This window comes from Pezoporus flaviventris, unplaced genomic scaffold (genome assembly GCF_033815535.1).
Source record: "Pezoporus flaviventris isolate CSIRO_AGI_PZ_B2104156 unplaced genomic scaffold, CSIRO_AGI_Pfla_v1 ptg000031l, whole genome shotgun sequence".
NCBI lineage: Eukaryota > Metazoa > Chordata > Aves > Psittaciformes > Psittacidae > Pezoporus > Pezoporus flaviventris.
The window spans coordinates 25175685-26329117 of NW_026892579.1; the positions used below are offsets into that span (position 1 = coordinate 25175685).

The 1153433-nt window shown below is 38.0% G+C and overlaps 3 protein-coding genes and 3 long non-coding RNA genes across 19 annotated transcripts; 3 read left to right on the top strand and 3 right to left on the bottom strand.

Moving 5' to 3' along the window:
• Nucleotides 1-291: 291 nt before the first annotated feature.
• On the bottom strand, nt 292-180777 carry COL19A1 (collagen type XIX alpha 1 chain). Of its 4 annotated transcripts, XM_061460528.1 has the most exons (51): nt 179430-179797; nt 178327-178456; nt 169313-169387; nt 168723-168822; nt 147851-147974; nt 147185-147460; nt 145380-145460; nt 143135-143260; nt 142613-142675; nt 138070-138123; nt 121751-121804; nt 119029-119073; nt 98243-98296; nt 88673-88726; nt 87930-87965; nt 76797-76850; nt 63774-63827; nt 56683-56736; nt 52157-52219; nt 51329-51373; nt 50332-50367; nt 49344-49379; nt 49181-49234; nt 47924-47977; nt 43990-44043; nt 42699-42788; nt 42154-42198; nt 41963-42040; nt 40628-40663; nt 40468-40521; nt 40326-40379; nt 37055-37096; nt 35906-35959; nt 35028-35081; nt 32177-32230; nt 31168-31221; nt 29083-29127; nt 28420-28470; nt 28297-28341; nt 28160-28186; nt 26806-26859; nt 23447-23491; nt 21284-21328; nt 21114-21176; nt 19466-19501; nt 19267-19311; nt 13624-13794; nt 12711-12777; nt 10704-10859; nt 3571-3648; nt 292-3375 (listed from the first exon to the last, which is right to left on the bottom strand). In XM_061460528.1, the coding sequence occupies exons 2-51, from the start codon at nt 178418-178420 to the stop codon at nt 3239-3241; spliced, it is 3420 nt and encodes a 1139-aa protein (XP_061316512.1). In that variant the 5' UTR covers nt 178421-178456; nt 179430-179797; the 3' UTR covers nt 292-3238. The 4 variants fall into 4 exon arrangements, with proteins under 4 accessions (XP_061316512.1, XP_061316513.1, XP_061316514.1 ...); XM_061460529.1 differs by lacking the exons at nt 119029-119073; nt 121751-121804; nt 179430-179797 and adding an exon at nt 180621-180777; XM_061460530.1 differs by lacking the exons at nt 119029-119073; nt 121751-121804; nt 138070-138123; nt 179430-179797 and adding an exon at nt 180621-180777.
• Nucleotides 180778-190117: 9340 nt separating this feature from the next.
• On the bottom strand, nt 190118-194263 carry LOC133273438 (uncharacterized). The gene is made up of 2 exons (XR_009744799.1): nt 192824-194263; nt 190118-190303 (listed from the first exon to the last, which is right to left on the bottom strand). It is a non-coding gene; the product is annotated as an uncharacterized LOC133273438 (long non-coding RNA).
• A 10741-nt stretch (nt 194264-205004) lies between these two features.
• LMBRD1 (LMBR1 domain containing 1) lies at nt 205005-287143 on the top strand. 2 transcript variants are annotated; one of them, XM_061460532.1, is made up of 16 exons: nt 205005-205143; nt 206092-206268; nt 216033-216093; nt 223604-223701; nt 224661-224728; nt 228867-228955; nt 232974-233047; nt 251348-251473; nt 253711-253863; nt 262491-262555; nt 263325-263427; nt 264572-264676; nt 265971-266120; nt 273183-273258; nt 285880-285971; nt 286146-287143. In XM_061460532.1, the coding sequence occupies exons 1-16, from the start codon at nt 205084-205086 to the stop codon at nt 286263-286265; spliced, it is 1617 nt and encodes a 538-aa protein (XP_061316516.1). In that variant the 5' UTR covers nt 205005-205083; the 3' UTR covers nt 286266-287143. The 2 variants fall into 2 exon arrangements, with proteins under 2 accessions (XP_061316516.1, XP_061316518.1); XM_061460534.1 differs by lacking the exons at nt 285880-285971; nt 286146-287143 and adding an exon at nt 284358-284589.
• Nucleotides 287144-288507: 1364 nt separating this feature from the next.
• LOC133272880 (uncharacterized) lies at nt 288508-289644 on the top strand. Its single transcript, XR_009744591.1, has 2 exons — nt 288508-288834; nt 289400-289644. It is a non-coding gene; the product is annotated as an uncharacterized LOC133272880 (long non-coding RNA).
• Nucleotides 289645-397687: 108043 nt separating this feature from the next.
• ADGRB3 (adhesion G protein-coupled receptor B3) lies at nt 397688-866714 on the bottom strand. 8 transcript variants are annotated; one of them, XM_061460535.1, is made up of 33 exons: nt 866501-866714; nt 862988-863756; nt 678454-678564; nt 676167-676196; nt 673239-673400; nt 666621-666785; nt 662867-663031; nt 661872-662036; nt 655440-655541; nt 654792-654898; nt 636978-637172; nt 631035-631103; nt 626195-626303; nt 596848-596994; nt 596147-596222; nt 587648-587750; nt 582492-582535; nt 499804-499930; nt 498040-498143; nt 494656-494758; nt 439247-439397; nt 438612-438681; nt 433686-433752; nt 431418-431503; nt 427878-427976; nt 427376-427547; nt 422993-423088; nt 421561-421600; nt 418754-419397; nt 418482-418595; nt 407627-407662; nt 400402-400506; nt 397688-398487 (listed from the first exon to the last, which is right to left on the bottom strand). In XM_061460535.1, the coding sequence occupies exons 2-33, from the start codon at nt 863739-863741 to the stop codon at nt 398299-398301; spliced, it is 4707 nt and encodes a 1568-aa protein (XP_061316519.1). In that variant the 5' UTR covers nt 863742-863756; nt 866501-866714; the 3' UTR covers nt 397688-398298. The 8 variants fall into 8 exon arrangements, with proteins under 8 accessions (XP_061316519.1, XP_061316521.1, XP_061316520.1 ...); XM_061460537.1 differs by lacking the exon at nt 427878-427976; XM_061460536.1 differs by lacking the exon at nt 676167-676196 and having other exon boundaries at nt 866501-866677.
• A 134-nt stretch (nt 866715-866848) lies between these two features.
• LOC133272882 (uncharacterized) lies at nt 866849-924697 on the top strand. Of its 3 annotated transcripts, XR_009744594.1 has the most exons (4): nt 866856-866985; nt 888238-888358; nt 922305-922782; nt 924550-924697. It is a non-coding gene; the product is annotated as an uncharacterized LOC133272882 (long non-coding RNA). The 3 variants fall into 3 exon arrangements; XR_009744593.1 differs by lacking the exon at nt 924550-924697 and having other exon boundaries at nt 866849-866985; nt 922305-923351; XR_009744592.1 differs by lacking the exons at nt 922305-922782; nt 924550-924697 and adding an exon at nt 893754-895661 and having other exon boundaries at nt 866851-866985.
• Nucleotides 924698-1153433: the final 228736 nt, after the last annotated feature.

The window sequence follows — 1153433 nt, forward strand, 5'->3', positions numbered from 1 at the left end:
GACCTTATCTACTGAAAAAAACAATCCCCTGCGTTTAGCTCCTTGTGGTACTTACTGCAGCACAGAGTGATCAAAACAGATACAAAACTGATAATGCAAATTGCAAGATAGGTGAGCACCCCTCTGCCCTCCCTGGCTCTTTCTCCAAAGCTAAGACATCATCAACCTGAAACTGCAAAGAAACTTCTGGGGCAAAACCTGAAACCTAGGCAGAAGCATGTTTCAAGCTACATTCCACTTTCAGTTCTAAAGATACAGAGTAGGAACAAGCCAATGTGAAGTTAAACTGGGATTAACTCTGCTCTACCCCAGTGAAGAATATGGCATCTTAAAAAATGTATGGAGATAGCCCCTAGGAAAAAATACCCGTTTTCTCACATGAGAAAATTAAAGTGGGCTTTTAGCAAAATAAAAACACAACAAGATAATTACCAATGTTACCTGCAAACCAACTGAAAGTGTTCAAATACATTTTAAAAAGACCTTTAGATTTGAGCCTATAAAAGGAAAAAGGCATCTGTAAGAAACATAGATGAAAAAATAAAACTTCTTCAAATATAAAAAGTGTTCTACTTTCTGATAAATTCAAGTAAATTAACATACAGCAACTGCATCTGGCAAATACCAGATGCTGGGTTTCTGCTAGCTAAAAGCCCCAAAATATACAGATACACTTAACACGGCTCAGTACTTTATGTACAGCCTTCCAGGACAGGGCTGCTTGGAACCTCTCAGTCACTTGGACACTCTTCACAAGACAGCACCCTTTTGATATTATCACAGAAAACAAGTTTAAAATTAACTTATGAAGTAAAAAAAAAAAAAAAGTTTAGATTTTTACATTATTGGAATTACTAGAGAAGGAAAATGAAATGGATGAAAAAATGTTCACGCAAGATACCTGACCAGCAGTTCATTTAACTGAATGCAAAACAGTATTTGGGGCCTGCCCATCTGCTGGTGTATATACATGGGTATACACTTTGGTGCAAGGCCCCTGGCTTTACTGGCTGGGCTGCCAGACCCGTGGCCTGGACAGCAGTAGGTGCCTCAGGACAGGTAAGAACTCAATTTCAAGCCACCTCACCAGCTCCCAGTGTTAGCACAGATATGGCACTTTGAGGACCAGATTGGCAAATGTGAGCAACACCACAGAGCAAACCATGGGCACAGGAGGTCTGGAACAGGAGTAGCGTGGTCTGAGCTAGGTACAGGCAGGACCGCTTGTTACAAATGCACCTTTGTCCTGGTGGGATGGGTGCCCACCACCTGCAGAGCGGAGGACACACTGGCCTAGAGAAGGGACAGTTACTGCCTCCCAAGGGATGAGCAGGAAAGGTGTGAGGACTGTGGTTCACCCATGGGCTTTGACCTGTCCATCCCCATCCTCCTGAGGAAAAGACAATGCACCCTGACCCCTCCAAGGGGGTCCCCAGCTGCAGGGCATTTTTACAGCTGGCAGATTTCCTCCAGGAGATGGGTTTATGGTAGCTGCAGACTTTCCTTTCTGCTGCCCTTTCCTGTCCCGGAGATTTACTCTTAGCCTTCCTTCTCTGTTTAGTTAAACATCTTTGCTTCTGGCAAGCACCTTCTTCCCTCCAACATGTCAAGTAGGTATGCTTTTCCTCTTTGAAACCCTACCTGAAGGCTTGGCCTGTGCTCCCCAGCTACCTCAGTTAACTCTATCACCTCTTGCACTCATCTTACTCCTTTGGCCTGGGTGCAAATGCTGGGAACTCTGTTCAGAATAAATGACAATGTGTTTCTTTTTTTTTTTTCCTTTCTTTTTTTCAAGACAGCCACCAGTCATTTCTAACTGTTTTTAAGCAAAACCCAGAAGTCAGCCGGATTCATGTCTCACTACAGCTTCTCTGGAACTCAGCACTTCCACTTCGGAAACACTTCCCTGGCAGCACAAGCATGAAGTCACCGAAACCACCTCCCTGCCTGACATGGGAGAGAATGACTGGCTACCCGATGATGGGGCAAGAGCCCTCAGTAGTGCTTGTGTATGAACTTTTGAGGTTTTGGATTATAGGCGTCCATGTTCTCGCAACAGCACCTTCACTTCTTATTGCACTGTATCAACTTCCATAGGACTAATCCTAATAATCAGGAGTGAAACTTTAGACAACCCTCCTCCCTCCTTTTCAGAATCAGCCTCTGCATGATCAATTCTCTCCATCATTTCTTTTGCTTAACCATTTGAGCCCTAAAGGACTTGACTTATGCTTTGTTTTTTTCTTCTTCATGGACATCTGGTCCTGTAGGATTTACTGATGTCTGCAAACTGCACACAATCGTGCTCTCTGTAGCACTTTTCCAAGAGTGTTTTGCATTTTCTCCAACTTTCTCTTGAACTCCAGTAATTTTTTGCAACCAGCTATTAGGACCTGTGAGTTTTGCATCCTACTGTTTCCAGGTTCCTCTCAAGTTTATTTTGGCACATTATTATTGCAGGAGGAAGAGGAAAACCGTGCCACCAGTAAGATTAGAGGCTTGTGAAGTTCCTTCTTTTGACTGTCTCAGTGTGTACCCATAGCCATCTGTTGGGACCGCATCCAGTCAGGAGCGATGCTTCTCAGGGCTACATCTGACAATTTTCCAGTCAATCTGAAGGGATGAGATTAGAGAGATCATAAACATGTCTTTGTTTCCTTCTTTGACATCTAGGAAGTGACTGAAATGATAGGTAGGTGTTGGTGGTGCATGACACAGACCTGGTTCAGAAGGTGCGCTGGAGCCTCTTCAAGGAACATGGACGTTTAGCCTGTACTGAGTTCCCAGTGCTTCAGCTTAGGTCCTGCATTTGCCATGAACATGTATGCTTTGAAACTTCAGAAATGCATTTTTGCACTTAAACTTCACCACCAGCAAGAAAAACAAAGCCATCTTACATACTGAGGCATACATACTCTCTTAAGTTACAATAAAATATCCTTTCTTTGAAGAAAGAAGCTTACAAAAATTATTTAGGCCTATTTTCTCCTCTAAGCAAAATAAATATGAGAAACAAAACACATGGAATGCATGCTGGAAAATATCTGTCATAATTTCATAATTACGACACTACAAATAACATAGAAAAAGGCTCAATTCTGTGCCTTATAAATTATCCATATACCACGCAGTGTCGAGGAGAAAAAAGGTAAAATGCACCAAATATCTCAAAGATTAAATTAACTCATTAAGAGGAGTGAAAAGTGACTGTGAATCCAAGTGTCTAGGGAAGAAGTGTTTATTTCCCACCGGTGCGTGACCGAGTCTGTGATATGTGGTAATAGCAATCTGCTGGATTGCATCTCCCGTTGGGTCCGGCTGGCCCCTGTGGTCCGGGTAAGCCTGGCGTTCCTGGTGGGCCAGGCAGGCCAGTAGCTGGTAAAACAAAGTCAGAATTAGCAGAGTCCTTGCCAGAGCACGTGCAGTGCCCTGCGTTTCATCGCTGCACACCAGCTCATTCGCGACAAGGCAGGTGGGTCTGACTTCACGCCACAACCAAGCATGAAAACCAAGAAAAAAGCCCAGTAGTTCATAAACAACAGCAGCAGAAATAAATCTGGAGACTTGTACCTGCAGGGCCAGGTGGTCCAGGGTTACCGAGCAGTCCAATTCCAGGCTCGCCTCTTTCCCCTTTCTGTCCTCTATAACCTACACAGAATAAAGATATGAAAATAAGAAAATTCTCTTATTATAAACCATGATCTGCCATATATCATGTTGCTAGGAAATTATTAAGACAAATGTCACTGGGAAAAAACATGCTCACTTTTTTTCTGATATTGGTATTTTTTTTTTCCGAGACAACCCTTGTAAGTTCCTTCTGGAAAATATGATCTTTTCTAGCAGTGACCATTACACCCTCTGCCAGAGGACCCTCACTGTGTTCACTAGCCAGAACTTTCCCACAGCTTTTAAGTTACATTCTTGAAGTTCCTTTAATAAAGAACAAAATGTGCATTCTGCTCCAGTGTTACCTGTTTGACAAAATGATGAAAGCACAAACCCAAAGGCCACCTGGGGTCTGACCAGCCCTTCTCTGCTAGCCCACAAACTGAGCAAGACTTTGCCCTTTCCACTCTACATAAATCTTTATGTCTGTGCTTTTTAGAAAGTACACTGATAGTTGTACGCTGAGATATTCCCCTTTACGCAAAAAAAGACCTGCTCCCCCTCCAGTGTTACACAGCTGCCATCACATGGACTGAGCTTTTGCAGACTTGGGGTTCTAGTATTCAAGGCCTACTTTGATCCAAGTAGCTGTGTATTGCTAACAAGGGGTGGTTACTAATTATACTATGAATATTTCAGTCCATTTTCTTCACAGGCCATAGCTTTGTATTTATCTAAACAGCTTTCCTCTTTTTAGATGCTGCAACTCATATCCAATAGCTGCTTCTTTTTCCTTAAACCGTTTGTAAAACATTTTATTAGTTGAAAACACTCTGGCTGCTTTAGAGCAAAACACTGGTGGCTATCACTATAACCTTTTCCTTAAGATTTCAAATTAAGAATACATCTAGAAATGTACCTTTTCTGTTTAGACCATGCCATTTACATAGGACAGGGGATGAAGGTATTTTTAAAGGAACAAGGGTGACACCTGCCACAATCCCTTACTTTAAAAGGGGTTATAAGGAAACCCTCTTTCCTCCCAACACCTCAGATGTTGGCCTGTAAGGTGATATATGTTGAAGGTTAATTTGCCAACTCCTGGTGACATTTGGAATTAAACTTGTTCTGCATCAGGTACCAATATATTTCCAGTGTCATGTATGCCATAAAATAAACTTCCTTTCAGGAAGAGCTGTAACTTAGCTTGAATTAAAAGAGCCACGGCTGAGCAGCCAGCATAGTGGTATCAATCTATCTGATGTCTTCTGAAGAGTAACGGGCACTGGCAGATGGATGGCAAAGGTTATCTTGTACTGCAGTTTGTTGCAACACTGGTACTTCATAGGACAATCCAGAAGGAAACTATTATAAGAGCATGGGTACCAATTCAGGGTTGTTACAACAGCCACAATGCAGTTGGAATGGTACATTGAATATGCAAGTTTTCTGTTAAACACAGTCTCATTATACACTTCGGTAGAAAGTCTTATTTTCTATTGCAATCATTCTAGGTTTAAAACCAGAGCATCAGCTATCTTACCCTTTTCTCAGGACCCCAAGAAGGAAATTAAAGTGAAGCAAAACCACTAGAAAACACATGCAGAATGGCATGCATCACATAATAAAAAGCTCACAGAGAAATGAAATTCAATTAATCATGCATTCTGGTCAGAGTTGTGTTAAGCAGAATTGTACAAGGCATATGTGCACACAAGCTATAAAGACTCAGAAAAGGGAATATGCAGATGTACATGTTCTGTTCAATTGTGAATCTTGATTTTGCTCTTTGATGACCACAGTAGTATTTATAACTACATTAAGTTGGTTTGCTCTAAAAGTCTTGTGTAGCACACAAGCAGTAGTTGCTAATGTCTGAGAAGCCCAATCATACAACCACAGGATCTATTGCATTTACTTTTTATTATATATGTTTCTTAATTTACATTAGATAGTTACAGTACATTTCTCACTACAAACCCAGTTAATTGCAATTTTTAAAAGTAGTGCAGCCACTAATCATTTGTTTTGCTTTTCTTTAGTTATGGGGAAAAGAGAGAAATCACATTCAAGATATATCACATTTACAATCTCCATGATAATCATTACTGTAGGTATCTGAGACATCATAATTGAAGAGAGGCTGAGAGAAGACTGAAAGATTTTGTAAACATCACTGAAATTCAAGACAAAATGGAAAAAACCCACTACAATTGGAAAAGGGCAGCCTGACAATAAAAATACATGATCCAGGGCAGTCTAAACAATTACTGGTTGTATCTGAATATGCATGCAAAGGTGTAGTTTGTAGTTCTGATGACAAGTTTGATACAAATATTCCCAGATATCTTAAACTAAATATAATGTTTTATTTAACAGGGTGTAAGCTAGTAAACAGGCTTATATGTAAACAATCTGAACAATGTAATGTGTAAATCTGGCAGGAAAATATTTGATTTTTAATGAGGTATCTTTTGCTCAGAAATAGGGCCATGGTTATACTTCTGGAGGCTAATATCACCTTCTCTCTGAGCTCTAAGTAACAAACTCATACACAGTCAATGGAAAACATTAATGTACATGTAAAACAGATTTAGATTTTAATTGTTTTTAATGTAAAGGCACATATAAGATATTGTCTATTTTTACTGGTAGAATTACAATTCCAGTAAGAGGTACCTGTTTAATCCAAAAGGTAGCTGTTTTAGCAAGGTCTTTCACTTGGGTTCCAGAAGCTTTGTTGTGATTTTTGCAACCCAAAATTTTTGATATGTAAACATGTACCCAGTGTGGGTAGTACAGTAAATAGAAAAAATATGTAGGAAGTATGTGTTTAAATGGAAAAGCTTTATTTTGCTCACAGGTGAATGGTAACAGCTAAAATACAGATCTCAGTTTGGTGCTTTCTATAAACATCACAGTCAGAAACATCACGACCACAACATCCTCAGCTCTACATGGAAACCATAGAAAGGTTTGGGTTGGAAGGGACCTTAAAGATCATTTAGTTCCAAAACCTCTGCCACGGGACCTCTGCCATGGGAAGGGACACCTTCCACTAGACCAGGTTGCTCAAAGTTCCATCCAGCCCAGCACTTCCAGGGATGGGGCAGCCACAGCTTCTCTGGGCAACCTGTGCCAGTGTCTCACCACCCTCACAGTAAAGAACTTCTAATATCTAATCTAAATCTCCTCCCTTCCAGTTTAAAGCCATTTCTTGTCCTGTCACAACATGCCCTTGTAAAAAGTCCCTCTCCAGATTATTTGTAAGGCCCCCTTTAAGCACTGGAAGCTGCTCAAAGGTCTCCCTGAAGCTTTCTCTTCTCCAGGCTGAACAATCATAACTTCTCTCAGCCTGTCTCCATAGGAGAGGTGCTCCAGCCCTCTGATCATCTTTGTGGGACTCACTTCAACAGGTCCACATCCTTCTTCTTATGGTTGGGGCCCCAGAGCTGAACACAGTACAGAACTTAATGTCTATGAACTTGGAGGTTAAAAAGTTCTCTCGATTAAACTGCTCCAAAAAGTATTCCACTGATATCGTGGAGACCCTCTTCCATTCACTGTATCAATAATGCAGCACCTGAAACTAGCATACCAAGTATATAGAGAAATCTGAGGTTCTTCAATACAAATGAGGCAAATACCTTATCATGACAAGGTATGATGAGACAGAAGTTTATCTGCTGTGTTTTACTGTGCAAATACTCTGCATTCATAAAAACAAACAAATAAAAAGGAACAGGAAGTGTGCTAAAAGCAAGCCCTCTCATCCAGCCTCCATATTCTGCATTCCTTCTGTGTATTATAGCTCTCCCAGCTAAGAGGTGGTAGTTGGGTTTCAAATCAAAGTGAAACAGGTTAACTTCACCCTCCTCAGCAAAGAGTATTTTATAGGAGGTGATGCTCGAAACCAGTGCAGCTATTTTAGAAGACTGATTGTGTCTGAGCAACATCTACTACAGCGGGTTCCTGACATCAGCCAAGCTGACATCATACTCCACTCCACATGCTCCCACCATACAAAATTAATGAGACTAAAATAAGGGACTAAAGATTTACAACAGATTAGCAATGAAAATAAAGTTCTTTCAGTATTCATAGCCTGACATTTATTTTTTCCTGAGCTGATTTCTTCAGGCTACCATGAGTTATGAAGACCTACAAAACACTAGTTTCCTTTATTTGCTAGAAACAGTGAAGTTTAACTAGATGAAATCTTACTTTCTCCATTGAGAGAAAAACAACAGTCATATTAACATAAAAGATCTCTGGATTACAAAATTCACTTACTATTATGGTTTTAAAAATTCAAGTCAATGAAGTTAATAGATCTAGATCCTCTAACACATGACAAGCTAATTGAATACTTGCAAATGGATGACATTGCTATAGCTTGTCTACAAAGTGTTGAAATAAACTTCCAGTTTCTCTATGAAACAGTAGCATCCTTTAAAACTGATACAGAGTAAACAAGTTCCTCTGCTCCCGATTAAACAGATGGTGTACATTTCACTGGCGACACTGCTTCACAGTATCAGCCTGCTGATGTATGTGTCACAGGCTATTATATTAAAAATGAAGAAATATATATATAGAAATCTTCTAATCACTATTATATAAAGTATGTTTAAATACCAACTGTATGTTTCATAATTCAAGTTGTAATTCTTTGTTGGTTTTTGATTGCATGCTATATGTTTATTGAGACCATCCTATGAAATAAAAATTATTTGCACCTGAACCACTGGGAAGTACCTGAGAACACACCTTGCTGAAGGCCAGCAGGTAACAGTCCTGAGCTTTATTAGAAATTAACGACTTTATGCCCAAGAGCCTAGCAATTCCTGAAATAGAATTTCTGAAGGCAACAGCTACACTTCCAAAAGTTAGTACTTATGTTTTCTGCCTCTGGGCTTGACCCCTACCTATTGTTTTGCCGTGCAGAAGGAGGCTCTTGTGGAATCCAGCCAGGTGATATCAGATCAGTTCCTGGGGGAACTGGCACCCAACTGAAGGTGTATGGAGGAACTCCGGCGAAGCTGAAAGTGAAGTTAAGCACCTCTTCAAGTGCACAGTGACACCTGCCTTTCCCACTGGCTGGCTCTAGCAGTCTCACTGCTCAGTGTGCAGCATCACAAACAGGCACTGGAGGAGTTCACAGAGGTCCTGTTAATTGCTCTCCAAAACTACCTACTTCTTTTCACTGGCTATATGGGACAACCGATTGTTTCACTCTGCCAGTCCAGAAGTGTATTACTGCAATCAATCACAAAACTCTGGAGCTGGCAATCTGGGTTACACCAAAGTGAGAAATACTAAGGAATATCTGTCAGCCAGTGCTAAATCTGTATTATGACTTGGACATATGTGCACACAGCATGCTACCTTGATGATCTCAGCCACACATGCATGTAACATGCTTCTCCAAGCTGTCTTGTCTGCTACGTCTTTGTGTATGGCTGAATATAAGCTGGAATATAGAAGGATACTTTCTGAGCTGCTCAGAGACTTGAATTTCTTTTACTGTTGGCACAAAGCAGTAACACTCACAGCCACAACTGCGAAAGGCATGAAGGACATTTGTAAGTGTGCTTCTCTCACAGGACTATCTCTTACTTGGAGTGTAAAAAGGAGGCAAGACAAAGTTTTGGTTTTCTTTCCTTGGAAGTATAATTTCAGATATCTTTTGATGTATCAGAGAAGTAAATGCTTCTCACTTAGGTTACCTTTTACTAATCAAAAAAGAGTATCGAGCATACCAGTAAAATAAATGGAAATCCTGCATACATGGGCACTACTTTTACTTAAGCATAAGGCATGAAAAAGCAGCTTTATTTTTTTTTTTCAAGCATAGCTATCACCTTTACTCTTGATGCTCACTAGCTGGAAATGAAGCCTAGTACAAAGTTCCACTTTCCAGAAGCATCTTGGACTATCCACCACATACATCATCATTGAACAATCTGGCACTGACATTGAAGTTGACCATTTACAGTAATCTGAATATTTAGGTAATGAAGAAGTCAGTGTTGCAAAATTCTAAGCCTTTTATTGTTTTCCTTGATCCTTTATTCTTGTTCTTCTCATTCTGAGCTCATCACATTTTTCAAGCTTCTCTCAGTGGTTTGCGCTTATCAGTGTTAGTAATTCTTTATTCTTCTTATAGCTTTAGGATCCACACATCTTCAGCTTTACTCTCATGTTCTTCATTCCAGTCTGCCTTGCTCTGACTCCAGAGCAGACCAAACTAACAAAAGATAATAAAGAACTACCTACAGATAAACTGCAAATTAAATATTACCCAACCACAAAATATTATTTATCGATAAATCCTTTTATCCTCTTATTCTGTTCTCCTCTTCCTTTTAATCTCTGAGAGGCTGACTCTACAGTAGGTCACAGGTACAATAAGCCTGGATTCCTTGAAGTGAATTTTGCACTAAAAGACAGTTCAGTGAAACAAGAGTCCTACACTGTCCAAATGCAATGTACAAGTTACCATTTGGGGTATAGAGAAAAGCTCATTACTCTGAAACTGATTTATGAGAATAGGTTACTTCACTGTAAGAAGAATTAATGTGGTAATATTTATTTTTTCATTGTTTCTTAAAGAATATTTGCCTTCAGTTCTTCCTCCCCTGTGTTGTCTCAGCATCATTGCTGAGAGCACTCTGACTTGGAGATCAAATTTTGTTTCTTAAATAAGATGGTCTCTCAATATGGAACAAGATCTAAATAGTTATGTTAGAGTGCTGGCAGTTTTTATTCCTTGTTAAAGTTTTTTGGAGAAAAAAAATAACCCTCAAAACTGATACAGTAGCCTAGATACCTGTCAGCTTTAGATATCTGTCAGTAATTAAGTGCATCACTTATTAGAATAAAATGCACTGATTAGGAGTTTTTAATCAGTAAAATCCACACATTTACTATGGGTTAATATTTAGATCTAGTCTGGAAAAACATAAGTACAGTTTTAAAAGTTAATCATTAGGAAGCTAGATGGGTAATCCTGCCTTATTTAATAATCATCAGCAAGTGTATAAAGATTTCAATATACACTTCATAGGAACATTTTTTTTTTTAATTCCTACCTTGAATTCCACGTTCTCCTGGTGGCCCTGGCAAACCATCCTTTCCTGGTGGTCCCGGTAACCCATCTTTTCCTGGAGGCCCTGGTTTTCCATGCGCTTGGGAGGCAAGCATTGCAGCAGGCAGCTTCAGCTGGGATACAAACTGAGCCATCCTTTCTTTATTAACAAAGGACACAAAAAAAAAGTGGTTAAGAAATCTGCTTGCAAAGTATGGGAAAATAAATGAATCCCAAAGCGCCAGGTAAAGTGTTTAATCCTTCTAAACGTCAAGGCATTAAGTGTTCCTATAAGTAGAGGCCTTCAGTTCCACCTCTAGACTCATGTTTGAGTCTTTACCCTTTGAAATAATCTGAATGAATTTGTACTAAAGTATCTATTATCACTCTCTTTTACCAATGTATTCCAATATTTCAAATAACTTCTGATTCATGGAAGTACTTAAAATACATAACACAGAATAATTAGTATTTAACACCCCTATGAAGGGCTACCTTGTATGTTTGTAACTCACAGTAAATTGCAAATTAGAGTTTAAATACTGCAAATTCCAAGTTCTTGGAATATGCAGAATCCTTGAAAAAAGTTGCAAAAATATCCATATAAGTTCTCAGCAAACATTATTAATTGCTGAGCATTTAGCTAAGATTTCATCATGAACTGTTTAAACTGGTGGAATAAAGTGCACTTTTTAACATTTCAGTGTTCCTTAGAGGTAGACAAAATAGGCACTAACCTTGAATCTGTCTCATTTACACTGGATTAAAAACCTTAATTAAGTATTTCACAATTTATCAGGTATTTAATGTGGTGGAGTTTCAGGAGTGGGCATCATACAAAAAATAAAAGTTGATAGAAAATAGGCAAAGTGAAACAAAGCCAGAAGATCTGTGGCATCACTAATGAGGCGTAGAAAATGGAATAGCTTAAAAGGCAAAAGCCAACATTCCCTGTAGGCAGGACACTGTTTAATATTTTATTTTTATGAATAGACTAACTAACTTGTTACCGTTCCATTTGAATGGGAAGAAGAGGTAACTTCAGCCAACAAAATGCTTTGGAATACATAGTAGGTTGAACTCCTAAGGGGTAGCAGTCTGGGGAAGGGTGAAAATACAAAGAACAATAGCCTTGTTCTAAAGTGAAAAACTGCCTGAACAGTTTAAAAAGTCTTGAGCTTTATGTGATTTCTTTTATCCCTGAAAGATAAAAAGTTTTGTAACCATAAATAATAATGACTAACTATCTAAGCATATTGCAGACATAAGAAATGCATTTTGCAATGGAAGAGAAACTACTGTTAAGAGATGTTGGAGCAGAAGCTCATTTCAGACACCTACCTGAGTCATAGCTTTTCAACCCTGACTGAGAAAACACCAGGAAAGAAACGTACCTCCTTTTCAGAGTAAGGACACACCTCAGAAAGATTACATAGTACAAAGGCCATGACTGAATCTGGTACTTGCCTAAATTGTGCCAGAAGATGGTGGTCCGCAAGGGAGCTTTGGAGCACATTTGCTGAAAATGCACAGCAGTTTAGACCTGCATGACTGAAAGCTGTCAAGCCTTTCTCTCATTTGGAGAGTCATCCACTAAGCGGCCAAAATAATTAGATCTTTCTATTGTCTCCTCTTTAATAAATCTTCAGTGTCTTTAACGATACATTGTAGATACCTATGTATCTGCAATAGTGTATGATGCATACATGTATCTAAAATGATACATACATACGTTTGCTATTATGATTTGGAACAAACTGCATGTTAATGCTAATCTTCTACAGAATTAAATACTTTGTTAACAGATACTGTAATTTATAACTGTTTGAACAGAGTTATATTGAGTAGACTTAAACAACAATTAAACATAGCTACAGCAACAAAGCAGCTGCCAAATGCAGCGTAAGTTACATGACATGTAAAGAAATGCATATAAAGGCTGTAGGGATGTAAAACATTTAGAAGGTAATTTAAGATTTATGTTTAATTGTATAATACTTCATTTTCTTACCTTCAAAAACCTTAAGAACTTCTTGTTTGATGATTTTTTTTATTTCGTCGAGTGAAACTGTATCAACCTGATGAGGAAAATAAAAGGTGATATGTATCAGAAGAAATACACAGAGGGCACTTTATAATGATACAAGAATAATAATAAAAAAAGAAAAGGCAGAAAATATCATTTAAAATGTAAAGCTTTTACCAAAAGTTAAATATTTGAATGTGTGTGTGTTTTACTTAACTGCTAAGGTCACTGTATTGCAAATACATTATAATTCTATAAAGACTACTAATACCACGTAGTGGAAGAGGCACTTCCAAACTGTCAAGATTATCAGCATGTTATGTGTAGCAAAATTAATTTTCATTAGACAGCAAGGACGTTCAGTGACACCACTATGCTATACTTGCCTTTGCCATAGCATTTGCCGGCTTCTCACCCCCTCTAACTACTAGCTGCTTTGAGGCACAGCTGACTAACTAGAACTGCATCACAGGACCAATAACTTCCCTGGAAAAGCTTTTTAGAGCTTTATCCTATCTGATTTAGGGTAAAAAGAACTCGTAACATGGATATGTCTCTGTGCACACATGGGGACAAACCAAGATATCTACAACTGACATGCGGCATTTTGCTGACTTTTTAAATGTTGATTCTTCTTTTATTAAGAATCATTTTCGTTTGCCTCATTTTCCCTCTCAGTGGCAAAGACTTAAACTTGAGCTCTTAAGCTTATGAAAAGCTTGAAAATTAACGGTATTGAGTAACTATATTTTCAGGATCTAAATAAATAAAGTTTAAATATATACCTTAGTTTTTCTAATACTGTTGTATTTCTTGTTTGAATTGCCACTGCTCAGCACATGCTACTTTCACATCATCTGAATTCACTGACAACCAAAGAAAACTTGTATTTACTTACTGGAAACCCTGGGGGTCCTGGAGAACCTGGGGGACCTTGATGGCCTGGTGACCCTGGATAGCCTCTGTCTCCTGGGGGTCCAACAGGACCCACATCCCCCTTTTCTCCTGATGGGCCAGGTTTCCCTCGTTCACCTTGTGGACCTCTGTCTCCTGGAATACCCTGATCTCCCTGTGTAAAATAAAAGCAGAAAGAAAATCATTGCACACAGTGGAAAAAACTGAGAAAAGCCACCCAAGAGAAAATTCTCCCTGTTTAGAGATAGTTTTTATGAGTAATGCAAGGAAGCTTATTTTACAGGATAACCCTTGTTTCTGAAAACACACCAAGTAATATTTTGTTTTGTTACACTTTCAGTGTTGAAGTCAATGACAAAAAAATTAGCTTGACTCTGTAACCTACTTTTCAAGGACAGAACTTTGGTGCAGACAGTTTATAGCCCTTCCACAAGGATTTAGAAACATCAAATATGGTACAGGTAGAATTTAGGTGCTCAAATTTCCCCACGCACAAGGCATCAAGATTCTTCTGTAACTTTCCCTAAAAGCCTGATATTTTATTTCTGCACATAGACAAAATTTCAGTTAATCAAAGAAACAACAAATCCACAAATCTATCTATAATGAGTAAATTCCTTGCAAACAAAATGAATTAGATGTCAGTGTTCTGTCCACCAACAACTTCCGTCATGGGTGAGATGGCATTTGTTTTATTTGCGAGAAAGTAAATCTTTTATAGTCACTTAATGTATTAGCTATTAGGTCACTGAAGTACAGCTGTGGTGCCTAGTGCCACAAGTCACACACTCTGATCATTAATGAACAACTGGCAATTCTTAAGGGTCACTGTCTGCCCTTGAAGCTTCACTTAAACTAAAGTTAAGCTCCACCACGAGCACCAAACAGCATCAAGAACTAACTACATCATTAATAGCTAAATCCAGAATCTACATTTATGAAGGGTGAATGAATGGAATTAATTGCATTCTTAACCTACAGCTTCTTAAGTCATATTTACATGACAGGTAAAGATTGAAAAAGAAATAAAGAAAGGTAAGGATGCAAGTAGGAGGTTGTATAACACTTTTATCACCTATCTGTCCTCCAAACTGTGATTTACAGTGAGTTGGAGCTTATTATTGACTATAACTAAGCTTCACTACAAAATCAATTATAACTTGTGAGGTTTTACTGCATTAACTGAAACCATAGCACATTCCCAACTGGAGTTTGAATTGCCCTCAGTAAGAGTGCAGAGGCTCTGAACTCTAAAAGTTTTCTGCAAGAAAAAAAAATCCACAAGTGTCAAAATCTGAGACCTCATCATCTCACACTTACACTTTTAACCTCCATGGTGGGCTGATGTTGGCTGCCTGCCACATACCCACCCAACTGCTCTCTCACTACCCCTCCACAACAAGACAGGGAGAAAATGAGATTAAAAGCTTGTAAATCAAGATCAGGACAGGGAGATCACTCACCAATTACTGACAGGGTTAACAAAAAACTGAACTTGGGGAAGATTAATTTAATTTATTGAGACTTAATAACAGAACAGGATAGTGAGACCTTCTCCTCAACCCACCCCCTTTCTTCCCAAGCTCAACTTCACTCCTCACTCTTCTACCTCCTCTCCCTCAGAGATGCAGTGGGATAAGGAATGTGGGTTGTAGTCAGTCCTTAACACTTCATCTTGGCTGCTCCTTCTTTCTTAAATTTTTCTCCTACTCCAGTGTGCGGTCTTTCCCATGGGAGATAGTCCTTCATGAACCACTCCAGCATGAATCCTTCCAATCGGGGGCAGTTCTTCAGGAACGGACTGCCCCAGTGCGGATCCCCCATGGGACACAGTTTCTGCCTGAAAACCTGCTCCTGTGTGGGCTCCACTCCATGGGCTGCAGGTCCTGCCAGGAACCTGCTCCAGTGTGGGTTCTTCCTTGGCTGCAACCTCCTTCAGGGCACATCCACCTGCTCTAGCATAGGTTTTTCCATGAGCTGCAGGATGGATAGCTACTTCACCATGGACCTACATGGACTGCAGAGGGACAACCTGTCTTCATCAGGATCTTCTTCAGTCTGCAGGGAATCTACTCCAGCACCTGGAGTACCCATCTCCTCCTTCTTCACTGACCTTGGTGTCTGCAGATTTGTTTCTCTCATGTTTTCTCAGTGTTCTCTCCCAGTTGTTGTGCAGCACTTTTTACCCTTTCTATCACACAGGCAGTACCAGCATCACTTCTGGCCTCAGCTTTGGCCAGCAATGGATCTGTCTTGGAGGCATCTGGAATTGGCTCTGTCTGGCATACTGGGGGCAGCTCATTTCTCGCAGAAACCACCCCTGTAGCCTCCTTATTTCCAAAACCTTGCCATGTAAACCCAATACAACCTGTCAAACTGCTAACATGATCCTATTCAAGGATGTCAGTGTGACACAGAAACAATCTCAATGTGATTACATTTATTGTGTGTTTCTTAAAAGACCTATCCTGCCATTACTGCTGACACCTGATTTCCAGTTTTATTTTCTGGGCATTAATACCTCAGGCAAAACTCTAAATATGCAGCATATTAATTATTTCCAACAAACACACGGCTACTTTAGCTATTTGGTAGAAGACAGATAAGATATGATGTGATACCTAAGACAACTGAAACCCCTGTCAAAGAACTTCCAAATTTTCACCAGTTGGTGGGAGCAGGAAAGGTAATGTATGTGCATTTGGGTTACTGGAAGAGTAATGTTCTGATGGAAGAGGCATATCTTTTCAGGTTTCTATAAACTTTAAGATTTATAGGAAAAAGTGTTCTGTCCTGCATACAGCTATGGTATCAGCACATGTATTGCTACACCTTGACAAATTCAGGGCACAGGAAAGATTCCGACTAAGCAGAACTTTTGTAGTCTGCAAAGAAGAGGCTCTTTCCTGGCCTTAAACAAAGTTTTTGCAACCAGTCTGTATATCCTACTTCACTCACAGCAACCTGAAACATTATAAAATTGAAGAAAAACTTCTGTTTCACCCTATGTTTCTGTAAAATTGGAAAGAGGTACAGTATTTAATATAATGTTTAGTTTAGACCCCACACACACACGCAAGCATCCACATGTATAAATAAATCTGCCTGAAGATTACTGTACTTACAAGAAGCCTTCATTAAAAGCATATTAAGGCATAACTATACACATAAAATTTCCCACATTTACAACCCTGCAGAGTAGGCATGGATAGCAGTTCTACTAGAAATAAAGATGTAGGTTTCTGTAAGCCCACAGTGCTATGGCAATGTGAAGCTGATCCTAGAATTAGTTTTCTTCTAAACGATTCCCATTTTACAGTCTCCCAATGGTAGGAGGCAGATCAAATACTACAGCCACTTTTCAAACAAGTGCTTTTTTAACTGCCTCCAGTGTTTTCTTTGTATTTGGAAGAAGCTCCTAGTAAAAATTCATTAAACTAGGTCATGTCTTCCTCTGGTTCCTCTTTAAACTCTCCTTCAGTATGAATTGTACAAAAAACAGGGTAGCACATTGTGTTTTGCAAGCTCTGCCTACGGTGCTAATTTATTCAATCCTCATCCTTCTTAGTGCTCTTCCATCTCTTGCATTTAACCGTGTGCTAAATTCTGTGCAGAATAAACCATTGCTTTCCCTAGGTTTCTACATGCTCTAGCTGATCAAGGTATGCAGATAACAGCAGTAAAGGAGCCAGCCACAAGTACTTTAATCTGTTGCTGAAGTGACTTGAAAGACATATGTCTGATTCATATAAACTACGTGTTTTCAACTGGTTTGTCATTCATTTTATAAAGTAGTAATAACAGCAGTGTTTAGTCACTCAAAGGATGTGTAAGATTACTTCAGCTGAGGCAATGTCTTCTTTCTTCAAATGATTCTAGAAGGATATACTTATATTAGGCATGAAAATCTCATGAGTTTTATTCTGTTGCTCCAATTTTGATGCTTCTCTTTTCTGTAATTGCAACAGCTGATCTCAAACTGAAGGAGTACGCTATACAGCAGAAGTAATAATGGCTGCAAGAGAATACTGACTTTCTGTTATTTTCTGTAATCACTGCAATCTCTCTCACAGATGCAGGTCTGTAATACCTGATCCAGAGGGGGGAAAATGAAAAATCAACTCCAACTGCCCCACTGATCTCTTACCTGAGATGCAAACTTCTGCTGTGTATTTCACTGTTAATTCTTTGGCAGATCTCCCCTTGTTTTCCACAAACCTATTTTTTTCCTGAAGAATTGTAAGGAACAACTGGCAGCTGTCTGAAAACTGTACTGAGGCATTGCATTAGACATTTATTTGGCTTTTGTGTTATAAAAGATTGTGAGAGATTTTGATTATCATGTGAGACAAAAATACTTATGGAAATTGATTAATTTTTTAATCTTGTATCTATATATTTATTTTATGTATACGTATGTGCATATATATATATATTTTTTTTCTCTGTACAGAGAGAGCTAGCTCATGACATGTTTTGCCAGTGATCCCAGAAGTGAGAGCAGATTCAGGAATCTGTGACCTCTCTGAGAAGAAGCGCATATCTGCATTTACATCTATGGCTGCAGGTACATGTGTGTATGTATGTACTCTATCACCAATGACACTGGAATAAATACGTCCTCTTCTCTTACCCATAAATTTCTCAAGTTTCACTCTGATGAAGCAAGCTAAGGCTGCGTCTCTGTCTCTCAAAAGACTTCTCGAACATTCTCCTCTCTGTCAGTATGTTTTAAGGTCATGCACTCAGAAGTTCAGCCTCCTCTTTTGGTTGTATGTGTGCAGTTCTATTTGCAGGGCACTCAGATAGGTTGACACTGAGACGGTCAAGGTTGAGCAGTGTAATTCAGTACACAGTAGGTGGTACAAAAGAAGGATCTTACGTTTAATTAGTGTCCTTCAAGGCAGAAACAGAACATTGGAAAGGGTCAGTTGTCATATGGGACAGTTGTTGTAATAATGGTTAAAACCTCATATGTCCTCAGTGTCATAAAGTAGCATTTCCTTTTCCAGATTACACAGGGAGGTGCTTTTCTGATTCATCAAATAAATGCAGTATCAACTGGATTAGGATATGAGGACTTTAGTAACGTTGTAACAGCAGCAGAGTAGGTTCTGGGATTTTCTTTGCTGTAGCAAAATAAAGATCATCTCTCATCTCCTATAATGATTCCTGTCCACCATGACCTTCTTACCATGAACAGAAAAGTCTAAGCATTTTGGGAACCAGTAAGGTATTGCACTGGCATTCCTGCTGCCCAAGTGCAACCAGGTTGTTTTATATAAAATGTGATTTGTGTTTGTGACATACAAAGATCCCAGGGATGATGACAGGGCAACCTTTACAGCTCTTGCAAAGTCTGATGGCATCACAACAGGATTAGCTACTTTCCACTTTTCAGCCTATTGATCTTATTTACACTGTCCAGGCCAACTGTTTTAGAAAGTCTTCCTCTAAATGCAAAAGCCAACTCAACTCTAATTCCTTAAAGTCATGTCCAGACTAAACTTCTTAGTGGCCTAGAAGACTGCTTGAAGTTCACAAAGAATTAATTTCTTGGTTTTGCCTGATAAGGCGCTCAGATGCTCAATAAAAAGACAAAAAAATATTGAAACAAGGGACTTACACGTTCTCCTTTGGGTCCTCTGTCTCCTGGTCTCCCTACAGCACCCTGGAAAATTGTTTTTGAAAAAAGATAAAAGTATCAGTTAAAGATTTTTTTAGTATGTTCATCTGTTAGCAGAACTGAAAGCAACTTCTGTGATTAACAGCTATGGTATCCATCAAGAATAAATACCCTACTATGCAAAAGAATGTTTTCCTACCGGAGGACCTGGCAATCCATCTTTTCCATTGATTCCCTATTAAAAACAAACAAACAATTTTTAATCAATATACTTACGTATATGAAATTTAAAAATACAAAGGGTAAAGCTGTGTTTAGTGATGGTACCCGTACATATTTTGAGGCTACAGAGGCAGCAGTTTGTGTAGTTGCAACATAGAAATAGTCTTGAAATGTGAAATAAGAGAGCTCAGCACAATACTGAAGTGCAAGCACATTGAATTGGAGCTGAGAGCAGATAAAAAAAGTCTTCAGCATCAAGATGTGTGCTTATTAAAGCTGGTGCACATCTTTAAATGACAAGATATATGGAAATTATGCAAATGTGGAATATGGACCTGTACAAACACTCTTCCAGTCCTAGCTAGTCATTATGCAACCATAAAAGAGATTTTTCTTATTGTAGATGTTAGCCTTTATGTCCTATTACTCTTCTCTTCCAGATTACACCTTAACAGAAAATGGCCAGATCCATTCTTTGGTCCTTATGGGCTGTGGCACACTACAGTTTCAGCCTCCTGATCTAAATATAGAATCATAGTATCGTAGAATAGTTAGGGCTGGAAAGGACCTTCCTTCTCAAAAAAGAGGGTATTCTCATTTCCTTCCGGAAACAGTCCCAGGCCCACCTTGTCCCCTAAACTGGCATTATCTGAGAGTCCTAGTTGGCATGGACCAAAATAATGCCAGAGGGTATGTTAACAATAGCAAAATGCCAGAAAATTGCAAGATATGTGCTCTGGCACTGTTTAATTTACTAGGATATAAACAGATTTGTATACACAGGAAATTCATTGTTGTTCAACCGAGTGAGAAAGAAGGACTGGCATGAGCAAAGACATCAGGAATACTTCCTTCCCTCTCATACTGCAAACTTGGGTTTTGCACAGATTAGGCACCTAGGGGCAATTTGCTGCTGAAATTACAGAAGTTGTCTCTTCTTTCAAGACAGAAGCATAATATGGAGATATGCTAACAGACTGAAATGGTCTGCTATTGCTTGTCCCCCAAACACCAAGCTTTGGGGGGAAGATTATGAGTTCTGGACTATCCTAGCCAAACCACTTCTAGAATATAAACTAGGTTGTTTTAAACCAGCTCAGGCAGTAATGGCTAAACAGCTGCCACTCTTTTATTAAATAAAGAGGTCAGATAGACATATCCTAAGTGAACAGTAAATGCTTCAGCTGCAGTGCTGCATCACCTGTATACAGAAGAGTTACCAAGTTTATTAAGAGTAATGAAGCACACACTTTTCTATCTGAACTGAAACTAAGAACTTAATTGTCACCCTATCCTTCATCTGCCCTTCATAGACTCTGTTGAGTGTCTGGGTTAATTTCTCCTTCTGAAAAAAATACAAGAGGATCCTTTAAGTCAACGGATCCAAAGGACCCTCACATAAGACCTTTAAAGGCAACTTCTCAGTAACATTAAACATTGAAACATCACACCACCAGAAATTCTTGACTGAATGGTTAATATTGAACACTGTAGCTCTAAGTGTTCTTCAGATTTTATCTAGCCTAACATAAAGTAGGGTGTAATCTCATTTCTTTTGTAACTTCTAATAAACTAAGATGCATTCTTTTGTAATGAGCACATATATTCAGTATAAAATTGCTTACTGGTTTTCCTTGTGGCCCTTCTGGCCCAGGGAAGCCGATATCTCCTATAGGGCCCCTTTCACCCTAAGAAAGAAGAAAACATGCCTATAAATTTGCATGTAAATCTTGCATTCAGTGTTTGAAATATTTGTGCATTATCATAAGAATTCAGTACTCAAATCTATACTTACAGGTTCCCCTGGCATCCCTGGGGACCCAGGAGATCCCGGCTTTCCCTGCAAAAAGAGAACATTAAAAATTCAAATTACTAGGAAGCAAAACATAATTTTTCTTAGGTCAAAAATAAGAGGATATATATTTGAGTGAAATATTCATGTTACTGCTTGTTACATGCTTTAAGGGAACAGAAATATTTTTTACCAGATATTTTACCAGATATTTTACCAGATATTTTAATATTTGTGCCATGTTAATCTGGCTCTTGTGTACAAAATAACTTGGTCTTCTTTACCCTTCCTGAATACCGAGATAATGTTTTCATGAAATTTTCTTTGGCAACACCTTGATTTCTTTCTTGAGAAGTCATATCAGATCAAAGTTTATCACTGTATATATGATATCAAGATTTTTTTCCTTCAGGTACTTCCTAGTCCTGATTTTTTTAAAGTGCATTACTGACTTTTGCAAATTTTCTTCAAGCTCTTTCTTGGCCACTTTTATTGTCAGTTTATGTTCAGCCTGCCAGAATTCACAATCCTATCTCATCACATCATTTAGATGGTGATTTTAAATGATGTTTTGTTTTTAATAACCTACCTGTTTCAGCAAGACAAGAATCTATTACCCTGAATCTACATTTTCCAGAAACATCCTTAGACCTGATCCTCAGCTGACTTGTACAAGTGAGGGATCTAATACATCAGTTCCAGTGACAACTTCAGGAACAACAGAACTGAGGACAGTTGAGGAAATAGGCACTGGTGGCACTTCTTGCTGAATTTCAATCCAAGCTTCTGTGATAATCCCACTCAGTAAAAAGCCCAAAGCTAAAACGAGAATATTTCCAAATGGGAGAAAGGGTCCATTACTTAATCTAGGAAATAATGCAAGGCAAGGAGGACAAATTCTCTTCCAGTAAGATACATAGATATATTGCAAAAACTCTTCCTAGAGTACTAAAAAATATTGTGGTACCTATGTCTATTTGTTAATTAAAACTGCTTAGCATAAAATGTTAAAGCAAATAATTTATTCCAGTGGATTTTATTAGAATTAAATGTAATTTACAGAACACAACTCCATCAGCAATAAAGGGAACTTATTCGATTTTTTTATATCCAGCTAGGATAGAGGGCAACAAGACTAAGTCTTGTAACATATCCAGTGGAAAATACACAGAATGAACAATTGTGATCATGCTAATTCACTATTGATTCACAGCATGAAATATATATTTCAGAGCAACAAGCTTTGAAACTTACATGGACTATAAAACTCAGAGAAACACTCTTCCCCTTAAATGTTCCATTTTATATTGTTTTAGAAGAACTTAACTAAATCAAGCTGTTTAGGCTGACGTTCCTTCTTGGAACTCACAGGAAATAGGCTAAATCAATGGCTAATGGAAATAGAAGTACATAGACTGGCTCGCAAAGCACATTTATAATTTAAAACCAGCTCCTGAATGGATTGGTAGCTGCCCAAATTTAATAATAGATGTATTTGCATATAAGTAACTCCATACTGCCTCCTGAAATATGGATACACTTTCTTATTAAACTGTGAATGCAATATAAAGAAAAGTTGTCTTCATTTCCTTTAAGAACACAAATAAGTAATTATAATTTCAACTTATCATTAGTTACATTTACTTTCACCCACAACAGTTTCTGGATGACTTTCATAAACTTCTCTGAATACCACATGTAAATAGCTGACAAAGCATTCCCCTAAAGCAAATATTAGATCTACTTGATATGCAGATCCTTGTGGATTTCAATAACTAACGCTCTTAATATTTCTTTGTGACAGAAAGATACTCAGAAATTTGTGCATGCTCAGGAGCACAGAAAATGTTTTTAACTATATTAAACTGAGGCAATAAGAATCTCATATGCTTTCTTAAGTAAGCATATGCAGCTTCAAATTCCAGCTTTATCATGTATTCACACCATTCCCACCTGTCATTTTAATAATAATATGAACCCTCAGTGGTATTAAAACTCTCATCTCTTTAGGAAAAACACAAAATTTTCATACCTGTCTATAAAAAATTAGGCAAGCACTGGTGTTCCACAAACAGCGATTGAGATTACAGCTCAGCACCTTGCTTGACCTGTTTTTTAGCAGGTCAACTAAAAAAAACCTGAGTTTTCATTAATGAATACACATACCGGTGTCCCGGCTACTCCTGGCGTGCCAGCTGGTCCCCGGTCACCCTGAAGAAAAGATAAATCTATACATAAATGGTAATGCTTAAACCAGACATTTGTTTGTGGATTCCCATTAAAACCTGAGGAAGGATTATTCAGTAAATTGCAAATAAGGACAGGAGGCAGGCTCTGCTAAATGCTAACATTTAGCTCTGCCACCATCTCATTTTACAGATTGGAGCAAGTAACATAAATCTTTTGTTTAGATTCTCTTGTGTAATGTCATAATTTCCATGCTATCCCTCCTATACTCTGCTTGAGGCCTTCCTTGAAAAGGGACAGAAAGTCCCTGACTTATCTGTAGTTTTCCAAATAATTATAATTTGTGATCATGACAATGTCCAGAATTCACATAGGGTAATTCACTATCCTATCAACAGCCCCATATTTAAGATGTACCTTTCAATGAAGCTTTTGCCTCCAGGCTACTTGGTCATCCATTTCCTGCAAGTTGACATCTTCAAGTTGCTTGTGTTATGGTCCTTTCAGGGCAAAGTTTCTCCTTTTAGCATACACTACCTTCATCTATGCTTTAAGCTAAGACAATGGCTTTTGTGCTAGAGCTGATGAATTATGTGCACAAATTCATATTTATCTCTTGAGAGAACAATAGCCCAAAGCAGACAGTGGTAAAACCCTACCCAGTGAGATATTTTTTTAAAGGTTGGACCAGATGATCCTTGAGGTCCCTTCCAACCTGGTATTTTATGATTCTATGATATGACTTGCCAGAACCTACTGCTGACATGTTTTGGACTGTAACACTACACTCTGCTAGTGAAACATTGCTTAAAATTAAAGAAAAAAATCATGCTCCTAGTTTCTATAATCACAGAATCATAGGATAGTTAGGGTTGGAAAGGACCTTAAGATCATCTAGTTCCAACCCCCCTGCCATGGGCAGGGCAGGGACACCTCACACTAAACCATGTCACCCAAGGCTCTGTCCAACCCGGCCTTGAACACTGCCAGGGATGGAGCATTTATAACTTCCTTGGGAAACCCATTCCAGTGCCTCACCACCCTTACAGTAAAGAATTTCTTCCTTATATCCAATCTAAACTTCCCCTGTTTAAGTTTTAACCTGTTACCCCTTGTCTTATCGCTACAGTCAGAAAAGCCATACTAACTGGAGAATATTTTATGAGATGAGTTTATGTTACCTATAGCTGTTTTGCAAAAGCTCCCCCAACACAGCTGCGTTCACAGCAGCCATCTTCTCCTGTGCAGAAGAGCCCAAGGAGATGCTGGGATTTCTGGTTTCTGTTTTTATAACTAACACTGATGTGTCATTCTCATAATTTTGTTCAGGTAGTGCAATGATAATGCTGGTAATTGGAAACACTTAACTCCATTACACAAAGAGTAGACAGATGGTAAGTTAAATGTCTGATCTTGTGCCTGGGGGGAGAAGCTTGGCCAGCAGCTTACAGGCCACAGTTCAACCTCTCCTGCTCTGTAGGCTAGCAGAAAACACTTAATGCAAGTTCACCACTCAGTGAGGAACACAACATGCACCTCAGGAACACCTGAGCATGGAGTATATTTAGCAGGGTATATTGCCTGGAGCTCTGCATTCTATCCCTGTGGTTATTCAGGACCCAGAATTTGTATTGTGGTGTTTTCCCTATATATTGGCTATGACAGTGGAGCTAGAAATTCCTAACACTTCCTTTGCAACATTTGTCTTTTAAGAGTTATTTTGGTCCTTCCAGTAATGTGAGTTGCAGCATGGTTGCACAAACCACTGTGTCAGCATAGCTAAGGGAAAGGAAATTTCACCGCAAGGACACAAAGTCCTTAGGGCAGTTCACAAAATTATCGTGAAATTACAGCCAGCATTGCCTGGGGAAGATGGTACACAGAGGTATGCAATAGCTCTAAATTAAAAACCAGCATGTACTAGGCCACTGGCAGGCAGACCCTCAGACCCTGTGCTTCTGTTCATTTATTTACACCAGAAATGTGACCAATTTAGCTAAGGAAAGGATATTTTTACTTTGGAAAAGGGCCAAACACTCACTAAGCTTGTTTATATAATCTGCTCCATTGGTTATTCTCTGTTTAATTCTTGTCCCCACTTTGTCTCAGTTAAACCAGTAATATTTCCCTGTGATTGTTCATTTGAAATCGGATTAGTCTTTAATTGCTTGTAAATCGTAGTATTCCAGAGCAAGAATCATCTCATGTAACATCCAGTATAGACACCTACCTTAGATATTTTCAATCCCCAGTCTGCACAAGTAGGAGTACTGTGCAATGATTTTGAGAGAGAAAATTTTAATTTACATTGGTTTTTGGTGAAAAATATGTTTCAGAAAGCTATTTTTATATGAATCATTGAAATACATGTAATTAAAAAAGCTGAATAAATATTCAATTAAAAAAAATTTTTTCTTAAATTTATAATACATGGGCAAAGTCTGTTTTCACTGACAGAAAACATATATACAGATTTTTTCATTTCTCCAGTGATTTTTTTGTACTTTGCCATATTTAGAAATGAACAGCAAAATCTTAAATTTTTTAGCATTTCATGACAAGCTTTTCTCTAAATTCATATCAGCCTCCACAACTAGTAAGTGAAATGCTGAAACATGCCCCCAGCTGAAGGAAGGGATCATTTCCTAGTCCTGGAATACAGACTTGAACCACAGAAAGGAGGTGCATGACGATGCATGATACATTTCAGGATGTGCTACAGTGGCATCATACACACAGTAAAGTGTGCAACAACAGCAAAAAACAATACAAGGGGACTTTTTTAGAATAATGAGCAACAGTCCAAGAAAAGAGTGTTCTGCTCACTTTGAAGCAGGATGCATACAACAAGAACTGTATGGAACTGGTCTCTCCCTCCATTTTAACTCTTTTCTGCATTTTTATACTCATCTGAACTTATACTGACATTTACACTCTTAGAACAAGACAGATGGACTCTAAGCCTAAGGCAATGTCTAGAGAACATGAACTAGTGACCATACTTAGGAACATGTTAACTATATTACTATGAAGTAATATAGTCATATATAGTATATACTACATATAGTATACAGTAGCATTCTATCAAGTTAGGAAAATAAAATATTACAAGACCTCCTGCACACAATTTTTCATTTGTAGAAAGTGAAATTTTATGTTTGGTGATTTAGATCCACAGTAAAGCAAAAAAAGGAAATACAGATAAATATACAAGTGTTTTTCAAGCTGAAACAGTAACTTACACTGCAAAAAAAAGATTCAAAAAACAAGGTTTCAGAAAACATTTAGATGCAGATAGTTGCCACTAGAAAGCCATGACTTGTTTTTAAGAGTCCTACCTTTTCCCCTGGGAGTCCTTCCAGTCCTGGCAATCCCATTGGTCCTGGGTCTCCCTGATTATTTTTTTTTTTTAATTAAAAAGATTGAATACATTAGAATTTCTGTACTCTACATGAGAAATGTTGAACAACAAGCAACAGCAGACTTTGAGAAAAAATTATTTAACTTGACATTAGTAAAACAGCTAACCAGTTACCAGGTGAACAGATTTTGTTATGCCCTGTTTTAGCGATCTGTAAATTAAGCTTTTCCCAGAGACACTGTGTGAATACTGGATTCAACAGCTTTAATTTTGATGAAGAATGTAATCCAGAAGACTCCCCCACAGTGTTCTTGCAAGCCACAGTCAGCTCTAAAGCACCTCGAGGCAGTAGAGTCCGAACATGTAATCATATACTGTCAACCAGAGAACCAACCTCCAAGGAATTCTGTGCTCTGTTCCCTAAACAAAGCTTATTCTGCAGCAAGGGACACACAGACTAGGACACTGTATAGGCCTTGAAGCTTTTCTGTGGCAAAAACATACTCCAGGGGAGAAATCAGTTTAAAATGTAGATTAGAAGGCTATGAACTATAGTGACAGGGCACAAGCTAATGACAAATACAGTTCCTTTATTTTAAAGCCAAGTTACACACATGTCAAAGACCTTGGGAAAAATGGACACCAGGTCAGGATTTGGATCTACCTTCTGCTGGCAGTTAGCCCTATGCAACTTCTCAAGATTCTTCCACTAGTTGTCATTCCACCCCATAGTTTTTACAGACAGATCACGTGAAAAAGACATAACACAACTCTTACAGGAAAAAAATATCAGAAAGTTAAACTAATCTGCTTTTGAATGCCAAAATGCATATTTGAAGGGTATAGGAGCTCCCATGATCACTATCTTGCTCACCAGAAGCAATGTGAGCATACTGTAGTTAACCATCACGCCATTTACAAATTAAATATTAACTTTTAGTTGTTACTGGCTAGCATGATGTAGCACACTGCTCTTTCTCCCTTATCACTTTCAAATTTATTGTTGAGAACAATCTAATAGCTCTTAAGATATTTTCTACTTTTATTTCACATTCTTTATTCTTAGATATATCCAGGGACAGCTCAGCAGAGATGAATCCACAAGTAGTTAATACTATGTTCAGTCATTCATTATATTATCACTTAGAACTTTTAACCAGAAATTACAAAATTCACAAGCCTGGGAATTAATAGGCTTTTTCAGATGAACTGATTTTGCAGGAGGTAAGCTACCTGCTAAACACTATCAAGGGACTCTTCTACCCTTGTGACTACAATTGTGTTGAATTACTTGGTGAAATCTCTAACATGATCAAAAAATACATACATACCACTGTGCCAGGATCTCCTTTGGGACCCTGCAAATAAATGAAGTGGAAACACAATTAAAAAAACTCAAAAAATTCACACAATATGATGATATTTTTTGGTATTACCTATTAGAAATTATGTTTCTGTTAATACTTACAGGAGGTCCTGGTGGGCCTGGATAACTAGCGACACTCACACCTCCCTGTAACAGCAAGTTTAAAAGTTGAGTTGGGCTAGAATGAGGTATTGATTGAAAAACAAAAATATTAAAGAGAAATACCTGGAGTTTATATAAGCTGCTCATTCCATTTCTTTCATTGTAAGGCATACCCTTTAAAACATAAATACCAGGAAAGCGTCACAACTACGACTTATAAAGAGAGAACTCTTGCCCTGTTCAAGCCCTCTAGCCCAGCAAAGCTGTGGCATCATTTTCATTCTCAAACAACTTTTCAAGGCTTCTAGACACTTCAGCAAGAACATAAGATACATACCAATGCAGCTTGGGCCTTTTTTTTTAATTAAAAAACAAGAAACCTGTAAACTCAGTGTATGTTACACTTTGATATTCTTATTATCCTAATTCTCCAGAACTGATTTTGTGTTAGGTACTATTCCAGTTAATTTGGAGTCCAGGTTGCTCCATGGTTCCCTGAGTTCCCTGATTTCAGGTACCCAAGCTGCATAAATTACTCTAGTAACACTGAGCACCAAGGTTAACTCAACTGACCAAGTTTCTAGGATGGTTTTATTGAACTGAAATTATTCCCTGATGAATCAAAGAAAAAAGAAGATTACAGAAACCTTTTGCAAAAAGACTTGTCTTCCTGCATTATTAATACATATTAGATCGACAGTCAATTCTTTGTATTATGTTACACTTTAACCACAGGTGCATTGTTCCTAATATAACATTCAAAATATAAACAAGAAAATATCTCACCGGAGGCCCAGGTGGTCCAGGTTGCCCAGGAGAACCTTCACTACCCTAGTACAGCAAGAGATTCACGTAACTCATTTACTGTAACTTATGTCCTGATCTATTCCATACCCAAGCTATAACGACCATAATGACAATAAACAAGAGGTACAGTCAATATGAGCAGCTAGTATCACGACTAAATTTTCCTGCCCAGCTCCTGCTTAAGCTTTAGGAAAGTTAGGAATTGTTACTTTAGTTTTTTATTTTGTTAGTTACTTGAAGCTTTATTGTATTAACTTCCTTGTGGCAAAACGGTAGTGGTAACCTGGGTTGTGAAAAATTTCGTAAACACCAGGAGAGAGAGGAAGGGAAAAAGTATCAATTTCTAAGCAACTGGTAGACAAAAGTTAACAGAAATTTTATGTTTTGTCCATTATTTTGCAAAAGCTAGTCTTCAGTTAATCATTCACAGGTAAATACAAAAGAGCTATAGTTTCAGAAGTTCAGTTTATTTAGAACACACTGAATGAAAATAAAGATCTTTATTTAGGTATACAATTAATATATTTCTTGGGGGTTTTATTTTTGAATATTCAACTGTGCATCCACAGTCTGTTCTGCTGATGTGCACTGAACTACTTATATTAAAAAAAAAAAATAAAGCTTTTGAGTTTTTGCCCCAGCAGAATGGTGGAGTTTCTGAACAGTGAAGAGTTGAAAAGGTTTCAACATCAAATTTCCCAATTTTTTTTAAAAGTCTCATCTCTACAATCCAGTTAAAAGCACTGTATAATGTGGAACAAATTTGCCAGAATTTTTCACTGACTTCACTGCATCTTATTAAACATAAGTCAGTGAGATACTCAGGCTGCATATTCAAAATTCTTAGGGTAGCAAAAGGCAAGCTAAATGTTCAATGGCAACAATTAGCTCACTGGAAAAATACACAGAAAAATATAACTGTTTACACAAAGATAATTTCCAAATGGCCCTGCTAACTGATAGAAACTATCAGCCTCCATGGGTGACCTGGAGTACTTCATGGGAAATAAAAATACTCTAATTTAGAGAGCATATTATATGATTTCTCAAACATATTCATCAGATGAAAGAGAAGCAGCAAGCGATTCTGGCTATATTTCAGTTTACTCTTCAGCCATCTAACTTCTGCCCTTTTTGATTTATGAGACACTAGTTATAGAGCAGTGGCTTCTCATTCTCACCTACATGTGAACTGTAAACAAGGAACCACATGGTTACAGAAAAAGGAAATGTGTGGTAAATTTTTCTATTATGGCCGGCAAGGAGACAGCTTTCAATCAGTTTCTATACCAAAATAATTTCAGAGCTTTACAAAATAATTTCCTTTGTTACTCATACCAGAGTCAAGGTTTTGTAGAATATTAGTAGGATCATATATCTTGATGTGACAGTGCTATGCCTGGAAAATTCCAGGCTGAAGTTAAAAAAAAGATCAGAAAAGTGTATTCATATGCAAATCGAGAACTTGTGCCAGAAAATATTTTGCAACAAACTAAGTTTGTGTCTTCTGTATTTCATTTATCTGAGGTGCCCAAGAAACGAATTTGATCTTAGTTATAATCAATAATATCCAGTGCCTGATAAAAGAGCACATAAAACATTGACAAAAAACAGTGCTGTAGGAGTTTAAATTAAGTATAAAGGAAGCTTCTGTATTTTAGCAGAGTAACTTATACTTAATAACTTTCAGTACTTGTGAAGTGCTTTTATGTAATTACTTTTGACTAAAATAGTGGTAAAAGAATTAGAAGAAAAGCGAGTAGTAACTAGTCAATATACTGTTTCACAAATGTATTTTCACTTTCCTAAATTCTATATAGTATGTCATACTTAGAGCACATGCTCTGCAATTTACACACACCACAAGGACTGTGATTCAATATATAAGCCCATAGTACATTTGGGGGGGAAAAGCACTTGCATTAGGACACAAATAAAAATTAATTTGAAAATATACGTCAAGCTCTTGTTTGCACTCTATATTAAAAAAAACCCAAAACATTGGAATATAATGGGATTGCAGAACCTGCATGGATTTTTGCCAAGACTAGAAAGCAGGAATACCTTTTCGCCTTTTGACCCTGCTGGACCGGGATGTCCAGGTCTTCCTGTGACTCCCTGCACAATACAGTATTGGTTTATATTAGTTAAGAAACAATGAAACACAGTATTTTTGCACCAGAGCTTAGTTTTTAAATCTTGTACTCCTTGAAGGTCATTTAAATCGAACTATGCTTCTCCTCCAGGCTTATGTGTTTCTCTTCTGTTTGATACCACAGCTGTATCCTTCCGATTAGCCCTTTGAAGGATAAAACTTGTGTTTACAGTTGCATTTTCACCTTTGCAGACTAAATGCACTACCTTAATGGCACCTTTTAATACTGCTAAGAATCATCTTTTACTGCTAAAATGTCAATTTACATATTGTACACTAAAATTCCTAAATGGGTTACAATTTTTAAAAGAAGGGAAGCATCAGTACCATCAGCAACCTAGAAATTCATAGAATCATAATGATCCTACTAACTAATGTAATCCCATCCAATATGTCAAAAATAAAGTTAAAAAAACCCTCCAAAAGTAGTTTTCCCAGAAATATCAACATTTTTAATTATAGCTTTCAGTGACTTGAAATATTTCCAGTTTATTCTTATACTTCTGCAGTTATGAAACCAAGTGATTACTTGGTTTCAACATTAAATGTTTTCAGAATGCCTAGCTGGAATTATTTTTAGATTTTTATTATTAACAATATTACTGTAACTTGGTAGAAATACATCATTAACTTCAAGTATGCACATCATAAGTCATTTAACCTCAGAGTCTCTAGCAATGCCAACACTCCAAACCCATTTAACTTACATAAACTTTGAGCCCAGACGATGACAGTATTTTCAGTAACATCAACTCACAACATAGTTTCTTTTATTAGAACCACTATGGGCAAGATTGTATTATTACTATCCAAAAAGCCAAAAGACAGGACAAGGAACTAAGAATGTGAAGTTTTACTAGATAGTTACAGAAACCTCTGCAGAGATAGATTAGATCACAGGTGATACCACATACTTACAGAAGGTCCACTGGGTCCTGGAATGCCTGGCAATCCAGGAGCACCTTGAAGGCCCTGGGAATTAAAAGAGCATATGAGTACTTCCTCTCCCACTTACTACCTGGAAACTACTTATATCCAGCATGTTTAGCAGTACCATAAACTACATTAAAGCTCATTTTTATCTAAAAGTTTGGCAGTATTTTTAGGAATGAAAAAAGTCAAACCCACCATGGAAAGAAGAGATTATCATTGAACAAGGCAAGAGGCAACTGCTTGTTTGACTGACAACACTTGTCCTTCAATCTTTCACATTGTTAGCTTATGTCCTCTATATCATTTTGTCTTTAATTGTGCAGAAAATAGCAGGACTAGAGAATAATTTTCTATTTTCTACCACTAAAGTTTTTGTTTTTTTTCTGTTTGTTTTTTTTTTTTCTGGAGAGAAGACAAATGCACAGATTTCTCATTTTTACCTGATGGTATCTAAATGCAAAGGTGCTTTCTGCTCAATTTATAGCTTTTGCTTTTTAGATAGCAGAACATGACATTTTTCATAGTACTTAATGAACTACTTTCCTGATCTTTTTGTATGCAGCTGTCTGAAAATTGATGGATTCTGGTGTCCACTTACTAAATATACAGGTGTGCAGCTTACTACAGTGGATACAGCTAGGATTCGAGACAAGCCTGCATGTCATTTAAGTCTTTCTTCTAAAACACCAGGCTTAGACGCAATTTTAGACAGGTACAGGTCATGTACTAATGAGAGCCAATCACTCTTGGTGACCCCTATAAGTCACAAAGGGAAATTAGTCCCTTCCAAACAGTGGTTCAGTTTATCTGCACAGGGTGCCTACCCTCTGACAAGAGGAGTGACCTCAGAAAAGATCTTTTTCTTATATTAAATGCAGTGTTTAAGAAGGCATGGCTAAAGGGGTAGTCTGGAAAACCAGAGAGGACACAAGTCCTGAAATACTGAGATACTGAAGGAAAAACTTCAGGCAGAAATAAATCAGGAAAGATGCAGAGATGGAGAGAGACATTAATTTCCTTTTCTTGCTGCTACACACAGAGGACACTGGTCCACCTCTGCACCTTTTCAGAGTGGCAATCCAAGTGCTAATGTGTTCTCTGCTCATTTTGATTTACTTAACTGTGATGATACAGTCACCTGAAAAATGAATATGAAGCCAAAGGAACATTTTCTGTAATTCTCACTACTGATGTTAGAAAAATCCTCCCCTGGAGAAAAGAATCTTTTAAAAAGGAAGAGAACTAAGTTTCAACAAAGATTAAAGGGCTATTCAAAAGCACATGGAAGCTAATGAGCGTATTTCAAAGAGTTTCAGGTGGGCTTCACAATCTCTCTTCCCATTTCCATGTTAACTAAATCATAAAAATGAGAATAAAATCCAGAAATTTGTAGAAAAAGGTTGCACTTAAACTTCAGAAACTCTTTCATTTTTTCTGGAAATAAATTCACTTGCACCCTCATAATGTCATAATCAAAAGCTGCTGCTAAACACTGAAAACATCAGACCTAAGGCAGCTAGCCAGCTATCAAACTGAAGAAGCATGTAAATGGGTAACTTACTAACACAGCATGACACACTGCTAAATCAATAATAATAAAAAAAATAATTGGAATTTATTTACTCTGGAGTCCTTTTAAAAAAACTAACTGCCAGTTATAATCATGCCTTTTCCTTATTACATTTTTAATTGCCTTAAGGTTTCACTTGGTTCTCAGCAGTCAAATAGTATCTAAATTGTTGAAACTGCTTTGCTAATGCCTCAGACTTGCTAGGGTTGAACTCTCCAAGTACCATATAGGGCAAATGAAGGATGTGTTACTTTCCTATTTGTTTTTTAAGCAAAATTCTGCTTGTGCTTTACTTGTAGCCTGCACCATCATTTTAAGGTATGTGTTCTAAATCCAACTTCAGGAGTCACTTGCTTTTAAGAAGCAAAGACAGAATGAGCTGTATAGATTGTGTAAAAATAAAAGGAAAAATAAGCCTGACACTTTAGTCTGATAGTCTTCTAAATTCTGGGGCAGAGCAGTAGCAGGAATACCTATTTAAAAGCTTCTGTAGCATCTTTGTTTTTTTCCTCATTTAACTATTTACTTTTGAAAACCAAGGATCCTGAAATTTATTCAAAATTAATATATTTACTTAGATTCATTTCTTTAATAGCTTCTGCTTAGGTGATTTATTTTTATTTATTTATTTATTGACAGAGATTGCTCTTGTTAATTGCAAATATTTCAATTTAAAATTAAAACTACAGCAGCTATTTTGGATTTAGCACCACAAGTGACATAACTTTTTCCCTTCTTCACAACAACATAAAAATAACTCTAAGAATACACCATATGATGGAAAATACTGTAAATATTTTAAATTCAGTCTCTTCAAACATTTTCCAGTTTCCATTTAGTAGTAATTGCTGCTATAACCATTCCCATCAGAGTATTTGCCTAATGGAATGTTTTTGAAAATGAATTCTAAAGGGGAACTAGCACAATATAAGCAAATATGTTACAAAACATGAAGTATTTTCTGAAAACATTTGGCATTTGTCTATTTATTGCTCTATCCTACACTCTTAAAAATTAGCATTTAAATGTATGTGAGGCTTTATAATACACAAATGAGCAAAAACCCTCAGACAAAAATTAAACTGATGTTATTTAATTGAATAATAGCATTTAATCTTGTTGAAAATTCAGAATGTATTTAGAGCAATACATTAGTATCTCGGCAGTTTTAAATAACTGAATAACACTGTGCATTTCACTGTCAGTCTCGATCTTCATTCAGGTTCAGATAAGAATGCAACCATTATAAAAATGAAATAACTTTACCTCATCACCTTTCTCTCCAGCAAGCCCAGGAAACCCACGTTCACCTTTGCTTCCCTATGAAAATGTAACATTCAAACAAATACTTTCTGTTAGCAAACAATGAATTTCATGCTCCCTAGGGCATTTTATGCCCTGCATTTAATACATGAAGCCCTCATAACAATAGTGCTTAAAACAGAAAAAAATGCTCAATACTACCTGAAAGCTTTAAAATATGCCTTCCATCAAGGTGAAAGGCAACATGTGGTTCATTTCCTAATAGGCAAACTAGCCAAGAGCAGACATATAAGTAATAGCAAAGAATTTAAACGCTTCCCAAAACAGAGAACGACACTTCCATGAAATTAGGCTCAACTATAGGAGATACCTATATGCCAAACCATGTGGCACTTGATCCAGTTACAGTGAAGCAGAATTTTGATTGGCATCAGTGAAACTTCAAGTCTCAGAAAAACAGTTGTGCTAATCTCTTTGGAATATGGGGCAAAGGCAAAGGGTGGTCCAGATGTTGCACGCTTGAAGGAGACACAGGTGGTTTTCTTCTTCACTGCAGGATTCTTGCCCGCCTGAGTCACCTAAAATAAGCCTGTAGATGGCAATGCACTAATAAACAGTCAAATCTGAGCTAGCTTTAATGGATGCAAAACAGAGAAAAGCTATCCTGGTGTGGGACTCCATTCAGGCTATTTTGCTCACTTTCCTGAAAGGAAAGCTGAAGTGACATAGGAAGAGGGCTGAACTGTTAAAACAGTCTTTAAGCTGCTCAGGTGCCACAGGGATAGGATTCAGACAAAAAAGTCAAGGCTGTCAGGGGTAAGAGTCTGGCCTTTTACTTTTAATAACTAACAAAGCAATATAAAACACTCTTCAAAACTTACCTTTGGCCCTTCTCTACCAGGGATGCCTGGTGGACCTCTTGTGCCAGGATCACCCTGAGGAACACACAGAAAGCAAAGTGAAAAATAACTATTTTTATGACATAGGCAGAAGGTCTGCAGACCTCCAATCATTCTACCTCAAAGCTTTATCTTCAGTCCTTTATCTCTTCTACACTATACTTGTTCAGATAATCCTTGTTTCCCTCCCCATCTCTCACACACTCAAACTATGCTAACAAATACATTTTGAGAGGACTCACAAATGACTGATTTGAGTAGTCCCAGACATGCCTGTGTTTGGGAAGAGCAAATCCTCTCCCTTTTAAGGATCAGGTAGGATAAGTATACTTGTTGCTCTCACCAGCTTTAAATGTATAGTTACTTTAAAGTAAGTGATATCGGGTTTGTTGAAAGAAGCATTTTGCAGCAAATCTTACAGAGATGCTAACCACAAAACACAGAGTGATGAAGAATGAAGCATAAGGAAAGGAATTGTTAAGAGAGAGTATTGACAAAGATGTAGAAAAGCACATACAGGAGAAAGACAATACATTTACAAAAGAATCAGGGGGAAAAATGAAAGACAAACCTAAACATAAATCAAATTTATGAATGGAAGGTCAATAAAACCTAAGTACATGTATTAACAAAGGATGGTAGAATCGCTTTTCTAGGAAATGATACATGCTATTCATACTGAAATCCTCCTGATATACTTTTCCTTTGGGAATACTGCAGATCACTTCAAATTTTATTATTTTCAAAGTAATACCTTAGAAATTCTAGACTATTTTCCCCACTTGGTGTATTACCAATATTAATGCTTCAAAGTAAAACAAAGAATGAGGTATACCTGTAGTAATTCATATTGTGGATCGGATGTGCTGAACAGGCACCTGTTGGCTACATACCTCATACCTACTACATGGCCTCATGTACCATTCAAATGCTATTTTGTGAAATTCCTATAAAATAAATTTCTTGAGTATTTTTAAAAAAATAAATCAAAAATCAATAAAACCTCACAATTAATTTAGGCTAGCTCAGTAGGTCAAAACTGAACATATCCAAACTTTCAAGTGCATACTCTGGTTTAAAAAGCATGCTTATAGTAAAAAAAAAAATTTATTTATATCTGAAAATGTTTACCTTCAGTATAGCACCCATGTCTCCCACAAGTGGCAGTGCAATCTGAAATTAAAAAAGGAAGCTGCAGTTCATGTTTTATAGAATGCTACCAACTCTGATGGGTTCTCTTTGCTTCTAAAGTTTATACTGTTATACACATAACTGGTTGCATATATACTGGCTGAAGCTTTTTTTTATGCAAATGCAAAAGAAAAATAAGGGTTCCAAATATAGTTAAATATTGCTCTCCATCCAACCTAACAATGTGCACACTTGAAGGAGACACATTCTCATTACAACTTCAATCAACTTCAATCAAGTTCCTTAAAGCATGACAATAGTGCAACTCCAGAACACAGTAAATTTAATTTAGAAGTAGTATTAATATATTACTATGTAGCATACCATCAACAATTTACCACTACTGGGAAGTCTCACAGACTATTCTCACCTGACTATCTTCAAAAGTTCTAATTCTCTTTTCTCCTAGGCTTTGACTCTACTGTGAACTGTAGCACAAAATGGGGAGATGCCAGAGCTAACTTCAATAAACGAACTCAGATATCAGAAAAAATCCAGCTACAGCAACATGTGTAGTGTTTTGTCCCACATTTAAACATTAAGTATGAGTACAAAACTCTGTGGTGCCATAGCTAAATTACTACCAATACTAAAGATAACCTATTTGAAGCTCAATCAACAGATTTACGTTTCACTGCAATATATGTCGGATTTCCAAGAGCTGCCATTAAACTTATATTTAAAGACTTCCTTTAAAAACTGATTGCACTGGGTATCAGCTTCACTCACAAATGGACTCTTCAATTACCAATGTTCATTTCTTCTTGCAAATGGTGAAGCAAAAATAGCCCTGGGCATACTATAAAACTAGACATATCCAAAATCTGTTAATTGTTCAGTCTGTTTCAGTCATTTCCACCTTGAAGAACAAAGTAAAAAGTGAGCACTTTTGTAGCAAATTAAAAAAACCCACTGGACTGCCAGTTGGTGGCAACAGGTATCAAACACAAGGTCAGGAGAAACACTGCTGAACATGCTTAACCATAATTGTAATCAGTTTACCATTTACAGGTAGCATCGGCACCTTTGAAACTATACCAAGTTTTCTAGGGTGAGACAGCCACCTAATACAACTTCAGGACATAACTATGTAAAGGTATGAAGTCCATCCTCTGCATAAAGGTAATCTGTACACAGACAGCATCACCTGCTCTTAAAAACCTGTAACAAGGCTTAAAAATAACAACTACATCTCTATATGGCGTGACTTTTCATCCTTCTCCTTGTGACATTTTACAGATAGGCAGGCTATTACTCTATTCCCTGTTTGGCTTTCTGCTGGACTACATAAATGTTTCCCCAGTCTCTGTTTCTAACATTCTTATTTTAGCTGCAGTACCATTTTATGTTACAGGCTCCCAAGCCCTCAGTGTGAAAAGTCCCTAACATTTAGCTGCAAGGGCACACCATGTATGAGAGCAAGCCTACCACGTTTTTGCCGTACAGTTCATCTGCTCTGTATATACAGCAAGTACAGCATAACTGCACACATACTGCAGATTCGTGGTTGCATATGCTGAACTCTGAGTAAAGGCATATATCAGGGAACACATGAAATAAAATAATATAATAATAATAATTAAGAAAGAAGAATTAGTTGAAGACATTTGATATACAGAATGAAAATCTGATGTAATTATGTATTCTCTGATATATGCTGACCTTCTGAAAGTGTTAAAATGGCCTTAACTCTCTGGCTTACTCTTGCAGGCTACATCTTTCTTTAAAAATGTTCTCTCCAAAGAGAAGAGTATTTGAAGAGAGCAAAAGGCAATAATTCTCCTGTTAGTAGTCCTGCCTGTTTAGCAACGGCATCAGATTATTCACTTACATTTAATTTGCAGTGCACTGTGTCTTCCAAACCTATCCTACTTAAAGGATTTTTTTTCTTATCAAGCACTTTATGCTCATTTTCTCACGTTTAATCTTGTTGACTTCAGACTGTCCCTGAATATTAAGTTTTGATTGTATCTTCAAAAAGCTAGCAATCTTTCCCAGTTCAATTGCAGATTTTACATCTACTTTTCCTAATCAAATCACTGACAAGAACACTGACAAGACCCCTCTTTCCAAAATTGACAGTAATCTGGTGATAGACACTCCTATCATATATTTTGATGAGCATCAACTATATGGCAGTTACTTCAAAAACAGCTTTTGCTTGCTTATCAAAACATCATGAGGACAATCTCAATTTTTTCTTGAGGCCAAGGTATATAACATGACTGCTTCCCTATATTTCTCAAAAAGTTTACCTTCCAAAACCAGAAATCTGCTTTATTCCATGCATGGTTCTTAACAAAACTATGCCATCTTGTGTTTCCACTTTATCATTCATACCCCTGGTACTTAAAATTAAAATATTTCATATCTTTCTTGCAATTAGCCTTTTCTTTTTTTTTTCCCTTTCAAGTGACCCATTATACTCTGGCTCCTCTTCTATTCACCTCTTATGAAGATAAGTTTTCTGTTAGCATCTCTCTCTTTCTCAAAATCTTTCTCAAAGTACTCAAAAGTAACTGCTAATCATTAATAGACCGCTCTGGTTCATTCTTTGGGTGAATAACACCAGATCTTCATGCTGTATCTAAAATATCTTTAACTAATTTTTTTTTATTATTATTACAATTGTTAAAAAAAATCATTTTATGTATTCTCTGAAGAGCAATTAATTTTTTCAGTGTGCTGTAAAAACTACTGAATTGCTCAGCTTCTTCACACAGTTTATAATTTGATATACATGATTATTAAGTAACAGACTTTACCGGTCTTTCAAATTGTATTCATGGTGCCTTTTTCCTGTTATTTTTATACACATTCCTAACTGAAGCTCATTGTATATTTCAATCTTTGCAACACTGACTTGAGTTCTACCTTTATACTCAATGCCAGTGATAGACCAGCTTTCAGGTACTGAATTTAGGCCTTTGAGGAGTTAGTGATACTCAAGTGCTTTCTAAAACATGGGGCCAGAATTTACTTAGTGTTTTTGTTTTCAAACCCAGCCACTTAACTTTCCTAAGTGCTAAGGGGAATTTACTGCATTAGAAACTAAATATTCTCAGAATTTAATTAAAAATTAATGTCTTCTTTCTGCGGCGTAGCAAAATTAGCTTTGGAATCCCAAACTTTCCTTTTCAACATTTTAACAGCAATTATCAAAGTATAATTCTGAAAATTTGCATTATGCAGAAATGTGTCTGAGACGTACAGGATCACCTGGAGGGCCTGGTAGTCCTGGCTTTCCATCTCTTCCTGGAGCACCCTAGAAACAAATATAAAATTTGATGGCCTTAAAGCATTGGCAAGAGACACATTACTTTTCGCAGTATATGTAAAGAACTGTCACTTACATTAATACCAGGGGTACCCGGAGTTCCTGGTAATCCTGGGGGTCCCCTAGGGCCCTAAAAGCAGGAAAGATCATTTAGGATTTAAGAATATTTCTCTTTTATTCTAAACTTCTTGAACTTAATTTATTTTTTGATAATAAAGAAAAAACATATATCCTACCTGCATACCTGCTGATCCAGCTGGACCTACAGGACCCTGCAAGAAAACTCCAAATAATCAATAGTTACACTTTTTCGGATAAGGGAGATTAACACCGTAAAAAAAAAGTACTGAATGTGGGAAACTGGTTCACATTGCAGGGAAGATTTTCTCTAAGTTTGGTTTTGAATCCAAATCTTATTTTGCCAAAATGAGAGAATTTGAGATTTTGCTGAGGTCCATTTCTAAGGGCAAGTAATATCAAAGAATATTGATCTGTGGTGAAACTTGCTATTTAGCTAGGAGTTTTTTAAGATAAGCTGATATTCAGCTGAATAATAATAATTAAAAATATTGTTTGAATACAAATGGATAATTTCAAAAATTCAGGTTTGAAAATATTTTAACTGAATAATTTTTAAGGTTACTATGTTAGATTAAGATCTTATTGTGAACCTCTAGTCAGCTTTATCAAACATCTTCACTCTGTACCTGAGTCCTGCCAATAAACTGAAATGTATCAGCTGACTATATTGGTCTGGACTGCAAAAAGATTGCTGTCCTCACCACAGTAGAACTCACATAATAATATGTAGCACCGGTCATCTAAACCATCAGTATTATAATTTTTTTTACTGAATACTCTGAAGACACTGCAGATGGCTTTATTTAAAGGCAACAGAAACAAACAAACTCGAGAAACTGTGTAACTGAAACAGTTATTGCTATACAAGTTATTCAGTATGAAAGCTCTAGATAGACTGCATCGACTTCATGTTTACATTTAAATTGCACAGAAATGAGAGAAGCAAGCTGTGCGAAATCAGGACTTTACTATTCCCTGGTGCAGTACCTGGCACTGTAAGGTTCTCATTTATAAGTGGTAGAATCTAATCTTGTAATTAGCAGTCATCACAAATGCAAAAGCTAGAAGCTGATGCAAAGCCAAAACCTTCCACCTTTTCGATGTCTTTATGTCTTCCAGTACCAGCATGGATTTCAAAATGCCATTGTCTGCAATGTCAAGTATACCCCTTCTCTTGTACCAGTAATCAGGCTAGATTTTGCTGATAACAGCAAACAACTGTTGCTTAGAAACTGACACAGTCTGAAGATGTGTGAACACCATCCCTAGAAAGCCCATCTGTAGTCAATGACTCTTTCAGTTCTCTAAGGCTTTGATTTCTCACTTAGCTCTAAATGTTTCTGGGTCTAGATAAAGGGAAAAGATGCCGAGTTGAGAGCTGAGTCAGTAGGGAGTTCATGGCATGAATTTTTACTATGCTTTGTTTAATCATTGCAGTTTCTCAGTAATGCACAGTGAGAAGTCAAAATCCTGGGTGTGGATATACTTACTGGTGATCCCTGAATGCCTATTCCAGGGGGCCCCATCTCCCCAGGTGCTCCTTGGACACCAGGTAGTCCTCTTTCTCCCTGAGAAGGGTACAAGGCTTTCAGTTACAAAAGTTCTGAAAATGTAAACTAGCATATTACCTTTTTTGGTTTTCCTTTTTTAGAAACAGAAATAACATATTTATTTGTTATACCTTTGGTCCCCGTGGACCTGGGTTTCCAGGAATACCAGTGGGGCCCTAAAAAAAAAAAAAAATAAAAAAATAATAAAATAAAAACTGCAGGAAAAATAAACAAATTATGTTTTGAAATCAAAGAGACCATCTGAATTTTACTGCCAAAATTAGTCAGCCTTTATAAATAAACTATGAAATATTTAGATTTATTTTCCTCATTAATACCACTGTCACTAGGAGCATGCGTGAGCCTTGCACTATTTCTAGACTACATTTCAGTGCATTTACAACTATCTCTATAATGTGTGTTTCAACTTTGAAAATACATTAAAGAGAAATAATTGTTCTGATTTCTTTCATTGCACAATGAGAATACGCGTGAGCCTTGCACTATTTCTAGACTATATTTCAGCGCATTTACAACTACCACTATAATGTGTGCTTCAACTTTGAAATTATATTAAAGCAAGCTGATCTGATTTCTTTCATTGCACAATGAGAATTCTTAAACAGTTGTCCCTACAAGAAAATGTCATAATAGCCCTTTCAGGTTACGGACTTACTGGTGCTCCAGGCAGACTTGGCCCAGGAGGTCCCACATCACCTTTAGGACCTGGGTGTCCAGGTGGTCCCATAATCCCACCAGGCTCCCCCTACAAGACAAATTTGAATCTCTAATTGAAATGAGAGAATTTCCTCTTATGTAAAACCTCTAAATATTGTCAAGGTTATCCTAGAAAGTACCACTACTGTGGGAAGAAACAGAGAAAAAAAACCCACATATTTCCCTGCCAAAACTTAGAGGAGGCATGGACCACACAACCACTAATAGTAACTAGTATTCTCTCAGTTTTTCTTGCTTGCAGTGCATCTAATCTACATTTCTTTGCCCCCAGGCCCCCACAGATTATCATTAAAGCCTGTCAATTAATTAATAGCAACAGCTTCAGACTCTTTCTTCAGCTATATCTCTCTAGTGCTAAAATCCTGGTCTTCATTGGTATTCCTGTTTGCATCTCTCTTTCTTACTTCAATGCATGCAGCATCTCCTGCTGCTCATCTCTACAACTCCTCCTTCACACAGGTGATTTTGTGCCTTTTATTATGCTGTCCTCTTGTTTTTTGCATGCTCTTGCATCATCCTCTGTGATTCTTTTTGAATACACTATTTCACACTTGCAAGACATTTTGCTCATTGTTCCAGTTATTTTCTTCTCCTGCCTCTTCATCATCTCATTTCTTCAAACTATTAAGGGATTTTATTAGTTTCTCTTGTACCCACAATGTGTAAATACCATAACACATCACACAATATGCCTGTGTACCTGCTTTTCTTCCCTTTTTCTTACATTCAACATATCATATATACAATTTTTAACTCTTGCTGGTGTGGCTGAATTAAAACGAAGGGATTTCTACCCATCAAAAGATAAATTCCATAAAGAGATCTCAGCCTTGGCTCACATCTGAGACAGTATAGCTGCCTCAGTGCTCTGCCAAGATGAATGTGTCTGATTCTGAAGTGGGATTTTACAGAATAGTCTGGTTACAACACTGCACTGAAAAGGCTGTTCTGTGGTTAGGACCTGAACTGACATTTCTACACTTAGAGATTTAAGTAAGAGCCCAGCACAACCTCCTTGAATCTGAATTATGAATCTGAACAGCAACTGGGTTGCCTAACTGGCCTGTAGCATCTCCAAGGAGCAGAGATGGGGTTGCTACTTGAACATTTTAAAATCAGTTCATAAAGCAGCCACACAGATGCGCTACGGAAGATGGAAGGTTACTTCAGAGATGAGAGTCTAATATGCTCTAGCACATCAAGCTTAATAAAAGGCACTTAAAACATACCTTGTCTCCTTTAACACCTGGGCTTCCTGGTACCCCATGTTCTCCTGGTAAGCCCTGGAATTAATAAAAATACAACTATATATTAAATTATTTACTGTGCATTAGTATTGCCCCAAAATGTTAAAAAGTAGAAGTTAATGAATGCTTCTTTAGTCAAATATACGTATCATTTTTCTTTAAGTTGAATAACCAAGATTATTTTCTGGACCCTATCAGGGCAGAATGGCAGAGACTGACACCTTTATTTTTTCAATTTAAAAATAATTACAAGCCTTGAAAATCAACCATTTTTTTTTTCAAGGAAGGTGGTAGCAGGGACAAACTTGAGTTTTAAATAAGTGTGCCATCCTTTTTGCCTGTGAAGGACTATGTGATTTTCTTCACTAGTTATTCAATTTTGTATCTTAAAATCCTCAATGAATTCCTATTCCCGCACATCACTAAATCCACCAAATTCCCTTTCAGCAAAATAAAAATATTCAATCCTTTCTTTTGTCAAGATCTTTATTCTTTCATTTTGATTTTAACTTTAGCATTTTCATGATGGATTTCTTATAAATGCAGATAAGTGAAATAGATTAAAATATAAATAGAAGCTATTTAAATAATAGAGAAGGCTAAATTGTGTTCCCTTACTACAGCATAACAAATGCAGAAAACGTTTTCCATAACCCATCAATGCTATTCAACCAAGTGTTATATCAAGCATTTTATTAAGAATACTAGTCATTTCCACAGTTAATGAGAAAATTGCCAAAACTGAACACTAAAATCTGAGTATGATACTTAATCCAGAAGGGAAAAAGAGCTAATATAAAAAACACATATCACAGTATCACAGTATCACAGTATGTTAGAGATTGGAAGGGACCTCAAAAGATCATCTAGTCCAATCCCCCTGCCGGAGCAGGAACACCTAAATAATGTTACACAGGAATGCGTCCAGGCGGGTTTTGAATGTCTCCAGGGAAGGAGACTCCACAACCTCCCTGGGCAGCCTGTTCCAGTGTTCCGTCACCCTCACTGAGAAGAAGTTTCTTCTCAAGTTTAAGTGGAACCTCTTGTGTTCCAGTTTGTACCCATTACCCCTTGTCCTATGGCTTCTATTTTTCTATGCAGTGTGAAATATAGTTTTGTGAACACTGACATATGAAGGGTGACAACATTTTCATGCCAGTAGTGAAGGCTCAGCAGCTGTGTGTTCACTCGCTCCACTGTATTCTGTCCTTAATACAGACAGCTATTTCTTTTACCCAGCCATCCAAATTAAGAGTATAAGAAAAAAAGAAAACACAAGTACCTTAATGAAGACTATTCTGCTTATATCAAAACACAATCATTATGAGAATATATGGAAGTTTAAATTTACTGATTATGGATCTGACATTGTGTCCTACCTTACCTTATTTTGACAGTGACATAAAATACCTACAGCCTATCTTCTTTCCTAAGGATTTTTCTGATTTTTTTTTTTTTCTTAGACCAAGATTAAAGGATCTCTTTGGAAAGAAGTCCTGTCTGCTGGATGGCTAACCTTTCACAGTTTTCCTCATGCTGCATAAAATGAATTGTATTTGTTAATCCATAATGTTTCATATTTAGAAGGTGAAACAAAACAACAGGCCTGGATCTAAATATATGTTCCTGCAATATATTTAAATACATGTTTTTATATACTAGAATTGTGTGTACAAATATGGATCTTCAAGATCTACATATACATATATACAGTATTTATCTAGTCATAATGTCACTTGGTCAAAGATGCAGCAGAACAGCAGTTTCAAAAGCAGCAATTATGAACTCAAGCAGGATAATGAAAAAACAAGCAAAACATAAATGCAGTATTTTGTTATCTCTCAGAGTAAGATTTGGGATCTATCTATAAACAGAAACAGCAGAAAAGGCTTACAAAATATTGTCATAGAAGACAATATTACAGATATATTAGACACAATTTTAAAAACATGTGCCTCAACTGAGTACGAAAACAAGGTGTGAAGCAATGCTCAGCTTGAATACTAGTTTTTTTCTCTGCCAAGAGTTGAAGATGCTATACTCCAGTTGTCACTGCTTATATCCCTAAGACTTTTAACAGGTCAACAATAAAAATCTGCCAGTTGTACCACTCAGAATTGTATTAATATTAATAATGTATATGATTTAAAAGTCTGTTCAAATTAAAGGTTCTCTTCCACAAAGTAGCCTCAGAGCATGTATGGAAAGGCCTAAGACAATATGCAGCAACACCACCTCCTAGATGCTTCCCTTTCTAGAAAAAAGAGAAACCAAAACCAACCCACAGAGCAAAGATCAAAATCTGATTTCAGTTCAATGGTTTAACTGCTAGACTAAAGCCAAGCTTGCCATTGTCTGCTTCTCTGGTTCACTTCTTAGATCTAACCACTCAAACTTCCAAAATGGTACTTAAAAACTATTTTATGGTTTATGGATGGAGGGAGGTGAACCAGGGAGAGGGAGTAGATGCCACTTGTGAGGTTATGTGACAACACCGGTGTTGTGGACTGAAAGCTTTCAGTTTGCAAGGGGGATTAGGCAGAACATAGTTGCCTGCATACCTAAAAAGGGACTGACCCATAATTTGGAAGGAAGACAGGCAGCTATCTTCCGAAGACCTTCTGCTATATTACAGTATCAAGTCAAATGCCCAGGGAACTTTCAAGCTTAGTATAAGAGTGCCTAATAGTTTAAGATGTTTCCTGGAGTATTCAGACTAGATTGAAGTTTCAACTGTGTTCTTCCTGCTCAGAGGCACAAGGGGTACAGGCACGCTGGATCCTGGGGGAGGCCCCTACTATTTTGAGGGATCCAGACCTGTCAGTCTGCAGCATAATGGTCTTAGGCTCACTAAAACCCTTACGAAGGAGGCCCCTGTCACCTTGACAAACCCAGCCACTTGGTGAATGTGGAGCACCCAAAAGCACAATAACTGCAGGATCATTAAAACTCTGCTGAGCACCCTCCACTTCCTTGAAAATCCCAATTGATGGGTCAAGAAACCATCTGTATCCTGCTTCTGACACCGTCTGACAACGTTTAGTGGATCTCAATATTGGGGTGTATTTAAGAAGCACTAAAGTGAGAGCTTTTACTCTTCTTGATTATCTCTCTCTCATTCCCCTGTTAGCATTGTGTTCATTGGATCATGACTTCCCTTTCCATCAGGGAGACTGTTGCTTACTTGGGATGAGTGGGCATCAAGTTGTCTTGGTTTGTGTTGTATTTTAGTAATTTACTTTACTGAACAGTAATTAAAAAACAAATTTTCTATTAAATTCTTTTCACACAATGCTACTCCTGCCAAAGACTTTAATATTGTCCCTAGTTTTAGCAGAATTATATCTTGTTCTGAATATGAGTTTTGCTTGTAAACCTGACCTAAATTATAAGATAATAAACATAATTGTTTATCCTTTTCACCTTATTAATCTTTACCTCTTTTATAGGAAGTAAACCAATTCAGAATAATACAAAACCATAGGCAGAAATAAGGAAGGTCATGGGTTTAAATCCTTGGGGTACACTTACTTTCCCCGTTTCTTCACATTTCACTCCACACAAACTATCCTTTCCAGCTCATGATGTAACATTATTAAATCTTTGCTAGAGATGTTTTTAAACTTTCACCTACTGCTCTGAGATCAGAGTAATTTTTGCAGAGCTAATTATCTTTGAATCAGATAAATTAGTATTATCATTCTTACCTGCTCAGATAGTAACACAAGGAGAAAGAGAACAAAAGAAAAGGGCAGAACTGTATCCTGCGGTATCCCATACTACTGTGCTTCCATATATAATTGCCTCAGTAGCACTCACAAAAGGAGCACCTATGATAACTTCCAAGGTACTGCTTCACTGGCTAACAGCTCACACACTACATTTCTACAGCTTGGTGAAACTGCTCAATACATACAACTTCTCCTGGCAGTCCCCTAGGTCCGACAGGTCCTGGAGGTCCTTGTAGCCCCTGTGAAATAACACATGCTTGAGGTAAAAGTCAACACAACCACTGTAGTTCAGTGTAAAGTGTTCTCATATATAAATAGATGACAACATCTGGCATTAATAACTGTCTTCTGCATAGAGTAAGAAGTACAGAGTTTGCTCATTCTCCCTTAATCTAATGTTTAGTCCAATAAATCTTTGGGACTGATAAATACAAAATCCAAAATATGCATACAAATCAAATACAAGTAATACAAAGGAACTGTCTAAAGGGAAAGACAAAAGAAAAGGAGTAAATCAAGATTTCCTCCCATAAGGGACAGATGTAGACATGATTTTTTTTTAACTACTTTGTTGGTGTTACTTCTCTTTTTGGAATACTTCTCATTAGAAGGACTCCAGAGCACTGGAAAGAAAAGGGGATTGAGATGTAGAGATAGAAGGATGACTTGGTGCAAACCCTAATGATCCTTGGGTCTCTATGAGCCTCTTCTTGAAGTTGTACATTGTGAAGATGACCTTGGTTTTCACTGCAGTTACAACCAGTATTTCAGTAGCTCCTACCAAGGACATTAGCCTCCAAAGAGCAGTCTAAGGAATTAGGAGTGGAAAATCATTTTTAAGACCACAGTTTTGTGGACCCTGTAGCTGCATCTGTTAATTCCTGGACTTCATTTGATGATCTCAGGAACTCAAGTACTATGATTTCAACAGGAATACTGTTGGGTGGAGGTTATATTTTCCCTGTTTCCAGTTCTAGCATTATTTGAGAAAATTCAAGGCATCATGTGAAACTCTCAAAGAACATTTCTTCTTCAGTTGTTTTCTTCAAAGCAAGGCAATGACTACTTTGGCATTACCTGCAATACTATAGGATTAAACACAAGAACCACTAATGAATTGGCAGTGGTTACTCACTGGTGGATAACGAATACACCCAGCTACTGGTGGATTTGTAATTGCAAAATGGATGCTCATATTATTGAATGATCAAATAACATTTAGGCTTTGCATAAATATTTCTTGCTGAGTTATCCTGAGATCAACAAGAATTTTATGAACTAAAAGCAAAAAAGCCATAATCCATGCACTAAATTTTGATGTAACTATAAGCACTCTCTGCCCTTTAATACTAGCTAAAGAATTGACAGCATTCATCTACGTAGCTTATATTACAGCACAGAATGCAATGTCTGTTAATTCCACAAATATACCTTTTGCCTACCTTAGATCCTGGATTTCCAATCAGACCAGGTGGTCCTGGGTCTCCTGTTTCACCCTAATGATATTGTTTGAGAAAATAAAAATATCCAAATTTACTGTTACGTCTCCCAGTACACCTCTGCACACCAGTGATGTATATATAGTGTGTATAGGTCAAAACATACCTTACTTCCTTTTGATCCTTTCATTCCAGTTTCTCCCTGAAAACAGTAGGTATAACCGTAAGAAGTTAAAACTTTAACTAAGACCAACTATGAGTTTAATTTGCTACCTTAAAATATTGTAACGTAGTTGGTAAACTTAACAAATATTGAGAAAATATTAAAGAATTTCTGATGTCTTGAATAAACTCTGAATGGCATTCCTGTTTCAAACTAATTCTGTTTGCAGGTTTTCCTAGTGTTTTAAAGAAGAAATGTTCAAAAACATCGCATTTGCTTAAAAGCTTCTCCAGTCTAAAGCCTATTCTTCACCACTAAATCTCCACTGGTGAGACAGTATTAATCTCCAAAACCACACATTATTACAGTATGCCTCATTTTGGTTATTATAATATGTTAATCTGAAGTATCTGAGCAGCCTTCAGTTGTGTATTAAACAGCATAAGTAGCTGTTGTCAAATGTTCTAATTAATGTCAATTAATTGTCAAATGTTCTAATTAATTTTAATTAAAAATAAGCAACACATTTAAACAGACTCTTACAGAATGAGTGTTCTGAAAATATCCCCCAAAATAACAAAAAAAATTAAAAATGCACACATAAGATGGCCATAAGAAAACTACCTGATATTAAATGCCACGCTGGAAACTGGTAAAACGATTAACATAGAAGAATTCAGCCCACCTATAATTTTGTGAAATAACTGAAAGAATGAACCTTCAGGGAACTAAAAAAAGCATGTCATTTAAACTCAGTTCATGGACTGTTCCAACTACAGAAATGCTGAAGAACAGGGCATCTCTGTTTTTTATTTATAACCTGCATGAACCTGATGCAGGTTTAAGAAGGAAACAATACATATGGTACCCTCCATAATCACTGAATTTAATAAAAGTGTACAAAGAAAAGAATTACAGCGTGAATAGAGTATGGAAAAAATATCAAATGTAAATTATTCATATCATGATTTCAGAACATAGCTATACTCACTGGATCTCCCTTTTCCCCTTTTTCAGAAGGCTCTCCCTATGGAAACATAAAGAAGAGGTTAAAACAAATTTATTTCAAATGGCAAATAGCACATATGTCTGGTTTTTGTAAAGTCCTTGAAAAATGTTGTTTTTTTTTTTAAACCTATATAAAACATAAGTATATGGATTACAAAAGTTTACTTGAGAGATGATGTTGACTTAATGACAAGACCATGACACGTGTGATCCTTTTAAGCAAGGAGCAGAAGGGAGGGTCAAGAACATGAACTAAAGACTGGCAATAAATACAAATCTGACAAATTCTCAAACACAAGTACTTTATAACACACAAAATTATGAATCTGTCATATTGATAGAGTACAAAAAAGTTTCTGCCTGCATGAAAACTATTTAGACACAAGGAAATGACCAAAGAAAACAAATGGAAGCTTAACAGCTGAACAGCAAAATGCTCATTATTCAGTGGATAAAAAACTTGTGTATATCACATGTTCCTAGAAAAATACAATACATTCCTATTCCTCAGTAACATTCCCCACCCCAAGTCTTTCTGAGAAATTTAAGCTTAAATAAAAAAAAAAATCAAATGAGGGAATTTATTTATAAATTTTAATAGTTTAGACTCTGTTTCTTCGTAAAGATATTGGAGATTTCATTGTAACTTGAAAAAATACGAATGGTGTCTAATTCATGAAACAATCACTGATCACAAACTTATATAAACATAATCTTAAACTGGTATTCAGTCAAAGTTTGAGTATGGTTGATGTTAAGGACTTTATGAACTGTTGGGACAGGTAAATTTACTTGTAGACATAAAGAGTCTCTCAAGAATGGGCTTAAGTAAATTACTAAGGACATTCAGAGACTGACAGCTATGCCTAAATGTATTTTTTTTTTATTCTGAGTATATTTTCCAAGATTTGATTAATCAAATTAATTGATTCAGCCACCTTCTAGCACCACACAAGCACAGAAGCAAGGAATTAATTTACCTTTTCTCCTTTAGCACCGGTCATTCCCAATTCTCCTTTTTGACCCTTTTAACAAAATAAATTATATTTTAAACATTTTATATTCTAAAAAATGCAAATAAACTTCTCTCAAATGTACTTTGTTCTGTGTAGAGCACAAAATGATAACTTTTATTGCAATGGAAATCTGTGCTTTAAACATCATATTAATTGAAATGACTGCCATCTACAGCAGAGCTTCAGGCTTCTCGATAGAAAATGTTGTCAATCCTGTCACATAGACAGAGCACTAGACAGAGCACTTTCCTCTCTTCTTCCAAGTTTGAAAAATGTCCAATTGTTAAGAATTCATTCCACTGTTTAAACAGGACAGATGCCTACAAACAATATATTGCCTTATGGTGTAGATTCAGAATTTGACCACAAAATTTTTAGAGGCTGATTTTAAGTATTTTTGGTATAGCAAGTCCCATTGTTATAGAGAAACTGCTTTAAATATTCACCACTTAGTAGTAAAGGATTTTCTGAATTTCAACTTTTGCAGTCCTTTTCCCCATAACCAGCTGGCCACCTCATTTGACTTGTCCTCAGAGAGCGATGCAGAAACCACACTTACTCCTGAATTTTCCCTTTCTGGTTATCGTATATTACAGAAGAAAGGCTTATGTGCTGCACATGCAGGACAACAAGGTGAGTCCAGTATTGGAATATAGAGTTTAAAGAGCTAGTCATATCTAAACATTATTCTTTCAAAGACCATTGTGATAAAGCAAATCAAACATACTGTGTTAAGGGTGTCAGGTTAGATAGACACTTAGAAATTTCTCCAATTTAATCTGAAATCCTTACAATGTCTCCCTTCAGGCCTTTAAGTCCAGGAGTCCCAAGTAATCCTAGTAGTCTTGTATCGCTCTGGGAAGAAATATCACCAAAACCATCATGTAACAGGACATGTCACCACTTATTCACAGTAACAATGTATTTACAATAACAATTTAATGTAATTTACTAGTATGTAAATTCACAAGTCCTAATTTACTATTAGAAATGGGTACTAAATGCCTATATAGTACATCTAATTAATGTACCGCAGCAACACATCCTTTGTCATGCATTCATATTCCAGTCAGACTAGCAGAATATGAACAAAAGCATAAAAGGGAAATGTCTATGTTGAATGCTGTTATACAAATCTGGGTGTTGGTTTTTTTAACTCAGTGCAAAGAACTTATGCTCCTTATTACAGTACATTTCTCAAGTATGTTAGAAAAGAACAATAAAAATTATTTCTATGACAAAACCACAAGCTTGAGCAGCATGAAATGTCAAATTGAATTAATTTAGCCTAGTACTGTAGTGAGACAGAAGGAGAGGGAATAATATAATCAAAAGGCTCCTCACTGCTCCTCAAAGAAAACTGACAGATTTAAGGACCAGGGGTTCAGCCTGTATACTTGCTCAGGTATTATTGCACCACATTTATTTACTCTTCTGTACAAGGTAAAGACACAATAAAATACAAACCAAATGGTTTCCTCTGCACAAAGCCAGGTTCAGACTGCCTAAAGGGAACATGTTCTCTTTTATTGACAATGGAAAAAGCATCAAAACCAATGACCCTGAAAAATGAGCTCAAGTCTGGATACAAGGAGGTCAAGTCCTATAACATCTACCACTGGGCTGAATGGGAACCCTGAGCAAGCCAACTTCCCCTGCCATGTTCCAGACATATGTATGTATGGATATGTATGTCCGTATGTATGTATCCAAACATATCTCTAAAACGGGAAAACATCATGATGAGTAAAAGTGGCATTTACACTCTGTTAATGTTTACAGAAGTTGATAGCTGAATATAACCTAAATAAAATTTGCAGTTCTTTTCCACATGTTAATGTCCTGAAGGATCTTCATTGGTGTTTAAGGTTCTCAAAAGAGTTACTACCCTAATTATCAAAATAGGCCCAAGAGGAAGATGCCCAAAGAAGGGAACCTGAGGAATGGAGGAAAAGATAAAAAAGGGTATTAGATCAAATAACTACTTTTATGCTCTTCGCATATTTATAGGTCATTTGCTCTTTATAACAAAATGTAAGTAAAATATGCCTATGGAAAAAAATCTTAGAAAAGTAATAATGAATTATTCAATAATAAGCTATAATTATAATGAGTTATAATGATTTGGAAACATCTCCTGAGCAGATCCTGATGTAGTTTCAACTGCTTTTTTCTGTGGTTTCATTTCTATTTTTATGTGTTGGGATAACATTTTAGATTCAACTGACCTGTATGCCCTTTCCAAAGATGCGTAAAAGCAGGTTTGACTGAAATAATCTTCTACGTACAGAAAACTGGTAAGTGAAAAAGATGACAAGCAGATGCCTTGAAAACCCAGGCAAAGGATGGTAACAGAGGTCTGAGAGTGTATCAACACTAGTCATGAGACCTCATTTACCAGTCACTGAAGGAAGCTAACCTACAGCGAAGGGCAGAATCAGCTTCTTGGCATAATGAAGAGAACAAAATGCATGTTTAGAACACAACAAAGCATCTCATTTACACTGAAACCACAAAAGACATAAATGAAGGAATGTAAAAATAGCCATGCCTTGCAAGAACAGGCACAAAGCATGAACGATGAAGGAAGGAATGCTCCAGCACTGTCTCCCACCCCATTAAGGATCAATGCTACTATTTATCTTCAGCAGGTTCCCCTCACCTTCATTAAAGGAAGACTGCTGATCTTAGTTTGCCATTCAGCACAATTTGCTACCACAATCAGCAATTGTATTTATAGTGCTCTCTTTTCACTGTACACATGGATCAAGTAAATTATGCTTTTAAAGACTTGCACTCCAGCCTCCTTACATGATAAGGGGATTGATACTGAGCCAGAAAAAGCTTGGTTGCAAGAAATTATTTAAACACATTGTGCAATTACAACTACTCATAGATGCCATACAGAAGTCAGAAGAATCTAATCTGCTAAGAAACTGAGAAATTATAGAAAAAAAGACATTACTAATCATGAGTCTTAAGAGCTCTCTCACTGATCCCCCACATTTTTTTGGTAGCAGTTTCCCATGATTTCTAGAAAACCAACCCAAAGAAGCCATCCTAATATCCGGGGGTGTGTGTGTGTGTGTGTGTGTGTGTGTGTGTATAAATAAATTACACCACAAATGTGGTCACAATTTAAACACTTTAACACTTTAAAAATCCAAACTCAAAGAAGACTTTGTGAGATCCTTAAGAACATGCATAAAATGTAAAATGTCAAGACCATTTCCTGTGGTGTAAGGTGTCTCAAAAACCTCAGAATATCACTGAGCTGTCATCTTACAAATGCAAGTAATTGAGGCATACTGCAAATTATACACTGGAATGTGAAAGACTGCTTGGTACCTCCAAGATACAGTGAACAATATCAGCCCTCATCATATCACACAATAGTGGGGGCACAGGGGGGGGGAGGAAGGAAAGTTCTTGGTACACAGATCTGCTTAATTGAATTATCAATAGCAAAGCAGACAAGCTGTCCTTCCCTTTGATGACCTCTTTGATGTCTTTGTCTTGTCCTTGATGGGAATATCCCATCATAAACTATATATTGCTGTAGCAGTTGGAGACTTAAAAGTTGACTCTGGGAAGATCTGAACATGTAGCTACAGGAAGTTTGTGTGTTTAAAACCTGCTACTCAGATCAGAAAGCCATCTCCTCTCTCGTTTGAAACCAAAGAGTATTTCCTTGTTGAACAGTTAATTGCTCATGACAGAGTCATTAAAATCTTCAATCTAGACAGCTGAAGGAAGAAGAAAGTTGGTAAGCTGCACAGAGTTTAAAAGATTAATTTATAGACACAGAGCAGCTGGCCCACATTTTTTCCAGAATATTGCTAATTAGTAAATATAACCTTAGGAATCTTAGAACCTTACAGTGATAAGAAACATGATTTTTGGTGACAGATGCCTGCCAGTTCCCGAAGATCACAACTTGTTTGTATTTCTTTCTACAGAATTAACCTTAAAGGGATAAAGAGATTAATGATCAGGAGGCAGGGAATGAGTTACAATAAATATGATATTGATAGAGGAAATGGGACTGGTATCATTGAAAGCTATCTTTGGCAGAAAAAAGAAACTGGTAAGAAAATGAAACGTATAAACAATCTAAAATACAAAAAAACTTCAACACACATATATGAAATGGCAGATCAAACTCAGAAACTAAGTCTCCAGCTATGAAAAAGTCTCTGTCCAGGACAGCATATAAACTATGCTTAATTCCTAATGCATATTTTAAGGTGATTCACAGATTTGGAATGGATTAAATATTAGAGAAATCACTGCACTTCTAAAAGTAACTGGAAAGATATGTTTGACATGAAATTCGCTCCAGATTCCCTATTCAAAAAAAGATTTTAGTACTCATTTGTGTATGTTGTATAAGAAAAATATCAGAAATTCACCTGCTCCTTGTAGTTATGCATTTTAATACTAAAAGGATGTCTTCCAGGTTTGACTTGCATGATGATGAACACGACTTGCATGATGATGACATGTGATGAACACAGTAATTTTTATATTTAGCAACTATTACTGTAATAGTGCTTCATCAGTCTTTGAATGAAATTTAATTTTCTAATCAGGTAAGTTACATTCTAAGAAAACTTGTGTTTTCTCTGAATTAAGATCCCTTACAATGGCAGACACTACCACTGCTTAAATGATTTGAAAAAACTGTGATGTTAATGTAAAAGCTCTGCCACGTGGAAAGATGTCCTACTCAATTTTAACTTTTTTCTATTAAGTGCTTGTAGCTGCAGGATGTTCTATAATGAAGACAATATTTTGTTAAGTCTATAATACAAACATCAGGACAATTCTCATGGATTGCTAGCAGATCTTTTAAAATTATGCCTCCTTGTCTTTCTATTCTACTTTTATGATCATAACAGAGTAGGTCAAGAAAGAAGAAATGTCGGTTTAGACATTTAAATATCTAAATGTTATTCAGACATAGAGGAAAAATATGGTTAGAGCAATTAGGTTTAGAAATGGGAAGCTGGTACTGTTATGCTAACAGCTAGGTGGTCCACCAATCTCCTTTTTGAGTCATATACAAGCAAAAATACATGAGAAGAAGATGGATGGGATGCAAGCCACATGTCAGCAGGATATATGACACAGTAGGTATGTGACTGGAGGGTAAACTGAGCCTTTGAAGGATGCAGAAAGAGGACAGGGAAGGATCTACCATTTGAATTAATTTGGAATGTGGTTCACAGGGATCAAAACTGTCATCATTTCTATGTTAGACACTTCCTAGCCATAAACACACACACACACACACACACACTATAAAATCTCCATACCTCATTATAATGCTTGTTCAGTGAATCCAGAATTCCTTTTAGTCCAGAAGGACCCTATATGGAAAACAAAACAAAATTAAAAAAAAAAAAAGAAAAAAAAAGAAAAAAGCAGAAAGAAAGAAAGCAACTGAAGGTCATTTTAATTTAACATTTTATTTAACTAATGCTATATTGTAAGAGCAGTGGTCATGTAAAAGGGTTTTGATTTTTATTTTACTATACAATAAATCATTTTCTGTAAGTTCATTATATCTTCTTTTTTTTTCAGGTACAGAGGAGAAGGAGAGCCAGTTTCTAAATCCCTGAGTTTTGAACACTGGCAGCTTCTTTTGGATTGAATCAGTCTGTTAGAGAAAATGAGGGACTCTTCATTAGGGACTGTAGTGACAGGACAAGGGGTAACAGATTAAAACTTAAACAGGGGAAGTTTAGATTGGATATAAGGAAGAAATTCTTTACTGTGAGGGTGGTGAGGCACTGGAATGGGTTGCCCAAGGAAGTTGTGAATGCTCTATCCCTGGCGATGTTCAAGGCCGGGTTGGACAGAACCTTGGGTGACATGGTTTAGTGTGAGGTGTCCCTGCCTGTGGCAGGGGGTTTGGAACCAGATGATCTTAAGGTCCTTTCCAATCCTAACTATTCTATGATCCTATGATTCTATAACATTACTGCAGCACACCAGAACAACAGGTGTGTTGAGATATCATCATTAAATTATGAAACATCATCCTATGCATTTTACTGTGATTAAAATTTTACAGAAAGATAGTGGTACTTAAAATATTAGGATACATTAGGAAAATTTAGAACCATCATAGGTGCCTTACTCCCTCTCTGTTCCCCAGTATCAGCAGAGATACAATGCCATAATTTTTTTCATTTTATTTCAGAAGTGAATTGTCACTTCAAATTTATGTTGCAAAATAAGATATAGTCATAACATTTTGCCTAAGATGCTTACTCAGCTCTGATTTCTGAAGTTAATGGCAGAACTTTCACTTTTGACAGTGCCTACTTATTAGATACCTCAACGCCAACTCTCTAATCCCATATCTTCAAATCCTTGAATCCAGAATCATTGCAGGACTTTCTAAGCCTGCAGGCAGTCAAAAAAGACAATTCTTTCCTCCTTCTTGTTTCCCACCATGTTGTTTCCTTTACTGTTTTTCTATAAATGAAACTGCTGCAACCATATAACCCAGAAAGGACTGAATGCTGTTTCTGCCACCAATCCCAGCCTCTCAGATATTTTTGACAAACTGGAAAGCCTTTGTACATGTAACGGTTTTGAAACATAATCTCAAAACCCCACAGAACTGCCTCATGACTTAGGCAGTCAAGGGAACTTAAGGCATTTGTGTTGCATTCTTGACGGCCACAGCCTTTTGTTACCAGAGGTAAAACACTTCCTCTGGTTTTAGTCTTTCCATTTTCAATATCTGACATACATTTAATAATTTTATCTTTATATAGTCTTCCTAAAATAAAATTAATAAAACCAGTGTACAACAACAGAAAATACTTTTATTCAAGGGTGTTTTCCTAAACTCTAGTCTTTCTTCCCATCCATGCTGTTTCTCTCCGCTAAGATAGATGCATACATGATCCACTCAAATGTCTCTACAGACAATAAGGAATCAGTAGTATTGGCTTGCAAGTGAATAAGCAATAAAATTAACAGGAGTTTAAGAATTATTTTACAGGCAATTTCTAGCTTTGGAATGAGAATTTTGCACATCTGCCACTTCGAAGCTCACTTGCGTGGGGTTTCCTTTTTATATTTTAGTATCAAGTTGTGTAATTGAGGGAAATGAAAAACACAAAGTGTACAATTGTACAAATAAGAATTGAAATGTATCCTGATTGTTTTCCAAAATTAAAAACAGATTTTGGATATTATTTCTATAGACAAGGCAGGAATAAAAGCACAGGTGCTTAAAAGGAAATAGCTTCAAACTGTGAAATTTCTGAGGTTTGTATTTTTCTCTGTTAACTTTTACAGTTAATCTGCATTGCTGTAAAGATGAGACTGCTGAAAAAGTCTACTCAATCTCACAGTCCATGCAGTAAACTGTATAACAACTAAATTGCACTGGTTGCATATCAAGAACAAACTATTTTGGAGAACACAGCCCTGCAAGTGACTAACTGTAATCATTTTATCCATCTATTTCAAATGTGTGCCTGTCCATTAAAATAAAATACTGTTTGTCTGATCACTATAACATAAATAATCATGAAACTCATCAGTGCAGATGTGCAGTATTGTATAACTATTCCAAAGAGAAAACAGAAAGAATGATGAAGGCATGATGTCTACCAGGATAGAATACGTGTAATAAATTACATTTTGATATGGATTTTAAAAACTTAAATGCATAGAAATAAGCAATATGACCAACCCTTGCCAGCCATTCCCATCTTACTGTGTAAGCATTTCCAATATTGTTCTAAAAAGCAGCTAAAAGTCCAGAAATACCATAAATGCTACTGACAATTTTCACTTATCATTGCTTTAATTTTCTGTTTATTGTAATTAACTGATAACAATCATTCCCTTTCAAAATATTGGTAGAGAAATGAGTATTTTCCGAGGCAATGGAAATGAAATTTCTAAGGCAAACTGCTGGCTACTTAAGATAACTAGTTTGGTGGCATTGACAAACATACTGAATAACAAGAAACCAAAAGTGTATGGAATTAAATGAAGAAATTTATTCACAGAAGTAGTCTGTGAACTTCTCCACTGCCTCACATGCAAACAAAATTGAAACCCTATTTTAATTTAAGACTTTGAGGAGTAACAAAGCTAATCTTCCTAGCAAAATAGTTGTGAAGATAAAAGATACCAAGTTCAGCCCCTTGTGAAGGTAAATAATAAACTGAATGATAGCTCCAAAGACTACAGAAATCATGAAATAAATGTACCCTGGTTGCAAAGAACAACTTTGGATATACCGGTAGAGAACAGCACACTTAAGAGGACAAATAATCCTGATTGCAGTGTACTAGGCTGTGATTTAGCATTCCCAAAATTTCTTTCCCGCCTCTGCCACAGACAGCTTCTTAGCCAAATGGCACTTGGCACTTGACCAAACCAGGTAGTCCTGATGTTTCCTACTGTCCTGTAGATATAATTGCTATGTCCTGTAGATATTTCTGTTAGCAGTATCGGCAGAATAAAGCTGTCAGTTCTGTTCTGAAGCCAGATCAAAATGGTATACTTACAACCTCACAGCATTCTACTATCACAGTATTTCCTTTTGTTTCACAAAGCCAGCATTTCAATTTCAGTGAAGAGCCACGCCAAGCAGGAAAACAGCATGTGAAAGAGACAGTATCTTTTTCAGAAGACTTTAGAAGAAAATGCTAGTGAGAAAATATATGAAATAAATTTGAAGGGTACAGAGATTTTGATTTCACAATCGTAATTTTCAGAATGCTTCTGAGAGTGAAATTAATATTGTATTTAACAGTTTTAAATTGCTCTCCAGGCTCTTTAAAAGGGGAGAAGGGATCAAAAAGCACTAGAGGGAGCTGCTGTTCTACCTAACCCATTTGGATTCCTCGTTTTCAGCATAAATTGTTACCTGCTGGAGTTAGACAAGTGCAAGCACACATTTTGTATAGAAATAACAGAACTGTACTCAAAACTAACATCAGACAGCAAGGATGCAAACCATGAATTCTGAACCAGAAGGGAATAACAGAACACTTTGAAAGACTGCAACATTTAATAAACTTTAAAAAATACTCAAAGGAGGAACATCATCTGCATAGATGAAAATTTTTTTATAACCCATCAATAAAAATCCTCATTGACCCCTTGCTTTTTATAGGCACAGGATTTGCTCCAAAGGGAAAAAATGACATAAAAGAATGGATAAGAGAAAAATGACACAAAAGAGTGGATACCTGGTACAAAAGATGGAGTCCCATTTCAACCAAGTAGTTTCATCACCAGTTGCCCAATCTATCTGTATTTCTAATACTGACATAGGTAGTTAACCAAAGATGTGAGATTGTTAGCAAATGATGTTTAGGGACTAAAAAGTCACTACAAACATCAATTTTACTGGAAGTAAAAAAAAAATATCCCCCAGAAATTAGCTTAGGAAAAAAAAAAAAAAGAAAAAAAGGTATGAGGTATTGAAAAAGGGTTAGAAAATAGGTAAAAAATGATTACTTTAAGCAAAACTCATACCATTTAGTAGTGTCCAGTTGTTCTTTTTGACTGTTAGAATGTGGTATCTCTCCCTGCACCCACTTTTTCTTGGAATATGATTTATACCAAACCTCTGGGCATTGTACCCTCTTTACGAACTTGCTCCTCATGGAGGCAGATCTTTCCTTCTCTTAGGTTTTTTTTTGTCCTTACTGAACAGCTGGCTGCTCTAATTTTTAAATTAAGTATTTAATGCCATGGCAGAGTTTGATTAATAAATTAGGTAAATTTATTAATTTCAAACATGCAGTGTGTACTGTAGCTACCCTAAAAACTGACTGAATATCTTTTTCTCAAATTCAAATTCGAGGGCCATGAGGATGATCAGGGGGCTGGAGCACCTCCCATACGAAGATAGGCTTGAGAAAGTTGGGGCTGTTCAGCCTGGAGAAGAGAAGGCTGCGTGGGGACCTCATTGCAGCCTTCCAGTATCTGAAGGGGGCCTATAGGGATGCTGGGGAAGGACTCATCATTAGGGACTGTAGTAACAGGACAAGGCATAATGGATTCAAACTTAAAACAGGGGAAGTTTAGATTGGATATAAGGAAGAAGTTCTTTCCTGTTAGGGTGGTGAGGCACTAGAATGGGTTGCCCAGGGAGGTTGTGAATGCTCGATCCATGGCGGTGTTCAAGGCCAGGTTGGGCGAAGCCTTGGGTGACATGGTTTAGTGTGAGGTGTCCCTGCCCATGGCAGGGGGGCTGGAACTAGATGATCTTAAGGTCCTTTAAAATCCTAACTATTCTATGATTCTACTCTTTCAAAACATCAACCAAATACCAAACTTACTTTGTTGAAAAGTCTAATTTTTCCATGTTCAGTCAATCTCTTAAGCATTTTGTACCCTGCATATGCCAAACTTCTTAAAGCAACCTCCCTGCAGGTATGATACTCTGTTGCACTTTGGAAAGGCCAAAGTAAAGGCCAACAATATATCCATGTGCATGAGAAAGCTGCCACTACTTAATATTGGAAGAGGTAACTAGAAGCACAATATAGCCTTGAAAAAGAGATGAGGAATGATAGACCATGTCAATGTCTTTTTTTTGTATGTACAGGCTGTAGCAATTTAAACATGCTACATGTTTACGTGCACATTAGCAGGCATTACTGCTTCTAGAGCATGCTTTTTCTATGCCTTATATGTTCAGTCTTGGAAGATGAACACAAGATGCTGGTATAGCTGTATCCAAAGGACTGCATTAAGATAGTCAGAAACAAATACTTTTAACCAATATTTAGGCTGTGGCTGCAGTGCTAGGCTATGGCACTCATACAGAGCTCCCTTGTATGAATGCTGCTATGCTGACAAAGTTGAGCTTTCTATTTGCTGTAAAAACAATATGAACTAGGTCTCAGTAATTAAAGTGCAATTTAGTTTTTACTAAAGATTTCTGTTATATCTGCCAAGGATCATATATCTTCACAAGCCTGGCCTGCCAGCAAAACTGTGATGGCAGAAATCTGTAATGGAGAAACAGCTTTTCACTGGCTCACAAAAAGCTATGTAGATTAGGTGCAACACTGGCCTCTGCCACGGTTTGCCTTTTTAATTTTTCTTTTTTTTTTTTTTCATTTGTTTTATAAAAGATTCTGCATCACTCCTTTCCTCTGCTCAGACTTGTGCAGACTACAGTACTATTTCAATATTAGGAAGCCCAAACTGTACAAAAGATTCAAATGAGCAAGACTTCAATATGACATGTAGGGGAGACATGTAGGGGAGAAGAGGAATGAATTTTAAACTCTTTAGTTTTATACAGGATAACTGAACTCCATCATTAACTCCTCTTTCTGAATATATTTTGCAAAGAAAAAGGGAAAAATATTTATAAAATTTTAGATGGATTTAAATGTCATCTATTTCATTTTAGCCACTGTATTTTATGCAGCAATTCATTATTCTCCTCTCTACAAATAAGACAAGTTTTTCCTTGCAGTGAGGCTGAAGCACATGAATCCAATGTTCTAATGCATAAACTGCTATCCTTTCTTTACCTATTTCAGGCAAGCAGAAAAAGGAATTATTAAATCCTTGTTTAATACTAAGAATGTAAAGCAGCAACAGTTTACTTAATCCACAAATAAACAGCTGTTCTGTATTTGTGCACAACAGCATTTTTACAATATTATATATAGGGAATTTTACAAACATGACTGAGTCTTCCTCTACCAGAGGAAGGCTGTGCTCATTTTAGACTAACATACGTCCATGCCTGACTTCAAATTTGAAATCATGTATCTTTTACAGGAAAAAAAAAAAAAAATTAAATCCCAAACTTCTTAGATCTGAGCTAAACCCTTTAGTTCTTCATATTACAAATCCTTTCACCGAGTCACGTACTTCTTAATCTTTTTAATTCTTCAGTAAACTCATTTGAACTACAGCTACAGTGCTAAGTATACTCATTTGAACTACAGCTGAGTGCTCATTCCAGTGCTGGATATAATCCTCCCCACCATTCAGGCAGTTGGCACATGCTGCACACAGTCCTTCACCTTTCAAATTACCCCTCTGAGACGGAAATTATCCCATCTTTTACAGAACATCACACATTTTGCAAAGTGAATGACTGCAGAGTATTCACATTTAGCATACATGTCCAGTCTTTTTTTGAACGCCAATTTCAGCTTCCTCCACTGAAGTCCACATCTTGCTCTTTCTCTCCTGTGTAGTCCCTTGTATTTGTGGACCCAATCCTTTTATCTTTGTTGTATCAAAAGACTAGCAACAGTAGCTGCTTGGTACAGCAAAGTACAAATGGATTAATTGTTTTCAACCACAATTAACAATTAACCTGCTATAAAAATGCTGAAAAATTCCAGGATAAACTGAAAATTTCCCATTCCCCTCCCTAGTTACTCACAGGAGGTCCTGGTGGTCCTGGTTTTCCTGGGGGGCCTGGTTTTCCACGTCTTCCCTGGAAACAAAAAAGAACAACAGACACTTATAAATGCCATAACTAATGATCGATTTGGAATAAGAATTCTGTCTAAGAAAAGATATATTGCCTTGCTTATTTGTAAAAAATTCAAAACCTATCCAAAATGAACACTCTGTATCAGTCACTTCAAATACTTTTAGGATTGTTTATAATAATAATTATGACAAACTATATTTGCATCATTGAAACATTTACTGTGACATTTTAAAACTATGTCTCAAATGTGAGTGCACAGTGATAGGGCTATAAACAGAGCATCTTGATGATGTGCAAAGAAATTACATTTTATCTGAATACACCACAGTTTGGGATGTTAAACTGTGCTGCAGTAGTCACCCTGACTTGCACAGTAAATGCATATGCGCAATATAACCCACTTAAGGAACACCTTCACCAGGATATAACAAGGAGAAAAGTCAGAGATTTATTTGCAAAACCAATTCACCTTCTTCATGCAATTACTACCATCTGTGTATATAATGCACATGTAAAATCGTTTGCATTAAAAATTAAGGTCCATAAAAGTCTACTTAAGTTAATGGAAAATTTTCCACTTAGATTCTAAAAATCATGCACATGTAACTATTAAAAATTTTTAGTACAGAGCTTGACTGAACAACTGCTGTTTTCACATAACGCTTTTTTTTTAGCAAGATCAACATAAAAAATGGAAGTAATTTACTGTAATTTACATCTTTATTGCCAAACTGAAATCTGATGCACATTTTTTAGAAACAACAGCTGAGAACAACTAATATCTAGGTGAGATGGTGAAAAAAATAATTTACATATGGCAAATGTAAATTAACAAAAAGCATTACAGGGATGTCCTGGTGAAAACTTGGCTTAAGAAGTTAAAAAATGAAAATGCTTGCTGACAGCTCACAATTAGCACATAGGGGTATTTCTGTAAGCTATGGTCCCTCCTGCTAAGCCTCCTTCTGTGTTTTATTAAATGGCAATCTCAGACAAACTAAGGAAGTAATCTAAGGAACAGAAAGTGAAATCTCAGATTCCCTCTTTACAGGTGAGAGCCTTGATCTATAGGAAATCAACACTCAATCACTCTAATGCTCTGCCTTTCATTAATCTTCACCTATGCTGAGGGGAAACAAGACGATGACAGTAAGGGTAGAAAATCCCTCTTCCTCCCTCCTGTAGCTCACCAGGGCAGTGAGCTTGCAGAGACATTTACATGTCTTGCATAGACACTAGGAACTCTCCTGAGAAGCAGGACTTTGAGCCCTTCAAGTTGAAGAACCGAACAGGGGTCGTGGGGATGTGTTTCATTCACTAGGCTGTGCCACATAAAATCTACACTGCCACTGTGGTTGTACGAAAGTCCTCAGTCAGTCAGTGTGTTTTAAGGGCAGTGTGAAAAAAAATGCACTACCTCAGCATATTTGGAGTGACAAATTCCTGGGTCTTAACTAGCTGAGACATACGTTATGTGCTGAGCTGGTTAATCCCACCAGTACTCGCACATGCAGGGCTGTAACTAGGGCAGCTTAGGGCAAATTTTCAGAACCAACATGTGGTCCTAGGTGCCCCACTGGGCTCAAGGCTGTACTGCTACTTACTACCCAGCCCCAGCATGTCCTCTGCTGTGTTGGTAACACTGTCCACACAGCCCTGTGATGAGCCTGAGATGGGAACCCATCCGGGGTAAGGACAGCCCACAAAAACAGCTGTTTCTGACTTTGATCAGCTCATTGATGCAGTTCACTGGGCAAGCAAGTAGACTGACAGAGGGCACAGTACTGGAAAAGGCACACATGCATGATAAAAAGGGGCTATTAGCTAGATCCAGACTTTGGACTGATCTTTACTTCAGAAATACAGATGGAAACTAGTATTTCCTGGCTTTTTTGAAAACCAGTGCCCTTTACTTAGTATGAAAAATGGATCAAGAAGTAATGATGTAAGTAGTAAACAAATGTAAATTGTTTCATACTTTTAAAATAGCCCCTCTGAGTTATAATGATCTACACTGTTGACTTCTTGAAGCACCTTCCTTTTCCTGTTTGGACTTATTTAAAGTATACTGAGGATGACCCTTAAAATCTCAGCAGTCTAAACAAAGTATCAAGGAAGTGTCAGAAGGAAGAAGGCAGAGCTTTGACTGGCAGACACAACTGTGAACGAGGTGTTAATTACACAGGAAAACATGAAATACGCTGGGAAGGCAATTTTATCTCTATTTACAAGATGAGCTAAAATGTGATTTATAACATGTTACAAAGCCAAAACTTCACAAACTTTCTGAGAAGTCAGTTAAAAAAATAAAATAATCAGGGTAGTTATTTTTCACTGTCATTCATGAACTACCAGAACACCTACCAGGTGAAACACAGAAGAAACACTTGCCTACCTTTTACGCAATGATTGTATTATTAGTCATTACACTATGTGTCATGTGTAAAGAAAACCTGTAGAACAATCACACAGATTGGCGTGAAGCACCAGCTTCAGTTCAGGAATGACAGTCCTCTTTTTTTCCTACAAAGACCTTTCTGAACTGATATTTTAATTTTAAGACAGAAATACGTAAAAGGCCACTACCTTTCAGCAATGCCTTTCAGATAGAGATTTAAATGTTTGGGATACACACAGCTCAACCTACTTGCCAGCACTCATGCTTCCTATGACTTCCTAGCATCAGTATGGAAAAAATTAAAATATATACTATAGTAAGAGCATAAGTAAAGTAGTTTATGTTTTTGTTTAGGATAATTAAAACAATTATAAGGATATTTTTGATAAGCCCATTTTGGCATTACCTTGAGCAGACCATTGTCCGGACTGTGATTAATATTTAGTTTGATTCTGAGCCTTCCTTCTGGCAAGAAAGAAGTGAAAATATCTTGGTGTCTTCTCTGATTCATAAAGTAGGCTTAGCAGAGAGCCACAGTTCCCATCTCCTTCTCAGAAGCAGGTCTTAGCAGCCCCACAAGAGCTGTGCTCACTGTCCTACAGCTGTCTCTGGGGAGGCAGCTGGCACAGGAGGCCCATTACCTTTATTTAGTTGAGTTCACTGAGCAAATATTGAGGCTATTAAACCACTTCTAGGCATTACATACCTCTTTTAAATAAATAAAAAATTGCAATACCATTTTCACTAACTTAGACAGTTGGTGTCAATAAGTTGTCTAATGACAGAATAATAAACAAAGGAAACCAAAACAGTTGCTGGTTATTTCCTTTATGGTGAATACATTTTTTTTTGTTTTCATAATGTGATAAGAAGTTGTCTAAATGTTACTAATATTGACCCTCAACTTATGGAATGTATGCCCTTAAAAATTTGGGCAGTCAGCTATTTTCTTCTTCTCCATAGGTCAAACTTCACACAATACAAACACAAATGACTCCACAAATGCTAGGTTAGGGGCAGAAAGGACAAAATATTAAAAATAAATAAGATTATATGCTTCAGCAAACCCCAGCTGAGTGACTAGCTGAAGTGCATGGTCAACTGCACTCTTTGTTACTCCCTTTCTTTACTCTTTCTGTTAATTAAAATCGCTTGATGAGCTTTGCTTTACATCAGATTGAAAACTGTTCAGAAGAAAGGCTCTGTGCATCCTTCCATAAGCTTGTGCTCTGAATCTGGCTGCTGCTCCTGGGCACTGCTGCAGGTCCAAAACACAATGCAAGAATTCAGTCTACATTGTAACCCCCTGCTGTATCACATTGCATCCCTATATTCACATATCTCTAAATATAGAAGAGTAAAATGGCTAATCCCAATGTCTAAAAATAAGATCTGGATTATTTTAGGATAAAAGTCAAGCAGAGCTGTGTAGGGATGCTGACCTGATTTATGGAATTAATAATTTAAAGAACACACACTTGAATATGAAGGGAAAAATTCTTAGAATAAGCCTGTGTGAATTTTCAAGGGAAACTGCTAATTAACTGCTCCTCAATCACATCATCGCATTTCAAAACAGGAACTAGTTCTAGAGGAAGTAGGAAGTTCGGCATTAAAATCTTAACTACTGTAGTTATTATGCAAGATTAATGAGGCTTATGTAACTCCTTTGCCAAGCTAAACTAAGATTCTCTTGAATAACTCTCAAAAGCAAACTGACAAAGGGACAGATACACCTGAAGAAGGCAGGTGGAAAGTAAAGATCACCATTTTACAGGGCCCAACTCACAAACACCAGCCTCTTGGGCACCTAAACACTACGCAAGTGGAGCTTTGGGCAGTTAAAAGACTTTCTCCAGATGACTAAAGGTGACACCAAGCAGTCAGACAAGTCCCAGTATCTATGCTAATTCAGAGTACAGAAAAAAGGTTTTCCTTTGTCTCAGTCCTCCAAGCTGATATGCCTAGTTAAAATAAACTTCCAGTTTTCCTTCTCTGTCTGCAGTCACAACCCAGTGGTTGTGACTGGCAGGTCACCTGGGGCTTGCAGAGCTCCAACCATCTCTAACGCAGAGGAAACCGAGCCCAAAGCTGGTGACAGTCCTCTGCTTCGTGTTTTACCAGAAAAACCTTGCCAGACTGCCACTTTAGGGGAGTGAAGGCAGACACCACATGATGCTATCATTCTGTTCAGTTTTGAATAGTCAGTTTAGTTTTGAATAGTCAGTTCAAAAGCTATCCAGAAGCTGAAGATTATAATTAATCACAAAAATCAGAGGAATCACCCATCTAACCCAGTTACTCAACAGGGTACATGTACTGATTTGTTGCAGGATAGGAGAAAGTTATCCAGGATCCCAATCAACTCTTTCATAGGTCACAAAGCAAAAATTTCAAATCTACAACAAATGTGCAGCATGAATACAAAATCATTATTTTCTGTCATGTATTTAGTAAAAAACTTGGCAATTTTTAAAGAGAACTTTGAAATTTAAGCACCTGACTGTACAACTGCTGTTAACAATAATGTTGTCATTAACTTTGGTAGTGTCACAATTGCAAAAGTTTGGGTTTTTTAATCCTTAGAAATTCTATAGTTTTAACATTCTCCTTGTTAAATTCAAAATCTATATTGCAGTCAATGACACAATTTTAACTTCAGTAAAATAGCATTAGGACTTGAATGCAGAATTCCTTCTTCAATCCTATTAATCTTGGCCTTGAGGATGTATTATGGTAACCAGTGTACTACAAATTAACCTCTGTACTACATGTTAAACCTGAATAAAGTCATAGGAAATAAGGCCAGAAGGCAGGAAATAAAGCTTTTTGCAGATAACAAGCGAAAAATCTGTTCCTCATATCCCACTAAGGCCTTTCACAGAAACATGGCTCACAAGAATACAGCACTGAGACCCTAATGCCCTGTTTTGGAGAAAAGTCACTAGGGAGTTCCTAGCTAATGCAGAAGCATTCCTGCACTCAAATCTGTCTTTCCAGTTTTAGGAATGATTTTCAATAAGCTCTAGTTTCTTCATTTTGGTATTAATAAAATGATAAGAGGTAGTATCTAGCCAGACTATATAATATTATACAAATGCATTTAACAAACACACAAAAAAGTCCTTAAAACAGGCATAGCAGTGCCAATTAGTCAAATGCCACAGCCAAATTTGCCAACAAATCCCTATACAAAACCCATCACAATTTTTCAAGTATCTTCACAGAAGTGCATTTTGAATTAAAAATAGCTTGCAGACTTTTTTCAACTACATTTACATATTTTTATAATGAACACCTTAATTTTTAAGTATGGGAAATTTTATATTCTCTCATTTGATATGCCTCTTACTAAGGGACATTAAAAAAACCCCACAGATAATAGAGTATTTGGAAGGCAACCTGAAAATTCCAAATGAGATCTTAAGAGTGAAATAATTTCTGCTGTTCCTGTAAAAGCTGATTTTAATTTTTTCAGTGGGAAATAACAAATAAATTAAAAAATGGTACAACTCTTTTCCAGTTGAAATATCTGTCTACAACATTCTAAATTACAACCTTTTTCATCCCAAAGAGGGGGAAAAAATAATATTTTTCTTTTTTTTTTTTAAGCTGCAACCTACCTTACTGGTTTGCTTTATAAGGTAGAAACATTCTGGAGAAAACCTGAAAATTATCTCCCTCTTCTACATTAAGCGTTTTTAGACTATTAAATACCTGAGTGAAGGAACATACAGCATTCCATCTTGAAGATAAAATCTGAAGCTTTACATACTTAAAACCAACTTACATCAAAGTCAGGAAGGACTGAGAAGATTAAAAGAGATTCCAAAATTCCAGAGTTGTAGCTGTGAAAAATACTGTTTGCACTGTGTCAGGAACCTGACCTATTGCGCAGTAATTATCATTGCTCTGCAAAGCTTATTTTACAATTGGTTGAGTACCACGTTTACTCACTGAACTAGAACACAAATTATGTCAAAGAAATATTTAAGTTCTATAAACCAGATAAATGCAATCTGAATTTAAATTAATTTTGATGTCACTCTAAATAATTATGTTAAGAAAAATCTAATAGTTCCCTGCCCATTTATTTACTTAGGAAGAATTTCCACTGTGTAAATTGTATTTAGTCATGCTTGATTAAAAATCTTGCTATCTTAGAGAGTAAACTGATCATTAACATAAGGCAAATACTGCAGTTTCACAAGAGGCCTCCAAACAGGCAATTTTAGTGAAATCAATGCTGAAACACTAGATATAATAACCCAAAGGACTCTCGGTCTTATGAGGTGTTTAATGTATTGCTAAGATAATGCTAAAATAACTTCCTCTTAAGTGAAGCATTTGGTATTATAAACACGACAATTGGAAATAAGGAAGTTATTTCAAAAATATTTACTTCAAGACACCTGCAATCTCCCAAGGAATACAGAGCTAAGAATATGGCTGTGGTATTGTAGAAGGATTTGTAAATGTTTGAACTGAATTCATCACTGGAACCAGGGAAATCACCACAGTGGAGAATCAGTTTGTTTAAATATATATGGAACACAAAAAAACCCCATCCTACTAATCCATAAAATGAAGTTGTTGGCAGCTACGCTGAGAATAAGCTAGAGCTAGTTAAATAAAAATCACAGAATCACCTTGGCTGGAAGTGACCACTTGAGATCATGTAGCACAATCGCCCTCCTCAAGCAGGATCAATTGTCCAGGATTGTGTCAACTTGACTTCTGAATATCTCCACAGATTGTGACTCTACAACCTCTCTGGGCAACCTGTATCAGTATTTGACCACTTCCACAATAGAGACGCGTTTTCTTTTGTTCAGATAGAATTTCTGGGTTGTCCACTTGTTTCCATTGCCTCCTGTCCTGTCACTGGCTACTACAGAGGAGAATTTGGCTCCCTCTTCATTCCCTCACATCAGGCATATATACACGCTAAGATCTGCCCTGAGTCTTCTCTTCTCCAGACTGAAGAGTCCCAGCTCTCTCAGCCTCTCCTTTTCTGAAAGATGCTGTAGTCCCTTTAATCCACTTTGTGATCCTGTGCTAGACCCATGTCAGTAAGTCCATGTCTTTCTTGACATGGTCTTACCAGTGCTGCTCAAAGGGGAAAGATATCTCCCCTGATCTGCTAGCAATGCTCTTCCAAATTCATCCCAGGATACTGTTGGCCTTATTTTGCCATGAGGGTGCATTGCTGGCTCATGGTTTCCTTGCTGTCCAGCATGTTCTTGTCCACAAAGCTTCTTCTCAGACAGCTTGCTTCCAGCGTATACTGATACCTGGGGTTATTCCTCCCTAGATGCAGAAGTTTGCATTTTTCCTTGTTGAACTTGATGTGATTCCTCTTGCCCCATTTCTCTGCTACTTTCTGTCCCATTTGTTACATGATTAATAAAGATGCTGGACAGCACGGGCTTTGGTATTGAGTCATGGATTTGTCTCCAGCTGGAATTTGTGCCACTAATCATAACCCTCTGGGTCCAGTTGTTCAGCTGGTTTTCAATCCACCTTACTGTCCACTTATCTAAAATGTACTTTGTCAGCTTGTCTATGAAGCTGACAAGATGAAGTTATGGGAGAATGTCAAAGGCTTTGCTGAAGTTGAGGTCAACAACATTCACTGTTCACCTCTCATCCACCAAGCTAGTGACCTCATTATAGAAGGCATTGTAATTGGTCAAGCATAATTTCCCCTTCACAAATCTATGCAGAATATCCAAATCACCTTCTTGTCCTTCATGTGTTTGGAGATGGTTTCCAGGAGGATTTCCTCTATCACATTCCCAGGGATTGAGGTGAGGCGGATCGGACTGTGGCTCCCTAGATCTTCCTTCTTGAAAACACAAATGATCTTTGCTCTCTTCCAGTCTTCAGGAACTTCTCCCTATCACCATGACCATTCAAAGATAATCAAGAGTGGCCTTGCAGTGACATCAACCACCTCCCTCTGCACTTCTGGATACAACCCATCAGGCCCCATAGACTTACAGAGCTGCGTCCTCCATCTGAGGATGCCTGGGTGCAAGAGTTCAACAGCAAACAGCTGCTTCAGTAGTGCTTGGGTCCTCTGCTTTGTGACCATGAACTTTAAGGACACGTATACCAGACAGAGAACATTTGCTGGCTTCTTCTTTGTGCCCTTCTGCATAAACTCCTGTGCAACCTCCTGCACATGTACTGGCTGCTTCTGTTATCATTGTGCAAACTGCTGCATCATCTGGCTGTTATATAGTCCTCTTCCTGGCATGGGCTCAACCCTCCCTAAACAGGCGTCAGCTAGAAAAAAGGCTGCAGATATCTGTTGATCAAGGACAGCTGATGGAGTTGATCAGAAGTTGCCACAGCTACCTTTACTTTAGCCTTACCTGGGAGCTGCAGGCATTCTCAGTTTCCTCAGGTTTCCCAGAAGTGCCCAAATTGCAGAAAAAAGTTCCCAGCAGCTCAAGAAGATATCAAGATAACCTCAGAGAAGCAGAAACTGCTACACAAACTGCTCTCTATGCTAGCTGCATGCTGGGCCTGGCTCTTCTATAGGCCAACTGAAAACAAAAAATGATTGTTTCTAGATTTCACAGTATTGCTGTCCAACAAAGTTGCTTTGATGCTTCACATGAAGAGAATTTTTTGAATTCACTAAACTATTATATTAAAAATAATTTTCAGAAAAAATAGTATTAATAAAAAAATGCATCAAGTTCAGGTAAAATCCCTGCTACGAAAATATCTAAGTGAAATTAAGCATTAATTTTTAAAATCTTTGAAATTATATTTTGGAAATATAAATTTCACTTTGCTGCACAGTAAAGGCAGAGTCTGGAAAAATCTGTGCAGTCTATAATACTAAGTAGTAGGAATTTTTTTTAAGATAGTATAACAACATGGCAAAATTATTTGAAGACTTTAGAAAATTCTTGACATGGAGAGCTGAAGAAACTCAGTTGAATCATCTCAAAAACAGATGGAATTGTGATTTTATTATAGAGAGAAAAAACTTTAAATATCTCTTTAATGTAAAGCAGACATTAAAAAAAAGAAATCCAACAAACAAACAGTTGTTGGAGGCTTAAGATACATGTGCAATTGTAAAGTAAAAAGCACATTTTGAAATGTGGGATTGACAACACTGGAAGGAAGAAATCAAGGAGACTTGTGAAGTCTCAGTTGTTGATGTCTTTCAGGTGGAAACTGTACTTCTGTGAAAGATATATTTAAATGCAGGACTACTGAGAAAAATAACGAAGTCCTACATAATGCAGGAAGCCAGGAAAATGGTGTAGCTGTCTACTGTGGTTTAAATCCCATGCAATGCTAGGTGAGCACCCAATCTTCCTATTTTCTGTTGGTCTGTAATATTTGGCCAGGGACTTTTCTAACTAATTATGTTCTGAAGCTCCTGATGTCATTCTGAACATCGGTGTAATGGTATCAAGTTGCTGTAACATGCTGTTTTGAATGCCTGAAGCCAGAAAGAGGGACACTGAAAAATTCCATATGAACATAGCGCCCACAGAATGGGCTAACATTTCTCATTCAGGAATGCAGAAAACAGAATGAGTAGCTGTTCCTACTGGCCTACTTCTCCCAGTGATCGGAACTAAAACCAAAGGCTCTTACATACCATTTAACTAAATCTAAAAAATTATACAAAATCACTAGTGGTAGACCAAGGAGAAACACTGTCCTTTTAGAAGAGCAGCAAAGATTTGAGGACTTCTTGCACCCAAAGGAAAACGCAACATTGGCAAACACGAGTGGAAGTGGTTACCATGTCAAAAGGAGAACTATAAGGGCAGTACCTGCTCAAACTAATTTCACTCAAGATAATGACATAACTTAGACAACCTTTAAGTGAGTGCTATATACGTCTTCAGGTTGGTTGAAGGATCAGTTTGCTGTGTGGTGTCTTGATATGGCCAGATTATCATGTAGCTACCATTTCTTTTGCCACGTAACTGTCCACAGTGCATTTATTGGACAACAAAAAATTATTCCCCCTTTACTCTTGAAACAAATAACCCAGAGTCATCATCTAATTCCATGACATTGTAAATTTGTGCTTGCAAGACAATTTCACATACATGCCAGTAAGTACTTTAAGGTTAGCATAACTTTGAAGTAAAAATCTACAGTCCCATTTAACTTTATTATAATTATGCAATGATATATAATTCTACTTGCCCTATTCCATAACATTATATGTATTTTTGCTATGTAATTTCTGAATCACATTATTCCTGTGAACTCTAACATTAGCCTTCTTTGAGTTTCTGACAATATCAACATTAACACTGTTAATTTTCCTCAGTTCCTTATATCTTGCTTTGATGTGTGCTGAGAGGTCTCTACCTCACACAGTTACTGATTCTCCTCTCAACTCCTTATTAACTTAAGCCTAATTTTCAAAGGAATTGAACACTTAAAAATGTTCCCCAAGTGAGTGGTAATTAAAATTTTATATAACAAATACAATGCAAATGGAAAGTTTTAAAACCATGCATGTTCTTGAAATGTGGCATCCAACTTGAATAGATACTTTCAAATGGTTTGGAGTAGCTTTGTTTGGGTTTGTTTGTTTCCTAATATGTTATAGTTGCAGCTTGCAAAATGGACAGAAGATCACTTTTAGGTCTGAACAATAGATTGAAGAAAAGTCATCAGTTAGTTACACACTCAATATTATGCTTTAATCTTCAAAAGACAGTCCATGACAAAACCAATAACTTCATAATATTGTGAAAGATTTGGAGGATCTGCTGGAAGTAGAACAGAGGAACATGACATCTATAATTAAATAAAATAGAATATTTAATAGCCATTACATGTGCACCGTCCTGTTTGTCATTAAATAGAGCAGAGATCTTCTTACAAACAGTATACTATTGTGTAATTAAATGTATTGGAAATGAAATACACATGGGAGCTGAATTAAGATAACTATGTTATTAATGCTTTGGTGGGAGTGGCCAGTATAAAGAATATTGTTTTGAGCATCTCACGGGTAGAAAGATAAAGACAGATGCAGTAGCTTTACAGTCTGCTGTTCCCATTGTTTGGCTCAAGGCAACTGTGTGCATGGCCAAGATTATAAAACAATCATTGCTGCTGTTTTTATAGATATGGAGTGAGACAGTAGTTCACTTTTATGTGTGAATAGGAAATGTCCATGATGAATGTATCAATCCCTAATTGCCACTAAAAAAATGGAAGAAAAAAAATTTCCAGATTTATCAGCTACAATAGTGTGTTAACTCTGTATCTTTGCCTCAAAAATTCAGATGTTCAAAGAATGATGCCTCTTAAAACACAGCCATATTTACAACTGTTCCTAAAGGAGAACTAATAAACTCTGTGCTTCTGCGGATTACTCCACAGAAAAACACTCTTAATATATGCTTAAACTGGATATTCATAGCTTTTCAGTACCCTGAACATTTATTGTGTAACAGTAAGAGTCACAGTAATTATAAAATCCTTAATGACATGTACTATGCTATTAAATATGCTTTAATATTGACCACATAATATTTTATTCTTTGTTACTACATTGATTTTTTTCTGAATGGGTTTTTAATCCTTACTGTGAAACCTAAATAACATCAGCTTTCAAATTTTCATGTTCAACTTAACTGACATTTAGTATCATTTTTAGAACTTAAAAGCCAGTATAAAACATAGCTTTGGGTTCTACACCGTTACTTATTTAACTGGCCTTTAATAATTCACTGTAGTTGACTAAGATCAACAATAATAAATCCTTCCACTTGAGATCATTGATCCAAGACACTAAATAACAAGATGCCTAAAAACCCCAAGTATTATTGAGAGACTCAATTTCAAAACCACAAACTGGGCACAATATAATTCATAAAAATATTGAAATGTTTGAGTCTGAAAATCTTCCCAATATTTTAGGAGCAGACTAGTTTATAAACTCCCAAAACTGAACTATTTCTTGTGATACCACAAATCTCATTATCGCTTCTACTGATCAAATTCAATAAGTCAGGGAAAACAAAACATAACATAACACAGAGAAACCAGTCAGTCAGTTACTTGATTATATTAAAACTCTGAATAATCAAGGTTTATTTCATGTCTTGGGCACAATCTCTCTCCACGATACCTCTCTTCTCTGACACTTGCAAAATGGCATGTACAAAACCACTTGGGTCAATAGTACTGGTTACTGTCAGGATTTTAGATAACTACCTGAAATCAATATTTTTATATATTTTAGCTATAGTAAGGTATGGCATACCCCCGCAATAAAACAAAAGTTTCTGAGCAATTTTAATGCTTTTTCACTTAAAACTGCAGCAGAAACATATTGCGCAAATGACAATATCTACACCTGTGCTGCCAGTCATTAAAACACTTTGGATGGCTGAAAGTGTTAAATCTCCTTCAACTGAAGAGAAACATCAAATGTCAAAGCTCAGTTTGTTGTCAGCATGCTTCATACTCAGCTGCTACCTTCCCATTTTTTATTAGTGCTTAGAAAGAAGTCACACATCGAGGTCAGTTATCACACTCACCAGTTGTTCAAGTTTACTCACCCTTTGGCCTTCTTTGCCAGGTGGACCTTGGGGACCCTCCAGTCCTGGCAAACCCTGAAAATACAAACATAAAATAAATATAACATTCAGTGTTATTTTCATCCTCCATTATCCTATAGAAGTAAGACTAAGTGAAAGAGCCAGATATCAAGACAAAGAATTTATTTCTAATAATAATAAAAATAGGCTATTCATACTAACTTATTTCAGGATAATGTTATATTCAGGTGCAAGAAAAAGTGCAAACAATAATTATTACTCCCATTCCTCCATATAAAGGTTGAATCATTTGGAAAAGAAGAGTTAAGTCAGCACTACTTAAGCATAGTTATATTTAGTTGCAGTGTTATATGAAAAGTGATTTATTTTGTTAAGTTAGGATATGATAAGGAAAAAAAAAGTTATATAAATGAATGACATCTTACTCTACAATTCAAAATCAAATATAGGCACTGAAGGGGGAGGGGAAGGGAAGGGAGGGAAAGGAGACTAAATATAGCAGAAGGCCTTATGCTCGCTGCCCTGTAAGAACCAGCCCTGTGCTGCTTCCTCTGTGTGCCTGGCTCCGCTTTTCCAAACCCTTCAGAGTCACTTCTCTCTCACCCTCTCTCCTGACCAGGCACAGGAGCTTTGAGTTTTTTGAATATAACCTTGACTTATCAGCCTTTCTTCTGAACTCAGTGCAAGGATCTGCCTTTTGTGACTGAATCACAGTTAGTTTCTGATGCTTTGGGGCTTTAATTTTGTATCTGATTAATGCAGATATAATCATAAAGCCTTCAGATAAACTCACAGCTCTGTACTTAGAACAGTGCCCCCCTTTTACTTTATGAGTCACCCTGGAACACAATTTTTTTTTTTTTTAAATTACTTTGAGGAAGCTATCAAATTTCATTATAGCAACAAGAAATATGAAATGAGTTTCAATGTAGTCAGGAAAAAGCACTGCAGAGTTCTACTTTGTACAATTTTAAAAAAAGGTTTGAATGTAATATAGCATTTTCTTACAGCGTATCAAAAGTTAAAGAACTTATATTTAGTTTATTTAAGAGTTTGAAATATTAAAATATTAAATACTTAACCATTTAAATTACTCAGACTCAGGTATTGGTTTAGCTTGAGTTATGTCTTTAGTCAAAATCTCAACTTCTTATTTAGAATCAATTACATTGACCCAATAAGGGTAAACTGAGGCCCCTTGAGAATCATGTTTGTAAGAAGTGTTGGATTTCCAGAAATCAGTCTAAAAAGTTTATTTATGATCTCTAATTCCCAAGATAAACTTAAGAAAGTAAGCAGTCATGCCAAAGCTGCTACCTCCTGTATCTTGAATGGTGTTTGAAGTCAGATGTCATTCTAATCAACTTAAATAAAAGTAGTCAGTCCAAGAGTTTTTCTATTCTTATAATTTCTCTACTTTTGAAAGTGAAGATAGAGGAGTATCTCAGACAGTATTTGGAATTATAGAATTGTAGAATGGTTTGGATTGGAAGAAACCTTAAAGCTCATCTAGTTTCAAAACCCCTGCCACAGGCCAGGACAACTTCCACTAGACCAGGCTGCTCAAAGCCCTGTCCAACCTGGCCTTGAACACTGCCAGCAATGGGACAGCCACAGCTTCCCTGGGCAGCCTTTGCCAGTGTCTCACCACCCTCACAGTGCAGAAGTTCTTCCTAACATCCCATCTAAATCTACCCTCTTTCAGTTTAAAGCCATTACCCTTTGTCTTGACACTACATGACCTTGTAAAAGCCCCTCTCCAGCTGTCTTATAGGACCCCTATATAGGAATATCAGCTATTTCTCCCTTCACTTAAGTTTACAGCGTAAGCAAGATAAGGTTTAGGATCTTGTACAAAACTGATGTGCACCATTTCCACATTTCCCCAAAGGTTTATGGAACTGGAATACGCATGACAAGGTTTTGTTCAACAAATAAATCGTGGTAAGGTAATTACATTGCAGTTGTGCAGCTTATACATGCACAAACCCACAATGCAGTATGTGAATGTAACCTCTGCAAACCTCTACATTTTCCTTGAGGTAGTTTAGAATTTGCAGAGAATTCTGTCTGTCCAACTGTTAGCAATATTCCACCTTTGTAGAGAAATTCTGGAAATTCAGGAAGAGGTGGAGTTTTGTTTTGTTAATATTTCATTTCCGGTGACAAATTTATGCAGGGGAATGAGATGAAAACCTATAACATCTGTTTTATGGAGGAGGAAATACTTAGCCTCACATATCTGCACAATACAGCTCCAAAGGGACAAGAATTACACAAGAATGTAACTGTACAGTAATGATAATTAATAGCCAACATTTTTGTCCAAGACCTACTTTTTATTCTTTTTCTTCTCTCTACAATATTATTGTCAAGAGAAAGGAACCAGATAAGCAGGTTTATCTTCTAGGAAAGGGAGGAGAGCAACTTACAATTGGTAACTAGGCAGGGAGGACTACTAGGTACAAGGAGCCACATCCTGACATTGAAACTGAGGTAAAAGTTCACACTAACTTCAGTGGGATCTTCAGTTTAAAAAGTGATAGGACAACATGGCCACATTAAGTAACATGGCTGTAAAACCACAAGAGCTTGGCAGCAGTTATGACTTAGCAATGCTATCCCTCTTCAGCATTCATTAAATGAGATCCTGAAAAAAAAACCTGAAGACAACCTGCAGGAGGAATGAAAAATAAAACTTCTGTACAGTGAAATCTATCTAAAGGGATGAAAGAAACATCCTCTGCTGAATTCCTATAAAACTTCGCAATGAATGTAACAGTTTGGGACTGAAAAGTACATATTGTGACCTCTTGGTGAACTAAAACTAAACAAAACAAAATCCCAGCTGAAGTGGAAGAGTTGTTATTTGCATTACTTCCATCGGAAGTTTATAGCCTATGCCAAATAAGTATATTTTTGGTATTCTGAAAGTTGCTTCAAAACATAGATCTTAGTTTTTGAAGCAGAAGGCTAGACAGCTCCCTTATGTACTCATAGGTAGTGATGATGAAATGGGTTCTGTGTTGTATACACAAAGTACTCTCATCCATTTTTTTCCTCATTCTGAATTCCAGGAAACACATGACCTCAGATTTTATGGAATAAATACTACTAGACAAAAAGAAATTTTTATGTAGTTTAGTGAGATGAGTCAAGCAGAGACAAAGACTAGATTAAGTATGCAGAAACAAAAAGCAAAAAAAAAGACCCAGCTATAACAGACACGATTTGGCTAAGCAATTTGAAAACAGTATCTTTAAACAGAAAGGTACAGCTCTACTGAAACAAAATCAGCACTTAAACCTTAAAACTTAAACTGAATGGGCTTGACCTAGCTCTTCAATGCACAGTTCTCAGAAGAATAAAGAAAAGCTGTCAAACTGATGAATTACACATACAACGATCCTTCTGTAGAATGCACAAGTACAGCAGCTTAGAATCACACAAATCAATAACGAGACAAAAAGTAACCATGGATTTCCAAATTCCTGACATAACACATAATACTGTGTGATCATGGTAAAGAGCTGCAGCCTGACTGACATGAAGAGCATTCCCCAGCAACCCAAATACTGCTGTAGCTGCTCCAATGCAAGGATGACCCATCAACTCCAACAGAATGCCTCAAGATGTGGGTCAATTAGGTCTTAAGTTCATCTACTTATCTGGAGATGTTACTGGAAGACAAGTTCTACTGTGCAGGTCATGATTGACACTGTGATCCTTCTATCCTTTTTTGAGCATATTTTCCTCTTTGGCCTGTTTGGACCATTTTGAGGGGAAATAAGTGGATTCCTCTTGTGTAAGAATGGGCTATTATCCTTGGCAAGCAAAGGAACTAAAATATAAATACCTTCCTGCAATCAAGATGGCTATAGTGTTGGTTTCCCAGATATCTTCAAGCCAGTTCTCTTGCTACGACTGTCCTGCTGCTCTACATTGAAGCTCAAACAGGAGGGTGAGGAAGAAAGAGATCTTAAAATATGACTACGATGGTTTCCTGTTGTTGGCTGCCCATCACCAGGCACACAAAAACCCACAGAGCCTGCAGACATGCCTCACTGTTACAAAATTTTGCTAGCATGGGAAAAATGGCACAGGAAAGTCACAGTTGGATGAATGATTTCTTGTATTACCAGTTAGTGAGGGAAATTAGACTACCACTTATGTCAAATACCAGTACTTTTAGCATTTTCTAACATGACCTGGTCTCATTCACATCCTTACTGAAGTAAATTGAGATGGCAAGCTGAAAGATTTGTACCCCATGTTTGGCCTCTTACAGCTACTATAATAACCATACTGTTTTGCTTGGGGGTGCAAAGTGGAATAGGCCACAATTTTGCTTTCAAAACTGCTGCCAAGCCATTTACTTCAGTGGGAAAGGAGACAGCATTTACCAGAAGTATCTCATGCCAGACAACATGATCAGCTACATTTTCATGATAATTTATTACTGAAGCAAACAGAAAATATGTTCCTCACTGATCTCATTATGCTTTGGAATTGGTGATTTCTGTAGCTCTCTTGGAAACTTAACTTGAAATCTATTTTGCTTCAGAAACAATCATTTCAAAGGGAAACTGGAAAAGTAATTTCACAGAAGTTTACACTTTATGAATGTAGTACTTTTAAGAGACATGGGATTATTTTTCTAAGCAGAAGAAGTATCATTTAAAAATCTAAGAAGTAATTTGAAGTGATTCTTTACATTGATGTCTATTATATATAGGACTATTCTCAAATAATTTTTCTAATGAAAGACCTATAAATCACATTCACTCCAATTTAGCAGACTGAATATTTGAAAAATAAATTTACTGTGAGGCTAAGACATCAATCTTCATATGTGCCTTCTGCATCAGTATTACTGCATCAAGAAGATGAAAAACAGACTAAATTGCTAAAACATCTATTTTACTAAAAGAGCAATCTTAATAGGATCTGCTTAAGGATACTTAAAAAGCATTTTTTAAAGAAGAGAATATTTGCAAGTTATATTGTGAAAGATCACTGTATCTCATGCAAAACAACTGAACAGTCCAGTATTTTCATGAAATTAATACACCTCCATTAAAACAACTCAAGCAGATAAAATTATAGTTTTTCTTAGAGGGATGTGTAAGAAAAGAATATATTTAGAAGGAAAATATAATGGCCTATCTCTACTTTCTTTAATGAACTAGAATTGCTCTCCTTTACATCATTACATTAAAAGAAAGAGAGGATAATATTGAGATGCTTACTAGTGTTGGAGGGTGTGATACCTTCTTAAGTAATAAAAGTTATTCTGATGACATAATTTTTCCACTGTGGGACAAGAAAGGAATAGTGTGCAGAAGTCAAGATAAGCAAAAACTGGCACATGATCTTTCAGGAAGAATCATCCAAAATACTTCTGCCCATTACAACAGCAAGAATGCCAGGATACCAAACCCCTCCACTTCAGAGTTCTGTATAAATGCCAGATAATTACACTATGACAAAGTACTGCATCAAATAAATTTTCGCTTTACATGAATAACTGCTGAAGCTCTGAGGGGAAATCTGTGTAATCTGTTGTTGATGTTTGTTTAGGGAGGGCAGAGCCAAAAGTGATGGTGAAGCTTGCCCAGGCCTGAATCTGCCCCTTCCTCCCACAGCCACCTCCAAGCCGCACTTGTGCGCCGGCTTCCTTCGGCTCAATTTAACCAGACCTGGGAGCCAACATTCCAACTATCTGTTTAGTAAGCAAGTCTTGGGGACTTCTGTCTGTGACCAGCTTAAGCCTCAGATTCTGCATAAACACTTGGTGCCATCTGGATGACTATTTTATAACTCCTGAAAGGGATAGGTTCACAGGAACGGACGGACGGACGCTCGTTTTCCTCAGGAACTAAAAGCAGCATATCGAGTGTCAAGAGGAATAGTTATCATATATTTTACGAGAGATGGCTGTGCTACCTTCCCTCACCTGTCACTCTTCTGACATGGCACGCACAGGCTTAAGCTGGGGATACCAGAGCGGGCAAGCTGCAGAGCCAGCTGTGCTGCTGCAGAAACCAGTCCCCAGCTTCTGCCACTAAATTCCACATTTTGACAAAACCACACCACAAAGCAGTATAATCCCTCCTGTTTATTCTTTGAAGGGTCCCTGGCTACCATGTTTATCAGGGAACTTAAACTTCTAAAGACTAAACATATCCCTGAATAAAGTGGGCATAATTAGGGAGAAAAGTTCAAACTACATTCCCAGCATGCATTATAAGACTTGAAAACTACTAAAATGCTTTCTAATACTTACAGAGCAATTCAGAAAGAACATACCAGAGAAATTAAAGACAGCATATAGAAAGGATGAGAATCAGTCATGACTTTGGTCTACTTCCATAAAACTACCACCATAACTGAAGAGACAAAATAAATACATATATCTTGAATTATATAGCGTTAATGGAGTCCATGAAAACATAGAAAAACTTTGCATCTTTACTAAAAGTGCTTAAATTTGAACATATATGTAAAAGTTAATGATCCAAGCCACTAAAATGTATTTATATGAATACTGCATGAATCACAAAAGTATACTTGGTACTACTGAAATTACTAATTTCATTACAATCTTACATAAAGCCTATACACATTTTTTCATAAATTTCTTTTGACAGATTAGCTTATTTTCTGCTTCAGTGCTGTTCCTTTTTTCTCTCTAATTCATCATTCAAAATGATGAAACTGTACTTCCATACCTGCCTTGTTTCTTGGTGAAACAAGACTTCCATACCTGCCTTAAAGAAATGTACAGAAAAACATGGGCTGCAATTCTAATCCCATCTCTATTCACTGCAGAAAAGTATAGTCAGGCAAACACAAACTCTGAATTCTCTGGCATCGCTGCAAATGAGTTTTGGTAAGTGTGCAGTCTTTAGGATTTCAACAGAGATTTTCTGTTAACTGATATCAAACGTGAGTATTCACAGCTCTACTTTTTTTGTTTCTCAGAGCAATGCACTGAGCTATGAAATTTCTATTTCAAACTCATAAAATTATTTTTGCATCTTAAGAACCAGTGGTATTATTTCCCCTGTTTCACAGTTTGGCATATGCTCATCCACCTGGTAAGTTTTTTCAGCTGTTGGGTACATATGAATTCTGCCACACATACTGCCTCCAAGTAGCCCTCATTCCTTACAGAAAGTATAATGGCTATATCTGTCAGTTGAATACTTTTAAAAATACGTCTTTTTTCTCTAAGTACCATTAACTTCATTCTTTCTGCATTTTTTCACACTGGAGGGCAGAGCGTGCTCCCTGTTCTTCTGAGCAGCACAGGATTTCCTACATGTCAGAGATGCCTGAACACTTTTATACGCAGGGTCACAGACACCTTTTAGATGGGTACAAATAACAGACAAAAGAAAACCTGAAAGTTTCTACTACTTACTTTTACACACTTCCATAGATTAACTACAGACAACTCTCCACAGACCAAAGGATCGTCAGCTGTTTGGGAATAAGTGCAATGAAGCAGTCTCAGCCTTTTGCCACCTTCATGTTCTCCATGCTGAGGACAGGACCACGGTGCAGGTCTGCGTGTGGAAAGAACACTCTGGCCCTGCACAACAGTGCTGATGTTCTAGTTCACACATACTCGAGACCTTCTCGAGTTTATGCCACTGGTGTATGGTTTCTATGAAAATACATAGCAATGGAAGACCTGCACAGGGCAGCAGAGCTCTGTAATGCCATCATTTCACACCTGCATTAGTACACAATTGAACTGGGGCAGAAGGTCAACGACCCAGGCCCAATCATCCAGTTTGAGCAAAACCAAGTCCTTTTCAATATTTTGTCCCTTCCTGCCCAAATCCATTTTTGACTGAGCTCTAACAGTGAGTCATCATTTTCACTCCTCTTCCCTCCTTGTCCCCCAGCATAATAATTCATTTTGCCTTTTGATAAATAGAAAAAAATCATTTCCACATTAGAAAAACTAAAAATGACTGTAAGTGGAGAACAGATTTATGGCATTATTCATGAGTCCCAAATGAATGGAACATTTCAAAACTTTGCTTTAACAGGGTTCATAATGAAACACTGGTGTCAGATTTTGGCTATAACAGCATGAACAGTCCTGACACAATAAGTTCTCATCCAGTGACGCATGAACCTTGATATTATCTGACCTACTACTTATTCACAGTGAGATACAACATCTTTCTTTCATGATTATATATCGTAAGAGTCACGGCCATACAGAAGTCACACAAATAAAACAACTCTGAGGACTGGATTTTCCCCAGGCCACCACCATTCACATCATTCATCTTTTAGCTCTTGCCAACAGAAACACATGACTATTTACAGTGGGGGAGAAAGAAAGCCTTCCTGCTGGGCCATATATTCAGCAGTGTTGTAATCTGTCTTCAAACTGCTAAACCAATTCACACTCACTCTTGTCTCTCAGTCAGCAGCTACACAAAAAATTGTTTCAGTACATCAGTTAATAACATCCCTCTGAAGACCTGTGTCTGCTTCCCTAAAATGTAAATGTTTCCTTTTAAAAAGCATGAAGACAACCATCAGTCAGTGTACCAACACAAAGACATGTTGCTGTGCCTGAATCAACTGAGCTAAAACATTTGCATGGCATTTCATAATCAAAGAAATGTAACTCTTTGACAGTCCATTTTATCAAAGTGAATCACTTAAGGTACAGAAGGAGTAAGTTCAGTCAATTTGAAAGCAGCTTCAGATTTTTGATGTTATACTACTCACCTCTGAGCATGACTCTTAGGAAAGCTAAGTGTCCACAACTGCAACTGAAGACAATGAATGCATTGAAAACAGGTCTAATATATCCAGATGCTGCTGTCAGAATGGATGTAGTAATTTTTCTATCATTTACATAAGAAACGCTCAAAAGAACCATTCTGTGGTCCTACAGCACATAGAAAATAAGCCTCCTTAATTCTTTTTCCTGTGTCTTCAGAAGTATCCTATTTTTATTTCAATGATCCCTTCTAGGCCTGTAAGAATCTATCCGAAGAAAGACCTACTCCAAACCATCTATTGCTGTAACAATCCTACAGTCAAGGTTGTAACCAGATGATCTTTAAGGTGCCGTCCAACCCAAACCATTTTATGATTCTGTGATTTGTCTCTGGGATATTAAGATACCAGATATTTAGATTTCATAATCCAAAACCAAGTACCATAAAACATTGCAACTTAATTCTGAAACCTTAGAGTAGAATTTATTTTTATAGTATGTGTTTCTGGTTACACCCCTCAGCAATTGTAAAGATCCTTGCTGTTACAGTCTTGGAAAGGAAGAGACTGAAAAGACAATGTATGATAATTTACACTATGAATGATAGTTCTTATGAAGTTTATTTAGGATTATATGAGTAACATGAATAGTGTAGAAGTAGTTCATTACACTGAGTCTGGGAGGGAAGATCTATTCATGCTGTGGAACTACAGACTGGGGATTCAGGAGCTTTTGTCTTTGTGCTCATTTTTGCCACGCTCTTTTGCACCATTCTCAATTTTTTTACCCAAATAGACTGTCCTTAATGGAAGGCCTTCTCACTTCAGTTTATGAACAAAATTACTTGGATTCAGACAGAAGTATTACTTTTATGAAGCAAAACTTGCCATGGAGAGCTTTGGGACATTTGTGTTAAGGCTTTGTACATGCTTGGAGCACAGATTATTGCAACAAAATTAAAAAACATCTCTATGCACTATCTAGACACAATACAACTAATCTGGAGGCCAGTTTTCTTTGCTGGTTCACTAGCATGTACCAGATCCTCACAAAGAAATTGACAGATCCATCCTCAAGAAGTCTTTCCTTGAAAGACAAAAGACAACTAATCACCATGGCTGGCCTCACATATTCTTTTCTGCAGGTAAATTACAGAAAAGGGAATAAATGAATTAGTAACCAAACTTGCAACTTTCTGAGTCTGATAAACAGACTTTTTCTATAAAGAAAGAAAGGAATATACCTGTCTGCTTATTTTCCTCTGAGAATTGTAGAAACCAAAAACCACCTTAAGTTTCTGTTATATTGTTCTTCATAAGAATCTAGTAAGTGATTTTCCATCATTATAACATCACATTTCTTTTTCCTTTTTAGTGTGTGTTTGCTATACATATCTGGTCTTTATGTAAGATATAAAGATTGTATAGATATCAAGACCATGACACAACTTGGCAAGTGTTTGAAAGGAAAAATTGAACAATTTTCTATTTTGTGTGAAAATAATTTTGCAACCTCTTTTTCTGGATAAACAATGCTTCATACTGAAGCATATGTTATTCTCAAATATTATTAGAGATACCTGTGTCAGTGTGTGGAAAGACCAGGAGCAGGGGCATCTACTGTGTGTAGATTAGGCTGTGTGTGAGCTCACCTACCAGGGGGATGCACATTATGTACATATATATATTTCTGAGTACCAGACCATGACCATGATCAGCCAGAGGGGATAACAAGGTGGCATTGTTTGTGCCTGTGGGAGTACTGAGTGTGTCCATCTGTATTGACCTATGTGCCAGATCTGGCTGTATGCGTTGTATGTGTGTTTGTGTGCCTATTGGGAAGGCATGCTCGGCCTCGCTACCAGCTGGACATGAGCAGAAGGAGCTGTGGCAGCCCCACATCTATCTGCTGGATATATTACCTTAACTTTCTGAGAATAGGTCCTGTGTGTCAAGTTGAACATATGCATTCTATGTATATAATACTGTGTCACATTGTACTTATAACTAAGCACTTAAAATAACCTGACAACAGAACATGAAAAAAAGCTTTTACTGAAAAATGTTTTTCCCTAAAAATACCAAGGGAAATCTTTCACTTTAACCAGCCCATGCTATCTATACACAGAATAAAAAAAATCCCAAACCAATATTTGTGTTAGCATTTGCGGGAAACAAGATGTTTTAAACATACTGCTTTTCTTCACAAAATTCCCTTTTCCCCACTTCACAATTTATAAAGAAAATGCAGAGGCATTCTAAAGAGAGGGACTTGTCTCTTATATTTAATAATGAAAGTATTTACATTACAAATAAGCTAAAACCAGCAACACTTCTTAATGATTTTCTTTTTCCTGTTTTTGTTTCATGTGTACTTACATTCAAGGCAGTTGGTCCTGGAGGTCCTGCATCTCCCTAGTTAAAACAGTAACTAGTAAATAAATCAGCAATCTTTATAGCTACACATATTTAACCTCTGGGCATTTTAGAGGTTATGCACCACTGCGGAAGAAAATTCATTATAATCATCAAACATGCTCTCATTATGAAAATATATACATAAAGCAATATTCTTTTTTAGTAATGTCATAGAAGTACATAGTTCACCACAGGTTAAGTGAGAAAAATAGTGGCAGGCCTCTGCATAAATGAATCACAGCTTACTGCCCTGGACACTTACAGAAAGCAATCCTTCAAAACATGTTTGCATATGTTAAGTTGCAAGTTACAGCTTACATGCACAAGGTGGCCATGAAGCCAGTGTGACAGCTCACATATGTAAAGACATCTGACTGCATTAAAATGTTCACGGAATTAAACTGCCACGGTATGATTTGCGCTGTGAGACATTCAGGTTCAATCCATGGGAGCAAATCAGAGCACTCGGAGAGCAATTCAGAACACTGAATTTAGGCTCCTGCTCTGAATTCCTTTCAAAATTTGCTGTGGAAAAAAAATACTTGTCTTCCATATTTACAGTTAGTCTTATTCATATTCTTCAACCCTTAACCCTTGCTACACAAATGGCAGCAGTGGGTATTTAACACATGTAGTTAAGGGAATGCATTCAATAATACAATGCACACTGAAATATACATGCAACTTTACAGACGAAAAAGTACCTTTTCTCCTTTAGGACCAGCCACACCAGGACTACCAGGATCACCTTTTAGTCCCTGGGCAAAGAAGAAAAATGTCTATTTGTTGTCATCTGTGCAAAACATTGGACAAAATCCTGTATTGCTGTGAATTAGTGTATGTTAATCAACTAAGTCTTTAAATATTACCACATTGTTAGCATTACTATTTTATAATTCTTTATTTTCAGTATTTTGTGAACAGAGAAGCATCTACCAAAGACTGCATGTGTCTTTAACACATAATTAAACATACAAAGCCAAACTATCTACTTGATTGTGCCCCATTATAGAAAGTAGCATGTAGAAATACAAAGTTCCTTTGCAGTGCTAGTAGGTCTGCATCTTGCATGGCCAACAAAGACAAAATGCTAGAGAAAGTACTAGTACATTCACTCAACCTCTGATAAAATTGGAATTCTGTTTCAAGTAGCAATGCTGAGCTGGTCTAACCTGGTTCAAACTCTGACCTTCTCCAGGATTTGAAAACACAATTAGAGAAATAATGGAGTCCTTTATACCTCCCTCCTTAGTTCTCCTTCAGCTGGAGAAGCAGATAATAAATACTGCCTAATCTTACACGTTACATACGCAGCAATTTCACTATCACAGAATAACACAACAGTTTGGGTTGGGAGACCTTTAAGTCATCTAGTCAAACCCCTCTGCAATAAGCAGGGACATCTTCAACTAGATCAGATTGCTCAAAGCCCCATCTAACCTGGCCTTGAATGCTTCCAGGGATGGGGCATCTACCACCTCTCTGGGAAAACTGTTCCAGTGTTCCATCGTCCTTATTGTAAAAAAAATCCTCCTTATATCTAGCCTGAATTTACCCTCTAAAACACCTACAAGACAACTCGTCAGCTCCCAACACATAATCTTTGTTATCTTCTCCTTGCTGCAAAACACATGGAAAAGCAAGAGGTTTTGAAATATGCCCAGCAAATTCAAACAATTCTGCAGTAAGGAATTAACTTCTTTCTGATGCTGGACCAACATACCAGGAACTCATTTTTGTTTAAGCCAAGTCTTGTGCCTTCTCTCTGATCAATGGTTTAAAGGCATGCATCAGCAGAGCAGATACATTTTAAATCAAAGACAGCTCTACAGATTCAAAGATAGGTTTTACTAACTTAAGTTCTTCCCAGCCCCCTTTTTGCCCTTGCAAACTCTCATCCTCAGCACGCAGTAATTGGAAAGACAGAGATAACTGGCACGAAAATGATAAGTAACATCTGTGCCTTGGTGGGTACAGAAACATTAAATCAGTGAGTGTTCTAAATACTGCGTATTTGTGCAACTTCACTTCCTGCTAAAATTACATTAATTCACCATCTGGAAGGAACATCATTTAGAACTATATGAGCATTTAAGTACCCACTTCGGATTAAATTTGTGGTTGTTGTAAATACCCCTGATTTAGCTTTGATTTGTCCTTTATTAAGCTTGCCAAATATGTAATAGTTAAATCAGAAGTAGTTTTGCTGTTTGAACTTAAGAAAATGTAATAGGCAGATGGATTCAAAATCCAAGCCAAAAAATCGCTTTCTTTTTACAATCTGCATATTTATAACATAGTTTTAATATTGTCTCCATTTACTACATTCTACTTTTCACCTCCTTCTGAAAGGCTGCATAAAACACAATCAGTTCATGTTCTAAAAAGCCATTTTAGGGATTTTTGAGGTATGCAAATCGTATGGATCTGGTTCAAAATCAATATTAACAAATCACCAGTGGCGCAATAGGTTTAAGAGTTAGCTCTTAAGCTGTATATGTATGGAAGATAAAGGGGAAAAAGATCTGCAACTAACAAATGGAAAGATATATATATATTTATATCTCTGTGTTTCTCTGCTGAATAGAAATGACAACTGCAGACAAAAGACATTGAACCAAAGCCACACACTGTCAAACTATGGACCTCATTTTTCCTAATTGGTGTGTTTAAAGCTTTTAGTAGTGCTCCTGCAGTGCACCTTGGTAAACTATGCAGTTTGACAGCTACTGCAGAGTTGATGACCACAGAAGTCAACATCACATAAAAAGAACAAGGGGAAACTACATGTTTGACAACATGCCACACAGTCTTCAGCTGGTACTTTCTCTCCTCTGTAAGAACTACAGCTTGGTCTTTTTACAGGTCAGATAAACTTATATTATGGTTCCTCTATGGATATCGAAATGTAAAGTAAGTGTTAGGAAACACATGTATAGGGACAGCTCAAGGCTAATAAAACAACAACATGTGAAATATCAGAAATTATGGACTTTTTTTTTTTAGAAAGACAGGTAACTGTAACATGATTGCTGATCAACAGATAAATTGCTGGAATAACTATATCACAAATATCAAGAAGGGTGTAAACTCAGCAAAATTGAGGCTAACAGTTACTAAACTAGAGGCAAGGGGGTGTTTGCAAGGGAATGGCAATGGTACTTCCTCTGGTGGAAGGACTTTAAAGGAGAAGTTACCATACTGGTTGACACTATTTTTGACAAACATTTAATCAGACTTTTTTGTGATAGTAGTTTACTGGAGTCTTCGCCAGCCTACAAACTGAAGTAGATGAGGAGAGAAAACAATTAAAAAGCAGTAACTGTGTTTTAAAGCTTTAAAAAGGACCATGGCTTTACAAATTCATCAAGGGATGTGATTTTATATGTGTCGTGTATCTCAGCATTACTAGCACAAAAGGTGACAGGTTTTCTATTTGACGTTTCCCTTTAAACCAGGCCCAGTCTAATACAATGCTTGCTCTGCTCTGGAGCTCCATTGTGAAATAAAAATAACTTTACTTAGTGATGTGGTAAGTATGTTCCTTACCAGGCTGGAGAACATTTTATTCATTCAAAAGAAGTGCCAGGTATAACCAGAACCGGAAAACAAAACAGTTTTTCACTTCCTGTGATTTCAGTCATTTGGAAAAGATCAGAGGTCAAACATTTTTAGTGAGAAAAGGGAACAATGCAACACAAAGTCATAGAACAGTTTGGGTTAGAAGAGACCTTCAATGGTCACCTAGTCCAGCCTCCCCTGCAATAAGCAGGGACATCTTGAGCTAAATCGGGCTGCCCAGAGCCACATCCAGCCTGGCCTTAAATATCGCCAGAGATGGTGTACCCACCACCACTCTGGGCAACCTGTGCCAATGTTTCACCACCCTCACTGTAAAGAATTTTTAACTCGCATCCAGTCCTAATCTCTCTTTAAGTTTAAAACCATCACCCATTGTCCCCTAAGTCAATTTGTTTGGGTCAACATAATAATCTACAAACTGATACTACCATCATCTCAGTACCAAAATAACTGAATTGTCAACCTCGCATGAAAGTATCAGTAAGAAAACTCCTTCTGGAATTCAGGAACATTAGGAAAATTGTTGAATGCTACCTCCAAGTAAAACATGCTCTTTGTGCCCTAGTGCTTTACTTGATAAATTCTGACTTAACCTGCTCTAGCAGACTCACTGAGGCCTGAGAAAAGCATAGCATACACTGAAAATGTTTTCAGAGAGAAAAAGCAGTAGACAGTGCTTATACATCATCACAGGAAAGAGGTGAATCAGGTAAAATGTACTGGCAGCTGATAACAAATGTTCTTCCCAGTGAAAAAAATTCAAAGATCAGCTGAACCCCAACCAGAAGACTCCAGCAGCTTCTGCAGCAGCCAAGTGTTGACCACTATTTATGTGTCACACACTATGCTACATTCATGCAGCAATAGAAAATGCTGTAAGATTAGCATAATCTTCTGAGGAGAACAGGTTTTTCACTTTAAAAGATAACTGTTTGGAAAAGACTTCATTCAGCATTTACAATCCCCTGGCCTGCATTAGAAAATCTGGTTCAATCTCACATCAGGTTAAAATCTCCTAGAACAATACAAATTATCTAAAGTACTGGAAATACAGTAAACAATCCAACACACTAACCAACAATGTACAACCAAATTACAATAGATTGAATCAACAATCTCTACTGAGTAACCAAACTTGGAAATACTCTGATGAGTAAGACAACAGAACTATACTTGATCCACAGAGCAGCCTTAAAATCTAAATTTAAACAACAGCTTCAGAGTCACTGAGCTGTATACATTGGGATACTTCTTTTAACTTAGCAATGTATTTTCAAGGCTGCAAACTATATACTATTATTCAGCTTGTCTCATGTGCTTTCACATATTGCCATTGCTCTATTCTTGTTAATGTCATTCAAAACTTCAAATTACTATACTACCAGAATTTTCTGGATCCTGAGCAATGCCTACTATCCCCTTATACTTTTGCTCCTAACAGAATCCTCAAGCTCCAGATATAATTACAGTTCCCAACTTCATACTTTGAAGCAACAGGACTCTTCCTTTCCTATCCAAATATTTCCTTACAATGCCAAGAGATACTAAGAGAGTCCTAAGGGAGTTTGGGATTAGAGAAACAGACCATGAGGGTGTGAAGGTAAATAACTGTTACTATCTTATCAAGACATTTGATCCCTTTAAAAATGTTCGTGCTTCTGCTTCTTTTCCCACAAGCTGAAAAATTTAAAGGTCTGGTATGTATTCTGTCTTTCCATTTGAAACCTATCTGTTTTTCCATTGCTCACTTAACTTCAGAGGTCCATCCTTTGGCATCAGGTATGTAAAGTGTAACAACACCTTATGTAGGAAAGTTTTCTAAAAGTCACTTAGGGTACTGACTTTCAAAGCAGGAGGAAAAAAAATAAATAAAAAATTAGTGAATCATATAGTTTAAGAGATTATAAACTAGATTTTAATTTCAGGCCACTTTTTAAACTTTCTTTTTCTCCAATTTTTATGAAAGACATTATTCTTCCCCTAAATATGCATGACACGTGTTGATATATATGACATTTTTTTTTATTTTCACCTCCTTTTGCTAAGGGATTTAATTTATGTCAGCAAAACAGTAGTTGGACTGATAAGTCAACGACATAACTCCAAAAGGAGTCTAAAACTTTCAATGACAAAGATTTTTCTTTTCAATTCAGTTCGACTGACAAGCATATGAATATAACATCGATCTTACTCCACAATTTCATGGATATTTGTATTGCAAATTTGTCCTTATTCCATATGGGATATGATCAGAGACAGATAGAATCAACTAGGTTGGAAAAGACCTCTAAAATCATCAAGACCAACCATAACCCAAAGACTGCCAAGCACACCACTAAACCATGTCACTAAGGGCAAAATGATCTCCCCTCATGGCTGCCCCTCATGATCTCCACTCAAAGTCACACCCATCTACCCTCCATAGTGGCCTACTTTGTATAGCTGCCACCCCCCATCTACCCACACAGCCCACAGCTGCCCCTGCTCTCCCCTCCCAACTACCCCTCATGAGCACCCTTCACAAAGTCCACTCACAAGCTCCCCTCACGAACATCCCCCATGACTGCCCCTCCCAAACTCCCCTCCCAAACCCCCTTCACGAGCTCCCCTCATGCCTGCCTCTCACGAGCTCCCCTCATGCCTGCCCCTCACGAGCTCCCCTCATGCCTGCCCCTCACGAGCTCCCCTCATGCCTGCCCCTCACGAGCTCTCCTCATGCCTGCCCCTCACGAGCTCCCCTCATGCCTGCCCCTCACGAGCTCCCCTCATGCCTGCCCCTCACGAGCTCTCCTCATGCCTGCCTCTCACGAGCTCCCCTTACACCTGCCCCTCACGAGCTCTGCTCACGACTGCCCCTCATTAGCTCCCCTCATGACTGCCCCTCACAAACTCCTCTCATGAACTCTCCTTATGCCTGCCCCTCATGAGCTCTCCTCACAAGTTCCCCTCACACCTGCCCCTCACAAGCTCACCCCACAAGCTCCCCTCACAACTGTCCCTCTCAACTGCCCCTCACAAGCTCCCCTCACGCCTGCCTCTCACAAGCTCCCCTAATGACTGCCCCTCGTTAGCTCTCCTCACAAGCTCCTCTCATGACTGTCCCTCACACCTGCCCCCCATGAGCACCCCTCATGACTGCCCCTCACAACCTCCCCTAACAACTGCCCCTGTAGGCTGCTCCCCACCCTTCACGGACATCCCTCCACTCCCCTTATGACCTTCCCTATCCAATAGTCAAAATGTTACTTATCTCACTACATGTAATGAGGGACTGAGTGGCCCACAATTAAGCCATTCCACTTGATGCCTACTCATTCAAATTGAGCAAATGACTAGTTTGCCCTCTCCAAAGTGTGTATGTCAGTGGACTTGATGGAGAATAAACTGTATTTATGGGGATTTCTTTCAGGCAGTGTATCTGTGAATCGCCACTTGTTACAGCGATACAAATGACAGCATTATAAACGTCAAGTGGCTAAAAAAGTCTTAAGGGATAAACCAGAGATACTACTCAAACAAACTCACTGCTCATATTATACAGGCAAATACCTGCTTACAGATGTAATGTGAACACATACCACAGGAGGACTACATTAGCAGTATATTATGTTATTTATAACTACTCCTTAAGAGCTAAAAACAATGGCAATCCCATTACTAGTATTTATAGTAAGCATTCATGCTGTCAGATGGATTTTGAATAATGTCCCAGACTGGGACACGGTATTGTAGATCTTGGCACAGATTCCTGGAGTGATAAACTGGGAGATGTGCAGAGCAGTTAAATATATTCACAGTTCCTGCATCCAAACCTGGTTCTCAATGAGATTAACTGGCTCAGTTAGCACAACCAGTGAGGGATAAGGAAATTAAGCTTTTTAGATATCTCTTCAACATTACAGAAAATCTAGTTGCCAAATCAGATCTGGTTTCCCCTCTGCCATGCTACTTCATTTCAGCAAGAACTTTTTGTACAGCTAGGAAAATGCAAGTGGTAACAGCAAGCAAAATTGTTCTGTGACACCTACTTTGCTGATTTTGATTAAAATAAATTCCAATCTGTTTCTACCATTTGTGCAAGATAAAATGTTCAGTCATCATTTTCGAGTTCTTCAGTTGTGAGTATGGAAGCTCTGACTCCTCCAGGCAGAGACAACAGCTGCCAGCAGCCGGTACCACTAGCTTTAAGTGTTTTCAGGCGTTCTTTGTGCAGCACTGCAGATTACACCCATGTAAGCAGATTAACTTGATTATTTCAGAAATATCGGATGTTACATTTCTTTATGTGGAATGAGTTTGAGAGACACTGATAGCAACCAAGAGCCAATGACACACAGTCCTTTAAATTTAAACTTAATGACTGGCATCTCCATGCACAGTGATAACTGAATCCAAAGCATTTTATGTAAGTGTGGTTGTTAAAATGGAAGTATGTGTGGATTCAAACAATATTACATTGCCTTGCACAATTTTACTTCCAAAATATTTTAATGAGAGTTCCCATGATGATAATCTACCATTTCTTGACACATTACAATAGTTCAGTAAGTATTTAAAAATATAGAGGTCCAGTATTTCACTCTTTCACAGTGCCACTATGTAAAATATGTTCTAGAGTTCACCAGATACTTGGTATACCTTACTCTTCCTAAAAGGTTTATGGAACAAGATCCCGTGTAGTAAAAGAGATCGTGTAAGACCAACACAGAAATGTCCCAAGAGCTATGGAAAGAAACACAGATGTATTTTTTCCATGCTGTCAGCATATATGTATGCGTGACTGAAGTATATGGTTCACCTTTACAGACAGGCAGGCTACAAGAGAATACCTCTCTGAATACCTAAACGTAGTTTCAGCTCAGTACACAGTATATGTTTTCTTATGGAGGACATCAGCTATTAGTCAAGAATAGCCCAATAGCATTAAATTATAACAAATTACAATAGGAAAAATATTTTTATGTTTACAGTGCGCATAGAAAGCTAGATCACATAAAAAGTGTCATAATTATGTAGTCTGTTTTACTGTATTTTCAGTAGACCCAGCTATGCTGTCATAGCATTTTTTGGGTCAAATGCTGACCCTTTACTCTTTTGGCACAGTTGCTTAAAAAATCTTTGCTGCATGTTTTTTTCCAAATCCTGTATCTGGATTCCAGTCCTAATGCCAGTCATTCCCCACACAATTTGGACAGTCAGGTTCAGATCCCTCTGAGATGCTTTCTGCCTTCAACTGTGATGATTTGCAATAGGAGACCCAACAGTATCCTGAATTAAAACCTTAACCCAGGTTGACCCCCAACTAGGTCAAGGAGAAGGCAGGAAGGGAAGGAGGGGATAAAGAAAACTGCTGGCTTGCTTTACAAATCTAGTTTTTTTAATCTTGCTGTTGATTCAGGCTAATTGGCCATTTTGTATTGTGTTGAAAATAAAAACCTGAATTTCTGCTTTCTCACCTTGTTTTAATATACAAAAAAAAAATTTAAATTTTAAAATAAATTAGGCAAAAGTAAGGTGTATTGCTGGGCATGTCTATAGTGTTAGCTTAGGTTCAAGCTAGAATGTGAATTCAATGAGCAGGACTATCCAGTACTTTTAGACACAGATTCTTGCTCTACCTCAGGCCAGACTAATTAACTAAGTAGGCAGTGAAATTTTAACTCAAAGTCTCTATTATGAGCCACATGGCACAGTGAGTGACTGTCCCAGTTTTGATTGGGATAGAGTTAATTTTCTTCCCAGAAGCTGGTATAGTGCTGTGGTTTTGATTTGGTATGAGAACAATGCTGATAACACACCGATGTTTTGTTGTTGCTAAGTAGCACTTTAAATCAAGCACTTTACAGGTTCCCATGTTCTGTAGGAGCAAGAGGAGGGGCACAAGAAGTCGGGAGGGAGCACAGCCAGGATAGTTGATCCAAACTAGGAAAAAGGATATTCCATACCATAACACATCATGCCCAGTATGATGCCCAGCTGGAGGGAATTGCCTGAACACTGCTCCAGGTTGAGCTGAGTATCGGTCAGCGGTTGCGAGCAATTGTATTGTTATTCACTTGTGTTTCTTGGGGTTTATTTCCCTTTCTCTTTTCACTTTCATTGCAATTACTCTTATTACTATTATTATATTTTAGTTTACTTTAATTATTAAACTGTTCTTATCTCAGCCCACAAGTTTAACCTTTTTCTGATTGTCCCCATCCTACAGGGGTGCAGGGTTGGAGTGAGAGAGTGAGCTGGGGTTAAGCCACAACAGTGACCCATGGAGCTCACCCAGGAATGGCTAGCAGCCTGTATGTTTTGCTTTTCAGAAACCAAGGCTCCAGGCCTAGCTATACCCTTCCTCCAGAAATACTCTCTTTTCCAGCAGATTATCCAACCAGGAATGATTCTCATCTATACTGTGTTGCTTTAATCCCCACACTTGTTTCAGTTTTGCTCATGAGCCCTCAGCCTTCAGAAATATCATGGAACCTACCACATCCTAACTCACAGCTCCTCTGTCCAACTTGAAGCCCTAATACTCCTATCTCACCTGAATGAATCTTTTTCTTGCCCCATCATCTTGTGGATGTTACCTCTCCTGGTGTATATGTTTTCAAAATCCATCCTGACACAAATTCTAAATTTCATTGCTTAACCATCCCTCCCAAAAGTTTGTAACTTGACTGTTTCATTATCATTCAGTTTACCTCTCTTCCATGAACGCCTTCTGGTCCTGGTTCTCCTTTATCTCCTTTTTCACCCTAAAAGAATGAATATATATTTTATTTCATATAGAAGACAAATAATAACCCATGATGCTTTTTAACAGGAAAAATATTTTAAGATTCTTGTCTGTTCTACATGAAGTGCTACATATACATTGCTGACTGCACAAGTAAAAGTATTTCTTACATTCCAACAGAAATTCTTTCCAAATAAATGCCTCTGAAAAATGTCTAGCGCTCTGAGAGCTACAGTTATCTGTACTTCACAGCCCCACTGAAAGCCCACAAAGACACACCACAGAAAAACATTCTTGGGCCTCACAGTGCTCCAAGAACATGGTGGGGAAAAAGAAATTTACACTGGGCAAGTTTTGCTTTTGAAAATCTTAACATTGACATAAGATTAATTGTTTTCATTCTGAGGCTGTTTTTTTAATCATGAATTCTTGTTATATCTTACAACAAAACTGTTCTCAATATGATAATTTGTCTTTGACCCATACTGGTGTATGGTTCACAGATCACATCTGTAAAATGGAAAAAACTTATATGCTGAAAATTTTCTCACAAGTATGAATATGAACAAGATGAGGAATCAAAAGAAAAAAATGGTGGGAAGTATCCTTCAGAAGCAACTATACAGGCTGGTTCCTGTGTTTGCGCATGAAACACTGACTACAAAACACTATTCTTTCTAGGATACATAGAGGGATTCAGTTCTGTGTTAACTCTAACTACCATGCTATTCTAGTCAACATATTTCATCAAAGCAAACAAAATACACTTGCTTAAGAAGCATAATTTAAGGAGAATGCCTTCCAGAACCAACAAGTCCAAAATGCTTTATAATTGTATCTCTGTTACTAGACTGAACTTTGTTAAATCATAAAAGTAACTTAATTCTGATAAAAGCACAGGAACTTACTTTAGTAGTAGAATCAAAGCTCTTCATATCAACAAAAGAAAGCAAACAGCCCTGCACTGAATTTCCATTGTCTCCAGAGGACTACATTTGTCTGAGCAGAATCTATTCATTATGTCAGCATCATTTTCATAATTCTGTTAGGTAAATGGTATTGAACTGAGATCATTCAGCTAACTCCATTTGTGACACAGCCCTGATTCAGAGCTATTCCTCCAGTGGCAAGGACAGAGGGCATTTCATCTAATAATCAGTTTTGCAAAATGAGTTTGTATGAGCTTTCCCAAACAACTGAAGCCTACTAACAAATTAGCAACAGCAAACTTTTAATTTAATAATTCCATGCACAAGATGGCTTTGCTAGTTCATTGTTTCCATGTTAATACATCTTGTTGATAAGAAAATGAATGCTACACATTAGCGTGAATCATACTGTTTTTTCCTTATGTATTGCCTGTCTTGCTTCAAAGATGCAAAAGAACCTCAAAATCAAACCAGAAATGTATGCATTTACTGCAAAGTTTAAATGACACCAAATAAGTATAAGAATTTAACACTGGTTATTTTGGTGTGATTAAACTATAAAATCCTCTTTTTTTAACGGATTAAGGCATTGGTTGAGACAGTAATTTTCTTTCACCTTTTTTTTCTTTCCAGTTTAAAAAAAGAACAAATGAACTCCCAAACTTACATTCTTTTTTTAAATAGCTCACTTAAACTTTTAGATGAAATTGCAAAAATGGCATTTTACTTTTCATCACTGTGACCCACCGGACATTTACTGCTGCTTTCAGGATCTTTCAACCAGTTTTAGATACAGTTCTAGAATCTTGCAACAGCTACAAGGTACAGTTGAATATTTGACATACTACCTCCTTATCCAAATCCATTTCTAGAACATTTAAAAATCATTTGAATTTACGGAACTGTTTTTTCTTCTATGATTTCTTTATCTGCTTTCATACTTTAACAGAAAATGATATAAACATGTACAGCTCTACTTCAGAATTAGTAGCATCCTGAACGTAGAAGTATTATGTCATAATTTGCTATGCAACATCTACATTTACATAAAAACCTAAGTAGAGAGCCTAAGCCAAAAGATGATCCTTTCCTCACCCTTGCTTTACATTTGCCTTAATGTTAGATGGGCAGCATGTATAGAAGACTTAAATTTGAGATGTTTGTCAGTTTCTTAGACAAAATGATAAAAAGCACCCTCTGGTAATGAGCCTCAGACCTCTGCGGAGTCCCAAGAACCATGGGCATTCTGCCAGGTATGGGATTTTACTATGAATATATTCTGATTTTTTAATGGAGTAAATGATTTGTCCTTGCCAAGCCTGTTGTAGGGAATGTCCATGTTCTCTATGAAGCCAGAGTTCAAACAAAACAGAGGTCCAATTTTTACAATTTATTCTCATGAAAACTGAGCCAAGTCACACTCATTTCTGCCTTTGTGGAGTACACTATACAGCATAATTAACAGCTTCAAATCTAGCCAATTTGCAGAATTGCTGAAGCCACTTTCCAGTGTAGAGGCTTTTAATAATCAACATTGTGGCGTACTGCATAGATTAACAAAAAAGAGAGAAAAATGTGTTAATGATTTTTATATCTAATGTTCCTGCCTGCTTGTACTATATTCAGATGAGACAGTTAAAGACTATTTCTTACAAAAACAGGATGACAAAAGTCTGGAAGTGCCTTGCTGTGATTATTTGTTAACTAAAACTAATCCAACATAAATGGAATGATTTTTATTTCTTTGGGTGCATTCTGCTTTCAATTGCCCAAGAGGAACAAGCTGATGGGATTGCCCAGTATAATCACTGGGAGGAATTCAGTCTGCTCTGTGTAATAGCAGATACACTGAATTCAGTGGTAATTGAATTCCTTAATTAAACTGAATCCTTAATTAGAGCCAGGGCTTCATGCATGGCCTCTGCAAGATGAGAGAACCAGCCTCCAACTCACCTGTCCACTTTAAGGCTGCCTCATTATCCTTGCATGCTATTTCCTGCTTATTTTAAAAGCTCAGAGTGGATACCTTATAAATGTTAACTCCTGAAATTCCACAATTTTACCCTATGTATCTTTAAGATAGCTATGTGACTGTTCTTTTAAAAATACTCTTCTGTGTTTTGCTACAGCTCTGTCTCAGCAGAATGCTGTAAGTGAATTTGCTTTTCTTGCAACCATTTCTCTATAGCTTCTTTTAAATTGAACCCAGCTTATAGTAAATCTTACTGAGTTTTTCTAAATAAGTTATGAATTTAAAAATCAGCATCTCCAGTGTAAAAAACTCCTATAGTTCTTTTTGGTTTTGCTTACAGATGTCTGGAGAGCTGGGGTTATGAAGGGCTCCATTCTAAAAATATTCTTATTGACTGACCTGTAACCCTTTGCCAAATGTGGGATAGTATACTTCAGGAAGGCAGCAATACTCAGAGCAAAGTACCTCAGGGCTGCTGAGAAACTATACCATTTAAAATGAGTGGAAATCAAGGCAGACTAATGATTTTGTCTTAGTTCAGACTGGGAGGAAATATGCAAGGAAACAAAAGAGTGACACAAAAAGCTTATTTTCCAACAGGCTGTAACCCTGCACCACATAAGACTATCCTAACTAACCTAGCCTAACTACACAGGGTCAGAAAGAGACAGTATGAAACATTGCAGAAATATACTTCTATTTCTGGTAAACTAAAATCAATAGTGATGACCTGGAAGAACATCACCATGAAGCCTGTGTCTTCCCAAACCTGCCTATTTAGGATACTCAGACACAGCAAGAAAGCGAAGATCACAAAGCCTTGTAGTCACCAGGAATGCAGAAAGCTCGGTAGATACGCTTAGCAAGAATCTGTGACCAAAAACTTCTGATTCTAAACTGCGCCATCGCCATCTTGTGAAAGAGCCCCACGTGACAGGTGTCATGCCTGACCAAGCCAGATAGCATGTCAGGAGAAAGATCTTTCCTTCCTGCTTCACTTACATAGACTGAGCAATTCTGAAGATGTTCATATCAGCTAACTACTGATTAGTGTCAGTGCATCATGTTTCTAAGTTAGCTCCAAGCATTTCTTAGCCAGAGAGACTAGGCAAAAGCAAACTACTACCTCAAATGAGTCCAAAATTGTAGGCACAGAATGAGAATGGTATGAAGCCAGACCAGCCCATGGCTCCAAAACTGCACTGATTAATCGCCTTTTTCTGTCAGCAGGAACAAGGCAGCCATCCATTTTTATTCTTCAGAGAAAAACCTTAAAAAGCAAAATGACTTTGACCAGTCAGAACAGTAATTAAAAAGAAAATAAATAAATCAAGTCCAATAAATGTTACAGTGTAGTGCTCTCCAAATGGAGAAATCAAATGCACAAACCCCAAATAATCCCTGTAGCACTCTGCAGAAAAGGATCTAAGGATTATCATGGATCACATAGTGAGTAGGAATCTGTAATGCAAAGCTATTTTAAAAGGCTTACCCCCAGTTTCCATTTGCCAAATGCAAACTGAAGTTCTGTTTCACTTGCCAATGTTAAGAACAGTGAAAAACTGCGTCTAGTTGAGAGGACCGTAGTTTTCATGGAACTTCGTCAACTTTTAGGTATCTGCTTTTCTCCACAGCGGAATGATAGGGAGCTTGAAAAAAGCAGATAGAAGGGAAGAAGGAACATATCCCACTGATATGGGAAAGAATGCTATGAATGGGACAGTAAGTTTTCCATGACAATAATACAAATAACGGGTTTAATTTGTAGCCAAAAAGATTTGGGGGATGGGAGTAGGAGGAGATGGAAAACTGGGGTTAAAAAGGCAGAAAATTAGTGCAACAATCTATTTAAGAATAGAGTGAAATTGCCTTAGCTGTAGAATTTGCTGGAGAGTTCTCTAGATAGACTTGATAATACACATGTCTTTATGGGGTGAAGGAGATATAACCCCGTACACTCGTCTAGGATAACATCTCCTGTAGACTGGTCCTTGGTTCTGCTATGACTGCTCTCTCTTGGAAAATGTGACACAGTCAGATGTTAAAATAGTTTTACCTTTTCTTGGAATGATGTCCTTGTTAAGTAATAATTACAGTATTTTAGTAGGCACATAGAATCACAGAATAGTTAGGGTTGGAAAGGGCCTTAAGATTATCAAGTTCGAACTCCCCTGCTGTCTGATGCCCCTGACATCTCACACTAGACCATGTCACCCAAGGCTTTATCAAACCTGGCCTTAAATACTGCCAGGGACGGAGCATTTACCACATGTCTTAAGGAGTCAAAATTCTCTCATTTAATAAATTCTCTTTTTTTCATGAAGGCATTGAAAGACAAATAAACATTAATTCAAATGCCAGCAATGTAAAGGATAACAAAATGACTGAGCTGTTTATACTGTCACTGTGCCATTACCACCAAGCACAGTGATTGAATGGTATATGTTCAGAGATAAAGAATTGCAAAATAAAAATTAAACCAAACAACACAGAAAAAAACGGAGTGGACAGTTAAATGCATTCTGAAGAGCTAGCAACTCCTTTAGATTGAAGGCCTTTATCCATATTTGATCAAGTCACATAACTTAGGTGTACTTTTGCATTCTTCACAAAAGCTAGATTCCTACATTGCAACATCTACAAACATGTATTTCTAGAATAGTCATTCAGCCCAGAGAAGTCTCTAGGGAGGCCTTCTAACAGTACCTAAGGGAGCATACAAGAAAGCAGGAGAAGGACTCTTTACAAGGGTAGGTAGTGACAGGACAAGGAGGAATGGCTTTAAGCTGAAACAGAGTATATTTAAATCGGATATTAGGAATAAATTCATCACTATAAGGATGGTGAGGCACTGGAGCAGGTTGCCCAGAGAAGCTGTGGCTGCCCCATCCCTGGCAGTGTTCAAGGCCAGGTTGGACGGAGCTTTGAGCAACCTGGTCTAGGGGAAGGTGTCCCTCCCTTGTCAGGGGAATTAGAACTAGATGACCTCTTAAGTCCCTTCCAACCCAAACCATTCTGTGATTCTATGAATTCCATGGCATCCTGGCAAGCAACAAAGTGCCCTAAGTTACAGCCTTATTGAAGTATTTTCTTGTGTAGCCTACACAACTATGATCTACTTGAGAACTAAGCCTTCAAAAAACTCAAATTCTATTTTTTCACATCTAGAAAAAGCCACAGTAAGGCTACCAGCAATGCCTTATTGAAAACACAAATGAACAATCCTTTGATCTCTTAACATGCTCCTTATATATCTCTGAATCTCACCTTGGGCCTTACTCTCAACATAACCCTATCTTGTGGAAATCTGCTTAACATTCTCTGATTCTGACCCAGAGAGAGTAGTTAAGATCATTTATGGAATAATAAAAACCATTAAATTATACTGTGATAAGCAAAAAAAAGGGTATATATATGTAGAATAGTACATATCATACATTTTCATCTAATACACGTGTTAGGGTAAAGAAATATAAAGACACAACCTTGTCCATTTGAATGGTAGTAGACAGCCAGCGCAAGAAGAAAAATTACTCAGATTTTGGATAACTTCTGCTTGCTACAATTTATCAAGACTAACCATGATCTAACATTTAGCTTTGTTAGTCAATAAAAAAATACCTCAAAGGAATGCACTCAGGTTTAAGATGCTCACAGTGCCTTGGCTTTTTGCCACATGAAATTTTGCTGGTGTGGTTTGCTGACTTCGCCCTGTATTCTATCCTGCCATCGTTCATCCGCAATCACCATTTCATCGAATTCTTTTTTTTCCTTCAAAACTTTCAATAGCACAGAGGGAAAAACCCAAACAAAATCAATGCTCTTTTTGATAAGTCATTTGATCATATATTCCCAGACTTAAATTGAAAGAAAATTCTTAACCCAAGATTAAACTTTTAATCGTACAAATAAGAACAATAATATACTCTGAAGCACGAACTATCTGAAAGCAGAGTTTCAGTCTTCTAGATAATATGTATTCTTAACATCCACTTGAATATATTAATACTCTTTTCAGTGAAAGTACAATCAGTAAGGCAAAACATAAGGAGAAGTCGCTAAGGTTTTCCATGGTGATCTTCATTTGCAAATGCTACTTGGTATTTACATGAAGATGCTTTATTGGATGCAAATAGATTTCTAAAATAACTCAAAGCTCCCCCCCAAAATATTATGTTTATTTTGAGAAATTGCATAGAATCATAGAATAGTTAGGGTTAGAAAGGACCTTAAGATCATCTAGTTCCAACCCCCCTGCCATGGGCAGGGACATCTCACCCAAGGCTTCATCCAACCTGGCCTTGAACACTGCCATGGATCGAGCATTCACAGCCTCCCTGGGCAACCTATTCCAGTGCCTCACCACCCTAACAGGAAAGAATTTCCTCCTTATATCCAATCTGAACTTCCCCTGTTTAAGTTTGAACCCATTACCCCTTGTCCTGTCCCTACAGCTCCTAATGAAGAGTCCCTCCCCAGCATCCCTAGAGGCTCCCTTCAGACATTGGAAGGCTGCTATGAGGTCTCCACGCAGCCTCCTCTTCTCCAGGCTGAAGAGCCCAGACTTTCTCAGCCTATCTTCATCTGGGAGGTGCTCCAGTCCCCAGTCATCCTCGTGGTCCTCCTCTGGACTTGTTCCAACAGTTTCATGTCCTTTTTATGTTGAGGACACCAGAACTGCACACAATACTCCAAGTGAGGTCTCACGAGAGCAGAGTAGAGGGGCAGGATCACCTCCTTTGACCTGCAGGTAATGCTCCTTTTGATGCAGCCCAGGATACAGTTGGCTTTCTGGGCTGCAAGCGCACATTGATGTCGCCTCATGTTCATTTTCTCATCAACCAACACCCCGAACTCCTTCTCCGCAGGGCTGCTCTGAATTTCTTCTTTTCCCAACCTGTAGCTGTGCCTGGGATTGCTCTGACCCAGGTGTAGGACCTTGCACTTGACATGGTTAAACTTCATGAGGTTGGCATCAGCCCACCTCACAAGCATGTCGAGGTCCCTCTGGATGGCATTCCTTCCCTCCAGTGTATCAAGTGAACCACAGAGCTTGGTGTCATTGGCAAACTTGCTGAGGGAGCACTCAATCCCACTGTCCATGTCACTGACAAAGATGTTGAACAAGACTAGTCCCCTTCTTGAAAATGGGGGTTATATTTCCCTTTTTCCAGTCGTCGGGAACTTCACCTGACTGCCATGATTTTATAAATATGATGGCCAGCGGCTTAGCAACTTCATTCGCAGATGGATTTCATCAGGTCCCATGGACTTGTGCACGTTCAGGTTTTTAAGATGGTCTTGAACCAGATCCTCTCCTACAGTGGGCGCAAGGTCTTCATTCTCACAGTCCCTGCGTGTACCTTCCAAGAGTTGGGTGGTGCAGTCAGAGCCTTTGCCAGTGAAGACGGAGGTAAAGAAGTCATTCAGAACCTCAGCCTTCTCCAAATCCTGTGTAGCCAGTTCTCCCTATAGCTTCCAGAGGGGGCCTACGTTGTCCCTAGTCTGTTTTTTATTCGCTACATACCTATAGAATCCCTTCCTTTCCGAACTATGACCCATCTTAAATCTTTTATTTTAATCGTAATATCTTTGGGATGAGAGAAATGGTCTGCTTGTCTTTGTACTGTGCCTAAGACAAGAATATCATAACACGTTTTGACTTGCACAAATACTTGAGCTTTCACAGAACTTTGCTCTTACATCGCTCACAAACAACACTAATAGTTGAACTTGGTGCCAAGTCTCCAGCACCAAATTCCATGATAAAATCTTCCGTATCTATCAATAGGTTAAAATCTAAAAAAGAAAAAAGCTGTCTCATTTAATGAGCACATTATTTCTCCCTTTCTTAAGTAAATACTACAAATGGATTTGACTTTCAGCTACAATTGTTTAAAATTCTATCTGTCTTTCAATGGGGAGGTTTCTGTTTATACTGGCTTTAGTGTTAGTGTTGAATGAAGATTTTTCCGTAGGAGGAATAAACGACTTTCTTTTCAAGGCTGGTCTCCTAAGGCAACCTAAAGCAAATCTGTTCATGTCAGCAGCTGACAAATAGTATTGCTTTCACAGAACGTACTATTTTTTAGACACCCATGCTTTCATGGTTTTGGTAAGCTAGTGCTATTGTTATTTAGACTCTAAAAGATGTTCTGCAGATGGCTAAAGCAACATCAAGTGTTTGCGCAAGCTGATGGACTGCTGTGTCTTTTCTGCAAGGGCCACACCTCTACCTTTATTTCTGTCACATAACAACCAAAATAATGGCATTTATTATTATGACAACTATTAACTGTGCTCATCAGGCCCACACAGACAGCAGAATCAGTAACCTCTAGCTTCTTAGACTACATTAAGTAGTTTATTAAGGTCATGAAAATACATACTTTAGACAGGAAATTGGGGTTTTAATAAAGCCCTCATGAAGCCTGGTACAACATAAAGGTGTGATATGTTCAGTCTTCTGATGGATATTTATCAAAGGAGGAGCCTTGATCTGCGTTCAGACTAAGCACACCTTGCTCAGTCAGACTTCACTAAGGCCAGTCCAAAACACAGCTAGAAAAGTAGGAAATGGTTGACTTTTGCATAAAACTTAGTAATGATAGATTTCAAGCCAGAAATTTTCTCTTTTTTCAAGATGACGAAAACCCCCTTCCCTGGCAACTGTCCATACAACCAGCCCATAGTGTACCATGCATGAAAACAGTTGTCATATTTTGATTCTAGCTGGTCATCTGTGCAGTGAAGTGTGAAAAAAATCAATAGTTCTAATAAATAAATAATAAAATACAATAATATAAAATAAATACCTAAATAAATAGGTGAAAGAACATTCTGCAGCCTGCTGAATGGAAGGAAGCATCTTTAGAAAGGGCATCCTGGGAAATATGAGTATGTACTGGTTGGCTATTGATAACATAAGCAACTTTAAGTTAACAGTGGTCTTCAGTAAGTACATAAAACTCATAAAAGTGTACAGGACAAAACTTTATCTGTGCACAACATATATTGGCCTCACTCTTCAGGGAAGATAACAATATGCTCTCTGCAGACACCTAAGACAGCTCCACTTACTGTCACACATACTGCGCAGCACAACAGAAGAGGATCTATAGAGCAAATGATGCAGAGTACTAGATGTTCACAGTATAATTATTGGAGTTATTCCAAACCTACCTTGCAGTAATTTTAGTCTGCTTTCATGACCTCAAGAGCCATTAGCAATTGCAGCACCTTAGGCTTGTTCCTGGAGTACAAGGTTTAGTTTAAAGGAATCAAACTGTTCTTCTCCAGCCACAAAAGACATCTATATAGGACTGCAGCACCTTCTGGTTATTAAAATATGCCTGTTCTGGAGTATCTTGGTTGCTGAAGAAAAGCCAGACAGCATTCTGGAGAAACAGAATCTGCTGGGATACAACCCAGTAAACAGAGGCTTTTTTTTTTTTTTGCTCAGAACAGTTCCCTGATTTATTTACTTTACTAGGTACAAAACAAACAGTTGCACAGGGACACTGGGGACAGGAAGAAGCATCTGGAAAGAGATATTGAGGGAAGACTCTTTTTATCATTGACAGTATTACATTAACAAGTATCAACTATTGCTAAGTGGAGGATAAAAAAAGTGCTTTGGAGAATTAAATACAGTTAAACATATATGTTACTGACTTTTCAGTACTAACATCTACATCTGTCTCTGCTTCCCCCATTCACCATATAGCAAGTTCTAATTTTGGTATATTAATGAAGAAAGGTGCTGTGTTCACCTGTTTTACAGTGACCAATATAAGTAGCTGCTTCATTGCTTCTTTCAACACACCATTCATGAATTGTAATTCTTTTCCTAATTGCAAATAACTCACTCAACATTGCAAGAGCCCATTTAGGAAGCCTATTGACTCAAACATGTTTTTTTGTTTTTTTTTTTGATTTTGTTGGGTTTTGTGGGGGTTTGGATTGTCTGTTTGTTGCGGGTTTTTTTTTGGAAAAAAAAAAAGAGGCTAGATTTAGGTTAAATATAAGGAAGAAGTTCTTTACTGTGAGGGTGGTGAGGCACTGGAATAGGTTGCCCAAGGATGTTGTGGATGCCCCATCCCTGGAAGTGTTCCAGCCAGGTTGAACAGGGCTTTGAGCAACCTGGCCTAGTGGAAGTTGTTCCAGCCTCTGGCTGTGGGGAAAGAATTAGGTGATCTAAAATTAAGGTCCCTTCCAATCCAAACTATTCTATAATTCTACGATTTCATCTGCAAATTTACTTGCTCGTATTCATGGCTGCTTTAGAAATATCACATAAAACAATTTTTTAAGAAGCCTCACAATATAAGGCTAAAATATAAAACCTACAAGGCTGCATGAGTATATATGCAATTTATGCTAAATGATGTTTTCTATTATTATTTTATTGGATTTTCCTATTGCCTATTCTCATTAGGAACCTGTCAGTACTCTCTTTTTCATAAAGAGTAATCCTCTGCAACAGTGCATACAACATAACCTGACAGCAGCAGCTGCAGTGTGCTGATGGCCTCCTTGCTGTTGAGCCCTTCAGCTCAGCCTTACACCATATCATTGCCAGCAACTCCTAAGAGCTACCTCCCATTTGAAAGAAAGGAGACTCACATGCCAAGACCTCTATTCAGTTCATTATCTTAAAGTTCATACACCGCACCCGCCAGCGAGGATTCAGTCTATTCCTGTAACTCCTCCTTTCTCCAGAGCCTTCTTTCTGGCTTAAAGTTCTTTGTAAAGAAGTTTTTCTTCAATAACTGCATTTCAGTAAATCAAAAGAATTAAGTCAGGACTGACATAATTTAGAAATCTACTACTTGGTATGTTACTAAACATTTTTGTGATTGTATTATATTTCCCTGAAGGAGATAATGTATTCTAGTGCACCCATGAATATGTATGTAAACATACAAGCATATTAGTATAAATAGAATCACAGTAAATGTGCACTTTCAACTGGAAATTGAGGAAATACACTCAGAGGTAAACCTATCACCAGATTGTCAAGACTACACGACTCACAAAGACTCACAAAACACCGAGAAATTACAGCCAAATGAAACTACTTTAATTTTTAATCCCAACTAACTATAAAACCATATCAGTGATACTACCTTAAGTTATCCAGAACCCATGAGATCCATAAGGAGCTGAAGTATTCATACTACACTGGACCTACAATGTTTCTCACAGCACTTTCAATTAAAGACAACTCTTTCCTCAAAGATTATGCAAAGATATTAGTGAAATGTAAGCAGCCTTTGGAAAAGTAAAATAGGCAAAGAGAACATAGATGCCTACACAGCAGGAAAGGTAATCTATGAGCCAGAAAAAAGGGAAGAGAGAAGGCACAGATAAACAAGAACAAGTTACAGAAATAGCAAACAGATTAAAATAACAACAACAAAAAAAAAAAACACAAAAAAACAAACAAAAAACTCTAACACCAAAAAAAACAAAAAAGAAAAAAGGAAACAGGAATAAAAAAATGAGTTTGTACAAAAATGACTGGATGTTGAATTTCAATCAGATCTGTTTCTCTGAGACTATTGTGTGGAAACATTCATAAAATGGGCTATTTCCAGGTCTCTCTCTGAACCAACTGAGGTCGCATTTAGTTTGCAAATTAATTCTGCTCTGGCATTTCTTATCTTTTGACGTAGCAGCCATAGTTTTAAATTCAGTCTGTTCAGATTAATAAATGGGAAACAACAAAAATCATCTGTCATAATTAATTATAAGACCTTTCAACAAATATGTGGAGTTAGAAGGGAGAATATTTTAATTCACAGGAATGAGCTTTATCACTTGAGCTGTAAGACTAGGTAGCTACAGCAGAGAATGAACTAAAAGCAGAGGCTGAGCGTGGAACACCTGCCACCTCATCACAGATTACAAACAATTACCTAGCAAAGCTGACAAAAGCAAGGAAACAAGCAATTTTGTATTCTACTTTTGACTCCAAAAAGGAGTAAGATAGATTACTTACAGACAATATTCAGACCATATACTTTCTGGAAGGCAGTGCAGTCAAATAGAAGAATTAGGAAACACTAGAAATATTGGGTTTATTCCCACATTAGTACTGATGTACCCCGCACTGGCTTCTGAATTACTATCATTCTCTTCCATCCCTCTCAGAAATACATACACATTCACCACCCATTCTTCTTGTTTTCCCCAAGTAGCCCACTCAAGGTCCATGCCCATCTCTACCCTCTCTCCTGTACACAGGTACCCCAACCCAAGCCCCAGCAGCCACCCCACTGGTGCTACACAACCCTCAGACTGGTTAAATGGAAACTGGGACCTCAATATGTCTATGTATCGAGGGTATGATGCTGTGTTCTCTACACCTGCCAGTGGATATTTCTCCGCTCCTCCAGAATATTTTCTAAGGTGCTAAATTTGCAAGCATTCTTTATAGATAAAAAATTAATTATCATTTATCAAAATTACCACTCAAAATGTTTACAACCTTAGCTGTTTCCAAACTAGTATATCTTTTCTACGCATCTGTAGCAGTAGCAGTACCCAGGCATCCATCTCTGGATATATCTTCACAGAAATCTCCAAAGTGGCACAGAAGTAACCGCTACTGGAACTGATACATCCAACCAACCTGGCACTCTGCTCATGCTGTTAAACCGTACATCTCAGAGTGCCCACTAATGAAGCTGCAATGCTGCTGATACCCCAGATAACTCATTTAGAATGAGCTTGGCTGTTTCTGCAGAGCACCCTGTGTGCTTTCTTGCGCAAAGCTCCACATCTGGGCCTACCATGCAACAGGCTTCCTATGTTGTGGGAAGCAATTGGAATTTGGAAAGCTTTGTGGACTGAAGGAAATTGTACTCAATATCTGCAAGTGGCCATTTTCAGATAACACCAAATGCTGGGGGAGAGGTCAGACTGTAAAAGATACTGTTCTAATGCCAAAAAATAAACACCTGTCAAATACTATATTCCTAATCCAAGACAGAAAGAGTTTGAGAGTTCACACCAGCACTTAGGTAGTGGCAAAGTCACTTCTCCACTAATCTTGTTCTCAGCAAGACATGAATTGTTTACCCTCAAACCTCAAAAAGAAAACGATTTTCAGGTACGTAACTAAATCAGGTGATGATACCAAATTATACAGGATAAAACAGATGAGGATGAACTGTGACAAACTCAATATAGGCATGGTAACATGAAATGACATGGAAAAAGAAGGACAAATGAAGTTCAGTGTAGTTATATTTAAAATGATGAGGGCAGTAAAATCCTTATGCTTGAGATGCAGCCATAACATCTGTGAGTACAATCACAGTTTCCTAAATGCAATGACTCGTAATGTTTTGAAAGGACCAACAGTGAGATCTCGAGGCTACACTCAAAGCTAATGAGAGGGTGAAAAGGAATTTCCATGTGAGGAAGTATTAGAAAGGCACAAAGTGAAGAATCTCACTGTGATATGATATTCACTGAATATTCTCTATTGTGCTTAAATACTAAACAGAATTCAAAAACATCCAGAGGCAGCTAGTAAAGATGATCAAATATACAACAGTTTACATAGTAGGAGATACTAAGTAAGATGGCATTCTTCAATATGGAAGAGAAAGGAAAGCATGCAAGATGCTTATTGATTCTTGACTGATACTGAAAAGGAGAACAGAAATCTTCCAACAGAAGAAGCAGGGAACACCAAACTAAATTAAGAGGAAGCAGGTTCCAAGTAAACAAAAGGAAGTGGTTCTTCAAACACAAAAAAAAAACGGCATAATTCCTTGCCACAGGATATCGCAGATGCCTAAAGTTTACATGAATTCAAGGGAAAACTTCACTCACTAATGGTGGAGAAGTCCATTGAGGGCTCCTAAATTCACTGAAAACATCTGGCTAAGATTGCAGTCTCATAATTGGAGCCTGGAAGAGCACATGGGGAGAAGCACTGTACTTGCTCACTTATGCTTTCCCATGGGCACCACTTCTGGCTGTCAGAAGCAGGATGCTGAGTGTGATGAACCTTTAATCTGACCAAATGAGTATGTGCAAGTGAATTAAACAGTGATAGATGTTGGGACCTGCAAGTTGGTCATCTACATCATTAAATTAATAGCCCCAGCTGTGAAGGTCTCTTGCAGACATTTCAGTGAATCTAATTAGCATTACCCCATATAATAGCCTAGAATAGGCTAGGGACTATTCCAAACATAGCTTACTGAATTTACTCTTCTAATTTTTTGTTCAGACTGAAGCATTTGTAGCAGAATTTACAGCTGACAAATAGAAGTACTGTACTAATAGGCAGGAGGGTTACCAACTGCTTATCTTGTAATTTTATAGTAGTTTTAATTATAGACCTTTGAGCTTCATTACTGTCATCTATCCATGAGTAATAGCTTCTATTTTTCTAGTAGATTGGAAGCTTCCCCAGTAACTTGAGCTCTTATGTGGGATGGTTTTGTTACTGAGATTTATGGTACAGACATCAAAATATTAGAATGAGTAAATAATGACTAACTTCAACCAGCAACTTAGAAAAAAAAGGTGATTCCTTTTCCTTTATTTATGTTCATTTAAGAAAAAAAACATATTAAAGACTGTGAAATAAAAGCCTACACCTGGAGACACACTGGATGTTTATAGTCTTGTGTGTTCTGAATGGATGGAAGATAGACAGCAGAGTATTTTATCAGGTGTGATAGGATGAAGTACAAAATGCTGAACCTCCAGGAAATCTTCTTGACACTAAGATCTATTTAGAAATTTCTTCTCAAGGAAATAGAGGAAGCCCTGTTTCCTGGAATAATTCAAATTGTACTTCACAAAACAGTAAATATATACAAAGAACATCCTGCGTTTAGAAGAAAATGAAGCAGATGACAATTTTTTCTACATTTATGCTGGACAAGCCCCAGACTCCTCCTCTCTTCTCACATGCATACACAGGCAAAAGCATGATCAAAACATACAAAAAGTAAAGATAAAAGGATGAAACTGGAAATAATGAATAACTATCACTACGGTTTTACTCCCAAAGTTTCCCTTAGTCTAATACATCCAACTTTTTTACTTATATCATTTTACTGAGAAATATAAATCAAAGAATTACAGTGAAATAATAACTTTAGCAAAGATCAAGCATTTACAAGTGCATATCACAGTACATGTACTGCTACATAGCTCAGCTTCAATGACATCCTGTTCGAAAATCCTCTATTTCGAGTGTGAGATGGGAAGGAAATATGCTTTACAAAGGAAAGCACCTAGTCAAGGAAAACTGCAATTGAAGAGTCCCTCTCCAGTGAACAGCCATCCTTGTACTCTACCACTTGTACTCTACCACTCGCAACTTTGTCTTCAAAGACATCAACTAGTAACGAGATTTAGTCTACATAACATCATACCTTACTTGCCTCTGAGTTAAAACAGAAACAGGGATTCAGCTAGGGGAACTGCCACAGTTCACATGAATGGAGCTGTGATCAGACAACCCAACAGCTGCACGGCAATTTTAATAGTAATAAAATTTTTAGATTCTCCTTTTTTGGAACTTAAATTCTGAAGACACCCTTAGATTTCATTTATGTTGAACAATTTATTTTGTAACTATCTGTATGGTAGGGTTTCAGTAATCCCAAGGTAAAACCAGTGAATGCATACACACCCATCATCCAAGCAACCATGTACAATGTAAGCCAAACAAGCCTTCTACAAGAGTTTCTATAAGGAAGACTGCATCAGCTGACAGATGATTGGATATTTAAGGAAGGGCACTGGCCATCCCTAGACATTATGCTCCAAAACTAGAGTGTGTGAACTTATATACACATCTTAAAAAAAGAAATCTGTCTATAACAGATTCTGGTGAATAATATTGGTCCATACTGTAAATAAATGTACATTCAAATCTCACCCCTAACAACATTTAAACAAAACCTCAAACAAACAAACAAAAAGACTAGACTATTATAGTTTTTTATTATTCTCCGAATTATAAATCCACATAAACCGACAGAAATCAGAAAAATATCGCGTGCATGTTCACTGTTCCTAAAATTAAAGGATAACTAAGACCGGACATGACCTCAAAAGGGGTCTCTAGTCCAACCTCATGCTCCAAGCAGTGTTCAGGTATGGGGTCAGGGCCAGGTTGCTTAGGGCTGGTCTTGAAAACCGCAAGGAAAAGAGGCTGCACAACCACATTGGGCAACCTATTCCAGAGCTTCACTGTCCTGCATCAGAAAAGTATTAACTAGGCATGAAAAAGAAACAAGGATATATGTTGAAAAAGAAACTGTCTTGCTGTTCTCTGTGCTTATCCAATTAGACATCAGTGTGATACCTTGCATAATTTTGATGCTGTTAACTGAAAATGGTAAAATCATCTAAGACAAATCTGATCATCTGCATTTGCATGAAGCAAGCCTTTCTTTAGGTTTTTTTTCCCTTTTCTGTAACTTGGATAAAAACTGCAGACCACTGGAAAAGAAAATTACTTGTACAACAATCAACACTGTTAGAATTAAAAACCTTTTCCCAATGGCTACACAGCATTTTCCTTACTTCACTTTCAGCTCATTGCTTTATACTCACTACAGACACAGCAAATATACCACTTTCTTCCTCTTTACAGCAGTGTTATGTATTTGACGACTGTTTACATACTTCTTTTCAGCTGACTCTAAGTAATCTTTGTTCATACCATCATTCCTCAAAGGTTGTATGCTCCTGAGCACCAGCCATTCTCAGTGCTCTCAAAATGCTTTAAGTTGAAGCCCTACCAGTACCAAATAGGACTATTTGATCAGTGTTGCAGACAATATTTCACTTTAAAACATCCTAAAGTCTTTCATAAAGACTGCATTTATGTGTGCTCAGCTTCTCCTCCAAACAACCCTCAGGTTTTAATTTCTGAGTAGATACTTTTTGATTTGGTTTTTTTTGCAGCTCATTTTTTCTCCCCCACAGGTAGCTCCTTGCACTTGTTACTTCTGCATTGGATTCTTTTTTTTTTTTTTTTTTCAGGCTACATTTCTGATTAAGATCATTCTGAATTTTAAAGCTTTCTTCTACTTACCATCAGTCCTTCCCTCCTGCCTATAATTATAAAGTCTGATACTCATCCTTTCTATCCTGTACCATAAAATTACAATTCTGAACAGATTACAATTAACTACAATTAGATTGAGGATAGATCCATATGATAAAGTCTGACTTCCTAGCAGCAAACCAATGAAAACTGCTCTCGGCATATACTTTTTCAGTCATGCTATAGAAGGGTAGACCAATGTTTTTGTTAGAGCTATTAGACTAACACATAAGACAATGTCATTATCTAAGTAACAAAAAGAAAACAGAATACAAAGGAGAATTTAAATAATATTTACAGCAAGAGTATATTTCCCATGGAGGAAAAACTTCCAGCATAACACCTCCACACACAGTCTGTAGCTTCCTTTACCACTACTGGCTTCTGTAAGAGCAAACCAAGTTCAACCAAGACCAAAAAAAAGGAGGAAGGCAAAACAAGACTTCTGGATTCCTCAAAGAGAACCAAGCATGACAAAGAAAGCTTTAAACTGCCTAAAGAATCTCCCTTAATAGTTTAAATTATGGATGGTTCCTCTAATTTACATACAGTCATTCACTTTCACCTCAGTTGCCTACATCTCTCTGGTGGGCCCAGAATTTGCTCTGGCAAAGTAGCATGTGGTACAGTAAAAGCCATGGTCAACTTGTTTGGTTTGATGAACCAAGAAGTATAAGACTGAATTGGTTTCAAGCATTCAATCCAATGGAATTATATGGTCACCAAAACAAAAATATAGGATTGTTCATTTTAATGTGCTTCTACAGAGTTTGGAATGCAAATATCCCATGTTTAGGCAGCTGTGTCTCATGCTAGGTGATACGCAAGACATGGCATGCAAATACTATCTTGTTCCTTAATATGCAATATGAAGCAGTTTTTTGTATTAGGAAAAAAATCAAATTTAGGTTCCAAGATTTTTAATCATGTTTTTTTTTATGCAAAAATTATTACAAGTATTTTATTTTGTGATGCTATGTTAAAATGCAAAGCTGTTGATACATTTTTAATGCTGGAGTTCAGTAACTGGAAACTCGCAATTGTTGTTCTTTAGTAATTATTTGAATTAAGGCTAAATTGACTAACTGCTAAAGCCCAGGCTGAGACTTACTTCCTATAGCCTAAACCACACTACTTCCTCACAAGTCATGATGTGTAGCTTCTCATGAGACTGCCCTAAATTATTCTTGAGTAATCACTGGCAAATAAAGATCCTTCCACTTGTTTATTTTCCTTTTATTTTAAGGATAGCTGAATACATTATTAATAGTTACACTGGAAAGACTTTTAAATTGATCCAAATGTGCTGACTCAGCTTCCACATAACAAAAATGTGACTACCACTGGTTGGGTCATTTTATCTGTCTTAAAATAAAGGAAATCAAGCAAAGAGAGTGGCAGCAACAGCTGGAACTGTGTGTCTGTGTCCAAACACAATTTACTCATAAAACTCGGGCAAAGCACAGCACAGCTGCACAGCAATTATGACAAAAAAAAAAAAAAAAAGAAAAAAATCCGCAAGCCCTTCAGAACTGCTGAATAATGATACCACCAAGGAAGTAAGATCTGTTGGTGGAGTTACAAACACTCAAGCTTAACAAGTGGGTTTTTTCAGAGGCTGAATCTTCACATTATAAATGCTTGTTGCTATGGATTCTGGTTTTTACTTCTGATACATTTTCCTTCCTGGTTACCAGAACACTTTCTTCTAAAAAAACCCTCATAGATCTTAAAACTGCTTAAATTTTGTTAATCCGTAGCATGCTTTCTTTAAAAATATGAACACTGTAAAGCTGGCTGTCACTTTTGAAGAGTGGGTGAGTGAATATATCCATTTCCAAAACAGCCCTACTCACAGATATAGTGCACATTTTAAATTCAGCCACCTATTCTCCATTTTCTTCATTCAAAATATCACCAGAATAGCAGTACGTGTTGTTCTTCATCTTTATAAGCACACAAAAGCAGAAACGCTTGTCTGCCCCTTTTTCAGACAGTCAGCTGAAGCACAGAGAAACTTTCTATAAACCGAGAGTCTTAATTCAGGTTGCCTAATCCAAATCAACCAAAAATAGCGAAAAAGCAGTAATCAGTCAGCAACATGGTTAGGAGCTGAAGTTTCAACATAAACTATCACCATCATTACCTTAATTCCTACTAGGTAATCAAAGATCAGGTGTTTTCCTTCCACTTGTCCCTCAACACATACTTGCCTTTGAAGTATACAAATGGAAATTAACCTTTCTAAATTAGCAGTCAGTTATGCTGTAGCAAATGTAAAATTTTGGTATTGCAGTAAAATTCTGCTCTTAGGAAAAAATGTGTAAAACATTTACTGCTTACAATCAACACAGGAAATTGTAAAAAAGTACATTTTTAATGTACAAAAGCAGTAATTAAGTACTATAAATACCTACACATCATCTTATGATACATTTCATGCTGTATAAACAAACATTTACTAGTTACCATAGAAACAAGAGAGCAGTAAACATTCCTGGAGTCTAGTGGCTATGGTTCTGTTAGGCTTCGTTATTCAATCTTTTCTTAAAAAAATCAAGTATTTCTAAAAGAAGCACTGATCTCACTGATTAGCATGCATAAAAAGTCTTTGTTCTTAAGCATTTGCATAGCAAAATAATAAGAATTTTATTCATGAAAGAGTCAAGGAACACATTCAGAAAAAAGCTCTGCTTGTTTGGCCTTATATGAAATTGTTAAGTTGAAAAAATTGTGACATGGACAAAATAATTTACCTTTTCTCCTTCTTCACCTTTACCACCAGGAAAGCCACGCTCACCCTGGAACAAAAAAAAAAAAAAAGTTAAAAATCTCAAACCTAAACATTCTCCAAATAATTTAATTCTTTAAAATAGTTTTATTGCACTGGGTTTTATTATGGGATTAAAACAGAAGAAATTATTTAGATACTGATTGTCGCTCATTCAAAAAGGTGTGAAACCTCTGTGAAAAACCTCTATGAAAAATAGCCATGTTTTTCCACTGTTTTGTGGATTAACAGTCAAACATTTTTTCCATTCAGCCTAAGTAATCTTCTTGGATTCTTGTCCTGACACTGACACTAAACTTGCTTGTTACAGTCCTTCTGTTCTTCTGCAGAACCAGTTTTAATACATTTTTTGCTATTAATAACTTCATTTTAATTTTGAAAAATGACTAGTCAGCTGTGAAGGTCCATGAAACCCAGAACAATTCAAAAAAAGCTACAGATATAATTTACAGAAAGTGCATTCCTTTCACTTTAAAACCCATATCTAACTACTAAAAAACCACCCCAACAGATAAACAGACAAACAAAAAGACAAAAACAAACAACACACAACAAAAAAAAAAACACAGGAGTGAATTTTGAAATATTAACTCAAGCTCATCAGATTAAACTATTTATTTGATAATTTTTCAATAAAAAGACCTGTAATAATGTTCCAGCTCCAATTTGATAATCTACTTGGTAGATACTGCTTGGTATCTTGCAAACGTCCAAGTAGCTTAAGCGCTCCTTAACACTGTCTTCCCCTTCAGTGCGCAATGGTACATTCTCATACACTCTGCTAGGAGATTTAAGTAATCTGGGAGGCCTGAAGGCAAACTTTGTTAGTGAAAACCAAAGCAAAAAACCCATCAGGTACACTCAGTCTTTTCCACATCCCCCACCCCATTAAGGAGTGGGTCAACATTTTCTTCAGCCTCATTTTTTAACTACAGATGCAGTTAACAGAAGCCCTTTATGCTGAACTTCAAATCCCTTATTAGTTGCAATTCCAGATGAATTTTTGGCTGGAAGCCAGCTGGGCTTCTTATGTCTGCAGGACAGTCGCGATCACTCCTTGGACACCTCTTTGCCAGATTCAACAAAGTACTTTGAAACTCTCCTCAAAGGTCTTGTTTTCTAAGCCCCTGAACATACCCTAGCTCCCTGTGGACCCCCTCTGGTTTCTCTACACCTCTTAAAGTATTAAGGGTGAAAGCCCCTCACCCCTTGCCAAACATGACACAGCATTCCAGATGCAGCACCACCAAGCAAAGGGGGAAAATATCTTCCCCTGATCTGCCAGCTTCAGTTTTTACTATCATTGTCCAATATGTGGTTCACTTTCTCCCCAGTAGGAGAGAAAGTGAACCACTGTTAGCACATAATTCAGCCTCATGTCAACCTCCAGGTCATTTTCAGAAATGGTACTGCTCAACCAGTATGTTCTCTGCCTGTACCTAAGTATGGGGCGATAAAGTAACTTCTCTTTTTTTTCAGAAAGTGTCCAGATTTTCTGCACAGATTTAAATTTAAAATAAATATTACAAATTAGAGGGAATAAGAAATACAGTCAACAGAAAGCATAGAGAAAGTAGTTTAGGTAATTTCCACTTGACAGTATTAACAATATTAGCCACTGGTAAGTTACTTCAAGGCATCTGAATGTTGCAGAAATAAAAACGTGGATGTTGCAAAATAACACAATTATGACTGACCTTAATTCTCTTCTCTGTGGCAGAATTCTCATAGTAAGTTAGGAAAAACATTTCACACAAGCTTTTTCATGGGAAATCACTGATTACTTGTCCTGATACTGCAGGATTGTTGATCTGACTTTCAATGTTTTAAATATGCCTGCAGTAAAAGTCAATGAAATCCTGGCTTCGAATTTATAAATTGATAGATTGTGGTAAGCATGTTGCAGAACTTAGTGCTGGCTACCTCATATGCAGAAAAGTTCCTTCCTTCCCTCCGTGCTGTATTACAGGAAATATCTGCCTAAATATACAGAAATCAGGCCTTTGCATCAAGGTCACGCTGCAGAGCACTTTCTTGAAATTTTAGTATGAAGAAAATAATGTGGAGTTTTATGTGTAGTCCCTTAATTTGTGGAAGCAGCAGAACTATTTCCCCTCCAATTTTCTAAAAGGAATTAGCTGGGCAGACATATGTGACATTGAGGCTTCATTCCAAATACTTAGGGTTAAACACAGCTGCAACCAACAGAAAACAAAATCTGGCCATGAAAAGACTAAGGCAGCTTGAACAAATATTACCAGCAAGGTTTATAATACAGATGTCACTTTTTGCAAGTTCTGTCCTTCCCACAATATTCCACCTCTAAAGAGGAGCAAAAGATTCAAATGCAAGACAGGAAGCAGCAGCGCCATCCCTCATCTCATTTTGCTGAGATCATGAGACTCTCAAATTTGGAATTTTTGAATCTGCTACCTTGTGGCTGGAAAGACCTGCACAGTTCTGAGGCTTAGGCAACTGCTCTTAATGCAAAATGATGCTGATAGGCAGGTTTTTAGAAACTGATAGTAAAGTTCCTCTGTCACATTATACAACTCACAAATTGGATATGTAAGTTAAGTGCAATTTATGTAGATACTGGACAGCTGGCAAAAAGGATGTTGAGAGTGAAAATGCAGAAAATTAGACTGTTTTTTTGTTGTAGGTGGTGGTTTATTTATTTCTTTTACCTTGGAACCAGTAAGACCAGGTATGCCAGGAGCACCTACTAAGCCAGCTTCCCCCTGAAACAAAATGTACATAGCCATCATATTACAGACCTAACTCACGAGTGAGCTAAATTAAGAGAAAAAGACATCTAGACATGCACTGCTTCTCGTTCCTTTTCTACAGAAGAGTTGAATTATCTCTAGGTTTGTTTATGTCTGGTGACTTGTATTTGGTTAAAATACATTTCACTTTCAAAATATTATGTAATTAACAATTACAGGCTATTTAATTATGCAGCAGCTGTAGGTTGCTTCAGTTTGGATCCCATGAGAATCTTTCTTAAGTTTTATTTCAGGCCCTGATTCAGAAAAAAATATTTCAGGGGACTCTTGCATACTACTCAAGTACCTAAAATCCCAAGGGTGCCACATCTTCCAGTCTCTCCCTAAGTCTTATTAGGTACTTGAGACCACAAGGATCCATGCTTAAATTGCTAGGTCCCACAGGGAGTTGTACATACTAAGCTGACTGCTGGTTTCTAGGTTCTGCTCAAAGCGGGGTTTCGTATCTTTCCCCAGCCTATTTGGCAGGAGGAAATGCAAATCTTGATCCTATGCAATGAGGCAGACAAAAATTTGTTTCTCCTGCTTCCTAAGTGCATGTTCTGTGCATGTTCTTAAATTACCGCCTCCTCTACCCCAAGAACAAAATAAGTCAGCTATATGGTCGACTGTTAGTCATTCCCTGACCCACAAATGACTTTCTCCTTGCATTGCCCATGAAAATTAATCTGATTTGGGTTTGTAAATTCCATTCAGGAAACCAGATACTTAAAAGTTTTGCTCAACAAATAAGCATAAGTAAAAACAAAAACCTTGTTAATAAAAAAAGTTTTTAAAGGTAACTATCCAAGCTGAGTAACATGGTAAACTTCATCTTCAATATCTGAATAAGGACAAGTTGAGTAAAAGAGAAAAATACAAATCAACAAGTCTGAATTGAAAGCTATAGACAATGCAATTCTGCATTTACTACAGGGACTTCTAAGAAAAGATATAGTTAAAAACCTACTATTATCTTGTTTAAATTAAAACATAAAATATTGCAGCAGTTTCCTTTTCCATTCCTTCTTGGCAAAGCATATTAAACAGTTACAGACCTAGTGAGAACTAGGCTGTGACACTGAAAGCTAAGAGCCACCCTCTATCTACATGAAATATGCCACAGTGAAGTACATTAATTTTGGTCTCAATAAATCTAAAGTTACTGACCTAAATTCTAATAGAATTCACCCTTGTTCATATTACTTCAAGTGGGAGCTTAGAAGACTTATTAAAGGAATCTAAAATCAAATGCTTTCTCCATTCAATTCATGGGTGTTAATCCCTGGACAGAAGTTTGCCCTTGTAACTCACACACTATCCAATTCAGTTATCTAGCCAAGCCAGGATTCAGCCACAAAAGAAAGTTTTGAAAGTTCACTTGTTTGATTCCAAGCCAAGCAGAAGACGAATGCCTCCCAGACACACAAAAAAGAACAGAGACAAAGGAAAAACTCCAATCTCTCTTAACAAGAGAAAGAGACAATAAAAGAACAATTACTCATCAAAATGATACAAGTAATTAAGCAAATAAATACAAAGCACTGATGATTTACAGCAATTAAAATACAGCTTAAAATAGCTTCTTAAAATGGAATTTTTCTAACTCCAGTCATGATAGAGTTTCCAACATCTTCATTCCAGCTCCCCTCTGTAAAAATAGATGATAGCATGCTGGGGTAAAAATCTAATTAATCGTTACAAGTAATCCTTAGCCCTTCATTTTCTCGAGATTTACAGCATGAATTCAGAAAATTTTTTCATCATTAATATTTACCCGATAATATTTCACCTTTGCTGCTATATCAGAGCACTGTAAACTAGAAAAAAAAAACCCCACATTCACTGTTGTGGTTTGTTGTTGGATTTTTTTTGTGGAGACAAGCTATAGATGTTTTGCCTTGCACTGTTTAATCAGCGAATATAAATGCTTATCCCTTCAACACAATGCAAAAATAACCTCCTAGATCAATACTGATTCTTATAAAATCTAAAATGATTGATATTGCGGTTTCTTTAACTATTCGGGAAATTAGCAGTGTATTTATAATCAAGTTTTTAATATATTTATCATTTATTGATTATGCAGTTTGTAATTATAATGCAACACCCTATAAAATTAGAGATTCAGTTTATACCTAAGGGTTTTTAAGTTAGAGTAAGACACTGTGTATCTGTGTACATAGAAACTTTCTTCGAATGCATTTACATTCATTTTTAACACCCTGATTTCCACATTTAGGTATTTTTAGCCCCTAAATAAGAGACTTCCAGATTAAAAAAAAAGAGGCTATCTTAACATACAAATATGTGACCTTTATTAGGTGCCCTGGACACATGCACTGCCAAACAGTAGGGTGCCAAAAATTAATTAGGCAGCACATTATCTAATCACAAAAAAAAAATAATAATAAATTGAGAGAACCTGTTATCAATAACTGGGAACATGTTTTGGTATTTGGAACATTTTAGGCATTAATATGATTTATATTGGCCAACATGCCGGCGCGTCATGATATTCTCTTCAAGGCTGGGAAAGAGAAATCATTTCTGTAAAATACTTTATGCATCTTGCAGATACGGTTTTGCAAAATTAAAGCAAAACAAATAAAACAAAAAAAAAACCCACCCGAAACCCACCAAGAAACAGTCAGATGCTTCTGCAACCTCGAGATGAAAACCAAACATTTTCCTCTTTATTTTTAAATTTACTAGAGCACTGCCAGGAGCTTGATTTACAGAATAGTCTTGATACTCCAAGGTTACTAGGAAGGAAACTCATCTCAATAGAAGTAAAATCAGCATGGTCAAACACTACTTATTGTTTTGATAATTTATGGATATGTGCCTTCCATTACCCTGAGTCTGCCAGACCCCTGGAATAATCTAATAGGCCCGTATTTTAAAATGAGGGCAACTATTTTTTGCAGAAATGGAGTGTAATGTTCAAGAATGTACTATCAGAGGGCTTGAGCAGCATCCCCCTGTGAAGCACATACCAAGCCAGTCCAGAGCCACCAGCAAGGGCAGAGCTTTGTCTTTAACAAATAAAAATCCCACACCAATTACACTCCATTATGTGACACCTTCCTTAGCCTACTAGAATATTTCCTTATTTCTTTAATCAGGCTCCTGTAAAAGGTTAGGATCACCTGATAGAATATTAATGACATAAAAATATATTCAGCTGATATTTGCCAAGACTTGCCCCATGAATCTCCTAGATTAGTCATGAGTTTCTGCTAACATGACATTTTGGGTCCTAATTATCCTTTCGATCCCACTTGGTTACTGCTGAATTACCAATATACTTGCTGAGTACTTGCTTAGTTCTATCCTTGAGCCATGTGAGCAAGCATAAAATCCTCTCTTGAAATAACCTGATGAAGGGCTTGTGACAGGTATATTGTTTCCTTTGCTCTGTCCTGCTTCAAGAGGACAAGCAGCTCCAGCAGAGCAGGAACATCACGGTTTGGCCAAAGGGGTGAGGGCTGGTCAGAGGACTCTTGTGTCTTTGTGATCAGGGCTCCTGTGGCTTTTTTGCACAGCTGCTCAAGAGAAAGGCCAATAAGAAAGCCCTACAGTACTCAATTGCATCTCATAATATAATCTGAGATCAGGAGGTATCCATTTTTCCTCCTTCCCAAACCTTCCTGATACCCACCTTCAGGACAAGGCTGACCAGCCTATCTGTTCAGGCAACTAGACATTAATGCATTCTGAATTAAACACTTGAAAATGTAGGTTTTGGTGCTTTGCAAACTAATGAATCAGCAGCCAGACACAGCTCAGAGGTTCAAAGAACATGGCCGCAGTGCTCCTTACTCCAGACTGCGCTCTCTTTAGTTGGCATTGTTTCCTTTTGTACTAATTAGCATGTCTTACAAAGCAGGCAATTCACACAATTTCTATACTCAAATACATAGAGCACTCATTTCACAAATGAAACACATAAGACAAAACTTTGTGTCTATATTTTGCTCTCACAAATTATTTAGACATGACATGAGAACTCAGAGAAGTTGTTCTGAAAAAACTAGGATGAAAAGATCACTCCATTTGTTTTCATGCATAACTACAGGCTGTAGGCTGGCATACTGCCTTTTTTTATTTTAGTTTTGAAATCTGACAACGAACTGACCGAAGCCTTTATGATAGATGCCGAGGAGCTGTTTTTATACCCTCAAGAAAAGTATGAGCAGAAAAAGAGCCTCTATTGTCAGTAGGCGTACTTTCTGCATTTAGCAAAACACAAGTGGAATTCACTGCTAACACATGTCCTTGAAGAAGTGACAACTGCTTCCTTCTTGACCACCTTCATCAAGAATCATTAAATTGTTTAGGTTGAAAAAGACCTTTAAGGTCATCAAGTCCAACCATTAACATAGCACTCCCAAGTCAGCCACTAAACCATGTCCCTAAGTGCCATGTCTACATGTCTTAAATACCTCTAAGGATGGTGACTCAGTAACTTCCCTGGGCAGTCTGTTCCAATGTTTGACAACCCTTTCTGTGAAGAATTTTTTCCTTCCCTGGAAAAATTTAAACCTCCTTTGGCACAATTTGAAGCTGTTTCCTCTTGACCTATTACTTCTTACTTGGGAGAAGAGACCGACACCCACTTCTCTACAACCTTTCAGGTAGCTGTAGTGAGTGAAAGGTCTCCCCCAAGACTCCTTTCTTCAGCCTGAACAAACCCAGTTCCCCCAGCTCTAAACTTGTGCTCTCAAACCTTCACCAGCTTTGTTGTTTTTCTTTGGACACACTCCAGTACTTCAATGTCTCTCTTGTACTGACAGGCGAAACTGAACACAGTATTCAAGGTACAGCCTCACCAGTGCTGAGTACAAGGGAATGATCACTTCCCCAGCTGTGTCACCTGAAGCAACACAGTAGAAAAAATTTGGAAGTGATGTTGTACTCGTGGACAACTAATTGATTTTTGTAACTGTCTTTTCTCCCTTACAGTAGGTCAGTCAAAAGAAATTGCCTGACACACCATCTATTGATTTATTGTTAACCCAGCCATAACATGGCATTAAAGCAAATCTAAATTTATTAAAGTTTCGGCAGAAGTGGCAATTAATCTAATTGGCCTTGCTAAAATATTTGAAATGCAATAATGTTAAATAAAAGCTAAAACACATTATCCAGTATTAATGAAATTCCAAGGTCTTTTCAAAATAACAAAATATGTTATCACTACTATATTCACCACAATAATTGGAGCCCCAAGCCTATATTAGGAAGGTAAACAGCATTGGCCAACCTCTTAGATGTCAGCAGATATTCATTAATGCAGGAATTATCATCATCATCCATTTCCAGAAACTGAAAATTCAGGAGGGAGATTCTCAGGTAATACAAATGCTGGTTTACACTAACAAATATCTGTCCCACAGACCATTAAATATGAAAAAAACCAAACAAAACCAAACAAACAAAGAAAAAACACTAGCAAAACCAAGGACTTAAGGTGAATCGAAAATAAACAGACCTCATATTGACTGGAATTTCTAATCTAGGAACTCACGAGTACTGTTTCTGGAATACCATGTTGTTGGTGTGCTTCTCTAACTGCAAACCTTCTATCGACTACTGATAAATAAACCAGTTCACAACACAATTTCCACTTGGAAGTTTAAGACTTTCCCAAGAAATGTATCTCCTCACTTCTAAAACAATGCCTTTTGACATTTGATGCATTTTGAAGGAAGGCTAGTATTTGGATGAAGTGGATATACCAGCTATGTTATTAGGACTCAAACAGACAATGTCTGACCTGTGAGTCTGGATCTACTGTGAGTGGATCTACTGACCTAGGATCTGATCCCTAAAGGTAAATCTCCAGGTGTACCCCATTACTGTAAATTCTGAGCAGCTTTTTGAAGAACAGTGACATCTCGGCTTAGTAGAGTTGTAACTTTTCCTTTCAGGCCCTTTTCTTAACCTCTTTGAGGGCCATTAGCCTATTCCATATACCAAGTCTAGGATGTCTGACCCAGAAAGCAAGCTAGTCCACTATTCAAGGGATGCAGAATCTCTGCACGAGTTTATAATCATCGTTTCACTAAAACTGATTTTACTTAGAGAATCAACGTTACTCTGACAGCCATTTCTCTGGCTCATTCCTTCCTCATTCTTCTGAGGTTCAGCAGCAGAAGTACTGCCAGTACACCATATTCTAGATGGTGGTATTTCTTCTGGCTATTTCATAGCACTGGCATTATCACCTTGTCACTGCAAAGAGCCACACATTTTTGTTAACAGTTCCTGTAGTCTCATCTTCTTCCACCTCAGGGATTTTTTTACCAGGAAAAAAAAATGCTCAGATAAAAACATAAAGAAATGGCAAACTGGACATAGTCAATGTCACATTACACATCCCACTAGCTAAAGCTCTCAGAGTTCACATTAATCAAGGATGATTAATAACAGCATCCTGATACTCTACTATTTCCACAGCTGGTTTTGCCAGCAGTTGCTATCATGGCACTAACAAATGCCACAAAGATCATTAATTTCTTCCACTCCCAGTTATTAAAAGAAAACAAACCCCCCAAACTGTAATTAAATAAATGGGCCACGGTTGAGACAACCTTTCTCCAATTATGCAGTGTGCTGTTATGTAGCTCACAGCAAAACCAATAAGGAATAGGATTGTACACTACTTATTCTCATCTATTTAGTAGTTTCCCTCCTTCACTCTTCCCTCACGGCCTTGGGTGCATTTCAGCCAATACTGTATCACCTCTGGGCAGTGAATTTCTTTTACTCCAGGCTTATGTGTGCTATACTGTACAAGAAAGTCCTTCTCACACTATGGGAAGACACAGGAACACAGCGTGTAACAGCTATATGCCAGAAATCTGTCATTATCCTTCCATGCATACTCGTTAAGGGAATTTTCATTCTAAGGAGTGGACAGCTAAATAAATATTTCTTGAGATCTTACTGTCAACAGCTATAAATAAAAATGTTTTGCCTCTTCCATTTGTAAAGGTAGCAGATTACAACTATTAAATAATTCAACTATGGATTAATTTCTCCTATTTTGTATCCTTCTTATTACAAACTAAAATAATGTTATCTTCACTTATACGGAAAAATCAGAACTGCCATTCACAACGTAAGGGAAGCACAGTGAAAGGGGTGTTAATTCTGCAGAAAAAGCATCAGCTGACTGGCTTCCTAGTATCTGTAACAGAAAAATCTGGCTGGCGTGAGGTACTTGTTAAATACAAATCAAACACCTGTCAACCAGCTGGGCCCCGTGTGTCACTGCTGAGCCATCTGCAGAAACACACCCCGTGCCAGTTGCTTTACTTAGCATGGCCTGGGAACAAGAATCCATTAGACAGAAAGTCAACAGTGGAATTAACAGCACTTTTTCTTTTAGTGCCCTTCCACTTACTTGTTTGACTTCTTGTGTTTCTATTTTTGGGAGACTCATGCCAGAGTAACAGTGCTGACTGCTGGTTAGACAAGACTTGGCCCAGCCTCAGCGTGTCACATTGATTTAATCAATTCAGACTTGAAACATACAGTATGGATCTTCGGTGTTGATAAATACTGGATAGCAGTAGGAATTGAAAAAAAACCCAAACAAACACAATAGTCTATTTTGCAATACCTACGAAAAATCTCATGATGTGAACAAAAAGCAGTTTTTATGTCCAACAACTTGGTATCTACGAGTTAAAAAAAAACAGTTTGCATGGAATTCAGAATATAAACCCCACATTATAATTTTAAAAGTCTTTTTGGGAAGTATATTCATTGACATTAAAAATGCCCATATGAGTTGGGAGTTATTTAAATAATTGTATGCATAATACATCTCATGTACCAATAAAAAGGCAAAGGACAGTTAAAAGTTAATAGGTCACGAGCCACAGCAGCTAACAGTATAATCTATAACCTCTGTATAATTTGTACTACATATAATTTTCTACCACATGAAACTAATTTTTTTTAACTCTCATGCACTACTTGTAATAAAAGCTGTTAGTCAAGGAGAAAACAATGTTATATATAAATTAAATGAAGTACAGTAACAAAGGTATCCAAAATTATCCTAATATAGATTAATGATTAATCAGATCCAAAATCTAGTGTTTGAAGTCTAATATCTTAATTCCTCAAAAGTCGACAAGCAAAACTAAGCAAAATGTGTCAGACTAGCTGTACAGTGCTGCAGTACAGCGAGAAAGTTCCTTCCTCCCCAGTTAGCCATCTCCTGCAACACACCCCTACCAACTTTTCCAACACTAAGTCTTGTTATAATGGACATTTTTCTTAAAGCCATACTTTCTGATGAGATGTGAAAAGCTCAGAATATTATTTTAAACCGGACAGTCTCTAGCCCTCACTTTCTAGCTCTGAAGGAGGGAAAAATAAAATCTATATGCCACAGAAATCTCACAGAAAGAACCCAGTAAATACAATTTACTAACAATTGAAGAAGAATCCACCAGCCTGCCCCCGCCCTTTCAAAGTTATAAGGTCCTGACTGAGGCTTCTGAAACGCAATTAAGAATCCCAGAGCCAGGCAGGCTCACAGCTAGAGTATTCATGAATCTCTGATTAAGGAACAAAGAGCTGCATTTAACGACCACATTATTTAACAACTGCATTATTTCTCACTTCCACGTTACATAACACGCTAACAAAAGCCTGTCCTGCATGGCACCGTGCCACCCTCAGTTTTGCTCCCAGCAGCCCAGACCCCTAATAAAATGGATGGTGACCTCTGGTTTCTTTGGCCACACCTCACATTACAATAGTGGCTGCTGCATGCCGGGGCCCCGTGACCGGGCAAGTTCTGGTGGTTATTACAACTTCATTGCAAATACCAAAGGGTATAACCTTCCACCCCCACCCTTACCTCACCAGTGTCACTTGCCTGAAGTAGCCCATGGCTTTGATGCCGAGCAATGCAAGCATTTGCATCTGGTTTCCAAAACACATTTGCACTTCTGTTCTACTGAGATGTACTAATCTGATTTTGAGCAAACCACAAAGGACAGAAGACAGTGCCACGGCTTTCCTCAAATGGGCTAGCTGACAGACTGAAGCATAGTTTCGCTCTCCCCTCAAAAAGCAATGAATCTTTAATTAAAAATGAAGTCTCTGCTCACCAACAGCACACAGTCTACAGTAGTCACTAATACACCATTCCTTCCAGAATGGAAATAACACCCAAGCAGTGTCACTGCACACAAGGTAATTTAATGCCATGGAGTTTTCTATCGAGAACCAAACTGTACTGCTGTCGTTCAGCTTTAGGAATTGAAAAACCAGGGAGCTCAACAGTTCCTGGAGTTATGAACTGCAAAAATCACCTAATAAGGCAAAAATAAGTCAGCACAGCAGACAGCTCTCTGGAATCAAATTTATGATCAAAGGCTATTCAAAACACTTCCTTCTTATGCTAAGGAGAGAGCGAGAGCAAGCAAGAACTATACATGCTAAAGCTATGAAACAAGTTTTGGAAAACATAATGCTCTAAAGTGTATTTGCCAAGTAAGATTTTTAGAAATTACATATATGTATCAGACAGCTACTGAGAGATACCGCTTTCATATTCATCCATCTCTTAAAATCAGGTATGTCTTAATTATACACAAAGATATCACTGAAAACACAGAATACAAAGCTCATACCAAATCTGTTGCAGTAATAGATGGTGTCTAACTGCCTGATTTCCAACAGCCAGCAATTCTTAAACTCAAGGCTTTAAACTTAGTGGTAATAAAATTTCCAATTGGAAAAGCAGTCTTTATTTTTTGAGGCTAATCTATGTACTTGTTTACCCACAAAACTCTAGTTTTTAGATATATGCACCATATTTCATATTAAAATGCCCTTTTGGCTTTACATTCTTACAGCTCACAATTTTACTTTGAAAAGCTGTTAAATACCTTTTCCTATGTTAGCAATTATACTCTTTTTATCTCTTTTGGAGACTTCAGAGTAAAGCAGTACAAGGATTTTTCAAAAGCAGCATATCTGGTAAAATTTATGTCCATACCTGACCTAAAAATACTGAAATACAACAGATTAGCAATGACAGGAGCTCAGAAATTGGGCAGCACTGAACAAAAGACAGACAAACTGAGTAAGATGGCTTTAAGCAGTATCTATCCAGTGCTCCACATGCATTTTTGGAAGCTTTCTCAGAGATACTGATGAGCTACTTCAGAAATATCCTAACCCCTGTCAAAGGTCTGTACAGCACATGAAATATGAAGGCACTGTGTCCAGAGATTTTTCAAGACAGCTGCAAGGAAAAGACTGCATTACTATAACCTCAACACTAATGGCTCCTCAGATTTGTTCTTCTGAAAAGTCAGATACGCTTTCAAAAACTCTAGACAGAGTTTCCATGGTCTAGCTGGCGCTATGGGGAAAGCAGTCAATGGTCACAAGATTCTTCATGACGACACAGTTTGATTTGGATGTACATTTTACAAGTTTCCAGTTGTGAATTTTATGACATAGCTGGCCCTGAAGACCTGACCCTGGAGTATGGAGGTGGGTTTTGAAAGCATCTCTGAAAGTAATTTGATGTCACATGCTATATTAGCATGCTATATATATTTTTTTCCCCCAACTTTTAACTTAATGTATATATATTTAAATCATATTGGAAATCAAATGGACATTTCTAAGCCAAGCTTCTGAATTCAACTTCTCTAAAAAAAAAAAAAAAAACCAAAAAAAACCCAAAACCAAACCCAAAACCTTACAACGTAGCAGTTTTTAAACTCATGTTCTCAGGTACCACTAAGGGAAAGGGGAGCTCTTCCCACCAGGCAGTGCAAAGTAGACTGCATAGGAAGTGTTAACATGCCACTTTGGTGTGGCACACATACCGCAAATGGTATTTATATCTTGTTTTGGAAACCCTTTCACTAATGTTTTTTTTACCTGTACCAGGTACAAAGAGAACCCTCTTAATTACAAAAGGGTAACAGAATTTAACAAGAATAAAAGTATCAGTGCTGGGTTTCAGAGCCAGTTAAAATTGAACACAGAATACTGATAGTGGGTTTGAGAAAACTGAACTTACAGATAACCATCTCATAAAGTTAAATGAGAAAAACACCATCATAACGCAATATATTCTAGTCCTGCTACCTTCTGGCTTACAAAATGTGAGTTCATGCGCACTTTGTTGGGTCCTTGCCACAAACCCTAGAACAGTTTGGTTTGGAAGGGACCTTAAAGTTCCTAGTTCCAAGTTCCTAGTTCCAAACCACCTGCTCCAGACAGAGACACCTTCCACCAGACCAGGTTGCTCAAAGCCCCGTCCAGCCTGGCCTTGAACACTGACAGGGATGGGGCAGCCACGACTTCTCTGGGCAACCTGTGCCAGTGCCTCACCACCCTCACAGGGAAGAATTTCTTCTCAATATCTAATCTAAATCTAGCCTCTTCTAGTTTAAAGCCTTCAAATTTTGTCCTGTCACTACATGGTCTTGCAAAAATCCCTCTCCAGATTTCTTGTAGGGTCCCTTTAGGTACTGGAAGGCTGCTACAAGGTCTCCCCAGAGCCTTCTCCAGGCTGAATAACCCCAAAGTACATGCAAGTGAGCAAAAGGAACAATCCTTCTACAAATATAATCCTTTACAGATACCTACTGTATCTTCATGTAAACCCAATTCATGACTCCTGAAGTACAAATCACACTCATACGGTTGATAGAGCTCCTGAAATGTACACTCGGGGCTTTTTTTTCCCCTCTAGTCTGACTTTGAATATAAACCTAAGTTGTGTAATGATAAACATTGTTTTTATTCATATAAGTATTTCTTTCTCCTTTCAGTCTGTCTAAACTGTTTATTTTATTAATACAGTGCAGGAGCACCCATACAGTGCAGTAGCAAATGCACAGCATACTCAATATTTCCCTGCCTCTTCAGGCCTGCTGTGCAAAACCAGCTATTTTAAAAAGCTTACTCAATATATTTACTACTTTAGGCTGTCTGTTCATAACCTAGATTGTGAAAAATTAGGCAAGAAACTACAACAGTAAAGCTAAGCTATTTGAAAGTCACATATTAAAAGTCAATGGTGTCACAAGTATTTCACAAAATGTCATTTAAGAAACATAGATGCATTATTTCTATCACTATGAACTGTATACAATGAACCACCAAAAAGCAATCACTGTGGAGGCTTGGATAAAGGGGAACACACAAAACCAGTTTACTTTGGTAAGTCTTCTGAATTTTATGAATTGCATTTCTGGCTACATTGGTTTTATTTTTCAGAATGTAGTGACCGAGGAAGAAGAAAAAGTTTTTTCATAATAGGAAAATATGGCCAAATATGGGCTGGCCAAGAACAGAGCCAATTACTCACCTTAAGCAGCTTGAGTCCTTTGAGCCTTGCTGCCATCCACGCATTCTCAGAAGCTTAAGAGCTTTTCAGCTAGCAGGACCCATATAACACCCATGAGCCACAACTCGGCAAGAGGCTTAGTACTTTGTATTAAAGTACATGCCATGGTGGCACCCTCTCTCTCAGGAGGGGGAACTATCCCACTAAACTTTTAAGTACACAGAGTTCACCCAACCCTAAAATGTGATATGTCAAAACAATTGAGTGATGCATCTTGACTGCCAAGGCATCACAGACCAGCAAAAAAAAACAAAAACAACCCACCCAACCCCAAGGAAGACTACAACACCTAGCATCCAGGACATAAACTTTTAATCATAAACAATTCATTGTCATGGCATTATAGACCCAGAAGCAAAGGGAAGGAAAGGATTTGAGATATTCAAGTGTCAGCTGAGTGACACAAGAAGTGCAGGTAACAGAACTAATCAAGTCTACAGAAACAGGCCTTCTAATAATCAAGCTGATCTCATTCTAAGGTAAACTTCTAAAATAGGTCAAATGAACTGATATTGTTGCTTACTCATAGCAACCTGAGTGAGATCTGCAATGTATTTATTCTCTCAACCTTTCCCCAAGGAATGGTGGACCATTTCCCCAAAGGAATATTGCAGTGGACAGGTTTTGGGTGGATCAGAAAGAATGCCGCTGCTCTCTGAAGCCTCAAACTGCATCTACATAACAAATAATTGTATTGTTTCTTTTTTTCTTTTTCCTGTTTCTAACTAGTGACTCAGGGGGCAGATCTGCACAAAGCTCAGACAAACACAGTGCAGAAAAACATAAAAATAGCCATATCAGTCAAACAAATATAACATCTCCAACAAACGATAATGGATACTGAAGGGTTTAAGAGGATAAACAAACATAAGTAACTCCAGAAAATGCTCTCCCAGCATAGCACAGTCTGTACCTCAACTTCCTGAAAAGTAGGCTACACCTTTGTACATAACAGTGCTTGAAGCATTTTTTATTCTTTTGCTTTATTCAGTTGTTATAGAATCTATGTACATTGTTATCATCCAGAACCTCCCAGAAAAAGGAGCACAAAAATAACAGACACACAAAAATTTACACAACTCTTGATGCATCAACTGAGAGACAGAACATGTTAACACCATTCACAACACAAGGAAAACAAAGCAATTCTACCTCCAGAAAGGAGCTAGTAATTCCACACGGCACTGTACTACTCTGCACAGACACGACAACTCTGGCTAGCAGAAGCTGGGTGGCTGGATCTCAGTTTCCTCATCTAGATATGCTTACCCAAAATATTTTGCCTTTTCTTTTTTTCTTTTTTTTTTTTCTTCTAAGCAGCTTTTGGGTTTGCCAGTTTCAGATTCCACAGTAGTTTATTTAAATTTGCAACAATTGCATGGCTTTTATGTAGTCTGAATTAAAAGCGTTACGATCTTCAGGAAAAGTACAGTGCCTTGATATTAAATATGATCTGACTGTTGAGCCTTACATAAACTAACAGAAGCTTTGGGATTTGGTCTGACAGTGAATCTGCAAGGCGCTAAGCAAAAAAAAAACCAAACAGTATTAACCATGGAAACTGTAATAACTTGCATGGGAAAAGCAGTTTAGCTTAGTAACTTTAAAGAATGGTAACATCAGAGAAGGAGCTACAGAAAGAGAAAAGGGAAAACAAAGCTTCATTCTAGATCAATCTCATTCAATTTACAACGTTTTAGAATAACTCCTTCCACTAATTCACATCTGGGAGCACAAGAAAGTAAAAGCTGTCTGTCTGGATCAAATTGATGGTTTCTCTAGTTAAGTATATGACTACAGTTGTAGCAACAACAGATGCCTACAAAAAAGTATAACCACAGGGCAACCATAAAGACTTCTCCAGTGGGTTTCCCAGACTTCAGTGTCTTGGAGCTCAAGAACTTTCAGACAAGCAGCAGTGTCTGTCTGACACACACCATGGGTTTTTCTTCTATCAACTTTCTAATAAATTTTCAGACTCATCAAACCCTCTGGCAGAGTGTTCAAACTGTAGTCATATAATAGGAAGAACAAACCCTTTCTAACCTTTATGAACTTGCTATCAGACAGGCTTGATGCCCCAGTTCACACACGGAAAAGGAGAGTAAAATAAATAAATAGATTCCTATTAGTCTTTTCTGTTCCATTCATGATTGTACAGAGCACAGAACAGGACATATTTCACATCAGTTGTGCCTGAGAATCAAGTCGAAGTCCACCTTAACTGGAAGATGCCCAATGCTCTTTGTTACTCTTGTTACCTCCTCTGGATCTTTTCCAGTAGTATTTGATCTCCTAGAGATGTGGGAACCAGAACCCCTTACATCATTCAAGATTCAGCCCAATACAGTTTCATTATATGACATTAAGATGCTTTTGCTTTGCTCCCTATCCTCTTTCTAATCATTCCTAAATTCCTTTTATTTGACTAGTACTTAACAGTGAACATAGATTTTCATTGATCTGTAATTCCGAGTAATAGCTAGTCCCATCTGACATGAAATATGTAAAGTTTGCTTTATTTTTCTTCTTCATTTGCTCTTTAGTATTACTTTCTCCGAGTTTTACATTCCACTCTATGATTCAGTACCTCAACATTGCAGAGTCCTTTGAACATCTTTGCAGCCTGCTCTCAAGTTTTATTTTAACTCAACTCTCTGGTAATATTATATGTCTAACTCCTATTTTAACAAAACACAATTTGAGAAAGAAATGCTGAGTAAAAGACAGTTTCATATCCTGTTAATTATAGATTTTAAACGTGACAGTTGAAGTGAAACTCTGCTTCTTTCAGTATTTAGAAATCTGGGTAATTACAAAATAAACCAAACCATCACACCATTACTAAAATGTTGCATATACATGAAAGCAGCATATCAACCAATAAAGTGCAATACTGAAATGCAGAGCCTCTCACAGCAACAGCTCCTTTTAAAAGGCTTACTTGTTTTTGGCACTGAAAGGGCAGAAACTTGAAGTACACAATGAAAAAGAACCAGAATTGAGGGTTGAGGACTAAAATCCTGACAGTAAAAAAACTGAATAAATAAATAAATGATTAAATAAATAAATTAGTGATGCACTAACACAGGCATCTGGAGAGTTTCCATTTATGTATCAACTGACTTCCATGTCTAAACAGAAAATCTAATATTATTTCAACTGTTACTATGGAACAGAAGAAAAGTCACAAGAGATCAAATAATTAGAAACTCTAGCAACACACTGTTTCCTCAATGTTATGAGGGCTATTATATGGAAGATGGCTGGTATTAGGCTAGTAGACCTTCTCCAGTACAGGCAACTAACTCTGAACTCAATAAACAGGCACAACTGCCTTAATTTAAACACTGTATTCCAGAAGGAAGTGAAACTTAGCATCTTGAATACACAGGTATTGAATAACTATGCTTTCATAGCCATGGCTATTCTCTTGTCTTTGCTTAGCGCCCAATGGTGTTTACCTCCAAGCTCTACCAAGTGGACTGTTAAGAGCATAAGAGCTTTTCCTAAACTTACAGATCACAAACTGCACAATGGAACAAGTAGCTTCTTTTGGTTCTGTATATCCACCCCATCCCATTCCTTCCTGAAAACGAACAAACAAACAAAAAAAAGCCCAACATAAAGCAAGGACATCTGTAGACCATATTACTCGCCTGAGCAGCTTTTTCAGTGTGTTACAAAACCATGGCAGTGCAGGTAAGAGAACTTCATGTTCTAACAGAAGTGCTCTATCTTCCCATTTCTGTTCACAATTACAGACAAGCCACTGACATAATGAACACTTCCCATGACTCAATTTACATACCAATACATGCAAACATACCTTTTCACCAGGAAGACCAGCAATACCATCCTGTCCTTTTACTCCCATTTCACCCTACAAAACAAATCATTCAGTTAGAAGTTCTAAAGACTTCTGAGATTAACAACTACTCAGGTTGTATCTGATTCAGCAGAAAAGCATCTTCTATTCTGCTACCCTGCTTTTGTCATGTTTAGTAATAAAACCACTGTCGAGGAGGATGCTTTACATGTAACAATAAAATCAGACAAAATAAATACATTTTAAAACACCTGTAATGTCAATTAACATCCTCATGTGACAAATATTTACCCATGCACATTTCCACAGAAAGCAGGTCTGCTGATTTTAAGGGAATTTACTGTGACAGCATAGTTAAGCCAAGTGGCTCCATTTTCACCTTACTGAGTGTGTTTTATACTGAGAAAGCTCAACATATAATACAGGTTTGTTTTGTCTAAATGTAATTTTTAAAAGACGCTCTCTAAACTCAGCTCCTCTCTCCCTCCTTTTTATCCCTTCAGAGAAACCAAACGTAAGCAATCTATGAGAAAATTTCAGTTTTAAGAGACATGACCAACTGATCTGGAGAGGTATGGAAGACACCAGCAGCTGCAAACTAGACATGAGTCCTAAAAATTGATGAAAAGAAGGTCAAACATAGAATTTTTGCTTAATAATGTCAAGTATAAATTTTAAATTTATACTTTTTATATTTAAAATTGATTTTATAGATTTAAAATTAATAAATTGTATATGTTAAAATCAAAATCATGTGGACATTAGAGGTGAAAGCACTGAAACCATATTATAGTCTTCCTTTAAAAACAAAACATTAGGTTTGTCTACTTGCACCAAGACGACAACACTCTCTAGCAAACAGAGCCATAACACATGAGCTAAGTAAATCAATCAAAATGAACTCCTGGGTGCAGAGTACTATTCCAGCCGTAAGTCTAAACCACTCAGACACAATGATGTTCTAGAGGAGTGTACCACCCATCTCCTATGTCCTTTTTATTCAAACACTGGAATGGTCCTTAACTCTATCACAAAAGCAGAATGAAATCCTGTGTGTGCACAAACAGCCTGAACACACTGGCATTATGAGAGATAAAGCAGCAGGACTGGCCCCTGGTTACCTTATCTAATCACCCACAGAGTGACTCTCTTATCTCTGCACACTCTGTTCCCTTATGCCACTTGCCAGTATTTTAATAGACCAGAATCACTTTGTTCCATTCAGCAGTGTTTTTTTGTATACTGTGTAGTCTAAAATTACACAGCCTGCTACATGCCAGGAAGCCTTTACCATATATGACTTACTACCCAATTAACCAAGGTATGTTTACACTTCTTTTCCACTAACTGCAGATAGACTCCCCACCTTGAAGACAATTACTTTCCACTGCAAATTAGATCATAAAATTATGTTTCTATCTTGTAATTGTGACTTTAATAGCCACAGTCTGAAAGGTTTTAGTTTTTCGTTCTTTTATTTCATCTCAGCCTGGAGAAGAGAAGGCTGCTTGGAGACCTCATAGCAACCTTCCAGTATCTGAAGGGGGGCTATAGGGATGATGGGGACAGACTATTCATTAGGGACTGTAGTGATAGGACAAGCGGCAATGGGTTAAAACTTAAACAGTGGAAGTTTAGATTGGATATAAGGAAGAAATTCTTTAGTGTGAGGGTGGTGAGGCACTGGAATAGGTTGCCCAGGGAAGCTGTGAATGCTCCAACCCTGGCGGAGTTCAAGGCCAGGTTGGACAGAGCCTGGGTCACATGGTTTAGTGTGAGCTCTGTCCCTGCCCATGGCAGAGGGGTTGGAACTAGATGATCTTAAGGTCCTTTCCAACCTTAACTATTCTGCGATTCTATTCAGTGAGTTTAGAGATCATATGCTGTATGTTGTACAACCTATAACAGTATTCACATTTGCATTTTTAAGGATTTTTTTATGCCTCCCCCCCTTTTGTTTTGTTTCATAGCATTTCCTCTGCTTCTGCAGATCTCAAAGTCCTTCACAAAAGTGAAAAAGTATCCCTTTTTCTATCTTACATAATAGATGTCAAAAGTATAGAAATGAGACGGAAAAAACAAGATTCCTGACCATTCAGCCTCTATCTTCCCCTTAATAAATCTCTTTTACACCTGAACAAGAGTATTCTAACTCCCAACACACACTGCAGTTGAGCTTAATAAATTCATGTAAACAAATTAGCAAGAATGGGAATGCAGGATCACATTAACTTGGAACTACCAAAGCAAACAGAAATATATGCTGTCAGACAAAAAAAACTTACGAGCTGCTGAACATTAGCAATTCAAGTGCTGGCATTTATAGGTTATGAAGCACACTCAGTGTAACCACATACAAAGGTAATACCATGAGCTGTAAGCCTACCGTTAGGATTTACTACCAAGAGTACCAATGAAAATCCTTTTCAACCGAGTACAAGGTACTCATAGAATAAAATATTTAAGACATAGCACATTTTCCAGGAAGTGATTTCTTGCAAGCAATAGGATGACTCCTATATTTTTAACAATGTTTATTTTGGTAAGTTCATAAGCAGACTGGGTGGAAATTCTGCAGGCTGAAAAAAAAACCAACCAAAAACATTGCTCCTATCAATTTTCCATAAAGCCAAACTAAATTCTTAAAAAAGAGATTGCAGACAGCAAACATGTTTCCTTCCAGTGATTCCAATCATCCTTTTCTCTGAAGTGGAAACAATTTTGCACATCTGAGACCACCTGCAGTAGTACACTTGCGATCATTTTTTTACATTAATGATTCAGGGAGTTTCAAAAGCACTTGATCTTTACCTCTTTGCACCCTATAGCCTTTACTCAACACACCCGTCCCAGAACTAGAAATTATATGCTAGCAGCAGACAAAATACACAGTACCTTGATTCCTATACCACACCTTGCTATTAGTCATGCTAAGCAGAGATAGCCTAAAGCCAAATGCGGTGATAGAATGACAAAGTGATAATTATTTAAGAAATTACAGTCCTTTCTCATATAACACCCCCCACCCCCCAAAATTAAGAAAGTATTTTATTTATTCTTTTGTCTCTTGAATTGCAAATCAGTTTAAAATACATGTACTTTGTGATATGGAATGGGATTAACTTGATCCAATATTTAATCTAGAAAACAGTCCACAAGGAATTTTGGGAGTAGGAAAATATTCTCAGCAGGGTTCTGTACTAACCAGGTACAGGTAATGATTTTCATACTAAGATAAAAGCAAATGCCCTTAATAAACAGAAAGAATCACATTAACATGGCCTAGAGCACACACTGCTAGAGTACTGCGTTACAACATTGCTCTTGCCTACAATGGGGATGTATTAGATCAGATGAGTGACCTACATCAGTTGTCAAAACACGTTTTAACCAAAATCAGTTTGGGTTTCGTAAGTTTTGATTAAGTAAGTTTTCATTAGTTTTCATCTCTGCATAGTTATATGTGCCATAACTAGCATCCACGATGACAGGTAAAAGAAATGTGTCGTATTATCAAGAAAGAAGCAACAGTGCACTCTGAAGAGAGTTGTTCCCAGCAGACAGTGTACTGGCAAGGTTTCTGTAAGTGGTAAAGTGGAAGATGAAAGAGGTGATGTAGAGATTTCATCCTTTATATGAGATCTGTCATCTGAATGATTAATGTCAGAGGCAGTCCCTGTGAGAAATTTTGTCAGTTAAAAATTTAAAAAATTAGATACGCAGACAGGCAAGCGGTTCTCATGGTTATAAAATGGTGATAGAAGTATTCAGACATGGGGCAAAAAAAATCATTAGGAACTTTTAGTTGATGAATACAATAAATCCAATTCAGAGAGTTTGCCAAGAGTGAGAAAAAAAACTCATCCCGAAGGTGGCACTACTCCACAGTTTCCCAGGCACTGGGGGAGAAGCAGGGAGTATATAGGCCAGGAAGTATCCAGTAGAAGCTGCTGGTTGGGTGCTGACCTGGCAGTGCTGGGGCACAGCCTTGATGTGGCCTGAGCTGGGTATCACTGGTTTAACTTCTCCTCTCTAAGTTTAAAAGTCAGGTCACTCTCTCTTCATAATTAAGAAAGTTTCAGTTAAGAGTCGTATCAAAGAATATACAGTGATGAGGTCAGATGAGTGAATTCAAATCCTCCTATTAACGACTGCAAGGATAAATCCACCACACAGGATTCTCTCCAGCAGCAGGGACATCCACACATAACATGGGAAAATCCTTATCACAGATGACATACACAGCTTCTCTGGTTTTGCTAATGGGAAAAGACAACAGGTCGTGCTAACAGGGTTGGGTAGATGTGTGCTTCACAGGCAGGTATACTGTGTTCCATGGAGTCGATGAGGGGACCCCAAAGTGAGACCAGATGTAGGCTGCCCAGCAGAAAGCCCATATGCAAAACCAGAGATTGATGGATACAGAATTTAGCCTGTGTACAGGGATATTCTTTTAGGGAATAACAAAATCCATACTTTCTATTTCAGAAGGATAAGCCAAAGATAAAGACTTGAAAGAGAGAGTCAACTGATATTTTTTTACCTTTTCACCTTTATGTCCTTTGTTGCCTGGCAAACCAGCTACTCCCGGCAATCCTGCTTCTCCCTGATTTGAGAAGAAATAAATTAAAAAAAAAAATCAACAAAGCAGCAGATCCAAAATTTGGTTTGGTTTCCTTCTCTTTATCACAAAAGCCTAACAAAGCAAATGACTCAGAATAAATATAGCTCAGGAGAAGGATCTTAAAAAAAAAAACAGCATTACGTAGGAAATAATTTATTCTCAAGTAAAAACATTTGCACTAAATATAGTGCCTGAATATAATTCTAATTTTTACCATGGATCTTTTTTGGGTGTGTATTTGTACACGTAAATCTACAATGTACTGTTTCTTATCTGGGAAATACAGCATAAGTACGTTACAACCCTACAAACCTGTAAAGTATTTTTCATAGCTACAAAATCAAAACAAACATTTTTTTTTAATACCTATCAGGATTAAACAGCATGATGCACTAAAAAGCAATAGAAAAACTTTATTTGGAAATAAACATTTCCTTTTACTTTATTTGGAAAGCAGTGGCATCTCTCTCTCGATTCCTGCTGTATCCCTGGAAGCATGTATATTTTGCTGGCATGAACAGTCACTGGTGATGAAGTCGTAGCAAGAAGTCTCTCCTCATGTGAGCACTAAAATAAAAAGAAGATTTTTCTGATTTTTTTATGCACTTTGGTTAATACAGAAATACCACCTGAGCTCTATTTTTAAGTTACTTTCTGGTTTAATACTCCTGTACACACCATATTACAGAAAAGCCACAACCATTGCCAAACAGAGGAAAAAGCTGTAGTAAAATAAATTCCAGACATGGTGATTCTTCTGTAGTAAAATCAACGCCAGGTAAAACTAACCTGACTATCATACTTCCTTCTTCCAAAAGAGCTTGGACAGTCTCTGGGAAAATGAATTCTCCCAAAATTAGAAGTAGTGAAGCAGAATATCCCCATGGAGAAAAAAAAAACAGACCGTACATATCAGTCTCATCCCATCCTCCACCTCTTACCCCAAAATGTAAAATGGCAGAGTGTGTGTGAGGGAAAATTCTGTAATATTTTCATAATGAGATACTTCAGGCATGAAAAATTTGGAAACAAACAAAAAGCCCTGAAGCCAATATGCACCTGTCTTTAACTCGTAAGAGATGAGCCAACCTGATGTTATACTACAGGACAAGTCAACAGAACCTGATAAACTTCAGCAGCTCAAGATGTAATGAGGTCTGCTGTGAGCCTTCTGTCAAAGAAATTCCAACAGGATTTACATCTTAATGTAGAAATTTGTATTCAAGGATAAATTATTTCCTTTAAATTACTGAAAATGTAGCCCTTACAACTGGTAAGGAAATAAGGAAAAAATAAATTAGAAAATGTAATGGTGGTTTCAGTATGAAAGTCATTAACAATTAGCCTGCCATTTTTTACATCTTCAACAGAAGACATACAAATGAAGCCAATGGTGCTCTTGGCGACATAGTTGAATGAACATTTTAAATGCTATTAACAAAACTTATGAACCTTTTTGTGTTCATATATAATAAGGGCTTGCTTTGGTTTTAGTTTTTGATATTTTGGCATAACTGCTAAATAAACTGTATTTTGACGCATAAAGCAGGACCTACAGAACAAAATCCATCATTTCACCTATCCATAAGGTTATACATTCAAGAGAAACCTTGCACTTAGAATAAGGAATCTATTTTGAAATATATTTGAACAATAAAGTATTCTTTCAAGCCAAATTTCTCTTGATAAATTAGATCCAGCCTCCTCCATGCTTCTGAGCACCTATCAGCTGTCAGTTCCCACAAAGCCTTCTGCTTTTCTGTTCTTGGGCAGCTTTCTACCTCCATTGCTGGTGCCCTTTTTCTCCCATCTCTTTGTAGATGGAATCAATTAGTCCTTCTGTATGCTCTGTTTGTGTTTTTTTTGCTGACTGCAGGCTGGGTGGTGATGGTATTGCTTGCTATCTCAGAGGAGCCTGCTCTTACAGGCTATTCATAATGAGCAGACCAATTATTTCACCGTATTTTCTTTTGGAAGTTGTCTTTGTTAGTTTGTTTGGGTTTTCTTCCTCTAAATAGACTTGGTTCAGCAGAACAATTACATCTGCAACTTCAAGCATTTCTGTAGATCTAGTGCCACCCAATTTACACTGATTCTGCCTATCAAAACAAAAAGGAAAAGTGAATCCTTCAAAATAAATCAATGTTTTTCTTTTTTTAAACAATATATACATCTCAGCATGTGTGTTATAGAGAAGAAAGTATTTGCCAATTACAAACCACCCATTTATCCACATTAGAGTACTGAAATAAGGGACACACCCTCAACACCTTCATATTTTTCTTCCTTTCCACAGTCATGGAGACTCTTTCATGGGCTTTGTTTATCATCTGTAATGCTTCACTAGATGCAACTGTTACTGAAATGGCCTCTGTTATTTGAAGCCATCCTCAGGTCATCACAGTGATTTGTTTCCTATTCTCTGAGACTTCCTCAGTTACTAGCTACGTATCAATCAATGTTAAGAAATTAAATTAAAAAGCACTAGCAGCACCTAGTGCCTTTTACTGAAGTTCCACTGTGCCATTTAGTCAGGCAGCAAGAAACAATATACCGTTACTCCAGATACAGGATTAATTTTTCTAAAAGGTAATTAATCTAATACTTCTATTGAAATGTCTATACAACACTTTAATAAGGAACAACAAAGCAATTCCTTTGTATAAATATTTGCATTTTAACTTACCAGATCAGCAGATATTTCACAACACGTATCTTCTGTTGCAAATTTTGGATTACAATAGATTGTTAAGTGGTGAAGTTCAATCTATTAAGAGATATAAAACAGATTAATATGAGATGTAAAAATCATGAGTTACAGTACGCATTTTCTTATCTTGGTATAGTAAACCTTCTCTCTGAAACACTGCAAACTTCTGAAATGAAGTAAAAGAGACAAATCCATTAAAAGTACACACCTGCTCACTTAAGGACAAATTATGCAGTCCGTTACTTTGATGTAAATCACATTTTATATTTAATTTATCTTCATTAAGTTGCATCCCTCTGTACTGCTCTTGCTATGCTACACGGGCCTTTGAGCCCTCTAGACATCCTACACAAGACTTCTCAGGAAGGTAGTTTTCTCCTTTAGTGAAGTAGAGTAAAGGTTTGATAAGCTCTATCTCGCGTCCATCTTCTATCACTTTGGACAAGACGTTTGCCTGGACCTTATCACTATATCACCTGACAAGCAAAAATCACAAATTCTATACATAAAGCTTCTGTTTCAGAGATTTGGGGTGGACTGTGGAGATGAATGGCATCTAATTTTAACTAGATAATCTTGGCCTCCTATGCCTCTTTCTGTAGTTGGTTTTCATCCTTTGTTTCTCTCCATTGCACTTGGTTTTGAGAAGAATGACCTAGTACAGGAGCCTTCATCAGCTTTGTACCCATAATGTGTTCCTGCAAACTTGGAAATCCCAGTGGACAACTTCCACTCAGAATCATCCAGCCTTTGCCATGCAACCACCACAAGATAAAAAAAATCTGCTCCTCCTCCCACCTGCTACTTGGAAAGGAGGAGATGGTACATGCATTTCAAATAAAGTTGAATTCGATCTTAGAAAACAAAATAAAGCATAAGCTTGGACCCATGAAATAAGAGCTCCGTGTCCAGGGCAAAATGTTCCATGCCTCACAGAACTTATTTCTCCCACAATGCTACCTTGCATTTACAATGTGCCATTTTCATCTGGAACTCTACAGTGTCCGTAATACAGCTGAAACTTTCAGATGGTCACTATAAACTCTGAGCCAGATGCTTTCAACATGGTAGCTGGATGTTAGCAGACTTAAACTGACATTCCTGGAGCTTTCAAATTAATTGCTGTGAGCTCTCTGCAGAAGGAAACAGAGGAGAACATCTCTGGGACACACCACCACCCACAATATTATGGGGTTGCCTTAGATAATTTTTGTACCAATGGCTGCAAGAAACATGCCTCCAGCCACTTCCTGAATCCCTCCCATTAGGAGGACAGACTGACAGCTATGAACAATGTGCCCCTATTCCTGCATAGCTGAATTACCCTGGAATGTGATACAATCTTGATAGAGAGGTAATCCTTAATATTTTTGTGTCTCCCCTTTACTAAAGAGAAAGCAAGTCTAACAGATGACTGACACAGAATTCTAAATAATCTCATAATAATTGAAAAAAAAAAATTACCACTGAAAATTATCTCTAAATGTAGTAATAATATGCCTACAGCAACTATGTGGCTCTTACTCCAAAGCAAATACAGAAGCACAGACCCCTGAAACCAGAACTGAGTTTTTTTAGTTACTTCGGTAACAGGTTTGCCTTAGCAAATACTATAACACTGACTATTGTTTAAAGAAAAAGACTTCAGGACTTCAAGAATACACACTCAAAATTAATAGCGAATTTTGAATCTTTTATCTACATAATTCTTTACAACTGTGTTAACAGAAGCATGGCTAAAACATGGTATCAAGTTATCTCGTTTTCCTTTCACTACTCACATCTACAGGCTTATCATCTGCAGCACGAGAAGCAATCAGAGTCCTTCCCTGCAGGTCAATGTTGAATTTTTCATCAGTCTGTTTTCTCTCAATTAAATTACAATCCAAATAGAGGGAAATGATCCCTGACTGGACGTTAATACCAAGCTTATGCCACTGCCGATCAAACAATGGATAAATTTCTCGACTCTTAAAAGTGTAGTGCAGTATATTTCCCTGAGCAGATTTGGTCATATACTCCACAACCTTTTTTATACCATCCAGAAGGACAGAGATCTGAAAAGAAAAGAAAAGAAGTGGTCATTTAAAAGTTACAAATATAAGAGTCAAACACATATATAAACTTTGTATAATAAAAATGCTTTCAACTATATAGACTGGGCAAGAACTATGTTTTGAAGCTTTCTAATATTTAGCTTTGTAAATACACATCAGCTACAAATCATAGGATGCCTATTATCCTTAGTTTGCAGTCTTGATTCATTTTGTTGCGTATTTGCCATTCCTATGATAAATGATCAATTATTTCAGAGCAGTCTGACTATTCTATATAAACTGTAGCTAAACCCAGTGGTGAAACATCCAAGTTTCTAAGTTATAACTGCCATTTTACATGGGAACAAAAAAGAAACTTAATGAAAAAAATAAATCAAAGATGACTCTAACCTCAGGTGTGTCATACTGATTTAAAACTTGCCATATATACCAACGCTCCTTCTTGGTATTTCGCCGTACACGGAACGTAGCAACTAGAGAGTATTCTTCAGGAAGCCCATTTGGAAATACTTGCCTACAAGAGGAGGGAGGGAAAAAAAGTTTTCTTGTTATTCTTCTACACCCAAATGCTGCTTAAAATGAATATGCAGAAATAATACCTGGTGAAAACAAGGAGCCAAATGTTCATTCACATTCATAAAAATTGAGGGGCTTCAGCATTCAGAAGCATCTCTTCTCAGAAGTACAATTCAGTCTGTCTATAAGAATAAATGGCTGAAGATTTCGCTGATGAATTTTTTGTTTAACTTTTCTAACATCTGTGATTACTATAAATAGGCATTTTAAAAGAACTGCTGAAAAGTGAATGCCACACACAAACATATTTTAAAATACTGCTTTTCCCAATTTATTTCTTGGGATACTGGAAGAAGTTTCCCAGAGGATTTGTAGAATAATCCCTATCCTTGGAGACTTTCAAAATACAGCTGGAGCACGCTACTAATAACCTGATCTAACTTTCAAGTTGGTGCTGCTTTGAGCAGCAGGTTTGATTCAGCGACCTCCATTCCGACATCTTGAGTATCAGGACAGCTGGACTTGAGCAGACTTGGCCAGATATAAGGAATGCATTTCTGAATGAATTACTTGTTCTTGTTGGATTCCATTATTCCTTTCTTACCTAAAATATGTCAGTGCCTCTAAAACAAGTCTGACTTGCTACCTGTCCGTGTCACAGAATGAAGTACAACACCACTTCTACAAGATATTTGAAGAGTTTGTATTTCAGAAGTGAAATTAGTCTGTAACTCAACTCTACAGACTTTGGAAATCATTAAATATACATTAATTCTGTACTAAAAAAATTAGGATGGTTCAAGCAACTTTTTTCTTTTGAAGCTCCTGCATTACACATTATTTCTTTTCTAAGACAGAGGGGAGATAAATGAAAACCACAGATGCAAATACTACACAACACATGAGTAGCTAAAGCATTAACGTTGCTGTTTACTGAAAACTGTCAGGAGTGCCCAACTAGCCACATTGCAAAAGGTATTCATTCCCTGGATCAGAGCAGAGGAAATCTGAGGGCCTCATGCAGACGAAAAGCACCTTCCATTTTCCTTCCCATGATCATGTGAAGTAAACGGCTTGGTTCTAAAAAGCTAGAGTGGGACACAGTAATGTGCTATAAAGCCTTTACTAAAAAAAAAAAAAAAAAAAAAAAAAGAGAAAAAAAAAGTGAAAGAAAAGAAGAAAAAGAGGGAAGCACCAGTTGACAAGACAATAATTCCATAACCCTCCTGAAAATTGGTGCACTTTTATTTATGGAGGATCTCAGGAAAAATGCCTTCTCTGTAGAGAAGACTATTCTAAATCCTGCCAAAGAGCTTCTTTGTAGACTAACACCTACTTAAGTCCCTTATGTGGGAATCACACTTCTTTGGCTTATTTCCCACAGCCGATTCCCGTTATATCCCAGGAACAAATTGGCTGCTCTCCCACATTGTTAGTGGACCAATATGCTCTGTGTACAGCTATATATGTTTCAATGTCAAAAGACAAGGCAAAAGTGAGTAGGCTTTGCAAAACTTTGATCTAGATTTCATATTACTCTGTATTTTAATTACAGCATGAAGAATATGTTTTATGATCTATAAAGAAAATACTTTCATTAGGCATCAGTAATATATGAGTGCATTTCTGCAGAAAAGTAAATTATCTGGACATGGGATCAGCCCTGTGGTTTACAGCATCTCAGACAAGTTAAAGAAAGGGTATCTCATGTTTACAGCTGTAACCTAGACAGTGTATCCCTCCCTTGGCTTTGGGAGCACTTGATTAGCTCTCCAAAATCAATTAACTTTCCCAGCTATGTCCCATATTTGGAGAAATGGAGTTTACACTAATGGGCAAAGGGCAAAAAAATGTGGAAGGAAAATGACCAGAAGACTTCATCAAATGAAATGACAGGAAGCCATGATTGGTGTGATAAGTCAGCAAAACAAACAGAAGTATTTTTTGTACACGGTAGGTATTCTAGTAAATATGGTTTTATTTCTGTAAGCTTCCCTGACACTTTAAGAGCTATCTAAATGAACGACAGGATTTATCTAAAATGCTCAGTATTTCTTTCAGAATTTTCTCAAAAAAATAAAAATGCCTGTGAACGCATGTGATAATAAATTATCTTCCTTAACTGTTTATCAAAGAATTTGGGAAACAGGACAAGAGGTATATGGGTACGGGACAGCATTGTGGAAATTGGCAGGAGTTTACTCTAGGCTACACTAGTTCTTCCCCTACATTCAAGCTGATAGAGAAAACTGTATTAAGAGAAATAAGAAAAGCAGACAAGGTCAAATAAATTCCTAAGGCCATTACATTGATTTCAGCAAAGTTAGCTAAAGAGGTAAGATTTAAGTAAAATAGGACCAAGGATGAATTCAGTTAGATTCACAAAATAACTCAGGTAGGAAGGTACCTCTGGAGGTCAATGGATCTCACACCCTGCTCAAAGCAGGAGCAACCTGAAAATCGTATCAGGTTACTATAAATCTTGTCCAGCTGAGTTTTAAAAGTCTCCAAGAATGGAGATTATTCCACAATCCTCTGGAAAACTTGTTCCAGTGTCTGGCCAACAAACAGCACAAATTTGGTATACAATTACCGTATACTAAAGACATAACAGAAACATCTTTATTCTAAGAGGAGTTCTCATTAAGTATACAAACATTCCTTGGTGACCGAAAAGTCATTAAAAGATTCTTTAAAGTATACACTTAACATACAACCCTTCCAGTCATACGGTGAGTGCTAAAAGGAAAAAAGTGAAAGGATGAGATGGTCTGAAAACTATCATACCATCTATTATTATACACAATTTCCTCTATGCTCTTGCTCCTGAATGGCTTCAAGTGAATGTTATAGAATAAAAAGCATCCATCTAGCACTGAATTGTACAGATGATCAGTAAGATACCACACTAAAATTTCAGTATTACCTACCATGGTATCTTCTAGTCCACAAACATCAATCAAAAACTCCTCTGAAGCAGGCAAAGTATGTATGTATGTTAATAAATATATAAGAACATTTGGGGCCAGGGGAAAGGGGAAGCCAGAACAGAATGTGAACATTAAAGCTCATGTTGGAACACGAGAAAAGCCAAAACAAAATTTTGCAGAATACTGAATCTGAAGTTCAGTTCTTCAAATACTTAATATATACTGTTTCTACTGATCACATCTACCAACATTTGAAAATAAATGAGAAAACTAAAAAGACAACATATGCAGGGTAAAAAGAGTAAAGAATTTGCATTAAATGGTAATGAGAAGTACAAAAGTAAGTTGTTCCACATGTCCACAGCTCAACAGATACTTCCTCACAAGCTCAACAAGTACTTTCATTACACAGAATATTTACCCTGTCCACGGCACAGGGAAAATAAAAAACAATACAAAAAGGAGAGAGAATAAGGATGAAGGAAACTTGTACCTAGTTAACCTCAAAGTCTACAGACGTAAAGCACAAATATAGAGAACATTAACTCAGGGTAGTACATCATGGTATCAGCCAGAAAGCTGTAAGAGAGATGAGAGGTCTCAAGAAAGCCCTAACATTACAGAAATATGAATAGCAATTAGTAAGGGTGAAAATTAATCTATAAAGATGACAAGCAAGAACTTACAAGTTAGAACAGACAAGCAAATCAAGGGTATCCGTGGCATCTGATCTCTGAACCAGTGCATGCTTGTGATTTTGGACAGAAGTGCTTGAACCAAAAGACATAATTAGACCTGTGAGTAAAAACATCAGTCTGAGATTTTTCTCTTCCTGGAAATACCCTCAGCAGTGGGACATCAGTCTTCTCCCATTCGTGTTGAGCTTCCTTAGCTTAGGACAATCCAAACCAGACATCTGTCCTGGATGACTGGTCTAACCTTTTTAAGGCTATTGAAAAGGTCCTTTCTCCCTCCTCCACACTGGAAATGCTCATGACTGCTGTGTTTGCATTGAATTCAATGCTGTCCAAGCTTATTAAATGCGATTTAAGCACAGTCAATGGCTTAGGCACCTCTGGGAACATAGGCAGCTTCAGGCACACCTCTACATCTTTGAGTTACAATGAAACTTAGGTGGGAGTTACATGCCTGGCTCCTTATGCCATGGTGCTTCCAAGCTTCCCTGGAACTAATGCCCAGACGCCAGAGGAAATCTGTTGTCCAAAATTATTCATTTTAGGTGCCATGAGGAATTAGGTGGTGCTTGAGAGTGGGCCATTTGACTCATACCCTGAGAATCAGGTGCACAAAGTCTGGCTAAATTATACTTTAGGTGGAATTTAGTTTGATTTTCTCCCTCTGTTTCCAGTAGTATAGAATAAAAAATTAAAGTGGATGAACAGAGAGCAGTGTTCACACTGAAGTGCACAGAAGTGAATCACACCCTTGGTGGAAACTGCTGAAAACAATAGCAGGAATTGAAGCACATGACTGAACACACAGGCTTGAATTTACACCACCCTAGCCTGCTGGATTGACGTGTACTGTAAATTACAGAGGGACTGTAAAATAAATGAATTACAATATGCTTACAAGCTAGCAGATTGAGGAGACCAATGACAACAAGCAGGAAAATCCTTAACAATACAAGGTTTTAGATCATACATATGTGTTACAAATCTAGACATTCAGGTATCTCTTAATGTTACACACCATCAGGCAGATGCATCCAGAATGTTGATATGCACTTATATTCCTGCTACAACTATGTGCGACTCTATCAAAGCATAAGTATGCTCAGAGTTGCAAAGGCTTTGTTATATTTTCCTCTTTCTCTTTTACTTCATTAAACATAGACATCATTTTTTCCTAAGAACAGGTTCTGTGGCCCAGACACACCATAGGCTGTGTATTACGAGGTTACTAGAAGAGCAGTTACAGGAATTTTGCATGAACTTCACAAATGGTTCCGTTCATATCTCCCACTGTTTGTAATCATCAAGTATAGACTGATTTTTGGCAAAATACTTGCTTATTCATTTGTTTCCTCAAAAGTTATGAAAATTTCTGAAATGCAGATACTAGCTGGTTCTCCTAGTGCTAAAACAAGTGATTATGAATGAATTGACTGTATTCAGTGTGCTATAAACAGGTTTAGTTCTATCTTTGTAAAGCAGCATCAAGTTACCCATATCAAATTTAGTAAGGCAATCCTTTATTTACCTTTTGGTTTTATTTTTAAAAAAAGCACTAATGGAAAAGCAGCAGCTATTTTTAAATCTTATGAACTCTAATTGTTCCATATCAAATGAGAATACACTACAGTATATGATAAACTTCCGTATTTACAAGTATCAATGGAGCCTTCAGCTTGCTGAATACCTTCCAAGAAGAGAAAGATGAGCCAACTTACATTTCCTGAGAGCGAAGTGAGAGATGTTTAGAGTTTATGGCAAGACATATCTTTTCCAGCTGACATATACCATTACCTGGTATATGTCACTTGTAACATGACAATGTTACAATAATTTGGTGACCAGAGCTCAAGAAGTTAGTTTAAACAACTTTCCTACAGTGGGTACTTAAGGACTACATTGACACAAAAAGGTTAAGATTTCAGTGTCTGTGTTTGCTAAGGGATTTAAATGGAGATCCATTATGAAAAAAAAAGTAAAGCTCAGGTCAGCAAATACAAAAAAACTCTCCACATTATTCTCAGTATTTCTACATTAAATTACGATACTTTAATGTTTGGGGTTTTTTGTTGTTTTTTTTTTTGCCTAACTTGACTAGTACAGGGGGAGAAGAGGAAATAACTATCTATAACAATTTACCAATCTTTGCCTAGAATGGGTATTTTAAATTCTTTTCAAATAAAATAACAGCTGTTACTCAAAATAAGAAATAATTTCCTTCCCATCCATCTTCCTCAAATCACATTAAGATGCACCATACAGTTTCATGTTACATTAGGCCTCAAGTTGTTTTCATATGACACATTATATGATGCAACTTGAGGGAAACTATTCAGACAGCTTAAGAGTTATTAATTACTTAGGGGGAGCTTAACCCACTCAGAAAATGTACCACTGACAGCAAAGCTGCACATTATTTCAACACTGAGAAAAGGGATTTACCCAATATTTCATATACTTCAGCACATCTCTGCTTTCATTTGTTGAACAGGTACAAATTAGCTGTCGCTTTTAATATACAGGTGGTTTAGAATTATTTTGTTTTGTGTGAAAGGTAATGTTATTGCTATCAAAATTATAAAGGGCATTTTTAAATAGATTGGTTTGAAAGAGAAATAGAAATACCAAAACTGTTATGCTTGTACATAGTATTTTTCCCCTAGGGGTTCTAGGAATATTGTCTATCCCCATCTACAAAAATTATTGGTGAACTCCTGTCCCTAATGAACTCTTCCATTAATTTTAAAGCTTTTTAAGCTAGCAAAACTATGTCCTTTCCATGTCTGGCTGATTTCTGTGCATTTTAATCTTCCTGGGAAAAAAAATCAGCCAGCAGCAATAAGGACAACAGACTTAAAAGTAATAATGTAATAGTAATGGACATTGGAAAAGCAACAACTTTTATCCTCATTTTCCTAAGAAGAATTCTTCAGTTTGACAAAGTTTTGAGACAATTCAGGTCAACATTCAGGCTTTTGGAGTCTTATCATGTGGAAGGCAGCCTTGAGCACTTCTGAGACAGTTATACACTTGCCTTACTAGCCTGGGTTTTTTTTTTTTTCAATGAATCAAATAGGTCTCAGAGTGATCAGTGAACTTTCCTTGTATGTGGAAAAGAAAAATAAACCTAGTCTAGACCAAAGACCAAAGGCTACCAAAAGCAAGAACACGTGATTTGCACACAGCCATTCACGCTCTCTCCCCTTTATATAACAAACATATTTTAAAATAAAAAAAAAACTTAAAAAAATTTACAAAAGGGGTTCAGAAACTAGCAAGAGTATCACATTATAAAATACTACATTCAAACATCATGTTTCCCTTTCCAAAATATCACACCTTACCCTGAATGCTGCACAGTAAATTAAGCTGCTCTAATCAGTAGTAAGCATCTTTCCATGTAGAGGCACACAGGGTGGAAAAGAATGATAGTCATACCATCAAAGAACAATGTGAAGTCAGATGGGTCAGGAAAGAGGAGAAAGCCAGAGTGTGACTACTTCAGCAAGCTAAAATTTTACTCAAAGTAATCTCATACTCCAGAGGACCCCCCAGGAGCTGCACTGGCACATACTCAAGAAAATACAATGCAACAGAGTGTATCCAGACAACGGGTATACTACATTAAGCTGCTTTTTCTATGTGTTAAGCAAGTAAAGGAAACGCATAGTGTACTAGAAAAATTTGGGTGGCTTTTGCAATATACAGGCACTTTTGAGCTCAACATCTAATGCATGGTCACCTGTGATTCAGAAAGACTGAAGTCAACCTGTTTGATTCACTCAGGTCTCACACTAAATACAGGTCTTGCATTCAGACTGTTTCTTTTCCTTATGAGATGACCAGAGCAAAAGCAAACATACTGAGCTCTGTGTCTGAGAGATAGGGAACACAGGGGAACACAGGTAAGAAAAAATTGGAACTCTAGTTCTTTCACAAAAGGGGAAAACATTTTCTCTGCATCTGCTTCCTCCTAATCATGCAATTGCATGACACTTTCTGGTGTCTCTCTGCCTCATGCTGCACACACCAGATTGGTTTTCCATGTGTTGGCATCACTAATTGAGAAACATGCCGAGATTTTCTAACACTACTGGCAGAAAGTGACCAAACCCAGCCTTTGTTGCTCAAGTGTTGTGTTGTGTTTTTTTTTAAATCTGATTCCTCTCATATATATTTTCCGTAGCTTCCCATGTATATTTTCAGGTAACCCCTCTATGGCAGATACTGACACATCAGTAATTGACACCTTCAGTTCCATCTCCCTGTCCTCACATGGATGTTACAACAGGAAGTCCCATTCAGACTACTGGTTTAAGAGTCTTGTGAGTACAGTGATGTTTCTCATACCAAGTGCCCTTTCATTGAGCATTTCTCCACATAACCTGGATGCTAGATCTGCTTATGTATCAAAACTTAAAAAATGCCAGGAAGAGCACTTCCCAGTACAAGCATCGTAACAACACTGAAAATATAAAAATAACTCAAAAGAAAAACATCTCTTCTGAACAGTCATCATCTCCTGCCATGAAGCTTGCTCTTCCCAGATGTCTACCTCCCTCCTTTTCTTTCAGAAGCTAAATGTAGAATATCACAGACGTGCACATTCCTCATCCCCATTTTTCTAACAGGTTTCTACTCTGTGATTCACTGTAGGGAATGCGACACCCCTGCACACATGCAAACATGGTCTTGTTCTCCAGTATGAACATCCCAGAAATCTTCAGTGCTTTTCCTTACTCAGAGCCACATCAGTAAATTGATTGCCTCTACAAAAAAACTTCTTCAGGGTCTGAATACCTTTCTCGCAAGGTATTTACAAAAATTCAACAAACTTTATTTTTGGAGATTAACTGCAGAACAGGAAGAAGTGTGATGATCTGCCCATTTTTTCAGTGGGTTTGTGATTGTCTCCTAAGATACGGTTTTTGTTCAAAATGTCAAGCTAAGCTGTGCTTAAAAGAATGGCAGAGATTTAAGTTTTCTTCAAGTCATTCAAGAATTTTGGTATTTTTACATAATCTCTCAAGGCCATTTTGCTGTGCTAAATGTCCTAAAATCCAACTCTTTTTGTGGCACTTTTTTTCAAGTATGGCAATCATCAAAGAAAGAGGATGTGAACTTAAATACTTTTAAAGGAATTTTACATACTTCTTTTAACATCTAACTGTGTCTTTATTTAGACATTTTATGAGCAGCTCTATAACTCATGCAGTCCTTCTAGTTTGCTGCCAGAAATGGAACAAAGACAACAGGTCTAGTTAGTAGTCTGGCAGTCTCTGAAGTCATTGAGATATTAAATTCTTACTTGATTATCTGCAGTGGAATGGAGTCATTCGGCTGATCAAGGAACCCTCTGAAGATGTTAGAGAAAAAAATAATTACCATAGCCCCTGAAAGTCAACTGGCAGCAAAAACTGCTCTGCATGCTTTTTTACAAGCTTCCTACCCTGAAGCGAGATCTATGCTACAGAATTAATTATTTGTAGAGCTCAGTGGCTGCTGTTGTCTGGAAAAGAAAAAAAAGAAAAGCAGACTACAACAGAGGAGCTGTCTACTGGAGACCATTCGGTCTGAAGACAGGCAATGCACTCCATACTTTGGAACGGAGGGAGACAATCAGGAATGACATTTCTTTTCTCTTGGCCTATACTTAGAAGAAACCTAAGTATCCATCTGTTCTTGAAGGTTTTCACAGCCAGCTTACAACACTGTTATAGATGGATACATCTACCCATCTTGGTTCCAGCTGATCTCCCCCCAAAAAAGAAGGTGTAAGTGGTGAAGATTAAATTACCAACTGAAGAGACTGGAGTAGGAAAGAAGGTTAAGGATACCAGATACCAGGGTCTGACCTGAAATAAGTAGCTCTGTCAGCTGCAAGACTGAAACTACAGAGAGAGAACATGCTTTTGCTTTAACACGCACTACATGCGGAATGACTAGTCTATGAATATTTAAGCCTGATGTTCTGCTTCTAATTTGAAGGATAATTAGGTAAATAATGCACTCTTTACATTTTGTAAAAAATGTTAACATTTGTGGATTCTAAGTGAATGAATATGGAAAATAAATTATATAAAAAAAATCATTTGCATTACATTGGAAGACTTAATAGCACTTTCAGAAACAGGAAATTATCACTTCTGAAATCTCAGGACTCATTTCTGAGTTATCTAATTAAAGTCAAGTTAAAAAAAAAAAAGTACATACAGTTTAGCCTGCACCTCTCACACTTTCTGTAATTCTGAGATTTTTTTTATGTTAGAGATTAAATAGGGTTAAAATGTATCAAGCTTAAAAATATCAACACTGCATTAGTATCTGCTGAGTCATAACTATGTTTAAAAAGATGGGCCAAGAACCTGTGACTTCCTAACCCTGTCACTATCAGACACTGCTGGGTAATGGCCAGGTATTCCCTTTAAAGGGCTAGGACACAGACCAAAAGAAACTGTAAAGAGAGATATCATCCTGCATTAGGCCCAAAACAGAGGTGCTGAAAAGAGGTTTCAAGCAATGGTACCTTTGGATAAGTCAATGAACATTTATTCAGATTTTCCCTAAGCTTCACATCAAAAGAACCCATCAAACACCACTTGAAAGAACACTGGATATTACCGGGAGATGGTCTCAGTCTAGGGAAGCAGGCCAGATGCCTTATATCCAAAAAAGGGAACTTGATATACTGGGAATTTACAAACTTTTCTCAAAACAGCAAAGGCTCCATGGTATGAAAACTTTGCATTAAAACAATGCTTCGATTATAACTTGAGGTTGAATCATCTGTGCAATTTTATGTGTACGTGACAGAACTAGAATGAACAACGACCTTATTTTTCAACAATAAGGCCAAGACTGAAACCTCTACTGCTGATGAAAATTCTAAGAACAGCATATTACCTACTACGAACCTCAGGCTAGTAGACAAATGTGGAAGAGTTACGACAGTAAAGAAAATACCACTAATATCACAAAAATTTTGTAAAATTGTGATCTTTCAGGATGCAATGAGATGCAAGGAATATTTTGGAAGTTTCAAAAAGGAAACGCTTTGTTCTCTCACTGTTCTATGACAAAATCAACATTTTGAGAAATTTGCTTTTACCCTATAAATTACTTGGTTGACAACGTAACTAAGTACCTAGACTATGGGAATCTGTATTTTAAAGGAAGAAAATATGTTAACAGGATATTCTACAATAGAATCCCAGAATGGTTGAGGTTGGAAAGGACCTCTGGGGGTCATCTGGTCTAACTCCCCCTTCTCAGGCAGGGCCGCCTAGAGTCAGCTGGATAGAAGTACACATTCACTTGTTTATGAGAGCAAAATCAATTCAACGTAAGCTCCTTAAAGAGATGACATTTAACAGTGATAAAAAAAAACATACTGTTAAAAGTTTAATCTTAGCCATAGCATGGGTTCCTATTAGATGTGCTAACTGATCCTTCAGGAGAGCAAGGAAGCAAGGCTGTATTATAACTCTTCAGCCTTTCAAGAACTCTAATCAGTTAATGAATCATGACTTTCCTTTCCATGAAATCATATCAGCTACCTTGAATCACAAAGCGCTTTTTTAGTGCTCCTAACACTTTCACAACAAACAAATCTTAAGCTTATGTAATTTCCTGGTAGCATAGCATATCTGTCTCCACATAGTAACAGTAACACAATCATTTAACACTTTCTAAATTTAAAGAAAGTCCTGTAGAAAGAAAAGTAACTTTCCTATAAAAAATAGGAAATAAATTCAAAGTCTGTGCTCCTTTTTGAGTAAACACAGATATCCAGTGACATTTTTTACATCTAACAGTTTCAAACGTTCAAGCCATCATATACAGTGTCTTTCCTCAACCACAGCTAGCACTTACTTTCTATGTTTGGCTGTGTTTCTTCCACTGTCTCTGTCTCTATAATTTTTCTTCTGAGTTACAGTCTTTATCAGTTCACATAGGAATGAAACATCCTATGTTAAGCTTTCTCAACTCTTGGTGACTTAAAAAAAACCAACCAACAAAAACAAAAAGCCCCACAAAAAAAAACAAAAAAAAACCAAAAAACAACCAAACAAACCAACCTTCTACCCCCCCCCCCCAAAAAAAAAAAAAAAAACAACAAACCCAACAAACAAAACAAACAACAAAAAACAAATCAAAACCAAAAAACCCAAACAACCTCCTGGCCTGGAAGAATCCTCTCCCAAAACTTGTTTCCAAATGATACTTTTATGTATAAAATGAGTGAGCATTATCTAATAACTCTGTACAAGTCAGCTGCTAAATATCAATCCTGAGCAACAGCAATAATTTAATGCGCAATTGTATGTACTGTACTCCAAAGTAAGCATAACAAGCATGGAAGGTCCTGAGTGCAAGAATTGGACCTGGAAGTCCACTTCTTCCCCCCAAGTCTTGGCAGACCGTTCCTGTTATTGTACGCACTCCTGGTGAATATTATTGTCTTTGTTGTTTAGCTTCATAGATGAATTTAAACTGGCAGTCATCTAACATTCTGAACTGCTCACTTAAGAGCAGCTAGAAAAATAAGGTCAGAGCACCTTGATGATGCTATCTGCGATTACTCCTCAAGAGTGGTCCAAAGCAAAACTCACTTTCCTTAGCCATAAGACAGCCATTGCTATTTTACGGGATATGCATTCGACAGTATTTGAGTAACCAACACTGCTCAGCATACATTATGAACATAGCATTTCTTACTAAACTCTCAGCAGAGTTTAAAGAGAAAACTGAGTAAAAGACATAAATCAAAGTTTATCAAGGTCTTCAACATTATCATTGCCAATATGGGTGTATCAATAATCAACAGTCAAATCCCCAAAAAAAGAAATACATGCATTTTCATATGACACTTAAAACCCTAATGCCATATTAGGAACTATCAACAAGTTAACCAATGCCTGTATTGTCATGCTCAATGCCAGGGTATTTTTAGGATTAATTTCTTTTTTAACAGAATTCTGAGATTCTGCAACTAATCACATAGACTAAATAAAAAAATAACATGATCGCTTGCACATGGTTCTGTTAAAACATCAATATATATACATCAGGACACAGTTTCTATAGATTACAGATTGTTCTTCTTCATGTTGAAGCTTACTAAATAATTCCAAGTTTTGTAAAAAGTTTGTGACATGACAAATATTCACTTGAGACAAGGCTGCAATCAGCAAACCCTGTACACTTACGACTGAAATCAAGTTGATACCCAGACCTTCAAGTGAAAAACCCAGGGCATGGACCGTGCTATCTATGCAAAATTAAAAAGGTATTTTTTCAGACTTGGCAATTTATCTCCATAAATATAAAACATTTCATGGCACGATGATAAAAACTGCAAAGAGCTAACCACGGAGAAATGCTAGAGGCCAAAAATTTTTTACCACCAACTGAAAGTAAATGAAAATCAGTGTATTGAAAAAAGCACCAGGCTGTTTCACTGTGAGAGAGCCCATGAACTATTTTTAGATAGAAAAACTAAAAACTCAGAGGCAAGGTGGGGGAAGGGAGTATCTTTGAACAGCAAAGCCTCTGCGTAGATGCAGATGCATCAGTACAAAACATCTGTTTGTAGGTACAACTTGAGTTAAGAGGAGGAACGCCTGACAGCACTGGTAGTGCAAACTGCATTTCACAAAGTGTTAAATCACAAAAGTCAGGAAAAAAAAATGAAAATCTGATTTATTACAGGTTGTTGGGGTTTTTTTGCACTCTGCTGATAAATGACTTCTGAAGCACACGGCACCATGGCTTCAGCTGGAGAAATTATATGCATTTTACAAGGACACTTGAATCCTCTCAGCCCAATCAGCAAAACTGATAAATGATCTTTCAATATCTAATTTTATACTACAACATATGGGGGCTACAGTCGATCCTCAGCTGCATGCATTATATACATTTCAATGAATTCGATATGGTCACATATAGCACTGCTGTATATACACATCTATTCTGGATTTGTAAGAAAATTCCACTGCAATAATTTTGCAACTGTATTTTTCTTCTAAGACTATCAAACAAACACAAGTCTTGTTAGAGACTTAGATCTGCATCCTCACTGACTTCAAGCACTATCTTGCACTTGCTTTTTGGTGACTTTTATCTTCAAAAAAAAAAAAAGGACGGCCAAGAAAAAGACAAGACAAGATTACAAAGACTTAAAGAGTCAGCATGTTTGCCAGGGAGTAGATGATGTGTAAACTCTTATGAAAGTTCCCCACAGTCCGGCATCCCTGAAGGCTCTCTTCAGCTAACATACCGGTAAATTGAACAGCCCATGGCAGAATTTGTGTTCAATTTTTTGAACAAGGACCATGGGGAAGCATCCAGGTAAATTGCTTGTGCTGAATCTAGGAATCTAATAGCACAATAGCTTCATATATCAATTGTGGTACCTACGACAGTAAGTTTATGAAGTTTTGCTATCTTATCCACAAAGAAAAATAGAAAATAGTTTTGGCTTCAACACTGTATTAAAAAAAATTAATGAGTTTCATATAGGAATATACAGCAAAATTGAAATTGCTTAGGTATTGCAGATGCCATTGTTTTGATCAGAACAACAGAACTGTTTTCCACAGGGCAGGTTAAAACATTACATGGAAGGTGCAGTTTCAGGGTTGGCTTAAGCTAACAGCAGGCTATGACCCCCACCCCCCTCCCAGGAGCACATTCTTGCTCCTTCCTTGCTCTGTTTGCTGGAGATCCCACAGCCACAGGGGCCAACCACCAGCCTTGCTGATCAGACAGGCTGATCCTAATGTGGTGGAAGTGAGATGAGGCTGAGAGCTGGAGAAGAGTGCTGTGAAGATGAACTGCCAATTTTTGAGGTTTAGTTGGATTTTTATTTTTTTTTTAAATAATCATCTTGGCTGGACAGATTTCTCCTTTAAAACAAAGGCAGCAGGAAAAAATAAGGCTAATCTGAACTGAAATACATGTCTTTCAAATTAAGGAAAGCTTTTTACGTAAGGAGAGTAAGAGTAAACTGCCTTTACTATTTGTTCTTCCAGTGCTTCTGTGATTTACTTATTGCCTACCTCAAGTTTCATCCTGAACTGTGAGGTACACAGGGGATCCACACAAACACTGCTGGTCTGCTGCATACTCTTCTTGTGGACCAGTGCCCTTAAAGTACATACCCCCCAAGAGCTCATTCCCTTTATCTGCAAGTGCCTTATGGCAAGATCAACACTGCTGAGGAAAAAAGGAAAAGAAACAATGTGCTTTATCCAGCACTGTCTTACAAATTCAACTGGTACGAAGCTGCCACACTTAGTGCTCTACTGTGAGGGGAACACTCTACAGATCAAAGAATTCAGATTTGCCACAGTCAGTAGCGTAACTAAAACAGTTTTACAGCTCTCTGTTCCCTCACACCCTGCTTTCAATTGTAAGTATTATATATTTCTGTAGATACTCTTCACCTCTGCCACCTCTCTCTCATTACTTTTTCTTCCCCAGTTCTTTCCATATGTAAATTGCATGTTAAATTATAGTGTGATTCAAGCCTAATACAGCAATTAAAATCCATTAATGCCTGAATTTAAAATTTTATAAAAAGGTCATGGCATATTTCTCATAAATTGTCATGTAGAAATAAGCCCATAAGTGCAGAAAAAGACATTCATGCATGTTAATTCTTTTAAAGAAGCATTGGCCTATCATTTTTTATGGTAGGAGGGCACAGTTTTCTCCTTAGTTATGAAATGATTGGTATTTACACGGTATGCACAGCTCCAATTTGTTGCTTCAACAGTAATCCCTGTATTACCCTTCTTTTTAATTTACAAAATGCAGCATGTTTTCAAGTTCCTGGAAATAAACAAAGTGCAAAATTTCAGTCTTTCAATCGGAATCATTAAAAGAAAGAACCTATCACCGCAGTTTCTGATCCACTACTTTGGAAGACCTGAAGAAAGCATCAGGATTTGTACTAAATTTAGGCTCCCACACTTGGAAGCAAATTCCAGAGACAAGGCCCTTTTCTTGAAAATACCCTGCAACCAAAATACCAGACATTTCAGTCTTGGCATTTTTGGCCCTAACAGTTCAAATGACCTCAAATAAATATGAGATATAGGAAGGGAGAGGTGGCTTCTTACATAATGATCTAATATTTTAATAGACTAAAGACTAGCAGGACTTTGTGTAAGCACAGATAAAACCTAGTTAGGGTAACTAACTACTGCCTCTGGACAGGGGTGCCACCTCATTGCCATTTTCAGAAGGTGCTTTAAAAGTTTCTGATTAAATCTTTTGGAAACGGGTATTTTCACATCTATCCATTCTATACTGTATTTAAGAAATAGGTATGTTACTTCTTAACATATATATATCTTTCATATCTATCTAATATTTTTCAAGAAGACAGTGAACCCGAGTCTGCTGCCCAAAACGCATGCCATGTGCAAAAATAATCAAAACCCATGCCCATGTGGACATTCACTGACAGCTGAAGTCATATGCAAGATACAACCACAGACCAACCAGAGGAAAGTAAATGGCTGCAAAGCCTACCACAGGTAAGTACTGTTGGAAGCAATGTGATAACTATGAAAAGGGCTCTAACGGTTAGCACAGAAACACTTGATGCCAACTGTGCTTTAGGAAATGCAATTCCCTAAGCACTTTTTGTGATTAAAAAGATTAGTATTAAAAGCAAACAGTAAACCCCACATGAATATTCTTTCACCATCAATTTCTGTTCTTAGCAGAAAGAATCTTCCAGCCTGCAATGTACTGACAGAAGTGGGAATAGGATTTCTCCATCCAGTAACTAGACATCACAAGGAGGTGAAACAATTTCTCTGAAATATGGTCCAAGCCACATCCACAGCTCTTCTGGCACCAGAGGGTGACAACATGGCTGATGGAGCTCAGTAGTCCAAATACAGTCAAAATCGAAGCTCTTTTGCAGTATCTTACACCAAAAGGGGAAGAATTCCTAAAAAAATGTTGTGGGAGTAATCCCAACTATGAGATCATTTAACAGACAGCTACAATAATCTCCACAGTAAATTAATATGGGTTGTCAAGCCAAACAGACTACAAAATAAGAAAGCCACGACTGTGCCATCAAGATTTGCTAATCATAAATACCCATTTAAAAAACATTCTGAAACTCAGCTGAAATCAACTTACTATCTCCTTTATTGACACTTTCAGAGAAGGAAAAAAAAAGTGGCCCACCAGCAACCCAGAAAAGAGAGAATGAGGAACAACTGACATCTGATGCGTCTTTAGAGAAAGACTGAAATTATTTCATCATAGTGCTATTTACTTTAACGTAACTAAAAAACAAACATTAGCTTAGAAGGCTTCATGTCCAGGGTACTGAATACTGCTGGCAGATGTAAAGGAGTTGCTATCAGCACTGAGCCCTGTGCTGCTTTTTTCAGCAAGCTCTGTGCCAAAATGGAGCATACTGCATAGGCTGTATGTGTTAAACTCTAGAGAACAAAATATGACTCCAGAATGTTTTTATTGAAATAAAATTAAAACATTATACAATTACTATTATTATGACTACATAATTAGATTGTCTGCATAACAGTATTTTACCGTAGATTTCTTTAGGATTCAAAGACTGTTACACCACTTTACTCAGGAATAACTTCTATTAATACCCATGTAATAACTGCAGTAAGTAACATTATTTTAATTTAAAAATCACTCTCTCTTCCTGAAAAAATAGAAAATTTTTAGAAATTTTCTAATTTTTAGAAAAATTAGAAAATCCTGAAAAATATTATTAGAACTAAATATTTAATAGTCATTTACATGGAGCATAAGAAAAGCTATTCATCTCCTATCACAAGACAAAATACTTATGGAATTCCTTCACAAAAAGAGATAAAGACAAACCAAAATCCAATATAGACATAACAAATTTCCCAAGCTGACATTGCATTATAAATTATTTATAACATATAAATAGGTGCAACACTATTCCAGGTCCATTGAAAAAAAAACAAAATGGCATCACACAAGAAAAATGGCACAGCATAGCTCTCTATTACCCACACTACAACTGAATGAATGAAATGCAAGAGGAGATGTGCTAAGTTACTTGATACTTGCTAGTCAGCTTAATCAGATACTCTCAGTTTCCTGCAGGATGGATAACAAACACTGTTCTGCTGCTTACTGCACGCCACGTCTGCTAAAATATTTTCTGAGGCAGACTGCTCCTAAAATCCTCCGAGCATTTAACAACATGGGGATCTGGAACCACACAGTCTGACATAAGAGAAGAAAATTTAAATAAAATAGTAAGTTACAAGACATTGTACATGGATAACTAAGATGAAGTAAATTATAAGGTTATGAAGACAGATATCAGAGTTCCTGAGTATCCTTCACTGTAACCCTACCATGTCTAAACCTAACTTTATGCTCCTGACTGCTCTCTGCACTTATGTTTAAAAACCAACTCAGTTCAGAAAAATTCTTGAATTAAGTAATTTTTAAAAATCTTGTCTGAAGCGTTATCTCAACAACAGAAAGCTCAATATATTCAACATATTGGATACAAAATAAAAAAAAAGTAAATTCTATTCTTAATCATGACATGCATTTCTCTGTGAAGAAAGATTAAAAAAGCATGAGCAAAACTATTGCCATGAAGAACTAGGATTTAATGGAAATTCTTCAATGCTTGAAGGCTATTGAAAATACTTGTAACCCTTTTTTGTTCAGAAAGATACATGTAAGAGGTACCATTTATTTCCACAGCAAGCTGACTGAAAAGCTTATTTTATACCTTAGCATCAGTAACGGTATTAATTTTCAGCCCAACTATATTCATACATTAGTACTGTTATGCATTTTATTAATAACTATCTCACTTCATCCAACTAAAGTTTTCATCCATTAGATATGCACATTTTTAGGGGAAACTGGAAAGATTTATCTTCAGTTTTTCTTTACTGAGGATACACAGATGAAAACAACAGGGTGGGAGAGGAACATGAGAAGCAGGAGACCGTTAAAGCCAAACAACTTGCCCTCCAGGTTTATCCTTTACTGAAATTCCTTATCCCTTGCCCAGTTTACACTGAAAATGAAAAAAAAAAAAAAAACCAAAAAAACAACTGACCACTTTTGTCTCTAACAGTCATCCTCACTCCAAAAAGCTGAACAGATAAAACATAGAAAAAAAAGTTAGATTTCTCTCTCACTTCATGAAGAAAGTTAAAAGCATTGCGTCTTTCTCAAGTGTTTTCCTTGCAACCACTAGGACATAAGGCTTTGCTAAGCCACTAGCAGCCATGATGCATATTCCCCACTTTCACTGCCTCCTTTAATAAATTGTTCTTATAAGAATAAAATAAACTACAGACAGTAGTATTCAGACCTACTAATAAAAGATAGGAAAAAAAGCTTTACATTTTCAACCTCAATGTCACCTGTCAGAACCCTTCCAAAAAACATGAATTTTTAGAAATCAATCTTTTTGAATGATGAATTTTCCCTGAAAACAACATGAATTCTAAATCATTCACCCTTTTGTGATTTCTAGCTACTCACACTCCATTTTTGCCACTTTCAGAATAAACTCAGCTTACACTGCACACAAAGAACTACGTAGCTTTTATTCCTAAAAAAGTTGCCCCACATTTTTTGTTATTGCCCTGATTTTCTACTCTTCTAGTCTCATGTTTCCCTCAAATTCCCATCCACTGAAAAAAACCAAAACCCCAACTATAAAAATCTGAAAAATTAATAATAGATTTAACAGAAAAGTTTTCTTACTGACAAACTTTCAAAATATTTTTAGTGACAATATGTATAAGTGGTACTTAATTTTACCTGTTCCTTTTCCAAAGAGAATCCTTATAATACTAGGAAGGCCCTAATAAAAATAGAGCACTCTCTGTGTCAAGCAATTTTATTTAGTCATTTTTCCTTCAACAGATAACGTCCAAGGTATTTAAAAAAAGACAGTCAGTATTTTTTTAACCTTGCAGGATTAGACAAGCATAAAGATTTACATTATCTAATAACCTCAGAAGAACTTAGAAACTATCCAGCAATCTCAAATATTTAGGCTCTATTTTTTTTCAGAATTTTTTTCTCCTAAAGATCACATTGCCTTCTGTCTGGGTGCCTCCAATTCGTCTTCTCCCTCTCCCCTGGCCTCAAGTTATCCACTGCCCCTCTTTTCCCTGTCCAGGATCCAAACAAAGGGGAAGTCTGAGGTCCAGGTGTATTTTTCCCTAGGGAAGCTAGAGCCAGATCTCTTGCAACAGAGAACACCCAATACAGTTGCTTCCTCGTCATCACAGGAACATGCTGTACAGAAACCACAGTCCCATGACTCAGAGCACATCTGAACCAAGAAGGTCTGAGATGATCCTCTGTCTCCACTGAGCACTGGGAACTTGAAACTACATTCCTAACTGCTTCTTGGAATTTCCTTGCCCCCATGCAAACTTAAATCCATCCAATTTCATTGTGCCTTTCTCTCTTTCACCATCCTTTAGATTTTTTATGCAGTTTCTGCCTTTCATCCCACCCTGTGTCAGAGTAGGATGCTGTGTAGTTTCACCTTTACACTGAGCACCTACCATTCTATTACAGCTCAAAGACAAGATGCCAATTCCATTGAAAAAAAACAAAACAAAAAAACAAAACCCAACAATCAAACCCCAAAACATTAAATTATAGTGTTTAAGGTAATGTTGATTTTCCCTCTCTTTTTAATCGTGTCAACACTAATCAGAGAGAGGACAACCAATTCCACTGTGGGAAGATTAGTATAATACATCTTGTCATACCATGAAAGTTGTTTCCTTTGTTTCATTAATATTTATTTATAAACAGCAGATTTTTCAGTATCAGAATCAAAATTTGAGAAAGTTATATTCACAATTTACTTTCTACCTAGATATTTCCAGATTCCAGAAGAAAAAAAACCACACCTCCACCAAAATACTTCCCAAAAAACCTGTTACAGATAAAAATGCCTAAAACCAGACGTATTTGTTCTTCTGTGGTATCCTCTGGATACACTGCCCACTGTTTCAATGCACTAACAGCATTTGGTCTGAGCTCTGCCTTTTAAAGACTTCAGGTGAAACTATATCTACTTACTTTGTGTCTCTGATGAGAGGCGCGCTTCCCAGTTTAAAACAGTTTTTTTCACCTCCACAAGACGTTTGCCTCAAAGAAAAGCTTTCTGCCAGATCAAACCCTGTGAAATATGACACAATGCTTTAGTTTAACAGAATTTTAAAAAACAACGTAAACACTGACTTTTAGCATGCTTGCTAAATTTCCAAAACACGGACTGACACACTATTTTGAAAACCAGTACTTTTAAGTCAGAGAAATTTCCAATATTCATTTTATCGACACAGAAACTATCAGTACAAAATTCTCTCACTAGATGACTTTGCAACCTGAGAAATGCATTCTTTATTTCCTTCTATTGTCTGAACTGATAAGAACAAAGGACATTTGATAAAAACAACGGAAGTGAGTACAGCTGAAGAACTTGAACCAATACTTTGTAAGAACACCATGCTCTGATTTTAACCCCTTTCCTAAAAACAACAGCTTTTGGAGCATGGAGGTGGCATTCCATACGGTCCTTTCAGTTTTAAAGCCAGCTTCAGTCAAACTATGATTACATCCACTAATATAAAATTAATTTAGATACTGATATGAGTACAGTCAGTTACCTGAAACACCAAGACTGCCTCTGTTGATTTGTTTGAGATGATGGACAACAGTTTTCAGTAAAGGACATGTAGCACCTTCAAGAGAATACAGTTTAGCATATTTTATACATTTCTTTCAAACAAAAAAAATCAGAACAAACTGCCACGACAGTGACAGTAATACCAACAAGAATATTTTTGTTCATTTTCTTTCTTTACAATATGCTAGCCAGCAATAAACAAATTACAAAATCTAAATAAGAGAAATGATATTTCAGACTGCATACTACACTTCTAATAATATAAGCAGATCAAATTTTATCATGCTTTAATTCAGCTGTTTGCGATTAAAGCTCACAGGAACAATATAACCAGAAGAAAACCACTAAATTCTTACCAGCCTCTCTCCATGTACAATACTCTATAAAGCAATAACCTCTGTCCTAAGGGGTTTAGCGGTTTTGTTTGGTTGTTGTTGCTGTTGTGTTTTGTTTTAGTTTTTATTTCTGGCTACATTCTTAGAAAACCTTTTTCCCTTACTAAGGAACAGGAAGCAATAAAGCATAAACACTTGATTACCATGACAATAATCTATTGTTACTTCAGTGAAAAAGAATTCCAAAATGTGGATTAAAAAGAATATAATTATAATAAACAATTTAAGCAATAGTTTTTTTATTGTAATGGCTTACAATTAAGCAGCTTTTGGGGGGATTAAGTCTGTATTTAGATAAACAACCAGCATGTTCTAGGATGTGGAACATGGCAAATTCTAAGGTTAAATCTAATTGAACACTTAGATTAAACACTGCATTATTAATATTAAATATCTTACTTGCATAAAGTCGTTTCTTCTCTTATTTCTATGCACACAGAGGAATAGATACTTTTAAGAAGCAAGTGCAAAGAAATGTGACTTTTGTGCATGGGTCAGAAATGGGGCTCTTTGTTAAACAAACTTTGCAAATAGCCCTGCTAAACTCTAATAAAAATATCAAAGGTGACAAGCAGGATTTGACCCATGCACTTATCAAGCACAGAGTTCCATATTGAGCTGATGCAACTAAAAAGATAGCCAAGGTATAGCTGAAGATGCTGAATGGGGTGGGGAGGGGTGGGGGAGACTTTCTGAAGTGTCAGTTCACTTAAAAATAAAAGGAGGAATGCCCTACCACTAACCTGGAAATCACCTATATCTAAAGATTTCCAAGGAGCATTCAGACTGAAGGGTGGCATTCAAAATAGCTGTATTTGTAATCTTAAAGCATGTGAAATTTGTCATTTGTTCTGTAGCAATGTAGAAAGCATATTATCCCTCAAAAGTTTTAAGTTCTATTAAATGTGTTCGTGTACCTGATCTGGATTAAAAATGGATAATTGGAAACAACCAGTAAAAGTGATACTAAATCATTTAATTCAAAGATACTTCCTGACAATATGGTTAATGAGAGGTATGTCAATTGTTTAAAGGACAGACCAGGTTAAAGGCATTTTTTCATAAGATTCATCAAGTTCTATGTCCTTTACATCTAAATTGTGATCTACACTTACAAGTAACATCACTCATAATTTATTTCTAAGGCTCTAAGAAAATGTATTCCTTCCTTCATTTATGCACAAATAAATGTCTGTATATATGTGCATTTACATAGTTTTATGACAAATGAGATGAAACATGCATTAATAACTCTGTAAATTCCCCTTCAGCAGAAAAGATGCAGAACCATAAAGAATATTCTTGTTGAAATCTCTGAAACTGAAATGAAATCTTTCATCATTCTTGGTTTGCGGGGAGTTTTATGTAGTGTGAAAGGCATTCGCTGGAATTACATACTACCATGGCAATTTCAATACACCGTTTGATATACGCACATATACACTGTGCGTATATGGAGCAGAAAGAAGCTCACCTCAGATACCCTTTAATCTACAAACCTTAGTCTTCATCACTTATACAGACTTTCATCTGTAGCCACCCCAAAACAATGCAATTATAGAAGATTTACACATGTATACCTATAAGAAATATATTCTTGTAAAGGAAATATGTTATGGCTGAAAGCCACAATAGCATGTCACACATACACTGACAAAAGCTTTTCTTAAATTTAAGTGTTTTCTAACCAAGGTTTTTTTTTAAATATATATAAGATGATGGGGCTGATTCCTTTTTAGGTTAAATTAATTTACACTACTTACAGCAAAAGCAGACAGATAATACTTATTACTGAATTTACCCTGAACTGCTGTAGTAAGCTATAGAGAACCTGGGACGCAACTGCATGGGTTTTTTTTCAACATTGTCTTGCATGAGAGCTGATGGGAAAATAATGGGGAGTTTTAACTTATTCCCCCCACACACTTTTTCTTCCAAGTCCAAATAAAGACTCAAGCCTCAATTTCTGTGTTATCCAGACGATAGCAATTATTCCACACATGCCACAGACTGGACTGTGGACCTATTTTTATCAGTGGTCTAACAGTCACAGCATAGGATATTTAAGTGTTACTTATTTGGTTGTATTCCATATCCCCAGAAGAACTGAAGGGGTTACTATTAAACTTCTTCTATCTCATGCTGCTGCTGAATCACTCTTTTAGACCAGTGTTATTATTTTTACCAGAGAGCTAAATCAAAACTAAAATATTAAACCCAAAACTTCTCCATACCAAGACTGACAACTTTCATTACTGTAGACTGATGAAAATTCTTTCTACAGTTACAGTTTGTACAAAATAAGCTAGCCTCTTCCAAGATTTTTAGTACTGCTGGCAGATGTTTAAATTTTCTTTGGCCTGAGACAAAACAGTTTACCCATTCATCCTGTGCGTAGCTGAATTAGAAGATCTACATGAAGACTTTCAGGAAGAAAAAGAACAAAGACAAACCCTTACCACTAATCCTGGCAAAGAAACCATTCACCTATCTGCTCTGTTAGAATATACACTGTAAAACTAATGACGCAGTGAAAAGAACAAGATTATGCTTGAGACTATCTTGCTCTGCATGTGATAAAACTGGTTCTGTGCGAACTGAAGTCAACAATTCATGTTAAAATGGTGATGTCAAAGCTCAGGTTAAAGTACCTATAAATTAATGAGATCACTTAGCCATAGGACAAAACTACAGACCTCAGCTTTTAGAAATCAATGAGCTCTACATAGGAGCTTACTATTACGAAATCAACCTAAAAATTTTGAAAAACATGTACTCATGCAGATCAAGGAGATGTCACAGACCACTGATGATCTGCCTCTCCAATAAGATGCTAGTAATTTTTTTGCTGTTGCTTTCTAATAGCATTAAGGAAAAAAAATAAAGGCATTGCATGTAGATGATTCTGCTGCAACATGCAATGGCATGTTCTCAATTCCTGCAGTAATCAGGGCACCGGCTGGAGCATGCTGCAGCTTCTATCTACGCCCCATGCTCAGTTTTCCTTCCCGTGCAAATGAGGACAGAGGAGCCTCTTGGGCATGCTTCGGTCTCACTCTTACAGACATCTCTTGTCTGCACTTCCTGACTGAGAACTGTAGCTTCCAATAGGCACTCTTGGCTTCTCCAGAGTATAACCTGTAATCAATAGATTCACTTTACAACTACCTATCTGCTACTTTATAATTAAACTTTATGTTCAGGTGAAATTTCCAGCTGCTATCTAACACTACTGACATGCACATTGCAAAGTTACCAAAGTTTCCATCAGTAAGCATGACTGGCCAAACAACAAAGCCCTGCTTAACATATGCCCACATTATATGTCAGACTCATGCTTCAGGCAGAAATCCATATTAGCTACGATTTGTCTCACACTCTTTAGGATCAGGCTTCCTAAATATATACACATAAGGAATCACTTCAGAGTGTGTGACATATCTGCAAGTGTCAGCAACAACATCCAAAGAGTCCACCTCAAGGATAGCTAAGCAAACCCAGCTGGCCTGCTTACAAATAAGGTCAAGAATTCAGATCTTATACATGCCTGTAACCTCATGTATAGAGGTACCAGAAAATAAGATGTGATTTTTTTGTTTTCCTTTTTTTACTCCATAAGCTACATCATATTACATTACAATATACATGTTAACTAGACAAGAGTGGGAAGGGGAATGAAGGAGACTGAATCTACAACTTTGTTGCTATAAGAAAGAAGTCAGCTCCAAGCCTTCTGATTATTTAGATGGTTATGCAAATAACATAACAGCTTTGGCAGGCAGGATTAAGAAATCCACACCAATAGAGTTGAGATACTAGGATGCTCACGCTAAACCCTGGAGAACTGGATTCTCATATGACGAAGAACAGGTAGTTAAAAAAAGGACTTCATGTTACTCAAGACAGCCAGCACAGCTTCACCAAGGGCCAGTCTTGCCTGACTAACCTAGTGGGTTTCTATGATGGAGTAACTACATCAATGTAAAAGGGAAGAGCTACAGATGTCATCTATCTGGTCTTCTGTAAGGCCTTTGACACAGCTCTTACAACATCTTTCTCTCTAACTTGGAGAGATACAGGTTTGATGGATGGACTGTTTGGTGGATGAGGAATTGTTTGGATGGTCACATCCAGAGGGTAGTAGTCAACAGCTGAAATGTCCAGATGGAGGGCAGTGATGAGTGGCACTCCTTAGGGGTCTGCACTGGGAATAATACTGTTTAACATCTTCATCAGTGACAAAGGCAATGAGCTCAAGTGCACTCCCCAGCAAGATTGCAGACAACACCAAGCTGTGTGGTGTGGCTGGCGTGCCTGAGGGACAGTACGTCATGCAGATGCACCTGGACGAAGCTCAAGAAGTGGGCCTATGTGAACCTCATAAGATTCAACAAGGCCAAGTGCAAGGTGCTGCATCTGGAACAGGGCAACCCCCAGTATCAATACAGACTGGGGATTGAAGGGATTGAGAGCAACCCTGCTGAGGGCTTGGACGTACTAGTGGATGAAAAACTGAATATGACCCTGCAATGTGCTCTCACAGACTAGAAAGCCTCTGAGCTTTCTGTGCTGGGCTGCATCAAAAGAAGTGTGGACAGTAGCTTGAGGGAGGTGATGCTGCCCCTCTACTGTGCTCTTGTGAGCCTGGAACCTCAGCACAAGAAAGACACGGACCTGTTGGAGCAGGTCCAGAGGAGGGCCACAAAAATGATCAAAGGGATGGAGCACCTGTCCTATGAGGAAAGGTTAGTGAGTGTTATCTGGAAAAGAAAAGGCTCCAGGAAAACCTTATTGCAGCTTTTCAATACTTAAAACGGGGCTTATAAGAAAGATGCGGAAAAACTTTTTGGCAGGGCCTGCACAGGACAAGGGGTAATGGTTTTAAAATAAAAGAGGGCAGATTTAGGCTGGATATAAGGATATTTTACCATGAGGGTAGTGAGACACTGGAACAGGTAGATGCCCTATCCCTGAAAACAATCGAGGTCAGGTTAGACAAGGCTTTGAGCAACCTGATCCAGTGGAAGATGTCCCTACTTATTGCAGTGGGGTTGGACTAGATTATCTTTGGAGGTCCCTTCCAACCCAAACTATTCCATTATATCATGGGTGAATATCATGGCTGTAAGTGATATTACTGATGTAATATCATGTATAACTGTACTGATGTGCAGTTCTTTCTCTGCCTTTCCATGAAAAAAAACAGGCCGATCTGGTTTACAGGCTTCAAACTGGGAGGATGTGTGTAGCTGAGAAAGACCCCAGGCCACAAAGGGGAACACTTCCATGCTACTTAGTCACTAGCTGATGTGGCTTTCCTCAGCATGCAGGCTTTCATGATCCACATTCTTATAAATACCTAAAGATCCTTATTCACTGCCACAAAGGATTTATCATTTAACTACAAGGAATTCCAGGGAGGCAGGGTCACTTAACTACTCCAATGCTAGCAATATTTTGTGGATCCAACCTTAAAAATTCAGATTAACAATACAACTAAATTGTATATGAGAGTTACTGTAGAGCCATTAACTGAATTTTGAGAAGTATCTAGCCACACCAAAACATGAAAACCAAAAAGCTGAACTTATCTGCATACTTGAAACAACTCACTGTATTTGGGTTAAAGTGCCTATCTAAATTATGATCTAGAGCCAATACTTTTCACAACACATTCCATGTCAAAAGGCAATGGAAATTCACTATGCCTGTCAGTCCCAGGACTTTGTTTATGCTACATTTTTCATGGGTTAGCAAGTGATTTTGAAAAACAGTAACTGTAAAACAAAGCTGAAAAATCAGCAATGATCTGGGAGCGAGACAAAGTATTAATATTCTGAATATTAAACATTCAGGAATGATCAAATTAGAACTTCATGTGTCACTAAAGAAAGAGGTCATATCCACACTCCAAATCCAAACGTTCCCAAAAATTAAAAGATGTAAGTTGACGTAATGAAGAAAATATTCTTGAAGTCAAATCAAAAACCACAATTGTGGAGAACTCCTGAACCCTATCCCTCAGATTTGCTATATTGTGTCATTAGAATCAAGTGCTTCAAAGCAAGTGAACAATTGGCGTATCAAAATTTCTGGGCAGGTGAGAACTGAAAGAAATCCTTGATGTGAATCTAATGGTCACTGACACACATTTAAAGCCTAAGGAAGACCACTCAGAGAAGATCCAGCATACTCAGTCACTCTCTGTTCTTTTTGGTTTCCAGTACTGGTATTTATTTATTACAATACTGACCCAATGAGTAAGTCCCAAAGTATATTCAGAATGCCAGCTCAGAAAGTTCTCACCTACATATGCATATAAATCAATCCTTTCTCTTGCCTAAGAGGTTTCCTTCACCTAAAACACTTCTCCCCGTTATCCCCCTTTAAATTAACTTTACACTTTTCGCTGCATTTGAAGGCCATTCATTTAGACTTCAGTAGATCAGGTGAGAAATTTCAGGATGTAAGTGCAATAATCCAAGATCTGATCTGAATGGGCTTTGCTGGAAAAACAAATGCTAACATATGCTGTTGAAAGAAGAAAACCAAAAGGATTGGCTATGCAGATTCTGCAGGATAGATGCTGATCCAAACAGAACTGGGGAACTGATACATGGGAGAGAACGGAAGCTCAAGACAGAGCCAGTTAATGAAAGAAAGAACTAAAAAAACCCAAACCACCTTATTAGATATACCTGTCTTCTCAAAGTGAGCACATTATTTCCAGTTTTTAACAGATCCATCTGCATAATCTGCATACAAATTATCAAACTAGGATGAGACACCTCTGCAACAGAGAGTACTCTGTTCAGCTGAACGGCGCAGATTAACAGAAGATTGCAGACACAGCTGTACTGCTGCACCATTGCAGGGTCCATTCTTTGTCAGCTCTTGTTTTCTGGTCTGTAACTCATATTTTTAATTCTGACAGTAACCATCCCTTCAGCCTTTAGAAGAGTCTCTTTCCTGTTGTCAGTTTAAGGCATCACTGAGCCTATCCTCTGCTGTCAGCAGAGCTGCTCAAACTGGCAGCTATCTCCTTGCTGCTTCTCACCATCGGCTTATATCACCTCTAACTACAGAAGCCTCTCTCAACTGCATACCATCAGTTATACTCAGGAGAGGTTCAGTCTCTCCTCTTCTGCCCAGCAGTTCAATTTGACCCATATTTGATCCATCTGTGGCAATCAGATTAAGGAAAACTGCAACTTCCCCACTTGTGGCTGCCTAGCCACAAACTGCTAACAGAACGTAATGCACAGTTCAGATACCTCATTTCTTAGCAGTTCAGTGGAGCTGTCAAATCTCCTGTGACAGGTCCACCTTTCACTTAGACAGCTTTTCATTAAGAAAAAAAAAAAAGTAAAAAAAAAAAAAAAAAGACAATGCTTCCTGGCATTTTATTTCAAAAATGTTTCAAGTTTCCATTTATTCATTTATAGTACTAGGGAACCTTCAGCACTCGCACCCTTTCAGCACTTTCAAAACTCCCCTTCTACAAACCACCAGCCAGCAATGACACAGAAGACAACCTCTTGCACTATTTTCAGACAGCTGAAGAGAATGATTGCACACAGTTAAGAATAATTCATCGGTACAGCACTTAGCCCTCCTGCCCTAAAAATGCAAGGTAAAAAAGTCTTCTCACAGCACATTATTTTTGCCTTAGAGCCCACACATTTTAGCTTATTAAATATTACTATTTATTGTTTCCAGGAGTAGTAAAAGGATTATTACCCTAGTTATTAACTTTTTAAATTTCTTGGACCCAAGTTTCAAATTTGTTACAAAGATACAAAGTTGTTGTGTATGTATAGCTTCTATTATCCTTCACCACGCCTCTGGAAAAACAGCATTACTAAAAATAAATAGCAACAAGCATGTTCTCCTTGCTAATAATTGTAGGAAAATTCTACAAAGCTGAAGTACATGGATACTTTCTGAGGCTGAGCAACTACAGAAAACTGACAATTCCTTACTCCTCTTACACAGGTGACATGCCTTTAAGACAGACTTTACCGTCCTCTGGAGAGTCAATGTAGAGTTTAAGTGTGAAAACTAGATAACATGTGGACAGAAAGAAAACAGAGAAGTATGAAAAATTTGAAGATGGGTAACAGCTTTTAAGTTAAACAATAGCACTATATTCCTTTCCCCTTTCTTAGGCACAAGAGTTTGTCTTACTACATCTGTGAAACATATGGTTAAATTTAGATGAGGTTAACATAAGCATTTAGTTGTTTAGGTCAGAGTGTACACTGACCTGCTCTAACAGAGCCGCATGATTTTGTTCACAAAAATTTTACAAGCTCTGATTTAGAATCTTGTTTTGTATAGCAAGTTGAAAAAATACAAAATGAAACTCCAAGGAACTACAACTGCTTCCAAACCTGAAACTTCCAAGCACAGGAAACAGAAAGACTGCTTTGGAACTGCTTCAAACTTACACTTTTTTAAAAGAGAGATTAAAACAAGTCTTGTACTAACATTATCTGCTCATACTGTTTATTTTCCATGTACTGCCATTATTTGTTATATTTGTTCAGTACTGAGATTTAAGCCTTAGGTCTGTGATGGGCAAGAAAAATGGAAGTACCTGTGTGGTCACTGACAGCCACAGAAGTAGAAACAGGAAGGAAGAGGAAGACTGCCATACAAAGCCAAACTATGCAGGATCCAATGTACTTCATTTCCCCCTGGACACATGTGAACAATCAGCAACAAATCTGAAACAGAAAATAAGAATATTCAGAACCATCTCTTTTTCCCTCACCCCATCAGAAAACTACAAACAAGAATTTCTGAGCTGTAAAGAAGAAGCTGCTAATCATACACACAGTGTTTGAATTATCTGTTGTAAGGAGCTACCAAAAAAAAAAAAACCCTAAAACCCCAAAATCAAAAACCTCCCAATTTATGTAAATTCAGAAACAAATGACAAATAAACTCCTTTATCTCTTCACTAAACTCAGAAGTAATACCTTAGAAATATCATCTCAAAGACATTAGTTATAAGGGCACTAAATTTTTGTTTCATTAGTAATAACTAGTTTTCTTTTACTTTTCTCACAGGTTTTCAATTTTGAATACATTAGGTAAACTGTTTGGCGTCACAACAGTGCCAGTGACTGCTGAAGCAGTCTTCAAACCAAACAAGGACAAAAGAAATCAAGATAATGCTATTTCTCTACCTTGGCAAAATATGCATGTGCGTAGAACAGCCTGCGCTGAGCTTCATTTAAATCTCACAAAATACAGTCTTGGTTTCAACAACATATCTTTGCCCTCTAAATGCAGTTATCAGATTGTTTTTTAAGCTGGCTGCAATGTACAGATAGATGTGAATTTAATGAAACACAGTAAACAAAAAGTACTTTCCTAATAATATTTTCTGAAAGAAAACCAAATCACATAGCTGAATACGATTTTTATAATTATTTTCACAACGCACCTTATTCAGCATCAGAGTTTTACTGTCAGTCACTTACACTGATAACTACATCATCATTAACTTTTCCAGCCTCCCCAACAGCAGCGAAGTGAATGCACATTCAAGTAACATTATCATTTAATTTCCTGCACCTGCTTTACAAGCAGGCACTAGTGACTCACTAGAGCTGCTACTCCAGAGGTCTCATTTTCTGAAGGGCTCTTGCCCGCTAGCTCACTAGTACCACCACCCCCTCGCTGCCACCCCACCTCCAGGCTGGGCTCCTCTCCCACCGCCGCTCCAGGAGGCTCTGCTCCCTCCCACAACCGGAGCACCGCAGCCTGCGGGGGGTGAGCGACCGGAGCCGTCTGTAGCTCCGTCCGTAACACGGCAGCACCGGCACTCTAACTGATCTTGGACTGAGTTGGGTTTGCTAACGGGAGGGTTTAGAACACCAGGCGGGTGAGCAGCCTGGCAGGCGGGCGGGGCTAGGCGGGGAGCAGAGAGGCGCCGGCCCGGGCGGCTCCCACAGCCCGCCCTCCCGAGTCCCCACTCCCGGGCGTCTTCTAACCCACCGCCCCTCGCTCCGTGCTCGCCAGCCCCGCCTGTCCGGAGCCTGCCTGAGCGTCGGACTCGGCCGCCCCGACGAGCCGAGAGAGGCTCAGGCACCCTCCGGCGCTTCCTCCGCCGCCCGGGTCGGAGCGGGGCTGGAAGGGGCACGGGCAAGGGAGCCCCCTGCCGCCCGGCCGCGCCGCCACCTGCGCGGCGGCCAGGTGAAGGGCGCAGGCAGAGACGCGGCGGCGCCGTGGCCGGGTGAGCAGCAGGAGAGGCGCGGGGCTGGTGGCGGCGGCAGCCGCCGCCTCCGGCACTGCGGCCTCGCGCGCTGCCCCAGAGCTGCCGCACCGGGCGGGCTCCCCGCCCTGGAGGGCATGGACGGTGCTTCCCTGCCGCGCCGCTGCGCGCGAGCATGCTTCCACTCGCTGGATGTAGGCCACTCGATATGCGTGCTAATTTTAATGATATACGCCAATAGGTAGATTTTTTAAATTTAAATATATGCATACAATTAACGAGCATGCTCGGCACTATGGAGATTTTCAACAGTTTAATCGGGTTTGTAAATTACTGATAATTTAGTTTTATGTTTTTATTAGCATATTTTAGCACATACCTATACCTATCCAAACATATACAATGCATTTGCCCTAAAACACAATCACGAGCAGAATCCTGTAGTATATATTGATTATGGTACATTAAAAGCTTACTGTATACGTTATGTTTATATAGGACACCGACTGGCAAAATTGGTGCTAAACTTAAATGGCAATTTTGAAAAACAAAAAACCACAAACATAAAAGCCCTGAATCAGACCACCACAAAACAAACTAGGAATAGTTTAGTGTGTGTGTGCATGTGAGATCTTTAGACAATTAACTACAAATAATGAGCTGCTTACCTTTAATTTCTATGTCAGTGTGTCCCCTAGAAGCACTGGAAATGCCTGTACAGAGCTGCCGTAGTGCCGAGGAGTTGCTGGAGTGAGTCTCCAAGGAGTGGTAGAGGGGGATGCAGCTCTGTCCTTATTAGTCTCACACAGTGTGACCCTCCCACTCTGTAAGAAAGGACAAACAGCCACCCTGATGGAGATTTTGCATAATCATACTTACATATACCAAGTCCAGTAACAATGTAAGAAATGTTGGTTTACTTTTTCTCCTTCCCCCTACAGCCTCCCCCTCCACCCCCCCCCACACCCCTCCCCTGAAATATAAAGCAGTCCCATTAATTAAACTGCTAGAGTATGAATGCATGAAACTCTTTCAGAGTATCTTGTTTCTAGTTGTAAAGAACCAACTGTGTACATTAGCACAAGCAGAAACTAGCTTTTATCACTTCTGTGTAAGCACACATTGTTAATTTTATATACTTTCTCATAAATCTAAAGTGAGCCATCCAAGTAATCAAAAGAGTGCATCTATTTATGGCACTGATTCTGCAAAGCACAGCAGATTACTGACATTTGTTTTACCTTTTAAAACCCATCATTTACAAACCTGAATGTTCTTGCACTGTAATATCATCTGCCTGTGATGAAATGGTGAGATTGAGCACTGTCACTGGCTCTCATCTAAATGTGCGAAACTGTGCTTTTCTCGAGTTCTCCAAGTGTGCTTGTGGCAGTTCTCCATATTGCATTTTAAAGACGTACACCAGACAGAAGGACAGAGAAAAGTAAAATGACTAGAAATAGATACACAGAACACAGAGAAAGTGGGACTTTAATTGAGCACATCTCATTTACATATATCCAAGACACGTTTTATCTTTTTCTAGTAGAATCATTCTCATGGGGGAGGGGAAGGAAGGAAGGTGGTGAGTATCGTATCAATGTTTATTAGTTTAAAATCAGTTTAGTCCAACTGATCTTCAGGTCAGAAAATTTACAGAGTTAGCTTTCTGCTTCTCCCCTCACACTTCCAACAGGATTTGAAAGTGCTTCCTCATTTCAACCAAGATAACTAGCCAGGATACCCAACAAATCACATGGAAAGGTATGAGCATCTTTCTGGTTTAAATTTCAAAACAGTTGTTGCTCTTCCCAACTTAGAATCATGAGAGAAAGATGAAATTGCAGCTTATGTATGTCTGCTAAGGTGTTTTATTGCACAGCCTTGTGGTGTAACTTTAGGCAAGTCACACTCCTCACTTGCTCATTCTGTAAATCATAGAAAGTAAAGCCGCCTTACCTCGTGGGGTGAGGCGCAAGAGCCCAGTCCTACAGCTGACAAGTCATTGGAGCACTCCCTTCCCTTTCATTCGATAAAGGCTTCAGTGTTGAGTCCAAAGTCACTGTTTCAAGCAGAGCTGCAAGATCCTCAGTTGAAAGACCCTTTGTAAAAGCTCTGCTCTCAGTGAAAAACTATCATTTTTTGATTTGAAAAGAACTGCATTTGTTATTGCTCTTTCAAGCTACAAAATTCTTTAAATCTTTTAATTCTTTTTATATGCCCTAAATATCTGGATTCAGCGCTGTTACATGGATATATAGTCTTACTAACTTCAGTGAATTTAAGTTCTGAATTTGCTGAACATTTCAATTGCATAACACTTTGCACATACAAACAGTTTGTTTAAAGAAATATTTCTGTCCCTCAAAGTTTCAGTGCTGCTCAAAAGTCCAGACCTAAACTGAGTCTTCGTTTCCTGTGAAGCAATAATGAAACATAACCCCTAAACCAAGGATGTTGTTCTACTGAGGTATCAACACTCCAAATAGAAAATTAAAAATACCTTATTTAGACCATGTCAACTTCAATACACTCCACATCCGTATGAAAGCAGGAAGTAGAAGAATTAGAAACCACTACAACCTTCCCTGGCTAACACACACGCTTCCTGTGCTCTGCCCAGGTCTTCAACTGAACGGGATTATGCCAGTTAACATAAAGGTAAGGAATTACAGTGATTTATACTAGTTGAGAACCCTGACACTAGGGACTGACACCATACGTATTTATCGATAACACTGTTCACATTAATGAATACAGTCTTGCATGTCTAATGACATGAAAATTTGGAACAAAGAAAACCTTACTGTTTACAAACTTCTGTCATTAGCCAAAAAAGGGTCTTCTCTCCCTGCCGCCTGCAAGATAAGCAGCAAAACCACAAGCGACAAAAAATTTCTCTCATCATAAACAGCTTAGAAACCCCCACCACCGGCAGCCTTGTTCACTTGCAGTTACTTGCAGATACATCGTTAATACATTTTCGATACATTTTCTCATGTCCTTTGTACCCAGGAAGTACTAGAAAAACTGAAGATAGGAGCTGAAGCACCTGTAGGAAATGCACAGTATCCCATGTTATCTTGCAGTAAGAGTTTTCTAGCTAGCTCTAAGTTTAGCTAAACTACTTGCTTGCACACAGAAGATGGGATTAGACCCAGATGCAAGCAAAGGCCAAGGCATATACAACAAGAAGCAGAAGTTTAAAACCATACTTAGCACAGACATACAAAGCACATTCCATCTCCTGTGTGAAGGATGAACTGCTCACTGAACAGCTTTTACTACGGCTGCAGTTGCAGGCAAGATGTGGGGGAAGAAAGGTGAAAGAATCAAGGTGGAAAAGGGACAGACTTATTTTTTGTATAAAATCTTTCCTTATTGACAACATTCACTGCCAAACTTTGTTTCTTTTCCAGCACAATTAGATACCCAAACCAGCCAAGTAGCATAATTCACTCTTGGCTGTGCGGTGCTAACAGATTTGTCTCCATCTCATTAGACCCACATTTTAAATTTGCGTTGCTTATGACAATGCATATGCAGGAATGAAGCTGCAAACTCTATAAAAGCAGCAGTATTCTACTTGAAAACAATTCTTTAAAAAGGAGATTAATTTTAAATGCCATTTATCATACTATTTCTCACTGAATGTAGAGCTTAGTATTGCTATTCCATTGTTTAAGCCCTTATGTGAGATTGCTCATTGCCAGATGATCCTTTCTGTCCTCTGCAAAATTTGCTGGTCATGACAACTGCATTCCACTGAAGCAATTAAAATATAAATGCTTTTAAATACATTAGACTGAACTACAATGAACTTAGACAAAACAGATGGAATCCCAGCTTTGGGGAAGTTAATGGAAATTTCAACATTGATGTAAATGGGTCAAAAATGTCACTCAAATGAGGGAACTTTGGCAAAAATTACATCAGAAAGGAATTATTTATATGCATGTGCACACACACTAAGCACTCCTAAACCGCAAAGCCAACAGAAAAGCTGGATGTCATTTCATTTCTTCTATAGGAGAGAAAAAGAGCGGAAAAATCTCCAACTGCTACTTCTTTTTCTGAATACTTAGGAAGCACTCAGATTTTCGGTAAAGCCAAAATAACTGTCAAAAAGAAGCAGAGAGAATACTTACCACTATACTTCTGTGGTATTACTTGTCTTGGCTCAGACATTTTCTCTATTATTTGATGCTTTATGACAACTCTTAAAGAATTAAATATTCATAAATATAATGGTACAGCAACAACAACAACAACAACAACAAAAGGTCTCACTTCATCTCCAATTCTGATGCCACTGCTAAACCCAATCTCAAAAAAAAAAAAAAAGAAAAAAAGGAAAAAAGTGGAGTTGTATCATTTGTAATGTTTAATGCTATCTGGTCCTAATATGTTCCATATTTTTCATAATGACACTTTAATCCAAACTGTATACACTGCAAAGTAAAGAAATCAGTGTTATATTGCTGTTATTTACCAGTTGCAAACGTGTCAAGAGTTGTTATCATATAATTTGTATTCTTCACCATTCCAGAAAAATATATTTCTGTGCATATACTACTCTCTAAAGTGTTAGTATGAAAATTAATTTAAGTTTCTCAAACCTGAAACAGTGCTGGATTTGTAGAATTCAGTAAAATGTCAGTCCAGCCCAGGCTTGGAGAAACAATGGTAAGATTAGTAGTATGAGAACAGGTATGTCCTTCACCTGTTAAAAGGCATACTTTACTTTGTCTTCCTGTGGATGATTCTATGATATAACTGCACTGCCATATTACAAACAGCTTGCTACATGTTGTATTATTTCATGAGTCACACAAAGAAATACACAATGAAGAAAAAATTATGAGCATTTACCACTGTCTCTCTCTTCTTTCTTTCATATGGAATCCATCCTACCTGCAATTCAAGAAATATGTTCCTTCTGGTGGCTTTTGCATTGTACAAGAAAATGCACACAGTCAAACAGCTGATCAGGGGTCAGAAAAGCTGAAAGGTGATTTTTCCAGACTACATTAAAGCACGTCATCTCACTTGTTTTAGACTGAAGTACCCATTTGTCTTTAAAAGTCACTACACATAAAAAAATGAAACCCAGGTTTTAGGTAGCTGTGCTGGGAATTACAGGTGTTTACCCAATACTTTTGTATGAATATGCTAAAGTCCTGAAAGCATCCATACACAGTCTGAAAGCATGCATAAAGCAGTGAAATATGTTAATTTAAAATTTATATAATGCAAATAGAGAAAAAAAAAGAATATGAAGAGCAAATGCCAGGCATCAGCAAAGTTTAAGATTCTACAAATAGATTAGGCTGTATAAGCCCTTCAGGATGAAAGGGCAACTGTATTTTAGATCGAAAGGCTGAATATTCTACACTTGTTTGTTTTTTTTTTTAAACTTCAGGAAGACAAAGCATAAATGGTCAAAGAAATGTCAGTTAAAATTCCATTTTAAATTGTAACAAATATGGCTAAGAATTTACAAGTCTCAGTATTAGCCAGTAACTCCTACTATTCTGTCCTTTCTATGCAGCTAATTTGCCCAAACGGTATTTAAAAACAAAATACTACAATGATAAATAAACCACTTTTAGGTTCAGTTGCAAACAGTTTCAAATTTTCCAAAAGTAACTTGTGTAAATTTGCCTGTGCAAGACAAATATGTGACCCTCGGTTTTATCAACATAGTAGCTACAATTATATTAACACATTCAGCATTCTGAGCTCATGCAGAGCTGTCTACTGTTATGTTATTTTAATGCTCAATTTCAATACTGTCAAGCAACATAAAAATGAAATAGTAAGTATTTTATTTGTATTTATTGTTGAATAAGTAGGCACAATAATCTGGGAAGTCAAATTAAGTGCGTATTTAACTTGTACCTCTGCATCCACAGACTTTATTTGCCTTTCATCTAGGACTAAATATTCTCAGGATTTAAACCAACATTATACTTGAAGTCAGTAATTTTTCAGATTTATGGAAGCTTGATGTTTGCCTAGAGCTATTTAGTCATAATCTCAGATGTAAAAACTCTGAATTCCTTAGCATCTTATGGATGCAGCTAGAAGTGAGACAGAATTACATGAAAAAGAAAAACAAAACACCACCACCACCAAACAAACAAAAAACCCCCCGACCCAACAACAAAAAAAACCTAAAATCTGTTACATGGCCTCTAAAACAGCCTACTGACCTATATGCATATTGCAAGTCAAGATCCTTCATCACCCTGTACATATACATTTTTGGGGAGCTAAGGAATTTGTGCACTAATAGAAAATGACAGTTGAAAAGAAGAATCTATCAGACTGTGTTTGCATGATTATTTGTATCTTCATGAACTGCAAACCAAATCAGTTCTACTGTTTACTAGGAATGGAAATCAAACACTAGCTCCTAGAAAGGCCAGCATTTAAATAAATGGAAGAAATGGAATTTCTTAAAACAAATGTAGTTGTTCAGTGTATCAAGCGTAACATTTGCATCAATCTCCAAACTGTTTATTTTTGGCACGTCAAATGTGTTTTGGACATGACTGTTGAATTTTATTTTGGAGCAAGACCAAACAATTTAGCATGAATCTTGATTAAGCTTGGAGTAACTAGGAACTACTCTGGTTTCTTCCTTTCCTGATAAGCAGAATCCAGATATATCCTGTTGGTTATTTTAACTGAATACTTAACTTAAACTTGCCAATTAGTCATTGCCTAATTGTGCTGGAACCAACTACATTTTAACAACTTAAAGTGGTGTTCTGCAACTACTAAGTGATGCTATATTTTCACATGAAATGTTATTCAAATGCATTTAGGGTTCATGTCTAAATCAGCAGATATAATCTATAATTATTAGAACAGTAGTATCTGACATAGATACACAGTAAAGAATGTACTTAACCATAAAACTATGTTAGAAAGATGACCTTAGGCCAAAAATACAAATTTTACTGAGGCAAATGCATTGCCAAGATGGTATCACACTGTATTCAGAGAAGAATACAAATTTAGGTTCTGTTTGTGCATGACAAGGAAGATATTTTTTATGAAGATTCAAAATTGTGTTTAATAAAATAATAATCCAAATCTTTCCAGGATGAATGATTATAGCGTGATGTGTTTTCAAACCTATTTGGGAAGAAGTAACTTTGCTTCCTGTATTAAAACTACAGCTTCTTAAAATAAATTATAAAAAAAAGGTCTAAGAACTCAGAACTATATTTTTTGCGATCAGGGCCTAGATCTGAATGCCAAATTAGACTAGCCTAGTTGCAAACAACAAAGCTGGCAAACCTTCTCCAGTCCTTCTTGATACTAAGCTTTACTACATAAAGCCATATGAATGTATCCCATGGCCGACTGTGGTACAGCATGGCAAACTGTTGGAGGAACGTTCCCACAGCACTGAGAAAGAAGCTGTCTACATCCAAGCGCATTTCTGCGGTTACAGAAAAACACAGAACTACACATCCTTATCTGATTTTGTGTGTTTCTGCAGCATTAAAACCACAGAGTTATTAAACCCAAAGCAATTTAAACATGAGTCTAAATCCAGATTTAAGCAGTGTTAGTTAGTTTGGACAGAGGGAATCACAGAACTGAGTTATATTCCTGACTCCAGATGTAATCAAACAGCAAATGTAGTGAAACCTGAATGCAGGTCAAGTTCTGTGAGGCACCTGAGATGTCAAAATTAAGGGTGTAATTCCCCTTGGGAAATCCATATTTGGGATTAACTTTTCTCTGAAAGTGTCTCTCTTCCTTGATTTTTAGGGTGACAGTATTCCTAACTTCAACCTGACGGCTATGTTTTTGAGCTGAATGTGTGCTTGGTTCAAGGTTTTATAGAACCTATGGACATCCAGAAAGCTTAAACAAACTTGTTTAGAAGGACCAAGTATAGCTTTTAGATACCTTTAGGTAAGGTAGTCTTACATACTTTGAAATATTTATATTTCTGTTATGGCCAAAACTTGGCTACAAAAATTACCTGCACTACTACAATACTTTTTACAATTGTCTAAGTTGTTCACAAAGTAAACTGGAGTGACTTAAACCAACGTAAGTTTGCATTTTCAATTCAGTCAAAATCTCTATACAGAGGGCTTAAAAGAATATTCCACAAGCATTGCCTGTAGCAGACATGATTAAATAAGAATTTTCAGTTACATTCACGTAAACCCTTCCATTTACATTCAGAGCAGGTGTACTCAACAGTTTTGTTAACACAAACTTATCTTAGCCTACAGTAAATGTGTGCATATCCTTTTAATATATAATATAATTTTATCATCTCTTAGATGATAAAATTGTAGGCAGTATTTTCCGTGGATGACTTCTGTGATTTTATCAGAATATTAAAGATAAATCTGCTCAGATCCCCACCTTCCTATATTTTCCTTTATGTCATAAGTTGGTTTAGAAGTTTAAAATTCTTCTAAGTCTATGCCACTGCCATTACATTGAGTTCAAACACTCTATCCCACTAAACTCCCCAGTGTTTGCCTTGCCTACATGATGACAGTTTGTCTTGAGACTGGAGAGAAAAGGCAAGAAAACCCAAACAAGGAAAAGGATCAGGAGACAGGAGAGGTTCATTAATATTTAGCCCATGGGAGGCCATCACTGCTCACCAATGTGAGCTAAAATAATTAAAAAAAAAAAAAACAAACAAAAAACCCCCATCAAATTAATTTAGTGATTTACTTATACTCTGTCTTTGAAGTATTTATTGGTATGACAGTGGAGAGCTGAGTCAGTAAGAAAAAATGAAAGAAATAGAAGGTAAAATTAACATACTACAGCACCCTTTGATGTAGAGTAGTCAAATGAGTTGGTCTGGATTCCTTTTCATCTATTTTTTAAAAAATCACAAGCTAATCTCGATGAAATCAGATTCACTTAATCTCTTTCGGCATAATTTATCATGCAAGGCATTTCTTTTTCAGATGTTAACAATTTTAGAGTCCTGTAAGCTGTTCTATTTAACAAAAAATTGAGTTAACAGTGAAATATTATAAGGTTCATCCCACATGTTTAAGTGGGCATGCACATTAAACTATATATCAGAGCGAATTAAGGATTTGATCTTACTTTTCTGATGTAGCCAAGAGATATGCTTTTGATGCCTGGAAATGCATAATCAAGCCTTAATTTCTCATTCTCCCTCATATTTCAGTTGTCTTCATAGCTTTGAGACAGTTGAGAAGTGCTTTAATATTGATTTACTGAAAACCAATATTAAGAACAATAAAACCAAGACACGGGAAAAAATGAAAAGAAATACACTTCACTATTAAAATAATACAATGAATACTCCTCCTGAAAATAGACTCATTAACTTAATTTCTAATTAACTATCACTGAAAACAAAAAGACGTTGAACTGCAACATTTTTTAAATATCTTCAACAACACTTATCTAGAAATGAACTTTTGTCATTCCTTTTCTTACTGTGTCTCCTGAAATAAACTTTCTCCAATAGGACTGATACCAGTTCTGTTAATGACCTTGCCTTCTGCTTTCAGATTTGCTTTCTTAGCACAGAGTCATTGTCTCCCACGTTGCCTGGTTGGGAGACCACACTTAATATAATTCCACTCTAGGCTCCCACTGGAAAGAATGAACAAAAGAGAACTGGAAAGTGAGTGCAAGTAAAATGCTTCTGTCTTTCTGCAGAGCACAGGAAGTGTTGGTAAGTTATCTTATTGAGTGAAATTCTGGCTGCACTGAAGTTAGCGTATACTTTGCTATAAACTTCATCTGGACAAGAAATTCACACCTGGTTCCTATGACCTCTCTTTAGCTGCTGTGAGCTAGCAATATCAGAGACTTCAGTCAAGCCAAGAATTCACTCTAAGCAGAAAGTATTACCAACACTTCCTGTCATCTTCAGGGAGAAGACAGTTAAGAAATAAATACACCAGAATGATAATGCTTGCCAGAAAGGCTTTTGTGGAGCCTAGGTTGTGTTGTGTTTAGCAGTAATAGTGCAATTTGAACAATAACAAAAGACAACAAAACTTTGTGACCCAGAGACTGGAAAAAAATATTACTTAGAAGCTTAGATTTCACGAGCTTCTCATCTGGATTACAACAGAGTTTGTAATGGCATGCTGTGGTTAATATTTTTTTTTTTTTTGTAGCAGTAGTAGTAGGGTTAAGGGTCTTCCTTCTGTTTTGCTTTACCATCCCTTTCCACCCTTCCAGCTCTCATTGTGTGATTCCCTATTTTCCTCTCCTGCACTGGCTGGCAGAGTTCCTGATCTGGAATGTCCAGACAGACCACTAGTGACCTAGTCAGCCACCTAAGGGTTAATTAACATTTTTCCAGCTGTAATGGAAAGATAGCTAAATGAGACAAAAAAACCCAAAGAAATAAACAAACACACAAACAAAACAACCCAAAACCAAATTAACAAGAAGAAAACCTTGCCCTTTTTTCAGTACATTTTGAATGAGGCTTTGTTATTGACACTGTTTTTTCAAAGCTGTGTTTTCAATCTCTGCACCTGACTGCATGCTGGCCAAGTTCTTGAAATGAAGGTACCTGCATACTACTCTGGAATTTATGGAATTAAAATATTCCTCATATCTAAAATTAGACTTCATAGAAGTTTTAACAAAGTAACTCTCTAAATAGAGGCAGCTCAGCTGTATTAGGCAAAACTGTTTAAACAAAAAGGTTTGAAAACATATCTACTCACTGTCCACTGTACTGTTGCAGGGTCTTTCCAACCCATTGTCATAAAAATCTTGCAGCTTTCTATTGCTACTTATGTTTCAGAGCCCAGCATGTCTCTCAAAAAGTCTTTTTCTAACTATTATCACTGAGGCTTGGGCTAGGATCTGATATCTGCTGCAAGAAGCTTTCCTTGACTATAGCTTTATGCTTCTTGGTTTCCTGTCCCTGTTCCAACCTTACACTGTTGAAGCTTCTCATAGAATGGTTGAGGTTGCAAGGGACATCTGGATATCATCTGGTCCAACTCCTCTGCTCAAACAGTGCCACCTACAGCCAGTTGCCCAGGACCATGTCCAGAGGAGATGTTTTCTACCTACACACACTAAACTACTTCCAGAGAAGATTCTGTTATCCCTCAGAACACAGCAGAGGGTCCTGTCTCTTCTTTCCCTCCTGATCTCATAATACTCATAAATATTTTGCTTGATTTTTCAGAATCTAGACCATAAAATGATATTCAGTCATTTCTGACAAATTCCTAATTTACAGGCAAGATATACCTCTTCTTTCTGAAAAAAATACACGATCTACTGGTATATATATGAAATTACAAGATTCTATCACACACCTAGACTAATAGTTCCATGTGTAACCATGTTTATGTTATTTCCCCCCTTCCCATGTGCCTTGTTTTTCTCAATTTATCTAACTTCAGGCTTCAGCCCTTTGATTATGATATGCCTTTACCTGTTAAATATCCTTATGGTTTCAGAAGTCATATCAATGTACAAATTTAGGCTATCCTTAACTCTTCTCCTGAAAAACAAGATGGACTGAGGAGCTTTTGGTTTGTGTTATTTGTTTTTCACTACAAAGCAGTGTTGTTTCATGGCGGTTTTTTTGTTTGTTTGTTTTGAGTTTTTTTCTCTGGAACCATTCCTGCTTGCTAAAATCAATTAGAAACCAGAATGCTTGGATGGTAGAAGCTAACATAATGGCATGGTTATACCACCAATACCATATAAAGTAGTAACACAGCTACATTACTCCTACTTAATATTTATTACTGTTAAGCCCCATCCTTTTTAAGGCACCACAGTGTGCCTGAAGCTATCATTACCTCTCTTAAAGACTTACAGCTTTCCAAAACAGTGTATATCACTCAGTAAACTTAGCCTTGCAGTGTTTGCTCCTGCAAGTGTAACCTTACATTTGATTTCACTGTATCACCTTTTTCCTGGGCAATCTAAATGACAGTATAAAAATTGACATGTAATTATTTCCTACTCAATTATTTCCATGTCAACAGCAAGCTATTCACAGTGTTTTCTAGCTGAGGGAAGCCAAGCCGTATGCTCAGTTTAATGATGTTTATCTAGAGGTAATGTGATAGCTTTGCAGCAAGCCAGCTGAGTCATCTCCAGATTTTAAGGGAATGTTCTATGTAGGAACATTATTGTTTTGAAAATTTGAAAACTGTAATGGGAAAAGTAAGAGAGAAACAAGTTTTGAAGTTGTTTAGCAATGACTTGCCTAAATTTTGACTATTTATATTTCAGAAACTACTTGAGCAGTCATTAGTATCATTCAGACCTGCTCTCTCTCATACAAGGTGCATTAAGACCATGCTTGCATATCTGATTTATGTGAAAACACAGTCAAATTCTAATGGCAGTTGGATGGAGGCCGTCAAAAACTACTATAGATACATTTGTACAGTCCTTGTTTGTGAAGGACAAAATAGGTAGTCACAATAAATATTAATGCTTTAGATTTATTTAAAAATCTATCTTATGGGTGGCACACATATGTGAAGAAAGTACACATATTTTCAAAACATCAATGTAGTGTGTTACTTGTTTGAATGCTGCCAAAAGTCAGCAAAACTAAAACCCAAATGGAATAAACCCTGCCAATATCACCTGCAATGGCTAGTGCTTCAAAGGTGATGGGCGTAAAACTGCACCTGAGCAAAGATGGTGGTGGATGCAGCGACAGTCACAATATAAATGTTCATATATTGGAAGATGTTTAAAAAAACCCATATAGAATGTTAGAAAATATCACACACTAAGAATGTTATTTAAAAAAAGCATAATAACAAAACTGAACTGATTTCTGAAAGACTAACAAGTGTAAGTTGATGCTGTAGAAAACAAGGTAAAACACACCTGCTTGATGACCAATAAGATTAGAGTCTCAATGCAAGCGGAGACGATGCTCAAACATGATAAAGTTGAACTGATACCTAGTATAACAAATAAACTGAAAATAAACAATTGATGAAACCAGGTAACAGAGGGAGCAAATTAAGCAACTACAACAGAAATACTTTACCAGTGTAGGAATACTGGTATGGTATACTACCAAAACAGTAACATAGCTACAGCAAATCAGGTCTTGAAAGCCTCCAAGAAGGGAGGCTACAAACTTTCCAGACAACCTGCTCTGCTGCTGGACTGTCCTCACAGTGAAGAGGTTTCTCCTCATATCCAGCAGGAACTTCTTTCATTTCTGCTTTTGCATACTCGCATCATGTACTTCCAATAGCTCAGATTCATTTTTCTGGATGACCTCCTCCTATGCATTAGAAAGCTGCTATTAGGTGTCCTGAAGACTTCTCTTCTTCAGGCTGATCAAACTCCTGTTTCATGCCATAAAATACCCTCCTGTAATAACAATTATACTGACACAGAAAGCAAGATCCTTGAGGCTTTATTTGCTCTACATCTTTTATGTAGCCAACATAGAACAAACAATAATTTTGCTATAAGTTCACCTGGGTACATATTTTCAACTCTCCTTCATGCCAGATTGCATTCAGAGTTTTATTTTGAATGACTGAAAATGTGCTTTGTGAGATATCTTGGTGTTCTCTGCCTCTACAAAAAAGGTATGACCTGTGCAACTGATTCTTTCGTGTGTTGCCCCTTTCCACTCTTAAACTTTGGGGACATTGAGTGCATTATAGCAGTCACCTTTTTCTTTGGTGAATTAAGAAAGCAAATGATAACAGCAAAGAAACAGGAGCCATAGATTCCTGTTGGAATCAATGGATAACAATGGATAGTTTATTTTTAATATAAAAGCATACATACACAAAAAATAAATACAAGTATTAATTATTTAAGTGAACACTTGCCTTGCATCATTTTACACAAAATCTCCACACTTCTAGCTATTTCACATCAAAAAATACTGTTATCACTTTTTAGTAAATGCTAGAAAGGATCTCAAGATTTAATCATCCAGAACAGTAGAACTTGTTTTGCATTTGCTTATTAGATAAAATATTAAATTACTACCATATATTATTGTGTTGAAGATCTTATATGATAAGAAGCAAACTCCCTCCAATTTCATAGAATTGTTCAGGTTGGAAAAAGACCTTTAGATCATCAAGTCCAATCATTAGCCTAACCTGGCCAGGCCATCACTAAACCATGTCCCTAAGCACCACACCTACACATCTTTTACACACCTCCAAGCATGGTGACTCTGCTACTTCCCTGGGTAGCTTGTTCCACTTCAATAAGGTTAAAATACAATGTAAATATATGAAATAATAAAAGAAGATAAATGAGAACTACATTTATACAAATATGCACTGTTTCTATAAAAGGGAGAGCTAAATAAGACATAGGAAAAAAACACAGAAATCATCACTTCCATGGCTATTAAGTGGTTGCATGGCATTTCAGGTATTAAATCAAAAATTAATGGCAAGAGGTATTTTAAGCCATGGGTGATGGCTCTGTGGACTGGCTTATGAAAGATATTCCATATTTTAATAGGCTGTGTCAAACAGGGGGACAGATTCTAACAAATGAACCAAGCATTTCAAAAGAAAACAAAATGGTTGCTGGAGTATGAGAATGAGAACAGACACTGAGGCCTGTCAGTACATAAAAGAGACAGGACTGTACAAACTCTTACTGGCTTGTTTGTCATGCAGCAAATAAGGGACCAGTAGAGACTGGAAGATTAAAAGATCAGTATGACTAGATTTAACATGATTTTTCATCTCTTATTTCAGAATGCATATGCTACAGCTGAAAATATAGGAAATAATGTTTTAGATAAGTTATAGTTTTAGGTAAGTTAGTCATACAATAACAGAAAAGGATTCATTCATGAATATATAATAGTGAAGAAACAGCAAAATTTAGGTATGCTGTAGTGTGCATACCTACAGAAATGGAAATTTTTATGATGGCACTGAATTATAGGTTTGAACGCTTTGGAAAGCAATGGTGCTATCAATAGTGACAGAGCTTGCCAGACAAAGGGGAAGATTTGGAACAACCCTTCTTAGTTTCAAAAAACTGGATTTACTTTGAAGTTGATATATACTTAACTACAATAACAACAAAAAAAAAATCACTCCCATATTACAAACCAACTCCTTCAGTTGCTATGCTAAAAATTCTGTGGAAATGAGAAATTTCTCGAAGTAAGGACGTGAAGATTTGGCTTCTACTGGGATCTCTGGCAAATCTCTCGTTGACTGCATCAGGCACAGAAACGATTTTGGAGAACTGCACCAGGAGAGCCCTCTGCTGGGTGAAAGAGGAAAATACCCCCAAAATACCACCTGCCAAGAAAGACTCCTGCCGTTTGAACTGGATTTTTACATCTAATATTGTAGTGGTTTCGAATTACTAATTACAATTTATTTCTCTGAATCACCTATTACAAAATGGTGAGCTTTGACATCACTCCTCCTTTATAATTACCTTCCGTGTTTCACTGATGATTATTTAGCTGCAACCCCCCGAAAAAGCAGTTCACTTGCAGAAAACAAATGAAATAAGAAGAATATGTTAAACTAAATCTTTGTCAACAACACAAGAAAAATTGTTACAATAACATGCATCCATCTCTGCAATTTCTATTAATGGAAACAGGAAACATTAAGTCTTAAAAGTAGCTTGAAGCTTTAGCATTCCTTTGGGTCTTGTAAAATAAACATTATAGACACCAAAACTTTTAATATTGAATAGATTCTGAGATTGCTCCTCACTATGTACATTCATGGGTCAGACTCTGCACAGTTTGTGTATACTCCGTGTCTTTTAACTCCAGATGTTTAAAAATCTTTTGTCCCAGGACACAGGCAGAGATCAATTTTTGGTTGTATCCATATTCACTAAGAACCAAGTAATACATGATCCACATGGTTAAAAATCAGACATTTGAGAAAGGACAGAAATAGCAGAGAGTAAAATAATTTGTTCTTCTGTCAAGGCAAAACTAGAGATGTAACTGCTGCCTATGCCACTACTGATCAAAAAGACCTAAAAAAAAACCCTTCAAAGTCAGTAACCATAATCTCGCTCCATTCCTCCTCTCTATGAAACTGCTTTGTGTTACTGCCCTACTATTCAATAGTATAGAGGAGAACGATTTCCTTTGCATTCTCCAAGATGTTATCTTCGGTTTAAATACAGTTGCCACCTGAATGGCATTAATCACCTGTTTGTTCAGGTAAGAAGTGGCTCTCGGTACCTTTCTCGTCCAACCTTCTGCTCAAAGCAGGGTAACAATGACTCCAGACCTAACTGCTCAACATTTTTCCAGTCAAATCTTGTAAATCTCTAAGAATGGAGGTTACACAACCTATATGAGCTATCTGCTCTACTGCTTAATTCTCTTTAATTTTTTTTTCTTCCATACCTACTCAGATCCTCCTATTTCAATTGATGTCTGCTGTCTCTCCTCCTACCATACACCACTGACTCCATCATCTAGAAAACCTCCCCGCCAGCCTGCTGTTAGGGGCCCCAATCCATCTATTCCCCTAGCTGGACACCTCATCTCACCTCACAAAGCAAGTGCTCCAGACCCAGACATCCTGGTGACCCTCCCCTGAACTCATTCCAGTTTATCAATGTCCTTCTTGAACTGAGGAAATCAGATTCATCAATTGTTTCCTTTCACATGGAAGCATTAAGCTTACATTTTTGTCTCATTCTGAAATACAAAGGGAACTTCTGTGCTCCTAGGTACAGGCTTAAGGCCTATTTTGTTGGTTATAGATGAGACTGTATCACTCACTACAATATAAAATCACCACTCCTGGGCTGCTAGGCAGCCCTTAAGTTCAGGATTCTTTATTCAGTCCATATGCTAGGTTTAAATAATTAAGTGGCTTTGAATCAGTCTTCTGGGCCAGAAGAAATTCACCTTTATCGTGATTACTCTTTTAACTCGTCAGATGATCAAAACCCTTGTTGGCAGCCTAAGAACAGGTATACTGAGCTGGGCTATCTGAAGATAACTGGAATGACTGAAAGACTGTGCAGCTTCCTATACTGACCTTTCAGCACCAACAGCAAAAGCTTCAGAAAACAGGGAAAGCTGAAGAAGCTCCCCTTGCAAATCCTGACCATTTCTGGCACTCCCCTGCTTAGGGAACTTCTCAGCTGGAGGATGCTTCTTTGACAGAGTGCTTAATACTGCCTGACAGATCTCTCATCCATGAATTTCTCTATTAATTTTTAAACATGCACACTCTTGGTATTCAAATCATCCTAATGTAAGGACATCCATCTTTTAAATTGTATGAATAAGTCTCTTTCTAAGCAAGCTGCTTGTTAATCTATATATGCCCAGTTTTCTTGGTACAAGCATGACTAATTGTTCTCTATTCACTGTTCTTCATGCCAGTCAGAACTTTCAAAATCCAATCATTTCTCCTTGAGTAGCATCTTTTCCAAGAGAGTGATTCCAGATTATTTAATTTCTTTCTTTGCATAGAAGCCAATCCTTACTTTGTTTGTGCTCGTCCTCCTCTAAACTATTACAAATTCTGTATCTCTTTTTGACATGGATGTCAAAACAGCTCACTGTTCACAAAGTGCAATGATGATTTGGTTGTCTATTCCCTTCCTATTACTATCTTTATTTGCCCTTTTGACTGCCTATGAAGTATCATTTTGTCAAAAGTTAAACTTATTGGCAGCTTTGCCATTAAATTCAGGGTGCCAGAATTTAAGCTATTGCTTTGCTTATTCTTCATTTAGTTTCCTCAGTCCATCCTGGGAAAATCTTTAAACCTCTTCCTTCCAAGTTTATGCCTTGGTTGCAGTTTTCCCATGTACAGAAGATCATAAGTATGTATAAATAATTCAGGACAAATATGTAGACAACAGTCCTATAGATGTTCTAATATGATCAAGCATTTGGTTCATTATTTGACTAGTATCATGAGAAAAACCTGAGTAAATCTGTTTATATTCTGACTGAAAACATCAGGTGGAAAGTTTCAGGGGAATACAGCAGTTCACATATTTTTGTATAAGGATGTTCACACATTTCTATTGTGGGAGTTAAATTGGTTTTGTTCTTTTCAGCTCATACAGAACTGTAATTTACATACATAACAGCTTTTAATTATTGAGAGTTTTTTAAAATAAAAAAAGAAAAGAAAAGAAATACATTGACCTTGAAGGCTTCTAACAACTTTTACAGGCCATTAAAAATAATGTTACTGACTTACACTCCCTATTCTCCTGGAGAAATGAATCACCTCTTCTGCTCTCTGACTCCTTTTTTAAAAATCTGGTTTTGTTGAATTAAACAAACTGAGGAACAAAACAGAAAAGAACATCCATAAACATTATTTTGCAGTTTTTAGTAATGTATTAAAAGAACCAGCACTCTAAATTCCTCCATAGATTAATTCTAAATTTCAAATTAAATTATTGATTTTTAATTTTTAATTGTTTACTTTTATTTTACTAATGCCTTTTTCCCTGTCTGCTGCTGTGGTCTGAGGTTGATGTTTGAGGCATCCCTCCCCATGGCAGGGTGTTGGAACTAGATGGTCTTAAGGTCCTTTCTAACAAAAACCATTCTAAGATTTGAGTAAGCATGTCACAATCTTTTAAAAGATGATCTCTCTTCCAAATTAAAAAAAATGCCAAAAAGCCAACAATAAAAAGAAAAAACCAAACAACTACCACAGGAATAAAAGACACACACACCTTAATGCACAAATTAGTTAGTCCTCTCCATCTTGTGACAGTTCTATGCTTTTGTAAAGAATTTACTAGTGCCAGACTATAACAGGTTTTTCTTTGCATGTTAGAAACTCCTGTGTTCTAGGGACTAGGCTTTGCATAAGACCATGATCCACTTTAAATACATGAATTATTAAGTATATCAATTATACAAATCAATACATAATTATTTCGTAGAATTTATTGTAAAACAAACCGGTGGCACAGAAAGCCTATCTATAACTTCAAAAAATGATGACTCAGCCTTTGACTTGTGTTCTCTGAAGAATAGCCTGCCAGTGCTGATGGGTGTGCTAGGAGGAACACCAGCGTATGCTGACCTGTTTATAGATGCTTTCCCTAAATTCCACTAAATATTGAGAAAACATTTTGAGAAGTTATAGGTGATTTTCATCACACAAGTTTAAGGGCTTGAAAAAAACCACACAAATAGTCATAATTGCCTATGGTTAATTGCACGTAATTGTACAGTACCAGGTCCAGTGAGTTCTGTGCCACAGGTAGTACCAGATTCTAAGCCACATCAGACAAGGAGCAATTAGACCATTATATGTTCTGTCAAACAGTGCTAAACCCAGTTGCAATACCTTCTCTTCTAACATGAGGAAAAAAAAAAGTAATCAGAAAATTTTAAATTACAGCATTGCTATTAGCCCACGTGTGGGCTCACATGCTTTCAGCCCCCTTGAAACTTGTGGGATTATCAAGTGGTGACAAGAGCAGCTCAGTTAAGCAAGAAGGTGCACCTGCTCCCTCTTGGTATGTACACTATCTCATTCAAGTATGATACTAATCCCTTGTTCTGGTCATAATGAAGACGGTATCTTGTTTCATATACTTGAATTTCTACAATATCATTCCTCTTCTTCCTCTGCGTTTTTACCACATGAACACTTTATTAATAACAAACTTGTAGAATTTACTTTTACACAGCATCTAACATTTTTCATAGTTTGGATTTACTTCTCCTGATACATAGAAAGAACCATGATAGTAATTCCTAAATAAATATTTGATTTTATAAACAATATAAATTTTAAGATTTCTTTATAACACAACATTTTTGCAGTCCTTTTTGGGGCTCTGTGCAACTATCTTTCCTGCAAAAACGAGGATGGTATTTAGGGAACATCACAGATTCTTTATTTTTCAACACTATGACTGCTACCACCACAGCACATGTCAGTTGTTTTGAGGGGTATGGTAATAGCACTGTCTTTAAACTCACTCATTCTGTTTTCAGTCACACATACTCTTGCTGACCTGTAAAAATTCTTTTTTTTTTTTTTTTTTTTTTTTTAAAGTTAGGAGCAACAAGAATTTTCAAAGAGTTAGTTAATTATTAACTTGCACTTATCAACCCTAACTACAAACACTTCCAACAAACTTTTAATAAACCATTTCACTTTTTGTACTGTTTCACCATGTGGTCCCATACACAAAGTCCTACACAAGTACTTCTATCCCCTGCTACTCTTTAGCGCATTTACTCATCTTATTGCACACCGTGACATCTTAATGACAAGCTTTTACTTGCAAGAGCAAAGAAGTGTGAAACATGACAAGACAAATATCTGAGTCAAGGCAGGAAGAGACACATACACTACTAGAGCGTGGGGGAGAACAGCACCACAGGGACAGCTACTAGGTTCATCATATAAGCCATGCTATCATAACCTGGCTGTTGGAAACACCCATGCAGCCAAGATCAGATCTACTGATAATGGGGACCCCAAGCACTCAGCATGGAACCACACTATCTTCCTGGTGGAAGATGATCAGTAACTTTGGTATGAATGATGCTACTTCACTGGCCAGCCCATACCACAGTCTTCTCTCAAGCAATAACTTAACTGTTTGCAAAAAAATACACTTGTTCTTCTGGCCTCCTCTTCTATTTATGCAGAGTGGAAATGTTTCTTCTGCACTAGTGACCAGTTGCCTCATCTCTTATTTCTTGACCCATGGTCTCTCATTAATTAGCCTCAATAAATAATTTGCCTTGCTGAGTTTTGTTGTGTGGTTGCTTATTTTCACCCCATGACATAACAACACAATTGAGTAAAGTGCACGTAGATGTGCAGCACTATTGACAGTAGGTGTTCTAGAAATTGTCTACAGTGACTGTGAAAGACAAATATAGCCCTGTTATGCCAAGAAATGTCTAACCAATGTGTCCTCAAGGGTGGTCCTGTCAATAGACACTGTGAATACTTAGAAATCTGACCCCAAGTTTATCTGTGACCACCCTCTTACAGAGAGAGCTGTGTGAATACAGCCCTGAAAAATGTTAGTCTTATGTTGCCTATGAATACTAAACAAGGGATGAAATTTCTGTCTCGTATATGATGAAATAAGGGATGAAATTTCCATCTCTCATATCACAAGAGTCAACAAGTCAACTGAACACCATTTTCAAGACTGAAGTTTATAGGGCTTATGTTGGCACAAGGCACAGGAGAAAGGTCACTATTTGAATAATTAATAAAAAAATACTAATATTGCTATTAAACTGTGGGGGGTTGTACACTTTTACATGTACATGACACCTGCAGTGTACCACCCAACAACAAACATTTGAAGTGGATCCTCTGAATTCTCTTTGTAGATCATTCTTTATCTAAGGATCTGCTAATTTTATTAGAATAAAGGATAGAATGTTTTGAATTTATAAAATCTGAATTTCAGAGAACAAAAACAATGTTCTGATAGCTGATAGTAACATGGCATTGAATTTCCATTTTGCCTACACTACACATAAAACTATTGCTTCCATTCCAACAAAAACTTAAGTTCTTCCTTCAAACTACAAATTATAGTAATCATTTTACACAAAGGGACATGAAATTCTTTTCACTGAAACTTTGCAGACCTTCCCTGTTACACAATTAAGACTAGGTTAGCAATCATACTTCCCAGACAGGAATGGATCTGACAGAACAATGATAATTTCTTCAACATAACCATTTACTGCAAACATTTAGGAAGATTTGAACATAAGACTCAGAGATATTATTTTTCTGTTAGTGGGAAATATACAATTTTGGGGTTTGGTTTTTTTTTTTTTTATTGCTTGTTAAACTACATAAATTCTTAACTGTTTAGAATAGAAAAGATATTTTTTTTATCATGCTGAAGTTACTTTTAAATAAGTTAAATATTAATGTAAAAACTTGTGGTAGCATATAGCTACAGCATTTATTTATTTATTATCAGCAACCTTAATTCTTAACTAGGTACGGGTCTCTGGCATTTCAATATTTTATTGATAAAGGTATGGAGTGCTGTACAAAACATAAAATCTTTATATACCCGAACAGCAAATTGCCCCCCTTCCCAGTTGGGAATAGTTTATTTTTTAATGACTTGAGGTTTTTTTTAATGCTTTAATTCTTAAAATTTTTAATTCTTCATGGGTTCTAGGGCAATTGTGAATTAGCACATACATCTTTAATACTAATGACATCCAGGGAAACATTTTCTGTGGTGGAGATAATACATGCATATAAATAGTAATATATTAAAAACAAACAAACAAAAAAATCTAAGAGAACATACACTGTATAGTTATTTGTCTATTGACTTAGAACTAATTATATATTAGAACTAATTATAGTTATAAAGCATCTGCTACTCTTCTTATCAGGCTATGAGCCCACCTGGATTGCCACCTGTCTTTCACTTGGCTCATAAGCACTACAGCCACTGCATAATCGGTTGCTCGCTGCCTGTACCTTCACACCAAACGGAAACGTGGCACAAGTATCTGCCCCAGATACAGCTCACAGGTACCACCACAGGCTATTGTCTCATTTATGGCACTCACAGAAATTAAGCTTCAGCAAAGGCAAAAAATTTCTCTGGGGTCAGGCTCTCACAGCACCTTCACCAACAGATCCCTTCTTGCAGGCCTGTGAGTCCATGACTACTTCCACCTCTCACCTGCTCTCACACTTGGTTCATGAGCACTGATGCCACCACAAGCTCCTGGCACTCACACTGGTCTCACAGGAACTGGAAGCTTGCCGCTCCAGAATCAAGCTCCCCCAGCCCTAATCCATCTCTTCTCACAAGCCTCCACAACAGCCTGAATCTCAACAACCTCTTACCCAGCTCACAAGTACCTTTGTTCTCTCAGCAAATGGAAACACAGCAAAGACATCTACTGCTTCAGGATAAGAATGTGGCCACCCCTGTACCCTAGCAGGTCCCTTCCTGCACCTCCGTAAGCCCTGTAAACTGAGCCTGATGAACTAACAAAGCCCATGCATGTTTTCACCCCCAGCCACCTGCACACCAAACAGAAACCTAGCTCTCCATGCTCCAGAACAAGGCTCTCACTTGTGCCTTCAGGCATAATCTGCAGTACCCTTAGCACCTACCTGACCTGCTTGAAGCACCCACAGCAAATTAAAGACTAAGACACTCTCCCACTCCCTGCGCTGCCAAGTGCAGATATAGACTAGATATCATGAAAAATTTCTTCACCAAAAGGCTGATCAGGCACTGGAACAGGGTGTCCAGGGCAGTGGTTGAATCACCATCCCTGAAAAGTGTCCAGAAAGCATGTAGATGAAGACCCCAACCATATGGCTTAGTGGTGGTCTTGACAGTCCTTGGGTAAGGGTTGGACTTGATGATCTTAAAGGTCTTTTCCAACCTAGTTGATTCTATGATTTTAAGTCCATGCTCTCAAGGACATGACCTCCCCTAAGCACCACCTCACCTCACCAACTCCCTCTCCAGGGCTGCCCTCATGCTGTCCCCTGCTCTGATGTAAGGCACCACACCACGATCCCACCCTCGGGTCATGTAACACCACCACACACCTTTCTCAGCCCCACCGCCACCTCACGTCGTCCCTCGGTCGGCTCAGAGCCTCCCCAGCACCCACCACTTAACTCATGACACCTCAGGCCAACTGAAAGCCTCCCTCCTCGACAGTAAGAGCCCACCCGTGGCACCACCCGGCCCTGTGCCCCTGAGTGAAGTCAAGCCTGGCGAAAAGCCATCAGTATGGGAATCCCCCCACTGCGTTCACCTGAGGAACCCCACCTGTGCCACGCACCCACCGGATGGGACTCCCACTGCCTGACTGCACCACTCCATCGTGGCTCTGCCCCACAGAGCTCCTGCACAAGGTGCCATGACACGCTACCCCCCACCCCGAAAACCTGCCCATGTGTGTGCGTCCGGATGGGTGCGAAACGTGAACAAATCCTTCACACCTGCCACACGCCCTTAGGAAGCTGCACATGACACAGGGAAGTATTTTAGGTACTTTTGATACCGAACTGAACTATTTCATTGGCATAGTCATGGACAAAGCTACAGGGATTCTCATCTGGTTCTTTTGTTGCATGCCTTCCTTATTTGAGAATCCTTGTAGCCACAGCACCTCTGGGCAACCTGTGCCAGTGCCTCACCACTCTCACAGGAAGGAAGCTCTTACAGGTCCCTTCCAGCCCTATTAATTCTGTGTTGTGGGCCATCCTCCTTTCGAGAAGGCCTGAGAAATAGGTAAACAGCTCCAAAGGGAAACAAAGGAACCTCTCAGATCACAAGCTAGCTCAAACAAGAACATGCAGTTAACCGGCAAGACTAAACACGCATTCCAATGTCCCTAACTAACGGATTGCCATAACGGGTAAAATGAGTGGGGGTATTTCCTCCCAAACGACCACCCACAGAGACCATTCCTCAAATTCACAGCGCCTGAAGCACAGCCTTATCTACCAAAGCTGCCATACACATGAGTAACAAGGACTGGGTGGGGATTTTGCGGAACTATGATGAATGCGCATATAGTAAATTTATATGAGGTGCAAACTGTCTCTTCTCCGTGTGCATGACAGGCAGAGTGATCCCTATGCACCCAGTACCGTAATAAAGTAATGTCGGCTTTCTAACTTGTCATTCTGGTTAGAGAGTTTATTTCCCAGGTTTCAGTAACGCTTTTACAGAGAAAAGCGACAATCAGAAAGTTTAAAATGCACCTAAAAGGGATGTGGGGGGATCACCCTGATGCCCCTAACCCTCTCCCGATCCCTCCCTCCTCTTCCTGCATACACCGCTGCGCTCGTCGTCGGACAGCTGCTATCTCCAGCCGAGGGAGCGGCTCCCGTCACCGCTCCCCTGCGGCCGCCCTTTTCTCGCATCCTAAACTATCGCGACAGCCAGTCCGTGCGTGGCGAACCCACAGCTACCAGCCCTTCGCTGCACCCACAGCAGGACGTGCCCGCACGAACGGGAACCGCCGCCCACCAGCTGAAGCGAAACCACTGGCACATGACGTCATGCGCTGCGCGCCTGGCAGCTTTTAACCCTGTTCCCACGGTGGCGCGACCCGCCCCGTTAAAAGTCCCGCCTCACGGGGTGGGCGCGTTGTTGCTGACGAAAGCGAAGATGGCGGCTGCCGTCTCTGAGCTGCTGACCGGATGGTGCCTTTTCGGCCTGGCGTTGCTGGTGAGAGGCGCATCCCGTGGCCCAGCTGTCCCAACTGTGGCACCCCTTGCACTCCGCTATCCCTACCAGGGTTTTGTTCTTCCGTTTTCGGTCTCTCGTTGTTACAGTTCCGGGTTCCCGCTTGATCTCCTCGCTCGGGCTGTCCCACCAGCTGCCCCAGCAGCGAGTCCTTTCCCGCAGCTCTTAGCGGCGGTGGCTCGTAGAGGTCGGTGGAACCCGCAGCTGATGAGACAAGGCTGCCTCGCCTTCCTGTAGTTAGCCCTTCTTGTGTATGTTCCAGCCCTTCTTGTGTGTAAGTACTGCTCTTGCTGTTGCTCGAGCTGTGCTTAGCCAAGTACGGAAAATGAACTATGTGCGGTGAATATAGCACTGAAGGATGTGGACCTGTTGGAACGAGTCCAGAGCAGGGTCACAGAGGTGATGAGAGGGCTAGAGCACCTCTTCTATCAGGACAGGCTGAGAGAGCTGGGCTTGTTCAGCCTGGAGAAGGCTCGGGGAGACCTTAGCCTATGGGGGTCCTACGAGAAGGTTGGAAAGTGAGTTTATACAAGGGCATATAGTAATAGGACAAGGGGGAATGACTTTAAATTAAAAAAGGTAGATTTAAATTAGTAAGAATTTCCTTACTGTGAGGGTGGTGAGGTGCTGGCACAGGTTGCCTAGAGAGGCTGTGGCTGCCCCACCCCTGGCAGTGTTCAAGGCCAGGTTGAATGAGGCTTTGAGCAACCTGGTCTAGTGGAAAATGTCCTTGTCTGTGGCAGGGGATGGAACTAGGTGTTCTTTAAGATCTCTTCCAACCCAGACCGTTCTGTAGTGTTTAGGACTGAGGTTAAAAGTCTGCTGATGCTCTGTCAGTCATGAATACCAAGACACAGGGTTTAACTTCAGTGCCCGCTTTCTAACATCCTCATTGTTCAACTCATAACTTTCTTTTCTTGTGGGTTTCAGGCTATTCTGATTTTCTGCTGGGTTTATGTGCGCAAGTATCAGAGTCGTCGGGAAAGTGAAGTGATTTCTACTATAACAGCTATCTTTGCACTGGCGGTCGCTCTTATCTCGTCAGCGCTACTACCAGTGGATATCTTTTTGGTTTCATATATGAAAAATCAAAATGGTACATTTAAGGTATGGACTTTTAAAAATGTTAATTGCCTCTTCAGAAGAAGTACTTATGTTAAAAAGGGATGTTCTTGGGTTGACAAAGTGTTTTAACTGAATACTAATATATGATCTAGTGCCTGAGTATTTGGGAAAGCTGGAAACTAGTACTCTGAATACAGCACTGAACTTTTGTTTGAACTGGATTTCAGTTTTCATTTCTATTACCTATTTTTGATACTCTACTAATTTGCAAATGCTTCTACTTTCTGTTGTGCGAAGAGGAGTGTGTATGCTGTCCTGAAAATATAAATAAATCTCTTAAATGTTGCTTTTTAGTACATCATTGTGGGGCATGGTAGAATGCAATTTGTTGCTCCTTTGCTCAAAACCAGTTTGCATTGCCCATTTGAAGTTTATAAATTTTTTTTTGCCAAAATTCTTTTAATTCTGGTAATGAAACATTTGGACTTGTAAAGACTCCCTGTGTTAATCTACCCATGTTGTAGAGTCTGGGTTAACAAGCACTTTTTTAAAGAGGGGAAGGTGGAGCGACCCTTGGGCAAGGTAGATATAGTAATATCTCTTCTTGGCTGATAGGGCCTGAACTGAGCTACTGTTTTTGTGAACTTAAGCTGTAGGGTGTTGCTGTGCAGAATGAGTTCTTAGTGGGATGAGTACTCACTGTGGTCTGCTGTAAGCCTTTCTGAAAGTAGTTCTTCCCAATGCTTAAAGCTTCAGCCTCTTTAATTTTAGAGGAAGGTTCTTGAAGGTATTAACTTTGTGAGGACACCCCCATTAGAAATAGGTCAAACTGGAGAATATTAGTAACTTGAATAACTTCTTAGTTTGGTTTGGAGCCCACCTGGATCTGTAGTAAAAGATATGATCCTGGAACAAATGAGGGAGTGGTGCCTGTGCATTAAACTGAAAGACTGTGTTTCCTTCCAGCCCTGCTTCCAAAGGAAAACCTAGCTCCTGCTAGATCCTTTATAAAGCTTCAGAACTAGCTTGCAGCCAATACTTTTAGCTGGTGCTCATGTAAATGTAAGTCATAAGAAGCTTTTGAAAATGAGTTGTGATGTGATTCTTGGGCTGTTTATTAGTAGTAGCAATACAGGACAAATTAAGCTTTTGCTTAATGCTGTTGTTAAAAGCTTGTGTATTCAGGCCTTCTTTCTTGAGAATTAAAATGACTGTAGAAGTTGGAAGAAGGCTTTCGTATGTCATGATACTAGCAGTTTAATGAGAATAATACTATGTATTAAGAAATATATTGAGCATGACTAGCTAGAGAATAAACAATGATGTAACTAGGCCTAGCTGAAAAAAGTGTATCTGCTGGGGGCCAAGCAGAATTTCTAGTTGCAAAGGAGACCTATTTTGTTAATTTATGCATTCCCTGATTTGAGAAACAAACCTGTGAGGAGAATAGGAGTCCCAATGGGGTCGTGTAGTCCCTACAGCCTTATTTAAGGAAGTATGTGTAATAGAAGAAAAACTACTATACTTGAAGTACTGTTTTTCTTGTGCTGTGGTGCATAGATTCTGTTTAAAAATTGTACCTGAAAACATGCTATTACACTGGTGGTAAAGCTTTTCTCTCTTTAAAGTACCCTTTTGCCTGTGCTTCTGAGGCTTCTTGGTCCTGCTTAGTTCCTAGTGTTTGTAGATGCTGCTCTTAGCCTGTTGAAATAAAATTGCTGCGTGCTACCTTTCAGAAGAATTATTTTTTTCTCTCTTAAGGCTCAGATGAATGAGTTTCTACTTTGCAGGAATAGCATGAGAACTAATACGCTTGTCCAACACAAGTGTTGAAATTGGTGTGGAAATATTAATGTAACCTTTCTGATAAAGTTGAGTGAAGTCAGACCACACAAACCTATATGTAAACAGCTTGCTGATTTGGTAGTCTCAGTTTAGGAGTAATGTCAAGTTAGGAGGTTCACAGCATCTAAATGTGAAATATTCCTGAATTGTTAAAGCTTTTAACTCTGTCCTGTGTAACAGGCTTTTTTTCCTGCTACTGCTTCACGAGTAGAATGGACTGGATTGGGTTCAGAACATTTCTGAGAGACTACTACCCTTTTCCTGGAGCTTTCTTCAAGCTCAGCACCTCCAAGGCCCTATATCTGACCTGGGGTCTGAAGGACTGGGACTGGCAAGAATCCTTTATTGCTTTTGTATGGCCAGAATGAGTGGGTCTTCTCTAGATGATTCCCCTCAATGAATTTTTGAGGTGAATCCAGATAGTGGATGTGGATAATGTTCTCTGTAGATAAGTAATTAATTCATCAAAAAAACCCCACCAACTGGGTTATTCCAGAGCTTATGCCAGAAGAGTAGTAGCAGTTATGCAGATCATAGGTAAACACTTTTTTGCTGCACATATTCCTTTCCTCTACCTCTTCCAACTGTAATTCCCTGCATCAGTGTTAGAGATGAGGAAGTCAAGGATGCTCAACTTACAAGGAAGTGGTACTGTATTTGGACTTTTAGTTAATTTTTAATGCATCTGACCCTACTATCAACTTGCAGGTATTGAGTTTTTTTTTCTGTGAACAACCTGCAAAAAGCATGTTATATTAATAGCAGAGGGTAAATTGAAGGCATAGTCTTGTGGTTCAGAATTCTCATTATGATTTGTGTGTTCAGTGGCAAGTAAAGGTGTGTGTCATGGCAACAAGGATTAGTTTAACTGTCTAAAGTGAGATACCCAGGCAGATTACCTTTCTGTGAAGGCTGTCAAAATGATGCTGCTTTTTGAGTTCACTTAAAGCAGTGTTGTGTAGCCCTTTTCCATCATGTGTTCTGAGGTGTCTTCCTTGACAAGGGCCATATAGTATACCTTGGTCAGCCTTTGATAACCTTGAGGTCCTGTCCATTCTGACAGGACTGTTGAATTTAACATACCGTTTCTACATATTTCAATTAAGACCAATTTTTCTTCACTATAAAGAAGTGGCTTATGGCATTCGGTACCTGTTGGTCTTGCTGTATTTTGTGAGACTTAACAAATGTTATCTTAAAGGTTTAATAATGATCAGTTTTGATATTAGGTTTTGCATAGTAGTTCTGTAGTCTTTTAGGGAAGGAGCAGTGGTGCATGGACTTGGATGGTCATTATTCCTATGTACCATAAAAGAGCTTTTCTGGAGGGTGGGATTACTTTGATTCATTGTGGCGTTAAGTAGGAAAGCAGGCTTTTGGTTCTAGCACTAATCAGAAGAACTTGAGTATTTTGTAAGTGAAGTCCTGATAATATTTGCCAGAACCACTTTTATCTTGACTGTTTTGGCTGTTTCCATTGACAGTGCTTTAATTTGTGCAGTGGAGTTCAAATATATCCAGTTGGATATGATCTGTTTGATCTGAAAGCTTGTTTGATTTATAACAAGCACTTGGGAACAGAAAACCTCACCCTGCCTTAAAGACTTAAGATTGCTGATGTCTGGGTCGGACCTACAAGTCTCATAAATATTTAAAACAAAGCTGATAGTGTTTTGCAGCAGAAAGACTTCTTGAAACAAGGATGTTATCACCATGGTGTCTTTTTTTTTTTTAATCTGTTGTTGATGCAGCAGAAGGCAGGTGATGACACACATTTCTTTTTGAAATGTGTGTATTCTTGCTAATTACATGAAGTTAAGTCAGTGATACTTCTTTCAGTCTGGTTAGACTGAACACCTGATAAAACTTGTGTGTCTGCATGAATAATTAAAAGCCAGTTGTCTCCTTAATGATTCAAGTAGTAATGTCTGTTTAATAAGAGATCATTTTTGCAGACCATTCTATGAAGATTTTGTATCTTTATGTAGCTGCTTTAGGATACAGAATCACTAGATCTGTCAGATGTTTTTATTCTAGAAAGATGTTCACTGAGAAATCATTATCAAATGAGACCATGCTTCCTGTCCTTAGGAATTATTGTGTAGGAATTGTGAGATAGCAATATTTGGCCAGGTGTGGCTGAGATATGAATGGAGAATGTTATTCTCCATGTGGTGGTCAGAATCGTGGCTTTGTCCCATTTTGGGGGTAACAGGTTGGAAGATCTGAGACCTGGGTGTGAAATTTCTTCTTGTGTAACCTGCTATGACCCACTCACCAGTTCTTGGTATTGCATCTTCGTTTTGTTGGCTAAGCTTTGGGACAGGCTGATCAGCAGAATGACTGGTCCATCTACATTTAATGAAACATCACAAATACTGAAACTCGGAATGTTGCATCGTTTTAAGCTGTATTAAGGTACATTTGCAGAGTGGAAGCTGTCTTCATTGGGTACTTGTGAAATTGTTACAAAGTCCTTTAGCGACAGTAGAAATACCTGTTTTAAGAGGGACAAAAGAATGAAATTCATGGCTATTCCCTCACCAAAAAGTGGGGAAGGTAAAAAATGTCAGATTACTTGTACTGCTTTCATCTGGGGAAGTTATCTGTGCAGTTTGAATAATACTGTTCTGTTGAAATATGTTAATCTAAGTCATGAACTGGACATAGTTGCTGGCAGAAGGAAGACTGGGGGAAGCAAGTGCTCTTTGTAACTGATTTTCTATGAATGTAATTATAAAATTAATCTTCTGAGGGAGCTTTGCTTTGGTTTAAAGTTAGGTTAAACAGAAGTGTCTTAAACTGCCTTTTTTAATCTTTATTTACATAACATTTTATCAAAGGATTTAGTTTTTACACCTGTAACTGTACTTAAATTTCCTGAATCCCTCAACATGGCTTGTGTTAAGAAATCCGTGAGAGTAATACATTAATCTAGGCCATCATACTCATTGTACATATCCCTGCAAATTGTTGATTCCCTTATCTATCAATGCAATGCACTGGTACAGGTGTTTTAAAGATGGTAGGATGTAGGCTTGCTAACCTGCATGGAACAGGATGAAGTACAGCAGAACAGTGCAGAATGCCTGAATTCTGCAGATCTTAAGAGAATTTGTAGTCACATTTATGCATCTTAAACTCCTGTTGAAGGCAGTAATGAATGCTCACCTTTGTAGTCTGTTGTGCTTCTGTGGTGTTTGCTGTATATATTGTAGGCTTGGGCTGTAACTGGGGAAGAAGAAAATGCACTAGATGTAGAGGCTGTCCAGATAAGTTTTTACATTGAGTCCTGGATATGTGTGTCCAGTAAACTCATACACCTATCAACTTGAGACACCAGCACTGCTGCTGAGAATGTCAGAGCTCTGACGCTTACTACGTAGCAGTGCTTCTTGCTTTTGACAAAGACACTGCTGCTGTCACAAGCTTTTTGAAACAGCTCAGATGAACTAGTTAGCTGCTTTTGAGATGCTGATGATGTGTGCATATGGATAATTCGTCAGCAAGAGAAGGATTTTTCAATTTGTGTAAATGTGGGGCTTCAGCAGCTGACTGAAAGCTGACATAATAGGTATAATATACCATTAAATTCCCTTGAATTACAGATTTCATGGCAAAGTAAAAGTTTGTAAGTTCAGTCATGTGTACACAATGGTGAAATGTACACATCTTTATCTTTTAATGTAAGATAACATCTCAATATTTTAATATGCTGTAATGTATGCTTCCTAGTATATTACTCAGTCCTGTTGATAACTTAATTTGAGCAACAGAATGAAAAACAATTGCTGTGTCTTAAAGATTTACATCTGTATCCTGTTATAAATGTTACTAATGCTTTTTCTGGAGTTGGAGGAGAAGGATCCTTTTGGCAGTTAAGCCCTGTTGTATTTCAGTTACTAGCTATCTCATCCTGTAAAGTGGCCATGACACTTAAACTTCAGGTCTTACTATAGCTTTTCATGCTTATTCTTGGTGTGGGTTTTGAATGTCTCTCCTTTGCTCACTGGAGAGATCTTTGTTGAATGCTTACTTGGAAGTAAATAGTGCCACCTGTTCAGTCTTGCTTTTCTCTTAGGTGTAATTAAAGCAATGCATTTCCATAATTTTTAACACTAGTTAATTTAAGCAGTCTAATATCCTGTGTACATATTCTAAAGATCAAATTCTTTTGTGGTGTCTTTTTATACAAATGGCTAGAATTTTTTCAGTTGAAATGCTGTTGTGCTTGAGCCTGACAGTCTTGAAAGGTTGGGCTTATTGTATGCTTGACAAATACTTAAGGTGTTCCTTTTGTCACTTTTGCTAAAATATTTTTCATGAATTTTTGCTGATTAGAGAACAAAATGCACATGTAACTTTCTACTCAAATTCCAGTTAAATGCTAACATAATGTATTTCAGGCATTGAATTTTAAAAGCTCAATATAAAGTGACCTATTCGAAGTCACTTAATATAGTAACACAAAGGAAGGGTGATACTGATTTTACCAAGGTTACAGAAAATAAGGTGTTTGTCATCAAGCCTGTGTTCTGTTGGAGTTTAGGCAGTTCTGAGAGAACTGATAAAGCAAGTAATAAGTGTCTTTGAGTTTTACCATGCGCACTCTTCAAAGAGTATGTTCACTTGCATCTTTCATGTGGTCTGTATTAGTGCATGTATCTTTACAACAACTGAAAGGGCTTGAGTTTATAAGTTTGAAGAAAGCCTATGCATAGAAATGTAAAGGCATTTTGACAATGCTGGACCTTTTCTTACCAATTCAGTTATGTTGGCATATATCCAAAATTGTTAGCTTTTGAAGAGTTTTCCTTCTGGATAACCACTTTTTTGATCTTGACTTCTTGTAGATAGGGCCACACAAGAACAGTTCTGGACTATGTTTAAGCTGTACAGACAGGCTTGGAGTTCAGGATTCAGTCCCCGAGTTTGGCTGCCAATAATCATGTTAAAAAACATTTAGCTTCCTTAAACTAATAGTTCCTCTTGAGAAGAAGAAAAAAGGGATGGGGAAGAGCTTGACTTCAGCCTTCTGGCTGGGTGCAATTACCAATGTAGTTGAAGTTGTTTTTTCACTTCCATTCTCTGAGCAGTTTGTTAGGGCTGAGTAATACAATTCTGAAAAAGATCAGATTTTGTTCTTGTTCACATAATGAATATCAATGCGGTTACATTTTGGGATTTACGGGATCTAAATCCTAACATGAGTTGATGGGTCTCTCTTTGGTAGGATTTGGGAAATACTACTCCACTAATTTCTGTGAAGAATTATGGCTTCTTGGTCAGCATGTGACTTTGTACAATAACTTCAGGAAAACAGTCTGCCCTTTGTATTATGTGAAGAGCTTCAGTGCTTACACCAGAAACTCAAAGCACACTGTTAATGTCTAAGCTCTGCTAATGTTTGAGTATCAAGTAATCCAGCAAGTTTAAATTGTAATACCTAGTTTAAGGTACCATTTGCTGAAGGTAACTTGAATAATCATGCAATTCAAATCTTGGTCAAACTAAAAAGTAAAGGGTCATTGTCCTGAAAAAGGAGATTATGGCTTAAACTGGGTGCATAACTAATAAAAATATAAGCTTGTAAGATGCAACTGAACACAATAAGTTATTTGCATGCTTATATTTAAGTACTATTGCATCTGTATGTATAAATTTCAGTCATAGTTATTCTGTGATAGAACTGCTGTGTGCATGGTGTACTGTGTCCCGGTCTGAGGCCCACAGTGCAAGAAAGACATGGAACTGTGAGAGCAAGGCCACAGTAATGGTCAGAGGGTTGGAGCATGTCTCCTATGAAGAAAGGCTGATAGAATTGCGGTTGTTCGGCCTGGAGGGTGGTGAGGCACTGGAGCATGTTACCCAGAGGAGTTGTGGATGCCCCATCCCTGGTAGTGTTCAAGATCAGGTGGGACAGGGCTTGTTAGTAGAGGATGTCTCACCCCATGGTGGAGGGGGGTTGGGCTACATGATTCCTGAGGGTTTCTTCCAACCCAGACCATTCCGTTATCAAGCCAAACCTACTCTGTTCTTTCTGGTCTGTAAAATTTTACCGTTATGAAACTCTTCTGTGCTTATTCCTGTGTGCTCAGTCATTTTCACCTTTGCTAGCACTATGTACCCAGTAATTTTTTAGAAGCAGCATTTTTGTCTATATCGCTGTGTTTGTGTTCTTTAATGAGTGATTCTTTTGTAATGTTGCCAAGTACAGTAGTAACAGGAAGTGAATCACTGTAGAGATTCTCAGAGGAATATGGGTCTTATTCCGCATCTGGAATATTGTGTCCAGTTCTGGGCCCCTCAGTTCAAGAAGGACGGGGACCTGCTGGAGAGAGTCCAGCGCAGGGCAACGAAGATGATTAAGGGAGTGGAGCATCTCCCTTATGCGGAAAGACTGAGGGAGCTGGGTCTCTAGAGAAGAGGAGACTGAGGGGTGACCTTATTAGTGTATATAAATATATACAGGGGGAGTGTCACGAGGATGGAGCCAGGCTCTACTCAGTGGCAAACAATGATAGGACAAGGGGTAATGGGTACAAACCGGAACACAAGAGGTTCCACTTAAACTTGAGAAGCAACTTCTTCTCAGTGAGGATGACGGAACACTGGAACAGGCTGCCCAGGGAGGTTGTGGAGTCTCCTTCCCTGGAGACATTCAAAACTTGCCTGGACACATTCCTGTGTAACATTATCTAGGTGTTCCTGCTCCGGCAGGGGGATTGGACTAGATGATCTTTCGAGGTCCCTTCCAATCTCTAGCATACTGTGATACTGTAATACACTACTCACATCTAGATTTACATGCTTGAAAAATAAATGTTTGATACCTTAGAGCCTTATGTACAGAATTATTCTTTGTAATTCAAAATCCTACCAAAGCAAATTCTGCTTATCAAATTCTTTTTATCAAATTGACTTTGCCCTTTGTATAGAGTTGGGTCTAGAAAACACATTTTTCTTACCTGGCATTTTATAGAAAATGTTCCTAAACTCTAGTTTGACTGAAAGTCAGTAATATAGATATTGGCTTCAAGTGGGATTTTGGGGCTGTGCTTTTACCAGTTCCCAGTGTCAGCTTTACTGGTGCAGAACTAGTGCTTTTTTGATTGAGAGGTATTGACTTCAAAACAAGTGCATCCTTGGCTTAACTGGGTTCTTCTAATGCTTTCCACATGCGTATTTTCTGAGGAGTTGTAAAGTAGATGTAAATGTGTCAATTATGAAATCAAATGCATCCAACTGCTGGGCTGGACAACTCAAACAGCTTAGTTGTTGATGTGGTGCATTAGAAAAGAATGCACAGCTTCCAAGCCTATTATATGCCAGGTTTTGTAAAGACACATCCTAAGGAGAGCTTTGTCCTGCAAGGACTTGACTTTGAAGCTCAGTGTCCACTGCAGTGTTCAGAATTACAAAAAAAAAAGCTAGAACTGCAAATAACTGTACCTTCAGTTGCCTTTTACAAAACATCTTCAAAAAACTGTTCAGATTGAGTTTCAGGCTCATTAGCTGCATTGTCTGATCTGTAGTAAACAGTTTTGTAAAAATAGGTATTAAGAGGCTGCTTAAATACTAAGAGAACAAGAGTGAGTTATTAGCTGCTAAAAATTAACTAATAATTTTTTCAGTTTTGTATTGGTAATATAATGTATGATAACTAAAGATTTTTTTTTAATCTGGGAAGAAAAAAAAGAGCTTTGAAGGTATGAGGCTAACAGCCAGAGGGTATAAGCAGTGGGGATACTGTTGCAGTGTCTGTCCTTTGAAATGCATCACATTCATGAATTGTTATTGGAAGGTAATTACCTCTAACTTAAATTCTAATGCAAACTGGGTGCTTAATGTTTTTCCTTAGGCATTTGATATGAGCAGTGGTTTTGATTCTGTAAGAATGCTATTGAATGAAGCATTCTTCTGTTTCATTTGATAAAAATGCTTCTGTCCTTTATTGTTAGGACTGGGCTGATGCTAATGTTTCAAGACAAATTGAAGACACTGTACTTTATGGATATTACAGTAAGTATTTTTAACCTCTATTTTTTTTATTTCCTACTCAGTTAATAGGACCTTCCAGTGAAGGCATGAAGTTTTTAGGGGCCATATTAAATTATCCCTTTTTGGTTAAAAATTAGTCTTGCATGACTTTGGTTAAACATGAAGACTTAGTGCTCTTCAGTTAATTTTTTTACATTGAAGAGCCCCCTAAAAATGCAAATATGCTGAAGGCCAATCCAAAAAAAGTATAATGGCTTCTGTCATAATCTACTGTTAACATTTTTCCTGTGTGCGTATTTAGAGGCCCATTAAGGGAAACTCGGTGTTTTGCTGTAACTTTTATGGCACTTTACGTATGCAGCAATGTGAAACTTGCTTTCCATGAATAAAGCTTGTGGAACACTTAACGGTGTTCAGATTCAGCAGCTACAGTATTCAAAGTTAACAGCTGCTCTAAAGGAGCTTAAAGGAGTTGAGTCAGGAGTGGTAATCCTAAAAAAAAACTGAAGCAAAAGTTTTACAGAAATCAAGCCAAATAAACTGATTGTTTTCTGTAGTTTTAGAATAGTTTTTTAGTTGTCCTCCTGAAACTTATGAAAAGCTGTACTACTAATGAATGTATGTAAGAGGTATCTGTGGAAGAGTGATGCTTATCAGAGAGTGAAATGCTTGCTTCGGTCAATCATATAAACTCAGACATAATTGCCTGCTTTTGGTTACATTTCATAAGACTTTGCATGGAAGACTGTGGGTTGGCTCTTGTGAATGTATTTTCTTAGATCAGGAAATAATTTGTTTTTAATAGTGAACTTGTTTTTTCTTAACTTACAGAATGCATGTTGCCTGCCAGTGATAGTGACAGAAACCAGAATGTGCAGTTTCATGCTGAGTGAAATGTGAAGCCAAAAGTAGTAGGAAACTTGTTTTCAAAAAGGAACTTCTAAAATTCTAGTTTATCTCCCTCTAAGAGTCTTCAGTACAGAATAGGGGAATTCCTTTGTGTTAGCTTTTTGCTTTTATTAGGTTGCTACAGTCTTGTTTAACAGCTCAAGCATTTCACGAATCCTAACATGGAACAGTCTTCAAACTCTTCTGTGAACCATTTTCTATAGATTTGTGAAACTGATGGATGAACTTCCATAAGATGTTTTGGGCTGAGTCTCTTTGTAAAGCAAGATGTCCCTTGGTAAATCCTGAACTAATTTTTGGAACAGATTTAAGTAAAAAAAAAAACAAAACAAACAAAAAACCCCAACAAAACCCTGATGTTGTTTTTGGCCTGTCTGCACAGGTCTACTTGAAATATTGTAGGACTAATGTTTTATTCCATAGCATATCCTCCAGATGGTGGTAGAGATTTAAAGATGTTTTTAACAGTATTTTTCTTTTGTGATCTTAATTTAAGGAATTGATGCATGTTTTTATAACTAGAGCTACATTGAAATGAACAGTAATAGGTAACTCATCTTTCAGAACTCTCCATCATTATTATATAAAAAGACAGCTTAATGCCTATCCTGCATCATTAGGCCTAGTCCCCTGCTGCTGTTACGCAGCATAGTGACATGAAAGCTGAGAAGGAACAAGTTAAACAACTTTTTCTAGTCTTGTAACACTATTCAATTTTTTTCTACTTGTATCCTCTTAAGGAAGTGTTTGATGTTTCTTAATAAATAGGCTGAGGAGAACTGAAATCTCCTATTGTACTTAAGAATATGAATACCAGGACTTCCTCTCTCCTGAAAATGTGGTGATAATTATATAGATCTCATTTACCCTCTGTAGCTGTAATGGCAACTTACAGTATAAATAATTGGTACACTTAAGTCACAGTCCTTCACAATCCATGTCACTTCTAATTGTAGCAAGAATTTGGAGGCTATGGTTTAACTGGTTGTCGTGGTTTAAACCCTAGCCAGACAGCTTGTTCACTCACTCCCAGTGAGTGGTGCCGGGCTGAGAGCAATTGAGGCCTCCCCCCCTGGGGCTCTCCCCTTCCCTGCTCCCGGAGGAATGGGGAGGAGGATCGAAAGAGTGCAACTCCCACGGGTTGAGACAAGAACAGTTCAGCAACCAATGTACAACACAAATCACCACCGCTACTACCAACGACAACAATGATAAGAGAAAATAACAAGGGAAGAGAATACAATACCACCAGCCAAGAAATGAGTCCGACCCAGAAGCCTGTGTCCCTGTGGGTAACTCCCAGTTACCTCCCCCCCCCCCCCCTCCCGGCATGATGTGCTGTGGTATGGAATACCTCTTTGGCTAGCCTGGGTCAGGTACCCCGTCTCTGCTTCCTCCCGGCTTCCCCTCCTCCCTGGCAGAGCATGAGCCTCACAAAGTCCTTGGTCAGGGTAAACATCACTTAGCAACAACCGAAAACATCGGCTTCACCAACACTGTTCCCAGGCTGGAAGTCAAAACACAGCACTGCACCAGCTACCACGAAGGAGAAAAATGACTGCTACTGCTGAACCCAGGACACGGGTATTTTAGAATATTAAGGATTACTTTACTACCTCTGCAGCTTGCTGAGAAAGCTGTCACTAAATGTAGAAGAACTACCCCCTCCTCCAAGTTGTTATTCCACATGAACAATATTGTCTTTCATGCCCAGCTGGCTTCTGGGCTAGTCTCATACAGAAGTAGAATGGCTTTATACTAGTAGAATAATTAATGAGAACTTTTTCAGAACAAATCTTGAAATAACTCTATCTTGAAGGAGGACTTCAGTAGCCTAAAAGCTTTACTTAGGAAACCAGTCTGCTCATTGCTTTAAAGCCATAGTGGCTTAGTGTGTTAATTCTCATAAAGCCAACTGTAGTAGAACATGTCTGCCAGTACTTCAGTGGTAGAAGAATGATCAGTGGTTGGCAGATGCTCTAAAAACAGCATATCAGCTTGTGTTTGGAAGGAAAACCCTTTTCAGAAGGCGTTATAATTGGAAACTCTCCAATGGTGGTTTCCTGTGCACCACAATTGGGCAGAAACAATTGACAGTGACCTAGTGCTGTGTTCTGTAGCTCTTCCTCTAACAAGCAAATCCTACTTGCTGAAATCACCTTGATGTTAATTGTCCTTTGGTGAAGTTTTGTGAATGGTGAAAGAATGCTATTGATAGATTCTGGTCTTCCTGTGAAGCAGACAGATTTCTTGACCTCATAGAATCATAGAATAGTTAGGGTTGGAAAGGTCCTTAAGATGATCTAGTTCCAACCCCCCTGCCATAGGCAGGGACAGCTCACACTAAACCATGACACCAAAGGCTCTGTCCAGCCTGGCCTTGAACACCCCCAGGGATGGAGCATTCACAGCCTCCCTGGGCAACCTATTCCAGTGTCTCACCACCTAACAGTAAAGAATTTCTTCCTTATATCCAATATAAACTTCCCTTGTTTAAGTTTGAACCTGTTACCCCTTGTGCTGTCACTATAGTCCCTAATGAATAATCCATCCCCAGCATCCCTATAGCCCCCCTTCACATATGCATGTGTTAAGTGTCTCCAAACTGCATTGTGGCAAGCACTGTCTGTTAAATTCTATGGGGGTCTCTACATGTGTGCTTTAAATTCTGTTCTAAACTTCCAGTTTTTCATTTCTCTGTTTCTTAAATAGAACTATTTTCTGAAGTCAGCAGTTACTGAGATAACTTGGATGATTTTTGTGTGGAGTTTTATCTACTTACAGCAGATGTTTGATACTGAGTCATTAAAACAAGGACATTAAAACAAGGCATTAGTAGGTGCAAGTCAAATGTGGCTATGTGTTTTCATGGTTTGGTCCTATGAGAAGACATGCTAAATACTGTGGAAAAACTTGCACAGCTGTACTTGACAAATATTGTGGAGTTACATCTATAGAAACTCTTCTAATAAGCATGATAATGGGAAGATGACAATTGGAAGATGACAATTGCCAGGTCTAACTTTCTATATTTAGGGTATATTTTATATTGATATGGTGCAAAACAGCAGAAAATAAGTAATTTTGACTTCAGAATTACTTTCTGAGGTGAAGAATTTATTTGGTTTTTAAAACAAACCAACTTACCAAGAAATTTTTGCTGAAGATTGCTTAGACTTTATGGCAGGAACTGTTGTTGTACTGGCTATACACTGAAGCACTTCAGTGGTAGTGCTTCAAGCTTCTGATACAACCCAGAAAAATGTTTCGAAACAAAAGCTGGACCTCTGAACCAGAGCAAAGAGCAGTCCTTGATTTAGAACTAAAGTCCATAGAAGAGTAATAATGAAAGCCGAGACAGTCTATCATGCTGCAAGGTAACAGTGACATTAGAGGGAGGGGACTATCTTTGTCACTTGGTTGACTGGCTGTTTGCTGCTGCATGATCTTTGAGTTTGAAGGTTAGCTTTCCAGGGAATAAACAGCCTTTTTAGTGGGCAGAACAACAGGCAATTAGATGCTTGCCTTTGGGTAAGTAACTTGTATGAACTTATGGAAAGTGCTGCTCTTCGTTTTTCATAAGTTCTGAAAAATAAAGTAAAAAAAAAAAAAACCCAGGAGACTGATCATCTTTCTGGTAGGAACTTTGCCAAATCTTTTAAAATTTCCTTTGTAGTATGAGGAAGAACAATGTTTTATTACCTTGTGTGATGAAAAATTAATTTTCAGTTCTAACTAAAAATTCTCACAGGCAGTTTTAGACTTCACCTGATAGATGAACAAAAATGTCTGTCTTAAAAAGATTTTGCTTAGGAAAAACAAATGCAAAGCTCTTAAGGGTTTGTTTTTTTCTTTGTGCTTTTTTTTTTTTATGTGGTTGGTCCTCTGAAGTTACCATGATAACAAGGTTATTCAACAGGGCAAATAGTAGAGCTTTTGCAACACTAAGTATAAGTTGGAGTTTATGCAGTTACATGTAAGTAAAATTATCCTCAAGCCTTAGTATTATGTGTTGTCTTGAAATGCATTGAAAGCCTGTAACTTCTGGAGAATACATTTAAGGTGAATTTAAGGGCGAAGTACCAGCAGAGCATTTGTGACAGATGGAAAATTCTGGAACGACTCTTATGCTGAATCTTGTATATGCAGATCCTGTCTCAAAGTTGATAGAGAGTATGCTATTAGAGCTTAAGGCTTTTAATATGAAACTTCTTTTAGAAGTTAGCATTGGCTGAGAACTACAGTCCTTCTAGTAAAGCATAAATTTGAAGGAATTGTGGCAATTTAATGGCTTCAAATAATGTCTGTGGGACGGAAAACTGTAACCATGGTTGATTTTTACCTCTTTTTAGATAGAGGTGACTACCTGACAGGTTTATGAACTGCCTGAATAGTCTCTACTTGGGGATTTCCCAAGGTCAGCACTAAAGAAGTCCCAGGGAGAGCCACTATAGCTCTACAGGTCTGCTGACTTCCATAACTGATTTGGCAGAAACAAAGGTTTAGCTGCAGAGTTACCTTGGCTCAATTTTTGTAGTCAATAGCTTGAATAGTGTGAGAAGTATTAAGGCTGGATGCACTCTTGAAATGGAAGTACAGTATTTTTGCCAGAAGGGGTCCTGTTTCCAGCAGCATGCTAGAGTGCTTTTTGCCACCCTGCTTTAGTCATTTTTCTGGCATCTGGTAGATGCTTCTGGTGTCCTAACCCAAATTTCAAAACTGCTGGTGACATTCTTCCTAATGCAGATCCAAGGTGGTGTTGGCCACCTGTGCTGTGAAACTGCTGTCTTTGTTACAGTTTTGTGTCAGTGTGGCAAGTTAAGGTGACCCAGCACAAAGTCTAGCAAACACTGAAGATGGTGCAAAGAAGAGTTTAAGTATGACAGGTAGGTGGTGGAGAGGGGGAAGTAGAACTCCTTGGATCAGATATGACTTGCCTCTTAATGCTCGCTGAGGAATGCATTTCAGCATCTGACTGCTATGGTCAAGTAGGTAAGATTCTGGCTTTTCTGTTATTGGTGTGGAATGGTGGTGTGCTTTTTGATCTGCTTCTCAGATGCTTAGAGTTAGACGTGAGTAGTTATGTCTGAATATTTTAGCTACACTTACGCAGTATTGACCTTGCAGGCAAACCCCACATATTTAATCTTTAGCTTGGAAGCATGATCTAGCTCTGTAGTGTGGCTTTTGCCTGTCCTGTAAGAGTCAAGAATGGATTGTGGGTAGAGGAGACTTGAGTGTAGAAGCAACTCCTGTGGTATACTTCAAATGCTGAGCTTCAGGGTTTTAGTTTAGATAAAGACCAGGTGAAATATAGTAAAGAAAAATCTGACCTAATCATATTTCTTGAATGAGGTTGAAAATGGGAAGCTTTTCCGCAGAAATAACTGAGCAAGATCAGCTGAGTCTTTAATATCCAGTTACACTTAATATTGCTCAAAGTATGCTGTACTTGCTTTTCAGTATCAGAACAGCATCAGCCTTGTTACTAGATTGTTTGATATCACTTACCTGCTTGAAATGGATTATTTTGAATAGGGAGTAGGTGAGAATGGTTTAGTGATGGCTGTGTGGGGAGCCCAAAGGCTGAATATTTCCTCTTTTTGCCACCATTGAAAGTACAGTAGTGGGCCTAATGAGCCACTGGAACTGATGTCACTTGCTATGATTTTTAGAGGATTGTTGTGTTTTCCCCAAAATTGTATTGAGAATTGCAGAAGTGTAAGGATGTTTATTAGGAAAGGCTTGCAGAAATATACCGTATTATATTCTTCCACTAGTTTAATAACCAGCCTTTCTTTTAAAAAGGTGTAGGGCTTGAGCTGATCGAGTTCTGTGTGAAGAGCATTAACTTGATATGATCCAGAATGAGACTAAACCATGGGACCCAATCTTTAGCACACTTCTGTAGATAGTGTAGGACTAGCTAGATAGTTATATCTTGTAGCTTGCTAATCAGCTCTTAGATAAGTTTTAATTGGTTTAGCAATATTACCTGAAATTAACTTTTACCTTATCTTGCTAATTTGAAAATATCTTTGGCCAGATGTGGCCTGGCTTTTCAAAGTAAAGACTGGAAGCTTTTCTTCAAGAAATTGAATGGCATTTTCTAATTGACTTTCCTTTGAAGTTGATTTTGACTAGTCAGACAACTTCTAAAAAAAGTAATTGTTGCTACCAAGTAAGCTTTCAGTGAGTTGAAGCATTTTGGCTTGGAAATTAAGAGAAGATTATACAAAAGGAGGTGGGTAATATTTAGCTTCAAATTACTAAGCAGTTGACATAAGAGGCTTTAGTGGAATTTTTAAAAGGTTTGATCCTTCATTGTGCCCTGCTTTACTTTTTTACTTTTTTCTTTTTTTTCTTTTCCCTGGTTCACTGCTCAATTGAAGCATGAACTGAAACCTTTAGTCTGAACGGGTAATTCTATGAGTCCTTCGGAGTTCATAAAAAAAGTAATAGTTCATCTGCTGGCTAGTAAATTTTATTTCCTTTTCAATGCTTGAAATTAGAGCTACAGTGAGAGTAAACTAATGTTTGTGTCTTTCCTTTTAATTACTATGCACTAAATGAAGTATCAATATATCTTTGTCTCTTCACTTAATTAAATTATTTCTCCTAGCTTTGTACTCCATCATACTGTTCTGCGTCTTTCTGTGGATTCCATTTGTCTATTTCTATTATGAGGAGAAGGAAGAAGATGATGGCAACACATGCTCGGTAAGTTCACTCTGGCAAATGCATCAAGAATGAAAAGGCAAATGAAAACGGATGAAAACAAAAGCAAGAATGATTGATTGTGGAACTTGGCTACTACAGTGTTTATTTCCAAGTCTGTTGCTACAGTTCCTTTAAAATACCGAGGCAGCTCTTAACACTTAGTCTGATGTAGTATACTCTAAGCACTGTAGTCTCACAGGAAATAAAACTTTAGTGAGATAAGTAATTAACATTTGTATTGCCATGAGTTCTTCCTACAAGTTCCTTTGAGCCTTATTTAATATACAGGAAAAACTGTTGCATGAGATTTTTCTTCAAATAGAAAATGTATTTCAACAGGTTTTATAATAGAAGACAGAAAGATTATGCTGATTCTGAGAGAGACACTAAATTTGATTACCTTCCTTACAATGTTTGCTTTTTTTCTTGAAGTAGGCAGTAGTAATTTATCTGTAGCTAGTACTTGTGTTTTTGTAATACACAGGAGATTTTTGACTTGCATGACATTCCAGGGAATGTAATAAATGCATTCCAGTAAGGCTCTAACTTCTCAAATGAAAATACTTTCCTTTAAAGAATCTTTTAATCCTTGATCATGATCATTTCCCCCCTTTATTCATTTGTACCCTTTACATGAGAAAGTCTTCTAATCCCAGCCATACTATAAACCACTGGTAGTAAGAATTTTCTTTGAGCGTATTGGCACTGAACAAATGTACCCTAGCTACTGGCCAGAGCTGCTCAAGTGTGTAGTTTATGATGGAAGCATAAGTTGAAAACTGTGAACAGTGATATCGAACTATGAGATTCTTCACGAATGTCTAATTCTGACTTGTGTTTACTCATTTTCTGTGGAAGTAATTTTGTAGAACACTTGTTGCACTAACTATGCTTTGCTGTGACTTGCTGGACAAATTCCTTTGTATTTCTTTATGTTAATATGTTTTTTTTATATACAGCAGGTTAAAACTGCACTCAAATATACTTTGGGATTCATCACAATTTGTGCAGTTCTTCTCTTAATTGGGTAAGTATTTGTATTGAATGTTAACAGGGGATATGCTAAATAGGCCCCCAAACAAAACTGTTTTGTGCAAATTTAGAAAAGGGAGACTATAGTGTACTCAATCTGTGTAATGAATATCTATCTTAATCTCTAATAGTTCTTAAATAGCCTGAGAATTAAGTACCTGAAAAAGAAGAGTTTAACTGGAAGATAAAATGGTTTTCTTAATTTTGGAGGTACTTGTGCTTCCAAGCTCTGTCTGTCTGTTCAGTATGAAAATCTATAAAGAATGTGATGAATATGACATTTACGCTGTTATACACTGAGATATCAATACAGTTGTAAAATATTTGTGCTCTTCCTTTTTTTTTTTTGCCTCTTATCAAATGCCTTCATGGACATCTTAACCAGCTTTTAGGAAAAGAGTAGGTTTTATGTGCTTAGTACTTTCCTAAATGGAAGTGTTCTGTGAAAGACATAAGTATAGTGTAGGGTTACACTTGAAATAGTTCCACCTTGTATGATAAAAGTTTTGCTGGTATTTGGTGAAAGGCAGACATTTCTGAAGTGCTAACTTGTTTGCAGCAAGTGCTGCTATTGTGAAACTCCAAGCAGTGTTACAAATTCAATTTAAGTTCACCATTAAGCATGACATGCACACCAGTATTGAATGTTTCTAATGCATGCTGTGTCATAAGCTTTTTAGCATTTTGACTGCAGCAGTAAAGTTGGTAAAATTTACAAAATGTGTGCTAAAATTATCCAAACTGAAGTACTGGAATGTAGGCACAAGAGTGAAATTAATGCTTCTAATTGTATTCCACCTTATGGGAATATTGTTTTAGTTATGATAAACATAGCAAGTCTCCTTTCGATTGAAAGTAACATTTGCTATTATAAGAGACTAAAGGAGTTTGAGCTAGTTTAATCATGGTCTAGAAATATTAAAGATTCTGGCAAAAGCCGTTTCACTGACTGTTGGCTAATGTTATAGGCAGACATATATGTCCTGTGTAATATATCCAGTTCAGAAAATTGTTGTATCTTTACGTGTTAGCTGAGCCCCCAAGCAGCTGTAAGCGTGTTTGTTCTTCTCTTCTGTTAATACGGAACTTTGGTTCTTGACTTCCTCATTATCCTCTGTGCTCTTAGGTTTGTTCTTTAAAGGCTTCACAACTTGTAAATTACAGCATCTTTGTGGTCCCCTCTAATATGACAGTGAGATTGACTTGCAAACCAGACAGTACATGGACTGGGACTAAGTTACTGAACAGTGCTTCTCTATAGGTACAGATTTAAAACCCACTGATCTAAACAGCAAGAGTATCTGCTGCAGGAGGCAGGTCTCCTTTAGATACTGATGGGATTATAGAATATCTGGGTTCTAACTGGGGCTATCTTTCTGCAATTATACCTATAAGGCTGCTTGCTTTCTTTTAAGATGATAATGATTAACTAGTAGCATCATCCTAATGCCCTTGAAATGTACTTAAGATGCTGCTGCAGAAGATTAAAATTCTTGTCTGTCCTCTTGAAGGGAAACAAGTTTAAACAGCTCAGTTTAGAGAGCAAATGAGGTGACTGTGCTAAGGAAAAATGTGAACTTTAGTCCTAGTGTAGTTATATATGTGTGTGTACATATATACATATATATATATAAATACAGCAGATGTTTCAGTGTTAGGTACATGCTTGCTGTGGACAAGTTACCTGTCTTAGAGTCAGTAAACTGCACAGCAAGGACAAAGAGCAACCTCAGAAGTACCAGTGTGACAGGGAAGAGGTAAAAGTATTGGAGCTGAAGCTTGTATATGAGGGGCTCAACTGAACTCGGTAATGAAGACAAATCTTTCACTATTGCCTATACCTGGCAATAGCAGGAGATTTTTTTTTCACTGGTGATTCAGATCAGAGCAGCATTAAGGCAGAGCAGAATGTTATGTACTGAATTTAATTTTACAAGACAGGGTTTAATGGACTAGAATACTCATGCGCACAGATTGAGAGCAAGAGGGGTTGGGATGTTTCCTGTTAACTGCCTAAAAGATAGCCTGTCTTCTTGTGCTTACATGACTAATGTCTTTTATCAAGACATTCTGTTCTGATTGATTTAGCAAGTAACCTGTATAATTAAAACTGTTTAATAAATAGCTCGGTTCTGCTAAAGATGGGTAGGTCTGTCTTTAGATGAAGTCCCTATCTCTCTTCTGGTCAGCAGTGCTCAAAAAACCCATAAAAGTTATATTAAGCTTGAAGTTTCAGATGTTTAATGTACTCTATTAGAGATCTATGACTATTTTAGGAAATGTACCTGGTTTGTGCCTTGTGATCTTGGAGTTTGTGCTGAGTTGGTAACACAGCTCAAAGAACAAGATTCTTTTGTCTAAATTGTTAAGCAAGAGTAGTATTTATGCCTCTTACTCTAATTGTCTATTAGAAAGCCTCTTCCTGTGCCAAAATTGTGCATACCTTTAACAGCACTTAAATGCCCTTCACACAATTAACTTGATGCAGAGCATCATTAAGAGGAGAGTATGGGATAAATATACTGGAATACTCAGAACTAATACTTGTAATGCTCTTCCCTTTTTAGAAATGATGTGCTTTCCTTGAATGTAGCTTATTTACTCTAAATGTCATGTGGTGGATTCAAGGGGCTTGAGATACTACAATTTACTTTAAGGTGCATTTATACAGCAATCTGGTTTGAAGTAAAATGTTTGCTTTTGAGGCTAATGAATGTTTGGTTTTAAAAGGAATGTTTTCCCGACACTCAGTGTTTGGAATTAAACTGGTTACCTTGAATTTTGTGGAACCATTAGCTTTTAAAAAGCTATGAATATATCTCATTAGCCTATAAATAGTTATGCAAATTATAGCAGAACTCACTTTAAGGAAATCAGTTTAATTTATTAGAAATTATTTTCTGAAGGATGACAATTAATGGCACTCTTTGATTTAAGGATCAAACTTGACCTGTCTACACCTGTGTGTATTTTTAGGCCTGCCAAAAAGTTAGTAGCTTTAAACTGCATGTCTTACATTTACTTTACTTGTTCTTCAGCCCAGATATTGATCTAGATCTTAGTCGTAATATTTGCAGGATGTGTTTTAAACAGCATAGCAGTTTGCTTCTATGCTTAAAATTACTGCAGTGAATAATTTCAATTGTGTACAGAACTCCAAATATAGACATCACAGCTGAGCTGTTCTGTTTGTTTGCTTTAACTGAATTCAGCTACACCTCCAAAACCCTTCACTGGCACTTGTGCTCTATTAACTGTCTGTCAGTGGGCTACTTGTATTACATCACAGTGACAGATGAATTATTTATCATTCTAATGATGGCTACTATGGCCCTCAGTCTTCATTGACTATTTAATCAACACAATAGCCAAGACTTGTCTCAAATTTTTCTTGCTTAGTATGCCTGAAGAATTAGACTAAACTGCTGTGTGCTGTCTGGTGCAGTGGATGGGCTGTGTTTTAGAGGTCCTTCGGGAGTGTGGACTGGATGCTGGTGAGCAGATGGCTAGGCATACTACCTCTGTTTTGTTCTTGTGGCCTGTCAAGCTAGAGGCCAAAAGTCTGTTCAGGTGACTTAGTTAGCCTTCTGGCTAATTTGCTGCTAGTTGAAGGACCCTGTTCAGGACAGGAAGTAAGATTCCTGCTTGCCTGGGACTAAACTATATGACTCTAGCTCCTGCATGCCTTTCCGAGGCCCTTGGAACTTGAGCGTGAGCAGAATCAGATGTCCATCTCCTTTAGCCGTGATTTAGCTGAGTACTAATTGCAGAGTGTTTCTAGTGAGTACAGTGTTCTCTGCATGTGAGTCAAACCAGGATAGTAAATCAGAATAACGCATCTCTTGATACTTGAGTGTAGTGTTCTTAGCTCTGGTAGAACTGGTAGATAGACCATGGACCTGTTCATGGACCTTGGCCCTGACTCCACACACTCGCACACATACTCTGGTCTTAATACAGCATTTAAGGAGAAAGTGAATAAGATTAGATATTGTATTCAGATTTTTTTTTAACCTAATGTTATACAATTTAACTTTAGGAATAAATGGATTTCCGTTTTCTTGACATGGAAATACATTTTTCTTTTTGTATTTGATGAATTAGGCTAAGATGACATTTTGCTTTGTTTACAGTGCTTTTGTTCCTTTGAATATTCCCAACAAGAACAACTCCACAGAGTGGGAGAAATTGAAGCTCCTGTTTGAAGAATTTGGAAGTAGTCGTAAGTTTGAGATTTGTTGTGAGCTTTGTATAACTTGCTACTAACTGAGTTTGGTATACTCATCATTGACTGAACAAGATTAACTTTCTTGGTGACAGTTAGAAAACTTGACTCTTAATTGCTCATCTACACTAAATCTTTGCAGCAAGATTGTTCTCTTTTTGTTCAAACAAAAGAAAAATCAGAACAGCCTTTGAACTACAGAGAAGAGACTCTGGCAGTGTCTGCCTTCAGTACACTCCCCATTTGACAGCAAGGATTCCAGTGTTGTGTCCTATGGTATTAGTGGTTGAGGGGGACAGTACTTTCTTCCATGGAGTCTTCACTTGACACAGCTTTTAAATGTTACTTGGATGCTGAAGTTTGCTGATTTTAGGATATGGTGACAGTTTTCAACTGCTTACCTAATTAAATGTGATATTGCTGTTCACTGCAAGAATGACACTATTAAAGTGGCTTTGTCTGTTTATGCACCTAAATCCTATGGGTGTTATGATTTTTTTTTTACCCTTCGTTCTCCTAGAATTGACCTTTAATTGTTTTGTTCGCATTTGTTATATTTGTTTATGCTAGGACTATAAAGACTACTGTAAAGATTAAATAGTACTTCATGGAATTTGGCCTTCAGCTTATGTAGTTCATGTATTTAGACAGAATATGTTTTCAAAGCAAAGGCGTGAAGAAACTGTTTATAGGTGAGTCAAGACAGGTTTGATGTCACTTTTCCAAATGTATCCAGAAAAATGGTAACTAAAAGTTACCTTACAAGCCTTAATCCAAATGCATAAGTACTGTAATATTTGTGCCTCATTCTTGCTATATGTCAGAATATTGGCTTCTGTCTGAATATTTTAGAATGTAATGCTACAAGCCGTGGTCAAGTAGTATTCTGCATTATTCTAAGAGTTTTGTACTGAAATTGGTGGGCCCTGAAGGGGTATGCCAACTTTGTCCAGTTTTATTAAGTGTTTTCTAACTTGATCGTCTTCCACCAGCCATTCATCTTCCTTCCAGCCTTTCTCCCTGGTTTCTAAGGCCTGGGTTTCCTAAAATCTGGTCTTGCTAGTGAGGACTGAGGCAAAGAAGGCATTCAGTATCGTGGACTTTTCCATGTCCTGTTTACCCTGTCCCACTCAGCAGCAGACCCACATTTTTGCCTTCCTTTTGCCACTTCAGTACTTCAAGAAGCTCTTCTTTGTTGCTTTTGACATCCTTGTAGAGTCTTTCATCATAATACATGCTGTGCTGTAAGCTGTGTTTACAAGCACAGGAGATGGGGCAGACAAGTCAATAGGGTTTCCATAATTTTGGCTTTCTGCTGGTTTGTTTCTCTTGCTTCACAAAGATTCTAATTGACAGTATATAATAAAATGCTTCTCAAACTGTTTATACAGGTAGTGGCAGTGGCTGAGCTGAGAGCTAATTTTTCTAGGCTACCTTTATATGACTGTTAAATATTCAGCTCTGTACATGTCCTTGCTATGAAAGTGTAGTATAGCTGATGTTTATATCTAGGAATCATAGAATCACAGAACAGTTTGGGTTGGAAAGAATGTTAAAATCCTCTAGTTCCAACCCCTCTGCCATGCACAGGGACACTTTCCACTAGACCAGGTTGCTCAAGGCCCTGCTCAGCCTGGCCTTGAGCACTGCCAGGGAGGGGACAGCCACAGCTTCCTTGGGCAGCCTGTGCCTGTGCCAGTGCCTCACCACTCTTGCAGTAAAGAAGTTGTTCCTTATATCTATCTTGGGAAGGCTTAATCATGAAGATTCTGGATTGAGATGTGGTTTTGACTTCTGACTCTACCAGCATTCTCTTGTGACTTAGTTTGATACGGTAATTCACGCTGAAGAGACCTCAAGTCATGTAAGTACAATCTCCTGCACAAAGAAGGAAGCTGTAACGTCAGACCGGATTGCTCATGGCTTTACCAGCTAGCTCTTGAAAAACCTCTAAGGATGGAGACTCTTTCATTTTGTGGTGGAGAAAAAAAAATTCTCACCCACTGTGAGTATGCACAGTGTCACCCAGTGTCTCGTACTCAACTGCTGTGCACCACTGGAGAGCCTGGGTTTTACCTCTTTGATAGGCAGGCAATAATGTGTCTCTCCAAAGCTATCTCTGTTTCAGGCTGAATAAGCCTGGCTCCCTCAACTTCTCTGCACAGTATGTGCTCTGACCTCTGAAAAGCTTACCTGGCTACCAAGACACCCCACCAGCCTTTTGTAGAGCTGCTCCACAGCCAGTAAGTTCTCTGTCAGTAGTGTTACAGAAGGTTCTTATATGATATGATGCAGATGCCTGAGAAATGAGGAAAAAAAAAATCTTTCCTGTTGTATTTTTCTGTGTGTTGTCCTGTTTTTATATTAACCTGCCCTTTTAATTTTTCTGCAGTTAAACAAGAAATAAAGATCTTAATTTTGAGGGGTTTTTCTATGTCCATTAAGTTTATAGCGGGATTACAAAAGAAATGCAAACTCATCCACTGAGGCAGAGCCTGATAATAAACTTCTGGTATATAATTATAAATTTTTCAACCACTTAGCTTCTTAATGTTCCATTGAACGTAGTTCAGACTTTTAAAATGGGTATTAAATGTTGGTTTGAAATGCATATACAGGAGGATCATCAAATATGGTGTTTATATGTGTTTTTTTTTCCCCCTAAACTTCAGAACATAAGAAAAATTTTCTCAAATATTAAGGGGAGAATAGTGCTGGGATTTTTATTTTGTGAGGTTTCTTTTTTGTTTTGGGTTGGCATTTGTTTTCTGTTTATTTTGGTTTTGTCCCCCCCCCCCCCCCCCTCTTTTTTTAAACATGGTTGTAGTATTTGATATTTATGAATATATTGCTGTTAGCTTTGAGAAAGTTGTTTGGTATTATCTAGCAAAACTGACAAAGGAAAGATTTGAGCTGGGAAGTTGGATTTGGTTGTGCTATTCTATTAGGCTTTGGTATTTTTTGAAAGGGGGACTGTAGGGTTGATCAGAAGAAAGATAGATACATCTCATGGAGAATAACTATAATAGGATTTCTGAATTTGTGAATGTTTGATTCTGTGTTCAGGGAAAAAAATGGTAACCAGCTATTGAAAACTACCAGTAATTATGTATGAGTAGGAATAAAAGTTATTGTACTCTAAATTCTTGAATAAACTATAAGGGAGGGGAAGATATGGGGCAGAATACTCGAGTAGTTCAGTTGATATGACTGGGTACAAAAATGGAATTGATTGCTTCAAGTTAATGTCTACAATAGCTACTATAAGTTTCCGTGCTACTATAAATAAAACAAAAAGCTTGCCATGTTGTCCTGCATGGTGAGGTTAAAGAGCAGATGTTGTAAAAAATTATGCAGTAGGATTCAGGGAGTTTGGTTATGAGTTTAGTAACACTTCCCTTTTACTATTCTTTCTTATTTGTAGAGTGATAGTAAGGCTATTGTAACTCTTTAGTCCCATGGCCTTCTTCTAGTTCGTACATCTGAATGTGCATGGTCTGAGTGTAGCTGAGGCCTACAGTCTGGCTTGTTTTGGTTTTATGAAGGATCCATGTTTGCGTGATTCTCTGGATAGTGCTTTATTTTGAGAAATCAGGTGATGACAAACAAACCAAAGATTAACTGTCCCGAATGTATCTGTAAATAGTGAAGATCACCCTGTGAAAATAGCAAAAAGCACCCTGTGGAGGCCAGAAATAAATCTCAAAGAGGCATTAGACAGCTATGGAGCAATTTCATAAATGGCTGTTCAACTATGTGACTGAATGTGTCACGTGTGATCTTGTAGCAAAGATGAGATTGCTGTCCTTCTTGCAGTATTGGAGGAGGATCTACTGCTGACAAAAAGCTATTCTAGGTGCGTTTTTAATCTGAGTTGATATGGCTGGTAACTATGTATCAATTATTTTTCTTGAATCTAATAAACTTAAGTATCTTCACGAAACAAATTCAGGAAGAAATGTTACCTCTGCTGCAGGAATTTTCAACAGGCTTTTCTTTTCATCTTTTTTTGCAGATGGTTTGACAGCTCTTTCATTTTCCATTAGTTCCTTGACTGTGATTGGAATGTTGGCAGCTATCACTTATACAGTAAGTTATTACAGAAATGTTTCAGCTCTTCATATTCATTACATTTGCACATGGGCTATACCTAGTGAGAAAATGGTCCTCATGCTGAAGAGCTTCGGCAGCGTGTTCTAGCTCTGGGTTTTCACGGTTTGAAACGCTACTTCTAGGCTCTTGCAATGAGAATAAAAAAATCACATTTGGATGGTTGTTTTTTTTCTGTTTTTTTTTTTTAACTGCAAGTTTAAAATCCACTGTTTCAGTACTTGAGCACAGATCAGACTTAATTTCAAAGTGTCCCTGAAAGAGGAGGGCATATTATGCATTATGGCTTGTAACACTCATTCGCTGGTTCTTCTGTTGTTTTGTTTTTTTTTAATGTATGTCTATTTCTCCATTCAGCAGTGGAGAATTAAATGTTGGGGGTTTTTATATTCACTGAACTATGCCATAAGCTAGACTTGGTCTGATCAGTCTATACTACTGAATACTTACCTACATTGATGTTTCCATTTCTACAAAGGTTTACAATGGCAAGTCTGGCAGAAAACTTGATCTGTAAAGGAGTATGCAGAATGTTGTCAATAATAACTCTTTTTGTAAAAGTCTGTTCTTCATTCAGTAAGTGCAAAATGTCTTTAATAGAGCATTGCTTTACAGTTCTGTATTTGTAGAATTTGAGTAAGGGTAAATATGCATGTCAGGGTTCAGTTTTAGGTATGAAAAACCTGCAGTATCTCCTGTGATGTATGTCTTAAGAATAGTTTACAAAGTTAAAACCAGGTAGTTTAGAGGCTTGCTTTCTGAAGCCTCAGGAATATTCTTGTTAGTCCTAGGCATACAACTAAACCACTGCAGTTCTTCCTGTAGCTTTGAAGGATTCAGAAGTGTTCATTCTGTGACCAACTATACATCATGTGATTAAGGCTATGTTAATTCAACTTGACTTTTGCTTTTATGTGCAAAGGAAAGGAACCATTTAACTTGCTAGCTTTGGTCAACATGTGATGTTCGTATGGTCGCTTGCTTTTCCAGTCTGTTTTATTTCTTCAGTTGCTGAATGTTTGCAATGCTGCATGTTTTAATTTGTCATAAAGGTAAAATTCTGCAATGAAAATGAAGCTTTAAAGCTTAAAATAACTGCAGGTAAAGCTTTAAAACTTCCCAGAAGTCAATGTTTTCCTAATAATAGGTTTGAGTTCTAGTTAACTTTAGCTTTCTTTGCAGCTCAAACATAGTAACATTGTTCCCACATAGCTTTGCTAGTCAATTCTAAGTGGCTTTGTAAAAATAGCTCATGCAAGAAGTTATTTTGAAGCGCTGCTAGCCAAGGAGATACTTTGTGGTAACTTGTTGTCAGTCAAAGGATGGATGAATAAAATTGTAGAATAAGGATACAAGAAAGGGGAAAAAGTGTTTTAGTAATAATTGAGTGAAGGGATAAAGTACCTGCTAAATACTACCTTTGGACTCATAAGCCACTCTAAATTGAGTAGCAAGTGTAAGCTAATGATTTTCTGTCTCCTCTGTACTAGTGAATTTAGCTGGTGTAAATTAGAGCAGGATTATGGGAGGCAATTCAGTGCAGGTTTTTAGTTGTGTCAGGACACTGACAGCTTGGTGGTCATTAGGCTCTGTGCAGTAGGTAGGAGAGCAATTTGGTGCGTCAGCTGGTAGGTATCTCAGATGAGCCAAATGTCTCTCAGCCCTAATGATTAAGTATTTTAACTTGACCTGAGTAATAAATTCTATTGCTTCAAGCCTTTTCTGACTGATATGGGTCACTAAATCATTCAGGCTCTATTGCTGACATATAGAGCAAGTGCTGGTCCAAAAAAATCCAGACCTTTGTTTAGCCTATAATAGCATGTCAGCTTTTAAATTCCTTTCCCTTAATTAAGGAAGGAAAGGTTAATGTCTTGTGCTCTGCAGTCATGTAATTGAACATGTAGTATTTTTTAACCTCCACGAGACTTACATTAAGAGCAAACACATTAGCTGTGAGAATGTCCTCAGTGTTGTTTGTTTTTTTTTTGTGAACAGCTGGGGTTATTTTTCTATAACTGTTAGTAAACATCCAGAAGCATCTAAAATGCAAGATTGTTTTATTTTGCACAAATATACTGCTGACTGAAATGCAAACTATTTTGATGGTAAATGAGGTGAAACAAAGTATGAGGACTAAAAGAGCCTTCTCTGTATGCCTCAGTTACTAAGATTTTAGGGTAACTTGTTGCTTTGAAAACCTTGGCTGAGCTGTCCATGCAAATGCCTGGAGCATAGAATTACTATTTGCTTTGTTTTAACTGCAGCATTTTATCCTTCTGAAACTCTCCTGGTTAAAACAACGTGGGAAAAATGGAGGAGCTGTTTCAGAGAAGTTTTAGGGATGAGCTCACACGGGAGGTGGTTGTTTGCCTCTGATATGAGAGTTTTTTATCATTGTTTGCAAGCAGTCAAAGAGTCTTATGCTGAAACAGTGAGCTGGGTTTGCCTGGGTGGACGAAGTACAAATGTGTCAGAGTGAAAACTGCTTATTAGAAGGTCCATGTTCTCAAAGTTCTAGAAGGAATATGCATATAGCATATGTATTCATGCTCTGTGCTTTCATAACACTTGGCCCACTGGTTGCGCTTCCATACATAAGCAGTCTCCACCCATAAGAGCATTGCTCATACTGATCACATGGTCTGAAGACTGAAGACAAACATGACCTTAACAGTATGTGGATGCCATGCACCTGCATTCCAGTTTATATTGTGGACTGGGCTTTTCGTAGTAGTACGACTTCATGCAAAAGTTACTTTAGTAGTGAAAAGTTCTGGGTCTGTCATGCTTCCTTAAGCCTCAGGGAGAGGTTGGCCCTGAGTATAGTCTCTGTCTTTATCAGCTGAGATTACCCTACTCCCTCCACTGGGAAGCGAAGTGATTCTGGAAGGAGTAACTATTTTAATCTTAGTAACTTTCCACTTAATTGCATTGTGGATTTTTTTTCTGTTAGTCTTATATTAAAAACACACACACAAAAAAAAACAAGAAAACAAACCACAAACAAACAAAAAAACCCCTCACCTATATAAGACAAAGGCATTAGTGCACAGGCAAGTTTGTGAGGGCAATACCTCTGCCTTTGGAAATCTGACAAGTATGTAGTTAGGCCTCTGTTTCTCAGCCTCCTTCTGCATGCCTATCAAATTGTTTGTCCTAGTTTATAAAGGTGGGAGGCCTTTTGTGCTTAGTCATCAAACCACTGTTTGATAATTGGTGATAGATCTTTTAAGGACAAAAATAGAATACCTTTATATAAGGGTGAATACAAGAACAAAGATACATACTTCAAAATTTTGCACAAATGCCTATCAAATGGTGGAAAAAAGGACAGAGGGAATAGATGAGGACACAATGTGTGGTATCTGAGTTCCTTAGTCTCTGAACAGAGATTATTTCAGATCTTTGATTTACGTTAGTTAAGAGTTGAGGATTTGTGGTACAGACGTAACTGATGTTTTTTGGTTTTGTTTTTGTTAGTTTGTTTCCTGGACTTCTGAATAGCTGCAATCTGTTTGATTGCCAGTGTTGCAGTTGTGTTCTTAAGGGGAATCAGAATGGTTAGAGTTGGAAGGGACCTTCAAGATCATCTAGTTGCAGCCCCCCTGCCAGAGGCAGGGACACCTTCTACTAGACTAGGTTGCTCAAGGCCCTGTCCAGCTTTCCCTTGAACACTGCCAGGGATGAGACAGCCACAACTTCCTTGGGCAACCTGTTGCAGTGTCTCACCACCCTCATAGTAAAGAATTTCTTCCTAGTATCTAATCTAAATCCACCCTCTTTTAGTTTAAAGCCATTCTTTCTTGTCCTCTACATGCCCTTTTAATATGTCCCTTTTTATAGAAGGTGGAAGCAAGGACAGGCGGCCTGGGAAGAATACCGGAACATTGTCCAGCAAGCTAGGGATCACGTCAGGAAAGCTAAGGCCCAGTTAGAACTGAGTCTGGCCATGTATGTCAAAAATAACAGGAAAGGCTTCTATAGATATGTTGCAAACTAGGGATAATGTGAGCCCTCTTTCGGAAGCTAACAGGAAAACTGGCTATCCTGGATTTGGAGAAGGCTGATGTTCTCAATAACTTCTTTGCCTCAGTCTTCACAGGCGAGTGCTCTAACCACACCACTCAAGCCTGGGACAACAAATATAGAGACCTTAGGCCCACTGTAGGAGAGGATCAGGTTTGATAGCATCTTAGGAACCTGAATGTGCACAAGTCCATGGGACCTGATGAAATCCATCTGCAGGTCCTGAAGGAGCTGGCGAATGAAGTTGCTAACCCACTGTCTACCATATTTAAGAAGTCATGGCACTCAGATGAAGTTCCTGATGACTGGAAAAAGGGAAATATAACCCCCATTTTCAAGAAGGGAACTACAGACCAGTGAGTCTCACCTCTGTGCCTGGTAGGATCATGGAGCAGGTTCTCCTGGAAGGCATGCTAATGCACATGAAAAGCAACAAGGTGGTTGGTGACAGCCAGCATGGCTTCACTAAGGGCAAATCTTGCCTGACCTATTTGGTGGCCTTCTATGATGGGGCTGTGGAACTGATGGACAACGGCAGAGCAGTTGCTGTCACCTGCCTGGACTTGTGCAAAGCGTTTGTCACTACCCCACATGACATCCTTGTTTCTAAACTGGAGAGACATCAATTTGATGGATGTACCACCTGGTGGATAAAATATTGGCTGGCTGGCCGGCCACACACAAAGAATTGCAGTCAATGGCTCAGTGTCCAGTCAGAGACTGGTAATGAGTGGTGTCCCTCAGAGGTCAGTGTTGTGACTAGTCCTTTTCAACTGGCTTTGTTTAGCCTGAAGAAGAAGGTGGATCTGACAAAGTCTTATCAGTGTGTACAAATATCTGAAGGGAGGGTTCAAAAAGTCTGGAGCCAGGCTCTTCACAGTGGTGCCGGGTGATGGGACCAGAGGCAAAGGGCACAAAGGTCATGAACCTTTATAATAAGATATATATTTTAATATATATTTATTTAATAATATAATTATTTTATTTTTATATTTATACTTGCACAGCAAAGTAGACAACTAATGCAAGTTCCACAAGCAAATCTTTTTTTTTTCTCCTATTTAAAAAGGAGGAAATTCAGAGCAGCCTTACAGTATCTGAAGGGGGCCTACAAGGGTGCTGGGGAGGGACTCTTTATTGGGGGCTGTAATGATAGGACAAGGGGCAATGGGCTCAAACTTTAACAGGGGAAATTTAGGTTAGATATAAGGAAGAAATTCTTTACTGTAAGGGTGGTGAGGCACTGGAATATATATTATATATAATAATTTAATATATATTTATTTAAGATTATCATATATATAATATGAGACCAAAGAGTCTTCTATTGTAGATACCAGCTGCAGAGTGATGTCAATAAGTACAGGAAATTTCTAGAGCAGAAGAACACAGATGCAGAAATTAAATCCATGCTATTAAATCCATACTATTGAATGCATGCAGTCTTGAACAATGGATAAGACACAAGAAAGCTGAAATATGAACTGCAGATCTTTGGGGTGAAAGTTTGAGGTCTTTCTTAACATTATCATTACCTGATACCACCCTGCCCGCAGCCCAGAAGAACCTAAGGAAACAAGCTGGCAACTTTTGGGATGTTTGGAGAATGTAATGCATGATGAAGAAAGTAGTCCACAGAAACAGATAATAAAGAAACGCTTAGAAACAGTCAGCCAAAAGACAAATGATTTGGAAATATCAAAAGGACATCCAGTTTAAGGAAAGACTGAGCAAGAATTTGGAAAACCAGCAGGAAGGACAAAAAGAATCATAGAATAGTTAGGGTTGGAAAGGATCTTAAGATCATCTAGTTCCAACCCCCCTGCCATGGGCAGGGAAAAAAAGAAGGGTTGTTAGATGCTGTTAGAGGCATTTCAGACAGCAGCTTCAATGCATGAAAATCACAGGAACTGATTTGGAAGTAGTCCAGATCAACTTGGCAAAAAGATTTTTGAGACAGCAACTACAGTCGGCATGTTAAGTGATCTTAGAACTGAAAGGCAGGTCATTCCTAAGGTGTAGTGATAAACCTAAAAGGGGAAAGCCTCGGGGAAAACATTTTGAATGTTAAAGGCCAAGAAACAGCAAGAAGGTCCAAATGAGCAAGTAGTGCTGCAAGACTGAACGCTGCAAGAGCAGAACTGAAGAGGTCTTGGGAAAAATTAAATATATCTTTCTGAATTAGCGTAAGCACAGAATATTATGAGCTGACTTACATGAATTATGGCTCTGTAATGTGAATAATTCATTATGTAAAGAAGTCCTACTTTAGCATACAGGGAGAAAAGAAGAGCTGGCATAATAAAGCAACATGAAGGACTAAGGTGTTTTCAGGACAAAGCAGACACTAATGTAACTAAGGAGCTTCCCTCTGGACACCAGCAAACTCTTCACTGTGATGGTGATGGATCACTGCATAGGTTGTTCAGATTGTGGAGATTCCCTCCTTAGATACATTCCAGACTCATATGGACACAGTCTTGGGCAAGAAGGTCTTGGTGACCCTGATTGAGCAGAGGTGTTGGACCAGATAACTTCCAAAGGTCTTTTCTAGCCTCAGGCATTCTGCGGTCTGTCTACTATGTGGACTTGGAGGATTTAGTATGGCACTTAATGTTATACGTCATGGGGCAAGGTGTCCTCTCTGTTTAAGGTTGGCTTTAGCCTGTAAAAAGCTTGAGGGGACTGATTGCCAATAAGAATCATTCTTTACTGAATTAATTTAATTCCACAATATTGGTTTTACTGTTATAACCTCATCCAGCACATGTTGGACAACTTTTTGTTCCATCACAGCTGTTATTTTGTGAGAAAATGACTTGCTAGATATTTTTACTGTTTCTCCATGTGAGTACAACTAATAATCAGAAGTGCAGTGGGTGCTTTGTTGAAAAACAGTATGCCGTATCTTAAAAAATGTAGGTAGTTCTGTGTTTTATTAACTATGAGCTCTTGCAAGACTATGTTACAGGATGGTAATAACTTTCAATAAATGGTAATGCCATTGATAAGTGCCAATTTTCAGAAGCTCCTTGTGTAAGCAGAGGGGAGAACATGCCAGTTCTGGGGCAGGGGGCAAAGAAACAAATATTTAAGAAATACTTTTAATCTAAATCTAAAACAAGTTAGGTTTTTTATTATTCTGTAACTGTGTAAAGTTGGTTGTACTAGAAGCAATTCACATGCTTCTGTGTATGGATGTAAAAATATAAAAGTAACTTTTAGCCACAGAAGCTGTAATTGTTTCTTGTGACTAAATTTGAGCTGATCCTTATTAGTTAGCATGGTCTTCTAGAATATAATAGCAAAACTCACACTTCATGTTGCATTTCCTTGCTGAATACACTGATGAATAGCCTTTTTATGTTAACTGACATAATGCATATTTCTCCCTGCTTCTCAGTGTTCCAACTAAGGAAGATAGTATTCCAAATATTTAACTTCTTAAGGGGAAATAATAAAATACTGGCTTTATCAAAATTGTAGATGAAGTCTACAAATGTTCACGATAGATATGTTAATATTACTGACGATTGTAAGCATAGATGTAATTTTTATGAAGTACATGCAATGTTTAAATGAGTAACATTATTTTAAACTTATTTCTTATTGTGGCTCAGCTTTCGACATAATCTTGAATTGGTAGTTGCTTTTCTGTTCTAAAACTTTAGTAATACAAAGTCTACTTTTTGGTGCTATGTAATGCATAGTACTGAAGTACAGCATTTGATATTTAAAATTGCTTTTTAAGAGATGCGAACAAGTGATCCTCAGAGGGACTCAATAAATTCATGACCTTGATTAGTATGGACAGTTTTCTGTGTCTATAAGTGTGGAATATAACAAGAAAACTATCAATTAGTGTTGCAGTGCTGTTGATTTTGGCTGGGGTAGAGTTTGAAACGGTTTCCCAGATGATGCAGTTTTCATCTCTTCTTTCATTAATGTGTTCTGCATTCAAAAATGGTTTCACATTGCCTTAGGTATTAATACAGTAGTTGTTGTCAGCTCCAGATTGCTGTTTGAATTCAAAGCAGAATAATGCATTACACAATGATAGGCAGATGAATTTTTGAGTGATCTTGTGCATCTCATTTAGCATGTCCTTGAATTGTAACTGGCTGTGTAATTTTTCTGGACACTTAACAAGCATTATATGATTTCTTATGAAACTTAAAGTGATCCTTTTTTCCTTGATCCAGAAAGGAGATGTTACAAAGCTCAGTTTGTCTACTAACAAATGTAATAACCTTTTCACACCTAATTTTTGTCCAGAGTATGATTTAGTTTTCTATCAGCTGATTTATTAACAGCCAAAAAGCTTAAGGCCTTTTATAATCTGACATTAAAAGCACTCATTTACTGCTGATTTTCTCTTAGGTAGACATCAAACAGTTATTGAGAAATACAGAATTTAGTAGCATTCATCATCATTACCACTTAATCACTTCAATGTCAATTGTGAAATATAAAAGAAATGTAGTTGATTATGTTCACTTCTCCATGAAGCAGTAAATAACCAAAATAGCAAACCAATTTAAGTGTTATGTTTTAACAGCCTGATTCCTACTATTTTCTTGGAGAACTGTAGATAGTAAATTGCTGGATCAATAATAGTTTTGTACTTTTGAGATTTTAGAGTTGCAGCTTGAAAGTAGGTTAATCTTTTGTTGGGTTCTTAATGCTCTTTTAAGCCTGATAGAGCAATGAAAAAGATGGCAGCTGGGCAAAGTAGTTATGTTCCATATTACAGTTGAGTCAGTTAAATTTTTTACAGTCATTATGTCCAGCGAGCACAAGTTCACTATGTGTAGTGGAGCAACTGTAGTGTAGAGGCTTATCATACTTGCGTTCTGCATCTTACAAACCTTGCCTGCAAAACAAAAACTTTTTGTCCACTTAGACTGATAAATGAGACAACCATTGAATCTGTACTGTGGAGAGGACATTAATATGCAAAATAAAGGTTAATATGTCACAAGATACTGTAATGATGAATTTAGAGAAATGGATAAAGAAGCACAACATGCACTGTTCATCTTTTGTGCAACAGATCTCACAAGAAATGTCATACTGAGCATACCAGTTCAGTTTAGTCAATCTGTTCCATTGTTCTATGCTTTGAGTTTTTGTTACACCAATGTTAATCAAAAATGTGTGTGCTCTTACAGCAGTTGAAGATTTGATACTAAAACTTCCCGTGAAAGAAATTGGATTTTGCAAGTTACCATTTTGAATAGCTTTTCCAAGCTGTGTGGCATGAGCTTTCCCCCACCAACAAGAGGGGGGCAGAAAAACCGAGAAAACTTCCCCAGAGCCCCAGTCCAACCATCCATGATATCTGACATAGAATCATAGAACAGTTAGGGTTGGAAAGGACCTTAAGGTCATCTAGTTCCAACCCCCCTGCCATGGGCAGGGACTCTTCACGCTAAATCATATCACCCAAGGCCTCGTCCAGCCTGCTCTTGAACACTGCCAGGGATGGAGCATTCACAACCTCCCTGGGCAACCTATTCCAGTGCCTCACCCCCCCAACAGGAAAGAATTTCCTCCTTATATCCAATCTAAACTTCCCCTGTTTAAGTTTTAACCCGTTACTCCTTGTCCTATCACTACAGTCTCTAATGAAGAGTCCCTCCCTAGCATCCCTATAGCCCCCCTTCAGATACTGGAAGGCTGCTATGAGGGCTCCACACAGCTTTCTCTTCTCTAGGCTGAACAGCCCCAACTTCTTCAGCCTGTCTTTGTATGGGAGGTGCTCCAGTCCCCTGATCATCCTCATGGCCCTCCTCTGGACTTGTTCCAACAGTTCCATATCCTTTTTATGTTGAGGACACCAGAACTGCACACAATATTCCAGGTGAGGTCTCACGAGAGCAGAGTAAAGGGGCAGGATCACCTCCTTCGACCTGCTGGTCATGCTCCTTTTGATGCAGCCCAGGGTAGGGTTGGCTTTCTGGGCTGCAAGTGCACACTGAAGCCCGCTCATGTTCATTTTCTCATTGACCAACACCCCCAAGTCGTTCTCCACAGGGCTGCTCTGAATCTCTTCTCTGCCCAACCTGTAGCTGTGCCTGGGATTGCTCTGGCCCAGGTGTCAAATGCATTTAGGAGGCTTCTTCCTTTTCACAGTTTAGGGAGGATGCATGAACAACTGTCACTGTTTGCCATGTTTGATCTGGAAATAAGGTTCTTGAAATATGGTTTTTATCTTTAGAATGGTAGTATGTATAGATAGCTAGAGATGGAGATCAGTTAATGTCCGGAAGTACATGACTACTACTGAATTTGGATTACTTTTCAAGAAAACTGTTCAATCTAGCTGCATGGAGGAGGGTATAGTTTCAAAAAACATGGAGGCCTAATTTGAAGTGGAGTGGGTTTTTTTTGGTTTTTTTTTTTTGTTGGACCGTTCATGTTGAAGTGAATTTCGTCATATAGACTTTTATTTTGTTAAAGCGCTGCATAATATTAATTAGATATTACCTGTTTTTAACTTGATGCATTTTTAATCACAGTGTAGTGGGTAGAATTGTACATTTTGTGTTTCATGTTAAAACTCTCAGGTGAAGTCTTGAAGCAAGCTGTTGTAAGAAAATAAGAGTTTGAATACTTGTAAATTTTAACTTGTGATCATTTCTTATGTCTTTTAAACACTGGTGTTCTGTTATTTTTATATGGCTGGTTTGTGTGACTTCGCTAGAGGGCAGTGCTATGCAAGAAATGTTTGTCAGCGTTAATTTCGACACTTTTTGCGTAAGATTACACATACACCTTTTAAAACACCTCAGTGATGGCGCCTAAAAGCCACATGCTTGATATATGGACCTCTAAAAATAAATGGAATGAGGAGTCTTTCTGCTATGCTATACAAATATTTGCTGATCATTTCTTGAAGTCACTAGTCTAATTCTCAAAAATATATTTAATCAGAGAAAGTTGGTGAAGTACCTTTAGTTGCAGTGCTGGTTGTCTACCATACTGATCAGAAATAACTGTTCTGTTAGTTATCTAGCAAGGAAAAATTATTCACTTTGTGCCATGAGTTAATCATTTAGACCCTATCTTATTAGCTGTACACAGCAGATGTAGAAAGTGATCTATAATCAACTTCTAGTTAATCTATAGTACCTGATGGCTTCAGGCTTTTTGCAGTAGGTGTTCAAAGTTAGCTTGAACTTTTCTTAACTCTCTTCTGAAGACATTTGCTGTATTAACTTCAGTGTGTATTTTTCTGTACTCCTCATGGCTTATCTGAGTGCTAATGGCCTGGCTGATTACTAGGTGTTCCCACCTTAATATACACTTTTCAGTGGAACTCTTTGGTAGCTTGTGCAATTTATGTATGTTAAACTCTAGCAGTTACAGTTTCTCCTGGAAAACCTTCCCAAGTCTCCCTGACATAGTTGCTTGCTGCAGTTTTTGTAAAATGTAATTTTACAACTTGGCTCAACTTTACTTGTTTTCTGTCTTCTGTTCCTGAATGACTATTAAGATACCAGGCTGCTAATAAGAAAGACTACTCCATTATCTAGGCATGGGCTATGTGAGTTTGGCAAGTCTAAAATGTTCGAAGATATTAAGTCTGCAAGAGACCAAAGGTTGAGAAAAGCAACTCTTTCTTCTGAATCTTATTAGGAGAATAGGTGGATCTGCTGCAGACAGGATGGGAAGCAGTGAGACATGGGAGAAATGAAGATTCAGCAAACTGGAATCAATACTAATGTAATCTCCTCTTGAGGTATTTCCATGCTCTATCTGGAGCACAGAGCATATTTGGCTTCAGTGGTGTGCTGAGACAACAGCCAGAGTATGCCTCTTGCTCTTCATTGGTGCTACTAATACTGCATAAACAGTATTGAAGTAATAGTTGCTTTCATGTGAGCTTGTCCTGGTTTACTGGTGGCAGATTTCTTTGCAAATAGCTGTTTTAGACCTAGCTACCATTTCAATGAATAGCAGATAAGGAGTCTTAAGAGTGTTGTTTTGTTGCCTAACCTTTGTATAGGATAGGTAATCTAGGTTTTCTCTTGCTTAAAGTTACTCTGTTTTGGGGTTGTGTGGGTTTGGTTTTTTAGGGGGGAGGGTGTTTTTGGTTTTGTTTGGGTTTTTTTTCCTTCAGTGTAGAAGGCCATCTAATTCAAGGAATCTACAAAATAGAAACATAAACTTCATCCATCCAGAGATATTACCTGTATTGCTTGTGGGCAGACTCTCCAATCAGAGTAAGACAGCTGCCCATGAATGATGCCTCTAACTTTTACTTACTAGGTAGTGAGCTCTTAGTGTTTATTTTTCCAGCTCTTAAGCTAACTGATATGGGGTGATGTCTTATATGGATCTCTTGTGGGGATTCAAGAGATGGGAGTCTTCTCTGAAATAAATTGCTTTAAATACCAATTTAGATTATTATTTTTTTAATATTGTAAAGTGAGGTTTCAGTGAAGCTGATCAGGCATTCAGTAACAGCAGAGATAGCCTGAGATTTTGGAGACCTAACTTTGCAGCATGTATTAGCAGGTACCTCAGCAGATAGCCTGAGTAGTTAGTGTTTAGCACTAGATTTAGTTCATTTGAAGAACCTATGTGCAAAAAGCAACCATTTATGCTGTAATCACCTGTTACATTTGAATGATTGTTTTTCCTTTTCAGTGCAGTGCTTTTTATCTGACTTAACCCTTCTGGGCAAAAGTTGTCTAAAAATAGGTTCTGTAAACTTGTTTCAGTGGTGTAAATATGTCAAGCTTTAATTACTCATGGTAATTAAATGGTTCTGGTATAGAGTTAATTTTCTTCCTAGTAGCTGATGCAGTACTGTGTTTCAGCTTTAGTGTGAGAATAATGCTAATAGCACTGTTACAGTTGTTTGTAAGTAGTGCTTACACTGATCAAGGACTTTTCAGTCTCATGCTCTGCCAGTGAGAAGAGGCGCAAGAAGCCAGAAGAGAGCAGAGACAGGATACCTGACCCAAAATATCCAAAGTGGTATGCCATACCACAGCACATCATGGCCAGTATATAAACTAGGGGGAGTCAACAAGGAGAGACCAATTGGTGCTCAGGTTGGGCTGGGTATTGGCCAGTGCGTGGTGAGCAATTGTGTTATGCTTCACTTGGGTTTGCGTGGATTTTATTCCTCCTCTTTTTCCCTTTACTTACTATTATTATGAATTTTACCTTTTACTTATTCTCCCCATCCCACTGAGGGGTGACAGGGACAGTAAATGAGTAGCTCCTTGGTACTTGGTTGCTAGCTGTGGTTAAACCACGACAACTTGTTTTGTCAAAATTCATGTGTTTAAATTGTCTTAACTATTTTAAAGGCTCTTCTGATCTGTTTCAGGACTGAGTTCTCCCTTGGCGTTAGGGTACAGCTTTGGTTTTCCTGTGCTATCTTTGATACATTGCTTGCTTGTTGAATTGCAGATGCCCAAAATAGTAGCCCATGAATAAGTTAACACTTGCACCAACCCAGGGGATTAAAACTGTATCAAGCCTTGAACTTCTACAGGAGCCTGAAGAGAAATGCAACCCTGAAACTGAACTAATGAAGCTTCTGTTCAGACCTGTGACACATCACATGAGAAGGTGAATGAAGCTGCTAAGCCATTGTCCATCATATTTGAAAAATCATGGCAGTCAGGTGAAGTTCCCGATGACTGTAAAAAGGGTAATAAACCCCCCATTTTCAAGAAGGGGAAAATGGATGACCAGACCAGTCAGTCTCATCTCTGTGCCTTGCAAAATCTTGGAGCAGATTCTCCTGGAAGGCATGCTAAGGCACATGAAAAACAACAAGGTGGCTTGTGACAGCCAGCATTGCTTCACTAAGGGCAAATCCTGCCTGACCGATTTTGTGGTCTTCTATGATGGGGCTGTGGAACAGATGGACAATGGCAGAGCAGTTGACATCACTTACCTGGACTTGTGCAAGGTGTTTGACACTGTCCTGCATGACATCCTTGTTTCTAAACTAGAGAGACATCAATTTGATGGATGGCCCACTCAGTGGATAAAGAACTGGCTGAGTGGCTGCATGCAAAGAGTTATGGTTAATGGCTCAATGTCCAGTTGGAGACTTGGGGGTGCTGGTTGATGAGGAACTGGACATGAGCCAGCAGTGTGCGCTCGCAGCCCAGAACGCCAACCGTATCCTGGGCCGCATCAAAAGGAGCGTGACCAGCAGGTGGAAGGAGGTGATTCTGCCCCTCTACTCTGCTCTTGTGAGGCCTCACTTGGAATATTGTGTGCAGTTCTGGTGTCCTCACCATAAAAAAAGGACATGGAACTATTGGAACAAGTCCAGAGGAGGGCCACGAGGATGAACAGGGGACTGGAGCACCTCCTGTATGAAGATAAGCTGGGAAAGTTGGGGCTGTTCAGCCTGGAGAAGAGAAGGCTGCGTAGAGCCCTCATAGCAGCCTTCCAGTATCTGAAGGGGGCCTATAGGGATGCTGGGGAGGGACTCTTCATTAGGGACTGTAGTGATAGGACAAGGAGTAACGGGTTAAAACTTAAACAGGGGAAGTTTAGATTGGATATGAGGAGGAAGTTCTTTAATGGTGGTGAGGCACTGGAATAGGTTGCCCAGGGAAGCTGTAAATGCTCCCTCCCTGGCGGTGTTCAAGTCCAGGTTGGACAGAGGCTTGGGTAGCATGGTTTAGTGTGAGGTGTCCTTGCCTATGTCAGGGGCGTTGGAACTAAATGAACTTCACGTCCTTTCCAGTCCTACCTGTTCTGTGGTTCTTTGATTCTGTGACTCGTCTTTCTGTCCTTTATTCTGTGTACTAATGTCTTGAAGGACCAATGTTGCTTTTTCCCGCCACAGATGATGGAGGTTTACTTGCGTTAACATGTTACTATTAGCATCTTTTGTATTCAAGGGAGGAATTTAGACTTCCTTTATTACTAGAGTAAGCTTGACGTCTGCAAAAACCAGAAAATGCATCACTTTGAGTTGCAGTTTGCTTTGTAGAAACCTTGATTTAGAAGATTTAGAGCTCTGAATTTTATTCCTTAACTACTTCTGTTGAGTAAATAACTTGATATTTGTTAGTTGATGGTGGCTGTTTGAAGAACAGTTGTAAACCTGTGTTTAATGGTGAAATCTTATTGTCCCTAAGCTTAGTTTTGTAAAATTGTATGGACCTGTTATCATAGCATTTCTCATTGCTACATGTGTTTCTATATACTAAGTGCCACTGGCTCTGGCTGGAAATGTTTTCGGTTCCACAGCCTACATTCTAGTTAGGAAATTGGATGGTATTTATGCTTTCAACTGAATTTTGGAGTTATGCTACTAGCAGCCAGACCTGAGTGAGCTTTTCGTAGTCAGTATGGGCCCAATACTATTCAGTCTTCAGAAGTGATCTGGTTGATGGAGTTAGATACATAATCAGAGTTTGAGAATTATTTCCAACTGGGAAAAGTAGTTACAACTGAAGAACTGTGGGGGGTGTCCCTGTCCATGGCAGGGGGTTGGAACTATATGATCTTAAGATCCTTTCCAACCCTGACTTTTCTATGGTTCTGTGAACTGCAGAGACATTGACAGGTTGGAAGTTTGGGCCAACGAGAATGGCATCAGGTTTAGTGAATGTTAAGGCCTTCTCTTGAAACGCATTAATTGCGCTCAACAGTTTATGCTGGGGATGGCTCTGAAAAGGAACTGAAAGTCCTAGTGGATAGCAAGCTGAGCATGAGCCAGCAATGTGCCCTGCAGCAGAAAGGCAAGCAGTGTCCTGGGTCTGCATCATCAAGACCATAACCATTAGATCAAGGGACACGGTTGTTCCACTGTACTTTGAGCTTTCAAAGCCACAGCTGGGAATGGTATCAGGATGTGTTCCCTTAGTTTAAAAGACTGAAAAACTGTAGAGGCCCCAGTGGAGGCTTGTGAAAGTGATTAGAGGGTGATAGAAACCCTTTCAACCAAATAGGAATGTTGGAAAGATTCTTTCTTCAGCTTAGAGAAGAGGAGGATTAGAGACGACCGCTTTTTTAGCTCCTGTAGATAGCAGAGCGGCTTAGTGGTCTCAAAGAATGGACTAAAGGGAAAACTGAGCCACAATTAAAGACAAAACTTAAATTCTTTTCTTTACCCAAAATACTTAATCTTGTAGGTAGGCCTTTCTGTAGGTTGTATAGCTTGTGTGCAAACACGAGCTTCTAGAATGTTTTGGAAAGCATGATATTTCATTGCCATCACTAGCCTGTGATAAAGAGTGTCTTTCCCTTATTTATAGAGCTTTTACAGCACAAATCTCTAACATAGGGATTGAAATTGCCAGTTACCTTTTGTACTGGGGGGGGGGGGGGGGGGGGAGTTTAACTGTATTTGGAACAGTATGTAAACAGTGCTGGAAGTATTTTTTTTCATTATTTTTTTTTTTTAAGCTGTAGCTTTGAGTGACAAATCAGGCTCTCAGCTATGAAGTCCTGTAATGCTGAGCAGGTAACTGATAGCCTAACTTACTCTCTAGGAGTCTATGGTAAAACCAATTCTAATACTTCATAACTATAAAAAAAGTCATGTAGTGCAAGTTGTCAAAGATCTAGCTGAATCTATTCTTTGCTAGTATATACTTCAAGAAGGAAAATACTTTTTCTCCTACTTTCATTTCTTTTCAGTGATTTAACTTGTACCACTATCTCCTTGAGTTTGAAGCCTCTTGAGAGAGGCTGTCTGCTTGTTGAACTTAAATGACACTATTCCAATAATTTACTGGTAATTGTCACTCTGAACACTGGATAACTAATTCCATAGTAAACGAACAAGGCTGCCAGACTGTTAAAATTTGTTTCATGCTTATGTAACCTAATACTAGGAGGAATGTTTCTTGAAATCATGAAATATTGTCACTTGCAGAGTGAAACTTAAATCTGTGGGCTCGGTGTCAGATATTTATATTGAAATGGTTATGAATTTAAATAGTTAATATGGTTTAGAGCTACAGTACTAGTAAATAAGACCCCTTTCTTAAAGGGGCTTAGAAATGGGTGTTGGTAGCAGGGTATACAGCATGTTGAAAAATACCCCAAAAAAATGGACTGTGTCTTGCTCTGAGTACAATGCAGGAGACATTAGTATGTCTAAGTAGGTTCTTAAGCAGGTCAAATCAAGTCTTGTGTGCTTCAAGCTCATGTGAACTGATAGCACGTATGGTGACATTTATGACACTAGCATTTGTATTATATCTATTCTCAGTGTGAAATGTAAAGCAGTGTTTGAAATTGGGAGTAGTTTTACTGTGAAAATCCAGAAAACTGCTTGTTTATGAAGTTGGCAAATATTCAGATATCAAGCACTCTAGAAGAACTGCATGTTATTTGTGATTAAGGGAAAGAACAGCCTTCCTGCTGACCTCTGCACCTAGAACAATCTGTCACCCGACAGCCTGCCACCCATAATAACACAAATAAAAAAAAGCTGTGGCTGATGTTTTTAGACTGCTTGAGGGAAACTTTGCCCTGTATCTATGAGACTTAGAGGGCAGCAGGGAGGAAATAGTGCCATTTTCTTGATTACCTCATTTCAAATGTTTCGTTTGTAGTGGAGAACTTACCAACTTTGTCTTGGAAAAATCTGAGCATAGTGCTGATGCAGAAGCTGGTGAACACATTTAATGGTATTAGGGTTTGCTAGGAGTAAATGCCAAAAAACTTATGAATATGAATAGCTATCTAGGTAGTCTTGGAGTGTAAATGAGTTTAGATGTTCACCATGCTTCTGCCATGTCTCTTTACTGCACAGTTTTTTCTAGTAAATCACATACTTCCTAAATTATTTCATTTTAAAATAAATTGAAGACTACTGTCTAAAAGGAAATTGTGTATACTTTGCTTCTAAAACTATTTAAGTTCAATATCTAGACATTCTTATATTGCACAATGTTTTGATTATGGTCTAAAGTTGGAAAGTAAGGTTTTGGGAAGATAATGATTTGATGAAAACCCCTAAAGGGCAGCTTGATAAATCTTCCCTGTGCTATGCTTATGTGAAGTTTCTATATATGCTCTTGTCTCAGTGATCCTGAAATGCTTAAATACCACTGGAACAATTGAGGACACTGGAATCTGCATAGCATATTTTTTACACTTTACTAAAAAAAAAAAAAAGAATTGTTTGTCTTAGGAGTAGGGTGGGGACAAAAAAGCTAACAATGATACTTTATAGTTGCAACATACAGCAGTCTTAGCAGATGAAAATGTATGGAAGAAAATTTGAATGTCCCCATTTTATTTTAGGCTTATGGTATGTCAGCTTTGCCTCTAAACTTGATTAAGGGAACTACCAGTGCGGCTTATGAACGTCTAGAGAACACTGAAGATATTGAAGAAGTGGAGCAACATCTATTAAGGCTTAAATCAAAGGTATGATCTTCACTGTTATCACTTCATTAATGACTCTATTTTTATTTTTCTTTCTTGACTACTAGCTTATGGTCATGCTGTAGAGATTTTTTGCTCCAGAAAGAATAGCAAGTCAGAAGTGACTAGCTTGCAGGTATTTGAGTTACTTGAAAACCAATGTGGTCACTACTGTAGTAGCAATTAGGTTTTCTTTCAGTCCTGCAGCAGTAGTTGTTTTTGTTTAGTTTAATAATGGTGCTGATGACCTGAACTCAACCTTCTGCAGTCCTGCTTGGGTATATGGAAGAGATACTTCACAGAGTAATACTACCCTCACTTACTCTGCTACCAGTAAGACGTCCTGTTTGTTGATACTCAGTGAAGCTGTTAACACTGGATACTTGCTGCCATGAGTTAGATTCATCAAACTATTAATCATCTTTGTGAATAAATAACAGGCCTATATATTCTTGCTCCCGAGTTAATGTATCTTGCTGTTATAAATGATTTCTTTATGAAAAGCATATATACGCAAGTCTCTGTTCTGAATCCTAAACACCCCTAGGATGTTAACACCACTTGTAAACCCGTGATGGCTTTGCAGCTCACTGAAAAGCTATGGCTAATGTAAGCATGACACTTTGAACAACTTAAGAGTGCAAGCCCAAGGAGGATAAGATTTATCCTTTCCATACAGGATGCTAGGGATAATCTCCCACCTTTTCTTAACCCTTTTTCAGAAAGTGGGTTTCAAGCCAGTGTTTTCAAGCCCAGAGTGGGGGGAAGGGACATTAAGATGCATCGCTTTCATCCTGTGAGTCCTTCTGTGCGGTTGTGTGATCTGTGACAGTAGACTTCAGTAGCATTAAAACAGTTTCAACAGTTTTCCCTTGATACTTAGCTACCTCTACAGAGTGTGGGCACCTTCAGTATTCTAGAAATCCTGTTGCATAATGAAACCTAAAAAGCAATCTCCCCTCGTTAAAATTATGAAGTTTGGAGTTTATACAGAGTATTGCAACAACAAAGGTATCAGTACTGTTGAAATCAATATGAGAAAAGTGGGGAAACTCCTGAAAAATGGAGCATTACTTGTTACAGACGGCTGCTGGCTTATGAGAGTTTTCCAGCAACTGGTCTTGTTTATCTAACTAACAAACAGGATCAAAAGCTGAGAGTCTTTAAGTTATGTCTATATTTTAATGCGACCATTAGTATAAACTAATTTTATTTGGCATATGGATTATCATCAGGATTCTGATGCAGTCTGTGATTGGAATCCTAGTTGTTCAGTTGCATTTGCATGAAGTTGTGAAGCAAATGATGTTACTGAGAGAAATGTACAGTGAAAACTGGAGGTATGAAAGTATGCTACTTAAGCTAATGAAAAAATCAGCATATAATATGGTCTTCTGCTACTAAGAGACCTGGTAGCTTTATTTTATTAGTATTAAATAAGCGCAGCTTGACTTGCAGCTGTGGAGGTTGGACTATTTACATAAACTGACTTTTTTTCAATGCATTGTAATGCTATACAGGGTATGGAGAATGTGTTCCTGTTAAAAGTACATTGTCATCTCCAATTTAAATGTTACGTGTGCCTTGAATGTGGTTTTAGTGTTGCAGACTTTGAGAAATTTATCTAAAATAGATGTGCTTTAACTTTACCAGTTGTGCAGTTTCACTATTTTCAGGAAGGCTTTTTTAAAATAAGAGAAAAAAAATGCTCAGTACTTAGAGGCTCATAATTGGAGTGCATTCTTAAACATAATCATCAAACAATTAGCTAGTACACTCAACTAATCCTTGGGGTAATGATGGCTCTTGTTTAGATTTCTGTAAGGTTAATTTTTGGAACAGCAAGTTGTCTTGTTTTTGTGAGTGCAAGAAACATAGCTGACTGTCTAGTGGAATGTTGGGAAGAAATACAAATGTAAAGCTTAATATATTAGCTTAATCATTGAACTAGATTGGAAGGGGCCTCTGAAAGTAGAGGTTTGAACCTGATAACACAAAGTAAGGACCTCTTTCAGGTTTTAGATCAGGTTATTCAGGTCACATCTGGGCGTTTTGAGTGTTTCTAGCCATGGAGACTCCCCAGTCTTTAAATTTTTAACATCCTCATTGTGGAAAGTTTTCTACCATCTAATGGGACTTCCCTTGTTGCGTCTTGTGACTTGCATTTCATCCTCTTGGTATGCACAGAAACAGTGTGAAATATATACTACAAAGTCTTGCACTATTTTTTTGGTAACCAGTGCAGAGATGGTCGCCCTCTGTCATCAAGGCATAGACGGGCTTTACAACAACTAGAAGGGAGACTAAGGACACTTAGAAGAAGAGAGAGGCACCTGGAGTCTGTTGAGAAAAGCTGGTGGACAAAGTTCTGTGAAGCTATCCGACCTCTAAAGGTAAAACTTTTTCTCTCTTTTTGAGGCTTAAATTGGAATAACTTCCATCTTTCTTCCTGCCATATAAATCATAGGTCAAGTTTAATAATTACCATGCTGGATATCAGCTATTTATTTAATTATCACCTATTATTTAAATTACTGTTATACTACAGAATGGCAGTCCTATAGCAAGCTCCAGGTTCTTGGAAAACCTTTTACTTTGTGTAAACTCTGGTTAAGATTGAAAATTATAAAGTCCTAGGTGATCTACTGTAGTGCCACTGCCATGGAAAATCTGGCTGTCTTTTTCCTCAGGCATGTGAAAATGAGAAGAAAAGAAGGAAGAATTCTAGCTGTTGGGTAGCTTGGGTTAATCTAATTTACATGTAGCCAACAGAAGTGAGAGGTATTTTGAGAATATATGCATTTGGAATGAGCATCTTACTAAGTACTTACTTGATCAGTAGTAAACTAGCTGCATAGAACTGGATACTTAACAGTGCAAAGGAGACTGTTACTGGTGCAAAGCTTTGATATTGGTGGTAGGACTCTGATTTCAGTAGATAGGTGGTTTTAAAACCCAGTACTTCTCCGGAACAGTATCACAGTATGTTAGAGATTGGAAGGGACCTCGAAAGATCATCTAGTCCAATCCCCCTGCCGGAGCAGGAACACCTAGATAATGTTACACAGGAATGCATCCAGGCGGGTTTTGAATGTCTCCAGGGAAGGAGACTCCACAACCTCCCTGGGCAGCCTGTTCCAGTGTTCCGTCACCCTCACTGAGAAGAAGTTTCTTCTCAAGTTTAAGTGGAACCTCTTGTGTTCCAGTTTGTACCCATTACCCCTTGTCCTATCATTGTTTGCCACTGAGTAGAGCCTGGCTCCGTCCTCGTGACACTCCCCCTTTATATATTTATAGACACTGATAAGGTCACCCCTCAGTCTCCTCTTCTCCAAACTATAGAGACCCAGCTCCCTCAGTCTTTCCTCATAAGGGAGATGTTCCACTCCCTTAATCATCTTTGTTGCCCTGCGCTGGACTCTCTCCAGCAGCTCCCTGTCCTTCTTGAACTGAGGGGCCCAGAACTGGACACAATACTCCAGATGCGGTCTCACCAGGGCAGAGTAGAGGGGAAGGAGGACCTCTCTCGACCTACTAACCACCCCCCTTCTAATACACCCCAGGATGCCACTGGCCTTCTTAGCCACAAGGGCACAGTGTTGGCTCATGGTCATCCTGTCGTCCACTAGTACCCCCAGGTCCCTCTCCCCTACACTGCTCTCTAACAGGTCGTTCCCCAACCTATACTGGAACCTGGGGTTATTGCCATATACTGTATTTTTTGCCAGCTAGATGCAGGAAGAAATTTTAGCATTACTTTAAACTGTAGGCTGCCCTTTGAAAAGCCAGTGGGCTATAAGCAATTTCCTGTAATGTCATTGCTATTGTTAATGTTGAGTACCAATGGAAAGGGCCTGAAATTGCAATTAAACAGAAACTTTCAGTGTGAAATTCTCAGTGGAATTATCTTTCTACGATACATTAGAAATCTAGATTTAGCTATTTCGTTTAAAGGACAAATACCCCTGGCTATTCACTTCAGCAGTTTGATATTTGAATAGCTTGTGTAGTTTCTTTAACTTTTCAGTTTGACCTTAGATTTGAGAAATTCACTGGTTATATCTACTGTCTGTAGGGCTTTAATAATTCATTGTATTCTCATAGGTAGTGTACAATGTCATTAGTTACTGTTACTTACGGATTTATGGTCAGGATGACATTTTAGTGCATCTCTGTTCTTGTGGTTTGAATACTTGCTTTTCCTCTCAATAACTAGCAGTCACTGTGGATTGTTGACTTGAACTCCCCTTTAGTCTGATTCTTAAGTTAATAATTTTTTTTTCCATGGAGTCAGCTAGGTTGGGAAAGACCTTTAAGATCATCAAGTCCAACCATTACTCCAGGACTCCCAAGGCCACCAGTAAACCATGTCACCGAGTGCCTCATCTAAACAGTTTTTGAACACTTTCAGGGACAGATTTTCACATAGAGTAGGGTTATACTATGAAGCATTCTACAAAGCTTGTTTACTTTTACTTTCTTGGAGCTGTCCTGTGAAGGTGGTAATGTCCATCACTTAATAACATCTCAACTCTTGCAGGACTGTTTTACTTTAATAACATTTCAGTTGGCTTTGCAAATATGTAACTTGTCAGTTGTTCAGTTTGTGCCTTTCATGAAAAGAAGGCAGTCTTTTAAATATCCCTATGTAATACTTCTGTCCAATATAGAAGTGCAGAAGATTTCTTGGAAGTGTTGTAAAGCAATAAACAAAACTCCATCTTCAGTGCAACTTGTATATTGTTCAAGAATATGGCTATTTGTCAGACTTAGAAATTGCATTTGTTGTGAGGCAAGGACTAGATAAGGAGACTGCTATTTCTGCTTTGTGTTTGGGAAGGTCAGATTTATGGGAGCTGCAGACTCTTACTGGGACTGACAGCAGAATAACATGTTTAAGAATAGCACTTAATCTTTGAGTGTTTAATTTAGTGTCTACATTCAGACTTCTACAATCATATTGTGTTTGCATAATGTCCTCCTATATTCTTACTTTATTCTTTTACTGCTGAGTATCTATTAGCATGTGATTTGGTGTTAAACAGGGCCAGTTGTTTTTTCTCTGAAGACTAACTTTTTTTTGTCATATAGTTAAGTAAATTTTGAGAACAATTGTTTTACTCAAAGCTAAATAAAACTCAGATGAAGCTGGTTATTTTTCAATTTAGTCAAAAAAACACATGCAGAAGATCCCAAGTAAATGAGTAATGGTCAGCATGGGTTTGTCAGGTGATATCAAACTGGTCTTAACTTCTTTCTACAAAATGTAACCTTTCCTGTAGATATCATATCTGCTGCTTCTTTCTTCTGTATTATGGTTTCCCACACTTTCATCTGACAGCAGCAGAAGAAATGTAGTACACTCTAAGGATAGATATAAAAGCTGTTTAGGGAAGAAAACTAAACAACTCCAGAGCACATAATTATATTCATTCAATATGTAAACAAGCGTACAGGTTGTGAAATGTGGAAGCCTAATCAACAATGGTAAGTTGGGACTACTGAATCAGTTTCTCAAGGGATACTTCAAAACAGTTGTGAACTAACTGAAGAGATGCTCAAGGTGAGTAATATAAGAAAATAAAGACTCAGTCTTCAAGATTGAGACCTCTATATACAGAGCATGCTCATGGGGCTTAGCTAAAGTAGAGACTCAAAGGCGTGGGTGTCAGTCCAAGCATGTATGCAGGCTGCTACAGAGAACAGTATTCTCTTGATAAATAAGAGTGGTACACTTGAACCCTAGCAAGGGAGAGGGGAAACTGTTCTCCTATCTAATCTTAAGAATAATAAGGACTTTGTATAGATCGGTCAGTCTCTGTGCCTGCTGTTGAAGGCCCTTGGAGAAGCATAGGTAAAATTCATGTTATCTTGAGGATGGAGGGCTAGGACATTCCTGGTTTTGTTTTTGTTTTTTTGTTTGTTTGCTTGTTTTAATGGGCTTTTGATTTACACACCCCTGAGCCCTGAGAGCTGAATTTGGGGAATTGTAGGCAATTGCTTGAATAACAGCTATGCTGGCACAGCGTTAGTGCAGACTGTAGGCACTGTCAGGAGTCAGTTTAGTTGCCTGAGAGAGGTGGTGTGGCTAAACTGCCAGGCTTTATTGCTGCATTCAGATCTGTATCTTCAACATCAGGGAGGTTGGCAGCATGAAAAACAAGAGGTGTGGATATTTCATGTCTTAAGTTTGCATAATAACTTAATACCAAGTGTTTTGCTTCATCTAATAATAGCTTTAAACCCATGTTTGCCAGATTACCTGAAACTTCCTGTAAAGGTCATGCAACAGTGTGGTGGATTCATTTGGCTTACTATCAGATGCCAACCCAGGTGCTCTCTCACTCCCCATCAGCAGGGTGGAGGAAGAAGTAAGATGGAAAAATATGTGACTGAGAAAGACATGGCAATCACCAGTTACTGTCATGGGCAAAACAGAATTGAGGAAAACTGCCAGTTAATATTGATTGAGTGGTCAAAACTAAAGACCATTTAAAACATGTTCCTTCCCCCACCCACTGTTTCTCAGGTTTGACCTTACTCAGTTAGTCCTGACTCTGGAGTGGCACAGTGGGGATGTGGAATAAGGAGTTATTTCAGCAGCACACGTTGTCCATCAGTGAAACAACTTAGGTTGGCAGAGATCGGGAACACTTAGGAAGTTGAAGGGAGGTACCAGTGAAAATCATGTAAGCAGAACATGAATAATGTAAGAAAAGACTTAGCAGCTTCTGATTTGATTATGTGTAGTAGTAATAGAAAAATATACAAATCAGTTGATTACATCTGAATTATTTGGCTTGACTTAAAATGCAATTCTGTGACCTAGAAGTAGTAAGCTTTCGTTTTTACTCCTCAGAAATTCTTGTATTGACATTTTTGTCTTGGTTTTTGCTTAGCCATGTCTCTTAACACTACATGTTCAAGCCTGAAACAAAACTTTAAGTAAACAGTTACTCTGTAAACTGTTAAGTAAACTTTAAGTTACTGTTCTCTACTTTAGCTGCTTCCTTACCTGCTTGTGTAGATGCTTTCTATTAAGATGCTTAAGGAACTCATTTCAGGCAGCAGTTATGAGTTGTATTAGTAAGTATTACTTCAACTCATTGTTTTTGTAATATCTGCAGTCTTGCATAAAAGCATGGTTCAGTGGATTTTGGCAGTTACTCGCATACATACTAGCTTGTAAAACAGATTGTAGGTTAGAAGAGCCAAGCAGACACTTAAGAGGTGATCAAAGTGATATAAGTGCAAGGCAGCACCTCTGAAAGCTGTTCTGTGGCAAGTGATTGAATACAGGTGTGTGTTGTATCTGAGGCATAAGAGGAAGTGGCCTGGCAATGGATCAGTTCAAACTGATTGTAGTGGAGGAGTTTACATAGCATGAGGCATGGTTGCATTGAGATCCTGGTTTCAGAAGGAAATAAGGTTGTCTTTAATTGAAAGTTAGACTTAATATAAATCAAAGGTTGTTTGCTTTGTTTGGTTGGTTGATTGGTTGTTTTTTTTTCCCCATAATGGCTTTACTAATTCCCCTGTGTTGTTTGACTGAGACACAGTCTTTTTCTTTTCACCTGTTCTAGTATAAAAGCTTTTCAGCATCAGTTGATAAATAGTCCTGCTGTGAGAACACGAGGTTTTGATTAAGTGCTGTCCTTTGCTCTGAAGTTGAACATGGACTCCTGTTCTCAGGGGCTTGGATTCCTTCTCATTTATGCTGACACAAATGATTTTGTAAATTCTCATGGCTAAGTGTATTTAGAGTCTTTGAAGATATTCTAGTTGGTTCAAAGCTAGTAAAGAGCATACAGTAGTAGTAATAAGATTGTCAATGACAGATTTGTCCTTTGCTATAGGTGGCAAGTAAAAGGCAACAGTGAGTGTTGCAGCTCCTGCTGAATTGTTTTTCTAACCTATCTTAAACTTTATGGGGCAGGGGAAGGAAATAAATTACTTATTCTTTTGTTTACCCAGATACAAAACGATACCCAACTGGAGGTATGCTTTTAATTTTAGTTGGGTTGATACCACTTGATGAGGCCCAATTGGGCTGTCTAAGCTGCAAGCTCAACTTCTAGTCTGAGTGTTGGTATTCTCTTAATTGTAGGCCAAGTGCTAGTTAATAGACTAGGAATGAGGAGTTGATTGGTTTGCAGTCAGTTGAGGTATGAGGAAAATCTAGGCAGGAACATAAGGAACCCTTCTGTGAAAGAACTAAGTCAGCTGATGCTTTGAAATTGTGTAAATGTAGGTCGATGTTAATTACAAATCACTTATGGTTCGGTAGTCTTAATAGCTTTTTGTAAATACAGGATGAACTAAGGTAGAATGAAGGCCTTTAATATTAGACTTTTCAATCTCATGGTTAATGGGACTGGAGTTTATGTTAAAGTGGGAAAAGGGGTCTTTTTCAACTACTTAACTACATCTGAGAGTGTTATGCATCACTTTGGAAGACAGGCATATTCCAGAGGAGGTAAGGACCTCTCTCTACTGCTGTAGTTGGCAAAAGGTAATGAAGTAATGTGAGCTTCAGACTCTGTCTTAATTCTTTTCAAACATCTATTTCCTCTACAGATAATACCTTAGTGGAATTTTGCTGTGGAGAGGTAAAATCATAGTACACTTAAATATGTAGGATTGTGTGAGTTAATACTTACCTTGATATTAATATCTATATCAGTACCTAATAAGGCTTACAGTATTTGAGCTGTTTTATAAATGATGCTCTAATATTCTGAGTTTGCAGATAGCTTATCTTCAGAATTTGATGAACAATAATAGCATTGTAACATTGAATATCTTTAATGAGCAGTTGTAACAAAATTTTTAACCTTTTCAAGATGACTGTGTGCCAAGTTTTAAGGTTAATAAAATAATTTAAACCACAGAACTCCCCCATTGATGTGGAAGACTATGCATTGTGTTCCTGCATATAGAATTTGGAAATAAGCCTATCTAGATTGTCTCAGGTCTGGAAATCAGAAAGTGTTACCGTCTTGGGAAATTCAGCATGCTTATCTGAGCGTATTCTATGACACGGGTTTCTAGGAAATACGGTGAACCTGTCGGAGGTGTAACTGAACGAGTTTGCTACCTGGGCTCACCTTGGTGTACCATTGCCCAACACTCCCCACCATAGAAATGAGAGGGAGCACCTGATTAAGAGTTGAAGAATGAGTTCCTGAACTAGCTTGTAGCCCTGGAAAAAACACAGGAGCGGCTCTTGTAGAGGGCTGCGTGGAGAATGAAGTCGCTGGTTTGAGTGCTCTATTTGGGCATAATAAAAACACTTTCCTGTTTTTAATGAAGATCTTAAAGAGCAACCTTATTTCTCCAAATCTACTTGATTCAGACCATTTGTAAAAACTGAAAGAAATGAAGCCACCTTTGAAAGAAGCTACCTTCTTTCTCTGAAGATTGAAAATGAGAAGGAAATGGTGAAAACAGTGTAGACATATCTGAATATTACTTTCAGTTCCCTAAACTTACTGCTAATTTGCTTGAATTATTCCTGTTTAAAATAAACTTCTTATATTATGATTATATTCAGGGACTAAATTATCTAGCTTTTTCAGCTGTTTGCTTATTTTAATCCATCCTTTTGTTGTGGCTTAACACCAGCTAAAACAAGGACACCCTTAAGACCTGAAAAATCAATCTTAACTGATGTGGAACCCATCTTACCTGATGTGGTTGGTTTACAAAATCTTAATTTACTCCTGGTAAACTTAGTTTAGGGTTTTGTATGCCACTTGGCTGAGCTGAGAAATTCTGTTCTTGCTTCTTACATCAGGCAGTTCTGTAATAGTCTGGAGAAGCTTGCAAAAACAGCCTGCTGCTGCTGATTTTAAAAATGATAGCAGTATCTGATTTAATTACAGTGATCCTTAAAAATTTTTATCTGTACTTATCTGTGCTTATGACTTTCTGGCTAAATAACCACAGCTGTTCTACTTGTTTCTATTTCAAATTACTGAATAGGATATACACTCTAAAGGAAGATTGTGGGGCAAATGACTCTTCTAGTGCAACTAAAAGGATAGGAAGCTCTTCTAGAACTTTTACCAGAAGAGAGAGGCCTCTGGCAGTTCTGATGTAGGAATCTCATTTTAATCACTTGTGGATACATAGTGGTTTAGAATAACAGTAGCACTTAACCTGGATTTCCTTGTAACTCGGATATTTTTCCTACTGCCTGAGTATTTATAAGCATTTTTTCTGCTAGTCCATTCCCAAGTCTTTACTTCACAATTAAGTTTTTAGGTAATTTAAACCTTTTAGTCAAAATACTTTGTGAAGTGGATGATTTCTGTAACTTGAACCTTGAAAATTTATTTGAAATACTCAATACTACTGATTAACTGAGAAGACTTGCAGGCAGAAGAAAGAAAGGTAGACCTAGTATGTGGGCTTGGTTAATTGAATTTTACTCATTTCTAGTGATTTGGTCACGGAGTGTGTCTGAGTAGGGTTACAGAAGGGGGCTCTCACTTGGAAAAGGTTAAGCTGTGCATAGGTTGCCTCGTGTTAGAAGGTGAGCACACAGGTGTGGTGGCCAATCACACTCTGATTTCCCTTAATTAAACCCAAATGCATGTATATAGTTAAGATTTCCTGTATGATATGGCAAGTACAGGTTGTGCATTCTGCTGAATGCTGCATTCATTTAATGTCTCATCTGCATTCTTAATACCACTTTTCATTTACCGCTAGATTCTGTATTGCACATGATGTACTTTAATGCTTGTTTCTGAGCTTAGTGTGTCCACCTGGTAAAGAGGTGCTTTTCTCATCTCAGATGATCAAATCTTCAAATGTTTGACATAAGCTCTGGTTAACAAAGTAAACATTTTGTTAGCACTTCTCTTAAGTATTTACCAAAAAAATTACTGTTTCAAATATGCATAATCTCTGAGGCAGTCTGAGGTCATTGGTCCTTTATTGAAGCTTAGGTACATCTTGACTTTTATCAACTGCAAGCACTTTCAGTTAAACTGTAATAAATCTTTACTTTTAGATTGTGTGGGGAGTTTTCTTCATCATTGTGGCGCTACTCTTCACTGTCTCTCTGTTCTTGTCAAAGTAAGTAATTTCAGGTTTTTTTCTTAACCACTTAAACTACATGGTTTCTGTTCTGACATCAAAATCAGGGGTGGTTTGCTTCAAAAGTCAGCCCACTTTGCAACTTTTTTTTTTAGCTAGAGCTGCATTTCTCATTCTAATAGTGTATATTACACTGAGCAAAATGTACTAAAACAGTTTCAAAAAAGGACCTGGTTCAGCTTGATTGACGATCTGCTGGTAAAAGCAGTTCTGATCCAGCCAAAAAATTAAGCATAGATTTTAAGGAAGTTTAATTCAGACTACAGAAGTACTCTGCTTGCTTGAATGAATCTTAATGTATGTGGGTACTTCTTGGGCTGGGTAATAGGTGCTTAAATTCTTGCATTAAGTTACATATATAATCCATTATGATGTACATTACATTGTAATTGTTTCATGGTGTTGAAGTCAATATAGCTAGCTGCAAATCTGATGAATTTCAATGAAGATTGATGGTAACCATAGGTCTCAAATGTTGGCATTTTTAATTTTGCTGACTGGGCAGATAAGCCCTATGACCCAAACTAGGGAAAAGCTAAAATGCCAAGGAGGTGCAGAAATTTATATACCTTTTCACAGGATGAGTGCAATGAGTGTGGTAAAACAAAGCATATGTCTGTGTAGATATGAAAAAGCTGTCAGTCTCTGAGCTTAGTTCAGTTTCATTTTGAGTTGCCCTTAAAATCAAACTGAAGACAAGCCTCTGGGAGAACCATATTACTTACGGAGTTTTTCTGAATTACCACAGTTTGGACAAAGCTCTGCATTCAGCTGGCTTCGACTCAGGATTTATAATTTTAGGAACTAATCTGACCAATCCGTTGAATATGTTGTTACCTGTTCTTCAGACAGTAAGTAAAGAAACTGGTGATATACACATGTGTGGATACTTCTCTCTGTTTTTTGGTAAGCTGTCAAAGGCAAACTACACTGTTCCCCAGGTAATTCATTTAAATAAAAAATTGCCTAGTATGTGTTCTTTAAAATCAAGGCAACTTCATTGTTAACAATATTTCAGTTACTAGATACTGATACGAACATTTTGATTTGCTGGAGAAGGTGCTGCTTGAAAGTAATTTGTCTGATGAGAACATAGAGGAAATGAAGAATGACATCACTTGTAGTTATGTACAGAATAAAAGCAACTTTCTCCCATACCCTACATCACATTCTAGTTGTTGGTGTACTTGGTAGTTTATCCCCTTTAAGTTGAAGTAAATGCACTTTTTCACTTTTTAGTATATTTGTTGCACTTTGAAATATATATTACAATATATATATTGTGTTTGTGTATGTTACAGTGATGCTTTATTTTTGAAAAAAAAAAAAACTAGACCCCACAACAAAACCCTACGTAAGAACAACCATCTGTTAACTTCAGTAGGGTTGGAAGGCAACAGGGCCACATAGGAATTTGGCAATCGGTTGTGGGTAAGCTAAGAAAAGCAAAAGCCATAATGTAAACTAGTGCTTTACTCTCCCCTAGTTGAATTCTTTCCATAATCTTGTTATAATGGGTTGGCACAATGCATTCCTTCCCTGTGGTTTCCAAACCATTTGAACCCCTAAGCTTATTCAGAAAAGTAATGTTCAGCAGTAGTATTCTTTAGAGCTGTTGTTAATGTAAATCTGAAATTAAGTTTTGTATGCAAATATGTTCAGAAACATTTAAAAAGAGAATGCCTATACAGTCCTAAAATGACTTGCCACTGTGGACTTATTTAAATGTACTCTCAAGAATAGAGTTAAGTATTTATTGTCCTAAAAATACATAACACTATGAAAATAAGGCAAGTTTTAAATTAAGAAAAAAGCTCAGTTGCTTTCCCAAACTTATTGTATAAGCTATATTAGCTCCATTTGGAGCCAGCTCTGTAAAACTGGTGAAAGGTCTTCTACTAGTTCAGATGCTATAAGTAGAAACTACTTATGTAGCTTTAAGGGGGGGAGAACTTGTTTTTTTTTGTTTTTAATTGCTTGTTATTCTTGTTTTAGGTTTTCCCATTGGATTATATTCTTATTACAACTATTGTTATGTACTTTATCTTCACTTCAATGGCAGGGATTCGAAATATGGGTATATGGTTTTTCTGGATAAGGGTAAATATGATTTAAGAGTTTAGTGTATAATATTCAGTAAGATGTTTAACAAATATGTGTTATCAAATACATTTAATAAATAGTCATTATTTATGTACTGCTTTATAATGCTATTTGCAACATCCAATATTTGTCTGTATACCTAATAAGTGTTAGAAGCCTGTTGTACAATTTTCACGGCTTTTGGAAGGTGCTCTGTTACAGATTAAAAACTGCTGTCTTAGTTTGACAAGCTGTATGGTCAGGTCACTCAAGCATTTAATCAGTGGCATTTTGGCTTCTGACTTTCCTAAGTTGCAGTATTTCAGAATCTTATAGCTTAAAGTATTAGCGAATTTTATGGTCAAAATCTGAGATATGCATACAGTCAGTGTTTTCCTTGCTTTTCAGGTGACAGGCAAGTTTAGCTTGATTAGATATATAACGGTATAGTGGCATGGCAGGGGGATTGGGCCTGGATGATATTAAGGTCCTTTCCAACACTAACCATCCTATGATTCTGTGATACTAGAATTACTTGATACTGCAAGTAATATGTAAATATTTGAAAAAGCAGCTTAATATCCAACAGTAGTATGCCATTCATATCTGTAATGCTTGGTTAAGTATTTACTTGCTTCTGTGCCTACTTTCAATTTAATACTGTCACCCTTTCATGTGCTGACACCATAAAGTGACCCTGAGTCCTTGCATGGAGTTGACATGTGCTGTTGGTTTTGGTCTCCCATCATTTACCCTTCAGCTGCCAGCCCCTTTACCCTAATATGATACTCAGGTTGAGGCTTAGGGATTACAGAATAGTGGTATCTACAGGGTAACAACAAGGTGTTATATTGCTCCCTGCAGTGTTAAGTGGAAAAGGTGGTGCAAATGGTGTGCAAATTTTCTCAGGGCCTGGGAATCTCTCAGAACTCCTCCTTGTCTAGATGTCATTAGAGGTGTATTGGTAGCACCTCACCATGACCAAAGGACACAATATTCTTTGACAAAGCAAGGCACAGTTTATCAGTGATAGGCAACACTATTTAAATCTTGCTGCTAACTGCTGGTGTGTCAATGTTCTGGATCATTATTACAAGCAATGTGGTTAAAAAGCTGTGCTTTGAGATGTAGGTAAATGTACCTGGAAACCTGCTTTGACTTACTGGAATTAAGTTGCCAGAGGGTAATTTTAGCAGCCTCCCACTTCTCAGTAGAATTAGAGCTGTAACTTGAATTAAACAGGTTTTTAAATGTCTTTGGGGGGAGGGGAGAAAATTTTTTCGTTATGTTAATATTTGTTTTCTGGTTTCAGCTTTATAAAATCAGAAGAGGAAAAACTCGACCTCAAGCACTCTTGTTTCTCTGTATGATACTTCTGTTGATAGTCCTTCATACAAGTTATATGATCTACAGCCTTGCCCCTCAATATGTAATGTATGGAAGCCAAAAATACCTGGTACAGGTGAGACGTAATACTTGTTTTCAAAAAAAAAAAAGCCAAAAAAAACCCTAAACATTACATTGTGTCAAATGTTCTGTTTACAGCAGCTTTTAAAGTCAGACCCATTCTCAGTTTTGAAGACTCCTTTGTAGGCAGGTTTTTTTAACTGAACAAGACAAGAAACTGGTTGTACTATATGTTACACAACTTAATTTCTAGTTCATTTTCAGACAGTGTAAAACTGAGTATTGCTTCTTTTGGTAAGACAGTTGCTAGCTTCCAGTAGGTTTTGTACTGGTATGGTTAGGTTGCTGTCCATGACAGTTGCAATGGCTGTCTGCAGTTGATAGTTTTTATGTATATTTTTCTGAGAAGTGGCAAAGATAACTTACTACGTCAGGGGATAATAATCAGAATGAAGCTAAGCAGATGCAGATTATCATATTTCAGATGCTTTGGACTGCCCAACTTATTGAAACACATTGCAGTTCTCGTTCTATAAAATATTCTATGGAACTAAATAGTAAAAACACTTTTGTTATTTGACTTTTGTGTACTTGTGTTTTGTTTTTTTCAGGTCCTTTTTCTTCTGTACCTGAAGGCTTTATTTCTTTATATGTCATCTTAGTTTGAGTGGAGGACTGCATATTTATGGGGAAGTTCAAAGTTTCAAATCATAAGTATCTTGGGAGGTTCTGTGGACAGTTGTTTACCAAGATCTGATATTTTACAGGGGTAGGCTTTGTTATATCTGATCTTGCAAATATAGGCTGCTAACTGGGTCATGAACTGATTGTTCATATTCAGACACAGTGGAGTTCAGATTTGTTGGTGTGCTGTTTGGGATTAAAGTTTCACAAAGAAAAACAATTGAGCTGGGGTGGCTGGGAGAAGAGATTTGCATGAGACCAAAGAAACTGGGTGCTGCTTTGAACATTTGGAATACTTCTCTTAGTTTTCCAGAAGGCTGTGCCTTTGGAAGGAGAGCACACTGCTTTAAAAAAGAATAAAAAAATTACCCACCTTCTTCAGCTGAAAATTTTTAGTAAAGTGTGTAACTTATGCCTATCAAGTCTTTCAGTTTAAACAGAGTAGATGCAGAATGCTTAGAGCAAAAGGATTGCAAGGAGAAATTGAAGGAACCTGATCAACTTAGATTTGTTGAGTGGATGTGAAGAATTGCCACTGCAGGAAGTGAAGCATTCAATAAATGTTGCTTTCCTGCTGTCTTTACATCTAAATTGAGTCTGGTAATGGAAGGTTGGTCATCCTGATACCAATCCAAGCACAATAATAGAATCACTGCAGGGGACTTGAATATTTGGTGTTTAGGAAGTTTAATGCATTTTTATTTGATTTTATGCTACATACAACTAATACAAAATAAACATGCTCAATTTGTCAGAATCTGTGCAGTAACAGCAAGAAGCTGAGCTGAAAATCAGTTTAGGAAAGTGGCTTGCTCCTGTGGTGAGTTTACATAGAGCTTCTGTCATAATTACTTACTGTATATGTAGTTTAGAACATCATTACTGATTTAGATATAGCTATGAACTCAAGTCCCTGTAAAACGCAATTTGTCTTTTTTTTTTATATTGTAGGGTGGTTGCATATCTCTCATTACTGTGCAGAACCATCATAGGTGAAAGGGTGGGAAGGACAGTTTCATTAAAGATCTTGCCAAGCTAGTCTGTAAGCCTTTCAGACCTGAGAAAAGAATCCTTCGTGATAAAAGTTGCATATGAAATGGAATAATGAAGGGAAATACAAATAATAAAGACTGTAGGTAGCAGTTTGATTTGTTATGAATAAAATGACAATGTTTCAGTAAGTGCAGAAGGATTGGGACTTAAACAGCTAACATGCAGGTGTTTGTTACAACAAATAATACCTGAAGATAGTTTGTAATCAAACAGGTCAAGAGAATGAAATGAAAAGGGTCAAAGGAACAAAGAGTAAAGAGGCTCTTATGGCATTCAAACAGCTATTGAAATGCAGTCCTAATCAGTGCTGCAAGAAGAATTAACTGGAATAATTGAGTAGAGCTACAACTTTTCATTTAAAGGATTAAAAAAATGTGAAGGTCAAGATAGCCAGCCTGGGTCTTTAGCTTCTTTTGTCCAATTTCAAAGGGCCATGTTTAAAGTGCATCAAATAACATGGGTAGAAACTGGTTTTATTGTTAATGTAACATGAGGCTTATAGAGTATGGTGGTAAATCACATCTGCACTTCTCTGGCATACCAAGTAAATGCAAAGGTTTCAGACAGCATCCTCTCTAAGAATCTTTCAGAATGTACCAGACACGTTTTCTGTGCTGAAAACCAATATACATACCCTGATAACTGGATGTTAAATTTATATATTTTGAAATGAGGAGAGATGGTGGCTATGAATGAAGAGGAGGGATGGATTTCTTGTGGATGTTAGGGATGAAGAGGTTCTTAAGAGTTATGAATCAGTTATTGTGGAACTGAGGAGGGGTCAAGAACATACACAGGAACTGGGCAAATGAAATAAACTTGTGCATATGGCAAGCTTTCTGGTAATGCACCAGTTTTCTTGGACAGTCTAGATGTTCATTGCTCACACACACCACAGTCAGTTTCATCAGTTAAAATAACACCATTGGAAACCAACATTGTGTAAAACCAAACAATAAATAAATGATATTCCAAGTTGACACAGTGGATGTGTGGGCTGATAAATGTGTGTCATAATCTGGTGGCTCACAGATAGTATGTGAAAGCAGCGCTTCTTCCTTTTCTTTACAGTAATTACCAATCTAGTAACCTATCAAACTAATGTAACCAAAATCTGTAATGATGCCTTAGACATTTTAGACAAATTTTAGACAATAGACAAATTGCAGGACACTGAGTGTCTTCCTTGTTATAATCAGGAATCCAGAAATACTGCTTAGATGGCCAAGTATGCATACAGGTCTAACAGATCCTGAACATAAACAGGAACAAATTAGATATGCTGTAACCTGACCCTTTATACTTGTTACATAATGGATTGCTATTTCCTGAAGTGTCCAAAATGTGTTGGATCTTGAAGCGCACAGACTGAGTTACTGTACTTGGTTTTGTCTTCTGCTTGCCCTTGAGGCATCCTGCTTTAGACAAGATGGAATTCTGTTTGAATCTTGAGCTGTTTCCTTTAGAAGCTATTACTCTTGACAAGACCTTTGAAGTGCTGTAGACTTCTGGCAACTGAGTATGCGTAGAAAAATGGAGTTCTTGGGAGGCCATTAATGTTAGACCTAGGCTTCTTGCTTTATTTAAGTCTTGGACCATTAGGGTGTTCAAAGCATGTGTCCGCAGTTAATCAAAAGTGTCTTCAGCTGTGATGTCTTTAGAAATATTTTGAAAGTTTGTTTTGGATACAGTACCCTTACTGAGGCCCTGTACAGGGCTTTGGTTAACTTGCATAGCTCTTCAGGCACTGAGCAACACTTGGCTTCATCTCTTAAGACAAACTTTGTAACATCTGCTTAACAGCTATGAGTCTGTTTATAGACTTTCACAAAAGTAAAGATTTCTGTCCACATCCAGGCCTTCTCACTTTTGTAGCAAAATCATAACTTTGCCTGTACTTGAGGTGTAATTGCTCTTTCTGTTATTCAAGGCCAAGTTTTGTTTTCGATTTGTCTGAAAGAAAGAGAACAGCTTGCTGATGTTTCTACCTAGTGGACCTGTAAGACTTGGCTGGCCCAGACAGGAAATAGGCCAGAATTGGCTGTAGGTGACACTGACCCTCATCTCCAGCTGAGGGCCAGAATAGCAGCAGTCACTTTTGTTCCTCAGCCTTCACAAATCTGTAGGAGTGGAGCTAAATTGCAGGACACAGAGTGTCTTCTTTGTTATAATCAGGAAACCAGAAGCACTGCTTAAATGGCCAAGTATGCATACAGATCTGACAGATCCTGAACATAAACAGGAACAAATTAGATATGCTGTAACCTGACCTTTTATACTTGTTACATGATAGATTGCTGTTTTCTGAAGTGTCCAAAATGTGTTGACTCTTGAAGCACACAGACTGAGTTACTGTACTTGGTTTTGTCTTCTGCTTGCCCTTGAGGCACCCTGCTTTCAGCTTTGGACTGGATGTAATATCTGGAACACTGGAGTGTCTTATTCTGACAATACTCTCATGAAAAAATATCTGAGACTGAGTGGTCTACTGTATAATGTTAGGTAAATTATTTTGAAGAATTGTTCTGTAGACATATCTCTGCTGTCACTTATCCATCTTTTCCATGTCCAGTAATGTTCTCTGCACCCTGTGGGGCAAAAGGGACTCCAAGTGTATGTATGCTAATATTAAAGTGCTGAAACAACAGCATTAAAGGCAAAGTTCTCATACCTTTTCTGGGAAATTGGCACAACTTGGGTGCCCCTAAAGTATCTGGATACTAAGGTGCACAGCAGGGAAAAAGCAGGAGTTAGAAGTTTGCATGCAGTTGCAGGTCTGTGGATCAGAAATGCAGTGAAATAGTTTGAACTGCCAGAGTGCTGCTGTGGCTAGATGTGGGCTCTAAGAACAGCAGGCTGGGATGGCTGAGAGGGAGGGTTGACCTTCAGGTGAGAGAGCAGTCGGAATGCATGGAGTTTTGCCTTGGGGCGGATAAACCAGCTAAATGCTTACAGGTTAGTATTAGAGGGCAGATTATTGTGAGTAATATTGTCTGCTGGGGAAGTAGCAAGTAACTTCATGTTCGCAGGTCCTGGTACTCGCAGGAGGCTTGAGCCATCCAGGTATCTGCTGCAAAAAACAATGCAGTTGAGTACAGGCAATCCAGGAGACACCTGGAGTGCACTGATGACAACTTCATGATGTAGGCAACTGAGCTGAAATAAGGAGGTGTTGTCTTGGATCTGGTGCTGAAAGCAAGGAAGAAGTGATTGAGGGCAGTCTTGGCTGCACTGAGCATGAAGTGGTGAAAGTTCAGAATCCTGAAAGAACAGGGCAAACAGTAGGTTCACAACCCTGGACTCAGAGTAGGTTTTGGCCTGTTCAGGCCTGTTTGGAGGAGTTCTAGCATGTAAAAAACAATTCTGTGCTGGCAAAAGTGTAATTTTTTTTTAATTTCTTTCACTGGATGAAGTGATACTGAGCTCTTGTTGAGTCTTACCATAAATATGGTTAGGTTTTAGCTAATCCTTGAATATAAGCAGTAGCTTCTTTTCTGTGTGTTAGCCATAATACTTCTGTAGTTTGCTTTGTGTATTACTATCTCTATATTAAAGAATATTAAATTTGAATGTTAGAAATTCTGGCCACATAAAAATGAAAATGATGTTCAACTGAGTTATTACAGATTACCATTCCTCTTAGCATGGCAAATGTGGATCTTAATTTCTTATTAGGAAGGGTTAATACTATGAAATGCTTTACTTTATATCTCTGGTTTGGAATACATAGTTGGTTTTGGGGGTTTTCACATCTGCTTTGTGAAAAGATGGAAATACTTCAGTGGATGCCTACACGGTTTTTTCTTGTATAGGAGAAATAAAAGGATTGCTAGGGAAAAAGAGGCTGGTTTTATGACTTTAAGGTACACCCCAGTGCCTTCAGCTTGTGAAAAGCATTTAGAGTTGAAACCAAGTATGTCAGTTTTAAATTACAAGAGTGTTCATGGAGAGCAAGATTGACACTTAGACCTGCAAAAAAAAGGGTAGATGTTCCCAAAGGAAACCCACAGGTCTAGCTATTGTTGCATGTTGTATTTTCAATTCTTACTATGTAAAAAGCAAATTGAATAAAGATAAGATGAAATTTTGAAATAGGAAGATTGATCTGTGCTTTTTGTGTGCCCCCCTGTACAGTGTGTAATTCTGTTCTTCTGAAAGCAGCACTCTTTATGACTGAGCAGTATAAGCTGCAGTGGTGACAGCCAGCTGGAATGCATCCTGGAGATGGGCCACTGCTGAATTTGCACTGAATAATTGAAATTTTATGTATTCTGTTCTTATCCTATTTTTCTGTCTACTCATTATTCTTGTACTATTGGTTCCACTTTAGTTCCTGATTTCTGTACCTAAAATTGTACTCCTTTTGGACCAGTTTTTTCTAAGGCCTTTTTCTACGTAGTGGTCTCCATGCTTCCACGTATTTGCATGAATTGAAACTAGCTGCTCATACAGACTGCTGCTTTTTAGGTTAGACATATGGTTGTTTCTCTTGAATGCTTCGATTTAAAGCTGAATTTGCTTAATACTGAAACTTTCTCAAGTTGTCAGATAAATGGTTTTATGTATCAGCTTTTGCTGATTTCTGGTAGGTTTTAAAGGACGTTGTTACTTCAGCCTGAAGAAGAAAGTGTTGACCCTTACCGGTTTCTTTAGAGGGCTTCCTGTTTAGGAAATCATGAGGTTGAAAGTAAATACAGTAGATATGAACTGAACCGAATATCTGTAGATATTTGAATTGAATTACTGTATGAAGAAATTGGTGTAGTACAAAGGATTTGCATTTAACTCTACTAAAATCATTCACTGATTATTCAGAAGTGAATGTGCATAGAAAGTTTGAGTAGTCTCTGAAAGGGTCATCTTTTCAAAGGTATGAGACGTTTAAACAGGAGTATTTGGGTTTTCAGTACTTCACTTGAGCATAATTCGTCTTCCTCCACTCTGGCTATCTAAGAATATCAGATACAATTGTTGGCTTTTAGACCAGAAGATTGCTGTATTGGGTGTCTTTATGTAAGTTTAACACTTCCATGGTGTCTTCAGCACCAAAGTTGAATTCCAGATTCATTTTATGCACTGTAAAAAAAGTTTAATTTGAGATAAAACTTTTATTTTTCATGAGTCTGCAAAAAGTACGCAAGCTATTATTTTTTCTAAATGAAAACATACTTAAAAATGTTTGTGTTGTACCACTTACAGCTTACTTTGCATATGCAGTTCCAAAATAGTCTTAATGCTTGTGAATATTGTAAGAGATTTGTGAAAGCTTTTTTCATAAAATTAATGATTTATCGAGAGATGTTTGTTTCAGGGACTGTCACTGTGTACGAAGAACATTGCTGGTAGGTTAGTGTACTAATTTTCCTTATTTGTAACACAGAGTAATAAGACAATTGGTGGCCAGCCAAGGAATGTGACATACGTATCTAAAGACTGTGATGCAGATGCACCTGAAGGTAAGATAAATTCATTTCTTTTTTTAACTATGCGATAATGTGCATGATCAGCTGTAATAAGTGGCTCAGTTTTTTTGTGTTTGCTTCAGTCTCATATGAAGTTTTGATCATAGCTATACCCAGAAAACAGCTTGCTTACAACTTAATTCATTTGAAGAAACACCTTTTTTTTTTTTAGTAGAAACCATGTGTAACAACACATTTTGCTTAATTTTAAAATCTTCTATTTGCTTTTGCATGTATGTAGAAGACCTTAAAAATTAACCCTAGCCAATGAAACATAAAGGTGGATTTTTGTTTTTTCATGTTACCTTTGTCCTTCCTTTCCTTCTGCATAGAAACACTTTTTTCACAGTTGCCATTAGTACTAGGCATTGCAATACTGATACTGCTGTTTAAGGTCACCATCAATTGTATTGATTGCTTTGGTGTCTTGTTTAAAAAATTGATTTTAGCAAAAGATTTATGGCCTTCAGAATGGACCATGTTTTTTCAGGCTAAAGCTCTCAATTGTTCTCATTCTGGCAAACTTTCAGCTCCTCTGAAGGAGCTGGAAAGGGGAGTTAAATTATGTATGCCTTTATATAGTTACAAAAAGTCTTGAAAGTGCTTGTTAATCGGTGGGAAAGATAAGATGAGAATACAGGACAGCTGTTTATTATCAGTATTCTGTAACTACTGAATTCTGACTTTGCTTCTAAAAGGTCATATTAGCTCCTTAGGTTTTTTTCCTACTTGTGTTTACTGGGAAAGATAATATTTTTAGTAATTTTTGTGCTAGTGGAGACAACCTGACCATTAGGTTTGTTGTGTTGGCTGTTTGTTTTTTTTTTTTTTCCCCAGTCTATCAGGCTGTAGTCTCTTTAGCAAGGTGGCTCCTTGTACTTAAACTCATCTTCAAATATATTTTGTAGGTGTTCATACAACATCCCAAGGGGGATGGATTTTTCTCCTGTCTCTGCCATACTTGAAATAAGTCATTCACTCACATTTATTTTTTATGGCTATTTTTAGACTTAATGAAGTTTTGGGTGTTTTGATATTTTGACAAATACAGTTGATTGTCATACGTGTTTTTCTGATTTAAAAAAATAGAAACTCCTTTGCATCAGAATTTAAAAGAGAAAAATCTGTCATCTTTCAAAATGAGATCACTAAGCAGGTTGAACAGGTCTTTGTTTCTTGTAAATAGCTTCTTGGCTTGCCTAGTATCTGCTGGGAGAATATACTCGCTGGCATTGGTAAACTCATTAGTTTTGACTTTTCAGGGAGAAATTCAAATAGTTTGATTTCCTCAGACTTTGTTGTTTCATAGTAGGAGCTGGGGTTCGGCTGAAATAAATTTTGCGAACTCCACCTGTGCTTGATGTCGGGTTTTTTTGAGTATTTTGAATACTGATGCTTTAGGCTAGTGTTCTTATCTGTTGAGCACAAGAGTTGGCCTGTGTAAATGATGGATTTGGTTTGTCATCATTAACATGTGTTGATGCATGGGGTTTCTTTGGGAGAGGTTCTCGATTCTTAATAGGAAAGAGGTAGAGAAGGTATTGATATGCTGTCCCTATGCTAGCCTAGTGTAAATAGAATATAGATGGATATTTCTCAAGTGGGAACATTAATGTGATCAGCAGGCTATACTGGAGTTATGTTAATACAGATACAGTCAGGCCATTAAAGTATTCTTGTAAATAAAAGTTTCTTTTATAATTATTAACTTAAAGCATTAGTGAAAACACAGTTTTTGTAGAAAGTAGAAATGTAATGCTTGCCTTGGAATACCTGCCACTTCTAATATCTGATAGTGAAGATTGATTAGAGTAACTGTTTCTATGCTCTGTGGTCATATAGAATATGTTGACAAGTGAAGCTGATTTTGAAGGTAGGAACTAGATTTCTAAATACAATTGCACTTTTTTTTTTTAAGGAGACACAGAGTGGAAATAGATGCAAATAACTCCAAGTTAATATAAAAGTTGACCAAGCACTTGCAGTTTTTATTGACTTCTCTGGTCCTAGGGTTTTATCTTATGTAAATCAATGAACTGGAACTAAATGCAAATACTGATTTGTGTTCTCAGTGCTTTATTTTGTTTTATTTAAACTGAGTGAACTCTAACAGATGTTTTTCCTTAAACATAAAACAAACTGACCTTTTAACGGCTCTGCTGCTAGATGAGCCTATAGATATCTGCTCTGATGTATTGAATACTCAGATACTGTAGGTGTGATCTCTGCTCACCATAACTAAATTTTTTGTCTGAGATAGTAGAAGAGACCTGATCTTGTAGCAACTAATAATTTCAAACTTCAATATTAGAACTTCAGGCTTTAATGGGCAGTGTTTTCTATATGTTTCAAGCCGGTGTTTGGCTTGAGGAAAAGGACAGTCTTACCTTCTGGAGAAAAATAAGGCAGTTAAACTACAATCTTAAAAAAAAAAACAAACAAAAAACCCACACTCATTATACATCTAACTGCAGATTTGTAGGGTTTTAGCATTATATTATATGCTTTCATGCAGCAAAGCTTGTGTCATGAAATGGGTAGTTTAAGGTTGCTGGAAGAGTGGCTGTCAAAGATAGCAGGAGCAGTTTTAATATGAATTTATAAAAGTGAAACTTAACAGAATTTGATGGCAAGGTTCACTCTTACTTATTACATGGATGAAGCATACAAAAGAAAGTTGAAGTAAAATTCAGCTAAAAATTGATAGACTGTCCTGTTGAGTCATGAGGTTTAGAATAGAGCCCTTTGCTCTCTGAAATTCCAAAGGAACCTAGTTGTGTTGTAGCTGGGTTTAATCTTAGTCTTGGACTTGGTCAACATTTTATGTCTAATAGAATGTATAAAAGGAAAATCCAGGTACAATCAAGCTGAAATAAGTGGGGGATTCTTTGGCTCAGGCACCACTGTCAGCAGTGATTCTCCAGTCATCACAAAGTCAAGTGTGTGATCTCTGAGGGGTGTGCCACTCAGAGGGAGGTGCTGGTCACAGCCCATTGCAGTACAGGAGAGCTCAAAGGGCCTCACTTAAAACTACTGTTTATAGGTTTGCAAGATGATTGGCTTTAGTCATTAGTGAATTTTCATCCTGGCCACAAGCCAAGTTGGCAGTTACTAGGAACTTTTCAGAACTCCAGTAACAATGGTATAGTTCCACTTTTTCTACAATCAAGGGAAGGAATGTTCTGAGACTGTCAGGGGATGACCAATTTATCTCTGTTCTTGCTTCCCACCTTAGCCTAGCCAGGGAACAGGAATCCCTGGTATGATCCTGGTATGATCCCTCCTTAGACATCTAAGTTTCTGGTACTGTTAAGGGACACTTCACCCAACTCGTTACACAAAGGCCAAGGCCTCATGGGAATTCCTGAGAGGAATTCCTAGAGTAGCCCAGAGGACTGGAGCACAGAGTAAGGTCTGTGCACCACCATAAGCTTGTCCCTATTTACTTCTGTCATGCAGGAGGCAAATCATCTTTATACTGAATGCCAGAGGCCATAATAGCATAAGTACATGAAACAGACACAACAGAAGCCACGAAGTAATAAAGCAGATGTCCTGGGTTCAGCAGTAGCAGTCATTTTTCTCCTTCTTAGTAGCTGGTGCAGTGCTGCATTTCCAACTTTAGTTTTGGAACAGGGCTGATAACACTGACGATTTTAGTTCTTGCTAAGTAATGTTTACTCTGATCAAGACTTTTCTCAGTCTCATGCTCTGCCAGTGAGGAGGGGCACAGGAAGCCGGGAGGAAGCAGAGACAGAATGCCTGACCCAAACTAGCCAAAGGGATATTCCATACCACAGCGCATCATGCCCAGTATATAAACTGGGGGCAGTTACCTGGAAGGCCCAGATCGCTGCTCAGGTTGGGCTGGGTATCTGTCAGTGGGTGGTGAGCGGCTGTATCCTCTTCCCTTGTTATTTCCCTTATCATTATCATTATTGGTGGTAGCAGTAGTGGTTTTGTGTTATACCTTAGGTACTGGACTGTTTTTACCTCAAACTGTCGGAGTTACGTTCTTCCGATTCTCCTCCCCATCCCTCCCAGAGCAGAGGGAGGAAGAAGAGAGGGGAGTGAGAAAGTGGCTGCATGGTTCTGAGTTGACAGCTGGGCTTAAACTACCTCAGTTTGTTGCATTTTATAATGCAAAATATCTTTTCTTATTTACATGTAAAATTTTGCACAACAGGTTTGTGTTCTGGTTAACACAGACTTTGCAAAAGCTTTTTGAATAGTCTTTTGGAGAGGCAAACTTAATATATTTGTAATAGCAAAACAAGTGTTATTTTTCAGTGTTCAGTACAGTACAATTTGATCATTGTATTCAAGGACTAATCCCAGCTGAACTGGTCAAGGACTAATGGCAGGTCCAAAGTTCAACTGAGCATAAGGTCAAGCAAAGGAGTTCAGTTATGTGATTAAGACTCTTGCAGCTGGAGTAATGCATTGAGAACTTCCTGAACTAAGTAATATTTCATGTAAATGAGCAATGACTCAGCTGCAAACCTGTATATAAGACTTTTGCAACCTTAATTATGAGATCTGATGTACACTATCTGCTGCCTTCTAGACCAAAAACCCCATGAAATGATGCTTTTTAAGCATCATTCACTTTACATGCGTAATGTGCTATGAATCTCACTTGGATTCTTTCATTTCCTTAATTGGGGAAATGAGCCCTTCCCAAGGCCTGCTAAATGCTTATTACAGTCTGTCTGCTGGGCCTTTTGCGTAGATCTACACTGACTCCAATTGCATGTAAAGTGAGAACGAAGAAAAGTTACCTCCATTTTTATGGCTTTGAACTGGGCAGGACTTACTGTGCTAATCAGATCTGTGCCTTCTTACAGAACTTTCTTGTCAGCTGGAAGTCAACAAGTGCAAGACCTCAGGCTTTATTTTAGCCTGAATAAAGTAGACATTACTCAAGCTGGAAAGGAACACCAAATATGAATACCAAACCAGGAGCGCATATTCTTTGTTCTTCAGAGAAATCCAGGAGGTGTACAAAGTGAAAGCACAAGTTGCTCAGAACCTTCAATATTAGAAATTTCATATTAAGTATCTTACGACCGTAGATTACCCCTTCCAGCTGGTTGTTCTAAATGAACTAATTTTCAAAGTTAACTGCTATGCAAAAGGCCTAAATGAGATTTTTAGTTAGAGACTTTATCATTTTTTTTGTTAGTTTACTGAATGCAACTTACTAGTGTACTTACTAGTATTTTACCCTGAATGTCTACTTAGACCTAACACTGAAGTCCTCTATAATCATGAGAACTCGATATAAATAAGCACAATGGTTCATTTTTGACTGAAGAAAGTCCTGTTTGGCAGCTGTAAATAGCATGAGTAACTAAGTGCTGTGAATCTTTTTCTGCAGTACATTGTTCATGGATGTGCAGTTGTAAACACATCAATTCCTACACTTGTTTCTGCACCTCAATGTGGTGGGGTGCTCTGAATTACCTCTCTTTTCCTTCCGAGGGATTGTAACGTGGGAGAGAGGAGGGTGCATTTACTAAATTCTGTGAAATATTAAATGGAGTTTAGTAGTAAAACAATTACATATTTTCTTCTTGGATTGACATCCTAGTTCTGTTGCTTGTTGGACATAAGCCCAACAGTAAAGTGAGATGTTCTGATACTATCAATACTTTGGAATAAGAGTTGAGGCTCCTTACAAAGGGTTGAGAGGTATGAACCCCTTATTAAAAGGAAGTAATAAACCTGGTTTAATGTCCCCTGTGAGTGAGAAACCTACCAATCCTTTGTCTAAAAAAAATCAGTTTATTAAAGGCTGTTCTCTTACCAAAAGAAGGCATCATATTTGGCCTGTCTTTAAGTAGCAAAGCCACCAAATCCTTTAATCACTGTGAAACATAAATTACAACTCAGATTGGGAATATTTCCAGTGAGATGTTGAGAGCTGCTTCTGTGTGTAATCAAATAATCTTTTTTATCTTGATATAGACAGCTGGTAAATTCAGTACATAACACATTCAAGAAGAGCCAAACAGAAAAACAGTAGCCTGGTGAAGCTACATACAGATGCTTCCTGTCCATCTTCAAACATGGCTTGCCTAATAGAATTAGAATGTATTAATTCATGAAGATGGTCTTTTTCACTGCTTAAGATGTATCCTGCAGGTAGATTGGATAAAAGGATTTGCGCAGCCTGATGTCAGTCTGAACTGTGATGGAGAAACTTGACTGGTTTACAGTCAAATGTATCATAAATTGTGTTTGAAGGCAGCAGAGGATGGGAAGGGAGCCATTGTTCTCAAAGTATCATTAATGAGAAAATCACAAATTCACATGCAATTTCTTATTTAAAGTAATTTGCATTAGGTCTTTTAAGTTTGACTCTTTGATAATAGTCATAAGTGTTTTTACTCTCTAGAGAATAAACAAAGCATTCCAGTGTTAGAAGTTGCCCTATTTTATCAAAGGCTTCATTGAGTGTAAGCTGCAAGTAAGTAAGCTAGCTGTAAGTACTTCTCTCTACAGACAGAATGTGAGGTACTCTGTGTATGGATACTAAGGTCAAGATAAGAAGGACATGGAGCTGTTGGAGAAAGTCCAGAGGAGGGCTACAAGGATGATAAAGGAGCACCTCCTATATGAAGACAGGCTGAGAAACTTGGGGCTATTCAGCCTGGAGAAGAGAAGGCTGCATGGAGACCTCATAGCAGCCTTCCAGTATCTGAAGGGAGCCTACAGGGATTCTGGAGAGGGGACTCTTCATTAGGGACTGTAGCGATAGGGCAAGTGGTAATGGGTTTACACTAAAACAGGGGAAGGTGAGGTTAGATATGAGGGAGGTCTTTACTGTGCAGGTGGTGAGGCACTGGAGCAGGCTGCCCAAAGAAGTGATAAATGCTTCGTCCCTGGCAATGTTCAAGGCCAGGTTGGACGGAGCCTTGGGCGACATGGTCTAGTGTGAGCCATCCCTGCCCATGGTAGGGTGGTTGGAACCAGATGATCTTTTTAGGTCCTTTCCAATCCTAACTATTCTATGATTCTAAGAATCTCTTAAAATATCCTCTTTGTTCCTCTGAATTCTTTTCCATATAGCCTGATCTCAGGCTGGGGAATACAATGAAGCCTTATCACACAGGACAGACATCCGTCTTAAGTGGGCAGTTAAAGAGAGTATGAAGCAAGTAGAAAGGACATGCAAAAATGAGGCTAAAACTGAAGGTCATGTGGTGCAATGTAGTTTCAAGGAGAAGTCTGAACTAGTGTTAAGTTTAAGCTTGTACCAAGGTGGTACTGGAAAATGTGGTAGGTAGCTAATGGGAAGTGTTTTAATTAGAATTAAAATAAGTTGTGCTGTCCATTGTCTGCTTGCTTTCTGGAATCTTGCCTCCATTTTCATCCCTAGGTTAGTGCCTTCAAAGTTTATCAATATCTGTGTCTTTAAAATAAAAATTGCTTGCCTTTATTTAAAAATAAGGTGCTCGGGGAGTCTCGAAAAGCACCTCTTGCAGAAGTTCAAAATTGAAGCCAGCATTTTAAAGGCAAGAAATAGCAATTATATGGCTTTTGTCCAAACACATCTGGCCAGTGTTCATATAAGTTGTACATAGTGTTTCAAAAGGTATCTAGTTTCAACAGAAGGAGTATGCTTTTTCTCTCTGCAGGTTAATCCAACGGCTTATTGCTTCCCTGTAGGGAAAAAAAGGGCATTATCTCTGTTTAGAATTAATATGGCTTCAGATTTTAGTCACTGGTTAATGCTGTGCCTTTTCACTCTACATGTGGCCCTGTAGTGCTAATATTTCTTCACTTAATGGTATTTAATAAACATTAAAATTGTCATCATTTACACTTAAAGATGAGATTAACAGGTTTAGCTCTTTGAATCTCATTACATGTTTTTTCTCTAGTCTGTTAATATATGCAGATCTTGGCACCATCACAGATTCTCTGTCACCAAGCTAAAATAGAAACCTTATAGCTGGGTGCAATTTTCCATTGTAATGCCATAGCTGTGGTAGGATGAAATCCAAATCTCAGTCCTCTTTTAACCATTTTAGGCTCTTGAATGTATAGGAGGAAGTGGTGAGAACTCTTGCCTATATTTAGCTAAGGCTTATTTGTGCTTGCTTGTTTGTAAGATCTAGTAGTCTCTTTCTGTGACAAAATCATGGAATAGTTAAGGTTGGAAAGGACCTTAAGGTCATGTAGTTCCAAGCCCCATGCCATGGGCAAGAAGGCCTCACACTGGACCATGTTGCCCAAGGATTTGTCCAACTTGGCCTTGAACATCCTACATTTCTTGTTCATACATGCCACTTTGTTTAAACTTGACTGTTGGAAAGAATGGTTATGTGATCCAGATCACTCAGTAGGATATTCTGACTACTAAACAATGAGAACAGACTTTGCTGACCAGTGACGACTCCTTTCCTTTCAGCATAAAATCTTAGAGGATATTACTGGAAGCCTCCTTTATGCTATGACATCTTGGTAGCACTGATGGGCCATGCAGACTCTTGGGCAATTTAATGTAAACATTCATAGGCTTCATAGGCTGTAGTTATCAAGAAGTTGTATTACTACTGCAACAATGTATTGCAAAGTAGCTACAAATAGCTATTGATTGTCCAGACTTAGAACTTTTCTTACAAGATCAGATCTGACTATTTGTTATAAAAACAGGCTGATTCACACTGATTACATCATTTTCTGGCTGTCTAGGTTTATATCAGGTTGGATTTTATTTTCAGATATGCAGTATTAGATATCTGGTGCAACTTAAGGTGTCCCTTAAGTCACTGGAAAAAGCAGAGTTTGCCTTCTAAATGATGGTTTGTCCAAAAGATTTTTTCTGGGTTCCTTGTTAGTGCCTGGTTTCCAAGTTCTTAGCTCTTTCTTGTCTGCTAAATCTTCTGTTCCTTTGGCTGGAATTGTTTGCAAACCTACTGAACAGCTCTTATTAAATAAGGTAGGATTTTGGACTAGACTTTATTCAGCTAGACTTTGGTCTGTAAAGCTCTCTTCTAGGTGCCAACCCACTACCAATTCCAGCTAAGAAAATAAAAACAAAACCAAATAAAACTCAAAACCAACCCACACACACCCTTGGGAAATAAAATAAAAACCTTTCACCACAAAGAAACCTAAAACTGGGGTGAAATCATAGGCAGCTTATTGTGTTTGCGTGTTAGGATCCATGTTTTAAAAAGTTGTAGGGAGCTGCAGACTATTGTTTAACATCTGAGTGATTTGATAGTCATGCATCTGTAGTGCACTGTAGTACTTCAGTATGCTGCCAGCTTGAAATGCTGAAAGCTTAGTGGTTCACATCTCTTTAAATGGGGAGCTATTATACCTACATACATTCAGTTGGCGAAATGTTTTTTGAGATCCTTGCTGTGTGGGAATAAGCCAATTACATTAGTGTTTTTCAACCTGTTTTTCAGCCTGATAAAGAATGGAAGGTGTAAATCTGTTGTAAAGTTAACCTTGAGCTAGCAGTGCTCAAGCTCTAAGACCTGCATTGTCATGAAAGCTGAAGGAGGGACAACTTGAAGGTTTAAACAATTTCTAGAACAAGTTAGCTGAGGGAAGGAGATATGGGATGCCACAAATAAAAATCGTAGGAGCTTTGTATAGCATATTGATTTTAGCTATTGAAACCGGAGAAGCAGGAGCAGAGGGGCTAGATTGTGAAGTGCAACAACAGACTTAACAGTTGAATAAGGCTAGTATTAATTTTGTGTGTGTATATGTGTACATATACACAGAGAATATGGAATAAGTGGGGGATGTGCTCAAATAGAAGATGCAAAAAAAAAAAAAAACACTTTTGTAGAAACTGCTGAGTAACAGGCACCTAAGAACACAGGCTTTTTGACCCTGTTTAGCCAACCAGTGAAGACAGAAATATTGCATTTGTGGCTGAGGGCAGCTGTTACTGCCACTCCATTAATCTGTTTCCAGAAAAACCTGTGAAAGTGGTACATAAAATAGAATCTTAAACTTCTGTGGAAACTTGAAGTCCTGGAATGACCTTAACACTTAGAGAAATATGGATGAAGATTTTAAGTTGTGAGGTGATAGGTACAAGAGCAAAGGGGAAACTTGTAGTTTCAAAACTTTTGATATACTTGTTAACATCTGAAGACTCCCAAAGCTTGTTTTCTCTTGGCCATCTGATCATTTTGGCCTGTGGCCAAAGCCAGACCCAGAAACCCATGTTCTGTCTCTTGAGTTTTCAGTCTTTTGCAGATTTTTTTTTTCATTTTATTAGCTGCTTATTTACACTGTATTGTTTGAAATTTATTTTCTTACTAAATGAGAAACCCAGTACATGTCTCAAGATTGCTTACAGCACTGTAGCACAGTCTCCTTCCAATGGTCAGAAGGGATTCTGGTCACTAAGGGGATATTTATGCTGGAAGTAGAGGTATCACAGCTGCTTGAGAAAAATTTTAATTGGGCATAATGCAGTGATGAGTATGGAATATGGCCATATGGGTCTTACACCATAGATGTTACTTGATTTCTTACCTAGTTGAAGCATCGTGTGTGTTTGTGGGCCATTAGCTTCTTTGTCCTGTTTCTTTGTATGGGCAAAGTTGCTCAACTTTTTGGGTCAGTTTGATTGCTATAGGTTAAAGAGAACTCTGCATGATTTCCCCAGTAAAATACGAATTGCAAGACAAATTAAATAAGTCTCCTATTTTATGTACTCTATAGTTATATATAGCTAGTCCATGGATCTTACACATTTCTGTAGTCTTTCATATATGGTCTGAGTTACAACACACTTTTCTTATTCAAGGTGAGATATCCAAGTAAAGAAACTCCTTTTATTTTGAAGTTTGAGAAATTGCTACATATATTGCTGCAAAGAAAATGTTGTCATTATAAAAATAACAAGGCTTGATCAGAGCCTTTACCTTAATGAGCTGGAGAGCTGCAGATGGTGTTGACAATACTATCTGCAATTATGAAGCGTCTTCACTTTACCGGCACTTCTTACTTTGCTGAAAATGTCCTCTTACATGGACATGCCATGCTAGAAAACAGTGCAATGTTGTGAGTGGTGTGCTGCTTTACTTTTTTTACTTTTATTTTTTTAGGGTGAGTACCATTGACTCTTATTAATCAGGAGGGGAAGAGATCAGTTTTCTCTGTATAACTGAGATCTAGTCTAGAAAACCGGGAAGGATTAGTTCACGGAAGATTCCTTCTTCGTGCTTTCACTCTCTGTGTTAGTGGAGAAGTATGCTTTCTATAATTAAGCTGTTTTGCACTTTAATTATCTGCAGAATGTGCCTATTTGTGTGTGTTATATCCCTTGTGTCTAGTAGTTGTGAAATGCCAGTTTAACTTGTCTGCTGATACTTTGTAATAGATTCAAAAAATTATTGTGCTGCTTAATGTTGTATATAAGTTTGTATTTTAAATTGTTCTGTTTTACAAAGTATAAGTCATTGGAGAACTGCTGAAGAAATAGAGTTGTTTGTCTATTTAGAGAAAAAATTCTAGATTGAGATTTTGGTTTGAGTGAGATCATCTTGGCAAGGTCAAGTGCCAAGACTTTAACAGAATTAAGCTGAAGAACTGCGTTCAACTCTGGTGCCCCCAGTGAAAGAAGAATGTGGGCCAGCCTGAGTGAGTCCACATGAGTGCCACAAAGATGATCAGAGGGCTGGAGCACCTGTCCTGTAAAGACAGGCTGAGAATATTGGGGTAGGAAGAGCAGGCAAATCTGGGTTGCTTACTTCCCCTAGTGTTCAAATTGTTTAGGTATGAAGCATAGTAAATAAAAAAACCTGGAGTTCGTGTTATATCTTAGTATGGACATGGTGCATTGCTCCTTGCCCTGAAGAGATTTGTCAGCTGGGTTGCATGTCCTGCTGGCTGCTCTCTGCCACGATCGCTCTAGTGGTTGCAGGCTGTCTCCCATACCAGCCTTTAGGCTACCTGTCTGCAGTCTTAAAAATGCCTTGACAACTTGATTCTTAATTCTGTTAAAACTTGCCACTTTGTAATGAAGAATAATTAAGTAGTATTTTTAGATGTGGCTATATTTATGGTGTTAGAGGAGTAAGACTTAACCAGTAGTGTCAGGTCTTGGGTACAAATAAGCCCTCTGTTATCTGGGTCACTAAAGGCCCAGGATTTATTAGGGATTTCTTTGCCTACACAACTCAACATTGTAACTGACTTTATTGTTACAAAACTTACTCAATCCTGGTAGAGGTGTGTTTTTTAAAGTACTGAAATGTGGTTTTGAATACAGAATCTGCTTTGTATCTCCTCCTTATGGCTACAGTTTCTCTAAAACGGCAAGCGAGTGAGCAGGATCTATCAGAAGAGGCAATAATCGGTACATCTGTAGGAAAAATTGTATCCAACCATAATTGAGCTACCTGCGTAACTCTTAGCTTAGTGTACCTGTTCTCACATTCTTTCCCATAATAAAAAATATCCCTCTTGCATATCTTCCAGGTATAGGAGAATAAATTTGATTTAATGGAGTGTAAATATTCTTGAGAGCTGAATGCTATCCAAAACTGTTGAATTATTATCCTATAAATTGAAATTAGCTTTTTTCATTTGTACTGTGTAAATCAATACTGTTTGCTTTCCTTTTAGATCAGTGTATTGTTACTCGGACATACCTCTTTCTTCATAAATTTTGGTTCTTCAGTGCTGCCTATTACTTTGGGAACTGGGCGTTCATTGCAGTAAGTACTTTGATTATAGAGATCACTGAATCAAGTTGGATAATTTACAGTTATTGAAATAGTAGTTGTTGAATCATTTGCATCACCACACTGTCATTTAGTTTTGCATACATTACCCTTTTATGCCCTTTAATTGAATCACCATAACTTTTACTACTTATTTTAAATTTGCAGGTCTTTTTAATTGGATTAATTGTTTCATGCTGCAAAGGCAAGAAATCAGTCATTGAAGGTGAAGTGGATGATGATGATTCAGACATGAGTGATGACGAACTCTCTGCTTATTACCATTGACAGTCTTTTGCCTTCAAGATGAAAAAATGTAACAAAGTTATGTTGAAAGTCATACCCATGTGGAATTGGTATCTAAGTAAGCATCCTTGCACTTGTAAAAATAGAGGAAATAAGTGTAATCACTTAAAGGGGTCAAAAAACGAATATTACTTTTTGAGTATCACTTGCATAAGAACATACTGAAGCTGAATAATATATAGAAAGTACTGTTTTATGATTAAACATAGGTGTAACTTTCTGATGTATAATTTGAACTACTGCAACTATTTCATAATTCAAGATGCTCTTTAAGTTTTCTTAAATACTTTCATGCCTAACTTGTAAGATGGTGTGGGTTTTTTTTTTCAAGTTCACAAATAAAACTAGCTAAAATCTGAAAAAAAGCTGGTGCAAACATTGCTAGAAAGATTTGGATAAGGTTTATGCTTTCAGAAGGACATGACATAACTTTTATACTAGTTCACTGGCTAAAAAGAGACTGTCCTAAAAGTATGCCAGCCAACATCCACATAATTGAGGAGTTCCCAGTCTGTGAAGAATAAGCCCTTTACATACTGTTATTCCCACTGAGTTACCATGAGAATCCTCAGGAAACCATGAGGTGGCTTTTGCTCTATCAAAGGAAATAATTAGTATGAATGAAAATATTTGGCATTGTTGCAGTGTTTTAGTATAGTTCAGTTCTGAAACTGCCAGGTGCCTGACTCAGTAATAACCAATGGAATAATTAAGCTGTGATTAATTTTTAACTTATTTTTCTCTTTAATGCAAATTGTCTACTTTGATGTTTTCTTTCAGTATTTAATGTAAATGTTGTCAACTTGTTTACAAGCCAATATGTTTATATAAACACAGTTCATAAATATTTTCATCATTTATGTTGTCTCTGTAGTGTTATTTTAGCTATATAGTTACTGAGCTATATTTCTAAGGCTGAAAACTATCTTCAGATATCCTTTGAGAGACTCTGAAAGTGAAAATATTTAGAAGTACAGGCTTTTAAACTTTTAATGCTACCTGAGTGAAAGTATAGTCCGTGCAAGCAAGCACATGGAAATGTACCTTGGGTAAACTTTTTATAAGACTGATTGTGAAATAGTTATTGATATGTAGGGGAATAATTAATGTCCTGCTTATGTGTTTGTAAACTCTTAAAACTGACAGATTTCTGTTCAGTTATTTCAAAAGCAGTCTGCCTCTTCCTGCAGTATTTCAGAACAGCAGGCTTTCAGGAACTTTGGAATTTTAATTTAGCTTCAGTATTTCAAGAAGTCTTAGGTGAGTTGCTTAGTTAATGTGTGAACACAGGGAACAGTTGTTTGGATTCTTACAGGAACAAACAAAACTGAAGTCTTAACAAGCCTGTGCCAGCTGCTCCAATAATATACATGTTTATGTGGCAACCTGGAAGAATGTCTGATGGAGCTTGATAATAAACTGCAAATATGCAGTCAGGTCTGCTTAACTAATAGCAGTCAATCTGTTTGCTACCCATGAGACATTTAAAAGGACAGAAATGTATTCAAACACTGATAGTAGATACTGAAACTTGACTAGGCAGTCTGACTTTGACTAGAATTAGCTGAATACTATTTAAACATGACCATTGGGGAAACTTACAAGGCATTATTTATGAGAAGTTCAGGTAACTGAAATGGAAGTTGAATGTCATGTCCACTGCCTGGAAGCTGCATCCAGAGGATATCAAGAAGCTAAGTATACTTTTTTTTTGCATGCCCTGGTGAAAAACTTACAGGAGCTAATTTAAATAAAGTCAGCTGCACAGATCTTGTACTTTTTTGTGGGTTTTGCTCCTATTTCATCTTCAGCTTTAACCACTGATAATTACCACTTCTTTCTGTACAGTTATGTTAACCTTTCTGGGTGTAAGATTGAGCTGTGATACCAAATTTTTAAGAGTTGTATCCATCTTAACAATTTCCCCAGTGAAAAGTTGCTTGTCTTCTGAAGATTGGCAGGAAAGTGTTGATTTCATGACATGTAGTTGCTTGCATGTGACATGTAGGCTTAGGGATCATTGGCCAAGATGTCTGGCCAGTCCCTAGGTGTATGTTGCTATAACAGGTCTTCCCTGTTTCTAGGCTAGTTTCATTGCTAGTTTTCTTCCCAGTCCAGTCCTGTTTCCAGTCTATATGCAGAAATACAGTGATCTGCCTTCAAACCTGGTGGCTTGTCTCTTGTTTCTAATTGAAGCATTCAGTAAATACCACTTCTTTTTTAATCCAGGCGTTAACCAGGTTTACAACCAACTAATTGCTAGTTGCAGCTAGCAAGAAGCCTGCTTCTGCACGAGAGTTCAAAAGGTCTTTCAGATATTTGCTGTCACCATCTGTCATACAAGCAGTAAATAACTGTCAGCGTTTATAATCAGTTATTCTTCACATGCCACATCCTCACTGAAGTATCTCGGGAGCTCAATGGACCATTTGACTGACAAGGTTTGAAAGATTTTTGTATGTGTTAGTGTAATTGTAAGAAATATACACTCAAGAATTGATCTGTAGTCAACACTTCATGTTATAGAAAATTAACATTTTTAACTGTTGTCGTGGTTTAAACCCAGTCAGGAAACTCGTTCACTCACCCCCCCCCCCCTTCTTTCCCTCCCCCTACTCCCGGAGGGATGGAGAGGAGAATCGAAAAGAATGCAACTCCCACGGGTTGAGATAAGAACAGTTTAGTAACTAAGGTATAACACAAATCACTACTGCTACCACCAATAATAATGATAAAGGAAATAACAAGGGAAGAGAATACAACATCTCACCACCAGCCAACTGATAACTCGCCCCTCCAGCCCGACCGAGCTCTGACCAATACCTCCTCCAACCCCGCAGTCTCCCAGCCCTTCCGGGTAACTCCCAGTTACATCCTGGGCATGACGTGCTGTGGTATGGAATACCTCTTTGGTCAGTTTGGGTCAGGTGTCCTGTCTCTGCTTCCTCCTGGCTTCCCCTCCTCCCTGGCAGAGCATGAGGCTCACAAAGTCCTTGGCCAAACCAAAACATCGCTATCAGTCCTGTTCCCAGGCCGAAAGTCAAAACACTGCACTGCACCAGCTACCAAGGAGGAGAAAAATGAGTGCTACTGCTGAACCCAGGACAACTGTACAGTGCCTTTAAAGTGAACTAAAGGGTGGTTTTGAAGGTTAATGTGTGATAAAGTTGCCAGCTGGATTTGTACATCCAGCATCAGCCAGTGAAGAAAATTAGCAGTGAAATTTAAGATAACCCTGACTTAAAATACTTGGCTTTGGTCAATACTTGCGGGAACTTTAAGAAACAGAATCACCAGGATATTATTTTCTATTTGTTTCTTGTGCTATCATCAATAAAGTACTTGCATGTAGAAAAATTAATTACTTCCAAGTTATCGTTGCTGTGGCAGCACCTGTTGCATGGGTGAAATGGATCACTGAGGTGTTGTGCTATGAAGTTGTATTTAGAATTTTCTGCAGATTTTGGAGCAAACTTGAACTTTTCCAGTCATGTCTTAATAGAGTATTCTGTCTTGTAAGCAAACCTGTAGCATCTTCAGCTGACTTCAGAGGTCTTGGTTTTCTGGACAAAAGTCACTTAAAAAGCTATCAGAGTTGTTCCAAATACCTCTCTGCAGTATGATCTTTCAAGACTTCTGAATAGGTGTAATGTAATGTCAGTCCTGACTTAATTGTTGTTTTACTTTCTAGTTAGGTTCTACCATTTTGGAGGCTCATGAACACCTAGAAACCAGTGAGCCCTAAATGTTGCTGACACATCAAGGATGAGTTAGGGTCACTAGGAATATGCTGAATAGAATTCAGCAGGAACATGTGCCAAATGGGTTCCCATCTTGCTGCTTATTCTGTAGTGGTTGGTAGTTTACCTGGAGTTACAAATCATTAAGTACAATAAAACCTGTAATAGTCTGTTTTGTTTCTTAGCTGAAAGCTGACGGTATGCTGTGAATTTCCTGCTGATTGTCATAAATGAGTAAAAAGCCTTCTCTGAATAAAGACTGGAAAGAAACATCTGCTACCTTTTTGTACTGTTAGCTTTGACTTCAGAAAAAGATTTCAGTGTGGACAGATTTTGCATCGAGAACAGTAATTTACTTCTAGGTAGTGTGCCATGCTACATGGAATGGTAATTTCATGCTTGGATAATGTGACAATTTAAGCTAAAAAAAATAATTAATCCTTTCAGTGCTTATGTTTTGCTTCTGAGTAATCGGTATAGACATAACTCTTCAGGTTCTTTGAGATATCTTCTACTGCTCAGAAATGTATGTGTTTGGCTCGCAGCTCTTTCGTTATTTGACTTTCTCAACACGTTTCTGAATTGGACAGTAACCTACAACAGCATTTTGGAAAATATTGCTCCCTTATAGAAACTCATGTGGTTTATCCTGAAATACTGGTAACTACTGGCTTGCGTAGCAGAGTTATAGTTGAAGTGTTTTAAGATGGCTGAGTAAGTGTAGAAGGTAACTTGCCTCCATGTAAGTAAGTAGATGTTCAACCCATTATGACAGCACTGGAACAGTTCTGGATATGGATGGGAATATAATGCACTGCTTTTGAGATTAAGCAAATGAAAAATATTCATCCCTTTCTAAAATCATCTAATACTTGAAGTAACCAAGCTGTAACATTTTTCGGATTCATAGAGTGAAGATTACAGTTTGCATTGTTAATACATCTTCTTATGTTAGTGTAAGTCTGTTCTCTTGCAACCTTCTGCAAAGTCAGTTTTCTTGCAGATGAAGCAATGAAACAGAATCACTATTCTTTTTTTCCTATAAATGTGTGTTTTGACTTCTCAAAATAAATAAAAGCCTTGTTTTGATTGTGGTAAGATAATAGTCTAAATTTTAAAACAAATTGTGTTTCTATATTAAGACACTTGGCAATTCTGTGTAATTAAATTAATCAAATTCTCATGTTCTTGACCAGCTTTAGTGAGATGTAGTTGTTACAGAAATTATCTGGAAGTTGGACTAATTTTAACATCCCATTTGGTGAGATTGCATGAGTGATAGCACTTCAATCAAATTTAAAGCTACAAAGAGGATTATTTCTTTGAAATAGAAAATATAAGCACACTTAACAAACTATAGCTTTTTATTTCCAGGTTCATGTCTAGAAAAAGAGTTATATATTTAGGGCATCAGAAAGAAGAGGCTTGTTTTCTGGAGGGCAGGTCTTAGAGGTTGTTCTGGTTTCATGCTGGGTGTGGTGATGTGTGCCAGTAGCCCCAGCTAATTGTGAGGCTGAGCCTGCTGCATTGCTTAAGCCCAGAAGTTCTGGGCTGCAGTGTGCGGTATGCTGCGCAGGCATCCACGTTAAGACTGGCATTAATATGGTAAGCCCTGAGGAGCTGCGGCATGCCACGCTGACTAAGGGGGACAGTGAGCAAGCAGCTGCATGGCTCTTGAGTTACCAGTGGGCTTAAACCAAGATGGAGTTATGCCAAACATCTGTTTTTTCCTGATCCTCCTGTGTTCACCACCTGGGAGGACATGTGGGACCATCCTTTATAACAGCTGCCTAATGCTGAATCTTAATTTTGCTTGCTTATAAACATATCTGGGGGTTTTGCCCAGAGGTAGTATGCAGGTTGCCTCTAAAACATACAACTTAAAGTTTTGAGCGATTTTTTGAAGAACAGTATCAAAATCCTTACCATGAGAATCCAAGTATCTTGCATAAGGGTGGGGACTGAGAAAATTCAATGCAAATGTGGAGCTGAACATATGTGTAGTTCATACGGAAATTCACTTCTGAATATGGGCCTTTTCATCAGAAAGTATCAAACTGCCTGTGGGGAAGTAAAATACAGATTGATTTAATAGCGCTTCTGCTAAACTGTTTAAACATAAATCACGATGTTACTGTGAGCTATATAGAGTTAGAAAATTCTCCAACATCTAATAAGTGTATTACTTCAACTGAGAGTACTTCAGACTCAGGGCAGCAACAAGGACTTCTAAGAATGTGAATGTCTGTGATATTCCCCCCTCCCCCCAAAAAAACCTATAGATAAAGCAATCTATAGACATACTATGATAATAAACACTTGAAGGAATGTTCTGGTACTAAAGTTTTTGATTCTGATAGTTAATGTGTAATTTAAAGGTACCTCTTACTTCCTAATCTGAGAATCATAGAGCCTTTAAGGTCGAGTCCAACTGTAGCCCTAACACTGCCAAGTCCACCAGTACCATGTCCCTGAGTGCCACCCCTACACAACTTTAACTCATTTGAGTTGTTCTTCTCCAAACTTTAAACAATGCAAGTCTGCATCCTTACTGCCTGCTGACTTTACATCCTTTCTAAGTAGAAATGATCAAGATGCCGATGGCAGGTGGATCCAATTTGTGTGGAATATTCTCTTGAAATGTGCCAGTGAAAATTTATTGTAAAGAAAAATGTTTCCTTCTGCTTTCAGGTGCATATTCCTCAGTGTAGAATAGCTGATTATTCTGAACCTGAGACTTAAGTTCTTAACAATGGACAAGTGCATGGGGAGGGAGGGGAGGTAGCAAACCAACCCGCAGTTATAAAACATGAACTCCAGAGGAATCTTTATTTCCCCAGCTGTGAAGCAGTTAATTTATTTTTTTTTTCCCAGAAATTGATCTTGAAGAAATAATGACAGTTTTATTAATATCCTTGTCTATAAAAATAAAAAGTTGTGCAGGCACTGATAGCAGAGTTGTTTCAGGGTGGGATTTTCAAAACTGAGGAGTGCAGCTCCTGCTGAAAACCTCTGGGAGTTCAGATCCCAGGTGATTTGAAAAATGTTGCTTTGTGCTGCAAGTGCTTTAGGAAAATATAAACCAGTTTTCCTTCCCAGTTCATGAGTAAAAAAAAAAATGTAAAAAAACATATGTCTATATACATGTATGTAAAAATGTGTAAATATGTAAAAAAAAAAACAACCCACGTTGTTATATACATTTATGTATATAAAAGTATATCCTGTTAATGAATGGTATCAGATATGCCAGCAGGCTTTGTGTATTTGAAAATACTTGAAAAAATTAGTACTTGACTAATACAATCACTGTAGAACAGCTTTCAGGTTTAACTTCTGAAATGTTATCAGATGTTCCCACTTCTCATAGGGAGCAGAAGTGTACTGCCAGAAGCTGGATTCTTTCCTAAACCTAGCTTGGAGCACAGTGTTAGGAGATGTAATGATAGAGAAGTTTGGTTGGTTGTGTTTGAGTTTTTTGTTGTTTTGGTTTTTGGTTTTTGTTTTGTTGTTGTTGTGGGGTATTTTTTGTTTTTGTTTTTTTTTGTAGATGCTATATTTAATATGTGACTCCTAGCCCTGTGCTATTTGAAGCCTCTCCAAATGCTACCTGACAGTGTGCTGGAGAATGCTGACATCTCTAGGAAAAGAGTATGTTCAAAGAAGCAGTTTTTCATAGGCAAGACAAAAGTTGAGAGGAAAGACACTTCTTCCATGTGCTAGATCCACAGAAGAATTTACAGCTTGTGCTGCGGAGCTCAGCACTAACTACATTTTAGACAATCTGGTAGCTGAAATCTAGACATACTTTTGCTTTAGGCCAATTCTCATTGTGGGGAGATGTCATGGTTTAAACCCACTAGGAAGAAGAGAAGTAACTGCTACAGCTGAAACCAGGACAGGAGAAGTAATGCTGCAGGATGGTGTATGCAAAACTAGAGGGCTAAGAAGCAGCTTACCAGTTGCGGATGCACAGGACCTAAACTTGGTGTGTAGGGTCCTATGTTTTGGTCTATAAAGAGGCTTGAAGTGGTGATAAATCTAATTTATCTATTAGGTCAGTGGACAGCTGATCTAGTTGAAAAATGCCCGTGCTTGTTATGGGGTAAGTTGGACTAGATGACCTTTAAAGGTCCCTTCCAATCCAACCTATCTATGATTCTCTTCATGCAATCATTCTCTTGATGGTTTAGATCTCAAAAGTTATATAGCCTATTTGGGAATTTGGCAAAGAGATGAACGTTTGGTGGAAGCAGCATGAGGCCTGAACCTAGGATATTAGACCTGGCACTTGAACTTTCTTGCATTTGTAGAAAGGGTTGATTAAAAGATGTGGGCAGAACTTAGCCTGAACAAGTCCTATCTAAATCCTGAGCTACCCAGTTTTAAACAGACTAATCCCAGGTATTTTTGAAAACTATTAATACATGATTTGGGCTACCAGGCTTCCAAGTTTTCTGTATTTAAGGTCCCTTGTGTGTTCAGAGATGATGTTCTCTGCACATGTGCCCAGCATCTGAGTTGTACTGTTTGAAATACACCTGGGGCTACCCACTTCATGCAGACAACCAGCTGCCTGCGATATCTGCCCAATCCTGACACTATCCTCAGAATTCTGTTTTCACACCTGGACAAGAATTCTCATCATTGCACTCGGAGGAAGAACTCTTTATCTATATTGCAGACTTCTAAACATCTATTAATGTCAAAGAGAAAAAACTTCTGTAGAGAATTGCTCTGTGTTGTGTCCACAAGCCAAGAGTTGTGGTGGTGTTCTGACTGGAGGATGATGTGCCTGGTTGCCAGCAAATTATTATTTTTGTGGTCTTGGAGGTATTCCAAATGCAGCTAGATTGGTTCTACAAGCCTGAAAAAAGCTGCATTGTAACATAATCAAGCAAAAGAGCACTCATTTGTCTCATCCCAGTGTGTTGCCCCACTGAACAAAGGATTTATCATGCTGTGGAAGCAGTGCTACTCATGTGAAGTGCATGGAACCAGCACTGATGTGCAAGACTTGCTGAGCAGACAAGTGGTGCCAGCTTGAAGTAACAATAGAAATCCACATTTCACCAACAGGAATGCTGCTTTCTTTCAGAGCTGTTTCTTTACAAAAAGCTTAAGATTAGCGTCCTGACAAGCTGGCATCCTCCTACAGTGGAGCAAGGAGCTGTTTTAATGCCTTTCAACTCTTTCCACAGATTTACGGTGCAACTGTAGAAGTCATGCGAGGTTGGTTCTGTCTCATCCTCTTAGCTATGTGTGAACAGTCTCTGTTTTGACAGGCTTGTTGGATGTGTCATCACAGTTCCCAGTAAGGCTCCCAGTTCTCCTGCCAAAGACACAGTGACAAGTACGTCATTTGGGCTTGGCAAATCTACAATTGGACTGGATGAGTAATGTGGAGAAGGGCTGCTCTTCACATACGTCAATTTCTGTCTTACGGAATGTACTCTAAATAGAAATGTTTCCATATTAGTGTCCTGTTTTAGGCTAGTGCCTGAACAAATCTTTGTAGCAGCAACTCTGAGTTGTCTGATACGATGGGGATGCCTTGAACTGAAGAGTTCATCTCATTAGAAAAAAAAAACAAATGACATATCACTGCTGATAGTGTTATTTTTAATCATACTCTGTTTCTGAAGGTTCTTATGTAGATTTACCTATTCAGTTTAAATTTAATGTAGGACTTAACTCATTGTTCTTCAGTGACAGTTTTTTAGGCTTTGATTTTTACCTTTGTCTTTCAATTTATTTTTTTTTTTAAATGCTTTCTCAGGATTGTCATCTAATCCTGTGGGCAGATGATCTCTAAGTCCTTTGAGGAATCCACTCATTTCGTACAATAATGTTGCAGAATTTATTCAAGCAGTGTGGGAGTTGCATTTAAGAAATCTGATTGCATAGTTGGGTTCTTCTGAGTTATGATCCTCTCTTGGATAAAAGAATCTGTATACTTTCTGTGTACCTAGTGCCCTGCTGTTGCTCTCTGGCATGGGTGTACTTTTTGGACTATTTCCAGAACTGTTCTCAGTGATTCTTTTGCAGATCTTCAGCTCTTTAACTGCAAAGATTATGTTACTAGTTGGCAGATGTACTTTTTTTAATTTCCCTTAGATTTTATCACAGCTCATATAGCATCATTGTTTTTCTGAAATATGCCAGTACTCACAGATCTGCAATGCTCACGTGTGAGCATTTGCTGTTATAAAACTTTATGTATTGGACATGACTATTAAATTGCATGCTGCGTGAGAGCTGTTCTCCATACCATAATGGATTCAGCTAGCTGCTCTTGTTCCTGCTATTATGAAGAGAACCCTGCTTTGTAGCTACCTACAGTGGCTGTCATCTGTATGAAGAAGAAAACCCCCAAACCTCTCTAATGTGCTCCAGTGGGAAGTTTGGCAGAGTATCTCTGAAGTCATTGAGCCCCAGCAAGCCATATCCAATATCCAGGTTTTAACTATCCTTAAAGCATTCCTAGTTGTTTGTTTGCTATTGTTAGTCTCTCGAGCTAGTAACAAGTCATATTGTTTGCATCTTATATTTCAGATGACTAGTTCTTAGTTATGAAAAATGGTCTTATACAGCAATGATGTTTAATTTTTAAAAATTGCTAATGTGGAAACTGTTGCCCCAAAGTATTAAAATTACTTTTTTTTACAGCTTGTCTTGCCCCAGAGATGGGAACCTTAAGTGTAATTGTCATAATATGGACACTTAGGTTACATTCTATTAATAAGTATTTTGATGTAGCATATAAAGTCCAGTGTAAATTATTTTGCATTTAAGCATACTTTGAGTTATCAGAAGTGAAAATTATCAAAACCTGGGATGGGGTCATGATCTCAGTCTTGAATACAGATTTATTTTTGGTTTTATTAGTGAAATAACTAAAAAATATCTACAGAAGTGAAATGGTGCCCATTTGAATTAAGAACAATCATACATTATCCCTTAGGTAATGAGGAAAAAGATGAGGATGAAACTGAGTCATGCTGAACTGCTTTAATAGCTTGCTGCCAAAAGGGGCCCTGCTGCATCCAGTGCTTGCCTGATCTGTTTGTGAGCTGATTGTTTGCACTACAGTCTTACTGTAATAGCAAAAATAACCAGAGACTAGGAGGTGTAGAGGAGGGAGATGGAATGCAAGAGAAATTGGGAATGTCCATGTGTTGTGATTTAAACCCAGTCAGGTAACTTGTTCACTCACTCCCAGTGAGTGGTGCTGAGCTGACAACAATCGAGGTCCGTCCCCCTCCCCGCACCGGGGCTCTCCCCTTCCCTGCTTCCGGAGGAACGGGGAGGAGGATCGAAAGAGTGCAACTCCCACAGGTTGAGACAAGAACAGTCCAGCAACCAATGTACAACACAAATGACCACCGCTACCACCAACGACAACAATGATAAGGGAAAATAACAAGGGAAGAGAATACGATACCACCGGCCAAGAAAATGAGTCCCACCCGGAAGCCCGTGTCCTTCCGGGTAACTCCCAGTCACGCCCCACCCCGGGCATGACGTGCTGTGGTATGGAATACCTCCCTGGCTAACCCGGGTCAGGCGCCCCGTCTCTGCTTCCTCACAGCTTCCCCTCCTCCCTGGCAGAGCATGAGCCTCACAGAGTCCTTGGTCAGGGTAAACATCACTTAACAACAACCGAAAACATCGGCTTCACCAACACTGTTCCCAGGCTGGAAGTCAAAACACAGCACTGCACCAGCTAACACAAAGGAAAAACATGACTGCTACTGCTGAACCCAGGACATTATCCACCCCTTATTCCATACCATTCACGTCGTGCTCAGATCCCACATTTTCTAATACACAATCGCTCTCCCACATATATACATCCATATACATACAGACCAAGAGGAAAAGATCATTTTCTTAGTGCATGGACCAATCCCTATAATGCTGCTGAGTCCATTCGGCCCATGATGTTCGAAGTTCATTCTCTGCTGGGATGATGGCTGGAGGGAAGTCAGGTCCAGTCGCTGGTGACCTGGAGACATCTAGTTGATGGGCTATAGAAGTATTACACAGCAGGCAACAGCATACAATTGAGTTCACTGGCTGTTTTCCCCTAAAATCAAATCCCCTTGAGGTATACATCGGACTTCCCCATCTTCCCACCAAGTATATCCAGGTCCCTGAGCAAAAGCAATCCCACGAGTGGGTTTGCCTTTACCTGAAGCAGGAATAACCCAGACTGTCTTCCCCAGCAAATTCTTCATATGCACCACGGGAACTTTGTCCCCCTCTACAATATGTAAAAGTTCTGACTGGGCTGGGCCAGCCCTGTTGGCAGATCCTCTGGTGTTGACCAACCAGGTGGCCTTTGGTAAGTGTATCCCAATGTTGAAAGTTCCCCCACCCATTGCTCTCAGTGTAGTTTTTAACAGCCCATTGTACCGTTCGATTTTCCCAGAGGCTGGTGCATGGTAGGGGATGTGATATACCCACTCAATGCCATGCTCTTTGGCCCAAATATCTATAAGGTTATTCCGGAAATGAGTCCCATTGTCTGACTCAATTCTCTCTGGGGTGCCGTGTCGCCACAAAATCTGTTTCTCAAGGCCCAGGACAGTGTTCCGGGCAGTGGCATGGGGCACAGCATATGTTTCCAGCCACCCGGTGGTTGCTTCCACCATGGTAAGCACATGGCGCTTGCCTTGGCGGGTTGGTGGCAGTGTGATATAGTCAATCTGCCAGGCCTCCCCATATTTATACTTCAACCATCATCCTCCATACCAAAGAGGCTTTAACCGCTTGGCTTGTTTAATTGCAGCACATGTTTCACACTCATGAATAACCTGGGCAATAGTGTCCATTGTTAAGTCCACCCCTCGGTCACGGGCCCATCTATATGTTGCATCTCTGCCCTGATGGCCTGAAGCGTCATGGGCCCACCGGGCCAAAAATAGTTCACCTTTGTGTTGCCAATCTAAGTCCATCTGAGCCACTTCAATCTTAGCCGCTTTATCCACTTGTTGGTTGTTCTGGTGTTCCTCAGTGGCCCGACTCTTGGGTACATGGGCATCTACATGACGTACCTTCACCACCAGGTTCTGCACCCTGGCAGCAATATCTTTCCACAGTGCAGCAGCCCAGATGGGTTTACCTCTGCGTTGCCAGTTGCTCTGCTTCCATTGCTTCAACCACCCCCACAGGGCATTTGCCACCATCCATGAGTCAGTAGAGAGATAAAGTACTGGCCACTTTTCTCGTTCAGCAATGTCCAGGGCCAGCTGGATGGCTTTCACCTCGGCAAATTGACTCGATTCACCCTCTCCTTCAGCAGTTTCTGCAACTTGTCGTCCAGGACTCCATACAGCTGCCTTCCATCTCCGATGCTTTCCCACAATACGGCAAGAGCCATCAGTAAACAAGGCATACTGCTTTTCACTTTCTGACAGTTTATTATATGGTGGGGCCTCTTCAGCACGCACCACCTCCTCCTCTGGTGACATTCCGAAATCTTTGCCCTCTGGCCAGTCCATGATGACTTCTAGAATGACTGGACAACTGAGATTTCCTATTCGAGTTCGTTGTGTAATTAGTGCAGCCCGTTTACTCCATGTAGCATCAGTTGCATGATGTGTAGAGGAGACCCTGCCTTTGAACATCCAGCCCAGCACGGGCAACCGGGGTGCCAGGAGGAGCTGTGCTTCAGTGCCAATCACTTCCGAAGCAGCTCGAGCCCCTTCATAGGCTGCCAGTATCTCTTTCTCAGTTGGGGTATAGCTGGCCTCAGATCCTTTGTATCCCCGACTCCAAAAGCCGAGGGGTCGACCTCGAGTCTCCCCTGGAGCTTTCTGCCAGAGCCTCCAGGTAGGACCGTTCTCCCCAGCTGCAGTGTACAGTACATTTTTTACATCTGGTCCGGTCTGGACTGCTCCAAGGGCTACTGCATGAACTATCTCGCGTTTAATTTGCTCAAAGGCTTGTTGCTGCTCAGGGCCCCATTTAAAATCATTCTTCTTCCGGGTCACATGATAGAGAGGGCTTACAATCGAACTGTAATTTGGGATGTGCATTCTCCAGAACCCCACAGCACCCAAGAAAGCTTGCGTTTCTTTCTTATTAGTTGGTGGAGACATTGCTGTTATCTTGTTGATCACATCTGTGGGGATCTGTCTACGTCCATCTTGCCATTTTATTCCCAAAAATTGAATCTCCTGTGCAGGTTCCTTGACCTTACTCCGTTTTATGGCAAAACCGGCTTTCAGCAGGATTTGGATTATTTTCCTCCCTTTCTCAAAGACTTCTTCCGCTGTATCGCCCCACACAATAATGTCATCAATGTATTGCAGGTGTTCTGGAGCTTGCCCCTGTTCCAGTGCAGTCTGGATCAGTCCGTGGCAAATGGTAGGGCTGTGTTTCCACCCCTGGGGCAGTTGGTTCCAAGTGAACTGGACACCCCTCCAAGTAAAAGCAAACTGTGGCCTGCACTCTGCTGCCAAAGGAATTGAGAAAAATGCATTGGCAATATCAATCGTGGCATACCACTTGGCTGCCTTTGACTCTAGTTCATACTGAAGTTCTAGCATGTCCGGTACGGCAGCACTCAATGGTGGTGGGACTTCATTCAGGCCACAATAGTCTACTGTTAGCCTCCATTCTCCATTAGACTTTCACACTGGCCATATGGGGCTATTGAAGGGTGAGCGGGTCCTGCTGATCACCCCCTGACTCTCCAGTCTACGGATCAGCTGATGGATGGGAATTGGGGAATCTCAGTCGGTGCGATATTGCCACTGATGCACTGTTGTGGTCGCAATTGGCACCTGTTGTTCTTCAACTTTCAGCAACCCCACAGCAGAGGGATCCTCTGAGAGACCAGGCAAGGTGGACAGCTGCTCAATTTCCTCGGTCTCCAAAGCAGCAATACCAAAAGTCCATCGGTACCCTTTTGGGTCTTTGAAGTACCCTCTCTTGAGGTAGTCTATGCCGAGGATGCATGGAGCCTCTGGACCAGTCACGATAGGGTGCTTTTGCCATTCCCTCCCAGTCAGGCTGATTTCAGCCTCCAGCACAGTCAACTCTTGGGATCCTCCTGTTACTCCAGAAATATGGATGGGTTCCACCCCTTGACAGCTTGATGGCATCAGGGTACACTGTGCACTGCTATCTACTAGAGCCTTATACTTCTGTGGGACTGATGTGCCAGGCTGGAGGCCTGGCTGGAGGCAGGGCCCCTCTAATGGTCATCGCAGCGTTGGACACTTAAGTTGTGGTGAAAGGGATTATTCTTCATTATCACAGGAGCTGGAGTAAAATCAGCTCTTCCATTCCATCTGGGAAACTGCTCACCAGAGACTGAAGCCGTAGCTCTCATGGGACGATCAGTCTTGGCCCTTGCTCCCCTCTTCAGTTCACTCACCCGTTCCTCCAAAGCTGAAGTAGGTTTTCCATCCCACTTTGTCATGTCTTCTCCGTGATCCAGCAGGTAAAACCACAGGGTACCCCGTGGCTTATACCTCCTGTATCTCCTCTCTCGAACAATAGGACGCCTTTTGTTAATAGCTGAGACATGTGTTGGTACACGTGAGGAGCTGGATAAATCAGATACATCGTCCCTCAATTGTTCGAGGTCCTGGGACAGTTTTTTCACAGCTGAGATGATGGAAGGGGTGAGATTGTCTTCGAACTCTCGGAGTTTATGAACCATTTCATCCACTGTTAGTGGTACTATGTCATTCCAGGTCACTGTTGCCAATGAATGGGCATATGATGACGGTGCATTCCGTGTAAGTTTTCGCCACATGGGTCGTGTACATTCAACTTCATCTGGATCTATAGGTGTATCCCCGTTATTCGGCTTGATGTGATAGAGCATCTCTACGATGGCCGATTCCCTCAGAGACTGGATGCCTTTGTCTATAGTAGTCCACTTGGCCGAACGACTCGTAACATCGTCCTTGTACGGAAACCTTTCTTTCACAGCTGCCAAGAGCCTCCTCCAAAGGCTGAGGGACTTTTTCTCTCTTGCAATTGCTTTGTCAATTCCCCCTTCTCTAGCAAGTGATCCCAGCTGCTTGGCTTCTGTACCTTCTAGTTCGTGACCATCGGCCCCATTGTCCCAGCATCGGAGTAACCAGGTGATGATGTGCTCCCCTGGTTGACGGGTAAAATCTTTTCGCATATTCCGCAGCTCGGTTGAGGTCCGAGGTCGAGAAGTTACCTCTTCTTCTTCTTCTTCGTCATGTGATGATGACTCCTGATCGGATTCTGGACCGGGTGGTGAATTCATTGGTTCTTCATCTCGCTTCACCCTTTTTGCTTCCTTTTTGCTTGTTCTCTTGCGTACAGGGGCAACCGATATTGGTACGAATTGGTCCTCTGGTTTGGCTGCAGTGATTATCACTGTGGTTTGAGTAGCAACTGTACTTGTTGCTGGGGGTGGTGCAGCTGCTGTGCTTGGAGCTGGGGTAACCACGCTGTCTATTGCAGTTGAAGTTTGAGCAGCTGCTGTACTTGCCACTGGGGTAGCTGCGCAGTTCATTGCAGCCAAAGTTTGAGTAGCGACTGTCACTTTGCCCTCAAATCCGCCGACATTCTTTTCCTTTTGAAGGTGCTGGATAGTGTTGAACAAGGCCCTGTAAGCATAGGCCAAGCCCCAGCACGTTGCCGTGATTTGTCCATCTCTGGTATGGCCAGAATGACCACACACCTCATTTAAGTGTTTTACTAATTCTTCTGGATTTTGCAGTTGTTCGGTAGTGAAATTCCAAAATACTGGAGGGGCCCACTGACCTAGATACTTGCCCATACTATCCCACACACCCTGCCACTCATGGCTGTCCAGCCTCAGGGAAAATCTCTCGGTCCTCCTACATCGTCATTTGACCCCAGACAAGACCCAAACCTGACTCTGCTTAACTCTTGAAATCAGTAGTGGGCAAAACACACTCTGTATGCGTGCTAGCATGGTGATTCCAATCACCATCAGCAAACAAGTCTCAACAGCATTAAAATGCCATTCAAAAAATTCAAAACTCTCAAATGTAAATGGTCTGGGGGGAGGACTGGGAGTGTAAAAGGATATCTCCTTCACAGGTTGAGCACCTGAGAAGGAGAAAAAAGATGTGTAATTGCTAAGCACCTCCATCATATACCTCCCAAAGTATAAAGGTGGTGACCACACTGGGAACATAAACCAGATCAGTTTCATGATCAATGATTCTATTGTATTACAAGTCATTACCATAAAGTACAATGGGACAAAAACCTTAGCCCAAGCCCCACACTTGACAAACACTAATATAGCAAATACCGGATGGGAGTAAGATACAATATATTGAAACTGTGAGATCAAGAGGAACAACCTTGAGAGCCAATAAATCAGCATTGTGACGAGTGACTATCAATCCAGTTAGATCTGTTCTTATCTCAACCCCTCGTGCCCCACGTTGGGCGCCAAAAAGAACTGTCGAGGTTTAAACCCAGTCAGGTAACTTGTTCACTCACTCCCAGTGAGTGGTGCTGAGCTGACAACAATCGACGTCCGTCCCCCCCCCCCCCACCGGGGCTCTCCCCTTCCCCGCTCCCGGAGGAAAGGGGAGGAGGATCGAAAGAGTGCAACTCCCACGGGTTGAGACAAGAACAGTCCAGCAACCAATGTACAACACAAATCACCACCGCTACTACCAATGACAATAATGATAAGGGAAAATAACAAGGGAAGAGAATACAATACCACCGGCCAAGAAAACGAGTCCCACCCAGAAGCCCGTGTCCTTCCGGGTAACTCCCAGTTACCCCCCACCCCGGGCATGACGTGCTGTGGTATGGAATACCTCCCTGGCTAGCCTGGGTCAGGCGCCCCATCTCTGCTTCCTCCCAGCTTCCCCTCCTCCCTGGCAGAGCATGAGCCTCACAAAGTCCTTGGTCAGGGTAAACATCACTTAGCAACAACCGAAAACATCGGTATCACCAGCACTGTTCCCAGGCTGGAAGTCAAAACACAGCACTGCACCAGCTAACACAAAGAAAAAACATGACTGCTACTGCTGAGCCCAGGACACCATGTCAGGGCTGCAGACTTGGATATTAAGGTGGATGTGATGCTCTCTTAGCCACTCTGGAGGTCACTTACCTAGTTAAAGAAGCCCTATGTTGTAGGGAAGTCTGGTGACTAAGGGTTCCTCTTTTGTCTTTTCCCTTTTCCATCTCTGGCTGTTACCACACTCTGATCTTACTTAGTCTTTACTTCTGAACTGGTAGTATATACCACCTGGGGGGGGGATTAGTTTTGTTTTTTAACTATTAATACATCTTTTTAGAGTGCTTTGCTCTATCATGACTTGAATTAAATATGGTCTAAACAGCAAGATGGTAACATGACATTTTTCACACAAAGATGCAGCAAGTCTTGGGTATGCCTTAGCAGTGCCCAACTCCCCTGTGTGCGATACTCCCAGATAACCAGAGCAGCAGACTTTCATGGACTAGGGAGCAGCTGTCACCTGCAGGGGGAGAAGCTGAACTTTTTCAACAGGTCACTGAGAGTTCCTGGGTTGTACTGAGGCACTGCAGTGCATACGCTTGCTCCTTTGGAGTCCATGAGGACTTCATCTCATCACACGATGAGCTGACTTATCATCACCTGCCTGTTCCTTCACAAGTGTTTCCACTGCTTAAGCAGGTGGTCTTACAGCTAGCTATGGAGTAAGCCAGGCTGACTTTCATGCCCCAAAGAGGAGACCAGAATCACCTTTGAGACAAAGGCAAAATGGAAGGGCTTTAATTACAGTAAAAGGTAATCTTGTAAATCCTATAAAGTAAGAACACAGGGAAGGACTCCTCTGTGGCTTGGAGTGGGTCTCAACATGCATTGCTAAGACCATCAAACGATTTACTATGCTTTTACTGTGCTAGTCTTCACTTGAAAGGGTCCCATGACTGACTCGATTTAATCCAGTGACAAAATGGTAAAACCTAGCTTTCGTTAAAATGAACCAGATTAAGAGATCACTTTGTTAAAATACTCTAAAATGGGTTAAGCCTGTTCAAGTTAATCCTAAAATAAAACACTCCCCTGTGCTTCTGAAAGGCTGATGTCAGACCCTTCCAGTTATTCTGGGGAATTCAGTGATGATGTGTCAGAACACTGAAAAAAAAGGCAAGTCTAGTGTTTCTTTCACTTGGAGAGCTGAAAGTCATAGTCAGGAGAGAAGCCTAGTCCAGTCAGCTTCTAAGAAAATATTTAATAATTAGTAAATACCTGGAAGCTTTCCAAAAGATAAGTAATAATTGATAGAGTTTTACTGAAATCAATTTTCTAGCCTAAGAAAGGTATGGGTATTGTGGGCAGAAAAAAGGGCTTCTGGCTTTAGAAAGCATTTTGGCAGTCCTGATGGCATTCTGAAAAGCAATCTCAGGAAACCTACTAGTGGGTAAACATAAGAGCGACTGGGGATCTGCACTCAGAAGATGCTGACTGATCATTAATAGACTAGGAAAAATGTGACAGGTTAGACATTGCTGTCTGTCTTGGATCCAGTGTTATACAATGGTAACATTATGGATGAATCTGGATGATGGAATGGATGGTAGCTTTAATAAACTTGCAAATAGTTTAAGTCTGGGGAAGAGTGCAAGCACTGCAGAATAAAAGAATAAAATTTAAAACTATTTGACAAATGACAGGAATGGGTGATGTGATCAGGCAGAAAGCAAAAATGAAGAGCAAGTGACTACCAGTCCTAGCTTAGAAAAGGCCCTGGAAATTACTCTGCATTATGAGCTAAAAAAAGTAGACCTTGTGGCAACTATCTTTTTCATCCCTTAACAAATTCATGGGAAGACGTAGAAGAGTAGCTGACTTGCAAGAACTGTGAGATCTTTGTTCCACTTAACAATCTGAAGGCTTGACCTGGAATATTTGCTCCTCAGAAGGGTATAAGCAGGAGGGTACCAGGAATGATTAGGTGTTAAAATATGACTTACAGAGACAGGCTGCATGAACTTCTCAAAAAATTGTTCTAATAACAAAAAAAATGAAGTACTGGAGCTCATTGTTTAGGAAAGTCATGAAGTCTGTTCTGGAAGATCTCTGTTTAGCCTGTTCTTTAGCATGTTTGAAGGGACCTGCCTGTCTTCACTGTGTCAAGGAGCTGCAAGTTCCTTAGCAACAACCTTAAGCACTTCTGAGTGCTTAAACTGTTAAAATCCTCCTGTCCTTAACTAGCACACATTAGAGCCCCTATCTCTAACACCTCATTTCCAAAAGCCCCTTGGTAGCGGGCAATGCTTCTAAACTGCTGTTTAAGATTTTTTGGTAGTTGTATCTGTTACTTTCCACTGGTGAGGATTTATGTGAAGAAAATTGGAGGCCAGTTATATTTTATAGCATGGTAATATTTCCATCTTGATTTAAAGCAGTTGTAGGTGCTTCCGAGGCTGAATTCACTCCAAAGGAAGAAGTGGCCTATCTGAAACTAATTTCCAATTTTAGTGGCTTGCACAGCAAGTAATTCATGGTTGGTGTTTTTTTTTTGTTGATTTTTTTGTTGTTGTTGGTGGTGGTGGTTTTGGGGGGGGGTTGGGTGGGTTTGGGGTTTTGTCTTTGTTTTGGTTTAGGGGTTCTTGTGGGTTTGGGGGTTTTGTGGTGGTTTTCTTTTTTGTGTTTTGCATTTTGTTGTTGTTATGTTTGGTTGGTTTTGGGGGTTTTATTTGGAGGGGGGGTTCCAAATATTGTCCAGATGCAGATGAAAAAAAATTGCAACTGTGACTTCAGAAGATCCCTCTCTAAGAGGGAGGAAAACCAAGGCTGAATATGTCCCCTGGTGGTGACTGCTCAGCAATAAGTTGGGATAAAAAAAAAAAATAGATCTCTCAAAAGCTGTCAATCAATTTTAGGGACATAAAATTGCTAATGGAAACAGGCTGATTGGGGACAGACTTTCTGAAAGTTAAGCAAATAGTTCAGAGAAAATCAAAATGTGATAATATGCTGCACTTCAGTGTTATACCTTCCTTTTCCCTACCCATCCCCTCTTAAAGAATCCTGGTGTTCCTGTTTTCATACTGGGACACTGATAAGAGCTATTCAGTTAAGGATAGCAAGAAAATGTTTTTTAAAATAAACTATAGCTAGAAGTTGTAGAAGTCATTGCAACTGATTTAATGACTTACTCTTCACAGGTTAAAGATTCATCTTAGCTGTCTGTGCATTACTTACAAATAAGCTTGCATATATGTTCCATTCTTTTCTTGAGAATTGAATTTAAGCTACTTTATGATTTATTTGTTTCACTCCTATTGTATACTTGTACAGGCAGATAAGAACCTTTTCCATATTTTTTTTTAATTTCTTCTTTTCAGGGCTCTCATCTTCATTAGTTCTAAGAGTAGATAATAAATGCAAAGATATGTCAGTATGGGTCAGACCAAATACCTGTTCACCTTTCAGGATTCTGAAAGCTCAGGGAAGGAGATAAAAATATGGTGAATGTGTCGTGATGCTTTGTAAAGCATCATCTCGGCATCCATTGGTTCATTCGGGTCTTGCCTTTTCCCTCTGTTACCAGCTAGGATTTTCCCCTCATTTTGTTTTTCACTTCCTTTGCTTTTTCTTTTGTGACTGTCATATGTATGGAAAGTTCTTTGTGATTATTGACAAGGAACAACATCTATGTCGTTTTGCTTTGGACTTTCTGATTTGACTCTTTTTCCCTAGTAATTTGAACCCATTTTTGTTTCATGTGCTGCTTTTTCACATTTTAGCTGCTGAACAGCATGTGAGTTCTTGTCCTTTATCTGCTCAGGGGTTCTTTTTCTCTGTGTTTTTACTGTCATTCTTTAAGAACTGGAAAAATCCCTCCCCACCATAATCTTTTTCTTGTCTCCTAGTTATCCTAGCTAGCAAATTTGTTTTGAAAACTACGTTCTTAAAATCTGTGCTCCTCCTTCTGCAGGTGGATTAGTAGTATCGTTCCATAATAATTTCTGTGCAAGTTTCCCTCTTACTGTCATCTTTTCAACTAACTTCTCCAATTCATGTGAATTAGCTGTAAGAAAAATCTGTCCTTTTGTTTTCTCCAGCGTGGAGGAAGGAAGAGGTGGTCTACTATTTTTTACTTGAAGACACTGATAAAAAGTATTTATTCTATTGTACTTGCTTCCACAAGGGAGATGTAGTTACTAAACTATCACCATGTTGAGCATTTCAGAATATTTCAATAGGTTGAAATTATTTAAAAAAATAATTCTTATTCCTCTCATCTGCTTGGTTTGCTCTAACATCGTCCCTATACCTTGATGAGAGGAGTTAGGGTGTTTTTCTTTTCCTTCCTTTCGTCTCCTGATTTCATTAGCTTGGACATAATGCCAGTCCAGTGTAGCTGTATGGCATTTAGTTGATTTACAGCCTAGACAGAGGAGTGTTATTTTAACCTCATCTACTGTTCAGTCATGAGTAACAGTAAAGAGACACATGGGGATGTGGATTGGGTGTGACTGTATGTGAACTTCTAACCTGGAAGATTTGGTTTTGGATTTCCTCTTGGTCTTACTTACTGTAGCCCTGTCCTCAGATAATCCCAGTTGTGTGTTCTTTCAAGCTCTATTACAACTCTATTACAATAAACAGTTACTAAAGGACAGGTTTACACTTGCCTCTTTTAGTAGTGCCCTTGGCCACTTATAGAGAATATCATTCTTTCTGGCCTAGCTGTAGTGGGTTGACCATGGCTAGCAGCTAAGCACCCACACAGCTGCTCACTCCCCTCACCCTCCTGTGGCTTGGTGGGGAGAAAAATCAGAAAAGCAAAACAAAAAAAACTTTGTGACTTGAGATAAAGACAGTTTATTAGATGAAGAAAATCTGTGCACCCAAACAAAGCAAAAGAAGGAATTTATTACTTCCCATCCGCAGATAGATGTTCAGCTGCTTCCTGGACAGCAGGCTTCCTCATGCGTAGCAGTTACTTGACAAATGCCATAACTGTGAATGTCCTCTTACCTCCTCTGTTCCCCAAGTTTTTAATGTCATATGGTATGGGATATCCCTTTGGTCAGTGACAGTTGGCTGTCCTCTCCCAAATTCTTGCCCACCCCCAGCTTACTCACTGGAGAGCACCATGAGAAATGCAGATGGCCTTGATGCTGTGTGTGCACTGCACAGCAACAGCTGAAACACTGTGGTGTTATTAATGCTAATCTTGTCACAAATCCAAAACACAGCATCACACTGCCCTCTATGAAGAAAATTAACTCCATCCCAGCCTCAGTACACTAATGAAAACCTAAATGGATCTTTTTTTTCCCCTTAGTTGCCATCCTCATCAGCTCTGTGCAGCTCATTGTTCCCTGTGAATATCACACAGATGTTCCTGTTTCTATGGGTTTCTTGTGGGGAGATACAAGTGTTTTGTAAGGAGTTGAAGATTCCCTCAAGTGCTTAATTACCTGAAAGTAAAATACCTCTTTGGCTAGTTTGGGTCAGGTGTCCTGTCTCTGCTTCCTCCTGGCTTCCCCTGTTCCCTGGCAGAGCATAAGACTCAGAAAAGTCCTTGGTCAGAGTAAACATTACTTAGCAACAACTAAAAACATCGGTGTTATCAGCGCTGTTCCCAGGCTGAAAGTCAAAACCACAGCACTGCACCAGCTACTAAGAAGGAAAAAAAATGGCTGCTACTGCTGAACCCAGGACAATGATAAAAATGAGTTGTTCATTTCTGAGAGGTCTGCTATGTGTGAAGGATCTAAAGGGGCTGGTGTTGGTGCAAACACATTGACCTGGCTGGTGATAGAACATACTGTGCAATGACTGTGTGACGAAACTTGACTGGCCATAAGACATCCCTTGGCCATTTCACTTGTGTATTGAAACAGTTGTTGCCTGACCTGTTCTTGAACCTACTTGGGACTGGGCTCCAGGAATCTATAGGGCTTAAAAGTGCATTTTGGTTGGTGGTTGGTTGGTTGGTTGGTTTTTGATTGATCGGTTGGTTGGTTGGTTTTTGGTTGGTTGGTTTTTGGTTGGTTTTCATTTTTGTTTCTTTGGTTGTTTGGTTTTTAGCTTTCTGTTTCTTTTTGCTGCATGGTGTCTCACTGCCAACAGGAGGGGGAAAAAAATGTGCTTCTCCCTTCAGCCCTGATCTGTTAATGCTATAGTGCTGAGTTTAGAGAACTTCTGCTGGAGTAGTACATTTTGGGAAGCCCTTAGACCAAAGAAAGAACTGACCCATGGTCTGTTGCATCTTTCCTGTATTCATTACTTTATGCAGGTGATGCAAATACTTTCTCTTTTGCCCTTGGTTGTGGCTGGCTAAAATCTTTGTGATTATTTTAAGTGTTCCAGGTTCTGGAATTGTTTCCCATGGGGACCCTAATTTTTCAGGAATAAGTGATACATAGTGTATGACTGACTATGGCACATCTCATGGATGGCTGCATTGACCCAGTCAGAAAGCAAGGAGCTGTGTGTCCCATGCTTAAGTTACTTGATCCTATTTACATTGCAAGAAGCCAAAATACGTAATTCAACCCCATGTAAGTCTGCACCTTATACTTGGTGCTCTAATGATTGAATATCATGACTTAAATGCTGGACTGTACCATTAAGTATTTTACCATTTGTGAAGAAACAGATAAGTAGCTGCATCCTTTTGTTGCAGGTCCCCACTCTTAATTTCAGAGCATCATTGACTGCTGAGTCAGAATTAACAGAAATGCAGAAATAAAATACCGGAAACAAGGAAGCCTGTTTTGCAGCTTCATCATCCCTGTGTCTTAAGTGCTGCTGGATGCTGCAGAATGATTTAACTCTTTATTCTGAGTTGCTGAAGCTATGAGGGATGAAGGATGGTAATTGTCATACTTTCTTCTAGTGGTGTTGAACTTCATTACTGCAAATGTAGATCCAGCTGTTCATTTCAAAGCCATAGCTTATACACAGCACTTTCTTTGTAAATACTCTTTCTTGAGCCTTTTGAATGTCTAATAACATTCTTATTAAATCTTTTTCTTTCTCTCTGAAGGTTCACTCTGAAGGCTGGTGTTACTTGCTTTTTATGAATGAATGTTACAGCTAAAACTTTTGCACTCTTAAGTGAAATATATAATACTGAAAAAGTCAAATGTGCTTAATTCAGTTACCATGAGAATTCACGAGCAGCAGAAGACTATTTTGTAATTTTTAGCAAATTTTTATTTCTTTGTGGAATCCCATTTTATGTAAGGAGGTAGCAAGATAATGTTTTGATTCCAGAAAATATTAACTGAAGGGTCAGGACAACAGGCCAGCCTAATTTATTTTAAAAAGTGGTAATGACAACACGAAATTATCACTATGGGAAGATAAGCCTGGGTTTTGGTCTGATTTAAAGATTCACAGTGATCTTAAAATGTCATTCAGCATTATGCTATGCATAGCTCATGCAGGAATCTGCTGTGAATGAAATACAACTCCCATCAGCTTTTTCCGCTCTCGTTTCTAGACGCAAAAGTAAACCCCAGCTCTTCCTCATAGAACTTGAAAATAAGATGTACTTGAGCTCATATATGTACCCTGTTTTTTAAGAAGGCTTTGAAGGAAGACAACTGTAGAATTAATTGTATTTCATAGTCAATTTCAAATCAGTTTGGGAAGGAATGTTGTATGTTACAAAACAACAAATCATCAAAACATCTGTAATTTAAGATAGTTTTTCTTGATCATATAACTGAAAAATAGTGTAGTAATTCTTGATCATATAACTGAAAAATAGTGTAGTAATTCCACTGGCCAAAAAGCTTCAGTTGTCAAAAGGAGAATAACAGAAATATGGTTTTGAAAAACAGTACAGGAAAAAATAAAAAGAAACATGGTTGCAGAGGCTACATGGCCAAAAGGGTATGAAAATGATTGAGGACCTTTCACACGAGGAAAGGCTAAGAGAGCTTGGACTGCTTAGCCTGGAAGAGGGAAGGCTCAAGGTGATCTCATAAATGTACAGAAATATCTGAAGGGAGGGTATGAAGAAGACAGAGCCAGGCTTTTTCAGTGGTGCCTAGTGAAGCTCTTGGAAAACTTCTTTCTTTTGTTTGCTCACCTTCTCTGTCAGTCCTCGCTTTGGGCTTGATTCATCATCTGATTAGTTTCATGTTTTATCCTCTGCTTCAGATAAATGGTTTCCTTAGGTGCTAATGTGCTCATGCTCAATGTCAACCCTCCATCAGTGACCTCGGTGAAATAATTGAGGAACCATAGCTAGCTGTCAAATGCTCAGGATAAGTGCCTTTATATTTGTGCATGTACATATACCTTTATCCATACACATGTTTACGTATACCTGTATATGTTAGCTGCTCTAATCACTCACGTGCTGGCTAAATATCCCCATAGCCTTCCTGTCCTCATCTCATTCTGAATTTGTACTCTTCACCTGTAACATAACTAGATTTACTCGGTGGTTGACTGTAAGTGCTAGGAATGAGAGCTCTCTCTTTTAATGTCTTTGTGAAATGTCAGCAATAATGGAATCCAATCATGATCTACATCTCTCAAGATTCCTGTAGCATAGACAAATGGTTTCTGCTCCTATATTGCTCAGTCCCACAGTGCAAGGACTTTAATATTTTCAAGTAGAAATTAAGCCAAAGCCCATTTATATTTGCTCACTATTAAGTAAATGACACATTTGTTATTTAAACACGGGGGGGTTTCCCTACTTCGTTCACATCCTTCACCATTATGGCTTATCATAGGCTTTAGATTGAGGTTTTATGATACAGTTGGGTTTTTAAGGTATTAAGCAGAAGTGATACAAAAATGTGGTACTATGCAAAAATCTATTTGTAATAGCTCCTTAGAAGCCATGTGTGAGAGGACTATTGCCATGCTGAAGTATTCCACCTGAATACTGATTTAAAGAATTTTTCTCCTTTTCTACTGAGTATAATTTCAGTCTAAATTATCATTAATATTAAAAAAATAAAATATATATTTAAACCCCTCCTGTTTTTGTTTTTCTGTCACAAGTTTGGCTTTTCATGCCTTCAGCCATACTTCACATCCCTGTTATTGTACCAGAACTTCTGAATCACAGGAAGAGTATTGACACTCTGAGGAACTAATCCTTCTTTTTTCTGAATGCTGCTTGAGACTTTAAGTTCTGGATGAGTTTGGCTTTTGTTGTTATCGGTTTGGGGTGGGTTTTTTTTTGTTGTTGTTGTTTGTTCTTTTTTGGGTTTTTTTGTTTGGTTTGGTTTTTTTTTTACTGAAACAAGCGATACACATATAATAAATTCATCATTTTTCTTCTTGAAAGAGTATTTGAGCACTTGCAATGATCAACTGACATTAAATAATCCAAAATTTCTTTTTATAGCCTTTGTAGTTTGTGTAGGCATGTCTGAACCAGCTGTCTCCTTCCCTGCTCTAATACGAGTCAAACGTCAAAAAAAAAAAGATTAACCAGGAAGAAATGTTTGTTATGATTTTCTTAAAATTTCTAGAAGTTTCTTGGCTGTTTTCTCCCTTAAAATTTCTTTCTGTTAATTCATGAATCAGAACAGAGTAACACAATAGTCTTTATCTGAAGTGACTGGCATTACTTCATTGCATCCAAGTAAACCACCTATATGAAAGAAAAGAGCTTATACTTTTCACTGATGACAGGCATGGAAAATCTGTGGCTATTGAATTAGTCAGCAGGATGTTTAGGATTATGGCTCTCTCTGTAGATTTCCATAATCCTTCTGTAAAGTCCTGATTGAGAAATAAAATTAGAAACATGAGGCCAGCAAGAATTTAAATTTAAATCATAGCGGTATGACAATTGTATATTCAATTAACCATGTATTTAGGAAAACAATTGCTTGTTCTTCATCTGCTCTAACTCTGGACACAGGAGGCTTACAAATTCTACATTGGTACTCAGCTGCCTGGCTTAGATTTTGTATTAAAAATTACTGTTCAATGTGAAAGGTGAAATGTTTACTTGTTCAGAGAAAAAAAAAAAGTCTTCCTTTTTGAATTCCCCTTCTCAAAATCAAATCTGACTCCTACAGGGTTTTGTTCGGTTGGTTCGGATATTATTTTTTTATTATTTTTTACAGGAACCCTGACGAAGCTTCTTTTTCTGAGGCACAGAAGAATACAGGTATTTTCTTCGATTGTATTTTTAATACTGGAGAAATAGAATCACAGAATCATAGAATAGTTAGGGTTGGAAAGGACCTTAAGATCATCAAGTTCCAACCCCCCTGCCATGGGCAGGGACACCTCACACTAAACCATGTCACCCAAGGCTCTGTCCAACCTGGCCTTGAGCACTGCCAGGGATGGAGCATTCACAACTTTCTTGGGCAACCCATTCCAGTGCCTCACCACCTTTACAGTAAAGAACTTCTTCCTTATATCCAATCTAAACTTTCCCTGTTTAAGTTTTAACGCATTACCCCTTGTCCTATCGGTACATCTCTATGTTGTTCAAAAGTACTTGTTTAAGGAGCTGCAAATATGCAAGTGTCCTGTATAGAGCTACCGCCTGTACTCACCCCTGTAATGCATGAGGCTGACACAGCTTTGAAAGTTCATGTTACAGTACCTGAGGTCACAGCTGAGAGTGTCATGGTGGCATCTAAAACACAAATCAGTAGAGTTCAGTGTGTTTATTTTACCATTTCCTGATGAAGATGAAGATTGTTTTTTTTTTAATTGGCTGGCTGACACTGAGGGATTCCTGGCAGAACCAATGAGCTCCTCCAGTTCCTGTGGGAATGATAAGGTATTCTGTACTTAGAGAAATCAGATTTTTAATTGGGTATATACAGAAAGTTAAACTCATTAAAATAAATAATATTTCAGAAAAACTGATCACTCCAAAGAGCTAAACTAGGATTTATTGGCTGGTCCAGAGTTGCAGATGGTCTTATTTGTGAGTAAAAACAGTAACTTCTGTCATGAGACAAAAGATGCCTTCTATGTAGCAAACAGTTGTTACAAGGGTTTTTGCAATCAACTTAAAAATTGATTTTTTTGTTTGCTTTCAAAAAGGGTACCAAAGGCCATTTAAATGAAGTGGGACCTTTAAATTCTGATTCTGATAATTTTAGAAAATGCAGGAGCTCCACTGAATAACTTTTAATAGCTAATTTTAGCAGGACTTTCTGAATTGGCAGTCATCCAACTCATTGACTCAGTCTTAGAAAGTGCTATGGCTGATTTGTCTAACAGCCTAGCATAGTGCTTGCTCCAAAGCAGAGTAAATCACAACAGGTAAGACTTGGATGTGTGACCAATGTTTTGTTCATTGGGTCAGCAAGTAATTAGAGGGAAGATTCAAGTCGTAGCACACAACACAAGCTATCCTGAGAAAGGTACCACCAGCCTATGGGCTGTATCAACCTTCAAATATTTTCCATTTGCCCTCTAATCTCATCAGCATAAAGTCTTGTATTAACCGCACTACTTATAGGAGTCATTCATAAATACAAAACCAGAAAGATATGAAGAGTTTACAGATCATTTTTTCTTGCATCTCAATTCCTCTTTCATCTCTGTTTTTTGTCTTCTGTTTCATTTACTTGCATTAAAGTTAAAAAAAAAAAAAAAAAATGTCTTTGGTTGTCTGCATGTATATAGACTTTTAGGAAGAGTTGATCAGTCCAAATGAGGAAGGTGCCAGAAAGAAAATTCCTTCCATTCAAGTGTATTTTTGAAAAGCAGAATATGAATTTTTCATATCTGTATAGGAATATAAGGGGAATCTCTACGTTATTTGTAAGGATTGTTTGATTACTTTGAATGCACTATTAGAGATACCTGAGTGGGAAAGGGAATGAGAGAGGTCTTTCAGTCGTATAAAACCTGAAATATATGAAGAAAGATTTAAATGGCTTTTAGGCTGTGAATTAGACAAAGCAATAACTTGGTGATGAATCCCAACTATGGAAATGAATCAACAGTAGTAAATAAAGACCTTACTTAGCTGAATATTTTACAAGTTGGCTATGCCTTGTTTTTCCCTAATAATATGTAGGAGTAGGTCGCTTGCGGTGCTAACTTGATGATTCAACTAATATGTCTTCAATCTAATACAGCAACAATATACCACAAGTGGAGTTTTAAAAATTAAAAAGTATAGTGTTCTAAATGAAGGGCTGTGTTCTTGCAGCTAGGCAAGAGGAGCAATAGAAGCCTGATGTAGATTCGAGAGAAGCTCTCCGGTTCTTGACTGTCAGGAATAGAGGAATTCATGGCACAACAAACCTTTTCTCATTTGCCTGTGCATGGAGATATTGCACTTCGTATTTTGACATTATTCACAGAGTTTGCCTCTGTGTCCAAGAAAAGAAAGAGCAGTGCATACAATATCTAGTTCTTTTCTGCAAGATTCCTTCCCTGTCATTTCTCTTTCTGGATGCTGTTTGTTCCAGCCAGCTTAATCAGGCATTCCAGGCATGGGGTTCTGAGTTGATGAGACACCATTTAATCTTTTCACAGCAGCTGAGAACTGAATCTGCCCGATGGCCATCTGTCTTTCTCTTCCCTGACACTTGCTTAGACCTGCAGATTCCTTTTCAGACCCAGTTCTTTTGATTCCAAGGGAGAATACATACTTCAGGTTGTCTTTTCTTCCTTTTCATCATGAAAAACAATTGCATTAGAATGCCAAATGTCTGCATTTGGGATGTATATTCTTGTTTTCTTTATTGTTCAATGAGGAAAAGGTCAGTTTTTAATGGAATTTGTTTACTCAGTCAGTGACTCAGTCAGTGAGCTCTATCTGAGCCTGTCTTTTGTCTATTTTATTAGAGTGCTATCTTTTCTGTTAATGAGCAGACACTTCCATGTGAATGGTTTTGTACAGAGATAGAGAATAAGGTGTTTATCTTCCCCTTCTTGAGAGGCCTGCCTATTGACTATTGATAAGGATACTTCACAGAGTAATTTCTCATTGTAAAACTGCTCCTGAGCAGGACTGACTTCATGCTAAGATGTCTTTTCAAATATGTGAAGGCTTTTCCATGGTCTTCTGTCCATCAAGTTTTATCTGTCTTTCGCTGTATACTCCTTATGGGATTTGGGCAACTAAGTAGGCTTTTAGCATAAGTAAGTTACTCCCATTTCAGTAGATTTGCATGGTAATTCTATAGGTGCTTCCTCTCTCTCGGGAGTCTGATCTTGTATAACCAAACTATTTCACCCACTTCACTGTCTCCTTATGTACAGCTCCTGATTGTATATAAAGCAGTCTTGACTCCTGACATTCTCTCTCCCAGCCTTACATTTTGGTTGTGCACTAAAGAAAGTGGAATGTTTCCTACCCTGACTGTGTTTCTTACCCACTGATATAAGGCTGCAGCGGCAGAAAAAAATCATCTTCTTGATGTCAGTGAGTCTGTGTTCCAAAGCTTTATTTCCTTTTGCACTTCTGAAAACAAAATCCTAATGAAATTTATTTCTTTATTATTATTATTATGATCTTGGAGATCATAATAGAAACTCTGAAATGCTATGCTAAACCAACTTGCTGTTGTAGTCTGACATTATGCTGCATTGTTTCATGGATTTGTGGATTTGAATTGTGATAGCACATTCTGATTAAATGATTTTGAATTCTCAACATTATTTTTGTCATCAAAATTAGAAATAATTAAAAGCAGAGAAAATTCTTTTCCATTCAAGAGCTCAGAATATTTCCTTCAAAATATTTTCTTATCCCTCACTCACCTGCACTTCTAGGTTTGGAAATCATCCATAAAAGAATAAGTGAAATGTGAAAATTAACTCCACAGAGCTCCTGAGATTGAATTTTATACTGGGGATCATTAAGAAACAGAAATCTGTTTACTGTCTCTGTAGCAATCAGATAAATCCTGTTGAGTGTAGATACCCTGTTGTGTATACATCAAAAAGATGTACTGGCATGCTCCTCAAAGTGCCTCAGTATAGCATTTAGCTCCTGCTAATGTTCACAGAATATCCGTTAGACTTGCAGTCACTGAAGCTGACTCTGCAACTAAATTTTACTCATTACTGCCTAAATTCTGGTAGCTTCAAGTCACTTAACTTCTATCTTATATAAAAGTGCTGTCAGAACTGACAAAGCAGACATTTGTTTTTGGAAGAGGGGTCTTCTGGTACACATTTAGATGTCATCTAACGTGATTAAGCATATGTCTTACCTCCCCTTCCTCTTTTATAGACTATTGATTAGAGAATCGGAGTGTACAGTGTTTTTCCACTAGTCCTTAAGTTTTATTGTCTTGTAATAAATTCACTTTATGCACATTACTTAAATACTCGTTAAGTGAAAGACAGAAAGCAGGACGGACTGACTGAGGCTTTACAGGCTAGCCGTTAGGGCACCCACTAGGGAAGCAAAATGCCATCATTTTGTTTCCTGCTCCAATGAATACTTAATGTGAAATAATGCAATATTCATTGGTAAGTGGAAATGGTATCTGACCACATAAAAAGTAGCATCTTGGATTGCATGAAGCTAAAATGAAGACAATCCTACAATGAGCCTGAAGAAAAATGGTCCATCACCTGACATGATGTATAATCAGCTCGTTTTTAAGAAATGCTGAAAGAAAACGTGCCATCAGTGCTAACATAAGTATCTTTCTGGGGCTTTATTAGGAATTTAAAATGATAAGTATTTGTTATAATGTAAGATGTATTAGTTATTTTCATTCTGTTGGGCCTGATGAGACCATAACAAAATTTTTTTTTAAATGAGAAGTTATTCATAACAGCTTGGCCAGTACCAGATTAAAAAAAGATATTCTGCATATTATGTAGCAACTTGTCATCTTTTCTAAAGAAAATAATGGCATTTTCAGTGTGGTATGAGGTGATGGGCACCAAACTGGGGGTTTGGTTGATGAGAAGCTCAACATGCCCAGAAAGCCAATTGTGTGCTGAGATGCATCAAAAGGAGCATGACTGGCAGGGTGAAGGAGATGATTCTGCCCCTCCACTCTGCTCTTGTGAGACCCCACTTGTAGTTCTGCATACAGCTCTGGGGGGGGGGCCCATCATCAGCAGGTTTGGGGACCTGTTGGAGTGAGTCCAGATGAGAGCACAAAGATGATCAGGGAGCTGGAGCATCTCTCCTACAAAGGTAGGTTGAGAGAGCTGGGATTGTTCAGACTGGAGAAGAGAAGGCTTCAGGGAGACCTTAGAGCAGCCTTTAAGTACCTAAAGGGGGCTACAAGAAATCTGGAGAGGGACTTTTTCCAAGGGCATGTGGTGACAGGACAAGGGGTAATGGCTTTAAACTGGAAGAGGGTGGATTTAGATGGGATGTTAGGAAGAACTTCTTCACTGTGAGGGTGGTGAGACCCTTCAGTGAACAGGCTGCCCAGAGAAGCTGTGGCTGCCCCATCCCTGACGGTGTCCAAGGCCAGGTTGTATGGAGCTTTAAGCAACCTGGTCTAGTGGAAGGTGTCCCTGCCCATGGCGGATGGGTTGGAACTGGATGATCTTGTCCTGTCCAACCCAAACCATTCCATGGTTCTATAAAGCTATTTTATGTTAGTGGGGAAATTGTTATACTGCACATTATTTTGATGCATAAAGTACAGAGCAGCAGGTGATACATTACAATTAAATAGAGAAGTTCAGACTTCCTGTGAGTGCTGAATAGGTGATAACTCATGAAAGCGTGTTGCTTAGTTCAGTCCAGGTAATAATAGTAAAATGGGTATTCAGTTACTGGGAAGATGCAAGTGGTAAGCAGCCATAGATGGGTGGGCATGTCACAGAAACTGCCACTGGCATTACCACTAGATGGAAACCTTTGTTGGTAGCTTCAGCTGAAAGGTCAAATCCTAAGTAGACAAAGAAATTAATCTAGTGTCTCTTTCTTGCCTGTTGATAGTAATTAGTCTGATAGATCTTTCCCCCTGTTTACTGATCTGAGGCATTTACACTTTGTGTCATTTTAAAATATTCACATCCACTGTAACTTCTCCTATGTTTGGGGGGCTGGTAGGTGGCGTGTAGATAAGTTGGGCAACTAATCACTCATTATCACTTCTGCCAATCAAACCCATTTGCTACATTTTTCTTCATGCAAGATACTGAGTACAATTTTGATCCTTTATAAACAATTTGGGGGAAGGTTTCATATAGCACACATAGTTACCCTTTAGACATTACACTGTTATTTGAAAGCAATGTAATCATTAATTTCACATTTTTTACTTCTTCACAAATAGCCTATGAAAGGTTTAAAATGCAGGTGTTTGTCTGAAAGTGTTTGAAAATACCATGTAAACATGTTTGAAATCACGGCTTTTCTTGACATTTTTTGTAATAATGTATTCAGGTGGTTATTAATTGTTCAGAAATTATCATTTATCTTTTGAGGTTTTTTTGAATGTTGGATTAGGTGATATAAAGGTAATCTATTCTGCCCTCCCAGGAAAAATCTGGTTACAAAATTAGCCTGTGTTTAGTTACCATGATGATAAGGGTTTTGTTTTTTTTTAAATACAGCTTTGTTCTTTTTTCCTTTTATTCTTCTAATGAACAAATATATGCTTAAGACTTTTCTTAAGCCTTCATATGAGCAAGAAATTGATCTATAAAATGTTCACAAATTCCAAAAGAAACACTTCTGCTGTGTGGTTGAGAACAAATATTTGCAGATGTATCCTTCTTTGTATTTGTAAATAGTGTCATTTTGAGCTATCAATTTAGGTAATATATCTCTAAAAAAGTGTTAAAATATGTGATACAATTAAAACCATTAATGTGGTGGGCTTGACTTCTTTCAAATACCTTCTAATGAGCAAAAAATTCTGGCCTCTCTCCAACTGTTTACTATTACTACTGAGTAATAATTTAAGTCCTCTTGGACATGTATTGTTTAAGATGGCAATAATGGCAACTTTTACAGAACTAAGTATTCAGTACAAATTGGTAATGAGCATAGAATATGTTCTAGGAAACCTGAGGCATCACCTTACCTATCCTCTGCTGCAGGGGTCTGTTAGATTTTTTTTCTTAGGGATGTTTGCTTTTATCACTGCTGATGACCTTCACTGATCAAAACTCCACTCCTCAGTTCCTTGTGGATCAAAAAGGAAAGAAGAAAGTACACGCATGAAGGTCGTAACCTCAAAACTATATTCTTTATATATGTATGCATGTTGTGTAAGCTAAGCTGATTACGCACTTCTGCTCCAAATCATGTTGCTATATAACCCAAGTTCTGTAGAAGCTGTGCATGTAAAGAAGTTCTTAGAAAGGCACACCATCATTTTTGGGACAGCAGTGGGGAGAAGAGGAAGAAAGAAGGGACTTCACTGTCAGACACATAGGAGTCTTCTCATATGTCAAGCTAGCGAATATTTGGTTATGTCTTTACTCTGTGGCTGAGTTATAGGGCCCACAGATGACAAGATAAAGAAAGATTCAATACATTTTAAATCTGAAGACATATACATTACTATTAAGGATAAATTAATTGAAGAGTTATAAAAGAATTCAAAAGCAACTGCAGCATGTAGGAAGAGAGTTGTGTGGTCAGAAATAGGGAATCATAGAATCTCAGAATAGTTAGGGTTGGAAAGGGCCTTAAGATCATCTAGTTCCAACCCCCCTGCCATGGGCAGGGACACCTCACACTAAACCATGCAACCCAAGGCCCTGTCCAACCCGGCCTTGAACACTGCCAGGGATGGAGCATTTACCACTTCATTGGGCAATCTGCTCCAGTGCCTCACCACCCTCACAGTAAGGAACTTCTTCCTTATATATAACCCGAACTTCTCCTGTTTAAGTTTAAACCCGTTACCCCCTGTTCTATCACTACAGTCCCTAATGAAGAGTCCCTCCCCAGCATCCCTATAGGCCCCCTTCAGATACTGGAAGGATGCTATGAGGTCTCCACGCAGCCTTCTCTTCTCCAGGCTGAACAGCCCCAACTTTCTCAGCCTGTAAAACTTCAGAAGTAAAAATATTTAAGTGAATTATTCTGATTAAGTGATCTGGCTTTGAATGCTGAGACTTAGACTTTAGGACAGAAAAAAATGTCTAGAGTAAGAGAAAAATCTGAGTGCAGATGGATAATAAAACAGACAGGTGTTGCAGTGTATTCCATAATACTCTCGTGTTGACTTATTTTAGACATTGCAGTTGAACTGGTTTAAGCGTTCAACCAAATCTTCAGCTTACCAGCATTTACATAGCGTGCAAGCTTGCTTTCATGTAAATCTGTTCTGCATTTTTTGAACCTATGCATTACAATTCTATAGCTCTGGTTTTAACTTCTTTCCTTCAGGAAAATTATGTGTTGCACAGATGCAGAAACCTATCTTTGTTCTTTTCAAGCACAATCTCTCAATATCCCTTAATCACAACAGAGTAGGAGGCCTAGCTTCCAAGTAGAAAGTAGCATTGGCTATGCCACTGGAAACAGCCAAGAAATTCTCTTGCATGCCAGAATCTCTTAGCTGACATACTTTATGGTAGCAACTATATTAATGGTTAGGTTCAAATCAGTAACATGATTTTGGTGGGAATTTTCTGGCTGTTCCTGCTTACCATGCTTTGAGTGGCATTTTGGAGAAGTTTCAGACTATGTAAACTAAACTGAAATCTAAGGTGTGCTCCAGGAGCAAATCTAATATGCTCCAGCCACTAGGAAATGTGCACTCTGTTGGACAAGACCGGAGGCAGTCTGAAGGAAAGCCTTCAAACTGCAAATACTGTGGACATGTATCATGTTCTCCGCACCAAATAATTCACTCTATAAATTTTTCCCATTGTGCACCATTAATTTTCAATGTAGGTATAGCCACTAGATCTTTCTGTCTGATCGGTTTTCTTACTGTTGAAGGAGAAATGAACACAGTAGACTTAAATCCTTTCTGCAAATCATATTTGGTTCAAGTTAATCTATTTTTCAGGTGGTGCATTACCAGTAAAACACAACCTGTGCATGCATGGCTATGCATGCCTGAATACTGTGCTAGAGGTTTAACAGCAGAACCTCAACTCGCACTTCAGAGTTTTAACCTCATCACAACCACTTAACACTTAAGGAGAAGAGAAATAATTGTTTAAAATTGATCTTATTCGAATTACATGAAGTCTTATTTATAGTGATGCAAAAGAAACAAAATGTATTTGACACTATTGATTTTTTCCTTTATTCAGTACCCTTCTTTTAACTCCTCTTGACTATTAGTCATGATATATCAGTTCCTTGATTTAGTAGGGGACTATTCAGGTGTTTGATGAGGGCTTTGTTAGTACAACTTTAATAATTGAGCTCTTTAGCAGAAAGAAAACAGTATAAACATATCCTGGCTTCAGCTGTAACAGATATTTTTCTTCCTAGCAGTTGATGCAGTGCTGTATTTTGGCTTTAGTGTGAGAATAGCTATGATAACACACAGATATTTTAGTTGTTGCTGAGTAGCACTTACCCTGATCAAGGACTTTTCAGTCTCTTATGCTCTGCTGGTGAAGAGGGGCATGAGAAGCTGGGAGGGAGCAGAGACAGGACACCTGACCCAAACTAGCCAAAGGGGTATTCCATACCACAGCACATCATACCCAATATATAAACTGGGGGGAGTTACCCAGGAGGGACCAATTGCTGCTTGCATTGGGCTGGGTATTGCTCAGGAGGTGATGAGCAATTGTATTGTATATCACTTGGGTTTTCTGAGGTGTTTTTTTTTGTTGTTGTTGTTTTCTGTTACTATCATCATTACTGTTGTTGTTGGCATTCTTTCTATTATTGCTATATTTTACTTTAATTCAGTTATTTAACTGTTCTTATTTCAACCCTCAGGTTTTACTTTCTTTTGATTCTCCTCCCCATCCCAAACGGGCAGAGAGAAAAGTGGGGGGTAAAATGTCATTTACATGGTGCTGGGTTACTGCCTGAGTTTAAACCATGACAAGACATTATTTTGTTACCAAGATTTCTTCCACCTTGCAAGAACAGAGAAAGCTTTCTTCAGAAATTTGCCTGTTTTCTGGTAGGTTTTCAGTGATTTTTCAGGAACTTTGTTATGCAAAGGATAAAAGCTGTTTAATTTGTTTGTATTTCCTAATTCAAGTACTGCATATAGCAATCCGTAGCACCCTGCTGTAAAAAATAGGACTCTTGCTCTACACAAAAAATGTCCTGGGGCTGGGACCTGCATGAGACTGTAATTATTTGGGACCTCTCTGTCTCCCTCCCCAGCTCCTCTTGGGTGAGAGGTGCCAGCTCTTCTCCTTTCTGTGTGGTTTTTTGTGATGGCAAGAACTCCTAAATGTTTTGTTTAAACAAACAAACAAAAAAAACCAACCAAACAACAAAAATGTAAAGGAAAAGAAAAAGCTGATGTACCTGGGGAAGAAGAAACCATTTTGCTACAAATGGGAGCCCTAAGAAGGGGAGAGGTAGCACGTGCCTTTCCCAAGGTCAGATTTGACCATGCACTCCCTGGGAATGCTGGAATGCAGGGCAGGATGGGCTGAGAGAAAAAGTATATGGGGACCCTGCAGTTCATTCTCTCTATGTAAGTGCATTGTTGGCAGGAAATGTGCTTGTTAAGAGTCTTAGGAAAATATTTTTTCCCTGTGTAGATGAATTTTTCCTATTAATAGATATATTATGTTAATTATATCCCGATAAGGTCTTTTGTATCTAACAGCAGGTGAATAGAAGTGGCATAATTTCATTTCAAGGCTTTGGCCTACTGAAGATCCTGGCCTAACTCTGCAAAGTCTCCTTCCTGTCCCCAGCTCCAAAAGAGGAAAATTATCCTTAAAGAAGATATCTGTTTTTTTTCCACCATCTGCCCATCCTTGTTGGTGTGGGGAAACTTTGGTCCTGAGCTTCTGTCCTAGTTCTTGTATATAAGCAACAGAGACATCAATCTGATGGATGGACCACTCAGTGAATAAAGAACTGGCTGGATGGCTGCACACAAAGAGTTGTGGTCAATGGCTCAATGTCCGGCTGGAGAACAGTAACGAGTGGTGTCCCTCAGGGATCGGTGTTGGGACCAGTCTTGTTTAACATCTTTGTCGCTGACATGGACAGTGGGATTGAGTGCGCCCTCAGCAAGTTTGCCGATGACACCAAGCTGTGTGGTTCGGTTGATACACTGGAGGGAAGGAATGCCATCCAGAGGGACCTCGACACACTTGTGAAGTGGGCTGATGCCAACCTCCTGAAGTTTAACCATGACAAGTGCAAGGTCCTACACCTGGGTCGGAGCAATCCCAGGCACAGCTACAGGTTGGGCAGAGAAGAGATTCAGAGCAGCCCTGCGGAGAAAGACTTGGGGGTGTTGGTTGATGAGAAAATGAACATGAGCCAGCTTCAGTGTGCGCTCGCAGCCCAGAAAGCCAGCCATATCCTGGGCTACATCAAAAGGAGCGTGACCAGCAGGTCGAAGGAGGTGATCCTGCCCCTTTACTCTGCTCTTGTGAGACCTCACTTGGAGTATTGTGTGCAGTTCTGGTGTCCTCAACATAAAAAGGACATGGAACTGTTGGAACAAGTCCAGAGGAGGGCTACGAGGATGATCAGGGAGCTGGAGCACCTCCCATGGGAAGCCAGGCTGAGAAAGTCTGGGCTCTTCAGCCTGGAGAAGAGAAGGCTGCGTGGAGACCTAATAGCAGCCTTCCAGTATCTGAAGGGGTCCTATAGGGGTGCTGGGGAGGGACTCTTCATTAGGGACTGTAGTGATAGGACAAGGGGTAACGGGTTCAAACTTAAACAGGAGAAGTTTAGATTGGATATAAGGAAGAAGTTCTTTACTGTGAGGGTGGTGAGGCACTGGAATAGGTTATTCAGGGAAGTTGTGAATGCTCCATCCCTGGCAGTGTTCAAGACCAGGTTGGACAAAGCCTTGGGTGATATGGTTTAGTGTGAGATGTCCCTGCCCATGGCAGGGGGGTTGGAACTTGATGACCTTAAGGTCCTTTCCAACCCTAATTATTCTGTGATTCTATGATTCTATATCCCATCTGAAATACTGTGAGTAGTTTTGAGCACCCCAGTACAGGAAAGGTGTCAGTAAACTGGAATGAGTTCAGTGTCTTGAATCTGAATTGCTATAGAAGTAAGTCTTGAGATGGACAGAAGTGATGGGCTCAATTGCTACGTGTACCCTTGCAATGACATTCAGACTTCCATATTACACTTCTGACCCCACTGTCTCACATATGAATTTTGAAAGCTGCTTCCCACATCCAAAGCAAAGTGGGATCTCCAGGGGGATGTTTTCAACAAGACAGGATTTCAAACGAAATGATGCTGTTTCTCTATTTGTCTACATATCTCATTTTGACTGTGGTTGTAATTTGGAAGCTAATATGAAAGGATGGGCCTGAAAGAGTATTTTAAGTCTGAGTACTGCCGAGCCCTGTGGGGACTGAAATTCCCAAACTGCTTCTTCAAGTCCTAAAAGCTGTGAGTCAGAACGCAGAAATCATGACATGGGTTTGGTAATAGGAGTTACTTATGTTGATACATTTGGATGTGTCACGACACATTCAGATATATGCCTTCTGACAGTACCCTTTTGGCCCTTCTGGCTTTGTGGCCCATTTTCAAGCTTTCCCTTGTAATCAGGAGGGTTAGGAAGAGTTTTTTGTTTTGGTTTATTTTTCTCATTTTTTTCTGGCTTTTCTTTTTAAACTTATTTAAATTGGTAGTAATGTTCTGGTCCATTCAGACAATGACAGATCTAACGTTTGTAAGGTAGAAGCTGATGATTAAAGTCTATGAGCTGGCAGCACCAAAAATTGGATGCAAATGTTGTAAGTTAGTCTTATGTGTAAATTATACTGATGCACAATATAATTCTTACATCTATAATCATAGTTTCTCCTAATTGACTGCTTAGCAAGTGATTATCACTGTAATTCCTGGTGTTTAATATCTGTAATAAAATAACATTTGCTTTGTCTTTCTTAAGATGTTCATTGGCTCTAGCAAGTGTGGAAAAATTTTATCTCCACAGCAAAGCAAAACAGCTATCAGTGGATAATTTGTGCCTAAGTAGCAGGTTGTAGTGAGAATTTAAAATTATCTGTTTCTAGGGTGAATTTATTGTTTGCAGATTTATGCTTAGAGCCATACATTCAATGTTTATATCTGATACCAAGCTGTGGGGAAATATTCCTGACAATGTTTTCATTGTGCCCTGCACTGACTATTGAAATTTACAGCCGACCTCCCTGACAATAATTCTGTCAGAGGATTGGTCCTTCAGGCAAATTGCCAGCTCAGACATGAAAATCTGCAAATGGAAGAATGCAGAAAGCCTTTTGAATTAGAACCGCAGAGCTGTAAATTCTCCCTGACAAAGCTGGTGTTCTGGCTTCTTTTGCAGCTTTCTCCTTCCTCATTTTTTTCGTAGCTGAGGATGGGGAAATGATTTTTTTTTCTCCCATGGCATGTCCAATCATACTAAAATGCTGTTGTACTAAAATGCCAGGGACTCATTGCTGCTCTTGAAATTTGTCTCTTTAATGGAAATTTGTGGCCTCTGAGAAAGTTTCAGTTAATTCTTAAGTTCAGGTATTAAAATGACTTCACAATATCAAAATAGAAGACTTTCATTATAAAGTAATCTAAAGGAAAGATTATTTTCATTGCAAAGGTTTTACTGGTAGATCATGCCCCTTAAGAGCTTTATACCCATCAAGTACAAAGTGCTGTAAAATGTGTCAGTGATTCAGTAAGACACACATTTTTATTAATAAATTGATACATGGGACAGTTTCACAGGTGTTATATAGCTGAATTTACTGGTTTTGAGCTGGGAAATACATTAATCTGTGTAATTATGTTCTGCCTTATGATTTACTTTTCATGTAACTAACAATTTACTTCTCTACCTAAGCTCTCTATTGGCTGTTACTATGTCCTATAGAATAGTTACTGTGTTTCAAAGATCAGGAAGATGAACCCAGAATTTAATGAATAATTAACATGCACATTTCATAGTTAAAGTGGCTTGGAAGCCCCAGGTATGAAAAATTCCATGCAGACGTGCTACTCTGACAATTCAGGTGAATTTATGATGAGCACAGACATGATCTCAGTTCAGTTCCTGCTTTTTTTTGGACCCTTCCCAAGTATTTACAGGTAATTCATTTAGGCTCAATTTTTTTTGTCTCATCCCTGTAGCAGACCACTGCCTTCATAAAGGTATTCTTCACACAAGCAGTGAGGAAACTAAAATAAGACCCCTTATGGCCAAAAAGGTGACAGAAAGCTCTCCCAGGCAAGAAGCAGCAATCAAAATCTTTTTATGGTCAAAAGGGAATTCGTTTTATATATATATATATATATATATACACACGTATATAGAACTAGGAATTTACTCTTGGCCAGTGAATACTCTAATAGCCCAATTGAAATACAACAAGTAATTATTGTTAGCCCATATGAGGACAACACTCATTGTCCTCATTGATTAAAAGAAGGATTTTTAACACCCTTTTTAATACCCTTACATAAGAAACCCCTACAAATATGGACCCTTTTTCTTGGGTATCGTGCTTGTCTTTCCGATGTAGCTTAGACAATACCAGCTGACAGCTTCCTGCTTCCTGGAGCAGCAGGGTGGGCAGAAGGTGGTACGATAAACCATCAGCATCCCGCTGTCCTCAGGAGGAGAATGATACTCATGGTGGGGCTTTTTTTCTCCTCAATCTTTCCCTACTCCTGGGCTGCCAGATGCAGCCTGAAAGTGGTTGAGGGGGGAGGCAGCTGTGTGCATCACCTCCTTCCCAGCAGGGCAAGGGGAAGCTGGAGCAAGGGAGGCAGCAGTCACTGACCCCAACACAAGGGTTAAACCAGTCACACTCAGCTCAGGTGATTCTCCTTCTTCCTTTCTCTATATTTTATATTAGTCTCTAGTTAGCTTTCTATGAGTAGATTTGGTCCTGAGCCACAGATTTCTCTTTAATTCAGGTTTTGTTGATCTAAGCTTATACTTCTGGCCAGTCTCTAGTTTGGCAACAGCCAAACACATCTGGTTTAACCCCATTTGGCAACTAAGCACCACACAGCTGCTCACTCACTTCCCCCTGCCTCCTCCCCCAGAGGGATGGGAGGAGAATCAGAGAAAAGGTAAAACCCATGGGTTGAGATAAGGGCAGTTTAATAATTAAAATAAATATAATAATGATGCTAATAAAAATAAAAAGGTAAACAACATAAAAGAGAGATAAAACTAAAAAGAAAAACAGCAGTGATGTGCAACACAATTGCTCATTACCCACTGACCAATACCCAGCCCGACACAAGCAGAGATTGGTCCCTTCTGGGTAACTGCCCCAGTTTATATAATAGGGATGACGTGCTATGGTATAGAATATCCCTTTGGCTAGTTTGGGTCAGGTGTCCTAAAAGTAGGATCAATTTTTTGTGTTTGTTTCCTAGCACAGAAACCTAGCTAGGTTTCCTCCCCTGTATAGTTCAACGTTTCATGTAAGGAACTTATCTAAGATGCAGAAGACTCAGTTTCATTTCTGTTTGTCAACTAAAAGGGTTTCAATTCCATCTCAGTCCCATCTCCTTGAAGAATGCCTCACCACTGGAGTGTTCAGGGATGAATGGTAAGGAGAAAAAAGAGCTTGTTTGTCTACCCTTGAAACTCTGTCACTGACATGGAATAATTTGACTCCTTAGGCCTGTAAATGTGCCATGACTGCATATCTTGCCTGGCTTTTGCAGCTCCTGTGTGGGAGCAGGCCTGACTTTGACTTCTGTGCCTGGATGGGTAATGAATTTATGAAACATTTATCAGTTTAAATTAATAAAGAGATCTTTGGACATTTAAAGAGATCTTTATTTTTAGTATGTGTGTTTGAAATATGTAATAGACATCAGAAATCACAAATCTGAATAGATGGAAATAAATCATATATATATGGCATGTAAAAAACTTCCATGCATCTTTCTTGCTCTATGTGGTATCATATTCACAAAAGTTCTGGTATACTTTTTAATGAACAGTTTCATGTGACCAAAAAAAAAAGGGAATTAAAAGGAAAAGAGATTATTTCATTCAGTAATTTCTCTTTATTGTTAATCTTTCTAAAGCAGATTAATAACTTTGGCAAGTGGTGTAAAGTTCAGAGCCCTGGAATTCTATATTTCAGAGAAAAAAATCAAATAATGTGCTGACAGATAAAAAAAATGAGTCAGACATGAACCAGCAAATGAGATTTACTAACAAAATTAGCTAATTTTCCTGTGCAAATAGTTCTATTGACTTTTGCAAGACTACTGTAAAGTGAAACTAAGGTATTCAATAATAGTAGCTGTCACTTTCCGCAGAATTAATCTCTTCCTGCAACAGAGATCTGTCCTTTCTTCTCCTGTATTATACAGTTAATCAACCCATTCTTAATGTGTTGTTAACTTTTTTCATAGGATTATAGGACAGCTGAGCTGGAAGTGAGCTCTGGAGGTCACCTGGTTTCACATCACTGCTCAAGCAGGACAATGTATGGCAAGTTGCCTATCCAGATGGCTTTTGAATATCTCCAAAGTGGGAGACTCCACAACTTACCTGGGCAACTGTGCCAGTCCTGGATCATCCTCACAAAAGTATTTCCTGACATTCAGAGGGAACTTCCTGTGTTTCAGTTTGTGCCGATTGCCTCTGGTCCTGTCACTGGGCACCACTGAAAAGAATCATGGAATCACAGAATGGTTAGGGTTGGCAGGGACATTAGTATCTTCTAGTTCCAACCCCCCTGCCATGGGCAGGGACACCTCACACTAAACCATGTCACCCAAGGTTCTGTCCAACCTGGCCTTAAACACTGCCAGGGATGGAGCATTCACAACTTCCTTGGGCAGCCATTCCAGTGCCTCACCACCCTCACAGTAAAGAACTCCTCCTTATATATAACCTGAACTTCCCCTGTTTAAGTTTGAACCCATTACCCCTTTCCCTATCACTACAGTCCCTAATGAAGAGTCCCTCCCCAGCATCCCTATAGCCCCCCTTCAGATACTGGAAGGCTGCTATTAGGTCTCCACGCAGCTTTCTCTTCTCCAGGCTGAACAGCCCCAACTTTCTCAGCCTATCTTCATCTGGGAGGTGCTCCAGTCCCCTGATCATCCTCGTGGCCCTTCTCTGGACTTGTTCCAACAGTTCCATGTCCTTCTTATTTTGAATATTTTAGGTAAGAATTTGTTTTGTTTTTGAAATAATAAAATGGTTTTATTTGTGCTGGCTGTCAAATGTTCACCTGGCAAAGGGTTTTTCTGTATCACAATTTATTCAATTGAATCGGGGAGCTTAAATGAGAAACTCAACTCTTGCCTTTACAGAAGTGGAGTCAGAAAAAATGTAGGCCTAAGAAAAACACCTGATGCAACTGGGTTGTATATTAAGCATGATGACACATAAGTTACCCTGTCTTCTAGAATAGGGTGATACTCTTGAAGACAAATAAAACCAATATATTTGTGTTTGATTTTGATAGAATTGTTTGCATATAAAACATTGCAGGGTGGATATTGACATGGCAACAAGTTAATGTGTTGACATCAGCTTGGTGAAGACAGTTTCCGTAATTAACCATATACTTCTTTAATTATTTTAATCAGAATCAATGCATTAGCTAATAAAATAAAGAGATGGTTAGAAAATTAATACATGGAGTGGACAAGTTAAGATTAATAACTATGAAAAAGAAGGTAGTTTTAAGGAGTTTTTCCAGCACTAGTGCACCTGGACCTCATGAATTCTTTCTGCTAGGACATGTCAAGGTAAACTGGGAAGCCAGATCTAGTGTTTGAGCAGTAGATGCACTACTTGATTCCTGCAGTGTTTGCAATGTCTTTATTCTGCCTGGTCAGAGACAAATCCATCTGGTGTAACAGATGCTGTGTGAGCCCTGTCTAATTTCATTCTAGTTGGAGGACAGTAGAGAAAGAGTCTCTTCTCTGTAGAGGAAGAATTCTCATATTCTGAAGGAGTTTCATATGTCTCATAAGTAAATCTGCATAGCTAAGGCAGCTACAGGGTGGTGACAGATTGGATGCGGAGGCAACTGTGAAGAGTGTGGTTTGATCTGAGACCCTTATTTAGCAAATTAAATTCTTTCTTAGAGGGTTGGAATGTTTTCAGGATGGACAAGGAATGTGTAGTAGATAACTACTGACAAAGGTAAATTAGAGTTCTAGATAGTCATGGTTTGAGCTGATTTTGTTTTCAGAAGTAATCTCTAAATAGCTCAGCTGAGCCTGTTGTTGATGCTTGCAAAGAATTATTTCAGCTTTAGTACACATAGACTGGAGTTTCATGTAATGACTTAGAATTATGGGGGAGAAACATTATGATAATCCACAGTGATGAAAGTAGTATGGTGGATCTATACATTATGAGAGTGATATTTCTGGATTTATAAGCCAGATTCAGAGATGATCTGTTGAAGTTTAAATAGGGGAATTTACATCTTCAAAACATTCTCTAGTAGATAACCTACATCTCTGAGGCTATGTATATTACAATCTTGTTTTATAGCATTTTTTAAACTGGATCAATGTGCTTACACTGTGGGTTTTAAAATTTGCTTGTTCAGAGCCTACCAGAATGCTGTGAGATAGTCAAAGCAGAATGAAATTAATTTAAAGGAATGGTCCTTGAGTCTTTTGTATTCTCCTTTAGTGTGTGATCATATAAAATATATAAAAGTGGAGATAACTTTGTTCTTATGTGTAGTGGGCCAAAATACAAAGGTAATGTGTAAATGTTGCAATATATATGAATCAGATTCTGTGGGAGTAGGAAAGAAATAGGAGTAATAGTAGCTCAGTCTCCCTTGTACCCTCTTGCATTCACCTCTGATTTAAGCCCAGCGAAGCTGTGTTTTAACGAACCATGCACCCTGGTCTTAAAACACTGCTGTAAACTCTCCCAGCTTTGATTAGCGGGGGCAGCAAAGTATTAATTTTTAAATGGGATGTTCTGTGAATGGGAAGCTTTCTTCCAAAGTGTATCTTAAAGTCCTATTTAAGATGGAAATCTAAACAAGGTGCCAAAGGGAGAAACAAAATAGGATTGTCAGCTAAATTTTACTAGGAGAGATTATGGAATAAAGATTGTAATATTACATTACACTGAAGCCCTACTCTAAGAATTACTAATAAAACACTAAAACATTTATTAGACTTAATTATGCATATCTGAAACCACTTTGTGGAGCTCTTCATTTAGCTGTAGCTTTCAAATGAGTAAGAAAGGACAGATGCATTAACTTGTCTGCTTCCCAAGCCTTTATTCCAGTATTAGGTTTCCTAAGTGTCCTGGGTTCAGCAGTAGCAGTCATGTTTTTTTTTTCCTTTGTGGTAGCTGGTGCAGTGCTGTGTTTTGACTTCCAGCCTGAGAACAGTGTTGGTGAAGTCGATGTTTTCAGTTGTTGCTAAGTGATGTTTACCCTGACCAAGGACTTTGTGAGGCTCATGCTCTGCCAGGGAGGAGGGGAAGCTGGGAGGAAGCAGAGATGGGGCGCCTGACCCAGGCTAGCCAGGGAGGTATTCCACACCACAGCACGTCATGCCCGGGGTGGGGGGTGACTGGGAGTTACCCGGAAGAACACGGGCTTCTGGGTGGAACTTGTTTTCTTGGCCGGTGGTATCGTATTCTCTTCCCTTGTTATTTTCCCTTATCATTGTTGTAGTTGATGGTAGCGGTGGTGATTTGTGTTGTACATTGGTTTCTGGACTGTTTTTGTCTCAACCCGTGGGAGTTGCACTTTTTCGATCCTCCTCCCCGTTCCTCCGGGAGTGGGGGAGAACCCTGGTGGGGGGGGGGACACGGACCTCGATTGTTGTCAGCTCGGCACCACTCACTGGGAGTGAGTGAACAAGTTACCTGACTGGGTTTAAACCACGACAGTTCTTTTTGGCGCCCAACGTGGGGCACGAGGGGTTGAGATAAGAAAAGATCTGACTGGATTGATAGTCACTCGTCACAATGCTGATTTATTGGCTCTCAAGGTTGTTCCTCTTGATCTCACAGTTTCAGTATATCGTATCTTACGTCCATCCGGTATTTGCTGTATTAGTGTTTTTCAAGTGTGGGGCTTGGGCTAAGGTTTTTATCCCATTGTACTTTATGGTAATGACTTGTAATACAATAGAATCATTGATCATGAAACTGATCTGGCTTATGTTCCCAGTGTGGTCACCACCTTTATACTTTGGGAGGTATATGATGGAGGTGCTTAGCAATTACACATCTTTTTTCTCCTTCTCAGGTGCTCAACCTGTGAAGGAGACATCCTTTTACCCTCCAGTCATCCCCCCAGACCATTTACATTTGAGGGTTTTGAATTTTTTGAATGGCATTTTAATGCTGTTGAGACTTGTTTGCTGATGGTGATGGGAATCACCATGCTAGCACGCATACAGAGTGTGTTTTGCTCACTACTGATTTCAAGAGTTAAGCAGAGTCAGGTTTGGGTCTTGTCTGGGGTCAAACGACGATGTAGGAGGACCGAGAGATTTTCCCTGAGGCTGCACAGCCATGAGTGGCAGGGTGTGTGGGATAGTATGGGCAAGTATCTAGGTCAGTGGGCCCCTCCAGTACTTTGGAATTTCACTACCGAAGAACTGCAAAATCCAGAAGAATTAGTAAAACACCTAAATGAGGTGTGTGGTCATTCTGGCCATACCAGAGATTGACAAATCATGGCAACGTGCTGGGGCTTGGCCTATGCTTACAGGGCCTTGTTCAACACTATCCAGCACCTTCAAAAGGAAAAGAATGTTGGCGGATCTGAGGGCAAAGCAACAGTCGCTACTCAAACTTTGGCTGCAATGAACTGCGCAGCTACCCCAGCAGCAAGTACTGCAGCTGCTCAAATGTCAACTGCAACAGACAGCGCGGTTACCCCAGCTCCAAGCACAGCAGCTGCACCACCCCCAGCAACAAGTACAGTCGCTACTCAAACTTTGGCCTCAATGAACAGAGCAGCTACCCCAGTGGCAAGTACAGCAGCTGCTCAAACTTCAACTGCAACAGACGGCGCGGTTACCCCAGCTCCAAGCACAGCAGCTACACCACCCCCAGCAACAAGTACAGTCGCTACTCAAACCACAGTGATAATCACTGCAGCCAAACCAGAGGACCACTTCGTACCAATATCGGTTACCCCTGTATGCAAGAGAACAAGCAAAAAGGAAGCAAAAAGGGTGAAGCGAGATGAAGAAACAATGAATTCACCACCTGGTCCAGCATCTGACCAGGAGTCATCATCACATGACGAAGAAGAAGAAGAAGAGGTAACTTCTCGACCTCGGACCTCAACCGAGCTGCGGAATATGCGAAAAGATTTTACCCGTCAACCAGGGGAGCACATCATCACCTGGTTACTCCGATGCTGGGACAATGGGGACGATGGTCATGAACTAGAAGGTACAGAAGCCAAGCAGCTGGGATCACTTGCTAGAGAAGGGGGAATTGACAAAGCAATTGCAAGAGAGAAAAAGTCCTTCAGCCTTTGGAGGAGGCTCTTGGCAGCTGTGAAAGAAAGGTTTCCGTACAAGGATGATGTTACGAGTCGTTCGGCCAAGTGGACTACTATAGACAAAGGCATCCAGTCTCTGAGGGAATCAGCCATCGTAGAGATGATCTATCACATCAAGTCGAATAACAGGGATACACCTATAGATCCAGATGAAGTTGAATGTACACGACCCATGTGGCAAAAACTTACACGGAATGCACCGTCATCATATGTCCATTCGTTGGCAACAGTGACCTGGAATGACATAGTACCACTAACAGTGGATGAAATGGTTCATAAACTCCGAGAGTTCGAAGACAATCTCACCCCTTCCATCATCTCAGCTGTGAAAAAACTGTCCCAGGACCTCGAACAATTGAGGGACAATCTATCTGATTTATCCAGCTCCTCACGTGTACCAACACACGTCTCAGCTATTAACAAAAGGCGTCCTATTGTTCAAGAGAGGAGATACAGGAGGTATACGCCACGGGGTACCCTATGGTTTTACCTGCAGGATCACGGAGACGACATGACAAAGTGGGATGGAAAACCTACTTCAGCTTTGGAGGAACGGGTGAGTGAACTGAAGAGGGGAGCAAGGGCCAAGACTGATCGTCCCATGAGAGCTACGGCTTCAGTCTCTGGTGAGCAGTTTCCCAGATGGAATGGAAGAGCTGATTTTACTCCAGCTCCTGTGATAACGAAGAATAATCCCTTTCACCACGACTTAAGTGTCCAAAGCTGCGACGACCATTAGAGGGGCCCTGCCTCCAGCCATGTGGAGGTAGGGGACAATCGGATTTACTGGACTGTGTGGATCAGATGGCCTGGCACATCAGCCCCACAGTAGTATCAGGCTCTAGTAGATAGCAGTGCACAATGTACCCTGATGCCATCAAGCTGTCAAGGGGTGGAACCCATCCATATTTCTGGAGTAACAGGAGGATCCCAAGAGTTGACTGTGCTGGAGGCTGAAATCAGCCTGACTGGGAGGGAATGGCAAAAGCACCCTATCGTGACTGGTCCAGAGGCTCCATGCATCCTCGGCATAGACTACCTCAAGAGAGGGTACTTCAAAGACCCAAAAGGGTACCGATGGACTTTTGGTATTGCTGCTTTGGAGACTAAGGAAATTGAGCAGCTGTTCACCTTGCCTGGTCTCTCAGAGGATCCTTCTGTTGTGGGGTTGCTAAAAGTCGAAGAACAACAGGTGCCAATTGCGACCACAACAGTGCATCAGTGGCAATATCGCACCGACTGAGATTCCCCAATTCCCATCCATCAGCTGATCCGTAGACTGGAGAGTCAGGGAGTGATCAGCAGGACCCGCTCACCCTTTAATAGCCCCATATGGCCAGTGCAAAAGTCTAATGGAGAATGGAGACTAACAGTAGACTATCGTGGCCTGAATGAAGTCACACCACCATTGAGTGCTGCCGTACCGGACATGCTAGAACTTCAGTATGAACTAGAGTCAAAGGCAGCCAAGTGGTATTGCCACGATTGATATTGCCAATGCATTTTTCTCCATTCCTTTGGCAGCAGAGTGCAGGCCACAGTTTGCTTTTACTTGGAGGGGTGTCCAGTTCACTTGGAACCGACTGCCCCAGGGGTGGAAACACAGCCCTACCATTTGCCATGGACTGATCCAGACTGCACTGGAACAGGGGCAAGCTCCAGAACACCTGCAATACATTGATGACGTTATTGTGTGGGGCGATACAGCGGAAGAAGTCTTTGAGAAAGGGAGGAAAATAATCCAAATCCTGCTGAAAGCTGGTTTTGCCATAAAACGGAGTAAGGTCAAGGAACCTGCACAGGAGATTCAATTTTTGGGAATAAAATGGCAAGATGGATGTAGACAGATCCCCACAGATGTGATCAACAAGATAACGGCAATGTCTCCACCAACTAATAAGAAAGAAACGCAAGCTTTCTTGGGTGCTGTGGGGTTCTGGAGAATGCACATCCCGAATTACAGTTCGATTGTAAGCCCTCTCTATCATGTGACCTGGAAGAAGAATGATTTTAAATGGGGCCCTGAGCAGCAACAAGCCTTTGAGCAAATTAAATGCGAGATAGCTCATGCAGTAGCCCTTGGAGCAGTCCGGACCGCGCCAGATGTAAAAAATGTGCTGTACACTGCAGCTGGGGAGAACGGTCCTACCTGGAGCCTCTGGCAGAAAGCTCCAGGGGAGACTCGAGGTCGACCCCTCGGCTTTTGGAGTCGGGGATACAAAGGATCTGAGGCCAGCTATACCCCAACTGAGAAAGAGATACTGGCAGCCTATGAAGGGGTTCGAGCTGCTTCGGAAGTGATTGGCACTGAAGCACAGCTCCTCCTGGCACCCCGGTTGCCCGTGCTGGGCTGGATGTTCAAAGGCAGGGTCTCCTCTACACATCATGCAACTGATGCTACATGGAGTAAACGGGCTGCACTAATTACACAACGAACTCGAATAGGAAATCCCAGTTGTCCAGTCATTCTAGAAGTCATCATGGACTGGCCAGAGGGCAAAGATTTCGGAATGTCACCAGAGGAGGAGGTGGTGCGTGCTGAAGAGGCCCCACCATATAATAAACTGTCAGAAAGTGAAAAGCAGTATGCCTTGTTTACTGATGGGTCCTGCCGTATTGTGGGAAAGCATCGGAGATGGAAGGCAGCTGTATGGAGTCCTGGACGACAAGTTGCAGAAACTGCTGAAGGAGAGGGTGAATCGAGTCAGTTTGTCGAGGTGAAAGCCATCCAGCTGGCCCTGGACATTGCTGAACGAGAAAAGTGGCCAGTACTTTATCTCTCTACTGACTCATGGATGGTGGCAAATGCCCTGTGGGGGTGGTTGAAGCAATGGAAGCAGAGCAACTGGCAACGCAGAGGTAAACCCATCTGGGCTGCTGCACTGTGGAAAGATATTGCTGCCAGGGTGCAGAACCTGGTGGTGAAGGTACGTCATGTAGATGCCCATGTACCCAAGAGTCGGGCCACTGAGGAACACCAGAACAACCAACAAGTGGATAAAGCGGCTAAGATTGAAGTGGCTCAGATGGACTTAGATTGGCAACATAAAGGTGAATTATTTTTGGCCCGGTGGGCCCATGACGCTTCAGGCCGTCAGGGCAGTGATGCAACATATAGATGGGCCCGTGATCGAGGGGTGGACTTAACAATGGACACTATTGCCCAGGTTATTCATGAGTGTGAAACATGTGCTGCAATTAAACAAGCCAAGCGGTTAAAGCCTCTTTGGTATGGAGGACGATGGTTGAAGTATAAATATGGGGAGGCTTGGCAGATTGACTATATCACACTGCCAGCAACCCGCCAAGGCAAGCGCCATGTGCTTACCATGGTGGAAGCAACCACCGGCTGGCTGGAAACATACGCTGTGCCCCATGCCACTGCCCGGAACACTGTCCTGGGCCTTGAGAAACAGATTTTGTGGCGACACGGCACCCCAGAGAGAATTGAGTCAGACAGTGGGACTCATTTCCAGAATAACCTTATAGATATTTGGGCCAAAGAACATGGCATTGAGTAGGTATATCACATCCCCTACCACGCATCCCACTCACACTGGGAGTGAGTGAACAAGTTACCTGACTGGGTTTAAACCACGACACTAAGCCAAAATCTTCTGTGCTTGTTCTAAAAGCCTCCTCTCAGAGGATGGATTCAGAGTTTGATATGGTCACCTCTGAGTCTGAGCAAGGGCTTGAGACAGCAACACCAGTGCCAGCATACACACATTGGCTGCCGTTGTACTGTCTCATGCAGTGTTGTCTTGTCACAGGCTGTTTGCTCTGTATCATTGTAGAGTTTGGAAAAGGGTGGCTGTTTAAGACTAATTTGCAATTTAGAGGCCAACATGACAGGGATGAACATAAAGCAACTTTTATATTCTTGAGCATACACAGGATCATATTTAAGAAGGGATTCAGTGTCTGGGAGAAGAGCAATAATACTTTTTTTCCCTATGACTGGACAGTTGCATTTTGCAAAGTTGCAACTTTGAGGCACAAGTCTGCCTTTGTTTTAATTAGGATAAAGAATTTTCTTGGTGGTTCTGTTATGAAGATTACTGTGTCCAATTCAGTTTAAAAATTCCATAATGGTTTCTAATTCGTAGCCATCTGTCAGTGGCCTGGTAAGGTATAATAACTTTCTCAAGTTCTCTCAGGTATTAGTATGTTTCTCAAATGCACCTTTTTCCTAAGACATACCAGTCATTATAATTTATCCTACATTCCATTTTGCTTTAATTGCCTGATCATCTATGCAGATTACAGTTCAGTATTAAAAAATAAAAAAGATTCATAACGCTTGTCAGAAGCAAGTGCCCTTTTCTATCTTCACCTGCTGTGTATGTTTCCTTCAAATTAAGTTGAGGTTGGTAACTGGAGAAATGAAAGAGGCTGTGTGAACTGAAAATCAATTTGGAACACACGGTGCAAAGAATGCTTTCTTATGAGACAGGTTTTTTTTCACCTTTTTATGTACTTGTAATTATTTATGCTAATTATAACTAAAGTATCTCTGCCTTACACACACACACAAAACTGGCAATTATATGTGACCTTCAAATGCAGCAACCTGTAAGAAACAATTTAAACTTGCAGTGCTAGAAAAGATAAGCTCCCTGAAGTTCCCTGCTATGAAAACTTTTGCATCCAAGCCTATATTTGTCCTGGAAACAAGGACTGACTGTAATGATTGATTGAGAAAGTTTCATAGGCAAAAGAAATAATACTTAATAGCCATTTCCAAACTACAAGAAATGCTTCATATTGCCATGTAAATTTGAATTTTCCTTGTAAATGGGGAGGATAAACTATCAGGTGATAGTCCAGTAGCTGATGTTACTCACTAAACTGAAAACTACTGGATTTAAGAGAAGTCACAGAACCGCTCAGTGCCTTATTTCTTCAGTTACCAAAAGCACAAAAGTAAATTAAAGATTGAAGTCTGCACATAGTATGATAATGCGTGAATATTCATAAGTTATTCTCACCCCAGTATCCAAGATTATGTGTATAGAGTAACTTCTGCAGTAAAGGCAAATCCAAATTTGCCCTGCATGCACTGTCTGGAATCTAGAAGCCGTGTATCTCTTTCTTGCACAATGCACATCCAAGCTGTCTTGTTGATTTGGAAAGTGGCAGATGGCATACTCTGCCTTTAGATCTTGGTTGGATGTCCATATAAAATTTGGATGGTACCATACTGGCTGTGACAGCCTTGGTCTTCCTTGGTACAGGAATCTTTGCATCACTCTTCACAGATGAAAGCAAGTGAAATTTTGTTATTTATCTGTGTACATCTAACAGTGTTAACCTAAAGTAAATTAGAAGGGAATATATTCTCATCTCTTCTAAAATGAAGAGAGATGCCTGAAAGATGCTGATTGTTTTATACTATCATATGCAAGTAATTTAGATTAATTTTTTTTTTTGAGGTACTGATAGCTGGCTATATAAGTGAAATTGAATATTAAAAGCTATCCTGGGTTCAGCAGTAGCAGTCATTTTTCTCCTTCTTAGTAGCTGGTGCAATGCTGTGTTTTTGACTTTCAGCATGGGAACAGCACTGATAACAGCGGTGTTTTTAGTTGTTGCTAAGTAATGTTTACTCTGACCAAGGACTTTCTGAGTCTCATGCTCTGCCAAGGAGGAGGGGAAGCTGGAGGGAAGCAGAGACAGGACACCTGACCCAAAGTTACCAAAAAGGTATTCTGTACCACAGCACGTCATGCCCAGTATATAAACTGGGGGCAGTTATCCAGAAGGGCTAGATCACTGCTTGGGTTGGGCTGGGTATCGGTCAGCGGGTGGTGAGCAGCTGTATTCTCTTCTCTTGTTATTTCCCTTATCATTATTGTTATTGGTGGTAGCAGTAGTGGTTTTGTGTTATACCTTAGTTACTGGACCGTTCTTATCTCAACCCATGGGAGTAACATTCTTTCCATTCTCCTTCCCATCCCTCTGGGAGCAGGGGGAGGAAGAAGGGGGGGGGGGGGGGGGGAGTGAGCGAGCAGCAGCATGGTTCTGAGTTACAAGCTGGGTTTAAACCACCACAAAAACATATGTTTATGTCTCCTTGGACTATGTGTCTTTGCATTGTGTAAGGGTATTAGATCTTATCTTGAAACACAGTACACACTTTAGGCCAGTGATCTGTTACTAAGTATATATAATGATATACTTTAATGAGAACTATGATAAACAGACCAGGAAAATGTTGTGAGACACTGAGTAACATACTGAAGAATAAACAGCAAATCAATGGCCTATTTAGTTTGCAACCCTCTGGTGTTGTGTCTTATATTTGTTTTCACAGTGTCTCATACTTTGCATCTGTTTGGAGTATCATAAACATATAATTAATATAAATTACAATTCATGATATTCAATGACAGTCCTTGAAGACAGTTTGCTGAGGACAAGTAACTAAAATGAGATGACAAGTTCCAGATGCGTTGCTTGGCAAGATAAAATAAATTTGTTATCAAGGATGAAAACATAATTTTTGTGAACCTGTCTTACACATAGCTCTATCGCCTCCTACAAAGATAAATAACAACAACAAAAAATTCCAAACTTCCCTTTTAAATTCTTCCCCAGTATCAAGGAGTTGCCTCAGCAATGACTTTGTGAGACTGAGTTCCCTAAATGCTTTTGAAAACAGCATGCTGGAGATAATAAATGAGTGACTCAATGCTTTGGCACATTCCTGAAAATGTGAACAGTTGGGACCACAGCTAACAGCAACAGATGGGGAGTTCTCCAGCTTTGAATGTTCAGTAGGTGACTACAGTAATTCTGTAAGCACGCCAAAGAAAACACCAAGTTAGAAGAAATAATTATTAAGCTTACAGCCTTCTAGTCTCTTCAGTCCCCATGCTTGCTGCTCAGTACCTTCCTTCACATCCACTTGATTATTTGGCCTTCACAATCTCTCATTAAAAGCAGTGGCTAAACTCACGCCAGAAGGAGTAGAACTAAATTTCCTTCATCACCTTAAAAAAATGATGACTTCATGTCATCTCTTTTGGAGACTGGCTGAAGACGTTTGATGTGGAAGCCTCAAACTGCATGTACCCTTATTGACAGTGTTAACGTAATTCCACACGGTTTGTGCTACTTCACTCGCAGCACAGCTTGTGAATGTTACCAGACGTTTCATTTATATTTTGCCCACTTTGTATCAAGCTGTGTGCTTAACATCCCAGCTCTGTATTGATCCCAAGGGAAGGTAACAATGTGGAAAGGTTTGCAGTGAATTTACTGTTCTACTGACACTGTTTCCTATCACCATGTCAAACTACATGACTAGACACTTAGGCCAGTGTCCAGAGATGACCAAGGTACATTTGTCAGCTTGCCAGTTAGGGACCATACTGTGCTGATGCAAACAAGTTGAAGAAAGCATCAGTCAGGGAGGAAAGGCTGAAATGAGATTGCTGACGCTTTTTCATCAAGATTGTTATTTGATGTTGCATCTGACTGTGATACTTCATCCTTATTTTCCCTTAGGTAATAGTTTTGCAGCATTCTGGGCAAGATTTTATGGGCAGGGTGCTAAAATTTTTCTGTGTGTAGACCTTACCTTGCCCCAGGAGCTATGAATCTAACACTTCAAGGATACATTAGCCCTGGAGGTATAACTACAAGTCTAAGTTGTTCAAAACACAAACAACTATGATAGGTGCAGCCCATACATGAAGTAGAACCTTGCAGTACTGCTTATTACAAGGTTATACAAGCTATTTGGTGGTTTCCAGATGATTGCAAGACATCCGTTTTCACTAAAAAACACAAACCTTCACTAAGGGGAAATCCTGCCTGACCAATTTGGTGGCCTTCTATGATGGGGCTACAGAACTGATGGACAGGGGTGGAGCAGTTGGCGTCATCTACCTGGACTTGTGTAAAGCGTTTGACACTGTCCCACACGACATCTTTGTCTCTAAATTGGAGCGACATCAATTTGAAGGATGGACCACTCAGTGGATAAAGAACTGCCTGGATGGCTGCATGCAAAGAGTTGTGGTCAATGGCTCAATCTCCAGCTGGAGAACAGTAATGAGTGGTGTCCCTCAGGGATCGGTGTTGGGACCAGTCTTGTTCAACATCTTTGGTGACACGGACAGTGGGATTGAGTGTGCCCTCAGCAAGTCTGCTGATGACACCAATCTGTGTGGTTCAGTTGATACGCTGGAGGGAAGGAATGCCATCCAAAGGGACCTCAACATGCTTGTGAGGTGGGCTGATGCCAACCTCCTGAAGTTTAACCATGCCAAGTGCAAGGTCCTACACCTGGGTCGGAACAATCCCAGGCACAGCTACAGGTTGGGCAGAGAAGAGATTCAGAGCAGCCCTGTGGAGAAGGACTTTGGGGTGTTGGTTGATGAGAAAATGAACATGAGCAGGCTTCAGTGTTCACTTGCAGCCCAGAAAGCCAACTGTGTCCTGGGCTGCATCAAAAGGAGCGTGACCAGCAGGTCGAAGGAGGTGATCCTGCCCCTCTGCTCTGCTCTTGTGATACCTCACTTGGAGTATTGTGTGCAGTTCTGGTGTCCTCAACATAAAAAGGACAGGGAACTGTTGGAACAAGTTGTCCTGGGTTCAACAGTAGCAGTCATATTTCTCCTTCGTGGTAGCTGGTGCAGTGCTGTGTTTTGACCTCCAGCCTGGGAACAGTGCTGGTGATACCGATGTTTTCGGTTGTTGCTAAGTGATGTTTACCCTAACCAAGGACTTTGTGAGGCTCATGCTCTGCCAGGGAGGAGGGGAAGCCGGGAGGAAGCAGAGATGGGGCACCTGACCCAGGCTAGCCAAAGAGGTATTCCATACTACAGCACATCATGCCCGGGGTGGGGGGTAACTGGGAGTTACCCGCAAGGACACGGGCTTCTGGGTCAGACTCGTTTCTTGGCTGGTGGTATTGTATTCTCTTCCCTTGTTATTTTCTCTTATCATTGTTGTCATTGGTGGTAGCGGTGGTGATTTGTGCTGTACATTGGTTGCTGGACTGTTCTTGTCTCAACTCGTGGGAGTTGCACTCTTTCGATCCTCCTCCCTGTTCCTCCGGAAGCGGGGAAGGGGAGAGCCCTGGGGGGGTGGGGTGGCCCTCGATTGCTCTCAGCCTGGCACCACTCACTGGGAGTGAGTGAACAAGCTGTCTGGCTAGGGTTTAAACCATGACACAAGTCCAGAGGAGGGCCACAAGGTTGATCAGGGGGCCAGAGCACCTCCTATATGAATATAGGCTGAGAAAGTTGGGGCTGTTCAGCCTGGAGAAGAGAAGGCTGCGTGGAGACCTCATAGCAGCCTTCCAGTATCTAAAGGGGACCTATGAGGATGCTGGGGATGGACTCTTCATTAGGGACTGTAGTGATAGGACAAGGGGTAAAGGGTTAAAACTTAAACAGGGGAAGTTTAGATTGGATGTAAGGAGGAAATTCTTTCCTGTTAGGGTGGTGAGGCACTGGAATAGGTTATCCAGGGAGGCTGTGAATGCTCCATCCCTGGCAGTGTTCAAGACCATGTTGGACGAGGCCTTGGGTGATATGGCTTACTGTGAGGCGACCCTGCCCATGGCAGGGGGAGTGGAACTTCATGATCTTAAGGTCCTTTCCAACCCTAACTGTTCTATGATTGTATGAAAATAGTCAACCTTTTAAGCGTGACCAGCAGGTTGAAGGAGTTGATCCTGCCCATCTACTCTGCTCTCGTTAGACCTCACCTGGAGTATTGTGTGCAGTTCTGGTGTCCTCATCATAAAAAGGACATGGAACTGTTGGAACAAGTCCAGAGAAGGGCCACGAGGATGATCAGGGGACTGGAGCACCTCCTGTATGAAGACAGGCTGAGAGAGTTGGGGCTGTTCAGCCTGGAGAAGAGAAGGCTGCGTGGAGACCTCATAGCAGCCTTCCTGTATCTGAAGGGGGGCTATAGGGATGCTGGAGAGGGACTTTTCATTAGGGACTGTAGCGATAGGACAAGGGGTAACAGGTTCAAACCTCAACAGGGGAAGTTCAGGTTATATATAAGAAGGAGTTCTTTAATGCGTGGTTGGTGACGCACTGGAATGGGTTGCCCAAGGATGTTGTGAATGTTTCATCTGTGGCAGTGTTCAAGGCCAGATGATGAAGCCTTGGGTGACATGGTTTAGTGTGAGGTGTCCCTGCCCATGGCAGGGGGGTTGGAACTAGATGATCTTAAGGCCCTTTCCAGCCCTAACTATTCTATGATTCTAGGATTCTAACTGGAGTTTAAAAGAAAGACAGGATTCAGCCCAAATAATTGGAAACCCAATCAGTACAGCTAAGTTTAAAGTGCAGTTTAGCTAACCAAATTCAGATGTGTACTTCAAGTGATTTGAGGTAATCCTGAGTCATCACTGTCTGTACTGGGCAGATCTTCATTGATTATAGTAGGAACCTAGACATAGTATACCTGTAGAAACTGTCATGCAGACATCTAAAGGCAGATGTCTTAATTTAGAGTTGAATCCCCCTTTGCCTTTCATGATCATGTTCTGGCATTGTCAGACCCAGCAGAGATTGACCCCTAGCAAAAAAAGAAAGACTTTTCAGCTAGAACTACTTTTCCTAATCTTATTTTTCAGTTCCAGCTTTAGAATATCCAGTGGCATGTGAAATTCTGTATGTTCTGCAAAGATAACTCCTTTAGTGTGCAACACAAGAAAACAAACCAAATGCAATTTTTTCTGACTAATTGTTAAGGTTTGTGTGTATTCTTTGGCTTAAATAGAACTTGAATTGGAAAAATCTGAAATTAAACTGAACTATTACAGCAAGTGAGCATTCACTTCAGCTTCTGAAATTAATAGCAACAATAAGCCTGTGTTTGAGAAGCATGTCTTCATTTATAGCTAAATCTGCATCTGTATGTAAATTGACACAGTAAAAATACATGGCTTCCTAATAACTGATTGTCGTGGTTTAAACCCAGTCAGGTATCTCATTCGCTCACTTCCCCCCCACCTTTCTTGCCCTCCCCCTGCTCTCGGAGGGACGGAGAGGAGAATCGAAAAGAATGCAACTCCCACGGGTTGAGATAAGAACAGTTTAGTAACTAAGGTATAACACAAATCACTACTGCTACCACCAATAATAATAATGATAAAGGAAATAACAAGGGAAGAGAATACAACACCTCAGCACCAGCTGACCGATAACTTGCCCTCCCTCAGCCCGACCAAGCTCCGACCGATACCTCCTCCAACCCTGCAGTCTCCCAGCCCTTCCGGGTAACTCCCAGTTACATCCCGGGCATGACGTGCTGTGGTATGGAATACCTCTTTGGTCAGTTTGGGTCAGGTGTCCTGTCTCTGCTTCCTCCTGGCTTCCCCTCCTCCCTGGCAGAGCATGAGGCTCACAAAGTCCTTGGCCAAACCAAAACACTGCTATCAGTTCTGTTCCCAGGCCGAAAGTCAAAACACTGCACTGCACCAGCTACCAAGAAGGAGAAACATGACTGCTACTGCTGAACCCAGGACATTATCCACCCCTTATTCCATACCATTCATGTCATGCTCAGATCCCACATTTTCAATATACCATCACTCTTATCTTAGTGCATGGACCAGTAGCTATAAAGCTGCTGAATCCATCTGGTCCATGATGTCAGGCTCCATCTCTTGTAACAATCTTTCAGAGCAGGAGAGACTGTGTGCAGTGTTCACACTCATGAATAACCTGGGCAATAGTGTCCATTGTTAAGTCCACCCCTTGATCATGAGTCCATCTCTATGTTGCATCTCTGCTCTGATGGCCTGAAGTGCCATGGGCCCATCAGGCTCAAAATAATTCACTGTCCCCTTAAACAATTTCTGCAGCTTGTTGCTGGGGACTCCATACAGCTGCCTTCCATCTCCAATGCTTCCAAAGCACTGGAGGGGCCCAGTGGACTAGATACTTGCCCATACTGTCCCACACACCCTGCCACTCATCACTGTCCAGCCTTGGAGAAAACCTTTTGGTCCCCCTATATCCTCTTCTAACCCCAGACAAGACCCAAACCTGACTCTGCTTAACTTTTGAGATCAGACAAAATGGTTGTGGGTAGAACACAGCCTGTGTGTGTGCCAACATGCTGATCCCCATCACAATCAGCAGGCAGGTCCCAAGGATACCCAAAGGCCATTCAAAACCTTCAGAACTCTCAGTTGATGCTGCTGTACTTGTCACTGGGGCTGGTGCAGCTGCTGTACTTGCCGGCTCTCCCACCGCCAGCTTCTCTTTTCCTGAGTCCAGCTCTTCCTCCTCTGCCTTGCTGGGAAATGCTGCGTGGTCTCCTGCATCCTCCTGGGGCACGGCGGGCGGCTTCCGGGAAATGCTCTCGGCCGTCGCGGGGCTCGGCTCGGCCGCGGGGCTCGGCTCCTCCGCGGGGCTCGGCTCTTCCGCGGGGCTCGGCTCCTCCGCGGGGCTCGGCTCCTCCGCCGCCTTATCCCGCTGCTCGGCAGCCGCTTCCTTCTGCTCCTCGACCTCCCCGACCTCCTCCACCGGCAGCCGGCCCCGCACGGCCTCCGGCCCCGCTCCCGCCGCCGCTTGGTCCCCGGGGCCGCTCTCCCGGGCCGCTTCGGCAGCCGCCGGCTCCCGGGGCCGCTCCCCCTCGGCTCCCCGCAGCCTCACGACGATGGAGAGTAGGGTGAGGGCCAGGACGGTGAAGAGCAGCCGGACGGCCAGGTACAAGTCCACGGCCACGTCCGTCCCACCCTGCTGCTGGAGCCCGCCCCTATTACAAGCCATTGCCATAAAGCACAGTGAGACAAGAACCTTAGCCCAAGCCCCACACTTGATAAACACTAACACAGCAAATACCGGCTCTACGTAAGTTACAACATTCTGAAGCTTCACAGCTTCAAGAATGAATCAAGAGAAACAACTCTGAGAGCCAATAAATCAGCATTGTGATGAGTGACTATTAATCCAGTCAAACCTGTTGTTATCTCAACCCTTCGTGCCCCACGCTGGGCGCCAAAAAGAACTGTCGTGGTTTAAACCCAGTCAGGTATCTCGTTCGCTCACTTCCCCCCCCCCCCTTTCTTGCCCTCCCCCTGCTCTCGGAGGGACGGAGAGGAGAATCGAAAAGAATGCAACTCCCACGGGTTGAGATAAGAACAGTTTAGTAACTAAGGTATAACACAAATCACTACTGCTACCACCAATAATAATAATGATAAAGGAAATAACAAGGGAAGAGAATACAACACCTCAGCACCAGCTGACCGATAACTTGCCCTCCCTCAGCCCGACCAAGCTCCGACCGATACCTCCTCCAACCCTGCAGTCTCCCAGCCCTTCTGGCTAACTCCCAGTTACATCCCGGGCATGACGTGCTGTGGTATGGAATACCTCTTTGGTCAGTTTGGGTCAGGTGTCCTGTCTCTGCTTCCTCCTGGCTTCCCCTCCTCCCTGGCAGAGCATGAGGCTCACAAAGTCCTTGGCCAAACCAAAACATTGCTATCAGTTCTGTTCCCAGGCCGAAAGTCAAAACACTGCACTGCACCAGCTACCAATAAGGAGAAACATGACTGCTACTGCTGAACCCAGGACACTGATCAATGTTATTTTTCCCTGTCGTATTTTGGAAAAATATGATATTAGGCTTAATTGTGGCAATATCAAGAAAAATAACTTCTTTATCCTGGCTGAGTACTCCAAATGGGAGAAATCTGTATGAACTCTGCTACAAAATCTACCAAAACACTCTGTAGTGAGTACTTTGTAGGCATCTAACATGTTTGGTCCAAATAGCCTGGGCGACTGGCTAGCACTCACAGAGTGAGACTTATTTGATCAGTGAATTTTAGATATCATGTTCCCCTTGTGATGAGCAGAGGGAGAACTATAGGTTATGTCTGCCTGCCTGACAGTTTAGTCTCTCTCTTTACAGACACACACAAAGAGATGAAATATTTTTTCCCTTAAAGAGCATATGATAAATAGTCATGACAGCAGTCAAAGGAAGGAAGATATCTTTAACTTTTGCTCAGGCACACAGCTTAAGCATTCCTCTACAAGATAACAGAAGAAATCTGTGGTGGAACAGGAAAATAACTTTTGATACCCTGAGTCACAGCACAATGCCTTGCCAACAACGTGTTTCCTCCAGGGAAGTTTTCCTCTTTTTCCACAAGAATACTTACTTGTCCTATAAAAGTAGGGTTATGTTAGTTCTCCATTGCTTTTTAAGTCTTGCTATTATGCTACTGCTGCTCAGGCAAAGAATATAAAATAAACAAAACCACCTCTACATGTCAGTAATGTACTCATTTATTATGAAGGTATGAAGGTAATTACTTTAAATTGGTAAATCTGAGGTGGTGTATTTTTCTGTTTTTTCAAGAGATTAATTCTAGCATGGGAAGAAGTTAAGTACAGGATAAAAATGACCTGAAATCTATATATTCCATGAGGAATGAGAAAAACATAAGCAAGAACCTTGCCAATCTGATAATGAGGCTGTGAGAGATGGAAAATATCAATAAAGAGTCAAAATAAAAGCTGATCTAAGCAATTATCTAATGAGCTTCTATTTCATAGCATTAGGCTTTTTTATTTTAAAGGGACATAGTCAAATATGCAATCTTAGACAATCTTGTGCAATGTCCTTAGTTGTACGAGCATTTATTTTGTTTTTAAAATAGTTCACTTTAGGAACATTTGATGAGATAATAACTGCTTATAGGCTGTTATGCCTTTTTTTTCTTTCTAACGTCTGTACAGGAGCCAAGAAATCATTCCATAATTATTTTTTTAAAAGTAATCTTTGTAATTTAATTGTGATGAAATCAAATCAATTGCTTGCTGTCGACTGGGAATGAAATGTAATTTAGGTATTAGTAATTTAAATGGGCCACAGATCTCTTTCTAAAATTTGACTAATCAAGAAAGACAAGAGTTTCACCCAGATCCATTTAGGACTCCAGAATTCCTAGTTTCAGAAATATTAAGACATTTGCGATCATACTTTGATTTTGCCCTGTTTAGGGCTTGCTACTGTGACATCTTCCAAATGCCTTGAGCTGAAGCTCCATTTCTTTTCCTAAATCCTCTCCCTCCTTCTCTTTCCCATGTATCTTTATCTTCTGCTGTTTAATCAGTGCTTCCCAGAACCCTTTTCTATACCAAAGAGGGGGAACAAAAGAGGCCACCCAGGGAAAATAATTGTTTCCATTTCAGTTCTGGCTGCTACTGCATAAACAGGTATGCTTATTCCTTACATCAGTTGCTAGTAGTTCCATATGCAGCTCTGTCAGCTCTCACCACTGCCTTACTAAATTCCGACAGGCGCTGCTTGCACTGACAGGTGCTGGTTATGCACAAAGTGAACAGCAAAATGGCTCAGCCTGTCTTGGAGAAGGTCAGCCTCATGTTATAAAGTAAGGAAGCAAGGAAGAACTTCTAGTGCTACCAGAATTGAGAGGTTTCTGGAAAGGAAGTAAGAAACAATAGCCTGGTAGGAGCACCTAGCCAGCTCTGTTCTGAGTGAAGGGAGGGGTGCAAGTGCAGTCACTAGATATGTGGCAAGGTAGAATAGAAACAGTCCAATCTGAAATCTACTTGACAGAAGTTTCACTAATACCTCTAACCTGCAGGTCCACAGGTGGTTACAGAGGTGCTTAGAGTCCAGAGGGATGGTCGAGACACATCATGTCTGAGAACATGAGTCCCTTGTTTACTCAAAAGGAGGTAATGCACTTCTCAGTGCTCTTTTCTCTCTTAAACTGTCAGGCTGCACCCACAGAAGCAAATAGGAGATGCAGATGGTTGCCTTGAGTTACCCCAATAGACCAGAAGAAACCCGCAGAGCTTTTCTGGCAGGAATATGCTAAACATACTGACTTGCAAGAGGGATCAATAGAAATCTTATTGCTGTTGTTTGTGTGTGAAATCTTGAATTTCATGGTGCCTTAAGTCACTGGTTTGTGTCATGTACTTGGAGTATTGTGTGCCGTTCTGGTGTCCTCATCATAAAAAGGACAGGGAACTGTTGGAACAAGTCCAGAGAAGGGCCACGAGGATGATCAGGGGACTGGAGCACCTCCTGTATGAAGACAGGCTGAGAAAGTTGGGGCTGTTCAGCCTGGAGAAGAGAAGGCTGCGTGGAGACCTCATAGCAGCCTTCCAGTATCTGAAGGGGGCCTATAGGGATGCTGGAGAGGGACTCTTCATTAGGGACTGTAGTGACAGGACAAGGGGTAATGGGTTCAAACTTAAACAGGGGAAGTTTAGATTGGATGTAAGGAAGAAATTCTTTCCTGTTAGGGTCGTGAGGCAGTAGAATAGGTTGCCCAGTGAGGTTGTGAATTCTCCATCCCTGGCAGTGTTTAAGGCCATGTTGGATGAAGCCTTGGGTGGCGTGGTTTAGTGTGAGGTGTCCCTGCCCATGGGGGAACTTGATGATCTTAAGAACTTGATGATCTTAAGGTTATTTCCAACCCTAACTATTCTATTCTATGATTCTATATTAACCTACCTTTGAGAAAGCAGTAAGTTTCAAAGAGTAAGAGGTGTCTTTAAATGGAAAAATCTGCCTTATATTTGGTCAGCTATTAATCTGAACAGTTTCACTATTTCAGACTTGTTGACTCATATATCAAAAGCAGGGCTGCTATGTAAAGGTTTATGACTAAAGGCAAGGTAGGTTAATTACTAACCAATGAGCTGAATCCTAAGTACCCTGCAATGTGATTTAAGATTTATCTAATGGTGATTAATTAACACCCAGGCTAGATTAAGACCAGGTAAAGGAGAAAAAATGCTGGTGGAACAATGAAGATGCTAATTTACTACATTCATATAGAAGCATTCTCTTCTGTTTTTCTGACGTGCCGGATAAGTCACTAAGAAGCACTGCATTTTTTTTTTTAGATAAACATATAATTATTTCTATTGCCATTTGATGCATATGGCATATTTTCCAAGGTGTTTCAAGTTGGCTCATAGACCTGGTTATTGAGCCAAGGTGTGAAAATCTTAAGCTTAAGAAGTCAGCCTTACATCAATTGTCTTCCAGCTCTAATTATAATAGATTTCTAACTGAAGTTTGTTGATTTATATACATGCCTTTAGATTTCAAGGTCTTTCTTACAGAATCATGCTGCATTTGCCACATATTTTGCATAAATTCTGTCTTTATAAAATTAAGGTTATTCTTATTGGAAATAAATCATCATTTTCAAGCTAAGAAAGGATTTTACTGCTGATCATGACTTTCAAAGAACTTTGTTGTTCTCTATGATCTTTCAACCAAAATACCTTTCCTCTGCTCGAATGAGTCTATGAGAAATATAAAATGGCTATAAAACCTGAAGTTCAGTATCTAATTTTACCAGACTAATTGATTCATGTCTCAGTTTGTTTTTTTTTTCTTTCTCCTTTTCTGTTTATGGTGAAATAAGCTACAGGTCTGCACAGAAACAAAGCAGGGTCAAGGAGAGGGAACCCACTGCTAACCTGCTGAGAGTCTTCTGTGTTGCTGCACTTCAGCTTACTTACATTAGCATGAGATGACTTGACCCTTGAAGACCATCTTGTCTCGGAAGATAATTTTAAAATTACTCTCTCTTCTTCAAGAGCATTTTATAATTGATATGGTTTCTTATTGTTCTCCTTTAAAATATCTTAGTTTATTTTTGCCAAAACAAATGCTGACTATAACCTGGATTTCTTGTCTTGACTGCATCTGTATTGGCCTAATGCATCGTGTGAGGCCAGGCTAGTGAAACTGCAAGAACAGCACAATTGTCCTGGGTTCCCAGAGGGCATTAACCCAGCAGGAAAATCATGCACTTCATTGGTTATGGGTGAGAATAAATTGGTGAAATAGGGAGCACAGGTTGTCCCTTTTGAGTAGCTAAAGCCACCCATTTCTAAACAATATTTCCAGCAGGTCAGAGGTTGTCACTGAAGAGGCTGATTGAACGACATAACTAATCTATACAAACAACAAATGATCATTTCAGTGTGTGCCAAAAGGGAGGTATATTCTAGTGCAGCTTTGTAGCTGGATCCATTTGATGCTTACATTGTATTATTTTTATTCTTCTGAAGGGAATATCCATTAATATTGATGGTACATACCTGGTGATTTGGAAGCAATAACTGCAACCTCAGGTGGAAATTTGCATTTTTAAATGCAGCTGAAATCTGGAGTAACCATCAATAAATCAATGCAAAAAGGCCCTGAATTGCTGTGAATATCTGTAATCATTTCTTTCTGACTATAGCCCAATCTATATTGAGAATATAAAGAATGGCTTGTATGGTTTATGTGAAACTTCTCTTTTTTTTTAATTCAAGAAATATGATATGAAAACAGAACTTAGGTGAAGTAAGGCTGTAACTTTACGCTATGTGCAGGGTTGCTTTATATTGAACGTTTATTGAAGTTCTGGGCATTTAAATGTGAACTGAACAAAAGATGGAGTGCACGCCATTTTCCTTGAGATGCCATTCGCCAGCCAAAGAGATGTCAGTGTCAAGGATATTTGCTGATTCCTTGATTTTTTTCCCTTCTAATTGGATTCCTTTAGCACTAATTGTATAGACATACTATTCTAAAGGATTAATCTTCTTTTAAGGAATGTACATGGGTATTAGTAGCAGATACAGGTTTTTTGTTTTTTTTTCAATAATAAGCTATGTTGTTGCCAGTTTCAAGTGGACGTACTGCTCAGTCTATAAAGACTGACTAATTAAAGATATCATGCCAAATATTTGAAGAAGGAATTCACGGAGCATTCACTGTAACAGCTGGATGTCTCCCAGAGCATTAAAGAACAGTAAAAAGTGTATCAGATTGCTAAAGGAACTTTGCTCTGTCATTCTTAACTAGCCTTAACCTCACTTTCAGCCCTCAGTCCTTCATCTTCAGAGCTGAAATCCTACTCAGTTTGGTTTGGGAATCATTTGACTTCTATGTTCAGAGCAGGCCCATGCAAAGGACCTTTTTCCTGTATTGAAGACAGAACCAAAGACTATTTTACCTGCTTGCATAAGTCCCCCGGCTGGGTTCTGACCCATGGAGAGGCTGAGCCTCTCCATGGCCTGAGCTGGGTGATATTGGTGTAGCCCCTGGACAGGGACCAGTGACTGCTGCCTCCCCTGCTCCAGCTTCAGCTCTGGGAGTGGCCCTGCTAATGAGGGGTGACACCTTTCCCTCTGTCCTTCTCCAGTAACTGCCTTACAAAATATTGCCTTGTGTGTGGCTGGAGGGGGCTAGAAGAAGGAAAACAAGCAGCCCCAGGATAGGTAGAAGAAAACCTCCCCATGAGCATCATGTTTCTCCTGCTGAGGACAGCAGGATGCTGATGGTTTATCATAACACCCCCTGCCTCTACTGCTCCTGGAGCAGGAAGCTGTCAGCCTACATTTGCCAAGATACACTGGAATGACAAGCATGACACCCAAGAAAAAGGGTCCATATTTGTAGGCTTTCCCATATAACAATTTTAAGCATATTAAACAGGGCTGCTTTTTTTTTTTTTTTTTTTTTTAAGATCAATCTGGACAATGAGTGTTGGTATTCCTGCAAATGGATTAACAGTAACTTGTATTTTTATTTGACTATAGAGCACTTTCCAGGTTGGCAGTTAAATTTTAGCTCATCATATATAAGGTGGTTCCTTTTACTCTTAACATAATTTTTGAGAATAAGAAAGGAAGGGAGATAATAGGCAGACTTCCTGCTAGCACACTTGTCAGGTGAGGCTCCAAGGAATAGAGGTCAGCTTTTTCAGCTTGCCTTTCACCTTCAAGTCTGGGCTTTGGTGGCAGGGTTGTCCTTTGTTTCACTGGAGTTTGTCCAGAGACTATAGTGCCACTTCAGACTTTAAACTGCCAATAAAAGAATGTCTCCATGGAAATGCAGAGTTGGAGAAGACCTCCCAGAATTATCCAGCATAATCCTCTCTTCTGAAAGAGCATAAGGATTCATTCACACGTGTATATCGGAATCGTCAGAAGCCTTGAAAGAGAGCTTTTCTGCAGCTTTCCTAGGTGACATTTCACTTCTCTGTGTCCATGAAAGAGTTTGTCATAGTAGTCAGGCTGTTTTTCACCTTTGAAATTTAGGATTTTTATACACTTGTCCAGATTTCCTGGCCTTTGGGCAGGTCTGACAGAGCAATAGTTCATTAGTTCCACCACAGATCAGTTGCCACGCTCTAAACCCCTGTAAACTGTAGGCATAGATCAATGTTACAGTGGATGCGCAGTCTACTGTGGTGAGTCTAGTACCCAAACAAAAAAACCTTCATGTACATCCTTATTTACCAGTGCATATTTCAAAGCTATAATCCACTCACCATATTTGCCTCTCCAACCTGATGATACCTTCCTGCCCTGCCTTGTCTAAGTATGCTTTAAGTACTTAAATCAGGATCCTACCCATAATTTTCCTTGTTTCCTTTTATCACACTTCACCTTCCATTTCCATTTCTTACACTCACTTCCACCTGTTTGACCTCTGCAGCCACATCTTCTGTCTGACCCTCCTCTTGCAACTAAGCCTGAAGTGCACGTCTCACGCCTACTGCTTCTGGTGCAGAAGCAGTTACTGCTGCATATCACTCTGAAATGGTTCATGTAGCACTGCTGATATTTGTATTTATGGTGTAAGAACAATAGATCTATGTAATATTTCTTCGGCCTTTTTAGAAGAATGTCTCATGACAGTTTCTGAATCCTTGTTAAGGCAAGATACATTATATCTACTGCTTCCCTTTAATCCATTATGCCAATTATATTGGGAGACAAGGACATTACATTGGTTTGACATCATCAGCTCTTAACACACTCAAGTGGGGTGTTTTTTATCATCTTACTGTCTTCTGCTGCTTTTGAATGGATTGTTTAAGAGTTTGTTCCAGAATCTTTCTGGGAATTGAAGTCAACTGCTGTGTAATTCTCTGGATCCTTCCCACTCACACTCCATCCCCCTCTTTTTAAAGATTCCCTTATTCAGTCCTTTGGGACTTCTCTGTTGAAACTCAGTAGATTTCTGCAAATGTTCTTGAGCCCAAAGGGATAAAAATGGTTTGTCCTAATTCTTTTTCCCTAGTGCATATGGTGAAAGTCATAAGACCTTGCTGAATAGAATACATTAATTTACTAAATATTGAACCTCTTTTTTTGGCTTACTTTCCTGCTGATTGTTAAATTTAATTTTGTTAAGCCTCAGCACACTAATTTTGGGATGAGTGAAGCCCAGAATATAAACAAATTTTTTGCATCACTTGTGATTGCTCTTTTTCCTGGACTTCTAACTGTTTAGAGCAAGGGAATTCCGTCAGTATTTGTAGAAATACATTTTATTCATAGATGAAACAAATCCTATTTGACAGACTGTAATCTTCTTCATCCTTCCTCCTTCTTACATGCCTAAATCTAAGCAGAGAAACAGACCCTTAGAGATCTATAAGACTATTTACCTTCAAATGAGGCAAGTGCCTAAATGTTTGGATTAATAGAGATAACTATACAAGCATTGGGGCGAAAACCTACTGGGTCAAGATTAAGAGCAACATTGTCTGTTAGGTATAACTGACTTTGTGCCTTTTTAACATTAAATTTGGATCTCTCCTGTGGTTAGATTGCTTCCATCTTTGTACCTTTCAAACTAGCATCTCTCATAAGCACAGAATTCATGTATTTACTTTGAATATTTCAGTCATACACTGGGGGGGGGCAGAAATGATTACAGAATTAATCCCTCAAATGGAGAGCAAAAGCACCTTGTACCAGCCAGAGAATATTTTTGTGGGAAGTTCTAATCCCTTTAGAATATTACTTTATATTTATGTAGCACCTTCCACCAAAAGAACTCCAGATTTTGAAGAAAGGCTAATTGATTGTACTGTGGTGAATCCTAGGAGGTAGGAAGGTAACACCTAAAAATTGTATCAAGAGCACTGAGCACAGAGGATAAATGACTTATCTAAGGTTACACAGAAACTCTCTGAAGGACCAGGATTAAAATCTTGGCTCCCATCTCACAACCCTTTATCTTGCTAGCTTTCCCTAATATAAATAACTGTTTGTAGTAAAATTACCTTATTTAAAATAGAGCTACCGGTTAGATCTAACAACATTTGAAAAATAAGTAATACTAAAAAAAGAAATCTCTTTAGTACCCATCTATTACAGCTTGCTTTTATTCTACTGTCAAGGACTTGGTCTACAGAGAGGCTTCATTGGGTGTACAAGATTCCTCTTTTTTAATTAGAACATTAATACTCCCACTGTTAGCTTAGCTTCCAACTAAGACTAATTTTAATTTCCCTCCCTCCAGTCACTTGGCAAAAAATGTGAAGACTTAGTATCAGGATGAGGCTCTGTATGCAAAGCTTTTTCAGTCACAAAACATAAAGCTGTGTTGTTATACCTGTCAGGGTTTTTTTTTGTATAGCAGTACCCATGCAGACAAATGTCACATTATCTCTGCACCACAGCAGGACTCATTTGCTTTGCTCCTTCACTCCTCTAAGCAACGTTTTTCTGTGTTTTGAACTGAAAGGAATTATATCATGAAAGTATGTTTAAATGGTTGCACTGTAACAAAAAGTTTACCTCTCCAAATAATAATAATAATAATAAAAAGCCCTTCCAATATGTGTGTTGCTTAGCAACGTGATATAGAGAGCTGGAGTGACTGCTGGAGTCCATTCAAATTGGCAAGGGATCTACAGATGAGTGATGAAGCCACCCTATCTGGCAGCTCTGGGAAGCAGCTGGAAAAAAGGGATGACAAAATCCTGAAATTACCAATGGAGAGGGTGGGATAACCTTTGTGATGAGAGGGATGGTGGAGTCCTACAGAAGAAAAGAAATAAGAAACAGAAGTAAAGGGAAAAGAAAGATAGAAAATAAAGATGATTAGGGCTCCATTCATCCAGTTACTCTGGCAAGAAAACATGATTCATGTTCATCGCTAAGCAATTGCAAGGAACAATTATGTATGGTACCTGCCCATGACAGGGAGGCTGGAACTAGATGATCTTCCAACCAAAACCACTCTGTGATTCTATGATTCTATGTTAGATGTGAAGTGACGTGAACAGGAAAGATTTCAGTATCTGTATTTGTGCAACCCCAAGTGCAGTTATCCCTGCACCTGCTCACTCACACTTGTGTGGACTCAAGAGGAGACATCCAACCTTTATCTGGGCATGCTTTAGTGACCTGTATGCAGCTCCACTGCTCTAGGATAGGAAGATCATAGGAGGGGTGAAACAATTTAGAGCGTGTTTCTCTATGCTCAGTAAATTTGATGTTCTTGAATATTCATGCCAATTTGAATAAACATAAAACCTGAGGCTCTATCAGTAGCTGTCAATGTGCACACCTTTGTGATCACAAGTCAGTAACCATAAGCTTTACATTGGTGCAGGACTACCAGATTTTCAGCTCCAGCCTAGACATACACAGAGGGAGTCAAAGCTGAGCTAGACGCACAGTGTATTTTAGAGCAAGTGTGGGAATACAGAGTGTGTTTCCATTCCCCAGCACTGACCTGAGTTGTACTATGTCTCTCAGAGGCTTCAGACTTCTATTTCCATAGCCCTTTGTGGCTTAGACTTGCTATGTATGTGTCGTGGTTTAAACCCAGTCAGGTAACTTGTTCACTCACTCCCAGTGAGTGGTGCTGAGCTGACAACAATCAAGGTCCGTGTCCGTCTCCCCCCCCCCCCCTGCACCGGGGCTCTCCCCTTCCCCGCTCCCGGAGGAACGGGGAGGAGGATCGAGAGAGTGCAACTCCTACGGGTTGAGACAAGAACAGTCCAGCAACAAATCACCACCGCTACTATCAGCTAAAACAATGATAAGGGAAAATAACAAGGGAAGAGAATACGATACCACCGGCCAAGAAAACGAGTTCCACCCGGAAGCTCCTGTCCTTCCGGGTAACTCCCAGTTACCCCCCACCCCGGGCATGACGTGCTGTGGTATGGAATACCTCCCCGGCTAGCCCGGGTCAGGCGCCCCGTCTCTGCTTCCTCACAGCTTCCCCTCCTCCCTGGCAGAGCATGAGCCTCACAGAGTCCTTGGTCAGGGTAAACATCACTTAGCAACAACCGACAACATCGGCTTCACCAACGCTGTTCTCAAACTAGAAGTCAAAACACAGCACTGCACCAGTTAACACAAAGGAAAAAACATGACTGCTACTGCTGAACCCAGGACATTATCCACCCCTTATTCCATACCATTCACGTCGTGCTCAGATCCCACATTTTCAATACACCATCGCTCTCCCACGTATATACATCCATATACATACAGACCAAGAGGAAAAAATCATTTTCTTAGTGCATGGACCAATCCCTATAATGCTGCCGAGTCCATTCGGTCCATGATGTTCCAAGTTCATTCTCTGTTGGGATGATGGCTGGAGGGAAGTCAGGGCCAGTCGCTGGTGACCTGGAGACATCTAGTTGATGGGCTATAAAAGCATTACACAGCAGGCAACGACATACAATTGAGTTCACTGGCTGTTTTCCCCTAAAATCAAATCCCCTTGAGGTATACATCGGACTTCCCCATCTTCCCACATTACCCACCAAGTATATCCAGGTCCCTGAGCAAAAGCAATCCCACGAGTGGGTTTGCCTTTACCTGAAGCAGGAATAACCCAGACTGTCTTCCCCAGCAAATTCTTCATATGCACCACGGGAACTTTGTCCCCCTCTACAATATGTAAAAGTTCTGACTGGGCTGGGCCAGCCCTGTTGGCAGATCCTCTGGTGTTGACCAACCAGGTGGCCTTTGGTAAATGTGTATCACAATGCTTGAAAGTTCCCCCACCCATCGCTCTCAGTGTAGTTTTTAACAGCCCATTGAACCGTTCGATTTTCCCAGAGGCTGGTGCATGGTAGGGGATGTGATATACCCACTCAATGCCATGCTCTTTGGCCCAAATATCTATAAGGTTATTCCGGAAATGAGTCCCATTGTCTGACTCAATTCTCTCTGGGGTGCCGTGTCGCCACAAAATCTGTTTCTCAAGGCCCAGGATGGTGTTCCGGGCAGTGGCATGGGGCACAGCGTATGTTTCCAGCCAGCCGGTGGTTGCTTCCACCATGGTAAGCACATGGCGCTTGCCTTGGCGGGTTGGTGGCAGTGTGATATAGTCAATCTGCCAGGCCTCCCCATATTTATACTTCAACCATCGTCCTCCATACCAAAGAGGCTTTAACCGCTTGGCTTGTTTAATTGCAGCACATGTTTCACACTCATGAATAACCTGGGCAATAGTGTCCATTGTTAAGTCCACCCCTCGGTCACGGGCCCATCTATATGTTGCATCTCTGCCCTGATGGCCTGAAGTGTCATGGGCCCACCGGGCCAAAAATAATTCACCTTTATGTTGCCAATCTAAGTCCATCTGAGCCACTTCAATCTTAGCCGCTTTATCCACTTGTTGGTTGTTCTGGTGTTCCTCAGTGGCCCGACTCTTGGGTACATGGGATACTACATGACGTACCTTCACCACCAGGTTCTGCACCCGGGCAGCAATATCTTTCCACAGTGCAGCAGCCCAGATGGGTTTACCTCTGCGTTGCCAGTTGCTCTGCTTCCATTGCTTCAACCACCCCCACAGGGCATTTGCCACCATCCATGAGTCAGTATAGAGATAAAGTACTGGCCACTTTTCTCGTTCAGCAATGTCCAGGGCCAGCTGGATGGCTTTCACCTCGGCAAATTGACTCGATTCACCCTCTCCTTCAGCAGTTTCTGCAACTTGTCGTCCAGGACTCCATACAGCTGCCTTCCATCTCCGATGCTTTCCCACAATACGGCAAGAGCCATCAGTAAACAAGGCATACTGCTTTTCACTTTCTGACAGTTTATTATATGGTGGGGCCTCTTCAGCACGCACCACCTCCTCCTCTGGTGACATTCCGAAATCTTTGCCCTCTGGCCAATCCATGATGACTTCTAGAATGCCTGGACGACTGGGATTTCCTGTTCGAGTTCGTTGTGTAATTAGTGCAGCCCATTTACTCCATGTAGCATCAGTTGCATGATGTGTAGAGGAGACCCTGCCTTTGAACATCCAGCCCAGCACAGGCAGCCGGGGTGCCAGGAGGAGCTGTGCTTCAGTGCCAATCACTTCCGAAGCAGCTCGAACCCCTTCATAGGCTGCCAGTATCTCTTTCTCAGTTGGGGTATAGCTGGCCTCAGATCCTTTGTATCCCCGACTCCAAAAGCCAAGGGGTCGACCTCGAGTCTCCCCTGGAGCTTTCTGCCAGAGGCTCCAGGTAGGACCGTTCTCCCCAGCTGCAGTGTACAGCACATTTTTTACATCTGGCCCGGTCCGGACTGGTCCAAAGGCTACTGCATGAACTATCTCGCGTTTAATTTGCTCAAAGGCTTGTTGCTGCTCAGGGCCCCATTTAAAATCATTCTTCTTCTGGGTCACATGATAGAGAGGGCTTACAATCGAACTGTAATTCGGGATGTGCATTCTCCAGAACCCCACAGCACCCAAGAAAGCTTGCGTTTCTTTCTTATTAGTTGGTGGAGACATTGCTGTTATCTTGTTGATCACATCTGTGGGGATCTGTCTACATCCATCTTGCCATTTTATTCCCCAAAATTGAATCTCCTGTGCAGGTCCCTTGACCTTACTCCGTTTTATGGCAAAACCGGCTTTCAGCAGGATTTGGATTATTTTCCTCCCTTTCTCAAAGACTTCTTCCGCTGTATCGCCCCACACAATAATGTCATCAATGTATTGCAGGTGTTCTGGAGCTTGCCCCTGTTCCAGTGCAGTCTGGATCAGTCCGTGGCAAATGGTAGGGCTGTGTTTCCACCCCTGGGGCAGTCGGTTCCAAGTGAACTGGACACCCCTCCAAGTAAAAGCAAACTGTGGCCTGCACTCTGCTGCCAAAGGAATGGAGAAAAATGCATTGGCAATATCAATCGTGGCAATACCACTTGGCTGCCTTTGACTCTAGTTCATACTGAAGTTCTAGCATGTCCGGTACGGCAGCACTCAATGGTGGTGTGACTTCATTCAGGCCACGATAGTCTACTGTTAGTCTCCATTCTCCATTAGACTTTCGCACTGGCCATATGGGGCTATTGAAGGGTGAGCGGGTCCTGCTGATCAACCCCTGACTCTCCAGTCTACGGATCAGCTGATGGATTTGAATCAGGGAGTCTCGGTTGGTGCGATATTGCCGCCGGTGCACTGTTGTGGTCGCAATTGGCACTTGCTGTTCTTCAACTTTCAGCAACCCCACAGCAGAGGGATCTTCTGAGAGACCAGGCAAGGTGGACAGCTGCTCAATTTCCTCAGTCTCCAAAGCAGCAATACCAAAAGCCCACCGGTACCCTTTTGGGTCTTTGAAGTACCCTCTCTTGAGGTAGTCTATGCCGAGGATGCATGGAGCCTCTGGACCAGTCACAATAGGGTGCTTTTGCCACTCCCTCCCAGTCAGGCTGATTTCAGCCTCCAGCACAGTCAACTCTTGGGATCCTCCTGTTACTCCAGAAATATGGATGGGTTCCACCCCTTGACAGCTTGATGGCATCAGGGTACACTGTGCACCGGTATCTACTAGAGCCTGATACTTCTGTGGGACTGATGTGCCAGGCCATCTGATCCACACAGTCCAGTAAATCCGATTGTCCCCTACCTCCACCTGGCTGGAGGCAGGGCCCCTCTAATGGTCGTCACAGCACTGGACACTTAAGTCGTGTTGAAAGGGATTATTCTTCATTATCACAGGAGCTGGAGTAAAATCAGCTCTTCCACTCCATCTGGGAAACTGCTCACCAGAGACTGAAGCCGTAGCTCTCATGGGACGATCAGTCTTGGCCCTTGCTCCCCTCTTCAGTTCACTCACCCGTTCCTCCAAAGCTGAAGTAGGTTTTCCATCCCACTTTGTCATGTCTTCTCCGTGATCCAGCAGGTAAAACCATAGGGTACCCCGTGGTGTATACCTTCTGTATCTCCTCTCTCGAACAATAGGACGTCTTTTGTTAATAGCTGAGACGTGTGTTGGTACACGTGAGGAGCTGGATAAATCAGATACATCGTCCCTCAATTTGTTGAGGTCCTGGGACAGTTTTTTCACAGCTGAGATGATGGAAGGAGTGAGATTGTCTTCGAACTCTCGGAGTTTATGAACCATTTCATCCACTGTTAGTGGTACTATGTCATTCCAGGTCACTGTTGCCAATGAATGGGCATATGATGACGGTGCATTCCGTGTAAGTTTTCGCCACATGGGTCGTGTACATTCAACTTCATCTGGATCTATAGGTGTATCCCCGTTATTCGGCTTGATGTGATAGATCATCTCTACGATGGCCGATTCCCTCAGAGACTGGATGCCTTTGTCTATAGTAGTCTACTTGGCCGAACGACTCGTAACATCGTCCTTGTACGGAAACCTTTCTTTCACAGCTGCCAAGAGCCTCCTCCAAAGGCTGAGGGACTTTTTCTCTCTTGCAATTGCTTTGTCAATTCCCCCTTCTCTAGCAAGTGATCCCAGCTGCTTGGCTTCTGTACCTTCTAGTTCGTGACCATCGGCCCCATTGTCCCAGCATCGGAGTAACCAGGTGATGATGTGCTCCCCTGGTTGACGGGTAAAATCTTTTCGCATATTCCGCAGCTCGGTTGAGGTCCGAGGTCGAGAAGTTACCTCTTCTTCTTCTTCTTCGTCATGTGATGATGACTCCTGATCAGATTCTGGACCGGGTGGTGAATTCATTGGTTCTTCATCTCGCTTCACCCTTTTTGCTTCCTTTTTGCTTGTTCTCTTGCATACAGGGGCAACTGATATTGGTACGAATTGGTCCTCTGGTTTGGCTGCAGTGATTATCACTGTGGTTTGAGTAGCGACTGTACTTGTTGCTGGGGGTGCTGTAGCTACCGTGCTTGGAGCTGGGGTAACCACGCTGTCTGTTGCAGTTGAAGTTTGAGCAGCTGCTGTACTTGCCACTGGGGTAGCTGCGCAGTTCATTGCAGCCAAAGTTTGAGTAGCGACTGTTGCTTTGCCCTCAAATCCGCCGACATTCTTTTCCTTTTGAAGGTGCTGGATAGTGTTGAACAAGGCCCTGTAAGCATAGGCCAAGCCCCAGCACGTTGCCGTGATTTGTCCATCTCTGGTATGGCCAGAATGACCACACACCTCATTTAAGTGTTTTACTAATTCTTCTGGATTTTGCAGTTCTTCGGTAGTGAAATTCCAAAATACTGGAGGGGCCCACTGACCTAGATACTTGCCCATACTATCCCACACACCCTGCCACTCATGGCTGTCCAGCCTCAGGGAAAATCTCTCGGTCCTCCTACATCGTCGTTTGACCCCAGACAAGACCCAAACCTGAATCTGCTTAACTCTTGAAATCAGTAGTGGGCAAAACACACTCTGTATGCGTGTTAGCATGGTGATTCCCATCACCATCAGCAAACAAGTCTCAACAGCATTAAAAGGCCATTCAAAAAATTCAAAACTCTCAAATGTAAATGGTCTGGGGGGACGACTAGGAGGGTAAAAGGATGTCTCCTTCACAGGTTGAGCACCTGAGAAGGAGAAAAAAGATGTGTAATTGCTAAGCACCTCCATCATATACCTCCCAAAGTATAAAGGTGGTGACCACACTGGGAACATAAGCCAGATCAGTTTCATGATCAATGATTCTATTGTATTACAAGTCATTACCATAAAGTACAATGGGATAAAAACCTTAGCCCAAGCCCCACACTTGAAAAACACTAATACAGCCAATACCGGATGGACATAAGATATGGTATACTGAAACTGTGAGATCAAGAGGAAAAACCTTGAGAGCCAATAAATCAGCATTGTGACGAGTGACTATCAATCCAGTCGGATCTGTTCTTATCTCAACCCCTCGTGCCCCACGTTGGGCGCCAAAAAGAACTGTCGTGGTTTAAACCCAGTCAGGTAACTTGTTCACTCACTCCCAGTGAGTGGTGCCGAGCTGACAACAATCAAGGTTCGTGTCCGTCTCCCCCCCCCCCCCCCCCGCACCAGGGCTCTCCCCTTCCCCGCTCCCGGAGGAACGGGGAGGAGGATCGAGAGAGTGCAACTCCTACGGGTTGAGACAAGAACAGTCCAGCAACAAATCACCACCGCTACTATCAGCTAAAACAATGATAAGGGAAAATAACAAGGGAAGAGAATACGATACCACCGGCCAAGAAAACGAGTTCCACCCGGAAGCTCCTGTCCTTCCGGGTAACTCCCAGTTACCCCCCACCCCAGGCATGACGTGCTGTGGTATGGAATACCTCCCCGGCTAGCCCGGGTCAGGCGCCCCGTCTCTGCTTCCTCACAGCTTCCCCTCCTCCCTGGCAGAGCATGAGCCTCACAGAGTCCTTGGTCAGGGTAAACATCACTTAGCAACAACCGACAACATCGGCTTCACCAACACTGTTCTCAAACTGGAAGTCAAAACACAGCACTGCACCAGTTAACACAAAGGAAAAAACATGACTGCTACTGCTGAACCCAGGACATTATGAAAGTGTACACAGCAATAACTGTTAATATAATTTACATTTCTTTCTGTCTGAGGGCTTTCAAAATGCTTTAGAGTTTTAATGAAAAGGAATATACAATGTGACCAAATCCTGCTTCCACTAATGTAAATTCATAATAACTGTGTGGATTTTAATAGTGGTGTCAGATTTATACCACTGCATCTGAGCGCAGAATGCAAGGTACTGTGCCTGCACTGGTAGCTTTGGATGTGTAACAAACACAACATACAGTAATGGATTCACCCTCTCCCCTGAAAGATTATCTCTGGAGTCAAGTGTGGCAACTCTTAAACGCAAAGAGTGTAGCTGTTTAAATAGGCTATAATCCTTTGGGAAATGATCAGTAAAACTGTATGGTGGGTAGTCTGACTTCAACAAGCTTACAAATGATGTATGTGATTTCAGATGATTAATTATAGCAATCCCTTTAGTACTTCAAGGGAGAGACATTTTAAATCACATCTGTTATAATTTATAAGAACTAAAATTGATTTATTATTTTGACACAATTCATTATTTAGGGGCTGACATAAATTTACATGTTTCTGTGGTGTTATTTTTTACTCTCTTATTTGAGAGAGTATACTGTGTCTTCTTACATTCACGTGTTATTATCTGCATAAATAAATGAAAAGGGGGAAAAGCAGGTGTTTTCCTTTCGAAAGCACTTTCTTCTAGGTAAATGCCGTGTTCCATTAGTTATCTTGGCGTACACGGGGATTAGATGTGCTTTCTTAAGAATTTTCTGAAATATGAACGGATATTGAATACTGAAAGGTCCACACAAAACAAAGTGAAAATGTAGGTAGAACTGGTCTTGAGAAACAGGAAGAGAAGGTAGTGTTATCAGTTGCTATGCTGGTAAATCAAACTTAAATCTGTTTAACAGTGGATCCCCATCTGAGTTTGCTTTCTTTACTGGCATGTTTTGTATATAATACATGAATGTCACAGCCCATTTGTTTCCTCCTATGACTATTCTCTCCTGAGAGACCTTGGTAATGATGTTTGTGTCTGTAATTTATGCTTTCTGCTGTGCCTGAGTGGCTGGAACCATTTGTCCCATCTGAGTGGAGGTGATCAGGCCTTCTAAAATAATCTTTTATTATTTACTGAATGTTACCTATGGTATCACAATATTTCACCATCAGCATTTAAAAACTTCTTATTGATCTAGCACTGTGGTACATGTATTCAGTAACACGTTATCACTGTTGGTTCTAGAGGCTTCTTGTAATATTAAGTTGAACATCCTGATCCCTACTTACAAAGCCCTTGTTGGTCTGAGACCAGAGCACCTAAGGATAAGCCAGCACTGCATAGCAGAACTCAGTGCAGTGGTTCTACATCTTGCACCAAAGAAGCTAGCAGACAGATGAAAAATAGATGTGGTAATATGACAGTACGTCCAAGATGACGTTTCAGGATACCAGCTTCAGTGTATACCCGGGCATGGATACATATAGTCTCCTACAGGGGCACCTCACTGCTTTCCTCCAAGTGAGCATAGTCTAAAAGGTCTCTTACCAGTATATGAAGGCCAACTTATTGTTAATACCCTTTATCAGGTACAAGCAAACTCAGTAATCCGTTTGTTCAACTCATTTGTACAGTAGATGGAGGTTTCTCACAGGCTGTTTTGAGCAAGACCTATTAGAAACAAGGAATCACCTTTATAGCTACTGCTTTAATGCCCTCAGTTTTCCAGAATAAATATATGTCGTATATACTTTGCAACAAAACAAATGGATAAAATTTGGCAATCTGGAAATCTATTCTGCCTGTGACATTCTCCTTCTTCAGAGGGAAGAAGAATAACTTTCAAACCTGACCAGTGTTACTCGTGTCACCTCATGACTGATGGCTGGTACTAGAGACTTGGATGACACGAATAAGACAGATGCTTCTGAAAAACGACTGCCACTGCTGGGTCAAGCATGACTGGATCTTGCTAGTGTGTACTACTGCTTGGGTTGGTCTTTGTGCTAATATCATTGAGATTGATGTTGTCCTGTGGGATAACTTTTGTTCTCTAACTTCAAAATAGCTTGTTTGGCATAATGTCTGTGGTCATTTTACCTAGCAGTTATCAGTTTTTAAAGGGTGGCAGCTGTCATCTCATGCTAGCTAAAATGTTTTATTTCAAAGTTTATTGCATTTCTGGTCAGTTTTGAAGACAACAGGGAAAAGAATGTCCTTTTCTGGTCCTCTGTCTTCTTTTCCTTCTGCTATATTAAGCGTCAATCACAGTGCCCTTCTCTCTGAATGCTGCAGCCTAGGGTTGCTGTATGTGCTGGTTTGACATTCTCTAGCTCTTTGAAATGTGTCGGTGCCAAAACCTGTCATCTTTGCCTGTTGCATGCATTGTGTTTATTTCTCACAGGTCCTTAAGATAAATAAATGGATGGATTTGTGTAGGTGTTATTTTTTGTTATGTTTTTTAAATTCAGCTGTCACCTCCTTGTTAAAAATCCTCTGTTCTTGATCTTCAGGAAGTTCTCAAATCCAGATATGGTGGGTGGCCCAGATGGTGCCTCAGCTGAAGAAGAGGATTTTGAATAGAGTGAAATATAACATTCAGCAGTTTGCAGACCACTGCTGCAGCTCTCAGGCGTTAAGGGCACAATGTATTAGCCACTCTAGAACAAATTCATAAATGAACAGAATTGCTGAGGAGAGGGCAGTGAGTGCATAATTGGTATCAGCTATGTTATCAGGACATGCTTCAGATAACAGTTTTCAAAAGCCATCTGAGAAAATGACCTACTTAAAAAAGGCACTAGAAAAAAAGTCAAAACCAGACTTGTGCATGTTTCTGGTGATTATTCAAGTGGAAATTAAAAGATCCCTCAGTGCTTTTTGAAGAGAGAAAATGAAAATAGAGCTTTCCTGGCCTGTGCTTCATCTACCAATAAAAGTGACTTTAAAACTTAAAACATGTAAGTTATTGTCAGAGCTGCGGTAGCTGTTGCAGTTGCCAAAAGAGTCATTTACAATGCTGGTATCTGACTTACTCTTATGAATCCCTCTGAGATGAAGACAGCACTCTGCATAACCCATCTAGTCTTTATTGGAAGTTACATTTATAGACACACAGTTTTATGTAGCAATTCCTTTTTGTCCCCACTGTGACACACCAGCTACTCCTTGTCATATCCGTCTCCTCTAGTAGCAGACAGAGATGTTTCTCTGCTGCTTTCTGTACTCAGAGAAATGTTATATCTATTACCAGAGCCTCTGATAACCCAGAAAACAAACCAAAAGAAATTCTTTCATCCAAAGAAATAACAGTGTTATCCCAATATTTTAAAATGGTGGTTGTACTGAAATATTTCTGCATTTATGATGAAATACAAATCTTATTTCACTGTTCATCCATTTTCTAAGCTTTCTAAACTTTCATAAAATAAGTGAGAAATATTACAAAACCTGGCAAGAAATGTTTAACACATTGTTGGTTGATGAGAAAATTAACATGAGCCGGCAGCGTGTGCTTGCAGCCCAGAAAGCCAACCGTATCCTGGGCTGCATCAAAAGGAGCGTGACCAACAGGTCGAAGGAGGTGATCTGGCCCCTCTACTCTGCTCTTGTGAAACCTCACTTGGAGTATTGTGTGCAGTTCTGGTGTCCTCAACATAAAAAGGACGTGGAACTGTTGGAACAAGTCCAGAGAAGGGCCACGAGGATGATCAGGGGACTGGAGCATCTCCCATGTGAAGACAGGCTGAGGAAGTTGGGGCTTTTCAGCCTGGAGAAGAGAAGGCTGCGTGGAGACCTCATAGCAGCCTTCCAGTATCTGAAGGGGGGCTATAGGGATGCTGGAGAGGGACTTTTCATTAGAGACTGTAGCAATAGGACAAGGGGTAAAGGGTTAAAACTTAAACAGGGGAAGTTTAGATTGGATATAAGGAGGAAGTTCTTTACTGTGAGGGTGGTGAGGCACTGGAATAGGTTGTCCAGGGAGGTTGTGAATGCTCCATCCCTGGCAGTGTTCAAGACCATGTTGGATGAGGCCTTGGGTGATATGGTTTAGTGTGAGGTGTCCCTGCCCATGGCAGGGGGGGTTGGAACTTGATGATCTTAAGGTCCTTTCCAACCCTAATTATTCTATGATTATAAAACAGGTAGACAGGCACACATGACTCTTTTCAACTCTGATTAAATAAACAAGGGTAGACCAAGACTATGAAATAAACTTGCACTTTACATTATTTTCAGATTATAATGCATAACATTTTCATCATCCTGTGTGCAAATGCATCGAACTTTAACTGTCATTCACAGGAGCACATGTGAACATGGTCTAACTGTCTCATATGAGAACTGTGACCCTGCCTTCCGTATCAGAGAAAATACAGCTCTGTTCACTGTACAGCTTCTCTAACTGTTAATTTTCTAATGAAAGCAGCTTCAGCACAAACGAGGAGGATACTTTCAATATTACAGCAGGCCCAAATGAAAACACCACAGTGTATTCTGTATTTTTCCCCATTTTGATTTGAAAACTTGTGATGTCAAGAGCTGAAAACGCTCAGGTTTGTAAATGCGCATTTATTCCTGATCTTCTGCAGCAAATAATGCTTGGTCCACTGGCCACTAAATAAATAGCTTGTTAAGAAGTAGATTTATTTTGATTTATGATTAAAAGACTGCTGGAGCTATATGAGCTATTGCAGTTGCCAAAGAATATGCTTACAATGTATGTGGTATGCAAAAATATTGCAGGCTGATGTATGATGTAGACTGAGTCATCAGCTGTGGGCAGCATTCCTGACTGGATTTCAAGAGTTTCATGTTCCCATACTTGAAGCACTCACATGTTCAGCACTACTTCAAGTCTTGCATCACGTCAGCTGTTTTCAGCTGGGATATTAACACTGTATAAAAAAACTGGGTGGTGAGCTTGGAGGTAAATGGGTAAAAAGGGAAACTAGGAATAAACTGGGAAAACCAGCTGAGGAAGCCTGGTGGAACTGGAGCAAAGAGGAGAAAGCTGGAGGGAAAATGTCACTGGAGGTGGAATCAGCTTGTGAAGGAAGAGCTAATAGGCTGTGCACATGCTATTGATCAAGCTAGGGTCCAAGCTCTGGCTGTGAAGCCAACAAGTACTGTCTGGCCACATACAAACTGTTTCACGCTTTCATGCACCAGCACAGAGTGGCTATTCTGGCAATAGATTGTTGCTGCTCATGGCCTTTTCCACTGGCCAATCTGGGAGAACACTAATCGGCCCAAATGAAAAGGGGCTTTTCTAACAATCTGTAAGTATAAAATACAGATGAACACCTTTTAGGGTCAGTGCCTTATGTTCTGGAACCAGTTTACTAGTATGAACAAAATCTTGAATGATGCTAACCTGTTACTGCTATCAGTTGTTCAGTTCAAATTGCATGTGTTTTTTTTTCACTACATAATAGTTTTCCTCTTGACTCATTGTCATGAAATTAGTGGTTTAGGGTCACTCAAAGAAACACTATAAAAAGATATAAGCAATAGTAGTTTTGATATGAATTTATAGAAGTGTGACTTAAGAAATTTTGATGGCAAGGTTCACCCTGTTACTTAGTACATGCATGAAACATGCAAAGAAAAATCAATTTAGAATCAATTTTGAATGATTTACACAGAGACTGAAGATGCAAAGGGGTAAGGAAGACCCTTCTGTTGAGTCGTGAGGTTCAGAGTAGATCCCTGTGCTTTCTGAACTCCTGATAGAGTTTACGTGAGACTAGGTCCAATATTGGTCCGTGGTTTATGTCAAAAGGTCAGACTTCGTCAGTGGATTACACCTATTGCCAGTCAGGATCACCTGAAGAATCACTAAGACATCAGCAAAAGTTGAGCTTAATCTGCTGTTGTAAAAGTAGCAATTCAACTATGCTTGCTATAGAGAATCTAAATCAATTTACAGACACAAAGAGATCTATCTATCTAATCTATCTATCCAGGTATATGTTAAAAAATCCCCTTGACTTCAATGAAATATCCATTCAAATGTCTCAGCATTTCTGAGGGTTGAGCCTTAAGGTGTCTTCAGTCCAGGCCCCAAGGTCAGCATGTACATTAAGATAACCTTCAAACACATAATTGCATGCTGTTTTCCCCAGGACACTTTTCCTCACTCAGTGCACACAGCAGATAGATAGCCTCCATTTCTCAATATTTGGATAACTATCACCGTACCTGCTAGCAAATAGTTTGTATTACAGTTCATGCACTTCAGTCATTTTTGCTAACAGTATTAGAAATCAACTAAAAACGTTATTTGTTCGACTTGTGTATGGAAAATTATAAAAACTCAGAGGAAGATACTATAGAACCAAAGGGCAATCGGAGTCATACTGAGTATATATGCATGTGGTAGACACTAGTGTATTCAGTTTGTTGGTGTCCATGAGGCCCAGATGTACGGGCTGAAAGCAGCAAACCCAGCTGAATGCATGTTCACTGGACAGTAACCCCTAAGGGCAGCTGTGTTTTGGAGTCAGCATTGATTTAGAAAGGCAACGTGAATGTGAGGCCAGCTGTAGCTGTTCTTGTGGAAATATTCATAGCAGCTCCGAAGGAAATTGTCAGTGCAGGCTTGACAGTTCATCAACACAGCCATGCTCTGCTTGTTTTCCCCTCTGCTTTTTCCTTTATGTTACTGGGGTATGAAGAGGACAGAGTTGTGTGGTCTGCAGAGAGTAAGGCTGTCTTGCCTTAGATAGCCTCCTATGAAGAAGAGTTATAGCTGTCACAGAGGTTTGTATTTATGCATTCGTTTCTCTCTGTTAATGATACTATTATCCTATGTTATGAACTTAGTTTATTATTATTAAAGAAGAGGCTCTTTTTCTGTTTCAAATTACAGGTACTTATGGATAGAAGCACTGTTACCTCCTGCTTCTTGGACTGTACCAGCATGCAACGGTCATCTAGTAGATAGGATTTGTACATGATGGTATGGAAGTTTTTTCAAACTGCCAGTGGCTAATTCACTGGTACATGCTTTTATGTCTATTGGATTTTGCTCAGTCTTTTACCTGAGCATTAGTCTCCAATTCAATTAATTGCTAACTGGTCCTAGCAGTATCTTTTACTTTATTAAATTAATGACCTGCTCTTTCTTCAAAAGTCAGCTGGCTTTCTTTGACAATGAAGAGTTACTTAACTTAATCTTTTACAGTACTTATCACATTCAATCTCTCTACCAGACTATCTGTGAAGTTGACCTGGCTTCTCAGAAAAGACTTCCTCTTTCTTTGGAAGTGATTTCTTGAGTGATGCCCCATTTTCAAGGAAACAACGTAATTCTCTAATGGCTCCTTAAGAAATCAGCCCTCTTCTTAAGGAAGGGTTTAAGAAATCTGGGCAGCAGCATCTTTATCTGGCACACTTCCATTCTTTATGAATGATGGTCCTCTCCTCAGGCAGTGATTCCACTACTTTGATGACTGCAGTCCTGACCTTCTCAGGAACTTTTCTTCTGGGAGCTGTGTTTGAAAACTGTTTAAAATTATAGTGCTTTGCTTGACTATGCAATGTTTTTTCAGGCAGACACAGAGGCCAGTTAAGTATGGTAAGGGTCCTTTATTTCTCCTTCAGATTTGCGTAAGGGATTGCAGCTTCAAAACAGAAATGTTTTTGAAGGAACATAACAGCTTAGAAATATTGGTTATTAATTTTTGCTGCGGTTTTAACAGAATGTGACAAACAGCCTTTCTTCTTGCAAAGTATGCATGTTTACTTAGTCCTTAGCAGTCCATTACTATAACTGGTCTTCAGTAAGGATAGTCCTTTAAACATAGTTTTTTCTAGAGTCCTTCAAAACTCTCTAAATTTTCCCCAATGGTGATATGAAATTGAGGCAAGTATCACTTTTTAGAGAGCCAATATTTAGAGTACAAAATTTCCTCACTTTAATAATTCATACTGAGCAGCAGTCTATGTAACAATTGCTCATTTGGATGAATAAACAACATGGACTGGTAGCTCAGCTGGAGTAAATTAGTGTAATATTGTTTCAGTCACTAGCGTTATAGCAGTTTAGACCAGTGGAGGGTTTTGTCACACATTTCTTTCTTTATTTATTTACTCTGGCATTCGAAGCTGTAGTAGATGGCAGCTTCACACAATTAATCAACTGATTCATCCAGAGAATCCCCTTGAGAAGCAGGAAGGTATGGTATCATTTTACAGATGATCAACTAAGGTAAAAAGGGATGCTTTTTAAAGACATTGATGTTTCCAAAATGTCCGGTGTCTCTATGCTTTCAAATAATTCCATCATAAAATTGCAGAACCATACAAATATTGTCTGGAAGGGACATCTGAAGACCTGGAGTCGAACCCCCTGCTTTCTGTGGGTACCAGAACAGGTCAGTCATGTCTTTGTCAAGCCCTGAAACCTGCTAGAACAGAGACTCCATAACCTCTTCAGACAAACTGAGTCAGTACTGCGTTGACCTTCTGGTGATATTTTCCCCTGCGGTATCCCATGTGAACTTCCTAAACTACAACTTGTAGTTGGTGCCTGTTTTTATATCATTTGCCACTTCTAGTAAGAATTAGCTCCAGAATTTCTGTATTGTTTCAAGGAGTGATAGGCAGATAATTAACTCTCCTCTTCCTCTCTTTTCTGTAAAATTAAACCAGTCCAACTCTTTCCACCTGCCCTTGTAGGTCATGTGCTATCAGTCTTTGACTATCTCAGTAGCCCTGTACTGGACTCTGTGCAGTTTTTCATTATTGTGTTTACCCACTGTATGCTGCCCTTCTGTGCATTAATTTCTTAGAAACCTGACCTAAATACGAAGATTGGGTAATTTGCCCAAAGCCAACCAATATTAGCCATATTTTCAAAGGAATTTAGGAGCCAAAAGAGAGAGATAGTTGATTAGAGAGATTCAAAATTATCCAGGCACCTAGAAGCTTCTTTAACTGTCTAGGACAAGTATAATCTTGACATGCTTCCTACTGATTCTCAGGCAGGCTTTCACCTACAAGACTGTAGAATGAAGCATATAGCTTTTCCTTCAGTGTAACTGCTTATGAAACAAAAAGTATATAGATGTAGATTAAAATGTATTCAAGCTCAGGGATGATTGATGGCCTGGCAAATACTGTCATTAATGAATCCACTGGAGATCGTCATTACTCATTTCAGTCTGGATATTTGTTGGTTTGCACACAAGCTGCTAACATTTCAAATTTTTATCCCCATAAATAGCCCCAGAAATTCAGAAATAATGCAGAGGTACTATATGGTCTTTGGATATTGTTCAGCTTTTAGAATGAAATGACTAATGTTATGATTAAGAGTGTTTAATTAATTTATATTAGCATTGCATCTGGGAACTATAATCACTAACCAGAGGCCCTGCTTCAACTGCATGCACTGTATTGTTTCAATGCAGAACAAAGCAATTAATCCCTGGTCCAATCACTACTCAGCATAAGAATGAAGAAACAGGAAGTGAATGGATATAAAAACAAGGGGGAGTACAAGAAACAGTAAAATTACACTGATCAGAAGGATAAGTGTGATTGTCAGGGTACCAGAAAATACTTTGAATTTCTGTAGGCATCACAATGTTAGAAAAGGAGTGGGGTTCTCTTTCATGGTAGAAAAATAGGTTTGAATTAAGGTCTTAGAAGAAAAAATAACAGCTTTGCATCATCCATGTTGAGCATAAGCTGATGACAGGATACCCATCACAGAACTCCCATGTGACAGTGCAAGGTTTTATTGAGGATACAGTAAGATGGGGATAAAATTACCTCTAAATTTTCCTTTCAGCTACTGTAAAGAGCTGCTAGCTGGAGGTGAAAGGCCTTCTGTTTGGAAGGGAGGAAGCTGGGGCTATCCATGAATAGCTGCTATCTCTATAAGAGCAAATGTGTTGAAACTGTGGTAGATGATAGGTAACAGGCTAGGTGTGTGAACAGTTCATATGGGACAGTTCTGTGCCTTGGAAAAGGTGGGAAGCAGTGGGTTGTCTTGGTAGAAGACTCTGGTTTTGCCCGTTTCTTCTCAGCTGTTGCACTGCTACCATTTCTCTCCTTTGGTTTTTTTTTTTTTTTTTTTGGCAATGTCAGCTTGACAGTATTTCTCAGTCAACATTAGCCTACCTCTGTTCTCTGAAATTTGCAAGGAAACCCGAGTCCTGCAGCAGTCTGCAGTGTTCTGTAGTGTAGGTGGCGTGTGATGAGGGCAGTTCACTTTCATCCCTCTTGCTACTGACCAGATGTCACTTAATGTTCAAGAGCTGCAATGAAGTTTTGGCTACCTGGACGAGTTCCTGTTTCATTAACCCCTTCCATTATTTCTCAACTCTTAACAGCAAGAGGTGAGCAACAGGAAGATCACAGGCAAAGCAGCCAGTTAATTTACACATCAGTGCACCTTCCTGACTCACCAAAGACTCGCCACTCACTGCATTCAAATAATGAATTTAGGAATGGATAAATGAGATTAGAAGGATTTTATTTCAAATTCTAAACATTATCCTGAAAGGACATGAAATGTGCATATAAAATGAAATGTTTTCCTTAGTCAGGTAACCTATATTTGAAAATAATTCCCATGGAGTTTCAAGTTTAACTAAAGGATTTAAACTACACCTGTGAGTATAGACCTTGAGCTAGCTACAGTATCGAGGGAGATTTATTTCTTAACCTATTTCCTCTGAAAACACAGGTAGGATTTGAATCTCTGAGAAATTTTTATGCACTGGAGAAAATGTGAAGTGAGACCAGAAATAAAGTGGTTCAGTAAGAAGACACCTGCCCATAGGAAGACAGAGACAGGTCTTTTCTTTGGGTGTTCTCTAAGGCCAACAGCCTTTCAATGACAGCTCCCTCTGAGCTTTGTTTGTATATCTGCTCTTCACCTTTCTCACCAGTCTACTGGCTTTGACACCTTTTGCAAGCCCCTTATTTGCTGAGATTTCATGCTTTTCCTGAAGATGTTCTTTCTCAGATGCTCGCAGTAAGGCTGAATCTCCCTGTCTCCTCAGATCAGTTTGCCTGACCCACGGTTCAGCAGCTAGTAGCATCTTGCCTAGACACACATAATACTCTAATCTCCACAAAAGCATATCATGAAAACATATTACAAACATTAAAGAAAAATATATTATTTGCCATAACTGTGAAATAACATTTGTCTGTAAAATCCTTCTAGCATAACATAATTCTTTTTGCCTAGCCCCTACATTTTCTAATTAAATGTGGATGGCAAAATTAAAGAATAAACCTATATTTAGCTTACATTATTTAAAAATATTTTTCATCTTAAAATGGCATGAAATATTGGTGGTGAAAAAGTCTGAAGCTCTTTGAACTTTCATAAGAGGTAAAAGACCTTAAAATAATATATGTCTTGGTATGCAATTCTTAAAGGTTTTGTCGTACTCATATAACTCCAAAATAGGACAGGCATGAATATACAGGACAACTCACCTAGAATGTTTTTCTAGCTGAATAAAGTTAGTATTCTGAAAGGTTATAGCAGATGAAGCTTTTCCTATTACAAGCCAAGTAGGTTTTCAATGTTTGTGACATTTCAAATATCTTTGTGAAGCAAAAAAAAAACCAACCAGACTTTTTATTGGATTTGTCTCAGTTGTGTTGTTGAGTTTCAGATACATCTCTGAGACAAAGCTCTAAAATACACTTGCTTTTTCTTTAGCCTCATTCAAGAAGATCTCAAGATTGTCTGCTACAGTCTGTCTTTCAGGAATTCCTTTCTAGACAGTCTTTTGGTTTTCCCTTCTATGTAATGCCTTTCACCCAGGCATCTAGTACAAAGCCTTAAGAAATGTCAGGTAAATACATGCAATCCCTCTTCTACCTCACCCTTTGGTTTCTATCCAGGCTCGGGTTCTCCTACAGCTTGTACATAATTTGATAGGAATCATCTTTCCTTGTCTGACCCTGGCTCTTTTGTTCTCATCCTCCAGGCATTTTATATGACTTCTGATACTATCAGACGTGACATTCTTTCAAGTCCCTAAAGCTAATGCGCAGTTTTAGATACCTTGCTCTGTCATTTCCTTTTCACCTTACTTATCTAATTACTTCTTTCTGTGCCCAAAAGTCTCTATGTTTACCCTTGAAGTATCCTGCTAGAGGTTTATTCTACCACAGTGTAATTTGTGCCTTTTTAAAGAAGCACTGTGTACTGAAGCTACGCTATGTTGATCTAACTGCTGAATTTCTTATTTCAAGGAACAAATGATTTAAGAGGTATATTTTTTAAGTGGATCCTAGTTTCTCTTTAATTTAAAATGTAAATGCACATTGTTGTTTCCATTTATATTTTAAAGCAGAAAAGTCAAGATAAAAATCTTGCTTGCATTCACCTTTCCACCTTGCCTGAGAATAACAGGCCTGGAGGTTTTCAAATAGCTGTAGCTGCTCCTGATTGTTTGGTTTTCGGCAAAGCATGAAAATGTGGCCTGACTATAAGGCATTGCTTTGTTGTTTGCATGAAATCAGAGAAAGGATGTAATTATTGACTGAGTTAGGTCCTCTAACCTGCAGAAAAACATTAGATGCTATTAGTAAAATTCCTTGGTGTCTTTTATAACCTCAGTAATTTTCTCGGGCTGTACAGGCGCTCAGTGCAAACCATTGTTAAATTACTAAACACTCAAAAGTGTACTACTAAGACACCTTGTCATACTCCTGTAAAGCATATTGGCCGTAATAAAAGTCAAGCCCTTAAGTCACATCATAGCACTTTTTGAATATCTACAGTCAATACCTCAGGAGAGCAGCTCACACTGTTACCAACAGCACTGGAGATGTTTATTATAATTTATGATACAACATGTGTAGAACAGGCGGACCTTGAATTCCAAATTTTGCATTTAGGGTACATGTAGCAAGCAGTGCATAAGACTACTATAAAAAACATATTGAAAGAATATTCAGCCTTTTATTAATGATCCTTTAGAGAGGTTTTTACTTTCTTCCATATATTTTCTTGCAGAAACTGCCCACTTGATCTATTATATCCAATAAAAAGACCTTGTTTGCATTGACATCTACAGTCTTGGAAATAGATAAATGGAAACTCTCGAAATTCACATATTGATAATAGTTATCTTTACACACTTCCTTTAGTTCTGGTATCCATAATCCAAAGATACAAATAATGTTAACTAATTGAAGGAAAGCAGACCTTTTCATTTATGTAGTAGTACTGCAATGCACTGCACTGTAAAACAGAAATGGGTTGCTGCAAAGGGCTCAGGTGTCTACTAGCATGTGCCAGGCTGTCAACCTTTATGCATAGCAGGGAGCAGCTGCTCACTGGGATAGGCTCTCTGACTTCAAACAGTATAATAGGCAAAGAGTTGGTCCCCATAAGAGACTAAGGACATGAGGAAGTCATAAACTTTCGTTTGTCTGAAGAATAATACCATAAACAATTCAAAATACAATGCAAATCTATTAAATAAAGGACAGTTGGAAAGAGTTCTAGCTGTATCTCCTGACCTTGGCTGTGCTGTTTCATAAAATGTTTTTAGAATAGTGAAATGAACGCCACTGTGACTGCAACAACAGTGTGAGCTATTGACTATGTCTCTGGAGGTTACATGGGTTTCAGGTCTCTCTCACTCTATACTTAATACTAAGCATATTCCTTTAGGTCAAATTTTGTAAAGGCTTTAAATGTTGACCTTGTTTTATTGCCATCCTTTGCTTGTATTACCTGTGAAGTTTCAAATATTTTCATAGCAGAGACCTCTGATGAGATGCAGGTATTGCAAGGGTATGAATTGCAGGTATAGTGGCTATTCCCAGCTTCTATTGTCAGATAAGCAATAGTAATTCCAATTGTCCCTGATGTAGTTAATTTCAAGTAAGCACTGAGTCATTTCACCTTAATCTATTTAATGAAGCAACTAGCAGATCTATATCTGATTGAAAAACAGTATTCAGGCTGGGCAAACATAAAGGCTTTAGCACACACAGTAATTAGTGAACAATGTAAGTATGGGAGATCTGTAGCTAATAATAAGTGACTATGTGGGAAGGCATGTTTAGGGTTATGAGAAAATTACAGGGTGAGCCTGACAACAGGTTGGTGGTTCTGCTCAGTTCAAACATTTGGTGTTTTATCTTTGATAAAATATACGAGTTTACACATGCTGTCCCTGACTTCCAAAAGTTACCATAGATCTGAGATCTCAGGAAGATTTTGGTGAAGAAAGTACTTTAGGGAGACATGGTAGTGTCATATGGAGTATTTGTCATTGCAGTAGTTATCGCAAGCAGTAATGACCCGGGTCAGGTAGATTCTTGCAGTTAATGACTATCCTAGCAGTTGAACATTGCCTCAGACCATTAACTCCTCCATTAACTCCTGGCTTCACTGCCAGTCATTCTTGGCCTGCATTAACAGGTACTCATAGCTAGTTTACCAGGCTTCTCCTCTCATTCAGTGGTAGGGAGTACTACACATTCTTCAACCAGAAAAAATTTAAAAGCATGCAAGTTTACATAAAAATTCCTGGAAAGGTGATTGTCAGGCTAATGGTTCACAATCAACTTAGGCTGTAATAAAGTGGATGAGATATTTACTCATTTCCTAAGGCTTATTTTAATTTTATGAGAAAATACATGCTGGAACTAAACCATTTTTTGTTTAATATAGCTGTGACATTATAGTACAGAAAATAGCTGCAAACTAAGCTGCATTATGACAATACGTATCTGTTTGTATTTACCTGCATCCACAGCAACAAATTTTATTGTCATAATATCTGAAAATCAGTACTGCCTGAGCTCATTTAATTGCTGTTTTAAAAGGTGGGTTCAAGCACCAGTCTTTTCTGCTGTGTGGATTTAAAGAACAGTTTAGCATATTATCTGTTCCATTACATTATCTCTGCAAATCTTTCTAGAAATCTTGAAAAGGTCTAGGGTGCATAAAAGAGCTTCATTCTCATTCTGCAGAAAGCAAATTGATTTCAATAGACTCAGGATTAGATCGTAAGATAACATTTTCAAAGGTCATTCATGGTATCTGACATGGAAGAGTTTGTAACTGAAGGCAGTATTTCTCTTATTACTTCACCAGTTTAGGATCTAGCAATTGGGATATGCAGCTCTATGTACCCAACTAAAGATAAGTAAGCAATAAATCTCTCTTTCCTTGTTTTTAAAGAGATTAAGTTGATCATCTTATTTTGACAGCACAACTCAATAAACCACTGAAAATGCGGTTAACACAAAATTCAGTAATGCAGTTAGAAGAGAAATTTGATCACTTTTTTCTTTTATTTTGGTGAGATCATTGCCTTGTGGCTTCGCATCTTGATGGGGTTGATGGAAACAAGAATCAAAACCAGTCATACTAGCCGGATGTTTCAATTCTGTTCCATATAAGAGAACCAGGTACAATTCTGCTTCAATTTAAAAAATGTAGTAAAAATTTCTCGTCAGTTTTAGCATACGTCAGATTTGATTAAAGAAGAATTGAAATGGACTGTAGAACTTTTGGGAGTCCTCTGAGAAGATTTCAGGTGCTGACATGAGCAAAAGGTATTGAGGAAAAAACAAGTACTTGCATTAAGAAAAAAAGTAGATTTCTTTTATGTGGTGAGGGTTCTATGACAGATGATGTTGACAGTGAAACTTTATATAATTTCTGGCTTGGAAACAGTTGATATGGAAGATAAACTCTTTGCCCAAAGAAAACTCATCAGCACTGTATTAACAGATGGATTAGTGTGAATCTTTTTTCATGTCCCTTGAACTTCCTATAATTTGAATCATTATTCAGCAGTCATAAGTAAATGGCAATAGTCCTTAAAAATGCCTAAAAGCATAACTGTCACCTTGATTTTTAAACTTTAGAAAAATTGTCAATAATGTAAATGGCCAGAGTCACTTACCTCTACTTTCATCCAGAAGTTTGATTTAACATTCAAGAATATCAGTCTGTTACCCTGATTTGTGTTCCCAAAGCATTTGAGAACACTAATAATTATACCTGTCAGAAATCATGTCCCTCACAAACTGAGTGTTGATCATCACCTGCTTCAGAAGTAAGTGATGTTAAACACACCACCCCCAGCAGATTTGTTAAGCAGTATTTGTCTTGCTTTAAGCCTACTAGAAGTGCCTTTTTCTGCAGGCCTGCACCTGGAGAAAATGGGGATGAATAATGTCTTTCAGATCAGTGATCATCAGGCTAAGCCTGCTAAACCCCTTGGTAACAAAGGGTAGTCAAGTTCATCCAAAATAACTCAATCCAACAAGAATGCATTGTCATGAGTAGTAGCTCTAAAGGAGCCCAGGAAGCTGTGCCAAAAGACACATTATTATATTGTATTGTACTGTATTGTGCTAAGTTTCAAATGCTTGGTTTTGGTCCCCTCTGGTTCAAGAGGGATGCTGTGTAAAAATAACTGTCTGGCAATAGTCATTCCACTGTACCCATGATTAATGTGTGCACTCCACATTGCTTATTCACAGGTCTAAGGTCCAGAGGGTGATAGAAATATTCTTCAAAGTTGGTATTGATTTTTCTTATCTTTATGATATGGATTTCTTTCTTTCCCATGACTGCTTCAGACTTCTTTCTGAAGTTTAGAGCTAGCCCAGTATTTCCATGGCCCCATGACAATATATTCCTACTGTGGTGTGTTTGGGAGGTAGGTCAAGAAGAGTCCTCTGGAAACAGGACTGCTGTTGCTATGAGAGGTGTATTTACCGTATTCACATATTCATGTGTATTTACCATACCTCATTTAGAGCTCTATTTGCTCTGTCTTGGCTTCCAGATGCCCCACTTGCACAGCAGCAGGTAATTTCTGGAACAACCCAGCAGAAAGTGGGCTGCTTTATTCAAGTGGTTGTAATTACTGCAGGTCAATTATTCCTAAGCATCACCTGAGACAAAGGCTGGATACTGAAAAGAACATGACTACTTGGCACTAATTGAATTTCTAAAGATTATATTCAGTTACCAGGAGTAAGCAGATAAGACTGTAATTATTTTATGAACCAGTCTTCTCTTGCCCGTTTGAGTGTTCTTAAGATGTTATGCCTAACACAACTGAACATAGTATGAACTCACAGTATAGCAGCAGGTCCATAGGATGCAGTTCTTACTGCCAGCGTGGGCATCATTTTTTACATTAGCTGAACTAAGGTGCATCTTTTGTGTAGCATTAAAAGAAGAAATTTATTTATGTATTCAAGAGCAGGCAGTGTACACATTTATAAAAACAGAATGCTGAATGAACAGAGAGTTCCTCTGTACCCTGAGAGTTCGGGTCACAGGCTGTGGATCTCTCACTGCAGACTGCCCCAAACATTAGTTTGCCTCTTTCCTAATTAACAATTGTGTATTTTTATAGCAAGTTTTGTGATTTATATAATAAGTTTAGATAACAAAAATATTAATTTATTATTTATATATTTTTAATGATATATTTTATAAAAGATCATGTTTTTTTTGTGGAGCATCATCTGTTTCCAGTAATTTTAAATTGACATGAAATACACATCATGGACATTTTAGGTATGAGTTGCAACAGTAACCAACGGAAACAAATGTAAATTGTCAGTTATGCAGTATCCTAGTCCTTTGCAGACCTATTTGACACTGACTGTCCCTGTACTTGTACATCACCTGTCCGTTATTTTTGTATCTACATCTTGCTCTGTCATGTACCTCATCTGATATAACTTTTATCATGTTGTCTTGCAGAGTGTCTGGCCGATGACTGTTCTCCATTGAATCTTCCTGGCAGAACCACTTATTTGTTTTCTTGTCTGTATGTGCTATTCTCAGCCTACACCTTATTACAGTCACCTTCACTTAACTGCCTTTTTTTTTTGCCTTTTTTTCTTTTTTTGTTTTGGTTTGGGTATTTTGTGGCTTTCTGTTTGTTTGTTTGTTTTGTTTTGTTTTGTAAGAGCTCCTGGTCTTCTAATCCATAATTCATTGTTGGAAGGACACACTGATTGAAAACCTCTCTCTCCAGGCAGGATGGTAAATTGCTTTTCAAGATATGATTCCAATTTATCAAAGTCTTCAATTTTAACTAGATCCACTTTTATTGAAAAAACCCACAAAGATGACAAAAGCCAAATAAAGACACACAAAAAATCACAACCTTTAAAGATGATGTTCAAAATAAATATTTTAATTTGTGTATCTTTAAATGAAATTTACTGCAGGAGTACAAAACTGTGATTTTTAGAGGCTGAGTGCAGATATATTTATTGCTAAAAGCACCCCGGTGACTTATTGGAAGGGCAAAGAAAAATGCAGAATTTCAGTGGCAATATCTTGCATAGCAGCTAGGAAGATTCTGTCTAGCTTGGTGCTCACTGTTTTGCTTGCAGCAGTCAAGAAGTAGCTGGCTATGGTGTGCCTGATGCTCTTTTTTATACCTTGACTGTGATGTAGAGCCCCAGTGACGGCGTACCAGAATCTGTCTTTCTGGAGCTACTTGTGGAGCAAACTTTTTCCCTTAGAAAGATGTGTTTCTCATTTTCTTCCGTTGGTCAAGCGCTAATGAATTTCTTTCAAAATTTTAACTCACTTGGTAGGGACACAATTGAATTTTGTTTTTACAGAAAAAAAATGGTTTATTTCTTAGTCATTAAACCCACGCTTACAATAAATGCATCTGTTCTTCATTCACAAGCTGACAAAGGGTATGGAACAGCTTTTCGCACAGTAATAATGAAATTGTTGTCAGATGTGGAAGGGCTAGAAAAACACATTTTAGTTACTTTCCTAATGTCTTTCTGCAAAGACACATGCTCAAAACCACACACACATATGAAGGTCAGAGTCAAGCCTCCTGCAACTCTGGAAGTTAGTTTTCTTTGCTTCATTGTCTTTTGTTTTTTTTTCAGTTTGCTGCAGTTGTTGAGCACTTATCCTCTCTGTAAGAGTTATGGAGGCTTTAGGTAGAGAGTCACTTCACACCTTATGTGGGGATCGCCACATTTCGTGCACATATCATGCATTGTCTCATGTCCTCAGAACTTGTACCAATCTGTTAGGATGGCACAGTTTCAAGCTGGTCAGACTCGTTCTAGGAAATTAAAGACCCTGACAAGATTAGTACAAAGCAAGGATCAGGATACTAGTGAAACTTTTCCCTCCTCAGAGCAACTCATATCCACAGTTATCAGTGTGCTGGAGGCACACTGGGTTAATTTCCGCTCTATGGTGCTTTTGCAGAACTGAAGGAGCCCCTTATATATTCCCTTCAGACTTTTCAGATGATACATGCACTGATCAGGCCTCTCAAAGAGAAACTCAAATTGAACTCCAATAATCTCAACTTTTATTTGATTGTAACAAAGATATCTCAAATATGCAGAAGTTCAGGTGAAAAACTACTTTTGTCTCTCTTTGTTCAAGCTCTTGAAAATGTGATCAATAGAGGGCTGAGTGACTGTATTCAGGATCAGACTCTCCACATAAACGTTTTTATACCTACTACAGGTTCATGAGCTGTGGGAAGCTTAATGCTTGACACTCAGAGAAACAGCTTTGCTGGGCAGGTGTTACTTTTTCGTCTTCTGATTTTTAAAGACAGACAACGTGTCTGTGATATAATGTATCTAGGAAACACTCCAGTTAGCAAAACCTCATGACTAGTTGTTAAAACCCCAATCTATTCTTCTTAATAAGTGTAAAGAATTGGTAAAGCTCAAACTGCAGGTAATGTAGATTATTTTTTGATGTTGCCCAAAAGGACGGTTTGTAGCAAAGTTCCAAGCAAAACAGAAATTCTCAAAGTTTCTGGAATGTTTCATACAGTATTTGGGATACACTGATAATGACAGCTAGAGTTCAGCTTCTACTTCTTGCCAACAACCTGCCCTTACCAGAGTCTTTGTGTAAAAGAGGTAAAAAGAGCAAATGTATAGATGTATTTTCCTGACTTATGCGAGAGAAACATATACACATATAGTATAATAGAAGAGACTTAATCACTTTACATACACATCAGATATGTAAATCTATGTTTTCACTAGCAGGAGGAAAAAAAAGCTTAGCTAGACAAAAACGTTACTTTGCTTACGCTGTTGTGAATAAGAGCTCTGATGAGACCCATGGATTTATTCCAGATATATGTTGGTATAACAAAGAACAAAACCCAGCCTAAGTTGCTTAACTCTTCAAGTAAGGTGATTTACCTTCACTTAAGGTAATTTCATTTGTAACCTTTCATTTTTATTTGGGAGTAAATCTAATTTGTTCACGTGTAAAAGGGAAGGATTTTCCAGTACTCAGGAACTTGAAACTCTCAGGTAAGGCATGTCTCCAAGAATACTTGGCACTTTAGGAATCCCCAAACTAGTGTATTTCAGACAGTACAGTAGCAAATGTCACATTCCCTGCTGACCAGAGCAGACACTGCTGCTTCTCTGCTTGAGTGGGTTCCAAATTTTGCATGCCTATACCTACAACTTGCATGTGGGAATTAATCCTCAACCTGAGTATAATAGAGCTGACAGCCTTCCAGGCATCTCCAGCTGTCACCAAAATAAATGCTCCACCAGCCTTTCTGCCTGTCCAGAATTCCTTAGGCAATAGGGGATACATTTTTCTGGTTTGCATCCACCTGTGGTGACACAGATCACAGCATAGCTGCAATAAAGCTGAAGCATTCCCTGGCAAGAAGAACTCACTGGCTTGTCTTTTTCTCATTCAGGTTAATTCAGTTTTCATGAGGTTTGACTCTGACACTGTGGTTGTGTAGCATGAAGCTAAAAAGCCTGCTGGCTTCACAAATAGATGCTGCAGGTTGCAGGAGGAGTTGTCAGTCAAGTTTGGTGACTGGTGTTTCATAAAACATTCACATCCTGGAGAGAACTGTAGGTTGTTTTACTAGCTTTGATGTGGAAGTGGGACTGACTAGCATGCCACTGACTCTCATTTCATGGAGAGAGCAGAGAGACACAGAAAACAGCTGCTGAGACATCCCTTTAAAATGGTAGTAAACTTTACAGTACTTGCTCCTTAAGCTAGGAAATCAATGAATTGTAATAATTTGGTTTCTGATCACTGTGAAATTCCTTTGATGACTTGAATGGCTAAAAGTTTTTTTGGAGAGGCTCTTGAGACAACAAGGCAATTTTATCAGCTTTACTTAAGTCATCCTGTCCCTTTCCAAACTATTTTAGATTTTCTGTTTTCTGTTACAGTCACCTCAATCTTCTTAGTACATTTCCTCAGGCAGCAATTCAGCAAATAAGAATCCACAACAAAGCCCTTAGTGACTTCATCATTCTTAATTCTTCAGAAAAGGGGATCGGATATTTAATTCTTTTTATCTGCTAAATGGCTGAGTCAGTTCACTTTGTTCTCTCATCCTTCTTGTGTCTAGATAATCAGTACTACTGTCAAGAATGTATGGCAGGAAGGTCAACGGCAGATGTAGAGCCATCAATTTTCTTCAGCACATCACAGAGAACAACAGTGCTCATCAGAGAGTAACATACATCCTTCATTAGTCTTAGGCCTGAGAGGAGGATGGAGGAGTAGAGACTTCCCTCATGATTTAGAATAAAGACTTGCACTACATGATCTTCATGCTGGAGTGCAACAATGCTATCTGGTTATCTCTTCTTTGGGATCAGATGAATGAGGGTGTACAATGGGAGGATATACTGGAATTGGGATTTTTTTTTTCCCCTTCTCTTATCCAAGGGAATTACATTGTGGCTAATTGCCTCACAGCTACATGGGTCTACAGAGGAAGAAGGATGTGGAGTTAGGTGCATCCCTACACTGAGGTCAGGAGTTTAATGCTGGGGGTGAAACTACTTCAGTGCTGATAGAGAAGGACACGTTGACAGATTCCCCCTGAATACATCTCTGGCTTAGGCTGTATTCCTGGTGGAGTTTGAGTATGGGAGGGCAGCAGTGTACAGCTCCTAAAAAGCTGTGAGAAAGAATCAGTTTCTGGTAAAATGATCAAGAGGGGTCATGCCATGTCCAGGCAGTGGGCTGTAATGTTGCTGCTGGGCCATCCGTTCTGTATGATACTGCTTCTGGTTTCAGTTGGGGTAGAGTTAATTTTCTTCCAAGTAGCTGGTGCAGTGCTGTGTTTTGTCTTTAGTCTGAGAACAATGCTGATAACACACCCATGTTTTAGCTGTTGCTGAGTAACACTTACCCTGATCAAGGAAGACTTTTCAGTCTCTCATGCTCTGCCAGTGAGGAGGGGCACAAGAACCCAGGAGGGAGCAGAGACAGGACACCTGACCCAAACTAGCCAAAGGGGTATTCCATACCACAGCACGTCATGCCCAGTATATAAACTGGGGGGAGTTACCTGTGAGGGAGCAATTGTTGCTCGGGTCAGCCTGGCTATTGGTCAATGGGTGGTATTATGCATCACTTTTTTTTTTTTTTTCCCTTCCCCTTTTAATTTTATATTCTGTCCCCTTGTTATTTCCCTTATGATCATTATTATTACTAGTATTATATTGTACTTTAGTCATTAATTTGTTCCTATCTCAACCTGTGGGTTTTACATTCTCTCTGTTCTCCTCCCCATCCTGCCCTGGGAGGGGGAAAGGGAGGGGTGAATGAGTGGCTGCATGGTACTTTTGTTGCTGGCTGGGTTTAAACCATGGCACCTTCCTTCACTTGCTGTGGCCTGGCATCCTGCTATGAAATAAAAAAAAACATTGTGAGCTCTCTTCTGCTGTTGAACAAAGGAAAGTCAAGCAGTTAGCATGTTTGTATGCTTCAGACCTTGCATTTGTCATGAGTGGTGGACACAGGATCACCCAAAGTATATACTTGCTCCACCCCAGAACAGGCTCTGGTGGCCTTGAGCAAAAGATTTCTCAGCCCAGCTATTGCATTTCTCACCGCATTGTAACTCAGCTGCTGTTGGTGGGCAGCAAGTAGCTGCAGTGAGCCCAGGGCAGGAGTCTTGCTGCGAAGCCTTTGGGGGACAGTAAGATGTGTGTTCACCCTCCCCCTCAGGAACAAGAAAACAAGTAAAATGAATGAATTTGTCATTACATCAATTTTAGGTACTCCAATAGTCAGTTGTGGGTAATAGCAATATGATGCAACACTGTTATTGTCTTAAAATAATATTCCAAAATGTTTATCATCTAATATGAAAACAAATATATCACCATCCTGAAATATCATTCATACAGGCTTTCATAATTAAATTTTAGTAAGTGGTTAGCATTTTTTAAATGAAATATTTTGAAACAATGGAGAATATTTCAATCACTCACTTTCACTGTAAAAATATATCTTTCTTAATCAACAATTTAATGAATGCTTAAACCAGTCACCAAGCTTGTGTAGAAAGGCAAGCTGAAAGCTTTGTGAAAGTTGTAACTGTATCAATATTTATCCCATTAAAGACTAAAATCCATATCTAAGTTACAGCACAGGTCACAAGTAGTCAAAACGCAGCCATTAAAGAAAGATAAATATGTTCTGTTGTCTTTGGGCTGTGTGATAAAGTCAAATGTGGACACAAGCTGAGAAGCATTTCCAGATAGAGCAGCTGGTATAGCAACAGCTACTTAATTACCTGAAACACATACATTCAGGCAGGTTTCCTCAAATAATCTCACTTGCTCAATACTTTTGCCTGTTCCATGGAAAAGATCCTCAGTGTGCGAGCTGCAGCCTGTTAAATTCCAAATATTAGCTCAGGAGATCCATCCTTGCAGAACTGAAAGGATTTGATGACATGACAGCTGTAGGAGTTGGTAGTTTTTGCTCTTGTTAGCAGGATTGTAACCAATTTAGAATGCTCACGGGATGGCAGTGAATGGGTGGAATACCAAGTGGTTAAAAAAATAGTTGGACTCAGGGGGTTTGTGGGTTTACAAAGAAATTATAAATGCAGCACTGCAGGGGTCTCTTCTGAGACCTGTCCAGTTGAACACTGTCAAAGATGCAAGATAGTGCATTCTTACCAGGATTGAAGAGGACATCAAACTAGGTTGACCAGTTGGTTTGTCCAAGCTGGACTGCCATGCAAAGAGACGGGGGGGTTGGGCCAACAGCAGTCTGCAGCTGTTCCTGCAGTTTCCTGGGTTCTTTTTATTCCAGATTATTCCCAATCAGACAACATATCTTGAGGAATAAATTTTTTAGGGACTAGCTTTAGGAAAATACATCTCTCCATAAAGTAATCTGCTTAAGTCTTTGCTTGCTGACATAATAGCTGTGGCAATGGCTGGTCAAGACTGGAAGTAAATGTTGTGTACTCAAACTTTCAAAACAGTAAAACCATAAAAAAATGACCTGAAAGTCCAGGACTTTGTAGCAAAGTACCTTCCAGCTAATACCGAACACAAAATGTGCTATTGATTCAGTAGCTGCAGTGAAATCTCTGGTGTCTTCAGATTGTTGGAGTTTTCAGAGTTCTCCAGTACTTTGTGATTTTATGTGGAAGAAAACTGGAACTTGTTCTGAAGAAAACTGTCTTTGTTCCTGGTTGTCTAGCAGAGGTTGCAACCTCCTATTTAGATGCAAAAACAGGACCCTGTCTTTGGAATTCTTTCTGTGATGAAGAAAGGATATTTTCTCATTATACTGAGTTCTTAATATTGGAAGTTCTGATGCATACTTTGAAGGCTGTAGTCCTCAAATATGTTTCTTTATTAAAATGGGGGAACTTGATGATCTTGCTTTCCTTTACCAAAATTAATCAACTTCTTTATTGCTGTCCCAATTTTAGAAGAACAGGGTCTTAAGTGGCCATGGTAAATTAAAGACAATAAACTACCTCAAATCTTCTTTTAATTCAATACACATAGTGATCTTTTTTCAGAGAATAAAATTTCCATGTCAAAGTTTAATAGTCTTTTTTTCACTTTGAATACAAGTAAATATTATAATACCTTTTAATCAGCTGGTTAGTTGTCTCCAAAAGATAGCCATCAGGTTATAACTAAAGGATGGTGCTGTGGCAGATGATTCTGAACCTTTTTTGTTTTTTAAATTATGTATGATGGTAACTATGTAGAGTTGTTTCAGACCAAGAATTAAGCTTGGTTTTTTTTTGCTTTGCAGGCCTAACATAGAAAAATGTGTATTGTCCTCTTTTAGAAGCTAGCATGAGGAAGCTGGAAATTTTCCCTGTCCTTCTCATTTTAGAGAGGTTTGAACCACCACCTTCTATGTTTTAGGAAAAGGCTGGACATGAAGGGACCAGACAGTATTCCTAATACTTGTATAGCCAGAATACTTTGTGTAACCAGAAATAAGAGCATCATAATGTCAGAAGAGCACAAAATAGAAGTAGCTTGACTGTTGCCCAATAGTCAGAAGAATCTCATGGAATGAGAAAGCAAGACCTGTACCAGGTCAGTATGGCAAGCATTCGTATTCTACATCAGTTCATTTGTGGCTGAAATCTTACACCAGCTCAAAGCATAATGCTGTAATTTTCCTGGCTTCTTGAGACCTGCATGCCTGGTTGACCTGTATGTGATCTTCCAGAATGTGTTTTTTCACAGCCTACTAATACTTAGTGGCTTAGGTTGTCTTGAGTTGTGGGTCCTTTACGTCTCAGGAGGATGAGAATCTGGGTAATTGACATACAGGATTTAGAGGTCTAACAATCAATTGCAGAGAAGATGAATCCTCTCCTTCAACTGACATAAATATTCGTAAGAGGAGGAGGCAAGGTGGATTCTGAGTAAGTGATGGCAATATGTGATACTGAGGGTATCTATGACATTCATTAGAAGTTGGAAAACCTGACGTTAGACCATAATTCCATGCCTCTCTGGAATGATAGCTAGAGGCTGGATATCTCAGAGCATCTCAGAGAATCTTCCCCTGCAGCTGGAGTCATGTGTCCTAACACAAGTGAATCATTTTAAGAGCAGTGTGGGGTCCTGCTTGGACCAGAAGGGTGTAGATCTCTCTTAAGTTTTTTTAGTATCTGCAAATGTTTCAAAAACTGTAGGACATCTCATATTAACTGCATCCTGCTTCTAGTAGCAGGTAAGCTAAATTGGTCTTTAGGCTTCATTGACTATATTGACCTGCTCTCCAGGGATTATACTGGGAGTTTAGACATTAGCTCACATGTTGATGACTAAATCTAGTTAAATCTGGTCCTTAATTTAGGAGAATTTTATTGCCTTCTGAAGGCTTTTAAATTCTCTGTGCAATCAATGGCAAGATGTTAGTACTTGGAGAATGGCTGGGTCTTGCTGTGTTTCAGAGGTGCCTCCCTTTTTCTTTATGCAATGGGAAAAACGTGGACAGCTATGATAGGCTGAGTTAAATTGCCCTGCAGAGTTCTGTGCTTGAAATATTGGCAGACAGTGTTTTCATTAGAATTCTAGATATAATTAGATATAATAGATTCTACCTGTTTGTCTTTAGAAACCACAGTGAATTCTTGCTAGATTTAAGAATCTAATTACTAAAAATAGAGCTCTAATCTCTTTTTCTAATACACAGTTCTTGAGAAGAGCAGGAAATAAAGTGTTTAGGTCCAAGGGGACATCGAATAAGAAGTTGAACATACATACTCATCAATTCCAGTTTCTTTTTTACACTGTGAGGTCCTTCAGACATCGCCTTTTGCAATTTCCTGAGTCAACAGCCTAGGGACATAATGTAATAAATCATTGAACTGATGATGGGAAAAAATAATAGCTTGTTGCTGTTCTTAAAATAGGATTCTGGGAACCAGATTTTAAAAAGTATTTCAATTCCTACAGATTTGATCCACAAGAGGACATAGATTATTTTTTTGATGGTCAGCATTGCATCACATAGGTTTAGGTGCCTGTTTCCTAAGCTTGACTATGTGTTGAATGAGGTACATTATCCATGTATACAATGCACACAGACAAGTAGATATCTCATTGTATAATATTATAATGTAGATATATTGTTATAATGTGTAATCTCCAGCTGGGCTTCCGAATAGCTGCCCAAGCTAATCAACAAGAACTATTTCTTACAACCCACGTCTCTTGAAGTACAGGTGTTTAAATCTTAGTCACAGTGATGAACAGTCATGAGCAGCAGCTTTCAAGCCCTTCCCTAGCTAAGATGCCTATTAACTTAAAACTTATTTAAAGCAGAGAGTCAGGAAGTGAGTGGATGTCACTCTGAACACAGAGCTAGAGGCAGGAGGGTTACAAAAAAAACGGAAAAAAAAATGCTCACAATTCAGCACATTTTCAGGATGTGGGAAACAACCACTATTACATCCAAAAGGATTCATATAGCTCTTACTCACTTTCTGACTGTAAACCCCAGCCGATAGGGTGTAGATAACTCTCTATCCCTCTTGCTGCAGCAGTGCTACTTAAGAAACAGAAGCGGGAAATTATGATTACTTAAAAGAAGCTGCCTGGTGCCCATCTCTTCCGGAATGAGATGGTACAGTAGTTTCCATTAGAGCATTAGATAAAAAACTTAAAGTATTTTTGAGTTTTCTTTGTTTTTCTTTTTTTTTTTTTTTACTAAGTAAAAAAGGAATTTTAGAAGCTTCCTGATTGAGTTTCTCCTTTTTTTGCAGGGATCAAACAGCATAATGAGTTCAGGATTTACTGCGAATTATTTAAGAACTTGGTTAGTTAAGGAGAGAAAGGTGGTAGAAATCAGGGAAGGACTTCCACGTGAGTATGAGTACTAAGTCAGCGTGGGTTTGTAATCCTGAAAAAGAGTTAACTGTGGGACCTATAACCGTATAGTCAAGACAGGAAGTTGAAATGGTAATAGTTATTAACTGTTCCTCATACAAAATAGTGAGGTATTAAACTAGTTCAGAACAAAAAGAGGAGCACTATTGTAGTGCAGCTATTTTGAGTATTTCATTGCCACATGATGGTCCAATGCAGCCTAAGAGAAAATTTTGTCAAAATCATATAAATGGCTCCTTCTTTACAATTTTAATTGAGAAACAGAACATAGCAGTGGGAACTAGGGTTAGTAGTCATGCCTATCTTATCAGAAACTAAATTTTTCTTAGTGAGGCCTTTTTTGCTTTCCTTGCAAAGAAAGATTTTTCTAGAAAGTAAGTAGAAAATGTTACAGCATTGCACTGGTTGAGACCTGGCTCAAAATGAATCACAGCTCCCCAAACACATATTCAACTGGGTAGCTCTCTTTTTACTTCCCTCAGCATATGAGAACAAGCTTGATTGTACAAGAGATCCATATAGCACTTTTTGAGAGAGGGAAATAAAGTTGTTCGTACAAACTGCTGCTTGTGGCTTATCCAGAGATACAGCACAGCCTTGAGCTAATGCCTGAGGAGCTGAAGATCTAGTACCAATACACAATGTCTCCATCTGCTGATTGCTAACACAGAGTTTTCCATATCCTTTTGCATAATCCAATGGAAAGCACACTGCTGATGCTGTGACAGATGGATGCCTGCTTCCAAGGGGGAAGCAGACCGTTTGTTAAATCTGGTAACTAAGTACAGCATTGCCTAGCAACTATGGGAAATGGAGGCAAATCAAAGCATCAGAAAACATTTCACCTAGTACAACTTGGAGCATGGAGGTTTTTTTTTTGTTTGTTTGTTTTGAAAAGAAAATACCCCAGCTTAATCCCATGTAAAACAGTATTAGGTGATTATGTCTTACTATCACAGACGCAAATAATGTTCTCACTGCTCTCACAGGAGTGTCAGGACAGCATCTCCCAGAGAAAAGCACTGATTTACTGATTATGAAGAGATTCAGACCCAGTAATGAATGAAATGGAAAGACCCTCATCTGTTTGTGTTTTTTATTACAACTTTGCTTTAAATCTTCATCATAAGGAGTCATTAGCATTACATATATGCCAGCCTTAAGCACATGAAACTCCAAAGGTGAATCAGCAAGGCAGCACTGCTATTCTACCTCTCATCCTCTGTAGCAGCATTTAGTCTCTCTTTTCTTCTTCTTTCTTTTTATATTGCAGAATAAGAGCTGAAGTTCAATAATGACTAATTCATAGTTTCCCTCCACAGAAAATTCTGGGTTAAAATAACATCACTTTGGCAAGGGCAAATAACTTTGTTAGTACTTTAATTCCTGCAGCACCAAAACCTTGCTGCTTTGGATGCAGCCTTGCATGTGATTGCATGCAGCCTTGGATGTGAAATCATGGATATCCTGAACTGCTGTATAAGTGATCTATGGCTGCTCAGCTAGATTTCCTGTATGTACTGCTACCCTATATTGAAAAGTCCAGGCCACTTTTTGTTTAGCATTGACTTGCTAGAAAAAATCTTTTGCAGAAAAAAAATATAAGAAGAACACAGAGGAACTGCATATGGAATTATACAGTTGCCAATGTGTATTTAAACTGTTGAGAAAATGAGGCCTTTCCAAAAAAAGTATTTGCTTTTTTCTCTACACATTTAGGGAATATGTATTTTAAGTTTGTTGTTTTAAGTTGGATCAAGGTAAACTCTAGGCTGAGCCAAACTCCCTCGATACACCTTAGCACCAGCTGCAGCAGCACTGATTAGCTGAGCCCTAAGACACCTGAAGACACTTGAATCATTCTGTAACTACACCTGGAGAGCATATAAAGTAGCATAGGGCACATCAAATGGCACCAGCCAGCCCTGGAAGGCAAATGTAGGGTCCTTTGTCATGTCTGTATCTAGTGTAATGTAGGGAGTTCTGACTCAATTTTTATTTGCATATAATGTAATGTTAAACATCTCCTCAGTACTCTACCAACATTTAATCCAGTGGACACAATTTTGTACTCTCCTGCTGGACCCAGTCTGGCTTGCACCATTTCAGAGACATTAAGCAGCAAACTCTAAGTACACTGTAGCCTTTGGCTTGTGGAAATCAAGCTCTGCTTTAATATAAAGCATTAAAATCAGTAGGCAAAACCAGTGGGTTTTAGCCTGGTTTTAATATTTCTAAATACGAAATACATAAAAAAATAAAAATATCTAGAACTTTCTGGGAAGGGCAGTACAAGCGCTAAATAAAGAAGCACTGAACATCGCTGCTCATACACTGAAAGCACATCTGTGACTGCCGTGTGGCACATAAACCCCCAGGCTAGTGCTAAACCTGGATCAGCTGGGTTATTAATAACAGCACTGGGCCAGCAGTGTCTTGAGTATAGACTGATCTATCATGCTTCCTGGGTAAGTCTGCAACTTAAACTAAGCTTTCTGCAGTTGTAACTAGACCACCACTGAACAAGAGTTTGGTGATATAAAGCTTATGCAAATAATCTCTGCAGTATGATTATTGAAATACCAAGATGCTATGGATTTATATTATGTTTAGATCAATCAAGGAGGATGCTAAGGCTTACATCTGGATCCAGGGGCCTAAACTTCCTTAGTCTCAAGAATCAGAAATTTTGTAAAACATGTTCTGCTTGAGAGATGCCTACCATATTGAATGAAATCTTCTAAAAATGTGCAGTTTCTGTTGTATCATTACGTAAGTCCCTTCTAGATTAGAACTTGATGTAAAACAAGAGAAAGGTTTTTGGTCCACTATCTGATTTCAGAGGTGTGATGTTAGCAGGTTGCATAGCCAGTCTCCTGCACCAGACATAAGGGCTAGTTCTGATTGATTGATGTATTGCAATATGAAGTACTGCATCATCTAACTTCTAGGCACTTAAACTAGTTGACAGACTTGATATCAAGTTGTTAGCTAGATATTTTGTATTTCTGTAAAGATTTAGATACTGAAGCATTAAATTAGAGAAATCTGCACTCTGCATGAGATGCTCATTCAAAGCAGGCAAAGTCAGACTCCTTTTTGTGGCTTTACCTTATTATGACCTGGATAAAGGGTTTACAGAGAGAAACACTTTCCTGAGGGTTGGTCTGAAGGTTGATCCTAAGTGCTTTCTCTCAACAGATGATCTCCTTGTACCAACGTTCTGGGTTAAGTTCACTGACTTGTCTCTATTCTAGTCTTTTTTGTTCCTAAGTAGATTGGCAATCACATTTTCTGCCTTTCAAAGAGCTTTCCAGCTAGTAGGCTGCAGCATACTCAATTCTGTACAGCAGAAACTGAAACAGTTTGAAAACTTTCTGTTAGAAATATAGAATCTGAAGATTTGAGATGACACTTCATCTCTGCCCCCCCCAGCTATGGTGTAGATGAGGGAATGTTTTGAAGATCTGCATCTTGTTCTAAGCATGGAAAGGAGGATTTACTCTTTCTATTCATAATTGTTTAACTGTATTTTCAACATAAACCATGCTCTGCTCTTGATTTATAATATGAAACACACTTTTTTTTTGTCTAAAATAATTCAGAATTTTTTATCTTTACAGACTTTTTTGTTATACAGAAACAAGGCCATGCAGAAGATATAATGATTCTAAGTCAACATTTTCTTTGGGTGCTGTGCTTTAGAACTTATTTTCTATTATTTGTCTTCCTGCAACAAGATAAAAATTCTTGTAGAACAGAACAGTTGTAACAGTATTCTGACAAGTCCAATTTATACGGCGCATTGTCACAAAAGAATATGTAAGAAAATGAGGAATGGCTATCGAAATGTACTCATACACTTTTGAAACTCCTTGCAGGAGCTAGAACAACATACTATTAAAACTCTAAATATATATTCAATATGTGTGTTTTTAAATAAAACTTCATAAATATGCAAATTTAAGATAAACAAATACAGAATAAAATACACTAAGAAACTGATATGTAGACAAAGGTTTATTTACACCATACAACATTTTAAATATTTTATACACAGCTGCAGCAGAGAAAGCTACTCTGAGCTTTCCAGAGAAAACTGCAATAATAAAGATGTGAAATATATTATTCATATAAAAGTGAGATTATTACTTTATTGCATTTAAAGCAATGAAGAATGTAGCTCAACAGACATTCATTTAATGACAAAACCTTTGCTTTTATATTATAAAGTAAAAAGTGTAGTAATGGCCAAACAGACTGTTATAAACTTTAAAAACTGCATAAATATATACATTGTGCTTCATGGTGAAGTTTTTTGAAAACTAAACCAAATGAAGCTGTTACAACATGAATCGTTGCTTGAGGTTTATCTATAAAGATTACCTTACAAATCCATTCCACGGGTACTTACAACACACGATGGTAAGAATTGTACACCTGGTTCTCCACTAGCTGCACTAGTGGGAATATACTGTACGAAAAAAAACACTGACATTTGGCACAGGAAGAGCCTGACATAAAGTAGTCACAATGTTCAGACAGGAGTGTCAGGCTTCCCAAAGTCTCTTTATTGTCAGTGCAATTAATTATTTTTGTTTTGTTCAGTTTGTTTTTGTTAAACTTCTGTTTGAAAGTCACCTTCTTGCACATCTAAAGGCAAGTTCAGACACTTCTCCCATTCTGCTGGTCTGAGTTCTAAAGCATCTTTTGCCTCTGTGTCTAATACATTTATCGTTGTATAGTGTTGGTAGTCACCTGTGGTTTTGAAACTCTCCCATGGAGCCTTGCTTGGTGCTGAGTTCTCCTGAAGACCAAAGAAAGAAGAATTAAAACCGAGGATGAACTAAGGTGTTTTTCACTTATACGGCTGATTGTTAATGCGGTCTCATGAGACACAGAAGGCAGAGAGGGGAAATGGATTTGCAGGGAGCCAGGCTGGCAAGTGTTCAGCACCCTTGTGACTGTCTCTGTGAACAATCAACACTTTGGCAGGCTCCTCACCTGAGCTGCCAGCTAAACCCTTTCTTTCACAAGAGCCAATGTATGTGAGGAATGGCAGAGTGATCCAGTACCAATAGCCATCTCTTTAATAGCAGTTGTCTAGAAAAGTGGGAGAAGAGAAGGGAAAGGTAATTGAGAAGAGCTTGCTGCCTGAAATATAGAGTGGTTTGAAACAGAGATTGCCAGCTGGATTTTAAATTGGGGCAGGTGCATGACAGAACCACTGAAACCTAGTCCTTGAAAATGCTGTGAGAGTCACCTTGCTTTACAGGCTGATGAGCTCATGTGTATTAGGATTAATGTGTTGAAAGCTGTTTATTTTCAACTGAATGAATTTTTTTTTGAATGCTAAGTTTTATAAAGTAAAAGACATCATGGACTAAGACTAATTTAATTAGTGATTTCTGCTGTATAATGTTGGGTGGGACTTAGTTGCCAAACCCTATAATTTTTACTCCATCTTAGATGACTTTGAATTTTCTGCTGGATCTCTATCTTTCATGAGAGGTGCAGATCTCCTGTGTCATCACTGCCTGTATCATAACGTCGATTAAGATACTTGAGGCCATCTAAAATAGCCTAAGATGCCTATATTTAGGTACCTGGATCACTCTCTGATTCTCACAGATAGATCATTCCTCTAGACAGCTTTTATTAGCAGACCTTTCAAGAACAGAGCGCTGATGTGAGACAGAGTAAACACAACTCTTCCACTGAGATTCCCTTTGAGATTTTGAATTAATTCAAGCTTAACATGGATGGCAAATCTCAAATAGGGAGGCAAATACAGACTTTGGATGTCAGTAGGGGGAGTGAGTGAGAACTGGGTGCAAAATAACACATATCACAGCTAAAGGTTCATCAAGGAATCAGGGCCAAATTTCTGCTGGATTAAGATGATGTAAATGATGTATATCCATTGGCCTCACATCTGCTTAATATCTCTTCTTCATGTCTGAGAGCAGCTCTTCTGAAAAAGTTATAGAATACAATGATTCTAGCTCAGTTCCATTCAATATACAGTTTTCGCATTATAAAATTATATATAAATTTATTACTAATGATAATATTACAGCTAACAAATATGTCACACTAAATCAGCAGTTTTAATTAGGCAGAATGAACTATTTCCTTGCTCTCATCAGGTGTAGTCAGGGTGTTATGCATGCGTGTATGAGTGTGTGTGTATAAATTTGAGTTATGGTGATAGCAGAGTCAACTCAGGATGAATTTAATTTTTGCTTTTTCTATGGTAAATATTTATAAACCTGCTATGAAAAAGATGCAGCTTTGCAGAGACCCTGTGTGCTTTCTGGATCATCTCATGCACAGGTAAATCTAGCTGGACTTGTTTATAGTAGCTAATTTAATATCTGCTTGTCTAACTAGAGGAAAAGCCCTATTGGCCAAATTACATTAGTGAGCTGCTTTCTCTACACAAAGTCCTGTAGACTTGGTAGGCACATACAGATCTGAAATGTGTTCCCTACAGTTCAGTTACTTGTCTTCTATAATGATGTCAGTCAGTGAGTTGTGGTCTAGTTGTAAAACTTAATGAGTGTTGTCATAGGTTAGATTACTGAAAATATCCTTTGTTCTACTTTCTGAGGCTATATAAAGGTAGCACAGAGTGAGGTCTTCTTGGGAAATACACTGGATTCAAGGGACTCTTGTCAAGGATATATCATATTTTAAATATTTAAGAAGGAAAACTTACCATACTGCCTGATTTTGGTACATCCCGAAATCTGTCCAGTGTCTGAAATTTCTGATTTAACTCTTGAAACAATTCCATGTGCCTCTTTCTGGTATGCATGACCTTCTGCAAAATGAAACATAATTGCTCATATTTATAATCGAATCTGGGCTTTTTTAGGGGAAGCATTATTTTCCCCAGCATAATAAAGTAAATTGAATTTGGCAGGGCCATCTTTTCCCAGTAGACTCAAACAATGGAAGTGAATTGCACCAAGCCTTCTCTCTTCTCTGTTTAATGTTCTTCCTGTACACAAGAGGCTGGTTTTACCCCATATTTATTGTGTTGTTGAAACTAAGGGACGCTGGGTTTGTGCTAGCCTAGATGTATTTTGAAAGTGATGGCAGTTTCTCAGATGGCTATTTCTCTTGCACATTAGCAGTATTTTCTAGAATTTCTGTTTTCAGCATGGATGCTTATTTTTTAATTTCTGTAGGAATACAACAGAAGTTAGTAATGGTTCCTACGGGAATAATTTTTATGAGAGCACTAAACTTGGACATCCTGGTCCAAAATGGAAAAGCACAAAATGTTATGTCTTTTTATGACATCTTTTGTCATTCAGATCATCCTAAAATGCAGTTGGAATGACAGAGTTTTTCAATTTTACTTGATTTCTTTTTCATGGTCTGGCCAATTGGAAACCACCCTCCCTCCAGCCCATGCACAGGGCACTCTTCCACAGAAACTAATTATATGGCACCCATATGCAAGAGGTGGGGACTCCAGACAGTGCCCACAGTTAGAAGAGCCCTCAGCCTTGGCAGCTACATAGAGAGTGAAGCCAGTTTTCAAGCCTACGACTGTCAAGCATACTATGTAAGCTGTTTCCAAACAAGTTCACGCTCAGCTATGGCTTCAGACCAGCCTCTGGAGCAAAGCTGAAGGCTGCTTACTGTTCAAGCAATCTCATGGTTCTGTGGTCTAGGTGGACAGGGCACAGGAGGGATTGAGGATGTGTCACCGCAGTCCAACAGCAGACAGGCTTAACTTGGCTTTTCTTAAGCTTTTATAACTGCTTAAACTTGAGTTACAGCCAGGGCAGCAGCCAATACTGTTCATAGAAAAGATGCAGGACACCAGTCTCTATGCATGTCTACTAATTGTAAAGCCTGATTTTTCCCTGGCATTGTACATGACAAACCCTGAAAACTTATGCAGTGCCTGAATGTGACCCTTCCCAGCAAGTAACGCTTCTACCAAGTCTGTGTTGCTACCTCTTAATATGGAATGGCAGTAGCTGACCCTCAAATAATGTTTTACCAATACCAATTTTAAATTTTATCTTTTATTTTCATTCTGTGTTTATAAATCTCATGAAATGTGGCTGCTCCCTTGGCCATGCATTTCTACAGCTATGTTGTAATAGCCATATAATCCTTAATATAGCTACACCGTAACTTCAGAACTTGTTTCACTTCTGAGAACAGGAAATTGGCACCATTATTCACAAAAGAGACATGAGATACAGCAGCAATTAAAGACCTATTAACTTAACAAGAGTTGTGGGGTGAATAATGGAAACAATTTTGCAGGATTTGGTGAGGAACTCTTTGCAAAATGTAATTTAACTAAAGATAGCTGATCTAAATTTATGAGGGGAGTTTCACTTAAGTGACTTCCTAGTGATTCTTTTAAGCTATTGCTGTTATGGTAGACTTGGATATGTAGCAAATTTCATATACATAGAATTGAAAAAAGAAAGGTTCTGCCTCAGAGATTATTATTGGCTGAAATAAGGAGACATGCTCATGGGGATAAAATGGATTTGGTAGGTTAAAGTACTGGCTCTAGAAGCAGGAAATAGCCTATGACAGTGAAACAAGTGCCTCCAGTTGGAAACTTTTTAATAGAAGGCTAGGAATATAGAGAATGCTGCTTTCTGATATTTTTTCTGAATCGTGTACCCAAGAATTCGTTAAATAGCAAAGATGAATAATGCAAATGTCTTACTCAGTTCATTACATTATTCCTGAGGAGAAGCAGGTGGGAGGAGAAATTAAACACTTGCAGTGGGAAGTCTGCTAGAAAAAGGCTTTAAATTTTCTTCTTAATAGCAGAATGACTCGTATGCACACGTACCTATGGATCTTTTGGTTTCTTCGTGTTTTCCTGGCTTTCATTCCATAATTCCTACCCACTGACACCCACCTCTCCCCACTGCTTATAAAGAACAATCTTTCTTGTTCAGGTGCAGTACCTTAAGTACCTTAAGGTGCAGTACCTTAAATTTTCTTTAACTCTTCTAGATTCCTTTAAAATTCCTTATTAGAAAGCACCATGTTATCTCCTTTTTAGAAAATCATAGAATCATAGGACCATAGAATAGTTAAGGTTGGAAAGGACCTTAAGATCATCTAGTTCCAACCCAACCTCACACTAAACCATGTCACCCAAGGCTCCGTCCAACCTGGCCTTGAACATTGCCAGGGATGGAGCATTCACAGCTTCCTGGGCAACCCATTCCTATTGTGTAATTCCTTCTCCATTATGAGAAAACCCACAAAGTATTTGCAGGGGTTTAATCTGTTTTCTCTGTTACATGGTTTATGTGGAAAATACAGCTTTACTAATATTAGAAATACCTAAGTTTTATCAATATAGAGCTAGAGATCTAGATCAATATATGCTAGGTTGATTGTTGTAGCATCAGAACCTGAACAGAATGTGAAGATGCTTCTAAGGCTGTCCTTTGAAAGCACACCTTCTTTAGGTGCACCTAACGGACATTAATTTGTCCATTAATGACACATCCCCTACAGAAGCACCCGAGTCAGCAAAATTAGTTAGACCACAGACACACATCTTGTGGTCTTTCCTGCAGGTTTTATAACTCTTGTGCCCCATACCTGTAAAGGGGTCAGACTGAACTGACACCCCCTCCACGTTTCTATATCCACTCACAAGTAACATCAGATATGTGTTTTGAAAGACTAAGCCTTAGTGACGAGCATCCACTTTCAGAAGAGTATTCAGTGTGTGAATGGCTATCATCAAGAAGGGAAGGACTTAAATATGACTCTGTACCCAGCATCCTTTTTTTATTTGTGACAGGGTTTTAGCTGAACTCTAGATCAAGCACAAATACTCTCATGGAGATTTGTGGTCAATCTTATGAATAACAATAATATTAATAATTCTTCTTCAATTTGACTTGGAGATTTTATGTATTGCCACAGGTAAAAATGCTCTCAAATATTGTATGAAACAGCTAAGAGAAAAGAACAGATGGGGGAATGCCTTCCCAGCCCTACAATGGAAACCTGCTGTGTTTTCAAGATGTTATAGGTATGATCAGTTGCCAAATTTAGGAACAGGAAAGGATTTTTCCCTGAAGGCATATTTTTTTTCACCTTTATCTTCAAGAGATATCTTCAGGTTTGGAAGAGAATGATTTTATAACTGTCATGTGAGTTCGCAATGTTGTTACAATAAACACCTATTGCAGATAAAATTCTGAAAGAATGCAGATCTGGCCATTAATGATCAATTTAGTATTATTGCTGGTGAGAGTCTACTGCTCTGTGGAAAGAAAATAAGACATTCTGGTATTCACACTTGTTCTGTGTATCCTTGCTCTCCCTTATGGGTGGAGCACAAAAAAGAGATACAGATTACTTGAATCCTGGGGAGTAGGGCAATAAAGCACTTTTCTATATTATTTGGCATAAATGTTACTACCATAATAGATCCTACGAATGCCTCATAGAAAGGGCATGGTGGGGGATATCCAGGATTCAGATCATCTTGTAGAATTTAACGGTAATTATGATCTTGAATCTTCAAAATACATGCCAATATTACAGTTCAACTCTTGTACATTTTTTTTTAAGTGTCAGTACACACCTATTAAAAAGCCCTCCCAGGATTTTCCACACCATCTGTATTTCTTTTCAAATAATTAGAATGAATTTTATTTGATTTGACTGCTAAGTATTAGTGCTAAGACTTCATGAAAGAGCTACCTTTCCAGTTTTAGGAAAAAACACAAAATAATGGCTGGAGTTGGAGGGCACTTCTCTGGGGTTACAACAGGCAGAAGAAGCAAGTATCCAAAAAACCCAGACTGCCCCATCCTGGTCAAGTTTTTGATATTGAACTGCATGTATAAGTCTAAACTAATCCTTGATAATAGCAAGAAAATAGCTGTAAAGCAGTTACATGTTGACTGTTCACTTTAGCAAACTTTGAAGTTCAACTATATTAGTGTTTTGCTGGCCAGTTTGGATATCATCTTTTTCTCTCCCTATTTGTTTGACTGGAGACGTAGGTTTTCTATAACACTACCCGGCACAGTTACACGACTTCTATTATTTATAGTCCATTGCAAAGGGCCTTAGAACTGCATCTGTATTTCTACATATATTGGAGATAACAGAGAAAAAGAGTATTTTATGGTCTTGGGTAAGTTGTACAGTTGTAGTCTGCCTCTGTTCATACTATATAGCAGCTGGCTTTGAGTTTCATCTGTGGCCCTCAGGAAAAAATGGCTTTTTTTGATTTCTTAGTTTTTACCTCAAATTGTCTATGTTGAGTGTTGTACTACAGCCCACTGGCACAGTATTTACTTTTTTTTTCTTATTTTTTTTTATTTTAACTATGAAACTGTGACTCTGCAGTAGTAAGTCAAACATGTTCAAGACTATTCTCCGGCTCCATCTAGCATAGAATGTTCTCTGTGAATGCCACTAAATTCTCTTAGTCTCTAAAATAGGAAGCTTACAAGCAAATTGCCTAGTTTGAACAGTACGTAGGTTGCACTGGTTTCCTAAGGACATTACAGGAACTGTTTGGAGAGACAAGGGTGGTCCAGAATAAAGATGGTGAAGATCATTTTAAAATTTCATCCATATAAAACCTGGCATTTTGGCAGCCAGCAATATTTCTCCAAATGTCTAATTTAGTAAGATTGGTGTAGCCTGAGGGTTTGTCTTGTATGGATGTAGAAAGAAGTGTGAGAGGTTGAGGCTGTAGAGACTGCTGAGTGTTAAAAGGAAAAAGGAAGCAGGGAGCCAAGCTTGACACAGTCTTTTCCATACTTATACTTAGCATTCGTTATCTTCAGAACCACATCCACAGCATATGTTGTCCTCAGAATTGTGGAAGGATGTTATCTCAAAGAGTGCCAGCTGGCACTGATCAGAGACAAAGCAGAGAAAGTGTTAAACATTTAAGTAGTATGGCAGATCACTCTAGCTTGACCTCACCTCCAGGTTCCATTCTGTTTCGCAGTCAAGCTCCTCTGAAGTATTAGTATAGCAGCATTTTGGCCACACAACACTATCTCAATTCCCTTCCTCAGGATGTGGCTATTTGAACAATTTGTAGCTTTTTTTTTTACTTTACCTCAGAGAGACAGCCATGCTGTGTGTGAGAACACAAGAAAGCCTGCAGGCTTAATCAGAGGACCCATAAAACACGGAGGTGAGATAGGTTTAGTACAAATCAGTACTTCTAAAACACAGCAGCAACTGGTGCAATATCATTGCCACTCTCAGTTCCCCAGCAGTCACTCCCAATGGCCCCATCCTTCCCTTTTTACAAACAAATGCATTTTCCTGCATTATAATCATACTTCTGAAAATATTAGGCCATGGAGCAACAACAGTGCAAGCAAGGCAAGAAAGAACAGAATGTGCACCGCTTTGTTAGTGTTTATTTCATGTTGGATTACGCTTTCCTGAGTGAGAGGAAGAATGTTTTAGTATCTGTTGCCACAGAGAATGTTCTCATAGTCAATGGCATGATATTCCTACCTTTCAATAAAGAACAGTAAAATCCATAATTCTTTATATCACTATAATTATAAAACTTCAGTTCACATTGCTTAGTTTGATTTTAGAATTGCTTTCATCTCAGATTTTTGCTTTTGATTCATGTTCTTCATTTCTATGCATTTATCCTAATGCATATTTAGAATAAGCTTTCAATTTTATTTTCCTTAAACTTTCCGTGTATTATTTGAGATGTTGCATGTTGGCTTAAAGTAGCTATAGTCTCTCAGGGAAAACTACATAAGGGTTTCAGATGTGATGTTAAACTACCAAGAAGCCACAATCAGACATGGATGGTCAGCATTTCAGTATTGGTCAGCAAAAGCAGGTCACCAAAGCAAACCCTCCTCTCATTGCAAGGCTTCTATTACCACTGCTATGACTGAATTTTGGTAGTTCCGCCTCTTTCTCTTATATGGACTAGAATGTAAAATCTGAAATTACATTTATTGTGCTTACAGCCCAAATAATAATAACAAAATGTGCCTTTGTACATGCAGACAGGGTAATTTTTAAAGTTATGGTTGATACCCACTGATCTTTGGATATTAAAGTTTAGCCCGAGATCTGCAGGCTCCATGCAACTATGATCAGCTTCTCTGGAGTCACCCATAATTTATATCAAACTATTAATACATATGAACAGACAACCTGTGCAAAACCCCCAAATAATTAACATCCCCTTGAAAACTAATTCATGTATTCTTCTGGTAGAGAGTAGAGAGGAAAAACCTCAAACAAAAAAAAAACTCTAACAGATTTAATCATACTTACTGAGATAGAACAAAATGGTCATTAACTAACACAATAAAACTTTCTCACTCAGCAAGGCTTGTGTCTGAAATTGTACATGTCCGACCTAAAGAATCTTACTTGAGCTTGATTTTTTTATATAGCATGTGATCTATAAACTTAAACGAAGGCAGCACTTCATAGTTCAGAATTTGTCACCTTCATAATCACTATTTGTATTTGGATCTCATATGCCAGTAAATAAGTATTGCGGAAAAAGAGATAGAACAAATGATTGAGAATCTCTTGAACGAAGCCACCTTCTGCAACATGGCCTGTGCTACAGAAGTGTCACACTTCAATAGATAGATAGCCAGCAAAAAACAAACTGAAATAAAACCAAAACCAACAAAAAAAACAAAAAAAAAACAACCAACCCAGATGAAAATGAAGAGGCAGAAAATTTAAGAACTGAAACCATGATGGTTAATACTGCAATATGACAGGTTGATCTCAGAATATTTTATAAACAAGTTGCACCAAAGTAGTTTTAATGAATTGTTCATCATGTTCTGTACAGTACCAATTGAACAACCCTATGCCATCTACTACGCTGAAGATTTCATGTTTACTTTTAGGGAAATACCTTTAATAGTCAGGAATAATTCAGTAAAACTTACTTCAAAGTCAAGGTCCGAATAACGTGATTTTCTTCTCTATTAAGCAATAAAAAAAGAAAGAAAAAAGAGGTTGTATTAACAAGGGGACTATTCACCAAATTATATTAATGAGTCTAAATAACATTCTTGTTTTCGTTTCAGGTATATGTTAGGTATTTTTATAAGAGGCTGTAGATTTTATGTTGATAATTTAAGATTAATGCATGACTTTGCATAGAGTTTATTAGACCACTATCATATTCTTTTTTTCTGAAATAAACCAGACTGCATTTCACTGGGATGAATAATACACATGTTATTTGCATTCAATTGAACCTCTTGGTTTATAAAATATATCTCTTTCTATGCTTTCTTTGGTATTTGCAAATTAACATCATATCTATATTTTTTACACAGCTATCTATACATATCTATGATATAGATTTTTATAGATACATAGAAATTGATTCTTTCCTACATCAGGCTTACATTGGTACAACTCCATTGATTTTAATGGAATAAATGAAAGCAAAATCAAGCCAAAGCCATCTACACTTTCTATAGCTTCAGCTTGTTTGTTTGCAATGACAATCTAGATGGAGAAAGCAATGATATTTTTACAGTTATGACAAATCTGATTCAAAGCATCTGATATAAAGCAAAAATGATTTACTAGTGAAGTAATCACTTCTATAAAATGCAACAGAATATGATTGCTTAGACATATCATAAATAATTTAGCACTTTTTTTTTGTACAGATTCTAAAAAACCCCAATTATAAAGTCAAATTATATCAGAAAGAAGCAGAAATATTATAAAGAACAGATAAAAATATATTTGTTCTCCTAAGGTTGGAAATTGAACAGCTTGCAATAGACTAAAAAGATGTAGAAAGAAGCAGCTAAGTTGGAAGAGCTGAGAGGAGTGCAAAGAACATGCAAATGGAAAGAAAAGATACATTCCACTTCAGGAAGGATTGTTAAAGGAAAGGAAAAGTACCCTAAAAAAAGAAAAAAGCTCGCTGCTACAGTCTAACCCTAATTTTTGTGGTAGGATAGGATGACTTTAAGCCATGGTGAAGGAACCTTTTCAAAAAATTGCACCTAATTTCTGCAGTAAGATACAAGTCAAACCCATTAAGTCATGAAGAGTAATGTTACTGACTGCGTTAGACTGATTTTGTTTGGCTTAACAAATATGGAGGTTTTAGTAAGCTGTATTTTTTTCCTTGCAATTCAAAGAATAATTTTACAAGTCTTTCAGTTGCAGAAAATGGATGGTCTCTGATCCCTTGATAATACCACTTTGTCATAGGTTGTCTGGTTTTGTACTAAAATTTTGATTCTCCAATCCACAATAATACGAAGAATATCACTGTAGCACTGTTGACAGACTCTGATGCCTAAAGAGCTGGGAGGCAGTATAAAAGCACAGTCTATAATACAATTAGCACAACCACCACCACCAAGCTTTTGAGAAGTAATATTTAATCAGCAAGGCTTCATTTAACCTAGCACACTTTAAAGAGATTATTTAAAAAAAATAATTTTCAAAAGTAATGAAAGCACAAAAACGACGAAGGTCTTCGGGGTAAGAAAAATATGAGGGCCAGATTCTCAAAAGCCCGGATTCTCAAACCAGCTAAGCTCTTACTTCTTATTCATAGTAAAAGAGCCACGGTACTAGTGTACCTTTGACATCTGCCTTCATCATCCATCAGTAAATCAGCACCCGAAGAAATGTATACATTTGTAATGATGAAGGATCTATTTTTAATGTGTAATTAGAGCACATCTACCACTGTAAAGGCTCAGTAGTTTCAAAAGAAATGCACAGCAGATAATGAGGTGAAGTTTACAGGAGTAGCTTTGAAAAATGCTTGTAAAATCTAAGCTACAGTTTAGTAATAATCCTCATACCATTGAACTGTCTGACTGAGAACTCTAAGTGAAAACATGGAAGATTTAAGAGAAATGTGTAGTTTGCTGGATACTGTGATTTATAAAACTGGAACATTTGTATTTTGCCTTAGATCTCCTTGACCATAGTGAAAAATTCCTGGCATAGTTGGATTATTAGGTTCTGCATCAGACATCTCTAGCACTGTAAAAGGACATATTTAACAGACTACAACATATTTAACTGTGCTATTGTCAGAAAGAGGCAACTATTGCAATTTTGCTGTTAGATCACACCAGTTATGACTGAGCAGGTCATACCACAGGTTTATCTCAGTGAGGATTTCTGTAAGGCTCAACAAGAATCTATCACATTTATTTTAAATTTATATAGTGAAGAACATCTGTTCTGTGCTTGTGCTTCACTTTTTTCCATGGCTGCATACAGTGAATTGCAGTTTAAGTGCTATCAGAGCCTATTCTCCTAAGACATGAAAAGTATGTAACTGCCACAGGTCCGAACAGTAGCAAGCCAAGTTCTGTGAGTTCCTGGAAAACAAAGGATGCTGGTTATGAAGGTGATCCCGCACCAGTGAAAGTTATTTGCAGTATTGTTGCTGACACCATGACGTATATGATCAGGTCCTCCTGGCTACCACATGGCTGCTACTCCTGGCCTTGAAATAACTGCAGTGGTGGGTTTGGGTTTTTTTTTTGTTTGTTGTTTTGTTTTGTTTTTTTTTTTTTTGAGAGAGGGAACATATTCAGAAGCATTAAGTAGTTGGGAATCTTACAAGGTTGGAATAGTTTTCCTTCGGTCCAAATTGAAAATTGTCATTTTACTCAATTCTTCCCCTGTTTCTGTATGATATGCGTAAACTATGCAAATCATTACTTTAATTGTGATCGCATAAGAAATTATTTTCTTATATGAAGCTTATTTGTTATGTCTCTTTTGTCTGAGAAAAATGGGGTTTTCCACACATACCTAAATGATTTCAGAAATCAACCATCTGGCTCATTCCACAATTTAAATTAAGAAAAGGTATCAGCTGAATGGAGTAAAGGTGTGTGGGGGAATCTCTTGCATCAAATGAGCTGCTGAACTGGTTGCATCAGTATGTTTCTTTTCAAGAAGCTGTTCCTTTTACCCACTTGCAAACCTGAGAATTATTTTAGCCAACATAAAAAATTGACCAGAAGCCGGTGTTTTTTTCAAAGATCAGTTTGGGGTCCACTTTAGTATTAACATTAGTAGAATATAAATAAAAAAATATCTGTAAAGCATAATATCTATAGTATGCCTCATATCTTCTTTTGTATTTGTCCAGGTTCTGCAGTGGTGTTTCAGGAATGAGGACAAGTATAGAGAGACATTTTGCTACAATACCCTCCCTAATCCTTAAGAACTTTAGGAATTTCCTTGGGAGGAACTTACTCTATTGAGTTTAATACAACTTTTTTACAGCATTCTATTAGTCTAATCATGTTTTATAGTTATTCCTAATTATGACACACAAAATATGTTGGGGTAGTGAATTCCATAATTTAAATATGTATAACATGACAAAGGAAATTACATCTTTTTTTATTCCTTAGTCATTTCATTTGATGCCTCTGGTTTTTATATTATAGGAAATATGAATAACTGCTCCCTATTCACTACTCAGTCATCTGTTCTTCAATCTGAAGAGCCCTAAATGCTGGAGACCTGCAAGGGTAACAAATACAGGGACTACCTAAAAAGCTGAAGACAAATGCAACTGTTCAGCAACAGGGAGCCCCTTCTAAACAACTCCAGCATCAGTTCTACACTGACAGAAGCCAAATCATGCCTGTAAACTGGGAAAATTTAAGAGAACAGCAGAAAGTGCTTTTAAAGAGTTAATAGCACTGGATGAAGAGGAAGGGAGAAAAAAGTGATACAGCTTGTTTAAATATTGGCTCTGGAAAAGGAAAGCACAGATACTTGTTCAGAAACCTTAGAAGGTTTCTGAACCAGTAAATAAAGCTGGTGTGAGAAAAACCTGAAAAGTTGTAATTCACAGAGAAATTTTTTGAAAAGGAATAAAGAAAATTTATGCAACTATACCATAATCTTCTAAGGAAAAGTTGAAGCCCTTTATTCTAGTGTTGAAGTTTGAGTATGTATTAGAGAAATATACTGTAGAAAATGTACTTGCATTGATAGAAGAGATGACCTGACAGGATTTTTTCCATCTCTGATTTCTACAGCTCTTTGGTCTTAATTGATAAAATCAATTTCATGGGGCAAAAAACCAAACCCTGCCCTTCATGCCAGGACCAAAGTGAAATTCTGTGAATAGAGGGTTGCAGTAGTAATTTATTTTAAACCAATTTTACTTTGTGCTAATCATATATAGCTTCTCTGTGTCATTCCAGAGCAACTTTAAACTCTGCTCGCTGAGGGACGAAAATAGAATACTGAAGAATAATTTCCATACACCAACATGCACTAATCTGTTGGCACCAGGAAAGAGCTGCTTTTACTAAATGACTAATAAAATTCCTCTCCATCTCTGTAAAATGACAAATGCCTGGTTTTCTCCTTATTCTAGTCTGCATTACAGCACTACCTGATTAATTATATGAGATGCTCCTGAAGATATATTGCATTGTGCAACACATAATTGAAACCAGAGATACCATATTATAGTGAGGGCTATAACCATGCTTCCATTAATACAAAGCCTTATTATCTGCAGTTTACAATTCAGTCTGAGATTAGATTTGACATACAAGATCTTAGCCTGGGGAGGACTTTTTCCTAGAACAAAATTAAGGGAAAATCTTTTTTGGCCCTCAGAGATATAAAAATGGAATGTGGATAGACAGTTTTGATTTAAAATGTCTTTTGCGTGTATATAACTGAAAAATCCCTTAGTTTCTCCATAGAAGATTATTATGGCTATTAGTTCATAACATGAGCTAGACATAAAGCGAGTAAATTTTCATGAAAAAATGAAATAGCTTTTTAATGTGGGAATATTAATTCTCTAAAATATACTAGTGAATTCAGCACGTCAACACACAGCACAAATGTAATTTCAGAGATCTCAATTTAAAAGTAATTTAAAATTATTCTGCTTTGCTGCTCCTTTTCTTTATACAGTAACCTGCAAATGTATTTAGTCAATCAGCTGAACCCACTTGCTTTGTGTTTCTGAAGGGGAAACACGTAGCATTTTTTAAATATACAAGCAATTGAAAATATGTTTCTTAAGGATCATATATAGTTAAGTTAGCTGCTTATAATATAAAGTCTGAAATATATGTTACCCTTCATAATACTGACTAAAATTTTAGTTCTTTATATCTTCAGTTACGAGACTCAACTCTGCATGATTCTGCCCCCACGCCTGTATGGTAACCTGAAAATAAGGTGCATCAATTTCTGAAGTCAGAGGACTCTGCAACCTACACACTCAAGTGAAAGAAAGAGAGTGTTGTTATAGGGCTAGATTTCATTTCACTGACAGTCACAAAATTGGCAAGAACTGCCTCCACAGCTTATTGAAGAATGAAATGAGGAATGGGAGGCAGAGAAATCTGAGATACCAAATGCCTGAAAATAAATGCAATGTGGAAACATGACAATGAGGAAATTCCTGTGGTGCTCATCTTCTATATTTGTTCTCTTTTTCTCTCTCTTTTTACTTCTCATATCGTAAATCAAAATGACTTCACATCAATTTGGTTTTGTTCTGCCTGATGCTTTGGTACTTTACTGACCAGCTTGACTGTTTTGACTGTGTATTTATTCTCTCCTTTCCTGTTTGTTTTTTTTTTTTTTTTAGTTTTTTGTTGTTTGGTTGGTTGTTTTGCTCTTTTTTTTTTGTGGATTTTTGGGGGGAGTGGTTTTTTTCTTTTTTTTTTTTTTTCATTTTCTTGTTTGGGGGTTTTATTTGTTTAATTTTAGACCCTTTATCTTCTTGGCTGTAGCAGTATTTTTTCCCTGAAGTCCCCTGCCAGTGATATGGCCAAGGACCTCTGGAGCTGACTGCCTTTGAATGTCTTAAGTGCTCTGATGAATGAATACAGAAGGATTATTTGGGTCAGACAATCAGCTTCCATTCTAAGGGCTTTATGTCTTCATCCACATAAAAATCTCATAGCAGAAACTCAGAAAGAAAATAAAGAAGGAAGATATGAGACTGGAAAGAAAATTCCAGCTGTTTACCTGGCAAACAATTTGGGAAGTGCTTTCCTTCCTGTTCTTACAGAACAGATGCTCTTTCTTCCCTTTAATAAATAGTTTTATTTTCTGCCTTTGCATAGCCTTCATCTTAAAAACAGCTAAAAGTCTTTGTCTCCATTCAGTTTTTTTTTCCATTTCTGCTCACATTACACTAGCCAAAATTCCTGTGAAGGAACCCTTCATTCTTCTGCAAGGGTAATGATGCAAGTCTCCTCACATACTCAGGCAGCAGGTGTCTACTTCCTCTTGTATTTTTTCTTTACACAAGAAAAAGAAGTTAATTACTTATCCTGGCAGTCTATCTGTTGCACCTTCTTCCCCTATATTTAAACCTTCTAACCTTTCTCTGCATCTCAGTGGCTGGGAATGCACTACTTCACTTCAAAGTAATTTCATTTTCATGAGCACACCACTTTGAGTGTGCACTTCCAAAATAAAAACTGTTCCAGAAGAGTGTACAGGGAGTGCTTTCTTCATTAAAATTGAAACCCTTTGAACTGAAGAAGCACACTCCACTTTGATGCCAAGGTAGCAAAGCCAGTTTTAATCCAAGCATATAAGGGATGTATAGGAGATTAGCCAGATGTTCAATTACTCCTCCTAAGAAACTCCATGATGTACTAATATGCCTGCCTTTGCCTATAATTGCAGGAGTTCTCTTGGGTACATACCAAATAACATAAAACCCCACTGATTTGCACATTTGGAATTTGCAGGTCCTTAAGTTTACACTTATGTATGCAATACTTGCATGTAAATATTATGGCATTCTCAGACTGTCTTTTGAAAGTGTATATGTAATATACACTTCATAGGTAATAAAGCATTTGATTGTTCCCAATGAAGTATTTTCTTGAGAGAAAAATATGCAGATATAAAAACTAGGAAAAAGTTTGAGAAGAAAGTTTGTGACACACCGTAGGATACAACTGACTAAATTTAGGACATCATAATTTTTGATGTTTATATCTAAACTAATCATTCTGGCTTCCTTTATCACACCTAAAAAGAAACATCTGCACTGAGGGCATGTGATTTTCTTTGTCCTGGAGTAGATGTCTAAAAGTGGTCTTAAAGTGCATATCATTGACCCTAAAGGGGATTCAAATACATAAAGCTCTTTTTGCATATCAGAAGGGGAATGCCTACATTTAGATATCTAATGGTAGGGGTGAAAGAACTCCCTGCAGAGTTAAAAGTCAGGACATATATTCTTGTACTGATACTATAGTTCTATTCCAAAGCATCCATCTTCAGTGATCATAATGAATACAAAGTTTAAATAAAAGAGAACATAAAAAGAAAACATAAAAATAATTTAGCTTTCACTTTACACAGCTTTGTTTTCTTGGCTATGTTTTTATTACTATATACACTTTTTAATTATTTGAATAGACACAATGTTCTAAGGGCTGATTATTTCTTTGAATGTGCAAAATACAGAAAATAATCAATTTAATGTATGTAGAAAGGTAAAGATATTACTCAAAAGCTATTTTTTTCAAACATGATTCTTTGAATGATAGTGCACATAGGTCTGTAAACTGATTCCTTCAAACACAGTACTCTTGTATTTCACTAGTAAGATGGAAATGAAATTTTAAAGAAATAATGTTATTTTAAGATGTGAAAAAAAATAAGCTTTATATTTTTTGAAGGGTCCTCTAATTCTGCTGGTTTGGTTTTATGGCCACAAAGACTACCATCCACCACAAAGCGAGTGGGCATATAAGAACTATTGTATATATGTCAATATATTGTATTTTACTGGGTGTCCAGTTGCAAACAGTTATGCCTGCAGCATTTTTGTGGCTTGAGGTATTTGTGGCATCATAATTGCACTTTTGAAATCAGAAGCTGGGTCAGATCTTGTCTGAAAATGAGTCACACAACATCTTAAGGTGTTCTGATAAGATGATAAATTATCTAACTGCTATATAAACTATTCCCATTATTATGTTCTTAATAGTTACTGACCTTAAATTAAATTAAAAGAAAAAGGAAGAATTGTGTTAACAGAGGTCACAACTACCTAAGTGCATTTTACTCACATGGTAGTTGACAATTAATGTGTAGTTATATGATAAAAATAATAGTATTACGCTAATTCCAGAGAAAGCACCTGGAAACATAAAGTGGAACACAGTGGAAGAACCCAACTCCCTGTATTATGCAGAAGACACAAAAGGAGGCCTCCACCAGCTGTCTTGGGACACCTCTGTTTCTTCAGGAAAATGAAAGGGGAACTGTCCCTATAGAGCAGAAATCCATGAACTTTTATGTTGGACTTCAGTTGGGACAGCAGTATGAGCAGAATGAGTGAGAGGATTCCTACCGCTCAACATCATCTCCTTTATTTTGTCCTGTCATGCTCTGTCTGCAAAAACATGGGGAGAATGATCTGAATTTCCTGCTGCAGTGTTTGCTTTTCCGTAGTGGCTGATAAAGCCTTGTCTTTTGAAAGGTCTTGAAATCTTTTAAAGTTATATTGTACTGGACATAAAAAAAAACTTGCCCTCCCTTCTTTGTTTTGTTTATGGCAGCAGTAAATTTAATCCAGCTGGTCAGTTTTAGCCAACTACATTTGGGGGCTTTACCTCAAGCCTTGCTTTTTACGCACTGCACATATGTAAAATACAATCACAGTTTTTATCTGGCTGGATCTGTTCATCTGAATCTGCTTGAGACATTGATTTTCTTCTATGTACATTTTTTTTTCATGTTCCTACCTTCAATTCATTGAAGTGCACCCTTATCAAAAGATGAAGTAATGTTATATAATCAAGTAGTGTTGAGAACCACAAAAGCAGACACAAAAGACAAAGCAGTTCCTTTCATTTCTGATCTGCCTAAAATCTGTTTTTTTCCTAATACTTTGGAATTATGCTAGGTTCAATAAGGTTTAACAACATAACTATTTACAGCTTTCTGGACCAAAATGCAGCTTTCTAAACCTAATATTTTTACAAAGGTAGAAGAGGCTAAATATTTGCTAGCATATTTTATTATATTTCACTACATATTCTACTTAGTGGTCCCATCTGAGAATAAAAATTACATACAGAACAATGATTCAAATTTGGTGTCTAAATCCCATCTCAGAGGCAAGTTTAAAATATGAGACAAATGCAGTCAAAAAAAAGAATAAGGAGCAGTGCACTATACTCGGAGATTTTCAGCCATGTTTTCTGATGGCCTCAGGAATTGAAATTCTGTGTAGGATGAAGTGATTATTGTCCCAAATTTTACAAATTAAGTACGGTCTTATTTTTTTAGGTCTCCTAGATGGCCTTTATCACCAATGGGAAGAGAGAGGCATCACCAGGAGTAATTCAGACCTTAGGTGGAGTGGATGATATAGTGGCACATTTATCTTGTCAAGGAATTATGAATCTTCCCTAGATACCTCACCCATATGTCCAATCTTAACTGGACTGGATTTGAGCCCCTATATCTGACAAAAATGAATTGAAAGACAGTACGGTAGATAGGTAGGAGAAGATACTACAGGAAGGTGATCTTAGCTATCCTCCTTCTGGGGTTGCATTAAATTGGAGAAGCACTCCTTTGCACCACATGATATCTATTAACTAATATACCTGAGCTGAAGGAAGTAACTTCTTTAACAATGCAAACTTGCTTTGAAAGAGTCCGTCTGCCTGAGCACTAAGTGGGCAAGCACTTGCACTATCTTTTAGAAATGACTGAAAATTTGCCCCAAGATTTTACATATTCACTTTAGCAATAAACAAAAAGTAGATACTATTTGACTACTTGCAAAGCCTCATACTTCATTTTTCAATTTTTTTTTTTTTTTTGTTAAATTATGTCTTGTAGAAACTTATGGTAGTACACACACAATATAAACAGCATGGAGAATATTTCACATTCAAAGCTGGTAAGGGCATCTCTTGAAAATAAACCAAGTTTGATCTTCTGCCCAAACTCTTCAGTCAATCCACACACAAAACTTCAACTCCATTTAAAAAGAAATATACATAAATATCCCCTATTTATGAAGCATTTGCTACAGTTCTCTCTCTGACAATTGAAAAGTCAGGTATAGTCTCTGTTTCTCTACACAGACGGGTCCAAATATTGTTGAGTAAAAGTTAATGGCAGTAAGTTTGCATACACAGTAGACTTTTTTTGCATCTGTAAGTTCTTTCAGGGATGAGTATGTTCCATGTTTTTCTCATTTGTCTTTTTCTTTCCCACCAAATGCTGGTGAAATGTATTTCTAATTCTTAAGGGGGTTTAATTATGAAATTAATTCCACCTCATTAGTGGTTTTGCATAAGTAAAAGCTGAACAGGAATGGCAGCGTTTGATACTTAGGTCTGAAGAAACAATATAAATTGTTTTCACTTTTATAGTGTTCAAATCCTACAGAGAGATTGTAGTAATGAACTGAATCCCTTTCAAAGGTTTTTCAGTTCACTTTTACAATCTGACTGGAATCTAGGATATGATGTCCACTTGCACCTATTGCACACATCAGTTGTACCAATGCCTGCACACACATGCAAACAATATTTAATCAGTAAATGGTAAACTATTGGCTGGAAAAATCCAAGATTTACATGAGTAAGAGCAGACTCAGACCTATCATATCTGAGAGAGATATGATTGTCAGCAATAAAATGGCAAATATTTTCAACTGCATGTGCTTGCAGGTAGGGTAAGTGATTATCACTTGTATCTTGCAGAAATAGCTTTTCTTCTCATAGCAACACAGTATTTTCCAGTGAACTTTACCTGGTAGGTCACGAAATCCTTTGCAGTCGTGTGGAATGTTAAATCTCCAGGACTATAGAGTTTCCTACAGACTGGCTCGGAAAATTTAATCTTGTTTTCTAGGTATAAACACTTCTGATAATAAGAGAAATAGGAACAGCAGTGTATGATCCCAAACAATAATTTATACTGAATTAAAACATTAGTTTCACCCCTTAGACAAAAGACACAATTTATTGTCTTATCAAATAATTAGAACAACAGGGCATGCAATTTGTTTATGCACCACTGACCTCTAAGGAGCTCATCGATATTGTGGATCCAGTTTCACTTCTTGATAATCCTGTAGTGTCATCTAGCTCAGAGGCAATGAAATTCTTCACTGCTGTGCGGGGCTCAAATGGTAAATTCTGCATATGTTCTTGGGTAGGAAGGTGCTGGTCTAAATTGATATTAAATTGGTCCATTACAGAAGGATTCATATTGAACTCTGGATTAACTTTGTAGTGCAACAACCTTTCATGAGGCAGTGTATCCATGCCTATATTCATTTTGCTCTCATCTTTCAGTGATGGCTGGGTATTTACTGAGCCCCGGGGCATGACTATATAGTCACTTTCTATCATGCGTTCTTGAGGATGGACTATGTCCATATCTGCACCTCTCAAATTATCATCAGTGCATAAATACACAGTCCTCCGCAACTCACTGTTGTCTTTTTTCAGGCACTGATTGGCCAGTTCACTCATACTCATAGGCATATGGAGACCTGTTGGTTGCTGGATGATGACTTTGGAGATAATGTTTCCAGGCAAGGTAGAATAGCTCATTCCTTCAGGGTTCGGTCCCTTCTCCTCCTCTTCATCATTTAGTGAAATTCTAGAAAGTGTTCCTGTTATAGTTGCTGCTCTGCAAGGTCCAATGTCTTTATGCAGAACTGTGGGTCAGAGAACAAAATTATTACGACATGACACCATGTCTGCCTAACACTACTTTTTCTTGTGGCTTTATTTAGCAGTGCTCCTTTTAACAGTGCATCTTCTTAAACTCTTTTTCTGTTCATTTAATAATTTTTTCCATAAACATTGTTATGGGAAGGTTTGGTTTTGTTGTCTTTTGGGTTTTTTTTTAGATCAACATCTCTTAATCTGCACAGTATAACTGACAGATCTCTGACTAAGCCTCCATCATTTATATAAGTTAAAAGCACTCCTTCCTTTATTCCCACTGCCTTATATAGATCTTAGGTGACCTACAGCTTAAACAAAATCCTGCCATGTGAAAACCTATTAAGCTTTAAAAAAATAAAACCAAAACACTATGACATCTGTACTGCCATTATTAACTCCGCATAACCTCCTCCAAAATGTCAGATTGTAAGGCAGAATAATTTTGTCAATCCATTGTAATGACCTACCATAAGATTATAACCATGAACATGTGTTTCTGAGCTCCTAAATCTTCCTTTTTAATGACTTTTAAAATTATTCTGTGTTAAATTATTATTTTTTTTTTTTAATAAAAAGTGACAAAAAAGTAACTATATTGGGAAAAAATTGCAAGGACTTATTTGTTCCAGTTGAAAATATTTTAATTCGTACCAGTGCTAGTTTGTGCAATAAAATCCAGCTCATGGGCTGAGACAGTAAGATAACTTGAAGTATCTTTGGTATTACATTTACATCCGTTTTGGCAGCCTAAGGGATGTAATGATCCAGATCCCCAGTACCTGTCAGCTTAGTGCCATATTCTGTAGCAAGAAGCTCATGAGGCTTCCCACTCTCTTGCCTCACAAAAAAACTGTCTCTCATGTTTCCATTATGAAAAGAACAATTTGCCTTTAAACAACAGAGTGCAAATACCTGACTTAAGTGTGGCTGCTCCATTGTTTCCAATCATACTTGTTAAGACAGTTAAGTGATCTGTTCTTAAATCTTTTAGTAAAAGAAACTGAGGTTAAATGTTTATCTAGTAAAGCCTGATCCTCACTGTATTCAAAGTCCATCCCGTTAAGGATGCTCTTGGCAAGGTTCTCCCTACTGCAAGGCCATGTTGGCAAAGGTAAGGAGTAGGAGCTACATGGACCAATGCTGGATTTGCACTTGTTTTGGATGATGACAGACATGTGATAGAGTTGCAATGCACTACCCTGGTCCCTTCAAAATACATGTGCATATTAAAACTAATCTATATGGAAGAGCTATTACTATATTTCAAGAAACTGAACTGGCAGTTTTTTAAATGTGGGTGACTGGAAATTCAAACTTTACCTTAATGAGATCAGCCTTCTTGGCTCCTCATAGGGCCAGTGAAGGGAGACAGCATGCTTCAGGCAGGTGATGCAGATCAGCCTCTGCCCTGACTCACCCTATGGAGAGGGTCACTCTCTCTTTCTTTCTCTCTTCATTCAAAAATGAGGGTGTCTAGGTAGGATTGCCTCCCTAGGAAAAACTGTTCTTTGGGAATATCTCTTAGATTTAAAAATGTCTATACAGTTGAAATGGTAATTTATTTTGTCCTGTACTTTCTGTAAGCAAGGTTAGAAAATAAATTGTTTAAAAAGTGTTACTTAAGGTATGTGGAAACAGACATAGCTGACTAAGTAAAGATTACACTACTGACATGTCTTGAAGGACCCCAACTTGTTCCAGTAAAGTGGAATCAAATTTAGTTTTCCTGATACCCTGTTGCTTAATCTACTGTTGATATCACTTAGAGTGTTAAAAAAACTTACCCTTTTAAAAACTAACACCAATTGATGCATCCTTTATAGACATAGCTGTTAAGATACACTGTATATATATATATATATACACATTATTTCTTTTTTAATAGCAAAATGATGGTTTCACATTAGCTTGTGTAGCAGAGCAAGGAAAGTTTTGTGTGTTAAGACTGATCTTTTTTCCATTTGCCTTCAATAGATAATTACTTCCCAGCTGCTGAACTCTAAAAGGCTTTTGTAAGAAAATGAAATAAATGTATTTATACAGTAGTATCACTTTTCTCTACATTTATGTGTTGTAAACATTTAAGCCCTTCACAAGGAGCTAGTACAAGACTTCTTTGTGCTGGCTAAATGCTCTCTTGATGTTCTTACCTGACCGACAAGCAATGTCCACGTCCTTTTCAAAATCGGTCTGTAACAAGAAACAACGAACAGGTCAACCATTATTAACTGAAAACCACAATATCTTTTTGTCAACTAGCACTTCCAAAATGTCCTACTTACAGAGTCATAGTCTCTTAAAAGTGGTTTCTTGTTGCTGGGAAGGTGAAGTGTATTGTTTTACAACAGCAGAACTTTACAAAGTTTCCTAAAGTATAAGTGGGTGGTTTTCAAAGTATGCTGCCTGACCAGAAAAAATAAAATAAAATAGGTGGAAATAGAGTATATAATTTTAATAAAATGATACAGTGTATACATTTTTATGTATGTGGAAGAGTAACTTCTATATCTCATTGAAGGATCATCTTTCAGGAAGCTTTTCATAGTGATTTTATCAAAAGAAGTATGGAAAATAGTCTGCAATACAAATTACTGTGAATAAGTGCAATCCAATTAGTCCACCCTGTCTGGAACTTGATTAATTTGTTATGAAGTGGTTATTTATTATGCAACATTCTGTCCACCCTTGCTACTAATGTAATCACATAAACCTTGTACTCTCTGAAAACAACTATTATTTATTTTATTGGGCAAAAAATTAAGTATAAGAGCTAAGAATGATTTTTAACAGTTGAAAATCCAAGCACACTTTTCCCAGTGAAATAAAGCTGTTTATCATATTATAGAATTCAAGTAATTCTTAACGTTTTTATTTCCACAATATGTTTATTACATGAAAAATGTTTAATAAAACTGATCTCTTTCCTCCTTGCGAAGTCCAAACACTGGGTTCTTTTTGTGTCGTCATTTTGGAAGGGCATCTTCCTGCTGACACTTGCATTTTTTAGGGCCTGATCCTGACCCCATTATAGTCAATGAAAAGCTGTCACTGAAATTGAAGGAACCAATGTGTTGTCTTGGTATACTACTTAACAATATTAGTAAATAAAAATTGACATACTGAGCCATTCATTATCATCTCCTTGATTTAAGCCACTAAATAGATTGCGCCTCTGGAATTTCTACCACTTTCTCCTTGTCTGACTTAGTCTGAGGGGAACATTTTTCCAGGCCTAATGAAGGGAAAACTCTGAAATCCATCAGTTCTCTTTGCATCAATATTAGAAAAAGTCATGATATATTTAGATTACTTTCTCATTTTCTTATGTAACAACTTTTTGTCATAAAGAACAGTGGTGGAATTCTCTGTCCTCCACTAAATGATCACATCACTAATTTAAAACTTGCTAAGAGATTAAAGCAAGCAGATAATGACCTAAACAGACTTATGCTTAAAAATGGTGTTAATATTTAAGCTGTACATACTGTGCATTGTATTGTATGTGCTTGCCACCTACAACACCATTTTTTTCTTTTGCATAGGAACACTAAATTAATAGTCAAAGAAGAAATAAAAGCTAACCATGATTTGAGCATGTCCATTAGGAAAAGAACTTGAAGAATCTGCATTGATTGGATCCTGGCAATTTCTCAGTCGACATCTAAATGCGTCTTGAACCTGTGAAAACAATATCTTATACTGATTCTTGTGCAACATCACACACTCTACTCCTGTTAAAGAATAAATTAAAATGTATGGAATACAATGCATGACTTTTCTTTGGCATATTTAATAAAGCAGAAGCAATAAACATAAATGGCTATTCCTGCCAGTTCATACATTTCCTATATTTTGTGGCTGCTGCAAAATCTATCAGTCTATCATCACATTAAGACCACAGAATTAGATTTGCCTGGGGACAGAATTAACTAGTAGTCAGTGATGATCTGGTACTCGAGTCAAATCTGTCTTGAGTGATTGTCTTTGTCTTCTCCTTCAGTCTGGCACAGGTCTGATAGCAGAATTAGTAGATATACTATTAACCATTGCAAAATAAAATTTATCTTTTGCTTAATAAATGTAAGATTCTTGAAAGACAGTTCTTAATAGTTACTATAATCAGATATATAGTGCTTCCTAGTTATACTTTAAAGAATAAGTCAATTTGAAAGACATTACTGATTCCAATCAAAATTTCTATAATTCCATGTATAAGGAATCTCATGCATCTCTTCAGAGAGTAAAAGTCTTCAGATCAGGTAAATATTTTTAATGTGATCACAAGAAGAAAAGTGGACTGTTTGCACAGAGTCTGGTTTCTCTAAAAAAAAACAAAACAACTTTGCAGAAATTGCTGTTTACAAGTATGATCCGTACAGTACGTTTGAAGACTTGTCCCTGAAACACAGGTATATTTGAGGAATTATCTTTTCATAGGAAAGTCTATATTTACTTTGATTTTGGGCAGAATGCATGTTTAAAGAAATTGTAATACTTTTGTCAGAAGGATGTGATTCAACATGGAGGCACATTCAAAAGAAAAATCAGTTCCTGTTTGCTGACAGGAGAATGCAAACATATTTTGCTGCTTTCTCACACATACCACGGAAAGGACAGCTAGGCACCTTTTGGAATGGAAAGTTTTGGTTTTTTTTTTTTTTCTAGAAATGCAAGTATCCCTATTAGCAACCTGATTTACAAGATGTGATTTGGAAAAGAGGAACATGGTTGGGTGACCTCCAATTAAAACAAATAAGTATCATTTCTTGTTTGAATATGAAAGTACTTTCAATAAAATGCCTACAAAAATCTACATTCCATTCTTTATCTGTAGAAAACACTTGTTATCTTATTCAGAATAATTAAAAGGAAGAAATTTGTATTCTACTCATGGACATTTTGTGAACAGCAGAAAAGGATAAATCATTAATTGTTGCTGGTGAAAAGCTGTCCCCTTTCAATACATCGTATTCTACTGCAAGCTGTTAAGAGCTTTCACAGAAGGGAAAACAAAATAAATAGAAAAAAAAGGAATTAGCATTATTTTAATGTGCTCAACTCTTAAATGAGTAGGAATGCTCTGCAGTCGTGATAAGTGACTATTGCAGGTTGAGGAAGACTAATATAGAGCAGGAAGAAGAATGGAGCAAGGTGAGAATGTCTGCGCTGATTTCAAAACATCAAGTCTTCCCAAACGTGGTAACGTAAAGTGCGCTTGGCCTGTATCATGACTCAGATTCTGATTTTAGGCATTACTCTTGCTGTGTTTTTCCATGTTTGAGGTTAATTTAATTTGGCATCTCCTGGTTGCTATAATTTAATCTAAGTCTTCTTGCACTTTATCAGTGCTGAAGTCAGGTCACACTTCAGAGTTTTATGCTATCAGAGAAGCACTGGCACAGGGATTTGATTAAAAAAAAATAAATCCCTCCCTTCATAGCATTCCCAGATGTGTTAAATATCATTATAAGCCTCATGATGCTTGACCCCAAAGCATTATTACTTCAGAACATACTGCATGCAATGGGCCTCCATATGTTTGGGACTCTATGTTCATGAAGCCTCCCCAGTTCTGGTAGCTTCAGAGATCTCGAGAATCTCATGTCCTACTTTCACTATGTTCTATATTAAAGCAGTGAATTTTGATTTTAGGATATTCTTAAATGTGCATGTTTCTTACAATGTTTCTAAAGTGCAAACAGATGATTGTAACATGTTAACAGAATGTCAACTGTAGCTGTATCCATCATATTGACATATGTTGCAACTTCTAGGTGTCCTCACACAAGTCAGAAACAAAAAGGTTGAACTTCCTAAATACCAGCTTATTTTGCTGCTTGTTCAACCTTGTTTATGTAAAGACTGTGCTGTCTTTACATTTCACTTTGAAAGAGAAGCTTGCTTTTCCCTTCTGTCTTTTAACATCAAGTTACAAGATTTTCTTAGAGCCAGGAAGAGCAGGAGAGACAGATGTGATGAACGTGTGATTACCAGGGAAGTAGTTTCCTTAGCAACAATAACCAACTCCAAGCTTTTATAACTTACCCTCTGCGTACTCATGTACTCTATTTTTCTCTTGTAATACAGAAATGTGGGCTTTAGATGCCAACAATGCATTTAACCCAAATGTTCTCTAGTCAGCAGAGCACAGCAAAAGAAGAAAATACATGTGGGTTCCTCCCCTTGCCAGCATTAACAGGAGTTACTCAGTGAGATTCAAATTAGTTTTAGAGCATCTCATGCTCAAGCAGGTCAGGCAAACCATTTTACTGTGATCAAGAAGCTTCAGTGCTAACCTCTCCTATCATTCTCTGTACTGTGACACATACCTTACCATCTTCCAATGCCTAATTAAGTATGTAAACAGCAAGGAGAGGGAAAAAAATACTTGGCTCTCTAGGCTAAGAAGGCAACATAAAGGAACAACACCTAACTCTTGTTTTGCATTTTTCTGTCCTAATTTCCAGATGGTCTGCAAGGTCTCATGATTAAGAAGTAGTATATTTTTTTTTATATTTGTCATAGAATTTAGGAGATACAAGTATAGAAAGATTGGATGTCTTTCCAAAAGACCCGGAATGGCTGGAGGACAGAAATAGACACAATACAGCCCTTCTAGTTGAATGTCTTACTAGTTGTATCTCTTACTCAGTGAATGTCCCTGGCTTCCTTGTCACACAAAATCTTTGATATAGCATACTAGAGAAAGAAATAAATGTTTCTAACATTTATGTTTATATCAATATAATGAAGAGGAAAACCAGGAGTTTTATGTATATAATTGTGAAAGTCTGTGTCTTTTTGTAATGTAATGACTATAAGAGTATAATAAAGCAGGGGTGTCCTCTCCTTTGCTTGAATTTTATGGTGATATACCCCACCTCATATTTTTTGTCCTGACAGTCAGGATTATTGTTTTGCCTGTGCTGACATGCTATAAATATTAGATCAGTGCTATAGGCTATAACTAAGATAACTTTTTAGCTGTCATCAAGAGTGACAAACACGTTGGCAGGATTTCCCTGACAAGCACTGTCAGAGCTAAATGCAGGAAACTGAAACCAACAGACTGAGGAGGTACCCTGTGAAGTGCAAAGGCTGCATTGCATACTGTGCATGATGGTTACTACCTTGGCTTCTACTCACCTAAAGGTCTCTGGAGCTAGAAAGCCATACTCTTTAGAGCCAGACTGTTATAACTGGAGCTATGTCTTTTTCTGTGTAGGAACTTGCTGCAGTAAATGATTATGTTTTTGCTGCTGCAAACCAGTCCATAGAAGTGCAAACCATACAGACTTTTGAAACAAAAACTGTTTCAAGCACATTATTTTTTCTTATTTGCTGTTCTTAAACTACTTTTTATTCATTTTATTTTCCCATATGAAAAAATTTACCTTGATTAGTTTCTCAAGTGTTTTGATCACTCAGTGTTGACAATAAACTTTTCACCTTCTTGGTTTTTTTAGTCCAGAAAGCTTTTGAATAACTCTTGCCAATCATAGGGAATCATGCAATTTGGTATACCGGTGTTGTAAATATCCTAAAGTTGATAAATGGTTAATGTGAAATACTTCGTGCTCTCCAGTCTGGCTTCACCTGCTCATTTTTGACAATCCCACTACCACAGATCCGCCAGCAAAGCTGATGTGGTATGGCTTTCAAACCTATTTCAATAAGAATGTAGGCATTCACCTATATGCACAATATTGTGAAAGCCTGAACTTGGGATTCATTAAAAACCACCTTTAATCAAATGGGTACATTTTATACTGAAACTGACATTCTGAGCCTGGAATTATCTGATCTTTCCCCTCTCTTTCACTTGCTCCTCTACATCACAACACAAAATACTTTTCTCTTTCTATGAAATATATTTTCACAGAGCAAGCTGTATATGATACTAAAGAGCAGTTGAGAGATTAACAGGAGCACAGCCCTTTAGAAAACTGGGAAGCCATTCCTCACCTCCCTTCGGAGAATACAATGGACCATGACAATAACAAAGCCTTGTAATGAATCAAATACTGCAAAAAGTATCTGAAATAATATTGATCTTTTGTCTGTCATGGCCAGGACTGCAGACATCCAAGTCAGAGCTAGAAGTGGTAACACCACACACGAACTCCAAAGGGATGCCCTATTGAAAAAAAAGAGAAAAGCAGCATTGTAATGTTGTAAAAAAATGGTTAAAAGCTCACTATTAAAATAAAACATATTTAAGGATGGCACTTTATCAATTTAACTTGAAAATCACAAACAAGAATGTAACAGTGTTGTACTTTATGTTCTAAAGAATATCCTGTATTCAGTTAATAAACACAGTTGTAATTTCTTTTTTTTTTGTTAAAAAATATTTAAACATGCTTAGCACTCTATACAGTGTTATCAAATACAGTTATCATCAAAGTATTGTCTCACATGCACTGTATAAGTTTGTAACAAGAAGATGTAAATGATCAGGACTAACATGGCATTACTGGCGGTGGTGGCTGACAAAGCTGTTGTTGAAACTACTCCACACTTGGCACATTTGAGCGTCAAACCGCTATGAGGCTCACTCATCTGACTGCAAACAAACAGAACACCCACAAAAAGAACAAAATATTGAATTGTCACCAAAAAACGTTGCTACTGAAATTTAGCTTTTAAATATGTTGTCATGCAGAAAAAGTAAGTAGATGTATTCAGGATGAATGCTCTATGTTGTTGCAAAACTGTACTTTGTACTTTACATTATTGTTACCTTTATATGTTAATGCTATGGGGCTTCATTTCATGCAGTCCCTATTTTTTTCCATTTAAGTAAAAAGGCCCCAGATGTCCAGTGATCAAAACTGCTTAGTACACTGAAGTAAACATAAGCACGTGCTAGGATAGACACACAAAGTGAAATCCCTCTATTCAGACCTGTTAGAAGTCTGTTGTATCCAAACTTGGAAAAGACTATAGGACACTTAAAGGAGGAGTATGAAGTATGCACAATTACAAAACATTAATAGGGAAAGAAACCTCAAAATTTATTCAAGCAGCAAATCAGTGTAGGCGTACTGTATAGTCAGATTTGTACTAGCAATCTGAATGGCCCACTAACATCTGGAGTGATTTTATTCATGCCATATGAAGGTCTGAATACAGGGCTTGAAATGTATGGAATCTCATGAAATAAGTATCAGTTGCTACTGAAAAAAGGGTGACCTGTTTTGCATTTTAATAAAACACAGTACACAAGCATTAAGCTCAAAGCATTTTGTATGGACAATTGTACCTCTGCACCTGTCAGAAGAGTTAAGGGGCAAAACCTGGAATTTAAATTTTCTTTTATATACAGCATGCATTCAACTTCTTGAATTGACTAAATAAGGACTTTTGCTCTTCCTTCTCTTTCTGCTGTCAGAACAAGGAATAACCATAGCTGTGATGTGACAAGGAAGGGTGCTTTACCTATTCCCAGCTGGAAAGTGGTCAACATGGTGTAGGTAGGTAACACTTCAGCTTTTTCCCAGTTATTTCAACCAGCGGAACTCCTTTTTATTGCCAAACCCAGCATTCACAAGATTCTTAACATACTGCTCAAAACAACATTGAACTCCAGAGGTTTCCATTTTGATAAACCAAATGATGGCTTTCCACGAAAGAAGTGCAGTATATTTTCTATTAAAAAGCATTATTTTTTTCCCATAATAAAACAGTGAGAACCATGACTTTGTATAGGGTGATTGTGTGGTGGAAAAAGAACTCGGTGAATCCACAACAGTTTACATCAATTAAAGATCTACATTAATGAATGAAATAGAAAAATGTCTTGGGTGAGCTTAGCTAAGCTTGAGGAAAGAAACACTCTCTATCTTTGCTCGGTAGTACTTTAACATTATCAGAATAGACTATTCTTCTTATTTCTATAGATCTGTTTTGCATCTTGCAAATAATAATAGAAGTTGATGTGTATATAAACCAAAAATAAACTTTCTGTCTGGGCATATATGTGTGCTACCTCTTATTTTAGGAAAATGATTGAGATACATGAAAACAACACCTCTTTTTTCCACTTGTTGATTCTCCGTATGCTTATTTAAGGTGGTAAGAGTCATATGGACTTAGTGTATTTTGCCCCATTCACTTCTTTAAATCCCACATAAATGAATCCTACAGCTGAATTTTGACTGAACTTTTGACAGGTGTGAAGTCCAATGTTTGCCAGAAAGAATTAAGTTGCCTTCCTGAGCATGGCTGGCAAAAGATACTTGAGAAATGGGTGACAATCCCTTTTCTACAAGAGATCAAATGCTGCACCAACTTCTTTGCCCCAAAGAATGACTCAATACACATCATATGCCAAGTAGTATCAAGGAATGCTGTTGCCACGCCACCATCTTATACTATCACAAAAGTTGAGATTGTTTCTCATTAGGGTATATACATGCCTTCCCAGAATAGCTGGATAGAATAATTTATAGCTCGTTATCCATTATTTTAAAATAAAATACCTCTTTGCTAAGTTGTGCAGCTAGAAAGCAAGTTATTTGTTTCATCAGGAAAGTATAATATAAGGAAATAGATTTCTATACCCTACAATTGAGTAGCTGAAGGAAAAAAAAAAAAGAGTTAAATCTAAGCTTGGATATCCTTAGAAAATGTACAAAGCCAAGTCTGTGGCTGCTCCAACTCTTAAAATCACTGGCATTAGACCAAATGTGAATTTGAAGTTGTGATTCCTAAGTTATTACTTTTCTTGTAATACTTTGAGTAGATTTATAATATTCTAGATTTCATTAGTGTTAACAGTGTTGGTGGAGCAATGTAGACAAAGTTCAGAAATTAATGTTTTTTTAATGAAAAAGAAGGAAAAGAGAAGAAACAAAATGAAAGGTTTCGGTACATATTTGTCAAAACGGTGGTGAAAGAGCTGAAAACCTGAAAGATTTAACCGAATTAATATTAAATGCAAATCACACCAGCTGAAGTACTGATCATAAATTTGCTCATCTAACCAATGAATTGAACTTATTAGGAATGCTGCTGTTAGGGAAATCGTAAAGTAATTCAAAGTGAAGCTGTAATAAATTTACCCATAGCAGTAATACTCAGTACAATGAAGATGTCATTGCTTATCCTAATTAGAAATGCAGATATTGGTGGTTTTATACTACAAACTGGCCCAAAAGACAATACTAGAACATGTAGCTGCAAAAAAAATTACTCAAAATTTAAATATATTCTCATATGTGCTAAGAAGGTGAGGATACATTCGTGAAATATTTTTCTGTGATATGGAATGAATCTAGGTTTGCTGCTGCATTTCTTCATATCACTGTAATCCACTGAAAAGCATTTTCTGATACCACCACTGTCACAACCCTTTCTTCTCATGATAACAAACAGAATTTGAATGTTAATGTAAGTAATCAATAACACAGAATTTCCACTTACTCTTTTTCTTTTTTAGCTTTAAAACATGAGGTTTTTTACTTTGAAATTCTACTACACTAATTGAGAAAATACCTCTACGTAGATACGAATGTAAGAACAGCGGCAAATTCTTTGCATAGTCAGAATGGCAGAATAACATTGACCTCAGTAAGGAATATACTGTTGTAAAACATATTTTTTAACAGTTTACACTAATGAGTAACATTTCCCACCACAATAATTACATTTGACAGCTAGACAAAATAATTAGTTCCTCCAGTACACACAGTTCATAAAATTCTTCTTAACTGCAGCTTTACACGTATGACAGTTTTTTGAAACCTTCACTCAGACTTGTTAGATCTTCATTCTTGTTAACTTAATACTGTTGTACTTGTGTTTTATTATCTTTACTGTGTTCAGTTGCATTCTCTCGGGATAATGCAACAGCAGCTTTTGCAATGAATGGAATCTGTTAGACACACTGTTACACAGATATAAAAGTTCAAAGCACAATCAAAAGCACTTTTGGTGAATATCCATAATTGAAAATTGGTGATACAATTTTAATATGCCTTAAAATAATCTGTTTTTTGCTTACCCCGCTCTGTGTTTAAGCTTTTTATCTAGGATTCCATCTCTGGAAACAAGTTTATTAAATACCAAAATGCCAATCACCATGTTGACCTGTAAAACAGAAAACAAACTGTTGATTTTTCAAGGCCTAAAAGAAAATGGTTTATCCTGTTTCTTCAGAAAAAGGCACTTACAGGCCTGCAAAATGCCTCCTGCTACATATCCAAGTGTTCCTTCAGAAATTGTGTAACACCATCCCTGAGCACAACAAATGCCATATTCTCAAATGAGTAACAAATACACACACTGCAACAGGTTTTTGAATCTTGAGTTATGCCTTATATATATCAAGTTGTACATGTACATGTCTGCTATCCACAAGCTTAAGTAATGTATCTTTAATGTTGCCTCAGTTTTAATTGCAACTGTATATCCTGCTCAAAGAAAACCAGTGCATTTGAGCAGTGCACACAGGGAAGAGCTGGTCAGAACACATGATGACTGTGACCATGTTCCTTTTTAAGCATTTATGGACCATGTGGGTGTTTCCACTTATGCAAAACCAGCCTGTGGTTTTCCATATCTTCCCTCCATTAGTCACTACCTATGCTATTGACCAATGTGGGTCCTGAGCCTTGTTGCACTGTAGTTTCCTTTCTTTCTTTTTTTTTTTTCTTGTGGACAAGATGAATGCTGGGCTAAGTCTGTTTAGCTCCATTAAAGTAAATGTCCTGATCACATACATGGGTTGAAGACCTAACTTAAAAGAAAAAAAAAGCAAGTGTTCCAGAAGTCAGACTTTGGCACTTACTGGACATAGCAACGGCATTTAATGGACAACTTAATGACTGTTATTATCCATTTGTATTACTGAGCTGAACTCTACGAACCTGTCTCTGCATAACCATGCAAAGAGGTCATACCAAGTTTTGAACCTATTAAATAAATATCCCTTTTCTTTTCCTTCTTTTTTTTTTTTTATTAGCAAAGGGTAGTCTTCCTTTCAAACAGATTTTTCAGTACCTGTGCCAAAATACCTTATTGTTGCCAGTCTGTCCTGCCAACTCTTTTCCAGCTTTTCTTATCCTCACTTTATTTTCAGCTGATGTTATATAATTCTTTTGCTTTGTACACTTAGGCTTAAGTGGTTGCATGGAACAGCTCCTTCCACAGCTACCAGCTAATAGTAGGGCAAAATGCAACTGTGAACTTCAAATGTCTCTGAACAAAGCTTGCCAATTACACAGAGAACATACAGTTCCATGTGAAAATGATGACTGGCTTTTTTGTAAACATCTTTGGCTCCTCTATCATGACAGGGACTGTGAGTTGTACAAAAGGATCCTGGCTTGACTCCAGGCAATGATGAGACAAACTCTATGGGAGTAGTAAACATCCATTTCAGGAAAATTTATGTAGCTAAATGCCTGTATCTGTGATGACTCCTAAGACCTATTCCCTTTTGCAAGGGAAAATCAGAACTAAGTGGTGATAGAGCTATCCTAGTATAAAAGTGGTGGAGTGAAAAGAATTAGATTCAAAATCTGTAAGGGAAAAATGCCAAACAAATTATTGTAAAAAATCCATATGAAGACTGCAGAGCAGATGACTGGTAGCTGATGGCACATGTAGAATGCAATTCATCTTAGCCTGAAGTAGGCACCTGAAATACTTCTGATGGTTTGAGCACTAAGAGTGCATATTTTTCTCTACTGACAATGAAATATGGCTGGTATAACTAGCTTACATGCAGAAATCTACATTGCAGATGTCTACAATTAGGCAAAGTGAATCCTACATCTAAATGCATTTCTAGAGATGTGGAAGATTAATACACAAATTAATAACATTTCGAAGCTATGACGATGTTTTCTTTCCCTTCAAAAGCAGGAGCCATGAAGAACTTGCTGGCTGGTTCCACTCCTTCTGTTGCTTTAGCTGGCACAGTGATACACTGTCAAGCAGCACTCTATCAAGACTGCCACTGAACTTCACAAGGCAGTGACAATTGCATAGATGCTACTGGTAATAGCTAACTGATGCTTGTTTTCTGTGCCACTAATCAGCACATTACTCTTTCACAGCTTATTGCACAAACATGGAGAGATAACTGGCATAAAGAAGTGATATAGCTAAAAGAATCATGCATTTAAAATACTGAAGGTATGTTTAAAAGTGCTGATCTTAGTATTTACAGCAAAAGATAATGCTACTGTATAGCTAAACTTTTCTTAATTTAAATAGCACATTCCACATTTCATATGAAAATACTGGAAATTATATTAATGTTTACCAAGACAACAGCAGCTGCAGGTCCAACGAAAGCATAAAGTAGCCCTCCTTCAAGAGACAGCCAGCAGCTGGAAAGAACATTAGAGAAGAACTAACACAAATTACAAATAAGTATAATGCATTGCCAAGAAAGCATTAGTAACTACTACAGCATAAGATTCTTGGTGCATGTTCAATCCTACTTTTTGGGATTCATATGCACACACACACAAAAAAATTACTTTGTTGAGATGATGATGTAGAAAGTTGAAAATTATTTCCATTACCAACTGCTAATGTTTCAAAAGTTTTAATATGAATTATACATATAACGAAATGCCTAAAATGTATTAAGAGCACAATAGAAAATAAGTTTGTAAATCTCTGTTGAATTTCCTCTAACCATGTATGATGAGATAACTGAACAGCACTTGCCAGGTAGGTATCTAGAAACATTTTCAGCTTATAGTATCTGAGAATACTATACTTAAAGCAATGAAAGCTCAAGTACCTATAACATAGAACTTCATAAAAAAAACAGGCTTCTACAGATATTCTCATGTATCCTTTAGTAATTGCAATTAGAACGATGCCTTACAGACAATATTCCCATTAAAGAAAAATCATATATGATCTAACTGTTCTGTATTCTCTGGAATATTTTGCAAACAGTGTCAATGTATATTTTAAACCATCTGAAAACTGTATTTTCTTGTGATCTACTAATCTTGCAGTTTGTCATATTGCATCAGGGCTTTCACTGAAAACCATCAGATTTCCAAACAGAGCTCTTACAGAATCAAATGCTAAATATTTGATACACCATGATGTAAAGCTTTCCATATCTGCAAAAGATCAGGAGCTTCAGACACTGAAGTAAATGCAGCTGTGCTATTTTCCCAGTGATTACACATTCAAAGAACTGCATGTTTATTTGAATGCATGGTCACACCTACATATAAGAAAGCTCAAGTATATGCATTCAAATAATTTACTTGGATCTCGCTTGCAGAAACATTCACATCAGAATTATACAAATCTTATTTTCCAGTACTGTTTTTTATACTTTTGAAAACCAAAGAAATTAAATGCAAGCACATCATAATATTAATGGCCTGTTAGGGCTGGAATTCTGACTGCAAAGAATAGAAGTGTTTCCCATTGCACTGAAACCATGTGAAATCTGCCACAGGGAAACAACTGCATCTGTGCTCAACTCTGGAATGATGAATTGATGCAAATAATTCATATCTTCTTCACTGTTAAAAAGGTAACACAGGTCAGGCTATCCTACATCCTACCTCAAAAACCAGCTACAGCAGTAATGCTCAATGTATTTTGTAATGTCAAAGAAAAATGCTTTCAATATTTCCTGCAATTTTTCTTGCTATTTTTCCAAAAGCCAGGTTATTTATTGTGAGCTTCTGAGAGGGGGAAATCTGTTCACAGAGCATTTCCCTACCAGTATAAACTTTTAAACCTAATGAAGATGACCACTCTGTGTAAATAATTCATGTAATAAATGTTTACTGGGAGACAGAAATATCAGTTCATAAAAATTGTTATGTTTTGTATTTGTAACATAATTTCAGTTACCTGTGCTGAATAAGGGGGTCAGTAAGTTAGCTGCTTGGTTTGTTTTTTTTTTGTGTTTTTTGTTGTTGTTGGTGGTGGGTTTCTTTTAATAAAAGCAGTTTCTACCACAAAAAATCTTTAAGACCAGGGGAGAATTGTTCATTTCTTTTCCCATGGCCTCAATAAAATGGCTGTTAAAAAGAGTGGCTTCCATGTAGAGGCAGAGCTGTGAAAAAAATGTAGTTTTCCTATTTTATTTACACAATCTGAGTTTTCAACAATCTGGATTTTCAACAATGTGTAATGTTATTATTGCAGTGTATTCAATATCTGCTAGTTGAAGACTCTGAAATGTGCTTTTTCCCAATCTTTTTCTGTTGAAGACTTTCTGAAGACAGATTCTCAGGTGCCTTCTTATATAGTAAGTAAATTGTCAAAGTTTTACTTTTTTTCTTCTTCTTTTTCTTTGCTCTAATAGCAATTTTTCTTATCCTTCATGGTTGTTTTTATTTTATTTTCCTGTTCTTTCTTCTTTCTCCCTGATCCCCACACAGCAAAAAGCCATATAAATTGATGAGTGTTGAAAGCATCCACTGGTGGTTTTATGGGACCAAGTTACATGGTCATAAAATTCTGCTGATGAAGTATCTGCAGACTTGCTCCTGTATCCTGAGATTCTGCAAGTTGTTTGATGCTCTTCAGTAGATCGGTTCCTTCTCTTATAAGAACATGACTATGTCAGAATTTTATTTTTTGCTGGTGTAATGAATTCCTGTAAGTTATCTTCATTGCTTATTAATATATAGCACTTTCTGTAAATGCGAGTCTGTCACACAGGTTTATTAACTATAACTTATAGTAGTGGTGCTTTCATACCTGCTGTCTGAAGAGAGGTAGCAACAATATTTATTAGACTCACAGAGATACTTGGAAAAAAAAAAAACTTTCAGATGCATGAATCTTTTTCAGATATCCTGAAATATATAAAAACTTGTCACTGTCATTTTTTTACCGTTTTTATGAAAGCCCCTTCAGCTTCTGTATATATATCAGTACAAGTGACTGTGTGAAATGTATTTCATATGTATTTTTAAATGTACAGTTATATAATTGTTTAATGATTAGGGCTAGATAAAGATAAAAAGACAGAAAGATAATGACAGAGATCAGAGACTGTTTATCACAGAACTGGTTTGAGTGTGAACAATTTATGTCACCCCCAGCAGTCATACATATACTGTATGAAACTACGATCTGCTTTGAAGATCCTTGGGCCTTCTCCCTTTTTTTCAAGCTCATCATGTGTAGGACTATGGGATTGGAATAAATTCCTTCATTTTCACTCTTAATTTCCTCCATTTGAAAGCATCATTTTCAAAAATAGTATCTTACAGACCAGGAATAATTTGCAACAGGACCCATTTCTGATGACAGCACGTGTGCAATTGGTTGCAGCCAAACAGGCCAAATATAGCTTAAGCAGTTAAAAACCTCAAACAAGTGCTTTAGTTAAGGGAGAATGAGCAGGACAGGAGCTCTGCTTTTATACTGCCCAATGGTTATTATGCGGCATAATTCTTTGCTGTCGTCTGGAGTGGGACAGCACATCAACTGCTAATGGAGGAAGAATCTCCCTTTCCCGCATTCCCTGTTTTCCTTATACAATTCAAATGTCAAATGCCAAGAAAACGTATTTGCAAACAAGATAAGAAAGCTGCATTATGATTCTGTTTGTCCCTTGTACACTTTCTTTTGCACTGTGTCAGCTGAATTTGAATCCCGGGAGATGAGCTGTTATATGTACAGAGGCCTGCTCTATTTTACTTTCCAGGTTACCCTTAATGAAAGATTTGTTGCTTGTCTGAATATTTCAGTATATCCTCTTTTAAAAATGTATTCAACCCAGAAAGGAAGTAGGAAGCAAAACTAAGTAAAGCAAGTAGTCATACATGAATAATTTTAGTAGAGTAAATGCAATGGGATTAATCCTTCAAAGCACAGAGCTACATTCCCAGTGGGGTCTGGATATTGTAATCTTGTGATTTGTAATTCTCACAGCCTAAATGGTTCTCCAGTCCTGGTTCAGGGACTAAATAATTAAAAAGCCAGCAACATGAGCACATATTAGCTAGAAAAAATGTTCAGGACGAGCAGATCCTCAATATAATTCCCAAAAGACAGCTAAGACCACTGTTTCACTAATGATTGCCAGCTATACATGCAAATTAAACACGTCAATTAGGTAATCCAGTCCTCATTAAAAAAATGCAATATGTATGCTGTCACAATTTAAAACTAAAGAGCTCAGTGGTTAGAATATTCAGGAGGAGATTCAATTTTGAATCCTTACCCATCCAGAGCTGGAGTGAGGGCTTGAAGCCTCCCTCACCATGTGCCAAGACTGGGGGACACAGGGTAGAGAGGGGGAATCCTGATCTCACTGAGTGATGATACTAAGGAGAATAATTAAATATTCATTGAAGCAAGGACTTGACCTAACTCATCCACATCTCTGATGAATGCCCTCATTACCAGGCTACAGAGTCATATTTCCTCTCTTTCTGTACAGATGCATACTTAATTTCTTAAGCAACGTGAGGAGAGCTCCAAACAGGAGAACTGAAGGAAACACATTTTTGCAAACATAACTCTGTGCTTGAAGTGCTCTGCTGGCAGGAAGGAAGCTCAGCCCAAGCTCCTTCAGCAGAAGACAACCAAAGGGAGCCTCATTGAGGAGTGAATTTTCCAGAGTCCTAAATGTGCACTGGAACCAGTCAGGTAACTAAACAGGAACTGTATAAATAAAGTGTAAATGAAATACACCAATCTCTTCCTCGCTGCCCTTCAAATACAGCCCAGTCCAGGAAATAGGCTGGATCACGCACTCTGGGAGAGAGGGGATGGATGGCAGAGCTATTTTGAGATTTCTGCAGGGCTTTGGCTTCAAGCAGTTCAGGAGCACTGAAGCTGAGGTATGTGCTTGGTGGGCAGAAACCTGGGTGCCAAAGAGACTCTTGCCAATTCAGTTTTAGTCACGTTTAGGTGCTGGCAAAAGGTAGCCACAATATTTAACATTTCTTTGGTAAATGTATTTAAATGTCAGGTGTCTAAGTGGACCAAATCCTCACTGTTTCTAAATGCCTTGCTCCTGCAAAACCTTGCAAGAAATCCAGGATCCCTGGTGCTTTGATGAGCTCAGTCCAAGGCTGGCATATATCTTTTTCTCTGCTGTTCTGTGGAGCACTCAGTGACTCTTAAGACAGTTCCAAGAGTGACTGGATACCTGTAGGGCCTTTAGACTATTCTATGTAATTCCTGATGGGTATGACAATCTTGTTAATTAAGAACAATTTATCATTTCAGATTGACTTACTAGTGGGCTGTTCCATATCCTTTTGTCTTGGTAAAGCCTATTGATATTGCAACCACTAATGCTGGTAAACCTGAAAAAAAACCAAACAAAACAGTAATAACCATTAAATGCTAAGCAAAATACGCCTGGACAAAAATGACAGGGCACGCTAATGCAAAATGGCCAATTTTCCATGGAACGAATCATTTAATGGAGCACAGTTCTATTGCAAGGTTTGTTTTCCTGAAGCACTGGCAGGAAGAAGGGCACTGTTTTCTACCTACGGTATACCGCTTTGATGTAGCTAAAGTACTGGTACATTTGACAGGTCTTAAAGTGAACTAGGAAGAGGCTTCATGAATATTCAGTGAATGTTTTTTCTTGTTTTATTTTGATTTTTTGATATTACACCACTTTCTAAAAAACTAAATTTTTGGTCAACATATTTATATATATAAAAAATAAAGCTAAAACACACGCCAGCATAACTTGAGCTTGAGGTAAGGTGGAAAGGGTCCTAACCTAGTTTTGTTTTCAGCAACATGCTGCCTACTATCTTTTGGGTTCACTAAAAAATATTATGATATTCTTGACATTGTTGCTGCATTAAAGCTTTCATCCCAATGATTCTGAGGGAGTTAATTTTATGGACTTACCCCATCCAAGGCACAAGAAACGTTTCCTTATGAGTCGTGTCCTAATTTTCCCAGTAACAGCCATATATGACTGCCACGCTTCTGTCAAAACCCAACAGAATGAAGCTAAGAAGAAGAAGTGTAAAAATGCGGTTGTTGTGGTGCAGATGCCCTGCAGGGAGCAAAGAGAAACTCATGCTGAATACTTAGGGACACTCATTTCTCATTTCAATTCAAAGAGTTGTCATATTCTATCATCTTGACCTTTATCCTTAGCATCAACTCCCCCTTCATGATGTGGTGGCCAGAAAGAGAGAGAGAAAGAAAAAAAGATGCTGATGGGGATTAAGCAGAAGAGGTTTTGACTGTGTGCTGGGCAGGGACAAAGAACACAAAATAATATATGACACCAGATTTTTCTCTGCACGTTTACTTTGACCAGGGATCATCCTAAAGCTATTGTGGTAAGCAAGTTACAAAGTTACTAATTCTAACATCTCACAGAGCTGAACACAGAAAATATGGGAATACAAATGCTCTTAATTGCCAGTTATATTTTTTTTCCCTCCATGCCAAAAGATCCTGAGTGTAAATCTGGATTTTAGAGAATATATGAAGTTTGATTTATTTTATTTTTACATTTAAATCTTATAGAACATTAGCCTATTGGAATATGCTGCCTGAGATGTTTTCAGTTAGGTTTAATATCAGAACCTTAACAATTACCCTGGATATCATTTTTATGGGGGTCATTCCTTTGTCATCTGAAAAGTATTTTGAGCTCGTGCATTTGGCTTTCTTTTGTCACTGTAGTCTTTAATTAAACTTGACATTGTAGCTTATATAAATGAGCGTTTTGGTGTAAATGATGATCTACCCTCTACTGTGTTGCTTAAAATACCAGTTGCAGGCTCCCAGGCTGCAAAATGCAGTATGCATTGTACTCCAGAACCAAAACCGCAACAGTAATTTTGAGAATAACCTAATCACAACTTATCCCTATCATAATTCTAAGAGTCAAAATCACATTAAGGTAAAAAAAAAAAACAAAAAACAACAACAAAATAAACCCATACCCCATACAGCCAATATTAAAATTTAAGATCGTAGTTGTGAAAAGTAGACATCTAATAGGTATCTTCCACACACATAATAAAAGGGTAGTATTTTTTTTTACTCAGATCCCAGTTCAGCAAATTATTTAGGAAGAAAATTATATATATATATATATATATTCTAATTATATATATATCCTAATATATTTTATATATATCATAATTATATGCCCTGGGTTCAGCAGTAGCAGTTATGTTTTTCCTTTGTGTCCTAGGTTTCCAGCTCGGCCTGTATCTCCAAACCACGACATTATATATAGATGCTCACATATATACATTGTTGAATCAAGGCTGGATTATCCAGAAATCTGGGAGGAATATGTCCCTAAAGTATGTGGATTCATAAATTCACTCCTGTATGTGACTGATAGCTGTATTTCCTGGATATGAAAAATACTTATTTAAAAGGAAAGCTATGCAGCGAACTACACAATAAATATAATAGAAAATATAGAAATGCCCTTTCATTTGCTAGCTGGCTCATATGTTATGAATTCCCACTATGCAAGTTTAATTTGCTTTCCTATCAATGTTTCTGCAAAAGCAAGCATGTCTTGTAGAAACAAGAATTTTACAATAAAATAACTTTTGAGAAATAATACAGAATCTTTTAAGGAGAAAATGCATAGATAAAACACAGTATTATCCTGGAAAAAAAAAAAAAAAAAGGAAAACAAAAGTGAATTTTCCTTATAAATACTGCAAATACAAACAAATCCTGATATTTTTGGTGAAAACATTGCTAACTTTTGACTGACTGAGTATAGACTGTAGGATTTAGTTCATAATTTATTCCCTGTATTGAAAGAAAGATAGATGATGATAATCTGAGACAAATGTGAGAGATGAGAGATGTGACATGTCTGAGACATGGCTGTTGTGGAAGAAAGAACTGTGATAAAAATATTAATGGTCATTTTGATCACAAAATGAGAAGACAGAAGCAAGTTTTATTAGAAGTGACCTGTGCTTTAGCTACAATATATGAGTGCTGATTATAACTATTCTAAATGGCAGACAGGGCTTTTCAGTGAACACAAATGATAAGTCTGTATCACTATACAACAGCATACTTTCATCATATACCATCAGAAAGATGCAAATCAGCCTCAAAGTATCAGCTAGCAACCACTGTGGGATCATGACAGAATCATGTGAAGACAGTGCTTGAAATGAAGTCAGTCACTCCTTCCCCAGCCAGAGAAGCAGTCATGGCAAATGAGTTTCCTATCCCAGGTATAGCCATGGGCTAAGTACAGCTGAACAATATCTCCCATAGAAATCTGCTTTTATGCAATTCTGTATTCTTCCCTTCGATGAATGAACAATGTGGGTTTTTTTTTGTCTGGGAAAACGCTGTATCTGGGAAGTCTATTTCTAAATAGGAACAAAAATTTATTTTCACCAAAAGCTGTTATTAAATGGGGCATTGAGTATCTCTAGCCAGGGAGCCATAATTTTTGCAAGAACTTTATTAGAATATTTTTCTTTCTCACCAGGTCATGGACTACTCCAGTCTGTCCTTCTCCATTTCCACTTCTGTGTTGCCAAGGGACCACCACATCCCCTTGCCTTGATGCACATGCAGCAGCATCACTAAAACTTTGGGTCCTATTACTCAGAGAAAGCTGCAGTGTGTCAACCTGTCTGCACCAACAGTGGTACAAATCTTCCCCATTGCTTTAGGAGAAGGTGTTCCTTTTTTTTTCTAATTCTAAATTATTAAAACATAATGAATTAATTACCTGTGGCAAGCATCTGTCAATTTGCAACAAATGAATTTTAACAACCTAATTTATTCATTATTTCTTCAAGCTTCTGAAATTAACTCAACTCAGTTACTCTAACCTCCTCTTCCTCCCATTGTGTTATTCTCAGTTCCCCATATTTAATTCTAATTACAAGTAGGGAAAGGGAGCTTTTCTGTCTGCAGTATGCATAATTTCATGAGCTTTAATTGAGTACAAGTGTAGCTTTCATTGAATACAAACGTTTTGCTACCTTGAATATCTAAGTAAGACCATTCATCCCTTTTTAATAAACAATATACTACTGAAAGCAAGAGCACATATCAGGTATCAAATTATTTTCTTCTTTCATTCTTGTCATAATGAAGCTGCAAATGAGAGTACTGAAGCATAGCTGAGAAATGTAAAGAACAGTGGAAATTCAAAGCTACTTAACCTAGTGATTAATATTTTTAATGTATAAACGATATAGAGAACATTTGTCCATTTGCATGACCTACAAAATGTAGGTCATAAATGAAATCTCAAAATAAAAATTACAAAAGGTAGGTCATAAATGAAATCTCAAAATAAAAATTTATCACTGTTTTTGGAACATCTGGTTGTTGGTTGCATTTTTTTAAGTAAAACTGATTTTTTTTTTTTTAATAGTGGTGTGAGCAGACCTTCTACATGAAGAAAAAGACTGTTAAGTAAGGACACATGATTTTTCTTCTTGCCTTGAAACAGGTTCTTTTCTCTTCAACAAACTAGCTGCCTGTTTCTGGATTCTGATAAATCATACAAGAATTAAAGCTACCGGAAAATGAAATCTGTATTGATGACAGTAAAATGAATAGCGCTAAAATCCACTCAGATGGATTACATCATGAAGTAGAAATGAAAACTACTAGAAAGTTATATAAATAATAAAATTTCTTGGAAGTGAAAACAATCTTGCCCTTGAATTAGCTGTGAGAAGATAAACTTAAGGAAATAAATTCAATGGGTGCTAATTTTACGCTTACGAAGTTCTGACCATGCACTGAATACACAAAGAGCACTTGAAGACAGCAGAAAAGAATAAAGGAAACAAAGAACAAACAAAGCAGAGAGAATGCAAAAGATGTAGCTAAGAGCAAAAATATAATTATATTCCAAAACTGGTACATTTTATTCACTTTTTGTGACTCTGAAGTTCTTAGCTTTAAAAAAGTTTCTTTTCCTTCTTTAAATTAAAAATATAAATTCATAAAGTAAAATACTGCTTATGATTCTTTATTTTATTTATTATTATTATTTATTTTTAAACTGATATGCACAATGCAGTACCTTTGTCTCAGGAATTGCAGAACCTGTTAGAATACAGGGATACAGTATCCTGGTCAGATAATATTGAATTGTAGATTAAATACTAATTTCTTGAGTAAACTGTCATGAAATAGCAGATGGACTTCCAGAGGTTGTGGGACAAAGAAGTAAGGGCTTGCATCTCAGGAGTGCTTTTCTTGAAGGGGGACAAATTTTCAATGACAAAAAAATATGGCAAGAAAAGCTGTCTCTTCAGTCAGAAACGTATTTGAAACTGTTAGAACCTTAAACACCTCAGAAATCATAGATGTAGACTTTCATGTTTCTCTTCCAGGATCATTAATATTACTGGCACTTTAAAGCTCTGAAGGTACTATTTTATTTAAAAAAATCCCATGTTCTTTTCTTTTTCCAGGCTCAAGTACTGTTAGAGCACTTGTTCAAGCAAAAAAAAATCAGGAAATCTGATGCCCATATTGAAAATAGCACTACAGTGGAAGGAGGTGTTCTAAAATAATTTTATTCACGTTTTAAATCAACAGCTATGAAACTATTTGCTTTAACTTACAGGCAAACTTTCAGATCATCTAAAAATCTTTTCTGGTGCTCTTAAAAATTGAAGGCTTAAGTGGTTTACCTTCATTACACTGTGTTCTGATATCTGACATGATAGCCCCAAATAATTAGCATTTGACTTCATGGGCATTTATGTGAAGAGATATGCACAGTTAATTACTATACTGAAGGATTCTGTAAGCAGTACAATGTGAATGGTACCCTTTACTTGGATTTTTTGAGCAAGCCATTTTATTAGTGCAACAGCAGTGGGTTTCAAGTAGTTATGTGATCTGCCCCACAAAAGTAGAATCATAGAATCATAGAATTGTCTGTCATATGTTGTCTTCCCTTCTGGAGTCTGTCCTCTTATCTGGCAGTATAACGTCAGTGATACTAGTGCAATGCTGCAAGTGGGACTGAAAGAAAAAATATACTTTAAACTGTAAGTTTTCCCTGCATTTGCATTTTCCAGACACACTTTAAATATCTCTCTTATTTTTACTTAAATATTCTCTAGATTCTTTACTGACAAATTCAATTCCTGCTCCTCTTTTCCCAACATTTACCTCAAAGGTATTTCCAAAAATTGCCTCTCTGTGGGTAAATCATTCACAATTTTTATTGACACTTACTTATGAAGATCAGTCAGAATATCTCCCATTTTTTCCCCTGATTCAGAGTCCAGCAACAGAGGTGCTGCTCATATTTGATCCACTAAGAGTATATGAAGCCTTCTTTATAGCTTCTACTCTTTGCAGTTATTTTTCTCCAAAGCTCTTCTTTGATAGTTGTCACCTTTATCAGGTTTCTATTGACATAACTGAGGGGTGCTGAAGTATCAGATTTAAATGCAGAAGTTATGGATATGAGTGATAGTTTTTATCCGAACTAATTCCTCTGCTAGCCAGTGTTCTTCTCTAGACCTTATAATGCACACAGTACAGAATCATTCTATCAAGTAGATGTTAAGGGATAGGCTGCTTATTTTTTGGGATGGAAAAGAATTAATGAAAGTTACTGTATATACAAACCTTCCTTGCATTTGCATGGCAGAATCTGTCTACGCTTGTAACAGTAAAAGCATCCTTTACACACTGGCATGTGATTCAGGCTGTTGAATTGATAGTGAATTCCTTGGCACAGTACTGACATGGGCCAAAAAATGCTCTCCTGTCCCAGGCCATGCACAGATTGAAAGACAGTTTGGGCCAGGAACCCTGCCTTATGGTCAGCCTGCATACAACTGTCCTCCTGTGCTGGTTGTAATGGATGCGAGCCATGTTGTGCTAATTTGCCTCAGGGCTATAGAAATATATGTGGCTCTTTTAGGTTACTGGTCAGGATAGAGGCAAGTAGTCCAGCTGGATAATTCATAATGCGCTCAGCTATTGCTAACATATGAGACATTCTGTGCTGCTTACAGGATTCTCTGGAGATTGTCAGTGCAATGCACAGGTTTGTAATGTGCTAACTCAGAATTGCTTTCTTGGTGGCATGCCTACTCTAAATTGAAAAGCCTGAAAAAAAAGGAGGACAGTTTTTATACAGTTATGCTCACACTCATTTTAGTCTTCCTCCTGGTTTGGATTGTTATTGCTAGGTTATATTCAAGCAAATGAGTTCAGCACAGCAATACCATGGAACAGGTTACTCAGAAGCAATTTAATTTCTTTGACTGTAAAATGTGGCAAGAGAAGCTGTGAACATGTATATTTTTCTGGGCAGGCAGGAAATGAAGGAATAGAATCCTCTAATCATTTACAGGATTAGTTCAAAAGCCAGTAGAAAGTCTTCTATTAATTTAAGTGGGCTTTATATTAAGTGTTATAGATACAGAAAAAGGGATGAAAGGTGCATGAGCCGAGGCTTGGGACTTTTCTTCTTATCCTAAGTGTTTTAAATGTTTACAAAGTGTTGAATATTTTTCTGATAAGTGAATATGGCCTACTTCACATTATCAGTTTATTCTGTTGGCTTTGATGTTAAACCCTTTAAACAAGATAAATGTCAAACCTGTCAGGACAAAATAACCTATGTCCTCACATGAATGTGTTGTGAAGTTTATGAAGCTCAGAACAGCAGTTTTTTCAGGCAGACATAAATGAAAATAAGAAGTGCTTTGCAACTCTGAAGCATAAAATCAATTTAAATACAAATTTTTCAACTTCCTGACTAATTGATTTCAGATTGCTCTCACAGTGTTGTAATAGTGATGTTTCACTGTGCCAGCTACCAGTCTTCCCTTGTTCTCTTATTTTCCTTGTATTTGTTGTTGTTTTGTTGGGTTTTTTTGTTTGTGTTTTTTTTTTTGGGGGGGGGAGGGTGTTGGATTTTGGGGTTCGTTTTGTTTTGTTTTCCTGAAAAATCAGTCCTTTTGGGTATAAAGTGGTCATGCTCACTTCAGGTGAAAAAAGGAGAAATCACTGGCATGCTTCCTTAAAACAACTTCTTTATTACTGAGCTATTGAGGAATGTCAATTAAAAAATTAAGTTGAAGGTGATGTTATACTGAAAAATTACTCTATAAAAATAGTTTTGTGAGTTTTGCAAACCTCAAAGTTTTGCAAAAGTCTGAAAGCTTTCTTATTTAAAGATGAACAAAATACAGATTTGTGATTGAAATATAGATTTGTTTTTTGAATTGATGGAGAAGCAAAATTAACCTGGTCTTTGAAACCCATTGAAGAGCTGATGTTCTAAAGAATGTTCTTGTACATCATTGAGTGTAATAGTATTATAGAAGCAGAACTGAAGGTACAGTGTGAACATTGGTATTGATGAAAGTGAAATTTGGCCTGAAAAATCTCTGAAACTATCTATGACAGAAAAAAAAGAGGATGAATCTGGCTGTCAGTGTTTCTACTGGGCTGTCAGAAACAATCCTACTTACTTGGGAAAAATGCAAATTAAGGTGGAGATTATAGGAAAATAATAGACAAGCTTCACTTATGTTGTTACACTTTGGTTTTCAGGACAGTTGTTTTTTGGGGAACAGTTTTTAGACTGAAAATTCCATATTGGTTTAATTTTAAAATATTGAATGTGCAGGGTGCTGTTTTAAATTAAGAACATTTTTGGCAGCTTTGAAGAGATATAACAATGAAACAACTGCATTTACAATGAAGCAAAAGCTGTTTGCTGTAACATACATCAGTGTGCTGTATGTTCACTTGAACTTATTACATAAAGATATCCAGATTTTTAGGTCTCTCACTGCCTTATGCAAGTAGAAATATTTGATTGCATTAGCATACTAATGGCTATACCTGTTTGGAGAAGAACGGAGGATACAAGAGCCAACAGTCAATTACTGTGATGAGCAACCCATACTAGAGTGTTCCAAAGGTCCTGAGTCTTCCTAACTTTAATTTATTTAAAAGTTCACTGCGGGCGCTGCATGAGCAGCTAGGGGCAATAAGCCAGGATTGATAATGAAGGGGTGGCTGAGCTAAGCACAAGGGTTACACATGAGTCAGCAATGACTGCAGCTAAAGAAAAGAGTAGTTCAGAGAATAGTTGAGAGGGAGCTCTCTATGGAGTTCTGAGAATAAGAGAAGGAGGTGTCCAGGCACTGACAAGGGAAAGGAACTGAAGGAGCTTCCTTGAAGAGATGGCATAACATAAAAGGGTAATAGAATGGATATTGATATGTTCAAGTCAGTAGAGCCTGATATGTGAGGCCTCATACTCCTATAGAAGGATCCAAGTGCAGCCAGTATAAACTAATGTCCTGATGGAAAAAAAATCATAAAAAGCCCTCACTGAGTAGATAAAAAATAATACCTTGTGTTGCCCTGCAGTGCTACATGGGTAAAAACTTGCCACCAAAGAATCTTTTTCTTTTAGGAAAATGTGATTGTCACTTGAGTATCTATACTCTTAAATCAGATAATCTGTTTGCTCTATTCTAAGGTTTGTTCTTATTTGCTAACAATAAAATTGCTATAATTTGAGGGAGTTTCCACAGCAATCAAAACGATGGCTGGAATAAGAAGCTCAACAACAAAGCCTGTGGTTGCCTTTCACTTAGACTGACTGCAATGATTATAATCGTGACATATAAAACCAGTCCAACTTCTTCTCTGGGATATCAGTGTCAGCAAATATTTCTTCTCTGCAGAACTGTATGAGTTCCACCCCTTTTCACAATTGACTGAAACCATTGAAGCAATAGCTTTGCAATACTATCACATTGCCAATCACCTGACCATATTTCTATGTTTATTTTTTTTAATTGCAGTTGTATAAGTAGGTCTTAAAAGTCTTTACACATGAATAATAATTACAAGAAAAGGATGATTTTGCCCCTAAGAGCACCCTTAGTTTCAAGCATGCCCAGTTTTCTCAAAGGACAGAGTCTTTTAGGATTAGCAGTATGGATACAGTAAGAAATGATCCCTTCTGAGAAAACTAATTTAAGTCCAAAATATAAATAATCCAGGAAAGAGAGATAGTATCCACACTATTGTGGTCATCCAAAGTTTCTCATGCCACGTAACAGTTCATTTTTGAGAAATAACTGATAAAGTACATTTTTTAAAGATACATTTTGGCTACATCTATTTGTTCTTACAAACAAAGTGGGTTAGAAAGCATTCATTCATCCTGTGGCCAGCTGGAATGATGCAGAAAATGACTATATTAGTAAATTTCTTTGTATGCCAAAATAAGGTGGCCACATCCAAACAGCCTGCTGTCAGTGGTCCCTTGCCAGTTCCATCTATCCCAAACTCAGGGCATTGACTAGTTAGAGTGGGACAAAATTGTGCCAGAAGGCATGCTAATGTTTCCAGGGTATGGATGATGATTTCATGCCAATGCTTGGGGTCATGCCCACCTACAGTGGCATGTAGAACACTTTGGCTTTATTCTCTTATCTAATGAAACACGCTGCAGGTTTGAGCAAATGTTGTGGACTGACCTCAGCCAGTAATTAAGCACCCACCCAGTTACTTGCTCAGTTCCCTCAGCAAGATGGGGTAGATAATTGGAAGAGCAAAAATGAGAAGAACTTGTGGGTTGAGATAAAGACAGTTTAATAAGTGATGGAAAAAAACCCTGCATCAAGTGATGCGAAGGCAATCACTCACCACCTCCCACCAGCAGACTGTTGCCCAGTCAGTCTCCAAGCAACAACTACCACAGCTGTACTGCTGAGTACTTTGTCATATAGTATGGCATGTCCTTTTGGCCAATTGGGTTCAGCTCCTGACTTCCTGCCCATCCATAGTCAGCACACTGGCAGGGCAGCTGAGAAACAGAGAAGGTCTTGATGCTGTGTAAGCACTGCTCAGCAATAGCTAAAACATCAGTGCTTTAGTCAGAAATCCAAACCACAGCACTGTACAGGCTCCTGTGATGAAAATGAACTCCATCTCAGCCACAGCCAGTACAGGAATGTAGCACTGAATTGAAGTGGAATGCGTGTGTGTCTGTGTCTGCATGTTTGTATTTCTGCGTCTCTGTCCACACATGCCTATGAAGACAGGAGAACAGAGGCTTTTGAATCAAGCAATTTTCACATAATGAATAGCCATACACACACAGACAGGCACTTAAAAAAAAATAAAATAGTGCAAATGTACCTGAAAGTTGTTAATATGATACATATGTGTATGCATGTGGTTTACTAGTTTTTAATGTTTCATTTAATTGAAAACTTGGTTTTTGTTTTGTTTTGTTTTGTTTTTTTTTCCCAGAAATAGGTACTCTGTCCCTGTAGCCTTAGAATCAGAGAGCACATTGTCACACTAGAAAAGCAAATGGAGGCAGAGGGCTTATGGATTGCAAAGCAATATTTTCATCAGAAGACAGAGGAGGTTGCTTTAGACCTCTAACAGATCACGTCAACCTGTGCACCTGAAAGTGAAAGAAAAGGGCTGAAGAGCAGAATCTTTAATTTGGACAGGTGAAAGTGCCCTAGTTCATGTACAACACAGTCAGTACAAACTTATTTTACCACAGCATAATGAATCTCATTAATTCCTCTTATGATCATGGTATTAATCTGTAAAGTGTTTAATGCTTTGATGTAAAGCCATGGGTTGTTTTAGAGGCCATCCACCTCTTTCTTCACTCGAGGTAGAGACTGACGTAATGGCAATGAAGCTGTGTCATTTACAAGATGAAATTTTGGTTAAAAGAAAGAAATTTTTAATAGAGGGCTCTATCTTACGCAAAACATAGCAAAAAAAAAAAAGGATTATAAACTTTAGAGTCCCTCTAAAGATAAGAGGGAAAACATGCAGTAATTATGGGCTTTAAAGATGTTAATGATATCTCAGCCATTTTCACATGGAAGACTGGATAGCAATGGATGCATATGCACACTGAGGAAATCAAAGGAGGCAGTTCCCTGGGATACTTTGCATCTCTGTCTGACCATCAGTTCTGGTGTTTGCATACTGTGGCTACTGGTATGATGGGTAATCAGATAATTTATGGACATTAAAACAAAAAAGCAACAGTATCCACAACCAATTGTGACCATACATGTATATGGAAGATTGACTAAGAATGGAATGAGAATAATAGGTAAGAAAGTAAACTTCTCCACTTGATCAATATTTTAACATTGACTTCCATTTATCACCTGCACAAGAAAGCAAAATGTCAAGATTAAATTTTTTTATAAAAGGTGAAACCACTTATGCACCTTTGCGTTCTCTTCCAGCAAGGAGGAAATTGTCTTTATCTGCTGTGTTAAACCAGTAGGATAAAAGGTTTGTGATAATGGCAAAATAGTATTTATGACAAAGCAGTGTTGAATCTTTCACAATGATTCTTTTAGAGTGATTATAAAAAATTGTAAAGCTGTGATTATTAAAGGGGAACACTATAATAACCTGTGTGTTTTAAAGGGAGAAAGAATGAAATAGTTTTGTAGAGGAAGGAGTTATAACTACTAAAATCTCCTTGATTACATTACTTCAAGCCAGAATTCTCATTAAAGAAAACAGCCATCTTCTAATTGGGCCTGGCTTTCTTGCCTGTATGCCACTTCCCTCTGATTCTTATGAAGCCACAGAAAAGCTGAGTTAGTCCATACTTGAGATGCAAGGTAAGGTGAATCCACTCCTGTCAACACAATCTGGAGGAGGAGCTGTGACATCACTACTATTTGGATAGCACTGATTCCTCATGGATATCAGAGAACACAAGGGTTTTCTTCCTGTATGCCCTAATATATTCTTCCTATGGGAATAGCTATAAGGACTCTTGTTAGGACCCCAAGGCTCTCTGCAAGGCCTCATATGTACTGGTTTCACCTTTGCTTGACTCCTAGGGAGTCTAATAAGCCTCCTGCTGGAGAAAAAAAGGGGTTTCTAAATGAGGAAGGAAAAAATTTGTGTAGAGACACTGGGAAGAGTGCACAGAGATTTCAGCAAGATAAACTACAGGGAGAACTAGTGCCTAGCAACATGATAGCTTTCTTCAGGTGGGCTTTAGCAATGCTCTTAGATAATGCATGCTAAAGATTTGAAAAGCTTCTCACTAAAGATGCCTACAGCAATAAAAGTGTGTCTCAAAGTTTGCTGTTTCAGGGAGAAGCAGAGAACCAGAGATTCTACACAATCGGTTTGACTAAGGTCTCTCAGCTGTGGATATACAAACAGCAACAAGAAGAAGCAGACAGTGTACAAGTCCCCCATTATGAACACACCTTCAAAATGTACTTTATTCATGTGTCTGTGCATTTTTCAGAACAACGAAGTTATTCTGAGATTTACATATTTATTTGGGCTATTTAATCTTCTGCTCCACTCATAATACTTGCATATGCACAGGAAAGATATTAATGCTTCTTAAGGTGATTTGTATTCCCTGATAACAGGTATGAGATCACCATGTGAATGAACATATATTTTACCAAAGAGAGGTTGAACTTAAGTGAAACTACATCTTTATTGCTTTTAGCTCAGTGTTTTGATATGCATATGCATATACTCAGCATGTGCCTGAGTCAGAGTGCAGTCTTCTTGAGTGAGGAACCCCTAGTGCTCTCCCTCAGTGTTGGTACTTAGCTGAGCACTCTGGGACACCTCATAAAACATGATTGCTAATAATATAATCACTCAGGGTGATGCCTTAACAGAGTTCTATTTCTATCAGTGTCTTTACCCCAGGAGATTTAATATAGCTTTGGGGACAAGTACAGCAGTGAAAGGTAGAAATAGAGCAAATGCATTTCTTGAAGGCTTATTTTATGTGTTAGTCAAAGGGCAAACAGAACTGCTCAGTTTACAAAACTGCTAATTTATCTTCACCCCACATATCTGAAGAAGGAATGATTTTGCAGTGCTACTTATCCAAATCTATCATTGCTTAATAAATTACTGATGTGTTTCTGGCTGACTCTTGTCATTGATTTTAGCTCTAGTCAGCTTTAAGTGTGCTGCTATTTCCTGTTTTTTTCCTTCACGAATATTACCTTCTCAATCCATGCTAGGCACATAGTTTCTAAAGATAAACTGTTTCCAGCTTTTGAAGGTGGAAATGCTGTGATGGCTTTATGGTAAGTGCTTGCTAGTAATTATTTTAGAATTACTGTTGAATCAGCTTCAGCCAGATGAGGCGGATATTTTGTGGCTTCTTTTTTTCTTTTCCCTCTCTCTCTGTCTCCCATAAATAACTTTGCTATATTTAGATTTAAAAAATAATTTTAAATAATATTTTTTACTATTTTATTCTACATTTAGCTGGCCAATAGTAAGGCAGCTTTCTGTCTGTATGTAGCACAAAAGCATTGGTTGACATTACTAATTTAAAAAAAAAGACTTTTTTGGTGAAAACACTCATTCTAATTACTCAATTGATCACAATAAACTATCACCATATACAATTCAAAACTTCATCTTACACTTTCATATTCTAAATCACAAACCACCTAATATTAAGTTTTCAATTAAAGAAATTGCAGAGTTTATTATATTTGTAAGAAAATTGCTGGTGCTTAAAAATATAAGCACATTCTGATGAAGTTGAAATAATGACACTTTGGCTTGTATCACAGCACTGTTTTTTGCATGAAACATAACAGCCAACAGGATGCAGCCGATCATCTGCAATTTTGTCTGAGTGTTGGATACACATGAATCAGTCTCATCTGTGGTGCTTTTTAAAATTTACTTCCAGTTATTGTGAGAAACTGTAAAGACAAACAGTTCTGCTCAGGATATAAATAATGTGATTTGCATTCAAATAAAATTTTAAGTGTTAGAAGTAGGATGCTGAATATATTATTTTTATGTCATTGATACGTCACAAAATTGAAATGTGGAACTCACTGCTTTAGTATTTGAAGGTAGGCAAAGAGCCCATAGAATCACAGAGTGTTTTGGGTTAGAAAGGACCAGATTGCTGAAAGATCTGTCCAACCTGGCCTTGAGCACTGCCAGGGATGGGACATCCACAGCTTCTCTGGGCAACCTCTGCCAGTGTCTCACCATCCTCATAGTGAATAATTTCTTCCTCATATCTCATTTAAATCTACCCTTTTATAGTTTAAAGCCATTACCCCTTGTCCTGTCACTACTTACTCTTATAAAAAGTCCCTCTCCAGATTTCTTGTAGTCTCCATTTAGGTACTGGAAGGATGCTACAAGGTCTAAATGAGTTTAAAATGGATTAGAGAGCAGGCTGACTGTTGGATGCTTTGGATGCAGTCCTGGCTCAGAAAGCCTTTAAACTGCTGACTGCAAGAAGTCAGGAAGGCATATCAGAGGTAGGATCATTCATTCCCTGTTCCTATACTGTTTCCTATATGTCTAGTTAATGTAGACAGCACAGTGAACAAGACAGATCACTGAGCTGATCTGATACTGCTGTTCTTATGTTCTGAATCTGAGAGGTAGCAAAATTGCATCATATAATTTTACAAAATCATGTCAAATCATGAGGGATAAATCATGTGAAATCATGTGAATCATGTGAAAAAAACCCCACACTTCATCTACATAGTTATGAAGAACAGACATTCCTCTGCTGGTCTGTTTACAAAAAGTTCCAAGATCCTCAGTAAAACTCATCTGTACAGGTGCCCAAACCAGCACCAGCTGCTTTCACTCCTGTATTGCCCATCAATGTCATCCCTACTTCATAATAGCCATCACTCTTTAGTTTTACTTATTTTTTTCCAACAATAAAGTACATCAATTTCAGACCTACTGTTCTTATATGAAATATTTTGTTTTAATATAAACAGTATTTCATACAAACGGATTTCCTGTACTTTCATGCAGGTTTCTTGTTCTCAGATAATTTACTGGCCTTTTAAGGCAGTCAGTTTTGCAGTTCTCCGAGTATTCCCATTTTCTGATTGTTTTGGACATTTATTTTTACAGCAGCCAAGAGACAGGCAAAGGTTTAATGAGCCAGAGATATAAACCTTTCAAATAAGGAGAGCTTCGGTATAAAGTATAGTATCAGAAACCACTTGTTAAGGTACTGAAAATCTGTATATCTGCTACTACAGTCAGTGAAATTGTCAGCTGGCTGACTGACCTTGGGCCATTATTTTTTTTATTTTCTTATCTGTACTTGCCTCCCCCCAGCTATAAAACAGTAATGATGACACATACGCCATTCTCATAAAACACGTAGGCTTGAAAAATTACATATCTATGTATATTTGGAGTAATTGCATTTTAAGTTGAATATATCTTTTTTTTTCCTTATAAATTTCTATCAAAGAAAAGGAAAGAAATTTAGTGCAATGTCTTTTAAATAACTGTTAAAAGGGAAGGTCAAGTATAAAGCAAACAACCACGTGCTCTTCCAAGCTCAACAGATGTTTGTATGTGGACATTATGTTTTAAATTTCTATCAATACCTGTCACTCAACAGAAAAATGCAAGAAAAGGGAGAGAGGGACAGAGATTTTTTTTTTTTTTAATCTAAATAGGCTAAAAAAATGTTGCCATAGAGATTGATTCAGACACTATAGAGTAATTTTATGTGTTACTGTTATTTTGCTTTCTGGTATTCTACCTGACAGAAGCCAACAGCCTCAGCAAGGTGCCCAGTGTTATCAAAAGCAAAGTAGTGAATCCATGGAGGACCTCATAGGCTATTTTGAATCTGTGGCTATCTATCTATCTGCAAATCTGAGTTAAATTACTTGATTCAAAATCTAGTAAGACAGCCCCTGGAAGTCAGGCCAAGAAATATGGCTCTTTACAGCTGTTTTGTTGTATAGCAGCTTCCTGGCAATTCTGAGGTGAAAAAGAAAAATAGTAAAATCACTTTTCTGTCCCTTCATAATCACTAGAGTCTTTTTTAGGGACAAAATTGCTTTTTTAAAAATTATTTTGGGCATGTGCTTACACTTTAGGTGGGGGTTTTCTGTGATTCGAAAAAATACATAGCATTCTTAAAATTGCTGGCTGGAAATACATATCTCTTATAGCCTCATTACACATTTGTAGCCAGCACAAGCTATCTGGAGTTTTGGTTTGGTTATTTTTTTAGCAATGAGAATTTAACAAATTGATGATCAGTACATTATTTTAGGAGTAATATTCTGCTAACAGAAATATTGAATTTTGATACAAGAATCATTGTCCAGTCTTTCTCGTGTGTGCCAGGCACATTTGTTAGAATCCTACCTTAAAAAAAAAAAAAAATTTCTTTTTATTTCATTTGTAAAATAAGTTTTCAGGGAATGAATATTTCAGTCACTGAAATAGACATCTTCAGAAAAACAGTTCTGATACAAATAAAAAGAAGGAGGTTCATATATGTCTGCAACAAAAAAAGCACAGTTGAGACTAATTGCTACACTGCTTCCCACTCTGATAGCTTAAACCTGTTAAACAAGACTGTGTGAGCTTTGCACTTGTTTATTTTATCCTAACCATTGGACTGGTTCACCTTGTTCTAATCCTGTTTTTTTCAGTACTTGTTTTGGAATTGATACAACAGGCATACTTATACACCTCTTCTTCCAGAGGTGAGGGATTTGAGACATTTATTTTGTTGTGTTAGCAAAGCTGCTAGAATTAATGGAATTATATCTGCCAAAACATGGTGATAAATTTTAATGAAATAATCTTCCTAGTGCAACTGGAACTGAATGGGCCAGATCTTTGTTCTCTGTGTGCCTTTTTGTACTGGTAAGGGAGTTTTTCACCATAGGAAATTCTAAAGCCATAATACTGATAGACATTTCATCCACTTTCTGTGTAGTGCTGAGGCTTGGTCAAGGTATGTTTGCAGCTGGGCCTGGGTTAGATCTTCCTGCTAGTTCCATATGAGTGTAAGGGCAAAGCTCATCCTGATCAGCAGTTTTTTTGCCTCTTTTTTTCTAGGCAACAGATTTGTTTTGACAGGTATTTCTGATGCTGGGAAATGTCAGTTTGACCACTAGAAATGAGCTGTGTCTATATTCACAGTGGAAGTGGTGCATTGGGCAGTAGTCTGTGCAGTTGTCCAGAGGAGAGGAGTCAAAATTGCAGAGCAGTGAGGACAATAAGCAGGAAGAATATCCCCATTTGAGAATTTTTCAGCTGAAGCTCAAATATTAGGCTTTTTGTTTTTTTACATGGCCACCCACAGTGACATGAGGAGTGGAAAGAATCATGATGTCTAAAGGAAGTATAAAGAAAAAGAAGCCTTGTAACACTGCTGCAGGAGTGAAGAGGAAAGTCAGCTCTAGAACTCTACAGTAATGAAGCCAAGACTGCAAATGGCTGTCTGATAAAGGACTTTGTGAGGACCTTACTCTGTCTAGAGACTTCAGCAGCATCAACAGCTTGCAGTATAGTTAGCAACTAAGGCAAAACATTCTGATGCATGTCATAGGTATTAATATTGCTGAAGACACCATGTGTCCTTTCCCAAGAAAGAAGGATGCAACAAAATACAAGGAACTTTTCATATTAATAGACTAGGCAGGAAGAATGTTAGATTTGATAAGGCCAAATTTATTGGAAGGTTCCAGGAGCAACAGAGGAAAAAAAACCCCAAAGACGCAGCTTTTAGCTCCTATAGCTCAGTCTTGCTGAATCCTGCAAGCAGAGAACTTTAAAAGAAGGTACTAATAAAAGCCAAGATACCTGACAGCATCAGAGATACTAGTTTACCAGCACAGCTTTATTTAGACCCAGAGGTCACACTTGGAAGAGTGAGGTCTCAAAAAGTCTTTAAAAATAGCAACATGCTTTACATGTTAGCAGTGTAAGAGGGATTTTATCAGGTAATATTGAGGAAAAGAGAAAGTAACAACTGTGAAAGAATTAACTGAAGCCCGTCAGGGAAGTTGTACATTTGTAAGGGTATGCAGACAAGAACTTGTGATGTCTGTAGCTCATTAGGCATTAATTTGAATACCAGTGGCCAAAACATTATCATAGTCAGATTCAATTGTAGTCTCTTGGCAAATCCACCTAGCTAAAGAATGTTTCATTGTACACCTGCATCAAAGCCCTTGTCAGGAAGCTGTGCATCCAATGGATGTTGGTCATTGATCTTCACACCTGAGCACCTTCAGAACAGACTGTCAAATTGCCAGTGTCTTTCTACCCTTCTTAAGAGGACCTGGTTGTGTCTCAGAGACAGTTTCATCTAGATATCCGAGTATTCAATCAGGATGTGTACATTTACAGTAGAGATGTTAACAAATGTGGTAGATTAATAAATGCAAATTGAAGTCCAACAAGTTATCAATCTGTTTTAATGAGAATACGAATTGAGAAATTCATAAACATTATGTGAATACAGGAAATTCAAGCACTTTTCACCAAGCATCTACTCTCCAGGGTGTTTATAATTAAGATGATGACTGGCTATGACAAATAAATGGAGGAATTTTCATAGATCATTTTTAGTTCTTACATATGTAGAGTCACATACATGACTCTAAAAAGTCACAGAAAAGTACAAAATAAAACAACCATTTTAAGACTCTGTGTTTTTTTACAGAGTCATTCTATAACAACAGTAATGTTGGGCACAGATTCATGTGGTCAGCATGCTACAGACAAGCATCAAACAGTCGGAAGAAGACCAGGCAATGGTTATGGTCATATGAAAAGGTCTTACAGAAATTGTCTGACATTCTTTGATATTCACAAGTGAAAAAGGAGACATTTGCAGCTGATTTTTTTTTCTCTTGCATTTCAATATTGAAAAAGCCATAAACACTTGGTGGAATTCTTGGGTTAAAATTCTTGCATGACATTCTACATTAGACTCCAAGATTTTCGCTAGTTTTTTTTTCAGCACTGAATGCAAAGGCAAAAAATACTCATGACAGTGGCCACTATCCTCTGCTTAAATTAAGCAGCTACCAACAAAAGAAGAAAAGGCTTTAAAGTAAGATTTTCAGGTCTACACTGACCTTGTCCTGGAAACAATCCCAGAATCTGACAGTTAATTTAAACAAATTAGAGATAACTAACTAATGGACCAGACTTGTCAAAAACCTGTCCAACTCTGCCAAAGAAGGACGTATCAGTGAAGTCAGTATTTAACAAACTTACTATTGTATTCGAAGGACTGAACTGATTTGCACACAACTGATGACCGAATTTTGAAGAGACAGAAATGTGTATTGTATTTATTTCAGGCAAAGTTCTCTTCCAAAATTTGAGTGACACCAGGGTACAAGCAAAGTCGGTGCACCAAAAATAATAACCTGTGCTCTGATTAAGTTCAGAAACTAGAAGAATAAGGTGTTGAGAGAGCAAATAAGAAATACACCTTACCACATTCTAGAAAACTCTTTGACAAAGTGTATGCAATTGTTTCAGTGTATTTTAGACGTTGGTTTTGGATTTGTTGGTTTGGTTTGGTGGGGTTTTTGTTTGTTTGTTTTGTTTTTTTTGTTGGGTTCTTTTTTTTTTTCCCACTAAGAAGGGCATATGGAAGTTCCTGTACCAGTGACTTTGCAAGATAGAGCAACTTCATTACAGTTTCAAGACTTCATCACACCATATTATACCAAATTCAAGTCAATATTTGCAAAATGCAGGCAATGTCTATACTAGCAAACTAAGAAGCTGTGGGTCCAGGCACCTGGCAGGTATTAACCATACTGCTGAACTGCTAGCATGACTGGTGCCGTGGTCTCTGCCAAGCAACAATGTTCTGCAAGGTATTGTGCATCATGTTCCACAGGACAACACAGGTCAACAGGCAGCGTGGATGCAGCCTGCCTCTTCTGGAAGGCAAGAGTTTGCAGATTGTCATCAGGGCCAAAGAATATTTACTGGCCCATTAAATTAATTAAAGATGTACAGACAAAGCCATGAGTTTCTGAAACCATAGAATAGAATCATAGAATCATAGAATGGTTAGGGTTGGGAAGGACCTTATGATGATCTAGTTCCAAATCTTGTATCAAAATATTGATATATAGATGTCCTTTTCTCTCTCTGAAAACATTCTGATTAATGCTTCCTCCTGCATCAAAGCTTAATTTAGAAGTAAAAAAACTGCAGAAAGTTTTCCTTTTTTTTTTTTTTTTCCAAACATACCTGGGCAGCTATGATATGAAATATATGGTCCCTCTTGCCACCTGCATTTGTGAAGTGGAAAAACTAATACTTCCCTCTAGAAGCACTGACAGGACAAACAGAGTGGTGGATTTAAAATTCCAAGACACTCAGTTATGAGAACCACATATATATGACTGAGTTGGAGAATGATGTGGAATTGTAAACAAAACTAAATGCATTTCTTAATTAACATGAATATATTTGTAGAAAATGTTATAAAACCAGACAGTTTCCTTTGTCCTCTTCCACAGACAAGATGTCACAAAATAATTTATTTATATATCACATTTACATAATTTTATAAAAAGGTTTTATAGTAAAAGACTCACATCCATTTTCAGGATTATGGATTCAGCAGTACTAAAATTTCTACTTCTCCCATTACCCTAACTTTGCATTACATGTGTGTGCTTCAGCTAAAGCTGGAATCTTTTCATATTTTCTACTACTTGAACTTCTCTGGCGCTTGCATGCCTTATCCATCCACTTGATGAAACGACACTACATGCCTTTTTGTATATATATTTTATTTTGTTCACACTTGCTTAATATGAGTGAAAAATGGGAGTTGTTCTAGGTTTGTGGCACTTAGACCTTCTTTGCACAGAAACAAATTGTTACATGGGGTCTTTGGCAGTAGAGGCAAGCCTTTTTTTTTTTTTCTTTTAAGGCTTCCCAATAACTCTGCATCAAATTATTCATAGTGTAGTACCTTTCAACTAAAATATTTTGGATGTCCACAATGTATTTGGCAGATCATCATAGTTTAACATGACTTTTCTTTCACCCTTGCACAGTTGTGTGTGGAACACACAGAATTAAGTAGGGGTTGGTAATATAGTAAACCTCACTGTCTGAATTCTTTCAGTTTATTATTCCTCATAACTTCTGGTACTATGCAAAAAGTATTAAGGTACTACTACAGAAGCAATTTAACTGGGTCACTATGCATAGTGCTTTGACCTTTCCTATTAAAATATCAGGGGTCAATTATTCTCTTTATTGACTGCAGACAAAAAAGCTTATATGAATGCAGGAAAAAATTAGGTCATCTAATAGAAAAAAGCTTTCGGTAACGTAACACATTCCATTGGATATTACAGAAGCATCAATATTCAAATATAGACTGTTTCTACAGGTCACAATTCAGGACTAATAAAGTCATTCCAGATGTAATTTGATGGGTAAGACAACATTAAACAAAAAACTGAAGTATTATTAAAGCCTTTATGTGAGAAGTTGCATGTACAGCCCATCTTAAAATGTGCAGTAGTATTCTTGTTTGAAAGCTATTCTCTATATTTGAAATGGATGACCAGTATCAGTAACAACTCACAAAAAACCCAAGACAGTAAGCAAGTCAAAATAGAGATAAGAAGACCAAGTCTGCATCTATAGGCTTTTCACTTATAATCGCTCTCCACCTCTAGATGCCTAAACACCTTTAATAATTTTGTGTTGACTTTAAAGAATCTGATGTGCCTTCCTGAGCTGCACATGCAAATCTGCTTCTTTCTGGAGGACAGGTACGTGTGGGTAGATATGGATGTTACTTTTGGGTTTGCTACAAACTTATTTCTCCATATCGGTGGGCAAACCACAGTTCTGTCAGATGGCTCTGTTACACAAGAAATATAGGAACATCGTTTCATCCTCTTCTAATTACTTTTGCTTGAACTCAATTGCTGGTTTAGCAACTTCACATTTCAAATTTTATATACATATATATATATATACTCCGTTAATGCAAAAGTTTCATGTACAGTCATTGAAAACATATCCAATTTATTAAAAAATAAATGGCTTACTCAGCACTAAAAGGTACAATGATCAAAGTCTTTTGGCTATTACTGTTATTATCATTGGTATCATTGGTTACTTTATGCAAATACAGTTCCACTGCTATTTCATCTGAAATTCCTATCTCCTATGTCTAGAAATTTATATTGTCTATTCTCCACTGCATGGAGAAACATACAGGCTTTGAAAACAACAAAAAATGATATCCGGCTTTCATCACTTTTGATATCTGTATGTTCTCAAGGGTTTAATAACAGTTTAAAGCATAAATGTAATTCTATATGCTTTTTACTTCAACTTTTAAATTGAATTTTATGCTTTTTTTCTATATTTTCAATTACCTTTCCTTTAATCTTTCTAGGTTTTGTTTAACTTTTATTGTTGTATTATTTCTTTTATTTCTGTTACAGCTATCAATCTCCTTTGAATAGATTCTTTGGTATTGCCACTCTTCTTTTTCTCTGTATTATCCTTTCAGCCTCATTTGCCCCAGGCATACTTCTCTGTCATACTTAACCGACCTTAGTATGCATCATGGAAATCTCAGTGAGGGAGATCATAGAGAAAGGGTATATTTGGACGTTTATCTAAAGCTTCATTCTTGGAAGATGGATTTACTATTTATGTCCTATACAAAGAACTCATCTTTTACCATGCAGGAGATATGACCATTGGCAATCCACTCCTGTATCATTAAAGAAGGGCAATACCCTGTCACTCTAATGTTCTGTCCAAAAACCCTAAGGCTTGCATATTCTGCTGCTAGTTGCTTCTTCTTCTTTGTGCATTATTGTATTCACTCCAGAAACCAGGTTTCATAAATGATGGATAATAAATCATTGCACCAGGCGTCAAGTCAGCTAGTTGGTGTGTTGGTACTCTCTACCCATTGTACTCTTCACCCTCTTCCCTGCTTTCACTTGAAACTCTTGAATTTCTTTCCCATTGTCAGTAAATACTGGTGTCATCATGCTATGTTAGGCTTCTTTCAATTATGAAGATTACCTTGCTACTTAGGTAGGAATTTAGGCTGTTTCTATTAATCTGTTTTTGGTTATTTGCTAATTATTGGCTTGCCTTGTGGCTTAAATACTACTGTATGATGTGCTGACACTGATCAAAAATAACCTTGCCTCAGAGTTAGAAAACTTGCATAAGATATTAGAAAACTGCACAGATATAAATGGACTTCTGTCTGATCAATCAATTTTACTGTCCTGAGGTTAAGTTATTCCTTGCTTGATTTGTGCAGGTTAACTGATAAATGCAAAAAGCATATTTTTTTTTAAACAATTCCTTGTAGGGCTCTTTACTTACATATAATTATAATGAAATGCATATAGGTATTTTTAATCTTTAAAAAAATCAAGATTTATATCTTATGTCTTTAAAAAGTTCAAACCCCTTAAGTTTCCTTATTGATCAGAATAGCTATTTTCATACAATGAAGAATCTACACAACATTTTGTAATGAGCTCATTAGGAAATGATGTAACTCATATTCTCTAAGATAAATGGGTAAATGAGAAGTGAAAGAAATAATGCATCATATCATGCCCCAGACACAGAAACTTAGTCAAGCAAATGCGGACGTACAGCAGACTCTCTTTTTGCTTTGCACATGGAAATGTGGACAGTGTTCAGAGTGACTTGTACAAAAAAAAAAAAAAAAGCCCAACAAAAAAAAACATCCTATTTCACAGTGATCACATCTGTTAAATTTTGTCTTTGGTATTGTAAGACCCTTCAGTTGCTCCTACCATTCCACTGATGACTCTTAGAAAAAATACTTAATGTGGTAAAACTTCAGGGGCAGGTATGAACAAGTCATTAAAATATTAATTGATTATGTCTTTTGCAAGTGTATAGAATGAAAATATTGCCCTCCCCCCCAAAAAAGCCTGTATTTACTTCTTAGTCATTATAAATGATGAGCTATGATGAAACCTCAGCTAGTAAGGCCAGCCTGGGAAATCTTTTAATATCATAATTTCCAAAAGACCAAACTTCAAGTATTGAGCTTGCTACTTTTCACTCATAGGTTTCTTATATGAACAATCTGAATTTTTGTAATGACAAAGATACAAGGGATGTTACTTGTACAGCACATACGGAGAAGCAGAGAAAAATGAAAGTCTTAATCATGAAGCAGAAAAGCTTGTACAATATTGTCAAGATAAGGACAAAGACTTATAAGCAGGGATTCATAGGCATCAGAGAGAGCTCAATATTCTCATCATTGGCAGATGCTTCTCTCTGAGTGGCTGTCATTAGTCTTTGAACATGTAAAGAGCAACTGTCATTTTCTACTTTGTAAAGGATGACTGCTATATGAAAGAAACACAGCAAAGCTAATAGCAGATCTCATCACTAAGCTATATAAATGCATGAATAAGATAATTCCTATTAAAAAAAAAAATCTGATAGTACTTTAAGAAATTGTCAGTGCCCAGTGTTAGCTCAGAGAGATTTGCTACAGAGATTCCTCTGCAAGACTCACAAGCATGGGAACTCTCTTCTATTACAAGAAGATATCTTTTCAGTTGATCAAAGAGAAAACTGAGATACAGAATACAGCTATAAAAAAAAAATTGCCAGCAGTTGATGGAGTGTAATTCAGTGTAGCTGATAGACTACTTGTAGCTTCCTTTGTGTTCATCCATTAAACCAAGACACTACTAATGGTTCAAGTGTAACAGGGAGGAGTTTCAAAACTTCATTTACTAGCAGGCTTAGCCAGTAGCTTCAAAAATCTACAGGTCCTTAATGGGCTCTCTGATTCCATTTGGGATTGAGGAATCTCCTTCTACCCTGAAGGCTCCACTGGGGAGATTGTCTCTTTTGTCTTTTGTTCCTCTTTTGTCAGAGGTGTGCCCTTACAAAGAGTCTGAATCTATGTGTCTTCAGTGAGTATTTCACACCTGGGTCTTTTTTTTTTCAATGGAGAAGAGTGAAAAATGATATTTTGAGGAAGCAGCTTGAACATGTGCTTTATTACTGCAGGGTAATAATATATATACTAGCAATAAATCTATAAACCAGTCCCAAAACAGTATTTTCACAAATTTGCGTATATTGTGTGTATATTCATCAGGACAGGTCACTAAATGAGTTTCCCCTGCTTGGCTTAACAAAGGATGAAGGCAGGAAAATAAGGAGAATGAGAAAAGCTAGTGACGTATTAAAGTCATGCTAGCTGCATCATCTAATTGTCTTTGGATGTGATAGAACAGGAAGTAGTTGTAATGATGACCTAAGAAAACAAAGAAGCCTTTCTGCCCGGACAGAAGTGGATAACAAAAACTCTCATTGCACAGGTCCATTCTGATATATCATAGTATCTGGTTCTGGCATTGATGAGTTCAGGCCTTCCATTTTTCTGTTAATTGGGTAAAAACTGATAACTTCTGTCCATTATTGTGTTATCCTATATGTTGGAAAGCATGAATGGAATTAAATGCATAAACGTAATCTCAGTTAATTGCTGGAGACTCAAGAAAGCTTTAAAGACTTCAGTTGTCCTCCTGAACAGAGCTGATGTTGCTATGCTGAGAGATTAATCTAAATGATGTAGGGTCATAGGGTTTTATTACATAAGTTTGCCTTGGGTAAGAAAGTTCTGGTTTAGTAACACTGATCAGGATCTTTACTGATAAATACAATACAAGCCTTATTGTATTGTATCTTACTGTTTTTCAGCATCCTGAATTCTAGATATCAAACAACCTCCAGTATGTTTGCTCTGCATGTTTTGGTATGGGTACCGAACTTCCTTCTTTTGGTTGCGTTCTCTATGAAGCAAAATTTTCATTCAGGTTTTGGTGTTGCAACAAGTCACCTTCAAGTTGAAAACATCAAAAATTCTTCATGTTGGCTTTCCAAAATAAATTAGGGCTGCTTGTGTAACATTTGAAAGCTAAGTGTGGGTATTTGCTAAAGCAAGTAGCGGATTCTGGGGACTGTCCTGAATGGAACATGGTGCCATTGATCTGATTTAGCCATAAATGCCTGGGAAGATCTTCAGTAAAAGCAATAGTCTTCCTATAGTTTCGGTTGTTTATACTTAGACTTGTCTTTAAGGTAATTTGAGAATAAATCTGACATTTACGGAAAATATTCAGGCAGTAACTGAATAATTTTGATTTTGAGAAAGATCCTTTCAAAGTTCCCTCCCTTGCCCCCACCGCCCCCTCCCCCCCTTAAGTGTCAGAATGTTTTAATCTTCATTATTCTTATACCTGGAAGAGATATTGGAAACCTCAGAGAACATCATGATTGATATTTTTAATGAACAAATTAGAATCCAGGGAATCTTGAAATCAACCTAGAAATATAAAACTGGAGATACAATATTGTGCTTCCTACAAAATAATTTTCTAGTTTTACTTCTGTCTCACCAACCTTAATGATTTAAACTGAAATTGCAATACAACTTTTCTTGTTAACTTCACTTGCAAGAAGGTGACTGGTTTATTCTGCTGTGCCTCCTGGGAGACTGAGCCTTCCTGGGGAATTTGTTAACCTTCTCCAAAAGAGGTAGGAAAGGCAGTTTTCCATAGATATCCAAGAATGCAGCCAAACAAAGGGAGACAGAATGTGCTGAATTTCATTATTAATTTCTGTTTAACTTTCTGCTAACAAAAATTTCCAGTAAGAGATGAATTCTGATCCAGAACAGCCTATGTAGACACTTTGAAGACCTTCTCTTTGGAATCTGAAATTATCACTGCCTTCAATATCTTTTTTTGATTTTTAAAGATTTAAATTGTTTTCCAAATAGGTTATTTGTTTTCTCTAGTGCTTTAACTCTGCAGTATCTATCAGTGCTAAGAGGCACCATGAAGTCACTGATTACCCTAAAACATACGGTCATTTGTTCAAAACTCAGACTCAAAATAAGATGACAAAAATACTTTGACATATTAATGACTTGCATGCTGGTTGTACAGCATGCTTACATTTCCCTGTTTGTCACTGTATTTTCAAAATATGAACGGTGGTTTAATCTTAGAGCCAGCACAGTACAAACCGACAATGAATAGTACACCCTTACGTAATTAAAGCTTTTCAAATGTTTCCCTGCACTCTTTCAAGAAGGTGGAAAATTATTATATGTTTTCTCTCTTTTTCAGAATTCTGTCTTGCTTTAGAAAGCAGAGACCAGACCAGCCTCAGCCTATGTATCTGTCTTGAAGTCAATGGAATTACCTTATTTTACATCAGGTGAAACTATAGCACTGTGTTTTAGTTCCCCTGGTCACTAGACTCCCATGAGTATTTAGTGGTGATACAGCATAGAGCACAACTGAGGAAGTAATATGCAACAGATAAATACGCACACAAAAAGATCTTTTCACTGCAGTAACTTTGTTGCTGGTCTACACATGGCTGCTGTTGGAGTATCCTGAGAATTGGTGTATTTCAGGGCTGCAATGGAGCCCTTGGTCACTACTGGATGGGTGTGAGAGAGGAACGCAGAATGATGTCTCCTTTTTTTGTTGCTATAGTCTCAGCTGGTCCAATTGTTGGCTTTGAGATTGGTCTTACATTATCACAATATTACTACGTTGGGCTGAGAAGATCTCATTGGAATGATCCTCCAAGGGCTACCTGAAATAGCATTCTCGCCATTTTATCTCTGTAGCTTGACATCATAGGACTGCACAATTTCAGAAAAAAAAAGAAAAAAGCATGCTCTGCCACAGTCAGTTACTAACCTAAAACTGTTAAATCAAAGCAAAGTATGTAGACCAATGGGATGCTCTTTGTCAGATGAAATGAGATAACCCAAATCTGACACTAGTACAAATTGGACTGAAGTTGGCAAAGTCAATGGAAGTTGGCCTGTTTATTCCAATAATGTACTTTGCTCAGTACTTTGTAGTCTTGCATCATGGGGAATTTATAGCACTAAGAATTGCTACATTTTAAAGAATAGCGATCATATACAAAAGTGGAAGATATGAATTGCTAAAAAACACATTGTGACCAAATGGCGCATAAAAGAGAACATAGAAAAAATATTTACATTGGCTGGTAATAGTTGGTAAAAGCAAACACACCTAAAGATTTAAGGCAATTAAGAGATTTCAGTGGATTAAAATGTTGTCACTGGATAATGGTCTCACATTGAAAGATAAATTCTGAGAATATTTGCTTTCAAAATAAGAAACTAACCAGTAGGAAAATACTTCAACCATTAATTAGTTTCTACTGTACTGAGGAATGAACCCATTAAAAAAGAAACAAAACAATGTATTGGTGCTGGGATGGTGGAATTGTAACAGTTAAAACAAAGATCAATCTTTTAGTTAAAAAAAAAGATGTTTTGTCTGACTGGAACTCAAATGTTCACAGTGATGTCAAGGCAAGATGAGAGCTATGGACAGAATAAAACAATTCCCAAACTTGAGAAAAAATAGAAACCATCTTAAAACTAACACATTTCTAAAGTCTTGTTTATTTCTTAAGTGGCAGGAGGATTCCATTTCATAGTAAAATGTTGAAAACTGGATCAGTTTGTCTACGTATCCAGCATTGCTCTTCCTGTTCACATATGAGTATGGCAAACACTGAAACAAATTACTTAGATTTAACTTTTCATTTGTATAGTGTATCCAGTAAAAAGCACATGAAATTATTTTAGATATATCTAATTTTAATATCAACAGGATAAAGCTTAAAGGTATTGCATAAGTAGATACTACAACTCAGGCAAACTAAATTCATATTTACAAAGCTACTTAGGCCCCTATCACTTCAGGGACCAAAATGCAGATTTCCACAGTCCCTGCTTTGCTGCTGCCTAATTTAGAAGGCACTAATTTGCAACCAGGATAGTTCTCAAGGTGCACTGATTTCTGTCAGAAGCCCTGTAAGTTCTGATGTTGGCCAAAATTTGAAAACAAGGCTTCACAAATTTGAATTTTGTCTTCCTAAAATTTGGGAATAAGCCTTATAGATTGTACACTGTGCTTGCCCAGCATTCTAGCAATGCCAGAGAAAAGGTGCTACCCCAGTGAGGAGATTCAAGTATGATGTGAAGAACTGACAGAATTGGCAGAGACTTTTACTCTTTTCCTCTTTCTATGGAGACTTTTCCTCTGTTGACAATGGTAATTATTCAGTGAGACAAAAATAACTTTTTAGTTTGATAGCGAGAAGGGAAGGAGAATGACTCTGAAGTTGTTAATAGGACACTTATCCATGAGACTTGTTCTCTAGCTTCGTTCTGACTAATTAAGTTTTTTGCATAGAGAGAAACTTCCACAAAAATGACTGAGAAGAAATCCTTTCAAAATACCCAACAATAATCTGGTCACTCGTTGGCACATGAACATGTGTTTCTTGCTCTTAATTGAGTGGACGAAGGACATGAATCCATTCTACACATACCACCCAAGTACTTAAGCTCCTGGGCACCATAAAAAAAGGGGGAAGGACTGATCTGAACTTGGAGAGGGATCCCTGATTATGATTTTCAAGCAGGTAGAAGTGCTAAGCTTGCAATAGTGAGCTGTAAACCTCTCCTCAATGCTTTCTCATTTTTAGCGTTTCCATTGCTGCCTTAGCACACTGATATCTATGCACACCTTTTTTCAAGTATCCTATTTTTTCTATACTTTGAACAGTGGAGTCTAGCAATCTTATGTAAGGGCACAGATGGCATTATATTTTACGGCTTTCCTAACTAAAATCTTCCTTGCTACTGAGTTAACACCTAAGTTCTTAATGTGGATCTGGGCCTGGGAATGTAGCTGGCTCAAACACTGCTTTGTCTTTATGAAAGACCCAAGTGGGATTTTAGACAGCCATTGAATTCACTCAGTACAAATTAACGTACGTAACATAAGAAAACATATGTAAATTCATTTGTCTATGTATGTCTGTTACTCTAAAATATATAAATGTGTTTTAGATTGGTCATAATAGTAAATTATCAACTTTAAAGTTGCTGTGCAAGACAGAAGTATTAAAAAGCCAAATTTTTAAAAGTCGTATAGTAGTTACAGTTCACTCATGCACAAACATATAACTAAAATATAGAAAGCATATGTATATATGGCAAATAATCTGGCAGAAAATTAATATATAAATAATATTTTATTTTCTTGATAACTCAATTAAGTAACTTGTTCTAATATATACACTGTAAGTAGTTTAAAACACACGTTTTAAAACTGCAGAGATCTTTCTCTATACATTCAGGAATAGAACTATGAATAAAGTTCATAATAAAGTTAAATTCCAAGTCAGCAAAAAATTAAACTCTCTAGATTCTATTCTCTGTGCTGCTACTGCATTAACAATGGCATGCTCAATTAGCATTTAACAGACTATAGTACTTGACATTATGTATGAAAAACTCTAATCATGAAAGCTTGAGTAATCTAAAACACATCCCTGACAAGATTTCACTGCTGGAAGTCTGATTTCAAAATGTCAGCCAAGGCTGAGAAGCCATATATTGCGTGTTCATTAAACATCCTAAACCCATCAGTAATTTTTCAAAATCTGTAATCCTACCTGTAACCCTGGAATGAGTGTGAGACCATACAAAAGTGACAAAATGGTGCCTTTCATGCTATGTGATATATGAAGATCAGGTTTAATAATGTTAATTGCTTTCATCTGCTTAATTGTATAGTCTATAGCCAAACTTATCTTTCTGTGATTTAAATGATACTTTTCAACTATTTAAGTTATTGGAAATCTGTAAGACTTCTGGCTCAAAATGCAGCTCTGAAAGTTCACAGTTTTGAAGTATATTTCTTCACCTCACAATACGTCATAAGTAAATCACAAGGGAAAGAGTGCAATGACAAAAAACTTAGCAAGAATTTGAATGTAGACAGCTTTATCAGTGTGACCTTTTTCATTTAAATTAAACTTAACACTGTGGTTAAGAATCCAAACAAATCACAGAATCACAGAATCCTAAGGGTTGGAAGGGACCTCAAAAGATCATCTAGTCCAAGCCTTCTGCAAGAGCAGGGTAACCTAGAGTACATCACACAGGAACTTATCCAGGCGGGCCTTGAATATCTCCAATGTAGGAGGACTCCAAAACCCCCCTGGGCAACCTGTTCCAGTGCTCTGTCACTCTCACAGTAAAGAAATTTTTCCTGATGTTCACATGGAACCTCCTATGCTCCAGTTTACACCCATTGCCGCTTGTCCTGTCACTGGACATCACTGAAAAAAACCTAGCTCCATCATCCTGACACTCACCCTTTACATATTTGTAAATATTGATGAGGTCACCCCTCAGTCTCCTCTTCTCCAAGCTAAAGAGTCCCAGCTCCCTCAGCCTCTCCTCATAAGAGAGATGTTCCACGCCCTTAATCATCTTTGTAGCTCTGCGCTGGACTCTTTCAAGCAATTCCCTGTCCTTCTTGAACTGTGGGGCCCAGAACTGGACACAATATTCCAGATGCGGCCTCACCAAGGGGGAGGAGAAACTCTCTTGACCTACTAACCACACCCTTTCTAATGCACCCTAGGATGCCATTGGCCTTCTTGGTCACAAGGGCACATTGTTGGCTCATGGTCATCCTCCTATCCACCAGGACCCCCAGGTCCCTTTCCCCTTCACTACTATCCAGCAGGTACTGTACTGGTACATGGGGTTGTTCTTCCCCAGATGCAAGACTCTACACTTGCCCTTGTTGAATTTCATCAAGTTCCTCTCCGCCCAACTCTCCAGGCTGTCCAGGTCTCGCTGAATGGCAACACAGCCCTCTGGTGTGTCAGCCACTCCACCCTGTTTAGTATCATCAGAGAACTTGCTGAGGGTACATTCAGTTCCCTCATCCAGGTCGTTGATGAAAATATTACACAACACTGGTCCCAGCACTGACCCCTGAGGGACTCCACTAGTCACAGACCTCCAGCTAGATTCTGCCCCATTAACCACAACTCTGCCTTCTTCCTTCCAACCAGTTCTTGATCCACCTCACTACCTGATCATCAAGCCCACACTTCCTTAGCTTATCTATGAGGATGCTGTGGGAGACAGTATCAAATGCCTTACTGAAATCAAGAAAAAACACATCTACCGCTCTACCATCATCCATCCACCTAGTTACTTGCTCATAGAAGGCTATAAGGCTGGTCAAACATGACTTCCCCTTGGTAAAGCCACGTTGGCTGCTCTTAATGACCCCCTCATCCTTGATATGCCTAGAGACAGTGTCAAGAATAAGTTGTTCCATCACCTTTCCAGGGATGGAGGTAAGGCTGACCAGTCTATAATTACCCGGGTCCTCCTTGCCCTTCTTATAGACTGGCGTGATATTTGCCATCCTCCAATCCTCAGGCACCTCTCCTGTTTCCCACGACTTACCAAAGATGATGGAGAGTGGCTCAGCAATGACTTCCGCCAGCTCCCTCAGCACCTGCGGGTGTATTCCATCCAGACCCATCGATTTATAGATGTCCAGATTACTTAACTGATCCCTAACCCAATCCTCATCCACCAAAGCAAACTCCTCCTTTATCCTGACTCCTTCTGGGGCTATAGGAATCTGGGTCCCCCAGGGGGAGTCTGCAGGAGTAAAGACAGAGGGAAAGAGGGCATTCAACACCTCTGCCTTCTTTATATCCTCTGTCTCCAGGGCACCCACCTCATTCAGCAGTGGGCCTATACTGCTTCTTGTGTTAGTTTTATTCGCTATGTATTTGAAGAAGCCCTTTCTATTGTCCTTGACCCAATGTCGTGGTTTAAACCCAGTCAGGTAACTTGTTCACTCACTCCCAGTGAGTGGTGCCGAGCTGACAACAATCAAGGTCCGTGTCCGTCTCCCCCCCCCCCCCCCCCCCCCCCTGCACTGGGGCTCTCCCCTTCCCCGCTCCCGGAGGAACGGGGAGGAGGATCGAGAGAGTGCAACTCCTACGGGTTGAGACAAGAACAGTCCAGCAACAAATCACCACCGCTACTATCAGCTAAAACAATGATAAGGGAAAATAACAAGGGAAGAGAATACGATACCACCGGCCAAGAAAACGAGTTCCACCCGGAAGCCCCTGTCCTTCCGGGTAACTCCCAGTTACCCCCCACCCCGGGCATGACGTGCTGTGGTATGGAATACCTCCCCGGCTAGCCCGGGTCAGGCGCCCCGTCTCTGCTTCCTCACAGCTTCCCCTCCTCCCTGGCAGAGCATGAGCCTCACAGAGTCCTTGGTCAGGGTAAACATCACTTAGCAACAACCGACAACATAGGCTTCACCAACACTGTTCTCAAACTGGAAGTCAAAACACAGCACTGCAACAGTTAACACAAAGGAAAAAACATGACTGCTACTGCTGAACCCAGGACACCCAATTTGCCAGATTAAGTTCCAAGGAGGCCTTAGCTGTCCTAATTGCCTCCCTACATCCTCTAATAGCTGTCCTATATTCCTCCCAAGTGGTCAGCCCCTCCTTCCATAATCCATAGATTCTCTTTTTCCGTATGAGTTTGCTCAGCAGTTCCTTGTTTAACCATGTTGGTCTCCTGGCTCCCCTACTTGACTTCCTACTCATTGGGACACTCTGATTCTGAGCTTGGAAGAAGTGGTCCTTGAATGCTGACCAACTATCTTGAGCCCCTTTACCACCTAGTACCCTTTGCCATGATACTTCCCTTAGCAATTGATTGAAGAGGCCAAAGTTGGCCCTTCGGAAATCCAGAAATGTGGCCTTGCTAGGTATTCTATTCCTCCCACACAGGATCCTAAACTCCACCATCTCATGGTCACTGCAGCCAAGGCTGCCATTGACCATCACTGCTTCAACCAGACCCTCCTTGTTGGTGAGTACCAGATCCAGCAGCGCTCCTCTCCTAGTTGGTTTGTCCACCATTTGCATTAAGAAGTTATCATCAATGCACTAGAGGAATCTATCTGACGTATGTGTTAAATGTACTATTTCAGAGGTCATATTTTGTTACAAATGTGTATAGAAACCACTGTCAGAGAACAGACCACTTAAGATAAGCTTCAGACCAGTTGGCATGAAAAACAGGGGACCTACAGTTATTTCCTCCTCATGGCAAGAGACAAAGCTGTGATTGATCCCAAGGCATCCCTGGATGCACCACTCTGTCACTGGGAGCAGAGGGGTTGTATGAATGCCATACTCCCATCATCTGTTCCACACAAGTCTCTGACCAAGGACCAGACTAACTGCTGCTGGAGGAGTGCAGCTGATGTGTATTTAGGCAGGATTGAAAATTCTCTAAACATGATTGCATTCTACTCAACTGCACATTCATGCTACGGAATGATAGTTAATATCAGCACTTTCATGCACAAATGCTTGGTATGTTATAATTTTGCTTAAGAAGGTGCTACTGACAGGCAGTTTGGTTTCACAGGATCAGAAGGGAAAACATTTTTTTAAAATTTAAATTATCTCAAGCCAGCATTTGAATTCCACAAATGTTGCTTTGTATAAATTAGTCTTGAGTTTTACTTTCCACTGGTTTCAGAAAAGCAGAAGACACTTCACCACATTTTAACTGGAAGACCTTGAGTACAAAGCTTGATGTTGGGAATTTATGAATTTATACTTTCTTCACCCAGAGCTTGGCTCCCAGATGGAAAAAAAAAAAAGGCAGTGTCAAGGTTTTTGTTGTTTTTTTTTTATTTTTTTTTTGTTAGGAAGCTGGCTCTGTCACTGCAGGTTAGATGTGCTCTCAGAACACGGAACATATCAGGCCCTTCAGAGTTGGTACCTGGGGGAATATCTGGTTTCTATTATCATGCATGGGTTTGAATGCAAGGAACATCCTGAGCAGTTCAGCTTCATAGAGAGGGTGCATTTTGCAGCAAGTCTGAAATTTAATTCTAGAAGTCTTGAGATTTTAAAAATATATATACGTATATACATATTTTTAACCAAGTCTATCCAGATTTAATTTTTGAATATAGGCAGCAACTTCAGGTGTTTGAATACTACCACAAAGGGCAAACCCATGAAGCTGCTAAAGCTGGCACAGAATTTTTGCTGACTTCTAGTAGTCTAGACTACTGCGTATTGAACAATATTTCACACTTATCATTGGGAGGATACCCCGTGGAAATTTGTTTGATGTTTAAAATAGAAAAAAATTTAAAAAAATAGTCCATAATATCTGTATTATATTATCTGTATCCATATATAACATCTGTAATATCTTCAACTGCTTTAAGTTATGATGCTATGACGTAAACAGAGTTGATGACTAGTATGCTTGCATGCTAGTATTTTTAAGAAAAGGGGAAGTTATTAGTGTAGTCTTATTAGCAAAAGTCTCTGGTTAAATGCTAAATATCATGCCTAACCCTCTAGTTAGACAGGGAAATAAATCAATCCTTTCTACCCTAAAGGTAGAGAAGGTACTGAGTTAAGTCTTTCATTGGCACATGGACTTGCGCTTATACATGGCAAATTAGTAAGTGAAGAGCTGCAAAGTTAAATCAGTTTAATATTACATTGTAAATGTATACTAATGTTTTTGATAAAATTTTAAGTTTCCTGCTGAGATGGAAGAATCTGGAGGCATAAAGAAAGTGGCGCAGTCACTCATGAGAACATAACCTGTCACTTCTTTTTGTAAAATGATTGGAACACCCACTGTCCCCTGGGAGCCTGTAGGCAAATCAACCCCACTAGCTGCTTAAAAATGTTAACATGGCAGCCCTGTCAGTATTGTGATTGTTCACAGAAAAACTTAATAGAAAGAGTAATAAATTCAGCTGAATATAATGTCATGAATTCTTAAGACGTGACTTGATTTTCAGCTCACTGAAACGCAACTGTATCATTGCAGAAAATAAAATCCAATTCAAGCTGCTTGCTTAAGGGACCTGTAATATGCTCACAGCTTCTTATTGCCCTAATAGCTGCTGATACTTCTAACAAAAACGTCATGAATGTGAGACAACTGATACAGGAAATCACATGAACCAGATGTCAAAAATGCACACAAATCACCAATGCGCTTTTACACTAAAGACACCACCTACCACTGCCAGCCTTATTAAAAGGCTAAACATTATTTTTAACTGTGAAATATTTCTAAAGTAAGGAAGGATTATTATTAATTTAATTGTTTAAATCAACAAATGTTAACTTACCTCAAATGAGGTAAGCTAGCAATATTGTAATTATTGTAACACTGTAAAAGGCAATCAGAATATTTTAATATTAAAAAAAAGCAGGTATTGGATATATTTTTAGGTTTTCAAAAGAATATAACTATTTTAATATTTTTCAAACATACCTTCAAACATACAAAAAAACATATTGCCTTTCGATTCAGTAGCATACATTGTGGGTTCTTCATGCCTTTTGTGTTCAGATATTTTCATTAATTTCTTTATCTATGTATTTGTCACATTCCCTTTGTTTTCATTATTTGCTCATATTGGAAATGCGTCAATAAGATGCTGTATTTTGAGTTGAGGGTTATGAAGCTGGTAGATTTAATCGCTAATGGACTGTATTCTACTCTCACACATACTCATAGATTCCATTACAATCAAAGGAAATGATGTATTTGAAAGTCAAAATTACTATACGACTGATTCCTATTTGGAAAATCCTTCATTTATCAGCATACACACAGAGGCACTCATGAATGCTCTCACACACATGCACAAAGAAATATTCTTAATAGAATTCTTTAGATTTTTTTCCAAACTGCTCTGGAACTGTGTATTTTTCAGAGATGCACTGAATATTCTCCAAAAGTCTAAAATAAAATTACTTTAAAAAAAAAAACCCAACAAATTAATAATGGCAATACCATTTTGAATGAAATATACAGCGCTTTTCCATAATTTTTGATCAGGAACAATCATTTAAAAACTAACTGATCCACAGAGCTGTGTGATAATGGCTACTTTAGCTATTTTACAATGCCACAATCATTACAACAAAAAGCTTTTCTTAAATTGAATTCTTGCACAGTTTCCAGAGCTTTGGTGGGGCTCCAAAGAATTAACTTCAGAATTAGGGTCTAATTCAGTTGCAGGCACTATCATCTATCAAATACTGTTGATGTCCTGTATACTACAGTTGTGTAACAAATTGTTAGACCTTTTCATTTCAGTATCTTGAAAACTTTCCCATCAGAAAAGATAGCTTTAAGATAATAATTGAAAAAAAAAGACCAAACCAGTTAGGGATTGCTATATACAAGGCAAAGGGCATCCCACAAGCAAAGAGGTTAATATTCTGACAAACAGAAATTTTGCTTCAGTGTCGGATCTGCCACAATTAGTCTTTGATGACATTATCTAAAAGTATATCAAATGTGTCATGTTATTTTGGCAGGTGTTAGCAATACAAAATGGTGTTTCTTTGATAGGTCCTGCGTGAAACACCTTGGTTATGTCCCAGCTGTATTGGTGAAATTCCTCTCAGCTTTCTTCACTCTGGTGCCAATGCATACTGCTGAATAAATATCTATCTTTTCCAAAGCACTGCAGGGTTTTAAACTTAATTTCAAAGCGCTGCAGGATTTTATGCTGCACAGCCCCCACTGTAATCTGGGGGCACTGTGCAGCTTAAAAAGCATTGTATGGAAAGTCTACCCCTAAATGAGAGTTGGAAGGGAATGAATCCCATATTTGAAATTAAAGAAACCAAAAGAACAGCACCTATTCTATTAGTCTTTGACAAGAAGCTGGAAGAAATGAAGAAGGATATATTTGCTTGTATTTTCGAGCTACTTTCTGCTGAGCACTTGATAGAAAGCAATTGTAAACTAACCGCTTAAGCAGGCAAGAGAGGGTTTATGGCCTGTTTGCATTTTGAAAGGAAGAAAAGGACCTGAATTAGACTTCAGGCTTGATTTTCACTGTTTTTAACTTTATCTAGTGACTCATACCTATGTGTGCTGATTGTGATGGTTTTAAGTGGTTCTGCTATTACTCTATACTTAACATTTTGCAAGCATTACTGGCTGCCAATTGACAGCTCAGCCCCATTTAATGTTTTTCACCCAGCCCATAGCTTCTCATGAATTTTTAAAGGTAGATTTGGTAGATACAACATAGATACAGTGCTAGATACAGGGAAATGACATGATGTTCTGCGCATCAATCTGATGTTCTCAGTCTGTGACAGCACAGAGATAAAAAGAGGCTGAAGATCAGACTGGAAGGTGGATGTGTAATGAACAATCTGTTTATTTTTTTTACTGAGTTCATTTTAATCTGTTTAAAATGTTTGATTCTTTTACTTGATGGAAAAAAAAAACAATTTTGTAAAGATAGATTTTACTTTTAAAAGGAAATATTAGTCATAAATTAATGAAAAATTGCCCAGCCTATTTTTAAAGATGGCAGAGAGCTCAAAATACCAGGATAGCACAGGAGATGATAGTGAGATTGAGCATACTAAAGGGAATTAAAAAAAAAGCTACATATTGTAATTTCCTATAACAGCATAAAGCCACACAGGAACAGAGCAATTGCATGACAGAATGGTTTTGTAAAGGGGCTTCAGAGCAAGGCTTTAGATCATTGGTTGCTCTTGCACCCGTGCACAAGACTGTTTGTCAAGCCTGCTCTGTGCCATGGGGCTGGTAGAGTGTCAGTGATGCATTAGATTGACGTCTGTTTTAGGATATAACCCCCAGCTAGGGCTACTGAATTTTGAGTGGAAGCCTCTTTAATAAGAATAATATTATGACAATATGTAAAAAATGCTATATACAACATCATTGCATAATATAATTCTATAATAGATATATAGTAACACAATTTCTTCTCTCTGCTGTCTTTTAAAGTTCAATAACAGAAAGAAAGGCAAAGCATTTTTACTGAGAAGCACAGCAATGGAGAACTGCTTGCACACAATGTAAGTCCCACTGGTACATGATGAGAGTCTTACTGAGCTATCACATCTCATAACCACATTTTCCTTTATTTCTCATTTTTCTATCTATGCGGCAGAACCACTGCATTCAAGTGTTATGACTCTGCTTGAAATGTTCAGCTTATCCTCCTTGAGAAAGGGAATTTGATAATTCAAAGGTAATGACAGAAGAGAGTACTCTAAGGATATTATCTCTTGAGAAGCTTGACAGTCAAGGCAGAGAACTTCAACGGGGTGAAAAAGTGGACAAGAACTGTAGAGGGACAAAATCAGCAGGAATATCTTTGCCTCTCAGGAAGCAAAAGAGGGGCAGGAGGGGGGTTGGAATAGAACAGAGAAGGACCTTTCCTTCTTCTAACATGTAAATCCTTGAAGAAGTTGATTCTGTCAGACTCCAGGTTGAAGCATTAGGCAAACCCTCCAACAGTCCAGGTATGTAGTGGGTAGGTTCTTCTGTAAGAAATGATCTGGAAATAAAACCTGCCTTGTTGGCTAGAACCACTGAAGATTTGAATACTGTAGTCGGATGCTGCCTCTCTTTCTTATGAGTTTCAGTGCCTTGTCATCACCAGAAAATTGTTCTCTAGTGAAATTCAAATGCTGAAGAAAACCTACATGATCAAAAAGTAATGTGTGCATCCTATAAGCTGCCTTCTCTATTTGCAAATGTGTAGAATTCCCTGAATTCCCAAATGTTGGCTTTGATCAGAATGTTGGATGGCAAGAAAACAGCATCAGGGAAGCCAAATAAAGGAAAGGCCAAAAGTAGATCATAAATCCAAAAGTAGATCATAAATCCAAAAAGCAAGGCAAACAATGAATGAAGAAAGAAGATAAAAGAAATGAAGGGAAGAAAAGATAAAGAAAGGAGAACTGAAGAAAGAAGAAATGGTGCAACAACCATTTTACTTTCTTAATTTTTAATTTCAAAACAAACAGCATTTTTTTTTTTTTTTTACACATGAAGGCCTGAAGGGAAAATCCCCACTCACTATGAATATTTCTTGCAAGAAGGCAACACGAAAAGAAAATGCAGTCTTCAAAACTAGGACTTTCCCATGCCACACAACAGGGGCTGTCTAAAGTGGTTCTTTGCTTCTAACTAAAGACATCCTGGCTGGAAGAATCTCCTCCTCTCCTCCTTTCTGACAGTCAGTGACAGACATAATGCCTATGGAATTCAAGAAGCATCTTAATCCTGCCTAAGAAGGGACCTGCATTTTTCACAGCAATTAGGAAATAATTTTACTGTGACCAGCTTCTCCACAAAGCCAGCGGTACCACAGCTATGTTTTCACAAGGAAGATTTTCTCTTGGAATTGGTGTTCAAGAGCAGAAGAATGGGTAGCTGTCTTGCCTACAGAACATGTTGGTCTGCTGTTCTCCCCTCAGACTCTTTGTGGCCTGGAAGGCACTGCATACAATTAAAGACAGTGTAATTGTACTGCTAGTAACACGTTATCTTAGTTTTTAGCAATTTTTTCTTCCTAATTGGAAATTATTAGCATATCTTTTGCCAAAGTGCTTTGAGCTTTGTTCCAATTTAGATTTGGTTATTTTGAAAGGTAAATAACCATAAAAATATTAAGCAAAATGCAGTGTTGCACATAAAGCTCAAAGAAACATAGATGTTTAGCATAAAGCTTCAAAGCAAATGCTACTATATTGCTTTCTATGTGCGTGACTTCAAATTGTTCCTAAGTAACGTAATTATCATTGACTGAGCCTAGTCATTTTATTATATACAAATTATGACAATAAATAATGCATTAGTAACAATTTAAAGGAAACAAAATCCCTTCAGTTATTTTAAATTATTAACCACATGGCTAACCACATGATTAACCCCTGGCTCTATAGCTCACTGAGTCTCATATTAAAAAAATAATGTATAAGGGATGCAAACAGTTCCCGTGAAAAACAGTATGTACTAAGAGAATATCTGCAGAAAAGAAAAAAAAGTATCTCAGTGGGAGAAGATGGATTTTTATCTGGCACAGAGCTATCTCTATGAAATGCACTAAAATCAGTGAACATCTAATACAAAGCAGAGAGTATATTAGGGAAAGTAAAAAATGTGTTTCACTCATTGTGGCAACTTGCCTGGCCACATCTGTGGCCTTTTAACATATAACTCCTAACTTGTAAATCCTTGAGGAAGTTGTTTTGGTCAGACTCCAGGTTGAAGCACTGGGCAAACCCCTCCAGTGGTCTAGGAACATGATGAACATGATGGGTTCCTGTGTAAGAAATGACCATGAAACAAACCTTCCCAGCTGGCCAAAGCCACTGAAGAACTGAATACTGTAGTCAGATGCCACCTCTATTTCTTATGAGTTCCAGTGCCCTGCCATGACCAGAAAATCACACCAGTGACATTCAAATACTGAGGAAAACCTACATGATTGGAAGGTAAAGCTTGCATCCTGTAGGCCACCTTCTCTATTTCAAAATGGCGAAGTCCTGTGCAGAAGTCCCTAAATGCCTAAATGTCAGGAATGTAGCTGTGACCTGTCTTTTCTAGTCTGTTTCACTGGCGTACGAGCTAGTGAGACCTACATATTTAACTGTTCTAATCAACTCAACACATGAAATGCATGGTGAGTGACACTTCCAGACCAGTTGGGAGCTTCTGCTACTGCAAAAAATAAATTAATTCTTTGTTTGGACTCAAGTGTGATCAGTAAAAGTTGTCCACAGCACTACTGTTTCTAGCACAGCTTCTCCCTGTAGTCTTATAATACCCTCACTTGTGCTGCTGAGTAGAAACATGATGGTACGGCCAAGCACAAGCAATCCAGGAGGTTCCTCGATTGTGTGGAAGACAACTTCCTCCTGCAAGTAATAGAGGAGCCGACAAGGAGAGGTGCCATGCTTGACCTCATGCTCACCAACAGGGAAGGGCTTGTTGGAAATGTGACTCTCCAGGGCAGCCTTGGATGCAGCTATCACGAGATGGTCGAATTTGAGATCCTCAGGACAGTGAAAAGAGCATGCAGCAAGCTCACTGCCCTGGACTTCAAAAGAGCAGACTTGGCCTCTTCAGGAACGTGCTTAGTGAGGTTCCATGGGATATAAGCCCTAGAGGGCAGGGGGGCCCAAGACTCTTGGTTGATATTCAAGGATCACCTGCTACAAGCTCAGGAGTGTTGCATCCCAGCTAGAAGGAAGTGCAGCAGGAGGGCCAGGAGACCTCCTTGGATGGATAAGGAGCTCCTGAGGAAAATTCAAATGAAAAAAGAGGCTTATAAAAAGTGGAAGCAAGGACAGGTGGCATGGGAAGAGTACAGGGATGTTGTCTGGGAAGCTAGGGACCAGGTTAGGAAAGCTAAGGCCAGCTGGAATTAAACTTGGCTAGAGGTATCAAGGATAACAGGAAGGGATTCTATAGGTACGTAGCAAATAAAAAAACAGACTAGGGAGAACGTAGGCCCCCTCAGGAAGCTCTCAGGAGAACTGGCTACACAGGAAGGTTGAGGTTCTGAATGACTTCTTTGCCTTGGTCTTCACTGGCAAAGGCTCTGACCAAACCACCCAAGTCTTGGAAGGCAGATGCAGGGACTGCGAGAATGAAGACCCTGCGCCCACTGTAGGAGACGATCTGGTTCGAGATCATCTTAAAAATCTGAATGTGCACAAGTTCATGGGTCCTGACAAAATCCATCTGCAGGTCCTGAAGGAGCTGGCAAATGAAGTTGCTAAGCCGCTGGCCATCATATTTGAAAAATCATGGCAGTCAGGTGAAGTTCCCAACGACTGGAAAAAGGGAAACATAACCCCCATTTTCAAGAAGGGAAAAATGGATGACTCAGGGAACTGCAGACTAGTCAGTCTCACCTCTGTGCCTGGCAAAATCTTGGAGCAGATTCTCCTGGAAGGCATGCTAAGGCACATGAAAAGCAACAAGGTGCTTGGTGACAGCCAGCATGGCTTCACTAAGGGGAAATCCCGCCTGACCAATTTGGTGGCCTTCTATGATGGGGCTACAGAACTGATGGACAGGGGTAGAGCAGTTGATGTCATCTACCTGGACTTGTGCAAAGCATTCGACATTGTCCCACACAACATCCTTGTCTCTAAATTGGAGAGACATCAATTTGATGGATGGACCACTCAGTGGATAAAGAACTGGCTGGACAGCCGCACACAAAGAGTTGTGGTCAATGGCTCAATGTCCAGCTGGAGACCAGTAACGAGTGGTGTCCCTCAGGGATCGGTGTTGGGAACGGTCTTGTTCAACATCTTTGTCAGTGACATGGACAGTGGAATTATGTGTGCCCTCAGCAAGTTTGCCGATGTCACCAAGCTGCGTGGTTCGGTTGATACGCTGGAGGGAAAGAATGCCATCCAAAGGGACCTTGACCCATTTGTGAGGTGGGCTGATGCCAACCTCATGAAGTTTAACCATGCCAAGTGCAAGGTCCTACACCTGGGTCGGAGCAATCCCAGGCACAACTACAGGTTGGGCAGAGAAGGTTCAGAGCAGCCCTGTGAAGAAGGACTTGGGGGTGTTGCTCAATAAGAAAATGAACATGAGCCGGCAGTGTGCGCTTGCAGCCCAGAAAGCCAACCGTATCCTGGGCTGCATCAAAAGGAGCATTACCAGCAGGTCAAAGGAGGTGATCCTGCCCCTCTACTCTGCTCTTGTGAAACCTCACTTGGAGTATTGTGTGCAGTTCTGCTGTCCTCAACATTAAAAAGACATGGAACTGCTGGAACAAGTCCAGAGGAGGGCCATGAGGATGATCAGGGGACTGGAGCACCTCCCGTATGAAGATAGGCTGAGAAAGTTGGGGCTGTTCATCCTGGAGAAGAGAAGGCTGTGTGGAGACCTCATAGCAGCCTTCCAGTATCTGAAGGGGGCCTACAGGGATGCTGGGGAGGGGACTCTTCGTTAGGGACTGTAGTGATAGGACAAGGGGTAACTGGTTCAAACTTAAACAGGGGAAGTTTAGATTGGGTATAAGGAGGAAATTCTTTCTTGTTAGGGTGGTGAGGCACAGGAATAGGTTGCCCAGGGAGGTTGTGAATGCTCCATCCCTGGCAGTGCTCAAGACGAGGTTGGACAAGGCCTTGGGTGATATGGTTAGTGTAAGGTGCCCCTGCCCATGGCAGCAGGGTTGGAACTTGATGATCTTAAGTTCCTTTCCAACCCTAACTATTCTATGATTCTATGGTTCTACAGCATCTTTTTTTTTTCCTCCATTTTACCTGACAAAATTTCACATCCAGCCTTCTTCATAACATCCACTGTTTCTGTGTACCAGTTAATATTTCTAAGATTAAAATGCTCAGAAATGGAGGCTTAAAAGTCTTACTACAGCTGAAGTAGTCCTCACCTCTTTTCCTCGCTCCTTGCTTCTATAGGCAAGCTAACAGATCTGGATGTGCTGACACTGAGAACAGAGTGAAAGGCTGATATATTTACTCAAGTGTTTCCCTATGGGAGGGGCAAGCAAGAAATAAGCTGGGGTTCTGACTGGAGGGAGAAATATAAAATGATTATATCTGCTAGTAAATCAGTTTGAAAATTTGTTGATGTTGGAAATACTCCCAGAACCTCAATGACAGGTTTATTTTTATCAACAACAACAATAATTAATAATTAATGCTAAATGTCTCTCTTGGCAACTAGAATTATCAAGTATAAAATGCTATATTATGAATTATATACTTAGCATGGATGTCTCCTCATACAAAATCTCTCAGACTATATCCATAGCTGTTATGCCCTGGATGACATGACATAGCCAAATTACCTTTGGAAAGTTATCTGTATTCTCTCTGCTCCTGCGGTGGGAATTCCCTTAGTGGATGCTCTGTGACCTGAACAGATCAGATAACTTTGCCTGCAGAGGCAACCACTAAAATCAGTGTCATCCTCTGTACACACAGCAGCATCTCTAAAACAATTGTACTGACAGGTTTAGATTATTGTAGGAAAGCAGTCTCCCCTTTCAGATGCTGGAAGGCACGAGATTTCTTAATTTTTTTTGTTACTTTATTTAGAAACTGGGTAATGTTTTATGATAGATCTATTCTTATATTTTAGAGGCTCTTGGAAACAAAAGCCTCTGGTAGACCATAATGACAGAACCATACTGTCATAGGGGATTATTGCGCATGTGAGCTTAACAAGAAGAAGAAACGTGCTAGGGACTGCATGGAAAGGTTACTTGCTTTGTGCATTCATTATAATCCATTTTTAATTCCCTTTCCTTCAACACCACTTAGAAAAATTCCTTCCAGAAGCTTAAGTTTTCATAGCACACCAGCAGATCTCTGTTCACCAGTTTCTAGGGGAGACAAATGAATCCAAGTGACCCAAATCAGTCCTGATTCTATGATTCCAGCTGACACATGATAACAGGTTTAAATGTAGAGAACAGAAGGAGCATGACCTGAGATTAGCAAAGCCCATATGAATAATTAACACTAATATAGTGCAATGCTGAGAGATATCAAAGTCCAGTTGTGCAGGGTACAGTATACATGTATCTTGAATGGAAATTCGGCAAAGTGCTTCCTTGACAAAGAAAACTCAAAATGCTTCTTTGGCTTTGCTTCATTTGTCATACCTGTTCACTTAAGTATTGAATTGAAACCTCCAGGGGCTCAAACACACAACCAAGTTATCATGGCATAACAAGTGTCAGCTGAGCGATATCAATAACTTGCATGCATGCTCCTAACCATGGCAACTGCAAAACAATAAAATCTGGCTTAGTTCTAATTCATTTCAGGCTTTGTATTTTCTACTGACCGTATGTGTTCACAGGGATTAATGCCACAACTTGAAGTTTTGAAATCTTTCTACCTGCAATCGACAATTTCCTACAATTAAAAGACATGTTTGATCATTTAATGGCTAATATTTAACTAGGACAGATAATATTCTTTAGGTATTTATGGAATGTGATTGAGCCATCTTACTAAGGTTTAAAAATCTTACTAAAATCTATTTTTACTGGTCTTAGATACTATTGTTGAATCTTCTATCCAGAAGGCAGAATCCTTTAGAAACAAATGGAAACAAGACACCTGATCAGGCTTAAACTCCTACAAATTCTTTTCTGGAGAGATTTTATGGGGCGAGGTTTATGAATAGCTACAAGAGGCAAACTGAGTCTAGCAGCAGTTCTTGTCCATCATTAATTCTGCCTTGATACTGAGTTCCAACAATGATTCCTAGCAAAACCATTTTTCTTCCACTGTAGTACAACTGCAATGCCTTGTGGGATCATTCAATTCAGTGAAACATTAGTATTATTCTGTATTTACTTTAAAAGGTAACAAAGTGCCAAAATTAAGGTTTTATAGCAATAATGAAATTGCTGACATTCAAGCCTGAATTCTGATTGAGTTGACATAAGAGGATATGCAGTTGAAGACGGAGCCTTGAAAACCCTCTTATATATAAGCAGTGTAAAATCATGATGCAAATAACAACGGCTTTACAATTAATTCCATCTTTTTAAAAAACAAGTTTCAATAGCTGTAGGTTCTGAACACATTGGGCTTTATATCCTGTATGGCTTAGCTAAGCTTGTTAAGGAAGACATTCTCATTCTAAGTCTTTACCTAACTTTAAGTGATATTTAAAGAATAATAAATCCATTTAGATTTCCTAGCTTAAAGGAATTATTTAGTAAATATGGGGTAGGTTGAAGATGTGACTTTTTATGAAATGAAGAGCATAGAGCAAAAATTATATGCCATACTGCTAATTAGAGACAGATATGTAACCATTTACTAATGGAACAACATTTTGTGCCAACCTTATTCATACTTCCTTCCAACTGCTGGACTCCTTGTGCCAGATACATTTCAGTTTTCTTCAGAAGAGAGAGACACTAACATGTTTTCCATCCTGTTTTTAAACCCAGAAGTCTAGTGCAAACTGAACTTTCTTGACATTTCAGAAATTCTATCAGTTAAAACAGCTTGAGGCCTTTTTATTACAAAACATGTACACTTCCCTGCAGGGTTCTGGAAATCTCACAATTACATTTGTTAAAAATGTCCATGATTATAGCCAAATGCATGCTTTGCAAATTTACCTTTATAGTTTTCTTTCAAAAGATTATTCTGAGCATAATTTTCTATTAAATATACCTACTTATTCAGCCACAATGTCAGTTTTATATAAATTTTGACAAAAACATCAAAAGAGAAAAATACTAAACCACAGTTCCTGTCAAATTTTTCAGTACCAGGCTTGATGTCGAAGGTGTGACTCATTGCGACTCAACATAATAAGCATGTATGTCCATGAAAATAAATATAAAAGGGTCATGTTTTGGCAGAGGTCTAAAATTAAAGGCACTACATGCATTTTTCAATAGCACTAAAAGGTTCTCTGGGTACATAATTTTGGGTCCCTAGGCATACTAGCAGTCCCTTTAATTGGTAAGCTAAGCATCTGTCTCATCACAAGGTTCTGATACGATCCACAGCATCTAACAACATTGCTTTTTCATATGATGCAATAAATACACTTAGACTATATCTAGTGAATGCTGACTTCAATGAGTTCAGCACAGAGTGACCACAGTTTTCTTCTCAGAAAGAAAAAGCAGGAAAGGTCAGATCTTTTATGATCATCATTGGCTTTCCATCTGATTGTTGGCCTCGATCTGGAACAGAGATTCGCATCCTGCTTCTCCCACATCCCATGAAATTTCACTTAACCTCACCTTGTAGAAGAGCTAAAAAGTAGAAATGGGAAAGAAACTCTGTTTTTCCCACTGAAGCCTGGCTCCTTGTAGACAGGAAAAAAGATTCACAGGGAAAAAGAGAGAGAAAGAAAGAAAGAGAAACTTGAAATCCACTCTTGCACTCTTGTCACACTTTTTTTGTTTGGTTGGTTTCATTTTTGTTTTTTTGTTTTTGTTTTTGTTTTTTTTTCTATTAAGGCCTCCAAATACAAAATGAATAAACAGGTCTGGGCATAGGCACTGGAACCCAGACCTTAATCTTAGCACCTGAGAACAATAATCATTTCATGGGAATTTTATGACTAAAAATCAACCACAAATTAATAAGATACAGGGTAGGTGAACTCACAGTTCCCCAGGGCAGAGACTCTTGTACTTCTGGAGTGACTCTTTTGGGCTGCTGTTCAAACAGCACCCTGGACTACTTTGATTGAATCTAGCAAAACATGATTCACATTTGGGTTTTGTTTTTAGTTGCTGCAAAAGCAAGAGGGACTCCAGCATAAAAAGTGAGCTGATTCACTAGCAAGCTCTGTTTTCAGAAATGAGCTTACTTCAGCCATAAGCAAGAAACACAAACGCCAAGATTTGTTTTCATACTGACTTTTAAACCACCTCTGAGCCTGATTCTCCCAACATCTACGTTACAATTTTTCTAAATTTTTAAAGTAAATGTAGGTCTAGAGAATACTTTCATGTATAAGGATCACAGGAGTGAGACCCATAGCTTTTACAGAGCAAGGTATGTAGTGTTAAGGAAAGCATACTCATTTTATAGCTTCTGATGAGGCCAGCCTGAGAATCAGACTGATCCAATAGTCACTCCCTTATAAAACACTCTCCCTGACTTGACTGCAAGATACAGGGGCCTAAAAACTCTGACCTAGGAGAATACAAGGTAAAAAATGTACAAATAAACTTCATAGTGCATGCCAAGGTTAAACCATACCATATGTTCCCAAAAATACACAGACACAACGGGGAATTATAGGGAAGTTAAATAAAATCTGATACAATTGGTAGATAATCTTTGCACCAAATTTACACTATTGTTCCTTAAATTGATAGTATTTTAAAAGAGGTTGTGTTTTCTAACAGGTTTTATTTTTTTTATGCAGAAGAAGTAATGATGTAATTATTGTAGTAGGTCATAAGATTTACATTGCATTTATCTCAGAGTTGTATTTTTTTACCAGATATCTATATCAAAAACATCTAACTGCGTTTCTGTATCTGTTTTGGTTTATGTGACAAATGGATTCTTATGCCTACATTCTTATAAATGGTAATTCACACATGAAAATCCGGGAAGGAAATTCGGCTTTCATAGTAGGAAGAAAACAACAAAGTAGCTTAATGCTGATTTTTGGTGTTGCTGTTGTTCTCGTTATTAATTAAACCATTTAGTCATGTGCAGTTTAGTCCTATGGTATCTTCATTTAAAAATCCTTTTTACTATTGTCACTTAGAAGAGTTTGTGGTTTTCTCTTTCTTAATACCAAGATTATGTAACTGAAAGACATTAACATTTAACTGTTTGTAGGATGATCTACTTCCCATTGACTGCTTTTCTATTTCCACTGAAATTCAACAAATAAGCAAAAGAGAAGTATAAAAAAGGTGTGAAGCCCAAAATAGCTGCCTGAGTCATCAACAGATTGTCTGAAGTGATTCAAACAGGTGTTTGTGAGAGAATGAGCTATTTTCCTCAGGGCCGTGGGGTTGAATTCTAGAAGAGAAAAACTACTCTAAACAGGTTCTGAAGAGCAAGGAGCTAAAATGATACCATTTTGGGAAGAGCAACACAGCATATGGCTACCTCAGGAAAGTCAGCTATGTTGTTTTTTTTGCTAAGGCAGGACAGCAGAGACACACATGCCAGTACAAAAACCAGCACCACAACCAGGGAAAAAGGAATAGACTACACCTGAGCAACATTTCTCAGCACATGCATGCAATGTGTGGTTGTTTGGGTGGATGGGAGAAGACCCTCAACAACCAAGAGACACTACAGCTGGCACCAGTATGAGTCATGGGTCAGACACAGCCTAAGTCTTTCATGGGTAAACCTTGGTAAATTTTGGATTTCCAAATCAACATCACTTTTGTTTTTCAAAATATAGCTCACTAAAATGATCTCCAACAAATTCTCTCACCATATTCTTGTAACCAGGCTAGGAGGTCACAGCTGGGTGAATGGGCAGCTAAGTGCTGAAAAACTAGTTGGATCATTGGCTTAGAGTGCAAACTAAGTTAATAGTAGTTAATTCAGGTGATGTTAACGGGTTTTGCCAGAATTTGACATGGTAAAAAAATGTTGCTTAAACAGACCTACTCCTGTAATAGTTATTCAGTTAAGTGAGGTCTTCTCCCATTAATGGTTTCTGAGTTCCCAAATACAGAGGCGGGCAGATGTGTTTGATGCAGTGCACACTGCCTGCTGACCTGTTTACTGGTGTGTTTCTGTGATGGCTAACCTATACCAGAGCCCCTGAATCAGCTGTTCAAAAACCTATTACACAAAGAAAGAGATGACAATCAGCAGAGTAGGTGTTAATTTGGAAGGTGGGTACTAGCTGAAACAGGAGGACATATTTTCACAGGTTTCAGCTGCTTAAATGGAGGGTATTCCTCAGAAGTTTTCCAGGCAAGACCTAAAACACAGAGTGCTACTGCCTGACATACTAAATTCCTTGCTTCCTCATTGATTTTCTAACACAACCTTAATGCTGTGTTAGCATCATTTCTCTGTTCATTCCATCTGCTCTTAGGACTCCCCCGCTGTTTCCTAGGAGATATATTGCCACAATGCCTGCATCTGTAAGGCAGTGGCAGATATGGGGCAAGAGCCGCATGGTTAGAGGCAGCATTAGTGCATTAGTACCACCTGAACATTTGCAGGGTTCTCAGGGGATCCCACCACCCACTGTTTCTCAAAACCTGAGGGAGCTCTAGTTACACAGTCAGCTGCTTCAGAGTGCTATGGGAATGAGATGCTGTGGCATCTCAGTTTGTTTCCAATTCTGTTTGCTTCTTTCACTCTAAACCTTCTATTGAGAAAAGACTACAGTGGGGTTATTTTTGTCCAGTCAGTTATTTAGTGAATATTCTAATCTTATCAACAAATTCTTAAGGTTTCTTTTGTGAGTTTACAATGCATTTATCAAAACTACTGGTTGCTTATGTTATGTGTTTTAGGTGGTCAGGATATGCTTTTTGCATATCCTTCAGGTATGGTCTAAGAGATTAATTCCAAAACGTAATAGCATAATAAACTGAAAACCACAATTAAATGGGGATGACACAGGCTATAAGGGTTGCTAAATCTTGCCTTGTGCCTTAGCATTTTCCCTTGCTAGGCACACAGAAACCTGACTATGGCTAACAAAATATGCAGTCTTATGACATTCCTAAAAATATGCCTTTTTCTCACAGGTGACCCAAACTCCAGAAAGGAACTCTTAAGTACACTCAGAAACAGATAATGTATAAAATAACTTTTTTTTTTTTCATATGTATAATGAATTCTATGGTTTATTTTAAGTAGCATTAACCTTTGTTTTCATCATGGGAAAAATAGGTAAACAAGAGTTGCTTACATAAAACAGCTAATGTGTTTTTAGTTAGGCAGAACTGTGAAAAAAATCAATGTGTTTTCCAGCTGTATTCAAAAGGAAAGTGAATTTATGAAAACCTCCACATAATATTAATTAATAACGTATTGGGGGTAGAGAATCTATTCATTAAATGGGATCAGAACCACAGTAAAGATTTATAGCTTGAGGTCCACATATAGAAGAAATACAACCATTTTTCTTGATGAGAAGAACATTAGAAAACATAGTATAGCAAGATTTACATTACAGGTAAACCTACAAATCACTGCTAGATATGTGCTCAAAGAAAACTGTCAGTGTCTTCAAAGTAAATATGTAATGCTTTTGTAGATGTTAGGGACATCTCATAGCATTTGTGAAATAACAGATATTTGAACAGTTAGGTTATACATGAAAAGTATTACCCTTCCTGATTCAGGAGACTTAATTTCAATATTACACCTAAATTCAGCTGTTAAAGGGCTACCTCCAGTGTACGTATATTGTATATCATCAAATTTGAATATGATTATATGGCTAACATTTAATACCAGAAGGAAAACAAGATACAGAGATATCAAAGTAAGTTAATGTGCTCCTCATGCCTAATACAACATCTAGTATATTGAAAAAAGACACATAATTAATTTAATAATATTCTCATAAATTCAAGCTTCAGTGACCTGTATTTCAAAACAGGAACTGACAAAACAAAAATCTCTTACAGTGTCTGAAACCGCATTGAATAAAGTTCTGCATTTTGAAAGGCTTGGGGAAACATACTGAAAAAAGCAGAACATTTCTCAGCTGGGTCCTTCAATAAAATGCACAACACTTTTGGCTACGAAGGAATACGGGAGCAAGGCTTTTCTGTTGATAAAAGGCTTTTTTGCTATCCCAATCCAAACCTTCCAAGAGAAACCATTCTTCCCTTCATGCCTCCCATCACAATCTATTCTAAAACAAGCTAAAAAGCCCCATGACCTCGACCTCTCATCTAATGTCGGTATCCTCGAGTTACTGAAACTGGAGGAAAAAATCACTTTTAAACAGGGAGTATTAGAAATGGAAACACTGTGGTAGCTTTGAAGAATTTAAACTGCTTCTCCATGTCCTCTGTAAATATTTAATCCATTTCTGCCATCTGTCATGGTACTTTTTACGGAAGAAGGCAAAACTGAGTTGAACCAAAGAGAGTGGAATATTCAAACTCAGTCGTACTAAAAGAAGTTTTTGTAAAAACATTAGGGATATCCTCAGCCTTCGAAGAGTAGCGCTAAAGCTAACAGGCTAAGTGTCTATTATTTACACAAAACAGAAAGAAAACTTACACTTATACAGACCAAAAGACTCAATTTTTTTTTTTTTCTCAGCTGTCAATGGGCATAATAAAGTGAACCACAGAAATATCCTGGAGATAAAATAGCATTGAAACGAATAAAAGTAGTTGGTGCAGTGTTTAATGCAGATAGAGAAAACTACATTCTAATCTTATCATCAACAAAATTTTATGGTTTTTTTTTTTGTGGGTTTACAGTGCATTTAGCAAAACTACTAATTGTATATGTTATGTGTTTTAGGTGCTCAGGATATGCTTTTTGCTAGGACTGGCAACATGCTGTTACATCTTCAGTATCTTCAATTTACATACTGTTCAACTTTATACTGGAATTCAGCTTTGATGATACTTATAAGCACCTGTTCTCAAAGGGAATATACACAAATATAGAGCTGAAAACAATTTAAACTCAGAAGCAAAGTCAAACTAAATAATGGAAAAAAAGGACATTCTTCAATTTTAGTGAATATCAGCATCATCATATGGACATTAATTATGTGCCCCAATGATATGAGAATAGTATGAAGAATGAAAACAGAATAATTAAACTCTCGAACTTGGCATGTTGTATTTCTCAATTTTTCTCTGATGCATTAAAAAAACTAAGCTTATATGCTTGCCACCTCAGCTTTGTTTCAGGAAACAATTTCTGCTTATTTGCATATTACAATGTCTTGATAAAACATTTCCAGGTTTTCTACCAAAATTTTCAGGCACTAAGAACTCAAATATTTTGATTTCTAGTAAATAATAAAATCTCAGAAACAAATCTAAAAGAGTTTTTGTCTTAATCCATAGGTAAGAACCCGATTTCTTTTCTAGAGTTCCCATTTATAGATTTAATTTTCCAGCTCAACAAAATAAAAACAATTTTTCTTACCGATGTCAGTACTGCAATCTAGATCTATGGACTAAACACTGTCTGGTCATGTATGATCTTTGAAAATGAATTCTGAATTTGCATTCAAATACTTCTGGCACCAAAACACATACCTACTTACAAACATATTGAAGTCATACCTGGATCTGCTTATTTAAATAAGTTTTTGCTAAACAGTGGCTTTAGCTGGCTATTTCATTGATGGTGCGCTCCAATGCTAGCCTCTTGGAGCTACAATATATTCATATATCTGTGGACATAGTGCCAGATTTTTGGTCTGTAACAGGGAACATCTTCCTTGGTATAAAAAATGTCTTCTGCCTTTGATCAACTAAAGGTACTCCCAGGTGGTACATGTACCAAAAGCAAGATGCAGACTCAAAAACAAGATGAGTGTAGTAGAAAGTGGTATTTGAGAGTGATCTTTTAGGCCTTACATTCAAAATGTAAACTTAGTGATGTGTTGGGTTTTTTTTCAATTGTTTCCTCTGAATACTTACATTTTTAGGATCTGATGGCTCAGAAATAAGTCAGTATAATATCTCTACCTTCTGGAGTTCAGAAAGCAGAAGTGAGGGAGCTCAAAGAGATTAAGAATAAAAGAAAGGAACTGGATTAAGGTGTGTTTTTGTTCAGAGTTCCCTGAGTCATCAGAGAATGGCTGCCAGCATGCCCAGGGATCATATTATCAAACTCAGTTGTTCTGATGCCCTCAAACCCTGACTCCACAGTGGCAACATATATAGGAACTTTCAGCTACTGAATCATATTTTTTCCTGAAATACATAATAAAATAGTATATATTACTATTCATGTTAGTGCTGAAATTCTAGAGAGGCTTAATGCTTCTGCACTCTGGCAGTCTGAAGTTGCTTCTGCATTTCTGACTTTTTTCCCCTGAATAAAATCTGTGAGTCATGTGGGTTTCTTCTGCAAATGTGTATTTTGTTCCCTGGTACCTCTACATGCATTCAAAACTTTTAAGCACGTTAATATCTTAATTTTAATAGTTCTGTTAAATTATATGGAAATTACTATGGAGTATGTTTTACAAAGTTCAGCTATGTGATTTCTGTTGAATTTACGAGACTTCTGGCAGCTAATTTTCTAAGTATTTGTTTGAAAAGACAAATGTTTAATTGTAGGTGTGTTGTAGAAACACTAGTTATCCTATAGCAGATGATGAACGTATTTCACTAGATACTAGAAAAATTAAGATGAGCAGTGCATTAAGTAGTTTAACACAGTGGGGTAAGAAATTACTTTACAGATACTTGCTCACTCCAAAACTTAACAGCATTCTAGCGCACACTGCCCTATTCACAAATTACACCCTATTTTCTAATCCAGGCTGTCATGTATGTATAGTTAATTTTAAGAAACCACTTATTATCACTTCTGAAAGTTGCCTAGCATCACTAGGCACTAGGTGATGCCTCAAAACACAGCCCTGCTCTATAGGAGAGGGACATATAACTACTATGTTCAGAAAGAGTCTGAGAAAACCTTAGTAATAAATCAGCAATATATTACTAAGTAAGGTATGCAGGGTTATCACTTTCTTATAACTACGTCAGTCAGACATTTAAATGTTCTACAGCTTGTTATGATGTCTGTTTCTGTGCATTTTCAAGAGTAGTACTCTGACTTCTAAGCAATTTCTACTTGCCTTTCGAGTACCAGTGAGCTAATAGAAAGACAAAAACACCGTAGCACAACCCTATTACAACTATTATAATGAACCAGAATTTGTCCTTTTGATGTTGAGTCTTTGAACTTTTTTGCTTTGAAATTTAGTCATAAAATATACAAGTCTACCACAGAGAACACAGCTTATCCAGCAGGAACAATACCAAGAGTGATTTTTGGAGGAGAAAAAGAGATTATGAGAGATGCTAAATATTTTTCCTTGTCTGTTAATATTTTACCAAAAATGCAAAATCCTGTGAGTACAGGACTAAATAGATGTAAATATTTTAAGTTAATCACAAATCAAACATATTAATATTTAAGTGCAAATTTAATATAATCTATTCTCATACCTTATTATGTGTCTGAGTTTGTCCAACCAGGATAAGGATATTTGATGAGATAATAGACAGGCAGAAATTGATTAAAATTATTGACCTCTCAGATCTGATGTACCTGTTCAAATAAACAAAAAGAGGGAACAACTTTTCTAAAAGGGAAACAACTAGTAAATCATAAAAAGCTTTGATGCAGTTCTTGTATTAAATATCATAGACACTCTGAAAAGTAGACACTCCCTTTCAAGTGTTCCAAAAGAGTACCAGGGAGCTATCATATTACAAACATTGGAACTATGATATTTTGATAGATATTCTGCAATTCCCTCTTAGTACCTTGTATACTAAAAAAATAATCTATCAATGCTTCGTTTAAAGCCGGTTGGCAACACTGTTCTGACATCATACTGATAATAATGGACTTGCATACATTCATGTCAGGAACTTCTTATGCTCTCTGCTCATCCCCAGGAATATTCATAGCTGGTATATACCACTAACTAACTTCAGCAAAAATATGGTAATTTACATAAACAGATGATCTGGTGCATGATGCATAAATAAGATGCAGATTGGTTGATGATACTACGGCACTGCATTTTTAAACATGTTATTGGGATAGTGGTAGCATTCATCTTGAAGTTCCACAACCTTTATAGAATAATTTGTATGAAAAAACAGTGATACCATAATATCTTTATCTTCATAAGTCCTAACACCAAAAATGGTTAAGTTTGTGCAGAAAGATTCAATTACAGCAGTGAGCATCACATAGTCTGTCTTGCAAACTTATCATGTACATTTTACAAATATGTTTAGGATGAAAAAGTCAAATACTCTTATCACCTATTCCCTTACAAGATGCAGATATTCTCATTTTTATGTATGTATAGTCTTCTATATGCTACGGGACAGAAAGAGAATGATTACGGTTTCAAGTGAGGTACCTTACTGACTTGATTTTCATAGTTGCTAAAAGAATAAATGTTGACTACAAAAGCAAATTAAAGTTGAGGGTGCTTAGTTCCACTGAAGACTGTGTCATATGTTATATGACCTATGCCATATGCTTCTCACTGGAGCTTATTTAATATTGCTGTCTCCTCCTGAGCTGTATCCCCATAGCTGACACTGAGGAGGTCTTAACAAGGGGTCCTGAACCCACAAGGAATGCTGAGCTTTGGACATGAAATGAATTGTAGTCCTCTTGCCCAGGTAACAATCAATTAAGAAATACAGCATTACATTTTTTTAGTTAAGACAGAACAACCCTGATACCACAATATGCATTTTTGCTTAAAATATACCCATGTTATTAAGGCTAGTTCTATGTGTTTGCAGACAAATGAAGAAAGTCTGGTGCCTTTGTCTACACTGTCAGTATGCTGCTACTTTCTAACTTGTTAACTACTGATTCAGCTGGGCCAGTTCCCAATCATGTGCATTTATGGAGTAGAAAGGATCTTAGTGGTTGAGTAAATACTGTGCAAGGAGGAGCTCATAGCTTTGACTTAGGCTAGGAAGGTTTTAGTTTTTATTCCAGTTTTCTGCTGGTGAAGGGAACAGAAAAGAAGGGAAGGGAAAATAAGTATTTGACTGATATTAAATTTGTCTTTCAGTTTGAATTTTCAGTTGGGGGGTTCAAATCAATCAGCCATCAAAGAATGCTTGCACAGGCCTTCTTCAGACCTCTACCTCGTATCACTTCTAAACAGTCCCTGCCATTAAAAGGGAAGGTGGGGCTCCAAAATATAAATAAAGACGTAGGGTCAAAATACCAAATTTCTCCCTACCCCATGATTTATAAAAACAAGTATATACACATATAAGTTTCAGTGTCTATCTTTTCTCTGTAATTGGTTACTATGTGCTCTCGAGAAATATGTTGGAGACAAATTTTAATTATTCAAATGACAGGCCACTCAGTTGTCATAATATTTGCAAAATACCTCACTGTGATCTGTATGAGTTATCTTCAGTGGGATGCAGAGCCCACACTAGGTCCATAACACATCACACTACCTTTTTTCTCTGCTTGGAAGTTACCATAATCATAGAATCACAGAATCACAGAATGGTTTTGGTTGGAAGGGACCTTAAAAATCATCTAGTTCCAACCTCCCCTGCAATGGGTGAGGATACTTTTCACTAGACCAGGTTGCTCCAAGCCCCATCCAACCCAGCCTTGGACACTACCAGAGATGAGGCAACCACAGCTTCTCGGGGCAACCTGTGCCTGTGCCTCACCATTCTCACCATAAAAAATTTCTTCCTTATATCTGATTTAAATAACAGAGAAGACCAGCCCCACTGAGCATGACAGTATTTCCATCCAAGTGATAAATATATCGGGGAGTGCAAACATAATGGTATAATTCTTCAGATGGGTATTATATCCTGAAATACTCTCTCATTCTCAGTTTTGTTACAGTCAAGAACTCATAATTTGTAAACTCTTTATTATAACTTATGTAACTAGATATTCTATATTTATAATATATATATCTAATCCTGTGAGTCTCCGTGGCTACATAAGTGAGTGAAGGGGAAAAGGGTGTAAAATTATCGAGCGGCTTCTAAAAGCAAAATTCTATCTGATTTTACATTACTCTAAAAAATACTATTTTTTCTGCTGTGTTTCTTCTTACTTCCGTATAAACCTATTTTTCTTTAATTATGGAAAAAAAAAGATGAAACGAGAACCCATGCTCACTTTCAAAAAATATTTACTATTTTATGTCACTCTTCCTCTTCATTTTCTGTTTCTTCTACATTAAGACATCGCTTCTCAAATTTACTCCATAAATATCTACTGCACTTTTCAGTCAATATAATATTTTAATATAGTAAACTTAAGATGGAAAGAAAGACTGTTACGGGAATGTACCACTACACTACTTGAGACTACTTTAATTTTATTGTCTTCATTGAAACTCATAACTGAAGTGGACAAACACAAAACCAGCTAACTAAACCTCCCTAAATCTGTGATATCTTATGTGGCACTTTGATATGTCATTTTTAGCACACAGAAGTTTTTGTTTAAAATGTAAATGGAGGAAAAGCAGACAAAGGCATAGGCCAGAAGCCTCACATGAAATATATCATATAGAATAATCCTGTAAATTGTTTACTAGCACTATGAAGACCTCACTGAAAGAGCGATTACATTTATACTGAGCAGGGGAAAGAGTAGGCTATAGCATCACCAGTAGGCCAGGAAAGTAAAACTTATCAGTCACATCAACAAATTTAGGCATCAAAACATGTACTACGTTTTGCTTTTTTGTTTTTCTTTCCCAGATAATAGCAAATGTTGCATTTAATGCTCTCTTTAAATTGCAGTTCAACTAAATATAGCTATGTACACATGTTCAGCTTTGTCAATCCATTACATACCTCCATAGAGCTGCATAGACAACTGCTAGGGTGATCAAGGCCAAGCATGAAAGACCACTGCCTACTATTAAGGTCACTGAGGGTGTACCAGATGATTCCATGATCTGTAGGTTACAACAGACAACACGAAGAAAAAACATCCTCCAGCAATTAAAATAACAAATCAAAAGAAAAAAGCAACAAAAGCAAAATTATAAAAGCACCCATGGCTGTCACAGAGAGTTTTAGTAATACTACTTATTCAGCAGAAATCAGCTGAATTCCAAAACTGATCCATACTCTGAGATCTGTTTAATTACTGGTACATTCCTCAGAGGCCTCTGAGCTTTAAAATGCCTTATAACACCTGCATGATATTTTGAAAAATGAAGAATGAATATTATAATATAATAGGAGACATGACATTAGCACAAGTTTAAACTATTCCCTAGTTAAAATTAATTAAAAGGTATCTTTCTCATGAAAACCAGCAATACTTAGAAATGTGTATTGAACAAGCAGCGCAGTTTCACTTTATATATTAAAGATCATCCAGTAATCTGTCCCAGAATTTGATTCATGCTTGTTGCAGGATTATCAAACTTTCTGACTTTTAATAACTTTGACTTTAATCCACTATTCTCACACACTTAATTTCCTTGGGCCTCTGACTGTCTAGAAGGAATGGCAAGATATCTATGGCAACAATATCATAAGCCTTCCGTAAAAGAAACCACAAATTTAGATTTATTTCATTTGTTCTTAGTGTTTTAATAAAATATGAAAATAAATGACCTTGAAAACCAACTAGCTTTCCCTACTGTAAATTAAACTATTATCATTAGAAATCAGGTGAGGTTTTTGCTCCATATGTGTATATGCTTGTGTTCTGAAATAGTCATGGTATTTACTAATACAAAAAAAAAATAGATCTAAAAGTTTGAAAGGATACTGTGCCTGGTTTACCAAAATGCTTTTTAAAGCCTCATGGATGTATTGTAAATTACATTTATCAAGACATCTTTTGTCACCCGCAGAGGAGATAAGACTGATGTACTTCTAGGCCAGATCTCAGGCAGAAAGTAATGTTTTATTTCAAACACGTTGCTCCAAACTGATCTACTTTGCTGTTAAAGAGTCTGATCATACACTTCCAAACCCAGGAAAAATAAATTCTGCCTTAGCAGGATAACTTCACAAATACTTGCTTTTTGGCTATTTGCACATTCAATAATATTGGGAGTGTCTGCTCATACACTTGATGTTCCCTCTTTCTCGTGAAAACTTGATTATTTCCCTTACATCATATCAACAGACTACATAGAAAATCTGTGCTGAAAATGTCCAATGCAGATCTGCAATCTGTTTAACTACAGTATCTAGGGTTTTCCTACCAAGAGCAATAATGAAGCCCTGCACATTCTCCTGGAAAGGCTTGCAACCTTTAAAAAGCTTGTTAAGTTGATAATTGTTCAATACAAAAGTTTTCAACACATTTGCATCACAATTAGGAGGCTTTCTCTGAAAAATGCAGAGTTTGAGAACATGCAAATTTCATCAGGATTTAGTTAGAATCTGGAATTCATTTCTCTGAGACACTGTAGACACCAGGAGACCAACATTTGCCTACCTGCAATATTAAACAATTCCTCAGTGCAACGGCTGAAATATACCTGAGAGGAAAGCTCGACCAGCCTCTCCCCCTCCCCCAAGCAGTCCCCTCGCTATTGCCTTTTGCATTAAAACCGGATTTCCCCCCCCCCCCCCCCTCTCTTTGTTACTTACTATTTCTCTAGGTTGCTGAGCCAAAATGGCGAAGGTAGAGAGACGGTCACATAAGCATTTCGTATGGGATGCATCGGTAAGCACAGTTTTACATCCCTGGGTGGACCAGGTTCCCAAAGAGTCGTTCCTGCAAAGGAGAGAAGGGGAGGGGGGGAGGAATGGGGATAATTACGCCTGACGGCCAATTCCGTGAGGAGGAGACAATGCAGTTGCACCGAGAGGAGAGTGTAGTGTAGTTCCCGGACAGCACAGAGGTACTTGTTGTGGGGCAGGACCGGCCCCAGCGGCGCGGCGCGGCGCAGCGCGGCCGGGCGAGGAGCCGGCCGCTTGGAGCAGCGCGTAGAGCTGTCCGGCGCGGCGGTGCTGACGGTCCGGCGCGCTGCGCTGCGCGGAGCCCCGCCAGCCGCGGCAGCAGCCGCCCCCTGCGCTGCCAGCCACCTCCGAGCTTCACCAGAGCACTGCGAAAAACTCATCGGGGGAAGAGGAGGAGGCTTTTTTCTCTCTCTCTATCTCTCTGTCTTTTTTCCCCTTTTCCTACCGGCTCTGTTTCTGTCCCTTTTCTGGAAGACGTGATGGTGGGTAGTTGTAGTTTATTTTTTACCTTTTTTCTATATTTTTTTTTCTTCATTTCACCCCTCGTGTGTGTGGCTAGGTTAAAGGCATATGGTTCTCAAACGTCTGTCGGGGTGATGCCAATTGGACACGGAGATGCCGGCTCTTCAGTTCTGATGGCTTTATTTGCTGAGGATTTTTTTTTGATGATTTTTTTTCAGTTGTTGTTTTTAAGCCTTAGAAATTTCACCCTGGAAACGGCAACATCAGATGCCTCCAACTCTTGCTTTAGCTCCAGCAGAGGGGTGGATTTCAGTACAGCAGCACACAACATCACCAAAGAGACACACGAGTTCGCCCTCAGACATCACTCAGTCAACTCGCCTCTCCCTAGCTCCCTCCCCCTTCTCGATTTCTTTTTCTTGGGGTGGCAGCACCACGCTAACCCCAAGCCAAAGTGATCGTTTCCTGGCACCTTTCACCAACCGCCCCTAAACAAAACAAGATGATTAACACAGCCCCCGAATTCAATTAGACATTCAGTATGCTAATGCGAGGTCTGAAACCCACCCCAGCAGAACAATAAAAATGGTATCAACCCACGTTTTCTTTGTGGAGGCAAGGAGAGGGAGAGGGAGAGACAAAAAGCATCTCCCCTTTTTCCTGAACTGCAGTGGGGGGAAAATCATTTCTACAGGAAAAAGGGGTTGGCTTTAACTACAGTAAAGCTACTGCCTGTGCATATGTTATGTTTAGAGAACAACAATTGGGTTTCTTTCTTCTTTTTTCCCCTCCTTTCATGTCCAGGAAGCAACTGCAGCAACTCTGCTGCCAGCAGCAGCATGTGAGCTGTCAATTCCTTCCCATTTCACCTCAGGTCACTAAACAACTTGAAAAAAAGAAAATCGAAGGTGGAAGAAACAAGGTGGGGGAATAATAATTTCCAGTCCCTGTGATCACCATTGTTTCACCTCTTCTGCTTTGACAACCCATCTTTGTGAGTGATTCTATATTCTAGGGCCCACATGCAAAGGCAATTTGTTATACTAACCCCAAGTAGGATGTAATTTGGGCCATAGATATATGGCCAATGAGCTGTAAGCACCAAACCCCCCTTAGCTCTACATTTACCTGCAAGTGTTGTCTCCTCAGAGCAGACTTACAGTTAGAGGAATGCTGGAATGTCTTCTTGAAACCATTTCAGAGTTTAATGTAAAATTCTTAGTTTTAAACAAGAATTGGGAACATACTGTGCAATAAGAATGATGGCCAAATGATGTACAGAAAAGTATTTTAATCATGTATGATATAGAAAAAATAATGTACTTTTTACTCTTTAGTAATGTATTATGTAATATTGCATGACATATAAGTGATGCTCACTACTGAAAGCAATGATATGACTCTCACAGGTATTGAAATGAAAATGTAGTTTTTAAGATAGGGAGCATTTTTGTAGAATAAAGAATTCATTCACAGACATAACTGCCAATCTGATACAGACTGGTGATCAAGCCACACTTAGTATACTAACAACTGTGCTTCCCTTAGTTTGCAGTATTTTTCTGGGTCTCATGACATGGTTTGCACTTACGATTGGCATATTTTGTTAAAATTAGTAATACATATATCTTACTAATAGCATTGTTTTTTCTGCTTTAACATATTGGTGAATAAAAATCAGCTATGACATTGTTATCAAAACCACTAACTTAGTAAAAGGACTTCATATCTTACACTGTCCACCTTACTAGTCTATTTGGAAGATTTTTTTTTAATGCAAGATATTTTTAATTTTTTTTTTTTAGGGATATCCTGTGAGACAGCGAAAAAGGAAGTTAACAACACTACTGAATGGTTTTGTTTTTTTTTTCCATACTGGCAACTAGTGATCCAAGCCTCAGTTTTGATAATCATGAACAAAGAGCTGACATTTTAGGTATACATATATGACGTTAGCTTAATTTAGTAATTTTTTTGACGATTGATATTTGTGCTTGAAGTAGGATAGGAAACCTTTTCATCCAGTAAGTTACATAAATAATAGTAAGAAGTTGTTATTTAATCATTTAATATCAGCAAAGTACACAGAAGTTAGGAAATTGTATTTCTCCTGAGATAAGTTTAATTCTCCCTACTTCTTGGGTATGTGCATTATACTTTTTGTTGCCATTGTTCAGTTAGGTGCTGGTTTTCCTTTGGGACAGTCTTTGGCGTGCCAACTCTATTCTCAGTAGAGCATGAAATATAATAATGAGAAGAATGTGGAAAATACAGACATAAGAATGTTTTAACCTAGCAAAAGATAGGAATGAAGCTCATGGCCCTTATGGCTAGCAGATTATGTACAACACTGTGCCTGTTCAGATGTGCTGGCTGGCCTGTTACTGATGATAAAGTCCTTCTAACACCTGCTTACTTCTTTGCACCTGGACCTAAAATCCCAGGGAAGCCATAGGGAACTGCAGGAGTCTCCTTTACATTGTGCATGTCCATCTGTCTGAGACATGACCTAACTTTTAGTATGCACAATTTCTAGTGAGATCAATCTTATCTCCACCAGCAGTATATGGCAACATCTGGTTTATCTCCACATCTTTTCCCTAAAGCAAGGAAAAAGAAAAAAAAAAAAGAAAAAGACAAAAAACCCACCCCAGCACAAAGAATAGGTAGATGCAAGGCAAACACATTTTTCTTAATAATGTCACACATGAAACTGTAGTTTAACAAGGTATTGTTTTCCTTTAAATTGTTAATATGATTAATATTATGTCATTATGACTTAGGGATTTTTTTCCTCTCACACAATTTAGAAAAACTAATGCATGAAATCATGGAAATGAAAAGAAATAGAATGGACAAAAATAACTGCCTTATGACTACATGTCTAAAATACTGCAAATGTCCTCAAAAGGATGTCTGAATTTCTGTGGTATCAGAAGAAAAAGCTGGATGATGAATATCTTGCAATTGGATCCCCAACCAGAATACTACGAAGAGTTCATTTTCCTAAAGAATAAGGCACCTTTTCTAATTCAGACATTGAATTGTTTCTTTTTGCTCAATGACATACTTGTGTATTTATTTTTTTTTGGAAAAGAAAGTAGAAATTTTTGAAAAATTAATTTTCTTGCTGATCTTTATATAAAAACAAAAATCCTAGTTGAATAATATTTTTGTAAAATAAATGTGTGTCCTGGCTGGAAACCAAGTTTCATTCCAATGTGATTTAAACCAGATGAGATATTAAACCGCAAAAAGTAGGTTTTATAACAGAGCCATTGTAGATATATGCATACATTGTTGCATTAACTTTCCAATAATGTACAACTCATAGAAAGGTCTGAGAAGATCCAAAGAAGATCAAAAGTTGCATTGGTTATCAGTTTGACTACTATATGACTACAAATGATTCATCAAAAAGGGAGCTATGGAAGTGAGTATTGATACTTGGGGGAATATTTTATTATTATTTATAACTTTCCTGTCTAAACAGTTTAGGGCATGATCTGGTGCACAGTGTGCATAAACTGTACTGTAATAAACAGTCACCCTGTCATTAGTATAATGCAGGTGTAGCAAAGTGTAAAAGGAAAAGAAAGAAATTCTAATGGAATGATAAGATAAAACCAGGATGAGACAAATGCTAGGAGTTTCCTGCCTCCTACTGCATAGTTCTTGATTACTGATGCTCTGTACTACTGCAATAAAGCAAACTTACCTTTATCTGAGTTACAGGATCCATTTACGTTTCTGAACAACACCAGGAAAACTACAGTCATTCAACTCCATTTCCGTATTTTAAAAATCCTAATGGATAGACATTTGAACAAGTGTATTCTCTGTTCTTTCCCAAGATTATACAGAAAAATCTCCTAAGAGGATGAGTATTGGTGCATCAAAAAAAATGAGGGAAAGCAGACACTTTCCACAGCGTCATTTCTGCTTGTCACTCTAGATACTCTCAGAGAAAGCAGTAACACCCAGGAGTAACTCCTATGTACTTCTGCCAAAATTTGTGCTGAGGATTTGTGAGAACTATGACTTCTTTCCCCATGGGCCTACAGAATGAAAGAAGCAGACAAGAAGACATGCTTCCTTTCCAGGATATCTTGTACCAAGATGATGATTTCCTAGAAACTGCAGGAAGTAAGAGAGGGATATTTCTCACTTTTATAAGAATAATAATTGAAGCAAACTGGTCAACTCTACTACAAATTCTACAGTGATTTGTTGTCTCCCTTCCTTCCTGATGAGTTCTCATTTATTATCAGCCTATACTTTATTTTTTTTCTTTCATTTCAATAAAATTTTGCTAAGTTTGTTCTGTAAAAGGGAGATATAAATGATTGGAACAAGGATCATGTCACATTTTGCAAGCATGCATTACTTAACTGTGGTTATATTTAAGAGATTGGCTCTTCGTCTAAGTGGCTATATGACATATTTGGTTTCTTGGGGTAAAGTCATAGTGACACTTGCTACATTAAAATGCATATTCTCAAAGTTTGCAGTAGTGACTTTAGTAGCATTTTGTATATGGATAAAATTGCTTTGTTTTAAGCAAGTTAATTTTATAGATTAACATTATCAGATATCAGGAAAAAAGAAAGTTCAAAACATACTTTATTAGCTTTCATTTCACAAAATCAGTAAAATCATTCATATTTGTTTATTCAGACTATCAATATTTATGTAGATTTATGATGATCTAAGAGAAGATTGTCATGTAGTGTTTTGCCAATGGTCAGCCTATAAAATACTTCACACTGTACTAATTCACAGGGACTCCTAGCAAAAAGGATCCTTGTAAATTGTATACTGCCAGGGGCTGGAAAAGATTATAGGCTCAGAAGTTTATCTTGGAAATTAAGAATGTCAAAACCTGGATCAGGGTTGTAGCTATCATTAATGTTTCTTCCAAATGACAAGATTAGCAGTAAAGCGTAGTATCATTAGTTCAAGTTTCAAGGCCAGGTATGACCAGCAGAGAAAGGAACAAGTGTGAATGGGAATTGATGAGGGGAAGAACAGATGCCGGGCTTCCATCACTGTTACTGCTACAACATCCTGTGCTATTCTAGACTGAATGGACAGATAATGTTAAAAACAGTACATGACCAGCCTCCTTGGAAAATGCTTTGAATTAGGCTCCAGAGATGCCAACCATAATGTAGAAAGTTAAGTCACAAAATGAGAATGGCAGAAGCAAACATGTTAAGTGGTCAGGTACTGAAATGCTGTTTGTTGTGCTGGTGATGCATAAGAGACCTGAGTTTGCTTAGAGCTAGATGTTACAAGCTACCTTTCAAAATCTGAAGTTAAGTTCACCTTGAAGATGGCCAGCTGAGACTCCCCCTTTTATCTAACAACTCAGTGGCTGTGAGATAGAAGAGGTGAGTTCAATTTCCTTCTTTCCATGAAAGGTGTTGAATGCATAGACATTTGCAGCAGTTGACCTAATACCAGACTACAGTATATCCTGGTGTGAGAGTACTCTCCACACTTCTTGTTGAAGCAGGTGCTTAGTGAAAAGAACGCTGCACTTGGCCAGAAGATGAAGCAAAGCAGGCATTCAGTAGCCATACTGCAGGAAGATAGGGAATGGTACCTGCATTCTAGCTCCTGCTCTACTCAGTAATACTTATTCAGCAGACTGAGCATTCAAACGTGTTACACATTCTCTGAAGCCTCAGGTTTCTTACATGTGCCTTCATGTTAGCTGCATAACTAAGAACCCTCCTGGTTTTCACCCTCTCCTTCCCTGTTTCTTGTGATACCACCCACTGCTCCTACACAATCCTGCTGTGTATCCTACAACTCTGTTACCTGTGGGTTATCTGAAGAACATGTTGTGGAGCTATGACAACTGGAACTAATTTGTCTCAGTGTCCAATTGGAAAGGAAGAAGTCAAGATTTTTTTCTGTCTGCTTATACTTTGTAAACAAACTTAATGGAAGGCAGGCTGAGATAAAACAAGCAAACAAATGAACAAATGAGAAAATAGGAAACAGTTACAAATGTTTATATGACAAACAAAAAAAGAAATAAAACTGACATTTGCTCTACTGACATGGGGATTACGTCAGCAGTATCTATCTCCCTTTTTTATCCAGCTGTTATTCTGCAAGATTTCCTAAACAGTCAGTTTATAAAGAGTTCTATTTCCTGTATACATTAGGCCTCAGGTTATGTCCTTTTCCTTGTGTTAGACGCTTGTTTTTTATAATCAATCCTCTTTTGTAAGTCCTCCCCAGGAGCCTAAACAGATCTAATCCGGTTTTCCTCAAACGCATTGATTTTTTTTTTCTTATTTGGGAGATAATCTGACCATCCCTCTTAATTAAAATAAGTATTTTTCTTCTTCCTTAGACACATCTTTTCATTAGATCAGAGGTTATATTGTGCACATGACTGGCCAATTAACAACTGCTTCAATAATAGTAATGCTTATCTCCCTATTTTCTTTGGTGAGTCAGCGTGCACCCTGGCTGAATCTGTACCAAATCTTATATTGATTATCACACTGCACATTAAAAACACATTTGATTGATAGAAATACCCCAACAAGACAAAGGCATAGAGCTTGCTGTTGGCTCTTGACTGAGGTGAGACACAGTAATGAACCAGTTTGAAGTGACAGAGGGTTTGTAGTGACTGATGCGTAACATTTTTGTTTGGATATCTTCTCTTCAGTGAAAACTTTAACTACAGGTTGCAAAAGTGAGCAGTCTTCCCCTTTCAGACAATAAATGTAATTATAACATGTCAGAATGAGAGGGAATTAAAGAAGCTTCCTTATTCCAAAATGCCCTATAGTCTGGAGATTTGATCATTGTTCTTGAAAAGATGCGAACACAGACGAAACCTCACCTTGAGTAAATCTGTCCTGTCCTGGGCAAATTTTCTAACCATTTGTCCTGGGTTCAGCAGTAGCAGTCATGTTTCTCCTTCGTGGTAGCTGGTGCAGTGCTGTGTTTTGAGGATAAACTTCTCCAGGCTTTGAGGATAAACTTCCTCCAGGCTTTGAGGACTGAACTATTGGACAAAAGAACTATAGTACTGGTGCTGTGCATGGTTTATGTAGCAGTCAATTCACTGCCAACTAAAGGCCACATTCAAGAATGACAGAGGGATGACCTGTTCATATATCTTCATAAGAATTAATGCTGAGGTTTTTCTGAGCTCATCAGAATGAAAACTTGGTGACCAAATGGCTTGCCATAAAACTCATAAGAACCTCTGGATTTAGAATTCTCTGAAGTTGTATGGAGATTCAGAGGATGTCTGACAAAGTCCATTAAAGACTGAAGTACCTGTTGGGTATCTACCTAACTCACAGAATGACTGAGACTTTATTAAAATGAGGCAATGCAACAAATCTGTGTAAGCAGTTGAGATGCAGTGACTTTGTATATGTGAAGCTCATAGAAAATGTGATACAGTTTAGCTAAACACAAAGCTTTTTTACAGTGTTATGATCTGATTAAAAACTAAAACTGAACAACCCAGATGTTGCTAAAGCTGATAGATGCAATATTCGCAGACCTAACTTCTCTGACATTATAAAGTAATGCATCTTTTTTTGTCTTAATAATTTTCACTATTTTTTTTCTTTAAGATGCGGAAAAGTAGTTGTGATTACAGTCAAATAAAGCACAGATTAAGGGAATTAAGGCTCTTTTGTTAAAAGAAAAAGATTTAAGAGACACTTCCTTAATGTGTATTTTAGACTCTCATATGCTGGTTTTAGCCCTGATGTTCTTGCCTTTCAGTCAGGCTTACTACTTTAGGACTTATTGATATGTCTGCTCAGTTTCCAGACTCAAAATGGTTTGAATGCAGGCACTTTGGAGCACAGTTATATGAGCTACTACTCTTCTGAATCTTCCTTAGTGGGTGTATTTACTGACCAACTGCCTAGTAAAGTAAATTACACCTAACTACCTAACATGGTTTTTAATACCACTTCACACCTCTGTAATGGTAGTATTGTCTAAAACAAAGTCAGCTGATAATGATTATCTCCAGAGATAACATCTCTGTTGTTCCACTATGGTTCTTGCTAGGAGTGCCTAGTACAGTGGCTAGAAGAATGAGGTATGCATCACACTGCACCAAAACGCATGCAAAGCAGATGTTTCCATATTTCATCTGAAAAATGCCAGAAAAAGAATAAGGGTCTGCACTCTGAGTATCTGTACAGTGAACTTTAGGTACCAGGGATTGCGATGACTCAATAGCATAAGGGCATGTTTTGCACAGGAGGCCACTGTGGTGCACAAGTTCCAGCAGATTCATGGATTCATCCATGTGTATATGTTCTGAATTAGATCTGCACACGTGCAGTATGTCGGATGCACTCACAAAGCAACAGACAATTTGCATTTGTAACAACCGTATATCTGGAAGTCCCAGAAAAATTCACTGCAGTGAAGAGTAGTGATACCATTTCATCTAGTCACATGCTAGCTAGATTGTGTGTTTAGACAAATGTGACTGCTGGCAGTAAAAACTGTGTACATTGGTTAAAGGGTTGGATAAGTGCTTTTATTTCGCAGTCTAAATAAAAAGAGGGATAGAGGAAGTGTTGGGGAGTATGTGCCTCAACTAGATGCCAAAAAAAAGCCTGTCTGAACAAATGAGAAAAACTTACTAGGCAATCCACATTCTTCCAACTCCTGAGAATATTTTTTGGTTGTGTGTGGCTTCGCTGTGGGAAACAGCACAAGAATTCCCAGTGCTCTGAGGGTACAGGGGTTGTGATTCTGAGCCTGTCTTCTGTTGACTGACAAAGCTGGTGTACTCAGCCTTCAGGTATGGTAGAAAAGGACTGAAAAAAGTGTCCCAAAATAATCCATATTAATAAACTAATTGTCTACCCATTATAAAGTACCTTTCAGATGATAGTCTTAAAACAGAGACGGACAATGCCATCCTGAATCTCAACATGAGGCATAAGAAAATTAAGAGACATCTCTAGGACTCAAGGCCAAAACAAGAATGTGAAGGTAAATTACTTCCAGACTTAAAGAAAATGCAACTAAATACAATAGTGTATTTATTTCCTTCTATCCCTATATGGAGGTCTCATACAATATTTTTGATGCTTATGTTGTATCATACAGAATATTGAAAGTACATGGATGTAAAACACATATAGTAACATTATTCATTTAAGGTTTGCGGCGGTGCATCTCCCCCTACATCCCCTAAGCTGCTGTAAGATGTCAAGAATTCCCGTCAGGCCTTGGTCTTTGTGTAAGGAGTTGTATGGTGAAGCATCCCTTAACAGACATTTGCACAGCTAAGGTGGGAGACAGTGATCATACCAAGGACTCCTGATCCCTGGCCAAGGAAGGGTGGGTATAATCATTTATCCCCCGACAGCCCTAGAACACTCCTTCCTTTGATCATAGCCCAGGTGGAATGGTACCCATTTTACTGGAGTTTTGAAAAACTTCTACTAATTACTACCTTGGGTTGTGACCAGGATGAAAACTTACTAACAACTAAAGCCAATCATGTTGCAACCCTATAAACAGTGGCTCTAAGTGAGGCCCTCTGAGCTCTCCTGGACCACTGCAGGCTCCCTCTGAGTGGGTCACCCCTCAGAGCCCACAGACTCTCAAACTGTTGCCGAAAAACAGGATCTGGGTTGAAGTCCCGCTACTGTTTGAGACTTAACCCTCAGCTTTTGAGAAATGCTGAGACATTTGACATGAGTACTTCACTGACCTCAGGGGGAATTTTGAACAGGTACCTTTACATGTCTTTGGGTACGCATGTGTGTGTATGTGTGTATGGGGTACGCATGTGTGTGTATGTGTGTATGGATTGCTATAGCAATTATAGCAAATTCTATTCGCTCAGTTTATAAGATTCCCCTTAAACCCACAAACTGCTGCTAAATGGAAACACTAAAAATTCCCTCTGCGATGAAGTGGTACACTTGCAAACCTTTAGATATATACCACTGACCACATCTGAGACAAAGACTAGACCCAGCCACAACTAGGCTCCTTCAGGAGTTCAGAAGGCAAGGGGGTCTATTCCGAACCTTATGACTCAATGGCAGGGTCTCTCTCACTCTTTGTGCCTTTGGTTTCTGTATCAGTTGGTTTTAGCTGATTTTACCTCGATTCGCCTCCATCCATGTAATAAGTAAAAGAATGAACCTTGTTATTGAATTCTGTTAAATCATGTCTTCATAAATCATATCAAAACTACTTTTGCTAACACTTCTGATGGCCCTTCTTTGAGAAACCTTAAACCACTCATTTTGTCAGAGTGTTGCAGTTTTTGCAGAATGGAATCATCTCTCATTGGCATGAAATATTACAAGCTATCTGTCTGTGGTGTGTCACATAGATGTGGCATGCTTTAGCTGAAAACTCAAATCTGAAATGCCTGTCCCTTCAGACATCATGCTGCAAGTAGAAACTGCTACAGTCTTCTTAAATTTTGAAGTAATTTGCATTCTGTTATGTTCTCATGCTACTTCATGTTTTAAAAGTGCAATAAGTGAAGAATACAATTAATTTAGATTACACTACTTGATCTGAATTTTATACAGACTACTTATTGCATGAAGCTTATTAGCTAGAATATATCTCCTAGAAATTACACAATGAGTGCACTTGCAATAATTTTCTGTGTATATATAGCATTCAGGGAATGTCATGAATCCACTTCATGTCAGTGCATGCTGTATATTGATTGGACCTGTCAACTTCAATGGAGTATCCACAGTATAACTCACATCAGAACCTGGCACTATATTTTGATCTCTCAGACAGCTAAATGATATCCAAAATTACATATAAGCAAACATCTTTCTATTGACTATGCATTGGAGAAAACTTACGTGTATATTTTAATTCAAAGATGCTAGAGCATGTCAAGCACATGATGTGTTATTCTTCAGTTCTATTAGTTTTCTGCAGGTATTTGGAAATAGCAAACCAGAAAATGTGACTATGCTGCTCTAAAATAGTCTGCAGCATGCCCACACTTGGAATGTAGCATGCAGTTTTGATCTCTGCCTAACTCAAACACATCTAGGGGAACTAGGAAAGCTATAGGGAAAGGAACAAAGTGAAAAAAAGATATGGGATAGTTTCCACAAGGTAAGTCCCTCCGGTCTGGGTAAAAGATGGTCAAGGGATGTCTGATAAAGGTCTGTAAGAGTGCCACAGTGAATATGAACCACAAATATTGTTGTTTTTTTTTTTTGTCATTCCTTATAATATAAGATCTAAGCACATTAAATTACTAGGGAATATATTAAAAACAAACAATAGGAGGCATTTTCTTCTCACAGTGCATAGTTAAACTGTGGAAATCATTGCCACAGGAGGTTATAAATGACAGAAGATTATGCGACCTGAAAGTGTGATTATATAAGTTCACAGACAAAAGAATCTTTTAAGGCTACAGCACACAAGGATAAAGAAATCTGCCTGTACATCACAGACCTGCTGGTATTTGGAAAGCACACCAGAAGAATATCTACTAAATAAGTACTTTGTTCTTAAGCACTCCTGTGGCAGGCAGGATGCTGGGGCTGGACCAATCTTGTGCTCATTCAAGCCCAGCTTTTAGTTTGATTATTACTACTGGGTTTAAACTTTTGCTTTCAAATTAATCACATTTCAGTTTCCAAGCTGTTCCACATTGCATACATGTTGCCGAGGCAAACAGCTTCAGTGCCTGCACTACCCACAGAGGACTGCTCCAGTGCAGTGCACACGAGGATTTCCCAAATCAGGAGAACCTCAGGGGAAGCCAAGAGAGCTGACAGGAGCACACAGCTTACACCACAGCTGCTGATGGGACCTGGTGGGGCTAGGCATTATGGTAATGTAGCCATCCCCCACATATCATAGAATCATAGAATAGTTCGGGTTGGAAAGGACCTTAAGATCATCAAGTTCCAAGCCCTCTGCCAGGGGCAGGGACAACTCGCACTAAACCGTGTCACCAAGGCCTTAAACTCTGCCAGGGATGGAGCATTCACAACTTCCTTGGGCAACCTATTCCAGTGCCTCACCACCCTCACAGTAAAGAACTTCTCCCTTACATCCAATCTAAACTTCCTCTGTTTAAGTTTTAAACCATTACCCCTTGTCCTACCACTACAGTTCCTAACGAATAGTCCCTCCTTAGCATCCCTATAGCCCCCTTCAGATACTGGAAGGCTGCTCCAGCTCCCTGATCATCCTCGTAGCCCTCCTCTGGACTTGTTCCAACAGTTCCATGTCCTTTTTATGTTGAGGACACCAGAACTACACACAATACTCCAAGTGAGGTCTCATGAGAGCAGAGGAGCAGGATCACCTCCTTTGACCTGTTGGTCACGCTCCTTTTGATGCAGCCCAGGATACAGTTGGCTTTCTGGGCTGCAAGCGCACACTGAAGCCGGCTCATGTTCAGTTTCTCATCGACCAACACCCCCAAGTCCTTCTCCACAGGGCTGCTCTGAATCTCTTCTCCTCCCAACCTGTAGCTCTGCCTGGGATTGCTCCGACCCAGGTGTAGGACCTTGCACTTGGCATTGTTAAACTTATTAAGGCTGGCATCAGCCCACCTCAGAAGCGTGTCAAGGTCCCTCTGGATGGCATTCCTGCCCTCCAGTGTATCAACCGAACCACGCAGCTTGGTGTCATCGGCAAATTTGCTGAGGGCGCACTCAATCCCACTGTCCATGTCACTGACGAAGATGTTGAACAAGGCCGTTCCCAACACCAGCCCCTGAGGGACGCCACTCGTTACTGGTCTCCAGCTGGACATTGAGCCATTGACCACAACTCTTTGCGTGCGGCCATCCAGCCAGTTCTTTATCCACTGAGTGGTCCATCCACTCATTGTCGCTCCAATTTAGAGACAAGGATGTCATGCGGGAGAGTGTCACTTTGTACAAATCCATGTAGATGACGTCAGCTGCTCTACCCCGTCCATCAGTTCCATAGCCCCATCATAGAAGGCCATCAAATTGGTCAGGCATGATTTACTCTTAGTGTACACAAGAAGCCCATAGGAAATACTAGTGAACAGACCACAGTTCAGCAGTTTGTGCAGCAGTTTGCACAAAAGAGCATGCAGGAAGGGCTCTGAAATTCTGCCAGCTCCACCAGTGAGCACTGGTATCCACCTGGCCAAAAGCCATGGCATTTCTAAGCTCTGCACCCACCACAAAGGATGAAGCCGCCCAGACAGAACTCCAGCGGGAACATGCTACCACCGAGGCGTCAGGCTGCAAGGCGAGCAACAGACAGCTGAACATGAGCCAGCAGTGTGCCAAGAAAGGCAATGGCATCCTGGCCTGTATCAGCAGTAGTGTGGCCAGGAGGGCCAGGGCAGTGATAATCCCTCTGTAGTCAGCACTGGTGAGGTTGCACCTTCAATCCTGTGTTCAGTTTTGGGCTTCTCTCTACAGTAGAGACGTTAAGGTGCTGGAGTGCATCCAGAGAAGGGCTATGAAGCTGGTGAAGAGTCTGGAGACCAAGTCTTATGAGATGCAGCTGACAGAACTGGGGTTGTTCAGCCTGGAGAGAAGGAGGCTCAGGGGAGACCTTATTGCTCTCTACATGTACCTGAAAGGAGGCTGTACCAAGGTGGTGTTCAGTCTCTTTGCCTAACAAGGGGAAAGGGACATAACTGTTGCCAGGGGAGCTTTAGACATTTCTTCACTGAAAGGATGGTCAGGCATTGGAAGAGGCTGCCCAGCAAAAAGTCATCATCCCTGGAGGTATTTGAAAGATATAGATGTGCTGCTGAGGGACATGGTTTAGTGGGACTTGGCAGTGTTAGGTTAAGGGTTGGATTTGATGATCTTAAAGGTCCTTTCCAACCTAAATGATTCTATGATACTATATGCATATTAAACCCAAAACATAGTGCTGAGATAGCAATGTCTTAGCTGAGTCTTACTATAATGTTGAGTTACTAATGGCATCCTACGTTTATCAGCTGAATTTCTTGACATCACATGAGTGGATACTGAACTGAATTAAATCTTTATTGCTTTGTATTAACATTTTATCTCAGATGAAAGAGAATTTCTTATTTCACAATTTTATATCATAGAATTGGGATTTTACAAGTGTACTCGCATCCCGAAATACCTCATAATATTCTATCAAGCTAGAATATGTATGTGTGCTTATATGCAGTTTACATAGATAATGTGTTGCAATGCTGATACTTGTTATTGTTTCTCATCTGATTTTTATACACTTCATAAGGTCTATTTTTTATGTTTACCCTAACGTTAGCTTCACACTTGTTATTCTGTGTGTGTTAACTGTTGAGCACATATATTTGCTTCTTCACAGTGTTGCCTTTCTCTATATAAAATTATACCTCTAACTCTGAGAATGGTCAAGTTTTAATCCCAAGTCAGCAACATCTATTTTGTATTTAAAAATGTCACTGCATTTAAGTCCAATACCTAGTAGTCCTGCAGGGCTAGAGGCAACAACTTGTAAAGGGAAAAATTCTCAACTTTCCAATTGGACACACAGACCTTGCTTTTAGCCCTGCAGGGCTATCATCTATCAAACTTTGAAGTCATGGCATTTTAAAGAAAATATACAGAGGAGATATTTTATAGGAACAGAAACCCATTTTTAACTTACTACTTTAGAAATTTGTATTGCTTTTTTTTGCCCTATGCTTTTAGTGAGTAAGATGATACAGGTGGATACCTATGAAAGTAGTACTAGCAAACGCTTTAAAGAGTCTAACTTATTCTAAAGGTTGTATGATATAAATTCATACAAAGGTATTAGCACTTGTGGGAAAAATGGATAAATGAAACAGAAATACTTAAATAATGGCCTCAGCTGCAACTTTTCTTATGGTTGTGTTTTAATGTCTAGTGCCTTTTTATCTTTCAGGCCATCTCACATTAAAATCAGTTAAAGTGACTGCAGCATTAGCTGAATAAAGCCATTCTTCATTTTCAATGATATGTTAATTAATACCAGCATGTACTACAATTCAAACTGAAATTCCTTACAGATTCCTATAATAGAATTATAACAATACCAGCACTAATACTTTAATTCTTGTTGAGATGGTAAAAAAAATCTGCTTTGGAAAAGTATTAGTTCACTTGCTTTAAAACTGCAGATATTTTATTGAACTATAGTTCTACATTTCACAACTTTCCAATTTTGAACTCAAACATAGACAGCAAATCAAAATTAATACATTTTAAACATAATTAATTCTATTTCTAGTGAACTATTTTCCATAAAAGTTTGGTTTGTTTTTAACTTTGGCAATTTTTACTCTGGAATAACTTCTCTGTGACAAAATTATTTTAATATTCAGATTTTTAGTGCAGGAAATGGAATTCAGAAATGTCATAATTCATTGCTCCTGTGAGGTCATAGTTCAGCATAATATTTAAATACATCTATAACTTCACATGCTATTGATTTCAGCAGATTTACTCATATTAGATATCCAGAACAGATTCTTCTGTTTTTTAAATCATAACAACCCTTAAAAAATATAAAGATTACGCATTGTAATTTAGGCTATGGAATATATTTCTTGAATTAATAATTTATTCAAATATTTTATTACTATATTACCAGCATAATTTGCATTAATAATATAAATTAGTATTTATGAACTCATACTCCATCAAATAAAAAATGTAAACAGATTTATGTTAATTTCTTTTTTTTTGCAGCAATTAGTAGAATTAAGAATCTATTCCAACTAAAATGCAAATAATAATCATAATCACAGAAACATAATTCTCTATGAAAACCTGTTTAAAATGTACCTCTGTAGATGTAATGAAATTCCTTTCCCTTATCACCCCCTTCCTCTCAATTTCTGAAAGAAAAATAACTGATAGTACATTTTGTCATGTATCAATCATAATCACAGAAACATAATTCTCTATGAAAACCTGTTTAAAATGTCCCTCTGTAGATGTAATGCAATTCCTGTCCCTTATCAGCTCCTCCCTTTCAATTTCTGAAAGAAAAATAACTGATAATACATTTTGTCATTTTCATGACCTAGGACTACTTGGCTTGATGTTTTTCAAATACTACAGCTCCTAAGGGAAGTCACCTGAAGTCCAGAGTACCTATACAAGGTCATGTGTGCAACTTGTGCTGAATATTTATTTATTTGTTGACAACATCAATAAGCAATTAAGTATTTGCTAGCAGTTGCAAAAAATGTTTCTTTGTTAAGCAAAGTTCAAGCTAACATTGTCCCACCTAATTGTCAGTCATTACTGTTCAATGTCATTGGGAAAGAAAATGTATTTTCACTGGGAGAAGTCAGCAGATTCTAACAGAGATCATGTTGCAGTACTTTCTACCTGGATACCATAGTTCTTCCATTAATAAAACCATGTGAAACTCATGAAATGTTTCACTACCTGTGTAAAATTATTCCTGGAGAGAGTTCCATGGAAGTAACTACTAGAAAAATGAACTCTTACCTCTGAGAGAAAATATCATTGAGGCAGCTTCCCTTGTGTTACCCATGGTGTAAAAGTGACAAGTGTGGCATGAAAGGGAGAATTTACTGACAGGTCATTTCTGAGGATACATGGATGGGGATGAAGCTCAAGAAAGACCATAGACAGGATACTGGAGCAGCTCGGAGGAAAAGAAGCACTGCAGTACTTGGGCTGGGTGTCAGGAGAAAGGGAAGCTTATTGCATAATGCTTCTCTGTATATTCTGTCCAACAAATTCTTTTATGTCTGTACAAGGCAGATGGCACTTTAATTAAAGGTTCTGTAAACTTTCCCAAATCATCTTTGTGATTTCTGTGTTCAGCATGTTTATGTACCTCCCCGCTGCAAATTAACAGGTTTTCAAATATTTCACCCTTATTTAACAATGATGCATGGGAGCTTCTGTTCCACAAATGAAGGGTGAATCCAGCACCACCTGCCATGATGTTAATATCTGTTTTGGTCAACCCTTTACTAACCGTGGTATACACAAAATGTGAAGGCAAAAGTGAAGAATGGGATAAGAACATGAGGAAAAATTGTCTTGGAATAAGTATTTAGGATTTATGATAAATAAGCCGTGAATATTTATAAGGTTAATAACAATTTTTACATTGCAAGCTTATGTTGCAGGCACATACTGATTCATCTCCTATGTAAGGAAATATTTTTAAAGGAGCTGTTGATGCCCCTGATTTTAGCATTTTCAGTCACAACTTAGCGTATTTGATCTTGTCCCCCTTAAAACAATTTAAAAAAAGGCATAAGGTCCACTGAAAATAAAATGTTCACACACAGAGAAAGAGAAACCTGCAGCAAAGAGTTCCTTTCATACAAGGTAAAATAATTTCTGAAATGAGTTATAAAGATATATGCCTTTTTTGTCTGTAGGCAATATACTTTTTTTTTTTTTTAAGAAGAAAAAGATATTAAAGAGGATTGTTTTAATTAGAAAAAATAACAAAACTACATAAATAAGAACTTATCTCAAATTATGGAAAACAGGTGTGTTTTTAAGCAAAACATTTTCCTCAAAACACTTGATTTCTGCTTTAAACATGAACTTGTAGGCTTTTAAACAACTTTAAACATGTAGGCTTTTAATCAACTTTGTAAAAATTACTTTAGAAATACATGCAAAGACTGAAAACGAGCTGCAATATTAGACTTCACTGGTGCTTCAAAAAAAATAGTCTGCCATTAAATCTTGTTTCCTCTTGAAATCAAACTGTTTACATAGTATTTTTGATCCTTAAACTGAAAAAAGGAACTTTGTTATAGAAGTTTTGTTATATAAGACACATCACTGATCATACAACTGAGATTCTGAGCACTCACAGTGCAATGTTACGCATGTAGATAGTCCCATCCTTACATATGTAAGTCATTGAAAGATCTGGTTCTAATGCTTCCATGTATATAAAATCATGGTTTGACAGCTGAAATGCAAATTACAATAGCAACCTGGTTGGAGGATGCTACTTCTGTGGATGGTGTCACAGAATTTATATGAAAAATTATCTGAGTATATGCTAATACAGACAGCATACAAGTCTGCTTCTTTAGCTGCACTCATGTTTACAGATTTCATGAGAAATTGCTGCCAGAAACTACAAAGGTCACATTAAATTCTATGAAGGTGTTTCTGGGTATGTTATCTCTGTGTCCATGAACCAACATATCAAACACTGCCATAAACGTATGTACTATAAGTACTGATTTCCATGACAAGTAGAGTAAACATATTAATGAAGAGGCCTCCAGCTAACTTGTGACTCCTGCATTTTTCCTTTTATCAGTTTTGGGTCCTTTCATGAATGCACAGCATGCTTTATATGCTGGAGGAGTAGAATCATTGTTTTAACTGTTCTTTTTTTCTTTGGGGTAAATAAAAGGAAGTTGTTGCATAAAAGAACAGACAGAATATAAAACTACCAAAGCTTTCTTTTGGAAAAGCAAATTCCTCACTACCTCCCAAGGGAATTATACTAAAAGCTCATGCAAACAGAATGTGTATATTTTTATGACTCTATGAAGTTATAGCCACACACAGTATTTCATTTTGTATTCACTACCAACCACAATTGCTGCTCTTTCCAGCTAATCTTTCATCTTGCAGCTTCTTTTTGGAATCTCATTAAAATAATAGGTCATTAAAACATTGTTTGATCATATTTCTCAAACACCTTCGTCAGCTTCTGAGTCACCCCTGTAACATATGAAAGGAAGACCATTTTTGCACCCACTTCCTCTAAAGTATTTTAAATATTTAGTGCTAAGAAAAGATCTGTTCCTTCCCACTTTCTTTTCTGTGTCACAAGATAGTAGGTATCTTAATTTAAGACTAATACAAAAAATAGCAAACTACACAGATTTCAAAGTCATCCGACTGACACACATGCAAAATCAAACATACAACAGATAGGATGATTGGAGCATATGCAAAAGAAATTAAGTCTTGAATTACAACCAAGGGCAGCCTGTACTGGGTTACTGGCATCTTATGATGCCAAACCAGACCTATTTTGTTATATGCTTTTGACAAACAGTATCTTTCAGTTAGTGTCCTAAAAAATATGACCTTAAATGTTCCTATTCCTGTACAAATAAAATAAAAAAAGAAATATGTCTGTGTCTAAAGAGTATTTTAATAGTTTAATCCTCCCACTCTACTGAAACCAGGAATTGGGGCAATGTCTAATTTAACACACAATGTTTGATGAAAAGGCAAACCAACTGAATGTAACAGAAGAGGGTAACAAAGAGGATCAAAGATGCAGAAAACACAGCTGATTAGAAAGGCTCTAAGAACTGACATATTTCATTGAGGGGAAAAAAAAAACCTGAGAGAAAACATCACAACATATATGAGGCTGCCAGGAAGAGAAATTACTGTTCTGTTCTTTTCCAAAGGAAAAAAAAAAAGGCTGAGGTTAGAGTGAAACAGGGGCTACAGGAAAAACTTCCCAACTGTAGAGGCAGTAAAGCCTTTATCATTCTGCCTTGGGGAGCTCTGGAATCTCCATCATCTCAAGTTTTTAAGAGTTACAGAACAGTCCACTGGGAATAGGCAAGAGGACAGGGTAAGTGATCTCTTGGGTGACCTCTTTCACTACGTTCTACAAGCGAGTTGTTTCTTTTAAAGTGAGCTGTGTTGGCTGAAAATTACTGAAAAGGCTGAAGTGCCTCCTACTATCAGTGACTGTAATAGGACTGTGCTGCATTTTGTGCATTTGAGCAGATGTGACCTATTAGATTTCAGAACTGAGCAGAACTGTTATGTAAATGCAAATGTAAGATCCAAAGCCAGCTGAAGTAAGCAGAAGAGTTTCAGCCGGCTTTGATGGCTTTGGAGTGTGTGTGTGTCTATGTGCGTCCAAGGTCATATGTGTGTCTCTGTGAGTGTGCTGGGGAGATGAGGAAGGAGACATTTGTGCAGCCACTTACCCTGACTTTGAAATGTTGGCTTTGCGTAATTGACTCAGGGATGCATTCAAATTGCCTAATTTAGGAGTTGAAATGACTGTGGTATTTAGGCTCAAGACAGAAAAAGTGAAAATGCCTTACCTCTGGGGTGGACAGGCTCCTCAGTGAAGAAACTTGACCTCTGTGCTTATATGAAACACTTATAATTTGAATACATACTTTACAAACAAATTGAACACGTTTTTAAGCATTAGGGTTATCTTAAGTACCTGAACAGTGCTTCAACAGGAGCATAATATAGAACATAAACCAGATTATCATGACTCACAGAAAAAGGAAGTAAAGTTAAACGTTTAAAAGGTCATATTTCATTTTTAGATGATGCAGAAACTGTTTTATATGTTCATAACAGCCAATTAGAAGCAGTAGAACTTTCTTAGCAATTTGTGAAGCTAATTAGTTGACATACTGAGAAATCCAAGCTATAAAGCATGCCATATTCAAATCAATGATAATAAGAAACAGTTAAACAGTTTTATCATTTTTTTTTTTAGTGTTTTATTGTTCCATGCAATAATATTGCAAAAAAAAAAATTGATTTACTGTGGAAAAGCTCCCCTGTTAAGCATTGCATTCAACATAGTGGAAAGTAATGTGAGATCTTTAAAAAGAACTAATAAATAGTTCAAGCAATATTAGGAAAGTTCCTTCCCCCACAGAGTTAAACTTGGGCTATTAAACTGAATCATGACGTGGGTCACTGATCCAACCCCTGAGTTTCATACACAGTGGCCTCCTGTGAGGTACAATGTTCTCTGTGAAGTTATTTAGAGTTGACAAACCATACCACCTCCCAGAAGATAGATGAGGCCCTACATTGTACATTTCATAATTCCTCAAAAAAAACCCCAACATTATGTGGTTGTTCAGGTTTGTTTGTTTTTTTGTTTTTTATTTATTATCATTGATCTGTGCATATGACTCTTGTGGAGTTAAATAGAAGCTTTATGGACCAAAGAAAGTACACACTAATAGAATCATAGAATCGTTAGGGCTGGAAAGGACCTTAAGATCATCAAGTTCCAACCCCCCTGCCGTGGGCAGGGACACCCTACACTAAATCATATCACCCAAGGCCTTGTCCAACCTGGCCTTGAACACTATGTATAAACAATTGAAAAAAGAAAGCCAAAGTGACCCACAATTAGAAAGGACGCCTTTTAAGAAAGTTGTACTTTTTTATCAAGTATGAGGACCCTGATTTCACCAACAGGCTCTGATTATCATGACAAGTCTACAACCATCTTTCTCCATAACCTTCCTCTGTGACCTCTTTTCTCACCCCCTCCCAGAGGCATGGCTTCCTATGTGCAGGTCACTTTTGATCTGCCAGAACTGTGTAACCTTTTATTTGCCCACTGTGAAAACATCTGTGCCATACGAAAAAATGTTGTGAAAAGCTGGGCCTCCATGCACACATGCATCATCCATGGTTCAAGGGTTGCATTCAAGCCTAGGCCTCTGCCCTTGGTCCATATCTGTGCTACACTATATCTATGCTACACTTGGCTTTGCACTGTGCCAGTCCTGACCTTGTCTTGCTCATTTGACTTCCCAGCTTGACCTCACAACTTTCACATTGCTAGAGGCTGTCTGGTGACCAGTGGGTTGTAGCTGACCTTTGACCAGTTCTACTGTTCTTTTATGCATCTGTGGGACTGCACCCTTTCATCTGAGGTCTTGCTGTCAGTCTCAGCTCCCAGTTTATCTTCACTTGTGGAGCTGCCAGCTCCTGCTGCTCCCTGATGTCAAGGTGCTGTACCATGATACAAGTGCATAAGAATAGGGGAAAAGTCTGATGATAGAGGCCCTGAATGAAAGTTCTTTTTTTTGCCTCAGTCCACTGAGGGCAATCAAATTTTCAGCATCTTTCTGAAGAGGCTGTGAAACTTATTAACCAGCTTTGGGAAAAACTCTATTATCCAGTGAATGTGCAATACATTAAACAGGGAAGGACCTTGAGATGTCTTTTTCTATGGTATTACAAGAATGGCTTAAAAACATCCATTAGCTAATTACATTAATTACAGCTTCTCTCCTATCTCACAAGGAAACATCCAAGTTCTGTTTGACTCTTTCATATATATTCTTTGAAGACTTGGCCAGGCAGCAGAAAAGGGTGCATCAGCCTAGAGTGATGAAAGAGCTTTACAGATTTGCATAGTAGCAGCACAATGATTGCTTTGCAAGACAACTTATTCTGTAAGGTGACCCCAGAGTAATTTAAAATTTCGTTATTTAAAAAGTCGTATTTCACAGAATTACAGAATTGTCAGGGTTGGAAGGAACCTCTGGAGAGGTTTCTTTTTCTTAATCTAAGAAGAATCTTCTCTACCATTCATGTTTTACACTCCTCTCCTGAACGCTGGTTCTAGGCAGCTCCATAAACTGGAGGGCTCCAACATAAGATGACCTCAAGCAATCCCACTGATAGATTCAGCACTGGTAAAAAAGAACTGCTTTTCTAATTGAGATGAGATAAGCATCAGAAAATTTCCCTTTTTTTTCCTACTAAAACATGGTGGGATGCAATGTAGATACTAGGCATCTCTGATTTAGCCCCTTAAGAGTGCTTGAAGAGTCCTTAGCACCCTCATCCTTCTGTGGCAGATCTAAAGCTTTTTGGTTGAGGTGGATCCTGGTTGACCCAGGACTAATGTGTAGGCAGAGGGTATGCATGTTGTGGTCTTGGCGTGTCTACTACTGTGCTTACCACAAGAAGAAAATTGGACACAAAGTCATAAAGTTTTGGGGTGGGGGAGTGTGTGATCTTGCTGTGCCCCTGAGAATTTTCACTGGCATTAGCACAAAAAACAGCATTTCAAAACTTGTGTATATAAAGTTTAATACATGTGTATTATGAGGCAAATATAAACTGTCCTGGTTTGTGCTGTGTGAGGGGACTAAGCTGCCCCTATCTTATTGCCAGCACAGTAAGCCTTGAAGCACCAGGCTGCAAACAAGGCCCTAGACATTAAGCATAATGCATTTCTCAGGCTGAAAAAAGCCACAGATGGAACACAAGAATTATGGAACTGGTCAGTGAAATAGATGATGATTGTCTGTAGAAACAGAGGTAGACCCCTTTCTTGCAATGTGGAATGATCCTGGACTGTGGTCTCCTTCCAGGGTGTCCTGGGTTCAGCAGTAGCAGTCATGTTTTTTCTTTGTGGTAGCTGGTGCAGTGCTGTGTTTTGACTTCCAGCCTGGGAACAGTGTTGGTGAAGCCGATGTTTTCGGTTGTTGCTAAGTGATGTTTACCCTGACCAAGGACTTTGTGAGGCTCATGCTCTGCCAGGGAGGAGGGGTAGCTCTGAAGAAGCAGAGATGGGGCACCTGACCAGGGCTAGCCAGGGAGGTATTCCATACCACAGCACGTCATGCCCGGGGTGGGGGGTAACTGGGAGTTACCTGGAAGGACACGGGCTTCCGGGTGGGACTCGTTTTCTTGGCCGGTGGTATGGTATTCTCTTCCCTTGTTATTTTCCCTTATCATTGTTGTAGTTGGTGGTAGCGGTGGTGATTTGTGTTGTACATTGGTTGCTGGACTGTTCTTGTCTCAACCCATAGGAGTTGCACTCTTTCGATCCTCCTCCCCGTTCCTCCGGGAGCGGGGAAGGGGAGAGCCCCGGTGGGGGGGGCAGCCCTCGATTGTTTTCAGCTCGGCACCACTCACTGGGAGTGAGTGAACAATTTACCTGACTGGGTTTAAACCACGACACAGGGCTATCTCAATATTGTTGGTTCAGAAAATACCCAGAATGCAAACATGGTGCAAATGTGCCCAGAATGCAAAATGTTCTTTCCCACATTCTCTTTTGGTGAAAATCAATTTGCCAACAGAAAGAGGCTTTCTTTAATTTGATCCCTTTACACCCATGAAATTTTTTACCTTTCTTCAGAATGATTTAACTTCAACAGCACAGAAACGTGTTATAGTTGAAATTTTCTTCTCTGAGATGCAAGAGATGGTATAAAGCTCCAGGCTTTCAGGAGGAAAATTAGGGTTGAGTTATAGCTTCAAAAGAATATTCTTTTGAAGGCCATCATATAATTCATCATATAAAAGTCCATCATACAAATCACTAGCTCATCATGTAATAGATGGGTGCCTCACAGATCCTCCTCAAAAAAAATCAACAAGCCAATTGTCTGTAAACACACAGATGTCATCTACAACTGGAAAGTCTTGAATTACTTGGGATGTCTGATTCTCCATATCTATTTCTTACTAGGCACCCAAAAGCAAAGAGGAAAATATTTCAGGCACCCTCTAATATCTTCTCTTGTCCGATGTAGATTCATAGAATATTTAGGGTTGGAAAGGACCTTCAGATCATCTATTTCCACACCCCCCGCCATGGGCAGGGACACTTCACACTAAACCGTATCACCCAAGGCTCTGTCCAACCTGGCCTTGAACACTGCCAGGGATGGAGCATTCACAACTTCCCTGGGCAACCCATTCCAGTACCTCACCACCCTTACAGTAAAGAACTTCCTTCTTATATCCAATCTAAACTTCCCCTGTTTAAGTTTTAAACTGTTACCCCTTGTCCTATCACTACAGTCCCTAATGAAGAGTCCCTCCCCAGCATCCCTATAGGCCCCCTTCAGATACTGAAAGGCTGGTATGAGGTCTCCCTGCAGCCTTCTCTTCTCCAGGATGAACAGCCCCAACTTTCTCAGCCTATCTTCATACAGGAAGTGCTCCAGCTCCCTGATCATCCTCGTGGCCCTCCTCTGGACTTGTTCCAACAGTTCCATGTCCTTTTTATGTTGAGGACAGCAGAACTGCACACAATACTCCAAGTGAGGTCTCATGGTCTCATGAGAGCAGAGTAGAGAGGCAGGATCATCTCCTTCGACCTGCTGGTCACGCTCCTTTTGATGCAGCCCAGGATACGGTCGGCTTTCTGGGCTGCGAGTGCACACTGAAGCCGGCTCATGTTCAGTTTCTCATTGATCAACACCCCCAAGTCCTTCTCCGCAGGGCTGCTCTGAATCTCTTCTCTGCCCAACCTGTAGTTGTGCCTGGGATTGCTCTGACCCAGGTGTAGGACCTTGCACTTGTCATGGTTAAACTTCATGAGGTTGGCATCAGCCCACCTCACAAGTGTGTCGAGGTCCCTGTGGATGGCATTCCTTCCCTCCAGTGTATCAACCGAACCACGCAGCTTGGTGTCACTGGCAAACTTGCTGAGGGCGCACTCAATCCCACTGTCCATGTCAGCGACAAAGATGTTGAACAAGACCGTTCCCAACACCGATCCCTGAAGGACAGCCACTCGTTACCGGTCTCCAGCTGGACATTGAGCCATTGACTACAGCTCTTTGTGTGCAGCCATCCAGCCAGTTCTTTATCCTCTGTTCACAGCATTGCCTATTATGAATCACACTTTCAGGAACCTAGTTCTACCCTTTCTTTGCAGATCAATGACACACTGAGGAAGGCTTCTCATAACCCATTTCCTTTATTCATGTGGGGCAAATGTGCTCTAAATTTTCACAGCTGCTTGTGCTGACTCCACTATAGGCATAAACTAAAGCCTGTGTGACGCAATAGAGCCACAGATCAAGTATTTAGTTTGTTTTCACTGTATAAATTCTTTAAACAGATAAATAAAAAAAGCCAAAGAAAAAAATGCCTTTAAAAACATTATCACAAGAACAAAGTAGGGGCACTTACTAAGACTAATCACTCGAAGGAACCTGTCTGTAACCGATTTTCTTTTTTTTTAACTTTTACATTTATAGACTTACTATCCGTTAAATAATACACACATTTTTTTCCTTCTCTCTTTGTCACAGATGCTGCAATTGGGATTGTACTTTAAGATGGCTGCAACTAGCTGTACTCTGAAAAGAAAAAAATACCACCACCACCTACAAACAAAAAAAAAAGAAAAAAAGAAAAATCAACCACCCTTTTCTTTAATTTACAGGGCTAAGAAATAGGTGGGTTTTGTAACAAAAATTAATTTCAAATTTCCTAATTTTTATTGAAGTTCTTAGGCATGATGTTGCTGCTTTGCTATTGCTCAATCGGAACAAAGCTGGTGAAGAATATTTCAAGCTTGCTTTGAAATCCCTCCGAATAGCTAGAGAATGAAAAATGGTCTGCTGGCAAACTGTGGCAAAGGTTTTCCTTTCTTTTCTCTGCAAGTTTACTGCAACATTTGGTATTACAAACCATGAAATTTTGCTTGCTACTCCTGAAACATGCCTGGGAATGACCTGCATTACACTTGAATGCTTCTAATAGATACAACATCATGCGGTCAACTTTTAATCATCCATGTGGAGTTAAGACACGAGACATCCCCAGGGCTCAATAATCAGCCCTTTATTACCTATGATCAATGCGTTACCACTGGATATTATCAGTAATTATACTAATTACAGCAGGGGAAAATGTTTTCACTTTGGGGCATACACGTAGATGGGTTGATTGATTCCTCTGCTATTCTTGTAAAAACTTGGATGTAACTTGGGAGTGCCTTCTGGCATCTGTAACAAATCTCTTGTATTCTTTTATGTAATAAAGTAACATGTTCACTGATATCCCTTTTTTTCAAGTTAGAATTTGGTCCTTTTTCTGTTCAAAATAGAAGGTGATCATGTCCTCATTACTCTTCACATTTCTGTTTTTTCTGGTTTCTTGTACTCAAGCAGATAGCTAAACTAAATGATGTTTCAAAATGAAGGAAATATTCACTATGTCAGGTCATATGCCCCCCAGTTATCAATTATAAATTTCTCTTGTAATTGGATTTATTTCTTATTTTAGTTTTTTTTGCTAATTCTCTTGAACTGATAGTTGTTCTGTCTGTCTTCTGATGAGCACTTGTTGTTCTAAGACTAGTTTGTGTTCAGACCACAATACAGTAACAAACTCCCATCATCAGAACCATCAGCAATTCTTTGTGAATCCAAGCAGAATTTCTCTGGTTAGCCTCCTATGTGTTATAGCTGTCTTTGACTTAAGCAGAAATTCGAGTCTCCTCAAATGCTTTGTAAAAGCATTTTCTTTTGAAGTGTTTTGTTATTTCTTGGTTCTGCTTCATTCCATTCAAATGAGATTGGCCTACCTCCTGTGGCTTGATCAACTCCATGAAACTTCTCTGCAGGTGTCATACAGGTTTCTCAAGTCCCCGACTTTTAATCTGTACCTGCTACTCTCCCATAATCTGATCTATTAGTGTGGGCCTAAATTTCATTTAAATGCTGATGATAAACAGATTGATATTATAAAATTATCCCTTAATATTCCTTCTGCCACATCCATGCTGCCTGCTTGCAAAGCTGATGACAAGATTTGGATGTTTAGAAATTTTGTACAATTTAATGCCTCCAAAATATGCATTGCTTCAGAGTGAATAGAGACCATTTAAAATCATTGTTCTTTTGTACACCCGTCATTGTGGGCTCACCATAAAGAATTCAGTAAGAGCAAGGACTGAGAGTTGAGCTCTCCCCATACCAAAAACATGTATGTATTTTTATACATCAAAGCCTGATGTATAAACATAAGACCCTAGAGTTCCAAACCAGTATGATGGGTTTGTGTTTTATTCGAATTTGGAACACAAGACAAGCACTTGTGTCTGTTGAGATTGTCTTCCTGAATGAACAGTCACTTAGTTTTGACAAAAAAAGGGGTCTTGCTTTCTCAAAGTAAGGTGAAAATCAGTTCAAATTTTAAAAAAGGAAACCAGGCAAAAGCTCAGAAAAAAATCTATGTTTTTGTCAATAGGGTCAGGAATTCAAAGCAAAGTGAAAGTTTGCATGAAATTTATACAACCTTCATTTCCAGCCTTATCTTTCCTAAGGTGAAGTAATTCCTATAAACAATATCTGAAAATTAAGTAATCTCTTAGCACTATACGAAATGATGTCACTTGATCATCTGATGTGTCAGGACAAGAACAGTGTGTTCAGATTGTCTGCTATGAATAAATATAGCATGTACTTTTCATGTAACAGGATTTTCACATTCTCACACTCTTACTGAATACATAAGTTTATTGAATTCTGGCCAAGACTTTTTTTTGTATATTATGTGATTTCCTCATTGTTGGTAGCATGGCATTTCCTTTCTTAATTTGAATCACAAGTATTTAAGGGAAATCAGGTTTTTCCTAGCAGACCTAAAATGCCTGAATATAACTAAAATTAGGCCAAAATTCTCTAGCTATATGATGCTATTCATTGGCTCTAAGCTCTATAAGTATACATAGGAAAATGAATTTATTCAAACTTTCCAACCCAAAACTGCTGTAGCAATGTTTTAGAAGCAAATGTTATGATTGTTAAGTACTTGTTTCTTCTGCAGGTCATCTGATTTGTTTTGTTCATTTTCTCAATGCTGGGAATTGTTCGTTGTAGCTGGGAATAAGGAAAAAAATGGCTAGAAAATAGAGGAAAAAAGTTATCCCTGGAATAACTATACTGCCTGCATGTCATATCTTACATCCCACTGCTAAATGTGTTGAACTTGGTTTTTAAAGAGGAGCTTCCTGTTCAAACAGAACTGATGGTGGCAGTGGTGGCCTGCAGCTGGGCTGGGGACTTTCACTGGCAGGTCAGCAGAGTGGCAGAGCCTAAAGTAATACAAAATTTGCCTTTCTTCTCCAGGGGTGGTAAGGATGGCAGCTGGCTCAGGATCTAATCAGGAAGATTCTCTGGGCCAAATCCACAGCTATAACATGATGCTTGCTAGAAGATGAAGTGAGTAACATGGTTATTGACTGAAGCTGGTCTCCGCAGGAAAGAGAGGTGGAACTAAAAGCTGGGAACTGATTAATCCTAACTCTTTACAGATGTGGTTCTAAAAGAGATAGTCATCTCCACTTCCAGGATGAACTGTGAGCATTTTGAAGGTTTACACTTTGGTGTACAGAACTGTCGTTGAATAAATGAAAAGTATAGCTCTCATGTAGTAGACCTAGACCATAAAGTTTCTATGAAAACTGTAAGAATACTCAGGTTATGCATGGATATGCTTGAATTTATTAATAACAGGAACCTGTAGCAGCTATGGCACTGCAATAAATATCTTTGCACTAATTTTTTGCCATCCACATTCTTAAGTTAGCCATAAGCTGTTCAGAGCTATTTTAGAGTTTAGGCTTGAAAAGATGGGCAGACAGCTAAGAAAGGGGCTTTCCTCCATACTCCAAGATGAAAATATTTCACTACATTTGGATCACTCACTCAGATTAAAAATCTGAACTGAGATTTTAGCAATTTTTTGGGTTTATGTCAGCATATTTTTTAAAAAGTAATTAAGTATACATATTCATGTAAAAGAAGCTTTAACAGCTGAACAATGCTTTATTCCAAGTACTGCTTGTCAAAAAAGACATAGAAATCCATTTTTAGGCAGGGCCAAATAAAATTCAATACTAGGATACCCACATATCTCTAATTTCTGATTCTATTTGCTTAGCTGCTAAACCTAATGCTTGTTAATTTTATTCATAACATATTGAACCACTTTCCCTGGCATGCTTTGCTTTGCTTGTTTGTACCTCTTCAGTTATGCACAGCAGGCATGAGCTGAGTTTAGCCAGCTGATTAAGGTGATTGGCATCAATGGAGCACTGTGAAACAGAATGTACCAGTAAATGTGGCCCTTTGAAAAATCAGTGTCAAGTGTTGAGCTCCCCTCCAACTCTTAAGCAGGCTAAAGGAAAAACATGTTGTTCTTAATTTTAAAAATAAATAAACTCACATATTTGTTTGCGGTTTGCTTTCTTTTTCTTTTTTTTTTTCCCGAGAATATGGAAGTATCTTTATATTTGAATGAAATTTTGGGGAATTTGACATATTTATGACTTTTTTATATTTTTGTGCGCCTATATAGAATTCAGATGTAAATAAATAAATTCATCAAAGTGTGCACACAGATTTTGCTCTTGTTCCCTCACATTTGTAAGCATTCAGATGGTTTGGTATGGAATTAGAGTGGTGCTGTGCATAAAATCTTGGCTTTGCTTGGGATGCTGTGCCAGTATCTGGTTTGCAAATATCCAGAAAATTTTGGGTCAATGATTTAACACAAAAAGTATGCAGAACTGGATCGAGCATCCAGCAGATTGTATCTGAATAATAAATAAACTGCTTTCTCTGACTTTATGTTTGTTTTTTGCACAGACACTGGTACACTACATATTAGACCTTCCTAACTCAGAGTAGATTGGACAGCAGAAATCATACACATAGATGACCTCATCTTGTATCGTAAGCCTTAGAAACAAACTTGCAAAACACATTCTTGCTGATGTACAAGATTAAAGAAAGAAATGTGGAAACAGCTGGCTCTCCGAATGCTGATCAGCTGCTGCCTCTGGCTTTCCCAGCCTAGCACAGCAGATCATTAGCTGGTTCTAAATGACAGCTACAGCTGTTTGGGTTTTTTGTGGACTGTGTATAGAAAAGCTTAATAACCTGCAAGTAGTCCAAGGTCTACACATATTTGTTGTGTAATACTAAATGAAGACAGTGTCATTTTTGAAAAAATTATTAAAGACTTCAGAGAAAAGTCCAGCTATTCCTTACAATACTTTGTCATTCACAATACTTAAACACCAGGCTTTTATCATAATACTGCTAAAAATTCAAAAGCTAATATCAGAAACTGAAGACATCATACGAGTTTACATTTATATGGTTGATTCAAGTTAGAGTTTTTTAAAATTAAGTATTTAAAATAAAATAAAATTAAAATTCCAGTCATGTATCTGTAATCTAATTCAGAATTATTAAAGGACTTCAACTGTATTATAAGCTCTTCACTTTGGAAAGGTTAGGCTTTAGATCTAGAGTACACAGCAATTTAAAGTTATTGGAGTGCTTCACAAATTGGAATTCTAATTTGGAAGAATGAAGGTCTCCTAAAAATGTGAAGCATACCAATAATTTGAAATTATTCTCTAGTTTGCCAGCCCAGAACCCCTACCATTTACAAAGAAAGACACTTATAACAAAAAGTAAAGTGCTGCAATAATTTCAAACCAGTGAGTATGGTGTAGAGCCATCCTAAGGCACTGAAGTGCTAAGCTTTCTTTTATGGAAGACCTTCAATCTTAAAAATATGAGCAAGTCAAAGAAGTTCTTCTCTTCAAAACTGAACACACACTGAACTGATTTTTTTCCCGATTTACAGGTTTTCTTATTTGTCTTTATTTCCATTATAGAGAAAGTCAGTTCAGTAGATCAGCCTAGTCAGTGACCTTTTTTCTTCCAAGAAAATGTACCTGTGTCTAAGTTTATGATGTGCACATTTATACATATATGCGTAAAAACAGAAGCACTTTTATTTTACTGTTGGGAGACAAAGTACAGTGGTCCTGGTGCCTACTGATAATACAAAGCATGAGAAACAAGTCTATATGCATTTGAGTGATACTAAGTCAGGGACATGATCATGGATCAAAGATAAGTCAGAGGAAACAGAAAGATAAAGTAGTCCAAATACTGTAGTCTAAGACCTGACAGCTTCAGCAGCAAAATGACAAACTCTGATCCTGCCTTATGCCTGCTGCAATTAGTTCTGGGTTAGCCTTGTTTGGAAAACACCATTTTTCAATCAGCATGATCATATTTTCTATTTTGTAGGTTATTATCTTGCCATATTAAACTATATCATTCATTACTAATTAATCATTTAACCTCCACTTAACCTTTTTCTGCTCCGTATAGAGTTGTCACTATGCCTCTAGTTTTGGAAACTATATTTGATCTCATCATCTCTAACCTCTTTTTATGCAAAACCAATGATCTTACCCTCCCTGTCCCCTGACTAGCTCCTGCAACACAGATTCCTTGATGATTTTTAAGCATCAGTTTCAGTCCTCACTTTGCTCTGAACATTTCTTTTACAGTTTTTTTTATGCTCTACCATGTGACACTGGTTATAGTTTTCAGGTTTTTGGTTATTTTTGTTTTGCTTTGTTTTGTTTCGTTTCGTTTTTTCCTTCCACTGTGTGTGATCTCTGTGTAGCTGTCAGTATTATTGATCCTTCCTGAGTGTCTCAAAAAGGTCAATACCTACAGCTTCTTCATAGTTTTTGAGCCTCACATAACTGTTCTTTTGTCAGTTTCTTGAGTGCTCCTGTTTTCTTTGCCCCATCAATTATGAAAATTTTGAAAACTCTCCTCTTTTCTGTCATACCTGCATGCATAATTTTGAATAACACACTCATACAGATCACACTGACTTTGCACCTCTTTCAATTAAGTTCCTTTTCCCTTTACAGATGATCAGAGAAAGACTTGGAAAAAGTAACAAGGCCAAAACACTCAAAGTGGGCCATAGACAAAATTGACCTGAAGAAATTGATCACTAGTAGATCACTGAGTAGACTTAGTTTGTAACTAATTAAATAAGTTGCTATTGAAATGCAGTGAGAGCTTAAGGCAAACCGGTTATCAAAATGTCACTGAAGTCTCTAAAAATGAGGGAAAATAATACACAGTTGTACAACAGTGTATCTCAAAAGAATTCTGAAAGTGAGGTCAACATTATTTTAATTTCAGAGGTGGTAAAGCTTTTGTACAGAAAGAAAAGTGATTTTCCCAGGGTCATTCAGTATTGCTGGGAATATAGAGTGTGTTCCTAGACAAATGACCTCTTTGCTCAGCAGCTTTGCTTCCAGTTTCCCCCTCTCTCATTGCAATCTATCAATATCACCAGCAAAATTACTGGCTTCAGAGAAAGCAGACAGAAAAAGCATACAGTGAAAATTTATTCACTGCATTCAACAATGAATACCTGAGATGCTCAAAAAGTCTCAAGGGAAAGACAAAAACCAGAATGGTAATACTGACCTGGTTTTCATTATGCTGGGGGGAACGGAATCAGAAAAGGACTGGGGTATATTAATGAAGGATTTGATAGGCATAATAATCTACTGATTTTGTACTTCTGAGAAACACTATAATTTACTAACAAAGTTACATTTAAAAAAAAAACCACTAAATTTCCCTTATTATGTATGTTACATTTTCCAAACGGCAAAGGTTGCAGGATCAGGGCAAAATTCATAACCATATTTTGGTTTTCTTACCTTTCCTAATTCCAGTTTCTAACTACAATGGATAACTACAAACTTCCTTTTCCTTCTCTCTTACATTTATTTGATTAAGATTTCCTTTTCAGATCTCCCCCTTCTACATATCTCATCTCAGAGTTAGTGCTGAAGCTTTCACTTCTATTCCACCAATGTCTCTTTATTTACTTTGAGTTGCTTTCATTTCAAAGTTATGTGTCCCCTGTCTATGACTTTTGTGTGACCTATACTAAGAAGGAAAGTCTATGTCATTATACTTTGAGCACCTCTTGAATATATGATATTAGTGTTTTAGAAAGAAAAATAGTCCTGCTTCCAAAATCTTCCAGTATAAGAGAATAAATATTGCCTCTCTGGTTCAACAACTTAAAGTAATTCAATTGATAGTTTTAGATTGCTTAAAACACATTAATTTAGGTGTCTAGCTAGCAGAGTCTGTTTTTCCACAAAAATCTCAGCCTTTCTTTGAATATTTTTTCCTGACTGCTTCCTGCTTAATTAAAGTATAAGACAATTTTCACACAGAGACGGGCTCTCACTCTTGCCTCTAGCACATCAGCAAACATTCCAATGCATCTTCTCAGTGTTATGCTTGGTGAATTCCATGCTGTGTTTGGAGTAAGTCCAGCCTATTGTCTTACTCTGAGTCTGTACAGACTCACCAACCCCCTCTGTTCCTTTCCTCCTGTATGTCTGCCACAATGAGTTGTGCTTTTATTTCTACTGACCTAAATATTGATGACTCAACCTTTTCTTCCTGAGTAGTTTCTGCTCAACTCCCACATAAAAACACCCTTAGTTTCTTTATAATGTTATTTATGTGTGTTTAAGATGGTTAAGATCTTTTCAAGAAGACCAACACATACATTACAAGTCTTGTACTAATACAATAGAAGTAGTGAAAAATGTAAGTACAGTTCTATCAAAGTTAGAGTACAACTTCAGTTAATTTTAGAAGTAAATGGAGAGTTTGACTACAAAGTCAAAAATGTAGGTCTAATCCCTCTGAAGTCAGTGACAGACACATTTTTACACCAGAATCAGACCTCTGTTATCCTCTGTAATCTCTACAAGAAGTTAGGTACTTAGAACTTCTGAGTGACTTAGGCTTCTGAGTGACCTAAAACTTGTATTTCACACTGCCATTTAAATTCATTTGGAGACTCATTTGAAGATTTACAGACACTGGTTGCCACTTCTTTTGTGCTCCTGCCCATTTGAAATTAGTTTAGTATTTCCAGGTGACCTAAACACGATTCTGAAGGGAGAAGCTAAGAATAATTTTATTTCCCTCATTTTTAATGCAGATATATCATCTTGATTTTCAGGAATTCTAGAGCTTAACCTCTGAAGTGAAAGCACAAATTCTGCCTACCTCAAAGTTATAAACTGAACTTAAAAATGAATGAATTCTAATACAAGGTCACTGAAGATCTGAGCAAATTTCCACAGCAGTCAGCAGTAACCTTTACATCCATGCTTGTAAATATCCATTTACGCACATTGGTGGAATGAAACCCTGCGCTGAAATAAGCACAGTTCAGTACTCATGAGAGCTAAAAGGTGTTCTTTTTTTTTTTGTGTGTGTATATATATATATTTTTAATAAGACTCTAGTTAGCTTTTCTTGTTCAAAGGTGATCCAACTTCATTTTAAGCATCTAACTTACTTAGAGAAGTACATAGTACATACATAGTACATACCCCATTGAGCCATGACCCCATCATAGAGTTCTATCTACATAGTTAATTTTCATATCTTACTACCATTTTGCTATTCAAATGAATTTTTTTTTAATAATTAAAAATCCAGTATACCCAAATCTACAAAAATTAATTTGCCTGTTGAGTTGGGAAAGGTTTTATACTTCCAGACTTCCAGAGAAGTAGATAATGAATCCTTCTGATCTATCTATGGAGCACTCAGATAACTGTGAAAAGGTTGAATCAGATGTCAGACAGATCAATAGTTTAGAGGTGATGGAGTCACTGGACAAGCTCAGTGCTAGCAGCAGAAAAGAAATGTTCACAGGAAACTGAGTGACTATGGATAAATCCAAGTTATTTCAAAGAAATATAATATAATATATAGAAATATTATGAGTAAATCCAAGTTATTTCAAAGAAATATAATAATAATATAATCTAAGTTATTTCAAAGAAATATAATATCTTGGATAAATCCAAGTTATTTCAAAGAAATATAATAGAGGACATGTTATTGCTAAGGACAGATTCTTTAGAATGACTTCTATACAGTTTCTCTCCAATGTATACTAGTTTTCTGCTACACAAGCACAGTGATTTATATAAACAGGGTTGTGACCAAGAAGCAGAAATAGATGATCAAAATGAAAATATAGTGAACCTAGAGTGTTTGGAAAACATGTAAATGCTCACATGCAGTTCTTCACCCTTTTCATGTTGTTCCCTCTATTTTCGTATTAACTATATTGAGGTTTTCTGGATCATCTCCAGCTTGAGCATATTTTTTCCATTAGTGAGCTAACCAAAATTACACCTAGTAAAGTAAAAAGTCTTAGAACACCAAATGGTATACAAACACTCAATTAACTTCAAGTAGACTTTTCTCATGTGGCTATTATTGCACTATCTGCACAGTTTTGTCAAGCCGTAAGGTAGGTTGAGATTAATGATGCTTGGAGATATGCATTCAGATGAGTATGAACATTTTTTTCTTTCTTTTTATGATGTAAAGTCAGTGAAAATATCCTGAAGCTATTTGCAAATGCAGGTTGAATTTACTGAGTAGATCTGCCTGGAAAAAGTGTTTTGGGGAAAATTCACAAAAATGGTAGTCAAAGAGATGCAGTCTTTTTTTCTATCCCCTGGGTTAAAGCACTGCCATAGGATACAGAATGCCTTGGATCTCATCTCTACGTATTTTGGGAGGAATATGAATTTGTTTGACCTACTTCCCAACAGAGTGCCTTACTCTTCTGGAAGAGAATTACATACCAAACCCTCTTAGCCCCTCAAGCTGAAGAAAAATACATTAGGAGTCAGTGAGACAGATAACTGGAACATATCACAGACACTTTTACATAGGAGTTAGGAGGGAGGTAATTTCCCATGTTAGAGGGGGAGAGCTTATAGTCTATTCTTGGGTGAATCTTTAATCATAGGTCTGAAACAGAGCTGTACCAATGCTGACACAGAGATCATCTTCCCACTTCCATTCCATTAATTCAGTTCAGTAAGAGCTGTTTATATTTTGAAACACATCTTTTTGCCTTTTCCATTTACAGAAGTACCTCTTCTCCCTTCTCCAGCCTCAAAATATAATCATGGTCCTAATTCAATTCACCATTGTGTAATTGAGATGTAGAATTTTTGGGAAGCAGATTGCTGGTTTTTATGAGATCACCCACAAAGTGTGGTTATTTTAAATAGAAAAGCACTTGTCACTTAGCAGCAGCACGCATTCCTGCATTCCTTCATGGTACTCCACGTTAGCATAATTTGCAGACTTCACTTTTTTTTTCTTTTTTTCTTCCCTCCCCCCCCCCCTTTTTTTTTTTCTGCTTTTTTTTTTTGTAACCATGGTGAAATTTGTGAAACTTTTCCCTTCATAAGAAAGATTGTGTGAAATAGAGTGAAACAATGTAACAACAGTCACGGACTGATATCTTGACATTGCAGTTCAACACTTCTGAGTGAAAGCACTGACATCTGATAGCTTTGTAATATGCCTGTGTAACATTATACAATTATCAGAAAGCTGTAATTGGGTATCACTCCACTGTGACTGGCTTCAATTTCACCCACTGACAAAGCGGCTCTTCCACTCTGGGAATCTGCAGGATTCAGACTCATTGCAGCAGAATCCAGCTTGCTGACAGTGATGTACATTGTAGAGGAGACAAAGGTTTCCTTCACACAAAGGCAAAAAGATCAAGCTATTTCATTATATGTCCATGGGGAAATAGCACTGTCCAAAGATGCCCATATCTAAAGATACAAACTTGTAATGACAAATTCACACAAGCTGTATTTCATCTTTTCATGTTCTGGTGTTTTGTGATAGAAAGCTGGCTGGATGGCAAAAATATAAGCATAACCTGTCTTTAGTTATAGATACTGCTACAGCATTTTATGCAAATTTTCTTGCATTCAGATTGTTTTTTTATTCTGTGCTCAGAAGATGTTTACTGTAGCTTTGGAGACTGCACTCAATTTATTAGTTGTAACCACACTGTGACCAAAACGAAACAGACATATAATGGATCAAAATGAAACTACACATTTGATGTCTCTGATGTTCCTATTCAGAAGAATCAGCACAACAGAAGAACCAGTTAACAGAAATCATGAGTATGAAACAATTTTCCTGTTCCTATGTAAAGTGAAGATCTTTGTCACCTCCTTCTACAGGAGCTACTGATTAGGTCCTTGTAGCATTTAGTCAGAAAACTGCATGAAGAGGTTTGGTGGACAGCACAGCAATACAATTAAGTTGTAAGAGGCATTCTGCCTGCTCTCTTGTACTTGGAACATCAAGGAAATGTTTTTGCTGAAATACGCTATGAACATTCCTGCAGCCAGAAATGGTTATATTTGTTTCCCCTAACTTTTTGCATTCATCTAGTTATCAAAAAGGCTTTAAATAAGTGTTTTATCAGTTCCTCAATTGATATTTACTTTGATAAATTCTTAATAGAAAGTGTCTTTTTAAGATTGATGGAATTCAGCATGAGTTATCTTGATTTTTAGGTTAGCCTTCAATAAGTTTAGAACAATTTAAACTAGTGTCAGCCAAATCTAATATAATTTCAAGGGAACCGACCATCTTCTCTCTCAAAAATCATTTCTAGCTGAAGCAGCTCCAGTGATGTGTACATCTAGTATAACTGTGCTGACATCATGTAATTGCGCTTGCACCATTACATGTGAGAGTTACTTTCCCAAATGTAGTAAACACACCTGTGTGACCAGACAAGCTAGCTAGGCATTTCTTAGGCTTCTTCATACCATGCTCTCCATATCACTTCCTGAAAAGCATTGGATGCGTTGGACTGGACAGCATGAGTGCAGTTGCTGTGGCAATACTTTGAGGAGTGATCTCTTCTTGAGGTCATTTGGTACCTTTAGAGAACAGAGTGATTTCCGTGCATCCATGAGCACAAGGCCAAAGACTGCGGAAGTGAGCATACTGCTGTACCGCAGTGGTATGGAACTAAATTCAGTATCCTCATTTACAGAGCTGAAGTTGCTCTTGAGCAGTTTAAAAATGCAAATGTTCTCTACTCAGAGCAAACCAGATGAGATGCACTCCACCTACTTTGCACAGATCTGACTTTATAGGAAGCTGTTCTCCATTACTGAGACAATGCAACCCAGATGGAGCATACCAGTGAACTGAGCTCTGAAGTTACAATTATGCTTATATATATATATATACACACATACAGAGATATATGTGTAAATATATATATATCATCAGGGTTAAGAAATAACCTTTTCTGCTTCATAGTTATTCTCTTGCTGGAAGGATACAAAACAGTGGGGCACAGCAGTCACCTCACTCATTTTTTGAATCTAGAAAAACTATGGAGGACCCCTAACAGCACTCACCTGCTTCATTGACTATCAGCATGCGTATAACAGGCACTTGTTAGGCTGGCTGTGCAGACAGGATAAAATGGTTAAAAAAATTTGCAAACTAGCTTCTCTCCCTCTAAATCAAGCTACCGCTTTCCTCAATAACTAAATGATCAAAAAAAATCACTTTTTTTTTACCAACACTTTCATGTCATTAGGATCAAGTAAGAACAAGTTCTCTGTGACTATTAACATAGTGGGACACCTTCCACCCCCCACCCCCAGGTTTCTTTCTTTAAGACAAAGTAATTTTGAAATGAAAAGGAAAATATTGCAGATGGGAATCACTCCAGAAGGAATCTCACACCACACTTCTAAGAACATAGCACTACAATAGTGGAAAAGAAAAAGGTCTGATTTAGCTCAGCATTGTCTCTGATGTGGAAAAAAGCAAAGTAACAAGGCAAGCCTACAGTGATACATCCTGGGTATTATTTTGAAGTGTCAGGGACTCGGAGACTTCCTGACCTGGAGGTTTCATTTGGACCACTACACTTAATAGCACTTATAGACCTGTCATCAGTGAACATGCCTGAGAGGTTTTGGAATTCATTTAGATTTTCGTTTCCAGAACATCCAGCACATTCAGCTCCACAATTTAATTACATACTAAGTGAAAAAGTGCTTTGTTTATTTTAAACCTCTTACCTGATAATTTCATTACGTGTCTCCTCATCTTCCATTACTGTTATGTTTTCTGCCTTTACACACACACAGTACACACAGTATGCTAGAGATTGGAAGGGACCTCAAAAGATCATCTAGTCCAATCCCCCTGCCAGAGCAGGAACACCTAGATAATGTTATACAGGAATGTGTCCAGGCAAGTTTTGAATGTCTCCAGGGAAGGAGACTCCACAACCTCCCTGGGCAGCCTGTTCCAGTGTTCCGTCACCCTCACTGAGAAGTTTCTTCTCAAGTTTAAGTGGAACCTCTTGTGTTCCAGTTTGTACCCATTACCCTTGTCCTATCATTGTTTGCCACTGAGTAGAGCCTGGCTCCATCCTCGTGACACTCCCCCTTTATATATTTATATACACTAATAAGGTCACCCCTCAGTCTCCTCTTCTCCAAACTACAGAGACCCAGCTCCCTCAGTCTTTCCTCATAAGGGAGATGCTCCACTCCCTTAATCATCTTAGTTGCCCTGCGCTGGACTCTCTCCAGCAGGTCCCTGTCCTTCTTTAACTGAGGGGCCCAGAACTGGACAAAATATTCCAGATGCAGTATCCAGACTAGAGTCTCTGCATCAACTTGAGTCTGTGTTGTGAAATGCCACAGTTGCATCTTATTTTTCAGACTTTGAATATATATATATAGAGAGAAGATCATTGGTACCTCTGGTGCTGTTTTGTTACCTATTCCATTTAATCTTTATTGGGATTACATTTGTTTGGGTAGCTATTCACTGCTATTATTTTCCTAGGTTAGAAAGCTTTAATTTCAATTTTCAGGTATGTGTCATATTCAATACATGCTGTTCTATATCTGGCAACTTTCCATACATTTTAGCCTTCCCTGTAATTTGAAGTGTAAGTAGCCCAACCTATTCTGAGTTAGATGAAGTCTGTGTCTTTTGGATGGGTTCAGTCTAAATGTTTTTCCAGTTCTTAAATCCTCCTACAAAAAATGTGGATGATTCCCTACATGTGATCTGATATCCTACATCATGAAATGATGTGAATGAAACTGGGAACATTCCAAATCTTGCTACAAAGGAAATTCTCATCTTTGGCCTACATTTGGGTAACATTTTACTTCTGGGTCTTGTCTTTTACTCTTTTTTTTATGTCAGTTATCCATACATACCAAACTCATTACAGTGATTAGTTCCCTGTGAAGATGAAGTCTAAATGCCTTGGGTGCTCCAGCACATTTTCATTTAGTACAGTCATTCAGTCATCACTGAAAACTCCAAGCAACTGTCTTTGTCACTGATACAGATAATCTGATTACATAGTTATATAGCCTCTCTGTTCAAATCTACTGTTGTAGTTTAAGCCCAGCTGTCAACCCAGAACCATGCAGCTGCTTGCTCATTCCCCCCGCGCCCCCCATCCAGAAGGATGGGGAGGAGAATCAAAAAAATGCAACTCCCATGGAACAGTCCAGTAACTAAGGTATAACACAAATCACTACTGTTACCACCAATAATAATAATAATGATAAGGGAAATAACAAGGAAAGAGAATACAACCATCCACCACCCACCGACTGATACCCAGCCAGACCCGGGCAGTGATCTAGCCCTTCTGGGTAACTGCCCCCAGTTTATATGTGTATGACATGCTGTGGTGCATAATACCCCTTTGGCTATTTTGGGTCAGGTGTCCTGTCTCTGCTTCCTCGTGGCTTCCCCTCCTCCCTGGCAAAGCATGAAACTTAGAAAGTCCTTGGTCAGAGTAAACATTACTGAACAACAGCTAAAACCATCGGTGTTATCAGCGCTGTTCTCAGGTTGAAAATCAAAACCACAGCACTGCACCAGCTACTAAGAAGGAGAAAAATGACTGCTACTGCTGAACCCAGGACATCTATGTATGGAGTACATATAGTGCAAGAATATATAGAACTTCCTTAATCTAAGGACCCTCCTTAGGAGCCCTTCTATGGGACCATATTACTTTTAAACCCACATGCTGCTGTATTTTCCTCTTCCTTACTGACCCTGAGACTGTTATACTGGAATACAGCCTGTTCCCTGATTTTCTTCAAAGTTTTACTTAGCTACTTCTTCAAACCTTTTTGCTCCCTGTTTCTCAGAACTAAATTGCCTGCCACATGTACTATAGTATTTGTTCCCCTTATTTAGAAATATGCATATTTACCCAGGCACACAAATACACCATTATTTGAAAGCATATTTTTGCACAACACTGAAAAATATTACATTATTGTGATCTCAGGTGTGATTCACTACAAGCTGGTATTTTGAACACTGACATATGCCATAAAATAGAACTGTAAAATGCTGGTTTGATATTGTGGTTTATCTGATGTTCATGAAATGCTAAGGGCAATGGTAGTGGTACCCTCAAAAACTGGAAAAGTCAGGAAGGAGAGAGGCTTTATTAATTACTTTTAATTTGAAAGCATGTGATGCAAAAATACACAAAATAATTTTTATTTAGTAAATATTTTACTTGGATTTCAAATTATACAGTCTATTCTAAACTGTGTTATACTGATTACTTAAAACATGCTACAGATATTCCACTCTTCTCATCAGTGAAAGCAACAAATTAATTCTGAAGGTGATTGTGTGTTCTCCAACTCTTTAAAAGTATTTTCAGAATAACAGTTCAGAAACAAAAGAGATACAGTAATGTCTTCAAGCAGCTTTGGGAGAAAAGTATTAAATTTATGTTTTTCTCTCTAGCACCACTGAAAATAGTTTATGACAAAAAAGAAAATAATATTTTTTTATGTTTCCTATGTGGTTTTAACAGTTTTGGAAGACTCTCTCTTGAACTTGAGAGGCAAATGATTCCATGTTTTTCTTCTGCTGATATGAATTAAAAATAAATGAACTGCCTTTTTTCTTCATGTGTAAGATTTTACTTTTTTACGGCCAATAACTCTACTTCTTTTAATCCTATAGAGATGCTTAAAAAGTCCAGTGTGCTTTGTTGAATGCTTCATTATTACACTCCAGTATCTTATAGCTGGAAGTCTGAAGCATGTAGAACAAAAAAGAAAAGTAATTTTCCAACATTTTACAAAATCTGCCTAGGAGTGTTCTAAGGAAGTGAAAGAGGCAATATGGACCTTCCATTTATGGTGAGCCTATTAACCAAACGGCAGATTCAGTTCCATTGCATTTTGACTGAATAGGTTCTACAAGACAAGGATAAGCTGCAGTGATGTTGGCTTACCATGTAAATCAACCATTTATAAGCAGAAAAAGGGCTGGTAAGCACAACATGATTGGCTTGGAGGAAGAAATATTAGTGCACATTAGGAAGAAAAGTGTCTTAGTGGTCCTTCATTGCAACATGGTATTTGGGTATTTGTCTTCCTTTTTTTGGTACTGTTAGTCACAATCTGTCCACTTTAATAATTTTCATCAGTGGGCTTCCTCCAGTGTTATAAATGTGTCGAGGACAATATTTACCTTTGAAAAAAAGTTTTAATTTTTTTTAACTTAAAAATAAAAGCAGACTATTTTTCTCTTCTTAAAATTTACATTGAACCATATTTATTTAATACCCTAAAGCCCACTGTCTTGTGAAAAGATGACAAGGAACACTTGCATTCATACATTAAATGATTCATAGCTATTGCCACTTGCAACTGTAATAATTACAAGACTAAAAAGGAAGATGAACATTAATGTTAAAAGAAAAAAAAAAACAGACACATAAATAAATAAATAAATATGTTATTGAAATCATCCTTTTGACCACAGTGGAGCAGGCAATTAAACTATAGGTAATATAACCAAAATTTTCAGATGCATGATGGACAAGAATGAGGTGGTATATATGGCCATTTATCTTCCTCTTTCTTTTTTGAAACTCACAATTTGTGTCTTAAGAATCCAGTAGTGCACCAGATAGTACATATGACTGAAAAAAAGAGGTGAAAAGCCAGGATATGAAGTACCAGATCATAAATGATATTTAGGAGTGTCAGATGAGAAACCATGGCTGTCTTCAGAGTTCATGGAAGTTGTTTTTAGATACCACCATTAGACTGACTGAGTAAGATTGATAGAAACATCTCTACACACACAGTCCAGTAATGTCTCAATTTTTCTTTTGCCTTTATTGCCTTTTCCTTAATCAAGTGACAGCTGACTGTTCTTTATGCTGTGGAGTTTATAAAGCACTTCTGCAAAGCACCTTTTTTTTTTTATAAAGCAGATATATTTATGGAACTTAGTGACAGCATAATATCAGTTACTATATCTTATGCAAAGCTAAGAAAGCTTTCCAAGAAGTGCTGTCATTTAGTTTGTCAAGCAGAGCAAAAAAGCCATATCTGCTTGGTAACCTTGGCTGTAGTGTGTTAGGCTGAAGTATGGAAGGCATAATTTTTTGTGGTGATATTTTTCAGTAAATATGCCATTACTAATAAAGGCCACAAGGTTTGTGTTGACCTGACAGTGTGGGAACCTGGGACTTACCTAACTGTACTGATTTGTTTCAGTTGTGACAGCAGTTATATAGTACACTAAATGTGTTTTAGTTTAGCTTTAGTTTACAGTAAAAACAAGTAGTCATTCTGTGTGTGAACTGAACTTTCTGACTGCAGAATAAAATGCAATGTGGGAGAGTGCAGGCACAGCATAGTACCAGAGGTACCCGCAGGAAACACAAACTGCAGATAATGCAACCACAAATCACAAACAAAACAAATCACAGTCAATCAGTGGTCACTATGTGCTTGTGACCTTGTAAATCAATTAAAACCAGCTGCAGAGCTAACAGAAAACTGATCGATCAGGAACTGAAGAAAACAAACGGCATGTGAGCAGACTGTGTTAACACATATAAAAATAAAACCAAGCATACTCAACACCAAGGAGACAGCAGCCTCCGCCCTGAACACTGCACTTTTCCTGTTGATGCCCCAGGATGCTGATGTCTTAATGTAACCCATCACCCCATTCTGCTTGAAGAAAATAGACACCATCAGCTTAGGACACGGAGGAATTTAGTACAGGGAGTGCAATACCAGAGAAAAGGGGCACATACTAGGAAGCTTTTCTATAACAATTTTACCTGTATTATTAATGAAACTTTTCTGTATCAATTTGATGATTTTTTGGTAACTCTGTAACTGAACTAACAAAAAATATTCATCTTTTGATTAGCCTGTTAAGATTTAAATTAGACTAACAAAATGCCCTTACCTCTACATATGTTTGTTCCTTCTTCCCTGCAACAAAATTCTGAGTGCTAATATAGATACAAAATTGGAAACTGAAGAAATTTCCAAAGGCCCACTCCTGGTATTATCCACAGACTAAGTTTCTGAATATTAGTAGTACTTGCAGGGGAGAAGGAATATTCTAAGTAGCTGGCTGAAGGTAATGCGTACTTCTGAATCAGTCACACTGTATAACTGTAGAAAATACAGACAAGAATGGGCTCATAATTTTGGTGGATGGACCTTGTTTCCTTTTTATTTATTTGCAGCATATTATATGTTATGTTTCCTTATGAGAATGAGAAAGGTCAACCTGCAAAAATGTGACTGCTTGCTTTGCCCTAGCAATCGAGGTGGAAAGAGAGTATCTAAAAAGAAGGATGATCACTTATTGCCCAGAAGCATTTAGGCATACACAGCTAAAACATCTTCTAAGGTGTGACAGAGAGTGTGAGAGCTCAGCTAGCAGGCAGCCTGAACCAAGACTGAATATTTACAGACTCCTGAAAAGAGGATGAGCAGATGCACAGTTAACACACTGAAGTGACTTTTTAGAAAGTACTTTTCCTAGGTGCCCAGAAAGAACTACAGTTTCCTGTAATGGAGCATTTGCCTTTTTCTTTTCTACTTAGTTCTTATTTTTTAATTTCTTGCACTGGCTAATATCACACATTTCTCTTTCACTTTATTCCCCTTGCTAAGGGTAGATATTTTCATTGATTAGAGCACAAGACTGGTATTTGATTCATAACTGCTCTTCCTGAAAATGCCTTTTTGAGATCCCATGTTTTTTAAGAACAATAAAAGAATGGTCCCTATAATCATAAAATGATTAGTCAAGAGATCCAATGTCCATTCAAAGGTTGCTCTTATCACTGGAAAATACATAAAATGTGGCACCTTTGTCCTAAGTATGTTCTATCACCTTCTAATTTTAATACTTTAGAGTGAACCAGCTGATATCTCTTCCTTTTTTAGTCACAGCTTGCACATCATTCCTCTTAGTCTCCTTATTTACCCTTTTCTCTGAATGCATCTAGTTTTGCAATATTTCTTCCAGCCAAGTTCTATCACCCGAGCTGAAACTTGCCATCATACACATAGGGAGAAACTATTGTTACTGTCCAGGAAGATTGCTTTTATATGTGCCAATGGTAGCACATTATGGAATCTTCTGAATTTATCTGCTTTCTTGTGACTTACAAATACCAGTATCTTCCAGCATACCAGTGTTTCTGATTATTTTCTCAAGGTAAACAGGCTTTCATATTTTTATGACATTTTTTCAGTTTTACCGCATCTGTCATTTCTCAAATTCCACTTTACCTTTTTCTTTAATGATGTGCACACTCCTTCCAATTTAATATTATCTTCAGATTTCATTAGTGTGCTCTTTACTTTTTGTTCCAGCTTATTAATTTAGACATTAAATAAATCTAACTCTTGCCAACTCCTGCTGACAAATGCCAACTCTTTCAGATTCCTCCTTTTGACATGTTGCTGTTTATTATTTCCATTATTGTACTCATTTAGGCAGTTTACAGCCTGCATGGTCATGATCTTACTGAAGGCAATACTGAATCAAATTTTAAAACTGAGAATTCCAAAATGCCACATCAAGTGCTTCACTAGAATCCAAATATGTATGATCCACTTCATTCCCACTGGCCATTAATTTTGTAATTGCATCAAAACAAGCAATGAAGTTTGACTGATGAGATACAGTTCTTATAAAGCCTCATTGCCTACTGTTCATGGCTCTCTTATCCTAGATATTAATGATGGAATATTTATTTCATTGCTTTACAAGGCATTCAAATAATATTTATGGCATCATAGTTGTCAGCATCAATCTTTTCTTTTCTGGAAATATGTACTACATTTATTTTTCTCTAGACATCTAGTACATTCTCCTTCATCTACAAGTTTTTTGAAATGAGAAACTGTAGGCTTAGTGAAGTCACTAATTCTTCTGATCTCAAAGACAGCACACCACTCTTGCCTGCGTTTGGAGTATATCATTAATATCTTCACGAGCAGAGCTTTTAGAGAGCCTCATTTCATAGATATATAGGATACAGGATCAGGTGGTATATTCTAAACATTTGGTTCTGTGTACAAATATATCAACACTTACTGATACTAAGTATGCTAATTGTTACTCTTAATTGCACAAAATCACTCAAATTTGATGGCTCTTCAAGAAAATGAGTGTGACCAAACACTGGACCACTTTGCCAAGAAAGGCTGTGGAGTTTCCAGCTTTAGGGCTATTCAAAACCTAGCTGTATATGGGCCTGAGCAGCCTGCTTTAATTGGATACCTTTGAGCAGTGGGTTGCACTAGATGACTTCTGGAGATCTCTTCCAACATGATTTTGTGATTTTATGAATTTAATTTCTTGAATGCTTTATTTTCTATCTGAAATGTTAATTAACTTTCTATAATAATCTATTCTTGTGTCAGTGTTCTCACACATACAGTGCTACTCCTTTCTAGTTCTTTAGTCCCTATTATACAGTGACAGATCATTTCAGCGTTGGCTTATACATATTTTCTGTAATAACAGGTTTTTAGAAAGGTGTTTGCCGTTTCAGGGGTTTTCGACATTATTAATTTCATCTCTTTTTTAATGTCCTTTCTCCTCAACATTTTTTTTCTGTTAGAAAAATCTCTACTAATCACTTTAAATCACTGACAATTGGCTGAGAAAACAGGCTGAAAAGAATACAACATGAACCTGAGTATATATCATTCAAATGTGGCAAATTGAAATTTGCTGATATTTTATAGTCCCATCTAATTTTGTGCATCATTACACACTTAAGAGATTTAATGTGTGAATAAATTAGATTTGAATATGCCAATTGTTTCTAAAAGATTTACTTAACTATATTATACATTTTGAGCATGACTTTGAATCAATAACTGGCTTAGTTAGGTGCTTTCTTTAGGGTGAGAAGACATATTTGTGGCATACTGCACCAGTTGTCAAATGGATTTCTATCTGATGATCAAGTATGATTTGATCCACTAATCAAAATAATAAGCTAGATACAGAATCTTGCCATGCCAAAGCAAGAGGTTACTGATCTCCTTGGTTTCCAAGCCAACAGAAACTGTAGATGGGTAGGGCAATCAAACTCTCTTATTCAACAGAAGCAAATTAAGACCTCTTCACTCTGCAGTATTTGCAATAAAATTCCATAATCTTAATAAGTTTTACTGTCCTGTGCCATTGGTCCTAGCCAGACTGTGCCACCAGAGAGTGCAAAACTGTCTGGCACTTTTCCAAGTCTTTTCCCTGGAACTGATGATGGACAGGCTCTCTATTTAATATCTTGACCCCTTCCTGAGTAATTATTATATCTGCCTATTAACAGTTCTCAAAATCTAGATTATGTTATAATCAGAGAACTTCTTAAACAGGAAAAATTGGTTATCTCTGCCCTTTTTTCTTTCCAATCAGCTTATATATGCATGTTATATTGTCAATCCCGTCCTCTCAGAGCTGATTCCACTGTCATCTGCTTGCTGGTAACTCATTAGGCTTCTCAAATGAAAACAGTGTTAATACAGCTCTTTGTTCTTTATCTTTGTGGAAGAATAGAACTAAACAGTTTTAAAAGTTTTGGGCTTAAGCTTTATCTATTGCAAGTATGTGCAGTTGATCTGAGTCATTTGCAGAAATTTACATCAGAAGAGAACTTAGCACTGTTAGCTCCATACCATCTACTTTGAAAGAAAACCAGGACTGCTGAAGCATAAATGAAGTTATCATTGAAGTATGATACCATACTCCTCATCCCAACAACAGCTACTTCCATATCACTTAATTTACTGCACTTCTAAGTATACCTGCAATTGTTTATTTCATTTTGTAACACATTTATTAAAGGTTTAAAGCCTGACAGGAACTCTGCAATTTATTTAAAAAAAAAAAACTCCACATTTACCGCCAATCCTTCACAACTGACTTCTAATTCACACCTGCAATCACCTTTGTGACATGGTTTTATGCATCCGGTAATGAGTACAAACAATTGAATTCAGATGCTTAAAATTGCTTAAAATGCTTCTCTAGCAAGCCAGGTAGTTATATGTCCAGGGAGAGATTCGCAGACTGTTTAAAACTCACCAATGTAATCATGGATAAAAGCACATATTAAAGCAAACCCATTTACATTTATACGGAATCTCTGTGCTTAACATTCAGACACATACCTGCCATGAAACCTGCTTTGACTGGATATACAAATTAAAAGAGATTCCTAAAATGTTAGCTATAATACTTGAAGAATAAAGTGTGTTTTCGTTACACTCATTACAGGTCAAATATTATCTGAAGCAAAATTACATGTCTATTATAATTACATTACTGGAATTTAAAAAGTTTTAAAACAAGAAAGGAGTAATAGTATCATAGTGACACAGAAGATCTCTGTAGTGTCCTTAGAGAACTAAGACTGCAAACCTACAGCTGAATATTTTCCCCAACATTAAAATTAATTAAATGACTAAAGTCCTGACAGTATGGTCTTGTCCTGAAAAGTCAGTATAAAAAAAATATAGTATATGTATTGTATTTGATTACCTATTACTGAATCCTATTTTATTTTTATATACCTTTTATTTAGCAACAACATAAGTATAACTGATACCATAATTTAGTATGTGGAAATTTTAAGATCAGTAGAAATAAATCTAAAAAGGAGAAGAAAATGATCAGGTTCTCTTTAAGAAACTAAGTTAAGCATTTATTGGACCCTTTCTTAAGCTACACAAAGTCAATGAACTTGTGGACTCAGCAGTTCATGTGAATTATTAGCAATAGACCTGAAAATCTATGACACTAATCTACAGAATCTTTTTAATGCTTTTTCACTGCTGTGCATTTTACTCCAGATGTAACTAACAAAAGTGCTTCTTGATATCTGAATCTTCAGTATGTATATGTGGAAAAAAAAAATATGCTCCTTCAAAAGCATAATGAGGCTTACAAGAAATCAGAAGAATTATGCAAAAGATGGGTCTGGGTGCTTATTAAATACCAAACCTAATCTGTTTCCAGATGGAATTTATATTACTGAATAATTCCCATTCTTAATATATAAATAAATAAATCATTAAATCTGATCAAAACTGCCAGTGCTAAAAATTTTATTGGACTTTTACAGTGAAAATTTCTGAAAAAATGCATATTGTAAGGTACATTTCAAAGGTAATATTTCACACTAAGAGTCATATTTCAGAGACGTCCAAATGTAAGTAAAAAAATAAGGAAGCAAATTACGAAATGAACGTGCGAAGAGCAAACTTCATTTTAAAAGCAACTGATCTTTTTTAAATACTACAAAAGGCATTCAATACTCTGCAGCAAAACCCTTAAGGTCCCAGCAGCTAACAACGAAGTAGTGAGACAGATTCTACACATGAAATTTCACCTTAGAAATCCAGGCAGAGTCACAGTGGTGAAGGCTGCAGTGCACAAAACTGTCACATCCCACTTGGCCCAAGTACACAAGTCTATCAGCACCTATGCTTGGTTGTTGAGGTGAGTCTTGGCATAACCTAGTGCCTGGGTACCTTGATAATCCAGACTGAGAATCTTTTGCTTGAACCATGGCTCCTTTATGGAATTCACATGGTTTCCACAATGAGGAGCAGAGTGCGCAGGTGATGTGTGCATGGCCATATTTGTCCTTGGTACAGGACATGGGCTGGAAACACACCTCAGAAACACACTTGAAACATCTGGAAACGCAGAACTAGTGCTGCCTGCTGAAACTAGACACACCCTGCACCAAAAGTGGTTTAGTCAAATCCTGATCAGGATAACTGTACTTAAATAAGCCTTACTATTTGACAGTTTCCTTGGCTACAGAACAAAAACTAAGCAGGGCAATACCACTACAATATTTTGTGTTCCTCAGATCCTTTGTTTTTAACTGAGGCTATGCTGTTAAAAAAAAATTGTAAACCCACATCTGCTCCCCACCCCCAACTTTTTGCTTCCTGACCTGTGTCAATTTGAGCTTGAATTTGAATTTAGCCAAAACTAACTGAGCATATATGAAGGGTATAACATTCCTGCTATATGCCTTGATTAAGAAATCAAATTAGATTGCTTGACTTCAAAGAAATAAACAGGGCATTTAAAATTTATTTATGTTGATTACTAGGATTGTAAATTGTTCTGTATTCCTTTATTTAAAGGTTATTTCAAATAATTGTAAAGATGCTTACAGATACAACAAATACTCATATATTAAGAAGCAATTAACCACAAAATGAGAATATCAAAAAAGAAAAGGAGCATATTCATTTGGTACACATCTACATAAAACAAAGACTTTTGAAAGCAAGCAGGAGAACTCAGGGCATAAGAGTCCAGAAGGAGGTTGAGGGACAGGGAGAGAAGGGGATCAGGGATAGCACAGGGCAAAGGGCAGATCCTCTAAGTGTTTGCCTTGCCAGTTCAAGCTCTAGAATACAACCTGTGTATTTTACTTAGGAAAACACAGTTGCACTAGTACCAATGAAGTGATTAGCTACTACTACTACGTTTTAATTTAGGCAATAGGGTCTAAATCCAGTACTGATTCCTATCAATGCTACATATGTAAATTACAGGCTAAAAAGGAAAGAAAAAAAGCTCCGACTTCACTAAGGTCAAACCCATTCATATGCCTAAACTGGAGGCTTGAAACTTAGAAAAAATTTTTTTGCTTTCTAGGAAGTAAGACTTCAACTCCCCACTTCTGCTTCTCAGTTTTCTGAGAGAGCAGTCCTTTTAGTCTTCATATCCTGTTCACTAATTTCCTCTTAAATCTTTAGGGTCTTGTTTCTTTCTTTCCTTCCCCTAATGCTGTTCTATTTACTCTTTCTTTTTCTATTTATCTCTTGCTTGTTCAACAGCCTCCATTCTCTTTTATAGTCTCAATTTCTCTTTTGCACCTCCCTTTTGACATCCTTTCTTCTCTTTCCTACTTTTTAGGATTGTACATGGACATATAGTCTTTCAGTATCTGATTGTTTAGTGATAATTTTCCAGTCCCTCACAACACAAGAAAGACAAATTTGCACTAACTGTTCTTTTTATATATATAAAAGCAGATCTGAGGCACCAATCCCGTTGCTCCATAGCTACAATTCTTGTTCAACTCTTCAAGGCTGAATCTTTCTGTTTCACATTTACCACATTTCTGGCCCACTTTTCCTAATTTTATTTCCTGTTTTCCCTCCCCCAATTATCCTTCTCATTTTACCTCTATTGCTGGATTTTCCTTTCCCAGTATTCATGTATCTTCTTCCTTATTCTTTTTTCCTGTTTGTGTCCTTTCTTTCTGTTCCTCCACCCCCCACCAACCGCCTGTTAGTTCATCTGTTACTTGTTTGTTTTAATCTGCTTCACTTATGGTAGTGAACACACTAGAAAACCACATCTCTCAGTAGGTAATGTTTACATAAATGCCTCAGGAAGGGAGAATGCCTGAATGCTTTCAAATAAAGATGTGTAAGATAGAAGTAGGGGGAGAGGAGAAAGAGGAAAGAAAATTGTATGGAGCTGCAATTACTGTAAGTCTTTTTACTGATGTGGTTGGATGATATATGTCTGAATCAGAGAGCCTTCACAGTCACAGGTGTGTAAAGCCACCTACACAGACTAAGTCAGATTTTTTACGTCCTTTACAAATGCTCTGAAGCTGCACTGTGGTTTGAACAACACTTACATTTACCTTTTGAAAAATGGTGTGAAAAAGAAGTATTGCTACCACATTTACATTTTTATAGCATGGCTTGCTCTGAAAGTGTTAGAGGAGATTGCCTGGCTTAAAGCCTGGCTCAATCATTCCTGGAGGACATTTTTTCCTGCAGTATCCAACTACCATATGGCGTGCCAAGTACCATAAAAGAGATTTCAGAAGCAATTCCATGATTACAGTTACTATACATCAAAGGCACAGAACAACTATTGTAAATTATCTGTATGGTTCTTGCATAGTAAATTACTTTGCTCAGATCACAGGTGACAGGCTTCCATTACAAATAATTTTGTTTAAATGCATAGCAATCTTTTTAAAAAAATGACTCCTAGCAGCAGAACTCCTGTGATTCTAAGAGTATCTCATTCCAGCACTGCTATTAAATGCCTCCTGAGTGACCTTGAACAAATCATTCTTCACCCCACCACCCTCCTTGCCTCCCCTCCTGTGGTCTTTGGTATTTAGAAAGTGGCAATCTCTCTTTAGAGTAGAGAAATCATTTTATAACTTTTTAAATTCTTAACGCAATGAAGCCTACAGTAGTCTCTAGGTACTTTTGTAATAAATACTTATTAATAATTATAATTAATCATAATTAATCATAATAATAGAGTGAGTTTTGAAACACATAACTGGCAAGCAGAAGTAAGAGTCTATTATTTTAAAGATCTGGACCTGAGGATGAGTTGCAATGAGCAATGGTTGAGGACCATAAAAGTAACCCCACCTGTGAAGACTTTTATTGATTTACATTACTCAGCTCAGGGAGGACAGGGAGGATAAGAATCCAGTTCTCCATAGCAACCACCAACTCCGTTAGATATGAAGCTATTCTTTCCTCTGCTGAAATCATATGATACTTTCTATGATTGCTTCCTTGTCCATTTATAGTATTTCTGTCTACAGCCACTACCCAGCTCCTTGGCAGCACTTACAGATCCTCTTGGCAATCAGCAGCGCTCTCTTCTATATCCTTCTCAGAGCCCCTTGCATGTTTTTTCTTTCCTTTGCTCTTTGTTACTTTTTGGACCATTTTTGTCAACTGGAGCCCTAGCTTTGTAAACTCATGAAGCCTGTGAGAAGGATTTAATTTCTTTTCAAGGAAAGCCCCATGAGATGTATATGCTCTGTTTATGGAAGAAGTGATGTTCTAAACACCTTCATTGATTTGCAGAGGACATGTCTGTGCACTGAGTGAGGTAGGTGTCTCAAAGTAAATGAGATGTACAAGATTATGTAATTTAAAACAGTACCAAAGCACATATGTGTAAAATTACTGGATTAAGATTACACAGACAACTTCAGTCCTGGCATTTTCTAGGGCTGAAGTTTCCACTTCCTGGAACTTAAGTGAGCAAATACGTAATATTCTAGGGCTTTTTGAGTTTATGGAGCTTCTTAGGTTTAAAAGATAAGCAAGCAAGACTCCTTCTCAACCTCTCAGTTTGAAATCCCAATATATTTTACTGACTCTAAAACTCAGGAATCGTGTGGCTTTTTCCCTCAGGTTCTGAGGGGAGTGTATTCCAGTAGTCAGAGCCTTTCACTTTATATTGCTTTATTTTCAATGCACTTGTTTTTCACCTCTCCTCTCTCCACGTCTGTTGCAGTCTCCCTTCCCTAAACACCTTTTACTCCCTCCTCCTCTACAGCTTCAAATCTGCCCACTTGGTTTCACTTACAAGCATCTCTCTCCCCCCTACTCATCATGCCAATATTCCCTCTTTACAAATCCCCCAAGTCTTCTTCTTCACTCCCAGGTTTTGTAGCTAGGCTGCTTTTTTATCTTGGGCACCAAGTCAGAGGAGTATTTTTTATTTCCTACAGCCAAGCTCCACAACAATGTTTCGTTTTTTATCAGAAATCATTTCAAGAACACTTGAAAGGCCTAGGACACAGTCAGTCTTCAAACTTCTAATAAAAGTCTACACAATATACAGAATCTGAGATTTTTCATAAATTCTTGTCTTGACTGCAAATAGGATAATTTTTTCACAGAGGTGCCTACGTGTGTGTAGTTGACAGTGATGCCACTGCCATAGTGTGCAAGACCCAAATCTTTTCAAAGAGGCAACTTTAGGTACAAGGGAAAAAATTGAAAATTCTACTGTAAGAAATGACAGCTAACCTAGCTGAAATTTTATCCTCTTTGGTCTCAGGCAGAGACCAATACTTGATGCACCTGCAATAATCAGTTCAGTCATATTTAGGCAAAGTTCTAAACAAATGAAAACCTAGGTTTACAATTTTAAAATCATATGTTTGCTACCTGTGTCCCATAATGCATACCCACAGTAACCACCCCTTTCCACGCTGTGTTACCTTCTGTAGGTATCTGTATGACTTTTCCATGCTGTGCCTGCCCCTACACAAACACCCAAGAACTTCTAGGGAGCAGAAGCAGAGGTCAGCAGTGCTAAAAACATCTTTTGAGTGCCTTCCAGGTACCATAGTTTGTTGAATTCAAATTCCCATTTCTGAAGGACTAGCTTCTCTCCTTACAGGAAAGAAAAAATACCTGGGGAGAAACCATATCTGAGGTGAAGACTGGTAAGAGTCAGGGCCCTGAGGGCACTTCAAGGACATCACGTCCTTGCCCAGCTCCCGGCTGTGGGATTTCCCCAGCCTGCCTACAGCTCAGGACCCCATGTCACCCCTTTGGAGGAGTCAGTCCCTGCCCCAACGATGCTATGGCAGGGCTGGTATTCAGCTCCCATAGGCCTGCCCAGACTGGTCATGGCCCCTGCTGAGCTGGGCTCACTCAATCCCAGCATGTCCTTGTCCCCAGGGAGGTGCCTGATGCCTGTGGCTGCGGACAGCCTGGTGCCCCTGGCTGCCCTGATGCTGGCCCCAGCCCCCAAGCCCAGGGAGCTGCTGGCCGCAGCTGCGTCCTGACACCAAGTGCAGCAGCACTGCCTGCACCCTTCTCCTTGTTAATTAAAGTCTTGAAACTTTAGGGAGCAGCGAGGTCAAACTTACTTCTTCTGTTGGAAACAAATCAGAGTTTGTAAGAGTTGTTTTCTTCAGAGCCTTAAAGTTCTCAGAAAGGTAAGAAAAGCAAGACACAATCTGCCTCATGCATTTCATGCTCTGAGGAATGGTATGGATGATGCAGAAATAATGAGTTTACTAAGATTCAGTGATAAAAGGGAAATATTAGAAACTCGTAAGCGCAAGAAGTCATTGGAAAGCTTCTTACAGACAATTACCATGATGTGCTTGGACACGATGCTTATTTTCCTGCTCCTGACATAAACAGAACATAATAAATAAGGAGAAGGTCAATGCAATGCATCATTTATGTTGTTTTTAATATCTTGCTTTCAGGAAGAAATTAGAAAGTAGTTTCAAAGCACTCTGATTATATATGTATCTCAATCAAAAGTGTATGGGTCTCAATCAAAAGTGTAAAATGCACCTACACATTCACACATAACACAATCACACTTTTTTCCTAATTCCAGCCTGACTTTTAAAGTAATTTTATTTAATAGGTAAGGTAAAGGTTTTTTTTTGTGTGTGTGTGTGTGATATCTCTGTTATTCATAAATAAACCTAGCTTAAGTGGTTTTCCTTCTAGATGCACAGCAGCATATTCTAATGGTAACAGTATTTATTGCTTTCTGGACAGGGAGGGTAATCATTCTGCTAGGAACCCCTCAGGAGGAAACATGACAATGGGTTGATGAATACACAGTAAATTGTTTCCTGAAAAGTTCTGATAGCTGAAAAAAAGTTATCAAGACTTCATGGTTAATACAGAATTACAAATAATCTAAGATGACTGTAGTCTGAATCACTGCAAAGATTATGTGTCTACTTTTTTTTAGCAAGGATAATGGATTTTGTATTTTTCTATCTGCAGCAGCTCATGCAGTTGTTACGGCAGAGAGAAGAGAAATGAAGATCTCGTTTATTCAGCTTTCTGGTTCTGTCGTCTCAGTGCTAACTGGTGTAAGTAAGTGGGGCGAAGCTGTGAACTGCATTTATAGACAGAGGATTTTGAATCTATAGTGAGTATTTCCCAGAGAAGGACCAAATTAGAATAGCAGCTTGAAATATTATTTCCAAACAACCTTATAGAATCACCAGAATATGTCTTTGCAACTATGAAATAGCAGTACATGACAGTCATTATCTTAGCCTAACATACGAATACAATGTCACTGTCAGTGTTGTCCAGCTATTTAGGAATAACCCCGGCCATTTAGTGTGTCTCACACTGACACCTGCTATCACAGCCAGGTTATTACTCATTTACCCAAGGCCACAGGCAAGCGAGGTATTTGCTTCTGCATCTCAGCAGCCTACATTTGTTATGAGTGGCCATGTCAGGCTTTCAAGTTCCTGACTGCAGTGAAAAGATGCCCTTAGTAAAGGAAGATTGACAAGAAAAATAGAAATGCCACTTTCCCTTTGGAGAAATTAGGAGTGGAGAGCGGAGTTTTAAACCTCACAAGGATTGATCACTACCAACTTTTCTGATGAAGGAGATATAATTAAATCTGTAATAACTCAGCTTTCACCTGACAGCCAAGACCCTTTAGGACAACATGGACAAACATACTGCATAGCTGCGAACTGAAGAGCTACACTGAAAGGGTCTGATCTCAAGATGCTGTAGTTAATAACACTTTCTGATTTCAGAAAAAAAGCTTAGGGACTTTTTCCTTCTCCTCCCACTCCTATTCTCCACCTCCTACTCCTGACATATTACAAGAAAAATCTCAGACACATGATGGAACAGTTGATATTTTTTCTGTGACCCACTCAGTCAGAAATTAAAGAAGCACCACTGTGGTAAAATGCCAAAGTATAAGCAGCAGAATAATCCTGAGCGACTTTAGTATACTTGAGAGAGACACTATAAATGGGTCTGTACAATTCTCCTAATTGTGTTGCAGATGTTATACAAAATTCTGCAACAAAGACTTGTGTTCTTGGATTCTGTGGGAAGGAGACACTAAAAAAAAAAAAAAAAAAAAAAGACAGGAGAAATGGCCAACAAGTGAATTTCACTTCCATGAAAAATGTTGACATGCCGGAAGATGAATGTGTCCTATAAAGAAAACAAAGTTAAGTCATCTTGCTTTCTGTCCCTTTCTCACACGAACTGTGCAATAGAAAATGATCATAAAAATCTCTCTTGTAGACAGCTATGCATCGATACTAAATAATTCACTAGATTCTTCCTGCAAACTATAGCAGAAGTAGCAATATCTTTGCCTTTTCTGAATGTGATCACAAATAAAAAAGCAATACACTAAATCTGTATATAGTTGAGTTTGTTTCCAAACAGAGTAATGGAAATGAAGAACACTAACAAGAATCAGCTTAGTAAGTCCCAAATATTTTAATATAGCTTATTACTTTGCATAAGTTAAAAGATACCAGTAACATTAGTGTTTCCAAATGAATTTTAAATCCTTACTGAACAGAAAAAAAAACTAATGAAGATAAAATGTCATGATCAGTCCACACACTTTAAAATTATTGTCCATTCTCGTGCAATTTATTTAAAAGTGCAGTTACCACCTCTAAATCATAGAAACTATGCAAAAACCAAAATCTATATAACTATTGAAAACTTTTTCATATATACTAAGGGTTAAACGGGATTCAAGAGAAATAAGTGCTAGAAAGTGATATAAGACAGTGCCATCATTTTCAGGAGGAGCTGCTGCTGGTGGACACTGAAGAAATTAGTCACTGAATACACCCTGAAGTCTGTATAAATTCGTGCTTCTCTACTCACAACAAGCCGTTTGGCTCACTGGCTTATTTCTCTTTCAACAACATATATCGGCTGTTTAGACAGAAACTCTTCAACGCAAAGATTATCTTAATTGTGAAACACTGGAGGTACGTTTATATAGGTCCTACCAGAAAGTCTTCTCAACCCTTCAGTTCCACCTAGAGGCATAAGCGCACAACAGCAGGAGGAAGACCCAAAACATGCATAAGGGCTATGACAGGGTAAGGGAGATGATACTACTCTTCTGGTCAGAGGAAAAAATATGAAGAGCATGGAACTTCAAAGGTATGAATTTTATGATTTGTATGTTGGTGGCTGATTCTCAGATACAGCTGAATCTTTATTGTGTTAAATATCTTTCTAAGTCTGCTCCTGGCAGATCTTATCTCACTGCTCTTATTAGCCTGTCACTTCCTTACATGAACTTTCTAGGAAGTGAGTCAGCTAGCTCAGGATGGGGACACATCCAGATACTCGGACAGAGATTAAAAACCCAGTGTGATCATGAACCCCATTTCCTGAAGCAGCAAAGATGAGTGTCTGTAAAGGTCTGCTAAAATGCACCTTGGTGCATTTGGGTTAAGGATTTATTTCCTCCTATTATCTATAGAGAACTTTGGATTCTGTGATTCAGCTACTGGAAAGCAAAATGTTACAATGATAAGGCATTTCTGTGTCTAACTATTTAAGTCTGTGAAAAACACTAATCTTATTTTACAGCTCCTGATTTTCTAGTATTAAAATCCACTGTGCAGGCTGGAAGGGCTTACTCTCACTTGTCTGAACGGACAGGCGAGGGTTGAAATGGTAGGTGACAAGGTGTATGGGAAGCTGCAGCTCCAACCTTGCATGCGGGCGGACCGGCGCATGGGTAGCTCGAGATTGCTCAGGAGATGACAGTCCTGGTTGGACACTTCCTGGCTGCCTAAGCACCCTTTTTCCAAACAGATTTGCATATCCCACATGCCCTTGGTCATCGTGCTTGTAGTAAGCGTGGTTAAAGCCCTTCCCAAATCTTCGCTTGCGAAGCCAAGCCATCAATCAATCAATCAATTAATATCCACACATACCATGACTACTAAAATACTCTTTTGAATGTCATCTTGATGATATAAAATCATGTTGTGTGATGAAAAATGTACCTGGAAAGGAATACAAAGTTCAGACATATGTGATTACACTTCAGACATACTCAGCACAAAAGTTATAGGTCACATTCTCATCTGATATGGTCTGGTATTGCTTGAGAGATTACACTTAATTATAGCAGATGAGAATCTTTCTGCATGTGTATTAAAACTAATTATGCAAAGCATCATTATTGAAGACTAGTCAATAAATAGCGAAAAAGTAATTTCTGCACGAGAACACATGGGTTGCTATATTTGTATTATTTCAGATCTCTTTTATTAGATATTAGTCTTCTCTAGAGCTATTTCCTGTGGAAAGCAAAGAGAAAAGAGGTAATTCAATAATTTTAAGACTTGACGCTTCATGTTTTATTGTTTGTACCCTCAGCAGAACAGCTGCTCCAGAAGTTTCTGGTGAAAGTTTTCTCTGGGAGAAAACTTTTCATTCTCTGGGAGAAAACTTTTCATTCAAATCTGACTAAATACTCGGGTGAATATTTATTTGGATCATGTATGAATCTTTCGTATCTTCAATTTCAACAAGAGAAACTTTAAGAAAATAATAGAATTTTTATCGCTATTTAGTTTGATTTTATTGGGTAAATTTATAATCACTAAATCCAAGTCTATTTCATGTTTGCAGCTCTTTTGCAGCTCTATTGCTTACCAAACCCAACTTTTGAAATGTAATATAGATCATTTACTTCGTGAAAATAAAAATTTCTATCAGGTCTGATGTGTTGAACTAATGAGGTCCTACCATTTGTGCAGTACAGTTTTAAGTCATATTTATCTCCCTAGTAACTTTAAAATAGCCTCATTAAAGGTCAAATCTGACATTTGTATTTAAGAAGAATATCTAATTCTATTTCATTAGAAGCTACTTTACCAGCTTTTCCCAAATTGATTTTGACTCAAATAGATTACCACTTACTTCTTTGTCCTCCTCCACATCATTAATGTGCAATATTACATCTATGTGCCCTACTTCTGTCACTCATGCTCACGGATGATGAATTCAGATTGAAAGTGGCACAAAAGAAGGGTTATTGCATTTTCTGTTCCCTGACTATTCATTTTGAAAGAGAAGCAAAAAGACCTTAAACTGTTAAATCTAACAAAACAAAGACTGGGAGATATTTGAACAGCAGTTCTCAAGCATCCACTAGAAAAATAATGAGGGAAAAGAGCGTTTTAACCTGGACCACACTGGCACATGGATAAGTCACAGTCTAACAGGTTTTGTGATAGGACTTTAATAACAGAATCTTCTGATGTGATTGCCTGCCAAAGCTGGTTGCTATTCACAGTGACCCAGGAGGCCCAGTACAATCCTGCTTGACACAGAATAAGAAACCACTGTGGTAGTGTTTTGATGGAATTAGATTCTTTTACTTCTCACCGGCACTTTGAATTTCAAGCACAACTTTCTCCTGAATGATTCTGGAAAGACACCTGTAGTGTACATTAGTTATTTTCTGTGTTTCACTTCTTCAAAGATTAAAAAAAAAATAATTAATAAACCATGTATGTAGGAAATTTGTTAATAATGTACTTTAGTAAAGCAAATGTTAGTTTGTTCAAAGATGTACCTGCATTTCAGAGAAGCAGTTATCTGAAAGTAAACCATATTATCCTGTTGCATATGACCTTAAAATCCAAATGAGTCTATCCTGAAGCATCCATGAGGCAGGTGAAAATTTTTTATATCCACTGCACATGGTTTGTGTAATAAATAAATTAAGTGAAGTTTAAAAATAATTTCAAAATTCTTACACTTAAGTGAAATTTATGAAAAAAAGTCCACTATTAAAGAGACTCAGAACACCTGGATTCAAAATGATTCAAAATTCATTTCATTGGAACACTTGCAAAAGAAATATATGCATTACAACCTAACGTTAGGCCTCTGTTCTGACACCCGAATGTAGTTGGCTGCGGCACGCATAAAATGTTTGCATGAAAGTGGATGAGGAAAATGAAAAGTGAAAGCTGCATATTTGTCACAGTCTTTGGCTTCCATTTTGAATAGATATATATTCAATTACAAGTTATTGTATGCACCTGTAAAGTTCAAAGGTGAATTAAAAGAAAGTGGTACAGGGAAGCATAACACTGCCTGAGCAATTCTGTAGCAGCCTGCTCCTGAAACAGTACCAGAGGCAGCGTTGTAAGTACCATCACATCCAGCAAAGAGAAGATGGCCACAGAACCAGATGCTTTTACAACACCTAGAAGAGATATATTTTGGATGGGTCTTTGGATCATGAATTTTCAATCATGTTCTGCATGTGAATTTGTATACATGAGAGAGATTTTGGGGGAAGGAGGCAGTATGGAGTTTTGCAGCTCAACTGTAAGCACTACAGGATATGATACAAGCAGACAAACCTGGATTCTGCCTTCAATTGCCTGCTAAATATAGAAAAGCTGTTTATGTGTTTGGAAATAGTTTTAAATGCACTTAGGCAGTAATGAAGAAGGGATGGCCTACATGGAGACATTATCAGAACTTGCCTGCATGCACACATAATGTACAGGTTTTCTACAATTCAGATGAAAACCACCTAAATCCCACCTTACTGACGTTCACAGGAATATCATATTAGCAAAGATTTTTTTAGTTCTCTTGTAAAGAGACTTAGAATTAAAAAAAAAGGGGGCTGAATTGGTGAGACAAAAACTTAACAGTATTTTAATTTCTCTGAATTTTTCTGCTAACTATACTAACTTTGGTAGTAGAAGTCCAGATAGCAGTCTTTCAAGCATGGAGAACAGACAGTTTATAGAGTATCTCATATTTAAGGAAAGAGGCTTCCACTTATTTTTTTACCTAGCTTTACCTGCTGTTATGTAATAGATATGCCTACATCTCATCTCTATACATCTGAGAGTTTGGCATTTGAAGAGCACAGTTGGGTGGAAAGATAGAATATTAGAAGAATGGTGCTATGGATACATAGCTGTCTGATTTAATTTCTCTCTTCTGCATTTATAAATGGTGAATATTCCCTGACTCAAAATTATCAACTGGGTACCTTATATAGTCCACCATTTATAGAAATACTTATATTCACTTAACTTTACATTTCTCAGTTGGGAATTACATACTTTTTGTTCTGATGTTATGTCTGCTTAAGACATCTTGAGTCACAGTGACAATTTTGTAGCTGGTTCTCTTTCTGCAACTCTCCCTCCTGGTAACAAACCCCAAGCTCACCAGCAGGTTGCCTGATGAAGTGTTTTGCTTAATTATTTTCAATTGTTATACTAAGTTTGCGTATGACAAAGTAAAGGCAAAAAAAATAAAACATTCCAACATTATGACAATCCCAAAAGACTTAGCTAGGAGAATATGTTCAGCTACTGGAATTACTCGAATCTGTAAGTAACTCTTAGCCCAGTCTTTTCATTGGCATGTCTTTTACCCACCATAACAAAAAGGTGTGATGTGGCCATGCAGGGATATTTTGCTTTAAGCATTTGCATATTTTAAAGGCACTGACATTCTGATCAAATATATTGTTCATCAACATGAAAACCTGATAGATGAATATATGCCTGGTTCAGGTAACGAAAGAACAGTGTTTACAATTTAAGAAGTCAAATAACTCTTTAACACCTTTTTTTTTTAAGTGATAGGAAATACAGAATATTTGTTCTGAGCACAAGGACACTGATGTTTAGCACTGTCTGGTTAATACTAACACATACTTAAACTAGGGCAGAGACTATAATTTAAATATTTGAATTCTCAAAGCATTACCATAATTAGACAAAAATAAAAAAGAAGTATTCACTGCTGTGGAGGAATATTTGGAAGAGGGAACCTAAAAGGTTACTACAGAAAAAGCTAAAAAAAAAAAAAAAAAGGAGAAATATTAGCTTTCCTCAGAGAAAGAAAATTCCACATAGTTACTTGAGTCACAGTTTTTGCTCAGATTTTTATATGACCCTTTCTAGAAAGTAGTAGCAAACAGAAATACATTAATATTTTTATAATCTATTAGGAAATGAAGTAACTCAAATGTTTTATATTCTGAAGGAATGAACCAGATTTAGTCTATTCATATACAAAACGGGATAGAAGTGGCCTACAACAATGCTGCTTAGCATATGTATATGTCTATATATATATATATCTATCTATATATATATCTTTTAACAAGCTCTGGCCTTTAATCAAATTGTAAAGTTCAATATTACAAATGGTTGGAGTATGAGAGGCAAAAATAAACAATTAAAAATTTTGGAAGATCTGTGTATTTTGTAGCAGAGAGGTAACATAATTCTCTTGAAATAGGAAGATTCAAGAAATGCAACATGAACTGAAATACCAGGAGAAAAATATTGCTTACAGGAACTTTTGCTGACCAGAAGAAGTAAATGTATATTTTGTACTAGCAGCAGACTGAAACAGATGACTTTTTAAAGAACTGCTGAGTCAAGAGGTTTTCTATGCTTTCTTGCCTGAAAGTGTCTTTATAAAAAAATCTAATCTGTCCAAATTCCACCTAAGGCTTACTCTTAGATATTTTTTGAATGCCTATAGTACGAACATGGACATAAACTGCAACGTCAAAGTAACTTTTTTTACTCCCAAACTTCTCTCTGAAATCACTGTTGATAGTCTGGAAAATATTTGCTCGACACTCTTACACATTTTAAATGGAAAACAGACAAGTATTATGGCATAATAAATTTCTAACTTCTGAGTCCTAATTCATATAAACTTTATATAATTCTTGCACCTTTAATACTCTGGATCAAGGGCTAAAGGAAGTCAGGCAATTTCATTGTCTACATGTAGCATCTGCAGCCAGATTCTTCCTTTAACGTATACCACTTCTGCACTTAAATACTGACTAGGACCACTGGCTTTCTTATTGGGAGCCCTCCTCCCCAAAAAAGCAAGTATTCAGATGCCAAGTGTCTAATGTAAGAGTAAAGTGTGTGCACATGTATGTAGAAGATAAATTATTTGATGATTATTCAGCAAAGCAAAATTTGCCATTATTTTAACCTTTAATATTGAATTAAATGAATTTATATGAATGTGCACTTCAAAAATCTTCATCATATATCACTGTCTTGTAATGATATGTCATAAGCAGGTATAGTTAAGAAATTACCATGACCCCACAATGCTTTTATTTTAGTCTGAGAAAGATTGTTCCTTTGCCTTGATATAGCAGTGATTTGTCTCAGTTCCTTAAATTATCTGGTTTAGTTTATAGAATCAGAGAAAATATCCTGCCTGTGCTGTTCTGTTTTCGATCACAGATAAGCTGATACCAGTATCCAAATCATTTAGATGAAGGCAGTGTAGATACATCAATGCTGCAATGCACCTCAATGACTAGGTACAGAAATAGTTTATGAATGTTATTTTTTCCTTTGCATATAGATGCGTTTGGAGGTAGCTGGCATCTGCAGTGATACTTGAAATATTGTGATCAATGTTACAGAGCACTGGATAGGAAAATTAAGGAAACTAGAAATAGCAAAATGTGGGATGCTTCTTGGTAGGTGTTATTTTGCAGTTCATCACAAGTACAACACTAAAATTTTGCCACATGTAGTCATATATACTTGTTACTGTTTTTATGCACACAAGAACTTAAAAATGAGGAGAAAACCATCTTCCAATTTAAAAATCATCATCTTTATATTAGTAATTCCCCTCTCAAAGGGAGGGGTTTACTCCTTATTCTCAAAACCACACAGAACAGGAGAACAACACAATATATACCAGCAAATATATTCAGAAAATTTGTACATCTCTGTACACGTGTGGGAGGTTTGAGGATATATGATGGAGGATTTTAAATAATCTTTCAGAAATTCTTCTAACTTATTTTTTTTTTAAAAGCATCTCAAAACTTCTAGTGCTAAATTGAAGAAGACTTGAGGTGTGCAGACTTACAGACGTTCTTGAATATTGCCCCCCTGTAGATTGCAGTTAAACTATTCACAGGATGTGTGCTTAAGCAATCTTAATCTAATACTTTGGCGAGATCTGGGTGTCAGGAGAAACTGTGAAAGAGTAAAATCATCTTTGAGAATTATTTCTTAATGAACTAAATATATAAATATATTTAATGAACTAAAACAGAATCTTTTTTGAGTTCTGATTTTTAAAAGGCACCAAATGACTAGCAGGAAAAGGCCTTATTAAGTTCTGATTTGGAGTGATTCCAGCCCAGAGACCAGCAAAACTGTTGCTGGGTGGTAGGCATAAAAAGCCATGTGTTTAAATAACATACCAATCATTACATTGGGAACGAAATTCTCAAGCCTGAGAGTCAGAAAGGACACCGCTTGTTTTTCAGGTCTCTGATTGAGTGAGAATAGACTGTTGTTCGATTGTAGTCTTAAACCCATTCAAAGTTAAATGGAAGTCACTGAAGGAAAATATGACACTCCATAATGCCATTCAGACATAGGCTCTTTTCGGAAAAGTGCTGTACTTGTACTGCCCTTACTTGAGGGTTTCAGTGCATTTTCTCCATTGTATCTGTTTAAGAATTTAGGCTTTATTCAAGGGCTTGTAGATGGCTGTTCTGTAGTTATAGTGAGAAAGGAAGTGTACGAGTAAAACCAAAAAGAAGACTTCCATGGTAATCAAGACTATTAAAATATATTTTTCCTGCAAAAGCAGGTCTTGGTGTCATTGGCAAACTTTCTGAGGGCACACTTAATCCCATTGCCCATGTCACCAACAAAGATGTTGAACAAGACTGGTCCCAACACCGACCCCTGAGGGACACCACTTGTTACTGGTCTCCAGCCAGACATTGAGCCATTGACCACAACTCTTTGCATTCAGCTATCCAGCCAGCTCTTTGTCCACTGAGTGGTCCATCTGTCAAATTGATGTCTCTCCAATTTAGAGACAAGAATGTCGTGCAGCAGAGTGTCACTTTGTACAAATCTATGCAGATGAGGTCAACTGCTCTACCCCTGTCCATCAGTTCCATAGCCCCATCATAGAAGACCACCAAATTGGTCAGGCAGGATTTCCCCTTAGTGAAGCCATGCTGGCTGTCACCAAGCACCTTGTTGATTTTCATGTGCCTTAGCATGCCTTCCAGGAGAATCTGCTCCAAGATTTTGCCAGGCACAGAGGTGAGACTGACTGGTCTGTAATTCCCTGGGACATCCATTTTCCCCTTCTTGAAAATGGGGGTTACATTTCCCTTTTTCCAGTTGTCGGGAACTTCACCTGACTGCCACAATTTTTCAAGAAGGGTGGACAGTGGCTTAGCAACTTAATTTACCAGCTCCTTCAGGACCCGTGGGTGGATTTGTTTAGGTCCCATGGATTTGTGCACGTTCAGGTTCTTAAGATGGTCTCGAACCAGATCCTCTCCTACAGTGGGCCCAAGGTCTTAATTATCACAGTCCTTGCATTTATCTTCCAAGACTTGAGAGGCATGGTTAGAGCACTTGCCAGTGAAGACTGAGGCAAAGAAGTCATTAATAAACTCAGCCCTCTCCAAATCCAGGGTAGCCAGTTCTCCTTATAGCTTCCGGAGAGGGCCCATATTGTTCCCAATCTGTCTTTTATGTGCAACATACCTGTAGAATCTCTTCCTGTTATCTTTCACATCCCTAGCCAAGTTTAATTCTAACTGGGCCTTAGCTTTCCTAACCTGGTCCCTAGCTTCCCAGACAACATCCCTTTCTTTTTCCTGGGGTGTCTGTCTTTGCTTCCACCTTTTATAAGCCTCTTTTTTTCCCTCTAAGTTTCCTCAGCATCTCCTTATCCATCCAAGGAGGTCTCCTGGTCCTCCTGCTGCATTTGAGATGTATTTCTTAAGACCAAGGAGTGCTCTTGGTCTTAAAGAGATCCCTTTTTTCTTTTAAACTTTAGCCACAGCAATATTGTGACCTTTTTAACAATCTACTGAAGTTTTCTTTCAGCAGATAAATAATACAGGGACTTTCAGTTCAGGAAAGCAAAAGCTTAAATTTATGAAGAGAAAGAGTGCCAAAAATTTAACAGACAAGATCATTTAATGTGCAGATATCAAACTAAACTCACATAGATTGAAGATAATGAACCTACTTATATAACCAACTTGAAGACATTCTATATAACATTTTGTTACGTTATGCTTTTGTTTCACATTTTTCCACTAAAAAGTAGCAATAGGGGCTAATCTGTATTTCTCATAGGTGATGAAAAAAAATTAGAAGTGTAATTGACATCATATTTTGTAAAAATTCTAGAATTTTCACCCAACTGGGAAGCAAGTTAAAAACACAAAGTACGTTAACCTCAGTATTTAAAAAGTAAATATCCCAAAAGATTAAGAGAAAATGCACACAGGTTGAAGTAAAATTAACTTTAGATGGATATTTCAAAGTTAACTGGTTGTTTGCACAAGAGCAAAATAAGTAAATATTGAATTATTTGGTAAGCAGGACATTTTTTTCTGGAAACAAATATGATCCTTATGTTATTCATTGCCTTTCACCACTCAAGTAACTACTTGGGAGTTTCTACATGTTTCACTGATTACATTTTTGTAAAGGGAAAAATATCCCTCAGACTAAAATTTCATTATTTTTACACATCCTTCTGGAAAGACTGCCTAAAAAGTATAAAACTGTGATTTAATGATGATCAGAACTTGCATCCTGTACAGCATACTGAAGTAAAGGTTTAAGGGTGAAATGAGAGCAAGCAAAACCCAAAGTTGATAGCATGTGGAACTATGCAGTTCACGGTACAGAAACCAGTTTTTGAATATTTCTAAGACAAAATTCATGATATTCTTGTTATAGTGCTTCAGATAATGTTTTATTAATAATTAGTTTTCTTGCTACATTCCTGTCTGCTGACACAGGTAGTCCCTGCAAACAGGATGTTTGCACATAAATGGGTTATACTTTTTTGTGTGAGTGCTATCTGTCTTGTTAAATTAATTTCAACATATGAGAAAAGTGCCAGGTCAGTCAGCGAGTGAGGGGAAAGGAAAATGTAATGTAAGCCATTCAGTTCTAGCTTTTAAGGTTTAGAGTACATCACCCTAGTAGTTTACATCACCCACTACAATTAAGAAAGATAGTGAAAAGGTTATTTTTAGGTTTTTAGCCTTTTGGAACTGATTTAAGAGGCAATAAAAAATATTGAGATACAATTGGGATTAATAAATCATGACAGGTTTGTACTCTGTGTCACTACACAGAATGGGACTAGATTTTCTGCTTCACAAATTTCAGACCCCCTAATTATTAAAAATATATGGCAGAGGAACCATATAGCCAGAAGAGTTAACCTGATTGATTCTTTGCCTGTGCAAACTAATAAATAGTATGTGCATTTTGCAGGAATTGAAATCTGAAAACCAGAACTGCTTAAAGTCACACAAAATGTTATGCTGCAGTTAAAAATAAAAAGGAAAAAAATGAAAAAAAAAAGTGACAAAGATGAAATCCTGGGCCTTTTTGCACAATGGTGATCTAGATTATAGGATCTATACTGGTTTTAAACACATACTAAGAAGTCTGTTCAATACCCACTATGGCTTTCACAAAGTTATGTATGATTATAGTTTTCAAAATGCCAGAAAAGTTAAACATCAGACCATTTTGTGTTCTCATTATAGCTGTCTTCTGTTGCTGTTGTACTACTTACTGCCTTTATAATAATCTTTGCTTGGTAACTATGATAAAAGCATGGAAGGCTGATAATATATTAAAGTTCTTTTACTTCATAACCAAGAATCCAAAGAGGGCAGAAAATACATAAAAATACTTTGAGGAACAAAATCAACCTTGTAGAATCACAAATACCCATTTTTTTTATAATCTTATTCAAGACTGCAAATAAGGTAAAACGTTATTTTGTTAACACCTGATTCTCATTCTGACCTTTTTCTCAGAAACTAAATATTCTGTTTCAGATTACACCTTAGTCCCAGTGAGGGCTCATTTCTCATTTTGTTTCATTAAAAATGTCTATCAATTTAATTTTATGTTTCGAATATTTACTTTCTCTCATGCATTTCCTGTCCTCTGAGAAGATACTGGTAACTTGTATGTTGCCATTGGAGGATATTTTCTCCATTAGTCACAGGCTGTTACTATGAACTGAACAAACTTGAAAAATGTCCATGTCCAAAACCTACAAGCTTTATAGCTTAATTTACTTCTGAACTCTATTCTTCTATATCCAGTTTTGTGAGTTTAATGTCTTAATAATATTTTCAATATTTTTAATTATGCTTATTATTTTTAGTTTTGCTTGCAAATAAAGCAGCTCTACGAGATCACTGCTTATAGTCTGATGGTCAGGGGTATCTCCTGGAAAGAGAAATATTAGGTTTGAACCCCTTCAGACTGAAGAGGGCTTAGAACCACTAGTACTGCACAAAGACTTTAACCTTAGGTTATTTTGCAAATGTCATCCTTCTCTCTTTATTAAGTATGTTTTTGGCAATCCATATCCTGAGGTAGAAATTATTACAGACAGCAGGATTCATTTTGGTATTGAAACTTGCAAATTTAAGTACCTAGAGTATGGAAGGTGTCCAAGCTTCCCTTATAGCTAATGGAGATCTTACCAGTACAGTCTATAGAGCCTAGAGGACAGTTTACCTGTAGTAAGTACCTGGTGACTGTGGCCCTGGCAAATATATGTTTGAGTGCTTTAATTTCCTTAATTTTGCAGTTAATGCTGCTGTTAGTAGTTGAATCCATTTTCTATATACACTACTACTAGAGATATCTTTTGATGCCTTTGACTTCATCTACTTTGAAGGTCATAGGTTTCTCCTGTCTCTTGTAGGTATATCCTGAAAATACTCTACATGCCTGTCTTAAGGTACCTAAACAGAGCGTTTAATATTAATCCTTAATTCTAGGCCTTATTCAAACACATTTACATATCAGTTATTTCCAGTTTCCTAGCTCTACACAGATCTTGGGCTCAGTAGAGTTAACAGAAAAGGGTAGGTGTCTTGTTTAGTTGTTGTGAGTCACTTCTTGCAGTTCTTACCTCTCATTTGGCTATCCAGGACATTTTGACACCAAGCTTCAGGAAAATAAATAATTCTGATACTTTCAGTGGCCCATGTTTCAGGCTTCTACACTTAATTTGGATACTTGAAATGCAGTAAATCTGGCAAACAAAGGTGCTTGTTTTGTTTTCATATTACCAAGATATCATTCTCGCATATGTATCAGCTTGCACTTGTAAAATGACACTTCTTAAACAAAATTAAACAAAACAAACAAAAAAATCCAGAAGGGAAAGTATTAAAAACAACAGCTGTGAAATTGGATGCTGCTGATATATACTTTAAAATCAAATATAAATAATAACAAAAACTTATTGACATCCCCAGAACACTATCCTGGGTGTTCCTCGGGTTTTGTGATATGTTTTCTTAGAAACAATTGCATTAATGAAAATTAACAGAAAATATAAAGGCCTAGATAAACCGAAAGGAAAAATAATTGTATACGTTATAAAATGACATGTAGCTAACAGTTTAAGCTGGCAGGAGTAAGTAGAGATTGTAAAAGAAGAGTATCTCTAAAATAGCATGCCCAGTATATATAGAAACTCCATACACAGCAGAATGTGTTAGAAAATACCTTCTCACCTCATTCCACTCCCAGTCCTCCCTGGTTCTTCCCAAAATTGTCTGAACAAGCAGTTGTTTTGTTCTCCTGAGATTAAGATGCTTTTTGTCTGGGATTTCAACTTGTATCATCACTCTTTGATAGTTGTGCACCTACACACTAGTCTTTCATGGTTCCTTAAAATGGCATACAAGAGATGGTGCTGTTTTTGCAGGAAGGTGAGAGTGAAGCCAGGACCACATGAGGTTTTTTTACAAGTGCTTGACATTTTCTAGACTAAAGAAGTATGGGTAATTCTGGTGGCTAGGTCATGGAGTTGTGGACCTAGGAGCCCCTTATTCTTTAATTTTGGCTGAAACACTGACTCACTATGATATGTAGACATCTGTATATTTTCTTGACTGTGATGAAAATGTTTCTATTTATTTACTGCAAAAACCTCAGAGGAAAATAAGGTTGTGACTGATTGGAATTTTCTTCTGTAAATCACAAAAACACAAAAATGGTCTGCTTCAGATGAAAAATAAAAATAAAAGATATTCCCAAGAGTCAATTGTACAGGGAGAGTAAGTAAGGAGAGAGAGAGGCAGAGAGAGAGAAAGAAAAAAAATGTGTTTTTTTTTTTAATTTAGCATAATTATTCTCCTGTATTTAGAACGAAGAAGATACAGTGTAATTCACAGTAAGGTCTATGCCATTTAATTTGAGATTGGTAAATGCTATCTAATATAAATAACTTTAAAAGCACATAGAATCTGACACAAGATAAATATGTATCGCACTATGCAGACCATGTCTTGCTCTGTAGTACAATAAAGAAAATGATGTTCCATATTTTCAATTGTACTTCTTGGGGTGGGGGGTGGTTAAATATGTTTTACGTGGTTTATTCCTCAAATATTTTAATCTGCATGTGTAAATGATATCATGAAGTATGTGTGTGAGTACACACACAATTTGTGTACCTGAAACATCAGGTGTTTACAAGAAAAATGAGAAAGGAGGGGAAGAATGGGCCGAAGATGAGTGATGTGCATAGAAAAAATACTACTGATTTTTTTTTGTACGTTACAAATTTTAAAGTATAACCTGCTTAAAAAAATATTAGACTATCTACTGAAAATTGCTGGCTGTCATTTTAGAATCCCTGTACTAGCTGCATGGCACTGTGCTGGTTAAATTTAATCAGAAGTTGTTCAAATAATTATTATTATTATTTTTGTAATAAATCTAATATCTGGTATTTGGTATATTTACATTTTAAGCTAATCTGATATTAGATTAAACCCATAGTTTCTTTTTATGAATAACCATTTAAAACTGCGCAGATATCAAAAAAGTACTCACTGTCATTTTAAAAAGACATTGCAGGTTCATATTGCAGTCAAAATGCAATAATGAAGTAGTATAAATCTGAAGGATTTAGTTTTTGGTCTGGTCAAATAGTGTCCTCTTTAACAGGCGAAGAGTACAAATATATCAAATTCATTATGAGGAGCGATTATGTTTTTCTGGTTCTGTATTGCTCTATATGTCACTATATGCAATCCCTTTATTATTGTCATTCAAGTTGATTGATAGAGTAATCCCTGGATTTGTGCCAATACCTGTGGAGTGATTCTAGTTCTATGTTCCCAGTCCAGCATGCCAATTAAGCCTGAGTTTTCAATGGGTTTATTGGTAAAATTGACAGCAGCAACATACTTCTGTTAAGTCATGAACTGATAGCAATATGATGGCATTTTAATTCATGCTTTCGATATGTGCAAAAATATTTCTGTAATTTGAAAGACAAACATTTTTCTCTGCTTCCATTGAGTTATGGTTAAATGGAACAGAGAAGACAACCACTGCAAATTGCATCATTAGGATAACATTGGGATAACATTGGGAACCATAACCATAGCCTGTGAAATTTAGAATTACATTATATTCTCCATTGCCTAGAATAATACCATGGATTGCAGGATGTTATCCCCAGCACATGCACTTCAATGCATATGTATATTACATTTAGTTAACTAGCTATGCAAGAAATCTCTCTCACTCAACATTATCAGAGAAGATGATGATAACATTAAAAAATCATCACAAATATACCATGCTTTCAGCTAAAAATCTATTCAGCTATAATCTAGCAGCTATTCAACACAGCAGGTTTTTTTCATGAAATTGCTTTGCTTGGAGCTGTTCATCTATGTATTAACTTCCATTTTAACTTGTTTAAATTCTGATATATATTTGTATTATTCTTACTAAGGTCTGGCCATCCTGCATAGCTTAAGCTTAATAAAATATCTTCTATTCAAATTAAGTGGTAAGTAGTATAAATATTGTCCTTATAAGCTTTAAAATGTTTAGAATTTCAACTGATAAAACCCAAACCATTATTTTAAATATTTTATCCTCGTTTCTGGGCATTTTAATTTTATGGTAAATTCCATTCATACGAGGTATATTCCTTTAATAAAATGTTAGAAAATTTAATGTTAGCCTCTACTGTTTCTGTTTCAAAGGAATTCAACCAGCACAGCTCATAGGAGAGAATGGTAAGTTAAGTTGAGTTTTACTCTCATGAACTGAATAGGGTTGAATAAATATAGTAAAAAACTAGTATACGGTAACCCTACTTCACATGTAACTCCTCATAAACTGGAAGATATGTGTAAGTTCATATTCACTTTATGTTTCCTCTGTGTTGAAATGGAGTGCACGATGAATTAGTCTGCTTTTAATGATGTTCTCTTCATCTGTTCACCTGTACACACCAAAGAACTGTTTATGCAGGATGAGATTCTTAGTCCCACAGACAAAACACTATGCAATGGAAGTATGGATAACTAAGGTAAGATCAGTAAAAAGATAGCAAAAAACCTGGTATATTTTGTCTTAGGTTTTGTCACATATAAATGATGGAAGTGTGTATCTGCTATGTAACCTACATTGCAATGCATTTTTCTGATTATTAGAACGTTTCAAAGAATAAAAGTCTTAAACCCACTTTCTTTATCCACTCTGCACTGAGGTTCTTGTCTAGATTCAAATACTCGAAACATCATTCATTAAAATAACTCTATTTTTAATGACAGTGGCCTCTGGAAGTCAACCATACATGAATAAATTTTTGTCTTTTTCTTTTTTTCTTTTTTTCTGAAGAGTGGCTTTCCACAGAAATTGCCTTTTTCAAAATTTTAGATTGAATATTGACCAGATTTTGTCAGCGAGGACATAGACATTGATTGACGTCATGAATAGCACGTGAAGGTCTTTGCTTCCCTCTAGTGACTGGTCCAGGAAGAGATTTAACTGATTCCATTCATGCTGCTCAATTATGGCAGAGATTCAGCATAAGGTCAGTTATGTGTAAAGATAGCTATGAGGTCACAGAGATACTGATGCAGTATTAAAGGTGCATTCTTGTGATAGTGCTTGATAAAATATGGTAGATTTAAGCTGGACACGTGTTTGACTAGTTTTGATGAAGTTTTATAGTTTTATCAGGCAGAGACACGATTTCAGAGTTTGACAATTCAAGAACTGGGGGATGACTTTACCATATATTTCAAAACACTGTTCCAAGCATTTACTCTAAGGTCATTTTGCAATATAAACACTGTTCCTGTAGAAAGACAGACCAGACTTCTCTTCAGAGAGAGCAGTTATTAATTCAGAAGACTTCATTCAGATTTAGATCCATGCATCTGGAAGTAAAGTCAAGCAACCATATAAATTGAAAATGCTCAGAAATTTCTTGTGCTTTAGTCTAGTCTAGTAGGTATATTTATACCGGCTGCAGTTCTGTGTTTTTTGTAATGACTGCAAGTAAATTTGAAAGTAACAAATGCATATCTGAACAAAACAAAATGTTTTACTTATAAGCCATTTATGTACATAATCTGTGCCCCTATTGTCAAAGGAGCAGGTAAAAATAGCAGAAGAGTACTTTCCAAAGCTCCTGCTCACATGGATAAGCAATATTACCCAGGTCTTTCATCTTCTTTGGTGACGTTAGTAAATTTCTTTTTTTGCTTAAGGATGGCATAATACAAGGACCTGTAGTGCTGTGGCACTCCTTCTGTTGGATAAACAACTAAATTCTCCAGGACAGGCAACAGTCATCAGAATGAATGAGAGTAAAGCTATTTAAGCTTTAGATATCTGCATTATGGCAGGGAAATTATACTGGTTTTGAGAACAACTAGAGCGCATTCTCAAGTAGGACTCAGGGATTTGGAACTCTACCGGGGTTTGATGAGTGATCATGGACAAACAGCTTTGCTTTCATTATGCCCTTATTTCCTCTGTCTGTAAACCAGGCAGGACAGTACAAATCTCTGTGTTAAATTGTTTTTAAATTTACAGGTATAACACACTTTCTAGAGTTACAACTTCGCAGTTGTAATTTTGCTATATTGTACTTTTGGAAGCTGTATTTGATTTAGCAAACACTGTTTTTCCCTACAAGAGTGAGTTCAAGTCCAGCAACATGCTGGATTCACAGATCCCATTTGCTGTATTTCTTGGTGAGTTATTACTAGGGAAAACAATAATCACATTCTATTTGACTTAGCAACATCCATGAATTTTTTTTTGGAAACATCCACACAAAACAAAATTATGACCAATTTGTTTTCTGTTTTAAAATTTATTCAGACTGCTTGATTATCTTCTGGCCTCACTATGTACTAAAAAAGAAATCTGTCAGAAATTCAATTCAAATCTTTAAATTTGATTAGAAAGATACAATCACTAGTTCTTTTTATTCATATTTCAGAATCATAATTGCCTGATATTACAAGAAACCATTATTTTTAGTTTCTGAAAAATCTACATTTACAGAAAGGCAATAAATAGTGATTCAGTTCTCAACAAATGGAGTTGATTAATCATCCAGTAAAAATTAAAAAGAAAGCAAACTTATTAGCAAGAATTAATTTGATTTCCTTTTTTTTTCTATAAATCTCACCAGGCCATGTAAGCTCTGTTCATGGCTGTGTAGGTGTTAATGAAGAGCAGTGTTATAAAAAAGACCTAAATTATAAATTCCTCCCATATATAATGATTCATTTTGTGTATGACTTAAGCAAAGAAAATTTTAGTCTGACTCTTTTTCAACATAAAGACACTCCATTTTATACTGCACAATACCTACATATTGCAGACCTATGTACTCCTGCACTACAGTGTAATCATAGCACTTTATGAATGCAAAAATATTTAAATTTAGGTCTTTCACCACTTGAGAAATGGATTGCCACTTGATCTGATCTGATGAAAATCAGCCAAAGCCTTTTTCAATGTCTTCTAAGGAATTTGAATCAGGTTTTTCATTCTGTATTGCTTTAATGAAAAAGAATATGATTCTGTAGAGTCAATTCTTTATGCAAGACAACCGGGAACAGATTAAGTAGTGTGCTACTGCACACGTTCTATTATGGAAAGTTCAGCATAAATGTAGGTATTCCAAGAGAGACTTATCTTTTGTATAAGTTCATTAATGTTAACTCCTCAATTAATTTCACAAGCATAACCATAGAATCTAGCATGGAAAGAAAATTTTCTGGCTTAAACACGAAAGAAGCAAAGTCTGACTGAAAAGCTGGACCAACAAGTCTGACTTAAGTCCAGAAGCAAAGCTTCAGCTGCCATATTTTACCAAACTATATCTACATTAATTACTCTAATTCAATTATTCTACTTACAGAAAAAAAAAACAAAACCTGTTTTGCTAATATTATGCATGTAAGCTTATATCCTAAAGTTGAATCACGATCTGCCTTATAGGTAATTCTGTGAGAACATCACATTTAACTGGTAGACTCTTTATTTGCTTTGAACAAATTCTTTTATGGACAATTTCTCGACAACTCTATCAAGGGACAATGGGATAAAAATAATTAGAAGCTCTAGGGGATAATTAAAAACAGTAATTGCAAACTTTTTTTAATATTCTTTATAATGGTGGATGTTATATATGTCTGGAGTGAAATCCTGAAGTTATGTAAGTGTATATACAATTTCTCATTTCTGATATACAGATATTCATATTTTCACATAGCTTCAGGATAGAAAATCTAAACCACTGTCAGTGTAAATTTATATGGCAATGGAAAAAAAAAAAAAAGTAGAATACACCTACCACTTACCATGAACTAAAACTGAATCAGGTCAAAATACTTGCAATATTAAAAATTTCAGCTAATTGCACTGTACTTCTGCCACCTGTGTATTCAGCAGGAGCAAACTGCTCAGAGTACACATATGGACAAGTACAACATCATCATACTGTTATAACATCCTTCTGCAGCAACTGGCAGAAAAGAGCCCCGGAATACTAAAGCCCTTTCTTTACCCAGTGCTGTGAGATGTCATGTTGCACCATGTACAGCTGTGGAGCACACCAGCAGCAACAGACACTGTCCTGTGGAGAACACGTGCCCACATTATGTTCAATGCACGCAGCATCTGCATTGTTTTGCTAATTAGCTGGTAACTCTTGAAATTCCAATGTGAGAAATCACCTCCTTGCCACCTCGTCTACCCATCTTCTACACCCTCATCATGATGGGGTTACCCAAGGGCTGCATGTGAGGGTGGTACTCGCAATGCTCAGTGGCACCAGCTTCCAGCCTCTTACTGTGTTCTGACCCTGGTTCAAGAGTCTAGGGGCTGTGTCCTCTAAGACAAGTGACTAGTTTTGTCAGGCCAAACTTTCATGGATCCTAGAGCTCCATAGAGACTGCATGCTTTGGCCCCTATCAGAGGTACAAGCATCGGAAAGGCGACAAAGTTCAAGAGAACTGTTCAGACAGCCTACAAAGCTGCTACAGTAACTGGCATTTTTAAAATGGAAATGTATGCATGCATATAAGCATTTTTTGATCCCCTGGGCTTACACAGCATTGCCCAGACTTACATAAAGCAAAACAGTGCTAGGAAAAAACATTGCTAGTGATATGGCTAAGATTGAAGTGTGGCATAGTGATAAACACATGGAAAGACTGGTAAAATTAAATATAGAGGTGCTGGGAATCAGCTCCCCAACCCATGAATATTTTCCTAAATAATATGGCAGAGTTCCAGCAGGACACGATGTGAGTAACACACTCCAGCAGACCTGGCAGCTCAGCGGGCATGGGCTCCTCCTGAAAAGGCTGAAAAGTGTGTTTCAAACTCCTTAACTAACTTCTGCAATGAAAAAATTAAAGGGCTGGTCCTTGAAATCCCCAAGTAAGTGATCTAACCATTGGATTAATTTCTGATTGAGACTGTCTTTTCTGTCTTCCTCTGCCTTATTCTTTTCCTTTCCAGAAAGGTAGAAGTTTCATTTCCTCTTAAAATCTTTAAAATCACTTCTGTGGGGTGGGAAAGTCAGCCCTAGTACTTGACTGACTTCTTTTCTTTTTCTTTGTGGACTGAGACACTGGAAGTAACGTATCAGAGTCAATCCCTGACAGCAGGGATAGTTGTTTGTGCCTGACAATGCAAAGCAGAAAAGATACAACTTTTTCTTGAGTTTCTGTTTGGTTCACTTAAGGAATCAAATTATTTCTCCTCAGAATGTCAATTAAAAATATTCCATGCATTTTCCCATGCACTGAAAGGAGAAGCATTCAGCATCCTAAGATTGAATGCTTCTCCTTTCAGAGTATGGGAATGCACTGAACATTTAGACTGTTTTCGGAAATGAATGGATAAAGATATCACTCAGACTTCTGAGGGGGAAAAAATCATTTCTTACATACCTGTCATGGTTTAAGCCCAGGCCATAAGTAAGCCCTCTCACTCACTCCCCTCCTTTCTTCCTCGCCCCCCCACTCTCAGAGGGAGGGGGAGGAGAATCAAAAGAATGCAACTCCCACAGGTTGAAATAAGAACAGTCCAGTAACTAAGGTATAACACAAACCTACTACTGCTACCACCAATAATAAGAATGATAAGGGAAATAACAAGGGAAGAGAATACAATACCACCCATTGATACCCAGCATGACTGGGCAGTGAACCAGCCCTTCCAGGTAACTCTCAATTACATCCTGGGCATGACGTGCTGTGGTATGGCATACCTCTTTGGCTAGTTTGGGTCAGGTGTCCTGTCTCTGCAGCCTCCCAGCTTCCCCTCCTCCCTGGAAGAGCATGAGACTCAGAAAGTCTTTGGTCAGAGTAAACATTACTGAGCAGTAACTAAAAACATCGGTGTTATCAGTGCTGTTCCCAGGCTGAAAGTCAAAAACACAGCACTGCACCAGCTACTAAGAAGAAGAAAAAATGACTGCTACTGTTGAACCCAGGACAATACCATTGATGCTACCAGGTTCATGTAGAGAAGCTGGAAATATCAAAGGAAATACCAGAACTCAAAACCAGCCTGGTTAAATCTGCACAGGCAGAGATGCTTTATGTTTTGCTAGAATCAACTGAAATAAAATGCTGAATTATTGGACTTGACTTTGCCCTTTAGAATACATGACATAATATTTTATTCTTTAGTTGCACTATCTCAATATTGTACACACATTTCACTAGCTGGCTATGGAGTGGGCACAAGCCTGCCTGCTTGATAAATGTAAAACCTTATAAATTATCATCACAAGGAAGAATCATCAAATCTTATAGAAAGAATGGATTAAAACAGCTTTTGCCAAAGTTATGACAATCAAATTGTCACAGATAGCAATGGCAGTAAGTAAGCTTGATGATCTGGTGTGACTGGGCAGCTCACAGATCCAGAACTTTCTTCAAGGATGGATGACAGGGAACCATAATTACTTATCAGTCTCCTGAGAAGCATGCCCAAAACCCAGGGAGACAAAGCTTCCCCTGCTGTTAGACAAGTATTAAACTGACAAGATCAGTGGAGGAAGTATCATTTACCAAATGTGAACTTGGAATGCATGCAGATAAAGACGTGGGAGAAGTGACTAAAAAGGTGGCAAAAACCTTTAGAGGGTACTGCTGGCTGCATGCCAATGATAAAAGCAAGCACAGTTTTTATCTGAAAACCACTTAATTTAAAACACCCATCTCAGCAGAGACTACTGATTAGTTAAGTACCTTCAAATAAAGCATACTATTTTTTGTTGAGTTTATTCCAAAATGCTTGCCAAATCCTGGTTATGCAACAAGTACCGAGTTTGGAAGGACAGATCTGTAGGATTTGCTATGTGGATGAGGCTATTAATCCATCAACTCCATTTGCCTGCTGCTGAGAGTGGCTAATTCCTGACACTTAGAAAAAAAAGTGGAAAATATAAAAGAAAGACAAGCCACCACCAAGAACCCAACATCACCCTGGGCACCTAGCCAACTACATAATTATTTATTAAGATTTATAAATGACAGGAACCTATTCAGCATTATAGAGCTTTCATGATAATTTAAAACTCATAGGGCCAGACTGCAAATTCTGACCTATACCTGAGTAAATACATATAAAATACTCCAAAACAAAAAATACGTATTACAAACATAAAATTATGAATTAACTAATGCTGCCACAGCTAACATTAAGGACTTTTTCCTAAAGGATGGAGCAAAAAACCCAGAATTTTGCTTGCCTTTACACACTCAGGTAAGAGATAATGTAACATTCTTATAAAATAAACCACCTACATTTGTAAAACAAACGACAATGGTGTCCATGCAGACCTTATTGATACATCATATCTTACTGTGAGTATTTGATGGCTCATAGAACTTTTCAAAATACTTAACCCTCCAAGTATACCCCCAATCTTCAAATATTTTAACATCTTCAATAGTTAGTATGGCAATAAAAGATATCCTTCAGAATATAAAAACTGTTTCTCCCTATAAACCTCAGACTATTTTATGTAAGCTTTATGTAAATGTTAGATGCTTCAAAAATTAATTTTTCCATCCAGATTCTGGATGCTGAAACCACTACTTACATGTAGCACTAAACTTCCCTATAAACAATATTAAGATAAATGTATGCAAAACAAGTGGCAAGCTCAAAATACATATGTTGTGAATCCAGGATACCTGCATGAAATCTTTTAATCGCATTGTTAAATCTACTGCATGCTGGGTTTTTGTTGTGTTTTTTGTTTGTTTGGTTGGTTTGTTTTTTTTTGTGCTAGTCTAACTCTGTGCAAATATGACTTTGATATTCTGCAGTGAGATCAGGTCATGTGCTCTAAATACACAGTGCTTAAAGTACTGCATGGAGAAAAGGTAAATAAAACACTGTACTACTGCTGTGTAAGCAGAACATTGTGAAGAGGAAACATAGAACATATTCCAAATGTTTTGCATTCCATGTGCACATAATCACATATAATATCAAATCTTTCACACACTTTATCCCACACACTTTACAGAAATGAAATGTTATGATGTAGCTTTCAAATAACTGCATTATGATTCTTTCATAGAGGTATAAACCATGGCACTACTTGTATTTGGAGTGATTTCTAGTATAATATACAAATTTTCTCATTTCTGCACTACAATGTTGTGTCTCAGACATCAGTGTATTGATATAAATCCAGGCTCAAGGATAAAAGCACTCACACAATCACAGACACACAATTTTTAACACTGTAGATGAGTCTATAGAATAAGACATACATACTATTCCTGGACAAGATGAAGTTGTCATCATCTTCAAAAAAGTAATATGGCAACCATATAAGGATACTTCTTGAAACACTTAATCTGTATTTAGGCAAAGTTCACCTTGACTTTAATGGACATTTACTGTGAAAGATTAACACATCAAATTACAACTGTATAAATGTGGAAATATTTTCAAACCACACTGTTTTTACTGCTTTACCTCTTCACAGCATCATTTTCTGTTTTGCTACTGAAGGCACACATACTGAAAAAGAAGTAGCAGAAAACTGCTAGCAAGCTTTCACTGTTTAGTATACAGCTAATATTTTACTAAACTAAAATGAAAATTTGCACCAGCTAAAATGAAGATTGCTCTGGATATCAACCTTGAAAATTATATTTATCCCTGCAGTAACAGAAATGGAAGCCTTCCTTAGTTATCTACCTGATCATTTATCCGCTTGCTTGTTGCCCAGCAACTACCATCAAGGAACTACAGTTCTTAGACATCCTCATTTTAATCTTGAGAAAGATTAAAAGTACTATGTATGTAATCTCTTTCTGGTGAGATATTGTATTATTTCAATTTAAGTATCTGCAGAAAGGAAGCCCAGTGAGAGGAGAATCCGGTATTTTCACTCCATGAAAGGTTCATTTTCCCTGCACTTGTACCAAACCATTTCCTAACCAACTGCTTAAATATTGTTAGGTACTCTGTAATATTTGAGCCATAACAAATAAAAGCACTTACGTTCTTGAATCATCCCACAGCACACAGTAGGGGTTCAATGTGCCCTAAATAAAAAATAAATAAAACCTATTAGTTACTGGTATACAAAAAAACATGCCATGATTGACCAAAGCATTTACCTGGGTCTCCTCCTACACAATAACACTTATACTCTAATGAATTGATGCCACTGAAATTGCAAAAGCTGAAGGTTAATTCTTAGGGAGTATTTAAAAAGCACTTGAAAAATGCAGAGTGTTTGTTGCATTCTCTATCTTAGATAAGGTAAGCATAAAAATGTCTATTTGGTATATCCTAGGAAAACTGGAAGAGTTACAAATAAGATGTAACAAATAAGAGTTAATCTGTTAAGAGACTAGACTTGACTAAACATTTCTGGGTATGTTCAGAAACATAACTTTAGGCCCCTCTGGAGCTTGGATGTCAGAACCAGTTATGCCTTTAAAAAATTTAAGTATGTATTGGGCAAAATATCTGGAGCCTGGGATTTAAGATGACCCCATATTCAATACACAAGACCTTCTGTCAGTTAGGTTCTAAATCAGCAGAGATTTACACTTAAATTATTTATCTTTTGTGTTGACCTTTATAATCCCAGCTCCAACCTCTTCAAACTCAGTTGAAGATTTCTGATTTGATTTAAAACAGGATGGGAATCTAAGTTTATTACACATCATTAAACTGTAGGTAATGTTTTGGGAAATTGAAACATCCTTATTATTACTCATGTTTATCTTGCTGCCTGGGAAAAGTTGTGACAAAATTAAAATTCATGTTTTATTCCTAATCTTGTAAATCTTTCTTTATCAAAACTCAGATTGACTTAAAAGTACTTGACTGGCTAAAACCTGCAAAACTGTATTCCCATTCAACATAGATATTGGATATTTCCTGAAGTCAGAACTATATAAACAAAGTAGATGCAAATTAGAAAATAAAAATATATTTTTAATAAAAATCACATGTGATTTGAAGAAACAGGTGGAATACAGTATTTTCTTAAGTCAATGTTAATGTAGTTCTTTCATGAACAGTGTTGGTACAGTAGATAGCTTCATATAAACAAAACACACCTTGGTATTTTATTCTAAAAATTATTTATAGAAAAATTATGGCAACCTGTGAAGTAAAATTTTATTAAATATTTAAATTTTTCCATCCACCTTTTTTGTCAAAGATAGAAAAGGTCCTTCTGAAAATGCTTGTGAGAGATATATTTAGGGAAATTTTCACCCTGTACTTCAGTAGTTTGCTGACTGCATTGAATTTTGTGAGTAAACTATAAATATTTAAAACCAACATATGGCACTTTATATTAACGTAGCTCTGTACAAACATAAATAAAGGATGTTCCATTCCCTGAAGTATTTATAATATAAAGAAGAGGAAGAGGAAGAAGGGATAGGACAAAATACTGGATGACAAGCACACTGAGATTCCAAGACCAAGTCCTGCATCGTTAGCCAAAAGCTTTGAGATACACTGATAGAACAGCATACACACAGATAAAAATTAAGAACAATGGAATAATGGTGCAGAATCAGCCTTTTTTAAAAAATGGATTTTTATAAAAAATATTAGTTTGTATCCTAAGACTGGGTGAAGAAATTCTACTTGCAATCTGGTATAGTTATATGCATATTAAAAAAGCATTCCTATAGCTGAATTGTCAAAAGACATTGCATATCTGAGATCTGAGACCTGCCTTTCCTAGCAGCAGCAGGTATTACGCAGTTTATGCTTGCTATTTCTACTGTGCAAATAGTAAGAATACAAAAACACTTTCACAAATAATGTCCATTATAAGTAAATCTACAAAACAGAGGGAAATAAAAGCTTTTGCAGAGCTGAAACACAGTAAGACTGCAGCTGCCAGATCATGTTTCACTCTCTTTGAAATGTATACAAATGGAAAAAAAAACACAGCTCTTGCCATTTAATTACCTAGCTGCAGCTAAGGAAGCAGCTACTGTGGTCATAAATGTTTAAGACTGTTGCAGTATTGATTTATACATTAAAGGACAGGAATGCGTGAACGTATATGTAACTATATTTCTGCCTGGCATATCAAACTGTTGAGATGCTATTGGCAACTTTGACAGCTATGAAGCACAGTGCCAATTCTGTTTTGAAGCCAGGGTTTTGAGTCTCATGGAAAGCTTGATGTCTGATGCTGCTGCTGGTGCGTTAGTTATGCGTCCCTGGAGCAAACTTCTGTGCTGTCAGAAGGTGAGAGTTCATAGTCTCTCTGGAGCAAGTAGGATTTTATTGAGCTTTTAAAAGATTACTTTGGTGTCTCTTTAATCAAACTACTGGAAAAATGTGATCACATTCATCAACGTGTTCACAGTTCATAAGACCAAATATCATCTTCTCTAAATAATGCATCGCAACTCACATTCTCATTGTAGTCAACTGTGTTAATTAATCTGCAAATCCAAATACCAAGCTGTATTCCAAACAGCACTGTAATTGTGATTTACATTTCTGCAAAAAAATAATTCTCTGGTTTTATTAATAAATGGGATAATTTTGATGTAAAATGAAACAATGATGATAAATTTTGAATGAATTAATATTTTAAGGCTAATTTGAATTTAACATATTAACTCTTATTAAATGATCACATTTGCCCATCTTTTTTCATAATCTCTTATCTACTTAACTTAGTGGATGGGAAGGTAAAAGAAGAAATATGTGGGAATACTCCTATACATGATCAGGCACGCTCTACAAGTTGCTTAAAATATTAGTCATTAAATCAATTTGGAAACAGTTTCCAAACAAAAAATTAACAACATTTCAATAACAAAGGTTTGAAAAGAACAAAACATCAAGAGCCACTGAAAAAAAAACCCCAACCAAACAAAAAAAGCCCCAGATATCGAGATGAAAGAGAATGTATTTCCTGTTTAGTAATTAATCTATGTAATTAATACTAGTATATATTTCTGAATGTAACATATAAGGCTTGTTCTATAGTAATAAATTCCTGTTTTCAGGTGAGAAAATTATTGTAGAAAATTATCAAAGAATGGTTTGTGTTGGAAAGGACCTTCAAGATCCTCTAGTTCCAACCTCCCTGCAATGGGCAAGGACACCCTCCACTAGACCTTTGTTGCATAAGGCCCCACCCAACCTGGCCTTGAACACTTCCAGGGATGCGGCTGCCACAGGTTCTCTGGGCAACCTGTGCCTGTGCCTCACCAGCCTCATAGCAAAGAAGATTAGAATTATATTCACTCTGAAAGCAAAGAGCACTCAAACCTACAAAATAATATTTTTATGCATCTAGAGCCTTAGTTCTTTAAACCAAACTTGCATTATGGAGGCTAAAATTTGAATATAAAAATCATGAAACTTTGAAAGATATTAAAATTTTAAAACTCATTGCCATTCCCAGATTTTCTAGATCAATATATGCCAATCCAGCTCTTACATCCAGCCTGATCATGATCCTATATAAATGTACGATGTATATAAATGCAATTTAAGGAAAGGAAATTTGTTCCAAGTACTTGATGCTTCTTGGGATTAAATTCTAGGTAAAAAAAAATTAGCCAAAAAAAAAAAAATAATTCTGATAGCTTTTTGCATAGTTATTGTCCTTTTACCTTGTCAAGACATGAGCTAATATAATACTCATTAATATTCTATTACTGAAAGGTTGACAAAGCAAGGTGCAAAACTGTGTTTCTAACATAACCTTTTGTAAAAATAAAGTTTAATCTCTTCTCCAAGATTTTGAAACATGGAATAACTTGTTTTTTAAATGACTCAAAGGGATGGATTAAAAAAAAAGAAAATAAATTTTGTTGTGGTTTTGTCTTGTTTTGGTTTTTCTTTTTTCCCCGATATATAGGATTAATTAATTTGTGGTCTACTTCAGCAAATACTTTACCAAATTTTTAGTGAAATTCTGACAGGGACAAAAGTTATATTAAATTACATCATTATATGATGTATCTTAGGTTGGAAATAAAATAAAACTAAACCCCAAAACTACCCATCCTGAAACATTAAAATTAAATAGAATCAGAGAACCATAAAAAAATGAAATCTCCACAGTTCTTCATCAATAAACTTCTATTCTTACTGAAATGTAAGGAGTCAGATTAGTTTATGCTTCTTTTAGTCCTTTCTTTTCTGCTTGACTTTGCAGTAAATTTCATGGAGATGTTATTTGCAGTATCATTTGTCTGGGAACTTAATAGTGGGTCATAGTGATCACTGATGGCAAAATTGACAGTTTCTTCTTGAGTAAAATGTAAATCAAAGATCAAGAATTTAAAGAGTTTTCATCATACTTTTGCCCAGAGACACGAATCCAGATTTACTACTGACTGAATATTGGAAACTCCTCCAGCTGAACTGTACCTATATGACCACTTGAGCAACTGTTTATAACAAAAAAATCACAGCTTTACAGTTTTTTGCGTAACAGTACTATTTACTAAAGCTCTAGTAACTATGTCTTTTCTAATCATCTCTTTATGCTTTTACTAAACTATTTCAGCAACATAAACGGAATTTATATGCCATGCCTTCACATGTATTACTCCCATGCTTGTTATTTAACATTATTTCCCGATATTGTACACAACAAAAATTTCCTGCAAAAGATATTTTATTCTCCTTCTTGCTGCTGGGAGATTGCTGACAGCAAGAAGAAAAACTGTTAATATTTTTCATAGAGTTAAACATAGAATTCCTTCTTTCAGATTTAAAACATTTTAAATGTGAGATTAAAAGCTGCTACAATAGGTTATGTAAAAACTGGCTTTTGTTTATAAAATGACAGAAAAGGCCTTAAGAACTATGGAGCTTTATGACTCATTCAGGGAGCAAGAGGTTAAGCATTCAACACACTACACTTTCAATTGTGTCCATCAAAGCAGCTAATGGAGAGGTTTTGGTAGGAATTGCTGTTTAAATGAAAACCTCAGAACTCACAGAACAACAATTAATTTTGTGTTGCATAAAATATGCATGAAATACGAACATATTACCTTCAAAGTACATTAGACTGTTCCTGCGCTTAACTTTTATCGGTTAAACCGGATTTTATTATCTGGTATTTAAAAGAACCTCACTTCTTACTCTATAGGATCTGATAAATACACTTGGAAAAGCATATCAACTATGCTTGTACTTACATTAGACAGATGGGCAAGTTCTATCTCCAGGAAAGAATCGGTAGTTCTGGGCTCAGGTCGTATAGTTACAACAATGATTTTTGAATTAACAACAGTAAAATTCCTGAGGAGAAAAAAAAAAAAAAATAAGTAAAAAAGTAAGATTTCAGTTAATATGAGGTTAAATGAGGCTTCTGGTATTTCATTTAAGGAAGTATGTCATGGGTATTTTCCATTACTTTAGCTGACAAATATTCAGGGAGAAAATATATTTGTTTGGAACTGGTGAAAACATTCACTCATTGCCAACCTTACTCAACACATTAAAGACTGAAGAGCAATAATGGTGGCAGAAGTGCCATTCCTTAAACTATGATTTACTAATTAGAAAGATGTATTGATGACACAAACATTCTGCCAATGTTTGAATGCATATCATTCGCTTCCCTCAACACAGACCGACTAGCTGTGTTTTATGAGACAGTCATTTTTCTTCCAAAGTGCTGTGTTGGACTTTTTTCTGACTGTTAACTGTAAAATTGTGAAGATAGATGAGTGCAATGGGAGATTCTACAGTTTTGTCAGTTCTGTGCTCATGAAAAAAAAACCTACCTGTTTCCAGTTTTTGAAAAACCACTGCATTTGCTATATGAGTGAGCAACTTTATCATCTAAGTGCTTTTAAAAATATAATCCATAGAAATCTCACCAAAACAAATGATTTTTTTTTCTCATATATGTGAGATTAGATTTGGTCTCATATTATTGTAGGAGGTTACTAAAATAATACTTTTCTTTTAAATTATATAATTCATAATCAGTCTCTCTTTCCATCACTACGTTTTGCATCTACCTTTCTAGGATAGACCTAGTATTGCCGAGGTTATGTCAATACAGGCATAAAGACATGTTGAAAGTATTTTCATGTGTGACATCCTTGCTTCAGATGACCTTGTCAGGCTTAGAACAACCACCAGTTATCAGCCTGACTGTTTCTCATGATCATTACCATTTTCCTTTGTATGTAGTGCTGCTTTCAACACTTTCTGGTGATTGCACAAAAAAAAACCCAAACATAAAGTCTCACAGAAAGATATATTCACAGATATATGTTATCAAAGAAACTAGGCAGTTTAGATGTAATTACAATAGAGAGTATAAATTTTCTTTTGTTATTTTTGTTGTTTACTTGATTATTTTCTCTAGGGAAATTGTATTTAGGAGAGGATTCCATTTTGCTGGATCACTGAAACAGAAATTGCCATGGTTACAGTAGTAGAAACTTAACTCAGCGGGCAATTTACTCAGCACAGGAAGGAAATTATTCTTCTGGGGCAAGGTTTGAATTCTAGTTTAATTTTACTCAGCCAATTCATATAACAGAAATATAATGGAAGTGGCTTTCTATTTTATTTAATTCCTATTTCTTCCATTTGGTTTTCACTTTAAAATCTCACACATTGTTGACAAAAACATACCTACTAGAATGCCATTAACATTCAGCAAACTTCCAGTGTGTTCTGCGGGGGGAGGGGGGGTAGTGGCTGTACCTTTATGTATACACAGTAGCTGAATATCTATAAATGTTCTGAAGTAAGACATAATTGTGTTCTTAAGAACGAAGCTCCAAATCAATACAATACTGATTAACAGATCAAGATGGGAGGAAGCAGAGCTTACTAGCTATTAAAAGATTTTGTCCATTTCGGAAATTCACATAATCTAGTGCAAATACTAATACTTCAGTATTTGATCACAGTCAGTCTTTGTGATAGAGAAATATCTCCTTCCTGTATCTAATTCTGGTACACTTCTGATGGTCATAGGGTGAGATACAAAAGAGTACGTGAGGTGCCTAGATTGTAACCTTGCTACCTCAATTTTACTTCAGCCTTTTTAAAACTCTACCAATCCACTTACATTCTCAAGAGCCCCTACCAGATTGTTTCACCAGAAAACAAATGTAACTGGCTATATCTCTGTGCAATGAAATCTGTGTCATTCATTGCTGCCCTGGGCTTGCTTGTATTTAACTGTTTATATAGTCCCTGGAAGAGTACAGTCTGGCAGGTATATTCTAAAGCCACATAGCATGTTAAGATGCCACTGAATTAAATATCAAAACATTGTAGTCATGAGAATTTCCTACGGTCGAATAAATATTTGAAGATTCAAGATGACAGAGTTTGTTAAAGGCTCAATAAGAGCTTCCAGAGCTGCTGTCCTGGTGTTTTTTCCAGTCTGAATTAATAGCTATTAATATAATAGGGTTACTTTGCTAAGCCTTTTTTCTACCTGGGTATACATCTTGAGTGCATTCTTTTATAGGAGTATACATATTGATTCTATGTGATATGACATTCAGGTTTTCTTTTCTTTTTAGAATTACTCTCTTGCTCAAGAAAAATGAACTTATGAATAAAGCATGTTGCTATCTCAAGACAACATGAAAGAAGTTATAGTTCAATGAGTGAATGTGGTATATATTACAGAAAAATTACGTATGCTATAGCAGTAATGCAATGCAGGAAAAGCCCATCTGAGGTACTACATCCTCAGTCTAAGAAAGCTGACCTAAGGAAGTTTAAGGGTCTTTTTGGCTGTACAGCATCTGAAGGAGGGTGTTAGGATATTGGGAAAGAGAACATTTCAGTGCAGGAAATTATAGCAGAAAAAGTACAATGGTTGTTTAAGTGATGTGAAAAAAAGCTTGCTGTAGTAAAATCAATGATCCTTTGTTATTATTTTTCAAAGGAAAAAACTATCTTAGAATATGGCAATATGCAATGTATTACTTCAGAGTGCTCACAGAGGAATAGTATATAATATCTTTTAGATGAGTGTTATACTGAGAATCAATATTCTGTGAACCTAAAATAACATAAACGTGCTCACAGATGCAAAAACTATTGAAATAATATTCATTCCATAGTGCTCAAAATATTCAGTATTTCAATATCTAATTTTTAAAAATCCACATGACATTATAAGAGCAGCACACTGCAGCATATTATATTAAGAAATAGAATTAGACGAAGTTTATTTACTTGTGCATGGAAAAAAACCCTACAATTACTTTATTTATATAAGGAAGAATAAATTACTTTCCTCTAACCTCTTGTTTAAACCATACTGTCAAAATTATTTTAATATTATACGTGTACCACTAGGATTAAACACATTGTCCAAAAATTTCCATAATAATGAAATTGCCAAGTTCTCATCTCACACTGTGTTTACAAGGCTTACTTTTAATGGACTCTATGCTGGTAAAAACAAGAGAAATCAAGCCCAACTGGTAAAATGTAGCTAATTTTAGAGTTTGTGAAATATATTGTGTAGGCTGTCCTAGATAATGAAATCCTCATTTTACTCACAGAACACCTGTGATGTACCAGATGGGGATTCCGTGGTTAGGTGCTTTGACAGATTTTCTCAAAAGATATACTGAGATTTTTTTTAATCTATTGGTTTATTTTAAACAAAGAAGTTCCTTGGAATGAAGCAGAAGCTTCCATACCTTCTAGTGCTGATATTGAGGGAAGTATCGGAATGTGTGTTACCATTGTTCTTCTGAGAACTACAATCACATATTTACTTTACTCTCACTTTAATCTCTGTAAAGCCAGGGACTAAAATCACATAGGAATTGGTAGATTTTTCTAGATATTTTACTACAGCCAGTAAAAATCACCTCTTTTACCAGGTTGTTAAGATGTAAATAATGTGGCCTTTGAACTCAAACATGATCTGATTTTACTGATTTTACCTTGGTTTATTGTTTTGTTTATCGTTATTCCCATCACTAACATATTTTGTCAACTGTCATTTTATTTAGAACAGCACCACATAAGATACTTACCCAGACTGTTTTTTTAATTCCTGCATTGTGCATAGCTACCGCACTTCTAGGCATCATTTAAAAACTAAACAATGTTGCCTGCCTTCGCATTCTACAGTGTTTGCTTCATACACAACGCTACTGAGGTAAAGCATTTCACTATGTTCATCAATAATATGGTTATCATGATACTGTTTATTACAGTAAAATAAGATTAGTACAAATTGTAATTAATATAAACCCATGTAAGACAGTTTTTCAATGCAAAATGTAAGGAAACACAAATAAAACTTTTCCCAACTCAGTGGGATATACAGAAACCTTCACTTCATTCATGTCCCTGAATGACTGTAAAATGATAAACCACCCCACTGCATTTCTAATTTTTGAAGAATATAATAGCTCAACTAATACAGCACTAACCAGAGTTGCAGCTTTCTTCTAATTTAGAACTTCATCTGAATGAACATTTAAAATTGTTTGAATGCATAAAAATGTATTCAAAAGCAGTTAATAAAGAATCATAGAATGGTTAGGTTTGGAAAGAACCTTAAGATCGTCTAGTTCCAACACCCCTACCATGGGCAGGGACACCTCCCACGGGACCAGGTTGCTCAAAGTCCCATCCAACTTGGCCTTGAACACTTCCAGGGGTGGGGTATCCACTGGTAATCTGTTCCAATCTCTAACCACCCTCACAGTAAAAATTTCATCCTTATATCCAATCTAAATCTCCCCTGTTTAAGTGTGAAGCCATTACTCCTTTTCCTATCACTACAGTCACTAGTGACATAGACAGTGGGATCAAGTTCATCCTCAGCAAATTTGCAGAGGACACCAACCTCGGTGCTGTAGTTGATACACTGGAGTGAAGAGGTACCATCCAGAGGGACCTTGACAGACTTGAGGAGGGATCTGGACTTCTTAAATTTCAAGAAGGTCAACTGCAAAGTTGAAGCAATCCCTAATATCAATATAGGCTAGGGGATAAAGAGATTGGATTGACAACAGCCCTGTGGAGATGGACTTGAGAACCCTGAAAAGTTGGCATGAGCTGTCAGTGTGCACTTGCAGCTGAGACGGCCAACCATATCTTGGGTTGCATCAAAAGAAGTGTACCAAGGATATCTAGGGAGGTGATTCTCCCCCTCTACTCTGCTTTTGTAAGATCCCACTTGGAGAACTGCATCCAGCTCTGGAGTCATCGACACAGGAAAGACATGGAACTGTTGGAATGGGTCCAAAAGGAGGGCCACAGAAATGATCAGAGGCTGAGAGAGTTGCTCAGACTGGAGAAGAGAAAGCTGCAGGAAGGCGTTATTGCAGACTTTCAACATATAAAGGGGTCTTATAAGAAAGATAGAGATTTTTTACCAAGCCCTGTAATAACAGGACAAGTTGCAATGGTTTTAAACTGAAAGAAGGTAGATTTAGATCAGTTACAAGGAAGACATTTTTTACAGGGAGGGTGGTGACACCCTGGCACAGATTGCCCAGAAAAGCTGTGGATGTCCCATCCCTGGAAGTGTTCAAGGTCAGGCTGGATGTGACTTTAAGCAACCTGGTCTAGTGGAGGGTGTCCTTGCCCATGGCAGGGGGGATGGAACTAGGCGATCTTTGAAAGTCCTTTTCCACTCAAACTGGTCAATGATTCTATAAAAACCGTTTAAAATTGTGCCACCTTTGCTATTTTAAAGGCATGAGATCAAATTTTCAGTATTACTGCCATAAGGAAAGAAATCCAACATTACACATTTCCTGAGGAGGTAAGAAATGTAAGCTGTACAAGTTTCAATATAACATCATTATAAGTATTAAAGAAATGCAGGGAATTACTGAGGAGTTGTAATCTAAATAAAGAGGATAGAGGTACCTGAGAATAAGTGTTATACTTTTATATCACAGATTAATAATGACTTTTATTCCTTATTCACATACATCCTTTTCTTGGGCATCTAAGAATTGGATTCAAATAATATTGAACATCTTCAGAGGCAAAGTGGGATATCCTAGTATTTGAATTTCTAAAGACTTTATTTGTGAATAAGTATACATATATTTTTAGACCATTCTGCTTCAGAAGCTCATAAAACCTGCCTGTGAACTGAATTGCCCAGTAAAATAGCCAAATTTGTGGTGCAAATCAGTAACCAGCTGAAAGTAGAACAGATTAAAACAAAGCATCTGCAAACTGAGATGCACTTTCTCATAGTCCATTGCACTTAAGGTGCTGTGCTTTTATGTCCCTGTTCTGCCCCTACTCCTGCTACTTAGGATGCTATTGATTTTAGGGAAAATCTAGTAAGTAAGCCACAAATTTCACTCTCCTAATGGATGAAATAAACAGCCTAAAAGACTTTTCATATAAGCAAATATACAGCATTCAAGGTTCACACTTGTTTTCTGTAATTTGAAGCTGTTGACCTGTGAGAGCTGAAAAGGCATGATCATCACCTGTCCATTACAACATTAAGATCTGAAAGCACACAGCCACCTCAGTGGTCTCCAAGGACTGGCAGATTAGCTCTAAGATCTGCCAAAAAAGACTGACTACAATAGTGTCCTGGGTAAACCATGACAAATAACCATTTGGCTCTGTTTCTTTGAATAGAGGAGAAAAGAACTAAAAAATACCTGTCACAAACATCCCTTCCTGGCAAATTTCAGAAAGTGCCACAACAAATGGAAAGGGCTTAGTGACATTCAGAAGTGGATCGTGCCTTAAGCATAGATGGCTCTCAACAGCACTTCCCAGTCTTCCGGGTGTCCTGCCAGGACAGCACTGCTCAAGTTGTGCTCTCAGACAGATTTCTGTTCCCAGCATTGCAGCTACTCATTTTAAAGTGCATTGAACTTTACTGGGAAGTGGTTTTTGTTTGTTTTGTTTGTTTCATTGTTTGTTTTCTTAGGACTGAGTTGTTGCAGAATGACTCTAAGAGCAGAACCATAGAGTTCTGGAGGACTGTGCAAGCAAGGCAGGGGGTGGCCTCCACAGGTGGCCGGAGACCGGACCTGGGAGGAGAATGTGGAGGAAGCTGTGGGGGGCTAACCAATACTGTTGTGCCAAGAAGGAGTGGCTGAATACCACTCCTATATATGTGTGAACTGCGTCACAAATAAGGGAGAAGTTGCTTATCACCCACATTGGGTTGGCCTGTCTGCTTCTCCTCGCCGCTTACAAATGGCGCCTGAACAGGGACATGGATTTGAGGAGTTTGTTGGAATGTGTTGTATGAGTCTCTGATTATGCTAATTCGATGTACCCACAGCTGAGAACCCTGGCTCAGCTTACCCAGCAATAGTAAATGAGCAGTATTCTAAGAATAATTAGATGGTTGTTTTCACGGGGCATTACAGGTTGAGTCAAACACTGCTTAAAAGTATTGCACTTATGTATCATTGTTAGGTTAATCATTGTAGCTATTAGACTTGTTTATAGTTGTGTGATACAACAGGTGAACAGAATAACCCACAATGCCTTGCTTGCACAAAGAAAAAGGGGGGAATTGTTGCAGAATGACTCTAAGAGCAGGACCATAGAGTTCTGGAGGACTGTGCAAGCAAGGCAGGGGGTGGCCCCCACAGGTGGCCGGAGACCGGACCTGGGAGGAGAATGTGGAGGAAGCTGTGGGGGGCTAACCAATACTGTTGTGCCAAGGAGGAGTGGCTGAATACCACTCCTATATATGTGTGAACTGCGTCACAAATAAGGTAGAAGTTGCTTATCACCCATATTGGGTTGGCCTGTCTGCTTCTCCTCGCCGCTTACACTGAGTCTTTTTTGTTTTCCAATGAATTTTGGCAAACCCCTGTTTTGTAGCATCCTTTGTTTCAAATCCTGATGTTCTGGTTAAACAGAGTAGAGAAAGGTGATTTGGTGGTTTCCTGATTACCACCCTTTCTAATTATTGTGAATTCATTAGCAGCTATTGTGACATAATCTGCGCCCATTTCTTTTACCATAAAAGGACATTAGTAGACCGGTGGTGCATATATTGCATGTTATTGCTAACGTGAAATAAGATAGTATTAATGGATTATGAAATGATCTTATTTGAGAAGAGGTGGTGAAGTGTTTATTTCCAAATTTTCTGTTTTCAAGTACAGACAGGAAAAAGTGAAACAAGATACCTGGCTATTTCTTTATGCATGTGTATGGCCCTCATAACTGACATACCACGGCTGTTTAGGCACATGCATATCTTGTTTCTAAAATCAGTCCTCTCAACAGCTCTGCTGTGGCTTCTGAATAGAACTTGCACTGAAAACATACTTGTAAAACTACTACTAGAGACATCTGTAGATGTAGGTTGATAACTAAAGTTGTCTGCACACTTTAGATCACTTTACTAATTGGACAAACAATAGTTTGAAGCACAAATGTAAATAGTCTGAGCATTAATGCACATCAGTGGGCATACTTTTAACCAAGTATTTCTGTAATTAGGCTTAATATAGACTACATAAAATATAAACTAAGCTAATTTGATAAAAAGGCTATTTTTATCATAAAAATGACCAAGCATGCAGGAAAGAAAAAAAATATTAACTAACAGAAAAACAAAATAAATCAAACAATACCAATACAAGCAGACTTAGTTGTCTGCTTTCAACACAACATGTAGTGTGGCTATGATTCCAAAATATTTTAATTCATATTGTATTTATGAAATTTCTTACCTCAAAGTGGGCAAAATGAGTTCTAAATTTTTGTATAGCACTGCTCCAAGTACAAATACAGTTGATTCATCTAGTTCTGGGAAGAGTAAGGAAGAAAAGATTTTTAAACTCTCTTTTCCAAGCCTTCATTAGCATAAAAAACTGTCAAGACCATTTATCTTTCTAATAGGAATTTTATTTTAAATAAACCATTCTCATTCTGAATTCTATTCTGGACATCTGTCATAAAGATGTAAGTGTCAGGAATATATCAAAAGAGTTAGACCACTGAAACCAAAATTTTCTGAAAATCCATAACTCTGTACTGAAGTCCACGTGAGTTCATTTACCTTTATAATTAAGTATTCTTCAAGACTGTCTTTAGAGTTTAATGCCTAGCAAGTAAATTCTCTAATGTCAGATATCTGCACTGCAAGAGTATTTGTAAGTTGTATCTGAAATAAGGGTTAATTTGCCTGATGAGCATCCTTTAGTAGAAGTTAGGTGACCTTTTGGTCTGCTGCAGAGAAGCACCTTCAGGGGGCTCAGCAGAGCTGCACTTCAGGTCACCTCATGCCATCATAGTTACATTCTTGTGCACAAGATTTCTTTTGAAGATCGACAAAATTACTTCTGTATCATACAGGAGTCCTATGAGACAAAGATTTTGAGCTCCCTTGTTAAAGCTAACAGAAAAATAACACGTTGACATGCTTTTTTACCTGTTGACATAGGGGTGAAGATATTTTTTGGAATGACAACCCTGTCTTCTGAGTTTCGTGCCCAATCAACCATTCCTTTTCTTCCTTTCATGGGGAAATTGATGTCGGTTAAAACAGATGCAGCAGGAAGCTTCTGAATGCTAGCCACTAGTAAGAGAAATTACAGAATGAAATGAAATTGTGTTGCATGCTTTAAATAATCATATGATGATAACAGTACAGCAACAACAAAAATGTTTAATAATACATTTGAAGTAAACCAGGAATTTACAGGACACTAACTAAGAGAAAGTGTAGTCTTCTCTTTATTATGCAGTTCAACTACAGATTAATTGTGTGGCATTAACTCTATCATTTGTCAGCCAGATTCTGATCAAGTTTCTTAACAGGGATTACTGAATATTCTGTCTTATACCTGGAAATTTGGACATAAGAAGACATCATTGTATGTTCAGAGCAAATTTTAAAATGATCAAATGTGACAACGAAAGGAAGAGGATGCTGCAAATTGCTTTGGGAATCATAACTGCTAGATGCAGACTAATGAAGCAATAACAGAGCTTTTATCCGCTATACAGGCACGATTTCAAGATAGGCCCATTAAGGAGATTCACATATTAAAAGACCTCATTGTTTCCATGCAAATGAGAGTAATGTGGAATAGCACTTGATTTCTTTTCCTTGAAGAATAATCCCCATTCTGAATTCTTAATTATATTTTTTCCACCCAAAAAAGCCGCAAACAACCAAGCCCCAAACAACCAAGCCCCAAACAACATCACTAGTATCTCTGTAATAGATATAGAAAGACAGAAGTAGGTATCAAATCTAAGAATACGCAGTTTGGAATTTTGTTTACCTCCTCTCATTTTCTCTCTGTTTTCTAACTCAACTATTATCAGGAAATAAGTTTCAGCTTTGCTGTAAAAATCTAAGTATGACTCCATGGCAACACTGTCAGTGTCTACTAAGACTAAACTTGTAATGAACTGACAGGGCTGTCAGTGTTTACATACACTCAGAGAGATGACAAACAACACATCTGAAGCACTAGCTCTGTTCTTAATATAAGCCATGTTGATAGCTATTTCCTGCACAATGCTCTTCCTAATCAATTTATGAAGAGGCTAATGTAGTTGGAAGATTTTGAACATTAGGACTATACTTTGATCTGCTTAATGATTCCACTGCAAGGACTCTGCAAGGGGGTTAAATATAAAGACAATGGGGGACAGCTGTAAAATCAATCAGAACAGCAAAATTAAAGTAGAAAACCATTATGTATCTCATCAGTGAATTTTATTTGAAAGGAAACTGTAATTCAAATCTAAGAGAAAAGGAAAATTAAGAGGTTAACAATGTTAACTCTACAAATGTATTCTTTGATAACTGACTTTTAGTTGCAAATTAGACTGGTTATGTATTATAGAATCACATTAGTGAGGTGGTACTTCAGGTTATTTCAGGCATTCCATTACACAGCTATCATCAGGACTTCACAATGCTAGTTCTAAGCCCCTTTGGGATGGAACTGGCAAATACATTCCCAGGCCTAAAGGAATGATAAGTCTTGTGAGTTTTCAGGTAGTGTGTGTAGGGGGAAGAGTTCAGGTGTTTCAAAATTACTGGGGCGTAAGATGAATTGTGTGTTTTCACACGTAATCAATGGTTACACAGAATATATTAACAGCGTAAAAATGGATTTTTTTCCCATAGCTTTTAAAATGTAAGAATAATTTTATTTTACTTACTTGTCACATAAAATTAAACCCACAATTATTCAGTTTTTAGAATTAAATATAGCCTTTATAAGACAGTATTGTTTATTTTTATTTACACAATATGTGTCTGTCTATCTAATTAGCTAGTAGAGCCTTAATATTTCATTCATCTTTCAGATGACAGTTCCCTTTGCTGAAATAGGAAATCAGCGTTATTCAAAAGAATTCACTATCCAAAACAGAAAAACACTGGATAAATAGTGAAGGTCTAGGATACTATGTCTCCACATTATGCCTGTCTCTGTATTTTAAATTGGACCATTCAGCACGGTATCTAAGAAGGACTTAGAACCAAAGATTCCAAACTATTTGTTAATTTATGTGATGAATAGCACAAAACCTAAACATAACCTAAACATAAACCTAAAACCTAGCACATAACCTAAACATCTTTGTTCTTTTTCAACATTTTTGTTGGTGACATGGACAGTGGGATTGAGCGCGCCCTCAGCAAGTTTGCCGATCACACCAAGCTGTGTGGTTTGGTTTATACCCTGGAGGGAAGGAATGCCATCCAGAGGGACCTTGACACACTTGTGAGGTGGGCTTATGCCAGCCTCATGAAGTTTAACCATAAGAAGTGCAAGGTTCTACACCTGGGTCGGAGCAATCCCAGGCAGAGCTACAGGTTGGGCAGAGATACAGAGCAGCCCTGCGGAGAAGGACTTGGGGGTGTTGGTTGATGAGAAAATGAACATGAGCGGGCTTTAGTTTGCGCTCACAGCCCAGAAAGCCAACCGTATCCTGGGCTGCATCAAAAGGAGCGCGACCAGCAGGTCGAAGGAGGTGATCCTGCCCCTTTACTCTGCTCTCGTGAGACCTCACTTGAAGTATTGTGTGCAGTTCTGGTGTCCTCAACATAAAAAAGACATGGAACTGTTGGAACAAGTCCAGAAGAGGGCCACGAGGATGATCAGGGGACTGGAGCACCTCCTGTATGAAGATAGGCTGAGAAAGTTGGGGCTGGAGAAAAGAAGGCTGCGTGGAGACCTCATAGCAGCCTTCCAGTATCTGAAGGGGGCCTATAGGGATGCTGGAGAGGGACTCTTCCTTAGGGACTGTAGTGATAGGACAAGGTGTAACGGGTTCAAACTTAAATAGGGGAAGTTTAGGTTGGATGCAAGGGAGAAGTTCTTTACTGCAAGGGTAGTGAGGCACTGGAATGGGTTGCCCAAGGAAGCTGTCAATGCTCCATCCCTGGCAATGTTCAAGACCAGTTTGGACAGAGACTTGGGTAACATGGTTTAGTGTGAGGTATCCCTGCCCTTGGCAGGGGGGTTGGAACTAGATGATCTTAAGGTTCTTTCCAACCCTAACTATTCTATGTTTCTATGATTCTATAAAACCTAAACATTTGGCTTACGGCTTATATGCAGGAAAGATATTTATATTCAGTTTATGGTTGGACTCAATGATCTCAAAGGTAATTTCCAACCTAAACGATTCGATGTTCCTATAAATTCCCAGTCATGGTTCATACAAGTTTTTCTTCTACTCACAATCAAATGGAAGTGTCTTTATTTAATTTCACAGAATATGCAACCTTAACATCCTGGAGACTTTGGATCTCTGCATAGACAGAGACAGTGCACAGCCCACATAAACCAATAACTGAAACGGATTTGTTAAAATGTCCTGCCAAGTCTGCCTCTTACTGATCCACACAGATTATTATATCCCTTTTTAGCCACTTCATTGAATGATTCCAAGAGGATGTCACTACTAATTTCCAGCATGGCACTGATGTTTGAAAGTATAAGATAATTTAATGGAATCTGACTGGAGGCAACTAGTTGAGTCTTTCAAAATGGGCATGTGGATACATGAATCAGCTCCCATCTCTTCACCTTTTCAGTGCCACTGTGAATTGTATTTTATCTTTTTAAAGAAGTTATTATATAAAATATTGCTCTACAACTAATTTTAATGAAATCTTAGAGCATGACCAGCTGTATCTCCATGGTGAAATGTGGCTTTACTAGTTTTTAACTCAGTTTTAGTCTGCAGCATGAAATAATTATTTATTATGAGCAGGAAAATCAACAGGCCTGTTAGAGGGGAATGTATAATTCAGGTGCTGGGTCAGAAACACAGATTTTTTTCACACATCAGAAATTAAAATTTAGGCTTCTTATAAATATATAATAAGACAGAATGGCATGTCATTCACTTTGTACTTTGTTGTATTATTTTAACATTAGGCTTGCATTAGAAAACAACGCTCCAAATAGGGGAACCAAAAGTTTTGCTTGTTTATGCACACACAGAAGTTGTATAATATTGCAGAAACAGTTAATGGAAATATTAATGAGACTGTAAGTGGAAAAAAAAAGATGAAAAAAGAGAAGAAAAACTAAAATGAAAATTATGTCAAAGGAAGTTGAAAAAAATCGCCATGTGTCATTTTAAATCAAGGGACCTTAAAACTTCCCATATACACCAGACAAAGCATGTCTTACTGTCTTAGATAAAAAACTTATTTGAGTTACTGCTGTAATATATTACTCTGTTTTAATCTAACTTGGACTTTTTATGCGGAAGACGTGATAGTGACAAACACCCAGCTTGGTTACTCCTCAGATCATTCTTACAGGTTGCACATACCCTGCGGTAGATAAAATTAATCAAAACTTTTCCAATATGAAAAATTCTTATGCTTATTTTTATTTACTTGCATTAAGGGAATTCCTATAATATTCCAGACATTGGAAAAAATAAAATAAAATAGAGCTTGCATTAATTTGGAAAAAGTATTTGGTTTTGACTTAACCTGCGTGAAACAAAAATGTAAAAGCCACCCAGCAGGCTTATGGCATGAAAAAACTTTAGAAATAGGAAGTCTGAATGTAGGGAAATATATTTAGAGTGCAGAATACGTTGTGTTCTTTTATTCTCTGGGCAGCCTCTCTTGTTGTGGTTCCTATATTCTTTTAATTACAATTTTAATGAGATTCCCAAAAGTTTAAACTTGCTGGAACACAGAAGAAAAGGTCCTTATTTTTTAGAATGATTCAAGCATTCTTTTGATGCACATTGCTACAAATTGCAAGGCAATGCTTCAGTTACACATGAGAATACATACATATTTGATGACTCCATAATAATTATTGATCCAGAAAAACCTATTTAAGTAGTGTAGTTTAATAAATATAGTGATTGCTTTGACCTCTAGTGGATCCATTTTAATATCCTTTACAAATACATCTCATTTTCCCTTTATTTCATTTTCATGCAGCAATTGCAGACAACCTGTTCAGTACTGCTTTGTTGAAAATTTCAGAATTGGCAACTACTAACTGTTCTTACGTACAGAGTAAAATAAATCATCTTTGGAATTATCTCTAAACTCATAGAAATGGAGAATTTTCCATGACTATTCAAATAAGCTGATTGCACACCATAATATGTGAATGATATCTAAGCAGTTTATTTGGAGCAGCAGAAATGTGGTTAATTTATGTATCAAAAAAGTTCTGAGGGAAATAAAAACTGCATAGTTCTTGTGTGGTAGCCTTTGTAGACCATGACCTACAATAGAAAAACTGAAATGTATTACCATGATCACCATAACCCTGCATGAGGTATTAGCTGGTTAGAGCAACTTCCAGTAGCTCTCTGACCAACCTGGGTTGCTAAATAAAAAAAAAAAAAAAAAAAAAAAAAAAAAAAAAAAAAAAAAAAAATTAAAGAAGTGGCATGAATCATCTTCCCCTTCTCTTTACTACCCACCCATGAGCCTCCCATGTTCAACCGGTTCAACAAAAACTGGTAACACTTCAGAATCAGCCCTTTGAATAATATTTATCACTTTAAAACAGGAAATCAGATTCACTGAAAGGCATGACAAAAAAAATGACTACGTTTGCTCATGAGATGAATACAACTTCAGGTCTCACAGTAGAGATTTAAGTTTCAAAATTATAACACAAGCCAAATTAAACAGTTGATCTCCTTCCTTATCAAAGACTGAACCAAAACTTTTAGAAAAGATGCTCAAAATCTGAGTCTGAATTCTATAGCATTCATGTATTTACAAAAGAGGCACAACACTAGTTTTGAATCTCCTGTCTCATAAGTGGCAACATTCTGGGTTTGTTACCATCACAGTAACTATGTTGATGCCTAATTTACAATTATTTATGACACAGATGAATGGGAATTAATTGTTTTAAAAGGCATCAGTGCCTTGACTGAATTGGAAAACCAGATACAGAAATTTATGGGACTAGCATAAGGTGTCAACTTCTGTTTAACCCTCCCTGTCAGAGCAATAAATTAGAACTCTGAATTTGCATTTCAGTGAACAGACAAAAGAGAATTGGTATGCATCAGTTGCTCTTTTCCTGTCCTATTTTGACTTGCCCATTGACAGCATACTAGATAGGGTGGTGACTGTTAGGGTGGTGAGGCACCAGAATGGGTTGCCCAGGGAAGTTGTGAATGCCCCATCCCTGATGGTGTTCAAGGCCAGGTTGGACAGAGCCTTGGGTGGCATGGTTCAGTGGGAGATGTCCCTGCCCATGGCAGGGGGGTTGGAACTAGATGATCTTAAGGTCCTTTCCAACCCTAACTATTCTATGTTTCTATGATTCTCTATATACTATTCAGCATCTAGTAAACTTGAGTTAACCACACAACAGTTTTGATATTTCAGACAGTGGATATTATAATGCTCTACTAGAACAGCTACTGTTAAATTTATTTCTGGGTAAAATAGTGATGATTAGAATTGCCATAGTCAAGGATATCTTCAGAATAAAGAATATGGGAAGAATTTTATTAAAATTCAGAATACTAAATATTTCTGCAAACATCTTTTTTAAGAACACCCATTTAGAATCACATTTATACAATACAGAATTATTCAATCAATCCTAAATGTAAAACCTTTGGTTTTATCACAGAATAAATAAGTTCATTCAGTTCAGCTTATGTTCAATACACAGGGAAAAAAGTCTTGCCTGACTCATCATAGAAAAACCACATAAACATATTGGAGATGATACTCAGATTTGCTCTAGCCACTTCAAAGACAAACTGCAATAAACACAAATGGTGAAACCCTCTTTTCAAGCAGACCATTTTGTGGATCTCTAGATTTGCTACAGAACTCTGCATCTATCTGAACAGGCCTTTAAAATCCTCTCAGTACAAAGATAAATCCACCTCTTACCATCCACAAGATTATGTATAACAGAAGGACTGTGGTGAAGTGGCATCCTCTTATATGAACATAGGAAGGTAGTTTTCCCTCTAGTAAATAATACACATCACCCCACAGTTAGCCAACAGCAAACAATGGTCAAAACGCCCCTACTAATTCTTATGACAGATGTACTACTTCTTATGAATTTCAACACAGAGATTATGTTTTCTTAAATTAGAACCTTGTTAGCCTGCTTCTTCACCGGCAGACAAGAAAGGGATGTTCCTATAACCCTTCTGTGCCCTTGCATCCCTGAAGTTCATCAGCCCATAGGAGCTGCCCTCTGACTGTTCAAGCTTTGGGCAGCAAGACACACTACTGATGTAGGCAGAAGTAGAAGTAGACATTTCATAGATATTTTAACTAGTCAGGAATGAAATATGCATGAGTCCTCCATTTAGTATCAAGCAAACTTTGCCTTAAATGGGCTTGCTGTTTGAAGAATAAGAGTAATGCTTTAGGTTAATCAAGCTACCTTAACAGGGATGCCTGATTATTTCCCTTCTGCATTCCATAGGCAATGGAATAGCTAAGAGAGATACCCGTCACCCTTTTTGTTGTAAAATAGTACATTTATCTGTGATAAGCACCTTAGGGAATTAGTGAACTAATTTGTATTTTAAGCTTGCAAGCCACTGCAGTTCTTTAAATGATATAAAGAATAAGTATACACACAAGCAGTCACATAACTGCATGATGTCTGAATATGCCCCCAAAAGCCTGTAACAAGTCCCAGGTTTATGATACCATACCAATAATATGACCAGTACAATATTTAGAATGAGTTAGAAATCAGCATGGCTTCAGGCAATTATCAGGATGCATTTAATAAACACTCAGATCTTTTCTGCTACTTACATAAGTTTTAAAAAAATAAACTCACATGCAGCAGGCAAGAGTTTCCCTTTGATTTTCTGCACTCTTGTTGGTCAGTACCAAATTCTGTATTTAAGGAATAACTCAGGAATATATTGATTATGCAGACTCATGAAACATCGCATATGCTTATACATTCTCATGAGTGGTTCCTTATTGTACATTCATTATAATAAAAAATCTAAGTGATAAAACAGATTAAGCATAGGATTACAATTCTTTTTTTTCCCAAATCTTTCCTTGTTCCAGACATGGAAATAAAAATGTAAAATAAAGCATTAAAGCATTAAGAATTGTTGTTATGGACAATAAAATCTTTCGTAAAAAAAAAAACAAAAACAACAAAAAAGATTATGGAAGCTACTAAAGTTTATTCCTTGAGAAATAGTTTGTGTACAGAAATGCATTATATGATATAATCATATATTTGTTTCATGTTCTATACTCTATTTCTGTATGTGTCACTAGGTGAAAAAAATATAATAATCTCAGCATTTTTATAATTTTTAGTCATTGTTACTCTTACAATTAATGCATACTGAAGATGAATATGGCTATTTGCAGCTCTCCAATGTGGAACATGAACAAAATCACTTTTAAATTTTAAAATCTGATGCACAATTTTGAAGAAAACTCAACTAAACTAGTGAAAAGGTGAACAATCCTTCTATGAGAAGTCAGAAGAAGATGTGGTCTCATGATGAATGGAATGCTTCCTGAAATACATAGTTATTCAGAAAAATGCTTTAAATAAAACATGGTAGGAAGACGTATTTCAATAACTAGAAGACAACTCCATCTTCTAGGAGTTATACTGACGAAGTCATGGAGAGCCAAAGAGACCCAGAGCCTCATCCAAGGTACTCTGTGTTTCTGAAACAGCTTTATTTTTTTCCATTCCTTTTTATTATTATTGCTGCGCATTCATACTAATAAAACTAAGGTCTCCTTTAACAACTCTTGCCTTGTCACAAAGCCCTTCTCAAGGAAAAGAAAGACTAAGCATAAAGCAAGACGGAAGATGGAGGCTGATGCAGAAGATAGAATGAGCTGGCATTTAACTGCATGAGGTTTAATGTTATTGACATAAACGTGAAAACCATGATAATACTGAGGGGTCAAGGGCACCTGCAGCACTAATTTAGATTGACTGCACAGGGAAGGCACTGAAACCAAGCATTTTCTAATCACTAAGGTGACTGGAGAAAGTGTCTTTGCTGGTGATTTTAACTGATAGCTAAAGAAAAAGAGTGAGAGTGAAGATAATGTTAAGATAGTGAGCTCAGAAGGTGGGGATGGTGATGAAGCTGTCATCAGAATAAGAGAAAGAAGAAAAACTGACAGAAATTGCTCATTTCTATATTTATTTATCAGGCTTACTGCTGATCAGATATCCACTAAGAACTATTAAAAAGTAGAGGCAGAATAATTGCTTCCCAGAAGTAGTAAATTGAAGCAAAGGCAAGATGGCCATTGTATTACCTGTAGGGAAATGACAACTAAATCCTATAATTCAGAAATCTAGAAAGATGTGAACTAAATTATGCAGGATATTGAAAGCTGATATAAGGAGTGAATTCTCAGGCATGGAAATAGGAGATTTGATGTATAAACCTACACACAGAGGAAACAAAGCATGTGAATTGATATATGTTTCTAATTACAGAAACAGATCTCTATTATATCTTATTACTGAGCATCTTTTTTGATCATACCAAATGGCACCTTGAAGAACTTCCAGATACAACTATGAGCAAATCAAGACTGAGAGAACTCTGTCATAGAATCTCAGAACATTAATATTATAACAGTGGTTAGTGAATCCTAAAAAGTGAAGCCTGATTAAACACCATATCCTGCAAAACAGTAGGTATAAAAGAAATGCTTGCAAGTGTCCCTTGTTTTCACAGCAATTCACCAGGCACGTACAAATTTATCCACCTGCCTTCCCAGAACTGTTCCTATCAGAGCCTTTCAGCACTTGCTTTATATTTCCGCTCCATTAAGATTGAGAAATTAGAGCAGCAGGTAAGATCCCAAAAAAGCTGAAGCCTGTAGCTATGTTTACAGACCAGACTGGTTCCCTCATTAAATGCATCTGAAGTTGTTTTTTGTTTTGTTTTGTTTTTTTTTAACCTGATCAAGGCAGAGAAAGCACTACTGGCTTAACACTGTTAGACTGTTAGATTACTGAGCTAATGTTTTGACCATTTGAATTAGGAAGATCTGCATGCAATTTTAGATCCCTCTCAGAAGAGGAGTTCCCCATCTGAAGGCATGATAAACCATACCTTCCTCACCTTGGACAAGGATATCTATTAAGATTCAAAGCTATCACCATCAAAACCTGAGCTATCTAGGAGGAAAGGAGGACCAAAACTGTATTTGAATATATTAGTTTGACAACAGGCACAATACATAAGCCTAGGGTTCAAAAGAAAGGTATGTTTGCTTATTTCATTTCAGGTAACAGAGAGATGCCTCAAATTAGTGGTTGCTAAATTATTGACTCCACTAATATAGGAGACAGAAAGAATTCATATTAGCATTTTCTGGTCAGTGTGAAATTAATTCTCTAGTGGACATCTTCCATTTTGAATTTTGCATTCAGTCTGGAGACTAAACTGTTATAAGCCAGTGCACCCCCACCACACACACCTCTACAGCTTTAGCTGCCCCTACTCAGTTATAGGCTCCAATATAATGTGACTTTGTAACTTAGATCAGACCAGTGTCAAAAGAACTGTGAGAGGTGGGGGTCTGTGCCTCTTCACTCAGGAGTTACACTTAAGCTGAACCAGATGTGGTTGTGCATGGCCATACATTCTGATTGTCTGAGCCTTGATCTATGGATTTGGTGCCAAAGTCAAGGACCTGCCTTATCACTGAGGGCTTGCACAGGTACCAGATCCTCACTGTGGTGCTGTGATTTGACTTCCTGGCTTGATGTCAGATCTGATTCATCACCATGGGCTTGCCTGGTGATCTGGCATATTAGCTGTGCCTAGTTTCCATCACAAACCTCCTCTGCTCTTCTTGTTTGCGTGCTGTGGAACCTCATCTTTGCCAGCAAGGCCACTGTGCATGCCCTGTCGTCTCTTGGTTTCCCTCACAGGGCATCCCTGCTTCTCCCTGAACCTAGCACCTGATAAGGTGGTGCTGAAATGTCTACATGGTAAATGCTTTCAAGACAGGATTGAGCAAAGTCACACAGAAAATCTGAAACAGAACTGTTAGAAACACAGGTCTCTTGTGTCTCAGTTTCGTGTTCAAGCTATGAGTCTAACCTTCCTCACAGGTATTCATAACTAGATCTTTGTTTTGTGGAGGCATGTCTAATTCATCTTGAATGTTCTCCATGGAGGAGATAAAGAGGATTAAGATTTGTTTAAGGGATTGTAAAAAGTTGTCCTGGGGTACTGTGAAATCTAATTGTCAGGATAATGCACACATGCTTTATTTAGATTGTTTACATTCTGCCTGGCAGAACAAAAATTCAGTACCTCAGTGGGACATATAGACACTATCCAATATAAGTAGTAAGTAATACTAATTATACTGAGTTTGATTTACTTGTTAACATTGTTGAATTCTAAATTAACTTTAATAACTCAGGACAAATATCTCAGAGTAATTATAGACATTTCAATTAAAAAAAACGCACAATGAGGAGATGCTTTAAAAAAAAATCTAGCTAGAAAATTTGGCCTATGAAGAATGACATAACTTGGTTATTATGAGCTGTTATAATACAATCACATGAATTACTATGGCACATGAACCTTGTGCTTAGCTCTTGTTATCCAGTTCTGGTCATCCCATCTCCAGCACCCCCTGCTTCTTCCCTCCCATTCCCTGCAGATGAGAGGCCTTTAATATTTATCAAAATTATAGAAGGAGGAATCAAAAAGATCCAAGTAGCTAAGAAAGGAATGAAAACTAGGAGTCAGCTAGTCAGCTGAAAAAATGTTATACCATTCCCATTTCCTTTGTCTGAATTCAGTTGCCTTACATGGCCATTAATTTTGAGTGTATTTGACAGAGAAAGGTAAAGATGCCTAATAAGGGTTCTTTGTGTTGCCTTCTCAGGGTTTTAAAAAATCATCTGAATTTTGTATATACTGCATAGTGAACTTAAACAGCATTTTAGAAATACTGGAGTAACCCTTGCTGTCAATCAAGTACATAAAATGCAAGTACATTATTTTGAATTCAGTGTCAAAGCCAATCAGAATCTGGTCAAAATACTTAAATCAAGATATGACATTGCATTTCACCTGCAGAAGATAGTCTCCTGATTCTTAAAAAAATCTGTTTTCATTCAGGTCAACTTTTCAGATGCCCTTACAGTGCCTTCACTTTTGCTTTTTGCATGCAATAGAGAACAACCACTTTGAACAGTTAATCTGTAGAAACTACTGTGAATAAGAAAACATCTCTGGTTTTCCTGAGGCACAACAGATGCCATCAAAAGGAGCTATCACCAGGCCTGGCTCTGCGACATTTGCAATACTAATGTATACATCTGATATGACTCTGCTGTCTCTTTGGCACAACATCCAATATGCGAGCTATTTTCTGCTACAGTTATTCCAATATAAATTTTAGTTTTAATGCTATTGTTATTTCTTTCATTTCTTATGGTGTTCATCACAGTATCCTTATGAAATACAAATTCAGAATAGGAGCCCCAAAATGAAACTATATTGCTTTGGCTAAATATCCTTTATTTCCTGGAAATACTGCCTGTAGGTAGAAGTTCTATAAAGTTAAAATCTGATTCTACAGTGTGCAATACTCCAGAAAACTCAATTACACTTATGATATAAAGTGGAAAGAAAGAGTTTACTCCTGACTGTTTGTGCATGTTAGTTGATTAAAAAAAAAAAACAAAACATGGTAAATTCTTTTTAAATGGAGTATTTTAAATGTGAAATAAGGAAATAAGAAGCAGTGGTGGACTTTCTGGTTTCTACTGAACTCTAGTTTTTGGGAACCAACACCACAACATAATTGCTTTAATAAACTTCTTGTACCTGAACGCACTATCAACTGTTGATTGAATTTAAATGCCAGAGAAGCTATTAATTTGCTGAGAATTTCTGATAATTCTGTTTGAAAATAATCTATACTTTTGCAAAATCATTCAGAAGCATGTATTCTACACTCAAGTCTAGTTTTGCTGTTACTGCCATGCATGTCCAAGATAACTGTCATTATCTCCACAGTTAGCTTTAGGACATAGCCAGAAAAAAAACAAACAAACAAAAAAAATCTTAGCTTCCAATACTATTTGATCACTTACAAATTAACATCCACTGTCAAGGTGGTTTTCCTAGCTCCAATCATACCTAAAGAACTGGACAATCAAAAAGTGCCATTTTATATTATCCTTTTTCCCCACCATAGCCTGTTTACAGCATTTTTACCCAACAAACAGTATTTTACAGGATGCTGGACAGAAACTTGCTTGCTCTTTTTTTTTTTTTTTTCTCTTTATTTTTTTCCCCTGTCTGAGTAGTTTTTACAGTGCTATTACTTTTATAGGGTATTTTTGATGTACTAAATGTGTTTTCTGTCCTTACTCACAAAACATCTGAATGTTGCTTTATTGGAAACCAAACTAACTGGACTCTGGTGGCAAACATTCATAACAAAATTTCTAAACTGAATGAAAGCAGAACAAAGCTAAGGGTCAGTGTAAGGATGCTAAGTTATGTAATAATATTTCAAAGCACAGATGTGGAGAGCATAATCTGGACCTAACTTGATCTGAACTGTGGCTATTAATTAAATCTTGAAGATTTTAAAATTTGAGTTCGACAGTTACACTATTTTTATTGCAAAGGGACATTTGAATGATAATGGAGCATTTTCAAAGGGTGCTCAATGTCATCACTCAGCAAATGAGACTTTCAGTACATGTGCTGAGACAAGATTCTGATTGCACTGCTTGCAGTAAGAAATTAATTGGACACAGAAGAACTTTCTCCCTAAACTTACACCAACATTTATGTAAACATTAAAAATAGAACTGATGAGAATCTGGCACAAGCAATATAAGAAGTAAAATCAGTTAAGTGAAGCAGCTAGTTTAATCATATAAATAGGAATAAGCAAAATTTATTATGCAGCAGAGGTATATAAGATTGGAAATCATATATAAAATAGGAGAAAAGTGGGACAGAAACCTGCAAGTATGTTTTAATTATTTAATTATTTAATTAATTAATTACCATGCAAGTAATTACTGGGGCTTTTTAATAATGAACTACTATGTTTAGGTTATGTTTCTAGAATTTTTATATTATGCCTTTCTTCAGGTTTCGTTCTTTCTACCACAGATTAAATTCCTGGGCCCAGATGATTAAATTGAGAACAAAACCACCTCATTGGAACAGCATCTTGGCCTTGTTTTTCTTACATTCCTGAGAAAACTGTAGTCACCATCTACAGAATAATTTTCAGCTTTAGCCCAAACCTCAATATTCGACAGATTTGATGTGAATGAAAAAAATCCTACCCATTTAGATAATTAGAATCATAGAATAGTTAAGAGTTGGAAAGGACCTTCTACCAAAGGAAACTATTTTACCATAAAATATTAAGATGGTAATATAAACACTGGGTCTTACTGTTTTGTACCACCAAGAGGTTCAAATGCTGTGAAGAAACAAAACAGTGTTTTGCCAATTTAGCCATTCTTAGCTTAGCTGCGATAACTCCACCATAGCTGGGAGGTAACATAACTTTGTTTAAGCTGGTTTAATGGAATCGAACCCCCCCGCCAACCCAAACAAAACCACTCCTCCCCTCCTAGCACCGCAGATTGAACAATACCATTTCATGCCCAGCTATGGCTAGGAAAGACTTTAAACAATGCTAACATCAGTGACAGTGCAGATTAATGTGAGAATAGAGAATGCTGAGTGACAGGTAAAAATCTGGATTCAGCAGCCGATGCTATCAAGAGAAATTATATATATAGCGGAAAGAAAACAATCATAAAAGAATGCATATGTGACTCACTAGACAGAGAATCCCTCAAACCATACATTAAAAAGCTCATGAACAAATATGCTGATAGTTGACAGATTAAAAAATTACAAGCACAAGAAAATATTCTAACAAATGCCTACAAGAATGAAAAATGGCTAAATTCCTACACAGTCACTTGCCTCCCTATTTTCCAAGCTTTAAAAGAAAATCCCTAAATGCACACTTCAAGTACATTTAAAGAACAAACACATATATTCAGCAAACTCCCTCTAATACCTTGTCAAATCAAATAATAAACAATGTAAACATAAACACTTCAACCTTCTCTAAGCTTTGCTGTTGAGTACCATTTCTAAGTAGATGAACTAGTGTCATATTTGAATGTCTTATCCTATTGATGTAGAGTCTCTCCCATTTCAGTTTATGAGAGATTTGGATATCTATAATTTTAACTTCTGAAAATTATTTCTAAGTGCAACCATGAATGTAAAATAGATGATGTAGTATAAAATCACTGGCCATGTTTTGTAGTAGTGGAACTATTCATCCAAGAAACAGGTGTAAGTTCAATTTGGCAAAGTTAAATGACAGTCATTTTGCAAAAATTAACTTTTCTTTGTGATTGTTGACTGTGAATGGAGACCATTATATTTCATTGCCTAGATAGTTTTCAAAGCTAAATGAGCATTAAAAACTTTCATTCTATGGTTCTGCAATGAAGAATCTAAGATACTTAATGGCAAAAAGAGATATTCCCTTTAATCTTTATGAACATATTGTACCCTCTTGAGGTAAAAATGAGAAAGGAGGGGATAAGCTTGCTGTATTTTTGATAAATGTTTCCCTCAGAAATGAGAGAAATCTTGTATGCACAGATGCAGCAGCCTGCCTGACTGCCAATCCCTGAAGATCCAATCATCCTGATTACTGTTCCACAGTTCCTTCCCCTTGGGCAAGCCAGACTCTTTTCATTCCTCTGCTTTATCGGCGATGAGATTTTGGTGCCAATATAGGGAAGAAATATGTTTCACCAAAGGGCACAATTTACACACATAGAAATGGGTTTCCAATTATTTACCTTTGAGATCAGCTCACATTCCAGGTATGCTGCTCTACAACAAGACCAGAGACAGTAATTTCTGGACAACTTACTATAATAATATACTATTTTCCCATGGATGTACTTGAAATCTACCTCTATTCAAGACACTTGACTACTGAGTAATGGAAGACAGTGAGGCCATAAGATTTTTATAACAAATTACAAAAAACGGCATATAACTAACACTGCTAACTATTAACTAATGAAATTTGCACTAAAAGTGTGTCCTGGGTTCAGCAGTAGCAGTCATTTTTCTACTTCTTAGTAGAAGGTGCAGTGCTGTGTTTTTGACTTTCGACCTGGAAACAGCACTGGTAACACCGATGTATTTAGTTGCTGCTCAGTAATGTTTACTCTGACCAAGGACTTTCTGAGTCTCATGCTCTGCCAGGGAGGAGTGGAAGCCAGCATGTCATGCCCAGTATAGAAACTGGGGGCAGTTACCCGTAAGGTAATCACTGCTCAGTCGGGCTGGGTATCGGTTGGCAGGTGGTGAGCGGTTGTATTCTCTTCCCTTGTTATTTCCCTTATCATTACTATTATTGGTGATAGCAGTAGTGGTTTTGTGTTATACCTTAGTTACTGGACTGTTCTTATCTCAAACTGTGGGAGTTACATTCTTTTGATTCTCCTCCCCATCCCTCCTGTAGCAGGGGGGAGGAAGGGGAAGAAGAGCGAGAGAGTGGCTGCATGGTTCTGAGTTACTGGCTGGGCTGAAACCATGACAAAGTGGAAGACCTTATAAGTTAGAAAAAAATGACCACAAAATAATCGTCATCAAAGAACAGCATAAGCTTTGACCCATAGATTATATGAAAAGTCATTCATGTAATGAGATCAGATTTCTTTTCTGTAAGATCATTTCCCAAACTATATTCTTATTTTACAGAAAAATTCTACCTGTGGCTGACTGCATATCTCAATGTATGTGGACAGTGTTTGTTAGGACAAAAAAAGAAAAAGAACCACAACAATATCAAGCTATTTGGTACCACTGATGGGCAATTTAAGCATTTGCTCTCCTTGCATCTGGTACCATTCAAACACTGCAGGCCACAGAGTTGTACCAAATTTTTTGAGTGAGAAAACATTTTTCTTAGCACTGTAAAGACTTAGAGGAGGAGGAGTAAAAAAAAAAAAAAAAAGAAAAACGCTTATCAGAGTTTCTCTTGAAATTTTCCAATGGGGGAGAAGGAGGGGAAGCTATATTCACCCATAGTAGAACAGTCCTCTGATTTATATCACAAACATTCTCAAAGATCCCCTATCTCAGCCTTGAGACAGAGCAGCAAATAGGGTCCTCAAACTCACAGCTGAAGTCAAAGGAAAGCAAAACAAAAACCATGAAATGAATGAATTTATGGGTTTAGAAATCACAAGGTACAAAAGACACTTCATAACTTTCAGACCCTGTTCTTGATTTTAGCCAATCAAGTGCATGGGTGCTTTGGGATGCTCTGAACTGATCTTACTGACATGGTTAGCTCTGTCACCGTTATATAACCTGATCTTAATAGAATTGCAGAGTATCTGTGGTCCATATACTCTCCAACTCTACATATTAAAAAAAAATAATAATTACACAGGCAGAAACGTAATTACTCAGAATTATATCTGCATATGTTTACATGGCTTTGACATTTGATCTCAACAATATCTTATAATTCCACTGCTAAAATAATTATTTACCATAAAAATATTTTTCTCTGCTATTAATAATCCAACAACGCACTCACAAAGCTTGAAAAAAATACAAAAGGCTTATCCAGTTTGTTACCTCGTTATCATAGAACTAACTAGGTTGAAAAGACCTTTAAGATCATCAAGTCCAACCATTACCAAGACCACCACTAAACTATGTCACCAAGTGCCTCATCTACATGTTTTTTTTAATGCTTCCGGGAACAGTAATTCAACCACTTCTCTGGGAATCCTGTTCCAGTACCTGATCACCCTCTTGGTGAAGAATGTTTTACTAATATCCAATCTAAATCTTCCCTGGCTGTTATGCAACTTCCAGGAAGCATCTGTTATGTTACTTCCAGGGTATACATGAGACAGGTTAGTTTTACCATACTGCTGATGTGTTGTTTCAATAGTAATCCTGCTCAGTACAAGAGGAACTGCAGGTTCAGACCCCTGGTGTGCGCGTTTGGCTGAGAAGCCACTGGCACGAGGCTACCATCTGCAGGCTTATGTCTGAACGCCTCTCAGTGAGATTCCCCCCTAGACACTTGATGTTGTGCTGTTGCATCATCGGTCGCTCAAGATTGACCCAGGAAATGACAGTCTTGCTCAAAATGTGTGGGTTAAAGCCCTTCCTGAATCTTCGTTAGTGAAGACAGGCCTTTCTCACAGGAGAAGGAAAACTCCTATCTTCAAACCCGGGCAGATGGAGCTCATCTAGCTTTGTATGGTCCTCCATCGAAGAGAAGGACACTCTTACAAAACCTATGACCTGCGGACTTTGCTGTCACCGTCCTAGCTAGCTAGGCCCTGGCAGTTAAATCTCAGGTGTAAAGGGTGGGGCCAGTTCTGCGCAAGATGCACCTCACCTAAAAAATCCACTGTGCAGGCTGGAAGGGCTTATTTTCACTTATCTGTATGAACAGGCGAGGGTTAAAACAGTAGGTGACAAGGTGCATGGGAAGCTGCAGCTCCAACCTTGCATGCAGGCGGACCGGCGCATGTGTAGCTCAAGATTGCTCAGGAGATGACAGTTCTGGTCGGACACTTCCTGATTGCCTAAGCACCCTTTTTCCAACCAGATTTGCATATCCCACATGCCCTTGGTCATCGTGCTTGTAGTAAGCGTGGTTAAAGCCCTTCCCAAATCTTCGCTTGTGAAGCCAAGCCATCAATACATTTTGAAAAAGGCAGATGGGTACTGCTGTTTGGAAATAAAACCTACAGTCTTCACTGAGGAAATCATCGCAGCAGGCTGATTTGTCTATTAGTCTAGATAGATCTTTCTCTCACTTTTCTGCTTTGTTTGGTAGGAAATCAGTCTATTTCCACTTTTTTTTGCTAGTTTTTACCAGATGAAAGTATGTTTCCTTGGCTTTATTCCTATTTTAACTAATTTATATTTTGTGGATTTTTAATGTCGCTCTGTGTAATTTTCTTTCATTTTCAGTAGTGACTGAGTAACAAAACCCTGTAGAATTCATTAAAACTGATGGTGAACTTTGCTATTTACAGTACTTAGCCACACCACCTCTAGCTGACCACCTCTAGCTGGTGTACCACCAGATGCTAGCTGGATGTTCTTGTGGTGTCTGCCTTACAAAGACACAAAATCCCATAATGAGTCATCAATCTGTGCAGAATTGCATCTTATCTGACTGACACTCTGGTGCCTCCCCTGTTTAAGGGGAGGACTGTATTGTCTGGAATGTATTGACACTGGACTATTGCCTCCTCGGTGTGCATTTACTTCATTAACGCAAAGCTACCACCAACAACTCTTAATTTCTACCCTCTTAAGCCTCCTTCTACTTGGAAATGGCTGGGAGTTACCTAAAGATGCAGCTGTCAGAGGCAAAGGAGTAAATAAAATCAGATAATTAGTTTCTCAGGGCAACACTTATGTTCACCTGTTAAAAAAATGGCCTGTCATAAAACACATGATCCCTTGAGAAAATATCAGCTGTCAATTGCTCATGTAAAAAGGGGTCTATAAACAGAGTAATTCAGTAAAGAGTTTAGAGATAGAAATTTAGGAATGATACAAGAATCTAAGTTACATATACTTAAAATCTGTAAAAAGTTATTTGCACAAATGGCTTCAGACACTGCTTTCTGTTTCAGGTGGTGGTGTTTGTCTTTCTTTAATTAGACTGAATCCTGGATGTCTGTATGTTTTATAGTTTCCATTTCATTAGAACCTTTTACTCCACTGTATCTTACTTAGTATAAAGCAGCTAAGGGAAACAGCTTAGATTATTCCAGTTTCCTACATTTTCTACAGCACCCATTTAAAAACACTGAATGGTTAATTTATTCAGCTTTACCATTAATAAATAAAATTACCATTAATAAATAAAATACACAAAACTAACTCCTGAACTATTACTATTACTTAGAATATAACAATAGAATTAAGTTAGATTTTTTTTAGCCACATTTTGAAGATCATTTGCTAAGATTCATATACACATTTTCTTGATATTAGTAATTTTTAATCTTAAGTAACTGAGGCGTTTCCTCAGGATCACTGAGTATGCAGATTTAGAAAAAGAGAGAAAAAAATCCACCCTTTTATGCACTGCTCACAGATAATTTTTCAGGGAACGGGAATCATTTAATGAGCTTATTTGATATTGAGAAAGAAATACGAGCTCTCAAGCATTTACTTCAGACACTCAGGTGCTAGGATGAGTGAGACCTTCAAAGCGTGCATGAAGATTTTCCTGTTTAATCAGTGGAGAAAGCTTGAGTCTTCTGAAAGACAACATATTGATCTGATCAAGGAAATCCTGAGGCTGCTGCAAATGAAATTATATGAATATATAGTAAGTAGGAGTATAAAGGAGAATAAAACAATTCCAATTGACCTTTCTCTGTAGTTTTTCTATCCTTTTGTCTATTTTTCTCTGAAAACTGTCTCTTCTGGTAGCCTTTCGCTACAAGAAACTTGTTATGTATTTTTAGGGGAAATGAAGAATAGGAAAAGAGGTGGGTGACACTGGCTGTGTACGAGTCTTGGGAGCTGAAGTGGATTTTTTTTTGCGGAGTGAAGTAAGAAATGTGACAGATTCCCACTTTCATTTCAACTGACAGAATGCAGGTTTGGGGCAGGAAAGACTGGTGGGCTACATCTCAGTGTGAAACAGAGGATTAGGACCAGGAGCCAAAGTCATAAGTGAAAAGAGACTTACATAAGTGAAAAGAGACTTACTTACAACTGCTCTGACTACCATGCCTGCTATACAAGAACAAAGTTTAACCAATTATGCAGCACAGTACAATGAGAAAAACATTAATTATGCCTACCAGGACTGGTTTCTTACCTGGGACTACCCCTTGAACCATGCCTCGACATTGTTTGGGTAGGTGCCAGGAATTAAAAAGTATGGACAACTGTGGGACAGTTCTCAAGCATGCACTTAGTCCTTTCTGATTCATGTTTATAGTCACATTCATAAAAGCTGATTCTAGCCTGAAAGATGATGGGCACTGACTCTTTCAGGCTGTTTTGAGAAAAAATTGGATATTAAGATAAAGAAAAGTAGCAAAAGTCATATAGCAAAATTATGTAATAAAATATAAAAAATTATTGTTAGCTAAATATAAATATTTTGTTATTCAAAAGCTATGTAGAAATCTGAAGAGAATACAAATACTCTGCGAACTGAAGGGGACTTATGTCTTTATATCTATTAGGGATGTATTTGCTTTGCAAAATCATTTAATTTTTTTCTTGATAAAATTTGTTCTGACAAAACAAACATAATAATTATTACAGAGATATTACACACGAACTATGATGCACTACAAAAATGATTCCCAATCACCTTCTTAAAAATTATAAGTACAATAAGGCTGTCCACCTAAATTTTGCTTTGCAAAAACATACGGTATTCTGGAATAACTTGATGGAAACAGGAAAGAGATCTGAATGGCTGTTTTGAGCCATTCTATGGAATTTGCACTTTAATTTTTCTGACAGGTCCAATTTCCTTTCTATGGGGATAAAATGTTGAAAATTTGCCAGCTGAATTTTTAATAACCACACATATCCACTTCTAAATTCACAATACTATGCTTTAGCATTATGCATCCTCAGAACAAGTAGCAATTTCATTACAAATTAATTCTGAGTATATACCCATATAGTTATTAAAATATTTGTTTCCTGACTGAAAATGTTAAACGTTTCTTTACACCTTTGGACAAATTAGCACCAATGTTGTGGGGTCTTTTTTAATTTTTTTTAATATATTTGAAAAAAACCCCTTTCAAATATTAAAACAAATTTAGTCTCTTTGTATATATTAGTCCAGTGCTGCATTTAAGATACACATGACTAACTCTGATACAAAAAAGATAAGCAGACTAGGAAGACAACATTAGGATAGTATAATAACCATATAATGTGGAGAAGTTTCTAGACAGTATGAACAGGATCTACCGTTTACAAGACCTACAAGTCTTACCTTGGGAAAAGGTGAAAGAACCCACAGTAAGAGATAAAAATCCAGCTTGCTCATTTTCTAGGATTCCCAAAGCTCAGCAGGTCTATCATTGCTTTTGTCTTACAACTAGAGTGGGTACATCTCTGAAAACTCCTTTCACCACTAACATTTCTATGTATCTCTAGCTAGGACTGGAAGATTTTAAGATAGCCTCCATAAGCCTGCTGGATTATTTAACCTTTTGGGATAAATTTAATGGATATGAACATGGAATGGAAAATTGAAGGGGGAACAAGAAAGTATACAAAGACAGTGGACAACAGACTCTCGTTTAAAATAATTTTCTCCCCTGTGGCGTCCTAGACTGTCTGCAAAAGCAGAAGTCAGACTTTTCTCTCAGCCAATACTTATAAATCTTATCTAAGCAGCTAAGTATGAAGTCTTGAATGAAAATTTATATTATTACACTGGATAAGGTTAATCATCTGAGTACCAGTGTCATGGAAGCCATTTTGAAGTAGAGATAAATTAGTTAGAAAATTATTTATGCCTGGAAACATATCTTATAACTTTTCATTTTTTCATATATCATAGCTAGCTGCATTCACCATGTAGATGTCTACTTGCTTTTATTTTATTGCTTTTAAGACTTTGACCTCATGCGCATTCAGAATTACATGTTCCAATGTACAGTTTAGTTAAGAAACGTCATTTTTCCTGTGAGCAAGATTAAACAGAGATGTCAGCCTAGTTTCTCTTCTCATTCAGCTTTCAGTTATGTACATCTAGTCCTTTTCTACAATCTCTTCTCAAATATCTACTCTAATCATTTCAGTTCTCAATCTGTTACATTTTTTTATCATGAAGCTCTGAACCTTTCTGTTTTCACAGGTTTTATTTACTCACAAGGTAGCACTCCTCTTTGCTTTAGATGGCATGAATCATTCAAGCCTAAGCTAGTCACTAGGAGGTTTTCATTGCCAGCAGAAAAACTTGCAGAACGCAACCCATGCCCTTACTTTAGATGTCTGAGATGATATGAATTGCTCTCCTGAACAACAGTTTCCCTTGAATGTAAAGGAAGCTTAGGGTAACTTTGGTAAACTTTGTGATGCTTAAAGAAAGTGCAATGAATCACAACCATATAATCTCAATTGAGAAGGGCATTGCAGGTGATGGCTACTGAAAAAAAAAACTCCAAACATACAAACAACAACAACAAAAAAAACAAAACAAAGCAAAAAACTCAACCTCCCAAATCTGTACCTTCTTTAGGCTGCTTTTTTTTTCACACAAATTCTGTTTTTCTCTGAGCTCTGCTCAAAAGAGAGATTGTCCTGGGTTCAGCAGTAGCAGTCATTTTTCTCCTTCTTGGTAGCTGGTGCAGTGCTGTGCTTTGACTTTCGGCCTGGGAACAGAGCTGATAACACTTATGTTTTGGTCTGGTCAAGGACTTTCTGAGCCTCATGCTCTGCCAGTGAGGAGAAGAAGCCAGGAGGAAGCAGAGACAGGACATCTGACCCAAACTGACCAAAGAGGTATTCCATACCGCAGCACGTCATGCCCAGGATGTAATTGGGAGTTACCCGAAAGGGCTAGGACTACAGGGTTGGAGGAGGTATCGGTCGGTGCTTGGTTAGGCTGGGGGGGGTGACTTATCAGTCGGCTGGTGCTGAGGTGTTGTATTCTCTTCCCTTGTTATTTTCTCTTATCATTGTTGTCGTTGGTGGTAGCAGTGGTGATTTGTGTTGTACGTTGGTTGCTGGACTGTTCTTGCCTCAACCTGTGGGAGTTGCATTCTTTCGATTCTCCTCCCCATCCCTCCAGGAGTGAGGAAGGGGAGAGCCCCTGGGGGGAGGGGGGGCAGGACATGGGACTTGACTGCTTCCAGCCCGGCATCACTCACTGGGAGTGAGTAAACGAGCTGTCTGGCTCGGTTTAAACCACAACAGGAATTTTACTGAATTTTCTTGGATTCCTACCTTATGTATGGTCTGAAATAGTCCCTCTTACATACTTTGTCAACACTGAATTTATCTGTCAGTAGATACTCTCTTTTAATTTTGCTATACCTCCTGCAGATCTTCAGATTTTCCTCTCTTTGACTAGTCTAAATAACTTGGTGATATCTGCAATTTTGGAACATCACTATCACTCAAACATCAGTACTCATAAGATTAACATTAACACAAAGTGGCTTTTCTCATGCTAAAAATTCTGTTTATTTTCTGTCACTTCTAAGTAACATCCATGAAAACACACTGCACTTCAAGATTATTTGGTGTTCCTTCTAATATCTTCTAAGAGCTGTAAGCTTTATTTTTGACAGATAGACACTCCATTATTTTGTCTGCTTCTAATGAAATTTATTTCACAATAGAGGGAAATTTTTTTTTACAAAAAAAAATCCTAATTTGCCATAGAAATATGTATCTCCTAATTACTGCTCCCTTTATATTTCTTGATAGCTATTTAGCCATCTTTTAGTACATTTCTTCAAAATTCTTAATAGTATACTGTGATGTGACCCCTAAATCACCCAAAGCCCTTAGGTGGATCTATTTAGGCCTTTAGCTCTCCAAAAAAGTTCAAAAGGCTGTTAAAAGCCAAGATAAATTCTTTGATCTAAAATCAGTAACTCACCTTTTAAAACAGAGAAATCTGAAAGCAAGTAGTTAACATAGAATGGTAATATGGTTTAAAAGCTTTTCTCCCCCTGCATGTTGTAACCTTGCAGGTGGGTCTGTGCTTTCAGCTAATTCAGGGACACTGTGTGGTAGCACAAGATGCTGTTATTTCACACTATCCTTCTCCTGGGCTCAGCAGGTCCTGAAGAAGAGGAGGAGGTGGAGGGTGAGGAGGAGGAAGAAGAGAAGGAGCAGGATGAGGAAGGAGGCTTTCATCCCCTATCAGAGGCTTTTATTTCACCTAATCATTTCCTAGAGGAATATAATATAGAACTGAGCGCACACAAAGAAAACAAATACCCTCTGTCCCAGCCGTGCACTATCAATCAAAGCAAATTGTTGCTTTTGCATTTGTTAATATTTTTATAGCATACTCTCAGTCCTTGTGAGAAGATCTAAGAGGACATGGGCTCCACGTTAATGGTAATACATTTCATTTGATCGAGCTGCTTAAATGAACCCCAAAGCACAGATCATCTGGGCTTGGAACTGGTCTCCGATGTTTTGTTCAGAAGCAATGAAAAATTTGAGATAAAGGCCACCACACTGAAAAGTTTAACAGTAGCATGGCAAATGTCCTTATGGAATTTCTTAACTATTTTCAGGTGTATAATAATGTGGTATGGTCTAGCCTACCATACCATTAATGTAACATTCATAACTTCCCATGTTTCATGAGCTGTGACTATGCAGTGGATGGTCACTGCAGTGTAGCTGTTGTGTAGTAACTTGTTAAAACACAGCTACTTGCTTCTGTGTCTTGAAACTTGCTTCTGTACCTTGAAAGGATAAAATACAATTCCATCTGTGTGGGATCACAGGAGATTAGCATATCTGTCAAGCGTGATTAGATGTTCAAATTGTATATGAATCACTATAGTGCCTATCAATTAGAAATGAACTTGTAAACTGAAATTAGTGGAAGGAAACCAAAAGCTTAATATAGTGTGAAATTTGCTGAAGAACTGGATTTTTTTTTCTGACAAGAAGCAGTATTTCATCTTTAGTACAGAATCCTTTTTCTCATATATCTGAATTGTAAAGTGACTTTAAAATGAAAATACAACAAAAGGCATTTAAAATATCTGAAGGAATATTTTATGTCAAATAACTATGGAGTAAGTATCGGATAGTTCTATTTAAAGATTAATATATAAAACTTGGGCCTCCTTTATGCACCTATCTTCTTCCTGCATGAAATGTGTTTGCTATTTTATTACAAATAATAAAATAAGACCACAGACATTTTTAAACACTTGTTGGTACAGCAGAATTAAAATGAAGACAACAACTGCACAGTTCATTCCTCTCAGTTGAGATCAACATAAACATTCCCCAAGTTCTGAGTACATAGTCAGTCAGATACAATTATGCCAGCCCCCCTGAGGATAACTACATTAAAACTGAATTATTCCAGACACATTCCTTCTTTGTTTACAAAAATAAGAAATTCTTGCTGATAACAATCTTGAGTCCCCATCTTATCATTTCACCTGAGTGCAAGTATTCTGGTCAATGAGTTGCACAGCAGTGAAGCTGTCCTTTTTTGATGGTTGACCAGCAATGAGAGGATAAACACACCAGTATGTCAAAGCACAGAGCTAGGTAGTAAGAATAAACTTATAAATTAATTTACTCTTCTCAGTTTCTTTCTATTCCTTTGATGGTTATATAGTTAAGAACAGACCTATTCCTGAGTGCCTAAAAATAACTTACATGTGCGAAGAGAAAGATAATTAAAAAGGGACTGTTAAAATTATGCAGTTATCTAGACTAGTGTTGTGGTTTAAACACGGCCAGACAGCTTGTTCACTCACTCTCAGTGAGTGGTGCTAGGCTGGAAACAGTCGAGGACAGCACCCCCCCACCCCGAGGGCTCTCCCCTTCCCCGGTCCTGGAGGGATGGGGAGGAGAATCAAAAGAATGCAACTCCCACAGGTTGAGGCAAGAACAGTCCAGCAACCAATGTACAACACAAATCACCACCGCTACCACCAACAACAACAATTATAAGAGAAAATAACAAGGGAAGAGAATACCATACCACCTGCCAAAAAATGAGTCTGACCCAGAAGACCCCGTGTCCTTTCGGGTAACTCCCAGTTACCCCCCTGGACATGATGTGCTGTGGTATGGAATACCTCTTTGGCTAGTTTGGGTCAGGTGTCCTGTCTCTGCTTCCTCCTGGCTTCCACTCCGCCTTGGCAGAGCATGAGACTCAGAAAGTCCTTGGTCAGAGTAAACATTACTGAGCAGCAACTGAAAACATCAGTGTTATCAGCACTGTTCCCAGGCTGAAAGTCAAAACACAGCACTGCACCAGGTACCAAGAAGGAGAAAAATTGACTGCTACTGCTAAACCCAGGACAACTAGACAGAGCATAGCATAATTTCTGGTTCAATTGGAAAGTCCTTGTTTTTAACTGTTTGAAACCATGAATATCTAGAGACACAGATTATTGGAATGTATCTTCTTAAAATATTTTCCAGTGAAGTGTTTTTTTTTTCCGTTTGCCAAAGGACAAACAGATCAGGACAACATGGCAAGCATAATGGGCTGTGCTCTTTAAATAATCTTATCTTTTTATTTTGTCATAAAACTGCCATGAAACAAGCATTTCAATAAAGATACTTTTCTTCATAAATTCTTGCTGGGTCTAGCATAATGAAGGACTGACAACTTGAAAGAAGCTTTAAGTGTTATTACAGCACAAACAGTAAACAAAAGAAATAAAAAAATCACTGGTTAAAAGCTGAAGATACCCATGCTGTCTACTGAAATGTTTTAAACATTTTAAGACTGCCAGAGTTGGTTTTGGTGAGTTCTTTGACATGTCTCCAATACAAGGCTATGCCTTGCACGGGTTAGTGTTTCCAAGCCTGTCACTGTAAATATGAACAGGAGAACAATAACAAATATTTATTATTGCACATTACGTTATATTTGCAATAGGGACAGTTGAAAAAATTTTCTTCTTTATTCTGCCAACTAATTTCTAAATGACTGTATTTTCTAAGTAACTTTAATGACTTTCTGAAGAACTGATTGACATAAAGATGCAGGAAGATGCTAACTGAAAATCCGAAAGAATATGTTGAAACCAGAAGCTTTCCTACCAGAAAAACATATCTTGAATTTGTCCATTTCATAGAGCTACCTAATACTTTCTTGGCATCATGAAAATGCAGCTATAGAAAGTTAATTGAATAAAGAAGATAAGAAGCAAAGACAAAATGCTGAGAAAATAGCTTTTCAGACTAACTATTTTAGTTGAATTTTTAATAAGATGCTGCAATATTGCAGAAGCATTTCTGGCTATAATAATTGGAATTCAGTTCGTAAGTATTTCTGTATTTCATGTTTGTTATTATTTGATTATATTTCCTGGCAACTCTCCACTGACAAAAAAAAATGTTTGAAAACCAAATCTGAATAAAATTTTGAAACTGTCATACATAGAAAGAACTGATGTAAGAATCTATAGGCTTTAACTATTCCGGAAACTAAATTTTTAATTATTGTTTACCTGTCTACGCTGATTATATTACATCATAACATGAAAAACCTGTTCTTTGGGAGAACAGACTATTAAAAGAGATAATGTCAAAAAAAATCATTTTTCAAGCTATTACGTATATAATTATTATCTTAATTGGCATGATTTTCTAAATTACCATTGAAACATTGTATATCCTGGAAATTCTTTAACATATATGTCGTGGTTTAAACCCAGTCAGGTAATTCGTTCGCTCACTTCCCCCCCCCCTTTCTTGCCCTCCCCCTGCTCTCGGAGGGACGGAGAGGAGAATCAAAAGAATGCAACTCCCACGGGTTGAGATAAGAACAGTTAGTAACTAAGGTATAACACAAATCACTACTGCTCCATCAGTGATAATAATGATAAAGGAAATAACAAGGGAAGAGAATACAACACCTCAGCACCAGCCGACCGATCACTCGCCCCCCAAGCCCGACCAAGCTCCGACCGATACCTCCTCCAACCCTGCAGTCTCCCAGCCCTTCCGGCTAACTCCCAGTTACATCCTCGGCATGACGTGCTGTGGTATGGAATACCTCTTTAGTCAGTTTGGGTCAGGGGTCCTGTCTCTGCTTCCTCCTGGCTTCCCCTCCTCCCTGGCAGAGCATGAGGCTCACAAAGTCCTTGGCCAAACCAAAACATCCTTGTTATCAGCTCTGTTCCCGAGCTGAAAGTCAAAACACTGCACTACACTAGCTACCAAGAAGGAGAAAAAATGACTGCTACTGCTGAAACCAGGACAATATACCAGTTCATATATTCTGGTGAGTATTTTCTGATTTTTCTTTAGAGTCTGAAACTTTGATTAGGTCTTCAGATTCAATTAAAAAGAAGTCCAATGTGTAAGGCATACCAAATGTGTTAAACCAGAAGAGAGATAACCAAGCAACAGAGATAATCTGGAGGAAGAAGAGCAGCCCAGTCTGGATTGTGATCAAAGCAGCAACCTTATAGTACATACTTGCAATTTCTGATTTTCAATAGGTCATAAATTTGATAGAAGAAATTCCTATTTCTTACCTACATTTCCAGTCATTAGGTATGAATTCTGAAAGTCCATCATTCCCATTCCAACAATGTGTATAAAATCTTCAATCACCTGCATTAACTCCACTGAACCCAGATAGATCTAACAAAGGAAGGTCAGACATGTCACTAAGTATAATATCAAAACCTTTGCAGTAGCAAGTTCAAATAAAGTCTAAGTGCAATCAAATGAAATGTGAAAATAGTCAAACTGCTCTTCCCATGTTTCAATACCAAACAGTTGCTTTCACTGTAAACCAGCCATTTTGTCATTAGATCCTCATGTGAACAGATTCTGCTTCCCATACAACTACATGAAATCAGCTTTGCACTGAACTGTGGAATGTTTGCTGTAGCTCACTGCATTTATCAAAAAAAATATTTTTACTGGACTTTATTTTCATTAATGGTGAAAGCATTTTATATTCCATCATAATTCTAATTAAAATATTCTTCCTCTGGAATATATCTTCAGTAACTTCAGAACTATTTACACAAAAAGCTGGAAGTGAATCTTACCATGGCCTCTTCACATGATAAACTTTTGCTGCTTTCATAAATACTTAAATAATACAAATTTTTACTCGTAATACTATTATCATTGCTGATATGGGGGCCTCTTTAAATCATCTAGTTCAATCCCCTGCTCAGAGTAAGATCAGCTCTAGCAGGTTGTCTGAGACCACATGCAGTTGCATTTTGAACATCTGCGAGAATGGAGACCGCTGGAGCCAGTTGCATTCAATCACTCTAACAGTGAAAAAGTTGGGGTGTTTTTTTGCTGTATTTTAATTTTTCTCTCATGCTTCTTGTCCTGTCACTGAATACAACTGAGAAGAGTTTGGCTCAGTCTTCTTTACTCCCCGTTCCCTCAGGAATTTTTAATATTGATAGGATCCCCACTGAGCTTTCTCTTTTCCAAGCAAAATAGTGTCAGCTCTTTCAGCCTCTCCTGGCATATCAGATGGTCCAATTCCCTAAACAACTTCATAGCTCTTCACTGGGATCATTCCACTATGTCCATGTCTTGCACTGGGGAGCCCGGAACTCAGCACAGTAAAGTAAGATGAATTGCAGTTGCCTTTGCATTGCTATTACAGCCTCTCAGTATAATTTTCGAAATGGTAAGGACTAGCACATTTCCAAGAAATACAGTTTATCTGCAAAGCTGTAAGCTACTGTGATCACAAAAGCATTAAAAAACTTTTATGCTCAACAATAATGATGCATCATCAAAACTGCATTAAATATCAAAATAGTTATTAATAAGCTTAAAAAATCTGCTCATATAACATACATAAAAAATACCCCACACTTTTAGTTTTTATGGGCTGCTACGAACAGGACAATTTTCAGTAATACAGTATTTTGTGATAGAAAAAAGAATGGATAACCTGTTCACAGTGCTTTCTTCTTCGTATCAGTGAGATGCCCAAATTTCACTTTATGAGCAATATTCAACCCATTCTTTCCACTATCACAACCACAGACTCTAAAAAATGCCTATAAAGACTATAAATTCCAGCATGCTGCACTCCATCTTCATCTTGCTTTATCTGTCTAGATCCATAGTGCCTATTTCAGGACAGAGAATTTCACAACATGCTTTGTTTTCTCCATGGATCTTTTTATAAAAGGTCAGGCAGCAATACCATTTTTATGAAGAATCTGTTGTGACATTTATGACCCTAACAGGTTGTAAATGCTGCATCAGGTGAAAGAGACTTAATTTCTGTTTTTCTAATGACGAGCTACTGAGGTAGTAAATGTGAGTTTTGCATCCATCTCATTCATAGCACACACACTCACACATTATGTATTAAGTATACATTTCAGTAAAAGATTTTTTTCACCCTGGTTCTTGTGCAAAAAATTTTATAGTTAATAACATCAGCAGAAACCATTGAACAGTCAGTGTTACAGAGGTACTCTTAATTTTTATATACTTGAAGTAGCAGTCAATCAGTAAGATGCCAGCAGAAGGTGATGAAGAATATGCAGAATAGCCCCTGTGTTTTGAAACATCAGTATAAATTAAGGTATTGTAGACTTGAAGTGGTTTCCTGTGTGCAGTGCTTTACACCAGTTCTTAACAAAAGGCAAGTATTAAAGTGAGTGCCTCTTACCTGAATGATATATGACCTGCAATTAATGGTATAAACTGCTAGCATTTAATCTAGGAAAAAAACAAAACCAAAAAAGATATGCCGAGGCTTTGCAGCTGTGTACTTGATAGAAAGTCAGCAATTTGCTTACAGTGGGTAAGATTTTCTTTCCAGCAAAGAATCCAGAAAACAGGCTTAGTGGTCTGTGCTAACAGTAGTTGTGGAGTTCAAGAAAATCATACAAACTGACAAAAAAAATGGCTAGACTGCCCCTTGGTTTGTAATGTTTAATTGCCAAAAAATTAAAAATAAAGCCAGCTGAGTGGCTGAACCAGAAACAGGCTGAACCTTTACTCTTTTTTAAATGAGTCAAGAGTGTTTGCAGTAGGTTTTATTCAAAGCACGTAATTACTTGCACACATTTTTTTTCAAGTTCAATTCTTACCTTGATTTTGAAATAAAAACTTAAAAAGTCTTCACACAGGATTTAATAATTTCAAAGAATATTGTTTCTGGCTTAAAATCCAAATCTGGTTAATCATAAGTTTTCAGTGTTACATGCAAAATATAGCAGAAAATAATATTTTGTATAGGAAGGTTTTTGTGGTTTTTTTTTTTGTCGTTGTTTTTGGTTTGGGTTTTTTTTGTTTTTGTTTTCGTTTATGTTTGACTTTTTGCTTTGGTTTGGGGGGTTGCTTTGTTTTGTTTTGTTTTGTTTTTCAGCAATGAAAGAAAAAAGGAATCTTATGAGTACTTAAGAATCCAGCTCACCCTTCCTAGCTGGTATAAAGTGCTGCTTGCTTCAACAGTTTTTTAGAGTCTGCTTGTGTAACTGCCAATGAACAGTAACAAGACCAGGGGTATGACTTCTGTGGGAGCCACAGATGAGGAATCTGAGATATAGTGAATTCCCCACCTTTGTCAGCAGGCAGCTACTCCTACATTCAGCCCATCTTGGTGCTTGCATATGTTCCTGCTTGCCTACCAGTCTTGTACTCTGGTCTGCGAGACAATGAATTACCAGGCAGAGAGAAAGAGATAAAGAAAAGTAGAAATACCCTCCTCTCCCTTTTTTCAACACCACTTCTACCAGCAGCCATGAGTGAAGGGAACTGGAGATTTGTTGTTCCCTCTCTTACCTTCACATTCTCATAACTACCTCTTAGGCGCTGTCATCACCTATCTTTGTGGATGGTGGACATGGTATGAGTAAGGGTGGAGGTAGAAGAAGACAAGGCTGATAATATAAGGAGTATTACCCTGTTTGTTCAGTAATGGGCTGAAATAACTGCTTAATATTGGTTAATATCTTGGTGCTGTTTATGGAAACTGCTCACACCCATGTGATTTTGCTGCTTCCGTCCACATCACTAAGGAAAATGACATACTTTGGTTTTGTAGCTGGTTCTTACACACAGGAACAGAAAAACAACAAAAGAAAAATATGATTTCTGTCTAAAATACAATGTGTCAGCTGCAGCGTCATATGTCCACTGCAAGGTTTGAATGAATGGTGAAAAGTCGTGATCTTTCCCTTCCTAGTCATGCTATAAAGATGAACTTACAAAACTGAAGTTGAATAGTTTCAAAGGCCTTTAAACACATAGTGATTTATTAAGAACCCCATTAAAAGTGAAGAAATTTCAAGTATCTGTTTAATACAGCGGCAATGACCTTACAAGGGCAGACCAAAGATCTGTATAAGATGTTTTCTTGCCTTTGACAGTGGCAAACAGGTAGATGTCTAAGGAATAGTATAAAGGGGAATGCTCATAAGGATACTTCTTTTGGAATTCTTGTCCAGCATTTAGCACTTTTGTGTCAAAAAAAAATCAACCCAAAACAAGCTACTGAATATCTTGCTTTCTTTAATCATTTTTTATATAGAAATGTTTCCTTCCCTCTGACTCTCTCTATGTATTTTAGTCTGTTGATAATTATCTGTACATTGTCATTGTTATTTGTATCTGAATAACTCTGATAGTTCTATGGTCATCTTCATGAACAAAAATATTAACATAACTTTATAATGTTCTTGGTATAAGCATGTAGGAAATATTTCTATCCAAGCAGAAAAAGAAAAAAAAAAGTTTTAATTTGAATTTTTAACTTTTGTATTTTAAATTAATTATTTTTGTTAGATTATACTATTTTATAAGGTGTTATCATCTTCTTTAACTTACTACTGAAATTTGTCAATCTTAAGAATCACAACTGTTCATCTAAATATAAGCTTCTAAAAAAGGTCTATTGTTTACATTTCTGTAAGTTCTTTGGTGGTGTTGTATGAGTTCTTTTAGGTGAGTTCCTATATATTCTGTTTAATAAAAGAATAATTGCAGCTAGGCCTTTGCAGCATTTTACGGCTTTTGTATGTACTTCATTATACCAAAAGGAAAGACATAATGAATAATCCCATAGAATGCAATGAAAATCCATTCATCAAGAGAAGTGCCTTATATTCTTAATTGTAAGAAAATATAAGGAATTAGCTAATGGATGCTGGAATTGCTCCTTTTTTGAAAAGGATCATTTATTCCCAAAATATTGTCTCACTTAGGATTTCCTCTCTCCTACACCTGGGTGTATGCTTAACCTGATTTTTGAAACCATACATTTCATTTTGTCATCATTTACTGACCTAATGTGTGGTTTCTCTTACAGTGAATGTCATAATATGTACAGTCTCCAATTTTTTAAACTGATGAGCTAGAAAATGCAAATCTTACCTGTTGTGCATCTTCCCATTTCTCTTTGTTTTCTTCATCTAAGAGGTTACTAATGATTTGAAAGAAGTTCTGAAAAATCAATTAAATAAAAGAGAAAGTAAAATGATCCTCAAAGACATAAGCAGTCCTATCCCTAAACTGACATTAAGAAAGTTTTCCTTTTTCTATTATAGATGCAATTCTGCAGCCTATTTTCTGTCAGTGGAAGGTATAACAAACTATGTCAGCTCAATAAAATGGCATGAATATTTTACAATTAATTGGCTATATAAACAGGTTCCATAGTACTGCTTTGTATAAAACAAGAACTGTTTTAAACTTGCTAAACTTCAAAATGTCACAGTGTTCTATTTTCAAATTGTTCTTATTACAGAAACTAGACAGCTATCTATTTTGCAAATAACATATGCTTAGAAAACATCAGGCTCAGGGTCACTAGTTTCTATTCCAAACATGATTATGATCCTTAATGACAATAAATAGGGCATACAATGGTATTTCATTGGTAAATGCTATGTGAAACCAAGTGCACCTTACTTTTAAAAAGTTACGTCTGCCTCTGCTTTAGTAATCTCAAAAGAAAGGGAATAAATAATTTCATAGGGTTTTTTACCTTAAACTGTTAAATTTTTTATTCGATTCTCCTATTCATTAACTATAAGGAAATCAAACAAACAGAAACAAAGAAAAACACAAATACAGAAAAAAAACCCTCATGGAATTTAGCTTTTAAATCACACATTTTAACAATCACTTTCTTCCAACTGTTTCTGGAGAACTTTCCTTTCTAATTTTGTCTGCTCTCTCTACCAATTTGTATTCTCAACTTCTTCATCTTTAAAACATAAGAATTTATGCAGTCTGTTCTTCTTAGGCCCATATCATTTTTTTGTGCAGAATGTCAATTTTATCTACACCCTGCCAATTACAGTTTATCTGTCCCTTCATAAAAGATACATGTAGTTTCCACTGACCTTAGTTGAAAAGTGCAATTAAGATCCTTGCAACCTCTAAAAAATCTTTAAGTGGAATACCAATGATAGGACCCTACTGGAACTCGGATTAATAGTCATTCTTTCACCTGCCCTTACTTTTTAGCCATTTTTGGGAGGATAAATAGGGCTTAAAAAAGGTTTAAGTGAAAAGTAACTTTAATTCACTATTAATGAAAGTACAAAGCATTCTACTGCACAGCGACTGAAATGAGAGCAGAAGTAACTTCCACACTTAGAGTACTATGGATACTGTGGCTATGCATGCAAAAACGTTCATTTCAATTTATGAGATATCACAGATATTCTACGTGTCTCACAACCATATGAGTAAAATATTGTAGGAAACAAAATTAAGCAAAAATTAAGACAATTATTTTTTACATGAAAACTATTTTTACATAAACCCATTTTTTTTCAGTTTAATCTAGTCCTAACACTAACTCCTTGACAAGTGAGAGGACAGATCTTTGCCTTATCATTTGGAAATTAATTATGCTAACCATAAAATTGACACAGATAAAAACTGATGTAACTTTTCAAATTCAATATAGAGGCGACTGACACCTTTGTGAACATGGGCAAAATAATCCTGTACATTAATAAGGGCACAATTCTTCTCTTACTGAAGTCAAGAGCAAAATATCCATAAGCTTCAGTAACATGAAATTCCATGAAAGAAACGAAATGGCTAATAAGTATGCACTGGGAGAGGATGACTGGGATTAATGACAGGGCATAAAAGAAAAAATATTATCATGGTTTGATCCAATTTGCAGTGACACAAAAGGGAAATTTCCAGTCAAGCTGAAGATAATAAGAGAAAAATGTAGCTATGTATCGCATATACTCCAAGAATATCTTTACTCTTTTTCAGGTATTTGGTAGCAAAATAAAGTATAATGAAAAGAGTTATGTTTAGTATTCATTACAAAGGATTTGCCAGTTTAACCAGGTTGGCAAATGATAATTGTGCAAATGCAACTTCAGCTAGGAAAGATGTACAGCTTTATTGGTCCCTCAAGTAAAATAAACTATTCTGGCCAAAACACTTTCAGGGCACTATAACCACATCTACTCTAGGATGTTATGATTTTGGTGAAGAGTCGGCCTGAGGGGATTTTGCGTAAGGAAAACACTTTTAGAAAAATGGTAATTTTGTGCTTTTCCAGTGTAATACTGTGGAGATCCAGTGGACTGAAATTTTAGCTAACTTTAATTTGTTAGGGTGCCAGCAGCAGCCTTGTGTTGTAGAATGGGACCCATTGTGGGAAAATTTATCATACTAAGGAGCTAGTTTTGCACTACATTTCAGCCACTGATTTCCCTGCAGAAACCGTTTAAGCCTTAATTGCAAAAGTATTCATGTCTGTGTAATGAGATATATCTGAGAGCAGCCTAGATTGACTGAAATACACTCAGGAGTTATAACTGTTTCTTGCAGATGATAAATTATATGGTTTTGCTAATACTGTGCTCATTAAATTTTATGTTTATTTTAGTTATATGAAAGCATTAAAATGACCAATAATTAACAGAAATATATGTGAAAAAGCTTATAAAAAATCCTAGACTCAAGTACAAATAAAAGCAATATCTTATTTGACATATACTTTGTACTTGCCTATAAACCATAAATGATGTATATGAACACAGTGATAAGAACATCTTGCTTCTTGAGATACTCTTTTTTTCTCTCTTTCTAACTCTGCTTGATATCATATTTATGGTAGCTGTGGAGGCTGAGATGCATAAAGATTGTCCAGTCGGCAATACACTGCTTTGTGGTTAAACTGAGACAATTAAATGGCTTTGCTGCTTCAATAATGAACAGATATGAGATGCATGCCAAAAATGTGACAGGATAATAGGGGTTAAAAAGTCTTTCACCTATTTTGACTATTCTGAGTCAAATTTTAAACCCCTTTATTTTTTCCCAGGATTTTTGAGGATAATGCCAGTTACAGTCAGGAACAGACAACTATGTTTTCCTAATTTAATTTCCTTCCTTTCAGTCTTTTTTTTTTCCGCAGTACAAATTCTTTGACCCTATCTGCAGCCATAAAGCTGTCATAAATCCCTTTATACAGCTAGATAAGAATTCCTTGCTACAAGGAATTAATGGATAGCCTTAAGTCACCTCCACTTTTGGACTTCAGCATAGGGAGTGTGTGGGGAGGGAAGGGGGAAGTTGAGGGGAAGAAAGCATTGCACAATCCCATTAATCCCTGACTGACAGCAATGGTCCCTGTGGCTAATATAGATGGGATTATACCACTCTAACTTCTCTGGGAGAAACCTTGTCTCCTGTTGGTCGCTGGATCAGGGATTGTACGAGTTACTTTGCCATTCTCTCCTGAAATGTAGTTCTGTTCCTGCTGTCCTGCCCTTACAAGGTACTTCAAGCACTCTTAGACCAGCTCTGGAAAGTGTTCTAAAATATTACTTATATTATGCTTATATAAAACTTTAATTATCTTCCAGGTAGAATTCTTCTTACACAAGTAATAGTAAAGTGGCCATCTTGTAGCCTTAGTGTACCTGCAGTGCATTTTGAAATAATTCTTATATTAAGAGAAAGATCCTGCTTGTAGAATAATTGCATGGCTTTTGTTTTCTGTTATTTCTGCTGTATCTGTTATTTCTGCTATATGTCTGTTATTTTTGCTATTCTGATATATCTGCTATATCTTGATGCACAATAACTTCCCTGTTTAACTGCCTCATACATAGCCTGACACTGTATGCGCAATGTATACATAAATATTGTTGCAAAAAAAAAAAAAGGTTAAAATATGCAAAAAGAAAACCAGTCATATAATGAATAACTTGGCACTAGACATGCATACTCTAGCAGCTTTGTTTTGCTTTTGGTATCTGTCTTCCTAAACAAGTGGCATTTTCTATGCAGCACACCAGGCAGTGGCATCTTTGTTTTGAGTAATTAGCCTGAAATTTTCAAAATTGATCTCACTTTTCTGGTCATTCTTTTTGTTATGGAGTCTCTGAATCACATCTCTGGTACTATTCATGGAAATTCACACTGGCTATAAAACAGTTTATAGACAGTTGAGGGACTATCCAGATGGATGAAACATATAAGAAACAAACAGACATACACATTTTTTCTTTCTCGATTTTAGTGGAATTGTTGTTTTTGTATGGACCTTAAAAAAATACTATCACCCATAATTCATAATATACTGTTCTGACATCACACGAAATGATAAATTACTACTTTCAGGGATTTTAAACTTCATTCATGCTTTTCTAATAATTTATTTAAAAGAAAGAAATAACACTAAGAAATTCTACCCTTTATCTAGTGCAAAAATTTGAGTGGAATTAAAACACCACACAGAGTATCTTCAGAAAAAATAATCTTGGTATTTTTGTGCAAATTAATTTAATTTTCACTTTTTTGTCACTTACTTTGATGATGGTCTAGAAAGCATGAAAATATGTGAGGTGGAAATAAAAATTAAATATGATCCTCCAGAGTATGGTAGCATATGACATACATTTACATATGGGAAAAATTGGGTTTCTCAGAAATTGACAGTAAAACTTGAACTGATGTTAACTGATCCAGGATTTCATTTTATATAAACAGAAGTCAGTAACAGAAACATTGCTTAATATATCCTGTGCAATGCATACGTTTAATTCTAATTTCACTTACTTTCCTGAACATTATGGATTGGTTTTAAGATTTTACCTTAGCTTGCAACTTGTAAAGAATTTTTTTTCTCTTTCTTTGTATTTTTTTTCCATCTGGGATTTAAAACCTCTTTATATTTAGGCATCCAAACATGAAATACAGTTATTTCTTTGGTTTGGGAAATCCTTCCTTATTTCCTTCACAATATGGCCTTTCCTTTCTCCTTCACTTTAAAATGAGTAATCAAAAATATTAAAATAGTACTAACCATTTTGCCAGGTTCTGCCAGAACACTATTACAAATTCTGGAAAGAGTTCTACATTGCTGAAGTGAACAGAACTTTTGGCACTGCCACTAGTGGGAAAAGAGTCAAATTCTCTCTAACGTATGTAAAGTGCAAATGACCTGATCTGCTAAGCCCATGAACAAAACCACTTGTACTAAGCAGTTTTTTAAAGTTTATTCTACCAGATTTCTGTAGTGGCTGTGAATGATGAAGTAACACTGGGCTATCAGATTGCTGAAAGCATGAAAGAACTTAAAAAAATATTCCTTTCAGCTGGCCAACAAGAAATGTGGGTTTATTATGGAAGTTAATTTTTTCTTCGTGCATAGAAAACCAAGAAAACTGAATATTAATAGCAGGCTTATGAAAACTTAACTCTGGAAAAACGTACCAATACCCTGGTCTAGCAATTCTGAGAAATACTTATTTTAATAAACATTACACACTGAGTTGTACAGCCCATTATGCTCAAGTAAGCATAGTAGCTTTAGCTCTGACAGTATTTTAATTGGCCTCTTGCACAAGAAGTTTTAATCTAACACATGTAATAGAAAATTCATATCAAATGTATTATCCATCAGTCCTGTGCACTTTTAATTAAGTTTATTTATTTGAACTGAAGAAGCAATGTCAGAATTGCATAACTAAATACTGTGGATAGATTTTGAACTGAAATAAGCTAGGACAAACAACACTAGTGAATGCTTAATGCAAAAAAAATACCAACATATCAATCAAATGAAATCAAACCTTGAAAGAAAAAGACACTAAAATATATGTTCCAAAGAAAGCATTTTCATTTTTTACTTGCTGCATTATTTTGCTTATTTCCCTTACTAAACGTAGCCATGTCTTTTCCTATTTTACACTTCCATTTTAGTTTTATTTGAACAACGTTTATTCATTCAGAGTATTTCATTTCCTTATGGGTAAAATAAGTGACACGCAGTATACTGACATAAACTCCATCAACTGAAACGTTACCTTAAAATGTATCCCTTACCTGCACCCCATCAGATGCAGGGATATAGTTTGCTCTTTTAAATGTGTCTGTAACATTTCTGAGAATTTCCACAGAAATCAGAAGGTCCCCTGCATAAAAATTCTTCCTCTGAGTCAAATCCAGTAGTGTCTTGGTTACCTGGGACATGCCATCCCCAGCCAACATCCTCTGTCCTTTGGCGAGATGCTCTTTAATCTGTACCAGAAGAACAAAATTAATATCAGAACCTACTTTACTGAGAAAAAGGTATGATAAAGTGTAAATACAGACAAAAGTATTAAATATTAAAGCCATTATAATGTTAAAAAAATTCTAACAAAGTTCATAATGTTAAAGAGAAGGCAAAATAGTCTATGATGGCAGTTATTACATTTATTAAGGAATCATGGATTTTATACTGAAAGACTCTGAAGCTTTCATGTCTCACCCATTTTCTTCTCTTTGGACACCAGTAATTTCTCAACATCCATGTTCTCAAAGGAACTTAATGGGCTGGACTGCAACCTTAATCTACTGCAAGGATGTAGCAAGGAACAGCTTTATTACCACTGTTGGCACCCAATAAACAACTAAGAGCTCTGAAAAAGGTAAATGATAAGGCACTCCTTGTTATAATCTAGTTCACTATAGGAAGGCCAGCTTGGCTAGGCAAGACAAGAATAATGGTTTAGGTGGAAGCTGATTATGGTGCTCTCTTCTATTAACAAAAGTGTTAACTTGGAGCAATCCTGTTTGTTTTTTCAGGAAATGCAAATTAAATTGTTAATTGCTGTTGTGTACCTGACAAGAGAGAATACTTTAGTGGTAGCTCTCCCAGCAGATCTGTACAGGGCTAGTGATAAAGGTAATCCAAAACATATATACTGGTAGAAGAATCAGCTGAACTTGTGGATATGATTAATTCTTAAAGCTGACTCAGCATCCCAGGAAGATGCCTAGTGTATCAAAGATGTCAGAAGGCCAACCAAGGCTGAAAAAGAGCGCATGGTTTATACAACCTATTTTAAATATGCATATGAATTTATGTATAAAAAACCCAAATTATTCCAAACTGAATATAAATTAAAGATAAATTACCTGAGACAGACCTCACTTGAAGCAGGAGGGCTGAAAAGAAAATTCTATGCAACTGGCAACCAAAATGCTGGCACCATCTCTGTAAATGTGTCTTCAATTATGTTTTAACTTGGTGTTATTAATGACATATAGATGGAAGAATGACTAATGTAACATAATTTGATAGTGAAGTGGAAGGAAGAGTGTAAAGATACTTCTTCTTACTTCCAGATATTGTCAGCCACCTTGTATGGCTATGAGGAACTTCATTAAAACCCCAAACAAAATAAAGCCCACCAAATCAAATAAAAAAATAGGATATATCATGGAAACAGTACATTTATTAAAAGGGTTCAAAATAACTTTCATGAAAGCAATTAAAAAAATGCAATTATCATCTGACATACACAATCTAAATAAATATTTTTTTTTCCTGCTGCTGGGTCCTGGTTATATTCTGAACCAGTCTTGAGATAAACTAGATATATGAAACACAGCAGGGGCTGAGCAAAGTGGCTGCTTCAAGTTATGTCTATGGCCTTAAGTCATCCTTCTAGCAGCTGGAGATTGTTATGGATGACAACAGGCTTTCCCAAAACCTAGAAATTCCTAAGACTCAGGAGAACACACGCCCACTGCAGCACGGGCAGGGATTGAATCTACTCTATCCCATACAGAGGTACAAGTATAACTGTATGATCCAATATTAAGAAAAATAAATAGATAAAATTCAGTAAGTAGAATTCAGGCAGCAATTTATTTTTTTAACAATACTTTTTTTTAACAAATATTTCAGCAGCAATACCTCCCCTAGCCTTCAGAATACTGTAATAAGTAATTAAGCAAGAAGCTTGCTTGCAGAGGTTTTTTTGTGTATTTTCTATTCATTTTAGAAGAAGGCTTTGAAAGTAATGTTGTAGGAGAATAATAGTGGAGAAAAAAGGTGTAAGAAATTTCATTTGAGTAAATTTGTGATATTGTATGCATAACATTCTGAACTACTTTCTTGGGAACAAGTGAAGGCAAGCAAAGCTTGGTTTGTATTTTCCTGTGAAATGCTGCCATTTCCTTCAACTGCTCACATTGTGTCTGGGTAGCAAATTAAAAGGGCATCAGCTAGCACAGTAGCACAGAACAGTAGAGTTTTTGCTGGAACCTGTCCAGCTGTTCACTGACCCCAGAGCATATTTCCAGATTTTGAAGATTAACAACATTCACTGCGTCTTTAGTTAAGCCCAAAAGACATACAACATAAAAGACAGTCCATAAAGCTGAACTTTCAAATCTAACATGTGCCTCAGGGTGTACTGTTGGGCAGACATCACTTGAAGGCAGAGCTTAACAAAGAACAAAGATGTTCTTTTAATTCCAGTAGCAGCAGCAACGTGATCAGTCCTCACAAAAACTACTGTACTTTTATGCTTGTTTAAAACACTAGTAGAAAAGCTGTCAAACTATTTAGCATGCTATTTTATATTGCATTATTTTGCTTCCTTTTGCTCCATCGCTATGTTCAGCTCTTGTTTGTTTTCCCATGCTCCTGCTAAACTTTAAAATCACATTTTAAAGAGGGCATGACCAATTTGTTGTTGGTTTTGGACCATGTGTAGCATACAGAACTCTTGGTCTCAGCTGCTTTTGGAATGCAAATAATAAAATCATTATTGTTTTGGCTGGTTTTTAGACTTTTGAGCAAGCAAAGGTCTGTTTTCAGTGAAAAATTTTACAGATCTGTAACAGCAGAAGCAGGAGCTTTAGTATACTTTTTAGTGCTTTCAGCAAGACATTTTGATTGCTTTTGGACACAATGATAAAAAAGGTCTAGCAAGTGCCTGCAATGTCAGAGGACTAAATTATTACATCTACTTCAGAAGCAGACAGGGTTGTGGTATGGGTGGTTTAAAGTAACTCAGAATAATTGGCTCTTAAAATTACAGCTCAATTTGGAAGAGTTTTTTTTTTAAAAATGGCATACTCAGAAAGCTCAGCTTCCCAGCACAGGTACCCTTCTTCCCAAAGGCCACACTGTTCATACACAGCTTTGTGAGCACCTTTTCTTCACCCTCTCAAGCTCCAGTTTTTTAGCTTGATCCTTAGATGCCCTTCCAGACCCACACTGCCTTGAGTTAGACTAGCAGTATACCCTTAAATGAAGAACAGCAAAACAGAAGGTTGAAATGTGTTTAGGTAAGGAAAGCGGGTGAAAATTAGAGATAGTTACTAGAAAGTTTTTACTACAAATCAGCAAGCAAAGTGCAGGACAGGGTAAGAATTAAAGCCTCTTTAATTATTAGTTTCTTACATAACGTATTTTCTTGTAAGAAAGCATACAGCTGCTAAATGTGACTTTAAAATCACAGGCCATTCACTCAGTTGGTAGCTGGTATAAAACTATTAAAGCCAATGAAGATATCTAGATTAGTATGAGTTGGAGGTAATGGAGTACTTGCATATCTACCACAAGAATCTGTCAGTGTGAAAATGCAGAATATTCTCATGAGTAATTAGCATGTCTTTCTCACCATACTGCTTATTTTCTATGCTACGGTCACTGTGGTATTACGCACTGCCTAAGAAAGCTATTTTGGTCACCACTGTAGATCCTTGTAGTTCTCTGTGAAGGTCATTTTTTAGTGGTCTTAAAGGCAGGCTCATTAAAAATAAAGTTTATGAGCCAAGAGATAGTGAAATGAAGCAGCTGTTAAAGTGATACTTCAGTTGTCATCTCAACCTCTAGCCGCCTGCACTATATGGTTGCATACTTGAAAAATTACTGAGATGTTTAACTGGACTTTGACTCAGGGTCCAACTGCTTTTGTCCCTCAATTTTTCAGAAAGTACAATATAATAAAAATGCCTCTTTACAAAGTCAGAGCTCCTCAGCCTTCACATTGGAGTACAAATTTATTATTGCATAATAATTACTGCAAACTTAACATCTAAACATGTTCTAAAAGGACAGAAAACAATGAACCCTCAAGAAACCTATAAAATATTGAAAAGAATTATTAATTTGAGGAGTAACTACCATCATCCTTTGTTCATTATTTTTTAAGATGATGTTGGATTCATGGCAAGGTATTACTAATGATGTCATTAATACATTTTATGGTAGTGGGGCCTATAAGAACTCAAATTAGGAAGCCTTATATAGAAGTGAAGAAAGATAGTTTGAAATAAAAATTTATCCTGAAACTGCTTATAATCTGCAAACCACTTTGCCTTGGGCTTTCACAACCCAACATTATTTCATGAAATATTTTTCATAATGCTCTTAAGATGCAGAACAGGAAGAAATATTCACATCACAACTATAACATGATGTCATTTTGAGAAAGCTCTTCCTTTCAGATTTGAGAAAAAAAATTCATTACAGGGTGTTCTTTTCTGATTATCACCAGACGGTGTTTTATCTATTTTAATGCAGAATCTAGAAATGTCACTTACTTTTCCTTAGTATAATTAATTATTTACAATGTATTTGTTTATTTTCAGTCTGTTTCAGTGTTCAGGAATATTATTTAATCTGTCTTTTAAAAGAAACAGAGTAGGTCGGAAGATACAATTATGTATGTTCAGGTATGCATCTGAATATTTATAAACTAATATTGTGTAAGAGTCTTTTTCCTTTTCTATACATTTAACATTTTATGAAGGAGATTGCTAAAGAAATATCAAATAATTTTTCACTTTGTCATCAGTGAAATTAGTTAGTAGTCTCAGTCTAGATCATGATAACGTAATAAATAAACAGTATCTGCAGAAATAAAGGAAATCATATATTCCCTTTTCTTATAATAGAAAAGGAAAAAGTAATTGGTATACATTGTCTTAAGAAAGATCAAAGATATATATTAAGGAAAGCTTTTCAGCTGTAAAGGAACTGACATACTATGGTTTACCTGAAAAGACTATGAAGTTTTCTATAGTGGAGGCCTTAATAGCAGTCAAGAATAACAAAATGATGCAATAATGCAAGTATAGCTGATTCTGATGGGACAGAAGTTCGGGCTGGATGGTCTTACGAATTTCCTTCCAGTTCTATGATTCTGTAACAGGTCCCTCTAAATATTCTGAAACCCAGACTAGAGCCTCCTCTAATATACCTGAAACATAAATGTCAAAGTTTAAGGAGTGCCCTGAAACTGAACTTTTACCACTGTCATGGTATGCAATCTGCTGCACCAAATTTCTGCAGATACTGTGCTGCAGTCTGTCTCTGTGCACTCTGCTGAAACCACTGCAACCCTGTGCTTTAAGGAACCTATTCCAAATTTACATTGATGAAGACAAAAATTAGGATTGTTTCACTATATACAAACAGTTTTCCCGCTGTCATACGCTTCTACATTTGCTTGGGCAAAATACTCCTCAAAACTGTTCTATTTTCAGAGAAAAGAAGCCAGCTTAATTACACAGAATCCTGTGCTCTTCTAGACATTCACCTCAGGCAATCTAAATCTCTTCACAGATGTCAGAGAAGCAGTCAGTGCTCTTCTATATGTGATGAGGTGATTTGAGAATCTTTGAAAAAAAAAAAAAAAAATCCAGTATCTGCAGAAGTCAAACGTGTTTTTAAAAGAAGAATGTGACCAGCTCAGAGGTTTGCTTGGTTCTGTCCACACCCTCTTTCTCTACACTCTTTCACAAGAACTCCTATTATTTGTTCAAGAGATTTTTTTTTTTCCTCTCTAAATGATTCCATAGTACCTTTTTTTTTTTTTTTAATCAACATAATCAGTATCATCCAGTCTTTGAGATATAACCACCAATTAAGTGACAGAAAAAAGAGTAACAAATGCCTCTAGGGATGAGAAATGAATAATAATTAAACAGATCATGTCTTTAGGTGGGGTTTTATTTATTTATTGATTTATTTCTTATCACTTTGTTGACCAGGATTTCTATTATTGTTTTATTAAGTGCTGCTATTAAACATTGCAATTATCTATGATTAAATCCTGCTCACGTTGGCATGCTGTTGGAGAGATTTTGTTGTTGTTATTGTTGTTTCCTTTTTTAACCAGAGGGCATGTCTTCAAGATTTGTGTTATCTACGTATAACGCAACACGACAAGAGCAAGAGTTGAGAGGAAAAGAGAATTATGACTCTGACAGGGTTGTTTTCATTCTATGGCAAACATAACATTGCTTGAGGTAAAGTCTCCTGGCTCTCCACACTGACTGAATGGCTGAGGTTGAGGGGGTGACAAAGGAACATGCTACAAATTATTTGTCTTTCTTTTATTATAGTATGTGGTCATCCTAGTAAGTAGGTGACCCTAAAACTTAAAGCTCAGATTAAATGCTTCCATTCATATGTTTATTTGATTTTAACCAGTTTCTAGATTTACTTATTTTTTTTTGTTTCTATACAGTTATCCCAACAATACTCACTTCTGCTTGCAGGGAAAAACAGCACGGTTTCTTCAAGAGAATTAGCATTACTGTGAGCCCTAATTTCTGAGTGGGAGTACAGCAATAAGTAGCAGGGCAAGAGAAAAATATTTTGTCCCTCATATACTTAAATCTGAGCTTAAACACGGTGGGGGAATACAGAAAATGAAGTAGTGGACAAAAAAAAAACAGGGTAATGAGTGTAAGTGTAAAATGCTGTGGCCATTTCTATGCCTCTAGCTGTCTAGCCAAATTCTTGCAGTCATTCTGCAGCTCTGTTGGAGTGAAGGTTCCTTCAGTTCTCATAGACTTCAAGGGAAAAATTAGAGGAATTCTTTCTTTATTGAATTCTTAAATGGCCTTCATCTCTTGTTTTACCTCTGGCCGTACCCTTGTGAGTTCATCTGTTGGCTACAGAGTTGGCAACACTGTAGCGATCAGGCAACAGCTCTGGCTGCTGCAGCAGACGCAGCAGCAGCAGCAAGAAACCATGTGAGCCCATTTCATTTAACAAAGATTACTCTTCGGTAAACCAGACATGGAAAGATGATTATGGCTGCTTAGAAGATAGTGGGGACATTTCCTGAATTTAACAAGTGGAAATAGTTAGCTACTAAAAAGCAGATATGTAAAAGCAGAAAGGAAGAAAAACAACTTACCTATTGAATTATAGTTGTGATGTGATAAAGCAGAAAACCAGGTAAATGTTTGGAGAAAACTTTGTATAGCATCTCTAAGATTGAGATGCATGAAATATGTTGGAAAGATCATAAAATCATTTAGGTTGGGAAGCACTTTTAAGATCATTGAGTCCAATCATTAACCTAACACTTCCCAGTCCAGCGCTAAATTTTGTCTATCAGTGTCACATCTACATGTCTTTTAAATAACTCCAGGGATGACGAATTCACCAGCTCCAAGAGCAGCCTGTTCCAATGGTTGAAGTTTTTCCTAATATCTAATCCAAACCTTCCCTGGCACCACTTGAGACCTGCTCCTCTTGTCCTATCATTTGTTACTTGCAAGAAGAGACTGACACCCACATCACTACTACCTCCTTTCAGGTAGAGAGAGATAAGGTGCTCCCTGAGCTTCCTTTTCTCCAGGCTAAACAATCTCAGTTCCCTCAGCACCTCCTCATGAAATCTGCTCTCCAGACCCTTCAGCAGCTTTGTCGCTTTTCTACGGACCCACTCCAGCACCTCAATGTCTTTCTTGTAGTGAGGGCAGAGAACTGAATATAACATTTGTGGTGTGGCCTCACCATTGCTGAGTACAGGGGGATGATCACTGCCCTGGCCTGCTGGCCACACTATTGCTGATAGAGGCCAGGGTACTGTTGGCCTTCTTGGCCACCTAGGCACAAGCTGGATCATGTTCAGCAGCCATCAGTCACCACCCCCACATCCTTTTCCATTGAGCAGCTTTCTAGCCACGCTTTCCCAGGCCTGTAGTGTCGCATACGGTTGCTGTGGCCCAAGTGCAGGAACTGGTACTGAGCCTTGTTAAACCCCATAAATTGGCCTTTGGCCCATCAATTCAGCCCACCCAAATCCTTCTGTAAAGCCTTTATATCCTCAGGCAGATCAACACTTCCACCCAACTTGGTGTCATCTGCAAACTGAGGGTGCACTTGATCCCCTCTGCCACATCACTGATAAAGATATTAAACAGAACTGGCCCCAGTACTGAGCCATGGGGAACACCAGATGTGACTGGCTGCTAACTAGAGTTAACTCCATTCATCACAGCTATTTGGGCTTGGCCATCCAGCCAATTTTTTATCTAGCAGAATACACCCGTACAAGTCACAAGTAGCTGGTTTATCCAGGAGAATTCTGTGTTAAAGGTTTTGTGAAGGTCTAGGTAGACAACATCCACAGCCTTTCCATCACCCATTAAGCAGGTTACCTTGTTATAGAAGGAGATCAGGTTAGTCAAGGAGGACCTGCATTTCATCAACTGATGCTTACTGGGCCTGATCAACTGGTTGTCCTGTCCATGCCACATGGTGGCACTCAAGATGATCTGCTCCATAACCTTGGCACCAAGGTCAGACTGACAGCCTGGTAGTTCCCCAGATCCTCCTTCCAGACCTTCTAGATGGGCATCACATTTGCTCACCTCCAGTCAACTGGGATTTCCCTGGTTATCCAGGACTGCTGATAAATGCTTGAAAATGGCTTGGTGAGCACTTCCACCAGCTCTGTCCATACCCTTGGGTGAATCCCATCCAACCCCATAGACTTCTGTGTGTCTAAATGGTGGAGCAGGTTGCTGACCATTTCTCCTTGCATCACAGGGCCTTCATTCTGCTCCCTGTCCCTGTCTTCCATTTCAGAAGGCTGGCTACCTGGAGAACAACTGGTCTTAACTATTGAAGACTGAGCAAAGAAGGCATTGAGTACCTCAGCTTTTTCTCATCCTTTGTCAATATGCTTCCCCTCACATCCAATAAATAATGAAGATACTCCTTAGCTCTCCTTTTGCTTTTAATGTATTTAAAGAAACCTTTTTTATTGTCTTTAACAGCAATAGCCAGATTAAGTTCTAGTTGGGATTTGGCCCCTCTAATTTTCTCCCTGCACAACCTCACGACATCCTTGTAGGCCTCTTGAGTTGCCTGCCTCTTCTTCAAAAAATCATAAATTCTCCTTTTTTTTCTGAGTTGTAGCCAAAGCTCTCTGTTCAGCCAGGCCATTTTGAGGTGCAGATTTATATCGGTGGGATCAAGCACTGTAATTTCATGAATGGAGAAGGTACCACAGAAGCTTTAAATACATTTCACTCTCCTCATTCTAAGTTCCTCATTTTTGGTGCCGTTTGTAATATACAGTTTAAAAAAAAGGAGCCATTCACTTGGTATAAAGCAGTTGGTTTCTAGCCTACATATTTCATATGAGTGGCTGAAGTATAAGGTTATTTCCTCTACTTGGCAAAGTGCATATTTGTTTACACACAGTAAAGCAGATCTGTTAGGACATTGAGAAAGAGATAGTAACTTTATAATAAGTTATTAAAAGCACTCTAACATCCAACATTTCAATCCATGCAAGAAGTTTGGCAGGGCAAAGCAGGCAGAACTTTCTCAAAACCAAATGAGTGCCCTCACCATCAAGCAAACAGCAGTACAGAAGTCATTAGCTTTTATCTGAAGTTTTAATCTTCCCCTGTGCAGAATGGAAAAATATTAGTGAGGCAAGGGAAAACTGTTACCTGCCATAATCTTTTGATCAGTTGCTTTGTGATGTGAGAGAAAACAGTTTGCCATCCTTCTGTCAAGAATTGAAGGTGACAAAACAGAGTAGACTTGTCAATTCTGGGCTTACCATGGAGGCAAGGTAAGGAAAGCAGATCATTTACTAATATAACTTCACTTCCCATCAAAGGCTGCAAAGGTGAAGAGCTGGCATATACCAATATAAGGGCAGACTGAAGCAGAAAAAAAAAAGTTGTTACCTGAGGCCTGTACATTCAGAACTATGAAACTAAGCCTGGTTCCTTTACTCTGCGGCTATATAAAAAGAAATGAAGCACTAAACAGGCAAAAAAAGAGCAGTAAATTTTTTAGGAGGAGTCCTTTCATTCCCCAGAGTATAGCAGTCATTTCAGTGAGAAGTACATGGACAGGCTGATACACTGCCCTTGTAATATGATTTGGAAAAACAAAATCATCTCTAATGAGCTGCACTGAGCAAATAATTATTCACCTCAGAGTTCTTTTTATCAAATTATATTTTAGCCAAGCACTTGCAAAATGTGAATAACACTGCTGCAGAAAAAGGGGAAACAAAATTACAGTATGAGCTAGAAGCAGCAGAAATGCATTTTTATGGCCGTATTATCAGTTTGATATGCAAAGATTCACCTGCATAAGTTCCTATAATCCTTCAGAAGTGCTAATATTTTGACACCAGCGTGATATTTCATATGTAAATTTTTTCTTATTAACTCTCAAGAGTTAAGAGGTTTTTTTTTGGTTTTCCAACTTCTTTCTGATAGAAAAGCAGCCCAGCTCACACAAATGCATGTTTGATTTAGGTGTTATATCACTGAAATTGTCACAAATTAGTACCTTATTTTTATCAAAGCAACTAAATGTAGAATTTCATCATCCAGGTTTAAAAACTGTACTACATAGGTTTAGAAAATGGGCTTATCAATCAGTACAGCTTTTCTTATAATATTGGCGATGACCTTCAGAAACAGCATTTTGATGACAGGCTTTAATCTTCCTCACTATTTATGAGCGTGGTACTATTCTCATTCAAACCAGAATGCCCAAAATCTTTAGAGGAACTCTTATTTTAGGCAAAAAGGCTATTTTAGTGTGTGGCGAGTCAGTGATATATTACTCTTATTTTTTAAGTAGATCCCTCACAAAAATCTTTTTTTTTCTGATTCAATAAATCCTCTAACTTAGAACACATGCATAACAGTAAAAAATAGAAATAGCCCTGTATAGTCAAGTATTTTCTCCATTTACATAAAATCAGTTTCTAATACTCTGCGGCAAGATCTTATTCATTAACAGTTTTCATTAAAATTGGTCATGCAGCCTTCAGATATTAATCTCATAGAGATCTCATAAACTATGAAACATCATTCCTCTTCCTTACAAACTATTTTAATCCCATTTTCATTTGCTGCATTACCATGGCTCTAATTTATTGGGTTTGATTTTTGTGGGGGCAGAGGGTGACGAGTTTCTTTGTTTCGGTTTGGGTTTCTTTTGTTTGGTTTTGTTCTGTTTTGGGTTTTGGTTTTGTTTTTTTGTTTGTTTGTTTGTTTGTTTGTTTGTTTTTTTCCTAATTTAGGTGCCCATCATCCATGGACTGGATTAAGAATATAGAAGAAGCCTTTAAGTATGAAGCAGTTGTTCATACAAATGATAATATAGGATATTCCGAATGCTGGGGTCTTAGTTCTTAGTCTTCTTTCTTGTAGCCTACCAAATTTTACAGGCTTCAAGAGAGGATGAAAATATAATTAACTCTTGAAGCATTTTTTTTTCTTGGATACCATCTGAGGTAGGCCTATGGACTCCTAATCACTGATTCTGTTCTTGGTCCTGCAGTCACTCACATCCAGTCACAGAACAAATAATTGGATTTCTTAATATCTCAGGAAAGATTTCACCCTGTTTATACAAATGAACAAAGAAAAAAAAAAATCAAAGCACCAAAACAAATTTCTCATCAGGTCAAATCCACTTGAGGTTTGCTGGTTGAAACTTGAAAGAAGATGAGGATTGAAACTTAAAAAAAAATAAATAAAATTGGAGAATGCATTCCCCATTACCTTTTACAAGAGAGACTAGATATCTTCTTATAAGAGATACAGTAGTTCAAGAAAAGGTCATAAAATGAGTCATACTTATTAATCATGACAGCCTCCTTCTGGATCTAACATTTAGAAATCAATAAAGACCAAACCAGAAATTAGATATCGCAGGAATAATTGTTGCAGCAAGACTAATTAATAGTTCACTAATATACAGTTGAAATGCTAGAAATGAAATAAAAATGGAAACTCAAACTATGCCTATGAGTGGAAAAAAACCCCTCAAAATTTTGAGAAAGCAGGGAAATTTCTCCCTCCTAACCAAAATCTGGTGATGAGTATGTGACCAAAAACTATCCAGAAGGAACTGAAGAAAGGATATCCACTGCCAGTAGATCTTACTTAACCTTACTTCACCTCCATTCACAATAAAACAGACACTTGGAAGAATTTCGTTGCTGTAATTTCCTCTTTCTTAAGGACACATTTAACAACTTGTGCATTATTGGGCAAAATATCCCTCCCTAGTTGCAGAGATGACTGGCGATAGTGCTGAAACACCACGCTTAGCCAAGAGTGTTTTCTTAATGCAAAGCCACAGGCACTGCAAACACACTAGGGTAATACAAGAAATTCAGAACAAAAAGTGATATATAATCTGCAGTGTTTCTTTTTCTGTTCATCAAGTTATTGCTTGATCCTCTAGGTCACGATTCCAGAAGGCAAGGCACCTATTTATCACTTTGCATTTTCCACTTATAGTGCTTTAGTTAGAACAATTGTAATTAGATTCCTTAAGTATTATTATTATAGCTAACTAAATAATTTCCCAAGGGTCTATGTCATGGATTTTGGCATTTTTGTCCTTTAATTTGTTCAGTGAATAATTTTTCATATTAGTCAATTAGGTGTATAAGCTGGTCAAATAGTATTTGTTGAATTCATTTGATAAGTGATTTGTACCAAATGTTGGATAAATTATTCATAACTAATTGGTTCCATTATTCAAAATGATCTAATTATCATACCTAGTCTTAAAAGGGGCCTGTATTCATAATGCACAAGGTAAATTAAACTAATGAAAGTACAGGCTGTGCGTTTGTTGCATAGCTGAAGTGCATCATCCTCTTAACTGCTTTTACTGAAGCTCCTACACATGAATAGTATAGGGCATAGTGCCCTTGAAAGATGTAAGCTGACTGTCAATCTGCATTCCACAAGCTAAACCATTCCCCTTCACTGTTTCGTCATATTCCACTGAATAGTCTCTTCAGAGGCCTTGCAGTCATTTTATTTTTACCATGCTAGGGATTTTGTGCTGTCATATGGAGAAGTATGATCATTAAGAAGGAACAGTGTCTAGGCACTAACTCAGATGACCACAGGTAAATTTCTTGCTTAATCAGTCTCACTCAGTTCTCCATAACCAAAAACTGGAAATGGAACAGAACCTGATTTCAAGCATATGTTAAGCAGATATATTGATTAAAGATTCTGAATTACTCTGAAACTGTTGCAATAAAATAGTAAGTATAATATTGATGCATGTATCAAAAAGTGGAAAACCCTGATTTCTTCTGAGGTGCCAGTACCCTGCATCTGAAGTGCCAGTACATGCCTATCTGAGTAGAGGCAGTAATTCTGCGTAGCACATTCTGTAAGCATCTGGCGAAAGAGCTAAATTATTCATGATGCTGGGGGTTATGAGCAAAGTATATTATCTTTAGCATCACAAGTGTATTTTCTACTTTACTGACTCTTCATCTTTTCAAACAGACTTCCAAATAGATTTTGAGATTAAAAGATAATGCCATTTAGCATGATTCACATAACCACCATCTTGGTCTCCACAGACATCTTGACTCAAGCTGAAGAACACACAGAACAGCTGAGTTTCTGATATTTAAATACTGCTTATTAAAGGTTGAAATTTGTCCTATGTCACTTGTAGGTGAGTATTAGAGAAAACTGTACAAATACAAGAAGCTTTGTGCATGAGGCAGTGAACCTACTCTAGGTACATATAGTGAGGAAACAGTCTTCAGCAGTCAACTACCTGTGGTTATATGGTAAAATTCTACGCCACATACAGCATAGAATTCTGGCTTAATGAGAAGAACTGCTTAAAACCTGTATTAACATTTCTAGGAAAAGTTTATCTTTAGGAAAAATGTTTTTATTCATTCATGAATTTTATTCATCCTGATGTTAAGAGTGGAAGTCTACAAATTAACTTTTCAGGATTTCTGCCTTTTGTAAATTTCCAATTTTCTGGAATCATGGGAGTCACAGAATCACAGAATCATACAATCATAGACTGAACTAGGTTAGAAAAGACTTTTAAGAACATCAAGTCCAACCATTACCCCAAGACTGCCAAGTCCACCACTAAGGTTCACTAAAAATAGGTATATTTTTTGAACACTTCCAGGGACAGCAATTCCACCGCTTCCCTGGGGAGCCTATTCAAATGCCTGACTATCCTTTCAGTGAAGAACTTTTACCTAATATCCAGTCTAAACCTCCCCTGGCACAGCTTGAGGCTGTTTCCTCTTGTCCTCCAACTTGTTACTTGGGAGAAGAGACCAGCCACTTCCTTGTTCCATCCTTCTTTCAGGTAGCTATAGAATCACGGAATAGATGAAGTTGCAAAGCATCTCTGGAGGTCATCTGGTCCAATCCCCCAGCTCAAACATGGTCATGTAGAACAAGTTGCCCAGGATCATGTCCAGACAGCTTTTGAATGTCTCCAGGGATGGAGACTCTGCAACCTTTCTGGGCAACCTGTGCCATTGCTCAGTCATTCTCACAGTGAAGAAGTAAAAAAATGTTTCCTGACATTCAGAGAGTACCTCCTGTATTTCATTTTGTCCGCAGTGCCTCTTGTCCTGTCACTGGGCACCACTGAAAAGAGCCTGGCTCTGTTTTCCTTGTACTTTCCCTTCCAGTACTTATATATATTAAGATCCCTCCTTAGTTTTCCCTACTCTAGGCTCAACAGCTCCACCTCTCTCAGCCCTTTCTTGTAGGAAAGATGCTCATCTTAGTGGCCCTTTGCTGTACTTGCTCCAGTAATACATATACCCTTGAATCCCTCAGCTCACAGTTCAAGCTGCCCAAATGTAAGGTGTTTCTACTATACAAAGAGTAAATACAGGTAAATAAAATAGCTATGGGAATATTGTCTAGCCCTGAGGCCAAGAAACATAGACAGCTTGTAATCCTCATGTTAAACTCTCTGCCTTTCTGTCCCCCACAAAAAAATGTTTTATTGCCTGCTAGAAGTGGTCTCCCTGCCATGCTATCCTCTAAAGGATGCTAGTGAGTGTTTGGCAGAGTGCTCACTGGTAAGTTTCCAGTTCAGAAATTGTGTAGTGAGGTTAGTAGGGTCTGTGGCCAAGGCAGCATTCTCTGGCTCCCAACATATGAAATGCTTTTCTCTAGAGAGTATGTGCTTGGGCACAGCCCCATGTGAATTCAAATATGTGACTTCTGTGTTGTTTCTGGAACATATGTGGTTTGTTTGGAGGGAAAAAAAACAGGTACCCATGTGCGTTCCTCCACATGGGTATATTTTAATGTGTTAAGTATTTTATGTATATCAATTGCTTTAATTCAACTTTAGAAATATCATTTTTGAAGACTATGTGCCTAGTTTTGTTTTATGTATTTCAGGTAAGAAATGAAAGGGATTCAGCTCAGACTCAGATTTTACAGGAACATACAGAGAACTGAGTTACACCCCCCACTACTCCTGGTCTGAGTTGGCAGAGTAACTTTATTGGTAAGTTAAGCACACTGAGGCATCTCACAAGTGCTTTCATAAGCACACATATTTATTATAGCAACACCGTCTGTCAGCAGCTTCCTTATAAAGCCCTATTTTCAGGGATTTATAGAGCGGACATATGTATCGTGGGGGGACAAGCCTACATTTGCAGAGCGATGACCTGATAGGTCTTTACTCTATTTTCTACAATTCTTTAAATAAGCTGTGTTGTTCACTTGGAGAAGGAGTAATATGTAAACCAAGCTGATTTTCTTTGTGAACAGCTTCAAAGTGTAAAAGAAATCAACTTTTCTCCTTTAATTTTTATGCATATAGACAAAACTGAATGATGTTTAGATGCTTGCATAATTTTAAAGAAGCCTTAGGTATTTTTAAATGTTCTTTGGCAAAAGTTATTTCACAGTGTGATCTAATCATACTTTTAATATTTAGAAAAAAAAAAAAGTATAGAAAACTAGATAAATCTGATCTGGGTTAAAAATGTTTTCTTTTGTCAAACAATGACCCCCTCCTGCCGGGCAGACTTGCTGCTCTTCAAAAAACGTCAGTGCCTCACCAAAAGTTAGCCAGGTAAGTCAAACCACTGAATAACATGAAAGAGCTTGTCCCACTGTTTGAGTTGCTTATGACAGACTTCTAGCAATAGCAAAAACAGAAATGCCTGAATATTACTAGAGAATCAGTGACATGAGGATCAACACTATGAATAAATGTTAATACGAAATCTGAAAAGGTAAGAGCAGATGAAAAAAACTCTAAAAGGACCATCTTCTCATCATGCGGGTCAAGATGACTAAATACTTCAAAATATTTCAAAATCCTTTAAATATTTCAGAAGATTGGAATATTTAAATAAAATAAGGAAGTGATTTGCTTAACTTTGATATATCTCAATGTTTCAATCACAGAAAAGTGATTTTTTGACCTACCTTATGACATTATTAGTATTTAAAGCTGTGTGTATGCATATATATATGTATTGCCTGTGGTCATTGCCTTTATTATGCTATTTATCAAAATAAAGACTCTGAGAAAATCAAATACAAATATATTGAGGTCAATGCCCACAATGTATGTTTCAGCATACTATATGCAGCTGCTGCACAATAATACAATATCAAAAATATAAAATGCAAAGTATTTACAGCCAACTTAAGGTGTTTTTCTTTAAACATGAACACTAAAGAAATAGAACAATATACAGACAGCTATATAAAATAGGAAAGTTTCTTTTCATTAGGGACTTACACTATGTTATTTTAAAAGTAATGCTTACTTTGTCTTACCCTGAAAATAATCCCGGACCTCAATTAAACTGGAATCTAATGAAACAGAAATGCAGCTCAAAGGAATTTATTAAAATGTCCTCTATCTGGCAAGACAGATTTAAGGAATGACAGCCAGGCTACTACTTTTCAAGCCACCAAAGATTTTTAGACATGCTACAGAAGTGCTCCTCTGCTAAATGATAAATGGAGAAGTGGCCTTTGGAAAAGGAGGCAGAGTAATAAAAGTGTCAGTAAAGTACATCATGTAGGCAAAACTCATTGTCCATGAGTCTTCTTCAAGTAAGTTCATCCCACAAATAGTATTAACCTGGCTGAATGCTTTGGTTATGGAAATAGAATGTAATGAATATACCTAGAATATACCATGGTAGTATATTTATAATGCAATATATACAATGTATTACATCTATGCATATAAACATGCTTAGGTAGTAGATAAATGTATAATGCATGTGCCTTGCAACTAAACTTTTTGTTAAGCATACTAAAAGCCCCCATAATATTTCTTCATCTAGAGCAGTAGCTTTAAACTATAATCGTTTCCTATCGTTACATTTGAAGGTGAAGTTATAAATTTGATAACAAAGAGAACATTATTTCTGACTTCCTGGCGTGCAATTAAAGAATTCAAGGTATTATAAAATTACTCATCAGGTCACTCTTCCAGTAAACCTCATTTATTCACGTCTCATTTTCTAATAAACCAAAATATGTCTTACCTCTGACCTCTATAAAAATTTCACAGTGGACATGAAAGAAGGGAATCTGATTAATTTTTCCATTTTTACAGTAAGACAGCTTTTTTTTTCACTCAAACCCCAGCAATATATAACATTAGAGTAATATATATTAATACAAATTCTTCTTACTTAGGTCTATTTACCTCCTGGCAGTCATTATCAGAAATTTTACTTGAAACTAAATAAGTAAGGGATTTTTTCACACCAGTGATTAGTAATGAATAAACAGAGCAAGTACTAAAGCTGGCTTTGCACCTACTGAATGCTGCAAGTGTCTGTACTCATTTGATATGCATCTAGCAAAGCTTGGATGTTCCCAGAAGGCCACTCCATGAGCACTGAGAGAGCAGCGTCTGCTAGTGGTGCCTGTAATTCACAAAGACAGAAAATATTTATATAAGTGAGAGCAACTGGAAAGAATGAACCTTATTTAAACTACATTCCATGCTATTTCAAAAGCACACAGAGAAACAATTTCATGCAATGATTGTCAGTATACAGAGAACAGTAGTATAAGACCCTGAAATACATTTCAGTGTTCACTTGGTGGGGTTATAGCAGTCTTTTCTTAATTACAAAGATTTTTATGTTTTGCTTCATTTTCACTTTGCCTGATAGGTTATGTCAAATTGATTTGTTCTGAGCTTTTTCTCTCTGGCTATAATGCATATATGTATGTGTATACATATATACCACAGAGACTATATGTAAGCTATAAGAGAAAGAGTATATGTACATGCATACACTATATTTATGTATGTACACTATAAATATGTGCATTTCATATAGATATATTCATGTACATGCATATATACATATGTACAGGAGTCTAGTAATGATGATTATGTCTAGAACACAATGCAAAAGTTTTTTTTTTTGTTCATAAAATTTCAAAATAATACTGTACCTGTGGCATTGAGAGGACATCGATTGAACGCCATGTCCCCAGCTGGGGTCCTTTTCCACACCATTGACATCAAATAGTCTTCAGGACATATTTCATACGGTGCTGCCATTTAAAAATGGGAATTTAAATAGAAACATTAACATTAAAAATATATTTTATATCAGAACTGTATGTCTTCAATCTTATCCTAATTTTTCCTGAGATGTATATGTTAATATAATTTGGTTTAATTTTAAGAATGAAGCACAAAAATGAAAAATGCAAAACTTGTAGGTTTTTTATAATATCATTGTGATGCTATTTATTTCATATAACCTGTACTTTTATTTTCCTCAGCAAACAAACATTCTCTAGGTTTCAGTCTCAATGTTTATAGGTTTGTATCTTTTTTGTTGCTCTCTTTTGATCAATAACATTAAGCACCTATCAGAAAATTATGACTCTTAAAATGTAATAAGCAGTGATGCTTATCTTTCTTACACTAAATTTTTTAAAGATTTTTCTAAAAATTAACTGTATGTGAAAGAATCTGTTCTGAGACCACAGCTGAAACGTTAAATGTGTGAAAGGTATCAAATGAGAGCTGTATATTCTGAAGACCAAAAAGGAGGTTATTTCCTTGAAATGTGTTTCAGTGCCAGCTGGTAATTAAGCAAGTATAGTCAATAATGTGGAACTGAACCCAGGACAGGGGCTACAAAACAAAATTGCAATGCCATTTAAAGGGAAAAATATTTTCACAATTTTGTAGTAACAGGACTGCATGGGGAAAAAAAGCTTCTGCAAATGCTTCGTGTTTTTTTTTTTCACATGGTCATGATTTACAGATTCATTTTCCTTTTCTTTTTTTTTCTTTTTACTGGAGATTCCCGGTTTATGATTTTTGAGTAAATTAACACAGCAAACATCTGGTTGAAGTCACCTCACAATTGAAAAACACTAGTTGCTGAAATCTAATTAATCCCAAATTCAGCAGAGAAAAGCCATGAATATTATTATTTGTATTTCAGGAAAATTGAACCCCACTGTATTACAGCAGAGGAGCTACAAAACAAGAAAAAGGAAGCGAGAAATAAAAGTCTATCGCTATAGCAGATGGGGTGATAAGGCAGGAAGCAATTCAATGATTCACCCATGGCTGCATGGGAAATCTCTAGCAGAAGCAGGAACATACCACAGATTGTGCCAATCCCATTTCCTAACCCACAAAACTGTCCATCTTTCCCGTTTTGTTCTTCTGCTGACTCTACGGTGAGTAAGGGAAGTGAGCAGACTTCTACACAAAGATGTACCCTCTTTTTGTGGAGGACAAAGAATACCTAGCAGATGGCTCAGTAATACTAATATGAATCACAGTCGGGAAGAAAAATTGCTTGCTAAATCTGCCTCACCATCAGCATTCCTGAATCGTAAATCAAGACGGTGCTGCTAAAAAATCAAGAGATCCACTAATGGCAAAACCCAAAGAAAGTCAGTTATATTCATAATCTAGAATACTAGCACTGGTTTAGACATGGCCAAAAAGTGAATGCATCAGGCCAGTGTTAAAATGGGAAAAGCCAGATTTTGATAAACATAAGCCATCTGGTGACATAAGCAAATGGAATTTCCATTCTATTATGACCTTATAAACAAAACAAATGTTCTGATTTGGGGAGTGTAAATTAACATAATGAGGAGGTAATCTTATAAATCACATAAATTTGCTAAAGCTTAGAGCTCTTTGAGAAGTGTATTTGTCATGCAGCTGTGGCCATTTCAAATGTGTTGTGTTCACTAATCAACACTTTACGTGCTGATTCTTAGAGCTGAAACTCTTACTTCCCTCCAAACACTGAATGTTAAATGTGGTTTATTTTATTAAAAAAACCCAAAACCAAAACCAAAAAAAAACCAAACCCAAACCAAACCCCAAAACCAAAACCCAAACCAAAACTATGCATACTTATATACACCATATTTTCTCTTTTATGTTAGCACATCACAGGTAGTATCAGAGATTTCCCATCTATTTGGAAGGGTACTTTTTGTGTGCCTTTGTGTCACACTTTTCAGAACTCAAGATTATATTTTAATTTTAGCCTAGTGCCAGAGATAATCTGTGCACCTGTGCATTGTGTTCAGAGTAAAAGGCATTTCCAAGACTGAGTTACCAGGAAAGAGATGTGAGAAAAAGTCAGAGGTTGGAAGAGGTATCATTTAGCCCAGGTAAAGAAGCTTTCCTGGTCCCAGGCTGACTATGCATTGTACAAATACCTTAGATCAAGCACTGCTGCACATAAAAAACAAACCAGCTCTTCACAAAGCTAAAGTATAGCTGGCAGAAATTACTAATCAGGCATCCACCCACACTAAAGCATCTGTGAGGCTCCAACCAATGTTGCCCATGAAGACATTACAGTCACACTGCAGTGGTATTATATCTGAGTTAAAAAGCTTTGCTGACCTTTCTGGCTCTGCTCAGGACCAGTTCAAGTATTTCTCTAACTATGGCACAATTAATTCATAACACACACACAGATAAATGTAAGCTAGCTGTACAAAATCATAGAGAATTGCTAAAATTTAGAAGCAAACAGCAGATACCGAGGTAAATTTGCTAAAACTGGCAAATAAATAGCAGATCTCTCCTTCACTAATGATGTGATTCATCAGTATCTTCCCACACATAGCATGTACTCAGATTTACCACCCCTGTAATGATAGGCCTGAATTCATTCCACCTAAGCATAAACACTCAACAAAGTCTGCGGTCTAGAAGCAGTCTTTTTCTGATGTTACTGGTGAGAGGACATAAATCTCCAAGAGGCAATCAAACCACCTGGAATATAAGGAAGCTCTGAACAACACACAAAGCAACAGAAACACAACCTCATAGAGTATATGATCTACCTAGGCAGCTAACAAGTTAGTCAACAACACAGTAGCTTACAAATAAAGCTAGAACTACAGTTAGTCTCTTGAATCCTAATTCAATGCCACAGGCAAAATTATCTTCAAAAAAAGGCAATGGAAAAAAGATTTTGAACATCTTGTAGAATAGTGCTGTAATCAGAGCTAAACCAAACCATACAGGTTTAATTTTAATTACTTGTTGACAATTATTTGACTCTTTTTCCCCTTCTCATATTCTACTGTATGTAGCTAGTGGTGATGCTGAAGAAAACTTCCACTTTCAGTAGGAAATAATGAGCTAGTCTTCAGCAGAAGTTGTGCACTGTTATCTTTTTATTAGCAAACAAGGTAGTCTATCATTGTTTTCAGAAACATTTTGGTCAAAACAATTCCTGTATTATGTTTTCTACCACTGACAATAGGCTTATGAGAAAAAAAATGAGAATCTGTTTTATGTAAAATCTTGGTAAAGCATAAATATTGGGATATGTATAGAATTCTTATAGAAGTAACTATTATAGAATTCAGTATTTCTGGAAACCTATTCTATATTATTGGAACCTAATGAGAACATGGTCCTATTATCTTAAAAATAATTTTATGGAAGTCTTCTCTCCTGAATAATACCATACTTTGTTCTCAGTTCTCACAGCTCTTAAGTTTTTACTGACACATTCGATGGGAGTTAGCTTGTCTCTCTCACACATTTCTCTAAAAGTTTCTGATCAACTTGCCATGTAACTCCTTATCAGTCACAGGTTGGATTTTCTTTTGTTAGCCAGCTGTCTCCCTTATTCCTATGAGAAAGAGCTACTGTTCCTTCATTCTGTGTAAGTTTTCTGCAGTGACTCCTATATGGCTAGCAGCTTAGCAAATCTGGAAGTTTTTTTCCTGTCTCTGATTTGTTTCCCATTTTCTGAAGTTAGCCTTCCCAAAAGGATGCTTCTAATTCAGAGTTCTAAATCCTTAACACTGCTGACCTACTGGGAGTTAAATCTAATTTTAGACATTTGGAATGTAACAGCAGAACAATGGCTGAAGCCAAAACATCTTTATATATTTGTTTTTCATTCCCAGCATATTAATAAGAAGGAAACAACCGTTTTAAAGTTCATAGCTGTGAAATAAATCACAAAGATACTCAGCATTTGTCCAGAAATGTGACATGGTCTGATATGGTTTAGTGGTGGACTTGGCAGTCCTGGGGTAACAGTTAGACTTGGTCATAAAGGTCTTGTCCAAACGAGTTGATTCTATGACTCTATAAGTCAAGATGTTTGAGAAAACAACTTTCATGTAATATTTCTAAGCCTGCTTTTCTTAGTGCTGCTTAAATTCAGCTTCTATGAGTGTCTGATGTAATTAAGTCCCTGCCCAAACCATCTGCAGAGAATCACTGATCAGCTACAACGAAAATACTTTATAATGGTCAAAAAAAACAGGACTCAAACTATGAAAAGTCCAGTCGAGATCTTCAGCCAGTCTGAAACAGACAGCTCTGTTTGCAAAGTATCTTCTTAACAGCAGCCAGCATAACAGAAAAAAGTTTTAATTATCCTTTTGCTTCCACAGTTTAAAGTCAGCTATAATTTAATTTTCTGTAAGCTTATAGACCTCTGCATTACACAGATATACAGAGCTAAGGATCTGGTCTTACGCTAATGGCAAAGCAATTCTAATATTAGAAAAAAAAAACCAACATCTCAGCCTGTCATGTTTTCAATGACTTACACAGAAAAAGAAACCACTGAGACAAAAATAGCTTTGCTGAACTATTTTAGCGCTATTGAAGAAAATCATACGAGTAATGAAATTTGCTTATACTTTGATTGATCATTTCTGTATAGCATTTTTGAGTTTTGCTTGGTGTTGATAAAATGTAAAGCTGATTTCCTAAATGTCAGTCTAGAAACAAAGAAATCAAACCTGTTATTCATGTTTAATCTTCTGCACAAGTATAGCTTATCAAAAGGTGGTTTAGGTTATGGTTTCTATAATCACACTGATTCTAATCTAGAATTAATCAAGTAAATAAATAAATTTACCAAATGGCAAATAAAACCCTGTGTGCGTTTGACTTGTAAATACATCTGTAAAGTATTTTATTAACAGCAGGTGGCAACCTTTGTAAATTGGACTGCAGCAGCATGGTTTTACTTTTAAACATATAAATGCAAATTATTTCAAGAATGGTTTTATAAGCAGAAGCTGGTTGATAGGAACGTCTGCTTATTGAGAAGATTCATATTAGCATTCTCTTAGTGCTGTGCTTTTATAGAGGAAGTCTGCATAAACTATGGAAATTATATTTTTTCAGGAATTAAGTACAAATACTCTTTCATACTGCTATTCAAATAATGAATATTTTATCAAAATTAAAGAGATCATTTGAGACGTAAGTTAAGTTTGGTTAACTTCTCCCGTGTAGTATTATAACCTAGTAAGTACAAATAGTCCTATTGTTATTCTTCAAATGCAATGAGATTCATTGTTCTACTGTACTGCAGACACCTTGAGAACTGTTCATTGATGGCTGTCAAGGGATAAACATGCTGCCTATGAAAATATAACATAACTTGATAATATAAAATTCACATCTGATGTATTACTCATGTCCTGAACCAAATCATCCCTGCCATTTAAGGCCTTTCTCTGACTATCAGAGAACAAGTCATCAAAATATCCAGAAGTAAAAGAAATTGCTAAATTGATTTTTGCTGCTTCCTGGCTTGCAGGTGAGAACACATAATTTCCCAAGTGAATGGCCAAGACATCTTATACTCCTTACACCTTATTTTGTTATCTTACACCTATCCACCAATGTATCCTTTTACTTTAGGACAATGTGTCTTTACACTTATACATGATCAGATTCACCAGCTGTCATCTTTATTCATCACTTTTGAAGAAGCTCAAAAGTACACCTTTATTAGCTTTCAGGGGGAAAAGCTTAATTCTGTTGGGAGGGCAAAGTAAAAAGTGCTGCAAATAAATATATTTAAGCATTATATTAAAATGGGAAAGATGTGCCTTTTCATTTTAAATTACTTTTTATAAAATGTTTCACATGTATTCACTCATTATATACAATACAGTAAGGTTCACTTTTTTCCTGCAATGGAATTTATCCCAAATATATGACAAAGATGTCTCTTGCCTATTGGATGAAAGGAATCATACGATTTACAAAACCAGCCCTGATATTCTGAGAAACAGTGAATTCAAAAAGAATGGCTGTCCCAGACAATATAGGCATACCTATGCAATGAAATATTTTTCTGATAAGTTTCTTTACTATGGCATTTTGATTTATTCAAAACATTGATGCGTTGCTCATATATCCAATGGGGCTATTTTACACCTACCTACATAAACACAACTCTACTAAGAAAACCAGCAGTGACTTGTCTAAAGCAAGGCTAGATATGGCTCTATAGCTACTGCTCTATGGATGTTGACTTGTCTCTGCTGGAGGTGACCATTAAAGTAAGCCATACTGCAGTGTAGACAATAACAGCGATTATATTTGCATCTCACCAGGACACCTCTGCTCACTGCACCGTCTAACTTCCTCTCCGGTTCCTTCACACTGTTGCCCGGTCACGGCAGCACCTTGACAGATCCTTATTCGCCTCTCCCAGCCACCGTCGCAGGATTTGGAACAGCCACTCCAGTGGCCCCACTGGTTCCACTGGCCATTTGCTGCTCAGAAAAACACAGTTATGATGGTGACATGATGACAGTCATAAAGGAGGATATATAGTTTACTCCTTACTTGAGGAAAACCTCCCCATATATAACTGATAGCAACAGAAATGGTAGATGTAGACACAGGGAAGATGAGGAAGTCCTTACTTGGCTCCTGAATATAGGATTGCTGTCTAAGTGACTTGCATCTTTGGATAAAATAAAAGGAATTGGTGCACATCAACTTTCACTTAGACTGCAAAACATATATTGTCCCTTTTGTACTTTTTTTTTATACACTTGCATAGTGTTGTTGTAGGGTAATCAAAGACATTTATAATGCACATAAGTACCCTTTAAAAAACTAAATTAAAACGTTTCTGCATGTGATATTTTAGCAGCTTGATTTTTACATGCTCCGACAGTGCAAATGAGGCTTGAAAGATGGTATAAATATAATTTACCCACCCTGGAAGGCTTCTTTTATACTTGCCAGAGTATCATGAAGTAGTCTCAGTGTAAAAGGGAATCAAACATATCTCTTTGAAACTGAGGAATGTCCTTTAAAAGTTGATAAAAAAACAAACAGCTGATACACAGCCCATCATGCAGCCTTTCTGGACTTACCCTTCGGCTTTTGTCTTATCAGTTAAAGTGAATGAGGCCCCAGGTCTCCCTCTAAAGGTGGCTTCTCTGGCCCTTTGCAGCCTGCCGAGTCCTGTGGTAGCATGGGAACTTGCCTGTGTATCTCCAGTTAGTGCCTCAGAACTACTGGCAAGACTGTCCTGAGTCTCCCCTGAGCAGGGGAAGCAGAGATGCAGCTCCCTGCACCAGTTGGTACTCACCAGTACACTCAGGGTTGAAGCACTCCCGGCTCTCAGCCCAGGGCCCTCTGCACTCAGAGCCGCCATGGGCTGCTGCTGTGCACTGCCGGCTCCGCTGCTGGGTGCCGTTGGAGCAGGTCACTGAGCACTGGCTCCACGAGCTCCACTCTTGCCACTGTCCGTCGACTGCCACAGCAGGCAAAAAAGAGATGAATACAGCAGAGTTATCACCTAAGCCAGGAAGGGCTTTGTGACATCTTTCTAGGCTAGAGGGTTTCAACTTAGACCTGAATGCAGACCCTCGGACTGTGCCTAGCCTGAAGATGGTTCACTTCTGGCAGCAATCAAGTACAGCCATTATGAGCTACTTTAAAATAATTTAAAACTGTTTTCCTTTTTCTTCAAGTAAAGAACGCTGCATCTCCTCTAAATGTACACTGATACAAAAAAGGCTGAATTATTTTGTTCACATACCATGCAGTTTGAAAGGCCTTATTAAAAACAAGGCCTTATAAGAGACTTGTCTTGTCTTTTTAGGCAAAAGTGGAGGCCAATCTTGTATCATTTAAACCCTGAGCCCCTCAGAGCAATTTACTGTAGATGCAGTGATCATTCAGATGCATCAGTTTATAAGATTACTGGTCTTGACTATGAAATTAGGTCTCTTTAGTCAAATAGCAATAGGAAAACAGGAGTTACCACTTTGTCTTACACAGGCTCTGTTCTCTGCACTTTTATATTGTTGAGCATACTTTTAGCATTAATCCTCCCTGTAACGTAAATGATCCCAGCTCTTCGACATTTATTGATGTAAAATGTAGGACGAAAATCGCTTTCCTTCCTCCTCAGGTCTGCTTGTGCAGAACGCATACTGCATAATCTTCCTTTTGAATTTGTCAAGCTGAATTTTTAAACACTATAGATATGGTGACCAGTTCTGTGTTTAGCATTTTGTATTAGTCTATACATTTTGAGTTTGACAGAATATTCCCACGGGTAAAGGTTTAGGGCTGGTATTTTTTTATTTTACATATCAGAAAGCTTCTTGAGGTAAATAAAAATATTAAAAACCAAAATAATAAAAAATACAGATTGATTAGGTTTCCATAGAAGTGAAAAATCATATGGTCTTAAATATATACTAGGACTACATGGTAGTTTTGAAAATGGGTGTTATGAAATGTGTTATTACTGATTGTGATAATTCAGAATCCTGTGTTCATACAGACTTCAGCAATCACCAGTTCCTCACTGCAGCTGCAATTACCCAATATAAATTCAAAATGTAGGTTGTGATATAATTTTGATTAATACTTGTCCTTGAAAACCTGTTTTATATAACTATTATTTTGTAGTATCTTACTTAGTGCATTTGCTAACCCCTGACTTCAGGGTTCTTCTAAAGGAGGGGTGGAATAGCAGCTTCCTAAGTTAATGGTACTAATTAAAAGAGGAAGCAGAATCTTTAGGTTAGTGATTGAACATACTGTGTCTGCATGGGTGCACCGCTGTTTAGTAAAATATAGAGGTGAACTATTTTACTGTTGTCTGATCGTAACTACACAACATTTTAAACAGTTCAGTTACTATTGGCATCTCTAATGCTTAGGATCTTGGCAACCAGTGGATTGAAGAGGCTTTTTTTCCTAAAATTCTATATTAAATATTCTATGTAATGCCTGGTTGTGAACCACTTCTAGATGCAAATGCCTCTGAAACTATGAAACTGTGTCCTGATAATTTATTCAGCAGAAAATGGAAATCTTTCCAAACATGGAAGCTGCTTGCATTCATTAATCATAAAAGCTTTATGTGAAGAAGAAAACATTATGGAAATTATATTTCAGTGCAACCTCTTTAGTTTTATTCATTGCTATATAGTATTATTTAGGGTAGGAAAGATTGAATCAATTATTATAGTGTTTTTGGTGAAAATTCATTCTGTGGCTGCTCGTATGTATTTTGCATATCTTCTTGTTACCTTTAGGAGCAAACAGCGTGTGAGGTTTCTATTTCAGAAATACTGTTAAAAGACTAAAGAATTCAGCAAGAAGATTCCTTTATAAAATTGAACATTCAAATTACAGCAAATCTTAGCATTCAGCAAAGATTTAAACAGTTGCAGGACTGTAACCAGTATATAACTACCTCTGGTGAAAGTCATTTATGTACAAATGACAGTTCAAAATCCAGAACTCTCAAATAACTTCTTATTTTGACAGCTAAGATGAAATATCTTTTCTGTTTCTTTGCAATATTGACGTGAATTGAATGCATTAATTTCTTCTCTGCTATTTTATTTGGTATTCCTTTTTTTAACTTTGTTGTCAACTCTGCTTCATGTTCATATATCATGTTAATTACTTCTGCGTAGGCACATGTACAATTGCACTGCTACCAACTTGGCCAAAAATTGGATTAATTCGAAATTTTTGCAGCTACATTCAGCACTAAAACTTTTTTTTTTTTTAAAATTGTCCTAAAGTTGTAGTAGACTTTGTGGACTAGGAAAAAAAAAAAATCTAAGAAATTTAGTTTTAATTCTTTGAGGGACTAAGTTCCATTTTTTCCTTTATCTCTGTTTTTAAATCATCAGACAACCATTTGCTACTGAAATGCCCATCAACCATTTTCAGGAAGAGCTCAAGCCACAGAGAATCTATTTACAGCAGTGTTGTTAACTCTGGATATTCAACAAACTCACTGCGAGGGCAACCTTCACACTGTCAGACGGAACCTATGAAAGAAATTACACTACAGCTACCTCATACCTTTACAATACCTAAGTCTTACAATGAGTTCAATAACAATAAATTATCATAATATATATAATCTTTATGGTTATTAAACTTATGTTAATACTTATATATTATACACGTATATAAAATATGCATTTTATTTATAGATATATATATACTTTTTATAAGGTCAGATATTGACAAGACAAAGGGTAATGGCTTTAAACTGAAATAGGGTAGATTTAGATTAGATATGTTAAAGAGGTTCTTTACTGTGAGAGTGGTGAGACACTGGCACATGCTGCTGAGAGAAGTTGTGGGTGCTCCATCCCTGGAAATGTTCAAGGCCAGGCTGGATGGGGCTTTGAGCAATCTGGTCTAGTGGAAGATGCCCCTGCCCATTGCAAGGGGTTGCATTCTATGGTTTCATTCTATGATTCTATGATGTATGCATACATACGTGTCTACATCTATACATGCATATAAATACACACGAGTCCCTTAAAATCTTTACTGTAATGGTGGGATTCAAATAATGCCCTAGCTTGTTTCAGCCTTTCTCTCTGCACACAAGTAAATACTACCTACCTTGAATAAATTAATGTAAATTAAAATTTGGTGGTTTCCCAAATATGTTTGTTGTATAATGAATGTTTACAGTGAACCTCTAATAAACATAATGCAAACAGATATAGTGGACACAAACCTTTTGTCCTCTGATTGTTTCCCTTTAAGCCACACTCAGCTGTTTGCCTTTTGGTTCTCCAAGACCCACCCTGAATCAAGCTTTCCTACACAGCGTACCCCACCCTAGAGGGAGAGTATCTTGAAGAAATTAGATATCTGCTTGTGTAGTACCTCGAGCAGAGTTACAATCCTGATTATATTCTTTAATCAGTACAGTCTGAATTATGAACAACATTACCCCATTTGCTCACTGTGCATAACCGTTTTTCCTGTGCGAAGGGTGATAAAAGAAATCACAAACCCACATTGAATACACTGTAACAAAACAAAGAGTTCCTATATGAGCTCACCAGGGCAGAGTGCAATATTGCAAGGTTTATGTTGTGTTTCAGGTCCATCACATGATCTTCCCCCGTACTGGGGAGGTATACATGACCTTGTCCTAGTTCTTTGGCCTCGACCGCATGTGAATGAACACAAACTCCAAGGTGACCATTCCTCCCAAACGCCATGTACTGCAACAAACCAAACAGATTTTAACCAGAAACAGACACACAAGTAACAGAAGGCTTTAAAAATAAACAAGATCAATATTTTAAATAGGAATTATTTTGCTAATGCCAAATAAATCACTATAGGTAATATTTACCATTGGGAAATAAATCCCTTATAAAATATAGTTAATTTCTATTTTTAAAGTATATTTTCTCTAAGAGATCATTAACTTTGAACCATTTTTTCTAAACTAATCTTACTACCATATTTTCTTTCTTTTACTCTTTTAAGAAAGATGGTTTCCCTTTTCAAAAGAAAGTTACAATATCTTTGGTGCCTGACTTGAGACATGTTTAACAGTCCTGATTTTCAGGAGACTAGTTTTTTTGAATATCAGGGATATAATGATTTAACAAGACAGCTCTAAAAACACGAAGCAATCAAAATTAAGCTTTCTTTTGAAAATATAGAAAAAATGCAATCATTTCTTACTGTCAACATCATAAACAATTGTTAAAAACAATTATTAAAACAATTGTTTCACTTGTTTAAATTCTGGTGGAAAAATGGTATGATCTGCTTGATTGTCTTCCTCAAAAATTCCAAGACCACAGAAGCAAAAGAGATTTGTGGTATTTCTTTACATGAACATCATTGATTTAATATACTCAGTAATACATGCACCATTTCATCTTAAATGCTCACTCAACAAACCTCAAATACTTTCAGGATACACAATAAATTACAAACACATACCAATATTTTTATACACAAGTATTACATATTATAAAGAATCATAGATGTTTTTCCAGCTGCAAGACAAACTAAAATACTATATCCATATGTGCTTATATACTACATACATTCCCTTTCCATAAACAGAGTTAAATTTTCAGAAATTTCTATATTACAGTTAAGCATGTACTAGCAAACAAATTCCATACATGCACTGGTAAGCCAGTTCTTTATAAATTGGAAAATACTGAAAAGCAACCTTTAGTTATTTTTCTGTTGCTTAAATAAAAGTAGTTGCACAGGTTTAAATTAGGCTTATGAGGAAAGGAAAGTAATAATGAGATTTGTAGTAATGCTAGACATTTAAGAAAAATACAGACACTTACTACCCAGACTGAGCATCACACTCCATATCACATAACTGTGTGTTTCTGCAACCCTGTCTGTTTGAAGGGTGTCTGGAGGGTGAAATAGTGTATAACATCTCAGTGTATCATTGGTAATGATTCACAACATTACAGAAGAAATAGATTTTTCTGCTTTTTCCTCACTTTTTTTCATCACTGTGAAAGAACTCGTATATAGGTTTCCTCTGCCCTGAAGGCACATACCACCTGCCCAGTTTCTACAAATAAAACACTTTTCTTGTAGGGATCAGAATAACATTTCCTGAGGTGAAATTCAGTTGCAAGGGTGCAGAAGGATGTTCAGCTCCCTGATAAATTATCACAAAATCACCAGTAAGATCAAGGGGAATTCTGCATGTAGGTAAGTTCTTTTGCATTTCATTAAAAGTAAGGAAAAACATCATTTCAGACTCCATGTTGAGGTAAAAAGCTTGTTAGGTAACTTCTGAGAAATTGTACCTGACAGAAGACGTCAAGCTTTATACAAGGAATATTTTAACACACTAGTTAACAGCTCAGTTGCTGGAAAGTTTTTAGTTGGTCATATAGAAGTGGTCTAAAATAATGTTTTTATTCCACATCCTACATGGTTAGCTTTATTACAATTATCTTATTCTAAGTATCACATCAATCTGCATTATATTAACTAAAAAAAAACCCGAAAAACCAAAACAACTTAAATCTCAGGAACATTCCAAATTAATGTTAAAGTGACAGATTACAGTCTAATTATTTTAGAAACCTTGAGTAACTGTGAGATTTTGGTCAAAACCAGCTAACCTAACTCATCTACAACTAGCAAACTGATGCTTACATATGCATAGAATCCCTTACATTTCATCTTTTCTCACAGGTGCTATACTTTAACAGCTACTCTGATCTAGCCATATGATCTGAAGAATTTTTTTTCTCATTGGCAAAGCATTAGATTCTGAATCCTGATGTATCTCTAAGGCTCCAAATTTATTATCATACAAGAAAAATTAATGAGAAACCAATTTGTCAGATCAGATTCCGAACACTGGTCAGTAATAATAATGTTATAGTTTCATCTTCTGATACAATAATGGTTAAGATGCTCAGGTGCAACAAGAACTTCAAAAAGTACATAACATAGCAAAAGAAAAAATAATGTAAATTAGGAAAAGATTATTCTGTAAAGAAATAATTAATTAGAAAGGCCTTGATGCTACGTAGAAACAGACTGATTTTTTTTAAGGTACATATGCATTTATTGGTTAATTTGAAGTTAAAATGCTGCCAAAATGTTGTTAGTTATCTTCATTTTAAAATTACAAAAACATGTGCTGAGGGGCTCTTTAGTGATACTGTCTTGAACCAAAAGGTTGTATATCTCTTCTGCCAAAAGTGCCTGCCTGTTAATAGCAACATTCAATAATTCTTTTGTGATTTTTGAATCTGAACATAGCCCAAACCAAAATGCTTCACTGTGGGTGAACTCAGACTCTCAGCAGCCTCTATCTGTTTGTTGCTTAAATTATTCTGTGCCCAAAATCCTCTTCTATGACAAATTTTTATCTCATTACGCAAAAGACTTCTTGTATGTATCGACTTTTATATCTGAAACTAGTAGATAACCAATGAAATCAAGAGTGAAAAAGGCATAACAATAAGAAAACAACTATTGTCAGCAAACAAATATCAAGGAGAATTAATCTGTTCAATGCTTTATAGAAGCATATGGTATTATCCAGATAAACTTTAAAAAAAATCCTAATTTAAAATTTCTTATCTTTGAATATTTTTTTGACATTTCAATTACATTTTCTTTCTTTAATACCATTTGCTAAATGCAAAAAAAAAAATTAATATCTGATGAATTATATAGCTAGATGAGGCATGCCAAATTACACCAGATGGAGAGCTAGCCCACAGAGGAGTTACTATTTTCTATAACACAGTTTCAGATGCAAGATTCATTATTTGGGACAAAAATATTCAGATTATCGCCAACTTATCTGTCAAAAACATTGCTACCACAACAAGTCTGGATTACTGCAAAGCATCTTTCCCTTCTTTCTGCCACTCTGTGAACCTAATCATATTGAAGTGAACACCCACAGTGTTCACAATACGCAAATGCTGTGAACTGGGAGGAGGCGTGAGGCCTTGCTGGCCTTCATCCTACAAGTATATTTTGGGAGACTTTTATTGGGGTTTAAATGCTTTTGATTTGATCAGCTTTAAGCTGAGCAGAAATTGAAAAGTTACTGTTACCGAAGTTTCAACGTAAGTAGTACTGGTCCAGTACTAGACAGTGCGATTAAGTGCACCCTCATCAGTTTGCGGAAGTCACCAAGCTGTGTGGTGCAGTTGACAAGCCTAAGGGAAGGGATGCCATTCAGAGGTACAAGGGCAAGCTTGAGTAGTGTGTCCATGTGAACAGTGTGAGGTTCAACAAGGCCAAGTGCAAGATCCTGCACTTGAGCTGGGGCAATCCCAAGCACAAATACAGGCTAGGGGATCAAGGGATTGAGAGCAGCCGTGCCAAGAAGGGAGTACTAGTAAATGAAAAGCTGGACATGACCCACCAGTATGCATTCACAGCCCAGAAAGCCAACCATATCCTAGGCTGCACTAAAAGAAGTATGGCCAGCAAGCGTAGGGAGGTGATGATTCTCCTTCTCTGCTCGGGTGAGACCCCACCTGGAGTACTGCATTCACCACTGTAGCCCCACAACATAAGAAGGACGTGGACCTGTTCGAGTGAGCCCAGAGGAGGGCCACAGAAATGATCAGAGGACTGACTATGAATTCAGGCTGAGAGAGTTGGGTTTGCTCAGCCTGGAGAAGAGAAGGCTCTGGGGACATCTTACTGTGGCCTTTCAATACTTAAAGGGGCTTATAAGAAAGATGGTGACAAAATCTTTAGTGATAAGACAAGAAGTAATGGTTTCAAACCAAAAGGGGGTAGATTTAGACTAGCAATAAGGAAGAATTTTTTTTACAATGATTGTGGTGAAACACTGGAACCAGATAGGTGGCAGATGCCAAATCCCTGGAAGTGTTCAAGGCCAGTTTGGACAGGAGATCTAGTTGAAGATGTCCCTGCTCACTGCAGTGAAGTTGGACTAAATGTCCTTTAAAGGACAATTCCAAACCAACTACTCTATGATTCTATGGTATCATAGTTTAAAATGGCTCAATAATCAAATCAGATGCTACATGAAAGGATTTTTTGAAATTAAATTACAGAGTTTGTTAAAAGTTCTTGAAGTGAATGAAGAAACAGAAACTAATTGAGATATTCTAAGTTCTTTCTCCTTGCAATTTTAGCTGTCTTGGGAAATTATTCATTGCACTGAAATGAATCACAGGCAGTACAGTACTGGATCCTGAGATATCCTTGCTCATAAAAGAAGCAGTAACAACAACAGTTACCTGAGCTATGTTTTGTTGCCAGCTATGCTGTACTTCTCTAGAGGGCTCTTGACTGCAAGACAGACTGAATTACCTAATGGACTTCTGCTGCTGAAAAAGTATTGGTCCAGAACAAATATAAATAAACAAAAATTACATTAAAAATGGTTCCTTTATGATTTTGAATTATCAGAAGTACTATTTTGAAACTTAAAGTTTAATATCAATACAAATATATATATATGATGAAGCTGATGAATCCCATTCTCAACATTTGCTAGGACAGTCAGATCAGAGAAAGATGTATTCCCTAACATAATAGAGAGTATCTTTGACAATAAAGGAAGTATTATGAAGGCAGTAGATTAAAATACTCTGGAAGTCTTGCATTAATATTTGCAACTTTAACAGGTTCCTTTGAAGTTTGTGGATAGATGCTTGAAGCATAGTCCAGGAGGCCATTTTGCATACTTCTTTATTCTGAAAGAGCAACTTTGTGATGAAGAAACATTCCAGCTCTCAGAATGCTGCTACCCCTGGCACCCCTGGGACCACTGTTATGTTTCTGCACATTTATTGTTTCTAGTTTATGCTCTGTGATGTAAAATCTTGCTCTGTTGACAGAGTCCAAAAGCTGTATGGAATGAGTGGTACAGGTCTGGGTACACAGGCAAGATCCCAGTTATGTATGCATATGTTTGGATTGTTTTTTTTCAAAGTATGGTTTAATTATACTACTATGCAAATTATGCATTTTGTTATTCATGGACCAGGGTTAATCCTGAACTATGCAACTCTCTGAATTAGGATACATAATGTAATGAGGACAGAGAATATTTAGACTAACAATTGAAGGGACATTTGAATAATAAATGGAGCTGTGACTAGCAAAAGTTCATTTCTAAACTGTTAATCTCATACACTGCCACACAGTAGTGATCCTGTAATCAGACAGAGACCAACATAAATTAATAATGCTATTGTAATCATGTGAAACAATAAAATATGCAAGATTTAGCCCAGAAGACTAATTATTTAGAAAAGGTACATAAAGATTATCAGATACATAAAGATTATCAGAATCTTTAGATACATAAAGATTATCAGAATCATCTGTGGTGATCCAAAAGGGAAAATATCTTGGCAGTATCACTGTTACCCACTGAGAACTGGTAGCCATTGCTCATACTGGGTATCCAGAAACAAAAGCCGCACCCTGGAACAGTCATTTTGTGTGAACCTTGTTTAAAACTTTGGTAGACAATGTGAATTTTAAGAATTAACTTTTTTCCATTTTACTTTGACAGCAAATTAATTACCTTGGGTTTTGAATTACATGAATATTTTTGGCTTTATATGAAAAGTTCCCATTTCTTATTGGAGAGAAGGAAGATAAAATCCTGTAAAATTAGGTGATTTAGGCATCTTTCTTCTTAGGCAAAATAAAATTAACAAGATCTTTCTTCCTTTGGTCAGTAGCTGAAACTCCATGAAGACATTATTTTGCAGAGGACACTGTTTGGCCCATTGTCCAAAAGACAGTATTCTAAATCAAAAAACAATTGCAGTGACGAATAGCTTAAACCACCCTGTTAATCAGTCTCTGCTTTTTAAGGTATTGATGATCTGGATTTCTTCCCTAGTGTGTATTTTGTACTCATGCTATACCTTCTCTTTTCTGAGTGGAAATCGGAGAACACAAACTTTAAAAAAGAATCTGAAACTGTCAGAAAAAAGGGACTCTTGTTTCATATCTTCACTGTTTGGAAAGTTAAATAACAATCTACATAACAAAAATTTCATAGCTGAATAGAATTAAACTTCTCTGCTCTAACTGAAATGCTCTTATGAAATTCATATTAAAAACAATAAGAAAGATATAGTTTCAAATTCTTATCATTATACAGTTCAAAAACATCCACAATTTTATTTATTGGCTGCTAACACTACCTGGACAGAGGGCAGTGTTATTGCAAACCCTTGATTCTCTTAAAGGGCCGCTGCAGTGTGTCCCGTAAGGTGATACACAAGTTCTGGTTCGCACCTGCGACCCTTGACCACAAGTAACTGAACACGTACTCCACTGGGCCCACTCTTCAACACCAGATTCACCTGTATCCAAGACAACAAACAAACATGAATATAGGCATAAGTATTAATAAGACTTTTTTTTTTTGTGAAACTCATTATCGTCTGCTCTTACAAATCAAAGAAGAAAAGTACCACACCAAAACAAAGATTTAAAAGTTCATGGACTAAAGCAGCTGTGAAAATGGGCAATGAATAGAAAATAAAGACACCTACAATGCTGCAGTCACATAATGCCTGTCAGAGAGAAACACTTTGATCACTTAGCATCATTTACAACTTTATGAGAACTACTATCCTTCAACACTTCAGAAACAGCACTGCCCTAAGGATCCTAAAAGAACATAGACAACTCTTTATATAACAGCAAAGGATTTGTCTTTGATACTTATACTTATCACTCTAGATGTAATGGAATTCTGGTTTTTGTTTTGTTTTGTTTCTTAAACCCTAACTTCTTATCTTTTCTCTCAAGGGAGTTATCTAGTTTCCTGACGAACAGAAGCACCTTGCTTACCAAATTTTGACCTGAACAGTGGAATGGAAAATTTGGTTTGATCATTTACTGCACAGATCTGCTCCACTTTAGACATACAGGTGTGCTAAACAATTTGGTGTGCTAGACCTTATGACTGCATATAGTTCATATCACCATTTTCAAAATTGTCAGATGTGGTTTATCAATACTGTACATTTGAATACCTTTTTTTTTTTTTTAATTGTTGAGAGATAGCACACTGTATTATTTCTATTTTATGAAAACAAGTAACATGTAAAGTCTTCTTCCATGGATGCTCAGGAAAGGATACTTGAATTTAGTTTCCATGAACATCTACAAATAAAATTCTGGAATTCCTTTCCCAAATGCCTTCATGTTCAGCAAACTGGATCCCTTGAGTATTCTCAGAAAGCAAATGCAAAAATCATGTGATGAACCTCACTGAACACTTTGAGTAAATAATTGTGGATTCTTATTTATGTTCTCCCATAAAAATCGGTATAAAATAGCATGCCAAAGGCTCTGTCAAGATTTTTAAACTTAAGTCCTTTTTGAAACAAATGTGATTTTCTGCTTTAAAATCAGTGGCATGATACAAACTTCAGTCTTGAATAGCTGCTTAAAATGTCAGTTATCTCAATATACCTCTGTTCTTCAAAAGCTTTGATACTGGTTGCAATCAAGTGAAAGTCTGCAAACCAAACTCTTTCAAGAGTGCAGAAAGTGAGATACTATTTCTTGAAATTGTTTTAGTAGAGAGCTTGAAACTTTCGCAAAATGCTTGTCTGTGAGAGTCCTCTCAGAAACAATTCTAAGGCTAGTCAAAGCTTAAAAAAAAGTGTGCTTCTTATTCAGTAAGAAGATAAAATGATTTATAATTAGCACAAAAATCCCCCTGCTTTTCACAATATTATACCAAATTCTTACAATTTCTATTGACAAGTATAAAATGATGATTTTTTTTGCATAAAAAAATTAACCGCTGATTTTTGTAGTAATTTTCTTTGTTAAGTGAAAAAAAAAAAAAAAGGAGAAATTTAAACACTTATTATTGTTTTAATAATTTTTTCTGATATGAATTTAGTATTTTGATGAGGCTATTACCTGCCCTGGGTTCAGATTAGACAATATAATATGGTAAGTATAGCTAATATGTAGGAAGACATCAACAATTACATAATATGTACTATAAACTCCATGTGTATAGTAAAAATACTTGTATGGGTATAGAAACTTGTATGGGTACAGAAACTTGTACGGGTTTGGAAACTATGGGTTTCTAGGCTAATATCTTTTTGTCTTTTCCTACATGTTTGAAGTTTGAGTTTGCCTTCATTAAAATGGTTTAGATAAAAGGTCAAACAGCAGAAAAATTCAAAGCTATGTTTCTCAAGATGTTCCTCATTAGGTAAACCAGTCATATATACTCAGCGTAAATTGTCCACTAGTCAACACAGAAATGGTGACAGTGCACAGATAATAGAATACAGAAATGAAGTAATAAAAATTTTAGATTTCTGATATCTTAACGTTATAAAAAGTTGCCCTTAACCCCTGCAATATGATGAAAACCAGCAATGACATAATAAGTGTGATTATATTGAGTGAATTTTGAAATTAATTTTAAATATTAGAAGTTCTGAGCATATATGTACTGTCCATTAACAAAGATCAGAATCTAGCAATATACTTCAGCATATGTAAAGAAGGCTTAAACATTTACTGGAGCAAGATTCTCCACATTAACATGATGTATGATGCAAAAAGAGTGAAAACAGAGCAAATAAAGAGCAAATTCTTCTTACCAGCTCCTTTGCTTCCTTTTGCACAATGCATTCTGTTTTTTTTTTTTGTTAATATGTAATTTTTCAGAGTATTTTGTACTGTTGTCAATATGAAATTTTAATTTTAATTAATTTAATTAATTTGAAGGAAGGAAACACCTTCACTGACGTATTATACCATGGTTAACAATTTTTAATTAAAGCAAATAAAGACTTCATTATTTCCTACAATAAATCTTGACTGCCTAGGTAATCTGAAAATAAACCTTCTATTGCTTTATTTTGTATTTTTTCTTTTCTGAAATGAAATTTCAAAAGGGCTACATTTTATTTTACTTCCAGATTTATGTTGAGAAGTCTTAAAATTTTATATCTATTTTACTAAATCTACAACCTCAACTTAACTATTGGCAAGCTACCAAGCCCTTATTCTCCGCTGCTGCTTTACATGTAAGAGGAAACATAACTTACTGTATTGAAGGCCTCATTGATGTGTGTAACACTTACCTGTATTATACTCTCTAAATCCCATAACACCTAAGAGAAGGATCAGCCCAAACATAAAAAATGACAAATACAGGGCAATAAATTATTCACATAAATGGTTCACTCACAAACAGGATAATGCATATTTTTCATGTCACATTTTTAAAGTCTTCCATTCCAGCAAAACTTAGTGGATTAAGTCCACTACTCTTAACAGTATTAAATGTTTCTCATATTTTTTTCCAGGACAATTCTCTGTTCCTATCCCTCTCTATTCCTATCTCTCTGCCTTTTTAAACCATGCAAACATTTTGCTGCACTTTTGCATCTGTTTTACTATTACACAAAATAAAATATTGAACAGGCGTAAAATATAAGAAACCTCATAAACAGTATCCATTCACTTTAAAGGCTATTAGAATTCTCAGTATGTGGGTAAATTCATGAGATAGATATGTTAGAAAAAAAACTTATGAATCAGTTTAAGATGGTATTGCAAAAAAATGAATGCATTAGAGGTGAAGAAAATATGCAATGATCACTACAAAGGAAAATCAAAATGAAGAAGAGATGAAAATTAGTAAGTATGTCCAAAAAGAGCACAATATTACTTATAATGTGTTAAACCTACCGTATGGAAATTATAGATTTCCTCAAAGCTGGCCATGTAAATTTATATGCTCTGCTGATATATCTCACATGCTTTCAGAACAGGGCCTTGAAAACCAAGCCTGTATAATTTTGAACGTTCATCTCCCACTCCACACACACAATCTATCAGAAGGTGATGGTATAAGTGCTGCATTTATAATGCAGTTCTCTAACACCCATAATAGATGCATTGCAATGCATGACTAGAAACTATCAAATACAAGTTTTACATGATAACATGGAAGTTTCAGGGATTTGTATGAGGAAATAAAATAGATCATCTTTCTTATCTTTTGGAGTAATTGTATGAATTCAAGAACCAGCATAAAAGCGAAGGTGTTATTCTATGTAGTAAGCAACTAACATACTGAGCTAGGTATGTAAGTAGTAAGTTCTACTTGCCTAAACAAAAGCTGCATGGAGACCAAGAATATTCTAGGCTCCCTTCTTCCATTACATTTTCTTACAGTATTATCAACTGCGAGTTAGCCATAAAAGTAGTCCTATAAATTAATAGGAGAGAAACAGACTTTTCCCCCTTTAAATTCTTTACCAAACAGATCAACAGTGATTGGCTGTACACATATTTAGATTACTCAATATACTGATTTCTGCAATTCTGTTAAGTAAAGCACCCTAGTCAACATGCAACAGAAATAGAAGCAATTATAGCTCTTTTACTAAAGTGAATATAAACTGGAAGCATTATGTATGACTGATGCAGGCATATTTTCTAGGTTAGTAACTATGGAATACAGAGTAAGTTGTTTCAAATCCATACAATAATTATGGAGCACAAGATTTTCAGCGCAGTAACTTACTGGAATGGAGTGTGTAGGGAACCACTGAAGAGTTAGATTTTACCAACAGATTTTACCAATTTTACCAATCATTACTGATGGCAGCAGTTTTGGTGTATGAGAGCTTAATTTAACTCACCACTGAAATTTTATCATTGACCTCAAAGGCAGCTGTGGTAACTGTTGGTAAGCAGGCTTTGTTTGTTTAGTTTTATTTTAGCTTTAGGTTTGTAATATTATCTTGGTACCTCTATCTAAAGTAGATGAAGTTGCTCAAACAAAATTAGAAAATATGTTTTAGATGAAAACCTGTTAGATAATTTGCACATCCAATTAAAAATTACTTACAGCCAATTTAATTTAGCAATTATGAATCTGGAAACTAGAGAATAGAGTGTTGTGCTGGGCCAAAGATAGTAAATGCTGAATGTATGCACATTAAAGTCACCCTAGCAATTAATTTGATAAATGTCTAAAGGTGGGATTAGACCTCCGTCTATTTATAAAGAAATTCTGAAGCATGTTCTTAACATCTTTAAAAACAAAAGTTAGCATGTCACAGTAAGATGTCCTGTGTCTTCTACATATGATACTGCTTTTACTAATGAAGAAATTCATGCTTACACTAAATAATTCAGTATCTATATTCACAGTGCATGTTTTTTGTGTAATCTACCTAATTCTCAGCTACTTTATTTATGGACTTTAACTGGTGAAAAAATAAATAAAAAAATAAATGATTCAAAAAAATTATCAGCTTAGAAAACTGACAAATATGCAGCAAAAGATTATGGAAACATGCAGTGGTTTTGCTAAAATTAACAACAGTAAATAGAAAAATGTAACTGATGTATTACCAGTTTGTGCCATAAATTTAGCAGCATCAGCTTGTTCCTGAGGGACCCTTTTTTCATGAACAGATCGAGGTCGCTGACTTTTAATTGTATGATCTCCCATCATTCCAAATTCTAAAGACAGAATAAAGGTTTATGAAAGCTTGTGTGTAGACATTTCTCAAAAGTCAAATACTATCTCATGCAATATGTTCCTAAACATACCTGGAAGTTGCTGGCAAGAGTCAGGCAAGTGATCATGGCAGTTAAAATCAACTTATCTTTGCTACACTCAGCTTTTAACACATACTTAAATTTATGTCTGCAGATTTTCAAACATGATTTTACTGCATGAACCAACATTAAGTGTAGTGACGCATACTATAAATTAACTGTATGACACAGGATAAAAACAATTATTAAAATGCAGACATTTTTATACCTATATTTTGTATAAGTGCAAACCACACAGAAAATGATCGTGACAGTGTCCGACATTGCTGTTCTATGGCAAAGCCTGTTGCTCTTCCAAAGGACTTCTATTTCTGCACGTCTTTCAGGCTAATGAAGCCTTCAATAGAGATAACAAGTCATCTTTCAGAATGGTGGCAAGGTGAAATAACAATTTAGGCAACAAACAGCTTATTTTTTTTTAGGCTGAATCCAGCAGAACAATGCTTGTGAACTGTTTTCTTTCTGAAACCTCTCAATTATGAAACCTATAGTTTTTATCTTGCCTTCAGCATATAAAAAGAAGCCCCTATGAATTGTAATAGGGAAATTACTTTAAAAAAAGACAAAATCAATGATATAAAGGCTCAGAGTGTGGGAGACAAGAGTACTTAATTTTTTTATCCTATCACTCCAGTCATTTTCCCTCTCTGATCCTTCACAAACTTCCTTGCCTCCTACCTCAGACTCCACTTCTTTCTGTGAAAAAATGTGCAGGGTCCTTAGCAGTTAAGGGGCGACTGTTGTGTCTTCAGCACTGCTCCTTCTGCTACTCCCAGGCACAGCTTGGTGCTAAATACTCAGGTTTTACTGGGACTCTAATTTAGGAATCGTGTGCTGGGAACCATGACTTAACATTAAAACTGCTTTAACTACAACCACATGAAGTTTCTGATGAGGCAGAAGGTGACTGAAGCACTAGGAATATAAACATCTTTCTGGTAAACATCTTTCTGCTAGAAAGTTACCTTGCAAACGGGAAATTCAAAATTCTCCCCAATTTGTAAAATCATGAAGATAATGAAACTTACCATCCTGCCTCAAAAGATGCAAAACAAGGTTTAAAGGCTACTAATAAATGTTATTTACTAATACATTGTTTTGATACATCATTAAACATTTTAATTTCTACTTTGAGTAAAAAAATAATAATAAAAGGTAAATATATTTGTAAGGGGTCAATCAGCAGAGAGAGGTTTTCTTCCTTTCCAGTAAATTAAGAATATATTTCTCCAAATTAGTGTTTCTTTTTTTGTAATATTCATTAATGGCACCACTTAAAATATAAATGTAATTATTCATTTGAGAATGGCAATGAAGTTTGCATTCTAAAGAGAATATTTGAAAATTTAATTAATAAAATATATTTTGAGAATTAATCAACATTTTTAATACATTCCAGAAATACATGTAAAAGATCATGAATATATATACATATATGTATGTGTATACATACATGTGTGTTACAAATTTTTATGAATATATTTTTACAAAATAGACCTTTTCTACAGCTCCTCAGATTTGAGATAGTTTTTTATTTTGTAGGAAATCTCTCACTATAATTGAAGTTTTACAATTAATTTTTTAATGCAAATTAAGATTAGAATGATACTTTCACAGTTTATGTAAACTGCAGTACAGATGAGCATTTAACCTAAATAACAGCATGGTGAAGGACAAGAGACTTCACATAGCTTTTCCCTCAGAAATGCTGTGAAAGCAAAGCATATCTGCTCTGAGATTTCTGCCTGCACACTGCCTGCTTGTTAGGCAATTTAAAGGATATGGCACCATTCTTGCAAAAGACTTTAATCTGTTTTTTAAGTTACAAACACAGTGCAATAATGGGAGACCTTTGCTAGAGGAAGGCTTTCCAGAAGCATATAGGGAGATGGTGAATGTTCCAGTCCCAGTCCTGCAGCCTCCCAATCAGGGTGCAGGCACATGCAGTGTCCTGCAGGACAGAGGCCTCTGGTGAAGAGAAAAAGAAGTCTGGGAGATCAGTTTTTCAGGGCTGTGGTTTATACCCAGAGTAATTCCATTCACAACGATGGATTTACTCACAAATATCACCAAAGAAAATAAAATACAAGTCACTGATACAGGATCTAATCATGCCTTGACTTATTCATTTTCCACAACACATTTTAAATTTTCACATTCAATTCACTTCAACTATTGCTGATGCTCTTTGAGATGCACTTTTCAACTAATCTCCCTTTAATATATTAAGCATTTATATAAATATATGTAAATATATAAGTTTATAGTAAAGATGTTCATAACAAAGATTAAAATATTTCTCTATAAGTTCTATCAAAAATTGGAACTGGACTTAGGGAGTGCTCTCATTTTCATATTCACTAAAGTATTTAACCAAATGCCTCACAAGAACAAAAGTGGTATCAGGAAATGCAGTGTACTGGCATGGGTGAGGACTTTAAGGACTCATTAAAATTCAGGCTTCATAAGAAAAATAAAATAAAGGTAAAGTAAATTTTCATAATGGAATCAGAAGTGTCCAGTTTCTGTGTATAAGTACAAACAGTGTTCTCAAAATTGTTTAATCTAAGAAATTCAACAGCAATGCATTTTTATGAAGCATTTTATAATAAAATATTTTACTTCAGTGACTGCCATAGTTTACAATAAATACTAAGCAGAATATAAGTTTCCTCCATTTTCATATCCTAGCTAAGAAATGCAAAAGATGAACCAATTATGCATTTGTTTTACCTCAATATTTCAGAGAGAAGTATTTAAATGCTTTCTGGGATGGGAAAGCAATTCAACCCAACTCAGACTAAACAGCACAGTAGTTTCAAGCACCTGTTTGTGTGGAAAAGGTGATAAGAACCATGTCACTCTAGACAGTATCTGGCGAGAGGTGTTCTGAAGTGTCAAGTCAGCATGATTCAAGACCTGATGTCTGGGATGTAACATTGCATGTTTGAATTGAGATTCTGAGGAAAAGAATTTTTTGCATTCTCATTCATCTTACTTATGTCTTGCTGAAAATAAGTTTTCTAACACAGAAAAGGGTTTTTTTGCAGATACCACTTCCTGAACAGGACTTTTTGGTGACGCCTGTCCTAATTTTCCCTTGGGTGAAAAAAATAGTCCTTCTCTGCTTTTACCTCAAACATTGGTATTAAATAAATTATTTCACTAAATAAAGAGGGGCAAGAAATCTTCTCAGCAGCAGACAGGTACACAGCCTGATCCAGAATTCACCAATGTGACTCTAAGTTAGGTCTGAAAACATGAAAAGGTCTCAATGCTTTTTGGTACATTTTTAAAGCTTAATCTACCTGCATGAGAATAAATTCAAAGAAATACCTGGATATGTAAACAACAAATAGCATTATAGGGAACCCTGAATGGGTCATTTTATCCAGACCATGATTTATATCAAATTATAACATATTCCAAACACTTGTGGTAGAAATCCAAGGTTTAGTAATCTGGTAGAAGAATTTATCCTGCTGCCAGCGGTCCTTTGGTGGCTATGGAAGTACAGTAGTTTCCTGCAATAGGACGCATATTCTTTCTCTCCTCAGCTGTACACAATGGATCAATACTTGAAATTGTTTTAGCAATGCATATATCTTAATATGGATGTCATTTATCATTTAATTTTACATATAACTCTGAAGCATGTAATATGTTCCATGCCTTCCAGTAGTGACAAAAAACCAACCAACAACCCGAACAATAATTTCTGAAATTCCAAAGTTTACAGTTGAGTATTATTTACAACAACTCTTATCTGTAGTCCCATTGGCTTTACCTTTATTTTTATGTTATATTATGGGAATTTTTATTCCTATTGAGTAACCTTTTTAGTTTTTAAAGGAGAAGCTAAAATCTTGCGGCCAATGTAGGTGTACATTTTTAGGAGAGAAGAGAGGTGCCATGTGCTCTCTGTTGGAACAAAGAAGAAAAAACATCTGTTAACAGGATAAAAATGCAAAGTAGGAAGACTGAGCAATACAAAAGAAAAACACTGGCTTTGCAAGGCTCTACTCACCAATGGCTAGTCTTTGCTTTTTGACAAGTAGATAATCATTAAAGTTAAGGTACATGTCAAACAGATTTTATGCGTAGGCTGTTTAATAATATTTGCAAGCTTGTTACATATATATCCTAGTCATCAGCTGACATTATAAACAATGTTGGTTTGGCTTTTATGACTATTTTTATGTCACATTTCATGGGAGCTTCACAGTGTAAATGTACTGATCTTGTTATAGGTGTACCATCTACTAAGAATTATGCTATTAATGGCACAGAACACACAGGTGTTCATAGAAAAGCCTCTTTCAGTGCAGTAGAATCACAGAATGGTTTGGGTTGGAAGGGACCTTAAAGATCATATAGTTGTCCCTCTTCCACAGGCAACAACACCTTCAACTAGACCAGGTTCTTCAAAGCCCCATCCAGCCTGGCCTTGAACACTGCCTGGGGTTGCGGGAGCCACAGCTTCTCTGGGCAACCTGCGCCAGTGTCTCACCACCCTCACAGGGAAGAACTTCTTCCTGATATCTAATCTAAACCTACCCTGTTTCAGTTTAAAGCCATTCACCCTTGTGCTATCACAACATGCCCTTGTATAAAGCCCCTTTCCAGCTTTCTTGTAGCACCCTTTAGGTACTGGAAGGCTGTTGTAAGGTCCCCCCGGAGCCTTCTCTTCTCCAGGCTGCACAAGCCCAACTATCAGCCAGCCAGTAGTTGGTGACAACACTGTGAATGACCTGTTCAGGTAAAAAAAGTGTTTTGAGGCCTTTAATGTTATTGCTTCAGGACATGTAAAATGTAAAGCAACCCCTGAGAGCTGCTGAGTGTCCTCAGCATGTACTGTACTGCCTGGAAGGTGAGATGGTAAGCAGTTCCCTGAAGGGTGATCAGAACCTCAAAAGCAAGAACAGGCAATCAATTCCCCAAAGTCACTGTCATTTTCTTCTCTCAGCCACCCACTCCTGAACTATAAACAGTCAAATGAGTGTTTTCAATTACTCTTGACTACGGAATGAATACTAAAGGCCTTGCAGCCAGAATGTGCATTAATGCAGACTGTCACGTACAGTAGCATGGCATCCTCTCTGTACAAACACGGAAATGTTTTGCTGAGAAATTATGCAAAATGCTGAAGTATGTCCAGGTGAAGGGGAAGGAAGGAGTGCATACAGGGACAGGAAGAAAGAAGGGGGCTATAGAAATATGTGAAGAACCAGTCTATTTAAACTAATTTACGGGCCGAGCTATTAACTGATTTCAATATATCTGATTAATTGCAGACTTCCAGGAGCTTCAAAATGTTTCCTGCCCATTTAATTTCTTTGTAGTCCATTCCATAGTTTCTCCCACAAAGATACTAGGGCAATATGCAGTAGTAGCAGCAGTACTTGGGGTTTCTCGTTACAGTTGCAGCCGGAGAATACAATTTCTTCTGGTCACTAGATGGCAGAATGTGTGTTGACAGAAGCACAATTTTGCATTGACTGGAGAAGCCATGACTTTCCGTTTCTTTTTCACTATAAAAATTATCTCTCACATATATATATAAAATTCATTATACTCAAAGGATTGAGGGTGTTTTCTGGGTTTTGTTTTTTTCTTTTTGTTTGGTTTTCTTTAGGTCTTCTTTTGTAGGGATGGAGATCAAAAAAAAAGAAAAACAAAAACAACCGAAACAAACAAACAAACAAACAAACAAAATAACCAACATACCAAAACCAAAAACCCCAAACAAACAAAAAACCCCCAAATCACCCCAAAACAAACTGAAAAAATGCAAACCAAAAAAAAAAAAAAACAAACCTAAAAAACAAAATCAAACCTAAACCGAACAAAACATGAACTTCAGTTGTTTTCCCTTCACAGTAAACCCTGTGACAAAAAAAAAGATTAAAATCCCAGGAGCATTCCCTTGCCTGCCTGCAGCCCTGCTTCGCTGTAGCAGGGCACTCAGGTCCCACAAGGAAGCACTTGTCCTCCAATGCTTTGTTGGCAGGACACAGAGCTTCAGGGCATCAGTGAATATTAGCACTCTGCAACACATATTTAAGCTATGGCTTTCTATGGGAACCCCTTAAAATGGTATTTCCTCACCAGGGAGGCAAGTTGCCAAAATGGTAACATAGCTATTAGCTGAATTAGATTTCCATGGGAACCTCTCAGCAAATGTGGAAAACATTCTTAAAACAGTCTTTGCCTACTTCCTACGTAGATCCTGGTCCCATAAAAAGTCCTCTTTTGGCTCTACAAAGAGCTTTGACCATTTTCAAACTGAAGGGAATATTTTCTTTCACTACAGTGAATTAAGGTCTGAGCTGAGCTGTATTCATGAACACAGTGAGAAAGATATCCTATTACTCATGAAAACATGGAGAGGATTTTAATAGTAGTGGAAATATGAAAGGCAATAGTATTTGTACTTACAAAGTAATTTTTTTTATTAAAATACACTCTTGCTTTTTATCAAGAAAAAGATAGCTTAACATTTCTAGAAAATTAGATACAAGATTTCCTTTCTCTTGCAAACAGACATATCCTAATACATATACATATGCATTCTTTCATCTTTCAAAAAACTGGGGAAAACAATTATGTATTTAAACCATCAACATATTGTACATAGGTAATTAGTTTGTGTTTGTCTCTAGGGAGACCCATTTGCTTCTAGAAAATAATGTCGGATTAATACTACTGCTGCTAGTTTTAGTGACATAAGAAGTGAAATATTACTGAATTAAACTATAAATGATCACACAAATCCTGATGAGTTACACTTTCTTGTGGCAATAAAATCTGCTGTTCCTCTGTGTGTCTCTGCAGCGATTCCCTTGGCCAGCCATTATATTTGGTGGGATGTGAATCTGTTTATTTATGGTTACAGATTTGGTCAGTGAAGAATATCATAAAGATGCAAAATTTATTCATTTTGTCTGTGCACAGAATGTTGAAACTGTGCAAGCTCTATTACTTGCCTCCCTGAGTCTACTTGCTCATCATCTTACACCTACGCAGAAGAAAGTGAGCATGTGAATCTAGTGAAGTGGCCCATACCTGTTCAAAAAGAATGTAAAATATCACCACAGGAGGTAGTGTGTTTTCATATGTTCTTTGCAGAATTATAACTAAGCAAAGAGGAAAAGGAGGGGTGACTGAAAGCCCAAACTGCAGCTTTACCTATTTATATCTCTGCTAAATCTGACACATTTTGTCATTATCTTGGCCAGTATGCAGAAGATACTCTGTACTTCTTTTTATTTTTCCCATTTAAATACTTCCCTAGCAATCCATACCAAAATATTTCTATTCAAATAAAAATAATAAAACCAATAAAGAAAACCTATGTTATCGAGTTCAACACTAAAATCCTCTAAATTCAGCAGTATATTATTCTCCCATTAAAGAATGAAAACACATGGGATTACTTTTATTTATTTTTGGTTCTTTGTTTTGTTTTGTTTTTTTTTTCTTAAATGAAAGACATTTAATGCATTCTCTTGTACTGTTCTCATCATTTTAATGTTTCTGTTCTAATAACTTATTCATGTGTAGCCCTTAAATCATAGTATGATAATAACACACTGGTACCTTCATTGCTTTTTTTACATTTCATACTGTTTTACTTCTGCATTAGATATTTTTCTTTTGTCATATATTTAATTAATTGAATTATTGATATGGCTAGCCAGTGCAGTAATTATTTCAGAGTAGTAGCATTTTATATAAACAATCTCTTTTTACTGAACACCAGCAAGCTACCTAAATATTACACACAGGCTAGTATGTGCCTCTTTATTGCTCTATACATTTACAACTGAAGAGAAGATGACTGAGCATAAACTATAATTTTCTAAGCTATTGCTGAATTCAATAACTTCATTATCTTTATTTTCTGTTCGAGAAACACTATAAAGTAAGTAAAATTAACTCTGGAAAGCAGGATTCACAAGGACATCAAGACTATTTCCTTGCCCTGCAACTATTTAACGCATTCCTGCAGATGGTTTCTTTTCTAAATGATAGCAGTGTTCATTAAAATTAGAAATTAATTATCTATGAATTTATGACACGGAAATTTACATCTGTGAAAGATTTTGAAGCTGCATGAAGAGAAGGAACAAGAAAAAATATTTTAAATTACAGGTACTGTAAACTGTCCTCACCAAGCACAGTTAAACTTGTGAAGGGTTTTTTTTCAGTATGATAAAGCTTCCAGGTAAAGCTAAATGATATTGCATGCTTTAAAGAGCATTTTCTTGTCCTTTTTTAAGACTCTTGAATTGTTTCTATGAAAGAATAATAAAAAATGGAGGAAGTGTCACTGGATGTAAGTTTTGCACATTACATTTTTATCATTTGTGGCATCACAAAGCTGGCTGTTTGTATACAGATGAGGGAAGGAGGGAAGGATGGCCTTGGCTGCTGCAAGCTGGCCTGGTTCCACCCAGACAGGCCAAATTGTGTCAGCTGAGGCTGTGGACTAGAAGGTCTATTTGAAAACTACAGAGCTACTCTGAGCTAAGAGGTTTATATAACCTGTTTGCAAGGATATGTAGCCTTTGCTAACCGTCACTGGCACATTAATGATCATACACATGCAATTTCAAACATACTATTCCACGCAGTTCAGCCTGGGATATGTATGTATGACACAGCCCCTGATAAGCACAGCGTTGCAATGACTTCCAGAATGGACCCGGAACTCTTAAAAAGTCTCTTACAGTGACAAAGGGTCTCTCTCTGGACTCTTATGGTGACACCTATCATTTTAACAACTATGACTCATAAGTATTTCTTCTCTAGTCAACAAAATTAAATGGGAAAACATGAAATAAATGAAAGAAAACTCAGCGATTCAAAATTAGAAACTAAGACCAAATTTTCACAATAACTAAATCCATCCTTCAGAAATACATGTATAGGATTTTAATAGGAAAGCACATAAGGGATTTACCCAAAATCTATCAATGAAAATCACTTAGACCTAGATCCTTCAGGATTTTTTGAAAATCCATTAGATGCTTTCACTGGATTCAGTAAAAGCACACCTTTCTAGGTCTCTGAGATTCTCACTTCAGGGTCAGAATAAGCAATGTATTTAATGGTTTTAAGGACCCAAATAGCACACTGAGTGTTTTCATTCACTCTTACTTCATAATGCACACTTATAAAACATATCTGAGCTCATCTGCTAACACATCCTTCCTATCTCTGTGGCCCATGGTGTCAGACATGACCACATGGTTGGTTAAGTTGGCAGGTGTTGTCCATGCAATGTGTCTATAAAGGCAAATGAACTGCTCAACTGCAGAGCTGAGCTAAACAACGCATAATTTGTCAAGCACCTCTCAGGGAAGTTCACCCTGAAGCCTTCATTAAAGAACAGCAAGGGCAAGATTCCTCCACTATTTAATACCATATCAAATACCTTATGACAATATATAAAAAGTTATGGCATAAAAGTTGACCTAAGAACAGGCATTTTTGATGGGTATAATCTATCTGATCATAATGTACTAATATTAATGCAGTAAGAACAGCACGTTACTGGGCTGAGAAAATTAATCCATTAGAACTGGTGAGCTTCTAATGATTATGAAGCTCTACAGGTCTACAAAATACACAGAGCAGTCTGAGAGCTATCGGTATTTTTTTTTCAATATATATTTTTTAAAAAACTTTAAAAAAAGTTGTTCTGTAGCTGGGACAGAGATTTTTACTTGGTCATGGCAAAGTGCCTCCTTCTCCATTTCTCTGATTAAGTTATAAAGTAATACCAAACACAGTCTAGTCAACATGACATTGACACTGATTATTAGAGAGAACAATGGGGTTGACACTACTGAAGTGGTATCATTCTCAGAGGCAGAAGGACATACCTGTTTTTCATCAATAAGCATCAAAGAAACTGATTTTAATCTTTATTGTTTCTACATTCCAACATGATGTTAGGCACTTGAATCACTTTTAAAATTCTCATGTATCGCCTGCAAATATTACTGCAGCAATCTATACCTTTTGAACTCCAGAATGATTAATGGAATTATATATGGAGAATAGTGGCTGCTTCCTCTACAGATGTCAATAATAAGGACCATTAAAAACATCTATTCCCTGATGGCTGCACAAGATACATCTCATGTAACTCATTTCAGCTTGTCAACTTAATACACGACGTGGTTATCTAAAATCTGTCTGTTCATCACGGTCCATCATTTGAAGAAATGATGCCAATAGTCAACATACACCAATGGAGATCTCAAGCAGTGATATTTTTCAGTGCAGGTGCTTAGTTCTGGACCTACAACTATAGAGTTCAGGATACTTGCTAAGCTGGGAATTCTGACTAATTTATGTAAATGCAATTTCAGAATGACCTATTGTTTGACATAGATAAACTCTTACCTTTCATGGAGAAGTCTGCAGTTAGTGCTGTTCTTAGTACAAACATAATTCCTCTTAACAACTGGAGACCTACAACTGGGATAAGTATTGTGGCTCTCTAAGAAAGGCTTAAGACTGGAATTCATTATGCTGCTCCTAACTATGAATCTTTTTTTGAATTCTCTGCAGAGCTGCTTGCACATCTGCCCACAGATATCCTATATATCTCTCCTATTGCCTCTACACTGCTGTTGACAAAGGGATGGAAAAGAACAGGTTTGCTGGGAGCTCAGTAAAACAGCTAAAAAAAATCTATACAGAGATACTTTCAAACAAAGAATCATATTTGCTTCAACTTATAGTTTTGCTTTGTGTGCTGGCTCTCTGACAATATTCTAATGATTTAGTTACCTGAAAGAAGTGTTCTCAAATTCAGCCTACTGTAAGCATGTATAATGGAATAGTTATGGTAAGGAAATCCTGAATCAATGAATTAAATAATTCTCACCAGAAACTTAATAGTATATATTTTGATTATCCAGCCAGGAATCAGAACTATAAAAGTAGTATGTCTGCTTACAGCTAGCTGATATGTATTGTGAGTTTTAAATAAAAGCAGTTAGTATTGAGGAATAGAGTGTTTGTGGGTGGAAATAATGATTTTTTTTTTTTTTTACTTTTATAACAGCTGAAGCACTGGGGAAAAATAGGCAGCTTTTGGGCACACAAGCTTTCAACTCTGAAGCAGAAACATCAAACTGCAAAGCAATGTGTTTTATTACTGCCATGTACAAACCTTGTCTTGCTCATGTACTTTGAATCCTATGGCCCCAGCACTACTACCACAATTTAAAAAATATAGGCATATTTCACATTCAGTTAAGGGGTTAACAGTTAACTCCAAAAATGGAATTATAAAATCAGAAAATTCAGAAAATATCACACTATATTGACCACAAAAGTTATACAGCCTGCATTATTTGCTTCAATCTAGTAATTAAGAGTATGTTAAGTAGCCTGAAAACCTAACGTTGAAGACTGCAAGGTACCACTTCTCAGAAGACAACAGAGAAAGAATCCTAGGTGTAGACTTAACACAGAAACTACTCATTCTGTATTGATCTTGTGGAATCATAGAATCGTGGAATCATAGAATCATAAAACAGTTAGGGTTGGAAAGGACCTGAAGATCATCTAGTTCCAACCCCCCTGCCATGGGCAGGGACACCTCACACTAAACTATGTCACCCAAGGCCTCATCCAACCTGGTGTTGAGCACTGCCAGGGATGGAGCATTCACAACCTCCCTGGGCAACCTATTCCAGTGTCTCACCACCCTAATAGGAAAGAATTTCCTCCTTAAATCCAATCTAAACTTCCCCTGTTTAAGTTTTAACCCGTTACCCCTTGTTTTATCACTACAGTCCCTAATGAAGAGTCCCTCCCCAGCATCCCTATAGGCCTCCTTCAGATACTGGAAGGCTGCTACGAGGTCTCCACGCAGCCTTCTCTTCTCCAGGCTGAACAGCCCCAACTTTCTCAGCCTATCTTCATACGGGAGGTGCTCCAGTCCCCTGATCATCCTCGTGGCCCTCCTCTGGACTTGTTCCAACAGTTCCATGTCCTTTTTATGTTGAGGACACCAGAACTACACACAATACTCCAGGTGAGGTCACATGAGAGCAGAGTAAAGGGGCAGGATCACCGCCTTCGACCTGCGGGTCATGCTCCTTTTGATGCAGCCCAGGATACAGTTGGATTTCTGGGCCGCAAGTGCACACTGAAGCCTGCTCATGTTCATTTTCTCATTGACCAACACCCCCAAGTCCTTCTCCGCAGGGCTGCTCTGAATCTCTTCTCTGCCCAACCTGTAGCTGTGCCTGGGATTGTTCTGGCCCAGGTGTAGGACCTTGCACTTGTCATGATTAAACTTCATAAGGCTGGCATCAGCCCACCTCACAAGCATGTCAAGGTCCCTCTGGATGGCATTCCTTCCCTCCAGCTTATCAACTGAACCACACAGCTTGGTGTCATTGGCAAACTTGCTGAGGGCGCACTCAATCCCACTGTGCATGTCAGCGATGAAGATGTTGAAAAAGACCGGTCCCAACACTGATCCCTGAGGGACACCACTCGTTACTGGTCTCCAGCTGGACATTTAGCCATTGACCACAACTCTTTGTGTGCAGCCATCCAGCCAGTTCTTTATCCACCAAGTGGTCCATCCATCAAATTGATGTCTCTCCAATTTAGAGATAAGGATGTCGTGCGGGACAGTGTCACTTTGCACAAATCCATGCAGATTACATCAACTGCTCTACCCCTGCTCATCAGTTCCATAGCCCCATCACAGAAGGCCACCAAATTGGTTAGGCAGGATTTCCCCTTAGTAAAGCCATGCTGGCTGTCACCAATCACCCTGTTGTTTTTCATGTGCCTTAGCATGCCTAATCTGCTCCAAGATTTTGCCAGGCACAGAGGTGAGACTGACTGGTTTGTAATTCCCAGGGCCATCCATTTTCCCCTTCTTGAAAATGGGGGTTATATTTCCCTTTTTCTAGTCGTCAGGAACTTCACCTGACTGCCATGATTTCTCAAATATGATGGCCAGTGGCTTAGCAACTTCATTCGCCAGCTCCTTCAGGACCTGCGGATGGATCTCATCAGGACCCATGGACTTGTGCACGTTCAGATTTTTAATTCTAACTGGGCCTTAGCTTTCCTAACCTGGTCCCTAGCTTCCCAGACAACATCCCTGTACTCTTCCCAGGCTGCCTCTCCTTGCTTCCACTTTTTATAAGCCTCTTTTTTCATTTGAATTTTCCTCAGGAGCTCCTTACACATCCAAAGAGGTCTCCTGGTCCTCCTGCTGCACTTCCTTCTAGCTGGGATGCAACACTCCTGAGCTTGTAGCAGGTGATCCTTGAATATCAACCCAGAGTCTTGGGCCCCTCTGCCCTCTAGGGCTTATATCCCATGGAACCTCACTAAGCAGGTTCCTGAAGAGACCAAAGTCTGCTCTTTTGAAGTCCAGGGCAGTGAGCTTGCTGCACGCTCTTCTCACTGTCCTGAGGATCTCAAATTCGACCATCTCATGATCACTGCATCCAAGGCTGCCCTGGAGAGTCACATTTCCAACAAGCCCTTCCCTGTTGGTGAGCATGAGGTCAAGCATGGCACCTCTCCTTGTCGGCTCCTCTATTACTTGCAGGAGGAAGTTGTCTTCCACACAATTGAGGAACCTCCTGGATTGCTTGTGCCAGGCCATACCGTCCTTCCAACAGATGTCAGGGTGGTTGAAGTCACCCATGAGAACAAGGGCCTCCGAGCGTGAGGCTTTTCCTATCTGTCTATAGAGTGCTTCATCTGCAGGTTCCTCTTGACCAGGTGATCTGTAACAGATCCCCACAGTAATGTCTCCCATAGCTGTTTTCCCTTTAACCCTGACCCATAAATTCTCTGTTAACTGCTCCCTGTCCCCGGACAGAGTTCCATACTCTCCAGCCTATCCCTAACATTAATAGCAACTCCCCCACCCCATCTGCCAGGCCTGTCTTTTCTAATGAGCCTGCAACCCTCCATTCCAACACTCCAGTCATAGGAGTCATCCCACCATGTTTCTGTGATGCCTTTTATATCATACCCTTGTAGATGTGCACGCATCTCTAATTACTCTTGTTTGTTCCCCATGCTACGGGCGTTTGTATAGAGGCATCTGAGTCGAGCCCCAAATGAAGCTTGGCTGGAGCAGCTAGAATATATCTACATTGCTCCGAGCATTTATTATATGTGCTGGGAACTGACTGGGTGTGTTGGGATGGAATGATGCCCCCCTCCCCCAACACATGTAGTTTAAAGCATCCTTGACCAGTCTGGCAAGCCTCCTACCAAAACCGCTCAGACCAGCTCCATCAGCACCCAGTAGACCTGGCCTACAAACTTGGGTCCCGTGTTCAAGACACCCAAGCCCCTGACTATGACACCACCCTTTTAACCATTTATTAACCTGGCCAATCCTCCTAGCTTTTTTTAGGTCCTTCCCTGTATCCTGGAGAATTGATGAAAAGACTACCTGAGCTCCAGAGCCCCTAACCACCTCTCCCAGGGCTCTGTAGTCCTTCTTTATGTTCCCCAGGCTACTACTATCTATATCCCTAGCACCCACATGTAATTTTAGATTTTTCAAGTATATATTTAAATTTAATTTTTTTTAAATAAAAAAAAGATAATCTTTTTTTTTTATTAAAGAAAAAAGAAAAAAGGGTTACTTAAACTTGTTATTCATTTATATCTCAAAATAATTACAGTACTTCTAAAACCTATGATTTTAGAAACAACTTTCAGCGAGTAAGAATAAAGTTCTGTTTTCTAAAAGTCATTATTTGCTTGACATATAAGTAGTGAACGCCACCAAAATCTATTCAAAGAATCCTAGGTTTCAAAGGTAACATTTCATTAGTTTTAATGAAGGGTTTGAAAGTCCTTCAGCAATAGGTCTTCAAAGCCTGACTGAACCAAAGTGTGCTGTGCCAGGACTGACTCTGGGGCCCTGAGGTAGTTATATCGACAGTCAGAGCAGTTTATTTCCCAGGATAACTGCAGAACCCAATGATGCAAGACATGGTTATAAAAATGACCACATGCTAACATATGTAAAAAATCTCAAAAGGATAGTCTGGGTGCAGAAGATCTACCTCTGGGAAAAGGGCTTGGTGCCACATGGCAGCACATGTATAGAGTTTATGCCATAGAGCAGATGTTCCCATTTCTTATTTCCATGTAATTTATATTTGTAAAAAATCATTACAAGTTCCCAAAAGACATAAAGAAGCATTTTTCAATGTACCACATTCTGTCAAAAAATAAGTCATTAATGCTAATATATATACAACCCCCTATACTGGTAGTTACAGTTAGCACCTACTCATTTTGTGGTTTTAATACTTTTTTTAATATCATCACCTACAAGCAGTGATACTTTTACCTCCACCAGCGTAAATCAAAAGTCACGAAATAATGGAATAATGTGTATAACTGCTACGTGCGCAGAACTAGCTCCAGACGGATTAATTCCTGCGGTGCAAACAGCACACAGGACTGACAGACCTAGAATAAGTAATGACTTTCTAGCTCCTTTCTCTATGTTCTGTTAGACCATGTGTATTCTTAAGCATATCTACACAATTAAATCCTTTAGACTATAGGAACAATTACAGCTAGTTAAAGTGTGATTTCACTAAATCCTTATTCGTGATGAGGTCAGCTTGGATTTGCCTCTAAGTGGCATTCTTTTAAAGGTTAATAACAATGAATTATTCCTAATATAAAAAATGGGATAGTACAATAATCCAGGAGAAAAAGGTCCAGTTGGGAAAATATCTTTTGCTGTTATTGTTGCCCTCTGTCCATCACTGTTATTGGTGTGAAATGTTATGGTTGTATGCATAGGGTACATACTAACCTGAACTTAGGAATGTCAGCACTACAGTTTTCTCACATTCCTGTGGCAGGACCTGGGTAGTTTGCTAAAAAAAGCAAGAATTTATAAAAAATAGTAACACACTTGTGGAGAGAAAAAATATTGCATGAGATCACCGGACTGCTGGTGCTCTTCTGGACAAACAACTGTAGTGATCAATAAGTACAAATATTCTGAAAAAGAGGTGCTATTCAAAGTATACAAATTAGAGATGAATTGTTAAATAAGGTAATTCTTGCTAGCCCTAGAGATAGCTCTTTCTTTGCATGAGGAAAGACAAAATCCTTAGCTGGTATTTACACTTGAAACAAATTTTGAGTCCCACACCAAATTCACAAAATGGTTGTAGATCCAGAATAGGACTAATAGTTGGAGAGGTGCAATATTTCTTTGGCCATTTAGCTCCCTAACTCTGGGAGTCAAAACACAGCTTATGGAGTCTAAATAAAAAGACTTAAAAATTGAGGATCTGGGGAGTTTCTGACCAAGCTGTAAAGAACCTGCATAAACAACACTACTTCCAGGAAGAAATATTTGGGAGGGAATTTCTTCCTTTCATGGCCTCTGCAAGGATTAGATCCTCTCATACGTCTTTGAAAACTCACAAAGTTACTTTAGGACACAGAATTTGGAGTAGCAGAAAGGAGACTGCTGCAGGCTCTAGGGCATCAGGAAAAGCAGGAGTCCTATGATTCTTAACTGAATAATGTCTAAAGAAGAATGGCAGCCCAGCAGAAAAATTGAGAAAAAAAAAAAAAGAAAAGAGAAAAAAAAGATAACAAAAGCACATCTCTGCAGAAGGAAAGAAATCACATATGCATTCCTGCTCGATCAGAGTCAGTCTGGATCTGCTCACTGGAGGAGGACTCTATAGGGTTGAGGAAGGCAGAGGAAAATTTAAACATCAGGGCTTCTGTTTCCATTAGTTGTTTCTGAACTTAATTCAGAGCATCCTCAGGGTATATAATCTGAGGTACTGTTTTTCAGCTGCTCTGTTTTTAACCAAAGTTAGTATATTTTATATACATACATACAATTTTATTTATATCACTATTTACTATTGCCTCTAAGCTACATAACTGTTATTAAAAGAAAAATGTCATGAACAGTTGCAAGTGATTATATTGGTTCACTGTAACAATAGGTAGCAAATGAACAGGTAAATATTAAACCTAATTCAGGACTGACTGTACTGATTACAGTGGGGAGTAGCTGATATTTTTTTATATCAAGAACTTCACAAAATAGCTGTTTCAAAGCTAGATACACTGATTAATCTGAATTACAAGTTTCAGTCAAAAAAGAAGAAAGAAGAAAGCAAGAAGAATAGCATTTTGTAAACTTGAAATAGCTTACTTTATTTGAATTATAGCTATAGTTTGAATTTGAATTCTAATTAGAAAAATAACATTGAAAAATAAAAAAAAGCACTTTCTGAGTTACACATTTGATTCAGCCCTAAATATTTTTTGTCTGTCTCATGAAGCAAAGAATCAGTTATTCTAGAAACTTTATCAGTGAATTAATTTTGAAAATGGAAATTAATTAAAAAATTGCATCTACTCAAGTGCACTAATTTTATATTAAAACTTCCTTCCTTTACATTAAAAATTACTTCTTACATTAGGCTTCCTCATTAAAAAAAAATAACAGCAACTTTACTTTGTGAAAAAAGAAATTAAAGAATAATAGTTACATAAAATGTAATCCAAGAAACATAATTATATTGAGCACATATGAGGATAAAATGTTAAAGGCAGTAACAAAACAATAAGAGACTCCAAACCCTGTTCACCCCTTTCTCATAAGGCTGTTAAGAAATTAACATTTCTAAATTTATACCAAATATGAAATACTAGTTAAGAGTCTTTGCAGCCCCTGTATCTCTTTGTATTTCCTATTCCACATACTTACACACTGATGGAAAAATTGTTGATATTTCCGGCATGTGCTGAGGATGAATAAATTGAGCCACCAGGAAAGTGAGTACCTAAAACCAGGCATCTTATTCTGCTTCAGACTCAACATACTGCTTCATGGCTGTGAATTTTTTCATGTCCAATCTATTGATGATGATGCCTGTCAGCTGCAGTTTTCATTAGGAAAAAGAAGTTACAGCTGACAGTAGGGTTTGTAGGAGTTCATAAATATTCTGTTACTGTTCAAAACTGCTGCAATGAAGTAAAAGCAGACATACTAGATTTATTTTTAAACCCACATGAAACCAGAGCTATTAGACTATAAAGCATGATCACTCAACATGTTCGTAAAGAATAAAACCCATCAAATTAAATATGGTGTACTTTTTTGGATGTGGTCCAGGGCAGAAAAGTAATCCAGCTCTTCAGTTTTTGCTCCTAACCAGGACCTCTGCATCTTCATAACCCTTCCAATCTAATCTCTCCGAATAGTATTTTTTGAATGGTTTTATAATGGCAGGGGTGAATAGCTCATGTTTCTCTGCACTGCTCCTGCTGCCTTTGGTGAGTTGAGCCGAGAGCTGACCTGTGATCCTGACAGGCCGTGGGACTTACCGCAGTGCTCTGCATAGGGAGACCTATGGCTGAGTGCCAGGCTGCCCTCAAGGAGCTTGTTCTGCAGCCACCGACAGCCTGGTAGGACATTTTCCTTGATCATCAATATAATGTTCCCTAAGCATCACTTGTACATCACTCCAAGGTCACTGATATAAATAACCAGTGACAGATGAGGCCTGCGGTGTGCTTATTAGAGAGCTGGTGGTAGATATTTTATTCAAAGTCTGATCAATCGTAGCACAGCAAGGTTCTGGAGATCTCTATGTCACTGTAAAAACCATAATAAGACCTTCAGCCACTGAGACCTCAAATTGTGAAGAGGGGCTCATGGTCCTGCTTATAGAGAAGGAATAGTTGGCAAATCCAGTGGTCTTCACCTGGAGACAGCAAGACTGCCCAAGCTCTGGAAGAGAGCACTATCTTCCTTTTCAATAAGTAAAATCTCAGTTGGAGCTGTCAAAGATGCCTGAATAGCATCTGCACCAGGACAACAGAGGCCACCCTTCAGCTATGCTCACATCTGCAGGAAGCTGTCACTGCTATGTTAGGAAGGACAGAACATAAAAGCTGCTCTGTGCTGTTTGCATGGAGTCAACAAGACTCAGACTTAATACCAAACACTGGGAAAACCCACTCTCAACCATATTACTTTAAGATCTGCTGGTGGGTCAAGCTGTGTTTTATTTAATTTTAATGCATCTATGCATTTATCTTTATCAACAACATAAGATGGATAACAGCAAAAGGAACAGTTTTGTGTCTCTGTTTTTTTGAATGGCATTAGTTGTATTTCTGTAGAGAAAATAGTATTAGAAATTCTAAAGTAAAATACTTATTTCTGCATTTTTCTTGGGAAATACATATAGTATTTCAGAGATATAAATCTCTTTAACATGTCCAGACAGACACTTTGACTTATGAAATCTTGGTTGGCAACGTAAGAAAAATTTGAAGAAAAAGAAAGTAATACAAAATTCTCTTTTTTTCCCATCAGATTTGTTCCAGATGTTTCCTTTAATCTCAGTGCCAAAGTTGTAGTATTTCATTATTTATGTTTGAATAATGAAATATTACATTTCTGCATTCTGCTTTGAAATATTCTGTTAGTTTAGAAGTTTGGTTGGTTTGTTTTGTTTTGTGGTTTTTTTTTTAATTGAAGGTATTTTAGACTGGGACCAAGTACACTTGCTAAAATATAAATCAGGAATAGAATAAGTTATTAGGTGGAAATTGTGTTTTCTACTAAAACTGAATACTCATGAAAAATACTAAAATTACTTTAGGTAGGGATGATGAAGTAAAATCTGAATTTTTAAGTTAGTGGTGTGTTAAACAGTTTAAATTATTGCATTACTGTTAGAATGCACCCAAAATACAAGAAATAAATTAGTTGGAATGCACAGGCTTTCTGAAAAGAGTAGGAAATGTCACCGTACTAGGGCAGTAAGTGGAGAAGGGCCAACTCTATACTAACTACTTAGACTATGTAAGAATAGGATGAGAGGAGATTTTCAGTATCAAGAGGGAAAAGGAAGGTATGAAAGTCTATTATTTTTACAGCATATGAACATCTAATTAAAGCCTCCCATGGCAGAATCCATTTCTGACCCAAGTTACTACTGACTTCAGGAAAGTTCTACTAAAATTTTTAAAATAGTTTCTAATGATAAATAATTCTCATGTAGCAATCCATAAATAAGCATTAGGACACATCTTCATTAGACATTAAGCCAAAATTCATTCTTGGTCTCTCAGTTCCATTTCCACAAAGGCTTTCTACAACCTCCTTCCTTTATATTCTACATAGCTTATATAGTGCAGCTTAACACGGTAATGTACATCAAGAACAGGCAGAAACAGAGAAACAGTCAGTAGAGAAAATTTAGACAGAGCTGTAACTTTCCTTTCAGCTGCTCAGTAATTAAAAAAATACACATACTGAAGCATATACATTTGCAGCCATCAGTAAACCTATGAGATAGAAGGACACCTCAAATGGGAAGAATTTAATTTTTTGAGTATTTCCTGCTCTACAGGTATGCAGAATTGTTTCCCAAAGAAGGAAAAAGTATCTTCTCTAGTCTTGTATTACTCCAAAATATGAACACCTAAACACATTACGTAAACAGAGAAAAAAAAAAGTGAGGCAACGAAAGTGGAGAACAGGAAGTCCTTATGAAGCAGACAAAGAAATATAAAGGGTGGACAACTAGGCATTTGATACACTAAAAGCAATGTAAAACAATGTCTATTAAATTTCCACTGATCTTTCCCAACATAGGCCATTTAAAGCAAATAAATGCACCTGGTTGGAAAGTAACATTGACAGCTCTGCAGCTCTTCAGCCTTTCTTTTCTCGTACCCTGTCTCACCTACCTTAGTCAAGACCATTATGCCCAGATGACTAAAAGGAAAAGGAGCAATCTCATGCGAACAAAGCTGTCAGTTTCCAAAGATGGTATGTTTTTGTGTTCTTTAAGTTTTCTCTTTATGACCTTCTATGTACAATTTCTTGCCTCACATCTCTCCTTCACACAAAGCCATTGTGTGTTTATATTTAGGAAATATATAAATAGTTTTTATAACTTCAAATTACATGGATTTTGTTGCTGTTTTATAAAAGTAGAGCACATCTTTGAGAAATTTTATCTATTTTTGTCTTATTCATTATATATTTCTTCCATGACCATGGTTTATTTTATTTTAGCATTACAAAGAAGTGTGCCTAACATGGCATTAAGAAATTAATCAAACCCCCTCTTTCAAAAGGTAGACAACAACCAAGACTTCAATTTTAAGAATCTTAGATATCTATCACTTAAATTGCAATGCTTATCATACTACAATATATTTTGCAGAAATTTTGGTATTAGAATCTTTGTTTTTTGCAGGGGCAGTTACTGTAACACGAAGACATCATATGATAAATAGCTCCACAAGGCGTTATGGATCAGTAAGTACCCTAATTACTTAAGACTATTCAAACTATACATGTCATAATGTGAGCCGGAGCTGACAGTCAGATTAACAAAAACTACAGCACAGCAGCTGTGTAGGTGAAGAACACAGTACTTCACTTTGACTTGAAAAAAATATTACTGATTTTTTGCTTCACATACTGGAAATGTCTCTCATATTACTGCATCTTCTACTGAAATCATGGTACAAACATGCTTAAGACTTCTGTAGCTGAATCATAGCTTTATTTAAATAAGTATTCCCTCAAACCTGACCTCAAAGGCAGATGCTTGCTTATAAACACATCCATTTTCAGGAAAAATTCCTCAAAGCTTCTGAACAACCCTATTAAACAAACAGATCCTAAGATAGATCTATTCTGTGATTCTGATAATAAACCCCAAGATATAATAATAACTATAATCATGTTTTCTTAACCCATTATGCATGGCGCTATATCATACTTGTCAATATATCTACATTCATTCCAGTGATGCCAGGACTGATTGATAGTTTTATAAATATGTAAGTAATCAAGATAAATGCAAATACTGAAGCTAAATTCCTTAGCAATATTTACTACTTTATAAGAGGGCTTCCCATCTTTAGTCTATGTTGGGCTGTCTTTAAAATTGCCAGAGACATCAAGACATTGCACATTCCACATGGCAATGAAGCTGTCAATATAAACCTCATTCTCTGAACCACTATTATCTAAATTAAAAGGAAAACGTCTAATACATAAGCATATTATCGTACTTAGATGTGCATCTCTGTGTGACCAAGTGAGTAAAAAGATTGTATATTGTTATTCCAATACATATGCAGCTCTGATCCTGTCTCCCTATTCCTTCTCATAACTCCATTTGATTTATCATCCTGGCTTTCTAAATATGCAATTATGCATTCTCTTGTAGTAATAGTATATGCTGATACTGAGTATGGAATTAGAGATAATGTGAAGTACTATATTTAATGACATAAAATGTTGGCTTTTAAACCTGTATTAATCATTCATTTGTGTGTATCAGGTTCCTCAATGCATGTTAGACTTGTTAAGCACATATCTGGGATATCATATATTAACCACTCATGGGAAAAATATAATTCAGAAGAGATAACTTTTCAGCTTTATTTAGATTGCTTTTGTGGCTGCACATGCAAATGAAAGGTACAAATACACTGGCCATTAAACAGTCCAGATGCTAGGCTTGGGTTAGCTCATGAATAACTACCAAAGTGCTTTACTTAAATTGGTGGGCTAAATTATTCATTCAGAATTAAAGTGGCCCTAATTCTTTTTCACTTACTTGGTAAACTAAGATAAAAAAAATAAAACCATTAACTCTGAATGAGACTTGTCCACAAAGTAGAATAACTAACTTACTTTGGGGCCACATCTTCAGCTGATTTTGAATTTTCTATGGCATTCTCACAAAACCAAGACTGGAATCTCCCCATCCCATGCATGCAGTAATTTTTTTCCAACTAGATGTTTACATTTTTTTCTTCTAATGTTTTCCTTCTCTCTTAAAAGTGTAAGTATTGGACATCTCAATGGCTTTAAACTTCTGTAATTTGCAAAGCAGTAAAGCTGTAGGTATCCAACAACCAGTGGGTAACCTGGCTGTTTGTTTTTTTTTTTCCCTATGCAACCTCTAGTTTCATTGCAATGAAACTTCTGCAGGATACTGACGGTTCTCAAGAGAACAACACTAAGCTGAATAGTCATCTTTAAAATTCCCTTTTTTCAGTAGCAGGTTCCCACGTAGAATGGGGAATAGGAGTTAGGAGAAAGGAAAAAGATCAAACCTTCAGTGTACCAATCACATAATTTTGTCATGATCAGAATATTTCTCTTCTGAGATCCAAATAAAGGAACTCATCAGTTAGTGAGAGCCTTTTCAGCATGACCCAACATAACACAGGCACAAAGGCAGAAAATAATAGTAAGGCCAAGAATATGAAGAAAGTCTGTTTTCAGCCTTTCTCTTTTGAATTAAAGTATATCAATGGAACAGATAGAAACACTACTGCCTTCGATTAGCAGGTTGGCTTTCTTCTTTTTTTTTTTAATCTTAACAGATTGACCTGGCTCTCCTTGTCTCCTGTTTCTTGTGGAATACCTACATACTCTTCTCAGAAAGATTTTGGTGTTTGGCCAGTGGTGTTTGAAACATTGTGAAGCAGATTCTCAGAATCTTGTTGGAATTTCCTTGGATATTTTTTTTTCGTTGTGTACTTCAGTAAGCAAATTCTAGCACAGACATATGTAATTTCATAATTTAGTAACCTGAGTGTTAAGAAACTTTGATAATAAGGGCTTCCATTACTATTTTTGCAGCTATTTAAACTAGTCAGGTTTCTGACTTTTGGCATTTGCGGGATTATTTGCAAATGTGACTAATTTGAATGCTGCATGGTTGAGTTGTGATCATGTGGCCCTTGAATGAACATAACCTACAAAAAGAAAGAAATGGATTTCTTTAGTCTAGCTCAGTTGCCCTCAAAACCATACAAAGTTAGTATAAAGATGACAGTGGTCAGTTGACGACACGTTTACCAAGTTTTGAACAAGAAGCATTAATAGATTTAAGCTTAGAACAAGTCAGATTTAGGGTAGATATTAGAAAGAGTGTAAATACTGGAACAGGAGTTCTGCTAGTCTATGGACATAAAATTTCTCAATATTTATTTTAAAGAAATCTGAAGAGTGAAACACAGCAGTACTGATGTTCACTCTACTCATCCCACCACAGCTGTCTGCCACACAGAGACATCCCAATCTCCATAAAGCCCAGAGTTTCTAACTACATATGAGAAGTAATAAATAAATCTTGTAGATATACGGAATACACAAACCAACATCAGATATACATTTGTTTTCCAGTGAATTAAAATGGAGAAAAGTTTTGTGTATCTTTTAAAACACTCTGGTTGATCACATCATATTCAGACTATTGGGATTATAGGTATCCTAAAGTGACTAAAAGATAAGTGGAAGAGGGCTAAACTTAAGATCCTTTATTTCTCATTCCTTTCCTAGATAAAAGTACCTTTTTAGAAAAAAAAAAAAAAAAAGAAAGAAAAGAGAGAGGATGCAGGAATGGAATAAAGGGTTTCATATTAAGTGAATCAGAACAAATTTCCATTTTGATTCAAAGCATTTTCAAAACATACGCAGATACACACATGTATAGAAGTACACATCTTTCTATTTAAAAAAGCATATTTCCAGAAGTGTTAAGAAGGAAGTGGCCATATGTACCTATCTTTATTTACATTTTGAATGCTTCTGAATAAACTTTGCTGTGAATTGCATACTGAAGAGCATGGAGTATGCAATGTACCTACTGCCTGCTCCTATCTACTTATAATATGGATGGCGGCACAACTCTTCTCAAATGCTGCCACCTAAAGGCTAAAATGAAGCACAACGATCAAGATGTGTTAATAGAACCAAACCTGGCAAAAAATCAGCAAATGGGAAAAGGTTCACAACTGTGCAACAGTTGGAATTAAAATACAACATTACGGTTATTGCTTGAATATCACAGAAAAAAAATGCATTCTTCTTTAATCCTGCATGGAAAATTACCGGAAAATACTTTGGGGATGTATTTTTTTCAAAGGACAGGACAACATTAAGGTTTTCATCTTCAGTAGTCATATCACTGAAACATCATTATATTTATAAATCAATTAACAAAAAAAAACAGCAAGCCAAAAATTACTTATATGAGCTGCATGACTCAGAATTATGGTACCACTGAAAATCTCCAAACTTGCTTCCTCTAATTTGAACATGTAATCCATGTCAATTCCTTAAAAAAACCCAGAGAATTCACAATATATTTGAACAATCATAATTGTGATTATCTATTATATATGAAAGCAAATATCATAAGCAGGGAGAAACAAGGATTTGGCTCTAAATGTTTTCAGGTTAAAGATTCAGTAATGAAAAGAAACACCCAAAAATGCTGCCTAACATTTTTTTGTTAGAGCTAGATAAGTTTTCCGTACAACATAGCTCTTAAGAGAGAGGCTTTAAAACAGTCACTAAAATTAAGTGGATCTTTTTATTAACCTGATGAAAGGTGGTTTATATCATAGGATAGGTATTCTATAACATAGGAAGCATCATTAATGCTTTAAACTACCTTAAAATCAAGTAACAGAATACTATAATTAACAGATGTAATATTTTGCAGATTTTAACTTGTCAGATATTACTTATATAACCACTAGACTCTGAATGAAAGGAAGAAACCTAGACTTCAGGATTGGAAGAAATGAATGGATGAGAAGTTTGAAAGTATAGAGTTCATGTACCACTGCAGCCCTCATGGTCTGAGAATAAAAGCAAAGCAAGTTCTGCAGATAAAAGCAGTACCTCATATTATACCAGCTAATTAAGGTAGAAAAAGAAAATACAGTTCTGGGTTTTTGCACTGAAAAAAATAATTTTCTCCCAATTTTGTAAGTTGATTTAATACATTCCCCCAACAAAATCTCAATGCACTTAGCACAGGCAATACTTTTTAGACCAATATATTTGACATTCATAGTAGTAGTTCCTCCATCCCTGACTTGCACCTCTACTTGTAAGTGCCTTTCTACTGCACAGTGGGTCACTCGACTATGAGCAAGCCAAAATGAAAAGAGTGAAACAAAATAATTTGTTGTTTGGGTTTTTTTGTTTGTTTTGGGGGTTTGGTTTTTTTTTGTTTGCTTTTTCTTTCTTTTAATTGTCCTGGTTTCAGCTGGGATAGAGTTCATTTTTTTCTTAGTAGCTGGTGCAGTGCTGTGTTTTGGATTTAGTCTGAGAACAGTGCTGATTCCACACCCATATTTTAGTTGCTGCTAAGTAATGCTTACCCCAATGAAGGACTTTTCAGTATCTCATGCTCTGCTGGTGAGGAGGGGCACAAAAAGCCAGGAGGGAGCAGAGACAGGACACCTGACCCAAACTAGCCAAAGGGGTATTCCATACCACAGCATGTCATGCCCAATATATAAACTGGGGGTGTTACCTGGACTGATTGCTGCTCAGGTCAGGCTGGATATCAGTTAGTGGGTGGTAAGCACTTTTATTGTCCGTAACTCGGGTTTATTAGGTTTTATTCCTCCCTCTCTTTTTCCTATTGTTATTGTTGTAATAATTATTACTATTGTTATCATTATTACTACTTTATTTCAATTATTGAACTGTTCTTATCTCAACCTGTGGGCTTTATCTTTGTCCGAATCTGCTCTCCATCCCACCAGAATGGAAGGTGAAGAGTGACTGAGTTGCTGTGTGGTACTTTCTTAGCTACTGTCTAGGGTTAAACAATACCAATTACCCAGTTGCATTGGTCTTAAGGAATTTGCCAAATGTGTATAATTTTGCGACCTTAGCTGCTAGTTTTCTGACATGTGAAAATTGAATTTAGGAATTAATGTATCCAGATATATTTACTTATGGGCTAAAATGAAATGTTGCATGAAGAAAGGCTGATACGTAATGTAAACTTACTGTATGTAAGTTTGTATGAAGAAAGGTTGACGTGAGATTTAATTGGCTGTGCCTCTTTATTTCCTTGCTTTGGCTTTGATTTTAGGAAGTTATTTCCAGTAAATGCTTCAAAATCAACATAACAGGCAAAGCCATTTAAAAAAAAAAAAAAAAAAAGAGTGTCATACAGCCAATCAATGGAAAACAAAGTTTCATGAAAAGTTATTAAAAGCTTTGTTTATTAGCAGAAAATGTTACTATTTTAGCATATCTACTGAATACCTGTATTAAATCACTTCAGTGATGACAGCCTCTACAAGATTGCCTGCCATTCTGTATATGGGCACCCTGGTGTCCTTCATTTGCCAAGGAGTGTGTGGTTTAGTTTTATTCCAGTCCTGGTTTTCTCTCCTAGGGCATTACCCTGGCTAATAGTCCCCACCAAAAGAAATACATAGGTTTAGATGCTGTCCTTTCAGTTAGTTGATGGGGCTGCCCTGCAATGCAGTTGACATGACTGATGATAAATTTTGGTACAGCAGGATACCCAAGATGTATCTCCAGTTCTGGTCTGAAAAGTCTCTGTTCTTCCTTCTGGCTTCTGTGTCTGTTTCCCTCCCCTGCAGGGCTGGGTTATAGACAGAGGACAAATCTAGACTCAGGATCTGGAATCTGGTCCCGAGTTCTAATAGTCTGGACAGAACTGAGCATTATGAAAACTGGAATTCATTACTCTGGCAACTTGGGAAAACAATCAGGGTGGGTTTTTTCTTTAATATTGTTCAGAGAAATTAATGCTGCATGCTCTTCCTAGAACATGGTATTTTTTTATGGAACTGATCTAAATAGACAATAAAAAAAGTTTTGGTTATGTATGACACTCATTATTTTTGTTAATGGCATTATTTTCCACTGCTTTCATTTGGTCAGAATTTCATTCAAGGTTCTCAGTAACAATCAACTGATAATGCTGTGCAGCACAGGACATTTCTACAGTCTGTAATGGTGTGCACCACATAGATCCTCATTTTAACAGCAATCCAGCTCATTAAGCTTGCACAATATAGCACAGCTACATACAGATACACCAGTGTGCATCTAGATGTACTTAAAGAAACGCTGCCTTTGCAAGGCTAAGTAGCATGGATGCTTTATGAATGCTACCCTACTGATTCTGGTACTGAGGGTGCTCAGGAAGAATTATGTGGACACTTTGCACACAACTCAGCATACAGATTTCAGAATGGTGCGCTGCATGTGTATGTATCTAATGGAAAGAATAAGAAGGCCTAATCTGTTCTTTGGGAAATATACAACTAAAATAGATCTGATCTGATTCCTTTTTGTGACAACCACTGTGAGATTTCAGGTGTTTCAAGTTCTTAAAGCTAACAGAGGACTAAAGAAAACAAAGCAAAACTAAAAAGCAAATGCTTTCTGCTATGTTTACTTTGGACATCTTATCCTGTAAGCTTTTTTCTGTAAAACTCTAATTGTTTTGATAATGTACTATGAAAGACCAATTAGCATTCTTGTAGCCTTACTCTGCAACCCTCCTTGTGGTTTAGAAGGAATGTCCTTTAGGCCCTTAGCACTAAACATGACTTTCTGTCTGATTCTCCTAGATGTATTTCACATATTTTTTCCAAGTGTCATACAATACCCTTCTAATTATGTGTGGGAAACATGTTTATGCCACCACTTTTTCTTTTTTCTACTCATTAGCCATTTCCATCACAAAGAAGTAGCAGCAGAAAGTGTAGTTAATTATATAAGAGGCCAACTCAGGACAAATACAATGTTTTCCAATCACATCCCATCACACAAGGTTGCCATTTCTCCACTTTTTAAATGTCTGTCTCTTGCTGCTAACACACAAAATTGAACACTGCCTGTGGCATTTACTGTACCTTCATCTGCTGGATTAAATGTTGTCTCAGCTGCTCTACTCTGTCCCTCAGGGACCAAAACCGTTACCATTCAGAAAACTCTCAGCAGCAGAAGCAGCAGAACACCAACGTCTCATCCAAACTAACAGCATAAAGGTGACAGCTCACTACGATACTAGCCTATTCACCTTTTTACTCATTCTTTTTTATGTTTTCCTCATACTTTACAGTCTTTTTGTTATCAAGCAGGGACCTGAAGGATTAACCACTCTCTTACAGCTCCTGACCACGTTTTGTTAGAAGTGAGCCAGAACGCAGAACTGCTCCTAGGCAGAGCTGTGTGAAGGATGGAAATTTTATTTCACACAGGATTATCAGATATACAGCCTGAGAAGACAGGGCAATGGCTCAATGATCCAGGAAATGTTTCCAGTTCCTTTAGGTTTCTTTTCATCTTACAGTACTACTCTGGAGATTTCAGTCTGACTTAAATCAAAGTCAGAATAGAAAGCAACAAATTTCCAAGTTTTCCACTGAGAAAAAAGAAAAAGATCTTTTAAAGTGCTTTAGTTTAAACTGCTTCTTGCACAATTTGATGAAAGAATCATTTGGGGAATTGACTTTGGAAATCTTTCAGTTGCCTCCTTTATTTCAGCCCCAAGTAATTCTGGATGACTGGATCTCATCCTAGTTGAAACAGAAAAGCTTACTCCAGTAGTATACAACTGTGCTCAAATTTCCCAAGGAATTTTTCAAAGATACAGGTATGGAGATAAGTTGTGGCACTTTCATAAACCAAATGAAATTCTGCAACCAAATACTCCAAACTATAGTGATGTTGGGAACGATACTGAAACTGTGTGGCTTGAATTGCTCTCAATTTATAGTATTGCTCTCGAGTTACAGTATTGTGAGAAATCAAACTGCAAAAAGCTACTGACAACATCTTTAACATCATCTTATTTCCCTCAGTTGTGTCTTTCAACCATGGAAGCAGGTGTTCTCATCTTTGGAAGATACCTTTTTAGCGCTTGGTGGCAGATGTAAACTTAGTAACTGTTAACTACCATGAAATGAGAGAGCAGAAGGATGTTGCATCTCTTTCATACTCCTATAAACTCAGTCATATCATACAGTGTGGACTTACAGAATCTGGCAACGAAGCTGAGAATGAGAGAGAAGTGAAGGGTGGTGCAAGCATCATTTTTTAAATTTGAAGATATCTCTGCTGACTATATCTGCAATAGGCATTACCCAAATACTTTGTTCCAGTATTCATCTATTTTCGAATGATAAGCAATTCAAAAGAAAATACAAAGTAGCCAGAAAATTCTGCATATAATTTCAGCTTCACTTCAAACTTCTGAAGTTCATTAAACTTCAATTAACTTTTCAAAATTATCATCTCTCTTTTATCTTACTAGTTTCAACTATAACCTAAAGCAAGAACAAAACCCATGAGGGAAGTTATACTGATCGTGGAGAACATCTTAAACTTTACCAAGAAACCTATTCTCATTACACTTCAATACTGTTTCTGGGGAGTTAAGACCCTGGCACTGTGAAAGATTTCAAGCAGATTTGTATTTACATTCCAGGCTCAGAAAATACATTCTTACAACAACTTCTCTTTTTTGGCTAAGGGATCCACATTGAGGTATCAGAAGTGTTTGTCATAGCTTTTTTTCATGAGGCCCTGGGAATATCTAGACAAGCACTGGTCATACTCTGTGTGTTCAGGTATCTCTCAGGCACTGCTGAGGGTCAGTCAACAGATACACCTTTTTGAAAGAACAGGTACAACTGACACCTCTCTAAGGAAATACAAGCTAAATGAAGCTCTGATCAGCTTTGTTAGACTTGTGGTTGTTCTGTCTGGGATTTTTTTGTTCTTGTTAGTTTGTCGTTGTTTTTTTTTCCTCAAAGCTAATGCACTTGAAAGCAAAAGTAAAATGGCACATCCTTGTAAACAGTCATTTACATTTTTGGACAGGAGTCTTATTATGAACTTCTACAGTCAGTGCACATATGTGATGTCTGCTGTCTAACCTCATGCTCATCTCAACTTCAAAGCACAGTGCTTGTTTACAAGTTCATCAGATCCTTTCCCTGGGGTATAGGTGTCAAGTAATGAAAGGTGACTGCTTAGATGCTAGTGAATGATCTGTTTAGAAGGGAAACATTTCCTAAGTGGTGAATAAGAGCTGAGGAGTTTCTCTGGTCTCCTATTCTAGTTTAACATCTCAATTATAACAGTTCCCCAAAACATATAATCAGCTTCTCAATTTATTATTATTTTAAATATTGATTGTATTCAAAGACTGTTTAGACATAATTTTCCAAGAGCTTTTGTTGCTTTTACATTTTCTCCTCAATTTTTAAGTACTTTGTGTGAAGTCTACTGATGATTTTCCTCACAAAAAACTCTGCGATTACCTGGTTCACTTATCTCTTATTTTCTCCATCCTCAATATTCTGTGCTTCATAGCTTCCCCCCAGTGTTTTGCACTTTGTTTCTTATTCTTCTTTTCCCTCTTCATTTAATATTTCCTTCTGAAGACAGTCACCTTCCCTTCTTGTCCATCTTTTTTTTCCTCCCACCAGCTGCAATGTGGCTGTTTGTCACTTGCTCTATTATGGAACTGTTCCCACGGTATTTCATGAAAATAACATCAGAGTCAGTATTCTCCAGCAGTTTTCATCTTATTTTTCAGATTCCGGATGAGTGGGAAGGGTAGCAGCAGGAGGAGAGAGTCTGATTCTAATCAAATCCAACTGTTAACCATAAAATATCTCACCCTCTTTGAAAAAAGTCCTTTTAAGGACTTTGTGAAAGCCTTTAACCCCCATCCCTACATGCTCCCCATCACTGATAATCACACCTGTTGATCGTTATCTGCCAAGATCTGATAACATAAGAAAGTGAGATCTGGAATTCACAGGCAATTGAGAATGCCAGTGTAACAGGCTGATTTGCAGCAGGTGCTTTAGTGACTCATGATGGCCACCTGACTGTGCCAAAAATGTACTGCGCATAGGATCTTTTGTGGAAGCCTCTCTCCTGCTGACAGTGATACCAGCTGCCAAAATGCACCATAAAGGAGTAAATCTATCAGACTTCAGGTTACAACTTTCTATTGTTTGAAAAAGTTCAATGACATAGGAAAAGCTGGCTGCTTAAAACTACAGTACAATATCTGATATCAAATAGATCAGAACTTTACATTTTAATACTTCTCAAGTAGGCTGATGCATCTTGCAGCAGCACCTCTTTCCCTTCTTACAGGGCTTCAGGAAACAAATAGCAGATGAACCCATACAAAACGAATTTAGCGCCAAAAGTGTTGAAGTTGTAAGGATGGACAGAAGGGTAAAAAGCAGAACCAGCCTGATGTGGTAACAGCACAGCTGGTTTTAGAAGGAAAAATCCATCCACGGCCTTCTTGAAGAACTGCACAGTGCCTTACATAATGCGGCTTGAATCTCAGTTGTCCCTAGGCACTGCCACAATCCACTTGATTAATAGTTAATCATTAGCACAGTACACGTTAAGCTCATTTTATAGCTGGCCAAGTAATTCTGATTTCATGAAGCAGTGTTGGAAATAGAAACATTACAGTTCATGCTAACCCAAGGACAGCAGTGAAACTTAGCCCATAGATCAAGAATAGCAGTTTGCTGTCTGAGATGGCATCAAACATATCTGTTACTCAGGAGGCAGTAGAAAGGCAACCCTGGTATTTTGTCTTTTTAAGTATGAAGTGGCTGTCAAAGCTATATTCAAGAGCCTTTTTTATGTGTGAATGTCAGTGTTATCTCAAAGCAAACTCTTGAGTCTGGCTGACTTTAATAGTCTAGACTTAGTTATAGGTTTGGAAATAAGACCTTGTATGCCAGACTAGTTAGGCTGGGGATTTCCAGACTGCTTCTGTGGAACGTCTTGAGTGCCTTCTGCCTCTGTCAGTGTTATCTCAAAGCAAACTCTTGAGTCTGGCTGACTTTAATAGTCTAGACTTAGTTATAGGTTTGGAAATAAGACCTTGTATGCCAGACTAGTTAGGCTGGGGATTTCCAGACTGCTTCTGTGGAACGTCTTGAGTGCCTTCTGCCTCAAAACCAAGTGTGACCCCTTGGAATATTTATGTTCATATTATTTATATTTATAGTTCTATTACAATTCTTATTGATCAAATTGCAACATAACTCTGAGATTGGGGTAAATTACTTCTGAAAAATACATAAGACTTCTTTCTGCTTACAGGTGTTGAATTAACAGTAACTTGAATTAACAAGAAGTAACTCCTCTACTTCCAGGTTATCTTGCCAGCAACAAACGAAAGTAAATGCAAAGAACATAACAATGTCACCTTCTTTGGTCTTCACTGTAGATCTTAGTCAGATATGGTTCCACAGCACTGGATTTTTAATAAAAAACTGTGGGAGGTCTGCATGTGCACCCACACATCTACAGGTGTAGAACATGCTCAAGAGATACTGACTAGTGCAAAAAAACATTTGTAGTGTGCAACTGAGAATATGTATTCATCCTTAGTAGCTTTTGGCACAAACAATTACCAAATGTAGATCTGCGTTACAGTTCAATACCTAAGCTTGCTTTTCAAATAAAGCACATGTGAAATAATATTCATATGAAAGGGCAGTATAAAATTCCCTTCATAGAAGACTAGGAAAAAAAAAACAACTAAATTCTGGAGGAGATCTTGCTTTAAAAATGAAACGAGCTTTCCCTCTTATTTGCAATATTTATAAGTTTAGTTGTCAAATTGGGTTTGCTATGCAAATGTTGTTTACTCTTTGTCACTGTCACCTTTTGGTTCATATCACTGTAAGTTACGCACTTCAAATCAAACTTTGAAGCTTCTAAATAAATGATAAAAATGTCTTCCATCCTAGAAAATCCAAGGCTCCACACTACTAATTAGTGTTATTAATATATTTGCAGTTTTTTTCTTTTTCAAATGGTGCCTGAAAAACATTTGGAAGTGCCTCCTATATTTCACCAATCAAAATCATCACATGTATTATCTTTCTGTATCTTTGATCAAAAACACCATTATACAAATAAAAACAGCAGCCCATCAAGTAAATTTAATTTAGCAACCATCTGTAGCAGACACTGTATCAGCATGTAAAGATGCAGTTAGTTTTCACCAGAAAAGTAAAAAAAAAAACTCTGAGACAGGTTTCATATTCCCCTTTTCTGTTCTTATAGACATGCTAAAAATGGGAACCAGATACTTATTCCACTGACAAAAATAATAATTGAGCTAATAGAATTGCAAACTTCCTAAACCCACTCTCTTCTCAATATGTCTGCTCCAGCACACTCATTTATCCACAGCAGGTAGGTATACATCTTCTGGCTTCAATTGTTTCTATTTTACAGTCAAAACAGAGACTGCATGCCACCTTGAAAAACATACCTGAGTTTACTCATAATGTGGGTATAAAAACCATAAAGACATTCTTATTTCTTCTATGGAGTGAGTAAAATTAGCGGTTTATGGCTGTAATTTGGGAGTAATCTGTTGAAGCTAGTGGATCCACACAAGTCTGGTCTTTTAATGGCTTATTACTTTCTGAACTACTTCTACCTGGACAAAGTGAGCATAGAAAAACATGCAAACCAGAATTTTCTGTTCATTGGCAATTTGAATTCATTTGCCATGTTGAGGAGAAAGAGACACAAGGAGCAGAGAAGTGGAGAAACAGACCCAGTACATTTTGATTTTCTGTTTTCTCCTGAAATGTACCAGCAAAAACCTGATTAGAAAGAAAAAATCATTCTGCCTAATAAGAGCTAGCAAGGAACATATGGCATGACATAGATTGTACACATTGAGGCATCAGTCAACATGGCAAGAAGCTGAAGCAACATCCACAAATTACAACCTTAATTGCTAAAAATAATTAAACAGATTGGCAGACATTTTCAAAAACCACACATGGGCATCCAGTAGCCATGGAAAGTGAGCAGGACTTAGTGATGTAAATAGTGATGCCATTTATCGTCTTAAATGTATTCTCTATTATTTAAAATATCTTTATTTTAGAGTTTTAAATATATCCAAATTATGTTATACCAAGTTTGACCAGGATAACCTTCTCTAACACATGGAGTATTTTTAACTCATTCATTTCTCTCACTGTATCTCTGTATACTGTATTAAAATTTTAAATCAAGTGGACATTTATGTTGCTCCAAATTTTCCAAAACTATCAGAAATTACAGGTGTCTGTAACATTTCTTCTCATGTCTTTCATCAGAAAATTAATATATTTAAATAAGAAGGTGTTCTGTGCAATTGTACTTTGTTTTGTTTAAATAACTGTCTCATTCTCGTAGACTGAAGAAACTATGGACAATACTGTGCACACTTCCCTGAAAAGACAGCATAATGTTACATATATATGCTAAACCTTCAGCAGAAAAACACTGGTAATTTACTAAAAAAGGTAAACACCTGAGTTTCAGTTTCCTTGTAAACCTTGTAGTTGCTGAATTAAATGTGAATGTCACTGTAGGTGGAAAAATAGAGTTGCATGACAACAGTGAAATAGAATGCTTGCCTTCTCCTTTGCAAAGAAACCCCACCAAATTAGACTTGTTCATATTCATGGCCTCTCTCCTCCAACTCTTCATGAATAATTCAGTAAACAATTTTACTTCAAAAGAATATTCATGGTTACCAAAATCTCTGTAAACCCATGTATGTAAGAGTATTTGCACTAGTATACTAGCATATTGAGGAGCTGTTTTATTATTTGTACAATAAATTCATTAACTGATTAAGAACATTCAGTTCAATGAGAAATAGGATCCCTCTTCTATTTGGAAAGCTGAGGCCATCCACTCAGAAAGAGTAACTATGCCACACAACTCACAGAAGTCATTGCAAGAAATAAATACCATAAACTGAATAATCAGTTGCGCAATCCATCTACAGAGAAATTCAGAATTATTCCATTAAAAAACCCAACCCGCAATCTGCTCGCAGAGGAAAAGGGCTCGGCTCTTTAGGAAACAGCCGTCGCCAGCAAACCTGGACCCACGCACCGGCGGGGGAACCGCAGGGCTGCCGGCACAGCCCCTTGCCCGCGGCACTGGGGCGGCCCAGGGCGGCCCCCACCTCCCCGTCCGCCGCTAGTGGGAGCCGGGGGATCGCGCATGAGGCAGCGGCAGCGGCTGCCCGCCTGCCTTCCTCCATCCCTCCCTGCCTGCCTTCCTCTCTGCCCGCCTCCATCCCTGCCCCCCTCCATCCCTGCCCGCCTCCATCCCTGCCTGCCTACCTCCATCCCTGCCTGCCTACCTCCATCCCTGCCTGCTTGCCTCTCGCCCACCTCCATCTCTGCCTGCCTGCCTCTCTGCCTGCCTGCCTTCCTGCCTGCCTGCCTCCCTGCCTGCCAGCCTCCATTCCTGCCTGCCTGCCTGCCTCCATCCCTGCCCACCTCCATCCCTGCCGGATTTCCTGCCTGCCCACATTCCTTCCCGCCTGTCTGCCTGTCTGCCTGTATCGCTGCTTGCCTACCTGCATCCCTGCCTCCATCCCTGCCCGCCTCAATCCCTGCCTGCCCACCTTCCTGCCCACCTCTCTGCCTGCCCGTCTCCATCCCTGTCTGATTTCCTGCCTGCCTGCCTACCTGCCTGCCTGCCAGCTTGCCTGCCCTCCTGGGCAGGAGAACGCGGCATCCCTTCTTCTCACTACTTTTGGAGCACTCATGTCCGTAAGCATCTGAGAGCAAAATACAGATTGGCATTTCATAATTAGAGAGTTATGGCCTGAAAAAGAATTCACAACTGGAGGATTATTTTTTTTTTTCCTTTTTTAAGATGAGCCATGTCAGCTCTAGCGGTTTCTAGATGTTTCCCTCCCTAGCCTTGTTTCAGGATTAAAGCATCTCAGTGCTCCAGTGCCACAACTTCAGCCAGTGTGGTATCAGTCCTAGTAAGGATCCAACTCTCTGCTGAAGCCCCAGGTGGTGTCCTTACTGCAGAATTTGGCCCACTGTTAATTTAATACTTCGTTAACTTTTGAAGTGTTAATAGCATGACAGCTGATGTTTACTGAAAGTATATTCAGAATTCAGTATAGATTTTAGTATCTGCTGAAGGTTTTGTTAATTTATACTGTCCCTTGTCCCCAAAACTCTTACAAGATTTTATGTAGGAGTTGTGAAAAAATGTAGCTTGAAAACATGGCTGGCCATAGCCAGAGCTACATGAGTGTAATTGCTCAATATAAATTTTAATACAATTCCTATGATAAAATCTGCCATCATAAAAACACAAGCTGGCTTTCAGGTGCCCTATTCTAATCATGTATTTTAGAAATTAAATCTGCTAACTGCAGCACTTCATTTTAACATGTTCATGAGAAATATTATTTTTAGCTCATATTCAGTTATTTGCCTCACTAATACAGTTGCCAGGAATAAAAATGTTGTTTAAAAGCAGTAATGAAAGATATTTATTTCCAATTTTCACATGCACGTGGATGGAACATAAAAGCTCTATTTATTTATATATTTATTTTAATCTGAGAGTTTCTTAAAATGTAAAAGAATTATCAGAGCTGGGTATGAATTAAGGACTAATGGAGCTAGGAGACAACAGATAACAAAAAAATCAGTATGAAGTATGTGTGGAAATGGAGCAGGGGAGTTTACAAAAGAAAACATGTCACAGTCTCTGATATTTTTTCTAGGAGAGACAATCAGACACTTCTGTTAAGAATGCTTTCACTAGCATGTACAAAGAAGAAATTATGCTTAAGAAATAGCCAGAACAGAATTAGGGTTTGGGAATTAGATGCTAGTATTATCTTGTAGCCTGAAACACAGTAGGAGACCATAAGCTTTGTATTGAGTTTGCAAGGCCTCTGGCTTGCCCTGTTCAAACTTCCTGACTTGCCTGCAGCAGTTTTTTGTCTACAGTGGTTTTTCCAGCAAACCAGGAAGATATGGCTATATTTCTTTCTCTTTTTGTTTATGTTTTTATAACACATTGTTACATGCAGAAAAAACTAACAAGCTGTTACTCCTTTCACGTAGACACCCCACCGAAAATTCTAGCCTTAAGACCCAGAGGAGGAACAGAAAGATAAGCATAACACTGGGAAAAGGGTTGAAACTGAGAAGTGCATATATTACAATTTAAACTATATTATTACTATTATTGAGACATTCTATGTATAGAAGAATCCTATTTTTTTTTCTGTTATAATACTAGGGAGACACTAGCTTGATTTTGTTGCAAAAAAAAGTACAAAAAGGAAAGTCCAGGAAGACAAGGCACATAGAAATCTTATGAGAAATTTCAGTGCAGGGATGAGGTGAAAGAAGGCATGCAACATCTGTTCTTTGCTTAAAACAAGTCCGCAATATATTAGTGATAATAAAAGAACACCTGCATGAGGGGAATACTTAAGAAATTATCTCGAAAGTCCCTAAAACATCACAGTGACTGAAATGTTTGCACTGTTATGGTTTTAAGAGGTTTTAAACATCTCTTGTTTAACAGAAAACCTACAGTAAATCTCCAATGAGCTTTTAAGGTCTGCTTGTCCTGAGAAAGGGCAAGGAATTCTGAAATTGTTAGTGAAAATTATAGCTACTCACTAGATCTTAGGTGTTTGCTCTGAGGTGGGGCTGTGACTCTGATGCAAACTGCTGATCACTCTTTTAGGTACCGAGAAAAAAGAAGAGCACAAACAACTAAACAGGCACATAAATAATCTACTCTTCCTGCTCTACAGTCTCAGTTTGCTGTATTTTCTCTACCAGTTATGCTCAGTCCTCTAAAATTTCACTGCAGAGGGGAGAGGTAGCTGGCAGGATGAGGTGATATATGGATAACAGTTTTCTGCTGCTCTGAGCAAAATATTTTCCTCCACCCTATGGCTAAGTCTTTCACATTGTGTTTACTGCCTTTACTTCTTGGCATTCCATTCCTAGGGTGTCCTGACGTCCCATTCCTTTTGTCCCTCTCCTGGCATGGGTCATCCACAGCCACAGTCACCAGGGGTGTGCATACCCCTATGTCAAGATGCAAATCCATGGCTCCTGGTGCCTCCCATACGTACACCTGAGCAGGGCCATGAGCAATTCTGTCTCAATGTTGGTTTGGTCCCCAGTGGGTTTTCCCATTGTTTCTGCTGATGCCAGTTTTGAAGGGAAGAGCATTCAGCCAAATGGATGAAAACACCCATACCACTTTATACCCCGGCCAGGGCAGACCCTGATTTTTAGAGTTTATTAGTACAGACATAGTCATGATGACTGACTAATATATTCTTAATAATTTGTCTTGTATACCTTAAAATCACTCTCTACTTAAATTTGTTAGTTGAAAACTCTTATGTAATGGGTTTAAAACACGAGTATTTTCCTTCTTCCAGGCATGCCTGAGGAGTTAGGTCATTGCTATAAAAATAGATAATTCTATATACGTATAAATATGCATATTACATAAGAAGAATCCAATGTCTTGAAAACATTCATTAAGTTTTGAGACAGCTGTGCACTGACCAAGAAAACAACCCTCCCAGGCAGCTGTCTGACAACCAGCCTACTGACTTTGAGACAGGGATCCTTCCTGCTTGCTTCTTTCATTGACACATATATGAAATAGGCTGCTTAGTTGGTATAGACTGCTCTGTCACATGCAGCTTAACCCTCATTCGTAAACACTACCTAATGGTGCTGAATAAATTACAGTTGAAATAGATCTTTGTTTATTTTTTAGAGTTTCCTTTATAAATCATTCTGATTTTTACTTCAGCACAAAGTGACGAGACCAAATAAACCAGGATATACTCAAACTGCAGAATACCCCTAAGGTGATGTTGAGTTTCATAACGATGAGTTGTATTTCTTTTTTCCCAATATTAAAATAAAAAAGCTCAGTACTTCAGTCTTAAAAAACAAAATGCCCAAATATTTCAGTAAATAGTTCATGACTACAAATTGTGACATATAATTCTTTTCCTAACCACGTTGCTATAGTACCTAAGAATGCATTGAACATATAGCAGTACACTAAATCAGTCTCCTTAAGACCATCTAGTTCCAATAACCCTGCCATGGGCAGAAACATCTTCCACTAGACCAGGTTACTCAACACACTGCTCTGAGCAATGTTGGAACCAGATAATCTTTAAGGTCCCTTCCAAACCAAACCATCCTGTGATTCTATGATTCATTATAAAGATCATCTTAATGTCTTCAGTTATAAGTGTATCATGCTTTATGACTTTATTCCTTTTACTTATCCTCTTAATTTTTCTTTTGTAGAAAATTGATTTTATCAAGCACATCCAATAAAAATCCTCCCACACATTTAACACAATACCAGTATTTAAGTTTAGATTTTTGATATACTAAGAACTTTGCCTTCACAGAGTTCTGGTGTATACAGAATGACTCCTTTGAGTATGTTTTTCTCTCACCTTTATTATTTGACAGACCTGACAGTAGTGAGATTTTTATTTAATACTGTATTTAAGAAATATATGTATTTTTCCCCAGTGCAGAAATTGTATTAGTTCATTTTATTCTTGAGGTATATATACAAAGAATCTACTGTTTACTTGAAGAAATAGAGATCATAGTTATGAAAAGCAGCAGAAGAAGTCACTCTTCTGTCTGTCCTAGTGACCTAAATAATTCCTGACAGGTATTTGTCTAACCTTTTCTTAAAAACATCCAGTTACAGAAATCCTACATCAGTGCTCTCCTCTCAAACACCCAATCAGTCTTTCTTCCAGAATGTTTTTCACAGTGTTCCATGCTGTCCTTGAAGCCTCTTATTTGAGAGCGGTATATCACATTTCTCACCATAGCCTCTATTTACCTATTCAAAGACTGATGTGATATTATCATATCTTCTCCACTTTTTTTCAAGAATTAACAATACCTTTCTTAAAAATACCTTTTCTCAGAGGCTGTATTTCTGGCCCATTTCATTGCTTTTCCCTGGACTCTGTGTAATTGCTTTACATCTTTCTTGAAGCTTGATGGAGTACTTGAGCTGAAGCCTTACCTATGTTAAGCGGAATGGAAGGATTACTCCTACAGGTTATATTCTTGTTGACATATCCCAGTAGGATATCTGCCTTGTTTGCAGTAGCTTAATAACATTGACTCATGCAGAATTTGTCATCCACTCCAAATCTAAGATCTTTTTCTGCAGAACTTCTATCCACTTAATTGTTTCCTGCCTACATGCAGAAATCACATTCTTCTTTGCTGAACTGTATCCACTCCGCATATAAAAACAGTTCACAAGAAGTATATACTAGTGACTTAGATGTTTGTAGAAATTCATTGTAAAGCACTAACAAAAAAATTTAAAAGACACTAAAATGAAAGCATGAGCTTCCATTTCATTGCTTATGCTGACACCAATATAACCTCAACTCTTTTCAAGATAGAAAACCTCCAAACTGAAAGTCAGTTGATATGTCTGGAAGGTAACACCACTAAGTTTAGAAGGTTCAGTGTTGAGGGTTTTTTTCACTTTCAGTTCATGGGAAATTGCTGAATTGACAGCCTTAGGCAGGAAAGTCACCTTCATCTGAAGAAAATTTCAGCCTGAACAGTGAGAGCATACACTTCGCCACCAAAGTATTTCAAATCTTGACCCTGGACAAACCACTCCCTGTAGTACTGAGTCAATTCATTTTCCATACTCACTCCACATGAGCTGTTTCTTGGTCAGTCTGCTAGGATTACCTGCAGCAACGGCTGCCTCTGGGCATTCACTCTATCCTCTTCTGCACCCTGTATAGCTCTCCCCCCTCCTTTACTCTGGTGTAGCTTGTCTGGGACTGCCCTGCGAAGTACATCACTGCTAAAATTACAGGAGTTAAAAGTAGGTTTTGGAGTGCCCCAATGTTCCTGTTTGCAGCATGGCCACACAAGAACTGCAAAGACAGAACTGAGAGGGGGTGAGATGGGACACGTGGTGGGAAAACATGGCTAAAAGAGGTGGGTTGTGATAAACTCCTAAAACACATTCCCCTCTATAGTAATTTTAATATTGTACTGCTGCCTGACTCTAATCCACCTGTTAAACTGAACAGCTAGGGAGAAGAAAATCAGAACCAAAGTCTTGCTTCAGTGAATAGCTAATTGTGCAAGAAAAAACAACAGTAAAAATGCAGGGGAAAAAAAAAAAAAAAGATGACTCCAACAGAACTGAGTAGTCCAGCTGTCTGGTGGCTGCAAACCTGTTAGAGATCAGGCCACTGAAGCATTTGGAAACTAACATCTTTTACAACTGGGAACAACAAGGAGGAACTACCCATTTCTCAGGAAAGACATTACCTGGCTTTCACATGTAATCCAAAAACCCTGAGCAGAAACACATATTTTACTCTGACCTTCAAGGTGCAGAGTTTATTCCCACTTCCCTTCATGGTATTTTCCATAAAATGGTTTAATCAGGTCCTCACTCAGAACTACACTGAGTTTTGTCAAGCCCATTGTCAGAATTTGGATTTACTGCAGAGTCTGACAGTGCTGTGTGAAGATATCAAAGTCCACTTTAAATGATCTAGCTTTGTACTGTAGGAAGCCTATATTCTCAAGGTACATTAGTCTGCACAATATAGAATCATAGAATCGTTAGGGTTGGAAAGGACCTTAAGATCATCAAGTTCCAACCCCCCTGCCATGGGCAGGGACACCTAACGCTAAATCATATCACCCAAGGCCTCGTCCAACCAGGCCTTGAACACTGCCAGGGATGGAGCATTCACAACCTCCCTGGGCAACCTATTCCAGTGCCTCACCACCCTCACAGGAAAGAATTTCCTCCTTAAATCCAATCTAAACTTCCCCTGTTTAAGTTTTAACCCGTTACCCCTTGTCCTATCACTACAGTCCCTAATGAAGAGTCCCTCTCCAGCATGCCTATAGGCCCCCTTCAGATACTGGAAGGCTGCTATGATGCCTTACAGTGGACTGTTTCAGTACCTGAGCTAGGTATTTCTACACTGGAAATCTCTGCAGCATACAAACGTAATATAGATATGCCTTTTCCTCAGGTGCCTCTCTCCTGTGAGGCATTGTACAGGGACTCTGGACATCTAATTCAGTTTTAATGATTGGATTCTGCTAGCTAGTGGGATACCTACAAATGTAAAACTACCACAAATTTCCTGCACAATTAAACTTTCTTTTTACGAAGCACATGGGTATTTAAGAATTTAAGTCTCATGCTTTTCAATAAGATTTAGCATCCTAAAACTGTGATACCCAAAGATAGATAGCAAATTTCCATTGAACCCAGTAAGAGAATAATACTGTCATAGAGCTATACCTTTGAGATATGGGTTTTATACATGACATTGCAAAAAGGGCATAGCCATCCAAAGTGGGACATAACCAGGATTTAGGAACTGAGATACAAAACACAGATTCTTGAAATACCTACTTTGCTGTTGCCTACTCACGTCTGAAGTCTGCAGAGCCCTAAATTTCCAAAATTAAAGCTCTCATGGTACTTAAAGTTCTAATTTCGGATTTGATAATGAGTGAAGCACTGATCTTAGACTTAGTCCTATCAGGCTTCACAAACTCTATACTTCCCTGCAATGCTTGTAGAAAGGACTCAATCTGTTAACCCCTAACGGAGCAGATCTATTGTGCTCTGTTCTAATTAAGTTGAGTATGAGAGGTGGGATTTGAAGAGTTAAAGCATTCAGTCACAGTAGGGTTTACAAAAGCTTTATTTTCTATACTTGTCAGGGGGATTCTGAACTCTTATCTCCCATGAAAGTATTTTACACAATAGCTATACAGTAAGAGGGAAAGAAAAAAATGAAGCATTCTGTAACTGCTGAAGCTATTTCCTGTGCATATAATAATTTGTGAGGCAAGAAGAGAACATGCAAGCATGACCATGGCTCTTACACAGTGTCTTAAATAACATATCTTGCAAAATACCAAAATGTCATAATATGTCAGTGATGATGGAACTAAGGGTCCTCTGTATACCAAACTAACCTATAACCACTAGCACCTCTTTACACTAGTGACACTATATACGTTCAGCTTTATTTGCAACATCTATTTTACTTACAGTTTTTTTTTTAAGCAATAGAATCATAGAATGGTTCATTAATCATTAAAAAACTATAAAATTACTCTGAGTACTTTTATAGGAAGGTCCATGGCTTCCTATAGTCAAAGAATTTGGCATCTCCTGAAGCAAAAGGCCTCAGTTTCAAGTAATCTGGATACTACTGCAGGCAATAATTAAAAATAGGTTGAAAGTTATGAAAAACATCCACTTCCTGCCCTCATTTTCCTTATGCCTTTACCTTCAACCATGCTCACCCAATTCCCAGAAGAGAGAACAGAAGCACAGTGTGTTCTGTAGCAGTGAGTGAGGAGCTAAAGGACCAGGTGAGAGGGCACCTTCCCCATTTCAATTGCTGAGTGATGGCTGGCTGAAGTCAGCCATGAGAAAAACCCATCGTACTAAAACGTTCAAGGATATGATTACTTCATGTGAAAGAGGCTAGAATTGAAACATATGCCTTAAATTAAGTACATTATTTAAGAATGTTTCTGAATAGGTCATGTTACCACCTGAAATTATTTGATAATCAGGTCAGTAAAAAACACATTTAAATAGCCACTTTCCTAAAAGGTTTAATGTTTCAATTGGCAAAAGTAATTATTTTCTGTTTCATATAATCTTTCAAGGGCATGTCTGAGATGTTGTATTGTAGAAATTTATCATTTGCATTGCTGCACAGTCTGTTGCTGGGATAAATACAGTACAAGTCTTCCATTTTCAATGGTGTCCATCTCACATTTTATGTTAATGCTAAACACACTTGACAAAAAATCATGCCTTCAAATACTAAGGGATTACTTTATCTATGTTGTCATTAGTCACTATGGTATGAAAGAAAAATAAAAATAAACTCCCTACAATTTCTAAACAGATCTCTGAGTATGTAATTTTGAAGAGTTAAGACTAGCATGTTTGTGTCATTACTTCAAATTATACTACACTGTTGCTGCAAATACAATAACAAAACTGTTAAGCACTTGTACGTTATAGGGTGAAATTTATTAAACCATACAGTTCAGTTTCTAATAATGAGCTTTACTGAAAACACTGCTGCACACTTCATATTTTTTTACTCATCCATTAAAAAAAATGTAAAAAAATTATGAGTTATTGTGCCTGAAGATTCCCAGAAAACAAGAAGGAACACTGAGAAACAGCAAATACAGAAAGTGATAGGGACATAAATGCAGGCATCCAGACTGCTTAAATTCATAGATTTGAACTCTTTCTGTTGCAAGACGTTTTTAATGTCTGAAGTAATTTGCTGAGACATCATCCCTGTGACGCAAAAATGTCTGACCAGCAAATTGAGTATGTTGACACTTTAACCTAGATGTGCTAGTACAATATACAATTTTTTGATCTTGAAGCGAGAGTAAGATGAAACTGATTAAATGTGGGTTATCTACATGAAATAGGTATCTCTAAATGAACTAGACAACTAGACTTATTTTATAATCGATGAAGAGAAATGGGCATTTTTAGGACCTGATTCATCTTGTGATTCATTTTGTGTTGAAAAAAGCGAACCACACATCATCAAAAAAAACCCACCTGCTGGAGGCCTTAAGTGTAAATCTAAATTCTAGCACATAGACAACTGACATATGTTATAGATTATTATGTTTACATAGACGTACCTGTCACAGTTTTACTTAAAGCCTATTAGACTGTAATAACATTTACAGCATTATATAGCTTTTTGTACTGTGTTACTGTAATTCTGTAGAAAAAAAAAGGTATGTTAAAACCATTAACAAGGACGGAACAAATTTTCTAATTTATAAGCTATTGAGTGAGAAACATCATCTTCTTCATTCATTTGTGTACCTTTTTTTCCTCTTGGAATTCTTCTGTGAATCACCTGTAGTTTACAGATGTCTATGAACCATACTTTTGTAAATAAACTATTAAAAAACCCAAACAAGACATCAGTTTATTCTTACGTAAGTCAAATTGAATCTGCTGTATATTTATTACCATTTTGTCCAGAACTTAATTTTAAATGCTTTGAAATTATACAGTGCTCTAAAGCACTTGGAGAAAATCAATCTGTGAAACTGTACGCTAATTTACCATTTAAAAAATCCCCAGGAATTTTCTTGATTTTTCTCATAAGTATATGCTACAGTCTTAATGACAGTAAGATAATAAATGGATAGAATTGCAAGAATTTTGCAGAGAAATTTCCTGTCATTCTCTTATTTACACACTAAACTTTCTGGCCCACCCAAGTTCAATCCTAAAAGTCCTTCAGTGGCTCCTCTGACACTCACCCTAACCGACCTTCTTGGCTGCCCCAACGTGCTGGATGAGCACAGCCATTAGCACTCAGGATTGGAAGAAAAGCATTACATGCAGAGTAAGTACTCTGAAGAACTAGATTGCTCAACTAGAAAGTCAGCTATCCTTTACCAACATAAAAAGAGTCAGATGATGCTAAATATAAATTTGCAGTTCTTTCTTTGTTTCTTCTTGGTACATGAAGCTTTGCACTTTCAATTTGCCCATCTTCTGAAATACTGTCATCTTTCACATTGCTAAGTAGCACCTGAAATATTGCCAGTATTCATAAAAAAGGATATGATAGTAAAAACTTCAGTAGCATTTGGTATTGAAAAAGCCAGTCTGTGTAAAAATGAGATTTCAAGGGCTAAACTGAAAAACACACAGAACATTTTTGCAGATGAAAATGCTCAATAAATGATGATTTAAATGCACATAAACTAATACCTCTCCAGGGGAGGTGCATACAGTACAGAAAAACTGCCCCATGCTCACTGCTGCACTATTCACAGGACAACTCAAGCCAGTTACAGACGTTCCTAGCTGCAACATTACAGAGCTAGCAGTAGCTGCTCACTCATGAATAAGTGTCTTCATGCAAACTGGAGACCTACCACAAAATATTAGTGACAGTCTAGTGAGTATGTCCTAGGTTCTATGAAGCAACATGCAAATATATGCAAATATGGATTCCTTCATCATTAAATTTTGTTAATGCACTACAAATTTTAATCCTGATGAGTTTGTTCATTCTTTCTCTCAAAGGACTGAACAGCATGAGTAAAACATCCCACCAAAGTTGTCACTTGATATTCCAGTCACACTGGGGACATGGTTTCCCATTCCTGGCATTTCAGCCTGTTGAGTCTGAAGAAGTAACTGTTATTATTCCGCACTCAAAGCCAACATTTTCCACTTGAGATACAATTCCAACTAAATTAAAGTCAGATGAGGAAAGCATTAATTCATTTTCCAAGTAAATTGGTAATCCAGGTTTTGACAGCATGTTTCTGTGTGCAATGCTGCAGGCAGGAGAACTCCTAAAAAAAAAAGCGGGGGGAGGGGAGATATTTTACTATTGAAATATGCACAGACAGCATTCTGGGCAGAGTAGGGCACTTTAAAAAGGTGTCATGTGGCATTGGCCCTAGCACAAATGGATTATATCTACATTTCAAATTTTATTAAAAGAGAAAATCCATACCACTCAGTTACGAGGAAGATTAAATATATTTATTTAACTCTACTGAAATATAATTCCTGATAGCTATTGTGGGATTCTTTTGGCAACCATATGACAAACAACACTTTTCCTCTCATAAAACTTTATCCCAACCTACATCAAAACTTGAGAAACAAGGGACACAGACACTATATCTGAAAGTTAATACTTTTATCACTTCACAAAACTATATGTATATTTTTCCTCCCATAGAATCCAAAAATATTTTGCAACTTTTTACTAAATATCTTTATAAACTATTTTCAAGTTTTCTTTAGTTTGTTCCATAAATGGAGTACAATAATGAAAAGAAATTATTTATTTTATCTCTCATATAAATATTACTGCTATGCATGTTGCACAGATAAGACATTTTTAAATTGCAATTAAAAGGTCTTCACTGCTGGCTTGCCATCTCAGTTATTTCTCAAATAGAGATGTAGAGAAGGAGGAAAATTGCAACTAGTGAGTCCATTATAAAAATATCAATTGTAAAGTTAGCAATTCAGCAAATTTAGCAATACCTTCCTGACTTGGAAACATAAGACTATCTGAAAAGTAAAATTACAGTGCTCCCACTAGAAGATCTAGTTATTAAAATAGAGAATTTACCAGAAGACCAACAGTTCTTATTACACTTTATTCTATTAAATTTCATTCAATTCAGTGGAAAAGACAGAAAGACACAAGAACTCACTGATGGTAAGTTCCCTATCTGAAGAAAAGTTGCCTATGTAAGTAAAAATTTTATACAAATTGTTTTTATCTAGGTTTTCTCACTACATATTATGAACAAAGCAACTTCTGTGCTAGTATATGAAGTAAAATAAATGTGTTCATATTTTAAATGCAGATTAGTTTAATGATACATCGATAGGCCACAATTGCATATCGTATATGAATTGTGTACATATCAACTGAAATGAAGCCAAGTTATAAGAAAACAAAGGTCCTGTATTACAATTCAATATGCACTTTTAACAGAAATAGAAGTATTATTCATACTGGCTTGACTAAATTCTAATGTGTGAACATCTGCAAATCTATATTTGTCCTCTAACTTGAATAAATAATGAGATTTTTGTTTCTCTGAAGGAATTATTCAACTGTTGGAGATGGGCATGGGAGAATTCGTGCTTACACTTCCGTGGCAGCTAATTAATCAAATCTCTAAACATTCCTGTGAAGTTACTATTCCAGTCTTCAGATATGGAAACTGAAACAATGGGTTAATTGACTCATCTGAAGCTATAGAATATTTTTATAGCAATACTGCACTATTATAATTAAAAACTGAGCTTCCAATTTGTCAAATGATGCAAAAGCTGCTAGTTCTAACCCTTCATTAAAAGGATATTGCTGGAATCATGTCAGAAGAAAAGTTTAATCTGAACTGCATGCGTGTGAAAGCCAATATTTTAACAGTTTGAGTGAAAAAGAAAACAGCCCTTATTACTCCCCAGAATACAGTAAACTACCTCTGGTTACAGCACCAATTATCAGCCTGGTTAGCTCACTGACGGCTCATCCACACATGCTTGTCGTGGTTAGACAAAATCAGTTTACTCTCCCATTTAATATCTTGTTGATCTGGGTATTATGGCAGGGTTGCATGGACAATTATCTTTCCAGTGAGTTGTGTGTCAGGCATATTAGATGAGGAATATAGTAATTTTTTTTCTAGTTGATGGCTGCTGTGGCATAAACTAATCATAGGCTTCCACTTTTGGAGTAACTGATCATGAAGACATGTTGTAAGCCCCAAACTTTGTTAAGTCTCATTTTCAGCTGATCTAATGTGAGAAACTATTGACTGTAGGCAGACGTACTGTAGGCAGACGTACTATATGCATACTTCCCAGTTCCCATATCCATATTCATTAGCCATGTTCCCAACTAATTGATGGGACAGGACATCAACAGTCATCAACACCCCTGTTCTCCCAAGCTCTCCCAGACAGAAGGAAAGGAAACCAAACCTGAAGGAAAATGACAAGCATTCCCTAATCTGAACAATCAGGAGCTCAGGACTTCAGGCACTGTAAAACATATCTTCCCTCAAATCTGGACATATCCATATATGCTGTCAGAGAGATAAATATATTATTTAAAATAATTTCAGCAATTGTAGTCTAGAAAGAACTGAAACTGTTTCATTTCCAAGTGTTATGAAGCCTAACAACACTTGGTAATGTAAGTCTTGCATTAAAAAAAAAAACCACAACCCTATCGTTAAAAACTAAATCATTGGCAAACTCGGGCAAACTTCCAAGGCAGACTTATGTCTTCCAAAACTGAAATATATGTATAAGCTCAGTTCATGGGTTAACTGAACCTTTCAATATGTGGTACATTACAGAGCCTCTTGCCTAGCAGCATTATCAACAGTTTTTATTTTGTGTATGACTATACTTGTGAGTTTTTAAGCTACAGCTTCTTGAGACTGTGCCCTGTCAGAATCTCAGTTATCATTACATGGATTAAATTTCTAGCTCTCACTGATACAGGGGGAAACCTGAAACTTAGGTTCACACTCTAAATTTTGGAAACCAGAGACAGAATACCAACTGTATTATTTTAAAAAGTGACTGAAACAAAATGCTCAACGTTCAAGCTGACCACGATATTTGATGCCCAGCAGATGGCTTGAATGCCTGGGTGTAACAGCATCCCTGAACTGTGTTCTATCCATATTCCTCCATGTGACTTATAATGAATTTTCAGTCTAGCAAACACTGCCATTTCTTCTCAATGCTCCATAAGAACGCCACTAAAAGAATACCTTACCATATTTGTCTCAGACAACACAAGGAAGGAGAAAATTAAGACTTACTGTGCAGCTGATTTCTCCCTTTCTGACTAAGTCATGTAATTTAAGCCCTGGGTTCCTTTGCTTGCAGTGATGAATACATCTAATGCAGGTGTGTGTTTTCTTTAAAATCAGGATACTCTAGATTTTAGTACGTAAAGGTTTAAAATAACTGATTAAAAGATCTTACTGTCTAATTTTAGTTGACCCCAAGTGGCATTGCCCCTTAGTATATCTGTAGGAATCAGTACACTTATAGGACAGTGATGAGCCCATATGAAATAATTATACAGAAAAGATGGTCATGGTTATTCACCACAGTGATACTATACATTATTACTGAGGATGATATGCAGATGAATCAGTCAATACAAAGTTTATATGAAGTCTTTGCCAAAAACTTGATCCAAATCAACATCTGGCTCAGTCATGGGAGTCTGGCTGTCCCATCTGTCTGAAATGGAACCATCAGATTAAAAAAACTTTAAAAAAGTCAGAAAGGAACATATAATTCCAATCTGTACTGTAAAGCAGTCAGCCCTGAGAAGCAAAAAATGAGGGCGTTATGTCTTTAACCATTCAAATTGACAGACTGTTTAAAAAAAAAAAAAAAAAAAAAGAGTATTACACTGTAGCCTGCTGGAAATGTTGAAACTGCTGAAGTCGAAAAACTCAGCTGTGCTGCCAAGGATAGGTTCATTATGATGGCTAGCCTGTTGAACACTGAATTAAAAACATTCACAGCTGATACAAGATTTGGGGGGGGGGGGGGGGGAATCAATTACAAGGTACACTGCTGAAAGCAGTTAATTTCTTTAAAGCATTCCATGATTTCAAGTCTTTCTTTCCTTTTCTCAAGAACCAGGTATTTGTCAGATCTGAACCCTGAAATAACCCGTTTTTCCACAACAGGGTTCCTTTTCACCTCAATTGTTCTTAAACAGCTTTCACAAATGTTTTGTCACCTCCTGAGCTTGATTATGGTTCTGAACGGACATTTAACTTTCATCAATAATGTTAGACAGAAATCCATAGTATTTTCTTCTCAGATTCCCCACAGGTTTCAATGATTCCCTTCTCCTTTACTGGGGAGACAAATCAGAGACTGGGCTCTGATGCACTTAATGGTCTCCTATTGATGGACTAGTAAATGTCTAGACAGTTGCTTGTGGCTCATATGTGCTGCATTGCAGCACAGACAAGATGTATCAGTAGAAGGAGAGTGACTCATTTAACTTAATCTTCATTGCTTTGAAAAGTGAATCATGTAGAGTTCTCTTTTTTTGTGTTAGCATTTTTAATTCAGATGTGACACCTATATATGAAATTCTTACCTTTAATTTCAAAATGCAGCACTAAGGAGAAGGAATGTTTTGTGATAATTTTGTCAATAGGCATCTACTGTATTATTTATGGTAATTTTAATTCTAAACTCCTATTTTCAGTTGTAATTTCAGGAAGGTCTCCATTTATGCCTTTGAATCTATACAAACTTTAAATAATATCTTCTGAAAAACATTTGTTATTCCAGAAGAAAAACCTAAATTAGAAAGATAGAAAATAATTTAGAATACTGTACAATTATGTAATGATTAATGATTACATAATTTCTTTCGAAAAATCATTCTTATAATAGTTTATTTCTGTAAACAATCACTGCTCTTGGGTAAGTGTTCTGCCTTATATCACAAGATCATAGATTGTGATGGAAAGGACGATGTCAAATAAAGAATGGCTTTGCCAACAGTACTTCAATATTGCTTTCAAATACGATGTAAATTATTCTCAAAATAAATTGTGTATTTCATGTAACAATGGCTATAGTCCTGGCCTATACAGAAGTAACTTTCATTTGCTAAGCCAGAGTCGGTGTTTGTGCTCCTGACACACCTAAATCAAATGTTCCCATGTTACACAGGCTGTTAAATTTTAGTGCTGGGGCTTACAGATACAGAATCATGAAATCACAGAATGGTTTGCGTTGGAAGGGAACTTAAAGATCATCTAGTTCCAAGCCCCCTGCCATGGGCAGGGACATCTTTCACTAGATGAGGTTGCTCAAAGCCCCATCCAGCCAGCCTTGAACACTGCCAGGGGTGGGGAATGCTCAAGAAAATAAAATTTTCTTCCAATAATACCATCTCAACAAAAATAAATGACTAAGATCACTAAACACCTTACAATTATGAATGAACTAGGACTCCTAGATTTTCTGTAGTCCTCAATTTCACATTAAAATAGGGGAGTGAAACCCAACATGACCAATTAAGTAACTTTTATTCACAAAAAAAAAAAAAAATTATATAATTTTCTAGGGGAATATCTTAAAGCCTGAACACAAGGAGGTTATGTGGTTAAACAAAGAATATAACTCAAACCTCTGACTGAATGGACTCGAAAGCATTGGATGGATGGAGGAAATTTCTTGTACAGGTAAATCCAGACCCAAACACTTCATCTCTACCGTTCTTTCAAAAGAACATCTAGTGTTTATTAGCTCTAGTAATTATTAAAGAATTGAAAACAATCAGTTAAAATTAAAGTAATTTATGCAGGAAATGAATGTATTCACCTGAGAAAATTTACCTGCTTCTGTAAAATTCTATGTAGATTTTTTTTCTAATGTTATAGGGAATATGCACCACACTTAATCTAATTGTAAACATTTCCTATAGTGATGTTGCTATAATACTTTCAGTCCCACAAACGAAAGGTACATTATTACTATACTTTACAATATCTTAACTTCTTCTAACATGGTAATTTTTATAGGCACATCTTTAACTCATTGGCTTGTCTCCAACGCATTTACATTTGCTTTGCCCTAGTCCTGTGAATTAATTATTTCTAATATGAAAAAATTATTTCAGGAAAGGAGAAAAGAATTCCTTCAAAGTAAAAAGTTTTACCTTCTTAAACCCTTAATTAAACAGAAAATCACGAGATTAAAGACTCCTCTGAGCATGGCAGCTTTCCATTGTTTATACCATAACAAGAAATAGAATTTGGTAACGGTGGCTAGCCTGATGTTCTTATCTAGGGTTTAGTCTTTCATGACATATCTGGAACAAGATCTCTATTCTTCCATTTCCAGGTTTGAACACTTCATATTAGTTTCCTAGAGAAACTCTAACTGATGCAAACAATCCTGTTTGCTCCACTAAAAAAAAAGAAAAAAAAAAAGTTAAGCTATCAGAATCAAAACTATGAACCTGAATACCTTGTAATTTGCAGGGTAGAAAGTCCAGGTATCACCTCCCCCTGCCTGTAAACAGGCAGCGTCCCTGCTGCATAAATGAAGGAATACTGATGGAGCTTCATGTTATTCACTGCAGGAATCATGGATACAAATATCCAACCAGTTCATCGTTTGGAAGAATGCTCCTTTATTACCTTTCAAAACTGCACATTATCAATATGAACATCTGATAATGTAATAAGTTAATACCATCATACTTAAGATATGGGAATTCCAAAAATCATTTTACATCCATAAAATTATTGAGACCAAGAAGTACAAAAAATGAGTAACCTATCAGGAAATTATTTATTATCTGTCCTTTTTGGACAGATTTTCAGAGCATAAGATATGTCATAACCAGGTTTGCAATGCAGGCAAGTGCTGCACCTAGCAATAGCTAGCTGGGTTTCAGGTGAGATGTACATTTGGCAAATGCTTAAACTGGGTCTGCCAAGAACGCACAATTTAACATCCCTTAATAGTGAAAGCAGCACAATTATATTTAGGAATAACTAGACCAACCAGTTAATGAATGGAAACTATGATATTTGGAAAGGGGAATCTGAAAGAAGTTGTAGAAGAAGGAGAAACATGGGTTTTTCTACGATAATGGTACAGTGGCCTGTAATCTACACCCTTCCAATCCTTTCAGATACAGATTGGGAGGGGATGGTAAGGGTAATTAAATTTTACTTTTAAATAAATGTGATTTTCTCTCTGTAATTATGTTCATCTGGCAAGCTGAACAGCTAGAAACAGGGAAAACAATAAACAGAAATTACTCTAGCAACATCTTTCTAAAAAGAAAGTTCTGAGAAGCTGAGAAAAGATTGTATTTTGTTTCCTGGATGATTTATTTTCTGTTGGCTTGACTCCACTCTGAAATAGTCTGCTGATCAGCAAGCCACATAGCAGGTAGCTCAGATATTTTGCTTTGAAAATAAATGATGATTCCATGCTACATTGTATAGGGCAAAATCCATTTCCCAATCTCCCATGTCCATAAAACCAGCAGCGTAGTCCCTTGTCATTCTGCTTGACAGGAGTGGTCCCTTATTCACGGTATCAATTCTAACAATTCTTACGCAGTGACCAAATATAGTGGGGGGAAAAAAAAAGAAAAAGAGAAAGAAAAAAGAGGAATTGTTTCCTCCCTGCTATGTCTTTGTGCTAGAAAGGATGAGTAGTTCTGTCCACAGACATTATTTAAAGTTCGATAGGAAACTTGGTGCCTCATCCAGCTGGTTTATACCCAGACAGTCTTGAGCCTGGACCAGCTCATTTTTAAAGATTAGAAAAGCTTCCCAAGTGAGGCATCAGAGGGTTTGCTTGAAGCCCAAGAGCCATTTGGAAAAGTCTTAAATGTTGCAAGTCTCTAGGAGCACAGCTTAAATAGATACTGGATTTGGCAGTGAAGCTGGCCAAACATATTAGTGTTTCTTCATTACATCCTGCCCCAGTCTCCTTTTTCCTGCTCCAGTGATTAAAGTTTCCTCTTCCACATTTGTACAGTTGTTTCTGAAGCTGTGCAACAACCTGAATCACTAAAATTATACAGGCTAAAATCAGCTTATTTTGGGGAGGTAATTCTTCACAGTAGCTTTTGTCCAATTACACTTTTCTTTTTCCCTTTAGAAATAAGCAAGATATTGGGAAAGACATGACTCTGGTTCTGGGGTTAATTTGCAATTTATACTGTCTGGAGAGGTCTCTGTATATTTGAGTGATGCTATATTCTATGTAGGCCTGACAATTCTTAGTGTGTAATGTCATCATGCAACATATAAAGGAAATGAGAACTGAAGTTGCAATTTACCACTGTGAAGAGTCTTGCTCAAAGACATGTCTTTGCTTCTACAGGGTCTGTTAAGCAGCATCACAGTGATTTCTTAGCTAGAATTTAACAGATTTCAGGTTCAATTTCCAGTACAGCTTTTCCCTTAGGTACATGTTTTTCCCTTCTCTTTCTCACTGAAAATCCAGGATGATTGAAAATGTTCTATGTAGGAAACTAACAGATGATAGAATAAATTTGCAGATCTATGATGAGTATGAAATAATTGTTTCTCCAGAATATCTGTTTGACGCCACACCAGGAGACTACTGTGATTTAATTAGGAAAACATTGTGTAGATACAAGAGAAACATTCTGTTAATAATCCACAAATGTTGGATACATATATTTGTTATAAGTGTATTTGTATATACAAATACATGTATTTGTTGTTCTTTTCCTGCTCCTTAAAGATTAAAGATGGTTTATTTTAATATTCTCTCAAAACTCCAGCAAAATCACCTCTGACAACCCAGTTTGGCAATTGTACCATATTTGCTAATGGAGCTGCAGGAACAAATATGGTACATGATTCTGCTCATGTTTATGACCTAGGAAATATAGAAATACCAGCAAGCAGCAGAAGAAAGAATTTGTAACATATGTGTCAGAACTAGACAGTTTTAATTTTGCAGTACTCAGACTCTATCCAACTTTCTAATAAAAATTATCGGTATTAAAAGAATAGCCAAAGAAAGACAGAGAAGCATAGTTCTATTGTATTTATCAGTTATGGTATTCAATTACTCCTTACATGTCAGCTCTCATTACTGTCCTTTTGTCTGAGTGGGCAGAACAAGCTGAACTCTGACTTTTGTATTTCACTTTTTGCATTTTAACGCTGTCATCCAATTGGCAAAAAGTGTGACTGGGTTATAAACAGGGAGCTAGCAAACTTTAAAAAAAAAGACAGACACTTGCCTTGACCTGTATAAAACCAAAGTTCAGTGAGGATATAAAAACTAAAGAATTAAGCATATAGTCTTTTAGAAATCAAAGTGATTAACTACGGCTTGGAAGTGGAATATAGTCACATACCTGATCTCACAATACAGAGGAAAATTGCATCTTAAAGTCCACTAGTTAAGTTTGAGTGACTGCAGTTTACAGACCTGTACTAACAGAGCTCATCTTTACACTAAAGACTAGTATGAATTACAGTAGCTATAATACCTAATATTTAAGAACTGCTTTAAGAGGAATTACAAAGTTAATTTATTTGTTTATTAGGTAACTTTTCATACGTATTTTTCCTTTGATACATTTTTTGTTCTTCCAAAGGCAATGGAAGTCAAGGTCTTTTATTTATGTGCTGAAACTAGGCTAAGTCTAGAAATGTCAAACCAATATTTATCAGTGAAGACTGTGAACTGATGCTGATTATGATAATGTATCTGATTCATAAAAAGATTAAACCTTTTGTTTTAAATAAAAGCATCATCTGCCATTATCCTTTCTGAAGGTCAGTTTTTAAGTGCTTTTAAACACATCTATTTCTTCAGTGTGCTTCTTGGCTCCTCGTACTGTTTATTTCTTGACCTTCGGCAAGGTAATTTTTTTCCCAAGTGTTTTTATGTTTTGGACAAAGTATAATAGAAATTTTTTATTCCAGTCTAATTAAAGATAGCAAGCAGTATTACTTCCAACAAAATTTTCCTTCAGCTTTCTCTTATGGTTTATCTTGTTCAGAGATTCTGTCTTTTAAAAAATACTGTTTTATCAACCAGCAGTTAAAACTGATCATACAAAAGACATATGAATGACAGCATGAAACCTTCTACAATAGAGACTTTTTGAAGGCATAGACTAAAATTGTGTGTGGTACTTCCCACAGAAAGCAGAGTATCACAAGCAGACTTGCCACTTTTTTCTCTAAGTAGGACAAAAAACAAACCAAAACCAAAAAACCTCTTTGATCTCTTTGACCTTCTGAAGTTGACTTCTGTAACATTAATACATAAATATGAATATATATTATGAATGCATATGATGACTATAAGCATTATATATGTTGTAGGTGTGTGTGCATATATGATACCTAAAATAAAAAAAAAAGTTATTTAATATTCTACAGAAACACCAAGTCTCCGAATGTATTTAACATGCATAATACTGGAAGATGCTAACCATATGATGCACCTGGAATAGGATTTTATAAAGAGTAGACCAAGGAAAGATATATTCAATTACAGTGTTATGCCTTAAAGCAATTTTACTGGAAGTGTACTAGAAAGCTGAGCTGCTCAATGCAATTTTGGCCATATCTGAAAATTAATTAAAACAAAAAAAATGCAATGAGTGTACTCATAAATTTTTCTTCACCTTCTTTATACAGAAGGTGCTACCATGAGTCATGCCGCCTGTGTCTGGAAGGTAGTGTATACTGTTTTCTAAACACTGTCCTCTGTAAATGATCAGTGTTTGATATTAACCCTATATTAAAGAAAAAAAAAAAGAGGCTTTTTTACTCTTTTTCTTAAAAACCCTTAGAGAGAAATTTCACAGTACATTCACTCTGAAAGAAGAACTTTTCTTTTTTAATTACCTGCACTATGCCTAATTCTAGTACAAATCAATAAAAAAAAATCTTATTTCATGGATATGAATATCATTGCCATATCAGTGTGATATAATGGCTTAAGTTTATCACAATAAAAAATTTATTTTCCATATGAAAAAGTTTAGTTTTTCAGTGAAAAAGTGTAGGCAATGACTGAATATTTTTGGCACCTGAGTACCTCATTCTCCTATTTAGCCCATGAAGATATCTTTTGGGATAGACTTTGCCTCCCTTGGTGCACAAGTAATGTTATCTATTAGTAGCTGGATAACAGTGAGTTATTCCAGTGTCTGACATGCAGCTGCAAAGCCTGACCTGTAAAAGTAAAACTAAATTGCACCGAGTTCAAAATGAGACTCACTCTAAAACCAGAAAATTATGAAAAAAACCCCCACAACCAACCAAAAACAATCCACCAAATAAAAGCTTGCAGGTAAAAAGAAAAGCAAAGAAAATAGCACTAATATCATAGTAAGAATCCCTCAGCTTCCATATTCTGATGTTAGAAATACATCCACATAAAGAAAGAAAGACAGGGTTAGAAAATTCTTGAATAACAAACATATGCAAAACTGAACATACTGGTTGATCTAAACCAGCTGAACTATGGATTCAAATAATTTTTAATTTAGTAACATTCTGAAACTTAAGTAGCATTTTATTTTTCTCTATTATTCAAATATTTATGCATAAATTAATCTTGACTGCATCTTAGTTCTCCTGCAATCCATAGACTTCCAACACTTGAGCAGAGTGGTTAGAGCACTTGCTGGTGAAGACTGAGGAAAAGAAGTCACTGAGAACCTCAGTCTTCTCCAAATCCAGGGTAGCCAGTTCTCCCCTCTCCTTCCAAAGAGGGATTACATATTTCTAGTATATCTTTTGTTGGCAACATACTTACAGATGCTCTTCCTGCTATCCTTGACATTCCTGGACAGACTCAAATCTAACTGGGCCTTAGCTTTCTTGACCTAGTCCCTAGCTTCCCAGACAATGCTCCTGTACTCCTCCCAGGCTTCCTGCTCTCACTTCCACCTTCTTTAAGCTTCTTTTTTCCTTCCAAGTTTTCCCAGCAGCTCCTTATCCATTCATGCAGGCCTCCTGGCCCTCCTGCCACATTTCATTCTAGTCAGGATACAACACTCCTGAGCTTGTAGCAAGTGATCCTTGAATATCACTTGCAAGAGGAAGTTGTCTTCCACACAATCGAGGAACCTCCTGCATTGCTTGTACTAGGCTGTGTCGTCCCTCCAACAGATATCAGGATGTTTGAAGTGTCCCATGAGAACAAGGGCCTCTGAGTGTTAGGCTGCTCCTATCTGTCTATATTCATCCACATAGTCCTCCTGATTGGGTGACCTGTAGCAGATCCTCACAGTAATGTCCCCCATCGCTGTTCTCCCTTTGACCCTGACCCAAAAACTCTCTGTTAACTGCTCACCTGTCCCCAGACAGAGTTCTGTACTCTCCAGCCTATCCCTAACATAAATAGCAACTCCCCCTCCCCGCCTGCCAGGCCTGTCTTTCCTAAAGAGCCTGTAACCTTCCATTCCAACACTCCAGTCATAGGAACCATCCCACAATGTTTCTGTGATGCCAACAATATTGTACACCCTTAGATGTGCACACATCTCTAGTTCCTCGTTTATTCCAGATACTACATGTGTTTGTATAGAGGCATCTCAGCCAAGCTCCGAATAAAGCCGAGCTCTGAATTTTTTGATATAGGAAAAATATGGGATATGAAAAAAAACTAAATTCATTCACTTGTAGCTTTTCAGCTGACCAGGATAAAGTAAGGGTAATCATCAATCTATAACAGATTTTTACTTAAAAGGTATTTATAGAAGACATGGAGGCAGACCACAGAGATGAATGGTGAAAGGATAAGAAGCAATGATCACCAGAAACAAGGGAAGCTCTGACATGGAGAAAAGTCTTGTACAATGAAGGTAGTGGAGCATGGGAACAGATGGCTCAGAGATGCTGTGCAACATCAGCTCTTGGAATATTTTAGAAGTTATCTGGATAAGGCCCTGAACAACCTGATGTAACTTTGAAATTGGCCTTGCTTGGAGATAGCGAATGAATCTGACGACCTCCAGAGGTTCCTTCCAAACCTTTGCTCACACAGTAAGCTCACACAGTAATCATTCTCCCATTGTGTGCTAGCTACTTTTTTTTTTGATTCTCACTTATCTTGAATTGATGATCTGGAATGTCTGGGTGAACACACACTTTGAAAAAGAGGAGTTGAAGCAATTTGCTACAGGTGTAACTGAGTTCTCAACCTGTCTAATGGTTCCGAAAATGACTTTTAAGGTTCAAAAATATTGACATAAGGAGAGTCTAGCATCTGCCTAGGTGGTACATTCTGCCCAGAAAACAGTTCTAGTAAGCATAGTTGTTGGTTCTCAGGCACAAGGACAAAAACCTAAGAAATTCATTTTTATCTCAGCAAAACACCGTATCGAACAAAATAAGCATATCACTGTATGAGTACTTCTCTGCAGCCCAGTAGTAATTTTGATAATGATTGTGTCCTGATTTTACATTTGCAATCTGTACCTGAGAAGCATGCACAAAAAGGTATTGTGAGAAATTATCATTTAGGCTGTAATATTGCTTTGTACTGTCAGACCAATGATGTGCACATTTATTTTACAGAGAACTAGGATAGCCTTTCAGATGAAATGTATTCAGTCTTTTTATGGCATCCATACCATTAATTTATAATCACAGTGTTTTGGAAACAGGACTGAGAAAACTGGTACTGAAAAGAATACATTTCATATTATGGCCATGCTGGTTTGGAAGGATAAAAAGTACTGAAAAAATGAGGAAAATAGCTATTGTTGTCTTGCTGAAAGCTGTGTGTGTCATGGAGTCAACAACTACAGCAATAGTTTACCAAGGGCTTAAGCTCTGTAATATAGCTATCCCACTTTTAAATTGTTAGGGGACTCTCTGGCAAAGATGTCGCTTGGATCAACTAGAAGAACTTTTCAGAGAATCCAGAGTAAGGCTAGGGACTGGGAGGCCAGGATCCATTTCTAGTAGGCAGCTTAGGTGTGACTGCTTTGTGCTGGGAGGTAAAATCAACTGTACAGAATTGAGCTACACCTTACCAGACAGAGAGAGAATGGTCCCTTGCACATTTCATTTTCAAGCACACTCATAGCCAGGGAAATGAAAGTACTTTTATAAAAAGGCTATTCATAAACCAGTTACTTTCCTTAACAAATTTAGCAATTATTAAGAAAGACCTAATGAGAAAATATTTCCTTTTGTCTACCTAAATTATACATTTGATTAGTTATATTCTTGAAATAGACCTTAAAATTTCATGTAATTCTTGCTGCATCAAAAAATGTGGGATTTTTGGTTTGCTTTGTTTTGTTCTGTAATGTCTGAGAAAACCATAACATAAAAAATTACTACTGTTATTATTTTAAGACACAAATAAAGCAAACAATCCAAATGCCCCCCAAACAGATTTATTCCATAAGTTAGAGGTAAATTGCTGTAATTTCATTAAGGAGCCTGAGGACAGTGCTATCATGTCAGGTCCATGATGGAAAGGTTAGGGGAGCAGAAGAAACTCAAAATTTGCTGTCAGTCCTCGCTGAGATAAATAAATAGCTGTCAGCTTCAAAACCTAGAAACTCATTTAATGAACCAAGCATTTCAAATAAAGAATACATGAGAGGTTTGGGAGAAATATTTACAACCTGTGTAAAGGAGAGCAGGAATTCTAGCACAGCTTAGAAATGGCACTTATAGAGTAAAAACATTAACTAAAGTAAATTCCTCATTGATTTAGCTTAGTGTGCCATCAATAAATATGACCTGGTTTATAGTTTATAATGCACAAGTTATTGGCATCCAGTTTCAGCCTTCCCCTTCTCTCCCTCCTCAGTAACATCACTTTTTAAATTCCAGAATCAGATGAATCATATTTTGGCACCTAAGAAATTGCAACACAGGGAATGAAGTACTCAGAAACTTGAATGTTAAGAATTGCCTTACACCAGATAAGAGCTTCCTGTAAATTGATTGTCTGTAGCTGACAGTAGCCATTATCAGATAAGCCTTTAGAGGAGTGTCTCCAACTTCCTGTGAAGAAAAATACCAATGCACTTATATACTGCAGGCAACATCGTACTTTCCTTTCCCTGTCAACTTCAGTTTTAACTTTCTCATCTCCAGCAGCCACAAGCAGTGCTCTGTGATTTTATACTCTTCTCTAAAGCACCAAACCTTCTCTGAATACTGCAGAAAATAGTATAAAATTGTATTAGCCCTTTTCATGACCCTTTGTCTCTTGACTTCACTTTTACCAGTAAGAGTTGAATCTTGCTTTAAAAAATAGTGCTTTGGAAGAATGGTTGTTTGATTAAAAAATTATTGAAGAAGAGTGCTATGGAGAACCTTAACAACGCAGACTACTGTCTGCATAGCATGGGTTTTAGGCAGTAAAACTAAAAACTTCCACTTCCTTTTAGTAGAAGGCAAGAGGCAATGTGATTAGAGGAAGAGCAGTCCTAGAGGACCTAGCTGAAAGTGTGGAAATATGTACAGAAAATAAAAAACAATTCGCAAAATATCTGAAAGTGGTTAAGGATATACAGAATAAAGGGACTGGAAAAAAGCCAAAATAACATAGGACTTCTGGCAGCATTTTAAAGACTTTTTTCAAATGGGGGTAATTATTAGAGAGCAAACATAGGTTTTACATGAATTGAAAAAATGGCTTATACATATTCCAATACATATTCCAAATATTTTGTCTGCACTTCCTTCTTTCACTTAACTGTAGGATGGTATTTTGGTCACATTTCCCTCAGATCTGATCCTCCTTTCATTAATTATAAATGCATAATTTTAGCTAACACACAACAATTTGGCTACTGAAAGATGAGAAAGAGATTAAATTGTCAGACTCAGAGCTATTGCAATAATAAAATGGCTTCTATATTTTTATATGCAATTTCTTGACTGAAACCTCAAGAATGATACTTAGAATTTAATTAGAACTTTATTTCAAAGTTCTTACCATAATCCACATTTTTAGTACATGAAAACTACCAGGACATTAAATAACTGTAATTTATTTATTTTTTTATTTAGACTATTGTGTGATCATAGGCCTCAGAGGAAACAACTGGACAACAGAACTGAGTATACCACTTCAGTTAGGCACCTGTGCAATAGCATTTTAAACTAGAAATAGGCCACAGAACATCTATCCTGCAATTTCTTACTCATTGCAAGTCTCAAATCTCCTTCCAACATTTTCAAACTATTTTTGGATATGATGGGTAAAATAATTCCAAGGAACACAACAGCCATTTTACTGAAGGTAAACAAAAGAAATAATAAACTTTATCAAGAACAAAAAGATGAATGCAGTCCAGAAAAATGAAAGGACATATCATACTAAACATCAGCAAGAAAATAAATTAATGGCCAAACTTACCATATGTCAGCACCACTAAGTGAAGCGCAAACACAGTTGTCTTGAAACAACATTTAGGGTGATAATCTAGAGTACCGAAAGCAGATTAACCAAAGCAACATGGGGTCTATTTTGAATAATCGTGCTCTGGTCAGAACTGCGTCATGGTTTAAGCCCAGATGGTAACTCAGAACCACGCAGCCTCTTGCTCACTCCCCTCCACTGCCCTTGTTCCTCCATTATCTTCACAGCCTCCCCCTGGACTAGGTGCTCCATCTCTAATAGACAGCAAACATGTCCTCTAGAGGTAGTGCAGATGTGAGATACTGCAGATGGGCAGCAAGACAGGGGCTTCTCAGGCAAGAGAAGGGCTTTTTCTGTACGTATTGAATGTGCAAAATACCTTTTACACTCTCTCCATTATCACTTTCTACCCTCATATATGTATGCATATGAAGGTTCTTTATGTATGTGTTTTCACACACCTATGCACATATACACATTCGTATGTGTACACACTTTAGTGTATTTCACTCCCAACCCCATTAATATCACATACAATGCAATGTCACATAAGCAGTAATGCCACTAATATCAGAATAAATGAATATTTATTTATAGAAAATCATAATTCTTTCTAAATGCTTGTCCTGGGTTCGGCAGTAGCCGTCATGTTTCTCCTTCTTGGTAGCTGGTGCAGTGCAGTGTTTTGACTTTCGGCCTGGGAATAGAGCTGATAACACTGATGTTTTGGTTTGGCCAAGGACTTTGTGAGACTCATGCTCTGCCAGGGAGGAGGGGAAGCCAGGAGGAAGCAGAGACAGGACACCTGACCCAAACTGACCAAAGAGGTATTCCATACCGCAGCACTGGGAGTTAGCCGGAAGGACTGGGAGTCTGCAGGGTTGGAGGAGGTATGGGTCAGTGCTTGGTCGGGCTGGGGGGGGTGAGTTATCAGTTGGCTGGTGGTGAGGTGTTGTATTCTCTTCCCTTGTTATTTCCTTTATCATTGTTATTATTGGTGGTAGCAGTAGTGATTTTTGTTATACCTTAGTTACTAAACTGTTCTTACCTCAACCTGTGGGAGTTGCATTCTTTTCGATTCTCCTCTCCATCCCTCTGGGAGTAGGGGGAGGGAAAGAAGGGGGAAAGTGAGCGAATGAGTTACCTGACTGGGTTTAAACCATGACAATGCTGTACCTTTAGCTTTGGGGGCATTACAAATGTACAACATTAGCTGCTTCAAGCTGTAGTAGTAGCTTGTGTAGTCAGCACTATAGTCTGTAAATGTGACAAAACCATACCCTGAAAAATCTCTGCTGCAGGCTGCTATGGATTGTTCATACTCAACCTACCTCAAAACATCAAGTAATCCTTATGCCATCTACGAGAGGCAATTACCACCTTTCTTTTGAGATATTGTCGTGGTTTAAACCCAGTCAGGTAACTTGTTCACTCACTCCCAGTGAGTGGTGCCGAGCTGACAACAATCGAGGTCCGTTGTCTTTGAACTCTGTGATGCAAGTTGTACTAAAAGATGACAAATGTAAATAACTTTGCTACCTGTTATCACCATTGGTGATTATAAGTGACTGTTTTGAATGTACAGCCATATTTCAATTCTTCTAAAGGGTATTTTCGTTCCCGACCTGGTCAATCACCAATGACAAAGTTCTCCATAAGAAGAGCTGAAGACAGCATGAACGAAGACATCTTCAAAAGTTCATGAAAAGACATGACACAACGATCATGCTTTATCTGGTCTACTCCACATTTCTGAGCTTTCTTCTTCTTGCTGATCAATTTGCATTAAAACTAGATTTAATGGCTACCTTTTCTAGACAAACAAGTGAGCCAAACTGCTTGGGACTATGGAGACATTAGGTTTTAAATCATAGGGGTGTTCAGACAAAAAAGCACAAAGTGTTTCTAACTTGCTAAAATGAGTTTGAGGCAGCTGTATCTTAGTGCAGAGCTGTGGAACCTGTAAACAACTGCTGTCTTTCCTACCAGAGGAAGCAGAAACCAAGAAAACATCTGATCTGTGCACTTCCCAATCTCAGAAGTCTACTGCTAAATAGCAAAGGAATATAGAGAGGATTCATGCTTAGACATTAGAAATGTTCACATTTAAATATAAATATTGTTTATTTGAGAGGGAAATCTTTCATGTGAGGATTAAACCACATTCTACATGTAGAGCAACTTATTCCAGTGAGGCTCCATGAAGATTAAGCCTCTGTGCACTATAGCAATACAGATAAATAATTTTTATAGGAAACACTGTATTGGAATTAAGTTAATGAACAGGTGTTAAAACACATTTTACAAAATGAAGTGCATGTAAATTAATCATATGGCAAAGACCGTGGGACATTTTACAGCTACTTTCTATGCACAGCTGGAACTAAGCAACCCTAAAGTGGGCATTTATTTGTGGCCCTGGAAGATGATCAGGACATCTGTGCGCACTGTGCACACCCCTTGAAACTTGTGGGGCCTGAGAAAAATTATACAAGCTAATAAGGGATTAAAAAAACACAGAGGTGTCCTGAAGTATCTCTTAACTATCTATCCTTTCCGTGTGCCATGATCTCTCCAGCTGCAGCTGAGGAGCTGAGGCACCACCAACAAAGTCCTTCCTTAATAAACAGAAAACGAGACCTTTCCCACTCCTTTCTTAACTGTTTTATCTTCCACCCTTGTGGAAAACCTGGCAAATAGGTAGGGTTTTGCATCATATCCTGAAGGTCAGCAGTGAAGAGGAAGAAAAACCTTAAAACTTGGCATAAACCCAGCTAAATAAAGGACTGACATCTTGCCACTATTATCTATTTCCACAAGAGGTAAACCAGGTCATGCCTAACTGCATTTATATCAAGCTAAGCAGCCCAGAAGAGCAGCTAAAAAACCCTTCAGGTCCTAAACGGTCATTATCTTACATAGGACAAATTAAGGGACATTTATTGAGAGACTAGGAGAATCTTTAATTAAGGTGAAGAATAAATCCTGTCTTGCAATCCTTATACTTGTTTGGTTCCAAACTGGATCATAAATAAAATGGGTAGATTAAAAGAAGAAAAGAAATAGTTTCTTCCTTTGGAACCTGCATGTCTGTGAAGCTTAAAGACATAAAAACATTGAAACCCTCCAAAAATAACAATATTGATCTCTTTAACCAAACAAATAGAAAAATGTCTTCTATTTAATGTTGTCCTAATTAATTCTGCAAGCATTACTCTTGTGCTCCTGTGGAGTTAATTACAAATCAGTTTAGTATAATTAGATATTAATATCCTCAGCAATATTTTCTAATAACCCTTAAGTTAACAGTATCATTGCTCGATACAGATGTTTTAGCACTGAAGTCCAGATCCTGCAAGCCTGCAAAAACCAGATGATTGCTTGCTGAAGAAATATTAGACAGAATTGCAGAATCTGGCTTTAATATTTAAAATTTTAATGATACAATGGGATTCACGCACACTGTTTTTCAAAGCTATCTGAGGAATTCAGGTACATGTTGTTCCTATAGAATCACTGCAATCTTTTTTCCAAAATTCAGAGTGTACTATGAATTATCATCTCAGCATTTACGAACATATTGCAAAATATAAACTGCAAGCTGATGTTATTTAAGGGAAGATTACTGACTAGTTACTAGAGTCCTTTGGGATACGTGGTTGACAGGCAGATTTCTCCCAGCCCTTATGGCCCTCTCTGCAGGCATACAGCCACATAAGGCAAAGTATAGACAACACCAGTTCAGTTTCCTCTCTAATGCAAAATGTTAAGAGAGAAATTCTGAGAAGAATTCTGAAGAACAGGAGGAAGACTATGAGAAATAAATCAACATGTGAACAACATGCTTTTTGGAATAGCAGGTGAATACAATGCCCTTTTCATCTTTTAGCCATTCCCAACCAACAGCTCCATCTAGACTCTCCAAAACTCCCAGCAGTACTTCCCATACATTTAGTAATTATGGAATTTCTGATTCTTCATGTAAGTCACAACTACAGGAACAATTCAGCAAGAGCTGCATTAGCTCTGCATACCACAGAGAGGCATAATAGGCATAAGTATCTGATAGAAAAATAAGTCTTCAAAACATTTCTCATAAAAGCCATAGGCATAGCTTGAAATACAAAGACACCTAAGTGTCATTTTATTATTATGTAAGTTTCATCACAGACTTCAGTCCATACTTGGTGTAGTAATGTTATATAGATCCAAGAATCACTTGATTTTGAGGGTATGAACAACAGTCTTAGCTCAACAAATAGGTATATTAATATCTTGCTTAACGTGGAACTCAAAAATCCCCCCCTTGAAAAATTTCAGATGATTTTTTAATAATTTCCTATCTTAAGATAACTGGTTTTGGCGAGGTTCAGTCATAGGACTGGTATTTCTGTCATCTTTTTGGCAGCAGCAACTGTAACAAGCAAGAATACCTTGATTGAGAAGAGCAACAAGGTCAAAGTGCCAGCAACACAACGAGAGAGATGCTGGGAGCTCTGGGGGCAGATTCTGCTGGAGAACAGAGTTGGCATTGGAGTAATATATTAACCAGTATTTTTTGAGACTTGAGGATAGAAACTGTAACTACAGACTCATGATACAGGCAGATACATGGAAGTTAATTAAAGAGAAGAAAATCCATTGTTTTAGTGAAGGGTAACATTAACTTAAGATTGGTGGGAAAATGACTTGTGGAAAGATAAGGATAAGAGCATAGCATTTAGCCAGGTAGACATATGATTCTTGCTAAGCCTAATAGGAACCTTTCCACAAGGGATCAGTGTTGTCCATTAGTAAGGTCCATCTACAGTTGTACCATGCTGCAGAACAAAATGAATTTGCACAGTGAAGTAGCCTGCACTAGCTGAGTCCCTTTACTCCTCATTGATTGTAAGATGCTCAGATACAAAAGTTCTTTCACCTACGCAGTATCATCAGTGCCGTTTGCTGTCATACTGTGACCAGGGCTTTTAGACTCAGAGCTGTCAAAGGAAAATTAGAATTGTCCGCTTCATCACAAATCCAGGAACACATCTGACAGACTCTCAGCACTATTTTGGCCACTGAAGTCAAGAAACTCTCAGGTTTTTTTTCAAGTGTTATCTTTTAGGGCTTTACAGCTTTTTCGTAGATTCTGTTATTTGAAGACAAGGTATATGGCACACTGCAGATGAGAAACCCAAACAAAAGAGGCTGTAGCAGTGGATAAGAAAACCAACAGAAGACCAGAAGAAAGAGGGAGGAAAGAATAGCAAAGGACATTTGTAACAAGAATTTTAGATGGAAAACCAACTCCACCATAAAATATTTTTGGGTTCCCACAAGCACTGATCATGCAGAACTCCTCTAAGTGGCTGATAGGATCCGTCATGGCACTTTGTGTGCTTGGCTTAACTTGTTTAGGCTGCAAGCTTGGGGAAGTGAGGAATCCCCTGCACATATCACAAAGTTAAAAAGCAAAATTCTGCATTTGAGTGACAAGGCAAATGAGAACCCCTCTGTGAATGTATACGTGGACTTCCTCTGTGGAGCAGTAACAGAATTTGTTAAAGCTCTAAACTGAAAAAAAATGAGATGAAACTTGTTAAAATATCAGTACCTTGAATTTTAATTTCAAGGAATACAGAAAGCTGCCAGACTCCTTCCATAGACTGTAAATAGCATCATATGTGATCCAATACAATCTTAAAAACCTTCATCTAATTTATAAAGCCTGAAAGAATTGAGTCATACACCAAGGGAAGCACAACTTTTAATTATTTCAGGAAGACAGAAATATCCATTGATCTGAAACCCAACAAAGAGGCAAGGAATCATAACCCTTTATTATTTTTATTCCCTTAGCTGTTATAAAAGAAAGTGTATGTGTGCATGCTCAAATATATATGGACATAGAAACTTTAATAAAGCAGTTAGATGATTGTTTAAAGAAACATTCATAAGAATGTAAGCAATCAGTAGTGTTATCATGGAAAAACATTCTACATATGTACAATATACAAGACAATAAAAAATGTGAGTATGCCTAAGTAAGTGCATCTCAAAGGACTCAAATGAACAATTAAAAAAAAAAAAAACACAGCTTTTTAGTTTTATCTTAACGTCCTTTGAAAAAACCACTCAGAATAACAGAATTTAAATGGAGTAAGAAAAAGTCATTTAGACTTACTTCTTACACAACATTTCTAGTTCATAAATTTTGCACAGGAGGGAAGTACTCTTCTCTACGACATAAGTAAATACTATCAAGCCCAACATCACGGGGCATAGTTTTAGAAATAAATTTTACTACAGGTAAAGAGACCAAGTGATAAGTTCACTACCTTATTCAATAAACCATTACAATGATTAATTACTTTCACTCTAAGAAGGTGTGATTTATTACTAATTTCACTTCACCTAACTTCTATCATCAGACATTAGACCTCAGGCTTCATTCATGCAGATCCATCTACCATGACCAAAATTTCTGCTCATCCTCTGTAATTTTTCATTTTCATCACAATATTTTTCCACTTTGCATTCTTTTTACTGTGGTTAAAGTTCTTGTAGTAGCTTTCCAAAGTTAAAATAGCCACCATCAGCTTCTGTCCTGAAATACAATTTAAATATTTTACACTTCATGTTGCCTAGCTTTGCTGTGTATTCCTGAAAATCTTTTGCTTTACCATCAGCTTATCTCTAAAGTAAGTGCTGTGGTCCTTTTGAATGCAGGCAGTACACAAAGCATTCAGAGAAACACTAAAGTAACTGGCAATTGGGAATATTATTTTCTTTTTTTTTATATATATTTTATTTCAAGAATTCAGACCAAAATTTTTGCAAGGTCTAGGAAAGGTATTTACAATCTAAATTAAAAAAATAAAAAACAACTTTTTTTTTCCATTCTTTTTACACTGACGTATGTCTGATACAGTCTGTGGAATCTTTTCTGATTGACATCAGACAGTTAAAATACACTCAGCATTCCTATTTTTTACAGATCTGTACATAATTTATCCTGTTACATTTAATATCATTAAGTGTGAACTCAAAGTACTGTCTGAGACCCTACCTTGAAGGTATATTATGACATAAATGTTTAAGCAGGAAATTTGCTCAGGGCATTTTTTCTGCCACTAAGTTCAATATAAATATTAATATTCTTCAAGCTGTATTTTTAGAATTTAATTTTTAGCTCAGTTTTATCACTACCTTGCAGATAGCCAGTTTTAAACTGTACTATTTTAGCACAGTAAAATCCCCTGCAATGTTTATCATAAGTTATTTTATGATGTTTTTGTAACAATTTCAGAAAGCTATATTGGCAGAGTCTCACATACATTTATAAAATTGAATTTAACTTATTCCCACTTTAAAAAAATGGTAGTCTGGTCACCAGAAAGGAATTCAGTTCAAAATAAGGACTTCTAACCCTTGTAGCTTTTAAATAAAAAGTCACAAAAATAAACATCATTTTCCAGTGAAGGGTGGAGCTTCTTCACATCCAATTACATTTACATTACAATTTTATCTTTTAATTGTCCCTTTGTCAATGGATAAACAGAAATATTGTCCAGTTTGGTAAATGCTTTGTCTTTATAAAATGGGAACGACATCTAAACCCTAAACTGTGGATTTAGGGGATTTTATAGTACAATTCCATTTTAACATATGGAACTGTGATTGATTTTATTTCAGTGTGTTCTTCCTGCTAGTAGAAATGCCAGTATTTTCAGAGACAGTTGCCTATGACTATCCAAAACACAGTAAAGGGGATGCTAGAGCCAAACTCATTTTGATGCCAGGGACAATGCCCCAGAAGTGAAACTTGAGAGTCTTAGTGACATTAGAAGAAAACAAACAAGCAAGCAAGAAAGCAAGCGAGCAAGCAAGCAATCAAACAAACAAGCATTAAAATCTGTGGAACAGACAGCCTAGGGAGGCTATGGAAACTCCACCTTTGGTGGTTTCCAAGATTCAGGTAGACAAAACTGATCTGCCCTAGTGCAGGGATGCTGCTGCTTTGAGCAGATGGGTATGTTAGAACATCTGTAGAAGTCCCTTCCAAGCAGCTTTTCTGACACAATGATTCTACAGTTCTGTATTGACCGAGTAAATTGAATGTACTGAGTGTGTACCTACAACTCACCAGGCACAACTATATGCTATATTCTTCCCTTCCTCTCTTAGGTATAAGATATATGAACTTGGAAATGGACGTAGAAAGAAGAAAGAGGAGGACAAAATAAGAGACTTTGTCAAGAAGACAACAGTGATTTTTACAATGTCTTAGATGCTGGCATGCAAATGAATTTTAAAAAAAGTCACAAAATATTAAAAAAAATGTAAGAATGATAATATTGACATAATTGAAATAAGTGATGTGCATGAAAAAAAACACAACCGTGTCTAGTAGATGAATGAATAAGAGATTAATGGGAGACAGAAAAAAAAAAGTTAGCTGTATGGGTGGGTATAAAACTGGTGAGATAACCATATCCACTAAGTATCAGTAGTCTATTATCAACATGGAAGGAAGTATCAAAGGGTTCTTGACACACTTCAACTTAGGCCTGCTTTTTAAAATATTTTCATTAATGGCATTGATGATGGAAAATTAAAAATGCTTATTAAGACCACAGATGACACTAGGTGCAAGGATGCAAAAAATTCTTGCCAAAAAGGTGGAAATATTTTTCCTACGTCTATAGCTGATATTACAATGAGAAATCAAACAGCAGTAAGGAATCAAACTAAAAACTAGTAAAAAATTGCTCATGGAAAGGGTAGTGAAGTGCTGGAATATATTGCCCATGAAAGCTCAAATGGGGTTGTGGTGGTAATGGTGGCATCATAAAGGACAGGCTCAGGAAATACGTGTCAAACATGAGAGTCACAGCAGAATCTAGCTTGAAGTAGACTAGATGGTTTTGCAGGGTCTCTTTCAGACTTAATATTACTAATATATAATGTTGATTTGTTTGTTGGTTTGGGTGGATTTTTTTTCCCCAGGGACAAAATCCCCAGGAATTCAAGGACATTTTTTCCCCATTATTTTTTTTAAAGTTTGCTGGGCTGAAATTTTCAGCTGAATTCTTCAGATGTAACTAAAAATAAATTCCCAGATACAAGTATCTGTGCACTTTAGAAATTCAAGAGTTACTTATTTAGAGGAAATAAAAATGTAATTATTTTAATTTTTTTTTTTCTTAAACTAAGAACTGAGTGTATAGCTAAGACTGTTTCCTGCTGCAAGCATTAGGAAGGACATAAATTATCCCTGCAACCATCAAGTTATTCTTTCTGCCATTCTTCTCTTCTCCCAGAAAGACTTGGAGTGCTTCTGCAACAGACCTTCAAATGGCTGAACAATTTAAAATGCAATTGCCAATACACTTGGTGATATACGTTGCAAGATGACAATAGATGAATGTTGACAGAGAAGGAGAATATAATGGAAAAAAAGTTGTGTTTCCAAAAAAAACATGTCAAATGGCGAAAGTCTTGAAACAAAAGTCTGGAAGGAAGTGAAATCTCCTACGGCATGTTTTAATGACGGCCAGACGAAATGCCCATATTCCAATGCTTCAGGCACACTACTATAAAGGAACTGAACTTTTCACTAAATAATTTATGCTAAAATATGTATTTTCTGACATTAGACTTCACTGCTTGGACAGAATTGACCTGATTTGCATAATATTCATATGCTGAGGGTCTGCTTTTAAGAGAGACCTAACTTAATAATGTTTTTAACACAACTTCCTACTTCATATATCAAGTTAAGTTGCATCCTAGAGTGTTCTTCGTCAATCAGCAAGTTTTGATGAGGTGAAACTAACCATGCTTAATATCTAATACTTCTATGATAGATCCAATCTATAGTCATTAAATTGCAGTAGTAAACATTTTCCAGAATTACTCTATTTTTTAAAAAAAATAAGAAAGTCTACTATTTAGTAGTTCAGTTCTATATCTAAGGTAACAGTGTGAATCAGGGATGAAGGCAAACTAATCTTGTGCATATGATGACACGTACTAAAAAAAGTTTTCCATGAAACTGAGTAATCCACATATCATTAAAATACATTTTAAAAGCATATAAAAAGTGAAAATTTAGGGTCTCAGGTATCACAAAAGAAAGGGCTTCATCTGACTCATTAATATAGGGCATGTAGACACTGGATTGACAACAGACAAGCTAGCAGCACGTAAAGCAGATTATGCTTCAACTCTGCTTGGTATCTAGTGACAAACTGATGGATGACAGTCTCTGTCTGTTCTCTGGTTCACAATTTAGTTACACTTTTGATACAGTTAGAATAGCTGAATACCTGAGAAAGAAATCCAAGGAATAAGAAACGCTATTTTTTAGCCATTATCATAAAGATCTTTAAAAAAACAGTTAGATCAACTTCAGATTTTGAAGTTTCATATAAACCTTGATAAACATAGTATATTTATGTCTTATCTGGAAAAAAAAAAAAACACAAAATACGGTGGTATGAAAAACTTAAAAGTCTGTCAATATTCTAAAGTACCTTTCTCTGTTGATCTTCAAAGAGAGCATCTAACGTCTTCCCCCAGCTGCCTGTGTATTTTGTCCAGGCTGAAAAGGTCTGATTGTCATGTTGTTAAAGTATACAAGTTTTTCAAATATAAAAGTCAGGAATCAGTTCTATTGAATGAAATCTTTGTCAATACAGATAAAAGGTCAGTGCAATTTTATCTACAATATAGGATAAGGTTGACCCTCAGAAGAAATGCTTTGTTGCTTTATGGGCTGCAAAACATAGTCTTTTGACACATTAATTTTTTCAGCCTTTTATCTGAAAAGACACTGGTGGATGTTATAAAAATAAGGCATATGCTGGTGGATGTTATAAAAATAAGGCATTATTATGATGCAGTGTTATGTACCTCTTAGGAAAGTTCAGCACTATTGCTTATATTTTTATTGACTGGTTAACTTTCAGTTGGATGCTTGTCCTTTCATTATCATCACTATTTCTTAAGTCCAAATTAAAATAAAATTGTCAGCTATAAAAAGGTAAGACAGTAGTTTGAAATAGGAGTTCCTATTCCAAAAGCTCTTTACACTCTATGGAATGAAGTTAACAAGCAATGTAAAGTTTTCAGGCATATTAAATGTATAAATTGCCCGATGGGACCTAGAAGCCCAAAGTCCAAGCCTGAAGGTCTCTGACAAAATAATTCTTACTTTCTCGTGCACCAAAAGCAACACATGCACTTTTGTAAGCAAGGTTACTGTCAAGTTGCCTGCAAACAGAAAATATGACTAGCTGTAGGTAGCTGTGTCTGAAAACACTTGCTTAAAGTGGTCTCATAAATAAAAGGTGACTAAGGAAGACTGTATTAGATATGTAAGTACTCCTTCCTCTTCCAGAAGGGATTAATATTTTTCAAGCACACAGAGGAACATAAGGGGATGACAGATACAATACATGTATACCCGTATCTACACACAGAGGTTTACAACTGCACTTCAAATATTTTAGGCTTTGTGTCATATTAAACACAGAATTTCAAATGACTAAATGATGTCTAGAAAAATTTTAAATTAAAAGATTATTACAAATTAATTTGTGCTTAAGATGCAAGAAAGTTAACCAAAGCTTTTTAACATGACCAACTTTAAAATCAGTTCTTACATCAACCTTTTGAAGTACCTAAACCTGTGATTTAATGCCTATAAAGGAAAAGTTTTCAAATTACATTATATACAGGTAAATTATTTTTTAAAAGTATAGCACTTAATGGTTGTAAAGGTTTTATTGGTTTGGAGAGCATTTCTTACTTTACACTAACCCATACCTTAACATTAAAGAATATACACTAACCAGAACTCTTTTAATGAGGAATTAGGCATACAGCTCTGATTATTGTTACTGGAATTTTCATGCTCCATTCTCTATGTGCCAAGTAAAAGATATAACCCCTAAGACATTGTTTTAAAATGATGCCACCAAACTGTATACTGCAGTACAAGAGATAATTTTTGAGAGTGTTCTATAAACATCAGGAGCTTATCTTGTGTATTATTACATGGATGAACCTTAATGAAGTTGTATTTCATGGTTCTTTAAAGTCCTCTTTAGTTCTTGGGTGATCTCATCTTGTAATTTTCCATCTGGAAAGCACTGCTGCATTTAGAAGGTCTTTATGGACATTTTTTTTCATGTTACTTTTGCTGTATGAATACAAATGAATGGCTTTAAGTTGACAGAGGGCATATTTAGATTAGACATTAAGAAGAAATTATTCCCTATAAGGTGAGACACTGGAACAGGTTGCCCAAAGAAGTTGTGATTGCCCCATCCCTGGAAGTGTCCCTGCTCATGGCGGGGGGGTTGGAACCAGATGATCTTTAAGGTATTTTCCAACCCTAACCCTTCTGTGATTCTATGATGATTTTACGATTCTTTCTTACTGGCAAGCTGAGATACCACAGTGCTTGCTTCAGGGACTTCAATTCCTTACAATCTCCCCTCCTCCTTCTACAAATGCCCCTCAGAAGACAAGATGATAGATAATAGCTACCCTTTTAAATTTACTGAGGTAAAATCCAGTATGATCTATGGATATGACTCAGTGTGTGTGCCTCTCATCACTTGTCTGTCCAGTGTAAAAATTAAGGTCCTACTCATATCACACTGCGACTCCTGACTAGCTAGAATGTGCTCTCAAGGTTTCTGCCTATTTCCACTAAGTATATGCAAGGTTCAGGCCCTTTAGCAACCATGTTAGCTGCCTACTGTTAAGCAGTTTTAACATCTATCTATATGTACTACAACATTTAGTATCTATATGTACTACAACATAAGTTGTATTGCTATACAGAAAATGTTACCTTGGCATTTAATCCCAGTCATCCTTAAACTTCATTTACAGGAGGGGATAGGTAGTGTTTATTTCGTCTGAGAGCATTTGAGAGTGATGTTTTATTTCTTTACCCATGAAACACTTTTTTGTTTTTGTTTTTTGCATTTTGTCTGCAGCTATCACACTGTGTCACTTATTTTCACAGCTATACTCAGAGTCTGGCCATTAGGCCAGCTCATCATGGATTTTTGCAGTAGGTAATTTCTCTGGTGCCACAAAGTAGTAAGCATTCACAAACATTGAATTTTGTATGAAAATGTATTTCTGTTTGTGTTTGAAATTTCCACTAACCATTGATCTCATTCATCCTAAATAAAGAAAGCTAGTAATAAATGAGCAATCATACTTAAAAAAAATCACAAAAAAAACAAAACCAAAAAACCTTATTTTTTTGTTCAGCACTTGAATATAAATTGTCCAAATTTAGTTAAATCTTTCAATTAAACATATTCACAGCTGGTAAATATCGGTGTCCTATCTCCATAGCTTTTGTGCAATAGACTGCCAAACCCTGCATTTAAAGAAGTCAGTGCTGCTGAAAAAAAGCCGGCTTAGCAAACTACAACTACCATCTCAGCAAAGAAAGGGGGTTTTGCTGACTTTATGCAGGATTTTTTCTCCTACAAGCTGCTTAAGTGGGTCACTATATCTTATTAGTTTACTGGCCCAAGGGCAATTTAAAAATTTGACTGAATTTTATCCGTGTATATAGCGCTTTAATCTCATTCTCACATATTTATGCTAGTTGCAATAGAAAGCTGAAAAATTTCTTTGTGATTAGAAAATATTTGAATTCATGGGGAAATCAATGTACCTCTAAGAGCTCTGATAGTGAGAATTACTTTTACAAATGGTGTACGCACTTTGCAGGAGGCATCTCATCGCCACATTGGATCACATTTTTCCAGGGTTTTTTCCCTCCTTCATTCTTTATAATTATTCCTGATAATTTAACTGCAGCTGTTTAGTCAGCAGTGTCATTACAGCAGCAAGCTAACTCCTTCTCAAGTCAATATAAGCCTTTCTGTACATTTTCATGAGGCAGGATCAGACTATAGGAACAAACACGACTAACAGGCCCTCTGGCCAGCTGATACACCATTATAAATATGTAACTTCACAAAGACTTCTGTTTCCTGGAACTACAGCTGCCAGGAACAATTTACTTTTTCTTTCCCCCACAGTGCATGAAGGAATAAAAGCACATAATATTCCTATCTCCAGATTGGTGATGCTACCGACAAACGCTCTCATGCTCAAAAATAAGAACAGGGATCTGCAATTCTTGTCAGAAGAAGTAAAATCTTAACCTAAAGGATGGTTGTTTAAAATGACACTAAAGACATTCTGGGTCAAAGGTAAAGTACACTGGTGGACAGATAATTAAAACTGCAACCATTACTTTACCTAAAAAAATTATTTTTGCGCACATGCATGAAAAATTATGTGAGATATCAGTACTTTAAAGCAGACCAAATTTCTCCTGAAAATGTAAGGTACCCGAAAGCATACTGCACTTGCTTCCATTAGCAGTGAGAGGACAGTTTTCTTATCCTAGGCAATATGCACACATGGATTTTTGTGTCTGAAGAACAAGACAGCAACAGAAAGCTAGCAGACTCAGCTATTTACTGAATTAAAGTGCAATACTGCATGAGGAAGAGTTGGGCTAAAATTAAGTACAGTATTGTCTGAGACAATATGTCTGAGACGACATATGTCCATGGAGCTGCACATTTCTTTAAACTAGTAGAGACAAATAGTACATTAAGAAGAGAGGAAAACTGTGGTTTCTACTGTACTATTCTTAAGAACAGAAAGAACAGGAAACTTGTTTTTGTTTTTGTTTTTTTTTTTAATAGAATTAGCAACAACTATGTCATCTCTTACACCAAAGTCCTACCATTAAAATGTCACTGCTTAAAGCTATTGGTATATTCTGATCTATCCCATAAATTGTATGGCTAAACAACAAAGACAAGATTACAGACCAAATGAGGACTACTGATCAAGAGGAAGCAATGTAAAGCTACAGAATTCAAATAGTTCGACTACTTACTTAAAAAAAACCCCAAACATTCAAAACTAGAGGATTAGTAGAGACAGCAAAAGATGAAAAGAGCAAAATCTTTGGCATAGCAACATTTATTATTCATGCTTAGGAAAACAAGAAAACATCAATAAGAGAAAGATACATTGTTCAGCAAAAGTGATTGTGAGGTAATTAAACACATTAGAGATGATCACTCCAAGAGTTATATTACTACACAACAGTAACCACTCCACTTTTTGCATGGATATTTTTAAATTGCAAAAGTGACAAATAGAGCAAGCAAAGTCCTTGTGATAACCTCCGTTCAGTCTCCAAAAACTGATACTGGGATTCAGTTGTGACTAGCATCCTTTCTAGGAGGTATTGAGCAAAATGTCCAAATACATGACACGGTAGGAATAGACTTCAGACAGAATGCTAAATTCAGGTTCAATCTTCTTTGACCCTTGAGGAAATAAATGATAATGCATAAACCTGAAACTCATACATGTTAACTTTTAACTTTTTCACTATGCTTCAATAGGAAACTGGCATTAAGTGTGCAAGTCTATGCAGGTATGATATAATAGGCATCGCAGAAACATGGTGGGATGGCTCCTACGACTGGAGTGTTGGAATAGAAGGTTACAGGCTTTTTAGAAAAGACAGGCCTGGTAGATGGGGAGGGGGGGGTTGCCCTTTATGTTAGGGATAGGCTGGAGAGTATGGAACTGTCTGGGGACAGGTGAGCAGTCAAGAGAGAGTTTGTGGGTCAGGTTTAAAGGGAATATAGCTATGGGAGACATTACTGTGGGGATCTGTTACAGATCACCTGATCAAGGAGAACCTGCAGATGAAGCACTCCATAGACAGATAGGAAAAGCCTCACGCTCACAGGCCCTTGTTCTCATGGGTGACTTCAACCACCCTGACATCTGTTGGCAGGACGGTATGGCCTGGCACAAGCAATCCAGGAGGTTCCTCCATTGTGTGGAAGACAACTTCCTCCTGCAAGTAATAGAGAAGCCGACAAGGAGAGGTGCCATGCTTGACCTTGTGCTCACCAACAGGGAAGGGCTTGTGGGAAATGTGACGCTCCAGGGCAGCCTTGGATGCAGCGATCACGAGATGCTCAAATTTGAGATCCTCAGGACAGTGAGAAGAGCGTGCAGCAAGCTCACTGCCCTGGACTTCGAAAGAGCAGACTTTGGCCTCTTCAGGAACCTGCTGAGTAAGGTTCCATGGGATACAGCCCTGGAGGGCAGGGGGGCCCAAGACTCTTGGTTGATATTCAAGGATCACCTGCTACAAGCTCAGGAGTGTTGCATCCCAGCTAGAAGGAAGTGCAGCAGGAGGGCCAGGAGACCTCCTTGGATGGATAAGGAGCTCCTGAGGAAAATTCAAATGAAAAAAGAGGCTTATAAAAAGTGGAAGCAAGGAGAGGTGGCCTGGGAAGAGTACAGGGATGTTGTCCAGGAAGCTAGGGACCAGGTCAGGAAAGCTAAGGCCCAGTTAGAATTAAACTTGTCTAGGGATGTTAAGGATAACAGGAAGGGATTCTACAGGTACATAGCAAATAAAAACCAGACTAGGGACAACGTAGGCCCCCTCAGGAAGCTCTCAGGAGAGCGGGCTACAGAGGATTTGGGGAAGGCTGAGGTTCTGAATGACTTCTTTGCCTTGGTCTTCACTGGCAAAGGCTCTGACCACACAACCCAAGTCTTGGAAGGCAGATGCAGGGACCGTGAGAATCAAGACCTTGCGCCCGCTGTAGGAGAGGAACTGGCTCGAGACCATCTTAAAAATCTGAACATGCACAAGTCCGTGGGTCCTGATGAGATCCATCTGCGGGTCCTGAAGGAGCTGGCAAATGAAGTTGCTAAGCCACTGGCCATCATATTTCAGAAATCATGGCAGTCAGGTGAGGTTCCCGGCGACTAGAAAAAGGGAAATATAACCCCCATTTTCAAGATGGGGAAAATGGATGACCTGGGGAATTACAGACCAGTCAGTCTCACCTCTGTGCCTGGCAAAATCTTGGAGCAGATTCTCCTGGATGGCATGCTAAGGCACATGAAAAGCAACAAGGTGCTTGGTGACAGCCAGCATGGCTTCACTAAGGGGAAATCCTGCCTAAGCAATCTGGTGGCCTTCTATGATGGGGCTACAGAACTGATGGACAGGGGTAGAGCAGTTGATGTCATCTACCTGGACTTGTGTAAAGCGTTCGACACTGTCCCACATGACATCCTTGTCTCTAAATTGGAGAGACATCAATTTGATGGATGGACCACTTGGTGAATAAAGAACTGGCTGGATGGCCACACACAAAGAGTTATCACCAATGGCTCAATGTCCGGCTGGAGACCAGTAACGAGTGGTGGCCCTCAGGGATCAGTCTTGGGACCGGTCTTGTTCAACATCTTCATCGCTGACATGGACAGTGGGATTGAGTGCGCCCTCAGCAAGTTTGCCGATGACACCAAGCTGTGTGGTTCACATGACATGGTGGAGGGAAGGAATGCCATCCAGAGGGACCTCAACATGCTTGTGAGGTGGGCTGATGCCAACCTCATGAAGTTTAACCATGCCAAGTGCAAGGTCCTACACCTGGGTCAGGGCAATCCCAGGCAGAGCTACAGGTTGGACAGAGAAGAGATTCAGAGCAGCCCTGTGGAGAAAGACTTGGGGGTGTTGGTTGATGAGAAAATAAACATGACCAGGCAGTGTGCGCTCGCAGCCCAGAAAGCCAACCGTATCCTGGGCTGCATCAAAAGGAGCGTGACCAGTTGGTCGAAAGAAGTGATCCTGCCCCTTTACTCTGCTCTCGTGAGACCTCACCTGGAGTATTGTGTGCAGTTCTGGTGTCCTCAACGTAAAAAGGACATGGAACTGTTGGAACAAGTCCAGAGAAGGGCCACGAGGATGATCAGGGGACTGGAGCACCTCCCGTATGAAGACAGGCTGAGAAAGTTGGGGCTGTTCAGCCTGGAGAAGAGAAGGCTGCATGGAGACCTCATAGCAGCCTTCCAGTATCTGAAGGGGGCCTATAAGGATGCTGGGGAGGGACTCTTCATTAGGGACTGTAGTGATAGGACAAGGGGTAATGGGTTAAATCTAAAACAGGGGAAGTTTAGATTTGATGTAAGGAGGAAATTCTTTCCTGTTACGGTGGTGAGGCACTGGAATAGGTTGCCCAGGGAAGTTGTGAATGCTCCATCCCTGGCAGTGTTCCAGACCAGGTTGGACGAGGCCTTGGGTGATATGGTTTAGAGTGAGGTGTTCCTGCCCATGGCAGCGAGGTTGGAACTAGATGATCTTAAGGTCCTTTCCAACCCTAACTGTTCTATGATTCTATAATCACAAGCAGGTGTCAAGGCCTTTCAATCCAAATTACATACATCAATGCTTAAATCTCTAGCATAAAACAGTCAGCAAAAGCAGCAAGTTTATACCAAAATTAGACTGAATTTCTGCCTGAAGACTTGAGGTTTCTACCTCTTCACTCTGTAACAAATCTGAGATTTTATGTACTAACACTGATTCGCTTAGGATGGAATATGCCAGACTAAATTTAAATGTCTTTAGAGGTTTGTAATCAAGAACATCTCTAGAAGAAACAAATCTAGCAATAATAGGAAGTTCCACTGACTGATTGAAAGGTCCAGTTACTGCAGATGGAATCCCTAAACTCATTTACAGAAATGTGTCACTTTCTGTAGTGTTATGGTGACACTTCTAGGAATATTAGAAATTGGCAGCTTATGGAGGTATTCTTGATTCTAATTCATATGTCCAAGAAATTATTTCAAAATAAATACTTCCAGAAGTCCTGCAAGAGGCCAGTGGGATTGCATAGTGGATGCTATTCCATGGATTTAATATATGTCTCTAATTTAGGATTTTCTCCAGTTGTAGACAGAATTCCTATAATCAGAAACCAAACTCTCATACCATTCAGTAGTTCAATCAGTTCAAGAATCAAGTACAAAATTCCAAGTTTACAGGAAGTTATGGGCATGATTTACAGCCTTTTCTCTTTGAGCAATTTCTGTGTTCTCATGTCCACATTTTTTAAATCTTGTATGCAGCAAAAGTTATTGTCTTGCTCCTGAACAAAAAAATAGTATTAATTTTATATATATTGGTACTCTTAGAAAGAATCTGAAAGAATTTTATGTTCATAAAAATTGACCACATCTGTACATTACAGTGATAGAAATCACCTGCATTCCTGCATTTCAGGGAAGAAAAAAAAAAAAAAGCTTAATGAAAACTATAGAATCCATGATTCCCCATGCATGTGACAAGAATAAAACAGTTCAGAAATTCACATTCCCTGAATGTTAGTTAGTTAGCAATTTGCACCTTTGAAGTTTTCCAGCTGGGACCTTTTGGTCTGGATCTGAGGGATTTCTGACTTCAAGAGAAGGTATATTCAGGATAACTCATGAATATGCTGTTCAAATATAGAAAACGCTTTTGTGTATATATATATATGTGCAGTAGAGTCTTCTGCTTTGAAACAAATTGTTGTCCTCTTTTTTTTTTTATTTATTTTTATATTACAAATTCTTTTATAATCAGGCGAACAAGCTGCACTTTATATTGTCATGTATAATATTTTTATATTTTGTTAATTTTAAAAGCAGAACTGGATAGTAATCAAGGATTGATGGCAAAATGGATAAAGGGTAGGAAAGCATCCAAGGATGCTATCTTCAAACAGACATAACCAAGCACTTTAGAGGACTGCAAAGCTGCCTATAAAGGCACTTAAAATGTACCATGTGGATGTTTCCTACACCTATAACATTTTCATGCTAAAAGGAAGTAATTTTCTGTATGATGTTTACCTGTCTCTACTGAATTTCCTTTATCTCATCAAAAGAAAAACATTATCTTTGTCTGCTGTGGGTTTGAATGAAAAGTTTTACAGTCTCTCTTGGTTCTCCTTCAGTGATATCTTACATATGGTGAAGCAAGGAGTAGAAATGCAAAAATTCCCAGGCAACAGATAGGTAGACAACGCTTTCAGCTTTTGTTCTCCTCCTGATGCTGCTTTAACTGATGTTTTAACTTTCCCCTTTTGGTAGTGGTGTGGTTTACCATTTTACCTCTAGTTTCTTCCCAGTTGTAATGCCTTAACCGAGGATTAGAAAAAAAACAGCTGTCTCTTGGTGAACTGACCTTCCTCATTTTAAAATAGACACATGATAACTGCGGGTGTCACTTTAAATTAAACAAACTGCCTCAGTCATCATTCACACAGATACGTGCTTCACCACAAGGCTTAAGATCTTTTTTTTTTTTAATGGGGGTTGGGCAATACATAAATAAGTAGATTAAAAAAAAATAAATAAATCAAGTATTCTACCTAGAGATGGTCACTTTCCACACTCTCCTAAATCAGAATTTAAAGCTTGTTATCTCAGCTCTGGCAGATGGCTGGTGATGCGCTCAACAATTTTATTTTCTAGCATTATACAATGAAGTTAGAGGGAGCATTTTTATTTTGCTCTGAGTTTGCTATTTCATACATAATCCATGTATGTTTCAAAAATATATTTTAAGCCTGAATACTCTTTTAAGCAACTTGTAGAGTTTCCCTGTACTATGGTAAAGATAAAAAGTCTACAGGTAGGTAAATAAATGTACCAGCTTATTCTTACAGTCACAATGGTAATTAAAAAAGAGAAACAAACCAAGAAAAAATGTCTGATACAATCTAATTGCCTAGGCAACATAGGATTATGAACATGTCATCCAATCCCTTTCTTCCTCAACATAAAGTGATACAGTCATAAGAAATCCTTGTAGGAAAGTCTACAACTACCTATGGTAATTTTTCCACATGCTAAATCTGTTCTTTAGAAAAGTCTGAATTATACCTTTAGAAACACGTAAGCAGTTGTGGAAATAAGTCAAAACAGTGCAATGCTATTGTCAAAATTAATGACACTGAGTCACTAAATTAAAAAATGTTTATGTCTTACATGTTTTGTTAATTCTTTATTGTATTTCTAGCTGTAACAGTAAGATGGCAAACTAAATATGAATCCAGGGGCTAATAAAGAAGTAATACCTTTGCCAGGATACTTTTTCTGAACTATTTATACTCCAATATAAAATGTAAAAGACTTTTTCCTAAAAAATGCACAAATACTAGAAACCAAAGTTCTGTTTTTATGAAAATTATAAACTGAAATTTTAACATACTAATTTATATTATATGTGGCTTTCCTAGTTTACTTTTCAGTTTATTATTTTACTGTTGCTAAGAAAAAACTGCCTTATCTCTGTAGAATGATTTAATCACTTTATTCACAAATCAGAAGACGTAACACATCTTGTGATCAACTAACTGTGGGAATATAGGCTGCGAATACTCAAGCACTTAGGCATTTTCACATGTGCATGTGAAGACTTTGTATGTGCATAAGAATAATCAAGAAAAGAGAAGAAAAAGCATGAAGTTCTCTGCTGTGTTAAGGACAAACATGAGGTTGATAAAACTTTAACTACATTTTTCAGCTTCCTTTTGTCCTTGCTTATATACCATCACTATTTGGATAGTGATCCAAACCCTCCATCTCTCCCTTTCTGCAACATCCAACATGTCTGAAGTTTAGCTGGGTGCAAAGAGGGCACAAGTATTTCTTAACAATAAAAGCACTTGCTGAGATAACTGGCACTGAGAACAATGAAGCTTACTTTTCTGCCCTTCCCTAAGAACAACACAAAAGTTACAAAGAAGAGATCTACAGTTGGCAGAGTATACAAGCACTTTATTATCTGTCCATAGACATCTAATGCTTTGGCAGTCTTCCAAACATGCATATATAATACAGGGAACCACTTTTCTTGAAAAAAGAAGTGTTTGCTGGCACAAATTTCAGACTTAGTCGGCTTTTAAGTCAGCAACTAAAGCTTAGCCCCTGTCCTACCATCATGGATAAAGTGGTCTTTGTTACTGAAGCAGAGCTAAAAGAAAGAAATGAAACTTACTCTCCTCCCCCTGGCTTTGCTTAGATCAGAACTCCTTAATTAAGACTTTTTCTTTTTTTCCCATTCTTGATTTATTCTGAACATTTTTACTTAAATTACATTAGCTTGTCTAATTTTGCGTCTGAAAAAATAAAAATGCTTCAGAGTTGACTGGATTGATGATGTGTTACATTACTTCCACCCCCCAGCAGTATCATGAGTAATAATCAAAAGTTATTGCTCATCAGAAGGCAGTTCAGATTGTGAAATTTGATTGTGGTCTCAGGCCCTAGAAAACAATTTTTCACAAAACACACACAAATCCTTTGCAAGTGGTACTTGTTAACTCCTTTCAGCTGAGAGGCTGAATGGATATGGAAATGGTGAGGCTGAGGCAGCACACACCTGTGCAGAATTCATGCATTTGTAAGTGTCAGACAGCTAGTGAACCCAAAAATGAGTTCCTAGTCTGCCATGTAGTTTCTAGCTCGCCATCAAACTAAGCAAAATACAATGCCTGTAGAAAGATAAATCACACAGATCATTAGTGATTTTTAATCAGGTTTTCTGTTGCTTTTCTTTTGCATTAATTATTTTTAATTCTAATTGCTCCCTCATATAAATTCGGCTATCCTTGGAACCAGCCAAATGATGTGATAATTGTCACTGCCCTTATGAGAAAAGTACCACAGGCAAAGATTGGTTCCAGGTACCAAAGGTGACAAACATGGAGGTCAACTGCATAAACATATGCTCAGCTCTATAACTGCATATAACTTTAATTGATGCTTGCTGTTAATGCAGATCTGATATCAAAACTAGCTTGTACCAATCACATTAGTCCCACTTACTATCACCTTGGCTATTGTGTAGAGCAGCTGATGGATGCTATCTTGTTGCAAACAGCAGTCTCTACCTGGACTGCAAAATCGGTCCTTCCCGCTCTCCATTTCAGACTAAAATTAATACACAGTCTCATACAGGGCTAACAACGGAAAGGCATTGACTTATGTGTTAGGCCATTGAAATATAATCACCCTGGATAATAAAGAAGCCTCAGCTGAGGAGAACTGGTTTATTAGCCTGGAGGTTGCCTGGTAACAGGCGTTTGTCAGGTGCCTATTATCATTTGATGAAAGCTGATCAGGGAGTCTCACTGAAGAATATTGGATCATTATAAAAGAACAGCAATTTGCCCTTATGGCTCAAGTTGAGGGAGCTAATACAGCAAGTGCCCAGTGAGATAAAAGGTAGCTATTTTTTTTTCCAGTGTAGAGGGGGAAAATTATACCACATCTTGCAGGGAAATGACTTAGCTGGAGTATGCCAGGGCTCTGTGTGGAGCCTCCAGGGGGTTTCCTAGTGACTTCTGGACTGTTCTTGGTACTACACTGAGGCACCTTCCAGTTTTCTGCTGCTCTGTCGCTTCTTCTGCTCATTTCTCAAGCAAAATAAATGCACCATACCTAAAATGCTCACCTTAATGATAAAACATAACTCAGAAGGTACTCATATTTACTGAGACTCTAAAGGGAGAGGGTTAAAAATATCAGAGATGCTAGGCTGTACTTCATACTCCAAAATATGTAGGTTCCTGTACCCAGAGATACAACTGAGTATTTCAGAATAAATTGCAGTCTTGATCACATAGGAAACTTCTGTGTTACCAGTGACTAGATCCCTCAGCAGGTATTTAGCAGGTAACAAGCAGGAACTGTTCAGTTAGTTGCTATCACGAGATCTTATGTTCTAGGCTAGGTGGATGTTTTCTAAATAGGGAACTGCATTTTTACCTTCCAAAGGTCTCTGCAGTATGATTTACATCCTGTTACTCTGCAATTCAGGAGAGTTATAAACAGAGCAAAGGACAAGACCTAAATAGCGGATGCAGCTAAAGTGAAATTTAGACAAGAAAAAAATTAGGAAAAATTATTTTAAAAATTAAAAAGAGGTGAGGGTGAAAAAATAAATTAGAAAAAAAGGCATAAACTTCCTGGGAACCTGAAATCCTTTGGTATCTGGCCTTAGTTGGCATAATCTGTTATAAGAAGTTAGAACTATATTGCTGTCTGGAAGTAATACTATCTGGAGAGTCTAGTTATGCCCTAAACCCATTCAGGATTGTGCAAGTAGGTATTCCTGTACCTGGTAAAAAAGCTGACTTACCAACTACATCAGGACCATAGCTTCTCTATCCTCTTACTTGACTGTATTTGAATAGAAAGGTAAAAATAACTAAGGGCTGGAAAGGCTTTGACAAAAGCAAGTAGCTGCAGCCCTGGGAAACTGGGAAAAACCCAGCTGGGAAAGTGATGTGTCTCTTCGGCTGCTCCCAACACATACCACCTCATTTTCCCATGCCTCCTTCTCTGCTCGTGGCCATGCTGTCAAGACTTCCTCCCTCACATTGGCCCTGGTTTACTTTTAGGTCCATCCTTAGCTACTTCAACTCACTGAATTACAGGAAAACTGGCCTTCTTTCCTTGTTGGGTTGTTTTTCTTTCAGGATAGTGAATGAAATAGGATATCTCTCAGCCTGATGAGTTATAGAGCAGATGGAAAGTGCATGTCAGGAGCGGAGAAAAGACTGGGAGAAAAGGACAATTTCCCTTTTTCTGTGAGCTGTTTTGACTGCCTTATTTCATGTCAGCTAACTTTATTGTGAATACTCTGGCTAAGAGGTCAACTCTTCAAGCTGAGATTGCGCAATTTCTACTCTAAATTCTCCTTAGTCAGTATTCTGATTTCTATTCAAAAGTCAGATGCCTCGCATTGCTGCTTAGAATGAATGCAAAAAAAAAAAACAAAAAAAAAAAAAACAAAACAAAACAAAACAACAAACAAACCCAAAACCAAAATACTAGAGATACTCAGGGAATTCTGCAGTGTGGTTTCAATTTTCGGCAAATGAGTTTTAGTCATAGAGATGTCAAAGAAATCACATTAGACTTGGAACTTGAGTTGTTGCACTGAATGGTGATATATTTCATATAAGATAGAAAGCACCTTGATGACAGGGTTACCAAAAGCCCTTGATGCAGAGGCAATTAAATGAGACATTCAAGGCTCTGCCAACACCCCTTGCAGTAAGAACCGCTCACCCCACACAATACTTTGTGTGCATGTCATGACAGCAAATTAATTTCAAACTTTGAATCCAGCCAATAGCTCTTGTGGCAGCTGATTTTCCTTCTGAGAATGTGACTTTGGGCAAGGCTTCTACGGTAAAAAGAGAGAATTTAAGTTGAAAGTTGTTTTTTTTTTCTGAGAGCATATTTATCCCATCTTCTGCTCCTTACAAGGATTTCAAAGACCCAGTGAGCTGCTCTACCTAATTTGAAGTCGATATCTTACTTAAATTTGAGAAAAGTATTGATTTGTCTGCTCTCAGTGAGCCAAGGGAGAGATTAAACTTAATTTGGAATATTCTTTTCATATTCTCTCTCTAAAATCCTTCGTTTCAGTGACTGAATCAGAATATGTCTTGTGGGTACTTAGTAAATTCTGAAGAAGAAATCCTCCTAAATTTCTATTTTATTAATACAATGGCTTCGCTTAATCTGGAATTGGCTTTCAAAGTTACTGAGGTATTTGAAAATGCAGATAGATCACAGTAGGACTGACAAATGTCCTTGAATAGTTTGAGTTTCTACTTCGATAACGTATCCAACATGTCTAAGAAAAGTGCTTACCTGCATCATTTTACTTTTTTGTAAACTAGCCCTGCATTTAAGACTTCAAGCATATTCTAAGCGAATTTTGCTTCCTGTGCTTCTCAGGTAGCTAGGCAGTGCTATGCACAGTGTTATGTGCCATAGTACATTTTGTGTCGACTTGTAAATGGCACGATCAACGGAAACAAAGCAGCTCATGTTTACTGTATCTCTTTAGGGGGGCTTCTCTCTCATTCTGCTGAGTTTCTGTACTGTTTATAGTAAAAATCTAAGAAAACAATATAAACAAATTATAGTTGTTATTTTTCACTTGGATATTCCACAACAAAAATGGAATTTAAACAATCTGCTAGGGACATTTATATGAATGAACCATTCCTTTTAGGATGGAATAAAATATTAAACATTTATCTTTTTATGCCCTAAGCTACAAATTTAGGATCACCTGCTTCTATAAATCTCATATTTATTGGACACACATAATGAACTGTTCAGTATGATAAATTGTTCAACCATTTGTTGCTTCTTGAAGACGAATACCTTTGCAAGTCTTCTTTGGAAGAAGAATGTTTCCTGTAGCCATACTCTACAGACACCCCTACCATATCCCATGAATACCAGTCTAATAGCTTTTAAGATCCTCTGAGGCCTCTTAAAGTGCTGTATCCTTCAGCCATTATTTAAGACAAGTCTCTGTATGCGCAGCTGAGGAAAATGGGTATGTTTTTGGGTCCTCTGGAGAGCTCCTCAATATGCTGCAAAAACTCTCAGCCATGTTGTCAATCGTAGGAGAAATCTATGGGGTTAGGAAGGTTGTTAATCAAGTGTTTGTAAAACTAAGATTTGCTCTTTGGCTTTATTTTCAGTAACTGTGTTTCCAGAACATGAGCAAAATTACTACTGTCAACAGAAATTTGTGCATATGTATTATGCGCATATTTGTGTAAAATGCATCCCTTTGTGTGAAACTGAAACTGAAAGGGCTAAAGCAATAAGAAAATGAGAGAAGATGTTACTGTATGCATTATTAGTGAGCTCATATCTGGTATACTTTATGCTTCTATGAGGCCTGATCTGTGGAAAAATACTGAAAAATTGGTCAGGGTTTAGAGAAATGACATAAGAATGATGAAAATGCTGAGGAACACCATCTAAAAGATGACTTGATCATGCTCTACAGAATTATAAAGTAGAGGTCCCTGTGGACTTTCCAGGTCATGAGAGACAAATGTTGTCTAGAAATGATGCTTATACCTGTAAAGAGATGGTAATTTATCGTGACAAAGTGGATTCTGTATCATGGGGGATTTTTTTAATGAGGATGACACAGGGTTTTGGGGGGTTTTGGTTTGCTTTTTTTTTTTTTTCCCTAAAACAGACTTTCTTTAAAGATCTATTTATTAGATTCCGTGCAGGAACAAGAAGTAAATACTGCTTCATTTCCTCTGCAAAAGTTGTGAAAAATGAATCTGTGGATACTTTATGGTTTTCTATTAAATGCTAGCAGCAATTCAGTTCCACATCAGACAACAAACAGGGTGTGGTGTACATATTGTTAATACGATAAAGCATATTATACTATCTTTTAATAATTAAAAGATACAAATTCTGTAATAATTTGTCAACATTTTTGCATCCTTTTGAAAAATAAATCCATTTGGCCAGTTTGGATTCACAAATGAAATATTTCTATTCAGTGGCAAAAGAAATCCTGTTTCTTTTCTATACGTAGATTCTTTACATGTTATAATGGCTATAAATATGCAAAATCCAATGATGTGGACTTAGATCTTCCTACTCTTTAGTCTGAAGACATCTCATTTTTCCACTTTTCATGCAGATTATTGTTAACACATTGAAATATTTTATAGATGAAATTAAGCAATGTACATAAAACACTTCACAGTACAAAGAAAAACAAATTGCAAGATGAGAAGTCCCCCTGAGAAACTCACTACAGCTCATTTCACCTGCCTTCTGTACTGGCAAAATCTTTGGCCTTACAAGAATTCTCATGGAAGTTCAGGACTGTCTATAGCTGAGGCTCTGGTCCACCTATATAAGTTCAGACAATTTCTTGTATGCTTTCTTGTCATAGAACATATATCTGCAGGCAGCTGCCACTCAGCTTCTTAATGAAATTTTGTTTTGAATTTTCTCTTCTGAAGCACATGCTCATATATTGGAGCAGTCAGTACTGAAAATAATGCCTTGGACTGAACCATTTAGGAGATGGAAACAAAAACAGATGTGTGAAAGATTTTCTTGTCTGAGCAGATAGGGAAGAAGTGAAATAATTCAGAGCCATTACAGCATCCTCCTTTGCCTGTTTAGCAATGCTGCATCATAAAGCTGTGCACTGTAAAGCTGCTCCTGTTTTCTACTGAAAGAGGTAGCTGCATTTCAGTGATGCATGAAGTAATTAATCTATGCAGCTTCTAAGGCACTTAGTGTCCCTCTGGGATAAAAAAAACACTTAAAGGTGTAAGGTATTAGTATTTTTTATGTATTTAAGTTGTCAAATCTTCTTACTTTCTTATCACTCAAATCAGCTTTAAAATTCACTTTTGCAGTGAAACCTACAAATGCTAATTCACTTCAATTAAAAATCTATTGCCTGCACATAATTTTTTAATGGAGGCAGGTGCTTGGGTAGAATACCCCCTTTAATCTTACTTATGCATTATGCTGTAGCGAGCCAGCTTTCCCTGGCATTTCTATCCATGTGCAGCAGAAAGCAGTTCTTTTGACTGACTCACAAACTAAATATCCTTTTGCTGGGGTCAAAAATGAAATTTGGATTTGTCTGGTTTTCTTTTCAGGATTTGCTACCAGAATGATAATGAACATATGCAAGGCTTCATTATGCACAGACTTCCTTTCCCCTGTTCCTCCTCACTCTCCTCCCACTCTGCAAGGTTTCACTAAGTATAGGATGCCACAAATGCTGCTTTCTAATCCTTCACCCAAATGTCATTTCAGTAATTCTTTCATTGCTGAAGAAAGCTTGTACAAGACTTACTACTTAAGTACTTTAGTGTGATGGGACTGTGGCTGACATTTATGTCAGCACCTTCTGTGATTTAAAAGGGGGAAGAAGTACTTAGGGGGGGAGTATTAGCATACAGGCCCTCACTGCAGCTATAGGGCTGAAGCTGGATATAGGCAGAGGTTGGAGCACCACAATCAGAATAACTTTCTAGATATTATTGCATAATTTTGTGAAATATTATTCACTTTAAATTATCCAGTGAAGTCAGACTGAAGGAAACCTATTATGAAATAAAACAGAATTCAAAGTAAATTACATTAATTCTATAATTTAGAAATTCGTGAGGATTCAAAAGAATATGCTTCAGAAAACAAGTATTAAAGCCTAACAGCTTTTTTTGACTGCTAAAACTGTAGCTTAGAAAGCAACTGTAATAGCATGATCTGAAGATACATTTCTCAGGTCTAGACAATAATTTGCATGTCAAACCATTTGGTCAATCATCCATATTCTTTAAGATTTATTTCTCTTTTAATTAATAGTGAAGATTCAGTTGCAGAAAAAGAACACCTGATGATGTACTCTGAGTCTTCTTAATGGAGGACTATCATGTGCATAAAAAAGTGAGTTAATGACAGAGATTTAGCTTTAACTCTGAAATTCCTGGCTTTTTCAGGCTCAAACAAGACCCTTAATGTCACTTGAATGTAGTTTTTGGTGGTATAATTCTTCTTAATTCTGTCCATTGCAGTCCTTTGATACTTTATGAATTACTTATCTCACATTAATAAGGCTTAACATGGAGTATTAACCTCCTATACATTCCTAATTAGTTTTTAATGAATTTTAGTTTCCTTGTTAGAAAAAGAGCTAGCTAGCTAACTACCACAAATTTAATTCTCCATTACAGGAGCATAAGACAACCACTCCTGGGGATGAATGTCCTTGAGATTTTCACATTAAACAAGCAGCTTTGTAAGAGTCAAGGAAACTTAATAGATGTGTCTCAGCTTAATTCTCAGTTTTGATGGTGTTATGAGTCTTGAACTATTTATAACTAGTGACAGAATATACTATTTAAGCATTGAGATTTTTATAACGATAAAAGACTGCAAAAATTTAAAAGGCCAAATTGCTATCCACCTGAAAGCCTAATGCACTGGAGGATGAAGAGAAGAGGTGAATTAGTGCATGTTTTAGTACATGCTTTAGTTCAACAGTGGCAACAGTCATGTTATTATGTGTAATAGAAAATACAATTTCCTTCTTTGGCATGATAACCATGATTTTTCCCTGAATAGGAAATTTAGGGGAAATTTAGGTGCATAAATTTTAAGAAATTATGTATGAGTTAGGTATATATTAAAAAAATCATTATTTTTTGTGCATAGTACAAACAAACGTTGCAAGTAACTATTTTGCAAGGGAGTTACTGGAGTACAGGTTACAAAAGTTTTTTTCTGTTTTGGCAGTGCTTTAAATAAATGTGAATAAAATTTATGAACTAGTACACTGGGATAAGTAAAACAAAAAGAACAGCATCACATTATGAACTGCAGCAGTAGCTCAGTAACAAATTACAGCAGCATTCTGTGTGTCAGTACACAGGATGCTGCTGAAGCAGCACTCAGTGCCAGCATCAAGTCAGAGAAGTGCAAACTCTCTAAGCCCTTTGCCTCTGTTAGGAGGGTGCTACAAAGATGATGTTCTTCATGCTGGTTCTTCAATTTCAAGACTTTATTTCCTTGTTGAATTACCAAAGCTCTATAGTTCTGCATTCAGCATATGGTGCAGGAGCTATTTATCAGTCCCTGATGCCCTGGGGGATGAGGGAGAAGGTGTGGCTCTCTGGGGTTGGTATAGGAGGTCTGCAGTGGATGGCTCAGTTTCTCACACACTGGTCTTCTCTGACATCGTTCTATCAAGTACAGAGGCATTCTTGGCTTTGAATGTATGATCTGTTAGAATGGGAAGATATCTAAAGAGCTATAGTTAAGTCAACATCTATGTTAAAATGGTAGGCTGCAACCGCACATACTGGACAGTTTTCTAAGTACAAGTAGACATTTCCTTACAATAACACAAATTGGATTTGGCTCATTTCTTTCTGTCAACAAACAGTAACAAAAAAAATTTGTAGTGTCCATACATGTATGAGTACACATTTTCAAAACATTTTAAATGCAGAAATGCTGTATGAAATACAACTCAAATTAAATTAAACAATTGTTTCTGAATTCTGAAATCCTTTCCATAGCGTTTTGTTTTTTTTTTTACATATCTTCAGTCAGAGAAACATTTTAAAGATGTAATGTTCATCATTCATAATGGGGAATAGTCACTATGCTAGGCAGAAGCAGATATCTGTGTGTTTTAACAGCTGAATTTCCAGACCAAAAGCATAGCATAGATTCTTCTCTACAGACCAAGACCAACATGAAACTCTACATAAGTCATAGATTTTACTGGTACAAAAGCCTGGCACAGTAGTCTCTGCATCACCACTGGATTTTATTCATTAATCTGTTACTTACAAATAGCAGTAATATATACAGGGCTCTCACACATTCATTAATTACACTGCACATTGCATGTTGCATGTTGAGACACATCACTGTACAGCAGTTGATGGGAAACAGAACAGCTGAAAATGAAAGGCTATCCAAATCTGTGAAATGCTAGCAGCAGCTTAATCACTGAGTTTGACACACAAAGTACAGACACCATATGAAGATGTGGTTTAGGTGGGTTCACAACCTTACTAACTTAATTCACCTAAGGGTTAGCAAGCAATAACTTGTACAGTGCAAATCATCAAACCTCTCCATCAGAGGCTATCATCAGCCCATGACGTATCGACGACTGGCCTCATCCAGCACAAGGCTGTTTTGCTCTTACTTTGTGTCATGGTTCAAAGGAAAAGGAATACCCTCTTCATTACATGAAAAAAACGATAGCTATTTGAAAGTGCTCCTTTTCCCTAAATCCAGCATCAGGTGATCAAGGAGTAGCAAGCAAACCAATGCACTAGACAGCTGCTATTGCATTGAATTACCCATTCATCCAGCTGCCTTCCATCAACCCCTCAGCTTTCCAGATGGTTAAAATAGCCATATCCGTCTACTTCCTGGTTGAGAGAAATACCACTTTTTCTTCATTCAGTTCTGAAGACTAATGTAGTACCTGGACTATCAGAAGAGCTTATGCGTTCTTTCTGTTATGCAGATCGTTACTGCTCTCTCTCTCTCCCTCCCTCCTCTAACCTTGTCTCCCACTGCCTGTTTCTTCTTCAGTTGAAGAAAACACTGCTGACTTCGAAATTTTAACTCTAGTCAATAATACTTCTTCCTGTGTTTTCTTAAAATACTGTTTCCTGCCTCATAATATTCATGCCTTCTGCTAATGAGAGAAGATGCAGACCTGCCTAGGATAAAGGTGGAAGCCAATGAACTTTTCCAACCTTTCCATTGCTATGCCTTTCCTCACATCTCAGTTCTGTGCTAATAGGGACAGACAGTATTTCCGATCACAGCAGCGGTATCTGAGGCAAGATATAAACCTCTCCAAAGACCCTACTTCCTTTTGTAACAGGGAAATATAAACACCAGGGCTAGCTTTAACTATACAGAAAAAACAGTTGACTGAACAGCTAATAGCTATTTTTTGGCAGGAAGAATGGGAATTGCAAAAATGTTTTTCTCCAGCTGTGCAGGTAGATGGCTACCCTTGTTCCTGTTGTTGAGCACTCTCAGGGAATTCCCCCTGGAGCTGACTGCTAGCTTGATGAAGTGGATGAACATCTTGGGCTTTGCTCATTATAAACGGTGTATATCTGCAACCACATCATTATATTGAGACAAACCAAGTTGATCCACCATTCAGTTCAATGTTATAATGTTATATTTACTCATGACCCTTCAGTGTATGCACTTTATTACATTTCAGAGAATCATAGAATCATAGATTCATAGAATCATAGAATAGTTAGGGTTGGAAAGGACCTGAAGATCATCTAGTTACAACTTCCCTGCAATGGGCAGGAACACCTCACACTAGACCATGTCACCCAAGGCTCTGTCCAACCTGGCCTTGAACACCACCAGGGGTGGAGCATTCACAACCTCCCTGGGCAACCCATTCCAGTGCCTCACCACCGTAACAGGAAAGAATTTCCTCCTTATATCCAATCTAAACTTCCCTTGTTTAAGTTTTAACCCGTTACCCCTTCTCCTATCACTACAGCCCCTAATGAAGCGTACCTCTCCATCATCCCTTTAGGCCTCCTTCAAATACTGGAAGGCTGCTAGGAGGTCTCCACGCATCCTTCTCTTCTCCAGGTTAAACAGAGCCAACTTTCTCAGCCTATCTTCATACGGGAGGTGCTCCAGTCCCCTGATCATCCTCATGGCCCTTCTCTGGACTTGTTCCAACAGTTCCATGTCCTTTTTATGTTGAGGACACCAGAACTGCACACAAAACTCCAAGTGAGGTCTCATGAGAGCAGAGTAAAGGGGCAGGATCACCTCCTTCAACCTGCTAGTCACGCTCCTTTTGATGCAGCCCAGGATACGGTTGGCTTTCTGGGCTGCAAGTGCACACTGAAGCCGGCTCATGTTCATTTTCTCATCAACCAACACCCCCAAATCCTTCTCTGCAGGGCTGCTCTGAATCTCTTCTCGGCCCAACCTGTAGTTGTGCCTGGGATTGCTCTGACCCAGGTGTAGGACCTTGCACTTGGCATGGTTAAACTTCATGAGGTTGGCATCAGCCCACCTCACAAGCATGTCAAGGTCCCTCTGGATGGCATTCCTTCCCTCCACCGTATCATCTGAACCACACAGCTTGGTGTCATTGGCAAATTTGCCGAGGGCGCACTCAATCCCACTGTCCATGTCAGCGATGAAGATGTTAAACAAGACCGGTCCCAACACTCATCCCTGAGGGACACCACTCGTTACTGGTCTCCAGCTGGACATTGAGCCATTGACGATAACTCTTTGTGTGTGGCCATCCAGCCAGTTTTTTATCCACCAAGTGGTCCATCCATCAAATTGATGTCTCTCCGATTTTGAGACAAGGATGTCGTGCGGGACAGTGTCACTTTGCACAAATCCATGCAGATTACATCAACTGCTCTACCCCTGTCCATCAGTTCTGTAGCCCCATCATAGAAGGCCACCAGATTGCTTAGGCAGGATTTCCCCTTAGTGAAGCCATGCTGCCTGTCACCAATTACCTTGTTGTTTTTCATGTGCCTTAGCATGCCTTCCAGGAGAATCTGCTCCAAGATTTTGCCAGGCGCAGAGGTGAGACTGACTGGTCTTAACAGAAATTTTGTGTCATTCTTAAACATACTATTTCTGTAAAGCACACAGAAGCTTCTACAAAGGACTATGTTAACTTCTTGCAATCATTACGTTACAATGAATTATGATACTTCTGTGCTACAACTTTTTTCCTTGACTATCCCAGCTGAACTGGCCAAATAGACATTCTTTCAAACTTTATAATGTGTTCATTTTCAAGACTAATCCAGCACTAGTCACTCATGAATGTGAGTACAGCAGCACCAACAGAAATGTAAAACTGATTTTTTTTACAAAATGACAGCAAAAACCTCAAGTGCTCAAACAGCCATTTCAGCTTTTGGCAAGTCTTTAAGCTAATACTGATCTTTTAGATTTCTTAGGCTTTCAAACATATGACAAAATCTTTAGCATTTAGACCATTTAAACTGTCTTCTATTGAATACGTTTATTTAGACCATTCAAACTGTCCTCTGTTGAATACCTTTATCACTGACAAACTTGAGAAAAGTGTCTAATAAAAGTTATATGAAAAGAAAAGAAACAGGACATTGCCAAGTGAATAGTCATTCCTTTTGACTATAATAAGACAATTTCCTACAGGACAGGAAGGCTGAGGGTACTGCTACAGTCAGTAGGTGTTGACTGTCTATCAAAACTCATTTTCAAGGACAGAATAAATTAAATGTTGTATTGGAGTTTATTGATCTAACTTTGATCTTTGCCTTGCTTTGAGGGGGATGGGGGAGAGAGATAGTGTGTAATGGATGACCTTCACAGGTGCATTTTAACCTAAGTAATTCTATGAGTTTCTGAAAAAACACAGAGAGGAAGATAAAAGGAATGAGGAAGGAAAAGCACACTATGAAAGGAGGAGTTAGTTTGGGGTAACAAGCTTTTCCATCAGAATGAATAGCTAGCTGGTAGGTGATAAGCATGTTCAAGGGGAAAGAATAAAGAGAAAATAGCTTGACAACATCAGAAATCTCAAAGGTGTATCTAACAGTCGCTTCAGTGTCTGCTTCTGTTAGTGGAGACACAGCTTCAACCTTACTCCTCCCCCTAAATTTCTTTCTCTCCTGAGTTCTCAGTGTCTCCAGGGAATTTTCTCTCATTGAGATGATTACTGTTGTTTGCAGTCTTCTCTCAACAGTTGCAGGATAACATGAAGTATTTAATAGCTTGAATGTTATTCAAATGTGTTTCTGACATGACACTCAAGTCCTCGCATGATTATCTAGGTTAAGGTTAGTGATTCAGTGCTAAAATCATCAATACAGAGTCTATTCTTCAGACTGAGGATGCAGTTTTACCTTTCGCCAAGTTGGTTTTTTTCTGTCTAGTATATGATGCCTTGACTTTCCTCAGTTGTTATTTCTCTCATTTTGATCTATGCAATCCTGTGCTGAGTATAGCTGCATGTTTGTGAAAAAGCCTTTGGTGAAGCTGAATTATTCAAAGGTGGCATGTCCCTTTTTTGCTTTGCTCTCTCACAGCCATATGTAAAATTTCTGAACCACAGGTAAGAAAGATACTAAACACCTGTATACTGGAAAGCTACTACACAATGTATTATTGCTGGTAAATTACAAATAGTTTTTTTTGTTACCTAGGTATTTAACATTCTAATTTACTTGAAATCTTGTCATCTGAGAAAAGGCTCTAACTATTTGTGGAGTGTGATAATTAATGGCCACTGGAATAAATTGCTGGCTGCAGTAATCCATGGTCACTGGAATCTGAACCATATGTAGTAAGTCACAGGTCAAGTGTACATGTTGCATACAGCTTTTTTATTCTTCAAACAAGAAAATGGATCTGTAAAATGAAAAAAAATTGGTTTACCCTGTAATAAAGCAAAACTATGGTTCATGAAATTCATGTTCAAGCCTATGAGTTGCTTTATATATATATATTAAATAATCTTCAGATGATCTCTTGAATATTTGTCTTGTTTAAAGTTATTGCCTGTAGTATTCTCAGAAAGACCAAGTGCCTGAGTCAGAGAAAAGAATGTTCTACATGATTCACTGCTTTGATTCATTTCTTTTTTCAGTTAGTGGGCTCCACATGCTGAGATACATTCATATCAGCCTAAAAAGCTTTCTTCCCTTTTAAAAAATATGTTTGTATAAATTATTTATACACCACTGACATTACACCATAACTGATTTTCCTCTTGTTCAGCTGTATAACAATTCATATTTTAAAAAATACAGGCAATCAAAGTTTGGGGTCCAATCCATCCCCATATTTATGGAATTTTCTTATCTTTAGTGAAAAACTAGTTTTACATCAAGTTGACCTATTGAGTCAAATTGTCAGGATGACTTTTCAAAGGAAGGAAAAAGAAAAAGAGTAGCTTTAAAGCAAGTAATTTCTATGTCATGAGTTCTCATTAACTCAGCTTTTTCTACCAAGGGTACTGTACAGTACTGCAGTGTAGAACACTGCAGCTATTAAAACTTACCTTAATTGATGAATTTCAGGATAATTTAAAGCTAAAGCAATATGGGCTGAATGGGATTGTCACCTAGGCAGTTCCTTTAAAATTATTTCTTGAACTAATGCCCAGTCAGGCAAGAACAGTCTTCCTCAGAAGTTTTAATTTAGAAGAAACTCAATTATTTGTTACTTTTGCATCAAACTGTACTTATTTTTTTTAATCCAAATATTTGCCTATTTCAGAATAACAATTTCAATCTTATGGATCAAATCCTGCATTTTTCTTTCAAAACTTTCCCTGAAGAAACTAGGTGGTATTGAATTTAGCTGGCACTTCAGCTCTATCTTAAATGATTTGACTTGGAGGTATAGAAGGAGGTATACTGTTTGCCTAATCAAATGGTCTAAATTCCCTAGGCAGTCAGAGGAAAAGCCCAGAAAATTTACGACTGCAGATTTAAGATTCAAGTACTATTCTGGTATCTCCAGAAATAAGTCCAGCCCACTAAAGTGAGGGGCCAGCTTACTCAGGCATGAGTACAGACAGTTAACAGGAGGTTTTCCATCCTCTTGAAATCAAACATATCTGATCCCAGCCTGACCTATGGAGCTGGATGCCCTGAGTTCTGTCCTATAGTTGTAGACCAAACAGACATGTATTTTTCCTAAGTACCTAAATACAAGTTCATGGAAATCCTGCATTAGGAGTCACTCTCTCCTTTCCTGTTGAAACTAAAGCAATATGCAACCTAAAATACAAGAATCATAGGTCCAGACACACTATGACACAAGCTGGCCTATATCTTAGTATAGTGGTAAAAGTAATCACCAAGTGAGCACATAATGTTCATCTCTTCAATTCTTCTAAAGGTTATATATTTCACAGTATTAAATACAAAATGAAAACAGACCTGGGAGAAGTGTTTTCTCAGAATAGCGATGTATCAATCCAATCTAGGTATACATGTGATTCACAGCCCTGAAAACTGGGCAAAGGATGATATCTTGGATTTTGAAGTTGTCGATAGTATTTAGGTAGATTTCATGACAGCTAATCTCAATACAATCAGAAGGATGGGACTGTAACTCAAGATCATATAGTTGCAATAATATCCCAGATTTTTTTGTTAAAAAATACTAAAGCAAATGTTCTACTTTCTGTGTTACAGGCAATGAAAAAATGCATGCATGCTGCCCAGAGGGAACCTGATGGAAGAATGGAGATAAGGATAATAGAAAGGATTAGAGAGTAATACCATATCATTAGTTGATTAGAACGTCAAAAGAACAGAGGAATGGGTTTAGATTTCAGGTCACAGAGAAGGAAATTAGGAAGGGGAGCAACTGTTGACCTTCATTCATAAGGAATGCTCTTTTTTTGAGGACAAAAACTCCATACATGCATCAGTAATTGTAATAAGAAGGATATTAATGCCGTTATTTTCTGCACCTGATTGTCAGCATGTACCAATAAAGCATGAAAGACCAAGTGAGACTATCTATTGAGGATCTAATTGAATACATATATGGCAGTGAATTGCTGAGTTTATGATCCATCTCACAAGTGGAATAAAATTTAGAAAAAATATTTTGGTAATTGGAATAGAAAATGAATTTAGCCTATCACTGCAAGAAGGATGAATGTTCATTATGTGTAATAAGGAAAAAAAAAAAGAGAAAAATCCAAATCTAATGACATAATAATACTACAGGCAACTCTGTAAACAAGTTAATTTTGTATTTGAACCAGTTAAAAACATAATATATGTAGTGATGGACTTGATAGTCTTAGGGTAACAGTTGCATTTGATCTTAAAGGCCTTTTCCAACCTAATTGATTCTAGGATACAGGCAACACTCAATTAGGAATCTGGTTAATGATGCATGTTAAGACCTGTTTTTTTCCATGTGATTTAAAGGAGTTTATTTAGTTGACATGATCTAGCTTATGTTGACACAAATCCTTATGCATTACTTCCTTTATTCAGTCTGAACCCATGGCAACAAAAGTAAGTCTTGAGCCTGATTTTCTAATTCAGTAGGAGTAAGAAAAACTGTGCTTGATACTTCTTGGGTTTAATGCTGTCAGTAGGAATTACATCTCTTTGACTGGAAAGAGGCTATTCACAATAAAGAAAGGTGCCACAAAACTGTGGAGGAAGGGGCACTGCTATGCAAAGCATGGAGGCTACTTGGGAGTTCTAGAAAGCATCTACAATAATTACCTAAGGAGAAACATTACTACCTAAAAAAGCACATCCCTATGATTATCTACACTGCCATACTGACAGCACCAACACTGTTACTGTTTTGGTTCAACCCAGATAATGGTCTGCCTTGTGTTAACAGACATTCTTTTTGCATAGTGTTTATGCATCCACCATGCTTTGCAGAGTAAGAGATTTACCTGTATGAATATGAACACTGCCATGCCAGTCAGCCTTCGGGTCAGAAAACAGCTCCTGCCCCACTTGGTGGTATTGATACAGCCCTAAAAAGGAGCTTGCCCTCACAGATGATAAGACAAGAGCTTCAAGAAGTACTGAGAAGATGAACAAGTAGGAAGCATGATGCATGGCTAATATAGTGTCCACTACATCTATTAATATGACTTTGGTAACTTTGGTCTTGAGATAGAGCAAAGCCCAGATAAACTATCTAATGCTTCAGTAGTTATCTTTAAGATAACTTGCACAAAGTGCTGAATTCATCTATATGAAATATAAAAGAAAACGCATCAGCCTTTCTCATGCTATAAAAAGATATCAAAAGAACCACAGAGAGCCATAAAAATCTAATGAAAAATACTAGCCTGTGTTTCAGGATCATTTTGCACAGCCATGATCTGTTCAGTGTCTGTGATCACATGACAGTTGAGTTGAAACACACTATGGTGAACAGCAGCTTTGTTTCATCTATTGGAAACATCCAGCTTTGTTTCTTTTACTGAGCATCCATTTACGGTGAAATTGTTGTCAAGCAGAAATTCGAAATCAAAAGATAACATTAGAATAAAGAAAAAAAATCACCTTTCAATGAAGAAATCTGAACGATTATGTCACTGTTTACATCTTCAGATTTTTAGTTTTCCTGAAACACTAGAAATTGTTTCATTTAAAAAGAAAAAGTTTCATGAAACTAATTTTTTTAAAAATCATTAAGATTTAAATATGTATCTTCTATCTTTACCTATCACCATCTTTTAAATTTGGAGGGGATTTAAAAACACTGTTTTAAGCAATAAAATATATCAAATTATTATTATTTATGTGTGTTTATCAAAATGTAAGTACTTTAATAAAATCACACAGAAATACGCATTCTTTAGTTTCATGTATTTGCAGATAAACTAAAAAAAACCCTAAGTAGTTATTGTTCCAAAGCTGCTTCTGCAAATCAATCTTATAACTTAATTTGAAGAAAAATCCAATGGATTTTTAACATCAGAGGCTCAGATAGATTTCTTTCCCTACTGTTTAACCATTTTCAGTAGTAAACATCTGAACTTCTGCTCCAGATTAATTAGCTTCCTTTTTTCTGTAGCACCTTGATTAGCTTTGTGCTGACAGTAATTTGAAAAATTTTCCTTATTCCTTTATCTTTTATGTTGGACATTTATTTTTCTATAAAGTTGTTTTCAGAGAAAGGTTTTTTAAGATGGTTCTAGTATTACTCTCAATGTCTGTAGACTGCTCTTTATTTTAAGATACTTTTGTATCACTAAATTTCCTGTCTTCTTTAAACTTCCTACTGGAAAGTATTATCTGCAACACTCTCCTTTAAAACTCTCTCTGTTAGTACAACTAATGGGAACCATCAATAATGTAGCTGTGATACAACAAATTAAGTCATAACTGGAGAACTCTGAGATAGCAACCTGCTCTTCTCTTATTATGATGTCACTTGGCTTGTTAGTCCCACTTTAATAGGTCTATTTTTGCATTCTTGAATGAGAAGACATGTCTTTTTAATTATTAATATGTATTATTGAATAATAACAATGTACTGAGCACTTTACAAGGCTAAAAATAAAGTTCTCACTAAATTTTACATCTAGAGAATTTGGTAGATCCTAGCTAAAAAAAAAAGCTCAGAAAACTAATTTCAGAAAACAGGGAAGTGAGAAGATGTAGAATAACATATTATTTTTTGTAGCTGTCCAAAGAACATTCAAACAGCAATGACCCCACATAGACAACAGAAGTCTAGATATTCCATTCACCATCAAAACACATGAGTAAGACTCAGTATCCCTTTGTCCTTGCCCTGTATCACTAAAGATAACATTCATATCATCTACCATTAAATGGCTACTCTATAGATAGCTCCATCTCAACTTCACAGCCTAGTCTTTTTTTACAATCAAGAAGGAGAAATGGGGTGTTCTAAAGTGCAACTCAACTGCTTTACATGCCTGTTTTGGAAGATTGGCACTTCAGAATTAAAGGCTGGACCAAATATCTTTCCAAGTCCCTTCTGATCTGGGCTGTTCTATAGTTCTAGACATTTATTCTTCTCCCGTAACACATTGACAATAAAAGATCCAGAAGATCAAGTCAGATCTTTGAACTGAAGACATGAATCTCATTCTGTATACCTAAGTACTGACAGACAAATTCTTTCACTTACTTTCTTTTGTACATTCCTTCTAATATTTTTAAGTAGCACTGCCATAGAAAGCCCACAGTGATATGTCCAAAAACAACCATCTTAATTTTTGGAAAATTTTGATGATAAGCCATTGCTGTTCTCATGAAAATAGTTATTTGTGACAAATCTAGTTCCTTTAGTTTCCAGTAGTTTCTGAGGAGGAGGGCTGCTGAGTTTTGTTTGGTGGTTTTTGTTTGGGATTTTTTTTAAACCTTGGAAATCTGTTGACATCTTCAATACATGTATGTATTTCCTCTGCTTACATAAAGACAGATACAGCATACAACCCAAAATCAACCACACAGCTGCTTGCTCATTCCTCCCCCCACCCTGCTGCAGAGGGATGGGGGATAGATTCAGAAAAGCAAAAGTGAGAAGACAAAGAAAACAAAGCAAGTGATGAAAAGGCAATCACTCACCACCTCCCACAAACAGACTGATGCCCAGACAGTCTCTGAGCAATGGCTACATCCATAAATGCAGGAAACAAGAAAGCCTTGATGCCGTGGAAGCACTGCTCAGGAATAGCCAAAACACTGGTGTGTCACCAATACTGTTTCAGTCAGAAATCTAAAGTGCAGCAGTGTAAGGGCTGCTGTGAAGAAAATTAACTCCATTCTAGCCAGACCCAGCACAATATACAGTTATAATCATTAGCAATGAGATGATTACTGACCTACCTACCCATGCTTGTAATTTGCTCCCAGCAAAAACGTGTGTTTGCATGACTTAAGAGTATCAATAATTTAGAGGGAAAAATTATTATTATAATTATCCCAATACCAGCCATTACAAAGCAGAATAATGGTTACCCTTACAGAAATCTAAACACATCAAGATACAGAAATGCATCTGCAAGATTGAAATGCTTTTAATCCTGAGTCATAGTATTATGCAGAAACTACAAGACAGTATTTAAGACAATTTCTTACTTGATTTTCAGATTAAATTGCATGTATTAAAAATAGATTTGCTTTTCATAACCTTTATATTATTGAAAAGTTTTTCATTAATTTGAAAGGCATATCGACTTACACTATCATGAAATATATAACAGGAATATCAACTAACACTATTATGAAATATTTCTCTTCTTTGCACGTGTGGAGAAAGAAAGAAAGTAGCATTTTATGAATGGGACAGCTTAAAGATTTTGCAGTTCATACCTAGCTTGACCTTTGCTTGAAGTTTTTTGCAGAGAAAAGAACAATGATGCTATCTATGTAAATACTCAGAGCTCTTGGTGGTCTGTTACATCATTTTCTTTGAAAGGAGTCTGAGAGCCTGCCACATAGCATGACCATCCAAAAGCAACAGAATTTTATCAGTATGATGTAACTTCTTCCCATTTGAGTTCTGTAAGTAGTTGTATTTCCACTGAAAAAATTAGTAGCAACAAACATAACAGAATCGTAGAATCAGAGAATGGCTGGGTTGGAAGGCACCTTTAAATGTCAGCTAGTTCAACCCCACCTCCAGTAACTGGGTACATCTTTAACTAGATCAGGTTGCTCAGAGCCCTGTCAAACCTTACCTTGAATGTTTCCAGGGAACATGTAGGCTTAAAATATAAATAATGAAGTTACAAATACATACACATCATAATTAAATATTATGTACCATAGATTTGTTCTGTCATTAATGTTGCTTATCTGTAGTATCCAAACTGCTGAGAATTCAAACCGAAGGTCTTAATTTCGAAATACTACCAAGTCAGATTTTTTTCCTTGATGGCCACAACTAGGCATGTAACACTTATTTGTGTGGCATGACTAACACCTTTATTGCACCTCCTGGATTCTTGAAGCCCTATATGCTTGTCAGGGTGGCCTGACAATGCTGTCACACTGCTACAAAATGACACCAAAAAGCTAAATCAAATAAACCTAACTCTGGCTGTTCAGGTGTGCCTCTCAACCAGACAAAAGCAATCTTATCCATTAAATTGTATTGATGAAACACAGTAAGACATTTTGCTTTTAATTCTTATTTCAAATGACTGTATTACCACTGAAGTAAAACACCCACAGTGGCTCATATATTGCCAGTGGATTCAATGTTTCAAAATCGGGCATGCCTTTTCTGTGCCCGCAGGTCACAAAGATGTGAAGAGCTGATCTGCAATTGACCTGGTTTTGGACCAATGTACAGGCTTTGATACAGAATCCAGTTTACTTTCCTTAGCTTAAAATTTCTTCTCAAGGTTACGGTGTCATGCTTGAGTGACAATGGATGAGGAATACCTCGTCTACCTTGAAAACGCCTTAAGTGATGAAGAACAGACTTTGTCACAACAAGGTGACTTTGCTAATCTTCATTTTAAAGAAAATAAACCCATCAAGAACTAAATTTTTCTTCCCTAGTTTAAACTATCTGGGCTCTGATGCCTTCTTCAAAATTATTTTTATGTCCATCCATTATATCTCCAATACATTAAACCTGTAGGTACTGAAATGAATTATTAGCTATCTAGAAAAAGAGGCTTGTTAGGAAGTTAGACAGATAAAGCTGTCAGCTTGGACAACAAGAAGACCAGATGAAATGTGTCTCCTATCATCCATAACAGAAGCAACCTGAAAGTAAAATGAAAGAGAAATCTTTCTATGTATTATTTGTTTAATTGGGGTTATTATATAAACATGAGTGAAATTAGCCAATCAACGATAGATTTTCACTGTGAGACGTGTCTTCACAGTCCATTTATACTAAAAGAAAACAAACAAAAAAAAGATACAGTGCTGCTGTTAATAGTAAGGCAAAAGATCATAGAATCCTAGAATCAGAGAATGGTTAGGGTTGGAAAGGATTTTAAGGCCAAGTTCCAAACCCTGCCATAGGCAGGGACACCTCACACTAGACCATGTCACCCAAGGCTCTGTCCAACCTGGCCTTGAACACTGCCAGGGTTGGAGTATTCACAATTTCCTTGGGCAACCCACTCCAGTGCCTCACCACCCTCAAGGTAAAGAACTTTTTCCTTATATCTAACCTGAACTTCCCATTTTGGTTTCAACCCATTGCCCCTTGTCCTATCGCTGCAGTCCAGGCCCTGAGGAAGAGTCCCTCTCTAGCATCCTTGTAGGTCCACTGCAGATACTGTAAGGCTGCTATGAGATTAATATGAACAGTCAAAGTAAGCCTTTGTTTTTCCATGTTGAAAACTTTGGTTAGAGTAAAGCAAATAATTTTCTATTTTTTCTTTTTAAATGGAGACTATTTCACTGTGCACAGCTGTACATCTTAGTCTTAATTTCATCTTAGTCTTGAAACAGGCATTCTGGTATCTCATAGGATGAGAAAAGAGCCTTAATTCTTACTATTTTCAGCTTGACCAGAAGGGTAATTTACTATGCTGTTTTCATGGCTTATACTGACACAAGCGTTAGCATTTTCACTCCTGTTCCAGCAGTCATATCTCAGTTAAAAGGCCTACATTCATGTAAAAAGGCTTTCCAATTTTCAGGACTTTCGCCAACAGACAGCTATTCTGGGACACCATTGAACACTAACCTCTGAACTCCACACTGCCAGCCGTGATGAACAGATGTAAGGGTGCACAACACAGTAAAAGAAAAAGTACCCCAGTGGTATATCTGTAGCCGTGTGGTGCTACAGGCAATCTGCTAGGTAGGGAGCCTTCAGTAGTTTTATCATGTAAATCCTTCTGAGTTTGCTAAACTACTTTTAAATCACTACAGTTTTACCAGCAGGCCAGCACTAGAAGGATGCAAAAATGTATTAAGGCATCTAACATGTCTGCTCCAATTCCTGCCTTCCTCAATTGTTATTTTTCAGCTTTCTAATTTTAATTGGACTTCTAAATTTCTGAAAATTTAGCAATATCAATTATTAAATATTAAGGCAGGAAAAACAGGCATAATGGTGTCATATATATACATATTTAGATATATATATACATAGACAGAGATGGAGTGTATTATCTAGGACAATTAAGAAACTTTTATTTTAACTGCGGCTAACAGGTCTAAACATCAATATTCCATAAAGCTGCATTGCTATAACACTGTTTCAATGGACTCTCCCTACTACTTCATGTTATTCAAAATACCTCTTGCTACCATATATTTGTGTATAGAGGCCACAGAACCATAAACCAGTCAGGGAGCTGGTAAAATCTGGTACATTCAAAATGTGCAGCAGGTATGGCCATCAGAATTTCAGTATTATCAGGTTCCAGAACAATCTGTTCAGAGATGACAATGGCTCAGGAAAAAGCTTCGAATCACATTAATACAAAGGTAGAAATAGTAACTGGTATTGTCACAATTTAGTAATGAATACTGAAGTACAAATAACTATCTGGAAATAAGATGGAGAAAAGAAAGATATCCAGGCTACTGGAAAGATGAAGATTACACTTTAAAGAACTGCAATAAATTTATCATTACTGACTTCAGCCTCAGATTATATTATTTTGAATGTTGTTTATTACTTCTCTGTTACTAGGGAGCTTACCCAATTTGAACCTCTGACATTCCCATCTCTGAAAACTGATGGAGAATTTTTGCATCCATTAACCTTAATATGCTTTTATCAGTCTCAGAATTAAAACAAACATATAAAAAGGCACCTATATCCTGAATGGTAAGAGGCTCATCTGCAAATAACAAAGCTGCTGCAACACGAACAAAAGGTGACAGTAAAAACCAGCTGATGAAACAGCTAGTGAAAGCAGACAGGAGTAGAAAGGACTGAGACTGGAATAGGATAATCAGTTATCAATGGCCAAGAGCATTTGATATGTGAAAAGAAGAAAAATACGAGTGATTTTCCCTCCACACCCCCATCCCCATATACAAGGCATAATTTCATATCCAAATTACTGATTTCATTTTAGGGAGAAAAACCTATTGAAAAAAAAAATAATCCCATGAGAAAAATACTGTAGAACATCTATTTTTCACATAAAGGGCAGCTGCTTTTTACAGGATAGTCTTCAAAAGGTAAAGATCCACAGTGGGAAATAGCCTATTTTTAAAACTGTAAGCAAACTGTAAGCAAAACTGTAAGAAAAATCTGGTTATCTCTTGCTTCATGCGGTATGCTGAGACATGAAATTCTGAGTAACATTTTTGACATGTTTTTGCAGCCATGGGTACAGATGATATTTAGAGCCCAAAGTAAAAGAATTCTGTTCATTTAAGAATCACATCAGGTAAATTGACTTTAATTATTAATTTCTAAAAGTTTTTAAAATAATTAAAATTAAAATTGACATTGCAAACACACAACAGACCAATAAAACACTTACCGACTCTCTATGGATCTATTAAACAACTTGATAAGTCTTCATTAGGTGCCTCCATACTGTGAAGTTAGTCTTTACACTTCTGCAGAAGGGATTTAATGCTGCTATCACTCATACTACATGGATTCTTGTTTGTTTGCTCATTCTGACCTAGGACAAATATTTCCTGTAGGGAAGCCTGAGTGATAACAGTTCATGCCAGAATCCTGACTTACATAATATATATGAATACAAGCTAAAATGTCTATCTCAGTACAACCACCCTTCCTGTCATTGACAACTAAAAGATTTCAGCCCTACTGTGGCTAGCTTTGAAATTTCATTTTATTGTAGTACCTCCTTGCCAGCTGAGTAAGATAGGGATAAAGAATGAAGAGGATGAGGAGGAAAGGGGCAGTAAAGGCTGGTTTACAATTAATAGGCCCCTGTTGTGGTTACTATCTGTGGGTATCAGGCTTATTGTAATAGACGTAAATCCTACTTTAAAAAGTAATAATCATTTACACTTCATTTTTCACTGAGGGAACATTTAGAGATTCTAATTTCATGAGCTGTTTAAGACATAAATTCTAGAAATGCACAGAGGAGCCAACTGTGAGTTAAAGGAATAACTTAGATATATGAATTATCAAAACTCTCACAACGTGTGATACATCAAAATAAATGCAAGATGCCTTATTCTCATAACCATTTCTCACTAAAACACCAATTATCACACCCAAAACTCCTTTAAGATTTTGGTTCTGATCTTCATTTTCCTACTATGTCCTAGACTGAAATTGTGAAAAGTACACGATAAAAAGTATATTTTGTGTGCTTTGAGATTTTAGTATTTCATTATCAGTTTTGTAGTTCAGGAAAGTATGCTTTCCTTCCTTCATATTGTATCCACCTGGCCATGTATGTTTGAGCCAAAGAAACATTTCTAAGAAATAACCTCAAAAAAAAGCAATTTCACAAATGTTCTCTTTGGCAGAATTGCATTACAGGGCCTCCATTACAATTATAAACCAATTCTAAGATTCCTGATTATTATTTCCTTATAAATAATGTAACTATCTTTCCAGGGGACTCACTCTCTATTATTTTTAAACTAAAAATAATTTGGAGGTTAAAATACTAAAACCAGCTTAAAGTTTCATTGTTCACTACAAGTACATTTACTTTATGTTTTCATAAGAAATCTTTACTCATATCAAAAAAGAAAGGTGACATGCCTCAAAGTTTGAGGTCTTGAGGTTTTTAAGGTCCAAGAAGCAGCAATATCAAATATAGCTGAATCAAAAGACAACATGCACAGGTTTTCTACCACCCCCTTCCAATCAATGCAAGTTACTTGTACATTGCCAATAAAGGAGTACATGCTCTCAGAGAGTTCTATAATTTGAACTGGACCCTAAAATATAAAATTCTAATCCTCATACCATAGTACAGACTAAAATAATGACAGTTGACTTCAGAGAGCCCTTTTAGTCTTTTATGTATTTCATCATTTAGGATTATCCAATTAAGCTCTCCAGCAGATAAAATAAATCTTTATGTTGACCCTGTCTTGAGACACACAGATAGATCTAATGAAAGGCTTACATGCCTGAAACTGCAAAATTGATCAGACACTGAAACTGTGAAGTGGGTTTGAGCTTCCAGAGCTACCTTCCAAGCATTGTCACAAGACATAGGGGAGACCTAACAGTTTCAGAAGAGTTTGTCTGAATAAAAAAACACATTGTGGTGAAGACTCCTCTCCACCAGCCAGTAAAAAATGTCAACTGCAAGTGTTTCTGATCTTCTGCTTGCTCTCCTCTTCACTCAGGTGCCTGACCGAGGGCTGAAGACAGGTACCTCTGTCCACTCAGGAGTTAATCCATTGCATTGACTTTCCACCAAGTGATCCTATGGTTTTGGGCATAGGAGAGCATTCTTTTGTTTTTTTTTTCTGTTAAAGCTGCAGCAACATGGTGAAAGGAATATGAGATTTGTGGAAGTAGAAAGGGAGACAAGTGAACAAAGTCTGTAACCTTGTGCAGTATCACAAAATCTGTCATATATATGCCAATGGTCTGAAAGAAACTAGAAGAGAGTGCACGGTTACTACAAAGAATAAAAGACAATCCAAGCACATGCCTCTGCCTGCTCTTGGCTTTGATTAGAACAATTTCAATTATCAGTGTATAAATGGAAAAAAAAGTGGGATTCCCTAAACAAACACTCTCCAGTCACCAAAAGCAGCAGAAGTAAAATGATCTATGGGTATTTTACAAACACATCCTGAACCACCAGCCATGAAGTCTTTGTCCTGTCCTCCTCCTTACAGTAATGCCACAGCCATTCTGGAAAGCAGCCTTGTTTCCCAATGTGGAGGAAAACCCCTAGCACGCCAAGTTCCATGCTGCAACGACCAGCTCTCCTCTGGGATGTGTCATCAGTCCCACCTGAAGCTCTTCTTGGCCTTGGAGCCCTTTAATCACTAACTTTTACTCTTTTGTTCCAGCATAGGCATAGCTAATTCTCCTATGTCTCTGAATCTACTTGCAATACGAAACCAGCTGAAGGTGAATTTTAAGAGAGGTCCTATCCTGTTGAGAGGCCAAGAAGCAACATCCATTTTACCCATCCTATGTACTCCAATGAAATTTGAGTAGGAGGAGAATGTCTGGCAGTGCCTGATGACGATGTTTGGACAGGAAGCAGAGCACAGCTTCAGACCAACTGCTAGAGACCTTTAACACCAACCAGAAAGAAGACACATAATAAGTTTTAAGCACTTCCCAGGTCAGGCAGATGCTGGACAAGGCATGTTTGTATTGCCTAGTGTCCTGGGTTCAGCGGTGGCAGTCATGTTTCTCCTTCTTGGTAGCTGGTGCAGTGCAGTGTTTTGACTTTCGGCTCGGGAGCAGAGCTGATGGCAGGGATGTTTTGGTTTGGCCGGGGACTTTGTGGGCCTCGTGCTCTGCCGAAAGTCAAGACACTGCACTGCACCAGCTACCAAGAAGGAGAAACATGACTGCCACCGCTGAACCCAGGACACCTAGATACAGCCTTAAACCTAAAGTAACTGGCTTATAACGTGAAAGCTAATTCTCTGTGATGTCTCAGTGTGCCATTTATGCTGTGTCACCAGGGAACTCAAGACGTGAATGTGCTTGCCTACCTGATATGAATTTTCCTTTGATAGTTAACAGATTGCCTATTAGTTAAAGCAGTATAAATGTAGTACACACAGTTTATATACCACCCGCATAGTCACAGTTCTGCCACGAACTGGGACATGATAAAATTTTTACAAACATTGATTTTATAGCAGACTGCCTCTGGGGAAAATCTCATCTTCTGTTAAGGCAATAGCCTTCTGCCAAATGGAAATCATGTTGTTGAAAATCCCCTTCTGCATTGTCCACTTAATCTCATCTTGTTTTTTTTCCTTTATTTTTTTATTCTACCTTTCATGCTAAACAATAATGTGTGAGCATAAAAGGTATATAGAAAGCAAGAAATAGAAAACACATTTTTTTCCTATTTGATGTGTCTGCCCTATATGTGGCACAACTTAAACAACCAGTCATATAAAAAAAAATAAAAATCAAGTTATGATTATCTAATGCAAGCTACTGCAATGTTTGGTTTTATAATCTGATAGGATTTTGATTTATAAAGTACTCTTATGGGGATATGTGGGCAATAAAATGGCAAAATTATAGTGTCTTTATGCAATGCTGATCAGTAGCTTTAAAATTACAATCAATGACTAACGTATAAAATATAAGTTATCTGTCTGTACCTTTTAGTGCAACTGTATGAGAAAAAGCATAAAAAAAGGTGGATGCAAGTTTTTGTAATGCTAAATTCCTTTCCTTATGTTCAATATCTTCTGTTGCTTCCTCTCCTGAAGACAGAAGCCATTTACAGGTAGAATACGGATAAAAGGAACTGCCAAATTTCTGGTGTATGAGATCAACTGATTGTAAAAATGCATATATTACTGTTCTTCCATAAAAATGGCCTTGACTGAACCCCGTATTACTATGACTAAAAGCTAGGGAAAAAAGGTGGGAAAAAAAGGCAGGAAAAAATGCTGCCTGGGCTAGACACGATTAGTATGTTCTGTCTTGAGAAAATGCAGTGGGAACAACTTATAAAAAGTGATTTTTTCCTTGACTCTTCCTACAATGTCATCCTTAACCATTCAAGGCAGAGATGCATCACTATGACTACAGAAATGAAAGAAATAGAATGAACTTTTCAGCATTCTGCTTCTTTTCCCTCTTCTATATTCTAAAAGGAATATACAACTGAAAATCTACACACACAAAAAGGTGACGTTTTATAAATGGTTAACAAAATATCCAGTGGTCAATAAATTCTCATCCTATAGTCTCCAGGAGCAATTTTAATCTAACAGGTTATTGGTATGCAATATTGTAATTCAGTGTGACCAATGGAAATAGTATTTAGTACTAAAGAGCCAGGAAAGCAGAAGATCCAAACTATTTGCATCTCATTTCAGATTTAATTATTCCAATAACATCTCATTTGCTTCAAGGTATTATAATTATCTTCTCATTTAAATAGAGTGGTATTTTAATATGAATGCAGTTAATGAGGCAATAGGTTGAAAATGTCCATAGCATTGGGCTTTAAAGTGGAACAAACTAATTTAAAAATTGATCAGCACTGAAAGCTAAATGCATTTTCATTCTCCCAAATACAGTATAAGAGTTTATACAGAGTATAAACCCAAGTGATTTATAATAATTTTTACAAATTGCAGCAGTTTTAAGTTAAAAATTGGTAATAAATGCAGGCATTAATTAAGAGTTCTTCTGCTGCATTTGGTCATTTAGACTGTATCAGACCATGATTTAAAATGTAAATGTTCATTTAATTTGAAGAAAAAGAAAGAAGAAAAGTCTGTCACAGCAAGCCTTCAGTTCTTTTCTACATTAATAAAAGTATTCTGGTCTATTTATAATTTAGATGGCAAAAAACATTCTTTCAATAATGCTGCCTACAAACATTGGCATTTTCTGACTAATATCTATTGGATTATATGCCTTCAACATATATTATTTTAAAAAATTATACTCTTAAAATGATTTATAATTGATTTTGAATTATAAAGTGTTCTCTGGAAACTTCAAAATAGATTATTATTTTTCTGATTTGCAATTTAAAAATCTCCCAAAAGCCTAAGAAGTTCCTGCAAAACTATGTTATAGCCCTGAAACACTCATATCCATAACCTAGGATAAGATGTTCCCTGAGAAAGTAAATTATTTTTTTTATGTCATTGACAGTATTTTGTCATTATTAAGTAACCTATTATAAGCACCTCAGCCTATGCTAGTTATTTCTCTAAGGATTACTTTGAGGCATTGAAACTGATTGGTGCCATTTGCTAAGCCATTTCTGCTGCCTGTAAAATCCTGAAACACTTGGTGTTTGCAAGTTGACAATTTTTATTTCGCCATTAGAGACTGTCAACATTTTAAGTTTTTTAATCAGATGTAACATCACATATTCGACACACAGAGTTTAAGATGAGTCAGGACTACAGCAAGAGTGCTTTGTTCCTTTAGCATCAGGAAACAGGCACAGGCAGATGGTTTAAATACAATTTCTTTTACAAAATATGGTGAGGTTTCCATTAAATGATTGCATTCTTTTTCTCCTATTACACTTATGTTTTAACTCTTGTCCTTTCTCCAAATATTTTCCCTCCTGAAACCTGAGGGTTTTTTTTAGCTGTGTCTTCATCACTGACATCCTTTCCCCATTCTTTATTTTCAAACCAACAATGTGATTACAAGCCACAGAATGTTTGTCAGAATTTTATTTTTTTACTTCAGTTAACTTTAAAGTGAACATCTGCTATACTCTTTCTGACTGCATCAGACATCACTATCTGGTACCATTTTATTCTCTTCTAAACTTACAGAATTTGCATGAAAACTAATCTACGAGGAGAGAAGCGTTATGGCAATCACACAGATTATTTCTTATGCATCTAATATGCCAATACCACAGTAAAGTTCCAATTGTTTTACTCAAACGTGTGTCTTTCTCTGACCCTATCAAAACCAAAAGTTAAACTGTATGCAATCACTTTTGTGTTTCTACTGGTTATTGAATAGCTCTGGTTTGTAATTTCATGAAGCATTTAGCTATAACAGACCCCCTTCAAATTTCTTATGTGTTTGCCTTTCCCTGGTTTTCCCTGCTCTAACTTGGCTACCATAAAACTTGCTTTTTATTTTTTTTCAAACAGCCCATCAAAATCTGTTGCACGCACTCATGCTAACCCTCTTGAATCTGTTACCAGCAACTGCAAATCCCAGTGGGACACATACGCTTTTGCCTGATTAAGATGTCCCAGAATTGCAGCTCTCTGTTTGGCAAATATAATACTCTTTTTGCATATTCTACTCTACATGACTTATACCTGCTGTGCTAATCAGTCATGTCGCTCAATAGCTATTTTGAGTCCTTATTGCTTAGTTTGTAAAACTGAAAAATTGATTCAGTCAAGATGATGCACAGTAACCTTTTTAGCAGCTTACCATTGTCCAGAAATGTTCAGGCTGGGGAGCAACTATCATAAAGACACAGGGTATCATCCAAATCTCCTAGAACTGAGCTATAGCAACATATTATGACATCACTTTGGAGGCCTTTCCAATAGTTATCCTTAATGAACATCTGTAATTCTGAGAGATCAATTTTAACAGCAGGATAACCACTGCTAAGCTGGTAGTACCACTTCATCCCAAACGATTAAGCCAAAAGCTCTTTCTATATTTGGGTACAGCCAGCCACAGGGGCACACTGAATCCCACTAAACAGTACAATTCTGTAAGAATCCAGCTATTCCTTTACCTTTCCTTCCATCAGTGTTACTTCTTTCTATGTCTTCACCTGTCCAGGAGCTCAGAGCAGAAACATCATGGGTTCAGTCACCTATCTTGCAGTTTGAAATGCTCCATTCTGTATTACTGGGGTCTGTTATTCCATTTTCTCTCCCAGAAACTGGTCTACATTCTCCTGGCCACAAATGAGGCCAAAATTTAGACAGGTATCATAATATTGCTATACTATTGTTCTACTTCCACTTCTGGGGCAGGCATTATTTTTATCTGCCCTAACCCAATAGAATCAGCCTTCACTTTGTTCATTCTGATAAATAGGCTACCAAATCCTACTATCTTGGGAATAAAGTTTCCCTAATTTTAGTTCTTTGTCCTTTTCTCTTTACAAGTATTACCATCCTTTTCTGTTTTCTGTCTCACTGTCACAGTTTATGCCATGTGCAGGGAAGATGTTATAATGTTTTCATCCCACTGAGCCTCTCCTGCATGGATGTGGATACCCTCATGAACATACGGGAATTTTTCTTTTCCTCTGTGCTTGAGCAGAACCATCTGTAGTGACAAAATAGCACTGCAGAAGTCATCAGTGTACTGAACATTTCATCTAGCTCTATGTGCAAAAGCCAAATGTCAGGTGCCAGATTTATGACAGGATATAAATATTCCATCTCTGGAAAGGTCATGCAAGATTATCATCAGCGTATGAAGCAGAGAGTGACAACAGTGTCCGTTTCAGTACCTTCAGTTGTTTGCAGATCTATAATTTGCTGTGCAGTTGTTTCACAACAACCATAATGATTAGCCAATATGCAGTAACGTTTTCTTCTGATTCTACAGTAATGATCTTTCACAGACTTCAAATCACAGCTTTGCTATGAAGAGTATTTCCCTTTGAAATGGATTCTTATTCCTGGTTGTACAGAGATGATTTCTTGCACTTTATGTATGAAGTTCATGAGCTGTCTCTAGTCTAGTTTACAGGATTCATTTCCCATTGGAGTTCTCTAGAATTTGTTGTTAATTGCCATTGGGCTGTTACTCGCTGTAAGAAAGCTTTTTCCTTTTTCTCTTTTTCTTTGTTTTTTTTTTTCTTTTTTCTTCTTTATTTTCCTTTTTTTTTTAATTGGATTTACAGTTGTTTTTTTTTTCTATAATTGTATGTGGCTCTAGTTAATCCTTGAGGAGTCACACTCGGTGGCCTTGCTGAAGCATAACCTGATGGTGTCTTACTGCTACAACTACTTTTTGAATTTTGTCATGTATTGTTTTCCTGTCCAGAGTATTTAATCTTTGCATGTTCTAGGACTGAGGCCACTCTGATCCTTCACGCTTTCCACATAAAATTGTCTCTTTTACACCTGAGGCTACAGTAGTTCTCACTCCAACAAGGCACTTCAATTTTTTCATGCCATCTGTCATAGCAAACTTTACTTCTACAAACATGTACTTGTGACTGTCATTTATACATACTAGGAATTAAGCTAATGCATAGCTAAACTTAGTTACTTGTCTTTCCAGGATTTTTATTCTTCTCTTTCTATATTTTTGTATATTAAAACTGATTTAAGATTAGATCCCTCTTTCAGAGCAGATGGTGGTTCAAATGGTGTCCCCTACACCAGTTTCCTTAAAATGCCCACATTATGTAACAAGAACTATTCACAATATACAGATCTATTCCTTCATACTTGCACAGGATTCTTTTAAGGATGTACAGAAGTACTTCAAGCTCTCAATTCCTAATACCCAAGCAAAGGCAAACTTTGGAAAAACACACACTTCCCCCTTACAGTAGTCGTCTTTGCACAGCGAGATCTATGACCCCAGGCTCCCATGTCCACTAAATCTTCATTCTGGTTTCTCTCTCTGCTGTAAAATTCAGACATCTCAGTACTTCAGACATGCCAGTTCTTCAGTGCTGCAATGAATAGTGCTGCAGTAAGCACAGTTGTAAGAAACAGAGCTTTCATGTGTGTACACCAGGCTCAGACTGCTGTTTCCAACTACATCAAAGCCAACTTCAATTATGCCCTTAGTCCACACTAATATATGTCCTTCATGAAAACTGTTCCTTTTTTCAATTCTGCTGTAACCTTTGTTATCCTTCTCTCAGAAAATAAAAAGAAAATAAAAAGTCAGTTACAGCTGAGAGTGCATATCAGAAACTTAGCATAAAGCACATGATAGAAAAACTAATTGTCTCAATATCCCCAAAAGTCAATGTGAAGGTTAAACTGAAAACAAATTAAAGTACGTTAAGAGAGAAACATACAGCATAATCCCTATGCAATCTAAATTCTTGTACTGTAGTAACACCACAAAGAAACCATTCGGTTTCTGTTAAGATTTTCAGAGCCTGTGATTCCAAATCTCGTTAAACTGATTTTTTGAACATATTGTCCTCTTTTTTCTTGCTAGTTTCACACTAGAGAAAGATAATTCACACATTTCTTTACCTTGGCATGTCTCAGAACACAGACTGAAGGATGCCAATGTTTTTGTGAATGTACATATTTAACCCTTCCACCACTGCTCTTCATTAACATTTGAAACAGTGCTTTTTAAGCAATCAGAAATGCAAGACAAAGTTTGTCAGCAGACAGGATGATGATGATGATGCAGCAAATTGATGTCTGTTTCTTCCCCTAACTTAATGTTTTCAGGCATGTAAGCCTTGTCTGGAAGCAGAGGCAAGAAGCTTAAAACTAAAATTTATGATATTAACAACTATTTAATGTAGTTTAGCAACTTAGTAGAAACTGATCTATTGAAGAAAATAATTGGTGCACAGGACTCAGTGTCCACACTCTATGAATTTTTAAGCACCACGCTGGATTATTTTTGGTATGATCCAGAAAACTGAAGGCCCAGAGTATTAAGATGCACTCCTGGAGCTCATCTTGTGCTTTTATTGTATAGGAATAGCTGGCATGAATTCTGAGCTCATTCCTTGCTGTGGATCAAGCACAGTAAGTGAAGATGACTGGGAGATCCTAGTCAAAAATTTACACCTAATCTGTACTAAAATGACCACTTAAATGCATGCTGATTTGCCTTTCTGATCAATCTAAGGTGAGTTTACAGCAACATTTCCCATCTTCACTTACACCTGCCTGTATGCCTGGTAGTTCAGCAATATCTCTGCCGTCCCTTTCACCCCCTCCTCCCCTCAACTCCCCTCAGCTTGTACAGTGAGAGTTGTAACCTTGTCCTACAAATCTTCCCACTTTTCTATCCCTAGACTGTCAAGGCTCCAGCACAGCGATTTGCTAAATGTGTGCGTGCTTATTGAACTAAGAAAGATGGAAACTGGCTGCCTATGCTCACTGGGCTCTGTTTAGTTAGTTTACTGATTCCTACAACAGAATTGTGGCCCGAAATTGAGAATTTTCTTACCTGAAAGGGTAATTGGAACTCTGACAATAATAAGCCTTAGTAAGTGTACGGCCATTTTCAGACTGTTGATTGTCACTAGCTACATCAGAGCCTTTTTTCCTAACAGCTTCAAATTAGAGGGCAGAAATGGATTACATCATTTACTTCCTACACATCAAGCGTTTTTTGTTTTTTTTTTTTTTCCTTCTTTTTTTCCTGAATTTTTGTACAAAGATTGTATTTTGCCTTGTGGAATATGGGCAGTTTCCCCGCACAAAGGAAACTCAATGAAACAGTGAAGAGAACTTCTGCAGGACTCATTTAGTGCCCTAGGCAGCATGGAAACAGATGAAAAGCACTACTGGGTAACTCTGGCACAAATGTACTAATGCATGAGTAGAGTATCATCAAAGCAGAAATGCATGGGTTTTTAAAGACTTAGAAAATGATAGTGTCCACAGTTTCCAACTATTATTTTAGACACTATTTAACATTTAACATTTAGCATTTTTATTATCTTTGCTTCTATGATATTGTAATAAGGTACTTTTTCTTCTACATTACCATTCTCCCTCCTAGCCATAGCTGTCCCATCGCTGTCTCTCCCCTGTGGATTGAGCAGAAGGAGTTCAGCAGACTGAGCGTGGGAAGCACTTATTTGCTGGAGTTCTCTTCCGGACAGCTTCAGCACTCCCCCTCACTGCACTGCTCTGGCTTTGTGGGTTTTTTTCTGCTTTTCATGATAAGCCAAATTCTCCTCTCTGTGTAGAAAGGCTGTGGGTGTATTGTGCTTGATCTGGAAGTATGAGTGTAGAGAAAAAAAAATCTGAAAGTGTTTTTGTACCTTAATAGGAAAGGTCCATTAAATTTTGTGAATAAAACATCACTGGTGATGCAAGCAGAGGTCTGGGGAGAGTACTAAATTACAGGGGCTGCTGAAGTAGCAGAAATAATGATGTACATGTCTACAAGGCAGACACATTTTATCCACTGTGTAAGAAAGCCTTCAATTTTAAAAGATAGAATTTATTGCCTAAATGTACAAAACTGTCATTTAAACAAAACCATGTTAGATTTATTTTAATCAGACTGTCTACATTAGCTTGTTTTTAGAATTACATTGATGAAGCACAAGCAAAGTTGCTAGACTTTGTTAACCTAACACTTCCTGCAACTCCAGGACAATTGAAAGTCTCTCCATCTTGCCTTAGTGCAACTTGTAAAGTCCCGCTGTTCTCTAAAAACAAAAAAGCAAACGGATTAATCTGAAGAGTATGGGCATCTGACCACATCTTAAGATGAACCTGCAAATTTGAACAGTCAAGTCATTTTTTGCAAATATTTTTTTAAGTGAAGACAATGTCTTCCATACCATTTACATTATTTGTACAGACTAACAGTAATTCAGTAAGGGACCTAAAACAGCTATTCAAACTCAGTCTGTTGCATTTGCGGAACTAGGGATCTGAGTGAAGACTGGCTGCACTTGATCAACTAAAAGTACTCCCCAAGACAGGAGGATAAATAACGCAAAAAAAAAACCCAACCCATCGCACAACTAAATTAAAAATCTCTTTAGCTATGTGTGATTTTGTGTGCTGTTTCAATCTGTAGTATTTTTCACAACATCCAACAGTAGCAAATGTAAACTGCAGCAGATTTAGTTATTTTATGAAATAATTTTGAATGACATACATGAAACCATCTGAACAGAAAAGCTGACACCAGTGACAATAACTTTTTGGTAATAGACTGTTATTTCTACGGTCAGCTTTCTTTAGTCTCAGCAAGTTGAGCTAAAGTATGCAACTGGAATCTATCAGGAGTAAGACCTGCCATCCTGTAGGAAATCCTGGTTATTCGACATCTTATTTAATCTTTTTTTTTTTATTATTTATTTTTTTAATGACTGTAGGGATATGACAAGCTATCTCACTTTGATATTTTTGATTGAAAGAAATTTTTTTCCAATTTCAAATATTCCACTTCAAGTGGTATAGGCTCAAGTCAGCCTCAATTACCATGGCTCTTAATACTTTCATTCTCTCCTACAGACCAAGCTCTGAAACCATGTAGATCACTTTTGTGTCATTAATTGTCTTCAGGCTTTCTACAACAAACAGCAGAAATGAGATAGCTACTAACAATGACACAGAGTCAGATCCATTTATGCTGCTGATCTCAGTGTGTTTGGAAAAGTGCAAAAGTTGTGCTGCATTATAGGCACTACCTTCCCCTAATCCATAGAAGGGATTCAACCAGTTCAAAAACTACAATGGATTTTGACAGGTAAAGTTCAGGGATCCAGGCACCTCAGCTCTAGCTCTCATGAAGTACTTGCTCAAACAGAAATAAATAACTGACTAACTGTTCTAAAGTAAAGCATTTCAGTTTGCTATATCAGGTCAAAACATTTAACTTGCCTTCCATCTGACTTAAAGTATTTTTTTCAATGATACAAACAGGAACACAGCCAAAAACCCCAAATCTTCCCTTAAGTCTCCTATCTGCTACAGTTTGTATTACAAGCAGTCAGAAACCAACTTAATTTTTGGTAAAATCTGAGGAAAGGAGGCTACCTGAAAGCTCAAGTACCAAGAAGGGGAGCAGGCAGAGAACCAGTCTCATGTTCCTAGTGTGCAGGGGCTGACTTCTTGCCTGGCAAAGGCAAAAGAGCTTGTTTCCGAAACACTGACAAAACCCCCAAGAAGCTGTGCTCAGATTGTGAAGTTATGCTGGCAGTTTCTTGACTATGTTTATAAGTAGAGATCACTTTACATACAGATATGCCAGAAATCACTGGAAATTACTTAGGCAAAGTACGACAAGAACAACTTAAAATGTTTTCAGAAATGTCTCTGCATCAGTTACAAGATATTCACTGCAGGAAGATGACTCTGAAGGAAATAGGACTTTGAATAAGGCTTTGAGTAGTGCTTTTATAACAGTCACAAATGAGAAACAGAAGGTTACTCCATCTTAAGATACTCTGAGATGCCAAGTCTAGATGCATGAGCTACAGAGGAAGCTCAAAGCAGATGTCCAGTCAGAAACAAATTAAACCTCTTCTCTCTCAAGATGGTTAAGGTTGTCTAACCTTCACCTCCATCCAAGAGTCTGTTTTCTTAACAGGATGTATCTGGGTTTTGCCATTCTTTGGTGTTAGTTTTCTTTCATATTGTTTAGTTTCCCAGCTTTTCAAAAAGGGAAAAAAATGGCTGATGACAGGAGAGTGACTTTGGCTTTGTAAGTTTTCAGAACTGTATGATTTAGACAAAAATGAAAGCTCATTCACCTATAAAAAAGCATGGAGTGCCCTTAAGGTTACCATGCCCTCTCTGGAAGGTAAGATTTGATTAGCTCATTGACAGCTAGTCCCAACAGTTTCATGAAATGGCACAAAAGAAGCTGAGCTGCGCTGCCTGACAGCTCTGTTGAGGAATGCAGCTCTATTATGATTTCTACTGCATGTGAAGCTCTACAGGGACATGAGAAAATGAATGCATATATAGATTAAAGAATACATATTACATAGATAGCCACAACATTCACAGCTATATTGTTCTTTCTTTGCCCTCACTCTTCCTTCTTTTGCCATAGCATTGAGTCACCTCCTTTGAATCCATCATCCCCCTGAGCCATCATAAATATAGAAGCCTCTGAGTGATGCTCACCCCAAAAAGCCACATCTGTTTCAGTTACTATGCAGCCACAAATGAGGAACAACACAATTATAACACAGCTCATAATGAGTGAAATTCAAAATGCTGCTTACATTGCTGCTTGCAGTGATAACAAAATTATGAGAGCAACAACAAACACTGAAACTGTTCAAGCAAACAAACTACGTTTTTGTGGCAGCCGCATACTAGTGCTTTCTCTAGGTTTTCTTCCTCCCTTTATGTAATTTTTCCCTTTGACCACATCTTACTTTAAATCAAAAAAAAAAGTCATTCTTTCTTGTAGAATGTGCAAATTGGGTGTGTGGTACGAGATGAAGAAGGGTAGAGGTAACATGAATCTCAAACTGACAAATAAAAGAAGAACTAGAAAAGAAAGTTAACCCAAATAATCTACTTGCACATATTCAGAAATCTTTGAAAAGCTATGTGCATATTGCAAGTTGCAGCAGGCCTGCAGGCGGCATTAATTTGCATGAATGGCTGTAGCACAGAAGCAGAGTGCTGGATGACTAGATGTCCTTCGCAGCATTCTGAGGGTCAGTGAAATGCAGTTTCTTCAGTCAGGCTTAGAGGTACTCCTTTGATACAATATATACCAGTATTTTTTTTTCTTCTTTTTTTTTTTTTGTCTTTGACAAATATAATACAGGCACAGTAAGGCAGCGTTACTGAAATTTGAAACAACTGAGATTTGACTGGTTTAAAAATCTGAATATTTCCCTCTTTGGATATTATTTCAGTGTATTCTGTTAATAGAGTGTATCTTGCAATGTTATCAGTATTTTGGGGCACTTAGTAGGCCATTGCTACTCTTTTCGATATTAGTCAACATAAGCTGTGTTTCTTACAAGATTTTGATTAATTATCATCAAATCAGCATGTGAAGATCCACTGCATGCCCCTTTCCCTCCCACTTCAGAGATACAGCAGCAGAAAATAGGCAGGTAGTATGCTTCAGGCAACAAAAGTGGCAGCATCACCAGGGTTAGACACCTATTTCCTAATTAATTCAAACAGTTTCTGCTCACTACCCACTGATTAAGTTTGGTACATTTTGGCTGAATACCATTAAACTGAACATAGTCATCACCCACACTGTAACAAAAAAAAATAAAATCATTCCATACCTGAAAGACATTATCCTAATAAAAAATGAAAGAAAGATCTTAAAATGTGAGGTAAAATGCATGTGCCTAAAATTTCAATACAAACCAAATAGGCGTTTATGCAGCAGACACTCAAACTCCCATTTGAGAAGGAGAACCTATTTATTTTCTTGGTGATAATTCATATTTGGAATTAGATCAGTGTATCTCATAGATAGGAGGATGGGTAGGTGTGGAGACAGTGTTCTCACAGGAGAATGGATAATTGGTACATAAACTCTGAATAATCCTGAAAGATACAGCAAGGCCGTGAGAGGCCCAAGGAAGCTTAAGCAAGCAAGATAAGAAGAAGTTGGAATTCACTGAGGTAATGAGAACTGTGGACTGTTGGCAAGCTTTCGAGGTCAAGTTCCCACACCTGTGCTTAACCAATTATATGTTAGTCACTAAGGGTCTTCAAGACATGTATCCAATCATAATATGCCAAATCACTGTAACTGCATGTAAGAAATAGTATTTAAGGGGTTAAGGCTTTGTAATAAACGGCTTTTTGTCTGATCATATTGATCTCTGACTGAGTCCATATATTTTCTGTGGCAAATAGCACCCGAACAGGGACCCCCCATATTTTTCATATTGAAACTGAAGGAATTAAAGTGCGTGGCACCAAAGAAAGTGGAAAACGTGGAGCTGCAGGGATGTCGGCTGGGTTCGATCTGGCAGGACCAGGATCGGGAGGTAGTCGCCTCGGAACGGAGCCCAGAAGACACTGCCCAGTGCAAATAAGGTAACAGCCAATGGGGTCTGGAAGAGGGTTAGGATGGGGAATCAATTAAGTAAGGAAAAAATGGTTATCCTTAAGCTCTTCCAGCATATCCTCTCAGTGAGAAGGATAGAATATGACAATAATCTGTTAAAAAGATTGTTGCTCTGGAGTAAAGAAAAAGAGCTGATCCAGGGTGTTAACGAAGCTTTTGACCTCAGGACTTGAAAAAAAATTGGGGCACACCTGTGGGATCAAGTTACTTGTGGGTTTAAAGATGCAAAGTCTCTTGCTGCCCCCTGGTTACTACTAAAAGGGACTCTAGCCGCAACGAAGGCTGAGAAACAGGCGGCAAAATACGTTTTTACAGCTCTCTCTGACTCGCCTTCACAACAGCAGGGCTCGGCACCTACATTAGATTCAGCACCTGGTGCTACAGCCATGGTAGTGTTGTCTGCTTCAGGCATAAAACATTCTGGCCAAAAAACGGCGCGCAGTACAGTACGAAAGTTTGAGGACCCTGCGCCTTTCCCCTATCCTGTGTGAACATCGCCTTTACCGGCAGTAGCTCCAGCTGATACTCGGGAGCCAGTAGTGGTTACTGAGCAACCGAAACAAACTGATGTTAACCCTTTTTGTGCTGCTACTGCCCCTGAACTTAGTCCCCAAGAATTTTTGCCGGGGTGGGAGTCTCCTGAGGAGGAGAGTGTAACTCCTTCACAGCTCCTACATTTTAAAAGTGGGTTTGAGGAGCTTGCTGCAAGGGCTGAAGATGAGAATTTAGAGTGTAATCCTCATCACCCTTTGCACGGTGTTTCATCTGAAATGTTATTGGGAAAGGGACAATTTCACCCTGATGGAGTACAAGCTTGTATGAAAATTGAAGTTTTACAGCAAGCTCAGCAATTGGCTTTAGCTGCTCTGAAAGCTGTGCTGGAAGCAGGAAAACCTAATCCTTCATATACATCAGTAAAGCAGGGACCTACTGAGCCATATATGCAATTTATTGACAGACTGACGGAGGCTATTGAAAAGAATATTGATCTGGCATCTAATGCTAAAGAATCGATGCTTATGTCTCTGGCTATGGAAAATGCTAACCCAGCTTGTAAGCGTATTTTGCAGGTTTTGCCAAAATCTACTGGTCTTCAAGAAATGATGGATGCATGTTCTAAAGTGGACACAGCAGAGGAAAAGGCTGGATACACGGCTACTGCCTTCACCGCTGCTGTTAAACCCCTTCTACAACAAGGTCAGGGTGATCGTGGGGGTACTAAAGGACAAGCTATTATTGAATGAACACTTCAAACTTTGAAACAACTGTTGGAAAAACAAAAAAGGGGGGAAGAAGGACGTACACCGGTAGCAAGGATACAGAAAGCTGTATAAGTTATGAATTTTGTGCAATTGACAGGAGACTTTAATGACACCCCCCCCCCCCACTATAATACATGGTCAGGCATTAGGTTCAGGTTATATGACTAAAACTCCGGGTATTCTGGTCCAGTATAAGGACTTGGAAACCGGCATTTGGAAAGGTCCTGCGGAAGTAAAACTAACTGGTTGAGGTTATATGTGTGTAATTACAGATTCCGGTTTGTAGTGGGTGCCAGCTCGGTGGGTGAAACCCTGGAAAGAGCACTGCTCCAGGACACCCGCCTTGTCAGTGATTGAATTAATTGAAATTTCAGCTTAGGACTTCCGTTTTATGGATGTTTTCAGTCCTTCTAAAAGTGAAGGGAGCAACCTTTTTTATGTTAAAGTAAAAAAAAAAAAAAAAACCAAAAAAACAAACAAACAAAAAAACCACACACAAAAAAAAACACCCCCCACCACCCCCCACCCACCCCCCCGAACCTACAGCGAGACAAACACGGGATAAAGGCTTATTGTGTGCGTTTTCGGTGGTGGGAAGGTCTTTCATATGTTCTTATCAGGGGTATTTGGCATACTGTGACTCATTTAATATAGTCTCTCTGGGATACTCATAAACTAGAAGTTGGTAAAAATAAGTATGTCCAGGTTTCTAGCAACCTTTGGAGACCTTTGTAGGTATTGCTGGCCACTTCTTCCAACATAGGCTGGCCACCTGTGTCAGAATGAGTGTGCATTTTGGTCAGTATAAAAGCCCAAGCCTCATACGATGTGGGGGAGGCAGAGCCTCTGCGGGGATGCCCGCTAAGGTTGAGCTTGCCACCTCGCACTGCAATGATGCTTCTTGGAGCTGTTTCTCTGTTAGTCTCCACAATGTCCTTATGCCACGTACTTTACGTGGGACCGTGTAGTGGGAGTAATAATTGTCTTTTTGTGTTTCAAATATTGTACTTGTGTGGAGTGTGCTTGTGGGATCCCACATGTGTGTGTGCGTGTTGAGGGCAATCGATGTTTTGTGTATTGTTGGGTTCATGTAAAAGGTTTTAACAGGTAGCTGTTTAACATTTTGGGCATGAAACAGTTAATGTAAAAGTGCGGCTGCCGGCAGGTATTTATAGTTGCTGCTGAAGCAGGCAGGCAGCTGTAGCTGCTGCCCAGCAGGCCAGCTTTTGCAGGGCTAGAAAAAAAAAAAAGGGGGGGGGGGGGGAAAGAGCAATGATGCTGCAAATATGCAGTTTAACCTGTCTACTTCTCAAGAACTGATAACCTGGACTGCCTGCAAAGTTTGTGAAGCCTTGCCATGAGCTGGACAGACGAATGGAAAAACCTGATGCCTCAGCTACAGGAGCTGACTGTGAATACCCCAAGCAGAATGAGACAGAGGAAGAGAAAAAACGAATAACTGCAAAACATCACTTGGGGACAACTGAAAAGTAATATCCTAAATATGTGCGCTTGTAAAGTAGCTATTATTAGAGGTTGTGATTTTGTATATGAAACCACCTATATTTACTAGCTAGCTGCTAATAAGAAACTACACCTTGTATTGTATAGATTTGTCACTTGTAAAAGAGATGTTAGAGTATGGAAATTTGCAGTAGCTGCTAGAAAATGCTAAGGCAAAAGCTAGCAAGATTTTAATACAATGGTAGTGTTATAAAGCAGGTAATGGAACAAATTAAGAGGGTGGGAAAATTCCACTGGTAAGAAATTTCTTTGGCTAGTCCCTCACTGCCATCAGCATCTTCAACATGCTGCTGCACCCTGTAATAGCTACTCTGCTAGTGTAAATTTGTGTGTGCCTTGCTGTAGTAGTGACTTGCTACTGGATGAAGCAGGTGAAACTCTGCATTGACAACAAGGTGCAAGGACTGAGGCTGAGAAAATGCCTGCTACCACAGTCAAGGGCAAGACTGGGTTGGCCTCTGTGTTTGCCACCAAGAAGAACCTTCAGCTCTACTGTTGGCGGTGGGGACACATGCCATGCCAGACCTTGATGTGAAGGATTACCAGAGAGCCATACAGCAGAGAAAAGGGGCAGGCCCAGCAGCCTGTAGTTGCCATATGTTGGAGATATAATCTAGCCCAAATCCCCTGCTCAAGTAGGGTCATCCAAAACATATATAAAACAAAAAGGGGGAGATGTGGAGACAGTGTTCTCACAGGACAGTGGATAATTGGTACATAAACTCTGAATAATCCTGAAAGATACAGCAAGGCCGTGAGAGGCCCAAGGAAGCTTAAGCAAGCAAGGTAAGAAGAAGCTGGAATTCACTGAGGTAATAAGAACTGTGGACTGTTGGCAAGTTTTCGAGGTCAAGTTCCCACACCTGTGCTTAACCAATTATATGCCAGTTGCAAAGGGTCTTCAAGACATGCATCCAATCATAATATGCCAAATCACTGTAAGTGCATGTAAGAAATAGTATTTAAAGGGTTAAGGCTTTGTAATAAACGGCTTTTTGTCTGATCATATTGATCTCTGACTGAGTCCATATATTTTCTGTGGCAGGTAGGATAAGAGCAGGAGCCAATAAAGATGATGAGATAACACAAGCTAGAACGCCAGACATGTAGAGCTATTCCATTGTTCCAACACATTTCACCTTTTTAAAAATACTGAGCATACCAAAGATGAGATGACATGATGGAGAGAAAAAGGCACGTTATACAGAACTCTGCTCTATATTCTTGACTCAGAAATAATACGTCACAGCCTGATCCACTCATTCTTGGTTTGTAGATCTGATTACTGCACCTCACACTCAAAAATGGAGACAAGCTTATTTAAAAAGCTCCACTTTGTACAAAACATTGCGGTTTAACTGCAATCCATTTTGCTAAGCAAAATGGGTTGTCACAGACATGTCACTTTTTCATTTTCTTTGTGCTAATTCCCTCTGAATTCAGAGTCCAGTTCAAGGTCCATGTCCTGCTATTCATAGCCCTAGGAAATGATTCTTTTGTGTAAAGAGCCATTCTGGTTGAGTAACCTTAAACAGATGAAAACCACAAAGCACACTTGACAAAAACTAATGAAACATTACAGGAAAATCTTGATCCATATTCACTGCTAAAATGCATCAAAAAATGAAATGGCAAAAAGAAAAGGAAAAAAACTCCCTTCCTCATATACTTTAGAAGGCATTTTTTCCTTTACAAGTGACTGCAAAATATGCATGGTCTAAGTCCAACACAAAGGAGAACAGCAAGGTTGGGTCCCACAGTGAAACAGTGAATGGCGTCACACGTTGTAATGTTTAAAACAAGAAAAAAAGGGGGTTAGGATTTCTCAGCACTTTGCATAAGGCTCAGCTCAAAATCAGGATATGCAAATGTGTCTACTTCTGAGTAATACATCTGAACTCCCTTGGGAAGCTAGTAGTGCCGGTGGAGCCTGGAGAAAAAGACCAAACTCTACTGCTACCCCATTGATCATAATTTTGAAAAATCCACATCAGTAATTCTGTAACATATTCTCCTTAGCCTAGAAAATCCCCTAGCAAATATAAAAGTGCTACCTTGATAGATTCTGCCATCAAAAATGAGAATTAGGCTATTCATTAATCCTGCTGTTTTTAAAAATCTTGCAGTTTTACAGGGAGTCTCACATCATAGTTTCTCTTCTAAAGCTCCAGCTTTTGTATTCTTTTAAATCCATCAACATCTTCTAACTTTCTTTAAAAAAAAATAAAATTGGGAATGTAAAACATGAAAAGACGAATAAAATGCACTCTGCAAAATGTGATAGAAGACATAGTCATTGCCTAAAGACATATCATAAGCTTTAGTAAAGTTTCCAGATATCAGTATGTGCGACTATCAGTGCTGTTACTCCTTGATTCCACAAACTTCAGTTATGAAATATGTCATGGCCATGAAAGTCCCATGTATTTTCAAGGTACCTTACTTTTCCTTCCAAGTCCACCTGGCAGAGACCTCAGTACTGTTTGGTGTGAGAGCACAGCTGATCAGTAATGTTCTGTAATTAGACAAATTCTGATGACACACCATTCCCTGGATGATGTGGGAGAGATTTGAATATACAGCCTAAGTTACAGATCATACCCATCTCAGATGTCATGTTTGGCAAAAACTGGTGGTTGCTTTTCACATACACTTTTAAGACTGATCTGTATTTGATGAGGAAGCACTTCAACATACATGAGCTTCACCACCATTTAGAATAATTACTCCTTAAACTTTCTTTATAGTCTCATACACTCCTCTATATATTTTGCTTTATATTAATTATATTTTCTACTGTGGGTAAATAAAAACACTACTTTTTTTTTTAATTTAATGTTTTATAACATTTTCTTTATTTTTCTTCATAAGGGAGTCAGGACTGCAGTTGGTAATAAATAATTCTCTTCACAATAACCATAATTTGCAATGTTACTGCAACGTTTTTGAGAATGAAAAAGGCAAATCAACAATTCTGAAACATATATTTTAAGCCAAGCTTTTCAATTTTATTTTAATTACTTTCTGCCCAGAATTTTAATCAAGGTCAAAGTACAACTAAACATGTAAAACTGCCAAAAGATTTTTTTTTCAGTATTTTTCTCACACAAAATGTGTTTTTTCTTCATTATTTCAAACAAACTATAAAGTCCTGAGAAACTTTGTGGTATTTTATTTTTATTCTCTGAAAAGCTCTGCTTTGAGGTCTGGCCAAAATGTTGCTTGGCTTGTACATGTCTGTAAGAGGATCTGTCATGGAAAAATATCTGTGGATACGTAATAATGCCCCTACTCTTCTATGCTACTTAAAGGATCCCTTGCTAAAGCTGCAAACCAAACAGGATCATTCCATATGCTATTGTATTTGTGGCATTTAATACCATCATGAGTGAACAGCCTAATTACATAAACAGCCATGAAATTTCTGGGTCAGTTGACAATTGCCTTTGGTGGCACAGGAGTCCCAAGGAATATTTGAAAGTCATAACTGGCAAAAGCTACATCTGCAGTATTTCTGTCTCTTAACTTAAGGGGTAATGATTCAGTTACTCAACATTTGTCCACCAATCAACCAAATGCCAAGTCATTATTTTGAGCCTCTGGACACAATATGCAGATGTGATTTGGTTTCTTCATAAGTAGTACTTTTCAGATATTAAGAATGAGACTATTCTCAGAATTTGCTACACAACAGACAGTCTTTTAAGAAGACAAAAATCAGAAATTCACAAACACACTACAAAATCTTGTCCGTAATAAAAAATGAAACTTAAGCAAATAAGCAAAAGTACATGCAGAGATTAGGATAAGTTTAAGCTGTAAATGCATATATATTTTATTAAAATTGAAGAGCTAAAACTCGTCTATTTTCTCAGACATTTGTGCTTGCAGTTCCTCCTTCAGAATTATTCCTCATTTACCATTGTTTAAATGACAAAAAATTAGAGCCTTTCTTTCTTATTTGAGCATAATGTTCTTAATTCAGAGAATCTAATGCAGAGACATATTAACAATTCAACTTTTTTGAGTGAGGGATTGTCATCCATGGGCCTAATGGAAGGGGACAGCTTTCATTCCAGAATGAACAATGCAAGGTATCTGTCACCAAAAACATCTGAGGGGAGGTTGTGATCTACTGAATCTCATGCTAGCCTTTGTCTTGCTGTTCTTTCTGCAGCTACTTTTATTGCTCCTGCCTAATAATGTCCTTAATTTCTCCCTGTTCAGTACCTCTGACAGGAATTTATGGCATCGTAAGACATCAAAACCGTAAGGGTGGAAGATTAAATATTTTATACAATTTTTCATTTGCAGCACACTTTATTTCACTCTTCTTAATAGGAACTGACGGCACAAACATGAAAAATCCATTGATTTAGATACAAATACTGCAGTCTTTACTCATCAATCTCAGTTAAAGTTTGTTTGCATAAAGGCCAAATTTAGTCCTTACACTTCAAAATAAACAGACAACTCCCCCCTTCCCACTCCAGAAAAAGCTTTCAGACGTAGCACTTGGAGAAAAAGTCATATAAAGCCCATAAATGAGTCAGACCAAACTATTACTTTAATCAAACTTGTAGTACTTGGCTGTAAAGCACTACAAAAAAAAGTAAGAAAAACTGAAACACCCTTAAGGATAATTGAACAAGCCAGGACTGCCATCATACAGGGAGTAAATGTTGGAAAACCAATAATCTAGAAAGGCTGATGCTGAGAGAATTAAATTAAATACCCGTGGAAGTTAATTACTGGGAAAGTAAAAAGTGGACTGGAAGGAGCAAAAGAGAAGACAGACAAATAAACCTACTACCAGCTAAACTTGATTCCAACTATTCCTTTTTCTATTCCCCATAGTCTGTAAATTACAGTGACTAATCTGACAAGAGTAGGTTCACAGTAATACCGGAATAATAAAAATTTAGCCTACACTTTTTCTACTTTATTGAATTTCATCTGTGTCTGTTTATCGGAATTCTTGGTAACTACCCTCGCGTTACAGACTGGAAAATGATAGAACTTTTCCAGTTCCTTTTTTCTCATTTCAACATTTCTTGTTCTTTGGAGAAGCAATTCAGTGTGCATCCAATCCTCTCTATAGATGGTGGAGTGCCAAAACCTGCTGTGGCTTTTAACTGGTATTAATTCCTTTTCCACAGAGGTGAAAAACACCTTGTTCTGGATTCCAGGTATCTCTAACATTTCACACAAAGACAAGATACAGCAAAGATGATGTAAGAACATTCTCCAAGGAGAAGATTGAAGACTACAAATTGTCTATGCAATTCAATTTCATTTGCTTCTCCTGTTTGTCTCCAGCTGAAAAAAGGACACCTATTTCACAGCAATGTCTGAAGCAGCCCAAAGAATATGAAATAGAACATGGGAGGTGTAGTAATTCCACCCGGAAGAGTACTGTAAATTGAAGGGTTAGTGATCCACATAACAGGAAACATGCCTGTGCTGTCCTATACTACACTGCATACGCAGCATGGCTTTTAGGCCTACGTAGTGTTGCACTTATTCCTTGGCTGCAGGATAAACTTACACGGCTAATTGCAACAAAGGAAGCTGCTGGCAGCTCACCCTTGGTACCAGTGATGATGTCACCTGGGTCTCCTTGTCTTTTTCTTACAGTGAAGCAGTGAGTTCCTATGCAAATATCCATTTGTTTCATTGTAGAAATGATGAATAGAGTAGTTTTCTTTCAAGAAAATACTAGAACTCTAGAGACTACAATGCTGGTGAACCCCTCCATGGACAAGATCTGCTGTGTCCAGACTGGAGGTCCACCTTATGACACAGCATAGTTTGGGGTTCTCTTACATGAAGGACCAAGGAGGAATACACAGACATGATCCAGGAAGCTAGGAAAAAGGAAAGCTAAAGCTCAGTTAGAATTGAGTCTGACCACACATGTCAAAGATAACAGGAAAGACATCTATAGGTATGTTGCAAAAAAAGGACAGACAATGTGCACACTCTCCAGAAGCTATCGGGGAACTGGCTACCCTGGATTTGGAGAAGGCTGAGGTTCTCAGTGACTTATTTGCCTCAGTCTTCACTGGCAAGTGCTGTAGCCACACCACTCAAGTCTTGGAAGATAAACGCAAGGACCGTAAGAATGAAGAAGTTAGGCCCACTGTAGGAAAGGATTAGGTTTGAGATCACCTTAAGAACCCAAACGCACACAAGTCCATGGGACCTGATGAAATCCATCCGTGGGTCCTGAAGGAGCTGGCAAATGAAGTTGCTAAGCCACTGGCCATCATATTTAAAAAATCATGGCAGTCAGGTGAAGTTCTCGATGACTGGAAAAAGGGAAATATAACCCCCATTTTCAAGAAGGGGAAAATGGATGACCTGGGGAATTACAGACCACTCAGTCTCACCTCTGTGCCTGGCAAAAGCTTGGAGCAGATTCTCCTGGAAGGCATGCTAAGGCACATGAAAAACAACAAGGTGCTTGGTGACAGCCAGCATAGCTTCACTAAGGGCAAATCCTGCCTGACCAAATTGGTGGCCTTCTATGATGGGGCTACAGAACTGATGGACAAGGGCAGAGCAGTTGATGTCATCTACCTGGACTTGCGCAAGGTGTCTGACACTGTCTCGCATAACATCCTTGTCTCTAAATTGGAGAGACATTAACTTGATAGATGGACCACCTGGTGGATAAAGAATTGGCTGGATGGCCGCATGCAGAGAGTTGTGGTCAATGGCTCAATGTCCAGCTGGAGACCTGGTGTCCTTCAGGGATCAGTGTTGGGCCTGGTCTTGCTCAAAATCCTTGTTGGCGTCATGGACAGTGGGATTGAGTGCACCTTCAGCAAGTTTGCAAATTACACGAAACTGTGAGGTTCAGTTGATATGCTGGAGGGAATGGATGCCATCCAGAGGGACATTAACACTGGAACAGGTTGCCCAAGTACATGGTAAATGCTCCATTCCTGGCAGTGTTCAAGGGCAGGATGGACAGAGCCTTGGATGACATGGTCTAGTGTGAGGCATCCCGGGCCATGGCAGGCATTGGAACTAAATGATCTTAAGGTCCTTTCCAACCCAAACCCAAACCATTCTATGATTCTATGAGATCACCTATCCTCTTTTTCATTTTTCTGTTAGTGCCAATAAATGGTTGCCCTTGATTCAGATACAACACCTGTTTTTCTCCTTCTTTGTAGTTGGTGCAGTGTTGTGGGTTTGACTTTAGTCTACGAACAGTGCTGATAGCACACCGACGTTTTAGTTATTGCTAAATAATGTTTAGCTTGATCAAGGACTTTTCAATCTCATGCTCTACCAGTGAGGAGGGGCACGAAGCCAGGAGAAAGCAAAGACAGGACAACTGACCCAAACTAGGCAAAGGGATATTCTGTACCACAGCATGTCATGCCCAGTGTGTAAATGGAGGGCAGTCACCCAGAAGGCCCAGATCACTGCGCAGGTCGTGCTGGGTGGTGGTGAGCTGTTGTGCATCACTTCTGTTTATTGGGTTTTTTTCCCCCTCCCCTTTTTATTTTTATATTCTCTCCCTTTGTTATTTCCCTTATTATTAGTAGTAGCAGTAGTAGTACTAGTACTAGTAATAGTTTTGTATTATACTTCAGTTATTGGACTGTTCTTATCTCAGCCAGAAGGGTTTACATTCTTTCAATTCTCCTCCTCATCCCGCCTGGAGCAGCGGGGGAAGAAAGGGGGAATGAGCAGGTGGCTGCGTGGTTCTGAGTTACCAGCTGGGCTTAAACCAAGACAGTGGTATTCTCAGCTATATCTTATGGAGTCTGAGTACATTTCTTATTAGGATCATAATGAACACTGCCACTGCTGTAATCTAACACAAAAGCCATACAGACTTAGAATTAAATTGCCCTGAACAGTAAAACACTTGTTACAATTCTGGCAATATCACAGTTCTCATCGCAGCAGAAATTTATTCTGCTAACCTTCTTTAAGAAGTCCGCTATAAAATTATACATATCTCACAAATTTACAAACTGTCGTAATAGTTCCAATGCTCACTTGTTCTCAGAATCAGTTTAATTAAATATTTAAAGGTTATTTCTTTAAGGTCCTGTTTTAAATGGACTGTATTAAAAATATATGTTTTAGAGAGCTGAAATGAGTTATAATGGTTTACACAGGAAAACTTTAACTGCCTTTCAGCAAACTGTTTCAGTGCAGCACTACTCATTCAAAACTACTGTAAGAGATATAATATTCTATCATGCTCTTGAATAGAGCTTATGTGATCCATGATGTCCCATGCCTTGATGTTAAGAAGGCATGCTTTGACACTCACTCCCATAATATCCCTGTCGTCACATAACTGAAATACAGACTGGTTAAGTGGATAAAAAGGTGCATAGAAACCTGACTGGAATATTGACCTTACAGGTTTGCAGTCAGTGGCACAAGTTTTGGCTGGCAGCTGGCTAATTAGAGGCATCCCTGGGATTGACAGTGGGTTAGAGCTCACTCTTGAAAAGTTTACAGACAATTCCAGAGACAGGCAGACTTGCAGGTGGATGGCAGTATGATGAGAAACAACAGACACAGGTTGCAATACAGAATCAGAGAATGCTTTGGGTTGGAAGATTATCTAGTCCAACCCCCTTGCCATAGGCAGAGACATCTATCACTAGATCATGTTGCTCCGAAGCCCCATCCAACATGGCATTGAACAACACTATCAAGGACGGGGCAGCCACAATTTCCCTGGGCTCCCTGTCCCTAAGAAATACACAATTTGACTGGGCAATTTCTCTGAACAACCAGCATTTCACAAACCTCATCATCAAAATTTCTTCTTTGTAGCCAATTTAAATCTACCCTCAGTTTAAAATGACTGCTACTACAGGTGTTTCTCCATATTTCTTAGAAGTCCTTTTTATACATTGAAAGGCTGCTGTAAGGTCTCCTCACAGCCTTTTCTTCTCCAGGTTGAATGACATCAACTCTCTCAGCTTTTCTTCATAGGAAACGCGGGCTATTCCAACATTGTGTTCAAATTCACCATAACGGTGGTCAAACACTGGAACAGCTTATTCAAACACTGGGTGAAGTTAAGCCCTTGGAGATATTAAAAACTCACTTGTAAAAGTCCCTGAGGAACTTGGTATAATACAGAAATGATAAATGATTAATATGTATAAAACCTAAATCTTCAACAGATTAAAGTTCATCTGGAAAAGGCATTCTCTCATCATCCTATGAATCCTTCAAAATTTTCAAATATTTTTCTTACCTTTTAATAGAATGTAAAAGAGAAAACATTTAAAATTTTTACAAAGTTTTTAGGGGTTGTTTCGGTGTTTTGTTGTTTTTTTTGTTTTTTTTTTGTTTTTTTTTTTTAATTTGGCCCAGGTCACTTGGTTATGACCTTTAAGGCAATCGTTTCACTAGGATTAGCTTATTTTTCAAAATGTCATTCACTGGTGAAAAAAAAGTGAGGTCTTTCATTTTGAAAAGGTCAAAAAGCTTTGACCTTTTCAAAACTCTTTTGAGAAAAAAAAAACAACAAACAAAACCCTGTCAAAAAAGCTTCTTTTGTGAATAGCTGAATGTAGTTGTTACAACAAAAGAACTCCATTGTGCAAACCCACTTCTCACATTAAAAACTTTGTGGCATGGCTTTCAGTAAAGACACACATGCTCTGACTTTAAAAAAGATGACTCTTTCACCTTTTTTCTGCCTTCCTAAATCAAAATTTCATTATCCTTCATGAATGGCAGCAATCTACCAAAACACAAAATTTAATCTCAGTAAGTAACATACTTTAACTTCCAAGCATAACCTGCAATAACCATTACAAATACAGTGCATAAAATTCTAAATTTTTACATATTTTTAATATTGCCTATTAAGTATAAAGAAGAGAAGCTAAAAAGGAAAAAGTTTATTGGTCCATGGCAGTGAGCACTGGACCTCAGTTGGACCTGTCTGACTTACAATGTTTTTTGTCATCCTGTTAGAACTGCAGCACCTCTGGGCATGACATTTCTCTTGGATGAATGTCTCCACGGTTTGTTAGACATTGCATACTGATGCGTTGAATCCCCAAAGATGACATCATTAAAAGAGGTGCTATCTTTTTCATGTTGTCAGAAACATTGTCTAGCTTTTTTTTTTTTTTAAGCGATCTTCTCCTCTTATCTTTTATATTCTGTTCCCCCTTCTTTCACAGAGTATTTCTTTTAAGGATAATATTTTGGGCATTGGCCCCTTTTGCGACCTGTTGAAATAAAACTTCATACAGTTTCTGGCAAGAAACAGTTTTTCCACATTTAAGCTAATTAATCCTTTTTCTTTTAGACAAGTTAAAACAACCTTTGTAGTACCTTTCCCAGATTTTTGCTACAGCAGCATATTAAATTCTGTGTCACACTAATATCTTGCTTTAATTTTGATTTTGGTGAAATTCCAAATATCGAGACATTCTAAACAATCATATTCTGTCCCAGGTTGTTAATACAATTTCTGAGTTACATGTTCGTTCATAAGGAATTAAAAATAATCCATATTCAAATAATTTCATTCCAATTTTCCAATGGATCCATAAAGATGTGCTTTATTCATTTATACACTTTTCAATTCATTCTGAATTCACTGAAGCTCTACAAAAATGCACAGGCCCATCACACTGTTTCAAAATGCAATATCATATATATAAATTGCATAGAATGGTCATTTAAGGAATTAATTAAGGAAAATTTATTTGGCAAAGTTTATAAGGTATTAGCAATGTTACCTCAGCAACTTCTATCAAATTGGATAAAAGACTCATAGGAGGAGGCAGAAGGGGCATTCACATGGCTCACTACAGACTATACTGGAAGAAATCAGGAATTTAAATTCCCTGCACCCTCATACAGAAAGACAGAAGTGCCTGTAGGACAGGGAATCAGACTACCTAACCAGACTTCTGAAAGAGTGGATGATGTGAATACATTTGATTTGCTTAGTCAGTAGAAGCAATACAATGTATCAGATATCTGACAAATACAAGCCTAAATTGTCAAGAGTACTAGAATCACAACAGGGTAAACCTGGCAAAAATTAATGTCATAACTGCAAATGGATGCTAAACTCATTTTTGTACTTTGATTCCAGTATCCCATGGTTTTGACTTACAGCTGTCCAGTCCAGCAGTAGAGTCCTCACTTGAGCAAAAGCTACCAACTCTATCACACTACCCACAGATAATTACATCTTCTATCACAATAGCTCCTGGAGGTCTTCAGAAGATGCCAATATCCTCACTTTCCTGGCAGTCACTGCCTGACAAACAATGGCCCTTTGTGTGTACAGGCTGTGACAGGGAAACGTGAAAATACCTGCAGGTGGAAGCAAGGCTGCTGAGCTTCTCCTGGGGAAGACCTAGCTCCCCGAGATATCCCAGCATGTCCCTCCAGCAGCACTGGTACTCCTGATCTTGGCACGTAGAGGACTTTAGAAGACCCAGCATAGCAGCATAGGGAGAGTAGATATTCATCAGCCCCACTGTGTAATAATTTTGAGGATATTATTCCTAATGAAGCTGTACTGTACTACTTGGGTAGTAAAACCGCGCGCATTCCTATAGTTGGATAAAATAACCATTTGGTGTATTTCAGTCTAATTGTTCAGTTTTCAGGTAGGCTAACAATAAAACCTTGTTTCCACGTATATATGATGCATTTCATAGACTTGTACAATGCTTAGGTTTGGAAAGGACCTTAAGATCATCTAGTTCTAACCTCCCTGCCATGGGCAGGGACACCTCACACTAGATCATGTCACCCAACGCTCTGTCCAACCTGGCCTTGAACACTGCCAGGGATGGAGCATTCACCACTACTTTAGGTAACCTGTTTCAGTGCCTCACCACCCCCACAGTAAAGAGTGTCATCCTTATATATAACCTGAACTTCCCCTGTTTGAGTTTGAACCCATTATCCCTTGTCCTATTAGTATAGTCCTTAATGAAGAGTCCCTCTCTGGAATCCTTGTGGGCTCCATTCAGATTCTGGAAGACTGCTATGAGGTCTCCACGCAGCTTTCTCTTCTCCAGGCTGACAGACCCAACTTCTCAGCTTATCTTCATACAGAGGTGCTCCAGTCCCCTGATCATCCTCATGGCCCTCCTCTGGACTTGTTCCAACAGTTCCATGTCCTTCTTATGTTGAGGACACCAGAACTGCACACAATACTCCAAATCAAGTCTCATGAGAGCAGAGTAAAGGGGCAGGATCACCTCCTTCGACCTGCTGGCCATGCTCCTTTTGATGCAGTCTAGGATATGGCTGGCTTTCTGGGCTGCAAGTGCACACTGCCAGCCCATTTCATTTCCTTCTGCCCAAGACAAGATTTTGAGTGTAACAATATTTAAGTAATTAATGCAAATTTCTATGGGGTCTGAGTGCACGCAGTTCTCAATGATGCAGCTAGGCAAAAACCAAAGTGCCAAATTACCTCCCTAATCATTTTCTGGGGAAAACTAATAAACAAAACCCTCAAATGTACAGGATTTCTGCAGAAGTATTGTAGCCTTTTTAAAGTCTCTCCTTTTGTATCAGATTTTTAACAGTATTAGCTGCAGCATTAACTGCTATGGAAACTGTTGCTGCACTGATACCAGCAGTGGTCAAAATGGTGATTCAGGAGAAATGCAAACACAAGCAGTATTCTGCTACTCAGGGTTTTGTTTTGTTTTTCATGCACAAACATGTCATAAAGTTCTGAGACATTTCAGACTGGCAGAAATCAGGATGTTGCAGTCACCAGCCATTAGAGACTTAAACAGTGTTATCATGGCTGCTGCTAAAACCACTTGCAGATCTGTCAGTGCTTACAACCTGGGCACAGCTTGTTTATTGTTTCCATCCTGTAGTAAATAATAGTAGCAAAAAGATAAGAAAGCAGCATCAGTAGTCTGACGGCAGCTTTTATATTCTACGTTAGCAATTGAGCCTTTGCCTAGATCTAGAGCAGATCTGGAAACAGGAACCAAGAGTCACGGAAGGATAGGGAGAACTTCTGCGTTTTTTTTTTTTTTCCCAGGTATTTTATGCCATAATTTCAGCAGATAGCCAGAACTGTGTTTTAAAACAAACAAACAAACAAAAACAACAAAACAAACAAAAAAAAAACCAACACACAAAACTAAAGACAAAAACCCACAAATTTCAACCTGCTTGTAATGACTGAGACCAAGAACATCTGTCATTTGCCCTCTTTCTCTAAAGCAGGAGCAACTCCAGTGCAACTTCCAGCTGGGGATTTAACACTAAGCAGGAGGCTGCCTGATTTTCAACAGCTGCTTTCTCCCAGTCCTCACGGCAGGAATGGTCATTCTATAATCAGTGAGCCTTAACTCCACAAATCATGCATGAAGGTTGCTCTTGCTGTAGCACTGGCAGGAGGCAGGGTGCTGCAGAAGCCCTGCTTAACATTTCTCAGAAACAGTCTTAACCTGGTGCTGGCTCAGAGTGCTTATCTGGACCAGAAAAGGAAGGTAAAATATAAGAAGTTTTAAAACCCTGCGGACAAGTAAGCATTGAACAGAAAGCTTAATATGAGGTAATAAGATGTATTGCTGCTGGAGTTCCAGTAAAGCCAGATACAAGGATCTCACTGGATACTCATTTCCTCTAAGTTAGGGCCTCAGCACAGCCCACAGCTGGTTACACTGTGGTTTCTGAAAACATCCTAACTAACTGAATTATCAATATTGTATTTCTCTCAAGAAAGGGCAGCTTAAAAAAAGTAATGCCTGACTTCCTTTGGTAAAAGGGGAAACAATCCAATTTACAAATATATAGGAGTAAAATTTACTCCTGGGACTAGCAAAATTAAATTGAAATACACTTTCCAAATGTTGCAGTTGTCACAAATTCCATCTGTTCTGCAAGTTAAATCCTGAGCTGGCAATACCATAAAAACCAGAACAGGGTGCAAGCCATTGGAAGCTCATTAAAAGAAGCAGACGAGGTGTTCATGACTTAGAATCAATCCCCAGATAGCTTGTGCATCAAGAAAGCAAAAATACATTGAAGTCATATCTCAAACGAATAAATATAATCTAACAGTTATTGTTACCTTTTTGTTAATTTGGTAGAATAAAATCAATTCCATTACTTTCACTGATTTCATACTGTCTGTCCCTACATAAGGATTCAGTAGCTGGTTTAGTTTAGCTGTTTTTGAAAGCACAATATATCCTAATGACTGACAAAAAAGGTTTGACCTGACTACCACTTTTATAATGAAGTTTCTCTGCTCAAAGAGAAATATAATTCAAGACTTGTACTACTTCTTTTGAAAGGAATCTTCCATACTTTGAGACAGTGACCCCATCAGACACTTCTTCCCCAAGATTAGTCACCACCAAGGACAGAAAGGCAAGAAGTTATTTGCAAGAAATTAGTTTTGCGTTATAAGATGGTTGTTTTGTCAGAACACAGAACTACGGGTGCTTCATAAAAATAAAGCAATAGAAATAACTTTTCAAACCATAAAACATCTATAAACTAAAAAAAACCAAAACAAACAACCCCCAAAACAAACAACAGAAAGCTATTCTTACTTAGGACAGTCTATAAACATCTTGTTTGCTGGCTGAATTCCAGGTGTTATTATAATATATTCTAAAAAACTGTTTGTAAGTAAAGAGATTCCTTTAAAAGTCAAAATGCCACTAATCGTTTGAAGATACACTATAATTTATAGCTGAGCCCTCAATAGTAGATCTACAATTAGTTGCAGTCAGTAACTGCTTCTTAGCCTGTAAAAAGGATGCAAAACTAATACCTCAAATAACTAAAACAGTAACTTCTTACATTATGCTAATATATTCAAGATTATTTCATTTCTGGTATATGTAAGAAATCAATCATCTGTGTATAATTAAAATTAATGAAAAATATTAGTAGATATGATCTGCTAAAAATATCTTGAACTGAACTGTATTGGGAAAATATGTGCCATATTTTCCTCCAGCATTTCATTCACTTGCTTTACTAAGATTAGGTCTACCTGGCTCAAGGATCATCCATTTAATATCCTATTATAGGACTTATTATACTGCTCAAACATCATGGTAAGAATGAGCTACACAAGCAAAAACGTATGCCATTAAATTAGCAACACATTGAGCAAAGGTAATAATATTTTTACTTAAGAAATTTCATTCTGATACACAGCTATAACAGACACCACTGCCTTAAAATTAAACAGTATAGGTAATTACTGAAACTCCAATATCCTAAAAAAAAAATAAAAAGCTTTTGCATAATGGTACTTCTGAAAACCTTTGCTATGGCTTTGTTCAGTGAGTAGTGGTTCAATATCCATCAAATGGTTTGGCATTTAAGTTCATATCCCCAAAAATTTGCTCACTTCTTTCACAGAAAAACTTCCTCTAAATTTAACGGAATTTTGCTTAGCTAAGGAGCCTCAAGATCCCCACATTAGTGTATTATGCACCATTTGATAAGTGAGAAAGTAATCACACAGAAAATGGTAATAATTTGGTTTGGTCTACTCATTCCTAAATGGTTGAAAATATCTTCCCTTGTAAATTGTAACTACCATAAACCCTGTGTCTTCAAAACTACATTTTGACCGACATTAAGAATCAAAACAAAGCAAAACAAGGTGGCAAATTCATTCTTGTTTTAGGCTTGATTTTATGTCGTCTTCTGTCACAATGGGTAAAACTTGGGTCCTCCAGCCAAAATTGCCATAGCAAAGTATCAGCTATAAGTTCTCCTTGTCTAAAGAAGCAGTATGAAAATACCAGCTCAATCAAAACAAGAAACATCAATGATCTTGGCACAACCATGTCCACCAGCCAGATGACAGAATAATGCAGCACAGGTCTAATGACAAAAAAATCATTGTTTATTATGTAAAGTGAAGCTGAACTCTTCTTGCATGCTACTTTAATAATCTTCATAATGTTAATTTTCAATATATTTATATTTCCAAGCTCTGGAAGTATGATATTGATAACGGAATATGTATTAGAAGGCATATAAGAAAAAGTCTGTTCAATAAAAGATTTTTTGTTTGTTTTGCTTTCTTTATAACATGTTTGCATAGGTTGCCTAGGCATTGTGACCTCCTGAGAAGACAGCAATTCCCTAATTGTCTAAGCATTTATTGTCACAGCTTTTCAGTAAGCATCCAATTTTGCAGTCAGGATACCAAGGAAAAGAGTATTCAATAGGCTTCTACATAAGATTTCTGGACAGATCTATTAACTTGTTCTACTGACTTCAGTGGAAAACTGCTTTCCTGCGGTCATTTAGTAAACTTATTTCTGTAAGTAAATCAACGTGGGGCTAAGAACATGACTGAAGTTTTAATTACCTACTGCTAGAAAAGATGTACAGACAATTCTGCATGTTTGGGATGCAAGAGATGAGGGGGTTTTGTTCAAGGCCTGTAGTACATTGCACTGATTAAAAAAGAGAAAAGGGAATAGATACTGGGTTTAGAAACATTATAGGAGATTTTTCTTCTTCTCTAGGTATTATACTGGTTTTATGATATGGAGAGTGAAAGCAGATTGAAAAATACTGGTGTTGTCACTACTATTTATTGAATACAATGATGAAATCACAGAAATCACAAAATAATGAAACGCTACTTCATGCAGATACCTGAAAGGTCTTCTCAGACTGCAGGTCTTCCGTAACAGTTTTCTTTTGACCAAAAGACCTTTAACTCCTTTGTGTGGAATGCAACAGCTTCATCAGAAGGGGTACAAAACACACAATTCAGCCCCACCCCAGACACATCTACTGCCTGATGATTAGGCCATTATCCTGAAAAATGGAAACATGGGTTTGAATCTCTTTGACATCTAAACAAACTAAATATTAGGCTAAGGAAAATGACCTAAGCATTAGGTCAGGAAATCGAGTCAGGACTTAAATCCTGACAGAATGGTAATGTCTTCCAATAGTGCTGAGTAAGGTGCGTAAATATCACCGAGATAGGTAATTTAAGATGTGTTTCTGTGTTCAGCATTTACTGTTGGCTAACTTAAAGGCCCTCAGCTCAGCATGCTGCTTTTTCTAAATGGTTTTCTGAGACACCTAACTCTGATATACATTGTACAGAAAGCCTTTGTATTTTAGTAACATAGATTTAGACAGTTTATGAGTTAGGAACAATGATATTATGCAGCTGTGTCTCATCCCTTTGTGGATCCACAATCTTACAAAACAATTAAATTCAGGTTTTTTTTTTCCATTGGTACAAACTTGCCCTACTACCTCAAGAGAACTATATCAATTTACACCAGCAAAAGGCTAGCCCTGGTTGCACAATTAATGCATGATCTAGTATCAGTCATAAGAAGCAATCACAATCTATACATGAAAGAGACAGCAAAGAGATTAATATCTGAAAACTGACATGAGAACCTTAATTTCTATCCAGAAAACCCTAAGTAATAAGAAAAGTGATCAGCAGTTTGATGGTATGGTTGTCTTCCAGACCTGCAATTTGTGCACACGACGTAACTAAGACCTGATGAGTGATTTGCACAGATTACCTGTTAGCCCAAAGGAAAGAGGCATTCTGTGAGAACCGCTCAGTGGGTAGTTGCCCTATTGCAGAAAGACAAGTGATTTGATTGTGATACAGAATGCAAGTGGTCTGTTCTCATTAAAAATGAACATGCTGTGGGAGACTTCTACCACGCACTCTACAGGTACCCACTGTGAAAAGCTATGCCGTAATGAATATGTAATTTGGATATGTCTTTTATGGAAAAATCCAGTGAACCCAAAATAACACTTGGGAATAACCCCTAAGGTTAGATATAATTTTCCTTGTCTCTTCTACCTACAATTTTAAATGAGGTGACTTGCTATCTCTGAGCTATAACACCTTTCCTTTCACATGTTTACTGGATTGCCATGTCAGGCTATACTACGTAGTATCATAGAATAGTTAGGGTTGGAAAGGACCTTAAGATCACCTAGTTCCAACCCCCCTGCCATGGGAAGGGACACCTCACAATAAACCATGTCACCCAAGGCTCTGTCCAACCTGGCCTTGAACACCACCAGGGGTGGAGCATTCACAGCTTCCCTGGGCAACCCATTCCAGTGCCCTCATCACCCTCACAGTAAAGAACTTCTTCCTTACTTCCAATCTAAACTTCCCCTGTTTAAGCTTTAAACCGTTACCCCTTGTCCTATCAGCACACTCCCTAATGAAGAGTACCTCTCCATCATCCTTGTAGGCCTCCTTCAGATACTGAAAAGCTGCTATGAGGTTTCCACGCAGCCTTCTTTTCTCCAGGTTAAACAGACCCAACTTTCTCAGCTTATCTTCATGCAGGAGGTGCTCCAGTCCCCTGATCATCCTCATGGCCCTCCTCTGGACTTGTTCCAGCAGTTCCATGTCCTTTTTATGTTGAGGACACCAGAACTGCACACAATACTTCAAATGAGGTCTCACGAGACCAGAGTAGAAGGGCAGGATCACCTTCTTTTGACCTGCTGGTCACACTCCTTTTGATGCATCCCAGGATGCGGTTGGCTTTCTGGGCTGCGAGTGCACACTGAAGCCTGCTCATGTTCATTTTCTCATCAACCAACACCCCCAAGTCCTTCTCCGCAGGGCTGCTCTGAATCTCTTCTCTGCCCAGCCTGTAGCTGTGCCTGGGATTGCTCCGATCCAGGTGTAGGACCTTGCACTTGGCATGGCTATCATAACAGCATAGAAAACTATCTGTTGCATATTATAGATGGAGTTCTAGCTCTGTCACAAGAAAATTACAGTCCATATATACATCATGTAATGCACATGGGTATTTCTATGGAAGATTTTTCATGTCTCCTTGGTTATCTTGCCTAAAGTCTGCCCACTGCTTGTACGGATGTCTGATATTCTGATCATCTGGGCTGGTCCTTCAAAAACATTATTTTAGGGAAAACTGGCACTAACATAGAATTTCTTCTTTTATTCCCAGCTGGGAACTCCAGTGCTCAAACATACAACCAAAATAACTTAAGAAACCCAAAACAAATGAACAAATGGAGCAAAAAAAAAAAAAATAAAACACCACACTTCAACTAAAAGTGCCAAAATGGACAATATTTACTGTTTATAAAATGACAGGCTTGAAATATTGTGTCCAAGCTTTCAAAGTGAAATTATTATCATTTAACTCTTCCAATATTAAAAATGGCCATAAATTTAGCCTGTATTCCATGAAATAGAGCATTATAAATGCCTTACATCTACACAATGATTTTACATGTCCCTCTGAGATGTCTGCATCTGCATGTTTGAAAACTAAGCCATTTGAAACATTGGAGTGCAATAATGCACAACAAATAATATGTTGATTTTTTTTTGTTTGGTTGTTGGATTTTTGTTATGTTTTGGCTTGTTTTTTTTAACAATCCTATGTGTAAGTATCATGCATAGAATATATAGAGTGGGAGAAATACCAGTGTTTGTAGGTCTGACAGTGCTGCATACAGCTTCCTTGGTCATCAGTTCTGTAGCCATTTCCATTATATTATTCACACCACCAAACCTGCTTCTCTGATGAAATGCACACATGGATCTACGAAGTTGCATAAAAGTTGAAACAGTAAAAGGCTTGAGTTTAGAGCAAAAGTTAGTATGCTATGATGCTATCACATTTTTTCCAGGATCAACAGCGTTAATTTTCACTTCTCAAACAGTCAGAAAAAAGAATCCTTCTTATTTTCTGAACAGTATTTTTGGACAGTGCTGAAATGGAGTCAATTAAAATCTTTTGATACTCTCATCAATAACTCTGCTACACTTGAGACTAAATAATTTACAAAGAAAGTAAAAGTTATTAAAGGAGCCAGATTGTCTCCTTCATGGAGCATAAAGCAAAAGGCAAAAGCAGAGCAAATCAGAGACAGAATTAATCAGATGTGCTAAGAAAAAATTAGTTTTGTTCTTCATTCAGTGGATATATCTGTATTTGGAAAGTTAATAGACTCTGACATGAACACAGTTCACTGCATTTAATTAGTTTTAAACAGCCCAAAAGGACCTGCACATAGCAGGACATGAAGGTATTGAAAGACCCACGGATTTGGGCACAGAAGCCACTACAGAAGCTCCTTTATAGACAGAGAAATGATCTAATCTGTTCTGATTTGGTGCATGGATGTGTTTTATTTCCTTATGATTCGAAACATACAGAATCCAGTTCTAAAAACTCTGCAGCAAGTTCTGACTCATAGAAAGGCTTATCAATGGTGGGGTGTTGGCACAGGTCATATCCTACCCATTCTCTATCAGGTACTACTTCTTCAGAATTAATAGTCACCAATTCATCTCAGCCCTGATCTTTAATGATTACTTTGCTGACAAAAATATTTATTCCAAATCTAAGGAAAATAATTTAGCATTTTTGTTGTGTTGCCGTTAAGATGATTTCAAATATTATACCAAACCACAAACACATATGAAGTGTTATGTAATGCCTGGTCAAACACTACTAATCCTGCACATCTGGAATCCAGCGAACCCTCAAGCAATTGCAAGTGGGAACGGAATAAGGGGTCTCCTTTTTTTCCAAGGCCTCTGCAAATGCAATGCAGAATTGCAGCACTCCTAGCCAGCACTCAAGGGAGTATATGGATTGCTGCCAAGTTCTCTATTCAAGAGCAAACTACAAACCAAGAACAATAAACAAATATGGAACAATATCTGTCCCATGCCCCTGCACTGATAGCCACTGGCCTGCCACGATCAAGACCACTGCTACACACCTCCCTTTTCACAGGATGTCACACCTCTAGGAGGCAAAATGTCTTCTAGTGAATCAACAGCAGCAGCACTATAAACTTAGCTCATAATGATCTGAGTCCTTCCAAAAGAAAATACTGGTTTTATGCTGGGAAGAAATTTCAAAAGCTTCTAAGTTCAAACCTGAAAAGTGTATTTGTCATTGAGATGCCTCAGTCCCACTGAAGGGTACATGGACCTAGCTAATTAGAAATGTACCTAGTATGAGTATCTTTAACATATCTCCATCTCTTCACACATAAAAAGGAACAGTATTTTGCTTCCTTCAAATTAAAAATTGACACTAAAATTACTTAAAAGTCCATAGGTAATTTAAGTGCTGCTTATAAACTGTTAACTGCGCATAATCCCATGCTCTCATTCCTACCTTTGTATTTGAAATACATACTCATTACAGAAAAAAATCAAATGTATAAACCAAACCAGAAGTATTGCTAGCTTGAATAAGAATAAGGCAGTGGTAACTGATGTTAGTACTCCTTGCATAGGGTCAGCAGTGTTGCGCTGTGTAAGTATAAGCTCAGCCAGTTACTTCACAATTTTTTGATACTATAACCTGTTATTTAATGTCCAGTGCTCTTCATTAAGGAACTTGTTATGAATATTTCATATTTACACTAACTTCTGCAAAACTGTATTTCTTGGGTTTTATATTCACAGGATGCAATGCATTTCATATCCTCAGACACCAGTACTATGAACTGTAGAAAAATTCTATCTACTCTTATAGGCTTAATATGCTCAGCTACTTTACATGAGACATATGATATTAGAATATGGAGTTCAGAAAACTTTGATTAAGATGAATAATAGAAAAAAGGTTTGACAGGATATTATTTTACCTCAGTATATCATTTGCATGTGTATACGATCTCATCATCCATATAACTGAAGTTATTTTTAACCAGGAAGATCAAGGATTAATCTTTGCTATTCTTTCATCACATAAGCTTTTATCATATGTTAATAATATAACTTTTATGTAATGTTAGATGTTGCAACTCATCAAACGGTAAAAAGATTAAAGTAAGAAAAAGGAAACATATGTAGGCCAGACTGAAAAAAATATAGTTAGAAATTATTAGAAACGAGAAAAGTAAACAGGCACAAAATGCTAGGAACAAACAAATGCCATTAAAAAAACTTAAACAGAAACATGGAAATCTGTCACATACAAAATCAGAATACCCCTGGAGAGCACACATTCTTAATGACTGCATAACAAAACAATCATTCTAATTATTGGTTCAGGAGGTCCTCTTCCATTGGTTGGCAAATGTACAAAATTATCCTTTCAAAAAAACCTCAGCCTGCTGTAAGCATGATTCATTAATGACTGCAACATGACATTATGCTCCTTAGGAGAAAAGGCTTTGTAAATTCCTAAACTGTTGAAGATAATGGAAGCTTTTAAATGAAGAAAAAAAGATGCCGGTATACAGTACAAATGTGATGTTTAAATATCAGATGTGATGTGGAAACTAAAATGTATTTGAAGTACCACTTAATCATACACTTGTCTAGAAGCTAATCAGTTAAAATAATTACCTGATTTTATAACATCAAATAAATTCTGGTGTAACAATTTCACACGTATTTGTTATTCAAACACTAAATATAAGGAGAGAATAGCTAATGGGTACGCATTATGAATTTCAGAGTATCTCAGTGAATGCAAACTGTATGAGTCTACAAAAGGTTTTCCTTATTCCAAAAGAAGCAGGTTTCTGTTCCTGCCGGTCACTGAGCTACAGCTGTCAACCAGAGAGAGCCTTATCTTAATTCTCTTTTTCCTGAAGATGGTGATCAAAAGAGAAGATGTAGTCCCCTATTAGGAATTACAAACATGCTGCCTTGTACTTCTGCAGTTCCCCTGCTGTCTGGAGACTATCATGGCACTACAACATTTCCTAATGTTTGATACTCTACTTAACCCCCATCTACTTGAGAGAACAAATACAGAAGGAACAAATACTCTGCAGCCTCACACCATCACAGTTTGTCACATCAGGAGTGCGAAAAGGGAAAAGGGTGAGACTTTGCAAAGGACCCAAAAGAGGAACATGTGGCTGTACAAGTCAGGAGCTTGCATGCATGTGGTACATTCAGCTGCTTAAAACACATCATGCTGCTCATGTTGAGCACTAACGAAGAATGATGATAATGTGGCAGGTAGTATCTTTCTGTCTGCTTGCTTTTGTGAGTGGACAGTGGCATGCTCTGCCTTAGTAAGCCAATTCTCAGGAACTGAAGGGATAGAGGGACAAGCAGGAAAAGCACAACCACCACTTTCAAAGTGATCTGAGATGATCTGCCACTAATGGGTGACAGCATGCCTAACAGCTCGGTATTTCCTTGGAATAAAGTATGGCAGAGTAGGGTAGACTTTCTGGCACAGAGACAAGTATCCCCTTAGTCCAGTATCCTGATTCTGTACTAAAGAACGTCAGAAGCTTCCACTACTCACTTGTGAACTAGAGTTTTGGATTTTTTTCTACTCTTAGCAGATACAGTTCATTTAGAATGCAACAAATTAAAACAGTGTTTCAATTTACTCCTCCCAACCTGCATTAACATGTCTAATAACTGTCATAATACTTACTCAACTAGTTTTGTTTCCCACTGAAGTTTCTCACTATTCTACCTAAGTCAAGCCATTGCATCACCTGTGCCTGGAAAGGCACTGCAGCTCTTACATGATTATATGTATTATATATGTAATGCCTTGATTACCAGAATTCACCTCCAAGCACAGACTAAACATTTTCGCAAGTTGGGAGACAGAGAATAACATTCCTCTTCATTCAGTCTTATATTACAGAGAATATGTCTACATGTTGAACTAGAAGGCACACTCTTAAAGATTTCTGAGTAATTGTTGCTTGTTTTCTTCCCAAAGCCTTTAATTCCCCTTTTTTCCTTGTTAAATTAAAAAACAAAAAACAAAAAACACAACTCCATAGCACAGACTCATCATCACCCTCACACACCTGCACAATGTCTTTCCTGTCTCAACAGCAATTACTTCCAAACTTTCCTACTGACCTTTACTAAACCTTTAGTACCCCAACTCCCAGCATAGCAGTATCTTCCCCTGAGCTCTGGCAGAAGGACAAAGGTTCTTACACTCACAGGGTTTGTAGCACACAATTACTTGCTGTGGCCATGTATGCAGTCAAGGAAATTTATAGCAACAGAGTTCCAGCAGATCAAATATCCTAATTGGTGCCTGTTTGGACAAACTGATTTTCTCATGCCAGATACACAGGGAGTCCTTGTCGCTAAATGACAATAACTAGTACAGGTGCTCTCTCTCTCCTGCCTAGAGGCAGCGCTTAATTCATCCGTCTTGATCCTATCCTGACTAGTTCCATAATAAATTAGTCTCATTTGTATTCTTCATTCCGTGGTTCAATAGCTGATGAGTTGAGATTCACAAGGAAGGTTTAGAGGGGAAATGAAAAAAGTCTCCTCTTTTTTTAATACGCCTTCTGATCAATTGTTTACATTTTCTTTAAGTTTCCCATGATTATTCAGGAATCCAAAGCTGACAAATATATTTGGGAAATCTCCTGAAGACAGGCGATCACACAAGGTTATCAACAGTTTTGTTCATTCTCTTTTCCTGATCTTTGATAAATAGGTTCATCTCAAAGCTTTATAAAGCCAACTACTCACGTTTTCTTCTTTACCTTCCCTTTTCCTGTTCACCTACTTTTCAATAGATTGGTCTTTGCCCTCACCTCACATCAGGGAAATTGAAATCCTACAGTTCTTATGTATCACTTAAAGGCAAGAAAAGAAAGTTCTGTATCAGTTAAAGGAGAAAATGTAAATCTGGTTTCTCTGATTTTATTCTACAATTCAGGCAGCATACCTTGCAGTCACATTAACACAGCTAATGGCATTGCTGAGGTTATAGTGTTTAAATGGACCCACTGGATACCTTAATGGATCCATCTTCAGGAAACACCCTAAGACTGAACCTATTTTAAAAGGTAACTTAGACTAAGGATAACTGGTAGCTAGGATTAGAGACTTCAGTAACTATTCACTATTACTAATTTCATAACAGCAAGAATCCTTTTTTTTCCCTAAGAAAACAGTATAGGTGCACAAGGTATTTTAAGATTAAATTTACTGTACATCCTGATTTGCTTTAGGCACAGTAATTACCTTGTAGATCACTCCTAACTCAAATTTATTTTCTCAATTTTCTAAGAGTATGCTCTATCTCATTCCCAAATAAAACACTGTACCTCCTCAGAAAGCAAAATTCAGAGGGAAAGTAAGTAAATGATGAATTAGCCAACACTTCTGGAGAGACAGGAAACGTGTAACTGCCATCAAATGTAATAGGAGCATTTGACTCCCCTTAGGATTTTGGGTCTTAGCTATGAAAGCCTTTTAGCTAGGTTTTCTCTCAGTGAAAAAGATGCAAGTCTGATTATAAACAGTGTCTGCTAAAAAGAAAAGGTAACCCCAGTTAATGGAGACACTGTCAGTAAGCTCACAGTGCTGTTAACATTTCTGGTTTTATCTGGCTTTGGTTTTGTAGGGGTTTTTTCCCTGTCATGCTCCTGCAGACTATTTACTTCTTTGATAGATGCTTCTGTTGTTGTGATAAAATCTAAAAGTGTATAAATCACCTAAATATGGCCTGATCCTGTTTTCTCTTTCAAAGCTAGCAGACACACAGTAGCGCAAATTGCCAGGAATATCACAAAAGCCACTCAATTTCTGGCATGGATTCAAGTCTTTTTCCTACATCCATTTGCACTTCTACAAAAATTCAGAAGACTCTCTGCAACTCAGCAGTTACCTTTACAGAAATACTAATATTAAAATACCACCTTCTGCTATTTTGTCACTACTGCTAATAGGGATAAAAAGTCCCCCAATTAAACACAGCTTTCTAATTAAGGCCATGGTACTATTAACTGCTGCACTGCTCTTCCACAAGAGAAAAATAGAGGATTAAAAATTATCCTGGAATAGCCTATGGGTAGTCTAAAGCTGATAAAAGGAAAAAAACAACAGTACAAAAAAAAAAAAAAGAAAAAAGGATAAAATCTTTCATGTAACTGCATTTTGGTCTGTACAGAGGCTATTATTAAAAAGTCAGTGTCTATGAACCATTTTCCTAGTCCAGCATCTGAAATATTACTGCTATCCCTTTTTTTTTTCCAAATAAAAGTGAAAAAAGTTCCTAATTTTTGGAGAAGCTAAAATATCACTTTTTTTTTAAAGCTTAGTCTATGCAAGACTGGTCTGTTTTTTTTGATGAATGGAAATTACTGACATCACCCAAGTTAATCTTAGAACAGACTGAATAGTCAAAACAATGCATTTCATTATTGAACATTTGCTTTGTATGATTGTACCTCATCAAATTAGGTTACATAACTAACATTCTTACCAGTCCCCAAATCTTCCATTAGTTTCTCTACAATCCTTTTATCTCCTGAAAGGATTTTCAAGTAAAACTTACTGACAGTGCAATTTTGCTATTGACTCTTGTGCTTTTAGAGAAAATTAAACTGCACTGAAATCTCCCTACTGTAGATGTTTTAGTCTGAGTACCTTGGAATTTATAAAAATTATTAGGTAGAGTGGATAAAATAGTTCACAGTACTCTAAAATCTTCAGACATTTTGTTACTTTCTAATAATTTACAGATTTCTCAATGAGGTTTCTAAATACACACGAAAGTACGGCCATAGCTTAATTTCTGATTTCCATTCTGGATGAGTTAGAAGCTTCTTAAGAGATAAAATGGCTTCTATGAAAATCACCCCTTTTGTCTCTATTGTTCTGATAAGCAAGGCAGAAATACCTAACTGTCCTCCAAAACAACTTTCTCTAGTCTAGAATAACAATTTTCTTTGATGACCAGGATTGAGGATTGAGTGACAGCGGCAGCCTAACTTGCAGTGACAGGTGAGGTTTCAGCCTGAGCTTTCTTGGGGTCTCTGAGGCGTTCAGCTGTCATATTCTGAACCCCAGTGGTTTATAGCAGTAGTTCAGTGTAAAATACCATGATGGAAGCTGTGACAGTTCCTCAGCTGACTGACAGTCCAGTATCTGTGCAGTGCAGGTGGTGAAAAGAGATGGAAGCGGTAACATCAACATCCATTAAGCTGTCCCCAGTTGTCATTCAGATCCTTAAGCAACTGCTCAGCTGTCTGGATCATCCTGCATGATATAGCCAGCACATACCTGCCAATTTTAATACTTATCCCAGGAGAATATAAAAGAGCTTTTAAGCAGCCCCTCACCTGAACTGCTGTTAGTTTCCCAGAAACTAAATTCAGTAGTGGGGAGCAGCGATAATCTGCTGCAGAATCAGGGAGCCAGGACAGTGACAGAATTGAGAGCAGCAGAAGGTCAAACACTTCACTAAGACAGCTCCACAAACCAAGCTATTGAAGTGTAGCTCTGCTGCATACATTAAGAGGCTTTACTCATGCATTCATAGCTGAGTATATCTCATCATAGCACTTTTGATAGCTCTAGTAATACAAAGAATTTACTGAAATTCTTTTATATATATAAACAAGGGAAGGAATGTGGATTTTGGTATTAGGAAGAGGTGTATGTTGGCTATTAACCACTACACAGACAAAACAAAAAGGATGTGAATGAGCAATGAAATTGAGTCATCTCCCTTCTAATATTTTCCTGTTTGGATCCAAAACAGTGCCAGTTCTTAAAATGTTAATATATTTCCCTAGCTGTTGAAAAAATATTCACATAAAGTAAACTGCACTGAAATGGTATTTTTGTGTTTCAATGATTTTTCTTACATTTGTTGTTGTAAAGCAGTGCCACTCAACCGTGACAGCATTTTACTGATCAGTCAGCTGTCTCTGCCCCATGACCTTGTCCCAAACCAGTTCTACCACAGACAGTTTTGGTGAGCTGTTGACATGCTGGTGAGCACATCTCAGGAAGAGACAGACCCCTATAGATAGAGTACAAATCACCAAAACTTTGACCTCTTCCACTCATTTTCTCATTTTTTTAAATCACCCTTTCTGTTTATGAGTTCTGGGAACACTGACAAGAGTTGTATTTGTTGTTGATGGTGTATTTTTTAAATTAACATAGAAAAGTCAACTGAATTTATGAAACTCCAAAAATATGAGGGGTTTATTTCTGAAATTTCCTGATTTTAATAAATTAATAATTCACTTGCCATAAAACCCTTCAACATTACTTCAACACTACTAAATAACAGTAATTAGACTATAATATTATTTTCTCTTTTCTTCATAAAGGTCTAATTATAACAAATTAATTTTTCACCACATTGATAGTGACGCTTGCAGACCACTCCACTAAATTTATAAAAAAGAAGGGCTGAAAACATCCTTCATTAACTGAAGTCCTTTCAACCTACTTCATGAAATATCAGCAACTTTAAGAACTGGTTATCTAAAAATCATAGGTGAGCCACAGAAAAAAGTATTAGTCCCCTCATTTTTTACCTGGTAGCAAATGAAAGCCACTAGGTTCACATTTTTAGCTGGCTAAATTCTTCAGAGGATTTTTTTTCCTGAGATGTGTTATGATCCATATATGCTTGGACTGGCTTGGTCAGACATCTTTAACCATGTGCAAAAAAATCAGCAAGCGAAATCCATACAGCTTGAAAATATAACGTAACTATTTATTTCCTTACAGATGCAAAAGATAGATCAGATTTAATATGCTATCAAGCTAAGCATCAATATACTCACCACACCTAATATAACACCTCAAGAGTCTTTCCTGGCATGGCAGGCATCAATTGGGAGTCAAAAAGTCTGGTCTCTGCTGATCTGAGACAAATCCTTGGTATTGCTCCATCGCATCATCTATCCCATGCAGTCCACACCACAGATGCTAACTGGTGATGAGATTGATGACACAACTACCTGTTTTGTTTTTTTTTTTTCACTACTGCCGACACAGATGCCTGTAACAGCATTGAATTATAAATTTACTAATCCAGACATAATTAATATTTGTTTGCCTTGGTTCTGAATAGGAGTATACAAAAGCAGTGTAGCTAACAGTGGCATGTAGGTAACTTGTGATGGCATAGCCAGAGAGCATGTGAGCAGTGTCATCACCAGAGAGGGAAAAAAAAAAAGGCACGAGTAGTTACAAATAGGAGGCATCTATGTAACAAATGTTGCTAGAGTGGGCAAAATAAGCACAAGGGACTGCAAATAGGCAGGGTATGTTCCCATAGAGATAAGGATGATGACTGACAAGATTAAAAAAATCTCAAGATAAGCAGTATCAGGAGCAGAGGAGACCGCCTTTTCAGGAGGAGGGCAATAGCTTAAAAATATCAGGTTCAGGCAAGGAAAAAAGAAGAAAAGCTCACTTCAGTTCTGACTCTTCTTGTCAATGAGCTCTCAAGACTGATCTCCTGGGCCAGTGTGGAGACCAAGGGCCATAGACTAACTCTAATTAAACAGCTTCAGCTCCATGGTATTGTATATTCACAGATAAATTAGAATACAAGTGTTAAAGACTAACAGTTTGGTATACACAGTGATAAGATGAATTTAATATTATGTAAGAATTGACCATTAGTGAGAAGTTGCTAATGAATTAAAGTTCAGTTTTACAAATGAAAGCTGTTCTGATTTGTTGCTCTTCTGAATACTTCCATCACAGTGATCTCTAATATATATTTATACATATATTCAGCTGCAACATCATGGTGGCGTTTTAGCTCCTGAACCCTTGAACTTCTAAGAACACCCGTCAAAAAAATCCTGCCTCCAACCATAATTTATGTTACCTTTCTTTAAGCTGTTAAGAGCAAAACTCTATTTAGATATTTCAATTGTCACTGTTGTTGACAATTCCTATCTAAAAAGATGTACAGTGGTGATGAAGACTGTAAGTTAGAGAAATGGCTTTGTATTTGGTACCACAAGCAGGAGCACTTAAAACCAGCAATATTTTCCTTTCCTTCAACAACTCTAGCTCAGTTTTTCCTATGTATAAAGAAATCAAACCCAAACAGATTATTTGAATAAACAAGCACAGTCAAAGCCCCATCATAACCATGCCCACAAATATCAATGGAGGAAATAATCATGTTTGATTATATTTGGAATATCCATACAACCTGATAAAAGAAGCTTTTGTGACAAGTGTAAGAAAAAATGTATTTTGTGAGCAGTGATGCAAGACCATCACACTTTCTTTTCAAGCTTCACTTTTGTTCATAGGACTCAGTTAACTGTTTTATATTCATTACTTTCTGATTAATAGGTTCTGAAAAGGATTTGCTCTGTTCCCAATTTGCTACTCCACATATGTGGTTGGAAATCTAAGGTCTTATCTGCACAGATAAATGTAGACAGAATGCCATTCACAGTCCATACAGTCAGACATAAGCCTGTTTTGGGCCCGAAGTCACTTAGTCACATTACAAAACTGCCACCTTCCAACAAAGGGGCTTTACAAAGTGGCACAGAAATTCACTAATGTGGTTACACCGTTTTTGGATCAGAGCTGGCTCATATCCAGAGAGCTCAGAGTGTAAGCAGAGATGCTCAGTTCCCCCTCCACCCGTTTATGTGAATGTGCCTGAAGTCATACGGAATTTTTCTCCTCTTTGACAGTAAAACTCTGATTTTTTTCACTGGAGAGCAACAAGGGTACAATATAGTTCAAACTATATTATTATATTGTATACTATTAGACTTTTTTTTTTAAATTTGTATGTTGTTCTACATGCTGTTTATTTCACCACACTAATTGCAAGAGTGAGGAAATTGGGTACCTTCTGAAGTGTTTGCCAACAATTAGGAGTGTCAAATGCTAGCCAGGTCTCTGTATGCTAGTTAAGTATCTTACCCTGAAGGAAGTAGAAAGCCAGAGTCTGTAGTGACAGCACACGGGACAATTGTTTTATACTGAAAGTAAATTTACATTGGACATAAGGAAGATTTTTTTTCTGATGTGGGTGTGGGACACTGGAGCAGGTGGATGCCCCATCATTGGAAATGTTCAAGGTCAGGTTTGAGGAAGCTTTAATCAAACTGATCTAGAGAAAAATGTCCCTGCCCACAGCAGAGGGTGGGATGGATTAGATGACCTTTAAAGGTTCCTTCCAACCAAAACCTTTCTATGATTCTGTGATTCTGTAATTCTATAAATTAGCTGAAGAAAAAGGTCCAGATAAACGTAACATATGGTAAAATAGATGCAACACTTAATGGGAAAAGTACTCAAAGGATTAGAGGATCATTTTCAGAATAGAAGCCTTTATTAAGCAGAATTCTGCAGGGTCCTGTCTGGGCTTTGGTTCTATTCATATTTTTAATAACAGCGGATAACAATACTCTAAAGATTACATTCAGTAATTCTGAGCTGGTAGAAAACAATGAGAATTCAGTTTTCTTGGGGTGAGTAAGAGCAAGTACAGTGTTCTTTAAGCAGCAGTTACACAGACATTGGGGGAACAACTTACTAGGTAGCAATTCTACAGGAGTAAATCTGGAGGTCATATTGGAATCCTAAGAAAACCAGACTTAGCAATACCTAGTATTTCTCTGAAAGCTAAATGTTATAGCTGTCATCTGTGTTATCTGTGAGACATGAGGAATAATCTGTTTGAACTAACAGCTGGTATAAGTTCTGCATCTTGCTTTGGGAATTGCTCTTGCAGAAGGTTGTTCACTTGGTGGCAATCCAGAAGAAAAAAACTCAGAAATCATAAAGATGGAAACGCTGATTGGAGATAATTTGCCTGTAAAAAGGAAGAGTTGTGGATGGAAGGGTTTATTGAAAATGTTTTTGCAAGGTTCTGTCCAGGGTGATCCCAGTCTTCACTTACATGAAAGGTATCTACCAAGAAGAAGGGAGTATTTTTTTATGTATCTCAAAATTATTAATAACAGAACTGATTAACATGAAACATTTTATAGAAAGAGTAAAAAAAAAGAAAAAGAAAAAAAGGGAAAAAAAAAGAAAACAAAACTTTTATTAGGGACAGCTAGTAAGCTTGTCTCAGGTGCCTGAGAAATCCGAGTTCCTGGCAGTGCCTAAGAACAGGTTAGATGTATATATCTCAACAATGATTTAGCTATAATTCAGATTTTTCTGGGGGGAAGGAGGAAACATAGAGACTTCCCAAGCTCTTTTCTTAATTAAATACAGTTTCAGAGAATCCAGTTTAAATCAACTCACTCAGTGAAAGCACTTTGGTAATTACAGTATGAAGTACTAAATCTGAGATGTGAAAGATATTCTATCTTTTGTAAAAATAAAACTGCAGATGTGCTTCTTCCATTCAAAATTAATGTAAAAAGTGTATTGCCCTGTAGTACAGCCAGACCTTAATATGTATAATGATAACTGCCAAGTCAAAACTGCAAACATGACAATTTGAGAAAATAAGTACAGACAGTTTGTTCTGATATGCCATGAACTCCTCTCTCCTGTGACTTCCATGACATGCAAGTATGTCGATGGAGAGGGTAAAACTTTTGATCCCATAACATGCCTGCATACACTCTTTAGAAAACGACCGACAAATAAAAATTGGAATTTAGAACAACATTATAATACACCTGCTATATTATACCCTTACTCTGTGGTTTCTAAACTGTATCTAAGAGACCTCAGACAATCAACTGATTGATTCAAACTTTATGAGAAATCTCACTCAATAAAATGAAATCATCATCCAGCTGCAGAGCATTTTGTAGACAAGGAACCAACCCAAAACTAAAACCTTATATATTTTTCTTATAACTTGTACATGAGGACAAGAGGGGCCTAAGCATCCCCAGATTTTCCATAAAAGACAGACAGTATAGAATTTATTACATTTCACTGTAGTACTCCTGTAAAATATGGGAAGCTACATTCACATCCTTAAATTGCTAGTATTTTTCATCATAAGCAAATCACCTAATTGTTGGACTACAGTGTTATCGTCTTTCCCCTAGTGTGAAACTCCTTGACGTAGATGCCTTTATTGTTATAAAATAAGGGATAGGCATGTTAAAAGAAAGAAAAAAAAAAAGAAAGAAAGAAAAGAAAAAGACATTGTGCAACATAAAATCTGGTCCAAAGTTTTTGGTTTTTTTGGAAATCTACTGAACACTGAGAAGCGTCACCATGTATAGAGTGACAGGGAATGACTAGGGGAGTCCTATAGGTGCAAGAGTAGAGTTATCAATGCTGCTTTTTCAAGGACAAAATTTTTATAATTTTTTTTTTAATACAGACACAAAGCTGAAGGTACTGAGAGTCTAAGTTTAAAAAAACTGGTATTCTGAATAAAGTAAGGTGCAGTGCAATTTAATTCAACCAGACTAAAGGTTAAACTGAAGATTTCCTTCTGCTACTGCTTATTTAGAAGTCAGAATCAGATATATGGAATGACAGCCATGAAAATTCATGTATCTCAGGATTTTCAGACAAGTTGCACAAACAGAAATGAAGATTTAGATTGTGAAATAAAAATACACTTGTCTTCTACACAGATACTGTGATTCACACATTCTTGGATTTGAGTTTTAAAGGATTTGGTTGAAATGATTTGATTTTATTTTTGAACAGTTTTTAAATTCTTCCTTCAAATAAGGAACAGAAGAAATTACATGTTAGTTATGTAAGCAATCGCTAATGGGAAAATGGCTCAAAAAAAAAAAAGATTCAAAGTTAATAAAAATCATAATACAACATTTACAAAAAATACATTTTTTAAAATCCTGACTGGGTCATAAGTTTGCTTTGAAAAGGGTGGGTTAAATTTATCTATTAACTTGCTCATTAAACACATTCCTTGCATTGTGCTAATAAATACTATCTGTAAGAAATTAAATTGTGTTATTGGTACTTCAGTGTATTAAATCCCACTATTCCTGTCTTTACTGGGAAGAAAAAGAGGACTGAGCAGTTTACAACAGGATTGGGATTTATTAAAAAAAGGATTATATAATACTTCTAGGGGATGCAAAACCTTTCAGAATAAAAAAATGTGAATCATGAGTTGCTACGAATTTTAACATAAACTGTTTATGAATCAATCAAATGATGGCAAAGATGCTTGTTCAGCAATAGCTTTGATAAAAACTCTATCCAGAAATAAAATATGCAGGCAGACAACATTATGTAAGCTTACAGTCTGTGCACTATTCTGATGATTAATTTTGTATACTTACTGTGGTTTTAATATATGCTCTTCAGTAAAACGGTGAAGAAATACATCTACACTTTGTTGTATAAAACCTAATGTCACACTTCTGTTTTATTTCAAAGCCTGTTTCTCTTGGATTGAGTATCACGAACAGTAGCATAGATTGAAACTGGACCTTTTACAGGAGGTACATATTCGAGAGGCTGGAATTGTTATTAAAAATTAATAAATCTACTGATGCTTTTAGATGAAGTGGAGTTCTTTTATATATATATGATAATATTTGACATAAACACTTGAGCATCTTAAGATACAGATGTCTGTTATTCTACTGGTTTTGTGGACCTAATGGAATCTAAATTGAAAGGCAGAACTTTCCTGCAGACAAATCATTGTAGAAATGCAATTCATACTTTTACCTTGAGAGCCCAAGGTAGGATATACCTGAGATGACATTAACAATGCAGAAGTGGAATTCTAGTTACGATTACTGATACACAGAAAAAAAGAACCAACCTTTGAATGATGTTTAATTCTGGCAAGAACACATCTATTGCTTTAATCTAAGATAACGCTGGATTTTTGTTTCTTTCTTTCCATAAACCCATGTTCTGTATTCTCCTGAGCTACAGAAGAATAAACGAAGAACAAAAAATGCAAGATAACTTGTCTTGTGCAAACCAAGAATATGTACAAAACACTGCTTCAACGTTTCGCTACTGGTTTAATTAGCTATGTATGTAAATGTGGTACTCAATATAAAGTATAATTCTCTTTGGAAAGAGTTTTGCAATAACATCTGCTAAAAAGATGAGATCTGGCATTTATCTGTAGCAAAGATTTCAGAAAGATCTATTTTCTCTTAAATTAAGAAATTTCTATATGGCTGTTCTGTAGAGAACACAGCATGGTAAAAAAAAGAAAAAAAAATTAAAATATTTCCTTGACATTTTGCAAACTCTACCACATTCCTCCAGGCACAAAGTTTATTTTTATGTTTCCCCAGCAAACTACTGTGCAAAAGACTCCAGCTTTTTTTGAAAGAAACCCAGTATTTTTTGTTTATTTCTTGTGTATGAGAAGAGCTGAAAAATATGCAGGTCCTTTAAAAGATGTACTGTAAATATAACAGAAAAGATAAAATTTTCTATAGAAAGAAGCTCTCTGTGCTTACAGTACCAAAGTAGATTATTTCTAGGCCTCATTCTTGTATCATTTATTCCTCTTTCATTTCAGAGGCCATAAATGGCATTTCACATTCCCTTGAGGGGGAAAATACATATACTTTTTAAAGCCATGTTTTTGTGAACAAACATACAACCTTAATCTATTGTATTTTCTAATAAAGATTTCTTCTTTCTTCAAATACAACTTCACTATGCATCTGTTCACAGGAGTGTAGGAAATACCATGCTGGATCTAACAAGGATATAGCTAATTTAGTATTCTCTTATTACTAGAAGTGTCTTGACTAGGATTTAAAATATGTCAAGTGTGGCTTCAAACTATAATAAAGCATGTATTAAAGTTGCTGAACTGTCATTATGCTAAGAAAGTGAGCCTTTTAGGGTTCAATACAACTCAACAGGCGTACGTCAGAATTTAAAGTTTTCTTCAGCATTGAGTTATGGAACACATAAGAATATACCTCCTAACCACACTTTGAAATCTAAGATAAGCCTTATGATGGCAGAAGAAATCCAAGGCAGACAGGCCTTTTCCAAACATCTAAATAGTAATTATTTTGTGCCATAAGAAAGGAATTAAACTCCTCTCTTGTATAACTGGGGAGGTTCCCTTTTATTCCCATAGCTGTCTAATCCTTTTTACCAAGATCTCAGTCTCAGTGAATTAATTCTTTGCTTTGGTGTGACATGCTTGGTGTATTTAGCCCTAAGACAATCTAGGGGTGACACAGGAAATCATTGCAGGCTTTCCCCAGAGTATATTCTTCTCTAGTCTTCAAGGAATCAATCCTGCAATGAGAAATTGAGAAGACAAACAAGAAAAAGTGCTGGAGGCTAACTGAAAGACTGCCTTAACCTTAATAGCACAGAAGAAACTACTGCAAAAGAAAACTGGATTGCTGTACATCCTGTGACCCCTTAAGAATCCCTCCAGGGTGAAGTATGTCTGCTTCTCAAATGCGAAAACATTGATCTCTGGAAAGGCTGTTTGCTTTTCCGGTCCAAAACGTTTTCTGGAGATATTTAGGATAGAATCCAACTTACAACAAAGAATCAGGAAAACCACTATGTACCAGTTAGACATTTTAGGCTTTCTGTAAGCAATGAAATATATAATTCTTGAGCTGCTTTTCCATTCTGAAATAAATGACAGTTTAATACTCGGAAAACTCAATGAACAGAAAGGCTCACTCTGGGGCAGTGGTGATGGCTGGCTGGTCCAATTTGCTCTCCCATGGGCTATTAAATCTTCCTACCCACACTTAGGTTTGTTTGATTCATAACCACTGGTCCTTCTATCATTCACAAATCAACCTTATCTGTCATTAAAAAAACACATTTATTTAGGAGCTAAATTCATTGAATCATAGAATGGTTTGGGTTGGAAGAGACCTTAAAGATCATCCAGCTCCAATCCCCTGCCACAGGCAGGGACACCTTTCACTCAACCAGGTCACTCAAAGCCCATTCAATCTGGCCTTGAACACTGCCAGGGATGGGGCAGCCACAGCTTCTCTGGGCAACCTGTGAGAGTGTCTCACCACCCTAACAGGAAATAATTTCTTCCCAAAGTCTGATACAAATCTCCCCTTTTTCAGTTTAAAGCCATTTCCTCTTGTCCTATCACTCCATGCTGTTGTAAAATGTCCCTCTCTAGCTTCCTTGTAGGCCCCCTTTAGGTACTGGAAGGCTGCTACAAGTCTTCCCAGAGCCTTCTCTTCTCCACAGTGATCAACCCAAATTCTCTCAACCTGTCTTTATAGGAGACGTGCTCCAGCCCTCTGATCCTCTTTGTGGCCCTCATCTGGACTCATTCGAGCAGGTCCACTCCCTTCTTGTGCTGTGGGGCTCCAGAGCTGGGTGCAGTACTTGAGAATGCGTCTCACTCACTCTGCTGGTGAGACCCCAGCAGAAAGGGAGAATCACTTCCCTTAACCTGCAGGTCATACTTCTTTTGATGAATCCCAGGATTTCTGGGCTGCAAGGCACGTTGCTGAGTCATGTTAAGCTTCCTGTCAGCCAACACGTCAGCCAAATCCTTCTCCTCGGGGCTGCTCTCAATCCAGTCACTGCCCAGCCTGTATTTGTGTTTGGGATTGCACTAACCCAGGTGCAGGACCTTGTACTTGGCCTTGTTGAACTTCATGAGGTTTGCACCAGCCACCTCTCCACTCTGTCAAGGTCCCTCTAGATTGCATCCCTTTCCTCCAGCATATCCACCACAGAGCTTGGCATCACTGGCAAACTCACTGAGGGCACAATCAATCTCACTGTAGATGTGCCAACAAAGATGTTAAGTAGTGCTGACTCCTGAGGAACACCACTGTATTAGCCTAGTTTGCCTACCATGTCTTAATTATTTCATGTTCAGGAGGACAAAAATTTCCTTCTCTTATGAACATATTTATTTATTAGACTATACAAATCCCTCACTATCAGATCATAGTGTTTTGAATGGAAAAAGCACAGCAAATATATATGTGTGTATATATACAATAAAAAATGTGTATTATAGTCTTTAAGGTATGTGATGCAATTCATCATAATGTATTTTCTAAGTAATAAGGTGTAACAATAATGCCTCTCTTTAATGGACTGGGGAAAAAAAAAGTTCTGCATGAAACTTTACCATATATTATATAATTCTATAATTCTATGATTCCATGATTCTAATTGAATATTCTTCTTTTATGCTCATGTTTAGCACTGTCTCTTCAGTCAGAGATTTATAGAATCATAGAATAGTTAGGGTCGGAAAGAACCTTAAGATCATCTAGTTCCAACCCCCCTGCCATGGGCAGGGACACCTCACAATAAACCATGTCACCCAAGGTTCTGTCCCACTTGGATCTGAACACTACCAGGGAGGAAGCACTCTCAACTTCCATGGGCAACCCATTCCAGTGCCTCACTACCCTTACAGTAAAGAACTTCTTCCTTATATCCAGTCTAAACTCCCCCTGTTTAAGTCTGAACATGTTGCCCCTTGTCCTGTCACTACATTCCCTAATGAAGAGTCCCTCCCCAGCATCCTTGTAGCCCCCCTTCAGATACTGGAAGGCTGCTGTGAGGTCTCCATGCAGCCTTCTCTTCTCCAGGCTGAACAGCCCCTACTTTCTCAGCCTGTCTTCATACGGGAGGTGCTCGAGTCCCCTGATCATCCTCATGCCCCTCTTCTAGACTTGATCCAACCAGCCCTTCCCTGTTGGTGAGCATGAGGTCAAGCATGGCACCTCTCCTTGTCGGCTCCTCTATTACTTGCAGAAGGAAGTTGTCTTCCACACAATTGAGGAACCTCCTGGACTGCTTGTGTCAGGCCATACCGTCCTTCCAACAGATGTCAGGGTGGTTGAAGTCACCCATGAGAACAAGGGCCTCCGAGCGTGAGGCTTTTCCTATCTGTCTATAGAGTGCTTCATCTGCAGGTTCTCCTTGATCAGGTGATCTGTAACAGATCCCCACAGTAATGTCTCCCATCGCTGTTCTCCCTTTAACCCTGACCCACAAACTCTCTGTTAACTGCTCACCTGTCCCCAGGCAGAGTTCCATACTCTCCAGCCTATCCCTAACATTAATAGCAACTTCCCCTCCCCATCTGCCAGGCCTGTCTTTTCTAATGAGCCTCCAACCTTCCGTTCCAACACTCCAGTCATAGGAGCCATCCCACCATGCACCAGTCTTGCATATTCAGGCAATATATTTCAGAAAGTGTGGTCTTTGTCTTATAACCCTCCCTTGTAAGTGCTTCAGGCCCCCTGAATATACTAAGAATAATTCATTTAATTTATAATTATTTATATCTAGTGATGATACTCATGCTTGTGGCTTTGAAAATTATACTACTTCTATACAGATGTTGCAGTTAGTTCTGGTATTCAGACTAGATTTTCTCCTTTCTTTATCCAATTAATTACTTTTAATTCTGTGTCTTGGTGTTTCCATAAATAAATCTTCTCCTTGACTTGAAAGGGTATTTTAATACTGTTCAAATATTTGGGGATATACTCCTAGCTCTGCCTAGGTATTTTTAATTTAAGTATATACTTGCTGTTGGTTTTAATCTTCTGTCCTAAGTAATTCACTTCAGGGTCTTTATTGTGGCTACTCTTCTTTGTGTCCCTGCAAATGGCAGAGAGATTGGAACTAGATGATCTTAAGGTCCTTTACAACCCTAACTATTCAATGACTCTATTCTATGATTCTACTCTTCTCTGAAGTTTGTGATGTACCATGATCTTTTTTGTATAAAAATTAAAGACTTGTAACTACATATATCTTGTCCATGAACAACAAATTTAGGTTGAAAGCCACCTTTTCAGTTGGATTATGCAGGGATCTTTTGCTTTTTTATTTTTCTCCCAGTACCCACTAGCATTTGTATTTTTTCCTCATTTATTGCTGACCTGCAAGTTTCATCAAATAGATTATTTCCTTTCTTCAATTACTAGTGAAGAGTTTATGCAAAAGTCAGTACCTTGTTGCTATTAATTTACAATCTTTTGTATAGCTGACAATCCACTTTTAAAAAATGTGTGATAAACTAAACCAATCTGAACTAAGTTTTGAATGGACATAACAAAAGTCTGAGTAAAATCCACACATTCTCATCTAATACTTCAATTTGCCCATTTTAGAATTAAATATATATACATATAATGGGTAAAATTTAGTAGCAGCATAAATTAAATAATACAGAAAATCATGATTATTAACATTTTGTTATTATCCTTTCAGCTTGTTTTAATAGCTTTACTAGTCTAGGAATCAGATTCTCAGCACATGAAAGTTAACTATTTTCTTGTTAAAGAAATGATAATTCAATCCTGCATTATTTACTTACTTTTATAGTCTAAAATGCATACTTCCTGTAAAGCTGGATTCGTGCATATTCAGACTTCTTAGAGATGACCTTATTTCTTGTTTGTGAAGTTCTTCTTACTTTTTAATCATTCTAGAATCGCCCTTAATTTCTTTTTCCTAAAAAGAAGCATTTTAACTCAGCTATTTTAAATAAGATTAATATCATCCCCTTCCTGGTATTTGTTTTTTCCCTATGATGTTGTAAGAAAATCCTTATTATCTTAACCCCTCTGGCTAGAATTAATCTATTTCTTTTTATACTGTCTTATCTTTCCTCTACAAGCTTTGACTTCGAATATTCTTGTCTTGCTGCCTCTTCTCTTTCCCTTTCCAGAACACTATTCAATAGTGATTCCTTATCTTGTCTTTCAGTGCCAGAAGCTACCAACAGCATGGTACAGGGTACAGCTGTGACATATCACATGCAAAAGGGAAGGCATGCAAACATGCTCTTACTTTGTGTGAGTGAAGTAAAATGCTGTAAGAAGCTATTTTTTTTAATACAACCTCTTAGTGACACTTAACCCAACTTGCTAAACACCAAACTGTTTCAGAAATCTATAGATTAAGGCTGACATAGATGTAATTATTTTTTTAAAACCTTCCATAGAATTATTTACTAGCTATTCTTCAGATTAACTATTTTGGCCATTCCGCACACTGTCATTGTATTTTAGATAATTTTACCCTTAATTAGAATACTACTACCTAAAGTTAAAGAATAAATAAAACCATGGACCATTACAGTGATTGACAGGAATAGCAAAACTCACTGATGACATACACACTAGCTCTGATTACCCGTGTCGTGGTCTAGCTACCAGCTGAGTACTGATGTATGTACAAAATATTAGAGATCAAGAAACCCTAACTATGAAACAAAGACTGAAAAGAAATATGCAACTCAATTAGTTTTACCCTGAGCAAGGAACTGGACTATAAGAAACTTCAGAAGTCCCTTCAAACCTAAATCTATCTTAGAGTCTATTTCACATAATTTCAAAAGTATTTTGGAATCTATTCACAAAAATTGGTCTGAAAGGAAAACATTAGCCTGAAGGCACCACGCTTAAAATCTCTTGAATTTATTATTACATCCAGTTACATGAAAGCAATGAACTGATCTCAAATATTAAAACCTTAATATGCTTTCATACATTAAAAAAAAAAAAACACCCCTATTTCAATCATATGTTTAGTCAAAAAGTTTAAGCTCTAGTCTTCTGGGACTGTTCGACATCTGAATCTTGCACACCTCATCATAACGGGGGAACACTAAAATATAATCAAACCATGAGTTTGGTCTCCTAACTAAGTTAAGTGATCTTCGAGAGACTGCTGTTAGTTCTAGAAGCTGTTCTAGAAGCTAAATTGCAACAAAATTGTCTAACTGTTCTCACCCAATTCATGTTGTAAGTGATTCCAGCTTCCAACCTCACAAATGCTTTCCAGAGTTTTCCCAGTTCTAACTTTACAACTATTTTCTATGCATTCAGAGCAGAATACCAAAAAAAAAAAAAGTAACGCTCATATATTTATAAACATTCTTTTCTAAATGGAGAAATATAGAAGGGCTGCTATAAAGAACACCAGCACTTTGTTACTTTATGCTAGTAGTGCTGAAATGGTTGAGGGTAGCCTCACAAACCAGGTTCTTTTTGTTCTCATAAACTTTTCTGCAAAAAACATTAGAAACAATCCTATGGGAATAAAATAGACACCATCTATGCAAATTTAGTAAAAAAATACCAATTCAGAAGATATTGTTTAATGTCATTAGGACATTGTTTGAATATTATAACTACATATTCCTCAGTCAGGTGGCATCCATTTGGTCCAGATTACCATGGATATGTACACGAATGGAACACAAAAAACCGTTAAGAGATACAAAACTGACTTCCATGTGGTTGTGCTTATCATGTGACTAATGAGTAGTGTACACAAAAATGAAATTTCTTGGAAAATAGAAATGTGCACTCAAAGGCTGTAAGGCACACCTGTGTGGACAAAGACATTTATATCTGGCCAGAGTTCAAAATTCATGCTACTATGTTCACCTGGGAGAACTAGGACAAATTCAGGTCTGGCAAACATGCCAGAGACAGGGTGACTAAAAAAGGGAGGGATTAATTATCAGCATTTCCTTGAATACAAAACAAAACAAATAAAAACGGAATATAATGTTGTGATTGGTCTTTAAAGCTACTCAGTGATACAAATTAAGATTACCTGAATAACGACAGCTCAGAGACCAAGAGTGCTCCCAGCACCATTCCCACTCAAAAGCACATAGATCTAACATTGCCCAGAAAAGGTCATCAGTGCATCTGTTTCTCTGGCAGAGGTGACAACTGGCCTACACGGATTACTCTCTCCTAACAGTATTTAATATTCCATAATCCTCAAACAAAACAGAGACAATCCCATAAAATTCCAGGGTACAACCTAAAGCATTTCTATGCTATTGCAGACATAGTGAGCTAGAAGGAAGACAGTCATTATTCTGCAGTAAAAAGCATTGATTTCAACAGTTTCTGATAAGCTAGAACTTCCAAATGAAAGTGTAAATAACTTATGATATCATTAGACTGTACTGTCCCTATGTAGACAATTATTTCCATTTCTCTAAGCTTATAGTGTGGTTTATTATGAATAATTTAAACAAGAAAATGTACAATATACATTCAACTATTTAATAACTTTGTTACAAATTCATATCCACAAATGAAAGTATTTCAATGTTGTTTATAATTCGTGCCATTTCAAAGACTTTTGTACCACTAAGATTAAGGTATAGTCACATTTGAGTAGACTTCAGGGCATTTACACACAGCAGATCTATTAAAAGTTTAGTAATCATTTGTGACAGTGAAACCACTGCAATAAGAAAAATAAAATCTTGATTAAATAACACCTGTCCCTTTCATCTTTCCTACACTAGCAACTAACTTGTAACTGTACTTTTATGTAAACAGAGAAAGTTTTTTATAAAGAAATCTAGAAATTTCACTGAGAACTGAAGAGTGTGTGTGGTTCTTTGTAGTATTTTTTTGTGTTTAAACTGACAAGAACCCAAAACCAGAGAACATAGAAAGACTCTCTGGTTCACCTTCTCCCATTCAATCCTACTGACATCAGTGGAAATTAAATACTAATGTAAGCAAAGCTTGGCAAACAACATAATGAAAATCTTCAAGGTTACTGCAAATGGATTAACTCACAATATTTGCACATGGTCTAGATACCTGCTTTGGTGTCTAAAAGGGGACTGAGCAGAAGTGGAAGCTTCATTTCAAGCAAGTGGTGCAGATGGCCTGGAATTAGCTCCTGAAGAGCCTATGTGGGAACATCCCTGTTCCACATGGGCTTCCAGGATTGCAGAGTGTACTTTGTTCTCCCTTCAAGCCTGGTCAGGGACATAAGTGACCACCTAGGTCTGCTGTGTGCCAGAAAAACACATCTAACCTGCTGATGACCAAACCTCTACACGCTCTTGGGCAATGTTATATATCTGAGACAGTACTGAGCTGAATCCAAAGATTTTTTTGCTCACTTTTATTCAGAAATACCAGATAGGGAGGAAGATGGAATATGCCTTTCACATATAAATATGCTGCTTAGTGTAAGCATCTCTGAAGAAGGAAGAGATACAAACTCACAGTCATCCTTAGGCTGAGGAACCTTAAGCCCATTATTTCTCTTTAATGGAATACTGCCCTCACTAGTAGGCAAAGGTATGTTTCTCATATCCCTGTGAAACTACAGCACTGCATGAAATACAAAGGCAAGTTTTATGGGGTCAGCAGAAGCAACTCAGAGGAAACCACACTCTATTGGTGGTTAAATTAAAACCAGGGATTTTACTTCTTCGCCCAAGCCTGTGCATTTCTTGGGGTAGCTGAATTAAAGACAGTTTTTTCTTTTCTTTTGCTTTAGTTGGCTGAGTTTGGTTTTTTTTTTCATTTGCAATCCCTACAAAGCTTCTGTTTTTGTTTACTTCACCTATTTTATGTCCCAGAAGGGATAAACTATAAGCTTAGAGTACTAATAAGACTGGAGTTCTGTGAAAGTGCAAGCTTCTGGGAAATCTGAGGGTTGAGCTGAAAGAGTATTGTAAAGAGCTAACAACCTAGAGAAAAGAAAAAAGTGCAGAGACAAGGAAAAAAAAAAGGGCAAAAAACACGCTTAGAGACAATGTAACTTCAAGGGAAGCTTAAGTATGTATAAACTTTGTGTTATGAGCTGCAAACCAGGAAGCCTGCTCAGTATTTAGCTGTAAGCTCCATCAGGGCAACATGACAATTTCTAACAGAGAGCTACAAATTACAAATACCAAATATGCCAAAATGGACTTTGTGGCCTGAGGGTCTGTCTTATGTGAGAGGAACAGTGTGTGATCATCCTTCAAGTTAGCATGCACATAACGTATTCTCTGATCAACACAGCACTTTGTGCCTTCGCCAGCACATCACTACCACGATGAGCAATGTGCGTCTGCCAAAGGAACAAAGGAGAATACCAGGGCTTTTTTTGCCTGCATGCCAGAAAGATCCCTGTCCTGAAATGGTGGGATTCTGGGCTATATCATAGTACCAGACGCCATCTTGATGTCGTATCACAATAGTGTCTTTCCATAGAAATACATCTCCAGTATTTTTTCCTCAAGAAACCTCCAGTATATTATGCCTAGTCTCCACTATTTATGCATTTTGAATTAATCTATGTAACAGACAGAAATGCTTTATAAATTTTCATCTTTTCAGCCAATTTGTCAATCTAATTTTTTCTAAGGTTCGCATAGACCTGATTCTTTTTAATTTGCCAGAAAGATCACCTTTATTTAATTGTATTCACCCCGATAATGTATGAAGACTGTAAGCAGTCACAATACGTAAGCTCAAAATGTGTAATGATAACTGAGCTGTGAGGGAAGACTGAACGGACAAAATCTGTAAATCCTTGGTTGGTATTAGACATGTAACAAAGATCCATATTAATATGGCTACTCAATTCACAACATTCACTGCTGCTGCCTGTATTTTTTAATTGATCTCTTTCTGTCAGAAAAATAGCAACCAGGTCATTGAAAATATTCACAATTCATTTTAATGCAAAATGATTCTCTAAGCTCTTCCATACCCAACTATTTGAATTGAAATGCTACGGCTAAAGTATATGCCTCACAGAAGATAGACCTCAGAAATATAAAAAAAATCTTTCGACACTATGCCACAGCATTATTGCAAGATATTCAGTTGGGATTTAAAAAAAATGGTAATTAACAACCTCTGAAATTTAATAATTGCTGGACAGTGGTTTGGTAGATCACCAAAACGTCCTACATGATTGCTTTTGCAGTTTTCACCTCATGCTATCCAAGTAAATTATAAATTCTTTTCTTAAGATTATCTTCTTGTCATGTTTTTTTGATAACCTTTATTATCTGCACTCACATCCTTAAGGGTCACACGCTCTTCCACAGCTCAATGATACAATGAATATTGCCTTCTAATACTTCATAATTTAATGCCTTCTCCTTCTTAAGGAAGAAACTGCCTGACAGTGGCTGCCATCTCAAATGACTATCAACTTTGTGTTCAAACATATATCATGTACTTAAAATGTTTGGTGAAAGAAAAAATTTGAGATAAATACAGACCCAAATTTACACAAGAACAAGAACTAAGAAGCATCTATTCCTAGAGTAGTTGTGTCAGTCACAGCAAAACATCAGCCAGCTTCTCCTAAAGCATTTTCTGGATAGAAGTCTAGTGTGATACCATTTGTCAAACACATATCAACAGGGCAATTAACTACTTATTCTTTCATCTACTAAAAAAAGAGACAGGCTTATAGAATGATGAAAGTTTATAACAAACTCCATGGATCATCTTGGCCACATTCATAAGAAAGGAAAAAGTAAAAAACAGTGATGATCACCAGTGCCATTCTTGCTGACTAATTCTAAATGTTCTTTTATGTAGCCCTATATCCCAAGAAATACAGCACCACCACTGCCATTAAAAAGCCTCGGAACATGTCAACTATTGTCTGAACTTATTTTCTTCTTCCGGGAGCTGCTTAGCTTGTTTAATGACATGCCAGATATTGCCTGATTTGTTTAACTTCCGCTTATCTTTGTAGAACCATATTGTTTTTATAGATGGTAGCAACAAGCAATTATTCTGTATGAAATTATGTACTTGTTATTCACAGCATAAAGATGCAAACCAGAAGAGAACAGTCATGGCAATGGCAGAATGGTTTGAGAGCAGAGGTGTCCAAGAAGTACACACTGGACGCAGTGCACGGGAGTATAGGTCAGCCAGGATTACTGAACTGCAGAGAATAGCACTGGGGATCCCAGGGCAATTGAAGAATATACTGACAATCAGTTAAGCACTACAAATCTGGGAACTGGACAAAACTAAGTTCTAGGATAAGGGCACATAATGACAGAACAAGGGGGAATGGCTTTAAGTTGTCAGAGAGAAGACTTAGATTAGATATTAGGAAGAAGTTCTTTACTATGAGAGTGGAGAGACACTGGAACAGGTTGCCCCGAGAAGCTGTGGCTGCCTCATCCTTGGCAGTGTTAAAGGCTAGGCTGAATGGGGCTTTGAGCAACCTGCTCCAATGGAAGGTGTCCCTGTCTGTGGCACGGGGGTGGAATTACGTGATCTTTAAAGTCTCTTCCAACATAGAAACCATCTTATGATCCTATTTATCAAACTTATTTAAGACTGTACATATATAGTATTTTTTATTAATTTATTATGAATATTTTTAATATTGGTTTCTTTGATGGTAATTACTATTATTAGAATTAATTTGTTTAATAATATTTAGAGAAATATTGTTAATAACAGAATGATGGTTTCCTGTTCTAATATTGATTACCTAAGGTGCCCATGTTTTTAACTGAGGATGTTTACTGGCAAACCTGCTTTTAATTAAATCCCACTTACATGAATAATCCTTTTGATTCAATGAGATTAATTATGTACAAGTGAACATAAAAGAAAAAATTTAGTCACATCTGAAAAATATTTAGTTGCTACATCCTGGCATACGTGGTTTCCCCTTCATGTCTTATATTTATGATATAAATTATTTTATCATAAAGTTACTGTACATCTTAGGTTGTCAGACTAAAATCTGTGGTTTTTTGCAGCACTTCAGATTTCACATGGACAAAAAAACATTATTCAAAACCTTAAATAGCATGGGGTAGGAAATAAATGTAGGGGTCCTTTATTCCCTTCATATATTTCATCTGCAAAACAGCCAATAAAATCACACTTTCACTTCAAGCACCAGAAAATACCTGAAGACAACATGGATTTTATTTTTATCAGAACTATGGGGAAAAAAAAATCCTTCATGCCTAGCAGTGATAGCATAATCTGTATATTTTAAGTACTGTATGATGCTAATTACTGAGCAAACTACAAACGTTGACGTATTTATCCTCAGAATAGCACCAGAAGCCAGGGCAGTACTATGCTAACAATACCACAGGGAAAAGACATGATGCACAGAAGCTGTACTTACAAAAGAAATCAAATACATTTACATGCCTCATCATCACTTCCAAGACCTACTCCCAAAATGGAGAGCTCCGAAATGTAAATCCTTGGGCATCCCATACCTGCTGGTGTCTTAAGAGTCATAAGCAACATGCACAAGGTGCACACAGAGATATGGGCAGTCTTAGCTGTGATAAGCAGCAAACTCCTAAGAATCACTTGTGCCTATTTGCTAGTAGGTCCAAGGGGGTTTTGGATTGCAACTCCCTGACCAAGCTTTGCATAAACCGCAGACAGAGATGGCTTCCTCCTCTTGTAATGGCATCCTCCTTTTATAATCTTCCATGTATATACTGTCAACCCAGACCTGGACACCTTGTAAATAACAGCAGCCCCTGAGGCAATGTGGACTCAGTGTCTCTGCTTCTCAGAATGTTCTGTCTGGTCAAGGAAGAGGAATATTCTTGATATATCCCAAATCTGAAGCTGCCACAATTTTTGTAGATAAATTAAAAATTCTGTGGACTAAAGAGAATGGATATATAATATTTTGAGCACTCATTTATGAGACAGGAAAACACTGGTTCCAGGCCCAGCTCCAATTATTTTTAGGTATATTACATTCTCCCAGGATAACACTATCAAACTTTTCTTCTGATCATAATCCTGCTTCAAGAAGTGAAACCTCTATCTATTGTATTTATGAACCCAAATAATAGCATCATCAGCTAAAGCCCTATGACCCTATACATACTTTATCAGGTGTTGGGATTGGCCAATATTCCAGCCTTGGCACCCTCTTCCCTTCCAAGGAGAGTGAAGCTGTATGATACTCTCTGTATTATCAGTGACTTCCTAGACGCTGGGTGCAGATGGGACCAGCTGGACTAGGCTCTGTCCCCATATTACACCTGCAGTGCTGAACATTTTTCCTGCTGTCTTTTGTCAGTATTAAGTACATCTATCAACCTTCAAGCCTACCAGTATGGAGCATCTGTATGTGTGCCAATCACTGCAGATATCAGTAAATGCCACAGAACAAACGAAACACTTCCAAGGATAAAAATATAACTTGTTATAGTTCAAGCTGAAATGCCCAGCTTTGCAGACAATTAAAATCCACATACACAGTACAGAGAGTACAGAGGGGACTAAAAGGAATATTCATAAGATAGAGAAGCAAACACTGTATATGAAAAAGTGAATCATAGGATTCAAAGAAATATTGCACATGATATCTACAGACTTTCAATTTTACAAAACCCTTTCATTGTTAAGTGTTCTTGCATGAATCATGTACAGTATTATTCCTGATAATCAATAAATAGCATAAATTCAATTCCCTGACTGAAGTCAGCTCCCAAAGTGTCTTACATCTCATGAAGAACAAAAGAGAACAAACTGGTGAAAACTGCCCAAAAGGATATGACACATTGCTCACCCCATTGTTGACAATTTTCTATAAAGCTACCAAAAAAATGGATGGTATTTAAGCTAGTATTTGTTGTGGTGTTGCCATTTTAAGAAGGTATAAATAAAATTTGGACTGAACATATTTTCAGGACCATAAAAGAAATATTGAGTAGTCATATGCCTTGTTTCCCCTTCAGAGAACAAAAATGAGAAACTGAAGCAAAGCACATAAAGATATAGGCTAACCAGCTAAAAGCGAAAGATCTGATTTACTTAACCAAATGTCAAGGATGTTTTCAAAAGTAAAACTACAGAGAAAAAAAATCTTAATTAATGCAAACTATGAAATTATTTGCTTTTGGTAGAAGAAACACATGCTACCATTATTTCACATCGCTTCTGTGGGTTCTGATCTAATCTTCATTTAGAATGAATTATATTGATAGCATGGGGAATTTGCCTTCAGTATGGACAAAAATTTGGCCTTTGCAGAGTAAAATAACAACACCAGTCTCATACACTGTTATTATAGGTTGTTTTATTAATCCCGATGGTGGCTAGTCCATCAGAAAAAATGTCTAATTTGACAAAACTTTATTTATAACTTCTCTAAGAAATTAACAAAACTGAGAATGACTTTGAAAAATTTTACTGTCTTCCTCTTGAGATTTAACTAGGGCTCAAACTGAAATATTCATAACTCAGTAGTGCATCATTTGTAAATTTGTACTTCATATTATGTACAACTTTCTCTATCCTAAAGAGCATTTTATATTTCTTGTTAACAGTGAATGCAAATAACGCTCAGTGGAATTCTGCAGTGACCTTTGTTTTATTACAATTACTGCATATTTATAAATGAACAGCTACACTTCAATTTGAAAACTACAACTTTGAGTTGGAATCCTTTGATAAAACACAACTGAATAAACTTCATAAATGTAATTCCCTAAGAAGAGAGAAAGTCTCCTCTGAAAATTCCTCTGTGTATACCAACACACAAAGCAGATTTTTCCATGCTTTCGCAAATAGAATACTAAACAAAATAGCAATATGGATAGATTTGAACAGAAGAGGATAAATTGCTTTAAAAAGAGCACAAGAACATATTGAATGTAATAGATCATATAATCGCTGTATTAAATAAATGTAGAAAATGGAAATACATAGGTATAAAACACTGCATAATAATAAGAAATGCAGTACCTGCACTATGTCATAATATAATTACATGTAATGTCACTAAGACCCAATAACTGAAATACCACTATGTAAACAGAATCACCATTAACTTCTGTTAATGGCTGTTCTACCTGTGAATGCTTCCACATTTGTCAAAAGCACAATCAAATCAAGAGAGCAAGGTCTAAAATACAATGAACACATTGTATACTCTGCCCACCCAGACAAAATGTAGTAGAAGTATTTAAAGAAAATACGTCTGATGTACAATAATGCACATAAATTGAGGTTTTAACCAGAAACGGCAGTTTGGGGAACCAAAATCATGGTTTTTGTCATAACACAGCTTCCAACATCATATTTCATAGAAGCCATGAATGATTTAAGCAAGAAATGAGCTTATGAAAATTGCGTATTCAGATCCTATACAGTACATTTGTGATGTCTCAGAAGGCAAACACTTCAATGCAGTAGGCTGACCTTTCCCACAAAGTAATACTCCATCTTGCTAGTGTGAGAGGTGCTAAAAAAATACTGATAGAATCTGTGTGATATCAAGAAGCTAATCACCCAGACATACATTATATATATAACCAAGTATATTTACTAGGAGCAAGGCCATGTATACAGGCTTTTCCTAGCAAAAAGGAAATTCTCTGGGTATCAAAGAAAGTATTTGAAAGTATCAGAAAATTCACTGATGGATTGATCCAAATCCCACCAAACTCAATACACATACGTGAAGTGCTGATTACTCTTGCACATAAACTTCTAAATTTTGCAACAGAACAAGAAGTTTCATAGTTTACTGAAGGAAATCAGGTGGAAATGATCAATACAGCACAAACTGAAGTACAATCATTACTGGTAATATCATATAATCCCTGAAAACAAAGGTAGGGCGTATTGATTAAAAGATAGTTAATGCTTTTTCTATAGTGCATACTTCAAACAAAAAAAAAAGAGAATCTGAAATCAAACTAGCATGGCTCTGATATAGCATCCTATTATGAGTGGTCCAGAGTGACCCAAATATGTACTAAGAACCTAAATGCTCTGGGTGATTGTTTTCTTTTGGCAAAGTAAGTCAGAAGGGGAATTATATGAAGCACAGTGGAGTCCATAGGAGATTTTGAAGGAACTTCCTTAAACTGGGAACCAGATCTATAAAGAAGAAACACAATATCTCTAGCTGATTTTATGTTAGTTTCCATTATGGTTTTGGTCATGAACATTTTAGGAAGAACAATATCCAAGTAAAAAAAAAAATATTTAAAGAGAAATTATTTTGCTTTACATTCTACATTTTCACTGAGGTCAAACTGCTCATAACTGCTCATGACCTGCATGGTAACAGGTTATTTTAGTATAACAGTTTTAAGTTTTAAAGCAATAACTCATAATGGAAAACAACTTTCACACAAAATTAAAAAGCCTGTTCTATTAGTGCTCATCTTCCTTTGTCCCTTTGAACTCATGCATAAAAGAACCATTGCAAGCAGCAGGATATAAATACTATTAAGAGACTTCCAAGTATGTTACGATACTCATTCAATATTCTGGACAACAGTTTTATTTATTTTGGGTTTTTTAAATTTTGATTTAGTCTCAAATAGTTGCTGCACACTAAATATTAAATATCCCTGTAGAAGTATATGGTTGTTAGACGGCATTTTGTAACTTTTTATCTTCTCAGACAAATTCTGCACTGATTTAACAATTTTAATCCTCTGATGGAGCCATGCTATATTATTTGTGCCTATGACTTTCTGACTAGGGATGTCCAGCCTACTCAGCCACCTAGTGACCTCTGAGTATGTGATGAATACTGTAAGCTCATCCTGAATGCGTGCAACAGGAAGTGGGCATTCATGGAATGACATCCAAATAAATGCACACATGCCATGAAAGCTTAAAAAAAACTCTCTGCATCCTAAATTTTACTGTTATTCTACAATGTATCATAAATTGTTTTAAAGAGACATCTATTACAGTAAATCTTCTGTTAAGGTATCCCTGTTGTTTTCAGATCTGAAATCAGGAAAAAAAAAATCAGTTGCTGAATCCAGAGATGCTAGTAGACAGTGAGCTGCTAGAATCTGTGACAAAGTTGACCAATGCTGCATTTCTAGCATATTAAGAAATCCCTACTACAGTTATTTTAGACTGGCTGAACAAGATATGTAAGATTGAGGCTGGAATGACAAATGCAATATTGAATTAATGTGAATACCCCCTCTCTTCTTTGTTTCTGTTGGGTGAGTAAGATGCCAAAAAAATTGTTTTCATTGTCTGTCAGATATGACAGTAAAACACAGGGGGAAGCTGTCTTAGTTTCTAACTATTGTAAAACCCCGCAATAATATTATGGCTTTGTAATGGTCACAATAAGAAAAGATATTTTTACATTCTTAGTGTCATCGTTCAGAAAATTGTATGGATTGACTACATGCAAAGGCCTTACAGATCCACTAGGACTGGAACTGAGCCCTCTCTTATCGATAGAAACTTCGTGAGATACTTCAGTCACAGCACTGAAGATCAAGTAGACAAATTCCCCCAAGTCTTTAAATTCAGGACCCTTCCAGAGTGTTCACTGAGATCTATTTGCTAGTGCTTTGATCGAGTCTAAGCATCTCAGACGTAAAGCTATGGGAAAGTATCAAGCTACAATGAAACTGAGTCTTAGTGAAAATGTGGCGATTTTCAATACTGCTTTAATCAGTGACACCACAGATGATCTGTCTATGGAAAAAATGTTGACTAAACCGTGTATTTCCAAACCATTCTATTAAAAAAAAAAAAAAAAAAAAGAAAAAAAAAGAAAAAGAAAAAAGCTTCATTTTTTGACCTAGTTCCTTTTATTGTTCAACACTTCAGCACTGTTAGAAACACAATCAACCATTGTATGCTTGTCACATCTTTTGCAAAATGCAACACATCTTTAAAAAGGAAAAATACTGACTTTCAACCATTTTCCTAAGCCATTTATCATATTCAAAGCTGTAAAAATCTTCAGAGATTCAAAAAAGAAACAGTAAGTTTTAATCTGAATGCTCTCTATTTACATTATGGTTCAAAAATGTGACTGAAAGTAGTTTGAGGAAAAGATTTTGAACGTCATACATGCAAGCTCCATGAAAGCAAATCTGAAGGATGGAAGGGTATGCATAATACTGCAGAAAGCTGTCAGGTCTTCGCAGTTCCTTTTGGAAAGTCATTGCTAGGCAATGTCAGTAATACATGAATTCATAGAATACCATCTTACCAAGTCTGGAGCACTTTCACTGTGTTAGGCAACCTCCATTCCCCTTCAGACTCAACTTACACTAACAAAACTGTACTCTCAGCTGCCACTATGAACTCTGACAAGAAGAAACCATTCTCTTAGTTATTGGTCAACCTTATTTTTGCTTACTGTGCCGATCTAACTTGAAATGGGCTGCCTGTGAAAACAAAATTTTCATGTCTTGCCTAAATGTCTACTGACACAAGTGATGAATTACATTATGTTTACAGCAGGAATATTCTACAGTTTGGTCCCTCAGTCAAACCTCCAACCAAACCACAAACCAGCTTTATACATACAAATGCACTGACTTGTGCTTGATAAGTGCGACTGTATATATCTACAGAAAACAAAGACTCAACATACCTCTCCTGAAGATTTTTAGCATTCTGAGGAAAGGGGGAAAATGCTTTAAATAGTGAGTGGAAGATGAAGAGCATACTACTACTGAGAAGTACAATGAGGATTAATTTGCTGATTATAACTTTCAGTAACAATCTCATGAACAAATTCCAAAGTGCATTAAGATAATTAAATAAAACATTAAAATAATTATATTAATGTCCAAATTCTCAGCAACACCAGAAAAACACTGAGTACAGTGAAAAACAAGTGAAGGAAACCTTCCAGCTATCAAACATTTTCACCCCCTCTAACAAAGCCATTTCTCAAACTCATACCCAGGAAAACCCACAAGTAGGGGCAAGAATGAAAATATGTCTGAAATTGGAAGCAAGATATGTTGGAAATGTGCTTCAAAATATAAGGGAAAAAAAAATGAAAAGAAAGTGTTTGCCGTTAAGCTTTCTCTGTCCTTTCCACTAAGCACATTTCAGAAACAGGTGCTTTTAACTGGGAGACACGCATCCCCCTGGGACTCGGCGTGGTTTTGAGAGCGGCACGGTGCACCCTCTGCTCTCGCACTCCTCCTGCCCAGCCCCACCGACAAGGTGGCACCTTAGGATGGAAATCAGGGCCGGGGAGGGAGGATGGAGGATGCGCCTTCCTCCCACCGTGGGAGTGAGTGGGCAGCGCACCGCGGTTGCGCCTCCTCCGCGCCTCTGGGGCTGCGGCGTTTGTGTTTTATAACGGGCTCCGCGGCTTCCCCGTGCCCCCGATGACAAACACGACGGAGGTGGGGAGCCTCTTAAGTTCCTAGCCCCGCACCCTCGCAACGTTTGGGTTTCCCGCACAGACCCAGCCCTGCTGCCAGCGCTCCGCGGCAGAAGCTGCCTCCTCCCCCTCTCAGGGCGCTCGTTAGTTCTGAACGGTGTTAAATACCGTTCCCGCCGCTGCACTGGCCGCTCAGGAAGGGGAACGGCGGGGGAAGCGCCCCTCATTTCAGACCCCTGCTTTCTGGGCTCCGAGCTGTTGGGTGCTGAGAGGCGATGACCCGCAAGGCATCGAAAGGGTCCCTCATCTCTCCCTCCCTCCCTCCCTCCGGCCCTGCCCGCGGCCGCTGGCACCGCGGCAGCTGGAGCGAGTCCAGCTCTTCTTCTCCCACAGCACTGGGGCTTGGCTGCCCTTAAAGAAAATCCTCTCCTAACAACGTGTCAATGTTACATTCCTCCACAAAGCAACTTCTATTAGGGGGGCTGGGAGCTTGGCACTGCCTCGCCACAGACTGGGAGCTTTGTGGCTATGCAGAAAACAAGGAGAGAGAGAACATTTCCTGCATTAAAATGCAACACCCTGGGCTCGATGATTTATCCCTTGCCGCACGGGCACATCCCCCTCCCCCCTTCCCCCATTCCCACATGGCTGCTCTGAAGGACCTTTTCACCCACAGGTTCAGCCTATGCTTACCCTGCCTCCCATCCCGAGTGTTCTTCCCAAAATCACCCCCAGACCTCCCCAAAATGTCAGAAGGCCAAAATAGGAGGCATGAAGCAGAGAGGCTAGGCAGATGGCTGCCATTCTAATTGCTGGACCCTTTGCCTTCCCACACTTCTATAACCCTCATGTTTCCAGTGGGGACATGAAGCAGCTGCTGGGACCCGAGACACCAACTCCCACACACTAATACTGCATGAGAGTCAGAGCCTTGTCTCCTGGAGCCAAGGCTGCCTGGAGAAGGGGTGCAGCAGCAGCCTGTAGCCCCTTTCTAGAGCTCCCAGCATGTCCTGACTGTGCAGTGCTTCACGTCTCTAGACATCTTAGGTACAGAGTTTACTCTGAAGAACTGCATTTTCTTCTCGATTTTTTTTTAGATTTGTTAAGCTTTGGCCCACTTGGAACCAGGTGTCCTCACCATGGTAAATCTCTTTGTCTTTTAGATTGCCCACATGCCTTTGGAAACATTTTCCTTGCGAAGTCAAGGGATCATATAAAAAGTGCCAAGATTTTGTAGTCGGGTGGTTGCAGTAAAAAGGTGGTGAGGGGGAGAGAGATTCCTGTCTCACCACCTGTGGGCATTACTGTAAGTGGGAGCTGAAAACAGATGGATCTACTTACGAGGAGCCTCAACAGTGCTTAGCAGAACTATATACTGAAGGTTAGGCCAGTTTAGAAATGGGAATACAGCCCTCCATGCCCTGAGGGAAAGTGCATCTTCTCCAGCCCTTTCACCTCATCTATAGGCAAGCTAGAGTGGAGAGCAGGTCAAAAGGATGTGAGTATTGAGGAGAGCTGGTAGCTGGACCTACACACTGGTGTGGGATTTAGCTCACACACACCACTACCACTACCACCCCCACCCCCCCCCCTCCCCCAGGAAGAACCTACCTTCTTTAGGTGGCCGTTTGGCTTCTCTGGTGAGGTTGCAGACCTGAGTGGTTTGCAGCTCCTGGGTCAGGCAACCCTCCGTCTGCTCGTTGAGGGGCAGCACAACGTTGTTGAGCAACACCAGGGACTGGTCGTCTATTCCCCATTCTCCCAAATGCTGAGGGCAGGTGCATTTTGTATACATGATCCCACAGGACTCGGTTCTCCCATTCTCAGATTTCAAGCAGCTCTCCAACCAAGTGCATAACACATGGCACCCAAACTGGCTTGGGCTCACCTTGTTCAACACCAAAAACTCAAAGAAGGATTTTTGGTCATCTTCTTTTTTGTGTAATCCCGGGAAATCAATAGGATAGACACGGCGTATCTGAATAAAATTCTTATCATACTGCAGAAATACAAAAGCATTCTTGGAATCGCAGAGCTGCATTATAGAATGGTTATTTTTTAAAAGATCCTTTATTTTTTCATGGGAAAAATGATCAAACTGATAAGCCAAGAGGGAAAAGTTGGAGCAGCTGAAGTCCTTTTTGGAAAATTTTAGGTAAATACTATATTTGGTGGGATCTGGATTTTCCAGCGTCCAAGTGCAGTTTGTGAAGTTTTTAGGAAACATTTCACTTACAGAATACGATCCATAAATGACCCCCTTCACCAGCGTGGAACACCAGAAGTCTTGGGCAGCATTAAATCCAAACATAACCAGTAGATAGGTGGAAAATATATAAATCAGCAAATTACGAACAGCCTTCATCCTATGTCATTTGGCCTGCAGGAGATGAAATGAAATAAAAATGCAAGTAGAATTCTTCACGCATAGAAAACCAAACTCTTTCCAATATTCGAGCCAGCTGTTTTCAAGCTTGCAGTTCGAGCCCCTTTCAGAAAGAAGGGCAGGTAATTTGTATTTTATAAGGCGAGGGCCGGGACCGCTGCCGTGAGCGCAGCGCCATCACGTGGCCATCGCAACAGCCACGGCCTCTACAGTCAAATTGAACAAAACCAACATCTATTAGATTATTAATAGGAATGCCCTCTCCTGTCTAGGCTGTTGTCATCATGGCGAGGACCAGAAGGGCTCAGCTCAGGTAAAAGCCCAAGCGCCTTACCCCGCAGACTGATAAAAGGGCTTTTTATTTATTTATTTATTCAAAAAGTAAATAAGTAGCCTGCTATAGTCATATATCTGCATATACAATACGCACATGCAGAATTACACCGGTACAGAACACAGAATAAGAAAGCCAGTAGCATCTCTTGTTATGTGTTATTTTTCTATCAAATCTGTGAAGTAGCTGTGAAGAATTACAGCCATAACTAAAACCACACAAATTATTATTTGCTACACATGGGAGGGTATCTCCAATATGCCTGCATGCCCTCACCCTGGCCACCTGGTATACAGAGGTCCCTATGAAAAGAAAACCCAGGCAAGAAATGCTGAGATTAACGTATTGCTAAAATTTTGAGGCTACTGGAGAAAGAAACAAAGATGGATGAAATTAGTGCTGGTCTGACACCACCACTAAGTGCCAGCTTTTTTGGATATGAATTTCAATGTGCTTCAACTCCTAAGGATGTATAAAATGGATCACTGTATTAGTACCTACAAGCAGTATCTCTGTATAGCCGTCAATGCTACAGTAGGATCTCTGCACCTATTGAACTGCACTTGCCCTCTTATTACAAATATCTTGTACTGTCTGATTAGCTCCTGCATTTTAGACATGTGTTTGAATGATGAAAGACATATTACATTTTCTCTGCTAGTATCTTCAAGTAAAGCTGTTTTCCTGCTCCTGTCAACTGCCACAGCCTCCACATGCTCTATTCTCTTTAACAGTGGCCCAGGTTAATAAAGTGAATCTTAGTTATATTTAACTCTGTAATGTTATTAAAAAAAAATCAAATTGAACGTTTTCAGCATTAACCTTTAAGAAGTTGCTTATCTCTTACAAATGAGAAGCTTTTCACCTTCTCCTTTTAAATGCAAGCAGACAGGAGTGATGCCAACCCAATTTCGAAACTCTCTAGATTGCAGTCTCTTCCACTGTTGCTCTGTAAGCAGAGGCAGACACACACACAGAGGCACTGTTACTGAGTTTTGATGTGTGTCTTTGCCTAGCTTTTCATCTCCTCACCAAACAGCAAGGCATCTTCTGTCTCCCATTGCGTAACACACAGCAAATCACTGGATTAAGCTCCCTTGAAGAGATTTCCGTATCTCCTAGATTATAATTCGAACTCTGGATCTTGAAGAGGGTAAAGCAGCACCAGCTCTAACCCTCTTTATGGTGGAGGTGTTGTTTTTTTTTTTTTAAAAAAAAAAAGAAAAAAAAAGCAGAGCTGCTCATGGGTCTATCCACACGGTCGGATTTCCTCCTTTCTGAGCGTCCGTCTCAATGAACACCACGGTCCTCCGTCTCCAAGTAGGCTCGGTACAGCATTTCAGGTTTTAAAAAACAGAAACTTACTGGGAATTCTGGAAACAATTTCCCCTTTGCTGGAGCACTTTGCAGGCAATGCAGTTCTGCGCAGTGTTATTCAGGATGGTGTAGGCGTTGAGAGCCAATGTGACAATAAGTGTCTAAATTAGGAATTCCACCCATGAAAAAGGATTAATTTTACAATCTGGAAAGCAAAAAGGGAGCTTATTTGCTGCTCTGTTCGAAAAAGGAAAAAAGCCTCTGACTTTTTCCCATCCTGTGTAATATTTGCAGTAAAAAAATAAAGACGTCTGCAGTGCTAGGCTCTTTTCTATGAAGAAACGTAATCAAATAGCCCACATTTCAGTTGTGCATTTGTTCAGGCAAGGCTACAGAAACACAGCATTGTCTTAATCTCTCTCTTCCCATGTGCATCACACAGATGCACACACACACTCAATTGAGCGTGCCGGCAGCATTTCGGTTAGTTTGCAGTATCGCTAAGTACTAGAGCAGTCTGCTAACTGAAAGGATTAGGCACTTAAAGGTTTTTTTTTTCATTTCCATAGAGGAAAGAGTTAAAAAAACGGCCAAAGAGGCTTAAGGTTGCCCATTTGGGAAGGGGGAGAATCCTCTTCTGCTGAAAAGCAAACGGGCGTTTAGTTTGGATATTCCCCAAACTGATTTTCTAGGCGACACTGTAGTTTAGCCGAACATAGACGGCGCCATCACTCCACTTATTTTTTTTTCCCCCAACAGAAGACCCGCTGACTTCTCTTATTTTAACTTCCTATTAACCTGGCATCATCACACTCCCCCCTCCAAAATTACCCCAATCCTGCACAAACCTCAGGTTTTCTCGGTCTCGCTGGAAATTATTCTCAGGGAAGCAGACCTGTCGCGAAACGCACTTCTCTTAACTTTTAAACTGCAGCGCTGAAGTAAATGCGGAGATCATTATGTATGTGCTGTCTCTATCCTTCAGCAACAGCCTGTCCCCCTCCTCCGCCACTTCCTCCCCGGAATCCCAAACTAAATGCTGTCCGGTCGTAATCCCTGGAAATGGAAATGCCCCGGGCACCCTTACCTTCCACTCCGAAAGCTGTCAGGCTATTTCTCTAAAACACTAGCACCATAGGCACACGTCCCAACAACAGTGATGGAGAGACTCCCCTTCTGTCGGAAGCACCGTTTCCCATTTTCCCCGGCTCAGGTTCAAAACCAAGATGAAAAAAAAAATCAGCACAGGAGCAGAAGATAAAAAATGCGGCGAGAAAACCCCCGCACGCCACACACACACCCTACCGAGGAAAAAAAAAAAAAAAAAAAGCAGCTTTGGTGCTTGATCCACCAAATCCAACCACACGAAGGGAAAGAAGAAAAACCACCTCAAACCAGCAAGACTGCGGGGGGAAAAATGGAAGTGGCTGAGCAAGCGAAGGGGTTTTTGGTGGTTTTTTCTGTTTTTTTTTTTTACTTGAAACAAAGTCTCCGCACAGCAGCGCGATGAGCGGCGATGCCAGCCAGGCGATGGTCTGAGAGGAAGACTAAGGCGCTAGTGCAGATTTATTGGTGGGTTTTGTTGTTGTTGTTACTAATAGAGTTATTCTTCTTTCCTCACTCCTCCTCCCGCTTCAGACACCGGTGGCCGGACAGCGGCGTGGGGGGTCCTCGGCTGCCGATCCCTGGGAGCGGTGTGAACGCCGGGCGCGTAGGGAGTACGGAGGGAGAGAGAGCGCGGCTCTGCCGCTGCCTTTGTATGTGTGTGTGTGTGGTGTGTGTGTGTGTGTGTGTGTGTGTGTATGTGCACGCGTGTCTGTGTGTGCGAGCCAGCCCGCCAGCCGGCCGGCCGCGCCGAGCCTCCGCGGGTGCCGCTGCGTGAGTGCGCGCCTGTGCGCGCTCTCTGCGCGCCTCCGCACGCCCCCTGCGCGCCTCCCCCTCCGCCGGGCTCGGGGGATGGTGCGCGCCCCGCTCTCCTGGAGTAAAGGGGGGGGGGGAGGGAGAAGAGAGGGTGGCGGCTTGCGCGCGCCTGCGCCCCGCTCCGCGCGTGTGCGTGCGCGCTAGTGCGCGTGTGCGTGGGGCGCTTCCCTCCCGGCTCCGGCGTTAGTGCCCGCCGAGCGCTTCGCGCGTCACGGCTGCTCGCGCGGCGCCCAGCACGTCTCACAAACGTTGTTTTCGGCGTGCGGGGTGTGTGTGTTTGGAGGGGGGTGTCTGCCTGCCGTTCCCAGCGCTGGGGGTGGCTGCGCCCCCGCGCAGGGCAGGGAGCCAGGGAAACGAACGGGGATGGCGGGGCGGAGGGTAGCGGCGGGGGAAGCCCGCGCTTGATCTCCTTCCTCTTGTTCCTTCGCCTAAAGCATAACGCCCCGCTGTCGCAGCCCCAAGAGCTGTCAGTTCGGCACCGCGGTCGGTGGAGATTAACTGATACAGGGCTCCGAGAATAAACGCTTTCAAACTGTCGCCTGTCTTTGACTGGAAACAATAGCAATTTTCTTCGCGAGGCTGTAATTAACGCTGTATTTGTTCTCTGACAGAGATAAGGCTGTGCCCAGATAGCTCCTGCATTCATTCCGGCCGCTCTGCACGGCAAGTGCCACCGGGTCCACCACCGGGAGGGATGGGGACCCGATGCCTGAGGCGGCGTGCCCGGAACTCGGTGTCTGGAACCGTGTGTCCGGAACGCGAGGCTCTCGCTGCCCGGTTGAGAGCAGAGTTAGCGAGGCGACAGCGGCTGAAGTATCACGGTTAGCAGTGGGTGAGGGACTAAAGACTGGGGAGATAGGCGTAAAGAGCCTTGCCACAAGGAAGGCTGACTCCCCTCCCCCCTGTCGCCCCCACCCCCACGACCCCCCTTCCTTTTTTACTTTATGTTGTTACAGCTAGGTAGGGCTGGATTTGCGTTTTCTCTCTCCCCTCTGGCTGCGCTTCCTCTGCTCCCCACGGCAGGTTGGGTTGTCCTCTGGCCCTTCCCGCTGGCGTGAGAGATCGGGTCAGTCTACGCGACAGCAGATATCCGGCGTGAAAATTAGGAGATGACATTTTAATAAATGCTGCTGTCAGTCACCGGCTTGAAGCCTGGAAGCTGTGCGCTCCCACCACTGCCATTCAGCCAGGAGAACAAAGCCTTGCCGAGCCTGTGTGGTCCGGCTCCCTGCTACGGCCCCTCTGCGCTTTCAAAGTCCACGTGAAACACGTCTGCGTGGCTTTGAATGCGCCCTCCCACCCACGCTGATGAGACCAAAGTTTAAACTTCTGGACAAGGTCCAAACCAACCCGTCCTTGAAACAGACCGTTTTCTGCCCCACACCTCCACCCGAGCCCCTGCAAGGTTTGGATTCCAGTAATACAGAGCTTTTATGGTAACAATTACATGCTGCACAAATTCTGATCAGAGGTATTACTGGTCACAAACCACTTGTGACCAAAGTAGAGGAAAGTACGGTTGTAGCTTTTTAGTGTGTTTTCCATAGGTATGAGCTATAAACCACATCCCTGCTAGCTTTTATAAACATAAATACTTTATGTCCCTGTTGTAAAAATAATCCAAAAAAATATCTATCCAAACCAAGGAAAATGTGAGATATGTGGATGATCTACACCCAGCAAATACAATGCAATGAAAACTGGCTTAGGGAGAATCATATTCTCTCACATTCGGTGACACTTGATGTTATCTGTGGGTGATCATCATCTTGCCTGAAATACTTCAAGAGAAGTTGTACATGCAATGCAGAGTTTAAATATCTTTTTCACCCCCTTTATATTAAATGAAGAACTTGAGGGTAAGTCGCAGAAAAAAAAAAAGTTATGAATGAACACATTTGCCTGTTTCCCTTTTGGGAAACGAAGCTAGCGGTTTTGGCAAGTTGTGGCTCCTTTAATTGTGAGTGGAAATAAAAATTAATCAATATACAATGTATGGTAAAACATTGTCTTTAGCAATCTCCTAATTATCCCAAGCCGGTGATTAACTTCCACTTTTCTAATTTCTGAAAACATGGCAATGCTGGAGGGAATGGGTGAGGGAAGACTCCTTGGCCCCTTGTCTATAAACATTAGGAAATAATGCAAGTTGCACAACTCATCCTTAGGTTAACTATGGGAGCTGAGAAACAGGGATGGGATGGCAGCAGAGAGCACTCCGCGAATTTCTGGTCAGGATTTCTTGCAGTTAGACTTGAACAATGTGAGGTTTAATCACTGGAAATAACTTTACACCATTTTTTAAGTACACAAATACCCATGATCCGCTTCTAGGTCCCTTTCTACTTGAACTGAGGCCAACTTCAGAAATTGTTTGCTATGTGTCATGCCGCTGCATTTGAGATAACAAAAACCTGTAATTTTGATAGTCTAGGAGTTAGAGTCAGGATATGCTTAAGTCTGCAATATATATATAAATAGAAATGTAACAATATGTTTGTTTAAATTGGTCATACAGATAATTTGTGTTTGGGATGGTGCTATTTTGTGTGTAAATTTAGTGCTAAACTGCAGTCTGAAGGGCAGATGTAAAGTCAATCTATGCACATCGTTCAGAAATACTGAGTAGATCCAAATTGTTAAGTACCTCTGTTAAAACCTAAGAATAAGGTATTAATACAATTCCACACTGTTTCATGGGAGGGTTCTTAGAACTGCATGGGACATGTGATGCCATCTGTACTACAAAGAAAGTATCAAGGCACTGAAAGAAGTGTTATGTTGCTTGGTAGTAGTGTGGTAGGGATAGGCACAACATAGTGAATGCTAAATTTATAGTGCTGCTTTCTATACTTGATGTGATTGTTTAGTCAACGTTGGGCTTTATCCAAACTAGGAAAGATGAAGGAGAGTAATATTTTTAAGTAATTTCTGTATTAGTGAGAAAAATGAGGGTTACCCGATTTAATATGTTGAATGGAATAAGTTAAAGTGTTGGTTTGGTTCCCTTCCCCCCCCCTTCCCCCTCCCCCTTCCAATCTACAGCAGCACTTTGAGATTTTTGGTTCTTCTGGTCACAGTAGGTTGATGATTTCAGGCCGGGTTTTGCGAACACAGCACAGAATTCAACACAATTTTAACAGGAATGACAATTCACTGACATTTTTTGTACAACTTTTAGAGGGAGTCCACAGTTTAAAGCAAGTGGCTTTGGAGAGTGGACTGTTCTCTCACTCAATCACCTGTCACCCCTAGAGGGACTTTTTCCAAGTCAAGGTCACTGTTGTAGCCTGCAGTTGTCACTCCTTTGTGCAAATAAGACAATCTGTCTTCAACACAGAAGTCACACATTAAACAAACAAAAGAAATCATAAAAAGGCTTTTCAGCAAAGACTTTCATACTTCATTCTCCATTGTTATCCTCATGTTTAATTGACTACAGAGTTGCAGACACTTAGATATGTCACCTTATACACAATAATGGAAACCATAGTTTTAGAGTCAACTTTCAGGTAAGGGTTAAATGGTATTTTTACTGAGCACCTTAAGCTTCATAGAAGTGGCACTGGTCTGTTCCCCAAATGTCGCTTTACTCAGACAGGCCCTTCAAAATCCCCTTTGGCAAGCATAGACCCTGTAACTGCATCACTGATTCTGAAGTATAACACCAAATTTCTGTTAGAGCAGTATTTTCTTGCTGTAAGTCAGGGCAAATTTTAAATCCCAAGCTGGTATGACCATCTCAAGAGAAATGCTATTTAATTTGGTTGGATGTGAAGAAATAAAATGGAAGATGCTGGCATATCACAGCTGTGTGAAATTAAATAAATACCTGAATATGAAAAGAAGGGAATTTTTTTGTTAGTCTAACAGGGACTAGCAGGTTGGGAGCAGGTGTAAATTGGAAATAATTTCATCGCCTTGTATACATTTACTGACCTAGTACATTACAAACCATTAAAACTATTGCATTTCTCTACTTAGTTCAGATTCTAAATCAATTTCACCAATAGCAATTTTTCTTTTCTGTTGAAGGGAAAACACGAATTCAATAAATAATAGGTTAAATTCTGCCTTCTCAATTTTAGGTACCTTTTGAAAGATTATATGATTATATTTGAATTTTATTAGAGAAGTGATTTGTATTTTCATAAATAATTAATAATGCAGCACCACTAGATGGTGCTCAAGAATATATAGCATAATCAGAGGTAAGGGTGTTTAAAAAGTTCTATTTTAAAATTGAAAAATTTCAGGGAAAATGCCAGTTTTCTTTTGAGAACTTTTTTTTTTTTCCTGAGAAAATGACATTTCCTTCCAGATTTCAAGCAACCCTTTGGTTGGGTGAGAGTTTTCAACTTGAAAATGGTCAGTGATTTGCTTGCTTCTTTCTTTGGATTCTTCAGTGAAGATTTTTACAAAAACTTTTAGATTCTTCTACTGTGTTTAACTAGTTTGATGTTGTTATTCAATCACAATTACTGGGCTAGAAACATTGGAATTCATGCAATATGTGACACTAGGTGCATGAGCAGAAGGGGCCTGAGTCATATCTGAGGCCTGTGCAGCATCCTACCTTGGACAGTGGCCCTTAAACACTCCTGAGGAATGTGCAGAAACCTGAGGGTAGGAATATTTTTGACATTATAAAATCTCACCTAGTATGCTGGGTTCAGCAGTCATTTTTCTCCTGCTTAGTAGCTGGTGCAGTGATGTGTTTTTGACTTTCAGCCTGGGAACAGCGCTGATAACACCAATGTTTTTAGTTGTTGCTTAGTAATGTTTAATCTGACCAAGGACTTTCTGAGTCTCATGCTCTGCCAGGGAGGAGGGTAAGTTGAGAGGAAGCAGAGACAGGACACCTGACCCAAACTAACCAAACAGGTACTCCATATCACAGCCCTTCATGCCCAGTATATAAACTGGGGGCAGTTACCCGAAAGGGCTAGATCACTGCTTGGATCGGGCTGGGTATTGGTCAGTGGGTGGTGAGCAGTTGTATTCTCTTCCATTGTATTCTCTTGTATTCTCTTCCATTGTTATTTCCCTTATCATTATTATTATTATTGGTGGTAGCAGTAGTGATTTGTGTTATACCTTAGTTACTGGACTGCTCTTATCTCAACCACTGGGATTTACATTCTTTCAATCCTCCTCCCCATCCCTTGGGGAGCTGAGGGAGGAACAAGGGCTGGGGGCTGGGAGTGAGCAAGTGGCTGCATGGTTCTGGGTTACTGGCTGGAGCCAAACCACGATACTTAGTCTGCACTATTTAGAGATCTATTTAAGTCTCCAAATAAGTTTCAGTTTCCCAGCAATACTCTTAACTCCATACATTCTTGATGCCTATGTAAACATCTAGTTCTTTTAAATCTTATTTTCTCTAGCTCAACCTTACCAAATAATGAGTCCCAGAGAATAAATATATACTACGTAGAAAACAGATATGTATCACTTCTGTTAAATTTCCTGCCTTTTGATGTAATTAGGTGTCATTGTAGCCTTGTATTAAAGCAGGGAGAAATGAGATTCTGGCTAATTTCTAGCAATTATGTCACATATTTTTATCATGCCTCTTTTTAATTTCCTTTTTAAGATATTGTCACAAAACCATGATTTTTAAGGATTTTCTATCTTTCTTATCATGCTCCTCTTAAATACCCTCTAGTTTTTTGATATCTTTCTATAGGTGTAGAAACCCGCACTGCACACAATAGTTCAGATGAGGTTGCAGCACTTTATATAACGTTGTTCTTTATCATCTCGGTCCTGTTCTTGATGCATTTTAATATCTTGCTGCTTCTGGTAGCTGTTACACTGAACAGAGGTCTTCAGTCAGCTGTCCATGTCTCTTCTTTTATCAGTCTCCCATGAGAAACTTTGTCAAAGCCTTCAGGAAATTTAAATAAATTATGTCAATTGGTTGTCCTTTGACCACTGTGGTAGTTTACTGATGTGTTGAAAACATTCTAACACATGAGCGAGGCATCATCTTCCTTTGCGCAAATCTATCATCTCATGGTCTTCGGGGTGTTTTATTTTCTTATTTTGAATTTGTCAGGTACAGATGTAAGATTTATAAATCTTTGATTTCCTGAATCATCCTAAAGTCTTTTTATAATATATGTGAAACATTTGCTACTCTCAAACCTTCCAGTACAGGAGTTGCTTTTCAATTGGAGGTTGCATAGCTCAATGACTTGTTCAGAGTGTTTGGTCCTAAAAGCTTCCTGCTTTTCAAATGATTGATTTGGTCCAACACCTCTTCATCTGATAGTACCTCATTTTTATTACCCAAGAGTAGATATCTCCCTAACTTCCTCTGTTGTGAAGAATGATGCAAATAAATCTTCTGTCTTCCTAGCAATGTCCTTCTCTTCCCTAATTGCTGCCTTTGTACTCTGAAGTTCCCAGAATACCATGACTCTCATAAGCTTCTTGCTTTTGATAAATTTAAGGGATTTCTTTCAATTTGTTTTTATATATTTATGTTTGATTTTCAGCAGTTACCTTTGCTATGCAGATTTTATTCTTACCCCTCTTCTATATTGTGCAAAGCATTAGACACTGTCCCACACGACATCCTTCTCTCTAAATTGGAGAGTCATCAATTTGATAGGTGGAATACTTGGTGGATAAAGAACTGTCTGGATGGCCACACACAAAGAGTTGTGGTCAATGACTCAATGCCTGGATGGAGACCAGAAACGAGTGGTGGCCTCAGGGATCAGCATTGGGACCAATCTTGTTTAACATCTTTGTTGGTGACATGGACAGTGGGATTTAGTACACCCTCAGCGAGTTTGCCGAAGACACCAACCTGTGTGGTTCAGTTGATACACTGGAGGGAAGGGATGCCATCCAGAGGGACCTCAACACACTTGTGAGGTGGGCTGATGCCAGCCTTACAAAGTTTAACTATGCCAAGTGCAAGGTCCTACACGTGGGTCGGAGCAATCCCAGGCACAGCTACAGGTTGGGCTGAGAAGAGATTCAGAGCATCCCCGCGGAGAAGGACTTGGGGGTGTTGGCGGATGAGAAAATGAACATGAATCAGCAGTGTGCGCTTGCAATTCATGGAATCATAGAATCATAGAATAGTTAGGGTTGGAAAGGACCTTAAGATCATCTAGTTCCAACTCCCTCCCATGGGCAGGGACACCTCCCCCTAAACCATGTCACCCAAAGCTCTGTCAAACCTGACCTTGAACGCCGCCAGGGAGGGAGCATTCACAACTTGCTTGGGCAACCCATTCCAGTGCCTCACCACCCTTACAGTAAAGAACTTCCTTCTTATATCCAATCTAAACTTCCCCTGTTTAAGTCTGAACCCATTACCCCTTGTCCTATCACCACTCCCTAATGAAGAGTCCCTCTCCAGCATCCTTGTAGGCCCCCTTCAGATATTGAAAGTCTGCTATGAGGTCTCCACACAGCCTTCTCTTCTCCAGGTTAAACAGAGCCAACTTTCTCAGCCTATCTTCATACAGGAGGTGCTCGAGTCCCCTGATCATCCTCATGGCCCTCCTCTGGACTTGTTCCAACAGTTCCATGTCCTTTTTATGTTGAGGACACCACAGCTGTACACAATACTCCAAGTGGAGTCTCACAAGAGCAGAGTAGAGGGGCAGGATCACCTCCTTCGACCTGCTGGTCACACTCCTTTTGATGCAGCCCAGGATACGGTTGGCTTTCTGGGCTGCGAGCACACACTACCAGCCCATGTTCATTTTCTCATCAACCAACACCCCCAAGTCCTTCTCCACAGGGCTGCTCTGAATCTCTTCTCAGCCCAACCTGTAGCTGTGCCTGGGATTGCTCTGACCCAGGTGTAGGACCTTGCACTTGGCATGGTTAAACTTCATAAGGTTGGCATCAGCCCACCTCACAAGTGTGTCAGGGTCCCTCTGGATGGCATTCCTTCCCTCTAGCATATCAACCGAACCACACAGCTTGGTGTCATTGACAAACTTGCTGAGGGTGCATTCAATCCCACTGCCCATGTCACCAACAAAGATGTTGAATAACAAAATTTTCCCTCATTTTCCTCAGTTGTTTCCCTCATTTGATGAAAGCTGCCTTTGTAGATTATGACAACTCCCTGTTTATCTCAAGTAGTATCTCAGATCCTTTCCTTTCACTCCACTGGTTTGCATCTTACCTTCCTTGTTTCTTTCCTCCCTTCCCCTATATGTGCATTTATCAGCAGAAATATTCTTGGTTTTCAGAGCAAAATGAATGCTACATGTATGGTCCCTGCCACTCATGACATTTTTTGTATATCTTATGTCTTACTTAATGCATTTAACCTCATTATTTTAGTATCACTTTACATATTAGTTTGGATATTCTTAATCCTGACTTCTTTCTGCTTATTGTGATTGAAATCTAAAGATATGTTTAAACTGTGAATTAACAAGGGTCTCCAGCCTATGAATTTGAACTGTCTGTTTTAAGGCTATTTGTCTTCCAAGGTGACAATCATTTCCCAGAATAGTCTTCTCTCAATTCTGTGATGCTTCAAGAAGTAACTTCCTCTTGTTCTGGAAGATTATATCTTCAAGATTTGCCATTTACAGATTTGAGTTGTTGCTCATTGGGTTATCCAAGATCTACAATTATCCCATTTCATTATGTTTTCTTGCATTTTTCCATTTTTGATGCTGTACACTTAATATCCTAGTTGTGACCTGCATTCTTTGGTACATGCCTTCCTGTTTCATAGAACTCCATTCTCAAATATGTCCCTTTTCACTTAGAGGGGTTTTTTTCCACACTGGAATTTATTGTATCTCATGTACAGAGCAAAATTCCGTGCAGGACTGGTCAATTCTGTTATTCTACCATAGTTTGTATCAAAGCACTGTTGATTTGCATTTATGTTATTTATTAAATTGTTTATCCAGTAATTTTTCTATGCTACAACACTTTCATTGTGACAATAACATAAAGCTTTTTTCTATTGGAAAGACATCTATTTCACTTACTTTAAGCCATAATTTCACATAAATATTTGTGGCTCTTTATTTTGACCAGTTGTCATTCTGTGGCATCTCTCCTGAATTTGTGCTTCTTCAGTTGCATTTTTCATAGATACTCAGAAGTGTTTGTATTACCGATAACATTTTAGGTGACTTCATGTTCTTTGGCTCTTGTTTATTAGGTGATCAGAATATTTTTTTTCTGGTCTTCTAATCTATGAAATCTGTATTTTCAATACTTTATATCTTGCATATATAAGGGTTGTCATTTAAAAAAACCTTGATCACTGGTTCAGGGTTTCTTTTACTCTGGTGATGAGATTCTAACTAGTTGCACTGTTGTATGACTGTAAAGCTAGGAAGAACTCATCGCAGTTTTTACATGTGGGCTATATCATAAGCTTTACCAAATTAATTGGAGAATTTTTATGCAAAGATCAGAATAAAAACAAGGCCACTGTTTTCATGTTAATTATCTAAATGCACTGAAATCCTCTTTATGCTGAGAGGAGGGAAAATATTTTTAAAATGCCCTTTCATCTCTGATGTTATTAATCTACTCTAGGATATTGCCTAGTCATTAATCAAATTGAACTGTGACAAATACAAAAAACCCCGTATTGTTTTGGCTCACTCTACTGAAAAGAAAGAAACTCAGAGTTAATGCTGAATCCATCTTTAATGTCTTCTATTTTGCTTATGTGGTCTGGAGAAGAGTGATTTTGTGCATTTGTGTGTCACTGAGATCACTAATTGCAAGAGCAGTGTTAAAAGATGGTGTCTTGTGTTGAATTTTTCCTTGCATTAGTGAAAATAAAGGACTGATAATTCTGCCTAGAGCTTAGCCTTCTGCTCTTAGGAAGAGTTTCATGTTTAAAATTCACAAAACATGCTGTTAGTTTCTCACCAGTTTCAGCTGTGGCCTCCGTTTTAAGATGTTGTTCAAGGTAACAGTACAGAATCTTGTTTAAAAAAGATCTTAGATGGAGACTTGGGTTCAAGTTCCTTTTTTGAGATTCTGAAACATGCAGTTTTTTCTTCACATAACTTGTTAAGCCAGAAAAAAAAGGATAGGAGTGTTTAGTTAGGGCTAGCAAGGGTATCCTCAATTTCTATTATTTCTCTTAGGCCTCTTTCAGGGAGACTCAGTCCACAATGACCAATCAGCACAAAATATAGAAAGAGTTTCCTAAACTAGGACCGTAATCCAAGTGACCCTTTGTTCCCTTATGTCTTTGGTTCTAGTGAGTGAAAGTACAAAAAGTAAGGTGTCACCATTACTGCCATCTCTGCTGTTGACAAAGTATGGCCTGCTCATTTCCTCAAAACACAGTTTCCATAAACCTGGAAAGTGGTAGTTTGAAATTAATTTTAGGGAGGTTTCAAGCAGATCTTTTGTGGCAATATCACCAGTTATCTGGGGCTTTAGGTTGCCCCGCACTAAGCTGGGTTTCTTGGGCACATAACTCTTCCCAAGAGACATACCGTAAGGAAAACCTTCATCTGAGTTCAGACTTCCAAATTCCATGTGAATGAATGGGAATTGAAGTTTCACCATAGTACTCTTCTGCATGCTTCTTTGATCCAAATGCATACATTTTCATAAAAATAAACTAATATGCTGTGTGTTTAAAGAGACCATTTTCTCAAACACCCAGTATTTCAATTGAAAAGCCATTCAAGGATTAGCTGAGTCTGCGAGAAACCTTGCGCCTGGGAGGAAGAAAAGGACATGTTATGAGACTATGGTACTACAGACTCATCAGTGGCAAGGAAAGCCTGTATAGATTATTCACTGTCTTTTCTAGCAAAAGGAACAGCAGGCATCAAATAAATCTGGATGGAGTCATGCTCAAAACAGAAGACGTGATTCTTCATGCAGCAGGTAATTGACCTTTGAAATTCTCTGTCAAAGGGTGTTGTAGATTGTCGTGGTTTAAACCCAGCCATAACACAGAACCCTGTCTCATTCCCCTCACTTCCTCCCCTCTGCTCCAGGAGGGATGGGGAGGAGAATCGAAAGAATGTAAGTCCCAGTGGTTGAGATAAGAACAGTCCAGTAACTAAGGTATAACCCAAAACACTGCTGCTACCACCAATAATAATAATGATAAGGGAAATAACAATGGAAGAGAATACAACCGCTCACCACCTGCCAACCAACACCCAGCCCAACCCGAGCAGTGATTTAGCCCTTCCAGGTAACTGCCCCCAGTTTATATAGTGGGTATGATGTGCTGTGGTATGGAGTACCTGTTTGGTTAGTTTGGGTCAGATGTCCTGTCTCAGCTTCCTCCTGGCTTTCCCTCCTCCCTGGCAGAGCATGAGACTCAGAAAGTCCTTGGTCAGGCTAAACATTACTAAGCAGCAATTAAAAACATCGGTGTTATCAGCGCTGTTCTCAGGTTGAGAATCAAAACCACTTAACTGCACAAAGCTACTAAGCAGGAGAAAAATGACTGCTACTGCTGAACCCGGAACATACATAATTAAAATTTTTCATAGTCTTGGGAATACTAGACAAGTGTATGAAAGAGAAATTCAATGATGGTAGTGGTGAGGGGGGGTATCAGAAAGTGTGCAAAATCATATCCAGGAATTTTCCTGAGCTGAAAATAAGGAGGTTGGGAAAATATTAGGAGAGAATCTTGCCCTGTTTTTACTCCTTCAGCTTTTACTTACAGTCACTTCTGAAGCTGACTATGGGGTGGCTGTGTAAACCTTTAGTTTGGTCTGGGACAACCATTTTCATCTTCACTCTTTTTGGATGTTATAATACTGAAAAACTGAGATAAGTTTTCAAAGATGCAGATCATGGAATCTGTTGGTATTTGGAGTCAAGCACTGGACATCAATATCCAGGATGTCAAGATATCAGTATTTCAGGTTTAAAACATTGGCTGAGTGCCTATAATTGCCTAAAGTGTGTGCACACATTTAAAAATTGAAGCATATATTTAAGATTCAGATCAAGTTGTTGCCCAGGAAGGAAAATCTCAAGGTCTTCTTTCCCTGCTGAACTAGTTCTGTAAATGTAATAATGAAATGTGAACACAACATATACTTAGCATTAGCTGCATTTCCCAATGTTTTTAAAAAAGGAAAGAGTTATGTCCTTCTCTAAATTGCCTAGTATCTCAGATTTGATTGAACATGGCAAGGGTTATCTTCAGCTAAAGGAATGGTTTAGAATTGGGAACAAAAGCATATAGGTCAGAGTGATATACTTTGTGATTTCAGATGAGGATACTTGGAAAAAGGCAAAAGTATACTCTTTTAACCAAATCACTTCCTTGGCTCCATGGTGGACATCCAGAGTAAATTGTTTCGTTGACAAAGTTGTTGTTAAGTTTATGAACATAAGTGTCATATACACTTTTAACATCATATTATAAAAGTTATTAAAATATCTGAGAAAGAGATAGTGCTGAGGATGCACTCAGTCCCACTGTCCATGTTGCCAACAAAGATGTTGAACAGCACCAGTGCCGGTACAGACCCTTGTGGAGCACCACTTGTCAATGATCTCCACTTGGACTTCAAAGTGATTGACTTCAAGTCTTTGAGTGCAATCATCTAGCCAGTTCCTTATCTACTGAGTAGTCCATCTGTCAAATACATGCCCCTCCAGTTTAGAGAAAAGGATATAATGTGGGACAGTGCTAACTGCACAAGTCCAGATAGATGATACGAGGTTGCTCTTCTTTATATATAGGTTCCTTCAGAGTGTGCATTTAATTTATTTTATAGGGTGTCATCTTCACACTAAGTGACACAAAATTTACTTAGTCTTGGTCTCTATGACATGGGAGCTGTTCAGGTTTCAATTTAATATTAGATTCCACATGAAATTTCAAGTGTCCACTGCATAGATACCAGAATGATTATCTGATCTCCCATCAGTTTAGGATAATTTGAGGTGTTCCAATTGTACCTTTACCAGAACGTGGGTTCTTTCACTGGCAACTCCTCTTCGTTTATTGATCGCTCTGCATGCACACATCCAGTTTCCTAATATAGGCGTGTCTAGAAGGAGAGTATAAGATGTTTGAATCTGCCTGAAGATTTTAAGCTTTTACAAGTTCATATTTTAGGCATCATGAATACATGGATGTTTGTGCTTATTGAAGTAAACATTCTTATAGAATATACACATATATATATGAATGCACATAGTACCTGTATAATATATATAAATGTAAGTAGGCAAGGAAGAGTATTAACATTAATGCTTGCTTTCTGTGTCAGGAAGAAATGCAATTATGAATATCTGTATCATGAGAACATGAGATCAGAGGCTATACATTGATATCACAAGTAGGAGGACTATACATGTATTTAAGTAATGCATTAAAAAAGTTATTCTTCATAAACTATTTTTATTTGTAATATTATTTTTGTATATTTGTAATAATAGATTTTTGTGCTTTATTTTTTGTGTATCATACGTGGCTTTTAAAAGTAAGCATATCATACAGAAAGGAAGCCATTAAATGTAAATAGTTTAAATACATACATTGTGCGGTATGTTCAAAAGTGACACAGGGTTGAAAAAAAAAATCAGTAGCCTCTTTTCAGTAAAATGCTTAGATATGATCAGCTCTCTATTTCATGCCCATTTTAAATGTGAACGAAAGAGACTGAGAAATATTTCATGATGGCACTACTAAAATATGATATTCAAATACACTGACAAGAAGCTGTTCTAATCTCTTCTCCTCCTTTCTTTTATATGCCTCTGCTGGCTTCTTCTCTCTTAGTATATTTAATACAATCTTTTAATCCCATTTACAGAGCCTTGACATATCTTTTTTCTTATGTAGTTCTTGCATTCATTTTCCTCTTCCAACCATGTATTTCCATTGCTCAGTGTTTCTTCTCCAGCTTCTCTTGCTCCTGTGTTACTTGCTTCTCATAAGCATCTGTGTTATAAGAAAGTTTTCTGTATTCTAATTTTGCATCCTAATAATTGCTCTTTGAATTCTGTCCCCACAGAATTGTTTCAGCTGTGTAGAAATACAGATAAGAAGTGAAATATATTGTTTATTTAAACAGCAACTTAACTTACCTTAAAATGTCAGACAGTGAAGAGCAATGTTCTTTCCTTGAGTGTTTCTACATGATGGAGGTGTTTCTTAGTCCCTTTCTCCCCACCATTCCTCAGAAAACTGGCCCATCAATGTGATATGGGTTGCAACTAATCTATTCAGTTTTGGACAGATTGCTCAAATGTAGACAGATGGAAGATGTCTTATTTGTAGATGTCTGTATCTGGGCTGCTTAGTCTCCCGGTATGGTCAACAAATAGAAACAGGTGCTTTTACAATATTTGTCATTTAATCTTGCTGTAGATCTGAAGCTGAAGTTAGATGATTCACATGCTGTAAATGTCTTAAGTTATGTGAGATGTTCCTTATTTCTGCTGTTGCCTGTAGTGTATAGTGGGCTGGTAGAGGTAATTCTCTGTTAAAGTCCTCAGTTTCTTTGGGAGTCCCCTTTCCCTAGGTCTGTTTCTGTCTCTAATTTGAATAGAAGTCAAACCTTTTATAAAATTTCTCTGCTGGACACCTGCCATGTATAACAACACATATTTAAACTGTGTCTTTGAACCTGTCTAGGAGGGTCTCTGACCTGATATGTGATCCTGTCCTGTCAGTCTGGGAAAGAGGATCAATCTTCTTAAGTCCTAGTAAGCAATCAGAAAAATGTTCACGTCTCTCTCTGTATCTTGTCCTTTTAGAGCCATGGTTTCATTCATCCTGTTTCGATTTTCTCTTTCTGCTCTGTACCTCTTGGTGTTTCTGGTGGCCCCACACCAAGTCAGGGTAAGGCATCACTGCAGCAGTGGAGTCACTGTCCCATGGCCTGCAAGCTGCTGTCTGTGTTCGGCAGGTTCCATACTCTGACTCCTGTCTCCAGGGAGCTGGTGGGTGCAGACACAGAGGGATGCATGCCAGCTTGGTGGCTTGGTGCCTGGCAGAAACCCAGCGGGATGCTAAGAGTCAGTTAGGATCTCTGTGTTGCTGCAGTTCTTGCAGCCCTACTCCTCCAGCAAGGCAATGGTACATGACTGAAAATACCACCCAGTCCCTGGTGTCAGCCACAGGCTTGGCATAGTATAGGGAAGCTCAGCCTGGGCTCTGGGGTCCTCCATGCCTGCACAAAATCTGTCACTGAAGCCCTGCCCATAAATTATCAAAAATCATAAGTATGGAAGAGTGACATTTTGTCACTTGCTTGGGAAAATGAATTGTTAGGATTTAAGCTGAGCCTTTAGAAATATTCCTAAACTTAGGAGGTATGTGACGTACCTCTGCCAGGAAATCATATACCAGCTCACATGAGGCCTTCTGATACCTACTCTCCCAATTTCTGCTGTAGAAGGACTTGCAGAAGTCAGTGTGTGCTTTTTACCTGCTAGGTCTAGGGAAACTTAGGTGATATTCTGAATTCAAACTCTTTTCTGCTTGTCCTCATTAATGCAGTACTCTTCTGCCTTTCTCTCCATTCCTGAGTTGCTGTCTTCCAACATGTCTTGGCAAGTTTCTTTTAAGCCATGAACCCTTTGGGGCCAGGGACATCTCTTGTTAAAATTTAAGTGCTGTAGAAGTGATTTTTACCATGCTAGCATAAAATGTAAAAATATTCATGAGATACAATAAAACTCTCAACTTACATGTATAGCCACAGTCGGGAATGTCCAGTTGAGAGCAGAACAGACTGATGCTTGCATAATAAGCTGCACTGGCTGCAAAGGTCTGGCCTTCTAGCTACACTTTTTACTATTAGTAATAATCTTCCCATTTTAAATGTAACTGATAGAAAGGAGAAACTTCACCATAAATTCATCTTTTCTTTTGGTAGTTTAAAAGTTTTGGTTTGTGATGCATTGATAAATACTGATCGAAATGGTTTATTGATTAATTAACTCTTTTTGATTCTGAATTTGCACATTTTTCTTCAGTCTGATCTTTATTATGAAAAACTCTGAGCAGTTAGCTTTCGTAGAGTAACTGCTATTAGGCACTTAGAAATAAAGATGTGGGTGGTGTGCCTTGTGAGGTACCAACTGGCATTAATTTGAGGCTGAACTTTGCACTAAAGTCCTAATACCGCTGTGGTTTTAAAATAGAAGCCATGTCTCTTATGAAAACATATATTTTTAGAATATTCACATAGATTTTTCTTCCTGTTTCATTTTTGGACACTGAATATTAATTAAAAAACTTTAACGTTTTACTTGGTGCAAAGAGAAGTAATAGAGGGAAGTTTAGAACATAAGAAATCTTAACATTTTTTATAGGCTGAAAATGAAAATAATTTTAAAGCTCATTTATGAATGATATGCATTTATTTACAATAAAATTGCTAATACTTCTATTATTAAGCCATTTAATAAAGCAGATGAGGTATAAGGCGCTCATGCATTTCGTTACCTTTAAAGAATATCAAAGCATGCTCCAGTACACTTCAGTTCAATTTTTTATGAAGTATTTATTCTTGCCAGACTACCTTTTAATGTACTTGCTTTATCATACTGAAGAAAAGCATTTTTTCCATTTTCATCTTGACTGATCGTTTGGCAAGTTTAAACAGATGCTCACTTGTTTTTTATTCCAGCTGGTTGGTAGTAAGGTACACATAAATGTAAAATCTGGCAGTTTGAAATAAAGACGTGGCTTAGAATATACACTATTTCTATATGTTTTTAGCTAAATCAGATGAATAAGTGACGATGGAAAGGGACATGATTGCCTGAAATGGGAAGGGAAAAGGAGTAGTTCAAAAATATTTCACCTAAGTAGGAATGTCAGATTTTTTTTTTCCCAAAAGCATTTTGCAAAGATGTTTTGAAAAGATAATGTTGCACATTCAGACAATGACACAAAATTAGCAGGTAATGACCTTCCCTGTTTGATTTGACAGTTGCTACTCGACTAAACTGTAACAGTAGACAAATAAATTGGTAAGCATTGGATACATGGAGTTCTTGTACTGCATGTCATACAAGGCAAAATGCCACAGTCAGAAATACAAGAAAGGAAAGTGGTCAGTAACAGTTTATAAAGCACCAATTATAAAGCAACCAAACAGTTTATAAAGCATCAATGAAGACACAAGTATTTTGAAAGAACTGAGTATACTTATGTACAATCAAAGTGTCTGGAAAGCACTGGATTAGCAGTCCTGGCAAGTACTTAATATCCTTAGTATTACCCTATCCTGATTACATCAAACAATTTTTGACTTATGAAGTATTCCCTGCAGCTGCAGGTGCAGTGTCTTATTACAGTGTTCATCTTTTCAGCGTTTTCTAGTGCAATGTCAAAGACATGTGTAGGTCCTGTGTACACAGAAAAGGGGACATTGAGGAAAACTGCATCAGCAGGATTGTGGCTACTGGCCACTGTAAAGTAGGACCCCCCTCTTTTCCTTCCCACTTAACAAATCAATGAGACCATCTTCTAGGATAACAGCGAAGTACCTGTTCCAGACTTTTCCACCCTGAATATTTCCATTGTTTATATTTCTACAGCAGGGAGCTAAAAAATGAAATATTTCTAGCTTTGCCTCAGCTCTATATGTCTTCCAAGTAAGATGACTCAAAGGAATGGGAGTTGATAAGTGGTCTGCAACCACTTTATTCACCAAGTCAGTAGGTGACCAAGATGGCTGTGGATTGCATTCTGTCTCAGGTACAGATGGAAGGCAGATTTGTCTTGGACCAGTGTTAAAGTGAACTGCTGAAAGGCCCAGCCCTGCAATGAGTGAGGAGCTAAAATACAGAATATTCCGTGAGGTGAGAACCAAGAGTGCAGGAAAACGACTTTAAGCACAGGGAAAGGCCTTTTCTTGTTTGTTTGTTTGTCTTTCCTTAAAGAAAGTAGGCTACCCTGTGCAGTTTTCTCAATGATTACAATTTCTCAATGTGAACACCTGAGTTCACAAATCTTGTCTTGATTTGTGGCATTATCTGAAGGATCAGATCGGGTTATGACATTTTTTGGTCAATTGTCTCTAAGCTTATGGACATATACTACTGCTACAAATTGATTCAAGGAACTGCTAGCAAAGTGTCTCTTGATCATGTTGGCTTTCTTCTAATCTTCATTCTCCCTGCTGACTCAGCAGTAAGTGCTCCCTTTATTGCTGAAGCTGCATGAGTCAGTAGAGTCCTCTGCCGGATGCCTTGTGTAGCTGCTGTGAAGAACCCCAGGGCCCTGAGGAGATGTACACTGGGTCCAAGTAGCTCTTTGTCTTGTCAGTTCCAGCCTGTTCTTTGGCCGTGATCTCTATGAGTGAAAATGGCAAAGGTATTTTATCCTGTACTATATTTTACATTCCATGAGAAATAAATGTACATAGTATTGTTTCCTAAACTGACAGGAAGAAGTAATGCCTTGATTCTCATATTTTGCTTTCTGTGTATCTAGAAACATGTGTACACACACAGCTCATTCACATGACCCTAGAGAGGACTTTCTTCTTCTGTGCTGCATCTCTGTATGTTTGCATGAGCAGCTTTCTAGTCTTGATTCAGAGGAGGTAATGAAGGCAACCACAGGGTACACTGGTGTGTCCTAGTCACGTAAGAGTTCAGGATGGAGGCTGACCTGTTCTGCTCAGGTGAGATGTTTAGGTGAGATGAATTTGCAGTCTGCAGATACAAGCATATCTTCAGTTTCAGACATCAGCACCAACAGGCCTTTGGAAGTCAGTGGAAAGGGGCACGCAAAAGTCACCAGCCCAGGTCTCTTCCTCCAAATAAATACGCTGGTACAAAATTGCCTCCCATGCAGTGATACAGGGTAGATCAGTCAGATATATCCCCAAACAGGTTTTTGCAGGCACACTGTGAATGCTTATGGAAGAGGTATGATGTCTGAAGACTACTTGTTATGTGCTGCAGATGTACCTTTTCCTCATTTCTTTTCAGTATTTGACATATCTCTACCACTGCCAAAGTGTCATTTTGTGCTGTTGTATTTTTGTGTTATGATAATCTCTTTCAATAGGAATGAGGATGGGAGTGGAAGCAATTCCCTAAAGTTTGATTTTATGAGTGAGGGAACCTCCAGACACTGTAAATGAAGCAAATGTGCCTTATTTTACTCCTACACCTCCATTTTTTTTCTAATTGCTTATTTTTGGTTTTTCTCTTTTTTTCCATTTCTTCACTCTTGTATTTAATGATACTACACTGAATAATCATATCTTTTTAACTATGGATTTTAAGTGTTTCAAAAGATAGCACAGTAACTATTCTATAGACACAAAGATGTCAAATTACTTTGCCAAGGTAACAGATAAAAATGAGAATAGAACTTTTTCTTCCTTTATCCTTCAACTACAACCTGTGGTGCTCTTTGTGCAGAACCATGACGCTGGATATAAAAAGCTGGGATGTGTTTACATAAGACATTTAAGAAAATTAAAATCTTCTGTAGTAGAAAGGAAATGAATGCCTTGACCTCTTTATACATTTATGTAGAAGTTTAATTTTATTCATAGGAGTAATTTCTCAGAACTCAATGGGATTACTCATTTGGTGCATAAAGTTTAACAGATGTAAGTGCCTTCAGGGTGAGAACTTATTGTGGATAACATCAACATTATCAGAGTTGTTTTCTGTTTTCTTTCTAATTCCATGCTCTTGACATTGGTTTGGTTTGGTTTTGGGTTGCTTTTTTTGTTAATTATTTGATGTCCTTCATAAAGAACTCTAACAAGACAAGGGGACAACTAGTCCTTGTCTTCTGTACTAGGTGAATACAATTTCATCTGAAACAGATGAAAATAGACAGAGTGAGATGAAAAACAACATGCACTATGAAAATCCATGAATACAGAGAAGTTACAGCTTATACTTAAAACAAACAAGACATCAAAGCCTTTGCTGGCTTCTGTATAAAGAATAAGTATTATTTAAATACATAGATACTGAGGTTTTTTACAGAGGTCTTGTTCACGTCTTCTTGCTAATTTGTCTATTTTTACAACTTTACTATATTTTGCAAGCCATTTTTCCAGGTAAAAATTGGTATAACTAAATTTACCTTTGAAAAAATTAAATGTAAGTGATTTAAAATTGGTAGTTTTAAGGGAACACCATCTGGTATGCAGTTATTTAAAAAGCCCATGAACATATTACATGACAACATTAATATGCAATTAAATAAGCGTAAAAATCTAGATTAACAAGTCAGTTCAAACTGCTGATTATGATTAATTTTGTAAATAAGTTTGCCATAATTTTGGATCTCTGTTAAGACCCCTGGTGAGATGTAGAAGGGATTTTTGTAGGATACACACTATAGCAGTATTTGAGGGGGTTAGTTGTACTTGAGGGGATAAGAACCGATAGAATTCACTCAGCATTTTGTCTACCATTGTCTTATTAATAAACACCTATAATAATGAAGGATTTGCAAAACTGGATTTTTAAGAGGTTTCTTTATAAGCTCACTTTCTATGAGTGACTTAGAATCACACTGAAAGTTATGACAGATATGGAATTACTATGTTTTAATGTATTAATTTAAAATACCAATGAAAAATTATTGGTCATTGCATTTTTTAGTGGCATTTCATATTATTTTTACATTATTTGATCAGGTTGCCTTTGTCACTGACATTCCATTGCTTTATATCTAGGGTGAGTTATGAACAGTCCCTGTAGTATTACACTGATTAACTTAATAGGAAGCTATGTGCAAAATAAGCGCAAATAAATAAATAAATAAACTAACCAAGTGCACAATCCATCCCTGTCAGCATTCCCAAGACACAAGTGAAGGATGGTATTGCAATTTCTTAGTGTCAGCGATTTTGAGTTTGAGAAGATACAAACTTTGGTTTGACAGAGGTAGTCTTCAAAAAGATAAAGCAGTTAGTAAATATTTTTATTTGTTTTGATTTCTAGGAAAGTGAAGGTCAGTTGTTACAAACTGCTTAGGGAGACAAGCTGACAGGAAGATAAAGGGAGAATGCTCCAGGAGCAGAAAGATGGAGGCCTTCATGCATTCTGAGAGCCTCACATTCTGGTAAGGAGGCTAAACTATTAAAATTCTTCTCTTACTGCATGCCAGTCTAACCCATGTTGCAGCACAAACATTGTTCAGTGGCTTGGATTGTAGATATGTCCTGCAGGAGTAAGTTTCAGTGTGATGCTGTGTATGAAAACCTTGATAAATGGCTGTTAATAGTTCAAAGGCAACTTTTAATAAATGTTTAAATATTTGATGTGTCAGAAAACATGACAGTGACACCAAGCAGTTTTAGCTATTTGATGAATAAAGAAGGTGGGAATCACCCTGGCTGACTCTGGGCAAAATAGGGTGTTCTGGTGCTACTTAGTCACCTACATTCATTCTTTCATGCTGTATCCCTTAGAAACCACTCCAGCACAGGATGTTTCCCTTCCCTGGGCTCCCTTTTTTGTCCATTGACCCCAATGGCAGTCCAGTCAACTAGCTTGGATCAGATGCCAACATTTTAGATGGCTGAAATGAGGCAAGATAAGCTATGCCTAAAATTTGCCAGCTCTCCTTCCACAAGTTTCTCCTCTCTGTTTCTGTATCTATCCATATATAACGCCTCAATATAACCTGTAGACTTCAGCCCACATGCATGCGTGTGTCTTCATGAACACATATACAAGCACATTTGTCTGACAGATTTTTTTTTAAAGATCTGATTCAGTCTTTAAAAAGCAACTAGTATGTATATGATAAATGAGAACTTGAAAAGTAAGGCATCACCTCTGTCCTTTCTGAAGTATTTCAGAATACTGTTAGCAAATAGCATTTCCCCAAATAGCAGCCTTCTTTCTGTTGGAAGGATGGTTCACTGCTACTCACTGCTGAAATAAAATACTGTAGCCTATCCCCACAGTGTTGCACTATTTTGCTGGATCTCTGGATATTTAGCAGAGACTGTGTTAAACACTATATTCTTCCCACAGCTCATCTCACAGGTAAAAATGCACTGCTGTAAATTAAATATACAAGTAAAATACATGGGTAAAAAATGTTTACAGCTTTTTAACTGTGATAGAGTGGAGGCAGGGCTGTGGCTATCTAACTATTTTTCAGGAGGTGAGAAATATTCTTAGTGTCCTAATGGCTGTGTTGTCGTTATAGTTGCACAAAGGTTTAAGAGCCAGAGGAGTGAGACCTCCTACTTACCATCTAGATGACATTGTTTACACAATTAGTATAAGCAATACGTTAACTGAAGCTGCACAGACCATCCTCTATAATTCAGTCTTATAAATCAAAGAAGGAATAGTGTTATAGCATGGTTGCCTTCTATGTATTAAAAAAAATTAAAAAGACAAAAAAAGCCCCTGCTCTGATACATAATTTGCTTTGGGTATTTTTATAGCAATTTTGGCTAGGTTTGATCAAATTGTGCCTTATCTTCAGGGCTTCAAGTTAAAAAAAAAAAGGCAGGTATGACTCCAAACTCAGCAGGAATTGGCTACCAGTGCAGTCAGAAGAAGCTGAGAGCCTAGACACCCACTTTCACATAGGTAAAATTCTGTCTAAGAGGGAGGCATGAGGTCTAGAACTGCTGAAGTCACTGGTAGCTGGAGGCCATGAATGTCTAACTGTTACAGAAACAACACATTTGCTCCTGTAAGAGGCAGAGCTTCTGGGCTTGGGCTCCTGTCGATTTCTAAGCTACACAGGAAATTCCAGAGACAATGCATTTATCACTTATCTAGGATTAATTATTCTGTTCCTTCTGATGGCAGAAGGATGAAAATTCCTGACATGAGCATTATTCCAGGTGAAGAGACAAAAGACGATTGTAAAATACCTCTAATATTAATATAAGGAAGCATAAATAATACATTTCTACATTTCAGGTTTCACTGATTTGATGCTGAATTCACAAATTAACCTACATCTTGAAATGTGTGATTCCTGGAAAAATGAAGTTCAGTTAATCCTTCCCACTGAGTCACCTCCACATCCCCATCTCTGCACCAGCTGGGGTTCCTCTCCATGTGTGTGGTGTTAGAGCTCTTACTTTAACTGAGGCTCTGCCAATCCCTCCTCTCAGCATATCTTCTCTAAGGAGGTCACCCTTGGTCTCCTTCAGTTTCTTGAACATGACCTTGGTGGCAGAGCAGCTCATCTGATGCTGTTCAGTGTTCGCTGCCCAGAGCCAGTCAATAGGTTGACTTTTATGCAGAAGTGAAGAAGTTAGAACAAATAGCACTGTGGCAGGTTTTTCTTTCTGTGGTATCTTAGATTTACTGAAAGACAGATCAGATGATTTTCTGTTACATTACCATTAACTAGTTTTTGGCAGTGATATTTTAATATTGTATGAATCATATTTCCAGTAGGCTGGAAGGTTTCTAAGAAGAAAGCAAGCTATGGCTCGTATTTAAGATACCAGGACTAACAGGTTTAAGTCATTGAGGTCATTTCAGACTCATAAAAGATTGTTAAAATACTCTGCTAGACTGTAATGATTTTGTACAGCAGAGTCTTTTCTGCAAACCAGTAATGCTTAATTTTTCAGTTTAAAGTAATGCATATATACCTGAACATATGCAGACACTATTGAAATATTATGTGGACTTTTTTCTAGATTAGGTAAATAGTATTTATTTTCTAAGTGTTACACTTTATATTTTGTTTTAAAACTGGCATCAGTGCTTTTGGGTGAAGGTATGGAAAATAAGCTGGAGATTCAGCTTCAAGTTAGCATACACTTTGATGGCCTTGGTCAAAAATAAATCTAGTGACTGTGACACAAAAGTATATTGTGAGACTGAAGTTCTCAAGGGTAGTGTGGAAAGGATTTCTATGATACTTGAACCAATGTAGTAATCCAAAGATGTCCCATAATTCACTGAAAAGAGGTTTTTTCCTTCCCTGGTCAACAGAAAACACGCAATGCCAAGGACAGAAAGTTTCAGTGTATCTGAGAAATATTAGTTAACAGTTAAACTTGAAATGCCAATAAATACTTAAAGGAAAAAATAAAGAGATTTCATTATTCCAGGGGAGAAAATGTTGTAAAAAGTGTATCGGTATATCATTTTTGGAAACCACATTTTTAATTTTAATTGGGAGTTTAGAAAAATTTAAATTTCTGCTTTTCTAGAACAAAGCAAAGTCAAATTATTTTGAATTTCCCCTGTGGATTTTTTTTTTTTCAAGGTTTTTTGGTTTTGGATTTTTGTTTCAGTTAAACCCCTTCCCTTCCCTTCCCTTCCCTTCCCTTCCCTTCCCTTCCCTTCCCTTCCCTTCCCTTCCCTTCCCTTCCCTTCCCTTCCCTTCCCTTCCCTTCCCTTCCCTTCCCTTCCCTTCCCTTCCCTTCCCTTCCCTTCCCTTCCCCTTTCCCCTGTTCTTTGCCAATTTGCAAGATTGCTATATGCTTTTTAAAAGTCAACTAGATGTCTTATTCTGTGTGGCCCAGAACAGACTTATAAACTCCTTTTTTTAATCTCTGATACCATAGACCAGCATATGAATATGATTAATATTGTATCAGTGATAAACAATGCCAAGCATGCATTACAGGGAGAAAAGAGATCTGTCAGTGCATTTTTTTTTTACCTGGTATTTTAACGCATAAAAGATTTGCATTTACATTTCATCCTAGGTTTTGAGTCATTACAATTAGAAGTTGCATAATAATTCAGCAGTACAGTTTACCAGCTGCTAGTTTTCATATAAACACAGTTTATAGCATCTTACTTTGTTTTGGAAAATAAAGAGAATATTATTAATTTTTAATGAATAAATTAAAATAAATCCCATTAGAATTATTTATGATTCCAATATTTTTAAACTTTAATATGGCAAATATCTCTATTTTATCTGTTACAGGTGAACAAATCACATTCATGGTTCAGCGTAATCCATTCATTGGTTCACTGATCCCACAGTCCTTCAGGCAGTGTGACAAATCCACATAATTTCCCTGAGTACTAGGTTGTACAACTGTGTATGATTAAGTTGAAAGATGTGTTAAAAAAAGTATAAAAATCCTTATGTAGCTAGACAGCTCCCTATGGCTAAATATCTCGGAAATCTCTGGAGTATTTTGTTATTCAAAGCAAAGTTGGCAGTAATTTACACTCAATAAATTGGTTCCAGATCTGCCTGTTTCAGATGATATCACAAAAACAAGATTTTCTGTGAAACTCCTTTACCTTTTGTCAAAGTGTATTCCTTTTAAGATATTTGCCATCACAAATGTAGATGATATGGAGATAAAGCAACTCTCTTGCTCTCCAGAGCATGACAGAATGTGGTGGATCAACAGTTCATATATGAGCTATGTTTTCATCAAATAAAATAAAATCATTCTTTGTTTTTTTCCAACATTTTGAAAAAGAGGTTTTGGATTCATGGTAAAATCATGGCATATATCATTCATAATGTGTTAATAAATCCTCAATTTTGTATGGACCACAGGGTCTCTGTAGAGAGGTACAATAATTTATGATTTTTGACCAAAGAAAAGTGAAAATTGTCTTGTGACAGTCAGGACGTGACTATGAAGAACTGATTCTATGCATGGTCTAAAGTCCTTTGATCTTTAAAAGCTTTACTGATGCTTTTGTAACAAAATTGGTTCATTTGGTTCAGCATTTTTTCAAAGGCAGATGTGAAAAGAGACAGCTTGTCTGTCTGCAAGTCGTAAATTCATAGCAAAAAAATGGTTTAAAAGTATAACAACAGAAATTATAAATGAATATGGAAGTGTGAAATTAAGAGAAATATAATTTAGACTGAACAAATAGAAAGTTTCCTCATGGTGTTATCAATTGGACTTGAAATTTTAAAACAAACAACAACAAAAAAGAAACATTGAAACAAAAAAGGAAATTATTTACAAGGTACAATCCAGCACTAGCAAAAGGATAGTTTAAATAATGTAATAGTTCTTTTATGTTTTGAACTTCACTAGCTCTGTGATTATGAATGGATGCAATTTCAGGAGAAAGGAGGGAAATATGCATTATTGGGATGACAGTGGTACTTATGTGTCTGCATATGTATGTCTGAGAGAAAAATGCTGCTGTGAAGTTGCTCCTATCTATATGTCCTATTATTAGAAAGAAAAAACCCTAATTACTTTCAAAGGAAATGCATTAAAAGGTCTATAGGCATCAGCTGCTTGACTCCAGATTAAGTTGCACTTGCAGGATGAGGACAGCAAGGTCTGTACTTCTGGTATAAGCATACTCTGTGACCTGAAACTAATTAGCATTGGAAATAACAAAAATCTCTTCTGTCCCTGTCTCTTTGTATCTTTACAGGTAGTATCTTTACTATTTCCATTGGCTTTGTGCTACTTGAGACAATTCTGGTTTTCATGCAGCAATGTGATCTTAGCTGACTGTATATCTCCACCTTTAGACTTTTATTTACTTTCTTTTTTTTTTTTTTTTTTTTTTAATTTCAGGAAAGCTTGAAAATATACAAGATTCAACTATCATAGAGTCACAGAATGGTTTGGGTTGGAAGGAACCTTAAAGATCATCTAGTTCCAACCCCCCTGCCATGGGCAGGGACACCTTACATGAGACCAGATTGCTCAGAGCCCTGTCCAACCTGGCCTTGAACACTTTCATTAATCTAAGCGAACATAAATGAACTTTGGACCATTTTCCTGGTTACTGGCGATGTTTGTAAAAGCTTTTTCTCTTTTCTCTTAGAAGAGGTTGATAAGAATTATTGCTAGAGTATAATATTTTTGCCCTTTTTTCACTTAAAAAGTATTAATTTGCATGTATTTGTCTTTTTGTTCATATCACAGCTTTGCAGCTAGGCGTTTATTTGTCGAACTGTTGCTTTATGGTGCTCCTCAGAAGTACATCAATTCTGTTACACAGATCGGTGCGTAAAACGCTTCCATCTGAAACAAAATTGATCCTGCTGTTTCTTTATTTATATACATAGGCTATCCACAGCTGTCTGAAGATATCAGGTGGAGTTGCAGTCCAAATGTAAAACATTCTTCATTCTGTGCTTGTGTTCATGTAAAATATAAGAATAGTGCCTATTTACATGTTATCATTTTCGCTTCAAGATATTTTTCAAAAACCATAAATTATCTTTTTCATGGTCAAAAGGCATTTGAATGCATGTGTTTATTGTTTTTCTTGCTTGAAATAAATAAACAAATAAATAACATGCAAAACCAAGTTCTAAATCAAAACATTAAAATACTAGTGAAGTATTTGTTCCCTGAAAAACAAAAATGGTAATAGATTTGTGCCCCTGTTGTTCTTAAGTACCTAATATTTTATATAGACTTACAAGAAATAAAACCAAATACTGGAACTTTTTAATAGTGGAAAAGAAATGGCTCAAAAATAGTATGCAAATAGGGTCAGTTGCTAAAACGTCCATTGCATGATGTCAGATTATTCTGTTACACAACTGCTTTATATGAACTCTTCTGGACACTCAGAAGAATTATGGGTTTTAATTTTGCGTATTAAAATGATTGTTTCCATACAGACACATACAGAAAGTTGCAGGCTCTCTTCAGAAAATGAAGTGTGTTGGCAAGGTTTTGGCAGCAGGGAGGGCTACAGGGACAGCTTCTTTGAGAAGCTGCTAGTAGCTCCCTCATGACTGATAGAACCAATGCCAGACGACTCTAAGACAGACTTGCCGCTACCAAAGGCTGAGCCCATCAACAACAGTGGTAGTGCCTCTGGGATAACAGACATAAGAACAGGGAAAAAAACTGTGCCCAACAGCAGCTGGAAGAGAGGAGTGAGAATCTGGGACACTTAAGATTCCAACAGACCGTGTGCTGGAAAATCTAGTCTAGGTGATGCTTTGCTTAAAAAGGTTGGACCAGATGATCCTTGAGGTCCCCTCCAACCTGGTGTTCTGTGATTCTATATGTGATCAAAGCAACTCTGCAGACACCAGGGTCAGTGAAGAAGGGCAGGAAGGTGGTACTTCAGGTCAGGAGCTGCACCATGGTGGGGCAGGCTGTGCCCCTGCAGTCCATGTAGTTCCACAGTGGAGCAGATATCTACCTGCAGCCTGTGGAGGACCCCATTCTGGAACAGGGGAATGCCCAAAGGAGTCTGTGATCCTGTGGGAAGCCCATGCTGGAGCAGGCTCCTGGCAGGACCTTGAGAGAGGAGCCCGCACTGGAGCAGGTTTGCTGCAGAACTTGTGACCCCACAGGGGACCCACACTGTAGCAGCCTGTGCCTGAAGAATTGCACCCAAAGAAAGGTCCCACACTGGAACAGTTCATGAAGAACTGCAGCCTGTGGGAACAACTCGTGTTGAAGTTTGTGGAGGACTCACTCCCATGTGAGGAACCCTGTGGCACAGGGTATGTGTGAGGAGCCCTCCCTCCTCCCCTTGAAGAAGGAGGTGCAGCAGAGACAACCCATGGTAAATTCACCACAGCCCCCATTCCCTGTCCCCCTGCACTGCTCAGGGATTGGAGGTAGAGAACTTCAGGAGTAGAGGGTTGAGATTCAGTTTTATTTCTCATTATCCTACTCTGATTTGATTCATAGTAAATTAAAATGATTCTCCCAAGTTCAGTCTATTTTGCCTGTGAAGGTAATTTGTAAATGATCTCTCCCTACTTTTAACCCATAAGCCTCTTGTCATATTTTATTCCATTGTCCAGCTGAGGAGGGCAGTGATAGAGTGGCTTTGGTGGGCACCTGACATCCAGCCAGGGTCAACCCTCTACAGATATTTATTTATGGGATCTTTTGGTATGGCCTTGCAATAAGCAGGGAAGTAGCATTTTAATTAAACACCACTACATTATCATTAGTACCAGGTGATTACAACTTTTTAGCTCTTGGCACCTTGTGATCTTGTAGGAAATAATGTTAAATTTTGGTAGCAGCAGTGTAACAAAATTCATCATGAGGCTTTGCAGGAGGGTGAACATGGTTGTATTTTAAACCAAAAATGCTTCATTTACTGTCATGCACACATTTTCATAAGCAGCAGAGCATGTGTTTGTCCAAGTAATCTGTCCAGCATTCAAGGATTAAGGAGCACGGGATGAGGCAGGCTGGCCAGGATTCCTTGTCGTGACATGGAGGGCAAGGAGCAACGTCTATTGAGCCATTATCATGTCTCTTGGCTTCTACCTAGATTAGCAGCCATGATAGTTTTGAACATCCTTTTTATATCCCCTAGGAACTCACCTCAATTTGTTTGGGTTTTTGTTTGTTTGTTTGTTTGTTTTCTGGTTCTTTTCGGGGGCTTGTTTTTTTTTTTTATTTGTTTTGGGTTTTTTTTTTAGTTTATTTTCCTCTCAGTCCTATCCAACCTCTATCACTTGGACTGATTCACTTTCTTTTGTCTCTACCTTTGTGTCTTAAGGTGCTCACCTGTTCAGGGTCTGGGCTGTCCTTAATTGTCTTATCCTGAGTACACTGCATGTAACAATGTAGGGATTTTATGGACCTGCTCATCTAGGTGCCATGAATACTCTTTTCTTTTATCCTTCTGCTGTTTCCACATCCAGATACTCCCACTCATTCTCCAGTCTTACTACTATTGCAATTCTCTGCATCCTGGGAGGACATTTTGGGAGCAACTTTGAAGTTGTGCAGTATGTCTCAACTGTGGTTTTAAAGCTTTACTGGGAGCAATAGAATCGGCCACTTTTTAACAGTACAGCCCAAGGTCTTGATCCTTTCATTATTGCACAAAGCAGGAAAACTATTCATAGATAAATATCAAGGATACCAGCTGAGTTTTTAGAAGAAACAGAGTTTGCAGGATCAGTGGTTCCCTAAAAAGGATTTTGGTGACTGGCAGTCACAAAATGGGCATAAAAAGGACCCTTTTCTCTGACCCATTGATTTTTTTTTTTATGTTTTTATATATCACAGAAATCAGATTTTCGAAAGGGACCTCACATTTGGTGACCTTGTGTTAAAGATGTCCACATATGTTAGCACCCAGAAGATTTTACCAAGTAGATCAAAAATATGTCTTATACAATGAGATGAAATTGAAAAATATTTTATAAAATGAGTCAAATTAGTTAGATCTACATGTAATATGATCTCTTGCAACATATACCTCTGATCAAACACAATTAATAATATCAAAGTCATCCCTTCATTGACAGATTAAAATAAACAAAAAGACTAGTTAATAGCAGTCTATTCAGTGGTGTGCAATTTTTTATTTTATTTTTTTTTTCTCATTCAAGATAAAAAACTTAACATGTGAGTATGGTCACAGCCATTCCATTCCCCACATCTGTGCAACCACAGCTACAGTGAACAAATATGAAAAAATACAATTCAACAGGTTTTTAATATTAATTTTAACAAGCTGCAAATACAAGTGTAGAACTGCACCTTTTTTTTTAATGACTTGGTAGTTCTTTAGAATTTACATGAACTCAAGCATCCTTGAGCTGCTGTTTGTATAAAACTTTTTATGAAGGTATTTTGTCAGTATTGTTCTTTTACTGTTACTCTGTATAGTTGTAATTAGAAATTTGGTTTGGCTAAAGAAAAAACTTAATGTTAAACATCTATTCAAATGAGAGTCAAATCTTTGAGGTTTTCTTTTTTTAAAAAAAGTTCTGGTAATTATGAAAAGTAGACAAAATGGCATAAAAAAAACATATTTGAAAGGCATTTTATAGAACCAATAGCGATGTATGTACATAGATGTTCATATGCATTCTTTTATCGCATACATTTCCATAATTCTGCCAATTTATCTGAATGTGTACAGTGATATATCATGGAGACATGATTTAGCAATCGCTAATTGACTGGGAAACACTGAGAATATTTTTGGTGCTGCAGTAATATTAAAAGCTACCTAACAGCATTAATAGGAGTTGTAAATGGTACCGTATTAACTGGTAATTTTCAGAACTTTGTGTCAAAGCAGTGCTTTTATTTTTTATTATTTAATAGGCAAGTGACTGAAATTTCTGCTACTGCAAAATCTACTGGAGTTTTTGTTGAGTTACTGGCAATCTGAGATGGGCAAAAGGTGACAGACTAATTTCAGAGTAGATAAGTGATAGGATTAATAATGAAATCCTACAAATATGTATTTTTCAAATGCAATGTAAATTCGATTTAATGCAAAATTTTTAGATCTAATTCATTGCCTTTAAAAGTGAGTACAATTCTGTCAGAATTTGGGGGGGGTGGTAAGGAGGAAGGTCCCCTTTTTAAAAAAAAAGTGAACAGAAGTCTGAAAGGTAAATGTTAATTTTCAAGGATTTAAGCACTGAAAGATTAGTACTTATTATTTAATTCTTGTAATAAATATTCTTATGATAAAAAAGGAAAATTAACTCATCTCCTATCTGCAAGCCAAATCTAAAATGAGAGTATGCATAAAATTGGAAGATAAACTGTTGCAGTGCTTACTATCTCTTTTTCCTGTATTTTCTGTTTTCTGATTCTCTTTACCTTTGATGGTGATTGAATAAACCTTAAATCTTTGTCTGAATTTTTAGAAAAAAAGGATGATCAAAGTATCATGCCTCTTTCAAAAATTTATTTTAGCACCTTTGATCTTCTGTGTGATTTGTAGACGATGACTTTACAGAGGTGATGCAAATTGTCTTTGCATCTTCTCACAATGATGTTGAGATAAAGAGCACAATTCTTTTTTTTTTTCCCTCTACTTCAGGCTCTCCAGGTCCTTAAAATATGTTTTTCAAAAATATTTCTTCCCTTTTTAAGATGTTTTATTGTAAATATTTTTCCTCGAATTGATACCTCTCAATGACTTCTGTGCTGAAACATCAGCCAATATGTTGGCTCTACATATTTTTAAAAGTAAGTTCTTAAAACATCTCAGCATTATCCTTCTGAATTCTAGTTCTTTCCAACAGGATGCAAGTGGAATAACTGCAATATTACTGAAAATTATATGGAGCTATTGTCACGAATAAATTAATTGAAATGACTGATAAGATCAGCATAAAAGAAACAAATGTAAGGCATACTTAGATTATGTATATACACAAAGCAGCGAAAGTACGGAGAAAGTTGGAGGAAGTAAGTGTTAAATTGTAGAGGTGATCATAGAATCATAGAATCATAGAATAGTTAGGGTTGGAAAGGACCTAAAGATCATCTAGTTCCAACCTCCCTGCCATGGGCAGGGACGCCTCACACTAAGCCATGTCACCCAAGGCTCTGTCCAACCTGGCCTTGAACACCACCAGGGATGGAGCATTCACAGCTTCCTTGGGCAACCCTTTCCAGTGCCTCACCACCCTCACAGTAAAGAAGTTTTACACAGTTTAGACTTTTACCAGTCTAAACTTCCCCTGTTTAAGTTTGAACCTGTTACCCCTTGTCCTATCAGCACACTCCCTAATGAAGAGCACCTCTCCATCCTCCTTGTAGGCCTCCTTCAGATACTGAAAGGCTGCTATGAGGTCTCCATGCAGCCTTCTCTTCTCCAGGCTGAAGAGCCCCAATTTTCTCAGCCTTTCTTCATATGGGAGGTGCTCCAGCCCCCTGATCATCCTCGTGGCCCTCCTCTGGACTTGTTCCAACAGTTCCATGTCCTTTTTATGTTGAGGACACCAGAACTACACACAATACTCCAAGTGAGGTCTCACAAGAGCAGAGTAAAGGGGCAGGATCACCTCCTTCAACCTGCTGGTCACACTCCTTTTGATGCAGCCCAGGATACGGTTGGCTTTCTGGGCTGCGAGTGCACACTGAAGCCGGCTCATGTTCATTTTTTCATCGACCAACACCCCCAAGTCCTTCTCCACAGGGCTGCTCTGAATCTCTTCTTTGCCCAACCTGTAGCTGTGCCTGGGATTGCTCCGACCCAGGTGTAGGACCTTGCACTTGGCATGGTTAAACTTCATGAGGTTGGCATCAGCCCACCTCACAAGTGTGTCAGGGCCCCTCTTGATGGCATTCCTCCCCACCAGTGTATCAATCAAACCACACAGCTTGGTGTCATTGGCAAACTTGCTGAGGGCACACTGAATCCCACTGTCCATGTCACCAACAAGGATGTTGAACAAGACCGGTCCCAATGTTGATCCCTGAGGGACACCACTCGTTTCTGGTCTCCAGCCAGACATTGAACTGCTGACCACAACTCTCTGCATGCGGCCTTCCAGCCAGTTCTTTATCCACCAAGTATTCCACCTATCAAATTGATGTCTCTCCAATTGAGAGACAAGGACGTCATGCGGGACAGTGTCAAACACCTTGCACAAGTCCAGGTAGATGACATCAACTGCTTTGCCCCTCTCTGTAGTTCTGTAGCCTCATCATAGAAGGCCACCAAATTGGTCAGGCAGGATTTCCCCTTAGTGAAGCCATGCTGGCTGTCACCAAGCTCCTTGTTGTTTTTCATGTGCCTTAGCATGCCCTCCAGGAGAATCTGCTCCAAGATTTTGCCAGGCACAGAGGTGAGACTGAGTGGTCTGTAATTCCCTGGGTCATCCATTTTCCCCTTCTTGAAAATGGGGGTTGTATTACCCTTTTTGCAGCGATGATGAACAGCATCAGGTTTGCCCTGGAGTTGTTGGAAAATATGCTGAAGAAGATGTCTTGCAATTTCTCATTTGCAAAATTGGTTTCTAAAATGTGCATAAATTAAAATATTTTACAGAACTATCTTTTTATTTCTCTTCATTATTCTATGAAGAATGGAAAGGAATTACAGTTAACAATTTAAAACCACTGTGCCTTCAGACTGAAATCTTGCAGCTATATGTAAAAAGAGAGATGCTTGTATATTATGTTTCCTTTTTGGCAATCTTTTCATATATGGAATATATGTAGGCAAAATATTTACAGCCTCTCAACCCACTGCTAACTAGCTCCTTTTCAGAAGTATCCTTACCGCTTATGCTAAATAGGTAAGTTAGGTAAACAACCACAAACCAAAGAATTTATGCACATACTGCAACTCCTATTTTACTGAGATGGAGTCTTAAAATTTTACTTAAGTTGGCAATTCCTAATGCAAAGCAAAGGTTCTACACTGGACAAGAACTAGAGGTTTTAATTTTTAGAAAAGACCTAAAGAGACCTAAAGAGAGAATTACGCACTATCTATCTTTCAAGCAAGTCACATTCTCACACCAATTGTAAGGGTTAAATATTTATTACATGTCCACCAGGGTCTTTACCAAAGACAAAGACAAACAAATGCAATTGCTCTCATAGGTCATTCCCGTATTGACTAAGAACTCAAATGGAATTGTGCATGAAAAATAGTCTGGATTGGACAAGGTTTGAAGCTTTTGAACTCATAAACATTTTTGAATGGGCACATCTTGTAGTTAGTAAACTGTAATGCACGAATAAAATATATAGTTCTGTATTACATGGTTGTGTATTTGTAAGGTATGTATATCCACACATGTATAATAGTATGCAAGAAAGCATAATCTTACAGGATGGCAATAAGTCAAAGATATCTTAATATGTCAAATTTTAAGAATTTTTACTTTCCATATATTTCTTAATGTTTACTGAATTGGGGAAGGAATTCCTATTGCTTTCACTCTAAATATGAAAAATATGCAAACACTGAGGTGATAAGTCCTGTGGAAATTCTTGGTTTTAATAGCATTTGTAGGCCTAAGCAGTGTTGGCTGCAGAGAACATGAAAAATCCTTCTTTTCTGATTAGATAAAGCAAAAAATAAAAAAATCAACTCACTTCCCCTCTTTTGTTCTGTTCCTTGCTTTCATTATCTAACCTTTGAGGTACTGAAGTAACTTTCCATGTTAGTTTAGTACTTCAGGGCAAATCTTACACTTTTGTTTCCGTGTTATGGAAACACTTGCCAACCTAGGGCTGTTCATTCTAGACATGTAGGTGTCATTAAGGTTATACAGCTCATCTCGTTGCCCCTTCCAGATTAGTTTTGCAACTCCACAGAAAATCCCAGCACAACAGGCCTTTGAAGGAGTATTAGAGGCAAAACACACTTGTTAATGCTTCCCCTCGAGCAGTTACTGACACTGTTGTAGTCTCTGAGTTTCAGTAACATTTGCAGTGTGACTTAGAACAAGAATTATTTTGACCTAGAGACCAAGAATGTTTTGTGCTAAGCCTGGATATGCATGGGCCTGACCTCATCTAATACTGTCTTTTTTTATTGTTTTTTTCATACTATAAACACCACGCTATCATGCCCTTCTAACAGGGTAATGTTATGTGATCTTTTATATGAAGGACCTTGTTACTCCCTAACTATAGCTATGTTTCCAAGAAACTAAGTACAAAATTAACAGTGACCATATGATACTGTCATATAGAAACAAACAAACAAAAAACAACAACAAAAAAAAAACCAACCTGAAAATGTGTGAGGAATCTCTGCCAGGACATGTTCACATTAGGGTTTTAGTTAAGTTCAGAGAAGCACTTTCAAAGTGAATCTCCCAGTGAGCTCCCTTAACTACACTTGCTGGCACCATGGAGCAGTCACCCTGCACACATATGAAACTCCCTTTGGATGAAATGAACCTATGTGCTCCTGGCCTGCATACCTCAGGCACCCTGGCTGCTTAGAAGTGTCTGGTTCATCGGACCAAACTATTTTTAGCATTACAATCTCTGAAACATGTACAGTATCAACATCAAGTCCTCAACCTCAACTGTTTGTCTCTGCCAACCTACTCCTACCATGCAGCACTATTTGCCAATTGTAAGAGCATTGAACTGTCCTCCAGCAGTGGCTGTTGTACCATTAGAAAAATATAGACGTCTGCTGAAATTGCCAGCAGTGTCGCTGTGCAAGAAAAGGAAGCAAATTGCTTTTAACTGTAGCCTTAGCCTGGTTATCCTTAGTGCCTGAACCTTTGGTATATGTTTCTCAGTCTTTACTATAGGAATTGAGGAATTAAGATCACTGATTAAAGAGTAGCAGCTCTATAAATATTTGAATGCTGCTATTAGTAAAAGAGGAATTAATCTCTCACTGGAATAATGTAGATTAGATCTGGATAATTCATTTGTAAATACAGCCCTTGAAATATGGTGAAAAAACATTTCAGAAGCACAGAAGAATAAGGAAATCAATGTTTCCAGGTTGCTGAGAGGCTGTTACTAAATATAGTAAGTAAAATGCATGTATTTGTTACAGCCCTCTAGTTATGTACACTATGAGACAATTCTGTCATACAAATTAGAAAATGAAAACACCTACTGGGTCATTAAGATAATGCTCTTCTCAGGGTATGATTCCCTCTGCAAAGTGCTGTCTAGGTATTTACATAGTCCAGTTTTAAATGGCTTAAGAAAAAGTCTTTTAGATTTCACAACAGGACACTGTTTTGTAATTGAAAGCATACAATTCTGAGATTGCTTTACAAGTGATTGGCACTCTTCAGAATGTATTTATAACATATCTCTTGTAAAACAAACAAGTATACTCAAATTATATCCTGAGGAAGCTAATTTTCTTTCTTAGCTACTGCAGTACATCTGTCATTCTCCTCACTATTGCTACAGTGATGTCATGCTCAGCCTAAGTCCCATAAAAGCTTATTCTCAGCTCTAACCTTTGTTTTATTCTTCCTAACTGTCTCCATGTAAAACCTTTATGTCCAGTGCGTATCTGCTTCTACTCTGAGCTCAACTGCATGAGATATTGACAGAAGTATTACAATTGCTGGATATATGGAAGGAAGCTTGATTTTTCTTTAAAGAAGACTTTTTGCCTGTCTACCTTCTAATGAAAATTAAGCCATCATTTGGGTTGCTGAAATGAGTGAAGCAACTATTAGAAGATGTTGTCTTGCCATACAGGGTGCAGCAGAATTTTGCATAGCTTGGCAAGTTCTGCAGGCAGTGTGGTTTAGGGAGCAGCATTTGAAATCTTCAGGCATTAAGGTATCTTGAGGAAGTTGGTAGAAATGGGTGTCAAATAAGTGCCCCACTAGCGTGACTGACCACATACAGTGGTTATGACAATGCAGTCTTGCCCATCTGTGTGGGGTTCATACCTTAAACATTCCAGTTTGCATATGAGAATTCATGACATATTCTTATCATAAACATGAATTAATTCTTCTTGAAGATCTGGGTGTAGAATACACCACTGAGATATCCAACAGCTGAGGTGGTGGCGCCTTGGGGAAAAAGTATTTAAGAAAGAGCAAAACACTGCACAACAGAGAGGAGTGAGTTAATAAAAAGGAAGCTGAGAAACAGCCCTGTGAACACTGAGTTGGAGAAGGGGGTGGGGGTGAGGGGAAGATGGTTTAGGTTTTGTCTGTTTTGACTGTGATGGTAATTCGTAAAGGATCTCCCTTACCAAATGATCCATCCTTATCTGAACCCATGAGCTTTTCATCTTATTTCCCTCACCCCGTCCTGCTGAGTAGGGGGAGTGATTGATAGAGGGGCTGGTGGAGGTCTGCCACCATCCAAAGTCAACCCATCCCCCATCATAGGTGTTCATATGTGATCTTGGTGATTCCAGGTACACATATCTTTGAGTTCAGGTTGAGGAATACTACCTGGGTGTGAGCACTGTTTCTGGAAAAATGAATTGGATGCTTCCTTTTAGAAACCATGCAAGCAAAGTGCTGTATGCAGTCAGGGTGGCAGAGGAAGTGGAGGCTAGACAGGGAAAGGATAAAGTTCACTGTGGCATTATGTATATACACATTATGACACTTCAGGATTTTTTTATTTTTTTTAAATTCATTTAAACATAAATACTCTAAATCCCTGGAAGGCACAAAATAGAAATTCTTCAGTGAATGAAACCTCGTGCTACACAATCAATGAACTTTTATCCTTTTCATTTTGAAATTAATTAGCATTACTTTGCTTATTAGTGTAATTTGGTGTTATCCTTTTTTCTTTCCAAATTAAAATGCACTATGATATGCTCTAACATGAATAAGAAGTTTAATTATTTTTCCAAGGGAAAATGTTTAATTTAAGCTTATACTCAGTACTCCTGTAGAATACATCAATGTTATCTTAGAAAAGCAATTTTGGTGTGTGAGCAAAATAACTGAAAACTGTGCTGGATGTGTATGGTTAATATGATCAGCTGGCAGTAAGTTGATACAGCAAGATTCATCAGTATCTCACAGTCCATATTTTTCTTCTCCTCACTCCTTGTATTTCACCTTAGTTCATTGACTTGATTTCTGAGTCTCCCATTTAATGAGCTTCCTCTTCTTTAACTTAACTTTGCTTTTATTAAACCATTTCCTCCTTCTGTCTGATCTTTCAGACACTTCCCCAGACATTTGGCCTCTGAATCTTTTTTAGCGAATTCCCAATTCCCTTTTGAATAACAGTCAAAGGTTCCACACTCAATAGGTCTGTCTCTACCCACTTTTTCTTTGGCTTATCACAATTATATATCGAGTTATCTATTAGGTTAATTCAAATTCCTTCTGAACAAGCACATTTTAATCTTCATAATCTTTAAGATGCAATTATGCTATTGCTAAACTACCCTTTTCAAGCAAGTTTATAGAGTCATGAGATATAATGCCATTCCTTGTCTTCATATATGCCTGGTCTTCCAGGCTATTTTGAATGTAACTACCTGAGCTTTCATAAAACAAATATTTTTCGTTTTGCTGGGCAGATATTTAGAAAGCTTGATTCATTTAAAAATTTCCAATTTAAAGCTGCTCTTCTCTCTGCTTATTTTTAAAACATGACAATACTTAATTTCCTACTTTGAATTTTAATTTCATACAAATATTTTTTTTATTATTTTTAAATTTAAGGACAACTTTACAGTTTTTCTCATCTGCAGTATCCCGCAATGCTTCAAACTGTGAAACACCTTCATTTGTTTATTTCGGTGTTGGTTGTTTTATGATGGAGAGCAGCCCGTGTGTATGGAAGTCAAACATCATTGCACTCAATTCTAATTAGTCTCTGCTTCCATTTTTACAAGAATGTACCTCATTCATTTTCATTGTTTGACTGCATCTAACATTCCTATTTGATCCTTCAGGATGCAGTCTTTCTGAGTATGAGATTAATCCCATTAGGACTTTTCTTGATCTTGACCTCTATATTGATCCCAGATCAGCTTTCTGATATTTAATTCCAAAGCTTCTTAATTTTGCTTATACGTTCATCTAATTTGCCTCCTCTGGATCACTGTCAAAACATTGAACTTCTTGTCACAGTAATTTTAACTCCCTCTTTTTGTTTGGTTTTTTTTTTTTTTTTTGCATTTGCATTCTACAAAATCTAAGCCAATGAAGCACTTAAAATCCAACTGGTAAAATATCTCACCACTGTCATGACCCTGTACAAAATGCTGTGGTTATGTAGTTTCAAGTATGGATTTGGACAGTTCACTGAATTTTCCCTTCAGTACAGTCTGAAGCTCTAAGTTGTCTCAAAGGAGCTGGAAGGGAATCAGAAAAACTGTTCCATAGAATCAAATAGTTATGTTTGTTCAGAAATCTATAAGTAGGAAATGCCGTGAACCAGAAAGTTGCTTTGCCTAATGTGTGGGCCAGCATATCTATTTCAGTATGCATCTCATGATTATGTTTCATGCCCTTTGAATCATCGCTCTCTGACAACATCAAGGTGAAAATAATGATGTGAAGAAAAAGGGTTATTTAAATAAAGTTCAGTGCATATAAGCTTCAATTTACTTGTTTTGAAATATCCTAATTTCTTTAACGTAGATTTTTTTTATTGTAATGGAACTACACAGGACTGTTTTTCAGAAGTGGTCTTTCTATGACCAGATAAGGACTTATTTGCAAGTAAAGAAGATAAAAATACTTTAGGAAATGCTGAAAAAATGAAGAAATGGATGGATATTTGCAAAGTATAGATAAAGTTTAAAATTGCAGTGAGTAGGTCATTAACCATAATGAGAATGTATAGGAAACTAGAGAAGTGTACATTATCTGAATTCCAGCTGTTTTTCAGTGAGGATGTAGGAAGTTGAAACTTTACCTGGGAAACTGTTTTTGTTTCTTTCATGATATGTTTGAAGCACATCTGTTACAGAGTTAAAAAGGATACTATGTCAGAATTGCCAAAGGAAAGATCTGATTGTTCTTTTAATTTTATGGTGACTGCAGGTAAAGTTTGATCCTTCAGCCTAGATTTTAACATGCTTTGAGAGAGAATTACACGTTCTGTTCCATTTGTTCAGAAGTTCTTTAGAGAGTTACTGTTAAAAAAACAACCTACACTCACAAATAAAGACATAAATAAGATATCATACTTCTCATGACTATTATGAAGAAGATCTATAATCTGAGATCTTGTTATCTTAAGGCTAGTCTGAAAGAAGCTAATCATCACCCACAGGATATATTTGCCTCTACATGCAGGAAGTGGAGGTACGTATGGAAAATGGAAGTACAGATGGGATGGCAGGAAGGGATATAAAATCATGCTCTGATATGATGAAATGGAATTAGAAGGATGAAAATTCAGATGGAGTTAAAATGGAGGCAGATAGGAAGGAGAATAAGATAGGAAGGAGAATAAGGAGGACTAGTAAAAAGACATCAGAAACAAAAGGAGGGCCAAAAAAAATTTTGGCCCGCTGGATGGTATGGTCAGTCACTGACAAAAAAACACAGAAAAGATTGAGATAATGTCTACCTTCTTTGTTTCATCTTTTCTGGTAAAGACCAGTCTCAGACCTCCTAGATCTCTGTGATCTTCTGTAGTTGGAGCATGAGGAAGAGAGGTACTAGCCATAGCAAAGATGAGTTACATACTCTTTAAGCCAGTTAATATGCACAAGTCCATGCAACCAAATAGGATGCATCTGAAGGTGCTGAGAGAGCCCATGTAATTCTGAGGCTTTCCTCTTTTGAAAGGTCATGGTGACTAGTAGATTTTTCCTGCTCAATAGAAAAAAGACATCTTCAAAAGAACAAAAAAGGAGGGTGTAGGAAAGAACAGGGCAGTAAGCCTCACTTCAGTCCCTACAAGATTATGGAGGAAATCCTCTTAGAACCTAGTTCAAGACACATCAAGGCCAAGAAGGTGATTTGGAACTACTCGCATAAGTCTAATAAGGGCAAGCTCTGACATACCAATGGCTATGCCTTCTCTGAGAAGATTGATGGCACTAGGGAGAGCAGTGAAGAACTTTTACTTTAGCAGTGTCTAAGCTTTTGACATTGTCTCCTGTCATATTTTTATATCCAAGTTGGGGAGATATGGACTGCATGGGTAAACTACAAACAGGAAAAAAAATGGCTGGACCATTAATGGTTCAAAAACTAACTGGCAACCAGTTATGAGCCATGTTCATTGGATGGTACTGAAGTTGATGCTGTTTAACATCTTAACAGCCTAGTTAGGGGACAGAATATTTCTTTATTAAGTAAATGTGAGACCTCAGACTGGGACAACTGCTTGATACACTGGATGGCAGGGTTGCCATTCAGAAAGACCTTGACAAGCTCAAGAAAGACACCAATAGAAACTCAAGAATTCATCAAAGACAAATAAAATGTCCTTCCACCTGAGATGGAATAAAGCCATGGAACATTACAGCCTACCAGTTTGGAAGATGCACTGCAGAAAAGGATTGTGCAGCCCTGGTGGGCAAAATCCTCTTGCAGCAACGAAAGCTAACTGCACTCTATGTTAGTAGCAGTGTAATCAGCAAGTCAACTGTTCCTTTCACTTTGATGCTTTGAGGTCATACATATTACATGCATATTACCCAGTATCACCTTTTCCTGTACAACAGAGATTGGCAAGCTTCAGAAAGTCCAACAATTAACTACCAAGACGATTAGGGGCTGTGTCACATGATGCAGGAGGTAAAGATGATGGAATAGGAGTTATTCAAGTTGGAAAAGTGAAGATCAAGGAAATCTAACTGCAGTCTGCCAAAAGTTAAAGGGGTTTATGAAAAAGACACAACCAGACTTCTGTCAGCACAGTGAAAGAACAAAAGGCAATAGACACAAACTGCAGCAAGAGGCCTTCCACATGGATACATAAATTATATTAAAAAAAATAAATAAATAAAAATTGCAGGGAAGGTGATTAAGCACAAGGCTGTGAGAACTCCAGCCTTGGCGATACTCAGAACTTAACTGAACATGGCCCTGAACAACCTGATCTACTTTGCTGTTGATCCTGCATGTAGACTAAACCACTTAGAGAGAGTCCTTGCAATCTCAAGATTTTTATGTTTAAAAAAACATTTCTGGATCATTACCTACCATTGTCTGTGGTATACTCAAGTTGCTTGTTTTTTTCCTGGACTTGAATTCATTCAGCTTCCCATCTAGACCACACTTTAAGTTCCCACAAAGCCAACCACCTCTCATTTGGTCTGTTGCTGTCTGATTAACTGTTTCCACAGAAGTTGCTCTTATGATAGCTAGTAAGTGGGGGAATTAGACCATTTTATAACATTTATACTGCTGCATCCCCTAGTTCTATGTGGCCTGAGTTTTACTCATCTCCCCATAAATTGTCACACTACTGTGAATGGCTGGGCTCCTATACCTACATGTTGAATCAAGGTCTGGACTGAGGCTTTGATTCAGGCCCCTGTCCTATATAAACCCTTACTGCACAGCCAGATGCATACATAAATGTGGAATTTTGTTACACTGTGCAGCTCTTTGCTTTTATTCTTGCTCTCTGAAAGGCTCTTCTTGCTCACCCCCTGTAGATGAAACATGCTAAGGGGATACTGGCTTCTGTGGTTTGATTCTGTATGCCTTTAGAGAATTTCCTAGATCTGAATAGGAAGTGGTAGCTCGACCCCCACTGCAAAATAAGTGCTCATCTTTTAATAACACTTCTAAAACTATGAAGGACTATACTTCCAGGTAATGGCATGTACAAACTCAACCTCAGATCACCCTGAATTGTAAAAGGGCATGTGCAACACCAGCTCAGAACTAGGTAAAACTAATAAGTATGATAATTCTGTATCTAAATTAAAGCAAGAAGACAAAGGTTTAAATATCAGATAACCAATAAATGGCAGATTTTCAAGGTCTAATTCCTGTATCAGGGAATGACTCCTTAGGTTAGCACAATTAGTACTACATAGAAATCAGTCATGTGTTGTATGATTTGCATGTATTCTTATATTAGTTATTAACTTTTAGACTGATTGATGAGTTCTAAATACAACCCTAAGCAGAGGCTCCATTTTCAGAGACAGAATCATAGAATGGTTTGGGTTGGAAGAGACCTTTAAAGGTCATCTAGTCCAACCCCCCTGCAATGAGCAGAGACATCTTCAACAAGATTAGGTTGCTCAGAACCACATCCAACCTGACCTTGAAAGTTTCCAAGGATGGGGCATCTATAACCTCTCTGGGCAACTTGTTCCACCACCCTCATCATGGAAAACTTATTTCTTGCATCTAGCTAAATCTCCCCTCTCTTAATTTAAAACCATTACCTCTTTCCCTATTGCTACAGGCCTGACTAAAAGGTCTATCTGCAATGGGTGGAGCAGCATCTCTAGAGATCACCTAGTCTATCCACTCCAGTCACAGCTAGGGCTGGCTACAACAGGATGTCCAGTTGTATTCTCAATAGCTCCAAGGACAGAGACTTCACAGCCCCTCTGGGAAACCTATCCCATAATTCCTTCTTAAAGAGAGAAAAAGAAAAAAAAAGTTTCAGTGGAATTTCTTGTATTTCAGTTCGTGCCCAGTGCCCCTTGTCTTGTCACTGGGTACCACAGAGAATAGTCTGTTTCTCTCACCTTCACTCCATCCCATCAGCTATTTATAAGCACTGAAGAGATCCCCCCTGAGCCTTCTCTTCTCCAGGCTGAACAGTCCTAGAGCTTTTACCTTCCCCTCACATATCAGGTGATCCTGGAGAAGAGAAGGCTGCATGGAGACCTCATAGAAGCCTTCCAGTACTGAAGGGGACCTATAAGGATGCTGGGGAGGGACTCTTCCTTAGGGACTGTGCTGATAGGAGAAAAGGTTAATGGGTTCAAACTTAAACAGGGGAAGTTTAGATTGAGTATAAGAAGGAAGCTCTTTACTGTAAGGGTGGTGAGGTGCAGGAATGGGTTGCTCAAGGAAGTTGTGAATGTTCCATTCCTGGCGGTGTTCAAGGCCAGATTTGACAGAGCTTTGGGTGGCATGGTTTAGTGTGAGGTGTCCCTGCCCATGGGAGGGAGTTGGAACTAGATGATCTTAAGGTCCTTTCCAACCCTAACTATTCTATGATTCTATGATTCTATGATTCTATGATCCAGTCCTTTATCATCTTCATGGCATTTCACTAGATTAGCTCTATTATGTCCATATCTTGGTTTTACTGGGGGGTCCACAACTGGACCCAGTACTCCAGATGTGAGGTGCTGGTGCTGAGCAGAGGATCACCTTCCTCAGCCTGCTGGCAATGTTCTTCCTAATGCAGCCCAGGATGTTGTTGACCTTTCTTCCTTCAGAGCACATGGCTGATTCATTTTATTAATTTCTTATTACATTGGGATACTTAGTTAAGAATTTCATTTATTCAAATGTAGTATCTCACTAATTGGTGGTAAAACTTATTCATGCATTTCTCTTCAAAATTACAATGAGGACTTTGAGAGGTGTCCATTATTATGTCTACAATCAAGTGTATTTTTTTCCCAATTTGTTTTAAAGTTTCTAAAGGACATGTATGACCTTAGTGAACCATGCACGGAATACAGGTTTAGTATGATGATCTGACAAACTTTTTATTTCTCCATCTGGCTTTTTATTGACATTTTGCTTGATAGGTACATTTACCTGCAATAACTGTGATGGTGGTCATGTTGGTTGTCATGACATGTCTCCCTTGCTGAAAGAAGGCACATTACACACACATTTCAGAGGAGACATTGTGGACTGGACAGAGTGGTATAAATTTCAAATTGATAGCTTCACTCCTGCCACATAACACATTTTTTTGCACTGAAACATTTCTTTATCCTTCACATATCACTCTTATTCTATCACTTGATAATTCCTTACTGACGCATTTGAGGTTACACAGCTACTCATACTAGTAAACTGTCTTAAAAAAAACAAACTAAAGCATCATTATCTTTCTTCCCTGCATAGAGCCAGTATGGAATATCCTCTATTTGTCATGAAATTTATATTTATGAGTCAGAGACTTATTTTATTTTGCTTTTAGTTTTGTGAAAGAGGGTAGAAAAAAGGAAACTCTAAGCCAAATCTTGTCAGTATTTTACTGACAGCACAAAATTGCTTTGCTGTCCCAGAGGTTAATAAACAAAAACCCACCTCTTATCAGACATCAAAGAAAATGCAAAATTATCACAACAGCAAGCAATATTCTTTCATTCTCTAATAAAAAAGCAGTGCACATTGCTACAGGAAACAAATGTAACCAACTTAATAGATAAATCCATAAATAAGAGCAGACTTTTTTGTTTTAGGTAAGAAACATACTGAAAAATATTCTGCATGTGTCTGGAGCCAAACTATATCAGTAATAGTGAGCTTTACTAGAAAACATAGTGCTTTTAAGTGTCCTTCAGCACTATCCACTAATACATTATGTAAGCTCATAAGAAAAAGAACTCTCTGTTTAAAAAGAGAAATACAAAATACTGACAGACCATGTTTTCAGTTGAACTTCATAGCTGGGAAAGAAGCAGAATGAAAGGGTTCAGGCATTTTCAGCAGGCCTTATAGAAAATGCATTACCTAAATCAAAAGTGGTGTTGCTGAGAAACCACTCAGTTGCTACTTAGTTCTGGAATTTCATAAGCTTTGCATGCACCATATTTTTTTCCTTTAAGATTTCCCAGATTTAAGAGTTGCACCTTTGTACCTTCCTGAATGGTTACTGTAACCACTATCCTGACGGTGGAAAACAGAAGGTTTCTTCTGGATGGGTTTTGAAAGAAATGAGTGAGCCATCACAGTGCTCAAGGATCAAGGATAGAGGTCATATTTTTAGGGGAGGTTTCAGTGTTACAAATGCTGAGTGCTTTGTGTGTCTTCATAACTCATTTGGGTAGAGGAGTGAGGTACTGGAGGCACCCTGTTCTCAGTATTTTCTTCGAGACCATTTTATTTCACATTGCGTTTGGAAGGCAGCAAACTGCCTTCCCAGGACATGTTCAAAGGTGCCAAACTCTGCCTAGGTCTTTCAGTGCCTACCTTGGGGCAGGTGGCTAAATGCCAGCATTGGGGAATCCCAAGGATCTTGAGCAAAAATTAACTAAAAAAAAGAATCTATTGAGTACCTCTCTTCTGATCCATCTTTGCTTTTGCCATGAATCATCTTAATTCTCAATCGGTACAGGCCTTAAAAGGTTCTCACTTGTTTTCCTGTTGTAAAAAGCCTAATAAACCTTCTTTTCCATTCAAGGATTTTATTTCATTTAAGATTTCTCCCTTTAAAAATGCTCCATTAATTTCACTTGATTGTGATTTGCTGACATTTTGCTTCTTGGTTCCACTTAGCCTCAAAGAAAGCACTAAGCAAGCTATCAATCAGGAATGATTCTGAACTTTCAATAATAATTTCTTTTAAAAAGCCTAGCCGTTGTAATGTCAGAAATGAGCTAAGAATTCACTTTGCTAGTGCTATTACTTTTTTACCTTGAATGCAAACGAAGTCTCTGGATTTTTTCCTCCAGCATTGTGATATTTAACATTGTTATCACACCAAGAAATAAACAATTGTTTAAGGAAGTGGGTGAGAGTTGTTCTCAGTCCTACAGAGCTGAGTCAGCCATGCAGAACTAATTTCCTGGCTGTCTCTGAATGCACATAAAGCTGCTCTGTAGCTGCTGCTGACAATGAACTAGTGACTGGAAAAAGGAATCTTAAACACAGTCACATCTCTTGACTGTTAAAATCCTTTACACAAAGCATGCTGATCTAATGTACTGTAGTAAGCAGCATCCTTTTTTCTGAGTGTTAGTGAAAGAAGTTTTAATACCTGAAGCTGTTGCTAAGTAACCATATGCTTCCAAAATATATCTTTCTCACTAATACAACTGTGGGTTGTTGTTTTTTTTTTTCTGCTAATGAATATAGTTACACTGCAAATGCAGCACTGGCTATTACATAATGGAAAAATATCTTAATAGAAGATTATCATGCACAACTGAGAATGTCTTTGAAGGTCCCTTTCAACACGAACTATTCTATGATTCTGTGTGGGGTGAATATTACAAGTCACTTAATCAGAAAATCTGTATTTGATTAAAACTGCCCAACATTTTAGAAGCAAGAAAATGGCAGTAATCTACCTTTGTAAAAAGGGATTCCCTTAGTTCTTAACTACATCTTGTAGTGCAGGAAAAGAGAACTGATGTCTTTCCTTAATGTATTATATATAAAACAGGCTCACAGATATTTTTGCTTTTAGAAATAAAGTGCATTTCATAAAATAGTCTTTTACAGCACAAAGATCCTTAGAACAAAACCAACAACAACAAAAATGGACAAGCAATCCACGAAAAGTAAGAGAAAAAAATAAATGCATTCACATATATAGATTAACTAAGACTGCAACAAAACAGAAGATACCCAAAAGTAGCGGTACTGTTTCTAGCTTAATGTAGATCTATCTATTCTTCAGATAAACTTTAATGGCTGGGAGAAGATGAAAGTGGGAGGAAAGTGCACTCAAATCCAAGTTTGCAGAGTTACAGCCCACACAGGGATGTAAATGAAGATTTGGACACAGGATCTGCTCAGTGAAGCAGAAGGTTTTACTGCCCTCTAGTAAAATGCAGTTACGAAACTGCCTTTTAAAATATATGCATGCTGAGTAAACCGATTCAGCTCTTGTTACTGAAAATGTGATTCGTCCTGGTTTGTCATCTCATTGTTTCCATAGTCAAAGAATAAAATGTTTACGTTCAGTCTAGAATGACTTATTTTTGAATTAAGCAAAATAGTGATAATGAAACACAAAAGCAAGGTTTCTGTGGCTGCATCTGCATGAACAAATCTGCCAAATTTTCAGCACTGTTATAAGCAAAAGCTTAAGCAGTGACCTTCCCTGGAAAAGAGCAGAGTTTTTATAGCACAGGGCAAAAATTCCCTAGTCCTAGCTACAGGGGAACTTACCTTGTCATTATCATTGTACCAGCACTAAATCAGCAACTCAAGAGTGAGCACAATTTGTGTTCTTTAATTTCTGGCAGCAGTAACTCTGAAAATGAAATGGCAGTTGAACTCTTTACATGGTGCTTAGATAGCACGGTAGAGAACTGGAAGATAGTTGCAGGGAAGTTGTAGATATTGAAAGGTGCAACACAAAGGAAAAAAGAAATAAAATCATAGTTTTGTTGCCACACACATAACTGTACATTCAGTGCTCTACTGCTGGATTATTACTAACAAGGATGACATGAAAGGATGTGTGAGGCTGTCATCTTAAAAAAACTGACGCTGATGGTGATCGTTGTAACTGTGTACACTGTGACTTTTTATGCAGTGCAGTCTCTGCTTCTCAAATGGCATCAGGAAAAGTGCTTGAGAAAGGGCAAGTACTAGCTGCAGCCTCACAAACTACCTAATGCTTTCCTCTCTGCATCTTGGTTTTATTTATTTGTTTAGTATTTTTTTCCTCAAATGTGACGTATAAATCTAGCAGGTTTTGCAGGAATCACATGTTCCCTCTGGGAAAATTATATTTGCAATTCTCAGCATCAGTCACTGAAAGGTACAAATATTCTGTCAATCCTAGCACCGCTTTTGTATAAAGGAATGCTCAGTCTCCATATAGTCTTATTTATATAGGTTCATAAATATTCAAATACCTGGGGAAAATGGGGTTGAAAATGGGGGAGTACTTCAAAAAGAAATATAAATTAAAATAAACATGAGGAAATAGAAAGAGTTTATATTTATTCATATAAAAGATCCATATAGAGGGTAGCATAGCTCATTTCTTCTCCTACCTCTTTCCTCCTGCCAGAAGCAGAGTGTGCAGGGGCACTATCTTGTCCAAGGGCCACCATAGAGGAGGGACTTTATGACATGTCACTCTACCTTTGTACACTGTCTCAGTCAATGTAATAACCCGAATCTAGAAACTCAAACCAGTCCTATCTTGTTCATTGGTTGTGGTGTGGGATCACAGAACCAACTTGGTTTCCTGGCATTTCTCTTGAGGCCTGCTTGGGTGTGGGTGAGAAATCAGGCTCTCAAGTACTCTAATACCTTGTTGAATGGAGCAACAGACACAAAAAAAGGAAGATTGCTCAGCGTTTGTTATGACATGAAGACTCTTTAATTTCCAGTCCAACTCCATGGATTCTTAGAAAAAGAGGGCTGGAAAGGGCTGTGGGAGTAACCTAACGCAAACTTCATATAGAAGGCAGAATCATTTGTACCTGTCATTGTTGACAAATGCTGACACTTACTAACCTGTCCTTGAAAGCGTCAGATAACAGCTACTCAAGGTACTCCAAGGTCTTTTTCATCTTTATTAGGTAAGATCCCTGATGAATCTTTCCTTTTTACTGCTCTCCTGATTGCTAGCTACTTGGCTCTTTTTCATTAACTCCTTGGCTAAGTCCTGCTCCCTTAAAGGTTGTTTTACATTTAACTCTCCTAATGATGCACTAAAAGCATATGGGGAAGAAAATATATTGTTTGAGCTTTCTGTAAATAACAAGCTTGCTTTTTAAAACACTGTAGTTTTGTTTAAGATGTATTTCAGTTAAATCTTCTTAAACAAGAGAACAATTTCTGAGTTTTTTAACTGTTAATTTATTATGTGTATTTACACTGCCTTGTGCATGATACAGGTATTGCATTATGATCATTTGACATTCTATGGTACATATGGCAGCATTATTTGTTACCCTTTTGTTGATTTATTCTTATTGTTCTGGTACTGAACATGTTTGGGGTTTTGAGATATCTGAGTGTTTGATTAGATAATTTTGACTGAGTTTTGTGCAATTAGGTAGGGGGTGTGTTAGTGGAGTTTGTGTGCATGAAAGAAATTTACTGTCATAAGTCAGTTAGATAAAAAAAATGCCTTCCATGATTCTGAGTGCGTCTTTGAGAGTTCCATAACCTTTTATTTCACTGGAATTCTGAGAGGACCACTATGTGCAATGGTGAAAAGCAAAGATCTTACAGACAGCCCTCAGAATAGGTAATACACCAACAGCTGTCATGACAGTCTCCTTTAGGATTCCTCTTAATAGAGTCAAAACATTTTCTCATCTCTCCATTCGAGGATATGGCCCATATGTCTACATGTTTGCGTGGTAATGTAAATAATAAAGATAGATCGTAATGGGTGTTTTCAGCTGGAAGAATGATAAGTATAAATATCTTAAGTGAAAAAGCCTCAATTTGTTTGAGCTTAAAGTCAAAACCTGAACACTGCATTGATAAAATGTCCTAGCGAGGCTTGAATGTCTTTATTTAGTTGCATTGTTTTGGAAGTCACTGTCACTTTTGGATGCAGTTCCTAATCTGTATTTGTCTTTCTTTTTCCTCCAAACCGAATTCTATAAGTAAATAATTAAAAATGGAAGAGTCCAAAGAAATTCCAGGAATAGTTTAAGTTATACTGTGACTGCAATCTAGTCCATGCATTTCTTGTCTTTGGAGATCTCTGCATTTCTAAGCCCTCACCAGATCAAATTATGTGACAAGATCATAAAAAGATCTGACAGACAGGTTTATATCTATTTGTTATAAAGATATAAATATTTACCCATTTTGAATCATAGGAACTTACAACCTTTGGTTGTTTCTTAGGAAAATAAAACTGTAAGGACATTTTGCTTCTCTCATGGTTGCTGTATAAGCCACATTTTCCTCCCTGCCCTTCGACTATTTGATTCACAATCTTGTCCTCATGCACAGTCTCTGTGAACATTTGATGAGGAAGACACTGCTGCGTAAATGGGGAAATGCATGTTTGCATATCTCCTATGCCTGATTTAGACCAGAAGAGTGATTTTCAGCCTTTGCTGAACCCTGTGGTTTGCAAAACAGCAAATAAAGAGGCAAGTCCATATATGCTGCAGATCTGTATAGACATGTAAAATTTCTGACAGGGTCCACATGTCTTTTGCGAAATTTATGCAGCTAAACAAGCTGAAAAAGACTGAAAAACACTGGACTAGAAATTTGAACAAGTCACTGTTGATGGTGTCTTATTTCTCACGCTGTTTTGAAACTCATGTGTTTACTGGATGAAATTGTTCCGCTTCATGGGAAGGAGTATGTGTTCATTGAAGGGGCAGGGGCAAAGGCTGATAATGTCCTTGTCTTTGAAGTCGCTGCAAAAAGTGGGTATGGAACTATTTAGACAAAGCTGAACAGCTTGAACAATTGCTTATCTAGAGCTTAGAGGCTGTTGTATACTTTTTATTCCTTTTTTAAGACTCAATGCTCTGTAATAATAAAAGGAAATCTGATAAAAGACAAGGGAATGATGAAAATTGAATCACTTTCAGGAAAATGGTGAGATTAAGCTTTTTGTATATTTATGAATCCTGAAAGAATGCTTGGATGAAGTCAGCATCACCTATTCACTCCCTTCATTCTCCCCCATACTGTGAAGTCTTTCCAAATCAGTAGCAAAAAAGAGGAATGATTGAATTGGTGAAGCTATGAACATTACAAGATGCACACTCCAACAAACATAAAATGCGTGAGTGCCTAGTGAGCATTAGGAAATCTGTCACTGTGAACAATTGAAGGTGACAAGTTTAAATAGACCGAGGAATTCCAGTGTTAACTTACTTCCAAACAAGATATTTTCAAAATTGTCATGATCAATTTTTTTTTTTACTGAAGATTGCTTGCATGAAAAATAAGCCAATTAAAATTCTTTTTAGATAAATGCAAAATAAAATTAAATTAAAAATCCTGGGAAAACTGTGGAAAATGGAAACATGAACATTTCTGCACTGATCACTTTCTTTTTTCTTTTTTTTTTTGCTAAAACTTTCAAGAACACCTTTTCATGCTGGGAGTGCTGGAGGACTAACCCAGTGTTACAGCCCTCTCACGAAGGTGCTTCAGCTAGAAAAAGAGTCCTAATTTTTCTGTTGTATTTTTGAAAGGAAGGGAAAACTCTGTTTGAGAACCCTACCTTTTTCATCAGTAACTTGTGAGAGTCCTATATGTGACTGATTCAGTTCTGAAAGAGTTCAAGCCCTGCAGAGAGAGCCCATCAGGCAGCTCCAGGAGCACCTAGCATATTGGTTGGCACAGCAAAGTGGCAAGTGTCCTGGAGCAGCTGTTAAAAGCTTTAGAAGCAGTATAACTCCACAGTGTTTTGTCCTTTTATGAGTTATTTTATCTGTTTAATTCATGGAAACGAAGGTGCGAAATGAAAATGAGGGCTAATGAAAATGAGGGCTAAGGAAAATGGGACTGTCTTGAGATACCTAATACCACTCTCAGTGTGCAGATGTATGATCTGAAAGAAGAAACAGAAATCATGTGTTTTTTTTTTTAAATCAATTCTAATCTTCAGAGAACTGGGGAAATTGTTTTGTTACATTTGTGGGCATAGTCTCATCTGCAAGACATTTAAATACCTGGTACCCCTTTAGCATGTAGCTTCTGCTCATTTAGCTACCAAAATTGTTTTGTTGATTTTAGTCTTTAACCTTTGGCCTAAAGGGTAAAAATCAGAATCAAAAGGAAATCTTTGTAATGCCTGTGATCGTAATAAGGGTGAAATGACAGAAAGTTTCTATTTTTACTGCCACTTAATATGTTACAGTATAAACCCTTTGTAAATGATCTGTGTACTTTCATATTTCAACTTTCTTACTTATGCTGCATGTTAGATGGAAGTGCTAGCTTTAAAATTAGTCATCCTAATGTGCAAAGCACTGGAAAAAGATGGATGTTTTGAACATAACAGGCTTTGCATTAAACTCCAGCACAGATTAGATGAATTGTGGAATTATGCCTAATAATCTTAAAGGGTTTTAGTGACCAAGCACAGAGTAGACCTATGCTGACATTAGGTCTAACACATATAAGGTACACATAACAGAGATCCAGGGTCCTACATACCTGTGGTTCTACTGGTTTATATTAAAACTTCTACAGTGTAAAAAAATGTTGACCAAGATACCCATGTTTTTCTATAGTCAGCAGTATTTCTGGACAGTTCTGAGGCTCTGTTCTGTGCCTGTATAGTCCACATGCCATCTGGTGTATGTGTCTGCTGCAATTCTGCATAGCCTTTTTATACTCCAAGTAGATTGGACTGCCACTTGCTAGTTATAGCCTATTGTTGATGTACTAAAAATATTTCTGCTTTCACCATAGCACCTTGACATGAAACCTGCTTTGTTAACATATGAACTTAAATACATTTGTAAAATTCTATTTATTGGGAAATTTAAAAGAATTTGTTTTATGAACCACTGATTTGCTAGTTTTCATTTACCACTGGGCAATGCTTTTTCCATCTGTAGTATGGATTTAACCTTAGAGCTTTAGAAGTTAATCATCTTATTCTCATAGTCTATTCTCATAAACTACTTTGTAAGATAAGGAGAGGAATCTAAAGCACATGGCATCTAAGACAGATAAACTCCCACCTGAAAGCTTCTGTTTCTCTCCAGGACCAGGCTAGTCAGCTAAAGTTATGTCAGATGAATCTTATTCCATACAATGGAGGCCAGCTACAGTGGAGCTTGAAATCAGTCAAGATGGGAAGTGCTCCTGATGCTTGCAGAGGAATCTGAGAGATTTGGCTGCTGTCAAAAGTCACTGGGAATAGTTCAATATGGTTAAGTACGGTGAATAATAAAAAAACTGCTAAGTCTGAGTTGAAAACAAAGCAACTTTATGTCAGGAACTGAACGTGAATTTTCAGAGCAAAAGCTGAAATTATGTGACCATTTTTACTAGCAGTCAGACTGCAAGAAAAAATAGGACTGTCTGGTGTTACAGTCTGTAGATTTGTGTATTGCAGATGTTTTGAAACAGTTTCATTGCATTCTACAGCAGAGGGGCTTGCAGGTGTGGCATCCTGGGTTGAAGCAATCTCAGGTACAGCTACAGGTTGGGCAAAGAAGAAATTCAGGGCAGCCCTGTGGAGAAGGACTTGGGGGTGTTGGTTGATGAGAAAATGAACATGACCAGGCAATGTGCGCTTGCAGCCCAGAAAGCCAACTGTATCCTGGGCTGCATCAAAAGGAGTGTGACCAGCAGGTCGAAAGAGGTGATCCTGCCCTTCTACTCTGCTCTCGTGAGACCTCACCTGGAGTATTGTGTGCAGTTCTGGTGTCCTCAACATAAAAAGGACATGGAACTGTTGGAACAAGTCCAGAGGAGGCCATGAGGATGATCAGGGGACTGGAGCACCTCCCGTATGAAGATAGGCTGAGAAAGTTGGGGCTGCTCAGCCTGGAGAAGAGAAGGCTGCATGGAGACCTCATAGGAGCCTTCCAGCATCTGAAGGGGGCTACAGGGATGATGGAGAGGGACTCTTCATTAGGGACTATGCTGATAGGACAAGGGGTAATGGGTTCAGACTTAAACAGGGGAAGTTTAGATTGGGTATAAGAAGGAAGTTCTTTACTGTAAGGGTGGTGAGGTGCAGGAATTGGTTGCTCAAGGAAGTTGTGAATGTTCCATTCCTGGTGGTGTTCAAGGCCAGGTTTGACAGAGCTTTGGGTGACATGGTTTAGGGGGAGGTGTCCCTGCCCATGGGAGGGAGTTGGAACTAGATGATCTTCAGGTCCTTTCCAACCCTGACCATTCTATGATTCTATGATCTGTGAGAATACACAAGGAGCTGCCCCCATGTCAGACAGAGTCAGATTCAGGCAGCTCCAAGACAGACCTGCTGCTTGGCAAAGCTGAGCCTATCATCAGCAACAGTGGGAGCACATCTCTGACAACATATTTAAGAAAGGAATGAAACTGCAGTGCAACAGCAGCTGTGAGAGAGGAGTGGGAATATGTGAGAGAAACAACTTTGCATATGCCAAGGTGAGAGAAGAAGGTGGTTAAGGAGGTACTCTAGGTTCCAGAGAAGATTGTTGTGCTGCCTGTGGAGAGGACTATGGTGATGCATTTTGTCTTGCAGCCCATGGATATTCCCTATGGAGTAGATATCCACCTGCAGCCTGTAGAAGACCCCATGCTGGAGCAGGTAGATTTCCCTTAAATGAAGCTGTGGCCTGTGAAGAGCCCATGCTGGAACTCCTAGAAGGAACTGTGGCCCATGGAGTGAAACCCACACAGGAGGAGGCTTGCTGGCAGACCTGTAACCCTATGGAGAACCCACGCTGGGGCAGTCTGTTCCTGAAGGACCTTGTGGAAAGGATCCATGCCAAAGCAGCTGCTAAAGAACTGCAGCCCAGTGGGAAGGACTGACATTGGAGAAGTCTGTCAAGGACTGTCTCCTGTGGTTGAGAAACCATGATGGACCAGGGCAAAAGCATGACGAGGAAGGAAAAGCAGAGTCAAAGTGTTGCGAGCTGACTGCAACTGACTCTCTTGATTGGCAATAAATGAAATTACTTTTTCCCAAGTCCAGTCTGTTTTCCCCATGACAGTAATTGGTAAGTGATCTTCTCTCCTTGTCTTGACCTATGAGCATTTCATCATATTTCTTCCGCTGTCCAGTTGAGGAGGAGGGAGTAATAGAGTGGTTTGGTGGGCACCTGGCAGCTAGACAAATTCAACCCCCACAGAATAATAAGAAATGGTTTCCTGAACCTGAGACTGTGTAAAGTAGATGTCAGGCAGGAGGCAGAAAAATAACTCATGGGGAATGAGAACAAAGTCCCCAAAATGCTAAGGCCTCATCTATGCTCAAGGGTACAGGAGTATAATCAGATGTATGATTAAACATGGTTTAGTTAAACATCTGAATCTGTCCTGATGAAATGAGGTTTAAACATCCATAGAAATGTTGATATACAATATACAATAGTTTAACTAAAATAAAAACTGAAGACAATCCAATACAACTTGATGGTATGGATGACAAATTTTGAAATACTGTAAAACTAGTCCCTAAACAGTGCAAGATATGGGTTTTCTTGATAAATTCCATAAGAAGTTGTTCAGTCCAAAAAGTCTGTGTTTATTTCTATATTTTTCACTTTTTAAAACATCTCATTCTTTATTACTTTATTATACTCTACAACTCCTGATCATTCAATCCGTGTGAACCAGGGTAGAAGTGCTGGAAATATTTGTATAAAGATATTGGAAGATCTGAATCAGACTTTCTCTTGCAGAAACACTTGTCAGTTACTGAACTGATCTATTTCCATTGTGAACTGTTGCAATAAAGGATTTTAAACATATGCCCTTAGAGTGCATTTTAAATGATGTTATTTCAACAACTTTATGTACAACCCTCAAATATATTTAACTTGCTCTTAATGCTGCTTTGCTGAACACTTGTCAAAATAAATTTACAATACAATATCTATTACCTGGTTTACCATGTTGTAATTTTGTCTATGTCTGGCATCCTAAGTATTGATAAAACAGAAGATTTGTTTAAGAAAAAGCTTAAATTCTAAAAGCAGTTTCCTGGCTTTGATCTTTGTGCACCAGTTCCTTTAGCAGAGATAAGAGCCACAGTGAGGAATGGGGGTATGCTCCAATTCCAACTTCATAGTGTGAAACAAATTGAGAAACAAAAGGATTTTGAGGAAACTAAGTAAAATACATTGATCTACAGAATATATAATATTGGATGCAGGTCGAAGGAGGTGATCCTGCCCTTCTACTCTGCTCTCGTGAGACCTCACCTGGAGTATTGTGTGAAGTTCTGGTGTCCTCAACATAAGAAGGACAGGGAACTGTTGGAACAAGTCTAGAGAAGGGCCACGAGGATGATCAGGGGACTGGAGCACCTCCCGTATGAAGATAGGCTGAGAAAGTTGGGGCTGTTCAGCCTGTAGAAGAGAAGGCTGCGTGGAGACCTCATAGCAGCCTTCCAGTATCTGAAGGGGGCCTATAGGGATGCTGGGGAGGGACTCTTCATTAGGAACTATAGTGATAGGACAAGGGGTAATGGGTTAAAACTTAAACAGGGGAAGTTTAGATTGGATATAAGGAAGAAATTCTTTCCTTTTAGGGTGGTGAGGCACTGGAATAGGTTGCCCAGGGAGGCTGTGAATGCTCCATCCCTGGCAGTGTTCAAGAACAGGTTGGACAAGGCCTTGGGTGATATGGTTTAGTATGAGGTGTCCCTACCCATGGCAGGGGGGTTGGAACTAGATGATCTTAAGGTCCTTTCCAACCCTAACTATTCTACAATTCTATGATATTTCAGGTAATATATGACCTGCATTTTTTTGCCATTCCAGGAATGGGTCACTTGCAGACCACAACAATCTGTATCATCTAGTAATAGGAAGAGTATGAATTCCTTAGGAGACAGACAGGGGAGCTCTTCACACTTTGACATCATGGAAGTAGGTGCTTTAGGGATAATTCAGACAGACAGATGGGATGGATTTTCTCATATTTTTTGAGTACCTTTCCTAATATGAATAGAGAAGTGCTATTTCTGATTTCTGTAAAAGAAATGTATGAGTTAAATCTGGTAGCTATTACTATTTCTAGGCTGAATTTTGATCTCAGTAGCATATTGCACTGGCTGTTTTGTAATTAGGTGCCCTTAAAAGAGGATGTCTATCAAAATGTTAACAAGGATGGTGGTCAATCTCTGTCAGATTTATTGAAAGCAAATACATTTATAAGTTCCATCATAAATCTAGGCCAAGTAATGAAATTCTCAACTTATTTTCCATAAAGCAGTTATTACATTATGCAGGCAAAATGGCATGATACATAACAGCTCAATTTCATCAGCTCTTCACACAGGAATGAAATCACAAACCAGTACTGCTTAAATTTTGATTTATTTCATTGTCATCTATTAGCCTAGAATGCATGCACACATGGAATATTATAGCAGAATATGTATTAAAATCCCGGAGAAATCTTTTATTTCTGTTGATATCCAAACATAAAATGTTAAAATTTTCTTTAAGAACAAAAACAACTATGTCCATTTTTAATATTTCCTTTTGAAATACTGAAATTAGTATTTTTAACTACAAAACAGAACTGCTTTTTGAATCTGTAAACTTTCAGTGAGCCGTTCTAAACAAGAAATTTCCTTAGGCTTGCTAAGTGTTTGATAAAAGTTAGAAATTTTTTCCTTTTCATATTCTGAAATAATTAACTATCTAATATAACTTTGTGCTTAGGGGGAACTTTCTGCATGCTGGGTTATAGGATCCTACACCTGGGTCGGAGCAATCCCAGGCACAGCTACAGGTTGGGCCGAGAAGAGATTCAGAGCAGCCCTGTGGAGAAGGACCTGGGGATGCTGGTTGATGAGAAAATGAACATGGGCCGGCAGTGTGCACTTGCAGCCCAGAAAGCCAACCGTATCCTGGGATGCATCAAAAGGAGTGTTCATGACCAGGTTGGACGAGGCCTTGGGTGATATGATTTAGCGTAAGGTGTCCCTCCCCACGGCAGGGGGGGTGGAACTAGATGATCTTAAGGTCCTTTCCAACCCTAACTATTCTATGATTCTATGATTCTATGATTCTATATTTGCCATCTATCTCAACAATGTTTAGGTATCTTTTAAAGACCAATTTTTACCTCAGTGTCTGAGGAAGCCACATAATGGTAAATAGTTTTCTTGTGAGCACATTTAGTACAGAGGTAGGAACTTGTGGTTCATCTTCCTGCACTGATCAATGACTGAGCAATCAGTAAGTGTTTAGGGAATCCACATAACTAGCGTGAGATGTGGTTTCAGATTCCCTCAAGTGGAAAAGGGAAGTGAAATTCTTTGTTGCCCTTGAAGGCATGCTCTGTTCACAGAACAAGCAAAGAGCCTAAAATCTTCCAGAATTTATAGCTCTAAGTAATCTTTCTTCTAATTTATTACACCTTAATTTATGTGGGAAATTTAGATTGAGAAGTAATTTGGGGAAAAAGGAATAGATTGTTTAAAAGGTTATGGTTTTGAAGAAACTTCTTCCCTAAGACCGTACTCATCTGTATGCCTCTAGTTACATCTATACTAAATGTTATGGTTAATAATAAATTTACTTTTAAGCCTGTAACTGCTGATCTTGTGTAATAAGAGCACCTGAGATCAAACCCCAACAGCTAGCCATACCTCAAGTTCAGCACTATGAGAAATGTACAAATGCAAGGATAAGGATGTCTACTGGCCCTTCTTGCTGTGTATGGAATTTGTCCATGTACCAAAAGTTGTAAATGAAGTAAATCCAGCAATGGTGATTCTGCAATTCCTTGGTCTGTCATTTCTAGCCTTCTACAATCTTTTATTTCTTTTTTTTCTTTTGTTTGTGTTTAGAGCAAGTGCAGAAAGAGAAAGAAGGTCTGTTCATAAAAGGACTCTGAGGAGCAGAGTGTGGACCATTGTAGGGTTGTCCGAAAGTAAAAGCTGCAAAAGTGTGGATTTTGCATTTTAAATCAGGTGAAGATGACCTTCAGATTAGACCCTGGACATAGCTGTGTGCTGTATTACTCAATGGATGTTGTTCCTGAAAGTTGTTACTCACTGCTTTTTTCTGCTTAGATGAGCAAAACAGTCAAATTTGGGCTGATGTTTATGCACTATGTATTCATTTTTTGGCATAAATTTAGTTTAATGTTTCCATTGTATATATCTCTTCTGCTTTTTTTGCATTCTGTATACAGAGTGCACAGAGACAAAATTGTGAAACTCAAGAATAGTAAATCAGTTTGTTGATTTTGATGTAGTTTCTATCCAGAATATTTTTAGACTCTTGAATTAAGCATCTGAATATAAGTTGCATTTTTCCTGAGTAGTTTTATGTTTGGAATGCTGGAAGTAAATCACAATTTTCTGGATTCACAGTGTACCACTACAGATCAAAATTACCCTCTCTGAATATATGTTATATCCTGGCTGACTACAGAAAACAGATTGGAAGCTCTCCTGCAACTAGATTCAAGCATATATCCCCATTTATCATGTAGGTAAATATATTAAATATATCATGTCTTTATTATTAATATTATTATTATTATTGTTATTGTTTATTTTCTGCCCAGGAAAGCTGGATTTGTTGACTTGCTAAAGGTTTCAGGAAGTCCTAGAGAAATTACTGCTGTACTTCATGATCAGGTAGTTTGGACACACAGGATTTAGGTACTGTAATAAACATCATCTGGCTATCTAGATACACTGCTGTTTGCTGTTTTTAATGGCTAAAGGGCAGGAACAACTACAGGCCTCACAAAGTATATGATGGCATATTCTCAAGCATATGGTGTCCTTTCTGGACTTTCATCTTGAGCTTTGTTATGAAAAGGATTAAAGGAGAAGAAAACGTATTTCCTTGGCTAAAATTCTGCTCATTTGTAGGGGAAAATATCCAGAATTATATCCTTTCCCTACTGACAGAGCATTATAACTCTACAGTGAGAAACTTGTGCCAAACATTTCTTCTGTTGCAAGGGTTTATAAATAGTAGATCACGAGTTGATACCAGAAAACAGAAACACAATAGTTGGTGTCAGCTCCAGATAGCAAGTGTAAACAAAAAGGAGAATTCTGAAGGAAGCTAGTAGTTAGACTTGTTTTTCAGAACTCCATAGTGAAGGAGAAAACAGAAAGTGGAGTCAGAAGGATCAGGAAAATAATCAGGAATGAGGTTTGAGTGGAATAAAGTGGTGTCCAGGAAAGAAGCACAGATGATGTCATGGCACACTGTAACCCTCTTTCTGTAGCCCCTGCTGTCAGTTCACCTCCTACTGCCGGGGTTTTAGCTACTCATGTAAGGGGTCCAGCTTTCGTACACCGTAGATGTGGAACCTCGACTCAGACTGCTGAGACAGAGCTGTGAGACTGTCTGTACAGATATAAGAAGGGTAAAAATTACTGGAACTGCTGATCTACAATTGCTAGGAGAGCAAGGATTCAAGAAGAAAACATCAACCCTGAAAGATAAAATCTTAAAGAAAAGAAATGCAGAGAGGGTAGCTGGAGGCTGGTCTAGACAGGGACAGTCAGGAACTGCCACTCTGTGGTTGATCTGTCAGGGCTGGCAGCGCTGACAGAGTAGGAGGAAGGCAAAAACTCTGGTGGCTCTTTGGAGCTGTGGTCACCAACCCTTTCCTCCTCACCAACACCTGCCCAAATGGCAAAGGCTCTCCAGGGGCTCTACAAGAGTGTGGGCACACCAGTGCTTAATGTCCTAGCTCACTAAATACTAGTTGTCTTTTATGTGCATTGGCCAATAAACAATTGCTTTGTCCTCATGATTTATCTGTGAGTTGCTTGCAGAGTCTTTTTGTGCCAGCCTAATGATGCCCAAACAAAATGACTATAAAAAATTTTTGTAGAGGTTAAGAGGTGAGTTTATTATGCTGGGAAGCCAGGATGTATATTTAAGAAAGTAGCAACATAATAGGAAAGGAACATGATCTTGGAAGAAGTGATTTACATAAAAAAGCAGACCAAAAAACCCAACACCATCTAGCAGGAGGTACAGTAAGTGTCCCTGGGATGGATGAAGAATCCTTTGCTATAACCATACATCTAGAAGAGCTCTGATGCTTGGAGCTATGTGACATTAAATCATGTCAAGCAGAAGCAAACACCAATTGAAAACAAAATCATTAATGTTTTTAATTAGCTTGTCTTGAATTCTCATCTTCATTCTGAAAGCAGGGGGCTTATTTCAGTAAAAATCACAGCCAGCTTCTATAACAAGGAAACTGGCTGTCCTCAGACTGAACTGGGCCCTAAATTTGTTGCTTGGCAAGAGCAGGGAAGTGTTCTGCTCTGATGTCTGACTCCACTGGCAGTGGTGCTTGTTAATCACACAGCCTATTACAATGCACTGTACGATGAATCTCAAAAACATCTTATTGCTGAGCTAAAGGCTATAAAGTGTAGTCTTTTCTACACCAGATTTGTGCTCTGTTGTGTTTAATGGTAGTTTTGGCAATCCATGATTACTCACAAATGGTGACTAGAGACTGTGGCTAGGAACCCCTAGTGTGAGTGCAAGAAGGGGAGGACCTCAGTGCTTATGTTTTGAAGCAATATTTAGGCTAGCTTAACACTGAGCAATAAAATGAAGACAATAACATGGAAAATGAAGGCTAAAAATGTTTAATTACTTTACCCTGAATACACTGCTTCCTTCCAAGCTGGCAAGTAGGAATTGGAACTTGCCAAACGTGTTTTATTTTTAAATCCTTTATCCACTGGCAAAACTGCATATTGCATCAGACCTCATGAATGTGTTTCACAATTTTGTAAGTTTTCTAGCCTTCACATACTTATGTGTTCATGCACATACAGTTAAAGAACTAATGTATGCAGGGGCTACTCTGAATTTGGGGCTCGTGGGGGTCCATCTCCCACTGAACTGTAAGTAAAGTCTCTCTGTGTCATGCTTCCCCCTTGACTGAGCTCAGCAGTAGCAGCAGCAACTAGCCCCAAGCTCAGCACAGCAGCCTACTGGACGAAGCACTCTATACCCATATAGTAACCCTTGGACAGAAGGAAGCCCCCCCACTCCCCAGCACCTTCCAGGTGAAAGCTCAGGAGTGACTCACATGTACAATGTTTTTGTGAGTGTGCTGGATGCTCCCTTTAAACACTGCTCTAGAGTCCCATTTAATGTATAGCAAAGCATATGAATATCAGTAATGTTGAAATACTGACAATAACAAGGAACTGAGGAAGTAGTTTAGTCTCATAGACCTCAAAATCTGGTAGTGGAATCATAGCCCTGGCACAGCATTGCCTAACTCCCTTTTGTCTGGGAGATGGACATCACTGCAGCTGTCATATACACTGCCCATTTCCTGTGATACTTTCTAGCACACAAACAGCTCAACTAGCAAATAAGCCTAATATTTTTTGTATATTAGCATTCTACTGACTGTGACTGATCTAAATTTGGGTACTGGTTAACAAACAATGTCTGGCAGCAACTGAAAGCTGGTAGCTCAATGGAGTGTATTCACATAATTAAATTACTTTCAGTTAAATTTTTCAATTTTTATATTCAATGGGAAATAAACAGGGACAGTAACTGTTTTTCCAAGAGTAAGGTATTTGAATCCCTTTTTTGGGGTGGCACAGATGAATATCACTTTATCAGTGAAGAGGCTAAGCTAACTTTTGAGAAGGATTTGCACCACAAACTGTCAGTTGCATGCATCCCTGAATGTTCACTTTCACACAGTGTTTCATTCTTTTGTATTAATGTCATTACTGAAATGTGCTTTCATCATCACTATGCTCTAGCTGGACAGCAGAGAAAGTAAGAATTGTCACAAGCTCTCAAAAAGACTGTAAGATAAAAATAAAACCAATGTACTAATGTATGTAGGAAGGCGAGTTCAATTAAATATATTTTAATTTTTCTTAAACAGCTAATTATTTACAACCAATATTTAGCTCAAAATATGATCCTACAAAATTAATCATTCCCAGCTTTAAACATTTGGCAACTGCAAATCAAGATTAACAAATGGAGCTTAGTGATAAAAAGCACAAACGTGTTTTGGAGGCACATACTTTTCAGATAAGGAAAGAAATCAGACATGGAGCTATGATTTTGACTTTAGTTTAAAATTATTCTAAATACTTATGTATGTGCATATATGTATACACATACGACTATATGTGGATGCATGCATATAGAATATAATTTTGACATTTGTTTAATTTTTTTTATCTTAGATTTTGATACAATTCCTTTGCATATTCCCACAAATGACATCACTGCTCACTGTTGCAATCACATCACTGCTTTATCAGATTTGTTTTTCAAATACTGAATGTGCTCAATCATAGTTATTTTAAAGACCACATTTGTTTTCTGTGTCAGACTGGCTGTGATCTGTAGGAGCAACGTGGTCAACAGAATCCAAGAATAATGCATTCCTATGCATTCCATATCATATTAACCACTCTAAGACTGTATTTTCCTAGCTACTAATGACCTGTTTGTTTCAGTCAGATTTGACAACTCTTTCTTTGCTGGTAATCTTTCTATAGTGAAGGGAAATATTGGAAAATAACACTTATCATTAACAAATTAAATAGGGGAATGAATGACCAAGAGTACAGGACAAAATACTCAGATATCTATAAATCACTATTTTCTTAACCTTGTACAAGATAGGATTTCCTAGCTATAAAGGAAAGTGATTCTTAATGAAGCCTAGTTTATAGAGACTTAAATGCAGCTCAGCACATGCCAGTGCTCATTTACCTATTGGGTTCATTCTGCCCTATTTGGTTATCTGGTTTAGGCTGTCATTAATTCTTTCATACTCACCAGACTATAGGGAAAGTCTTAAAAGTTTAAGATAAGTTTAAATGTCCAAAGCAAAATACTTAGGTTTTAGATAGTTTAAGAAAGATAAGATAAATTCATATTTCTGACTATTTCTTGTGTGATTAGAAAAGACAGTACTATTACTTGTAGTGTGGCTCAATACCAGTAAATTTACACATTAAATGTTATAATTTTTTGAAATGAAAAGAGTTTTCTTTCAAAGTCTTTCTTGGCAAAGTTTTCATCTTAATAAATCCTCTTCTTTTTTTCACCATTTTCTGTTCTTGGAAAACAAAAATGCTTCCCAAGATGGATTAAAAAAAAACCAAAACAAAACCAAAAGAAACCAATAAACTCTCCTGATTATAAGTAAAGACTTCTACAATTTAAGTGTCTTAAGCTAGAAACTGTAATTTTATAATAGACACTTTAATGCAAAGACTATTGGATGAAAAATGTCTACTGTTGTAGTGGCTAAATCACTGACACTGTCAAAACAGCAGAGCTACCTTCTGGCCACTGTTGCTACTGTGATACTTCTGAAGCATATCAAAGATGGTAAAGTGTTCAGTCTCTTATCACACATTAAAAACAGGAATTAAAAATCAAGAGAAACCATTATTTTATTTCTCAGTAATTCATTCTTCATTATACTAAAGTTGACTGTTGACCTTAGATACACATAGAAAACTATAATTTCTGAGAGCTCTGACATGTTTTGTCATTTCCCACTGGTGCCGTGTATGAGGTTATTGACCTCCCTCTCTTTCCTAAGCAGGCAGTATATCTGTTTCTCTCTGCTGCAGTTCATAACCTGGCACATGAATTCAGATGATCACTGCTTGCAATTATCATCTTAGTCTGAGAACTGCAATACCACTTAATAGACACATTGCCTATTCTGTGTCCCTGCAGGAGGGTAATAAAGTTGAGTATTGTAACCTCTTAATAAATCACAACATAGATACAAAGGTAACATGTCAAAACCCTGGCAGACATCTCACTTTGGGGGGAAAAAACAACTAAACCCCCCCCCCCCGGGCTCTCCCCTTCCCCACTCCTGGAGGAACGGGGAGGAGGATCGAAAGGGTGCAACTCCCATGGGTTGAGACAAGAACAGTCCAGCAACCAATGTACAACACAAATCACCACCGCTACTACCAACGACAACAATGATAAGAGAAAATAACAAGGGAAGAGAATACGATACCACCAGCCAAGAAACGAGTCCCACCCGGAAGCCCGTGTCCTTCCGGGGTAACTCCCAGTTACCCCTCACCCCGGGCATGATATGCTGTGGTATGGAATATCTCTTTGGCTAGCTTGGGTCAGGTGCCCCGTCTCCTCACGGCTTCCCCTCCTCCCTGGCAGAGCATGAGCCTCACGAAGTCCTTGGTCAGGGTAAGCATCACTTATCAACAACCGAAAACATCAGTATCACCTGCACTGTTCCCAGGCTGGAAGTCAAAACACAGCACTGCACCAGCTACCACGAAGGAGAAACATGACTGCTACTGCTGAACCCAGGACAGATGAATACCTTGGTAAATTCACAGGGAATGAGCTTGCTCCTTCCAAAAGAGAATACTTTGAGAATTTTGATTTGCAGAATGCATGGAAACTTGTACTCTTCAATCCCATTCAGACTAAAGGAAATTTCAAAGATACTTGAAGTTTCTGTGAAATAGAAAATTTCCTTTTGACTGACTTGTTGAATGCTATACTTAATGTGCTGAAAATCAAGTTATGTTTTCAGTTATTACAGTTGTGGAAATCACATAAGCTTTTAAAAGCAAGAGTCTGTGGCCACAAGCCTTCCACTCTATCCATACCAAAACTTAAAATCTATCTTCAGCAGCACCTTTTCCATGTATAATATCAGTAAAGTAAAGCAGGACCGTCTTGCCATCTTCTTGGAGTTTTATGCAATAACATTCATTAAAGCCAAAAGGAACAAAGAGGTGGCTTTATGAAAGATACATTTCAGAAGACAGACACAGGAAGACTGGAAAGATGATGAGGATTTAATAGGAATAAAAGCTCTATCCTGTATTTAATTATTGTTATTGTCTATTTAAAAATGACTTCAGCAAAAGGACAAAACTACATTATTCACCTTCCTGTTTTAGAAGGGTCTGTTATGTTGGTTATTAATTACTGTTGGTATAAGAAACATGCCTGGAAGAAGCACCTCAAATAAATGATCAGACAGACACCTAGAAAAAAAAATTGACCTGCTTAAATGTCAAGAAATTGCACATTTAATTAGCGAGCTTGTTATTTCTCACAAGGAAGATTATTAGATGATGGCATTCATATTTTAATTAGGAGAGAATACCTTTGCACTCTTCGACAGGCAGAGTAGGAAATTTGTCATACAAGTTGATGCTGCTTGTGAACTGTTCTGCTCTGACTTTGGCCCAGACTTTCCAAGGCAAAACTTCACTGAAATTCATAGCATAGATACTTGAATAACCCAGGGAACCCTGGACAATTTCTTTGACATGAAAATGCATAGAAAAGTATCAAAAGGTCTCTTCTAGTTGAGGGGAGGTTTAGTGATGACTTAACAGACTTAATTTTGCCCATAAACCTAATTTGTCTTCAGATCTGTACAGTTTCCATACCCCTTTGATCCTCTATTTTTATAATTTCAACTAGTAAGCTGTTGCCACACAAAAGACTAATTCAGCACCCATTTCTGGTCACTTTTGTTCCTTATGGTTTTTGTTGTCTTTGACTCCAGCAGAATGAAATGGCTGCAGACTTCCTTCACCTCCACAGCAACATCTGTTCACTTCTTTAGTCTCTCTGTCTCAGCTTACTTCTGAGCTTTGTGTCTGTATTCTTCTATTTAAGCACCTAACAAGCCTTGTAGCCATTCATTTCTTCTAACACTCTTTGATAGGTTTCACTTTGAAGACTTTAACTTCGCTTTGGCTTTTCAACATGAAATTGAATGCTCCACTCAGTCTTTAACACATCAGGCAGCTTTGATACCAATGTTCATTGTCTGTTGTGTTCATCAATCAAGATTTCTTGTTTAAAATATATATAAAAAAAGAGAAAAAAAAGCCCACCACATTATCCTGATGACAGTGGTTACAGTATCCTAGCAACAGCTTCCTTTTGCGATAAGTTGTTTTTCAAAGGGCTAGCGCCCAGAATACTTCAAATAAACTTAATTCTCCATACAGTTTCTCTAACTTCATCACTCCTTTCTTTTTAATGCAAAATGACCTTGATAGGGCTATTTTAACAAATAAAATGTCATATAACCTAAGGCGTCATAATTTTTATTTTTCTTTTAAGTCTGCATTTTTATAGTAATGCAGCAACAAGGAAAAATGAAAGTTCTTCTCTTAGAAAACTCTCCATAGACAATTGATGAAGATTTTTCTACAGTAATTATTTTCACAGGATATCTATTTTCTCTTGGTGTCCATCTTTCCCCCTCCCCCTACTTCCCTGCTAAAATACATTGATATTTATTTATTTATTTATATTTAATTTTTTTAAGCTCTGAAAGCATTTTGGTGCTCCTCAAGTAGAGCTGGGTGTCTCTCCTGTGCACTTTTTCTCTGCTCCAGGGTCTTTCCTTTCTGCCCAGGGGCACAGCTTACGATGGGGCATGCATTGGGTAAGAGTCTGGGTGCCTGATTCTTGATTTTGGACACCATTCCTCCACCTGTGCTATGCTGGCACCTAACTGGCTGAATCAATAATTAGATCTAACCCTCATCTGACAAGTTAAGGAGGCAGAGCAGCAGGGTGGAGAAATATATCTATCAATGAGGAAACAGTGAAAGGAAATAGGTGGAAAGTAATCAGGAAAAAAATCTGTTCTTATTCTTCAGACTTAGGAAAAACATTCATAAAATTACATTAATTCTGTATTAAGATCCTTCTTGCAATTGTAAATTCTTTGTATCACATGGATTCCCTTCTACCTTTTGGCTCTGTAATATGTGGAAAATTTTCACCTCTACCAAGACTTTAAAGAACTTGTGTTGTTTAAAGTTATCACAGGATGCTACTTCATATTTTAGTTAGCTGTAAGTTTTAAATCTTTGTTCAGTCCATTTTAGTCTCACAGAATGGCAGAAATCTAATCAGACTAGACTTTGAGCCTTATTTGAATGTTTCAGAGATAAAAGGAGATAGATATAACATGTGTCCTAAAATGCATCAATGGCCAGTTTTACAGCTTTGTCTTTGCCTTTTTTTCTGTGTGGTTAATTTTTTTGAGGTCTCTTCTGTGAGCAAATAAACTGGGTTGGATTTTTTTTTCTTTTTCTTTTTTTTTTCTTTTTGTGTGTCTATGTGTTATCAGCACTGTTTCTCCTATAATACTGATTTTACCAGCATTAGAATTTGGTTGTTTACCTGTGGAATGTGTCAGCAATCTTGTATAGGTAGTTTCAGAGAAGAGGACTGAGAGAGACCCATTGCATTTATCAAGGAGCTAAGAAGACACAGACCTTCTGGCAATGGACCAATGACTCCCTGTGGCAGATCACAGAAATACGGTTTTCCAACAAAATAAGAGGTAGAAATAATGGGAAGGGTTAATGCAGTGGAATCTTTTAAATACTTTATACATCTTAACTCATTTTCACAGTCTTTGTAGGGTTTCTAATATTTTCCTACGATTTTGCCCTCCTTTGATCACTAGACTGTGAAGTTCTTTGGAGATATTGTAATATTATAGCTCTCTCTACACTGTGGAGGATATACTGGGAAAATGGAGAGCTGCTGGAAGATGTTAAGAAACAGTTCAAAGCCTCACAGGTTTTACGGTCAAAAGAGACTAGTATGATCATTTACTCTGACCTCTTCCATAAAACAGCCCTGTAAGCTTTACGCCTGTTTTTCATCTGCCTGAAAGCCCTATGAGAGGACACTGCGAGTACCAGACATCTGCTGCAACTAACCTTAAGTCAAGAGAACTGCACATATCTTAGTCAGATTTAGTGAGAAGCTGTTGGTATGACTGAGAATCGGCAGTTGTGGCTGCACTGCAGAAAATGCACCATTTATGTTCCAGTTACCTCCATTTCCTTCAGAGTTTATTCCCTTAGTTTCAAAAGGTTTATGTTTCAACATTCTCCACACCTTGGAAAGAAAGAAGAAAATACCAGACATCTTACCCTTATATACACATAAATATTTCTTCTGCAATCGACTGTAATAGAAGTTTACACTGGGATATCTTATTCAAAATATTTCATACCTTATTTCTGGCTGGATATGATACCATTTTACAGAAAAAAAGAATAAAATAACAACCCTAACCAAAACTGCAAATCCTTTGTTAACTGTGTTAGGAAGGAAGGCGAGAGAGTCTGAAGATAAATGAAGGTTTATGAATCTTGCAAAAGATCTGTGAATCTCTTTCTATAGTGCTTAAAGGATTATAGTTCTGGTTTCTAACATTGGCCCATATCTCACAGCCCCTTATCCATATAACGCTTACACATATAACGAATAATCAGTGGCAGGGTTAAATTATGCACCACTCAGTGCAGATTCCCCAGGTTCTCTTTGGTGGAATCTTATTGTGGCTGGCAACGTTAGCGGAGCAGAGAGTGCATCTGCTGACATACATGACTGCAACACCTGCTTTCTCAGGATTTGTCCCTAACTGCATCAATGGCCATACTATTTGTCTGAGAGACAGAAATATAACATTTTACACACATTAACTGTGGGGCCCCTAAAAACATAACAGATTTTTCTTGCCAAATAAAAGTTCATCGCAGGTCAAGACCACAGTAAAAACCAACCAAACAAACCAAAACCAAACCAAACCAAACCAACCACATAAAAAAAATAAAACAAAACAAACCCAACAACAAACCAACCACCAACCCACTATTGTTTTGTTTGTTTTGGTTTTTCTTTGTTTTGGGTTTTTTTTTTTTTTTGAGTTCTACTGATGAGGAGTGACAAAGCTTTGCAGCTCTTAAAAGATAATTTAGCTATGAAGTATGTGTTAAATTAAGAGTTTAAAAATCACAGTTTCCTAAATACAGGAACCATGTTCACCCCCATGCTTTCTGTGATAGCAATACTCTTGGAATTAAGAAAGAAAATACTCTCCTGAGGTCATGAGTGATAAAAGACAAATGTCTGGAAACAAAGAAGGAGGTAATAGAAGCAGAGAAATAATTAAAACAACTATGAAGGTATAAAATGTATGCTTCTGCTCAGTGGTAAAAATAAGCAAAGAACAAACTAGTTAGCATTTACATGAAATTCTTGTTAAAAGGAAGTTAAAGGAACTATTGTCTCTGCCTAAAAATATCTTTCATTTTTCAGATGATTACCTTCCTATTCCCTGCCTTTCATCCATGTGGGAATAGAGTAAATGAGAAAGTAATTGAAAAGCAATATAATGAAAGCTAAAAGAAATTTTGCCACCAAACATTACTCTGGTTTACATAGTGTATTGTTTTTATAGTCAGCAAACTCATGATTTTTAATCTGAGAAGAAAGTGACATATTTAATTTGTTATTATGCCAGCAGTTTTTTTGAGAAATGAAAAACTACGCAAAAACTACCAAAGAAGGTGTGATTTAGTTACTTCTATAATCTCTACTGCTTTTCAGAGCAGCCAATCCCTCCTGCTGTAGTCAGTGTGAAATCTAGATGTTGCTAAGGATGAGATACTGTAGAAAATAGAACACTACTAACTGAGACATACACAATGTGAACAAGCCTTTTTTTTTATAGTTTATATCTGCTTAGCAAGCAAAAAAAAGGGTCAAGTCTCAGAAAATCTTGTTTAAACTATTCCTAGGCCTCAGCTCAGTGGAAAAGTGGTCAGACTGTCTCACTATTTATTTAGGTATGCCAATAAACTTGGGTTTTGCTAAAGTCCTACAAAATGTTCTGACTCCAAGTAGCTTGATCCTAAAACCTCTTTGCGTGGGCATCAGTAATGACTGGTAAATCTTGCTATACAAAATATAAGGTTGGAATACAATGACCATAAACTTCCAATGTGTAGGAATAAAATAAATTTCTTCAAAATAAAAACTATCTGAATGTTCACACTGATACAAGGTTACTACTTAGAGAAGTATGGAATGCTTCTCCACACCACACAAAATGGAAGTGTTAAAAATGTTTGGGGTTTGTTTTGTGGTGGACAAATGGCCCTCAAAAGCTAAGCTATATCTTTGGAAAGTTTGTTTCAAAAAATTGAACATACTGTTGCTTTCATGCTTAAGGGAATGTATTTAGCAACAGGACCCTACTGGCAACCATTTTTTTGTAACTGTGTTCTGAAAAAGTCGCATATTAGGACATAAATACATTGCTAATAAATAACAATGTAGTAAATGTTTTGTATGCACATAAAAGGAACAAAATTACACATGAAGAAGAAAATAAATCTGAGTATTTTCAAATTTAATCAGGTGATTGTCTTTAAGTGCATCAAAATGAATGAGTGAGTTTAGCAGCTAGAATACAGAATTGAGAATCAATATTCCTAGGTTTTATTCTCTGCCACTTACTTGTCATGTGACTGGGCAAATCATTTGGTAGCTTTGTGCCTAAGGTTGTTCATCTTTCAAATGAGATATTTACATGATTTATGAGGATGTTGTAAGGCTCAACTCACAGAACATTTGCAAAGGTACAGACCAAGAGGTACTAGAAAAGTTAGATGTAATGACAGTAATAAATTGCCATGGCCAGCTGTAAACATTTCTTTATCTTAATGATGGGGCCAAATTGTGATTGTTAAGCTTGTCTTTATGCTTTCAAAGGTAGAAAACTATGTCACAGGTTTTTCTCTGTATAAAACTGGCTTCTCGAGTTGTATAAAGCAGGAATTTTTTGTAATCTCAGGTGCCATGTGGGACTGCACATGCTACTTTTTTGTATCGTTCTCAGAAATCCTGCATGAGTGAACAGCATCCAGAGGAGTACCAAGGAGCTGAAAAGAAAGAAAAAAAAAAAGACAAATCTATACTGCAAGTTATTATAATAAAAATCCCTCTGCTTTATATAACAAAAGGAAGAAAATAGGTCCCTTAATTGGGATGATTTATGACAAAGCTATAATTTGAGTAAATGAGAATAGCCTCGATGGCAGAAGATAAGTTATTTTGGTAAGAATAAATGGCTGTGTCCCCATTAAGAGCAGCCTCATTTTTTTTTGATTGATACATTAAGGAGGAACTGGCTGGAGAAGCTCAGGTGAGCCACTGGATCACTGTGTACTTGGCAGGGAGATACATAATTGTCCTGTCCTGCACAGAGCATCTTTATGGACAAATGTGTCATTTATTTTTAGGGACCTGGCAAGTAGTTCAGAAAATAAAGTATGTGTTGCTTTAACTTACCAGATGATTGATGTCCAATGAAGTAGAACTTGTGTGAGGAAAAGCATCTCCAAAGAGTTATTTGAAAAGCCACCAGGGATTCTACCAGCTGGCATGGACCAAGTTCATAGCTCCTGTCTGTGAGGTGGGAGGAGATAACATTATTTAAATAGGTAAAATTAGTGAGAAAGGAATTAATACTTTCTAGATTGGTGAAAAATTACAGATAGGAATGGGAAGAAAGGTACAGTTTCAAAACTGTTTAAGTGGAAGAGCCCCTTAAGTATTAGTTGCAGGATCCTACAAAGCAGCTTACAGGTAAACCTACATTAACAAGAGTTCCATGGCACAAATCATAAGCTATATTAAAATTTTTTCCTCCAGAAAGTACATAAAGTTGCCCATTCTCTTTCAAAGAAATATCTCATTGATTGTGCCAATATATTTACAGTTAGCAAAATTTTGTCTTGTTTGAATTGGAAGGAAAGTGTCTTTTGCCAAGAAAACAATTTTCAAATGTCAGAATACTTATGACCTGAGAGATTACTTAATTTAAAAACATTCATGTACCGTACTTAAATAAGTCACATTTTTCTAGGAATATCTTTAACAGATTTGTTCATTAAAGCTGCCTATATTTCTTCTTCTGAGAGTTCATTATGTAGGTGAATAGTTATCAGTAGTAGCTGGTAAATTTATTGGAATTAGTGATTACTGGGGATGTGAAGAGTTGATAAATTAACCGTGTCACTGAACATTTGAAATATTCCTTTTCTTTGGTTGGTCAGAATATGTGACTAAAATTCTTTAAACACTATGTAATCTTCCAAAAAATTATATTTAAAGTCTTTAAATTGTCTTTCAGATAGAAGGTTAAAAGATCTGCCAAAGCCCTGACAATCTGGATGTCACAAGTTGTAATACTTATTACTCCCTATATTTTGCCACTTTGATCCCTCTTGCTATAACATAAAGTGAGAGAAATGAGGTGACATAGGCTGACTTTGCAAATTCTTCTGAAGATCCAAAAAACCAGTCTGAACCAGAAGTAGAGTTCTGCTGCAGAGGGACTATTGGTAATATGCAGTGGGGACCATATACACCATAGAAATTGCTCCCAAAATGTAGTTGGTGAGAACTTGGTTTTGACACAGGTGAACTTTCAAGATTTAGGACAATCAAATTGTAAGGTAGCACTTGTAATATAGCTCAAGAGAATGGATGGAAAAGAAGTCTAATACCAAAATACTGGATAAGGTGCATTTGGTGGTCCTATATAGAAAAAAAAAAAGCTTAAAAAAGAGAAGACACAGAGCAATACTGAAGGAAATACATTTTGAACTGCATAGTAAATGATATTAAAAAGCCTATGTTAAATAAATAATTAAAAAGATGTGTAAAGGAATAAAAAAGGGACAACTCGTATTCTGATAAAACTGATGCAAAATTATGTCTTCACTTTACATCATATATAGAAACATGAAGGTGCATGTGTCAGAAGTTGAAGGGCTAGTGCAGGTACAATGGGCACTTAATCTCCTGATTTGGTAAGAACTTCCTTTCACACAGATAATTTTTCCTTTGCAGTACATATGCCCTGTTGCTTCTCCTTGCTCTTGCCCCTGGTTTTTGGGCTGAATGTGCTACAGTGTGCTGTAGATAAAAATAAAATATATGTTGTGTAATGCTTTTTATGTAAGTCACAGATATAATAATCCTGTAAGTGGTGTAAAATCTTTATGGCTAAAGACTTTTTTAATTAAAATAGCTAAGAATCTTTTCTGCAAAGTGAAGATCTTTGAAATTGTGTTTAAATTTTTAGCTTTCTTGATAGAAAAACTTACAGGAGAAGTGATTACTTGCCTTACATGTTCTACAATCATTGTACTAACATATCCCTCAATGTCAGACAAAATGTTTTTATAAATAATATATACAACTACATATTTGGCTTAGATACCACCTTTTAAAATTCAAATAGTTACCACTTACTGGAGAAAATCAGATCTCTTTGAGTAGACATTTGAAGTTGCCAAGCAGGGGGTTTCACTGGTTTCTGTTAAATGTGAAGTACAGTTGAGATATGCTTTCATATGTGTACTTTTCCTTAGTTTTGGTGTATGATGCCAGGGAATAATTTTTAAGCTTAGATAACAGATAAATATTTGTTTCTTATTATCACTCATTGCATTATATTATTTTGTTGCCTTGGGGAAAATAAAAGAAAAATCACATACAATTTTTGCCATCCTCTAATCCTGTATTCATGTAGGTATGCGATCTCATTAAAAAATGTTACTACTCATGGAAGTAAAGCAAACCCTGTACAAAGGTTACACCCTCCTTCATATATGAAACTTACATAATAATAAAAAACATTACTTTGCTAAGCTTTTGAAAATCATGTTGATTTTGTTTAAATAAACAAAAGCTATTATTCGATGTAAAATTCAGATTTTTAAGCTTGATATTCAGCTTAGCCAAGTAAATGGCTCTGCCTTTTTCCAAAGATATGGTCTCTTTTTCTTCATTTTATTACAAGTGTATTTACAATCTCAAAACTTCTTTCGCCTTTACATTATATAATGAAATACAATGAAGGCCGTAACATATAATGAACTTATAATTGGCACCGATTAAGATCAAGAATTTGGTCAGCTGTCTCAGTTGCTAGGCAGTAGCTTGTGAAGCCATGGCAATACAAGTGCATTTGATCATATTATCATACCCATAATATTTACCAAGAATATGCAGCAAAAATTCTACAATAAGTAGATAAGACCTTAACTGAATAAAGACTACACTTGTAGGGTTATTTTAACACTTTAAAAATCACTGTTGAATAATTACTAACATGATTTTTAAATATATTTTGTCTGTCTGCAATGTTGTAAATTCATATATTGTTTATTACAGCTTCACCATCATAAAGAAGTGCTGAATTTTACTTTAATAAAACTGGACTGCTTCCTCACCCCTTTAAGCTTGCTTAAAGAATAGATGAACATCCTTTTATTAAACGTGTGATCAAATCTGCTTAAGTCTGTTTCTCTGATTCTTAATTTTGTGTGAAAGTTGATGACTGATAAGTGGCTAACAGTGAAAAGTGCTCATAGTACACATTTTAATCATGCTTGCCATTCAGTGTGAAATTTGTCTCATTGTAATGTCAGGGAAGATCCTCATGTGAGTTTACATATGTGGCATAAATCTGACCCCTGTGTAACCTGGCTGCTATAGAATAAATAACATAGCCCACAATTTGCAGAGTGCATTTTTGTTAAGGGAAGAACAAAAACTGTTGAGCTCTTGAGTAAAGATGGTTTCCTGGGAATGCTTCTTAAATCTAAAGCTGTCACTGAGAGTCACCTGAAAAAAAAAAAATCCTAAAATATTTGCTAGAATTATTGTCCTCATGGCTAAGGGGAAGAGGATAAAGAAGGAATTCAAAGAAAGTTAGTAAGTAATAGCCAGGTTTCTGCACTTCAGAAATCACATGGAAAACAGCTGTTCCAGATCTACAATGACAATTACTTTCACTAGGGAGTAAATGAAAGCACTGAACCCTGGTCCATCCACGCTGCCTAATTGTCAGCTTGCTTCCCGGCTGTCATCCAGTTCACTACAATTAGCTCTCTGCCAGACAAGGGGTAGTCATGTTTCCCCATTTCCTCTTAAAAAAAAAAACAAACAAAAACAAACAAACAAAAAAAAACCCAAACAAACTAGCACAGAGTCAACATTAGTTTTAGCTGCTCCTTCCTTCTGTAGTGCTGCTATACTATCCCTGTAACACATCCTAGAGCCCCAGCATGTGCATTGTTTTGTGCTACCAAAGCACAGCTCTGGTGGCCTGTAACACACTTTACATATTGTGTCAAGCTCTTTGAACTCAAAAAGCATAGGTAAAAAAGAATATACTTTTTCTCTTCCAGGAAAGAGCGCATGTCTTCTGGATTTCTCCCTTCCTTTCAGATGGTTTTGCCCTTACCTGTTAGCACCAGAACATAAGAAAGTAAATCCATTACAGATATATTCTGAAAATATTTAATCTCACTCTCTGTAGAACTCTGGACAATGATCTTGATAACTAAATCAAAAGTACCGGCTTTACCTGAAGCCCAAGCTACCTTCTTAAGATGATGTTGTGGGTTAACGCTGGTAGGCAGCTAAGCCCTACACAGCCACTTGCTCATTCCACCATAGTGGGATGAGGGAGAGTATCACAATTGTAAAAGTGAGAAAACTCATTAGTTGAGATAGACAGTTTAATAGGGAAAGCAAAAACTCTGCGCTTAAGCAAAGCAAAATAAGAAATTAATTTGCTTCTTCACAGGTTTGTAGCAGCTATGGCAGATGTTTAGCCATTTTTCAGGAAAGCATAACAATTTTTGAGGAAACAAAAGTGAAAAACTAATTGAGGAAAATATTACAGCATGGTCTCAGTTGACCTTATTAGGTACTGACATGGTTTAAGCAGCCAGCAACTGAGTACTATGCAGCCAGGACAGGTACACTTTTCTCTAATGATAATTTGTGGCCAAAGAGAATATTATAACCTTGATGATAAATTCTTGAAGGGATTTCATCAGGATGAGGCTGAGACACAGATTATATAAGACAAATAACAATGTGAAAACATGCTGAGAGCAGTAAGTAAAAATTCTCCCTGCAAGGTGCAGGGGTTAAGGAGTGCCTATATTTTCTAGACTGTCTGGCTTCTTGAGCTGTTATGAAAGCTGCTATGTTCAATTGCTACTAGTCTTTTGCATCCATTCCAGTCTAAAGCAGGCAAGATCAAACTTATTCTGAAAAGATGTAAGAACATAGGAAAAGAACAATAACATGGAGTTTGAAAATCAGACTGAATTGCAGAATTTCTGTATTAGCTGATAGTCCAAGCTGATAAATTATCATCTGAGATGCTTATACGAGAATGAGAAAAACACTATAGGAAGCATTCAGGTGTGTAAACACTGCCTGTATCCTGCCTGACCCCTAGCTGCCATTCCAGAAGAGCAGGGGTCTTCCTGGAGATCTCTATTGCACCTTCTATCTATCCCCTTGGGGAATTACACACCTGAGTGTTTCACATGCCTCAGTGCATGCTAAATGCATTTTGCTAGGTAATTATACAGCTGAATCTCTGCCCGGGAGACACAGTTTAGAGTAAGACTGTCTTGCCAGTACAATAAGCAGTTTAAAGTGACTTTTCTACCTGTGATTTATGGATCTGATGTTTCATTTTACTTTTTTGTTTTTTTTTAGAAAAGTGATCACCAGTTGCCCTGCATCCATATGAGTTGAGACTCCATCCATTACCATATAGAAAATCTTATTCGTTTGAATTATTGTTGTATTTTTTATATTATATTTTCTATATCTATCAGCCAATTAAGGCTGCACTGACATCAAATAATTATTCAACACATATATAGAAAGCGATGGTTATTTGTTGATCATTCTTATTCTCAGTAATCTCTCAGGATTTAGCAGCTGAAAAGACTGACTCAGTTGCCTGAACTCAAGTGCTTTATGCCATTAAACACAATCTAGAATATCTTACTTAGCCTTTAGTTGCAAAAGGTAGCATGGATCTTGTCATATCTACTAGTTATGGATGAATATTTTGAACACCTTATCTTATAAGTTCTAATTGTTCCTTGGAGACCTGTGCATAGAAGCAGCATACAACCATAGGGTTTTTCTGTGTGGCACTGCCACAAAGATTACAATCTCTTCATAAGGCAAGACAAGCCCAATGCACAATCTTCTTGAAATCTTTGTGAGATTTCAGAAGGATCAATATAGGGCAAGCTGTATACAAGCTGTGTAATTCCTTCCCATTTACAAATATACACACTCACATATAAGCCCTCCAAAGCTGACTTCCAAGGAAAAAGCCTCAGTGACCAAGGAGACTGGGAAGTCACTTTAAACACATTATGATGGTCATCTTCTTTCACACTTTCACAGTACAACGTGCAGGAAAGACCAAAAAAAAACAAACAAAAAAAAACCCAAACGATTCTTTTATCTTCTCCCTACCGTTCCACTGTAGATAGAGCTCTTTTGCCTGATTATAGTTATGGGTGAGACAAGGGGATATATGTTCATTTCAGAAATAAAATTTTGATAGCAAAGTAATTTTATCACTTGTGTCATGGAATAAATAATTCAGAGATCATGTTTTCAAGACCTATGTTTTACTAGTCTAGAAAGTTCAATCAGTTTTACAGTCAAAAAAGCTTTCAAAATTAAGCTTAATGGCAAGATCTCATAGCAACATTATGATGTTTCATTTCTAAATTACTGATCCTCTTTCCTCATCCAAAACTGACAGCTGTTAGGTAACCCCAGTGGAGTTCATTCTTTGTAAGCCAAATAGTTGTATACTTTGCAAGCAATATTTTTAAGAAAGAGAATCTATTTGGGTGTGCTTGGACTAAAAATGGGACTGCAGAATGTTTCTGAATATAAACTGCTCTCAAGAGTTAAATTAACAATTCACAAAACCCAGAAAACTTTATTTCTGATCTCATGACAATAACAAATCTATCTAATTCTTCTACAAGTCTATGTGCCAGAATCTAATTTGGCTGTCTTTTATCTTCCAAGATAAAAAGGTTTAATATTTTAGTAAACAACTTATAAATTATATCAGACAAAGATTCTGCATGGAATTTTACAATACTCTCTGTTGGTCTGTCTTCCATGCTTTTTGTATCAGGATAAATAACTTCCAGTCCTTGCCACATTGTTTTCACTCTTCGGCAAATGACATATACATGCATTTTGCTCTGCCAAATTTGTACAATATTGGGGGAAAATATATTTTTCTTTTGAATAAGATTACCATATCTGCTTTTTTTTCTTATTTCTTTTAAACAACAACTACTATTAAAATAATGTCATAGGTTAGAAGTGAGAGATTGTCTTATATTAATTGTACATGGTCTTTTCTTTTAGATTGATTTAGATAAACAATCAGGAGATATCTATCTCAGACATAATCTTAAAAGCCATAGTTTCTCACAATACATCAGCATCCTTTTGGAACATATTTGAAACATTCTTTTATATAGTGTTCGATATTCCTCTTAATAGGTGTGTTACAAATGAACAACTGATATTTAGATATTCATCTGAGTGGTTATGTGGACATCATCACTGAAGCCAACAAAAAGTTTCAGGGCCATAGATTTCTACAACTGTCACATTGCAAAATACTTGCCTTTGAAATTGGGCTCTACTCTGTTTTGTTTGTTTGTCCTGTCATTATTTATTATTTATATTGTAGTAAAATTTGTGAAGAAATTATGTATTACTGGTTTGCTTACTAGTAATATCTAAGACATAATGATGTACTTTCAAGACAGTTAGTGTCTTTGTAAAATGCTGGAGAACAGCATTACAGTTATACATTGACAGGTCCTGGTAACTTATACCTATCTTTCAGAAACATCTGTCTTTTTAAATCAATTTTTCATACACTGTCCTGGGTTCAGCAGTAGCAGTCATGTTTTTCCAAGACCAAGGACTCTGTGAGGCTCATGCTCTGCCAGGGAGGAGGGGAAGCTGTGAGGAAGCAGAGACGGGGCGCCTGACCCGGGCTAGCCGGGGAGGTATTCCATACCACAACACGTCATGGCCGGGGTGGGGGGTAACTGGGAGTTACCCGGAAGGACAGGGGCTTCCGGGTGGAACTCGCTTTCTTGGCCGGTGGTATCATATTCTCTTCCCTTGTTATTTTCCCTTATCATTGTTTTAGCTGATAGTAGCGGTGGTGATTTGTTGCTGGACTGTTCTTGTCTCAACCCGTAGGAGTTGCACTCTCTCGATCCTCCTCCCCGTTCCTCCGGGAGCGGGGAAGGGGAGAGCCCCGGTGCAGGGGGGGGGGGGGGGGGGGGAGGGAGACGGACACGGACCTCGATTGTTGTCAGCTTGGCACCACTCACTGGGAGTGAGTGAACAAGTTACCTGACTGGGTTTAAACCACGACAGTTCTTTTTGGCGCCCAACGTGGGGCACGAGGGGTTGAGATAAGAACAGATCTGACTGGATTGATAGTCACTCGTCACAATGCTGATTTATTGGCTCTCAAGGTTGTTCCTCTTGATCTCACAGTTTCAGTATATCATATCTTACGTCCATCCGGTATTTGCTGTATTAGTGTTTTTCAAGTGTGGGGCTTGGGCTAAGGTTTTTATCCCATTGTACTTTATGGTAATGACTTGTAATACAATAGAATCATTGATCATGAAACTGATCTGTCTTATGTTCCCAGTGTGGTCACCACCTTTATACTTTGGGAGGTATATGACGGAGGTGCTTAGCAATTACACATCTTTTTTCTCCTTCTCAGGTGCTCAACCTGTGAAGGAGACATCCTTTTACCCTCCTAGTCGTCCCCCCAGACCATTTACATTTGAGAGTTTTGAATTTTTTGAATGGCCTTTTAATGCTGTTGAGACTTGTTTGCTGATGGTGATGGGAATCACCATGCTAACATGCATACAGAGTGTGTTTTGCCCACTACTGATTTCAAGAGTTAAGCAGATTCAGGTTTGGGTCTTGTCTGGGGTCAAACGACGATGTAGGAGGACCGAGAGATTTTCCCTGAGGCTGGACAGCCATGAGTGGCAGGGTGTGTGGGATAGTATGGGCAAGTATCTAGGTCAGTGGGCCCCTCCAGTACTTTGGAATTTCACTACTGAACAACTGCAAAATCCAGAAGAATTAGTAAAACACTTAAATGAGGTGTGTGGTCATTCTGGCCATACCAGAGATGGACAAATCACGGCAACGTGCTGGGGCTTGGCCTATGCTTACAGGGCCTTGTTCAACACTATCCAGCACCTTCAAAAGGAAAAGAATGTCGGCGGATTTGAGGGCAAAGTGACAGTCGCTACTCAAACTTTGGCTGCAATGAACTGCGCAGCTACCCCAGCGGCAAGTACAGCAGCTGCTCAAACTTCAACTGCAACAGACAGCGCGGTTACCCCAGCTCCAAGCACGGTAGCTACACCACCCCCAGCAACAAGTACAGTCGCTACTCAAACCACAGTGATAATCACTGCAGCCAAACCAGAGGACCAATTCGTACCAATATCAGTTGCCCCTGTACGCAAGAGAACAAGCAAAAAGGAGGCAAAAAGGGTGAAGCGAGATGAAGAACCAATGAATTCACCACCCGGTCCAGAATCTGATCAGGAGTCATCATCACATGACGAAGGAGAAGAAGAAGAGGTAACTTCTCGACCTCGGACCTCAACCGAGCTGCGGAATATGCGAAAAGATTTTACCCGTCAACCAGGGGAGCACATCATCACCTGGTTACTCCGATGCTGGGACAATGGGGCCAATGGTCACGAACTAGAAGGTACAGAAGCCAAGCAGCTGGGATCACTTGCTAGAGAAGGGGGAATTGACAAAGCAATTGCAAGAGAGAAAAAGTCCCTCAGCCTTTGGAGGAGGCTCTTGGCAGCTGTGAAAGAAAGGTTTCCGTACAAGGACGATGTTACGAGTCGTTCGGCCAAGTGGACTACTATAGACAAAGGCATCCAGTCTCTGAGGGAATCAGCCATCGTAGAGATGATCTATCACATCAAGCCGAATAACGGGGATACACCTATAGATCCAGATGAAGTTGAATGTACACGACCCATGTGGCGAAAACTTACACGGAATGCACCGTCATCATATGCCCATTCATTGGCAACAGTGACCTGGAATGACATAGTACCACTAACAGTGGATGAAATGGTTCATAAACTCCGAGAGTTCGAAGACAATCTCACCCCTTCCATCATCTCAGCTGTGAAAAAACTGTCCCAGGACCTCGAAAAATTGAGGGACGATGTATCTGATTTATCCAGCTCCTCACGTGTACCAACACACATCTCAGCTATTAACAAAAGGCGTCCTATTGTTCGAGAGAGGAGATACAGAAGGTATACGCCACGGGGTACCCTATGGTTTTACCTGCTGGATCACGGAGAAGACATGACAAAGTGGGATGGAAAACCTACTTCAGCTTTGGAGGAACGGGTGAGTGAACTGAAGAGGGGAGCAAGGGCCAAGACTGATCGTCCCATGAGAGCTACGGCTTCAGTCTCTGGTGAGCAGTTTCCCAGATGGAGTGGAAGAGCTGATTTTACTCCAGCTCCTGTGATAATGAAGAATAATCCCTTTCAACACGACTTAAGTGTCCAATGCTGTGACGACCATTAGAGGGGCCCTGCCTCCAGCCAGGTGGAGGTAGGGGACAATCGGATTTATTGGACTGTGTGGATCAGATGGCCTGGCACATCAGTCCCACAGAAGTATAAGGCTCTAGTAGATACCGGTGCACAGTGTACCCTGATGCCATCAAGCTATCAAGGGGTGGAACCCATCTATATTTCTGGAGTAACAGGAGGATCCCAAGAGTTGACTGTGCTGGAGGCTGAAATCAGCCTGACTGGGAGGGAGTGGCAAAAGCACCCTATTGTGACTGGTCCAGAGGCTCCATGCATCCTCGGCATAGACTACCTCAAGAGAGGGTACTTCAAAGACCCAAAAGGGTACCGGTGGGCTTTTGGTATTGCTGCTTTGGAGACTGAGGAAATTGAGCAGCTGTCCACCTTGCCTGGTCTCTCAGAAGATCCCTCTGCTGTGGGGTTGCTGAAAGTTGAAGAACAACAAGTGCCAATTGCGACCACAACAGTGCACCGGCGGCAATATCGCACCAACCGAGACTCCCTGATTCCCATCCATCAGCTGATCCGTAGACTGGAGAGTCAGGGGGTGATCAGCAGGACCCGCTCACCCTTCAATAGCCCCATATGGCCAGTGCGAAAGTCTAATGGAGAATGGAGACTAACAGTAGACTATCGTGGCCTGAATGAAGTCACACCACCATTGAGTGCTGCCGTACCGGACATGCTAGAACTTCAGTATGAACTAGAGTCAAAGTCAGCCAAGTGGTATGCCACGATTGATATTGCCAATGCATTTTTCTCCATTCCTTTGGCAGCAGAGTGCAGGCCACAGTTTGCTTTTACTTGGAGGGGTGTCCAGTTCACTTGGAACCGACTGCCCCAGGGGTGGAAACACAGCCCTACCATTTGCCATGGACTGATCCAGACTGCACTGGAACAGGGGCAAGCTCCAGAACACCTGCAATACATTGATGACATTATTGTGTGGGGCGATACAGCGGAAGAAGTCTTTGAGAAAGGGAGGAAAATAATCCAAATCCTGCTGAAAGCCGGTTTTGCCATAAAACGGAGTAAGGTCAAGGGACCTGCACAGGAGATTCAATTTTTGGGAATAAAATGGCAAGATGGACGTAGACAGATCCCCACAGATGTGATCAACAAGATAACGGCAATGTCTCCACCAACTAATAAGAAAGAAACGCAAGCTTTCTTGGGTGCTGTGGGGTTCTGGAGAATGCACATCCCAGATTACAGTTCGATTGTAAGCCCTCTCTATCATGTGACCCGGAAGAAGAATGGGCTGTTAAAAACTACACTGAGAGCAATGGGTGGGGGAACTTTCAAGCATTGGGATACACACTTACCAAAGGCCACCTGGTTGGTCAACACCAGAGGATCTGCCAACAGGGCCGGCCCAGCCCAGTCAGAACTTTTACATATTGTAGAGGGGGACAAAGTTCCCGTGGTGCATATGAAGAATTTGCTGGGGAAGACAGTCTGGGTTATTCCTGCTTCAGGTAAAGGCAAACCCACTCGTGGGATTGCTTTTGCTCAGGGACCTGGATATACTTGGTGGGTAATGCGGGAAGATGGGGAAGTCCGATGTATACCTCAAGGGGATTTGATTTTAGGGGAAAACAGCCAGTGAACTCAATTGTATGCCGTTGCCTGCTGTGTAATGCTTTTATAGCCCATCAACTAGATGTCTCCAGGTCACCAGCGACTGGCCCTGACTTCCCTCCAGCCATCATCCCAACAGAGAATGAACTTGGAACATCATGGACCGAATGGACTCGGCAGCATTATAGGGATTGGTCCATGCACTAAGAAAATGATTTTTTCCTCTTGGTCTGTATGTATATGGATGTATATATGTGGGAGAGCGATGGTGTATTGAAAATGTGGGATCTGAGCACGTGAATGGTATGGAATAAGGGGTGGATAATGTCCTGGGTTCAGCAGTAGCAGTCATGTTTTTCCTTTGTGTTAGCTGGTGCAGTGCTGTGTTTTGACTTCTAGTTTGAGAACAGTGTTGGTGAAGCCGATGTTTTCAGTTGTTGCTAAGTTGCAAGGACTCTGTGAGGCTCATGCTCTGCCAGGGAGGAGGGGAAGCTGTGAGGAAGCAGAGACGGGGCGCCTGACCCGGGCTAGCCGGGGAGGTATTCCATACCACAGCACGTCATGCCCGGGGTGGGGGGTAACTGGGAGTTACCCGGAAGGACAGGGGCTTCCGGGTGGAACTCGCTTTCTTGGCCAGTGGTATCGTATTCTCTTCCCTTGTTATTTTCCCTTATCATTGTTTTAGCTGATAGTAGCGGTGGTGATTTGTTGCTGGACTGTTCTTGTCTCAACCCGTAGGAGTTGCACTCTCTCGATCCTCCTCCCCGTTCCTCCGGGAGCGGGGAAGGGGAGAGCCCCGGTGCGGGGGGGGGGGGGGGGAGACGGACACGGACCTCGATTGTTGTCAGCTCGGCACCACTCACTGGGAGTGAGTGAACAAGTTACCTGACTGGGTTTAAACCACGACATACACCTTGAAACATACATCTAAAACAGTGGAGAACTTATGTTTGAGTAACTGCTGAGAAAGAACAATCCAGGTGATTGATCAGCTCAAATACAGCACTGGCCAATATTCCAGATAACAGTTTCAAACAAAAAAAAACAAATAAACAATGATGTGCTAAATGTAGGGCTAGGTTGATGAGAAGCACTGTGCTAAAGTGAGTGAGTAGGGCTTTGCAAAAAGTAAATTTTATCAGGTAAATCTCATGAAATTATAAATTTGACTGGTCATTAGCAATATAATTAAGAAGAGACAAATGGAAAAGCAAAAAAAATCATAGGGGTGGTTTTGTTGCTCTGTTTGACCCTGATGAGTGATTTTGAAGCATTGCATATATTCTTAGTATGCATTCTTGTTGACTATCGAAGACAAAGCTAATTGCAATGATAAGTATATTCACAAGGATAAAAGTAGATATGGGTGTAAAAGGACTCAGGGCTGTTTGGAGAAAGGCATAAAACAATCTAAGGATAAGAAACTCACTAAAACAAAATAAGAATGTAGGCAAATTTTAAACATATTGAAAGTATGGAAAATTTTCAGTGTGGTGGATTTTTGATGTCTACCAAAATGGAGCTTTCAAAGATATGCTTTAGTTAAACATGCGATGTGCAATAAGTAAGCTGAAGCACATGGATGCAATTAGGCAGTAACCATGTGAAATCTAATAGCCTGTAATATACATGAGCTAAAGTCCCTTGTGTATTAAACATAATCAAACCATGAGAAGCAACAGTATCATCACAATAGCTTACCTATCTACATTAAAATATCTTGAAGAAATTGACTAATTTTGAAGTTAGAACTTCAATGCAGTTGAGACAATGGCAGAATTCCTGCTAAATATATCCTTAAAAGCACCAACACACAAACAATTTTTTTTTAAACAGGAATTTGAAATTATACTTAAAATTACAAAGTGAACACTCAATAGACTATTTTTCTTTGTCTAAATCATAGATTAGTAACTTAATAAGAACAGTATGATCATTCATGATCTATAAAAATATTATTTTAATCTCAGGTTTTAAAATGTTTTTTTCTGAAGTTATTGATTTACAAATTAACTTGTCATGTATTTTTGTTCAGACACACAGGCTCACAGTGCAACCCAGCACCCATTGAAGGCTATTAGAAACCTTCCATTAGAACAATAAGCATTTTATCAAACATAGAAATTAAATAAAGTGACAAATAATAGGGTAGAGGGAAGCAGTGGAGGAGAAAATTTAGAATAAATATACAATGAATTATGGCTACAGTACAATTATCACTTGTGTGAAAGTTTCGGTATTACACCAAAGGGCTGTTTGTAAAAAGCCTATTGTGAATATGACATAAATTTCTAACTTTTAAAAAATGTATTTCTTAAATGAATTAATAAAGTTGCATAGCCTTTTAAATAGGAAATGCATATGTGAATGCTCCATCCCTGGCAGTGTTCAAGGCAAGGTTGGACAGAGCCTTGGGTGAGATGGTTTAGTGTGAGGTGTCCCTGTCTGTGGCAGGGGGGTTGGAACCAGATGATCTTAAGGTCCTTTCCAACCCTAACTATTCTATGATTCTATGATATGTTATTACAGCTGTCAGACAGGTGTCCAAATATACAATTCGAGTAATTTTGTAATGTATCAGAAATGATCATTGAAAACAGCTATGAAATAAATCCCAGAAATTATTGGTTGAATAGTATTTGATCAATGTAATTATTTAGAATTGAAATGTGAGATGTGTCAAAATTAACAGCAAGTGCTGTTATCTGACAAGTATTTGTTTTTTTTCATCAAGGAAAGCATTTTCCCTAGGATTTGCTAAATATCAAATGTGGACCTGTCAGTTTCCCACGACAAACATAAGGGTGTCCTGGTTCAAACCCAGCCAGAAACTCACACCCCCCTTCTCCCCTCCAGGCAGGATGGGGAAGAGAATCGAAAGAATGTAAAACTCATGGGTTAAGCTAAGAACAGTTTAATAATTAAAGTATAATATAATGCTACTAATAATAAGAAGAATACTAATGATATGTGAAATAAATAACAAGGGCACAGAATATAAAGCTAAAGGGGAAAAAAAAATAAACACCCAGCCTGACCTGAGCAGTGATCTGCCCTTCCAGGTAACTCCCCCCAGTTTATATACTGGGCATGACATGCTGTGGTATGGAGTACCCCTTTGGCTAGTTCGGGTCGGGTGTCCTTTCTCTGCTCCCGCCTTGCTACTTAGCAACAACTAAAACATCAGTGTGTTATCAGCATTGCTGTCAGACTAAAGCCAAAACACAGCACTGCACCATCTACTAGGAAGGAGAAAAAATTTACAGCTGAAATCAGGACAAAGGGATAGATTTACTATAATCCCTCCAAATTAATTTGAATGAAAACTCTTTCTCACTTTTCCTCCTCACCCCTCCCTTTTCTTGGAGTGACTAAGACATAAAGTAGAAAATAGCTGTGTAAATGGATTCTGTTAATTTCCTACTTGGAGAGACAGACACTGTCTTCTCAGAGTTCTTTCTCATCCCTCTCCCCTCTCCCCCTCCGCCTCTTCATATTATTCTCTAAAACAAGCAGGAGGAAAAGTAGGACAGTCTTTCATAAAATGATTATACCAAATTTAACAGGCTCTAGGTCATTCTCATGGCAATTTCCATCACTGGAGTGAAAGAATGGTTGAGAGCAGAAAGCCAGAATCTACTGTCTATAATTTTCTGGAAGGCCACTGGCTTTCAGTAGCTTAGTTCTGCTGCTCTTTCTGTTTCTTGCATTTAAGAAGAGATCTATCAACCCCAGCTTCCTCCTCTCGCACACCCTCTCCACCCCCACACCCACGCTCCAGCTTCTCTGCAGTAACTTCATCCAGCAGCTTGGTTCATTGTGGGAACTAGAGACGTCCACTAGAGAACAATGAATTCTCCTTTCTCCAACCTTTCCCAGCAACAAGAGAGAATAGTGTAGGCTCAAGTTATAGGAAACTAAGAGTATGAGAAAACATGACAGAAAAAACATTCCTTCTGAAGAATGTCTCCTACTGTGGAGGTATTCTTGAACAATGCTACTATTGCAGCAGTTAGAAGCCTGGATTATTGCAGCTAATAAGCATGCACACCAACGGACATATGTACACATATGAGTATGTTTGCAGCTCCAGACCAACACTGGATGCCAACAATATATTCAGCATTTGGTAAGAAAATAATGGGAAGATAATATAGAGAGAGGAAGACTAGATGAACAGCAGAGAAAACCTGGTTAAATTACAGAGAGCTAATTCAAATGACTGACACAAAGGGAATAATAAAATCCACAAATGTCCAACTAGCTAAATTTGGCAGAGACAGCAATTTCTGTTATTCATCCAGAGTCACTAGCATCATTCTCAGAAACATATAACTTACACATTCAATTGCTATTCAAATGTTGCTCAGTTATAACCTATTTTGCTAGCTGATTAAAATGTTGAATATTAAAACTGGCCCTGGTTCAACCATTGCAGTTCATTAAATTACTTAGGAGACGTGGATTCGAGTAGGAGGGCCCATGTGGTAAAATGAAATGTTCTGTTTATCAAATCATACCCTGCTGTGCTATTCATTTGGTAATGAAAACTTTATTTTTTCACTTGTGTCCTCTCTCATTAATGAGATAAAAAGCATAGTCAGTTTATTTGCTTGCATAAATACCCCAAAAATCAATCAAAGGCCAACAAAATATAGGTAAAGTTCCTCTGAAACGAAAAACATTTCTTTTTGGAAAACTAAGTATGCTCCTTTTTATAATTTCTTAGGTTTTGTGAGCTAATCAGTCTTCACACATACTGAAGTGATAAAAAAACACTACCTGACAAAGATAATTCTGATGATATAAAGACAGGTATTTCAGTGATACAGCCCTGACATGTTTGTTTTGCCTCTTTTCACATGGTTTTGCCTTCGTGAAAACAGTGTGATAAATATCTTGTGTTCAATTTGGACAAAGAAAAGCCTTGTGAATGCTAATCACTGTTTGGGCCACAGACAATATATATGCTATTGCAGTTCAGGCTAGTGTCTCTGAGAAGCTATTCTTTTCATTCACACATTAACACCTGCAACAGATTTAGTCTTAGAGATTTCCTGCCTGGGCAAGAAATTGCCTGTTAGGGCAAAGCAGTTAATAGCAGAACGAGTTATGTCCATTCTGTAATCACATTTGTGAGAGTGGCTAAGTCAAGGGGAGTAGGTGTGTGTAGATTGCAAGTGTCTTGTGTTCACTTGTTTAGCACTAAAAAAAAACCAGGTTATTTAAAATTAAAACCTTAATAAATATGAATAACTTCAGAATTTTAGAAAAATTAGTTTTCTGTTCAAAGTTTTATTGTGTTATCTCTTTGGAGTGCAGGCCAGTAATCCTGTATTGTCATTGCTAGTCGCACATATATTGTGTGAATGGCAAGGGTTTGGTAGCAGGGGGAGGCTACAGGGGTGTCTTCTCTAAGCAGCTGCTTCCCCAATGTCAGAGAGAGCCAATTCCAGGTGGCTCCAAGGCAAGCCCACCATTGGCCAAGGATGAGTCCATCAACAATTCTTCTATCACCTCTGGGATAACACATTTAAGAGAGAAAAAACCCAACTGGCAACTGAAATTGGAGAAAGAAGTGAGAATGTGTGAGAGAAACAACTCTATAAACACCAAAGTCAGTGCAGAAGCAAAGGGAGGAGGTGCTTCAGGTGCCAGAACAGAGATTCTCTTGCAGCCCATGGTGAGGCGGGCTGTCCACCTGCGGCCCATGGGGGGCCATATGCCAGAGCAGGGGGATGTCCAAAGGAGCCACTCTGGAGCAGGCTCCTGTACAGCATTGTCTTTAGTGTCTTGGTCTTCACCATGGGCTGCAGTGGAATCTCTTCTCCAGTGCCTGGAGCACCTCCTCCCTCTTCTCCCACCTTGGTGTTCCCTCTGCTGCTTCTCATTATTCCCTTCTCCGCCCTCCTCCCTCCCTTCTTCCCTTCCTTAAATATTTCCCTGAGGCACCCCGACCTCTGCAGTGGGACTCAGCCATGCTCTGCAGTGGGTAGTTTGGATCTGTCCATAACTGGCTGTGTCCAGCACAGGGCAGCCCCAGTGTCTCCTTGTGGAAGCCACACTGAAGCCCTCTTGGCTAATTCCTTGACATGTGCACCCTGTACATTTCTTTTTTTTGTAAGAAAAAGTCCTAGATTAGTAACAGTTCTTTGACTAGACTATTAAGATTTCAACTATTCTATGATTCTATGATTTATATTGCACGTAAAATCTTGGATTTATATATAAGGTATGCTTTCTGCCGTAACAAAAACTTGAGCAGAAGAGGAGCAAGAAAAAGTGAGAAAATGTTGACTGGTTTTACTCCAGGACTGCCTGCAGCTTATCATGGTAATAGCAGTTGCCATAACAATCAAATAAGGAGTTAATAGGGATCTGATTCCTTCATAAGCTTTCTACAGTGTCTGTGGGGTCAACCTTTGAGGTACAATTACAAGCAAACAGTTATTCCACAAAGGTCATAAAATGAGAGGCTTATAAGCCATTAAAGCACCTCCCATTTTCCAAAGTGTCCCTGATATTCCAATCAAGAATGGCACCTCTCAGTTGAAGTAGAAAAACCTCTCATTTTCTAGGAAATAAGAAGAGAGGGAAATGCATGCAAAGCAACAATAATAGCCAAATAAACAAAGTACATGCAAACAAAATGCTGACGGATCTTGAGAACTATAAAACTTTAAACCTTTTTTTTTTTATTTGGTTTATATAGCAGCCTTGAACAGGCAGACTGATGCTGCTCCATCTCTCTTCAAATTTAAGAGAATCAGAATAGCAAAGAATCATTAAAATCTTACACAGTGCCTTGTGCTGCTGGCAAGGACACGTTCAGAAACTTCTAATATAAGCTGTCCCCTTCAGTGAAAAACCTTCTACATATGTTTCAGTTCAACCCCTGCACTGGGCCCAGTAACTGCTGCCCCCCCGGTCCAGCTTTAGCTATGGAGATGGCCCTGCTGCAGAGGGCGTGACACCTTCTGCCTGTTACTGCCTGGCAAAACACAGCCCTTTGTGTGCCTGGGGCAGGTGTGGCTGAGGCACACCTGAGAAGAAAGCAGAATGGATTAAGAAAGTGTAATAAAGAAATGCAAGCAGGTCCCAGGGCTGAGAAGGGATAGTTAACCACCATGGACATGATACTACTACCGGTGGAGACCTCAAGAATGCTGGTGACTTCTTGTAAATACCTCCTCCCATCATCCTTCTTTAGGATGACTGTAACAAGTTGATCTTGGAGTCCCAAAGGATGGTGGAAGGCTAATACAAAAGAAAGGGGCTAGATACTCATATGTTCTCTTATACAATAAATGTACGAATATTTCTAAGTTCTTCTGTATTGATTTGGGTTATGACTGCCAGCATTCTTCTAAGTGGAGTAATAATAGCTGGCTCTTTTATTTTAATGAAACTGACAATATTTTAATTAGGCTAATTAATTAAAATTCTTGGGTCCTAAACATGTAATGGGATTCCTGTTACCCATAATGAGGTCTTGAATGTAGCAAACTATATCTGCACTGTGAGGCAGAAAAATGCTGTGAGGTTTACAGGTTGCAGATTTTGAAGTCAGGCTCTGACTTGCTTCAATGGAGAAACGAGAATGCTCATTGTCCCTGTGTAATTTTTTTTTCTGTGGAAGAAAAGTGGTGTTTTGTATGCCAGAAAACTAGGGTGTGCAGGAAAGAAGGGGCCATGCTTTAGCATATCTCTTAAGTCTGGACATAGTATATGCAAGAAGGGATCGTCAAGGAGCACACCTACCTCACAGTATTATACAAGGCCATAGAAACGTATACAGATCTAGTGACAGGCACAATGCGGAATGGTAGAACTCTATTACTTTCTGTTGCTTTGGGCTTTTTTTCTCTATTTGCTTAAATAGTTAACTTGAAGTTATTGATTTAGTGCTGATACATTATGGAGATTTAGTAAATGAATGAATCATAGAATCATAGAGTTGTTTAGGTTGGAAAAGACCATCAAGTCCAGCCGTTAGCCTAGCACTGCCAGGTCCACCACTAAGGCATGTGTCTCCGAAGTGCCACATCTACATTTCTTTTACATACCTTGAGGGATTAAACCATTTCTTTGGGCCGCCTGTTCCAATGCTTGACAACTCTTTCGGTGAAGAAATTTTTCCTAATACCCAAGCTAAACCTCCCCCGGTACAACTTGAGGCCATTTCCTCTTGCCTTATCACTTGTTACTTGGGACATGACACCTTGCTGAAATCTCCTTTCAAGCTCTAATAGAAAAAAAGGAGGTCACAATGAAAAACTTTAAATTATTGCTAAAGTTGTGAATCAAAAGAGAGACATGTGATCTTTACATCCACCCTACACTAGTACTTACAGGTCCCAAAACAAAATGAGACCTCATTCTTTCATAAATGGTACTTAGGTAAAGCTGAAGGCAGTATTTTTTTTAGAGAGTTCACACATTTGAAGGGAATACAGGAAGTACAGTTATAGGGCGTAAGGAAGAAAATTAATTTCTACAATTAGGGATACCTATAACTAAAAATAACAAGTTCATCATTGTATATATTAACAGCAGTGACAGAAAGATCACTGAAAAACTTACTGCAAACCACACAAATATTAAAGTAAAAAAATTAAATCAGGCACTTCAGACTTCTAGCCCAGTGCCATAAATGAAACATACTCTGCTAGCACACCTGTGCAGGACCTGTTATTGATGCATTGCCCCCTAGGATTATACACTACTCACTGGGTAAAACAAAAAAAAAGGTTATTCATCTTTCAGTAAGAATTAGGTTATTTAGCCTGGAGCTTTAGCTTAAGTACACTAAATCATGCAATGCAGAGTTACCTCATGTTTTGGCATACTGAGCTGCTCTAGGATCAGGTAAACCCTGAGTGACTGTGAGAAAGAAAACTTACCTATATTTCAAAACAAAATGACATTTGTAACATTATGGGCATCATATATATATTTTAGATGTGAGAAGATTGGGATGTCAACAAATCACTGTTACCTGGTACTGGTTCTGTAAATTACAAACTTAAACTTCCATTTCTTTGCTGAACACTGCTAATTGTTTTTTCACCTACATTTCATTTGTTTTATCTATTTGTAATATTATCTCTGGCATCAAACTGAGTAAGAATAAGTAAGAACTTTTAAGCTTTACTTGTTACTTTACCTATAGCAAATGTGAGCAATTCTCAAGGGGGGTGCAGAGGAGTGCAGAGTCAGAGAGGATATCCTCAGGGACATTGGTAACAATTTAGATATTGGCCTGTCTAAGATTAGTTGATGCCTAAGTAGAAACATATTGGAAACCAGGAGATTTTGTTACTTAAATACAGACTTTCAGTAGCATTTTTCACAATAAATGTAACATTCTGTCTAGACTCCCATTGTTCAGAAGATGTCTCCTGCAAGTCACACTTCATATGCAAAAGTCCCTTGCAGATACCTCAGATAACCAAAGGTTTTTGAAGGGGCCCTAGAAACAGAAGCTTGTATTTGGGCATCTGAATTGTACCTCAAGTTCTTTAAACATTTATTTTCAGTTTTTCTCACCTGACTATGTGTAGGTAACAGGAACATTCAGAAAGCAGGGATTAGTAGTTGTCCTGTGGCGTTTCTGGGGAGGATCTGGTAGGTAAACTGTACAAAGTGGAGAAAGTGATGCTTCGCACTGGTAGAAGTGTAGGCAGGAGATTAAATGGAGAAAAAGTACGGTTATTAGTGGTTTGGGGTGTGATGAGAGAGCTGGTGATGGTGAGAAAGGATCTCAGATGAGAGAAGGAAGCTCAGCATGGAACGGATGAGAAGATGTTGAGGCCTTGTCTTAGTAGAGAACAACAGATAATGATTTAGTAGGTTTGGGATACGCAAATCCACATATCTCTTTGTCAGGAGAACCGTAGTTTATCCCAAAGGACTGTTTTTACATCTTGGCTCCATTAACTAATCAAACTTATTCAAACCAAGCTTAAACTTCTGTTTACAAGAATTAAGATATCTCTATATATATGCTATTTTAGAATATGCATCATCGCTATCAAATGTCCTTGATTCATGTTGGGATGGCATCAAACCTCAAAATAAGTATTCAGTAGATATATTTGGGTGGCACTATTGCTATGAAGATGCACTTTAAATCTTTCAACTGAATTTAAAAATGTGGGAGAGACAAGACTGGATAAATTAGACTAAATTCATATGGGTTTATATTAATAATAGTAATAGCTATCAAATTAAAGCAGGTCATTGCAGTAAGGCTCAGTAACTTAGAGTTTTCTAGGCATATTAGAAGACATCAAAATTCCAGTATTATCTAGTTGTCATCCAATTTGAGAATAGAGATTTCTCTTATTAAAATGGATAATTGGCACATTCTTAAAGTAGACTATGAAACAACATAAATGATAAAGAGAAAAGTCAGTGAAGGTGCTTCACACCCAAGTAAAGAATTGGTAGAATATACTCAGAAAATAACCTACACAAGGAGCAAAGGGGAAGAATTAACACTGTGCGGCAATATAAAGTTGCAAAAAGAAATATTAAGAAGGATACATAGCACCTGGCTTGATGAAGGGTACCTAAATGATATTACATCTGATAGTATGCAAACCATTCTGAGCATGAAACCTCTAAAGGCATAAATGCCATATAGGCCTATAAGCCAACAGAGATTTTTCAGTGGCAAGAATGAGAAATGAAAGTGATTGGATTTTGTGAGCAACCAGACAACACCCCAGACAATCAGACAGCAAACCAAAAAGACTAATGGCTTCCTACATTTCCTGGCTAATTACTAAATATAAACACTTACACATAGTCAATGCATCTAGAAGATGTTCAGTTATACAAGGGGTCAGATTTGCAACTCTGCTATAATGCATTTTATTGTCCAGTACTAAAGTTATTTGTGTTCAGTGATAAAGTTACTTGATGCATTGCTAAAAATTGCCAATAATAGAACCTCTTAAAATGTGACCCTAAAATACTTGTAATTCATTGAGTCTATTAATGCATTTAATTCGTCTTGACCACTTGCCATTTTGGGATAGTTTCTTGATGGGAAGCTATAAGATGCTGTATTATTTAGTAGTTCATTTCAAGAGAAGATAATAGGAAAACACTGTGTATGAAAAAAGGCTATAGTGATCAGATCGATGTAGCAACAGAACTGAGAAGTGTTGGAATGCAACAGAGTTAAAGAAAAACAGATCAAAACCTAGAATCTTATGGCTTCCAAAGAGAAACATGTCAAGCCTAAAGTGTTCTAAAAGTAATGTAGAAAGAGTAACTTTAATAATTTTATCTTGAATTTGAGACTGCTTTACATTTTGTAGAGAAATGGGATTAAACCATTTTGTGGAAAAATCCTAATGTTCTTTTTTGACCTAAGAATTGCATTTATTTCATACATTTGCTTGAGCTATCCTTTATACAAGTTTCTGCCATTAGGAGCTCAGTTCAGTTCCCTGAAAGTTGCCATTTGAGATGACTAAGAGGATCCTGACATCTGCATGTGTTGGCAGTTATGACAACATGCCTGCAAAAGGTTATGGACAAAAGGTCTTAAATAACAGATGAATGCCAGGCAACATACGCTATGGGATCTCTACCTTTAGAGAATGAATTAAGCCCTATATTTCCATTTGCTATAGTGAGAGGTTATATTACACTTTTTTAAGTCTTCGGGAACTTCACTTTGCCACAGAAAATGGACTCAGTCAGAGATCAATGTGATCAGACAAAAGCCGTTTAATACAAAGCATCTATCCTTTTTATACTGTTGTCTACATCTGCTTAAAATAGCTTGCTGTATTATAATTGGATACATATACTTGTAGCACACAGCAACTAGTATACATTTGGTCAAATAAGAGCATGGGAACTTAACCTTTAAAACTTGCTAACAGTTCGCTATTTTGTATCTTAGCACATTCCAGTTTCTTCTTATCTTGCTTGCACCACCACTCTTGCTTCCTTACCCACGTCCTCCTTCATCCTTGGTTCATGTCGAGCTCCACGTAGGCACTGGCTGACTTGGGAACCTGGCCATTCTTTGCTAAAAATCCATCCACATCACCTGACTGCCATGATTTTTCAGATATGATGGACAGTGGCTTAGCAACTTCATTCGCCAGCTCCTTCAGGACCCGCCGATCAATTTCATCAGGTCCCGTGGGCCCAAGGTCTCCATTCTCACAGTCCCTGTGTCTGCCTTCAAAGACTTGGGTGGTGTGGTCAGAGCATTTGCCACTGAAGACCGGGGCAAAGAAGTCATTCAGAACCTCAGCCTTCTCCAAATCCAGGGTAGCCAGCTCTTCTGAGAGCTTCCTGAGGGGGCCTACGTTGTCCCTAGTCTGGTTTTTATTTGCAGATGAGGAGCAAGTGGAAAGTCTGTGGGTACAAATTAAGGGACAGGCTGGTATGGGTGATACAGTTGTGGGGGTCTATTATAGACCTCCTGATCAGGACGAAGGAGTTGATGAGGCTTTCTACAAGCAACTGAAAGCAGCCTCACGACTACATGCCTTGGTCCTCATGGGGGATTTTAACTACCCCAACATTTGCTGGAAGACTTACACAGCCAGTCATTCACAGTCTAGGAGGTTCCTCCAGTGCACTGATGGTAACTTCTTAATGCAAATGGTGGACAAACCAACTAGAAGAGGAGCGCTGCTGGATCTAGTACTCACCAACAAGGAGGGTCTGGTTGAAGCAGTGATGGTCAATGGCAGCCTTGGCTGCAGTGACCATGAGATGGTGGAGTTTAGGATCCTGTGTGGGAGGAATAGAATACCTAGCAAGGCCACATTTCTGGATTTCCGAAGGGCCAACTTTGGCCTCTTCAATCAATTGCTAAGGGAAGTATCATGGCAAAGGGTACTAGGTGGTAAAGGGGCTCAAGATGGTTGGTCAGCATTCAAGAACCACTTCTTCCAAGCTCAGGATCAGAGTGTCCCAATGAGTAGGAAGTCAAGTAGGGGAGCCAGGAGACCAGCATGGTTAAACAAGGAGCTGCTGAGCAAACTCATGCGGAAGAAGAGAATCTATGGATTATGGAAGGAGGGGCTGGCTACTTGGGAGGAATATAGGACAGTTGTTAGAGAATGTAGGGAGGCAATTAGGACAGCTAAGGCCTCCTTGGAACTTAATCTGGCAAGTTGGGTCAAGGACAATAGAAAGGGCTTCTTCAAATACATAACGAATAAAACTAACACAAGAAGCAGTATAGGCCCACTGCTGAATGAGGTGGGTGCCCTGGAGACAGAGGATATAAAGAAGGCAGAGGTGCTGAATGCCTTCTTTGCCTCTGTCTTTACTCCTGCAGACTCTCCCTGGGGGACCCAGATTCCTACAGCCCCAGAAGGAGTCAGGATAAAGGAGGAGTTTGCTTTGGTGGATGAGGATTGGGTTAGGGATCAGTTAAGTAATCTGGACATCCATAAATCGATGGGTCCGGATGGAATACACCCGTGGGTGCTGAGGAAGCTGGCGGAAGTCATTGCTGGGGCACTCTCCATCATCTTTGGTAAGTCATGGGAAACAGGAGAGGTGCCTGAGGACTGGAGGATGGCAAATGTCACGCCAGTCTATAAGAAGGGCAAGTAGAAGGACCCAGGTAATTATAGACCTGTCAGCCTTACCTTCATCCCTGGAAAGGTGATGGAACAACTTATTCTTGACACCATCTCTAGACATATCAAGGATGAGGGGGTCATTAAGAGCAGCCATTAAGGTCATTAAGAGCAGTCATTAAGCCTTTACCAAGGGGAAGTCATGTTTGACCAACCTTATAGCCTTCTATGAGCAAGTAACTAGGTGGATGGATGATGGTAGAGTGGTAGATGTGGTTTTTCTTGATTTCAGTAAGGCATTTGATACTGTCTCCCACAGCATCCTCATAGATAAGCTAAGGAAGTGTGGGCTTGATGATCAGGTAGTGAGGTGGATCAAGAACTGGTTGGAAGGAAGAAGGCAGAGTTGTGGTTAATGGGGCAGAATCTAGCTGGAGGTCTGTGACTAGTGGAGTCCCTCAGGGGTCAGTGCTGGGACCAATGCTGTGTAATATTTTCATCAACAACCCGGATGAGGCAACTGAGTGTACCCTCAGCAAGTTTGCTGATGATACTAAACTGGGAGGAGTGGCTGACACACCAGAGGGCTGTGTTGCCATTCAGCAAGACCTGGACAGGCTGGAGAGTTGGGCAGGGAGAAACTTGATAAAATTCAACAAGGCCAAGTGTAGAGTCTTGCATCTAGGGAAGAACAACCCCATGTACCAGTACAGATTGGGGGTTGACCTGCTGGATAGTAGTGAAGGGGAAAGGGACCTGGGGGTCCTGGTGGATAGGAGGATGACCATGAGCCAACAATGTGCCCTTGTGGCCAAAAAGGCCAATGGCATCCTAGGGTGCATTAGAGTGTGGTTAGTGGGTCAAGAGAGGTTCTCCTTCCCCTCTACTCTGCCTTGGTGAGGCCGCATCTGGATTATTGTGTCCAGTTCTGGGCCCCTCAGTGCAAGAAGGACAGGGAATTGCTTGAAAGAGTCCAGCGCAGAGCCACAAAGATGATTAAGGGCGTGGAACATCTCTCTTATGAGGAGAGGCTGAGGGAGCTGGGTCTGTTTAGCTTGGAGAAGAGGAGGTGACCTCATCAATATTTACAAATATGTAAAGGGTGAGTGTCAGGATGATGGAGCTAGGTTTTTTTTCAGTGATGTCCAGTGGTAGGACAAGGGGCAATGGGTGTAAACTGGAGCATAGGAGGTTCTATGCAAACATCAGGAAAAATTTCTTTACTGTGAGAGTGACAGAGCACTGGAACAGGTTGCCCAGGGGGGTTGTGGAGTCTCCTACATTGGAGATATTCAAGGCCCACTTGGACAAGTTCCTGTGTGATATACTCTAGTTTACCCTGCTCTTCCAGGGGGGTTGGACTAGATGATCTTTTGAGGTCCCTTCCAACTCTTGGGATTCTGTGAAGAACCTCAGCCTTCTCCAAATCCAGGGTAGCTAGCTCTCCATTTTTTTAAAGAGCCTGTAACCTTCATTCCAACACTCCAGTCGTAGGAGCCATCTCACCATTTTTCTATGATGCTTATTATGTCATACCCCCATAGACATGCACACATCTCTAATTCCTCTTGTTTGGTCCCCATGCTACAGGCGTTTGTATAGAGGCATCTTAGCTGAGCTCCAAATGAAGCCGGCTCATTGGCTGGAGCGGCTGGAATATCTACATTGCTCCAAGCATTTACTATAGATGCTGGCAACTGACTGGGTGTGTTGGGATGGAATGATGCCCCCCTCCCCCAACACATGTAGTTTAAAGCTTCTTTGACCAGTCTGGCAAGCCTCTTACGAAAACCGCTCTTCCCCTTTGTTGTGAGCAGCTCCACCAGCCCCTAGTAGACCTGGCCTACTAAACTGAGTCCCATGTTCTAGATAACGAAACCCCTGACTATGGTACCACCATTCGAGACCATCTTATGGACCTGAATGTACCCAAGTCCATGGAACCTGATGAAATCCATCTGCGGGTCCTGAAGGAGCTGGCAAATGAAGTTGCTAAGCCACTGTCCATTGTATTTGAAAAATTGTGGCAGTCAGGTGAAGTTCCCAACGACTGGAAAAAGGGAAATATAACCCCCATTTTCAAGAAGAGGAAAATGGATGACCTGGGGAATTACAGACTAGTCAGTCTCACCTCTGTGCCTGGCAAAATCTTGGAGCAGATTCTCCTAGAAGGCATGGAGCTAATTCTCTTTGCGGTAGAATTTGGACAAATAAAGTGGGATTGAACTGAAACAATGAAGCCAATGATGGTTTGCCATTTGCCAGGTCTCCTTAGGCACTTTAAAAATGTTTTGAGGATGTAACTGTTGACCTATGTGACTAGATTCAAGAAGCCTTTGCGACTATTTTTGCCAGAATTCTGTCATTGAGGCAGAGGAAGCCCTCTTGGAGATGTCAAGTGATCAATCATTCAAGAAAATATTGGCTTCCTGTTTACTGAAGGCGTTCTAGCTTTCAATCACTGGGGAATATGATTTCTTATAAGAGCCTGTATTTAATATCTTAACACATGTCTATCTAACGTGTATGGCCTTTTCTTCATGAATAGTATGTGACAGATTTGTCTTCCAGACAGACAATTCTGAAGGCTGTCTCAGGTTTAACTCTAGGACACACTAGCTCTGTACCATTTTATAAATCAAATAAATGAGAAATATTTAAAATAACATATTAATCTGCTAAAACGACTTCAAATTAGCTGTTAAAGTTTGACCTAATTAAAAAAAGGTTTTTCAAAAAAGCATGTTTTAACAAATCTGTAAAAGAATAAGACAAGCAGTTCTGTTACCCAAATACAGATTATGATTTTGTTTGATAAGCTTTAGGATATCTGTGATATCTTCATGGACCTAGCAGTTATGACACAAGCCCTCCAAGACTGGCATCTAGAGGTGAGTCAGGACACCTAGAAGTATCTTAGTGGCAATAGATACCTAATGCTTAGTCTGAGCAAGGACAATTCATTTAAACTGAATCTAGGTCAAGACATCAGACTAGGGAATTTAGACTAGAGACTTCTTACATAACACAGAAGTTTTGAAATCATCTCAGTGCATTTCACTGTCATCTCAAGGAGGATCTATGCCTGAAAGTGGGATTCAGCTTGAAATCAGAACCCTTAAATTCAGATTTCTGTATGTAGGTGTTTGAAGGTGTGCCAGGTACTTGATTCAAATACCCACACTTAGGCATCTACTGCCCTTTGAAGTTCTCTTCAGTATCCAGATTTCTATATACGCCCTTCAGATATAATACTGGACCTGTGAATAGCCCAGTTCCTTTTGAAACAGATATTTGGGGCATGGTAAGAATACCTTACAGGATCTTAAGCAGCAATAGATGTTACTAGTCCTAAATTCCCACTGTAGTAAATGGAACCTAAAGTGCATTTCAGTTGCTTAAACTTAAACTTCTAGTATCATTTTAGATCTTCAGGCTAGCTAAGGAGAACATGGGTCTCACACTAATCTGGTATTATGTTACAGGTGTCTGTCTTGGAAGCCTTGCATGACCTCAAATGATACTAGACACTTGTGTGGAAAACTTAACATACAGGGGATCTATTTTCTCAGTATTGAGAGTATAGACACTTTGGATATTTGTGAAAATTTATATGTAAATATGAAAACATGTTAATATGCCCTTATAAATTTAGCATTGAAATATATCCTACCATAGAAGAAAAGACAATATGCAGTGGGGATTATAGAATCTGGGAGGAGGGGTGTATAAGAGAAGGACACAGAATTATACAAAGAAAAAACTCAGAATTAATAGACTAGGACAAGTATCTAAAGGATAATAAACAGCTGACTTAATCTGAGATTGCAAAAAAAACCAAACTGGTCCAACCCTCCTAATTTCTTTTTATTCATTACAAGATCAGAGGCTGTGGCAATATAGAAAAATCTGTATATAAGCCTATGGTATTTTGAAATTATTTCTTATTACCTTTTTTTTTTTTTTTTTAATAATCCAGGTGAGGAAATAGAATTTTGTTGACTTTTCCACAGATGCCTTAAACAGTGGTTGGGAAACCATACCCAGAAAATTGTTATTTGTGGTTCACTTCCAGAATGAAAAGATGTACAGAGAGGAGCTTTGTTTGTTTTTTCCATTAACAACTGGGATGATGGAATCAAGAGCATATGATTAAATTTTCAGACAACACATAGCTGGGAGGGACTGTAGGCATACTGGAGGATAGGATTAGAATTCAAAATGATGTTGACAAATTGGAGAAATGGTCTGGAAAAAAAGCAGATGTAGTTCAACAGACATGAGTGCAAGGAACTACATTTAGACAGATACAATTAATAGCAAAAGTTGGACAAAAACCAAATGATTGGACAGAAATTAATTCCCCACCTTTCCAAGGATTATAATGGATCATAAAATGAAATTGAATTTGTAAAATCCTCCTGTTGTGAACAAATCAAACACCATAGTTAAAGTAAAATCAAAAGTGTAGTCTGCAAGATGTATTAAGTAAGCCTACTTTACTTCTTAGTGGGGTAACAGGTAGGGTACTGTCTGGGCAGGTCACTTTCACAAGTATGTATACCAAAGAGAAGATTTACAAATTAAAGCAGTCACAGATACAGATTGGAGATCTAGAAAACACAATCTAAAAGGAAGCCTTGAATAAATTAATTCTAGAGAACAGGATAATATGGGGAATATGCAAAAAAATTGTTTTCTAAAAATTTATTGTTACAGAAAAATACATCATGCTGTATCCAAAAGCTGAAGAGAGTGCTGAGGCTGCTGCAGCTCCATTCCCTAGATGCAATCAGTAACAAAGCTGAGCTTGTGATCCCAGCAGGCACACATGCACAAAGCACATGTATACACCACGTATACACAAATAGATGGCCACACAGGCCACAGACACACAGAGCACTCCCACAGAGACAGCATCAACAGCCTCATCCTGCTCCTGTCTCTAGCTGAGCAGGGTGGAAGTTTGCTAATAGGAATCTATGCATACACATATTCAACATCCACACTACACCACCATCCCCTGCACCTCGCCCCAGCAGCTGGGCTCAGTGCAGTTTGTCCAGTAGCTGGGTCCCAGTGTCCCTGGTTTCTGGCACCTGGTCAAATCCCTGAGGCTGCAGCTCCCCTCCAGTTGCGGGCATAGACAACCTCACTCACACACAAGCATACAGACATGCACCCAAAACTGACTGGGACTCCCCTGGTCCCCAGGAGCAAAGCTCCCCAGGCTCTCACCCTTACAGACACACACCCCAGCACTTAGAGACTCCAGACCCTATGGTCTCTCCACTAGCTGCTGGCATTTCCCCGGTCCCTCAAAGTGAGCACCAACTGCAGTCTCAACCTTGGAGACACACCTGGCTTTCAGGCCATGTCACCTGGTCACAGGCTATCTGGCTGGACCTTCACTAGTAATCACACACGTATTCCCACACCTAGAGTCACTCCAGGTGCTGCACCATGGACACATATGTCTCTGACCCTGGTCTCACCCCAGGGCTGGCACTTGGGTTTTACTCACTGTGGACAGCCGAGTTCAGTAGCACATGCATCCCTGATCTTTGGTCCCATGCCTGTAGCTGGCATTCAGACCCCCTCCCACACACGGAAGAGGAAGTCTCTCACACAGAAAACCAGTTAGCAGCAGAGTTTAATAACAAGACATCAAAGATTTTGCTGATTAAATACAGGGTATGGCCGGACAAAGCATACTGACCAGCAAGCTATTTACATGCAACCAGCCCTTTTTATTTCCTTACCTCCATGTTTTCCCAGACTTGTTCCTACCCAGATCCTCTAGATTCCCTTACACCTTGGGCTCCTTCCTTAAATTATGGGATCATAATAAATCTTGTACAGTCTGAAAATGCTCTCCCCCTGCATCCATAATGTGTCCCATACCCCATGACAGTCACCCCACTCTGTTCAAAAGGTGCTCTAGAACTGACTCATGGTGATGGGTGTCACATGTAGACACTAGGGCTCTTCTGGGACAGTTTTGGGAGTGGCCCAGTCAAGGTGTCTTTTCCTCTGAGTCTATAATTTGAGTTCCTGCCTGCCTTTGGGATGTATGGTCTTCTGGGATTGGGAGATGGGGTTATAGCAAGGTGGTGGCTCCTGGGATGGGCCTTGGAGTAGCTGAGGTAGGGTATTATCTGGCCTTCCCCACCTGCCATTGTGACCCTGTGCTCTTTTATGAGTGCTGATGATCTTTTTACCACACAAGAGTTATTCTGATGAAGAATTCTCCATTCCTTCTTAAAGAATATGAAGAAATAGCATGATTTGCAGAAAAGCAAACGACCAACAATCCGCTGAAAGAACTAAAAATGCTGGTGGCACTAACACATGTTCAGTAATATTGCGCACCTAGAGCTGTAACAGATTTCAGCAGAATTAATCCCTAGACTTTCAAGATACTTTCAGGTTACTTGCTATAAGTGAAACTTTTAAAGACAAGTTCCTTGTAGTTACTAATGTCAGCACATAAGTTTTCTTCTATAGCTTAGAGCCACTTTTCAGCTCGTTGAACACAGTTAGTTGTAAAATTTCTGTTTATGTAAACAACACTTATCCAGATAATAGTCTGTACATAGTAATAACAATTTACCCAAATTATACATTTTCCAACCCCTTGGAAAGAAATTTAGTGAAATAATTCTCATTAGATCATTCAGCCTTTTGTTAGTACATGCAAAATATGCATCAAATAGTAAACATTAACAGAAGACATCAGGATAATCCCTGAAAATGCTTAGAAAAATATCCTTATCTGTGTAACCTTTCATGGAATAATCTCTGTTTCTTAAAAATAGAAATAATTATACAGTCTGGTTAAGATTGGTCTGGGTTGCTTTTTTTTTTTTTTTATTACACTTCTGTATAATTACTTATAAGAGAAGAATTTTTCTTGTAAGTTGCCACTACTATTGTTAGATGTAATAGTTGTTTGAAATTTTAATTATTGCATAAATTTGATTAATATGAAGCAGAGATATTTATGGTTTATTTTGAGGATGACCTAATGGCTAGAGATGGAACTTTGGAATCCTCTGAGATCTTTGATTTACTTTCTGAATTCTGCAGATGAATCACATTAGAGCACTGGCTTCAAATTCCCTGGGTGTGATGCAAATTTAATAATATTTGTCAGTGTTGGTGTGTAGCAAAATTATTTAATTTTATGGAGTACTCTGAAATAAATAGTTTGCACTGTTTAATAAGTGCCTTATTTTTACTAGAGACAAAATCCTTTTTATTGTATTTGTGAAGAAATCTACTTCAACCATTTGATATTTCTCTTTGCAGTTTAAACAAGATAACAAGGAGACACATAGATGTGGATTTTTATGTCTTTATTTTCCAAAATGGCATGACTTTCTTAAAAGTTGCTATAACCAGTGACAGATCTCTCATCTGTGCTAGTGTTCTTAATAGAGGCCATCACTGAATGTCCTCTTTTGAGGTAACCTAAGTTGCTACTTAGGTGTACTGGAAGAATTCAGAGTCTAATAAAGTGACTGTTCACCCTTATTGCAGCTCCTTTCTCCAGGAAAATCATTCAGCATCAAGTTATAGAAAGGACAGGATGTGTTATCAAATAGCAAATCAATCTATGAAAGTTCAGGGCAAATGCTGTCTTTTTAAGATATGATTCTTGAGCAACTATAGTTTTAAAAATATTTAATTAACCTTAGCTAAGTACTATTGCTGTTCTAGGCATAAAAATACTACTGTTATTACCAGCTGGGACTTTTTGCACAAAGGATGGTGTAAAATCTAGTTATTATAAAGGCATCATATAGGGCAATAATGCAACTAAGTACTTGAAAAAATATGCTGAAATAGAATATATTTTTCACAATAAGCAGTAATATGCAAAACTGAAAAAAAAAAGAGAGCTTTTCCTTTTTTAGCATTTAATGTATGAGTTCATGGTAATATTGCCTATTGTTAACAAAAAAAAAAATTATTAAAGGCAAAAGTAATGCCAAACAACAGGCAAGGATATTTTACATAAATTAAGACTCATGGATTGTTCATATAAATTAAGCATCTTGCTAAAGAAGTTCACAGGACGGGAAGGATTTGATGCGAAACACACAGGAAAAATGAGTTGCAATTTTGTCCAGTAACATGGTAATTTCAATAATTACAAAACATCATTAGCAAAAATTTGCTTGGTGCTGATTCCTTTTCTGATCATTCTGTCAAAAAATGAGAGGTAATAAATTCTCTGTGGCTACTGGGAAAGAAAAAGATAGAAAATCATATGTCAACTAATTCTGGCTTGGGGCAGAACTGTGTACTAAATAACCCAGTGAGGTTCCTTCCAGTCATATTTTATAAGAGTACATAATTAAAAATTGGTAAAAGTCAAAAAAAAAAAAAAAAGCTTACATGAAGTAAACAGAACAGTCACACACCTCATGTTGTGTGTCCCTGGAGATGTATGCATTGGTGGCAACTCTGTGAACTGCACGTATGCAGCTTTTTTCTCTTACTGATGTCAAAGTGCATTATAAAGACAGCCAAATATGTTGTCCTGATTTCTCAGATTGGTAAACAGGGTCAATTAAAGGTATAATTGCGTTCTCCTAGGTGTGAGAGGAAGTTAATACCATAGGAATATAACCAATCCTTGCTTTAAGCACAAACGTATCATACCTAGCAGCATTCATAGTGTTTTGAAAAGAAACCTCATCTATATGATCAGTGACTGGAAAAATGTACCTGACATGTTAGTATGGCATACTGACATATTTAAGTTCATGAAGTAGCTATTCTTAGAGCACAGGAGTTATGTTTCTAATAGAAGGCTGAGAAAAACTACTTCCCCAGTTTTAAATTTATGAAAGTTTTTATATTTATTTAATGATGAAAAACTTTCTTCCATGTTTAGACTATATTTTCCTAGTTCAAAATGTATTAAGATAGAAATATTAAAATATAATTTCTGCATTATTTCTGCAATGACATAGGTTTTCTCAACAATACTTGATTTTCAGAAAGTTTTTTTAGGCTGGTAGCTGAAAGTGGAAATTAAAGATAGAAAAGGGTCACTTCTGTGTTACAGTCCTTTCAAGTGTAGTTTGCTAATTGAACGAAACCAAGTTGAGAACATTGTGTTCGGTTTTTTTACATTTGGTTGACTTAAGGTGGTCTGTTGCACAAGCTTTTTCAAACTTGACACAGATAATATCAAAACACCAATGACACACAAGCTAATGTTATAAAGACGAAGAAGCAATAAAGTTATTTTCGTAGGTAATTATTATTGACTTTCTAATGGGTTGTCATTTAAACAGTTACTCAGACTGAGATTCTACCTGGAATGTAAATTTATATAAGTATTACAAAGAATTATTGTATGTGATCATACATGCTCAGAGCTCAAAATATATGAATCTGTTTAACACCTGATTAAACCACTTATGTTTATAATAAAGAACACTATACATAGTTTGTAATCTTTTGTTACAGGGTGCAATGTTGTCTTTTTCATTAAAAGTTATCTTATTTATTGCTTTATCCATGATTTGTCACTGACACATTACAATTAGATTATTGAGTTGTTCTGGAAAGCATTTTCATTTAAGGCTACAATTAGCACAATTAATTAGTTCTTGAAATAAACAACAAAAATCATCAGTCCTCAAACTACATCAAGATTTTTGACTAGTTTAATTCAAATCTTTTACTTATATTTTTCTCAAGTCCTTGGAGCAATTGCAGAATTTGAAAAAAGTCTCTAAAGGGGGTGAAGATCAATTCACAGTTTCCTCCAAATTTTTTTTTCTTTTTCCCATTCTATTATTCTACAGAAAGATGTGGAGAGTTACCTAAATAGAAATAGGATACGCTTGGGGGTGTTTCTTGTTGGTTTTTTTTTTGGTTGGTTGGTTGGTTGGTTGGTTTTTTTGTTTGTTTGTTTTTTCTAATTACTATTTTCTTCTCATATGCCATGAGTAAACCCATCTTTTAATTTGATTTCTGGAGTTGAGTGGTACAATCTGCATGGAAATCTTTCACAGACAGCTGTTTCCCCTCCATAAAGTGAGATTCACATCTTAAAGCTTTTCCTCCACAGAAAGAGCATGAGGCATTTTTCTTATCATAGTTATATATTTCTACATTTATTTTTCATGATATGTTGCCAGATATATATCTACACATTTAAACAGCATTCTTAAACAAAGAAGAAAAACAAAGATGATTCAAGATTGTGGGGTTGCTCTTTATATGCGGGAGGAACTACAATGCACCGAGTTCTGTCCAGGGACAGATGATGAGCGAGTTGAGAGTCTGTGGGTGAGAATTAAGGGGCAGGCTGGCAGGGGCGATACTGTTGTAGGTGTCTGTTACAGACCACCGGATCAGGGTGAGGAAGTTGACGAGGCCTTCTACAGGCAGCTGAGAGCGGCCTCACAGTCACAGGCCGTGGTCGTCGTGGGGGATTTTAACTTCCCTGATGTTTGCTGGAAGGACCACTCGGCAACCCAGCCACAGTCCAGGAGGTTCCTCCAGTGTATGGATGATAACTTCCTCCTGCAAATGGTGGATGAGCCGACCAGGAGAGCAGCGCTGCTGGATCTCATCCTCACTAACAAGGAGGATCTGGTTGAAGCAGTAAGGGTTGAGGGCTGCCTTGGTTGCAGCGACCACGAGATGGTGGAGTTCAGGATCTTGTGTGGCAGGACTAGTAGAATGCCAAGTAGAATTGCAACCCTGGACTTTAGCAGGGCAAACTTTGGCCTTTTCAAGCAATTGCTAGGGGAAATCCCATGGCCAAGGCTGCTTGAAGGTAAAGGGGCCCAAGATAGTTGGTTGACATTCAAGGATTGCTTTTTCCGTGCTCAAGATCGGAGCATCCCGACACGTAGGAAGTCAAGGAAGAGGGCCAAGAGACCTGCGTGGCTAAATAGGGAATTGCTGGGTATGCTCAAGTGGAAGAGGAGAGTTTACAGGTCATGGAAGGAGGGACTGGCCACTTGGGAGGAATATAAGACTGCTGCTAGAGGATGTAGGAAAGCAGCTAGGAGGACTAAGGCATCCTTAGAATTAAACCTGGCGAGAAGGGTCAAGGACAGCAAAAAGAGCTTTTTCAAATACATGGCAGACAAAACTAACACCAGAGGCAATGTAGGCCCACTGATGAACGAGATGGGTGCCCTGGTGACAGAAGATAAAGAGATGGCAGAGTTACTGAATGCCTTCTTTGTCTCTGTCTACTCTGCTGTGGGCAGTCCTGAAGAGCCCTGTACCCCTGAGACCTTAGATGAAGTCAGGTCGACGGAGCGGTTTGCCTTAGTCGATGAGGAATGGGTTAGACACCAGTTGAGCAATCTGGACATTCATAAATCCATGGGTCCAGATGGGATGCACCCGCGGGTGCTGAGGGAACTGGCGGAAGTCATTGCTAGACCACTCTCTATCATCTTTACCAAGTCTTGGGAAACGGGAGAGGTGCCTGAGGACTGGAGGAAAGCAAATGTCACTCCAGTCTTCAAAAAGGGCAAGAAGGAGGACCCGGGTAACTATAGGCCGGTCAGCCTCACCTCCATCCCTGGGAAAGTGATGGAACACCTTATCCTTGGTACCATCTTAAAGGCATATCAAGGATAAGAAGGTTATGAGGGGCAGTCAACATGGCTTCACCAGGGGAAAATCATGTTTGACCAATCTCTTAGCCTTTTATGAGGAAATAACACGGTGGATGGATGATGGCAGAGCGGTGGATGTGGTCTACCTTGACCTCAGCAAAGCATTTGACACAGTCTCCCACAGCATCCTCACAGCTAAAATGAGGAAGTGTGGACTGGATGATCAGGTAGTGAGGTGGACTGCGAACTGGCTGAAGGAGAGAAGCCAGAGGGTTGTAGTCTATGGGGCTGAGTCTAGTTGGAGGCCTGTAACTAGTGGAGTGCCTCAAGGGTCAGTACTGGGACTGGTATTATTTAATATATTCATCAATGATTTAGATGAGGGAATTGAGTGTACTATCAGCAAGTTTGCTGATGACAGTAAGCTGGGAGGAGTGGCTGACACGCCAGAAGGCTGTGCTGCCATCCAGCGAGACCTGGACAGGCTGGAGAGTTGGGCAGGGAGTAACTTGATGAAATATAACAAGGGAAAGTGTAGAGTCCTGCATCTGGGCAGGAACAACCCCAGGTTCCAGTATAGGTTGGGGAACGACCTGTTAGAGAGCAGTGTAGGGGAGAGGGACCTGGGGGTCCTAGTGGACGACAGGATGACCATGAGCCAACACTGTGCCCTTGTGGCTAAGAAGGCCAATGGCATCCTGGGGTGTATTAGAAGGGGGGTGGTTAGTAGGTCGAGAGAGGTCCTCCTTCCCCTCTACTCTGCCCTGGTGAGACCGCATCTGGAGTATTGTGTCCAGTTCTGGGCCCCTCAGTTCAAGAAGGACAGGGAGCTGCTGGAGAGAGTCCAGCGCAGGGCAACGAAGATGATTAGGGGAGTGGAACATCTCCCTTATGAGGAAAGACTGAGGGAGCTGGGTCTCTATAGTTTGGAGAAGAGGAGACTGAGGGGTGACCTTATAAGTGTCTATAAATATATAAAGGGGGAGTGTCACGAGGACGGAGCCAGGCTGTACTCAGTGGCAAACAATGATAGGACAAGGGGTAATGGGTACAAACTGGAACACAAGAGGTTCCACTTAAACTTGAGAAGAAACTTCTTCTCGGTGAGGGTGACGGAACACTGGAACAGGCTGCCCAGGGAGGTTGTGGAGTCTCCTTCCCTGGAGACATTCAAAACCCGCCTGGACGCATTCCTGTGTAACATTATCTAGGTGTTCCTGCTCCGGCAGGGGGATTGGACTAGATGATCTTTCGAGGTCCCTTCCAATCTCTAACATACTGTGATACTGTGATACTGTGATTGTAAAAGGTATTCACATACTGTCATGACTGGAAAATCTAATGATAGTAAAAAAAAAATATCAGTTTCACTTTTGTTCCCCATTCTTTTGCAAACTGATGTCAAAGTGTCACTCAGGTACTTTTCATTTGGACAGTACTGTTTTAATGTCATGAAAATGATTATGTGTGTTACATCTTTGGACGTTCATTGTTTCAAAGCAAGGTATCAGTCAATAGGAACAGAATAGGCTTCATCAGAAGTTAGGTCCTTGAAGCACATAGAGTTCTTGGGACCACATTTTCATCCTGATGATCCACTTTTGCCAGGCTGCACACACTGCTGGTGTAGGTGTAGCTGCTGTGGACAAAAGTCCCTGATTCTATTTTTAGTCTTGCGATGAGTATCTCTAGAGAAATGCTTCTATAGAAGGCTTACTTAAAATTTGTTCTAGCAATACTGGAGATAACTTTAGTCTCAACTGTTATTTATTTAGTTCAAATCAGAAAAATTAAATTTCTAAATTACATTATATTTACATTACCTAGGAGACATGGATGGCTTTTCATCTTTTGATAGCATCTGAGCATCTGATTGTATGTTTACCCATACAAAAAAGCATGTGGGAAGCCAACAATACCAAAAAGGAGAATTTCCTGCAAAACATAACCTTTGAAATTTGAATAACAGCCTCAAAGTCTTACCAGCATCCTTAGTTGGTATACAGTGGCAGAATTTAATTTTATTTGAATTTAAAATCTGTAATAAAAAAAGCTTCACAGAATTTTTTTTTTTTTTTTTTTTTGTAGAAGGAAGAGCAAGTGAAAGCAAATACAAGTAGGAAGTGGATGACAAACCCTTCATTTCAGACTGGGAAGAATGCCAGTCAGGTAGGTAGACTTCAGTCAACAACAACAAAAAGATTGTAGTAAACAAGCTGTGGAATTCAACAGATGGTACAAAATGGATTGTATGGTCTTGCAAGAAATATTTTTTTCTTTCTTGAATTAATTTTAATGTCTTTATTTCTGTGGAGCTAAACAGATATTAGCACAAAATATCCAGTACTTGGAATACTAACTTTGGATATAGAAGATTCAAATTCATGTGCTTGATCAAATCAAAGGCCTTAAAAAGTCCCTTCTGATTTTTCCTATACTCCAGCAGACTACTGCTGAATCTTCAATACTGTCAGACTAGTTGATCAGGTCTTGTTTAGGAATTCTTCCTGGAACCCTAGAATGCAACTTTCCATGCTTCCATTTTTGTTGAAATTAAAACATTGTGTCCCAAAACCGTAATCATACCTTGGTGAAGAAATTCTTAATTTTAAATGTATGATCAATTCAGATTATATATTTCTCTCACTACGTTTAATATACTTATTTCTTGCTTGCATTATTTTTTTTTAGTCATATGAAAAAGAATTAACCATTACAAACAGTACAGGAGAATGAATAGTAAGAAGGTAGACTTAAAATTTTTGAGCTGAAAACAGAAATAGTTCATGATTTAAAACAGTCATAAAACAGTATTTTAAAAGTTTTAAAAATAGAATAATCAATGGAGCATGTGTAATAAGAAGAGACTTGTCAATAGCTACTATATAAATAACAACAGAAAGTTAGATGCTAATAACGTGTGTGCTTGTTTTATATGTGTGCTTGTGTGTATATCATGATAAATTAACATTGCTGTGGAGTAAAGAGCTGTTAAAGTAGGAAAATACTGAATTAAACAGTGGCCAGTCCTTCCATTTCTTTTTAAAAAGAAATAATACCAAGTAGCAAAAAACACAGCTTGAAGGTTGTGACTGTAGAGACATCTCTGTGGAAAAATAATGTTGCATTTCTTTTTCCCTTCTAATACTGTTTCTAACAGCCAATGCTGTTGCAAAGTAGTATTTACGATGTCAAACTCTGTCTCTCATACTCCTTCATTCATTATTGCTGCTCAGTGTCATTACTTTCTTTTTTCCTTGAGCAGCACTAATCTTGCCTTTGTCTATAAAAATACTGACTGCTTTAGCTTGCAGATAACAATGAGTAGTTTCAGTGCACCCTTAAAGGTTAGATCATTATCTAGCACATATTTCCTATTCCTCTGCTTTAATTTTTAAGATATTTGTGTACATATTTCTCTGGCATTTTCCTTCCAGTGCAACAGCACCTCCACTATAGTCTATAGTCCTCTTTCCTGAAGATATCAGTATAACTTTTTTTCTGAAAAACACTTTTAGAAGAAATTTCAGCAAATCTAGTTTTCCAGCTCTAGAATGACTGATCACTTAAAGAATGAAACTGCATTCAGTGTTGTTTTCTCAACATTCTTTTCTTCAGTCTTCTTATCCTTTCTAACCTCTCAAGAAATGGTTCATCATTTCTTTCCAGAACTGCTATCCATTTGTCTGATCTCATATAATAAACCTTGGTCCATAACTTCTTACCTTGTTTATGCACTCTTGGCATCTTACTCATTGACAAATCACAGTTGGGTATCACCTTTTCATTTCCACTGTCCCATTTCTCTGAAATTCTTCCTTTTCTTCCACAAGACATCAAATAACATTTTACTTCTTAAACCTTATCTTCAATTTCACCTCTTCTGAGATTTTGTTTTGCTTTATCTGTAGAAGTAATGATACATAAAAACTGACTTTTTTTTAGCAGTCTAACAGAACTAGCTAAAACTGTGCCATCTATCACGGCAGTAAATGTTGTGCAACTTTCTCAAATACCTATGTCTGCATACACCATGAATGGAAATTAGATCTCCCACAGTTTGTTCAGTCTTCTGTGACACATTCTTTCCTGTCACAATAAATTTGTTCATTTCTTAGAGGGTTTTTTGTTTTGTTTTTTTTCTTTTATTTCTTCAAGATACCTGGATCTATTTCCCTCAGTTTCAACTATTCAGTTGTCAGTGTGAATATTTTTCATCATGTGTATACATTTCACTTTAAAAAAGCATGTCAGAGCTTGTGGAATTTATTTTTGGATCATAAGCTTTGTCTTTTGCTATGGTGAAAAAATAGTGGCTGTGCTCTGTTCTGTCATTTGCAAGTATAGAAGACTCTTTCACAGTTGGACTAGTGACGACCATTTAATAACGTAGTTGCAGCATTTAAATTTTCCCCTTCATCTATTAAAGAAATGTTCTACAGAACCTCCAGTGCATTTGCCTCTTTTTAAGAAACGTCCTATGAGTTACTTGCTCTATTTCAGTTTCATATGATGCTTTATTACATCATAATGGAGCATCTGAGATTATTTTTAATCACACTTCCAAAATTATTTTCTGCTATGTTTAAAATACATACCAGAGAAAAGCATACCCCACTTCATGAGGGATAGGAATGGATATCCCATCTCCACGTAGTCCAAGTCTAACATATCAAATGTCTTTTTAGCAGGATTTGGGTATCTAATACATTTTTTTTTCTGGTGGTTTATCATGTTACCTCCTTTTTTTTTTTTTTTTCCCCTATAGTTTTTTCAGTAATGCATATAAGGAGCTTAGTATTTGAGGTTTTGTCGTGGTTTAAACCCAGTCAGGTAATTCGTTCACTCACTTCCCCCCCTTTCGTGCCCTCCCCCTGCTCCCGGAGGGACGGAGAGGAGAATCAAAAAGAATGCAACTCCCACGGGTTGAGATAAGAACAGTTTAGTAACTAAGGTATAACACAAATCACTACTGCTACCACCAATGATAAGAATGATAAAGGAAATAACAAGGGAACAGAATACAACACCTCAGCACCAGCTGACTGATAACTCGCCCCCCAAGCCCGACCAAGCTCCGACCGATACCTCCTCCAACCCTGCAGTCCCCCAGCCCTTCCGGGTAACTCCCAGTTACATCCTGGGCATGACATGCTGTGGTATGGAATACCTCTTTGGTCAGTTTGGGTCAGGTGTCCTGTCTCTGCTTCCTCCTGGCTTCCCTTCCTCCCTGGCAGAGCATGAGGCTCACAAAGTCCTTGGCCAAACCAAAACATTGCTATCAGCTCTGTTCCCAGGCCGAAAGTCAAAACACTGCACTGCACCAGCTACCAAGAAGGAGAAACATGACTGCTACTGCTGAACCCAGGACAGGTTTTTAAGCATATTTTCCCCTATATCAATGCCCATACTATTTTTTCTTTTAATAGATTAATTCCCATGTGATTTTTTTTCCTTTTTTTCTTTTCTAGGCTTTTGTATTTTTTTCTTTTCATTCTCTTCTTTCTCCTGCATAAGAATACTTAGTACTTTCACGTTACATTTTCTTAGTGTTAAAGGGAACCTACTTACAGGAAAGCTTAACTACAATTTCCTTAATTTTCTATATAAGGAAGACATTGGTTGAAAAGAATTAAAATAAGGCTGCTCAATGAATAAGCATGTGTATACTGTGAGGTGGATGTAGAGTCTGGGGTGTGCTCCACAACAGTGATGTTTTTATTGCCCACACTCGGGAACCTATTACAGTGAACAGCAGCCCTTCCCTTTCTTAGAATTATTTCAAAGGAAAGAAGGGTCTATCAGTGACAATGAGGATCTCACTAGGTCTGACATGGACCAACATGAAGCATAGCTAGGTTATACATATGAATCCGAGATCAAAACAGAAGTTCCAGATGTAGAGTGCTCTGCCTTGCACAGAAAACTTTTTGAAGATGGAAGAGAACAGTATGTTCTGGTGCTCACTCAAATCACAGCTTCTCCCATTCAGTTCCCTTCCTTTGCCAGGTTTCCCCAATGGAAGCTGTTCCTCTGTTAGGCCTAGCAGAGGTATGTAGATGAGTTTTCTACAAGGTATATTGCATAGAATCGTAGAATAGTTAGGGTTGGAAAGGACCTTAAGATCATCTAGTTCCAATGCCCCTGCATGGGCAGGGAAACCTCACGCTTAACCATGTCACCCAAGGTTCTGTCCAACCTGGCCTTGAACACTGCCAGGGATGGAGCATTCACAACTTCCCTGGGCAACCCATTCCAGTGCCTCACAGTGCCACCCTTACAGTAAAGAATTTCTTCCTTTTATCTAATCTAAACTTCCCCTGTTTAAGTTTGAACCCATTACACTTGTCCTGTCACTACAGTCCCTAATAATCCCTCTCCAGCATTTTTGTAGCCCCCCTTCAGATACTGGAAGGCTGCTATGAGGTCTCCATGCAGCCTTCTCTTCTCCAGGCTGAACAGCCTTGTTTGTTAACAGCCATCTTGTTAGTTAACTGTTTAAACAGCCTCTGTAAAGAGTCTGTGTAATGCTTTCAAGGCATAATTCAGTTTTTCGTGGTATCACTGTAATGACCCATTCAGCTTTCTAATATAAAACTAATTCTGGCTTGCAACAGTTCTTTGCTGGATGAATGGAAATTTGGCAGCTTGCAACTGAACAAAAGTAGTACCTCAAAGTCAGTATTAATGGTGCCTGACCCTGTGCCATTTAGCGATTAGTAAGACAAACATATTATTATCCTACATGTCCTGTCACAGAACTGTATTGCACCAAGAAGATATGAGAGGGTTTTTCTTAACTGTCTAGTTTTAGATATTTACCACACAGCTGCTTGCTCACTCCCCCTCAGCAGGATAGGTGAGAGAATGAGAAGTAACCAGTACAAAAAGTTTCACAATTGAAAGCAGATATTTAGCTTTTTCTCTCTCTCCCTTTCATCCTGAGGTATTAGTGATTCCCATTCTTGATTAAAGAAAACAAAGTTTTGATTAAATGAGCACTTACTTGTTTTCATCAGATTACATTCCAGTAAATAAACCATACAAGCAATATTCAATACCCTCCACAGTCAAGAAGAGGTTTTTTCTTACATTCTTAGAAAAATCAATAATTAAGGTTTCCCTTTTTTTTTTTTTTTTAATTTGAATTTTCAAAACAATTAGATTTGAATTTTTAGAAGCTAGTTCTAGTGGTCAGGTTAAAACTTTGAGTATGTGAAGTAACAAGGAGAGGAACATGAGTTATTATAACTGAAGCCAACTTGAGTTATAGACGATCAGCAAATTAGACAGGTTAAGGTATCTAATTGATTTATAATCATATGCAGAAGATAGTTTCCTATCCTCATGAAATTTCTTTTACAAGTTCTTTTTCTCCTTTCCCCACATCCTTACCAGACATGGTAAAGCTTAAGCATCTTAATTCCTTAATAGGCTGGTTTTGTCTCATTCAATGTATCATGGGTCTGTGAGGGAGCAAGGATTTCAAGTAAGCCTTCCAAGTCTGGGGCTGCTGCCCTCTAGACTTTCTTTCCACTTAGAACTTGACAAAAAAGGCAAGAGGCCAGATTTACTGCAACTTTATTCAGAGCAGATGGAGGCAGAAGAAACTATAAACAGCAAAGTAGCTGAAAATAGAAGTTAACTAAAACACTAAGTGAAGCTGTTAAATCTGACACAAGGATTAAAGATACAACTCAGAAAGCATTGCTGCTGAATTAAGTACTACCAGAACCAGAAACTGATTTCAGAGGACAATGAAAACCAAAAAAAGGTTATTTTAAAAGTGAATAAGGAAGATATTAAGAAATAATCAGTGCTAACTTAATTTAGAAAGGCATCAGATTAGTTGGTCTAATGAGCCTTAGAAACTGCCAGTGTAACGTGTTCTTGATTTCTTGATCATAAAAAAAATGTGTAAATTTTGCCCTTGGTGAGTAAACTACCTTTGAACGTCAGACAACTGTTTCCTTTTAAGGCCTGTAAAACTGCCTTCAATTTTCTCTGCATAAAAATGCAAATCACAAAAAGTCTGATTTTGGGGGAATATTTTGGAAATGTTTTCAATAATCATAGAATCGCAGAATGGTTTGGGTTGGAAGGGACCTTTAAGATCATTTAGGTCCAAGCCCCCTCCCATGGGCAGGGACAGCTCCCACTAGACCAGACCTCAACCACTGCTGGAGTAGATGGTGCAGAGCTCTCAACCAGAGCTGCAACCTTTGCTGTCAGATGAGTGCCTGCCATTCTGCCTTGAGGGTCAGGTAAGAAGAGTGCCCTTGACCTGTGCAGATGGTCACAGAATGGAGCCTGGTTGCTGGGTTACATGGACTTCAAGACTCTCCACTTGGCCAGTGGCATGTGCCCACTTCAAAGATGCACCCCCTCCAACCTACCATACCATGTCCTGGCTGACACACCATGCCATGTTTCTTGTCCTGTTCACAGTGCTCCTAGTCACTCCCTAGGGCTGCCTTCTGCGGGAGTGGGGGGTGAACACTGTTACTCCTGGCCCTGTCCTTGCTTTGTCAGTGCTCCTATTATAGCGGATGGATTCTGGGCAGTCTCTGCACTCCCCTGGGATTTCCCCTCAGGAACCCCAAATGAAGGCCATAATCCCCCACTTCACTGTGGAATGAGCCTGTACTGCAGCCTATAGGAAGGACTCATGTTGGAAAGGTTTGTGCAGAGCTGTCTTCCATGGGAAGGGCTCCATGCTGGAACAAGGGAAGAGTGTGAGGAGTCCTTTACCTGAGGAGGAGGGAGTGGCAGAGAGAAAGTGTGATGAACTGACCACTACCTGCATTCTCCATCCCCCTGTGCTGCTGGAGGGGAGGAGGTAGAGAAAAGCTGGGAGTGAAGCTGAGCTTGGAAAGAAGAGAGAAGCGTAGGGGAAGGTTTTTTAAGATTTAGTTTTACTTCCCATTATCCTGATCTCATTTGATTGGTAATAAACTATTTTCCCCAAGTTGAGTCTGTTGTGTCCATGACAGTAATTGGTGAATGATCTCTTCGTGTCCTTATTTTGACCCACAGATCTTTCATTATATTTTCTCTTCCCTGTCCAGCTAAGGAGGGGAGTGACAGGTCTGGTGGGCACCTGATGTCAAGCTAGGGTCAACCCACAATATCATAAATTCTAATTTAAAAAAAGAAAAAAAGCAAGCTAAATAGAACAAAAAAAGCATTCCAAATTTTAATAGCTCTCTTTGAAATCCTGTAAATATATTTACACTAAGATGAGATCATCAAGAAATAACACTGCTTGGCTTTGGAATAGGTATACAGGAGAGGAGGAAGTTAATTAGATGTAGCTCTGCAGGTTCCATTATGAACAAATGGGTGTGATGGGGTGACAGTAATTAACATCATCAAGTGAAGAAATGATACCATCCACGTTCTCATTTAGGGAATACAAAAATGGATCATTGATTGTAAAACTGAGAGGGCATGGAGGAAATGGCACTCATGGTAAAGAAATTTTAAATCTCAGAGATCTCAAAAATAAAAGCCAGTTTGAATAGTAACTGCAGATTGTTTAGTCACAGGAACATATGGCATCATGCAAAATACTGAAGCTGAATGATTAAACAGACTCACTGAACATTTATATGCAAGGTACAGAGCTTGTATTCTATTTAAAATCAGAGATGAGTACTAATTCTAAAAGCTAATGAAATCAGAAGATCACTTCTGGAAGCAATAGACACAACTTTATAATGCTCAGTAGCTTGATTACCTCAATTAGTTGTAAAACGTAGATTCACCAAAATTTACTTTCAAGAGTCATTCATGGCTAGCAAAATGTGCCAAGGTATACGTGGGTCTGTGTATGTGCATGTGTACGCTAAATTATGCCCAACAGCATACTTACATATATGTATATATGTATAAGAAAAAAAGATTTCACATTGCTCATCCCTGAAGACCTGGTTTCTGCAATGAAAGTCTTATAACACGAAAAATGACAGATTCCAGCAGAGCTCCTATGTACTTCGAATAGAAAATGGACTTTATTTAGCCCTCATTATTGTGGTATCAGAATAAACCTTAGGAGGACCAACATTTTCTACAATACATAAGTCATATTGCACTGGACAAGAGAAATTCTTCTGCATATACAGAACTATCAGTAAGCTATAAATGCGTTCTAGTACTTACTCGACAAGAACAATGAGCAAATCAGCCCCACTAACATAGTCATAATCTGGGTTTTACTTTCCAGATTATGTCATTACCTTTTTCCTTCACTAATTTTTATCTTTGAGTCAACATGTGAAGTCTAGAAAAATAATAAGAGTGCTGCAGTAAGTGTGAAATATGTAATGACAATTATTATTAATAAAAGTATAACTAATTTATTTGTCCTTAGATTAATATCTGGCTCCCCTGAAGCCAAATAAAACTGATTTTATACTGTGTTTTTAGTCAAGGTGATAAGATTGCCTAAGAATTTTGTAAGTATATTCTTGTTTGTACTGCTATTTATAAATTTATAAATATTAATAAGTGTATAGATTTATCCATAAGGTGTTTTTTGCAGTGTTTTTGCATGTGTACCATATGGTCTTTGTGACACATGGTCCTGTAACATTACAGGGGGTTTTGTTCATGTTTTCTGTTTGATTTGCTATTCTTAGTAGAGTTTGATTATGCTTATCATTTGTAAAATCATGACTACAATAGAATGTTTTTTTACATCAGCATAAGCAATATAACTTCTTGAGAGGCTGCTAGACAAGTGCTAATAATAAAATCAAATGGATTTTAAGATCTAATTGCTATAGTCAACATGCTGATGCCTCATATTCCTTTTTTTTAGCAGTTTCTCTAGGATGGTCTCCTACTGAGTTATTTACCCACTTACAAATTTCAAAGTGATCTTTCAATTGTCATTATTAAATTCTCATTTCAATTAAAGCATACACAGAAGAAAATTTATGGTTCATAAGATGGCAGGTGCACATGACTCTCTAGTTAATTTATTATTTTTACCACTCCTTGTCAGCATACCTAATTGTGGTTTTTAAATAGTAGTTACCTTAGACCAGGATGTTCCAGACAGACACTTTGCATAAACCTAAGAGGAAATGTATCAGTGAACATGAAGTTTGTAAGAGTTGAAAATTCATGCCCCACCCCCAGTTGGGAAATTGTTTAAACTCAACACTGTCCAGCTGGGCAGATAAGAAGGAACATAGGAAATGGTTGCTTTAGTTCAGCTGACTTATTTGGTGTCTTCTTCCACTGATCTTGTTTCCTCTCCACTGCAATTAGCTGAACTGAAAACAGGCTTGTGCAAGTGCTCTTTTAGCTAAGAAGCTGATGGGTTAAGCTTATTTAATTCTGATCACCGTTTCCTTGAGAACTGCTCTGAGTGGAATGTATACAAATATGCATTAATGAATCCATAATGTATCGAGTAGATCACAATGATCAGATAATAAGGAATCAGTGCCTATACAGGAAAACCCAGGTTAGTGGTGCCTTTAATAGGAGGTTGAGAAGATTTAACTGTCACTTTCAGAATAGAATGAAATTAATTTAGACAAGCTCTGAATAACTAATAACAAAATCTTGGCCTCCAGTAGCAGTTGTTTTTCAGGAAAGCAAATCTTATGAGACCTCAATTTGTCAGAATCAAAATGTGCTTACCAGAACAACACATCTCATTTGCCTTCTGGAATTTTTCGTCAAAATGTTAGAATAAAAGCTCTAATAATTTCCATACTATTGACTCTTTCCCTCAATCTGAACCCTTCTTATTCAGTTTCAAAAACTGACTTAAACCATACTATAAGCAATCTCAACTTCTACTCAAATACTTTCATCATTGTATATTGTGATCAGTATTCTCTGTGAAAAGAAAAATCTGCCTTGAATATTTAAGAAAGAGTTGCTTGCAGTAGTCGCTTTAGTACCACTTTCACTGCCAAAATTTAATGGTGTCAACATTAGAAATACAATTCATATGGCTAGTAACTGTACATGTATTTACTGTTTTTATCCTACTCCTCAAGCACATTTTCTTTTTTGTCAGCAACTATTATATAATAGATGAATGATAATAGAAAAATGAACATTCTTTGTTCAAAATCTATGATGCAATCTTCTAAGTACCTACATAGTGCCATGTGAAATTCAGCGGGGAATTGTTGCTTCAAATGACAAATTATATAAGACTCTAAATTATTTTTTTTCCCTGCCATTTATTTCCTTTAATGCATAGCAATCTACTTGAAACCCTGGGAAAGTTACACCTATTTTCCATCCCAATTTGTTGGCTAGTGAAATTCATAAAAAACATTTGTCACTGAATTCAGTGGCAGCTGGACTGAGCCCATGACATCTGGGACTGAAACACTAGTAACAAGAACTGGAAAATTCAAGTAAACAGTTTTCTGTGTTCTTATTTTTTTTTTATTCAACTGTCAACCCCTTCAGATAAACTTATGTCAGCTAACAGTTAAGCAGCCACCAGGTTGTCCCAATAATTAACAGATAAAATTAGGTTTCTTCAAGGGTCATGTACCTGATGACCTTAGGTAGGGTGAGTTACTTTTTAGAGTTGTCATTGGTCTCCATTTAATGTTGTTAGGTCTTTCAGAGATAGATATACAAAGGGAAGATAGAGGCTTGAGACTCAAAGAAGTCTGGAAGGAGATTAAAATTATTCAAGTTATTAATAATTAAAGTTATTTGTACTTTGCATCACTTTCAGTAAGAACAAAGTACATCCAGGAGTGAAGATAGGATGGCTAATGGCAATGACAGAATAGAAATGGAAATTACCACATCTGAGAAGGAAACAGAGTTTAATGTGCTCAGATCAAGACAGTTAAGGGTTGTCATTGCAGAATAATGAAAAAAATAACACACTTCTAACTTTTTATAAGAATAGCTGATTTATCAAATTGGGAGTATATGTCTGTAAAATAATAAATATTGTATTATAATTAACATAAAGAAAAACATAACCCAGAGAAATAGGAGCCTATCTCTTGATTTCAATAGAATAGAAACCCTTGGAATAAATTATGAAGAAATTACTGACAGAAATAGAAATGAATGAAAAATAAGCAACATAACTTCTTTAGAAAGATAGGTAATACCAAGATAACTTGGTATCTTTGTTTGATAGAATTACTGCTTCCCTACGTATGGGAGCACTGAAGGTCTAACTTATCTTTCAAGAGAGTACTTGAAGTGGTTAGCTATGGGAAAATACTATACTGCAGAAGATAGAATTAGTAAAATAATTTTGATGTGGATAAAAAGCTAAGGGGAATATACCTTAATTCTGCAATCATATGTTACGTACTACTTTTTTATTTTGTGAGTGTGCTAAATTCTGCGCTTACAACCATAAAACTGTTTCTGAAGATCTTCAGTATAACCTGTTTCAGGATAATATTAGGAGAATCAGGAGGGACTACAGTACAGGACTGCTTCTTATGTATTGACATTTTAAAGGCTGATGATTGATTACAAAGGACTATCATAAAACCTCAGACAAAATACACTAGAAAGTGTAGTCCAAAAGATATGCATTTGAATTCTGTCACATCATTCATGCCCACAGGCATATCTTTTTATCTCGAAATCCTTGCCATTTTCTTGGTTTAGGCTTATAGTTCTAGAATCATTAAGCTGTACTCATAACCATGGTAAACCAGCATGGCTTCTCTGAAATCAGTGAAGATGCACAGATTAATGGTAGCTGAAATCTGTCCAATAATGATTCTGTTCCGTAATGACAGGTACAGTTCATATGCACAGTACCCTTCTAATATTAACAAGCTCCTGGCTTCTCATAGAAGAGTCAATTAGAAATACTTTAAAATAGCGACAGTCTTGTTCTGTAAAGGAATTGCACAATTGATTTTATAATTGATCCAAATGTTATTGAAATGAAAGTTTTTCTTAGACATCCATGAGAATTACAGAACTGTTCTTTCACATAAAGCAAATCAGAGTTTTTCTTAGAACTCACAGTTTACCATGTAGGAGCACAGCATGGACCAACTTTCCTTCATTTTACTATCAATGCGTCTTACTTTAGTGATGAAATGTTTGTTGCACCTGAATATGCTGCTATGTATTGAACACACATAGAATCATAGAATCATAGAATCATAGAATCATAGAATAGTTAGGGCTGGAAAGGACCTTAAGATCATCTAGTTCCAACCCCCCTGCCGTGGGCAGGGACACCTAACTCTAAATCATATCACCCAAGGCCTCGTCCAACCTGATCTTGAACACTGCCAGGGATGGAGCATTCACAACCTCCCTGGGCAACCTATTCCAGTGCCTCACCACCCTAACAGGAAAGAATTTCCTCCTTATGTCCAACCTAAACTTCCCCTGTTTAAGTTTGAACCCATTACTCCTTGTCCTGTCACTACAGTCTCTAATGAAGAGTCCCTCCCCAGCATCCCCATAGGCCCCCTTCAGATACTGGAATACATACATGTATCACAGTAAGAACATTTAGGCAGGGAATCAGACATCACTGTTGTGAGCAGGTTTAAAAAAAACAAATAAATCATGACTGTAACCACAAAACAAAGGTTTTCTAGACTGGTACTCATTAACATTTCATGTAAATGGTTGGTTCTGATCGTCGACCACTATTCATACATACTCAAAGCCATCAATATTTAGCAATTATACCCAACATTAGGTGTGAGTACCCAACACCACAGAGCTGACCTGTGTAATAAGCAGAGATAGCCACAGTTCTTCATTGTCTGCAGTCACCAAAGTGATCAGACCCAGGAGCTGTTCAACCGAAGACCCAGGGATGAAGTAAACATCCCATTCCCAAGTTCAGAATCTTGTCCTTTATAAGACAGTTGTGTTTCAAGGCAATTCCCAGCCCTTGGCCTCTACCCTGGGCTACACACTGCCTGAACCTGGGGAAAGATCATTTTCCAGGCTGCAGAAGATGCCTCATCCTGTTGCTTGGCTGACTAGTGATCAAGTCTTTGTCTTTTTTCATTTTATTCATAACTTCTAGTTATGTAGCTATTTCACCCAACCCTGATAGACTTCAAACAACTCACTTACTGCTGATTTAGCCATACACATATTTAATCGTACCTAAAGCTTGTGAGGTATTAAAACAACTGTTTTAAGTCTTTTACTGAAATGTGACTGCAATGTAGAGAAATGTCTATTTTTCATTAGTTAATACATTTTATGGGTGAATAATATTGTCATTCAAATTTATTGTTTCACTTAGAATGTTAAACTGCTGAGGTGGATTGCTTTTGTATGCCATTATTCAAAACAGAGAACATACTTTTTAGAAAGGCTTTTAAATGGAAAGTAAAACATCATGGAAATACGGTCACTGCCGTACATAAAAGAAAGGCCAAAGTCTGATGGCCATTTCTGAAAGTTACTTTGTTTATATGTATTTTGTTTATGAATATTCATAGAAATCAGTGCAAATTGAATGTTTTTCCTTCCCACAAGGTACACCAGTGTCCTGGTTTCAGCTGTAACAGTTAATTTTCTTTCTGGTAGCTGGTGCAAGGCTGTGTTTTGGGTTTAGTCTGAGAACAATGACGGTAACACACTGATGTTTTAGTTGTTGCTAACTAGTGCTTACCCTGATCAAGGACTTTTCAGTCTCATACTCTGCCACTGAGGAGGGGCACAAGAACCCAGGAGGAATCAGAGACAGGACACCTGACCCAAAACAGTCAAAGGGGTATTCCATACCAGAGCATGTCATGCCCAGTATATAAACAGTGAGAAGAGCAGATGATATCTTGCCATTGTGGTTTAAACCCAGCGTGCAACTCAGAACTGCACAACCTCTCTCTCACTCACCCACTTCTTCCTCCCCCCGCTCCTGGAAGGATGGGGAGGAGAATCGAAAGAATGTAACTCCCACAGGCTGAGATAAGACCTGTCCAGTAACTAAGGTGTAACACAAAACCACTACTGCTATCACCAATAACAGTAATGATAAGGGAAATAACAAGGGAAGAGAATATAACTGCTCACCACCTGCCGACAAATACCCAGCCCAACCGGAGCAATGATCTAGCCCTTCTGGGTAACTGACCCCAGTTTATATAGTGGGCATGATGTGCTGTGGAATGGAATACCTCTTTGGCTAGTTTGGGTCAGGTGTCCTGTCTTTGCTTCCTCCTGGCTTCCCCTCCTCCCTGGCAGAGCATGAGACTCAGAAAGTCCTTGGTTAGAGTAAATGTTACTTAGCAACAACTAAAAACATCAGTGTTATCAGCATTGTTCCCAGGCTGAAAGTCAAAAACACAGCACTGCACCAGCTACTAAGAAGAAGAAAAATGACTGCTACTGCTGAACCCAGGACATAGTTTCAAAATTAGCAAGAATGGTGCTGATATTTATTGAGACTTGTGTCTTGAAGAACAAGTACAGTGAATCCATGACCAAAAATTGCAATGGGAGAAAAGGTGATAAGCCAAGGATGATGGACTTAGACTTCTCAGACCATATAGTTCTTCTTCTTCTTTGTTGTTTGTTTTTTTGTTTTTGTTTTGTTTTGTTTTACCATTTTTGTAAAAATTATAAATTTCAAAGTCCTTTTGGTTATTTAGATTAAAAAATTTTATGTATGTCTATTTGAACCATGGGCCTTAGTCCCTGAACAGGACCCTGAGAGGCTCCAGAAAGAAAATAAAAAAAAAAGAAAAATCACTATTAAGTTTGATTGAGCAATTACAGTCAGACTGTGAGGCAAATATTTAATTTACGGAATGATCTCTTATTGTTTTTGTCATATTCGTCCATCTGCAAGATCAAAGAAATGGAGCAAACTGTGGCTAGTAATTCAAGGGCTAAAGATAAGCATGACAGAAGACTACATAACACTAAAAATATCTTAGGCCAAAAGGAGTAAAGAGACAGCCTAAGATGACCTTCTTAAAGCAGCTATGATGGGGACAAGAACAAGAGACTGTTGTTTTTAAAAGATACATAATTTATTTCAGCTCTTTTCTTCAAGACTTGGTGTTGAAAGTGTTGTTTTTTGTTTTTTTTTTCTTTCATGGAATCAATTTTATACTCAAATAGAAAAGCCCAGGAATGTGCCTACAAAAGTCAAAAATCACCCTGTCACAATACGTTGTAACAGGGTGATTTTTGCCTTCATCACTTACCCTCCCTGACTGTATTGCTAACAGCCTTCTAATAACTTTAATAGTGCTCTCTCCTCACAAACGAAAATGGAAGTGTATTTTTTTCTTTTGAGACTGATCTGCTCTCAGACAGGAAAATGTGAAGTTCTCCCTCCTCACCCTGAGAGTGACATCAAGTTTCTGAAACAATGTAGGGTTTTTCTTTCTTTGCTCCCTTTGACGACTTCATGTGTTGAACCTTTTAATTAGATCCAGGAGGTCTAAATAGCTCTATGACGGTATGTACTGCTCTGCTCTGAAATAACAGACATCTGTAGAGCTGGAGGAACTCGATTTGCTGACTGCCCTTGATGACAGTTTTGGAATACAGTTGCATGACCTGATGAAAGCGCTGTGTTAACTTCTGCTCTTAGAAGAGTTTGTCATCCTCTCTAACTGTAGAAGAATCTCTATTGTAAACTGGTGTCCTGGGTTCAGCAGTAGCAGTCATTTTTCTCCTTAGTAGCTGGTGCAGCGCTGTGGCTTTGACTTTCAGCTTGGGAACAACGCTGATAACATTGATGTTATTGGTTTTTGCTAAGTGATATTTACCCTAACCAAGGACTTTCTGAGTCTCATGCTCTGCCAGGGAGAAGGGGAAGTTGAGAGGAAGCAGAGACAGGACACCTGACCCAAACTAGCCAAAGAGGTATTCCATACCACAGCACATCATGCCCACTATATAAACTGGGGGCAGTTACCCGGAAGGGCTAAATCACTTCTCAGGTAGGGCTGGGTATTTGTCAGCGGGTGGTGAGAGGTTGTATTCTCTTCCCTTGTTATTTCCCTTATCATTACTGTTATTGGTGTTAGCAGTAGTGGTTTCGTGTTATACCTTAGTTACTGGACTGTTCTTATCTCAGCCTGTGGGAGTTACATTCTTTCAATTCTCCTCCCCATCCTTCCAGGAGCGGGGGAAGGAAGAAGTGGGTGAGTGAGAGAGAGGCTGCGCGGTTCTGAGCTGCATGCTGGGCTTAAAGCACAACAGCTGGACTTCAGAGACTAAGGTGGTTTTAACCGTATTCTGTGACCTAACATTGTTTTTATGCATGGGTGTTAAGTAGCAGTAAGTGACTAAATGCGATGGGATAGAGAATGGTGAGAAGTTAGGAAAGTTGAGATGAAGAGGAAGTAGTCTCAAGATCTATGAAGCTTCCCTGAAAAGTGGATCTCTTATTGTAAATAGCACTTATTTAGGCCCTTCCCAGCTGAGACTGCTGTCTTCCTCAGGTGCTTATCTCTAGCAGACAATGTGACCTCTATGTGACAACACTGATAGCACCTACTGAAGAAGAAATGCAAACCTGAGCATCACCACCTTTACTTTAAATAGGGCATGACCATGACCAGACAGTTTCTCTTCTGGTAGACTGTGAAGCACTGATAGACATAATGTGGGAGCAAGTTCACACCTGGCTTTAAAATACAGCTCTTGAAAAAGAGCTTTAATTCTTGTATTGCCTTAAGTTAGCAGATAAATTTATCTGGCTGGCATTTGTTTATTGCCTTAACAAACAGGATATAATAATTAGGTAATGTAAAAAAAAAAAACAACCAACCACTATACGTATTAACTAAGTTTGCTTTTTTTACCTCATACCTGAAAAGCAAGGAAAGGAACCTCTTCTACAGTCTATCACTTTTCTAGTGAAACAGTAATAGTCAGCTCTTGAAAATTCCCTTCCTTTTGCTCTTTTTTCTTCACTTGGAATATTTCTGCACATGTATAGCATGTGCAACAATCTTTTAACATTGTTTTCTCAAAAAACCAAAGTGTTTATCTTCTGTTGAATCACCTATATACCTATAGGTCACTAAGGACTAAAATATCTAAGTCACTTTTGAAAGTAGGGCTTAGGTACTTCTGAAAAGGTAAAAAATGTGTTAGACCAAGTTTTCATGAAATGAGGCAATTTTGAAAGGTTTAATTTAAAAACCATAAAGATTCATCTGTTCAAGGATCTTGTCTATGATGACACAGAAAGAGCATGATTAGGAAAGGCCTTTGAAGATGCTTTTGTAGTATATTCTGCAACATTTTGGCAATCTGTATCTCAAGAAATAATATACCAAAAGATAACACATTTAACTGTACTGGAGCAAGTTCTCATTTTTGGATGATTCTAGTCAGTAGAACAATTCATGCTTCTCAGAATCAGAGCTTTGTAGCAGTAGCACAAGGTGGCATATAATAGCAAGAGACTGCTTGAAAACGTAAGAGATTGGACAATTCTGCAGAAGAAGGGACTATGCCATAGAAATATAAAATACAGTTGGAAAGGACCTTAAGATCATCAAGTTCCAACCCCCTCATCATGGGCAGGGACACCTCACACTAAACCATCTCACCCAAGGCTCTGTCCACCCTGGCCTTGAACACTGCCAGGTATGAGGCATTCACAACTTACTTGGGCAACTTGTTCCAGTGTCTCACCCCCCTCACAGTAAAGAACTTCCCCCTTATATCTAACCTAAACATCCCCTGTTTTAAGTTTTAACCCACTACCCCTTGTCCTATCACTACAGTCCCTAATGAAGAGTCCCTCCCCAGCATCCTTATAGGCCTCCTTCAGATACTGGAAGGCTGCTAGGTGAATTGTGTGATGAGTAGCTCGAAAGAGGACACCTTCAACACTGCAGCAGGGGAAAGCTCAGCGTCCAGGAGCCTCAACTCAGAAGGGCAAGAGCCACCGAAGTCCTCAAGTCCTCGACAAGACTCGCCCAGGGGCCGGCAGCTCAGCTGACGAGAGCGAGCAGCTGACTCACAGGGGGCGGAGCCAGGAGGAGCGGCACCAGCCCTGACTGGGTAAAAACCTGCCCAGGGAGCGCGGGCTAACAGGGCGTGGCTCGGCAGTTCCCGCGGGCAGGCGGGCGGGATGGTGAGCACTCGCCTCATGACCAGGGCCCGGTCCGGGAGCTCCGCTCTGGCTGCCCCGGTGGCCAGCGTAGGCACCCAGACAGAGCCGATGAGAGGGGAGGCTGCAGTGCAGAGCTCGGGGTGTAGAGAGTGCCTGTACTGGTCTGGTGAGGGGAGGGTGCACAATGGGCAGGGCTGCACTCGGTGCTCCCTAGTGGAGGTCCTCCTGCAGCAAGGGCTGAGCTGCGGGAAGGCTCTCAATAGGCTGAAAGATGTCAGGGAAGCTGAGAGGAAGCAGGACTGCTTGCTCCTGGCCCAAACTAAGCAGGGGCCTCAAGCATCCCATGTAGCTCATGGAGGAAAGAAGGAGGCCGTTAACCCAAGGAGCTGTGAAATAGGAACAAAAACACAAAACAAAACAAACACAACAAAACAAACGAGAAAACAACAAATAAAGGAGGAAGAGGACAATTAAAATCAAGGGGCTTCCCCCTAAATCTGTTGTCCCCACCCAGAACCACTTTGCTGGCCTGCAGGGGCTAATGAGGAAACACTTGCACCATGAACAACCGGCTGATGCACCGGTAAAGAAGATCTCTACTGGTGCTGCCAGGAAAAAGCAGCAGGTCATACTAGTAGGGAACTCTACTTCGAATGGAACAGGCACCCATCTGTAGGCCTGACCCAGTCTCAGGGGAGGTGTGTTGCCTACCAGGGGCATGGATAAGGAACGTTGCAGAGAGGCTGCCTGCTCTAGTAAGTCCCACTGACTATTGCCCACTCCTAGTGATCCATGTGGGCGCTAGTGATACAGATAGCAGTAGCCTGGAGAACATAAAGAAGGACTACAGAGCCCTGGGATAAGTGGTTAGGGGATCTGGAGCTCAGATAGTCTTTTTGTGAATTTTCCAGGTGTCCTGGGTTCAGCAGTAGCAGTCATTTTTTACTCCTTCTTAGTAGGTGGTGCAGTGCTGTGTTTTTGGCTTTCAGCCTGGGAACAACGCCGATAACACTGGTGGTTTTAGTTTTTGCTAAGTAACATTTACCCTAACCAAGGACTTTCTGAGTTTCATGCTCTGCCAGGGAGAAGGGGAAGTTGAGAGGAAGCAGAGACAGGACACCTGACCCAAACTAGCCAAAGAGGTATTCCATACCACAGCACATCATGCCCACTATATAAACTGGGGTCAGTTACCTGGAAGCGCTAAATCACTGCTGAGGTAGGGCTGGGTATTCGTCAGCGGGTGGTGAGCGGTTGTATTCTCTTCCCTTGTTATTTCCCTTATCATTATTATAATTGGTGTTAGCAGCAATGGTTTTGTGTTATGCCTTTGTTACTGGGTTGTTCTTATCTCAACCTGTGGGAGTTACATTCTTTCGATTGTACCATGTTTCTGTGATGCCTATTATATCATACCCCCATAGATATGCACACAAGTCTAATTCCTCTTGTTTGTTCCCCATACTACAGGCATTTGTATAGAGGCATCTGAGTCGAGCTCCAAATGAAGCCGGCTCATTGGATGGAGCGGCAGGGATATCTCTACAGTGCTCCAAGCATTTACTATAGGTGCTGGCTGGCAACTGACTGGGTGTGTTGGGATGGAATGATGCCCCCCTCCCCCAGCACAACTAGTTTAAAGCTTCTTTGACCAGTCTAGCAAGCCTCCTAGCAAAACTGCTCTTTCCCTTCTTTATCAGACCAGCTCCACCAGCCCCCACTAGACCTGGCCTACAAACTTGCATCCTGTGTTCAAGACACCCAAGCCCCTGGCTATGACACCACCCTTTTAACCATTTATTAACCTGGCCAATCCTCCTAGCTTTTTTTAGGTCCTCCCCTGTATCCTGGAGAATTAAGGAAGAGACTATCTGAGCTCCAAAGCCCCTAACCACTTCCCCCAGGGCTATGTAGTCCTTCTTTATGTTCCCCAGGCTACTACTATCTATATCCCTAGCACCCACAGGTATCACCAGGAGTGGGTAATAGTGGGACTTACTAGAGCAGGCAGCCTCTCTGCCACATCCCTGATCCGTGCCCCTGGTAGGCAACACACCTCCCTTGGGACAGGGTATGGGCGGCAGATGAGTGCTTCTGTCCCTTTCAGTGTAGAGTCCCCTACTACTATGACCCGCCACTTTTTCCTGGCAGCACCAGTAGAGATCTTCTTTACCAGTGCATCAGCCGGCTGTTTCTGGCTTGAGTGCATTTCCTCATTAGTCCCCTGGAGGACAGAAAGTGGTTCTGCATGGGGACAACAGATTTAGGGGGAAGCCCCTTACTTTTGGTTGTCCTTTTCCTCTTTTTTTTTTTTTTTTGTCACTAATTCCCAGCCTCACAGGTTAACGGCCTCCTTCTTTCCTTCATGAGGTAGAGGTGAAGCTCGAGGCCCCTGCTCAGTTTGGGCCAGGAGCAAGCATTCCTGCTTCCTCTCAGCTTCCCTGACATCTTGCAGTCCATTAACAGCATCCCGCAGCTCAGCCACCTGCTGCAGGAGGACCTCCACCAGGGAGCACCGAGTACAGCCCTGCCCATTGTGCACCATTCCCTCACAAGAGCGGTGCAGGCACTCTCTACACCCCGAGCTCTGCACTGCAGCCTCCCCTCCCATCGGCTCTGTCTGGGTGCCTACCCTGGCCACCGCCGGGGCAGCCAGAACAGAGCTCCCGGACCGGGCCCTGCTCATAGGACGAGTGCTCACCATCCTGCTCACCACCCCACTCACCATCCTGCACGAACTGCCTCGACCCGCTCTCTTCACCGCACTCCTGATCGCTTGCGCTCCCTGGGGCAGGTTTTTACCCAGTCATGGCTGGTGCCGCTGCTTCAGGCTCCGCCCCCTGTGAGTCAGCTGCTCGCTCTCGTCAGCTGAGCTGCCGGCTCCTGGGCAGGTCCTGTCGAGGACTTGAGGCTCCCTCGGTGGCTCTTGTCGCTCTGAGTTGGGGCTCCTGGACGCTGATCTCCCCCCGCTCAGGTGTTGAAGGTGTCCTCTCTCAAGCTACTCACCTCAGCAGTTGACCCTGGATGGCTGCATGCAAAGAGTTGGGGTCAATGGCTCAATGCCCGGCTGGAGACCAGGTGTCCCTTAGGGATCAGTGTTGGGACTGTTCTTGTTAAACATCTTTGCCGGTGATATGGGCAGTGGGATTGAGTGTGCCCTCAGCAAGTTTGCCGATGACACCAAGCTGTGTGATTTGATCAATACACTGGAGAGAAGGAGTGCCATCCAGAGGGACCTTGACACGCTTCTGAGGTGGGCTGATGCCAGCCTCATGAAGTTTAAGCATATGTCATGGTTTAAAACCAGGCAGATATCCTTCACTCACTCCCACCCCCCTTCTTGCATTCTCCCTATTCCCGAAGGGACAGAGAGGAGAATCGAAAAGAATGCAACTCCCACGGGTTGAGATAAGAACAGTTTAGTAACTAAGGTATAACACAAATCACTACTGCTACCACCAGTAATAACAATGATTAAGGAAATAAGAAGGGAAGAGAATACAACACCTCAGTACCAGCTGACCGATAACTCGCCCCCCCAGCCCGACCAAGCACTGACCGATACCTCCTCCAACCCCGCAGTCCCTAGCTCTTCTGGGTAACTCTCGGTTACCTCCTGGGCATGACGTGCTGTGGTATGGAATTCCTCTTTGGTCAGTTTGGGTCAGGTGTCCTGTCTCTGCTTCCTCCTGGCTTCCCCTCCTCCCTGGCAGAGCATGAGGCTCACAAAGCCCTTGGCCAAACCAAAACATCATTCTTATCAGCTCTGTTCCCAGGCCAAAAGTCAAAACACAGCACTGCACCAGCTACCAAGAAGGAGAAAAATGACTGCTACTGCTGAACCCAGGACACCATGCCAAGTTCAAGGTCCTACACCTGGGTCAAAGCAATCCCAGGCCCAGCTACAGGTTGGGCACAGAAGAGATTCAGAGCAGCCCTGCTGAGAAGGTAAACATGAACCAGCAGTGTGTGCTAGCAGCCCAGAAAGCCAACCGTATCCTGGGCTGCGTCAATAGGAGCGTGACCAGCAGGTCAAAGGAGGTGATCCTGCCCCACTACTCTGCTCTCGTGAGACCTCAGTTGAAGTACTGTGTGCAGTTCTGGTGTGCTCAACATAAAAAGGACATAGATCTATTGGAACAAGCCCAGAGGAGGGCCGTGAGGATGATTAGGGGGCTGGAGCACTTCCTGTATGAAGATAGGCTGAGAAGTTTGGGGCTGTTCAGCCTGGAGAAGAGAAGGCTGCATGGAGACCTCATAGCAGCCTTCCAGTATCTGAAGGAGGCCTGCAAGGATGCTGGGGAGGGACTCTTCATTAGGAACTGTGCTGACAGGACAAGGGGTAATGGGTTAAAACTTAAACAGGGGAAGTTTAGATTGGATATAAGAAGGAAGTTCTTTACTGTAAGGGTGGTGAGGTACTGGAATGGGTTGGCCAGGGAAGTTGTGAATGCTCCATCCCTGGCAGTGTTCAAGGCCAGGCTGGGCAGAGCCTTGAGTGAGTTGTTTTGGTGTGAGGTGTCCCTGCCCATGGCAGGGGTTTTGGCACTAGATGATCTTAAGGTCCTTTTGAGCCCTAACTATTCTATGATTCTGTGAGGTCTCCACACAGCCTTCTCTTCTCCAGGCTGAACAACCCCAACTTTCTCAGCCTGTCTTCATACAGGAGGTGCTTCGGTCCCCTGATCATCCTCATGGCCCTCCTCTGGACTTGTTCCAACAGTTCCATGTTTTTTTTATGTTGAGGACAGCAGAACTGCACAGAATACTCCAGGTGAGGTCTCATGAGAGCAGAGTAGAGGGGCAGGATCACCTCCTTTGACCTGCTGGTCATGCTCCTTTTGACGCAGCCCTCTGTTTGATGCAGCCCAGGGTACGGTTGGCTGTCTGTGCTGCTAGTGCACACTGCCGGCTCATGTTCAGTTTCTCATTGATGTCAGTGACTCATAAGAGATTATAAGAGATATATCATCCCACCATTTTACATTGGGCAGTAATCCGGTTACATGTGCCTTCTTAAGAATGATCAAACAACTGTTTATTTTATTTATACTTACCTAAGATGACTCAGTTGCATTTTCAGGATAAAAATTCCTAAGTATCTCTTCTAAATATTAAAAAAATGAAACAAACATACATTTCTGAAAAAAATGTGTTCTCTAAGAACTATGCTGTATATAAAGCAACACAACTCTTACTAGAACTGTATTATTGCAATTCTAACTCATTTGTATTCTCTGATATTATGTAATAAACTTTTAGAAAAGTATTTTCATCTAGAAATACTATTGTTGTTGCTTTTATGTCTATTTTATGTAAACTCAGTTATGTTGCATTAATAACTCATTATTTGTAAGCTATTGATGAGGAACTAAAGCATAATGTAAGATGTCTATCTTAAGCTGGCTAAAGCTGAAAAGGCAGGCTGAACAGATACAACTTGAAACACCAATAGTATATATACAGTGATTGGTCAACTTACAATGCTTTGTTACAATACTACAACTGTACAGGTAAAAGCTTTTATATTCAGTATAAGCAGTCAGAATTTTGAAATGTAAAATGCTACAATGTCTGATGAATGAACTTCTGTCTTGGCAGCCGGATTCATAGCACATTAGATAAACAGACAGACTCCTTTTCCAAGCACTAGAGAAAGCGGGTGCCTCTGAAGAACAATTTTAGACAGCGATAGCAACATCCACAGAGTGATATAATACTTGCATAGACTGCACAGTGACCTGTTTAGACCAAGCCAATAGGAAATACAGGGTTTTGAGTGCATTACAACTAGCATATGGGAATGTGGAGTAAATATTCCTCCTTCCACTCAGAATTTACTGATGACCTTGCTTTGGAGAACAGATGCCTAGCCATTTGCAATAATTTTCAATAGGCCATTACATCAGCATAGCAAATCCAGAGCCTGGACTATATATCTTTTACTCCCATGTCAAGAAAGGATGGAGGAGAGTTAGTACTTTATTAATAAATAGAGCCACACAAGGACAGAAAGTAACAACTTGTACTCATGTCAGAACTATTTGACTCCTTGTAGGAAGGAGACTGGGTAACAGTTTTGATAATGTCCAGTTTAATTCTGTGCAGTCATCTATAGTGGCTGCAACAAGAACATCACTTTTGCATGATTTCTGAAAGTTTTCCTTACTAAGCTTGATAGTACCTCTCCAGATTGACCTAAAGTCTTTCTTAAGTGCTGTTTTAGAGGGCATATACCACAAACTGAGTTACCAAATCCTTCATGGAATGATCAGTGATTTCCTTGGCTCCTTTGATATAGAAAGAAAGAAAGAGAAAATGAAAGAAGAAAGGAAAAAGACTCAGTGTATTTTGACTCTCTGACTCCTGTAGCAGAGAGGCAGGGAGCTAGAGCAGACCCATTATGCTGTTTGTCTTGGCTAGAAAATCCTGTAGAGAGGGCGCAGATCTGGCATGGTGTAAAAAGAGCAAGACCAGGATCTGAACAGCATTTAACACTGCTAGTGCACAGTGACAAAGCACTAAAAAAGTCTTTTTTTCTATAGTGTATCCAGATTCTTAACAATGAATATTCAGTGTTCTTTCACAATGCTGCTATTTTGTGCAGAGATAATGCTCAGGTTTTTGAAAGCTCACCTTTAAAGTTATTTTAGAGCTCCTGATTCTACCTATTTATTTACCTTCTTTTAGGCATTTCTTAGCAATTTGCTCTGTAGCATCTGCCACATAGAAGGGCATCGTGATTTATCTGCAGCTCTCAATATATTACTCTTGAACCTTTACAAACACCTAGTGTGACTCATTCCATCTTATCACAGCAGACGTCAGTGGGAGTAAGCATCACTCAACAGGACAACCAGTTTGTACAAGGTATAGGCACATGTACCAAATGTACCCAGATAAAAAAGTCAGTTAATTTTTAAAGTGTTAAAAAAAAAAACATGAATACAACAACGCAGTCTGTAATGAGATTTGAGGCGTATGCATTGGTAGTCATACTGAGGGGATCAAGAACCTAACAGAAGCCTAAATAATAAGCAAGACCCTTTTCAATTCGTCCCTAATGATTCTTCCCTCTTCATGCAGGAACTTCAGCATTGCATGCAGGAACTTCATCATTGTTAAACCAGCCACTGCAGTTCTCCGGAGCAGCACCTTATTTGCTGCATTTCTCTGCCTAATTCTAACTTCCACAGAGTTGGGAGCACTACACTTAAACAGTTTAATTTCACAAAGAGTTTGGCCATGCTGCAGTTTCTGAACTTGTCATGCTCAGAGAGAGTATGAATTTCCTAAGGCGTACACGTAGTTATATGGACTGTTCTTTTGATTGATATTTATTGTTGGATTCATACCTGTTTTCAGACTACCAGTGCTCTCACAAAACCAAATTATGGCAACTTTATACTAAAATGGGAGAAATAGCTCATAAAAAATAAGTAATCCAAATGGCCAGCTGAACAAACTTAACTACAAACAAGCAAGCAAAGTTGGGAAGAATGTTCTCTCTCTCCCTCTCTCTAAGTCAAGGGGGCAATTGTCTTCAAAGTTCATTTCACAAAAGAGCTATTGGGAAGCTTTCTCAGGAATTTTCTTTCTCAGACTGGAATTGTAGGACTTGTCCAAAGCAAGCAGTTAAAAACCATGATTAGACACTGTCATCATACCAGGTTATTTTTAAAAATGTGCATTTTTACCTTGGTTTTCTAACTGGAGAAATGTAAAATGAAATAGCTTTCTTTCATGTACTCAGTACCCACTGTCTCAAAATAAAGTCTTTGAAGGCATACAGAAAGGTATATCTTTTATGTGGAAGCATGCCAAATGAGATGTGTTTAAGATTATTCCTATATACTACAATATTTTGATCCAATAAAGTCGTAACAATTTATAATAACAGAAAAACGAGAAATATCTTTTTTTAAAAGCAACACTTCACTACAAAACATATTAGAAAATACTTAAACATCTATCTAGGTGGATGAATTAGGGGCCTTTTTTTCCTATAAAAGCAATGGGCCCTGAGAAAGGCAATAGGTATTATTTTAGATTTCTAAATGTATTCTGTATGCCTTAGAGACTCTATAAATAAATCATAGGTACCTAAAATAGCAGCCAAAATAAAATACTCCAAATAAAACTGTGTGAATATTTTCTTGTTTTATTAAGGCAAGACTACATTTGACTATGTACAATTGTTAAACTTTTTTTTTTTTAAAGTCTCTCATAGTGTCACATTGATGATCCTGAAGATTTCTCATGTATGAGAAATGTTACATTATCTCAGTGTTATATCTTACTGTTTTGTAACTATTTCATTTGTGTAAAGAAAAATCTACCTCCCTCCCTACAAGGGTAGTTCTGAGCATCACATATAAATCATTTACAGTATAGCACCAAAGAAACAGAGGCTTTAAGACTAGAGACCTTTGCAATCCATAGCTAAGAAGTTTTCTCTGCATTGAAAATTTTAGATAATGAGGTTGTCTTAGATTGGATTACCTTGGTAATCTGATTCTGACATATAATGTCAGGTTGCAGCATTTACTTACTATTCCTTTGTGCTTTGTGTTCTGACATGTTATGACTCACATAGCTTAGCTTGATATGTCTTAAACCAATACCTTGCCATAGATATGCAAATGCTCCCATTTTCTGAAAAGAACAATTAAAATACTCTTGATAAGCCAAGAGTTCTAGAGGAAAATGCATATATTTTCCCGCATCATCAGGATACAAATAGTATTATATAGAATTTGCTAGCACATGTTAGCATTTCTTTAAATGTACAGAGGTACCTGCGCAATAACAATTAAGTGAAACTGTCCTAAGCTCAATGTTCTGTATAAGACTCTAAATATTCTGATAAAGAGTAATGCTACTTTACACTTATTTTTGAAGATACAACACACACACACATGTAAGTATAAAACTGCAACAAATTCAACATGGCGTATTTGCTTATCAATATCCAATTTTTTCATGGGCTTTTAGGTTTCTGTACATACAGGAACAGACAGGTTTAGCTGTTGCTTACCCTTATCAAGAGCAAAATATCTTTTCTACCTTGTTAGCATTGTCTGTTGACTTTTGTTCATTTCTAGAGTTGTCCAAATCCTGATTTTTCAAGCCACTTGAATATAATGTCCTTCTTTGCAATTTTCTAAAGAATTAAGTTTCTCTTAGAGAATGTCCCAGATGAAGAATATGAAAGCCAGAGGTAAAAACTGTCATTCAAGGGGATTTGGAGGCAGAAAATTTTTCCACTGGAAATAATCTTGCTTAATTTAAGTTACAGTGTAAGACATGTTTGTGGTTTATAACTAACTTGGTAAAGCGTATAATCCTAAGTAAATTTATCTTGTTTATTTGATTTTTGAGTTCCTCTTGCTTTTTCCTCTACCCTTCTGTGTTGGGTTGACACTCACTGGATATAAGGTGCCCACCTCTATCACTCACCATCCCCAGTGAGGCAGGGGAGATAAAAGGTAACAAGATGCTCTTGGGTTAAGATAAGGACAGGGAGAGATCATTGTCCTGGGTTCAGCAGTAGCAGTCATGTTTCTCCTTTGTGGTAGCTGGTGCAGTACTGTGTTTTGACTTCCAGCCTGGGAACAGTGTTGGTGAAACCATGTTTTTGGTTGTTGCTAAGTGATGTTTACCCTGACCAAGGACTTTGTGAGGCTCATGCTCTGCCAGGGAGGAGGGGAAGCTGTGAGGAAGCAGAGACGGGGCGCCTGACCCAGGCTAGCCAGGGAGGTATTCCATACCACAGCACGTCATGCCCGGGGTGGGGGGTAACTGGAAGTTACCCAGAAGGACACGGGCTTCTGGGTGGGACTCGTTTCTTGGCCGGTGGTATGGTATTCTCTTCCCTTGTTATTTTCCCTTATCATTGTTGTCATTGGTAGTAGCGGTGGTGATTTGTGTTGTACATTGGTTGCTGGACTGTTCTTGTCTCAACCCGTAGGAGTTGCATCCTTTTGATCCTCCTCCCCATTCCTCCAGGAGCGGGGAAGGGGAGAGCCCCGGTGGGGAGGGGGGGGGCCCTCTATTGTTGTCAGCCCGGCACCACTCGCTGGGAGTGAGTGAACAAGTTGCCTGACCCGGTTTAAACCACAACAGTTCTTTTTGGCGCCCAACGTGGGGCACGAGGGGTTGAGATAATGACAGATCTGACCGGATTAGTAGTCACTCGTCACAATGCTGATTTATTGGCTCTCAAGGTTGTTCCTCTTGATCTCACAGTTTCAGTATATCGTATCTTACTTCCATCCGGTATTTGCTGTATTAGTGTTTTTCAAGTGTGGGGCTTGGGTTAAGGATTTTGTCTCATTGTACTTTATGGTAATGACTTGTAATACCATAGAATCATTGATCATGAAACTGATCTGGCTTATGTTCCCAGTGTGGTCACCACCTTTATACTTTGGGAGGTATATGATGGAGGTGCTTAGCAATTACACATCTTTTTTCTCCTTCTCAGGTGCTCAACCTGTGAAGGAGACATCCTTTTACCCTCCCAGTCCTCCCCCCAGACCATTTACATTTGAGAGTTTTGAAGTTTTTGAATGGCCTTTTAATGCTGTTGAGACTTGTTTGCTCATCGTGATGGGGATCACCATGCTGGCATGCATACAGAGTGTGTTTTGCCCACGACTGATTTCAAGAGTTAAGCAGAGTCAGGTTTGGGTCTTGTCTGGGGTCAAACGACGATGTAGGAGGACCAAGAGATTTTCCCTGAGGCTGGACAGTCATGAGTGGCAGGGTGTGTGGGATAGTATGGGCAAGTATCTAGGTCAGTGGGCCCCTCCAGTACTTTGGAATTTCACTACCGTACAACTGCAAAATCCAGAAGAATTAGTAAAACACTTAAATGAGGTGTGTGATCATTCTGGCCATACCAGAGACGGACAAATCATGGCAACGTGCTGGGGCTTGGCCTATGCTTACAGGCCCTTGTTCAACACTATCCAGCATTTTCAAAAGGATTAGAATGTTGGTGGATCTGAGGGCAAAGCAACAGTCAGCGCAGCTACTCCAGCTCCAAGCACAGCAGCTTCACCACCACCCCCTCCTTAAAATCGATTGTGCTCTGCACGCGTGGGTTTGTATCCCACCCTTTTTTTAAAAAGAACTGTCGTGGTTTAAACCCAGTCAGGCAACTTGTTCACTCACTCCCAGTGAGTGGTGCCGGGCTGGCAACAATCGAGCCCCCCCCCCCCCCCCCCCCCTTCCCCCCACCGGGGCTCTCCCCTTCCCCGCTCCCGGAGGAATGGGGAGGAGGATCAAAAGGGTGCAGCTCCCATGGGTTGAGACAAGAACAGTCCAGCAACCAATGTACAACACAAATCACCACCGCTATTACCAACGACAACAATGATAAGAGAAAATAACAAGGGAAGAGAATACAATACCACCAGCCAAGAAACGAGTCCCACCCGGAAACCTGTGTCCTTCCGGGGTAACTCCCAGTTACCCCCCACCCCAGGCATGACGTGCTGTGGTATGGAATACCTCTTTGGCTAGCCTGGGTCAGGCGCCCCATCTCTGCTTCCTCACAGCTTCCCCTCCTCCCTGGCAGAGCATGAGCCTCACAAAGTCCTTGGTCAGGGTAAACATCACTTAGCAACAACCAAAAACATCAGTTTCACCAACATTGTTCCCAGGCTGGAAGTCAAAACACAGCACTACATCAGCTACCACAAAGGAGAAACATGACTGCTACTGCTGAACCCAGGACAATCATTCACCAATTATTTTCCCAGTCAAAACAGACTTGATTTGGGGAGATTAGTTTAATTTATTACCAAAAAAAAATCAGATTAGGATAACAAGAAATAAAACCAAATCTTAAAAACACCTTTCTTCCATCCCTCCTTTCCACCTGGGCTCAACTTCACTCCTGAATTTTCTACCTCCTCAATCAGAGTAGTACAGGGGTATGGGGAATGGGAGTTATGGTCATTTCATCACACATTCACTCTGCTGCTCCTTCCTCCTCAGGTAAAGGACTCTTCACATACTTCCCCTGCTACAGCATAGCGCCCCTTTTAGGGGAAACAGCTCTCCACTACCTTCTCCAGTGTGAGTCCTTCCAGCGTGCTACCGTTCTCTCATGGAAATCTACAGCTCTGTAGTTACCTCTTTCATAGCAGGGAAATCACAGTACCCTGAGGTCAGCTCTGCATGGCAAAGAAGTCATGTTGTGAATTCATACTGTAGAATTCTGTAACTATATTGCTGTCAATTTACTTTCTGTAGTACTACTGAACAGATCCAGAGCCCATACTGTGCTACTTGAAGCCTGTTTCAAGTGCCTGCGTGCTCTCTCAGTCCAGCAAGACTATCACTGCTGCTTTCTTTAGACCTGAGATACATTTTTCTTCCTCCTGCAAGATCCTTATATGTGTAAATTGAGGAATCTTTAATTCATCCCATTTGTAGGTGCTGCACATCCTCATCATGTAGCGCTGTCATCAATGGACACAGTATTTATCCTTATCCTAAGCTTCCAGAGGCACAAATCTATTAAAACGTTTCTCACATACATTGATAAAATTTGGTCTAATTCTACAGTGGTACTACAATTTTTAATCCATAAAAAAAATTGCTACATGAATATGTATTTTAAATGATGATTTGCTTGTTAAAAATCTTTATTTAGAAGCTGGTAGACAAATGCTTCTCTTACTGAAAAGTAACAAAACTCATATATTAAATGTCCAAAACTAACTACTCCTACTGTCTTTCCCTACACATAGTAAGTAGAATAAACTCTATGTGTTACGTGCTGAAGATACGTCTATGTGCAGCAGGAAATACAAATACATTTGGTCAGAAAGCAAACAGAAAGATGGAACAGAAGAGAAAGTCTGTAGACTACCAGTTAGGTCATACCAATTTTGGACAGGAAGGACAACGTCACTCGATATTTGAAGATTATCTTCTACAGTTGTATAGTTTTGTACTCTAAGAAGTATTTTAGGGCTAAGAAAGTACTAGCAATGGTGAACTTCACACTATAGTCCAGTGAGCATTCTTATGTTCTTTCCTCTGATTATCACTTGAAGTTTGCTCAAAGAAGAGCTCTCAGAATAGAGATTTTCATTGTCAACTAAATAGTCTAACAACTAGGCAAGATGTAGAAGCCATTATTCTTCTACATGATTCTTCCAGTGGTGAAATGAAAAATACAGAACCATAGAATCATAGAATTGTTTTGGTTGGAACAGACCTTAAAGATCACCTAGTTCCAACTCCCCTCCCATGGACACCTTCCACTAGAACAGGTTGTTCAAGCCCCCATACAACCTGGCCTTCAACACTGTCTGGGTTATAGAATTCACAATTACCTTGAGTAACCTGTTCCAAGTGCCTCACCACTCTCAGTAAAGAACTTCTTCCTTATATCCAACCTAAATGTCCCCTGTTTAAGTTTGAACCAAACATGGAGATATCTTATATCCTCTGATTGAACAATACTCTTGCAAAGTGAAAAAAATATGCGTTTGTCAGGTGGGCATGCTTGGTGTTCTGCTTTCTTTGCATATAACTGTTTATGTAAAATACAGTTATTACTATCTGAGTTTTTCAATGGAAGAAAACCCAGTTGCTGTGTTTTATAGTTGATGACTGTATGATCTAAGTCTAGTGAATAGTAATGTTTCTGCTGGCTTCAGTAAAATAGTATTTGCTAATATAAAGCCAGGTAATCATAACAGATGGACAGGAATTGAATATAAATGTAACTTCACCCATTATTAAAAAAAGGACTGGATACTGAGCTATGCTGACCTAGCATAATGATTAAGATAATTTTGAAATATAAGTGGTTTCCCCCCCAAAAAAAAATTTAAAAGGGTCTGCATAGAGGATGGCTTGATCAAATAGTCTGCCTACTGAGATTTAAAAAAAAATTAAAAAAAATGAAAGGGAGAGGGAAATAATTTAGTCTAATATAGGTGTGTTGCAATGGTAAAATACAACTGACATGTATACAATTGGAGTTTAGCCTCATTTTCGTATAGCAAGAAGTGGTCTGAAAATTTCAAAGCATTTGGTTTAGGTTATCAATTAAAAGTGGAAACTGGATACACATTACCTTTCATCTGCTGAGGCTCAGACTACAAAATTGTTTAAAAAAAATCCTCACAAAGCATGTACTTCTTAAAAATATTCTCAAAAATATACATATAAATATTATACATAAAACAAGCTCATACATATCCTCATAAACCTAGTATATTAATATCTGTGTAGCTGCTATTTTGAATAAAATAGCAGAAGAATCACAGCTCAACAAGATGGCAGGCTGTACCTCTATTCTCTGAAAAGCAGTGTGCTATATTTATAGTAATATGTAAACGTATTATTTAGCGGTATTTATTATAAATTATCATGAATATGTTACTTCAAATATCCTTATTTAATATAAAGGTGATGTTAATAAAGTAAATGTAGTAAAGGGTTCATATATGAAAGCATCTCTGAAAATATGATTTAATTAAAGAAACATCCCAATTTAAAAATGAGAGACTCTAACATAAGTTTCAAGTAGGACAAACTGTTCTTGGACTAGGAATAATCCATAACAGATTGAAAGTTCTAAAAAAAAATTGCAAATGTACAGAACTAATTATCTTACAGATATAATATGAGAAACACTAAGATACATATTAAAAAAGATAAAAGATTGAAATAGATTGGTTGCAATAAAATTAAAGCTAAATTATTTCAACAGGAAAAATTTTATAGGTCCAGATTATGAGTCATTCAAAAAAATTTGGAGATACATTTAGTTACTTCATCCAGGCTCATTTATAGTTGAACCTATAAGCTTGAGTGTGGTTCCAGAGCAAAACCACTAAAGCTTAAAGTTGCAGATCTAGACGCTTCATGTACCTGCATCGTCAGAGATTAGGGGTATTGCAAACTTTCAGAATTATTAATGTTCTTTGCCTGAAAAGTACTACACTTCAGGTTGAAATATAACTGTGTAAGGTTGTGTCAGGGTGTTTTTTTCTTAATGGCATCAAAAAGAGACATAAAATCATGCTTGGGGGAGCACTATTGTTTTACTGAGGGAAAGAAACTTCCAAATAACAGTCAATAAATTGATTGTGACTACCTGTATCACTAGTAGGAGACAAAGTAGTCTATTTCAGAGGTGAAAAATGCTAAATGGCTATTGTCATTTTGGGGAAGTTTACAATGTCTTGTCTGTTCCTGAAAAGCTTGTCATACCTACCTATCATGACTTTTTTTTCTTTTTGAACGAAAGTTCCAAAGGACAGGATCTGTTTCTTATGGATATTTGCTAGGAAACTAATATAGCCCAATAAGAATGGAATTTAACACGTTTTCATCTACTATGGATATCTACCACAGAGATAGATCAGAAGGCACAATGGCAACTAAACTCCCTTTAATGGCTATAGAAGGCAACTCAAGGACATTATGTTGGTTTCCTAAAATTTGGCAATACGAATGAAAGATTGTTCAATGAGTTCTTGCACTGCATATGAAATAAGTTTGCTTCAGACAGCAGAGTAATTACCTGAAATGAAAGGCAGGACGGGTTAATCTTTGACCTGAAGATACCTTGCCTGTAAGTGATATAGAAGAAATAAATCAGCAAATACTACAGAATAGTGAAATAAAAAGTTTCAGAAGCTCGAGAACGTACAAAAGCATGCAGACATGGAGAAAGATAATGAGAAACTAAATAGTGCATTAGGACCTCCTAATGATCTTTAAATAAGGCAAGGATTAGTAAGAAAGAGTAACACAGCTGGAGGCGGGGCGGGGGGGGAGACTAAAAAGACTTACAAAAAGCCAAAACACATAAAAAAAAGAAAGGGAAAAATGTGCAATACAATAGTAAAATAAAAAGTGGAGATTGAGTAGACAGTATTATGGCAGACAAGAACAGGGTGTTCCAGTGAACTGCAAACTTACTGTAAATTAGCAGCATTATTTATGTTTCTGCCCAAATAAATCAGGAATAATTCCTTTACAGGGGAAATCTCTGCAGTGCATTACAAAAGTGCATAACGGTAATATTGCAGCTGTGATAATCTAAATTATATTCATGAGGCTAATAAAACACCTTTCGCTACAACCTCTGCTTCATTAAGTGAAATAATGCATGTAAGACAATGAAGGTAATTATGACACTTTGTTTGGTGTGGGAGACATCTCGCATAATGCCTTCAGGATTGGACAGTGGATTTAAGAAAAAAGATTAATAGGTGAGAGTTTAGAGGACAGCAATACAAATCATTAGAGATGTAAAATAAAAACATCAAGGGAAAGAAGTGACACTGGGTTTGAAATATTATATAAAATGTAAAGGAAAGGAGGGGTTAGATTAAGTATACCTCATGTCTACTAATGGAACAAGAGAAAAAACGCTTATTTTGCAACAAAATTATTTCATTATTTTGTTTAGATTTTAACTTGAATTTACCAGGCATCTTGATGACTACCTAGGGAGGTTCTAGGGTCTCAGTGTTAAGGAATTTTTCAGGATAGGAGTTAGAGGTGGTACAACAGATCTTCAAACAAAGCTAAGAAGTCATGCATCACAGAAAGCGACGGCATTTTCCTTGGAGCATGACTGGTCATTAGATATCCTGTGGGTCTCTGATGTAGCTCTGTCATCACACAGTAATTCCAGAAAGTTCCTGTGATTGCCATAGCATCATCCAGTTGACTTGGTGCCTGCATGAACCATTCACAAATCCTGGCTGTGCAGTTTTGGTGAGTTAACTGTGGCTGTTTGCCAGATGCTCACCCAGGAGCTTTCTTATTCCACCTCTTCAAACACAACAGGAGGAGAAAATGGGATGGAAAAGCTTCTGGGTCAACAAAAGAGAGAGATATCACTTACCAGTTACTGTCATGGGCTAAGCATATTTGACTTGGGGAAAATTCATTTATTTTGCCATATATTGCCAATTCAAACAGATTTTGATGACAATAAAACTAACAAAAATCTAAACATCTTCTCCCCATCTCCCTCTTCCCAGTCTCAAGATTCCTCTACCTCCTCCCTCCACCATGCAGCACAGGAGGATGGGGGATGGGAGTTGTGGTCACTTCATAATAGCTCCTCTCTGCCACTTTTTTCTCTTCATGCATTTCCTCTGCTCCAGCATGGGATCTCTACCGTCCCACTGCCAGGACCTTAAATCCTACACCCAGTACAATAGACAAGACAGTCCTAGACTATAATAACTGCCAGTTATTTAGTAATTCCAAAGGAATTATTATCACCCATACTGTTTTCTATTGTCCGCATATATTCGTGTCCATATGAGGAAATATTGTTATAGATGTTAATGAATCATGAAAAACTCTTTTTTAGCTAAATTCCAATGTAATTATATGAAATTAAATTTTGAGGCCTTCACTAACACAGAAAAAAGAGTAGGCCTGCCATGAGCCTTCTGTTGAAATCATAACACATACTGAATTTATTCTTTTTACATTTTAAGATTTTTTGATCAAATATTCTTGTGCAAAGCAAATGCTACAGGTTTTTTTTGAGTCAGGTAAAAAAGGGAATAGAATTTGTCATTTGAATATCAACTGCAAAAATCAGAAGACTTTCTAAATTATATTTTGTGACTGGATTTCATGTGGAGGAATATTTTCAAGTTCTTTGCACATAAAAGTTCTCTAGGCAGGGCTTACTGCTAGGAGTATATATAAGCAAATGGCAAATCTGGGGAAAGCAATCAACATCTGAAGATAGAAATGCTTTTTAAAGAAGGAATATTTCCTCTGGAAATTATTTTTTTAATGATACAATCCTATTACATGATACTTTTGTTAAATACAAACTATATAAAGAGATAAAGCACCAGGGTAATTTCTAGTCTGAGAAAAAAAAGCTGATTACTGAGAGGGAATGATGCAATAATAAGATAAAACATCAGCTTTAAATATGAAGAATCATATGCTGTATATTTTTTACAATCATAATAACTTTTTAAAGTGTTTCCCTGTAATGCATATGTTTGTCTACTGAGTAATATTTCTATATGAAGCATATAATTCCTGGAAACAAAAGAGATTAAACAAAAGAAATAAAAAATTAAGCTTAAAATTAAGCTTCCTTTTTGGCTCATTTGTTGTTTTTTGTGAATACACACTCTTTAAAAAAGAACATTTCTTGATCAGTTCTTTAGACTGTATAGATTAGGATCAAGTTTTGGTTTTACCTTACATTCCTCTATATTCATTCTCTTTTTTGGCAAGAAACGTTATTCAAGCAATGCTTGAATAACTGTTATCTATTCTGTGTTTAGGGTACTCAATAATTTTCTTTTATGTGGAGACTTTTGACATGAAAATTTCAGCTATTTTAAAACTTTTTTTCAAAAAACTTTCCTATATATTGGTACTACAGGGAAAACTATCACTTTGGATCACAGCATCCAGCTATTAATTCTTCCACTCTATTACACTGCAGATGGTTTAAGGTGAAGAGCTCAGTTCTCTGCTGCAATGAGTCACTTAGCAGGTTAAGGAAACAAACCTCTATAGTAAACATCTCAGCTTCTGAAAGAACAAAGGTTTTGTCTCATTTTTCCCTATATCAGTGTTTCAATTTTTCATTCTAAATGCTTAACTGATAAAACATTTTACTTCATTAGTCAGTTATGCTCCTACACAGCTCTCCTTGTATTGTTGCTTTGATTTCACAAGTCCTTTTCTGAAGAGCCATGAACAGTGGAAGTTGCTAGGGAAGAAGTGAGAACAGCCTCTATATTTAGTCTCAATTTCTCAGCACTGTTCTAAAAACCAGCAGATTTTAGTGGCCATTATAACAGGCTTTTTTCATCCATATTTGTCCCATATCCCTCTGTCTGCCCTTCTCAGGTATGCCCGCTATGTGTGGCACAGTCAGGAGCATGGCAGTGGTGGTGAGCACATCTTACACAACTGATCCAACTTCTGAACAATGGTTTACTTGGGAAATGCAGTATTTCTCATTGATATGGCAGAGATAATGGCCTTGGAGCTGTCTGTGTGACTGAGTGGCTGCTTACTTTGTAAACTTTCCAAATTAGCACCCTTCAACCTACCTCTAGGGCCATCTTCACCTCTGAAAATTATTTTAAAAGATGAGTTATGAGGTTAAAAAAAGAGTTATTGGTATTCCTCCAGTAGTCCAATATTCTTCACTCATGAAGTTGCCAAGAGTGAACAGTTCATTATCTGATGTGTGTCAGAAAGAAAGTGTGGAAATGGAAAATATTTGCAAGCTCAACCATTTTAAATAAAATCCAGAACTTTCTGAGATTTGTTACTATCTCTTTGTCTATAATACAACTCTACCTTTGTAATTTTTTTTTTAATGTCGAACAGGGATGCAGAATTATGACTCTATTAGACAAGAATCTGAACCTCTCTCTCAAGGTCAGGGGACACTGAATGAAATTAATATCACTGAAATAATACTTAGTATTTTTATAAACCCTTGAATAGTTTTTTGTAGATGAACAACCTTTTCAAAGTACTTTGTCATATATCCCAGCTTGTGATGGCTTCTTGGATAACAGTGTATTTGATATATAGAGTATATTAACAAGTTCTATTTGGTTTTTCCCAGCTTTTTCTTTGCAAAGCTGCTGGAGAGCTCACACTGCCAGAAATGTGTGTATTGTGAACTAAGTTCCAATTCTATGATTAAAAAAATAGTTCCATCCATTTCACTAGCACAGTTTCTGAAGTACAGGACAATGTAATAAAACCACAAAATTTTCACTGATTTGTAATATATTTGCACTTTCTATTTTGAGTATAATTATCTATTACCACCAGGAGATATTGCAATCAGTACCTTGCAAATTGAAAATTAGTCACTTGGGTTATCAAACATGTCAGTCTCCCATTTTTGAGCACCTTTACTTTTTCTTGTAGGGCCCTTTCACTTTGATTTAGTAGCATAACTCATATTCCATTCCATGATGGATTCAATTTAATGACAATTCACTAATGGTGAAAAATACTGAAATTTGCATTCAGGAAATATTTTGTTGTCATTGAGCATCAGGAATCAGAATTATGCAAATTCTGAACCCTTAATGATAAAGGGCTTAATATCAGTTGATCAAGTGCACATGTGATGGGTTGACCCTGGCTGGACACCAGGCACTCCCCAAGCCTATCACTCCCCATCCTCAGTTGTACAGGGGAGAGAAAATGCAATGAAATGTTTGTTGGTCAAGATAAGGACAGGGAGAGAACATTCACCAATTATTATCAGTGCAAAACAGACTCAACTTGGAGAAATAAGTTTAATTTATTACCAATCAAATCAGATCAGGATGACGAGAAATAAAACCAAATCTTAAAAACAAAAATGCTTTCCCTCAGCCCTTCCTTCTCCTTGGGCTTAACTTCATTCCCAACTTTCTTTACCTCCTCCCATCCAGAAGCACAGGGGAATGGGGCATGGGGATTGCGATCAGCTTATCACACATTCTCTCTGCCATTCCTTCCTCCTCAGGTAAAGGACTCCTCACACTCTTCCCCTGCTTCAACATTTAATCCCTTCCATGGGCATCAGTTCTCCATGAACTTCTGCAATGCGAGTCCTTCCAGTGTGCTGCAGTTCTCTCATAAGCTGCTCCAGGTGGGTCCCACACGAGGTCACCGGTCCTGCAGCAAACCTACTCCAGTGTGGGCTCCCCTCTCCACGGTGCCACAGGTCCTGCCAGGAGCCTGCTCCAGTGTGGGCTACCCACAGGGTCACAGCCTCCTTCAGGCATCCTCCTGTGTGGGGTCCTCCCTGGGCTGCAGGTGGAGATCTGCTCCACCATAGACCTCCATGGGCTTCAGAGACACAGCTGCCCCACCACTGGCTGCACCAGCAGCTGCAGGGGAATCTCTGTTCTGGCACCTGGAGCACCTCCTCCCCCCTTTCTGCACTGCCCGTTGTAGAGTTGTTTCTTTCCCACATTCTCAACCCTCTCTCACCTACAATTGCTCCTTCACAGTAACTTTCTCTCCTTCTAAATATGTTATCCCAGAGGTGCTAGCAGTACTGCTGATGGGCTTGTCCCTGGCCAGTGGCAGGTCCGTCTTGGACCAGCTGGCATTGACCCTATCAGACATGGGCAAAGCTTCTAGCATCTTCTCACAGAAACCTCTTGGGCAGACCCCAGCTACCAGAACCTTGCCACGCAAATCCAATAGAGTCTGTCTTTGAGGTGCTCTGTGAAATTTCAGCTCTGAGAGTAATTCACAAGTGAGCAATTTCAGAAATTAATGGTTTTAGAAACAGATTAAATAAAAATCGGGTACTGTTACTGTCTTTAAGAGATTGCCTGATACATTACTAATTGTAGTTATACATGAGGCCTTCATTTTAAAATGTCCCTGAAGAGAACCTGAGGTGTTTTTTTTTAATAATATAGTAATTTCAAGAGCAGTAGGAACATTGTCATGAATAACTAAGGAAACATAAGAATAAATTAGTATAATAAAGTGTGGTTTTGCTTTAAACTAGCCTTGACTTGGAGGACCAGAACCTGAGCTTCATCACATACATGTATTTTTTAAAACCTTTATGGAGAAATATACAATGTGACTTTCCTTGCTGCTTTTTTTGCATCTAATACCAGTCTAATGTTGGACCCTGACAGGAATGGCAAAGAATGAATCAAATAGAACCAACTTTCAAGAAAGAATGTGAAATAAGAATGGCAATTCACATGATAGTAGCTGAATAAAACAAATTAATAAATTTGTATAAGATCAAAACAAGATGAATAACAACCTTATGACTAGAACAAAAGCCTGAAATAGTAATGGGAGGGGACGGTCACAGTGTAGGAGGAGTGTGAATGGTACTTATTGCTGATTGGAGACAAGTGATATTAGCGATATAAACTCTGTAGGGCTTTTTCAGATAGTTTTTTTTATGAATAAAATATTTGAATTTCAACTTAAAAGGATTAAAGTAAGTGAAGGTCATTTTCAGTGATAGTATAGAATCATAGAATAGTTTGGGTTGGAAGGGACCTTTATAGCTCATCTAGTCCAACCCAACTTTAATGAGGAGGAACATCTGATCTTGAATGTCTCCACCTCTCTGGGCAACCTGTTCCAGTGTTTCACCACCTTCACTGCAGAAAATGTCTTCCACATAGCTAGTCTAAACCTGCCCACTTTCGGTTTAAACACATCACCCCTTGTCCTATTGCAACCAGCTCTGCTAAAAAGCTTGTTCCCATCTTTCTTATAGGACCCCTTTAAGTACTGAAAAGCTACAAAAATATCTCCTTGGAGCCTTCTTTTCTATATTTTTTTAAATATAATTTTCATCAGCTCTTAATACAAAACTATTACATTTTAACACTCCAACTCAAATTACTGCATTGATGAAAAGTGGAGCACTTGGTCAGATGAACTAACTTTGTGAGCTCATATGTTAACGTATCTATGTAACAGACAGGATGGACATGAAGAGAAAACAATAAAAACAGTATCTCGTAAAGAAAAAGGTTTTTTTACTGACAAATAGCATCTAAAAATATTGGTCTAATGCCAGGTTGGGCTTGTCTTTCTTCCTCCTTAAACCTAAAATCTAGTCTGCCTAACATTTCTTACTCTTAATTGTAAAAAAAATTAAGGTGTTATAAATGAACAAATTTTACAAGAATTAAAGTACATTTATAAGATACATTGCTTGTATTGGTATCCCATCAGCACACATGAACAATTTATGCGACCCTCTTTTTTAATTTATCATGAGGGAAAACAAGCATTGCATTTATGAGTCATTCCAGCTCCCTCTTCTTTTCATTTTTCCTCCCATTTTTGCTTGAAGGTTCCTCAGAAGTGTAAAGAGCAAACCTCTACTGCAAGAATAATATGGTAAATACATGAACTGCTTTTTATACAATCAAAAAAAACTAGTAACTGAACATCGGAAAGCTTTCCTACAGAGGAAAAAGAAACTTCACCTTATTTTAAGTGATATTGAGTTAGATGCACTGCCTAATATATTCACTCATATCTTGGCTTCTTCAAAAGCCAGAATGCCTGGAATATTTTTTGTTTTCTTAAAAAAAAAAAAAGTGATGGATGGAAATTACTGTCTAGAAAATCTGAACAGAAGGATTTTTGTTTCAGAGTTTATCTTCTAGAAGAACTGAAAATAAGGGGGGGGGAGAAGCACAGGAGGATAACTGTACCCAGGAAGTCATTAAGCTACTGAACAAAGAATCCTGTCCCCTTTACAAACCAGTATAAAATGTGCCATGCTGAAAGGCAGAATTTTCTAAGTGATTTAAATTTTAATTCCTTGAAGTGACTGAAAATCCCTTTGCTCTGTTATCTCTTCTATAAAAATGCTTCTTGGACCCAGCCAATCTCCTAACCAGTAAATTTAGGACCCGATTAGATTCCCATTACCTCTCAGCAGAATTTTGACACTTATTTTATATGAGAGCAGGACTAGGTCTGCAATCTTGTGGTAATTATGACTTCAAGGTCTTAAAAACTACTTTCCCCTTGAGTACTGTGGTCATCAGTGTCTTGAAGTCACTAAGTCATAATTAACTGTTTAGTTTCCTAAAAGCCATCCTTTAAAATATACTTTGGTATTTAGAAAGCTGCAAAGAACTTTTAGGTATAAAACTTCAGGTCTTGCTGAATTATAACTGGATTCCAAAGTATAAATTGCAGAATAGATTGGGGAAGCAAAACCCCACAGATCTTTGCATTTTCTCACTTGTGTACTTATATACTATTTATCAATGCCCTACAAATAGGACATGTGCTTTTGTAATCATAAATGTTGCTAATATATATTTTTACAAACATAAATAGAAAATCCTGTGAATTCACTTTGTCAAATGGCATTGTCGTTATGTAAAAAAATATCTTTATCATGATAGCGCTGTTAGTATCTGAGAATTTTTAGGAGCACAAAATTTTGTGAAATGTATTATAGCATATGACTTTATGGTAAAATTACAAAGGATTTGAAACCTCCATTGTTGTAGCAAGGTGCCTTTACAAACATGCCCTTAAAATAAGCTACTGGTGGAGTCAGTTGCATTGAGCAATGCTCAAGCAGAGCATTGAGGAAACTATACTTCTTTTAGTGCCAAGAGATTCTTACTTGCAGTACCCAGGCTAACCAAGGGCTTGGGCAGCTCTTGGAGCATAGCTTATCTATCTAAAGCTAAATGTATTATTCCCTTTTCTGACATTATTTCTCTTTTATTAAAACACATCTTCACAAGCTGAATGCCTATCTCCTTGGGGTTAAGAAGTACAATTATAGTGAGAGCAAAGCAAACACTGTTTTCAGTTACAGTCATTAGTGAAATAGATGGGGGCTTTTGCAGTGCTGTTATAATTAAAATTTTGTCAAATTTAACTTTGTTATTCCTTGTTAGCAGAGGATTAGAACTCTACAGTGAACACAGAAATTTCTGAGCAAGCTTTCTTTTGATTCATAAATTTTTTCTTCTCAAGTAAACAAATAAAGCTCTACCTGCTCATTTGTTTGATGTACAAGTGGCTTGGAAAAAGAATTTTCAGACTTTTTCCCTGGAAGCATGGCTTCTTGAAGAGAGGAAGAGGGAAAGGCAATGCCCCCCTTTGGAAAATAGATGGAAACATTAGTTGGAATATATTCTGCTCCTTTTTTAGAACAAAACCCATCATGTCCTGGCTAAAACAATGGGAAATATAATTTAATGTCATTCATCCTATCTTCACCATGCCCTTTTTTGAAGATGGACACCATGTGTGAGACAGAGTGCAACGGAAGTTTGTGCAGGTCATGCCATCTCTGGACCACAGATGGGCAGACTCAGGGCTCTCAAAGTAAGCCAGTCTTCCAGGCTGAAAATTGGGATTCCTGGAAAGGACCTCTGAGGGAGTGCCAATGCTTCAGTGCTCCAATTTTACATGTTAAAGTATTGCTTGCATTGCTGGGATAAGAAAATAAGGAGTGTAATCATTAGTGTAATACAGTTGTAGCACCCCTAAAGTTGGTGTAACTTTTGTAATTTCATTCTGATATCACTGAAAGCTGACCATGGCCCTTTGTTCTTTACATCTTCTCCCTTGAGTGATAAACTTTAAATTACTCCGTATGCTATAGGTGCCTTTGTTTGTTTTCTTGATGTATTTAGTCAGATCCAGAAATACTTCAGTAACAACTTAAGTATCCTGTCATAATGAGTTCATTTTATAAGCATAGCAAGAGAACTCATCTGACTGAACTAATTTTGTAGTAATGCTGCTCCCACAAGTATCTGTTTTGATATTCTGCTTTAATCAAAGATTAATTGGGAGTTAGTAGACACTTAACGGTTTTTATAACACTGTTTGGGAACTTCAGACTGCAGTCATCTTTGGGGTCACTTTGGGCCAAATTTATGGCTTTGGGCTTAGATCCCTACCAGAGATAAATGGAATTCTTACCATTATCAGCTACTGTGGTAATATCTATCAATATGGTGAAGGCTGACTAAACAAGAAATTTTATTGTTTAAATAGTTTGGAGAGACAGAGGATGAAAAGGGAAAAAAGGTTGAGGTACCTATAAAGTACAGACTGTACTTCTAAATCCAAAACATAGAGATTTTAAATCATCACTCAGAGGCTGTCTACATCTAAGCAGACAAAAGGTCCCTTTACCTCGAAGGAAAAGCTTTTATGGCACTTTATATTCTTAAGCATCTGTCAAACTGAATAGTTAGATGCTAAATTTTGAACACTACGGTGTTTACCTCTACCCTTTCACGAAACAGGCATCCCACTGCCTGCAAAAGTAGGGGCTGAACCCATGCCTGCCAGCTGGCTGTTTTAAATAAATAATTCACACTCTCTGAAAGGATATTTCATTTCTTCATGCAAAGTAGAGCACTATCAGTAGGCAAAATTAAAATCATATTAATGATCCAGTCAAATGTGTGCCTGAATCTTGTGTAGATATCTTGACTTAGTTTTTATTGGTCTGTGTACCAGATATAGTCTTGCCTAATAGAAGAGAACTCATCATGAGATAGTTAACTAAAAAACAAACAAGTCCCACTAGAATTCTGCTGAATTTATTTTATTAGGCTATATTTATACTAATATTAGACTAATATTTATTCTAATTGATACCTGGATTAGCTGACCAAAAGGTAGCACAGACATGTCTGCAGGGGCTCCATCTTGCACCTTTGTTTGTAGAGAATACTGAAAGAGAATAATTTGTTTCATGGAAATCAGAACAGGTAGAGGCAAAACTTGGCAAGAAACATTTTCTCTCATCCATATTTTCTGCAGATTAACAACTCACACATGGATCACAGTTTTAGATACCACCATACATAATGCTTAGCTACAAGCTGATGACTCAGTTATAAGCTTCTAAGTAATTTTGGCTATGCTTATATATATATATATATATATATATAGTATGTGCAGCATAAAACAGGTGTACATATGTGTACACAAACTTTAAGATTACTCTGGAAGTTGTGCTAGTGCACCAACAAAGCTTAAGACCCTGGTTTATTCAGCACTTAAGGAAAAGGCAGAAACAGAGCCTGGAGCGAGAAGTTCCTGTCCAGTACCCAATACAATTGGACATTTTACTTCTTTCTGCTCGACAATAACTGACTGTGCCACTTTACTATAAATTTTAGATATGTAATTCTGAAATATATTAGCAGCGCTTTTATCTGATTTTCCATTATTATCTCCTTCCGTAAATGACAATTAGCTGCTTCTCTAGAGACAGAAGAACTAAAATATATTTGTCTCAGTTGATGAAATCTAAACCCACTTCAAATATGGAAATAACATGCTATAATACACATCAGGACCCCCTCTTCCTCCCCAGTATGCTGGGTTTTATTTATGTGTAGCTGCTTCACACAGCTACAATTTACAGTCATTCATTCATTCTTCCAGTCTTCTGTACACAGAATGCAGAAAATCAGCCGTAGTTAAAAAAAAAAAAAAGAAAAAAATATATAAAGCCATTTTTATAATACTGAATGCTGGTTGTGAGATATATAGCTTAACCCTTTCCATAGCATAGGCTAGACCTACTGAGACTCAGGTTTCTCAGCAGGGAAGCTATAAAGTTTGATTTCAGAAGTGGAGTTGGAACGCTTATCCTTTACTACAGCTCTCATCTAATGATATATGGGGATCAATAATATACAATGATTCAGTGTGTGGTTTAAGTCAAAGACCTCAAGAGTTTGCCTAAACACAGATGTGTAGTAGGTACACATGTAAGTGGGTACTTTCCTGGTTTCCAGATGCTGTTCCCAAAGGACACAGACCCCCACAAGTCCCGAATTGCACCTTGCAGTCCATCAGCAGCTAGACTTGTATATTCAAGGGTGCTTTAATGGCATAAACACCCATCTTTAGATAACTGAACCTTATTCCAAGGTACAAGATTCAATCTGAGATAAAGTGATGTAAGTACCTGTGTGATAGTGGGTAGTCATACAAGTTAGTTAAGTAAGCTTCCTTATCAGACAGTAAAGAACACATGGAAAGCAGCTTGGCTCAATTGTAAAAGTGATCCTAAAATAAACACCATATTACTGCTAGCTTGATCTCTTGAATGCATCAGCTGCATTTACTAGATCTCCATTGTCTGCAATGTAAGTCTTCATACCTCATGTGCTTGTAGACACATTAATGTAGACACCTAAATATAAATGTTTTAATCTTGAACTGTATCCTGCCCTAGATATTTACTCTTAGATGTTAGCACCTGTGCTAGTCACCCCAGGGTTTTTTATAGTGAATGGAAAATGTAAATCTAGTTTAGAATTCTGCTTTTGATTAGGTGAAGCATGTGCCAGCAGCACCTATTTCTCTCTTTTACTGTAAAGTGACCTTGGGGTGACTAGCTTAGCTGCTAATATCTACTAGTTCCTGAAATTTACCATGTCAGTGGTTCTTTATCATTAAGATGGCTCACAATCTTAATTTTAATAGCATTCCCAACTGCACTAATACGCTAGAAAGTAAAATATGAAAAGTTAATTTATTTTTTTTCTCGCCACAGAATTTGCAAGACCAAAAGGAACTACTGTTTGGATGCATATTTCTGCTCTCTACCATTTTCTCTTACTTGAAAAATGACCTACTGAGATTTTTACCAGATTTTTACATTTGATGTTAACCAGTTAAAAGAGCTAGTCAAAATTGTACCAGCAGCCCACCTTACCCACAAAAGCAACAAATGCAGAAATGCACTATTGCTGACATTAATGTATTATAATTTTAGTGTGAGGTGTCCTTGCCCATGGCAGGGGGGCTCGAACTAGATGATCTTAAGATCCTTTCCAACCCTAACTATTCTATGATTCTATGATTAATCTTCTTTTAAAAAAAGCAAATTATTAAAATTGTAAAACTGTTTTTTGGATTGGTGCTGAAAAGAGTGTTGATAATTCAGGGATGTTTTAGCTATTGTTTAGCGGTGCTTACACAGAGTCAAGGCCTTTTTTGTCTCTCACACCACCCCACCAGCAAGCAGTCAGGGGTGCAGGAGTGTAAAAATTCTGGGGTGCAGAAGAAGTGTAAAAAACAGAAGAAGTGCAAAAAACAGAAGAAGTGCAAAACTTCTTCTGCACAAGAAGTGTTGAGGGGACACAGCTGGGACAACTGACCTCAACTGATCAAAAATGTATTCCATACCATATGAAGTCAGGCTCAGAAATAACAGCTGGGAGAATGAAGGGAGGAACATTTGAAGTGATGGCTTTTGTCTTCCAAAGAAACCACTAGATATGAGAGTCCTGCTTAACTGGGGATGGCTGAACCTGCCTGCCAATGGGAAATGGGGAATGAATTCCTTGCTTTGCTTTGGTTGTGTGTGTGGCTTTTGCTTTTCCTATTAAACTGTCTTTATTTCAACCGATGAGTTTTCTTACTTTTACCATTGTAACTTTCTCCCCCATCCCACTTGGGGAGAGTGAACAAAGCTGTGTGGGGCTTACTTTCGGGCTAGAGTTAAACCATGATACAATTGAAGGCAAGAATATGCCTTCTATAAAGCAAAAAGCCCCCAGATATTTGTATTGAAACTAGTCTGAAGATACATGGTGCAATTTAGTTTCTTTCCTGCCTTATGTTAAATTGAAACACCAACTCCAATTATACATAACTGTGGCACTTCAGCATAATAAAATATTTAAAGTATTTAAAAATAACAATAACCAGGAAGCAACTTTATTAGTGAAGAATTTTTACTATCTCCATGTGAAGTGTGTATTATCTACCTGAACTTGTTTATTTTTAATTCACAAGTACAATTGAAATAATATCACTTGAAATTACAAATGCATAGTCATAGTGAGTCAGGGTATAATTAGGGATCCTACTGAAAGTAAAGGATTAATACTGGAGGGAGATGTAGAGCTCAGCTGAAGTAGCTATGTAGCTTATCAAGATGCAAAGCTGTAGTTCATATCACTAGATGTCTTGATTAGTTAGGATTTCTGTTCTTCCATCTCTTACTAGGACCAACTTACTGTCAATATTAATAAAAAATGTAAAAAACAGTTTGGGTGGAAAAAAATTTGAATAGTACCTGCCTTGTTTCTCATGCACAGAATCAGAGATTCCTCACTATTTTTTCCACATTGAGCTTCTCTATTTGCATGCACAGTTTATGTCATTTTTCAGAACCTTGCTAAATCAGGTGTCCCCATGATTTCTTAACCTGCATATATGGAAATGGAAGCACCTAAAATTATTAATTCACTCAATAATGTCGATTGACATAGGTATATATTATTTGATATTCTTCTAGTGTTTGAGAATGATCACTATAATGTTATATTAATAAGGAAGTTCTCAGTGACTATGATTTGATGAAAGCATTCCCATAAAACTTGCAAAACATATAGATTCAATTTTATAACATTTCCTTGCAGAGTTAGCAGTGAAAACATTTCAAAATTATAGTATTATATCAGAGGCGGAACTGGAAGGATTTTAGAAATAAACCAGTCTGCTTTACCTAAGTATGATGAAATGTAAAAAATAAAGTCTACATAGTGCTAAGCAATGTAGATTAAAAGAAATTATTTGGCATCTAAAGTGTCATTTAAAGCATAGATGAGAGATTTTTAAAAACTACTGTAAGACAGATCTAGTGTGGATTGGCAGACCTCCATTGATTGCATTGGAACTTCGCCGATTACATTAGCTGAGGATGTGAGTTTATGAGAGTTTTAACTTCACAGCATCCCTTAAATCACCAGGAATAAGATACCTTAGTGACTCAGTAAATCAAGGCAAGATCAAATAATTATTAAAAAATAAATGAGAACTGTTCTATAGTGCAGTACTGTTTTATTTTGAATTGTATTTCATACAAATGCATCCCACAGTACTTTACAAGAAAAGCTATAAATAATACAATTATGTGGTTTAATAATGAATAATAGATTAAAAGCTGTTAAGGGTGTTGGAGAAATAGTTTCATCTTAGGTTTAGAGTAGAGTGAAGATTTTGTGGGATGAAATAGCAAGGATGCTAGCTTAATAATAGAGAAGGAAATGCTCAACTCAAAATCTGAATAAAAGGAAAAGGGAAAAAAAAAAAAAAGAATTTGCCTGGCTGAAGTCTTCTATGCAAGAAAACCTGTATTTCTTAATGCTCTGGAGAGTAGTCCAACTACCAGATTACAAACTGCTCAGGAAACAGGAACATTTTCACCTGCTCCAATCAGAGCTGTTTCACCTTGCTTAGAGAAGAGAGCATAGTCTGAGCAAGTTTTATCATACTGAGCGTCATGCAAAGCTTTATGGGGACAAAAGCATAAGTGTCCCAACCCTCCAGTCCTCTTCCAGGTGAGAGGCTCTTTAAAAGAATGACCATGGCAATTTGTTTAGTTCTGTATTAAAAATACAGGGTGAGGGAGAAAGAGGTACCACTGGGGAGAGGGGGGACTCTGTCCGTAGAAGAAAAGTCTCTTCTGGCCTTTTCCTTTACGTTTCCTTACTGTTGGCTTCCATCTTAGCACAGTGGCTTCTTCTAGATGTTTTTCATGCTTCATGTCTCCACACCTGACTGAAAGCTGGCAATTCAGATACTGAGCGAAGATCCTAGAGGTTAGGTGTTTCCACAGCATCACAGTGACCAACAGTTTTAAGCTAAATATTATGTTCTTCATTGCTGATATATTTATCTTTTTATATGTGTATTTCTCTATGTTTTAACAAAGTGTTTTATTACATCTGTTCCAAGAAGGAAGTTTTCCGGTATACTCATCCACTCTAAAGACTGGAGAGGGTAAGAAATTACATGTGCAAGGGTGATATGCTGCCAGGGGATTCGTAGAAATCAGCAGGGAGATGCAGTGATGAAAATGTGGCTGGGACAGGATGAAGAGAAGGAACTGAAGGAGTGTTCAGAAGGGCGTAGGAATCAGAGGGTCTAAGGGAAACTGCGAGACAGTAACAGCAGTGTGAGACACACAGTTCCTGTATGAGATGCAAAATTAGAACAGCTTCCTGCTGCTCCTGGTCTAACCAAGAGTCATTTAGTTTTATACACTGACCTCACAATAATTGACAATTTATCTAACATATATGATAATCCATTTTGAAGAACATTTTGATAATACATCCTTCCCCTTTCTCTTTATTCCCAAACCCAGTCTATTCTCATGGAAAATGAGAATTGGGGGTAGGAGTGTAGAATGGTTTAGTAGCCATTTCTATAAAAACATTGCCAAACTTTGTAATCAGTTAAGAAGAAAAATGAATGCAGGGGGAAAAGCAAAACTTTTTACTCCTGACAACGGCTTCAGTGGTATTAAACTAAAAAAAAAACCCTAAAAAATTATTGTGACAAATCATGCTTTTTTTTTTTTAATTGTTTGGTGGGGTTTTTTTGGTTTTTGGTTTGGTTTTTTTTTTTAGATTTGGACAGTCACCAGGAACTGGTGGAAGAAGGTCTTGGTTTAATTTATGGCTTGACAAATCAGACTCTGCTTGGAAATATCCAGTGGATCTGGCCAGCTACTGTGTAGGGTCACCACTTCTTTCCTCCAAGGCAGGCTAACTGGGTACAATAAAAGAATTTTTAAAATCCTTACATATTTGAATCTTCTGAAACAGTGAAAGTAATTAGATATTAATGCCAAAGAAAATTAGCCCTCTATGACTAGAATGGAATAAATATTAGCCTATTATACTCAGTTTTTTGCAATGTATGTATACATTCACTATACAAATAATATATATTTGCTATATGCTATGGATAGATACTCTTAACCTGTCATGCTGAGACTTTGCGTTATAAACATATGATGTTTGGTTACCACTAGTGTCAAATATTTCTATTCAAAATTGTAAGACATTAAGGCTGTTCACAAAAACTGGATTTGCAGTCATATTACTGTCTAAAAACAAACACGTTTTAAGAAAGATGACAAAAGAAAGAGAATTTTAAAGAAGTATGCATATCTATATAAAATTATACTAATAAATTACTGAGGATTTTCACTTTCACACAGAGATTAGTGTGAAACTATTCAGTGTGGCATGAATCATATACAGTACCAGTGTATATTTGGGCCCTCAGAAGCACAAGGATGTCTCAGACCCACGTTGAACAACTTGTACATCTACTTTACAAATTTGGGTCTTCTGTTGCCCTTGAGAGCTCACTTGCTTGCCCGTCAAATTACTTTTCATGGCACTTCCTGACTTCTGACTTCAAAATATATATACATTATATATACATATATATAGGGGCTCTTCATCATGAAGAAGAGAAGGTTGCATGGAAAGACCTCATAGCAGCATTCCAGTATCTGAAGGGGACCTACAAGGATGCCGGAGAGGAACTCTTCATCCAGGAATGTAGTGATAGGACAAGGGGTAATGGGTTCAAGCTTAAACAGGGGAAGTTTAGGTTAGATATAAGGAAGTTCTTTGCTGTGAGGGTGGTGAGGCAGTGGAACAGGCTGCTCAAGGGAGTTGTAAATGCTCCATCCCTGGCAGTGCTCAAAGCCAGGTTGGACAGAGCCTTGAGCAGACTGGTCTAGTGAGAGGTGCTCCTGCCTGTAGCAGGGGGGTTGGAACTGAATGATTTTAATGTCCTTTCCAACCCTAACTATTCTATGATTCTATGATTTTATACTTAATATATATGAAGACAATATTTTTATACATAAGATATATGAAGATAATAATATATACAGTGTATTATCTTCATCTATTGAAATAATGTATTTATAATTTTTTTATTTATATATTTATATTTACATTCAAATTTACTTTTGAAATTAAATTATATCACTCTATCATTGAACTGAGTATTTTGGCAGGCCATGAAACAGAATTTTCTTGTTGCTTGTACTCTCCAATATAAGGTTTATAGTATTAATGACTTCTTTTTATTTGGAATTATTTTTCTTCCTTGAAGTACCAAAGGGAACAAAAGAAAAGTACACTTTCAATGCTAAAATACTGTACAAAAGGATATTATTTATAACTACAGTAACAAGAGCTCTTTTCCTTGTGGAAAAGACCTATTTCCCTTACCTGAAAAACATCACTTCTATATACTTGTTATTCTTGCATGTTCTGGTGATTAGTTGGGCAGCTGTGAGATTTATTTGCATCTTTCTTCCATGCTACAGCATTGGTGCCTGGGGAGAGTTGGAAACCTTGGTTAATATTAATGAAATAATTTGGAACATGGAGCAGTACACTAACTTCTGCTGCCTGGGCAGTAATATTACTCCTCATTAAAGCTTGTGGAAGTTCATCTCACATTCAATTACAGATGCCTAAGAACTGTTTTCCAGGCAATCTATGCTCAGACAAGAGAAAAGGAAGGAAAGAATTTGTTTCCCCCTGGGATTTGCTTCTCTCTTTGCATATAACACTCCCAACCAGATGGGACATTTTGCTAAGTGACTTATTGGTCAGAGAGGTGTCATATTGAGAGATGATAAATGACTCTGGGCTTCTGCTCTAAGGTCTAGCAGAAATAATATGGTAGTCTCAAAGGAATATCGGAAGTTGTATCTGTAACAGCTTCAGAAAAGCAGCCACATTTATAATGTTGCTCTAAATTCTAGACAAGTAAAAGCCCTGTTTTTTTTTTTTTTCTGAGAGTATAACATTTTGTACACTTTTAACTCTTTAGAATATGAATCTAATAGCATTGCCTTTGTTCCGTGAAAGGATGAAGGGTTGGGAAGTTCAGGGAGAGAGAGGAAGCAGACAGGTCATACACAGCTTATGCCAGCTCTTTTTTTGTAACTCAGATTGTGTTTTATTAGGATTTTTTTCTCTAATCAATAGAAAATACATGATTCATTTGTAAATACAACAGTTTAGAACCACATCACAAGGCCAGTTCTTATGGATTATAAAAAGATATGGCAGCTAATGGAAAATATAAACTATTTCAAAGTTGAATTTGAATTGTGTTCTGGTTAAGGTGCTTTGTTTTGCAAAAGCTATAAAATTTGAATTTTTTTTTTTTTATTTTTTCCTAAAGCTCTTTATTTCAGACTCATTGAAGATAGCAATTTCTGTCAGAAGGAATTGGCAGGATGGCTGCACTCAAAGACGTACAGCCAATGGCTCAATGTCCAAGTGGAGACCAGTGATGAGTAGTGCTCCTCATGGGGTCAATATTGCAACTGCCAGTGTTTTATGTCTTTGTTGGCAACATGGACAGTGGGATCAAGTGCACCCTCAGCAAATTTGCCAACGACACCAAGCTGTGTGGTGGGGTTAACACACTGGAGGGAAGGAGTGCCGTCCAGAGGGACCTCAGCAGGAGTCATGAAGTTCAGCAAGGCCAAGTGCAAGGTACTGCACCTGGGTCAGGACAATCCCTGAGAAGAAAGACTTGGTGTTTGACAAGAAACTCAACATGACCCAGTGTCCTGTGTTCAGCAGTAGCCATCGTTTTTCTCCTTCTTGGTAGCTGGTGCAGTGCTATGTTCTGACATTCGGCCTGGGAACAGAGCTGATAACAATGATGTTTTGGTCTGGCCAAGAACTTTGTGAGCCTCATGCTCTGCCAGGGAGGACGGGAACCCGGCAGGAAGCAGAGACAGGACACCTGACCCAAACTAGCCAAATAGGTATTCCATACCACCGTACGTCATGCCCAGGATGTAACTGGAGAATTACCCGGAAGGGCTAGAAGACTGGGGGTTGGAGGAGGTATTGGTCGGTGCTTGGTCAGGCTAGGGGGGTGAGTTATCAGTTGGCTGGTGGTGAGGTGTTGTATTCTCTTCCCTTGTAATTTCCTTTATCATTATTATTATTGGTAGTAGCAGTAGTGATTTGTGTTATACCTTAGTTACTAAACTTGAGTTCTTATCTCAACCCAGGGGAGTTGCATTCTTTTCAATTCTCCTCTCCGTCCCTCCGGGAGTAGGGGGAAGGCAAGAAGGGGGGGGAAATGAGTGAATGAGCTATCTGGCTGGGTTTAAACCATGACACTGAGCAATGTGCACCTGCCACAAATAGGAGTGTGGCCAGCAGGTCAAGGGAGGTGATTCTCCACCTCTGCTCCACTCCTCTGAGGCCCCACCTAGAGAACTGCGTTCAGCTCTGGAGGCCCCAACACAAGGATGTGGATCTGTTGGAGCAAGTCCAGAGTATGGCCATGAAGATGGTCAGAGAGCTGGAACACCTCCCCTATGAAGACAGGCTGAGAGAGTTGGGCTCGTTCAGCCTGGAGAAGAGAAGGCTATAAGGGGACCTTAGAGCAGCCGTCCAGTTCCTAGAAGGGCTTAAAGGAAATCTGGAGAGGGAAGTTTTACATGTGCACATAAGGGCATGACAAGGGTGAATGGATTTAAACTGTAAGAAGGTAGATTTGGAATGGATATTAAGAAGAAATTTTTACTGTGACGGTCATGAGACACTGGAACAGGTTACCCAGAGAAGTTGTGAAAGCCCTGTCCCTGGAGGTGTTCAAGTCCAGGTTGGATGGGGCTTGGAACAAGCTGGTATAGTGGAAGGTGTCCCTGCCCATGGCAGGAAGCTTGGAATTACATATTTAAGGTCCCTTTGAACCCAAACCATTCTATGATTCTATGATTCTATTTTTCTATGTTTTGCTGTCAGATTTTATGAGAAAATATTTATTCATATTATAAAACATAATTTTCATAGTTGGTGTTTTTTTTTTTTTTTGTACTGGGTATATTTGTCAGTTAGAAACCAGAATCTACTTAACAGTTGAAAAAATGAACATGTGCATGGGAAGACTTAACCTCCACACACTTCTGGTGTTAATGCTCTCTCTTTCATTTTCTTTTTATTAAGAGAAGAAAAAGAATTTAAACTCAATTGCTGTTTAAGCATCCTAAGATAGCATGCTAAAACTTGGAAATATTAATATAAATTCTGGGCTGTGATTGATTTTTCTGTCATAGTGGAAATTTGCTATCCTGTAATATAACTTGGACCACAGAAAGGTTCCCTGAGATAGGTGTTCTAGGAGACGAAATTGGGAATTATTATTTCATGCAATATACTTTACACATATTGTTGGCCTAGTTTAGACTGAATTATCTTTTTTGTGGACAGTCTTCACTGCTTGCAAATGGAGCATTATTTCTACCCAAAATACTGTTCAGTTACTTTTTTAATATTTCCTAAATGCTCATCAACTCTGAGGCTTCTCTCATGTACTTTAAGCTTCCTCTGTTGAAACTGATCTTACCTTTAGTTGTAAGGTTTAGCAAAAAGGTCAGAGCTATGGCATGTTCAGAATGCTAACAACAACCAGCTCCATATCCATGTAGCCTGGCAAGGCCTTTGTCCTGGGCTCAGCAGAAACAGTCATTATTTCTCCTTCTTAGAAGCTGGTGCAGTGGTGTGTTTTTGACTTTCAGCCTGGGAACAGCGCTGATAACACTGATGTTTTTATTTGGTGCTCAGTAATGTTTACTCTGACCAAGGACTTTCTGAGTCGCATGCTCTGCCAGGGAGGAGGGGAAGCTGGGAGGAAGCAGAGACAGGATACCTGATCCAAACAAACCAAACAGGTACTCCATACCACAGCATGTCATGTCCACTATATAACCCAAGGGCAGTTACCCGAAGAGCTAGATCACTGCTTGGGTAGGGCTGGGTATCAGTCGGTGGGTGATAAGCGGTTGTATTCTCTTCTGTTGTTATTTCCCTTATCATTATTACTATTGGTGGTAGCAGCAGTGATTTGTGTTATACTTTAGTTACTGGACTGTTCTTATCCCAACCCATGGGAGTTACATTCTTTCGATTCTTCTCCCCATCCCTCTGGGAGCAGGGGGGAGGAAGTTGGGGGAGTAAGAGAGCAGCTGCATGGTTCTGAGTTACTGGCTGGGCTTAAACCATGGCAGTCCTCTAGTCTAAAAAAGGTGATTCTACTTTCTTAATGATACTTCTAAATTTAAATAACAATTTAAAAATATTTCTGGATTGTTTTTGTTCTAGAGGTTTGGGTTGTTTTTTTTTGAGTTATACAATTTATTTTGCTTTTAAAACATGCATTTTTAACAGTTTATTCACAGCTTGGCCTAACTGCTTATGATATTTAAAAAAAATAAATGCATATTTGGTGAAAGTTTGAAAACAATATGCTGAACACACAGAGCAATGATTTCACTGACACTTTTTGTGGAGTTGGAACAGCGAGGCTGAATGTTGTCTTTCAGTGGCTGGATTGAAAGGACACACCATAATGGCTCCAAAGGAGCTGTTACAATCTACCCAGTCAATGATTCATGAACTGAGAAGGATTTTCTCAATTTGAAACCAATACCTTCTAACATGTTAAAAAATAAACAAACAGACACTCCTATGCTCTGCTGATTCACACAGAAATTTCCTCCTTTACTCTCAGGTATTGCACCTGTCTTCTGCCTCATCCTCTTAGTTCTCTCTACTTTGGCTTCTGAAGTGCTCAAAGGACTTAATATAAGAAAATGTTTTAACCTGCTTTGATATTACTGTGAATGTTTTTTCAAATCCTGGGATGAAGGGTGAGACATTTGCAAATCAATGTATTTACTAGTGATTTTGAAAACTAAGTTGTCATACCCACCTGATCCACAGACGTAAGAGCAGCTTTGGAGTAATAATCTATTTTACTCAGTACTTTTGTTTCCTGTCTGAAAAAAGTGTATTTACTAAATAACACTTCTTTAAAAAGCAATTCAGTGAGGAAAAAAAAAAATCTACAAATGTCTTTGATGTGTAAAGATGAGGCAGTGCTAAGAATTGTATACATGTGTAACTAGAACTTACTGAAAACAATCCTGTGGGAAATCCTTAGGAAGCCAATGTACTCTTTGTAAATGGATAATAATTAATAGACTTACTTTTCTGCATGATGATGAATCTATCTTCCCCTTGTATTAAACATACGACACACCATGAATTTTCTAAATCAGTTATGCAGATATGACATCACTGTGTATCATTAGGAGTTCATTTACTGAACAGTAACAGCCTCAAAGAATGACAAGTTTTGTGAAAAATACTTACCCTGCAGATGGAATTCCTTTCTACCAGAGGCAAGAGGGTGACTAGTCTAGACTAGATGCTTAAATTTTACTTGGTCAAATGTATATTTTACATGCAAAATGCCTAAGTTTCTGTTGTTTTTTTGTTGGGGGGTAGTGTTTGGTTGGTTGGTTGGGTTTGGTTGGGTTTGGTGGTTTGTTTGTTTTTTTTAACCTATACCAATTAGTGTTTTACCTGTCTACTGGTCTGGATCATTAGTACAGTTCTAAGAAAATGACACAATGTATTTTAGGTCTGAGTTCTGCTGTATGTTATGTGGATCTGGAACACATTTAATGTGTAAAAGGTAAAGAGTTTTATATGTATACTTATGAAGGAAAAAATCTAAAATATGTAACTTTATCTGATATTTGCACAATATCCATAAACAAAAAAATATTTTAAAAGGGACAAAGGCTGATGTGGAATCTTGCCTTATTTATTCACATTAATGTTGTTAAAACATTACTTAGTCATCAGGAGAAAGCATATCTTCTTCTTATAGGTACTTTGTAATAAATATTTTTATTTAAAATTCAAATAAACAATATGAACATATACATATTGAACTACTAAGTAATACTGAGAAATAAAAATAATTTCAAAATGAGACTTTTAATCTCAGGATGAGCTTAAAAAGGTTGAACTAGATAGTCTCAGGAGGTCCCTTCAAAATGAAATTGTTTCACCAGTCTTTGATCTTACAATTCATAGGTTCTTGGAGGAGAATGAAAATAAAGGTTATTAATAAATATTTAAAACACAGTACACTAATTAGTATTAAAAAAAAATTACCAGCGGAGCAATACAGTTAAGAAAGAGGGAACATCAGGACCCTAATATTTCTGCCAATTCTTATGCTTCAGATGTAAAAAAAAATGGAGTATATAAAAGTAGTCATTAACATTAAAGCCTCAACATATGGAGCTGCTGTATACATTGTAATAGTAACAGTCCACAATTTTTCAGAAATTTTCCTTTACTATGTCATAAATCTCCAACAGTACTAGATGGAGGTACTACACAGGAAAAACTCAGACGAGCACAAAAATTATTCCAACTTCTAAATTTCCTGATGTCTGTTTACTAGAATCTAAAGTCAAAATAAACTATTACTCATTCCTGAACAGGTTGCCAGTTTCAGTGAAGTACTAGACTTAAAATGATCTCCCATCAGCTATGATGCTGGATTTTATATCCATAATGCATAAAAAGGGGAAAGGTAAGATCAATACACTATAGTTTCTTCATACCTAAGTCTTTTTTGAATTCAGATGCAAGACCAGGTAAAAAAAAAAAAAAGCATAATACCAAATACTGGTATTCTCCCTAAATAAATAATCCCTGTTCATTTGTATTAGAGAGCTGTTCATTATTATGAATTATTTATTCTTAAAAATGATTCATAGTTCTTCCAAGTATGTAAAAATCAATAAATTCTATACACTACTTAAAATCTCAGCAAAACATGTGTTTTCAAATACAGTCATGTATTTTCAAAGCTTAACTCAAAATAACACAGAAATGGTAGTAAATTTTAAAAGGACTTACATTTTTTCTCAGATCCTCAGTGAGTTCCATATCATTCTTAGCTAATGTCTACTTCCATATGTAACTTTCATATGTAACGTTACATAGATTTACCTATTTCAATAGCTGTATTAGGTTTTACTTTGCAAAAACACACACACACATGCACACAGAAACCATTCATCCATCCATCCATCCATCCATCCATCCATCCATCCATCCATCCATCCACCCATCCATCCACCCATCCATCCACCCATCCATCCATCCATCCACTCATCCATCTATCTGCCTATCTATGAGAGAACTTCATTTATTAAGTATGGATCCATCAAAAGTGATAATAGGAATGATGTATAAAACTAAGCAAAAATCATAGGTACATGTTCTCTGCCTTAAATTTATCATTATTCTGTATTGAAAAAAAAAAATTGTTCTCAATCTAAACAATAGTAACTAAATATACCAAAGATAACATCTGATGTAAGTTGTCATAAACCCAGTGAGTTCAAACGAATGCCCCTGTTTTGCACAAGTATAGCTGCTAGACTTGTGAATCATACTATTCACTCACTTTACGGACTTTGCATCCAATTGCTTAATTTCAGTTTTTCATTACTTCAGATTGTGTGTGGTGGGCATGCATAATTTTCTTTGTTTTCAAATTAGGTCTTGGGATTTGAGTACTCATGGTTTTGTTTCTTATTTTGGAGGTTCTGTCATCAAAATTCTCAGTTACCTGTGAGATAAAGTCTACATATCATAAAATACAGTAATATCCATTTCCAGACTTCCTTAAGAACCCCTGGTCATTTCTGTAGAAGAGGTAGAGTTTCAGGTCTCTTTTCCCAGTGTCTGATAATAGATTTCTCTGAAATCTTGCTCAGTTTTTGCTGCTTTGAATGATTCTTTAGAGTCCTGCTCTAGCCAGTCCTGGTAGCACTCCTAGATACTCAGCTTACTTTTTTGTGCTCTAGAGAAAGGTAAACACAAGTCAGTGCATTTCTGGATGCTGATATTAAGCGTGAATAATTCTTTGTTGTGGTTTAAACCCAGTCAGGCAACTTGTTCACTCACCTCCCCCCATTCTTGCCCTCCCCCTACTCCGAGAGGGATGGAGAGGAGAATCGAAAAGAATGCAACTCCCCTGGGTTGAGATAAGAACTCAAGTTTAGTAACTAAGGTATAACACAAATCACTACTGCTACCACCGATAATAATAATGATAAAGGAAATTACAAGGGAAGAGAATACAACACCTCACCACCAGCCAACTGATAACTCACCCCCCTAGCCTGACCAAGCACCGACCAATACCTCCTCCAACCCTGCAGTCTCCCAGCCCTTCCGGCTAACTCCCAGTTACATCCTGGGCATGACGTGCTGTGGTATGGAATACCTCTTTGGTCAGTTTGGGTCAGGTGTCCTGTCTCTGCTTCCTCCTGGCTTCCCATCCTCCCTGGCAGAGCATGAGGCTCACAAAGTCCTTGGCCAGACCAAAACATCATTGTTATCAGCTCTGTTCCCAGGCCGAATGTCAAAACACAGCACTGCACCAGCTACCAAGAAGGATCAAAATGACTGCTACTGCTGAACCCAGGACATTCTTGATTTGTAGGGAATAATCCAAGACTTTCTGTTTTATGCCAATTTTATAATTATAACAATCATGGGGATTTTGAGTAGTTGGAAGATCTCTTCAACTACTATAGGCAAAAGTAAGGTTAACTTTGTACTTTCCATATGTAGAAGCAGCCTTAAGAAAGAGGCTTTTTGAGGATCAGCATAGTTTCTTTACAGTAGATGTACAGGGTTACTTAGTGGTATCCCTCTGAATATAATAATAAGGATAAGTAAGTTTGATATAAGCAGCCTCAAAATAAGTTTGCACAGTAAGTTAGGTGCCACACATTCAGACTTTTCTGGGCCTTTTGTAAAAACTTCAAAAACTCATTAAGACTCCATATTCTTAAATGAAGCAGGGAAATAGTTGCAGAAATCTTCAGAGACTTACTTCATTTTATTTCTTTTTTTATAAGGTGAGTTTTCTCATTGAATCACAGAATCATTTAGGTGGGAAAAGGCACTTAAGATGAAATCCAACTGTTATTCTAACACTGCCAACTCCACCATTAAACCATGTCCCTAAGCGCAATGTCTATATGTCCTTTAAATATCTCCAGGAATGGTGACTCAAAGCACCTTAGCTCACTTGTGTGCACATGGCATGAGCAGAGAGATGTGCTCTTAGGTTGAATCAGTGTAATATTAATAAACAATGATGAGAATGAAGTACTAAAGCTAGCTGTTACAGCAGTGAAAGGTCATGCAGTTGCCTTCTACATATGTAGCTTGTTACATTTTAAGTAAAAATAAATTCAAAACTGTCCAAGAGAAATCTGAGATAGGAAATGCCATTTTTAAATGTAGTTAACCTTTAGTACTTACATAGTAAAGAAAAAAAAAATCATAATTTTGTAAAATATATTTTCTCTCAAATTATATAATCCCTGAGGTGGAATAAATACAGCATTGCTTTGTAATTACTTTTTAAACTTACATTATTGACTTTTTTCAAAATGTCTTGCATAAACATAGCAATATTTTGAGCAGTTAGTGTTCTTTACATATACATGACAGAATTATGCAGAGATCATGCATGAAAAATTGCTATTTAAGGTAAAATTGGTGATATTTCATTTATATTATTGCTGAGTGTAACTTTGAAAATCTTTATAAGCACTCAGCAAATGCTACTGAGTTTTACAGAAAAGCCAGTAAACATCATACCAACATGAATTCCAGTTTTGAAAGCAAGCTAGTGCATAGCATTTAAAAAATGCCTTTTTTTTTTTTTTTATTCTTTCCTTCTTTTTTTTCCCCCTAGTTTCAGGTAAATGCACACCTTAAAACTTATACAGATTGCAACATTTTCCCCCTATATTGAAATTTAAATTATGCAGGAATTCTACTATAATAAGTTTTAAAATAAGGCAATTGGTTTTATGAAAAAGGGGTATGTCAAAATGATACAAAATTGTACATCAAATGCTGTTCTGCAGGTATCATCACAAAGCAGCTGACAGAGGGAAAGATTTAGTTTGCAAACCAGTTTCCTGAATTCTTGGGTTTCATAATGCTTCTTGTGCTATAGTATAGAGATACATTGGGTGCTTTTATAAAGGAATCTGTGACTGTGATCAATGGAGGTTTAAGCTGCAGAAAGCATGATGAATTCAGATGGATACGAAAATAAAGAAATAGTGATTCTGGCCGTATCTGCAGCAGTAAGTTGGGCTGTGCAGTGGAAGTTGATACATTGAGTGATACATTTGGGACTGAGTACCTGACACCTACAGTATGCACATGTTCCAGTAGTCGTGCTTATACTAGCTCTAGTCTGGCCACGTGGCCAGCACACTCGTTAGTGGCTGGAGGTGCACTGCTAGAGTATGTAGCTAAGTTTAATCTGAAGAGGATCCAGTCCATTTATTTTAAGACTACAGGGTGATATGGTATTCCCCCCCAGTAAGTGGGGAAGATTTGCAGATTCGCTTCAAAAGCAGTCTCCTCATTTAAAGCACTGGGTAAGCACCAGCTCAGTGTGCTATGGATACCGTTCAGATTTATGTCTTAAAGAATGTATTGTTTTGCCAGGTACGAAATAATTAGTATGATTCTTTTTGACTACCTAGAAGCAATTCTTCACCATAGCCCAATCAACTTATTTGCTTGTTTGATCTCATGCTGAAGAAAGTATTTTACAGTTACAGGCCAGAGCTGAGTGTTTTAAGAAAGCATAATCTGTAACTTAAAGGCCGTTCTGATGATAAATAGTAATGAAAATATGAAACTTTATTTATAGGCATAGAAGCTCTATGGCCTACTTTTGTTACAGTCACTTCCAATTTTTATATGAGGTTATGGTAAGTAAAGGCTAGCTAAATTATCCCTATTTTCTATTTCTGCTCATTTTACTTTTCCTAAAAATTAGTTGGGGTGATCATCCATTATGTTATTGTATTCCTACAGCAACAATTCATCATGTAGCAAGTTTAAGTTTTGCATCAGGCTTTGTTCAGAACTTTTCATACCTGAAAAATATCTGCTAAACATTAGCATTTGAGTACGGTGATGAAGCTCAGTTTAATCAGAATTCTTGATGTGGCCATTCAGTAAGGAAAAAGAAGAACTAGACTAAAAAAGGACACTGATCTCCATGTCCTCTATTTTCTTCTTCCCTGACACTAAGAACTTCATACACAACAGGGACCCAGGAAAAAATTTGGAAAAATTGGAGAGCTGAGACTGTCTTTGATGCCTTTGCTTCTCTGAAGATTTCCTTAACCAACTCAAAAAAATGAACCAAAAGACCAAGCATGTAAGTATTTCATGACTATAAAAGGAGATGGCATAAGGTGTCCTACTTTTTGACTTTGAAAATCTGTTCCCTATGCAACTGATGGCAGGGTGACTATCTTGTTGCATGGTGACTTCTGAGATTCTGAAATTTGCTTTTGTTCTCCACTGGATAGAAAACAGAAAGCTTTGTCGAGCACAATATTAGATTGATATACAGGACAAATCCAGAGCTTTCAGTGTGGGGTGAGTGTACTTATCCCCCTGTGTCTGAGGGGTTTTTAATTATTTTGAATTGAGCAGTGTAAGAACTTGATTCTCAGCCTTCCATATGTTTGTATCCTAGACATCAGACATAACAGTCTTGTTATTTGTCTCTCCAATAACATTCTACCTTACCTATGAAAACTTTACCAAGAAAAAGTACATTGCTTGGAACCACGTTAGAGGTGTTAAAGTTGCCATTCATAATTCTGATATTTGTTTACTTAAAGGAAAACACTTCTGAACACTTTAGAATCATCTCCTTGGTTGTTAGTCCAGACATAAGCAGAGAAAAGATAATAATTTTACACATGTGAAGTGGCTTAATTTGTCTGTGTTAAGTGTCTTTTTTGAAGTACATAATGGGCTTCTTCCCATTAAGGGCAGTAGGGTGGCATGTGAAGTGGTTTAGTTCTGAAATATTTTTTTTAAATGATATACCATTTTCTTAAGTTCTTTTCTTATATGATGGATTTCCTTTGCAGTATTCGGTGGAAAAGCAAAACCTTCAAATAAAGAAATATCTGTCTTGTCTTTTCAGAGAAAATCAATATGCTCTGTGGTTTCTTATTTTGCTTACTTAGACTTTGTCCAATGTGTAATGTGTCCCAGAAAGCCTTTCTGGTGTTCATCAATTATTGTTTTACTGCAAGCACAATAAAAAAACTAAAATATACTTTTATTTGACAAACAAAAAAAGAGAGCTTGAACGCTTGACAGGTTTTATCAGAGTTTCTAGTTTTTTTTTTTGTTTTGAGAAACATACAGTAGCACAAATCTGTCTATTTAAACAAGAGAGGCTTGTTTCCCCACTAGGTAAAATCATGCCTAGTGTAAATGCTTGTCAACACAAAATTTGAAATACTAGCAAATGAAATACTAACAAAATCCTGAACAAGAATATCTTGCTAACAATCTAGGATAAGGATACTGCTTCAGTTAACTTCTACCAATTAGTTTCATTGTGTTAAATACTGTTTCAGAAGTGAGATTTTTCCCCTTTGGTTCTTTACCCAATTTACTACATTCTGAATTGTAACACCATATGGTAATAGAAAGATAAGAAAATGAAAAAAAATTGGCCTTGTATGAAAGTTTATCTGAGTTGTCCTCAGCCAGTACATAAAGTATTTGTACAGCATTTTAAAATAAAGATAAATAGCATTTAAATGTTATTATTCTCTGACTCATAAAAATCTGAGATTGTTTATTTTATGTATAAAAATGTGAAATGACAGTACTAATGCACAAAATAGAAAAAAAAAAGAGGAAAATTCGATATTTATTCATGTCAAGTACGAACAAAGGAATACACTCAAAGGAAATAAAAAGCAATAAATACAAAATGTATTAAATAAAGCAGGGGTTTTGTTTATTTTTTGTGTAATCAGACTTTGGAAGTCATTAAATCAATTAAAATTCTATCAACATCAGCCTTTTTTTTTTATGAATATTTATAACAGTATTGAAAGTTGTCACATAAGTTTCAGACCCAACTCTTCTTGCATTAAAAGTTGGGAAAGTAGAAGTTTGGGTTGGAAGGGAGCAAAATCACAGAATGATTTGGGTTGAAAGGGACCTTAAATAAGGTCTAATTCCAACTTCCCTGCCGTGCACAGGGATACCTTCTGCTAGACCAGGTTGCTTAATTTGGCTTTCTAAGGGTTACTATTTTTTCTATGGTTGACTATGGTTCTTCTCTAGTATATTATTTTTTATGGATTTATAAAAGTTTTCTTTTTTTTCTTTTTAAAATTTGATTCCCTGTAACCAAGACACTAGAAAACAGCACAAAAGCTTATTGAAATGATGCGAGTGTTGTCTAGAATCAATGGGAATAGAATTAAACTAAATCAAAATTGTTTGTTTCCTTTCTTATCAGTGATAAAATGAGAACCCACTAAATAAAACTGACATTTCCAAATCCCTGTAATTGTACTAGAGAAATATACATCAGGGAAAGGAAAATCACTATATTCACTAGAGAAACAAAACAAACAACAAAAAAGGGCCCATTTCTTCTTTTTTCCTGTAAAAATTTACATTCACAGTAGATGATCCCAATCTATAATGGCATATTTTGTTTCACTTTTTTCAGAATTTTTAATTATTCTGAAAAAAATCCCACAATTAATTAGGGAGAATCCAAAGAAGAATGTTCAAGAATATGATTCATATGCCAAGCTTATTGGACTTAGTTCCCTGAGAGCTAATGGATAGAAGGGAAAACACCTAGTATTTTGAAGGTAGCTGATGAAAAACCTTAATCAGGTTAACCAAATCTGCTTGATTTTTTGTGACAGGCTGAAATGGTCACCACTTCACTAGAACTGAGGCATGTACAGCATCCTACCTCTTATCTGCTATTTAATGCTGAGCTATGCAAAATTATGTCTAGTAATGCAAGCACTTCTAATACATACAGGCAAGTTTAAGATAGGATAACCAAGTGAAAGTTTAGAAAACCTTTGCATGCCTGTTAGTCTTAACTTGCACCTGGGATATGTGCTTTCTGGTGTAGCAGCATTTTCAATTTAGTAACAGCGAATCAGGAGATGACTGAGATCATGTGCACACTTGAGACTGGGACCAGGATGATGTCAGGAGTGGTAGTGGCCATGGTATTATGGCGGTAGTGTGACCCACAGCTACATCTTGCTCACTTTTCTAGTGATGTGAATAATCTGAGGTCATTCTCCAGCCAAAACAGGAACTGCTGAGCAGATTTCATACGCTTCAAGGACTGTGGAAGGAATATCTTTATTTGATGAGGAAAAAAAAAGAAAAGTGAGAAATTTTAACTTTATGATTTGATTTAAATTTTCTACACTTATGTAAGCTTGAAGCTAATTCCTATTTTTTAAGCTAAAATAAAGCCAATATTAGGCAGGCAGAGTTTGGAGGATTAGGGAGGTCTACAAACATGAGTTTTCTATGCCTCTGTCTAGACTCCAATAACAACATGTTTAGTTACAATGTAAGTAGTCCTACTTTTCATAGACATTGAATTCTTATTACAGTTAATAAAAATACTGTACATCAGTTGATTTTGAAAACTTCTGCTGTAGGAACTGTTTTACAACAAAGGAAGTAGTAGTGGTTTCCAAACTAAGATACATATGCTACTGTGACACCTATTGTAAGAGTGTTGCTGCAGACTGTGGGAGGTGATGATCTTTTACCTCTGCTCAGCACTGGTGAGACACATCTGAAGTCCTGTGTCCAATTCTGAGCTCATCAGTACAAGAGAAATATTAGCAGTGGAGAGTGAAAGACAGTGGAGTAAGCCCAGCAAAGTACTGCTAAAACACTGAATGACTGGAGCACCTGGTATATAAAGATGGAGATGAGACCATTCTGGAGAAAAGAGGGCTCAGAGAAATTTTATCAATGTTTATAAATAACTGATGGAAGGAGTAAAGGGGAGAGAGATAAACTTTCTTCAGAGGTGGCCAGTGATAGGACAAAAGGCAATGAGCACAAACTGAAATATAGAAATTCTACCTAAACATGAGAAGAAAATTCTTCCCTATGAGTGTGGCCAAACACTGGAACAGGCTGCCCTGAAAGGCTGACCCATCTGTGGAGATATTCAAAACCCAACTGGACATGGCCCTGAGCAACCTGCTGTACCTGACCCTACTGTGCAAAAAGGTTGGAATAGGTGATCTCCAGAGATGCTGTCCAACCTCAACTATTCTCTGATTCACCTTCCCATTTGCAGGACATACTTTAAGAAGCTCAGTTGTGTTCATCTGGGCTGTGTTGAAAATTACTACATTAGTTTTTGTCAAAATATCTTAGCAGTTTCGATGTCTTACACAAGTGCTATGGTAGTGGTACTTGTTTGGGGTTATAATGCACATTTGTTTAAATACTTTCATGGTAATATATGACATTGGCACTACAAGCACCAGTGACTTTTCAGAATCAAGGTAAATTAAATTGATTTAAAATTGTGATAAAACACACTGAATTTACCCTGTAAGTGGCAAATTTTGATGAGTGTTTCTACTCTTGTAAAACCATTCAAAAGAGAGGTTGCAGAAAAAAGTTCCAGTGCAAATCCTGTAAAATTTTAAGGTGATATACCAGAAAGTTTTACATTTCTGCTTTGTATTTCTGTTGGCCTGGGCAAAACTGCTGGAGAATCTATGCCAATATATTCTTTTTTTATTTTACTTATAAATAACCAATTTACAGCAAAGCTGAATTTGTATGTCTAGACTACTCTCCTGTGATAAAATAAATTAAAAGCATTATGTCAAAGATAAGATTTTATTTTTTTTTTCCATTTGAGCACCTGACAATATTTCTTTTTTTTAAATCATCAAGAGAAAATACCTATTAAAATTTATGAACACTCTGCGGGCAGCCTAGATAGTTCGTTTGGATAAATTTATTTGAGCAGTGTTTCCTGAGAGTGACATTTATAGTCATCAGCACTTAGATTCCACTTTCAAGCCAAACTGAGGGTATCAATAATTGGTGTACCATGCTGCCATGTAGTACTTTATGAATCAGAGCTGTCTAAAACACAGCATTACAGTTTCCAGAAAATTTCTTCTAAAAAAAGTTTTTAGTTCTGAATCAACTCAAAATGAACAAACAAGAAAATCTGAAATTCTGTGTGAGCTGGAAGCTTTCCAAACTTTGCAGATGCTCAGAGAAATGAGCTCTGAGCTGTGATACTGGCAAGTATGCAAAACCTGTCAAACTGCGCGCACTGATTGTCAGATGCACAGTGTTGACTCCCTTCTCATAATTTTCTCCTGTATTTCTAACATAGTGCCTTGGCCTTTCTCCTTTTCCATGACTTCACATGCCAGAGAGAGTTAGTTGGTGGTTTGTTAATCTGGTAACCAGCTGCTCCTTGCACATGGTCAAGGGATGGACAAGAAACCAGGGCTTTGTACAACAGCTGGGGCACTGCATTTCATGGAAGGGGTTATGCTAAAAAAAAAAAAAAAAAAATCCCTTAGAAGACATACTATTTGCCCGCTGTGTGTCTTAAAACCTCTCATCACTTAACCACATGTGACTCTCTACCTGTGCCACTTTATCTGCTACTCTATTTGCTCTCCCACCACAAAACTTGATTAAGCACATCCTCATGACCTGAGGAAAGTGAAATTTAATCAGCTGAAAATACCCATTTAACTGAGGAAGTGAGGGAGTTCCCTATTTTGAGTTATTCTGATCTGATCTACTAAACTTTGAACCTTGAACTGAATGTGGGGACATCTTCTGGGGCTGACATATTCTCACTGTAATAAAGCAAACAATAAAATAATTCTTCTTTTATGAAAAGATTTTGTTTTCTTAGAAAATGCATGAACATCTGCACTGTTGAAATTTGAACAGATTCAAAGGAAGAAGAAGTTATTAGTATCAGTGCCACATGTAGGAAGCTGCCTCCTGTCCAGAGGAAGAGTCAGTACGGTTCATGGGTTTTGGAACCCAGGAAAAGGACAAGAAATATCAGTAAAACAGCACAGTTCCACATTTATGATATGAACACATCTTGATCATCGTGTTCAAATTGATTATATTATGTTATGGTCATTTAACTGAAGAAGTATTTAGGAAGCCATTTTTAAGGTGTATTTGAAACAAGATGTTGGCTAGAGGAACTAGAATTTAGGAGCTATGAACCACAAAACTAGAACCATGACCTAAAATACCACAATGAATTTATTAATATAAAAAAATGGAGGATAAGTGAAGACTAGCTTCGTGGGAATAGAGGGTGGAGAAGAACACAATGAAACGTGTCACATAGCCTATCTATTCTGGTGGTGTGATCTGAATGAAGGGGGAAAAAAAATGAACTAGATAAAAAGAGCAGACAGGAAGCAGAGAAGAAACTAAGGGAAAGACAGAACAAGAAAAGTCATCAAAGCACATTCCTTAATTCTGTTAAACCTTGCTTTATAGAATTTCCTAAAAGTAAGTATCAGTTACAGAGCTGAAAAGACACAGGAGTTAACTGGCAAATTGAAATGTGTGCTGTAATATTATTTAAGATTCACAAATCTAATTTCTGTATTTCTCAGTGAAGTATATTTTTCTCTTGTATCATACACATTTTTAGCACATCAGCTATTTAACATTTCTTAATATACCTACCTTGAACTTTTCTGTTCTAATATTTTTAAAAACATATGCAATAACTAATCCCATTTTGAATATGCTAGACCAAAAAGTTTGCCTTTCAAAATTCAACCTTGCACATTTAATTTCCTTAATGCTTGCCTTATTGTCCATTCATCATAGTCTTAAGAGAAAATTTTGAGTACAAGTAGTTTGATAATAGACTGACACAATAATTTTACTTACATATTACTTTTTTCTTTTATATCAGGTGTGGCCTGTCTTTCCAAAATATGATTGCAATTCAGAAATGTTGTTCCAGAAAGATGTATTAGAGAAAATTCTTAGTTTATTTTTGTGCAAATCTTTGATACAACATGGTGATCTTAAATAGCACAGGGACGAAATGCATACCCAAAGAAATCAGTAGTCTTGTCCTGTTGTTCAGCTATCTGGTCTGAACACATGTTTCTAACAGGAAGTATATTTCTGTGCTCTAAAATATTCTATTAACTTCTGAGCCCTTGCTTCAGAATCCCTATAATTTCCTTTTTTTTTCCTGAGGTAGCAAAAAACATCTGTGAAGTCAGGCCACCTAAAGAGCAACAACAAGGCATCCAAGAGGCATCCATAATTTCTGTGCCAGTTGTAAACATTTTGAAAGGGTCAGATTTGCAGCTCAAATCAGTCAACAGATACTGGATGTCCATAATAGCCAAACATATGAGATAGACTTTCTAAAATTATTTTCGTATCATGCAAAGCTGTAAATCTGTTTACATAATTAGAAATAAGATATTGGCACTGCCATGTGCAGCTTTACAATCTGGAATCTAGAGTCTAATTCCACTTGTTACAGATTCAACGCATTATAAACAGAAGACCATAGTTTAACTTGCCGCTACTTGTTTTTTTTTGCCATGAATTTGTAATTTCCTGCTTGAGCATAGAAATAACAAGAATTCCTGAATTTTGATTGTAGCTTTGATCCCTGTTTACTGTTTTGGTCTTGGACAAGCCATCAGTGTTTGAGTTAGAAACATAGATAATTGACAGAACCCTCTCACTTGTAGTTCCTGTAGGCTTTATTTCTGAAGTTATCATGCTGACATAGGCGAACTGTGATCACAATTTTTTCCGTATAAATGTATTTAATCAGTACTTAAATTTGTCTTTGGTAGATGTGATTACCTACTAAATACAGTATAAGAATCCAGATTAAAGAAACAAACACCAAAAGAAACGAACAAACAAAAATGTGACACAAAATACCATGAGGTAAAAAATACATGGCATTTATCCTCCAGAATTCTGACATGTACATCCAAGTGGGTTTCCTGTGTTTTGTTCTGCCCATTGCTGGAGGGAATGGCTAAAAGTAGGTAGGTCTTTGATATTTATTATATTCTAAAAAAATGTATATACAAAACCCCGTTTCTTTCCCATAAGAAAAATCAAACAGCTGGAGAACATTTCTTTCCTCAGATTCCAAGACATTTTGTAGCCAGCACTTACCCAAAGGTCTTTTCTCAGGGTACTATTCAAGTCTGCATGTGTTTGTATCCAGCATTTCAATCCATGTGTGTCCTTTGCATTTACATCTTTATTTTTTCAAACAGGAACAGCTCCATCAGATAGCATTCCACATTTTGAAGCTAAACACCATTTCCATGAGCTTTCACCCCTGCTTTTAGTCCCAGTGACAGGCAGTCAATGTTGTTTTAAATATGGTTTAAGCCAGATTCAAGTATCAAAGAAGGAAAAGATATGTATATGTGCAGGTTACTTTATATAAGGACATGTGCCCATTTGAGGAAAATATTAAGAATATGTAATAATGGTGGTGTATTTTTCCGAACAAGAGGGAATAATGACAAAGTAAATTACTGCTCTCTTTTTCTCAAAAGAGATATACTGAAACTTAAGCTAAAGACGCTGCAGTCAGTTGAAATAAAAATGGCTTTGCTCTGCATTGGTCTACAGAAATACTGCAAGCATTTCCTGAACACTTGAATTTTCTTGCACAGACAAGAAACTCCAAGAAGAGGAAATGCAGAGTTCTCTTTCTGAAAATCATCTTCAGGAACAGTTGTAATATAAACTGCTGATAGACTAAACATAGAAACAAATTATTGGGGTGGAGCCAGGTACCCATATAAAGAACAGAGATGGTCAGTTGGTAAACAGCTGTTAATCAGCTCCTTCTATGGATACAGTCTCAGCTTATTTCTCAATTCAATCTATCATCCAACAAGATATTTTTCTTAAGAGTGTTGAGCAACCTTTCCCAAATCAGGTTCCACATCATTGTAGCAGCATGTAAAGTAGCAATAAGTGCCAAGGAATGCAGTGATCACCTCAGTAGTGCAGAAATTTAGAAATACCTGCTCCTGCAGTCCATGTTTTAGATGATGCAACTTTCAAGTGGAAAGTGCAATTCTAGTGCCTAGGTCTTACATATATAAATTCTAAATATTTTTCTTTCCCCTACTACCACCATCAGCATCTAACAGTTATCTTTGCTGTGGCTTTTCTTCCTTCAGTCTTCTTCCTATATATAAAAGACAACTGCACATATTAATGACCTCTACCTATGCCGCATTATTTTAATGGGTTATTATACTGATGAGTAGCTACAGAAGAAACCATTGCATATGTTCCTCTGTAACATGCAGCGTGTTTTAGTGGATGCTACTTTCAGTGCAAAGCTGACACCTATTCTTACATATTTAAAATCACAATATTAAAGAAAAAAAAAACCAAAAAGGTATGCAGCTCCAAATTAATAATTAAAAAAAAATTGTCAGTTTCAGTCTCTAGCTGACATTATCTTTCACTTTCTTTGATAATATATGCATAGTAATAAAATCTGAAATACCCTAACAATAGAGATGCATTCAGGAAGACCATAACAATCCGAATGTGGTCTGTATAAATCGAACTTCATCCAGAGCCATACTGTAAGTAACTGTTGCCCCTATGGCATCAACACTGTTCAGTGATGACTACTAGTAAAGGAGCAAGGAAGAGCCAGAGGCAGACTCCCAAATAAGATCCAGCACATCAGAGAAAAAATGGAACTTTACTTTCAAATAACTCTGATTAGGAAAAGAAAAAAGCTATTTCCTTGGTAAGCTGGAAATCACCAAGTGCTCTTGATGTGATGTTACAAAATCATAGATTCATAGAACGGTTAGGGTTGGAAAGAACCTTAAAAACTTCCTTCATGGCTTGCTAGCATTTTTGCTCCATTTCCTTCTTGTTAGGACGCAAGAAGATTCCCTGAATCAGATCCTCTAATCTTCTTTCTGTACAGGTATAACCACGTAGGATGAACAACACGATACACCAGAGTTGTTTATTAATTGTAGCTTACAGTCAAAGAAGTTGGGGAAACCACAAAAGCACTGACTTTGAGAGGCAGCTAAACAGAACTAATACATTTTCCTATGTAATTTCCTTTTGGGACACTCCAATATTTACTGAGACATCTCTGTAAGACTCACTTAGAAACAGTACTGACAGATTTCTTGGTCCTGCTGCTTACTTGCCTTCAGAGAAGCATCCGAAAACAGCTTCAGTCTCTGTTCTTGCAGCTGTTTCATTTACCAGTGATGGGACTCACCTTAAAATAAGTTTGTTGCACAGTGAATTTGGACAGTGAGTTCTTTCCTGGGGAAAACAATTTATGCCTTTGACTAGGAGAGAAAACAAAGAAGGATCAAAATGGTTCTACAGGCAAACTCAGTAATTCTGAAGTTGAACAGATGGCTGTGACTGGATATGGGTAGATTTGCCTTTTGGAATGCTTGTGCGTATGTGTGTGTGTGTGTGTGTGTGTGTGTATGTGGTTTCACAGGTATTTAAGCATACTCCTTTCTGTGTTCAACAGTAATAAATAACCTTGTGTTAATGGAAGAGAATATAATAATTTCCAGTCTCATCAACCTATTATCTGCCTTGCACATATGCTACATATACAATTCTATTGTCCATATGAGACAGTGCTAGAGATTAGCTATTCTTTATGCTCAGCCTTTATTGTTCAAATTACAAATATTATCCACAGTATTAATTTAATCATTACAGGTTTTACTTTATTTTGACCCACACTCTTAAGATAATGTTGACAAATGCTTTTACAATTAAAGTGTAAACAGAATGAAATACATAACACCAAAGAAGATGCAGACAGAAGAAAAATAATAGAGCTAGAATAAGAAACCATGGCAAGATTCTTCATATTATAATATATAGAGTTAAGAAATGCCTTAAGATGTTCTTACAAACAGGAACAATATTTCATTTTAATTTATATCAGAGGGGAAAACCAAGCCTGAAAGTGGAACATCCACATTTTGCCAGACAAACAGATCTGATATCTTGGCTAAGAATGGAAACAAATTTTTCATTGTTTTGCAGCTGCTTCTAGACATACAGTAGGCATAACCTCTGTGGTGTACAGAGTTTGTTTGGGCTTTTTTCTCAAAAGTTATCCTTAAGCAGACTTTTTTCACTCTTCTCAACTTTTGTCCTTTAGCAATAATTCTATACAGATTTCTAGGAACCTAGAAGAGCCTATATTATTGTGTATTTTTGCAGCAGGTAATTAAGATTTTGCAAAAACCTCTCCTGTTGTTATCATCATATTACATAAAGTCCTACAAATGATATTGAGCATCTGCATGTTAATTCTCTATAGCCAATGGCAAACTTGACATTTAGAAAAGTGTCATTGGGACTGAGAGAAAAGCAGTATGTGAGCTGTGCTAGGCCATGATCAAGAAGAATTAAGGCTGGGACTGACCACCCCCACAGAAAAGTTAAGACGTAAAGTCTAACTTATGATTCATAAGATAATACAGAAAATGTGTTCCATTTTACACTCACATTTTCCCTTTTCTGACAGACACAGTAAGTAATAACAACCAATACACACACCCTAAACCCCACAACCTATGAAATGAAATAAAGTGCAATGGCTATGACATGGCATTTACAGGTGTAACAAAATTGTGTTTAAAATTATGTTTAGAAATCTAGGGTTTAATTTATAATTTCCTATCCAAATACAGGGTTTGGACATATGTGTTGAGGCAGCATTAAGCCTGATATTTGAAGAAGAGAAGTGTCTTGTTTAAACTAGTAGCAACGCAGCTGTTAGCAAAATAAGGAAATTCTGCTACTGTGAAACGAATGAGATGTCCTAAAATGGTCCTTATAACCATGAATGTATTATCTACCAGGTGGAACTTTGCAGTCATAAGTGACCATGCCTCTTTAGCATGGTTATGTTATACAAAACAAAAAGAGGAAACAAAGACCAAAGCAGAAAGCCTGAATTTTTTCATAGCAGATAATTCTTTATGGAAGTAAAATGGTAAGGAAGAAGAAAAACCTGTGGGGAGGTTGAATAGGTTGTTGTCAGCAGTTGGTCATGGATAAAACCTGTGTGTAGTATGAAAGGCTTATCTTGAGCCAAAGGAAGGTATGAATAGAACACAAAAGTATGGTGATTTTTTTTTTTTAATAATCTGTTTTGTCATTTGTTGAAAGTCTGTAAAAGCATATGTTTTAAGATACCTTGGAGACAGTATGTCTAAAGCTTAATAAATAAAGCTGTTCACAAATTTTCCTGCTTAAATGTGACTTTTCTTTGCAATGCAGGCTTTTTTTCTTATTTTTAAGGCAAATAGTAATAGCTGAAATACTGATATGAGGGAGTTTTGGATAGTGTTCACAAGCAAATAGTGATCTCAGGAAGAACTGAACACATCTACCCTAATTCTATTAAACTATTTCCCTACGCTTAATTGACTTTCAGCATTTTTTTGTCTTTAAGCACTGGAAAAATGACAAGGTCTTATGGAATTTTAATTGTTATAGCTGATTTCTTTAGTCTTCACTTTGAGTAGAACTTTCTAAATACAATTTATGGGAGACATTACTGTGGGGATCTGTTACAGACTGCCTGATCAAGGAGAACCTGTGGATGAAGCACTCTATAGACAGATAGGAAAAACTTCACACTCACAGACCCTTGTTGTCATGGGTGACTTCAACCACTCTGACATCGGTTAGAAGGACAGTATGGCCCGGCACAAGCAATCCAGGAGGTTCCTCAATTGTGTGGAAGACAACTTCCTTCTGCAATTAATAGAGGAGCCGACAAGGAGAGGTGCCATGCTTGACTTCATGCTCACCAACAGCGAAGGGCTGGTTAGAAATGTGACTCTCCAGAGCAGCCTTGGATGCAGCAATCACGAGATGGTTGAATTTGAGATCCTCAGGACAGTGAGAAGAGCGTGCAGCAAGCTCACTGCCCTGGACTTCAAAAGAGCAGACTTTGGCCTCTTCAGGAGACTGCTGAGTAAGGTTCCATGGGATACAGCCCTAGAGGGCAGGGGGACCCAAGACTGTTGGTTGATAGTCAAGGATCACCTGCTACAAGCTCAGGAGTGTTGCATCCCAACTAGAAGGAAGCGCAGCAGGAGGAGCCTTCTATGATGGGGCTGTGGAACTGATGGACAGGGGTAGAGCAGTTGATGTCATCTATCTGGACTTGTGTAAAGTGTTTGACACTGTCCCACACAACATCCTTGTCTCTAAATTGGAGAGACATAAATTTGATGGATGGACCACTCAGACGATAAAGAACTGGCTGGATGGCCACACACAAAGACTTGTAGTCAATGGCTCAATGTCCATCTGGAGACCAGTAACAAGTGGTGTTCCTCAGGGATCGGTGTTGGGACCGGTCTTGTTTAACATCTTTGTCAGTGACATGGACAGTGGGATTGAGTGCGCCCTCAGCAAGTTTGCCGAGGCCACCAAGCTGTGTGGTTCTGTTGATAAGCTGGAGGGAAGGAATGCCATCCAAAGGGACCTTGGCATGCTTGTGAGGTGGGCTGATGCCAACCTCATGAAGTTTAGCCATGCCAAGTGCAAGGTCCTACACCTGGTTTGGAGCAATCCCAGGCACAGCTACAGGTTGGGCCGAGAAGAGATTCAGAGCAGCCCTGTGGAGAAGGACTTGGGGGTGTTGGTCAATGAGAAAATGAACATGAGCCGTCAGCGTGTGCTTGCAGCCCAGAAGGCCAACCGTATCCTGGGCTGCATCAAAAGGATCGTGACCAGGAGGTGAAAGGAGGTGATCCTGCCCCTCTACTCTGCTCTTGTGAGACCTCACCTGAAGTATTTTGTACAGTTCTGGTGTCCTCAACATAAAAAGGATATGGAACTGTTGGAACAAATCCAGAGGAGGGCTACGAGGATGATCAGGGGACTGGAGCACCTCCTGTATGAAGACAGGCTGAGAGAGTTGGGGCTGTTCAGCCTGGAGAAGAGAAGGCTGTGTGGAGACCTCATAGCAGTCTTCCAATATCTGAAGGGGGCCTATAGGGATGCTGGGGAGGGACTCTTCATTAGGGACTGTAGTGATAGGACAAGGGATAATGGGTTAAAACTTAAACAGGGGAAGTTTTGATTGTATTCTAATTCTTTACTGTAAGGGTGATGAGGCAATGGAATGGGTTGCCTGGGGAAGTTGTGAACACTCCGTCCCTGGCAGTGTTCAAGACCAGGTTGGACAAAGCCTTGGGTGAGATATTTTAGCGTAAGGTGTCCCTGCCCACAGCAGGGGGGTTGGAACTAGATTATCTTAAGGTCCTTTCCAACTCTAATTATTCTATGATTCTAATTTAGTAGATTATGATTTTAAATCTCAAAGACAAGCCTAGGCAACTTGTGCATGAATTTGAACTAGAATTTTCTGTTTTTCATGTAGACATCTAAAAGTCTCTGAAGCCTTTAGAAAAGATATATTTAATTCAGGCACTGAGTGCTTATTTGAATGTTTAAAAAGACTATAAATAAGTTTAAGTATATTAGTGGTGTACATTTTTCTCCGGCAATATCTTTTACACAACATTTTATTGACTTTAATAAGTGTGAAATGATTGAGGCTATAATGAACGGTTTATGCTTGAGTGTACAAGGACCCAAGATATTTATAAATGACAGGTCTACAGAATACCTATGAATGAAAATTACCCCAGGTAACTGAAGACTGCTTCTGCTGCAGGTATATACACAGCCAAATAATGAAATGAAACCCATAGAGGACTCTCAACATACTTGACATGAAGTAATTTAAGGTTACTGCTGGATTAAAGGAAGTGACATTCAGGTTTCATATAAATCCATTACAGGCTACATCAGAAGTTGTATCTGAAGCCAGACAATAGAATGCTATTTTTAGTAACATATAGCATGCACATTGTGCGTAAAATTAGGTATCTACAGCAATGACAATATTACTTTTATAGGTTTATTTGACAAAAACCATTGTACCATATAAAACAAACCTTGTTTTTCTACTACAAATATTCAGACATGTTGATAAATACTCATGACTCATTCATGTGACCTGACATCAGATGGATTGTTTTCCAGAGACTGCACTATATATGTGTGCCTAACTCGTCAGACTGCTAGGCTGAATCACTACCATGAGAAAGATATTTTATTCTTAATGTCAGCATTGTAACATTGTCCAAAGGCAGGAAAATATCCTCTTCTCTCCCAAACAATAGCCCTGAACAGAATAAAGAAACAAAAAATGCCTTCCCTTGCAGGCTTTACCTACCTGGATTTCTCTACTCTTTTATCATTATGGTAACTTCTTCATATTTTCTCCTCTTTAGGTTGAATATAGAACTATTGTCACTCTCACTGAACTCCTCACTATGGTTGCGCAGCAGCAGAGATCACAGCCAGCGATCTCAGCCAAATGAAGACTACTGCCCAGATCTAGGCTAGACAACTCCAGTGAGTACGCTGGCAGAAGACCCATGAGTTAAAAGACTTTGAGCTTGCAGAGGACTGCAGGGAATTCCCTGAGAATCAAATAGTTTTACACAACTGGATCGAGGACACAGCCCTAATGAGACAATTTTGCCACAGGGTGTTCTATACTTGCACCTTTTTTTTTTTTTTCTCAAAAGAAGGCTTCTCTTTTCTCTTTTTGTATAAATTCTTGAGTCATAGGCTCTTCAATACTGCAAATGTCGGGGCTGCCAGAATCTCTTTTTTTCTAGATACGATATAATTGCATGATGCAGAATGTGCCATACATTGAAACATATGGCCTTTCTAATATGCTGCTCCTTTCAGCATCTTGCAGGCACCTTTCTATTTGCCACCTACACCAGAGCACAGCTGTTCAATACACTGGGCAATGGCCAACAGCTCCAGGGTCTCCCATCTCTTTCAGGGACCCCAAAACATTCAGTCACCAGAACACTTCCACGATGACTTCATTGCTAAGTCTCCTTAATTTAGGCAGTATGACAAGTAGAAAATGAAGCAAAATCAGACCAAACCGACCCAACCGTATTCCTATTGGCTAGTCAGCCACAGAGTAGGCACAAAGTTCAAGTGCTCTATTTACAGTAAATCAGGTTATTTTTTCTTATAGGGTTTTTATTATTAACCTTCCACCTGCCATTTATAGGACATTTATGCTCTGTAAGTGGTGGCACTTGCTAATCAGATGCTTATGCTGCCGCAGCTATTACAGGTGTCAGGAAGCATCAAGAGCAGACAGACCTTCCTGCAAGGGTGGGTGACCTGAAGGCAGGCAAGAGTGTCAGTGCAGGAGCCACACAGGACAAAAAAAGGCAAGCAGCTCTAGCAGTGGTCATTAAGTTCAGCCAAGAGTCTGAAATGTCAAGAAGGTCCATAGTGATGAGGCAGGTCCAAGGTCAAGCTAAAAAGTCATGAAGTCACACCTGCAAGTTAAGCTTTTGTTTGGAGTCAGGGTGGTCCAGGACTGGGCATAGGCATATGTGCAGCACTGTTCAGGCTGAGATCAAGGGCGAGAGCCTGAACTTAAAAGTAACTCCTAGGTGCAGGGGGACAGGTCAGCTCTGGGTCTTCTCACAGCCAGAGCAGCATCTACAAAGCTACAGCTGGACCCTGGCGGCTGCAGGCAAGCCACTCAGGGCCCTGAAAGCATCTACACTTTCAAGAACTAGATACAAGACAGTATCAAAACAGATCAGATATAAGTAGGTCAACCACACTTGGCTCTCTTTTTCTAGGAATGCATGTGCCTTGTATTTGGCAGACCACTGAGCCACAGACTCCCTGTTTCCTTTTTACTCAGCCCACAGCTAAACCCATACTCATCTTGTTTTCAGTTTCACATTAGAGTCTCCTTTACACATACTGCTGTCACTGTTAAAAAGTCACTTAAGGCTCATGTCATCCTGCAAAAGTATCGTTTTCTTCTTCCCATGGCTAAATATAAGTCAGTTTCTTCAGAAACAGGGATAGACAGGGAAGTGGAAGGTAAGTGAAACAAATGGGTACTGCCTGTATGTGTATGTTTGTGATTGTGTGGGCATGCGTATACGTGTTCTTTCCAATTATTTTACACTCTCCAGTTAATTCTTATTTCTGAGGAACTGAACTTTGGTAACGATGTAAGCTGTGTAGTACCATTAGGTTATTGTGCTGATATCATAATCTTTATCACATTTGCAACTTTTACAAATCATAATTGATGATACTACTTTGTCTTCATTTTGAAATCATTCGGTATATGTGCTTAAGCCTTCATTAAGAACTCTTTCTTTTTTTTCTGTTTTCAGGAGAAAACAGAACCACTATCTATGACTGGATTTCTGTACAGAATTCGCCATGGTCAGTGGAGCCTTCACCTCCATGGGGGATTGGTCACCTGTAGCCTATTGGAAGGCAGGGACACAACAAGGGCAGTGTCTGAGGATATGAGCTCATGGTAATGGAGGTATGCAAAACAGGGGACTGAAAATTTGTTTGTTTCCTCTTTGACTTCTGATAAGGTTCTCATATTTAATTTCTTATTAAAGCTGGACACAAACCCCATGATGCTTTGCTCAAGCCCATGGATGTAGAAATACATTCTCTCTACATTCAATCTTTTGTCTTCTTCCAGAATGGGGTAAAAGTTCAGAGTTATCTGAAGAAACTGGCGTGTATTTTGTTTTCCTTTCCCTTAGCTACCAGACTTAGGAACTATAGTGCTTTTCTTCATTTATACCTTGCTTGCTTCTTGGGTCAGACTCTATTGAGCCATTTAAATGAAAAAAAAATACTATCTAAGTCACTTAACGCTTATTTATAATCCAAGTAAAGCTCGTAAACTCTGGGCTTTCTTTGGGGTTTTTTGTTTGGGATTCTTTTTACTGTCAGGTTTGGGTGTTTAAAATAATGAGTGGATTATAAATTAGACTGGATGCACAGATAAATGTTGTTTCATAATCACATTCAAGGTTTGCAGCATAGCTAAATAACTGAGGAAGAATATCATAGAGGAACATCTGAAGGAAATAAATTACTTTCAGTACATACAAGAACACAGAATCAAATTAACAAAGGAAATTGAAAATATCTCTTTAGATAGAAACAGGATTTGAGAAAAGGGAAGTTCTAAGTGCATGGGTTAGAAAAGATACTAAGGTCCAGAAATATACTAGTGTTTCTGGACAGATTGAAGCTGATGTAAGACAGAAGAAACAAGAATGAATTTTGAGGGTAGCTCATTCAGGATGATCTTAAATAAATGTTGGGAAGAAGAAAGAAAACAAGGAACCTGATGGAGACTAAATCTGTTATGTGGGCAGTAGAGAGAAACAGGAACTCAAGAAAAAAATCATGTCTTCATCATTTTTGTGGGCTTTCTGGAGGACTTAGAAATGGCTGTTATTTACACAGTCTTTGCCTTTGTCAAGAATTCTCCAAGTATGTAGCTATCCTAAAATGGCCAATCTGAGAGATGTGTGATGCTATTTAATAGGGCACAAGGCAGTCGGACAAAGTGAACTGAATTATTCTGGATCAGAAATTATTCTATGTTTTTGCACTTAACATCCTAACTATTCTTTCAGCAATTATAGATCATTTCCATTTTAAAAATAGCATGTTCCTATACCATTATGCTAATGGTATTCTTTTTCTTGAAGCAACATTTGTGGCTTTGTCTGTGTTCCTTGTATAATCTTGTGACCTAAAGCTCTTACAGAGAAAAAACAATCTATAACCATACATTAACTAAACCATTTCAGTTTAAAGGACCAAGATCTATTACACAGAGGAGGATGTGGGCTAGAATAAGTGCAGCTTTTGACCATTGAGATCCTGAGATATTACTACCCCTAATAAAAGGCAACTGCATTTTAATAAACATGCTCTATAACAGAAGTTTAGTTATGTATCAGTGGGTAAATGAAGCTTAAAAAGGAATCAAGCAAACAGTGTGAGAGGGAAAAAAAAGTAAAATCTGCATTTCACGGAAGAGTAAATCTCTGATGATAACAGTTTGCGAAGTAAAGAATGTCCCAAGCGCCAGGAGAAGGAGAACCTGTTGCCTGCTAACCGTGCCCAGGGATAGTTTGTTTTCCCCAGATGTCTGACAGAGCTTGAATATCTAGTGAGTGCAGATTTTAAATAAAATTTTGACTTTGTATTTTCTTTTTTTTACTACTGCTGACATTGGCTAACATGGTACAGTAAGAATTCCCATGGCAGCCACAGGAAAGTTTGGATGCAGGGATTGAAATCCACACCATTGTGTGTCAGGTTCAAAACTTGAAAATTCCTCTCAAAAGTATTGCTTTTTAAGAAGGAGTAATTAAATCTAAAAAAAATGGCTAAAAGGGAGCCACTGTTACCTTTTGTGTTCCTGTGTACACTACAAGCGTCAATTGTAAGTATGTAACACAGTACTACAAAAACCTTCCAAGCAGGAAGGTAAAAAAGAAAAAAGAAAAAGAAAATAATACTGTGCAGTTGTGGAGGACGTCATTTGATCTCACAAACACAAGCTTTAGCAGTCATCCAAGGCACAGGGAAAAAGTAAGTTTGGATGAAGTTTAGCAGATGCAAGAACAGTTTGTCAGGGGACAGGCAAAAGTGTGTTTAGAGAAGTTACTCATTTTCCTAAGAGCTAAAGTAGGTCAAGATAAAAACATATTTGTCTCTCTCTTTTATGAAAAAATTTCATGCACAGGTAGAGTAGTTACTTACAAGGGAAATAAACTGAACTTGTAACTATCAGCTATAAGTATACACAAGTGTAAACAATCCTTTCCTGTAGCAGCCCTAAAATTACCTTTGACATTGATTGGACATGGCCTCTCTTGCACAGTAAAAATACTACAATTACTTAAATTTTCTTGAAAATATAAATGCAATCCCCTATAGTGTTTTTATGGTAACCCTAGGCCCTGTCTGTTACACAGTAATAACCGTTTCATGGGGCTAGACTTTGCTTATCAGTATTTGAAAGCTGCAGCTGAGGAAGCAACGTGATCATGACAACGGAGAGAATTTGGAAAGGCTGGGTAAAGAGAGAGATATTGATTCCTTGTCTGGCTTTCAGAAGTTTGCAAAAGAAAGAAACATTTTGCAATTAATGGAAGATACATCCTCTAGGAGATTTTGGGACTTTTTTCGGCCAATGCATGAAAGATTAGCATTTTGAAACAAAACCACATAATTTCTGTTCATTAACTTATGCTACCTATTAAATTACCTATTGCGGTGCTTACTGAAAGCATCATTTGGTTGTGTGGGGGAAAGTCTTTTTACACATATGTAGCTTTTAGTCTACATTAAGAGCTTAAGTGATGCTTCACCTTCATCTGAGTATAATTTTCTTTGAATGTAAACCTTGAATCCCTGCTGGTAGAATCTGAGAGGAGTTTAGTACTTGAGACTGAGAGTGGTGAGAAAGGCACAAAGGTGAAAACAGACATGGCAGAAAATCACACTTTCAAAGACAGAGGGTCTATCACAAAGGATGGTGGCGAGTAGTTAAGAGAAGTAGTCAAGCATTGAGAATAATCAGAGAACAGTTGGAAAGACAAAGAGAGACCCTTGAAGTCAGGGAGCATTAGAGATAGCTTTGTCAAAGCCCAGGATACTGCTTCCTGGGATACCCAGGAAAAATAGATGGTAGTCAAAACTTTCTCAAGTGATTTCTAGCTTTAGGGGAGGTTTATTTTAAAAAATCTAAAAAAATAATTTTTCTACCTGGTGCATCTTCTCGTTTTTGAATTTGGGCCCAAGGGTTGTGCCCATCTGTCTTATAGGAACTGTTTCCAAGGTTCTTATAAGTTTGCTGAAAGGGTACAGAAACACCATCACTGTTATGTCAGGGGGTAACACCACAAGGGTGCTTATCCCGGACAAGCGTGCATGATTGGTGATCAACCTAAAAATGAAAGATACTCCTGAGTTCCCCCCAAAAACTGCAGAGCAATCAAGCTGCAGTAAGTCCTCATGCTGCATTCCAGTACTGGCAAACTGTTATGAACACTGCACAACTTTATCTCCATTATAAAACAGTAGATAAAGTTTTTTTTTTTATTTTCCAGACTTCAGGCCTAGAAGGAACAGGCCCAAGGACTTCCTAGGCAGTTTGCTTCCGCTTGCACGGAGGAATGCACTTTCACCAGGACAGCATTAAGAAAGTACGTCTATGACACCCACCCTTTCTGTAATCCTTAATTTAGAAAAACAGTTTACTCCCTGGCTAAAATTCAATGCTTTTTGGAGATTCACAGTGTTGTGCTACTAAAATCATCCTAGGCAGCAGCAGATTCAGCGAAAGATGGCACTAGTTACTCATGGCATGGCTTTCTACCTCCGCTACCTTGAAAGGACAGAATGACTAAAGCCTTGGGGTTTGATGTTCATCATTCAAAATGAATGAGTTAAGTGTGATGCATTCAGTTTCCACCCTGGAAAGCGAAACCAGGAGGTAATGGTAGAATTATCTCAACCTTATTTACTGACCACTAAAGAAACTGTTTATAAGCTCTTCTAATGTTTTACTTTATAAATTTTCTGAAAAAAAAGTATTTACTGTAAATAAATCATATGCTCCTGCAGCTTCTCTTGCAAGAAATCACTTCTAGCATCAATTCCAAACTTTCTGAATATTGTTAATAAATATTTATTCCAGTAGAAATATTTTGCTCAATCACATTCATTTAGTCACTTACTGGTTTTATTCTATTAAGTGCAGGCTTTGGCAATTTTTTATCAGCCCATATGTTTGTATGTTTCTTCCTTCTGTTTCATTCTCTGCTTTAGGGGACTATATGCTCTTTGAAATGAATCTCCTTATGCCTCTCTGCAGCAGTTACTATACCAGAAAATTCTGAGTTGGTCTTTGAAAAACTTAAATAATAACTAAATAATATTTACAAAAAGCACAGAGAAAAATAAAATCAGTCTTGCAAGATGACTTATAACATGTTAACTGGTGGCAACTGAAGACTAGTCTTCCTCACTTATTTTGGAACCAGTTTCTGCCTGTGTAATAAAATTGTTCTCTGGTCTATTAAAAAAATAGAATTGCCTTCTATGGCCCCAGTCTTGCAGACAGCAGTCTTCAATGAACAGTTCCATTAACTTCATTGAAACAACCTGAGTGAATTTAGTTGATTATGCTGATGACAGGGAAATTAAAACCTTTGTTGTTATGCAGTTTCTGTATGATATTCTGTCTAGTTTTTTCTTCTTTCCAAACTATCATCCGCTATAGGATCATGCAGCTACTTAACAAATTGGTTTGCATTGCTCATTCTCTAGTATGTCTAATCTGATACCACTCAATTTACCATTTTGTTAATTTTTTTCTTGCTTATAGCTGCACGCATTCTAGAAATGCAAATTATTTAATTTTATTTAAAAGCAAATAGGATATTTCTATCATATTGTACTGAAATTCTTGAATATAATTTATTATTCTCATTAAGTACGGCTCATAGCTTCCAGAAAGCTTGCTGTCTAAGAAGCAACACTACAAATAGTTGTAACAAAATAGTTCAAAATCAATTTTTTAATCTATTTTCCAGGAAAAAAAAAAAAATCAATCTCTGCTTAATTATTTACTGTTCTCAAAAGCTTAAATTTTCTTTACTGTTTCATCTACTCTGTACTGACAGAGCATATGACCTGCTTTTGAGGGTCCTTCTGAGTGCATCCTGTATCCTCCACACAAATATTTGCATCACAGTGTTGTAGAAAAACTGCTGCCAGGAGCAACAAGTAAGATCAATGAGCATGACCTGTTGCACTTGGAGAGGAAGGATGATGTCATGTTTTCATCTGATTCTTGAAAGTGCAATTGGATCTAGTTATTTAGAAACTGCAGTTCTTTTGGATCAAGGTTGGACATACACATCTGGTCAAACACAGACATTTGTGTATGAACTAGTCACATAAAGATCTCATTATGATCAGTGGTGAGCATCAGCAGAAAAACTCAAGGAAAAAATCATCTTATTTAAAAGCAGAGATTAAAGTTCTTTATCAAAACTAAATTTTTTTGTCTACTAGCAGTGGAGTGATTCTAACATGCCTAACAGTACACAGATCTATAATTAGGTGGAAGAAATCCCATTCATAATGTCTCTGGAGAAGGACAGGAAAACACCATTAGGAAAGCAGAAAATTCATAGGAATTTGAGAGCTGGGAATGATAAATTGCCATCAAACTGTTCTTCCAATATACAGTTTGCATCTGTACTTATACAATGGTTGTGTTCAAGAGCTACTTCTGCTGACTTGCTCAAGTGTTTTGGTCTTGTTCTGTTACCAATTAAGCTAAGCAGGACTAAAACTTTTCTAATTCTGAAAACGTGTGTCTACATATTGCACTGCTGAGAAAGCTGTTAATCAGAAACCCTGTAAATCAGGAAAATATAATTCTTTCTGGTTGTATAGAGAACACTGAAAATGATAATTAAAAGGAAAAAAAAATCAATGAAGGCCATCTACTTGAATTTTCTTATGGGATGCTTCATTTATTTTATTTGTTGTATAAAGTTGACTGTAAATAATAAAAAAATTCAAAAGAAGTTGAAAAAATTGGTATAAGGGTATCAATGGGAACTCGGAATCTAATCCCAGTGCCACCTTTTAAAGTTTCAGCAGTACAAGCCAGTACTGTGAATTACTGTCAGTTATTTTGAGAATACCATTTGGATAACACAATCATAATTTCATAAAATCCATCAATCTCCTACTTCTTTGACAGATGTCCAGTTTTCCTGTTTTCAAAAAACTTTCTTATGCAGTTCTATATTGTCAATATAAAACCTACAGTTTAGTGGACAGTAAATATAAAATATAATCATCAAACTGTACATATTAAGTGAATACAATTGAATGTCCAAAGAAAAGGCTTGGTTTCTATAATAGTTGTGTCATTCCATTATACAGAAGATTTACTAAAACACAAGACCACTCCTAACCTTCTGTTCTCTTCTTTTTTAAAGAAAATAATGGCAGAGTTTTCAGTTATTTTAGTTAGGAGGTGTTAAATCTACGATTAGGCCAAGCAATGCATGTAGAGCTTCCTTCAGAGGATACAAAGCTTAAATTTCATGTGTAAATTATATCCACAGCCTTCTATTTCTTGTCAGTTTTGTTACTCTCCTGGCTATGTTGGCTTGACTGATTTTCTTGAAAAAACAGCCAACAATTTTTTGTTTTAGAATTATTTCCCAATGTATATTTTTTCCCTTTTTGTTTTTTTTTTCATCAAAAGTTAGAATTCCAGCAGTTTAAAAGATGACTAAAAGCAATTCTTTTTAAACAGCTAAAATGTTCACACTCCTTTCCTCCCTCTCCTTCACTATAATAACAAACATATCAAAAAGAAATTTATTGTATTTCTGTTGACCAACTGCCCTGTTTCTGAAGAAATAATGTTGCATTATACCCTGAAAGCTTTTTTCCTCCCGTCTTAAATGTGCAAAGAATATAACTTCGGCATATTTGTGCTGTGTCTTTTTCTGTCTTCAGATAGTTTGATACCAGTGAGATAACTAACAGTGCATTAGTGTAAGTATTCATTTCCACAACCATTTCTAAGGTTCCCAGATGAATCATATTCAACAGCACCTAATACCAGAGAAGCAGCATCAGGCTCTTAGCAGACACATATTCCATGTGCATGGTGCACTGAATCATGCCAAGAAGTCTCTAACAGCCTTTTGTCACACACACTGGAGATCTTGTTACTTTTCAGTGACCTGTAGATAAACAATGTTTTCAAGAACACTCAGTGATATCATATTCTGAACACAGATATGCTGTTTCACATTATTCTTCTCATTTTGAAATATTCCTTATCAGTATACTATTGGGTTTTAGGCACCTGCCTCTGAAATACATGGAGATGCATTTTACTATCCAATAGCTTTTATTAAGGAGGACAACTCCACACTTTTTGTTGTATATATATTCTATTGGAAACCCATTATATTTTGGAGTGTTTGAATTAAAATGGACAAAAGATGAGAAAATGTTCACTAGGGGATCATCTGTGGGGGTTAACAGCTAGAGTTAATTTAAAATATCTTTTCTATATTTAGATTCTTTAATACTTAAGGATACTATAAGCTTCAAGTAAGAGTTCTTTCTTAATTTAGCTTAAGCTACATAATGCAGTTACGATACTTAAAGCTAAAAGCACACCTTTACATTTGTTTGCAAAGAAGACATACCCTCTTGCACAGGGTAAAATAGCACCAAAGAAGATGAAGCTCTCCCTGCCTGTCATAGGATGCTATAAACTCTTACAGTAAGATATATTATTTTGAAAGGACACCACAAACAAGTGGAAAATCCTTGCAGAGACTACAGCCTTTTTTTGTGTTTGGTTTTTTTTGTGTTTTTTTTTTAATGAGACTGCATTGATTTGTATTCCTTCTGGATTTGTTCTGTTTGAAGAATAAATTGGATCTTGAAACTAAGGCCCTGAAGCAAATTCTAGGATAACACTGTTTCTGTCCTGGGGTGCTGAAGTAGCCCAGCTGCATGTATATAATCTTCTACACTATTTGGGTAATTAATATGAAAAAGTGATTATTTCTTTCTCATTGACAAACTTTGACTCCATTTGTGATCTATATCACAATGAAGGGGCCTCTTCTCAAAGAAAACCTTGTTTTTGAATGTGTGCCATTTGACTAAGATGCTTGTAAAGTGCTATTACAATGTCTAAGCAAATTATTTTTGTGACACCCAGTTCAGTGATATATTCCAACTTTTCCTTCCCAAGCTTATTTGATCTTGCTGTCAGTTAATTTACACAGGCCTTTTGATAATATCCCGTTATACTTCTCATTCTCTTGGTACAAACCTACTTTCTCATAATCCCTTTCTATACGGAAATGAAAAATTCAGAAGTCTTCAATGTTATTAGTTATTTTCATTATAATCATCCTTTTTTTTTTTAACATGAAAAATTTCTCTGCTTTTAGGGTACGTGTGAAGAGGGGTGGCTGCATATATTTATTTTCCAAGTCCGAATTTAACATTTAGTGAGCAAAGCTCAGATTCCATGGAGTTCAATTCCCTATATGACTTAATATAAGGTGATATTACAGAGGATCAATAACTCTATTTATATTCTTTTCTTCATCTTTTCTTATTGACACTTAGCATCTCAACATTATTGAGTTCTACTTACATCTGACTCTTCTTTCCATAAAACTGGTAGATCAAGTCTGTTGCTCTGTACAACTTGTGATGAATTACTTGAGAAAGAATATTAGCTTCTATTGTTTCTTGTATGATTGTATGCTTCCTGAAACAACCTCAACATGCTGGAACTTTAAGCTCCTTTTACATTTTCTTAAAGATTAATAAAATCATGGGATTTTTGAAGGTTGGGGAAACAAGTAATTTCTACTTTGATGTCTTCTATAATAGATGCCATAGCCCATTTCTTATAAGATTCTTTATCATAGCATCTTTAACTAGTCTTTGCTTAGAATATTTATCATTATTTAATTTTATTATGGATTTTTAAAAGAATGCCCATTTTTTAATGTAAGTGAAAAAGCATGACAAGCGTAAAAAAAGTAAGGGTTCCAAATAGAATTACAATTAGTTTTTCTTGAAAAGAGTTATTCTGAAATATATTTAAACTCTAAAGTTTCATTCTGGGTAGAATTTCATTATAGAACATGTATAGGTTAGTTTTCTTTGCCTAACTGTTGACCTTTAAACAGGATGAAGTTTACTGAAAATGCATCATACTAATTTCTAATGCCATCACAATATTTTTTTAAAAAGCTTTTACACTTTGGAAAGCCACTAACATCTCCTCCTTCTTCCTTTCCCCAGCTTATTTTTCTAGGCATGATGTCACATGATATGGAATATCACTTTGGTTAATTAAGGTCAACTGTCCTAGCTGTGTCCTCTCCCAATATCTTGCCTACGCACAGCCTACTTGCTCAGGGAACAGAGTGAAAAAAAAAAAAAAGGAGGAAAAAGAAGATAGGTTTTCTTTGGGGAGGGAAGAATGTGAGAAGCAGAAAAGGCCTTGATACTCAGCTCAGCAATAACCAAAAAAATGTTAACACCAATCTGGTCACAGATCCAAAACACAGCAACATAACAGTTTCTATGAAAAAAAAAAAAAACAAACTAGCTCCATTCCAGCCAGATCCAAGATAAAAGTAAAATTCTCCCTTATTTTTCTCTGGGCCTGATTATTAAAAATTTTGATTCATAACGTTCCATCTCCATTAGGAAAAGTAGAAGGTAGCTACAACTGACAGCTGACAGTTTGCAGGAAGTTACAGCTTTTAACTTCATCAGCCCAAGATGATTCTAGATGTCATGTCTCACACTTTTCAGGCAAACAGTGTACCAGGTAAATGGTGGCCTCCCCATTAATTCCCTTGCAGAGAATCTCAGAGGCAGATCAGCCCCTTCACATTTTTGGACTGTATTCTTGGTTTTCTCCCTCATTATATCTGGACTGCATATCTGACATGTGCATTGTTCCGGCAAGCTGAAACACTGAGAAAACTGGCTTGGTTTTATATATGTTTTAGCCTGTGGATTCACAAATAGAGTGTTGCAAGACGGATCAGTACAAGGCTTTAGGACGGTTGCTTAGTGATTAGGGTATTTGTCCAATTCCTGATTTCTGTGTTTTCCCCAGCCTCTGCCTTTCCAGGCTCAGCAGCCTTTCCTTTTCAAGCCATGAACTCTGCTGTGGCTGGTGGGAGGCTTATGTCCCTTCTCTTGAACCAGTATGAAATTGCACAGCAGGAAAAATATGTTGTGCATTGCAGAACACTGCATATTAGGCAAGGCAGAAAACAGGAAGAACCATTAGGCAAGGAAAATAGTCTGTTGAAGTGAGCAAACTATTATCAGGGGATATTTCAAACTACAGCAACTAGAACATGCAAAAATTGTATTCATGAGCTCTTCTTTAACATTTCCAACTTTTCTCTCCCCTGGGTGGGAAGGAGTGGGGGGAAGGAGAGAAAAAAAAAAAAAAAAAAGGAAAAAGCAATGTAACCTCCAAACTCATCGATACCACTGTAAAATTGAGCCATGAGCCAGGAAGCTTTGAATTAATAAGTCTGATTTACATTAAAATCAGATGAATTTTGGTAGGAAGAGCAACTTCATATGCTAGAATTGGGAGAGGATATTTTTTTCTGAAACTGCATATTTTTTCTTTGAATAATTAATGCTGAAATATGTTTTTCAGTTAGAGTTCCTAAAGTTCCGTTGATTTTAGTGTTTTTTTTTTCACAGACTTAAGGGTATTGTCAGATTGATCAGTTACTCTACAGATCTACAAGCACTTTCTCATATTGGCATTTTTTAATTATTAAGTAGAAGGGCAGAAAAAGCTATGAGAGAGAAGCCATCCTGTTCTGGAGTTCATTAGCATGAATAAATTGTGTTGCATGTAAGCGATTGGAAAAACTCAGAGCAATTAGTTTTTCCTTTTGACTTCAGTGTTTTAATGCAGATTGGTAGCTAATCAAGCTAGGAAATTGAAACAGTGATGAAAAATAATTCTTTATTTTTGAGTATATGAGTAATATTGTAAACAAGCATTACATATAGCTCTCTACCTGCCTTTGGTCTATAGCAAAATAAGCAGTGAAATCAGCACTGCATCCATTTAGGTGTAATTGTACAAATTGTGAGCTAATCAGAGTGAGAAAATTGAGCCAGGGGTTGGAAGAACAATGCTGTGTGCTATTAACTTGGTGTTTAATTATGTATTTACAGCATTTTGCTGATATGAAGACTTTTTAAAAAAAAAACACAGATTGATTCTGTTTTAAAAGGCATGCCTGATTCTAGCTGGTTTCATTAGCGTAATCCAGAAGAAATTCCACTGACACTTGTGAAGTTAATTCAGACACAAACTGATGTAAGCAGTATGAGAATCAGCGTCATTTACTTTATTGTTTTCTGCTGTGTTAAGCCATAGGCATTTCATTAAAAATGCGAAACTGGTCAAATGCATAAAATTCTCACAAACAGCTCAGTTTATCAAGCCAAAAGCATCAGAAGTTCAATGGATTTTGACATGCTCAACACAGCAGGGACTTAAATGGAGACATGTAAGCCTGGCTCAAAGGCTTGTGAACTTTTAAAGAAGTTCAAAAAAAGCTTGAGAATTCATGAGATAGAAAAGGATTGACTTGATACTTCTTTCCTGTAAATTCTGGTTTATTTAAAGTTTTACATACTCTAGTGCTGTGTATTAATGTGTGAACTATCCAGCCTGTGGATGCAGCCTGATCTTTTGAGTTTTAAGAGGTACAACACAAAGTAAAGCTCACACATATTAATCTGGCAAAAACATTTAAATGCTCTTGTCATTCACCTGTCCCAAAGCAGTTCTTTTTAAAGGCTCTGCTACTCTACTAAAAACATCTCTGCATGTTATATCTATTGTATTCAGAGAAACAACAAATGTGTAAAAAGAAAAATAATCATCCTTTAATTGTGCATTCATAGTGATGGAAGGAACTTCATCACTGGGAAAGAAGGTCATCTGGGGTTTTAATACCCCAGACAGCAGCAACTTTTCCTCAATTATTTCTAAGAGATAACAAGAAAAAAAAAGAAGAAAAAAAAAAAGTGATGAGATGCCACAGTCCCACAAGAGACTTCAGTAATATTACTGTGAAACACTTTCTTCCTAAATTTAATTTATTTTTTTTTTAAAACTGAAACCCATTATTAGTTATTTTAACCACTGTGTTTATAAACAGAGTATTCCTTTCCTTTCAACAGCAGCCTTTTATGTTTTAGAGGGCTATCTCAAACCACCCAGTCCTCCTCCTCCTCCGGCTAAACAATTTAATTTTTTTCAATGTTTTCTCTTAGGTCATGTTTTTGAGACATCTGATCATTCTCATTGATCTCCTCCATACCCTCTGAACGCAGTGTTTAAGCCTTGAGGTCTAACAATAACAAAGGGAAAAAATTACTACATGTATCTTACAGACAATTCTGCTTTTTATATACCTCATGATAATCTCTGGATTTTTGTTGTTGTAGCTTGTTTTGCTTGTTTTCAGGTTTTTTTTGACAGCATTTTGACTCATGTTCTGATCATGATCTACTACAACCCCTACATCCTTTTATGCAGAACTATTACCTAACCAGATGCCTTTGAAATAAGTTTATGCAGATGATTAATCACTTGGCACTTAGTTGTGTTGAATTTCATCCAGTTGTTTCTTCAAATTCAAAATTATTTTGAATTTAATTTCAATCCAGCAGCATTTAGACTACCCCTGTTGGCTTAAGCTTTTTGGAACAGTTAATAAGAACACCCTGTGCTTACTCAACCAGATCACTGATGAAAAGATTGGATGATGCCTCACTCAAGACAAGAGAAATTAAATTTGACAGAGAAACAGACAAATATTTTTAAGCACACAGATTTTGTTAGTTATAAGGTAGATGCACACATGCACACACATGAAGACAAATATGTATAAATAGGCATGAGCATTTAATTAAGTTCTCTTCAGGTTTTTGTGGTATGAAAAATTTAATGTTCCATATAAGGATGATTAAGAAAAAACAGAAATAAAAGTTGAATTGTGCCCAAGGTTCCTTTCTGTCTATTGTGATATTTGAGATTTAATAAGTCTGACCTTAGGTTACTCACAATTGTCTTCATTATGATATCTCTCCATCATCTTCCCTTCATTTTGTTACTGCCTTAGCCTAAATTACTTCAGCACCCATTTCAATCTAAGAAATTTCCAGGGCAAAATGTAGCAATAAGGATTGTGTAAAATTGTGACATGTACAGTGTTGTAAATGGCAAAAAGCTGTTAATCATGAAATAAATAGATAACGATTGGTGATAGGAAAGTAGATCAGTAATTGTACAGCCTTGGGGTAAGTCAGAAAACAAAGGAGAAAAAGAAGGAAAAGAAGGCAGCTGCCAGTTACCAGACACCGTCACCAATTCTTAAATTATGTTGTGGGCACCATCAGAAAAACAGACTATAGAGGCATATACCTAATAAGATTTGCTTTGTAGTAACCCATCTGTATAACGCCTGTATTCACTTTTTCACAAGAAGTAATTTTTTTAATCAGAGCTGAGCCCTGAATATTTCCTTGAATATTCAGTAGCACTGCTAACACCAGAGTATACTGGAGTATCTAGTTTTTAATTTAATGATTTATTGGATCTTGCTGTATGTACAGAATGATATTTTTATTAAAAAAATAAAAAGGTTACTTTGCACAATCCAAGAAGAAATTGTTTTGCACAAATGCAATAATGACATTTCGCTCTGATAACTGAATGGCAAGAAAGCAGAAACAGAATTTGGTCAGTGGATTCCTGTGAATGACTTAAAACAAGAAAGAAGTAACAAATTGAGTTGCATGCTCAAAGACTGGAGTACATTATTCAGAACTGAAACACTTAGCATAAGAAGTCTGATATTTTAAGCAGATGATTGTCATTTGCAGATCTCCCACAGGACTTGTGTTTTAGGACATTATTTTCAAGCTTTTAGCAGAGAAATTGTCTTTGTATGGTGACTGAAATAAAGCTCAAAACAAATTAAGCAAGGATCTTTTGAGGGAGTATGGGAACAACTGGGAAAGAGTAAGATACAGGTGTAAAAACATAAAAAAAAATCTTTTAAGGCAAAAAAACTGAGAAGCAGAATTTCTGTGGAATCAGGTATTACAAGAAGGGTTTTAAGGTGAAGAGTACTCCTTTCAAACTACGAGAGTTCAAAGCGATGAAAATCCAAATATTCATGCTATGAATAAAAAATATAATAAGTGGGACTATAAAACAGGAATCTATTCTGCAAGTAAAATGGTTTAATGTAGAATCATCACAATGGTAACATACAAAAGTACATGCAGAAACAATCCCTACAGGAGGACATACACTTCTTTGCTTGCAATATATAGGGAAAAAAGGAACCTGATGCAAACATAACATTTCATCACTCAGCACATACCTATACTGGTAGGTTTTTGGAAATAATTTATGCATCAAAAAGCAGCCCCAGTAAGCAAAATTTATTCCATTGTTCTTTTCTCTGCAGTTTCAGACAGAGCAGTTACTACAGTATGAAAATAAAGTATCATCTGTAGCAAATTTGTCTAAAAGTGAGCTCGAAAGGCCTTCCTATTATTTACTTTCCAAATCCTATGCTATTTCATACTTTGAAGAATATCCTATGAGAGACATAAATCACCAATATGTTGAGGTAATCTTAACTGGGCTGGAGCACCAGAGAATGCTCAAAGTAATCAGTTGGAAAGCCTTCATAGTATAATCGTGTTAGGAGCCTACACAGCACACCCCCCCCCCCCCCCCATTCTGAGCCTCCTGCTCTCTCTCAAAAACTCATGGAGATCATCTAATTTTTCTTCAAGGAGAAACACATATAGAAAAGTAAATAAATTAAAATCACTGAACATTGCTTTCACACAGGATCAACTTACACAAGCAGAAAGTTATTTCTCACTTTTATATATAGGTATAAGCGTGATCAAACTTTTCATTACTCGAACTTATCTTTGGCCAGTGTCAACTCCATTTGGTATCATTAAAAAAAAAAAATTAAATAAAAGATTAAGGAGAAATTTGGAGGCTAAGGCCAGATGAGTAGAACAGACATATAATTAACATCTGAAAATGAGAGCTCATCTGGGTGAAATGAGAGAAATGGTTCTGATTATTTTTTTTATATATATATATAAAGGTCTATGAAAGTCAGAAGAAAGAAGACAGCTGCAAATGAAAAACAAGTGAACATGGAAGAATTGTTTGATGCCCATCAGTATTAAATGGCATTTGTTTTATTAACATGTTAGAGACTGGAAGGCGGGAGTTGTTTCTTTGCTTCTTCTGCTTGTCTGTACCCAGGGAATGAGAGCTCCGGAAGGCTGTAAAGTGTAGTATAAATCATGAAAGAGATCTAGTCCAGTGTTAGGAGCCTGTACCTGAAACAGGTATAATATCATTTGGAGGATCAGGAAGCAGAAAGTCAGAACTCAGAAGTCATAGGAAAGATTCCTGAACGTTCAGAAATTATTTTGAAGCATTTTCTGACTAGCATGTTGCCATGTCATCTCAAGCAAACAAACTTAAATGGCAACTGAAAACCTGGAGGGGTATGGAGCACTAAAATATGAGGGAGATGTTTTTCAAAAAACGTAAAAGTATAGATTACTCATCAATGTACTATGATGATGAAGAGCCTTTAAATAGAATGTCCAAATTTTATAGACAAGTAGTTGAATAGATTGGAGGTCCAGAACTCTGAATTTAAATATAGATTACTTATAGACTCCTATCTCTCAAGTGTCAAAATACTTTAGCCTTTAACACTTGGAGAGTTAGGAAAGGGCACTATTTATTTACTGTCCTCTCATTTGGATTACAAGGCACTTCAATAATCTTCCATTGACTAATGAATATTCTTTGAATAGATATGAAGAGTAATCAGCTGCATACTCACCTTTATATTTGCACTAGAAAAAAAAACCTTCTAGAACATCTGGAAGGAATGCTCCAAGAGATCCAAGACTGGACTAAATTTAGGTTGATGTACAGAGGAACAAAAATAAATTAAATCTGTATTTTCTACTAAAAGAAGGGGTGCTCATGTTTAACAGCCCAAGCTATGCTAGATAGCCCACTGTAAAAAGTCATTAGTAAATAAGAATGTGTGGAATATTCATTCTTAATTTTTCTATATTTAATGTGTTAATTATTCAAACTGAAGGTGATCTGGAGAAATGAATAAGCTAGCCCTGTCAGGCAACGAAGATAACCATCTGTGAGTGCAAGGCTTTCTGAGCACAGATTTGTTGGCTCTGTGCATAGTCCAATTCAAATATTTCAGGAATCAGCATGGGAACAGTTTTTCTAAGAGAAAAGATGCAATAGGTGTAAATGTAAAATTGTTTCTACAGGGACAAGCTGCAGCAGAAAACACGCCTGTGAATTTCAAAGGCTAATGGGGAGTTCTAGGTCAGTTTTGTATGTAGACCATTTGGTTTTGTTTGAAGATTGCAGAGTATAAGAGACAAATTTTCTGAGACAACTGGGCACCATGACATTCATCATTTTAAATAATCCAGAAAACAAAAGTAAGGATAAAGTCCCATGGTTAGCCATAAATGAGAAGAACAAATTAACTAGCAATGAATTGTTGCATAGTTTGGAGAGAAGATCAGGTGTCTTAAATTGCTGCTTTTGATTAGAAAGTGGAAATGAACCCAGTGTATTCCTGGAGAGCAAGATGCTGTGCTGGAGACAGGTAGGACTCCTGATGGAGACAAACAAAATACATGCTTCAGCAAAGGCAAAAGGAAAGAGGGAGTTTGAAAGATGCAGAAGGGTAGCCTCCTTCTTAATATGACTGGATTTTGCTGTATATGCAAAATATTTTGTGAGTCTAAAAGAAGGGGGAGACCCAGATGGTAGTGAACTAGAACCAATCTGCTCCTTTCTAAAGAGCATCTATTAATCTCTTCTGGTTTCCTGTCTCTGCTTCTTATACAACCAGTAATGGCTAGATCATACCAAGCCACTTGACATGCCAGGCAGCTTGTGACTCAAGTTTGAGACTCTAGATATTCTTATTTTTGCCTAAACTCTTAACCATTTGCTAGCAATCAACCTCAGTATTCCTGAACAACAAAGTACAAGAGTAATGGAATATGACCAACAAAGCCAGTGAAAAAAAGTCACCTTCTCATTTAGTGCCCATTAACACTTGGTCTTGACCCAGCTATTGTAAAGGATAATTGAATTGTTTAATTTGTAGCTGGATTGTTTTAGCAGGTTTTTTTCTGTATGCTCATTATTGAGTGATACTTAACTTTGAGTAAATACACAATGTAGTGCTTTAATCATTGTTTTACACCTGAAAACTGCTACGTAAACTACATAAAGACTTCTATGCTCTGTTACATATGTCACTTTAATTTTCTACAGTAAGTGTTTAATTAGATTGGCATCTGAGAAGCTAACTGAAATCCATTTACTTTTATCTGGCATGAGCTAAACATTGATACTAGATCTCTGTGAATACTAAAAAGACTGCCTGATTAAGATGAGCCATAACAAAACAAGAACAAAAGGATTCTGATACAATCCTGATTACAAAGAAAATAGGCTTAATGTCAGTGAAACACATGTGTGGAATGATTCCTTTTGCTGACCATTACAATTCTTCCTCTTAAACTTCTAACATGTCTCCTGGACTGCCACATTAAATCAAGGTCATTTTTATATACATGAGATTAAGTTAAAGCAGACTAAATGTTTTCCAAGTTGTGTTATTTAATGGAGAGTGGAGATAAAGTAGTGAATAAGATTATTAGTACTCATTAGGAGGCAGTAATGATGGGCTATGCATTGATCAGCAAAAGAAAACATGCAATACACCATTCTTTGATTAATGGCAAGGCTGCTTGCAGCATGCTCCTTCTGTGGCTATTCTTGCCTTTACTCAGATCATGTATCCTGTTTAATGATATAACTCATAAAATGAGTACCCCCAACTTCCATATTTAGTACTATGGTAGTGTTAGCCACCCAGCTTGTCCAGGCAAAATGATGAAACAAGGTGGCTAAATTGGATGGAAAAAAATAGATACTTCTAAGAGATTAATTGTCCCTCTTGATACATGAGCTTCCTTGGGGAGCCAAGACTACTACGAGCAAGGTGTGACTGAATTTCAGAGAAACTCAACTCCAGAGCCTGAACCTTGACTTAAAAACTTGTGTCTATTGGGAAGCCAGCATGTGGAAGTTCGTCTTCTGAGGAAAAATCCTTAACTAGATGAGCCCCTCTGTCCTTTGTGTAAAACTAAGAAAAAAAGCACATATTTTGTACAGTGATTCAGTGATGAAGCAATACACTGGATGCAGGCAAGTAGGCAATCAAAGAGTCTGTGTGTAAAAATGCTCTCAAGCTTGAGTATGAAAGCCAGGTCATTGTTTTCTGTGAAATTATAAATCAAATGAGAGAGAGTCTGCAGGAAAGCAAGAGGAAACAGTTCAATGGCCTGGACTCCTCTACATACTTTCTGCCTGGGTGATCTGATGAGGGAATTTAAATCAACCTGCATAGGGAATTTCTGTTGCCTTCAGGGTTACATAGCTGCAGTACTGTGGGGTTTCTAATGTTTTGTAATTAGGTAAATTTAAATGCCTATTTTTAGAACCCTAAAGAGATGGTTTTGGAATTTGTCCTAAGCAGCTGCACAGTGCTAAGCCATTCCACAGAGTTTTAAATATATGAGGCTGAGAAAATGCTTGGATACAACTAGTGAATACTTGAAATGTGACATAACTATCATGCAGGATATGTAGCTCAAAAAACAAGAGTAGCAGCTCATTACTCGCTTTTTCAATAGCTGTTGACAATCTCAGTCACAAAAGGGTATGTATAGTATGGAATTTAGGTATGGCACTGAAACACAGCAGAGAAGTGAAGAATGTACCTTGAAGCCAACTAACGTGTACAAGGATGTCTGTGAAAGTTTGTCTGCTTAATAGTGAGTAACAGAAGAGGCAGAAGGCACTTGTAGCTGCTTGATAAAGGTATAGCAGGACCTAGAGAAAAGTCCAAACCTGAGGTTTGGAATAAGACTTAATTTTTACAGGATTTTCTAGAGATGTATGAAATTAGATCAGCTTTATTTCTGAAGATGACCTAGTCAACACTGGGAATACGCCACCAATATAATCAAGGGATGCCCTGCTGGTAAACTCAGCCTGAGAAGCTTCTCCTTTTCCTAAATGATCTTATCTATAAGTTTAACAAAATTGACTAGTATTTAGTCCCCAGTGCTACAGTATACTAATCAATAAAACAGCTGTAGCTAAATCAGAGGCATATTGCACCTATAATGTAGAAGCACACAAAGCAGACGTTAATAGTAGCTTGTTCTGAACCCAAACAGGAACACACTAATACAGCAAAAACACACAAACATTTTTTTTTACCCAGTCCAGTAAAAATAGTACTGTCATTGCTAGCAAAGAGCCTTATGCTTATTATGCCTTATGCAAACAGTGTGAAGTTCCAGTCTTGGCCTGTTAGGCTTGTTATCAGCTTGTTACAAGAAACTGTGAGGTGAACTCAGCTTGATGCCAGGTGTCTCTTTATGAAGTGCATTATAAGTGTGGGTTAATAGCAAAGACCTTAAAAATATGAGCACTGCTTGAGAACAGCACCCCCAGAGCTACTAACAACAACTGGTGGGCAGTTACTGCTCACTGAAGAAATTCAACCTTAGAGAACTAGGAAAAGACTTCCTTTGCTTTAGGAAAGCAGCAGCAGGTGAGCAAGGAAAGAATCAGATGAGCAGAAGGATAAGGCACCTGACACAGCCTGGAAAAGCAACATACCCCCCAGGATCAGGCAGCATGTTGTCTGGGGTGGAGGCTGAGGGCTGGGAAAGAGCTAGCCTTATAAAAGATTGCAAATTTGATGGATAGGATCTACTTCATATCCATTTTACCCTCACTGTGGAGACTAAAATATCCAGGACTGTAGTCATCAGTGATAATTAGGTGGCATCAGGTCCTTGGTATTGCATTTTGGCAGCTAGTGTGAGCTGTGACGGTTAAGGACCAACTACTTTGAATACATAGTGATAATGATAATGACTGATAATAAGAACTAGCCATTAGCAGGAAGGCTATTATTAGTGAGTGCTAGTCCAGGAAAGTTTGAAACTGGCTTAATTTATCAGTCCTCTAAAAACTTCCATCTCTTTTTCTTTAATTAATACTTCTGTGTATGTTCAGCTCTTAAATAGTTCCTGGTATTGTTTTGTTTTATTAATTCCCACTTTTCTGGACAATGACCATGCACAGCTTAGTGATATCTTACGTGAAAGATTGTTCTCAATAGCCAGATCCAATCTACCTTTTCTGAGGGGTGTCCTGGGTTCATCAGTAGCAGTCATTTTTCTCCTTCTTAGTAGCTGGTGCAGCGCTGTGTTTTGACTTTTGGCCTGGGAACAGAGCTGATAACACTGATGTTTTGGTCTGGCCAAGGACTTTGTGAGCCTCATGCTCTGCCAGGGAGGAGGGGAATCCAGGAGGAAGCAGAGACAGGACACCTGACCCAAACTGACCAAAGGGGTATTCCATACCACAGCACGTCATGCCCAGGATGTAACTGGGAGTTAGCCGGAAGGGCTGGGACTGCAGGGTTGGAGGAGGTATGGGTCGGTGCTTGGTCGGGCTGGGGGAGATGGGGGGGGGGGGGGGGGGGGAGGAAGTTATCGGGTGGCTGGTGGTGAGATGTTGTATTCTCTTCCCTTGTAATTTCCTTTATCATTATTATTATTGGTGGCAGCAGTAGTTATCTCTGTTATACCTTAGTTACTAAACTTGTGTTCTTATCTCAACTCGTGGGAGTTGCATTATTTTCAATTCTCCTCTCCATCCCTCTGGGAGTAGGGGGAGGGCAAGAAGGGGGGGAGCGAATGAACGAGCTGGCTGGCTGGGTTTAAACCACGACAGTTCTTTTATGGCGCCCAACGTGAGGCACAAGGGGTTGAGATAACAACAGATCTGACCAGATTAATAGTCATTCGTCACAATGCTGATTTATTGGCTCTCAAAGTTGTTCCTCTTGATCTCACAGTTTCAGAATGTTGTAACTTACTTAGAGACGGTATTTGCTGTGTTAGTGTTTATCAAGTGTGGGGCTTGGGCTAAGGTTCTTGTCTCACTGTACTTTATGTCAATGACTTGAAATATGGGTGGGCTCCAGCAGCAGGGCGGGACGGACGTGGCCGTGGACTTGTACCTGGCCGTCCGGCTGCTCTTCACTGTCTTGGCCCTCATCCTCGCCTCCGTCTTCGGGAGGCCGCAGGGAGACGAGGGGGAGCTGCCCTGGGAGTCGGCGGCTGCTGAAGCGGCCTGGGAGAGCGGCCCCGGGGACCAAACGGTGGTGGAAGCGGGGCCAGAGGCCACGAGGGGACGGCTGCCGGTGGAGGAGGCCGTGGCGGTCGAGGAGAGGAAGGAGGCGGCTGCCGAGCAGCGGGAGAAGGCGGCGGAGGAGCCGAGCCCTGCGGAAGAGCCGAGCCCCATGATGGCCCAGAGCATCCCCCAGAAGCCGTCCGCCGAGCCCCAGGAGGATGCAGGAGACCAGGCAGCATTTACTGCCAAGGCAGGGGAGAAGAGCTGGACTCAGAAAAAGAGAAGCTGGTGGTGGGAGAGCCAGCAAGCACAGCAGCTACACCAGCCCCAGTGACAAGTACAGCAGCATCGTTTGAGAGTTCTGAAGGTTTTGAATGGCCTTTGGGTATCCTTGGGACCTGCCTGCTGATTGTGATGGGGATCAGCATGTTGGCACACATACAGACTGTGTTTTACCCACAACCATTTTGTCTGATCTCAAAAGTTAAGCAGAGTCAGGTTTGGGTCTTGTCTAGTGTTAGACGACAATATGGGAGGACCAGGAGATTTTCCCCAAGGCTGGACAGCCATGAGTGGCAGGGTGTGTGGGACAGCATGGGCAAGTATCTAGTCCACTGGGCCCCTCCAGTGCTTTGGAAGTATCAGAGATGGAAGGCAGTATGGAGTCCCCAGCAACAAGCTGCAGAAACTGCTTAAGGGGACAGTGAATTATTTTGAGCCTGGTGGGCCCATGACACTTCAGGCCATCAGAACAGGGATGTAACATAGAGATAGACTCATGATCAAGGGGTGGACTTAGTCATGGACACTATTGCCCAGGTTATTCACGAGTGTAAACACTGCACACAGCCTCTCCTGCTCTGAAAGACTGTTACAAGAGATGGAACCTGACATCATGGACCAGATGGACTCGGCAGCTTTATAGGGATTGGTCCATGCACTAAGAAATGATCTCTTTCTCCCTGTCTGTGGGTATATGTGGATGCATATATGTAAGAGCGACGGTATATTGAAAATGTGGGATCTGAGCATGACGTGAATGGTATGGAATAAGGGGTGGATAATGTCCTGGGTTCATCAGTAGCAGTCATTTTTCTCCTTCTTAGTAGCTGGTGCAGCGCTGTGTTTTGACTTTTGGCCTGGGAACAGAGCTGATAACACTGATGTTTTGGTCTGACCAAGGACTTTGTGAGCCTCATGCTCTGCCAGGGAGGAGGGGAAGCCAGGAGGAAGCAGAGACAGGACACCTGACCCAAACTGACCAAAGAGGTATTCCATACCACAGCACGTCATGCCCAGGATGTAACTGGGAGTTAGCCGGAAGGGCTGGGACTGCAGGGTTGGAGGAGGTATGGGTCGGTGCTTGGTTGGGCTGGGGGAGATGGGGGGGAGGGGCGGGGGGAGTTATCAGTTGGCTGGTGGTGAGGTGTTGTATTCTCTTCCCTTCTTATTTCCTTTATCATTATTATTACTGGTGGCAACAGTAGTGATTTGTGTTATACCTTAGTTACTAAACTGTTCTTATCTCAACCCGTGGGAGTTGCATTCTTTTGATTCTCCTCTCCATCCCTCTGGGAGTAGGGGGAGGGCAAGAACGGGGGAAGTGAGTGAACGAGCTGTCTGGCTAGATTTAAACCATGACAGGGGTGAGACCAAAAATATCACTGTGGGAGAGGCAAAGCATTTGGCCTTAGGATCACAAGCTACTTCCAGAAAAAAAAATCAGAACAGAAAAGAACTTCTCAGCTCAGACATAATGTAAGAGTTCCTCATGTTAACATGCTTGTTTCATGTGTTATGTAATTTATTTTACTGACTGCCACTGGAACTTAAATGGCTCAAGCTTTTTTGTTGTCAGTATTCAGTATGCAGTACTGTTAGGTTAAAGAACTGGATGTAAAAGACCTGCAGAGATGTGACTATGTCCCTGTTATTAACATGTACATGTACCAAGTCTACTGGAATTAAGGTATGAGCTAAACCTCATTTCATGTCCATTGTCTTCTGCAAAGTATTCCTCTGTTTTTATGCAGAGAGTCCATGTATATCCTCTCTATAGGCATAAGAAGACTGGATTGCAGAACTTTAGGAATATGCTACAAATGGAAGCTAAATGCATCTAGGAGGTGGAATGGATAATTGATTCTGATTTTTTTTTCCTAATTCTTTTTTCTAATTTCTAATTTTCTAATTCTGCTAGAAAAGTAGTTATAGTCTACTTTATAAACCAACTTGGAATACTGATGTTATTTCAAGTCTATTTTATGAGGCATTTGCAAATACAGCAAACAGTACATAAATTTTAAAGGTACAAAACTCAAGTTTCTGTTATAATTGCTGTATAACCTGGTATCAGAGTAGTACCTCTTACATACTCAGTTAACTTGTATCTTTAATTCCCTGAGGAGTGAGAAATGTCCCCAGCCATTCTTGTTCGGAAACAATACAGTGAATATGAATGTTCATATTCGTATGAACGTGAATGTGATTGAGATCCCACATCCTTCAAAACAAAGTATTTGAGTAATTTTTGCAGAAGATTTCAAAGTGGTTTCAAGAAGGTTTTCAGGAATATTTCCCCCAGGCAGCCCCTGCTCTGACTGTACTAATTTCAGCTGCTCAAATAAGTTGATTGAAATCCCAAGAGGAGGATCTGACCCTTCCAGAGATTCTCTTGGGTGTTTCCTGCTGTAGAACTAACCAAATTGTACATAGATAAGGAGCCTGTAAATGGTCACTAGAGACGATTGCAGCAGATACAGAAATAGTCATGTAGGGCATCCTTTTGTACATATGGAAGACAGAAGAGTTTATATGTGTAGTTAAGATAGCTAACAGCTGGAGTGGTGGTGTAGGACCATGGACCAGCTGGAATTTACAAACTAAGCAGAACAGGAATTCAGGAAGACATCTGCCATCCAGCTGAAGACTCCATTGCAAAGATGCATTGCAACACATGTTCCTCTTTCCACCTGTAAAGCAACTGACTGTCCTGTTTCAAAGTCTCATTCTCTGTGCTAAAGTTGTCCAGTGTCAAGATCACAAAAAAAAAGTTTTTATTTTTTTAACACTCTGTCTGTGTCTGTGCCACACAGTCCAGATCATCTGACAGCTAATTTCTACATAAAATCTGCCACACAAATAACTGAATGTTTTCTAGCAAAAAATGAGCCAAGCCTTCCAGCTGCAAAAGAGCAATTATGGCTGGCTGGGTTTATCCAGCATTAAGGTCACTTGGACTATAGCAGCTATTCTGCAGGTATAGCCTGGGGAGAGCTGCAAAAGGTTAAAGTGTTCACTGCAGAGAGTTCTTTGGCCCTGTGGATATTTTCACCTTAGTTGCCAGACAATTAACATTGTGATACACAGTTAGAGACCAATTATATTTTAAAGGGAAAGAGTATTGTATCTGAAGGTTTGATTAGCTCAGCTAGGTAACTGTACTTTATCTTATTCTGACCAAAAACTACTTGTAATTGCCCTGTTTCCACAAGTTGGAGGTATTCCCCTAAGTAAACATGGGTTCAAAATACTTTTAATTGATTTATTGTTAATAAGTGTTTGAGATTTCTATTGTTATGAAAGACACCAAGTTCATCCAAATAAATTGACTTTTTCCTTCATCTGAAATATGAAATATTGTAGGTTATTGCTTCACAGTAAAAGACATCCATCCAGTAAAACAGTGACAACCTGTACTATATTGTTTAAATAGTTAAGAGACTAGATAGTCCAAGGAGTATTCTCATATGCTCCAGCAGCACTTTCAATATAGAGGTTAGTACACATTAGTGGGAAAAGTGTGTTACTTTTGTCTAGTGTCTGAGACAGTTGAAATATTTTTCTATATTGCATCTCTAATTAATGTCATAAAGCATAATGAAGACATGTCAGAAGAAGATACTTCTAGGGAGAATAGAATTATCCAGTTGGACTTAAAATATTTCTTCATCTCTGGTGACAGGCCAACATTATACTTTATGGTTGTAATAAAAAATGCTGCATGTAATGATGCATTTTAAGAATTAATCAGCAAATACAAGAACTTTCCAATTAGCCCAGGTGTCTAAGGAATTCACACTGTTCCCTGACTCCATCTTCCCAATCACAGTTATGACTCAGCTGATGGGACAAAAGACCTTGATAAATCAGGTCTCCACCAAGAGACTCACAAGACATATGCATAGTTTCATGCGATTTCTTTGCTAATTGCAATGGATCTAATATTTTTTAAAATAGTAAAAAAATAGGTACTTTTTATGAAGTAGCTTTATATGCAAATTTAGATGCTTAAGTCCTCCCTAATTTCAGTGAGATTGCTAACAGGATCCTCCGATTGTAGGCACAGATCTAAAGCTAGTCCTTATTAACTAGGAGACTTATTAAATAGGAGACTATTGAAAGAAAAAACCTTTACCTTTTATTAGAGGAAATCAAGGAAGTTTGTGAGGCCTGTACCGAGTGCGTGTGCCCAGGCAATGGCAGCGGGGTCTGCAGGTCTCCTCTTGTGAGGAGAGGCTGGGGCTGCTGCATGCTGCACACAGTCGGTTCCAACCCACCCATCACAGGACAGGCTGAGGCCCACAGCCAAGGTGAGGGTGCCTCTGAGAAATGTGTTTAGGAAGGGATAAAAAAACTCTGCACTAGAGCTGTGAGAGAGAAGTGAGAATATGTGAGAGAGCCAGCTCTGCAGACACCAGGGGCAGTGAAGTAGGAGGGAAGGAGGTGCTTCAGGCAACAGAGCAGAGATTCCCCTGCAGCTCATGGAGAGATGGCAGTGAGCAGATACCCACACTGCAGCCAGGAAGGACCCCATGCTGGAGCATGTGAGTATGTCCTGAAGGAATTGTGGCCCATGAAGAGCTCACACCAGAGCTGGGGAAGTGTGAGAGGGAAGGAACAGTAAAGAGGAGATGTTATGGACTGACTACAAACCACCATTCCCCATGTACCTGTTCTGCTCGGAAGATAAAGCTGAGGGTGGGAAGAAGGAAGGTGGGATTAAGGTGTTTCAGTTTTTCTCTTTGTTTCTCACCAACTGTGGTGGTTTAAACAAAGCCAGACAGCTTGTTCACTCACCTCCCCCCCTTCTTGCCCTCCCCCTGCTCCCGGAGGGACGGAGAAGAGAATCAAAAAGAATGTAACTCCCACGGGTTGAGATAAGAACGATTTAGTAACTAAGGTATAACACAAATCACTACTGCTACCACCAATAATAACAATGATAAAGGAAATAAGAAGGGAAGAGAATACAACACCTCAGCACCAGCCAACTGATCACTTGCCCCCCCCCCCCCAGCCCGACCAAGCACTGACTGATACCTCCTCCAACCCTGCAGTCCTATCCTTCCAGGTAACTCTCAGTTACATCCTGGGCATGATGTGCTGCGGTATGGAATACCTCTTTGGTCAGTTTGGGTCAGGTGTCCTGTCTCTGCTTCCTCCTGTCTTCCCCTCCTCCCTGGCAGAGCATGAGGCTCACAAAGTCCTTGGCCAAACCAAAACATCATTCTTATCAGCTCTGTTCCCAGGCCAAAAGTCAAAACACAGCGCTGCACCAGCTACCAAGAAGGAGAAAAATGACTGCTACTGCTGAACCCAGGACACCATCCCATGACATAAGCAGCATAAACATCCTTTCCTTCCAATAAGCAACAAAACCAGAATAATCCTAAAGATTACAATAACTGATTTTATTATTTATTTTAAATTTATTTGCATTCTACTAGAAAATGAATACTTCAAATTCATAGCCTGGTCCTGTGTTTGGCATGAGCTGTATTTCTCACATCTGTATTTCTCACATCCGTTTTAATATCTCAGGAGGGCAGTTTCCTATGGAGCAGGTAGACAGTTTCAAATTGTTTAAGTTTCTTTTACTCTCTTCTGGTAACTTACTATTTTTCAACATTTGGACGAAGCTTTGATATTAGTTTGGCTTGAAAAGTTATCGTTTGGAATGAAACCCATGTCTGACTCCTTTCTATAGAAATCTCCAAAGGTTAGCCTTTGTGTGTATCATATTCCATGTAATATTTTGGATATTTTCAGTGCGTCGGGACTCTTTACCTCTAAGCTCTGTGGCACTTTCGAAGCCAGTCAGGAGAGAGGGTTCAACTGGAGCATTAAAGCTTTCTCTCCTGGAGAAACCACAAAAGCTTTCCAGCCCGAACTGCAGATTGCAAGCTCTGCCCGTGTCCTGATTCCATACAGGAAGAGATTTGACAGCATCTGCAGCGTGTCGCTGAGCAAACCGCTGTTCTCTATGCCACCACGGTATGTGCAGAAAAAGGTCTATCAAAGCAAGAGGAGTTAAACTCAATTTATGCCAGGAAAAAGAAAATGTTGCCTAATAATTGTATATGAATAGAGATATATAATAATCAGCATAAATTAAACAGGGCACACCACGGCAAATAAATGTAAATTCTGTCTTTATTGTAAACATTAGGATAATACAGAAAGAAAATTCAGTTGTTATATATCCAGGAAGACATTTTTATACAAGTCTTCAAAATAAGCTCAACAATTATATATATTTAAGATAAATACAACATCTAGACTTTAAACTGAGGTAGTAGATCCACCATTAATTCTCAGTCCTCATGCTGAGTGTCTTTTCAGACTTCATACCCCCTGCACCTCCTAGAAACAAAAGGTTACAAGAGAACCTGCCATTAGGAAAGCTAAATAAATTATTCTAGTCTGCAGCTAGGAGATTAATTTCTTTTCCTTTACTTAGTACCTTCCAAAAGGTACCACATTTGAAGTAAAATTAGAATTGGAGTATAGATACCAAACTGGACTATAATAATAAATATTTAGCAGACCATTTTAGCGTTAAGGGGCTTAGGGTTGGCAAGACAAGTGGAATGTATTAGGAACTGCTTGCTTTCGTAGCAGAGATGAAATACATCCATGTTCTGTGTACATTGTGCACAAAAATAGTAGTTATATTGTGCAAAAAGTGGAAGAATTAATAAAATTATGTGAAACAGAAATTCCATAAAAGGCCTGCTCTGGTTTTTTTGTTTCCAGTGGGAAATTTGGCATTTTCTAGCTTTTCAAGTCTAGTATTCACTTTCATTACTTAAACTGCTACAAAAGCGATCAAGGTTGGCAAATATTTTCCTAAAGAAATGGTGGAATAGGTTTATTTTTGTAATGATGTCTATTAGCTATAAAGATACATTTCAGGCAATTGTATAGAATCATTTAAAGTTTTAAAACCTGTATATGTATAATAAAATCTATTACTGTAGGAGCTTGTCCAGGCATTTCCTACACCTTGTGTGTCATTCCACAAGGTCCTTTCCAACCCTAACTATTCTATGGTTCTGTGATTCTATGATTCAGGTGCCTAAATATGGACATCCCATGCCATTTTAGGTATGGGTCATCCACAGGTTCTCTATTGTATCTGTTAGCCCCATAAGGATACTTTTGATACTTAGGGGCTCCCTTAGAGCTGAAGACACTTATTTTACAGACAAGTCCTGTCCTGTCTGCATGAGTCATTGTTGTCCTGTTACTTGTATATGGAGTTAGGACATGGAGTTAGGACACAGTGGAGTTAGGACATTTTGGCATCCTCATTACAGCTGTGGGACTGTAAGAGTCACACCATGTATCTGTCTCAAATAAAATGATCTTTCACCATAGTGGTTTTGAGTAACTATTTTCAGAATTTCATTAAATTTATCAGCCTTATGTGATGTGCATGGTAAATCAGTGAGGATATGTTCACTTTACTTGGTTTATGTGCTCATTCAATGGCAACATTAGAAATTATTTAGCTATGCCTATTCCTAAGCAATATTTTGGGATTATATACCAAAGAACTTACATAAATGGTGTGAATACTATTTAGATGTAGAAAAATATGGAACTACAAGAAACTCAGAAAAGAGAATCAGGTCAAACTGACCGTTCCAAAGTTTTCCTCCTTTTACTTGATCCAATTGAGGCAACCTTGCTTCAGGAGGCATTAAGCACAGCATAAACACATCCAGAACTATTTTGTTGCTTGCTCTGACAGTATTTAGTGTCTGGATGGTTGGTGGAAATCCGGAGTCCTCTCTAGGCAAACAATTTAATAATTGAAAGTTTATCAGAAGAGATTTAAAAGTGTTTCAGTTTAGTGGAGATGAGAGAGGTGGGCAAGACAATTGATCACCCATCAATGAAAAGCCCAGTAATGCCACCCTGAAATATGTGTTAACATGTGCTTTCTTATTTCTGATGGAAATGTACATTGTGCCAAACTGAAGAAGGGATATCCTGCTGGCTGCCGTTAACCATAAAGAACAAACAAGAAAAAACTTATTTTAGCATTTTAGAGCAATAGATAAGATTTGACCTTGACTGTATTATCACATGGGTTTCTATAATCAGGCATCTATTTCTTCTTTTTTACAGAGAAGTATAAAATATATTTTGAAATTGTTATCTACCTACCTGTGTAAAAATCACATCACATAGCTCAAGATTCACATGTGAGTTCAGACATACCTGTTACACTGTGAATAGAGAAATTTTTACCAAAGTTACTAATAAAGTTCTAATAAAGTTGGAAAACAGTCTAGTTCATGTTATAATTCTCAGATGGGTTAAATATACTATATGGGATTCCACCATATGTTTATGAGAAGAGTATCTATTTTTGCTCCAGTTGCTGATACATCATCTGTAATCTTCTCTTGTTTCCTATATGATCTCATTATGACACTTTGGAAACAGTGCAGTATATTTAAAAGCTTTGTACAATTATATTGCAGCTCAATCCTAATTTATATCTTCATCTTAGAGATCATTCTTGTATTATTAACTAGACTAAAGCAAGCTGTACAAAATGGAAATTTTATCTGAAGAAGAACTCAAGCCACAAGTCAGATTCAGAGGCATTTTTAAAGCTAATTAATTCATGCAGAGAATATTTGAAATTTAAGGTTCCGAATTACAGAGATGATAGAGAATAATTTGGTGTTACAGAATGGGAGGGTAAAAATTCTGCCTTGGTTTAGGTTTAGATCTATGTTCTGATGTGGAATAACCACATCTACTTATCTATTCCCTTCTCAACATGTCTGAGGAGTCCACAGAAGAGCATAAGTTAAAAATCCAAGACAATGAGACAATTATATATAAATATGCAAATGTCATGACAGCTAATTATACAAAACATTGCTTACATATTGCATAGGTACATATGACCTATCTAGTATTTTGATATACGAAGTTCTTCATTCATTCACTTATGGCATTAGGTTCTATAAGGGGATATTCTCTTGATAGCAGTGAGTGCAGTCTATTAAGACAATTCTGCACACAGGTCATGAAGGAACGGTACTCTATATAAATTGATGCACAGCAAGTTAGGACTTTGTTGAAGTGTCAGACAGCAAAAATATCAAGCTAAAATTTCCATGGTACTGTTACATTAAAAGTAAACACAGAATTTGAAATGAACATTCTGAATTTATAGTAGGTCTACATCCAAAGACTTTTAAGGTCTGATGAATTTACTTTTAAAACAACAGGATTTCTTGGTGCCACCGCTGATATAAAACTCTCTTAGAGTAAAAAATTTGCTCAAAGGATCAGAGAATGGCTGCCTGTTGGTAAGTCTGTGCTCCTATACTATTCCTATGGCTGTACTACTGCTGTGCAGTATGAGAAAGGCCATGAGGCTGTGATGTTCATCTACATGTGTTGTCTGTCCAGAAGGGTGATAGATGATTAGTGATACTTCCCACAGAATTGCTCCAGCATCCCTTATACAAGATTCCTAAAATATCTGCTCTGGCCAATACAATTTTTGTTTCATGTTTTGTAGCTAGATTATTGTCCTGGGTTCAGCAGTAGCAGTCATTTTTCTCCTTCTTAGTAGGTGGTGCAGTGATGTGTTTTTGACTTTCAGCCTGGGAACAGCGCTGATAACACTGATGTTTTTATTTGGTGCTCAGTAATGTTTACTCTGACCAAGGATTTTCTGAGTCTCATGCTCTGCCAGGGAGGAGGGGAAGCTGGGAGGAAGCAGAGACAGGACACCTGACCCAAACTAGCCAAAGAGGTATTCCGTACCACAGCACGTCATGCCCACTGTATAAGCTGGGGGAAGTTATCTGGAAGGGTTAGATCACTGCTTGGGTCGGGCTCGGTATCAGTCGGCGGGTGGTGAGCAGTTATATTCTTCCCTTGTTATTTCCCTTATCATTGTTATTGGTGGGTAGCAACAGTGGTTTGTGTTATACCTTAGTTATTGTTCTTATCTCAATCCGTGAGAGTTACATTCTTTCGATTCTCTTCCCCATCCTTCCAGGAGCAGGGTGAGGAGTGAGCAAACAGCTGCGTGGTTCCTGAGTGACAGGGTGGGATTAAACCATGACAATTACTGGTAATCTAGAGATAGATAAGCAGTATTAAAACTGATTAAGGATCAAAATTATTATTCTGTATAGTTGTCGTGGTTTAAACCCAGTCAGGTAGCTCGTTCACTCACCTCCCCCCCTTCTTTCCCTCCCCCTACTCCCGGAGGGACGGAGAGGAGAATCGAAAAGAATGCAACTCCCACGGGTTGAGATAAGAACAGTTTAGTAACTAAGGTATAACACAGATCACTACTGCTACCACCAATGATAATAATGCTAAAGGAAATAACAAGGGAAGAGAATACAACACCTCAGCACCAGCCGACCGATAACTTGCCCCCCTCAGCCCGACCAAGCACCGACCCATACCTCCTCCAACCCTGCAGTCTCCCAGCCCTTCCGGCTAACTCCCAGTTACATCCTGGGCATGACGTGCTGTGGTATGGAATACCTCTTTGGTCAGTTTGGGTCAGGTGTCCTGTCTCTGCTTCCTCCTGGCTTCCCCTCCTCCCTGGCAGAGCATGAGGCTCACAAAGTCCTTGGCCAAACCAAAACATCGCTATCAGTTCTGTTCCCAGGCCGAAAGTCAAAACACTGCACTGCACCAGCTACCAAGAAGGAGAAACATGACTGCTACTGCTGAACCCAGGATAATAGTTTACTAAAATACTTATGAAAGACTTCACACCATGAAATATAAAGGTAAAATTTCAGTAAGTGTTGTTTTTGAAAAGTGTAATTGATACAGAACCTCTACAGTCTGATACTGAGCTGTATTAAACAGAGATAAAAAGTATTAGGGAGTGGGAACCCAGATACTTACTTGGGAAGGAACTTTAAGGAAAAGGAGTTAGTAAGAGAAGTATGCAATCCCTGGAAAAGGTGATAGTAATTCTGCATAACCAGTAAGCTAATACAGCTAAGGGAGAACCTGCTAAATTTCAGGAGTGCCAGGTTCTATTGAGTTTTACAACTAGTTATCAACTCCTTAAGCAGTTCCCTGTATTGCACATTTTGATACATGGCTGCATTTCTGAAGGTGATGCTCCACAATAAAGTTTAGATAAAAAATACACTAAGCACAGATGCTTCAATAAAAGGTGATCCTATCTTAATGAAAATATTTTTAAAAAGTGTAAATTCCCCAAAGTGTTTTCACAAGATATATTGCATCCTTTTGACCCTTTTCCCACATTTTAATAGGTTTTGCTCAGAACTGTGTCATAATTCTGGCCAAGAAAATGTACCCAATGTATAATGCCTGAATGTTTTCACTATTGTTACTATCCTCTTTGCCCTGTTAGAAGAAAGGAAAAAGGGAAAAAAGAAAAGCAAGCATCTTCCAGATTCATTAACAGGTGAACTGATCCTATTGATTCCATATCTCTTAATAAACAGGATATTCATGAAGACGTCTGTTTTTATTCCTTTATGATCTGTAGCAGCACTGAGGATTTTTTTTTTTTTTTCTTATTACCTATGAGGTTTGTGGGTCTAGAAAGGATCAGAATAGCTTTAAAAAGACCATATGTGGGCTGCAAAGCCTTTCTAGGAGCCCATAGGGGTCTCTGTGGGACAATCCATACAGCTGAGAGTTCTGTGGAGCAGCAGGGATAAAACAGCCTTTCCTGCCTTTGAAACAGACAGAGCTATTGCAATGAAATGACAGAGATGGAAATGCTGCTGGAAAAAACAGTGGGAAATAATGTGGCTTGAGGCCTTTTCTACAATAGGTAGAATATCAGTAAAAATAAGATTAAGTTTTTGCATAGGAAATTTTCTTGAAATTAAATTTAAATTAACTCCTTGTTGCAAAATAAAACATCATGGATTTGTCATAATCTTATTGTCCAGCAGCCTGCTCTACAGTGCTGTTTTGTTCTACGTCAGTGCAATTTCAATCTGAGTGTGTGTACCTACTCTACAGCATTGCACTAAGACCAGAGGTTTCACTGACAGCTCTTTTGTCACCACTGCAGTCTATTTTAAATCTCATTTCTCATAGATTTCACAGGGGAATTTGTATGCACATAATGTAAAAGGAACCCAAGCAATACTATGGACAACGAAAGCATAAGTTTCTCCTTCCTGCAATCCTCCACAGAGGAGCCGCAGCAACTGCCTCTGGGTGTTCTTCATTCTGTTTCGCCACTTTGCCGTCTGGGGAAAGAGAATCAGTACATCAGATTCTGGAGGTTATGCTTTAGAGGTTATTTCTTTTTAACAGATGAATTATTTTCCTCCTTTTCCTCATAAATATAAACAAGGGAAAAATACTCTAAGTAGTGACAACTGAGGTAACTAAATACTGCAGCTTTGCTTAGATACAGATAAAAAGGTTGTCAACCTTGCTTGACAGTGTCCAGTCACACCATGAAGGACAAATTTTTCATGGACTTTGCATTAGTGTGATGTATGGTTCTCTTTACCCCCTCCCCCCCTTGTAAACATAAGAACAAGCAGTAACGTTACTTGATAATTTAATTCTCCTTCACTATGTCCTTGAAATGTCCCACAAAGCATTGTGATCTTTTAGAGTGACTTCATGCATAAAGTATCAAAGTACTGAGAGATCCCAATAGTTTCACAAAATTAGACAAGCATTGATTTTAAACTGTTCTTTTTCTTCTTTATTAACATCTTTCTTTGTACACAAAAGAAAATTTGATGGAATACAGCTGTCTCTGGTCTTTAAAATTATAATGCCAATTGAGATGTTTATTATTAAATAGTTGGCCTTATTCCTGTTGTAAATTTTAAGATTACAGAGTTATTACATTCTGCCAATAAAATTAAGAATGCACGGACTGATTCATTTTCATTTAAGCATGAATAAAAATGGATTTAACTTCTTGATCTTATAAGAATACACTATGCAAAGTCCTTCATCTTAAGCAATGTCTCAAATAAAAATGCCTGAACAATATTGGGATTTTTTTTTTTTTTTTAATGAATGTGGAACACTGAATAATTCTTACTTGAATCATTTATATCATACCTTACAGTCTTCATTAGAGACAAAGTGTCCTGCTTTTTAGGGTCTGAATACAAGGCAGTTCTGCCCCATGTGATATAATATTCATAATGTTCATATCAATTCATATCTTCCTAGAATGTCTGGAGGCCCAAAAGGCAGGAATCCTGGATTTTTGTCTGTATTCACTGAAAACAGAAACAATCCCAGAACATGATGGCCTGCTTCTCCTTGTAAAGTGAGAAAGTACTGGAATCTTCATCATTTAACTGAAGGAGTTAACTTTCAGGGATGAGTCCCTGCTCCTTTGCGCCTTTTTTCCATTTTGTCCTGTGTTCCCTGCATATATGATCACATGATGGCCTAACTTAATCAGAATAGTTGCACCTACTTAATTTTAACATATCTTCTGCGCTACTGATTTCTTCCTTCTGCCAAGGTATGGGATCTATTGTCTCAGCTCCATTGATAGGGAGATGTCAGGCCTTTTTTTCTTCTGACATGTGCTGATCGAGTACAAAACCCAGGAGTTTCACCACTATCAGTTTTGGAGAGTTGTGCTTAACTTGAGATACCAAAGAAATTGCAAGGCCAGCAACTGAAAGGCTTTAAACATTTTTAAATAGGTGTACCCAGCCTTGAGTAAAAATTGCAGGGCATGATAACCATGCAGTCTGTTTCACAGCTTGGATCTTATAGGACTGAAGTCTGTTTACTGAATAGGTGGCATGGTTGTGACTTATAACTTTTATGATTTATAATAGTGTATATGAAGTTATAATATAGATAAGAAGAAGAAAGCTGCAAAATTTGGTGAGTACAGCCACAGTAAATTTCTGAGAGCAGTAATATTGAACCACTTGTTACTACCTAGGGGTAGAGGAAAAGTATCTGTAGCCCTTTTACTTCCCTGCTAAATATGCACTTGGATATAATAACATTTCCATTTGCTTTTCGTTTTGTCCATACCACTATTACTGTAATTGCTATGAACAATTGAAAAGGTATTTAAAGAGTAGTAACCCCAAATTCTGCTTGCGGGAGCAAAGCACTGCATGAACAGAATATACATTCTTAATTCACAGCTGGTAATTGCCTTTGGGAATATGATAGAATAATAGAATCATATCGCTGCACATTAGACTAGCTCTTATCTGATATAAACAGAAATGGTTCCACAGATACAGTTTGCCCCTCATAATGATATTGTCCTTAATTTTCATAGGTTTGTATTATCCAGGAGTATATGTTACCTTTCTCTGGGCAACATCCTTGCGCTGTAACCATTGACATGGAATATGCAGACATGGAAAGTCCTGGTGAAAACAAAAGCCCATTAACCAATATTTGGGGGAAGAGGCAGCTCTGTTTAATGTTGGCTGAAAGCTAAGGACTCATGATGACAAATGTAGGAGTTCTGTTTTCTCTTGTAACAATTGACTATGATTCAGCCTTAGGCATAACATTAAGAGGCTTTCAAACTTTCATCTTTTTTTTTTTTTCCAGTTCTTTTGAGTCTAATGGTCCTAGACCAAAAATTAACTTGCTCCAAAAGTTAAACATTTTCAATAGGAAAAAACTTTGTAACTAGAGAAGAAAGAGCGTGAATATACACTGTATGTATTTGCTTACAGTTCTTCCCCATACTTTCTCCATGCAGAGAACTACTGTAGACCCCAATAGGATCTGAGGACAATCTGCCACCTGCATCATCGGAGGTAGTAATAACAGATAGTTTTGCTCAGTTTTTGGTATATTTTCTGGTCTCGCCAAGGTGGAATTTGAGCCAGCTTTTAAATTTAAGACTGTGGGCAGATTTGGATGAATTCTACCTAGCTGACAGGAGAACTAGTGGAAGAACATCCAAAATGTTGTTGTTTGTGATATGCCTGGCATTGTAGGAAAAACCTTTGTTCTACCTGTAGGAAAAGCATTTTGGACTATTTTGTCCTCATACCATACACACATCTGCTACTACTTCCATTCTTTGAAATTTTCTGTCCTTGGTATATTTAGTATCTCTGTGAATTAAACCCACTTCAGTAAATCTTTACCTATTACATATTCTGATATAGATTCTGTTTCACGCAGGCATTTTTAAAGAAGCATACCCTGCCTTAAGTAAAAAAAATGACCTGTGAGACAAGGGGGAGCACAAAATCACAAAATGAAATATATAAACCTTTAGAATCAGTTTTAAGTAATGTTAAGTTTGATGGCTTTGTAACAGTAGCAGTGGAAAATTACTGAGGTGCATGGTACACAGAGATAAAAGTAGACTACAGCTAGAGAATATACTGAGAATTCTTGTACAAGACAAATCGTTATAGTTGACATAGTTTTAAGAAAAACAGTCTAGAAGAACAGGACACAGGGATAAGGAGTATCTGGGAATGGCAGGTGTCCAGGATGGGCTACAGTTAAACTAACTGATAAGTAGGAGGACAGGAGGATTATTATGTCTCTGGTGCTAACAAACCAATTAAGCTGGTATAAGCATCTACTGTGCATGCTCCAAAGACAGTCAGAAGTGATGAAGATTGTTGGAAGTGTTGCAGAATGACTCTAAGAGCAGGACCATAGAGTTCTGGAAGACTGTGCAAGCAAGGCAGGGGGTGGCCCCCACAGGTAGCCGGAGACCGGACATGGGAGGAGAATGTGGAGGAAGCTGTGGGGGGCTAACCAATACTGTTGTGCCAAGAAGGAGTGGCTGAATACCACTCCTATATATATGTGAACTGCGTCACAAATAAAGTAGAAGTTGCTTATCACCCATATTGGGTTGGCCTGTCTGCTTCTCCTCGCCGCTTACAGGAAGAAGTAAACAACCCTCAGAGACCACCACCACAATTCTGTGCGCATGCAAGGAACATTCTGGAAGATGATGGAATCCATATGTAGCCTCATGAATATGTATGTATGCCCAGGGACTATTGTGTAGCAATAGGGGGACACACGTTAGGAGGAGCTATCCCCTGTGTTTCCCAGCGCCGCGATAAAGAATACCTGCTTGTGAGCTTGAAAACTTTGTTGGCAAGTTTGCTCCTGGAGTTTTCTGCGAATCACCTGATAGAACAGTTTCCTTGGCAGTGAGAAAGAAAACCACATAGGCAGTAGGTATTGCTAAGGATCTGGTGAGACACAATAAAACTCTTTTAGTAAATCATATCGGTGTGTGATTTATTGTAGCCACAGTTTTTTGTCCAGTGGGTATGAGTACATTACACCTATCAAAATAAGATGTGTATTTATCTCTATTCTCTGTGGTGCTTGAATGATGCTCTGTAGCAATGTGTTTTGAAGAGAGAGAGAGCATTACATGTTTACATAACTTAAATTTTTATAAAGTGCAAAAACAGTTTTTGATTGTTTATTTCATTGTTTCTAGATATTACTTAATACAAAACTTTTCAATTCAGTGATGACAATTATATGCCAGTTTCCACTGTAGAATACAAATATGATTCTGACAGTGAAAATTTGTCTTGCAAAATCATATCTGACCTTTTCCTTAAAACATGCAGGGTCAGTGTGAATGTGCTAATTTTGAAATCAGTTTGTACCATCTAAGAACTTCTATCCCATTAAGCTATTACATCATGATTCTATTACTTCATGAATAAGATAAACAGTGACTATATGGCAGGCTTAAGTATATCATAAAGCCTGGAAAAGAAACAAACATTTAAGACCTCCAAAATATACGTGCTAGGGAAGTAAATAGATCTAAAGAACTCAGCAACAGGTTTCCATATCAATAACTTAGTCTTCAGATTTTAATAGCTTCAGTGATCTAGGGAAATAGACTCAATATCCAGCAAAATACAAGTTTATAGCTTAGTGGATGGAGGCCTACATTATAAATAAATGGCATTGCATTAAATTGCCCTAGCTTCTTACTGCACAACACTATCTGACACTAGTAAAATATTACTGCATTACCTTGCCCTTTGTACCAACAACAGCAGCACATATTGCCAACAACAATTAATTTGCCCCAGGGAACAGAAGGTTCTTTCTGAAATGCAATACACATGGATAAAAGTGGGTGGATTGTCTGTTTCCCCCATTTATTTCCACTGCAAGAAATCGTAGCTTTTGTGGCAAAAGAACTGAAATACAAATGACTAAGAAGTCACCTTATCGAACCATTTTTGCTTCTCTCAGCTCATCATTCGTGTATGAGTATGTGATAAAATAGATGCTTATTTATAATATGTAGCTTGTACTGAGCACATCATATATTATTTTTGAATTAAATATAAAAAAATCACACTAAAGACTTTAATTTTTTTAAGTAAATAGTTTTAAACATTGTCAAAAGACAAGTGGTCCCCCATTTAGTAAATATTTTACAGAAGCTTATGACCTAAAATAAAGATTTGCTGTTCACTTTACAGCATACATTATACCAGTTTAGTAGAAGTACCACTTATTCAAAGCGTTTATTCCTGACTTTGCATTTTAAAACTGTTACAAGGCCCTTCTCCCTTCTCCTAAGCAGAACATTGAGGGAGTAGCCTGGGTGGATTGCAGAATAGACCAACACATTACTTTAGACTGCAATGTCTTGCACTTTCAGTATTATAAAATGCCAAGTGGCACATATGGTAAAATTGTGAAGGTTGAACAGTACTCACAAGCACATGCATATCCGTGCTCTTGCACCAGTGTTTGCATAAAGTAGAATCATAGAATTGAATCATAGAAGCATAGAATAGTTAGGGTTGGAAAGGGTAGAACTAACACAGAAAAAAAATAATTCTGGTATTGATATGCAACCACTACACTGTTTAACGTTGTGTTGGTCAAGAGACCTTTTGTGTGTGCATCTTATAACAACTCAAACTACAGGAGAAACTGCTCTCGCTTGGACAGACAGGCTGGGGCAGAACAGGATCCTGCTCACCAAGGTGGGGATGGTTTCCTGTGCTGTCTGCCCCGAGGCTGAAGACCAACTGCCCCGGCAACAGAGTGCCTGGAGACAGCGGCACAGATCCTGCGATGCCTGCCAGGCACTGAGTTAACTGGGTCAGGGGCTCATCAGATTCTGCTGCAGATGAACCTCACCTGTGGGAGGGTCCAAAGAGACCCTGACCTTGTAAAAAGGCAAAATGGTTCCACAGCTACATGATATGCCCTCTTCTACTCTGGATTTTGGTGGCCTTATCTGACAAAAAGAACACAACTGAAAGGACAGAACTACAATTGAAAGAATTTCCACTCATAGACGGAGAGGGCATGGCTGGATCCACAGGGTGGTGAGTGAGCCATTTTCTTTCCGTCTTTCTTGCCTTTCTCCTTTCCTTCTTCTACTTCATATCTTTTATAACAATAAGAACCTGAAACCTCGTGACACAGTTTTAAGGAAGTTTACAATAAAATTAATTATTTCATTTTTCAGCTTCTGGAAGGCTGGTGGTTTCTCCTATGAGCTGTGCGGAGTACGGGAAAAGGTCAGCTTCCCCCCAAACCTGCCAAGTGGGACAGGACAGATGTGTTTGACTTACCTAAATGCTGACTTAAGACAAAAAAAAACAAACCCAAAACTGTGTATATATGAGAAAGAGTACTGTTCTGTACTGTTCTGCATTTCTTGTGTCTCTTGCAACTAAATATTTCAAAACTTGTCTTACCTTCCAAAAGTCTTGGTGACATCAGGGGCAATGTGCTTTCAAAAGCAATGCCTAGAGATATTTTTTTTCTGGGAGGATCTGTCCTATTGGAGTGTGTTTGATATTCTGTGATTCTATGATATGATATGAAAATATGTATCAAAATGCCTGCCATTGCAATTAGGGCACTTTGTGTGTTACTCAGTGTTATATCTGAACTGTAACAGAAGTTAGGAAAGCACTTGGTGTCCAGTCCACCAAAATAAGATTCTTTCATACATAGACTAAATCTAGGGGCCTAGAGAGCTTTTCAGTTCAAAATTTAAGTAGTTAATGGCATTTCTGATTATAGGCTTTGGTGATTTCCATAATGAAGTCTGGACTGAGGGCTAAGAATTGAGAGAATTCTCTTTGAAATGAATGTGTTTATACTTGCACTGTATCATTTTCCTTCCTACTGGTCACTGTCAAAGACTTTGGGTGAGACACTCTTCTTAAGATTTTAGGAAGCGTTTTTACCTAATTTACCATTAACCCTATTTAAGGTACCTATTAGATCTTTTTGGATCAGGACTTTTTGTTTCTGCACTCCACATCTTTTCTCACAAGTGTTGTAAGAGATGTGCAAAACATTAAACATATATGAATATAAAATATTTACGTTTGTGACTTTTTGAATAAACTCATCAGTACTGCTCAAAAATTATAGTTTGTTTGAGCTGTGAAACAGTGGACTGCAAAACTGAGAATATTCACAGTTTTTAACGTGTTCTGATATTTTTCCCTCACAGCCACTTCATCCTTCAGAATCACTGCTGTTTGTTGGACAGACCTACACTAGAAATACACTGTAACACACTAGTGTGTGATACAAGCAAAGAAGTCTTTTGGTATACATGAAATTCTATCAGGAAATCTGCACTTTGCCCTGTAATTGTTAATTATACCACTTCAAATAAAACAAGGTCTCTTCATGAAGTGCGGTTTGGTGATACCACTTATCTTTGCTAAGGGTTTCTGGCAGCTTAGCTATGTCACTGACAGATCACCCATTATCCTTTAGATCAGCATTGCTGTTATGGCTGTGAAAAATCAAACAGAAGACTGTAGTTCTAGATTTTAGGTATAATTAATGCAATATTCAGAAGGGTCTGAAAAAATATGGATGATTTGGTTGATACTTCCTCAGTACATTTTTCACTCAGTCATTTAGTGATGCTGTAGATTCTGTATGGTTTGATCCCAGTTTGATTCAGCTACCAGAAAAGAGGGATGTTTGTATTACAAAAATTAGCATGCGTAACCTTAGTGCAGTCATAGCAATGAAATCTGTTTAACACCAACATAACAGTGCTAAAGAAGTGAAGCCAGATGTCTTGGTGCCCTCTAACCGTATGTATACAGCATTAAGGATGGATTGATCTACTTACTCTTCAGTCAGGTTTTTTCAACCTGTGCAGACCTCAGTGTAGCTATGGTTATGATAACCCTCATACTTGTGCTAGGTAGTCTACCAGGTGAGATGTCTCTGCTCTATACTGCAGAATAGGTAATTCTCTTGATGTCGGGAAATGGCACTTTCATGTCCTAGTGTCTTTTGCTCAAGAACGACTTTTATTCTCTTTGCTGCAATTAACTTGGTTTCCTGCTTTATGAGATTCTCTCTGTTGGTGCTCTAAATTTTAAAGCAAACTCTTCATAAACATGATCAAAAGTATTTTCTTCATAACTGTATTGTGTTGGATTAGCTTTATGGATCATGACTTTCCTTGTTTAGAAACAAACAACTGCACTCCCAGAATCTCTTCTTTCTTTCCTTCTCTTTAGGAGTAATCATGTCTATCAGCCTCTTTACTTAGCTGCTGAGAAAACTCACCCCTTGCTGTTAAGAACTGTAAATTGAATTGCATTACAGAAGATGAAATATAAAGTCTCAGATAACAAAAACTGTCTGTAATTATCTTCACATACACATACACAAAAAACCAAAAAACAAAAACCAAACCAAAACGCACCCCACAGAGGGAGACTTTTAAAGCTGAGTGCTAGAAAAACAACTGAAACAAACATCAACCCAAGGAAATCTAGCCATGAATGAAACACTCCATGTGTTTTCTAACTTGTAAACGTCACTCTACACGCTATGAAATCTATTAACATGGAAGTCTGCTGTGCCTAGATATTGGTCGAAGCAGGGAAGGTGTCGGGTTTTTTTTGTAGCTTTTATTGGTTTTATCTTTCAGTTACAGAATTGAAAGATAATGATTGAAATTTATGTGACTTGGGAGAATGTTCTTGGTTAGCGTAACCAGGTCTTGAGTACTAATTTTGTACCTGCTACCTATCTGTGTATGTTTCAAGTAATTTTTTTGTGCTACAGTTTACTTGGCTATCAGTTGGAAAATATACGTGTGTTTTGTGGTTTAATTAGGTGAAAATTCTGAGGTACTTTTGAACAAGTAGAGTGCTATGTAAATATTAAGTCTAAGGTACACACAAGTGTTTAAACACTTAACACCTGTCAAAACAAATGGAATTAAGTGCCTTAATAGCTTTTGCAGATGTGAGCTTTTGTGCTTGCTGCTTGTAAGTTTTGTTTTTCCTTTAACCAAGCAGATTTGTATGTAGAATATGTTGGGGAACAAGTTCAACAACAACAAAAAAATTGTATTGTGGCAAATATTTTTCAAGTGTTGCAGTTTATCACAGCCATAGTTCCAGTCTGGCACAGTGCATTTCCATCTTAAGGCCTCATGTAGGTTTCTATTAGCTTATGTAGAAATTAAGAGGGAAATGGAAGCATTTATTCCCAGAGTTGAATTGCTGTTTTGATGTACATGTCTAATTGCCATTATTACTCTGGAGGGAGAACTGTATATGTGCAAAGTTTTATTTTTTGTTTTGGTTGGGTTTTTTACCCTCAAAAAAGAATGGAAATCGTACAATTTTAGTCTACAGAAGTAATTATTTGTGCCATAGTACCTAGTTCCATCTCAGTGCTATGAATACAAGAGATTGCATCTTAACTGCATCGAAGGTGAGAATATGAGACAGACACAGGCATGGTGAGAGAAATGGCTTGATGAATTCATACCCAGAGGGCTTGCTTTTCAACCTTCTGCAGACTGTTCAATTTGCAACAACACTGTGAGTGTTGCTACTCCATTACTATGCAGAGATTTCATTCAGCTTCCAGCTGCATGGGCCTTTATGCCCATTATCTGGTCACATGTGTGAACTGTTGCTACATAAAGCAAATATATGTATGCAATATACTGCTTTGATCTGGATAACTAGACATTGAAGTTAAATTCCAGAATTCTTTCACAGATAAAGACACTGTGTTGACGACACTAATGTAGTATTTGATACCTCTGACTATCATAGAGACTGGTCAATGAAGCTGCGCCAGTTAAGAACTGGGCTCACATTTTTATTTCAGTTCTTTATTTTCCAAATCCTCTTACTCAATGTCATGATTTAGGAATATCTTGCATAAAGCAACTGAGTAGTGACCTCTCAAATGGGAATTCCAAAAATAACCACACAAATTTTTTGAATGCTATACAACATTGGAGTTTAGAAGAGCTGTGAACTACTTGTATAGAAAACCAGAAGGCAGTGGCATGCAAAAGAAAGGAAGAAAATAATGTTTCTAGTGAATAGCAAGCAGTTATTAATATGGAGCATAAAAAAGTCATAATTTAAAGACAGGCTTCACCAAAACAGTAGGTTTTTGAGTTGCCATTTTTAAGCCACACATTTTTATATTTTTCTCTTTATTAAGCATCAATACATATTGGAGGGTTTTTTTCCAGTCCAATCAGTACAAAAACATGCAGAATATTATATCTCCTGTTGACATCCTCATGGCAATTTTTAAAGAGCTCTTGTGGAAAATGTCTTTATATTATATGCATTGTGATTTCCAGATAGCAGGGCGATTCATTATTTAGCCTTTGGATATGGTGTTGCTACAGAATGCTGACTGAATACACACAGAGAAGTGAGACTGCCTTCAGACATTAATCTGATTTTTTTCCAAACTTAAGGAACATTGCACAGACATAAAGAACAGATTCTGCAAGGGTACAATTCTTACATATATTAAAAAAAAAGGCTGTTTGGATAATTTGATTTTTTTGTTGGTGCTTTAGCATCACTGATGACAACAATATGTCTATCATTAGTCCTGCTAGTTACATATAGTGCTGGAACAGAACATGAAATTCAGTATTTATTTGTTGTTTGCCCAAGAACTGATGACTTCAAAGGACTCTTTCAGGTCCCTATATTGTAAGTATTCTGGGATAAGATAAAGTGGTGCAAGAAAATGTATCAATATCTTTGGCATATATAAAGTATATAAATTAAGGGAGATCTTAAAAGCAGAAGAGATCTTTGTAATTACTTTGTCTGATCCATATGTAAAGCTATAATACAATATGACATCAGATCCTACATTATGCCTCCAACCAAGGTAGATAATATCTTTTAGACAAAGCTAAGCAAAATAAAATGGAACTGAAATTTTAAAATTCTCTGCAGCTCTTTGTGTATACATGTGAGGGCTTAACAGAATTTCCTCATAGCAGTATTAATGGAAACTCCACTTACAGAAAGTGATGAATGAAGAATGACTTCTTTAAATTTTGCTTAGAAGTTCAAGATAATGCTGTTACTGGAGGTTAAGTAAGAGTAAGGTAAGAGTAGCATTAGCAATAATAATTAGTTTGCATCTTGAAAATTTTACAGTCTGACCTCTCGCAAGTCACAGGAAATATGCAATAAAAAGGCATGAAATGGAAGACAGACAAGAAATAGATCATGCGGATAAAATCATTGTTGGATTACTGTTTCTTCATTGTTCCAGTCAGTTAAATTTAAGCAATGAGTGTCCATGTTGACTATCTAGTTACATGCTATCAGCTTACTTAAAAGCATCTTTATGAGAAAAAGCCTTGTCAAAATCCTTGGAAAAAGACAGAGTCTGCAAAATAAACAAAATAAATAAATGAACTTATGAATTACTTCCAAATTTACAGTCCTGGATTGCTTCTTAAACATTCATGTTTGGGTTAAAAGTCTTTTAATACTCTTGACAATAAGGTTGATGATTATATACAATGAAAAATTAGTGAGTACATGTTTAATGCTTTTAGTTGCTATCTTGCTTTTTTTAATAGAAACTGATTCCACCATTTAAGTGCTATTTGACTTAGTTTGGATCTAGTCCAACAAACAAGGAGCAGGGGAGAATGCTGGGGTTTGTTTGTGTGTTTGTTAGTTTGAATTTTTTGTAATTGTTAAATGGAAAGAATCCATTAAGAGGCTTTGGCTTAAGTGTGAAACCACCAGGGAAATTCATGGATCCTAGAGAAGCCTTTTGATCCGTATAATGCAGTCAATAAGTCTGAGACTCTCCAGGGTGGTCTTAAGGTCCTTGTTTTTAGCTTTGCCTGTGATGCCTTTTGGACTAGTAGCATGTGTTTCAGAAACTCCTCAAATCATGAGGGACTTGGCATCATGGAACAGGATCCTTCATAAAAGATTAGTAGAGACTTATTTGACTGCAGGCTGTAAAACTGACAGTATCTGAGGGTTCCTGATCTCACATGTATTTTTAATAGGGACTGAAGAATCACTTGTAACGCTCTCTTACTGTAAATATACTGTAGGATTTTTTAAAAATCAAAAAAATGGATGAAAAAATACTATTTTGAAAGTCTGAAACATGAGACTTATTCTCTGTAACAAACATTTGAAATATTTTGTCATAAAAATAAGGCACTGTGAATCTATATTATTAAAGGATGTTGCAGATTCTGTTCTTACATAAATATTTTAATTTACAAGTATCCTTTTTTCTTTGTACATGCTCAAACTTGCTGCATTGCAGTGTTGTGCACATTTGTAATTTAATGTTGGTAAACCTCTTTAATGTTAACATTGTTATTTAAACACAGATATGCAAGTCAGTTTGAAAATGTAGTGATCACAAACACCAGGAGGACCTTCAGATGAAAGGGAGGAGTCAGGCACAATTATTTGCATAATCAAGTATTATTTGTTGTTCTTGTGTATGTTTACCCACTGAACAGTTGTGACAACATAGCAACCATGTACAGCTACCTGATTTAAACACAGAAGTCTGCTTAAGGGTCTTTTCAGCCATGCTGATAAGGAACCTCTGTAGAGTATAGAAGAAGTGTTGTTGCACATTCAAAGTTATGCAGTCAGTGAACAAACCAAGGCATTTAAGATACCTGGTTATGGTCTGTGAAAGAGGTTTCTCTCTTTCAGAGATGCTTTCATATTTGACTTTCTGACAAAATCCAGTTCATGATGTATCACAAATGTATCTAGGATGACTCAAACATGTCCATGTGCAGAGAAGTCATGAGTGTTGCCCACTGAAGCACCCCAGAGGTGCTTGGCACAGCATATTCTCAGAGTGCTCCAGAGTCACAGAGAGGGTGTGCAAGCAGTAGTTCCTTTTCAGTTTCTGTCTCTTAGTGCTAGGAAGGGGAACTTTGGTTCTAGATCTGTATTTTTTACTGTTAAGACAGTGTGCCATACTTGCAGCTAATGAAAGTTGAAAGGGGCTGGAACACCTCCCATATGAAGACAGGCTGAGAAATTTGGGGCTGTTCAGCCTGGAGAACTGTGTGGAGACCTCATAGCAGCCTTCCAGTATCTGAAGCTGGCTTACAAAAATGCTGGGGAGGGACTCTTCATTAGGAACTGTAATGGTAGGACAAAGGGTAATGAGTTCAAACTTAAACAGCAGAAGTTTAGGTTGGATATAAGGAGGAAGTTCTTTACTGTGAGGATGGTGAGGCACTGGAATGGGTTGCTCAAGGAAGCTGTGAATGCTCCATCCCTGTCAGTGTTCAAGGTAAGGTTGGATGGAGTCTTGGGTGATATTTTTTAGTGCAAGGTGTTCCTTGCCATGGCAGGGGTGTTGGAAATAAGTGATCGTAAGGTGCTTTCCAACCCTAATTATTCTATGATTCTATGGAGACCTTGGGGTCACATTAGATGCTGTCTCACCAGCAATGTCCATTTTCAGAGGCATTTCCTCTGAATCAAGGGCATTCCCCAGGCCATAAGATGTCTACAGACTTTATCCTGAAGAACACCCACCTGGGGAGCATTTTGCAAGTATCACAGCTGATTTCTTTTGTATAAGCTGTATTTTATTTGTCAGGGTTTCTTTACACAAAAAAAAATATGTTTTCATTTAAAAATTATTGGTTACAGCTCCTTTTGATTTTCAGTACACCAGCAGGAACATGTGTACACAATATCCTTTTTTTACGGTTTATGCTTAGTACCCCACAATATCTGTGTCCTAGGTCTGTCAAGGTCCCTCTGGGTGGCATTCCTTTCCTCCAGTGTATCAACCGAACCACACAGCTTGGTGTCACTGGCAAACTTGCTGAGGGCACACTCAATCCCACTGTCCATGTCAGTGACAAAGATGTTAAACAAGACCAGTCCCAACACAGATCCCTGAGAGAGGGACACCACTCGTTACTGGCCTCCACCTGGCCATCGAGCCATTGACCACAAATCTATGTGTGGCCATTCAGCCAGTTCTTTATCCACCGAGTGGTCCATCCATCAAATTGATGTCTCTCCAATTTAGAGACAAGGATGTCATGTGGGACAGTGTCGAACGCTTTACACAAGTCCGGGTAGATGACATCAACTGCTCTACCCTTGTTCATCATTTCTGTAGCCCCATCATAGAAGGCCACCAAATTGGTCAGGCAGGATTTCCCCGTAGTGAAGCCATGCTGGCTGTCACCAAGCACCTTGTTGCTTTTCATGTGCCTTAGCATGCCATCCAGGAGAATCTGCTCCAAGATTTTGCCAGGCACAGAGGTGAGACTGAGTGGTCTGTAATTCCCTGGGTCATCCATTTTCCCCTTCTTGAAAATGGGGGTTATATTTCCCTTTTGCCAGTGGTCAGGAACTTCACCTGACTTCCATGATTTCTCAAATATGATGGCCAGCGGCTTCACAACTTCATTTGCCAGCTCCTTCAGGACCTGCGGATGGATCTCATCAGGTCCCATGGACTTGTGTATGTTCAGGTTCTTAGAATGGTCTCAAACCTCATCCTCTCCCACAGTGGGCCCAAGGTCTTCATTCTCACAGTCCCTTGTCTGCCTTCCAAGACTTTGGTGGTGTGATCAGAGCATTTGAAGTGAAGACTGAGGCAAAGAAGTTATTAGGAACCTCAGCCTTCTCCAAATCCTGTGTAGCCAGTTCTCCTGATAGCTTCCGGAGAGGGCCCATATACCTTGTGTATTCTGTAAGTTATCACAATTGCTTCCTCTATGCAAAGTGAAGAAGTTGCAGTGTTTTCAGTTAACTTTGAAGAGGACTGACTAGTTAATACCAAGGATATATCGGACATGCCAAAGATTTGCCAATAGACAGTGACCACTTATGACACATCTGCTGATTATGGTGTTTAAAATTATATAAGCCTTAATAACTTAGAATGGATAAAGAGTAGTATTTGATTTATCTATTACAGGATCTTCTCGGTTTACTTATTTTTTCCTACCAAATCAGTCAACCCCTGGGAACCAAAATTCTGTGTATGTTTGCCTCCTCCTAATTTGTTTTTAAAGACTAAGAGTTTTTAATAAGCATCTAGAAATGTGTCCAGGGTTCAGCTTTAGCAGTCAGTGCTTTTAGTTGTTGCTAAGTAATGTTTATTCTGATCAAGGACTTTGTGAGTCTCATGCTCTGCCAGGGAGGAGGGGAACCTCGGAGGAAGCAGAGACAGGACACCTGACCCAAACTAGCCAAAGAGGTATTCCATACCACAGGACGTCATGCCCAGTAGAGAAACCAGGGTCAGTTACTCAGAAGAGCTAGATCACTGCTCAAGCTGGACTGGGTATCGGTCGGCGGGTAGTGAGTGGTTGTATTCTCTTCCCTTGTTATTTCCCTTATCATTATTATTATTGGTGGCAGCAGTAGTGGTTTGATTTATACCTTAGCTACTGAACTGTTCTTTTCTCAATCCGTTGGAGTTACATTCTTTCCATTCTCCTCCCCATCCCTTCAGGAGCCGGGGGATGAAGGGGGCTGCGTGGAGCTGGGTTGCTAGCTTTGCTTAAACCACAACAAAATGTCAGGTCCTTTGTGATTTGTATAAAACAGATGTCATCCATTCCAGTCAGAATAGGAGATATGTCAGTTTTCAGGGAATCCAAGCTCAAGTTCAGAAGTCAGTGCTACATCCATCTGGCACTTAGGCTGTTTTCATGGTTATCTGTTGCAGTAAATGCTGAATCAAAACGTAGCTAAGTTAGAAATTGTTCAGCTCAGTAGGTTACCAGTAACTCTCACGATTTATCTAAGACAGGGTTCTGATTCTTTTAATTAAGAGCCAGGCCAGTTTTCTGTTTCGGAGCCATGTAATATTTTTTTGAGGGCAGCATTACATTTTCTCTAGCAACATATTGAGGTATTTTTAGTGGTGGTGGGTTTTTTGTTGCTTTTGGTTGATTGGTTTGTTTGATGTTGGCTTGGTGTTTTGTGGTTTTGGTTTGGTTAGGTCTGAAAGAGTTACTTCTTTGCCAAGATCTGATAGATTGAGGTAGTTTATACCCACAGCTTCAGAAAGCTGGTGTTATTTATTGGTGTTCTATAAATCACTAGGAGGGATGGGAGATTCTGGAGCCAGTGTTCTTGGTACTGTCCTAAAAAGGCACTTGGCCGAAGCAGTACTCCATTGTAGTGTGTTTTTGGCTGGGATAGATTTAATTTTCTTCATAGCAGTTTGTAGGGTGCTATGTTTTAGATTTCTAACCAAAATGGTGTTGACAAGACAGAGGTGTTTTGGTTATTACTGAGCATTGCCTACACAGAGTCACGGTCTTTTCTGCTCCTCATCCTACCCCATTAGCAAATAGGCTGGGGTGCACAAGACGCTGGGGGGTTGACATAGTTGGGGCAGCTCACCTCAACTGACCCAAGGGATATTCAAGACAAATGACATCCTGATCAGTAATGAAAATAAAATAAAAAAAAGAGAGAGAAAGGAGGCGACATTTGGAGTGATGGCATTCATCTTCCCAAGTCACTATTACACATCAGAGCCCTGCTTTCCTGGAAATAGTTGAACACCTGCCTGCAGTGGGAAGTGGTGAATGAATTCCTTGTTTTGCTTTGCTTGAGCATGCAGCTTTTGCTTTTCCTATTAAACTGACTTTATCTCAACCTGTGAGTTTTCTTACTTTTACCCTTCCAATTCTCTCCCCACAGTCCTTTCTGGGAGAGTGAGTAGGTGGCTGTGTGGTGCTTAGCTGCCTACTGGGTTAAATCACAATATTCAGCTAACTATTTTTACCTCCTGGATTGTGGAAGTAAGTTTGTTATTCTTTAGAATCTCAACAAATTATTTGATTACAGATTTCTCCTTGATATCTTAAAGCCCAAAACTGGTCCCTTAAACTCCTGCTGTTGATATGATTGTTAGTCAGTAAGTAAATTTAGGGCCATTTTGTGGAACAACAAATTTTACTGCAACAAATGTTGATTGCTATTTTCTCAGGGCAAAAGTTGAAACATATAGACTGTAATGCATTCTGTTACTTACACAAGATACTGCTTCATTCTTCTTTGGATAAAATTTTCTGTATATATATATATATATTGCTAATATCTAACTGTAGAAAATTTGTTTTTTAGTTTTTCTCTGATTCTATAAACTTTAAATGGTTAAACATATCGAGAAATGTCATCACCTGAGAATCAACTTGTAGTTGACACAGATAGTTATTGAAGTCTGTTTTTAACATCTTCTATGTGCTAATTCTTTTTTTATTTTTTTTTTTCATTGCCGTCAAAATGCTATTATGGTATTCTGTGAGATGATAACTTTTACAACTGAACCTGGGACACCACAGTGCACACACCACACTACACAGATCTTAAAGCTGCAGTTTATTCTAAATAAAAGACCTCAGCATCAGGAAGCTTCTATTATCTTTAGCCCATTACAGCAAATTTAGTCTACTGATCTGCTGGATGAACCAGGATGAATTACAAATAAAAGAACAAAGAATGATTTATATATACACTGGATTCCTTTGGATGCCCCAGTCCGTTCTCTTCAGCTTAGTGCATCATCTGCAAACATCAAAGAGGCGCTGTATATTTCCAGGTCTGCTAGGTGATTTTAGCATTGTAACTTTATGGATTTGTTTGAACTTCTTTGCATGTTAGCCTTCAATATTCTTGAATGAAAAGGTGACACTAGATTTTGAGACGTTTTCTCATACAAAGACTGGATGCAAACACTCTCCAGAGCTAAAATTTTTGGAAGGTAAATGAAGTTTGTTACAGGTTATTAAACATAAGTTGGGAATAGGGTGGAGGACCCTAAGCCACAGACTGTGTAAACAGGGAGGACAGAGCCAGAGTAGTATTTGTCTTTCCTTATTATAATCGTTTTTCATTCACATTGCCACCTTCATTTACTAGTGTTCATGTGGGTGTTTCCCTTAGTCCATAAAGTTGGACCTTTACCCCCAGATGAAGGTACCAGATAGAGGGCTAGGCAGAATGCCTTTGACAGTCCCCATTACTAATGCCCATTAGCAGCAACACACAATAGATCATCTCAACAAAATATTAAATGTCTTCTGTCCCCAAGTGAAGAGGAGAAAAAAATACTGGGGCACGGGAGGGGGAGGTGGGGGGGGGGAGGAAACCAAATTATCTCAAGGGACAGTGACTAAAAGAAAAAATAGGGAGGAAAGTCAGTGTTGCATTATTGAAATCTTGCTATCAAGGAGTAAAGACTTGGACTTTCTGCTTTGATTTCTTCTTTTTTTTAAAAATTTTTTTTCCTTCTGTTGTCTTTCTTAGACATCTTTTTTTTTTCACTTTTTTTTTTTTTTTTATTCTCCTATTTTATTCTTTTTTCTCCTCTTTCCAGTTTGGCTTTCTCAGATATTTAAAAGCACAGTGCTTGAGTTTCTGACAATTACAGCTAGTGTCAGCTGTCTTTTTGTTCTTGTGCTGAACCAGATTTTAAAAGCTACATCAGCTCTCTCAGTAGGTGACTGTCTACTTGTACTGCTAGAAAATCATGGTTTTCCAGATGTGAGTCAATGCCAGAGGAAGAAAGCTTCCTTGTGGCAGTTTTAATGACCTAAATTGAATTGGTACAATTGGGTGAGGAAGACCGGTGCATTACACAGCCGATTAAGAATTGCAAAATCTGTCATTATATTGCACCAGAGAGTGTCAAGTGACTTGTCATTTCAGTAAATGAGGACAATATATTTAGCAGCATGGAAATCCACACTTGAGTGGATTCCACACTCTTTTTCAGTGTTTTATGGCTACTATATTTTTCACCAAATCCTGTTATGCCTGAGTAAATATAAGGGTAGCAGAAATGTGTATATTAAACCCAGAAGAGTACCAATTTTCTATCTGTATTTTCTGGCAATAAATTATTGGTGGTTTATTCCCATGTTACCAGTTAGGAGTCTTCTAAAGAAGTGACTCAAATATTATGACTCAATGACACTCAAAGCAATCTGCTGGGGAATATCCCCAGACTTCAAAAGATATCTTAGGAAAAAGCTTTTTTATTTTTCTGTTAAGAAGAAAGATTTAAAAACTATATCTCCTGCATAACGTTATGGGGTACATAATCAGAATACTTTGGTTACATCAGGTCATGTTATTAGCGCACTTAGGTTTCATCATAGCCTTTACTAAGTCATGATAGGATTGTTGCTTACATGGGGCAACTCATCTGTGCAAAAGTGGGCATGGCAGTGGGTAGGAGATGTATGGGGATGGGGCGAGGGATTTTTGCTTAGTTACAATAAATTGTGAACCATATGGGAACTTTGTATGTGTGCAGAGGAGTAACGGAGAAAAGAACATGATCCACAAAAAAGAGAAACAAAGTAATAATTTATTTCAATTCCAGAGAAGATGGATGCAGTGGCTTTTAACACAGAAAAGCTCTTTGTACTTCCTTTGGTAGTTCTTTCCTGCCATGTAGGGCAGGTTGTTAAGTTACACACTAAAAGTACTGAAATCCCTATTTGGCCCTTCTTATTCAAGCAAAGCTGTCAGTGATTTCAATGGCAGCTCTGCCTGATTAAAGAGAATTGACCAGAGCCCTGAAGCAGTGGTATTTTGTCCTTGTCTTTGCTATTCTGGCCCTCAACAATTGCTTTTAAAGATCTTGAAGCAATATTGGCACCAGCAGTGTTTCAGGTGAACAAGCAAAAGGATAAAAAAAGAGTATCATGACTTGTTTCAAGACATAACAAGAAAAGCCAGTGTGCATCATATTAAACGAACTAAAAAATGAAGAATGCATAGAAATATTTTTCAAGTTTTACTACTTCTATTTATATTCATATGAATATGCTGAGTGAAACTCCATGCATATACTTATTCCAAGGTTATAACCACTGCATTGTTAACCCCATCCCAATATTGACAGACATTAAGAATATTACATTTTTCTTAAATTATCACACTGTAAATACTAAATAAAATACTAATTACACCATTTTACATAAAGACCTGAGGCAGAGATTGTAAGAATTAAAAGCATAACTCTTCAAACCAGTAACTGAGAAATAGGACTGAATATATATATATATACTGAACATTTCAAGATTTGAACACAAAGGTCCAAAGCAGTGGGACTGATATGACTTAATTATATAATTGCAATTATATTAATTTAATTGTATAAATACTTATATTGAATTCCATCACACTATAGTTTTTTATCAGCCAAGTAAAAAAAAAAATCCTAAAAACCTGCTTTTGAGATGTCATTAATATGATTTAGATCTCTGCTTACAGGTAGAAGGAGCTATGCTGAATAGCTCAGAGATAACCCATGTACATTTCATCAGATGAACATGTTTAAAATACTTACCTAATTATATATAGGTGCAGAACCATAACTACCGCAAGTGGTTTCATCTTGGTTTCATCTGAGAGGCACTAGGACTGACACTTAAAAAACTCTAAAAATCAATCTAGCAACCTTGTTTGGCTCCTCCTTTTCACCACTCCCCAACAACTCAAGCTCAGTTTCAGAAGGGAGATTCCTACTCCCAGATCTTATCTTGCAGTGATCTTCCTCACAAGCTGAGACTTACTGGACAAAGTACTGTTGTTGCCTCCTGCTAAGGTTATACATTTAAAATACATATTATTATACATTCCTCCGGGAAACTATGCTATGGAACATAGACATTAAGGGGGTGATCGGTGACAGTCAATATGGCAACTTATGCCTGACAAATTTGGTGGCCTTTTATGATGGGGCTACAGCATTGGTGGATACAGGGAGAGAAAGTGATGTCATCTACCTGGACTTATGCAAAGCATTCGACACTGTCCAATACAACATCCTTGTCTCTAAGTTGGAGAGGCATGGATGGACTACTTGGGTGATAAGGAATTGGCTGGATGGCAACACTTAGAGTGGCAGTCACTGATTTGATGTCCAAGATCAGTGACAAGTGGTGCCTCTTAGGGATTAGCATTAGGACCAGCACCATTCAAAATAATTGTCAGCAACATGGACATTGAGATTGAGTGCACCCTCAGCAATTTGCTGATGACACCAAGCTGCATGGTGTGGTTTACATGTTGCAGGGAAGGAATTCCATTCTGTCCTGGGTTCAGATGTAGCAGTAATTTTTCTCCTTCTTAGTAGCTGGTGCAGTGCTGTGTTTTTGACTTTCAGCCTGGGAACAGCACTGATAACACCAATGTTTTTAATTGTTGCTCACTAATTTTTATTCTGACCGAAGATTTTCTGAGTCTCAGGCTCTGCCAGGGAGGAGGAGAAGCCAGGAGGAAGCAGAGACAGGACACCTGACCCAAAATAGCCCAAGGCGTATTCTATACCACAGCACATCATGCCCAGTATACAAACTGGGGGGAGTTACCCAGAAAGCCCAGATCACTGCTCGGGTTGGGCTGCGTATCGGCCAGTGTGTGGTGAGCAATTGTATTCTCTTCATTTGCTATTTCCCTTATCATTATTATTATTGGTGGTAGCAGTAGTGATTTGTGTTATACCTTAGTTACTGGACTGTTCTTATCTCAACCCGTGGGAGTTACACTCTTTCGATTCTCCTCCCCATCCCTCTGGGAGCAGGGGGAGGAAGAATGAAGGGGAGTGAGCGAGTGGCTGCATGGTTCTGAGTTGCTGGCTGGGCTTAAACCACAACACATCCAGAGGGACCTTGACAGACTTGAGAAGCGGCCAGTGCAAACCTCACGAAGTTCAAGAAGGCCAAGTGCAAGGTCCTGTACCTTGAGTTGGGGCAATCCCAAGCACAAGCACAGGCTGGGAGGAGAATGGATTGAGAGCAGCCCTGAGGAGAAACAATTGGGTGTGTTGGTTGACAGGAAGCTCAACATGAGCTGGCAGTGTGCACTTGCATCCCAGAAAGCCAACTATGGGCTGTGCTGCTTCAAAAGGACAGTGGTCAGCAGGTCGAGAGATGTGATTTTTCCCTTCTGTTATGCTCTTGTGAGACCTGGAATACTGTGTCCAGCTCTGGGACCTCCAGTACAAGAAGGTTGTGGACCTATTGGAGTGAGTCCAGAGGGGGACCAGAAAGAGGGCTGGAGCAGCTCTCCTATGAAGACAGTCTCAGAACTGGGGTTATTCACCCTGGAGAAGAGAAGGCTCAGGGGAGACCTTAGAGCAGCCTTCCAGTTCCCAGAGGTGATTTGCAAGAAATCTGGAAAGGAACTTTTTTTTTTTTTACAGGGGCATGTTGTGATAGGATAAGAGGTAATGGCTTTAAAATGAAGGAGGGTAGGTTTAGGTGAGATATTATGAAGAAATTTTTACTGTGATGGTGGCAAGAGGCTGGAGCTGGTTGCCCAGCAGATACCCCCTCTCTGGAAGTGTTCAAGGCCAGGTTGGATGGGGCTTTGAGCAACCTCATCTAGTGGAAGGTGTCCCTGCCCATGGCAGGGGGGGTGGAACCAGATGGCCTTTAAGGTCCCTTCCAACACAAACCATTCTATGATTCTACGAAAAATGTGTATCAGTATCTTCAAAACAAAGGTATGTATATTATTTCACATGAAAGAAAGAACACATAAAGGAAAGGATTAAATGAAAAGAATCTGCTGCATGTTCATCATCTTCCTGAGTGAGGCATTTTTCGGTTGTTGTGTTTGGTTGTATTTTGGTTTCATTTTTAATATATATGTTAAAAAAATCTCGTTGGTACCATATATATCTACTTGGGAACATCAGTTGGACAAGTCTATCATGCCTTTTTTTCCAGTCTCAGCTTATTTCCTTTAATATACCTTCAGTTTCACCTGAATCCTTTGTCCAGTGCTCTCTTTCAGACTCCAGCCTGTTAGACATATCTGTTCTGTTTAGACCAGAAGGAGAGATGAAGGTTCTGATTCTGGAAGATGCTAGAAAGCTATTTTGACAGGATGAAAATAAAGAGAAAATGAACTTTCCCTGAGGATACCTTATTTGACAACAGTTTTGCCTTTCCTATAAAGATCAAAGGAGGTGGAACAGCACCTGAATGAGCTAGACGTGCTCTATAATTTCAAGCAAAAGACTATCGTGCAAATAACTACAATGTATTTGGTATTCCAGTAAAACCTACGTTGAGATTCCCCAACCTGCTTTAATATTTTGAAGATTTAGCAGAATGGTGTATTCTAGCCTTGTCTTCTCCCATAGCATCTTTTGGGTGTCTCGATGAACCTATCAGATTAGGCCATTATGACTCAATTTATTTCCACCTGTATTTTTCATGTGGTCATTTTTCAGCAAACCCATAAAAAGAAGAAATAGCTCACTCACTGCAGCATGGATTCATGTTTCCCAAATCATATAACCATTCAAAAAAGCTGGTTGCAATTTATAGACTGGTGTGTCATGGGTAACATTATTTCTACTAGAAGAATGTTTTTATGGAGCACCCAGCTGAATACAGTTAATAATGCATTGCTCAGCATTTTGAATAATTTTAGCAAAGGAATAATTTTAGCACTGTAAACTTACTTGAGATGACTCTTTCCCCTACAGACCTTCTTTATGGTTCTGCTCATAAAACCATTACATATCTTGTTGACTTACCTCTCTAGCTTTCTTTTCATATTAAACATAAAGCAAAATGAAGCAAATTAAAAAGGGGCATTCCTCAATGAAAGATTTGAAGGTGTTTATAGAACACACTCTAAAGAAACCTCTCTCAATTGAAGCTTATTTAATATGCTTGGTTTGTTTGGAATTCATTGTAGAGAGCTGTCAAAAGTCTATGCATTTCTGATGCATCTCCTACCTAAGTTCTCCACACGGATGCTATTGTAACTTAAGTCTTAAGCCATGATTTAAAATATTCTTAGAACTTCCACATGGTATGTAAAACTGATTATCATCCTTGCTATACAGTGATGGTTAAGTACACATATCCAGCGTGATTTTATTTAATAGTTTCAAATTTCTACAGACTCTCCATTTGGTAACTCAAACCTCGAAGGGATAGCTTAATTCACTGTATCTATCTCCTTGTTCTGGCATTAAATTATCCTTCCCATAAACACAGAAATCTCTGTGTTAAAAGCAGCTAGAGTTTGGTTGCTTCTTTGGTTTGGTTTTGGTGCTGTTTTATTTTGAGTTAAATGATTGTCTTACCTCCGTGTGGCATACAACTCTTAAGATTTCATTTAGTAGGTTAAACAAGCCAAGTTTCTCTTCTCTTTCCATTCCCTTGGTTACACCATCTCTTTCCACTCTTTGATTTCTTTAGACTTATTTTGTTTCATAAACTTGCTTGACCAGGACTGTACTCTGGTGCATATATTCGATAGAATTAATATTTCTTTAATTCTACTGAAAACATTATCAACTGATGCATCTTATACTGTGCCCACAAAAGAAAAGAGCACTCATGAGAATATGAATAAATGTTCATATTTACACAAAGTTGTTAGTGTAGGTCAGGTGTATTATGAAGTGACATATTAATGTCACTTGTGCTACAGACCATGCTTGAAAGGCAGTTTAAAATTTTTGTCCAAGTTAAATAAAATAAAATTAGAAGCTGTCCTGTAGCAGTCTATGCAACATGAGGTGTATTTGCTGATAGGACATGAATTCCAAATATGATCAACTCCTTATATGCCTTCTCCAATTAACCAACCAGCTGTTTGCACCTGGAGTTTAAAAAAGCAAGAAATAATGATGAGGGTAAGAAGTTTTCCACATATGTAATTTCAGTGAGATGGTGGAAGACAGATGAAAAAATGTGGTAAGAAACCCATCTAAGAGTATATGTATGACTTTAATTATGCATAAGGAAAGCCATTGTTGATGGGTGATTGATAGAACTCTACATCTTTCTATTTGATTAGTTGCATGCCAATACTTTTATTTGTTGTTTGCCTAAATAAAGGATGACTCTTCTGTCAAGGCATGTGAAGAGGCAGATGTACGTTGGAGGAGCTATAACTATCAGATGATGAGCCAAATCATTGAATTGTACCACTAGAGCAAGAGTTGAAAGGCTTGAAATAGACTACAGTTACATCTCCAACTTCTGTTGTTCACATATGATGTGTAAGCCTCTGTGGGAGATGTTCAGCTTCACATTCAGGTGATGGGCTGACCTTGTATGAGTGCTGATGTTCTGGAAAATTTAAGTAAACATCTAAGGTATACTGAAGATAAGATTCATGTAGGGTAATAGGAGAGGGGAACTTGAAATTGTAGCATAGCATAGCATAGCAGAAAAAACTGAAGTGGCCATTCACAATGGACTGTAAATGATTCACTTTTTACAAAAACTTTATGGCAAGCACACACAAATATGACAGCAGTAGAAGCAAGCAATAAGAATAAAATTATTAAACTTTTGGAAAAAATTCATACCATAGTGACACAACTGCATGAACATCTTTAGTTGTCAAAAACTCAACTATTAGAAATTTAGCAAGCTCTGGAATAAAATTAAGCCTATCTATGTGTGAGCTAGAAATACCTAAGCCTGTCTGACATTTCTGGGGGGTTGGTTGGATTTGTGTGGGATTTTTTTTTCTTTTGTTTTTGTATTTTAGAATTACATAGGAAATGCTCATTTTGTGAGAATATTAGTAATATCAGGACACTTTTAATATAGCACATTACTAGACTCAGTAGACATTTTTGACAAATGAAGAATTGTGTTCTATATTCTACAGAAATTCACTTCTATGTATCATTTCGACTAAAGTACTATTTCTTAGCAGTTGTTTATTTGGTGAGCTTTATGAGCTTTCATATTTTTTATTTTTTTTTTTTAGTTTTAAGTATTCAGGGTATAATAAAGGATGAAGTTATTCACTTTTCACTTTTTCATTGAAGGCAAGATTAGTAAAATTATTTAATGGCTACCAAAGAACAAAACAGTAGTCCGCAGGATTTCTTGAGTACTGTTTTCAATGTGAATGTGATAGAGCTTTAATTGCTTCCTGGAACAAGGATGAGATCAATTTCTTTTACTGTCATTGCTGAAAATAAACAAACACATAACATCATGCTCAGCTGGCTGCTGACTCACCTTGATAACCTAATTGCCTGATGGGGTGTTGTCTTGTGTCTTATAACACTTCACAGGGGTTATTATGATACATGGGTTCTTTATAGCTCATATGGACCTTTCAGTGTGCTGGAAAATAACCCCTGTATCTGCTACTCAAATAGCTGAGAAGTCAAAGCTCCAAGTGAAAAACATTCAAGGGCACAGTCAAGATATATAAAGTCTATACTTCAAGAGTGAGAAGGGGCTGGATGACAGCCACTGACAGAATATTAGCATTATTCAGGATTCTTTCTAATCATTCTGGCTGGAGACTTTTGGCAACTCTGTGCCAGTATTCATAAATATTGAACATAATAAATGCAAACTCTTAAAATTTTTCCTATTTTCATATTAGGAATGTGAAAAAGCTAAGGGAGAAATAACCTTGAGAGGTAGTTTTAAAGTTCTACTTGAATTTCTGATATTTGTTTAATATTATATCCAGTTCCTTTGCTGTTTTTTTCCTAAGCAATTCACCAATACAGCAGTATATCTATTTTTTTTTTAAATTTTGCAGATGAAAAACAAAACCCAAAAGAATACCTGACATAAACCCCTATGGTAATTAGAATCATAGAATCACAGAATCATAGAATAATTAGGGTTGGAAAGGACCTTAAGATCATCTAGTTCCAACCCCCCTGACGTGGGCAGGGACACCTCACACTAAATCATATCACCCAAGGCCTCGTCCAACCTGGTCTTGAACACTGCCAGGAATGGAGCATTCACAGCCTACCTGGGCAACCTATTCCAGTGCCTCACCACCCTAACAGGAAAGAATTTCCTTCGTATATCCAACCTAAACTTCCCGTTTAAGTTTTAACCCGTTCCCCCTTGTCCTATCACTACAGTCCCTAATGAAGAGTCCCTCTCCAGCATCATATAGGCCCCCTTCAGATACTGGAAGGCTGCTAGGAGGTCTCCACGCAGCCTTCTCTTCTCCAGGCTGAACAGCCCCAACTTTCTCAACCTGTCGTTATACGGGAGGTGCTCCAGCCCCCTGATCATCCTCATGGCCCTTCTCTGGACTTGTTCCAACAATTCCATGTCCTTTTTATGTTGATGACACCAAAAATGCACACAATACTGCAAGTGAGGTCTCACAAGAGTAGAGGGGCAGGATCACCTCCTTTTACATGCTGGTCACACTCCTTTTGATGCAGCCTAGGATACGGCTGGCTTTGTGGGCTGCAAGCGCACACTGCTGGCTCATGTTCATTTTCTCATCAACCAAGACTCCCAAGTCCTTCTCCGCAGGGGTGCTCTGAATCTCTTCTCTGCCCAACCTGTAGCTGTGACTGGGATTGCTCCCACCCAGGTATAGGACCTTGCACTTGGCATGGTTAAACTTCATGAGGTTGGCATCAACCCACCTCACAAGCATGTCGAGGTCCCTCTGGATGGCATTCCTTCCCTCCAGCGTATCAACAGAACCACACAGCTTGGTGTCATCCGCAAACGTGCTGAGGGCGCACTCAATCCCACTGTCCATGTCAGCAACAAAGATGTTGAACAAGACCAGTCCCAACACAGATCCCTGAGAGAGGGACACCACTCGTTACTGGTCTCCAGCCAGACATTGAGCCATTGACCACAACTCTTTGCGTGCAGCCATCCAGCCAGTTCTTTATCCACCGAGTGGTCCATCCATCAAATTGATGTCTCTCCAATTTAGAGACAAGGTTGTCATGTGGGACAGCGTCAAACGCTTTACACAAGTCCAGATAGATGACATCAACTGCTCTACCCCTGTCCATCATTTCTGTAGCCCCATCATAGAAGGCCACCAAATTGGTCAGGCAGGATTTCCCCTTAGTGAAGCCATGCTGGCTGTCACCAAGCACCTTGTTGATTTTCATGTGCCTTAGCATGCCATCCAGGAGAATCTGCCCCAAGATTTTGCCAGGCACAGAGGTGAGACTGACTGGTCTGTAATTCCCTGGGTCATCCATTTTCCCCTTCTTGAAAATGGGGGTTATATTTCCCTTTTGCCAGTCGTCGGGAACCTCACCTGACTGCCATGATTTCTCAAACATGATGGCCAGCGGCTTCGCAACTTCATTTGCCAGTTCCTTCAGAACCCACGGATGGATCTCATCAGGACTCATGGACTTGTGCATGTTCAGATTTTTAAGATGGTCTCGAACCAGTTCCTCTCCTACAGTGGGCGCAAGATCTTCATTCTCACAGTCCCTGCATCTGCCTTCCAAGACCTGGGTGGTTTGGTGAGAGCCTTTGCCAGTGAAGACCGGGGTAAAGAAGTCATTCAGAACCTCAGCCTCCTCCAAATCCTGTGTAGCCAGTTCTCCTGAGAGCTTTCTGAGGGGGCCTACATTCTCCCTAGTCTGTTTTTTATTTGCTACATACCTGTAGAATCCCTTCCTGTTATCTTTAATACCTCTAGCTAAGTCTAATTCTAACTGGGCCTCAGCTTTCCTAACCTGGTCCCTAGGTCCCCGAACAACATCCCTGTACTCTTCAGATGCCACCTGTACTTGCTTCCATTTATTATAAGCCTCTTTTTTTCATCTGAATTTTCCTCAGCAGCTCCTTATCCATCCAAGCAGGTCTCCTGGCCCTCCTGCTGCACTTCCTTCTGGTTGGGATGCAACACTCCTGAGCTTGCAGCAGGTGATCCTTGACTATCAACCAACAGTCTTGGGCCCCTCTGCCCTCTAGGGCTGTATCCCATGGAACCTTACTACGCAGGTTCCTGAAGAGGCCAAACACTGCTCTTCTGAAGTTCAGGGCAGTGAGTTTGCTGCACGCTCTTCTCACTGTCCTGAGGATCTCAAATTCGACCATCTCATGATCACTGCATCCAAGGCTGCCCTGGAGCGTCACATTTCCAACGAGACCTTCCCTGTTGGTGAGCACAAGGTCAAGCATGGCACCTCTCCTTGTCGGCTCCTCTATTACTTGCAGAAGGAAGTTGCCTTCTGCACAATCGAGGAACCTCCTGGATTGCTTGTGCCGGGCCGTACCGTCCTGCCAACAGATGTCAGGGTGGTTGAAGTCACCCATTAGAACAAGGGCCTGCAAGTATGAGGCTTTTCCTATCTGTCTATGGAGTGCTTCATCCTCAGGTTCTCCTTGACCAGGTGATCTGTAACAGATCCCCACAGTAATGTCTCCCATAGCTATATTCCCTTTAACCCTGACCCACAAACTCTCTCTTGACTGCTCACCTGTCCCCAGACAGAGTTTCATACTCTCCAGCCTATCCCTAACATAAAGGGTAACTCCCCCCCCGGCCTGCCAGGCCTGTCTTTTCTAAAGAGCCTGTAACCTTTCATTCCAACACTCCAGTCATAGGAGCCATCCCACCATGTTTCTGTGATGCCTATTATATCATACCCCCGTAGATGTGCACACGTCTCTAATTCCTCTTGTTTGTTCCCCATGCTACGGGCATTTGTATAGAGGCATCTGAGCCGAGCTCCAAATGATGCCAGCTCATTGGCTGGAGCGGCTGGGATATCTCTGCATTGCTCCAAGCATTTATTATAGGTTCTGGCAATTGACTGGGTGTGTTGGAACAGAATGATGCCCCCCTCCCCCAGCACAACTAGTTTAAAGCCTCCTTGACCAGTCTGGCAAGCCTCCTACCAAAACTGCTCTTTCCCTTCTTTACCATCAGACCAGCTCCACCAGCCCCCACTAGACCTGGCCTACAAACTTGGGTCCCGTGTTCAAGATACCCAAACTCCTGACTATGACACCACCCTTTTAACCATTTATTAACCTGGCTAATCCTCCTAGCTTTTTTCAGGTCTTCCCCTGTATCCTGGAGAATTAATGAAAAGACTATCTAAGCTCCAGAGCCCCTAACCACCTCCCCCAGGGCTATGTAGTCCTTCTTTATGTTCCCCAGGCTACTACTATCTATATCCCTAGCACCCACAGGTATCACCAGGAGTGGGTAATAGTCTGCGGGACTTACTAGCACAGGCAGCCTCTCTGTCACATCCCTGATCCGTGACCACGGTAGGCAACACACACCTCCCTTGAGACGGGGTCTGGCCAGCAGACAAGTGCTTCTGTCCTTAGTATACTGAGTCCCCTACTACAACCACCCGCCAGTTTTTCCTAGCAGCACCAGTAGAGGTCTTTACCAGGATATCAGCCGGCTGTTTCTGGCTCGAGTGCGTTTCCTCATTAGCCCCCTGCAGGACAGAAAGTGGTTCTGCGTGGGGACAGGGGATTTAGCGGGAAGCCCCTTGCTTTTCGTTGTCCTTTTCCTTCTTTCTTTTTTTTTTGTTTTTTTTGTTTTTTTGTTTTTTTGTTTTTTTTTGGTTTTTTTTGTCACTAATTCACAGCTTCCCAGGTTAACGGCCTCCTTTCCTTCATGAGGTAGAGGTGAAGCTTGAGGCCCCTGCACAGTTTGGGCCAGGAGTAAGCAGTCCTGCTTCCTCTCAGCTTTCCTAAAATCTTGCAGTCTATTAACAGCATCCCGCAGCTCAGCCCCTGCTGCAGGAGCACCTCCACCAGGGAGCACTGGGTGCAGCCCTGCCCATTGTGCACCCTCCCCTCACCAGACCAGTGCAGGCACTCTCTACACCCCGAGCTCTGCACTGCAGCCTCCCCTCTCATCGGCTCTGTCTGGGGGCCTACGCTGGCCACCGCTGGGGCAGCCACAGCAGAGATCCCGGACCGGGCCCTGCTCATAGGACGAGTGCTCACCATCCCGCTCACCATCCCGCTCACCATCCCGCTCACCATCCTGCACGAACTGCCTCGACCCGCTCTGTTCGCCGCACTCCTAGTCGCTCGTGCTCCCTGGGACAGGTTTTTACCCAGTCATGGCTGGTGCCGCTGCTTCAGGCTCCGCCCCCTGTGAGTCAGCTGCTCGCTCTCGTCAGCTGAGCTGCCGGCTTCTGGGCAGGTCCTGTCGAGGACTTGAGGCTCCCTCGGTGGCTCTTGTCGCTCTGAGTTGAGGCTTCTGGGTGCTGATCTCTTCCCCGCTCCGGTGTTGAAGGTGTCCTCTCTCAAGCTACTCACCTCAGCAATTGACCCATCTTCTCATCCCTTTTTGCAGTCCAGTGCTCCCATTTAGATAAAGATGATATTATTATGTCATTGCTTTAATGATAATATTATCTTATAAAAATAAAAAGTCAGTATATTTTTCCCAAGGGCTATAATGCTATAATGTTTGAGGTTCAGACACATTTTTAAGCATACAGCACTGAAAGGCTACCATTTGGGAATTAATGATTAACAATTTATATATATTTATGGCTGAAGACAAAGTTTTATTTATCTTTTTCTGTATTGTGTACAAAAAGATCATGTTTATGAATGAGTTACAAACAAATCTTAGCACATTGAAGAAAAACTGGAAAGAGATATTTCTGGTTTTCTAGTTCTTTTGGGGTAAATTCCCAAGATAATTTGAAAAGAAATACTGTTTTTTAACAGTCAGACCTTAGAAGGCGTGGGTAACAGTGATGAAATACACTTTTGGAAATGTGGCATTCTTTAAGAAATTATTTTCACTTCCTTCACTGTATTCATTTTGGTATTGCAACACTACTGAATTGGGATTTTCTATTAGCAGAGTTCACGGCTGGTGAATTGATCTTCAGGGGATGACTGATTTGAAAACTGGTTGCAAAACCACAGAGTTAATCAGAAGGATGCAAGCAGACATAATAACTGGGTCAGAAAGTATTAAAAATTATCACTTGAGAGACCCTTTTAAACAAGTAAGAAAAATAGTCACATCTGTTGATAGTTATCTGCCAAAAAAAGAAAACATAAAAAAGAGATCTGCAATTCATAGGCAGTTGAGAATTCCAGTGTAGAAGGCTGATTTACAAAACTACATAACTTTCTTAATAACCTTTCTCTTTTCAGTTTGGGTGTTGGAACACTGATGGTCAAGACATGAATAACTGCATGAGTGGTAGTGTGGGATTCCTAAAATAACTGCTTAGTAAGAGGAGTTAATGACAAAGACAGACTGAAATAGAACTAAATTTTAATCTTCTGTTTTACTGCAGCATTAACTCCAGTATTTGATCTCTCCATTGTAAAGAGCACAAGCTGTTTTATTTCAGTGCAGTAGTTTGGAGTTGAGAAACATTTTAACTTTCTGTTGCTGGTTGGTGTTCCACAAAACATTGTATGTATGTCCTGGGTTCAGCAGTAGCAGTCATTTTTCTCCTTCTTGGTAGCTGGTGCAGTGCTGTGTTTTGACTTCCTGCTTGGGAACAGAGCTGATAACGATGATGTTTTGGTTTGGCCAAGGACTTTGTGAGCCTCATGCTCTGCCAGGGAGCAGGGGGAGCCATGAGGAAGCAGAGACAGGACACCTGACCCAAACTGACCAAAGAGGTATTCCATACCACAGCACGTCATGCCCAGGAGGTAACTGGGAGTTAGCTGGAAGGGCTGGGAGTCTGCAGGGTTGGAGGAGGTATGGGTCAGTGCTTGGTCGGGTTGGGGGGCGAGTTATCAGTCAGCTGGTGCTGAGGTGTTGTATTCTCTTCCCTTGTAATTTCCTTTATCATTATTATCGGTGGTAGCAGTAGTGATTTGTGTTATACCTTAGTTACTAAACTGTTCTTAACCCGTGGGAGTTGCATTCTTTTTGATTCTCCTCTCTGTCCCTCCAGGAGCAGGGGGAGGGCAAGAAGGGGGGGAGTGAGTGAACGAGTTACCTGACTGGGTTTAAACCATGACAATGTAGCGTATGTTCTCTGACTGAAAATCTCTTAGCTGTTGATTTATCACTTCTATTGACACATCTCAATGCATTACCTAGCACACTTTTCTTATTAATGTAATCTTACAACATTCGTCAGCTATAGGAAAATTACATCATATCTTACCAGGTAAATCTGAAGCACTTTTTATATTTACTCATTCTATTTCTGTTTCCTTTCTAACCCTCGTTGTGCTAATCACAGTAGAATTCACATCGCCTAACCTTAGACTTTATAATTTGATTGTTTAATCTTAGCTCCCTCTAGGGACAATGAAAAGAGATAGAAATGCTTAAGGGAGTCATTTCTTCTGCTTATTCATGTAGTCAGAGTTGCTTCTCTCTTGTCAGTACAGGAAGTTCACTTTAAGCTACACACACATGTGGTGGGTCGACCTTGTCTGGCTGTCAGTCCTTCAGGAAATACCTACTATCTCTGGTGTAGGGTACTCTGCAGGCTGCAATGTGAATGGATATCTCTTCCCCATGGTCTTCCCCACATCTGCTTTAGCACCTGGATTACTTCCTGCCACTCCTTCTCTGATCTTGGTGTCTAGAGGGCTGTTTCTCACACTTTTTTTCCCAACCTCTTCTCTCTGTGGTATTTTCTTCCTTTCTTGTATGTATTTCCCCAAGGCACCACCACCTTGTCTGCGGGGCTAGGCTGTGCCCTGCAATGTGTTGCTTGCGGCTGTCTGGAACCAGCTGTTCTCACAGAGACTGCTCTGCAGCCCCTCCACTGCTCATACCTGCCAACTATGTTCAGTACAACATAATATCTTGATGGTTAAAGATAGGTAACATGAATAAATTTCTAAGAGACAGAGTCCCTAAACATGTATGTGATGGGGTGTTTTTTTTTTGTAGAGAGGACTTTTTAGGGCCATAGAACTATACTTGCATGTGTATAGCATGTACACAGCTCCACAAAAAATGTAAGATTAAAGCCAAAAAGAAACTGTTAGATTAAAGCCAAATTAAAAGTTTAACCCATGCATTTATTTTGCATGTAGGTGATTGTACTTTTTTTGCAAGGGTATGTTGTGACAAGACAAGAGGTAATGGCTTTAAAATGAAGGAGGTTAGATTTAGGTTAGATATTAGGAAGAAATTTTTACTGTGATGGTGGCAAGAGGCTGGAGCAGGTTGCCCAGTAGATACCCCCTCCCTGGAAGTGTTCAAGGCCACGTTGGACAGGGCTTTGAGCAACCTCACCTAGTGGAAGGTGTCCCTGCCCATGGCAGGGGGATTGGAACTAGATGGTCTTTAAGATCCCTTCCAACCCAAACCGTTCTATGATTCTATGACTTTGCAGATCAAAAAAGCTGGTGTCAGTAACACAGTTTCTTCAAAGGGAATGGAAGAACATATGATTTATCACTTGAATGGGAACTGATATATATTATATGTGTTTGTTTTTTTTTTTACCTTGCTATAGTTTCTGATACAAACAGAATGTTAAAATTCACAATGCAAAGTTATGTTAAAAGAAGACCTCCATAAAAGCATGATTCTCTAACCAGTATTGACCATCCTCAAAAAGGATATTACTGTTATAAAGGACAGATAGCTATCTCAGAGCACAAATCCAGCAAAAATATTTTTATTTTCTCAACCTTGAGGAGTAGCCTTGAGAGGCATCTGTACTCAAGAGGATATCCTGGCATGCAGCCTGCTGTCATGCAGGAGAGCTCAATGGGCCCTAGGCTGTACACTGTTTATGGAGAAAGATGATCGACTCATAGTCATGTTTGCATATTGACTGCAGAAACTTGGCCTGAGTCAGACCTTGACCAGGACTATGGCTGGAGGTGGCAATGTACACTGTTCATATTAGTACTTGTCTATGGTGTTACCTGTCCCCCCGGAACTGAGTCAAATGCAGCCATCATGACACAGATGCATCCATTACCACCACCACTGATGGCTGTCACTTGAGCAGACTTACAGAAAATGAAGCTTAGGCTGAAGTCAAGCATACCGCCATAAAAAGATATTGAGCAGATAATAAATTCCTTTCTTTGTTGCTAGTTTATTTGGTAAGCAAGGCTGGTGATACCAAGACTAGGTATAAAAGCTTTTGACATATCACTCTGATGTATCACACTCATTTCTTCCACTTTTAAAAGCAGTCTAGAAACAAAAGTAACCAACATAGTAGGAGTGGATAACTCAGGGAATTTGCAGCCAGATTCATAGCCCTTTTTTTATTTTCCTACTAATCAAAATCTATATTGACTTGTTACCGGAGTCTTTTGCTAGAGAACAATTCAATGGAATATGTTTATTTGTTATGTTTATTTGTGACCTCAGCCTATGGCACAGTCTTCACCTGTAAAATTATTCCATTGCTAGTATTATCAGTGAAGTTGTCATGGAACAAATGCATATAGATAGAGGATTGTTTTTTTTTTAATTCATAGTCTCACTGGACAGTGTGGGAACTTTATGCTGCAGCTCCCCATGGTGCAAACAAAGAGTAATTATTTTCTGGAGATGACAGGAAAGTGTTTTCATGAACATGAAAATTCACCTGTTTTAATAAAGTGGAGAAGAACAATATGGTGGAGGGAGCTCTGACATCAGCGGGTAGAACAACAGTGTTGCAAACATGTAAAACCTGAAAGGAGCTACATTAACAAGTCAATCTCAAGCAAGTAACTGCCTTTGGGAAGACTCTTTGAAAGGAGAAGTGCAGTTAGTCTGTGTCACTTTCTATTTTTGCATTTTTTTAACAGTCTTCTTAGTCAAAAACTTGCTCATGAACTTTGTTTTCTGTTTTCAGTATGCATTTATTATAGCTGGTTTACCCCATTCAGTTTAATATGTCTGATTTTAATTCATTTCTTGACTACAACCGAGACAGTAGCTACAATGCAGTATTTTGCTGAACATTTTCTGAAAGTGCATATGATGTGCATATCCCCTTTGTCTAGGTTGACAGCCATATCCTCTGAGAATTCCAATGAGTTAGTGAGTCTTTACCTCCCTTTTCTCTCCTTAGGCCATTTTAAAGTAATGCCATTATGTTGGCTACTTTCCAGTCCTCTTAGATTTCACTTGATATATTTTGAAGAGCAGAAGTATATAAAAATGTCTGCCAATGCTTCTTCAATTTCACTCTTTACTTCCTTAACCCTTTTGGACATATACTGTTTGGTCGTGGCCCTATCAATTTTAAAAGCCACTTCAACTTATAATAACCCTATCTGACACAGTCAGTACATATCCTAGTTCCTAATCATCCATCTCCAATAAATCTGATTTCAGATGTAGTCAAATATCTACTCTCATCCTTTATAAGGCCATATATAACCATTATTTAATGTATCCTTAATCCCCTTACACTCTTTCTATGGGATAGGTTGCAACATTAAAGCTTTTTTCAGCAATGAGAATATGACCAGAGCTCAAGACCGGGCTAGAGAATTAGTTCTGATTCAGAATTGCAATAAATTTTCTATTTCTTTCCTGCTCTAGGGAGGAAACAGCCAGCAACTGAATTATGTCTCTGATAGTTACTTGCTTCTTCATGACAACTTGCTGACCATGAGATACTGTTCTCCTCAATGATGTCTTGAAATCTGCAGGTTTGCAGCCCTGACAGGGGAAGCAAGAAGTGCTTTATGTTTCTTTGGTTCTCTCAATGTCAGAATCAAAATGATCAGCTCTTGAAAGGACTTCAGGAATCCATGTAGTCAGTGCTCTCATCCCAGGGTAAAATCAGCTATGCCAAAGCTTGTTTGTGTTACCTATTCTTAATAGCCTTCAGTCATGGAGATTGCATAACTTCTTTGAGCAATCCGTTCAATGCTTATTTACATTTTAGCTTTACAAGTTGGCCTTGATTTTATAATTCTTAGAAACAAGATTAAAAAATAATGTACGCTACTTCACACATTGCAGCAATTGAAAAACCTCTTAATGTTTCTGCCTGTGAGACACTGATTATGCATAACAAAAGTTTAGAGACAGAGCCTGGGGCTGATCCTAAATGCTTACAAGTTCTATTTGGTGTGAGATGGCCCATTGAAATCAAGATGACAGGTGATTATAAATATTTTATATGTCATCTACCAATGATTTTAGATGTAAAAATATTCAGTATTGAGCAGTATGCTAATTCTGAGGTTCTTTTATGAATACAACACTGATTCTAGCTGGATTATGTGCAGGTATTAAAACCAGAGTCTCTGAATCTAACAGAAAAAGCTGCTATTATCTGAGTCACATTCTTAGCCAAATTCACTTGAAAGTATTATTAGATTAGGAAGTCTCTGTATATGTCTTTTCTTCCCAGTCACTGGACAAGGCCAAAAATGATGTTGACAGGTCAAGACACAGGAGTTGGTATCACATAATGATCAATATGAAATAACGATTCACTGTGGATTGTCAGAGTAACAGACTCTTCTACCACTGGGGCAAATGTTTACCTCAGTTACTTCACTGAGACGACAGGCTGAAGCTGAGTACATGTGCAGGTACCACAGACCACCTGGAAAATGCTAACTCATTACTCTGCTTCAACTTCTCTGTTTTGTTTTTGAACAACTTATGCTTGGGTTTCATTAGGTGCAATGAAAGTTTCCAGATTAAAAATTGAAAGAGCAGAATTCACATACTGATTATAAGGATCCCTTCCTGCAGAGTGTGTTGGTCATACTGTGACCATTTTAAAGATCGCTTTAAGGATCACTTTTAAGAGCATAAAATATGTCCTGAAATTCCACACTTTCTAAAGAAACTTACTATTTAGAAAATATGCCTTTGCCTCTTAAACTACAGATTGTTCTACAGAACCAGCGCTCAGCCTTGTTGAACCTCATGCAATTGGCCTTGGCCCAGTGATCCATCCTGTCCAGATACCTCTCTAGAGCCCTCCTACCCTGAAGTAGATCAGCACTTCCACCCATCTTGGTGTCATCTGCGTTGACTCCTCTTGTCCAGATCATTGATAAAGATATTGAACAGAACTGGCCCCAGTAAGCTCTGAGAACCCCACTTGTGACTTGCTGCTAACTGGAGTTAACTGCATTTACCACTACTGCCTGGGATCAGCCATCCAGCCATAGTTTTACCCAATAAAGAATACACCCATCCAAGTTATAAACAGCCAGTTTCTTTGGGAAAATGCTGTGGGAAATGGTGTCAAAGGTTTTGCTGAAGTCCACATAAACAACATCCACAGCCTGTCCCTCATCCACTAAGCAGGTTACCTTGTCATAGAAGATCAGGTTAGTCAAGTAGGACCTTCATTTCATAAACCTGTGCTGCCTGTGCCTGATAACCTGCTTGTCCTATCCATGCCGTATGATGGAGTTAAAGATGATCTGCAACATGATTTTTCCCAGCAATGAGGTCAGAGTGACAGGCTTGTACTTTCCTGTATCCTCCTTATGGCTCTTCTTTTAGATGGGCATCACACTTGCTCACCTCCAGTCAACTGGGACGTCCTTGATTAGCCAGAACTGCTGGTAAAAGTTGGAAAGCAGCTCAGTGAGCACTTCTGCCAGCTCCCTCAGTACCCTTGAATGGATCCCACCTGGCCCCATAAGTCTTGTGTGTGTCTAAGTGATGTAGCAGGTCACTAGCTGTTTCCCCTTGGATTATAGGGGCTTCTTGCTCCCTGTCTCTGCAGGGGCCTCTGTACCCAGAGAAAAACTGGTCTTACTATTAAAAATTGAGCCAAAGAACATATGAAGTACCTCAGCCTTTTCCTCATCTTTTGTCACTAGGTTCCCCCGCAACACACACACAATAAAGGATGGAGATTTTCTTTAGCCCTCTTTTTGTTGCTGATGTATTCAAAGTAGCATTTTTTATTATCATTTATGGCAACAGCCAGACTAAGTTCTATCTGAGCCTTAGCCCTTCTAATTTTCTGCCTGTATACCTTCATGACATCCTTATAGTCCTCCTGACTTGCCTGAAGTTTCTCCCAAAGGTGATAAACTCTCTCTTTTGTCCTCAGTTTCAGCAAAGCTCTCTGTTCAGCCAGGCAGGTTTTCCCTACCACCTTATCTTTTGGCACACTGGGATAGCCTGCCCCTGCACCTTTAAGATTTCCTTCTTGAGGAATGCTCAGCTTTCCTGGAGTCCTTTGCCCTTTAGGACTGCCTCCCAAGGGACTCTGTCAACCAGTCTCCTAAACAGGCCAAAGTCTGACTTCTGGAAGTCCAAGGTTGTAGTTCAGCTAACCTCCCCTCTGCTGACTGCTACCCCCAAGGCTGCCTCCAGGCACCCAAGTTCTCCACTTGGGACTGGTAACTGCTTGATTTTATAGAGGGTGCACTGGGTGTTGTTACACTCCCCTGTTCTGTGATGTGGTCATCAACACCACTTAGCTGGCCGAGTGCCTAGGACCTTCCAAGCTGGTAAAGAATGGAGTAATCGTCCTGGATCCCTGCAGTCTTGAGGCCATTAGAGAGTGGAGGAAGAAATATGTTTGATTTGTCTACTTGGTTCACAGGACCTTCAGGGACGGATAGTGAGAGGCAGAGGAACTAATACATGACTCACTCCTTCACAGAGAATGGCTGCTTGCCTTATATAATAGAGTTAGTTATGCTAACCACATTAGCAAGGATCAGGAGCAGGGGGTACTGGTAAAATGTGGTCATGCTTCTCATACTCCTTAGATTGTACAGTAGGTTAAACCAGTTTCTCTTTTCAGGAAGAAGAGGCAGATCATAGCAAATGATCATCTCAAGTTCTTTGCCAGGAGGAGTCTGATATTAACACTGATTATTTTGGATCATGTTGAGGTAATTTTTATACTTTTTTGATAGCAAATCTGCTTACTAGTTTTTTTCTTCATTGGCTTGCCATTTGATATCATATCTGAATTTGTGCTATATTTTATGCTTTAAATACATTGAATATTTGTTCTTTTTTCTCTTATCTCTGTAAGAGATTTTAATAGGTTCCCAAAATCAGACTATAAAAGGGTAGCACTATTTTGTCTTGTACCATTGCATGATGTAGACTGGTAGTTGCTGTTCACCTCTTAAAATCAAATAATTAGTCAGAATCATGCTTAATAAAAATCAACATTTCTCTTGGCAGTGATTAATAGTAGCTGGAGATCTTATCTTATTTACTGTACACTCAGACAAATTTATTAGATTATGTAATGCTCATCTTCATCAGAATCTGAGCTTCATTTGGAAACTAACTGATAAAAATGTTGCAATGGGCTGAATTAGCTGCTAGCTCTTAAAAAAAAAAAAGACTGAATGTTGGTGGGGCAAAGTGTTAAAAAGAGAAAATAATATCAATGGGCATTAATTTGTGTCTTATCTCTAACAAATATCAGATAATGCTTTGTTGGTCTTTTTAATGAGTCAGAAGTGTGACTTTTTTACTATATTTGGTAATGTGTGAATCATTGTAGTACTTACTGAATACTTAATCACAAAAGATTAAGCAAAACTGGTAATTCAGATGCCTTCTCAGATGATCTTTTCCCCTCAAAGAATGCACCTAATAGTACAGGAGATTGTAAGAATCTCATTTTAAAACTCCCTAGTTTTTGGAGAAGTTCAAACGAAACATTGAATCAGTAAATATTATTGTACAGCAACATATATAGGATTCATAATCATTAGACTACAAAGTCTCTGTAAAAGTAACATGTCCCTCAAAACTGTTTCAACAGAAAACAGCATTCAGAAGAGTAGTAGGATTAGGGAATAAAAATGTTACCTTTATGTACTGTCCTCAGCTCAGAAGAGATCATTGCTGAATCTGTCTATTGCATAGACCATCTCAAACTACAACACTTAACTAAAGTGTCTCCTGCCTTAATCTTTCCCTGCTTAATATTTCTGCAGAATTAAAGTTTCTTTTAGTTAAATTCTGATTTCATTAAAATAGGGAAGGTAAGAGTAAATGATCTGCAAACAATTTTGATTATTAAAAGATTAAGTGATTCTGAAATGATAGAAGTTGAACCTGAATATGTGTCAGTATTCCATGAGTAGATCAACTAATTTTCATTCTGTCCTTGGTCTTTATTGGTGCGCTCTTTGAGGCAAAAACTTTCTTTTGGCATGTGAACAAAGCAAGGCTTCATAGTTTGATTTGAGGAAAAAACATTTGTAGTATTATTATAGTAATATTGAGAACTATAATGGTGCAGCTAAGACAGAGGCTCTGAACAAATTCAATGCCCTAATACAGACAACTGTAATCAGAGGATTGGCCTACATTTCACTAACAATGCTGGCACAGTAGTTTCCAGCAAGCTTGTAACTGCTTCATTACACATGCTTTACCCCTTGTGATGAATATGGTGAGCCATTGTCAAATGGCAGACTCAGATGGCAAAGAATCAAGCAAAAGAATTATTTTCTTGAATCAAATTTTCCATCAGAAAGTTAATTAAAAATAAAATTAAAAAATGCTGCTGGGTGTTGAAAAACCCTAAACCAAGTGCCAAATTCTGGTCTACTGTCAATTGAGTTGCTCTGTCTTCATAGTGAGCTGAACTGCAAAGTTTTCCTCAGGCATTTAGAAACATATTTTACTTTCTTTACATATGATCATTGTAGTCAATAACTGTATTGTGATTTTCAAAACTTTTCTAAGGATAGGCTTAGTTTATGAATACTTACCAGTTTTTTTTTCAAGTGATAGGACAAGAGGCAACAGCCTCAAATTGTGCCAGAGATTTAGATTGGATGTTAAGAAAACATTCTTCACAGGAAGGGTTGTCAATCCCTGGAACAGGCTGCTTGGGGCAGTGGTTAAGTCGCCATCCCTGAAGGTATTTAGGAGATGTGTAGATGTGGCTCTTAGTGACATGTTTTAGTGGTAGTCTTGGCAGTGGTAGGTTGATAGTTGGACTTGATTATCTTAAAGGTCTTTTCCAACCTAAATGATTCTATGATTCTCCTGGCCTAACAGTACCAGCTTACTCAGCCTGTCCCCATATTACAGATAATCCAGTTCCTTCATCATCTTTGCGGTCTTTTGCTGGGCTAACTCCTGTATGTCTATGTCTCTTTTGTATTTGGAAGTCCAGACCTGGACCCAGTGCTCCAGGTTTGTGTTGAGTAGACATGAAGGATCACGTCCCTTGACTTACTGGCCACTGAGGCTGTGGGAAGTTACTAAACATACACAAATGACATCTGGCTTAGAACTCATGCCAGGAATTTTTGTACAGGCTACAGAACAAACTTGATTGATTGATACATTTATTGAAATGTCAGTGTTAAGTGGCATTTGAGATGTTATATCAGGAAGGCTAATAAACATGACTCGAAAGCAGGACATGAAGTCCAGGCACAGTACCTTAGGCATCTCAAACGGCATTAGACAACTGTGTGTGGGCTACTGAGTCATCACAGTTGAGTACATCCTCACTTTGTGTTGTTCCTGGCAGCAATCCTTGTCTTTCATAATACTTATTTAATATTACAGGAGATTGTAAAATAAAATATATACTTAAGTGGAAAAACCATGCTCTTTATTCCTGACTTTCTTGGTGCAAGACTCATAATGAGAGGAAATAGTGTAATTGAAAGAATTTTAATTTCTGTGCAGGAGTACTTGTTTCTATCTGGCTAAAAATGTCCAGAAAAGTAATTTGGGTTATTGTCAAGGCCTTTCTTCTTGTTTAGACTGGCAAAAAAAATTTCAATATGTACCTGAATCAGCCCTAATTCAGAAGAAATCATTCAATAATAATTCTGTCACCATTAGAGACTTCAACAGTCATCAGTCAGGCTCATAGAATGACAAAGTAATTGTGTCCAGTGTGTTGCTTACAGATTAAATTGAATTTTTGATTTAATAAGGACTTGGAGGTAAAGATTGCTGGATTTACTAGTATTTTCCTTTGTTTTTCTTTTATTTCCAAGCAGATGCTTTTAGTTTAGACGTAAAGTGCACCGATGTTCTACATATTTTTGTCTCGTACTTTGCAAGTGTAACACATTAATGTAGCACAATTTGTTAGGCTCTGCAGTTACTCCTGTACTAATAGTAGAGAGACTAATGCAAATAAAAATATTAGTAATAGTTTAAGCTCATGCTTATTTCATTCTCTCCCTTTCTGATTTATCTCAATACCTCTCTGCACATAAAATTTCATTTTTAAACTCGACAAAATAGTTTAATGAAGTGTTATAATGATACAGTATTGTACAGAAACTCCTTACTTTGCAGACAAATGAATAACTCTATTCTGCTTTGAAAAGAGCAGCATGGAGATTCTTGAATTTAATTCTCTCTCCCAACATTGTCTATAAGCATAATTTTGGTCTACATTGACTTGACACAACTAGCCACCTGGTTGTTCTTCAAGGGAGAAGTTCTTGTCCTCAAAACCTTGATTGAATATGTAATAAAAGCAAATAAACAGGTTATGTAGCTCTAAGCATGCTACTTACTCTCTTTAATTGCTTTGAGTCAGTTCATAAAATACTTCAGACTAACCAAAGATAATCTCAAGTACATTCGCTATACTGTCCATAAAGCAATGAGACTATAAAAGAACAGAAAGCAAAAAATTAAACCCCTCCACATGCTCAATTTTAGAAATCTTAAATTTTTTTTGAAGGGTCCATAAACTGACAAAGACTATTTTTGAAAATATAAAACAGCACTTGTTGTTTCCTTTTTCCATTTCTTCTTACTCTTTTTAATTGCTTTCTTCTTAGTGAGACATTTTAGTGGCAGCATGGTAAAATGGGCTGTGAATTAGCTGCAGAATAAGTATCCTCAAGTTGTCTATGTTACTGACTGCTTTGAACTAGTAACTGAAGATCCTGGGACTAGATTCTGGTCTTGTTCACACCATCCAAAGTTATGAAAAATTCTGTTCAGGGAACTCAACAAATATCTGACACCCTGTGTCTTAGCTTCTCTTTTGATAAAACAACGATATTTATTGACTGACCACCAGAACGTTGTAAGAAATAATCTATTAATATTTTTATTGTGCCCTGGAGTTACTTATTCACAGAAGCTTTTCAGAATAAGGGGCAATTTTATATTATCACAACACCTGCACTGTGAAACCTCAGCATAATCAATGAAGAAAGACTGGCATGTAATTGAAGGGTATAAACATGACAGTAGCAAGAACAGGAGATTGTGTAGGATTAAGCTGGATAACACTGAACAAAGAAAGGAGTAGACTGATTACAAGGAAACATTACAAAAGACAAGGCATCCTTTCAGGTTGTAAAATAGCCTGTCTGGAGAGTTTGCACACATCCTGTATTTGAGCTTTTAAAAGCTTACTTTAGCAAATTATTCCTAACTTAAGAAAATAAACTAGTAACAGGTGAAAAAAACTATACTTGGTTGGTGCAAATCCTCATATAAGCCAAATAAAACCCCTCTGTAATTAGAAAGTACAATCAAAAGGATATACGGGAAAGGAACTTCAGCTGTTAAGCTGCTATGTCAGTAGTCACTCTACGAGTGCAAATCCATGTCCTAAGAAACACTCAGAAAATCTTTATCTCAGATGCTCCACTGCCATATTTTAGCATAATGCATAACTTTTGTGCACTGAAGCCTGTGCAAAAAAAACCTGTTTAGTGGTTTTACAGGATTTTGTACCCTTCTTGTGGTGCAAACATGCCTGCACTTTTTTTCTGTTGATTTATGATTCAAAAGTTAGCTATCATAAATTAAATGTATTTATCATTACCATTTGAATAATCTTAAAACAGTCTTGCTGACAGGATATTGACATTATTTAGCACAAGTCCCTGTGATGCAGTGAGTAGGAGTGAGAGTGTGAATTCTATTTTTAGAGTGCATTTTCCGTATGAGTAACTTTACTTTGTGTCAATCTCTGTAGGTATAAAATGCATTAATGAATTTTCCCTATTTTTGAAGAGGTCAAAATGTAAGAATTCCACATTACTCATCATAAGTTATGTAAACTGTATTACATTTTTTAGATAATATGTCAAAATTGTTTTCTTTCACCTGGACAAAAAAAAAAGGAGTAAAAACAAATCTTTAGACTATTTTAACCATTAAGATTCTTTTAATTGCATTTGGATGGTTCTGTGTCCTATTACAAACCATATTAAATTCAAAATGAAAAGTAATAACTAAATTATAACATTGGACAATGTCGTAGGGAGACTGTCAGTTATTTTACACAGAGCAAATCATGAATATGGTGGCAATTTGGAGAAGAGTGAGATGCTACAAGGCAAAACACTGGGTCCTGCACTTGGCTCACAACAACCCCATGCAATGCTACAGGCTTGGAGAAGAGTGGAAAGCTGCTCAGCAGAAAACGACCCACGGGTGCTTATTGGCGGAGCTGAACATGAGCCACCTTGTGCCCAGGCAGCCAAGAAGGCCTACACCATCCTGGCCTGTGTTAGCAACAGTGTGGCCAGCAGGACCAGAGCAGTGATTATCCCCCTGTACTGCACTGGCGAGGCAGCACCTTGAATCCTGTGTTCAGTTCTGAGCCCCTCACAACAAGAGAGACATTGAGGTGCTGGAAAGGGTCCAGACAAGGGCAACAAAGATGGTGAAGGGTATGGAGAATGTGTCTTATGAAGAATGCCTGAGAGAACTGAGGTATTTAGTCTGGAAAAGAGAAGGCTTGAGGGGGACCTTAGTGCTCTCTACAACTGCATGAAAAGAGGTTGTAGTGAGATGGGAGTCAATCTCTTCTCCCAGGTATCAAGTGATAGGACAAGAGGTAATGGCCTCAAACTGCACCAGGAGAAGTTTAGATTGGGTATTAGGAAAAAAAATTTCACTGAAAGGGTGCTCAGGCATTGGAGCAGGCTGCCCAGGGAAGTGGTGGTATCACTGTCCCTGGAAGTGTTCAGAGACTGCATAGATGAGGCCCTTATTGACGTGGTTTAGCGGTGGTCTTTGCAGTCCTGGAGTAGAGGTTGATGATCTTAAAGGTCCAAGCTAGTTCATTCTATGATTCTATGATCTCAAATTTCAAATTACTTATTAGGTACAAAATGTTCATTGCTTAACTCAGCTTTTTGTTAGTCAGGATTGTGTGATCCAGTGCTGAATTTTGAAATCTGTGACCAGAAACAGGATATCACCCAATTTATACATTAAAATATGTACAAAACAATCACAGTTCTCTTTGTGTGTATCATCTAATTTACAATTGAGAAGAAATAATACTAATTTTCTTAATTATATAGATCTTAAAGAAAATGTATTTGAAAGATATTTACATATCTGAAATAAAAAAGTCCAGAATAGAAAGATAAAAAACACTGTAGAGCCATATCAATTACAAATAGAATTGCATCAGAATATGTGAGTTATTAGTGTTTTATACTTTCATAGGAGCAAATAGCAGAAATTACACCATGCTTGAGAAAAATACAATTCATAATACATTCATACATTTAAATGTGCAAATATTAAGAACTGAGTTGATAAATTTTTCACTGTTAAATAAAGTATAAATATGAATATGGTTTATCAATATGCCTTTTTCTTTGATACTTGAATGCCTAGCAGTGTTGGTGTTGCAATAATTCCACTTAACTTATTTTTTTGTAATGGAATATTAATGAAACTTTTTTCCCTCTTTTAAAGGAATGGACCAAAGCATGTAGTATGAGATGGTTCCTGCAACCATGAAAATTAGTAGACTTTAAAATCCTTCTATAGTATTAGACTGTGAAAACATTCATTGCTTTGGTGAGTTGTGAAAGATTCAGGTGGTGTGAATAGAATCAAAAGAAAATACCTACTTGTGTAAAGGTGTTATGGTCTAGTGCAGGAACATTCAATTGGTACACAATATAAAGTGTAAATGTTACACTTCAAGCCCTGAAGTAAATAAAATGAATGAAAAAACATTGTGTGAGAAGGCAGGTGAGTGCTTGTTTAAGGAAAGGTGATATGGCTGTGGCCAATGGTATGAGGGTCAAGAAGGCTCAGTGCCAGGGTCCTGCATTTGGGCCACAACAATCCGATGCAACTCTACTGGCTTAGGGAAGAGCAGCTGGAAAGCTGCTTGGTGGACAATGACCTGGGAGTACTGATTGGCAGAGCTGAATATGAGCCACCTTGTGCCCAGGCAGCCAAGAAGGCCTACACCATCCTGGCCTGCATCAGCAATAGTGTGGCCAGCAGGGCCAGGGAAGTGATCATCCCCCTGTACTGGGCACTGTTGAGGCCATAACTTGAATCCTGTGTTCAGTTCTGGGCCCCTCACATTGAGGTGCTGGAGAAGGTCCACAGATGGGGAACAAAGCTGGTGAAGGGTCTGGAGAACAAGTCTGATAAAGAATGGCTGAGGGAACTGGGGTTGTTTAGTCTACGGAAGGCTCAAGGTGGGACCTTAGTGCTCTCTACAACTGCATGAAAGGAGGTTGTAGTGAGGTGGAGATTGGTCTCTTCTCTTAAGTAATGGGCAACAGGATAAGAGGTAACAGACTTAAACTACACCAGGGGAGGTGTAGACTGGATATTAGGAAAAAAAATTTCACAGGGAAGGTAATCAGGTATTGAAATGGGGAAACGGTGGAATCACTGTCCCTGGAAGTCTTCAAAAAACTGTGTAGATGAGGCGCTCAGTGGTATGGTTTAGTGATGGTCTTGGCAATCCTATGGTAATAACACTTGGACTTGATGATCTCAAAGGTCTTTTCCAACCTAGTTGATTCTATAATATGTTCAGTCATAAACCAAAGGCATTCTGTTAGTAGCAGGAATTGTGTTTTGGTCTAATGTATGATCTGTTTTTTGATCACAGAAACATTTATTAAAATCAGCAGAAAAAATATATGAGGACAAGAGAAAAGAATTCTTAACTAGTGATCAGTGATGTGTTCTTACTGGCCACTATGCCAACTTCAGCTTACCATTGTTACAACTGATTTTATATTACTGAAAATGCAAGAGCACAAAATAAGGACTCGAATGTATAGAGTTTATTGAAACAAATATTTTCTTCTGCTACATGGATTTGGAGAATTAAAAGAAAAGCAGCGATAGTCTCACTTCTAATATGTAGTGATAGTTTAGATTTTAAAGAATAATTTCATATCTGGACTGGAAACCTGTGAGAAAAGTTTTAGCTTAGAGGAGAATTTTCTCTGTAAGAATAATTCTTTGAAAATAGGGCTTCAGTGAAGAATGCTGATATTACTTTCATCTGTGAAGCTCAGAAGAAGGAACAAGAAATTGAGATTTTTATTTAAAAAAAAAAAAACAAACTTTGGAGACTGGTCATAATCCTTTTTTTGGACTGCTATACAGACTGTGGGGAGACAGCTTTAATGAGGTGCTTAAACTTCCTACTAGGAGATATAATAATGATACAGTGCTGCCCCTCAGTTAGATATCTGCTTGTAAACAACCAGGTGTGGGATTGAAAATAAATGATGAACTGGAGAGAAGATGGCTCAGTATTCAGTCGGAGAATTAGTTTTATGGAACCATCTGGGTGGGACTGACTGATACAAAGCCTATTATCTCTGTACAATGGGACTATGCTTTTAAACTGGAATGGAGACACATACAAGGGAATTCAAGTGAGCAAGAAAGCTTAAGGCTTTGAAATTTTAAAAAACTATATTGTCATTTTTATTCAGGATGGATGATTGCAGGAATAGAAAACCACTTCCTTTGTTTGGGATATGCTGTATTTTCAACTTTTACAGTTTTTCTTGTAATTTGCATGAAAACTGTTCTTGATCTTATTGACTCAAGAAAAGGAGGTGAAAAAGGGCATGGTAGTACATATACATTTAATTTATATTGAAGCGTTATGTGCTATGTAAATTTGCACATAAAAATTGTTCAAGCACAGAGAGAAGAAAGTAAAACTCATCTGCATTCTGTTTCCAGTTATAACTAAAAATGTTTACCAAACTTAGATTCATTCCAACTAAGACTACAGATTTTACTTCAAATGTCTAAGTGAAGCAACTAAATTTAGGAGAGTTGAATGTGTTGGTCCCACATTTGTTAATTATGAGGAAATACAACTTTCCCAAGAATTTTATTCAACTAGAGAGAGGAAAAGCAATTTTGTCTTTATTTAAAATGCCAGAATTCTCTCTCTTAATTCTGTGGTAAGAATTGTGAGGCAGTTCTGTAAATAACAGTCATTTTTGTGGAGATAAATTGGATGGACAAGTTTCTACGTCCAATTCCATTTGTACTGAGTCAGTCATTTGAGTCAGTCCATTAGTACCGAGTCACTTTAATGTAACAAAGTGAAGCTTCTCACTGATAGAGTTTTATCTTTTGTTAGCCCTCCAAAGTTTGAAAACACAGCTTTTGATATTAAAGTATTTTTCAGACTGTGATTTGGCAGTTGATGGACTAGACTTACCTGTATCAGGAAAGCAGATCATTATTGATTCATAAAATAGATGGCGAAACTGAAGAAAACATTATTTTCACAGTTGAGATAACTTTATAATTTCTTTCTACACACCTAAGTGATTTTCACTTCCTAAAGCTATTACACTCTATCTTAATTAGTCTTTGAAGATAGTCTTTGTCTGTTTCTGTACCTTATTGAAGTTAGGGGTAAATTTTGTATGTAATTGTATGGTAACTAATAGCTTTACTTTATGTGGTGATATAAAGTCCTATCAAATGACTAATATTTTAAGGCTTTTTTTACACAGATGTCTTTTGAAACTAGAAATATAGCACTGATACACATACAAATCCTCCTATTCCAGTGCATTAATTTGGCTTATAAAAGGGCTTTTAAAAAACACTGAGAACCAGTAGACTTTAGGCTTCTGTGGGGCTGCTTTAAAACATATGAGAGGCCTGATCCATAAAATGTGCTCCATCATTTACCGTTTTCAACAGCTGTTCATTCAGTTTTAAGGTTTGTTTAGTCAATAAATATAGTATTGATTAAAAGATGGATTTCATTTTCTGTGGAGCAGTGTTGCAGAATGACTAAGAGCAGGACCATAGAGCCCTGGAGGACTGTGCGAGCAAGGCAGGGGGTGGCCCCCACAGGTAACCGGAGACCGGACATGGGACGAAAATGTGGAGGAAGCTGTGTGGGGCTAACCAATACTGTTGTGCCAAGGAGGAGTGGCTGAATACCACTCCTATATATATGTGAACTGCGTCACAAATAAACTAGAAGTTGCTTATCACCCATATTGGGTTGGCCTGTCTGCTTCTCCTCGCCGCTTACAAATGGCGCCCGAACAGGGACGCGGACTACAGGGCCCTGGTCGCTGGGGATCCGGATACAGGGCCCCGACTAGCGGGGACCCAGATACAGGGCCCTGACTAGCAGGGACCCGGATACAGGGCCCCGGTTAACTGGGACCTGGAACGGCGAGGGAGCGGCACCGGCGGCAGCGGCCGGGGAGCGCGGGCAATGCTGCTGCGGTGGCGTGATGCACCCGGGTGCTTCGGCTAACCGAAAGGAATCCGCCGCTGGGGCGAACCAGACACTGCTGCGTCAGAAGGCTGATCCGGAGACCGAGGTTACAGGACAACCCAGAAGAAGACGATCCGGAAAAGGCTGGCCATGAAAATGGACCGAGAGGTAGCCCTGGACTTTTTACAGTGCTTTTTATAAAAGCAGGGAATTGAGCCTGAGACTCTAAAGCAGCTAGCAGGTCTAGTGGCTGTAGGGAAGGCTAAGGGATTTTTTGCAGATCCTAATACAATATTTGAGGAGAGTGAGTGGTGAAAGTTTGGTGATGAACTATTTGACTCAGTGCTTAATGATGATAAAACAGCAAAGAAACTCGGTAAACCACGGAGAGAAGTAATGAACTGTATAAAAAGGTACAAGGCACAAAAGAAAAGTGCCGCGGTAGCAACGGAGAAACTAGGAACAGACGTCCCCGGTCGGTTGAAGCCGGGGGAAGATTACAACTCATTTCCCCCAACTCGCGGGAGCACAGGGTTCCCCCCCCCCCCCTCCTTTTCTCCCCCTCCATCAGAAGGTGCCGCGGAGGAGGTGTAACCCCCTGCTCCCCCACCACCCCAGTTCCGAAAGTAGGGACTTTGAAAAGGACAGAGAAAGTATATTAGAAGGTATACACATGATAAATGTCGAGGAATCCGAAAGAAAGAGGGCGGTGCCTCGGCGCCAGATCGATTGCGGCGCCATTTTGAAGCACGCAGTAGAAAATAGGGATCATGCGCTAGCGGGAGATTTAAAGGAACCGCGAGCCTTTCCAACCCACTATGCCCTAGAGTGAAAAAATTTTTAACTCGATTACGGAGGAGCCAGGTCTGCAGATGGCTACATACCGAACGGGAGACATCTGATAAGAAAGACATAGCTGCGAGCAACGGAGACCCCTAGTTCGGCGCAGGATCAGCCCCCGAATCTCCTGAATCCGATCCAGATTTATATCCTCTGCTTCCAGACCCTGACTCTTCGTCTCCCGGGTCGGTCTGCTCAGACTTACTGGCCCTGGAGACGCTCAGTTGTAACAATGGGTAACCAAGGATGCGAACATTACTGGGGAATTTTCTGCAATGGGCATCTTTGCATATCCTGTGTTTACTACACAACAGGGGGCTAAAGAGTGGGAAGCTCTTGATCTCAAGGTAGTTAAGGAGGCCTGACAAACAGTGACCACGTATGGGTTAAAATCCTCTTATACTCAAGCTGTATATGTTATGATTTTTTCTTGCAATTGACAGGGGGAGCCCATACAGTTTTTCTGTGATACTCATGTACTAGAAGTTGGTAAATATAAATATGTCCAGGTTTCTATCAACCCTTGGAGACCTTTGTAGATACTGCTGGCCACTTGTGTTGGAATGAGTGTGCATTTTGGTCAGTATAAAAGCCCAAGCCTCATGCGAAGTGGGGGAGGCAGAGCCTCTGCGGGGACGCCCGCTAAGTTTGAGCCTGCCACCTCCCACTGTAATGATGCTTCTCGGAGCCACTTTTCTGCTAGTCTCCACAGGGTCCTTGTGACACATTCTGTACTTGGAACTGTAGTGGGAGTAATGATTGTCTGGATTTTGTGCTTCAAATATTGTAGTTGTGTGGTGTGTGTTTGTATGTGTGTGCTGAGGGCAGAGGATGTTCTGTGTATTTTTCTTGTTGTTGGGTTCATGTAAAAGCTTTCAACAGGTAGCTGTTTAACATTTCGGGCATGAAAGGGTTAACGTAAAGGTGCGGTTGCCGGCGGGTATTTATGGTTGGCAGGCAGGCCGCTATAGTTGCTGCCCAGCAGGATGGCTTTTGCAGGGACTCAAAAAAAAAAAATAAAATAAAAAGGGGGGGAGAGAAAGAGTAATGATGCTGCACTTAACCTGTCTACTTCTCAAGAACTGAAGAACTGATAACCTGGGGGAGGGGGTATATTTGTGTCCTCCTGCCTACAGGTCCATGGCGACTGCCTGCAAAGTTTGTGAAGCCTTGCCATGAGCTGGACAGACGAATGGAAAAACCTGATGCCTCATCTACAGGAGCTGACTGTGAATACCCCAAGCAGAATGAGACAGAGGAAGAGAAAGAATGATTAACTGTAAAACATCACTTGGGGACAACTGAAAAGTAACATCCTGAATATGTGCGCTTGTAAAGTAGCTATTATTAGAGGTTGTGATTTTGTGTATAAAACCACCTGTATTTACTAGCTAGCTGCTAATAAGAAACTGCACCTTGTATAGATTTGTCACTTGTAAAAGAGATGTTAGAGTATGGAAATTTGCAGTACCTGCTAGAAAAATGGTAAGGCAAAAGCTAGAAAAATTTTAATACAATGGTAGTGTTATAAAGCAGGTGATGGAACAAATTTAAGAGGGTGGGAGAATTCCACTGGTAAGAAATTTCTTTGGCTAGTTCCTCACTGCCATCAGCATCTTCAACATGCTGCTGCACCCTGTAATAGTTACTCTGCTAATGTAAGTTTGTGTGTGCCTTGCTGTAGTAGTGACTTGTTACTGGATGAAGCAGGTGAAACTGTGCATTGACAACAAGGTGTAAGGACTGAGGCTGACCAAATGCCTGCTACCACAATCAAGGGCAAGACTGGGTTGGCTTCTGTGTTTGCCACCAAGAAGAACCTTTAGCTCCGCTGTTGGCTGCAACCCAGCAGGCGTGGAGCGGTGGGGACACATGCCATGCCAGACCTTGATGTGAAGGATCAGAGAGCTATACAGCCTGTTACCAGAGAGCCATACAGCAGAAAAAAGGGGCAGGCCCAGGCAGCCTCTAGTTGGCCAATTTTGGAGATATAATGTAGCCCAGATCCCCTGCTCAAGTAGGGCCACCCAAGCCATATATAAAACATAAAGGGGGAAGATGTGGAGACAGTGTTCTCACGAGAGAATGCATAAGTGGTACATAAACTTTGAATGGTCCTGAAAGATACAGCAAGGCCATGAGAGGCCTGAAGAAGCTTAAGTAAGCAAGATAAGAGGCTGGAATTCACCAAGTTAATGAGAACTGTGGACTGTTGGCAAGCTTTCAAGGTTGAGTTCTCACACCTGTGTTTAACCAATTATATGTTAGTCACTAAGGGTCTTCAAAACAAGTATCCAATCATAATACGCCAAATCACTGTAAGTGCTTCAGCCGGGGCCTTGGCTCAACTAAGCAGACTGGGTTGCTGAGTTGCTAAGCAGACAATTCTACATCGAAGGCAATTTCTGCTTTGTTTTAATGTTGACTCTGTAAGACATGCAACACTGCAGAACCTTTTGTTGTTGGAACAGGGACATGGATGTGAAGAGTTTGATGGAATGTGTTGTATGAGTCTCTCTGATTATGCTAATTCGATGCATGCACAGCTGAGAACCCTGGCTCAGCTTACCCAGCAATAGTAAGTGAGCAATATCCTAAGAATAACTAGATGGTTGTCTTCACGGGGCATTGCAGGTTGAGTCAAACACTGCTGTTTAAAGTATTGTGTTTATGTATCATTGTTAGGTTAATCATCGTAGCTATTAGACTTGCTTATAGTTGTGTGATACAACAGGTGAACGGAATAACCCACAATGCCTTGCTTGTGCAAAGAAAAAGGGGGGAATTGTTGCAGAATGACTCTAAGAGCAGGACCATAGAGCCCTGGAGGACTGTGTGAGCAAGGCAAGGGGTGGCCCCCACAGGTAACCGGAGACCGGACATGGGAGGAAAATGTGGAGGAAGCTGTGTGGGGCTAACCAATACTGTTGTGCCAAGGAGGAGTGGCTGAATACCACTCCTATATATATGTGAACTGCATCACAAATAAACTAGAAGTTGCTTATCACCCATATTGGGTTGGCCTGTCTGCTTCTCCTCGCCGTTTACAGAGCAGTGCAGTATGGGATACCAGATTCCTGCTGTAAGATTCCGATGAGGCTACCACTTTATTTTAAATGAATTTCCTTAACACAGGCTGCTTAAAAGTCAGTATAATTTTAAATCTTCCATGTAATTGTAACAATAAACTGTTGAATATAAATATGTATCCAAACACAATCATAGTAGATGTAAATTGTTTTACTGTCAATGACCCATGGACAAATACCAATGAGCTCAATGAGCTGTAAGTCAATATTGGCTTTATATTCACTAGATGATAGCGTTTTGCAGACATTGTGTTGAGCACTAAACTGTGTGACTTCCTGGATAACATTAAAGGCTTATATTTAATGATTATATGACATAGGTCTCATTTACAATAGAGTACTGTACTTTGGTACATCGTAGACACAAAGTAAGTTTTGTGTTACTCAAAATCAGAAAATTTGTACAAATATAAGAGTCAGTATGGGGACTGTAATCTGATTACAAAACAACCTTCTGGCAAATACAGCTAAATCTAGTAGTTAAAAACATTACTTTAAAATTAATTAACTGAATAACACTTGTGGATGTATCAAGTACTCTTTACAGTAGTAGAGTTGAGAGGTAAAACTATATTGCACCATTTTAATCTTGATTGCTCAATATTTCACTTACCTAGACATAAGTGTATTTTGTGCCTTTTTTTTTTTCCTACTATAAGCTGTGTAGTCTTTATGAGGAAGAAATAAAAAATAGTGTGGGTGCTGTAACATCAGTAGGGTCTGGTACAACAGAAACTTGTATATGAGTTTCAAGACTGGACACAGATACTTCTTTTTTAATGAACACCTCCCATTTAGTGTAAGCCTTAGTATTCCAGTTATGAAGGACTGCTACAGGTCTTTAATGGTCAAGGAAATGTAAGAGAAGAGCACAAAGCAGGACTCTTTAGAGTAAAGACCAAATTTGGTTATGCTGAAATTCTTGTATGTCTTTCGAAGTCTTACAAGCTAAGGCTGGAGATGATTAACAGAGGCCATGTAGTCCACTCCTTGCTGTTCCTTGGAACATAAGACTGGGAGGTAAAAGGGCTGTCTTTATCATTGGAGACAACACAAAATAGATGTTCATTATGTTGTTCATAGCTATGTGATATACTGCAGACCATCAAATTCTACCTATGATCCTTTAGCAATATTAAGAACTATAGTACAAGACCAAACTGTAAAATGCCAGAAAGATGTGACAGAATCATGAGCAATCTTGGTCCTAAAGTAAACCATATCCAGCAATACACAACAGATCATAGAATCGTGGAATCAAAATAGTCTATTGTACCCTGTCAATCTTGTCTGGAAGGCAAAAATTTACCCCACATTAATGATATATTTTAACTTAAGTATATTAACAGGAGAGAATATTAGAGACTTCAGAAATGTAAGTGCTACCAGAAATAGTCATACATCTGTCCATCTATTCTTTTTTCATCTGTGAAAACTTCTGTGAAGATGTCAGAATAAGGTGAGAGATACAAGGAAAACTATGTAGGGGAAATAAAGTATTTTATGGCCTCTATACGTGATTAGTAAAAATCCCAAATCATGGTTTAAGTCAGTGTAAGTAGGGCTAAAACCAACAGATTCCTTTGATGATGCTGATATATTGGATATCTTAATTTCTAATCCAAAGAATACTCCTTTTTAATATAGTTTCTTTCCTAAGCTTGTTAAACTCTGTTTTAAATTTAAGTAGATTGTTTGCTTACAATGTCCAGTATGGAAGATCATTCCAGAACTTAACTTTTTTTGTTGTTGACAATTGTTTTCAGTCTGCATTTTCTTACAGCCATCTGCTTGACCTTATAATAATATTCATATTTAATTCTCTAATTTAAATGGATCCTTTTATCCTAGATATGTATCACAGAATCACAGAATGGTTGGGGTTGGAAGAGGCCTCTGGAGGTCATCTTGTCCAAGCCGTCTTCTCAAACAGGGCCACCTAGAACAATTTACCCACGATCACGCCCAGATGTCTTTTAAATATCTCCAAGTTCTCTGTGCCAGTACTCAGTCATCCTCACAGTAAAAAAGTGTTTCCTTATGTTCAGGTGGCACTTCTGTGTTTCAATTTATGCCTCTTGCCTCTTGCCTATATATGCCTCTTATCATGTTACTGAATACCACTGAAAACAGCCTGTCTCCATCTTTTTACTCCCTCCTTTTAGATATTTATACACATTGCTAAGATACCCCTAAGCTCTCTCTTCTCCATTCAGAAAGATGAATACCTGTGTCATGGTTTAAGCCCAGCAGGTAACTCAGAACCACGCAGCTGTTTGCTCACTCCCCTCCTTTTTCCTTCCCCCACTCCCAGAGGGATGGGGTCCTGCTGAACACAGGACAACCTCTCCTGTCTTAAAAGAAGTGTTCTATTCACAGTGCAAATCTTCCCAGTAGATCTTCTTCACACATATTCCATGAATCAACATTACCAAACTTGTGTAAAACTTGCCAGGTGAGGGCTGATTCATCATTTGATCTTTGAGTGATTGTAATAATTCTTTGTCTTTATTTGAAAGCATTTGGTATAAATTATTGTCTGATATTTGTCTAATCTGTTCTTAAAAATCATCCTGTCCTAGTGATTCCTCACCCAGTTGTCTGCACAAGTTAGCAGTCCTTCCAGCCAGGCACTGGAAGTTCTAACTAAAACCTTCCATAAAGTAGATTAAATTATCCTTTACCTTATCCACAGTGAACCATTTCTTCCCCTTGTCCAGATTAGTGTGATTCATACCTGCTTGCAAGCTACCTAGGCAGTTCAGCAGTTAACATGCACTACTTACCAATACTGAAACTTTAAACCTAGAGAAATTTCTATTTCTTTATTAGTTGAACCCATCTTTGACTAACTGTCCCTCTACTTGATATATGAAGCCAAAATGTTAATAGATTGTAGAAATACCTTCAGCTTACTTCTTTTAATGATGTACTGATTTAGGTAGGAATGTGTGGGTTACATGATGCAAATAACAGCAACAGGAAAACATTATTTTTACATTTTAATGTTTGGCCACTCCGGCTTATGTGTTGCAATGTTTCTTTGCTTTCTAAGTCCACAAATGGAAACAAAAGCTGAAATTTTAAATGTCATATTATTGATTATATAATAATATATTTACAATTCTAAGCCAAGCCATTGGTCCACTCTAGTAAACACTAGTGTCCATTTAATATTAGAGGACTGTTTAACTGCACAGAGAAAGTGATGTTTTGTTTAAGGATTTCCAAAAGAATTAAAATGAAAGAGGACAAGGTCAGAATAAGTAGTTCAATTACATATTCGAAGTGATTATCATATTGCAGCATTTTTCCAGATTTTTTTCAGTACTGTGCCAACTGCTGTGTCACCTCCTTTTTCTCATACTATGCACTCCTTACAGAATCAGATTGTCTTTCCAGAATTCCTTATGCAGTCTTCATTTCTTTTGTTAGATAAGACCTCAATATGTTTGGGGTCCTGAGACTACCTCATCAATGTGGGCTAGATTATTTTTTACGCTGTTGCATTGTTTCAGGCACAGATCTTGCTTTTAGAGGGAATACACTAGGTTGTACTATGCAGTCCAATACATTATACACTACACTGCTTAGGATAATTTCTCAGATATATCCTTATAGATGAGAGAAAGAAAAACCCAAACCAACAAATAAACAAAAAAAAACCAAACAAGCAAAACAAAAAACAACCCTAACACAAAACATTTGCTTTTCTGAACTACTGGAATAAGGGTTTTTTAGGTTAATGGAAATACTAAATCCAAAACTTTTAATCTGTGCTGTAGTTCATCTATCCATCTTTTCATCTTCTTTCTTATTCATATATTGCTATTTAAACTCTTTCCCTTGCTTAAAATAAAAATTTAAAAAGCAATCTCAATGTTGCACTGTTATTTCTGATCCAACTTATCTGTTGCTGGTGTTACATATACACATTTTAAAAAGGTTCTACTAACTCAAACGCATTTTATGTATACAGTTTGGTGCCAAGTGACAATGTCTAGCACCAGTGAGTTTAAAAACATTGTTATTCTATTTTCTTTAAAAGCCAAGAAGAGGCAGTCTCTTTATTCTGAATTTTCTACATATTTTTTTGAGATGGACTAACTTTGTGGAACACCAAAGTGAGTGCACTAACTTTGTGCACACCAAAGTTTTGCAGAGAACATATAGAGTACAATGACAAAAAATGATACCACAGTGTAAAAATATGCTCTTACAGAAACACTCTTCCATTTTTAGCAATAAGAAACTTTTTGCTCTCTCCACAGAAATTCAACTCTGACATTGCTCTTCTGCTTTCTGCTTCGTAGTAATACGTTACTTATTTTGTTCCTCACACATGAAGTTATTCAGTTATATTAATTATAACAAATGAGGGGGCAGGAGACATGCTACCCTCTACTGCCTCCGAATTGTTCTAAGACACAGGAGGCTACCAGAATCTCTTCAAAAAGGGGATCGGTCATGTTGGAAAGCCATATGCAAATTGCACAGGAAGGAACAGCTTATTCATTGAAAGATCACATGCATGTGGAGACAGGTTCCTGTACCTCCCATGTCCACACTGTGGTGATACTGGCTACATTTCTTCTTTCCAAACTTGTTTCAATTCTGTTACAGTGTCTGTCTGCTTCTTTCAAGAATGAGAAAGGAAAAAGTTTCTCCCAGGCAACAATCATATCTCCATTTTCTTGTATTTCTTACAATAGTCCAAGATCCTCAATTCTTCCTGGTATATCTGAACCTCTTTCAGACACCATCTCCCTGATATGGTTCTGTTCTGCGAAGATACTAATGGTGACCCAGTCTCAAACAGCCAAATGTTGCACTCCCCATCCACCAGCCATTACGTCTATCTCAAAATATGCACTGTCTTGCAGAAGATGTAATAGTAGAATAGAAACAGATAGAGGAGAAACTGTAAATTAATGTTGGCTTGCTTTTAGGCTATGTGTTCATCATCTGCTTTAGAGTGTTAGGATTGACAGTGATAGAAAAAATAACAGCTACTGACCAACCCCAGTATGACTATGACAGATTTGCATTGCTCCACAACTGTGAACCTGCCAGTGTCTTTAATGTTAGTACTTACAGTAAGGGCTAACAGTCATTTGTTATGTTTGGAAAGAGGGACTGTTCTTTTGTACAGGACACTGAAGTTGGAACCAGTCTTCTTTTAGCAAGGACAATGAATCATGAAATTGGGCAGAGATAGAAGTGAATCGGTGTAGTTCACGCAGAAACAAAGAGCCCAGTACCAGACAGCACAACTGTGTGTGGTTTTCTTCTTTTTTTTTTTAATATTCATCATTTCTGTTGCCTGATCTGCCTGTGGCCATTGTTGTCTTTCAGACATTTTACATGTATTATATCCAAAACTCTAAGCACTTTATACCTGAAATCTTGACTGGTATCTGTATGGTAATTGTTCTGTAATAGAGAAGAAGCCAACATGTAAAGAAATATTATGTTACTGTTCCCATGAGATCTTGGGCCCCATTCCTATTGGGATAGTCATTCTGTCTTTCACATTTTTATCCCTTTTGTCTCATATATATTTTTCTGTCCTTGTATTTTCTCCATGCCATTTTCTGCTTGAGAACTGTGTACCATTCTAGTTTCCTCAACATAAGAAGGACATGGAGCTGTTGAAGCAAGTCCGGAGGAGGGCCATGAGGATAATAAGGAGCGTGGAGCACCTCCTGTGTGAAGACAGGCTAAGAAATTTGAGTCTTTTCAGCCTGAAGAAGAGAAGGCTGCGTGGAGACCTTGCAGCAGCCTTCCAGTATCTGAAGGGGGCCTATAGGGATTCCAGAGAGGTACTTTTCATCAGGGACAGTAGGGATAAGACAAGGGGTAATGGGTTAAAACTTAAAAGGGGAAGTTTAGGTTGGATATGAGGAAGAAGTTCTTTACTGTGAGGGTGGTGAGGCACAGGAATGGGCTGCCCAAGGAAGTGAAGAATGCTCCATCCCTAGCAGTGTTCAGGGCCAGGCTGGAAGGAGTCTTGGGCAACATGGTTTAGTGTGAGGTGTCCCTGCCCATGGCAGGGGGATTCAAACTAGATGATCATAAGGTCCTTTCCAACCCTAACCATTCTATGATTTTATGATTCTAAAATAAAGAGAATTTTTTGGTGTGAGAAAGAAATATGCAGGGATAAGGAGGGATCAAGTCAAGAGCAGTCTGAAATCTGGCTGACTGGGGGTAATTATACACTCACATGTCATAGAACATTTTTGTTTTGGCTGAGATACTGGAAGACTTTTAACATACAGGTTGTAAGATAAGCTCAGATCAGTGATTATCACTGCCTAGTGAGTACCAGTGCTTATCAGTCACTTCTAGTTCCTGATAAAATGTAAATGTGATATAATTAAGTTTGATATAATATTTTTTTTAGGATTATTCTTAAAGAGTTTATAAAAAAAGTATTTAAAGCTGGTTTAAGCAAATCTTAGTGGTGTTTTTTTTTCTATTCAGGATGACCTCAAATGATATGATAGCCTACCAAGTTTAAATTTGTATTCACAGGCTTTCACATATACAAAAACTACAGTATAATCGAAACTTTTATCTCAAAGACAAAAAAAAAAAAAAGACAACAACCGAAAACCAAAACAAACCACCTCTTTTCCCCGCAACATAATTTCGAGGAATTGAAATAATCTGTTGCCAAAAAGTGTATCATATTATATTTTCTACAGGTTTTCTATATCAATTAAACTAATATTTTTCATTTACTCATTATTTTTTATGTTTGAGTAAGTAATTCATAACTGTTTATGCAGAAACTAGTTTATTTTATATATGGATGACAT

What these genes read in the sequence shown, in the direction of transcription:
- COL19A1 (XM_061460528.1), bottom strand. Translation starts at nt 178,420, where the DNA reads ATGAAGTACATTGGATCCTGCATAGTTTGGCTTTGTATGGCAGTCTTC. An exon ending in CTGGATCAGCAGGTATGCAG is followed by an intron (nt 40,522 to 40,627) that starts GTAGGATATATG and finishes TCCTGCTTTTAG; the next exon opens with GGCCCTAGGGGACCCCCAGG. An exon ending in ATGGATTGCCAGGTCCTCCG is followed by an intron (nt 19,312 to 19,465) that starts GTAGGAAAACAT and finishes ACAATTTTCCAG; the next exon opens with GGTGCTGTAGGGAGACCAGG.
- LMBRD1 (XM_061460532.1), top strand. Translation starts at nt 205,084, where the DNA reads ATGGCGGCTGCCGTCTCTGAGCTGCTGACCGGATGGTGCCTTTTCGGC. An exon ending in ATCAAAATGGTACATTTAAG is followed by an intron (nt 206,269 to 216,032) that starts GTATGGACTTTT and finishes CTTTATTGTTAG; the next exon opens with GACTGGGCTGATGCTAATGT. An exon ending in GGAACTGGGCGTTCATTGCA is followed by an intron (nt 285,972 to 286,145) that starts GTAAGTACTTTG and finishes TTAAATTTGCAG; the next exon opens with GTCTTTTTAATTGGATTAAT.
- ADGRB3 (XM_061460535.1), bottom strand. Translation starts at nt 863,741, where the DNA reads ATGAAGGCTGTTCGTAATTTGCTGATTTATATATTTTCCACCTATCTA. An exon ending in TAACACTGCCCTCTGTCCAG is followed by an intron (nt 666,786 to 673,238) that starts GTAGTGTTAGCA and finishes GGTTTGTTGCAG; the next exon opens with TACATGGCGTTTGGGAGGAA. An exon ending in CTGCATCTGATGGGGTGCAG is followed by an intron (nt 631,104 to 636,977) that starts GTAAGGGATACA and finishes TTGATTTTTCAG; the next exon opens with AACTTCTTTCAAATCATTAG.